Source organism: Lutra lutra, chromosome 3 (genome assembly GCF_902655055.1).
Source record: "Lutra lutra chromosome 3, mLutLut1.2, whole genome shotgun sequence".
Classification (NCBI taxonomy): domain Eukaryota; kingdom Metazoa; phylum Chordata; class Mammalia; order Carnivora; family Mustelidae; genus Lutra; species Lutra lutra.
The window spans coordinates 196,248,429-197,401,861 of record NC_062280.1 but is presented as its reverse complement, the minus strand read 5'-3'; the positions used below and the strand labels follow the sequence as shown (position 1 = coordinate 197,401,861).

Below are 1,153,433 nucleotides of genomic sequence, written 5' to 3'. Positions count from 1 at the left end.
GTCACATCAGGAGCTTGAAACCAGCCTTGGTGGAAGTGTGCATATTTTAGAAACTAGGAAACACTACTATCAGGGCTCCCTCTCCCCTGACAAGAGCCAACTGGTAACATCACACACACGACTGCTTGCAGACCTGGGAGGGTGCACAAGTATTCACCAGTCCTGCATTCTGGTCCTGGGCCCTAACGGAAGCTTACTAAGGGACTCTGAGCCAGCTCTGATGTGCATTGTCTAACTTCATCCTAGACGAGGGATAATAGTTACCACTTACCAACTCATGTGAGACTCTTTCTTGAGTGATCTGAAAGTCAGTTCTGAAGTGTGTTCTACAAATACAAAATCCCATTATTTTGATTTTACTGAGAAACAAAGATGAGCTGAGAAGTGAAAACATAAGCCCCACCTCCATGGGGGCGTAATTTGTGTTGTGTCAGTGTTGTAAGTGGGAGCAGTGGAGACCATGACGTTTGCATAATTAAGCTTTCTGGGACTTAGTTACCAGTCCAATGGTATTGCAGTGAATATTTTCTCAGTTAACTTTCAGAGAGCAAATGAGGAAAATAAACATTTAGCACTGGTAAAGTGCCAGCCAAGTTTTAGAATAAGCTACATTTGGGGCTATGTGCGTGTGTATGGGCGTGTGCGTATGTGTGTGTGCGACAGACAGAGAGAGAGAGTAAGAGAGAGAGAGAGATTTCTTTGAGATAAATCTGCACCCCCAGACACATTATACACTTTAAAGTTCTTAGATGCACCTTCAAGGTCCTCTTAATACATTTCAAGACTGTAAAGCTAACTGCCCGAGAAAAGTCTATTTTCAGAAGAGCCCCCAAAGAGGGCAGTTTCAGTTTTCTTGTAACAAGAAACCACAATAAAAGATGGGTAGGCGAGCTCAGGATGCAGCCGTGCGGACTTCTGGCCAGAAGCAACCATTGCTGCCTCCAGAATTCTCTGTCATCCAAATGCTGTTACTCTGGGTCATGTCCAGCCAGCCCCTGGCCTCACTATGGTCTGCACCCCCATTTGCACACACAGAACACGGTCAGACCTGGGTAGTTTATAACCATGTGAATCTGCGCTTATGTAGAAAACCAGCAGCACAGCACATCTAGAAAGAGGTTTGACCGCCATGGTCAAGGGTCACAATCTCAATATCATGGCAGTCTTTATCACCAAATCCTAGTGCGTATTAGGAGTTTATCATATTGGAGACGTTATCCCACATGTTTACGTGTGGTCCTTATGGAAACTTGGAGGTAAATATCTCCATTTCATGGAAGCTAGGAAGCCCATCCAGCACCCAAAAAGTGGCAAAAACCAGACCCCATACCCAGTTCTGCCTCAAGGTGTCCAGGTCGTGGTCACTGTTGGGCACGACCCCAGGGTATAAACCGGACTCCACCCTCTTACATGGCTCCTATTAGCTAAAATGTGACTCAACGCATCCTTTTCTTTGTCACCTAATATCTAGAGTTTTACATGATTAACAAGCCTATGACTTGCCCCCCACACAGAGGACTGACCTCCACATTCTTCCTATAGTAAGTTACATCATGAATTAGAATATTAAACACATGAATACACAGTGCCTAAAAACCATTAAAATCTAACATGGTGTATGATAGTATGAGATGAAAAAAAAAAAAACAACTAAGGAAATTATCATTCTCTATTAGCAAACTGTATGAGCAAAAGCATTAATTAAAAGCAATCAGTTCACCTGGTACATTTACCTTGGTCAAATAAGAAAATTAAGGAATCCCATTTTGCTAAAGGAAGCCCTTATTTCATTAACTTATGTTAAACCTTACAATAAGGTAGAAGTATTTACTATTATGCATTTTACAGTCACAAAAAATGTAGATGATTATAATTAATCATCCGGCTCAGCTGGTTAAGCATCTGCCTTTGGTTCAGGTCATGATTCTGGGGTCCTGGGATTGAGCCCCGTGGGTCAGGCTCCCTGCTCAGAGGAGAGACCGCTTCTCGTCCTCCCTCTGCTGTTCCCCTGGCTTGTGCTCTCTCTCTGTCTGTCTCTTTCTCTGTCATATAAATAAATTTTAAAAATATTTTAAAAAAATAAAAAATAAACCATAAAATTTCTTTCTTCAAGCCAAACTTCCCAAGGAATTATCTTTATTCCTTCAATAATAAATTTTCTTATCTTTCCAAATATCCATTTGATACCTTCCACAAAGAAAGGCTTGTGATATTGAAGAATGTTTTTTCTTAAAACAAGCAAGCATGATCACTTAGACGAAATCAAACATGGGACTTCTGCAGAATACAAAACCATGCTTTATCTGTTCACACCCGTCTTCAGGTTGGTGTTGACGTACGGGTAAAGAAAACATTACATCTGTTGCACAGCAATATAATCCTAATGTAACAATTATTTAAAATTATTAATTAATTACTAATTATTATTTATTTATTATTAATTATTTTAAAATTATTTTAAAATCAACACTGGCATAAAATGTAGATGAGCTTCATAATAATTTTCCCTGACTCCATCTTTGTTCCAGATATAGAAAACTGTTTCTTTTTTTTTTTTTTTTTTTTTTTTAAAGATTCTATTCATTTGTCAGAGAGAGAGAGGAGAGAGAGCGAGCACAGGCAGACAGAATGGCAGGCAGAGGCAGAGGGAGAAGCAGGCTCCCTGACGAGCAAGGAGCCCGATGTGGGACTCGATCCCAGGACGCCGGGATCATGACCCGAGCCAAAGGCAGCCGCCCAACCAACCGAGCCACCCAGGCATCCCAGAAAACTGTTTCTTAAGAATACTTTATGTTGGGGGGCGCCTGAGTGGCTCAGTGGGTTAAGCCTCTGCCTTCAGCTCCTGTCATGATCTCAGGGTCCTGAGATCGAGCCCCGCATTGGGCTCCCTGCTCAGCAGGGAAACTGCTTCCCCCTCTCTCTCTGCCTGCCTCTCTGCCTACTTGTGATCTCTCTCTCTCTCTCTGTCAAATAAATAAATAAAATCTTTTAAAAAAATACCCTATGTTGGCTAATTGAATACAAATTTTTTAAAAAGTAGCATTATTAAAAATTCCAATACCTAGTCAAACTATCAATAGTAATATTGTGTGTGCTACTGCTTTCTGGGAATTTATAGATAAGATATCAAAACAAAGACATCCCATGGCTAAATGTACATATTTAACCCATTTCGAGAAAGAAAAACTCTAGGATTTGAGACACTGAAGAAAGTCACAGGACCAAAAGCCCAAAAAAAATTTTGTTAAGAAATAAATCTTAATAAATAAAAGAAATAAATGTCAAAATGTTATCTGATGGCTTACTGTACTCTTATCTCTATTTCCAGTAGGCTGGAAATTTTTCAAGTAAAATGTTCAAAAAAAAGAAGAAAGAACAGATTGAACTCATGACCTTAAAAGCATAAAATGAAAAATATGGAATATAATAGCCTTGTAGTTAGATCAATCGTCTACTGAAAGTTACAGTATATCAAAAGATGCATTCCTTATAGAGTTCTGTAGTATACCTAGCTTCATTTTAGTATTTTCACAGATGTATGTAAAGATGTATAATGAGAAGATATACACAGCAGAAGTCTTTAAAGTCACAGGTAAGAAACATGTAAATGCTTATTTTATTTGATTTTTAAAATTTGATTATTTGATTATTTTATTTTTATTTGATTATTATATGATTATTTTATTTGATTTGAATAATACTGTGACAAACAGCCAACAGTAAGGGGTCACCCAAGGGTGCTGAGGAATTCTCAGGGACGAGCATTCAATCATGTCAACTGGTCTTTGGGGTTGTCTTAGCGAGTCCAATCTCAGGCCATGTCAAGTGAAACAACACCCATGCGATCATGATATTTATCTAAAATTGTTCCCAATCTTCAAATGTCCACTTATCATGTGTGTTCTGAGTAATACACTCAAGCTTTATAATTATAACATGTGGAAAATTAAAACCTTGCTGTAACTTTGTAAGTATAGTTCTCTTTCCTGTCTAATTGACTTTGAGGCCACAGTCTTAGAATACTTCTGCTTCTGGAAAAATACAAAGCTTTATACTTGTGATCTAACTAAGCCATTCCACTGTGGTTTCTAAGGGTAGCTCCTCGGAAGCTGACTTTGAATATGGAAATGGGGCCAGAAACCGGGGTGGTATATTCCTAAGAAGGTATACTGCAACACCAAAATTAATGTAGGTCTCTTTTCTGTCCTTCATGACAGTCCAGTTTATGTAGACTCTAATTCAAGTTATATCAGAAAAGGGATGAAGTGAGTTCAATAATTATAGAAATAAGCTGATCATTGTCCCTAAATGTTCATATCTTTCTCTGAAGTGTCTGTTGATGATATATGATCCTGTTACAGAGCCATTAATCTGAAGCTTAGTGGTTGCATCATCTTGCAACGACCAAATCATCTAATTCTCTTTTTCCATCTCACACGTCTTCTGCACCCTATTGAAATTCATACAAGTGTAGAGCCAAACAGGAATCAAGAAAGACATGTGTGTGTTTCCTCTCATTAGATTATCAATGACCAAAGACAAAATAAAATATTGATCTATCTTTTGATTGAGCTTTCTAAGATCTGCCACCATCTTCTTCTTAGCTCTGGACAGAGCAAAACTAAAAATTGATTATCACTCACTTCTGGATCTGAGCTTCATGGATCTTCAACAGCTGACTGGTTAATTAAATACGGTAACAGAATCCCTGATTAGAACTTTCTTCATAAGCATGCCATTAATAATAACCCATTTTTCAATGTATGAAACATCTGCACATAACCACCATAATATTCCTTCTTAACCACAGCATTTCATTCACTGCATGACAGATCATAAGTTATTTGACCCACAGGGAGGCCGGTCATCAATTTAGTTCCTTGCCCTGGTTTCCTAGACAAACGATGGAGTTTAATACATGTTTTAGGTCATTCATCATTTATTTGCTCAAATGATAAAAGGCCAGCTCTCTCAAAACTGAAAACTGAAAGTGGATGGGTCCTTGTAGCTTTCTCTTGGGCCAATCCCAGAAATGTGGTCCTGTTCTGCTTTGCAATGGACACTGGTGGGGTCATAGACTCATAAAACATCTTATGCATCTACAAAACAGATATTGAATATCATTTGGGTGTCAAGGAAATTACTGATGTGAAGAAGGACGTTTTCTTAGAAAGAGGCTTTTGCAAACACTGATCAAATCCATTTCTCTTAACTCAAGTATAGAACACAAAACACAGGCAAGCAATTTTTCTGATAAATAACAACTCTGTGTAGGATGTCTTTAAATCTGGCCATGTAGCCCAATGGCTGGAGGTGATGCATCTAAGCTTGGAAAAACAGCAGGGTGAAGGCAGAGGGGCACAAGCCTCAGGCAGGAGCAAAGAGAGAGGACTTCACAGTGTGCCCTTCTCAGCTGAGAAAACTAGAAAATGAAACTTATGTCCATTCTGTTTAGAATTTAAATCAAATACTCTTACGGACAGTGGAGAGCAGACCCAAGTTCGGGACTAGCATCCAGGCTAGCACAGAAGCTGGTTGGATCCTGGAGCACCATGGGAGACTTCCTTATTTGTTCCACAAAGAGACTGTGAGTGTTCTAGCCCCAGAGCTAAGCACTAGAGACAAAGTGATAAATAAGAGAAAAAAAAAAAAAAAAACTCTCCCGTAAGACCTTGGACTGGGGTTGTGCAGAGCCAAATATGTCCAATAAGAATTGACCTTAGCAGGACCTCTCCAACCCTTAGAACCATAAGGATAGGCTTCCCTGGAGAATCCCTCTGTAGGCTCTCCAGGTCCTAATATTTTCTTCCATCCAGAGTGGAACTTCTATGAACCACAACCTCTATCTGCTGTCTCCCCATTATCATGGCCATTCACTCCCATGGATGCCTCTAGGCTCCCACTGCCCCAGCCCACAAACATATGCCTTTGGTCAAAATTCTCACACCAAAGTCACTAATAACCGATTTACTATGAAAATAACTATGTGGCTCCCTTCTCACCGAAGATGACTTGCCAATTTTAACACTGGCTTTTCTCCTGGTCCCTGACAACTGTGGGGCCACCATACCAGGCCCAGGTTGTGTACGCCAACAGATTAGCGAGAACAGTAAATATCTCTATTAGTTAGGTCACCGTGATCTGGGATGTTGTTGTTACTTGAGCTCAGCCTATGCTTCAGGAACACAAATGAAGGTAACTGAGATCTCTTGATGCTTGTGGGGCTCTTCCCCCACGTCCTGTCCTCTCCTTGCTAAAGAAATAAGCAAAAGTTAAGAATTGCCAAGTGCAGTTGCTCACGTTACCTGCCGAGATTGTTGGCTGCCATTCATGACCCGGTGCAGAGTAAGGCTTCTGCTTCCAGAAGCCCTCACCCAGAAGCAGATCAAGTAGAGAAACTGGAAAAATTAGTGTTTCCTACACACAGGGCTAAGAACCTCACATGGGACAATCAAGGGAGGAACCCGAGGTCAGCTCCCTGGACAGCAGCAGGACCCATCCTTCTTGTGCCTTCTGTTGCCATTACAAATCATCGCCAGACACCAAACAGCTCCAAGAACAGTCAGGTGAGTGTGGGATGTACTTCTGGAGACAATGCATATTACATCAACAATACAGAACTCTTTCCCCAGAAGCTATAGGAAAGTCAGCACAAAACCATCACTTTTAGCCATATGTACAAACGGTGGCCCAAGGGAGATAAATGGTAGCTGATTATAACCCAAAACAGTAACACTGAGATAACACTCTAGTTTGGGGGCCCTCTCCTGACATCCCCATTAGCACAGCTGAAGTAGGAGCTACCACGATTAGACCCATGCACAGTGCACAGATGAATGAAATGCAGAGCCAGAGCGGATACGCAAGAAAAGAACCCCTTAAAATCAGAACAGGTGACGTTTCTGTTATTGCACGATGATTATGGTAATTAGTCTGAGTTCTAACACTTTCAGGGATATCCAGCCCATTTGAGCAAACATAAATGAAATATGCTTCTATAGCTGCATAAAAATTAGGAGGTGGAATAAAGCCGCATGAGATCGCTGATAAAATACAAGTCCCAGTACTAAAATCGGAGAATCACGTTCAAGGTGCTGTCCATTTGCATCTTTTTATCAGAGGCAAATTTTGATTCAAGGAAATACGGATTCATTTCTATGGGAAACAGAATGTCACCCCAAATGGAAACCTTTGTTTTTCCTGATTAATAGGTATTCATCAGAAAACGTTCTGCACTCTTGAGCATGGCAAGGACCCCAAGGATGGAAGGGCTTCCCTGTGATGATGTTCTGGGGGCTCGGCGCCTGACCCAGAGAAACTCATCACACAGCTGCCTCACTTGTCACGTCCTGTGCCACAGAAAGTTTTTCTTTTATGTAAATTCTGTTTACTGACATGATTTCTTAAACCACTCATTTTCCATATTGGGAGAGGGGCACATTTCCCAGACAAACAAACCAGAAATACCTGCTAGACATTTTCCAAGGGTGCTTGCTACACAGATATTCTGACCCACACCACAGAGAGCCATGCCCTGCCACCACCTAATCCCACCCATGACAGTGACTCATGCACTGTGACCATTCCAGAGGTGAGTTGCTGTTACAAATAGGGCTTGATTTGGCCTCATGTGTGCTTGGGAGAGAAAAGCTATGGTGAACCAATGCCTCCAAAATCACTCCTTGGGTTTTATCAGCTTTGTCTCCGAAATCTCTCTACATCTGGATCCCCCTTCTTTTTGGACATGTGGACCACTCAAGTGGCACAATGGGGGAAAGCTGTAACCATCAGCTATCCATTGTCCTTGACTCCAATAGTCCACACCCCACCATTCATCTGATGCCCAACTGATTCACAGTTTCTCAAGGAATAGTTCTGGTCACATCAAACTAATCTCCCCCAAAGAGTAAATGGGTTGTACACAGAAGCAGCCAAACTACAAGGCCAGGAACACGTTTCCTAGAGACAGCCACGTCTGTGCAAGGCTTCTGACTTTTACTATAAGGAGGCAAGATCCAACTCCCCAGTCAGAAGAGTCCACACGAGACCATCCTCACATGTGACACTGACTGCAGGTCCACGGGGTTTCCCAAAACCACTCTCACATTTGAAAGTTCACTGCAAGAAGTCACAGAAATGTATTCTACTCATGGTTGTACTTATTAGAAGGAAACCTACAAATCAGAAGCACCCAAAGGAAGAGACGCACAGAGCAGACCCTGGGAGGGTTCTCATGCAAACTGGCATTGTCCTCAGGAACTCCTTATACTCCCAGAATCACTGTGGGCCAAGCGCAGTGCATAGGCTGCCCACAACGTTCATCCAAGCTTTGGTGTTCAAGAGCTTTATGAAGGCTTCCTTAATGTCATGATTGATGACTTACTGACCATATAATTAAAGTCAGTCTCTAAGTGTACCAATAACCAAAACCACAGCCACAAACCATAGGATGGTCTTTCTGACACGGGCAGCCCCCACCCCAGGTCCACCAGGTGTGGCAAGCCGCATCCTGGTTCATTCATTAGCATAACCCATCAGGTATATTTCTCGAAGCCCATGAGGGACAATGTAACAAAGGTGCTCCCAAGTATCATTTGGGAAATTCCAGCAGTTTAATAGCTTACTCCTGGGATCCAGGAAAAAGCCCAGATCTCTCTTTGGTTGAAGCCAAATTTTTTACTATGCAGGCTGCTCACTCTGCATCAGCCCTCTTAACCTGCTGTGAAGGGCCCTCTCCCCTCTGCAGCCTGACTCCCCCTCACCAGCACTCCCAACGATGTCACCAGCTAACACTCTTCATCATTTAAGAGAAACAGAAGTCATTAAACAGAATCTCCCAGCCCCTCTCATCTCTCCACTAACAAATCTGCAAAACCCCCTGCATCCATACCATCTTTTGTTTCCTTCTCCTTCCATTTATGGTGAAGCAAAAGCACGCTGCTCTGTCCTCTCTTGCTCTGGACCCTGCTTGCTTCCACTTTTCCAGGGAAAATCTCACTTTCTGGATTAGTTCCCGTTATCTTGCATCTTCAATCTATTCCCTCCCATTGGGCCCGTCCTCTCACATCCAAACTCTTGTGACGATGTTCTCCCTCCTCTCTTTGGAGACACCCCCGCTCCCCTCGAGAACACAAGTAGGTGCTTTCTTACTGGCCCAGAATGGTCTTCAATCCATGCCAGCTTTCATTTCATCCTGACATCATCACTATGACCCACAATTCTTAAAAAAATATATAGATCTATATATCTATATCTATATATGTACACACACACACACACACACACACACACATCATATAGGAAAGAAACAGAGAGAACACAGCTGGAGAGGCAGGAGGAGGGAGGGTCTCAGACAGACTCCACACGGAGCTCAGAGCTCAGAGCCGACAGGAGTCTCGATCTCATGACTCTGAGATCATGACCTGAGCCAGAAGCTTTGCGCAGTGGCAGTATCGTAGCCAATGAGGTTTATCCGAGGCGCGATTATTGCTAAATGACCTGAGCCAGAACCAAGAGTTGGATGGCACCACCCAGGCACCCTGGCCAACAGCTCTTCTTAAGACCACCAGTAAATTCCAGGGTGCTGGTCCTCACCGGACCCAACTACTTATTGGGATTTTATACAGATAATTACCCCCCTTCTTGGTTTCCATAAAACCAAGAAGGGGGGTAATTATCTGGTTTCCATAAAAACATGTTCTTTCAAACTTCCTCTTTATTTTTCATCCCAAAATGCCTCTGTTTTTCTGATCTATAAAGGCAGGGGTTCTTCCAAGGGTAGAACCAGCCTTCCTTCATGTCTCTGACCCTGTCTGCGCCCTAATTGATTACTCCTATTCTAACCCCACCTCAGGGCTGCCCCCAAGTCCTGTGTGTTCTAGCTCTAAATTGGATCCCTAAAATGCACTCCCTCCTCTCTTCTGCCCCACAGGGCCACCCCAGAGTCCCCTACTTCTGTAAGGGCTAGTGAGGGCGCCCTTGGGGCACAGCTCTGGCCCCGCACCAGCACTCCCCCCTCTCCCAGCAAGGCTGGTGTTTGGATCGCTGAGTACCCTCAACACCTGAAACAGTGAAGGAGACCCGGAAAGAAAAGATCCAGAACTATGAAGGTCATCAGATTAAAATATCTCTATTTCAAAAAGACATCATACACAAAAGTAAAAAAAAAAAAAAAATCTAGAAAATTCTGACAACATTCCAGAAAAAGAATCAATAGCATAGAGATAAATAAAAAAATTTAAGACCCAAATGGTAACTGGGTAGAGAATATTCCAAAAGGAAGCATCATGATTAACAGTCATTAAAAAGGTCACACCTTGCCAGTAACTGGAAGTACAGTACAAGAATGTGATACAATTTTTTATTAGGATTTGAAGATAAACCCTAAAAGTTCCCTTTGTGCCTTGAGCTGGACGCCTGACTCATATTAAGGATACAGTGATAATCAAACAGCTATGTTCTTGCCTCTGCGGAGGCTATACTCCAGCAAAGTGGAGATTTATTGGCCCAATAATCATATGTAATTAAAGTGCTCACGATACAATGAAACTAAGAATCTATTTTTGAAAATCAGGGTCCCACGATTAAATTAAGAAACAGCTGGACATCTGACCTACGCAAACCTGATTTCTCTGAAAGAAACAATGCTGCAGGCAAGTGCTGGTGCTGTCATCCCATTCCCACCACACAATGGTGCTGCTCTGCATCTTTTAAACCACCTCCCTTCCCTCTTAATCTGTTTTTTCCAGCACATCTATTTTTCTGGACCCTCCCGGCTCAGTCTCCTCCTACTGACCTGCTAGATGTGGTTATTGTTAAAGACTGGGCTCTTGTCTTCTGGCTCTTCCTTCTCCCAGGTATTTCCCTCCATAAAACTTGGAAGTGACTGGGAATGGGCAGGGACAGAACCAGCAGTGGGTTATCTGGGGGTCTGCTTGGTGCTAAACTTGCTACGGGGACTAGGAACTGGGAACATCGAGCTTACTGTGGGGACAGTGGAAAAGTGTTGGGAGAGATGTGGGGATTCAGAAAATCCTGGTAAGAGAGAAAGCAAAGGCTCAGCCTTGCCTGCAGTTACTGTTCTGGGGCCTGCAGGGACATGGCACCACAGGCCAGCGGTGAGCATGAGACCATCGTAAGACGGGGGCTGGTGCATCAAGGATCGAGAGGTGTTTGTTATTCCTGCCGAGTTATAAAGGAGAACCCTGGCGGTTAACCATATCAGCATTTATTAAATAAACATGATTCAGGATGGAGTTGTATTTGTTTTCAGAATCAGTTGTAACTTACTCTGCCTATTCAATAATGTGCTCCACAAATGGGTATGAGGTTCAAGGAAAAAAATTAAAAGCCTCGACAATGACCTTGCTGAGGTACATAGCCTGTCCCTGATGTCCCTGATGATCCATTTGGTGTTACTCAAGGTTTTTGGTCCAGGTGCATAGGAAACATCGCTCGCTCTACTGGGCAAGGACCGGAGCCTGATAGGGTTTTAATAGAGGAAATAAAAATCCAAACTAGAGAGATTATTTTTCCTCTCCAGTAGAATATCTGTGAGCTTCCAAAAGAGGGCACTTTATTAAGTTATGAAAATGAGTTTAATCTGGAAATATGTAAGGTTTCCAGATTGACAGTTCAACAAATGAAAAAGTAAAGTATTTAATGATGAACATACTCTCTCCAAGGATCATGGTAGTGCTGAGTAATAAAAAAGAAAGAAAGAAAGAAAGAAACTCTCTATGCCCAAAATACCCCAGTAGTCTTAGTGACCTAGAATAAAAGACCAGAACCCAGAACAAAATATATAAGAAAAGAGACCCACAAAATAAATATAATACAATACTTAATTATTTGGCTATTAAACTGTAGGTATCATTGGTGGCTGATATCAGGGTTTGGCAGTGAGGAGGTCATTTCAAATTTGGGTGAATTAGTAAGAAAGGTTTTCTGGGGAAATAGCATTTAAGTCATGATGGTTTGAAGTATTTAAGTTTTGAAAGATCTGTAAAGATAAAGAGAAAAATATAAAGAGATTGTTAAAAATATGGTAGCCTCTTTGGGAACAAAAGAAACAACACATTCTGTGAAGCAAATCCAATCCCTGTGTTTTAAATCAAGGAAACACAGACTGAGACTAGTCAAGGTCATTCCTTGTGCAGCTGGTGAGCACACCCAGAATTACAGCCTGTCTCCCAGACCAACACTTTACCCAGCCTGCCACGGTGCCTAAGAGGAGGAGTGGGCCCAGCCGGCGTCTGAAGCGTAATTCTCTGCTTCCACTTCGCTGATCTGCTCTTTGGTCTCGGGGTTTTCTTGGACTTGAAACACTACTATTGAACTCTCTCTCCTGACCTGGTACCCTAGAGTGGTCTAAACCCATGACCTGGCCTCTTCCCTCATTACCTTACCATCTTGTCCTTTGGTTAAGGTACCATCATTCCTTTCCATCCCACATCCTCTTAGAAGAAAGTCTAAAGAAGGAAGGAAGGAAGGGAAGGAGGGAGGAAGATGAGAAAGGAGGAAGGAAGGGAAGGAGAGGAAAAGAAGAGGAAATAAAAGGAAAAGAAATAAAATTAAAAAGAAAGGCCTGACACTGTCTCCGAAATGCATCGTTCCTCTTGCCCAATTCCCATCCTCTGCCCCTACTCCTCCCAACCATGGAATGAAATTTAAGGAACTAAAGGAACTAGGTTGATCTCCTAGTTAATACAAGGAACCGCACTTGAAAATTGCTCTATTTATTTAAGTGGGATAAAGCCATGTCTCCTCACTGTTAGTTTCTTGTCTTCTTCTTGGCATTGGACCTAAAGTTTCTTGTCCCAAATTCTATCCTCAGATCTTGATAAATAGCCTCAAGTGTGCCATCTGGCCAAGAGGTTAACTATTTGTAGGGTCTGTGCCTTTATGGGATTTTGCCCTACATCCCATTCACAATGCTTTCCTTTAAAACAAAATAACATATAAAGAAAAAGCTGTCAGTGTGGTAAATGTACTAATTTGGTTCCATGAAGCATCAGTTCCCCGTAAATACTTAACTCTTCACATCTGTACATGCTTGTCACTTTTTTCACTCGTCTTATTGACTGTAATCTTTCTTCCTCGACCCTCGGGGGATGCTCAGGGATCCTATGGTTCTCAACGTCCCAAGTGTTCAGTCAGGTTCCAGGCAGTGAACTAACACTGCAGTGAGGCACTTACCCCCCAGACGCAGGGAATAAGGGGCAATCCTAAAACAAGGAGCATGTTTTGGAAGTCCATGAATAATTATTTCAGAAAACTACTATAGGAATATTATAGGAAAATTCTTATAGGGTGTATTGTAACACCCTCAGTTTTGAAGAATTCTCTCATTAGCCTACCTATGAACACAGAGATGTTAGAAGAGCCAACTTAAAAAGAATTTTCTAAAAAAACAAAGTAGGCAAAACAAACAGGAGAATTAGGATTCCTATGTCAATAATCCTTACAGAAAAAATGAAGAAGGTGTGGTGTGCCTGGGTGGCTCAGTCATTTAAACACCTGACTCTTGATTTCAGCTCAGTTCCTCAGGTCATGAACTCAGTGTCGTGGGATCGAGTCCTGTGTAGGGCTCTGAGCTCAGGGTGGAGTCTGCTTCTCTCATTCTCTCTCTGCTACCCCCCTCAAGCTCATGGTCTCTCTCTCTCTCTCTCTAAAATAAATAAATAACATCTTTGAGAAAGAAAGAAAGAAAGAAAGGAAGAAAAAGAAAGAAAGAAAGGAAAAGAAAAGAAAGAGAAAGAAAGGAGAAAGTTGTGAAACCACCTTCTCAAATTGAAGAATCCTTTACTGGCATACATTGTTACTTCAGAGGTATGAGAATAGCCATTCCACACACAATGACAACTCATATACAATACAATTCAAATTGCCACGCAAGTTTGAGCACCTCCAGAAATCTGTGCTAAATGATTTCTTTAATGAGTGTGTATGAAAATGAGAAATTATAAGCCCCATACTCTTTGATTCAACCTTTACTCAAAACTCTAACAGAAGCCACAGGCTATAAGCTTTAATTAACAGTCTAATAAGGAATCATGAAAAGGATCAAGAGACTATTAACATAAGAATTTGATGAATTAAAGCATGCATTTATCTTATATCTTATTCACAAATAGAAAATGTATGTCAAAATTCACTTTCTAGCTATCATCAAACTCAAGTCGGCTCTACCCTCAATCTGTAACTTACTGTAAACTTGAATTGTATGAAAATTCAGTTTCTTTGTAATGTGAAAAAAATTCTGTAAGTACTCAAAGATACATTTAAATAATTTATATGTTCCAAGGACCATATTTACAATCGTGTGTTTTAAGAAGCTACATTGGCTAGAAATGTGTCTTTGGAAACTGCTCGCTCACCTGAAGTTACAAACCATTCTGTGATAGAAGGTTGATTTTATCCACCAACCTCGTGATAATTAACTCACCATCTGTGATCTCAGTATTCTGTAACTTCATCCAAATTTAATAAGTTGACCTTAATTGACAGAGAAATAACAAGATGGCACCTTATAGTCGCTTTCTCCAAGTTGGCCAAATGTGGAACAAAGATTTGAACCCGGGTGGGTGGGCAGTAAGCTTGTGCTTTCACACTGACATCACGCTGCTTCTTCAGCAAAGGAAGTGATGGACAGAAATACTGCCAGTGGCATCAGCAGCATCTGATACCCAAGGAAGAAAGGCAGAGCAGAGGTAGAATATCCAACAGGCCAGTTAAAGAAACACTTTGACCTAAATTCAAATGCAGTGGATTGAGGAGTAAAGGGGAAGCAAGATGTTGGAAACAGTGTGTAGACTCTATTTAAGAGACTAGGAGCCTTCCTTTCAACCATATAATTTAAAGTGATTTCACTTATAAGATTTATTAAAACAGCAATACTAGTTGCGTAACAACGAATAACAACGAATAAACTTTTTTGTGAAGAGTCAATTTCAGTGCAATTAAGCCATTAACTTATCCGGGCTTGGGAGGGAAAACATCTCCCCCACAATTGTTGCCATGAACATAACACATTTTAAGGATCATTTAAAGGATGTTGAAATCATTCTTTTTCCCACCCAGTATAAGAAGAGAGATCGTTCTTCACTTAGCCAGAAGGTCTCCACTTTTAAGACACATATCCTTTAATTCTGAGCCTGTAGTTTTTGGAAATTTATTTATTTGTACATTAGTATTTAACAAAAAGTCACAGACTACCAAAAAGTTTGTGAATTAGTAAATTACATAATGGATTTCTGAGCCAACGGCTTGTATGGTCTTAAACTCTCATCGGATGCGGCAACTGTAACAAAGCTCGTCGTGTCCAAATGCCCCCAAATTGTAACATACACTTCCAAGAAAAGGAGTAAAGTGTCTGTCCAGTTACTAGTAATCTTGATAGTACCAAAACGGCTGCCAGAAATCATTAGAGGTTCGTGACCCATGTGTGTCTTTTTTGAGGAAAGCAATCTGTAATTAATTCTGAATTCACCAGCCGGTATCAGTCCTGCTCCCTCCCCCCGAAAAAACACACACATGGGGAGGTGAAGAGCAGCATTTGTTGCCAGACTTAAGGAAAAAAACTGGCATCACTTGCTCAAGCAATACTCATGAGAAATGTGTAAAATGAGTAAAAGCAATTAATTGTATATCATTTCAGTTACATGCAGTCTACCCATTGAAGGAATCATAAATATATGGGTGTTAGTTTCAGGCTTTTAGTTAAAACCCCTTTAAGAAGACAAAAGGCCTGCCTGTCATGCTCAGAAATTATGCAGGGACTCCCAGAGTAAGGTGTCCTCCAGGAAGCACATGGCCCCTCGATCCAATGAGAAATATGGTCATGGCGTTGGTGCTAACACCTAGATCAGTGGTGTTCACCTGGTGGTGATTCTGCTCCCTAAACATTTCAACAGTGTCTGGAGATGTTTTTAGTTGTTAAGACTGTGTGTGGGAGGGATGCACTTCTAGCACATAGGGCAGAGACCGTGGATGTAGCTAAACACCCTACAATGCACTGGACGCCCCCCCCCCAAAAAGAATGACCAGATCCAAAATGCCAACAGCACTGAGGCTGAGAAACCCTGATCTAGATATCTACACACCAATGAAGTCACTACTTTAATTTCTTTGGTGATTCAAAAGAATCAGAAGATACCAGCTACATCAGGATGTGAGCCAACATTACACAGCCAGCCACCTGCCGGCTACTCCCGGAGGCTGGGGGACCAGAACTCACGTCTCTCACAATGCCTGACTCTTCAGACAGGAGGTACAAACCATCAAAGGCTACTGTGAGACAGGGGCATCCAAAGACACATTCAAATGAAATTATAAAATGAGGCAACATCCCCCCGTGGTCCAAGGAGTGTGAACAGAGCATAACTTTCACAGGATTTGGGAAATGGTATTCATTATCTCCTTAATTTAATTATTTTTATTATAAATTAAAAGTGCCTAACAGCAGATGACCACTTCAAAGTTGGTGGATCCAAATAATTTAGCCATCATTTTGCTTCCTAAAATATAGATTAAGTGATGTTAGTTCTGAGGCAGTAGAGTCCCACTAAACAGTACATCCATGAGAGAAGCAGGTGAAGAGAGGCAGCCTCCCTTGTACCATCCTTGCCTAATGATGCACTAAGGTGATTCTGATTGCGGTTCCCATCGGGACCCAGAGGTAATCCCTGTGCCCATTATGTGTGGACCCTCGGTCTTCACACTCTGGACATGGACCAGCCACCTCAAAGCAGTCTGATTTTTTTCCTTCGGTTTTAAAAATATAAACCACAGGGCAATCATTTTAACTTAAAATCAGAAATAATGTTAACTAGGCAAGTTGACTTTATTTTTTTTAATTTTTTATTTCTTTTCAGCATAACAGTATTCATTATTTTTGCACCACACCCAGTGCTCCATGCAATCCATGCCCTCTACAATACCCACCACCTGGTTCCCCCAACCTCCCACCCCCCGCCCCTTCAAAACCCTCAGATTGTTTTTCAGAGTCCATAGTCTCTCATGGTTCACCTCCCCTTCCAATTTCCCTCAACTCCCTTCTCCTCTCCAACTCCCCTTGCCCTCCATGTTATTGTTATGCTCCTTTAAATGTCATCTTTGTAGTTTCAAAAATAAATTTTATAAGAAGTACTGTCTTTACCAAAACCCTTAACAAAAACCTGTAGATCTTTCTTTCTCCTATACTTTCTCTCGCTTTACTACCGCCTCAGTCTTCATTTCATCATTTCATCCTATTTGTCATTTATCCCCCGTCATCACAGCACAGTCCTTGGTTCGGGTGTTATCTGAGTGTCACAGTAATTTTTCATAGCAAAGGTAGCATGCAAGCCAGTTCTTGAATGATGGGGGAAAATGGGTGAGGACAAAGGTGTCTCAGAAGAATATGACACAACAGTGGTGCAAACAAAGACTCAGAAGTGAGAAGCATACCCACGAGCTCAAAATGGTTATGACCGCAGGTAAGCAGGGTGACAGGCAAAGTTCTTGAAACTGGGGGCAGACATAAGGTGTGACCACTTAGCTGGGATGTTGCTGAAGGATTCATGCATGTGGTGGACACATCAACCAGATGATTTCTAAAATCCATTCTCAAGATAGGATTCTTAAACTCACCTGAATGTTGATGTGAGGAATATAGGTTGAAAATGTAGGCTGTAAGAAGATACGGGGTAGCTTGATTAAGATTGGCAGGCAGGTAAAAGACAGTGAAAGTCTAGGGCCTACAGGGTCATGCCCAAATTGGTACTAAGGAAGTGAGGTGGGTGGTGATGTACAGGACGGATGCTGAAGGGAAGCTGAAAATTCAAGGATAGCACAGAAAACTGTCAGCCACATCCTTGGCATTCTGGAAGGAAGCTCTGATGCTGGGCAGCGGCGATCAAAAATATGACAGAGTGGGAAAGGACAGAGTGATTGTGTGAAGAGAGAAGGGATCACATTCATGATCGAAATAGATGTGATGGAAGAAAGAGAAGACTCCGATTCCACCAGCTCCATTGATAGAACTCATCCAATTCAACCCATTCAAGAGAAGGAACAAGTATAGTTAGAAAATTGAGTCTGCTTCATGTTGAATTAAATTGGGGGTTCACGTTTGCCAAACGTCTACACATCCTTCAGCTCTCAAACTCCATCTCCTCTGTGAAGACTTCCCTTAGTGCAAGCAGACCCTGCGACAATGTCCCATGATCGCTGCTGTGCCTGAGGGCTCTTCTCAACCTTGTTTTCCTCAAACTGAGATGTTCCATCTCACAATCTCTATTTAATCTTCGTCTCTGCCTAGATAACACCTATGTAGAAAGGATTAGGGCCTTCCTTTGACATTCTGTAATGGGTTGAATTCTGTCCCACTTCACCCCATCCCACAAATATGTATGTTGAAGTCCTAACTCCCAGCACCTCTGAATTTGACCTTATTTGGAAATGGAGTCATTGCAAATGTAATCCATTAGCATGCCAAAGATGGCAGGCTAACTCTAGATAAGGTAGCGGAGATGTGGCATGGATTTTCCCTCACCTCCCTCAGAGGAACCTACCCTGCAGACACCCTGATCCTGAACTCCCAGCTCGGGAACTGTGAGACAGTGAATGTCGGCTGTGGCAGCCACCGAACCGATAGACTCATGGAGAGTTAGGTACTGGCATGTTCTTGGGAATTACGGGATTCCAGAACTAGATTCTTCTGAAATACAATTTTAAATCCATGAGGAAAACAAGTAACAGATACTGAATCTGATTTATTTATATAATCATTTGGTTATTCATTCAAGAGTTGAATACAAATACACTTCCCAGAGATTTGCTTTCTGGCACGTTATTTGGATCACAGAACTCACAGAAGTCCTTACTTTCCGAATAGGGAAGAATATGTATTTCCAAACTTCTGGCCCAGGTCTGAGCCCATTAAATAGACTATGTTTTCCAGAACACCATTCATTCCTACACAAAATAGTCCCCACTCAGGTTTCTCTTCTTTTTCCCTTCATGACTAAATTTGGAAAATAACTGATAACCACCTAGCACCCTTCGTACACAATCCTGGATATATTATATTAAGAACTCTTGCAAAAATGCAAAGGAACATTGATATAAATCTGCATGCTCTTTATGTTGTCTGAAATTCATAGTAATGCAATTATGCTGAAGGTAAATCTAGAACAAAGTATAAAATATACATGAGAATAGCTGTATTTTCTGAAATGTATAATGCTCACATTCCTCTAGTTTTTCCACATTCAGATTCAGCTGACTACCCACAGAAAGAAAAACCACTGTATTTACAAAACAAATCATATAAAATCACATTTACAGGCAAAACGACTTAAGGTCCCAAACACCAGGCTCAGAGGTAGATTACCAGACATAAAGAGAACAGTTACCAGTTTGAATGGCGCTATTTACCATGCAGCAGCTCAGAGGTGAGCGGGGAAGCATCACACCACCCCTAATATATTCCTGTTACAACCAATTCTGTTTGAGGAAGAAGGAACCAAAAAGCAAGACTCTCCTCCTCTAACAGACATCTGTGTTAGAAACAGACTTTGTAGATAATTAAACTAAGTAGGAATCCATTTTAAAAGCACTGTTTGATTGCCCTACTCGTCACCTAACACTGAATTGCAAAATATCAGTAATAAATGACAAGACCTTATCATATAACCCTTACTTAATTGTCCACAGACCATCATCATTTCTGTCCTGCATGCATCCACCAAGCACCACGACGTGTCCATGCAGTCTCCCCACTTGGTCTAGACTTACTAACTGGCCTTCTGTCCAAGCATGGCTGGCACTTGCCGTCTGTCCGCTCCCCTCTGGCAGTGACAGACAGACCCTGGCCTCACCCTGCCCTGCCCGGATTCTGTGCTCATTGCCTGTCTCCAGCTGGATGACAGAACCCGTAAGGTCAGAGGATATGTCTGGTGCTGTTTCTGTCTTGCATCTGGCACAACAAGGCTGCAGATGGTGGGTTTGAGGAGAAAGGGAAGGGATGAGAGAAACTGGAGGACAGGGATGGAGAGACAAGAGGGGAGGGAAGACAGGAGAGAAGGAGGGAGGAAGAGGAGGGATGAGGGAGAGGACCTATGCAAGATGGGGCTTGCCCATCACTCGGAGTAACCTGAGTTCTTGGATGAATCCTCTGCTCCTAAAAGAGGGGAGACCTGCTGGAACCATCGCTGGGAAGAAGGGGGCTCAGAGCTACTGTGACAGCTTTGTTGCCAATGACACACACTCACAGAAGGCTTTTAAATTGTCCGTATCCATACCACAGCAAATGTGAAAAGCTTTGGGCCTCGCATGCATCTGACGCTGATGAGAATTTCAACCATATATTATAATTTAATACAATGGGGAAAATGTATCAGATTGTCCAGTCTTTACCAGATGATTTTCTTCTTGGCAGGCACCAATTTTCTTCAATGTGCCGTATTTTACTAATTCAAGGTACTAAGATCAGAAACTCCCTCCAAATGAGTAGTTATTTGCAAAGCTTTAAAAAAAAAAAACAAAAAACCCCAAGAAACCTGAGTTCACAATGCTGACATAAAATCTCTAATATCCGTAGAGCAGATACAGTCTGACGCTATCTAGTCACACATCCGAACTGAGTTTGTTTTCATGTAGAATGACCTGTGGTTTCATTATGGTTGTAATTTCCTATTTTTGCCTACAGAGATATCATAGATTGATTGATTGATAGATGATAGTTCTATGTGGGCAGAAGGCATGTTACAGTTTTGAAAAGGACTCTCATATGTGTCGCTTTGGTTTCAGTCTTATTAAACCTGGAACGGACCCAAAGGACCTCATGACGCACGCTGTGTTATTCGGACACTGTCCCACAATGGTCTCTCATGACTTGAGGCAGGTCATAGAGGAGGAGGAGTACGGGGCAAAAGAAGAAAGAGAAGGAGAAAGCCACCGGAAGCCAGATAAAATGACTCTATTGTCAACTTTCTAATTTCCTCGATGACAATATACTTCAAATTCTAGTCAGTGGCCACCTTGCAAACTGATGATCCCAGAGTCACAGCCCCAAAGACGAAAGGCAGGCGCCCTCTCAATGTGGCTTTACTAAGTCAAATTCCTTATGAAGACAGATACAACACGAAAATGTACACATGCCGAACTTTTCAAGACTCCTATCTTCAGTTTATTTATACAACTCCGTCACTCCGGTTCCTTCTTTTCAGGGGAAGAAGTGGCAGGAGATCCACTCCCCAGCATATTTACTCTGAATCCCACGAACGTCCTCCCACTGTATGTTTACATGATGTCGGCTTCTGAGATAGCTTCTGCAAACTCTCACGAAAACATGTGGATGGCGGACGAAACTCGGAATTTTTTCCTGGTGTACATGTATGCATGCACAGGTGTGATATTTTTCACATGAATGATTTCGGTCAAGTAAATCTTATTTTTATTTACATTGTTTGAATCCATATATGGTATCTATATAAGGACCTAAAATTTGCTTATATATGTACTTTTCTGCATACAAGGGAACAACTAAGCCCAGTTAAGTCCATAATTTGGAAGAAAGAGGAAAGGAAATGTGGGAGAGTGGGAGGAGGGCGGATCTCTATGCTACAGAAAAAGTCACCAGCCTGTTTCATTTTTTATAAAGCAGGTTGCACTTCCAGGAGAGAGCTGGCTGCCTTGTAATATCATTGGTGTGGTACAAATTGTTATCGGCCACTGACCTAGAGACATCTGCTAGGCAGGATTCAACTGTTCCGCACTCACCTGTGTGAAACCTGGACTTCTTCCCTCTGGTAAGATGATTTTCATGCAGATTTAAGAAACGTATTATGTCACTGATCTCTCGAGAAACAAAGTCATCTAAGCAGTGGGATTTATTTTCTAATTTTCTTCAACACTTTAAAAACAGCATCTCTTCCAAGACACTCACAAATTTGGCTTCTTTCTTTAAGTATATCAATTTGAGGTCACATCACTGAATTTTTGTCTATCCTTTAGCCTGACATCCATTTTTAGTTCTATTAAATTATTTTAGAAAATTCAAATAATCATTAACTTTCTAGAGCATTTTGAATTCTGACATTCTTTTTTCTCAATGAGAAATCCCTCCACTGTAATTATCACTTCTATAAATCAAGATTGCTCTGTAATAAATAAGCCAGAACTTTAAAGAAGACCCCATTTACATGGGTTAATCATGATGGAATGTGGTTTTGTACATTTTTTTACATATCTACTCTTAAGGGTTACTTGTGCCTTTATTTTGACTTTACCCCTTTTTCAAGTAGTAATTATTGGTATGGAAAACAGGTAAAATTGTCTAAGTCACATTACACACGGTGAGTAGAAGCTATAATTAGGACTACGAAATGCCTCTCTGTTCAGGATGCAGAGAAATGCTTTCCACAGGTTAACCAGGATTTCCCTCATTGGAGCTGTGGATCTTTCCTGCTTCACCTGCAAGGGAGACACACAGAGAAGACTAAAACATCATCACCTAGAGCCAGGACATCTACACATCTCAGGAATATCTTTTTCCCTGTACTGTTGGAAACTTCTTTGGTAGTGAGCTATGTTTTAAGATCATCCTTTCCTTCTCTTGGAATTATTAGAGCCACATTTATATTAAAATATGAGGCAAATGAAGCATTCCTTCATACAATCTTCTCCCACCCCACTTGTCGGTCCAAGGTCAACCATACAGAGATAACAAAATAGATGTAATTATTTTTCTACGTGAAAGGTACAACATTCTCTGTACCCTTTTCCAGGGTAAACCTCCCAGGGAGAAGCTTTTCTCATTGCTCTTTCTAGACTTTAACTATTCTAGCTTATTTTCTGTGTCTATACTACAGTTCGTCAAATCCTTAATTATATATGACTCTCCAAAATGAATACACTGCTCTAAATGTGAATTCACCTCCGTAGGATATTAGATGCTAGGTTGCAGTAGTGATAGCATAGCTATCTTTATGATGGTGACATTGGGCTCATTGTGCTAAGCATTAGTCAACTAATACCTACAAATTTATTCCAAGTGCTCTGTTATCAAGGTGTGTCTTTGACACTCTGAACTTGTGCCACTAACACTTTGAATCAGCCAGCAAAACTTAAAATTCTCCCTAATAAATTCTCCCGTGATTCTTAGACCCAGGTGTCAGCCTACCACGGTCTTTATTTTTTTTTTAATTTTATTTATTCATTTGACAGAGAGAGAGAGAGAGAGAGATCACAAGTAGGCAGAGGGAGAGGGAGAGGCAGAGGGAGAGGGGGAAGCAGGCTCCCTGCTGAGCAGAGAGCCCAACATGGGGCTCGATCCCAGGACCCTGAGACCATGACCTGAGCCAAAGGCAGAGGCTTAACCCACTGAGCCACCCAGGTGCCCCCTACCACGGTCTTTAAAATGTTGATTTATTTTGTCACTGTCATCGGCACATTACTCTTATCCTTACATCACTCTTGTCCTTATCTCTCTCTACGTTAATAGATATCAGGGTTTTTTCTTAATAAAGAAATAACCAGAGATGTAAATTGCAAGAGAATACAATAAAATAAAGTAAAAGTAAAAATATTTATATTATTTTAAATGAAATGTATCATTTTGTTAAGAAAACAAGTGTTTATATATAAGTGCTCATGAGATTTCTAACAGTATGCATGTAATGTAGATGTAAATGACCAAATTTATAAGAAATGGAGAGAGATAAACTGGGGAGAAAATTCTGGAAAAAAAATAAAATAAAATGTTGATTAAATCAACTAAAGTGTTCATTTTCATAACCCAGCCCTTCCCTTCTAGATATGCACCATATATACATAGGTGCATACGTGTGTTTAAAAGCAGGCCAAACTTGACAGAGTAACATTATTTGTAATATAGCCAAAGTGCAAAACCAAGCCCCCAACACAACAATAGTAGAAAGGATAAATTCATTCTGGTCTGTGCAGAAGAAGAGATACATCCATCAATGAAACCTAGTAACCTACCACTCATGCAGCAAATACTCCATGATTCCATTTGCACAAAGTTCACAATCAGTCTAGACAAAACCACAGTGTTCAGGGATGCAAAGATAACAGTATGCAGAAAAGCCAAAGAAAGAAATGCTATAAAAGTAAAGACAGTCAGTAGTGGAGTTGCTTACAATAGTTTATTTCTTGATACATGTGTTTACCTTACAATAATCTGTTAAAGAGAATGGTTATGTCATATGCATTTTCTCCCTTGTGAGTGCTATAGTTGTCAATAAAAAAGACCAATATTAAATTAAAAGAATTAATTAGAATGGCTGTCCTTCTACAACCTGCAAAAATCCTAAGTCAGAAGTAGTTTGTGTGGGTGGGTGGTGGGGGAGTGTGTCATGTACGGTCTGATTAAAGTGTGAGCCCCTTTATCTTTTCATTCTACTTCTATTGTATGCCCTCATGGTTTTCTTCAAAGGCCAGTTTCTGTCATAAAAGCAATCTGGCTGCAGTAAGATGATGTAAAGAGGGAGGAAGGGTGTGAGGGAGGGGTGGACGGATGGATGGATACTGACTCAATAATAGAAGAAAAGTTCTGACCACATTCATTGGGACCATATTCTTAACCCTGGAAAATCACCAGAGCAAGAAGAATACTATTACGCTGATAAACCAAAGCCCAATCACAGTCCATTTCCAAATCTGATTTGGTTCAATTTCACCCAGACTGCATGAATACTAAGCAACAGGAAAAAAAGCAAAATGAATAGTGAATGGTGATTAATACACATTCACATGTGCACATACATGTATACATAATCATACACACTCATACATAGAGACACTGTTATAAGGGATATACACCAACGTGTAAAGAGTATATTGCCACAGAGTAGTGGGAACGTGAATTATGACATTTATGACATTTTTTTCTTTCAGTTTGCATGTACTTTGCAATGTTTCTATGCCAATCAGTTTCTATGCCCTATCTCTAGTTTGTGCTGAGTTCAACTTCTACTCACAAAGAACTTTTCAGTTGATTATGTATCTTACTGGTTTTCATGGTTACCTAGGATCCCACTTCAAAGAGATCCTGCTCCCCAATGATTTGACCTCGATAAATCCCCTACTTACATTTCTTCCTATAGTTTTCACACCTCTCTGCCTGTTTTTACTTTTTTTTTCTGCCTGTTCTTTCAACTCTGCCTCATTAAAGTTCATCTTTGATTGTTCAAGACTGACACTAGTCAATAAATGGACAATTTGCCCTAAAGGCAACTTGATTCAGCTAAACTCTCTTGCCTCACCTAGGGTCTCCTGTCCACAGTATGGGCAACAGCTGATCAAGGCAATGATGCATTCTGTCAAATCCAAAAATGTGTGCAGAATACCTTGTTGAAATTAAACTGAATTCCAGTTTAATTGTCCAGCCTATGGACGGACATCAGCAAGATGATGGAAGAAGAATCCCACCCCTTGTTTTCCCACAGATACACTGACTTGACAAAAATAATAAATAGATCAAAACACCTCATAGTTACAGTAGACCAGGGAAGCACAATCCCGAGAATAGCTATAATGACATAAGTAAGAAAAGTCTTTGCTCTCTACCAGTTGCCCTGCCTGCAAGTTGGCACAGCCCCTCAAGACTGGGAGAAAATTCCCAATGCATCCCTTCTATCTCTGCAGCACCACAAGCAGACACCAGTTGGAGGAAGAGGTTATAAGCTCTTTAAAAAGAAACAGGTAGCCCTCTTGTAATTGGAAGATCATGCAGAGAAGATGTGTCCTCACAAAGATTTGGGGGACTCCCAGAGTCTCCAGCTAGGTTGGTTGGTGAAGTCTGTACAAAGCCAGACTATGAAGACTGGAGAGATGGCTGTGTCCTCATAAACCCAAGTCCCAGGAAGGAAAAAAAAAAAAAAGGAAGAAGAAGAAGAAGAAGAAGAAGAAGAAGAAGAAGAAGAAGAAGAAGAAGAAGAAGAAGAAGGAGAAGAAGAAGAAGAAGAAGAAGAAGAAGAAGAAGAAGAAGAAGAAGAAGAAGAAGAAGAAGAAGAAGAAGAAGAAAAAGAAAGAAAGAAAGAAAGAAAGAAAGAAAGAAGAAAAGGAAGAAAAAGATGATACAAAGGGAAAAAAAATCTCTAGAAACTAATCTTAAAGAAAGGAAAATCAATGAAATATCTGATATCAAATTCAGAATAGCCCCATTAAAGAAGTTCAATGAGCTTAATGAGAAAAAAAGACAACTAAACAAAATCAGGAAGACGATGAAGAAAACATTATGAGAAGACAGAAACTAAAAAACAAAACCAAACTGAAATTATGAAGCTGAAGAATATAATAACTGAACGGAAAATTCACTACAGAGGTTCAACATCTGGCTTGGTCAAGCACAAGAAAGAATTGGAAAACTCAAAAATTGGTAATATGATATTTGAGTCAGGGGGGAAAAAAGAAAGAAGAAAAATGAAAAAAAAAAACTAACAGATATAGGGGGCATTATAAGGAAAGCAATGAGATTCCTAGAATCTCTAGAATTCTAGAATTCTAGAATTCCTAGAAAGCAATGACTTTCCTAGAAGAAAGTCAAAGAGAGAAAGGGAGAGAGCCTCAAATTGGTTCCATATTTTTCTTTATCTTTCTTCTAAGAATCCCTAAGAAATACTGGCTAAAACTTTCCCATGTCTAAGAAAGAAAATGGACATCAAATCCAGGAAGCTCAATGGATCCCTACTAGGATGACGCCAGAAGACCCACACTGAGACACACAAAAAAACTATCAAAAGTCAAAGATGAAAAGAGAACCCTGAAAATAGCAAGAGAAAATGACTCATCATCATGTACTAGAGAGCTCTTATCAGATTTCCTGGGATAAATCTTACATTTCTGGAAGGAGCAGGATAATACATTCAAAGTAGTACAAGAAAACAAGAAACAAACAAAAACAAACAAACAAACAAACAAAAACTTGCCAATTAAGAATATACCCAACAAAACTACCCTGCAAATATGAAAAAGAAATAGACTTTCCCAGATAAACAAAAGATAAGAAACGAGCTACTAATCTACATTACAAGAACTGCAATATAAGAAATGTTAACAGGGGTGCCTGGGTGGCTCAGTGGGTTAAAGCCTCTGCCTTCAGCTCCGGGTCATGATCCCAGGATCCTGGGATCAAACCCCGCTTGGCAGGGAACCTGCTTCCCTTCCTCTCTCTGCCTGCCTCTCTGCCAACTTGTCTGTCAAATAAATAAATAAATTCTTTTTAAAAAAGTTATATTAAAAAAAGAAATGTTAACAGATGTCCTTCAAATTAAAATGACAAATGCTAACATAAAAAGGAAAGCATATAAAAATATAAAACTCTCTGATAAAGGCCAGTATGTACTCAAACACAGAATCCTATAACACTGTAATGGTGCATAAGTCACTTTTAATTATGGTATAAAACTCAAAAGACCAAAGCATAAAAAAGAACTATAAAATTCGGATAATGGATACACAGCATAAAAATTTAATTTGTGACATCAAGAACATAAAATGGAGGGGGGGCAGATATAAAAGACTAGAGGTCTTCTATTAAGTTATTATCAGCTTAAAATAGGTTTAAAAAAAAAAGATCCCAGAATAGTTTCTTTTTTAATCCCAGAATAGTTAACACAGAGTGTTATATTAGGGTTTCAGTTGTATAATACACTTATTTAACAATTCCTTACATCACCCAGTGCTCATCACAAGGGCATTCCTTAATCCCCATCACCTATATCCCTCATACGCCCACCAACCTCCTCTCTGGTAGCCATCAGTTTGTTCTCTATAGTTAAGAGTCTGTTTCTTAGTTTGTCACTTTTTTCCCCTTTGCTCATTTATTTGGTTTCTTAAATTCCACATATAAGTGAAATCATATGGTATTTCACTTAGCTCCATCCATGTTGCAAAGAACAATATTTCATTCTTTTTATGGATGGATAATATTCTATTATATATATTCCATTATATATACTACCTCTTTTTTATCCATTCATCTATCAGTAGACACTTGGGCTGCTTTTATAATTTGGCTATTGTAATAATGCTGCAATCAACATGGGGGTGTATGTGTCCCTTTGAATTAGTATTTTTATATTTTGGGGATAAATACCCAGTAGTGCAATTACTGGATCACAGGGTAGTTCTATTTTTAATTTTTTGAGGAAGCACCATATTGTTTCCAAGATGGCTGGAATAGGTGGCATTCTTACCAATGATGCAAGGCAATTCCTTTTTCTCCATATCCTTGTCAATACCTGCTGGGTTTTTTTGTTTTTGATTTTATCCATTCTAACAGGAGTGAAGTGATATCTCACTGTACTTTTCATTTGCATTTCCGTGGTGATGAAAGATGTTGAGCATCTGTTCCTGTGTCTGTTGGCCATCTGGAAGTCTTCTTTGCAGAAATGTTTGTTCATATCTTCCACCCATTTTTAATTGGATCATTTGTTTTCTGATTGCTGAGTTGTATAAGTTCTTTATGTATTTGGGGTACTAACCCTTTACCAGATATATTATTTGCAAGTATCTTCTCCCATTCTGTAGGTTGCCTTTTAGTTTTGTTGATTGTTTCCTGCATTGTGCAGAAGCTTTTTATTTTGATGTAGTCCCAATAATTTATTTTTGCTTTTATTTCCCTTGCCTCAGAAAATATATCTAGACAAATGTTGTTATGGCCAATGTCAGAGAAATTACTGTCTGTGCTCTCTTCTAGTATTTTTATGGTTTCAGGCTTCACATTTAGGTCTCTAATCCATTTTGAGTTTATTTTTGGGTATAGTTTAAAAAAGTGGTCCAGTTTCATTGTTTTACATGTAGCTATCTAACTTTCCCCAAAACCATTTGTTGAAAAGACAGTATTTTTCCCACTGAATAATCTTTCAGCTTTGTCAAAGATTAATTTATCATATAACTATGCATTTGTTTCTACTATTTCTATTCTGTTCCATTGATCTTTGGGCCCATTTCTATGCTAGTACCACACTGGTTTGATTACTACGGTTTTGTATATAATGTGAAATCTGGAGTTGTGATACCTCCAAGTTTGTTTTTCTTTTTCAAGATTGCTTTGGCTATTAGGGGTCTTCTGGGGTTCCATATAAATTTTAGGATATTTTGTTTATTCTAGATCTGTGACAAATGCCATTGCTATTTTGATAGGGATGGCATTAAATCTGTGGATTGCTTTGGGTAGCATAGGCATTTTAAGAAATTTTTCTTCCAATTCATGAGCATGGAATGTCTTTCCATTTCTTTGTGTCATCTTCAACTTTTTTGACCAATGTTTTATAGTTTTCAGAGTACATGTCTCTCACCTCTTTGGTTAGGTTTATTCCTAGATATCTTATTATTTTTGGTGCAATTTTAAATGAGGTTATTTCCTTAATTTTTCTTTCTGTGGCTTCATTATTGGTGTAAAGAAGTGCAACAGATTTCTGTGCATTGATTTTGTATCCCAAGATTTTGCTGAATTCATTTATCAGCTCCATTAGTTTTTTGGCGAAATCTCTTGGGTTTTCTATATGTAGTATCATGCCATCTGAAAACAGTCAAAAAATTACTTCTTCCTTACCAATTTGAATGCCTTTTATCTCTTTTTGTTGTCTGATTGCTGTGGGTAGGACTTCCAATACTTCCAGTACTTTTATGTTAAGTAAAAGTGGTAAGACTGTACATTCTTGTCGTTCCTGACACTAGGAGGGAAGCTGTCAGTTTTTCCCCATTGAGGATGATCTTAGCTATGGGTTTTTCATAAATAACCTTTATTATGTTGAGATATGGTCATTCTAAACCTACTTTGTTGAAGGCTTTCATCATTAATTAATGTTGTACTTTGTCAAATGATTTTTCTATGTCTGTTGCAATGATCAGATGGTTTTTATCCTTTCTGTTATTGATGTGATGGATCACACTGATTTGCAAATATTAAACCACTCCTGCATCCCAGGAATAAATCCCACTTGATTGTGGTGAATTTTTCTTAATGTATTGTTGGATATGAGTTGCTAGTAATCTGTTGAGAATTTTTGTATCTGTGTTCATTAGGGATATTGGTCTGTAGTTCTTTTTGTGTGTGATGTTTTTATCTGATTTTGGCATCAGGGTAATACTGGCCTCATAGAATGAATTTGGAAGTTTTCCTTCCTCTCCTATTTATTGGAAACATTTGAGAAGAACAGGTATTAACTCTTCAGAAAATGTTTGGTAGAAATTTCCTGTGAAGCCATCTGGTCCTGGACTTTGTTTGTTGGGAGCTTTTATACCACTGATTCAATCTTCTTTGCTAGTAATCAGTCTGTTCAAATTTTCTATTTCTTCCTTCTTCAGTTTTGGTAGATTATACATTTGCAGGAATTTATCCATTTAGAAAATTTTAGAATTTATCTCTTAGCTTGTTTAATTTGTTGGCATATAGTTTTTCAAAATATTCTCTTACAATTGTATTTTTGCATTGTTGTTTTGTTATTTCCCCTCTTTCTTTTTTTTAAGTGTCTGACTTTTTAAAAATTTTTTTAAATTTATTTTCAGCGTAACAGTATTCATTGTTTTGCACCACACCCAGTGCTCTATGCAATCCATGCCCTCTCCAATACCCACCACATGGCTCCCCCAACCTCCCACCTCCCGTCCCTTCAAAACCCTCAGATTGTTTTTCAGAGTCCATAGTCTCTCATGGTTCACCTCCCCTTCCAATTTCCCTCAACTCCATTCTCCTCTCTAACTCCCCTTGTCCTCCATGCTATTTGTTATGCTCCACAAATAAGTGAAACCATATGATAATTGACTCTCTCTGCTTGACTTATTTCACTCAGCATCATCTCTTCCAATCCTGTCCATGTTGCTACAAAAGTTGGGTATTCATCCTTTCTGATGGAGGCATCATACTCCATAGTGTATATGGACCACATCTTCCTTATCCATTCATCTGTTGAAGGGCATCTTGGTTCTTTCCACAGTTTGGCGACCGTGGTCATTGCTGCTATAAACATTGGGGTACAGATGGCCCTTCTTTTAACAACATATGTATCTTTGGGGTAAATACCCAGTAGTGCAATTTCAGGGTCATAGGGAAGCTCTATTTTTAATTTCTTGAGGAATCTCCACACTGTTTTCCAAAGTGGCTGCACCAACTTGCATTCCCACCAACAGTGGAAGAGGGTTCCCCTTTCTCCACATACCCTCCAACACATGTTGTTTCCTGTCTTGCTAATTTTGGTCATTCTAACTGGTGTAAGGAGGTATCTCAATGTGGTTTTAATTTGAATCTCCCTGATGGCTAGTGATGATGGACATTTTCTCATGTGTCTGATAGCCATTTGTACGTCTTCATTGGAGAAGTGTCTGTTCATATCTTCTGCCCATTTTTTGATATGATTATCTGTTTTGTGTGTGTTGAGTTTCAGGAGTTCTTTATGGATCCTGGATATCAACCTTTTGTCTGTACTGTCATTTGCAAATATCTTCTCCCATTCCCTGGGTTGCCTCTTTGTTTTGTTGACTGTTTCCTTTGCTGTGCAGAAGCTTTTGATTTTGATGAAGTCCCAAAAGTTTATTTTCGCTTTTGTTTCCTTTGCCTTTGGAGACATATCTTGAAAGAAGTTGCTGTGGCTGATATCGAAGAGGTTACTGCCTATATTCTCCTCTAGGATTCTGATGGATTCCTGTCTCACATTGAGGTCTTTTATCCATTTTGAGTTTATCTTTGTGTACGGTGTAAGAGAATGGTTGAGTTTCATTCTTCTACATATAGCTATCCAGTTTTCCCAGCACCATGTATTGAAGAGACTGTCTTTTTTCCACTGTATATTTTTTCCTGTTTTGTCGAAGATTAACTGACCATAGAGTTGAGGGTCCATATCTGGGCTCTCTACTCTGTTCCACTGGTCTATGTGTCTGTTTTTATGCCAGTACCATGCTGTCTTGGTGATCACAGCTTTGTAGTAAAGCTTGAAATCAGGTAATGTGATGCCCCCAGTTTTATTTTTGTTTTTCAACATTTCCTTAGTGATTCAGAGTCTCTTCTGATTCCATACAAATTTTTGGATTATTTGCTCCAGCTCTTTGAAAAATACTGGTGGAATTTTGATTGGAATGGCATTAAAAGTATAGATTGCTCTAGGCAGTATAGACATTTTCCAAAAGAAAAGAGAGAAAGCCCAAATTAATAAAATTATGAATGAAAAGGGAGAGATCACAACTAACACCAAGGAAGTAGAAACAATCATCAGAAGTTATTATCAACAGTTATATGCCGATAAGCTAAGCAACCTAGATGAAATGGATGCATTCCTGGAAAACTATAAACTGCCAAAATTGAACCAGGAAGAAATTGACAACCTGAATAGACCGATATCTAGTAATGAGATTGAAGCGGTGATCAAAAAACTCTCAAAAAACAAGAGCCCAGGACCTGATGGATTCCCTGGGGAATTCTACCAAACTTTCAAAGAAGAAATAACACCTATTCTCCTGAAGCTTTTTCAAAAAATTGAAGCAGAAGGAAAACTTCCAGACTCTTTCTATGAAGCCAGCATTACCTTGATCCCCAAACCAAGCAAAGACCCTACCAAAAAGGAGAATTTCAGACCAATATCACTGATGAATATGGATGCTAAGATTCTCAACAAGATCCTAGCAAACAGGATCCAATAGCACATTAAAAAGATTATCCACCATGACCAGGTGGGATTCATTCCTGGGCTACAAGGATGGTTCAACATTCGCAAATCAATCAGTGTGATATAACAAATTAATAAGGGAAGAGAGAAGAACCACATGGTCCTTTCAATTGATGCAGAAAAAGCATTTGACAAAATCCAGCATCCGTTCCTGATTAAAATGCTTCAAAGTATAGGGATAGAGGGAACATTCCTGAACTTCATAAAATCTATCTATGAAAGACCCACAGCAAATATCATCCTCATTGGGCAAAAGCTTGCAGCCTTCCCATTGAGATCAGGAACACGACAAGGATGCCCACTCTCACCACTCTTGTTCAACATAGTATTAGAAGTCCTAGCAACAGCAATCAGACAACAAAGAGAAATAACAGGTATCCAAATTGGCAATGAAGAAGTCAAACTCTCTCTCTTAACAGATGACATGATTCTTTATATGGAGAACCCAAAAGACTCCACCCCCAAACTACTAGAACTCATACAACATTTCAGCAATATGGCAGGATACAAAGTCAATGTACAGAAATCAGTGGCTTTCTTATACCCTAACAATGAAAATACTGAAAGGGAAATTAGAGAATCGATTCCATTTACTATAGCACCAAGAACCATAAGATACCTGGGAATAAACCTAACCAAAGAAGTAAAGGAACTGTACTTGAGGAACTACAGAACACTCATGAAAGAAATTGAAGAAGACACAAAAAGATGGAAGACCATTCCATGCTCTTGGGTTGGAAGAATAAACATTGTTAAAATGTCTATTTCTCCTCTTTCATTTGTGATTTTATTCAAGTCCTTTCTCGGTTTGTTGTTGTTGTTGTTGTTGTTGTTGTTGTTTTGTTTTGTTTTGTTTTGTTTTGTTTTTTAATGAGTATGGCTAGAGTTTTATCAATTCTCTTGATCTTTTCAAAGAAACAGCTCCTGGTTTCACTGATCTGGTTTTTTTTTCTTTGTTTTGTTTTGTTTTTATATCATTTGTTTCTTCTCTAATCTTTATTGTTTCCTTCCTTCTGCTGGTTTTGGGTTTTACTTGTTTTTCTAGTTCCTTTAGGTGTAGGATTAGGTTGCTTAATTGAGATTTTTCTTGCTTTTTGATGTCGGCCTGTATTGTTATAAACTTCCCTCTTGAACCACTTCTGCTGCATCCCAAAGGTTTTGGACCTTTGTGTTTTCATTTTCGTTATTTTCCATATACTTTTTTACTTCTTTGATTTCTTGGTTGACCCATTCGTTGTTTAATAGCATGTTAGTTAACATCCATGTGTTTGTGTTGTTTCCAGATTTTTTCATCATTTCTAGTTTCATAGTGTTCTGGTCAGAAAAAATTTATGGTATGACTTCAATCTTTTTGAATTTGTTGAGGCTTGTTTTGTGGCCTAATATGTGACTTACTCTGGAGAATGTTCCATGCACACTTGAAAAGAATGCGTATTCTACTGTTTAAGGATGGAATGCTCTGTATATATCTATTAAATTCATTTGGTCCAGCATGTCATTCAAAGCCACTGTTTTGTTTATTTTCTGTTTGGATGATCTTTCCATCAATGTACATGGTTTGTTGAGGTCCCTAATATTATATTACTATTGATTAGTTCCTTTAAGTCTGTTATTAACTGTTTTGTGTATTTGGGTACTCCCATGTTGGGTGCATAAATTTACAATTGTTATTTCTAGTTGGAATGTCTCCCTTATTATTATATTATGTCCTTCTTTGTCTCTTGTTACAGTGTTTGTTTCAAAGTTTTGTTTTGTTTTTCTTTTTGTCTGAAATAAGCATTGTTACTTCTGCTTTCTTTTGATATCCAGTTGCATGATAAATATTTCTCCATCCCATCACTTTCAATCTGGAGATGTGTTTAAGTCTGAAATTACTCTTATTGGCAGCATATGAATGGGTTTTGTTTTTTATCCACTCTGTCCCCCTGTGTCTTTTGTTTGGGTTTTTAATCCATTTATATTAATATTAACTATGTACATATATATATATATATATATATATATATATATATAACCATTTTACTTGGTTTGTGGTTATTTTATAGTTTTTCTTTGATTCTTTCCTCTCTTATTTTCTTTCACGGCTTGTTGGGTTGCTTTAGTGATATACCTGGATTCCCTTCTCTATTCTTTGTATATTAGTGGTTTGATTTTTGACTACCATTAGGTTCGTGTATGACATATCATGCATATAGCAGTCTATATAAAGTTGATAGTCACATAAGTTTAAACCAATTCTTTACTCCTCTCCCTCCAACATTTTAGGTATATAATGTCATACTTTACATCTTTTTATTTTGTGAGTCTCTTGACTGGTTTTTTATAGAAATACTTATTTTTATTGCTTTTGTGTTTTCTGGTTTTCTTTTTTTTAAAGATTTTATTTATTTACTTGACAGACAGATATCACAGGCAGAAAGAGAGAGAGAGAGAAAGAGAGAGGAGGAAGCAGGCTCCCTGATGAGCAGAGAGCCCAATGTGGGGCTCGATCCCAGGACTGAGATCATGACCTGAGCCAAAGGCAGAGGGTTTAACCCACTGAGCCACCCAGCTGCCCCTGTTTTCTGCCTTTCATACTCTCATGGTTTTTCCTTTCCACTCAAATAGTCTCCTTTATTATTTTTTACATGTCTGTTTTAGTGGTCATGAACTCGAGTTTTTGTTTCTCTGAGAAACTCCTTATCTCTCCTACACTTTTTTAAGATTTTTATTTTTAAGTAGTTGCTACACTCAGTATAGAGCTCAAACTCACAATCCTGAGATCAAGACTTGTATACTCTACTGACTGAGACAGCCAGGAGTTCCCTTATCTCGCCTTCTAGTCTGAATGACAGCCTTGCTAAATAGATTATTCTTAGCTGTACATTTTTCCCTTTTAGCACCTTGACTATACCAAGCCATTGCTTCTGTCATGCAGTTTCTGCTGAAACCTACTGATAGACTTATGGGGATTCCCTTGTATATAACTGCCTTCTTTTCTTTTTTATTATTTTTTTTTACAGCTTTATAAACATATATTTTTATCCCCAGGGGTACAAGTCTGCGAATCGCCAGGTTTACACACTTCACAACACTCACCATAGCACATACCCTCCCCAATATCCATAACCCCACCCCCCTCTCCCAACCCCTTCCCCCCATCAACCTCAGTTTGTTTTGTGAGATTAAGAGTCACTTATGGTTTGTCTCCCTCCCAATCCCATCTTGTTTCATTTACTCTTCTCCTACCCCCTCAACCCCCCATGTTGCATCTCCTCTCCCTCATTCAGGGAGATCATATGATAGTTGTCTTTCTCCGACTGACTTATTTCGCTAAGCATGATACCCTCTAGTTCCATCCACGTCGTCGCAAATGGCAAGATTTCATTTCTTTTGATGGCTGCATAGTATTCCATTGTGTATATATACCACATCTTCTTTATCCATTCGTCTGTAGATGGACATCAAGGTTCTTTCCATAGTTTGGCTATTGTAGACATTGCTGCTATAAACATTCGGGTGCACGTGCCCCTTCGGATCACTACGTTTGTATCTTTAGGGTAAATACCCAGCAGTGCAATTGCTGGGTCATAGGGTAGTTCTATTTTCAACATTTTGAGGAACCTCCATGCTGTTTTCCAGAGTGGTTGCACCAGCTTGCATTCCCACCAACAGTGTAGGAGGGTTCCCCTTTCTCCGCATCCTCGCCAGCATCTGTCATTTCCTGACTTGTTAATTTTAGCCATTCTGACTGGTGTGAGGTGATATCTCATGGTGGTTTTGATTTGTATTTCCCTGATGCCGAGTGATATGGAGCACTTTTTCATGTGTCTGTTGGCCATCTGGATGTCTTCTTTGCAGAAATGTCTGTTCATGTCCTCTGCCCATTTCTTGATTGGATTATTTGTTCTTTGGGTGTTGAGTTTGCTAAGTTCTTTATAGATTTTGGACACTAGCCCTTTATCTGATATGTCATTTGCAAATATCTTCTCCCATTCTGTCAGTTGTCTTTTGGTTTTGTTCACTGTTTCCTTTGCTGTGCAAAAGCTTTTGATCTTGATAAAATCCCAAAAGTTCATTTTTGCCCTTGCTTCCCTTGCCTTTGGTGATGTTCCTAGGAAGATGTTGCTGCGGCTGACGTCGAAGAGGTTGCTGCCTGTGTTCTCCTCGAGGATTTTGATGGATTCCTTTCTCACATTGAGATCCTTCATCCATTTTGAGTCTATTTTCGTGTGTGGTGTAAGGAAATGATCCAATTTCATTTTTCTGCATGTGGCTGTCCAATTTTCCCAACACCATTTATTGAAGAGGCTGTCTTTGTTCCATTGGACATTCTTTCCTGCTTTGTCGAAGATGAGTTGACCATAGAGTTGAGGGTCCATTTCTGGGCTCTCTCTATTCTGTTCCATTGATCTATGTGTCTGTTTTTGTGCCAGTACCATGCTGTCTTGATGATGACAGCTTTGTAATAGAGCTTGAAGTCCGGAATTGTGATGCCACCAACTTTGGCTTTCTTTTTCAATATTCCTTTGGCTATTCGAGGTCTTTTCTGGTTCCATATAAATTTTAGGATTATTTGTTCCATTTCTTTGAAAAAAATGGATGGTACTTTGATAGGAATTGCATTAAATGTGTAGATTGCTTTAGGTAGCATAGACATTTTCACAATACTTATTCTTCCAATCCAGGAGCATGGAACATTTTTCCATTTCTTTGTGTCTTCCTCAATTTCTTTCATGAGTACTTTATAGTTTTCTGAGTATAGATTCTTAGTCTCTTTGGTTAGGTTTATTCCTAGGTATCTTATAGTTTTGGGTGCAATTGTAAATGGGATGGACTCCTTAATTTCTCTTTATTCTGTCTTGTTGTTGGTGTAGAGAAATGCAACTGATTTCTGTGCATTGATTTTATATCCTGACACTTTACTGAATTCCTGTACAAGTTCTAGCAGTTTTGGAGTGGAGTCTTTTGGGTTTTCCACATATAGTATCATATCATCTGCAAAGAGTGATAGTTTGACTTCTTCTTTGCCGATTTGGATGCCTTTAATTTCCTTTTGTTGTCTGATTGCTGAGGCTAGGACTTCTAGTACTATGTTGAATAGCAGTGGTGATAACGGACATCCCTGCCCTGTTCCTGACCTTAGCGGAAAAGCTTTCAGTTTTTCTCCATTGAGAATGATATTTGCGGTGGGTTTTTCATAGATGGCTTTGATAATATTGAGGTATGTGCCGTCTATACCTACACTTTGAAGAGTTTTGATCAGGAAGGGATGCTGTACTTTGTCAAATGCTTTTTCAGCATCTATGGAGAGTATCATATGGTTCTTGTTCTTTCTTTTATTAATGTGTTGTATCACATTGATTGATTTGCGGATGTTGAACCAACCTTGCAGCCCTGGAATAAATCCCACTTGGTCGTGGTGAATAATCCTTTTAATGTACTGTTGAATCCTATTGGCTAGTATTTTGGCGAGAATTTTTGCATCTGTGTTCATCAAGGATATTGGTCTGTAGTTCTCTTTTTTGTTGGGATCCTTGTCTGGTTTTGGGATCAAGGTGATGCTGGCCTCATAAAATGAGTTTGGAAGTTTTCCTTCTGTTTCTATTTTTTGGAACAGTTTCAGGAGAATAGGAATTACTTCTTCTTTAAATGTTTGGTAGAATTCCCCCGGGAAGCCGTCTGGCCCTGGGCTTTTGTTTGTTTGGAGATTTTTGATGACTGTTTCAATCTCCTTACTGGTTATGGGTCTGTTCAGGCTTTCTATTTCTTCCTGGTTCAGTTGTGGTAGTTTATATGTCTCTAGGAATGCATCCATTTCTTCCAGATTGTCAAATTTGTTGGCGTAGAGTTGCTCATAGTATGTTCTTATAATTGTCTGTATTTCTTTGGTGTTCGTTGTGATCTCTCCTCTTTCATTCATGATTTTATTTATTTGGGTCCTTTCTCTTTTCTTTTTGATAAGTCTGGCCAGGGGTTTATCAATCTTATTAATTCTTTCAAAGAACCAGCTCCTAGTTTCGTTGATTTGTTCTATTGTTTTTTTGGTTTCTATTTCATTGATTTCTGCTCTAATCTTTATGATTTCTCTTCTCCTGCTGGGTTTAGGGTTTCTTTCTTGTTCTTTCTCCAGCTCCTTTAGGTGTAGGGTTAGGTTGTGTACCTGAGACCTTTCTTGTTTCGTGAGAAAGGCTTGTACCGCTATATATTTTCCTCTCAGGACTGCCTTTGTTGTGTCCCACAGATTCTGAACCATTGTGTTTTCATTCTCACTTGTTTCCATGAATTTTTTCAATTCTTCTTTAATTTCCTGGTTGACCCATTCATTCTTTAGAAGGATGCTGTTTAGTCTCCATGTATTTGGGTTCTTTCCAAATTTCCTCTTGTGATTGAGTTCTAGCTTCAGAGCATTGTGGTCTGAACATATGCAGGGAATGATCCCAATCTTTTGATACCGGTTGAGACTTGATTTAGGACCAAGAATGTGATCTATTCTGGAGAATGTTCCATGTGCACTAGAGAAGAATGTGTATTCTGTTGCTTTGTTTGAAATGTTCTGAATATATCTGTGATGTCCATCTGGTCCAGTGTGTCATTTAAGGCCTTGATTTCCTTGTTGATCTTTTGCTTGGATGATCTGTCCATTTCAGTGAGGGGAGTGTTAAAATCCCCTACTATTATTGTATTCTTGTCGATGTGTTTCTTTGATTTTGTTATTAATTGGTTTATATAGTTGGCTGCTCCCACGTTAGGGGCATAGATATTTAAAATTGTTAGATCTTCTTGTTGGACAGTTCCTTTGAGTATGATATAGTGTCCTTCCTCATTTCTTATTATAGTCTTTGGCTTAAAATCTAATTGATCTGATATAAGGATTGCCACTCCTGCTTTCTTCTGATGTCCATTAGCATGGTAAATTCTTTTCCACCCCCTCACTTTAAACCTGGAGGTGTCTTCGGGTTTAAGATGAGTTTCTTGTAGGCAACATAGAGATGGGTTTTGTTTTTGTATCCATTCTGATACCCGGTGTCTTTTGATTGGGGCATTTAGCCCATTAACATTAAGGGTAAGTATTGAGAGATATGAATTTAGTGCCATTGTATTGCCTGTAAGGTGACTGTTATTGTATATTGTCTCTGTTTCTTTCTGATCTACTACTTTGAGGGTCTCTCTTTGCTTAGAGGACCCCTTTCAATATTTCCTGTAGAGCTGGTTTGGTATTTGCAAATTCTTTCAGTTTTTGTTTGTCCTGGAAGCTTTTAATCTCTCCTTCGATTTTCAATGATAGCCTAGCTGGATATAGTATTCTTGGCTGCATGTTTTTCTCATTTAGTACTCTGAATATATCATGCCAGCTTTTTCTGGCCTGCCAGGTCTCTGTGGATAAGTCTGCTGCCAATCTAATATTTTTACCATTGTATGTTACAGACTTCTTTTCCCGGGCTGCCTTCAGGATCTTTTCTTTGTCACTAAGACTTGTAAATTTTACTATTAGGTGACGGGGTGTGGACCTATTCTTATTGATTTTGAGGGGGGTTCTATGAACCTCCTGAATTTTGATGCTTGTTCCCTTTGCCATATTGGGGAAGTTCTCTCCAATAATTCTCTCCAATATACCTTCTGCTCCCCTCTCTGTTTCCTCTTCTTCTGGAATCCCAATTATTCTAATGTTGTTTCGTCTTATGGTGTCACTTATCTCTCGAATTCTCCCCTCGTGGTCCAGTAGCTGTTTGTCCCTCTTTTGCTCAGCTTCTTTATTCTCTGTCATTTGGTCTTCTATATCGCTAATTCTTTCTTCTGCCTCATTTATCCTAGCAGTGAGAGCCTCCATTTTTGATTGCACCTCATTAATAGCTTTTTTGATTTCAACTTGGTTAGATTTTAGTTCTTTTATTTCTCCATAAAGGGCTTTTATATCTCCTGAGAGGGTTGCTTTAATATCTTCCATGCCTTTTTCAAGCCCGGCTAGAACCTTGAGAATCGTCATTCTGAACTCTATATCTGACATATTACCAATGTCTGTATTGATTAGGTCCCTAGCCTTTGGTACTGCCTCTTGTTCTTTTTTTTTTGTTGTGAATTTTTCCGCCTTGTCATTTTGTCCAGATAAGAGTTTATGAAGGAGCAAGTAAAATACTAAAAGGGTGGCAACAACCCCAGGAAAATATGCATTAGCCAAATCAGAAGAGATCCCGAATTGTGAGGGGGGAGAAAGGGGATAAAAAGGGGTTCAGAAAGAAAGAAAAAAAAAGAAACTATTAAAAAAAGAAAGCCGATAAAGAAAAAATATAAAAAGAGGAAAAAAAATATATATTAGATAAACTATTTAAAAAACGTTAAAAAAAGAAAACGGTAAAAGTTAAAATATTTAGCAGAAGAAGAGAAAAAGAAAAAAAAATTAAATTAACTGCAAGGCTAAAAAATCATGGGGAGAAAGCCATGAATTCCGTGCTTTGCTTTCTTCTCCTCTGGAATTCCGCCGCTCTCCTTGGTAGGTGAACTTGGTCCTGGCTGGGTTTCCCATTGATCTTCTGGGGGAGGGGCCTGTTGTAGTGATTCTCAAGTGTCTTTGCCCCAGGCGGAGTTGCACCGCCCTTACCCGGGGCCGCGCTGAGTAATCCGCTCGGGTTTGCTGGGTTTGCTTTCGGGAGCTTTTGTTCCCTGAGCGCTTTCCGTAGAGTCCGGAGGACGGGAATGAAGATGGCGGCATCCCGGTCTCCGGCCCGGAGGAGCCAAGAGCCCGGGGCCCCACTTCTCAGTGCGCCCTCAGAGAACAGCGCCCAATGACTCCCGTCACCCTGGCCTCCGGCCGCGCTCCGAGCTGACCGAGCCTGTGACCGGTTCAAGGCAACCCCGAGCTGAGAGTCACTCCTCGGCTCTGTCTCTGTAGCCGGCTTCCCCGTTCTAATACCAGTAAGCTCTGCGACACTCAGACACCCCCGATCCTTCTGCGACCCTGCGGGAGCTGAGGCCGCGCTGACCCCGCCTGGGCTTCACCCCAGTTAAGCCTCTGGAGCGATGTCCCTCAGCGGTACAGACTTTTAAAAGTCCCGATTTTGTGCTCTGTTGCTCCGCCGCTCGCCGGGAGCCGGCCCCTCCCCCCACAGTCTATCTTCCCGTCGCTTTGGATTCACTTTTCCGCCAGGCCTACCTTGCAGAAAGTGGTTGATTTTCTGTTTCTCGAATTGCTGTTCTTCTTCTCTTCAATCTCCCGTTGGATTTGTAGGTGTTTGCAATCTTTAGATAAGCTATTTAGCTGATCTCCCGCTACCCGAAGTAGTCTCAGCCTGCTACTTCTCCGCCATCTTGACTCCTCCCCCCCAACTGCCTTCTTTTCTATTGCTGCTTTCATTCTTAATCACTTCTTTTTCTGCCATTTTGATTACTATGTGTGTTAATGTGAACCTCCTTGTGTTGATTTTGTTGGGAGAGGGGTCTCTGTGCAGGATCTAGATATCTGTCTCCTTCCTTAAATTAGGAATGTTTTCAGTTATTATTTCTTCAGATAAATTCTCTGCCCTATTTTCTCTCTCTTCCTCATCTGGGACTCCTGAAAAACAAATGTTACTTCACTTGATGGAATCACTAAGTTCCCTAATTCTATTCCCATTTTGCATAATTCTTTTTTCTCTCATTTGTTCAGCTTGTCTACTTTCCATCACTCTGCCTTCTAATTCATTAATTCATTCATCTGCTTCTTCCAGCTTGCCATCTATTCCATCAAGTGTATTTTTAATTTCACTTGCTGTGTTCTTCATCTCTGATTGGTTCTTTTTTATGTAACTATAAGACATTTTACATAATCCCCATGGAAACCACAAAGAAAAAAAATAGAAAATATACAAAAGAAAATAACAAAGGAAACTAAGTATGTCATTACAAAAGTTCAACAAAACATAAAGGAAGGCAGCAAAAAAGGACAAATAAGAGCAAAACAACTATATTAAATACAAGAAACACTTAACAAAATGTTAATAGTAAGTCCTTCCCTGTAAATAATTATTTTATATGTAAATTGTTTAAAATCTCCAAACAAAAAACCTAAAGTAGTTGAACAGATTAAAAAAAAAAAAAAAACAGATTCATTTTAAGATGTAAAGACACACATAGGCTACAGGCTTTTTTTTAACACTGACTACTACAAGCCCACTTTCAATAATGACTAAACAACCAGACAGAAGATCAATAAGAAGAGAGGAATTGACCGATTCATCCTAGCAGACACATGGAACATTCTATCCAACAACAGTAGAATACACACTCTTCTCAAATGTACATGGAAGATTCGTAAGGATGGATCACATATTAGGACATATTAGACCACAAAATGAGTTTAAAAATTTGAGAATATTTAAAAAAAAATTAAGAGGTCAAGATGACAGAGAAGCAGCAGATTGAGACTCCATCAGGTAGCAGGAGATCAGCTAGATAGCTTACCAAACCATTGCGAACACCTACAAATCCATCAGGAGATCAAAGAGAAACAGAAAATCGACCACTTTCTGAAAGGTAGGGCCGGCGGAGAAGTGAATCCAAAGCGATGGGAAGATAGACCGTGGCGGGAGGGGCCAGCACCCAGCAAGTGACGGAGCAGTGGAGCACAAAATCGGGACTTTTTAAAAGTCTGCCCCACTGAGGGACATCGCTCTAGAGGTTAAGCAGTGGTGAAGCCCACACGGAGTCAGCATGGCCCCAGGTCCCATGGGGTCACAGAAGGATGGGGCTGTCTGAGTGTGACAGAGCTCACAGGTATTAGAGCAGGGAAGCCGGCTACAGAGGCAAAGCCGAGGAGTGAGGTCTCAGCTCGGGGTTACCTTGAACTGGTCGCAGGCTGGGTGAGCTCGGAGCATGGCTGGAGGCCAAGGAAACGGGAGCAATTGAGCACTTTTCTCTGAGGGAGCACTGAGGAGCAGGCCCGAGCTCTCAGCTTCTCTGGGCTGGAGATGGGGCGGCCACCATTTTCATTCCCATCCTCCGGAACTCTACGGAAAGCGTTCAGGGAACAAAAGCTCCCGAAAGCGAACCCGAGTAGATTACTTAGCCCGGCCCCTGGTAAGGGCCCGGCAATTCTGCCTCAGGCAAATACAATTGAGAATCACTACAACAGGTCCCTCCCCCAGAAGATCAAAAAGAAATCCAGCCAAAACCAAGTTCACTTACTGAGGAGAATAGCGGAATTCCAGAGAGGAGAAAGCAAAGCATGGAATTCATGGCTTTCTCCCCATGATTCTTTAGTCTTGCAGTTAATTAATTTTTTTTTCTGCTGCTAATTTTTTTTTTTACTTTTACCCTTTCCTCTTTTAATGTTTTTTAACTAGTTTATCTTAACAATACCTTTCAAAAATAATAATAATATAATAATAATAAACTTTTTTGAACCTTCGTTATTATAGTCGTATTTTATCCTTCATTTTATCTAACTTTATTTTTTGTATACAGATAGGGTTTTTTCTTCTAAAAAATTTGGGGTACAACTTCTCCTAATAGATCAAAATATACCCTAAATCTAGCTCTGGGCTTGTTCTAGCCTCCAACCCGAGCAAATTCTCTTCACTTTCTTTTTCTTTATTCTCCCAACCAACTTACTTTATCAACTCCTTTTTTTAGAAATTAAAAAAAAAATTTTTTTCTCATCTTTATAGGCATATCCCATCCCTTCATTGTGTCTACCCTCATATATGTTTTTTCATTCTTTAAAATTTTGGGAGGTAGTTTCTTCTAAAAGACCAAAATACTCCCAAAATTAAGTGGGTGACCCTGTTCTAGTCACCAGCCTAATATATATATATTTTTTTTCTTTTGTAATATTTTTTATTTTCTTTTTTTAACTTTTTTTCTTTTTTTCTGAACGTCTTTTTACCCCTTTTCTCCCTCCCACGATTTGGGGACTCTTCTGATTTGGTTAAAGGCACATTTTCCTGGGGTCTTTGCCACCCCTTTAGTATTTTATTTGCTCCTTCATATTCTTATCTGGACAAAATAACAAGGCGGAAAAACTCACCACAATAAAGAGAACAAGAGGCAGTACCGAAGGCTAGGGACCTAATCAATACGGACATTGGTAATGTGTCAGATCTAGAGTTCAGAATGATGATTCTCAAGGTTCTAGCCAGGCTCAAAAAAGGCATGGAAGATATTAGAGAAACCCTCTCTGGAGAGATAAAAGCCCTTTATGGAGAGATTAAAGAACTAAAATCTAACCACGTTGAAATCAAAAAAGCTATTAATGAGGTACAATCAAAAATGGAGGCTCTCACTGCTAGGATAAATGAGGCAGAAGAAAGAATTAGTGATATAGAAGACCAAATGACAGAGAATAAAGAAGCTGAACAAAAGAGAGACAAACAAATACTAGAACACGAGGAGAGAATTCGAGAGATAAGTGACACCATAAGACGAAACAACATTAGAATAATTGGGATTCCAGAAGAAGAAGAAAGAGAGAGGGGAGCAGAAGGTATATTGGAAAGAATTATTGTAGAGAATTTCCCTAATATGACAAAGGGAACAAGCATCAAAATCCAGGAGATGCAGAGAATCCCCCTCAAAATCAATAAGAATAGGTCCACATCCTGTCACCTAATAGTAAAATTTACAAATCTTAGCGACAAAGAGAAAATCCTAAAAGCAGCCCAGGAAAAGAAGTCTGTAACATACAATGGTAAATATATCAGATTGGCAGTGGACTTATCCACAGAGACCTGGCAGGCCAGAAAGAACTGGCATGATATATTCAGAGCACTAAACGAGAAAAACATGCAGCCAAGAATACTATATCCAGCTAGACTATCATTGAAAATAGAAGGAGAGATAAAAAGCTTCCAGGACAAACAAAAACTGAAAGAATTTGTAAACACCAAACCAGCTCTACAGGAAATATTGAAAGGGGTCCTCTAAGCAAAAAGAAACCCTAAAAGTAGTAGATCAGAAAGGAACAGAGACAATACACAGTAACAGTCACCTTACAGGCAATACAATGGCACTAAATTCAGATCTCTCAATAGTTACCCTGAGTGTAAATGGGCTAAATGCCCCAATCAAAAGACACCGGGTATCAGAATGGATACAAAAACAAAACCCACCAATATACTGCCTACAAGAAACTCATTTTAGACCCGAAGACACCTCCAGGTTTAAAGTGAGGGGGGTGGAAAACAATTTACCATGCGAATGGACATCAGAAGAAAGCTGGGGTAGCAATCCTTATATCATATCAATTAGACTTAAAGCCAAAGACTATAATAAGAGATGAGGAAGGACACTATATCATACTCAAAGGAACTGTCCAACAAGAAGATCTAACAATTTTAAATATCTATGCCCCTAACGTGGGAGCAGCCAACTATATAAACCAATTAATAACAAAATCAAAGAAACACATCGACAAGAATACAATAATAGTAGGGGATTTTAACACTCCCCTCACTGAAATGGACAGATCATCCAAGCAAAAGATCAACAAGGAAATCAAGGCCTTAAATGACACACTGGACCAGATGGACATCACAGATATATTCAGAACATTTCAAACAAAGCAACAGAATACACATTCTTCTCTAGTGCACATGGAACATTCTCCAGAATAGATCACATTCTTGGTCCTAAATCAAGTCTCAACCAGTATCAAAAGATTGGGATCATTCCCTGCATATGTTCAGACCACAATGCTCTGAAGCTAGAACTCAATCACAAGAGGAAATTTGGAAAGAACCCAAATACATGGAGACTAAACAGCATCCTTCTAAAGAATGAATGGGTCAACCAGGAAATTAAAGAAGAATTGAAAAAATTCATGGAAACAAGTGAGAATGAAAACACAACGGTTCAGAATCTGTGGGACACAACAAAGGCAGTCCTGAGAGGAAAATATATAGCAAAATAAGCCTTTCTCAAGAAACAAGAAAGGTCTCAAATACACAACCTAACCCTACACCTAAAGGAGCTGGAGAAAGAACAACAAAGAAAGCCTAAACCCAGCAGGAGAAGATAAATCATAAAGATCAGAGCAGAAATCAATGATAGAAACCAAAAAAACAAAAACAAAAACAAAACAAAACAAAACAAAACAATAGAGCAAATCAATGAAACTAGGATCTGGTTCTTTGAAAGAATTAATAAGATTGATAAACCCCTGGCCAGACTTATCAAAAAAAAAAAAAAAAAAAAGAGAAAGGACCCAAATAAATAAAATCATGAATGAAAGAGTAGAGATCACAACAAATACCAAAGAAATACAAACAATTATAAGAACATACTATGAGCAACTCTACGCAAACAAATTTGACAATCTGGAAGAAATGGATACATTCCTAGAGACATATAAACTACCACAACTGAACCAGGAAGAAACAGATAACCTGAACAGACCCATAACCAGTAAGGAGATTGAAACAGTCATCAAAAATCTCCAAACAAAGCCCAGGGCCAGATGGCTTCCCAGGGGAATTCTACCAAACATTTAAAGAAGAAGTAATTCCTATTCTCCTGAAACTGTTCCAAAAAATAGAAATGGAAGGAAAACTTCCAAACTCATTTTATGAGGCCAGCATCACCTTGATCCCAAAACCAGACAAGGATCCCATCAAAAAAGAGAATTACAGACTAATATCCTTGATGAACATAGATTTGAAAATTCTCACCAAAATGCTAGCCAATAGGATCCAACAGTATATTAAAAGGATTATTCACCATGACCAAGTGGGATTTATTCAGGGCTGCAAGGTTGGTTCAACATCTGCAAATCAATCAATGTGATACAATACATTAATAAAAGAAAGAACAAGAACCATATGATACTCTCCATAGATGCTGAAAAAGCATTTGACAAAGTGCAGCATCCCTTCCTGATTAAAACTCTTCAAAGTGTAGGGATAGAGGGCACATACCTCAATATTATCAAAGCCATCTATGAAAAACCCACCGCAAATATCATTCTCAATGGAGAAAAACTGAAAGCTTTTCCACTAAGGTCAGGAACACGGCAGGGATGTCCATTATCACCACTGCTATTCAACATAGTACTAGAAGTCTTAGCTTCAGCAATCAGACAACAAAAAGAAATTAAAGGCATCCAAATTGGCAAAGAAGAAGTCAAACTACCACTCTTTGCAGATGATATGATACTATATGTGGAAAAGCCAAAAGGCTCCACTCCAAAACTGCTAGAACTTGTACAGGAATTCAGTAAAATGTCCGGATATAAAATCAATGCGCAGAAATCAGTTGCATTTCTATACAACAACAGCAAGATGGAAGACAGAAATTAAGGAATCAATCCCATTTACAGTTGCACCCAAAACCATAAGATACCTAGGAATAAACCTAACCAAAGAAGCAAAGAATCTATACTCAGAAAACTACAAAGTACTCATGAATAAATTGAGAAAGACACAAAGAAATGGAAAAATGTTCCATGCTCATGGATTGGAAGAACAAATATTGTCTAAATATCTATGCTACCTAAAGCAATCTACACATTTAATGCAATCCCTATCAAAATCCCATCCATTTTTTTTCAAAGAAATGGAACAAATAATCCTAAAATTTATATGGAACCAAAAAAGAACTCGAATAGCCAAAGGAATATTGAAAAAGAAAGCCAAAGTTGGTGGCATCACAATTCCAGACTTCAAGCTCTATTACAAAGCTGTCATCATCAAGACAGTATGGTACTGGCACAAAAACAGACACATAGATCAATGGAACAGAATAGAGGGTCCAGAAATAGACCCTCAACTCTATGGGCAACTCATCTTCAACAAAGCAGGAAGGAACGTCCAGTGGAAAAAAGAGTCTCTTCAACAAATGGTGTTGGGAAAATTAGACAGCCACATGCAGAAAAATGAAATTGGACTGTTTCCTTATACCACACATGAAAATAGACTCAAAATGGATGAAGGACCTCAATGTGAGAAAGGAATCCATCAAAATCCTTGAGGAGAACACAGGCAGCAACCTCTTCGACCTCAGCTGCAGCAACTTCTTCCTAGGAACATCACCAAAGGCAAGGGAAGCAAGGGCTAAAATGAACTATTGGGACTTCATCTAGATCAAAAGCTTTTGCACAGCAAAGGAAATAGTTAACAAAACCAAAAGACAACTGACAGAATGGGAGAAGATATTTGCAAACGACATATCAGATAAAGGGCTAGTATCCAAAATCTATAAAGGGCTCAGCAAACTCAACACCCAAAGAACAAATAATCCAATCAAGAAATGGGCTAAGGACATGAACAGGCATTTCTGCAAACAGGACATCCAGATGGCCAACAGACACATGAAAAAATGCTCCACATCACTCGGCATCAGGGAAATACAAATCAAAACCACCATGAGATACCACCTCACACCAGTCAGAATGGCTAAAATTAACAAGTCAGGAAATGACAGATGCTGGCGAGGATGCGGAGAAAGGGGATCCCTCCTACACTGCTGGTGGGAATGCAAGCTGGTGTAACCACTCTGGAAAACAGCATGGAGATTCCTCAAAAAGCTGAAAATAGAGCTACCCTATGACCCAGAAATTGCACTACTGGGTATTTACCCTAAAGATATAAATGTGGTGATCCAAAGGTACATGTGCACCCGAATGTTTATAGCAGCAATGTCTACAATAGCCAAACTATGGAAAGAACCTAGATGTCCATCTACAGACGAATGGATAAAGAAGATGTGGCATATATACACAATGGAATACTATGCAGCCATCAAAAGAAATGAAATCTTGTCATTTGTGACGATGTGGATGGAACTAGAGGGTATCATGCTTAGTGAAATAAGTCAATCGGAGAATGGAGAATTCTATTCAGCATACTATCAAATGATCTCCCTGATATGAGGAAGTAGAGATGCAACGTGGGGGTTTGGGGGGTAGGAAAAGAATAAATGAAAGAAGATGGGATCAGGAGGGAGAGAAACCATAAGAGACTCAATCTCACAAAACGAACTGAGGGTTGCTGGGGGGAGGGGGGTCAGGAGAGGGGGGGTGGGGTTATGGACACTGGGGAGGGTATGTGCTATGGTGAGTGCTGTGAAATGTGTAAACCTGGAGATTCACAGACCTGTACCCCTGGGGATAAAAATACATTGTATGTTTATAAAAAAATTAATAAAAAAATAATTAAGAATATTGGCATGAAATCATACCAAGTATCTTTTCTAACCACAATAGAATTAAACTAAGTATCAGTAACAGGAGAATAACTGAAGCATTCATAAATATGTGGAAATTGAACAACACACTCCTGAAAAGAAATGAGTCTAAGAAAACTTCAAAAAGGAAATTAGAAAACAGAAAATATCTTAAGACAAATAAAAATGAGAACACAACACACCAAACCTATGGGATACAATAAGTCAGTAACAAGAGAGAAGTTAATAGCAGTAAACACCTACATTCAAAAAGAAGAAAGATCTGGAATCAATAACCTAACTTTACACATCAAGAAACTAGAAAAGAAACTGAGCCAAAAATTAGCAGAAGGAAGGAAATAACAAAAATTCAAACAAATAAATAAAATGGAGAATAGAAAAAATTAAATGAATGAAACTAAGAGTTGGGCTTTGAAAAGATCAACAAAACTGAGAATCTTTTGCTAGACTAAGGTAAAAACAGGAAGACTCAAGTCAGAATTGAAGAGGAAATAGGACATCGATGGCACAGAAATAAAAAGGGTTCTAAAAGATTACTATGAACAATCACAGGCCAGCAGTAGATAACCTAGCAGAAATGGACAAATTCCTAAAATATAAAACACACCAACCTTAACCCAGAAGAAGTAAAAACTCTGAACTGAACTATACCCAGTAAGGAGCTCCAATTAGTAATCGAAACCTCCAAACAAAGAAAAGCCCAGGGCCAGATGCTTCAGTGGAGAATTCTATTCAGCATTTAAAGATGAATTAGTGCCAATCCTTCACAAATTCTTCCAAAAAGCTGAAGAGGAAGAAACATTTCCAATCTCCAAAGATACCCCATAAAAAGAAGACTATGGACCAATATCCACGGTAAATATTGATGGAAAATCCTCAAAAAAATACTAGCAAACTAAATTCAGCAGCACATTAAAATCAATATACACCACAACCAAGTGGGATTTACTCCTGGGATGAAAGAACATTTTAGTATTTGAAAATCTATTAATATAATTCACCCCATTAGTAGAACACAGGGCAAAATTCCACATGATCATCTCAAATGACAGAAAAAGCATCTGGCAAAATTCAATACCATTTTATAATAAAAATGCTCAACAAACTAGGGATAGGAGGAAATTCCCACAATATTTTTTCAAAGTGATACATGAAAAGCCTATAGCTAACCTATGCAAAGAAGAAAAACTGAAAGCTTTTTCTCTAAGACCAGGAGGAAGGTTGTTGAACCCTATTCAACAGGGTACTGGAAGTCCTAGTCAGAGCAATTAGACAAGAAAAAGAGATAAAAAACATCAAAACTGGAAAGGAAGAAGTTAAATTATCTGTTCACAGACAATATGCTCTTCAATGTAGAAAGCCCTAAAGATTACACACACACACACACACACACACACACACACACAAAGAATTCAAACTAATAAACAAATTCAACAAATTTTCAGGATACAGAATCAACAAACAAAATCAGTTGTGTTTTGATACGCTAGGAGTGAAGAATTTTAAAAGAAAATTAAGGAAATAATACCATTTGCAATAGCATCAAGAGGAATAAAACACTTAGGAATAAACTTAACCAAGGGAATGAAAGACCTGTCCTCTGAAAACTGTAAAGTATTGTTGAAAAAAATTGGAGAAAACATAAATAAATGTAAAGACAACCAGTGATGATGGATTGGAAGACTTAATATTATAAAATGTCCTTATTACCCAAAGTGATCTATAGACTTAATACAGTCTCTATGACAATCTCAATGGCATTTTTTTCAAGATTTTATTTATTTAATTGACAAAGAAAGAGAGAAAATGAGCACAAGCAGGCTGAAGGACAAAGGGAGGGGGAGAAGCAGGCTCCCCTGCTGAGCAAGGAGCCAGACATGGGGCTTGATCCCAGGACCCTAGCATCATGACCTGAGCTAAAGGCAGTTAACTGACTAAGCCACCCAGATGCCCCCCTCAATGGTATTTTTGCATAAATAAAAAGACTATCCTAAAATTCACAGAATCCCAAAAGACCTCATAGAGCAAAACCAATCCTGACAAAGAAGAGATTGGAAATCTCATTCTTCTGATTTCAGAATGTATTACAAACCTACAATGATCAAAACAGAATAGTACTGGCATAAAGACAGAGGAATAGGTCAACAGAACAGAATACAGAGCCCAAAAATATATCCTCATGTACAATGCTAAATGATCTTCAATAAGGGTGCCAAGGCAACCTAATAAGGGAAAGATAGTCTCTGCAGCAGCTGGTCCTGGGAAAACCAAATGCCCACATGTAAAAGAAGGAAGCAGGATCCTTATTCTATACCATACACAAAAACCAACACTCCAAATAGTTTAAAAACCTAGACATAGCCTTGGAACTATAAATCTAGAAGAAAACAAGGTAAGCCTCATGACATTGGATATGGCAGTGATGTCTTGAATATAACAGTAAAAACACAGACAACAAAAAGCAAACATAAACAAATGAGACTAAAGCAAACTTAAAAATTTCCACACAGCAAGGGGATGTAATGTACAGCATGGCGACTATAGTTAACCCTACTATATTCTATATATGTAATAAGAATTTACTATCATTACAAGTTAGAGGTAGATTTTTAAAGTGCTCACCACACACACACACACACACACACACACACACACATAATTATAACAACACAAGTGACAGATGTGTTAACTACACTGCCATAATCATTTTGCAATATATACACATAAAATCACTTTGCTGGGTACCTTAAATTTACACAATGTTATATGTCAATTACATCTCAATAAAGCCAGAAAAAGTAAAAATAGAGTTATCACGTGATTCAGCAATCCCATTTCAAGATATATATATATGTGTGTGTGTGTGTGTGTCGGTGTGTGTGTGTGTATCACAAACAGAACTGAAAACAGAATCTCAAAGAGATATTTGCACACCCATATTCATTGTGACATTATTGACAGCTGCTAAAAGAAGAAATCTAACTGTCCATTGACGGAAGAATGGATGAACAAAACGGGGCACATACAAACAACGGAATATTATTCATCTTAAGAAAAAAAAGGAAATCTTGTCAAATGCTACAAAACATATGAACCTTGAGGACACTCTGCCCAGTGAAATAAGCCAGTCATGAAAAGATAAATGTGGCATGATTCTGTTTATATGAGATATTTAAAGTAGTTTAAGGCACAGGCAGAAAGTGGGGTGTGGTTGCAAGGATCCCAGGCAGGGGAGGGAAATTGGAAACTGCTGTTCAATGAATACAGGATTTCAGTGGTGCTATAAGAAAACCTTCTAGAGATCCGCTGCACAACAATTAATACTGCTATGGACTTAAAAATGGTTATGGTTGTAAATTTTCTGTTATTCCTGTTTTGCCACAAGGAAAAAAAAACTGATGTATGTAAATCTAAAAAAAATAAATAAAACAGACTAAACTTTGACATAAATTCTTATAAATAGGAACCTTAGAAATTAATTCACTGAATTTTACAGAAGAGCAAAGCGAAGCATTCATTGTAACTAGCTTTTCAAGTAAGTAGTCAGGTGAGTCTGTAATGATTGACTTCTCTGAACTATTCTGGTTCCTTGTGTTTTTGTAATGGTTTAAAAATTATTTGTGAATAAGTATGTGCACATAATATACATAATGTTATTATTTTTGATGGGAATCTAGACACCAGTCCATAGGTGTATAGATTCTAGGTTGTTCTATGAAGCTCAGGACATCTGACCTGCCCAGCTCTGTACGGTTTTGGTCATTCTCCATCATGTCCTGTGATTGCCAAGGACACCCTGAGTTACATCCGTGCAGGTCTGTCTGTTCCCCAGCATTTGATGCACCTGAGCATTACCTGAATTCACTTACAAGAAATACATGAATTTTTGTTTTACTATCCTCATCTACCTTGGGCTTTAGTCCAACATTCTCATTTGTTTTCCTCATTTAAGCTCATTCTCTTTGACTTAGAGGATGGGGACCAAAATAACAATGAGGAGATCCATCTTTACATGATCTCTACTTCTTACACCACTAGTCCCAGAGGCCAATCACAGCCTCGCTCTTCTTATTCCCAACATTGCAAAAACCTGTCTATTGTTGTTAGCTTTTTTTCCAAACCCACACTCATGATGAGGTAGGTCCAGTCCTAACATTCTTCTTATGGGTTCATGTTACTCTTTCACTCTGCTCCCTCTCCACCTCTCACGCACATCCTCACCAAATGTCACCTCACAGGTAAATGCTAGGGTGTGATGTCCCTTTCCTATGTGACTTCTTTGGCTTCCTCATAATGACCATATGGGACTGCAGAGCCACAATGCTGCTTTGGAGTGTCTCCCACGCCACATCTGATTTTACAGTCTCTGTCTGTCCCCTGGGCTCCTTCCTCCCAGCATTTCAAAATCCGCTCTCTTAAGATCCACTAGGCACCAGACTATTTCAACTAGCTAGTGGGATTTTTTTCTCCAATGGTTTCACCATGTTGATGTCACCAACAAGTTCTTACTTAGTAAGTAGATTCAAGTCTGTCATAGCACTTGAATGTTACGCTCTTCCAAAGCACTGCAATTTGCTTACGTCACCTAGACATTCCGAGAATGGAACTTCAGCCCAAGTCTGAGTGCACTGCTGTCTTCCCCAGGCAGGATAACCCACCTGAACTGAAAGAGCTTCTGCTCAGTGATTGACCCTGAGCTAAGCAGGTGCCGGAACCTGCATCTCATTCAATCCAGCATTTTACCCTGCAAAAGAGCCACTCTGTTTACCCCATTTCACAGATGAGGTCTAGAAAGTTTTTCCCACTTATTCATGGTGTCCAAGGGATGAGAAGCAGATCTGAAATTTTGACATATGCTAGTCCACCTCAAGTTCCCCCTCATTGACCACTTACTGCACTGTACCTTCGTACAGTGTCTCATGGCTGTAATTTCCTTGCCTCGATGACTCTTCTATCATCTATATTAGGAAAACTCCATTTACCATCCTTATTTGAATTCTCCTGGTTGTGCTGCTTCAGCAAACCCCTTCCTGAGAAATGTCTTTGTTTCACTCCAGAAAACTGTTACTTGTCTCTTTCTGCACGCTATAAGGTGAGCACAGCCACCGCCAGCCTATATAAAATATCTTTCTCCGTATTCTGTTCTATGAAATTCCTTCATTTCTTATCCCAAAGTTCTTTTGTCTTGCTCTTGCATTTAGTTTTAAATCACTGGAAATAAATGTAAAGTTAATGACTCGCTGTCCCAAATCATAAAGATAAAAGGCATATTAATAGACTTTTTAAAAGAAGATTTGAGAGCTCATCAAATGATTTCTACCCAGGGACTCCCAACCACACATAACTCCGCTGCTTCTAACCAAGAATCTAAATTAGAAAGAAAATGAGCATGCCTGAATAAGACTTTATCATTCTTAAAGGAATTATTTAATATTTCAAATGTGTTCGTTAAATGCATACAGTGCCACATGCTTGAGGCTTTAACCTACCAGGTTTATTTTTAAAACACTAATTCTAGTAATAAAAGTAAAAGGAAGGCATTCAACATTTCAGTTATAGAAAATATGTTCAAATGCCTATTTTTATGCATAATTCAATTTAGCTTACGAGAATTTGAACATCACACTCAACTTTATCCACACCCTCAGTCATATTTTTTAACCAAAATGCCCTCAGCAGTTTTGGGGGGCTGTAACTGACTTAATTTACTTACAGTACGTGGTAGTGATGATGTCCGCCATGGTAATCGTGTGTGGGTAAAGAAGAATATGAAGCAAGCCATGAACACGATTCATTCCGTGAATGAAATATGGGTTCCACCTTCATTGTTTTCTTCTTAAAATGCAGCAAATCTACAACTTACTTTTTAAATGTCCAGTTTTGGGGGTGGGGGGATGATGATTATTCAATAAAGTCAGTTTCCACATAAATTACACTGAACATGACCTTCAGGCCCCACTGCTCCTCTGGATCACGCGCAGCAGCTATCTTCTGCAAAGAGCAGGACAGCAAGTATTCAGGGCTAGGAGCTCTGCAGGATCTCAGCGGCACTCAGCTTTGCTGCGCTGTGTCATGTTGTATCGTCTTGTTTCTGCTCTCCTTTACGAATAAAACGTGTAGCTCTCAGGCTGCAACCCCAACAAGCCACAGGTTCTCTCTCGTCCACAGCCTACAGCTGTCTGGTCCTCTCTTAAAAAGAAAGAACCTGAATTTCTGCTTAGTGACAAGAGCACAGGTAACTCGGAATAAATTACTCTGTCTCTCCGGGTTTCAAGGACGAACAGATGATTTTCATGGGAAAGAGAAGGACACAGCCAGAGGGATCTGTGGGGCAGAGTCTGGGTGGTGGCAGAGACGAGAGCCACAGTAAAATGTGAGATGGGGCTCTGTGTGTTCGGAGCACAGGGCAGGGTTGGCCTGAATGTCCAGAGGGCATTTCCAGGGCTCCGGGCAGGTTGGTTTCTGTAGAGCTTACATCGAATCCATTCCTGTAACATCTACCGAGCTACACACACACACACACACACACACACACACACACACACGTGTGTGCGCGCGCGCGCGCAGATGCACCAGGATGTGTAGAAGTCAGACGTTCAAGTTCAAACAGAGCAGGAAGCCTAAGGAGAAGCAAGCACATGGGGTGTAGGCGGTAGGGCCAGGCCAAAAGAGGGACAGCTATGGGATGAGGGTGACTGGGGAGAGATGTGCGGCGTCTGACTCCAGCTGAACAGAGTGAGAAGCACGTTCCCAGCGCACCGGAGGATGGATCAAGTCTGTGCAGCAAGAAACGGTAAATTCTGGGCGGGAGACTACCTACAACTCGGTGTCGTCCAAGGTAACAGATCGGAGTCAGGACTGAGGAGAGGCGGCTGCAGGGTGGGCAGAAGGGGTCAGGAAGGACCACGCAGGCTGTGGGGAGGAGCACGTGGGGGAGCTGCGGGTAACAGGAAATCGCTTGCGGCAAGAGGCCTCGTGGCCGAATTGGCGTTTAAGATCACTCTGGCACCTGTGATGAGATCTGAGGGGACAGCCTGGAACACCAAGTTAGGAACAGAACCCTGAGCCCTGGCAGGAGATGAAGACTGACCAAGCCTCGGCATGAAAGATCAGAGTGAAGACGAAGGGTACGGTTAGCCATGTCTACTGATAAACTGAGACCTCCTGGGGATGGAGGGAAGGGGCGTGGGATTGGGAGGGGAAGGGAGGGTGGGAGGGCCTGCCGTGGGGCTTCCACCCCTGCATTGGGGGTGATGTGCAGGAATGAGAGAGGCCCCCAGAAGAGAGGAACAGGTGTCCTGAACTCCCTTGGACCACTGAAGCCAGGCAGGCAGGAGACATCCAGGTAAGTGGTCCCACATGCAGATTCAGACCAGAAAGTATCCAGACCAAGGACCTGCAGGGGTGGGGCTGCATGCAGGGTGATAGTGCAGAGAGGCCCTCATGCAACATGGACAGGGGAGAAGTGGGGCCGCCAGGGACGGCATGAGGAGCCACATCAGGGGGACGGGAGGAAAGAAATGCCAAAGGAACCAGGAACAGCTAAGCGCTGAGAGCCTGCTGTCAAAGGCCCTTGGGACAGAGGGATAAGGGTACAGGTGAGTTTCTGAGCAGAGTCTGAACGGCAGTTGGATGGCAGGCGGAGAAACTCTAGTGAAGGCGAGTGGTACACATGGCTCTACCCAGCCTCCTCCATATCCACAGAAACAAGCACTGCAGGAATTCTAAAGGCCATGTCATTTAAAATTGCTCTTTGTAACACAATTACACAGAAAGTATTGTAATCCAGCCTGGAATATCAAATGTATCCGTTGAGAGGATCCTGCCACTTGAAATTTACAATCTGTTAGAAAACAGCAACACTTTGTGTCTGTATCCTTTTAGCCACAATTAGATAATGTAGATCTACACTTTCCTAGAACCAATGGCCTGATTTCCTGGGAGGTCTTCCTCCTTGATGGAATCAAACCCAAGAATAAACAAGGAGGAAAATCTCTGCAGACTGCTGTCTGCATTGGAAAAGACAGGCGATTCTAGCTGGTTGGGAGGAGGCAAGATGTGTACCCCAGAGTGCCCTTGGCACAGTGGCTCTAAGAGGCAGTGCTCACGGAAGTCATTCAGGGCTGGATGGAGGGACAGTCCTGTGTCCCACCGCAGACTCTGATTCCATAGGTCTAGGAAGGGCTCAGGAAATCCAGTCTTACCAGGCTCCTGGCGGAGGGTGGAGTGGGGGGGGTTGGAGGGGGGTACAGGTGGATCTCAATGAGGAAGCCCAGGGAGCACACATCTGACTCTCTGTGTACTTGAATGACTGTTCATTCCCAGGAAATGTCCTGGCAGAACTGTTCATGCATTTTTATCACTTCTTGTGGTCTAAAAGTCATTTGCAAATTTCTCTGGAAAAAAAAAAAAGTCCCTGCTTAAAGAGGCCAATGAGTAGACATTCTTGATTTCATTGGGGAAGAGGTTGAGGGGAGAGGGGGCAGGCTTCCCGCTGAGCAGGGAGCCAATGTGGGGCTCCATCCCAGGACCCTAGGATCATGACCTGAGCTGAAGCAGCCACTTAACCGACTGAGCCACCCAGGCACCCTGGGTTCAATATTCTGAAAGCGTAAACCAGATTCATATGGAGGGTCACGCCCCAGGCAGGAAGATTGCAAGGGCACTGTGAAAAGACCTGAGACAGAGCACAAACAATGTGACAATCGCCCACCAGCAGGAGAGCTCTGGAAGGGCACAGAACTTTGCCTGGATCTCCATAGGGAGCAGGAACAGAGTTGGGGAAGTGAAACTGGGAGTGTGGAAGGAGTGGCCACGCCCACACTCACCTTCGGGGGCAGCTGAGAGGCTCAGGGGAGAGCTCAGGGGAGAAGACGACTTCAGAAGTGGCCCAGTATTGCTACCGGGAGCTTCTTGGATCTCTGAGGGTAAACACACTTGTCTTCCCATGACTGCTTCCTCCCCTCAATGGACCTGGGGTGAAAATCATCTTTTTTTCACTATCTGGCCCTTTTTTCTTTAACCCATTTAGATAAATTATATGCATCTTTAAACTAAATAAATAATTTTTATTGAAAGTTTTCCTGTTCTCTTGACACGCCCATCCTCTGCTCTTTGAAACTCGAATAGAACAATGTATTACTTCTAGTACAGAGAAGAGCCCAGAACAGAGGAATGGCCACAGAGTGGGGGAAGGAGAACCAAAGGAGAAAGGGGTGAGGAGAGAAAAGGAGACTGGTCACTGCTGTTAAAAATACCATCTCCCCATGTTTTGCCCCATGTGTCTCCCTCTCAGGGGGGTAATGGTCAAACCCTCTACCTTCCCACCTGTCCAATGCTCCTGTTTGGTAGAAAGACCAAAAAGGTAGGTACTGATTTGAAGTGCTCCACTCACTGCAGGTCAAATATACAGAACTATCTTTTTATTTTTTAAAAATTAACATTTAATGTATTATTTGTTTCAAGGGTACAGGTCTATGATTCATCAGTTTTACACAATTCACAGCACTCACCATAGCACATACCCTCCTACTGTTCTTAAATATCCCGGTTCCAGTGAAATATATTTTCTCACTCATGCAAATGTTTTAACACATTAAATGACCTGCAAGTTATGTACACAAATGTATGTACACATACATATATCAGGGTCCCATATGCATTATATCTTAGTGTGTTTTTACTCAACACCTTTTATCTTCTGATTTCTTAAGGAGGAAGAGGTGTTCCTATTCTCAAAGAACATTCGAGATCTGCAGTGGGTTCCCATTTGCTGGACATCCTCCTTTATGTGCAGGAGCACGGACTTACCCACAGATCACCTGAATGACCATAACTTGTGTCTTCAAGCATTCTCAGACCAAAGGGTGGGAAAATCTTTACAAGATTATTTCACATTCAAAATAAAATAGCTATTTTAGTACATGCTGAGCAACTTCACTCTCCCAGTTCTCAAAGGACAGAGATACACTAAACCATAGCATTGTGCCCTCTACATGAAATTCTCCTGGTTAAACTCATTTTTCCTTTTGTAAGTAAACGTTGCAACCTGGGTTATTTGTATAGCAAGTAGCACATCCCTGGGCGTGTTAACGCTGTCTCCAAAGCAATGCCGTATATGCTGGATTCCAAAAAGCCCATCAAACATACACCTCACAGGTTCACCCAGGTTGGTTACCTGGCAAGGGACCACAGTTGTTCACGTTTAGCCCATGTTACCTACGCTTGCATCATTTTAACAAACTAAACTTGAAACGGACGACTTGACATGCTTCAGAGGACCCTAAACTCACAGCTGACAAACTACCTGCAGAAACTTTTAGAACATCAAGAGCACAGCAAGAGGACACTTGATGGTTCAGGTAGGTCTGCTGCCGCCCTGTCCTCAGCTATGTGGCTCTGATGCTGGGAGCCCCGGGACGACTTGGGGTCTCTCATTCTCACTCTTCATTCTGGGTGAAAATCACTAGCAGACGCATGGATAGACTGCGGGAGCTTCGTAAGCACCCCAAGAGCCCATGGCAAACATATGCGAGGCATTTTAACCTTCCGGAACAGAGAGACTCCAAACATTTCCCCAGACCCTCCAAGAAAGCCAGGCAGGGTCTGAGCTCCCCAGGAGCTCTTGCGCGGGGCAGAATAAAGACCGCCTTTGCGCCTGCCTTTCTGCTCCCCCACTCCTTCGGCCGGTTCAGAACAGCTAAGTTTTCCTTGGCCCTGCTGAGCAAAACACCATCCTTTCTCTTCCAAGGGCTAGAGAATTCTGCCAGGTGCCAAACGAGTAACGCACCATTTGAACGCATTGGCTCACTCCCCAACGCAGAGATCGGAGCCCGAGCGAGCCGCTACAGCTTCTCAGTCATGACAGACACGCCGCCGGGAGGACTTGATGAGAATCATCTCCATTCCCTCTGGGGCTTACAAGGTGCCAGTTAAACCCAGCGCCTCCACCGGGTGGGTTTTACCAGCCGGGGGAGGTGGGCGGAGGCCGCGCGGAGCTGGAGCCGCGAGCAGCCCCGGATGGGTACCCCGCTGCCCCGCCGACTTGGCCCGCAGGGTGGCGGCCGGGCCTGCAAGACAATGGAGCGGACACTGGCCGGCGGGGGTCGCGGTCAGGGGTCAGTGGGATCAGAGGGAAGAGGCCACAGCCAGGAAGCCCACCTTCACCCCTACATCTTTGTTCTCCGCAGTAGTCGCTCTTTTTCATCCCCAGAGGAGGACGAGAAGGAAGACGGCCCCCTGCGGCCCCCAGGAGTGGCCGGGTGGGCGACCGCGCGGCTCCTCCCATCTCCCGCAGCAACGACAGTCTCCCGGGTCCCTCTAAACTGCCAGTTTCGCCTCCTCTCCTCGGCCAGGTCCAGAGTTCAGAGGCTTTCTGCTCTCGGCCCGCGTTCACACACCTCCCCGCGTCCCCTTCCCGGGGAAGGACCGCCAGCGTCCTCTCCACGCCCCCCTCTCCACGCCGGGACTCGGGCTGGGGACCCGCGCGACATAGGTGCGAGCACCCCGCACCCTCCCGGAGTCGCCAGCGCCGCGGGACAGGGGGGCATCGGCGCCCCCGCCGACCTCTGCACCCGGGCGAGGCTGCTCGGCCGACCGCCCCGCGCTGGGGAGCGCGCCCCGCGCCCCGCCGACGCCCTACCTGCCTGAGAAGGCGCCACGGGAGCGGCGTGCAGCCGGCGGCGCGAACGCGGGGATCCGCTCCGGGTGCGCCGCTGCGGGCTAGCGCGGGTGGCGGGGCGCGGGAGCCGCGGGGGTCGCGGGGACGCGGGTCCCCTGCGCCCGGGGCCTCGGCGCGCTCGGGGCGGGCGCGGTGCGCGCAGCCGGGCGGGCGGGAGGCTGGCCGCGGCCGCGGGGAGCCGGGTGGGCTGTGCTCGCTCCGCCCGCCTCCGGGACCCGCGGCCGCACTCGCCCCTCCCCGCGCGCCCCTCCGGCCGCCGGGCTTGGCTCCAGGTCTCGGGGGCGCCGCCTGCCCCCCCTCGCTCCGCCTCCGGCTGTCCCGCGGCTCCTGCCTTGGCCGGGATGCGGAGCCCTCCTCCCTCCGCCGCGGCCCGGAGTGGTCGCTCCAGGTCTCCAGCCTCCCTCCTTCCCACGCTTTCACGCGCGGAGACCGCGCCTCTCCTCTCCTCTGCCTGCTCCTCCGATCCTCCCCTGCGGGTTCTCCCGCCTCGCGCTTTGCTGACAGCCTAAGAATGGGGCTCGCTCGTCCAACTTTTCCTTCCTGACTCGTGCGAGAAGCGGGGGAGCTGGCGGGGAAGGAGGTGGCCGCGCCGCGGGTCCCCTTCCCTCTGGCCAGGAGTTATGACTTGGAGCGGGCATCTCCCTTGGGCAGTCCGACCGGAACAAAGGCCATCGCGGGGACTGTGGCAGTTGTCACCAGATGAGACGAGTGACCCTTTTAAAGATACAGACGCCATACAGTCCTTCCTGCCCTGGCACTTGAGAGCTTCCGAATTGTCCTGAATTCTCCAAAATATGAATTTTTGCGTGGGACAAGAGAAGCATGGGCGAGCTCCCTTTCTCTAGGGATCTGCTCTCTGTTGCAATTTACATGCCAGAATAGAATCCCACACTCACCCACCCCCCAAATTTTGCTCCTGTTTGCCCTGTAAACATGTTCCACTGTCCACTTTTTGTCGCGAGAGCTATCGGTTCTATTAATTCTGGGCTTATTTGAATAAAGTTATTGCGTGTGTTATATACAAGGCCCTTTGCTATTCTATATTATAAAGTGTGCGTGTGTGCAAAGGGCCTTGTATATAACATACGCAATAACTTTATTCAAATGAGCCTATAATCATATTAATTATTCAGATTATTCCCTTCTAAATAAAACGTTATACATGGGTATATGAAAAATAGAGAATCTGGAGTTCTCTGCATGAAATGCAAAATTTCATACTTAAATGACGTTAAACACTGCACGTTCAGGAATGGATTAAATGATGATTCTGAGATCCTATATTAATTTTCATTTATCTTTCTATATTTTTCACCGTATTTTTCTATGAGTTGAGAGACATTTTGTGAATGTTAGGAGAGGATCAGTTCAAGGAATCAGCTTACCTTACGTATTATGAGATGGTATGGAGATGTTTTCCATACATAATGTGACAGGAGTATAGATAGACCCAAGTCAGATTTAATTCTTACAAAAATAATGCATAGGGTCATTGAATTTGTCAAACCAATTCAACAATAGGACTAAGTGTAATATGAACTAGTAAGAATGGTTCTGAATTAAAAGTAATATATTTCAACACCTAATTGTTATCTGGACGTCTTATACACTGGCACCAAGAAACAGCAATGCGCTGATTATCCATTTCTGTATTTATTGTGTTGCATTTTATGTGAAACCATTCCATTTTTCTGTATATTGTAAGATTTCTATAGTAGAAGAAACTTGCAGAAATTTTGTCTACCAAAAGTTGGTTCTGGTCACTGGTACTTTTTTTTTTTTTTTTAAGATTTTACTTATTTATTTTAGAAAGAGAGGAGAGAGGGGAAGGGAGAGGGAATCTCAAGCAGACTCCATCCTGAGAGTCCAGTGTGGGGCTCAATCCCAGCACCCTGAGATCATGACCTGAGCCCAACCAGCATCGCACCCCTGGTAACCAGCCCTTAAAACTCGATAGACATCAAACAAGAGGCATCAGCTAATGTACTAATACGGATTCAGCACAAGAGTTATGTTGGTATCACAGAAGTGCTTATGTTTCTGAAATAGAGGTTGTGTACTTGATATGGGTTTCTGTCTGTTATAGATCTAAATGTCTATGTTAGTACCTTATAAGAAGGAAGTACAAGAGAAGTATGTAGAGAGAAACCCATCAATCGTGAACGATCTGTTTGGATTCTAGCTCTCCCCATCACGTTCTGCCTCATCAGTTACCACGGTGACTTCAAATACACAACTGACTTGGATAAGGTTTTAAAAAATAATTCTGCTGTCCAAGCATAGAGGCAATACATTATTAGGAATGTCAATATTGGTTCAGTTCCCGAAGGTAACTTTTCTCTTAAAGTCAGATATAAATGCTGGTCTGCCGTTGGCGAGCGCTCTGTTTACATGGAGATGTCTGGCGCGGTAATAGTAATTATTTTGCTAGCACAGAAGCAGGCATTACCCAGTTCAGCAACCCCATGAGGTACAAGCAAGTAAAAGAAGAATGTCTTAGGGCACCTAGGAGGCTCAGTCATTAAGCGTCTGCCTTCGGCTCAGGTCATGACCCAGGGTTCTGGGATCGAGTCCCACATCAGGCTCCCTGCTCAGCAAAAAGCTTGCTTCTCCTTCTCCCACTCCCCCTGCTTTTGTTCCCTTTTTTGCTGTGTGTCTCTGTCAAATAAATAAATAAATAAAATCTTCAAAAAAAAAAAAAGAAGAATATCTTAAATAAAAACCCCACGGAAACTAGCCATGTGCACATCCTGAATTAAAGTTCTTGTCACTTTTCAGAATATAAATTATTAAGCTTTATCTTATGGAAAAATGTGTCTAATTCTTTGTGTTTTATGACGCTCATAATCTACTGTCCTGCTAATACACCTTTCTCAAATGAACTGGAAATTTTTTTTTTAAGATTTTATTTATTTATTTGACAGACAGAGATCACAAGTAGGCAGAGAGGCAGGCAGAGAGAGAGGAGGAAGCAGGCTCCCCGCTGAGCGAAGAGCCCGATATGGGGCTCGATCCCAGGACCCTGGGATCATGACCCGAGCCAAAGGCAGAGGCTTTAACCCACTGAGCCACCCAGGTGCCCCTGAACTGGAAATTTAAACACAGAAATAAAGTAATTTGCTAATTCTTAATAGTTTGGGGAACAGAGACACTCACGTCCAGATGAGTCACGTCGCTGAAGTGTTGGTAGGAGCCAGCAAATGGAGAGTTTTGCACGTATGACTGAGGAACACAATATCATTTTCTAAATCACGACACAGTTTTAACCCCTGGTTTACAATTTGTATCAAAGTCCAGTTTATCTATTTGCTAGGGACTGAAGTTTTCTGTACCCCCAAATTAGTATGTTGAACTCCTAACCACCCAGTGGGATGGTGTTAAAAGGGGGGCCTCTGGGAGAAGATTAGGTCCGGACGGTGGAGCCCCCACCAAAGGGATCGGTGCCTTTATGAGAAGAAACAGAGAGCTTGCTTGCCTGCTCTCTTCCCTGTGCGGACACAGTGAGAAACAGTGTCCTGTAACCCAGAGGGGGGTCAGCCCTCCAAGGCCCACCCCTTTGCCAGACCCTGATGTCAGACCACCAGCTTCCAAAACTGAGAAATAAGTTTGTGTTGCTGATAAGACATCTGGCCTGCAGTCACTTGTCAGAGCTACCCAAGCTGACTGAGACCCTAGCCCACCAGTTCCTGAGGGACGGCTGTTGCCCCCCGCACTAAGACTGTGAACTTTTCTGTTTCTTCTTGCAGATCTGTCAGTTTTCACTTCACGTGTTCAGGATTTCTGTTCTCAGTGCATAATGATTAGAATTGCCATGGATCCCTTTATCATTCTGAAATAATCTTTATCCCCAGTAACATTCCTGGAGATGAGGTTCACTTTTCATTATACTGATAGAGCCACTCGAGCATTCTTTTGATCGGTGTTGGGAGAGTATCTCATCTGTTCACTGTCAGATGATTTGGATCTTTATAGTTAAAGTGTGCTTCTGTAGAAGGTGGGTGGAGAGGACGTGACCGCCTGGGGACCCGTGAGCTGGGCAATTAGAGTCTCCTCCCCTCCCCTGATCTCAGAACGTGCCTCCCGCCTACTGTTCCCACAGTGGGAGCCGTTGTCACTGGAATGAGCAAGGTGCTGTTAAGATCATCTGGACGGCCCTCAAGGCCGCATGCAAGTAACCCTCCATGCACCTGTATGATTCTGGTGGGCAGGTGCAGAGATCTGCTCATTTAGCTGCAACCCAAACAAGCCTCATACATAAATCTTGGTTTATGAAACTTCCACCTGTCCATCTGGAGGGGCTGCTCTCTTTCTTCTGTCTCTCCTTGCCCTCTGGGTATGGGAGCCAGTTCCAGATTTTACCCGGGAGGCTTCCACGTTTGCAAACCAACAGATTCTTAAGGAAACTACAGAGCGAGGTCTTCTTTGTTTTTTTTTATTGGATGTTACAATCTCTGCATTTTAATTGGAGTGTTTGGGCATTTTATATTTATCTCAAGTGTACATAAAAATATAAGAATTTTACATTAAAAATTTTACATCATTATTCTTCCGTATATTCCATATATGGACTAAAGTCACAGGGCATAGGAATAGGGCTGTGACTTAAAAGCTGGCTACCTCTGATTTGCTCATCCAATTAGGAAGTGTGAAGAAAGTAATTTCACTCAGTGTAATCTCTTGTGGAAAAGTCCATTTGTATCGTATGACCATTGCTGCACAAAAGCATCTTTACTTGGAAAACTATGCAGATCATAAGAGACAGATTGACATCTATTTTTTTTTTACTCGAAAATAATATTAAAGCCACAGAAATGTCTCAGTGATATCTTTTGGTTACCAGTCAGTTATTTGAGAGATAAATAGAATTGATGATTAAGGCACAAATGCCAGAAAATAACAGCAGTTGGCTAGTTCTCAAAGTGGAAACATTTATTTAGCTTGGAGTGTGTTGGTATAGAAATGTCACCTTCCACTTGGACGAGCAAAGTCATTTGTTAGAACCAGAGGCTCATGTTCACTCCCTGCTCAGATATTCTATGCTTTGCTTAAAATCAGGAATGTCTTGTCAGTGAAAGTTCTTCAAGATGCAAACTGATTAATGTTGGAAAAAGGGGTTAAAAATCCAGTGTTTCTTTGATAATGAAAATAGTTTGTTTAACAACTTCCCTTGAAACATACACTTGTGTGTCGAACTTTTCATTCATACATTTTATTTAAACACACAGAAACACTCAACAAGTACCAGCATTCAACGTGTGCATAACTAATTGCTATTTTGGTCAATATAACTTTGGCATGTTATGTGATCAAGGAGCCACAAAGAGTTAGTCGAACAGAACTGGGGCAGTACATTTATTTTATCCTTAGAGTTCAGAAAGCTCTCATGACGCGTCTAACAGTTTGTGTATTTTCTTCAAAAGAATGAGACACATTAATTATAAATACCATGGTAGAGCAGGGGCCCCGGGTGGCTTGGTCTGTTAGGTGTCCGACTCCCGGTTTCCTGGTCAGGTCATGATCTCACAGGTCGTGAGGTGGGGCCCCTCATCGGGCTGCTTACCCGCAGGGAGTCAGCTTGACATTCTCTCCCTTGGCCCCTCCTCCAACTCGCTCTAAAATAAATAAATCTTTCAAAATAAATACATACACACATACATACATACCACAGTACAGCAAATCCCAGTTCTTTAAAAAAAAAAACCTCTCTCCTAAACAGTCCATATATTTTAAATTATTGACTGCAACACTCATATAGGTCAACCCTGAAAAACAAACTCACGTTTGCCTAAACTTTGTAAGTGCATTTTGGGTACAGAGCTCCTCAGTCAAACTAAACAGCCATATGGTGTGAGAAATACAGGCTCCCGCAATGTTTGCAGCTGGTGGTTTGAAATGGCTGTTCTGCAGGTACTGTACTGCTTTTTAGTCCAGATTTTTGAATAGGCGGGAGACCCAGGACATTCCTAAGGGATTTTTGTTTAAAGATTTTATATATCTTTAAATAGAGAGAGTGGCAGAGGAGAGGGAGAAGCAGACAGCTGGGTGAGTAGGGAGCAGAATGGGGAGGGGGCTCCATCCCAGGACCCTGAGATCAGGGACTGACTGAGCCACCCAGGCGCCCCATGGCCATTCCTAAAAGATTTAAAGGTTACTTGCCAAAGCGGGCTCCTGATGTCTCTCCACATCTTTAAGGTGGACCTGGAGCTTCATTAAGCTATAAAATGTTTGTATTTCAGAAGTAAACGAGCTTTAAAATTTTATGGTGAAAACTGAAACAATGGGACATTTAGAGCATTTTCCTAAGTCTTACAAATGTTTAAATCACTGGTTCAAAACCTGTGTCCTGTTAAGATACTTCCTACTGTCTGCAATAGGGGGACGGTTACTTTAATTTGGAATTTTACATAATGACAGTTTCAGTCCCATACCTCAAGAAAATGTTGATATTTCATGAAAAGACAGAATGATGGTATTCAAGAAGATCTTAAAAATCAATTCTTTTCTCGATGGAGAGACTGAAGGCTGCGGTAAGTTAAGTGAATCAGCCCCAAAGAGATTTAAGTATATTTATTGATCTGAAAAAAAAAAAAAATCCAAAAAAATCCATTATTCAGTTTGGAGCTTAACCATGATCTTCAGAAAATCATTAAACATCAAAGGCACAGTTTCTGAACTTGAATCTTTTCCCAGTAATTATCTAAGCCCTGTGCTACTTTTAAACAGCTAAAAGGAATCAAGCCACGTGGCTAGAGAAGTTGGCGTCGCAGAGCTAACCAGTGAAAGAGGTGTCAGAGACTCGAGCTTTCATGAAGGAAGCGTAGAAGTGGCTACGAGGAGGACAGTGACAAAGTCAGATGCAATAGGGGTGTGACGGCCTGTGCGCTCCGACCAGAGCTGAACACAGAAGTGTCTCGAGCCCAGGCCACTGGTTTTGTTGACGCGCGAGGATTTGCACTCTTCCTTCGCAGCCCCACACCGCAACTGTTATGGTGAGAAACATTAGCTGCAAAATGACCAGGGAGTGCACGGCGGGCATCCGACTTAGGAATCTGGCTTATGTTCCCCTGAAGCTGCTTTGTCCAGTTTTTCCACTGCTGACTCTATCCCAGCGTGGAAGCCGTTATCTACAGGGGAACACGTGAATGCGGCTGCGAACCGTGTTACTGTGGCCTTGGCCGTGAGCCCCCTCTCTGAATCCTTCTGCGTCTGGTGCTGCTGGGGAGTCTGGTGACCTATTCTCTACAGCGTGTCCGTGATGCCCTGCGAAGCTGCCCTCACCTGCGGGCATTCCGGCCCACTCGCCCGGCTCGAGTTAGCAGCCGCTGGAACCCGCTGAACTTGGGGGTGGTGCTTGTGGCTTCTCAGGGTCACGATAGCACGGATCCCTGCAGCGTCCCTGATGGCTCCATGGTTTCTCATGGCCAGCTCTTCCGTCCCCCAAATATAGCATGTATTTACCTCTTGTTCTTACACTTGATCATTTTTTTTTTTTTTTTTTGCAATATTCCCAAGAATCCGAAATCAGGGTTGTCCCCCTCGCTAGTCTCAGATTCAGGTAAGAAAATGAACCAGTACATTGCCATTCGCAATCACGAGGCAAGGTCTTAATGTTTTCCTCTGCGTGCAGAACCCATCCAACCAAAAATGTACATATTCTTCCCTATAATGACACTAAGGAAAAACTAGAGTGACACCGGAGTGACATTGATCCTCCCAATTCTGCTTTCATGATGTAGTTGTTTTTTTTTTTTTTAAGATTTTATTTACTTATTTGACAGATAGAGATCACAAGTAGGCATAGGTTTGTTTTTGTTTTTTAAGATTTTATTTATTTATTTGACAGAGATCACAAGTAGGTGGAGAGGCAGGCAGAGAGAGAGGGAGAAGCAGGCTCCCCGCTGAGCGGAGAGCCCAATGTAGGGCTCGATCCCAGGACCCTGAGATCATGACCTGAGCCGAAGGCAGAGGCTTAACCCACTGAGCCACCCAGGCGCCCCTCCACGACATAGTTTCAATGTCGAATCGCTATAGGTCATCCAGACAAGCACCTCGTGCTTCCCCCAATAGCATCCATTTCAGAACCTCCAGAGCCGTTCTTGTAGTCTCTGATGGCTGCCTGGCTCTCAGAGAAGGCGCATTCCCTTGAGCTGTGGGAAAGGTATGATCCACGACCACAAAACCATCCTGTGGCTCCAATTCATAGAGATCATTCAAATATGTGAGAACCTTATTGTTCAATTCTTCACTTTCATTTGCTAGGCTGTGAAACAAATAGCCTTCACAATCCTCTAAAGAAAAACTGTGTCCAAGCTTAGGGCAAGCAACAAACAAGGAGATGGGGGCTGAGTTCCCTTCCCTTCCATAACCAACAACTTGCTTGTAACTAACAGAACTTATTACTGTGTTTTCTAGCATCGGTTCTTCCCTCAAATACCAACATTCTGGTAAAATCACACACACATACACACACACACCCCCCATAGGGAACACAACCTGAATGATATTTCCTCTAACAGCTGGTGAAATCCTTGATTTCTAACAGTGTTTTAGACACTCAAAGCTCTTCCACAGTCCCATTCCCCCATTCTAAAGACGATCATCAGCTCCCAGAGGACCACAGCCCCGTGTCCATGCCGAGCAGGGAGGATTGGCTTCTAGCAGCCGTCGTAATGTCCTTGTCTACTACTGTCTTCCGGTTTGGTTTCCATTTATTTTTTTTCTTCTAATTATGAGACATGTTTTTGTATTTTTCTGCATGCCTGGTTCTTTTTGATTGGATAAACACTGCAATTTTCCTTTCTGGTTGCTAGATATTTGCATTCTTATAAATATTATTGTGCTTGGTTCTGTGACATGTTAAGTTACTGGGAAATGGTCTGATCCTTTTGGATGCTACACTGAAGCTGTCTGGTGGCTCAGTCCAGGTCTGACTCTCCCCTGCGTTTAGGCTGTGTGAGCATTCGTGCGAGGTTCTCTACCTAATGTCCCCGCATGATGAGGTTTCCCACTGTGACTGCTAGAAATAGAGCAGCCCTGTGTGAACTCCATTGATCGCTCCCTCTAATTTTTGAGTAGTTAATTCCCAGCCTCTGGTGTTTTGTTTTGCTTTCATGCTTGAACGACTCGATCCTCGTGTGAAGAGTTGAGGAGGACCGCCTGCAGATTTCTGGGGTCTTCTTGGGTACAGGTCTCTCACCTGTGGTCCCCTGTGAACTCCGATTGGCACGGTGTCCTCACGGTGTCCTCGAACTTGCAGCCTGGGTCTCCACCTGCGTCCCGCTTTTCGCTCCGCATCTGAACCTTCCCTCCGGGCAGTCAGCTCAGGGATCACGGTCCTTTACTGCTCGTGGACGACACCTTGACCACGATTCCTCATGTATTTTGTCTCCCTTTTTGGTTATTTTAGGCAGGAGCGTAAATTTGGTTTTTACAACTTCTTTTTGGTCATATAGAAATCTGTGCTTACCTCTGCTTTAATGTCATCAGATCACTTGTAAGAGTTTCCTTGAACAATCACTGACTATTGCGAAGGGAAATGAGGAGAATCTATTATAATGTAAAAATTTCTAAAGTGCTCAATGACCCCCAAATCCTACTTGTCTGTATATATCATACATCTTTTTTTTTTTAAAGATTTTATTTATTTATTTAAGGGAGAGAAAGAGAGAGAGTATGGGGGGGAGAAGCAGACTCCCTGCTAAGCACGAGGTCTGATGCAGGACTCGATCCCAGGACTCCAGGATCATGACCTGAGCCACAGGCAGACATGTCACCAACTGAGCCACCCAGGCACCCCTGTATCATAGATCTTGAATGAACCAAGTTAAAAATAAATTACCTCATGTGTATCTCATACCCAGAGTAAATTATAAGGTTTCCAGCAATTATCTTATAAACATAATCAGTTGCAGCCTTCCAAATTTTAATTCAAACTCATCTAAAAATTAATATTTCATCTCGATAGCAGACAATCTTTGAGAAGTCTGCAAAGAGGATACTGTACCGTAAATGAGTTGAGACAAAGACACATTCAGATTCTCTGAACTATAAGTTCCTTGAGCTATATATCATTTGTGAAGTCCCCATTTTCCTGTAAATTGCAAGAACTTGGTTTCTCCAAAAAAGTGCTGGGTACTACTCCTCAGGCTTTATATCCAAATACACTTTTTTTTTTTTTTTTTGCCATGTCACTTTCACCCTCATTTTAAGTTATTTACCTCTTAAATGAACCCATTCAGCCTTGAAAGAGGTCATTCAGAGGTGAGCCCAGGTTGCCCGGTGAGCTGGCACTGGACAGCCACGTTCCAACTCCCTCTTCGGCCCTTGGAATGTACATTCCACCCACTGTTCCCACAGGAGAAGCCCTTTCCCGGGACAAAGCCTGGAGAGAGTAATGTGCTCCTGATCACGTGGGAGTGACGTGACTGAACCACGTTGTTCAAGATTCTGGAGGGCTGGTGCAGACATCGGCCGGTCTCACAGCCTCCCAAGACAAGCCCCCACCTAAGCTCCCTTGCTCATGACACCTGCCACCCTCCAGCCCCAAGGGGTCTGCTTCTTTCTTTGGTGTCTCCCGCCCCTGTGAACCGGAGGCCAGTTGCCAGTGTCGCCCCCCACCCCCACCCCTTGAGGCTGCCAGCCAATATCAACCCACTTGAGTTACCATGGAGACACTGCTGTGATTTGTGTATGCACAACTTATTGACAAAAAGATGAGGTTTAGGGAACTTCATAGGAGATGTAGTGGCCTTTGAGACCACATATGTGGTGTGAAATCTATTTAAAATCGAGTCGTCCATGAAAGTGTTTACGATCTTGTAAACATAAGAATGATCTGGAAACATTTTTTTTTTTTTTTTAATTTGAGCACAGTTGACACACAATGCTTCGGTTGACACATTGACACACAATGATTCGGTTGGACCACTCAGTGATTTGACAAGTCTACACATTACGCTATGTTCACCACAAGTGGAGCAACATTTTAATTTGGAAATATTTTTACTTTAGAGCGTGATTCTTTTTTTAAGATTTTTTTTTATTTATTTGACAGAGAGGGACACACAGAGAGAGGAAACAACAGGAAGAGTGGGAGAGGGAAAAGCAAGCTTCCCACTGAGCAGACAGCCTGACACGGGGCTTGATCTGAGGACCCCTGGGATCATGACCTGAGCCGAAGGCAGAGGCTTAAGGACTCAGCCACCCAGGCACCCCTAGAGCGTGACTTTTTAATCTAAGTATATTTCACCGTTAAGTTATCATTACCCATCACTTTGCCTTCTCACACCTTTTGGATTCAAGCAGTCTGTATAGGGGAATTATTGGTGTTACAGAAAACCCCCGAGGCAAAGAAGCTAACGGTGTATTTTTGTTAAATTCTCTTCTGAAACAATGTTTAGCATTGCTACATACTGAACAGTTTACATTAAAACTACTTTGGTTCCATCAAAGAGCCTCACCCCGAGATAGGTTTCACTTAATCAAACAAAGGACAGATTGCTTTCCTCCTGTGAGCATCACGCTTTTCGACCTGCGACCCCATGGATGTGTTTATCCGAGGAGCTCTGCAGTCCCAATAGGGATTCGTCTCATAAGGTTACACCAGCTCCTTACCCTCAGGGTCCTCCCTCTGCCCTACATACTCCTGGGGAAGGCTTAGTCCCTTCCAGGCTTTAAGGTCACACAGACTTTGATTCCAATTTAATTACTCCTCTTTTCATAGAGACTCTTTAGACGCTGACCTAAAATGAAATGCAGTTCCGGACATAAGACTCTGAGCCTTGTTTCCATTTCTAGTAAAACTTTCTTCCCAGATCAGTACGATCACACTGAAACTGATCCCATGTCCAACTTCATGAAGTCAGCTTAAAGGCTGACGCCGTGTTCATTCTGCCCTGACACTGGTTATTGCTAATCTACACAGGACAGGCAGCGTGGCCCTTTGCCACTTCTCATTAGTGTTAGCTAAATACTTTTAAAGTTATCATTAAATGACCAGGATAAGATCATGGAACTTTATTACAATTCCAACAGTTCTAAATATATATATATATATATATATATATATAGAGAGAGAGAGAGAGAGAGAGAGAGAGACTTTATTATTGCAATAAACACTTTCAAAAAGCTGAATCTGACAGACCTAGAGATTTATGTAATTATTACGGTACTTCAAGCTAGTTAGACAAAGTAAGACATTCATTGAAGCTGTTTTAATTAACAGTATTTACTAATAGCCAAAACAGCTTTTAGTTTCTCCTTGTGGGTTTTTAAAAAATTCTTACAGCATTTAAACTGAGTTCAACAAGATACATTGTTTCTGATCATTACCATCTTATATTCAAATTTTATATTTACATCGACACACATATATAAATCTTGTATTCAATTCTTATATTCAAATTTCTCTTCTGGAATTTAAAAGGCAAACATTTTCTATATTCTTTTTTTTTTTTAAGGTTTTATTTATTTGTCAGAAAGAGAGAGAGAAAGCACACATGCAGGCAGAGAGGCCGGCAGAGGCGGAGCGAGAGGCGGAGCGAGAGGCGGAGCGAGAGGCGGAGCGAGAGGCGGAGCGAGAGGCGGAGCGAGAGGCGGAGCGAGAGGCGGAGCGAGAGGCGGAGCGAGAGGCGGAGCGAGAGGCAGGCGCCCCACCGAGCAAGGAGCCCGAGGCGGGACTCGATCCAAGGACCTCGGGATCATGACCTGAGCCGAAGGCAGCGGCTTAACCCACTGAGCCACCCAGGCGTTCCTCTATATTTATTCTTAAATATCTCGAGTTCTCCTGCCCCAGCCAGCCTCCGCCATGATCTTAGGGTGTTAGATAACCTTAGAAGCTCGTCCATGAGGGCCTCTCCGATCTTTTTCCAGACCCCGCATAGGGATCTCCGGCACTTAAACGTACTCTCCTTGCGCTCTCTGGTCGGGTCAGAAACGCGACAACTGCCGAAGCGGAGACGGCAGGAGGGGAAGGCCCGGACGTGACCGTGCAGTTGCTAGGGCGCACGACTGCGAGGGCAAGTCCCGGGTAGAGGAGAGGCCTCCGAGGAGGTGGTTCTCAGGGGAACCGGAGGGGCAGCAGGGGAGGGTCCTTTTAGGAAAGCTGCCACAGAAGGAAGAGTAAAGGGACCCAGCAGAGCTGTGTGGGCATTCTGCTCGCTTCCGGAGCCCGCTTCCTCCTTCTAGTGCGGCGGTGAAGAAGAGCAAGCAGGTGCGGTGTCCGGCGGCTCGTCGGTGGTTACGGTCTTAAGGAAGAGTATCATCCTCCTATTAAAAAATATACATATAAACTCTTACTTTCATGCTAGCTGAAATGTCTTAGCAACAAATTCTTTTCTTCCAAAAATAAAAAGAACATATTTAACAACAGAAATGTTTGAGAGACTTGGAATTAACACATGACAGGGAATTCCTGGTAATCAGCGAGAATGAAGACAATGGCTTTTCCATGCGTTGCAAAGTCATGGGGCACCTCAAGGGGAGGTGAGGAAGAAAAGGTTCCACTGGACAACCGTAGAAAGCCGGGCAAAGACTGGAAACTCCCAAACCCACGTTTTCTGATCCTTTGATTTTCTGTTTTTTCAAAATCAGGAGACCAGGGCGGGTAGAAGTTCCTCCTGAAAGCATTTCACAGCCATGGGACTCGTGGAAAAACCATCTCCTGCCTGGGGGCCGGCGGGATTCTCAACCAGGGTCAGGCCTCTCTTAACTGTGCTTAAACCTCAACTGTGGAGGCCACTTTGCAACTGAGATCCCGTTTGTTCCAAAGTCAAAATCTCTGTCATCAGTCATTTTGTTTTGTTTCAAACTCTTTGTGTACATGCCATCACCTCTGGGCATTTCAGACATTTCTCTGTACTAGACTACATTTGCCTGAGAAAACGAGGCATCGTTTCAAATAAGTCTCTAGAGACCAAAGGGGTTTGTTTGTGTTAGCCACTCATGTGGTTGTTCTTCATTCCCACTTTATTAGAAAATTGCTAAGAATAAAAGGAAAATATTATTGATCTCTGAAAACACCATGTTCAAAACTTGACTTTTAGCAATTACATCTTATGTCTTTAACAAGACCAAGGACAACTGTGATGTGTGCTTATTATATTACTCAAGAGTCTCTGTTTGCTCCCATCATAAAATGCATTTAAAAATCTATATAATGTGCATATATATGGGTATCTCTGATTTAGACATATAATGTACACTTAAATGTAACTTTCTTACAAATAGTATTCTGATGTACCTAGTTATCTTTACTTATTATTCTCTTTCTCTAAGGGCATTATGATAGCTTATAAGGAGAAAGATTATGAAGCAGAAAGAGATGAGTAGGGTTAAAGTAAAGGCAAAAGCAAAACAGAGGCCAAGCCATAAAATGACAGAAGTAATTGGTGTGCAGCCCTGTGTGTTATGAAGTCGAACAGAACGGCATCTGTCATAAATAAAAGATTACTAATACCATGAACATGAGTGGCCGCTAGAATTGGACCTCACAGTTGTTTCAATCCAAGCACTAAAAGCGAAAGCAAATATAATCTATTTCGACATTCACTGTTTTCAGAAGATAACATGTGTAGTCTCCGCTATGGAGAAGGCACCTTTCCTTTTTTGTCATTGTGGTCTGGAAAAACTATCCCCCATGGGCGGTTTGTTTGGAGACACGTGTAACTTCGTTGTCAGGAGTCAGTGTTTCGAGAATGATGGGCGCTCATTTTACCTGTTAGGATACATAGGTTTAGAGAGCTTCAACCATTTCCAAGCCCGGAAAAACAAAGTAACAATGGGTGCCTGTTACTAGATAGCTTACGAATCACTTTCATATACGACAGGTCCTTTAATCTTATCATTCTTGGAAAACTAGGATGATTATCTGTCCCATTTGATGCCTGAGTTCAGTGGGCTTGAGCCATTGGCCTGATGAGATGAGGGAAAGATCCAGGACTCCAAGTCAGATCCCGCCTTCCACACTGTACGGTCTCTATTTTTGCCACTCCTGAATTGGAGGGAAAAAGGTATACTTTTATGCTAAACTTATCCCTTACATTTGCATTTATGTTAAAAAGTTTTTCTTCTGAATTTTGGTCAGAGGTGAGTGTATCTCCAGGCATTGAGAAGAATTTCATAAGCATAGGAGCTCAAGAAAATCTTGAGCATGGGAAGTTAGGTGAGCATCTCCTGTCCACTGAGGTGATTTGAGAGACGGTTTCTCAGTGCCCAGTGTGCACGGGACTCACTGGGGAGTCTGGGTAACATGAAGATTCAGATGCCGGGACACCGCCAGGTCTGGCGGTCACTGTGGCACTTCTCACTGCACCCCGTGCATCTCTGGACCTCCCTTACTCTCGGCTTGTGTAGTTCTTCTCCATTTACAGAATTTAGCGTAGAGTTTCTCCTTGGACAACTTCACAGCCACCTTCTTTAATGTGTAAACTTTGAATTCCTATTATGGATCCCATTTTTCCAATAAAATGAATCTTTCCAGGAGGTCAACGGGTGCCCCCAAACCATTCAGCTGGCTAGCGAGGCAGTTATAAAAGTCTGATTTTCTGATCCCAGAGCTCTCTCTAGCCTGGCACTACCCTGCAGAGAGAGAGGGCAGTGACCTCTCCACAGGCTATCCTGCTGTGCCCTGTGGGTCCGAGGTCCCCCTAAGTCCCAGCTCAGCCCCTTCCAAGACAGCCCTGCCGAAGCCCTGTGTGGCAGGTGTGGCTTTCCAGATGGCGGTCCCGACAGGCTCCCAAGACCCCTTCAACCTGGGCGGAATCCATCCAGTTCCCCTTCTGAGCCAACCCAGTTTCCCCGCAGCCCGCGCTTTCCCTGGCCACTTCTCTCTGCTGTGACTCATTTCACTTCTATCTGACTCTGTCACACCCCTCGCTGCTCCTGAGTGATCATCTCAGTCCTTCCTTATTTCTAATTTGGTTTTGCCTCCTTTGTCCTTATTAAAGCTATAGAAGAGGAGAATTTCCTGTAGGATTAGTGAAGTGGTCGAAAATACATCATCAGGGGCTTAGTTTTTTTGGGGGGAAAATGCAATATGTCAGGGTAACTTTTTTTAACATGTCTGCTTTTTAATCTCCTCTTTTAAGTTTTACCACCTATGCGATTTTCGTGGAAGACTGCCTTCATCACAGCCAGAAGGCTGCATTGCTCCGGGCTGATGCATCTCAGCCCAGCACTGTACCTCAGGGTCCCATCATCCTGCTGCGTGGCCCATAAATGTTGAATGATGGTAATGACCCGTGCAGTATCATTTCATGGTGAGCCCAAAAGGTGTGACTGGCAACTGCCCGTAAGAGAAACACTATAAATTCTACTGAAAAAGCCTGCCATGATCTCCAGTGATAGCAAGGTGAATTCCCAGTCCGGAGCCTCGAGGCCCTTCTCCGACACCCACAGCGTGACTCCACGGAGCATCTCCTGATGTCCATGAGTAATGTGATTACAGAAATACAGCTTGCAAATGGGGCCTATCACCACCCAGGAAGAGTTGGAAAGGTATACCTCATACTCCCCAACTGCCCTTTTTTCCCAGTTTTTCCAATCAGTTAGCATAACAGGCATTGAGGATACAAAAAGTTAGTGTAGTTCCTTGTCCAAAGCAACCTTACCAGAGTAATATTATGAAAAGCGAGGGCAACTCTGTACATTTTACATATGTGTTGTGTGTATGTAACTGCATATGTGTCTGTACATACGAGCATATATGCACGTATGTGTAATAGAGTAACTCTATACATATGTACAGGGTTACACACTTGTACGTATGTTTTAAAATATGGATGTTGTTATTCATCCATTGTGAGGCCAATAGATCAAGAGAGGGCTCACTGAAAAGATGGGTTATTATATATATATATATATATATATATATATATATATATACACAGACACACACACACATATATATATACACATTTTTAAGTTTTTATTTATTTTTTAAATTTCTTTTCAGTGCTCCTGAATTCATAGTTTATGTACCACACCCAGTGCCCCATGCAATATGTGCCCTCCTCAACACCCACCACGAGGCTCACCCAACCCCCCACCACCTCCCCTCCAAAACCCTCAGTTTGTTTCTCAGAGACCACAGTCCCTCATCCTTTGTCTCCTCCTCCAATTTCCCCCAACTCCCTTCCCCTCTCCAGCTCCCCATGTCCTCTGTGTTATTCCTTATGCTCCACAAATAAGCAAAACCATATGATGATTGACTCTCTCTGCTTGACTTATTTCACTCAGCATAATCTCTTCCAGTCCCGTCCATGTTGATACAAAAGTTGGGTATTCATCCTTTCTGATGGAGGCATCATACTCCATAATGTATATGGACCACATCTTCCTTATCCATTCGTCCATTGAAGGGCATCTTGGTTCTTTCCACAGTTTGGTGACTGTGAACCATTGCTGCTATGAACATTGGGGTACAGATGGCCCTTCTTTTCACTACATCTGTATCTTTGGGGTAAATACCCATTAGTTCAATTGCAGGGTCATAGGGAAGCTCTATTTTTAATTTCTGGAGGAATCTCCACACTGTTCTCCAAAGTGGCTGCACCAACTTGCATTCCCACCAACCGTGTAAGAGGGTTCCCCTTTCTCCACATCCCCTCCAACACATGTTCTTTCCTGTTTTGCTAATTTTGGCCATTCTAACTGGTGTAAGGTGATACCTCAATGTGGTTTTTATTTGAATCTCCCTGATGGCTAGTGATGATGAACATTTTTTTCTTGTGTCTGTTAGCCATTTGTATGTCTTCTTTGGAGAAGTGTCTGTTCATGTCTTCTGTGCATTTTTTGACATGATTATCTGTTTTGTGTGTGTTGAGTTTGAGGAGTTCTTTACAGATCTTGGATATCAGCCCTCTGTCTGTACTGTCATTTGCAAATATCTTCTCCCATTCCGTGGTTTGCCTCTTTGTTTTATTGACTGTTTACTTTGCTGTGCCGAAGCTTTTCATCTTGATGAAGTCCCAAAAGTTCATTTTCACTTGTTTCTTTTGCCTTTGGAGACATACATTGAAAGAAGTTGCTGTGGCCGATGTCGAAGACATTACTGTCTATGTTCTCCTCTAGGATTCTGATTCTGATGGATTGCTGCCTCATGTTGAGGTCTTTTATCCATTTTGAGTTAATATACATATATATAGTATATATAGTATATATGTATATTCTATATATAATATATGTATATCCTATATACATATATGTATATATAATGTATATGTATGTATATGTGTTGTATATATAATATACATATATATATAATACATATATATGTATATATAGAATATACATATATATACATATATTTAATATTTTTATTTATTTATTTATTTGACAGACAGAGAGAGAGAGCCCAAGCAGGCAGAGCAACAGGCAGAGGGAGAGGGAGAAGAAGATTCCCTGCTGAGCAGAAAGCACACCCTGGACACTGGGATCATGACCTGAGCTGAAAGCAAATGCTTAACCAACTGAGCCACCCTGGCTTCCCTAGATGGGTTGTTATACTCAAAGACCCCAAGAGGAGGGGTCATGCCACGTCATGCACATGGGGCACCATGGGAAAGCACCGGGGTCTCTTAGAAGCCAGAGGGAGTGAGAGCAAAGCACGGGCGAGAGCCTGTGTCATGGCTTCCACAGGAAGGAAGAGAATAGGCAGGGTAAAGAGACTTAGGATGGGCTGTTGTGAATGACTCCCATGTGCTCTGGGGTATAAGAGAATTAGGATGAAAGATAACTGGGTTTCAAAAAATGTTGAGCTTTAAGAATTGCCAAGGTACCCACAGTCCTAGTTATCTATCGATATGTAAAAAATTGCTCCAGAAATTTGGCATCGGGAAACAGCAAGCATGGATGGTCTCACTCTCTGTGGACTGGGGGTTGGAGTGGCTTGGTCTGGTGGGCCAGACTCAGGTTCCCTCAAGATGCCGCCTGACCAGGGTGTCAGGCGAACTCCGGGCTCTCCAGGGTCATTGGAGGAGGATGACTCCCAATTCATTCATGTGGACCTGTCCACAGAGCTTCCCCTGGGTTCCCCTGAGAGAGGGAAGGGGGAAGAGAAAGAGAGAGAGAGAGCATGCACCCAGGAGAGAAGCCACAGTTGTTTTGTCATTGAATCTCAGAAATGACACCCAGTCACCCTATGTGCTCTGCTCATCAGAGGCAAATCTGCTGTTTAGTCCACATGCAATTGGAGGGCCATACACAGGGGCCAGGGAGCAGGGAACATCGGCCGCCTCAGAGACCACAGACCACACCAAAAAGTCAGCAAGCAGGAAGGAGAGGATAACCTCTGACTTTAAAACTGTTACACATCTGCAGGCTTGAAAACTACCGGACACGCTGCAGGCTGAAAGATAAAACGGTTGATCATGAGCTTGTTAGTGGCCTAAGGATGCAGACAACTCCTAAAAATTAATAAGAAAATAATTAAATTCAAAAGCAGAGCTGCCAGGAGACCAAAGGGCAGCTCAGAAAAAGAGAAATTCATATTCTCCCCACACTTGGGGAAAAGTACTCAAGACACAGTAGCAACTAAAGAAACGCCAATTAAGAAGTGAGATAATGCTCTCAGATATCAGGGAGGTAAAATTGGAGCAGGTTGAGAACGCCCAGAGAAGACGAGGGTCTTCTCCTACACTACTAGTGGTGGTGTAATGGGGTACAGCTTTTCCAGAAAGCAGGTTGCCAATAAATATGACCGCCTTCGTACTCGTTCCACAGAAATTCTCATTCTAGGCACCTAGAATGATTCGAAATGGGGACACGGACTGAGCCACATACATACTTACCATAGAGTTACTTGTGTTGGCAAAGAAGGGGAAGCATTTTAAATACTGGAACATTAGAAGAATTACGTAAATGGAAAAAGCAACCCCCTCACCTCAATAAGCAGGGAAAATGGAAGGATTCTCTTCCAACTCAGAGAATGTTCAAAGAAAGGACCCCAGCTCAGCTCCAGGGCAAGGCGCTGCCAAAACCTGAAATGTTTCTGGAAATAAAAGGGAGAAACTCCGTTTTGTGCTGGAGAGGAAAAGGGCAGAAATGGAGGTGAAGGGAAGAGAGAGCCATCAATGCTGAGAAATAAAAGTACCAACTGAAAAATCCCTCCCCCAAGAAATGTCTTAAGGCCAGCGATGCCCAATGTTAGCATGAGGGCATCTACATGACAGCAAGGGGAGCCCCTCGTCCCCCCAAATCTTTAGTCATGCACAGAAATGCCTTCTGTGATATTTCTATTAAGGAAAATACCTAGAATTCCTATCTAGGTCAGCGCGATGCAGACAAGGAGACCTTGTGGGAGACAGTAAGAAGACTGCCAGAGAGAAATAATTGAATGGAAGCCTGAACACAGAGTCCAGATTGATGGTAAGAAAATAACACCCCTAGTAATTTACAGAAATTCTGTTGGGGGCAGTGAACTTTCTACTGTCTATTACATGGGATTTCGAGCCAATCTTATCTACAGCTGAGAAGGGAGGGTGACCCCAATTGCTATTTCGATCTCCCAAATCATAGAATTCTATGCAGGCCTTATAAATGAAGCTTTAGAAAAGGCTGATAGCAGACAAGGGGGTCTAAGCTTTGTTGTTTAGTGCAGAATAGCACAGCTGGGTGTTGTCAGTTAATCCCATACCCGTTGTTACACATGCAAAAGACATCCGATGCCTAAAACGTGTTCATAGTACCCATCTGTGGATGGTGGGGCTAAGGTGATTTTTACCTTCTTTGTTCATCTCTATGTGCGTGCTTTCTTAGGCGATCAGATCTCTAAACCCCTGGTAAGGCTGTCTGTGTGTTTATGTGTCTCAAGTCAGGCTCCCAAGAAGCAGAGCCTGGAAAAGGGCTTCTTGATTAAGTGACTCATGGCTCTTAGGAGAGAAGCCAGGCAGGGGAGGCAGGAAAACTAAGTAAGAAGGTTTCTGTATCTCAGGCATGCAATGATAGTCCCGTTCTCCCTTTAAAACGAATTCTTACATGGCCATTAAACCCCAGACTTAGAGGATTTAATTTACAAGATGAATACATGCTCCTGTTGGGTCCAAGCTGTTTGGGATTTTTTTCTTTCTGTGGATCGTAACTTGAAGACTTAGCTGGTAACACGGCGGGTGCTGCTCCTTCAAGGCTTCGATCTGCTCAACGTCGCCTGCTGTTGGACACCGTGAGGCCAATGCCTTGGGTAACCTGATATTGGGTTTAACCAGACTATTATTTTCACATAAGAATGAAAATACCTTTGTTTGGTGCTGAGCGTCTCAAAGCCACTCCTCATTACCCATTTGTTCAAGGCCGTTTTATAACATCCTCCTGTCTCAGCCATCAAAGTACAGCGTGACTCTGTTCCATGTGCTTGGGCCGAACAGTTGAGAATGAGCTTGGAGCCTCCGCTCTCTTGCACACATAGTCCAGGAGCAAATTCTCCTGGCTCCCCCTTCAGATCGGGACAGAGTCTCCTGGCTTCTCCTGTCCTGTGCTGTCACCTGGTCCAAGCCATCACTGTCTATGGTGCGTGCGGCCGACCAGCCTCCAGATGGCAATCTGTGCGACTGTTACCCTCATCACGGTCCACGTGCACACAGTAGCCAGAACAATCCTTTTAGAATCCAAGCTGGGTCTCCTTTCCCCTTTTCTGAAACCCCTCCAAGGCTTCCCATCCGTTTCAAAGTCCCGAATGGCCTTTTTCCTCGTCCTCACCTCTCACCCCTCCCGGGCTTCTCTGGGCTTGCGGTCCCTCGAGCTCCTCCCTCTGCCTCCCATAGGCATGTGGTTCATAAGTTTACTTCCTTGAGTCTGTTTGCAAATGCCACCTTGCTAGAGAGGCCTTCCCACCCACCATTCTCCACCTGTTTCCTCTTCCCTGATAATTCCTTTCTCAAAGCACGCATCCTCACCTGGCATATTTCCCACTAACTTGTTGGACATCTGTCCCCTGAAATAGGAAGTAAACTCCATAGTGGAGTTTACTGGGTACTCCCACATGATTACTGATGTAGATGGACACATCATCTGCAAAGCAACAGCTTTGCTTCCTTCCAACCTGGGTGCTGTACATTTCTCTTTCTTGCCTCATTGGACTGGCTGGAACCTCCGATAGGATACTGAGTAGAAGTCACAAGAGGACACGCCTTGTAACTCTCTAATAACTTATGACCTTGGTAACCTACATCTCATCAGGCTGTGTGATGGGGTCTCAGGATTCACTGATGCTCTCAGTGTCTGGGACCTTCTTGTCTCTATGCCCATATTTTGTTTGGAGTAGTTTCCCTTGTGATGTCCACAAGTTCAATGATCTTCTCTTCTGCAGTTTTTAATCTGTTAATCAAACCACCCAATATATTTTCCACATCAGACACTGTAGTTTCTAATTCTGGGAGTTGAATTCAGGTGTTTTTATATTGTCCTGTTTCCACTTCACCTGCCCCATCATCCCTTTAGCTCCAGAATATGTGGAATGTAGTTAGAATACCTGTTTAATGGCCCCGTTTTCTGATTTTGACATCCCTGTCAGTTCTGGTTTCAAGTGATTGATTTTCACTCCTTATGGATAGAATTTCTCGGCTTCTTTGCAAGCCTAATAATTTTTGATTGAATGCCAAATATCGTGCATTTTACCTTCTCCATGTTGGACATTGCTCCATTCCTATAATGTTTTTGATATTTGTTCCAATATGGAGTCTTGATGCTAAGAACTAGATCGATCTTCTTGGGTCTTGCTTTTAAGATGTGGTAGGGGAGGGCCAGCAGCATTTAGTCTAGGGCCAAATATTCTCCACTACTGAGACCCGATGTTTCTGAGTCTTCTAGCCAATGTCCCAGGAAGTGTGAGATTTTCTAGTCTGGCCTGTAGACACAGACATGACTCCCAGCTTCCAAAAGCTTTGAGTAGTGTTCACTCTAATTCCTGCAGTGAGTGCTTTCCCCAGCCTGGTCATTCCCTTCCAGGGACAGTGTGGTCTTCAGAGCTCTTCAGGACACCAGTGGGGACCCTGTGCATTTTTACAGAACTCTTCATGTGTGGTCTTCCCAGGGAGTCTCCCACAGGAACTTAACCCTTCTGGTCCACCTTGACTCTCTGCTCCATCTTGTCAATCCAAGGCGTCAGTCAGGCTCTGCCTTGTGCCTTGTTGTCCCTGCCTGAACCACAACACCCCCGGGGCTCACCTTGTTCCCATCTCTCAAGGACCACTTTCCTTCATTGTCTGATGCTCAGTTTTTTAAAAACTGCTGTTTCATATATTTTGTCCCATTTTCCAGTTGTTTCATGTGAGCAGGTAGATCCAGTCCCTGTCAGTCTTTTTTAACTGCAACCAGAATTTGATGCCCTGTAACTTGTTTTGGCCCATTTTCAACTGAGTGGGAGTCCAGGGGGCGAGGGAGTCCAGGGAGTCCAGTCTCACAGTTGGTTCTCACATGCTCCTTCACGTCCTCCAGTGTCTCTCCAAGACTCATACTTCCTTCTCCACGAAGACTTCCTATCTTCTTTGGGACCCAACTCCATGAAAGTCTCTGTCTCCTCCAGCTTTTACTTCTTTTCTCCACTGGTTATAAATACACTTAAATATGTACCAGGAAATTGTCCTCCAATCACTGGCCATCACCACTGAGTTATCACTCTGCCATTTTCACTCTATAATTTAATTCTGTGAATCTCCTTCCTCATTTTCTGTTCACTCCTCAAGCCATTAAAATATGGTGTTTGTCTCCACCACTTTATTAAAACCATAATTTCCATGGTCACTAATAATTTGTATATTGTCAAATCCCAGGGACACCTTTCTGTTTACTCTATGTGACCACCTATTGCCTCGTGACAGTCTTTCTGAAAATCTCTTCCTTTCTGAAAGTCTCTTCCTCCCAGGTCTTGGTAACCATCACTCACTTTGTTTCCCTTCTACTTCTCTTCCCACTCCCCTGTTTGTGGACTCCTCTCTTCCCCTTTACTCTTTAGTGCCACTGTTGGTAGGATTCTCTATTGGCCTTCTATTGAATTTATTCCTTGTGCTTTCTCACTTTTTCTAAAGTCAGATCAGTATAATCAACCCTGATAGTCATTCTCACTTTGATACTGACCCTCTAAAGGTGCAGACCACCCCATGCAGAAATGAAATCATCAACCTCTGCCATTACTATCCTATTGACCCCAGTGGTCCTTTATCCCCATGGAGGCACGAAATCCATGTCAAATTCATAGTCATTGTCCATGTTTAATTAGTCAATAAATGCAGTTGCATCTGCATCTCAAATGTTCCTCAAATCTGTATATTCCAATTCACCCTCCATACTACGAACTTAATTTAGTGTTTTCTTACTCTTTGCTTAGATTATTGCCACAAGTTTTTATTGGAAGACCTGTCCCCATTCACTCATTTCTTCATTCAACAGATACTTATTGACTCCCCAGTATGTGCCCAACTCCATTCTCAGCAATGGCCGTGCAGATATGGACCATCATTATGGAGCTTTCAGTTTTTTGTTTTGTTTTGTTTTGTTTTTATTTTTTATTATGTTATGTTAGTCACCACACAGCACATCATTAGTCTTTGATGTGGTGTTCCATGATTCATTGTTTGCATGTAACACTCAGTGCTCCATGCAGTACATGCCCTCCTCAATACCCATCACTGAGCTCATCCATACCCCCAACCCCCTCCCCTCTGAAACCCTCAGTTTGTTTCTCGGAGTCCATAAGGAATAGCATGGAGGACATTAGAAGAAGGAAGGGAAAAATAAAGGGGGGAGGAGTCGGAGGGGAGATGAACCATGAGACCATGAGAGACTATGGACTCCAAGCATCGTCTTGGATGGGGCCATGCGAGTCTCACAAAACACACCAAACTAAGAAACTGACAGCCAACAAGTCAAACAGCAGCAGCAAGTTCTATTCAAGAACTTAGGTTGCGCAGAAGGGAAAGCCTCTCCAAAGAGACACTATTTAAGATAAGATTCAAGTGGCAGGAAGGTCTTATCTGTGAAAAAAGGAGGAGGGAGGGCCAAAGTTCTTTAGCATTCTACCAGAGTTATCTTTCTGAGATGAAAGTTTGCCAGGCCTCATCCTTCAATGCAAACTTCTCCCTGTCCGGCTTCTGGTAGAATCCAGATCAGCTCCTGATCTGAGCGTAAGAAGCCCTACGGACAAGCCCTCCAGCCTCTCTGGCCTCATTAGTTCCTGTGGCTAGAACAAAGTACCATGAGCTGGGGAGCTTATAAACAACAGATTCATCTTTCTCATATTTCCAGTGGCTGGAAGTCTGAGATCAGGATGTGAGCATGGTTGGGTGAGGAGAGCACACTTCCCACTGGGTTCTCACACAGCTCTTTGGGGTGGGATCTCTTTTATAAGGGTATGAATCTCGTTCCCAAAAGTTCTGCCCTCACATGATCATCTCCCAAAAGCTCCACCTCCTAGTACTATCACGTTGGTCATTGGGTTTTCAACAGATGAAGTTGGGGGGAAGGGGGATACAAACACTAAGACCATAGCAGTTGCTAATGCTTGTTCTCTATTTCAGTCCTAGGCAGTACTTGCTGTTCCTGCAATGAGTCTTTAATTACTACGTGCACTTCTGACATACTTTCACTTTCTAGAAGGCGATTGCCCACCTATCCAATGCACACGCACTTACTGAATGACTCGGTGAAATGGGAGCCAGGACTGTGGTGTTACCAGGTGTACCGTGCTTTGCCCACAGCACACCTGAAGTCGTCTTCATTACCTGGGAAGTGCTGGTGATGGGGTCTATGCACCTTCTTGGTGGAAAGTTAGCCCAGCCTCGGACTCCTGGACTTCCTGTCAACACTACAATAAATATTTCCAACCTGATGACAAATCCAAGTGTAAAACTAAATTAACATTGAGACTCATGCAGGAGAATGTTTGAACTTATATTTATCCATAAAAGGAAATATGATGTCAGAATTTGCTCTTATCCTTAAATGCCAATGAACGTTTAGTGTTCTTATTTTTTTTAAAGATTTTATTTATTTATTTGACAGAGATCACAAGTAGACAGAGAGGCAGGCAGAGAGAGAGAGAGGGAAGCAGGCTCCCTGCTGAGCAGAGAGCCCGATGCGGGACTCGATCCCAGGACCCTGAGATCATGACCTGAGCCAAAGGCAGCGGCTTAACCCACTGAGCCACCCAGGCGCCCAACGTTTAGTGTTCTTAATGCAAGCCTATATTACATACAGTTATGACATATGGATGCAAGGGTATATCTACAGTGTTACTAATGTGGTGCTCAGGTTCAGGTCAGGATGATGTTGGTCTTTATTATCCATTAACCTGGTCTCAGCTTCCTGTTCAAATAAAAGAATGAAAACCATACATCCACTAGACAGGTACTATTTACTAGGTTTTTGTTCTGGAATATAAGAGAGGTAAGATGATGTCATGAACTGAGTTGTGTCCTCCTCCCCATTCATATGTTCCCACCATATCACCCAGGGTGACAGTATTTGGAGATGGGGCTTTCAGGGAGATAATTAAGGATAAGTGAGGTCATAAGGGTGGGAATTAATCCAATAAGACTGGTGTCCTTATAAGAAGAGGAAGAGATGGCAGAATCGCTCTCATATATACAATGGAGTATGATGCCTCCATCAGGAAGGATGAATACCCAACTTTCATATCAACATGGACGGGACTGGAGGAGATTATGCTGAGTGAAATAAGTCAAGCAGAGAGAGTCAATTATCATATGGTCTCACTTGCTTGTGGAGAATAAGGAATAACACGGAGGACATTAGGAGAAGGAAATGAAAAGTGAGTTGGGGGAAATCAGAGGGGGAGATGAACCATGAGAGACTGTGGACTCTGAGAAACAAAAAGGATTTTGGAGGGGAGGGGTGTGGGGAGATGGGTGATACTGGTGGTGGGTATTATGGAGGGCATGTACTACATGGAGCTCTGGGTGTGGTGCATAAACAATGAATTTTGGAACACTGAAAAAATTAAATTAAATTAAATTAAATTAAAAAAACAAAAAACAATCTCTCTCCCCATCATGGAAGGACACAGCCAGAAGGCAGCTAACTGTAAGACACGAAGAGTATCCCAGAAACCAAAATTTCCACCACCAGGACAGTGCAAAAATAGATTTCTGTCGTTTACGTCACCCAAAGTGTGGTATTTCGTGGTGGCAGCCTGAGCCGACTAACACAAGGATATAGCCCTCCTGAGTGAAGTAAGCGTAATGTGACAGCGACCCCAGCTACAAAACCATCCCAAGTCTGGGCCGCACTTTCATTTCCCTCAGTAATCTCCTCGGCGGGCCCTGGAGGACTGTGTGAGGTAAAAGGGTTAAGTAATGTTTGACCAGTATGTATACTCAGTGCTTTTTATCTCCCCGAGACTTATTAGCACGCTGAGTATCAATTCACCAAGAATGAATAATACCTTGAATGACATCAGCTTCCGCCAACATGTAGAGGTTACTATGGTAATGGGCAAAGTTTTTCAGAGCACAAAACAAGAACCATGCTTGATATATTAGTCAGCCAGGGAAAGCAGGCACATATAAGCGGCCACATTCATTCCCTCAATGGTCATTTATGCGGCATGCGTGTTAACAGTTCCTCCGTGCTTTCCCGAGCATCAAAACTTTGGCAGTTGTATTGAGAATCTTGGCAGATTTACAAAAGTGTTAACACTCATTTTCAGAGCCTCGTTTTGGGAGGTTTTGTTTTGTTGTTGTTTGTTGTTTTGAGTGGTTTTTTTTTGTTGTTGTTGTTTTTGTTTTTTTTTTTTGCTCTTTATTTCTTGGAACCCATATTTTCGGCAGGTTCACAGGATTCGTAAGCCAAACATTGAAGTGAAAATACTTTCCAAGGACTGGACTCCGCTGTCCCTGTAATAGAAGTTTCTTCCCCTTCTAGTCCTTTAGAAATTGCTTCTCTTGTCCTTATTATATTGGTCTTTTCTAACACGAAGTTTTATCACATGGCCCTTCTCTTTGGTTTTCTAGAACTGAATGATGCCAAGTGAACGTACTTCCTCCCATAACAATTTTATTTTGCTGACAGTGCGGACCCAAACTTTGTAGTATGTCATGGGTTTAGCAATGCATTCAACAAGTCAACAAGCTTGCATAGGATTTCCATGCCTAGAACTTCCCAAATCCTAGTTCTGGTGGGAACGGTGAGCTCTGTGACATTCACAGCAAGTGGAAACCATGTTGTGCTGGGTGTAGACCACATGCCGGTCTTCCAGAAAAGGACCAGAAAATTGGTGACACCATCGATACTGACCATAATCCCTGGTGACAAGTGAGAGTGGCAACCGATGGGCAGGTCTACACAGCAGAGCCCAATCCGCTGGGAGTCACTCTACTGACAGACCCTCTCTCTGCTCTGGTCTTGTGATTCTTTGAAACTGCAGGACAGCAGAGTCTTGGTTCCCCACCACACTCTAGCTAATGGTTCAGTGAAGGAAATGGACCCAGAAAACCTACAAAGAAAGTTTTTGAGCAGCCTCAGAGCTACATCCATGAAGATGGAGATGGCTATAGAGAAGGCACGGTGCAGTGACTTTTTTGTTAGGACGTGACTGAGTGTGCAAGCAAGCAATTCAAAAAGTTTTGTGAGGAATGAGGAAGGGCCATACACTTTAGACGTCAGCCACCAAAAGAAATAAGTTTCATGAGAGAATTCATACAGTTATGTGTTTGGACTTACCCATTTCCCCCCCAAATATAATGGCTCTCCTAGAATAATAATTAACATGCTGGAGTAGCCAGGCTTCTGTCTGACTGATGTGCTCACAGTCACCTCAGCCTTGCTTTTATTGATCGTTTCGTGTTCAATGTGGAAGAGTTGTAAAAGGCTTTAGTGACCAAAATGACTCCGATGTTCATTTCACAATGATAGGGACCCTTATCCTACCTTTATATATATAAAAAAATTCTGGTAATTTGCAATTTGTTTGAAGACAAAAACAAATGTAGTAGAGTAACATTTTAAAGAGATCATCAATAATGTCTAATAATGTGTGGATTTGGTGTCAGAACACATCGTTATTTTCAATGCAGAGCAGCAATGAGTAGAGACGGCCGCCAGCCACAGGGTCTGGTTTCTAGAACAACAAGAACGCCTAACTTGGCTCTGGTTACTTTTACTTCGGACGATCATCACGCCGGTGAATGCAGCGTGCGAAGGATCCCAGGAGACCTGGGATTCATGGTGCCGGTGCTGGGCGGGAGTTTCCATCTCACCTTCTTCCCTGGTGAACACTTACCGGATGCAAGGTATTGCCTGAAGTGCACAGACGGGGGCAGTCACCCCATTGTTTCTCACCCGGATCACCAGGATGACCTGAAATGCGCAGGATCTGCCACCTTTTCACCTGCCGTCACTGAAATGATGGGCCAAGCCGGCAGATGGCCCAGGAGCGCTCGGTGGGCATTCCTTTACGCATCCTTTACGTAGCCTGCCACAAGCATGATACTCAGGGAAATACTTCAGACCACTGTTGATGTTTAAACCAAGAAGTAGGTTAAAAGACTAGTCATGATAGCGAATGGACAGACACTATGTGGAATAAACTATGGGGTATGTGGGAATCCCTGCTTTCTGTCAGAAGAAAAGTAAGGCAGCACAAGGTCCAATAAACGTCGTGATGCCTCCGAGAAGATTCCTTGTGCAGAGGAATATTCTGGGTTAGAGATTCTAATGTTAGAGATATTAATATTCTAATGTTAATATTCTAATACTAATATTCTAATGTTAGAGATAACATTATTTGCAAATGCACATGTTTGTGAACACACCTATGTGTGTAAATGCACGTGTTTGTGAACTCATGACTTGAGCGGCACCGTCCTGGCCGCGGGCATGCACTATGGCTCCATAGTTCTGCCACTTAACATCAGAGCTTCAACTGTCTGAGTCTCGGTTGGCTTATCCATAAAGTGGGCATAATAACAGCAACTGCCTGGTGAGTTTGTTAAGAGACCCAGTGAGTTTATCCATGTAAAACCCTCAGACCCTGCCTGGTACAGTGTGTGAACTGGTAACATGATTAATGCTGGATTCTACAAAATAATCTTTAGCTTCCACAAATTCAGGTTGAATTCCACTGTCATCTCTCAAGCCACTCCTGAAAACTTTGATTATCATTGCACTAGTCCCACTATTCTTTTTTTATCTGTTGGGCAAAAAGGACCACAGAGCTCCCTTACTGTGTGTCTTGCTGCCATGGTCCTTCCTGAGGCAACAGGCAAGGTCAGTGAGCAGGTGCACATCTGGGAACTTCCTGGGGCGAGAGAAAAGGAGCCGTCAAAGAGACGTGAAAATTCTGGCAATAAATGACAAAGAAAGGCGTGAAGGTCACTCAGCGCATGTGGTCCTTGACCATCTCAGTAGCTCTCAAGGAGAGTGGTGGCTTTCTAGAGAATGAGAGAACAGTCCGGATAATATCAGCCCCAGAAACATCAACACTGTCACGTACGGTGACTGTTCCAATTGTACCCACAAATGCACCCATGCTGAATCCTCACATTAGTGCTACTCTTGCTAATTCTCACTTTATAATAGAACCTGACAGAAGTCACTTGCCTAAAGTTACATGGCTTCAGACTGGGGAGTCGGACCCCAAGTCCACATCCTTAAATAACACCCCAAACTGACTCCCAGTGATTACCAGAAATTGAGAGACACAGCAGAAATTTTATTAGAAACCTGAGAGTCACTGATGGAAAAACCTCAAGAGGCAATACTCTGAAGATGCCTGGTCTAGCCTTCCCACTAGACAGAACTGGAAAAGGCATCGAGCCTTCTTCAGAAGCAACTATTAATTTCACTGTTCTGTTTTAGTGTTTGTTTCATAAAAAGAAACAAAAGTGACGATTAGAGAAGTTTAGACTTTATGTTTCAAAGTAGGAATAATAAATACAGTTGCACATTTCCCCTGTCTTTATCACCAACACTCTTCAAGTGCATTCTGAACAACAGGAAGTCTCTAAGGCTTGCTCTGGTCTAAGAGAAACTGTTTGGTTTGGGATGGGGCTTTGTAATTCCACTGACAGATAAATACAAGGTCTTTTGCCTTAGATTGACAAAAATAAAGTTTATGCCCTCCCAATCATATCTTTTAAATCCAGTTTTCTTCTTATTATTATTGAAATTACTTTTCCATTGAAAAGATTAAAATAATCTCCTTACACACGTGATCATCTGAATGGATTTTAAATTTCACTGACTCCGTGGCATGGTCATTCATTTCTTCTTCTGTCAAATAGATACATAATATAATAGATACTCATAGATAATGAGTCACAAGTTCTCATAAGAAGCAGACAAGCCGAGTTCATGGAATAGACATCTTAGTGGGGAAAAGAACAATAAAGACAGGAGGAAGAATATTAAAATGTTTGTTATGACTGTGTTGGAAAGAAGGCGCCCATTCTCATGGAGGTTATGAGCATACATCTGCTTTGGATAGGCTGATAGGGAAGGCCACCTCTATCTGTGGAGTTAGATCATGAAACAAATTTACATTTCTTGATGATGAAAAAGACAAATTTCATTCATATAGTTTAGTTTTAATTTACAGTAATAATTTTCAAAAGCCAATAATTTCCAAATAGTCCCCCCAAAACAGGATCCAAACACACTTTAAAATAACCCCTCCTCCCCACTTTTTTATCACTTTTTCTATTCAGAATGGCTTGTTACAAGAGATCTAAGAAGCCCCACCCACCCACTTACTCAAAGAAGTTCTGACATGTTCCTTTCCCATGTATGCTGTGAATAGTATTCATGAGGACAGCTTTGATTCGACATTAACTCCTTTTCTGCTTTTTAAAATTTCAATAAAAATTAAAAAATTAAGACCGAGCCTTGAAAAATCAAGAGTGCTAACTTGCGATTGGTCTTACATTTTTCTGTCTGATGAAGATCTCCTACCTAACTCAAGCCCCCAGTTCTAACCTTTCCTATCAGTCATTCAGGTCCCAGAATAACATCCATAAATATTTTACAGATTTGCCCAGCTAATAAGAAGAAGAAGGGAGAGTTTCTTCTCTCTTGCTCTCAAACGTAGGCATCTGCTGTCTTTCTTATAAAACACAAGACTGGATAGCTCCTGTTTACTAGGGAGTATTTCAGTGCAAGTCTATTGACTTGGTACATCACTTCAACTAACGATTAAATGTGCATGCTGAGGACTGATTTTGAAAGTGAAATATTTGATCACTGCAGGAGACCCAGAAGATTTCCAGACTGCATGCTCTGGGGAAAAAGCAGCACCAGGCTGCCTTCTAGTTGTTGTTTTTACTTGGTGAGTTGTATGCCCAGGCTGCTTCCTAAACCAGGCTTATTAATTTCCCACTTCTATGAAAAGTTTTAACTTTTTCTACTACTATAATAACAATGAATGAGTAATGTGGAGAAATTGAGAAAAATATTAAAAACGTAGTGTGTTTATATCTCCGACACCCATGAAATACATTGGTGTGTATTTGTCTGATAATTCTCTTACAAAATTGGAGACCTACTGTTCTTAAGAGATGTAATCTCTTTTTTACTTTAAAATCTAAGAGTTCCCCTGAATCTTTAAATATTCTCCAAGAAGATAGCTTTTAATGTCTTAGTAAACATTTTTAGAATTAAAAAAACCCAAATGGGGTGTGGGGGTGGCTCAGTGGGTTAAGCGTCTGCCTTTGGCTCAGATCATGATCTCAGGGTCATGGGATCGAGCCCCTCATCGGGCTCTCTGCTCAGCAGGGAGCCTGCTTCCTCCTCTCTCTGCCTGCCTCTCTGCCTACTTGTGATCTCTGTCTGTCAAATAAATAAATAGAATCTTTAAAAAATAAAAATAAAAGTAAAAAACCCAAACCTGTCTGCAGAAGATTCCATCATGTCAGTGTACCACAGATTGAATTTAAGCATCATTCCAGTGTTTGGCTTTTTTTTTTTTCTTTTTTGCTGCTTCTAAATTTTGTAAATAGAACAGGGATTGGCATCTTCTTATTTTTAAAAAGATTTCATTTATCTATTATCTATCTATCTATCCATCTATCTACTGCAGGAGGAGGGAGAGAGAGATAACATCAAGCAGACTTCCTGCTGAGCATGGAGCCCAACACAGGGCTCGATCTCACAACACTGAGATCACGACCTGAGCTGAAACCAAGAGTCAGACGCTTAACTGACTGAGCCACCCAGGCACCCTGACATCATTCTTCTATAAAGCTGTTTAGGTATTTCTAATTGTCCCCTTAGGATAAATTAGGAATGGCATTATTGAATGAAAGGACATAAAGTGCACACTGTATTTTGTATGCATGCCCAAATTAAAAAAAAAAAAAGTTTCAATTCATACTCCTGCCACAGGCTGGGAGTGGTTAACCTCATCCCTTTTACAGGGTCTGGCTTGACTTTGCTGATCTAGCCTTCCCACTAGACAGAACTGGAAAAGGCATTGAGCCTTCTTCAGAAGCAACTAGAAGCACAGTGAAAACCGTGTCTTATCCTTTCTGTTGATGCAAAAATGACATCAAAATTCCAACATGATGCCTGATTAAAGAAAAACATTTAATAAAATAAGAGCAGTTAAACATTCCTTAATTGCTGAGAACACGGGTGAAGTTAAACCCTGCCTCCTGCTTAAAGAATTGCTGGGAGCAGCGGGGATAGGAAGGCCCCAGGTGGCATTATCACCCGCTGTACTCTCTTCAGGAGTTACTCATCAACCCAGACAGACGCGAGAGCAGAAAAAAAAGAGAAACTAGTAAGGAAGTGGCAAAGTGATCACTTACAGGTGTTATAACTCTACACCTAAATCCATGGAATTAAAAGAAAAAAAAAACAGGTATTAAATACAAATATAATAAATACAATAAAAACTATGAAGCATAGATCAGAAAGTGGTTGGTCCCATTGATGCCTCCAAATGAAAACACGGTTTCCTGTTTTCATCTTAAACTGAAATGAAAATATCAGATTTACCATAAAGCCCCCCTACCCCAGAAGGGAGGTTAAACTTAGCAAGAAATATGGGGAAAATTTAAAAGTATACCTAAAAGTCATATACTACTCATAGGAGAGGAAATAGCAATTTTTATAAATTAAAAGAACACTTAAGAATTGACAAAAAAATTTACAAACAATCCTATATACAAGTAGGATATGGCCACATAATACATAGAAAAAGAAATTAAAATGCTGAACAATATATAGAAAGGTGTTAACCTTTACTAAAAGTAGGAATAATAAAAATAAAAGTAACAATAAGACTTTGCCATCAACAGAAGCTTAAAATGAAATCACATCCCTGATTGACAATATGGAGACACAGGAACTCACGTCCCCACGAGTGCAAAAGTCAGCAAAACATTCAGAGAATTTGAAAAAAAAAATCTACCAAATTTGAAAAGTATATACATTAAAACATATTTATAAGCTTTGACCCAATGTTCACCTTAACAATGTCAAACATGCATGATATCTTGGTGTTGTGAGTTTGAGCCCCACGTTGGATATAGAGATTGTTTACAAATAAAATCTTTTTTAAAAAGTGTCAGGCACGCCTGATAAACAAGGCACTACAGACGCCTCACGACTGGCTTGCTGGGGCCATTCAGCCAGCAGTGGACCCTTCTGGTGGTGCACATGGGTCTATTTCTGCTACAGGGAAAGTCGTTTATCAGGGCGGTGCTGGACTCCTTGTTCCTGAATCTTGCACGCCCCTGTGCAAAACCAAACGCAGTGGGTATTGACCCTTTGAAAAGCTGATACTCAATCCCTCCAAAAGTGTCTGACTCCAGCAAGCTCGGCCATGCCCCCATCTCCATCCCAGATGTGGGCACCTCTACACCTCATGGCCCCCAGCGTGCACCTCTCTGGGCAAAGGAGCCGATGGCCTTGCTCTTCTCCGAACTGACGCTTTCACCTTTGGGATCTGTTCTCCTTGAGCCCTTCCAAGTCCTCGGACCATCAGGTATCCCACTACACACTGCTTTTCCACTGTGTTCTCTCTATAAACCCCTTTTTCTCATCAATATTTAAAATTGCGAAGGTCTCTCCATTCTTTAAAATAATGCAGGAAGGGGCACCTGGATGGCTCAGTGGGTTAAAGCCTCTACCTTCTGCTCAGGTCATGGTCTCAGGGTCCTGGGATCGAGCCCTGCATCAGGTTCTCTGCTCAGCAGGGAGCCTGCTTCCCCTCCCCACCCCCCGCCTGCCTCTCTGCCTACTTGTGATCTGTCAAATAAATAAATTTTTTAAAAATCTTTAAAAAATAAAATAATGCAGGAAAAAAATGGCAGAAGGTTCCTTTTAACCCTCTTTCTTCCCCAGCTACACAGCAGTTACACTGGGAAGATACATCTACTCTCACTGACCTTATCCCTCTCCCGACCTTCTAGCCTCCCATTGATTGGAATCTAGCAACTTCCCCCAACAGGCAGCTGACACTCTTCTCTCTGTGGGTGTTGATGGACACTCTCCCTGTCACCAATGGACTTTCCCGTTTTAACTCCTAATTTCTCTGCAATACTAAACAGTATGTCCTGCTACTTCTTTAGTCATTTAATCCACGGTTCTGTTTCTGGGACAATACAATCTTGGCGACTCTTTCTCATTCTCTTCTGCAAGCTCCTATTTTTCTGCGCTTCCCTTAGAAGTTAATTTTCCCCAAGGTCCTCCCCCTGAGTTCTCCCCCCGTGGGCTTCCACGCATCCACATGCTTTCTCTACCACGCATAACCTGCTGGCCCCTGGACAGCTAGCATCAGTGCAGAATCGTCGTCTGAGCTCTGACACTTAGAGTTGATTTTCCGTGTCTCCATCTATAGATGTAGCACGTTCCATAGGTCACTCAAACTCACTAAGTTCACAACTGAACTTTCTTCTCCAAAGGTGTTCTTTCTCCAGAGTTTTCTATCGCAGAAAAAGATACATTGGCTCAGACAAAGCTGAGCTCCACTGGTTTCTTTTTCAACCTTGTACTAAGGAAGAGCATGTTCTCCAGCCCTCCCTGCAGCTAGGGGGTTGGTGTGATCAGGTTCTGGCAGAGGACCGTGGACAGCAGGTTTGTGGGCTCCCTACAAGCCCAGTCCTGAGGTTTACCCCCATTATCTCACATACCTCTCAAGGGACCCAAAGGAGGAATTCTGCCAGGACGCGCTGCGGGACAAAAGACACTGCTTGGCTCTGGCCGCTTACTGAGTGGTGAATAAATGCTAAATAAAACCACATTGTGTTGGGTGCCTGCAGCGTTAGACGTGCTTGTTACAGAAGCTTTGGTTCATTCCCCTGATAAATGCAAACAGTGAGTTAAACACCCAGAGACATCTATAAGGTCTCCCCAGATGGCGAGATTCAGCTCCCATGCCATCCTCTCCTGTCCTTTGTCCTCGGAGCAGGCGTTCAGGACCAGCCATCGCTGCCTGTGGTCCAAAGCCTTTAGAGTTGCCCCTGCCAGTCAGTTTCCACGCTGCAGCCAAAGTGCCCTTTCTTAATGCGAATGCTGTTCTGTCTCATCAGAAACCCTTTCTTCATTTCTGGTTCCTACAGGATGCAAGACTAACTCATCAGCAGAGCATATAAGGCCCTGCATTACGTGCTCACTTGCTCATATCATCAGCCTTAAATCCCACCAGCTCCCATTCTCATTCTACACCCGAGCAGTCCTCTGCAGTGTGGAAAACCTCCGATGTTCCTCCTCCCGCCTCCAGCCCTGTGCATATTCCAATCCTTGCTGCAAATGCCCCCTCTCCCTGGCCTTTCTGATTCCACTGCATCCTGCCTGCTGGGGCCCATGGGTCACCTCTTCCAGAGACCCCCCTGTACTCCTTCCTAGCCTCCCATCGTGTGAGCTACCTCGCCCTCCTTGGACAGTCCTGCAGCCTTGCATGGTCTGTGGATCTGTCTCTCTCCCTCCATCTGCCGCTGCACACTTCTCGGGAGCCGGCCCTGCACCTTTGCTTGTGCTCCGAGCTCCTCCCGCTGTCCCTGGCCCCCCAGTAGCGCCACATAAATGTTCATTGAATTAGTAAATGAGTCTGTTTGCATTCATTTACCGTGGTGAGGACTTGATATTACTGAAGATAATATGTACTCACAAAAGTGTGTGTTGACTCTGCAAATAATCATAAATGTTTAAGCATAATTATATGTGAATTATATATGGCAATTCACGTATGACCTGTGAATCACCTGGTATGAATTATATCATGGAGCTCATTTCTCTGACCTTTGTTAGGGTACTGAGACAAAATGCCACTCGATTTTCCCAACTTCCATAAGTTCCTCAAGTTATTTCTCTGCTGGGAATGTTCCCTGCTTTGTCACTACTTAAAATCCTTTTTTCCCTACAAGGAACCCGAGTTCAGTGTCCACTTGGATGCCCACCCTCTCTGCTCTGCCCATCACGGCTCACAGCTCTTTCTGGCACCCTTGACTTTTGTGGGGTTTTTTTGTATCCTTTCATTATGAAATACTGTTCTCTTATATGTAAGGCAAGTTCCACATACCACTTTCTTTTTTGTATCCGTGCAGAGTCTGTAGAACTCCATGCAGGGTAGGCACTTAGTGGATGTTATTTACATTAAATGTTGGGAAGTTCAATGTCAGAATCACCAAGTCAGTGCCGGAGTCTTGATGACACCAAGGCCGTCCAGCCCACAGTGGGAACTGTGCTGAGCTACAAATTCTTATGTATAAGTATATACCTTGTGCATAAGCATAATTAATATTGCCCTTTTGTAAGTTACAGAGATGGAGTAACTGGCCAGTGTGTGCACAGCTGGCACATAGTATGGTGCTGACCACTCTGCTGTGCACTTCGAGCAGCGACCCGGTGGCGACGGGATTTTTCTCTGTTAAAAAGACAGTGTGTAGGGGAGAAGGAAGTAGATTTCCCTTTAGGTAATTCAGCCTATTTTATCCAAATACTAAAAGACATTTTTTGAGAATCTTAGTTAATTTGATTGAATTTTCATAGATATATATGGAACATGTCTGCATGTATGTAAATATACATGTGTATATGTACACATACAAAATTTATGTATAAGATATAAATACACATTATGAAAGATAATTTAAGTTTTATACACACACACACACATAAAATCTACACTGGATAATTAAGTCTGGAAATAAACCAAATTAATTTCAAGGATCCAAAATAGGTCAGGAGGCTTAGATGTGTAATTACACCTACTGAATTGTAACTCTCTTGGAAATGTTGGCTCCCTTTGCTGATGTGGTTTTGATTCTAGGGGCGGTCAGGGGTTACCTTTGCTCTCTCTCTACAAATGATACATCAGATTAGCCTCTCCCTAAGTAGCCTAAGGACCTGCCTGGTGCTCTCGTGCTGTCTCCCTGGGGCTAATGATGAGATCCACAGACAGCAGAGGGACCCCTGCCTTCTGGGACAACCATTTCTTTGGAGCTATCAAGGCGGTGCCCTTTTCTGGGTCACAGAGAAGTGGGATTTGTTTTGTCTAACTCCCCCGGGTTGGTAGGAATCTGTTTCTCAGTGCTGCCCCCACACCATCCCGAGACCCTACAAGAAGAGTCCGAGATGGGAGTCCCAAAAGCGGTGGTGTGGCCCTTTCTGCCCACTGCTCTGCACCTCCACCCCACAGTGGAGCCCTTTGCTCTCCCTGATCTGATGTGTCGCTGAGCTTGGCGGTGCCAAAAGAAGCACAAAACAACAGATTATTGGGGCAGCTGTGGGGGCATCTGACTGGCTTCCAGCTCAGGTCATAATCTTAGGATCGTGCGATGGAGCCATGGGTGGGCTCAGAGCCTGCTTAAGGTTCTCCCCCTCCCCTGATGGCCCAGCCCCTCCCCCTGCACGCACCTGCACACACCTACACGCATGTTCTCTCTCTCTAAAACAAAAACAAAAATGAAAAACAGATTCTCAGAAACCCCAGGGAGGTGTTGCAGCTCAAATGACCCTAGTCTGTCCTGAGTCAAGTATGAACACCCAGCTCCCCAGGACCATCTCTCCTTTTTGAGATATTCTTAAATACCCTTTTCGTTGACAGCACAGAAGAGACCTTCCTTCACTGTGAATGCTGGTAACAAAACCAAGATGGCAGCCAGTTCGCTGGACCCCCGGGTGGTGTGTTAGCAGGATCACCTCGGTGACTTGACTCCCCCCACCCCTCTGCAGCGTCCCTCACTCTCAGCTCCCACTTGGCCACGTGATTTGTTGTGGCAGGTGGCACTTAGCCATCGGGGTTTTCGGTCTCTCTGACGTCCACCACCAATGTGAGCCTGTGCCCGGGCCAGCCCACTGTCGGCCAGAAGACGGAGACACATGGATCAAGAAGGAGTCAACCCAGCTGAGGCCATCCTCAATCTGCCACGGACATTTCACTCCCGATGTGAGCAAGGCAAGCTGAGGTCAGAAGAAACACCAGCCAGGACCAGGCTAGATCACCTGAGTGCAAACTCGGGAGCACATGTGTGCTGATTATCACACGACAACATTTCAGGATCATGTGTGACTCGGCACCATTATGGCACGGGTCACTAATTCAACTGAGAATGGCTTCCGTGCCCAGACTTCTTCTAATCAATGTATCTCAAGGCCAACATGCATCCCTTTCTCCATAAATAATTTTGCATAGAAATTATGTATTTTTTGGTGCATCTTGCCCCAGGGAAACTCCTCAAAGACACAGAGTACATCGCTGTGGGAACTTCGGTATCTCGCACCCACTAGCTGTGTAATATATTGTTCATAGGTACACAAATCCACGAACGAAGGAGCAATGAGATGTTCTTGGCAAATTGGCCATAGGAAGAGAACTGTCCTCTTCCAAGCTGGAAAGATAATGGCATCGTTCTTCTCTACTTGTAGGTCAAGTAGAAGGGATTTGCCAATCCCGGTCCTGGCCTCTTAAACAGAGGGGACACTTCTTCCTTCCAGTGACTTAAGACTCAAGGGTGACTCCAAAATGAGTTGGAGGTGGTCCCAACCTCAAGTCTTGAGATCACTTTCCTAGGTAACAGTGAGCTCCTGGCTGCCGAACCTAGTGCTCCCGGCTTAATCCTCTAGGTCTGTTTCTGCTGGTCTCCATCGCTCTCCATCTGTGTCTCTCCGTACCTCCCATTTTATCTTGGCAGTCTGTGTGGATATGGTCTCTGACCCACTGACCCTGATTCTACTCCTCTTTTATCCTGATTTCACTAGTCTTGTCCTCCATGTAAGAGATGCTTCTATCAGTTTTACTGATATTAGTAAACCTTCTGCTGAAGCAAGAAGGATCAAAAAAGGTGATTACCTAAGGCAACATGATAAAAGAGGGGATGAATGGCAAGAATCAAAGTATGGGCAAGGCAGGAATGTGGCCACAGGAAGGAGAGCATCAGGTCCCAAAGACAAGGGGGCAGGCTCAGACAGGAGGAACAGATTGGTGAGCCATGGCATAGGGACTACGCAGCCTAAGTCAGGGCACTGTCCTCTGTGTGCTTTCAGCCTTCCCTACTAGAAGCTGCTGCTCTAGTCTTGGATTCTGTCATCTGTAGTTGGATTTCACATCATGCCTCCTGGCCCTACAACCACAGTGGAATGGTTTCCCCTCCACTGTGTCATGCCCACAGCAATGACTACACCCAGGGGTAAGGTCAAAGACAATTGATTGCCCTTGACCTGACGTTGCCACCTAGCTTCCCTGTGCCCCTCTGCCCAGAGCCCCATCCTCTGGCCAGTTCAGTTGCCCTAGTTCTTAAATCATTTTGCCACGTAACTTGTTTTTTTGTTGGTCTGTCTTGCTTCTGGTCAACTCATCTTACTTCACAATCTGAGTCTAAGTCGTAACTAAGAGTTTTATTCTCTGAAAAGGACTCCAGGTCCTTCCAAGAAAAAGAGTGTATTGTTGAGAGAAAAGTTTATGAAATAGACGAGGTAGTAGGTGAGCCCTACCCAGCTCCCCATAAAAGCCCCAAGTTTCCCCTCTTGCTTCAGCAATAGAGTAAGATCCAAATTCTTTCTCTGTACTTGTGTCCACCCGGAAATGGGTAATTACACTTGCCAAAAGTTGAAGTCAGCAGTCCACGGACAAGTTTTGGAGAGGTTTTCCTTTATTTTTCAATTAGGAAAAAATGTCAAACTCACTTAAAATAATTCACAATAGTAAAATGAATTCCACGTTTTTATCATCCAATTTGAACTGTTATTAACATTTTCCAAATCATGCCACTTAGTCTCTGACAATCTTTTGCTACCTTCTTAATGTACCAAGTAGATGCTTTGCATAAATCTGCATTGGAGTGATGACTAGAAATGCGGAGCAGAGTGGACTATGTCAGGTTCTTCATGTGACCCATGTTTTCCGCCCAAAAAAAAAAAAATTTAAACAGAAATACAGTGGATTTTTTTCCCACCGCTACTGTCCTCAAAATAACTGAAGCACCACAGAATTTGCTTATTTTAAATCTTCATTCATTTCATTATGAACAAAGCAGCTAGTAAGATTTTAGACTTGGTCCTAACTGACTTCATAAACTCTATTTGAAAAGACTTACAAAGTGAACCTAGTAACATAAAGTCAAGACCATAAAATAAAAGCAAAACGTGTTCAATAAACTTCTGTTTCTAGATACCAAAATGCTTATGTGGCTGAGGCCTGTACAGAGTCAGAAGTTTTAGATTCAGGTCCCAGGCCTGCTCAGTAAGGAGTCATGGACCTCATTACCTCACCTCGGTGGAATGTCTGGGTTCATTTGTGAGGGCTGCTGGAACAGAGTGCCCCAGACAAGACAGCCTGAACAATGGACATTTATTTTCTCACATTACTGTGTGACAGAAGTCTGACATCAGGGTGTTCCTTTGAATCCTCTCTCCTTGACTTGTAGACGGCCATTTTCTCCCCACGTGCTCACGAGTGCCTGGATCCTGATCCTCCTTCTCAAAGGAGACCAGTCAGATAGAACTGGGCCCACCCACATGATTAATGAGCCCTGTCTCCAAATGCAGTCACATTCTGAAGTACCAGGGCTCAGGCTTCAACATATGAATTTTGGAGGGGGACACAATTTAGCACATAACCATGTCCCAGCTGAATGAGTTGTGGTGAGGTTGGGTGAGAAAACGTTTACCAAAGTTACTGTCAACTGTAAAGCACTGTACAGAATGTGTTTATTGTTTGGTCATAATGCATTTTTCTAATTCGCCAGAACTTAATTACATGAATCACTATATTCAGTGCTGAGCTAGCTGAATGTAGAATCCCTGTGTTCTAAAAATTCATCACATTGGGACGCCTGGGTGGCTCAGTTGGTTGGACAACTGCCTTCGGCTCAGGTCATGGTCCCGGAGTCCCGGGATCGAGTCCCACGTCGGGCTCCCAGCTCCATGGGGAGTCTGCTTCTCCCTCTGACCTTCTCCTAGCTCATGCTCTCTCTCACTGTCTCTCTCTCAAATAAATAAATAAAATCTTTAAAAAAAAATAAAAAAATAAAAATTCATCACATTAAAGAGAATCATTAATTAACATATACTAAATGAAAGGCATGCGTGTATGTGTGAGAGAGTGTGTGTGAGAGAGAATGTGTGTGTGCGTGTGAAAGTCTGTGAAAGAGAGCATGAGAGTGTGTTTGTGGGAGTGCATGTGTGAAAGACTGTGCAAGTGAGAATATGAGATAGGGTATATGAGAGTGTGTAAGTTTGTGAGAAAAAGTGTGTGAGTATATGAGAGAGTATGAGAGAGAGTGTGTGAGAAAGAGAGTGTGAGAGTGCATGTGTGAGAGTGAGCAAGTGAGAATATGAGAAAGAGATTGAGTGTGTGTGAGAGAGTGTGTGAGAAAGAGAATGTGTGTGTGAGAAAAAGAACGTGTGTGTGAGAGAGTTTGTGGAAGAAAAAGTGTCTGTGAGAGAGTGTGAGAAAGAATGAGTATAACAGTGTGTGTGGGAGTGTGAGAGAAAGATAGAAAGAGAGAGGAGGGCATTCTGGGGACCAATTGGAGGCCATTTTAGAAGCTGACTGTTTGAACCAATAATAAGGGAGTGCTGTTGTTTCAAAAAAGATTAGCTTCTGTCAATATTACATGAAAATTTGTTCTTTATATTATCAAGGTAAAATGAGTTTTCACCTGTTTCTTTTCATTACAAAAATAACTCAAGGGTCAAATCATTTGGCAGTTATGTTTGCTGTTCAAACATCTTCTTTTGTGGAATTAATTCTAAGTTGAGCGTACACATTATCTTGAAGTGTATCAGCCAAAATTAACTGCTTTTGTGATTGTGTAGGTAAAATTTGGGGTAGAGAATAAATATGAAAAGTAGATTCACATAGGTGTGCGGATTAAATGAGCGCATAGGGAAGAGCTCACTCTTATCAGTCCATTAGCAGATGAAGAAAAGTTGGTAAAATATTCCATATTTTTTTTTACTTAAACAAAATAAGATATAAAGAAGCATTTCAAGGCCTATTTAGCACACAAATTAAGATATCTAAAAAAATTAAAGCACAAAATCACAATCCTTGTAATGCAAGCGACGATCATTATGTTAAGGGACAATTAAGCTGGGGAATAAGTGTTTGGGTTATGCTGACAGGAGGCGTCCTGAGATGTTAGTTCAGGGGACAGATGGAGAACTCATGATTCTGTGAAATGAAGTGGAAAGTGAAGAATCTGGAGCAATTGTCACTTGTATGTTCTTGGATGTGAGATCTGAATTGGATGTCAGGCACAAACACTGCCATCCAATATAAATAAACGTTTCTTATGAGAAAAAATATAGAGAAAGTGTCTTAAAATATGCAAAATGAGGAAGGAATAAATCTGGAGTTTCTTGATTGGCCAAGATTAAGAAACAAATATTAACATAAAACTCTCAGTTCTTTGCCACTAGCACTTCTGAAAAAGGTGAAGAGTGGAATGTTCTGGAATCAGTGATTTATAAGCTCCTGTACATCATCTACAGTAGGTGACTCATGAGTCTTGTCATCTGTAGAAAGGTGCCAAGCTCTTCCTCCCCAGGGAAGGCGAGAAGCATGGTGTTCTTTTGGACAGGGCAATCTAGATGAGAGAAATCTGTGTGTGCCTGTGTGTGCGTGTGTGCTGTGAAAAGACCAACCAAGTCAACTATGAGGTTGTATATATAATATATCCAGGAAGCCAGATTTTACCTGAATACATGAGCTAGTCAAGGAAACTTGTTGATTCAAGACACACAGGTGCCTTCCTCTTCTCCAAATGACAGAAATGGAGACTGGGTGAGGAAGGGCAGACGGACATCATGGCATCTCTCGTAGGGGGACAGCTCTGCTCTCACTGTGGTGGAATTGTTCACAGATTTGAACAAGGGACCTCTTATTTCATTTTGCACTCATTCTGCAAACTCTGCAGGCATTCCAGTCACCTGGGTTAGCACCCTAAGTTCTCTGCCCTCTGTCCCTCACCTCTAAAATGGGCACATTGTAGGACCCACTTCCTAGGATCCCCTACACTACTGTGGAAACAGTGCTCATCACTATGCCTGACTCGGGTAATGGCATGCGTAACTTAGCTGCCCTTTTGATTGTTTTGTTGTTGTGTTAGTGTGAAACTTTGAAGGAAAATAGTCTGGTCCAGATTGCCAACAACCCTGCCCAACCAGGGCTCAACTCACCCAAGGTGCTTGTGTAAAACCTATCAGTCAAAGTCTCAAGGTCACTTTTCACTCTTTTAATGAAACAATTACTTTGACTGGGTGGTTATATACTTTCTAGATAAACGAGACACATACATTAACATCTAAGGCTGTGTGAGGACTTAAATTTAGCCCCACCAGTGGAAAGTAGATAGCTATTTGTTCTGCTCCAAACAAATACTAACCATTAGTAATAGTCTCCTTATCCAGTTATGGGCCATCCTGCACATAAGAAAGAGCGAGCCCTGGGGCTTTTAAAGTTGGTAGGCAGCAGGCGGTGACAGGGACAGGGAGAGCACAGCTGAGAGAAGGCAGGTGGATGTGGCCATGAGATTGTCCTCTGAGTCCTTCCAGACAACATTTCTCTTCAGTGAACCCATGGACCCACTCTCATTAAGTGTCCCCACGTGAGTTATCCAGGTAGCCCACTTCCTTTGGCTTCCAAGGCCAAGGTTACTTGCCATGGAGAGGAAGGACCATGTTTCTGTGAAACAGTGAAATGGTAAGTTCACAGTCCGTACACGGTCCCCCGTAAATTCCCAAAGAGCTGACAAGAAAAGTTTCATGTCCATTCTGAATACGTAGAAAGACATTGCTTGTTGCTGATGTTTGAAGGGAACACATTTAGAGTTCACCTTTACATACAAGAATCGTCAAGGTGCTGTTCCCTAAAAATTAATATAGTGATTAGATACAGGATGAACCAATGTGTAGGGAATTGTGGGTCCGATTATAATACACATTTTTTTTTAAATTAACCAATGTGAATCACAATGTCAGCCAATTTGCACACCCCAGTGTGCTTCTTCCCTGGCTGCAAATAACAAAGCAGGCAACCAACCTAATGGAAATGTTGCATGTAATGAAACTCGAGAGGGTCATGGGTCCCCTGGGTGACAGGTGTTATTAAAATTTGTAAGGACATTATTGTTACAGTTGGGCAGGGAATTGTGAGTACTGGCATAGCAGGGCATTAAGGCCATCTGTCTTCCACAATGTGCCTAGTGATATTAGAGAAAACAGGAAAGAGCGGCTATATATTTGAAATAAGGCAGGACTTAAACGTTTATGTTGAAACACACGCATTCTCAGTGTGTACCATTTCTGTGTTTGAAACACTGATCCTGTCTGTCTCCCGAAGCAACCCATTTTCCTCCTTCCTGTTTCTATCTCTCTAATATTTTCAAAGGGGAAGCCTCACATCTAGAGATAGGAATGCAAATGACTCATGCTCTGAGTCTGAATCTATCATTTGCAGGCAATTAAATGATTCACATACTACTGTGTTCTTGGAAAGGTATCCCCTGAAAAATACCTTCATTATTTTTTTCAGCACACATAAGTAATAGGTTAGACTATTCATGTAAACTCCATTCTTTTAAAGTATTTTCTAAGCCAATCGTCCTCCTCCTTTGATATTCATGTCCTTACAGCCCTCAAATGTTATCACATCTTCATGCCACTGACATACACTGAATGTCATCGAATTCATTCAATGACATTCCTCCAGCTTCATTGGTATGGCAGAAGGGAGGATTATATACACCTCAGGGTATCACGATTTCTTGGTTATAGCTGAAGTCACACTGGATTTGCTTACTCTCCGATTGCAAACTCTTTTGCATAAACATGTATTTTTCAGCGCTGTTGCTCATGACTTTCTAAGTATATCCCCTGCTGATCAGCTGGGGTCTGGATTGCGGGTCCGTGGGTCCATTAACGCGAATTACCCAGGCTAAACATTACCTCGTTATTTCCCGTGAGAATTCTTAACTTTTCGTGTTCCATTTTAAATATTAGGTTCCTTTCTTTGGTGATGCTTACACTTGCCAAATGGGGATCAGTTCAGAAATAACAAAGCAATGGCTGTTTGTCCTCATTTTCCCAGCCAAAAATAAGGATGTATAATAAATTCGGTGTAGTGTTAATCTTTTGATAGTAACTTCTCTTGAAATCAGTGCATCATAATTCAGTTGAATTTGTCAGTGTTTGGCTCTCCCATGCTAAGTAATTGTGAGCTAATTTCAGTTCTCCAGTCTATCTTCTTCCTCACATACAACGCACCGCATATGTTGAAGTAGCTCGAAGAGATTTGTTTTTGCCTTGAACACTACTTTGTCCCATGCTTTCGTGCAGCAGTGGGTCACCTGGTATGATAGGCTGGAGAAAATGGATTATGCTTAATAGTGTTATTTCAGAGTACAGAAGAGGACATTCACACAGGTGCAAAGAAAGTGGGGAGGAGATCTAATAACTAAAGATAACAAAACTGGAATGCACTTCCTTGCAAGGTCTTGAGCTCTCTACCACCAGAAATCAAGGAGAGAATAGGCAGATTCTACCCAGCTCATTTTCGTACTAGGTTTTTAGATGGGTGTGTGTTGGTGGGGGTGGGGGGAGAGTGGTTAGCTCTGGGATGATTCTCTATTATTTTGTCCCTCATCTCAAGTGTAGAAAATTATCAGGAGACATGAAATCCACCAAAATAGGAACACTGGCAGTGATAAGAAACTGATAATCAACAGAATTTCCATTTGGACTTGGAAGGCCCTATTTTGCGTTTTTCCCATGAATTGTTTTATGTTGTACACTTGGTAACCACACCTGAAAAGGGGAGACCCCCTGAGACCTTTCCTCAGGGATTAGTGCATATTCAAGCTTGTTCTGACCCCCAAATTCTGGGGACTGGGAGATGTTTACCAAACCACCAAAGCAATTCTCAGTGATGGCAGCTCAGCGTCCTACAATTCAATTCAGTCCTGACATGATCTGCCTAGAAGTAGGATCAGATTCACAAGTTAAGGACTCAGTCCTATAAGATTGCCCTCCACCTTGGATGCCTATCGCAAGCTCAGGCTGTCGCCCATGCTCCTACATATTGGCTATGGATTGGAGGTTCCTATGACCCCTTCCTTAGGTTCAATAAATTTGCTAGAGTGGCTCTCAGAACTCAACTATTTTACTTGCTAGATCATCAGTTTATTATGAGAGGATATAACTCAGGAACATCCTGATGGAAGAGATGCTTCAGGCCTAGTATGGGGAAAGGGCACCAAGATTCCAATGTCATCTCAGAGGGTAACATTTTCCCCAAATCTCCAGATGTTCAGGAGCCTGGAAGCTCTTCAAACACCATCCTTGGTAGAAGCTTCCTTACAGGGGTACAGCTGATTAAATCATCGGCTGTCTGTGATGGGTTCAACTTCCAGTCCTCTCTCCTTCCCAGAAATCAGGAGGTGAGACTGACTGTTCTCTATTCCTGGTTGGTTCCCTTGGCAAAGAGCCCCCATCCTTAGCTGCTTTCCAAAAGTCACGTTATTAATGTAATGAAGGACACTTTACTGCTTCTTGGCCTAGGACATTCCGAGAGTTTTGGGAGCTCTGGGCCAGAAGCAGGAGACGACAACTAAATACAAATTTCTTATTGTAACTTGCCATATCGGAGGGTGTCATAGCCCAGACAGATGCTTGTCTCTGTCTGGTCCTGAGCCAGCGTGGTTTTAGGTGAACTGGAGAATGAACCCCAAACAGACTATATGCATCGGTGTGAAGTGGCACAAGGGTACAAACACTACACCACAGAGAGGCAGGGCTTCTGCCGTATCTGCCCCTGTAGGGAAAGATTCGGAGTGAGAAGAAACTACTTTCTAAAGCCAAGATGCAAATATGGAATTTGACCTTATCTACCATCCATCCAATGATAAAAACCCAGTTTGGTTCTGATGGACCACAGCCGCTAGTAACTCTTCCCCCAGCACTGGTAGAGTTCCCTGTGAGGGAGGGTCACATGAGCCACGTGGGTGGCAGCACGTGGCACCATTTTCTGAGTTGTCAGAACACAGAGAGACCCCTGCAGTTACTGAGCCGCCCAGCAGGCAGGAGTCTGAGCTCGGCTCACCAGGAAGACACACAGTGATGTCCTGCCATGCCTGCTGGCAAAGCTCCGGTGGGGACAACCTCAGAGGGTGTGTTCTGTACCTGGGCCAACAGGGTCACTGGCCAGAGCCTGTGGCATTCACAGCCTGAAAGCCACCGTAGGCAACACAAACCAAGGGGTGTGGCTGTGCGCCAGTGACACCTCGGTTACGGACCCTGACATTTGAATTTTACAGAAATAATATGTTTCATGAAAAAGTCCCCCTCTCTTGATATTTTCCAGCCATTTACAAATATATAAGCCACTCATAGCTAAGATTCTCAACAAGATCCTAGCAAACAGGATCCAACAGCACATTAGAAAGATTATCCACCATGACCAGGTGGGATTCATCCCTGGGCTACAAGGATGGTTCAACATTCGCAAATCAATCAATGTGATAGAACAAATCAATAAGAGAACAGAGAAGAACCACATGGTCCTCTCAATTGATGCAGAAAAGGCATTTGACAAAATCCAGCATCCGTTCCTGATTAAAATGCTTCAAAGTATAGGGATAGAGGGAACATTCCTGAACTTCATAAAATCTATCTATGAAAAACCCACAGCAAATATCATCCTCAATGGGAAAAAGCTTGCAGCCTTCCCCTTGAGATCAGGAACACAACAAGGATGCCCACTCTCACCACTCTTGTTCAACATAGTATTAGAAGTCCTAGCAACAGCAATCAGACAACAAAGAGAAATAAAAGGGATCGAATTGGTAAGGAAGAAGTCAAACTCTCTGTCTTCGCAGATGACATGATTCTTTATATGGAAAACCCAAAAGACTCCACCCCCAAACTACTAGAACTCATACAGCAAATCACTAACGTGGCAGGATACAAAGTCAACGTACAGAAATCAGTGGCTTTCCTATATACTAACAATGAAAATACAGAAAGGGAAATTAGAGAATTGATTCCATTTACTATAGCACCAAGAACCATAAGATACCTGGGAATAAACCTAAACAAAGAGGTAAAGGATCTGTACTCAAGGAACTACAGAACACTCATGAAAGAAATTGAAGAAGACACAAAAAGATGGAAGACCATTCCATGCTCTTGGATCGGAAGAATAAACATTGTTAAAATGTCTATACTGCCTAGAGCAATCTATACTTTTAATGCGATTCCAATCAAAATTCCACTGGTATTCTTCAAAGAGCTGGAGCAAATAATCCAAAAATTTGTATGGAACCAGAAGAGACCCTGAATCGCTAAGGAAATGTTGAAAAACAAAAATAAAACTGGGGGCATCACATTACCTGATTTCAAGCTTTACTACAAAGCTGTGATCACCAAGACAGCATGGTACTGGCATAAAAACATAAAAACATAGACCAGTGGAACAGAGTAGAGAGCCCAGATATGGACCCTCAACTCTATGGTCAATTATTCCTTGACAAAACAGGAAAGAAATTGGGATTTGGTTTGATGGCAAAAGCACACTGACCCTCGATCTAGCATGTTAAGAAAAACAACAACAACAAAATAAAACTACTGCCATATTTTAAAATAGCTTTGGGATAGGGTCTGGTCGTTGTCGATATCCAGCGATAACTGTAGTGATTAGGATAGCTACTGTGTGTGCTGCTGGAAAGGGGATTTTTCAAAGCCTACCCACAGAGCATACCAAGCAGTGCCAAGATGGGTTGCTACTCAGGGGTCAGGTCCGGAGGTGCACTGTAAGCTTCTGCCTCTCTCTTTCGTCTAACGTCTGTTACACAACAGCTCTGGCTCCTGGAGACTGCAGTGTCGAGCCCAGTCACCTCTGCCGGGGACCGGGGAATGGGGGAGAGAGTTTCCCTTGGGAGAATGGAAATTTTAAATCCACAAAGCCCACATTAATTGGAGCAGTGGACTCTACCTCTATGACAACAAAGAGGCCTCCTGGATAATTCCTGATCCCACGGAAAATCTGTGAATAGTTTGTCAGTCCTGTTTCAGTAGAATCTGTTAACTGCCCAAGGCAGGCAGGCAATGCCGTGTGGACGCTGCGTTTATTTCCCTGACTTTGCATGATCTGGGAAGGACAATGGAGGCTTTCACTTACTCATAACTGTTTCCGAGTCGGTAATGGAAAGCAACAAGGTTATCTAAATACAAATTCAATGTGGGCTTAATCTCATTCGGTTATAATAGGAATTTCAGCCGGGAGCTGGTCCACGCTGAATGACACCTTTTTCTAGAGCCACGGCTTCCGCGTCTATCTGTGATTCAAATATCAAAGACACAGATGTGAATAGCTAACGACATCTGCATAAACAAATGCGGTGTTTACAAAATAAAATGTCCCAGGTAGAGGAAAAGATGCGGAAACTTGGCAAAACTGTGGAGCAGCTGGCATTCCGAGCCATGGAAAGAAACGTGTGACACACTTGAGAGTCAAGAGCAACCAGCAGCACATCGCCACAAATCACACGGTCTGCTGAAGCTTCAGGATGGGGATGAGAACGGAAGTCACTCACGATGTATTCAGTGGCAATTTAGACCCGAGCCAACATAAGTCTATCTCAAAAGATTCCAGTCATCGCTGCCCACGGCAGAAGTTCAAGTGCAGTGACAGCCCATTTCCAATCCCAAACAGCCTGGTGGAGATAAACGCTTATTAGGTTTTATTTATTTATTTTTTTCCACTCTTCGCGTCTCTAAATTCTTGCTGGTTTCTGTTGGCGCCGCTATCCACTCTCATCCTCCTATTCTTCTCTATTTTTTTTAGAAGATTTTATTTACTTATTTGACAGAGAGAGAGAGAGACAGCCAGAGAGGGAACACAAGCAGGGGGAGTGGGAGAGGGAGAAGCAGGCTTCCCGCTGAGCAGGGAGCAGGTCGCGAGGCTTGATCCCAGAACCCTGGGACACGACCCAAGCTGAAGGCAGATGCTTAATGACTGAGCCACCCAGGTGCGCCCCTCCCATTATATTCCTAAATTTCACACATATGTCCTACTTTAAATTAAAACAAAAGAAAAACAAGTGTTTTACCAATAAATCTGATGTAGACATTTCCTTGTTTTGAGACATTCCCTAATGCTCTGGTGGAGGAGGGAGACGGCAAAATTGTGAACCTCCGTCTCAGTATTCGGCCCTTTGGTTGTTCACGGGAGCGCTGAGTGGATGCTCGTGGACACCTGGACCAAATCTTCCACCCTGGCCGGCAGTTACATGAGTTGAAGACGTCTGTTCTATGTTCTTATAGACACACACGTGTATTTTGTCGTCTAGAAAATTAACAAAATGATATTTTGAATCTTAATAATAATATGTTAAGAAGCCGGACCCTCACTCCCGGCTGAAGCACATTCAGTTTCCTCCTTCCCGGAGGTGACTGTGGCACGGCATTTCCTCTCAACCTTTGGCTTTAGCTGAGCCTAACTCACGTTTTGGGGTGTTCAGGGTTCAGACACCAACCAGCTCCATTATCGAGCATCTCTAGTTTTTAGTGGTTATTTCATCCTAATCAAACTTCTTTTTCTTTTTTCTTTTTTTCTTTTTTTTTAGTTAAAAGATATTTATTTATTTATTTATTTATTTATTTATTTATTTAGAGAGCACATGAGCAGGAGGAGAGACAGAGGAAAAGAATCTCAAGCAGACTTCCCACCGAGCGTGGAGCCCTATGAGAGGCTCCATCTCACAACCCGGAACGCATGACCTCGGCCGAGATCAAGAGTCGGACACTCAACTTACTAAGTAGTCAAACCTCTTTTCCCCTCCGTCTCTCAAGACTCCATCTAGAGTTGGAAAACACATTGCAACCAACCCAACTTTGCATCGTTAGAACTGACATGAATCTCATCTCATTAAAAGCCCTTTTGTTTTTCCGCATAGAAGTTCAGACTCTGCAGCTCCTTCATTGGCTTTAATAATACTTCCATTGTCTGGTGTCCTCTGGGGTCTCCTCTGACAATATCAGTAACTTGTTCAAGTTCCCATAGTCAATAAAGTCAGAAGAGTATCTAGAATGTGTCTGTATGTTTCATCCAAAGATATATGGCCCAACATTGAGAATCTGTAGAGCATAATATATACGTTTCATATGTATATTCAAATATAAATTTTGTGTATATTCATATATATTTCATATGTGGTATATGTGAAAGTCCATGTGTATATGTATATGTGCATTTGTACCTAGACATACACTCTTAAATCATGAGGCATCCGTGAAGACACTACTTGTTCAATAAATTTATTGGATATCTACTCTGTGTGAGGAACAGTCCTAGCTACTCTGAATAATCTGTACTATATATAAAGAGGTATATAGTTGTTTCTGTTTTGTGAGCCAGTTCTGCTTTGCTTTTGCACATATTTTATAGTAAAACTGGTATATTTTAGGATAATTATATATATGTGTGTGTGTGTATTATATATATTACATATGTCTCGAAGAATGAATATATACATACATATCTTCAAAAACATTCATTCTTTGAACCAATAACCCATTTCAATTCCAGGAATTTATCCTAGGGAAATCATCAGATTTCTCTTACAAGAATATCTGTTGAAGTATTACTCATCAAGAAAATAATGGAAGTAAAGTAATTAATACTTTCATGAGCCTCTTTAGTTTGAACACCCCTTTAAGGAAAAACCAAGTAGTATTTTGTTGTTCCTGAAATTAGCCACTAAACCCACTAAGACATATGGCTATTTCATGCTTCACTAGATGAAGCCAACGGAAGCCCTTTAGCCTCTATAAGTATAGAAATACACGGGAGTTGTTTGAAGGGCAAGAAAACTAGAATTGAATGCCCTGAATTTCTTATTTCTTTGCTACTAAAACATGTGATGAACAGCTCAAGCCTGGTGTCACTGTGTGGGCTGAAAGCAAAGTTGTTTCTTGCTTAGACAGTAGAGGGTAGACGGCCATAGTGGCTCAGAGAGGGGCTCCCACTTGAGTATGGTGGTGGGACTCCTCAGGGAGGGAGCTATTTGCCATGAAATGTCAGGGACCCAGTAGTGGGAAGAAGTTTTCTCCCCTGAGGGGTGGTCAGGCCTGGAACTTGAAGCCCAAGTAGGTTGAGGAGGGAAGAAAGTAGCAAGAGAGACAGGAAATGGTTAATACATAGGGAGAGTGACCCAAAAAGTAAATATCTTAATGATGATTAGAGCTAGGATTTTATATTGTTAGAGGAGGAGTTACACAAACAGGAAAAAAGTGACTAGAATAAAATTCTCCATGTTGGGATGCCTGGGTGGCTCAGTTGGTTAAGCAGCTGCCTTCGGCTCAGGTCATGATCCCAGCCTCCTGGGATCGAGTCCCACATCGGGCTCCTTGCTTGGCAGGGAGCCTGCTTCTCCCTCTGCCTCTGCCTGCCACTCTGTCTGCCTCTGCTCACTCTCGCTTCTCTCTCTATGACAAATAAATAAATAAAATCTTAAAAAAAAAAAATCTCCATGTTGATTGTGTTGGAGTGAACTCACCATTTTTAATACCTGATCTTAGATATAGAAATAAATATAAACGTGCATATGTGTGTTTGCCTAGCTCTGTCCACTGAGGAAAAGTGAGAGCCGTGTCACCCCCATGGAATGAGCAGATCCAATGCTGTTTTCCACTATAAAGAACCAAGACTCTTTGGAGAAATGGTTGGCCTCAAGGCTGGACCAAAAACATTACCCAATGAACCCACCAAATCTTGTTTACCCAGAAGAAAAATAAGTGCTCCAAGTATGGTGGGAATGTCTAAAGGACACAGAAGCCAGTTTGAAGGGACAGCACTGGTCCTGACAAGTGAAGTCTCAAAATACATAATGAGAGAACAGATTGCAGTCCATTGGATAAAAATGAGGACTCTTACCTTATATGACTCTGGAGACATGTAGCCAAAACCGAGTCAATAATTTGGAAGTATGATGAAGAATAGTCGATTTCCATATTTCCAAAGTGTGTGCTCACAAACTATGTCCTGATTATAAGGGAGGAGAGGGTAGCCCAGCAGTGGAAAACATGGAAGACACCACCCTAATTCACTATCAAAGGGAAAAACCTGGGTGTAGACAGATCAACATCTGGTGTCGCTTGAAGGATAGCACATGAAGAACACAGCGTCGTGTCTACAATTCTCAGGCCAAAGACCCAGACCCTGCTTCAAATCATGAGTAAGAATCAAATTCCCAACCCCCCAACTAACTGTTATGAGATTTTCAAAAGCATCAAGATCATGACTTCTAGGGAAGACAGAGGACTTTCCCAGGCTGGAGAAGACTGAGCAGATGTGACAACTGTGGTGTTTGCTTCTGATCCCTTGATACAAAAGACATTGTGGGTGCAGTTGGCAGAACCTATATGACATGCATGAGGGTTTTAAGGTAGTATGAATTTCCTGAGTTTGTTTTTGTTTTTAAAGATTTTATTTATTTATTTGACACACACAGAGAGAGATCACAAGTAGGCAGAGCAGCAGGCAGAGACAGAGGAGAAGCAGGCTCCCTGCTGAGCAGAGAGCCTGACACGGGGCTCGATCCCAGGACCCTGAGATCATGACCTGAGCTGAAGGGAGAGGCTTTAACCCACTGAGCCACCCAGGTGCCCCGAATTTCCTGAGTTTGATGCTGCTCTTTGCTTTGCATTTCCCTTGTTGGAACACAACAGTAAATTCAGTTGATGGGATGATGTGTTGGCTCTTAACGCTCAAGTGGCTCTGGGGAAAAAATAGGAAAAAAGCACTCTTTGCACAATAATCCAACTTTTCTGTTAAGCTGTGAATGTTTTGAAGGAAAAAAATTACTTCTTTATACTGGGTAAGTTCTTTGATCCCTCTTAGGTTGGTTTTCTTCTTTTATACAGGTGAAGAAAAAATACAATAATGTGTATGAAAACACTGAAAACTACAAAGACTGCTGACATAAGTTCTTGCTACACATCATCATCATCACCGTAACAACAATACGCTGCATTAACAAAACCCTTCACCCATTTCTCCTCCATTCATCTAATCAACAACTAGTGAACATATAATTGGCGTCAAGCAACTTGCTGGGTGAAGAAACGCAATGTCAAAGAAAATATACTGGAGCATGAGGTGCCCTGAGGAAAGAGAAGAAAATCCTTGTTCCTGGCAAGGTGTGATATGAACTTCAATGAAATAGACCTCAGGTCATGATGAGGGGCCAAGACAGAGCCCACAAATCACAATACAGCATCAGGAAAAGTTCTATCAAACCATGATGCTTAGATTGAGCTGGGTAGGAGAAGATATAACTGAAGAAGGGGAGAGAGACAACAGGATGTATGAGGCCATAGAATCGTGAAACAGGATATAATTGGGGACCCCAAGAAGAGCAGTGGTCCTGGAGTGATTGGTGACCCTGGGAGGGGGCAGAGGAAGGGTGTATAGGAAGAACACCTGGTTCTAAACGGAAACAGGTAATTTGATAACAAGAATAAGTGGATTGATGTTTTAGTAAAATGAAGGTCTTGCCATGTTTGCAAGATGGCGCTCTTCAGCTCTGCCAACTTGGAGATGGAGACGTCGGTGCTGGTGTGTAGCCTCCAGCTTGGGATACTGCTCCGTTCATTGCTGTATGAATTAGAGAGGAAATAAGATTTGAATATTATTAAGAAGTCAGACCTGGGGAGCCTGATAATGAAATTTCTGTGGGCTCTCCAAGTGAAGACATTAAGTGTTTACCCACTTTGTTGAGCATGCTGGATTCCCAATGGTACAGACCGTCCACTGCCCGTTAGACCCAGTCCAATTCCTGGTCCCCAGAAGGAAGTCAGGGAGCCTTCCCCACTCTCTGAGCCAGGGACGCAGTCTCATTTTGGCTTCAGAGCATCCCTGCCAGGATCCAGCCAGAATCCCAACCTCTCATCCTATGTGAATGTCTCCCTGTCCCAGGCCTGGCCTGTTCAGACTAGGAAGTGGCAAAGCAGAAAAGGATCTGGTCTGCTTTTTTCTTCAGTCTCTCTTCCCTCATCTCCTGGTTCCCATGCTTGCCTTCTTGAGGATGAGGCCCACGATGCGGAGCAGGACTGGGAATGGCGCTCTCGTTTGTATACCCTAGTGAGGCCTGGGTATCCGTGCCCTGTGGTTGGGGACCTCCAGACCCAATTTCTTCAGCACGAGCCTCTTTACCTAATGGTTTAAAAAGTGCCTTCACCCTGGATTTCCCGAGGCCCTTCCCCTCTGGTAGGTCTTTTTCCTCCCCCAGGTATCTTCTCTTGGGTGGGATCCCTTCTGGGTTAACTGCAAGCCAGCCCCCCATCTGCAGGATTTGTGGCTGGCCCTGGAAGCTCAGGCATTTCCTGGCACCAGGGAAGAGTTAGCTGGTATCCGCACAGCCACTTGGGTCTGCTTCCCAAGCATTCAGTTGGCAGCTCTGCCTCTAGCCTCTTTGCCTTTAGACCTTTTAGGTGTGAACCAAATCCTTCACACCTTTAGGTGTGAGGCCATGTCTCTCACATTGCAGAAGCATGGGTCCAGGCCCCAAAGACGATCTGGGAGCCCCCCTCATTTGGTGCTGGGTGAGGGAAGGCCCCCTCTCCTCTCACATGGGTAAGGAAAGAAAGGCCACAGGAATGCAACAATCCTTTCACTTTCTGGTATGTTCAACTTCATCTCCTTTTTACCCACAAGGTAGATAATGGGCTGGCGGAAATGCTTTACAATCTCTAAGCTTTCCTATCAGCACAGGCATGCTCTTGGTAAGTCATTCAGAGTTTAGGGCCTCGGCCCAAACCCCACAACATCTTGTTTCAAGTACACTGACCAGGCTAGAAATGTCACCCTGGGGGCTAATGGCTCCAGGAAAATGCTCAACGCTGAGAAATCACTGTGATGTACCTGGGACAGCTGAAGGGTTGGCATTTGGGAGTCCCAGCAAGACTCAGTTCTTTTTATGATTCTGTCTTCATCTCTGGTTAGCTGCCATCAGGTAATCACAGGTTACTAACCAGGTTAAGGTCATGTCTAACCAGCATGCATAAACCAAGAAAGATATAGAAATAGCATTAAACAGGGGTATGTGGGTGGCTCAGTTGGTTAAGCATCTGACCCTTGATCTCAGCTTGGGTCTTGATCTCAGGGTTGTGAGTTCAAGCCCTGCATTGGGCTCCATGCTGAGCGTGACGCCTACTAACAAAAACAAAACAAATAAAAAGCATTAAACACACATACCTGCTCACACACACTTTGTATGTGGGGCTCTATGCTATTTTATTCCTTCCCTTCATCTAAACACTGACCCATTCCACTTGACATGCAAGGACTAAAGAAAGGCGATATCCGTCCGCGGAATAGCACCCCCGTGGAACAGAAAGCACAACATGCCTGGGACGCACGCCTGCTGCGGGGCTGGTCTCCCAGCACCTTGACTGGACCCGACTGCCACGTCGTGTGGATGGAACTCACATGGGGACGCAGCCAATGCTGGGCTCAGCTCTACACTGGAGGGCTCTGCTCTGTGCTTTCTATCACGTGGGGCATGGAGGCAAGAGGTCTTTTCCTCATTTTTGTTTTTGTTTTACTTTGAAATAAGTTTATATTTTAGAAAAGTTGGAGACCACACAAAGAACTTACCAATGATCTTCAGCCAGATCCGCCCATTGTTTCACACATGCCACAATTTGTCGCTTTTCAGAGCTCCTTGAGGCTAGAATGGAAAGACTGTGCTCCTCCACCCTTCACTACTTCAAAGGGTATTTCCTGAGAACAGGACATTGTCTCCGTCTCTTGTGTAACCACAGTGTAGTTATGAGATTCAGAAGATTTAATCCTGATAAAATACTTTAATCCACTATGTAGATTCCAAATTTGTCAGATGTCTCAGTAATGTTCTCTGTTGTTTTGTTGTGTTTTCTTTGTCCTTTAGTTGAGTCCCCTCCTAGATCTAGCCTGTGACAACCCTTCGGGCTGCTTCCTTGTGGTCTTCAGTCATGTCTCTATGGCGTTTGTTTATTTTGAGCAATTTCTTGCTTTGGGGTCATAGACTTTTTTTAATAGACTTAATTTTTTTAGAGCACTTTTAGATTCACAGCAAAACTGAGCGAAATGTACAGAGGGTTTCCAGAGACCCCCAGGTCGGTATCGCCTAACCCCCACTCCATGGCTTGTATCCACCATTACGGCATCAGACCGAGTAGTTTCATGCCCTAAAACCCTCTGTGCTCCTTCTGTTCATGCTTGCCTCCCTGCTGACTTCCGGGAACCACTCATCTTTTTACTGTCCCCACAAACCTTCCAAAACAGTCACATAGTTGGAAGCATAAAGTACATAAGTCTTTTCAGATTGGCTTCTTTCACTTAGTAATATGCGTTTAGGGTTCTATGTCTTTTCATGGCTTGATACTTTATTTCTCTTTAGTGGTGGATAATACTCCATGGTCTGGATGTACCATTTTTGTGACCATTTATTACTGAGGGTCATCTTTGCTTCTAAGTTTCAGTGATTATGAATAACACTATAAACTAACTGCTATAAGGTTCTATTCACAGGTCTTTTTGTGGATAGAAGTTTTCAGCTCCTTGGGGGAAACACCGAGGAGCATGGTTGTTGCATCTTATGGTAGGAATATGGTTAGTTTTGTAAGAAACTACTAAAGTATGCTCCCATGTGGCTGTGTTCCAGTGTCGTGAAATCACATCTGCTTTATATCTCTTTATCATTATTTTATTTTATTTTATACTTTTTAATCTTGGTTAAACTAATTACTTCCTGGCTGCTAGGCAAATGAACAATTCTTAAGTTTGTGTATTAGTTATAGAATTTCTGGATTAGTCTTTAATTGGGGCATTTACACATCTCTCTTTATCTCTCTCTCTCTAGAAATATTATAGAATTATTTTCATTGTTTGGGTAAGAATTTCTTTCTACAGTTGAGTTTTTCCTTCTGTTTTCCTTCAGAATTTATTTTATCCTGGTGTGTTTTCTGACATTTGCCCTTAACCTCATTTTCCACTGTGAAAACTCTTTGTAGCTTAGTTTAAGGGCTGCATTCCTTCAAAGAAGGATGATGTTTTTACCATCATTCTCCTGGGCTCCATCATCCCACCAACCTGGGATGACCCTTAGATGATTTGCCGAAGTTTTTGACAGACTTACAGGTAGTGTTAACTTGTGTTGGAAACTGGCTGAAGAATGAGATTGCTGTTACAGATCATCAGAGAATTTCCTTTCCCTTCCACCTAGAGCAGCTGTATGTTCCAGACTGTTAGAGTATAATTGTAGTGTCCTTTCCCCTGAGAAGCATCTGTCTGTGGAGGACACATTATATAGGCACTCAAGGCTGAAGTGATGCAGTCGAGTTTCCTTCCTGTCCTCATTAGTGTGGCCCATTGCCTTGTTTTCATTCACAGAATGTGAGCCAACCCTTTGAGGCAGGGTCTCCTCAGGGATTCCCACTAGACTTCTGACCTCAGTTGGCCCTATACTCCATCTCCTGGATTTGGTCTCCCTCACCTTATGCAGCCATCATAATAAGTCTCACATATGTCCTAGTCCAGGACACAATTGCTCGGGAGAGACCTTTGCTTGGAATAGAGTTTGCTGGTGCCATTGGATTCATGGTGGCTCTGGACCTCTACCCTGGACTGAACAGTAATCTTCAGAAAGTGGCTCCTTTGTGTCTCTCAGTACCATTGCCTTGCCTTCAAACACAATCTCGTGATCCCTGAGTTCATTTTGTACCCATTTATCAGTTAATTCTTCTCCTTTTTTTATGTCCAACAGCTTTTTATTAGTGCACTCCAGACTGCGTTGCTTTACCCGCATAGCTCGGGCTTCTGTGCTCTGTTGAAACAGAAATATTTCTATTTAATTAGTTTGTGTCATTTTCATTTATATTCATTGCTTGGACAGGAAAGTCCGATCTCCGTTTTATCATTTCTCTCACATTTTCTTTCCCATTTCCTTTTGAAGGATTATTCTATCCTTTCTGTTTTACTTCGTCGTCTGTGTGTGGGGGAGGGGGTTGTTTCTGTTTTTGTTTTTTGAAGATTTATTTATTTATTTGAGAGAGAGAGAGAGTGAGAGAGCTCGTCCGAGCAGGGGCAGGGACAGAGGGAAAGAGAATCTCAGGCAGACTCCATGCTGGGCCCCACGTGGGACTCCATCCCAGGACTCTGAGATCATGACTGAGTCGAAATCAAGAGTCAGTCACTCAACCAACTGAGCCACCGAGGTGCCCCACGTTCTTTGTGTTTTTAATTTCGAATGTTTGAATGTGTGTATCTCCCTTCTGCATGCTTAACCAGATTTGAGTCTGGGTTTAATTTGACCTGAAAGTTCCTTTTTAAATTTTAATAATGTGTATGCAGTTTCTTTTTTATCAGTTATTTACTGTGTTATTGATCACCATATAGTACATGTGCAGTTTTTTTTTTTAAGATTTTTTTATTTGTTTATTGGACAGAGAGAGATCACAAGTAGGCAGAGAGGCAGGCAGAGAGAGAGAGGAGGAAGCAGGCTCCCCACCAAGGAAAGAGCCCGATGTGGGGCTCGATCCCAGGACCCTGGGATCATGACCTGAGCCGAAGGCAGAGGCTTTAACCCTCTGAGCCACCCAGGCGCCCCACATGTGCAGTTTTTTAAAGGAAGCTTGGGCAGTGGATCCTGATGAACAATAATAAGAAATAATGATATATTCACCTCTGTTTCCTTTTAATTACCAGATAAGAAAATTAAAGCAATTACAGTCACTAATAGAATTGACTGTTACTATAATTAGTGTTTCTAAAGAACCCATTTATGCTCTTAAGCTTCTACTAATTAAGTTATGAGATTTAGGTAATTCTTCAGACTTCCCACAGTGACAGATAAGAATACTGGAGCTCAGCTGTCCTCCCCTGCTCTCCCCTTCCAACTCCAAGTTGGGCTGACATGGCGTCCTATTAGTTATACCCCGTATTTCCTGCTCTGTGCCTTTGCTTTGGGACTGAAATGGACCTGGTGCTCACCGCGGATCCTTTAATCCAACATTGTCACTCATCTCTCAGACGAATTTTGTCATCAGGACTGATTTGTTATCAAATGACTTCCTCTCAGGAAGAGTGCCTCATCGCAAGAACCAGGACCGTTTGGAAGTGTTTGGTATTACTTCCATTCCCGACTGACACTCCAGCTCAGGTGGAGACAGCAGACGCGGACTAGCCGAAGTACTCCAAAATCCTCCCCGCTTGCCTCTGCAGCTCTGTGTGGCCCCGGAAACCTTCCAGAGCAAGGAGACGTAGGCAGCTGTGCTCTTGGGAAGGGCTCTCCGCTGTTGGGGAACATTTTGTTTCTGTGGTTAAAGGCAGACAGGGCTTGCCTGGCCTTGCCCTTTTCATCTTGCCTTGGACACAGAGGTGGTGCCTGAAGGTGGAGGTAGCCATCTTTTGGTCAACAGTGGGCAAATGTGTTCGGTGCCGGGGTTGGTTCCCCATGATGCCATTTCAGATTTCTTCTGTTCAGAAAGGTTAGAAGGGCTGAAACCATAGTTTGCAGAATCACTCGCAGTGAAGTCCTATGGGAGAGTTTACAGCCACCAACTAGATGTATTTAAGTGACTGACTGCACTAACTTTGAACTAGGAAATATTAATAGTCAGCAGCATTAGAACCAACAGACCATACACACATATACCCAAAAACAAGATAGAACTAGCACTAAATCTTAGGAAACTATACGCAGGTCTAACAATTTCTTCAGCCAGAATGATCTTGATAAAGATTAACTATCAATTTGTTTTTAAATGAGTAGAAAAATTATTTTATCTAATAACTCTAAGGGTTGAAAAGATACACTGGCCAAAAAAGGAGTTTTGATACTCTTTTGATTTGCTGTGGACACAAATAGAACAAATACTATTGTATTAAGAAAAGAAGGAAGGAAGGAAGGAAGGAAGGAAGGAAGGAAAAGAAAGAAAGAAAGAAAGAAAGAAAGTAAGAAAGAAAGAAAGAAAGAAAGAATAACCTTTAAAAGGAATAGGTTGAAAACATCTCAAAACAACATATTTTTAGTAATGTTGGTTCCAAACTCAAGAAAAATGTGAATAAACACAGGCACCTGACATCTCACGTGAGCCCCAACAATCTTTAAACCACACCAAGAGCCATGATGTAAGTCAGAAACAAGAGCCCAGAGGAAAGTCAAGCTTTGGTCAACATTTCCAGCAGAGAGACTGCACATAGACATTTTCTAGCCAATGTTTCTACAAAATATTTACATGCAGAAGAACAAAAATAATTTGATTTTTTTTAAATTAACTTGCTCAAAGTAGATATTAATTTCACAAATATTTGCTGAGCATCTAGTACAATAGTGACACTTTTCTAGACTGTGTGGATGCTGTGATGAACGAGACAAATTCTTTCCACCCAAATCTTACATTGTCTTGGAAGAGGGTCTGAGGCTTATGTGCTGATGCATAACGGTGTGTGCCCCCCACCTGCTGCCCCGCCCAGTCCCAGTCACCACTCCTGCCGCGCTTTCTCCCGAGAAGCAACTCCACTCCATCTGCACCTCAGCTCCTGAAGGACTCTCCTCAGCCTTAACAATAGTAAATAAATATTGTGCAAACTAACCAACCAACAAATCTCCCCTGGACCCTCCTTTTATTATGCTGTTTTCCCATGATTTACCACCAGGTAAATTATGAGCATTATGTCTGCTCTGGTTTAAATCAAGTCTTCTTGTACTGCGTATATACTGGAAACGATGATTATTTTCACACAATGAAAAGACTTTATGCCCAAATGAATTAGAGCACTCACTTATTTTTGGTGTTTTTCAAATCAATTATCCACTGTTGAATTATCACTTAGACATTTTCTTTAAAGTATTCTGTAGCAGGGATTTTTCCATGCTTACAAAGTATTTTTGAACCACTTTATTACAAAGTGTGGTGATTCTCCTGTAACCCCTAACCAGCTTTGTTCAAGTTTGAACTTGGAGGTGCCAGAGACTGAGAGTGACTTATTCACCCTTGGCTCTTTTGGGGGACCAAGAAGTCAAGATAAAATATTCAATAAGCCTGATGTGACAATTACTGATAAGTATCTTGACTATAAATTGTTTCGAGTGCTTTGTACTCAAAATTGTTAAATTCTCATATGTAAGTCTTTTAACAAGTCAGGCATTTGAAATATTAATTACAAAATAATGTTTAAAAGGTAAAGAGGAAAAGATAAAGAAGGAATGCTTTAAACATTAGTGTGTTCCTATGACTAGATAAGATACCTCTGGCTTCCTGTTCACTTGAATTTAAACAAAGATTTTAAAGTATACATAAAGCATTCACACATCAAAATAATCACCAGCAAAATAATCAGACCCTTTTTATACACAGACTGATATAGCTTCACTAGATTGTCTGTCCTTGCTGTCTTACGTAGAATATACTTTTCTTCAGCTCTCTCTATAAGCTGTGGAAAAAATGGATTTTATCATAATCTATACTGGCTCTAGCTGTCAGTTTTTTTGTAAGCATGGTCCAGCATCTATTTTGTCTTCTGGTGAAAAAAAAAAAAAAAAACAAACCAGAAGAGATATGAAAAGAAATGTAAATACAATTCATTATATAAAAGACATTCTTTTATTTTTATAATGTATTCAAATTCTGAATGGAGAAGAAACTATTTTTAGCTAAATTCTTTAAAAAAAGACCCAGGAATAGTTTTTATGTTAGTAAAAATCCTACAGTATATACCCTCCCTCTTTAATCAAGGACAGATTAGACTTCTTTGTGTGTTAATACCAAATGATGCTCTTGGTCAATATTTGAATGCATTTTTCATTTTTATATGGATTTATTCTTTTGCTTTGCTTAGGTTTTCTCTAAATTAAAAGAAAACTTCAACAGAATCACAATCATCACTTCTTACTATTTATTTATTGAGGTTAAAAAACATCAGTCAATTTCTCGTAGTAGAGCAAAGGCATTTGTCCTCAGAAAGCACATAGGCTGGTGCAACCGTGTTTCCTAACAAGTGTCCCAGAAGCAGAGTAGGTGTTCTTTGGGGGTGAAAATATTCAGAGATCAACTCTTCTGGGAAACATGGAGTTGAAAAGGCAACCAGATGTGCCTTGCTGGGATTTGAGAGGTGAGGTGGTGTAGCAGTGGACAAGGTCATAGCTGTCTTTTCAGACTCCTGTTCTTCTGCCCAAGACCCAGCCAGGACTGAAAGTACTGTTGCATGATTAACACTCAAGCTGCTGGTTAGAGTCTTAGAAAATCTCCTCAAGGACAAATTACCTTACGGAAAACTAGAAATTAAAGCCTTAGTCACACAGCAAAGGAAACCATCAACAAAATGAAAAAACAACCTAAGGGATGATAGAAAATCTTTGCAAATAACATATCTGATGAGGAATTAATATCCAAAATATATAAAGAAGTTATACAACCCAATAACAAAAACTCAAGCAATTCAATTCAACAGTGGACAGAGAGACTGAATAGACCATTTTTAAAGAAGATAAAAAAATGGTCAGCAGGTACATGAATGGGTGTTCAATATAAATAACAATCAGGAAAATGCAAGTGGAAACCACAATGAGATATCACCTCACACCTGTTAGGACAACTGTCATTAAAAAGACAAGAAACAACAGGTGTTGGCAAAGATGGGGAGAAAAGGGTACCCTTTGCCCTGTTGGTGAGAATGCAAACTGGTGCAACCACTCTGGAGAACAGTATGGAGGGTCCTCAAAAAAATTAAAAATGGAACTATCTTATGATCCAGCAATCCCGCTTCTGAATCCATAGCTGAAGGAAACAAAGTCACTCTCTCAAAGAGATATCTGTACCTTCATGTTCACTGCAGCATTTTTTTATAATCGCCAAGTTATCAAACAAAGTTATGGAAACAATGTCCACGTCTGTCAACAGATGAATGGGTAGAGAGATGGTGGTATGTATTCAACAGAATATCATTGAGCCAAGAAAACCAAGGGGGCATTACGCTAAGTGAAATAAGTCAGAGAAAGACAACCTTTGTATGATCTCACTGATTAATCTCAAACACCCTAATTCATACATACAGAAAACAGATCGGTGGTTGCCAAAAGTGGGGGAGTGGGCACTAGGGGGTGAGGAGGTGAAGAGTGGGCCAAATTAGGTGCAGGTAGTCAAAACTTGTAAGAATATTTGAATTAGGGGCGCCTGGGTGACTCAGTGGGTTAAGCCTCTGCCTTCGGCTCAGGTCATGATCCCAGGGTCCTGGGATCAAGCCCCACATCAGGCTCTCTGCTCATCAGGGAGCCTTGTTCCTCCTCTCTCTCTGCCTGCCTCTCTGCCTACTTGTGGTCTCTGTCTGTCAAATAAATAAAAATAAAATCTTTTTAAAAAAAGAATATTTGAATAACTTATAATTAATATAGTGTAAGAATAATATAAGCCTTAAAACGATGTTTCTGGCCTTAAAGAAATGAACATAGTTGAAGAAAAGAATTACTTACTGTGCTTTCACTACGGAGGCAAACTGAAATATAACATAGATGTAACCTCTCCATACCGTGTTTTATTGAGATATAATTCACATGTTACAGAATTTACCCTTTTCATGTGTACAACGCAGTGGTTTTAGTATATTCAAGGGTTGTGTAATCATTACAACCATCAAACTCCAGAGAAGTCTCACACCCTCAAAACAAACACCCTCTCAGTTAGCAGCAACCACCCCCATATCCTTCTCCCCTTAGCCCCAAGACAAACATGCTTTCTCGCTCTCCAGTTTTGCCTGTTCGGAACATTTTACATAAATGAAATAATGAAATATGGGAGCACAAATTTCCTACTCTCAAATGGACTTACTCTTGAACAGAAATTAGACAGTCGGTGTCACTTCACCTTCGTTCACTGTACAGTATTATTTTCTTTTGAAAAATTTGTATTATAAGTTAGTGCATGAGTAGGAGATCCTTGGGTCCACCATCTAAAAGTAAACATTGTAATGATGACAATCCTTTACATTTCATAGAAAGAAAAGGCATGGATAGGTATTCCAAATATTCCAAAACCATCCCATAGTAATTCCAGCGACTCAAGGACAAACAATGAGGTTAACTGATTTTTCCTGTCAAACTGATTCATTGGCTTGGTTGTTTAAGGGTGTGCATAGGTCATGAAAATCAGCAAAAATAAATTAGTAATAAATATTAGGCTGTAACATATTCTGATTAAAGAGTATGTTTACTGCGTCTTTACTGGGACTATGGCAAGAAAGCAATTTCTTCTGCCTGGGCCAGAGGGATAATTACGTATGGGAAGCTGCTCGTCCCTCCGTGCAAGGGAAAGACAATGATTAGAGTAGCAGTTAGTACAAAATGGCGGAGTTATTCTACTTACCCAGGGAACCAGGTAGATGCAATCAGACTAAGCGCAGCGGGCTTCAACAGGCAGCTGGAGAAAAGCAATCCCAGGCAGCAGAGATGCTCACTGACCACGGGGGAGGTGGGGGGAAACACCTCCTCCTCAGAAGCAGTGCTCACCGCATCAGGAAAGGCGGCTCTTCAACCTGGGACGTGCTGATGTGAACAGAGAGCAGACCGAGCCAATGCCCCCATCAGCAACGCAAAGAGGCAAGAAAAAACAGCGGAAACAAACAAGCCCATCTTCCCGCCCCAAGCCACCCTTTCTCTTCTCCCTCTCCAACTCTGCACAGGATCCCCAGGGCAGGTGGGGCTAGCAGATTTAAGTTAATGGCTTGCGTTAGACACCTCATTCTATCCACCGCAAAATGTCATCCCAGTGTCATTTTTAATCATTAGGGATTTTTACTATGATTACATTGATGTTATGCCTCTAAGAGGCAAATAAATGAGCCTAGACAGACGCGTATGGCATCTTTTCTTGCTAAGTGCCGTAGGAAAGCCCTGGATGAAAGCGTGGGTTCCAGAGCAGATATACCGAGGCCAGGGGACGGATGGACTGTTTCACAGACAGCCTTCAAGCACCAGGCATCGCGCTTTGCTCTGGGCATTACGGGGATGATTAAAACAAAATCACTGTTACAAAGAAGTCAATCTACCAAATGGTGACAATGATCCCCAAAGACGCGTAAAATTGAAAATCGAGGTGAATACAAAATGGTAAGAGGATGGGTTTAAGTTCATGGGCGTATGGACACCAGACCGGAGTCTTGAAGAGTGAGTTAGCATCTAGCAAGATGAGAAAGCAAAGGACTGTCTAGGGGAGAGATTACTTACGATGTAATGGACAGAAAATGTCAAGGGCAGAGAAACACAAATTACTCAGCCCGCTTAAAGCATAATAAAATGTACAGAATGGAAGTAAGGAGGCAGGTACTAGCTAGTTCATTAAGGTTTTTTTTTTGTGTGTGTGTATGCTGGTAAAAGGAGTTTGGAGATTATCTGTGAGGCGGAAGAGATCCATTGGATTAATTTACAGAGAAAAGGGCATTATAACCTGACTTCACTTGCAGAAGTCATTTTATCAGGAATAATGTAGAATTTTATTAGACGTTCAGCCTTGGTCAAGATGTGGCTTTTATGATGTACTACTTTATTCAAAAGAGGAAGCTAGTTGCCTATTTTCTTAAATTTTCTTTTAGGTAATTTCTTTTTTAGATTTTACATGTTTTCTGAGATCTACTTTGAATATTCCATTTTTCCTAGATAATCATCGTTTCATCCAAGTTTCAAATTATTAGCTTGGAGGTTAGCAGCAGTCAGAGCCCTTAAAATCTGGAAAACTGATTCTGTTGTTTGAAGTGGGACTTTCAGGGCATCTGGGTGGCTCAGTGGGTTAAGCGTCTGCTTTCGGCACAGGTCATGATCCCAGGGTCCTGGGTTGGAACCCTTAGCTGGGCTCTCTGCTCAGCAGGGAGTCCACTTCTCCCTCTCCTTCTGCCCCTCCCCCTACTCCTGCATGCTCTCGCACGCTCTCTTTCTCAAATAAATAAATAAAATCTTTTTAAAAAATAAAGTGGGACTGGTTCCAACATGTCCTTCTACAGAAGAGGGGTCAGCAGAGAGAAAGAGGTTGGGGACAGAAAAGATGCGTGTATAGGGTTGAGGACCCCCAGGAGGCGCGGGCATCCCTGGGACCAGCTGGCCAGTTTCTGTCTCCCCGTTCTTCTCCTGCAGCTGCTGCTCTCACCCCATTTCCCAGGGAGAGACCTTCCGGGAGCCGCCATCCCCAGGGCGCTCAGTGCCCTGCAGGAGCTCGGGCTCTGGGTGGCCTGTTCCCAGGTGTCCTTCCCACCAGCAGGCCGGCATCCTTCCCTCCACCTGCTCAAGGGCTCCGTGCTAGTCACTCCTGCCTCCTTCTGCTTTATCAGTGTCCGCCCCACCAGCATCACCCGATTTTAATTCTCTTGACTGGCCCGAAAGACAAAACCAAGACCAAACCCTCTATCTGTCTCGTGCGTGCTTCTCACTGCTCCCCCACCGTCCCCCGTTTTCTGTTTCTTCTCACAGCAAAACCAGAGCCATTTCCCCTCGCCCTCTCCTGTAACGTATTAGTGAATTGTGTGTGTTTGTTGAGGTTTTTCACCAGACTGGTAAAATGCGAGAGCAAGTTCTGTGTTCCACTTGACACCGTGCAGTGTGCGGGAGATGCAGAGATAAACACGATTTCTCTTCTTGGAAATTCCCTTGACTTGGAAGGTTCTGCTGCAGAGCTCTGCAGCGGCTCCGTGGACTGGATCTGGTGGGGCACGCGGCTCACTCCGGGGGCCAGGACAGCTCTAGGTGCGATGGGACAGCTTCCGGCAGGATGGACAAGGCAGAGAGCAGTGCCCCAGCTCCATTCTTGGACCCATGACCCCTAGGACAGGGACCGCAGGCTGAGCACATCCGTGTAAGGGAAGTAGCCTTGCTGGGCTGCAGGGTTTGAATCATCTCTCTCTGTTTTGTTGGCTTCAAAAGCTTGTTTGCCTGTTTGCCTTCTCTTTTTAACTGGATGTTATGATTTTATTTAAAATTTGATTTTTGGGGGCACCTGGGTGGCTCAGTGGGTTAAAGCCTCTGCCTTCGGCTCAGGTCATGATCCCAGGGTTCTGGGATCTCTGCTCAGCAGGGAGCCTGCTTCCCCCTCTCTCTCTGCCTGCCTCTCTGCCTACTTGTGATCTCTGTCTGTCAAATAAATAAATAAAGTCTTTAAAATTTGATTTTTTAAAAGACTTCACCTATTTATTTGAGATAGAAAGAGACACCTTGAGAGAGAAAGAGAGAGAGAAAGCGCCGCAGGAGCAGGGGAAGGCGCAAAGGGAGAGGTGGAAGCAGGCTCCCTGCTGAGCGGGGAATCCGACTTGGGGCTCCATCCCAGGACCCCAGGATCATGACCTGGGTGAAGGCAGATGCTTAACTGACTGAGATACCCAGGTGCCTAAAATTTGATCTTAAGTTAGATAACAAATCTTTGTTTTCTCTGATGCCTTCTTGCCTTGCATTTTCACTGTGGTTCAAATTAGACTTGCCTAAATCCGCTTTCTGTGTGTGGCCAAAATAAGTTATTGAAATAGGATATTGTTTTTGGTACGTCCTATAATTTCCTCTTTCTCCTCATTTTGAGCAAGTAGCCAGGCTTTGTCACTCTTTTATACATCCCTCCCCTGGGGATTTTGGCTGGGATGAAAGCAAAGGCAATCTGTCTCTCCCCATCTATTATAAAAACTGAACCCTTTGGAGATATTACCCTGGCTTTTCCAGAGGGGCAGGAGGATAGCCTTGAAAGACAGAAAATGGGGCAAGGGGAGTCCCAGAACACCTGTAAGGAGTGGGGGAGATCTATAGCTTCTGAGACCAGAGTGTCCTGGCCAGGAGCTTTGCTGCCCCCATGCCTCCCTGCTTCACAGATAGGAGCTCCTGCCACCTCGGAGGGAAAGCATGTCTGCGTACTTTGAAAGGTGGGTGTGTAGGTCCCCGGCATCCGCTATCATGCCCTCCGGGTTCATAGGAGCTGGAGAGATGTGTCGTTAGCATGATTTAGCCTGTCTTCCGCATTGCCTTGATAAAACATTGGATATGTGTCCTGCTTCAGGGCCTGAAATTAAATCAATGTGAATTTTCTATTTTCTACTAGGAATCCTATCTATCTATCTATAGCTATAGCTATAGCTATAGCTATAGCTATAGATATAGATATACAAATATAGATATACAGAAATAGATGACTAGATATAGATATATAGATATATACCTTGATTGAGAGTCGTACCAGCTATATTTATATAAAGCTTTGCATTTTGTTGATTTCTGTGTTCAACATTCGATTATATACATACTATTATACTCTGAACTTCCACCTTTTTAAGCTATAAACACCTTTTCCCAGGCTTTTCTTCTTGAATGGGGTTTAGTATTCAGTGCTTCTGTCTGTTACTCAGTTAACAGAAAACAGAAGGAGGGACAAGGGGCACAGGTTTTTCAATACTGATCCTGATTAATTTGAATTCACATCCCCCTAAAAAATCAAATTAAAAAATGTGATTTTCTTGAACTTGTTAAAAACTACATTGCAATCATATTATGAAATGTCGTCTACGCTTCCTAAGAGGTAACCGTTCTTCACCATGATGTACATGTGGTACACTTATTTATCTGCATGAGAACATGTACACATTTATTAATGAGCTCACACTACATTTAATACCCACTGGCCATATTTCGAGACAGCACCCCAGACCCACTCCATGCTTTTATTAGCTGCCCAGTATTAATAATTGTGTAAAATGGCTATCCTTTAATTTAAAATTTCATACCCTTATTAATGGGCATGTAACTGTTTCTGTGTGTGTGCATGTGTGTGGTGTGTGTGTGTGTGTGTGTGCTTAAATCCTTGTAGGTGTTTTTGTGTGCGCCTACATGAGTTGGTAAATCTAGAAGTAGAATTCTTGGCTCAAAACATATATACACTTTAATTTTGATTGCTTTTGCCAAGTCAACCTCTGTAAAGTTAGCTCAATTTATACTACTGCAAAAGAAAAAGAAAAGAAAAAAAGCACACAGGTGGTGTGAATTCAGACCCCATAGCAACGGGAGGGAAAAGGTGTTGGTTTACCTTTCTGGAAACTTGGTTTTAGAACTTTTGAAATTGAAAACTTTTTGTATGGACGGGACTTAGCCATGCATTAAAAAGTCTGAAAGTATTATCCAACAATTTTTTCCCCAGTATTTTAAAGTGGGATTGTCGTTTTGCTCTTAGGATTGAACATATTGTCATATCTGGAATACTTGTCTTTCTGCTTTGTATCTGATGTTGCTGTCTGCACACAAGTTGTAAATGTGTATGCAATCAGGTTTGTTGATCTTTCACTCGATGGTAGAGGTTACAACTGGTGACATTTCTATGGGTCAATCCTGTAAGCCTAGAGTTAGGAGTTACAGAACCCTTCCTTGTCTTTACGACTTTGGAATTTTTGTCAGTTGCTGCATGTACCTAAAATTATAGAATCATGTGCATGGCTTAGCCTCAGGAAACACCTAAACACCCAAATGTGTGGGTGTGTATGTGTGTGTGTGTGTGTGTGTGTGTGTGTGTGTAATTTTCAATATATGCTTGGCCATAATTTCTTATTGGCTCCAATGCTTGTCAGCCTGTATCTCTAGTTTTTTGGTGAGGATAAACAAGTGTCTACTGGACAAATCTCATCTTGGACATTCTTGATTACTCAAAACACAGCTCCTCATCTGTTTAAACTTGTGCTGAAATGGAACATGTACACAGAAACGTAGTATTGGCCCATCCCAAACGCAAAGCCAAGACGAACTGATCTCAAATTCTGTATGGCTGAGAACACTTGGCCTTAATTGGTTTACAGTTGGGTTCCTGGTCATAATGCCAAGCAGTCTAACTACACAATATTTTTAAATTCAGACCTGCCAGTGATCTATTGAACTGACCAGATTGGTAGTAACCAACATTTTAAACAAAGACCCTTCAGGATATGACTGAAGCTTTGTAAATACCTTAAAATGAAACATTAGGTTTTTTACCTGGCTACATCGATTAACTGCAAATGACACAAATAAAAAAAATTACATCTATTAAGGAAAGGAAGCATAGAAAAAATACGGTGATGTCATGGGGATCAGTCAAAAATGTGATGGACTCAAGTTTTCATCATTTTGAAAGGTGAGTGAAGTAATACCCAAGGAGCACTGGGCCTCAAAGGACAGATCATTTACTATAACCTCCGACAATCTGCAGTTCAATTCTCTGTCTTTGAAGTCTGGGACTTGAATTTCCATTAGTAATATGCGGTGTGAAATGAAAAATTTCAAGGAGTTGATGACATTGCAGTTGGAAATGATGTCCCCACATAAAAAAATCCCTCAGTTGTGGAATTACAAATATAACAGTTATTAAGCCAGGAATTTTTACTAATAAATTCACTAGTAAACATGCTGCTTCTAAACCGATGGTATGCAGTTGAGTATAATTTGGACTTAGCAGAAGAAGGAAAACGTGAAGCTAAAGGCATTTTTGAACATCAGATAAATGTTCCCTTCCCATAAGAGATGTGGATTTATAGTATATGCTAACTAAGGATACGCTAAAAAGTATTACAAAAATATTTAAGGGTTTGGAGTCCTACTCTTGGCTTTCTAAAGCTGGGTTTCAATATCAGACACTATTGATTGATTTCGTAGTAGAAAGATAATGAAATTAACAGATTTCCATTTCTTTCTATGCCTCTCCATGAAGCCACACTTGCTTTTATGACTTTACTGCTCTACTAACGTTTGTAACAGTTTTTCTGATTCAAAACCAAAATTCTCACAGGTATACAGTTGTATCTGCAGAGTTAAATAATTTTTATACTCATTCTTTTTAATAGCTTCTCTTTTTTTAAAGTTTTTATTTTAATCCCAGTTAACATACAATGCTATTAGTTTCAGGCATACAATACAGTGATTCAACAATTCTATACATCACAAGTGCACTCCTTAATCCCCATCACCTAGAAGACCCATCCCCCCATCCACCTCCCTTCTGGGGCCACCCATGTGTTCTCTATGTTAAGAGTCTGTTTCCTCATTTGTCTCTCTCTCTTTTATCCCCTTGTTCACTTGTTTTGTTTCTTAAATTATATATATGAATGATATCATTTGATATTTATCTTTGTCTGACTGACTTTGCTTAGCATAATCTTAACTCTCTGTATATGACATTGCAAAAATAAGATTTCATTCTTTTTTATGAATAATATTCCATTACATATGTTATATATGTAATACATGTTTTATATATATTATATCTATATATATCTCACATCTCACAACTTCTTTATCCATTCATCAGTCAATGGATACTTGTGCTGTTTCCATATGGGCTATTGTAAATAATGACACAATGAATAAATCAATAGCTTCTCTTGCTCTGAGTTATATCACTGTATCTGTTTTTATCTATCCATCCATCATCTGACCATCCATCCACCCATCCATCCATCATCTCTCTACCTTATCATCTATCTCTCTATCTTGTCATCAATCTGTCCATCATCTATTAATTAGAGAGATAGTTTTCACCTTCCAGTGGTGCGTATGCATTTATGCATCTGTTTCTCCAGAACTGCCCCTAGTTACTGTAATACCCCATCGTTCATGATCAGTTACTTTTTCTTCCCTGTATCTTCTGCCTTTACTGTTTAATAGATATTACAAATTCTCAAATAGAGTGTCAAAAATCTTGTACATCTTCTTTTCAATAGAACTACCTCTGGAGTCCTCTGCTGTCCTTGGCTGTCGAAATTCTCTGTGTCTACTATCTGTCTCCTGTTGTTTTATGGTCCCTGATCACTACTCTACTGTATCCATTGTTGATTTCATTCGGGGAATTATCCCTTACTTCCAAAGAGCACATTCAAAAGCAAAGATGAGTAGGAATAAACATTGAGTCCTTATCATTGAGAAATTTATCTGTTCTTAAAATTTATTTCGCTGTATGTCTTGCTGCAACGAAATGCTAAGTTACAAGTTTTTCTTATATACAGCCCTGAAGCGTGAATCCTCGGGCTTGAAGTTTTGCTGTTAGTGATGGGAAAATTTGATAGTTTTCTCCTTCCCATCTCTTCATGGCGGTTTTTATTCTAGTATTTTAGGAACTTCTCTTTAAACTTGTTGTTCTCAATTATTGTGATGATATGATCAACGTGGTTTTTTTTCTCATTCATTTTGTTGAACATTCGTTGGTCTTCTTTTGCCTGTGACTCCTCATCATGGGCTTTGCGAAGTGATTTTGTGTTAGATTTTTTGCAGTCATTTCCCCATCTATTTTTTCTGTTCTTCCCTTGAGTGCAATTCTTGCAAATTGAATGCAATCTCTAGGAATGATTTTTCATATTGTTTATCTTTTTACTCATATTTTCCATGCTTTTGATCTTTATTTCATTTTCTTTTTTTTTTAAGATTTTATTTATTTATTTGACAGAGAGAAATCACAAGCAGGCAGAGAGGCAGGCAGAGAGAGAGAGGAAGGGAAGCAGGCTCCCTGCTGAGCAGAGAGCCCGATGTGGGGCTCGAACCCAGGACCCTGAGATCATGACCTGAGCCGAAGGCAGCGGCTTAACCCACTGAGCCACCCAGGCGCCCCTTTATTTCATTTTCTAAGATAGTTCCTGTATTTCAATCTCCCACCACTGTTACTGAATATTTTAGAAATCTCTTAAATCATAGGTAAATTTCCTGGTGTTGTTTTGCTTTCAGTTTTGTAAAGCATCGTTTTCTTATTTTGTGGATGAACCTTCTTTTTGAGTCTTGTCTTCTTAAATCTTTCTATAGACATTTTTTTTTCTCTTTGGGTTTCATCTATTTCTTGCAGTATCAGTTGCTCCTGTGATCGAATGTTCTGGTTAATCCTGGAGCCTTTCTTATCACAAGGATTTCATTAAGTAATCCAATGGTTTTACGTGTATTTGAGGTAGAAAAATAAAGCTATTTGGGAGCTTTCTTTGTATGAGCGACGCTTGTCCATTAGCAATGTCATCTTAGTAACTAATCATCCAGGAGGCAGGAGGATAACTCAGAAGACTATAGTATGCGTATTTGGAGGCAAATACCTATATAAAAGAACTTTGCGATGTTTTGTCTAGTGGTTAGGCGTCTAGATGCTGGGGAAAAATGGGGCATGGTGCTGATTGACCTGAAACCAGGCTTTCCAGTAACCAACCCTCTCATGTATGTCCTAAGCCTCACACAGCACAATTTTATAACTGGAATGGATATCGAAGCTACCTGCTCTTTTGCCGTCAAATGCTTATTTTATATCACTTATGATATAAGTGAATGGAACTTACATGTTGAATGGAACTTACATTTCTAAGATGAACCTAACTGATTATGGTCTACACTTTTTAAATTAACATATAATGTATTATTGGTTTCAGAGGTACAGATCTGTAATTCATCAGTCTTGTATAACAACCAGTGCTCAATACATCATGTGCCCTCCTTAATGTCCATCACCCAGTTACCCCAATCCCTCCACTACCCTCCCCTCCAGCAAACCTCACTTTATTTCCTGTGATTAAGAGTCTCTTATGGTTTATCTGTCAGTTTTGTCTTGTTTTATTTTTTTCTCTTCCCCTATGATCCTCTGCTTTGTTTCTCAAATTCCTCATATCAGTGAGATCATATGATAATTGTCTTTCTGTGATTGACTTATTTCTGTTAGCATAATACCCTCTAGTTCCATACACATCACTGCAAATGGCAAGATTTCATTTTTGGCCTGAATTTTATATATACGTAATATATATCTGTTTTTGTTTGTTTGCTTGTTTGTACTTTGCCTCCTTGTTCTGTCAAAGTCCAATGGTAAAATGTTACCTCAATGGTAATTAAAACCTGGTGTTTCTAACATTTTTAGATATAAATATTTAATGCATTCTTATTTGGTGCATGAATAGGGTAATATCTAGGCCTTCCTGGGCCACATATGGCCCACAGACATGTTTTATTTGACATATACAATATTAAAAACATGGAGAGAGCTCCCATAAAAATTTTGGAGATTTAGTTTTTTGTTGTTTTTTTTTTATTTTATTTTTTATAAATATATAATATATTTTTATCCCCAGGGGTACAGGTCTGTGAATCGCCAGGTTTACACACTTCACAGCACTCACCATAGCACATACCCTCCCCAATGTCCATAATCCCACTGGAGATTTAGTTTTATCTGAAAACCCTCACTAGAGGGGACCAGAGCCTGTATTGGCAAGAAACAGCAGGGGCCGATTTCTTCTAGGCTCCCTTTGGGAGAGGGCATGCGGGCTCCAGGTTGCGACCATCACCTGCCCTCCTGGTTGTCACGCGGTTAATGCTGTTGTGTTCCTATTGCTGGGGTAGATCTGAGTTTGTAATCTCTGGAGTAAAGAACATTTGTATGTTCATTGTAAACCTACTCTTCCATTTTGTCTCTTCTTACATATTTTGCAGTACTTCTTTATAGATTCTGTTTGAACCGTGTGTGTGTGTGGTTGTGTCTTGATTTCCAAACATAGAAATTGAGGAGTAACATTTGACACCTGCTGAGATGGAAAATGAGTTTTGGGTCCTGAATCTTCTCAAAACTATGCTGAAAAGCAGATCAGTATGCAGCACCCCACTCAAATTCCCAAGTCCAATGCGCAGTAAGTAGGCTGATTTTCTCTACCAGTATCTTCTGGCTCCCCACCCACACGGTCCCCTCCCAGGCCCCCAGCCTCTACCCACGACTTCTGTGCAGGGAAGCGACCTGAGCACACAGAAACTGGGATTTAGGGGCACCTGGGTGGCTCAGTGGGTTAAAGCCTCTGCCTTTGGCTCAGGTCATGATTTCAGGTCCTGGGATTGAGCCCTGCATCGGGCTCTCTGCTCAGCGGGGAACCTGCTTCTCTTTCTCCCTCTGCCTGCCTCTGTGCTTACTTGTGATCTCTGTCTGTCAAATAAATAAATAAAATCTTTTAAAAAGAGAGAGAAAGAAAAAGAAACCGGGATTTACACGTGTCTCTGTTACCAGGTCTCTGTCTACCTCTTGGGGGTATCATTTCTTTTGGGGTTCCGTACCCCTCAGAATGCCCCTCACCACCTCCAGCTTGTCCCTATGTCCTGCACTTCTATTTCTAAACATTCACTGTCACTCACTCCATTGCAGTTCCTGTGAGGAGCTGAATTATTTTCTCACCAGGTCTCTCAATCCCAGGAAAGATGTCACGACTGCCAGAAAATACCGTCTTTCCTTTTCTCGCATGTTGTCTGTTTCCTGAAGAGACGTCAAAAACTTTCATGAGTTGAGTAGGTTCTCCTCAACCACCGCCACCTGCCTTATCATTAGAAGTAGTTCTTCCCATATGATGTCATTGAGTTGACGCTGACCTTCAGTTCTCAGTGGTGATGAAAGACTTTTACTTTATCACAGGCATTTATTGGTAAGTTGATAGTGGGTATGGACCGGACAAGGGCAGAGGTAATGAGGGTGGAGATGATATGCGTGATAAGAATTTTCACTTAGTTGGTGCCAGATGCTGCCCCAAATCTTAACACATCCAGAATCTCCTATAGAATCCCAGTCTTCATGCCATTCACGAATTGTATGCCCACAACGCCTCTACTTTAATATCATTTGGAGAACGTTGCTTACCATGAAATCTTGTTGAGTTGGAGTTTGCTTATTTTGTGCCATTTAGAAACTCAAATAGAAACTCCACACTTTACTGAACACTAAACTTAGTGCTAAGCATTATTCACTACATTCACATTAGGGATTTTATTTAACTTGTCTGAGATATTAATACTTTTCATTTAATTCCAAATAATATAAAAAATGTATAGAGTCAGCTTGTTTATTTTTTTTAAAGACTTTATTTATGCATTTGACAGAGAGAGATACAGAGAGAGAGAACACAGGCAAGGGGAGCAGGAGAGGGAGAAGCAGGCTTCCTGTTGAGCAGGGAGCCAGATGTGGGCCTCAATGAGGCGATGGATCCCAGGACGCGAGATCATGACCTGAGCTGAAGGCAGACGCTTAACCGACTAAGCCACCCAGTACCCCAGGAGTCTTCTTGTTTAATGTAGGAAATCACAATAAGAAAATTTTCTTTCCTTCAAAACACCCAAAATTCCACGAGTGTGTGTGTGTGTGTGTGTGTGTGTGTGTGACAGATCAGGTACAAGATCCTTTCATCATTTTAAGTGCCATCACATCACAGAACTCGGTAGACATGGAGCATGGGATGAAGTTGCCTCTTGGGTGTAGTGGCCAACGCGGCTTCCCTGAGAGAGAACAGCCCGTCTCAGGGATGAAGTTGGGTGACACCCGCTTCAGAAATGAAGAAACTGGTTCTGGGGAGATAAAGACCTGGCAAAGGCCACAGAGTTATGAAGGGATATATCTTATACTTAATTTACATGTAGTCAAGAGTTACTTCTTTATTTTTGCAATTTGAATAGTAATTTAAACACTTTTGCTATTTAATAAGTGTCTCATCTATTTCAGAATACCAACCTTCCAACCACTACCAAACTGGTCAAAGAGTCATTTTGACTCATTTTTATTTTCTCTAGCATGCAAGTGAAAACATGTAGCTCAGCTAACAATATTCTAATTTCTCAGTTCACTGACTATTCTAATTATCCAAAACTTACCACCATCTATCTATTCAGTACCCTTTATTGGGTTGGATGTAATGTGGGGTGTGTGTGTGTGTGTGTGTGTGTGTGTGTTGTAAGAGAGATACAGTGTGTGCATTTATTAAGTAAATTCTTCCATTACACAGAATCTCACAGACTCTGTCAACAAGACATCCTTCCAAGATATATGTACACTACTCTCCTCAAAAGAAATAAATTCATTTTTGCAAATAACACCAGAAATTTTAATAGTCTACATGAAATTACTCTTACATAAGTATAGAATGCAACAAAATTGTTTTTCATTCAGATGCACCTTGTAAATAATTATTTATCGTGTTTTTAAAGAGTTTGTGTTACATTTATATTCATTTTCAGTGACTGATTATAATATCCTGACACATTAAGTTTATTATGTTTGGATTTAAATTATATTAAAAAGACATATAAAGATTTCATTAATTTAAATAGAGCCATTATCCTATATAAACTAATTTGAATCAAACTGCCTTTCCTAAAAGTCAAAGTAGTCAATTGTAAAATACCTATTTAATGCATGATATAATTTATTCTTAATATCCAATTTTTAAAAAAAGAAGAAGAAGAAGAAGGAAACAAATGTAATCTAATATCCTCGCACATGGACATGTGGTAATAAATTACAGTGATGGGGAAATTTTGATTTATGCTGCTCAAGTTCACTTTCATTATTCTAATTGCCCAATAAAAACTTTGCAGTAGGGCGCCTGGGTGGCTCAGTGAGTTAAAGCCTCTGCCTTCAGCTCAGGTCATGATCTCAGGGTCCTGGGGTCGAGTCCCGGATCGGGCTCTCTGCTCAGCAGGGAGGCTGTTTCCTTCTCTCTCTCTCTGCCTGCCTCTCTGCCTACTTGTGATCTCTCGCTCTGTCAAATAAATAAATAAAATCTTTAAAGAAAATAAAAACCTTCCTAGTAGTTATCTGCCCACCGAAGTTGTTTCTGCTTAAAAAAAAAAAAAAAAAAAAAAAAGAAATGTTTTGTGGGGAGAAATCGAGCCTCATTGACAGCAGTGTTTCGGGTCTCCCAGACTGGGACCATCCTTAGAGAGGTCCTAATCGAATTCAGCCACCCAGTTCCAGGTCTGGTGCTCATTCTTGCGAGTTGATATTCGATTATCAGCGTACCCAGAGGTTATCACCTCCCAGCATTCAGACATCACTGAAACTCAGACTTACATAAAAAAGACGTACCACGTGGATGGTGTATTGGGTTCCCCAATGACCATTCTTCTCCACCCATGGGGCATCATGGGAGCCAAATTGCAGCAGGAGTGGTTAGTTGATGAGGAGTGGCTGTGGCTCCCATGATGGGACTGCTGACAGCACCGTCTACTCTCACGTTGTGTCCAGGTCACTAACAAGATATCCCTGTTCATGGGCCACATCCTTTCTTAACCACCGTGAACAGCTTGAATACCTTAATACCTTTAAATGCCATAAATACTGTTTCAGTAATTGCATAGGCATTCTTGAGGCATCATTTGGTTTTGAGTTTAATTCACAATATTCTTGTCAGTCCTTCTTGTACAGCTTATAAATACATTGGTTTGTATCTCATTCTACAAGAAAACTCTAGATGTGCCCGTGTCCTCCTTGATTTTGGCTCAGGTCATGATCTCAGGGTCAGGAGATGGAGCCTCACATCAGGCTCCTCATTAAGCATGGAGTCCTCTTGTCCCTCTGCCTCTTCCCCTGTCCATGCCTTTTCTCTATCTCATAAATAAATAAATAGTATCTTTAAAAATGGAAACTAAGAAAAAAATAATTTTCACATTTCCCCATATTAATAGTTAAAATCTGTTGGACCATTGTTAGTTGACAAACAGTGTTCAAAGGACCATGCATAGGTTCCCCAAGTTAGCCATACAAGCACACTCACTAGTAGGGACTCTCTCTTTTTTGTCCATGTGGAAAGGAGGCACCAAGATATTTCAAGGCTTCCCAAGGTCACACAGACTTACACAAGTGCCTGCACCAAGACAGCTGTCTCCACCGGCTGTAGTTTTGGGCACCATGACCTCAAGCCTCATAAGCACATCTCTGCCCCTCCCTGCCAAAGTCTAGCCATTTCTAAAGGGAATGCTTCTTACATAATCAGATTGCTAACAACAGTAGCTTTTTCCATGCTGCACAACTGGAAGCTGATTGCAACCCTGAATTTCAAGTGTCAGTCACCATACCTGGGACTTAGGAGGCCAACATCAGAGCCTTCTTTGGCTCATTTTTCTGTAACAGCTGCAGCTCCATATGTTAAGTGAATTTTGCTCTGATTGCTCTCATGTGAACGCTGAGTGCTAAAAATGGTGCAATCGGAAGCCAGAGTTAATTACTAAGACTTGAAGATTTTTAGGAAGGAATGCTGGAAAAAAACAGGTTATTTTAAAAAAGACATTGTTTTATTGTTAGTCGATCTTCACTTACAGAATTCCTGCTGAGCACCAAGAAATCATTTCTGGGTAGTAATCTAACTTTGACCTTAAATAGAGTTATCATCCATGTTTTTCAAGGGCTAGAATGTTTTGGAATCGTGGACTCTTCCCATACATAAGCCATTGTGAGCAAATGAAATATTCGAGTTCTCCCCAGCAATCTAATGTTATGTTTTTACGATGAAAATGTGAGTTGGAAGAAGGCTGAGTTTAAATAGTCCACTTTCCTTCTTCCAGGAAGACTAATGAAGACAAATTTGAAAAATGAGCTTCCTTGTGTTTTACAGATGAAAAAGTCAAGACCAAGAAGCATAGTGGGCTCAAGTCAGTGCCTAGAGAGAATTAAAATAAGGATGACACACAAGTTTCAACTCTCGTCCCGACTCGATAAATTCACAAAGAATGGGTTGCCCTGCGGGCCGTTGGATGAGCAAACCCAGCCCTCACCGTGGTTACTGCAGTGATGGGGTAGTAATGTGTGCAGGTGCGAGGAGCACTGGAGGGATGCCCGGCCCTGCTCACTAGCCCACATCCCATACCTCCCGCCCACGTATGCTGCCAAACACAATCAAAATGTAATTCCCGTTTGCTACACCGATAGGAGACCAACGTCACCCGGAGTATTTTGCCGAGGCAGTATTGAGCAGGTGCAGTTGGCTGTGAGCTCTGGGGGAGCGAAAGCAGACTGCCAAAACAGATCACCTGCTTCCTGGGACATTTCCACATTATGCCCTGGGCGGATGTGAGAGAGCAGGGTGAAGTCAGTGAGCAGTTCTATCTAAAGGGCCAGCAAGTGTGGAAAAGCAAACAAGAGAATGGTCTATTTGCAGGTGCTCTTCTGGCTACCGTAAGAACTTGTATAATGTCAATGTGTTTGATTTCATCCCTGAGGGCTAGTTCAGTTTTGTTCAAGGCTGCTAATGTCTTTGGCTGTTCCACCAAAAGTTGTAGGATTTGAAAGTGGACCCCAAACACCCACAGCCTCCCACTTCCAGACATAAGCTGCTTCCCCTGACCTCTAGTGCTTGCCCTAAGCCCTTCTCCTCATAACCTGCCTGTGGTTCTGTGCCTTCTCGGGGCCACGAGCAGCAAAGCTTAGCAGTGTCTTGAGAATGTGGTCCCGTCCCAGTCACCAATCACCAACAGACTCCTTTGCTGGGCTTTGTAACCAGAAAGAAGCAATGAGATTAGTGCTTGGCTTTTAAGCTAACAAAGAATTTAAAGTTACAATCTTCACTTGGGCATGTGCTTTTGTTTGGTTTTGTGTTAGAAATCTGGAGCTCTTGGGGGACCTGGGTGGCTCAGTCAGTTAAGTGTCTACCTTCAGCTCAGATCATAATCCCAGGGTCCCAGGATTGAGTCCCTCATGGGCTCTCTGCTCAGCAGGGAATCTGCCTTTCCCTCTGTCCCTCATCCTGTTCTCTTGCTCTCTCTCACTTTTTCTTTCTCAAGTAAATAAAATCTTAAAAAAAATATCTGGAGCTCTTAAGTACAATTGCTTCCAGTCACTGGCAGGTCAGTGTGTCCAAAGACAGTGGTGAAAGACACACACACGGAGGTAGGAAAAGACGGGTCTTGTTTCAATGACAAAAGCTAGTGTGCAGTCGACATGTCTTTTACAATTGTCTTCCTGATTTCCCAACTGTCCTTACCTGGGATTTCAGTATATGAAGCGACTTCTCTTAGCACCAATTATCCCATACCATTTTAATAAGCAATGTTTTATAAAAAGAATTTAAAATTTTGTATTTTTTAATATCACTCTATTGCCCTGCAATGGTAAATACATTTTGAAATTATGAAAACATTTCTTATTACTGCCGAATTACCTAAGAGTGAAAATGTTAAGATGTGTAATTCACATGGTATTGTTTAGAATGTTTGGTGCTCGCTTCGGCAGCACATATACTAAAATTAGAATGTTTGACTTTCTATAGGCGCCTCAGTGCTCAGTTGGTTAAGTGGCCAACACTTGATTTCGGCCCAGGTCATGATCCCAGGGGCGTGGGATCTGCAGTAGATGGGGAGTCTGCTTGGGATTCTCTCTCCCCTTTTCCCTCTGCCCCTCTCCCCAATGTGTGTGCGCGTGCTCTCTCTCTAAAAAAAAAAAAAAAAAAAAAAGTTTTTCTTTCTAATAAAAAATTGTCATGGAATAAATGATGCCATTGCATTTCAATCATACCCTTTAATCTTTTTTTCACTTTTTATGTATTTATTTCTTTTTGTTATTTAAGTACAGTTAGTATACAAGTTTGTATTCATTTCAGATGCTCAACCATGAGCCCAAAGTTCTGTACCTTACACGACGCTCACCATGAACCATGCGGTCACCATCTGCCACCAGACAACGTTATTACAATATTGACTATCTTCCTCATGTTGTGCTTTTCGTCTCTGTGACTTTTTTATTTTATAACTGAGAGTTTGTGCCTCTTAATCCCCTTCACCACTTTCGCCCATCCCCCCACACCTCTGCTGGAAACCTCCACTTGGTTCTCTGTATTTACGATTCTGTTTCTGTTTCTCAGTGCTGTTTGTGTGTGGATCGTGCCATTGGAACTGAAATAGCTCCAATATGAATGAAAGGCTTTCTGTTACTATCTCAAGCAAACAATTCTGTTCTCCCTTTAAAGTCTAACAAAAACTAGCATAACTTCACCTAGTACAGGATAGAGAAGGAACAAGATAGAATTAGATGGGGAGTCGCTAGTGTCTTGTAGAAAGATGAACAAAGTCAAATGAAATGACAGCACACTTCCTGCTGGATACTTAGGGGGGGGTAAATGAGTTCCAAATAACCAGAATAGCATCATTTCATAAGTGAACTACTTAAAATTGCACCACTGAACGTGAAGATGTGAGGTTCTAAAATAAAACGACTCAAGTGTTTTCATAGCATTCCACAAACAGCTGCTTCATAATGGCCCATCGAGCTCAGCATAAGATAGAAATATCCAGCAGCCAGAAAAATACTCTTATCTGTGCAGAAAAGTAAACATTTTATAGCAAAAATAAATCACACAAATAAATAAATTTGGCACTTATAGGCAACACGTGATTTTCATGTAATTCACGCTTATAAAGAGAGATTGGAGCATTTGGAAAATGACAAGCATTGGGATTTTTCAATACATCGTTTAACATAAATGTGCTGATTTTAACATGATTTTTCTGAAACATGATTTTTTTGTCTTTTGTTTCACAAACCTTGTTTCCCAACTGAAGTCACAAACTCTGTGCAAACACCCGTTACGGCTCGGGGCTGCTGTCATCTACCTAGGTCTCAGGTGGGGACAGTTCGGCTCCCTACTCTTCAAGGACAGCTAGCAGTGTCTGGGGACATTTCTGAATGGTCATAACCGGTGGCAGAGGCAGGGGAGGGCCTCTAGCATCTACTGGGTGGAGACCGTCATGCTGCAAAGCATCCCACAGAGCACAGGACGGCCCCCTGCGACCCCAAATGTCACCAGTGCCACAGCTGAGAAAACCTATTTAACTAGTTAACTAATCCAAATGGAAGTACGTAAGTTCTTTCAAATTCTTAAGATAGAAACTTGCTCTCTCCTCCATTACAAGGCCACAATTTACTTCAGACGCCCTCTAACACACTCGGCAAGTGAGACAGTAAACTTTCTCAGGGAGAAAATTTTAGAGGGGGATGTGGTAATTGGGGAAATAAAATTGTGCCCATTTTCTATCCAGTTTTCTGACTCCTATTATCTAGCCACTGTATTCACAGACAGTGGAGTTGTCTTCCCATTAATGTCTGTGGAAACACTCCAGCCAAGCAGCACAAAAGGAACCTTTTGTTCTTCGCCTAAACACCTCCACCCACGAGGTGTCACGCCCCACAGCCCCACTGGCTTCTAAGGAAACCTGTATGTTTTACAGTCTATGGGCTTCATGAATGATTCCTGTGCCAGACTTTCTTCTTCCCAAGCAAGCACAGCAGTTTATCCAAGCTTGCATAGTAGGACGGCTGTGGTGTGGATGTTCTAGAAGGTGAAGCATTTCAGAAATGCCTGGGGCTGGGCATAATGCCATAGCCTTCGGTGCCTCAATCTAGTTAGTGGGAAATGGAGGTCAGACTGCTCCCAAGCCAACTTCAGAGAGTGTGAACATTAGGTCTCTAAACATTTTTGTTGTTACCTGACACTTTTTTTCCCCCTTAGGGCATGAGTTCTGAATATGTCAAGGGGTACAAAATTGAAACAGGATAAGACTTAACTCATTGACAATGGATCATAACCAACCAATCGTCATAAGAGCATAAACCCGAAAATTGAAACTAAATTTGAAAAACATATTCCATTTCTTTAAAGAAAGCTGGATTGGTTGTTGACTTAGTCTCTCACACACCCACAAACATGGGATTCACGGCCAAAATGGCCACTTGCCTATTGTGATGTATGTCTTCAACAGGTGCTTTTAAAGAATAAAGTAAAAACAAAACCTCAAAAATAAAACAAAACCCTCAATACTCATCTTTCTCATTTCATAAATTGATAAAATCAGCACCTAACTGTTGTTGGGTTAATTAAATCCACAGTAAATTTAACACTTGATTTATATTTAAATAGCTTCAACTCCCCACCTTTCCAAAACTTTTGGGAAAAAAAGCCAATTTAAAGATGAACCGTTGCACTCAAGCCCCTGGGTGTCAAACACTGAGTGAGTGACTTTTGGAGAACGTCTCCATTCTCAGATAGAACTTACTAGATAATAGCCATTGAGATATTTTTAGAAAAATATTAGATACTTTTCAATACAACATATAGCCCCACTCAGAGCTGGACTCTCCAGTTAGTCTTAGGATAATGAGTTAGCTGGCATTGAAGAAAGGTCAGCACAGATCAAGAGAAAATGCACATCTGAGTCCTTCCGTCAGGTTATAGATACAGAGAAGCCAATTCTAAAATTTATTCCAAAAGACAAAGGAACTAGAAAAGACAAATGTATTCAAAAATTTTAAAAAATATTTTATTTACTTATTTGTTGGAGAAAGAGTGAGAGAGAGAGCATGAGTGGGCAGAAGAGGGAGAAGTACATTCCTTGCTGAACAGGAAGCCCAATGCAGGGCTGGATCCCAGGACCTTGGGATTGGGACCTGAGCCAAAGGCAGACACTTCACCAACTGAGCCATCCAGGTGCCCTCAAATGTGGGGCTTGAACTTAAGACCCTGAGATCAAGACCTGAGCTGAGATCAAGAATCAAACACTTAACCAACTGAGCTACCCAGGTGTCCTAAAGGACTCAGTTTTAACTTTTATCATAAAGCTACCACGATCAAGACAATATGGTACTGGTGAAGGAAGAGACACATAGATGTGTGAAACAGAGTAGAGAACAAGCAAACAATGGAGGAAAATCTCTTCAACAAATGGTGATGGAACACATGGGTATCTAGATGCAAACAAAACAAGAAATACCACAGGGCACCTGGGTGGCTCAGCCAGTTAAGTGTCTGACTCTTGGTTTCGGCTCAGGTCACAATCTCAGGGTTCTGAGAAGGAGCCCTACATTGGGTTCCAAGGTGAGTGTGGAGTCTGCTTGGGGTTCTCTCTTCCCCCTGTCTGGCCCCTCCACTGCACATGTGTGTGCACACACACTCTCTCAGTAAGTACGTAAAATAAAGGTTGCTTTAAAAAAATGACCTGCAAAATAAACCTTACCTGTTATAAAAAATAATTCAACATGGATGATATAATTAATATAAAAGATAAAACTGTCACTTTTCACAAGAAAACAGAAAAATTTGTGACATTGTGTCAGGCAAGGAATGCTTCAACACAACACTAATAGCAAAACTGATAAAAGAAAAATAAATTGGAGTCCATCAAAATTAAAAACGTTTGCTCCACGAGAGACACGTTAATGAAATGAAAAGAGAGTTTAAGACAAAACATTTGCAAATTATGCATGTGACAAAGAACTTGTATTCCAAATATTTAAAGAACTCTCTAAACTCCACAGTAGGAAAACAAATAATCCAATAAAAGAAATGGCAAAAAATTTGAATAGACATTTGACCAATGGATATGCAAACCGTGCACAGATGTTCAACATATCTGGCTATTAGGTAAATGTCAATTAAAATCATAATGAGATAGGATGACACATTGGCATCGCAGCAACTTTAAGCAAATGTGTGAATGGATGAGTGGGGGAATGAGTAACAGCCGACAAAGGCTGGTGAGGATACGTGGTGCCTGGAAACCTTGCAGCCTGTGAAGGTGCGGAACGGCATGGCCGCTCTGGAAGACAGTCTGGTGATCTCTAATAAAATCCAACATGCACCTACGCTGTGCCCAGCAATACCACACCTAGGAATAAAATTACGCTCACACAAAACCTGTACGTGAATGTTTATAGCATTTCTATTCATAGTGGTCAGAAAACAAAAATGGTACAAAAGTTCTCTAGTCATTGGGTGAATGAGCAGACCGTGGTCTATTGATCGGTGTGACTCCACAATGGAAAAGAATGAACTCCTGATACATTAAAAAGGTGGATGAGGGGACACCTGGGTGGCTCAGTTGGTTAAGCAGCTGCCTTCGGCTCAGGTCATGATCCCAGCGTCCTGGGATCGAGTCCCACATCGGACTCCTTGCTCGGTGGAGAGCCTGCTTCTCCCTCTGCCTCTGCCTGCCACTCTGTCTGCCTGTGCTCACTCTCTCTGACAAATAAATAAATTTTTTTTAAAAAGGTGGATGAGTCTCAAAGGCATAGACATGATGAAAGAAGTCGTCTCAGAAACTTACACGTGGTGTGATTTTACTGTGCAGTAGTCTGGTAAAGGAAAAACTCTAGGGACAAAAAGTGGGCTAGTGGTTGGCAGGCACGGGGGCCGGGGGGAGAGAGTCTGTCCGCAGAGAAGCAACATGGGTGCATCTTGGAGGGCGATGGAACTTACACAAAAACATATGTGTATTAAGACTCATAAAACGGGGGCGCCTGAGTGGCTCAGTGGGTTAAGCCGCTGCCTTCGGCTCAGGTCATGATCTCAGGGTCCTGGGATCGAGCCCCGCATCGGGCTCTCTGCTCAGCAGGGAGCCTGCTTCCTCCTCTCTCTCTGCCTGCCTCTCTGCCTGCTTGTGATCTCTCTCTGTCAAATAAATAAATAAATAAAATCTTTAAAAAAAAAAAAAAGACTCATAAAACGTATGTACCCCCCAAAATCAATTTTACTTTACGTAACTTTTTAAAAAACAAAAATGCGTGGTAACCAGCTGGTTCATGGGATAGTTTGCGAGCGTGTCTCACTGTGGCAGCTAAGAGTTCGGTGGGTACAGGAACACTAAGAGCTGAGTGGAGTTTCCCAAAACGCAAGACAGGAAACACAGAGGGTGTCTCTGCTAATTTAGGCAAGATGTACACGAGTCATTCAATATACTATATGTTATGTAATATAGTAAATGTTTCAAGTGAAACATCTTTGTAAACCAATTTCACTTCTCTTTATTTTTGTTTTAAAGTTTTTATTTATTTATTTGACAGATAGAGATCACAAGTAGGCAGAGAGAGAGAGAAAGGAGGAAGCAGGCTCCCTGCAGAGCAGAGAGCCTGATGTGGGGCTCGATACCAGGACCCTGGGATCATGACCTGAGCCGAAGGCAGAGGCTTTAACCCACTGAGCCACCCAGGCGCCCCTTTCACTCTCTTTAAAATCACGAGATAATGTCGAGAAATAAGTCCACATTGGATGTTCGTATGTATTAGCGTCCTTAACTCCCTTTCTAGAGAAGAGACGCAGCTTTAGGCTTAGAGCACTGACTGATGAGAACATTGAGCTAAAACTGAGCAGAACTATCTTATGGGACACCTTCAGTTTATCACATGTGCAGGTGGGGAACCCCAGGTTGGCCTGAAGCTTGCAGTTGCCATGAAATGCTGCACCCGGGCACTGACTTTGGATTCAATCTATTCACCCAAGTTTGCTGCGACGGCCACTTGTCTGCAGGGAAACTTGGGACACGTCGGGGGTTTCTGGCCTTAGTTGTCTGTAGAGACTCACGTAACTGGGGTCTCCAGAGAAGAAAGGCCTGTCATTTGTTCTACCCAGGATGGCATTAAAAAACAAACAAACAAACAAATAAACAAACAAAAAACCTTCAGAATGGAAAAACTAAGCTTCTGACCTCAGAGAATTCTCCCAAGTGACAGGCAGTTTTGTGAGGTCCGGCAAAGCCATCTATCTCCATTTGTAAGTACATAGAATTCTCGTTTGTTTTGTGTCATACTCCGATTTCCCATCATTGGCCAAATAAAATTCTAGTCCTTTGATCATCTGTGTCTTTTTTTCAATTGTGCCATTGTCACCTTGGTAACACACAATAAACAATGACTGTTTTTCCTTCTAAGCTGGAGATAGAAGGTTTCTTGGTAAAACAAATGAATTTAAGTCAAATAGCAAAGCGAATGCAGTAAAAGGTTTGAGTACACAGCAGCCCTGAGGTTGCAGAAATAGAACTGACGAGCATGAAGATGGTGCCTGATGGGGTGGGCGTGGCAGAGACTGTGAGGCTGGCTTGCAGCTACCCATGTTACAGACACACGCGTGTGCCCGTCCAGCATGCAGACCCTGACCCAGAATTCCTCTGCTTCTCTCCTGGGTTTGATACTTACCATCCCTGGAATCCTAGGCAGATAAATCCTCTAGCACTCAACTTTGCCATCAGTAAATCTGAGTTAATCATGCTTTTTACCTCATAAGACTACTGAGAGACTAAACATGACCTTTCATGGGAAACTCTTGGTCAGCTATCTGGCGTCTAGTAGGTGCTGGCCAGAAGAGCTGACCACAGACTATTCTCTAGCGTAGAGGACACAAATCAGTATTTGATCTCTTGTTAGGCCAACATTCCTGTCTATTAGCTATTTGGCAACAATTCAGATTAAACCACCATCAATTGGTGGTTTTTAAGTATTTTGATTATTGAGATTTGGGAGTAGTTGAGAATTTTCCCAGAGAATCAATAAACCAAAAGTAAATGTAATCCTTTGAGTACAGAAACACACACACACACACAGAGCATTTGTCATTGGCTTTTAAATAAAATCCAATGCAAAACACACTTTTAAATTTACACTAATACCTGAGTTCCATGAATACAGGGTCATTTCATGGCTTTCAGTTCAAATAGACTGTGTAATGAGCCCTCGAAACACCAGGATATAGTAGGCAACTGTCGGCGCACCCAACTTTACTGGAGTAGCCCGGTGAAATCAATATTCTGTCTAATGTTCTACAACCGTCTGGCTCTTCACTCCGTCTTACCACTGAATTGGCCTCTATGAAAAGATGTGTCCTCTGTTGGATCAATTTAAGTGTAATGACCTGCAACTTCTGTTCAAGTGACATGTCAAGAGTCGTCTCTCTTCTCCCTGATCTGATGTAAGTAAAAATAAAGGGAGCAAAAATCCACAAGCTTCTTAAGTGGAAGAGATAACAGGTACGAGCCCTCAAAGGACAAATCATTTGACCCAGTAACCAAAGGCAGAAAGTAGACAAAGGAGATCCAAATGACTGTGGGCTGTAGAGTGAGTTTGGGGCCAGAGGGGGCAGCCAACCTGCTGGACAGAGCCCACGAGAGGTTTTAGGTGTGGGACGAGGCAGAGCATGGAGGGTGTAGTCAACAGGGTCTTTCTGGAAGCAAAACATGGAACATGTGCACTGGGATGACATCTAAAGCTTAAACGAGACAAAACAGGTAACTGTTGGAGCTCTTCTCTGAAGACGTTTTGAGGGGAGAACAAGGAAAATGGAGGTGATTTTAGAATCCCTGGATAAAGACAATGCATTTTCCATATTTAAGGGTGCACACACTTTTCAGACTATCAGAGGTGAAGTCTGTCCAGTTAACCAGCCCAGCAACAAAGACGCGCTCTGTTCTGCTCTCTTGTCACCGTCTTCTTCAATGCAAACAGTAGAGGAACCAGCGATTTCAAGAATCCCTCTCATAGGAAGGGGAAAATCCAAGACAAAGCATGAAATGTCCAGGAAGACAACTTGAGGAACAGAAAATAAAAACAAGGACAACAAGAAAGAAAAGCTTTAGTTGGGAGGTGCATACAAATTCAAGAAATGAGAGGAAAAAGAAAAAAAAAATGAGAGCAGGAGGTAAGCGACACAGACCATCATTGTGGGAGGTACAATGGACCGTTGCTAGCAATTTCCCAAAAAGGGGAATAAATGATCAAAGAGTGAAGTGTGATCATTTCCAAAGTTGGAGAGCAGAGGAATTCAACAGGAAGACACCACAGGGGATTTGACGGGACTCTGCAGCGGAGAACGTGGGGTCACTACTACCTGCGCCCTTCCTATTCTCCTGGGACAAACCGCTGAGCTCAGAGACAGGCTTCAGCCAGCCACCCACGGCCAAACCAACGTAGCAAGGGGGCAACAGACACACTGGCATTATGTTAAGCTGAGTTTTGGGGTTTTTTTTCAGCCGTTCAGACACGGTGGCTAAAATAGAAATCAGTTTGTAGACTTGAGCTGGTGCTGGAAATATGGGACCGGGGCGTGGCGCGGAGGGTGGGAGTCAGGACACAACTTGGCAGGTGGATTGCAGGAGGCGTGCGCTGGGCAATGGAGAAGCGCCAGGAGAACCGCAGCCTGGGACAAATGGATCTGGGTGAAAGGTAAAGTGTGTTCAGCCACGTAGTGCAAGAAACAAATGAGGTCTGGAGAGAACTGGAGAGTGATGCACAGACAGAACTTGTAGGAATAAGGAAATTCCAAAAAAACCGGTCCTTGAAGGGTTACAGAAGTCTAGTTGCTAGAGCATAGTAATCGGTAAGACAAAAAAGGGGTGGGGGGCCAAAGGCCCATTCACAGTAGAGTGAATAAGTAAATAAAATGTGGGGTTTTAAAACAATGAAATATTAAAGAACAGTGAAGAGAACCAAGCCCAGGCACTGGCCAGCGTGGGCGCGAGGCAAGGGTGTTACTGCCACGGTAGGTCAGCGAGGACCATCACCCGCGGACAGAGAGCTAGGTCTGAAGGAAAACGCCTGGTAGCCACATTTTTTAAAAACTAAAAGAAACCGATGAAATTATTTTTATATACTTTATTTAACCGAATGCGAAACCAGTATAAAGATGATTGAGGTATTTCAGATCTTTTCGTACGATGTCTTTGCTATCAGTCATTTTTACGTGAACAGCCCTCCTCCGTTCAGATGCTAATTTTTCAACAGGAACTCTTAACCTGTCCTTACATTTTGCAGATAGAACAGTAGATTCACACACTCAGGTTGTCCTGAATGTACTTACACGTTGTCCATAACTGAGCCAATTACCAGTTTGGGCGAGCAAGGTCCGTGTCAAAGCCCCATGGCGGTTTGGTGGGAAATGGGTGTTCCACAGCTCGGCCTGTCTGCTAGTTACTTGGATGTGTCCACTTTGCAAAAATCCACCTGCACACGGAAAGTGTGTGCCTTTTTCTATATCCATGTTATTCTTCAAATTAAAAAAAAATATTTATTGCCTTGGAGTAAAGGCTGAGAGTAAGGAACATGGAATCAGCGACAACTTCCCCTTCCTTCAAGTCTTTCTGCGGTATTTCCTTTCTCAAACATGCATATTACCTGTTTGATATCCTCCTACTTATGTATTTTAGAAATGCTTTCCAGGTATTTGCTGCATTCCTGGTCATGAGATGAATGCGGTCCATTAACTGGAGTGTGCTCTGAGACCCAGAGCTCTGCCCCGGGCTGACTCCCTTGATGAAGCAGCCGGGATGGGAAAAGAGCAACGAGCCAGGGGCTTCATGATGGTTTCCATTAGTCCACCTGGTTAAGAGACTTTGGAGAAAGTAGTAGCTGCTATTATTTCCTGGTTTAGTGTTTTTCTTCAGAATCCGTGTACTTAATCCTTACAACCGCCCTGTGGCTGGTTATTGTCCTCATCCCAGTCGCCCACATGCAGAATGGAGACACAGCAATGTTGTGTTAATGGTCACGCATCTGGGCAGCGGCAGAGCCTCAAGGAGAGGGACCCACGTGCTCAATCCAGGCATGCTCAGTCCCTCCGTGAGACATTTGCTGCATTTCTTTGTGGGAACGGAGGGTTGAAGCAGCACACTGTGGACGAAAATATGCATTGATGTATGCACACCCACCCATTCTCTGCAAATATGTTCCTGCAGGGAGACAGAAGTACATAAGAATAAAACCAGTCCTCGCTCTTCTCTGCCTTTCACGTTGCTGCCCACCTGTCCCACCCGTAATGTCAGCAGCTGGTGTGGTCACCCTGCACTGAGCCGGGCAGGTGCACGGTGCGCTAACAGCGGCCAACACCCTCACCTGTCCCTCCCACACCCGTCCCCCATGTGTCCTCCGCTGGTCTTCCCACCTGTGCCCTCCGCATCGTCACTGGCTTTGCTCCGGCCCAGAATCCACTTCCTTCTATCTCACATGTCCCCACCCTTATTTCTGCCGGAGAGGGTGGCTGTCCGCTCCGTTATTGAACACACATTGCGGGAACTTGGTGTGTGTTTTAAGAACAGAAACACAGAATCCTCAGTACATTTCCTCCAACAGAAAATCCCGATGCCCTCTGTACCGACACCCTCAGAGGATGCCTAAAAGCTGGGTCTTCCAGTGTGTGCATTTCCTGTGCTGGCCCACGGTCTCAGGTCGAGACTATGACAGACAGAACTCAACGTGACCATGATGAGTAATAAAACTTTTAGATAATCCTCAATCATGAGAGCCTGGATTATTCAGTAATTTTCGGGTATGTGCTCATCACACCCACTCAGGGCGAAGAGGGGTTTTCAGGTGTGTGGAAGACAAGTAGCCTAGGCTACAAGACGCGTTTATTACAGCTCATAAACCTGCACTGTCTTTCTGATGGAGCCTGTGCAAACAGTAAGTCTGAGGCACTCAGCCTTTGCTTCTCTGATTACTGTGCTGTTTGCTCTTCCCGAGATTGAAATCTGCAGGTCAGTGATAGACCCCTGCCAGACTGACATCTTAGAATCAACAGCCCACTTTTGTCATATTTGTGAGGTACATATACTTTCCGTGAATATCGTAGCTGTACTTGGTGAACCATGAGTGCGGGAAGGCAAAGTCCACCTGAAATTGCTTTTCCTCATGCTTCCGACCGACCCTGGGATAGCATTGTTAAAACCCCATCTTGGGAATGGGACTGCTAACTGCTAATTGCTCCATTGATGAAGATGTAGCTGCGGGCTGACTCCCCAAAAATAAATTGCTCTCTGTCACGTCTGTTTTTAAAACCTCCTTTCATAATGTGGACTCTCTGGGAGTGAGTGGGTAAACATTTTTCTTTTTCAGGAGATAAGAATTTAAAACTTCACATGCCATTCAGACAGCCTACCACATCCATCCCAAAGAATAAGTGATTCACCGTATTAAGAGGATGGTTACAATCCCTAAGCTCACCTCTGATTCTAAATTCCATACTTGTGTCTTAACTACCTCTACTCCCTAAATTTGGGATTCTCTTTTTAAAACACCTTCCACGTGTGGTGACATTCACCAGATTTATCGTGCTGACCATTTCACAATACACATGAACGGCAGGTCATTCATGACTTTGGACACCTGAAACCAACATAAAGTCCATGTCAAGGGCAGCTCAGTAAAGAAAGAAAATTTTTTAAACAGTCGCATCTTGACATATGCACATAAATGAAATAAGTGGCTACTTCACCATGGTCAAAAACGTTTCATGATTTAGACAGTTCGTATTTTGAACTGGCTCTTGGGGAAGAAATGTGTAACATGTGTTCACCTCCAAGACATCATGCTATCCCTCCTCTGTATGTCATCTCGTCAGGTTGTTAGGCAGTCCCTGTTGGCTCGTAATCCACGCCAACCCATTGGAGGGAAGGCTACACCATTGGGTGTGAGTCAGGAGATGTCGTAAGCTGAGGTCTTTGGGGTGAGGAACCTGTCCCAGTGACTGTGGAAGCATGTCAGAAGACAGCACATCAAGCAGTAGGGGTACTCTGATCATCCCCCAACCCCATGGGTCTCAATCCCTTGGCTTACGCAGGAGAATCTCCTGGGCTACTTTAACAAGAATTAACACATTTCTTTCAAATCTTTTTTTTAAAGATTTTATTTATTTATTTATTTGACAGAGAGAGATCACAAGCAGGCAGAGAGGCAGGCAGAGAGGGGGGGGGGGGAAGCAGGCTCCCTGCTGAACAGAAAGCCTGATGCGGGGCTCGATCCCAGGACCCTGGGATCATGACCTGAGCCGAAGGCAGAGGCTTTAACCCATTGAGCCACCCAGGCACCCCAAGACTTAATACATTAATGTCAGGACCCCACTCCCAGAGTTTCTGGCTGTACTGGTCTACCCTGTGGCCTGGGCTTCAGGAATATTAAAGCCCCCTGCCCCAGTGTTTCAAATGTGCCGCCAGGGGGTGGGGACCGTCCTGCTTGTCATTCCACCCTGGGGATCTGGTGCTGCCTTCCACACTTCCTCCCTGTTCGACTCCTGCAGGATCCTTAAGAAGGAGTCAAGACTAACCATGTCTTCTTCTTTCCATCACAGTGGGAAACGTGGCCCTAGAGACTGAGTTTTGCAGCAGATATGCCCAAAGCAGAGGCTGGTGGTCAAGGAGCAGGACTCAAGACCATGACAGGTGTGAGGACTGACAACGTAGGAGACATCACCGTCACCCTAGTCACAAGTCAGCTGTCCACTAAGCAGGAAGACAAGCTTCCTTTTTCCCTTTAAGGCCCATTTTGTCATTTCTGTTTTTATTTTTCTACACATTTGTCATCATTAACCCCAGGTCCATTAAAATAAGGGACAATGCAGAAGACGTGAGGCCCTCAGAGCAAATCCTCGTCGTTGTGTTCTGCGTTGCCGCACCTCTGCCCTAGATGAATACATTAGCGTTCCGGCAAAATAGCTTTAGCAGAAATTAATTCAGAGCAAATATATGGGTGCTCTACAAGGAGTGTCATCATTCTGGATATTTTGCTGTTGTTGAAATGCCTTCTAAGTACATACGTTAATAGTTATAAAGACAGTTGTCTAATAATGTGCCACACGAATGTCATTGTCACCTCTTTTGAGAGGTAAAAATAGTAGTGCCAGTCCATTTGTGATTCAAAAATCACAACCTGTTCACTTCAGTGTGCCCTGTCTCTGGTAAGTGGGTGACATTTCTGACCCACTGTTGGAGGGTTTGCCCTGAAGTTTCAACTGTACAGAGCATGGATTTGCCAATCCCATCACGTGAATATCCCTCATTTCTCTTTTTTTTTTTTATTTTCAGCATAACAGTATTCATTGTTTTTGCACCATACCCAGGGCTCCATGCAATCCGTGCCCTCTCCAATACCCACCACCTGGTTCCCCCAACCTCCCACCCTCGGCCGCTTCAAACCCCTCAGATTGTTTTTCAGAGTCCATAGTCTCCCATGGTTCACCTCCCCTTCCAATTTCCCTCAACTCCCTTCTCCTCATTTCTTTTGTCCATAGTTTGTGCTGCTTACAATTCTGTTTTTTAAGTTGAAACTATTTTTTTAAAAGATTTTATTTGGGGCGCCTGGGTGGCTCAGTGGGTTAAAGCCTCTGCCTTCGGCTCAGGTCATGATCTCAGGGTCCTGGGATCGAGCCCCACATCGGGCTCTCTGCTCAGCAGGGAGCCTGCTCCCCTCTCTCTGTCTCTGCCTGCCTCTCTGCCTGCTTGTGATCTCTCTGTCAAATAAAATAAATAAAATATTTTTTAAAAAAAGAGCACATTTTCTGTTTATCTCTTTTTTAGTTGTTCATTTGTTTGTTTATTTGTTTTTAAAGAGAGCATAGAGACCATGAGAGAGTGTGAGTAGGGGTGGGGAGGGCAGAGCAAGAGGGAGAGAGAAAATCTTAAGCAGGCTCCATGCCCAGCGCAGAGCTTTACACGGAGCTCGGTCTCGTGACCCGGACACCATAACCTGAGCCGAAACCAGAGTTTAGCTGACTGAAACACCCAGGAACCCCCACGTGTTTCATTTTTTTAAATTCTACATATGAATGAAATCGTGTGGTAATTGACTTTCTATGACCCGTTTCACTTAGCATTATACCTTCCAGACCCATCCAGGTTGTTGCAAATGGCAAGACTTCACTCTTTTCAATGGCTGAGTAATATCCCTCTGTGTGTGTGTGTGTGTGTGTGTGTGTGTGTGTGTGTGCGCACGCACACGCACATGCATGTGCCACATCTTCCTTATCCATTCACTTATCAGTGGACACTTGGGCTGCTTCCATAATTTGGCTGTTGTAAACAATGCTGTAATAAACATAGGGGCGCATATATCTTTTCTCATTAGTATTTTCATTTCCTAAATACCCAATAGTGGAATTAATGGATCATTTGGAATTCCAATTCCAAAAATTCCAATGAATTTGATTCAGGTGGTATCTCACTGTGGTTGTGATTTGCATTTCCCTGAGGCTGAGTGATGTTGAGCATCTTTTCATATGTCTGTTGGCCATCTGGATGTCTTCTTTGGAAAGATGTGTATTCAAGTCCCCTGCTCATGTTTAATCAGATTTGTTTCTGTTTTGGTGTTGAGTTGTATAAGGTTTTGTTTTTTTAAAATATATTTTGGATACTAATCCCTTATCAGATGTATCATTTGCAAAGATCTTTTTCATTCACTGGGTTACTTTGTCTTTTTGTTGATGGTTCCCTTCACTGTGCAAAAGATTTTTTCTTTTGGTGTAGTCCCAATGTTTCATTTTTGCTTTTGTTTCCCTTATCTGAGAAGACATTTGCAAAAATGTTTCTACTGTTGATGTCAGAGAAATTACTGCCTGAGTTTCCTTCTAGGAGTTTTATGGTTCCAGATCTCACCTTTAGGTCTTTAATCCATTTTGGGTTTATTTTTGTGCATGCTGGTCCAGTTTCAGTCTTTTTGCATGTAGATCTCCAGTGTTCCCAGCACCATTTGTTGAAGAGACTGTCTCTTTCCCATTGTATATTCTTGTCTCTTTTGCCATAAATTAATTGGATATTTAAGCATTGGTTTTCTACTCTGGTCCATTGATCCATGTGTCTGTTGCTGGGCCAGTACCATACTGTGTCAATGATCATAACTTTGTGGTGTATCTTGAGACCAGATTTGTTCTTTTCCAAGATTGTTTTGGCTATTTGGGGTCTTTTTTGGTTCCATACCAATTTTAGGTTTATTTGTTCCGGTTCTATGAGAAATGTTGGTATTTTGGTAGCAGTTGTATTAAATCTGTAGATTTCTTTGGGTGATATGGGAATTTTAATAATATTGGTTTTTCTAATCCATGAGCCTGGAATATCTTTCCATTTGTGTCATCTTCAATTTCTTTCACCAATACCTTATAGTTTTCAGAATTCAGGTCTTCCACCTCCTTGGTTAAGTTTATTCCTAGGTATTTTATTCTTTTTGGTGCAATTTTTAATGGGATTGCTTTCTTCACTTCTCTTCCTGCCACTTCATTAGTCATAGGAACACAACAAGTTTCTGCATATTCATTTTGTGTATTTTATAATATTTTATATCGTGTATCTGTAAGAACTACCGGGTGATTTGGGGTCGGTTCTTTATCCTATGTGAGCTGAAGTTCCCACCCCATAAAGAGTGGAAAATAATATATTCCAAAGATTGTTGCACAGATTAAGTGAGCTCATGGATGTCAAAGTTCCCAGCGAATGCCGTGGCTGCCCCCCATGCTCAGTAAACGTGATCTGAAAGCGCTCAGTCAGGGCCCAGATCGATTCAGAAGGGCTGGTTCAGGATGATCAGCATTTGTGTTTGCCGTGTGAATTTTGCCCTGTTGTAAATGAATTTATAAATCGGCTTTAGGAATGTGTCCTGGCTTCCCGATGATGTGTCTCTCATTCGCGGTTTACGTGGCCCCGTTACCTGTGTTTGGCTTCTAACGGTCAATTCCTCTCGCGCTGCTCTCTTCGGACGTGTCACTTCCAGACCTCACAGCACGGTGGCCGAGGCCCATGAGGGCTCTTGAAAGTACTCCATGCTGCATGAAAGGCCTAATGCTGTCGCTTTCATTTCAGAGTGAAGAAAACCTTTGCTATGGCAGTCATTAGCAACTGGGCCTCTGATGACAAAGATCAAAAGTTTACCCCAAAACAGCTGTAGTTTCTGGAATTCTCCACCCAGCTGTCCCAGATGGTATTTTTAGCAGGACACTCTCTAAACGGAGGAGGCAGAGTCAAAAGATAGCTCAGAGATAATGTTGTTCGGGAGGCATCAGGAAAGGAGGTAGGTTTTTTCTTTTTCTTTTTTGTTTTCTGCCAAGAAGGAACCCTAATGCAGCTGAAAAGCATACTTCACTTCCATAAGAAAGTGCAAACGAAGACCGGACTGTGCAGATATCTTCTGACTCTCATGTGTGACCCAAGTTCCAACCAGGACCGTGATCTTTTCTGGTGAAAGAAAAAAAAAAGAAGAAGAAAAGAAAAGGACTATAAAATTACTATCTCGTAACAAGAAGTATTTATTGCTTAGCCGGTGTCTGACACTCCTGTGAATCGTGCAAAAAAATATCCTTTGTTTGTGAAAAGCAAAACAAAAGGAGCAGCGCTTCGGTGTCTCGTTGTGGCCTCGCGGTGTGAACGTAAGAACTGAGGACACAGGAAGGCGCTGAGTTTTGCGGGAAGTATTTCCAGTGGCAGATAGACTTAGGTCCGCGCCTGACAGAATCCTGGAACAGCAGAGCCAACACTGCACCTCTGCTGCCCCAACCCCCCTCCTCTGCCCCATGAGGATGTGGATTCTGCAGGTGTGTCATACGCAAACCCAAGATTCACCGATACCCACGCCAGGTGACACGCCATGAGGCTTGAGTAGAAAGAAGTGGCTCCCAAGGCGAGGCCTGGAATTCCTCTGACATTCCAGGAGCTGCCCCAGGCCCACTCCAAACATTCCAGGCTGGCCAAGCCTCTGCTGGGATCTCTGCCTCTTTGTCTCTTCCCATGAGGCTTAAAAAAAATCATGCTCTAGCTGGTATCATTCAGTTTCGCAGGATTAGAAGTTGCCCGTTTGCCGACGGGTCCCCAAGGTACGTCTCTGGTTCAGACTTTCTGTCCAGAAACCTTATGTGTCCACCTGTTGACCGGTCCCTCCATTTAGAATCATACTAATGTCAAAAATGTCTGCCCAGAAGCAGACTTCTATCTTCCTGCCCGTGGGATCTCGCCCTGTGAGTTTTCCCAGCCTCAGGCAGAGGCAGCTAGCCTAGCAAGTTCTAGGTCTCCTCCCCTCCCACCCCCATTCCTTCCAGCTGTAAGTGCTGTTTCCTTCCCTGGGTCCTCACAGCCAACACCTCCGGCAAGGCATTGCTAAGCCTCGGTTTAATTACTGTCCTGACATCTAACTTCCCGCCTGCCTCTGCTGTGGCTTCTCTACAGTGCATTTTCTGCTATCGGTCTGAACCTGTCAAGCATATCTTGGCATTGCTCTGTGCACGGCTTTACAGACATTCCCATTTCAGAGAAAAAGCCAAATTCCTTTCCAGCCTCACCAGGCCCTCTCCACACAGGCTCCCCTGGCCCTTCTGACCTCTCCTCCCTGCCTCTCCTCCCATGGCCTCCACGCCAGCGCTCATTCCCCCGAACACCCCGGGCCTTCTGCCAGCACCTGGCCAGCACCTGCTCCCCGGCTGCTCCCCGACCCCATTCAACACAACACACACCCCATGTGTGACACTCAGTGCTCACTCAGAGGCCACTCGCGCTCTGACACTTGCCACCCGTGTCACTAGACTGCCGGGACTCACTCCTGCTTTGGACTCGGACGTTCTGTGTGCCTCCTCCCGCTTTAATCTTCTCTCCTAAGCACATATTACTGTTACGTACACTGTGTGTTTTACGTGTGCAACTCGCTGTCGTCTCCCTCCCTGGAATAGAAGTTCCCTGAGCAGAAAGTTTTGCTTTGTTCCTCACTACGTCTCCCCAAACTAAAACAGGGGAACAGCTAACAGGCTGCAGGTTAAACCGTATCTCACTCTCCCACGTGGGGCTTTAAAGCTGGGTCTTCCGGCGCTGTGGTCCAGAAGGTAAGGCACAGGACTGTGGGTTTACAACACCAGGACAGCAGATCAAGGGAGTATAATCAGTTAAATGAATGAACAAAGAAACAAGGTTAAATCATATTTGTATCCTCTGGCGTGATGGGTTAACTCAGTAGCCTGTGGAGACTGGATATGGCTTTTCAGGTATGAGTGGCGACTGGCTGTGATTCAAGAACATCCGGAGCTTCCACGAGGGGGACCATCTTAGATGTGAGTCGAATAAGTGGAGAGGGGAACGGTGCTTTCCAGGCGTTGGGGAGGGAGAGATGAGGAGCAGTTAGTTGTTTACGGGACAGAAATTCCAGTTACGCAAGAGGAGGAGCGAGCGCCAGCGATCTGGGGTACAACGCCGGGCTTCTAGTTGGAACCTGGGGTACAACGCCGGGCTTCTAGTTGGAACCGCTATAGGATATACGAAGATTTGTTAAGAAGGTGCATCTCCTGTTCTCTGCTCTTACCACAAGAAACGCAGACTGTGTCTGGAGCCAAGTGTTCCACGGCTTTGTCTCCTGCGATTACAGAACCAACCACCTTCTCACCAATGAGAGTTTCTTAAAATGATTCGGTTGCTCAGAGAAGCAAAAACACCACCTTCCCTCAGAGGTGGGAGGGCTGGGGGGCCGTAGGAGCGCATGGCGGCAGCCCTCCTCCCTCGCACAGCCTCCCTAGGAGGCGTAGCGGCTCCTCAAATGGCTGGAGGCAGGGCGTGGGCATCCCGCCCAGCGTCTCCGGGCCTGCTGCGAACCTCGAGCACTGGCTGCCTGCCCTGGAGGTCAGGACACCCCCTCGCATGGACGGTCCCTTCCACACGATTCCTCCTCCAGTTTCTCCTGGAGCAGAAGGTCAAGTCTAATGCAACCGTGTGGGGAAGTCCTCACACACCACGGCGGGAACCTCCCGGACCACTGACCACTCACGGGCAAGAGCCAGGTCATAACGTCGCAAACGCCCACCGGGTTCCATTCTGTGGGGACGGAATCTGGCGTCCCAGGGACGAGCGCTCACTGGAAAGAGGGCCCCTGGCGGTCCCACTTTGAGTGCTCTGAGTGTGACATACATTTCGCACGAACTAAAAATGACTGTTGATGGAAGGAGACGTGTGATGCTTGCAGAGTCCACGACTTTACACCAGCTCTCCGCTTACTGCATTAAATCAAAGCTGATGCCCCCCGCCCCCGTGGGTAAGCCCATGAGGACAAGGCAGGGGAGCCGACCTCACCAGCGGGTCCGTCAGCCTCACTTAGAGTCTCCCGACCCAGGGCTGTATTGTTAGTCATCCTGTCAATAGCATATTGATGAAGAGGAAAGCTCAATTCATCTTCCTGTCTTCTTTTCTGTTCAGGCTTCCACTCCACGGTTCTTCAATGTCCTAGAGTCCGTGACAGGACACTTTCTACCAGCCTATTTCCTGTATATCAAAGTTCAAAATATGTCAGATGCTTTCAACAATCTGTCTTCTTTGACATTAGGTTGTTTGGAACATTTGTGTCTATCGCTTTGGACATCAGTGCCTTACTCAGCGGAGAGACATCTCCGAGTCACCGGGGAGAGGTTAAATGCATTCCCGGCTCTGTTTTGACTTTCATAGAATGGCTCTCAGAGGATTTCCCAGGAAAGAGGAGCACTTGACAGAAACTTCGAGTTCTATTTTCCAGCTAACACGTCGCAGAAGCACAAGGGCGTTCTTCCTCCTGCGGTCCTCATAGAACTCCAGAGTCTTTGCAACACAGCCAAATGAAACCTGCTCTCCTGAAATGAGCCACCGTACCCCCAAAGGGCAGGAGGACAAAAGTGTGGGCGGGGGCAGCACATCGTTTTCCGGCAGAAGCTTACCGAAATCTCTAGAGGAGGAAGGGCATGGTTTCCCTTTGCGGACAGCTGCAATGCACCAGTGTCACGTTCCAGAAAAATAGGACCTGAACACGTCATTCTCTGGGTCTCTGCTTGCTCCGGGTCACGTGACAGCGAAGGCATTTCCCGACCTTAGTGGTGAAGGGTCCCTTATTTCCATGCCAGCCTCTGCCGCTCTGGCTGGCGCGATCCACAGTGACTACTGGATTCGTATCAAACCACGCGGATGTGAAAATCATTGACCCTAGACCTCAAGAGCTAAAACGACAATATTAACCACTAACGACATTCACAGCTGTCTATCAAAATGGCTAATTTCCTCACCATTTTCTCACCAATTTTTTGGTGTTTTCACTTAGAAAATTTTTGTCTTCACTTCTCTGTCTGCTTGTCTTTCTCTTTCCTTTCCAAAGGTTTCCTCCCTTCTGTACCATGTCAGACTGTATCAGTGAACGCTAGACCAAACTTACATTCCCACGCTTCTTTTTTTTTTTTAAGATTTTATGTATTTATTTGAGAGCAAGCGAGCAACATAGATGGGGGGAAGGGAGTAGAGGAAGAGGGAAAGGGTGGGAGGGAGGAATCCCAAGGAGACTCTGAGCCTCGTGTGGAGCCCAACCTGTGGCTCGATTTCATGACCTTGTGATTATGACCTGAGCCAAACCAAGAGTCAGACATTCAATGGACTGAACCACCCAGGTGCCCCTTACAATGCTTTTTAAAGAAACAGATGCCAGGTGACTGAGATTTGAAAATGTTCCAAGAGTATCTTACAACCTATCATTTTCCTGTTTGTTTACGGTAGTCCTGAAATTCCACTATGAGATGTTTATTTTGGGGGTTGAATGCCAACCTCACCACAAACGCATTATCTAAAATATAAGGTACAAACTGTTAGGAGTCTAGGAACACTCTAGATCTGAGGGGGAGACATATGATGGAGGGGAAGGATACTGCTGCTTTTTATTAGTGAGTCTTAATCACTAGATTCATTTACATTGAGTCTTAACATCTAGACACCCATTGTATAGACAAGTAAACAGAGGGTTAGAAAATTAAAGTAGCTTGTCCTAAATAATAATGTCATGACTACCACATTCTAAACCAGGCCAGTAAGTATGGGTACAAGGACAAATGCTGAAACCAGTGTCACCCTCTTCAGACTCAGGGCTCACATCAGCATGATTCAAAGATTCATCCAATTAAATTAAGATTACAGGCACAAAAGCGATTTGCATTCAAGGCAAAATGCATCACCAAAATCACTCAGGCTTTTCTCTTCACATGAGTTGCTTTGACCTAACTGGGAGGATATATAATGTGGAGAGAGCGAGTTCCTTGGGGCCATGTATGCTTGAGTTAAATGACAAATTTTTCATTTTGTGTTGTGTGACTATGGAGAAATGACTAATCTTGCTGATAAATGCTGTTCTGGGAATAACATGATTTGAGAATGAAGAATAAAATGAGAATATATACTCTTATTAGAATTCCCAGCACCAAGTATTTACTGAAAAATTAACATAAGAAGAATAGTAGTAGAAATAGTCATGCTCAGAAGCCAAAGAGGGAAGACAGGTACTGCTTCCTCGATCTTTCAAGCCTATCCTCATGGTACAGTTTGCAAAGCATGAAACAGAAATCCTCACAAGGATGTGAAGACGAGAAGACATTTCTTTCCCACACTGCTCTCAACTTTATGTTCTGTGTTTTATGTTCTATGTTCTTGTGCACAATGAAGTTCGAACGGACTTCAAGCCTAATGTAGGGTTTGTTTTTGAAAAAATTTACACCTCAGTCATCCTAGTCAGAGAGCTGTGGGTCTGTGGGTCTGGGCTCCACTTGCTGCTTCAGACAACGGGTAGTGAGTATGAGTTGCAGAGAGAAATGTCCCCCTGCCGGCTGGTGCCACCGCTCATTGACGTGAAGCAGCATTTAGACGATGCCTCGTCTCTTCTCTTAGGCTTGGAAACACTCCGGGGTGGGTTTTGAACCACAAGATCTGTGGTTTCCCTTGAGAGAGCTCTTGACGGGGGAGCTGATGGCCACAATCTGGTTACAACAAGAGGATGGAGGTCAGTGTAATGAAAGCTGCTTCCAAGAACTGGAAAAAGGCAGTATTTCATTGTTAGGGAAACTGCTTGTCAGTAAGCACACGTTCGGCTCCCTTTGGGTCCCTACAGCTGTCGAACAGGAGGGGAAAGACTTTGAGACCAGGAATATGCTGACAATGCACACGGCAAGGCAAGAGAATGACCCTCTTGGCAAAAGGATCAAGCAGGCAAGTTTGCCTCGTGGGTTTGCTCCCCAGCTATCTGAGGTTATTGCCGGAGTTCTAAACCCTGCACTCCCACGTCTTGCCTCCTGCAGACCTTCTTGTCCAGCTACCGCACTGAGTCTCTGCCCTCCCCCAGATCCTTCATGTGTCTGCCAACTCTGTCCTAAAACATACGTATGATGGTCTTCCTTCTGCTTCATAGGAAAAATGGTCCCCATTTTCCTACAAGTTGAAGTTCACTCCTTCTGTGACTTGTGAAGACTTCCACAGTCTCAAAACCACGTCACTTGCCATCCTTGACCATTGTTCCCTCTGGCCGTGTGTCCGTGGACGCATGCGCCACTGCTGGGACTTGCGGATCTGGGGCCTGAGACCCTCTCATTCATAAGGATGGGCAGCTGGGCCGACACTTCCTGTCACATAAGCCACCCCGTCCTGCTGAGCTAAAATACCATCTTGGTCTGATGTTTTATCTCGTGTACACTGGGTGGGATTCCTGGATTATATGGCCAAAATTATTTGGTTTGCTCTTTGGTTCAACTACTCTCTTTATCTGTCCCTACGCCAACACCATATTGAGTTGATTCTACTGGCTTTGTAGTATCTGCTGACATCTGACACATAGACTTTTAAAAAAGTGTTCTTGGGATGCCTGGGTGGCTCAGTCGGTTAAGTGTCTGCCTTTGGTTCAGGTCATGATCTCAGGGTCCTGGGATCAAGTCCTGCATTGGGCTCCTTGCTCAGTGGGGAGCCTGCTTCTCCCTCTGCCACTCCCCCTGCCTGTGCTCACTCTCTCTCTCTCTCAGACAAATAAATAAAATCTTTAATAAAATAATTTTCTTAACTCCCCATGTCCTCCATGCTATTTGTTATGCTCCACAAATAAGTGAAACCATATGATAATTGACTCTCTCTGCTTGACTTATTTCACTCAGCATAATCTCTTCCAATCCTGTCCACGTTGCTACAAAAGTTGGGTATTCATCCTTTCTGATGGAGGCATCATACTCCATAGTGTATATGGACCACATCTTCCTTACCCATTCATCCGTTGAAGGGCATCTTGGTTCTTTACACAGTTTGGCAACCGTGGCCATTGCTGCTATAAACATTGGGGTACAGATGGCCCTTCTTTTCACTACATCTGTATCTTTGGGGTAAATACCCAGTAGTGCAATGGCAAGGTCATAGGGAAGCTCTATTTTTAATTTCTTGAGGAATCTCCACACTGTTCTCCAAAGTGGCTGCACCAACTTGCATTCCCACCAACAGTGGAAGAGGGTTCCCCTTTCTCCACATACCCTCCAACACATGTTGTTTCCTGTCTTGCTAATTTTGGTCATTCTAACTGGTGTAAGGTGGTATCTCAATGTGGTTTTAATTTGAATCTCCCTGACGGCTAGTGATGATGAACATTTTTTCATGTGTCTGATAGCCATTTGTATGTCTTCATTGGAGAAGTGTCTGTTCATATCTTCTGCCCATTTTTGGACATGATTATCTGTTTTGTGTGTGTTGAGTTTGAGGAGTTCTTTATAGATCCTGGATATCAACCTTTTGTCTGTACTGTCATTTGCAAATATCTTCTCCCATTCCCTGGGTTGCCTCTTTGTTTTGTTGACTGTTTCCTTTGCTGTGCAGAAGCTTTTGATTTTGATGAAGTCCCAAAAGTTTATTTTCGCTTTTGTTTCCTTTGCCTTTGGAGACATATCTTGAAAGAAGTTGCTGTGGCTGATATCGAAGAGGTTACCCCCTATGTTCTCCTCTAGGATTCTGATGGATTCCTGACTCATGTTGAGGTCTTTTATCCATTTTGAGTTTATCTTTGTGTATGGTGTAAGAGAATGGTTGAGTTTCATTCTTCTACACATAGCTGTCCAATTTTCCCAGCACCATTTATTGAAGAGACTGTCTTTTTTCCACTGTATATTTTTTCCTGTTTTGTCGAAGATTAACTGACCATAGAGTTGAGGGTCCATATCTGGGCTCTCTACTCTGTTCCACTGGTCTATGTGTCTGTTTTTATGCCAGTACCATGCTGTCTTGGTGATCACAAGAGTTAGGAAAAAGGAGTTGGGGGAAATTGGAAGGGGAGGTGAACAATGAGAGACTATGGACTCTGAAAAACAATCTGAAGGGTTTGAAGAGGTGGGGGGGTGGGAGTTTGGGGGAACCAGGTGGTGGGTATTAGGGAGGGCATGGATTGCATGGAGCACTGGGTGTGGTACAAAAACAATGAATAGTGTTATGCTGAAAATAAATTAAAAAAATGATTTAAAAATTTTCTTGGCTGTACTCAAACATTTGCATCTTCATCTGAATTTTTAAGATCATGTCATCCAATTTCAAATTGGATAAACTCTTGTCATTTTAATTGTGAATTTTATTGAATGAAAATTACCAAAAATTATTAAGAGTTGACTTTGTGGTATAGATAATATTCTTTATTATGATTGGCTTTTTGAAAATATCAGATGTATTCTAATTTCTTTATAAAAGGCCTTATTAATTATTTTACAAAAAGGACATGCCAAAAAAGTAGCATTTTTTGATGTCCCAAAGGTATTTCAGCTTTTAATAGCTTTTATGAGAATAAGGAAGGAATGATACATGTTAAAAGGAAATATGGATGGACAACTTCTAGGTGACAGAGGTAACTGCAGTCACTTATATCTGAGTCACTTTGCATATCCTCCAAAACTCTGTGCACATCACCAAGAAGGATAGACCCCCCGCAAATAGTATGCATTTAGCAAAATGATATAATGAAAAACATACACATTCAACAAAAATAATGGGAGAGAGCTGAGACCCAGCATCTCAGCCCCATCAATAACAAGAAACTTCTTTTTCTTTCTTTCTTTTTTTTGGGAGGGGTGTTATTTAGTCATTTGAGAGAGACACTGAGTGAGAGAGCACAAGCAGGGGGAACAGTAGAAGAAGAGGGAGAAGCAGGCTCCCCACTAAGCAGGGAGCCCGATCTGGGGCTCGATCCCAGGACCTTGGGCTTATGAGTCACACCAGAGGCAGATGCTTACCTGAGTGAGCCACCCCGGTGCCCCAGCACCGCTCTGGTGTCTTCTGTTTGCGGGATGCTTGTGGTCCACACCAGATGAGGTAGGAGGCGTATTCTGAAACAGGTCCCTCAGAGCCCAGTATGTAAGTGTTTGCTTTCTGAAAAAGGCCGGCCTCGTGTGAGGGCTTGTCTTAACTCAGCGTTCCGTTTTTGCTGGCAAGTCCGGATTTATGATTATTGGACACGAGGGAGCACTTGGGTGACTTGGAAAATATCAGAATTAAAGACCACTTTTACTGGCCTCTCATACTTAATCACATAATCAATGGCTTATTTTGTAGCAAAACGTTAAAACAAAGTGCCATCTGTCTCCCCAAATATAAAGAACACTTCCGCGGACAAAATGAAGAGACACGTTTTCAGGTTGCTTCTTATCTCTCCTTCCTTTCACAGACAAGCGTGTTGAGTGAAATGAAGTGGTGTTCCAGGCCACACATCCTTATCTAGCCCAATTTCTCCATCCAGGGATGCTCCAGAAGGCCTAAAACTGTTCTCTCCAAGGACAGTAAAGATCTCCCAATTGGAAAAGTTAGTTCTTATCTTATCTTGGCCTCTATCTTATCCTATCCTATCCTATCCTATCTGATCTTGGTGGGTCTTGCTGTATGGGAGGCCTGAGGCTGGCTGGGGCTGAGGGCAAGATGGGTGCTTCCGTTTGGCTCCATTACTCACCACTGTGAGTAAGCCACGAAACAGGGCTAAGGCTTGAGGTGGACATGCGTCCTCTCACCCTGCAGGGCTCTCGGAAGCCAGAGTGCATGATCAATGCTCTCTCTTCTGCAGTCAGAGAGGCCCAGGAGTATAGCCTGACCCCTTTGCCCATTAGAGGCTGAGGAGGCCGCCAGGACCACCAGGTCGTGTCTCCCTTAGTTCTTTATTTCTGAGCTGGATGGCCCACAATGCCAGGCCAAGGCGAATCACGGGATGGCTCTACTTCCCATGTATCCTCTCTGCCCGCCTGCCCTGTCACTTCCTCTGCATGACTGCTGGGTGCGGGCCCCCTTCACCAATTTTCTTGTTTCCTCTCTCACTGTGACAAACCAACCACAGCAGAGCTACCAATGCCATCTTACAATAATATAAGTGACAATAACAGTATCTCTTCCAGTTCACAAATAAATCAGCCATTTAGTTCCCATTGCCACCAAGATGAACTTTAGCCTCCTTAACATATCCTCTTGGGAGGTACTCTCTGACCGTGTCTCCCCATTTCCTCAGCAGAGTCAGATGCCCCTGTTACGTGGGGCCTCCCCCCACCCACCCCAACACGTAAGCCCTTTGAGAAGGTCCCACCACTTGGTACTGTCACTCTCTTTGCCTGAAGGAATATAAAGATACTAGCATTTAGGTGTTTGAGTGAACATTAGAAGGTCTGTAGGCTTAACCTCAAAATGGTCGATGGATTGTTGGTTGAAGTGATTTAAGACCTCTCGAAAACCTTCAGAACTATAGCTGTCATTTGAGAAAAATGACAACAGTATTTAACAAGCCCGAAGTGTTAGATTCTACGCTGCTCACTGGTAGAAGACAGAGGACGTGAGAACCGTGACCATTAGGTCTCAACAGTCCCACCTGTATGTGAATAACCAATTTCCAACTGAAGTGCGTAAGCACGATAAAGACACATATCTAACACATACAGAACATGTGATGGGCCAAGCTGAAAGGCATCTCACATATTTTGTTTCAGTGAATCCTCAAGATGATGAAGGTGCCTAGTGTGACTGGCCCAGTGAGAAAGCCCACGTGGAAATCCCACATGGTGCAGCTGGGAACCCGAGCATCTAGTCGGGATCCCAGAGGAGGCTGCTTCCAAAGCCTGCCCTTTGAGGAGGAGAATATACAGCACACTCTTGAGACTGGCTCTATAGTTCCACATTGCAAATACCACTCACGGGACTTGCCATGAGGACAGATCCCCCAATTTTGAGTGGATCTAATATGTGGACTGAGTCTGGGTGTAGTTGGAAGAAATTCCGATCACCGGGCCCCACAGGTAGCTGCGGTCAGCACACGTGACCTCCCAGAGCTCGAGGCCACCGGCCTTCAGACTCACATCCTCAGGTGTGGGGGTTCCGATCTTGGCTGGAGAGTCGAGGTTTCATCATTCTGGGGAGGGGAACCCCTCAGGATGACCTCTGACTTTCCTTTTTTCCCCAAGGTGTGGAGTTTTGTTTGGGTTTGTTTTTTCTGGTGGTGAGGCATGGGTGTTCTTACGGGGAGAGCAAAGCGTCCCCTTCTTGCTTTCGCCATGTCAGCCGACAGCGTCCGCTCCTTCGTGCGCACCTGCATTTCCGGTTTTCCTTTTCTGTCCTTGGCAGCAAAGACAGGACCTCATGGTGGATCATCACTTTGGAGAGTTGAAGGCTCATGTCTCCCTTCTTGGGCCGTTAGGGAAAATATTAGGACATTTGTATTCCACGTCCTCCTGGTCTCGTTTTCCCAAATGGCCGACAACCACAGGTCACCACTGCCCTGCACCCACTGGTTGTCTGTACTGTATTTCCTGCTGTTTCTCAGAAGGATCTAGAAGGCCTGGCTGCAGCCCGGACCGGGAGAGGCAGGCACAGAGGGCCAGCCGGAAACAGAACTGGGAAGGCACAAGGTCAGCCCAACAGATAGTCAACAATTGAGTCCTCCTTAAAACGACAGTGTATAAATTACAGGAATCTTTGAGCTGAGGGTTTTGGCCGCTCCTGAGAAGGAAAGCATTCTAGAACTGTCATCACGCCCCATCTAGTGGCCGCCACCAGACACGGGAGGAGCCTTTTGTCCTCCCAGGGGAGGATCAGGCTGCGAAGGAGCCAAGTTTTCCAGCGACTTCAAAGGCTCCCTGCTAGAAATTAAACCACCTGAAAAAGTGATTTTTTTTTAACCCGTGAGAGCATTGGCTGGTGACCCTGGAGCCTGGTGCTTCATGAAGAAAACGACTTCCTCAAATACTTGGATGAAAGGAGATAATTTTCAAAGGTCATGCTAGCCCACGGTGAACAGCAGGAAATCACCGTTACTATTGTTTTGCCCCTTCTTCTTCTCAGAAGAAGGTATATTTCATGTGATTTTTCAATGCAAGAAGTTAGATTTCTGGTCAGTAACCTGTCACTGTTAGTATTCGTCCTAAGGGACCTGTGTGCGTGCGTGTGTGTGTGCGTGTGTGTGTGCCTGTGTGTGTGTGCACGTGTGTGTGCACGTGTGTGTGCGTGTGTGTGCTGTTCGAGGCTTACACTGTATTAAGCAACACAGAGTGGGGATGACTTGCAATTTGGAAACTGCTTTTTCATCCAGAATTTTTTTCCCTACAAACTCCAAGCAAATGATGGATGTGTCCCTAAAGACAATGTCTCTAATGAAAAAGAATCCTGTACGATCACTTCAATTAATTCGTAACAGTCACCCAGCGCACTGTGTTCAGAAACGGCGTATGACTAGGGCTGAAAGCAATTTAGCCAAAGCAATTTGAGCTCCTGTGATAGAAGCGAGGGGATGACACCCAACATAAACGGCTCGTTGAAAATGAACACGCTTCCAACGATGTATTCATCCTGTAAGTCTGGTGCCTCTTAAAATATCTGGGTGCTATTACGAATTTGGGGGAAGGCAATTCTACTTTATTATTTTTAAATTTACTTTTTAAAACATCTCTATTTCTCTGCTTTGCTCTCTTTGCAATAGCAAAAGCGTGGAAAATCCCAGATACCCAAGCACTGCGGATTGTCACGTCTTCACGGTGATTATCTCTGGGTCATTAATACTGTGCTGTGTTCTCTGGGGGGGGGGGTGAACTTATTTTCTCTCTCAATCTATTAAAAAAATAGAGCTAAACAAATAGAAAAATTATGAAAAAGAAATTGAAGATATTGATACAGATCCGAGAATTTGATGAAAATATTCAAAGGCAGAGTTTCAGAACTCCAGCAGTGCACCAAAAAATACCACTTGCCCAAGAATTTATGTGTGTCCATTATTGCTAACATTATTATTCTGACTAAATTTTCCCGGGGGCGAGTTTGCGCTTGGCCGGACAATATAGCTCCCATCACCGATTGGCACCTGGGGATGGACTGAAAGCCTCAGGGCTCGGCAGGAGAACAGTTACATTGATCGGAGGCGCTGGCAGTTACTGAGGGAGCATCTAAGTTGCAGCGGTCAGCCAGGGCCGAGGGGGTCAATGTGCCAGCCGCTGGAAAATAAACCATATTTCTATAAACAAAGAGAAGATGCTTGGGGACATGTCTTGTCCTCATCCTGCTGCAGGAAAAATAAAAAAGTCAAAGACTCGAGGTGCCCCAAGCTTTAGCCTTTAGTGGGGAACGAGGACTTAAAACAGTCCCTGCCAACGCAGAGATCTTCTCCACGAAGTCCATGCAGGAAGCAGTGTTACTACCCAGCAAGTGCTAAGTCGGAATGTGAGTCACAGAACAGCTAGTTTGCTGGAGACTGACCAAGAGAAGGAAGTCGCATGCTCTGTGTGGCTGAGCCGGTGCAACCTGCCATGTCCACGTTCTCAGGAGACATGGTAACTAGTCCTCACGTGGCCAGGCATGACGGCACACTTGGCCCGCATTGTCCGTCCTACACCTGCCTCGTCATTAGGGTGACCTCCCCTGTTAATTAGACGGCTTTATACAAAGGAAAATAAGCCATCTCTGCGCCAGGAGACGGGTGGCTGTCTTCGTTGATGCTATGTCCCCTAGAGAAGGCTCCCCCGCCCTTGAGAAAGATCGATGGGGATTGGGAAACTGGTGAATTACCTTTTAAAATGATTGACGTCTATTCAAAGGGACAGAGAAAGAACCTATGAATTTTCGAAGGAAAAAGGAGAGCTGTTTCTTTCCTTATTCTGGACAGGCACAGTGAAACTCGCGGTGCACTCTCTGTTTGTCCCCCACCGTCCACTCCCGCTAGCTCCCAAAGCAACATCACAGTCTGTTCTGACCTGCACCTGCTGGGCCAGTGGGTCAGCTCTGGCCGGTCACCTCTGCCCTCAGGAGCCGCTTTCCAGTGCCCCTGCTCCTCCTGTGGTTCCCGCAGGCCCCTCACTTCCTCTGCCTTAGCAGTCCTGGGCCCAAACTGCCTGTGCTCTATGACATTTTGAAGTGCCTTAAAGGAGCCATTGTGACACAACTTCTTTTGATGAAGCAGCGACAAGAACCGTGATTTGTTTGTAGACCCAGCACAGAGCACAGACGTGGTGATGGGTCTGTGCGGCAAGTGACCTCTCATTTGTGCTGGAGGGACGCGAGGCAACAGTGGACAAAGCAGGCAACACGCTCCACGTGGCCGGGAGACCGAGACCTTCGTCAGGACTCCAGGCTCCAGAGGCCAGAATGTCCAGCTCTACCTGCAGTGCCATCCACCTCTGCCCTCGAGGACTATGAAGTAGCACGATATTCCACTGGAGGGATGTATGGCGTTTGCACTACATGGCTGCTGGCAATAGCTTTGGGTATCTCAGCCCTTAAAAGATCATGCACAAAAACTTGGTGATTGAGTTGCTTATCCTTCCAGATGGTGCCAAAGTCTCTGGTTGATCGTGTGACAAAGAATTTTAGAACCTTCGGTGTATCCACCTTCAGAGCATGGTTGGTTTTGCAACCAGGTGAAGCTTTCATGCAAACCACTCACTAAAGTACAGAGAACCGGTTGTCTGATTCTGTGGCTGAACTTAATACTCTCTCTCTCTCTCTCTCTTTCAACAGCGTATCTCCTGGTAGACAGTTTGCTGGAGGGGTGTGGTGGGGGACACCTCCAACTGTTAGAAATTACCAGAGCCCACCAAAAAGGATACGGTGACTATGAATCAGCAAATCGACTTGTGTGAGACTTTAACGGATGCACACCTATCTCAGGAAACCTCTAGCTCACGAAGCAATGAGGGGCATGATCGGATGTGCCAAAGCAAGACACTGAGTGCAGCGAATTCAAAATCTAAGAGAATAGGTAAAGGTTAAACGTTGTCCAGCAAACAAAAATAAAAACAAAAACATACTAGTAACAAGTAAATGCAGGGCGTCTGGGTGGCTCAGTCGGTTAATCTTCTGACTCCAGATTTCGGCTCATGTCATGAGCTCAGGGTTGTGGGATCAAGCCCCACGTTGGGCTCTGCACTAGGTATGGAGTCTGCATAAGATTCCTTCTCTCCCTCTCTCTCTTCCTCTAAAATAAAATAAAATAGCTGTCCAGTTTTCCCAGCACCATTTATTGAAGAGACTGTCTTTTTTCCACTGTATATTTTTTCCTATTTTGTCAAAGATTATTTGACCATAGAGTTGAGGATCCATATCTGGGCTCTCTACTCAGTTCCACTGGTCTATGTGTCTGTTTTTATGCCAGTACCATGCTGTCTTGGAGATCGCAGCTTTGTAGTAAAGCTTGAAATCAAGTAACATGATACCCCCAGTTTTATTTTTGTTTTTCAACATTTCCTTAGTGATTTGGGGGTCTCTTCTCATTCCATACAATTTTTTGGATTATTTGCTCCAGCTCTTTGAAAAATACCGGTTGAATTTTGATCGGAATGGCATTAAAAGTATAGATTGTTCTAGGCAGTATAGACGTTTTAACAATGTTTATTCTTCCAATCCAAGAGCATGGAATGGTCTTCCATCTTTTTGTGTCTTCTTCAATTTCTTTCATGAGTGTTCTGTAGTTCCTCGAGTACAGATCCTTTACCCCTTTGGTTAGGTTTATTCCCAGGTATCTTATGGTTCTTGGTGCTATAGTAAATGGAATCGATTCTCTAATTTCCCTTTCTGTATTTTCATTGTTAGTGTATAAGAAAGCCACTGATTTCTGTACATTGACTTTGTATCCTGCCACATAAAAGACAGTCTCTTCAATAAATGGTGCTGGGAAAATTGGACAGCTCTATGTAGAAGAATGAAACTCAACCATTCTCTTACACTGTACACAAAGATAAACTCAAAATGGATAAAAGACCTCAACGTGAGACAGGAATCCATCAGAAACCTAGAGGAGAACAAAGGCAGTAATCTCTTTGATATCAGCCACAGCAACTTCTTTCAAGATATGTCCCCAAAGGCAAAGGAAACAAAAGCCAAAATAAACTTTTGGGACTTCATCAAAATCAAAAGCTTCTGCACAGCAAAGGAAACAGTCAACAAAACAAAGAGGTAACCCAGGGAATGGGAGAAGATATTTGTAAATGACAGTACAGACAAAAGGTTGATATCCAGGATCTATAAAGAACTCCTCAAACTCAACACACACAAAACAGATAATCATGTCCAAAAATGGGCAGAAGATATGAACAGACACTTCTCCAATGAAGACATACAAATGGCTATCAGACACATGAAAAAATGTTCATCATCACTAGCCGTCAGGGAGATTCAAATTAAAACCACATTGAGATATCACTTTACACCAGTTAGAATGACCAAAATTAGCAAGACAGGAAACAACATGTGTTGGAGGGTATGTGGAGAAAGGGGAACCTCTTCCACTGTTGGTGGGAATGCAAGTTGGTGCAGCCACTTTGGAGAACAGTGTGGAGATTCCTCAAGAAATTAAAAATAGAGCTTCCCTATGACCCTGCCATTGCACTACTGGGTATTTACCCCAAAGATAAAGATGTAGTGAAAAGAAGGGCCATCTGTACCCCAATGTTTATAGCAGCAATGGCCACAGTTGCCAAACTGTGTAAAGAACCAAGATGCCCTTCAACAGATGAATGGATAAGGAAGATGTGGTCCATATACACTATGGAGTATGATGCCTCCATCAGGAAGGATGAATACCCAACTTTTGTAGCAACATGGATAGGATTGGAAGAGATTATGCTGAGTGAAATAAGTCAAGCAGAGAGAGTCAATTATCATATGGTTTCACTTATTTGTGGAGCATAACAAATAACATGGAGGATAAGGGGAGTTAGAGAGGAGAATGGAGTTGAGGGAAATTGGAAGGGGAGGTGAACCATGAGAGACTATGGACTCTGAAAAACAACCTGAGGGTTTTGAAGGGGCGGCGGTGGGAGGTTGGGGGAACCAGGTGGTGGGTATTGGAGAGGGCACGGATTGCATGGAGCACTGGGTGTGGTGCAAAAACAATGAATACTGTTATGCTGAAAATAAATTAAAAAAATAAAATAAAATAATAAAATAAATACATGAAAAAATAATTATGTAGAGGGAATAAAAAATAATTCTACAACTTTTGAATCCACCAACAACCTGCCACGAAAATCTTAAAAGATAATTTAGTGTAGCACTTTTCTTTTGAAGCTGCTTACTGGAAAAATAAAAAAGATCAAGTGAATTAAAAATAGATGAGCCTACAAAACAGAAGAAATTCTCAGTTATTGTCAAATCAGGCCTTTCTGATGCTCGTGTACCACCATGTTTCTTTTCTATCAGGAAATACTCCCATGCAACGGCATTCAAATCTTTAGGTGCGTGGATTGAGGGATTTCAGGAGTGACACAAAATGGTGTTTGCTGAGTTTGAACCACAAAACTGTGTCTTGGACAGAGGTCTGGTCTCCGTTCAGGTATTTTCTTTTCAGCTCTGTGCTTTGAGTCTGTTCTTCGCATGCAACGGTCAGGGTCCGAGAGAGATGTGGGCAGGTCGGCTACACACATCATGCCCAGACTTCTCCTTTCAACATTCCTGGCTCTCCTCAGCAGCTGTGTTTTATCAGCTCTTTTCTAACTTCCTAGAGAATAAGACTGGCTTTTTCTACATGTGCCCCACACCTCCCAGAGAAAGTGCCCGATATAGTTCCATCTCCCCTTGTCGAAGCAAGCGCGAGCCCCCCTTACCCCCGTGGGCGTCTGTCAGCTCCTCCTCTCCCACCACCAGCCTCCAGGAAATGGCTGTGTGCATGTGCAGATTCTATAGTTGTTTTCTTCTGGGGTTTTGTCTAGCAGAGACTTAGTCCTTTAGTGGAGACATCATAAGAGATCCTGTAACAGAAGCCCCCTGACTATGACTACTTCTGACCGTCATTCCCATCCTTACCAGAAACTGCGGAGGGACAGGGTATGCACAGAGAAGAGGGGAAAGTAAGCCCAGTACACACCCTCTAAGCTTCCTAATTCAACCTAATTCCTAATTCAACCTAATTCAATTCAATAGTTACAGCTCTTCACCAGCTGGCCTTTTCTAGGACATTTAAATCCAAGAACAGAGATGAGAGAAATGATCATCTCATAAAGCTTATCCATTAGGGACAAAGACAGTATTATCAAACCTTTACAGCAAATCTTTGTTATCCAAACGGTGACTCAGCTGGAGTCATTTTTGTTACAAGCTTCCTGCCAAGTGCTGTCAACCTGCTGTGTTGACCCCAGGAGACTTGTGGGTACAGGAGGTCACAGTGCACGTGCTCTTAATTCCCTCTATTTACTTGAAGTGTAAAAAGTATGTTAATCTTCCCAATAAGACCTTAGATGATGCACAGTGAACGTGCCTTCTCTTTACAAACTGACATTAACATACAGAAAGGAATGGGCACAAGGTAAGAATGTGATTTTCCTGGTTTCCCCTAAGTAAGGGTCTACAAGACACTTCATTTCTTCAACAGTTAGTTTCCTCAATCAAGAAACGTAAACTGGCAACTTTTATAAGCAAAACACCAAGCTAAGCGATGGTGGTAGAAAGGTAAGTAGTGATTGCCTTTGCCCTCCCTGATCAGCACCAGCCTAGTGACAGAGGACCCGTGGGCGTAGATGATGCCACAGCCACGGTGGGCAGGACGGAGAGGCGTGTTGTGTAAGCGGATCCCTGATACCACACCAGCTCTGCGCAGATCAAGAAACAGAGCATCACAGAACTTCAAGCCTTGCTGCGGGACGCCCTCCACCAGTCACGCAGGTGGAAATCAAACCAGTTCCGTGGGGCTCGACACCCTATGCTCCTGCCACGGCTCCACGCTGCTCTTTAAGTTAATGTCAGAAGATACATCAAAAATGTGGAAATGAAATTCCGTCTCATTTCAGAGGAAGGCATAAGCAATCCCAAATGGAGAGAGATGGGAAATCTTCATGGTAAAAAGGGACTTCAGAGTCAAACAGATGCACCAGTACTCGAAGTTGAATGAAACACAGCAAAATAGAAGGGACTCCATCCCCACGCCGTGTCAGCATTATTAATTCACAGCTGGTAAGCTGAGAGAAGAGCATGTGGGTACAGATTTACAGGTTTCCTTTAATTAAAGCACAGGATGGGTATGGTCCTTGAAATATCAATTATGCCCCGTATTGTCTCATTGTTTTGGTCTGGTGTGTTAATTTAAAAGAAAATCGATGATTTGGAACTCCGAGATTAATATGAATAACACAATCATTAAAATTATAATATTTCAGATTTAATAACACAACCATTAAATTCTCATCTTTGATAGTATATGACTCATATGATTCACAATACGGTAAACCCGTTGACTCCTGGGGACGCATGGCTAGTTCAGTTCAGACTAAAGCGAGTGAAAGGTAACGAGGCTGTCTCTAGGCTCAGGGTCTATTAAATTTAATTCATTATGAAACTGAAAAGCTAATTAGAAGTGAAAGGAAGCAGGGACGGGGGCTGGGCCTGGAGGAGGAAGGACCCACCAGCCTCCCCCAGTTTCTACATCTCACTGTGGACATGTCATGACCCTGGTCACGAAAACATTTGCTCTGAGTGATCTTGCCTTTGCTTTTATTTAACTGTTTGAAAATAGGACCACTGGGTCCTTCAGAAAGTAAAGACAGTCACAGGCCCTCAGCATCTTTCCACTGATTTAAAGGACAGGGGAGGCAAAGGAGCCCAAATCCTTCCAGGGCTGGGCCTTGCTGCTGGAGGAAGGGTGGGGAGGATCGTGGAGGGCAGGGAGACAGGAGCCCCCCTCCCCTTCTCCAGCAGGTAGCCACCAGCAGTGGAGTGTGGGTGGCTGGTCCCCAGAGAGTGACACCTGAGCACATTCCCTGAGAGCAGACTCAGGGCAGTCTGCAGGCATCTCCTACCTGACAACAAGAGCAAGGCCTCCCTGACCCCACCCCTCTCTCAGGGGCACAGCGCTGCTCTTCCTTCTCTCTCTGCCTCCTGCCTGCTCTGTCCTTAGGTTATACCCGAGGCCTCAGGTAAAGCAAATCTAAAGCTATCTTTCTCCTGTGACACAGGATCCCACCGTCCCCAGCCTGGTCCTTACCTCCCTCCCTCCTCTCTATCTTTACACCTCCCCCTCTTGGGATCCAGGACTTGGGCTGGGCGCTTGCTGGATGCTCCCTCCCTCCTTCCCTCTCCTCAGCAGACTGCACACAAAGGATTCTCTTTGTCATCAGAACTGCTGGCAATAATATGCCTTCTCTCTTTCTCCCAACTCCCACAGTGACTCTACCTGCTGCCTGGGGACTCTGGGCTCCATGCTCACAAGCCCCAGCTCAGCCATGGGCCCCGGTGGAAGCCCGGCCTCTTCCCCTGGGCCTCTGCCCTCTGCCGCTGGCCCAGACAGGAGGGCCAAGGGCTGCAGATTAGACGGTGGGCTCAGCTCCACAGGGAGTGCGGGAAATGCTCATCCTCCAGACTCTCTGACTGATGGCAGGGTAGCTGATTCCACACAGGGGCAGCTGTATCTCCAGAAAAAATAATTGTTTTTCCCTGTGTGGAAAGAAAAATTTGTCTCCCATGGAGTCTCACTGTGCACTCCGGAGTTCTGCAGGACGAAGGAACAGGTGCTCTTTCTTCAAGGAAACATTTCCAATATTTGAGGGCACCATGTTCCTTCACCCCCAACTCACTTTCCAGGTCCTCTTCTCTCTCCATTTCTCTCTGTTTGTTTCATTTTTAGAAAAGTTGGCCTAGTTGATAATGCATTCTCACTGCTGCTCATCCACATTTTCTTCTGTGTTTGATTAAGTGGATGTTATAGCTCTCTCCCTGGAAATTTCCAGACCAAAGTGATCTAAAATAAGGCCGGTTAGCCCCAGGCCTCCTCTCCTGAAGATTCACTTTCATTTCCTTCAAGAAAACCACTAAAATCCCCTTGTTTAACTTTTAGTGGAATTTCATGCAAGCTTTCCGGAAACCATTCTCTTCTCTGATATTGAAAAATCCCCACTGTTGGTCTAAAAGCAACTCTTTCTAGGCTGGATTTGATTTTACAGTATTTAAAAGTCTACTTTTAAGCACCTAGTAGCACTAACTCACCAAATTTCTAAGGAAGCATCAGAAGCCTGTGTACTGTGGAAGGCAGATGGACAAGTGTTGGGGTCTCCGCATCTTAAGTGACCTCAGCCAAGCACCAATGGCCTGTTTGCAAAGATGATAGGCACTGAGTATGGGAGCAAAGAAGTGGTCAGTTCAGTAGGCTCTACCCCATCTGGGCTCACATTCCAGATCCGCTGCACTGTAGGGTTTGAGAGCTTGGATGAGATACGGAAATTCTCCAGGACCCAGTTTCCCCAGTTAATGACCATAACCCCTTCATCACAGAGTTGTTGCAAAAAATAAAATAGATAAGAGGATAAGAAGAGAAATCACGGCCCAGAAGGAAATCTTAGCAAAACACGTATCTGATAAAGGACTTATATTAAAAATACACACAGAGCTGGGGTGCCTGGGTGGCTCAGTCGTTAAGCCTCGCCTTCGGCTCAGGTCATGACCCCAGGGTCCTGGGATCGAGCCCTGCATTGGGCTCTCTGCTCAGCGGGGACCCTGCTTCTCCCTCTCCCACTCCCCCTGCTTGTGTTCCCCTCTCTCACTGTGTCTCTCTCTGTCAAATAAATAAATAAAATATTTTTAAAAGATATACAGAGCTTTTAAGATTCAACTATTAGAAAAAGAATGTACCAGTTGGCCAGTGGACAAAAGATTTCAGCAGACACCTCGCTGAAGAGGATAACGGATGGCAAACGGCTGTATGAAAGGTGCTCCATGTCCCGTGTCCTGAGGGATCTGCAAACTAATTGCAGGGGAGATAACTCTCCTCACCCACTAAATGGCGAAAACCTGACAAGAAATGCTGGACGAGGATGTCAGTAACAGGAACCTTCCTTGATGGCCCCTGGGAAGGCAAATGGTGCCGCCATTTTGGAAGACAGCTCGGTGGTTTCTTATGAAGCTAAGCGTACTCCTACCAGTATGTTCCAGAAACCGTGCTCCTTGCCACAGGCCCAAATGAGCTGAAAATGTATTCACTGATTTTTAAACTCAGAATCAAATTATTTATTGTGTTATGCATCAAAAACTAATAATGTATTTTATGGTGACTAACAACACTAATTTCACCGGAGTATGAGGCGCACCCGTCCGCTCATTGTTCTAGTGCTTCCCTCTAGTGGTTACACGGGGGTATAACATCTAACCAGGCAAAGGCGGGATGGTTCTTGCCTAAAATGAACATTTTGTGGGTTCGTTTCCAAATAAATGTAGCATGCATAGTTAACAGTTTACGATTACAGGAAATATGTGAATTTAAAAGTGGTCCCTTGGCATCTTGGCGGACACTACTCGGCCAGGTGGTGGTGCATCTGATTTGGTAGGATGTGAAGGGGGGATTCTCCCCGCAAAGGCACAGCGACTGTTCCAACATGAGAAAACCCCGAGGCAAACCCAGACGGAGGGACGTCCCGCAGAACAGCACAGCTGGCCGACACTCCTCAAACTGCGGGACCACGAAACCAAGGAAAGTCTGAGGAGCTCAGCCCAGACAGGCAGGTGAGGAGACTGAGCGCGGGAGGCGGAAGCCACGGCCTGGACTGGGTTCTGGAGAGCAAAGGAACAGCTGCGGAAACCGAATGAAATCCTAGACCCGGGTGAGCTCGGTTCATGGGAACAAGCAGGGGTGTGGGGAGGTCCCTCCTTGGTTGTGAGAATGTGAGAAACCGGGACACGAACGGTGGGGGCACCTGAGGGGGTCACTTCTAGACACTTCTGCGCTCCCTTTGTCATCTCATAAGCCCAAGTCTGTCCTAACATTTAAAAAGGTGCTTCACACGTTTTCTTTAAAAGGTTGTTGTCGGGGGCGCCTGGGTGGCTCAGTGGGTTAAAGCCTCTGCCTTCCGCTGGTGTCATGGTCCCAGGGTCCTGGGATCGAGCCCCGCATCGGGCTCTCTGCTCAGCCGGGAGCCTGCTTCCACCCCCTCCCCCACCTGCCTCTCTGCCTACTTGTGCTTTCTCTGTAAAATAAATAAAATCTTTTTAAAAAATAAATAAAAGGTTGTTGTGGTTATTTTAACCTTCCCCGGAGCCCCTCCCCTTCCTTCCTGGCACTATAATCTCAAGTTCCTAATATTTTTAACCAAATTCTGTGCCTTTCTATACAGCTCTCCAAATTCATTTAAAAACAAAAATTGAATTTCGCACTTCATACGAGTAACTTTTATACTATGTAATTTGTATCTTAAAACTTTTTTTAAAAAAAGAATGAAATTCTGTAAGTTCTACCCACTGATTCTGATTTGATCCTGTAGGTCCTTACGTGTCGGAAATGTTTCTTCCTTCTTTTTTCCCTCCCTCCCTCCTCCTCTCAGTTTTCCCGATCCCGTGTGTGTGTTTGGGGGCGTCCTTCTCGCGCACGAATTTCCACTTTCTTCAGGCTTCGTCACCGGAGAGCGTCCCTATTTTCCACCCGGGGTGCGGTGTGGGGAAGTGCGGGGCTCCCTCACCGCCTATGCGGACCCGGAGGGGGTGGAACACACTCCCCAGGACCCCACGGGGCAGCAGCCAGGACCCCAATTAGTCTGAAGTTTCCGCAACGAAGACACCCGCAGCTTCCCAGCCTGCACCAGCAGCAGCAGGTGAGCGCCTGGCGAGGCGTTGGGCTGCGCATGCGCCCCCTTCCAGCGCGTGCCCGCCCCGCCCCTCTCGCCTGGGAGGCGCATGCGCGCCCACCTCTCTCCCGGGACACGTGGTGAGGCCGGTTCCCCGAGCGCTGGTCGCAGGGACACCTGGAGGGCCACGCGGAGGGCCACGCGGAAGCGGATTGCCTTCCCTGCGGGCGTTTGCTCCGAGGCCAGAGGACCGCCTTCCGAGGTGGCGGACAGGAGTCCTGGGCAGGCCATGCTGTTTTGCAAACCTCTTGTGCGCTCTCGCTGCGGTTTTTGGACTCCCGTTGGGCAGCCCTGCCGGCTCGGAGGTTACAGCCCTACCCGCTGGGAGGTCCCTACCCACTGGGAGGTTACAGCCCTACCCGCTGGGAGGTCCCTACCCGCTGGGAGATTACAGCCCTGCTGGCTCGGAGGTTACAGCCCTACTCGCTGGGAGGTTACAGCCCTACCCGCTGGGAGGTCCCTACCCACTGGGAGGTTACAGCCCTACCCGCTGGGAGGTTACAGCCCTACCCGCTGGGAGGTCCCTACCCGCTGGGAGATTACAGCCCTGCTGGCTCGGAGGTTACAGCCCTACCCGCTGGGAGGTTACAGCCCTACCCGCTGGGAGGTTACAGCCCTGCCGGCTCGGAGGTTACAGCCCTACCCGCTGGGAGGTTACAGCCCTACCCGCTGGGAGGTCCCTACCCGCTGGGAGATTACAGCCCTGCCGGCTCGGAGGTTACTTGACAAGTAATCAGTTCGTCTTAACTTCCAAGGAAGTCAGAGCGCCATGTAGGAAGCAGCTGATGTGTCTGAAAGGCAGATCCAATGCGGCTATTTTCATGTCCGCATAACTCCCACTCGTGCTGAGTGTTCGCCTGCCCCAGTGGGTGCCCGCGGGCCCCACAGGTCGCGCCCTCCCTGGTGAGACCAGCTAGGAGGGTCAGCTGTTTCTCAGCATTTGGAGGGAACCCTGTGGGGGGCGAGGCTGGGGGGTACGGGCAGAGTCCCTTGTCCCTGCTCACACCTCCAAGTGGGACTGGGATGGGCATCCCCAGAGCCCGGCAGTCTCTTTCCTGCGGGCGTTTTCTTTCTCCTCAACACCCTCCTCCCCGACGACGTTTTCTAGCCACTCCCACCTGATCCCGGGATCCTGGTTCTTTGACTCCAATGGGGTTAAATTTAGGAAAGCCTTGGCTCCCACACTGACACTCTTGCCCCACCCGTCCTGTAAATCCTGGAAATACTTAGCCTCCATGGCAGGATGTAGTCAGAGCTGCTTTCTGTCTCAGGGCTCTGTAAAGTAGAGGCAGGTGTCCTGGGACTGAAGGAGGATAGACAGTGGTATTCCCCAACCCGAGGTGGGGGGGGGGGGGGGGCGCGGGTAGGTGCTTTCTGGTTCTCCTTTCTTTCTTCTCTTTTTATTTTTGGTCTATTCAAGATCTCTTAAAACCAAACAACAAAACCAGATTTAGCTTTTGGATCTTTTGCTAAAATAAAGCCAAACAGTGCACATCTCTTTACTTCTTTCAAATTCCATTTGCAATCCCTCCCTTCTGTGTGTGTGTGTGTGTGTGTGTGTGTGTGTGTGTGTGTGAGTGTATCTTTGAAGCAACAACATTTAGCATGTGTAATGTGCCAGGTACCCTTCTAGGTGTTTTCACATGTTCATCTGTTTCTCCTGGCAGCTGGGGGAGTTCAGCAGTACTGCTATCCCCAGATCCTAAAGGATACAACCAGTGAACAAACAGCCTGCCAGGGCCTTGAACTCCAGGGCACAGCCTTAGAGACATGCCCTTAATTGCCAACCTGTCCTTCTCTCCAAGAGCTTCAAGTGGGACCACTCCCTAATTTGCAGAGCCCAGGGCAAAACAAAAATGCAAGACCCTTTGCTCAAAAGTCATTACAAATCTCAAGACGGAGCAGCAGAGGATTAAACCAAGATTAGGAGCCTCCAGAGTGCTCTAGAAGAGCTGCTTTCTAGTGTGTGTGTGTGCGTGTGTGTGTGTGCACACACACATGCCTGTGTTGCAGTGTGTGTGATGGTGTGTGTGTGCGTATGTGCATTTGTGAAAAAAATTATTGCTAGTTTTATGTAGAGCGATAAAGTGGCACTGAAATTGTTCTTGCATACCAGGTGTATCACTGCCTTTGCATTGTAGTTCTCCTTTCTTTATTCCTCTAAAATGACAAATTAACTAGCCCTTGGGTGGTCTCAATGAACAGTTCAATATCACAACATCATATCAACCATTTCTGCATCAGACACAGCTCCCCTCTCCTTCCTGAAAGCCCATTAGTTCCCATCTTTGTGATTAGTTTTAAATACAGTGTGTGACTGCAGCAAGACATTAAAAAAAAGATAAAATAACAAAAAAAGAACAATTGTCCCACATCTTTCCACATGCATGAAATTACATGAGCAGAGAAGGTATCCTACCTTCTATATATATCACCCTAAGTATTGGTAAGGATTATACCAACATAAAATTGTAAAATAAGTCTATATAAGCAAGAAATCCATACTTGTGCTACATTATTAATTTGCATATATGATTTTATTTGATTGTCTTTATTTTTAATAATCTTAATAGTGATCTAAAACATAATTTCATTGCATTAATTTTAAAATAACCGAAGACTTAGTTTACTTGAATAAGGACAGTGGTGATGGTGAGGACCTCAAACCAAACCTAAAAAGTTGGTCTGGCCACAGCTGAGCAGGGACAGCCCCCAAGTGTGGCATCGCTGACCCCCCTACGGGGCCCCTCACTCCCGTGCCTCACCCATGGAAGACGAGGAACCCCAAAGGAGCAGCTGCCCTGATATCAGCAAGACTGGGGACCTTGGGCCACTTCCTTTTAACCAACAGTTTGTAAAATTTAGCCCAATGCAAACAAAGTTACAGAACTGATTTGTGAAAGCAAATATGCCCAAAGGTAATCAGCAGTAAAGTGTATTTATTTGATAATTGCCAGCATCCTGGTGTGGGGCCAGGCACAGAACAGGTGGACAAAGAGAGTCCTGTGGGGTCTGCAGTCCAGTGCTCGCCTACGTGGCTGCAGCGGGCTGCCAGAAACTAGCCCAGTGGGTTGTTGCCTCCAACAGCCTGGTTTGGTGCAATTTTCCGTTAACTGTTTATCATTCAGAGATCTCTCTGGTAGTATTTACTGAAGCTGAATGTAGGCACATCCTCTGTCACAACTATTCGACTTCTAGGTGTCAGTCCAACAGAAATGTGTACATAGGTTTCCCCCAAATATTTTTGGAGAATATTCATAGAAAGTTTAAATGTCCTATTTTCATGAAACAAGTCTAGATTTTTATATTAGCAAATCGGAAGCCAAAGCAAACGCATGAGCTGCCTGTGTTGGTGCGTCGTTCACGGGTTACAACCTCAGTCCCAGGACAGCAAGCTTGATTCATAGCTCAAGTTACAATAGGATCCCGTAAGTTCTGACAGTCTGCTGCTGTCCCCCAAACCAATCCCTTCTCTGCACCCCAGCTGAGAGGGAGCGTCAGTCTCTCCAGGGCCCAGGTGGGGCTGCCCGTCACTTCGTGGGGGCTTGCTGGCTTGTCCCTCTGTCCCACACAGGTGAGCAAGTCAACACTCAAGTACTTAGTTCCCAGCATCCTTTCTGAGTTCACTTATAAGACAACCGTCTGGGGTCTGGGTCCATACAGTGAACCTTAGAAACATTCTGTTATAGGAAATCTCACTATGACATCATTTTTCCTAAAGCAAATTGGGAGAAAGCTAGGGAAAGGGAGACGCTGGACCCAGTGCTGCTGGGCAGACCCCGCCTCCCACTCTCCCCACTATGGGACTACCTCCTCTTTGTCCTGTTTCCTCATTGCTAAATAAACTTACACTCTGACTTCCCTCACAGTTTCACACATGAGGAAAACAGGGTTTGCATTTCAATGCTGGTTTAAACTCGAAGCAAATTAAAAGTTAAGGATACTTTATGAGGCAGAAGGCAGCATCTGCCCATAGACTGCGCTAAATCATTGAAGAGGAACACGGGAGACCCAGGTAGAGCACAGTGGCTTAACGGGAAAGCTTGCTGAACCAGAGCACTACCTTCTTTACCCAGATGCTCCAAGAATTGCTTCTTTTATATCTATCTATAGTACTGATGTGAACAAATCCTTTTTGAAATATATAAGCTATGCATGATCTCAAATGCTTTGTTTCCTACCCTAACGCCTATTACTTAATAATGTTTTATGGTATGCACTGCATTTATTTATTTATTTATTTATTTTTAAAGATTTATTTGTTTATTTGAGAGAGAGTGTGTGTAGGTGCACGCAGCAGGGGAAGGGGGAAGGGCAGGGGCAGAGGGAGAAACTTAAGCACACTCCCCGCTGAGCGTGGAGCCTGATGTGGGGCTCGATCCCATGACCCTGAGATCGTGACCTGAGTTGAAACAAAGAATCAGAGGCTCAACCGCTGTGCTACCCAGACACCTCAGCACTGAATTTTTAAAACGTCATTTAGTTACATGGAGAGAAACGAAAAGATGAGTGGTGTTAAGCAAACTCCATCAAAAAGCCAGGCAGAAGGCACTGAGATTTTCTCTTCTGCAATTCAAGTTAGCAGCAACATGAGGACAATGACTCACCTCCTAGATCAGGGCTTCTGCTTTCCCTGTACTTTTTAACTATAATATTGTAACACAGCAAGTTTGAAAATATATTTGATTTTAACAAAAAAATCCACAATTGTGGTAATCAGAGTTTTAAACAACGTTTCATCTTAGACATCTTAGACACAAAGTACAAATCGTCTTTTGTTTTGTTTGGAAGAGCATATTCTTAGACACATTCTAATGTGGACTGGAGAAAATGAATCTAGACCAGGGTCTATTTTTATCACCTACTGTTTAAACTAGAGAAGGAAATTGTTTAATGAAGTAAATTCTTTTTTGTAAAAAGACAAGCAGAACAAGGGAGATTGATGTCATAAAGACAGTTGTGACAGCGTTTGTGAATACGATTCTCTATTAGGTGGAAAGAAGGGTGATGTTTCTGGTGTATCCAGAGCCGTGTAACCAGCACATGGCACCGAACACCTTTGCAGACGCCAAGAACTTTAACGACAGCTCAACTTCCGTAAAGCTAATAACATGAGTGTGTTTTAAAGGCTGGGACAATAGCAGCAGTTTAAAACAGAAGATTAGGAAATAAAGGGCAAATAGATTCCATTATTATAAAGGTATTCATTAACTTCCATTGGAGATTTGATTTTTACATAAGAACAATTATAGCTATTTTTTCACTCTATGCTCGCATATGTAAGAACTGGAATTACCCCACAGTAAAGTTTCTGAAGTGACTGAAATTACCTAGGAAAAAAAAAATACATGTTAAGTGTAGACACCAGAGAGAATGACTTCCCTCCTGTGAAAAATGTCTGGTGGTCCACCAGGTGATATAATATTACAGATAAAAATGGCAGACTTGAAGTAAACTGGAAGAATTTAAATAGTACCTGCATTTTAAGTCCAAGTGCTTAATATATTTCAGTGTAAGCTTTTAATTAGTTTTTCATATGTCAAATGCAAGATTTCTTTTTCTTTTCTTTTTCTTTCTTTCTTTCTTTTAAAAAATACTTCTCACCATGTTAACTGCAAAAGGAGAGGGGCATATTTAACGTAAAGATTCTGGCTGGATGCTGAGATTTCCCAAGAATGTCCTAATGTCCCGCAGACATGATGGAATGTCATTTTGGAAGAAATGACGATTGCCCCCTGGCAACCTGTGCTCCCTCCAGGTCAAGAAGCCACGACAACGTCGTTCAACATGGCATTGCAGCGAGAAGCCTACTTTCTATCTTTCCCTAAAGGGGCCCTGTTTCTTGTAATTCACATGACACCCTTTGGCTGTGGTTGTCTGTTAAATTTCCTGTTTTGGTCTAGTTTCAGTGAATCAAAATAAGTAGCTCCCAGAAAAGGCGAGTTAACTACTGTTTTTCTTCCTTTGGGTATTTCCAGTTAAGTGTCTTCTCCTTAGAGGTACAGAGGAAGGAAGGAATCCAGCCGCAGCGCAGGTGTAAGTAGGTCACAGAAGCTTCAATGCACCAAAAAACGTGCCGTCCCCATCTCGCGATATCTTCGCGTCCTCCCGTGGTATTGCAAGCTGGAGCTCGTCTCCCTCTTCCAGCTTCGCGATGCCTGGAAAACAGTGATTTACAGGGACTTTGAGTGGTTGCACAGCGCGGGAGGCAGGGTGGGGGGTGCACTAAATAAAACGATGTTATTCTGGGAAAATGTTAACACAGGCATTCACACTTCACGGGACAACAGCGGACTGCTAAACCAGTTACAATTCTACCAGCCTAAGACCAAATTAAAAAACAAACAAACTAACTAAAGCAAATGAGCAGAAAGACAGCAGATATAAATGAATGTATTTCTCACCTACTGTCTATAAGATGGAGACTCTGAACAGAAACCAATGTTTTATTTGAAGAAGAAAAAAAGTTAAATCATAGCGCATTCCTCGTTGGGATATTGTGTGGTTAAAGTGGTTTTGCTTCATTTTATTGACAGAAATGTTTATAACAGTGTTAAAAAATAATGATGTTAAATAAAAACAAAATAGAAATACAAAAAATAACGATGTTAAATAAAAATACAAAATAGAATACACTAAGTACACACACACACTATGCAGATGTATAAACTGCATAGATATCACATAAATATACACTGAATGTGCATATAAAATGTGTATATTACTAGGAAGAAAAAAAACCAAAACACCACTTATCAGCAAAGCCCATCCATTAACATAGATTTTCTCTGGAGTCCAGAGACCATGGGGTTAGGAGACATTTGAATTATTTTTGACAGTCTTCTATGTTTCCACGTTCCCTTAAATGACCATATTTGTCCTCATAATCAAAAGCAATAAAATACTTAGCTTCTCAAAACTAACTAATAAATCTGTATGTGCCTATTTTACAAGGATGTGTTCTGTGATTCAGGAACATGGAATACAATTCAGGAACTACCCTCGGTACATCCGTGGGGACCCGTTTTAAAAGACAAAGATGACGGAGAAGAAAGGATGATCCGGGGAGAAGAAACAAAGAAAGTAACAAGCAAATTACTATTGAAGTTGTTCTTACTTTCAACCAACAATCTAAAAAAGCAGTTGTATTTTCATGAAGATGCCCGGAAAATGTATTTACACGAACGACATTATGTATGTTAACATCCATCAGGCCTAAAGCACCCAGATCTCCTCAGGCAACAGCCAGTCAGTGTTTACTTATCGAAACTTACGATGTACCAGACAGCTTTCTAGACACGCACAGGGCTGTGATCAGAATGAGAAAAGATTCTGTCTCCAAGGATCTTGTTTTTTTTGTCATGGACTATGACAGACAACAAACAAAAGAACATAGTTTCAGGTATTGCGAAGGGTAATATGCACACTTTTTAGGATTAGCAAAGCATTTGATGACTACATGAAACAGTAAAAAAAAAAAAGCTGGAATTTATTTGTTGAATAGATCAGTTGTTACCATAGAGACTGAAGAGAATCTAGTATTTTGACAAAGGCTATCGATCACGGAGCATTAAGTAATACTAACTCAAAATAAAGGCCGTGTGAACTGACAGTTTTCAAGAAGGTTCTGTCTGAAACTCTAACTCTGAGTTATTAGCTCTTTCAGTCCTTCCAGATCGCAGCAGCCGAGCTGTAACTTCTACATCAGACACTCGATTTGAGAGGGAAACAGTGAGATCCAGCTGTGCGTAAGACCCGTGTTTGGTGTTAGCTGGGCTCTTCAAAGGGACCATTTGCATCTTTTTCCCAGGTTATGATGTATGGGAGCATGGCAGGCTCTTATATACTAACTGGTCTGAAGCAGATGGGTCCTAGAACAGATGAGAACTGCAACCCGGAATGTCCTGGAGAACAGTTCTCATACCTAGACTAAGCTCTGGCACTGGGGCACAGCCCCAAGGTCCAATAAAATAGTCTTCAAAGGTGAGGCCCCGGGGAAGCGTGGCGGAGGGCGGGAGCACGGAAGGGCAATGACCAGACACAGCCCGCGTTGAGTACCGCTGTGCCTGGAATCGGTCCAGACGGGGCGGCCGCGCCTTTCTGTGGGTTTTCTGCAATGCCAGGATGCTGGTCATCGCTGGGCGCAGGGGAACATCTCTTTATGAAAAGTAGGGAGTTTGAATTCAACACACTTCCTCATCATCCCCTTACAGCTGTTCATGGCTGCGGGTCCACAAGGACACCCCCTCCAGTTTCCCTTCCTTCCTGACGAGTGACCGTGCGCTTGGTAGCAGACGCCCTGAAACTTAGGGCTTCAGAGGAGGCAGCCAGGCCTCGGGCCTGTGTTTCAGGGAACTGTACGGAACTGAAGACGTGCCTCAGGGTTAAATGACACCAGCGGACTGCTCAACCAGTTACACATCAGTGGATGTGTCAAATCACCAGAGAGGAATAAATGTGTTCAAGGCTAGTATGTTTTTGTTTCTCCCCTCATACCAGCTTTGATGAATTTACCCCCAAAATAATATGAAGACTCTGTTGCGAGAATAGCCTGAAGACCAGACGGGAACAAAGTCCTCCCTTTCCCTTTCCTTTCTCTCCACATCGTCACTGCCCCAAGCCGAAGGAGCCTCACTCCTACAAGCTCCCATCCCAAAGTCACCTGTCTGGTCAGTGTGCAGCACATGTCACCTGAAGGAGAGGGAGAGGGAGAGAAAGCCACCAGGCAACCTGACCGGACCCTTGATTCGGTCAAGGACATGTCTTCAGCAGCACATAAAACACAAACACGAACAAAAAAAGCTTTGGGGGCTCCTACTCTGGGGTCAGACCTGTTGGTTTCATCCAGGTTCTGGAACTTGGAAGCTGTGCCCTCTGGGACAGCATCAGCTACCTCTCTGTGTCTCAGATGCCACCTCCCTTAAACGGGGGTGGGGGGGGGCGGTGGTCGGACGAAGGAGCCCAGGTCAGTATAAGACAAGGATGCCTGGCACATGGTAATCATTCCCTGAGTTCTTAGGCAGCGCTATCTACCGAAGGAAGTGCAGTTTGGAACGCCTCTCCGTGCTGAGCGCCAGCACGGTACAGCCCTTTCTCCATGTACAGAAGAACGATAAAACGACTACTAATGATTGTATCCATTTCGACCAAAAGGAGCTAGCTTATCCTTCCAGAGAACAAATGCCACACAACATACCGAGAACCGTCCTTCTATTTACACAGAATTGTTATTTACCAGCCGAATAACAGGAATTATTGGGTAGTGTTTCAGGCATATTTTGAATACATCGGAACAAAGTCACCAGACTCAATTCATCCCCAAAGACATGGACTTTCTTCCTCTGTATTAGGTGTCCCATGGCAAAGGTGCTATCAGTGTATAAAACCTGAGGAATAAACCAGAGACACGGGTCAGAAGCGAGCAGAGCAGGAGACATGGGCGGAGGCAGCAGGGGGCAGGGAACCTACCTGACCATATATAAAGAAATAACCGGTTTCCTTCACCAGGATTTTGTTTTCCTTCTCCTCCAGGGCTCTTCCTCTTTTAAAGCTCAGCAGCCACGGAACGAACGTGTAAGCACCTGTGATGAAGACAGAACACTGGTGAGAAGAGCAGTTTTTCACGTCTGCTCGGCCGCTAAACCTGAGTCTGAAACTTAGAGGAGAAATTTGTCTTTTAAAAAAGAGACAAAGGAGACCATCAGGACATTCCCCTGGTGTTTCACTAGTGGTTTTGGGCACACGACCTCCCGCACCTGGGTATGTGGGGACCCGAGGGCCAGCACATCTTAAGCAAAGTCTGTGTTTTCTTCAAATCTTGTGTATTTCAGCGACGTTCACCAGAAAGCCTGGTCTGGATGGGACCAAACGGACCAAATGTCTCTGAATGACACACTCACAGAGGTTTTCTGGTTTTCCTTTGGTTCCCGGAGAGGATGGAGTTAGGATGGGAAACTTTAGCGAGGGGCATGGGGGAAGAAGGAAAGGAGGTCCCCTCCCACCAGACACCGAACTGGGCTTAGGGGCAGCGATGGAAGGGACCAAGACACAGCCTCTACGAAGACATGGTCAAGGAACTCGGCGATAGTCCTCTGTGATATCCAAGTTGAAGTGCTTCCAGGTCAGCACACACGTTCTCCTCTGTGAGCCCTTAGATTTCATGGGGTGGGGGGAATCCGCAAGGACAAGAGCCCAAGGAAGGGGGCACAGAGCCGCCAGCGGCTACAGAAACGGGTGGACAGGAGGGGACCCACTCTGGCGTGGGAATACCATGCTCAGGGACAAACACCCTCTCCTGTGAATTCACAGCATTAAATATTTCCTGGATTTCTCACCATTGTGTAAAAATACCAGAGTAAAGGGTAAAACTGAGGCTAGGTTAAGAATGTGGGGGGTATAAGCAAAATGGCATAAAACAAGTGAAAAGAAGATTAGGGAAGTGGTAATATAAGCAGAGAAAACAGTGAAATGAAACTGTGGTCTAAAATAATCTAAAAATGTTCCTTATAATAGGTAATGCTGGACAACGCATGTCCCCAGGCTTCACCTCTGCCACAGCAAAAAGGGAAATAATAAAACTCAGGGTCCACAAGACGATATGCCAGAAGCTCTGGGAAGAACAACTGGTCCTAGGTTGAGTTTCAAGAACAACTTTCCTGTGGATTTTTGTCAGGCTGGCATGATAGGAACTGCTGAGCGCGCGTCCTTGCCTCAGCTAGCTCCCCCAAACCCATCATGTCTGAGCTTTTTCCAAATAGGATTCAGGAGGGAAGAGAATAAAACAAAAACCCCATATTTTCTCAACACTTCAGAGAAGTAAAGAGCCCAAGGTGATCACACAAAGCAAAGGACACTGCGAATCTGTGATCCGTTCCCTCCCACAGCCCTCCACGTCGGTATGGCCCACAGGTGGAAGACAGGCGGCTGTGAGGGAGACCACGAAAGGAGCCACAGACGCCTGTGGACACAGGTGGTCTCGTCCCTCCTCTTGTGTGCTCACAGGACGAGCCTCTGTTCCTCCCATGGGGAACGAGGAGGGCCCCCAGTGCTCGGCAGGCCTGGTCACCCAGCTCTGCTGCTCCCAGGAAGGCCCGTGAGGAAACTAGACTTGGATGGAAGCCCTCCAGTGCCCCACTGGAAGGGGACAGACTCTGGAGGAAAGGTCTTCTCAGTGACACGTCGCAGAGGCAAATTTGTCATCCCATTTTGACACAACAGCAAGGCAGTGGGAAGATGACAATACCATCGTTTTCCGTTGGTGTAAGTGAGATCCTGTGCTCACGGCATTTTTAAACACAGACTGCCCAAAACATGGGAAAAATGAATTCTCATGTTGTTACTGCTGTGAGATGCAGCAGATGACGAAAGGGGCCTCCCGTGGTCCTGAGAACACCTGTCGGATGCTCTGACCAGCAAGCACATTTTCTCCCTCCGAAACAGCACATGCCTGAGACTGGTACCTCTCTGACTTCAGGGCCACGTAAGTCAGCTCCCCTGCTGCCTTCTAGGGCCTGAGATGATGCCTCTAGGGGACAGGCAGCCAAGAGTCACTGAATTAACGACAACTTTAGACATAAACTAACTCAAAATGGTGGTGTGCTATACAGTTGCCCACAAGCATCCCGTTGCATTTTAAAAGCATTATATTATGTACTCATTTATTTCTGAAAGGGTTTCATGAGCTGGTTGCTGGAACTGTGCGAGATGGAAGCTACCACAGACATAGGACATACTCTGGAGGTGAAGGGAAAGGCTCATTTCCAAACCTGCTTGCTTATATCCTGGCTGGAGATATTTCTTGGCTGCACATTTTTTTTTCAATACTTTAAACTGATTTCCTGTTTCTTTAGGAAAGGCTTTTCTTTACATCTATAAAATCAGTGAGCCAGTTCGTGCCAACTTTCACTACCACATTGTCAGAATAGAAAGCAAAAGAAGTAGTTATTAGGTATATTCTTATGTTCTCTTGACATTTTCTTTTGGCATTTCATCCTACCTTGCTGGAAATATTCTTACAAGAGACAGTCCGTGGTCTCTGGTTTTTATGTACTGTCTGTATTTCTGTTCCTTGCACACACACAGTGCACACACACATACACCCGCACGCACACCCGTGGACTACACTGCGTGAAACCAAATGCCAAGAACACAGCCCTGACCGGGGTCTGCACCTGGGGAATACATGCGGAGTGAGTCTCAGATCCTTTAAGAAAACAGATGAAACAATACATTAAGGGCTAAAGTGATTATAACTTAAGCATAAATATTATAACATTTCTACATCTTAAAATTTACCAAGACTTTTAGCACACTAACTAGACTACAGATAAAGGCTGACAAGAAAATATGCGTGAAGAACCCATTCCAGAGGATGCTTTTCTAAACCAGAATGCATCACCACCAATAAATATTTGAGAATTTGTAAGTAAACTCCAAGAGTTACTGCTTCTCTTTATCTCTGTTAGTCCACAGCTAAACACAGATGTGCTGTGGTGTATAAAGCCTGAACCTCCCAGCTCCACAGAGCTGTGAATAGTTGGGGTATTTAAATGTCTCTGAAAACTTAAAATTGATGTGTACAATAATACTGAAATGAAATCAACAGAATGCCAGTATTAACATGTGAAAATAATTTACACCATATTTGAAAGCATCTGCTCTTAAGAAGAGTACGTCTTTCGTGATCTGACTTACATGAAAACATAAATTTTAGATTGATAACATTTTATAGAAATATGATGAGCACTGGGTGTTATGTGCAACCAATGAATCATTGAATACTACATCAAAACAAATGAGGTACTATATGTTGGCTAATTGAATATAAATTTTAAGAAATTAAAAAAAAATGCCCAATTAAATCTTGAACCAAAAAAAAAAAAAAGGAAAAATCAGATGCATTTCATGAATACTTGTTTTTTTTTTTAATTTTACTTTATGAACAGATTTCCTTGCAAACATCCACACTTCTGGTGTTACCTCCCACAGTAACTGAAAAAACACTACAGAGAGCAGTTGTCAATCACAGCTATCCTATTTGGCTACCTTTCTGATTGTTTAATCTTGGTATCATACAGCTGCTGAAAATAGTTTTAGGGGATAAGATAATGATAATACTTTCTTAGAAGGCAGATTATGTCAACCAATTCAAGAAGTAGTAATTTTTTTAATATAAAAGAGTGCTTTTTGGCATGGAAACCCACAGTTATGACAGGTGTGATTCTGTAGCTGGGACAGAGCAAGGGAATCAGGAGAGAGCACAAGCAGCCAGGCAGGGCCATGGAGGCTGACTTATATGAAGGGCCATTGGAGGCCCCAGTTGGGCTGTAATCACTCTGTGGTTACCAGACAAGAAAAGGTACAAAATGGGGGCCAAGGAAACCAGCCAAGGGGAGAGATGATGGAGGTCTGTACCAGGATGGGAAGATGGAAATTTAGGGGAATAGATTAATTCAGGTTATGTTCATGGGGAATAACTGACAGAGTTTTGAGATTAATGTACTGAGTCAGAGGGAACAGACAAGAATGACACCCAAAATTCTGCCTGAAACAACTGATGACACAGTTGTCACACTCACTGGAATAGGATTGCTAGAGGAGGAAATGTGGGGACAAGTCCTACGGTCAAGGCTGAGATGTCACCAAGTTGAAGGAAGAGATGTTAAAAAGACAGAGTATATATGGGCTTGGAGCTAAGTGGTTTGGGCTAAAGATCTACGTTTAAGCCATCAGCACATACATGCTAAGTGACGACATAGGAGCACTGAAAAACGCCAAAGGAAAAAGAAGAATGAAAAGAGAATAAGATTGTATTGGAGGACTGAAGGACATCTATATTGAGGAAATACATTTAAGAGTAGTTTGCAAAGAAATTTAAAAAGGAATGTCCCAAAGGGTAAGGAAATGATTAGAGAAATAAACCAAGGGCAGCATGTATTTCAAGAAGGGAGTCATCAAGTGTTAAAATTCTACTGGGACATTGAAAGTAAAGTTCATCATTGCCTATATGAAATAATTAGATGGCAAACAAGAAACAAGAGACTTCTGCTATCAACACGATTGTGGAAATAACATCTGTCTTTTTTTACCTCCTATTGGGTCATGTGAAAGCAGCAGACAGATGCATGTTCTCCCGAGTAGCTGTACAGGTTGCCAAAAGTCAGGGGCTCACACTGGGGCTGGGTGTGGAAGGGGAGGGGGACAGCCAGAAAACAGTGACAGGTCCTGGCATTGGTCAACTTACAAAGAACCAGCAAGAATCAACTCCCTAATGGTGAAGAAGCCCTCGTATGCACACAGAAGTCTCCGGCAAACTCACAGTCCAGGAAATTTCCATGTTGGCTAGAAGAACGTGGGAGATGAGGAGGAAAAAAAAAATCATTGAAATGAAAATAAAAGTTTCAGAATGGGAAACAGGTATTGCAAAAACAAAGATAGAAATAAAGAGTTTAGAATTTGAAAAATACATCTAGAACTATAAAGTACATAGGAGCTATAAGACAGGTCAGGAACAACCACATACAAGTAATTGGAACCCTGACAGACAAAACAAGCCACAACAGAAGTCAAGCAGAGCCACCACAGATGGAGGGGTGCCCCCGGGCCAGGAAAGTAGATTCAAGATAGCTTCATTGGTTGTGGGTTGCTGCTGTAACAAACCATCAAGTACTCAGTGGCTTAAAAAACAGACATTTAATATCTCACAGTTCAAAACATCAGAAGTCTCACTGGGCAAAAATCAAGGTGTTGGCAAGTCTGTGTTCTTCCTGGAAGCTGCGGAGCCCAACCCTTTACTTTTCCAGCTCCCACAGTCTGCCTGCTTTCCTTGGCTCCTGGCCTCCTCTGTCTTCCCAGGCACCAAAGCCATCATTCCCATCCTGAATTTCAACCTCATATCACCTCTCTGACTCTGACCAGACCAAGTTGCTCTTTGAGGACACTTGTCATTACCCTGGGCTCACCCAGATTGGCCAGGGTAGTTCCCCCAAATCTCTTATCTTCATCACACCTGCAAAGTGCCCTTTCCCGTGTGACCTACAATACTCAAAAGTCTCAGGGATGAGGCTGTAGATGTCTTTGGGAGCTGTTATGCTACCTACTCAGCAGTCAGCCCTGAGATACAGAGTAAAACAAGTACTGACTTTTAAAGGTAAAGAAATAATTCTTTGTAAAATCAGGCAAAAAAGTCAAGCCACTTATAAGAAGAAAATTTTCTCTTACCTTTGTTCTCTTCAAAGTGCATTTAATGCCAAAAGAGAGTGGAGAAATTCCTACAACTCAAATAAATAAAGGGGAAACTGGGGATTTTGTATCTAGCCATCTGTCCTTAACATATAGAAACTACAAAGATAGAGCTTTATCGATGCAGAAGCTTAGTGAACATTTTTCTCCTGAGCCCATTTTGAGTAAACTAGACAAGAGTGAAATTCAAGAAACTAAGACATGAATGAGGAAAGCATAATAAAAGCACTTGGAATAGGTATTGACTACATTTATCTGTAAAACCAAGCAAAAAGCACATAAAGAGAATGGTTTGAACACAAAAGTACATAAAGAGAATGATTTGAAAGAAAAGAAAGAAACAGTTTTATGTCATGACAATGTAGAAATTATAAAATTTACAAATACAGAGAAGTAGAGGAGGAAAAATATTGGTAGTAAATTCATTCAACTGCCTCATTTGTAATACCTGGGGCTCCAAGGCTGTGTATTAAAGTTGACCTCAATGGATAGAAACATAGATATTTTAATAGTACATACATAACATTTAGAAATATAACATTGGTACCCCAAAAATGTATGGTAGGGGAGAGGAGGAATATATAGAATTAAGAGGAATCATATTAATTTTATTCTAGACCAGAGTGGTCAATAGATATTCCCTAAAGATGTAATTATAGATGTCAGAGTAATGTCATAGAAAATGGCAGAGTAGAAAGCTCAAATAATCAGTCCCTCCACCGGAATGGCAATTAAGCTGGCAAAACTTACAGAATCGACATCTTTGGATATATGAAATCTAATTAAAAAAAAAAAAACTACAGCAACCAAGACAGTACTTAATGAAAAAAAGAAAAGGCTGTTAAATTTCAGTAAGGAAGTATTGTATTTTTGCTTACACACTTGCCATCTCCCATTCTCCAATAGAGCAGAAGCTAGGGAGATGAAGCCCTGAGTTCTAGGGGGCACCTTGCTGGAACTATTGAGTATAATACTTACTTTGTTCTCAAATCATTGTGGCTATGCATTTTGCCCTGTCCGGAGATTTCCTTCCTTCCTTTCTTTCTTTCTTTTTTATTTTCTTTTTTTTTCAAGATTTATTTATTTTAGAGAGAGAACAGGGAGGGGGAGAGGGAGACTGAGAGGGAGTCTTAAGCAGACTTCGTGCTGAGCATAGAGCCTGATGTGTGACTTGATTACATGACCCCAAGATCACAACCCAAGCAGAAACCAAGAATCAAATGTCTTACTGACTGCTCCCTCCCACCCCTGGTGCCCCTGCTTGGAGATTTCTTTCAGATAGGAGCAAATCCGCAGCCTGGTGTCAATCAAAAACTTTAAAGATGTCTACTACACATAGCCTTCTGGAACAAGGGACAGCAGACTGAGAAAAGCAAACAAAACAAACAGAAAATTATGGGCCATTCCCAGGGAAAAAAAGAAATTGGAAAAACCATTTTGAGGAAACCCAAATGTTAAACTTACTAGACAAAGATTTATATCTTTTAATATGCTTAAAGAGCAAAGGGAAATGATAGACAAAAAGCTTAAGAAGACTAGGAGAATTATGTATAAACAAACAGACACTATTAGTAAACAAATAAAAAATATTTTGTTAAAAAAGGAACCAAATAGAATGTGAGAGCTAAAAAGTAAAATAGCTAAAATAAAGAATTCAGTAGAGAGGTTACAGAGCAAATTAAGCAGGCAGAAGGCAGAATCCACAAATTTGAAAATAGAACAATTAAACTTATCCGGTCTGAGGAGCAGAAAGAAAAGAAATGGAAGTGATGAACTGAGCAGAGGACTATCAATCAGACTAACATTTGCATTATGGGAATCCCAGAAGGAGCACAGAAAGGAGCAGAAAGAGTATTTGAAGAAATAAGAGGAGTTCTTCTTAACTTTGAAGAAAGATTACATTACACATCCAAGAAGCAGAATGAATTCTAAAAAGGGTAAACATGGGGATGCCTGGGTGGCTCCATTGGTTAAGCATCTACCTTTGGCTCAGGTCATGATCATAGGGTCCTGGGATTGAGTCTCACATCATCTCCTTGTTCAACAGGGAGCCTGCTTCTCCCTCTACCTGCTGCTCCCCCCTGCTTATTCTCTCTCCAACAAATAAAGGAAATCTTTAAAAAATAAATAAATAAATAAAAAGGATAAACTCCAAGAGATCCATACCAAGGTGCATTATAATTAAGCAGCTAAAAGAAAGGACAAGGAGAAAATCTTGAAAGCAGCAGGAGAGAAGCAATCGTTCCAGTATAAGGGGTGCTCAATAATATTAACAGTTGATCTCTCTCTTGAAATCATGTGGGCAAAAGGCAGTGGAATGAATGGTTATGTCAGCAAGGTGCAGCGTAGCAAGCCTTACACATCATCCCTTCACAGAAACAGTGATGTAACAATACCTTGTAAATTCCAAATTTCTGAAAAGAAATTCAGAATCCAGCTAAGAAGTAGGAGCTAAGTAGTAAAGCACAAACCGAGAAGCAGTTAACATTTATATAGGTAAGAGGAGCAATTTCAATTTATTCACATCAGTCCCTCCCCCAGACAGGCCAAGAAGACAGCCTCCATCTGTGATGGGGAGATCTGAGTGTATGCCTAGCCACATAGCCTCTCAGAGTGCCTTCTCTGGAGCTGGTTTCCATCTCACCCCATATTTTGTGCTGAATGATTCAAAGAGCTTGGTCCCTGCAACAGTAAGAAACAAAGAAAAGGGGAGGACATTCTTTTATACCCAGCAGTTTGTTTTGCTTTGTTTTGTTTTGTATGACTGAGGAAAAACAGACAACAGATTATTTTCCTCCAGGAGGGTAGGGAGGAAGCAAAGTGGGCCTTGCTCCTAGCCTTACAAGTGGCTAATATCAAGCACTGCTAATCAGTAAAAGTATCTCCCAGTCAAAATCAGTCGGTGAGGAGTAGGAGAGGTACCTGAATAGACAACAAAGCAACTCTTCAAGGAAGGTGAAGAACCAAGAAAATCCAACACAACCAAAGGGATAAAACAAATCTCCAGTAAACCTGACAGAAATGGCTATAATGAGTATAGATCACTCTGAACTCTAGTATAAAAATTAAAAGACAAAGTACTAAAAGAATTATGACTATAGTACTTTGTTAATAGACACACAATATAAAAAGATCTAAATCAAAGTTAAATTCTTATCAGCTTAAAATAAACTACTGTAACTAAATGGCTTTATGTAAGTGATATGGTAAACATAAATTTAAAAACCTGTAGTAGACACCCAAAATACAAAGATAAAGGAATGAACATATCAATACACAAAATAAGCCATAAAGGAAGACATCAAGAGAGGAAGAAAGGAAGGAACTAAAAAACAGCCATAAAATAATTAACAAAAGGAAGATAATAAATCCTCACTATCAATGGCTACTTTACATGTAAATGGATTAAATTTCCCAATCAAAAGACAGAGAGTGGCTGAATGAATTGAAGGGAAAACAAAATCCAACCTTATTCTGCCTACAAAAAACTCACTTCAGTTTTAAAGACATGCAGAGTGAAGGGCTGGAAAATGATATTTCATACAAATGGTAAACAAAAAAGACAAGAAGTGGCTATTCTTATATTAGACAAAATAGACTTCAAGTAACAAAATATCACAAGGGACAAAGAAGGTCATTATATGATGACAAGTGGATCGATTCATCAAGAGGGTATAACAAGCATATATATACTTGTTTTATATATAGATACAGATCTAGATCTATAGATATAGATCTATCTCTCTCTATATATATAAATATATATATAGACACTGAAGCCCCTAATGTATATTAACAGATTTGACATGAGAAATAGACAGCAACACAGTAAGAGTAGGAGAATTCAATACCCTACTTTCAATAAAGGATAGGTCATCCAAAAGAAAATAAGTAATAAACAGTGTGCTTGAACAACACTACAGACCAGAAAGACTTAACAGATATACAAATATTCTATCCTATAGTAACAGAATATGCATTCTTCCTAAGCGCACAAAGAAAATTCTCCAGGATAAATAAAATGTTAGGGCACCGAACAAATTTGAACAGATTTAAGAAGACTGAAATCATATCAAGTATCTTTTCTAACCACAATGATATGAAAGTAGAAATCAGTAACAGGAGAAAAATAGGAAAACTCAAAACTACATGGAAATTAAACAACACACTCCCAAGCAACTAATGTGTCAGATGGAATCAGAAGGTTAAGTTAAAAAATATCGTGAGACAAGTGAAAATGGAAACACAACATAGCAGACCTTACCGGGTGCCGGCAAGCAGTGGTGCCAACGACGCCCGTGCCCACTAACAGTCCCATGCTGCTCAAGGCCTGCTGGTCTCACCGGGCTAACCTACATGTCTAAGGGGTGAAGCGTGCGGATAAGCACCTGAGGTCAGTGGAGAGCAGCCACCAACCGGGGACATCACACAGAGTCCCCTATGAGACTCACACTCAGGATCAAAAAGCAGCTTCATCTTTCTGTGTGACGAACAGCATTTTTGTTTTGGCCAAACGTGTAAACCAAACTTTCCCTAAGTTATATTTTTAAAATTTTATCTTTGGTCCTTAGGTCTTCTTCAGACTTTATTTTAATTCTTAGCAAACAGTCTGTGGCCTATTAAAGTTGCAAACATAGGACTTTGGAAAATGCAAAGCGATAAATGATAACAGGATTTCAAACAGTTTAGTACTTGTGCTACACTTGGGTAATTACAGGCACTTAGAAAAATATAGATATAAAAAAAAAAAAAGAAAGAAAAATATAGATGTAAGACAGCCCTCCTGGCACTCATTACAAAGGCCCATCCAAATCCATTCTCTGGGCTCCTTCTCGTTTCCCCATTCCCGGCTCCCAGCTTAGCCCTCTGACACTTGTGGATTCCCTGTTCTGGTTCACAGCCCAGACATTCCCCAGGCCCCCGACTGCTGGAGTTTTCCCCATTGCACTTAATTTTATCATTTTACATTTCACTTGTTCATTAGCTTCCCCCCTCCCTTTCCCCTCCTCAAAAAGTAAATTCCATGAAGGTGAAGAACAGCACACATCTGACTCTTCACGAAGCCCCACAGCCCACACGGTGAGTAGAACGTTGTATGTCTTCAACTGATACATGCAAAATATAAAGCAATCATTTCACATTGGATTATCATAACAGTGTCATATTCATTTGCACAATTACATATTCACTAATAATTGATATAAAAGGTTTATGACTTTTTCAGTTTCATCCTCATCCTATTATGAGTTCTAAAACCTAAATAAAATAAAAACCAGTTAATATTTGTGAAAATGATACCGAGTCACCAGAGAAGCCAAAGTGATTTCTAAAAATTTAAAACAAAAACCTAACCGTGGCTTAGTATTGGTTTTATCATAGGCTAATTATTTTAGATTTCTAAGTATTTGTGTCTTTAAGGTAATTCTGTTTGTTAGATTATTATAGTAGCCTAAATATGTATTCCCCAACCGTTTTGTATATGTGCTGCCGAAGCGAGCACTCCCCAACCGTTTTGAAGAGATTGAAGGCTCTTATTCTACATCTGATTCTGAGATGTTTGCAGGCAGACAGGAGATTCGAGATGAAGTCTGAATGCAGTCTTACAAGTGACTAACGTTTAAGTTACGGGAGGTGCTCTCATTACCTTTCCGTATGGTAGGTGTGTCATTGTCTGCAATCAGTTGCAAGCAGTCCTGAGTGACTGAAAAGCAAAAATACATCCTTTTAGTTACTTGACGAGGAACAGTAAGAGAGGTAAGAGTGCACAAGGAACACAGATGCTCTTCCAGAAGTGCGAAACCAAGTCTGCTTCCTACAGATCCTGCTCATTGTTCTAAAACTGCTTGATGACGTCCGCACCCAGATTTTTTATTATAAATTTTACTTAAAATATAGTATGTTCTTGAAATTCATGGTTTAGAAAAACTCTATGTGCTGTTGGAACACAGCAAGTATATCATCCTGAGAGTTCAATCTAACTTGCCTGAAGGTGTCATGCGGGGACACAAAGCGGGTTTAGTAATCATCACGTGACTTTCCCGTCCATCATACATATGAGCCAAACTATGAGACTACGTGAAAGTGATTTTTTTTTGTTTCAGAAAAGCCTAACATGAAGGAGTGCCTCGGTGGCTCAATCGATTAAGCATCTGACTCTCGATTTTGACTCAGATCATGGTCTCAGGGTCATGAGATCGAGGCTCTGCACTGGGCATGGAGTCTGCTTGACATTCTCCCTCTCCCTCTCTCTCTGTCCCTCCCCCACGTCATCCCAACTCACACAGACTCTCTCTCTCTCAAAAAACAAACAAACAAACAAAAACAACCAACCAAACAAAAAACAAAAACAGAAACAAACAAAAAGTCAACATTAAATAGTAGTTCACTGTTACTGCTAATACAATTACCATTCCTGAAAATAAAAACAATTTCTAACATTTACTGAGCAGATATAAATACAAGCGACCTCACAAAAATCTTAAAAATTACATACGGGAAACTAAGTCCCGGAAAGTGTAAACAACTTGTTTTGGGGCCTGTGGTGGAAACTGACAGGGCCAGATAGAGGCCCCGCCTGCTTCACTTTGGAGCCAAAGTCAGGCTCTGGGTAATATCTTTTGGACCAAGAAGAGAAGAAAGAGAGCATCTTTAAAAATAAAATGGGAGATTTCCCTGAAACTGCAGAATCAGTCAAGCTTCTGGGAAGCATCAATTTGCATCACACATCACGTGTATGATATTCCAGATAGCATTCAAGGACACAGAGAACTATTCACTCAACTAAAGACAGATACCACCAGGTGAAAGCAAAATAAGAACACTGCCTATGGGAAAAGGAAGCAGAGCAGTAAATATCTGTGAAAAATATGAAATGGCAATTTAAGCGTGCCTATTTTTAATTAGGAAAATATTAGTGTAGAGTTTTTCTTACCGCAAGTATTTTATTCAGAGTTGAAGTAATCCTTTAAAAACAGGCTTCTCTGTGGTCACATTTTAAGAGTTTGACACAGAGAATTCCTGCTTCACTTATTAATTGAAAACATTCTGCATGCTAATACTCACGACACAACACCCCATAGATGTAACAGTTGTAAGCTACCCCCAAGCTGTACAGGCGCACAGGCCTTCAAAGGATACCTGTGCAGGCAGTAATCACATCAGAAAACCTGCTAAGAAGAATACCCTTGGTATTTCAAAGTGGAAACACAATGTTAAAAGCCGTAATTTTGGGGGCACCTGGGTGACTCAGTCGTTCAGTGTCTGCCTTTGGCTCAGGTCATGATCCCAGAGTCCTGGGATCGAGTCCTGGGATCGAGTCCTGGGATCGAGTCCTGGGATCAAGTCCTATGTCAGATTCCCCCCTCAGCGGGGAGTCTGCTTCTCCCTCTCCCTCTGTCCCTTTCTCCCCCCACCAACCCCCACTTGTGCGTGCTCTCTCTCTGTCTCAAATAAATAAAGTCTTAAAAATAAAAAAGCTATGATTCCTTTATAACCCTGAAACTTTTCTAACATATTTTTATGTTTATCTCCTCATTTCAATAGGAGCAGAACATTCTGGAGACTCTGCAATTCCTTCTGTTGGTCTGCAAAACAACAGTGGCCATGTCTGTGCCACAGGGAAAATGTGACTCATTGGTGCTGTCACTACGGCAGAAATTCTGCCACAAAAAATAATTAAAGCATTGTTAAGAGGCAGAACGGCCAGTAATAAGGACGGCGTCAAAGAAGGGAGAAACAAAACACCCATAGCAGGAAAGTCTGAAGGACGGGCTCAGTGTCTAGAGCAGCCCTCCCAGCCCTACTTAAACGTGTTCCTATCTTTCTCACAAACACTTCTTAAGGAATCACTACTCACAGGGCACCGTGATAGGTTCTATGAGGACAGATGTTGACAAAAGTCGAGGTCAGATTCCAAATGTCCCATCTTTCCTGGGCTGTATGTGCACATGCATATGGAGATTAAATGAGATAAAGCATGTGGCATATTTCGTACTATTCTTGGACCACAATACTTGCGAGATATATCTTGGCTATTATCAAGGGAGCGGTGCTAGCATTATTCTCGTTCACAGTATTGAACCCAATAAACTGGGCACATAAAGGAAGGGTACTAGGAGGCCATGAAAACCAAATGAATAAAGACAGCCTGATAAAGAAAAACAAGAAAATCTTTAAGACATTATTCCTGATTTCAATGAACCCTTTCCTTGACCATTTACCCAACACCCCACAGAAGACTTACACATTCTATTTAGAGAAAGAGCATTACCTACAGTGATGCCTTGACCCTACCAAACTGATAAGAAGACATCTGAATTTTAATCTCTGCAACCCCACTGAAGTTGGTACAACCTACACATTAAAAAACAATGACCTATTCCTTCATGTAGTAGCAGAAATCTAACTTTTAGAAGAAAATACACTGCAGGGAGAAAAGTGATTTCAAGAAATACTCTTCAGAAAGGAAAGTGGAATGTTAAAAGTTCAAGAACAGTGTTGGAATTACACTCGCTGAAGCCAGCGCCATTCATTAACTTTTCTTATTCCAGAGAAAGTCACTGGGCTTTTGAAGGAGTTTTGCTGGAAATTAACTTGAAGGACTTCCCACTCTGGTCTCATGAAATGCTGCTTACGTCCCACCAACCTTGTCAGTGCTGCTTACCACTCCCACGTTCTTCCATTTTAGGAAATCCGATGTTCATTATCATCTTATCTCTAGCACAATCCTGTAAGACTTTCTGATTCAACACAGGTCTGATCTTAAAGTACAGATTATTGCTCACAAAAAGTGAGTCCAAATAGAAATACTGCTATTTCCTGTCTCCTAGTAGCACAGAGAGCCATCCACAAGAGTTCTGAGAATGCACAATCTAACGTTAGAAACATAGTGCTGGTAACAATTGTCATGTTCATCAGCTGTATCTGGTTTTCAAAAATCTTGCGTACATCCCTCCCTCTACTACAGTAGAAGGGAATTTGGAGACTCTGAGAATAATTTATCCTCTTAGTTAAATAACATGATAGCATGTGTTAAAACCTTTCTGTATTTGATGGGGACACACATATTTCTAAATATATATATTTTATATTATAATAATGTGTGAAAAAAGGATAATTAATCTTGGTAAGTACAAATTTACAGCTTAAAATTTATTCACAACATTAAACTTTGTGTAAAATGTTTCTATTTTCTTAAAGATTTTACTTATTTATTAGAAAGAGAAAGAGAGAGCTCACAAACAGGGGAGCAGCAGGCAGAGGGAGAGGGAAAGGCAGGTTCCCCGGCAAGCAGGGAGCCTGATGTGGGGCTCAGTCCTGGGATCCCAGGATCATGACCTGAGCTGAAGGCAGAGCTGAAGGTGATTGAGCCACCCAGGGGTTCCTGTAAAATATTTCTAATACAAAAGTATTATATTGATGGCAAGAGAATTCCTAAATTAAGAGTTTTTAGAACAAAAATAATTTGCTATTGCTCAATATTTGATATAACAAAATCCAACCACCCTCAAAGAACAGAATTTAAATACTTTCCATACAGAAAACATTTTGAGTTTGAAAGCCACCTGTTGAAGTACGACATTTATCTCACATCCAAACACCATTTAATTAGGAAAAGGGATTTGGAAGTTTATGGGATTGCTAGTATCTGCTGCATTGTCTTCTGTATTGGAACTAAACGTTTTCAAACTACAGTTGGGTTTATTGTACATTATTTCAACAAAGCTCAACCTAATACAAACTACCATAAATAATGTAATTATTGCAGATTATGTGTAACTCCAGTGGGAAATACCGAGCTGTTCCCATCACATCTGCCCCATCCATATGACACACACCTACTTGTCCTTCATAGTCCTTCTTACTCATTTCATTCAAACTTTCCCCAAGCTCTTCGGGCTGGAGGAGATGTCCTTCCTGAATTTTCCTGAGGTCTCTTTCTTCTTCTTTCTGTCTTCTTACTTTACCACACCAGACTTTGAAGGAGGTGCCTCTCTCCTATTTCTGTTTACCTTACCATTCAGTATGTGGAAGTCATGAGAAATGCAGTTTGATTTTTCTTGAACTAGTTTTGAATAATTAATCAGAGGCGAGAAAATTCTAACCAGGAGAAATCCCATAAAGATCTAAACATGACCTAATGAGGGACATAGATTTATGAAGAAATTGAAGAAAGCATGATTTTGGGATAAACATTTCTACTGGAATGGGAATACAAGAATTTAGGGGTAAAAAAACTGAATTATATAGAGTTTTAGTGGACCAGTGATAAAGTTTGCCAACACAAGTAGGCTGAGTTTTAAAAGTATTTCTAGGGAGCTAAATTGAGAAGCATGTATTTGCCTTATAGAAAATTTTTTTAAAAATCAGGAATTTTTAAACTTGAGGGGGCCCCTCTGATACACGTTGTACTTTAGGAAGGTCATACACACATTCTCGTGTAGAATCAATTGTCATGCAGACAGAATGAAAGCGAAGGTTCCGCTGTTGAGTGGTAGTAACTGTAATATGTGGATGATCGGATCCCAGAAGCAGTTCCATAAATATGGCGTCCAAGATAGATTGTGGGGAAAAGAATTAAAGGTCTGTGACTAACGATTATGTGTCTGAAGGAGAATTAAAAGCTAATAATGAAAACAAGTTTTCCATTCTGGATAATTCAGAAAGATGGTAGCATTACAGTGGCCCTCAGGCAGTACCAAAGCGGGGTTGGTTCTTTGGGGGTTTTGGAAAGAGGTGGATAAAATAACACAGAAATCGCAATAGTCAACAGGAGTAAAGAAAGATATCTGAATGGAAGGGGTGTGTGTGTGTGTGTGAGTGTGTACAGAGTCCTAAGCACTAACATTGTCACACACCATTCAGAATATGAGCATCTTTTATGTCTAAAGCAACTGTAAGATATGTAAAATGGTAGCCCTCTGCCTTGCCTCATAAACACCAAGAGTAAAAATACAAACAGAACAAAACAAAACCCAGGAAAACAAAATGTCATCTTCATAGGTTATTTCATTTTACAATTGATGAACTATTTTAATTTAAAATTACTAATTTTGTAGTTGTCTCGTCATCTCCGCAGGATTTTTTTTTCTTTTGCCATGACTTCTTTGAATTATTAGAATATTTCTCATTATTAATGGTGTATATGCATAAAGCACTGGATATCGGTAACTTACCAGTGAAGAAAATTAACTTCATGACATAACATGCAAACATACTTGAAGTCAAGGAAGTTCAAAACCAAGATAGAAATATACCCGAGGGTTTGAAGAAAGATACTGGAGAGTTGCCCAATTGGCTCTTACACCTTCGACTTCCCCTTGGACACTTCTGTCTGGATATCATAGTGACAACTCAAACTCAACATGACCCAAATCTATTTCTTTATCTTCCTCACACACAGGCACCTCTCACTCTTCTGTTTTCTCTTAGTGCTTATGACAATCCTCTGAGCTGCCCAACCTAGACACTTTGTAAACATGCCGATTCCTTCCTTGCCATCTTGAAACCCAGAAAATAACCCAGTTCTAATGGTTTGAATTTTCAAGTTTTGCTCAGTTTGGATTCTGTCTGTCATTTATCTCACTCAATAATTTTACTGAACACTAAATTTAGGCCATGTGTTGTGCTCCAGATAGAAAAAAAAGAAAGAAAGAAAGGAAAGGAAAGGAAAGAAAAAAAAGAAAAGGAAAGAAAAAGAAAGAAAAGAGGAAAGGAAAGGAAAGGAAAGGAAAGGAAAGGAAAGGAAAGGAAAGGAAAGGAAAGGAAAGGAAAGGAACAGAGACACAATCCCTATCCCTATGGAGCAGCCCTACATCCATGGAGAACAGGTATGAGCAGCATCACAAATACAGAATTGAAGTTTCAAGAGAGATAAGGAAGGTTTCTCAGAATGGGGTGCTTAAACTGAAGTCAGAAGAAAGAAGGGGGTAGGAACATTCCAGTTGAAACTAATAGTCATGAGTATACGTAAAGGCTGAGGTTGGAGGGACACAGCTAGTATGGCTGAAGCGGGGAGAGACAGAGAGACAGAGACAGGGAGGGGATGATAAGCAAGGACAGGACGAGCATGGCAGGCACATGCAGATCTCCACCCTCACTGCTCTGGACAACAGCACCTGCCCACTGACCTGGGCCTCTTCTCTTTTCTGCCATTTCCACTCCATCTCTTGCGTTTCTTCCAGATTGGCCTTCCTAAGCCTGAATTTTATCTTGTCCTTCCAACATTTCTAACTCCTTCAGTGGGTTTCCCCTGTACGCAAACCCAAGAACCTTCATGACCCCAGGACCTCAGCACCCCCACCCCTTGCAGAGCGGGAGCTCCAACTGCGACTGCATGTCTGCCATTCCCTTGGCTACATATTCCTCACCTTGGCATCTGGTGAAATCCATCCATCCTTCAGGGCTCAGACCAAATATCCGTTCTTTCCCTCATTCTTCCTGCTAAATATTGGATCCCACTACACTTTGCACAAACATCTACTGAAATAACATTTCATTATACATCCTAATTGTTTCTATTACTGTCTCTCTCCCTAGGCTGACTCTTGATGTTAAGGAGCACTATTTACAAATCTGCATGGGGTCTGGCTTACATCAGACTAGAAAAAAAAGAAAGAAAACTCATGCAGCAATTTAGTAAAAGACGAAAAATTTATACTATCTGAAGAGAAACCAGGGTATCATGCAACCATTTAGAACAAAAATAGACATTATAATAATATCCACCTTTTCCAAATGGTTCTTTGAAACCTCATCCTTACATCCAACTTTATAATACACGTTATATCAAACTAAATTAATGCTTAGGGAAAATAGGTTTCATAAAAGAGAAACAACCACTGACATCTGGACCATCTAACAATAAATCCTTGGTTATAATTCCAGGGTTATACGAAAAACATTTTCCATAACAAATAATCTTCAATAATAAGGATTTTGAATTTTCATTTGTAGAATCATAGTACACTATATTATTTTTTGAAGCAAATGGTTGTGTAGTATTTCTCTAAAATTTCCCATTCTCTATTTCCCAGAAGTTCTAGTGTGGCAGACAGAAGAGAAACAGAATGAGCTGTGAAGTGTGACTTCTCAGCCAGTGTCAGAGCTGTCACTGGGTAGTTACTTATGATAGTCTCCCTGTCTACCCCAAAAGGCCCAGCCATAGGAGGAGGAGGAGGAAACCTGAACGTGTGAAAACACTTCCATCAGTGTTCCTTTGCAAAAATCCAAGCAAAGGAGCAATGTCAAGATGCTGGCCTATATTCTGCCTGAGCCATCCCTGATCCCTTTCCCTGGGATACTGTCTCCCCTTCCCCAAATCGACTCACACTTCAAAACTCAGCTCAGCTCTTATCCATCATGGTGTCCATCATCTGTCAGTCTGTGGTCTGAACTCACATCCTAGGATACCATAGCTATGGCCTCCTGTTGGTACTCATGTTGGTAATAGTCTAGGCCTCTTGGGGACCCAACAGTTTTTGTCAAATCTGGTGTATTACTTGAACGTTAAGCACATACCGCTTGCACAATGGAAAAAGAAACCTCAGACTTAGTAGTCAGTATATAATGGATTCAAATGTTAGTTCTCAAACCAACTTAGCTGTTTAATCATGAGATTAACACTTAATGTTAAAATATTTTTTCTTCTCTGTGTAATAAGAATAAAAATATCTACTTCATGGCACTGCTGTGAGAACCAATGGGAGTCATACTTTACATGTGCTTTGTAAAAGGTAAAGAGCTTATTGATCACTGTATTATTTTAAAATTTACATTAGTTTTCTTTAATTTCTCCAGCTCAGTATTTAGCTTGTGAAGGTAAGGGACTGGAGATGCCCCGGCTTCCACTCTCTCACCTACAATGAAGACAGTAATGCCACCTGACAGGGGTTGCTGAGGAGGGAAGTGGTAAACGGTGTCATAGACCCACAGAGCCCAACCCAGACTTTGTGAGTGCAACATACCCAATAACTTAGTTTCTCCCTCCCCGTTTCTGTGATTCTGGAGTGCCCACCTCAGACCTTGGCACAGTGGATGTTTCCTCTAGTTTTGAGCAAAACCTGTTTCTTCTCTAAGAAATGAGAATATCTTTTGTTTTCTTTTAAAATTTTAAAAAAGATTTTATTTATTTGAGAGAGAAAAAGAGAGTGTGTGCATGCAAGTGGAGGGAGAGGCAGAAAGAGAGGGAGAGACATTATCTCAAGCAGACTCCGCACTGAACGTGGAGCCTGGAGTGGGACTCGATCTCAGGACCCTGAGATCATGATCTGAGCTGAAGCCAAAAGTTAAGTGACGGCCACCGAGGAGCCCCAAGAATCCCTTTTAAAAGAAAATCCAACCACAACAAAAAGTGCAGCTGTTCAATACCGTTCTTTTAAATAGGACTTGACTCATAAAAATAATAAACATCGAAATTAATATTATCCTTTCCTACAGAATTATTAACGAGAACTTATTCCCCAACATTATGAATTTATTTTTAAAATATCAACCCATTTCTGCAATTCTTTTTTAAAGTTGAAAGTATAAAGAATTAATGAGCCTTCGAGGAGAAACAGAAAGACTTACCCCGGCCTCCCTGACGCACACTCATCCTCTTCCCCACCCTTCATGCTGCCCGTTCCATGAACCCCTGCCCAAGATCCTGTACTTTCCCATGATCTGTGCCATTTTCTGGTATCTAGTAATCTATTCGTTAATTGTGTCTATTGACTACTTTCTGTGTCTTTCCACCTCACTATAACATAATCTCCAGCGGACAGGAAACTTTTATTTGTTGTGTTTTCTGATCAACACTCACACCTAGAACAGTGCTTGAGAACTAACGGGCCTGTGGCATGCATGGAAGATACAAGACATCGCTTCTGGCTGCTTTGATTGACTCATTTCCTGGCTCTTCTGTTTCCCAAAACTTTAAACTTGACAAGAACAGGGTTCAGAGATTTGGTTATGAGGTCACTATTTTATTTTATTACTTTTTTGGAAACTGAACAGAAGCCAGCTCTTGCAACACTGAAAAAGAAGTCACTATTGAAGCGGGGGTGGGGGGCGGAAAATAGCACTCAGGGAAGATTCTGGTCAAAGATCACCATGACAGCAGCCAGCTGTTTCTGCTCTAGGAAGGAACACACCCTTACTGGGGAAGAGGCACCAGTTAACCTGATTCTGGTACAAAGTGGATGATTGAGTTCTTTTTTTTTTTTTTTTTTTTTTTTAGATTTTATTTACTTATTTGACAGAGAGAGAGAGACAGTGAGAGAGGGCACACAAGCAGGGGGAGTGGGAGAGGGAGAAACAGGCTTCCCACCAAACAGGGAGCCTGATGGGAGGCTCGATCTCAGGACTCTGGGATCATGACCTGAGCTGAAGGCAGACACTTAATGACTGAGCCACCCAGGTGGCCTGGATGATTGAGTTCTATATTGAATATGCTTTCAAATTTCTTTCTACAGTCTTGTAAGATCCGGCCAGCCCAGAAATGTCAATGAAACAAAGACTGGATGTTATAGACCCATCAGACCTCCCATCTTTCCTTGCAAAGGAGATGGACTATGGTTAAAGAAAAAAACGCTCAAATATGCAGTTCAGTTACTTGTTAAATACCAGTGTTGGTTTCTTAGTTGTGACAAAGTATGGCAATATAAATAAAAGGAGATTCTTGATGGGGGGTACATGGCAACTCTCTAATGTTTTCAACACCATTTCAGTCTTACAACCTGAGAGTAGTATGATACTCACAATCAATAGAAATACATTCTGCATTTCTGTGATCTAAAACACATGCGATTCTAATAACTTTTAAATTCCCTCCTGAATAACAAGGGGGAACTATAAAGGTTACCTGATTTTATTAATAAAACATTGTTTTAGCTCAGTAGCAATCCATTGGCAAGAACCCGTTCTCTTGATGGGCTCCTAGTATGGTCATCTGCACGTCCTCTGAGTGGACAGGACCGTTAGATGAGAGCTGACTACAGGTATCATGATGATTCCATTTGTGAAGAAACTTTAACAGGAATATTTCAAAGCCAGATCACTTTAGTTAACAGTTTTAATTGGGAATATCTCCAAATACACTTAGGGGCGGAAAAGTGAACTTTGGGCTAATATGAGCCATTTGGCAATTCTTTGATCCTGGATTTCCCCGCATTTCTGTTTGTTATATTACAATCAGGAATTATCTTATGAAACACAGAAACCTAGTAAGATCTCCATTTGAAACACAAAACCGGAGCCAAGCACCCAAACAGTACAACGACGGAAGAGCAGAATTTGCCCTCGGGAGGCCTGGAGGAGCACCCAGTGGGCATGGGGCTGACAGCGATGTCCGCCCCTCCACCTAATGTTTATTCTGGGAACTCTCCCCAGGATGTACCCTTAGGATCTGTGCCCTTTTCCGTACATAAATAATATTTCAATTAGAACCAAAGCATTAAATAAGGACAGAAATCCACAAAATTAGTCACACAGATTGTTGAATATGAAAGCTTCTTCAGCGAGCCCTAATTGTGTCTCCATCTGGTGAACCAAGAAGGTCTTGGGGGCAAGGGGCCCCCAGGTGATCCCTGCAACTCCAGCCTTGCTGTCAAACTCATTCTTCGGTGAATCGGCTGTTTCAAATGTCAAGTTAAAAAATTGCATAACACAGCCTCTGATCAAAACCTGAGAAATGAAGAAATATGGGAAAATCTCCCCTTTCCAGTGACGCCAAATCATTGCATCTTACTGCTTCACGAGCCCAAAATCCATCAGCAAATATTCACAGAACACCTCTGTGTGCAAGTATCATGACAAATGTGCCAGAGACACAGGACCCAGAGCACAGAAGCCTCTGGTCTCTAGCTGGACAGACAGGACACGTACAAACCTCCCGCAGGTGATACGTGACACCAGGCGTGCTGTGTGCTGAGGACCTTCGGCTTTCTAGCCCAACACGCTGGAGTTTACTTACAAATTAGATAGACACGTGATAAAACCGTAGTGCCTGCTGAAATCAAGGTTGAATTTACAGAGAAGTAAAAATGCACAACACTCTGGCATATTACCGAGCAGTACTTAGCTCTGAACCTTTCTGACACAAAGTGACAGCACAGTGATACTAAGGAGTATAGAAAACAGAGGATCCTAAAAACAAAATCTGAAACAATATTGTAATTCTATTAAGTATAAATCCAATAAGTGTGTGGATGTGGCTTAAAACTAACCATGAGATTGGATGCTGCATTATTTCTTGGAAATTCTGTACCTTCTCAAAGAGTTTAACAACCTCTTTGAAAATCCCAGGACTTCGAAATCACAACAAAACCTTTTTTATAATTAACTATGAAAGAATAATAAAACCTATACAAGGAAAATTCTATCTAATTAGGAAATTTAAAATTTGATATTTAATAAAGAGATACTAAGCAATTAAACAGTGTGAAAATTCATTTTCTTCTTCAGAGTTACAATTTTTATCAAGTTCCAACAAAAAATGTCAATAGTTCTAGAATGTATATAGAAAATTAATAAATAAGCACATGAATGGATACTTGGAAAATAACAGGGACAACCTAAAGTTTTTGAGTCTTACTTAAAAAAAAAGCAGAACTAAGGGCACCTCGGTGGCTCAGGGCTAAGCATCCAACTCATGGTTTTGGTTCAGGTCATGACCTCAGGGTCCTGGGATTGAACCCAGAGTCCGAGTTGGGCTCCCAGCTCAGCGGTGAGTCTGCTTGTCCCTCTCCCTCTGCCCCCACCCCTCCAGCTCATGGTCTCTCTCTCTTTCTCTCTCTCTCAAATAAATAAATTAACAAGTATCTTTAAAAAATAAATTAGAACTAGAATAGAAACAAACAAACAAACAAAAAACAAAGAAAACTGCATAGATTCAGAATTTCCTCAATTCCAAAAAAGGACCATACTGAACAGAGGAAAAAAAAAATCAAGGAGTTTTGGATAAACCTCTTGTTTATAGATACATTAATTTGGTCGTGCTAAACAAAATTTATTTTCCCTGCACAAAACGATAGTGTCTAAAACAACATTCAGCCCAGTTTCACGAATGAGGAAAAGTAAATATGACTGTCACCGAGGTTCTCCTCTTCAAGCCTTCTGTCTCAGATCTATGAATGTTGAGTGTGTGTGTGTGTGTGTGTATGTGTGTGTGTGTAGAGAAAGAGATGTACTATTTACTGCTACATTAACCATACATATATATGATGAATTCTTATACATACTGTACACACATATACCATGCAGATATATGCATTATATGAAAGGTCTAAAAAACATCTCAGGCAAACCACGATAATGACAATAGCAATTCCATCTGGACTTGGGAAACTGGGTCAATTTTCATTCACTTGATAGAATTTTGTGTTACTTTCCAAACTTTCTAACAATTACAAATTATTTAGGGAAATTTTTAATCAGTATATAATTTTTGGATGCCATAAAATCACAAATTTGTAAAAATCTGCACATGGGAGGAAATTTTAGAATAGAACAGAGGGTATTTGGGGGAAGTGGAACTCTGAGAGTTAATTAATTTCTTACTCAATATCCTTTCTTCTTAAATCTGCTATGAAGAGCCCATACCCTCTTTGAGATGGTCAAGTCAAGGTTTATTTGTAAAACTCATGTGCAGAGGCTAGGAATACTAGCATAGAGGTTGAAGAAGACTGAGGTACTAGATATAAAGCTCATTATATTATAAAATACTTGAATATTTTATTTAATACAGATAAATAGAATAATAAATCAATGAAAAGACCGTCCAAAATAGATTCAACTATATATGAGAGACTTAGTACAAAACAGTAAGCTGCCCAATGCAAACAAGTTAAAAAAATTATCCAATAAATTTAGTTGAGATATTTAGCAGTAATTTGGAAGGAGAAAATAAAAGAAAAAAGGGGAAGTTAAAGCTAGTAGACATGATCTACCAAATGAATGCCAGGAGGATTAAGGAGTTAAAAACCAAACTAAAACACCAAGTTATAAAAAAGTCAAAGTAGCAGTGGATAGAATAGGCTATGTAAGAGATTATGAATAAATACATTTTTAGCTTTAATGTATTTAGCTTTAATGTATTAGAGAAGATGAAAAGGAAAAGTTTATCATATTAAATACACAGACATAAAATCTCTATACCATTTAAAAAAAGAAGTAAAATATTGTGAAAATATTTACAGTAAAATTTTGATAAGCAATATGTCTAACATAGTTTCTTCAAAATTACAAAGAAAAATTAGGACAAATGAGGGAAGTTATGAATAAAAATTAGCAGGATAGAAAATTAGAAATTATCCAAATATGCAGAAAGAAATTCTTCTTTGTAGGCAAGCAACAAATTACATTTGAGATAGTTTTATAACCACTAAATTAGCCAAAATAAAATTCAACAGATAAGATGCTGTAAGAATGTGGAGAACCCGTCCACGGCATTTCTGACTGTGCACATTTATAACTCATTTTGAAAGCTAAATGGCGAGAGGCAGCGAGGATGGTAAAGACGTTCATCCTCTTTTAGCTCTGATAGTCTATCTATAGAATTTAAGTGAAACATATAATTCAGAAACAAGAGACCTGCACAAAATTTTGGAAGTGGTCACATTAAATACTGTATGATATAGCAAACTAATACGGAATTACTTAGAAGTAGGGAAAAGGCTTATTGTATGATAAGTGAACACAAAAATATACCACAGTTTATGTTGTATTTTTTCAATTATGTAGGAAACACAGGTAAAATGCAAAGTGAAAGTAATTCATTTATTAAAGTATAATAAAAATATTAGTGTTTCCTAGTTTATATATGTTTCAACCCATTTGCTTTTGATAATACATAAAAATCATGGTTTTATTGGTTAAGAATTTTGTCCATGAACAAGGCAGGTAGTGAAAATAGTTTCCAGCCAGAGCATCTAATGTATGTATGTGTATGAGTGTATGTGAGTTTGTGTGAGTGTGCGCGTGTGTGTAGTCTGACGGAAAAGCACTTGGGCGGTAAGTCAGGCCCTTCCCTCCCCAAACACACACCTGTACTTATACAACTACACCTGTCCTGCCGCCTCACGGTCAGGGTGAGTGTTTAAGGACACAGTAGCCGTGACAACAGCTATCGTAGCACGTGCCTGCCCGACACACTCTGTGTGCTCCAGACACGGTCCTCCAAAACAAGAGAAACGATACCACGGATTTCTTCAGTTGTGATGCTACTGCATGTAATGCAAATGCTCTTTTTCATCTCTGAAGTGCAGGAACTAGAATCAAGCATTTTGGGAGGCCCTGCCTCCCGAGGTTTGGGACTCTGGGACTCTGGGAATAAGTGGGACATGAACAAAGGCAGGAATCACTGGAGAACTCTTACAAGATTATAAACTTGTGGATTTCCTGGAAAAGCCTTAAAGAGAAGCTTTAAAATCTCTGTGTGTGTGTGTGTGTAAAATGAACTTTTTTTTTTTTTTAAACGAAGGCAATAAACAAAAGAAATCACAAACACACACCTGTTGCGATAGGCGCTTCCCTGGGCCGCAGGGCAGCCATGCGCTGTCAGGAAGTGTTCCCCTTGCCCTGGCTTTCCAGACTCAGGTAGACAGAATCTGCACTAACACGCGGTGCTTTCTCCCCGCAGGGCTGGACCCAGTTTCTGACACAGGCATGATCTACGAGGAAGACTCTGTGGCTCATTCCTCCTCCTCTCTGCTCACGGGACAGCTCAGCCCTCACCCTGCTCATTGGAGGACAGACGTGCTGTGCACCGGTTGTGCCTAAAAGCCTCCCCTGGTTTAGATGCAACTCTCACGGTCTCCGTGCCCTGGTCGGCTCTCGGGCCCCCAGAGCAAAGACCGTCCTCCGCACCTGTGGACGCCAGGCTCCCTGACTCCCAGATGCTCCTGTGCCGGAAACCTACCTGCTTCTTCTGGACCCTGAAGGGCACGCTTGTTCCTGCTGCTTTGGCTGGAGTTGCCCCCTCCTGCAGCGGGTGGTGCAAAGATCCCCTAAGAAGAGAAAAACCCCAAGTTACGGCACAGACAGCTGAGGTGCGGGAGGCGGCTGTGCGGGGCGAGCCCACCCACGCCCGGGGGTTGGAGGGAGGCAGCTGCTGCAAACTCACTTTGAGAGCCGAGGGGACAGCTGGGGCCTCCCGCACGGCTGCCCTGGGGGCGGCGGCTCCGGCCTGGGGGGCGCCTGGCAGCTGCTCAGCCCGGTGGAGTTCCCGCAGCTCCGCCTGGAGGCTCCGCAGCTCGGCCTGAAGGGCAGCCACCCTGCAGAACGCCAGCACCGAGAGGCAGCTGGCCGCCAGGGCCAGCAGCAAGGTCACGGCCAGCAGCGTTCCATCTTTGGAGACTGGGACAGAGGGGCTTTCCTTCAGGGGGAGGATGGAGACACACTCCTTCAGTTTCATTTCTTCTCCCCTCTCCAGGCAGGGAGAAAGGCGTGACTGCCGGCCTGCGCAGCCATCCATGGCACTCCTGGAACTTTGAAGGTTCGGGCCTTTCGAGTAAGCAAGCGCAGGGAATGGCTCATTTCCTGTGAGCTGTGCTTGCTGGTGTCCTACACTGACTCGGGGGCCTGGCCCTGCGGTCGCCCTCAGGACAGCTCTCCTGCGCTCCCCTCTGTCCGCCCGGCCTTGTCCTGGCCCCGCTGCAGGATAGGTCTTCCTGGCACCGGCGCTTCAATCCGATTGCCCAATCATTTCCTCATTTCACTTTCAGTTTTTGTAAGAATTTTAATGGCATCTCAAGACACACACAAACACACACACACACACACAGGCCCCTGGTGTGACAGGACCCGGGGTGCGGACTGGCCCGCTGGGGAGAGTCCCGCAGCCGAGCAGGTGCGGGTCGAGCTCTGGGTGGCACGGCCGGAGCTGCTGCCCTCGGGGCGCCGGGCTCAGACCGCCGGAGGGAAGGATTGTTCAGGTTCTGCCAGAGTCAAAGTAATGAATGTTCAGGTCAGATAAGCTCAGTGCTGGCCGTGAACCGTCCCAGCTGGAGAACGATATACGAACGGTCTCAAGGAAGGAAACAGGCGGTCCTCAGAGGTGGCATGGGAGGCCACCGGGCTATACTCGCTTTATCCTTAGCAATGCCACATAGAGAATGCGGCGAGATCTTGGACACGTGTCTCAGCTCCACCGGAGGGCTGCTTGCTCTGCGGGGGCTGCATTTCCAAGGGGAACCCGTGTCTGCTTTTCCTTCTGGGACTCAACGCCCCCAGGACGGCCACGCCGGGAGGTCCACCTCCCCAGCTGCAGGTGTCGGTCGGAAGGGGTCTGGGAAACCCGGCCTCCTCCCGGCTCCCAGTGCCTCCGTCCAGCCCCACCGCAAGCTGCCCCTTCCCGACCCACTCACCCCGTGAGCTGTCTTACAAGCAGCACCCCCGCAGACGTCCTCGTGCGTGTCTCCCTGCGACGTCCGCCCAGCTGCCGGGCAGACATCTGCCGGAGTGGAGACACACGTCCACCTTGCCCAGGGGTCATGGAGCTCCCCCCAAGGAGTTCCCGTCGCTTCCCCAGTGGCCAGGGGACACCATCCGACACTCATTTTAGGACGGTTATTTTTTTCTTTGGGTCTGTGAATTTTAAAACCTTTTAAAGTGACTTTTAAAGAAGGTTAAAAAAAAATTTTGCAAAGTTCTTTCAAAGATGACGGGGGTCCCCACACCAGCCGGCAGAGACCCCTATCTCTGAGGTGGAAGGACGACTTCTGCCAGTGCCAAACATTATGTGATCACGTCTTCAGTCACAGCCCTTGTCTCCAGGCCTGTCAGGGTGACACACACTAGATAATGCTCCAGAAAATAGAATAATTATTCGGGGACTGTATTAAAGCCTTCTGACTGAAAGTAAGGGAAACTCACTCAGGTTACGGGTGTGGATCTGCATTATCTACATACACGCAGAAATAAAAGAACTCAGGGCCGAGCTGGAAAGCGGTGGCTCTCCTCTCCCACTCAGGACACTCGCAGCCACTGCTGCTTTCTGTGAGCCGACCTTCCTCCACTTCCAGTGGGCCACAGCTATCCATATTCCACTGTAAAAATTCCAGAGACAGGGAATAATTTGATCGCATTGGAGAATTAGCTCTGCCTTCCTTGCTCTTTTGGGCACAGACCTTCACGGCCCACGATCTTCAGAGAAAACCACTGACCAGTCTACGTGCAGGTCAACTTACAACACGTGTCTCATCTTGGACCAAGCCGTAGGCAAGTCTAAGCATGCAGAGGGATGGTGCTTCTTCCACGGAAGAAGGCAGGCGGCGGCTTCCCCTGATGCAGTGTGAGACTCGCGGCCATGACCATGTGTGTGTCGCCACAGCAACCACACCACCGAACTTCTCTAAAGACAGGTAGAAACTAAGTGACATTCATGTGCTCCTGAGTTTCTTATTAGAGGAACCTAAGGAAGTTATTACCCCATACATCAAGATTCTGTTTCCTGCCGAGGACATGGTTTGATGATAATTTAACTGAAATTCTGTTCCACACATAGCATGCCATTCATTGACTAACTCTCCACACCGCAAGTGTATTCAGGGAAGGAAGCCAGGGTGCCTGAGCCGCACCGTGCTCTTGGCCAGGATGGAGCTATTTTTACCCACTTCTCTTTCTCACTTGGGATAGAAAACATTCCTGTGTAGTATAGCTGTAGCTACCCCACATGGAATACATGTTCCTGTCCCTCCACTCAGGACTGGGCAGATAGGAACACGTGAGAGTATATGTGAAAAGAACTTAAGCGAGGAGTTTATCCAAAAATGTGAACCAGAGAGTAAAACCAACATACAATCTTTGGCTGCCCGCTACTTATATAGACGACCTCAAAAATATGCAAACAGCTTAATTGGAAACTTCTGGCTTAGTAGTATTTTGAAGAGTCAGCACCTTTAGGACACCTCTCTTACACCACTTCTTCGAGGGTGAGTTGTCTTTCCCAAGGATCCGTACCTCTCGGGCATGTGCATGCCTCTCCCAGACATGTGGATGGACCTAGCAATAGATCTCAGTAGAACCAGCTTCCTAAAGGGCTCAAAATACGGTAAACAGCTGGATACAAGGCACCATTACATTTGGGCAACAATCACGTCGTCTCCTGTTGGAAATATGTATGCAGCCAGGGAAATGGATTTGTAAGGCTTAGTGCTAATCACCTGGTAACTTAACTGTGAAGTCATGGTAGATCCATATACAAAAATTAATGTCGGCCATACTGATCCCTAATACTCAATCATTTTATTAAACATAGGAGGACTTGCGTTTACTGGAGCTTAATTAGCGTCACTGTTGGGAAACATATGCACGTTTGTTAAGTATTCATTTTCATTTGCAAACATGTCCTAGTTTGTTGTGGGACTGCTTCCGGATGTAATGCTCTGAAGGAACAGTGCTTAAGGGTGAGCTTTCAAGACACTTCTGTCAGCTTCGACACTATTTCCAAGGCCCGTGCAGCTTAGTTTGCTCTTCTTTACCTTTATAATACCAACACGAATAAGATTCTAACTAGTATTAAGATGGGTATGGGCAGTCAGGGCCTCATCTGCTATTCCACACCCATGAATGACTCTGTCCCTGTCACAGACACAGACACAGACAACACACTGACACCCACGGACACTTGAATAAAACCTGGCATGATTCAACCCACCTCAGAAACACTGGGAGAAATGACCTCATGATTCCACCCACACTAGAAACACTATTCTCTGCCTCGAAAAATTAATAAGGCAGAACTTGCAAACATTTAAAATAACTTACTTGAAATTTTGCTGAGTAAATGTCAGAAGTAAAATGATGGAGGTGGACACTGAGGTCAGACTTGTCTGCATGCCCAAGGCTGCTCCATGACCTTAATAGACTGTCTCCAGCCCAAAATCTAGAACCTGATTTCTTTCTAAATTCTGTACTACTTCATTTATTTTATTTCATTTATTTATTTGTTTGCTTGTTTATTTTTAACATCTTAATTTTATTTTTTCAGTGTTCCAGTGTTCCAGACTCATTGTTTATGCACCACGCCCAGTACTCCATGCAACACATGCCCTCCTTAATACCCACCACGAGGCACACCCATCCCTCCACCCCTCTCCCCTCCAAAACCCTCAGTTTGTTTCTCAGAGTCCACAGTCTCTCATGTTTCGTGTCCCCTTCTGATTTCCCCCAATTCACTTTTCCTTTCCTTCTCCTAATGCCCTCCTTGTTATTCCTTATGCTCTACAAGTAAGTGAAACCTTATGACAATTGACTCTCTCTACTTGACTTATTTCACTCAGCATCATCTCCTCCAGTCCCATCCATGTTGATTCAAAAGTTGGGTATTCATCCTTTCTGATGCCTGTGTAATATTCCATTGTGTATATGGACCACATCTTCCTTATCCATTTGTCTGTGGAAGTGCATCTTGGCTCTTTCCACAGTTTGGTGACTGTGGCCATTGCTGCTATGAACATTGAGGTACAGATGGCCCTTCTTTTCACTAAATCTGTATCTTTGGGGTAAATACCCAGTAGTGCAATGGCAGGGTCATAGGGAAGCTCTATTTTTAATTTATTGAGGAATCTCCACACTGTTTTCCAAAGTGGCTGCACCAACTTGCATTCCCACCAACAGTGGAAGAGGGTTCCCCTTTCTCCACAGCCTCTCCAACACTTGATGTTTACTGTCTTGTTGGTTTTGGCCATTCTAACTGGTGTAAGGTGGTATCTCAATGTGGTTTTGATTTGAATCTCCCTGATGGCTAGTGATGATGAACATTTTTTCTTGTGTCTGTCAGCCATTTGTATGTCTTCTTTGGAGAAGTGTCTGTTCATGTCTTCTGCCCATTTCTTGACTGGATTATTTGTTTTTTGGCTGTTGAGTTTGATAAATTCTTTATAGATCCTAGGTACCAGCCCTTTATCTGATATGTCATTTGCAAGTATCTCCTCCCATTCCGTGGGTTGCCTTTTAGTTTTGTTGACTGTTTCCCTTGCTGTGCAGAAGCTTTTAATCTTGATGAAGTCCCAATAGCTCATTTCTGCTTTTGTTCCCCTTGTCTTTAGAGACATGTCTTGCAAGAAGTTGCTATGGCTAATGTCCTAGAGGTTACTGCACAATCTGGCTGTTGTTGATAGTGCTGTTCTAAACATTGGGGTGCATGCACCCCTTTGAATCAGCATTTTTGTATCCTTTGGCTAAATACCTAGGAGTGCAATTGCTGGGTCGTAGGGAAGAAGCTGATTTCGTTTAGACGTCTGTCTTTGTGAGACTCGGACCAATCGCATGCTTCAATCCGAATCACGGAAATGAGGCTCTGCCTTTGGTTGCTAAGTGTGGACGGACTTGTGAGGTTTCTCACAAGCAGATGGGGGATTGCTGATGGGAAAGAGTTCATCATCTTTAAAGAGAAACACAAGAAATACTCGCTCTGTCACATGACCTCATGGGACAACAGAGAACGGTGCCAGCCATCTGCCAGTTGCTGGGATGCCCAGGCTGACAGGCTGAGGGTAGAAGAGCGGGGTCATGGAAGACACGGGGTCTCTAACCCCACTACTGAGTGCTGAAGTAATCAACCTTCCTGCTCCACATTCGGAACTTCTTATACTAAGTCACATATTTGCCTTCTTCTTTAAGCCAACTTGCTACATGATTAGGTGCTAAGCCACCCAGAGGCGTCCTAACTCATTCTGCTAGCTTGAGGATATTTATAGTCCCGCAATTAAAGACTTTTTGTACAGAACAGTTTTGAATGTTCTTTCAGAATTTTTTCCACATGTCCCCATTTTAAAAACTACAATATAAACAGAAAAGGCCAGCATCTGCAGCTGGAAAAAAACTGGATGCCCTCGTTAAGAGCCTTCTCCCCAGTTTTACTTAAAGTTACTTTTCGATAACTTCAGTTATTTCATAGTGTTAGGAAACTTAAGAAACCAACAACTTGACAACTGGTAGTTACCTTGTGGAGAGGTAGGTAACGGATTGTCTTTCTGTGTGGAACCAGAAGACATTCAGTCACCTCTTCCTGAAGGGAAAATATGAAATCAGGACTGTAGGTCTCTGTGTAGGGAGGGAAGCACCTCAGACACACCAAGGGGACCCCAGGGCCCTCTTGGGGAAATGCAGTGTGAATCCATCCCACTGTCCTTCCTACCAGCTCCCCAGTGACCTGTCTTTCAGAGGCCCAGAGGCAGCTGGACAGGAGGGGTGTGTAGCACTCGAACTGGTCTGGGACAGAAAGACGGTGTGAGGTTTTCCGGCAAGGGGCAGCTTCCAGTCTGGATGTGAGACGGGAGGCTCAGTGGCTCGGTGCTAGAAGGGGGAGCGGGGCGCTATCATGATAGCGCCACAGGAGCAGGCCACGTTTCCTGGTACCCCAGCACACACGAAGGAACTAGACGGGGAAACTTAGTCCTCCTGGCCCAGGGCTGGGAGAATGGAACCAGATGGGAGGAAAAGGGCGCCTGCCCTCGGGCCTCAGGGGGCAGACTGCCTTTCCTCTGCGGGCACAGAGCCGACTGGCTTCCCACTAGCAGGGCCGAAGAGATTGCAGCCATGTCATGCCTTTAAAGGATGCCAAGGACATGTTCAGGAAAGGTGAGTGGTCCCAGAAAGAAAGAACACAGAAATCTCCCTGCATATGCACAAGCTGGGGGCAGATGACACAAATTCTTTAAATTGATAGAAAATTCAATTGCAGATAATTTTTTTAAGAACTGAGAAAGACTCCCAATAATTTTCCAGTTAAAGAGTTTAAGAGATGAATCCAAGGCAAGGATGGTCACTTCGAAGCTCGGACTTATGGCCTGCAGGCCTGAGGGGACATCAAGCCTTGGAACACAGAGCACAAAAGACGGGACGGAACATGGTGATTAAAGACACAGTGATTTGAAAACACGAAGGGGGGAAAAAACTGCCTTAATCCAACAAAGACCTAAAACTAGTTTGAAAGTGGGTACCAAGTGGTAGCTCCGAGAAAAATGGACCCAAGGAAACCTGATGAAATCCCTGCACAAAGTCAAGGGGCCCCACGGGAAATACGCCAAACCCTGGGGGTGCACTTCAAACTCTTCTTACAGGGGACGTGACAGCTTCGATTGTGTATTTTACTAAAAAGTGGAAGATTTATGTGATCTGAAGAGGAAGCAGAGTATTTCATCTGAGCACTGTAGCAAAGCAGAACGGCAAATAATGAGCTAAGCATACAATTCACAAAGTCCTAAAAAATTAAAAAGGTAACACCAAATTAAGCTTAAAGATAGGAGATAAAAAGAAGCTAAAATATGAACAAAATAGGGGCAGCTGGGTGGCTCAGTTGGTTAAGCATCTGCCTTGGTTCAAGTCAGGATCCCAGGGTCCTGGGATGGAGCCCCACATCGGGCTCCCTGCTCAGGGGGGAGCCTGCTTCTCCCTCTGCTCCTCCCTCCTGCTTGTACTCTCAATCTCTCTCTTGCAAATAAATACATAAAATCTTTAAAAAAAATGAATGAAACGATAGCAAGCAACCACACAATAGAGAGGATAAAGGAATCTGGTTATTTGAAACAAAAAATGAGTAAATTTTAGGAAGAAAAAAAAAAAGAAAGTACAAATTATCATTAACAAAAATGACAAATGGGACATTTCTAGAGAAACTACAGATGCCAGAAAGATAGTAAGAGGGTTTGATGAACAAATTTTTGCAGTACTAATAAGGGAAAATGGGAGTGTTTATATATATATATATATATATATATATATATATATATATATATATTTTTTTTTTTTTTTTTTTTTTTTTCTGTACAAGAAAAATGAAATAATAAACCAGGGAAAGCATGGTGGCTGAACTACCATTTGGTCCGTCATTAATGCTCTAGGTGCCAGGGATAAGAAGGAAAGAAAGAAAGAGAAGATAGAAAAAAGAAAAGAAAGAAACTTTAAAAGAAAGTTTGAAAACTCCTGCTTTCTGGAGGTTAAAGTCTGCTGTGTGAGGTCATCTATTTTAAATAATTTCAAATTATAATATATTTATAGAAAATAGTTTCTATTCTTCTGATCCAAGAGAATGGAATGGTCTTCCATCTTTTTGTGTCTTCTTCAATTTCTTTCATGAGTGTTCTGTAGTTCCTCAAGTACAGTTCCTTTACTTCTTTGGTTAGGTTTATTCCCAGGTATCTTATGGTTCTTGGTGCTATAGTAAATGGAATCGATTCTCTAATTTCCCTTTCTGTATTTTCATTGTTAGTGTATAAGAAAGTCACTGATTTCTGTACGTTGACTTTGTATCCTGCCACGTTACTAAATTTCTGTATGAGTTCTAGTAGTTTGGGGGTGGAGTCTTTTGGGTTTACCATATAAAGAATCATGTCATCTGCGAAGAGAGAGAGTTTGACTTCTTCATTGCCAATTTGGATACCTTTTTATTTCTCTTTGTTGTCTGATTGCTGTTGCTAGGACTTCTAATACTATGTTGAACAAGAGTGGTGAGAGTGGGAATCCTTGTCGTGTTCCTGATCTCAACGGGAAGGCTGCAAGCTTTTTCCCATTGAGGATGATATTTGCTGTTGGTCTTTCATAGATAGATTTTATGAAGTTCAGGAATGTTCCCTCTATCCCTATACTTTGAAGCATTTTAATCAGGAATGGATGCTGGATTTTGTCAAATGCTTTTTCTGCATCAATTGAGAGGACCATGTGGTTCTTCTCTGTTCTCTTATTGATTTGTTCTATCACATTGATTGATTTGCGAAAGTTGAACCATCCTTGTAGCCCAGGAATGAATCCCACCTGGTCATGGTGGATAATCTTTTTAATGTGCTGTTGGATCCTGTTTGCTAGGATCTTGTTTAGAATCTTAGCATCCATATTCATCACTCTTGGATTGGAAGAATAAACATTGTTAAAATGTCTATACTGCCTAGAGCAATCTATACTTTTAATGCCATTCCAATCAAAATTCCACCGTATTTTTCAAAGAGCTGGAGCAAATAATCCAAAAATTTGTATGGAATCAGAAGAGACCCCGAATCGCTAAGGAAATGTTGAAAAACAAAAATAAAACTGGGGGCATCACATTACCTGATTTCAAGCTTTACTACAAAGCCATGATCACTAAGACAGCATGGTACTGGCATAAAAACAGACACATAGACCAGGGGAACAGAGTAGAGAGCCCAGATATGGACCCTCAACTCTATGGTCAATTAATCTTCAACAAAATAGGAAAAAATATACAGTGGAAAAAAGACAGTCTCTTCAATAAATGGTGCTGGGAAAATTGGACAGCTATATGCAGAAGAATGAGACTCGACCATTGTCTTACACTGTACACAAATATAAACTCAAAATGGATAAAAGATCTCAACGTGAGACAGGAATCCATCAGAATCCTAGAGGAGAACATAGGCAGTAACTACTTCGATATCAGCCACAGCAACTTCTTTCAAGATATGTCTCCAAAGGTAAAGGAAACAAAAGCGAAAATAAACTTTTGGAACTTCATCAAAATCAAAAGCTTCTGCACAGCAAAGGAAACAGTCAAAAAAACAAAGAGGCAACCCACGGAATGGGATAAGATATTTGCAAATGACAGTACAGACAAAAGGCTGATATTCAGGATCTATAAAGAACTCCTCAAACTCAACACACACAAAACAGACAATCATATCAAAAAATGGGCAGAAGATATGAACAGACACTTCTCCAATGAAGACATACAAATGGCTATCAGACACATGAAAAAATGTTCATCATCACTAGCCGTCAGGGAGTTTCAAATTAAAACCACATTGAAATACCACCTTACACCAGTTAGAATGGCCAAAATTAGCAAGACAGGAAACAACATGTGTTGGAGGGGATGTAGAGAAAGGGGAACCCTCTTACACTGTTGGTGGGAATGCAAGTTGGTGCAGCCACTTTGGAGAACAGTGTGGAGATTCCTCAAGAAATTAAAAATAGAGCTTCTCTATGACCCTGCCATTGCACTACTGGGTATTTACCCCAAAGATAAAGATGTAGTGAAAAGAAGGGCCATCTGTACCCCAATGTTTATAGCAGCAATAGTCACCGTCGCCAAACTGTGTAAAGAACGAAGATGCCCCTCAACGGACAAATGGATAAGGAAGATGTGGTCCATATACACTATGGAGTATTATGCCTCCATCAGAAAGGATGAATACCCAACTTTTGTAGCAACATGGACGGGACTGGAAGAGATGATGCTGAGTGAAATAAGTCAAGCAGAGAGAGTCAATTATCATGTGGTTTCACTTATTTGTGGAGCATAACAAGTAGCATGGAGGACAAGGGGAGTTAGAGAGGAGAAGGGAGTTGAGGGAAACTGGAAGGGGAGGTGAACCATGAGAGACTATGGACTCTGAAAAACAATCTGAGGGTTTTGAAGGAGCAGGGGGTGGGAGGTTGGGGGATCCAGGTGGTGGGTATTGTAGAGGGCACGGATTGCATGGAGCACTGGGTGTGGTGCAAAAATAATGAATACTGTTACGCTGAAAAAATAAAAAATTTAAAAAAAAAGAAAATAGTTTCTATCTGGTTTTCAACTTATTTTGTACCTGTGGTGGTCTTTTATTATTTTTTAAAAATTGTTTATTTATGACTTCTCCCTTTATTTTGTGAAAAGATAGCTAAAATTTATTTGGTTACTGTTATCTAAGTAATCAACAGATGGTTTTACTTGTTATCTTTGGGATTTGCTTCCTTCTACTTTTCTTAAGTTTGTTTTGTTGTTCCAACTTTTTCAGCTGAATGCTTAAATCATTCATTTCCTTTGTTATTTGATATAAACAAACAGGCTATTAAGTTTCCTAAGAGCATTGCTTAGCAAACTTCCATCATATTTGATACGCAGTGTTTTTATTATTAATATTTTCAAGAAAATCTCACCATTTGGTTTGGATTTCTACTTGGACTCAAAAATCATTTGAGAGATATTTGCTAAATTGTCTCAATTTCCAGGCATTTGTTTTTCATTTTTGTTACTAATTTCTCACTTACTATACTGCATTATGGTCATTTTCTCTTCCTATTTCTATTTATAAAAATTAATGAAAGTTTCTTTGTAGATTAATATTTTCATTTGTGTGACTATGACACACATACTTTTATTAAAGTTCACAATATCCTTTGTTTATATAATCTGTTACAGACTAATTGAGATGGATTAAAGTCTCCTACAACCAGTGTTTTACTTGTGTATTTCCAGTGGTTCCTCCGATGGTTTAGGTTCATGAGAACTGATGCTATAATATTTAACACTGTATTATTTAACATTATATATATATATATATGAAATTAGTGAAAAGATAATCACAAAGAGGAAGATAATGACTCATATGTATGAAGAAGAAATATTTTTTTTCAAAACATACAAGAAACACAAAACTTACTCAACATTAACTAAACTCTCAAAAAGGTAGAGTTTTTTATAAGCTGTTGTGATGTGTGGTTTTGGAAGAGTGAGAATAAACCCTCTGGTGAAAGTCCTTTTGCTGTGAGACTCCGTAGCTCTTCCTACCTAAAGGTTTCTCTATTTCCTCACCCCCTGAATCTGAGCTGATCTTGTGAGTTGATTTGTGATCAGGAGACTACGGCAGATGCAACCGAGTTCTAGTTCACCCTCTCTAGGGCTGCTTTCCTGAGACTACCATGTAGGAAAGACAGGATATCCACAGGGAGATGGGAAGACAAATGGGGAAGCACCCCAGTATCATAGACCCAGTGTATCCCCTGGGGGATGGGCAGACACATAGAGAAGCACCCCAGTGTCCCAGTGTGAGAGTCAGTGTATCCCCTGGGGAATGGAGAAGCACCCAAGTGCTCCAGCCAAGAGCCAGCCTTCGTGTCAAATGTGTCAGGGAGGCCAGCTTGAGCCTAGTAGCCCAAATCCACCAGCCATGATAATGGGCTAAGGTGGGACCAGCAGATGCGTCTGCCAGAAAGCCATGGATTCACAAAAGTAATAAACCATCATCTTTATACGCCACTGAATTAGGGTGGTTTGTCGCTTAGCAATAGACAACTGAAATACCACATTCGCTGTTCTTAGTGTAATAAAAATTGAAATCATTAAAAAAGCTCATCAAAGAGTTGTTACTTGAAAATGTAAAAAATATAGGGGCACCTGGGTGGTTCAGTTGGTTAAGCATCTGCCTTTAGCTCAGGTCAGGATCCCAGGATCCCACATCGGGCTCCCTGCTCCGCAGGGAATTGGCTTCTTCCTCTCCTCTGTGCTCTCTCACTCTCTCTCCCCAACCGCCCCCCCTCAAGTATATAAATAATATGTTAAAGAAAAAAAAGAGCCTTTAAAAAATAAAAAAGGAAATGTTAAAAACTACAATCACAGATAAAATCTGAATCAAAGAGATGTGCAAAACTGAAGTTAGAAACTACCTGGAAAGCACCGAGAAGGGAAACGATTTCTATGAAAACAGCAAGGCATTGATCACTAATGAAAAAGGAGCACTGAAAACAAAGCGATCACCAAAACACAAGAGTATTCTGCAGAAATCAGGAAAGGAATAAAATAAGTCAAAATAACCCAGGAAGTGAAAGTTAATGAAGGTAACAAGCACTGACAGTTAGTTGTTAATTAGGTATTGTTAGTTAGAATGTGAGAAAAGAACTCTTTCAAACGTGCAAAATAAATTGTTTTAGAAACCACTCTGGAATTACCTAGTAACACTGAAAACACATTCTCACTTCGACTCAACAATTCTGCTGCTGAGAACTTATCCACGGGAGGAGGAAACAGTAGAAAAGGACATACAGACAGGGTCTCAAGGAAAATTAAATCTCGTTATGTTGAATCCTTGATTGACAATTGGAAACTTCTTTTCTTATGTTTTCCTGATCCTCAAAATACAAAGCTAAAGACTCTTCATTTCTCAAACCATTTTATTACCAAGTCTGAGTGTCCAACATATTTATAAGAAGATTTGTAAAAGCTGTATTAGATAATTGTGGGCAATCATAAAACTTATCTAAGACGTTAGTAAAAATTCATCTTATTGTTGGTTACTTCTGAATTTTCTGCATTTAAAATGGGCTGATTTTTTTCTCTGCTCCTCTTAAAAATAGGTCTCTTTGTTCTACCACTAGTGTGAAAAAAAAAAAAAAGGTGATTTCCAGAATTTTAACCAAAATCATAATCTGTTATCTCATGGCTTCAGCTGTTTACATATTTTAAACTGAATAATGGGCTTCTAATTGTTTCAAAAATTAAACACAATCCAGACGCATATTGGTATTTCCACGCTCAGGACAGGCAAACATGATGCCGTGCAAAATTCTGGTGAAATTCTCATTGTTGCTTATCAACCAGCAGGACTCAGGATAATTAACCAAGGATGACAAGTGACATCGAATAAAGTACAAACCGTATCTGCAGGTGACTGTTAAAATCCTTTCCCATTTCAGGGCACCTGGCAGGACCAGCCAGTAGAGTAGGTGACTCGATCTTGAGGTGGTGAGTTCGAGTCCCCCATTGGGGGTAGAGATTACTTAATAAATAAAAGTTTTTAAAAACTCCTTCACCATTTCAGAACACTGATGTTCAATCATTAACTCTAGGTTATAAAATTGCATTAATATACAAACAACATAAAATTTACTACCTTACCCTTTATAAAGGTACTCTTTAATTTCTCTTTAACATAGCTGACTTTTGAATTTATAATTTTCACCCTCACTCAGACAAGGAAGCCTTCTTCACTTTGGGAAAACTCCGTATGTCATGGATTTTGCAGCACAAAGAGGATTTCTACATCATCTCGGGCTCCAGAAGATGGCAACGTGTGTGGTCCACTCCACTGTACTTACTATAGAGAAACGTGTTTTGATTCCCAGGACTGTCCTTTGCCTGTAAGGCTGCCTCTGGCCCTAGATTTTTTTTTTTTTTATGGTGATGAAAAACATACAACATAAAATTTACCATCTCTCACTGGTGGGCAACCATCACCACTGTCTGTGTCCAGCACTGTTTCAACGTGCACAACTGAGCCTCTCTTCTCATCAAACTAACAAGTATCCTGCCCCAGCCCCTGATAACCATCATTCTACGGTCGGTCTCTATGGTGTGGACACTCTAGATCCTCAGATAATTGGAGTCATATGGTATCTGTCTTCCTGTGACTGGCTCACTTCACAGAGCGTGATGTCCTCAAGGTTCATCCATGTCAAGGCTTGTGTCGGAGTTTCCTTCCTTTTCAAAGCTGGATAATATTCCATCGTATGTATGTCTGTGACTAATGTAGGTGGCCCTTACCCACTCTGTTGATGGCCCAAATAAAATGGAGCGTGACCTTCCCTCAAAGAAAAGGGAACTCCTCCTGCCTCCCTGCTGAGCTGGGACACAGGTCTTTTCCTGCCTTCAAACTGGAACTGGAACATGGGCTCTTCTGGGGTCTGGAGCTGGCTACCTTTCAGATCGGAACTTACAGCAGCAGCTCTCCAGGTTCTCAGCTTTCGTATTTGTACTAGAATATCTGCATACGTATGCATATCCCATTGTTTCTGTGTCTCTGGGGAACCCTGGCCAATGCAATACCACATTTTGTTTATCCACTCACCCATTGGGGAGGGAGGACGATCGGCTTGGATGGCTTCCACATTTGAGCTATTGTCGATAATGCTGCTAGAGTGTTCTTGTGCAAATACTTCCTGGAGGTCCCGTTTTCAGTCCTTTTGGAGAGATACACAGAAGCAGAATTGCTGAATCAGAGGGTAGTTCTATATTTAGTCTTTTGAGGACCCTCCACCCTGTTTCCCATCGTGGCTGCCCCAGTCTGCATTCCCACCAACAGGGCAAAGTGGTTCCAGCGTCTCCAAGGCCTGCCACACTTGCCACTCTCTATTCCTTGGTGGCGGCCATCCTAACGGATGTGCGGTGATAGATCACTGCCCTTTTGACTTCTATTTTCATGATTAGTCAAGAACTATGGAAAATTTTTACAGGTCAGGGAGGCCTGAGGCAGGTCAATCTGATTTAGGTAAACAAGGGAGCACCTGGCTGGCTCAGTCCACAGAGCGTGTGACTCTTGAACCTGTGGTTGTGGGTTTGAGCCCCACGCTGGGGGTCGAGATTACTGAAAAACAGAATCTTAAAAAAGAGAAGAAGAAAGAAAGAGAAACAAGGACACGTAATGTTCCCTGCCTCCAAGAGGAAGGGAGACAATTTTTTTTCAGGGAAAACTATGCCTTCCGATTGCAACACTTACTGCATATTTGTACTGCGTGTGCATATATTTATTTATTTACCTGCTAACTGTTTACCTGCCCAAACCCCACGAAGGCAGGAGCTGCCTGTTTTGCTTGCCTTTACAGAACCGAAATCTAGCACAATGACCGATGTACGCAGATGCTCCATTCACAGAAAAATGCGATCGGCAGTCTGCATTGTGCGGCCACGTGTGTTTCATACGGCCATATCTATATCATCAAGAACTTAGGCTGGTTTATCTAAACCAGTTGTCTATTTATGGAAAGTTAATAGATCAGAATCTTATCACCATGTCTTAGATTGACAGTATTAGATTTCCGGTAACTTATTATACTTCAGTAACCCGACTGGTAATTTATTATACTTCAGTATCCCAATTGTGATGCACACCGGTGAAACAGACTTAATGAATTAAGACGGGTTAGTTATTATATAGAGTGTCCTTGTCTTTGTTACATCTTAGGTTTTATAAGAAACATAAAGATTGTCAGATACATGGGCACCTGGGTGGCTCAGTCGGTCAAGCGTCTGCCTTGGGCTCAGGTCATGATTGCAGGGTCCTGGGATCGAGCATCACATTGGGCTCTCCACTCAGCAGGGAGTCTGCTTCTCACTCTGACTCTGCCTGCTGCTCTATCTACTTGTGCTCCCTCTGTCAAATAAATAAATAAGATCTTCTTAAAAATGACTTTTAATTGGCAAAACCAGTGGGCTTCAAGATATGTGACCCTTCTCCTGTGGAATGACAGGAGACACTGCCTTTGTACCTACAAGGATAAGAAGCCGACCAGCCCAGGCATCATAATACTCTGAAGGCATAGATCCTATTAACCTTGTATCTCCCCATTTCCAGGGAAATCCTGCTGTCTGAGCTGCCGATCCACAAAGCATGCTGATCCTGTCTCAAAAACATTATCAAACAACACTAGAGTGACCCATTGGTGGAGGTTTTAGATGTGCCAGAGGGCAGAGGAAGGCACCTCACTCCTCTATTCAACGTGGCCGAGCTTGCTTAATCATTCAAGTCTGTGCACTTGGAAGAATTCAGTCTGGCATTCTCATCTAACCTCCTGTCTGGTCGCTAGGTGAAGGGGTCGGGGCTCATGGGTTTCAGCCTCTAACAGCTAGAGAATATAGATACTTACAGATAGAAGCTCTATGGTGCTCTACAGCTGATGAGCTAACAAAAACTTCAAAACTCTGTTAAAGGGACTTGAAATTTGAAGTTCAGGGGCACCTGGGTGGCTCAGTGGGTTAAGCATCTGCCTTCAGCTCCGGTCATGATCACAGGGTCCTGGGATCGAGCCCTGCATTGGGCTCCCTGCTCAGTGGGGAGCCTGTTTCTCCCTCTCCCTCTGCTGTTCCCCCTACTTGTGCTCTTTCTGTCAAATAAATAAATAAAATCTTAAAAAAAAATTTTGAAGTTCAATATAAACTTTTGTATATTCCAATTATGTTTAGATCCTTAAAATTTCAACATGAAAGTGCTTCTCTTATATTTTTAAAAATATTCCTAAATATATTAAGTGACAAATGCATAGTGGAGTAAATCATGTACAGAATACAACCATTTCTCTAAGACAAGGTCAGTGGGGGTGAATAGGCAGAAGGTAGGGGATATATGGAATATGTTACAGATAGAGATGTATGTATGCATGAACATGTGTGTGTGCATAATGACTGTTGTTCGGTAATTCATGACTGACATATTTAAAATACCTTCTCTCTATTTCAGACAATTTTACAGCCACAACACCCCAACTTTTACCACCATTTTACTAGAAAGACTTCTACGAACTAGGGGATGGGAAAATTATTAAAGCAATCACACACAACCCCCCCCCAGCTTTATCTTTTCGATGTTAGGTAAAACAAAACCCATATTTTTGTCTAAAGATCTTTTTTATTAAACATTATTCCACTTACACCTTAGGTCAATACAATTTTGAGTTCTGTACCAACTAATGCTTTCTTCTCTCTCCTACCTACAGCAAGCTTTCTCTCCATGTAATCAATATCAATAGTTTAATGTATGACTTTACATATGAGTCAGATAGCACATACAAATTCTACACCAACCTCTGTGTGTGTGTATTTTTGTTTTGAACCTTTAATGAGAAAAACATATATAGCTCAAGAACACTGTGTGTTTGGTGTGTCCCTGGGCCAAGGGCCGGTGTGCATTCACACAGATTTTATACATCTACAGGGTTCCTGACAGATGCTTATGATTCACACCGCACTGCAATGGATTTGCTTCAGTAAATATATCATGAGTATTTCTGCAGATCAAAAAAAAAAAAGTTAATTCTTTCTGTAATTTGTTATTTCCCACTGAGGGAGTTTCAAGCTATTTTGTAGGTTTATTTTGTTTGCTTGCTTGTTTTCTCTAGCTACTCCAAAAAAGCTACATTAAAAAAATATATAATTTTACACATGCCTTCATCTAATTATATTTTGGGGACAGACTCTCCAACGTGAACACACTGGCTAGAAATGATGAAACAAACCTTCATGTTCAATACATAGATGCAATTTGGTCTCCAAAATGTAACAATTCATAATCCTGCGACAACAGTTTCTTGTACCCTTGTTGGCATAGGATCTTAACAACCATTTAAAGACTTTATCAACCACTTAAATTTTGTTCCTTGAAAAATGAAGCAGTTCATTGTTCATACACTGACACCAAATTAAATTGTTATTCCAACCATCTCCATACTGAAATGTCCTCATGCTCCAATCATTTTACTAAAAATTAAATTCTTATGGTCCAAACTGAAAAGGCAATGGCAAAACTGTCTCTGATTACAGGTGACTTGATCTTATATGTAGAAAACAATAAGATTTTATAAAAAACCTACTAGAACTAAAAAATAAATAAACTCAGCAAAGTTGTACCATATAAAATCAACAGAAAATCTGTACAATAACAATGAACAATCTGAAGGAAATCACAAATACAATCCCATCTACAATAGCATTTAAAAAGAATAAAATAATCGGTAATAACCTTAACCAAGTAGGCAAAAGACTTGTACACTGAAAACTACAAAACATTGCTGAAAGTGATCAGACAAGACACAGATAAATAGAAATATATCATGTTCATGGATTGGAAGATTTAATATTGCTAAAATGTCCATAATATGCTCAAAGTGCACCACAGATTCAACACAATCCCTGTCAAAATGTCAGTGGCATTCTTTGCAGAAATAGAAAGAATCGTAGTAAAATTTGTATGGAATTTCAAAGGACACCAAATAGCCCAAACAATCGTAACAGAAAAAAACAAAACAAAGCAAAACACAACTAGAACCTTCACACTTCTTAATTTTAGAACATCATATAAAATCACAGTAATTAAAACAACATGTTTCTGGTATGAAAACAGATATGCAGACCAACAGAAGAGAACAGACACAAATAAATGCAAGGCCACGTATGGGATCAAAGAACAAAGCTGCCAGAGCTGAACAACGGAGAGAGGAGTCTCTCTTCCACAAATGGTGCTGAGAAAACGGGATAGCCACACGCAGCAGAATAAAGTGGGACCCTTACATTAACGCCACAAACAAAACTACCTTGAAATAGGCTAAAGACCTAAACTTAAGACCTCAAACTATACCCTTGTAGAAGAAAGCATTTGGGGAAAAACATCTTGTGACGTTGGATTTGACAATGATTTCTTAGACAGGGCACCAAAGGAACTGGTATAAAAAGCAAAAATAGATAACAGGGACTACATCAAACTTGAAAACTTATGCACAGCCAAGGAAACAGCAAAATGAAAAAGCAACCTAGTGAATGAGAAAATACTGCAAACCACATATGCAATAAGGCAGTAATATCCGGGTATATAAAGAACAACTCAGCAACAACAGCAGCAAACCCCAAATAACCTGACTTAAAAATGGGCAAAACACTTGAATAGACATTTCTCCAAAGAAGATACACAGATGGTCAACGAGCACGTGAAAAAGATGTTCAACATCGTTAATCATCAGGGGTATACAAATCAAAACCACAATGAGATACCACCTCACACCTATTGGGACAGTCACTATAATGACAAACAAAGCAGAAAATAAAGTGTTGGCAATGATATGCGAAAAGTGGTTCCCTTCTGCTCTGCTGGTGGGGATGTAAAATAGTGTAGCTACTATGGAAAATAGTATGAATGTTCCTCAAAAAATTGAAAATTGAAGTACCATATGATCCAGCAAATCTCACTTCCAAGACATACCCAGTATGATGGGAAATGGAATCTCAAAGAGATATTTGCACACCTATGTTCACTGAAACATTATTCAAGATAGCCACATTGTGGAAACTGAATGTCCAAGGACGGATGGCTGGATAAAGACAATATGTTATACACATACAATGGAACACAGCTTCAAAATAGAAGGAAAGTCAGTCTGGAGTTGCAAGGACATTATACAAAGTGAAATACATCAGATGCCTGCTTCTGCTTGTATGAGGTATGTGAAGCAGTCAAATTGATAGGAACAAAAAGGAGAATGACAATTGTCAGGGGCTGGGGAGAGGGGAAGAGGAGAGTTGTTCGCTGGGTACAGAATTCCAGGTCTGGAGGATAAAAATGTTCTCGAAGTCCACGCACAAGGTACATGTACCTATCCCTACTCACTGCTCACTTAAAAATGATTAAGTTTAAAAATTCTGTTCAGTGATTTTTGCCACTGAAAGAAGATAATTAACTGATGACTAATAATTATAAAATGTGTAAGCTATATAGAGGGAAAATACATGACAAAAATAGCACAAAGGCAAGAGATGGAAACATGAAAGTATTATTTGAAGATAAATTATAATTTTTTTTAAAGATCTTATTTATTTATTTGTCAGAGAGCACAAGCAGGGGGAGCATCAGGCAGAAGGAGAACCAGACTCCCCCTGAGCAAGGAGCCCAATGTGGGACTCAATCCCAGGACCCCAGGATCATGACCTGAGCCGAGGGCAGATGCTTCTCCAATTGAACCACCCAGGTGCCCTGATAAATTATAAATTTAAAAAGGATGCTGAGAGAACTTAAAGCCTAAAGATGAATATTGCCAGGATATTAATGTGACTCAAATTGATAAACAGTTCATCAACTTGCAGGCTTTTTCTTTTTAGAAAGTAACATGCTGATATCAATATGTTTAGGGAAATGCAAATGAATTAGAACCATCAAAAAAATCTCGAAAAAAAAAAATATTGAGGATTTGCACTAAAAGATTTCCAAACTCCAAAGAGTCAATAAGAATGGTACCGAAATACAGAGAAGTGAGTGGAACAAGATCGAAAGGCCAGGGAACCTCCTCTCTCTCTCTGACCACAGTAGGAGACAGTCAGTACTGGAACAGACAGTGCCTTCATCGGGTGACACTTCAAATGACTGGTTATACTTCCAAATAAAAAAATTTCAAGGTACCGGAAAGTCCAAACATAAATGCCACCGTCTCTCTTTCTTGTGCTTTATCTGAATATGCTTGTTTCTGCCACCCACTATGTATCCAGCTAAGGAGAAAAAGAAAACATAAGAATTAACTTGGACATCATTTTTATGGTCACCATAAAGGAGCTGGCATTATTAATTAAATAAAGGTGTGGTAGTCCAGTAGTAATGAAGGTTGTTAATAATGACCTAAATTCATGAATAAATCTTACTGGACACACAATACACTGAGTTGGAGTGTGTGCTTTCAGGGAAGACTGCTAGCCAAAGTATTTCAGAGGTGCTGCCCGGCTTCTTGTGACACACGGAGTCAGCAGGACGGGGCTGAGAATCTCCTCCCCTCCTTGGGTTCCTGTGGACTCTGCACTGTCATAAAAGGAGCTGTTCATTGCTGCAACACCGATTTGCTAATCTTTTTCACCACCGTGCTATGCACCGACTTTTATAACCCGTGTGTATTTGCATAAGCAATCAGGGCTCAGCAACCTCCACAGCTCTCAAGCTGGGCGTGAAGCTCATTCATTCATTCTTTCATTCATTTCCATTTGAACAAACCTTGTTCTAAACTGTCAAGTGCCGGCTGCTCTGCAAAGACTCCAATTAAGCATCTCCCCCTCTTTCTCTTCTAGGGCTATCTTCTGTCCTCCTAGCCTTTAAATGTTCAAGTTCCTCAGGCTAGGTCCTAGGTTCCTCCTTCCCTTTCCGACTCTTGCCCTCAACATTCTCTCTCTCTCTCTCTTTACGGCACCAGAACACACATACTCTGGAGCTGACCACTTTATCTGCTTCTTCAATCGCATTAAGTGCACTCACATTGCCCGCCCCATCCATTCATGAGGTAACCACGGGTGGTTGCCTCAGTGCCCATCTTCAGATCTCTTCCCCAAACCTTCGTGCCCTCTCAGGTATCCTATCCCTCAGGTTGCTCTTAGCAGCAAGTGACAAAAACCATCTCTAGCTAATTAAATAGAAAAGGACTTCACTGAACAGACCCGGGGTAACTTCCAGAATCTTTGTAAAGAACTAGAGAAATATGCTTGGGGACTCAATACCCATATATCCTCTCCCCATCACGATACAGAAATGGGCCCATAAAGATACCACTTCTGTGGCCCCTGGCCCAGATCCTTTGGCACGCTGCACCGTCGGCTCGCCCACAGGGGCAGGAGGCTCGGAAATCCGCACCTTGCTGCTCTCCCCACCTGCCCACGTTAGTGTGGGCTGCCCATGGCCTTCCTCTTCCACGTCACCGCTCTCCACGTCCAAGTCTGGAGCAAGTGTATCTGGTCGACAAAGTCTGGGTCACGTACAGAACCTGCATCTTTGCTCTGAGAGGAGCGTCCCACACTGGGAGACCAGCTACGACATGTCACATAGAACGACCAAAGCATAGGACCGGTGCTGGGCAGTGAAAAGAATGAAAAATACTCGTTATTTTGTTTTATAGGCACTTCATACTCATTATAAAGTTAACCTGACCTCCTGGTATTTGTCAAAACTTTCCTGTGCTCTCCTAATCATCCATGTGCTAAAGAACTATCAGCTCTGTATTCTCCCACACTCCTCCCCATCAGCTTCCTCCCAAGGGTATCTTGAATCCATCCAGTTCTCTCCAGATCCAACACTATCCTTTGAACCCAACGCTTTCTACTTAGACTATTCCTAAACGGTATCACCCATTGTAACAGCTTTACTGAGATAATTAACATGCACCACTATCACCCATTTAAAGGTGCAATTCAATGATTTGCAGCACTTTTGCATAGTTGAGATACAGATAGATAATAATCTATTTTAGAATATTTCTACTACCCCAGAAGAAACTCTTCAATTCCCCTTAGTATCCCCTTTTGGATGGACATTAGTCTCCTTCTCAACTCAATAGAGCTGCCTCGTTTGGACACTGCTAATGACTGGAATCACATAGTACAGCTGAACCGTCAACAAGGGGGTTAGGCCTGCTGACCTGCCACAGAGTTGAACATTCATGTATAACTTTTGATTCCCCAAAAACTTAACTACCAATAGCCTACTGTTGACCAAAAGATAACAGTCAATTAATATATATTTTGTAGGTTATCTGTATTATATACTATATTCTTACAATAAAACTAGAGGAGGAAAATCACCAGAGAAAATACATATACAGTATTATACTGTGTTTACATTTTTAAAACATCTGTGTTCACTGAAGTTTAAACCTGTATTGTCCAACAGTCAACTGTACATTGTCTCTTGTGACTCACTTCTTTTACTTTGCATGTTTTCAAGGTTCCTTCATGTCGTAGCATCTAAGAATACTTCCTTTTTATGGTGGAATAACGGTAACTTCGCTGTAGGGATACATCACATTTTATTTAATTATCACTTAATGGATATTTGGACAGGTTCCCCTTTTTTTGCTATTATGAATAATGCTTCAGTGAACAATCACGTACAATCAAGTTTTTGTGTGAACATGTATGTTCAATCCTCTCAGATATATACCCAGGAGTGGAAAACCTGGGTCATAGGTTAACTCCCTCTTTTACATTATATGAACTGCTAGACTGTTTTCCAAAGCGTTTCCTCCATTTTACATTCCCACAAGAAATGTGAGTGTTCACAATCTCTCCACATTCTCGCTGACACTTGCTGTCACCATCTTTGATTACGTCCATCCCAGTGGGTGTGAAGTACTGTCTTATTGTAGTTTTGATTCACATCTCCCTTACCCCTAATGACACTCAACATCTTTTTATGTGCTTATTGGCCACCTGTATTCTTCTTCGGAGAATGTTTTCTAATCTTTTGTCCATTTTAAAATGAGATTGTCTTTATATTGTTGTTTGTTTGTTTGTTTTATATTGTTGCATATGCTAGAGACAAGTCCCTTATCAGATTTGTGATGTCTACATATTTTCTATCACGATGCGTGTTCTTTCATTTTCTTGGTAATGTTCCTTGAAGCACAGTTAAAAAAAAAGAACTTTTTTATCAAGCTCAATTTCTCTGTTTTGTTTTGTTTTTTTTTTCTTTTGCTACTTGTGTTGTGATGTCATCCCTGAGAAACCATTGTCTAATCCAAGGTCACAAAGATTGTGGCTATGTTTTCTTCTAGATTTTTGTTCCATTTTGAGTTACTATATGGTGTGATGTAGGAATCCAAATTATTCATCTGCATGTGGATATCCAATCTACACATCCATTTGTTAAAAAGATTCTCCCCTCAAGAATCTTGGTACTTGTGTCAAAAATCAGTTTTGGGGGGGAATACACAATCCAACCCAAAACACTATCTTGTTTGGATTATTTATTAATAGTGCATTGATATAAAATTGATTTTTCTACTTGATCTTGAATCCTGGAACCTTGCTGAACTCATTTATTAGTTCGGATTTTTGTGGATTCCTTAGGATTTTCTACATAGAAATCATTTCATCAGTAGTTTCACTTCTTCCTTTTTGATTTTTATTTTATTTTCTTGCCTAATTCATCTGCATAAAACCTCTGGTATAATGTTAAATAGAAGTGACAAGAGTATATGTCCTTGTTTTGTTCCTGATCTTAAGGAGGAAGGCTTTCAGTCTTTCACCTTTAAGTATGATGCTAACCACAAGTATTTTGTAAATGCTCACTACAGGCTTAGGTTTCCTTCTATTCCTAGTTTGTGGAGTGTTTTTCATCAAGATGGTGTGTTGAATATTGTTAAATGCTTTCTTCTGTTCATATAGCATTATGGACTAAACTCTGTCCTCCAGAAATACCTACGTTGAATCCCTAACCCCCAGTGTGACTGTATTGGGAGACATGGCCTTTAAAAGGATAAAGCTAATGGAGAACCTCGGTGGCCCAGTGGGTTAAGTGGCTGACTCCTAATTTCAGCTCAGGTCATAATCTCAGGGTTGTGAGGTCAAGCCCTGTGCCGGGCTCTGTGCAGGGCATGGAGCCTGCTTAAGATTCTCTCTCTCCCTCTCCCTCTGGCCCTTCCCAACACTCTCCCTCTTATGAGGAAAAAAAAATCCTTAAAGGAATAAAATAAAATATGGTCGTAATCATGGTACTCTATCTTGATAACTGGTGTCCTCATAAGACAGAAGAGGAAGAGATCTCTTTCCATCTACTCACAGAAGAAATGCCACATGAAGACACCAAGAAGGAGGCCATCTACAAGCCAGTAAGAGAGCTCTTACCAGAAACCAAATTTGCTGGCTTCTTGATCATGAACCTCTAGCCTGTGAGAAAGTAAATCTCTGTTGTTTAAACCACAAGTCTGCATTCTGTTACAGCAGCCCAAGCAGACTAATATATATATATATATATGTATATATATATATATATGTATTGCATTAATTCAGATTTTTTGTTTTTTTAAAGATTTTATTGATTTATTTGGCAGAGAGAGAGCACAAGCAGGCACCGTGGCAGGCAGAAAGGGAGAAGCAGGCTTCCCAGTGAGCAGGGAGCCTGACACAGGGCTTGATCCCAGGACTCTGGGATCATGATCTGAGCCGAAGGCAGATGCTTAACCAACGGAGCCACCCAGGTGCTCCTGCATTAATTCAGATTTTAAACTAACCTTGCATTCTTGTGACAAAGTTCACTTGGTTGTGATCCATAGTTCTCTCATGTTTTGCTAGATCCAGTTTGCTAGCATCTCGTCGAGGGTTTTTGTACCCATATTCATAAGATGTTTTGTCCATAAATGATACTGGGATACATGGGACTGAGAATCAGGTAATTCACTTTGTGGATTTCTTGTTTTCAATGTTTGCATTATGAGTATGTGTGTAGGAGAACCTGTTCGGCAAAAACACATGAAAATATTCAGAGATTGGAGGCATCAGCTTCGAGATGAACTTTCAAATGTTTCATTAAAAATTCTTTTAGTGTACCTTCAACTTCTTCTGTAAATTTGTGATTGTTAACAATGACAACATAATGAAAGGGTGGGTGGAGGATAAAGAAAGGGGGAATGCAGGGCGCCTGGGTGGCTCAGTGGGTTGAGCCGCTGCCTTCAGCTCAGGTCATGATCTCAGGGTCCTGGGATCGAGTCCCACATCGGGCTCTCTGCTCAGCACGAAGCCTGCTTCCCTCTCTCTCTCTCTCTGCCTGCCTCTCCGTCTACTTGTGATCTCTCTCTGTCAAATAAATAAATAAAATCTTTAAAAAAAAAAAAAAAAGGGGGGGAATGCAAACTTGAAAGACTAATATCTCCAGAGGAAGGAGAGAGAGGTTCAGTAGGAAGGGGGAATTCAACATGATGCCATAGGGCTCTTTAATTTTGAGGAAAGTAAATTAAGAAAAAAAAAAAAGGAGGGCTATTTTCTGTGCCACATTATAATATACATGTGTACTTTTCTCACATGTCAGGATCATTCCTTCTTTGCATTTTCCCAAAGCTCAGTAGGAGATAAGAACATATTTTGCTAAAGTGACCTTTTTTTTTTTTTAAGATTTTATTTATTTGACAGACAGAGATCACAAGTAGGCAGAGAGGCAGGCAGAAAAAGAGGAGGAAGCAGGCTCCCCGCTGAGCAGAGAGCCCGATGCAGGGCTCGATCCCAGGACCCCGGGATCATGACCTGAGCCGAAAGCAGAGGCTTTAACCCACTGAGCCACCCAGGCGCCCACTAAAGTGACCTTTTTATGAACTATTCCTCAGGCAGACTTGCTCTCGGCCTTTCTACTCCAGATCTACTCATAATAAATAAAAATTAAAGGGCAATGAGTTACTCATTAATATATTTTCTTACATTTTAGGCTCTAAGCAACAATTATTCTAATAAGGGAAACAAATTATATATTAGAATGCAAATGGTTTATATTTTAGATTAGCTCACCCTTAGGAAATGGAAGACAAGTAATTAAGGTATGCAAAATACTTACAGTAAATACGAGGTCAAACTGAGCAAAACTGGCCTTCACAGAACAGTTCTATTAGGACCTACAGGAAGACTGCCTAGAACCTACAATTCTTCAAGAGTGTAGGAGATGCTTAAATCACCCAAGATAAGGCTGCATTTTCTTAATGGAAAAAAAGTATAAAACATCATTAGCCACCTATCCCAACTACCTGGTATTCTAGTTAACGAAGTATGTCACTTCGTTTCGACAGAAACACTTTCTGTGTTTCAGTCATGAAAACATCATTTGCACGTGGCTATGACCTTCGTACTCATCTTAACTTCACTACCTAGCTTACCTTCGGAGTGCACGCTGCAGCCTTTACAAGCTTTTGAGAGCACACACGGATACAGAGACTCCTGAAAGTTCTGGGGGCCTCTGCTCTCGCAGATAGTGTCTCTGGAATCCAATGTACCGATATATATTTTTCATCGAAATCATCATATATTGGAGTATTTGCTATACTCAAGGGATATTTTTCGCTCATCTGGTATTTACTGAATTCCAGCTGTGTGCCCAAGGCAATGAGGAGAGATGAGAAGAACTGTGCCCATCTTCACCAAGTTTAGTCTGCTTGATGTTTGTGAGTCTGTAATTCACATTAACGAGTAAAATGCTGGAAGCCCAAATAACAGATAATGGTAAAATACAAAACTGGAAGGGATTTTAACAATACTACAACAGTTGTCATTCAACTTCAGGTCTGTTTTAAGTGAGAATGACAACTGTTTACCAACTGCTCCAGAGATGCTGAACTTGCCCCTGGGCTGTCCCCTAACCCAGTCCGTCCTGTGTTCAGAGGCCTGCCTGCAGGATCGCTACAGAGGAGCCTGGAACTCCTAAAAATCCAAGGAATACGTCCTGGGATTAAGGCCACAAAAAATACCAATATGCCACATTAAATGCATACCTTATTGGTTTAAAAAAAAATGACTATAGGGATCATGATAGATTTTTTAAAAAGTGAATTACAGGTACATGATTAAAAATAAATGGGAGATAACAAAACTGGGACATAATCTCTATCACCCAGAAGAGAGATCCCATGACAAGGGGTCCTGTGGCCTTCCGCTGGTGTGCCTGCTAACTCTGCAGTCCCATATCAGCTCTATTTACTGCCAGGCTTAGTGATCACGTCTGATCTCTGTTCATACCCTCCTTCTGTGCAGTCTCTTTTTAGGTGTGTTTTCATCTTTGTCTCTTTCCTCTGCTCAGCTGAAGTTAGATCCTGCAAGTGTCACATGTCCTGCATGATCGCTCCCCTGTCCACCTCTGAAGGGTGATCTAATCACACAGACAGCTTCTGATGTTTCTACTTCGATTACCCACTAGGGAGTGTGTGTGTGCACGTGCGTGTGTGTGTGTGTGCGTTTGCCTTCACTTGCTGCTATTCTAAATCTAAACCTTTAAGAAATATACAATGTTACATTAATTGCCTTTGTGCATCTTCCTCGTTCTTAGAGAAGGAAAAGCATGGACCAAGTTCAGTGAGCACAGGCCACACGGAAAACACACTTAGCACTACAAGGTGCTTAGCACTGTGCTAGGCACTACGTCAGACAGAAAGAAATCGCACGGCAGGCTGCCACACCTTGATTTACTGCAAAGCCAAGACATACAAACGGGAAATGAGACAGTGTGTTTAAAAAATAATCGAATTGAATATAATCAAGTACCAAACTACAAAAGGCAGTGAGTGCCATAATCTTCAGAAAGCGGAGACACTACTCCTAAAGCTACCGTGGATTTGGGTTATGGGTGTGGGAGCCCAGCAAGGTGAAAGGACATTCGATGTAGAGGTTGATGCACAGGGCGTAAGTGCATAGGAGAGAAACGAGTTTGATTCACGAAAGAGTAGCCACTTTTTAGAAGAAGGTTAAGATTACCTTGTGAAGGACCCTATAGACCAAGAAGTCTGACTCTTGATCTAATGAGAAATGCAGTCACAAAGTGCCCTTCGATAGCGAAAGGTGTGGAGTTGTTTTTGCAAGTTAAAACAGGACAAAGATCAAGGAGTGAGATCAGCCAAGTTAGAAACCAGTTCACTATTTAGTGATCAAGAATTAAATGTCAAAAAGGAGTCAGAACAATACTTAGTATGTCACAATCATTCAGTAAAAGTGCTATTATAAAATAATGTCAGGGACCCGTATGGTGGGACTAGGGAAATAAACAGTGAGATCGGTTTCAAAAGCATCTGTTGCACAACATGGAGACGGATGTCCCTATTTCTTTTGAGTTTGCTTATCTATCAAGGGCTGAAAGAGAGAATGAGAAGTCTTAATAAGGTTAACCACTAGATCTTCCACAGAAACACAAATAAATGCTCTGGGAAAATGTGGCTTATTGTGTAACATTCCTAATTTTTGATCTATGGCCCATTTTTTGGAAGTGTTCCTAACGAGTAAGTCACTCTTGAGATTTACTCAAAGCTTTGTTGTGGGAATTCCATGACCATTAACACGCCCTACATGCAGGTCTTACCCTTGTAGGTGTTTAGAAAATGTCTTTCCCTCCTTTTTCGTTAATAAGGTAACTGTTCTATTCTTTAACCGGATCCAACTGCCCATGACTTTCAGCATGTCATAGGATGTAAAGCAAGAGTTGGGAAATAGGACTGTGAAAGTATCTTTTTTGAAAATAAGAACGAGTAGTTTAAAAAACTACTTTCTCTTCAGATTCAGGTTAGCAGTCTTTGAGGAAAGTACACGGGAGATCGCCTCTCCCACCACATCTGCAATGGAATGGTGGCCTCCGATAAGGGATCTCCTCACCCCCACTCGTAGGGGCCGTTTAAAATGGTCTGTCATACATTTCGTATCATCCAACTGGTTCTGACGCTACTGAAGCATGTGAGTTTCTTGTCAGAGAAACCAAGCTACAGACTCTTAAAGACTGAATGCGTAACAGGCCTTTTTACATTGTCCTAAACCACCAACTCCATAGTAACAGAGGAAAAAAGACCAGAATTCCGTGAGAAAGCACTTCATGAGATCTGAAGGCAATAGGACCATCAGTAGTTAAAATGTACTCATTCCTAGATTCATTTAACTCATCAAATGCTTTGGGGCCTATTCAATCACCAGTGGTTCATATATAGAAACTATTCACGGGGCATCTGGGTGGCTCGGCCGGTGAAACGTCTGCCTTCGTCTCAGGTCACAATCCCAGGGTGCTGGGACTGAACCCCACATGGGGTTCCTTGCTCCGCTCGAAGCCTGCTTCTCCCTCTGCCTCTGCCCCTTCCCCTGCTTGTGCTCTCTGTCTCTGACTCTGTCAAATAAATAAATGAAATCTTAAAAAAAAAACAACTAAAAAAAAAACCAAACCTTTGAAAAAAAAGAAAATATTTACTATGAGCCTACATGAAATGTCTTCTGTGGGAAGATAATATGAAGAGAATATAAATCTAACTTCTACTTATCAACCATACCATTACAATAAAAATTCATTAATTTCTGTATGCATTCAGAAATTTTATTTAACCCTTAGGAAACCTTAATGTCCTATCATATAATTTAGGTTAATAGAAAACTGGGGGGAAAAAAAGACTGAATACAAACTACCTTAAGACATTAATCAAACTTTTAATGTTATCAATTTATTGCATATGTCAGTACAGAAAAATAGAAAGTATATTCTAAAAGAAATTTATTGTTAAAAAAAAAAAAGTAAATGTTTGCTTGCCATGGCCAGCACATCATGTATGATAACATTCAAATCTGAGTTATAAAATTGTATTACTGCTTCAAATAAAATATGGCAAATAACAAAAATATGATTTACATCATGAAACTGGGTTAACTTATTTTATCCTGGATATCCTTGAATAAGTCGAAAACAACTTGACTTTTCAGTATTCACTGTACTGATGGAAACTTATAAATTATGTTGAACACCACACACTCATCCCTGTTACATTATGTGTATATGGCACTTTTTGTAAAAAGTGTCTCTTATACGCAGTCCTATTTTTAAACTACATTTTTAGATACAAAATATAAATGGAGGTATATTTGTGCCTTTTGGCAAAAATGTGTTGACTGTAGTTAGGATGAGTGCATTCATTTTGCTATACAAATGAATATATGATTTCTGATTAGCTTAGATGATGTGCATATATGGTAATATAAATAAACAGAAGTGCTTTTCATTTTCTACCCTACTGATTTAAAAAATAGATGTCTGTGCTCTGTCATTTCCAACTTTACCTGAGTGATATGAAAATACATAAATTTAAGTGGATAATCTGAAAGCATTATAACGAATATTTCTCACAGTTTTTTTTTTTTTTTCCCTCTTCATTATTTTGTCAAACATAATAGGAAAAACGGAGAGGGGGAGGTCAATGCAAGAGTTCAGGATATCTCAGTCATGATCTAATTTTAAAAGTGACTTCTGTGACATCCTAGGTAGAAGTTTACCTTATTTTTTCCCAACCTTAAGGAAGAAAGGGACTCAATGCTAAAAACTGCCCTTAAACGGAGATTGTGAGAATATTTATATAAAGCTGAACATGGCCTTCATTCTGTAATTTGACCAAACAAACCTATTTCCACCTCAAACTAAATCTTACAAAAATAAAAGATGAATATAAAAGCATCCAGTGGTATGAATTTTCAACAAAAGAATGTAACTGACATATTACCAAAGCTGGAATTTGGGTAATTACCAAGTACCCACAGCTCATCATGAAAAAATAAGATTAAGTTGCCCAGTAAAAAGAAAACTGAAAATACCATTTCAGTAAAGATTTCAATTTTACAAAATTATTTGCAACATCAGGTGCTCCAGTCACTTTCTTGGTTAGAGACGCCTTGCATACAAATGTGTTGTTTTGCACTATCAGGTATCCTTTTTGACGATCTCTTCAGTTAATCGTTTCCTGGACCTACACTCAAGAACCAGATCACATTCCCTTTCCAGCTAGTTCTATTCATTTAGTATCTTTTATCTCTCGCCTGTCACAAATTTTTTCTCCCCATCTTTTGCAAATCCTTTTTAGTATCCTTTTTGCTATTCACCCTTCTCCCAACAATCCCTTTTAAAATCATGAATTTTGATCTAAATACAACTTGTATTTTGCCATATTTAAAATCACCCTAGGACTTCCAAAATTATAGTAGCTTAATAACTTAAAATTCATTCCTCATCTCTTAGAGCTGCTCTCCCAAAACGAGCCAGAAATTAATACACAAGGCAGAAACACCTCTATTCCCACTAAGACATGGGTCTAAATGAAGGAGTGACCCATGAAGAATTCACATCTAATTAAGACAAACTGTTTTGGCCACAAAATTGGATACGTTTTGAAAAAATGATGCCAGGGGTTCATGGGCCCCCTCTCCCCACCTAAGGAAATCTCAAATACAGAAGCCAGGAAAGAAAGATGTACTACAACCCAAAACACACTCTTCCCTCTGCCTAGCAGGAAGAAACGCCTCTTAATCCCAAGGGAATGAAGGTGGGGGTGGACACAAGTACTTTAGGACTTTTGAAATCCTGGCTTTAGGGAAAACAAAAACAAAAACAAATCTTTATAAACCCTAAAAAAGGAAACGGACAAACAAAAGCAGCATAAGAACAAACCACCGATGAAGAAAAAGCTTTTATACTTCATCAGCATAATATTTACAACTGCAGTCCACAAGCCCCTCCCCAAGCGGGAGACTGAATCATCACAGGAACACACAGAGGAGATGCTCTGTAAGCTTCAAAGAATGATACAAGTCTCGGGTGTGCCAAGTAAGCTCACGTCTAAGGACACTACATTTGTCGTATTAACTCTTTTCTTTTTAATACATTACTATTTAGGATAGTCATTCTACATAGTAATGGTTGACAAGATGAAATGTATCCTTTAATCGTGGTGAATTTATACATAAAAATACACCTTCCACGATATGGATTACCAACTTTTTTAAAAAGCACGACTTTCTAACAATAATTTATAGAAAAACAGCATCCTTTAGCATACTTGCTAGAATGTATTTTTTTCTAAATACTGACATAAAGTGAATAAGAATGCTATGTGGCAAAGTATTTCTAGCCCTATCTCCATGGAAAGATTTTATAATTAAGGTCAAGAACGTTGACCCACTATTTCTCTGCTCTAGCTACTTGCACAAAGCCAATAAATATAGCTGAAATATTCAAAATATGGTATGTTAAAGCTGACATAATGTAATGGACAGAGCTCAATTACACCTAATTTTTGAGGACGACTTGAAACAACTTAGCACAATAATACCTCATAGCTTATATTTTTTAAGGTAAATCCTGCAAGTTTAAAGGGGCTCTTTTTTTTTAAGTAAGATTTTTCTTACTCTTCTATATGTCTAAATACTACTACTCACTTATAGCCACTTAATTGCTAGATCTGGTGGTAGGTTCCATAAAAAAAAGCTCTATAGTTCCTTCACTCCCACATTCCTACATGTAGGAGAGAAATAAATAAGACTTCCTGACACTGTCCTTCAATGCTATCGTAACAAGTGGAACATTAAACCAAAAAACAGCTTTTTTGCTTTTGTTTTTGTCACTTTTATTTTCAAAAAGTCCAATAAATGATACCTTGACTTTAGTGGGCTAGATATACCTAGATACTGGACTTAAAAAATCAAATGTGGGAATTTCTGTAAAATAGTATGTACAATCATGTAATGTAAGACTTGCTAATTTAACTCTTAAACAAGTTCTAGTTGTCATTATGACTGCTATTAGTGGTTTAGCTGTAGACGTACAAAACTGACAGAAGCTAAAATTCTCTTTGCCACCAAAATTACAAATGTTAAAAAGTTCAAATATGCACATCAAAGCTGCAGTAAAATTCTAAATTTCTATTTTTACATGCCATGATCCAGACTGTACCTAACAAAACACGGTACATTTATATTGAAAAAATGGGGTCCTATTTATTTGTAAGAAAAAGCTGGATCTCAGCATTCACCAGAGCGAAAGTCCATGGCAACCTGCACACAGGCCTCAGTTTCACTTCCTGCCCAGAACAAAATAGAGTTTACATAAAAATAGATATGACCCAGGTTACCCATATACATCGGTATATGACCGGTAGTATTTACATTAAAAACATTGCATTGCATAATTCAAGGAATAAAATACCATCATGCATTTCATTTTAACTATTAAGGGGAAGAATGCAGCTAACAGACTACGTTTGCTTACCATGATTGTCCCGGTATTTACTAAAGGCAGAATACTCAAAGGTTTCTCGTTTACGACTCTCCTTCCGCACCCCGCCGTTAACCCGAGTGTCACACAGGGCAAACCACTTAGGCAACAAGAAACTTTTGAATGCAATGTGCTATTACACTGGCATGTTAAACTAAAGGTATGGATACATAACCACATCGAAAGGTTGGATGAAAATGTATGAAAGAGCCCCAAGAATTCTAGTTCTTCAAATGTAAAAAACTATTTGGATCATCTCAGAGGAGCACTGAAGTCCTTTCAAAGTTTAATGTCACTCTTCAGACAAATATAGACATAACACACTTCTAGGAAGGAACATTCTTTATCATTCTGCACAAATTAAAATACAGTGCATGAATCAAAAGGAACAACATTAGATGATTGTTACGTTAGAGGAAGTTTTTGCCATTTCTTCCGGAGAATGACTTTTGAGGACTTCTCTGATGAACTGTTCGAGGGCAGGAAAGTAGCCCTGGCACTGCCACGTGTCATTGTGAGTCCCGTCAGGAAAAATGGCCAATCTCTTAGTCCGAGACGGGGAGAGCTCATAGAGTTGCTTCATCATCACTGGCGGAATTAACTGGTCAGAGAGTCCAGAGATGAAAAGAGAAGGCATTCTGCACTGAGAGATTTTTCTGTAGGACAAGAATTTATTTTTGTAGCACCATAAAGGAAGGTAACGCATCGGAAAGAAGGAAAATAAAGTGCTGGCCATATGCGGTATGCTTAGAAACGTGTTCTCTACCATAATGGCTGAAATCCTGTGTGAATTTTCAGAAGCCAAGTGAATAGCCACGGCTCCTCCCAAGGAACGGCCGAAAAGGAAAATTTTTGTCTTGTCAAGGTCAGGTCTAGTCATCACATAGTCTAGGACAGCCTCGGAGTCCAAGCAGAGTCCTTCTTCACTGGCTTCTCCTTCGCTTTTCCCATAGCCCCGGTAATCAACAAGCAAAAGATTGACTTTGAGGTTAACCAACATAAGCAACGCATTCGGTAACCTGTGACCTATGTTGCCTGCGTTCCCGTGAAAATAAATTATAGTTGGGGAATAGGGGGAATTGTCTCCAGTGTATCTTATCAAAATAAGATTCAGACGCACTCCATCTTTGGTTCTGATGAAAATGTTTTCATGGGGAATCCCAGTGGGCATGGGAACATAAAGGCGTGAAGAAGATGGCTGTTCTGGAAAATAAAGCAATACATCCTGGAATTTATATAGAATACCTGCTATTGATACGAATATTAACAAAAGTAAGATAATGCCCCCGTACAGATGAAAAGTCACGATCAAAGGTAAAAGAGAAATACGGCAAAGAGCCCAAGACCAGGAAGCCAAGGCTATTAGCCATCTTTCAACAAAGTTCCACAGCATCCAGGACTTTTCCATGGCCACTCTCCGTAAGTATCCTAAAGAGAAAGAGAGAGAGAAAGAATCAGTAATTCAACATACGTTATTTAAAAAGTTAGATCCACGATATAATAAATTATGCTACTAGGAGACTCCTCTGAAGGCTCCACCCACTGATGCTCTGATTCCCCTGTTGGTTCTGTTCTCATCAGTCTCCTCTCTCCTGCCACTACTGTATTTATGAAACACAAACAGTTATCAAATGATATTCCTTTTTAAAAAAGTACTTAATTACTGGCTGGTACTTTCATTAAGGCATTCTCCCTGATTTGACAGAGAATCGGTTGAGGCCATGTTCCCAAATTTGTATATGAGGGAAGGGAGGCTCCGGGGCGTAAGTCAACAGCTGTGCTCCCAGCTCCTCAGGCAGAAGAGGCCAGAGGCCAAAGAGCGTGATTCCAAAGCTCCTCGTGTGCCCACCAGTGAGCCAGGTAGGCTGAGGAAAAAAAAAATTTTTGTACTGAGTTCTGACATGTAACACTGTATTATTTTCAGGTGTACAAAATAAGGATATTTATATATAATGGGAAATGATCACCACAGTAAATAGCTAACATCTGTCACCATACACAACTGGAAAATTATTTTCCCCTGTGATGAGATCTTCTAAGATCTACTCTCTTAAAACTTCCAAATATGCAATACAGTATTAATGATAATTGCCAAACAGTATATTTTATCCCCATGGCTATTTATTTTACAACTGGAAGTTTGTACATTCACCCATTTCATCCATCCCTGACTCTGGCAACCAACAATCTGTTCTCTGTATCTGTTAAACTTGGGGTTTGGGGACTTTGTTTTGTTTTGTTTTAGGTGTGGGAGGGGGGTTAGTTTTGGGGGTTGTTTTTCCTTGTCTTTCTCTGACTTAGCTCAGGAAGCACAATGCTCTCAGGTCCATCCATTTTGTCACAACTGGAAGACTTCATTCTTTTTTATTTTCATTGTCTGTATGTATCACGTTTTCTTTGCCCATCCATCCATCCACCTACAGGACACTTAGGTTGTTTCTGTATCTGTGCTGTTGTAAATAATGTTGCAATAAGCCTGTGGGTCCACACATCTTTTTGAGTCAGTGGTTTTGGATAAACAGCCAGAAGCAGAATTGCCAGATCATATGGTAGTTGTATTTTTAATTTTTTGAAGAACCTCCACACTGTTTTTCATAGTGGCTGCACCATTTACATTCCCACCAAAAGGGCACAAGGGTTTCCATTTCTCCATATCATTGCCAACCTTTATTTCTTGTCTTTTAGATAACAGCCATTCTGACAGATAATGACGGGATGACTCACTGTGGTTTTTGATTTGTATTTCCCTGATAATTAGTGATGCTCAACATCTTTTCATATACCTACTGGCCATCTGTATGTCTTCTTTGGAAAAATGTCTATTCAGATCTTCTGTCCATTTCATACTCATACTGTTTGTTTTGCTGCTACTGAGTTGTGTAAGTTCTTTATATACTTTGGGGATTAACCCCTTATCAGATATATAATTTGCAAATATATTCTCCCACTCAGGAGGCTGTCTTTTCATTTTGTTGGGCAAAAGCTTTTTAGTCTGATGCAGTCTCACTTACTTATTTTGTGCTTTAGTTGCCCCTGCTTTTGATGTCACAGATCCAAAAATCATTGCCAAAACAGATGTCAGGGGCTTATGGCCAGGTTTTTCTCTAGGAGTTTTATGGTTTCAGGTCCTAAAAGTCCTCAATCCTTTCTGAGTTAATTTTTGTTTATGGTGTAAGATAGGGTCCAGTTTCATTCTTCTGCATGTGGACATCCAGTTTTCCCAGCGCCATTTGTTGAAGAAACTGACCTTTCCTCCACTGCATATTCTCTTCTTAAAAAAATACTAAATTCTCTTTTACTCACTAATAAAACTACCATAATGAGGTTATTATTAAATTTTATGTTAGTGACTGATTTTTTAAATTTTACTGTATTCCATAAGCTAATAAATGTGACATTTTCATTCACTGAATTAAACACTGAAAAAAAAATCATAAAACCAAGTTAAATTGGATTGGCTATAAAGATGAGTTAGATGACTTAACAAATTTGATTTTCACCATTATCTAACCAAACATGTCTATTTCTGTAAACACAGACTTTCAAATTTGAGTTCTTATCCAAATGACTGTGAATGTACACCGACAACAGGACATTTTTCTGAAGCTTCTCTGAAATCAACACTGCCACCCAGTTGTAGCAAGTTTTATTACAATGAGCTCTGTGATAAGCCAGGGAAAAGCAGGTATGTGAGGTAAAACAAAAATTCAAGCTTAACTATTGTAGAAGCAGCAATCCCTGAGCAGCAGATATCAAGAACTGGTTAAAAACCAGATTGAAAGTGGTTGCATTATAGCAGCCAAATAAGCCAATTACATTCAATACTGACAACTTTTGCAGATCAATCATCAATCCATGCCTCTACAACCTATGACAGCAATTTAGCTACAGTGCTCAGATCAGGCAGAGCTACTCTATATGCCTTCAACACAGTGGACACGTCTCAGCAACACATCTGGCCCACTCAAACTTTTCATCTATTGTTTACTTAATTTTATTTTTATTTTTTAATTATAACTGATATCAGTGATTGTCATTTGTACCCAACAGGTGTACTGGAGAAATGTAAAAACACACCAGCATTAACTTTTTACATCAAAATAAAAATGTTTGTGTATGTAATGATTATGATTAATAGGGTTTGGGATAAAATACAAACATATTAGAGCATTGCACTGTTTGGAAAATAAGATACCATTTAAGAAACTTCTTTAGTGAACAATTTTACTATCTTTTCCATGGTTAGAGCCAATCATTTATGACAGTTACCAGAGACAGGAGTAACTCAAAGTACCATTTATTTGGTGATTTAGGAGGAAAAAAAACATAGTAAAATTTCATCCACTTAAATTCTGCTCTACCATGTAGTTCCTGAATAATCTTATGTTTATCACTTATTTCCAGTCTAAATTTCTTTCTCAGTAGAATGAGAATTTTTAAATGCCTATATATAAAGCCGGTCAGCATCACCAAATGAAACTAATTTAAAAAGCATTTACAAATGCTATAGAGATATGTTAACTGTATTTGCGTTTGTGACTCGTATTTCTAGCTGTACTACTATGTTCCTAAGCATGTTCTGCTCAAATCAGCATCAACATCAGAATGTACCAAACAAATCTAGAAATTTGATAAGGGCTCCTATATCCTGGATAATCAAGAATTGACCAATTTTCAAATTAAAAAAAAAAAAAACTACTGCACTATCTCATATATACAAATATATCAAAAACATAGAAAAAAGAGTTACAATTTTCAGTTACTCAAACTTAGAAAAACTATCCTTTTAAAGCAGGCTCTGTAATTTCTAATTTCAACATACAATATTGAACTTAAATCTATAAGCCTAAGAACTGTCTTTCTCTTTTTCACTACTCTATTCCCTACTGGGTAGTACACCACTTTACATATATTCAAGACTAAAATATTTTTTGAATGAACAATCCAGTAATATACCTAACTTATTAGACTTCTGAGCCAACATAACTGTATTCTGAGCACTGGACATACATATATTTAGGACAGGACATCAGAAAAATGGCATATTTGAGTTTACTTATGGTTAGAAATAAGAGGAATTAAATTTGCAGTTTTCCACAAAGCAGTGCTGAAAAGTCACCTTAACTAAATGACTTTGTGATAAACAACATAAACTTATATTCTTAAACCGTGGAAAACAGAATCGAAGTCAGTCCATTTGGAGGAATATCAAATGGAAATCAACTTTAAGGACAGGTGAATAAAAACTGCTCTAAAGTGTGTATGCGGTCTCTCTCTTTTTTTTTTTAAGATTTTATTTATTTGACAGAGAGAGAGCGAGCGAGTACACACTTCTATGATCTTATGGTCTTAAAGAATTGAGGCAAGCAAACCTAATATATGGAAGGACTTTTTTAATTTCCTAAATGTATTAAAACTATCAGCAAAATACAATTACTAGAGCCATCTGCTGGCATGTAAAAACAACTTTGTGGGGGCGCCTGGGTGGCTCAGTGGGTTAAGCCGCTGCCTTCGGCTCAGGTCATGATCCCAGGTCCTGGGTTCGAGCCCCACATCGGGCTCTCTGCTCAGAAGGGAGCCTGCTTCCTCCTCTCTCTCTGCCTGCCTCTCTGCTTACGTGTGATTTCTCTCTGTCAAATAAATAAATAAAATCTTTAGAAAAAAAAAAAAAAAAAAAAAAAAACTTTGTGTAGACCCAGATGTTATGAAAGGCAATGAAAATGAACAGTGCCTCTAATACAATCCACTTCATAGATCATACAGCTAGTGATATGCAAGTTTTCCATATATTTTGTCAATAACTTAGTGTGAGTAAAGGGTTAACAAAACCTTTTCTCCAGCATGAAAAAATGACCTCTGGTTAACCTTCTAGTACTGTTTCCCTGGAAACCTCATAAAGGTGGGATGCCAGCTTTTTCCAAGCAACATTTTGTGTGGTAAACTTGACCCCTAGTGGTGAGCTACATCTGGACTGAGAAAACACTGAGTAGGGCTACATATGTCCGGTAGGAATTATAAAGAAAGCCTTCTCTCAGTGGGGACTGGACTTGGAACTGGTGTGCTCTTTGCACCTGGGTGCAAGGCCTTGGTGCTGTTACAAAAGATACTATCTCCCATGGAGCAGGAAGCAGCTAAGTCAGAGTGGCAAGTGCTCCCACCCACGTCATCTTTCCTCTAACCTTAGCTATTATTGGGGAACAATACACCTGATGCTGATGTGCTGCGTCTTGTATCCCCTATCTTTCAAAAAGGGGAAAGAGAGAGCACCAGGTATGGCCTATCAGGTCTTGAGCGTGAATATCCAGTTGAACCCAAGACCACTGCTGCTGGTCATGGGCAATAAACAAGGCAACTGTACATTTTACAGGGGCATCTATGGGGCAAAACATTTATGAAATGTGTTGCCAAAAGAGATGGATTATCTGCCAGGTTCTTCTGTATGCTCAAATGCATTTGCTGATATCACCTTAGTATACTGAACAGCCAAAGAGAGATGATGAGATTCTACATTCAAAGTTAAACCAAAGTTTATACTAACTAGAAGGGTTGCTGAGAAGGAAAGAGCATTAGACCTACAGACAACAGAAACTCAGTCAACCAGTATCTTCTCATCTTTCATTCTACATTACTATGTTTTAACCGTATGCCTGCATTTAAATATGACTTATTCCCATTTCTCAGTTCTGCTCTTGCTACGCTATCACACAAGGTCTCACATGTCTCTCAAATCCGTCTACCTGTGGCTTTAACCACTCCAGGAACTCTCTTCTTAGTATCTAAGAATCTGGTGCATGAACCCTCATCACGATCTCTCATAAAAAGTAAACCTCACACCACCTCACACCAGTCAGAATGGCTAAAATTGTCAGAAAACAACAGATGCTGGCGAGGATGCGGAGAAAGGGGAACCCTCCTACACCGTTGGTGGGAATGCAAGCTGGTGCAACCACTCTGGAAAACAGCATGGAGGTTCCTCAAAAAGTTGAAAACAGAGCTACCCTATGACCTGGCAATTGACCCTAAAGATACCAATGTAGTGATCCAAAGGGGCACGTGCACCCGAATGGTCACAGCAGCAGTGTCCACAATAGTGGACTATGGAAAGAACCTAGATGTCCATCAACAAACGAATGGACAAAGATGTGGTGTATACACACAGTGGAATACTATACAGCCATCAAAAGAATGCAATCTTGCCATTTGCAAGGATGTGGATGGAACAAGAGGGTATTATGCTGAGCAAAATAAGTCAATCAGAGAAAGACAACTATCGTATGATCTTCCTGATAAGAGGAATTTGAGAGGCAACATGGGGGGTTTGGTGGGTAGGGAAGGAAAAATGAAACAAGATGGGATCAGGAGGGAGACAAACCATCAGAGACTCTTAATCTCACAAAACAAACTAAGGGCTGCTGGGGGGAGGGGGTAGGGAGAGGGTGGGTGGGTTACGGACATCGGGGAGGGTATGTGCTATGGTGAATGCTGTGAAGTGTGTAAACCTGGTGATTCACATACCTGTACCCTTGGGGCTAATAATACATTATATGTTAGTAAAAAATTAAAAAGTAAAAAAAAAAAAAAGTAAACCTCATTTGCTAATAAATCCAATGGATTTTTCTCAATTCACACTGCAACACCACAATCCTCAGCAACACTAAACACTGAATCCTCCTCGGCTTCCAGTATACCCAAATCCCAGTGTTCCTCCCTCTGATACACCCCTAAAAGTCGGTATCTTCCCAGGTCCTGACCATTTATCTACCTCCCTTCCCTCAGCGATCTCATTCTCTCTCATGGCTCGAACTATCACACTTGTATATAACTTACTTCAATTCTCTATGTCCACTGCATCTCCAATCACAATTTATCTGTTCCCTGAGTATCTGATGCTCACTGACACCTCAAACTTATCTACAAATAACCACATCCTTCTCCTCCCCTCACATTTTGTACGTTTTATGTTAATTACTAAAAAAAAAAACACATGGTGTGCAAACAAATACTTTTTTAAAAAACACAGGTAAAATGAGCACATCATTATAACATGCACAGGTCTTGACTTTGAATGAAAAAAGTCAACATTAAAAATAATCTCGTGCTTTTTATTTAGATGAAGTGACCAGAGTCATCAAACGGATATTACTAAGCACTTCTCAAGAAATGATCTATTGAGGGGCGCCTGGGTGGCTCAGTCGATGAAGTGGCCAACTCTTGATTGTGATGCACATCATGATCACAGGGTCAGGAGACCGAGCCCCAAGTCAGGCTCCCAGCTCAGGAGGGAGTCTGCTTCTCTCCCTCTCCCTCTGCCTCCACCCTTGCTGAAGCTCTCTCTCCCTTGCTCGCTCTCTCTCAAATAAAAATCTTAAAAAAACAATCTGTTAGAAGCACTACTAATTTTTATTATAATGTTTAGACAAAGTAGATATGGTCGTTTTCCTTTTAAAAGAACGGTTTTGAAGTACCAGTCACTTCTTGATGTACTACAGAAGCACTTTAATCATGAACAGAACCCCAGACCTGGGATGATCCCCTTGAGAATGTATGGTCCTCATTAACTTGTTTTATTCACCTTTAGTGCTCCATGTGCTTCAGGTTTGTAAATGTTAGACCATCATGAGTACACAGTCACCAATTTAAGACTAAAAATAAAAACAATTTGAAGCCGTGAAGCTGTCAGAACCATCACGTTGGCTGCAGCGTGAGCGGGGTGTAAGTCACGGAGCCGGTGACAGGAACGCTCACCTGACCTCAATTAGTCACCTCAGGCACTCCCTCGTTTATATGTACTTGGGAGAATTGCAAATGGTTCCATTTTATTTAAGTAAATATTGTCTAAGTTGATGCTTAAAAAAAAAAAGAGAGAGAGAGACCAGTACCAAAGTCACGCTCCTCGTCGATGACATGAGTCCTCAGAACACAACCACAAATCCCGGTAGAGGTTCTCAAAGCCAGCCCAGGCCCCTGGAGCGGACCCAGAGTTGGTTTCCCAGGCCCGCAGATTCCAGGGCATCCTACCTGCTACATAAAGACGAAAGACAACGCCACAAATATGTGCAGATCCTACCTCATGTGACTCTCAAGTGACTCATGATCTACTCAGGAAACAGGGGCACATGTCACAGCGCATGTCTAACATACACTGATCTAATCACAGAGGACACGAAGACAATCAAAGATCACAACTGCCCTTAAATACAGCAACTATGTGTCCTTTACAACAGAATTTGAGTAATCTCTACATTTCATCATGCTTGGTTACTTACAGAAACCAAGTGGAAATTTACGCAAACTTTTAAAAACAGGACAAAGCACAACTCCACGATTAAGGATTTCTCTTACTTGCCATCAAATGGCTATCTATGCCACTTATTTTTATTACTGAGCACAATCATTCGCAGGAACTAGAAGTATTCAAGCATAATCCAAGTAAATACTTGGCAATCACAGTGTCCAGGAAATCAGAGCTGTCGAAGCAGATGATCTTTAAGGTCCTTATTAGGCCTCAGACCTTTCTATGCCAGTGGCTGCACTGCACAGTCCTAAGAGCCACAAGACCCTTCTGAGGTATCTTCAAGATCCATGTTATAATGACACTAAGACACAATTTGGCTTTTCACTGCTGCATGAATGGTGCGAAACCAATGCTGGAGGACTGCAGCCGCCTGAGCAACTATCAAGGCAGCGGCACGCAGAGGCAGGAGTCCAGGAGTCCCATTCTTTATCCCCATGAACTCCAGGAAAGGAGCCAAAAGTCAGTTTTACTTAAGAATGTCACTGAAAAAGCCGTAAAAATTATTAATTTACTTATATCTCAGCCAATAAGTATACATCTCTAACATTTTGTGTGATGAATGTTGACAAAATGGAGAGGACGCAAAAAGCTCTAGGGCCCTGCACTGAAATTCAGAGTCGAGAGCTGAACTAGCTGCTTTTTTTAGGTGATAGCAATTTTACTTAAAAAGACCACTGACAAACTATGGTTATTCAGCCTTAGGTGCCGGCAGACATGTTATGGAAAACGAATGTGAAGTTGCCAACAGCCTCCCATGACTTCAGAGGCTTTCCGGCTGGCATCACGGTAGTGATGGTACCAGCAAATGCAATTTCTGATAACCTTTTCGATTACCAACATTTGAAAGAATCTGCCCCACACAGCAAACAAGTATGTTCCAAATGAGCAATAAATGCTGTCACATCATCAAGCAGAAGTAACAATTCATTATAAGACAAACCAATGGATTTTATTTTTTTTAAAGATTTTATTTATTTATTTGTCAGAGAGAGAGAGAGCGAGCGAGCACAGGCAGACAGAGTGGCAGGCAGAGGCAGAGGGAGAAGCAGGCTCCTGCTGAGCAAGAAGCCCGATGCGGGACTCGATCCCAGGACGCTGGGATCATGACCTGAGCCGAAGGCAGCCGCTTAACCAACTAAGCCACCCAGGCGTCCCAAACCAATGGATTTTAATGTAACAAAGACAAAAGTTCTTTGATTCAAGTTTCAGGTTCCACAATGTAACCAGCCCTTAAGAAACTACTACCTGTTGAGTATTGGACCAATATCAAAGAACATCTGTAATACTCCTCTCTTTACAAGTTTCCATGAACCTGATTTGCTTCACACAGTTCACCTAAAACAACCTACCTTCTGAGAATGAATACAGAAACATAATAATCTGCCTTCTATTAAGCAGGCATTAAAGATATTTACAGAAATGTAAAACAATGCCATACACCTCAAAACAGCTGGTCTCGAAAAAAATATATTAACATGTAATGAACTTTTTACTGCCATTTTAAAATGTTATATACGTTATAAACTCCCAGCTTTAATTTCTAACACAGTAAATATCTCTCTCTAGAGTACACATATACCTAAACACTTTGGCATCCTTGATAATTCTTTAAAAGGTAAAGAGGTTCTGAGACCAGGAAGTTTGAAAACCACTGTTCCGAAGTGTCTAACTATACAACCTTACTGTCTTTTTCCTCCAGAAACTTGACTCCTTCAGATTAAGAATGAGGTACTATGGGGGAGAACTAGGTAACTATCAAATCATCCTGAATACCCCAGAAATCCACTAGAAGACTGATGGAACAAACTCCACAACGAAGGGAGAGCAGGGGCCACATCGAATAGGATTCCTACAGTTGGTACTTCCAAGTACTAGGGGAATAAAGTGGGGCAAGTGCACTTCCTTGGCTCATTCCCGGTCTTAGGTGAAAGGCATTCAGTCTTTCATCACTGAATAGGATATTACTTGTGAGTTTAATATACGCATGGCCTTCATTATGTTGAAAAAGATCCCCTCATACCCACTCTGTGGACAGTTTTTATCATGAAATCAGATGTCCAATTTTTTCAAATGGTTTTTCTGAACGCTGAAATGGTCTTATGATTTTTATCCTTCACTTTGTTAATGTGTTGCATCATGCTGACTGAGAATAATGAACCATTTTTGCATCCCCAGAAAAAAAAAAATCCCTGACACTAATATAACACTGTATGTTAACTCTACTGGAATTAAATAAAAAAAATAAAATAAAATAAAATAAAACCAGAAACACCCCCCCCCAAAAAATTTAAAATTTTTTACTACAGTAATTTAAATATTTTGTGCATTATAATATAGACAGGTTGCTAAAACTTGCTAGATTCTGGAAGAGAAATATCTTTAATAAAAACACCTAGCATTCTTCAGGTTCCCAAGGATCATAAACTAGAAGACAGATGGCAAACTCTGGAGGGAGAACTTTCTGCCTAGGCAAAAGTTCTGTGTCACTCTGGGCGAGGCTTGTACTCAGTGACTCCTGCTTCACACATTCTCAGATCACTAGCCAAGTCCACATTTAACCCACTGATCCACCCAGGTGCCCCCCAAGTCCACATTTAAATATGGCCATTTTGAATGGGTGTTCCCACATACCACTTTTTTACCTTGGGTCTCGGTTCCCACATTTGGAGAAGGAAGCTGTTACCTGAATAATCCGTAAGATCTCACAAGTTCTATTTTATAGGTGACAGAGAAAAAGTAAAGGTAGAGTTGGAAAATAAGCACTAGATTATAAATAGTCTTTGTTAACTAGTACAGTAGAAGGTTGGAGGGCCGAGTTATATGACTTTAATGAGTAACTGAAAAGTTAGTGAGCGAGCTAAGTATGCACCAAGATTAAAAATGAGTCTCTAGAAATCTCCAATGTGCACAGACACAGTGATTTTATATTTCAATTGAGGTTTGTGAAGTATTTTATTCATCATACATTTTCAGTCTCCTTCCCAGACCACTACTGTCCAAGTAACATATTTTTAAAGCACACAGAGTTAAAGTTGTAGAAAATAACTTTGGTGGAGCAACCCTCACATAAAACATAGCATGTTTTAGGAGTATGTAATTACTGAGAGGGAGAAAGAAGAGTGAGGAATATACAGGGAACTATCATGAGTTTTCATGAACTCTGAAATGTCTTGTTTTTGCTTTACTTAATGGAACGTGGGTTAGTCTCTCCAATAAAAAGTAATGACATGATGGCAAATGCTACATTAAAGATTAATTTCAAGTCCAGAGTAACAAGCACCATCAACTTTTTCCTTGCCAAAAAATATTATTACTTCCCTCTGAAGTCTGTAATCTATTCAGATCAGTTCTCTATCGAGCTATATTGTATCCACAAATCATAAAGAAAAGAAAACTTAAATCAAGAACTAAAACTTAAATTATGGGAATGAATACATTTTAATTATCATTGCCTCAATAGCAGAGTAGATCAGACAAATAGGTTATTCTTTCAATCGTACTTAAAATTATATTTTACTAAAAGTTGGAATTATCATACAAAAAAGTAAATGCTAATTATCTTAATTATTTTAATTGCGAGTGCTTACATTGTATTATACAGTGTGTAGTCATTTACTGATTCTGCCAACAGTCCAAGATCTTCGAAAAGTACAGATGTCTACCTGTACGTGAAAGACAAATTCCCCCAGACGCTCTGACTGAAGGTTCACCAGTTATACACATGCAATGGAGAAAGTCCTCACCCATGAATGTACTATTTTTTTTAAAGGCCCTTAAGTCTATCTCAAACTGGTAATTTTGGGAACAGCTTGTTTAAAAATAAAAACTCATCATTTGTTAACAAGCATACCTCCAAGTGACAGAACGGGTTCACGTGAAGGCTGGAAACCACAGACACCAAATCCACGTGTCACTGCTAATGGCAAGATCACAAGGGACAGGAGGGTCCCAGGCTGCTCATCAGCTCCTCTGAGGGAATTCAGTTTCCAATCACATTTCAAGTACCACAGCACTCGGGTTCAACCCTCCTACATCAACGTATCTCCTTGTCTGCTAAGCAGGGAGGAGTGAAGAAATCATGGCAGCCGCGCAGCGGACGTGGAAACACAAGCAGCTATCAGTGTGCGGGAGACACCACACAATGAATTATCTACTTCCCTAATGGGTACCCACATGTCATCAATAATGAAAAAGGGGGTATTAATAGTCCTCTGGGACAAATGAACAACAACAGCCTACAGAAATGTTGGATAGGAACCGAACCGTTCAGAGAGCGGTCTGAACTGGGATTTAAACCCGCTGAGCAGAAACCTCAGACACATGTACCGACAGCCACACGGAGAGCATGTGTGTGCTTCCCCTTTACTTGTAGCATGGGAGACTTGGCAACTACAGTGAACTCTGACAGAACAAAGATGACAGATCACTGTCACTATGCGAGCCAATCACAGTTTGTTCTGAGATTATAAACAGCTGCAAGGAAAAAAATTGTTTAAAACAATCCACAAAGGCTAAAAATGCAAATAGTAATGTTAGAATTAAGACTGATAATGAACTTCAGGAAACTTCCAACTTATGAAGGGGGTACTGTTCTAGCCACTTTATATAAACTAGATGGATGGAACTTAAAAATTATTTTCTTCTAATGATTCTCAGGCTACCTCATTAATGCATATAGTTCAAGCCCTAGAAATACTCCTCCTCCGCAACTTTGGAACGTATTGCTGTAGGAGTTAAGACATATTAGAAACAGTAACAAAATATAACAATTCACTACGAAGTGTATCATTTGAGGGAAAATCATCTTAATTAGAAGAATTAGAAAAACTAGAAACTCTTTTGGTCTCAATTTAGGAAGGGCATCTATGGGCCTCAGGCCTTCCCGGAGTGATTAAACAAGAACCAGAAAGATTTTAGAATCTGAGTTATCACTGAGTCCTAAATGAGTGAAAGACAGAGACAAAGGAATAGATTCCCCTGAGATGAGAAACAAGAGATGGGAGCTCATAGGAAAACCTATCTCTAAGTGATACTGTTAACCCAGAACAGCTTGGTTCCTAAATCCTGTCACTCAGAGGGCAAAGGGGCTGGAGGTGTGCCTGAGAAGGCATGTGGGCCCCAGGATCGGGAGGTACAGACAGCCAGGAGCTGGCTTACAGGCATCATCCCAGATCAACGACCAATGGGCAGCAGTGCCGCGCAGTGGAAAGAGACGTTTTCCAGCTCGGTCTGTTATTACCTGGGTGACTTTCGTCAACTCACTTAGCATCTCTAAATGCTTGTTTCCGCACACGTAAAGGCGAGATGAAACGTGTAATTGAAACACTGCTGGGATCAATGTAATAGGTAGTGTGTTACTGCAGCTGCTTCTATAAAACAAAATTTAAAGTGATTTATGATCCACCAGAGCAGGGTAAGTGAAAGTTAAGCACAGCTACAGGTCCTGCTAGACTTGCATTAAATAATGGGGAAGACTCACCGGAGAATACCTGAGTACTTGCGCACAGGAAATAATTAGGGCAATGCCGTACTCGTTCTGTCAAAACCCAGCTCGGGTAGCAGCTCCTTCAGAAAGCCTTCCCTGGCCCTGTCCTGGGCGCCCGCCCCACGCTCTGCGTCCGCACGCGCGGACGGGGGCACCGCCTGCCCCGGTGGAACCGGGCACCTGTCTCGCACCGGCGGGCAGTCCGTGAGGCCGGGGCAGCACCTACTGGGTTCCACGCTCTCAGCAGACCGTGCGGGGCGCGCAGTGAGCCTGCACAGTTACTGAACGGAGCAGTCGGTGGTTCGGGTCGGCACTGAGGAGAGGACAGCGCACGGTTACAGCCAACTGCTCCTTCCTGAAACGAAATCTAACTTTCTCGTAGAAAACGTGATGAATGTAAGCGTGCACACAAAGAAGTATTACCCCGTGCGGAAGGAAGCCGGGAGGGGCTCCATGAAAATCCAACCCCCGAGCTCGCAGCCCGTCCGGTCTCGCGGGTCTCACTCCGTGACCACCACCCGGCAAACCTGCGTAAAGCGGCTGCAGAAGCAAGCCCCGGTTTCGGGGTCAGGACACCCGCGGCAGGCACACCACTGATGCATTTTGCAAAAAATAAATGCTGACGGAAACCCGCAGCACGATGCGCTTCCGCCGCGCGGGGTGCGCTCGCGCGGTTTCCTCGACGCCCCAAACTTCCCCGCGTGGACCCGCGGGTCCCCGCGCCCCAGCAGCTGGCGACTTCCCGGCGCGCTTCAGCTCCGGGCGGGGGAGGCCGGGGGAGGCGGGGGCGGGGAGCGGCGTCTCCCAGTACCCGGTCCCGGCGCGCTGCTGGGAGCGCCGCGGCGCGGATTCGGACAGCGGCTCCAGGTCCGGTCGCCGCACGGCACCCGGGGCCGTCGGTAACGGCGCGCCCGCGGCCACGCTGCGCCTCCGTCCGGGCCTAGCGCCCGGCCCCCGTCCGCGTCGCGCAGCCCCGGGGAGGCCCCGCCGGCCGCCCCCCGCGTCCCTACCCCGGCGGGAGCGCACCGGGGCCGGCGGCCGCGCACCGCACTTACTTAGACCCGCTCGCAGGCTGCGCAGTCGGCCGCGGACTCGGAACCCGGCGCCGCGCAGCAGAGTCCCCCCGCGCGGCTTCCGTCGCTCCTCATCGTCCTCCGCCAGCCGAGGGGCCGCCGCCGTCGCCACGGTCTAGCCCGGAGCTTTTGCGGCGCCGCTCTCGGCTCCTCCACTTCCGGCCCACGCTCGGTGTCGCCGGCAAATGTCCCCGCCGGCTCCCACATCACCAGCTCTCCTCTCCGCCTTCCTCCCCTGAGTGAGAACCCGACCCGCCCTCCCGGGCATGCGCACAAACCGCAGTCGGGGGTGTCCCCGCGACGGTGGCCCGCGCGGACAAGATACCTTGGAGCCCGGCCCGCGGCGTGCGGGAGCTCGCTGGGTGCTCCCCGGTGGCTCGCTGGGCGCTCCCCGGTGGCTTCTGCGCCCGGGGGCCCCTGGAGGCCTTCCGCCCTCATCCGAGGACCTCAGGGTGAGTGTTGGTAACGCACCAGACTTCCCTTCAGGACACAGTTCTAAGCGTGCACACAAATGAGTATTAATTACATAAGAAAGCGTGTCTGCCTGGTAGAGTTACCGGGTATTAGAGTGTGTTCCCCCAAGTACTTAAAAGGAGTGCATAGCTCATGTTGATTCTGTTTCTCGCAGCCCTGCCCTCTCCTGCCTCTGTCAGAGGCCTGAACCTGGGGAGACTAGAGGGCCTTTCAAAGAAAAAGAATACAAAATTTATCTTATTTTTGCAAATTTTACAAAAGCACAAGACCAGAGGAACATGCGAGAGCCCAAGTCCTGGGAAATGGCCGCACAAATGGGCCCTTAAAGCTGGTGTTTCATTAGATTCGCTCTTTTTCTTTTTTTAAGATTTTGTTTATTTTGAGAGAGAGCATAAGTGGGGTGAGGGACAGAGAGAGAGAGAGAATCTCAAGCCCACTCCCCGCAGAGCATGGAGCCCATCTCAGGGCTCCATCTTACCACCCTGAGATCATGACGCCAGCTGCAACCAAGAGCCAGAGGCTTAACCCACTGAGCCACCCAGGCATCCCTCATTAGCTTCACTATCAGCCCTTCTAGGCACTCAATTGGTTTTCTACAGAATCTGTCCCTCTCCCTCAATCATTCCCCATTCTCCGTGCCCTATTTTATATATACAAAGAATATTTCATATTTAAAAACAACAGACAAACATGTATCCTCCATCAGATGGAGAGCTCCAGGTCAAAGGCTCTGATAATAGCTTCTTGTTATTTATCACCAATAATGCCAGGCACTAAGGGAGACTACTGACATAAATAAAGTAATAATCACAGCACCTCTAAAAGATACTTAATGAAAACCCCCTGATTATCTTTGAACCAAGCATTAGAAAGGCTAAAATATATGGGTGCCCGGGTGGCTCAGTTGGTTAAGCGACTACCTTCAGCTCAGGTCATGATCCCAGAGTCCCGTATCAGGCTCTCTGCTCCATGGGGAGTCTGCTCCCTCTGACCTTCTCCCCTCTCACTCTCTCTCTCACTGTCTCTCTCTCAAATAAATAAATAAAACCTTTTAGAAAGGCTAAAATATAATGGTGAACTGGAGACTAAGATTTGAATTAATTTGGAGTTTGGTTTCATAATCCTTGGTTCTTCTCTTGTGTGAAAAATACAAAGTGAGAACTCTGACATTGTAGGAGCTCAGTAGATGCTGAACAAGATGCAAATGTGCACAGACAAATGCCCTTTCATAAGATGGGCAACTGTGGGGGGGTCCTCTACCAACACCGTTGGGTGCTATTCCAAAACAAATTGATAATTAAGTTGAATAATTATAAAGGTTGTTTCCCCATCGTCATGGATAATTTCTCAATTCTCCATGAAAGAAGACAACCCATAACAAAACACTGGTAGAAATCAACAGCTCCTGGAACATAAGGACTGAGTTTGTTTTCTCTCAATCTTGCATGCCTAGCACAGTTACTGTATCCGTGCTAAATAAGGGTTTGCCCAGTACCTTTATTTGGAATCCTCGAACAGATACTAGAAGAGTCTATAGTTGATTTCTGGGCATGCAAATCTTTATGTCTGTATTAAGAATTATATATTATGGGGGCACCTGAGTGGCTCAGTGGGTTAAAGCCTCTGCCTTCTGCTCGGGTCATGATCCCAGGTCCTGGGATCGAGCCCCACGTCGGGCTCTCTGCTTGGTGGGGAGCCTGCTTCCCCCTCTCTCTCTGCCTGCCTCTCTGCCCACTTGTGATCTCTCTCTCTGTCGAATAAATAAATAAATAAAAAAGAATTATATATTATGTATCTGTATGAGTTACGTATTATTTCTGTACGAAGAGACAAGAACTCACACCAAAGTTGTACCACCTTGAGAAACAAATAGGAAAGGACAGCCTTAGGCAATTTTGCAAAAGCTTATTTTTCCATTTAAAGGGAACAGCAGACATTTTGGGAGGGAAGATGCCCTTTTCAAATCAGGGCATTTTCACAACAACCAGCGAGATGAGTGTTGGTACCACTGCTTACAGACAGAGAACAGAACTCTATGAGGCCGAGCAGGGAGAGGACTAGGTTCATAGTCCAAGTAAGGGTCAGTACACAAGGTGCTTCCGGTTGTCGCTCGGAGACGGAACCCACTCTCTGGGTCAGCCACTTGCGAAGAGCACCTGCTGCTTTGGGAGGCGACCGGGAGTTGCTTGTAGTCACACTGATACCAGGGCTCCTTGGAGACCTCCGCAGCCTTGCAAGGCGCCCGTCCCGAGCGCCACTGCGCCTGCGCACATCATCCCTATGACGTCACGGCCTGGCGCAGTGACGGCGTCTGCCCTCATCATCTTCATGACGTCAGGGACACCCTCCCACCACCTGGCCTTCAGGAACGATAGCGTTTGCGCCCGGAGCAGCTGGCGGAACAGCCCTCGGCCGGCGGCTTCCGGTTTGGTGACCGCACCCGGGGCTGCGCTTCCGGTCGGACGTGTGCGCGGCGGCGGGGCGGGGCCGTCGGAGTCCACGGGGCAGGCCGGCGGCCAAGTGCCGGCGGGCGGACGCCGTCCCTCGTTTTCTCGGCCCGCCACATGCTTTTGGTCTTGAAGGTTTGTTTTTCTTGTTTCCGGACAGAAAGTCTTTCAGGCCCGCTCCCCGGCGGGGTCACAGGGGCGGGCCCGGGCCCCTCGGGGACCGCGCGGCGCCGGAGGGCGGCCGTCCCTCCGTGCGGGGTTTCCGGGCCGCGGGCGAGGCTCGGGTTCGCCCGCGTCCGCCTCCCGGGCCGCGCTGGCCCCTGCGACGCCGCGGTCGCGCACGTTCCGACTCCGGGACCTCGTCTCCCCAGGCCCGCGGGGACGCTCGGTTCCGAGAGGTAACGGGACCGTCCCCGCGCCCGCCGGGATCCGGGCGGGTGTCCGCGGGGGCGGGGGCGTGGTGTGGGCCCGCGGGAGCCGGACGGACGTCCGGGGCCCGTTTCTCTTCTTAAGTCCGTCCTTCGTCAGCCTCCGGGCTCCCGCCTCCTGGCCTTTCCCCACCGCGGACGGCTTCCCGGAGCGGCCCGGGGGCGGGTGCTGTGGGAGGGGCCGCTCGGGGAGGCTCCGCTCCCGGGGAGGCCCTCGCGCCGTCGGGGGAGGCAGGCGGGTCGCGCGCTCTCCGGGAAGCGGCCGGGCCGTCGCGGGCACCGAGCCCGGTCCTGCTCTTGGCTCTGCCGTATCGCCTGAGGACAGCAGGGCCGCGGCTGGCAGACGACGGTCGTTGCGGTGTGTGTTGTATTAGTGTCGCACGATGCTGGTGGTGTCCGTCCGCGTGTCCTGCTGCTCTCCGTCCGGGCAGAGCGCGCCCCTCGCTTGCGTCCTTAACCCTTGATGCAGCGTTTTAAACGTTTGCATCCGCCGGCAGTGCGGTGCCGGATTAGCCGAGGCTTTGCTGGCCGCCGCGTCCTGTGTTCGCACCTGTGAGGGCATCCGACGCCGCCTCCTCTTGCCTTCAGTGGTGACCCCGCTTCACACTCACGCAGCCTTTGGGAGGGTGCGGGGTTGGCCCATGTCACACTGTTAACGCTGGAGCCCCCGGTTACACTCACATTGGTCGGGCTCTGGGGCCGAGCCCTAACCACACGCTGTTCAGCTGTTTTCACAGATCTACCCGTCGGCGGGCGGCCTCAGAATGCAGACGATAAGAGAATGCTTACAGCGAAACCCTTTTATGTTTAATGTTCAATGGAAATCCTAATACTTGACTGTTTTGTACAAATTTTTTATTATCCTGTGCAGTTTGACACTTGATCTTAGCCAAGAGGCTGAGAAGCGATTTTCTTGTCCATTTTAAGGACTAAAAACATTTGTCTCTTCATTTCATCCTAACTCTGGGACCCTTGTTATATTTGTAGCAGTTTTGGCACCCAGGTGTAGGGTCGACTTCAGCGTTGTTAGAAAGTAGTCTGAGTCTTTTCCTGGAACTTGTTGAGGGAAACTGAGACCACGTAGAGCATTCAGATCAGAACCTGTAGACCATCTCGAACATTCCAAGAAGTTTCTTCACATTGTTTCACGTGTGTGTCATATATGAGCTGTGGGCATAGCACGTCGCATAATGCGCTGGCTTGAGGGGGCGCGTTTGGAGAGGTAGACAGTGAACACATCTAAGCCGGTGTTTCCGTCACTTATGCCCATGAGACCAGGGGAGCAGTCGCTGTGTTCAAAGATCAAAGGCTGGGGAAAGTGGTCTCTCATGGGTTTTGTCTCATGGTCTAACCGACTCCATAGAAGCTGGGTTTCCGTTGTCAGGCATTGGGCGGAGACGGCCAAATGGCTGTCGTGGAACTTTCCCAGTGCAAGCGTAGCTGCTAAGTGTTTTTCACAGAACCGAATCCCACGAGGCATAGTGGGGCTGGGGGCGGGGAGGGTTGTGCCATGTAGGACAGCCCCCGGCCTTGCTCGTGTGCTTCTCCAGGAGCTCAACTCTAGTCGCTCCGTAATTCACTCCACAAACCTACCGTGTACCAGGCACTACTGACGCAAAGTACTGCTCCTGACCTCCGGGGACCGGCAGTGTGGTGACAGTGGTGCCGCAACCAGCCGTTGGATTTCTTGTCAGGTATCACACAGTGCGGCCTTGTGCTCGAAGTGCGTGCTGTCTTGTTTGCTGCCATGGAGAGTCTCCTGTCTCTGAGAGGACAGTGCATCTCCCTCCTCCCTCCCTCCTCCTTGGGAACTCCCTCCTCCCTGCTCTCTAGGGGACACAGGGATGTGCCAGGAGATGTCTAAAACCACAAGCTAGGACACAGTTTATATTCCTGAAATGCACATTTTTACTTGAAGTCTTTTTTGGAAAAGTTAGTTGATTTTAATGTTACATAGTGTAAATCATGTAGTAGCTCTGATATCTTATAGATTCTAATAGAATTTGCTGGGCGCCTGGGTGGCTCAGTTGGTTAAGCTTCCGACTCCTGATTTGGGCTCAGGTCATGATCTCACGGTGTCAGATGGAGCTCCGTGGGGGCCTCTGCACTGGGTAAGGAGCCTGCTTAAGATTCTCTCTCTCCTGCTCCCTCTGCTCACCCCCCCTAAAAAATTTGCATGAATATTTAAAACTTCATAGAAATATCACAGTTGTGGTGATCACCTTGGCAAACAATCTAGACCCTAACCCAGCGAGGTACCTGTTATTTCCTCTCTGACTTAAGAAGATGCTTCAGTGAAAAGCTGTCTCATGACATTTTACTTCTGTTAAAACACTTGGCATTTTATAATTGGTTCCCATTAGATCCCCTTTCTCTTTACAAAATGTATGCTCGCTCGCTCTCTCTTTTTTTAAGATATTATTTATGTTTTTGAGAGAGGGAGAGAGTGTGAGAGAGCACAAGCCAGGATAGTGGCAGAGGGAGAGAGAGAAGCAGGCTCCCTGCTGCAGGGAGTCCGAGCAGAGAATCTGGCACCAGTCCCAGGATCCTGAGCTGAGGCAGGTGCTGCACCCACTGAGCCCCCCCACAGGCGCCCCAGAACACATGCTCTCTTAAGGCAGAAACAGTATGGTGCCTGGTGCATATGTAGTCAGTGAATTGTTGGGGGGGTAGTTGCATGCGAATAGGAACAGAAAAGTGTGCTAATGAATTTAAGTTGCTAAAGCCATTGAGTAGCTATGATAAAATAGAGTTAAAAGAGGTAGGTCAAGTAAGGATTTCATAGGAAGGGTGTTCTGAGTTGGGTTTTGGGCACTGGAGTGATTCGGCTTTGCTAACAATGAAGTGAAAGTAAACACAGATATGGGCTTTGTTTGGCTGAAAGAGAAGATTCGTTTTTTGGGTGAACTCCTACAGCACCCGTAAAGCCAAGTTTCAATTCAGTGATTTGTTAAAAATGCCTGTTTCTGATGCTGTATGGTCGTCTGACAGAAGAGGAGGAGAAATGTCAGGAAAGGCCTTATCTCAGAAGCCCAGAAATGAAAGGAATTGAGCCTTGTTTTTGTGGTTGTGTTATTCCTTTGCACGATGAACTAAAAGAGGAGTGGATTCATTAATTCAATAGAAGTTGGAACTTAGGGAGAAAGACAAAGTGGTCGATTTCAGTATTGTAAATGTACAGAAAGGGGCTGGTGATACTTTTGATAATTCTAAATAGGATGGAAGTAAAATAGTTGATTTTCATTAAATGTAGAGACAAGTTGAAAAGAGACAAGTTTCTAGCATTAATTTGGTTTCGTTTAGCAAGCATTGATCACAAATGAGACACTGTCTGTAAGGTCTTTACATGAAATATTTAGTTGAATTTTGTCTTTTATTGAAAATTACTCTCTTTTTGCCTTCCTAGTTAAACCAGAGAATTCACCATCGCCTCCATGGCCGCCTCACAGACTTCACCAACTGTTGCGTCTCGTGTTCCTTTTGCAGACTTGTGCTCAACGTTAGAACGAATACAGAGAAGTAAAGGACGAGCAGAAAAAATCAGACACTTCAGGGAATTTTTAGATTCTTGGAGAAGATTTCACGATGCCCTTCATAAGAACCAAAAAGATGTCAAAGACTCTTTTTATCCAGCAATGAGACTTATTCTTCCTCAGCTGGAAAGAGAGAGAATGGCGTATGGAATCAAGGAGACCATGCTTGCTAAACTTTATATTGAATTGCTTAATTTGCCTAAAGGAGGAAAAGATGCCCTTAAACTTTTAAATTACAGAACGCCCACCGGAACTCGTGGAGATGCTGGTGACTTTGCAACAATTGCATATTTTGTGTTGAAACCAAGATGTTTGCAGAAAGGAAGTTTAACCATACAGCAGGTAAATGACATTTTAGACTCAATTGCCAGCAATAATTCTGCCAGAAGAAAGGACCTAATTAAGAAGAGTCTTCTTCAGCTAATAAGTCAGAGTTCAGCACTGGAACAGAAGTGGCTTATACGGATGATTGTAAAGGACTTAAAACTCGGTTTCAGTGAACAGTCCGTATTTTCTGTTTTCCATAATGATGCTGCCGAGTTGCATAACGTCACCACAGATCTGGAAAAAGTCTGCAGGCAGCTGCATGATCCTTCCGTAGGACTCAGTGACATTTCCATCACTTTATTCTCAGCCTTTAAACCGATGCTGGCTGCTATAGCAGACATTGAGCGGATCGAGAAGGACATGAAACACCAGAGCTTCTACATTGAAACCAAGCTCGATGGGGAGCGCATGCAAATGCACAAGCAGGGTGGGGAGTACCAGTACTTCTCCCGAAACGGATTTAACTTCACGGATCAGTTCGGCAAGTCTCCACAGGAAGGTTCTCTTACACCATTCATTCACAGTGCGTTCAAAACAGACATACAGATCTGTATCCTGGATGGCGAGATGATGGCCTTCAACCCTAACACACAGACTTTCATGCAAAAGGGGACTAAGTTTGATATCAAAAGAATGGTGGAGGATGCTGATCTGCAGACTTGTTACTGTGTGTTTGATGTCCTGATGGTTAATAATAAAAAGCTGGGACGTGAGACCCTGAAGAAGAGGTATGAGATCCTTACCAGTGTTTTTACACCAATACCAGGTAGGATAGAAATAGTGCAGAAGACACAAGCTCATACTCAGAAAGAGGTGATCGATGCTTTGAATGAAGCAATAGATAAAAGGGAAGAAGGGATCATGATAAAACATCCTCTGTCGATTTACAAGCCAGACAAAAGAGGCGAAGGATGGCTAAAGATTAAACCGGAGTACGTGGACGGGCTGGTGGATGAGCTGGACATCTTAATCGTCGGGGGCTACTGGGGCAAGGGTTCACGAGGGGGAATGATGTCTCATTTCTTATGTGCCGTAGCAGAGACGCCGCCTCCTGGGGAAAGACCATCAGTGTTTCATACCCTGTGCCGCGTCGGGTCAGGCTACACCATGAAAGAACTATACGATCTGGGTTTGAAGTTGGCCAAACACTGGAAGCCTTTCCATAGGAAAGCTCCACCGAGCAGCATTTTATGTGGAACAGAGAAGCCAGAGGTGTACATCGAGCCTTGTCATTCTGTCATTGTTCAGGTTAAGGCCACGGAGATCGTCCCCAGCGATATGTATAAGACTGGCTGCACGCTGCGCTTTCCACGAATTGAGAGGATCAGAGAAGACAAAGAGTGGCACGAGTGCGCCACCCTGGACGGGCTGGAGCAGCTTCGCGGAAAAGCGTCGGGAAAGCTGGCTTCCAGACACCTTTACGTCGGCGACAGCGATGAGCCACAAGAAAAGAAGCGGAAAGCTGCCCCGAAGATGAGGAAAGTTATCGGCATTATCGAGCACTTAAAAGCACCCAACCTTTCTAATGTAAACAAAGTGTCTAATATATTTGAAGACGTGGAGTTCTGTGTCATGAGCGGCACGGACGGCCATCCGAAGCCTGATCTGGAGAACAGAATTGCAGAATTTGGGGGTTACATAGTGCAGAATCCAGGCCCAGACACGTACTGCGTCATTGCAGGGTCCGAGAACATCAGAGTGAAAAACATAGTTTCTTCGGACAAACACGATGTTGTCAAGCCCGAGTGGCTGTTGGAGTGTTTTAAGACCAAAAGCTGCGTGCCGTGGCAGCCTCACTTTATGATTCACATGTGCCCGTCGACAAAGGAGCATTTTGCCCGTGAATACGATTGTTACGGTGACAGTTATTTCGTTGATACGGATTTGAACCGACTGAAGGAAGTGTTCTCAGGAATTAAAAATTCCGGCGCACAAGCTCCTGGAGAAATGCCTTCTGTGATTGCTGATTTAGAGCATCGGTATTCCTGGGACCGCTGCCCTCTCAGTATGTTTCGGCACTGCGTTGTTTACGTGGACTTGTATGCGGTCATTAATGACTTGAGTACCAGCGTCGAGGGAACAAGATTAGCCATTATGGCTTTGGAGCTTCGATTTCATGGAGCCAAAGTGGTTTCTCATTTAGCTCAGGGAGTGTCTCATGTCATCGTGGGGGAGGATCAGAGTCGTGTGGCACATTTAAAAGCTTTTCGAAGAACTCTTAAGAGGAAGTTTAAAATCCTGCAACAAGATTGGGTCATTGATTCAGTAGACAAGTGTGAGTTGCAGGAGGAAAATCGGTATTTGGTTTAAAGCTAGCTTTTCTACAGAGGAAAGCATGTGGTCCAGTGGCAAGGGGTGACAAGGGGTTGTGACAAGGGGTCCTGATAAAAAAATGAAACTGTATTTTATTTTTAATCCCTTAAAATTTATGCTTAACCAGTATTATGAGATACAGAAAAACAATTTAAATATATGAGATAGATAAGACACTGAGTGGACCAAAGCCAAGAAATAAAAAATTCTTTTAGCCGTGTGGTATTCAGTGACTTTTAAAACCAAGATGAAATAAACAGTTTAAGGAAGAGACATTTATATAATATCCCTATAGAATTTGAGAATTTTGACTCAAATATTAATTGGTTACATTCATAAGCTTTTAGAGTCATTAAAAGTATTGATCTAAGTGGATTTTCTGAGGTCAAAATTTTAATGGTTTTTATCTAATTAAAGCATTACAAGAAAGAAGCAGAATTGCTATAATGCACTTATAAAAATATTTCTTTTAAATTGAAGGCTAACATTCTTTCAAGTGTGAAATGTAAACAAATTTATTTTTTAAGGTTAAGGGCAAGCTCATGAATAAAACCTTGTTGATGTCATTAGGTAAATTAGGAGAAATAACTTAAAATTAGATTAATTTAATTAAAAGAAACTTGAAGTTTTAAAGTACTTAGCTCACATTTTTTTTTTTTTCTGCAACAGAGTATGTTTTAAAGAGAATGTTTTCACGTGAACTGTACTCCAGGGTAAAACGTATTCACGGGGAGTGGTTTTCCTAGATGTAATACATTGAGTACATGTCAAGATGGTATATGTGTTGTAACTTCCATTACAGAGAGGTAAATTGCTCTGTTTAAAATGATTTTATCCCTAGATTATTTAATTTTGTGTAATATGTATTATGTCTGGATTTATATACTATATTTTAGAATGCAGTCTGTTCATTTTGAAAAATATGTTTCCGTGACAGCTTTGCGATACTTGAAATATAGTACCCAAGGAATTATTATCATTATTTGTAAATAATTTGAAATTTTATCAAAACAGTGGAACAAATGATATATATCTTTATTTAAATAAAATATTTAATATACTATTAAAATTTGTTATGTATTTATTTTAAAACAATTCATAGTAGTTATTTCAGTCAGACAGATATTTTGGTATTGATACAATTTTTCGCCAATTCAATCAGGTTCCTACTTGAGGTCCTTTGTATTTCATATTACTGAATGAACTTTATTAGAAATTTAAACTTGTGGGACAGCTGGGTGGCTCATTCAGTTAAGTGTCTGCCTTTGGCTCAGGTTATCATCTCAGGGTCCCGGGATGGAGCCCCCAGCTCATCGGGGAGCCTGCTTCTCCCTCTTCTTCTGCTCCCATTGCTTGTGCTCTCTCACACACATTCTCTCTCTCAAATAAAGAACACTTTAAAAAAAATCTTAAACATATATTTTTATAATACCCATTGAGAAAAACTATAAAACAGATACCAGTAAGGGAAATAGGGGAAAAAGTACATAATTTTACCACCAAAAATAGTAACATTCACTATTTTAGGTTACTGATAGTATGGGAAGTGCAAAATACATTATTTGCAGTGTAACAGATAAAGATAAAACTGCAATTAATGCTTTATTTGATCAGCTTTTCTCAGTGGGAGAATTTACTAAAATATGTCTGCATCACTTTAAACTGTTGTACACAATTCCATTGAATGAGTGTAATGTATTCAGATGGGCCGTTATTGTAAGACTTACAGATTATTTGACCTTGCACCATCCCCTGGCTGCACCTTTTTACTTTCCTACTAAGCATTGTGATAAGTCTGTATCATGGTCTGCGTATTCTAGTCCTGTTTTCTCCTTAAACATTCTTAGTACAGAATTGCTGATTCAAAGTTATGTATCTTTTAGTAAATTGATATGCAGTTATGTAAATTTGATACGTAAAATGCCTTTCATTCATCTCTGAATGTTGGAGAGTTCAGTTTCTTAGTACCGGACCTATTCTCTATCTTCGTGCGCTCTGTAAGTATTCTCATCCCATCCCTTGGCTTTAAATATGCTGATAACCGCTCACATATTTTTAGCCCCGAGTTCCTTGCTGAACTCCAGTTCATGTAGACAGCCACATAACATCTCCACACGAAGTCTAATGAGCCTCTCATACTTAATGTGTCTAACTACAGTTATCATAGCAAAATCTTAAACTGCAAGAGAGCACAGTATAATGAGCGTGTACATGCACACAGCTCAGTGTGAGCAGTTGTCCGTGATCCATCTTTTCCATATTCACAGACCTCTGGATTATTCTGCAGTCATGGTACCTAATTTAATGTACAAGTATTCTGTGTAGAGCTCTGGATTTCTTGAAGACACTTACACTCTCCCCCAGCAGTCCCCTCCTCACTACGTGGTGCGTCTGTTTACTGCCCTGGTCAAACTGAAAACTAGGGAGCCATCCTTGCCCCCTGCCCCATTCTCATGTTTCCAAGACACAGAAAGTCTTGTTGGCTAGACTTTCCAAATAATCCAGAATATGAGCTCTCAGCACGCTCCCCAGTCACCATCGTCTTCCCCTTCCATTCACCAGACTGTGGTCACCTTCCTATTTTGCACTGTTACCATTGTGTGTTTTGCACGAGACCATTTTTCCTTTTAAAGATGCAGTCAATTCGTTTTTCCTCTACTGGTCACAACCACTGAATCCCCATCACATAACTTCCAAAGCCTCATCAACGGCCTGTTGGACCTGGCCCCGGTGACCTATCTTCTGTGAGCTCTCGGACTTGACTTCCTATAAGGACACCCTTGCTCACCGTACCGCAGTCTCACTGGCCTGTGTGTCTTGCCTTTCAATTTCATTCAGGTCTCTTAGTTTGCCCCACTCACATCCCCAACACGCACTATCCCTTCAGTCTGCTGTATTTTTTCCAAGGTGCTGAATCTTTCTTACCACTAGAATTCAAATTCCATGATTGAAGACGTGGTGTGTTTCATTCACTGTTGTGATCGGTCACTCAATAAATATTAATGGAATAACTCCTCTGAATCAGACGGAAAAGCCTACTTTGCTCTTCACCAAGGCCATGGGTTCTTCCCAGAAAGAAGGACGAGATATTTACCTTTCAAGAACTCTACCTTCTTCTGCATCCTAATGACATAGCACTGTCGTGAGTGAGTTCATATCTTTAGGCTGATGGCATCTTCTTTGAAAATCAGGTGGCTACCCTAGCTGTGTCATAGTCATGCCCTTTGGCTGACATTGCAGTGAGCATGGCTGACTGGGAAGCTTGGAATTCTCACTCTGGGGGAAACAGGCTGAGCATAGCTTTGAAACATCAATATGGAATTCCCTGAGCACTACAGCTATTCTGTAAACCATCACCATTCAGTTTCAACAACATATATGAAGTTCTTACTCTCTTTGACAGTCATATGAGTAAAAGAAAGAAAAAAAGGAAGGAAGGAAGGAAAGAGAAAAAGACAGCCTCTGCTTTCAAGGAACACAGAGTACCAAAAGAGAACGATAACTGGAATACAAAAGATAAGGGCTTTCCTAGTTAAAGGAATGATGGATTCCCTGGAAAGCCATATGCCGTAGTGAAAAGAATACAAGCTTTTAGAATTTAGTTATCCTGGGCTCAGTTCCAGTTCTGCCACCAATTATCTGTGTTATCTGAGCCAAATCACAACCTCTTGGAACCTTAGTTTCTAAACTTTCAAATGGAAACGGTATCCATCTCACCCAGAATGTTTGAGGACAGAATAAAGCACCCACCACACAGAATGGCGCCTCCGGCTTTTATCTGCAGCTTACCTGGGCCTCTGCAGAGGAGTTTAATTCTGCCAATGGGGGCTAAAAAGTGAGTGAATTCTGGAACCATACGTTGAATTCCTTCAAACAGTGGTATAGAGGGTTTTTCCTGGCAGGGGGAAGAGAATAAATAATAGGTATAGAGAGTACAGAAATTGGGGGGAGGGTGTTTGTAAAATACTCAGTGGGAGGGAGAGATCTAGGCAAATTAGGATTGATTTTGAAAGATTTTATTTTTTTAAGTTCTTTTAATTCGCTTACTTGAGAGAGAGCAAGAGTGCATGAGCAGGGGCGGGGGTGAGGGGAGCGGTTGGGGCAGGGAGGGGCAGAGGGAGAGGGAGAAGCAGATTCCCCACTGAGCCGGGAGCCCTACTCCAGCCTTGATCCCGGGCCTCTGGGATCATGATCTGAGCTGAAGGCAGACGCTTAATGACTGAGCCCCCCAGGCGCCCCGGTAGGATTTGTGTTTCATGTGTGGATTAACTAGTTCTGCCATCCTTGCATCTTTTCTTTCATAGGCATGACAGCAAATGTAACATTTTGAAGTAGATTAAAAATAGTTTAAATTCCTTCTTTTAGTGATATCCTAGCCATTCTTTGTAAAAAGAGAGAGGGCAATGCGGGGGAGGCTGAGGGGGAGGGGGAGAAAGGATGTCAAGCAGGCTGTATGTCCAGCGCAGAGCCCAACGCCAAACTCAGTTTCATGACCCTGAGGTCAGGACCTGAGCCAAAATAAGACTTAGGTGCTTAACTGACTGAGCCACCCAGGCATCCTGATCTAGCAATTTATTAGTATGGTTTTAGCTACATAGATTAAACAGCTTAGAAGTCACTAATTTGGCAAATGTATTTTGCACATGGGAAGGAGGCGGGATCATTGAGGGTCACAGGATCAACTTGGATGGGCGGATTGTAAGGTGACCCTCACAGTCCCTATGTAATGGTGTTCACATCCTTGTACAGTCTTCTCCCCTCGATTATGGGCAGGTCCGTGACTTGCTTCTTATCAGGAAAAGATGACAAAGATAATAGATGGCACTATGAATTACATGATACTGTGTGGGTCTCAGTCTTCCTAGCAGACTCTCCCCAGCCTCTCTCTGTCTCCCTTCCTCTGTCCCTCCCTCTTCCTCTCTCATCTCTCCCTCCTTCCATCTCTTGCCCCTCTTTGCTGCCTTTCACAGAAGTAAGCCTCCATGGATCCTACAGCTGATGCTGCCACAGCCGTTGGAGCAGGAAGAAAATGCTTTCCCTTTTGAGCATCCAGCTGGAAATGCACCAACAGAAGTCTAGGACGCATCCATCATGCTCTCCTCTTCTGAGGACCTTGGGGAACTAAGTGAGGAATGTATGTCAAAGTGCTAGCAGCGTTTAGGGCAGAGGAGACAGTGAAGAAATACTTCTTCCCCCTTCTCCATTTGCTCTGTAAAAAAAAAAAAAAAAGTCCGAATTGTTTATAACACATTCATATCCTGACTTCAACCTTGTCTCTCTCTCCTTAGCCAATTCCAGCCACACTGACTGACGACACTGCGTCTGCCCTTTCTGCCTCCGCGAATATCCCATTTTCTCTCTGACATGCCCTCTTCCGGCACCTGCTCTGACAATCCCCCCCCCCCTTTAGATCCTATTCATCCGAAGAGTGGATACACCACTTTGATCATGTCATCTGCCCCAGTTCCCCTGCCATGACCCATCTCCTCCATACCACCCAGGAACTTGTCACATTTGTGCTCTTTATAATTTTCCGCCCCAAAATCTATTTATCTGTTGTTATCTTTTGAGCTAGCGCTTTGAGGATCTGAAGGGCACTGGGCGACTCGTGCTTCAGAGTGCCTTGTGTTTATGGAGGGCCAGATGTGTATTTGAAGGACAAGGACCCAGGCTGCTGCATGACTTAACATTTCTGAGACTTTGTTCTTTTCTTATGTGTAGAGTCATTGTTGTTCTTAAGGGACTTTATACTGACACTTAGAACATCAGCGGCATTCACTGCTTATCAACTCTCCACTAGGGGTTGGGGAAGACATACTTACAGGTGTAACTCAGCGGTTGAGAGCAGAGACTCTGGAAATAAGGGACTCCACTCTGAATTTGGACTTCTGTACTTGGACAAGCAATGCAACTTTTTTTGTGCCTTGGTTTCTTCTTGTATAAAATAGGGTAAGAAGGGTTCCTAATCTATCAGGCTGTGTTGACTAAGCGTGTGTGTGTGCATGTGTGGATGTGTCTGAGAGCAATGCTTGGAGGGCTGCATCATTAAGGGTATTATCTTGTCTGTAAGGTAGAAGGGGGGTGACAGGTGCACGGGTACTGTGATACATGGAAGTAACAGAATGTAAATTGGAGAAAAGGACTGTTCTGGTAAGGGAAAACCTTCCAACAGGCAAGCAGTCATTTTTTTGCCCTTTCTTCTACATGGTGGCTCACAACTGGGGATGATTTTTTTGCACACCCTCCTCCTCCCACCCCCTGGGGCCAGGCAGCATCTAGAGTCTGATTGTTAAGACTGAGGTAGCACAGCTTTTGTATGGTGGGACCAAGGATGCTTTTAAATAGCCCACAATGAAGAAGAAAGTCCCCCACAGCAATGAACCAGATGAAAATCTCCATCTTGTTGAAGTGGAGAAATTTGTCCCAGAATCAAGTGAAATGTGAGGGGGGGAAGACATTTTATTATCGGTGAGTAATGCGTTCAGACCAGCCATAATCACAACTTTATTGCGAGTCAGTTTTTCACTCGTAAAATGAATGCTCATTCCTGCTCATTCCTTTTAAAGGGGTTAGTATGTGGGTTAATTAGTGTTTGCAAAGTCCTTTGAAGATGTAAAGTCCTACATAAGTGCTATTTATTATTAATCACCATTCCAGAAGACCTACGCTGTGACCCTGCTCACTCACTAGCCCAGCCAAACCTCAAAGACCTGAGCCATACTGATTGATTTTGGTAAGTTGGAACACTGATAATGAGAAAGATAGGCATCAGGGACCTAAGCCGATTTGAGATGGCTGGGATATGACTGTATACAAATTGGCTCATTAAAATCAAGAAAACTATAGGTTTTACTTTGGGGTCTCTTTGCTGAATTAGAGTAAATTTCTTCCAACTTTGCAACTATAGCAAAGGGGGGTATAGCCAGAATCCATAATACAACCTCAATAATTATGAAGAAACAAAATAATTCGTAGGAAAAATTATATTATTCATATTTATAAACTGATTTTCTCAGGCCCATGAGTCACTCTGTAATTTACACTGTCCGATAAAATGAGAGCAATAAAACAGATTGCAAAATCCTCAAGAAACCAGGACACTGGGTATAATACAAAATGCTGTTCTTTATAAGTATGAAGCATGAATTATGTCATAAATACAGTTGTACACTTTCACTGGATGTCTTTAAATTTCAAAATAGCTCTTAGCCTCGCCTAATGGGACATTTTCCTTTTAGAGCAAAGAGTCCAACCTGTAGATTTACGTAACAATGTTATCTTCAACTCAGCATCAATCTTAATAAAAGTATTTGCTGGTGACATACTGGACTGAGTCTGGGTGGCTAGCCTGACGAGGCATAAACCCGAGCTGTGGGGTTTAGCCTTGTTGAATTCTGCTGGAAGACCATGTGTGCACTTCAGTGTAAAATAGAGGGGACATTGCATGTCAATGGGGGAAAACATGCATTTTTAAAAAATATATTTAGTTATTTAGTTAGTTTAGAGAGAGAGTGTGTGGGGGGAAGGGACAGAAGGGTCAAGGGAGAAAGAGCATTTCCAGCAGACTCCCTGCCAAGTGTGGAGCCTGATGCTGAGCTCAGTCCCAGGACCCCGAGATCATGACTTGAGCTAAAATCAAGAGTCAGAGGCTCAACCGACTAAGTCACGTAGGCTCCCCGAAACATGGATTATTTAATAGATAGTTTGGAGACAACTATGTAGTCATCTAGAGAAAAATAGTCAATTTGGAACCCTCACTGCTTAAACCAAATATATTTCATACAAATCAGATATGCAAAAGCGAAAACCAGGAGTGCCTGGGTGGCTCAGTCAGTGAAGTACCGGCTCTCGATTTCGGCTCAGGTCATGATCTCAGGGTCCTAGGATCCAGCCCCAGGTAGGGAGGAGAATCAGCAAGGGGTCTGCTTGAGAGTCTTTCCCTTTGCCCCTCCTCTGCTCACACTCACTCTCTCACTCTCTCTCTCAAATAAGAAACATTTAAAAATTTAAAATTTAAAAAAAAAAGGAAAACAAAACAAAGCCGTACAAATAATACAAATTTAAGAGAAGGGTGTCTTTTAAGTATTGAAAACAAAAACAGAATAGAAGCCAGAGAAGAAAAGATTGCTAAATTTAATTTACAAAAGTTATTAAAATACTCCACAGTATGGAGGACAAGGGGAGATGGAGAGGAGAAGGGAGTTGGGGGAAATTGGAAGGGGAGGTGAACCATGAGACACTATGGACTCTGAAAAACAATCTGAGGGGTTTGAAGGGTCGGGGGGGTGGGAGGTTTGGGGGAACAGGTGGTGGGTATTGGAGAGGGAACGGATTGCATGGAGCACTGGGTGTGGTGCGAAAACAATTAATACTGTTACGCTGAAAATAAATTAAAAAAAATACTCCACAGTAAATACCATAAATAAGTCACTGGAGGTGACCTAGTAGAGAAGATATTTGTGATTTTTTTCTTTGTGATATGTCGAGCGTCTATAAGAAGGGCTATCATCTACATAAGAAGTAACAAATATGACTTTATTTATAAAAATTTTCAAAACACAAAAATATAGGTTAAAGAAAACAGCTATTAAACTTATAAAAAGATAGATTGCTCATCCACAATAAACACATACTAAAATGTGTTTTTCTTTTGCTATGAAATGCATAAGCCAAAACTTTTATTTTTGTTTTGATGAGAATGTGAGAAAACAGATATTCTTATGCTTTTTTAATGCAAATACGTATTTTTATCATGTATATATTAATCCTCTATGGGGGCAGGTGGCAGTACCTACCAAAATGTAAAATGCATTTATGTTCTGCCCAAGTTATTCAGTTTGCAAGGGTTTCCCTGACAGATGTTGTTACACATATACAAAAGACACGTTCACAAGTATAGTCACTGTAAAATTACTATGATGAAGGAAAAGAAATAAATGTTAACAGCAGTTTGATCACATAAGCGATGGTACATCAGCCCATGCGAACATGAAACTCTGAGATACATAGAAATGCCTCTTAGGCGCACCTGGGTGGCTTAGTCTGTTAAGTGTCCACTCTTGATCTCAGCTCAGGTCTTGATCTCACGGTTGTGAGTTCAAATGCCACACCGAGCTCCACACTCAGCATGGAGCCTACTAAAAAAATAAAATGGCTTTTCTTTTCTATAACTTTCCTTTTTTTTCCCTCCTGACTCTATCTCAGGAAACTGCAGGGCACTGAGGAAATTTTTTTAACTTTTGTATTTCTTTTTTTTTTTTTTTAAAGATTTTATTTATTTATTTGACAGAGAGAAATCACAAGTAGGCAGAGAGGCAGGCAGAGAGAGAGAGGAGGAAGCAGGCTCCCTGCTGAGCAGAGAGCCCGATGTGGGGCTGGAACCCAGGACCTGGGATCATGACCTGAGCCGAAGGCAGCGGCTTAACCCACTGAGCCACCCAGGCGCCCCAACTTTTGTATTTCTTTAAGGAGGATAGAGACATACTGGTTTCCCCCAATATCCCAAAGTAGAGTGTTCCAGTGAAAACTTCTCTAAGCTCCACGTGATGTGAAGAAACCGTTATCATTAATTTATACAGAAACATTTTTGAGCGCTCCAAGGCCCCCAAACTCGACCCTCTCTGGCTTTTCTGGGACCTTAGGACACATCTTGCTAAAAGAGGCACAGAATAAATCAAGGTAAAGCCCAGACGCTCACAGAGAGATGTCGGAGCTCTGGCGGCAAGATGGGGAGATGCCGGATATGTTTGCTGGGGAAGGAGTGAGCAGCATACAATTTACCCACAGTGGAATTTAAGAAACAAACAAGCAAAGGAAAAAGAGAGAGAGAGAGACAAACCAAGAAAAGACCCTCAATTGTAGAGAACAACCTGATGGTCATCAGAGGGGAGCTGGGCTTGGATGGGGACCAAGGAATGCACGTGTTGTGATGAGCACCTGGTGATGTAAGAAAGTAAGGCACTGATATCGTGTACCGGAAACTGATATAACACTGTATGTTAATTAACTGAAACTTAAATAAAAACTTAAAAAAAAAAAAGGAAAACCTTGTCTAACCACCGCAGAGACCCACCACTTTCTTTCCTTGTTATTATCACCGTGACAGTGACCACACTTGCATGTCGGTCCACTTATTGTAAATATAGATTAAAGGATAAGGTCTGGCTCATCCAAAAATGGATACTCTAGATTAGGGATGAGATGGAAAATTAAAGCACTCAGTGATTGCCAGGTGGACTGGCCTCCACTCAGGAGTGCCGCCTTTCTCTGCCCCACAAAACTAAGGGACATGCTTGGAGATGATACCAGTTTCCTCCTCCTCAACATGTTTCAGAATGACTGTTTTCCAGCACATCCTGGACTGTAATGTAAATTTACTAACTGAAGGAGCTTCCCCTTTTGTATTGGCAATCCCAGTGCAAAATCAGTTTAAACTTTTCTCAGTAGAGAACTTGGTCATGTATTTCTTACAACATTGTCTCCTAAGAATAAGTTCATTAGAAGATAATCAGCAAAATACTTTTTCAGACAATCTGTTAACAGCCCGATATAATGCAGCTGCCAGACTCAATGACTCACTGAACAGGACAATAAATTTCAAGCTTATTTGATTCTGTTAATTAGTGTAAATGAGATCACTGTAGGAGCAGTTCCTAATTATCAGTTACTGTCAAATACCTGATGGGAGAGGTGGAGATGATACACATAATTTTAATCATATTCCTTTATTTGAATGTAGTGAGAACGATCCTGTTCTCGGTTGGCATCCCTCTTTAAAGTGAAATCCCGTATACGTGGCTGGCTGGATGTGCAAGGATGCTCACCATAACATTATCTGCAACAGAAAACAACTGGAAATGGTCTGAGTGGTGATGTAAATAGAGCGCTTGATAGAAGGATGTGGTAGGCAGCCGTTAAATGATCGAGGGAGAAAATTTCATGGCATGCAGTGTATGAAAAATATATACCAGTCTGCAATTTTTAAAATTTTTAAAATTTTTAAAAAGTATATATATATATGTGTGTGTGTGTGTGTGTGTGTGTTTATATATATATATCCATATATATATATATAATCTTATTTATTTATTTGACAGAGAGAGAGAGAGAGTACACTAGCAGGGGGAGAGCCAGGCAGAGGGAGAAAGAGAAGCAGACTCTCCGCTGAGCAGGGAGCCTGATGTGGGACTCAATCCCAGGACCCTAGGATCATGACCTGAGCCGAAGGCAGACACTTAATTGATTGAGCTACCCAGCACCCCAAGCTTATGCAATTTTCCAGCTCTTTTATAAGAAAAATTTTTAAACTTTATTTATCCAAGCAATCTCTGCACCCAACATGGGGCTTGAACTCACAACTCTGAGATCAAGAATCACACACCTTTCTGAATGAGCCAGCCAGTCACCCCTTTAAAAGAGGAATACAAAATTAGATATGACATCAAGTGATAGTATTGGGAAAGGCAGAGTAATGTGCTTCAGAAGTCCTCTTCTCCATAACAGCAACAAGAAAATGGCAAACCTTGTCAAAGTCAACTTTTTTTTTTTTTTTTTGACAGAGAGAGAGAGAGAGAGAGATCACAAGTAGGCAGAGAGGCAGGCAGAGAGAGGAGGAAGCAGGCTCACTGCTGAGCAGAGAGCCCGATGCGGGGCTCGATCCCAGGACCCTGAGATCATGACCTGAGCCGAAGGCAGAGGCTTAACCCACTGAGCCACCCAGGTGCCCCTCAACTTTTTTTTTAAAAGCACTTTGATAATTAATTTACACTCAGGTTCACAAAAATCCAGGGACGTTTATTTAAGAAAAACGGTTTGATTTTGTTAAGACTCGTGAGCTCTGTGGTGTCTTAACTTGCCCTGTTCCCATTGCCCTCTACCTAATTCCATGGCAACCCTAGAAACCAGCATCCGCAATGACAGTGGAAACCAGTGGGGTACACACCCTTTGTGAGAGACTTGTCATGATTTGGCCTATCTGTCAGCTCCCTGGAAAACCCAGCTATAAGGCTAATTTTAATTTTACTAGACTCAGAGAGGGCCCAGGTAAAAAGCTTTTCCCTGGGAACATTGATGAGAAACACTCAGGGGCAACTGTTTGACGTTCCGTCTGCCTGAGGGGGATGATACCGGGACAAACTGCAAGCTATCCAAAAACCTGAAAGGAAGAGAAAGCACTAAATAGCAAGGAAAGTGGATGTCCACAGGGGCCTTTGAAAGACTCCCACACATTCTAAGGAGACTACACTCCATGCCCAGGGCCTCCAGAAAGGCCCCAGGCTCTCACCTGTGGCTGATCTCAAGACTCCGAACCAGCAGGAAGTGAAGCCTAGGGCATCCTTATCAAGGCCCGGCTGAGTGTTGAAGACATATTCCAACACACACACACACACACACACACACACACACACATACACACACACACACAGAGCCCTCACTCCTGAAAGACCTTTTGTAAAATAAAGCCCTCTCAGCTCCAACTTCATCGTCCAGGCTCTTGGTGTCTCTGAAAGTGTCTCCTTCTCTAGGTACATCAATGGAAACTGGCTCATGCTGATGTGTCAGAAAAAGACAATATTGAGGAAAACAAGAGAACTGCCAGTATGAGGTATCACCCTATGTTCAAGGGATGCTACATTTTATACAGCAGAGATAAGAAAGCAGGTATGATAGGAAATTATTTGTTAGTTACTATTTTCTAATCTTTTAAATAGAAATGGCTATAAGATTCACTTATAGCCAACAAAGTAGTTGACTTTATACCCTTGAAGACTGTATTAAATGCTTGGCATTATGACTTTAAAATTTTAACTAAAAGTGAAGAAAGAGATTAAAGGGGATGGAACCTGAAATCGGATGCTGGAGGCTCTTGGACAATGGGCTTGAGGAGAGAATTTTAGAGGATACATGATGGTTTGGGAACTGGGGAGTGACCTATGTGAGAGTAGCAACGTTCCCTGTCCCGCTCAAAGGCAACTGAATGAGAGTAGATATAGCCCAGGTCCGTCAGTAGACTGAAAATATCATTTTGTAATTTCAAAGTAGCTTTATTTATATTTTACAACAGGAAGAAATGGAGTGTCATGGTGATTGAAATCTTGCCTTACTGTGTGAGCAGAGGAAAAGAGTAATGTTATGGTAGAGAAACCTGGCAGACAGTGCATCACCAGGTGAGGAAATCAATATCACCAGCAGAGAGATGTGTTGATAGCAGGTACCCTGGATACGATGTGATGAGAATAGCACTTTACTTCTATGGTCTTGCTCCCCAAATCCCACACCCAGATCTAACCTAAGAAAAATAGAAGGCACATTCAACAAAATACCTGACTGGTAGTCCTCGAGCTGTCCAGGTCATCAAAACCAAAGAAAAAAACCTGGGAATCTTTCACAGCCAGAGGAGCCTAAGGAGACGTGTGACTAAATGTAGTGTGTCCTGGATGGGACCGTGGGGGCAGAAGCAGCATATTTGGCAAAAACTAAGGAAGTTCAGGGGAACCTGGGTGGCTCAGTCAGTTAAGCATCTGCCTGCAGTTCAGGTCATGATCCTTGAGTCCTAGGATTGAACCCCATGTCAGGCTTCCTGCTCGGCGGGAGCCTGCTTCTCCCTCTCCTTCTGCTGCACCCCCTGGGTGTGTTTTCTTGCTCTATCTCTTTCAAATAAAATAAAAATCTTTAAAAATCTAAGGAAATTCAAATAAATTATGGACTTCACTTAATGAGAATGTATCAATACTGACTCATTAATTATGACAAGTATGCTATACTAATATGAGATATTAACAGTACGGGAACCTGTGGGGTTTGTAGCAACCCTCTGTACGATCTTTGCACCTTTTCTGTAAATCTAAAACTATCCTAAATAAAAATGTTTATTTTAAAAAATCCCTTAGAGAACATGGTTAGTATATGGTGAAACGGAGATTCAGACCCGTGGTCTCTGTGTTATATACAAAGGCACTATATTGGTTTTCCAGGCTGCCATCACAAAGTCCCACAGACTTGTGGCTTCAACACCAGAAATGCATTCCCTCTCGGGTCCGTAGGCTAGGAGTCCAATATCAAGGTGTGGGCAGGGTTGGTTTATCCTGGGACTTCTCTCCTTGGCTGGCAGGCGCTGGGTCCTCATGTGTTCTTTCCTCACCACACTTATCCCTGGTGTCCTCTGTGTCTCAGGTTCCCCTTTCTAGAAGGACATCAGTTAGACTGAATTGGGGCCTGCCCAAACAGCCTCATTTTATCTAAATCACCTTTTTAAAGGTCCTGTGTCAAAGGCAGTCACATTCTGAGGTACTGGGGGTTAAGGCTTCAAAATAGGAATTGAGGGGAGCACAATTCAGCCCATTACAGTACTGTTCATTTGGGGGGATAAAACCATGCATATTTGAGAACTATCTTAAGTGCATTTCCCATTTTACATTTAGGGCATATACTCTGGGCAGACATACTGTGTGAAAATCTGGGCTGGAACTCTAAGTCCCTGCTTTTCACAAGCATTTGTGTCATATCTACGGACCCTGATGTTTCCTCCCTTCCTTCTGCCTGCCTATCTTCTCTTGCTCTGTATTTTATTCTCGTCCAGCATCTCCCCTCCCTGCCCCTCACGTACCTGAAGATGTACTTCTCTCCTGACTGAGCCCTCTTCTTTTAGAGGCTTGTGCTACCCACTCCCCCCCCACAAAATTTAACCCCCTGGAAAAATCAACATGTACCAGCACTTTTAAAGAAATGTATAGAAAGTTCTGTGACATTTTATGATAACGTAAACCTTTTCCCTCCCTCTTCTAGGTCTGAATGCCACCCCCAAGATTCACAGTCTCTCAATCTTTAGAACTGTCTAGAGGTAATAGATGGGTGGACTTTTTTTTATCTGCTCTAACTCTTTGAAAATTATAGCTGCTTGAGAATGTTTTATAGGAAATATAAAAAGGTCAAAAGATTTAAAATGGCCAATAATAATTTGGACTGAGGAATGTTTTGATTAAGCTTTTAAATTATGTTATATAAATAAATTATATGGGTTCGAATGAGCTGTAAGATTTCCCTAAACATCTAAAGAATTTTCAAAGAGAGAGGATGTCTATAATTAAAGTAGTAAATCTTTAAATAAGCAATAAATTATGCAGAAGGTCTGGAAGCACTTACTGGAAATAAAGACAAGGCAGAGAGTGAGGGTGTGAATAGGTAAACGTATATACATATGATTATGTATAGATGTCTTTTGTGTTTTTTTGGTTTGGATTGGTGTGTTTCTGAAACATTGACTATATTAAATATTCTTAATACTACAAGTATATTACACATGAGGTGACAAAATAGATTAGTATGTTAGAATCACAGGGTCTGAAGAAGCAATCATTTAAGTTCTTACTCTGAATTTAATAATAAGAAAGTTGAGACCTGGAGAGATCATAAACATTGCTCATTACTAACAAACATATTCACAAACCTGAGTTCCATCTCATGAATACAATAGACCAGTTATGGTTGAAAACTGACCTCCGTGCTCCAGAGCCAAAATATAACACAGAGACAGAATTTGGAGATAAAGAGGAAGAGGAAGGAGTCTTATGATATTGCCAGGCAAAGGAGGCTGTGGTGGGCTAATGCCTTCAGAACTGCCCACTGGGAGTAAGAGGCTAAGTGGTATGTATGGGAAAATGCAGGACCTGGGCTGTTTCGAGGATGCTGCCACCTAGCCGCGTTCCTCATGTCTTCAAGGTGGTCTCATGACTGTCACTGGTGCCCTGGCCATCTGAGTCTTGCTACTAAGTAAGGAGGCTGAGTTCCTAGAACAAAGGATTCTACAGAAACACAAGTGACATGGAGGGAGAGGAGTCAAGATGGAGGAAGAGGAAAATGCGTTCCAAGTCAAGTCTTGCTGGAGCCTTAGTGTGCCCATCTTTATTTCCATCCATCTCTATGCTTCTACAGTGGTTTCAAGGTGAAAGGAAGGAAGAGGGATGCAGAGAAAGCCAAGTTGAAAATATGACCAACTTTACAGGGGAAAGAAGTCAATGAAAATATTCCAGTCCTTCCTACCCCTCCACACAAATACACAGTCACGCCCTGATCCCATGATGTTGATTTGCTTGCTGATATATTTTTTAAAGATTTTATTATTTATTTATTTGAGAGAGAGAGAGAGAATGAGGGAGAGAGAGGGAGGGAGAGGACACAAACAGGGGAAGGAGCAGAGGGAGAGGGAGAAGCAGGCTCCCCGCCAAGCACGGGGCCCAACATGGGCTCGATCCTGTGACCCTGAGATCATGACCTGAGCCAAAATCAAGAGTTGGATGCTTGACTGAGCCACCCAGGCACTCCTGCTCCCTGATATTAACTAACTGTGGGAGACTCATGATGGCTGCGTTGACACTCTTCCTCTGGTGAGAGAGGGGCTATTTCCCCTTCCTTGGAGCCTGGGCTTTCCACCCGTAGTCTGGACTGAGAGAATACAGCGGACATGATGCCACCCTAGTTTCATGGCTCTCTCTTACGGGGGCTGGCAGCCTCTACCTTGATGCTGAATCCTGAACCACCCTGTAGGCCTGTAGTCGTCCTACTAAAGAGACCATCCAGAGGGACTCTGAGACCCGGGAACAGGAGAGTCACTCGGCTGAGCTCAACCCTACAGACATGTGAGCACAGACTCCTGGGGACCCCAGGGAGCACCTGTCTGAACTCCTGGCCACAAAACCCCGAGACAGAATGACATGACGCTGTCCAAAGGCACTAAGTTCTGGGAGGGTTTGTCATGTGATCAAAGATAACTAAAATATGACACTTCGATTTAACTTTAGGAACAGCTACAACATTAATTTCAGTAAATTACTGTATTTATCATAAATATTCAGTAAAATGACTTAGCTTAGTCTGTGAAGTCAAAATACAGTTAAGAAATACTCATGCCTTGAAAATTCAATTGGAGGCCATCACATACCTATTAATGAGCAAAGACACAGGTCATTATTGTTTTTAAAGTCCTGGAAATCACTGTCCCCCAGATCCTGCCGAAATGGTGGTCCAGAGGGCAGCACCACCAGCCTCCCCAGGAGCTTGCTAGACATGCAGGGTCTCTGCACTTGCCCCAGACCCTGGCATCAGAAGTGGCATGTTAACATGCTCCCAAGTCCCTGGGTGATTTGCATGTAACTCTGTAACCCTAAACACCAAGAACCACAAGTCCAAATAGTTTTAGTAAAAGTCGTGGAAGTTTATGAAAATAAATGTGGGAGGAACATTCTTTTTTTTTTTTTTTTTGACACACAGAGAGAATGATCACAAGTAGGCAGAGAGGCAGGCAGAGAGAGAGGGGGAAGCAGGCTCCCTGCTTAGCAGAGATCCCGATGTAGGGCTCGATCCCAGGACCCTGAGATCATGACTTGAGCTGAAGGCAGAGGCTTAACCCACTGAGCCACCCTGGTGCCCCGAGAAGAACATTCTTAATTGTATTGCAGAGCACCCCTTTCTCTGGAATGTTTCCACGGTGGTTACATCCAAAGGGAAGATTGTCCTCAATCACAGCAATGGTTGCTAGCTTCGGGTCAGTCTTTTCCTCTAACCTCTCGTCGCTGGTAGGGGCACAATTTCTTCAAGCCACAAATATTCCAGAGTAGGAAAGTACACTTTCAAATTGGGGCATGTGTCGTATGTGTATTTAAGCTATAGCTTAATCATAAGAATACAATCTATAAACCCTTTTATCTGTTCTTTGAACATAAATATTTTACAGGATAGGCTAGTGAAGAAATGCAACAGAAGTAGCATTACAAGTGGAATAATTAAACCCGTTCTAATTTTATGGTACTGGGAAAAGATGCATCAAATCTGGAAGGCATCTAGAGAAGAGTAACAGTAACTGTTAATGCAATACGGTGACTTCCTCAGGCAAAACTGGTAGCTCAGCTGCACACCCCGCAGGAAAAGACCTGGTCCCTCGCGGGTGTCATTCCCTTGCTAGTGGTCCACTGTTGCCACCTACTGGTCAGGAGTGAATTTGCCTCTGTTGTCCTTGTGGCTGTGTGGTTTGGTTTTGCTTTTTTTTTTTTTTTTTTTTTAATTTCTTTTCAGTGTACCACTGGGAACACCCAGAGTTCCATGCAATATGTGCCCTCCATAATACCCACCACCAGGCTCACCTAACTTCTCACTTCCCTCCCCTCCAAAACCCTCAGTTTGCTTCTCAGAGTCCACAGTCTCTCACGGTTCATCTCCCCCTCCGATTTCCCCCAACTCCCTTCTCCTTTCCAACTCCCCATGTCTCTGTGTTATTCCTTATGCTCCACAAGTAAGTGAAACCATATGATAACTGACTCTCTCTGCTTGACTTATTTCATTCAGCATAATCTCTTCCAGTCCTGTCCATGTTGATAGAAAAGTTGGGGATTCATCCTTTCTGATGGAGGCATCATAATCCATAGTGTATATGGGCCACATCTTCCTTATCCATTCGTCCATTGAAGGGCATCTTGACTATTTCCACAGTTCGGCGACCGTGGCCATTGCTGCTATGAACACTGGGGTACTGATGGCCTTTCTTTTCACTACATCTGTATCTTTGGGGTAAATACCCAGGAGTGCAATGGCAGGGTCACAGGGTAGCTCTATTTTTCATTTCTTCAGGAATCTCCACATTGTTTTCCAAAGTGGCTGCACCAACTTGCATTCCCAACAGTGTAAGAGGGTTCCTCTTTCTCCACATCCTCTCCAACACACATTATTTACTGTCTTGTGAATTTTGGTCATTCTAACTACTGGAACTCATACAGCAATTCAGTAATGTGGCAGGATACAAAGTCAATGTACAGAAATCAGTTGCTTTCCTATACCCTAACAATGAAAATACAGAAAGGGAAATTAGAGAATCGATTCTATTTACTGTAGCACCAAGAACCATAAGATACCTGGGAATAAACCTAACCAAAGAGGTAAAGGATCTGTACTCAAGGAACTACAGAACACTCATGAAAGAAATTGAAGAAGACACAAAAAGATGGAAGACCACTCCATGCTCATGGATCGGAAAAATAAACATTGTTAAAATGTCTATACTGCCTAGAGCAATCTATACTTTTGATGCCATTCCGATCAAAATTCCACCGGCATTTTTCAAAGAGCTGGAGCAAATAATCCTAAAATTTGTATGGAATCAGAAGAGACCCTGAATTGCTAAGGAGATGTTGAAAAAGAAAAACAAAACTGGCAGCACCACTTTGCCTGATTTCAAGCTTTACTACAAAGCTGTGATCACCAAGACAGCATGGTACTGGCATAAAAACAGACACATAGATCAGTGGAACAGAGTAGAGAGCCCAGATATGGACTCAACTCTATGATCAAATAATCTTTAACAAAGCAGGAAAAAACATACAGTGGAAAAAAGACAGTATCTTCAATAAATGGTGCTGGGAAAATTGGATAGCTATATGTAGAAAAATGAAACTTGACCATTCTCTTACACCGTACACAAAGATAAACTCAAAATGGATAAAAGACCTCAATGTGAGACAGGAATCCATCAGAATCCTAGAGGAGAACATAGGCAGTAACCTCTTCAATATCAGCCACAGCAACTTCTTTCAAGATATGTCTCCAAAGGCAAAGGAAACAAAAGTGAAAATGAATTTTGAGACTTCATCAAGATCCAAAGCTTCTGCACAGCAAAGGAAACAGTCAACAAAACAAAGAGGCAACTCATGAAATGGGAGAAGATATTTGCAAATGACAGTACAGACAAAGGCTGATATCCGGGATCTATAAAGAACTCCTCAAACTCAACATACACACAAAACAGGTAATCATGTCCAAAAATGGGCAGAAGACATGAACAGACACTTCTCCAATGAAGACATACAAATGGCTGACAGACACATGAAAAAATGTTCATCATCACTAGCCATCAGGGAGATTCAAATTAAAACCACATTGAGATACCACCTTATACCAGTTAGAATGGCCAAAATTCACAAGACAGTAAATAATGTGTGTTGGAGAGGATGTGGTTTTGCTTTTATTAAGTGGGCTCTGCACTGGGCCTGGAGCCCAATGGTGGGGTCTGAAGCCAACACGAGGTCAAGACCTGAGCCAAGATTAAGAGTCAGACATTTAACCAATGGAGCCACCCAAGCACCCCTGGCCTCGCTGTTTCAATATTCATTGGTTTAAACGTCTTTCAGTAATTCAGGATTTATAAATGAAGGCCTATTCTAGGATAGGCCCTGATAGCACAGCAGTCAGACACTGTGGTTGCCTCGGAGTTCGCAGTTTGGTTCAGTAAAATGTCAGGGCCAGGCCAGGACATTGATGAGGGCAAAGTGACTCAGGGTGAGAAGGCCCCCACAGGGGAGACATGGAATCCAGTCTCGGAGATCAGGGAAGGAGTTTCAAAAAGAAGTACAAAGAAATGGTTCAAATTTGTGGTTCTGGCATCAGATCACCTGGGAGGGAAGTCCTATGTGTTATTTTGGAGAAAGTGCTTCGCCTCTCCCTGTCTCCACTTTCTCACCAGGAATAGGGACACCGGCCTCAAAGAGCTGCAGGGGGAGAAGAGAGAAAGGATGAGTAAAGGGCTGAGAAGTGTGCCCGGTTAAAAGGAAGTGACCCAAAATAGTAAACGTTAGTCTTGTTCACTGTATTCTTCCTGGGCTCAGGGCACACCATGGCAGCGAATTAAAAGCATGCCCGCTAGATTCGCCACACCGAGAAGCCTGTGGGGGCAGGTGCGGTTTGCCCGAGATAAACAGGGTAATGGGATCGGAGGTTTGACCTCGTCTGACCAACATGCCTGCCTTACCGCGGTCAGACCAGCTGATTCCTCTTCTAGATCAAGAGGGCTTGTTGTTGTTGTTGTTGTTGCTTTGTCTTTTGTTTGTTCGGAGAACAAGTTTTTGTTTCATTTTGTCTCTCACCATATTTTTCTCAGCATTGTGCCCTGACTAAATATTTCTGTTTCCTGTCTTCTGAACTTTGATTTCACATCATGCTGTTTGGATTCTGGGTTACTTATCCGCTGGATGCTGTCCCGAGTCACAGACATTGAAAAATATGTATCTACACATTGCCCCGTTATAGACCTTCCAGTCCAGGAACCTCTTCACCATTGTGCCAGTGCCTGACTTGTGCGTGCTCTAAATTGATCCCAATCTCTTGAGCATTTCAGAGTCTCTCATCACACAGCAGTTCGCCCGCTACTCTGTGTGGCCACGGCACACCGTTTAGCTGGGACTTGGTAGCCTGTCTGAAGTAACCCAGTGACTATTGCGTGGACCCCTCCCCGCCCTTGTGGTTTACTGGGTTTTTATACTTTCCTGGGTGGACTACTGGACACAGGAGCAACCTTCCTTCATTGTATGGATGCTTTCCCTGAATACTAGCAGGAGTAGGAATGACTGTTCCTGACTGCCACATGTTTTGTGGGGTTTTTATTCCCCCTTTGGAAACAAGAGTATTGTGACTTTGAGTGTTTCTGCTTCCTGGATTTCAGACCTGCAGGTGAGGTGAGAATTGCCAGATGGAGAGTTCTTAGAAGGCCTGCCTTCTGTTAGTTATCTCTGTGGAAGTCACGTGTCCAGCTTTCAAAACTGACACAGAAGAATGGCGGCATCTTCTTACCTAGGTAGCACTGTCCATGGTAGTGGAGAGCTTCTGCGTTTCCTTTTTTTGTGAGGGTTTGATGTGTTCAGTTAGAAGAGATGGGACCCCTGAGAATTAACAGCAAGGCCTAAGAGTTCAAGCTCCTCTCGGATAGTTTCCTGGCAGGCAGTATGCTCAGCACTGGGTGAGTCAGGGGAGAGTTGGATGAACCCGGGGTACAGGCTGGTCTTCAGCTCTGGGGAGATGCTTCCAGCAAGCCCACTGGGAGGGCACCCAGCCCTAGGAAATCACTGGTCTTTATGAGAAGGGATGGTAGAGAGGGAATAATTAGGGCCACCTCACTGGCCCATCTGAAGAGCTCTGCCCTCTGCAGTGAGAACAGCATGCTCTCTCTGCTGCATTCCAGACTCTGTGGGAACAGGTTGTAGGCTCACCTCCTCACACGACTGTCCCAGCAGCCAGCCCAGTGATTGGCACAGAGCTCAACACGTATTTAGTGATTGACTAGCTAACGGGAGGAATGGCCTCACCAGACAGTAAGGACAGGGAAACATGGACCAAGGTCACAGGCTAGTTGGGGAGTCAAGCTGAAAGGTGGGGGCAGCAGCAGCAACAGTAACACTGGGTGGCACTAGGAAGGCCTTCTGTGGCTGAGCAGAGACTGGAAGCCACAGAGGGTCCTGAAATCAAGAATCCACTGGCCACGTCAGCTTGTTTGCTCTGGACAGGGAAGGTATCTGGGCACAAAGGAGTAGTACTTGCCTTGCCATTTTTTGTTGCTGTCTCATGACTGGTACTGCCCAGGAAAGTCCAAGTTACAATTCACCTTATATTTCCACCATGTCATGTAATAAACTATTGTTTCATTTTATCTCTTTCTCCAAGCCCAACTGAAGTGCCCCTTACTCTATACTTAGTAACTACAAGGAGTAGATTTGCTACTTGTTACATTTCTCTGTATTGATGGCCCTATATAATTAGTTCTCATTTCTATGTGTTAAAGGAACTGCGGGGTGGGTTGCCTGGGTGGCTCAGTGGGTTAAAGCCTCTGCCTTCGGCTCAGGTCATGATCTCAGGGTCCTGGGATCGAGCCCCGCATCAGGCTCTCTGCTCAGCGGGAAGCCTGCTTCCCTTCCTCTCTCTCTGCCTGCTTCTCTGCCTACTTGTGATCTCTGTCAAGTAAACAAATAAATAAATAAAATCTTTAAAGAAGAAAAAGGAACTCAGAGAGGAAAGATAACTGAAATCTGCATGGATTAAATAATTGTATAAATTGAGGTATAAATCTATTGATCAAACAATATTACCATTTGTAGAAACTACACAAAGGAAGTGGCTTTTGTACGAGTCACAGAAAGAATATAAAGAAATTTTTTTTTTCACAAGAGTTGATGAAAAGTAAACAATATATATCCTTCAACACATTTATTTATTTATTTATTTATTTATTTATTTATTTATTGAGTTATAATTGACATAAACATGGTATTAGTTTCAGGCGTACAATATAACGATTGGCTATCTGTATATATCACAAAATGACCACTGCAGGAGGTCTTGTTAACGTCAGTCTCCACACAGAGTTACAGAATTTTTTTCTTGTGATGAGAACTTTTAGGGTTTAGTCTTTTAACAACTTTCCTTTTTTTTTTTTTTTAAGATTTTATGTATTTATCAGAGAGAAAATGCATGCATGAGAGAGAGCAGGAGCAGAGGCTGAGAGAATGGGAGAAGCAGACCCCCTGCTGGGAAGGGAGCCCAATGCAGGCTTCTTCCCAGAACCTTGAGATCATAACCTGAGTTGAAGGCAGATGCTTAACCGACTTGGCCACCCAGGAGCCCCTTTTTTAACAACTTCCAAAAGTAGGCAATACGTTATTACTCAGTCTCCATGGTGTACATCACATCTCCACAACTTACTTATTTTATAACTAGAACTTTGTACTGTCTGAGCACCCCTGCCCTGTGGCCCCAGCCCTCAGCTCTTACATACCACAACCACTGTTATGTTCTCTCTATCTGCGATTTTGATTTTTTGTGTTTTAGATTCCATGTGTAGTTGAGATTATACAGAATTTGTCTTTCTCTAACTTCCTTCATTTAGCATCATGTCCTCAAGGTCCAGCCGTGTTGTCCCAAATGGCAAGTTTAAGTTCTTTTCATGGCTGAGTAATACTCCACTGGATACATCTACTGCATCCTCTCTCTCAATCCTTCATTGGTGGAATGAATATTTATTACACATTGGCCGTATACCAGGGCAGTGGGGCTGCTGGGAATTAAACGCTGATCAAGACGTTGATCAATCATGAAAATGTTCGCTTTCGTTGTTCTTTCAGATTCGCAGACTTACAGAAAACTAATCGAGAAGTCGCACTAAAGAACGGAAATGTTTGGCTTGGAGAAACGGGTTGGAGCAAGGCTTTCTACAGGATGTGGTGTCTGAGTCGGTGAGTGGTGATTCATGGCCTTGGGATGTGTGGGTGGAGACAGTCCCAGGCAGGTGGCAGCCTTGACGATTTTACTCTCACCCCCAGGGTGGAGGGGTGTTTACCTGGGGAGTGACACAGGCAGTCGACTCACTATAAACCTGACTCGATGGTGGAGAACACACTGCAAAGGAGTAAGGACGGGGAATCATGACCTGTTTGAGGGCTGCTTGTCATTTATCTTCACAGTTACGACGGGCACACCCCAGAAGTGGGAAGCCTTTGGTGGACAGCACCGCCTGCCTCTTTCCCTGAGCATGAGCACTCGGTTTTCTTTCCATTTCATTCCGGTCATTGAACACTTTTCCTTCTTTCTAACTCCTCATTCGCCTTTGGTGAAGACACCCCCATCACTGCTGGCGAAGGCTTGCGACGTGCAGAGTCCTCTGTGTTCTTACGTGGTGTTGGCAACAATCCTGTGCAGCAGGCAATTTGCATGCACCAGAAAGCTTGAGAACGGCTGTTCTACATCTTTCAAAACCCTTATCAGTGATCCACAAGCCTGCGACCCACCTACCTCTCAGCTGCCTGATGTGTTAGTTAAATACAAAGCAGATTCACAAGTCCACAAACACCACACTGAGGGAGAAATTCTGGACATAGGACCTCGGCTCTGTGGTTTTAGACATTCTCTGTACTGGGGTGCTTGGGGGGCTCAGTGGCCTGGGCGCTGGGCTCTTGGATTCAGCTCAGGTTTTGATCACAGGGTCATGAGATCTAGCCCTGTGTCAGGCTCCGTGCTCAGCGGGGCGTCTGCTTGAGTCTCTCCCTCTGCTCCTGCTCCCACCCACTCGCTCTCTCTAACATAAATAAACAAATATTTTTAAAAATTCACCTTGTAATTCCGATGCACAAACATTTCATCCCCTGATAAAGGCAAGAGAAACCTCCAATATCTGCATGGGTTTCTATACTATTTACATACCGACAAAATTGTTCTTCTCGCAGAACATTTGGAGCAAAAATAGTGCATAAATTTGGTCCCATTTTATTTATGAATTTATGAATTTATTTAGGTTCTATTGTGTGATAAACACCTGTCTGTAGACTCTTGGCTGTGTCTTCAGACTTGTAGCTATTCCTAGAAAATTCAGGGGAAGCTCCGACGCCCATTCAAATTCCCAGTGGGCTTGACCTTTTAAGGCATTTCATCACGGAGTTTCATAACATGCAGATACTAAATTCAAATTGTGGAAACTCAGTGTTTTAAAATTTTCCATTTCTATCAAAGCATCACATTTGAGGTTTCTCACATCAACAAGTGTAAGTCAGTGAAAAATGCACAAAAGCAAATGAAATGGGATCCTGTTTGTTACTAGCTTCAAAGCTGAATATTACGCTGTTCCGTGTGACAAAGGCCAGAAAGCTTCAATCGCCCACCCCAGGATGCTAGCACATGGGCCTGGGTGACAGCACCCCCCCCCCGGGGCCACGGGGCTTTCAATGCTCGAATCTCTGAGAGTCACCTGCTCATTAGAATTGGGACACAACTGTAATGAAAGACCATTTTCTTTGGTATCTGGAGTGTCTGTGTTAGTATTCTAAGCTTTAATACCCTATTGTGGTAGATAAGTCATTCACGTAGGAAATTTAGGCAACTCTATCACAGGGAGTTATTTAGACGCGAATGATGTTGGGTTTTATTAGCATGTTCAGTCTCTTAGGCTTACACCTGCAGTGGAGATATGTTCCAAATGCTTTGGACACAGTTTTGAGAATCTTCTATTTCAGCTGGGATGATCTGGTACACAACTGGGAATCAGCTGCTTGTCCTGTATAATTTCGGAAGGTTTTCTGCCATTCCCACCGTGACCCCTTCTGTTCAGTAAGAGATCTAATTCTGTTTTGGGTTCTGTGATCAGATTTCTTTTCTTTTCTTTTCTTTTTTTTTTAAGATTTCATTTATTTATTTGACAGAGATCACAAGTAGGCAGAGAGGCAGGCAGAGAGGGGGAGGAAGCCTGCTCCCCGCTGAGCAGAGAGCCCGATGTGGGGCTCAATCTCAGGACCCTGGGGTCATGACCTGAGCTGAAAGCAGAGACTTTAACCCACTGAGCCACCCAGGCGCCCCTGTGATTGGATTTCTGATAAAAATGGCCACTAGGCAGGAAGAGCAGAGAGCTTCAGGAGATGTTGTAGCTTATTGGGAATGAAAGCTCTCAGGCTAATTCTTCCTCAGTGGCAAGCGTGCATAGTGGGGAAGCTCTTGTTGTCCATCCACGGGTGGGTGTGGGGAGCTGGGTGGGTCTGCACTTCCAGCCCCTTGGCACGAAGTGTGGCCACTAGGTCTCCAGTAGAATGTGAGCTTGAGTGATGAGTATTGCAAACGCAGGGGTTTCTAGAAGCAGACACTCCGCCTTCCCCCCTCTTCCCTCCCACTCCCTAGAAGAGCCACAGAAGGAACCAACCCAGATCCTGAATGGCCATGGGCAGGGAAGCTGCCTGGTGACTCCATCCCCCGCCCAACCCTGTTCTTCCGATGGGGGAATAGCTACCCTTGTTCTGAGCCGCCATCCTTCCCGACTCCCTTCACAGTCAGTCTCTGCCAGATGCAGAGAATGGCTTGGGGAGGAATGGCAGGACTGCCGGCCAATGGTGCCACCTGCAAGGAAGGCGCCTTGGGGATAACAGAGACGGACTCCCGAAATCCACACATCTGTCTGGGGCTGGTCCTCACTTCCAGGAGTGCTATGGTCTTTAGTTTTGATGTTATACCATTTTGGGGGGGTCCAACATGTAAATAGTAAATAAATTTTCTTGTTTACCCATTTGTTCAGGAATATTTCCCGAGTGCCAACTATATGCCTGATCGGTATATACTGAGGGCTGGGCAGATCGCCAACACAGAACCAGCTCCAGCCCACAGGCCTTGATGACCAAGGATTAGGCCAAAGGGGTCGAGGAAGGGAAGAGGACAGAGTAGAACATGATCACAACAGAGTATGACAAATGCTCTAATGGAAAGATGTCCAGAATATCCTGGGAGCCTCTGGTTCCCCATGAAGCCCATTGGGAGTGATTCACCATGTCCAGCTGTCAGTGCTTAGGACGAAAAAACCAGCTCACTTTAGACTGAGGACATTTTTAGTGAGCAAAAACAATTAAAAATAATCACAACAGGTGGATAAAATTAGAATACCTCGCTTAAAATACTTGGAAATATTTATAAGCTGGAAAGTAGAGAATGGGATGGAACAGGAGCAAATAGCGTCCACTGTGTGAGGATTGATGATCAGGCCACGGCGGGTGCTGAGGAAGGACCTCCCACGCCGTGGGGCTTCTCTCCTCTACTCACCAGCCGACGCGCCACCGGTGGATGACAGCAATGCGCAAAAACGAAATTCTGTATCTTTGGTGTCGTGGTTTCATCCGCACACTTCTACTCTTGCGCTCATGGCTTTCCTGTCTACACAGCTGTCTGTCACGGTCCATATTAGGTTTGGAGAATCAGACAAGGTGTCGTGCATGGATGGAATTCAGCTGCCTAATTGGCCCCGTTTCCAAAAGTTCGCTGACATTCCAGTTCCTATTTGAGGAATTGTTACCTAGTGAAAATTCTATCTACATATGTATTCGATGACATAAATCAGTTTTTTTTTTTTAAGATTGAACTTTCCCAATTAAAATTCTTTGGTGCTACCATCGCCTAAAACTGGGTGTCTCCCCACCAAATGATATGTACCCAATATTAATCAAATGAAGGTACTGATAAAACAGTCAAGATTTTGTATAAATATTATTTATTAACTCAAACATTTTAAAAGATTTTGTTGACTTATTTTAGAGAGAGGAAGAGAGCAAGGAGGAGCAGAGGGAGGACAAGGCAGACTCCCTAGTGAGCACAGAGCCTGACACGGGGCTCGATCTCACGGCCCTGAGATCATGACCTGAGCTGAAATCAAGAGGCAGAAGCTGAACCAGTTAAGCCATCCAGGTGCCCCTTAACTCAATTTTTTCTGTCCCTCATTGCTTATCTACATGTACATGACCATGTAAACCACTAATTAATGCTTATAAAAAAGAAAGACGGGGAGGCCAAAAAAGGGGGATATGAAGTAGCTACATATGTGCAAATGAAAGCTTTATCTTTTTATTTTTAAAGATTTTATTTATTTATTTATTTGACAGACAGAGATCACAAGTAGGCAGAGAGGCAGGCAGAGAGAGAGGAGGAAGCAGGCTCCCCACTGAGCAGAGAAACCGATGTGGGGCTCGATCCCAGGACCTTGGGATCATGACCTGAGCCAAAGGCAAAGGCTTTAACCCACTGAGCCACCCAGGCGCCCATGAAAGCTTTATCTTATGTTAATTCTGAATTTAGAAGAGGTTTTATTAAAAAGCCAGTGCAAGACTGACACTTTACGAGTGAATCTACGTATGATGAATCGCATAATAAAGATCTGAAATTGCCAATGAAGAGAAATTCCCAACAAAAGATACTTTCATTTTAGCTCCCAAATAAAGGTCAGCTCTCTGCAAAGTGATTTTTTTTTAAGATTTTATTTATTTATTTGACAGACAGAGATCACAAGTAGACAGAGAGGCAGGCAGAGAGAGAGAGGGAAGCAGGCTCCCCGCTGAGCAGAGAGCCCGATGTGGGGCCCGATCCCAGGACCCTGAGATCATGACCTGAGCCGAAGGCAGCGGCTTAACCCACTGAGCCACCCAGGCGCCCCTGCAAAGTGATTTTTTGACCCAGCTCCAATAAAGACAAATATTCAGGCTAAAAAGAGCAAGAAGAAAGCCCATGGTTGTGGAAATCTTGAGTGTGGAGCCCAGGAACATGCAAGGAAGGTGGGCACTGCAGGGATACCTGGGAGGCTCAGCGGGTTAAGCCTCTGCCTTCAGCTCAGGTCATGATCCTCGGGTCCTGGGATCGAGCCCTGTGTCGGGCACCCTGCTCAGCAGGCAGCCTACTTCTTCTCCCTCTGTCCTCTCTCTCTCTCTCTTCTCTTTCTTGCTCTCTCTCATGTAAGTATATTTTAAATTCTTAAAAAAAAAAAGAAAAAAAAAGAAAAGGAAGGTGGACATCCCTTAGCTGGGGAAGAGAGAGGAAAGAATGCCCCTGCAGAGGGCAAATGACTTAGGAAAGAAATATTTTTCCTGAGTGCCTATGCTGTAGTGTCCAGTATTCAAGAGATTTTCGCACACTGTCTCGTTTCATTCCCTGGCCCTGCAGGGTAGACGGCACCACCCACTCCAACTCAAACCCATGTTCTCTGACCCTAAGGGCACGCTGTTTCTGCTGGGGGTGTGCATTGCAAGGAGGTGATTCCCAGAAGTCATAGAATTAATGGTACATGCCACAATGTCTGCATTTTGCAGGACTACGAAGCTGAAGGACAATTTAAGGATTTTTTAATTCAGTAGTGTCACCTTACATTTATTCATCCATTAGAAACTCATGTCAGAAATACCTTGACATTCTGTCCTAACTGCTCCCCCCACACACCTCCATAGAGATGGCTATTTCCAGCCACCATCATTTCCTTGGCTTACTGAAATAGCATCTAATTGGTTTCCCTCTCCCACTCTTGACCCCTTAATGTCTATTCCTCCACACCATCCCTGATGACATTTGTCAAAAGTAAAACCATCACTCTCCTCCTCTGAACAAAATTGTCCAAAGATTTCGCATCACTTGCAGAACAAAATAGAAAACAAAATATAAATTCTTACATGACCATTAAGGTCCTAGATATTTTTAAAAGATTTTATTTATTTATTTGACAGACAGAGACCACAAGTAGGCAGAGAGGCAGGTCGGAGACGGGGGAACAGGCTCTTTGAAATCAGTTGGCTAGCGATATTAGATCTCATCCTCAGTGAAGTTCAAATATTAATTTACAAAAAGAGGAGGGGACCTGATCCCACCTGCACGGGTTTCAGCCATGCAGCAGTGAGAACGGAATAGTCTAGGGGTGATGGCACCACACGTATCTAGACTACTGGTCAGCCTCTGAATAAGATAGTGAACCCTGTGAGCCCCAGTTTCCTCGTCTGCAATACTGTTCCCATACTGTCGCTGTCAGATTTAAAAGGGAGATGTGTGCAAATGCATATACACCTCGCACAAGGGTCTGACCTACTGAAGGTGATCCAGGTATTTTAAATCCTAAGTGTGGTCCCATTTTGCACTCATTTGCCAGCCGTGCCTTCTGAATGCTCAGGATAACTACCCACCCAGAAGAGCAGCCCCAGCCCTTCTGGCCATTCCTCGACACTCAGGTCATGCTTCTCCGTGATGAGTCAAGCCACCTGAGAACGGACATGGGTCTGTGCTTACTTGAGTGGCCAAGACAAGGAAAGTAAAATGTGTTTGTGTGGCAGGACTGGGGAGTCAAGCTCTCACTTCATAGTCTAGAAATAGACTGCAAAGGGCCATAAACATATGGATCATTGTGGATTCGTGGCAGACCACTAACAGCATTAGGAGTATGAGGGGACCACTTCTTTTAGTAGAAGACTGTGAAGGATAAGCAGCACACACCATTACTTGATGATTCGGACAAAATTGGAAAAGTGAGAGGGACAAGCCTGCTTCTGACCAATGTGTGTCTTCTCTATTGCAATCACCACCAGCGTGCATGGGCACAGGTGCCCTTCCCATACCTCAGGTAGAAGTTCTGGGGCTTCCTGATGGGCCAAGGAAAGGTCTTTCCCTGTGGATGCCTGTCTGGAGAGCTGGAGAGCAAAGAAACAGAAAATACACACAACCATTTCAAGGTATGTCATCCTTCCAGCTTCCTGATTCTAGGACATTGTGCATTCTCCTCTTACACACTGGGATTAGCCAGGGTTCTCCAGAATATATGTATTTCTTTCTTCTAAAGAATCTACATGTGATTAGGGAGGCTGTGAAGTTCTAAGTTCTGAAGTGAACAAAACGGAGACACAGGAGAGCCAGTGGTGTCAGTTCCAGTCCAAGCCCGAGTCCAAAGGCAGCTGAAGACTAATGGCCTAAGCTGGAAGACAGAGTGAAATTTCCTCTTCCCCAACCTTCCTGTTCCACTAAGACCTCCAGTGGATTGGGTGAAGCCAACTCACATTAGGGAGGGCGATCTTCTCTGCTCAGTCTCCTGATTCAAATGTTCATCTCATCCATACACCTGCAGAGACACACCCAGAATCATGTGTGACCAAATGTCTGCCCGTCCAGTCAAGTCGACACATAAAATCAACCATCACAATGCCCCCCTCCTGGCTGGGACACGTTAGACCAAATGTATTACTTGGGATTTAGTATTGGAAAGTTGCTTACGTTTGATATGGTCATGGATTCTTTACTCTTAGGGGATCCAAGAAAGAGATTCGTGGGGTTAACAACTGTGTGTGTGTGTGTGTGAGTGTGGTGGATATGAGAATTTCAGGGGGAAGCCTTCATATGACTTCCTATGACTTCAGTTGGGTTCACAGCCTTCACTTAACTCTTGGTTGGGTTCTTGACACCCAGCATGTTAACCACAATGTGGTCTGATACCCCAGGATATAGATCAGAGTCCCCAGGTGGGCAGAGGTGTGTCCAGATGCACAGACATCTTCAGAAGGAAAGCTTGGAAGACAGCTGTCACATTTCCTAACCTGAGGTTCATGGCTCTAATCTTCTGTGCTCCTTCTAGACAGAGAATTCGATATTTAATGTTTTAGTGGTTGTTAAGTCATATGTGCTGATTCACTAATATAATTCACTCTTAGGAATGATCCGAACACTCCACTACTTGGGATTTTGACCTTTGGGGGACAGATACTTCATTGCCTTTGAGGACTCCTGTGATGAGAGAGGCCATTGTTCCCAGAGTCTGGTTGGGGTTAAGTAATTTTAAATCATGAGAGTTATATTTTCTAAGCTTTACTCATGAAAGTCTGCCATATTATTTCCTAAGCCTCCATATGGATTTGTCTCTCACTTTGGCTCAAAGCTTGGCCATGGCTCCCATCACAGAACCATAGACCCTGTGAAACAAAAATCTGATCAATAGTGGGAAATAAAGGAAAGATTCTGAAAGCATATTTTATATTTTCCTTAGCATTCTGAGATTATCGACTTTTTATCTCAGTGTCTCCTGTTTAACCATTTTCCTTACTTTATGCTAAAGTATTTCTAAATAAAAAGAGGAAAACTGCTTTATGATATCAGTAACTCAAATTCCTCTTAATTTAAGAAATGCAATCTTTTAAATGTCACATTTGTCTCACATTCTACTTTTCATTACAACATTCCCTGAAGCGTGGCTCTCATAACTAAGAGAGCCTTTGACGGTCATTACCGTGAATACCAGGTTGCTCACAAGCACATCGGTGCGGCCTTTTTGCCGACCACACAACCTTACAGAGCATTTTCAGATAGCATTTAGCTATTTGTGGAGCCACCCAGTGAGAGCAATAGCTCACACGAATATTAGCTGAATGCACGCTTTGAGTAATATATTATACTTGCTTTATTTGTGGTTAACGTGAAATTCTATCAAACATCACGACCCGGTTCGTCCATTCAGGAGACGGGCACAATTCCTGAGAGTGCCAGGAGGTGGCAGCATAGAACACCGCAAAAGCGCAGAAATGCCTTGAAAAATCTAGGCTCCCACAGAGGGTTCTCTCCTTACTGGGACTGAGTCCTCCTTCCGGGCCTCCCAGCCAGCCTCAAGTGTGAAAGCAGCAGGTGTCCTTATGCTGATGATGAATTAACTTCGCAGTATGGAGATTACATATCCTGTTAGGACCAATAATCATAAAAATAGCTAAAACGTACTGAGGGCTAAGTCACTCTTGCTGTTTTCGGCACACTAGGTACCATCTATCCAATGTGCATAGCAACCTTCTGTTGGTGTTATTGTCGTGCCCACTTTACAGACAGCAAAAAGGAGGGAGAGGCTTTGTCCAAGCTACTGAGTCTACTGCGTGGGATTTTAAACCAGGCTGTCTGCCTCCAGTGTTTGACCACAATACATATCATGTTGCTTAATGGTGGGATATGTAATAACTGATTAAAATTTATCAGGTTAGGGAAAATACGATGAGTTTTCAGAAAAGAAACTTGAATATTAAAGATACCTGTTCATTGATGGCAAAATCACTACGTCGTTAAGGAGTTACCCAGTAAGAAATAAAGAAATGAATGAGTAAAACCAGAAGTCATTCAAGCAGGAGATAAAGTGGGATTTCACAGAGTTCTGGAGTGGGGGGTGTGCCACCTGATGGAGAGCAAAGGAAGGTGCTGAGGAAGAGTAGGAGAAACAGGGAATTGGTTTGGGCACAGAGAACCTCACACACCCACGGGGGGCCGTGGGGACTGGATCTGGAGCATTAAGGAGGAATCAGTCTTTCCTGTGTCCTTGTGCTTCACCAACGCCGTCTAATTCCAAGATGATTTCTGTATCCTAGCTCGATCTGTGCTGTAACAAGATTGCATACATCACAGGAGGGGAGTCGAACAGAGCTTAGGGAATATTTCTACCCTTTCTTCCTTGTGTGAGCACCAGGAAGAGTAAGCAGGTTTACTGATGGCCTCTGGTTGAATCGTTTACTGACACATCCGCTCATGTCTTCTCTCCCTAAAACCTTACCCTCACCCTGGAAGCCTGGCTCATCTCTGAATACATCCCTCTCTTTCGTCCTGTGTATTTGTTTATCTTGTTTTCTAGGCCTGGAGGGGCCCCTCCCTCCCGGGGCCCCTCTCAATGCCAGTTCTTAGACGAATGGCAGTACTGACCAAGGAGAGGCAGAATGATGGGGACGAGAAATGGGGGGCTGGAGGAGATCAGAGGGGCTGGCGTGAAGAGCGGCCTGTGTTTTAAAAGCAAGGCGACAGAAGCCTTCTCTTGGCATTGCCCGCTCCCCGCTGGAACAGTGATTTCCCCAGCCACATTGCAGGATCTTTGGGAGGTGAGGCCACTTTTTATTTCACTTTGAGTCCCTTGCAACCTTTTCTGCCACACTGTGTGCCAGGTAGTCACTTGGTGACTGGTCGTAGGAGGGGCATGCCCGCTCCAGCTCACGGGGCACCTGGTCTACCCCAGCGGAACACGGGCACCGCTTCCCCAAATTCCTAGAGCCCATGAGCCAAGCTGAAATCAGGGCAGAGAGGCTTTCTCAAATTTGGAGGAGAGAATAAACCGCCACAAAATGTGAAGAGAATGGGCAGGTGGTATAAGGTGGTATAAGACAGAGTAAGGAATATGTTCAGGGAGGCTCTGCAGGCCCCTGTCAAAACAAGGAGCTACACTCTTTCATTCACAGATTGCAAGAAAAATTAAAGCATCACAGGAGTGTGAGCTCTGTCCATATGCAAGGACGCTTCTGTCTGGGGCTGGAGCAGGAGGTCGAGGTGGGGTCAGGCCTCTTGGAGGAAGGCGGGGGGATGCCGAGCACCTCAGGAAATCTCCGCTGGTAACTAGTCCCACCTCCTCCCACCAGCACGTAGGAGCCAGGAGCTCCCCCATATGGGGGATACAAACCTCTGGTCCAGAACTCTCACCAATGGCGGCGCCATTCTTCTGGGAGCCACTTCGTTAAAAGCTTTGTGTTGGAAGGGGAGGTGAACAATGAGAGACTATGGACTCTGAAAAGCAATCTGAAGGGTTTGAAGAGGTAGGGGGGTGGGAGGTTGGGGGAACCAGGTGGTGGGTATTAGAGAGGGCACAGATTGCATGGAGCACTGGGTGTGGTACAAAAACAATGAATACTGTTAAGTTGAAAATAAATTAAAAAAATGATTAAAAAAAAAGCGCTTTGTGTCAGGTTTAGACTTCTTGTGAACGTTTCTGTCACTTCACCCTCTGACATAATGTCTCTCTCTCTTTCCCCCTACTCACCACAGGTCTTTGAGGGCAGGAGCTTTTTTCTAACAGCACTTGAATATTCTGAGATGAATTTATATGTCCTTTAAAACTGAATAAAAATGTAATTATGAGTGAAAGTAAAGTACACTAAGTAAAATGAAGAGAACAGAGGCCGTCAGTGAAATCACCTGAGAGAACCCATGATAGTGTGTGAGTTACAGGACTGACCATATCGTGTAATGTTTGGACAGTCTTTTTGCACTTGAAACTCATTCTGGCTGATGACACCTGGATCTACTGGTATATATAAAACAACATTAAGAATAAGATCACAAAAGGGGCACCTGGGTGGCTCAGTGGGTTAGGCGTCTGCCTTGGGCTCAGGTCAATCCCAGGGTCCTGGGATTGAGTTCCACATCGGGCTCTCTACTCAGTGCTTCTCCCTCTCCCTCTGCACCCCTCCCCTTGAGCCCCCTTCCCTTGCCCCCCCCACCGAACTCGAGCTCTCTCCTGCTCATGCACTCTCTTTCTCTCTTTCAAATAAATAAATAGAATCTTAAAAAAAATAAAAGAGTAGGATAATAAAAACTTACCTATGTACTCTGAAGTATTTTTGTCACAAAAACCTAAATACAATCAAACCTCTCTGTATAACCCATTTCACAGCATACACAGGGATCAGAGGAACAAGTTAAATGATAAGCATGAAATTGGCAAAATTGAGGATATGGGAAATTCTTTTTTATTTTTTAAGATTCTATTTATTTATTTGACAGACAGAGATCACAAGCAGGCAGACAGGGAAGCAGGCTCCCCACCGAGCAGAAAGCCTGATGTGGGGCTCAATCCCAGGACCCTGAGATCATGACCTGAGCCAAAGGCAGAAGCTTTAATCTACTGAGCCACCCAGGTGCCCTGAGGATATGGGAAATTCTACATGGAAACAAAACAAAACAAAACAAAACAAAAACCTACTTCTTAAATTATAAATGAAAATGACATAATAGAGAGGGGATTGTTATAGATTAAAAGAAACATCAATGGGGCACCTGGGTGGCTCAGTGGGTTAAGCCACTGCCTTCGGCTCAGGTCATGATCTCAGGGTCCTGGGATCAAGTCCCACGTCGGGCTCTCTGCTCAGCAGGGAGCCTGCTTCCCTTCCTCTCTCTCTGCCTGCCTCTCTGCCTTCCTGTGATCTCTCTCTCTGTCAAATAAATAAATAAAATCTTAAAAAAAAAAAGAAACATCAATAAAATGCAACATTTGGGCCTCATTTGCAACCAAGCTCAGGAACGTTTTGTTCTTTCTTTCATTCTTTTTTTTTTTTTTTTTTTTTTGGACATTTGAGAAGACATGATGTGACCATTGACTTGATATTGAATTATGTTAAGTAATTGTGATTTTTATGGTAATAGACTTGTGTTAAAGCAACATCATATCTGCTGGTAGTACATATTGAAGTATTTACAGACAAAATGATACAGTTAGTTGGTTTTGCTTTAAATATAACAACAGATACTTGTGTTTCCAGCTATAATGGACCCAATTCCAGTAAAGCACACCATCTGTATCCCCCAAAATTAGAAAAGTAACATGTAAAATAACCCTTGTCCCCCACCTCCCTACCCTCCAAAAAAATCTGTTAAGAGACATCAGAAAGCAGCCAAAACTGCCAAAATTTGAGGATCCAAGGTCACTGGGAGAAGAGACAATCAGTGAGTCGAGCTTGACCTTCCATGCATTTCCCCATGGACATTTCTTGCTATTTAACATAAGCTGGACAAGGGGCCAAGAAACCAAGGAGAAATCTGAGCAGACCACAGAGACCATGCTGCGATCGTAGCTCTCACAGAATCAGGACCCTAACTGAAAGACAGCTTACCAAACCAGCAAAGATTTGGAGGACCAATTCCTCAGGCTGAGGTATATGCAGGGTTTTTGTTAAGTTTCACCAGCCTGGACAAATGAACTTGGGTTTGGGCCTGCCAGGGAGGAGGCACTCTCTTAGACATCCCAGACTCTTTGTTGGAATGCTGAAAGGACTGCTTTCTAAGAAAAGTATAAACCTGAAATCGACCATGTCTTTTAGAGTCTGAAATCCCCAACTCACCTTGCCTTCCTCTTATAGCCACAGACTGGAGAGGAAACAGCCTCATCCCCTGGTGGCAGACAGAGGGGCCCTTGCTGCAGAAATCAGTTCCCCATCAGATCTGGAAGTTCTGTCTTTATTAGTACTGCTGTCAAAAGCTAAGTGTTCACACACTCTACAATTCTTTGTTAATATCCAACCTTAAATCATTAATTACCAGGAATGTCAAACAGCAGAGAAAAGAAAAAACAAACAGTAGAAGCAGAACAATGGAAACAAGTGCTCCAGATGCTGGACTTGCTAGACACAATATTGACAAAAGTCAATACAATAACTGTGATCGTGAGGTTCAGGGAAATGGATGACAATCTGGAGGATTTCTCCTGAGAATCTGAGCATAGAAAAAAGAATTCAAGGGTCTTCAACTGAAAAATGCAGGCAGGGAACTACACGGTTTAAATTGTAGATTATAATTGAGGGGCAGGGAAGATTTGTCCATTGAAATATCCAGAGAGAAATGGGGTAACATGCAGAAAAGTACATGAGAGACATAAGAAATGAAAGAGGTTTCGTGCAAAATTGAAGTCAAGAAGGGGAAGAGACAGAATAGGGTAAAGGAAGTGTTTGAATAGATAAAGTAGAAACAATCTGAAAAGATAATGTAAGATAAACCTTAAAAACTTGTGAGAGAGAGTGTACCACAGATCGAGGCAGGAGGAACGCAAAGAGTGTCACACCCAGGCAGATCATAGCAAACCTGTTGAAGCAAAGTAAAAAGTCAAAGAGAAAACTCTTAAAGGTAGCAGAGGAAGAAGATGCATTCCCTTCATACAGACAATAAAAAGTTCAGTTGATTTCTCAACAGAAAAAATGGAATTTAGAAGATAATTGAGTCAAAACAATATCTTTGAAGTGCAGACAGAAAATAATTGCTATGAAGAATTCTTAACTCAGTGACATTATCTTTCAAAAAATAAAGGCAGAATAAAGGTATTTCCAGAAAAATTAACATTGGGGTAATTTTTTTGCCTATAGAACCATACAGAAAGAAATGGGGAAGTGAGTTCATTAGGTACAAGGACAATGATCACACATATAATGATTTCATACAGAAGACTATGTGTTAAGGAAAAAGTGAAAAACAGCAGATTCAGTAAATATGTGGGTAAATCTGAAGAAAATTGATTGTACAAAATAACAGTAGTAACCATCCATGGAATTTAAAATATACACAAGATTAAAATGCAGGTGACAGTTACATAAATGGCAAGAAAAAGGGAATACGTGGAATGAAAATGTTCTAAGGTCTAGGAATTGCTAAAAGTAGTCATTTTTACTCAACTGTTTTAAGTTAAGCACATCAGCTATAATTTCTAGAATGATCACTAAGAAAAGGCAATGGAAATTAGAACTGATGAAATGAAGGAAGGGAAATATGGCAAAAACATCTAATTATTCATAATGCCCCCCATAAAAGACAGAAGAACATAGAATAGGAGAGAGAAATATAAAACAAACAGTGACACAGTACATTTTAACCCCCAATCAATTACAAATTGAAGAATTAATATTGTGAAGATGACAGTATGCCCTAAATTGACATAAAGATTCAGTCTAATTCCTATGAAACCCCGCCCTCAACAAAAATCCCTTTTTCTTTTTTGGAGAAATTGACAGGTTGATCCTAAAATTCTTATGAAAAAGAAAGAGATGTAGATGAGTAAAAACAAGTTACATTCTTTGTTTTTCAAAAACCATTTAAAGTATTTATTATATGTCCTATACCTTCCTTGTTAAATATATTCCTAAGACTTTTCACAATTGTGTCAATATTGTCAATTATATTTTTTCTGCTGTGTCCATTTCTGGTGCTGATTAATGAAATATATAGAGGTGATTGATTTTTTTGCTGTATTGTACATAGCCACCTTCTCAAGTTATTAATTCTAGTTGTTTCATACCAGAGTCTTGGATTTTGTAGCTAGACAACAATGTTATCAGTGAAAAGATATAGTTTAGTTGATTAATATAAGCACCATATCAATGAGCTAAGGAAGAAAAAGCCTCTGATCCTATCAATAGAGGCAGGAAAAAAAAGCATTTGAAAAATTTCCAAACTGATTCATGATAAAAACTCTCAGTAGATTAGGAATAAAAGGAACTTCCTCAACCTGACAAAGAACATCAACCAAAAATCCACAGGGAAAATCATACCACATGTAGAACAGTGAGATCTCACCGCACACCTATGAGAATGGCTCACACCCCAAATCATGACACCACCAGAGCTGAGGACCTTTTTCCTGGCTTAAATAGCTACTTTCTGCTCTCATACATTCCTCAGTGTGTGTGCAAGGAGTCAGAGAATGCTTTGTTTGTCTTCTTATAATGGTGCTAACCCCATCATTATAAAGGCGCTAATCCTACCATGAGGACTTCACCCTGGGGGCCCTGTCTAAAACCCAATTACCTTCCGAAGGCCCCAGCTCTAAATGCCATTCAGTTAAGGATGCAGGATTTGACATGAGATTTTAGGGATGCACAAATATTCAGTCCATAACAGTGAATTTGCAAAATTATAAGTAGCTGAGCATTACTGCTGCATAAATTCCAGATGGAGAAGAAAGTAGATGGAGATGAAAAACTGGGCAGTATTCCATCTTGAAAGGTCTTACTAAGAAACTCAGGTTTTATTATGTAGGTTATGGGAAGCTATGGAAGACTTTCCACTGAAGAGCAGCATGGCGAGAGCAATGTAGTAAGGTTCATTCAGGTAGCAGTAACAGAGTGGATGGATGATAAGGAGTAGCGTCAAGGAGGCCTTTGTGAACCCAACAACGAGAGCCTGAACCAAGGCAGGGTATAAACAATGAGGATAGAGGGGACAGAAAAGCTGTGAGATGGACAAAGCAAAATCCACCAGACTTGGAGAAGACCAGACACTGGAGAAGAAGAAATGAGGGATGGACAGTTGGCAGCAACACTACATACCTGACCTGCAAAGAGAAGTAAAATTCGCTCATATGGGTGGTGAAGCTGACTGAGGAACACACGTTTGGATTTGTGAAGTAGGCGCTGAAATATCTGTCCATTTGAACTTGGAAGACAGAACTTTTAAGGGCAGTAGATAGTGTCACACCCTAGAAAAAATCAGAAAACGTGAGGACAAAACACTAACCATTCAGTCTAGCAAATGTTGTGTAAGACAGCGGGATCCACGAGGCCCTTGTGAAAGTTGGCATTGCTTTGAAATGTGGTGTAACACAGCCATGGAAAAAATTCTATATATTTATCCAGAAGTGTATTATCTAGGGGATAATTTACTGAAAAGTAAGTTGACTGCTCTCCACTCAGAAAGGGTAATTACCAGGTAACACCGTGACAGGAGCTTGGACTCACTAGTACTGGGTACCTCGAGTCAATGGTTTCAGTGGTTGGATGTAGTTCAGTTTATTATTTTTTTACTTTTTGGAAGTGGTTCAATTTAACTTGAAGCTACCCTCATTCCAAAATAGATAAAACCAATGTGCCTCCTAAAGGTCACAAGTAATATTCACATGAATCTCCAAAATAGTATAAAATTAATTTACTTTTCATCTAGGGTACTCTGCTATCTACCTCTGAGAAAAAATCATAAAAGTGAAGTTAATTTAACTACTTTCTTGTTGAACTTTCCTAGCCCTTCTTATTAAAACTCCAAATGAATATCTTTGATCATTCTCAGAAAATACTTTTCAAATGCCAATTCCCTTGCTGGCCCAGTGTGCATTAACAAACAGTGACCAGCCAGCGGGACGTCAGAGCAATTTAATATCAAGGTGCAAAGCAATTTAAGATGCCAGAGCACCCTACAGGAATGCAATTATTTCCTATGAGGATTTCATCATTCTCGAACTGGAATGAAGTCTCTTCAAGTAGGATTGCCCTTTTTACTTGGGAAAATACGAGTTTCTCTGCTCATAATGTTCTATGTACTCACATTCGATTGGAGGGAAAAATTGTTTTGGCTGATCTGAAAACACTTCCGCTAGAAAACTGCAGGTGGTCTGTATAGGAAAATAATGTTCATCCATATTTATTCATCTTGAGAGATTTTTAGGGCACACGGAACTAAAGTGCTGATAACTTTAGTTTAATTTACATGCACTCTGCTTTGTTTTGACTTTGAGCATCTATGTTCCTTCGGCGAAGTGTGGTGGGCCAACTGAGATGGGAAGGAGTTTTTACACAATCCTTTCCCCAAGACCTTGGGTTGTTTGTTGGCAATGTTAGTGACTATATTCATTCATTGTTTGTTTCTTTCTTTCTTTCTTTCTTTCTTTCTTTCTTTCTTTCTTTCTTTCTTTCTTTCTCTTCCCTTTTTCCTTTCTTTCCTTCCTCCTTCCTTCCTTCCTCCCTTTTCTTTCCTTCCTTCTTTCCTTCTTTCTTTTAACTTAAATTCAATCAGCTGAGGCAACTGGGTGACTTGGTAGGTTAAGCATCTGCCTTTGGCTCTGCTCATGATCCCAGGGTCCTAGGATCCAGTCCCACAGTGGGCTCCCTGCTCAGGAGGTGGTCTGTTTCTCCCTCTCTCTGTCTCTTCCCCCCTCTCATGCTGTGTGTCATTCTGTCTCTCTCTCAAACAAATAAAATCTTTAAAAAAATAAATTCAATTAGCCAACATATAGTACATCATTAGTTTCAGATAGAGTTCAGTAGTTCATCAGTAGTGATGATTTTCTATAAGGCTCGTTACAATATGTAAGTGCATATCTGAGTATGTCTAACATCAACCCTACCATTTGGATTGTGATGACTGCATTTTTCCGTAAGTGAACATGTTGCTTCATTATAATACAGCGAGCCTTATCCAAAACTCAGGCGATTACATACCTGGGCTTGAATCTGGACTGTGCTGCTTGCTAGCTGAGCAAACCTGGAGAGTCAGCCAGCCTCTCGGTGCCTATGACCTGTGTCCATGTGCCAGCCGCATGGCTGTGGTGCACCTACTAGAACACTTCCTGCCAAATTATAAGGGCCCCAAATGTTTAGTATTCTCCTTCATTTTTTCTTCTCTTTCTTTTTCCCTCTACATATTGTTTTCACAATTATTATTTTTCAACATCTGTTTTAGTAATGTTTAAAATACACTTAGGAAAAACATTGCAGTCTTAAGCTATATGGAAATATCCATGAGATGTTTCCATTTTATCTGGAGGAAACCTTACTTTGTAAGGTGTCAAAGTCACGGGCTTTGGTTTTGCCACGATTCCTCCTGCATAGTGTTTATCTCCTGGAAGGAGAGAGCCCACAGTCTCAGTATCCTCATTATCTTTGCTGAGCAGGGATGCCAGTATTTTGGGATTTTCCTGGTGGCCTCCAAGTTCCTTTCTGGCTCACATTTACTTATTAAGATTCAATAAAACAAGAGGCTGAAAGTCTATTTGGTGAGCTGCAAAGTTGTGGATTCTGTTTGATAGACACCAAGCATTTAGTGAGGCTGCTCTAAGCACCTCATACGGGGTTAACTGGCAAAAACAAAAATTTGAATGAAACAGTTTCTGTCTTCAAGAAGTTTCTAGCTAAAGTGGCCAGTGGTTTGAGACAAGGGCAATTTGCCACATGGTAAATCCTTTGACATGAGATGCGTAAAGAGCTGTGGGTAAAGAGAGACAGTTCTTCGAGGTTGACAGGATGTGAGCTCAGGCGGGCGTGAACACACCACACACACGGTGCCTTTGGGGGCTGTCAAAGCACAAACCGCACCAGACAAAGGTAGACAGGCAAGGAGACTTTGTTCAAGGTCATTGCAATGGGGGGGCGAGAGGGTGGAGCTCAGTCTGAGCTTCTCTCCACCACAACAAAGGGCAGGGGATCCTTCAGGATAGAGGAGGGGACAACACGGCTGCTGGTGCTTGCAAAAAGGCAGCAACCAAAGTAAAAGTAAACCCGGGTCCTCGCGACAAGAAGTAGTTTTGCAAAACGCCTGCCAAAGTTAGGGTCTTACCCTCCAACAGAACCTGGGAGAGGGGGGTGTTACCTCCTGGGGTGTTGACACTTCAAAGGGAGGACTCTGGGTCCTTGAGAAAGATGGTCCTGGGTTCTGAAACTTTGAGAGGCCGTTAAAAAGATTAGCAGACATCACAAACGGGAAGAGGAAGAATTCGCAGTTTTCCAAAGTAAGCGCTCTAAGCAAAAGAGTGGGAAGAAGCCTGACTCAAGCTTCCTCTTGCTGGGGGAACATTCGGGCTGTTCAGGGCTGCCTCTGTATCCTGAGCACGTGGCCAGAGGGCGTGCCACGTGACCGGGGGGTGAGGAGGTGGCCCGAGGCCAGATCGAGGACAGTGGCGGAAGTCCTGACGGGGGTTCGGGCTTCCTTCTGTAATCACCGAACGGTTTTAAGCACGGGAATGAAATGATCAAACTTCCAAATTAAGAAAGTATGACAATTTGCAGATGAGTACAAAAGAAGAAGAAGAGGAGGGTGAGACAGGTCACGAGAGGAATAAGAATGTGGAAGGGGTTCTCTTGCTTGGGGCTCAAAACTGTGCTGTCGGTGTTTATTGTTTCCGCTTTCACAGGATAAATTCAAGGCTCCAAGTGTTTAAGTAACTTTCCCAAATGTCATGTATTTAGCGAATATGAGTAATTTCACACCCATCTGTCTCCCAGCGAGCTTCCCGCTTGGCAGTGGGGCTACTGAACCAGTGACCATCACACAGAGCATGCTGTGGGCTTGCGTTGGGAGATACGAGGTCACGTGTGAGTGGTGGTAATTCGGGACCTACGCCACTGGTGTGGTTCTGGAGAACTGCAAAGGGAATCACTATCCCCATTGGGCAGATTGAGATGGATGTCGACGCCTCCTAGAAAATACTGCCAGGATCTTGGCCACCGTCAGCTTCGTTTGGTTTCCTAGATGGAATGAGATAATGTGCATAACACAGCTTCACGAATTGTGAAATCCTAAGAGATGAAGGGCATTACTTCACGTTAGAAGAATATGCATCATTTATGAACCAGTTTGGATCTTCATATTTTGGGGGGCTGTCTGTGGATGACTCAAAAACCACCCCTGAAATCCAGAACAGTATCGTGAGAAAATATCCTTTGAAATATGTATCACAGTGTTCTGTATTGCAAGTTATAGAAAACCCAATTCAAGCTGTTCTGTACACAGCGGGTGAATTAACTGGGTTTGCCACTAGAAACCTGGCCTTGGGAAAGCCTTCGTGTAGGAACACATGCTCTATGCCCAGACCACATTGCATCCTGAGTGTGCCCTCGGCCTCTCTCACTCTTGGGCTCTCGCTCCCCCGCAGGCTGCACAGCCGGCCACCGTGTTCCCTCCCAATCACTCCACCTGCTGCAGCAAAATGACTTCAACACCTCAGCTGTCCATTCTCACATCACACAATTCACAAGAAAGAGAGAGTCTCTCCCCGTGTCTTCTGCAGAAAGAAGAGAAAACTTTCTTTTCCCAGAAGACCTTCATGAGTATCCCCTCACATCTTAGGGCTTTCCATTGGCTACTGGATTTTCCCTGAACCGGCTGCTGTGACCAACGAATAAGTAGGCTTCTTGACTCATTTGAGTCAGTTGGTCCCTCTCCCCCTCATGCCTATGGCCGAGGTTGGTGCAGTCCTGCCCCAACCACAGTGGTCCCCAGAGGCTGGGTAACGATGGTAAGAAGCACGAGATGAACTTTCCCCACAAATCTCCTAAACCATCTTCGTGGTTGAACTTAAATTCAGCCCGTTTCACCAAATGGATCCATTTTCTTTGAGATTTCCTTTTAATTACCTTGAAGTTCATTGGTTCCTCCCCCAGTGGGTTTATTAAAGACTGTTGCATTTCCTTCAAATTACCTATATTTAATTAATAGCTTCATGTTTTGTTTTGTTGACCCTGGAATTTGTCTGGAATTTGTTTTGGTACAATGTGAAGTGAGGATCCGAGACTTTTTTTTTTTTGGCCAAATTGTTCTAAGTCCTTATTACCCTTTATTGAAAGTCCTTCCCTGTGCATTGTGCTGCCTCACTTAATGTATATCTTCTTAGGTATCTGTTTCATTCTGTTTATTTATTGGCTATTCTCTTGCTGTAACTCTATTTTGTTTATTTTAACTGTTAATCAATTCTTTTAAACTTTTTTTTTAATATAAATGCAAGATATTTACATGATGATTTTTTTTTTCCATCAAGGCCATATAAAACAAAAACCCCTTCCTGTACCCTCATTTCATTCCACAGAGATAATAATTTATTATAATTCCTTCGGGAGACATCCAATGCATCTACTCATACATATACGTAAAAATCTGCAAAGGAGACTTTGCACTGCATACCGTTCTAAACCACAGTCTTTACAATTAACAACATCTGGAAATGATTTCGATATTAACAAGTAAAAACCTTATTTTTTATAGTAGCCACAGAGAATATACATTCATGGTTGTACTGTAGATTAAGTAACTAGAATTCTCTTAAAGGACCCTTAGCTTATTCATTGTTCATGCTTTGAATATATTTCCATTTGTGTACAAGTAAATTAATAAGATAAATCCTATAGGTGGGTAACTGGGTCAAAGGACAAAAAGGGTACAAATCTTGAAGAGCTAAGTTGCCCTGTTTGCATCATTCCAGCAAGAGGGCTGGGAGGGCTGTGTCTTACACGCTCTTCAATGTTGCAAGTCAAGCACTTCAAACTTTACCAACATGAGAGTATCTTACCCTTTCAAGTTTGTATCTGAGTAATTCTATTTTATAATAACATGTTATTTTCATGTTTCTTATGTGTAAAAGCAATTTGTCTGCCCTGCATTATCACTTGTATTTTTGTATTTTTATTTAAGAACACGGGATGTTAGTCTTTTCCTACAAATTTAGAGTAATTCTTTATACATTTTAGGTATTATCCTTTGGTCTGGCCTATGTTTTAAAATAAATGTTTCCTTAATGTACGCTTCTCTTTCCACTTAATGTTATGGGGGGAGAGGGGTTGCCTTTCCATAGTTTATGAATGTTGGCATGTTCAAGTTTTTCACTATATTTCTTCATGACTTGTGGTATTTGTTTTGGTTTTCCTGAGCTTCTCGAACTAAACATCAAGCTCTAGGTTATTGCTGCATTATAAAGTTTTAATATCTTGCTGTTTGCTTTTCAGAACTCCGGTAGCTGGGTTGTAAGCTCTGTTTCCCCCGCATACTTTGGAATCAGAGCCCTTAGCTTCCCCAGAAATCCAGTTGGTATTTTTGTTGGGAATTTTCAAAAGCATAAATCTGCAAAAGAGAGAAAGAGAAAGAGTGAAAAGGCAGAGAGGGTAAAATTTTGGCAAAATCTTACCGGGAGCGGGGAAGCAGATGTACAGTGGTAATTAGGGTTGCGTGGACAGGAATCATTAACCCTAAACTAAAAATGGGCAAAGCCAAGAAGCAACCCAACTCGTACCGCTACTCCTCCGGGGGCTCGGGATCGGGGAACAAACAACCTCAACAAGGAAGGTCAAAGGCCGCTCTGGGAGAAGCGCTTTTGCCTACTGAGCTACCGTCTGTCCTCCTCCTTCCCCACAAAATGTACCCCCAGAAGAGGTGAGATAGAGACTTGCCTGATGGGTCAAAGCAGGAACAGCGGAGGATGAACCCAGGTATTTTAAAACACCCGGATAACGTTTTCACACACTCCCGACTCCTCCAACGAAGCCGGAGCCCTATCAGAGTGACCGCTGGGGAGGACGCAGGTGTCGGGACCCGAAGCTCCCGGGATCTGGAGACCTTCCTGCGGACTGAACGTGGTGTCCGTGAGGATTCGGCGGGCCGTAACCCCACCGTGACGCCGTCTGGAGACCCTCCCTTAATCAACAGAAAGAGACACCTGAGCTCTTCTCTCTGCTTCCTGGGGGAGCACAGGGAGACGCCGCTGATGCCAGGGCAAGGGAGTCCTCGCCAGCATCTGCGCCCCTGATCCGGGACTTCCTGGCCTCCAGGACTTCGAGAAATAACCACCTGTTTTTGAAGCCATGCGTCAGTCGGGGGTTTTGTGATGTAGCCTAAACTGACAAGACAACGGTCCGGGAAAGGAAGAAAAAAAAAAGCCAAGGGTATGATCTTCCTAAATCAGAGGACCTTGTGCTCACGCCGCTCAGGCCCCCGCCTCCCCTGGAAGGGCCCCGCACCCTGGAGCCCTGCGCCTCCTTGGTCCCATCCGCCCTCCCTCTGCCCCAGGCGAGGCTGCTGGGGTGGAGCCTTTTCTGTCCCTCCTCCTCCCCCTCCTCCTCGCCCTGGCTTCTCCAGGTCTGCTCCAGGATCTGACGGCGCTCACTGAATTTAACTTAGGTTTTGGCCACATAGGCCAGACGTTATTTGACTAACCGAATTTTGTTATTCGTCCTTTTTTGTTCCCCTATCGTCAGAAAAATTCAAATACAATTCTGACCGGCAACTTCCCTACGGCATCCGAGGTGGCCTCTGTGATAGCCACTCTTCGCTTCTTAACTAACTCTGGGTGCCGAGGGGAACTTTCTCACGTAAAATTAAATGAATGTCTTCTGAATAAAAGGACATTTGGGAAAATACGGGAGGAAAGATGGTCTTAATATAAACCAAAATAACCACAATCCTTTCTTGGGTATCAATCAGTTCTTCTGAAAAATGTTAGTTCAGAGTTATCTTTCAATAACTAGTATGCTTTCTGCATAATACAGTTTGCTCTGCAAAAATTGTCAGGATGACACTTCGAATACCATTTAGTTTTTTCTGACTTCATCTTAAAGAAGCTTGCAAACCTCCACCTAATTGCCTATCAATATCTTGGAATAGACCGATAAATTACAGAGGCAAAGGAAATTTATGCCTCATTCACGTCTTTAAAAAATGCACGCACTCTCGTTTTCATGGGAGATGTGTGCATACATGCGACATATGCGTTATATGCTTCTCTCTGTAGGAACACACACATATCGTCCCGTAATGCATATGTATGGAACCCTCAATTTTGTGCTCTCCAGGCCATTCCTGATTCCTTGACTTAGATGCCTTGTTTCTTCTCCTTCCTTGTTGAACTTTCATTTCCACTCTTTCTCTCTACTTACCCAGTTTTTCCTGTTTCAGGATCATGTCTGGAAGTACTGAGTGAGTTGGGGTCAGGAGCTTCATTCCAGGTGCTGCAGAAGGGGAGCCTGGCTGAGTGGGAGGGGGAAGGTGCGCTGTGGTTGGGTCAGCCTGGGTGCTGGAGACACATGGGCAGAGCCCGCCCAGGGCACAGAGTTGACATCTCCATGTATAATGTGTCTTTACACTATGTATTATACTACACGATGTATAATGTCATCTTTTCTATAACCCTACATGTCCTTATTGGCAGGTCCATTTAACAGATGAGGAAGGCAAGGCACAGATCGTATGAATATCTACTCCAAGATAGGTGTAGTGGTGGAGCGCGTACTCCGTGCGGGTCCTCTGATTCCTGGCTATGTCCTCTTCCATGCCCCGTGCCATCCCAGCCATTCTACCTGAACAAACATCACCAGTTACTAGCGAGCCAATGGGGGGCTCCGCTCCGATGAGCGTCGCACTTCAGCGATGGGCATCTGAAAAAGGATGGAGTTGTGTCCTGTGAAAACTGGTTAAGCCATCACTGGGGAGTTATTTGGCAGGGGGCAGTATTTGCTTTACTATAACATGACAATGATATTAAACCAGCAAGAAGGCATCTAAAATAATATATAAATACTACTCTATTTTAATTTTCTTCAGCTCACTGTTCATACATGAATTGCTTATTTATACATTAATGTTTCCATGAGTTTAATGTTTTTCCACATATATGCTTAGTCCTATATATATTCCTGTATCTTCTACAAAGGTTCTATCCCAGCCAGGATAACATGTCTGTTTTAACGCTGATTCTCTTTGACCACATGGGGACCTGACTGCGGAGCTATTAATGAAGTCATATAAAGGAATTTGTCGAGAAGACGGATGGCGAGCACCCAGCTCTGGGCCACACACAGAGAAATCTCAAGAGATAATGATAGTGTCTTTCACTGAATTAACAATTTAGCTGGTATGCTGGGCACTACTCCTTTCCCTTGATGGCGGTACTATTTCAAAGTAACCCACCATAATGTGTGCAAGGGTCAAACTTGGAGGCACCTTGCTGAGGAATCATTGATTTTTGAGAATATTTGCTCTCTCAAGCGAGAAATTACAAATGCATTTTGCAATTATGCAATTTCTAATTACATTATGAACTTATACAGGCTACTGTCCAAGAATGCTCTGTATGATATAGAGTATCCAGATGCTACTGAAAGCACGGAGTAAAATGCAACATTATTTCTGAGAACCAAGGTATGAACAAATCTTTACCCAAAACACCACATATTTTGGGCCTTGCAATTCAACAAACACTTTTGTTGATAGACTATCTAAATGAGGAAGGATTTTAATAAAATTAAATGCCTAATAATATATTTTTCCTTTGAGCAATAAGCATTTTCCTCGACAAACTTATGTGAGACCTAAATTCAAGTCTGCGTTAGAGTGTGGGGTCTGCCAACTGGCAGCTGTTGGGGAAATAAAAGGAATATAACCAATAGTGAAGACAACCCTATGTCTGGTGAATAATTTATCATTGTACTATTTTTTTAAGATTTTATTTATTTATGAGAGAGAGAGAGAGTGCGTGCACACAGGATGAGTGAGGAGGAGAGGCAGAGGGAGAGGGAGAAGCAGACCTTCCCTGAGCAGGGAGCCCAATGTGGGGCTCAATCTTGTAACTCTGAGATCATGAGCTGACCTGAAACCAAGAGTCAGACCTCAAGTGACCAAGCTACCCAGGTACCCCTATCATTGTACACTTGATAAAAATATATTCTCATAGTTGATTCTCTGCAAGTGAATTTTGAGTTCTATAAAGTTACATTTCATTCACTTACAGGAAAGCAGATAGTATCCTGTTGTGCAAAATAACAGATAAAATGGGAATAAGGTACTCTCACCTAGGTCACCTGCCCTAGTCACTTAGTTAAAACCCACTTTGAACAACTGTTATTTTTATGATCTCATTTACTACAACCAAGACCATCATTATTTTCGACATTTCTTCTTTAAGAGGCATTTTTTCCTTGACTTCTTGACTCTCTCTGTTAAATATGTTTTAGGTGTCTTTCCTAAATGCAGATTTCTTCCCCCCAACTACAGATGCATTTTATTTGATTTATAGATGCTCTGTAGTTTATCTTTGTTTGTTCTCCCTGGAACTGTATCATTTTAGAGCTTTTAGAACTTTGTATTTATTGTTATTTTTACCCAATAAGCACCCAAGAAGAAACGTCAAATAAATGGAAAATTGCATTTCATATAGTTAATATGTTAAGTCCTAAAGTGACATAGCATTAAAAGTAGGAAAGCGTAATAGACGGATGTAAATGATCACCCTTTTCCTGAAATATTAATAGGCCTTTAATCTTGTCATTATTAAGAACTTTGTTCCATTTCTAGGGTGAATTAAGCCTTGTTCTTTATCCCAGGATTTGACTAAAATTTTAATTATTGATATAATTCATCCCTCTTATAACATAGCTCATTATTCAAGCTAGATCTGCAAATCTATCTAGAGCACCTATTTTCCACTGGAACTGTGCAAGGTGCTTTTGGGACACAAATTAGAACAAAAGACAAAATATCACAATCTGAGCTTTTTGATGTATCTGGAGAGATAGTAGTCCAAAGATTACCCCTCGGAACATTACGATCACATACTGCAAAAAATAGGAAATGACATGTAGAGCTTATAACTTAATGGAGGAGACAGATTCACAGATATTCTAATATTGTATTGTTGTTGTTGTTGTTTTCAATTGCTGAGCTGCTCATGTGATAAGGAATGACCCTCAGCTAGGGTTCAGGAAGACATGACCAACCAAGCAACGCTGTATGTACTTCTTTTTTTTTTTTTAAAGATTTTATTTATTTATTTGACAGAGAGAGATCACAAGCAGGCAGAGAGGCAGGCAGAGAGACAGGAGGAAGCAGGCTCCCTGCTGAGCAGAGAGCCTGATGCGGGACTCGATCCCAGGACTCCGAGATCATGACCTGAGCCGAAGGCAGCGGCTTAACCCACTGAGCCACCCAGGCGCCCCGCTGTATGTGCTTCTTAAGAGGGTTTCTGGAAGCAATGTAAGTTTGGAAGACTTTGGGGGAACCAGGTCACATGAGCGAGATAGATGTGGTGTGTGTTGGAGATGAAGCTGGAAAGTGGAGGGTGACCTTACCAGTACTCACTGAATTTTACTAGGCTTTGTTGTGGTGACAAGTTGCAAATATTTACCATGTAACCAGCTACAAGTTGAATTTTTGATCAGTTCGTCTGCTGGCTATTGAGACAAATCACCAGCATTGTTACAGTATGAAAAACATCACACTGACGTTCCAGTACAAAGGACAGACACCAGAATATAGGATCTGGAGAGAAAAACAGATTTTCCTAACAGAGCCTCATCTTGTGAAGGCGCACCTGTCCAGGACACAGACTGCACTGGACAAAAAAAAAAAAGAGCGGCCCGTTCCTGAGCCTGTCACAAGGGGTCGCAGTGAGAAGGCTTAGAAAGCTGTAAGTCCCTCCTCTCCTACCTTACTCCTCTCCCCACCTTCCTGGGGAGGGCAGATAGAATTCCTTAGGGAATGGTTTTTAAGCCGCTTTAACTTGAATTTCAAAGGGCATCTGGGTTACTATTCACACAATGCCAGACTTGAAGGATTGTCTGATCAGAGTTAGTTTCCCCTCCTCTCCTGCCCCAACGAGGGCAAGAAAACAAAACATGTTAGCTGGCAAACTAAAATGGCAATAATTTCAAGGCACAGGCAAGTTGTGCGTTTGATAATTTAGGTTTTAGGGAGGGAAGTAGCAATTTAGTGAATTACAAGTCAATGTGAAGTGATTTCTTTTTCTTTTTACAGAGAACTGCAACACTTTTTATTCTTAAAGTTTCTTAAGGAAGCCATTGTATCTCTACCACAAACATCCACTGTTGTCATACTTCACGACTAGGACTCCTATTTTAGTGTCTTGTTTCCAGTCCTGGCTATAACTTTCTCGAATCTAAGAGTCTTGTGTTACATACATATCTTTGCTGTCACATAAAGATTTTCATGGTGTTCCGTACGTCTTTAGGGATGGTGGTGAGGAGAGGTCAGGAAGAGTCTCGTTTTGTCTTATTTATCATTCGACGTGCTATAGTGGTTTTCCTGTTCATCTTAGACCTAGTCTGGGAATATTTTAAACTAGAACTTGTCCTTAAAATTACAAATATCTGGAACACATGTGGACTTTGCTTCTGGTCTGAGCTATAAGGGAGCGGGCACAGCTGTATTTTAATAGTATTATGTGTTAGAAGGATAGGGGAAGAGTGAGAAGGGACATTTTCATCTAATCATGAATATCCTTAATCAGAGCCCTGCCTTCCGCAGGAGGTTAGGGGAGATGGAAGAGAATGGTGAATACAGACTCCACCTCATTAGAGAAGAAAAGCAAAGGAAATGATGTTACTGGCAAACGTGGGATGCAGGATGAGAAAGCTCCAGAATGTGACAGCTGGAGGGAATCCTGAGGAAAAGGGCGCCCAGGCGAGGCCCCCCCAGCAGGACAAGAGCTCACAGAGTGAAGAACTTGCCTTGATTTCCGCTGCCTCCCAAATGTACTGATTAATTCAGTAGGCTTCCAGCGTCATGAAATGGAGCTTAGAGACACTTCGAGAACGTTGAACTAGGGAGAATTAAGGGATTAATAATAATATTAAATAGGTTATGATTTTTTTTCCCACATGCATGCACTGAATTCTTTTTAACCATTGCTTTTTTTTTCTTCTTTTTTTTTTTTAGCTCGGGAATATAAGGAACATTGAATTTTTAAATATTTTAGGAATATCATGAGGGTGAAGAGACTTAGACTCATGAGTTTCCCTAAACACACAGTTAGCTTTCTTATTTCTGCTTTCATGAAGGTTTGCCTTCTGCCTGCTTCATCTCTAAGTCCCAGTTCAAAGCCACCTGTCATCTGGATCACTCTTTGATCCCCTTTGATCCCCGCAGAGAAGGTGAGTAGTATGTGTCTAGTATGGTTGTTACAGTGTAACCCTAGAGTTAATAACTTACGTTTCCTTTTCCTGTGAGGCCCACTAGGGTAGGGATGATGTCTTGCAGTCGTTTGGTTACTGTGACGCATAAACAGTGTAAGGCTTAAGAAACATAAGGAGAGAAAATCAAGGTCTTGAGCAGAAAGAGTCAGAAAGACTCTGAAATCAGAGTCACAATGGAAGGCTTTTATTTCATTGAGTCTCAGTGGTCTGCTGTTTATATTCCTATGTTGAAACTCAGCCTCCTCTCCCCAAGTCTGAAGGGAAGGTACCTTAAGTTGGGACTCGGAAACTCAGATCTAGCGGCAGGGGTTTGTGGACATAGAGACTTTGGTGTGATAGTAGCCGTAAAAGGAATGGGTTTGGGAACCAAAAAACCCACCCTTTCTTTGAATCTGTTCCCTCCCCATTTCTGTCCTCAGAGGAACCCCCTCTGGTTTCTCCATCCTCTGACAGAAGGACCATCTTAATGGTCATCATCACAGGCCAAGGCAGAATATTGTAAAAATAGATGTTGGTTCAATTATGAATAAAGAAAAGAACCAGAAATGAAACACAAACAGCAAATAAAACCAAATACCTGGTAAAAAAAAAAAGAAACAAATTTCAAATATTTCAAAACACGCCAGTACGAGAATTGGCACAGCCTTGCGGATATTGACATGATATGATTTTCCTACGATCTCTCCAACGAAAACAGAACATTTCTATTATTTGCCCAGGTACCCACCTTTGGCTTCCTTTGCCTGAACAGGATCGAATGTTTGTATGATCTCTTAAGGCTTAAGTGAGATTTTGCCAAAACCAACAATGAGCTCTGGTCACAATTAGCTTCCCTTCATCTCACGAGTTTCTAGGGCTGTTGGAAAACGACTTTTGAATCCAGGTTATATCTCACATAGAACATTGGAAATGTATTCACAAAACCTACGATCTCTGGGTGAACCGCCTCCTCGCCCTCAGGAATTCCCACCTCTCAGGGCCCCAACTTTAATAAACATTCGGTTGTCACGGATCGATCAGACACAAAAGACTACTCACTCTATAATTCTGTTTATACGTTATTCTAGAAAAGGAGAAATTGTGTTGACAGAAAGAGGAACAGGCTTCCCTGGACGGGCTGCAAAGGGGGCGTGGAGAACTCTGGAGGTGGTGGAAATGTGCGGTAGCTATCATGTGGCAGGACTAAATGGCGCCACGCATCTGGAAACTTCATCAGATCGTGCATTTAAAGTTAGCCATTTTTATCGTAGGTCAGTTCTACTTCAACAAGGCCACTGGAGTCTAAGGGCCAAGGTGGGTGCATGATAACTTATGATTCTTATAGCTTGTCACTGCCGTGTCCTTACATTTCAGGGCTATGTTCTGAAGAAATCTCAAAAACTCAAATGTTTCTCACTCTTTCACAGGCAATGCTATGGGTGACAGCTGGGCTAACATAAAACCAGTTTATAGAGGAAGCAGTTGAAGGTGGGGAGCTGTGGAGGAAATGCAGGGGTAGGAATCGGTACAGTCCCTGTCTCGGTTTCTGGAGTAAGAATTGGCAGCTTTGTTAGTGGATTGCCCTGTGAGCTTGCTGACTCCCAAAGCTTTGCTTTTTATATTGATTAATCCACTGTGTGTGTGTGTGTGTGTGTGTGTGTTCACACATATGTGCACACTCAAGCAATGTGTAGTGGAAAAAAACAATCAGAACTAGAGTCCCAGTTCCATCCCTTACTGGCTGTGTGGCCTTGAGGGGATCATTTATATTTCTGAGCCTTTTCTGAGAGGGGGACATAATGAAATTAAAAACAAAATCCTGATGCCCGACACTGTGAGAGCTTCAAACGATAGTGTTACTTTTACCAACAAAGTAATACCGCAATGAGCGAAGTCCTTGGGAGTTTATGGCCTTGAGGGGAAGCGCCCAGGTACTCGTTCTCCAGCCCTCATTAGAGCAGGTGCGAGTTATGCCGTGTGCTGACATTGACGCTGTTTGTCTGTCTGCTTGTTCTCACAGCTAGTGAGACATTTTAATAATCTGCTTAATGACTTCAGGTGTTGATCTCCATGAAGCTAAACCTCTGTCACTCTCATTCTCTTAAAATAGCACTGGAAAAACTTATTAAAGAACGTGCCAGTTTTGAACTGACTCAGTTAACAGAATCACCGACAAAAAATTCTCTATTTCTCAGAGGCGAATGCTTCAGTTTGGGGAATAAATTCAAAGAGAGAATAAGTAGAATCATATCTTTCTATTCTATTATCACAATACATTTTGCTGTTTCGCCGCATCCTCTCCGTTTTAAATGGGCCTTCAGGTAATTTGCTTAAATTAATGTTTCTCATCCTTGCCGTTCTTCTTCTTCTTTTTTAAGGTTTTATTTGTTTGTCAGATAGAGAGAGAGCGAGCGAGCGCACAAGCAGGGCGAGCAGCAGAGGCAGAGGGAGAAGCAGATTTCCTGCTAAACAAGGAGGCCGATTCGGGGTTTAATCCCAAGACCCTGGGATCATGACCTGAGCCCAAGGCAGATGCTTCACTGACTGAACTACCCCGGTGTCCCTATCCATGTGCTTCTTGCTCAACAGATTTCCCTTCCTCACATGACTTTTCCTCAGCCCATAACTCCTGGATCATCTTTCATTAAATCAACTCCATTGTGAGTAATCATAAGAAATCTGCTTGACTCTTGACTCTTACACTTACTTACACCTCATGTGTGGCCTTCATTGTTTGTTTGTGTCTTGTAAACCTTGTCTCCTGATCTGCGGGTACGATTTACTCCAACTCACTTGTTGCTGGGCACACTCCGTGGGTTACGCAGTGAGCTCACCACATGATTCCATGAGCAAATGCCATTGCTACCTTGCTTCTGTAATTAAGGAAATTGAGGAAAGAGATGCTAAGTGTGTGGCCATTGTCTCACAGCTAGTAAATGAAGACCAGAAGATTAGGAGGGTCAAACTGATAGCCCCTTTAACACGTGCATTTGTTGAAATATTTGTGCCTCCAAATAGACTGATCGTTCAGAGGGCAAAAGATGTTTCCTCCTTATGTCTCAGGTGCTTTGCACATGACTTCACCCATAATAAATCCCTGGTAAGTGTTTGTTGAATGACTGAATGGAAAGACGTATTTGCATATCATGACAACCAAAGTGTATTACTTTTAATAAGTGGAAAATAAATATTACTGCAGATCAAGAATAGAAGATTAAGTTAACAGGAAAGGAAATCAGAGATTTTCGAAAGAAGTGCAATGAAAAATAAAGGTAAACCATGTTCAGTCACATCAGAACTGAAAAGCGAGAACATCGATTTTCAATTTCACTTACATTATCAGAAAACAGATGGTGCTAGAAACCATCTTCTGTCAAATGCTGGGCTTTGCAGAACAACCAAGTGGTTAAGAACACAAAACCTCAAGCCAGGCTAACCAGCTTTAGGTCCCCGCTCTGCGGCTTGGTGATAATGTCCCTGGGCCTCAGTGTCCTCATCTATAAAATGGGGGGCTGATGTGCTAATTGTGCTTTCTTTAGTGGGTGAGTGTGAGGATTCAGAGAACTGACCTTCATAGTTTTCATAAAATTGACATCACAATGTGTTCTGTAAATGCTTGTATAACATATAATTCTTGCGTCTCCAGGAGAGGCCAGACAGAACCCCGTATCTGCTGACAGCCACGCATGTTCTAGGGGCACCATGTGTCATGTTCTCAACTGAGCCTTTTCATACAGATGCTGAAACCACAGAGCAAGAAGCCGGGAACCCATCCAGGGCCCACGTTGAGTGGAGGAACTAACATGACTCCTAACCCCACCTATTAACATGACACCCTCCCTTGACTGGCTGTAAGCTTCTTGAGATTAACCTGGGTGTTTATTTTTGATCGGCACATTATGTATCTTATGGTATTTCACAAGCTGTAATTACTAATCATCATTGTAGGAACACATATAGATTGAGAAACAGGGAATAAATTTCTGTCCTTAAGAGACTCACAATGCATTTGGATAAGATAAATGAGACACTTCAGGACAAAACTAATGATATAAATAAATTTGACATAAATGCCAACTGAATTAGAATTAAGAAGTATTTTCAGGAGTCAGAGATAATCCCTCATGTGCTTATTTAATACTTAATAGTTTTCTTTAAAGCTAACTTCTTTAAATCTCTATTTTCTTCTATCTCTGAGATGATGCAATCTGTGGAATGGACTTCCTTTTGTTATGGTTTTCCAGGATGGTATTCATTGGTTTACAATAACTTCAGTGTTTCTCACTCTGCATAGATAAACTTAGTATTGATCATATGGCCTTAAACATCCATTTTCTTTTTGTACTCCGTTAGAAAATATTCAATGATATTAGACTCCAGTGGGTTACGTGACATGAGGTATGAGACAGAAGTCCCTTTGTGTTCTGAGCATTAGAAACCATGCTTAATATGAAACAATCAGTTATCAATTAGTGGAGGACACAATATCTCTACTGATAGAGAATAAAGTCGATAGGTCTCGGTTCAAACACCTATACGAAGGGCTGAACACACAGGGAAAACAGTGACCCTTTAATAAGTCATGTCTCCTTGAGTAGGATCAGGGGAGCACATCTGCGACATGCAAACATGGGCTGGGGGGGCACCCAAGATAGTGCAACTTGCCACAGGCGTTCTGCCTGGTGACATGGAGGGTGAGGAGTTTATTCTTTGTACAAGGATGTCAAATGCAACGCAAATTCAGGCTTTGAGAACCAAGGGACATTATAAATCCTCATTCCTCAGAAGACAACTACTGGGGACCCCAAGAGGCAAACAGATGTTCTCAAAGTCATACTGTTAGGTAATGCCACAACTGGAACAGAGACGGAAAGCAGGGTCTCGATGATTAAAATCATGTCTTTATTCTAGATTCTGCACTGACCCTTTGAAACATTATGCCAAGTATAAGGGGTTTTGATTATTTTCTTTCTCCATGTATCACCTGTCTACCTGGGCTGCTGCCCCACAGTCCATCACAATAATTCCTCCCCTCACTCCCCATTTCCTCTTCCTGTACTGCATTAGCCGAAAATGGCAGTACTTAATTATGGATGGACAAACTGGCCGAGAGTTAGTGCTGGAAATATACTGGGAGGTTTCGGAGACTGAATCCTCCCCCGTGTGCCAGGAAGGGGGCTCCGATTGGAAATGGCGAGGTGCGGGCAGTGACTTTAGACACACGAGGCCAGCATGTCGCTTGAGGCCAGTGGAAGGCAGGAGGTCCACCCGACGTCCTGGCTGAGGGGACGTTTCCCACCAGGTGTGACCCCTGTTACCTGGTGGCTCCCCCTCTTAGTATAAAATGCAGGAGGACAGGAATCTTCAGGGAAGGACTTTCAATGAAACAAAATCGTGACTTGCTGGCTTGGAAGGCTCCCAGCTCTCCAGATGCCAAACAAGGCTAAAATTTAAAAATGGCTTCTGAGCAAACATCCAATCCAGAGCACTGTCAGGAAAGCCTGGTGCGAAGAAGAGGGTGAGAAAGTCGCTGTGAAATTCGCCATGAAATCTCGGAAAGATCAGCCTCTGTCGCTCCCGGGGCCCCCCAAGGCGATGGGGGTGCGCCCCTTTGTCCTCGACACCACACGGTGGCCTTCTAGCCACAAGAAGCCTGAGAGCTTATTTTTTGCACAGTCTGGGTGAAGTGTCGCAAAATTCAGTGACTTGGTTCCTAGCAAGGGTGTTAGTCAAGTTGTTAAATTGTGCAGACTTCTCCACAGAGCTGGAATGCATTTCTCTCTCCCAGGGAGGCTCCAAGCAGAGACAAGACGGAGCCCGAAAGAAAGGAGCCCCCAGCTCTTCTCACTCTGGAAGCGGTGTTGCCCTCTTTCCCTTTCTTTCTCCAGCGGCCTCGTGGGGATGCAGCTAGGTTGCCCCTTTCAAAAGCCAGCACCTCTCCTGTGGTGAGGTTTCCTCCTAGCCTGGCCTAGCATGGACCCCAATCCTCCCAATTCTCGTGGAGCCTTTTTAGTGAGCAGAGGAGCCCTTTCTCTGGGGAAGTTTTACTTTCAGACTCCCTGGAGAACGTGGTAGAGAAAGGAAGAAACAAAAGTGACGTGGGCAGTTGCAAGGACTCCTGATTTTCACAGACAAGCTCCTTCCGGGGCCTGATACCCAGGGGATGTGAAGCAGGATGTCTTAACGAGGGTCTGGGACTACACCACTTCTGTGGACAGGTTCTGGGTTAAAGTGTAAAAAGTTTATTTTTAGTCACATGTTGGAGTTTTTGTAGGCAAACGTTCGTAGCACTTTTACTTTTGAAAAGTTAAAAACAGCCTGTGTCTATAAGCTGGTTTGAAAGGCTATGTCTACACACGGACTCAAAACAGACTCTTCTCTAGGGTACTATCGAGCGTTTATAAAAATTATGACTGACTCATAGAGCAGTATTAACAAACAAATACCAAATAAAGTAACTGGTACCATACATTCCGTGAACCTAATGCAATTTTATTTGAAATAAATCAAAGAAAAAGAAGAAATGAAAGATAACCAAAGAAAGCCCTCATAGTTTTATAAATTTGAATACAGTCCTCAGTCATATGGACTTCTATCCCACGAAACTGAACCGACAGCCAGCACTGCTAAGGGCCCCTCTACCAAGGCAGAGACAGACGCCGAGTCCTGGATAGGGCATCATTGCCTATTGGCAGGCTGACCCCACGGGCCCAGTTCCCTCACCGTGGGGGCCCGTAGACTTACTTTCAATATGGATTCAACTTCCATGCCTGCTATATGTCTTCTGGAACTACCCTGTAAACTCATGAAATGTCTTATTCTCTTTCATAGTATTCCATACGATGCCATTTCTGAGCAAGTTTTCTCTCTTTCCTTTTTTTTTTTTTTTTTTGGCAATGTACACAAGGCAATACACTTGTACCATGGCATTCACTCATGTTATGCTCCCCATTAGGAGATGCACCTGGCTCATGACAGTGCAGGTACAGCATCAACTAGAAGAAAATACCTCCTGAGTGTGGGCTGTTGTCCTGTGGGTGGAGTGAATGCCCCAAAAGATTAATGAGGAAATAATGTTATCTCTTCCATGGCTGGAACATTGAATCAGAGAATTAGTGGTAAAAGAAGAAATAGCACCTCTCACTCTTACACCTAAGGCCCATTTGCAAAATCCTTGTTATTCATCACCAAGAATTTAGCCTCTGCTCTGTCAGAAGTCTAGGGCCTAAGGGAGAGGTGATTCATCACAGGATATAACGTTTCCACTGAGACTGCCATTTTGGTTTCCTCATGTGTTGATCCAGAAGCACCACAACACTCCATGTCAGCCAAGCTTGTTTATCCTGACAAGCCTGCGGAGCTCGTGCTGCTGCTGACTGCGTGAGTTAGGAGGAAGGTGTTAGCATCCGGGATAATCATTTGGGGTACCTCATTCCAATGTCAGGTCCAGTGGGAAACATTCACTCAAGACTTCAGCAAGTCCATACACACAAATCCCCGAGGGGCTCACCCCGTGGAAATGAAGATGTGCGTCCTCCGCTTCAACCTTCCAAGCAAATGAAGAACTCACCCAGCTAAGATGCCCCGTGAAAGGTGTGGTAAGAAAATACATTTTAAACATCGTCACTATCTCTTGATTAATTGCAGAAACTTGGACCCTGGTAAATACCCGTTTTCAGCTTTGTTTTCTTAAGCAGGTATTTGTAAAAATGAAACAATTTCCTTCTCCCTTTTTCACAGCATGAATAAAAGGAGTGCCAATAGGCATTAGCCATTATTAAGTCCTTAGGTTACAGGCCAGTAAGGTGGGATTATGACCGACCAGAAGAGGAATGGATGTTACCCAGAGATGCGTACAGTGATTGGTGGACTATGGTCTCCCTTTTAAGGGAATGGGCGAGTATAAACAAAGATAACTGAAACTAAGTAAGTGTCCATGGGAGAGGAGGTATGTTGGAGAGGAGCCACAGCACTGGCTCTCAGCATACCTTCTTGTAAGTCTGCAGGAACTCAAAAGCGGAAATCTAAATTTCCCAGCTTCCTTCACAGATAAGGTTCTGAAAATGAATTAAGTCCTTCCAGTTAGATAAACATATAAGATCTGGAAGGTGGAAGTTGGGTGACAGCTACGTTTCTGGATATTTTAGAAAGCCACGTCAGCATATGTATATATTTTCTTGCATGAATAGTCAAGACTCCACTACCCCAACATTTGAAAATATTTTGTCAGTATTAACTAATTTTGTGCCTAAAGAAGAGTGGTTTCATGTCCTTAATGGGATCCTTACTGCCATAATTATTAATAAAGAAATGTTAGAGGCATTCCCCTTAAAATAAGAAAGGATACAAAAATGGCCACGTGCTTACAACTTCCATTTACTCTGAAGAGTAGAGTAAGGCAAGAAAAAAGAAATAGCATGTATAAGAATTGGAAAAGAAGAAAAAAAAAACTCATAGACTGCTGTCAAGAAAGCCTATTGTCAACACCGACTCTTGACCTTGAGGATGTCTTCTAGGTATGACCCCTGAGTAGTCCCACTCATGGATCCTGTTCATAACATTGTTTGCAGTAACGTGGCAACACTTTGATCTTCAAAGTCGTAGGTATCTTGAGAATTCCAATCTCTTTCTTACCTGTTAATATGTTGGACAAGATATTTCCCCAATGAGCATATTTTGTAACACTGTACCCTTTGCAGAGGAAGATCATTCTATTTTTGTTTGGACAACTCTACTACTGGAGAAAAGGGAAAAGTGTTCATATTTGCAGAGTATAAATTCTGAAACTTTAAATTATTGGTACTAGTTCCAACTCCACAATTTCTTCAGATTCACAGATTTAGCTCTTTGTCTACATTTTTTAAACAGTGCTGTACTCATTTGTATTTTTCTATGTCAGGTTAAACATAGTCCTGCTTTTCTATAGCATAGTTTGAGATGATCTTGAATTCTGACTACTGATCTCCATTTAGCATGTCCTCGTGTCTTTTTCCATCTTAACCTTTATGCTAAGAACACAACATGACATTTTTGGTGTGAATTTGACAGTTCAAAAATAGAGTATCAGTTACATATTTTATTCTAGATAATATATTTTTATTAATTTATTCTTATTCCTGAAGATTAAGGCCAAGCAGCCTGTAGTAGCCATGTTGCACTGATGACCCTATATTCCATTTTTATTTGTCCTGACATCCCTCTGCTACAGGACCTGGCTGAAATAGCCAATAGGCATTAGAATCACCACTGCCATCTGGGAGAGGAGAATAAATCCCACTCTCACTTTTCAGCTTGGCATCTCTTGTTCTTAGTGGGGATTTTTCCTTCTGTCCTCCCCTCTCCTGTATCTGTAAATACCCGGCAGCCACCTAATCTTAATACCCCCACACTGTAATTTCCCAGCCCAACAAGTGGCCTCCCCAGACCCTGATACACACTCTTTTATCTCACTGGAGATGGATTCCACTAACACATTTGCTTGTGGCTCTACAACCTGTCTACCCTTTGCCAGTCTTCTCCTGCATGTGGGCTAAAGTATGAACCACGTTAAAAACCCTGTCGGGACCCTCATTAATGTGACTATGAGGACATGAGGTGAGGAAATGTTGCCCCTCTGCCTGGGACACCTCAACACCTCAATCAACCGAGTAGGGTAGAAAATCATCTCCAGGCACATCTCCTGTGGTCTGGTGGGCTTTGCCATCTTTCTTTCCTATCTTACTTCCCCATGGAAGAATCCTGTTCTCCAACGGCAGAATGAAGGTCTGTGGATAGCTTGAATCACCTTCCTCCTGAGTTCCTCCTATCTTTTCTCTGCACCTAAGTACTTTTCCTTTTTATGTACATTCCCATTGATATCTCACCCATTGGAGAACAGCCTTTATGGCTACATCAGCCTGTTCAAATAGGTATGTTTCCCTTAGTTAGGTCATACGTTAGTATATCTTCCCAATTTCATTATGAGAGTTTTCTATCACTCTTGAGCCCTCCTCCCTGGTGTTGGAACATACTTACCTTTGCTCTTTGAAGATTAGAGACATCCTGAATCTTTTATTTGACTCAGCCAAAATTGCTGGTGATACAAAAATCAATGATACAGCCTGCCTTTGACGACTCATGCCCGGTTAGGTTCGATGGACAAGGTAAGACAGTGCCCTACAGTATAAATTGGGAAGGGCTGCACTAGATGGTGTTAGCACGTATGTGAGGGCACAGACCAAGGGAAGACCGGGCCACCCTGCAGAGGTTTTGCAAAGTGAGTAGGAGTTTGCCCAATACAAATAAGTGATTTTCTGATTAATGAGGCAGCCTACATCAAAGCCTGGTTACATGAGAGAGCGTATGTATCCAGAGAGCAGGGGAGACACTGTTATGCCTGGAAGATGGTGTAGAGTAGGGGAGTGATCAGCAAGGATGGCAGGAGTGAGATCATAAAGGATGTGCATGTTCCCGCTAGGGTAGACATCTCATCAAGAAATAAGAAGGCTCTGCATAAGAATCTTCAACCAAGAAATGAATAATTCTGTGTTCTTGGGAGGAAAGAAAAGACCTCTCTGAGATCTTACAATTAGTCTGGGGGAATTCTAATCTTTCACTTTTATAGAATAGGTGGCTTGAAACAACTCTTCTGGAGAGTACCTCCCCTTCCAGCAGTGGTTATGGAGCAACGCTCATATGTGCTGGGAATCGCAATTTCTAGGGTTAATGTGTCCGGAGTGTTTATCTGCCCCACCTCGACACGAGGATCCCCACACCCAGGTCAGTATTCACATTCCAAGTTCAGCTACCCGTAGCCCTGGTCTACAGCAAGGGGAATTGCTTATTAAAGCTTATTTGGGGCTGTACAGAAGTGTTGGGTCGCCATATTGTAAGCCTGAAACTAGTATAACACTGTGTGTTAACTAACTGGAATTAAAATAAAAACTTAAAAAAAAAAACAACAACAAACTTACTTTGGGACCATGAGAGAGACAAGATTGAACATTTTCTTATCGTTGCAAGGCGTCTCTAGATTCCCCCAGCACGTTTTCCTGTGTTCCTTAGATGCTGTGAAAGACATGTTGTCTGTAAGTCCAACTTGAACTTGTCACTACTGTATCCCTGTGGCCCTGTCACAGGGCCTAGGAGCTAGTGTCGGCATTCAGTAGCATTTAGTACATGAACGGAAGGAGAGCCAGAGTGTCACTGAGCCACAGTGAGAAGCGGCTGGTGAGAAGGCAAGGGAGGAATTGTGAACGTGATGGAAGGTTCAGACAGGTTCGTGTCAGGCAGGAACGCGGTGCCCCAAACTGGACCTTGAAATGTTCTCTTCTTCTTCTGGCATGTCCTGTCAGAGACAAGGGGGACCAGAGTATCAGGTAGAAAAATTGTCTAAATTCATGAACTAATCAAAGGTTCAAACGCAAGTTCAAAGATTCCAGAAGGTTCTAGGGAAAGGTGACTTTTTCTATTACTCGTGTTTCTCAATTCTTTCTTTCTGGGTTATGCCTGAATTATGGAACGCATGAATCTGTACCATGACTGGGGCTATAAAACAAAAGAATGCCATACCTGGGAGTGGAGACAGTACAGGACAGAAGGATGGGAAGTATTTCCTTGTCACCGTATGGCTCCTTATTTTCTGAGTCTGACCCATCTTTAAAACAGGTAACCTTGAATCTTCCTTCATATACTCAGCCTGAATTTAGCACCTGATATTGCCATAGACTGTGCTTAGGGTTGAAGGAGGTTAGTCCTCTTATGTCTGTTTATGTCTTCAGAATGCCACAGGACATATCCCCTCGCCTCATCGTAACTGCCACACAGTAACTAGTGTATTGATCGGTGTGTCACGGAGCAATAGGAAATGTGTAGGGACAGCAGGGACAAGAGTGAGTCCGTTTTCCCGCTGGTGGCTGAAGCATTGTGTCCACTAAAGAGCCATCTCCTCTGCGTGTCTCAACACCATGAGCCGCTTACATACTATTCACAGACCAGCAACTCCGACAATGCAGATGATGATATTTAATCTCTGGAAAGGCGCCTAAAGGCTACCTAGGCTTGCCCGATGTTTTACTTAGGAGACATCGGGATTGAGAGACGTTATAGCAAAGTACCCCGAGTCCCACACGTGACTGATAGCCAAGTGGAGGCGAGCACTGTGTCTTGATGGTCCAATGTGGTTTCTGCAACAGTTCGTGACAGTTAGTGTCATGTGGGGTCATGACCTGCAGAACTTGTTTCCGTGGCATACACCCTCATGAAGCAGTCATTAATCATGTGATTTCAAGCACTGCAACTCAGAGCTGAAATTTATTAGGCACTTTTTGTATACAAGGTACTTTATGCTCATATCTGACCTAATGTTCGTGACAGCTTCATATGATGGGTATCCTCCTTCCTATTTTCTAGGTAAAAACAGTGGGGCTTAGGAAAGTCAACAGCCTCACCCTACCCCACCTTGCCACCCCCAGCCATGCTGTCGTTAATCATGAAATGAGCACCCTAACCCAAATTCCATCTAACAAACATCTCTATGCCCCTAACAAGTAAACCATCCTTCCTGAGTCAGACTTAGCCTGAAATGAAGAGATAAGATAAGCCCCTGTCTACTGTACCTTTCTACTGCAATAATAAATGATTTGGTTCCCAGTACAATTATGAAAGTCTGTGTGCTCAAAGACAATCATTAACTCTAAGTTAGAACTACAGGAGTTCAGTGTTAAAACTTTCCCTTACCTTCCCTCCACAAACTACAGGGCACCGATGTCACAGCTCCCGCCCGTCCCACAGATGTTTGCTGTCATTGCACTGAGAGCAGAAGGCTGCCCTAATGGGAATGGACTGCAAGGTGACCCCTACTCGCTTGTCCATTAACATTCCTCCCTGTTTTTAATTGAAAGGATGGCACACCTAAGATTTTCCTTTGAAACTGTACAAGCATCATGCTGACAAACATTGATCTTTTCCAAAATACTAGAAATGTTTGACTTTTAAAAATATTCTGCCGCCTTATTATTTTAGAGGGACAGCTAGCTGCCTTTGCAGGGGAGCCGGCAATCCGGTCAGTTCATTTTCCATGTCCTGGTGTCCCTCCGTCTCCTTGTTCTGCTGTCTTTGAAAATGTTGTGCTCATTAGTAACCCCGTCGCACACCAAATGTTGTGCTCATTAGCAACCCCATCGCACACCGAGGAAAGGCAGGACTGAGAGAGTTTCTTCTGCCTGTTTCAAAGCGGCAGAGCAGATAAACACGGTAAGGAAAACAAGGGTCGGAGAGAGTCCCTGATGTTTCTCCATATTCACACCATCTCTCATCTACACGAACTTTGCAAGTCACTAGCTGAATATTTAGCTTTATTTCCTGCGGGTTCTGTTTCCTATAAGAAAACCAGAGAGTAGCAATGGGTAACTGATTTATTTAGAACCTCGATAATGTATTTAGCTTCTTCAACTAGTTTCTTGCTTTTACATTTCTCCATAAAAACAATGCATTCTAGGAATTCGCTTACAAAAAGAACCTTAATATTTCTATTAGCAATTAGGCTCAGAATCCACATTTCTCAAACGGTGGCCCCAAGTCCCCTCCTAGCCCAGGAAATATTCTTAGAGGCTTTCTGCTTTTCCGTGTTTTTACATTAAGTGTTTGACTTTATTTTTAATTAAACATTTATTATAAGCATATTCTGGATCATCTGAACGAGCCTCAACTGAATCCCAGCTGTTTGTTTCTGCTACAATAATCACCTTCGTGTTTAACTTCACTTGGGGTAAAGACCACATGTAAACATTTGTGGTACGCTGGAGAAAGGAGGGTTTTGCAGCCGTCTGAGAAAATTGGTGAAGGAATTAGGCCATAATACATCTCTCCCTGGCAGAGGGTGGCTGAGTTCAAAAAGACCTCTGCGATCACAGACATTACCGCCTCCAGACTGGGAGCAGACACAGTTGTCAATTTGCAACAGTTTCTTTTCAGTGAAGACTTTTCTGCTCCGGATCCTGGCAATGATTACCATATATACTCAGGAAATGTAGAATTCAGTAATGCAGCTATGCAAACTTTGTATTCAAATAACACATGAATGTTAATTAAAATCATCATTAGAGAAACTTTTGTGACAGAGTTTCGTTAAAGGGAGAAGCTTGATTAGCTCCACCAGTCAAGTCAAAGTTGTTAATATTTTATAAAACATACCAATGCAAATAGGCACTTTATATATTGTATATTTAAGTCAACATGGGAAAAAATGTTACAATAGAAAGAGAGAGGGCCAACTTTTCCTTATTGAATACAGATTCTTTATTGTTAAAGTCAGCATTTTAATTTCTACAGTCAGTAGTTTAATTTCAACAAAATAATCTAGTTAAATACACATTATTGATTGGAAATAAATTTATTTTTCTAGTTTTATTTTCATTTATTTTATAATTTCCTTGGATTTTATAGGTATATTGGAATGGTAGGAATAAGGAATTTATACAGGTCTTACAGATTTAAGTATGTGATGGAGACATGAGGAAATTTTTATTTAAAAGGAGACTGTATGTTATAAAAGTCTGAGAATATAACATGATATGCTTCACAAATGGTAGCCGCCCCGTAGAAATGCTTCAATATATTGGAATCACAGAACTGGAAGAGAGCTTAGTTTACATCTATCCTGCTCCTCCGGGTCAGGAAAATGTGGACTCAAGGAGTTAGAACTCATGTCCAGACCATATAGCAGGTTAGTCATTCAATCAAGTCATGTTTCTGAGCACTTAAGACCTCGGAGTTGCAAATAAAATGTACACACGTGGCTGGTAGAGCCTTACCTGGAACCTACACCTTGTGTGACCAACCCCTAGCTCTCCGTCAGTCTTTCTAAGCCTGCACACCAGCCAAGACGAAATCTGACGTCTATGCAGAAATCCCGCAAACTCCAAATTCTCCATTCTGGATTCTCTTTCCATTAACACCACAGCTCATTCTGAAGTTAGTTGAGAGGCTGAAATTTTAATTCTAATTATAGAGAAGGAGAAGCAAAAGAATGAGTTAAAAAAAAAAAAAAAGACAAATCTGACCTCAGACTGCCATACAAACTGAACTGTGGGTCTTTCTTAACCAAAGACAGCATTGTATTGTCTTGATATGGAAGGACAGGGCTTGGTTATCTTCCATGGGTCTCTCCAACTTTGAGGACAAATGACAAATTAATGTGGAAAATGTTCAAATTGTGGAAGGTGTCCATGTTATGCCTATGCTCAGACTCTGGGGAAAGTTACAAGTGACATTTTATGTCATTGGACATTTGGTTTGAGTATCAAACTGCATTTCCCATCAGTCCTCTGAGCTCTGCTCTCACTGATGTTTGATCTGTATCCACTTGAATTCCTGGGATTTAGGTCCAGGAGGTATTTCCTTTCCCACATTTTGTAGTGAATGTGGTAAATGGAAAGTTCAAAGTCCCTGTGTGTAATAACATGGCGTGTTTTTTCTCAAAAAAAAAAAAAAAAAACTTGCTTTCATCCAAGGGGCACTGAGTCTTTGTGACAGTTGGGTGGGAAGTTTACTTCTGGCTGTATACACCAAGAAAGGCATTTTGTAGTTGACACTACTACTCATCACCAAATATCTTCAACTCTCTTCCCCGCGAGTGTGGGGCAGAATGGCTCTTTGTGGTCCCTGGAGGGTCTGACCCTGCATTCCACCACATCATGCAAAATTGCACAGTTGTTTTCTTTAACTGAAATCTAGAGAAACAACTCCGATTAACGTAAGGAAGAAAGGTATTTATTGGAAGGATAGTAAGTAGCTGGAAGAATTGAAAGAAGAGTGGAGACGCAGCCTCCTCAGAGAGAATGAGAATAAACCATCTCAGGTACCAGCAGCAAAACTCTTGAGCATCTATCTGGTGTGTTGGTTTTGGACTCAGAATGAATCCTGGCTACACAGTAGACTCACCTGCAGAACCTGTGAAAAACACTGATGTTAAAAACACGGAAAAAACTTGGGGCATCAAATTAAGGGCCCCATGGTTGAAATTAGTTGACAGTAACACAAAGAAGTGTTTTCAAGTCTAAACCTGGCAGCTAATATCTAGAGTGTGCCAAGAATTCCTGGAAATGAACAATAAATCAAAAGCAAAACTATGACCAAAATTTAGTAAAAAAATCAAAATTTAAACTCTGATCTCACAATGAATGAAGGTTATGAAGGGATAATCCCCATATGGGAAAAAAAGAAACCCTAAAGCTAACGAACTTATGAAGAGTTACTCAGAATCATTGACAAATATAGAAACGAAACATAAAACAAAAATACCCCCTTTGAAATTGGAAATGAAAACAATGAACACACTGGCTGTTGCCAAGAGTTAGCGAGGATGGGAACATATATAAAGCTTCATGCCTTGCTGTTGGGAGTGTGGACTGGGGCAGTCATTCGTAAGCGATTTAGCCATCTGCCATTTAGCCAAATTATGCACATAGCACAGTATTCCTCTTAGCTGTCTACCCCCCAGGAAACGCTCACACAGGTCCCTAAGGGGACGTGTTGAAGAATACTCATCACCGCATTATTTGTGTTACAGTGAGCTGTTTTCAAGTTGACCGTCCATCCCTGGAAGAAAAGAAATTCAAATTGATAGATATACACCACGGGGTATTGTGGTGCCATGAGAAGCAACAGTTAGAGGCAATGAATTTTATATTAATAGAAATGTCTAATCGGGAGTGTTAGGTGGAGAGTGTGGATAGATAAAAGGATAGATAATAGATAGATGGCTTTTAAAAGCATTAGCTTAGTGAAGAAAGAAACAGTAGAACATATTTAGCTCACTATCATTAAAATAATTTAAAATGCATGCACACCAAACAAAGATACACAATTTTTTTTCTCAAGAATGCAGTAAACAGAAGTATCCTATAGGGTAAGAGAAGATAATTAGAGTGTAAGATAAAATACATCTCTCTGTCTCACTATTCTTATTTTTGGAGAGCTCCCCAGGAGATTATAATGTGCAGTAAGAACTACTATTGAACAAGACATGAAAGTTAACAAAAGAATAAATAAAAAGTCTCCAGTGGTTTTTACCCCTTGTAAATGTTCTCACACAAGTTCTCAGCTCCCCCGTGGGAGAATGTGATCACTTGAGCACGGGTGATGTGTGCACCCTAGCTAGGTTCCTGGACTTCTCCTACCTTCATATAGAGCAAAAGGAGCTATTTCCCAAGAAACAAATACTGGATGGCCCCAAGCCCCACATGGGCCCTGCAGCCCCCAGTACTAAGTAGAGCAGATGTTTGGATGTTTTGATTCTCAAAATATATTTAAGACAAGATCTTTGCTTCCATGGTGATAAAGATTTATTAGTGTATTGACAATGACTCTCCATACATTCAGGATTCAATTTATTTCACTTAAAGAAATGGCGGAGGAATCTTGCGTGTTTTCTTACTATGTAAATGCAGGGGACAGAACACAAATACATTTGGATCTTGCCAAAGGGAAGTCCAGGCTAGATGGATTTCCACCTCCCGTTAGTGCTACATAATGTCTTAGAATGAGATATTTACCAGAGGTTTATGAGCGATTAGGAAAAACTATCTAAAGCGATGAGTTGTATGAGGTGTTTGGGTAAAATCCCCAGTATTTGCCCTGAAAGTGCTTGACAATGATCTTGAATTTCCAGCACTGGGTGGGACTCCATGCCCTGTGCTCTTCTCTGGTGCCTACACAGGGAACAATTTATATCATGACTTTGTGCAGATATCCATTGTAATTACCGTGTATGCGTTCTAGCCACGGAAACAAATTTAGATCCAGAAGTGATCTTTGGGGTTCTTCTCATCTCTGTTTTCATTTTGATGAAAGAAAGAAGGAAAGATACTCAAGTCCAGAGAAATGAAGTCACTATAGCTAGAATGCAGGAAACCTAGGGTCTCGTTCCAAGCTTTCTCTTGGATATCAGGACAACTTCATGGTTCTTCCCACATTTGTTTTCCCAAGGGGATGATGTGTTCCTGGTGCACTCATGGTAGATGATACACAGTGGTGTAGAACCTTCACGTCTGCATAAATTATACAGAAATGCTCTGTCACTTTATTTTGACAGCTTAGTTGTTTAAAATTTGATGTACTCATGCTCCAGTGTTTTCAATCATAAGTAACATAGTACTCCTGAGCTGTTAAATACGTTTGTCCAGTGTGTATGTATACGTGTGTAAATGTGCTATGTGAACATGTGCATATGTTTTATATGTACGCATGTGCATATAGAACCTTCTATATGTTCTCCAAGACACTAGTCTAGACTCAGGGAATATCATGATGACGAAAACAGATATAATTCATGCCCCCAAGGAGTTCAGGGGAGGTGATTTCTATCAAAACAAACAAACAAAGCAGCCCCCAACTCAGACTGCGATGTGGCTTTGGTGCTGAAGTGTTTGTGCTTATACTTGTGTGTGTGTGTGGGTGGGTGGGTGGGTGAACGAGAGAGAGAGAGAGAGAGAGAGAGAGAGAGAGACTGAAAGAGGAAATGTGGAATGGAACATGAGATAAAAAGAAGCTATACATTTCTTTTATATAGGTCTTAGAAACTTGAAGAAAATTGTATTTGTTTGGGTAGATTTAGGTGAATGTTTTCACAAGAACACTTTCCAGGTGCCAGAAATCACTGGGCTGGCGGGGCTCAGCACCCATGTGGGGGCTGCCTTCTCTCCTTTCCAATATCTTCCCTCCAACCCAGAGCGTGATTTACCAACTGATTACTCATTTTATGAGCTTTCACCATGGCGGTAGTTCACCTGAAAACATTTCTCTGGTTTTGTCTAAGTGTGTGTGTGTGTGTGCTTTATGTGAAAGCACAGGGACTCTGGGTAGACTACAGCTTCTGATGACCACATGTTCTTTCATACACATGGATGTCCGCATGCAGGACCCTGATTGCTGAGTTGACTTCCTCTTGTGGCTTCTCTCCAAGGCGTCCTCAAATCTGTGCCTTCTTCATAACAGCACATCCTCAGCGTCCCTGTATGAATTACTCCCCTTCCAAAGCTTCACCTTTGAGCATGGGTTTCACTTGTCTAGATGCTGGTGAGCTTTTCCACTAGCAACAGAGGACATGCATACAGGATGTGGTAATTTCCTGAAAGGTGAACTACCCTGACTTCTTCATGTCTATGGAGACCCTGGCCTTCTCTTGGTCATTGTGATTTAAGAACTTAAAAGCATTTTAACTCGTCTTACATTTTTACTTCTTTTATCCATTCAGTCCCAGACATTTCTGATTCTTTTTTTGTAATCCTTGTGCCTGAGATGGAATTAAACTGATGGTGTTTTTTATAGAGACACCGATAGGCTGAGAGGCATATGGGCGCTGACCACTGGGAAAGACTTTGGCTGGGTTCCTTGTCCAGGAGAACATTGTGCCTGCTTCGCTTTGGTTCTGACTTCAATACTGCGGCTGGAAACTTGACTAGTTTTCATTTGATCATTGAGAAAATATTTTTGAAATTCCAAGCAGGTGAATGTGTTTAGGGGAATGCATTGCTGTGAATGAGCTCTTACCTGTAACCAATCTCTAGAAACCATTTGAATTTTGTGGGCAGAGGGCAACTCCTACCTTCTGTTGCTACTGTTCAGCCCCCCGCCCCAACGCCAGCAAGCATGAAAGCCCGGCAGACCTGCTCCCAGACATGAGAGCCGAGTGTTGCTGAGACCCACCAGGCAGCTGCTTTCAGGAGCCTTGTGAGGTTGGTGCAAATTTGAGGTCCACCTACTAAGTGTGCAGAGACGAGAGACACAGAAGAACCTGCTTCATTATTCTCATCTCTCAGTTGGAAAGCATCGACTTCATCTGTTCAGCTGCCCCTGGCTCCTTGAGTCTGACCACGCCCTCCTGTCCCTCCATCAGCAACTTTGGCAACGTGAGGCATGCCATAAAAATATTATAAAAATCTCTGCTTTACAGGCCTCTCTTTGTGTGCATAAAGGTTTATTCTTCAAAGGCTAAAATTTTAAAATCACATATGCTACCTCTCTGTGCCCTCTGTGCTCTCAGCCTTGAGTTCCATGTTATTTGATGTGACCGTAACACCTGGGGCTTTCTTCGAGGTTTCCTTTGCTTAGTATGCCCCTGCTGTCCACTTTTCTTTTCTTTCTCTATCACCTCATTTTGCATGCTTTTGTGAAGAATAATAAATAACAAAGAGCTTTTCTTGTGTCTAATAGAGTCTGACACTGTACGTGACCCATTGACGTTTTGAGAAAGTCTAAAAAGTTGTACTTACACATAATGATTAGTTGATGTTGTGTTCTCTTCGCCCTTTCTTTATCTTCATGGCTTGAATTCTTATCTTTTCTTCTTCTTCTTCTTTTTTTTTTTCCCAGTGACATTGGAGGTTCCGCTTCCCAAGCCTCCTATTTTATAAGAACATATCAACGCTCACTAATTTTTGTACACCCTCCCTCACACATTGACTTGCCGTGTCCCCCTGCTCCAAGATGGAATCTTGAGAATACTTGGGATTTTCACATCTCTTTTCTCTGAGAGACTCTAAAATCATTTATTTCCAGAACACCAAACTCACCCCCGTGACACATCTCTTTTACTTTAGGAAGCTTCCTAGAACAATGATTTTTCAGATCCCCATGTTCATATCACCGTCCACGAATGTTTAGCAATGGCTTGCGAGACCCATTGTGCCCGTGTTTTCTTCCCTGCAATGTGGCTGCAGATACCTGCTCTGATCTGATGGTTGTTTTCTTAGAGCCCCCGGGGGATTGAGTGCTGGCAGATGGCAGACAATGTGTCAGGGTTTCGTCGGAGAGACACGGTCCGTGGGAGCTAGTTCAGGGGCTGAGAGACCTTCACAGGCCTTGGGTGTCAGAGGCGTGTGGAGCAGGGAGGCAGCTGTCGGTGAGCAGTGATGAGAAGCTAGTCATGTTTCAGGGCTGGTGGGATCAGGGGATGGGTGGTGTTGCCAGCACAGTGGTGGGAGCTGGGACCATGGGAGAGCCAGTGCCAGCCAAAGGATGCAACAGAAAGCGGAAAGGTGGAGGAAGAAAGATCCCAGTGTCTCCTTTTCTTCCCCTCCTGGTGGGTCTTGAAGAGCCATCTGGCGAGGGGGCCTGGGACACAGCCCCTGGGGAAGGGCAGGGCGTGGGGTGGGCTGACAGCCAGCAAGCCCACACCAGCGCAGGCAGACGCTTCCTGAACTTTACAACCCCAGACTTTCTTTATTTTGCACGAGCAGATGGATGCTGTCTTGGCTTGCCACCGTGTTCTTGGTTCCGGTCCTGGTCTTCTCCATAATTTATAATATTGCTTCACTGCCATCCAGCTACCAGGCTTTCCCATAAAGAATCTGATTTCATTTTTATCCTCTCATCTGATGTTTCCCATCACAAAATGCACATTATATTTCCTTTTCTCTTGGAATTCAGGAATTACACCAGACAGGTCGCCAACTAATCCTGGGATCTGGGGAAGCCTTTCAACCTACAGATTTAACTGTGTTTTCATTTTCACCTGCAGCTAATTCTTTGTATTATTTTGTCTGCTTGTCCTCCTTTCAGGCTTCTCATTACCTGTGGGTTACCTCTCCAGCATCTTCCTTCCAGATCGCTTTCATCATTTTTTCCCAATAATTTTCATTACTATGTTCTTACCTTAGACACTTTCTCCACCTGCTTCTCAAAACAAGGGATAGGGTTTCTAAACTAGACTTTCTGGGAGGCTATCATTTCTTTACATATTCAAACATGGTGCAGCTCATAACAGGTGCTTGGTAAGCACGTGTGGATGAAAGAATGTGTCGGTTAGTCAGCAACACACTTGCTTTCAGGTTGCAGATTACAGAATATGTGGACACAGGTATAGAGGTAGAGGGATGTGGGTGTACATGTAGATGACTGTTCAAATATAAAAACAGTGCTGAATTTGGAAACATTTAGATTTCTAAGAGCTCCATGGAACACACAGATAGGACTCCTACATAAAGGCAATCACGGAATGATATACAAGAAAATGCAGACTTTTCAGTGCACTCCGCTATTCATTTTTTTTCTTTTCTAGTTCAAAACAGGAGGCGAGGGTTTGCATAAATTTATTGAACATTGTACTTATAGAAATCTATGGGTTTCAGGCCTCAAGTGATAGCAGAACACAATCTTTTGAGTTCTACTTTTTTTCTTAAACCATTTATAATGTTACTTTGTTTTCTCGACTGGGAATGAATATAATAATGCTATTCTAAGGAACAGGTTTTTGTAATGATATAGAGGAGACTAGAATTTTAAAAGAGAACCTGGGTGATATTTTAACCGTACTAATGTTAAAGCCCCTTTTACAGAGCACCTTGCAGCAACTCACCCACTCATCATGGACAAGGACAATGGAAGAGCTTACCTAAATACTGCAGACACATTTGATTTGTAAATGTGCATGTTTGTGGAATCCTCCAGCTTTTGTCCATTAATTCGAACTTAGAAATAAAAAATATCAAAGGAAGCCACCAGGTGTGTCTCTTCCTCCTGAATTTCTTCTCTAATTGAATGGTAGGTTGTGATACAGAACTCTATTGGAAGCCTGATTATAAATTACATACTATTCTGGCAGACAGTGTAATTGAGTCACTGAGGTATTTCTAGTAAGTGGTTTATTTGTTTATTAGTGCATTTTACTTATTCAGAATTGATATGTAATAAACTGCATACACCCGGAGCATTCAGATGGATGGTTTCTGACGTGTGTGGCCATCACCCAAATCAAGATGTAGAACATTTCTATCATCCCATGAAGTCCCTGAGAGGATCCCAAATGCCATGTTCTAAGTAGCACTGGGGACCGCAGTGCCCTTCTGGGTTGTGGTGTGTCCAGCATCCTGGGACAACAGTCTCCCCCCCCATGCTCCCCCCTGCCAACACACTCAGTGTGGAGCTCTGACCTCAGCATGGAGACATTGCCTAGTGGCATGAGAAATTCTCACAGAGGAACTGAACCTCAGGTGAAGACCCAGGAGTCGAGGCTGTGGGTGATCTTCACTCTGATGACAATGCCAGAGAGCAGCTCTCATTGGCCCTGGCTTCACAAGAGGATCACCCTGTGGGCTCTCAAAAGGACCCTGCCCCTTCCCCCCAGGCTCCAGACCTTGGGTTCTTTGATCTTTCATTTCATGAGCAAGTCTCCCAAGAGAGAAAATAATGAGACCCTGGCTTGCTAGAATGGGAAAGGAAAGAGAAGCAACAATCCCACAATAAAGATTATTTTTCAAAAACTTTACTAACGCTCCTGGCACCATGCCATGCAGGTAAAATGCATTATTCCCTTCACACATACCTCATGAGGTAGGGACAATTATTGTCATCATCTCTGTTTGACATGAAAAAAAAAATGGAGTCTGACGGATGTGATGTGCTCAGACTCATCACTTACCAACAGGTGAAAACAGACTTGAGTTCAGTTCTGTCTGAAACAAAATCTCATGTTCTAAACCACCCTGCCATATCACCCCTCCGCAGGGTGTAATGGATTTGTGTGATAATGCCGTAGTTATTCCAACAATTCTTACTTCGCCTTGATGGGGAGAAAATTGAACTCAAAGTATGTTTTTCTCTGATAACAATACTAGATTGTACATATAATTCTATACAAAATAAAAATGTAATTAAAAAACACAAAAATTTTGGGGCGCCTGGGTGGCTCAGTGGGTTAAGCCGCTGCCTTCAGCTCAGGTCATGATCTCAGGGTCCTGGGATCGAGTCCCGCATAGGGCTCTCTGCTCAGCGGGGAGCCTGCTTCTCTCTCTCTCTCTCTCTCTGCCTGCCTCTCTGTCTACTTGTGATCTCTCTGTCAAATAAACAAATTAAAAAAAAATTAAAAAAAAACACAAAAATTTTGTTGACACCTTTGAGAACTGGGATGCTATACACTCTCTTTAAATGCATTAGGTTTCTACAAGTAGCCTCCAGAAAACAGACTGGCCTCTGACATAACACACTGTGTCGTGGCATAACACACTGGCTACAGTCATTGTGTTTAATTTCCAAGTATGGATTTCTCTCATTTGCCACATGATCCCTAAAGTCAGTAATAACATTCCCAATAACAACCACCAGGGAAGCACTGTTGTGTTATGGTTCTAGGCAAGTCACACCAAGCCTCAGTCTTCTCTGTGTAACTCACAACCCCCAGAAGAGAGACAGCAGGGAGCCTGTGTTTGCGTAGGTGTGTTGTGTGGTGGTCACTGCCCCCATCCTTTGAGTTCACATTTATGAAAATTCAGAGATGAATTTCAGAAGCCTACCTGGGAAGTCACCTTTGGAGAAAAGTGACATTTCTGGAATGCCTCACCCTGCCGTCTTAGCTTTTCCTCCCCAGTAGGGATGAGCTGAAGAACATGAAATCCCCACGGGGTTGATGCAGCCTTGATTCCATTCCTCGTGGAAGGGTTCCAGAAGCCTCACCACAGGCAGGTGCTGTGCCTGAGAGGGACTACTAGCTCCATGCACATCTCTTACTGTCCTGTAGACTTCGGTGCCCGACCCTAACCCAAAGGACTCCCCATCCTCACCACCAGCCTTCTGTCTCCCTTGGGGGGGGCTTCAGAATTGAACAATCATCCCATCTTTATCACTTTTTGTCTTATTTTCACCTGTCCAAAAATTATATTGACGTGGACATATTTCCTTAAAAGAATCAGTCATTTTGTGTGGTTCTATTGATTTGCATAATTTCTCCTAATAAATCCAAACTCACAAAATATTTTCCAGTAGGTACTAACAGATACAAAAGCTTTTAAATTAAGATTTATAAGATTTCTCACTTGTAGACAGAACCTTATAATGTCTACTTTAAGACAATTGTCCTCTTAATTAGAATTTTCCATTAACATCTCCCCTTTATTCTAGAGAAATTCTATTTCTATCAAGTCTGACAGGAGATACTTTACTTTTCCTTAATGATCTGTATGTTAGTATCAAAACGTGGATACAACTTTTACTTTTTGTACAGCCTGACAATCTCGATGCTTCCTTCTGGAAATTCAGCAAAGAAAGCTCAGTGTGTTGCCTTCATTTGAATATTCCAGTACCCTGGCTGCAGTATGATGCTTAAAGTCCACCTGACTGATGACCCATGTGTGGCATAAAGAAACCATAAAACCAATCTTTGGGGAAGAGTCTAACTTGTAATGACTGACTCGTTTCTTCTAACTGGCTCTAGAACGCCTATCTTGCCACAATTCTACGCGTCCTGAGTCAACACCCACTAAACCAACTGATAGGAGCTCTGAGTGGGTGGTCTGTTTGTTCCGTCTGTACAAACATAAAAAAGCATCCTTTAGATTTTTTAAGAAACATTTTCCCTGATAAAACAAGTCTAACGTTGGCCACATGAGAATCAGGCAGATATTTGGAAGATGTGATAGTGATAAGAAAATAATAGGACAAAGGATGGCATGAAAGAACCCATTTTCCACTTAACCTTCCTCACTCTTCAAAAAAATTTCTACATTTTCTTTGGATTCTTTCTTCAGAATGTCACCAAAGACAACAGAACTCTGAAAATGAACATCGCCATGAGAGTTAATGAGGAAATGATGGTAGACGTCACTGTCACTATGTACTTCTTCCTTGCCAGGCAGGAAATCAGAATGAGCCTGTCACTTGCAGTGACCTGTGAGATTAAAATAAACAGTCTGACATAAGTCAGGAGAAACAAGTCCTATTCTTGGGGTTTGCCCCAAATTAAAATAAAACAATATATTTGAACTTTGATTATAGGATGAATTCATTTTGTATAATTATAATTTGCTAAAAATAATTGACTCAGGGTCATTTTTCTCTGTGTCATAATGAAGTTCTGTGAATTTCAGGGAACAAAGAACAGATTGACTTGTTATCATCAGCGATCCCTGCGGTTTATCTGCAGAAAAATAGTGATCTATTTGACGGCCCAGCTTAGTCAAAGGTCTCTGGAGCTTGGAAGTTCAATCATGCCATAAATTGGAATATTGTCATTTAAAACTCACAGTTGACCATTGTGTTTACTTCTCTCAGTAACGTGACTGTGGTATGTGACAGTGATGGGGAGAGAGTGAGACACGGTTGGTCTGTATGGAAACGGTTCAGAAGCCACTCGAGGATCATGGGTATCAAGTAGGAGTTACCTCTATAAAAGGTACAGTGTACTTTTACCTACTGAAAGGTAATGACCTACTGAATTACCTACTGAAGATACAAAATGGACACAGGTTTATGTAAAAAAGCAGAAAATAGAAAATAAGGATACAAAAAAAATCAATTTCTCCAATTTAATTTCTATACATCCAAATCCTGTGACCTGTGAAAACTCTGGATTAGAGCCTTTCAAATTATTCATGTTTAAAACACTGAAGACTTCATTGTGCATGGAGCCCCCAGCAAAGAAGATCTCCATGTGCTTCTGGGGGTGCCCAGGGCACAGCTGCTAAGTGACCCATCTATGGGTAAGAGGTTAGGCCAAAAGGAGTGAGGCCCGCAGCTGAGAAACAGAGGTGGGGGGCGGGGATCGGAGGGTCGGAAAGTTGTCCGTTGGCAGAGTTGACCAGATGTACAAGTGGGGCCAGGAACGGGATTCTGCAAGACCCACAGCACCGAGCCACACTTGGTGTCAGGGTCGCCTAGGAACAAAGCACTGGAAGAGGAAGGACCTGGGGTTCCAGGGACAGACTGAATAGTGACAAGATCTTGTTTTCTGTGCACCTCCCAACTTCCCTTCCCTTTGGCCCTGCATCTTAATTTGGGCATTTGATTGCCCAATAGACAGCTATCAGAGGCATTTATATCTTAGTCACCAAAGTAGATATCAGCTGTGAGGAGAAATTGCAGCAAAAATCCATTTATAACCACCCTTTCCCACCCCATGGAAATACTATCTCCAGTCTTTCCTCAACACATGATCCAAACATTTTGTTAGGCACGCTGATTTTGCTTTTAAATACAAAAGAACTTGAGGGAATATTTATGAACGCCTTGCTCGTGAAAATCAACCTCCAACTTTTGTGTATATATTCCCAGTGGCAATCTAATAGAGCTGCCCGGAGTAAACATTATGTCTAGGTGTGTCTGTGAGGACGGGTCCAGATGAGACCAGCGTTTAAATTGGCAGACTGGGATACAGAGATTGGGTTCCTCCAGGGCCCTGGGCCTCTTCTGATCCACGGATGGGGGAAGTCACCCTTCTGCTTCCTGCCTGCCTGCTGGGGCTGGTGCAGCTCCTCATCTTCTTGGGCCCTCAGACTGGGATCGGCTTCCTGGTTTCCAAGGCTTCAGACTCAGACTGAATTACACACCAGCTTTCCCGGGTCTTCAGCTTGCAGATGGCAGATCGTGGGACTTCTCAGCCTCCAGAATCACTGAGCCAATTTCTCATAATAAATCTCCTATATATATCCTCCCGGTTCTGTTTCTTTATGAACCTTCACTAATAGACACTGAGAGCAGGGTTTTTTTGTTTTTTGTTTTTTTTTTTTTAATAATCAGAACATCTCTCTGAGAATGGCCAGAGATGATCAGAAGCTTACCTAGGAACATGGACCTTTAAACTGATGTAGGAAAAAAAAAAGTGACCTTTGCATGAAATGTGGCCACATTAGGTCAGATTTTGCCCTTTCTCTCAAAAGCAAGGCAAACACAAACATGAAAATGGAAAAACAAAACAAAACACCAGAGCACACTTCTATTTCTGTCAAGAATCAAACCTGAAATGGGAAGAAGTATGAGACAAGTTTCTCCTCAGCTGAGCTGAGTTCAGGGATGCTGAGGAGATAGGTTCCATGAAGACACACACAGAACAAACACAGTTGCTAGAAGCAACCGTTTTGGGAGAGCTATTCCAACACCGTGACTTCTGTTCCCCCGTTGGCATCCATTACCTCCCCCGTGGTTTATAGGAGGACCCACAAGTAAGACGAGGCAACGGTGCTCTGGGAGGGAGTCACCTTCATTTGAGCAAGGAACAATGACTGTCTCCCACTGTCAGATAACTCTCTTAGCCTCCTTGGAGAGGATAAGGCGCTGGGTCAAGAGGCCTGGACGTCTTGGAGGAAACATTTCCAACTTGGAAACCCAGGCAGAGAGAAATTATCAGCTCCCATCATAGGAATTATCATTATTCTTGATTGTTTAAGAAGTGGGTTGTTACTTAAACTATGGAAGAGAGGAAACTACCATGTTCTGAATACCTACTAAAGTCAAAATTCTTTCATTTGCCTTATTATTTGCCATCCTAATCCATGTATACTCTGAGGAACAAAGGTTTCAACAAATTTTATCTACAAACATTATAGGACATGTTAGGGCAACTGATGAGAATTGAACAAGGATGTCTGTTCTTTGATAGTCTATTCACCTGTTTTCTGTTTCCTTCTAAACTGTCTGAATTATTGGAGTCCTTTCCTTATTTCAAGGAAACTGAGATGTCATCAATTAAACATTACACTATGATGTCATAGATGTCCAGTAGGAAAGCCAAGGCACCTCTAGCTAAACTAGGATATGTATCAATGATGATAGGATACATCTGACTCTCAGATATTAAAATAGGAAAAGAAAATTAGAACTGATGAAAATCTGATCTACTTAAGCTGATGCGAAAGTCAAACTTGTAAAATAACTCTCACAACTTTATACATGAAAGAATTTACTGGACTTAGGTAAAAACCCTGAATCAGCCCAGCCTTTTGATAATAATTACCCACAGAATAGTTGGGTGCTGATTGCTGACACACAGTGTACCTCCATTTCAGCAAACCCTGAAGAATAGTGGAGTCATTTTTATTTGTGTATAATAAGAATGAAATAAAAGTTAGACACATCAAAAATGCATCTCCCATCATATGCACACTTCCAGATACCAGAATGATGCTTGCTGCTAAACCCTCACTTCTGATCAACATGTTTTGAAAATTTGTGTTGTTGATTCTTGCCTTAGCCAATGACTTTTAAGTTTTGTTCTGTTGATTATATTATCTCATAGGTCTTTCTTTAAAAGGATTAGATTTTTGTTGCATTTGCTGGGGATGTTATGTTAAATACAACTTCAAAGATTCAGGTTCCTGCAGAGAACATTATGGGAGAAAATAAGGTGATGTGGGTTTAGAAAGATGCAGGGGTCAAATTCTTTCTAGCTGTTGATACAGAGTGAAGTTAGCTTTCCTTCCTAAAGCATGTTTCCTAGAGCTGAAACAGTTATGCAGGTGTGTATCAATTTGTAAGTATTGTAACCAGTAGGACATTGTATATTTCCAATTAATACCACTTGGGAGTGAATCTAATGCTTGTGAAAGTTACTCGTATAGTAAAGACTGTGTTTGTTTTTATTTGCAGGTCATTATAGACAGCACCCACTTTATCCATAAAAGAGCCAATTTCTTTAGCTGCAAGATAAGTATTCCATATCGGTGCCAATAAAATAATTTATATAATTATTTTTATACAGAATTCAAAATGCTCTAAACTAATTCACTCATATGACACATCCATAGAAAGCGTGGCCCTTATTAGGAAGAGAACTTGTGAGTTCAGAGAGTTCCTATAAGAGCACAATGACTATATTTTCAGGGAGTAACTGAGGGACATTTCTCCTAGGGCAAACTCTCTTCTCAAGACATTGTGGCACACATTTTTTCTATTTCAGGTGCCCCCTAAGGGGCTTTAAGGCATCCAGATTTTTAAAAAAATTTACGTGCCTTTGTAAAAATGATCGAGGCCTTTCTTCAATCATGCTATATTATACATACCACTGAACTTAAAACTTGACTGCTAATTTGGAAAAAAATATATGTTGGTTCACTCTATGTTCTTCACAGAGTAGAATTTTATACCTAGAGAGTACCCTCAAGGCAATCTACAATGTCCAGAAGCAAAGACACATTTTCAAGATGACATTTCACTGAGATCTCATTGGAGTGTTACTGATGTGGAGAACAAAGGCAAGAAGGAAATGTAGATAAAATTAAGTTTCCTTATAACCTGCAGCCCATTGACAAATACTTGAGGCAGGGAGGGTAGGACGTTCCTCCAGGAACTCCCAACTGTCTTAATGTTAATGCCATGCTAAAGGGAAAAACACCCTTAGTTTGACAACAGCAAGGCCTCCTGTATCCTGTGCATCTTCCTTAGCCTTTGAAAGTCCTTTTGGAGACATCCTTTGTCTTTAGCCCAATTCCAAAGTCTATAATCAGTTGTTCCTCAGGATCCCAGTGTAGCTCTTCCTGCCCGGGCATCCTGTCCCTGTGCTTTAATGAAAACATCATTCTGCACTGAAGATGTCTCAAGGATCCTTTCTTCTCCATGGGCTCTGAACCCCAACATTTCTACCTCATGCCTCTGGGTGACATCAGCAATGCTTTGTGATACCATTAGGGGTCAGAAAAGCCAAGAAACTTAAAAAAAGTTCAGTTGTAGATGAGCTTCTCTCATCCTTCCAAGAACAGCAGAAATGCCATTGGGAAGATTCTTCCTGTCCTCTGAGCCACCAGATATCCATAGCCAGCTTATGGAAGCCCATTCCTGAAACCAACCTTTCTGCCGGATGCCAGGCAGGGCCCAGAGTCAGCATCCAGGAGGATAAAACTCGCAGGATACTGTTTTTAAAACCCAGTGAGGCGGGAGAGCAAGGCTCTTTTCTCCTGGAGTCGAAGAGTGAATCCCAAGGATAAAGGAGTGTGAGAAAATTGATAGAGTTTTATTGGGTGAGGATACAGAAAAAGCTCTCAGGAGTGAGGGGGTCCTGACAGGGTTGCCTCTGAGGGCCTTCGGGGTTGGTATTTTATAGAAAGCTAACCAGGGCACATAAATCTTTTTGACTTCTCTACTGGCAGCACCATTGAGTAAGAACTAGTGATAATGGCTTACTTCTTTGTAGGGTCTGGTTGTTTTTTGTGGACCAGAGAAGACTGTCCTAAATAAGACTTACCCCTCAGACACATAGGGCAGAATGGTCTGGAGTGTTCCCTTATCTCTGGTTTCCTTACACCTCTGCATTTTGGGGCATTTCTGTGAGCCTGATCACAGAGTCCCCCATCTGTCTATCCCTACCTAGCCCTGCCTGTCCCTTACTCACCACCAGGAAGCACCCCACCTGCTTCAGTGAAAAGCTGTCATGTCTGTTTTACAGACAAGAACACTGAACCGTATAGTGGTCCACCGGACTTGAAGGGATGGTCCAGGAGACTCGAGCTGATGGAAGTTAATACATTTGTCTCCAAGACCCTCCCATGGCAATATTAACGGATGAGAATGTTAAAAACAATGAACAAAGAAAGAAGTTGTCAAAACTCGTGCATCCAAGGATCTCCGGCCATTTTTGCTACGACCCTAGGACAGAGATAATTGTGGTCAGATTGTGAGTCTGGCATCAGAATCAGAGGCTTGTAGAAAGACATAGAGCTGATATAAACCAAGGGGAGGAACAGAGGAGGTAGGATCAAACAGTTGAAGTAAAGAATCCAAACATTTAACCTTATCTGCCCACTCTTGACAACCCGTTTTTCCAGAGCCTCTATGGAAGGCTGTGGGCTCCACATGCTCCTTGGGGCAGGAGCTGTAGTGGCCCGTGGTGGCTGCAGATCACATAGATCACAGGTTCTATCTTCCACCAACCCCATGTCCCCTTGGGGTTGAACTCACTTCATGTGGTTTGCATATCTCACTCTTCTCCGAGTCCTTGGCTGGAGTCGGGCAACACTGGGAACCATTCACAAAAGCCCAGTATCCACCTCGTGTACAGTAATTAGCAAACAGATTAGCATTTGACCCAAGCAGGGCTCATGAGAACCCTCCAAGGTCATCTGCTTGAACAATGATGTGATTTTAATTTCCCTGGGCTTGTTAGCTGGGAGGATGATAGAAGCAGGTGCTTCCTGTCTCTATCTTCACCACACCAAGGCAGCCTGCCAGCGAAGGAGATTATTTCAAACTCTGGGTACAGAGGAGCTCAGGGACTGACCCACTGCATGCCAATGAATTCCTTTTACTTCGTGTAAGTTAATGTGTCTTGGGTTTGTGTCATCTGCAACTCCAGTCTGAACACAGAAATAAGAGCAGTTAAACACAGTGGTGCCACAACCTTCATACTCACCTTCACCCTGAAAACATTGTGCAACTTTCTCTTCAACTAGTTTTTCATGGGTTTTGATGATGTATTCCTGCTTTGGTCCTATTGTCTGGCTATGATGTGAACATCGAGCCTACCTTATATTTTCTATCTAAATCAGTATACCAAGTGTCTTGAGTTTTTGTTTTTAAGTCAGCTCCATGCCTACTTACCCCATGTCTCCTTGTGTGGAACCCAATGGGCTTGAATTCACAACCCTGAGATCAAGACCTGAACTGAGGTCAAGAGTCAGATGCTTAACTGACGGAGCCACTCGGGCGTCCTGTATCTTTAGTAATCTTAGTGAAAGGAAGTGGACTAATACTTTATGATGCTGATGAATTAACATACTAAATGTTAACATATTAATTAACATACTGAATAGAGAAACACATGGTCACTCCCACTCTTAGAAGAGGCTATCCATACACCGCATGACTACATAATGCACACATGGCATTCATCCTTGCTAACGTCCTCCATGCAAGAATGAAGATGTGTATCATTAATAACATTGCTGAGAAGGAAAATCTGGGGAATTCCCTAATATCATTTTTTAAAAGCACAGTGAATTGCAGAAATGCAGTGAAGAGAAAATATGAACTTCCCTCAGCTTCAAACTAATGGAAACGTGTTTCAAAGTAAAGGACACAGTAAGTATAAGGACACAGGAAAAATGGACTTTTGAATTTTCAACACATTTAAAGGTAGTGGAAAAGGCAGGAGTATCTTCAAACACATGATTAAAATAATTAAAATGTAAGACCTTGAAAAAAAAACCCCACAAAATGTAAGTCAAAGAGAATACAAGCTTATTTTTCACTTTAGGAGGGATTAAGGGATTTCCCATTTTAGAAATATTATATAGATAATGACACAACCTTGTTCGAGATACGAGGTAGCGTGGAACAAACCCTCCCAATGTGAAAAATCACCTCATCAAAGAACTCGATGTCCGGAAGCTGAATTAACCCAAGCCGACTGACGAAACCTGGATGATGAGCTACCAGGCAACGATTTCCCCTGGCTTACTCTACCACAGATTTTCAACAAATCATTTGTCAATCATGATGCCCTTTGCCATAATTATCCCTCGTCCCTACCCAGGGCCATCACTGGGCAGATGTTAGTGCTCATTAATTTGGGGTAATATTTACATTTACGGTGAACCTGTGTGAGACCTTCAGGTCTTTGTGAAGACTGCCATCACTAGAGATTTTAGAGCAAAGGAAAATTTGCATCGTGGGTTTTTTTTGTTGTTGTTGTTGTTTGGTTTTTTTTTTTTTTTTTTTTTGGATATCTCTTTTTGTCTTTGGCCAACTCAAGTCCATGAACATGAATGGCATCTTGCACAAGCCCTGCTTGTTAGCCGCATCATAGGAATGAGAACAGTAGACAGTGTGTGTTCCTGAGACCCCTGTGATTTGATGGAGAAGGTGGGCACACACTCTAGACTCTAGAGCAGATGGTCTTCATGCACATATACTCTACCCATTATTTATAGAAAACCCAGGACCAACATTTCAACATCGTGAGAGTTTTTCTACAAAATCAGGGCTTACAAGTTCTCTTAACTTCCATATTAAGGGGTGTTCAGTATCAGCTCAGAAATTCTAAGTATTTGGGTTGCAAAGCTCCTCACTCATGGTCATGGTTGTAGGGTGAATGCCTCTGGGCTTCATTGAATTTCTAGGACAAGAATGAAAAGCCCATGATATCATTTGAGAGATTTAAATGAGTCTTCCCAGCTAGACACTATGGGACAAAAGCATACCAAACCTGTTCTTGGTGCTTTGATTTGTTCATTTACTTATTTCTTGGTGCTTTGATTTCTTCTAACGTGTTTTCATAGTGTAAGACATACAAAGAATGAATGTAAAAATATAGGAGTTCAAACTATGACCTTGGAATTGTTAAAAGGGTACATTTATGTTATGTTTCCCCCCAATTAAATATATATGTAATGTATAATATATGATTTAAAATGTTATATTACATATAATTAATGTAATAGAATAGATATGCATAATCTCATTGGACATTTGTAATCACACCTTGCAAATTATCGAAGTATTGGATTTAAACTTGAGAGGTCCTCACTGGTAACTGACACAGAAAGAAATGGCTAGGACTCTGACATGCTCAAATTCAGGAGTGGAACATGCATAGTTGCAGTCTCATTTCTAGTTTCAATAAAATGCCAGCTGGGGTACCAAACAGTCATATCCTCTCCAGCTCTCAAGAATCACCCTTATTATCCCAGATCACACAAGAAATTCCCAGTCACACAATGGGCCGGTCACAATAACCTTTCACTGAATCTTCTCTTAATGTTCCAGAACCAACATCATGAAAAATGCATTATTTGTGATGTTAGTTTGGCAACTCATTGTCCTGGGGATTTTTTAAATTCATATAGCAATTAATCAAAAGTAGTCCTGCCAAGTACAAATTGGTATTGTAAATTATGAGTACTTTAATCCACACTCAACTCCTCATTGAAGTTCTTCTGGGGTGTGATTTATGTGCTGAGTCTTACATCCACTCTGTAAAGAACAATTGTGTTCTGTTCTTAAAATAAACACATTTCTCAGAGCTGAGAATATGGTCTTCCTCTTTTCTCTTTTCCTCCCAGTATCTGGGTTTTCCTTTAAAATGCTCTAGGCAGCTTAAGAATTCCATCTGAGTGATGAATATAAGTGGGGATTCTGTGGAGACTGTAGCCCACAGTTGAGAGCCTTCTGGCAATATTGTTAAGTGATTACTGCACATTGGCAATAAAATTTGTTAAATGTTTTGGTGACAATGTATGGAAAACAGCAAAGAATTGTCTTGGTTTGGGGGTTTATTTTCATTTTTATTGTTTTCTTTTGGTAAATAAATCCCTAATGGAAGGGAAATTAAGTTCTACCTCCTGGAATAAGGAGTAAGTACATACGTTATTTGGAATTCTTCTGTAAGAAGATCTTGTCTCTCCTTACCTGTTTACTTATACCAGTGTGAACTCCTGCATGTTTTTCTATACTTTAGGATATAAACAATTTTACATTATGTATTTTGTTGCCAAGTTGTTTCAGATGTATCCACTGGGAGATCTTTTAGATTGGCTTCTGGGTCATTTCATATCTCCGTCATTTTGTATGTTTGTTTAGTTTAGGGCCCTTTCTTACATGGTGAGACACAAGTCTAGGATCATCTTTTATTTTCCTTGCCCCATTCCCAGAATCAGCCATTTCTCCGAGGTGGTTTGGTTTCTTTTAGTGGACAATAGTATCTAGAAATAAGAACTGGGTACTGAGTACACTTGGCCACACTGGGGTGTCATTGCTTCTAGATTCTCTCAGCAGACAGAGCTAGGAAATTGTGCATGCATGATAACCTACACATACACACATATCTGTAATTATTTCTTCATTTTCTACACACACACACACACACACACACACACACACGTTCATTCTAATATCTGATTCTAATCCATTCTAAGCCTTCCATTCCTTAATTAGTTGTAGCTTCTTTTAACAGTAAGAAAGATGGATCTCATTATCCACATCATTTTTTAACTGATAGAAACCTCATTCATCTTTGAACAATAGTTTGCAACAATAAAACCATTTATCCAAACCCTGACAATCTTTCCAGAGACTGGCCTATGACCGAGATCATGGCCATCACAGCTCTTTCTTATTATAGATACTATTATTAATGAGGACAAAGATGGCAATAACCCAAAATACTTATAATTCATAAATCTTTAATAAAAATACCTCTTCATTCTTGCATATTTCTAGCACTTCTGTAAATGGTGTTCAGTATTAATTTCTCACAGAGGCAAGGCCCTACAGGGTTAGATGTATTTTCTTAATCATCAGGGTAAACTTATCATTGTTGGCCACAAAACTAATAAAAAAAAGTCACCTGGTCCTGGTACTTACACAGACTTATAAACTGTGTTTAAAATTTTTTATACATCTAGTTAAAAACTTACAGAAAATTTACAAGAATGATGCAAAGAATTCCCAGAGATCTTTTATCCCAAACCCCCAAATATTTTTAAAGATTTATTTATTTATTTATTTATTTGACACAGAGAGACATCACAAGTAGGCAGAGAAGCAGGCAGAGAGAGGGGGAAGCAGGCTCCCCGCTGAGCAGAGAGTCTGATGGCTCGATCCCAGGACCCCGAGACCATGACCTGAGCCGAAGGCAGATGCTTAACCCCCTGAGCAACCCAGGTGCTCTCCAAACCCCCAATATTAACATTACTTCATCTGTTTTATGTTTTTTCAACCACGTCGGAGTGAGTTGCAAACTGAATGCTCCTTTTACTTCTAAATACTTCATTGCACGGTCCTCCAAGTGGATCCCTCCAATACATTGTCCTGTTTGATTACTTTTAGTAGGAGAAAGAATAAGAATATTGAGTGCAGAGGCAGAAAAACTGCCTGTTTGAACAACTAAGACAAGACAGTCAGGTTTATGAAGATGGCGTTGGTGGTAATTATCGTGAAAAAGTGGGGTTGCACGATTTTAACCCTAATGTCTTCATCAGCAGTCTCATGCATACTTGGTCACCAAGACCATGGAGAGGTGTATACAAACTATCACTGATTAAACAAGCACTAGTTGCTAGTTAACAGAGAATCCATAATGTTTTTGAATAGAGCAGTCTTGTTATTTTCAGTTATATTAAAATACTGACAATGTTTGCTCTAACTGCAAATGAAATTTGCAGTGAATCTGCAAGTGCCTTTCTGGTTTGAGTCGCCAAAACATATTAGTCTTCTTCCTAAACGATTGTATTTTTAATCCTACATTGATTCCTCTTGCCATTTAAGTCAGAGTTTTAAAGTTTTTGCTTGACATGACAAAAATCTTATGTAACTATTGCTGACACAGGGGCACACATTTTCTTCTCCTGCATGAGACACTAAAATATGAATTTTTATTATGCTTGTCTTTGGACAGTAGCTCAAGACTCTATTTCTCTAGAAGGTATTAGCATTCTTTAACAAGGTTCCTATTCATCAGGGATGTAAACTTGTTTTATGACAAATAGAGAGTGGTATCTCATTATAAAAGAACTGGGTAAACATACATTCTTCTCCGCCTGCATTTGAGGAGGCTTATTCTGCTAATTCGTTAAGAGTAATTAATGCTGGAGGGTTTGGCTCTTTTCACTGCCACCAACTCACTTGTAATTGGAGGCAAAGTTTCTGCTATTTATCTTTTAGGAAATTGGCCAGATTTTACAGAATGGAAAAGTTTGTTCTGTTCTTGAACAGTGAATCTAGGTATAGAAAAAGTCACTTCCTAATCATAACTCACATTTATAGAGTTTTTTACTCCTTAACTCTGAAATAGCATCTTTTTTTGGATCAAAGACCCTTTTGATTCAAGACTGAATTTCAGGTTTTTAGGTTATTATTGTAACTTTCTACATTTTGCTTAGGTAGCAAAATGTCTCAGTATTTTTTATATGTGGCCTCTTGGGAAAATTGAAAAATCTCTAAGAAGTAATAGAACAAGGATTTAAATATGTTTTGTAAGAGTACATAGATAGTATTTGTCCTTAATAGAATTGTGCATATTTCCAAGCTTCTGAAAGTCTTCACTGAAGTGATCATGCAATTAATCAAGCTTGAGACAGATCATATGTATATAATTGATCAAATTAGATTTGATATCTATAGGACTTCACTTGGGGAATATAAAAACCAAATATATATAACATTTATTTGCCTAAAAATAGGATTTAGTCTTCAAGCATCAGTTGACTCATTTGAGAGATACATACTTGTCAATAGAGTTTGTGTTGTGCAGTAGAAAGAGGATGAAATTTGGGACCAAGCAGAACCAACTTCAAATTACCTAGAAATAATTTTGTCACTGCAAAATGGTGATAGTGATCTTTGCTTGTGAGGATCACCTTTAATAAGTGCCAAGATGCTGTGTCACTTCCAGGTGTCCAAGGAGCAGATGTCATGATGGGACCAGGTATGCAAAAAGTTTATTGAGGGAGGTATCTGTGAGGACCAAAGAAAGAGGGACGATGAACAGGCAATGAGCAGGGAAGTCTCCAGATCATGATGCATGTTAGACAACCACGGGAAGAGAGGGAGAACAGTCTGGGTAGGGAGAGGGAGGTCATACTTCCACAGACTGATTATGAGGTCCCAAGAAAGGCTGCCCATTGTAGGGCTCTCATGTCAGGTAGGAACAGGCTGGCACTGATACCTCAGCTGACAGGGGGCAACCCAGAGAAAGCATGGCCTCAGCATAAACCTGGTACAGATTCCAAGGGTCAGCAAGTAGAGGTGACTGTCAGTATGCTCTCCACGGGGAGACTGAGGAGCAATATCCCTGACAACCTCTGGTAAGGAGAGTCAATAAAGGATCACATATATTGTGAGGTCCCTTTGACCCGAAAGAAAATGCTGGATTTTCAGGAAAAAAGAAAAAAAAAGTTAACTCAGAATCTGTTAAGTTATTTGAGGAAAGGTATACTGTCCAATAAAGTGATGTAGAGAATCAGATTAGGAGGTAGAAACTACAGACTGTTTACATTTTGCAAAAGAAAATGCTATAGACTGAATATTTGTGTCCTCCCCCGAACTAATATGTTGAAACCTAAGCACAAATCTGATGGTATTTGGAGGTGGGGCCTTTGGGAGGTGATAAGGTCATAAGGGTGAAGCCCTCAGGAATGGGATTCTTGTAAGAGTCCCCCCAGAGTCTCTTGTTCCTCCTGCCAGTGGAGGACACACTGGAAAGATGGCCGTCTACGGACCAAAACCAGCCCCCACCAGACACAGGATCTCTCAACATCTTGATCTTGGACTTCCCAACTTCTAGAACAGTGAGACGTAAATTTATATTGTTTATAAACCATCTAGCCTATAGTATTTTTGTCACAGCAGCCAGAACAGACTAAGACAGAGCAAAATGGCTGTGAATATAGGTGCTTGTGACCAGCTCAGTTTCTGAATTCTCATTTCCGAGAATGCCCTCCTTGTGACAATGTTTATTGTGAGAAAAACCATGTGCAAATAAAATACGGTAGCCAAGACAGAGAAAAGTACATGGACTAGCTCACTCCAACTGAGAAGAAGATTGTGTCCTTGAGTGTACAAAATTCACTTGTAAATCTCTAAAGTCCACCTAAAATATCATACCACATTGGGGGCAGCATAAAGATTTCAAAGCAGTATATTCTGAATTTCTTCTTCGCATCCCTCCTGCCAATTTTTTTTAAAGTTTTATTTATTTAAGAGAGAGAGAGAGAGTACATGAGTGGGAGGAGGGGCAGCGGGAGAGAAAGATGGAATCCCAAGCAGACTCTCGGCTGAGCTCAGATGAGCCTGACGTGGGGCTTGAACTCTCCACCTTGAGATCATGACCCGAGCAGAAACCAAAAATTGGAAGTTCAACAGACTGAGCCAACCAGGCGCCCCTCTCCTGCCAACTTTGTCACATGTTTTACTGTCACAGGTTATAATCACACAATCCATTGCTAATATTATTTCTTTAACAGTGATTTATCTTTTAGAGACATTAAAATAGGATAACGTTGTATTTCCTTTCCAAAACTCTTCATTCCTTTTAGACCCAGGTTCCCGACCCGTATCTTACTTCTCCTCCATGAATGACTTCCTTTAATGTTGCTTATCCAGTAGATGGGCTGGCCCTGAGCTCCATCAGTTTTTGTCTGCCTGGGAAATTTGTTACTTCCTTTCATTTTTGAGAAATGTTTTTTCTGGATATAGATCTCGAGGATGACTCTTCCTTCCTTTCAGTGCTCTGGATCTGTCCTTTCTCCTGTCTCCTGGCTGCATGGTTTCTGAGGAGAAGCGTGCGGTAAGTCTTACCCTTGTTTCTCTGTAGGGTAGAGTCTGCCTCTGGTTGCCTCCAGGATGTTCTCTTTGTCTTTTGTTCTAGAGTTCTAGAGTTCTAATGCAACATGCTCAAGTGTGTGTGTGTGTGTGCGTGTGTGCATGCGATGTACCATGTCCAGTATTCTCCAGCTTCTCGGGCTGGCTGTTGGGCCTCCATAAGAAGCTTGGAAAGTCCTCAGCCTCCCTTCCTTTGACTATCTCTTCCCTCACATTTTCTCAATCAGCTGCTTTGGCTTTCTAGCTGCCCATGTGGTCAAGTCTTTGATATCATCCCACAGGGGATGGCCCCTCCGTTCTGGGTTTCTTGGTATCTTTTCTCTTTTATGTTTGCGTTCCGGTAACTCCTCCCGACCTATTTCAAGGTCAGCATTTATTTCCTCAGCCGTGTCAAGTCTACCGATGAGTCCATACAGCTTCGGCCATGGTGCCTTTTCTCTAAAATTTCCATTTGGTTATTCCTCACAGTATCCTTCTTGCAGCTGAAATTACCTTCTGATCTTGTACATTATCTGCTTTTTCTGTTTGTAGCCTTTAAAATATTAATCAGAATTACTTTATATTCTCTGTCTGATACTGTCAACATCTGTTTCCTAATGGATTTGGGTCATGATGATGATTACATTGACTCTCCAGACTGTGGTGGTACTTTTTGTCTTTACTTTCCGTGTGTCTCATGAGTTTGTGGATGATGGTAGATACGGAGGCAGTGTTCACTCTGTTCCTTCTTCCATGCCTTTAGTCTAGCATTTGTTTTCTTCTGGGTGGGATTTGGGCTGAATTTGAAGGGTATTTTTCTCTAGTTACTCGAGTTGAAATTTGTTGTTGTGATGGACACCACAGACGTTCAGCTGCCAGGGATATCTTATTTTATCTCCCTGGTTGGTGCTAGGTCGTGCCTTTGTGTTTCTCCCTTGAGACTGTTTCCCTTTTGTGGGTGTGTCCCCTTATTTTTTGCTGGAGCCTTGTTAGTGTGACTGTGGAGTGGGGGCAGAGAGGAGGTGGGTTTTCAATTGCATTCTGGTTTGATTTCAGACTTAGGGAAGTCCTGGAGACCTGGACCTTGGGTGTGTGGCCTTCACAAGGTCTCCTGCCCTCCTGAGGTTGTCACTCTTCCCCACCCCTGCCTCCCCCAGCAACAGAGTCCCCAGGCTACTCTTCTGTCCCTCCTCTTCTGCAGATTAGCCTTTTCCTACTAAGGAAAGAAGGGAGGAATGAGTCTGTGCTGTGTCTCAGTGGGGCCTCTGTCCCCTCCTCCAGCAGTGGTGGGACACCTGTCCTACCTTTTCTGCTGACTCAGTTGGAGTTTTCTCTAGTGAGAAAAGACTGGTTAGGTCTGGGTAGATTTTTACATCAGGGTGTGAAGAGAAGAAGCGGATTATTTCTGATTTTCCTTGAGATGCTGGTGGATGTGTCCTGGGGCAAAGGCCCATAGGAGTGTGACAAGCCCTCTATGTCAGTGTCCCCCATGACACTCACATGAGAGTCCCCGTCCAGCTTTTAGTAGCTTCTTAAATTTTTCCAGTTCAACTTTACAGCAGATCCATATTGCTCCCAGACAGGTCTGCCCCCAGGCAAATGCGTGAGTTCTATTTCTCTCTACAGACTTCTGGGTCTCCCCTGTAGCTTCTGCCCTGTAGCTTCAGGTCTCTGTTGGGTTCAAGAAAAGTCATCAATTTTCAGTTTGTCTTGCTTTTTTCTTCCTCTAGAATGTGAATGATACAATTTTCCAGCTCTGTATACCTCTGAGGTATCTTTTTGCTGTTGATGAAATGGCAGGGTTTGTTTTAAGAGTTTTATTGTCACTTTGATTAGTTGGCCAGGTGTTGCCTCTCCAGCGGCCCATATTTCTGTCTTAATCAAAAGTCCAAATTTCCCATGACAACCGTGATTTCTTCATGCTTCCATTGGACCTTAAATATAGAAAAATGATAATTTTCAGGATATCTTTTAAACCCAAAAGTAGCTTGAGGTTTCCCAGAGGGGCCCTGGATAATCACAAAGATTTGTTCTCTCATCTATAAAAAGAGGCGAGCTGGAAATCATTAGGTTTATTTAATATGTTACTATTATGGTTGCATGGGAAGATGCATCAAATTGGAAGGGATGCTGACTGAGCCTTGCTGAGAGAGAAATGCTGGTACCGTAAATATTTCAGAAATGGCATATTTTACAGAAAGTTCCTAGAGTATTTGTCAATGCCTTCACTGTCCCTAACCTATCCTCCCCATTCTCCATCCCCCCAAACCTCCCGTTCCCCCATCGCCCATCCCCTCATTCTCCCCATTCCTCAAGCACTTCTGGTTGCCCTAAAACTAAGGAGAAAAACAATAAAAACAACAACACAGATGGTTTACTGAGTGTCCCTCAGTTTACCAAGGTCTCAGTGATTTGCAAGAAAAAGCTTTCTTATTAATAACCTAACTCCCAGAGACCCATAAACTCAATTGCCTAGAGCCTTAATGTCACCCACCTATCCATAGTGATGGGAGAAACAAAGTTAGAAGGGAATTTAAATAAAAATAAAATTCCCTTATGACCTGCAGCCCATTGACAAGGACTTGTGATAGGAAGAGAATAACATTCCTCCTGGAATATCTTACTAAAGAGAAAAACAACCTTCACTTGACAATGGCAAGTCCTCTTTACAGGTCCTCTTTACCATACAAAAATTCATTTGAGGGGTGCCTGAGTGGCTCAGTTGGTTAAGCATCTGCCTTTAACCGAGGTCATGATCTCAGGGTCCTGGGATTGAGTCCCATGTTGGGAATTCCTCCTCAGTGGGGAGTCTGCTTCTCCCTCTGCCCCCCTCACCCACTCCCACCCCGTGCATGCTTGCGTGCTCTCTCTTGCTGAAATAAATAAATAAAATCTTTTAAAAAATTCTTTTGAAAACCTCCCTTTTTCCTTACTCTCCACTCCCAAGTATACAATCAGTCACCCTTCCCCTTTGTAATGTAGTTCTTTCTGCCCATGGGTCTTGTCCCCACGTTTTAATAAAATCACTTCTTTGCACCAAAGACATCTCAAGAATTCCTGCTTGACTGTCAGCTCACCTATATTCAAAGTCAACATCAATATGTTTACTTATTATTTAAAACTCTTACTTGGCTACAAACTTACTTAATTTGAATCTGTTACTGGAAACTGGATTTGCCTCTTGGTGGGCATTGAGCCCCCAGAGACAACCAAGCCAAAGAATAGGACAAAGTAGGGTTTTACTTGCAACAAGAAGGGAGAACACCAAGGATCTTTCCCTAAACAGTGTCCCCTGACCAACAAAACTGGGGACACAGAAGCCCAAGGTGTGTGCATGTTCATGAAGGGGTTTGCACAGTGGGAATTCAGCACAGATCGGGGGCAGAAACCACCTTCAGGTGACAGAGTTTAGGTGGAAGTCTCATGGGCTGTGAAGGTCAGCGCTCTCCATTCTCTGACTCTGCTGGTTGGAACCTGAGTGCTCAGAGGTTCAAATAGTGCACAGGTAACGAACGCATCAATGCGGTGTGTCAGGTCAATCTTCACTCCTGAACCAGCCCTGGCTATTTTACCACTGATTTGTCGCCCTTGATGTGACAAGCTCACTCCTGGCCCCCAGTGGCTCTTTGCTCTTCAATTATCTCACAAGAGGACCCGGGGCTTGGAGGGACTTTTCTTGTATCAGGAAAGCTGTGTCTCATCTTTCATTTTGGGGGGCTCCTAACTCTTTCTGCCCACATTCTAACATCTTCTAGGCCAGGTAGTCTCAATTGGTGGTGCACCTCAGACCTACCCTTGGAGTTCTATAAAACTTGTGGGCCCTCCTGCAGAGCTCATCATGCTACATTTTGAGTTGTAGGAGAACTCTTCCTCTGCCCTCAAGGTCTTCCAGCCGGACTAAGAGTTCAATTTACATGAGACAGGTTAACAGGAGGAGGACACCCAGTTTTATGTCATGTGCACTAAGGTCTAATAAGGAAACTGAGGTCCAAAGAAATGACCAAGACAGCCAGTTTTTACTCATTTTAGGCAAAGAGATGATAAATTTGGGAAGAACGTGGAGGGTAAGGAAAACAGGTGTTGGGAGCTTTAATTAGTAAGAATTCTAGGGGCCTCTGAGTAGCTCAATCAGTTAAACGCCTGCCTTTGGCTCAGGTCATGATCCCAGGGTCCTAGGATGGAGCCCTGCTCTCTCTATCTCTCTCAAATAAATAAAAAATTTAAAAATAATACAGAATTCTAAGCAGAATTTGTGCTGAGATAGATTAGTAAAATAATAATAATAATAATAACAAGATTTGTTTCTACAGCTTTCTTAACTTGAAAGCCCAGTCTCCAATGATAAGGATGACTTTTCTGAGCAGAAGAAGAGTATTTTTCACATAGGAGACTTGTTTCCTGCTCACTGGGGACAGGGGAGGTTCTGAGTATCTTTGCAAGAGTTGTTCTCTAATAGCATCAATTCAAAATAATCAACATGCCCTTGTGGTTCATTTGGGGCAGCCTGCCCTGGCCCCCTACAATATGTTATGTCTATTAGCTATTAGGCCTCAAAAAATCTTGCATCTTCTATATCAAGATTTTTCCACAATAAAATGTATATTTGTGTTCTTAAAAATCAGAAGTCTGACTCACAAGCCTTTTTGAAAATAGTTGTATTAGTTATAGATACTTTGTCTAATTTTGGGGTATGATTGGATGATTTTTGTTGGTCACATTGTTCAATAAATTTCTTTTTTCAAACCAAAATCTAATTCCCTGTAGCATGGAACAGGCCTTTTGCATTTTGCATATTTACTTATTTTTCTTATATTGTTTTTCCAGCTGCTTTACCCTACAATGAGGGGCCCCGCCTGGTGCCCAGTCCCGCTCAGCAGAGTCCATAAAAGCTTGCGTTTCCCAGGGCTGTGGAGGGAAATCTCCATGTGAGTATCCATTTTACTACTTTTTTTTTTTTTTAACTTTCTCATCGCACTGGACTCCTCTTTTGTGTGTAGAAGCCATAGTCACCTGTTTTCTTCCCCAACCCCAAAGACCGCCTCATCAGCATGGGTTTTAGATAATTCTTGCAAACATCTCTTCCATCCACACCCACCACACACACAGACACAGACACACACAGAGACCACGTTTTCCTACTAGACACAGATGCTGTTGTTGTTAGGAGTGAGTTGGACGGTTAGGTAGTCAGGCCCGGGTCCCCAAGAAGAAACTATGGAGTCAGGACAGCTAGGATCAAACACCGACACCCTGTTTTGCAGCTTGGCCAGGACCACACGGACATTCTGAACAACTTCTGCAAAACTTCCTAAATAAGACAATGAGCCACCAAAGCGTGTGTCAGCATCATGGGCAAAGGCCGGTTAAGACCTAAGCCCCCAGATGTCAGCAAAGAGAGACCATCAGCACGTGGATATTAACCCAACAGGTACACAGACACATGACCCAAGCCCCAATCGGCATCCCTCAGCACTCCCTGAGTGCCTAAGAAAGTTCCACCGAAGAGCTCATAAAACCCCCTGAACTTAGAAACTCTGGGGGCAACCCCCTCGGGTCCCCCTGCCTCTCTGGGAGCTTTGTCCTCCTGCTCAGTCAGCTGTGCTCGCCGCCCACCACTCTTGTTCTCCTCCAGCTCTGCCATCTTCGAAGCAGCACAACCCAGAACTGGGGCACTGCGGGAACACAGAATCCTGCCACCTTACAACAGTAGTGATCAAAACTTACTGAATTTTCTCATTATAAGTCTTCTCAACCAAGAAACATTGAAATAATTTGCATCATTGATGTCCCCAGACGTTTTTGTTAAATTTGGAATGTTTTCATAAAAAGGAGTTTTCATTTGAACTGAAGATTTTGGGAAGAGGAGAATTCACGATCCCCAAAGGAGCCAGACCTCATGCTGCAGGAGGCTCCAGCCTAAGTCATGAAAAGGGAGTTTGTATCCTTAGAGCAGGAGGCCTGGTGGCCAGGACCCCCTGCCCAGTGGTGAGAGGCTTCGGACAGCGAGGCTGCTTATCCTGTCCCAGTCCCTGCCCTCCGGTGGTGGCCGCCTCCCTCTGCTCGCTGCTTTCCCACAGTACCTTGTACTTGTTTTTATTATTTATGGATTGTGAGTCCCCCGGGCTACGGAGCAGTTCGTGTTTGCCTGTGTCCAGAACAAAGAACTAACCCTGTGCTTCCCTTTTGAGCTAGTTCACAACTTACAGAGAATTGCTGTGAACATACAGAAACAGGGCCAGAAATTTGACAAGATACTTCGCTGGATGCCTGCGGCATAATGGGAGCTGTTTTCCTTACAATAGCACACACACGTACATACACAACACACACACACACACAGCCGTGCGTGTCATACCCACGCACACATGCTACCCATATACAGACAGACACAGACTCACACGCACACAGGTCGTGAAGTCCTGGGGGAAATCCTTCAGGCACCGTCCAGAGCTTTCAGGGACTGAGAGGAAATGACCTTCCTGCCGAAGGGACTGTGGGTTTGGCTTACCCTCTCTGGTGCCACAGGGCTTCTGGCATTTGGAAGACAGGGCTGGCCTCCCTGCCTCCCTAGCCCGAGTGCCACTCCCCCAATGTCAGTGTTCGCGTTGGCTGCTCTGCACCCCGTGCCACTCACCGTGACCTTCTCTGCCTCTGCGAACGCCATCTCCTCCGCCCCCTCCCGTCCCCTCCCTGCTGCCTCCATCCTTCCTTCCCCATGACGCCTGCCTCCCCCAGAGAGACGGCCCTGGCCTCCTGGCCTCTGCCCAACGGATGTTCCTTCTTTGTCCTGCCATGCGCTTTGCGTGTCGTCCTCTAAATCTTGATTTACTTGTCTTTCTTTCTCACCAGACACAATTATCTTTGAAAGCAGAGGCTGTGTTTTGTTTGACTCTGTGTCACCCGCACTTACTTTAACTCCTAGCAGCAATATTTGTAGAATTAATGAATTATTTATGAGTGAATAAAGGCAAGTAAGAAATAAATTTGACTTCGAAATCTCTTGCTCCTGTGTCTGGGAGGATAATAAGATTAAGATAGGATAAGTGGGTGTAGAAACAGGCTTTGGGAAGAAAAATTGAATTCAGTTCAGACTGCAGAGCATGAGTAAACTGTGGGACACCTAGGCAGGTAGTTAGTAATATTTAACAAATATTTATTCAGAACCTACTGATTACCAGGCCCAACGTTACTCATTAAAAGGGGAGTCACCCTGGGACGCCTGGATGGCTTAGTCAATGAAGGGTCTGCCTTTGGCTCAGGTCATGATCCAGGGGTTGTGGGATTGAGTCCTGCAATGGCCTCCTTGCTCAACGTCGAGTCTGCTCCTCACTCTGCCCCCCCCCGCCCCCACTTGTGTTCTTTTTCTCTGACAAATAAATAAAGAAAATCTTAAAAAAAAAAAAAAAAAAAAAGGTGGGGATGGGAGGAGTCACTCTGCCCAGGGCATATGGCCTTTGAGCCCTCTCTCAGGCAACCAGTAGGTCAAAGCTGAAAGACAGACCGAGGGCTCCGAGGGCTGGCCAGCCTGCGGGATGAGCCCAAGGGGCAGAGCCCACGGCACAGCTGCCCCCAGTTCACACCGGGGCCCAGTGCACGTAAGGAGGTGTTCAGCTCCGTTTAGCCATGGAGGTCAATGTCTCCCAGTTCTATACAGTCCTGAGCCCGACTGGAACAGCTGTTGTGTTTTGTTGTTGTTGTTGCTGTTTCTGAATCACGGATTCTTCCGCAGACAAATTTTACACACCACTATTTTAAGAAGCTGCTGTCACAAGTCTGCAAGAAGAAAGCAAAACGCCCATCCTTCAGGAGCTTGTATTCTGCAGAAACGCACGCACACTCCATAAAATACACGCACAATTAAATCCCACCAACTTGCTCGTTAGCAATGAACGGAGCCGAACGACTGTTTAATGTGGAAAGACGGAGTTTGGAGGTATTTTTGTGTATTTCAGAATTGCTCCTTGAAGAACTACATTAGGGTTAGGAGAGCACCTCCTCGTATGTTCTGTGTTCTTATTTCCACGTTTCTTATTACCTGCTGATGAGTTACGATGTGATTATTATGGAACATTGTTACTGGCTCTCCATGACTTCACTTTGTTTACCAGAATAGAGCCACGAATCGTGGATCTCATCACGTTCTCCTCTAATGGCCTTGACCCTCGGGTCACCACCCTTATTTTGCCTTCACTAAAACACTGAGTTTCCTGTTCAGATCTGTGTGTCCGATTTTTTTCTTTCTTTTCATAACTCATGTATTACCCTTATCTCTTGGAAGAGATAATTCTTTAAGAACTATCCCAGGAGAAACTATTTGGGATATTGTCTTAAATACTCAGCCACATGAGAAAGAAAGAATATTTCCTTAGATGTCCTTATCACCTACATTTTTATTAGGCTTGTGAAACAAATAGGTGGAAAGGACATTATTTTAATATTATTTAACATCTAAGATTTTAGTGAAACACTAAAAATATTCTTGCATCTTGAAGTTTCTGTGTTATTTAATAATATTTAAAGAATATTTAAGTAATAAAACCTTTAATATAATTAGAAATAGTGAAAAATTGCTAGCTTTGAATGGTATAAATACTTATGAATGAATATAGAATATACCAACAGGTTTGGTAGTTATATACAAATATATAAATACACATATGTATAAATATATGTGTATATATATATATATATATATATATATATATTTAGAGAACTTAGGAGACACTCCACTGAAGACATTTAAACATGTAATAAACTGATAAATCAATATTCCTTGTCTCTTCTGCCCCCCTCCCAACTCTCCCAGCTCCCTCTCTCTCTCTGTGGTACTGGGTTCATTGAGTAGACATTAGTAGCATGCATGCACTATGAGAAAGTTCAGTAATGTGAAATCCTATTTTTTTTAAAGCAAAGACTTCGATGGTTTATTTTAACTCTGCATTTATTTAGCACATTTATAAAAATAAGTTCACATGGAAACATTAGGAACAAAATTCACAAGTTTACAGGAAGAGAAGGAAGGTTCTTTTTTTTTTTCCTCTAAAGGTTCTGGTAATTAGATTTTTCTCCTTTTATCTAGTTCCATTACTGAATAGTTTTATTTAGAGTAATCTTAAATAGTGAGATTTTTGGCAACAATAAGGACTCACATATATTACCTCTGTTTCAACTCACACATGTACTAATAACAGCTAATTCTGTTTTACTTTTATATATAATTTTATTACAATTTTAACAGAATTTCGATATGAGACAAAATGGAAAAAAAGCACTCAACATTTGATTACTTTTGCACAAAATTTTTAAATGTATTTTTAATTATAGGACAGGTCCGTTCTTTTTTTATTGATTTGGTTTTATGTAAACATTTTGCCTACTGTTATATCATGAGTATTTCTTCTTAACCATCTTAACTTATTTTAAATCATTTTATATAATATCCTACTGAAAAACTTCCTTTACTATTTAATAGTACTGAAAAATCATTTCATTTCAGATTTTTAATTATGTTCAAAATGCCATAAAATCTTTCTGCATTTATGCATCTTTTATATTTAATAATGTTTCTTTAGAATTGATTACAGAAGAAGGGATTACTAAACACTTTGATTACAGAACATGGGATTACTAAACAGCATGAAAATTGAAATGTTTCTCACAGTGCACAGTCTTAGCATTTTAAAGTAACAATACGATTTTATAAAGTGTTTTGGCAAAGTCTGAGACAAACAAGAGTCTCTACCATTCTGTAGACATGAGGCATTTAAACTTTCCTAAATGCTTTTTCAATAGGTCAAAAGTTTATATCAATTCAGTTGTAATTTACATGAAGTTGCATATTTTTTCATACATAGGTTTACTTATTATTTTTACATTCATGTAAATCGTACCTCATGAATTTCGTAAATTAATGTTCTCAAGTTATGTATCTCCTTAGTAAAAAGGAAAACACTGTGAAAAAAAACTAGAAGTTTAAATACATATGAAGATTTTCTAAATTGGTAAGAAATGCTGATATAACTTCTGAAGATTAATGTGTAAAATAAAATAAACTTTTGACAAAAATGAAATGATTTTTCAGGTTTATGAGGATAGATTTAATGTTGAATTTGTGAAAATGGAAATATTTTAATTTAAGAATAGTTATTTTGTCTGAGTCACCATTATATTATCTTTACTTAAAGGAATGTCAGTAGTCTTTCATTATAAATCTGTGAACATTTCAATGCATGTATATTAATTCTGCTAGGAAGTGTTTTCAGTCCATGACATTAGTCAATGAAAATTAAAACAAGGGGTCTCAAGGGAAACAACACGTTCCAAATGTATGCAGATAATTTAATGAAAAATCATATATTCAATATATCTAAGATTAATATGATTAATTGTGCCCTTGCCATTGTGATATAGATTTTATGAGGCACATGTTTCCCCAGCTAGTTAGTTTACTTGGAGGTTTGTGCTTGAAGGATGGAAGAATTCTGTTGTTGATTATGGAAGAGAACAGTGGAAGTAAATAGAGAGAGATGCTTAAAGAAATTTCCTATGATGAGATCAGCTGGCCAAGTGTCCGTGTGCCTATGAAAGAAGGAGGCAATGTCATGATATATCCTACTAATAAGGGATACAGAGGGCTGAACATTATCAAAAATATCTTGACCTGAGAAAGATTAAATATGAGAAAACCTAAAAGGAGTAGAATCTCTACTTAAGTGTAGGGTATTCAAAAAAAATTACTAGGAAATTTCTTTAATCTTGTCCAGTATTTCCTCTATATTTTTAGGTGATTATTTCCACTGTTCTCTTAATGCGGTGAGTTACATTAATTAATATTTGAATGTCAAGCCTTTTTGCAGGATTTCTTGTTTCAGCTTTCATATGAAGATCTCAGAAGTCCTGTCCTTACAACAAGAGAAAAGTTAAAGAAAAAAACAAAAAGCAATGGCTTTTCTTGAGCTCATCAGAGAACCGAGGTCACAAAGAGAATGACTTCCTCCAAATCTGGAGAGACAGTAAATGCAGAGAATCAGAGCTGAGATCAGCTTTCCTGGAGCACAGCTGGTTGGAAGCACAAGCTGGTAAGAACCCTAACAGGGTGACTGACGCAATGCTGCAGGTGAGGGTGGGCTAGCATGAGTGAGAGAGACCTGGTGGGGGGAGCTCCACAATTGCGGAGGTCCTAGGTCTAGCAATCCCAGCAGACTGAAGTGGCATGTGATGTTCAGAATAGGTATCAATCCAACTACATCAAGTATATCAATATCAATTAAATATCAATAGTCCAAAAACACCAATTAAAAGACAATGATTATCAGAGCAAATTAAAACCAAACAAATGTGACCTCACAATATGTTGTCAACAAGAAACCTATTTAAAATGTAAAGACAAGGGGTGCCTGGGTGGTTCAGTGGGTTAAGCCTCTGCTCTCAGCTCGAGTCATGATCTCGGGGTCTTGGGATCAAGCTCCACATCAGGCTTTCTGCTCAGCAGGAAGCCTGCTCCCCACCCACCCTGCCACCTGCCTCTCTACCTGCTTGTGATCTCTCTCTGTCAAATAAATAAATAAAATCTTTAAAAAATAAAAATAGGGGCGCCTGGGTGGCTCAGTGGGTTAAGCCGCTGCCTTTGGCTCAGGTCATGATCCCAGGTCCTGGGTTCGAGCCCCACATCGGGCTTTCTGCTCAGCAGGGAGCCTGCTTCCTCCTCTCTCTCTGCCTGCCTCTCTGCCTACTTGTGATTTCTCTCTGTCAAATAAATAAATAAATAAATAATCTTTAAAAAAAAAATAAAAAAATAAAAAATAAAAATAAAATTCGAAGAATAAAATCAATTACAAGCAAAGAGTTGGAGAAAGATACCCTGCTAAAAGAAAGCTGGAGTAGCTGTATTAATTTCAGACAAACATACTATAAACAAAGGAAATTGTCAGAGACCAAGAGACAGACATTACAGATGATAAAGGAGTCTAGTCTCCAAGAAGATGTAACAGGCTTCATGTGTGTGTACTTAATAAAAAACCATCAAAATAGTGAGACTTGCTATCTGAGCAAGTATTTTAAAACCTACAAATAAGACATCTATTTTCTTTTTTAAGAAAAGTGGTAATATTATATGAGTTTCCTTGGATTCTCTAATTCTGTTTTCCACAAATCAACTCAACCTCACTGCTGAAATATATAGCAACCACAACAAAATCCAACAGCTTTATTTTGGGGACGTGAGTGTAATTTTAGAAATATTTGCACTTCAGTCTCTGAAATCTTTATTTAAATAATTTAAAATTCTATTTTAATTAAGAACATATACTAGTCATAAAAAACTAAGAAATTTGCAATAATAAGATTAAGATCATTGCACATGTGTAAGACACCAAGGGAAATTTGTAACCTCCTGACACCATTGAAGCTTTTGTTTCAACTGAGGGTCTTCTAAAGAATGACAACAGAGGCCAGAAACCCTTGATTTTGGAATAAATAGTAACAGTCCCCATAGCGTGTGTCAATTTTATTCCTATGAGAATGTAAACCCAGGCACAGCTTTGCCTTTGTAAACAATTAAAAAGTATACAGCATTGGAAGGAAAATCAACTAGAACTGGTTTCAAGTAATAAAAAAGAAAATTTTAAATGTGGAACAAAATTCAAACTAGATGCTTTTGAAGACGTCTTAAAGATAGTTTTCAAAATAACCTTGGAAAGTGGATGTTAAGTAACAAGGGAGCTTTTGGGAAGAAAGGCCCTTGCTGTTGATGTACCCCAATCTATTTGAGGGGGCCCAGGATGAGCCAGTCGAGATGGGATCTGCAGGTCAGCTGCATCCAAGGACACATTCTAATTGTTCGAAAGAGAACAAATGATTAACCAACCTGGATTTTTAAATTACAGTTAAATCCAAGTCTTGGGTTCAGTGATTGCACCATTATATTGGTTTTTGTTACTGTATTTTTAGCTATGTCTCTGGAGAGGTTAGTTTTACATAATTGGTAATAACATAGTTAAATTTAATGGCCTTTCCTAGTACTCAGTTTTAAACTATTCCAAGAAATGTCCTTTTCTATTGCACTATGATTGAGAGTATATTAAAAACTAGAAAGCATCGCAAACATGGGAGATGTGTGACACAATGTTCATTATCTTCTTTCCATCGCATTTGCATGCACGCGGAAGCTGGCATATTATCGCTTATTGTATTATCAGAGATTTAAAACAGTTTTAGAGCAGCCTTGAGACTAGCAGTGAATACCGTTCAACTTTGGACCACCTCATTTCCCTTCTTGGTTCTGTGCAACATAAATTCTTTGTATCATTCTGGTCCTTGCGTACAGTGTGAGGGAGCTGTGGGTCATGCCCAGTAGAGTTTTTGGCTATGATGCCTACAATTCTGGCAAGCATAATAATGGTTAAAAGGTATTGGGGGCTTAAATGTTTCAGCAAAATGTTCCAATGTAACTCTTATTTTGCTACATTGAAGCTAGAATTCATGGCTGTATGTTTCAAAAAAGTAAGTACAAAAGATGAAATCAAGCTCTGGGAATGGGCTTCATATTTAAAGGCCTTAATATACTATATAAAATCAATGTGCTTTTCACTTACAAGTTGCTCCAAATCCCCCTCATTCTTTATGAAATGGAAACAGGAAGCACAAAACTTCCACTGTAATTACTCCAGATAATAGAAAAGACTCCTTTGACCTGGTTTTTCTTTTCTTTTCTCTCTCTCTCTCTCCTTTTTTTTTGGGGGGGGGGGGGTGAGTGGCGTGCTAAAAAAAGCTTGTCTCTAAACCCAATGTGGGGAAAGACTTACAAAGAGCTACCCCTTTGATCACAGTAGGGACAGCCTCCTTATCCTCCCAATTAGCCTGTGACAGACAAGGCAGTTTCAGTCACGTGGTTGGTAGGATTTAGTTTTTCAGGAGGATTCTCTATTATTTTGATACGTGAAAAAAATAGGGGAAAGTGGCTCATTCCTGTTGATCTTCTTTGTTTTATCAGGTCCTTTTGATACAACGGTCCCTGCACTGTACCTTCTCACACTCAGAAAGCCTGTCACTGATAATACCGTGTGAGGATAGGACAAAAGAGAACTGCAGGGAAACTTGGCTTTATTCACAGTGAATTGCTGGCCCTATTGTTTTTCTCCCTCCCGATAACGTTGCCATGCCGCGGCAGAAGCTGTACCCCGGCCCCAGTGTGCTAAGTAAGTAGGGAGAAATCTTAAGCAGCTCATTCCTAGTGGCCAAGTTCAACCCATCATCATCCCACTTTTTTGTTGGACACCTTTGCTTTCAGTTAGAGGTAAGACACAGAGTTTCAGTGAAAAACCATTCAAGAGAACGACTCACATAGATGAGGTTCACTCATGTTCTATTGATTCCAAGGCACATTATTAAAGAGCTCTTAACCCTTGGGGAGGGGTGGGGAGGGGATGGCTTTGCTCTGTACCTATAGGTCCCAACACAGGGATTTAAAAGACATGGGTGCTTCCTGAGTACCAAGCACTCTTTTCCAAATACTGTGCTCTCACGAAAGGTAAGAGGCACAGAAGATTAGTTGTCCTTGGACCCGAGCTCTCTCTGTCTACCCCAGCGTGCAAACTCTTTACCACCGTGCTCTGGGCCTCCCCATGTCAAAAGTGATTAGAATTTAAGACGTTATGATAGAGCAGAGTAAACCTTTTTCAAGTCTGGTATCTTAGGATGGAAAGCACCAAATATTCTCACATGAGGGACGGCGCTGGGAGGGGAAGTGGAATAAAGGCCAATTCCTTTTTCTAAAACAGAAAGTGGCTGGACATTTATTTGTTAGTTAAAAATACTACCAAAATTTTTATTTAATTGAACTTGTCCTGAACATATAAAATTGCCTGCATAAATTCAAGCCAAAGAACCATCTGTTTTCTTCCTTTTTAATGACTTTGCCAGCATGTGTTTTTCCAACATTTGTGCAAAATTCCCGAGAGCCTTGTAGAGACATGCTAAGGAACCCCATGGGCTCCATTTGGAACACCGGGTAATATTTCATGTTCTGATTACTGTGAAGAAAGCAAGAAGCTTTTTAATTGTGTTAGAAGAAGGGAGATAAATATTTTTTAAAAACAGCATAAGTTTTTAGAGTCTCATGTAAAAATCAAATCTACTTGATCCGACATGCTCTAAAATTGGACACAAACGTCAAATCTTGCAATCTTTGGTTGCAACTGAAAAACATCATGTAAAAAGACTTGGTATTTTTACAAAGTTTTCCTGGGAAAAAAGACATAATACTCGGTCAGGTTAGCTCGTTTCTGTGATTTAGTTTACCTTTGACCTACTTCTTGTGGCATTCATCAAACAAATACTTCTTATTTTCAGAAATGTGCATTAGAGATATGCCAAGACTGTCAATGTTAATTATAAGAGAAAGTTTATTACAAGGTACTTGGTTATTTAGATTAACCTCATTATAAATTTTCCTAGAACCTTATATGCAGATACACAAAAATAAATTATATTTGCAATCATGTTTTACTTTATTGCCTTTGTATTTTTTGTGTGTTTGTGTGTCTACACAGCACGATGAAGTAAACAAATGGGAGTCTAGCTTGAGGTAAGAAAATAGAATCACCTAATGAATTGGAAGACGGTCTGAGACTTATGACCTGTGCTGAAGACCATCAGGTGTGTGGTCAGGCTCCCATCGAGGACCACCGGCCCTCCTATTGGCTCTGAAGGAAATTACCTAAGCAAGCCAGTTTTTTTCACTGTGTTTACCTGGGTGTACATAGTTTGGCGCCTAGGAACACACTTGTAAAAGTAAAACCAGCCATTTAGATACACATGGGTGAGCAATTTCTTAGACTGCACCTCTGTGGTACAATCACCCAAAACAGCTGTGAGTAGATGTGTTTTACAACGTAGAGCCGTCTGCTCACTAACACTGTTTGCATGCCATTCAGTATTTTAGAATGGAAAGATGATGCCATTTCAGCCAAAAAACGGATCGGAAGAAATTCAGTCTGCTGGGAATCAGATATAAAAACCATATGGTAGGGGCGTCTGGGTGACTCAGTTGGTGAAGCCTCTGCCTTCACCTCAGGTCATGATCTCAGGGTCCTGGGATCAAGCCCCACATCGGGCTCCCAGCTCAGTGGGGAGCTTGCTTCTCCCTCTCCCTCTGCTTCCTCCCTCTCCCCTGTGCTCTTGCTCTCTCTCAAATAAATAAATAAAATCTTTAAACACACACACACACACACTGCAGAGTTATCCATCATGATGGTGCATTTCCCAGGGTTGTAGCCGATGTTGCCCATCGTACTTGGAGAGGAAAGGGTTAGGAGCTCTGGCACTAGAGCTTAGACAAGTGGTTCCCAGTTTAGGCTTTGCTTCTTTCAGGGCAAACTCTGAGTGTCTCTGTGCTTCCTTCTTGTGGAAAATGGGCAAATGATGGTCACCCGGACTGCTGGTTTGCTCCTTTTCATGACGTAAATAGAGATTTCAGCATATCACTCATCCTCATTCCCTCCTGTTTTCATTTTGATGTTTTCAGTCTCCGTGCAAATTATCCCTGCAACATCCCAGGCTTTTATGTTCTCGCCCTCCTCCCTGCCTCAACAACATAGTCGCGTGTTTGAAATAGAGACACATATTATGTTTTGTTTGTAAAAATAGAGCACACCATGCCGTTGGAAGTATACGAAAGACTCATTCAGTAATATGCTTCTAGATACGAGAATTACACAGTAACGATAAAAAGGAATGAACTGTACAGTTCTTATGTTCCTACAACCACAACAGGAGGAAATTGAAATGCAGTTTGGGGAAATTCATACAGAGGAGAATCCCTGAAATAATGGGGAAGTGGTTGGTGGGCGGATAAACCGGACTAGATTGAACTTGAGATTTCTCAAGATCACGTTGGACACTGCTCATGTTGCTCACTCCTCTTACTACATGGGCTGAGCAGAGAGAAGAATGCAAAAAACTAAATTTCTGTGCATCACGGTGGCTCTGTTTTTCTCTCTATTGCAAGCTACTGTTGCCTGGAAAGATGCTCTAGGGAGCAGGGTGGGAGAGTCAGCTGTCAAAATAGATTTCTTTTTGTATTGTTAGCAGAGACAAATTCAGTTGGGATGTATAGAAAATTATTGCCACAAAAGGAGATGAGAGCATATGTGAAGAACACAGGAAAAATACATATTTCTGAAATAGGTTTTTTGCAAAACCAGAAGTACACTATAGTTTCTCTATGTTCTCAATAAAGAAAAATTATCTATGATAAAAGTGCGGGTCATTCTAGAGACAATAAAAGCAAAATTAAGAATAGTTGGAATGGAAAGTGTTAGCAAAGATTTTTCAAAGACCAAGAAGATAAATAAGAGATTCTAAATAACAGGTTTTATATAACAGAAATTGACTTAGTGACTTAACACATTTGTAAACCAATCACAGAAAGGAAAGAAGGTAAGTGGGATAGGGTAAGGTATAAGGTAATGAAGATATGACAGAGCCTTTACAATGCATAAGGAAAAATAGAACAACTGTAGGAAAACATGTAATCAAATATATAGAGAAAAAAAGGCTCATGGATGAATAAAACATTATATGATTTTGTAGAAGGCTTGCCAATAGGAGACAACAGAAGCAAAGATTCACACTTGGTCATAAACAGGTGGCCATGTAACTGGCGTTCAGATTTTTTAAATAAAATCAAAGTTATTTACAAAATAATGCAAATAAAGTGACCACATCCTTCTTCACAATTACTTAACAAACCAGGAAAATAATGGTGTGGTAGCTACAAATGCTGAGTGGAAAAATGTTTGAACCAACATACCTCCTTATCCCCCACAGGCAGGTAACTCGTAACACCGAGCTCCTCTGCAGTTCCTGAAAATATCACTTGAAGTCTGAGCCACTGAGAAATAAGTCCTTAAGGGTAGGAAATAAAAATATATAGGTATTTACTGATTTAGTAGGCAAATATGACAGTAAGAAACAGACCAGCCATCACCTGGGAATCATATCAAAATCAAAATTGCTATTACAATGGAGAAATTGAATGTTGAAGATGAATAATCTTTTAAAAATCATTTGTGTTGCTATCAAAGTGACATAGTTTATGTCTTTGATAAAACCAACAAATACCATTTCAGGTGTAGGTTTAGAAAACCAAAGTAGAATAAGATAAGCCATTCCTTTTTTGTGAAGGAGAACATTCAGTTTGACAGCATATAAAATGTGATTTAAGAATTCACTGGGCCCTGGAAACTTTTTTTATTTTTTTTTCAGAGTTCTGGAAAGCTCTTAGTATTTATCTCTTCAAATATTTCCACTGACCCATTTTTTTTTTTATCTCTTTTTGGAATTCTGGTTTGATATGTTTTTAGTTTTTTCCCTCCTTCCTGTATGTCTCCTTTCTTTTTTCTTTCTTTCTTTTTTTTTTTTTTAAGAACACAATATTTACTTAGCCTTATATTTTAAGAGACTGTTTTGGCCTAACTTCTCCTTTATATTTTCTATCTCTTTGTCCATCTGTTCTGTTTTCTGGATAATTTATTCAGATCCATTCTCCAGTGCATGAACTCTCTCTTTTTTATCTGTTTTGTTTTAATTCCTGTTTATTGCTGAATGGCATTATTTCATGCATGCAAATAAAACCCAGGGCCTTGTTAAAATAATCTTTTGTTTTTTCGTCGACATAATCATGCTTAAGATGAACTGTGCGTTGTGGGGCCAAATTTACGTGGTCGCTGCCACGCCCTCGTCTGCTCAAACGCTGGAATCCTTGGACTCGAACTTTGTTCGTTCTGCTTTTGTAACCGTGGGGTTTTGTTGCATGAGGATGCCTTTCATCCTCGCATGCAGTAAAGTTAGAAAGGGCCAAAGAACATTTCAAAACTTTTGGCGTCTGAGATCACTTAGAAATGGCTGATCTTCCAACAGTAGTTGAAATCATTTAAAATACAGTTTTAAAATACACAGGATTTTTTATTTAAATTATTGTTAAGAGGGAAAAAAAAGGCAGAGATTTGGTGTTAGGGGTTATGTCCCCCCAAAAAGACGTGGTGAAGTTCCAGCTCCCAGGACATCAGAACGTGCCCTTCTTTGGAAGTAGGGTCTTCACATAGATCAGAAAGTGCAAGTGAGGGAAGTAGCTGCAGGGGGCCTTCTGCTCCCTGATAAGCTGCCTGGGTTGGACCAGCGTGGGAGTGAGGTATGAATGCTCTCTCTTCTCTTCTAGGAAACAGCGGACCTGGCATGGCCTCAGTCGGTGTCCTCCTGTACCCTCTCAGATCCTCCTCCCGTTCCACATTCTTGGATTTCTGGAATCCCAATCCTCTCCACGTTTTCTCTTCCGGGCTCCCTGATTTTGTAAGATATCCCAATTCCTGTTCAAACGCAAAGCAAACAGCCAGCCAAGGGCCCTCTCCTAGTCCTTCGAGCCCTCTGGCAGAATGTTCCAAAGAAGGCGACGTTCCTTGTTCTAACTCAGTGTGTCTCAATGGGCTTGACTGGCGTTGGGGTTCCATGATTCTTCGAACCTGTGGAGCCACTCGATGCCAGTGGCACTCCTGGGCTGGTGATACCATTAAGCAGAACAGACACAAAGATTTCCAAATGCCCTTCAGGGTCAATACTATCCCCGCTGAGAATTCCTATGGCTAATGCTATCAAAATCAGTTCAGTTGGGAGTGTTGTTCCCTAGTTATGGGTGTGTGTGTGTGTGTACACCTCCGCATCTGAGGAGTGGACGATTTATTGGGGGGAAAGGAGTACTATGAAGAAGCAGTGTATGCTTGTGTGGCAGGTAGTCAAAATTATCAATGTATCCACATTATAGGAAACATACAAATACGGTGCATTCTCAGATCCCTGCCGCACCTGGCGTTTCAAGGGGAGAGAGCTCTGTGTACATGTGGAAGAGTAAGGTGAGAGTCCACAGACAGAATCCGCCAAAGACAGTAGAATGGCCAACATGAAGTTTGAGACGCGATTGGAGAAAGCAGAAGGGTTGTGGAGACTTGAGAGTCGGGGGTGAACACGGAGCGTTAGGGGCAGCTGCCATTCTGGGAAGATGGTGGGCTGGGCTCACCTGAATAAGATGTTAACAACTTCTCCACAGCAAGCATATACTTTTATCTCCCACTGGCCTTTTACAGAGAAATTTCATAAAGATAGAAATGCTTCTTGGGGAGCCTGGGTGACTCAGTGGGTTAAAGCCTCGGCCTTCGGCTCAGGTCATGATCCCAGGGTCCTGGGATGGAGCCCTGCATCGGGTTCTCTGCTCAGCGGAGAGCCTGCTTCCTCCTCTCTACCTGCCTCCCTGCCTACTTGTGATGTATGTCTGTCAGGTAAATAAATAAAATCTTAAAAAAAAAAATGCTTCTAATTTCCTTTTGCTTGATGTGTGTGATTTTTTTTGTTGTTTAATTTCTTTTTTAAAAAATTTTTATTTTTTTAAATTAACATATAATGTATTATTAGCCCCAGGGGTACAGGTCTGTGAATCACCAGGTTTACACACTTCACAGCACTCACTATAGCACATACCCTCCCCGATGTCCATAACCCAGCTACCTACCCCCTCCCCTACCCCCCTCCACCCGGCAACCCTCAGTTTGTTTTGTGACATGACGAGTGGAGTGTTTTGATGTACGGAGGAGACGGGAGAAAAAGCTGCACCAACGCTCGACCACGAGGATAGTCATTAACTATTGATCGTCATTAAGAACACCAGTCCCATTTTCACCAGCATTATTTATGTTTTTTTTAAAGACATGTTTTTGAAATTTAGAAAACCTCATATTAAGGCCTTGACATTTGCTTTAATGGATGTCCATTCAAATAAAGACATAATGGGAAAAATTTCATTTGAACATTTTCTATACAGATAATATAGCGCATCCATTTGGCAGGATAATAATAATTATTATTATTGAAACGTATGAAAATGACTTTGAAGTTGGCTTGACCATTTCAGAAAAATGATTATTTTAGATTTCCTGAAATGAAAGCTGATGCTAATACTTTCATTGTATGCTTTATTTCTGTATAATATGCCATGAAGAAATATTGCATTAGTCTGACATAAAATTAAATATTTAAAGTTATGAATTGGTATTTGGGAAGATATAAACAGGCACAGTGTTAACAGAAAATATTCAGAAATACTGCTTGGCACGTGTCCTACTATTTTTATGGAAATTAAAATACTCACTGTAGTCTATCGTGCAAATCGACGTTCTGGCTTTTGTCTCTCACTGTGTGTACGGTTGTGATTGATTTAGCAACACACAGGTAAAGCTCACAGATAATCACCTTAGATAATACAAAGTCGTTATAGAATAAGGATTGGAGTACGTTGCACGCAGCACTTTGGACAGGAATGTTTCAGCTGGATGATATTGAAAATTTGCCCATGAGTTTATGATCGGGTTGGCATTAAAAAGCCCCATCTGTATTTGGTCGCGTTACTAAAATTAGTCGAAGTGTTTCCACCCGAAGACTGAGCATCACCCTTCTTCCCCATGACCCCGATGGCCACTGTTGGGGACGCAGGCACCGCTTCTGAAATCCTGGGGCTTGGATGTTACAAGCCGAAGTAAAGTGATTTTCATGTTTGATTAGAAATGGCCCATCGAGTCATAAATGTGTTGGGTTCTAAGGAAGAAGATGTCTGTTTGTTCATTGTGCAACATGCTGAGCTCAGCCGAGGTGAAAATCAACAGCTTTTCTGAGGGCAGTAGCTGTCCCTGGTCGGTTCACACAGTGTCAGAAGAGGTCTGTTACATTGCTGGCGGGGGTGGGGGGGGACACTGGAGGACGACATGGTCACAGTGCACTGGGGTTTCATATCATTGAAATGCTACATTTCCCTAAATTTTCATGACAGGTTCTGGCAGGGCTGGGGCAGGACTGAGCGAGATACTTGCCTCCAGCTGGTAAGAAGGACATAAGAGAAAAAAGAAAACTGGAAATAGTATCGATTTCAGAAAGCAGAGAGAGGACTTGGGGGCCGTCCGTCTGCCCACCATCTGCTCACATGTGGGCAACCTGAGACCCCCTGTGTGCAAAGAGAAACGTGTGGCAGGTAGCATGCTGGCTGCCGGGATCTCCACGGAGGCAAGGAAGATGGGAGAAAACACGCCGTTGGCAGCATCATTTTCACTCACTTCATGATGCAGGAAACCAGCTAAGCCAGCCCTGGGCTTTCCCAGGGAGGCACTTACTTCCACTTACTAGTGGAATGCCGAAAGATCACTTCTGGAAGAGGAAAAAAATAAATTGCATAGTCTGCAAATCGGAAAGCAGCTTCCCAACTGGTAAATATGTTTCCCTTTCGTTTGCTTAGCTATTCTCCTAGCCTGAAGAGTGGCTCCTGAATTCCCACCTTGTTGGCCCGACCCATCCTGCAAGTTGTGTGTCAGACACCAAGACACAACTGAAAGATGGCACAGTTGTATTTGGAGCAATAAAATCAATGGTCTATTTTGGGGGGCCAAAGTTGCACCCTGAATTTAGGCTAGAGGACATGGTGACAAGGACTCAGGCTCTAGGACTTTCTGAGTAGTGAAACATATAAGAACATTTGCCCAGGGTTTATTTTCAGAAACCTGAAATCCCATATCTTAGAAGTAACTTAAAAAAGTCTTAAGAGCCCTTGGGTGGCTCAGTGGGTTAAACCCTCTGCCTTCAGCTCAGGTCATGATCCCAGGGTCCTGGGATCGAGTCCCGCATCGGGCTCTCTGCACAGCAGGGAGCCTGCTTCCTCCTCTCTCTCTCTCTCTCTCTGCCTGCCTCTGTGCCTACTTGTGATCTCTGTCAAATAAATAAATAAAATCTTAAAAAAAAAAAAGTCTTAACGAAAGTTTTCTATAATTGCCCAAGACATAAAACCCATAGTATTTAATGCAATCCCTTCTATTTGGCAGGTGAGGAAATGGAGATTGGGGCCATAGATGTGAAGTATGCGGAGGAGGTAGCACAGTGTTGGGAGAAAATAAGGAAAATGTGAATAGAAGGTAAGAGAGGAAATTGATCAATTGATCACCTTGGAACAGCTGATCTAAGAAACCCTCTGGTACAAGATTGAGCAGTAAAACGTTACAACGCGTCTTCAGAAACTAATCAAAGTTCAGGTCAGCCTCCGTGTACTTCTGCTGAAGAAAATCAGATGACCGGCTTCTGGACGTGGGGTCAGAGATGTATTATCAACAGGGAAGACAAAGAACTTAATCCAGTGTGAAAAGATAGGTCGTCTATTCCTTCAAGTGGAGCCGCATTTTGCCCAAAACAAGGTTTTGATTCTCCCAGGTCCCATGAGCCAGTCTTTGCCACCTTTGGTACCAATTTTCTACTCCTGCGGGGCTTGGGGGCAGGGTTTGCTGGTGGTCTTACCAGGTAGGTGCTCTGCACTGGGCTGTGGGCTTCGCCGTGGCACTGTCTGCGGACGTCCAGGAGACCCACGGCTGTTTGAGACCGCTCCCACAGAATCCGAGGCAGGAGGCGTTCCAAACGTGGAGAATGGCTTTACGGAACTGTCGGGTTGACTTCTGCTCGCGCCCAGCCCCTTACCCCCATGTGTAAGTCCCAGAGAAGTTAGAGGTGGTCTTTCCTTAATGCCATTGGCTATGGGTTATTTAGATTCTTGTGGATGCCTTGTGGGTCTCCCAATCCTTGTTTTTGTAGCTACACCTTGTTACAGGAGTCGGGATCTACAAACCAAACCTCTGGCGGTGCGTGTGAGGGAAATTGATGGTGGGTTTTCAAGAACACTAATGCAGTATGACCACAAACGCTGTAACGCTAAGTTTCAGTTGACAAAGGATGGGGACTGTCTGGCTGAAAAGACGAGCGCAGCTAAGTGGGCTGTCTGAAATTAACACGTGTCCAATTCAATTCTGGGTCAGGAGCAACCACCAGGTTTTTCTCTCTGTACACACTTCCTTTATAAATTTTCTCTGTTATAACTGCATCAAAATTAAATAACATTAAATAGCAAACACTTATTAAAATTAAAATGAACCAATGATGACAAGGACTATGATAAAAACAAATGTGAGCTCAGGCCCTGAAATCTCACATGGTTCTCAGAAACACATTAGAAATCCAGATGAACATTTTTAAATGTTTACTCAAGTCATGGTGAAATCATTAAATTTTCATGAACGACTGATGTTGGAATCCAGTTGGAGAGACGTTCACCTAAAAGATGCCCCAAGGAAGTCATTTTTTATTTTATTATTTTTTATTTTATTATTATTTTTTAAAGATTTATTTATTTATTTCACAGAGAGAGATCACAAGTAGGCAGAGAAACAGGCAGAGAGACAGAGGGGGAAGCAGGCTCCCTGCTGAGCAGAGACCCCTATTCGGGGCTCGATCCCAGGACCCTGGGATCATGACCTGAGCTGAAGGCAGCGGCTTAACCCACTGAGCCACCCAGGCGCCCCAAAGATTTCTTTTTTAATGTCTGTGTAAGTATAGTAGACTCAATTGATGTGCATGATGGCAAAAGAAGGTAAATGATTTTTATTGGTTCTTAAAACTCTGATGATTGAAGACACAGAGAATGGACATAGATTTGAGGCCTTTCATACAAACAACGGCATGACCGCGTCACTCATCTGTGACCTGAGGACTGAGGTCACAAGCTCTGACTCATGTTGGCATGACGGAAGACCCTTGAGCCCCTAATCCTGTGTGACAGTGACAAGAGACTATAGAAGCTGGAGTCAGAAATTAACTGGAACTATAGAAACTGAAGTTACGCTTGCCATGGACATGATACTCATCCCTATAAGCCTGTCTAAATACTATCTTTAACAGAAAGGAATGTGGATGGATGGGCTGCCCACAGGGGTCACAAAGACTCATTTCCATGACTTGCTAACTTAGAATATACTCATTTATTTCTGGGAAAATAAATATGCTTCACCTCATGGTGCTGTTCCTTTAGATCTCAAGTTCAGAGACAGGCCTTCACTATTCTCAAGGTAAAGGTATTGTCCTGATGGCATTGGTTTTAAGTAACGGCTCACCACTTTTTCCTTTTCTAAAACCTAGTATCAGGATTGTGCTATTGTTAGAAATTTATTTGGTATAGGGAAAAAAGTTAATTATTCATCCGCTGTCCACAATCTAAGGAAAAGTCTGCCTGTTGATTCTTATAAATGTTTCTAACATAATTGTCCAGTGAATAGGGCATGTCACAGAACCCAGTTTTGTTTCTAAAAGGACGACTGGGAACAACAACAACAACAACACCAAAGCTTATGATGCCTTTGAGTGAAAATGAGAATTTAGTATAATCCTGATATGTTTATGTTCACGGATCTCTTTTCCTACTATGCTTTCAAATTAGGAGGCTTGATATCTGTATCACACAGGATCAAGGTGGGAAGACAGAAAGCTGAACAGTTTAGGTTGTTTTGTTTTGGTTTGGTTTGAGAGTATTTAATACAGGATACTGGTTGCACAGGTATTGGAAGACTGGAAGACAGAGAGGAAGTGGTTTGGGTCCCAGCAAGAGCCACTGGTGAAAGGAGCAGTGGTGGGGGGTATCCACACGTGGTAGATCGGCTGAGGCCTGTGGTCACAGATCTGGACTAGGAGCAGGGCGGGGGCCCAGCCAGTGCGAGCCGTTCATGAGCTGGGAGAAGCCTCTGCTAAGTTGGGACCTAGATCCTAAGGAAAGGGTGCGGGTGGACAGCTGCTGGAACTCCAGGATCTCAGACAAGGGCTTGCCAGACCGGGAACCACACATCTGAGGAGTGGGAGGTGCCCCCCTCCCGGCTGGTGCTACTATTTCTGAAAGATGTGATGAAGCGGTTCTGGCAGGGAGGAAAGTGTCTGGAAATAGAACCAGTTGCTCCTGGAACCCACAGCTGTTGCTGTGGAGGGACGTTGTCGGCGGAAAACCAGCAGGACAAACAGAACAAGCCAAGCTCCTCCTCCTGCCTCCCCTCCCCCACGGGCAGCCCCTGTCAGCAGCGTGAGCTAACAGAGAGCCAGCTGGCAAAGAGGTGTGGTTTGTAAGTACGCCCAGCATGGCTGCGGGGAGAGGTAAGAGCGCAGCAGCTAGCACACGCCCATCCCACCCCCTCCCTGCACCGGATGCTTGGCAGCCAAGCACAGCCCGCCACGCGCACAGGTATAACCCCGCATGGTGGAGATAGCGCTTGTGCTCTCTTGGCTGATGGAATGCACGTGTCCTTTATGCAAACGAAGACTTCTTGTCCTCTCTCCAAAACAAGAGGGGAACAAAGAACAAAACAAAATTCTATGAAGTCTGTATCCCTTGAACAGTTATGTTGGAAGGGCTCATGAGGCATTGGACACACAATGTGGGCAAGGGACTCTGACCGGGACCCAGAGATCCTCTAGGACATCGCTCACCTACTGACAGACAGTGAAGGCAAGACTATGGCAACCAAAGCAAACCGGGGCCCCAAAGGGTTTAGGAACGAATGAAGATCCAGTCGTTCCCGTAGTTACAGACACCTGTTAGCTGAGACTCCAGGAGGCCGTGAGGCCAGATGGAATGGCTCTTGGAAGAAGGATGCTGGAGGTACTCAGAGAAAGGAGAGCTTTGGCAGCTAAGCTGTCTCATGTGTTTGGTGCATTCATGCTTGTGTATGGACCATATTCTTGCTTGTTATCTCCTCCTGTGTGTGTTGGGGGGGAGGTGCCTATCATCTCACTCTCTCTCATCCTCATCTATCCACCCATCTGTCATCTATACACGAATGTTTTCCTGTTTTCTTTCTCTTACTAATTTACATAGGAGTTGCATGTGAGAGGTAGTTACAATTTAACCTTTAAGCTATGGAGTATTCAGTTGGGACCATGACTGAATTTGAAGAATAATTAACATTGCCCCAGTGATACATTCAGTGAATGTTATGATAATCAACCAAATTGATCCATGTGTTTAGGAGAGATGAAACCCTACGCCCCCATGAACTGGGCTGTCAGTTAGGCATAAAACTGATAATACAATGAATATTTATCAGTGTTAGAAGCCATCTGTAATGTATTCTTGAATGACTTTTTTCTCTAAGTACCCAAAGTCACAGGTGAGATTTCCATTTCCATGATGGTAGCGGATCTGCTCTCTCACTGCAAACACCTGCAAATCTGGACAAGAAGTGAAATGAACATTTTCGCAGACCTTAGAAAGGAGGCAGACAGGAGACTGATGCGGGGACCCCCACAGCTGCCCCACTTGACATCGTGGTGGAAGGTACCGTCCCAATCCCCAGCAGGAGTGGAAAGCAAGCAGCGCATGGTGGGCTTGCTGGGCTGAGGAGAGGGACGATTTGGAAAGACCAGCAGCTGGTGTCAGCGAGAGAGAGGGGTACGGGAGGGCTACACAGAGTGCGTGCCAGAAATTTGCTAGGGTGTCTTTTAGGTCCTTGTCGGAGTACTCAGCTGTGCCTGTGATGCTGAAAGCCCATGAGGCTGGGGGTTCGTGGGAACAGTTCCCGTCTTTGGCCAGCACTGGGCCAATCCCAGAGCCCTCGAGAGTTGCAGAAGAGAAAGCTTGCCCATCACTGTTGCTCAGCCTTCCTAAGTCAGGGCTGCTCTTGACGCAGGCTGGGAAGCTCAGGAGGAAGGCTCACCGTCTTCTCCTGAAGATGCTGTGATGTTACAGCATTTACCATTGCTTGAGACCCATTCCGGGCCCTGCGGAGTTTTAAGCATGCCGTGTACATTACACACTTTACCCTCAAAGAGCTCCGCGACTTAGACACTGGTATTAACCCCACATCACCGAGAGGAAGGGAAGGCACAAATAAACAGGTGTCACAGTGGTTCCAGAGAAACTGGGATTTGCACATTCACACGCTGCCTCGCGTTCTCCCTTTCAGCGACTCTCTCCCCTGCCTGGAAGCGGGTAGACCGGGAAATTAATGACCATGTCATCGTAACCGGATGGTGGTTCCTTTAAACTCTTCCATATTTCACTTAAATGCATTTTATGTATTTTTTGTCATTTAAAAAACTTTTAAAATTTAATTGTTATTTGTGTGCATTTTTAAATGTTTCCAAAATGAATATATTCTCAGATTGTAACACAAAGAGATTTTTACCTGAGAAGAAAACAATGGTTGTGAAAAATGTATAGAGATGCAATCTTTCTAAAAAGCAATTTGGCAGTAAGAATCTGGAACAAAAACAAGACAGTTTCTGTTGTAGGTAATGTCGAATCCTGTCTTTTAAAAAATGCACAGTATATATAAACTTAAAAACTGAGAAAAGCATAGGATTATGAATAATTTTGAGTATTTTAATCTTGCTTTCTGTGCATGTAACATATGTTGTGCAAGGAGATATATTAAATATTAATTTTAACTGAAGAAAATGGTATGTTTTTAAGTTCACATTATTTGGCTAGTAAGCTCATTTGTAGGAACTTTCCATAACAGATATTTAATATGGTAATGTTTATAATAATAAAACCTCATGAGCAACCTCATGAGCAATAATAAAACCTCATGAGCAATCTGTAAAAAACTGAGATTAATTAATTCAAAAATGGCACAGTTATGCAATAGACTATTATGAAGACATTAAATAATCATCTTTTTTGAAGGATATTTAAGGACTTGGAAAATAATTCAGAATATGTTGCTAAAAATTCATATTTTCAGCCATATATAACCTCTATCTCCAGTTTGAAAAAAATAAGTTACGAAGATAAACATATCCCTCCACCCACACAACCTAGCCCTCGCACATAACCTAGACAGACCTCAAAACTATAACAAGTTCTTTCTGGGTTGTGAAATCAGAGGGATGTTAATTTCTTCTTTATTCTTTTTGTCACTTTCCCAAGTTTACCATAAGATTTTGTTTTTCTCTCCAGAGACAATTGCTATGTATTCCTACTGCAGAGGTAAAACATTTAATCCTATTTTTATACAGTTGTCAGGAACTTAGAATAGATACAGAGACATTTTTCTGCTTCTTTGGTGCCTTCCAGTGACTTCTGGACGTCAGCCTCCTTATTGACAAAAGTTCCAGCTTTCTTTTTTGTCACCATTTTAAAGTTATGATTTGGATGTGAGTAAACTAACCATATTTGGGGAGACTATGTAGATTTCTGGCTCATCATAGAATTAGCTGAAGAGAATAAGATGTGTATATTTTGTTTATTTGGTGTAACATTTTAGGTCATTATTTTTAATTCCCCAAGAAAAATAAATCACTTCGGTCACCTGGCATTCAACCAGCATAATGAATGTTCACATTTTGCGTGGCAATCTTTATAAAGTAAAGGGCGGCTCACATTTTCACCGCTATTTGGTTTTCTTCTACATGGTACAGTTGCAAAATTGTTGGTAGTATCAGTCTCCAGAAAGGTCATTATCTGGTTGTATTGTTTTGAACCGTTACTGTTCCAGTTTTATTAGTTCTTTTGTCTCTTTTCTCATTTCATTTCAGAGAAAAAATCAGTCACTGGTTGGTCCCTCAAAGGCTAAACCCCTTGATTGGCAGATATGCCTATTGCTTGAGCAGAAGATAAGAGCGAAATTCTTGAGAAGGAGAAGCAAGTTTTCTTTAGAATGGTAGAAACCAAAATCTGGAAAATCTGAAAATGTCTGGTGTTTGCATTACCAGAGAAATGAAACCATCACGACGTTTGTAAGTTTGATGGACTATCAGACTTTCAAAGAGAAGCGCAGGGAACATGTTAGGAAGTATTTGTGATTATTTGAATTCTTGTCTGCAATGGAGCCCTGTAACTTCTCTAGGATGCTCTCACGCTGATGCAAACTGCCTCACGTTTCATCAACCACAGTTTGCAAACAGGCTGCGTAGGGGGTTTCTAACGTAGCATGATCATTTACCCAACTCAGGATATTTATGTTTTTAAATACTAAAAAAGTGAGTTCCGGGGCTGTGAGAATCAAAACTGTTGTGTCCTTTGCAGTATCCTGAGGGTGTGGGGGGTCTCAGAGGCGGGTGGTCTCCACCAGTAGACGGTGCACGAAGAGAGGAATGTGGCACCACGTTAAGGAAACACCGCGTAGGCTGTGTCCGCGTGATGAAACAATTACTCAGCTGGGCAGGAAACGGACTCTTTCTGTTTTTATTAAAGCTCTTAAATTTATAAAAAGACTGACCGTTTCCCTGGAATTCAAATTTGGTCATTTGAGCTTCCATATTACATTTTTTTTAAGTGAGCGACTAGAGTACAGTGAATTTTTAAATCTTACAACTTCCTAATTAATAGGGTAAATCAACACACACACATTTAACACCTGTCAGTCAGTAGGTTTATATTTTTCCAAGCCAAGAGTTAAGATTTAAAATATCTGATCTGGGGTGCTTGGGTGGCTCAGTCTGCCAAGGTCTGACGTCGGCTCAGGTCATGATCTCAATGTCCTGGGACCAAGCCCTGAATCAGGCTCCTTGTTTAGTTGGGAGTCTGCTTCTACCCCTGCTTGTGCTCTCTCTCTCTCTAAGAACTACACAAAATCTTGTAAAAAAATAAGATATCTGATCTGACATTCACATGTTCTTTGTGGGAAATCAAAGTATTTGAAATAAAGCCTGCTTCTGAAAACCAGGACTTTTCCTGCTATACTTGTAAGCAGCTTCCCATTTGCCGACTCCATTTTGCTATCACCATATGTGGCGGTGATGTTTTCAGGCACGCGGTCAAGGAAGTCCAGCTCAGGAACACTGTGTATATCATGCTGTTCACACACGGAGGCAATTCAGCCCGGGGTGCCGCACCGTAGGAATGTCCAAACAGAACTTCCGAAGAATTTATTTAAGTTGTTTGGGTACTAAACAGTTTTAAAAAGACAATCAGACAAAGGAGATAAACCCCACCCCCCCCCAAAAAAACTCATCAACAATATAAAACAAAGAATATCATAAATATGGACATGTTGTTTGACAGATTGAATTCGCTAAATGCCCAAGAACCAGGAGCACCCCCTCTCCAACTTTAGGGCTCAGCCTAAGGATTGTTTTATAAAAATTTTATTCAGCAAGTGAAAGTGACCTTACTGAGCTTACACTTAAAATATAGCGAAGCAGGAATTTCAGGTACCCTAAGTGCTACGCCAGTTCTTCAAATCTGATCGGCAGGAATTAATGATTCACTATGTAGCCCCGTGTCCACAATCTCAGGACCTCCTGCTCTGACTCTGCTGTTGTACCCACACTGTCCTACATGCTCCCCGCTAACTACAGGATGCTATTTACAATTAGATCACTTAAAATGAAATCACTTGAGGGGGGCGCCTGGGTGGCTCAGTGGGTTAAGCCTCTGCCTTCGGCTCAGGTCATGATCCCAGAGTCCTGGGGTCGAGCCCCGCATTGGGGTCTCTGCTCAGCGGGGAGCCTGCTTCCTCCTCTCTCTCTGCCTGCCTCTCTGCCTACTTGTGATCTCTGTCTGTCAAATAAATAAATAAAATCTTTAAAAAAAAATGAAATCACTTGAAAAAAATCAATTTCTCTGTTGGGCTACCCACATTTCATTGTTCAATGGTCACTTGAATGCAAGGCTATTGTACTGGACGACTCAGATATAATGCATTTGCCTCATCTCAGAAAATCCTATTGCATAACCCACAGCTAATCCCTCCAAAAATGATCTGAGCTGAAGACAGTGATGGGAGGTGGGCCATGCATTTTACAGCTTTATTTATCCAATATGTGTGGGGATTGTTGTTTTCATATTGTAAAGAAGGATATTGGAATTCAGAGGGAAAATAATTTGCCAAGGATTAAGAGATTAGTTGGTAGTGAACCTAGGACTTGAACTTGGGTCTTCTCTTTCCCAATGCAGTGTGTATGTATCACTGTGGTAGGACTTGATGTCCACGAAGAGGAGAAACGGGTGGCTAAAACTGTGGGTGGGTGTGGAATGGGGGGAGGTCTGGGAAGAGCTGAGATAATTCAGATTTATGTGTCTGTTGATTGTACCATTTAAATATTTAGAAATTCTGTTGAGGTTCCAAAGAAAACTGAATTTGGGACAACAAAGTAAAAGAAGTGTGGCAATGTAGCAAAAATGTGTGTGGTACATTCCTTTAATGTCACATGGGGTTGAGGGCCAGGAGAAGACCCAGAGTTCTGTTCACTACTTACTGTTGATTACAAGTTTTAGACTAAATAAAGTTACATTTTAACTTGTAGATTTTTGTCTGGTAGAGATGCAAATGATTTTTCCCCCAAGATAAAACAGAAAAGGCTTTGTATATATGGCTTTTTTTTACATTAATCAGATTTGTATCTAACCCAACATTCTTTTTTTTTTTTTTTTTTAGCCAAGAACAAATTGCCATCATTTTATATCTTTTTTTTTAATTATTTTATTTTTTTCAGCATAACAGTATTCATTATTTTTTGCACCACACCCAGTGCTCCATGCAATCCGTGCCCTCTACAATACCCACCACCTGGTGCCCCCAACTTCCCACCCCCCACCCCTTCAAAATTCTCAGATCGTTTTTCAGAGTCCATAGTCTCTCATGGTTCACCTCCCCTTCCAATTTCCCTCAACTCCCTTCTCCTCTCCATCTCCCCTTGTCCTCCATGCTATTTGTTATGCTCCACAAATAAGTGAAACCATATGATAATTGACTCTCTCTGCTTGACTTATTTCACTCAGCATAATCTCTTCCAGTCCCGTCCATGTTGCTACAAAACTTGGGGATTCATCCTTTCTTTTTTTTTTTTTTTTTTTTTTTTTTTACAGCTTTATAAACATATATTTTTATCCCAGGGGTACAGGTCTGCGAATCGCCAGGTTTACACACTTCACAACACTCACCATAGCACATACCCTCCCCAATATCCATAACCCCACCCCCTCTCCCAACACCCTCCCCCCATCAACCCTCAGTTTGTTTTGTGAGATTAAGAGTCACTTATGGTTTGTCTCCCTCCCAATCCCATCTTGTTTCATTTACTCTTCTCCTACCCCCTCGACCCCCCATATTGCATCACCTCTCCCTCATATCAGGGAGATCATATGATAGTTGTCTTTCTCCGATTGACTTATTTCGCTAAGCATGATACCCTCTAGTTCCATCCACGTTGTCGCAAATGGCAAGATTTCCTTTCTTTTGATGGCTGCATAGTATTCCATTGTGTATATATACCACATCTTCTTTATCCATTCGTCTGTAGATGGACATCTAGGTTCTTTCCATAGTTTGGCTATTGTAGACATTGCTGCTATAAACATTCGGGTGCATGTGCCCCTTCGGATCACTACGTTTGTATCTTTAGGGTAAATACCCAGCAGTGCAATTGCAGGGTCATAGGGTAGTTCTATTTTCAACATTTTGAGGAACCTCCATGCTGTTTTCCAGAGTGGTTGCACCAGCTTGCCTTCCCACCAACAGTGTAGGAGGGTTCCCCTTTCTCCGCATCCTCGCCAGCATCTGTCATTTCCTGACTTGTTCATTTTAGCCATTCTGACTGGTGTGAGGTGATATCTCATGGTGGTTTTGATTTGTATTTCCCTGATGCCGAGTGATATGGAGCACTTTTTCATGTGTCTGTTGGCCATCTGGATGTCTTCTTTGCAGAAATGTCTGTTCATGTCCTCTGCCCATTTCTTGATTGGATTATTTGTTCTTTGGGTGTTGAGTTTGCTAAGTTCTTTATAGATTTTGGACACTAGCCCTTTATCTGATATGTCATTTGCAAATATCTTCTCCCATTCTGTCAGTTGTCTTTTGGTTTTTTTAACTGTTTCCTTTGCTGTGCAAAAGCTTTTGATCTTGATAAAATCCCAATAGTTCATTTTTGCCCTTGCTTCCCTTGCCTTTGGTGATGTTCCTAGGAAGATGTTGCTGCGGCTGAGGTCGAAGAGGTTGCTGCCTGTGTTCTCCTCGAGGATTTTGATGGATTCCTTTCTCACATTGAGATTCTTCATCCATTTTGAGTCTATTTTCGTGTGTGGTGTAAGGAAATGATCCAATTTCATTTTTCTGCATGTGGCTGTCCAATTTTCCCAACACCATTTATTGAAGAGGCTGTCTTTTTTCCATTGGACATTCTTTCCTGCTTTGTCGAAGATGAGTTGACCATAGAGTTGAGGGTCCATTTCTGGGCTCTCTATTCTGTTCCATTGATCTGTGTGTCTGTTTTTGTGCCAGTACCATGCTGTCTTATTGATGACGGCTTTGTAATAGAGCTTGAAGTCCGGAATTGTGATGCCACCAACTTTGGCTTTCTTTTTCAATATTCCTTTGGCTATTCGAGGTCTTTTCTGGTTCCATATAAATTTTAGGATTATTTGTTCCATTTCTTTGAAAAAAATGGATGGTACTTTGATAGGAATTGCATTAAATGTGTAGATTGCTTTAGGTAGCATAGACATTTTCACAATATTTGTTCTTCCAATCCAGGAGCATGGAACATTTTTCCATTTCTTTGTGTCTTCCTCAATTTCTTTCATGAGTACTTTATAGTTTTCTGGGTATAGATTCTTAGTCTCTTTGGTTAGGTTTATTCCTAGGTATCTTATAGTTTTGGGCGCAATTGTAAATGGGATGGACTCCTTAATTTCTCTTTCTTCTGTCTTGTTGTTGGTGTAGAGAAATGCAACTGATTTCTGTGCATTGATTTTATATCCTGACACTTTACTGAATTCCTGTACAAGTTCTAGCAGTTTTGGAGTGGAGTCTTTTGGGTTTTCCACATAGAGTATCATATCATCTGCGAAGAGTGATAGTTTGACTTCTTCTTTGCCGATTTGAATGCCTTTAATTTCCTTTTGTTGTCTGATTGCTGAGGCTAGGACTTCTAGTACTATGTTGAATAGCAGTGGTGATAACGGACATCCCTGCCGTGTTCCTGACCTTAGCGGAAAAGCTTTCAGTTTTTCTCCATTGAGAATGATATTTGCGGTGGGTTTTTCATAGATGGCTTTGATAATATTGAGGTATGTGCCGTCTATCCCTACACTTTGAAGAGTTTTGATCAGGAAGGGATGCTGTACTTTGTCAAATGCTTTTTCAGCATCTATGGAGAGTATCATATGGTTCTTGTTCTTTCTTTTATTAATGTGTTGTATCACATTGATTGATTTGCGGATGTTGAACCAGCCTTGCAGCCCTGGAATAAATCCCACTTGGTCGTGGTGAATAATCCTTTTAACGTACTGTTGAATCCTATTGGCTAGTATTTTGGCGAGAATTTTTGCATCTGTGTTCATCAAGGATATTGGTCTGTAGTTCTCTTTTTTGTTGGGATCCTTGTCTGGTTTTGGGATCAAGGTGATGCTGGCCTCATAAAATGAGTTTGGAAGTTTTCCTTCTATTGCTATTTTTTGGAACAGTTTCAGGAGAATAGGAATTAGTTCTTCTTTAAATGTTTGGTAGAATTCCCCCGGGAAGCCGTCTGGCCCTGGGCTTTTGTTTGTTTGGAGATTTTTGATGACTGTTTCAATCTCCTTACTGGTTATGGGTCTGTTCAGGCTTTCTATTTCTTCCTGGTTCAGTTGTGGTAGTTTATATGTCTCTAGGAAAGCATCCATTTCTTCCAGATTGTCAAATTTGTTGGCGTAGAGTTGCTCATAGTATGTTCTTATAATTGTCTGTATTTCTTTGGTGTTCGTTGTGATCTCTCCTCTTTCATTCATGATTTTATTTATTTGGGTCCTCTCTCTTTTCTTTTGATAAGTCTGGCCAGGGGTTTATCAATCTTATTAATTCTTTCAAAGAACCAGCTCCTAGTTTCGTTGATTTGTTCTATTGTTTTTTTGGTTTCTATTTCATTGCTTTCTGCTCTGATCTTTATGATTTCTCTTCTCCTGCTGGGTTTAGGGTTTCTTTCTTGTTCTTTCTCCAGCTCCTTTAGGTGTAGGGTTAGGTTGTGTACCTGAGACCTTTCTTGTTTCTTGAGAAAGGCTTGTACCGCTATATATTTTCCTCTCAGGACTGCCTTTGTTGTGTCCCACAGATTCTGAACTGTTGTGTTTTCATTATCATTTGTTTCCATAAATTTTTTCAATTCTTCTTTGATTTCCTGGTTGACCCATTCATTCTTTAGAAGGATGCTGTTTAGTCTCCATGTATTTGGGTTCTTTCCAAATTTCCTCTTGTTATTGAGTTCTAGCTTTAGAGCATTGTGGTCTGAAAATATGCAGGGAATGATCCCAATCTTTTGATACCGGTTGAGACTTGATTTAGGACCAAGAATGTGATCTATTCTGGAGAATGTTCCATGTGCACTAGAGAAGAATGTGTATTCTGTTGCTTTGGGATGAAATGTTCTGAATATATCTGTGATGTCCATCTGGTCCAGTGTGTCATTTAAGGCCTTGATTTCCTTGTTGATCTTTTGCTTGGATGATCTGTCCATTTCAGTGAGGGGAGTGTTAAAATCCCCTACTATTATTGTATTCTTGTCGATGTGTTTCTTTGATTTTGTTATTAATTGGTTTATATAGTTGGCTGCTCCCACGTTAGGAGCATAGATATTTAAAATTGTTAGATCTTCTTGTTGGACAGTTCCTTTGAGTATGATATAGTGTCCCTCCTCATCTCTTATTATAATCTTTGGCTTAATATCTAATTGATCTGATATAAGGATTGCCACTCCTGCTTTCTTCTGATGTCCATTAGCATGGTAAATTCTTTTCCACCCCCTCACTTTAAACCTGGAGGTGTCTTCGGGTGTAAGATGAGTTTCTTGTAGGCAACATATAGATGGGTTTTGTTTTTTTATCCATTCTGATACCCTGTGTCTTTTGATTGGGGCATTTAGCCCATTAACATTCAGGGTAAGTATTGAGAGATATGAATTTAGTGCCATTGTATTGCCTGTAAGGTGACTGTTATTGTATATTGTCTCTGTTTCTTTCTGATCTACTACTTTGAGGGTCTCTCTTTGCTTAGAGGACCCCTTTCAATATTTCCTGTAGAGCTGGTTTGGTATTTGCAAATTCTTTCAGTTTTTGTTTGTCCTGGTAGCTTTTAATCTCTCCGTCTATTTTCAATGATAGCCTAGCTGGATATAGTATTCTTGGCTGCATGTTTTTCTCATTTAGTACTCTGAATATATCATGCCAGCTCTTTCTGGCCTGCCAGGTCTCTGTGGATAAGTCTGCTGCCAATCTAATATTTTTACCATTGTACGTTACAGACTTCTTTTCCCGGGCTGCTTTCAGGATCTTTTCTTTGTCACTAAGACTTGTCAATTTTAATATTAGGTGACGGGGTGTAGACCTATTCTTATTGATTTTGAGGGGGGTTCTCTGAAACTCCTGGATTTTGATGCTTGTTCCCTTTGCCATATTGGGGAAATTCTCTCCAATAATTCTCTCCAATATACCTTCTGCTCCCCTCTCTGTTTCCTCTTCTTCTGGAATCCCAATTATTCTAATGTTGTTTCGTCTTATGGTGTCACTTATCTCTCGAATTCTCCCCTCGTGGTCCAGTAGCTGTTTGTCCCTCTTTTGCTCAGCTTCTTTATTCTCTGTCATTTGGTCTTCTATATCGCTAATTCTTTCTTCTGCCTCATTTATCCTAGCAGTGAGAGCCTCCATTTTTGATTGCACCTCATTAATAGCTTTTTTGATTTCAACTTGGTTAGATTTTAGTTCTTTTATTTCTCCAGAAAGGGCTTTTATATCTCCCGAGAGGGTTGCTTTAATATCTTCCATGCCTTTTTCAAGCCCGGCTAGAACCTTGAGAATCATCATTCTGAACTCTATATCTGACATATTACCAATGTCTGTATTGATTAGGTCCCTAGCCTTTGGTATTGCCTCTTGTTCTTTTTTTTGTTGTGAATTTTTCCGCCTTGTCATTTTGTCCAGATAAGAGTTTATGAAGGAGCAAGTAAAATACTAAAAGGGTGGCAACAACCCCAGGAAAATATGCTTTAGCCAAATCAGAAGAGATCCTGAATTGTGAGGGGGGAGAAAGGGGATAAAAAGGGGTTCAGAAAGAAAGAAAAAAAAACTATTAAAAAAAAAGAAAGCCGATAAAGAAAAAATATAAAAAGAGGAAAAAATATATATATATTAGATAAACTATTTAAAAAACGTTAAAAAAAGAAAACGGTAAAAGTTAAAAAAAATTTAGCAGAAGAAGAGAAAAAGAAAAAAAAAATTGAAAAAGAAAAAAAATTAAATTAACTGCAAGGCTAAAAAATCATGGGGAGAAAGCCATGAGTTCCGTGCTTTGCTTTCTTCTCCTCTGGAATTCCGCCGCTCTCCTTGGTAGGTGAACTTGGTCCTGGCTGGGTTTCCCGTAGATCTTCTGGGGGAGGGGCCCGTTGTAGTGATTCTCAAGCGTCTTTGCCCCAGGCGGAGTTGCACCGCCCTTACCCGGGGCCGCGCTGAGTCATCCGCTCGGGTTCGCTTTCGGGAGCTTTTGTTCCCTGAGCGCTTTCCGTAGAGTCCGGAGGACGGGAATAAAGATGGCGGCCTCCCGGTCTCCAGCCCGGAGGAGCCAAGAGCCCAGGGCCCCACTCCTCAGTGCGCCCTCAGAGAACAGCGCCCAATGACTCCCGTCACCCTGGCCTCCGGCCGCGCTCCGAGCTGACCGAGCCTGCGACCGGTTCAAGGCAACCCTGAGCTGAGAGTCACTCCTCGGCTCTGTCTCTGCAGCCGGCTTCCCCGTTCTAATACCGGTAAGCTCTGCGACACTCAGACACCCCCGATCCTGCGACCCTGCGGGACCTGAGGCCGCACTGACCCCGCCTGGGCTTCTTCCCAGTTAAGCCTCTGGAGCGATGTCCCTCCGCGGAACAGACTTTTAAAAGTCCTGATTTTGCTCCGTTGCTCCGCCGCTTGCCGGGAGCCGGCCCCTCCCCCCGCGGTCTATCTTCCCGTCGCTTTGGATTCACTTCTCCGCCAGTCCTACCTTGCAGAAAGTGGTTGATTTTCTGTTTCTGGAATTGCTGTTCTTCTTCTCTTCGATCTCCCGTTGGATTTGTAGGTGTTTGCAATCTTTAGATAAGCTATTTAGCTGATCTCCCGCTACCCGAAGTAGTCTCAGCCTGCTACTTCTCCGCCATCTTGACTCCTCCTCTCTAACCCAACATTCTTACCCTCTTTTTATACTTGTCTTCTTAAGGGCCTTTCGAACTGGTCATAATACCTTACTAGTTCTTCAACTGATGGACCAAACAAATCTTTGGCCTAGATTCATCTCACTTTTATAAACTTCATTTTAAGAGTGTATTTGAGGGGTGCTGGGATGGCTCAGTCAGTTAAGTGTCCCACCTCTTGGTTTTGGCGCAGGTCATGATTGTGGGGTCCTGGCATCGAGCCCCTTGTCAGGCTCTGTGCTTAGTGGGGAGTCTGCCTGGGATTCTCTCCCTTTCCTCTGCTCCCTACCCCCACAGCTTTCTCTCTCTCTCAAATAAAGAGATCTTTTGTTTGTTTTTAAAATATATTTGGTAATGACGCATTGAAAGTTTTGGAAGTATAACCAAGAAACCCAGTGGGAACAAAGTCAACTATTTTGCTTAGGAAAAGCACCTCACGGGACTGTTTAAACTTAAGTGCACATTTTCTCTCCTCCCAGAGTGCGTTGCGATGGGGTGACTGGGTGGCTCAGTGGGTTAAAGCCTCTGCCTTCAGCTCAGGTCATGATCCCAGAGTCCTGGGATTGAGCCCCACATCGGGCTCTCTGCTCAGCGGGAAGCCTGCTTCCCTTCCTCTCTCTCTGCCTGCCTCTCTGCCTACTTGTGATCTCTGTCTGTCAAATAAATAAATAAATAAATAATCTTAAAAAAAAAAAAAAGACCTGTCATGCTTTAAAATGTCCTACTCATGCCAGAGTACGTTGCGAGCAGCAATAAAACTGAACTCCCGCTCTCCTCTTTCTGATGTTTGGTCTCTGCCTCCTGCCTGGACAGGAAAGTCATTCCCTTTCTGTGGTAGCATTGGTAGGAAATTTGATCTAATGGTCTGAGCATCTGGTGATCTCTACTGCATAAATTTGAACAGCTATTATCTGCTGGGTGAGAGAAGGCAGGGAATTCAGTTTGTCAGTCATTGGAGTTTCGTCTGATTGTGAGCTTGCTTAGGTCCATTAAGATATTGCATTCACTGAGAAAGGGAATAGCTTTTTCGATCTGGGAATTATCTTTCTGTCTTTCTTTTCACTGCTAACTGAGGTTGGACTGAAGTTTTGCATCTCTATGTGTCTGTGGGCCTGTATGTCTGCATTTCAGAACTAGCTCCCAGAAGAGCGTGAACTATTTTCCTAACTGCAGGAGACACCTATAAATATGAGGGAACATCTCTCGAATTAAAGGTGCTCTCTTTGATTGAAGCTTTAAAAAAATCTAATAGTTTCAAAATTCACCCCAAATAAGAAACTTCTGATTCTGTACATGTGCTAGACTTTTAAGAAAGAAAACCCCTGCTGATTCAGATACATTTTAAGAATCTAAGGAAAATAACTGAGGTGACTCTTTCAGTAAACAAGACCAGCTTAATAATTTTTGCTTAAAAAGGAAAACCAGCTTTTCTTTGATTTATCCATGTGAAGAATAATGCAACCATACTTTTGATTTTTTTTTTTTTTTTTTTTTGAGGAGACTTCACGCCCCACGTGGAGCCCAGTGCGAGGCTTGAACTCACAACCCCCAGATCAAGACCGGAACTGAGATCAAGAGTCATACACTTAGCCAACAGAACCACCCAAGTGCCCCATATACACCTTATTTTATTTTATTTTATTTTTTGTAATGATTTTATTTATTTATTTGAGAGAGAGAGAGAGCATGAGAGGAGAGAGAGATCAGCGGGAGAAGCAGACTCCCTGCCGAGCAGGGAGTCCGATGTGGGACTCAATCCCAGGACTCCAGGATCATGACCTGAGCCGAAGGCAGTTGCTTAACCAACTGAGCCACCCAGGCGCCCATACACCTTATTTTAAAAATAAATTCTGGGTTTCTTTCATCATGAAAAAAAACCCTAGTAATCTGAACTTCCTAAATTTTTCTTATGTGTTTGCTAATCAAATAAGTTAACATCATGCCTATATAATAGATACAATTACAAAAACTCATTTACTTTATTCAATTACATTGAATCATTACTCTGGCAACTTTTTAATATCAACAGTAATTATGTTTTGTAGTACGTCAGCTTAAGCATAATTTTAAAGATCCTTGGATAATTTACTTATGAACTTGGTTTTATAAAACACGGAGTAGATTAATGACTAATCCCCAAATGCCTAAATAATTTCTAAGTATCTGTGAGTACTAAAACTTTGACTACGAAACATTCTTTTGTATTTGCATACTGCTGCTGTTTAAATCTTGATATGCTATAGAGTGGCGCTACCTTTGGGTCATGCTGCCAAACATGGTGGAAGTGTAGCATCGGAGGGTGTAGAAGGATATGTAACAGGTATCAGACATTTTGCTAATCTGTAAATTGATAGTATATTCCACATGTTTTCACATTTCACATCCACGTTCTCACATTTGTGGAATATAAGTTTCTTTGGCTTAAAGTTAGAGTTACTATGGATCGTTGAGACTACAGCAGGAGTGCAGAGTGACAAGACATTCAGCCATGTGTGCAAGCCATTAAGGTGAGCTTTTGTTGTTTGAGAAAACAAGTACTTTGTCACAAAGTGTGGTCTCCCCAGAATAAAAGAGAATGTGACAGACACACGTGTATGGATAAAAAAATGTTGTAGAAGGTAGGCAGGAAGGAAATTTTAAAAATTTCTCTTGCGTTTATAAGAACTGTAAATAAGAATTCTGAAAAGAAGGAATAAAATGTGTTAATTTTTTTCCAAAATTGGCTCTTATCCATAAGGAATAAAATGTTTTTGGAACTATAAATATTTAGTAATGCAAAACCAGACTTTAGCTTTTTCCCTGTTAAAACTATAAGCTGGTCTTAGAGTTCTTGACAATGGATAATTGAAATTCTTAATTACCTTCTAGGTAATCTCCCCAAGTAGCAGAGACTCTGTGTGTCACTAGAATAAGTTATCTGCCAGGGCTAACTTTACTATATCATTGATTTTAAAAATTATCCTATAACTCCTTCACTTTTGAATGTGCTAAGGTATCTTCTGTTTGTTTTAAGATATATTATGGATGGGGTGCTCAATTGGTTGGTTAAGCTTCAGACTCAATTTCAGACTCGGGTTTCAGTTTGGGTGTGGGATAGAGTCTGCGTAGGGCTCCATGCTTAGCTGGGAGTCTGCTGGGGATTCTCTCTCTCCCTTTGCCCCCACCCCCCTCACTCACTCTCTCTCTAAAAGTAAAAAAAAATAAATCTTACAAAAATATGTTATTGTCAGATTCATGAAATTGGTATTCAAGTATTGTTTCTCAGGCATGCATAATCCTGCCTTAACTAGGTGAGCTGTCTTTCCAATATCACATCATATATTTAGGAAAAGGAAAAAAAATTCCATCTATCTTCCACATATGAAACTATCTCTGAGATTTTTCCAGAGTCCTAGAAAATTACAAAGATTTAAAAAAAAATTCACCTTAAGAAAAGAGAGATGCTAGATGTAATTAAGTTTGTTTGGAGATTAGATATCTCCAGTATCGTTTACTGAAAAGACATCAAATAGATGCATAAGGAGAAGAGTTGGGTGATGTGGAGAAATTCTAGAACTTGCGCATTGCTAGCGGGAATGTAAAAAGGTGCCCTCCCTGTGGAAAACAATAGGATAGGTCTCAAACAACTAAACACAGAACTACCATATGATCCAGCACTTCCTCTTCTGTATGTTCCTAGAAGAATGGCAAGCTGGGACTAGAACAGATATTCGTACCCCCAGGAAGGTAGAAACCATCCCAGTGCCCACCAACAGATGGCTGGATACATGGAATGTATGTACGCACATTGGAATATTATTCAGCCTTAAAAATGGATGAGATTGTGGTACAGGCTGTAGTGTGGACGAACCTGGAAGACGTTACAGCAAGTGAAGGAAGCCAGACACAAAAAGGGCAAATGCTGCAGGATGCCACACACACAACAGACTTACGTGACAGGCAAATTCATAGAGAGCAGAAGTGGAATGGTGATGGCCAGGGGCTGGGAGGGTGGGGTATGCACAGTCATTATTTCGTGGGTCCAGAGTTCAGTGTGGGATGATGAGTGACACAGAGGGATGGTAGTGATGGCTGGACCACGTGAACAAAGTGCTCTTAATGCCACTGAACAGTACGCTAAAAATGACGAAAATGGTGGAAAAAAAAACACCAAAAACTCCCCAAAACCCCAAAACTTCTTTTCTCCTTGTATGTCATTTTGGATAGTATTTATTGCTAGCTATTAAATTCCCTAATCTTTCTTTTTACAATGTTGAATCCACCTTTAATATGATGTCTTTTGTATCTTAGACACTATAGTTTGTAGAAATTTGTTTCTTTTCATATCTTTTCTGTGTCTCCTTAACTTTTGTAACTAGGAATTACAGTTATAATAACTGCTTTAGTGTCTGTAAATTTTCAATCAATTGAATGATTGTATCCCTATTTGGGGCCCTGTTTTCCTGTTTCTTTGCATCCCTGGTAATTTCTTATGGGATCCCAGCCATTGTGAATCTTACCGTACTCAGGAGTGAATAATATTATATCCCTAAGAGTATTACTGCTCTCCGTTCTAGGACGTAGTTGTTATTTGGAAAGAATTTCATCCTTTCAGATGTTGCTTTGAAGACCTCTCAGGCAGGACCAGAGAGGTGACGAGTCTAGAACCCATTGTGACCTGCTCTGGAGGTCAGATCCTCTGCACTCTCTGCCCAAAGTGCCATGAATTGTGAAATTTCCAGTGTGGCCAATGTGAACAGGCGCTGTCTTCTTCTTCCTGCTTTTCTTTCCTTAGTTAATATCAGTCAATGTTGAACATGCCAAATATTCCTAAATAACTAAATATTCTGCATCCCAACATGCTCCCTGATAATAACCCTCCTGGAAAACGCACTTGCTGTGAAGCTGACGATAATAGAAAATGGCAATGTCAAGTTTTCTATTTGTCCTATCAATATACCTTTTTAATTCATATAGATTTTTAACATTTCTGGTTCATCTTTGAAAATTCTTTAGGACAACAATAAAGTTGAATTTATTGTTTTATTAATAAGGAAAATTAATGGATAATCACACAACAATTTCCAGAACTGAAAAGGAATCCAGCTACCTGGATTTATTTTTCTTGGTAAAAGCAGAAATGTGTGCAACTATTGTATTTTCAAGTCTCTCTAAAGCCACACAACTCTGAAAATACATTTTAAAATATCTGGTTGTCATTATTATTATTATTATTATTATTTTCTTAAATTTGGGACAAAAAACCTACCATCAGTGAAGTCACTTAGAGACTCTGAATAAATGGCATTTTACCAAATTCCTAATTCATTTGCTGCCCCAGGATTTGATCCTGTTAAAGTCCAGTGTATAAAACAAGACAGAATACTTTTGCATACTTTTATGACTTATGTAAAGAAAGGTCAGTTATGTGTAATTTACAAGCCTAAAACTCTAGTAGGAAACCAACAAAATAAAAGCATGTTTTCTGAGAAGATATCGCAATGAAACTAGAAACACTTGAAGGAAAGAAACCATGGGTTCAGGGTTGTAGCAGGAATCTGATGTGAGATATATAATTTGGGAAGCTCAGTTTTTACACAAGGGATATATCTCTCAACTGGTGTTCATACTTCAAAGTCCCTGTATTTTAATGTATGTGAAAAAAGGAAAAAAAAAAAGATATGTGTAGGCTAATATAAATAGAATAACCAATGGGATTTTCTTTTCCCTTTAATATGTGAGAAACAAAACACAGACAACTGTCTACTGAGTTTTAAATCTGAGGGTTTTGAAGGGGCGGGGGGTGGGAGATGGGTGTTCCCGGTGGTGGGTATTATGGAGGGCACGCATTGCGTGGAGCACTGGGTGTGGTGCAAAAACAATGAATTCTCTTACGCTGAAAAGAAATTAAAAAAAAAAAAGAAAGAAAACTATAAACACCTAAAAAAATAAAATAAAATAAAAGGGAGCCCCACTGTCCATGTCAGCAATCTATAATTGGGATTTGAAATGGTCACATAATGTGCATGAAAGCATAACTTCTAAAGGCTGGTGGACTTGTTCCCAATTACTATTCAATCATGGAAGAGTTTTAGCTTGGATACTGTGTAGGACACAGTTAATAAGCTCTGAATGTGAAATAAATAATTCTCAGTTAAATGCAATGTCACCTTTCCCTTGTAATTAAAAGTTTAAAATCTATTAAAAAATCCTTCCACTTTCAGAATTGTTTTGAAGTTAAATAAAGATTGCAAAGAGAGTTGCAAGGAGTTCCCATGCATTATATACTGTTTCATTCTTTAACATCTTTCCTTAGTATTAGATATTTGTCAAAATTAATGAATCAATGTTAATACATTATTATAATTGTCAGTTACTAATTATTAATGCTATTAACCAGGAGTTGAGATAGTTATTTTTAAAACACATTTTACACAACATATTAAAATATTTAACTCTTCTTTAAAATCTGGGGTCATTTTCCTCTGGTTTAGCAAACTGAACCCTGGAAATGTTGGCCATCTTTCTGATGTTATGTTCTGAAAGCTGTATTGCATCCGGCAGCATGCTGGGGCTTACTAGATCATGTCAAATTTCTCTGGTCTCATGATTCTCCCTGGAATATATTTCTAATCCTTGGTCCTTTCAGCGTTTAGTCAAAGAAAATATCATACTCTTTCCCTGGAGGAGAGTTTGAAATAGAAGACAGAAAAGGAAAAAAAAAAATGTTTATCTGGAGCTTTTAGAGAATATTGCAAATTTTCCTCACCATCCCTCCCCCAACCCATTCAGTGGTCCTCTGGTCTGATGGAGAAAAAGAATCAGGGGCCAGCGGGAGGCATGCAGACCTGGTGGGGCCAGGAGGAAGCTTTGAGACAGGGACAGAATGAACAGAAAGGTTCGTGGGAGCAGAGAGTGGAGGGTATGTGAACCCAGTGCTTTGGGTGGAACCCTGGGGAGGCAGCAAGTATCCAGAGGAATGGCTGTGGGGGTTGTCTGGAAGGACAGACCTAAAACAGTCCTACAACTTTCCTCCTCATCCCAACAGGGCACAAGAGAAACACAACAATTTCCATGGTTCCAAAGGAGAACCCAGTAAGTGAAGGGTGACCAGGGGGCTGATGAGATTCACTGGGTTACAGCGTGGCAGGAAGTTTCAAGTCATTCCCCCTCTTCTCAAAAGCAGAAAGTCACAGATCCTCCAGGGACCCTGTAGACAAATCCTGAATGATAACTGAAAAGACTAGACTAGGTCAACAAAGACCAACTGGGTCACAGGACATGGAAGGTAAGAAACCACTCCCACCTACGCCTTCCTCTGGTACTCACACTGGGTACCCTCTCACCACCCGTGTGGACTCAGTCCTCTGGGGGAGAAAATGTTAATAGTCATTAATGGAGCTCTCATTTAGAAGTTTAGTTATAGAACTGCATACTGAGTTTTATTTTACTTTAGAGGCTTAAGTTAAAACTTTGCTGAATATTTTATTTACAAATGAAAGTGGAGGCTTGTGTGTGTGTGTATGTCCCTGTGATTATCTATATTTGGACCTCCTGTTCTTTTAATTCTTCTTTTGTTTATCTTTCATCACTTTCCAAGGCTTAGAGTATTTAAAGAAGTGTTTAAATTTATCTTGGAACCATTTTTAGATGTTAAAATGTCCTGATAGCTAATATGATTTCTTGCTTTGTTGAAACAACAGCTGTGCACAAACATGTCGTGTTCTTTGTATTTTAATGGCTTGAGCTCCATCCTAAGAAACCAGCAGTACTATTATTGTTGTGTTATGATATTGATAGAAACAACTGTAACATGAAAGCTGGAAATTAAGTTAATTTGGTATCAAGTTTCCCGCATGTGTAAATACTGAAATTGGCAATGAAATGAGGCATGCGCCAGGTGCCCAGAGAAAGTGGTCAGACTTGTGAAAGTAGGCATAGACCAGTGAAATTAAGACTTTCTTCTGGGGGTTCTCATGAATCTTTTGTTCCAGAATTATATAAAATGTGCAGACAATTTTGAATAACCCTGTCATTTTCTATATTTCCCTATGGATATGTCATGATGCAGTGCTTAGAAAATTGCCTTTCAGTCATAGAAGCAGGTTATGGCTGCAGCAAACAATAACTGAGTACTTAGGATAGACCAGATACTATGATGACCATTTTCATGCATCAGCATATTTAATCTTCACAATGAACTGTTACATTCTTAACATTCCTCTTAATTAATTTGTCCTAAGTGCACCTGCAGGGGGTCTGGATCAGAGACAGTCCCTTCTCCTAGTCCTTAACCCCGGACCATCATTAGGAAAGCCAGGGCAAATGCCCTACTCGGAAGAATCTGCGTTGTAGGGAGGAACAGAAGAAAATCCATGTTACTTGCATAGAATGGGAAGGAGACCATTGCTCCCGCTCCCTTTGTGGAGTCTGCTTTGAGCCATCTTACTCTAACCCTTTGGGATGGAAATAAATATCTCCAGGAAGTGACAAGTCTGGTTTCTCGAGTTTTGAAGGACGTAAGGTTGTCCTCGGGGTCTGGGGACTCTCCAAGGGAATGTTAATGGATCTCTTTAGGGAGGTCTCTGGAGTTCTCGCAGGGTAGACAGCACCAAATTCACTTCTGGGGCTTGCTTTCCGTTCAGTCCGAGTTCCAGTAAAGTGTGCGCGGAAAGCCTGACTGTGCAGAAACATCTGCATCTTTTCTCACAGTGTCACCCACATCCTGAGTTATTTTACAGATGAGGCAAATTAGACAAGTGAATTTTCCCTGGGTCAACTTTTAAGCTACAGAGAAAGCCAGGATTTTGACCTCGTCCAAACTCTTTACATCACAGTATCTGACTTGTTTATTGGTTGGATAGATGAAGGAACCCATAAAATGGCCATTCTTCATCACCACAGTGAACTGGTACTTCACATTCTCTTTTTTCCCCCCACATTTTCAAAATGGCCTCCTTTCTCCAGTCAGCCATGGAGCGCCTGTCCTACCAGTCTCCAGGTCATTTTATGGGTTATTTACAGTGATGTGGTGTTGTCTAGGTGCATTCGGAAGTTGAGGGACTGCTTAGGGTCCTCCTAGTCCACCATCTTTCCCCGGAAGACTTCTCACATTCGTTTTCAAACTCGTCTCATAGTAAGGTAGAAAAGTGGTTGCAACTTGCATACTACTTTGATACCACTTTTTCATTCATGAGAATGAGCTCTGGACTAGGGAGAAAAGTGCGTGCATACGGGCATCATTAAATAAAGATAAGGATTAAGTATAAATTTGGTAAATCTTAACATTCCTCTGAATTAATTTGTCATAAATGCACCTGTAGGGGGTCTGGATCAGAGATAGTCCCTTCTCCTAGTTCTTAACCCTGGACCATCATTAGGAAAGCCAGGGCAAATGCCCTACTCCAAAGAGTAGATCTATTGATCTATAGATGCAGTATAGATTTAAAAAGCTGTATTTTCTGATCCTTCCAATGGGATATATAATGTAATAAATAAACTGACAAGCATTGTGCATGACACAGCATAGATGCCTATAATTAATAAATGAATGAAAAATGAATAAAAAATAGGACTTGCTTATAACATCTAGGTATATATGATCATCACGAATGGTATGGGGAAATAAATAAATTTTTGTAGTAGATACTTTACTAGGTAAAACCACAATTCGTTTAAATACAATATTTGGCTTTGCATCTACTTTGCTCCTCTTTGCTTGTAATTTTTCTTGAGAAAGGGTATTTAAAATTACATATTAAATATATTTACATTTATTATGCAATTTCTAGACATCAGTACTTTATCTTGGAATAACTGACATTTAGACTGAATAGTTATCTTAACATCTGACCATTAGAGATAGTTTGGAATTGTTTTTGCCCTTTTCCCCCAAGGATAATTGGTTTCCATAATCGCTAAAACATAGTGTGAGAGGAAGGTGGAGGGTGGAGGGACTCATTCCCATGTCTTGCCACACCTATAATAATTTCTGGAAAGGAAAGAGAATTTGTGGTTTTGATTTCAATACATTCCTAAAACATTTGCTTTTCAAATTTGGACATAATATGTGGGTTTTAACCCAACTACTTTGAGGAAACATCTGCTGACAGACTGGTAAATATTGGTAACATAACAATATTATTATTGTTACTATTCTTAACAATTTAGTAAGTGCCAGGCACTCAGCAAGGGCACCAAGACTATGTCTTCCTGAATATTCTGGACAAATGGGGAAGAGAATCCATGTGAATTAGAGAGGATAGGAGTTCCATGGGGAAGAAGGAATGTCTGTAGAATGTAGAGATTGGGGAATGGTCCACTGTAATTCAAAGGCATAAACCATGAAGATAGAGCAACAGATCCAAGGAAACGATGCTGAAAACAATCCGGTAACTTCGTACCTGGTTGTCAAGGAGGGGGCAAAGATGAAGTGGCCAAAGGAGGCTGAAATTATCATTTCAGGATTAAGAATTAAGTACAAATTTTATACATGAGAAACTGAAATCAGGAATCAATAACGTGCTGAGGGTGACGTTAATAGCAGAGCAAGGATTTGATCTATTTATAGGGTAGATTTTCCTAACATATCAAACTACCTCCAAGAATTATTTCTATACATACCATTTTGCTAGTAAGTTCCATTTTAAGTCCCCAAGGCTATGGCAACCATAAACTGATGTCACCAATACACATCCTATTGCCTTGCTTCCCTGAAAGTAACTGTGCAAGAATTTATAATTTATATTACATCTGACAAGACGGAGGTAAATATAAAATTCCAACGAATCAAGATTGCTGAAACCATCAATACTGCACAGGAGAGTTAGAGGTGGCCCTAATGATGAAATCAGTAATTAGAGAAATACGGTTAGGAAATCTCAATCTTCCACAAGGAAGCAAATGAAATACCAGTATTCCATCTGGTTTCCAAAAGAATTTGAGATCATATGCATGAATTTACTAAAACCCACTGCAAGTTGCTTTAGATTGCATTTAGGGAAAAGCAGAGCTGAATACTGCATTTCAGTCTACTTATTCCTTAGGAAACTTCCCTCCTTTGTGTGGGAGAGCATTTGTTTACATCCGTGGGTGAGGAAACAGGCTCAGCACCCCAAACCCTTATTGCAGGAGGCAATGATTTCATCTCCTTGCCTTGCAGCAAAAAAGAGTCAGGAAACAATTCTATGGTGTTAGAGAATGTATCAACTTAGAGCTCATTTTAATCAAGGTAGGATTTTCTTTCAATGTGAAGTTCCATTTCCTTTGCAAACATCTTTGCTTTGTACTTGTATCTGTCATGTATAAATCTAAAAACTGTGGCTGGGTCGCTAAGCCTGTTAATTTCAAAAAATATGCAAAGAGGCCATGGAGTCAGATGTCTAAGACAAATGCTTTGTTATGTATGAGGGGAAAAAAAGGCAACAGTGGTGAAGAAAGAGCTGGAGAGAAGCAAATTAAATATAATAACATATGGTAAGTTATCAACCTGACGTGCTTTACACAGCTTCTATCTGAGAAGATTGACATCTTCATCCTTTGCAATATACTTTTGATTGATAACATTATTCTCTAAGATAAAAAGTTGGATGAAAACATATTTAGTTGATACGAGGGATGCATCCAGGTTTTATGGAGCCTGAAGTTTATATAATTTGGAGAGTCAACTTGAAGGGGAAAAAAAGCATACACAGAGTTAAAAATAAAAACACAGATATAGGGAATTGAAAGGACCATGTATAAATGCAGGACCTTGATGTTTTTAAAATACATTAACTAGTCTCTGATTCAGATACACAGAAAAGTTTTGGAGATTAACGTTTTATTCTAAAAGAAAACGTTTAAAAAATTTAATATGGGATTTAGTAGTACAAACCTCAGCAGCAACCAGATTCTTTGGGTAAATGGTATTTTACCTTGTTGGTTTACAAGTCATTTTGCTCTAGGATGCCTGACACTCAGGTTTAAGAATTAGAGTGATCGCTGCCCTGTTTTCATGAGTAGAGCCTCCAATTTGCCATCTGCAGATGGATGAGGACATCAAATGACAATTTGAAATTTTTGGTCTGTCATAGGATGAAATACCATGTAGCAAAACAAAACTGTGTTGCTAATGATATGTTACATAATTATTCCTTAATCCTTTTCAAAATAGCTTACACAGTGTCATTTCAATAAATAAAAAATAGATTTATAATTTGAAATGAGAGTTGAGTTTTATTTCATTCTTCATGATTTTTCTACAATTTTTAGTTTTTAGTGCTTTAATATTTTTTCAGATTTTTAAAAAATTTTTATTTCTTTTCAGCATAACAGTATTCATTGTTTTTGCACCACACCCAGTGCTCCATGCAATCCGTGCCCTCTCCAATACCCACCACCTGGTTCCCCCAACCTCCCACCCCCCGCCCCTTCAAAACCTTCAGGTTGTTTTTCAGAGTCCACAGTCTCTCATGGTTCACCTCCCCTTCCAATTTCCCTCAACTCCCTTCTCCTCTCCATCTCCCCATGTCCTCCTTGTTATTTGTTATGCTCCACAAATAAGTGAAACCATATGATAATTGACTCTCTCTGCTTGACTTATTTCATTCAGCATATTTTTCAGATTTTCTAAACTTCCTTCAATAAGCAGATGTTATTAGTATTATTTTATTAATTAATATAATATTATCATGTTTTATAAATAAAAATTTTTAACATTGAGACAACAGTAAAATGTGAGCTAAATGTCAATCCTTTAACTCAAAATAAATGAGGAATAATTATTCTCATGAGATGGTATAAGTAGAATGTCTGTTGAATCAACAGTGCATTGTGCCCTCAAAGAAAATTTGCAATGTTGTCTCTCTGCACAAGTAAAATCTTGGTAACATATGTGCAAGCATTCACAATTTTCCTGGTGTGAAAAAAACTACAACTGTCTTATTTTTATTGCATTGAAGCAATAAAAATATAACTCTTCCTTAACTGACACACATGAATTCACTGTATTTTTTAAAAGAGAGATTAAATCAGAATCCATTGTGCTTTTATCTTATATACTCCCAGGCAGTTGTCATGCTCCCACAGCGAAAGTTTCCAGTCAATGATGTAGATCTTCATTTTTTTATATACCATTTAACTTCAGTTTACCACTTAGCAATCTGGTTCACATGAGTTTCTAGCTTATACAGTGGTTTAATTCATAGAACAATAAAACCACAGGTTGTTTTGACATACAACATAGTCTAATGAATAAATATCTAATATCAAGAAGATTTTAGAGGGAGTTAATAAACATTGAATATCCATATCATAGTTACATTGCTTTATCTAACATCTTAACAAGTTATTAATAACTTTAATAAAAGGACACAAGTGCAAATCATTAAGATGAGCATATAAGGGTTTTTAAATAATAAAAAGAAAGAGTCTTCTGAAAACTATGGCACTTATTAAACAGTAAATATTAAAATACAAAAATGCAGCATTTTAGACTATAGTTTATACGGATGAGGAGAAGCGGTAATGCACTGTTCAAGATATTCTCTCTTCTCTCACCCTATTTGTGAAACTTTTAAGAAAGCATAAATGCCTATCAAAGTTTATTGAGAAAATTTTAAAAAGAATACATGTTTATACACAAAATTTGGCAATATCCCCCTAACTCCTTTTAAAGCATAAAATATAACAAATAATCCAAAGGTAAATGTAAAGAAATGTAATGTAGATGATAAAGTGTTAATTTCTATACTATGGAAAGTGCTCTTTGGTAATTGAAAATTAAGGAAAGAAATGCATAGAAAGTTGGATAAGGATCTAAGTATGCAAGGTCCACTACGATAACCAGTGGATGTATGTAGCCATTTAAATTAAAATTAATTAAAATTAGACAAAATTAAAAAATTCAGTTTCTCAGTCATGTTGTTACATTTCAAAATAATATTTTTAGTATCTGAAAATTCTCCTGAAGAGTGCTTTCTTACATGGTAGTTTATAGAAGAGCAAATACAAATCACCTGCTAGGAAAAAAATGCCCACATTCACAAGCAGTGGGCACAACAGTGATGCAAGTGGCTCAGAGTACTTCTGAACACGCACCCACTGGCAAAGCTAGAGAAGAGCAGTAATATTCTCTCTGCCGGGGATTCATTTATTCTCACCATTGCCAGAAAACCATGGACTGGTGTATCAGTTTCAAAAGCAAAATAACTATTTATTTAATAACATATTTTATGACATATATGTCTATGTATGTGCCATGCATAAATTTCTGGACGGCACTCTCAACCCTGGCAATCTATCCCAGAAATAAAAGTGCAAGCCGACATGACAGATGGATGTCATAGTTGACGAAGCCCTTGCTTGCCATGGCCCCTCTCCCAAAACAAGAAAGGAAAAGACACAAACAAAAGTAAAAGCTAAAAACAGAGATTGCCCATCAAAAGAGAAGCAGAGGAATATATTACATTGCACTCACATCTTGCAATATTCTACAGCCATTGAAAATGAGTTAAAACATCACAAGTTGGCTTGGGATGGTGCCAACCCAGAGCTGTGAGAGAAAAATGAAAGATTTAGAAAAATGTGCATGAAGTGAACCCATTTTTAGCAAAGCAAAAGTGAGAAATAATACATTTGTGCCCATACATACATAATATGTGCATATATATACATCAATACATGAATATCTTGTCTGATATATGTGAGCATGGAAATGTACAAAGACTATGTACTAGACCATTCACTTCGCTGCCATGTTGTGAAGGTGAGCATGAAAGTCTGATGTAGGAACATGGCCAGTTAGGCATGAAGGTGCTTAGAAAGATATCGGGTTGATTTTTCATGCAGTCAGGTACAATTATGTATGTCTCTATATGTGTAAAGACATTAAAATAATTTAAAAGTAGATTCATGCTTCCTAAAGCCAGGGAACATTTAAATTATCCAGACTGAATTTTAATGCACGTTTCTCTTTCAAAACTCTCATGTAAGATTTTTCCTGCGGGTTATTGCTTAATTGCCTTTTTTATTTATTTAGGTGCCATCTAATGCTTTCTCTTGTTTACATAAAGACTTACTTCACACATCCAAGGAAAAGTAGAATTTTATTTAAGTAATCATGATTAGAAGGATTAACATGCAAGACCAGTATTTCCCAACAGAAGTTAATACAAGGTGGGTTGTAAATGAGAGTCGCGTGGGTCATTTAAAATTTTCTGATTGTTATATTTAAAAAGTGAATGGATACAGGAAAATTTGAGTAATTTGAGTAATTAATAATTTTAGTACTATGTTTTATTTAATGCCAAATATTAAAAACATCTTTATGTCAATAAGTAGTTAATATACAAATTATTAAAATATTCCACAGTGTTATTTTATACCGAGCCTTTGAAACCCAATACAGATTTCTTTGAACATTTGCAAATGTGTCCAGCCTACATTCTCGTTGGTAGTCGGGGTATGGGACAGAGTTGGACTCAAGAGCCTGCAGAAAGGAAGACATTGATTGCAAAAAAGTTGCAGTCGTAAAACATTTGCTCACGATATAGAGTGATTTAGAGCTATCAGATTTTTCCTTTAACAGGCATACTCCACACAGGTGAGAAATATCTCCATATTAAAAATTTTTCCCAGTGCTTAACAAACAGGGTAAGTTTAAAGTGTAATGATGACGTTTAACATATATTGTGAAATGACCACAATGAGCTTAGTTAACTTCTGTCACCCCATATAGATACAAAGAAAAAAAGAAAAGAAAGAAAAAGAAAAAAGAAAAAACATGTTATTTTTCCCTTGAGATGAGAACTCGTTCAATGGTCCAACACACCAGAGAGCAGTGGTGACTGTAGTTGTCATCTTGCAAAACTCTTCTTTCAGGAGGATCCATGAGGACCTTTTTCCCTAGTGCCTGCAGAGCTACACTTCCCTCACACAAATGGTAATTTTAGAAATAAGGGTACAAGGGAGAAACGCGTGTGCCCGTGTGTGCACATGCATGTGCTTCTGGTAGACTGCGAAATTCCTCCTTTAATGAAGCAACTCATTCCAGTCGTTGGGAGAACTGTCGTTTCTTACAATGCAGGATCTTGTGCCAATCCAAACTCATAGATTTAAGATATTCCCAATGGGTAAGTGAGTGCCCGTGGTTTGATTTTTAAAAATCAAAAATCATTCAAAAACTGCTCACCTCAGGGTGCTCAGTCGGTGAAGCATCAGCCTGGGTTTCTGCTGGTGATCACAGGGTCCTGAGGTCCAGAGTCTGCTTCTCTTCCTCTGCACCTGCCCACCCCCCACGACCTTGCTTTCTCTCTCTTTCTCTCCCTCTCAAATAAATAAATAAATCTTTTAAAATATATATAAATAAATAAATAATGCTCAACTCACGGTTCTGAGGTGATAATCTCGACTGGTCTTTGATGAGCCCTGTTTTAGGGAGGTCTCCCCACCAACTTCAGCCTACACGCATCTTGGCATCTAGGTTGCACAGATGCTCCTACTGTGTCTGAATTCCCAGCTTTAAAATCCCACTGCTATTGTCCTTTCAGTTTGAATATGAACTTTCCCAACCTAACACTGACCCACGGCACATTTTCAGCACAACTTTTCCAATAGAGAAAAAGATGGAGAACTATTAATGTGTCTCTGTGAAACCCCTTGAACGCAGGACTGAAGGCCTGGTTGCCCCCAGCAGCTCCTTTGCTTGCAGAGATTAGCCATCTTCTTCTGCTAGCAGAAGAAGTGCATATACAAAGTTTCTGCTATGAAAAACAGAATTTTGCAGCAAAACAGTCCATTGTGCAAGCCCATTTATGGTGTGGCTAAACACTATGGTTTTTCTTCCCCTTTTCCTCTGTGTTACACATCCACAACCGTGCCCCCTGCTGCGGGCCCTTGAAATTCCCCCATGATGTAGAAAACCCACGTTCTTCTGCTACGGCGGCACACAGGTAGGAGATACAACAAGGAGGGAGTAAAAGAAAGTTGAGGGGCCTTGGATAGGAACCGAGGTGGGAGGTGGAGGCAGGCCAATATCCTGATACCCAAAGTTGGGGGGTGCATATCCAACAACCGACTGAGGCAGCACTGAGATCCCCTTTTAGGATTTGGAATAGCCCCTTCCTCCGAGGCCAGCATTTACCCACCCTGGGAGCAGAGTGTGCAAGGAAGCATGCCACACGGGCAAGCAGTCACCTGCTTCTGCTCCGACCCCACACCTTCTCTCTCTGCCACACGTGTACGAGACAGCGTGGGCTACAGTGTGCTCAGCAGCATGGTTTATGGTAAAAAAGAAAATGATAACAACTCATGTGGTCACAGATGGAAAATGACAAACTTGATCCCCAGTCCATGGAGTATGACAGAGCAATGAAAACAGATACAGCACTTCCATCCCCTGAAAACAGATCAGAGTAAAGGGACACTGAACACCTTAGGGACTGAACACACAGCAAAATATAAAAGAAAACACAGAAGTGACTAAAATGAAACTGAGATTAAGGGTTACCTGCAGGTGAAGGAAGAGGAAGCAAAAGCAAAGAATTAGGAGGCTATGGAAACCACTGCTCATTTTTGATTTCTTAAACTGCGTGGGAGGCAAAAATATATTATTTAAACTATTTTTTAAGTTATTTATTTATTTATTTTAGAGAGAGAGAAAGAGCAGGGGGAGGTACAGAAGGAGAGGTAGAGAAAGAAACTCAAGCAGACGGTGCAGTGTGTGGAGCCAGACACCTCAGTCTCATGACCCTGAGATCACAACCTGAGCTTAAACCAAGAGTTGGACGCTTAACACACTGTGCTACCCAGCTGCCCCAACACTATTTTAAATTGTGTGTGTGTATATATGTTACATACAGGTCATATACGATGACATATATATGTATGGCATTTTATAAGTATTTGCATAAATTTTATATCGATGACATTTTAAAAATTAAAATTACAGACCTGGCATTATTATAAATTTGAGTTTGCATTTCAACTCTCATATTTCAGAGGTGACCTCGATCACTTCTTTGTCTGTTAAGTGGACTCCATGCCCCGTGTGGAGCCCAATGTGGGGCTCAAACTCATGACCCTGAGATCAGGACCCAAGCAGAGATGGAGAGTCCCATGCTTAACTGACAGAGCCACCAAGGAACTCCCACCCTGAGCACTTGTTGACCATTGTGAGACACTGTTTTCCAACTTTCTAAAATGGGAAAGATATTTCATTTAAAGGGAAAGAGTCAACGGACACATTTTTCATTTCTAAGACTTTTGTTTCCTTCAAACTTTTTTTTTAACGTGAAAAATGTCAGGCTTGGCAGTGTATCGATAGAAAGTCATGCACGGGGCCCACCTTCCCCCTGATGGACTCTAGGAGCAGTCCTGGAGCCCTGGATGGTCTCACCTCCCCGCTGGTGGACTCTAGGAGTAGTCCCAGACCACTGGATCACAGGTAGGCTCTGCACTGCAGACACAGGCTCCCCTTCTAGAATAACTCTTCCAAAGACTTCGCAATCGACTCTTGTCTCCTTGGCAGTAATTTGAGTTTTGTTGCGACTGTTTTGTGAAGGGATTTCACTTAGATGGCAATTTAGTCTTCAGAGCAATTAGCCTTAACCTGTCTGGGAACGAAGACCTTAGAAGAAGTCACACCGAGAGTCCACTCTTCAACATCGTCAGCATACATCTCCTGCAATCTATTCTTTAAATTTCCAAAAGAAAATTCAATAGATGAACAGCCTTTGCCAGAGTAAAACTTTAAAAACTATATTTAGTTCATTTACAGAATCAGAGGTAATATTTCTTCATGGATTAGTATGTAAGTGGGACAAACACTTAAGGTCGTGTGACTCACTGGATAGTAAACTGTTAATCTTTTATAATAAAACACTTTGTTCATAATTTCAGTGTCTTTTAATGTTTTCTGCTTCCTCTTTTTTTTTTTTTTAAAGAGCTTATTTATTTACTTCAGAGAAAGAGAGAGCGAGATTGCGTGAGAGGGGAGAGGGGCAGAGGGAGAGGGGGAAGCAGACTCCACGCTGAGTGCAGACAGACCCTGATGTAGGGCTTGATCTCGCAACCCCAAGGGACATGACCTGAGCCAACACCAAAAGTCACACACTTAACAGACTGAGCCACCCAGGCCGCCCCCTGCTCACTTTAACGGTAGCTCAGGTCAGATATGTCATGCAGCGTCTGTACTCTTGCCTCTCTCGACCCACCCGAAGCAAACAACTGTATGTGCAGCAGACCTTCTGTCCCCAGGGAAGGTTTCCTCATTACTACCTTTCAGCCACCTTCCTGAGAAGGCTGTCACCGCACAGCAGTCCAGTTCCCACTGGGCATGGATTCCACAGAGGCCCGTTTTATTCCTCCACTGATGGTTCTTGCGGAATTACTCATGAGGCCTGCAGGCCATCAGTATATGCCAACTTACCTGGACCTTCCAGACCTGATCAGACCTGATCTCTTAGCTGCCATTTCCACCCGATTATGGGTTGCTGTTGAGCACACCCAGCCTTAGCTTTTGGGGTCAGATATCCCTAGTTCATGATGGACGATGGTTATATAAAGTCTGAAGAGACATGCATTTGGCTTCTACTTGGTCTCAGGACAAGCCAGAAGCAGTTTCCGTGAAGGATCGTAGGTATGTGTGCAACAGGAGATACCTACCTCTAAACGTTTAGAGGTCTGTCCTGGTAGGATCCTACTGGAGCCTGCCGAAACAGGTTCGTCTTCCAGAAACACTTGAATCAGCGCTGGTAGTCGGGGTTTTCAGGCCCAAATGTCAGAGAAGCTCCACCAGCCTGCACCTAATGCAAAGTCTCTTCCTGCTCATGAACTTGTTGCTCAACGGGGTACACAGCAGAGAGATCAGACCAGCTCCCTCAATATACCCTATGTTGACTACCAAGATAAAAAGACCCACTTAGATAACATGCCCCATTTGAATAATATGAAGTTCAGTGGGCACCATTTTATTTCCCACTTTGGAAGGGTAGATACACACATTTTAGATTCCTGGGCATTCAGAGCGGATAGGCTCCTGCATTTTCATAGGGTGTATCCCACGTACTCTGGCACACAGGTCTGCTAGGAAGGGATTTTAGTTTTTGCTACTACCTGCTCATCAGGTTCAATTAGCCTGATATCATCAGTGGAGTAGGGAGATGTTCTGCAATGAAAATATTGACAAATTAAATTATGGCAGCTTCAGTGGGTCCTTGCCAAGTAGGAAAAAGAAAAGAGCGTTTTCCACATCAAAGGCAGAGTAATAGGATCTATGCTGATTTGCTATGTTGATTAGAGAATGAGCAGTACAATAAAGCAGAGGAAATCAGAACACATGAATGCATAAAGACAAAATTTAATGAGTTAGAAGATAGAGATTGTAGAGAGAAGTAAATAAATGCAAAAGTTGATTTTTTTTTTTTTTTTTTTTTTTTTAGATGAGGGGGAGAAGCAGAGGAGGAGAGGGAATCTTAAGCAGGTTCCACACTCAGGGTAGAGCCCAGCAATGTGGGGTTGGATCTCACTATCCTGAAATCATGACCAGAGCCAAAGTCAAGAGTGGGACACTTAATTGACTGAACCACGCAGGTACCCCAAAAGCTACTTTTTGAAAAACTGATACACAAAACATAGCAATTTCTAATTAAAAAAAAAAATTAAAAAGCCCAAATTCTGAAAAAGAATGAAGTTAAAAAAGATAGCAAGAAAAAGAGAATTTAACAGGATGATAAGAGTCACAGCTCTGGAAGTTATTTTCCATGATCTCCTTATTTGCTACAGATTAGGTTTACTTTGTGTGACCAGAAAAAAAATCATAATAAATTTTTTTAAGATTTTATTTATTTATTTGAGAGAGAGAGTATGAGAAGGGGGAGGGTCAAAGGGAGAAGCAGACTCCCTGCCAAGCAGGGAGCCCGATGTGGGACTCGACCCCAGGACTCCAGGATCATGACCTGAGCCGAAGGCAGTCGCTTAACCAACTGAGCCACCCAGGCGCCCAAATCATAATAATTTTTTAAAAAGGTTTTATTCGTTTATTTGTGAGCGAGAGAGAGAGCATGCATGAGTGGGGAGGTGGGTAGGAGGGAGAGACAAACAAGCAAACTCCTGGCTGAGCGAGGAACCCTGTGCAGGGCTTGATCCCGGACCCTGGGGTCATGACCTGAGCTGAAGGCAGACATTCAACCGTCTGAGTTACCCAGGTGCCCCACAATAATGTTTGCTTTTTTTTTTTTAATATTTTATTTTTAAGTAATCTCTACACCCAACATGGGACTTAAACTCCCAACCCCAACAGGCTCTACCTGACTGAACCAGCCAGGGGCCCTTAGAACAACATTTTTAATCTGTTACTAATATATGTTTTAATCTGGGTGAAATACTTTATTTGAAAAAATATATTATCTTTGAAAATGATTCCAGGATGATGGGAAATATACACAGCCCAATTTTTATAAAATAGGAGAAAATATCACTGTTGTACTTCAATGCCAAGCAACAGATCACATGGGTAGTGCTCTGTGCAATGTTAAATCGGACATGCAGGGCCTTTTCCTGAAGTGTAGGGCACACCCCACTAAACCTGATACTCTTGCTTCTGTTTACCTTGTATTAAAAACATATCAGTCTACTTTTATTTTATCAATATGCATTTTTACCAAGAACAGATTTTGAATCTTAAAATGCTCTTCCAGTATTAATGGAGATCTTTTATTTTTCACCTTCAATCTATGAATAAGATGAATGATACTGATAGATTCCTTAGTCCTAAAAAAAACTTGCATATTTGCATTCACCCAAATTTAGTCAAGTTCTAGTATTTCTCTAAAATTTTGCTAGAGTCCATGTACTAACAGGATTTTCATTTCCCGTTTATAAAGAGATTAGTCTGAAAATATCCTTTTGGACTTCTCTTTTCATTTTTATTATTTATTGGTATTTTTCTTCAAAGAAGTTAGCAGCTATTTTTTTCTCATATAATCTGGAATGGTGCTGCCCATCTCTTTTAAGCAATGCTTCAGTGAAAGTCCCTGGTTACATCAGGTTCACACTCATCTGTTTTATTCATAAGAAAAGTTACTGTTATTTTTCTAGATCATGCAGTCATAGAATTTGATCTAAAACTTTCCATACAAGTAATATGCCAAAATTGGCTACAACATTTGTAAGACACAGTGCAAAGTAAAAATGTGGCCCTCCTTGCTCAAAAACTACTGGAAATGTTTAGATGACCACAAGAATATTACATGAAGCATGGGCTCCTCTGCCTGACTGCCCAAGTCACATATCCATAAGCCAGCAACGATGACCCTACACATCTCTCATAAAACCACAGATATGGAGCCGGAAAGGACTTGGAAATTATACTTTGATTTCATAGAAACTTAAGTCAGTTATCTTATGCCACAATTTCAAAAAGTCTTGCTTTGTTGTGTTAGGCAGAGGTAGAAAGTTGGTGTGGGGGATGACTGACAGAAGTCCAAAGCCTTCTAGACCCAAATTCTGAGGGTCACCCTGCCATACCTAACTGGTTTTGCCGGTTTCCTCATTTTGCAACAGGTTGTTGATTGAACCACTTGTATGTGGGGAAGATTCAACAGATGGTTCTTACTGCTGCATTCACTTAGATGTTTTTGTCATCTGCACGCACATTGTTCACACCACTGATCACTAGGTTGTTTTGATAACTTACGGAACTCAGTTTTCATACTGGTGATCTCTTTAAAAATGACCACAGAGCTGCTCTTAAGGATTCAGTATTGAACCAACACTAATTCTGTCCTCTTTGAATTCTTGGCAGGCACATCAACAGTTAAAAGCCAGTAAATGTAAAAAGGCAGGTGTGAGGTTCCTCAAGAAGTTAAAAATAGAGCTACCCTATGACCCAGCAATTGCACTACTTGGTATTTACCTAGTTGTGACACCTGCAGCCCAACATTCATAGCAGCAATGTCCACAATAACCAAAGTGGAAAAAGCCAAGATGTCAATTGACAGATGAATGGATAGAGATGTGAGATATTATTCAGTCATCAGAAAGGACGAATACTTACCATTTACATTGACATGGATGGGACTGGAGGGGATTATGCTGAGCAAAATAAGTCAATTAGAGAAAGACAATTATCATGTGGTTTCACTCATATGTGGATATAAGGAACAGTGCAAAGGATCATAGGGGAAGGGAAGGAAAACTGAATAGGAAGTCATCAGAGAGATAGAAAAACCCTGAGAGACTCTTAACTCTAGGAAACAAACTGGGGGCTGCTGGAGGAGAGGAGGATGGTGGGATGAGGTAATTGGGTGACGGGCATTAAGGAGGGCATGTGATGTGATGAGTACTGGCTGTTTTACGCAACTGATAAATTATGAAACAGTACACCAGAAACTAGTGATGTACTTTGTGTTGGCTAATTGAATTTAAATTAAAAAGGGAAAAAAAAGAAAAAAAAGGCAGGTTGTGAGGGTTTTAAGAGTAAGCTTAATAACAGCTCTTAATTCATGAGCTACAAAATGAAAACCACTCCAAAATGGCAAAACTAGGTTCCTTGTTTTATCAAAAATGGCTGACCCTGACAGCCAAAAGGATGTGGAGGTTTAGTCCCAGTGATTAAGGACTTTTTTAAAACTAAATTCTGTTTTCTATTTATTATGCAGATCTATGGCATAAATGTCCCCTCTTAGTCTCAAGGGACTGAAAGTCAAGACTTAACGTCACTGAAGACCATTTATCTTCAACCTCTTCATTGAATAATTTCTAGCCCTCTGAATGAACTAAGCCCTTCTTTTTACTTTAAGTGGTGTTGGGACATTTTGTCCTTGATAAGTTATTGTCATTTGAGTTCCAAAATCATTTAAATCACTAAACATATGAAGCTATGAGAAATAGCTCTCAATTACTCTTCCTTTGAAAAAGATGGAGAAACTGTGGTATAAACCCATTAAATCTTCTCTCCAAATGCAAGTCAAGGACCAATGTCCCCCTTCGGTCAAGCACCAATGGTACCACAAGTGCCACACAGGTCTTGTAATCTGCAGGAGAAATTATCTATGATATTTTCATTTTCTGCAGCAGTTTGGTTTTTAACTTTTAAATTTACATTGTATAAACTCTTTTGAATATAGAACAATCACAAAATACTATGATAAAATTATCTTTATCCATGGTTACAGAATTCCACTTGGACTAAATAATAGAAATAAATTTTCTTTTTTCAAAACAGAGACATTTTCAGCTTAGGCTCTATGAAACTTGTACAGGCATGCAAGTTAATGAGCCATAGATTGCTGAAGTGGTGGAACCACAGAGATTAAGTAAAACCACCTCGTCTTTTTCTTAGGGCAACTGGAGCCCCCAAAGTAAAGTGCCTTCCTCTAGAACACACAGTTAGACCTGGCAAAGATTCGGATTTCTGACTTTAACTTAGCGCTGTCACATAGGGTTTCCTTGATAAGAGGCAAAGAAAAACAAGTCAACCTAACTTATATTTGTGTGTGCATGAGGGGTTATATCAATCTGGTTTAATCATCTGATTACCTTAACCATAATAGGGTCTCAATTATCGTACATTTCTGGTTATATCTGAAAACTCAAAAGCCATATGAAAAGGGAAATGTTTACAATGATCCTAATAATGGTGCTGAATTCCAGATGACACAAATACAGGTGCTTTTCTTCTTGGTTCTTTCCTTTTTGAAGTACCTGTTATCATTTTTCAGAAGTCCACTGGGACTGAGGAAGTCAAATGTCCTTGGCTACCTTTTCTCCTCACAAGAGAGTTTCAGCATGGGGAGGATGCAAGGGTCCTTTTCTGCACTGGTGACATGTGGGAACAGGGACTGTCCTAGGTGAATGAATGACAGTTAGTTGGGGGCAGCAAAACTTCAGACAACACTTGATCCATGATGCAAGCTTTCCCTGTATGCCTTGGTGTCTTCCTAAGAGTTTAATCATGAACACATGAATGTGGCTGGACTTCTAGCACCATAGAATAGTAAAGGAGCCCTACCTGCATATCCATCGGTACAGACCTGCAGTAAAACAATGCACACAGATGGAAAATCGGAGGCCAAGACCACAGAGGAAATATGGGGAGGTGGGATGCTGGAGTCACCAAGGTGGGGACCTGCACATTTACTTCACACTCCAAAGACAGGCTGTCCCAAACTGCACCCAGGTCATAACCTGGCCTCAAGAGAGGGGAAACTGGGATGCACCTTGGAGGGTTGGAGCCTGATATGAACATACAAGGGAGGGAGATGAAATCCAGTGGGAAGGAAAGAAGGAAGAAAGATGGGGGAGGTAGAGAATGGAAGGCTTCTGGTGTCTTCATTTATGAGTGGGGAAATGGGGGTACTTAGAGTATGAACAATTTCCTCAGGGTCATGACTCACTGCTATGTGTGGTGCTTCCCCACCAAGCTCTTCAGCTTGTTAAGATAATACTTTGTAGAAAGCACAGCACAAAAGGAATCAGGAAATCGGTGAAAGCCACAGTCCTGGTTTTATAGGTAGCTAGAGAGATGGGACCAGAGAACTCGGGTGGGGGCAGATGTGACTCAGTTCCCTGTCACTATAACTTCTAGTGACTCTTGTCTTAGGAGCATATTCTCTACAATGAGTAGTTATTGCACAAAAAAGTAAGAATAAAGAAATACAGGGCTTTTGTTTTAAAAACATACATGTATGGCACATGAATTCATTTGAGTATTAGCTGGGGATTTTTCTGAATTTTTTGCTCCTTTCCTGCATTAATGCAGCCAGAACCTTTCGCTTCCCCGTGTCTCAGCTTTATTACAAAAGTAGTACGTGCTTATAAGTAATGACTCATCCAAAAACAAAATTAAGAATAAAGTTCCATTCAAAATAACACTAATAATTATTATGGATACATTCACTAAAAAGAAGCAAAGACTTACAAACTGAAAATTATAAAACTTTGGTAAGAGAAATCTAGGAAAATATAAATAAATGAGATAGATTGCATGCTCATACATTGAAAGCCTCCATATTGTTAAGAGGGCAATTCTCCCCAAACTGATCTATAGTTTCAATTTACCCACTATAAAAATTGCAGCATCTTTGTGTGTGTGTCTAAATTAACAAACAAATAAAAAAATTCATATGGAGATGCAAAACACATAGACTAGCCAAAACAATTTGGAAAAAGGTAATGTTGGAGGATTTTTTCACCTATCAATTTCAAAATCTGGTATAAAACTCCTTTTATCAAGATAGTAAAGATAGACATATAGGCAGATGAAACAGAATTGGGAATGCAGAAAAGAAATAATCATATTTATAGTCCATTTATTTTTGACAACAATGACAAGGAGGTTTGGGAAAAGGACAACTTGTTCAGCAAATGCTGCTGGGATAACTGGATACCCCCATGGAGCAAGATGAACTTAGACCTATCCTCACACCACCCACAGCATTAACTCAAAATGGATCACAGAGATAATGAAGTAGCTAAAACAATGAAACTTGAAGAAGAAAACATAGGAAAAAATCACTGAGACCTTGGGTTAGGCAAATATTTCTTAGATGTGACACTAAAAACACAGTCTATAAAAGAAAAAAAATCCAAGATCAACTGTATCTCACCAGAAATCACCATTTATACACATCTATTAGAATGGCCAAGATTCGGGGCACCTGGGTGGCTCAGTGGGTTAAGCCGCTGCCTTCGGCTCAGGTCATGATCCCAGGTCCTGGGTTCGAGCCCCACGTCGGGCTTTCTGCTCAGCAGGGAGCCTGCTTCCTCCTCTCTCTCTGCCTGCCTCTCTGCCTACTTGTGATTTCTCTCTGTCAAATAAATAAATAAAATCTTAAAAAAAAAAAAAAAAGAATGGCCAAGATTCATAACACTGACATCACCAAATGCTGGACAGGACATGGAGCAACAGAAATTCTCATTCACTGATGGTGAGAGTGAAAAATGGTAGAGCAATTGCACTACTGGGTATTTACCCCAAAGATACAGATGTAGTGAAAAGAAGGGCCATCTGTACCCCAATGTTTATAGCAGCAATGGCCACGTTTGCCAAACTGTGAAAAGAACCAAGATGCCCTTCAACAGACGAATGGATAAGGAAGATGTGGTCCATATACACTATGGAGTATGATGCCTCCATCAGAAAGGATGAATACCCAACTTTTGTAGCAACATGGACAGGACTGGAAGAGATGATGCTGAGTGAAATAAGTCAAGCAGAGAGAGTCAATTATCATATGGTTTCACTTATTTGTGGAGCATAACAAATAGCATGGAGGACATGGGGAGTTAGGGGAAGGAGTTGGGGGAAATTGGAAGGGGAGGTGAACAATGAGAGACTATGGACTCTGAAAAACAATCTGAAGGGTTTGAAGAAGTGGGGGGGTGGGAGGTTGGGGGGCATGGATTGCATGGAGCACTGGGTGTGGTACAAAAACAATGAATACTGTTATGGTGAAATACATTAAAAAATGATTAAAAAAAAAGAAACTAAAAACTAAAAAAAAAAAAAGAAAAATGGTAGAGCTACTTTGGAAGATGGTTGGCGGTTTCTAATAAAACTAAACACACTCTTACCATATGATCTTGGAATCATACTTCTTGGGATTTACCCAAAGGATCTGAAAAGTTATGTGCACACAAAAACTTGCAGGTGAATGTTTATAGCAGTTTTATTAAAATTTGTCAAAATTTGGAAGCCACCAAGATGTCCTTTAGTAGGTGAACTGTTAAACAGAGGAATATCCAGACAAGGGAATATTACTTAGTCCTAAAAACAAACGGGCTATCAAGCCATGAAGAAACATGGAGGAATCTTAAGCACATATTACTACGTGAAAGAAACAAGTCTGAAAAGGCCACACAGTGTGTGAGGCCAACCACATGCCTTCTGGAAAAGGCAAAACAATGGGGCCAATAAAAAGGTCAGTGGTTGCTAGGATGGTTGGGGGAAAGGAGGGATAAATAGGCAGAGCCCCGCAGACTTTTCGGATAGTGAAAACACTCCTATAATGGTAGGTGCATGTTGTCATCCATTTGTCCAAAGCCATAGAATGAGTGAACCCTGATGTAAACTTTGGGCTTTGGGTGGTAATAATGCCTGAATGTAGGTTTATCCACTTTAACAAATGTACCCTCTGGTGAAAGATGTTGGTAACGAGGACGTTGTGCATGTGTGGGGGCAGAAGATATAAAGGATATCTTTCTACCTTCCTCTTGAATTTGAACCTGAAACTGTTCTAAAAAGATAAAGTCACAGTGAAGAAAATCACCATTAAGAAAATAAGAAAACAAAAAACAGATTGAGAAAGAATATTTATGGAACATTTATCTGATAAGGGACTTATAGCCACAGTTTATAAAGGACACTTATAACTCAATAAGATAAACCGATAAAAGAAATGGGTAAGATATAGGAACAGACATACAGAATAAGGTATACGAATGGTTAGTGAGCTCATAAAAAGATTTTTAAAGTCATTAATTATTAAGGAAATGCTGATCAAAACCACAATGAGATAATACTATTTCACACCTACAAAAATGGCTATATTAAATGACAGGCAGAAACAAGTGTTGGCAGGGATGTGGAGAAAATGAACACTCTTACGCATTTCTTGTGGGAATGTAAAATGGTGCAGTCACTTTGGAAAATTTCTTCAGCAATTTCTTAAGAAGATAAACACTAAAGTATCATATGACCCAGTATCTCCACTGCTAGGTATTTACCCAAGAGAAAAAAAAAATGTATGTCCACGTTAAGATTTCCATGTGAATGTTCATAGCAGCATTATCTTTAATAGCCCACACTGGAGATAACCTAAATGTTCATCAACTGGGAGTGGAAAGGCAAATGTGGTCCATTTATACGAAGGATTATTATTCAACAGTAAAGAAACTACTGACGTATGCCACATCGTAGATGGACCTTAAAAACATTAAAAAAAACAAAAAAACAAAAAAACAAAAAAAAAATTATGCTGAGAAGCAGCAGCCGTATTCAAGACAATACAGATTGTATGATTCAATTTACATAAGTTGTGCGGAAAAGATAAATGCATGAAGACAGAAAGTGGATTAGTGGTTGCCTGAGGCTGAGGGTAGGAATGGGGGTTTTTTTGTAAATGAGTATGAAGAATGTTATTAGTGGGATGAAAGCATTCCAAAACTGATTTTTGATGGATTTATTATCAATGGACTTGGTAAAAGTAATATATGCATGCCAGATTAATTAATTTGGATATTAATTGTTCTGTCTTGATGAAGAACTTGAAGTCAATAGGTTCTTCATGCAACAAATTTTAAGTGCGACGGGACTTTTGGCAACAAATAGTAAAGCAGCCCGTATTTGCACATCGGCACAGAGGGGACATACTGGGACACTTCAGGTTTATAAAGTTTCACATCCCCTTTTAATATTTCTAGTAATTGGGGAGATCATTTCTCTATTCGGCAGTGTTGATATCAGAATGGTGAAGCAGTGCAAAATAACGTAAGAATTCCACGATGTGAGGTCATCTGAATTACTGTTTACATATATGTCAAATATGCCTAAAAACAATACTTAATTTTCAAGTAGGTTATGTCCTCTTTTTCTTCTAAGCATGGAATCGTGCATTTATTCCAGATAGCCTGTGTCCCTAGAAAGAATCTGACCACTTGTCAATAGTGAATACATTAAAAACTGAATTTAACAATTACTTTCTCATTTTCAAGAAAGATGATGAGTAACGGGGAGAAGAGTTCACCCATCATAAGGTAAAGAGAAGGGCTCATTGTAAATGGAAATACTAGATCCCACAGTGATTAAATCCACGCAGAATACAGGTAGTAAGGGAAGGGTCCACACTTGGTTTCATGTTCTGCTGTTGTCATCCTGATACTCGTAATGATTTTTTTAGCAATGGGCCCCACGTTTTTATTTTGCGCTGCGTCCATCAACTGAGGATGCCGGCGCTGCAGGAAGACCACAGTGTCGCATCTGGAGAGTGGCGGCCCTTTACCATAGTAGTTCTGCTTTAATTGCCCTCCTTTGTTGAACCCTTTCCTCTCCGCGTGCAACGTGTGCCTTATGGTGGGTGTAGGCAAAGGGCTCAAAGAATTCATGCAAACTTCTGAGAATCATCTTTTCATTCAATTTACTTAGTTCTTGGAGGGTAATACAAGACAGGAACCTGTTCTTTTGAACAACGTGGGAAGGTCATCCATGGGGCTCACTCGCGGGCTGGCAGGAGCCGTGCACCACCCATGTGTAAGCTGAGCCGGAGCAGGAATGGGAAGGACAGCTGACCGGGGGGCTCGCTGCTGGAGGCCACCCCATTCACAGTTGACACTCTGTGATGGAGAAGATGAAGGAGGAAGAGGTGCCAGACAGGATAAATGGTACTTATTTTGAAACTAAAATCCATAAATTATGCTATATTAAACACACTTGTGAAAGCAAGCTGGCATCATCTGCTAATGATGGTGTAGCTGCTGGAGGCCTCCGTGAAGGCTATCAAAAGCTTTTTATAAATGAATAAAACATGGGCCAGAGAGCATATATTTTCTAGGAAGTAAAAAACGTATTTCTCTCAGCTTCATAGGATACAACGCTTGTTTGCTTTTTCCCTTTTTTCATCTCCTTCTCCTTCCCATGTCTTTCACTCCTTCTGCAGGGACCTTTGGCTGGGGGAACTCCACATTCCCTTTTCCTTTACACCCACATGTGCACGCAAGTACACACATCCCCCCAGTAAGCATGGCCACCACGGTGCTGGGATGAGAACTCTTCGCTGTTCCCTTGACAGCAGGGAAGTGGGTTGACTGATTAACCACATCTCACCAGAGTGGGGGACGCGGAGGCTGGAGACACCGGGAAGGGGGATTCAAGGACAGCATGGTACCCATTTGCTGATCTTACAGAGCGATCAGATCTATGGCTACCAACCAGCCAACGGCCCTCACATTTGCAATTTCTTTCTGGCTTTTGCAGAAGCTTGCATTTGAGAAACACCGACTTAACCAATGAGTCTTTATTTGTATTCATTTACAAAGGGAATGTTTGATGCTGCGGAGGGTAAAAGCCTGCAGTCAGCCTGGAACCCCACGGACACCTTGACTGGTGCGGGGGACCAGACTAAAGCACAAAGTCACAGACCTGGTGAGCGTCAAGGCCTCTGGACCTTGGTTCACATTTTCTTCTTCTAGAATGCCTTGTTCGGGGGGAGCTGCACTCCGTCTTAAGTGCAGCCAGAAGTCCTCTTCTGCCTCTTCCTACTCCAGTCGCCACATTCTCACTTTCGCTTTTACTTCTGCTCTTTTCACTGTCATTAATTACGTGCTTCTGTTCTAAATGCAGAGCCTCACTGAGGACCTAAAAGAGGTTCAGGGAAACGTACTTTTCAAAAGACCTACTGGAGAAAGGCCTGTAATTCGGCCTCTCAAAAAGCATTTATTTGGATCTACCTTGTGACTTTATTTTACATAACAGGACATGAACAAGAAGGCTTGTTGTTGTTGTTGTTTGTTTGTTTTTAAGATTTTATTTATTTATTTGACAGAGAGAGAGACACACACAGCAAGAGAGGGAACACAAGGAGGGGAAGTGGGAGAGGGAGAAGCAGGCTCCCCACAGAGCAGGGAGCCCGATGTGGGTTTCGATCCCAGGACCCCAGCATCATGACCTGAGCCGAAGGCAGACGCTCAGCAACTGAACCCCCCAGGAGCCCCTGAGCACACTATTTAGATACATTGATATTTCTTTCCGTTTATCTCCCGCACCATATCACAGAGGGTCTTCAATTTGGTAAGGGTTTACTAATCATTAATGAAAGACTTGTATTTGTTTCCTAGGTCGGGTATGACAGAGCACCACAAGCTGAGTGCCTTAGCACAACAGAAATGTATTGTCTAACAATTCCAGCAGCAGGAGGTCTAAAATCAAGGAGTAGGAGGGCCAGGCTCCCTTTGAAACCTGTAGGGGACACTGCTTTCTTGTCTCTTCTGCTCTGAGGTGTGCAGGCCATTTTTGACATTCCTTGACTTATAGATATATTACTCCAACTCTCCTTTTCACATGTCTGGCTTCTTATATGGAAACAGCCATACTGGATTAGGGACCCATTCTATTCCAGTACACCTCCCCTTAATGTAATTAATTATATTTGTAAGATCCTATTTCCAGGGACACCTGGGTGGCTCAGTTGGTTAGGCAGCTGCCTTCGGCTCAGGTCATGATTCCAGCGTCCTGGGATCGAGTCCCGCATCGGGCTCCTTGCTCAGCAGGAGCCTGCTTCTCCCTCTGCCTCTGCCTGCCATTCTGTCTGCCTGTGCTTGCTCTCTCTCCCTCTCTCTCTGACAAATAAATAAAATCTTTAAAAAAAAAAAGACCCTATTTCCGAACAAGGTCACTTTCTGAGGTAGTGGAGTTTAGGACTCCAACAGTTCTTTTTTGGGGGGGACACATTTTAACTCATAACTGAATTTATATTAATCTATACATGATATTCATTTCTTTTTTAAGATTTTATTTATTTATTTGAGAGGGAGAGTGAGTGAGAGAGAGAACACAAGCCAGGGGTGAGGGGAGGAAGAGGGAGAAGCAGACTCCCGCTGAGCAGGGAACCCAATGCAGGACTCCATCCCAGGACCCTGGGATCATGACCTGAGCTGAAGCAGACACTTAACCCACTGAGCCACCCAGGAGTCTCTGCACGTAACATTTCTAAAATGCTTCCTGTTTGCAGCATTAAGAATGCCTTAAATTCCAAAGTGAAGATTTAAAATATTAATTAAAGCCTCTAACTTGATCATGAGTTAATTATAGAAAATTATCTTTTTCTCTTTTCCTGATTTTAAAATAAACCTGGGCCTTACTAAGGTTTAACCAATGTAACATGCATGTTTACAAATTAGAATAATTTAGTGTATATTTTCAATGATAACATAATGTTTTTGAGTCCTTCTGAGTAAAGTCTCTTATAAAATAAAGCCAGGGTGGCTGATGTCACTAGCAGATATAGTTTGGGCAACATTCAAGCAATATGTAACGAGGAAAACTATGCAATATTTCATAGAATGTTAATCAAACAAAAATGAGTGTTTTGAGTAGTTTAAAGTAGAGCTGTCTCTTGGACAACATGGATTTGATCTGCGCAGGTCCAACTGACATGTGGATTTTTTTCAACACAGTTTAGTACTGTTTCTGTATTGTTTTCTTCCATATGATTTTCTTAATAACATTTTCTTTTCTCCAGCTTACTTTTTTGGTAAAAACACCGTATATAATACCCATAAAATACAAAATACATGTTAATCAACTATGTACGTCATTGGTAAGGCTCCTGTTAGACCACAGGCTGTTGGTAGTTAAGTTTTTGGGGAGTGGAAGTTACAGTCTGATTTTTGACTCTGCAGGAGGTCGGCCCCCCAACTCCCGGGTTGTTCAAAGGTCAACTGTAGTAGTATTTCACTTATTTGGATATAGCATAGTTTTGTCTTCACTATCTAAATAATTGGTTCAGTTCTCTACTTTATATTTTGCATATAGTTAGAGTAGATTTTGCCCAATAAAATGATAGTAGAAAATGGTGTCTTAGCACTAATTTCTGCATATTTGCAAGACATTTAAGCATAAGAAATGCTAAAATTCAAAGAGCAGTCATCAGCAAAGCAGCGGTGTCATATTAGCTTGAGATATTCTGTGATTAATAGCCGTGTTGGCTATCACTGAAGCCTGGATATTCAGATAAGAATCAGCGGAGGGGGCTGATGAAAATGTACCATTCACTCTGTCACCAAGACAAAAATGAAAAATGTGACAACCTGTCCCATACGTTATAGCACCCATGAAATTCTGGTAGCTTCACATGGGAAAAATGCGTGAGTTAAAATGTAAGACTAGAGAACCGACTCTAATGATGGAGGCAGATGTGATGGCTGACAACTTCATTCTTAGACCTGGGTGCATCCCTTGTGCGAGCACATTCATTAGTAAAGGATCAAAATGGAAAGTGTAAACTGAGCCCCAAATTTAAGCACGAATCAAGAATTATTACCATCCATTTCATAACTTCAATACAGATCCATTTCAATCCAGTGGATAAAGTTGGTTCAAATGTACTTTTATTGGGCTTCCTGGGTAGCTGAGTCGTTAAGCGTTAAGTCGTTAAGCTGCCTTCCACTCAGGTTATGATCCCGGGGTCCTGGGATTGAGCCCCACATTGGGCTCCCTGCTCGGCAGGAAGCCTCCTTCTTCTCCCTCTCCCACTCCCCTACTTGTGTTCCCTCTCTAGCTCTCACTCTCTCTGTCAAATAAACATACAAAAATTTTTTTAGAAAAGGTATTTTTGTTAACAGTACATTATTCTGCCTTTGAGTTCGTCGTCATGATTTGAATGGAAAAGGCTTAGCAAGCATCATTGTCACATTAACCATGGTGACCGTGATGATCGCTAACACTTGGTGAGTTCCTATGGTAGTAATTTTTTTTTTAAAGATTTTATTTATTTATTTGGCAGAGAGAGATTACAAGCAAGCAGAGAGGCAGGCAGAGAGAGAGAGAGGAGGAAGCAGTCTCTCCGCAGAGCAGAGAGCCCGATACGGGGCTTGATCCCAGGATCCTGAGATCATGACCTGAGCGGAAGGCAGAGGCTCAACCCCCTGAGCCACCCAGGCTAGTAATTTAAAACCATTACCTGAACGTTTTATTTCTTCCTACCCAAGGCAGAGGCTCAACCCCCCGAGCCACCCAGGTAGTAATTTAAAACCATTACCTGAACGTTTTATTTCTTCCTACCCAAATGCTGCAGAATATACAAGCCTTTTTCCTAAATGAATGTTACTATGCTTTGTTTCAGATGAACCTGGCTACAGATGGTTGGATGAGAAATAACTGTCCACACACAGAAGCTATGAGCTCACCCTTGCTCTGAAAGCTACTGAAGAAAAGGTGTGTCCAGGACCCACAATACTTGATGGAGACCTGTCGATCCAGTCGAAGGCTCATCCCCAACGGACAGTTCTGGTTTGGAGGGAAGGGAATATTTGGTAGCAGCCAGAAGATGAGAGCTAATAAAAGCAGATACAGAGAGTAATTGGCTCAACAGGACGCAGGGCGCTCCACACGAAGCAGGAGACTGCTGCTTCTGAGGTGAGAGACGTCTGTCCCCATCATGGGCTTGCACACATCGCCTCCAGAGTGTGGGATTCAACTGAGGCTTGTCTGTGCCGCTATTAAAGTGGTTTCTGACCCTTGACTTAGTCTTTATTAGGCCTGAGAATAGACTCCATCCAGCAAAGTCACTTCAGTGTGTCTCTGATCTTTAAAATTCGTGCCTGATAGTACAATGTAAAGAAGTTACATCATCTCACTACCGTCACTAACATTGTTAGGGTAAGTTTCTTTCGAATATGGAGGAAGTGAATTCAAAGAGCCCAGCTTGAAGATGTTTTCTTAATTTCTGCATTTGCATTTATCTTTGCCACCACAGTGTTTGTCTTCAGAAGTTCTAACAAATGTGGTACTAAAAAATAAAAATTACTGGTAAAGGTACATTCTGAAAAGAACATGTCCATTTCTTTCTTTTTTTTTTAGTATAATTTTTAAAAAGATTTTATTTATTTATTTGACAGAGATCACAAGTAGGCAGAGAAGCAGGCAGAGAGAGAGGGGGAAGCAGGCTCCCCGCTGAGCAGAGAGCCCAATTCGGGGCTCGATCCCAGGACCCTGAGATGATGATCTGAGCCGAAGGCAGAGGCTTTAACCCACTGAGCAACCCAGGCACCCCAACATGTCCATTTCTAAATAAATATAATTAGAAATGCAAAAGTAATTATAAGGGAAATAATCTATTCACAATCTATTTGACCAAGTTTTATTTCCACTTAGAAATGATACCTTATCAAAATATTATTTGCTCTTGAAAAATATACATTGGCTTTACATACTGATAGTCTTTGGCTATAAATTTTCTGTGTAAGATTATCTCAAGAATTCTATTACTAACTTACTTAATTATTAAGATCCAAACAATTATGGACCACCCAATATTTAGGGTATACTGTATAGGGATTGAAATTGTATCAAACAAGTTATAAGACCTAGATTCCAATTTTTGCTCTACCAAAATTAGTTATAGGTTTTTGTTAAGTTACTAAATTAAAATGAAGAATCTGATGTCCCAGAGATGTTAAACAACTTTGATAAATTGTTGCTAAAATTCCTAACAGTATTTAAAGCCTCTGATTCTGTGATATAAACTGGTCTACTATAATATATAAAATACTATTTTCAGTTTTATTAGTTTATTGTTTGACTAGGATTTATTGCCTTATTATCTAAGAAAAACATTATTGACCAATAAATAAAAATGCAAGGCAATGGATTTTAAAATGTAATCACAGATTGTAAGATGAAGTCTCATCATCATTCTTTGATACAGGACGATTTTAATAAACCTCATAAGATTTCAGAGCTGTCTGCTCTGATATGAGGCCTGGGTGCCTACACATGTTATGGTGTCACTTTTCATGTCTATCCCTTTTAAATGAAGTAACATAATACTATTCAGTCTCTGCAGAATATAAGGCATCTATAGCAGGTGGTACCTGTTCAGAACATCTTGACACTGTCTTAGCATTCATTCAATTTTAAGTGAAAATTGTGACTTGCTCAAATGCAATTTAAAATCCAGATCTAATCATTTATATTAACACTGCAAGTAATGATGTCTTTTCCTTTATATATCACAAAGTGGAACTGCTGTCTTCCCATTGCCTACACTCTTCCTCAACTGAAGCATTTCATAAGTGATTCATATCATTACGGCTTGTTTGGTGATTTGGTGAGATCACCAGAAAGGAGATGAATTAATACTACTTTATTTTTAAAGAAATTCAGCATGAATTTTTTTTTCAGCATGAATTTTAAAGGAGCTCACCAAAACATATATCCATTCACATTCAAATTGATCAAAACTGTTTTGCTTTATATTAATGGTTACTTAAAACTTCGTCTTCTGGGCACCTGGGTGGCTCAGTGGGTTAAGCCTCTGCCTTCCGCTTAGGTCATGATCTCAGGGTCCTGGGATCGAGCCCCGCATCGGGCTCTCTGCTCGTCAGGGAGCCTGCTTTCCCCTCTCTCTCTGCCTGCCTCTCTGCCACTTGTGATCTCTCTCTGTCAAATAAATAAATAAAATCTAAAAAAGCCAAGCAAACAAAAAGCCTTTGTCTTCCCCCAAATACAATAGCAAGTAAAATTTGCTATTATTGTGGTGAAAATGCTAAGGGTCCTGATGAGGGAACAGAAGCCTGGCTGAGGACAAAGCAAAAGCTGACACCCTGCAGCCTTCCCCCACCCCCACTCCTGGGTGGGACATATGTGACATTCTTTAGGTATCTCCCAGCTATCTTAATACCTTGCTAAGAAGGGAAAACCGACCTTGACAATGGCAAGGCCTCTGGTATCCTGTATCTTAGAGGTCCTCTTTAGCATATTAAAGTTCTGTTGAAACCTTCCTTTTTCCTTACCTCCCCCAACCCCATCATACATAACCTGCCACCCAGAACAACCCCAGGGCAGCAGCTCTTTCTGCCCATGGGTCCTGTCCCCGTGCTTTAATAAACCATCATTTTGCAGCAAAGATGTCTCAAGAATTCTTTTTTGGTCGTCGCCTCCAGACTCCAACTCACTGAACCTCACCCATATTCTAGAACTTCATCAGTCCCATTTATCAAATGTGATATAGTAATCTACTGCTGTATTCCCTAAATGCATGAACTGTTATTTGATCTCAAGCAAGGCCAGCATGAGGTTCTTACTCAATATGACAATGCACATTTGAGTTACCATATGGAGGGAGTGTTATCCATCCAATATCATCTGAGTCTTTCAACACTCCTTATCTCACACAATAACAATAAACCAATATACTTGCTGGATGTCTTTTTCATCTTAACAATATTGTGAAAACATTTTAAAAGCAACTATTGTGCATCACCTCTCCATGTTTAAGAATATGGAAATAATTAGTACTTCAAGAGAAGGGGTACATATCTTAGAAATCAGAGATCTTGCAGTTCGCTAAAGAGGTGAGGGGGCTGGAGTTGGTCAGGAGAAAACATCTCCTGTGGGGAAAACCTTCTTCACAGCATCAGGATCCCGGGCTGGAATCCCTTAACCAGCTGAGAGGTTTGTAGGACTTATTCTCACCTGTGAGATAAAGTAAACCTGCTTTGGACATTACCCACTTCCAGCTAAATTCAAATGGAATATTAGATATCAAACCAATTTGAAAAATGTGAGAATGAAATGCATGTTCAAAGATCAAAGATAGTCATACAGAGACAAGATACCAATATGATTTTCAGAGGTACTTTCAGAATAAAAATTACATTATTGAGGATGAAATTAAGCAAACATTCCAAAAATAAAGTGAACCATCCCAATATTGGCTTATATTAACATTAACATCATTAACATTAATAATAATATTTGTATCATTAATATTATCGGTTACTTTTACTTTTGGAGACCTTGAAATTAAGTCCAAAGCTTCTCAGAAATTCATGTGGTCAAGATTGAGGGAGTTCTTCCCACGGGGACCCATTGTTTATGACATAATCATAAATTCAATGACTCACACAGGGGTAGATTTGATGTTGGAGATGGTGTTGCTATTTCTGTATGTATCAGTCTTCAACCATAATAACTCATGTGCTTAAAGAGTAAATGTTACGTTAAGACCACGAAAGGAAAAATCTATACTCTCTCATGGAAAAGGCATTAATTATACTGTCTCTCTTTTCGATGAAGTAACATTGCTGTCAAATCCTCAGTGATCCACTGCCTATAGTACATTGTGCATATATCATGAGGACCATCTAATATTTGCGATCTTATCTGCATTAACATTGATAAAAGGTTTACTTCCAAGATTCAGGGAAGAGAATATTATGGACCTTGTATCTGCAGTAACATTCTGAGTATCAGGACCGTATTATGATCATAGATGATGTAAACTTGTCTAGATGGGGAGAGTGAAAACAGGACCAATCCTTGGAACTGGCTTTTTTGGGGGATCCTATAAATATGTGATCCATCTGTACTGTGACTAGACCTCTTGACATACTGTCATCTTCTGCCTTCAATTTTAATATGAATTATGCTTTATAATTGGGTCTTGTCAGAACTATTTCCTAATATACTGTACTAAATTCCAAAAAGTACACACCTCAGAGCTGTTAATTAAAAGGGCCTGCTGGTATAAATAAACACATATGCTGCTGATTAGCCACCCTTTAGGGGTCAACAGTGGGGAACTCCTGCTGGGCTTCTGTTAATTGTTGTCCAAAATCTTAACAGGAACTGTCTAATGATCTCGTATGGCTTTGGCCATCTGGCCCTCTGAGTTCACTTGCCAGTAAATAGCCAATCTTAAGAGGAGAGAAATGTCCCTTACCAGAGGAGTACCTTAGAAGACATAACCTAGCCATCCACATGTGTACAAAAGGATTGATTTGCTTTAATTCACTGATCAAACCCAATACACTCATTTAAATTACCCTTTAGATTTATTTTGAGGACAACTGCTTTAATATTAGCTACAAAACGAATGTTTTTGCTTTTCTTACAGAAGCAGCATTAGATGTGATTAGGACTTGTTTGTAATGCATATTATATTTATGGTCAGAAACAATGAAGAGTGCTTCTAATAATTGCTATTTCTGCATCATACTTGACAATGTTAAGTGGTGGTGTATCTTTTTCCTCCAGTGCTGTACTGTGGAACTGATGATCAGGTGCAAAGCCTAGTTTCACAAATTCTGAAATAGACTTAGGATTTGCATTGGTATTAGTCCTCTAAATGTTACAAGGCTGCACTATTAGCTGGTTTTTCACTACATCATTTCCTTCCATTTTTAGATAAATGTTACAGAATAGAAATAACAAATTTAAAAGAGCTAAAAATAAAGGTGTTCATTTATAGTAAGACATTGTTTTAGAAAATCTGTCTTATTTGTCTCATTTTCAAACAGATGAAAGTCTGTATATAGGGGAAGAAGTCCTTCATCTAGAGGCACACGTGCACATATTATGAATATATCTATATTCATAGATAATTGTGTGTTAAAGAGAAAAATACACCTCACTACATTTGCTCTGATGTCTTTAATCTGCTCATATACTATGAAAAGAGATCTAACAGCACTCTAAAGTTTACCTAAACAATGGAAATGGAAATTAATAGGGTACTGTATTTTGTTTGTATTTCATCTTATTGGTATTTTGCCTTATATCAAATAGATCCTTTTCTTTCTCAATTTTCAAACTACTCTCTTTCCCAAATGATATATTTTCACCTAGGGTTTTGTTTAACTGGTGAATATTATTCTGAGGAAACTAGGTACTGGTAGAACAATATTCATGGCAGTGTTCATGTTGGCATATGACTGATCAGTGAAGCCACATGGATGGTCACATTCAGCCAACCTGTGACTGTCAACTAGTAAGACATCAGGATTGTTCTTTAGCGATGTTGCCCTGACCCTGATTATGAAAAAAAAATAAATAAATAAAAACCATTATTTCTAAGGTTTTACAAACAAGTTTTATATGAGGAACAGAATGTCAAAATTTTTCGTGTTGCAGGTTTTATCCTACTTCTCCTTCTTCTATGGTAACTGTTGACCAGATCTGAGGTATGAATGGGAAATGAGGAACCAACTCAAACAACCACCACATTCTTCTAGAACTCACTTCACCGAAGAAATTTCCTTCACACCACTTTCCCCTCAGAATCAAACATTTCTTTCTAGATATAATTAAAAATGAAACAAAGCAACAAAAAAAGTCTTGAATGACTGGTGTCCTCTAACCTCTACATTCTTCCAGAACCCAGAACCTATAATAATCTGCTTACTCTTTTTCACTTGTCCTGCCATATCCTGCTTAGATCATAGGAAATCTCCTTGGAAAATCCTCTCACATTGTGTTTCTTCCACACATTTCTTCCTTAGTGATTTTCCAGGGTCTCTCTACAGTGTCTCCTAAATAGATAATATCTATCCATTCACTTATGTATTTTGTCCTTGTCAACAGTACAGAAAAAAAAATACAGTTTTCCGGGTGTAGACTTCTTGCCTCATATTTATTCTTTCCAAAAATATGTCTGTTTAAGAGATTTTGGTAAAAAAACCAAAGCTACAAAAAAGTATTTATTATTGAAGTTATTTGTCAATATTTGATTCTTTACTTCAAGTAGACAGAAGACAAGGTAATTATGCATATTAATACTAATCTATATCACATTTACATTAATGTCCCCCAAATTAGTAATTATGCTAAGTGGAAGGAAATAAAGATTTAGATGTTATAGGAAATCACTTCAAATCAGTATCTAATTAATTGAAAAATCATTAACATGATTTGTCAGGACCTATATTGTTTACTTCCATTGTACTTTGGATTTTTTTTTTTCCAAATTGGAGATAAAAATCACATAACACAAAAATTGCCCCTCAAGCCATTTTGAAGCGTACAATTGAGCAACCTTCAGTAGATTGAAAATGTTGTGCAACTATCAACACCACCTAATTTTATAATATTTCCATCACTTTACAAAGAAATGTTTTATTCATTAAGCAGCCACTCCCTAGTTACTGCCCTGCCCTCAGCCCCTGGCAACAACAAATCTGTTTGCTGTTTCTATGGATTTCTCTATTCCAGCAATTTCATAATCATGGAGACAGACAACATATATGTGGCTTCTTCACTGAGCAGTGAAAAAATTGTTTTCAAGATTCATCCATGTTGGAGCATATATCAGCATTTCATTTTTTAAAAAAGTTTTTATTTATTTATTTGAGAGAGCAAGAACGAGCAAACACAAGCGTCAGGTAGAGGGAGAAGCAGGTTCCCAGCTGAGCAGGGAGTCCAATGTGGGACTGGATCCCAGAATCCTGGGATCATGACCTGAGCAGAAGGCAGACACTTAACCGACTGAGCCACCCAGGGGTCCCTCAATATTTCATTTTGATGTTCAAATATTTTGTCATACAGCCATGCCACTTTTTGTTTATCTATTCATCACATTATGAATATATGATTTATTCTCACTTTTTAGAGATGACAAATAATGTTATGAACATTTATGTACAAGTTTTTACACTTGTTTTCAATTCTCTTGTGTATATACCTAAGAGTAAATTTGCTGGGTTGTATGGTTATTCTGTCTAACATCCTCAGGAACCAACAAACTCTTTTCCATGGTAGGTTTAACTGTTTAACATTCCTATCATCAATGTATGGGGTTCCAATTTCTCCACATCTTTGCCAATACTGAATGAAAATTCTTCTGACTATGGACACCCTAGTGAGTATGAAATGGTATCTTATTCTATTTTTATTTGGTTTTCCATAATGACTAATGATGTCAAGACGTTTGTTGGATATATTCTTTGGAAAAATATCTATGGAAATTTTTTGCTCATTTTGTAATGAACTAGCTTGTTTTCTGCTTTTGAGTTGCAAATTCTTTATATAGTCTGGATACATGACTCTTATCAGATATATGATTTGCATATATTTTCTCCCATATTGTGGCTTGTCTTTTGACTTCTCTAATGATAACCTCTGAAACACAATTTTTTTTTTAATTTTGATGATGTCTAATGTATGCATTTTTCTTTTTTGCTTGTGCTTTTGGTGCCATATTTAAAGAAGTGTTACTTACTGAAAGGTCAAAAAGATTTACTGCTGTGTTTTCTTCTAAAGACTTGATAGTTTTAACTCTTATGTTTAGATCTCTAATCCATTTTGAATTTTTAAATATAACATGAGTAGGGCCAAATTCATTATTTCCCATTCGGCTATGAATTGTCCTAGCATCATTTGTTGAAAAGACTGTTCATTCCCTTTCGGAGAGTCCTGGAATTTTAACTGTTTTTTAAAATTTTTAAATTTCTGTATAGTCTGTAGTAATGTCTACTTTCAGTCCTGATTTTAGTAATTTGTCTTCTCTATTTTTTTTATGGGTCAGTCTACCTAAAGATTTGTTATTTTTGTTGGTATTTTGAGAAATGAAATTTTTAACAATTTGATTCTATTGTTTTTCTATTCTTTATTTTGTTTATTTCCACTCTAAACTTTTTTTCCTACTACCTGCTCTGGATTTAGTTTGCTCTTCCTTTCCTTGTTCCTTAAGGTGGGAGGGTAAGTAATTAATGATCTTTCTCATTTTTAATGTAGGTATTTACAGTTTTAAATTTCTCTTGGAGTACTGATTTTGCCATATCTCATAAGTTTTGTTATGTTGTGTTTTTATTTTCATTCATTTCACAGTATTTTCTAATTTCCCTTGTGATTTCTTTTTTGGCTCATTGATTGCTTGAGACTAAGTTGTTTGATTTCCACATTTTAAAAAATGATTTTATTTATTTATTTGAAGGAGAGGGAGAGAACACAGGGGGAGTGAGAGGGAGAAGCAGACTCCCCACTGAGCAGGGAACCTGATGCAGGGCTTAATCACAAGAACCTGAGATCATGACCTGAGCTGAAAGCAGACACTTAACTATTTAACAGATTGAGCCACCCAGGCACCCCTCCACATATTTGTGAAATTTCCAGATTTCCCTATGTTATTAATTTCTAATATCATTGTGGTTGGAGAAGATACTTTGTGTGACTTCAGTATTTTTACATTTATCGAGACTTGTTTTGTGGCCCCAGATATATGACCAATCCTGGAGAATGTTCTATGTGCACTTGAGGGAAAATGTGTACCATGCTGTTGTCAGGTGGAGTATTCTATATACATTTGTTAGGTCTAATTGATTAATTGTGTAGTCAAGTCTTTTAGTTCCCTTTTAATCTTCTAATTGTTCTATCCACTATTGAAAATGGGGAACTGAAGCATCCACCTATTATTGTTGAACTGTCTATTTGAGCCTTGAACTCTGTCAATGTTTGCTTCACATATTTTGGGTCTCTGTGGTTTGGTGCACATATGTTTACAGTTGTTATATTTTCCTGGTGCATGGACACTTTTATCAACATATTATGTCTTTTTTTTTTTTTGACTCTTATAACAATTTTTCACTTGGAGTCTTTTTATATAATATTAGTGTAGCCACCTTAGTTCTCTTTTGGTTACTACTTGCATGGAATACCTTTTTCTATCCTTTTACATTCAACAGACCATGATATTATAACAAAGAAATTTGGTCTTATCCTGCAGAAAAGAAAGAGACATTGAAAAAAAAAATTGGAAAAGACAGTGACATAATTACACCTTCGTGTTAGAAAAAGAACTCTGAGAACTGTGTGGAAGAGACATTAAAGAGGCTGTGACGGAGGCATTCTAGACCCTGCCAACTAATGTGCCTCAAACATAGTTTCTTTCTTCTCTGGTGCATTTTCCCAATATTTTTCACATCCTTCAGAGGCAGTAGTACCTGCCACAAAAATACTAGGCCATGTTTGGGTCAGCTATTCCAATATGATTCAGTTGTGAAATGATATATAGAGTATATATTATATGTTTATAATATTATATAACACTGGTTTTGTTCTTTCGAGATGATGCATTTTAGAAAAATGCTAATGCCTTCCTGCTGAATTGAATACATCTCTAGAACATTTTTATTTCCTGTACACACCCATGTGTTTATGCATACATAATGAAAACTGTACTATTCTGGTATACATACTTTTTATGTAAGCATTATATATTCTAAAGAAGAAATTTTGAACAGTAAAAGCAATAGCCTTCCGAAATAACATGGTTTAGGAAATAGTAAAATCAACCAGAATTGCAGTAAATACTCATTACAACTCAATATGTGTTAATATCATACATCACTTATTAAACTGAATTTCTTGATTATTTTTCCTTCCTTTAGTGTGTATTAAACATTAGCTGGCAGTGCTGGCTGCTGCTCTTTACATAATGAAAGATTACCCTTATCATGCATTCCCTCACAAAAATATTTACATTTATTTTAGACCAATAATCTCATGTGAGTTTTGTGTAAAAACACATAAGAAAAAAAAAAAAATTCCAACTCGGACATCTTGCAACAGAGTATAAACATGAAGACTAGCATTTTGAAATTCCTTTGTAAACAGAAAGACTTGTATTATCGAACCACAAAACATGTCAAGAGAGAGTGCTTGCTTACTTTTCTGTTGCATATTATATTGGGCCTTTGTATTTGCATAGTGTTAGGCATGCAGAGAAAGGAATGTGTCTATTTGCATTTTTAACATTTGGTATCTCTGGCATAAATGAAGGTAGGCCTTCATATTCCCTCAACACATTTCTTGTCATGAAATTATCTCCCCAGTGATTCACTAATATGGTAGAAGAAGAAGAAGCCAGAATACTAGTGAGATGATCTTCAAACATCAGTAAAAAATTTAGGCTCTTGGTTAAATTTACATCTCAAACGTAATTTTAAAAATGTTTTGATGAGATTTGGTCCTGCCCTCCTTCCTCAGAAACCCATCTATCACCCCCAAACATTTCATGTGTTTGTTGATACAAACTTTTCCCTGACTTGAATATATGTATCTAACCTCAAGAAATGGTACCACTTGGAATCTCACAGTAGCTCAATAATACGTTGATTCATTTAAGCTAATATTCTAAGCCATAGGGCAGTCCAAATGCAAAAAAGAGAAACAATCAGATAGCAATGGTATCTTCTGAAAATAGCAGCCCAAATTGGAGATTAAGGCACAATTCATATATGTTCTAAATGAAGACATCCCAGATATAAAGGCTTCAGATACAGAACAGTGGGCTCAAATCCCAGTTTTGATGCTGACTCATTGGATGAATTTTGGTCAACTTCTGATTTATTCACTCATTTTCAATCACAGATCATTATTCAATAAATACTTAAAATAGTGAATAAGCCGGGAATTTACCCACTGGAATCTTATGTTATCATACCTATCCCATCCCTTTAATTTTAATATTGTATTAAAGGTAACATATGCGAAGTACTTAGCACAACGTATGAGACATTGTGGGGGATTCGACACATAATTGTTGAGTGAATGGACGGATGAAATAGCAATAACCAAATATGAAAATTATTGTAAAGGAAAAAAACAACTTTCTTAGCATATGAAACAATCTTTTTAGGTAAGAACACATTAGATTGGATAGGCCTATTTATAAGTTCAAAGAGAAAACAAACACGTAATTATAATTTTTCCATCACTCGCAATATTTCATTATATATGCTTTGGTTTCCAAAATAATCTTGTGCCTCAGCTTATAAGCGCTGCCATATTATCCCTGCATGGACAACTTTATTCAATTTTTGTTGCTGTGTCTGAAACATTAAAAAGCATGGCGCAAACTTGTCAAGGCTCTCACAGATTAAAGAATTGCTTGATGTCTCAGAATAAAATAAGAACTTGCCTTCACTCGTGTAATTTTTTTGGTCATTGGGAATAATGAACATTTTTCTCTACCATGTAGTTTGTTATTTATGAAAACGTGTATGTTGACATCCTTTAAGCAGAGAAAATTCAGCAATTGTAATAAATATTTGATTTTAAAAATATGTTGGAAAACATATTGTGCATAAAAATGTGTATGAAAGTACATGAAGTTAGAGAATAATGATAAAAGGAATCAATGCTTCACTAAGGTAAATTATCAGTTCTCTGAGGTATCTGTGGGATACCTTTCTCTCATTTTTCCCTCACACCAGTGTCAGCTCTTCTAACTTTGGTTTTATTTATTTACTCCTTTTTCTTTGCAGATTTACCACAAGAGTGGATATCCCTAAAAACACATCCATGTTTGAATTTTGTCAGCTTTATAAAAGGGACTGCTACCGCCTTTGTTCTTCTCTGATCACGCTTTTTATTTCTCAGCATTGTTTTTAGATTCACCCAAGATCATTTGTGTACCCTGTTTCAACATTTTCGTTGCTCAAAAATAGTGATTCTTGGAAACTTTGGGTCTCAGGAGTCCTTTTCTTCTTCTCTCCTCAATAGATGGTGAAATACTTTCCCTGCCAACCACAGTTTACCATTGTCCGTATCAACACCGGAACAAAACAGGCGTGCTTGCTGATTCTCATATTCACGGTTTCCTTCTCTGTTTTTGCATATGCTCCACCCGTCCTCAGCCAATGCATGAAACATCCAGGGATTTATAACGGAATTGTTAAGGATATACATCTGTTGCTTGCTTTTTTGTTTTATTTTTCTCCTTGTTTTATGTGAAAACATTAAGTTTTACCAAGTTATGTGAAACCATTACTTCCATCTGCTCCTACCATCCCTCCATGATACCGCTTTCTTCTTACTCAAGCACTTTCCCAAGAGGGATTATAAGTAGATCTTAGTATGGTAAACCACCTGATGCCTTGAAAAGCTGAAAATTTCTTTATTTGAACTCTAACTGTCTCTAGATTTGATGGGGTCTTTTTGGCGGGGCGTCAGTCTAAATCTTTTTAAAAACTTGTTATTTATTTTTTTTATTTTGAGAGAGAGAGCACGAGCAAGGGAGGGGCCGATGGAGTGGGAGAAGAAGACTCCCCACTGAGCAAGGAGCCCAGAGGGGGTGGGCGTGGAGGGGCTCCATTCCAGGACCTGGAATCATGACCCTAACAGAAGGCATACTCTCAACGGACTGAGCCACTCAGGCGTCCCAGTCTTTTAAGTCTTTTAAGAAATAAAATAATGTTAAAAAAATAATAATGTAGTGAAAATTTAGGTGAATATAAAACTACGGTTTTAAGGTTTTTGAGTTAAACACTTGAAAATACTGCCAATTTTCTCCTTCCATGGAAAACCCCTAGCTACACCTGAAGTCATGTCATTCGCAGACTGGCAAAGGTGGCGTGGCTCCTGGAGTCGCCTTCGAATCGGCACGGGTATCTTGGAAAAACTGTGGTCTGAAACAGAAAGGTGCAGGCTAAAGCTGTCGGCCAGCGGGGTCGCTGGGGCTTACTTACCCTAATACCCGGCACCACCACTGTCCTGTCTTCCCAGAGCAGGTCTGGTTTCCCACCGCAAGCCCGCTCCGCGTCTGCCCGCTGGGAAACAAATGCAACATCTGTGTCGTCGTGGAAATCTCTGCGGCAACTCCAGGAGACCGAGATGCAGCCGTGCCCGAGCCCAGAACCCCTGTCACGAGGCCCAGGCCCCTGGGACCCAATAACCCCATGGTCACAGCATCCACATCGGCTCTGCACCAACTGGCACAAATCACTGTCTCAAAACCACAAAACAATGTCAAAAAGAGATGCCCTGCCGGGTCCCAGCTATAGGCATCCCTAAGTCACCCTCCCCGAGTCTGGGGTACATCCCACCCTGAGGCTTCGCCAGCGCATGCGTCGCCCAGGCCTGCGTCCGTTCCCTTAGGGTTTGGAGCCCTCCCAGGGAGACCGACGCCTACCCCTTCCCTTTACCGGAACCGGGCTCACCTGCAGAGCTCCAGCCCGTGGCGGGTGGGAAACAGATAACAGTCCCCGGCAGCCCCTGGACCCTGGAGTCACATGGCTCCCACAATGCAACGCGGCACCACTCCCAAGGAAGTGGCGGGAAAGGTCTGGAGGCGCCTAATCTGAAGTGCGCAGGCGCAGGAGGTGGCGGCCCACTTTGCCCGAGGCTCCGCCCACTGCTCCTGAAGGGCCGAGGCCCCAGTGTGCTCAGGTGCACGCTCTCAGCTACAGCTTCCGGTGCTTTCCCGGATGCCTCGCGGGGACCCTCTGTGCGGGACCAGGTCTGAGAGGTGATGCACCGTCCCCTCAGGGGTCATTAAGGGGCGCAGGGATGAAGACGCGGGGAGGAGGAAGACAGAGCAAGGCGTGCGCCAGGTGAGACCCGGGCGGGGAGGAGGCGTGGGGCGTGCCCGGGGGGCCCCGCGGAGCACGTGCTGAGAGGCCCGGGCGCCCGTGGTCCTCACTGGGCTCCCGCACCGCTGGGAGGGCCGCGCAGGGCTTGGTGAGCGCTGGGCCCGTCCGAGGCTCCGTGTGATGATTCTAGGGGCCGGGGCGGAAGTCCTCGGGCGTCCCCCTCCCCCCGGACGTCGCGCTGCTGGGGGTCGGAGGCGAACTTCCTCCGCGGCCGTCCTCTTGCGCGTGAGGTGCGGTCGGCGACTTAGGGTTCAGTGGGCGCCACAGTGTCACTGTACGTATGGTCCCCTTGTCTCCACGCCGAGTCCCGGACCGCGGGATCCGCCGGGCCTTCCCGCGGCGGCGTCGGCCTTCCCCGTGCCCGCCCCGCCTGCGCGGTCGCGCCTTCGCCTCACCCCGTCCCCGACGCCTCCGGGAGCGCGGCCGGCAGCCTGCGGTTAGCTGCGGGTCGCCCGCGTCCCCGGCTCCCGGCGAGGCGCGCGAGTCCCGCGGCCTCCTGGCGCTCGGGAGCGTCACGCCCGCGGCTTGATGAACTCGGGCCGAGCGGCGTCGTGTCGCCGACGTCCGCTGCTCTGCGACCGAGGCGTGAGGGGCACGGCGGGCCGGTCGCGCGCAGAAGCTCCCGTCCTCGGGAACCGCTTCTGTCTTGCGAGAGAAGTGAGAGGAGCCCCGTGTGTCGCTCGTTCGGCCCGGCGGACCCCGGCAGCCGAGGCGCGGTGAGCGCGGTCCCAGTCGCGGGGAGGCGCTAGCTGAAACCCCGGACGGGGCCGCCGCGGAGCCCTGCGCAGCCTGTGCTGCCGGGGACACACCTGAGGGGACCCGGCCGCACAGCAAAGCACTCGACAGCCGCAGGCTTACATTTGGTTAAGAAAAAGATTTCTTTTTTTTTAAGTTTTTTTAATTTATTTTTTTGACAGATCACGAGTAGGCAGAGAGGCAGGCAGAGCGAGAGAGGAGGAGGCGGCTCCCCGCTGAGCAGGGAGCCCGATGCGGGGCTCGATCCCCGGACCCTGGGATCATGACCTGAGCCGAAGGCAGAGGCTTAACCCACTGAGCCACCCAGGCGCCCCGAAAAAGATTTATTTCTAAGGATAACCAATAAACAGCTCCAAGAGGAGGGGTACGTTCGAAGAGGGGAAGGTAGCGTTGTCCCGACAGCTCAGATACATGGTCGGAAGTTGTTCGCTCGGCGTTGTGAATTCGCGGGGGAACCAGGCACACGTGTAAAACGTAATTAAGACTAAGTATAAGAACCACCAAGGAGGTCCGAGAGCTGAGGTGAAGCCCCCCGGGGACCCCGCTTGGCCCAAAGGACTTTGCATCAGTAGAGAAGCCGTGGGCGGCTGTCACACCTTCGGGCGGACGCCCAGTGATGAGAGCAGCGCAGTGACCGGAGCCTCGTTCTGTAAATGCTGTAGAGAAATCCAGATCTCTCTCTCTCTCTCTCTCTCTCACACCCATAAAGACCTTAAGGGAAAAGTACCCCAAATACCAAAATGTTGAAAAAATCTTCTCTCTTACTAGTGGCATAAAGGAAGTAATTATTTTCTTTATACTTTCATGCGTTTTTACAATGAGCAATTACTACATTTGTTGTTGGAAAAATATTACTAACAGGAAGAATATAAACTGGCCTATAATCATTCTTTCTGCCTTCCTACAAGCAGTTGGAAAAAGCCTGCCGTGATTTCCTCTGAATTTAATATTCTTTCTCTTATTAAGGCTAATTTTGGAAATGAACTACATTGATAATATAGGTGCTAATTTGCAATAAAGGAAAGAAGGACAGAGGGGAAGTATGCCCCAGTGGGGGCCGTGTGGTACGTAGAACATGGCACCAGGCCATTTCTGGTACATGGTCTGTGCCTTTGATCTTTCCTTTTACCCATGCTCCAATGATAAAAGGCTGGATTTTGACAGTTTAGTAGCTTTTCCTGTAGCCATGACCCTAAATTTTAAGTATTCACCATGCCATTCTGGCAATAATCATGTAACAAAAATGTTTCAGGGCAATGTGCTGCCTAATTTGTTTAAACTGCGAGCAGACAGCCATGAAAAATGAACAACACACAATAAAGATTGGGTGTATATATAGCTCATATTAAAACAATTTGGTAATTCATTAAACAGTTGTTAACGATTAATTGCTAATAATTTTTTTGTGACATAAACTTTTAGCTTCTGGACCATCAGAAAATGTCCCTGACTTCACAGAGCTCACATCTTGGGGGAAGAGGTACATGGAAAATGAGTGTACAAATAGACATCCTCAAGTATAATTAGCTAAACGACACCCTGCGATGTGACCTCTATTCCCCAAACACAACATGAGACCCACAAGATAAGCCCAACATTCAATAACCCTAGAAAGTTATGTAGAAATGAAAATATTATTGCTTTTACATAATCAATCTTGTTTTTTACTTTTTTTTCCTCTGTCATAACTTTGGGTAGAAACTAATCACAAGGCACATGTGCACTTATATATACAGGGAAAGACGCTCAAAGTACTTAAGAGTCTTTGATTCTGTCCTTTTCCTTCCTTCCACAAGTTTTGGCCCCAAGGTCATGTCTTAATTACCATCCTTCATGCTAAACTCTCTCACAGATTGTGCTTTCAGGAATCCAAACTACAACACGTAGGGAATTAGGCTTCTGGAAACAGAATGGCCTTTCGTAATGCTCTTGAGTAGGACCACGATAGCTAGACCTTTGTACTCTCATCCACCTGTCTTGGGATAAGGGCCTCTCTGGAAGAGGCGTGGCCTCAAGCAAAGTATTTGACAGCTGTAGCCAATGGGCTTTTTCCTCCGGGGTCCTAACTCAGGCATCCTGGATGGGAGACTAATGTCCTTTTTCTCTTCTTCCTTCCAGGGAGATCAGTGGACATAGCGTTGAAGCTCTAGTCAGTGAGGTTGCTGCAGGAGGGAGAGTTGCATCCCCAGCAAGATGGGCACAGAGGTGTGGTGTGGTAAGGGAATGCACCATGGATGTCTCTGGAACCATGAAAGCCTCTGGGTTATGTACATGGAAGAAAGGAAAGAAGTAATGGAAGAGGGTAGCCAAGCCTCATAATGCTCATCCTGACCCCATCAGAAAATGTTTTACAAACATGCTTACTCCTATGACTTCAGGGATCAAGGGACTTCCTTTCCTCCCCAAATGATCATGTCCATCTCCATGCAGTAAACATTTTCTTCCTTTCATTACACATAAAGTAAAATCATTAAAGTGGAAATTTCACATACAAGTAAAAATGAGTTCAAGTAAATAATGCCAATGGAAGTATCAAATTCTTCACTATTTTGAAATAGGACTTCTGAGGATGGCATTATCACTAGAAGAAAAGTGCAGTAAAAGAGAAACATGGATATTAAAAACACAGTTTATTGTGTTCTTGGACTATTTTATTTTTAGGGGAATGCTTATATACGTAAAAAAGCTGAAATGAAGTTAACAGGCATTTCCTGAATTCATACTTCTAAAAAGAAATTGTTTAAGAATATGGGGAGGTGGGATGCCTGGGTGGCTCAGCTGGTCGAGCATCTGAATCTTGGTTTTGGCTCAGCTCATGATTTCAGGGTGGTGGGATCTTAAGATGGCCTCTGTGCTCAGTGGGGAGTCTGCTGGAGATGCTCTCTCCTTCTCCCTCTCTCACTCATACTTTCCTTCTCTCTCAAATAAAGTAAATAAACCTCTGAAAAAAGATTTAAGAATATGAGAAGATGAAGATATGAGGGAGAGAGAATCCCTACCCATGTGGTTCAGACCTGTCTGAATTAAGAGTCCATTTTTGTTTAATTTTGTTACTTATGGGTATCTTTGAGAGAAACTTTGACTTTTTTTAGTACAAGGTAGGGTATAAATTTGGAAATTCAAAGTATAAAAATATTCTTTTTACAATTTGGAATTAAAAGTGCCCTAAGAGGGGTGCCTGCGCGGCTCAGTGGGTTAAAGCCTCTACCTTCGGCCCAGGTCATGATCTCAGGGTCCTGGGATCGAGCCCCGCATCGAGCTCTCGCTCAGCGGGGAGCCTGCTTCCCTTCCTCTCTCTCTGCCTACCTGTGATCTCTGTCAAATCAATGAATAAAAATAAAAAATCTTAAAAAATAATGCCCTAAGAGTTCATTGCAACATGAGAGATAATCAGATCAGCTCCACTGACAGAACATTTGTGATGAAGTTTAGGAGTAAAATTGATTTGGGAGTTGTGGAGAGTAGGACAGTATTATCTTCTAGAACCAGTGCACTATAAAATATGAATGGTACATGTCCATGGATAATAGTTTGATTTGATTGGTGGCAGGTAAGTGTACAAGGCTAGTCTGGGGACTGTATTTTAGTAAGCTTTGCAGGTAGTATGGAATCCATGATGACTTTGAGGCAGGGTCTAGGGTTCTCAGAACTACACTTCAGAAGCGTAACCTAGGATCAAGGTTTGGGGTGAATTTAAGTGGCTGGAGGTAAGAGGTTGAGCTGTGAAACAGAGTAGAATAAGCATGAACATGAAAAAAAATAGTAGTTCCCCAACTTGTAAATTATGTGACCCAGCCAAGTTTCTTAGCTAGTCTCAGCCTTAATTTTTGAATAGCTATAAATGGAAGCAGAATAGCTATTTCACAGAGTTCATATAAGCAAAAAGCAACAAGATTTGTAAACTCTTTGAGTGTATATTTCCAGTAATTACTAGTTCTTTCTGTCCATATCTATCAACCATCTAGCCTTCTATTATCGTATTCTGGGAGTACAAAAGATGTGCCATCGAGCATTAGTAATGAGGAGAAACAGGAGAAAAGAACACCTATGTAGCCTGCATCCATGGTTGTACCCCAACAGAACATGGTTCATTAACATGAATGGCAGTTATGAAATTGTGGCAAATCATCCCGGAACTTCTTTTCCACTGAAAATTGTTAGAATAGGGAACCCTGATTGTTTCATAAATGACCAGCTGAGAACAATGCCCCATTCGTGTTACCTAGTCTTTTCTTCATCATGGAAAATGTGTGGCCAAAAAAATTCTGGATTTGGGACTTGATGGTCTGAACTGCTGCCAAACTTAGGGCTTAAAGTGAACTTTGAGAATCGCGGGGAAATTTGGTGATTCTGACAAGAAGAATCGTTGTGAAGACATTTTGGCCATACATTGAATGGATAATCAGATTTGAAGGAGTCATTACCATGTGGATTCTGTCCTTTCTTTGCAAACAAGATTGGGCTTGGTTGTGAAATGTTCCAAATTTAAACTACTGGAAGAGAGAAAATTGTTTCTTCTGTCTTGTTTCATTTGTCAATGTTTTCACACAATAAGAAACCAAATTATCTCTATCACTTCTTTCTTGAGATGGTCCCAAAGGCTTACAAAAGGAGAGAGAAGAAAGCAGTAGAAAGATCAGGGTAACATGGAAGCAACATGATAGAATTAGGTAAAAACAATGAAAAATAACATAAATGCATATGTGTATATTGAAGATACCATACTGTTATTTTAATATTTATCTGTGTGTGTGTATGTACATGGTTGGGTAAAAATATTGCAAAAATAGTCTTTGAGTCCATATTTAGGCCAGAGAATACATCAAGAGGACTAGAGGACGCAGAGGACCAGTAGTGCCAAAGACAGAGGAGGAGAGTAAATAACAACTTCCTAGAATGACTGCTCCAAACAATTTTTTTTCCTCTGAATTTAAATGCAATATATGTTGTTTTAAAAAATATTTTAGAGAGAGAAAGAGGACACGTGTGCATGTCCAATTTTTAAAAATTAGAAAAAAATGAAACAAGATACCCTGAGGTAGTCACTGTGCTGTAATGTGATGCGTGTCGACTTTTTTTGAATACATGTATAGATTCATAAGATAATAGCACATAAGTCATATATATAATCCTACCTTTATTATTTAGAATATATTATCAGCACAATCATGTATTATCTGGTATGCAGAAAATGTTTTATATTGGCTTCAGGCTATTCTGAGAGACCATCTGAACTATTTTACAGTAAGACCATTTTATCTGTTATACACAATACTTAAAAAATTTTTTTCCAGAGCTTTATTTTTTTAATTTTTTAAATTTTTATTTATGTTTAACATTTTAATTTAATTTTATTTTTTTCAGTGTTCCAAGATTCATTGTTTATGCACCACACCCAGTGCTCCATGAAATCTGTGCCCTCAGATTAATACCCATCACCAGGCTCACCCATCCCCCTACCCACTCCCTTCCAGAACCCTCAGTTTGTTTCTCAGAGTCTTAAAAAATTTTGAAGTGAATATGCTAATTTACCAAATGTGGCTTTTTTTAGTAATAGAAAACAAGAAATATCTAGCTCCCTTATGCTGGCTCCAGTTCTCAGAGGGAAGGAGAGTGTGTGGTTGATGCTTATTTGCAGTGTGGTTTGTAGGTAAAGGGAATTATTCATGAATTAGTGAATTGGTCTAGGTTTGTGCAAAAAGACTGTGACATGATGTTTCACATAATGCTATCATTTAACATTAAGTGAGTAGTTACTGTGTGCCAGGCAATATTCTGAGCCCTTTACACATAAAGACTCTTTTAATCTTCACCATAACCGCCTAGTTGGTACTAGCACGCATCTTCATTTTACAGGTGAGGAAAATAAGGCACAAAAATATTGTGTCATAACTCAGTCTTAAGCAGAAGTCTCCGGATCTGGACCACTGTGCCCACACTCTCATGCTACATACCTGTCTTGCAGTTGTGTCAAAGTATTTAATACTGATTGTGTTTCAATACATTTGTCATGACCTTCATCATCAGAATTCCTGTTTACAATTCTAGAAACTAGAAGGCAGAGGAAAAATATTTATAGATTATTCAGTGACAGAACTGCCATCTGAGATTATTACATATGCAGCAGGATAACAGTCATCTGTGAGAACAGAAGAAGGACATAAACAGATGTACATGTGCTTAGTAGGTGTACCATCAGATATCATTCTGAAGAAATTGACTAGGTGATTTCTCTAAACAAAAGGAAATGGCATCAAAGCAAGACTGAAAGATAAAGACAGAAGAGTTGTGCAGGAAAAAAAAAAAAAGGCATCCACTGAATTTTATGTTCTTAGCTAGATTTAAATGGATAGAAATTTGCCCCTAGCTGTTTTGGATGATAACGACTGCACTTACCCTACTGTCATAACTAATTAGAAAAGTGGGGAAAATACATGAAGCAACTGTTTAGAGGCACTGGGTAACAAGTAGCCTTTCACTGCGATCTTTGAGAGAATGCAAACAAATGAGGTGAGACCTGTGATTGATATCCAACTTTTTGCCTGGAGGCAACTTTTGGACCTGGAGCTTGCAGGCAGAGCCCAGAATTCCCAGTGGTTTGAAGGAAGGAGATGGGATGTTCATGAGGCTGAGCAATCCAGAAGTTGTGGGACAGAACTCTAGAAGGGAGGAAGTCTCAGCGTGAAGGAGCGTTAACAGTGCAGGAACATAGGGTGAGGCTTTGCTCCCTCAGTACAAGGCCATGCATGTGAAGGATGGACCTTCAGAATGCTAGGTGAAAAATCACCAAGGGATGATAAGATGAAAGCATCCCAGAGCTCACACACGATACGGGATTGTTCGAACTATGACTGGACCAATTGGAGAATTCTCAGTGTTTCACTGAGACCTTTCACAGGAACCCCTATGGTCATGCCTTGTTGAAGAGTTGCACTTTCTATGGAGTAAAGGCTACCTTACACTAGGAGAGCATGAAAGTAGACTGAAAAAGGAACATAGATTTTTTTTTTTCCATATGAAGTTTATAGTAAAAAGCGTTTTAAAAATCCATCCAGTTTTTTTTTTTTTTTTGGCACGGTTTTGGAAAAAATAATTTAAATTTTCTTCACAAATTAAAAACATATATGAAGTGGTACATAATTTATAAATAAATATTTATATATTGGATTTATGCTCAGAATTTCACTGGAAGAATTGCACAGTCTAAAGATTGTAGATCATTTGTTCATAATGGTCCAATGATAGTGGACCATTTAAAGAAATTAGGTGTATCTACTTGGGTAGCTTACTAAATATAAAATTCACCATTGAATTACATGGAAAATAAATTTCCTACATAAAAAAAAGCTTAAGAAAGCACTTATAATACACGTTTAATATATATTTTTACGTGAGTTGAAAACTACAAGGTTATGTACTGCAATGAACACAGTGTTCATTTTATCTGTCTATATATTTTTACTTTATTTTGTGTCTTTTTTTGCATTTTCTGTAAATACATGAATTTTATAATTAAAATATATAAATATTGGAAAGGCTATGTCATATTTGCATTTCTGACTATCATATCCCCTAGGATACTGTTGGAATTCAGTTTATATTTAATAAATCTATGGACGGATACATGACTTACTGAGTAAAATTTTATTATTTTGAAAATTTATCCTCAGAGATAAATATATTATTTTGTTTTCTGATTAAGTAGCACTATACTAAGTATTTAAAAGTAATAATTTAAAATTCTGAGTTATCTTTTGTTCTTTGCTTAGATATTTTTAAAAATACTGATTGTGCTTTTGCTCAGCTTTTTCTCCTTGCATTTATGTAACAAAATTTTAAAGTAATCTGATGGTCCTCTAGTAGTTCGTTAGAATCAAAAGCCTCCGCCACATTAATTGGTTGTTTGAGAACCAATGTTTGATCTTGATCACAGACTATTTATGATGCTCTAGTTCCTTTTCGGTGACTACAAGTTTCATTACATTATCTTTATAAGATGGAGTTAGTGAGGGTGATAAACATCATGACCCAACGAATTACCAGAGTGTGAGGGAGGGGAGACAGGAGGAAAGAGAAAACAGGGTATGTAGACCCTATGTTTATCTCACGTAAGAAATGTGAGGGAGAAGAACGTGAGGAACAAAGAATAGAAGGAAAAATGAGTGTAGGTAGAAGACCATCAGTCAGCAAAACAAGCAAAGCCAAGTAAGGCTCATCATATAAGCTATTTTCATGTGGATTTACCATGTTTCCTGGTATCAGAAGTCAGTGAAGCCTCACTCAGGACTTCCAGTTCTCTCTCTGATTCCACTTATCCACTTGAGAATGGATTACAGAAACATTCATAAAAACACACAGTTGTGTGGGGTTACCAGCAAAATTTGTAATATAGAGATGATATTTTGTAGGAAGAAATATTTCTAACTAAAATAATTCAATATTTCTACATCATTGCCATTAGTCATCATAATTTATTAAGTCTACATTTATTTAAAAGACATTTCTGATATTTCTTTTGGACTTACATAATTAATTGGTATGAGTCAGAGAAAATAAATCAGAGTATGTACATATGATAATGTTTTAGTTGCAAACTTGACTAATAGAATAAAATTACAAAAATTCCATTCAATCGGAAGAAAAACACATGCTAACACAACACAGGCAATATGTTAAAAAAAGAAACAATAAAAACAAAGCATTTCATAAGATATTAATGCAAAATCAAGAACAGCCATATTTTTCATATCAAGAAACTTTGATTGTTTCAAGTAATTATTAAAATAAAAACACTCCCAAATAGTCTTACAGAATAAAATGTGACTGTATTGTATGTAAATCACTAAAACAAAGTGCCTCAGAAACACTGATAATAATCAGATGTTTAAAGCATGCTGGGCACAAAATGAGAGCGGAAGTCTTGTTATCAGACAGTGTTAAATTTAGAGTTATTAAACACGATAGGACACAAGGAAGGACAATTAGCATCCCTTAAGTGTGAAATCCACAAGAAAAATCTAATAGTTGTTATGCATGTAACGAAATATCATAAACGTTCATGAAACAAAATAACAGGCGATTCAAGGAGACATAGAAGCAATGTGAGAGGTGATTTGATGCCTACTTGTCTTGGGACACAGTATGTGTACAAAATAATGATAAAGGTGACCCAGATAATTTGATTAATAAAAAGATGTACTTTATATAATGAATTCTGTACCTTGAAAACAGAGAATATGGCTTTTTTTTTTTTTTCCAAGTGACCATATGCTCATCCATAAGCCCAAAGAAACTGTGGGTCAACTAAGGCATTTTAAATGTGACTTTTGTAGCTGTTTGGAAAATAGTCCCCTGTCCTGTTTCTCAGACACTAAAATTATGAATTAACATGGGCCAGATTGTACAACCTGAGTCTGTGAGTGATGGATGAGGGCTTCTTCAGGTCTGAGGGCACCATTACCCCGCAGTGATGAATTGCACAGGATCTCTCAGAGATTGATGAAGCACACCTGGCCCAGGTGAGATGTTCCCTGGCATGGATTCAGATTTGACTCCTATTAGGATTGTAAGCCTCATATACTAAATTGGATCTAGGAGACACTCAAGGTCTGAGGAGTTCTGGAGTGACCTTCATTCACTCCCACATTGTCAGTGGTCTGCAGCCTTGTTTTTTCCAGCGAGGAATTTCAGGGCCAAATGCTCATCTTGTCTGTAAAAATATTGCTGATCTCTTTGATACCTGCCAGTAGTTTGCTGATAGATCTGTGTCCTGTAGGTAATTAAACATTGGTTGATTTACCTGTTTCTTACCTACTATTGACTATTGTCACCAACGTGGCCATTTATTCTCATGGAGTCATAAAAATTGACAAAGAAAGTCTCAGTCCCTCCCAAAAAGAAGAAATAAAGATGTAATCAAAATGCAACAACAACACGTGAAGAAAAAACAAGGAAATAAGCTATATTACCAGCATTTGAACACTTTATTTAAAGGCTTTTGGCTAAGACTGGAAGCCTAGGGGTGGTGGAGGGAGGAAAAAGTGCTACTGCAGAGTATCTCTAAAACAATTCCAATAAATTATTACAGCTTGATCTTTGAAGGAAAGAAAAAGGTACAATAAAGTATGCAAATTGTTAGGTAACTCTTTCCAAGGAAAAATAAAAGGGAGAAGAAGCAAAGCACAAATATGGAGAGCCAGACATGATAAGGAGGGAGAACCACAGACAGGATATTCAAGCTCATGAATATTTTGTTCAATGCTAAGCAAATAATTTTGGAAACATGAGTGAGATACATTCTTTTATAGAAAACTAGAAATGACCAAAACTAATCATGCAAGATATAGAAATCCTAAACAAACCTGTTACCTTGGAAGAATTAGGGAAAATTGTCAAACAGCAAAAACCTGAAGGATGTTTTAATCTGGGTTCTTTCCTCAGGAGAGTGTTGAAGTTTGTGCAGGTAAAATGTTTGGATTATTTATTAACATTTTCTTGTTTAGAAATGAAAGAGACTGATGAAAAAGCCTTTTTTTCTTTTTCCTCACATCTGATTCTGTTCCTTCTAAATCTTGCATTCAAAGCCTTATAAAAAGTACCAATTAAATAAATGAGTTGCTGGTGAGAGACAGGAAGTCTCCTGTGAATTCTCTGAAAGAACAGGATTCTTGGGCCTGGAACAAGTGAGTAGCAGCCCAGTAAATACTTGTAGTAAACGGAGTGACACATGTAGATGCGTGTAGCATCACAGTAGGCATCAGGAGAGTTGCGCGCTACACTAGTTCATTACCAATACCTGACCTTGAGCAAGTCCTTGAACTGTTCTTGTGAATTTCATTTTCTTTGTGCAGATGGAAGATACTTGGCTTTTAAAAATACTGTATATTAATTGATTTCTCACCAGTGTTTGAAGGGTGCTTAAATAATAATATATTGAAATATTAAAATAAGAGGAACATTTAATGTCTTACTTACCTAAGTGGGTACAGTAAGATTGGTACCACTCCCTATGGGAGCCTTGTCTTGGATTGCTAAGAACATTTTATGGAAAAGTCTGGTTTTATCAATATCATACCCAAATCTGCAAAGTAAACTTAACTTTCTTTCTTCTCTCTCTCTCTCTTTTTTTTGAAGCATTCCTTTCTTTTATAACTCTCTTCCCACTGATAAGTGGGAAAATATAATTTAACTCCAATGTATTAAACCAGGTTCCATGGGATCATCCAAATAATACTTTGAGGAAACACTCATTGCTTTTAGAAAAAAAAATATATTCAGTCTCTAGTATTACCCCATCCTCATTCCTTGACCCAGATGATGCTCATGTGTATGAGGGGGCTTGCTGTATCACATGTGCCCGAGTAGGGGTCTTCCGACCTCTAGTTTGTTCTTCACATCCTCTGTGGTTTCTTACTGATCTTCTCTATAGAGTAGTTGGTTAAGTTTACTCCCTGGTCATTCTGGCTGGAATTTCTGCTAAAAATGGTAGCTGGTAAAGCATGTTGCCCATTTCCTTTTGGCTTGAATAAAGCCCGGACATCTTGCAATGCAGACTTTACACACTTGGGTGCTTACTGCTTTTGCAGACCCTCTCTGTTACTTCCATTGCTGGCAACAAAATTGACTGTGAAGTCACCACTCCCTTCAATAGTTCAGACTCCGCAAGTAGATCTGCACCTGACTGCCTGTCTCATAAAGAGACCCAAGAACTTCTGGGATCAGTCTAAACCATTTGGGAAAATGGGAAAGCTAGTATTTAGCCTGAAAGAAGAAAACAATTATATCATATAGCCAAGGTTACTCTATTTTGGGAATCTTGTAAATCGGTGTGGGATAAAGCAAAACACATCCAAAGTGCTCTAGAAGCTCATTTCCTTCTCCCTTCCAGGAGTCTGCCAGAATCTGATTCAGCACGTATAAACTGATTCAATGGCAGCTCTAGAAATTCTTACTTTCAAGCAAGTTACTTCCTTAGCAGGAAGATCCCACTGTTACATAATAGACTTCATGTTCTCTGCCCTCCTTTCTCTATAATAACACGGGCTGATGTGGAGGATTGGATCCTTTTATTGTATACTTCCCTGATGTCAGTCCTGCCCAACACGATGGCAAGCATGGCATGAGAATACGACAACATGGCACTCTACTAGTTCTCTGTCTCTGACTTTCTGAAAATCCCTGGTTTTATAGATAAAGGACACAGTTACGCCTGTTGGTCTGTGTCTGTGCCGTAGTTGTACAATGGGAGGAGCACTGCACACCTCCTTACTCAGGCCAAGAGGAGCCATTTTAGGGAATCAGCCAATATGCAGTAGTATGCTGGAGAGGGCTCCTGCCCACTCATGACAGAAGATAGCTAAAACTTCAACATCGCCTTTATAACAAATGGTATAAAATTAAATGAATTACATCAAAACAGGAATAATACATACTCAAGACACATCACTGGTTAACTATTTTATTACTGTCTGTGTTCTTGAGATTTTTGACCTTTATTCCTATGGTGGAGCTACCACATCACCATGAACTACTGCACACTTCTTCCCATGTCTGTATGCAGTGACATTGTGTTGTCAGCTTGAAATTGGTCATGGTGGCAGTATTTACCCTATAGAAAAAGGCAAACACTACAAACACAGGCTGTTTGTTTTTTTTTTTTTTTCCTTCTGGAGAGCTTATTGTTAAACATTGGACAGCACACTACAATCTACCTCTCCCAAAATGGAGACCATTGTTTGTTGCTGACTATGAGCCAGAAGAACGATCAACATGGCTGTTAGACACAGCTTGGTTTCAGGAAACTCTTTCTCCTGCATCGGAAGCACAGAAAAGTGTTTCAGTACTGAAATGCAACATTGCCATTCTTCAAGATATATAATCAAAGCTCAGTTATATATACCAACAAGAACTATGAAAAGAAAAGTAATCCTATCAGCGTAGCTTTGTAATTCATTATCTACCTTATTTGGCAAGGTATTTACCTTTCCAGATGTGTTTAGTTTAGCTCAATCAGAAGTTAAGCATTTAAGCAAATACCTTTGACTGAAGGGCTCTGCAACCTGTCTGGGGAGAAAGGAAAATAGCTTGATTACCATGTTTTACCGCAAATAATACATTCAAGAAAGGGAATGTTCTTATGATTCCTTTTATGTGAAGATTCCTAAAGTTGTTTGAAATTAACTATTCTATGGTTTCTATGTTTTTTTCATTCTTATATAAAAGTTTTACTTTATTCTTTTATCTAACACATCCTTAAATATAATGATGGAGGTTCAAAGATGAACAACCAGTGGTCTCTGCCCTTTAGGATATCATAGTCTACTTGGTGGAGACAGCCAAGAAGTACCCAACAACAAAGTGAATGCAGTGATGTAAATGAAGGAGGGTTTGTGAGAGCACATCTGTAGATAACCATGTCTTCAAGTATGTAAACATGATATTACCTCCTTCGTCCTTCCCCTCCTTTTCCATCTGCTTCCCTCCCCTTCCCTTCAGTCTCTTCTCTCTCCTCTCCTCTCCTCTCCTCTCCTGTATCCCTTCGATGCTCCTGCTGGGTAAATCCATCTGAAATGTATGGTGATATCCCTCATCCTCAGTTGCTTCATGTGGTACTGTGAAAACAAAACCAATTTTAGCATCAAAAGATATTTTCAAGTATTTTTCTTCACTAGGCAAGCTGTAAGAATCTTCAGCTGTTTTGTTGCCATGGTGAGTGGAGTGGAAGTGATATTTCTAGTCAGAAAGGAGAATCTAGAAAATGAATGCTAATATGAAGTAAACTAACAGCCGTCATGCTTTAATGTAGTCAAGTTAACTGTGAGAGTCAGCACCTCCTCTCAGACACTCCAGGAAGCATGTAACGGTGCATGAAGACAGGGGTAGGGGTTGCCCATTTTCTCCTCTTTGCAGATTCAGTTTTGAGTGTGTCTTAAGTTACACATTTTACTTTACTTCAAAGAATGGGCTTAAAATGTGGTTGTAGTGAGAAAATAATTTTTATGGGGACAGAGGAACTAGATTTCAGTAAGTGCTACAAAAATGATCACATTCTTTAAAAATTATCATCTTCTATTTGGCCCAGGAAAGTTCATAAATTAGCAGGAGCTCAGTTTGTTTACCTATAAAGAGAAAAAAAGAACAAATAAGACAAAAAATAGAAAAACTTATAATCTTTGTCCTTATAGCAATATTTTGATAGTGAATGATATAATGTATTCTAAAAGACTTATAAAGTCTTAGGAAGCAGATAAACATTCAGTTTTGCTGTCACCACATGGAAATACCACACATAATACAAAAATTACCACAAAAATACAAAAAATACCACAGTAATACAAAATGATGTATTATTGATCACAACAGCTGATACAACAAATACAGAGTTCTATCTGGTCAGTGAAATTCCCTCTCTATTTCAAGTAACCTATTCATTGCCTTTCTTTACAGAGATAGTGAGATAGCATGGCTCTTTATGGACTTCTCTACCTATGACTATATTCAGGAGGCCAAAGAGGTCTTCTGCCTGTTGTTTTTGTGGAGGCTTTTATCTTCTAATTACTTAATTGTAAGTATTGACTATGTATTCCTGACATAAGTTCTGTCCTGTTTAGACACTATACAAAAAAAAAAAAACATAGGATTGGCCAAAACACAGAACAGGTGCTCAAATGCATTGGTGATTAGGGGAATGCAAACTAAAACCGTAATGACATACTACTTCACAACCACTAGAGTGAATACAATTAAAACGAGTATTGACCAGAATATAAAACAACTAGAACCCTTATATTTTGTTAATAGTAGAATAAAATGATACTTTGGCAAGTTTTGTTTCGTTTTCTTTAAACATATACTAGGTGTTTTTCCAAAGGAAATAAACATATGTTCAGGAAGACTATCACACACAACTACCACTTTATTCATAATGGCTTCAAATGGAAATAATCTAAATATTGATCTGTAAGTGATGAATGAATACGTAACTTATATTTATAAATTGTAATACTACTCATCAATAAAAAGTAATGAAATGCTGATTTACACATCAATGAAACTAAAAAACATGCTATGTGATACAAACTAGAAACAAAATAATACATACTTTGTGGTTCTATTTATGTGAAGTTCCAAAACAGAGAATACAATATATGGTCATACAAACAAGATAAATTGTTTGGGTGACAAGTGGATTGGGATTGCATACAAAGGAGGCAGAACACTTTCTGGAGTGACAGAAATGTTCTATACCTTGAATTACGTGATAGTTATATAGGTGTATGCCTTTGTCAGTATTCATCTAATTGTGTACTTAGAATTTGCCTATTTTATGTAAAGTATAATTTATAAAGTTAATTTTATTTACTTTTGATAAGATTTTATTTATTTGAGAGAGAGTGCAGGAGTGTGAGCAGGGGTGGGGAGATCAGAGGGACAGGGAGAAGCAGACTCCCTGTTGAGCAGAGAGCCCTGACTTGAGGGGATCCCAGGACCCTTGAGATCATGACATGAACTGAAGGCAGATACTTAACTGAGCCACCCAGGTGTCCCTATAAAGATAATTTTAAATGATAAAGGTGAAATAAAAGCTTTCGGAAAATAAATACTGAGAAAATTTGTTGACAGCTGAGCCACCTTAAGAAATGCTAAGCGAGGTTTTTCAGGCTGAAAAGAAAAACTACCAGACAAAAACTCAGATGTCCCTAAAAACTTTTATATTTAGTTTTTGTCTTTAAAGTTTTTTTGCTGAAAATAGGATTTCATATTGCTAATTTATAGTTTCAACACTTTAAAGATATCATTCATTAACTTTGTGTTTCCGTTGTTTCTTTTTTTTTTTTTTAAAGATTTTTTTTATTTATTTGACAGACAGAGATCACAAGTAGGCAGAGAGGCAGGCAGAGAGGCAGGCAGAGAGAGAGAGGAAGGGAAGCAGGCTCCCTGCTGAGCAGAGAGCCTGACTCGGGGCTCGATCCCAGGACCCTGGGATCATGACCTGAGCCGAAGGCAGTGGCTTAACCCACTGAGTCACCCAGGCGCCCCCCGTTGTTTCTGATGAGATGTCAGCTATCATTCTTATCTCACTTTTCATGAATGTGAAAAGTCCTTTTTCCCTGATGCTTTTGAGGTTTAGTCTTCGTTTTTATTTTTATTTTTTTTTTAAAGATTTTATTTATTTATTTGACAGAGAGAAATCACAAGTAGGCAGAGAGGCAGGCAGAGAGAGAGGAGGAAGCAGGCTCCCCGCTGAGCAGAAAGCCCTATGTGGGGCTTGAACCCAGGACCTGGGATCATGACCTGAGCTGAAGGCAGCGGCTTAACCCACTGAGCCACCCAGGCGCCCCTAGTCTTCGTTTTTAATGTTCATTCTTGTACTGTGGTATACATGAATGTGATCTCCAGTGGTTTTTGTTCTTGGGGGTTGCAAAACTTCTTCGATTTATGGGTTGATTGTTTATCAGTTTGGTTAAACTTAGCTCTGTTTCTCTTCTGATCCTTTCTTACTTTATCCTCTCTCTTTTTGGAAATCCAGTATCAAATATGGTAAATTTATTTGATATCCTAGAGTTCCTTGACATGATGTTTGATTTCTTTTTTTTTTATTTTAATGTTTTATGGTTAGAATATTTCTTACTTACCTTTATTCATGTTCACCGATTATTTCTTCTGCTATGTCAAGTATGTTGTTAAAGTCATTATGTACTTCACTTGATATTTTTAATCTTTTAGTTCTACAACATCTGCTTAGTATTAGTTTAAAGTCTTTGTTCCTCCTTTAAAATCCTGGTCCACATATCCTAACCATCTTTTCCTATGAATTAATAATCTTTGTCCCAGCAGTCTTTTTATTTAGTTATTTAATTGTTAATGGCTTTATCTTAGCCTTTAATTCTTGCTTCCTAATTCCAACATCTAGGACATCTTTTGTTCTGGCCCTATTGACTGTTGTTATTATTATTTTTGATTGTGAGTACCATTTCCCTGTATATTTGTATGTCTCTAATCATTGTGGTATGCTAGATAGACATATCTATCTATGTCTATCTAGCATAGACATTTTGTATAAGGTTTCAGCAGACACTAAAATAGGTTGTTTTATTTTGTTTTGTTTTTCTCCTCTGGAAAACATACTTTCCCTTGATAGGAGCCTAACCTTAGTAGCTAACACCCTGAATCAGAAGGAAATCAAGAAGGTTAAGCAATTGCAAATTTATAAGTTTTACTTTACTTCTGGTTTCAAATGAGATACAAGGAAGGATCTTTGCTTTTTTCCCAATCCTAAACTTCTTGAGTCGACAGAGGGAATGTCGCCTTTGATCTTCTTTGTTACCTGGACTAAGTCTGTTTGTAGCTTTAGTTATATTCAGCTTCTCTCTGACTTCAGCTCCAGAGCTGCCCTGTTTCTCAGCTCTGCTCCACCTCAGTTAACATAGCACATTCTTGTGGAGGAGAACTGTCAAGTGAAGATAACCTTTTTTGTGTGTTTGACACTTCTTGTTACTTCAGGATTTGTTACTAACTTGTTAGTAACTACTTGTTACTAACAAGATTTTCCAAGCAAAGATGTTAATAAAAGCTTGGCCACTTTCTTCTTTCCTAGAAAGATTTCTTTACTTTCATCAGTCATGTGCTTCTACTTAGTTTAGGCAACTGTCTCTCTTTGCTCCCTAAAGAAGGGCTTATCCTCTCCAGAATTTATTTAATTTATATTTGTTCACACACATTGCTCTTGATGGCATTAAAGAGAAGCATGCTTTTGTTTTACTCAGTATTTTCTTGTTTCAATGGGAAAAAGAGACTTTCACACGAACTCAGTTACTATTTTTATTTTGCACTTTGCTTTTTTATCTTTAACAGTTTCCCCTTATCTTCCTGAAGAGGACAGATCTCTAAAGTAGTGTATGTTAACTCTGCTTCATTACCTCCAGTGACTGAATGATGTATCATATTATGGCAATACCAAAATGTATCCAAATAATCTCCTGTTGATGGTCATTCTTATTTCAAAAAATCATAGGATGGGGCCGCCTGGGTGGCTCAGTGGGTTAAAGCCTCTGCCTTCGGCTCAGGTTATGATCCCAGGGTCCTGGGATCGAGCCCCGCATCGGGCTCTCTGCTCAGCCTCTCTGCCTGCCTCTCTGCCTGGTTGTGATCTCTGTCAAATAAATAAATAAAATCTTTAAAAAAAAATCATAGTATGAACAACCAAAACATATATAAGAAATATACTTATCTCATATCTTTGTGTAATTATTTCATTTTGGTAAATTTCCAGGATTGGAATTTTTGACTCAAGAACATTAATTTTAACTGGTTATAAATATTTCCAGATTATATTTACAAGTAAGTATTTTTTAAAAATTTTTAAAGGTTTTATTTATTTATTTGACAGAGAAAGAGAGATCACAAGTAGGCAGAGAGGCAGGCAGAGTGGGAGGGGAAAGCACGCTCCCCACTGAGCAGAGAGCCCAATGTGGGGCTTGATTCCAGGACCCTGAGATCGTGACCTGAGCCAAAGGCAGAGGCTTAACCCACTGTGCCACCCAGGCACCCCTACAGATAAGTATTATTAATAAATGCTTCAAAATTTTATGCTACTTGCTCAAAACTCCTATCCTTGTCACCACTGCTGTATCTCATTCTTTTAAATTTTGCCAAATTGTTGGGGGCTAATTTCTTTCCCCACTCCTTTCTTTTAATATTTCCTTTTTCTTTTTAATAGTGAATTTCCTCTTTACTGGTAGCTAGTAGTTGAACTTCATCTATGAAGGCCATTTATCTTTGCCCATTTGCTTTGTCATTTCATCCTTCTTCTATTCCCTGTTGATTTTAAAGAACTCCCTGAATATTAGGGATGTAAAAACATACTTTATTTTTAGTTCTTTCTCTGCCTGTATTCCTTACTAGATTGGGAGCTTCCCGATATTGTGTAAAAATTTATATTAGCTTTTTTATATCCAAAAAAATTACAGTTGCTTGCCTAAAGTAAACATTCCAGTATTGACTGAATGAAACTGACACAGAGTGATAGATTTCATAATTATTCCTTTATTAAATAATGTATACACCACATGTGCTGTTATGCAATCAACTCATTAAAATAAGTCCCAGGCTATTGTGTTTTCTGTTTTAGTACTTGTGGTCATCGGTGTGCTTTTGAATTCACCACACCAGTATCGCTCCGTGTTAAGTCCCAGATACCTCATCATCTGGTCTGCCCTCAGTGGCTGTAAAAGCATTGCCTAGTGTTTACTCATGATTCATCTTTTCCTTGTGTATCACTTGTTCTTTCTGACTCAATAATTAATTGTATTCATAATACAGACATAAGGACCCTGATCAAAAATGAGTTTGATCAAGGTGTACCTACTTAGAGTCTGATGATAAAATATGTTTCAGTCTTACTGAATGTAATTAAAAAAGAAAAACTCTACTAAACCAGTATATATATGTAGAAACATGACCCTGGTTTGTTTATATTTCTGTCGCTGAAAGCCAACCATGAGACACGTTGGTGGAAAAACCCCGCTAAGAACGGCAGAACATCGCAATTAAAACAGATGTTTTATGAACAGACCATCAGGTGTTCATGCCCTCATTCCCTATGGAAGCAGCTTTTCCTAGCAGAGTCAAGACACACCTGTGTCTTGATCAGTTATGGAATGTGTGGAGAAGATGAAAATCTCAGTGTATACTTTCAGGTGTGCAAAAGACATATTTTTTTCCTATTGTTCAACTTAACACTGAGTTCAAAGCTTGTATTCTGTAAAACACAATACCCTTAAAATTTCCACCTCTCACATTGGGACATAACATTTCAGAATTGCCTTTTTTGAATTGGAGAGAAAGAAGTGGTTTACACAAGATACAGAAATATGTGGTTACCAAAAATAATTGAAATATGTAGTCAGTTACTTTGGATAAATACTGCTGTTCCTTCACGATTTGTTGCAAAAAAAAAAAAAAGTAGATTGATTTTTTCCAACAAAATTAGCAAGGTTGGATATAGAAAATCTGGATGTATCACAGAAGTGTGTCACGCATGGGAATATCTTCATTTATGCCTGCAGCAGGAAAAAATGTGTGGAAACTACTATTTTATAGAGCAAAATGTAATGGGGCATGACTGATGACAGATCCCAGGTTGCCATAAACAAATGAGTTAGGAAGTATACATTTAACTAGACTCACCCAGGAAACGTTTTCAGGAAATAAATAGAGAGAAGTAAAACAGACATATTGTTTCTCTTTCAATTAATTATATACATTTCATTACCCACTGTGTGCATTTATTAAAAATATGTGTTTAATGGGAACTAGATATCCAGGCACAGGAAGCAAGGATCCTGTTGAACATCATGGAGCAGTAGCTTTGGGCAAGTGCGGGACAGTGTCATGGTTTGCATTAAGCCATTACAGATGTGCTCACCTACCACCCGTTGTTATTGGCTTAAATTCCAAGATCTGTGAGACTGCACTCAACTGGCTAAGACTCTCCTGTGTGCTCGTGCTTGTGCCATTGGGAAGATGAGGATCAAGTCTCTCTGGTTTCTGTAGATGAAGGCAGCCGTTGTTTCTCAGAAGTACCCAGGTTGTTAACAGGAAGGAGACCAGTTACTGGTCATCCAAAATATGAGAAATATCTATTACACACAGGATCACAAAAACTGCAAGACTTGAAATCGCATCAGTTAATTCATCAAAATTGATTCTTTTTTAAAAAATGATTGTTACAGGTGTACACATCATAATTTATGCACCAGTCTTTTTTTTTTTTAAATAGAGGATTAGATTATGCTTTGCCCCCTTTTTTACTTCTTAAAATTATTTTAAGTATTCCAATGAACATTCTTATACATAGAATTCTGTTTTGTAGGAATTTTTTTTCCAGACCATTTCATGGAAAAAATTTTTTTGAGTCACATGTTGTACTCGTTTTACATTTTAACGTATATTGCCAAACTGGTCTCCCGAAAGGTTCTTTCAATTTTTACGACCATTCATACTGCTTGAGAGAAACCTTTTGTACTTCTTGTTAATAACACTCTGGCAAGAGAGGGTAATATTCGGAGAGTAGTGAAAATTCAAGAAGAGAGGGTGGCATGTGGCTTGGACAATTGCTGTTTATTTCAGGGTTCTCTATAGAGCGTGGTCTTTTGACTAAAATTTGGAGTTGGAAGAATAGGAGATTAAGCAGAAAAATTAAAGTATAGAATAACTGCTTTGAGTATTGTTATTCAAAGTGAATGGGGATGAATAAAATGATTAAAAAATGGTAGAAAGGCAAACTTAGATTTAAAAAACATAAATCTGTAATAGACAAGTCAACATGATTTTATCTCTTCCTTGTGAACTACAAACACCAAAGGAGAAATGAATTGTAGGTGGCAGAATGATGTGAGGTCTTGAATTGGTCATTGTATTCAGAGCTCATGGAGAGGGCTAGTGAGGGGAAGTTTAGACATCTAGGATCCTGGAGAAGGTTCCATTAAAATAATTGGTAAGAGTGTCTTAAGATAGCCATCAGGGCAGTCAATGATGTAACCACTGGACTGGGGACATTGAGGAAAGGTGAAGAATTGAACACATGTTCCTTACTAGAACTTGTGAACCCTACATAATGCCTCCCAAGACAGTCTTGCATATTCAGTGCTGTCAGTGAACAGTATTCCCTTCAAAGTTATCTAAAAGGATGACAAACAATGTGGGGCAGGTACCTGACTGAGATCCACTCACTTCTCAGGGTTTTTTTTTTTTTTTTCCTAAAGATTTTATTTATTTGACAGAGAGAGATCACAAGTGGGCAGAGAGGCAAGCAGAGAGAGAGAGAGAGAGAGAGAGTGTGAGTGGAGGAAGCAGGCTCCCTGCAGAGCAGAGAGCCCTATGTGGGACTCCATCCCAGGACCCTGAGATCATGACCTGAGCTGAAGGCAGAGGCCTAACCACTGAGCCACCCAGGTGCCCCACTTCTCAGGGTTTTTAAACCCCAAACACTATAGGAGAAAGATTTCAGTATGGAGATGCAACAGAAGGAAAGAGCCAGGGAGATGGTGGGAAAGCCAGCCACTGCTTCATTAAGCCCCTCTCCATAAACTTTTACTTATTCAGAAGTGTGTCCAATATCCCCAGTAACGGTTGTGGAAAGGATGCATAGGTTCAGACCTGGGTAAGCTTAGCAGAAATGCAACCATGACACAGACTTGGAAGCAGAGCAGATAAAAAATAAGATTAAAATTTCTTACCATAAAAAATGAGCAAGATGAAGGTTTTCAGAGAACCTCCAGAGACAGCTTGGATTTTCAAAGCTATGGAGGACATTGCTCAGAACTAACTTTTCCATTCCTACAGTACCTAAGGAGGCTTCCGTGGCACGTACCTTTTCACATAGGGTTTTTGTACCAAAATGAAAGACCAACTATATTTTAGATGAAATCATCTTGCAGGATTAAACTGAGAATGGACTTTGACCATGCCTGCTACATGCTTGTGTCTGGGGTGACCAGACCCTGAGACACTTAGGCCTGACCCGTAGAGGATCCCTAATGCCCCACCTCTAAGTGAGGTACTGTGGAAACTCAGCGATCTTCATTGGAACTGTTGTGAGTTGTGTGTTGGTGTTTCAAAGTGAAGAGACAGGTCCTGGAGCTCCATGTGTGAGAGCTCCAGGTGAGAGCTTATGAGAGGAAGGCCAAGAAACCACGCGGTGATGGGAAAATGTAGATGCTGATGTGTAAACAGGCTTTGAGAGTGAAGACTTGTATCAGGAGATTGGACTTGTCTCTCCATGGGAAAGGATGGACACGGCGCATGTATTTTGTGACAAAAACCCTTTTCCCTGACTCAGGAGGCCCTCGAGGCTGGTTAGCTGCTGTGGGATTGACTGTCAAGCATAGTCCTGAACTCCTGGTGTCATCAGAACCTAGAAACATTTGCAGGAAATACGGTGCCAGAAACAGGAGTGGAGAGTTGTGAGTTGGCGTTACAATATGTCACTAAAATTTTAGAGAAATGACAGGCCTATACAGGAAGTGACAGATATAAATGGAATGTTTGCAGGGCCTGGCATTGAGAATTATAACTGGCCTCATACCCTCAAATTCCTCCATTTTTAAACTGATGCGCAGAGCACATGAACTAGTATGAAGTGATGTGGAGGGTTCCCAGAATTTTGATGTTCATTTTCTCACACAGCAAAAACCACAGCAAATATTCAGCTGTAATGCAGTTTAGAAAATCAGCCCTATCGAGAAAACTGCTGTGGGAGCAGGCTCTCTCTATATTGAATAAAATGTTTAAAAACAAAAACCAAAAGAGACTTCTGTGAGAGATTGAAGAATAGTCTGGGTCCTTGCCATTATTGAAGCTAATTCTGGAGAAACGAGAGTGGAAGGTAGCGCTGACAGGGCAGGAGACAGATTCGTCAGTGACGCCACCATCGGCAGCACCAGCCTGGGATCGGAAGCTGGGCTTGGTACAGGTGTGACTTAGGCCCCGTGGAAGTCCTTGGGGTGAGGGAAGACTCCTGCTGCTGCTCGCCCTGCTCAGGACATATACGGTATTATTAGTTACAGGGGTAGAATTTAGTGGTTCATTGGTTGCATATAACACCCAGTGCTCATTACTTCAAGTGCCCTCCTTAGTGCGCATCACCCAGTTACCCCATCCCCACACCCAGCAATCCTCAGTGTGTTTCCTAGAGTTAAGAGTCTCAAGGTTTGCCTCCCTCTCTGTTTTCATCTTATTTTGTTTTTCCTTCCCCTCCCAATGACTTCTTTCTGATGTAGGAGCTGGTTACAAAAGGGCAGTGAATTTATTGCCTCACTCTCCTAAAAGCCTTAGTAGCAGTGGGATACATCCTAGAAATAAAAAGAAAGAAATGACTCTCTAGGGGGTCTTATGATGATCCTTCTATACTGTGTCTAATTTTTATCTACTCAATCGTGTGCAAAGACCTAAAGCTCTACTCAACTTCTTAGCCTCTCGGCTGTCATTTTGGCTTAGGACTCTCAGTTTCACAATTTAAATTAGCAGTTTTCTGATGGGAAAATGACACCAAATACCAAACTCATTTTTCTGGATTTTCCTTTATTTAAAAAAAATATTTTAGGATATATCCAACAGGAGGACTTTTCTAAATCAATCTACCCCATTTATTTTAAAAGATTTTATTTATTTGAGGGGGAGAAAGGGGGAGAGCGAGAGAGAGAGCACAAGCAGGGGGAGCAGCAGAGAGAGAGGGAGAAGCAAGCTCCCCACTGAGTTCGATGCAGGGCTCAGTCCAAAGACCCTGGGATCATGACCTGAGCCGAAGGCAGACACTGAACTGATTGAGCCACCCAGGTGCCCCGAATCTACCACATTATTGTGGGAAGCCCAGCTTCCGGGTCCAATTATTCTATGGGTTCAGTTTCCTTCTGTTCCACTTGAGTATTTAAGTCTTGTTTTATTTTTTCTCATTTCGCTATTTTCATCTGGATTTTTTTGAAAAATGTAAAATTTGATGAGTTTTGACATCTAATGTACCTTTGTATCTCCACTCACAGTATGAATCATTTCTGTGGTGGCAGAAGTTCCTCTAGGAAACCTTCACCCTCCATACATAAACTCTGTCTTACAGCTTCATTGTTTTGGTCCTTCTTCTTGAGCTTCATGTAAATGGAATCATTTAGTGTGTAATCCTTTGTGTGGGGTCAGTATAGGGTTTTCTTGAGATTCATCCAGGTCGATGCTCATGCCAGCAGTTTCTTCCTGTTGGCAAGAACCCATTCCTTGTGTGAACATGACACCTTTTGTCCATTCATTCTCCCACTGAGGCACTCTGCACTTTGTTTGTTCAGTTCCATTTGTTGAAAAGGGCCTCTTTTGCACTTTGAAATCTCTGTGCCATGCCTTCCGTGTACCGCTTTATCTTTTTCCTGATACCACCCTCTCCTTGATTACTGTAGCATTACAGCAAGGCACGCAGATCTCTCAAACAGATTTACAGTGTATTTTTGGCTGTACTAGATCCTTTCCATTTTCTCCTTTATTTTAGAATTAGATAGCTGATATCTTCTTAAAAGCTTGTGGGGATTTTTCACTGGAGTTACATCAAATCTATGGATATATTTGAAGGCCTTTGATATCTTAACAATCTTGAGTCTTCCGTAAACATGGTACATGTCTCTGTTTATTTAGTTATTCTTTGATCTCTCTCAACAATGTTAGATGTATTTTTTTCGGTGTACAAAAGCTTCATGCTTTTTGTTAAATTTCTTTTTTTTTTTAATTTTATTTTTTATTTATTTATTTATTTATTTTTGAAGATTTTATTTATTTATTTGACAGAGAGAAATCACAAGTAGGCAGAGAGGCAGGCAGAGAGAGAGGAGGAAGCAGGCTCCTCGCTGAGCAGAAAGCCCGATGTGGGGCTTGAACCCAGGACCTGGGATCATGACCTGAGCCGAAGGCAGCGGCTTAACCCACTGAGCCACCCAGGCACCCCTTCTTTTTGTTAAATTTCTTCCTGAACAATTTATATTTCTGTAAATGTTGGTTTTGAATTTTATTTTGTACATTTTATATTTTGAATTTTATATCTTTCATTTCCTGCATACCCTGAATCAGTCTGAGGAGGTTCCCTTATGTCTTAATTTGCTGAGAATTTTTATCATGAATCAGTGTTGAATTTTGTCAGATGCTTTTTCTGAATTTGTTGCAATATCTATTCTTTATATCCTTCATCGTATTAATATGTTGAATTACATTTATTGATTTTCACTTGTTAAATGAACTGTGCATTTCAAGGTTAAAACTATATAGTCTTCGTGGATTGTACTTTGGATATATTGCTTGATTTGATTTTCTCATATTTCGTTCAAGTTCATGAGAGGTCTTGGTCTGCAGTTCTGTTTTGTTTTACTTGTAGTACCACTGCTAGGGTTTGGTAACAGTTATACCAGCCTTATTAAATGAAGGCAGAGTTTTCCTTCTCTATCATCTGAAAACCATTTTGTGTATTAGTACTATTCTTTCCTTGAATGTTTGGTAGAATTCAACAGTGAAACCATCTGGAATCAGAATTTTCTTTGTGGAAAATTTTCTGATTGTGAATTAAATGCCTTTAATAGGTACGAGGCTATTCAAACTTTCTATTTCTTACTGTGTTAGTTTGGCAAGTTTTGTGTTCCAAGAAATATGTCAGTTGTTAGGTTTATTGTCACACTGTTGTTCGTAATATGTCTTGCTATTCTTTGGTGATTGATGTATTAGTAGTTACATCTAAGTTTTCAATATTGATGTTAGTAATGTTTGCTATTAGTAGTTAACATTTATTATCTGCCACATACTTTCTCGTAGCATTATTCTTTAATAATAAAAGTAAATTTATTATTTACTTTTTTAAAAATAATTATTTGGGTCAATTAGTAACTGTTAAGCACTGTTCTAGGCCTGTTATTATCTAAATCTTGCAGCAATGCTGTGACTTTGTTGCTGTTATTATCCTGACTTTCCAGACGAGAACCCTGAAGCACTAGTCTGCCCCGGGGGCTCATGGCTGGCGGAGGCACACCAGGGTCTGAACACACAGTGACCAGCACAACGGCACTTGGAAGCCCTTCACATTGAGATTCTATGTGTGCCTTATTTAGCCCTCACAACAACTTTGTGGGCAGGTACTATTAGGAGTACCAGTTTTACAGAGGACGGTGTTGGTTTCAATGAACTTGAGTGAATTAACATGGGTTAATTAACTTGCAACAAGTCACAAACGTAGTAGTCTGTGAAGATGGATTTAAACTTGAGTGTGACATCACAACCTTTACTAAGCACGCGAGTCTTGTGTGTTCATTTTGCTTCAAGACAATGAAGTGAGGGAGGGAGGGGTAGTGTACACCGGGACTCTCGTGGGTGGTAACTGTTGTGGGAAACCAAAGGCATAGGTGATACTTAAAGAATGACCCACTTTGCTTTCTGCATTTCAAGTACAAAGTATTTGGATTTTATGTAATTGCTTGTGTACCCCATATTAAGGCCAGAGGCAGTCAGATATGAACACTGGAAGGTGAAACTGTGAGTGGTCACATTTTGGGGACGAAGGGGACATCAGATGTCTTAGCTGCAAGGGACAGAAGAATCAAACTGTCCTAAGCAAAGAGTCAGCATGTCGGCCCAAAGAGCAGTCAGCTCCAGATATAGGCTTTGTTTTGTCCAGTTTAGATACAGAAAATGCGAGGATGTCCTGAACACCATCCCACGTTTTTAATGTTTCGCTCTCTCTCACTGTCCTTGGGTCTCTTACTGTACAGTCTTACCTTCTTGCTGTGGCAGTTCAGTCACCGGCAGATCCACACTTGAGTACTGTTCTGTCTTTCCGGAAGTACTAAAGATTCCAAGACTGAACTCCTGCTGGCTCTTTGGAGTTCAGGCCTGTGTTAAACAATCTGTCCCTTTAATCAGATGTGATCTTGATGGAGCAGGTCTGGGGGCATCCAGGATCACCTCAGGTGGATGTGAGAGAGTTTATACTGGACTGGGAGAGAAGAATGGGTGGCCCCCTTCCTCCTTTCCTATCTATCTAGTTATATTTCTTCATAGTCTTACTGCCTATGTGCATCCCTGAACAACATACCCCTGTCTTGTGGTTTTGTCTTTGCAAAGTATTGATTGAGGTTATGACTCATTCATTGTCATTGAGGTTTTATATTTCAACTTATGAATAGACAACACTTTACTTATTCATACTATAGTATGGATGGGGCATTTTCTTGGGGTTGTTTCCAGTCTGAGGAAACTACAAAAATAATGTGGCGATCACCTACACATATCCTATATGAAGAGCACATATTTTGTTAGGACATGTATCTAAGTGAGATTCTGGGTCACGGGATATGCATGTCTTTACATTTAGAAGATAGGGTCAAGCTGTTACCCAAAGTGTTTGCGTCAGGGTACATCTGCTACCAGAAATGTGTGAGAATTCCTGTTGCTTCTCATCTTCGCTACTCCATATTCTTAGATTAAAAAAGAAAAATTCTTTGTCAGTATGTTGCTATATAATTGTATCAACCTGTTATTGTCCTTGGTAGTTCCTGATTGGTGACGTTAAGCAGCCTCACCACGTGTTTATTAATCACGTGAATGCCCTTTTTTCTGAAGTTTCTCTTTATTCTTTTGCACATTTATGTTGGATTTTATGTCTTTCTTATGTATGTGCTCCCAGTTTCTTTCTACAGATTTAGGTAGCTTTTATGTATTATGATACTAATTCATCGATGCCTAAATAATAGAATTATGGTAGCATTTCTTGTGTATTGATTACACAATTAATTCCTGTCTTTAAACAAGGAAGTTATTTCCCTGTGTTCTTTGTTTTATCATTTTCCCTTTTACAGTTGATTTTAATCAACCTGGAGTTGGTATTTTTGTGAGGTTAATGTCAGTCTTTGCCTTTACCATTTGTTAGTACCGTTATCCTGTAACCATGTATTGATATCAGTTATCGAAATGTTCACTGAAAATTTTCCCCTGCCTCATATGGTGATGTCTTTCACATACCAAGCTTCCATGTAAGTAGGATTTCTGTCTGCTTCTGCACCTTCCATGCTGTCCCTTGGTCTCTATGAATCTCTATCATCTAATTCTGATGAAGATGGCCATATAATTTATTTTCCAAACTGGACAATTATGAGGGTAAAGGAAGGCATGAAAAAATAAAATTATGTGAATTTTAGAAATATTTATTTATTTTTATTTATTTATTTTTTTTTAGAAATATTTATGTGTAACTCAATTTTATTATATTGGTGAACCTATAGAAAGTTCTATTCAAAATGATTTTTCAAAAGTAAAAATATTTCTGTGGGTCGGAGGATGGACCTAATAGGGAATGGGGATTAAAGAGTACACTTACCATGATGAAAAAAGAAAAATTATTGAAAAAAAGAACTTGAAAAAAATAGAATTACTTCTGGAAAATAAAATAACATTTATATAATATGTTGGTTTGGTCTGTTCCAGCTGCTATTAAAAGATGCCATATCCTGGTTGGCTTAAAAACAACAGAAATTTATTTCTTACAGTTCTCAAGTCTAGGATGTCCAAGATCATGGCACCAGCAGATTCAGAGTCTAGTGAGAAAGGGCTTCTTGGCTCAAGTGCCACTGCTTTCTCACTGTGTCCTCACATACTGGGAGGGGCAAGGGAGCTCCTGAGAGCCTCTTTGTAAGGGCACTCACTAATCCCATCCTGTGGGCTTTGTGCTCCTGATCTAATCACTTTTCAGAGGCCCCACTTCCAAATGCCATCACATTGGGGATTAGATTTCAACATATGAATTTGAGGGGTGGGGGGGACATACAAACTTTCAGTCTATAGCTATATTATACATATTAAAACAGATCTTTAAAATCTTTTTTGACTGTCAGCATTAAATGATAATAAAGGCAGAATAATCTGTCTTGGTAATAATCACAAAATCATTTCTTACCTACATCTGTTTGTTATAGCTTGTCACTGGTACTTTTCAGAAATAATTTTTTTTTAATGCGACCTTGTGTATAATTTGTTGGAAAAATTACTGAAATTTTCAAAAACATTTTTTATGGTTAATTTGTTTGTTGAGATCTCTGATTGACTTTTCTCTGTAAACCCAAATATTTTTGAGGAAATGCCCTTTTCAAGTGTTGAGTTAACTGGTAGAATCACAGCAAATTCTGTTAACCAGATAATTTTCTTGTCTCTTTAAAAAACATTAAAAGTGTATTTTACCAAAATGTTTACCAGGTACTGTTTTTTAGTCTTTATGCAAAACCTTTCTTGGAAAAAAAAACTTTTATAAGAAAAAAATTACTTTAAATCAGTTGATTCTATTTATGATTCTTTTGAATGTTTTACCAAGTTTCTATGCTCAGAAATCATAGGTCTTCTCTGTTTCATTCTGTCCCAGTCAGAACATAAATTTACCTAATTAAAATAGGAACTTCATCAAAAATTGTTCTCACAATCCAAGAGATTCCAAATCACACTTAAAGAAGTTCGGAATTAAATTCTGTACACCATCTGAGCTCTCTTTGATATGCTCACTTTCTCCCTTGCTTTCGTCAGGGTGATTTTCAGGGTCTTCTTGCTAGCAAGGTGTCCTGTCAACAACCACAGTTGGCCAGTTTCTCAAATGCTGAAGCTTCTTTGCATTCTTATTTACTGAACATTTGGATTTAAGATTTCCAGTCAATTTTGAGCAAAAGGGAACCAATTTTTTGAGAACTCGTTTACAAAATAATTCAGTAATATATTATCGTTTTGACTTGACCACACCATTTCTGAACTTTGCCACTTCTGATTGTTGCTTCAAGGCTTTGATTGTTTTCTTAATTCTTCTAGATCACTATGAAATACTTGGCTCCAGTTCCATCCACTTTGTGGCTATGTTTTCACTATCTGTTACAGCGTTAATAGGATTATTTTTACCTTTCTCCTTGTAATTCTCCTTTTAACTTTTACGTGGATTAGAATCTATTCCCAGCAAGCCAGGAGTGTTCCCAGTTGTGCCACTAGCTCTTAGCCCTCCCGGGCTTCCAGACTCAAAGCGTGACCCCGTCTTTGGGGGCAAGTAGAGGTTGATGATACAGTGATTTGTGCAGCATTTATAGGTTGTGGGTTGGCCCTTTCATGTCCTGTAATTCCCACCCCACAGATACTGATTTGTGCTGGTTTGACCTCACCCATACATTTCCTGGGGTCTTTTGAGATTCCTCCTCATCTAGTTTTGTGGAATATGCCATCATCATTTTTTCCTTTCACAATCTTACTTGATTTTTTTTCAGAAAGCGTGTTTTGGATATTCAGATATTATGCTGCCAAAATGATCACATCTCTGGTTAATTACCCATTAATTTTCATTAAGTGATATGAACTAGAGGATCCCACTCTGCCTTTCAAACCCGCCCCTCAGAAAGAACCACTATGAAGCGCTTTTTTTCTTTTTGGGATTTTAAACTTTTTTTTTTTTTTAAAGATTTTATTTATTTATTTGACAGACAGAGATCACAAGCAGGCAGAGAGGCAGGCAGAGAGAGAGAGGAAGGGAAGCAGGCTCCCTGCTGAGCAGAGAGCCCGACGCAGGGCTCGATCCCAGGATGGTCCTGGGATCATGACCTGAGCCGAAGGCAGCGGCTTTAACCCACTGAGCCACCCAGGCGCCCCTTCTTTTTGGGATTTTAAAAAATATTTTATATAAACTTAAAAACACTCTATTCTGCTTCCTATGGATTGAAATGTGTCATCTCAAAATTTGTACATTGAAGCCCCAACCACCAAATGTGATAATATAGGGAGGTGGGACCTTTGGAAAGGAATTAAGATTAAATGAGGTCAGAGAGTGAGGTCCTCATGATGGGATTAGTGCTGTTACAACAAGACACTCATAGGAAGCCTGGTCCCTCTCTGTCTCCACCAGTGAGGACAGTGAGAAAGCTACTGTGTGCAAACCAGGAAGAGACCCCTCACCTGAAAACCGGATTGACACCTTGATCTTGAACCTTTGGGCCTCCAGAACCAGGAGAAATCAATTTCTGTTGTTCAAGCGCCCAGGCCACGGGATTTTTGTCATGGAAGCCCAGGTTGACAAATGTACTAGTACATTCATGTTCTTACTTTATTCAATCTCACGTGTACCATTTTTTACAAAATAATCTATTTTTAAATATAGATTTTTAGAGGTTACCAAAGAATATGAGGATTTTTACTTTTAATCAATACTGTTAAATAACTTTGTAAAATAGTCGTTATCAATTGACATTCTTGCTAACAATGAATTTACTAAGAATGACTTCATTTCATCCATTACCTCTAGTACTGAACTCATATAATCAAAGATGTACAGTGCTGGTGAATTTGGTATTTAGATGCAGCCTGAAGGTATTATTTGAACTAGAATAGTAATGTTGTGACAAATTCAGTGCCGTTTGTTTTAAACCTTTCTTCAATTTTTGTCCATTGATCAGCTGTTAAGTTTAGGACCCATAGTAACTAATCCTAGTCCATGGAAAAATGTGCAATGGGGGGAAAATCCTCAGAATTCCAACAGACCAGAAAAAATAGATGAAACAGGTAAAAGAGATAGTTAAGCATACCTTGTAAATATCAAGACTTGGATATATACCTGGGAGGGCAAGTATTGAAAATTTAGTTGGAAAAATTCAGGAGGCTGGCACTGGCCTGTCTGACAGTAATGACAAGTCTGCTCTCAGCCTGTGATTGAAATGACTTAGATGTCAAATAGTTGGGATCTTGCCTGGCTAGAAAAGGCCAAAGTCCTAAGCTAATTTAGAGAAAACACAGGCAGAGAGAATAGACATTTAGAAGTATCTTGGAACCTGAGAGAATCCTGATTCCCAAAGTCCAGCCTCAAAACTTCCTGTTCTTTTCTGCCGGACAAGGGGCCCATTATCCTCTTGGTCAGAATTGCGCTGGAATACAGTTCAGGGGTCAGAGGAAGATCTGTGCCTTCTGACCCCAAGGCAATGATCCACATTGCCTTGAGGCATAGATTGAATTAGAGACCGGTAATTCAAAGGTCTGAGCATGGACGCCTGTGAATAAAGACATGGACATTCAGGGGCCAGATTCTAAATTCAGAGATTATAACTGAACAAGGTTTCTGGCTTGGGTCTATATCCCATGGTCAGTATCCCATCATTTTCATGATGCCCAGAAAAACACCAACTTGTTTTTCATTTACTTTTATTTAGTAGTTATTCCAGATGTTACACTGTGCATCTACTACTTCTTTTATAACCATGGTGATCAAATTTCTGTTTGATTCGACTTCACAGCTTTTAGTTCTCTGATAAAAATTTTCATCATGTTATCTAATCTCTTTAATGAGTCAAACATTATTTTAAATTCTATGTCCAATACTCCAGTTTCTGTATCTCAAATCTGTTTTGAATATTTGATTTCTCTCCTGAAATTCTGCCATGATATTTCCTGATGTTCTTGGTGATTTTTATTACATTTCAAATATGAGTATGAGCCATTTTAGACATAAGTTGATACTCTGGTTGAGGTTAGATTCCTCACAGTAGGTTGTTTTTGTACCGGGTAGCTCCTTAGGATAGACCCAGAGCCTCTCAATCTAATCAGGAATCAAGCTCCTTCAGATTCGGGCTTCAGACCCAAAGGGCTTGTCTTTTCTGGTCTTCTTTCTTACATACAGCATGCAAGTGGTTGAGGCTCCCATCGGTCTTGATGTCAAGATGTCTGGAGATAGCTACCAGGATCTCTCCTCTTTCCTGGACATTGCCCTCCCCTCCCTTTCAGCCCCCAAAGATCTGAGAGCTTGTTCAGTCTCTCAGCTGCTCCTTTCATTTTAGCTTTAAAACCTCCCACTCTTGCTTTGAACCTACAGATTCCTGAAGAGCAACGCAGACTGTTGGTCTTACTCTCTTTCATCATAGCCTCCAGCCAGATATATCTTACCTATTCAGCCTTCCTACTTGTAACCAACTTGTTTTCCAAAAATGGAAGTGGAAATATCTCTTCATTTATTAAAAGATAGCGTAGTTCACTTCCCACGGTATGTCTCGACATGCTTGGGAGTGGGTAAACATACTGCTTGTACGTGAATGGTCAGGTGTATTTATTGATACATCCACAGTTGTCAGGCCTTGAGAAACCACATCTGTACCTGAGGTTATGGCCTATCAGTCAGAGATCCAGAGCCTGGAGGCAGATGTTGGAAGTAGATGGGAGAGGAGGATGTATTATTTGAACAATTTCTTTTTTTCTGCTTAATATCCATTATTTTTTTCCACCAGTGTACCCTGACTTTATTTGGGGGATCTCTCCTCAGCCCACGTGATTTCTGAAAATGAACTTCGCCCCTGAATCACTGAATGTGACACGTAGCTCAGGTTAATTCCTTCCTCTTGAGCACAGTGATTTGGTTCAAGGATGAGCCAAGGACCAAGATACATTGAGCAGGAGCAAGACATCTCACACTTGAGATTTAAAGGAACTTTATTTAGCCTTCTCTCAGAGGTCTCAGTGTGAACCCTAAGGAGGAAGCTAGCATAGCAGAATGACAGGCCCAGAAAACAGAGTCTGAGTTTTACTGATGTTGGTTGACTGAATACAGATGGATCTGAAGCCAGCTCTGTCCCTGGACCAATATATATTCCTTTTTCATTTCTTAGATGTGTTGTAAGTAGACTCTTTATGACATGCAAATTAAACAGACCTCACTGATGGAGGCTGTCTCTTTTTGGAGAAGGGGGAGAGCAGCTTGTTTAGACCTGTGCATTTTGAAGGAATACAGATGGGAAGGAGAGTATGTGGATGTTTTGGAACAACACTATATAGACTTTTTGCCTTTGCTGGAGTGTTGTGCATCCACTCACCCTAGTCCTGATAACAGCCTTGGATGTCCATTTGTAGGACAATCCCTCTTCCCTTCAGTGTGTATGGCCAGGTTGGGGATCGCACAGGTCTAGATGAGGATCACGTGAGGCCACAGTGATTAGATCAGGAGTGAGTACAGATTTAAGCCTCTGCAGTCACAGGGAACCTCAGGGCTTCCGTGGGAGCTATAGAAGATCGGTCCTTCCTGACGGTCTTGAACTTTGAAGCATAAGAGATGGCGGCTGCAGACAGCCCTTCCCTGTGAGCGTAGCACCGGTGTGTGAGAAGAGCCAACAAATTAGAAGTCAGAGCAGAGAGTTAGGCAGTGACATTGGCAGAGAAGTCAGTTTTCACCCCAAGAATACAGCTGTGCCTGGAAGAGGGTTTTCCTCTGGACTATTCAGTTACATGAGCTCTATCTGGGACTGTTTAGGACTTTTTTTCCCCCTGTGTCTTTCTATAGAAGGAATCTTAACTCATGCTGCAGGTGGCTCACGGTGTCTGGTACCGTTGTACCCTATCGGCAGAAGCATCTGTCACCAAACATGTATTAGAGGGGAAGATATATAAGATCCTGTTGAATTATTCTTTACAGATATCTACGTTCACTCGATAAATACTGATACGTGCCACTCCCCTGTGAGCCGTAATCAATGCAAAGAGACATTCTGCCCATGAGGAGCTTACAACAAAGTGTTTGTTGTTGTTCTTGTTCTGTTTTGTTTTTAGAAGCAGCAGATGCATGAGCAACACTGGCATCGCTTCCAGGCACGTCTCAGGATGGGAAGGTCTACAGCAGATACTGTTCAGCTGATATGAATGACTCGGGATGCAGTTTTAGGGAGTCCAGGAACCCCGCAGACTTGCAGGCAGAATGATGAGGGTATGAGTAGACAGAGTCTGTTCTGGGGAGACTGCAGAGCTCTCGTTAGAGTATCAGAGAGATTGTTCTCTCCCCAAACGGTTCATCAGTTAAACAGTCCCTGCTGCGTAGATTATTGCGGAAACACCGAAAAGGAAAGTAGTCAGTAGTAAAACTGCAGCTATATTTAGGTCATATTCACATTTATAGTCCTAGAAAAGAAAACAGGGTGTAAGTCAATATCTACTGGTTGAAGGGATTAATGAACAAGGAGCTCTGGTACGGTCAGGCAGCAAGCACTTGGATGGTTCAGTGAGAATGTCACTGCGAAGTATTGTACCAAACCAGAGAATCCGTTTGTGTAATGGTGAGACTGTTCTTTTTTTAAAGAAAAAAAAAAAAAATCCCTGAAAATGTATTCTTAACTGCTGCCACATGAACATTTATCATAATATTGTTTTCTACTGTGATCTTAAAAATCCTTATTTAGAATGACATCTAATAGTTGTCATTGTGGAATCATTACCCTAGAAATAATCGCTAAATTTACCTTCTTTAAAAAAATTTCCTTTGTTACATTGACAGCTTCATTGGAGAACCTTTATAAGCATCTAAAACCAACATTAGTGGATAATATTTAGGAGAAAACTGACCCCCATAATATGAGGGATTTTTTAAGGATTCAAATATAAGGCAGCTCCTTCTTTTACTTTTCTGAGGGATAATTTCTTTCAGGAAAAATAATCTCACTTTGTTTTCAGGTGGTTGTAAATTAACTTGGAGAGAATTTCTATCTTTATAATGATTATCTTTCTTATTTAGAGAGGCTGATTTTTCCTACTGTTCAAATCTCGTATTCCACAGTAACTTCTGTTCATTTCTCCATATGGACCTTGCTCTGTGAATCTTGAAAGAAATATTTTATCTTTGTCACTTTTTTACTTGCAAAACTGTGTGTGTGTTTACACACATACTCAGCAAGGAATTTGGGGGAAACTTAATTTCTATGATGATGGTTATGTTACAGAGTTTTAGTGTTATGTGTGATGTGCTATATTTGCATTCTATGTGCTAATTCTGAATCGCAAATATTACTTAACACGACATGCTTCCACAAATGAATCTTGATATTGGTTTAGAGTATGTATTCTAACTTGATCAACACTGGTCATTCTATTCAGCAGGGTCTTCACCTTAGATGGAAGGGTTCAATAGTTGTGCCAGTTTACCAAAAGGGACCCTTTTAAAAATGCAATTTCCCTGGACCTCATCTTAGTCCTACTCAAGCAGGTCTCTGGGGAGGGACCCAGGTTTACTAAGCCCTCACTTGATGCTGTGCCCACCAGCATTTGGTGGTACGACACGTTGGAAGTATACAGACAGAGAGCAAGTTCTAGTTTTGTCCAGTCAACCTAATCGAGTCAAGTTTATCTGAGGTTCTCAAGAGACTCTGGCCCCTTTACCATTGTGGTAATTAGCCAAAGTCCTCAGGCACCTGATGGGGCCAGAACCTGCCTTTTTCTTTAAGGAGAGGTTATATTAGTAAACTATAGTAAGCCTAAAAGCTGAAGGTTTAATCTTATTTTCTTTATAAATAAATAGGCTACTCTTTATTAGTTTTTTGAATTTAATTTGCTTTTAAAAATAGAGATATGCTGGTCAAGAATTTTCCCATTATCTATGAATTTCAAAAGCACAGCATTCCTTTCTAGACTATTAGATATTTAAGGATCTTATTTTCACTGATATATGGTACATAAATCATGTATAATAAAATAGAGGATGTGCCTATTTTTGCACATCTAGAAGACATTCATAATGAAAGAAAGAAAACATCTCAGGTTGATAATATGTTTGATTTTCGGAGTGGAAATATTCAAGTAGTGGTTCTCACTAGAAAAGAAGATGTTATGGGGCGCCTGGGTGGCTCAGTGGGTTAAAGCCTCTGCCTTCAGCTCAGGTCGTGATCCCAGGGTCCTGGGATCAAGCCCCGAATTGGGCTCTCTGCTCAGCAGGAAGCCTGCTTCCCCCCTGCCTCTCTGCCTGCTTGTCATCTCTGTCAAATAAATAAATAAAATCTTAAAAAAAAAAAAAAGAAGATGTTAGATTTCACTTTCCATGGCGAAATTATTTGGCAGATGTCAGCTCTAATGAATTGGGGCAAATGTTTGAAGACAACATTAAAGACACCAATACATTATTTTATATATTTTATAATACAGGAACAGAGTTCGAAAACTGTCTCCCTTCCAATGCATAAAAACTTTAGCCGTTTAAATAGGAATAAAAGTACAGCTTCCCATGAAAATAAGTGTAATAAAATATTGTAACAACTTTGAGCTCTTTGAAAGAAACGTAGATGATACCATGAGCAGAGCAAAAGTTGCTATGGTATATGTGTAGATCGTTTCTGCAATGTTTTCTTGTAAAAAGCACGTCCAGTTGCCAGATCCCTCAATATAATGTATTTGCAACTGTGTGCTGTTCAACAACCTTCTAAAATGTGCCTGTGCTATTAAACTACTCTGTACCATTAGTCACACTCCTAGGTGAAACCCACGTAGGAGTTTCTAGACTCCACAGCCTGCTCTTTCTGATAAATGAAACCTACATTCCAGCCAAGCTATTTGCTCTTCCTTTTTACTATGCTACATTTGAGCTGATAAGCTAACAAGAATCAACATTTACTAATCTGGTTAACACCTTCTCCAAACATATTTCTCATTTTGATTTTAGTGAGCAGTGATGTTAATGAAAACGAACTTTCAAACCATTATATACATCTCCTTAATGAATCCCTACCATATTCAGAAAAGCCAGTTTCCTTTGCTTATTATGCATTGTCATTTGTGATGGAGCTCCGTGCCTTCTCTCTAATCTCTTCCTGCACTTCCCTACATGCTCCCACACTCTAGCACAGCCCACTCACCCATAAATTCTCCCCTCGGGCTCCTTCAAGCACCAGAGTCCTTGAACATTGGAGGTCTTCTTCAGGAATACTTCCTAATGTCATTCGATGCCCAGGATACCTTCCGATCCTGGTTCCTCTCAAAATCAGATGGAGTTCACCCCTTCTCTCCAGTCTCTCAAATTGGTATTCCTTGAGCATTCCCCATTGTATTGTGGTTGCTGGGCTGGTCATTTCCTCTACTCTCTGACTAAGCCTCTTGAGGTCAGACACGGTCTTTCATCTCAGTCTCCCTATAGAGAACCAACGTACAGCAAGCAGAGGTGGGATTGGTTGTGAAGGTTTGACTTTCAGAGGTCATGCACCCTTGAAGCTGTCTTACTTTAAAGCATCTTAATTCATGGGAACTATTACAGGAAGGCAAGGTCCAGATTACTTACAAAAAAGAATTGCCTATAGTCTATTATAGAAAGAAAGTATTACTGTCCCAATTTTAAAAGAAAATTAGATAAAAGAGCAGGCTCCATAGCCTCTGTTGTTTGAGTGCAGTATATCAGACTTCTACTAAGCATCATTGAAATACTTTGTGAGGCATAATTTGACTAGCTATGAATAACAACAAGATACAAACAACAGTGCCTGGTTTCTCTGCTTCCCCTTGTTTGGGAGTAATGGACCTTTAATTTTATATATTGCTCATTTTTTAAATTTCCTCATTCCTAGTCCTCTTTCTGATTCAATCACACACTTAGAGAAAAGAGAGAGAGGGTAATATTCTGACACCATTAGAATTCATGTGTCTCTGATTAAAATTAACAGTGCAATACTGAAAGGAAATTTGCCTTATTATCTAATAAATGTGGATATGTATGCTATGGTATTTTTTACTCTGATCCTCAAAAATCTGGTTTAGTAAATATCCTAAAATGGGATTTATGATATAAAATAAATTTCAGATACTACAAAATGGAAATAGTGACTGTATATGGATGATGAGATTACTTATGATTTCTAAAATTGCTTATTTGTTATAATTGTCTATAATGTGCATATAGTAGTTGCATAACAATATATATGAGCACACATATATTAAGTTTAATTTTTGATATACTGTGGCCGAGAGTCCATATATAAAGAACAGTTGCCTGATTAATACATAATACGGTTAATAAATAATATTTTTATCTGAATTATGAAAAAAATCTGACATTAATCAGACTGAACGGATAATTGTCAATTACCTCCTTAACTTTGTATTGGGCAGAGAGGTTGAGAGATTTTCTAGATAGTTCTCTCGTCGCTTGAAAGTAATTCTGTAATGAGGTGTTTGATGAGGTTGTGATTCCAGGTGAGGAATTTTGAGACTGTAAATTCCTTGAATATAAAGAAAACGTTATAGCTTTATCTCTGACACCAGAGCTTCTCCCATACAGACATGAGTCAAGTGACTGTGACTTTGGTACTTTCCTAGAGCAGCGGTTCTCAACAGGGGCGACTTTGCTCCCAGGCGTTTGGCAAGGCTTGCAGACATTTTTAGGTGCCAGAACTGGGGAGAGGTGGGCGTGCTGTGCTGGTGGTGTTTCCTGAGTAGAGGCTATGGAGCCTGCTGCACCTCATACAAAATACAGGACAGCCCACCCCTCCCCCAAGAATGGTCTGACCCTGAATGTCTGTAGAAGTGATGCTGAGACACACTGTGTGGCGTAATTGTAAATAATTTGATCTCAGTAGCTCTGTTGGTCCTTAGCTTTAAAATACCTCCCTTAGGAGTTTTTATGAGTCTGTCTCTTGATAGAGGAGCACTCACCAGAGCCCAGCTCCAAGCTTGTATGTGAAATTTGAAGCTGAAAATAAACAAGGACTGGTTAGGTTGAGGAAGGGGGATAGTAAAAAAATTCTAGTATATGGGATTTGTGAGAAGAAAAACAATATGTATTTTTAAGAACAAATAGGATAGTTCTTTTCAGCACAAGTTTTGCCCCCCCCTTTTTTTTTCCTGGAAGAGGAACGTAAGGTCTTTTCATATTTAACCAAGGTGCTTTTAATTACTGTGAACAAGAGAATGTGTGACCTAAGTTGAAAATGCCAAGATTAGAAGCATATGGGGTGCATAGGACGCTGGGTTGGCTGTGGTGGGGTGCTGCATAGCTGGAGGTCAGGAATTTCAGCCTTGGATCCCTTAAGACAGCTACTTTGCCCACCTTTTTCCTTTCCGGGTGCCAGAATCATATCATATTTCTGTTTTGAAACTCAGTCTGGTCTGCCTCTGAGCTTTCTTTGTGAGCTTTTTAGCTAAGGGACTCTGTGCGCTTCCCTAGCCAAGCATTTTCTGAGCTTTCTATCTTGCACAGGAGAGATCAAGAGAAATATAAACCTGTCAAATTAGGGAGAAACAAAGTGAAGAAAAATGAAAGGGTAAGATATGAGAAAGCAGTGAAATTAAATCCCGTCACCCAGGCTTTAAACTACTAAATGTAGAGATAGAGATAGGTAGATAATAGAGATAATCAAGAAAAATTCCTTTTAACATTATCTAAAGGTTTTAAAAAATCCTGGCTTTGAGTTTATAAAAAGAAAGGCCTTGGATTATTGCATTTCATCTATATTTTGTCACAAAGGGCCAACCGGTTCAAAACAAAAGAGAGGGGATCATCTCAGGATTTAGAATATGAAATGTTTACTTTCATGTTCTACAAAATCTTTTATGGAATAACAGAAATAAAGACTTCTGATATTATCTTCCACATTTATTTATACAATAGAAAATGCCAGACCCCAAACTCATGTCCAAAAGCAGACTTTATGTTGTATTTAAATCTGATTTGGTTTAAGAGGGTTGGAGTTTTACATTTAAGAAAAGAGCAGTCAGGGGTGCCTAGGTGGCTCAGTGGGTTAAGCCGCTGCCTTCGGCTCAGGTCATGATCCCAGGTCCTGGGTTTGAGCCCCGCATCGGGCTTTCTGCTCAGCAGGGAGCCTGCTTCCTCCTCTCTCTCTGCCTGCCTCTCTGCCTACTTGTGATTTCTCTCTGTCAAATAAATAAATAAAATCTTAAAAAAAAAAGAAAAAAGAAAAGAGCAATCATGATAAGAGGGTAGAATAATGCTTTCTAAAATTTTAAGGGATTTTTCCATGGATATCTTTATCTACATCACTGGTTGGGATAATAGTATCTTATTCAATGTCAAGATATTTAAGCTATAAAAAGCGAGAAGAATTAAAAGACTATCTCCAAAGCTTAAGTTGGGTTCAGATACAAAGCTCAGAAAAAAAGTTTTATTTCATGCTTAATCTTCAATAAAAACCTCATTTTTTTGCTTATTTAAAGATGCTTTGAGGTAAGGATAAACTTGCCATAAAACATGTATCAATTGTTTTCAGATATTGTATGTAATTTAAAAAGATTAGCATGTGGAAATCCAAGGTGTCAGAATGATACACCCACACGAATGGTCTTTTAAAAACATTACAGGACACATAAAGATCAGCCAGCCCTCAAACTGCACCAAGCTTTGGTGGTCAGTGCCTACAGTTTTTAGGAATTTAGGATTTACGTGAGTAAAATCTGGTAAATACGTATTATGCTGCAGAAAGGGCTGACTGGTTGAATCCTGCCCATTATGTTTTCCTACTTGCCGTTTTAAAAGATACCCTGTTCTTCCGTGTCCCAGCACTCACAGCGTCTCTGAAAGGAAAGGGGATACGGCTGATGATCCATCCTCTTGGTTCCCCACTGTATTTAATTAGAACGGTGGCACCCTAGATTGCCCATGTGAATGTGCACCGGACAGAGTATTTGGGTCATTAGAAAGCAGAGGTGGGAGGCTGACACAGTGAGTGGCCGGGTGGAGCCAACCGCTACCCTACGAGACAGCTAGAGAGAGCTCCAGGGCTGCGCTCCGGGTGCGCGCACCGGGGAGCTGGCCCCGGCGCAGCCTCCAGCTCCTGCCGCTCGGGTGGAGGGAGCGGCGGACTGAGAAGGGTCCTCAGGGAAAATGAGACCTTTGTTCACAGCGTCGACCGGCACAAGTCGGAATGGAGGGGACCCCATGTTTTCCCGGCGCGTCTGTTGCTTTCCATTCTCGGAACTCCGAGAGCCAACGCTAAGGGGCACCAGAGGCTCGGACTGCAGCGGCTGCCCCCTCCCCCCCCCCCCTCCCCCGGCAGCCGGGTAGCCCGCTAGCCCGCTGCTGCGGAAGTCCTAGCGGTAGCAGAGCCCAACTCAGTGGGGGCTGGGGCGTAGGCCCACGGAGGGGTGGGGGTCATGGGAGTTTGGGATGCTCCAGATGGGAGGAAGAAGCGTTCGAAGTCAAGACGTGGAGCCCAGAGCAGAGGGCTAGACGGTGACCCCCCATAGCTTAGGTCTTCTTAGCCCCCCCCCCCCCAAAGACTGTGAGGTTGCGTCTCCTCTTTTACTTTGTAATGTGAAATATGTCGCTGTAACATATACAGGTACAACTATAGATGCGCACAGACACACATGCCATCCTTTCCAAACACTAAAATCATTTAACAATAATTTAACACACTGGTCGCTGTCGATCCCTAGTTGTCTAGGGATCCCTAGGCACATGCCGAGACCAGATGTCACCTCTTCCCTTCTCTAGCCAATTCTTGTTTACTCTCCCGTCCCCCATCCTTTCACCTGAAGTCGATCATTCCTTAGTTAAGCAGGCAATGCCCAGACCCTCGCCCCAGCAGAAACCTCTAACCGCCCGTCTGCAGCTCGGACTTTTTCCGGAGACAGAGAGGGAGCCCGACATGCTGTAGAAATTAGCCAGCATCTGCAGCCCTGCGGTCCGGATTCTGACTTTTATCAGTGGTAAAAGAAAAGAAAAACCGAAAGGTGGGGAGGGCGCCCGGAGCCCAGGAGCCCAGGCGGGGCCCGTGGGCACAGCTGGCCCCCACCCCGCCGGCCCCCGTGCGTCCTCGCTCTCCTGCTGCGCCCGGGCCCAACCCGGGGCCAATGCGCCAGGATGGAGAGATCTCGGCGCGGGAGGAGATGACGCAAAAGCCAGTGCTCCCCCCCAAAAAAGTGTTTCTCCAGGACGAAGATGGCGGCAACTTAGCCGGGGACTGAAGATGACTGTGGCTCTCGGGAGGCCCAGCCCAGGCGATTCGGCCCCGAGGTCCGGGGGAGGCGGCGTCAGCAGTCGGAGCCCGGCGGCGGCGGCGGCGCCCGCGGGCAGACCTGCAGCGGCGGCGGCGGCGGCGGCAGCAGTTAGAGCGCGGGGTGGGGGGTGGGGGGGAGGGAGAGCCCTGCCGGCGGCGGCTGCCCAGGCTCCGGACTCGGGGAGAGCGAGCGAGAAGTAGGAGCAGGCGGAGCAGGAGAGAAAGGAGAAGGAAAGGAAGGAGGAGGAAGAAGAGGAGGAGGAGGAGGAGAGGAGCTGGGGAGGCGCTCTGGTCGCCGTCAGTGGGCAGCGGAGACGCGGCATGCCCCTGGCAGGGGAGAGCGGGCTGTCCTCAGCAGGGCCATGGGGACCCGCGCTGTGACAATGCCTGGGTGAGAGGAGCAGCGCCAGCCACCCCGCCACCTCCACCACCATCACCTCCTGCACTCAGCTCACCACCGGCCACCAGCCCCAGCCTCCTCCGACTGCCTCTCTCTCTCTCCCTCTCTCTCTCTCTCTCCATTATTGTTTTCCACTCTACAGAGGATGGGGTCGGCTTGTGATTAGGTCGGGAGCAAGTCAGATCTTCCTCCAAAGCCTGGTAATATTTATGTAGTCAAAAGAGAGAGAACAGAGGGAGAGAGGGAGAGAGGGAGAGAGAGAGAGAGAGAACCGGGAGGAGGGGATAAGGAAATTAAACCCTTTAAGTCAATGCATATTGTGGTGACACCGGCACAGGAGCCCTCACGGTGGAGTCGGCCAGGGCTGTGCGTTCCCAAAATATGACCAGGGGTGCTTGGATGTGTCGGCAGTATGACGACGGCTTAAAAATCTGGTTGGCAGCACCCCGGGAGAACGAGAAACCGTTCATCGATTCAGAGAGGGCTCAGAAATGGCGACTGTCTCTGGCATCTCTCTTGTTTTTCACAGTCCTGCTCTCTGATCACTTGTGGTTCTGCGCCGAGGCCAAGCTGACCCGGACCCGGGACAAGGAGCAGCAGCAGCGGCAGCAGCAGCAGCAGCAGCGGCGGCAGCAGCAGCAGCGGCAGCGGCAGCAGGAGCCCTCCTGGCCCGCGCTCCTGGCGAGCATGGGGGAGCCCTCGCCCGCCGCCCAGGCACACAGACTCCTCTCCGCCTCCTCGTCCCCCACCCTGCCCCCCTCCCCGGGAGACGGCGGCGGCGGCAAGGGCAACCGAGGCAAAAACAACCGGAGCAAGGCTCTTTTTCTAGGAAACTCTGCCAAACCCGTGTGGCGCCTGGAGACGTGTTACCCCCAAGGCGCCTCCTCGGGCCAGTGCTTCACGGTGGAGAGTGCGGACGCCGTGTGCGCCAGGAACTGGAGTCGGGGGGTGGCGGCCTCGGGGGAGGAGCAGCAGGTGAGGGGGACGCATCCAACTCCGCTCTGGAACTTGTCGGATTTTTACCTTTCGTTTTGTAATTCCTACACACTTTGGGAGTTGTTCTCGGGGTTGTCCAGTCCCAACACTTTGAACTGTAGTCTGGATGTGGTGCTCGAGGAGGGCGGCGAGATGACCACTTGCAGGCAGTGCGTCGAGGCTTACCAAGACTACGACCACCACGCTCAGGAGAAATACGAAGAGTTTGAGAGTGTGCTCCATAAATACTTACAGTCGGAGGAGTACTCGGTGAAATCGTGTCCGGAGGACTGTAAGGTAGGAACAGGGGATTCCCACCCTCCCCCACTTCTTGAGCTTTTCTGTCTTGTGTGTGTTTGGCTGAGATGTCTTCTGGAGTTTTAAAATAGTCTTTTTATTTATTTATTTTTTAAATGCTGGTTTTGTTACTTCAGTTGTTGCTTTTGTGGTGATGAGGGCCTGACTTGCTGCTTGAGTTGGGAACACCTCCAGGATTGCTTGTGGACTGGTGCCTTCTTCTGGGAATCCCTGGAAGCTCAGTGAAGACCCCGGTGCTCTGAGACCAGGAAACTGATGCTTTAACTATCTCTTATGGCTATGCAGTTGGTACGAATTCTGACCCCCCCTTTTTTTAATGGAATTTGAATGAAGCTTGCTAGGAAGACAGACGTGAGACTGCATCCTGATGACCCCAGAAAAAACCAGAGTCAGTGACAGGCATGCACGGTTTGGCTTATGGACCTGCACACATGATCTCTCTCACAGTGACATCTTTAAGTCGGTTGATCAGAGGGACAGTGGACGGTGTTTGTAGTTGTTTATGTAGGAAGAACGAAAAAGCATTTTGCCTGTTTTACAGGGGTAATTCTGGTTGTTTGCAAAGTATGGAGGCCTACCTAAGCATATTTATTCATCAAAAGTTTCCCATTTTCTCTTAGACATTTGTATCATGATTGATTTGAGACTTATTATGAGTAGCAAGTTTTGATTGAGTATCTGATGATCGATGATCAGTGTTCGCTTATTTACCAGACACCTTATGTAATTAGCTTTAATTTTCAGGATGCTCTTCAGAATGGCTAAATGGCAAGTACTCGATGCTGTGAATGAAAAATACTGAATTCCTCAATCATATATGTTGTATTCAGCCTCTTCCTGTTGAATATGATAATGTACAGAATCTTGGCTGATTGACAAAGGAAAAGAGAATGCAAGTTTCTCCAAAAATAGCCCATGTAATGGTGGGGGCTTATGCTAGTAGACGTGTCCCTGTCCGTGGTGCTGAAACGAGATTTGCTTGAGAGCTCTGTTGAAGCTACTGCAGTGACCTTTTATTAGGAAAGAAATGATGACAGAATCTCAATAAGCCTTTATGTTTCATTCCAAGGGTAACTCTTAAACAACACAACAAAATAGTATTGCTTTTCAAAGTCATAATACACCACATTCTCTTCCTTTCTCCTCATGACTTCCCCAGCCCCATGCAGGAACCGAACAACTGTCTTCCGCCTCACTTAACTTTGTACTGGAGAAATGTAATCAAGGGCAGTATGGATCAAAGGCTTTTGTGATTCTTTGACAAGAGAACTGGGCTAAGAGATACCTGTTCAAAATGAGCATGGTTCAAGAGCTGTATTTTACTTTGGGTTGATTGATTGTGCTTTTGACAACTAAGCTAAAGTCAAAGTAAACTTGCTTTGTCAACATTCTTTAAAAGAACAGAAACAATCTTCTTTGCCAATAGTAATGTTGAGTTTACAACATTAATTTGAAATGCTACTTTACTAGATAAAGGGATCTTAAACTTTCTACCTATTTTTTTTAAAGATTTTATTTATTTATTTGACAGATAGAGATCACAAAGGCAGAGAGGCAGGCATAGAGAGAGAGAGGAGGAAGCAGGCTCCCTGCAGAGCAGAGAGCCCGATGTGGGGCTCAATCCCAGGACCCTGGGATCATGACCCGAGCCGAAGGCAGAGGCTTTAACCCACTGAGCCACCCAGGCGCCCCTCTACCTATTTTTCTTAACCATACCACAATAACTCATGCCTGGGAAACAAAGTTATTCTTAATGGCAGAAGTTGGTGAACAACTGGCATATTTATTGCATAGTTGTTTATTTTGACAAGATATGTTGCATCAGAATTGTAAAGGTAAGAACACTAATTCTACTACTAATAAAAAGGGTTCAAGGGCTTTAGCATAGTTAGGTTTAAAAGTGGTACCTTTTAATCAATATCAATTTGCTTGCTTCCTTGAATGCAAAGTTATATAGAAATTTCTAGTAATTCCAATTTGCATAGGTTCAGTATTTAAAAGGTAGTTTTCATTGTCAGTAGAATGCAGAATATTTTCAAATAAACATGTCAAAATATCTTTGTTCAAATCCCCAGATTTTAAATATATATGTGTATTTTCTTCTTGCCTGAAATAAATCTCCACTTGATATTTATATTATTGAAGTATAGCATAGGTTAAACTAATTTGTCATGTTGCAAACTACTTCTGAATTGTGTTTCTGTATAAAGAGTCATCATTACTTGTATATGCAAAACATATCATAAAAATATTAATTCCTTTTTAGAAAGATTTCTTCCTCACATGGAAAAGTAAATTCAGATATTTGAGTTTTTCATTGCCACGACACAGAATTTATTACCCATGATGTCTTATAGTTATTTCTTGGTTGTGTGATTTCAGTTGATTTGTAAATTTGACGTATTTATTCCACAATAACTGTTTTCAAAAATTACACTTTCAAATTTAAGGTATCAGTGTTTTTGGGCTAGTAACTCACAAGTTGAAAGCTTTAGTTTCTTAGTTTAACATATAATTTCTTTATGATTATGCAAAAGTCACAAATACATCCACACCAAACTAAGTTACATGACTTAACATGCTACTTGTACACATTTGAAGGATGTGTCTCAGTTCTTTCTAAACAAACTGATTTCAAACATACTTATAATTATGAAAAGAGGACTATAATCAGGGGCCTTGTTCAAAATATACGTTCCATGCAAAATTTTCCAAATTTTAAGGTAGCCACAAAGTCTTAGGCTACATTAAAAGTAAATGCATTATATTTCTGGGATTGGTAATATATGCATGAAAAAGATCCAATTTTGATAGTTTATAAATTTATTTTTGTAGAAATATTGGCAGAATATATTTAATCGTATTAGCTATACAAACTGTTAGAATTCATACTTTAGGAGAAGTAGATTAACTTTATAATACCCATATATAATCAAATGATTAATGCTGTGATTTCTAAGTTTTAAAAGTTAGAGCATGTATTATTAACTTCCAGTTTTATATTCTTCACTCCATTAAGAAAAATGCCACATAGCATATATGTATAAAATTAAAATAGATCAAATTTAATTTTTATTTAATCTTTTAAAAAGGCTTTTTGGCCTATTATGCTGAAAAACAAAACAAAACAAAACCTTAATATTGAGCTAAAACAGTCATAATGTCTTGAGTCCAAAGCAATTGGAGATCAAATATAGCTTAGATTTACTTTAGCAAACCTTTGTATTGTAACATATAATAGAAGTTATTTGTACCCAAGAATATTTCCTAATATTCTGAGAAATAACTGGTTTAGTTTTTTTAAAGAAAATATGCATATTTATCTAGGAAGTAATTTATGAAAAAATAAAGAACAAAAACCATTGCATGTATCATTTATATTACAGCATTCAAGCTGCTATAGTATATAAATCAGGTAGCAAAAATTATGACAGTAATTCTCTGTAGTTTGAATTGTTATTCAAAATAGTGTTTTTGATACAGATTTAATAAGAATCTGACAGATCTGTAAAAAACTTCAAGTTGGGTATTATTATTAAAAATGCACTATTTAAGATACAAAATTATGTATGGATATTATTAACATGCTGGATTTTTTACAAAAATATTTTCTGTTAAATATGCCAATCTTTAGCTCCTAAGCATTCTTGAAAATGTATATTATAAAAGCTTGTGATACTTAGGAAATATAAATATATGTGTGAACAGGTGAACTTTTGTTACTGCTAACTTTATTTACTTAGTATCCCTTAAGACAGATGGTCAGTGAAAGCAGGTTTGAGATTAGATTCTAACAGAAATCATTACATCATCTGTATTTTAGTTCTGCCAGCACAAACTCCAATCTTTACACTCTCACGAACATATGCATTCTTATTTTTTAATTTTGATAATCTCCTATTAAAGTAGATTCTCTTGCTTATTTTTATTTAACAATCACTGACCAAGAGATAACCCTGCCAGTGTTAGGCATATACGACAGCTGTGACACCTGAAGCTTTCTGCATAGCTTGCAGGAATGACTCACAAACAGTAACCAGTTTGATAACACAGAATTTACATTACATAATGTGCAGACCAAAAAAGGGCATTTCTTAGGTTCTTATTTATTTTGGTGTCATGCACTATAGATTCTTACAAAATAGTTTTTTTTTTAAAGAAAATCAACTAATAATTCTTTCCACGAAAATACCATTTTGCTGTTGATAAAGTGCTATTGTATGTGTATGACACTGTCCAGAACTGTGGAACACATCTGCAAATACAGCTCTTTTGTATTTCTCCACTTTGTTACTGCGGAATCAGACAGTCTAACCATGCAGGTGATCACTTTAATCATTAGTAAGGCCATTTGTAAGGTCAAAGCCACGATCATAATCATTTTTATGACCCAGATCTTTTCTTTATTATATTTTTGCTCCATATGCAACTACTAATTTATGATCTATGTTATATTTTATAGGAAACACCCCAAATCTTAATTTTAGATGTCTGTTGTTTTATGGACTAAATAATGAGTATCTTTACTTTGAACTTGTAACTGGGTCAAATTAGTAGCTATATAGGGCATAACCACACAATTTCAATAATTGCTGTTATACATTGGTTTAATCACTTTAATTAGATGAAGAGGGTGTCTGTGTATGCAAGGTGAATTAAAATATGAAGGAAAGGAGATCAAACAATGCTTTTAGCCTCATGCTCCCCCACATATAAGTCATCATACGTTAAGATATCTTTTCTTGCTAGATTGAATATGCAAGAACAAATCTACAGATAGCTATTTCAAACAAGAGAATATTTTGCTTTGAATTATCTGACCTGTTGCTTTAACTTCAAGTCCTGCTTTACTGCCTAATCTTCATCTCATATATCAACATCACGTTAACTCAGCACCAAACATTTTTGTCATTTATTTTATATTATACTGCAAAGACGTTTCTTCAATATCTGTAACTATTTAGTCTAGATCAGTGGTCCTTGGAGTCACACTGGAATATCCTGGGGGATCTTTGAAGAAGCCCCTAGCCCTGAAATGGATTCTGATTTCATTGGTCTGGCTTGTGTCATGGGCTTGGGATGTCCAGTTTCTCTGGTGACTCCTGTGTGTGGCAAAGGTTGAGAACCTCTGTTCTGGTTGTCAGTGACAGCTCAAGGACAAAGACCTTCCAGTTCTTGTGCCTCTGTAATATATAATAGTCTCATTTGCTCAACTGATGAGAATAGAATTCATATATTTTTGAAAAGTGGTAGAGGCAACAGGACATAGCCAGAGGGCAGGAGAGCAAATATATAGTAACTAGGCTGAGGAAGTAGATGAAAAGTGAACCAACTGGTTGTAAGGGTTAAGGGATATGACGAGAGAGAACAGGAAAAGGAGGTGGATGGAGGAAGGACCAGAGTTTTGATGACTAAGGATGGGTCCGCTGGCTGTGTGTGCTCTTTCTGCTGGGCAGAACTGAGTCACTATGCCAGTGTTCAATAATGGGTTGATGACATGAGGGCAGAAACTGAATGATTGTCTTTCTGAGACTGATCAATTACTTGATTAGAGGAGCTCCAGTCTCATTATTTTTGTCTCTAGTTTTAGCCTATGTAAATGTCCAAAATTTAGACTTTTTTTTAAGCGTACATATTTGGTTTTAAGAGAAGACCTTTTCGCTTTTCGTAATATTTTGCATGATTCTGGTCAATTCTTCATCTGTTCACTTTATTGATCCTAGGAAATCACTAATCCTCTTTTTCCTTTTTTTCATTGTAATGATAAGCCATTTTAAAAAACTTATTTCTATATTACTATAATATCTACTTGACATACATACAGTTTTTTGAAGGTACAAATGCTATGTAGTCACAAATTATAACAAAGCTTAATTTAGGAATTAGTTTCTAGATGATCTTATTCTGTTTGGAAGTACTTATAATATCAATGATATTTTATTTTTAACATTTAGATGATAAGTTGCTGTGAAATGTTAAATCTAAGTTTTATCTAAGAAAAAATTAAATACTATTATAATCCAAATTATGTTTATATATACTTATATTTATATATAATTATATAATAAATATATATAAATATTTTATATAAAGAAATAGAATTTCTTTAACAAAATGTAAATTTACTTGAATTCTTTAAAACTGGAAACATTTGCTTTTTTTGGAACAAATAGTTACGGATTTATAGTGTGTATTGTATTGGAATACATGGCGATACTTAATTCTTGGCTGTTTCAAGTGTTAAAAGGTAATAGTTGACCCTCCTCCCCCCACTGCCACCTCTTGATAGTCCCTTTAACCATTTATAAAGCTACCACAGATAGTTAAAAAAAAAAAAAAAAAGTCTTGCGAAAATGAAAGTTTGATATCTGCTCAAGAACTGTTACTGATTTTAGTGGTGACAGGAGCGCGTCCGCACACAGCATGTGACGGGTGAATGCAGCACGTAGTTCTGTGGAAATGCGTAGGGAATCTGTGTGTCAGCTGCTTCACCCCACATGGGAGGGAAAGTGGGCTCTAATCAAAACTGTGTCTTCCTGCCTGGTTTCTTACCTTCCTCTCAGTGTGCCTGCTTATCACCTGGCTGAGTCTTTGGCATCTGAAAGTGGCATTTCCAGGGCCTGTGTCCCACGGGAAACCCGAGGTTCAGGAGTATGTCTTTGCATCTCTACTGCCATCAAAAATGATCAGCCTCTTTCTTCCTGAACTAACACTGACTTAGTTTATTTGAAAAGAAAATTGAACTGAGATGTAAATGGATGATCATGACAACGTATTAACTCTCACAGAAAATGATTTGAATCACTCTTGGATTTAAGCGCTAGAACAGGCTTCAACACTAGCTGTTTGATAAGCTTTAGAGCTTATTAGAAGTCAGAAACTTGTCTAATTCATTTAATCTTTACATCACCTCTTTATGAGGTAATTTTAATGACAGTTTTTATCGATGAGTAAAGCAAGGACAGAAAGTTAAATATTCCAAGGTCAAACAGCTGGGCAGTGGTAAAGATCAAGTTCACTTTGTCACTTTAAAGTATTTTCTCTTTTTCTTTTATTATGAGCATTACCAACATATCAAAGAATGAAAAGATTAGTATGATAAGCCCACACATACTTTCACATAGATTTAACAACTGTTAAAAAGTCTTGCTGTAGGAGATACCTCTGGGGAGGTGTTTGTGCCCAATCGTGAAGGATCATATATCCCATGCTAAGGCTTTTGAATTTTATTTTCTGGATGAAAAAGTATCAGAGGAATTTTAATCAAGGGGGATTCATTTGGACAGAGATTAGATGACTTAACAAAAACAAATCATATGGAGAGAAGGCCAAAGATGAGTCCTAAAGAAGAACAACTTCTAAGGGTTTGGATAGATAAAGGACTAAGGAAGGAGAGAGAGAAGCACAAGGAATGAGAGTGAAAATATGAGGGAGAATGAGAATGGGGGCAGGTCATGAATGCACAAGAGAGAGGAGGAAGAGGTGGAGGGAAGGGAAGGGAAAAGAAATCATGAAAATGTCATAATCTGACAGGAAGGATTTTAAGAAAGATGCAGAATTAGTCAGGAGTGTCTTATCTTGCAGAAAGGACATGTGGGGTGAAGCCTAGGAATAGGTCACTGGAGTTGGCAATTAGCTTTTTGTCAACCTTACAAGAGTAGTTTCAATAGCTTGGTAGGGAGAGATGTCAAATTGTGATGGATTACGGAATGAGTTGGAGCTGAGATAAAGGCTAGTCTGAATGACTCTTCCTTAGGAGAGAAAAGAGAAAGAGACTGGAATCAGTGGGAAGATGGGAATTTAAAGAAATAAATGTTTTATGATGAACTAAACTTTAGCATATTTGTAACTTGATATGCGATCTGGATAAGAATATGAGATAGAAAGTACCAGATTCAGAAAAATTTAGTAAAGGCATCAGATCCCGAAGAAGAGGTGATGGGTTCTCATCTATTCCTAGCCTTGAGGAAGAAGACAGGTTGTATCTGTGCATTTTGCTATACATCTGAGATCCTTTGTTTTGTTTGTTTTAAATAGGAACAATGTTTTAATTTCAGGATTTTAGAAAACAAACACATTTGTCATCTTGAATATGCTTAAGTGAAGTAGAAAATTCATTTTCAACTAATACAAAATAAGTATTGCTTATAAATATCAACAATTACATAATATGTGTTGTTATAAATGCTTTCTTAGGGATGTGTTGCCCTGGGGTTTAATTGTATATTAAGGGAACCCACTGAATTAAATATGGCTATCTCTTTATAGGATTTCTTTTAAAAATATTGAAATAGAAATAGAAATTAATCTAAAATCCGATAGAGAATGTCATAAAATGGTTAAAAGAACAATTGGGGAGAGCCTGGGTTTGGGCCTCAGATTCACCATTTATTAGTTACATGACATCATCCTAGTTACTTAAAATAGGAATTTTAGTATCTCTTTCATAATATGGTAACAAGGAGGAAATCAGAAGGCTCCCATGCATATAAATGTACCCAACCTAGGGCTCAATGATGCTCAATAAATACAGATAATTCATTAAAAATTGTGGGGGGGAAAAACCATAAGAAAATCAGTAAAATTAACATAGTCTTTACTTGAGGTCTCATAGAAATTATCTGGTAAACAACACTCATTTACAAGAGTTTTATAAGCAGACTTTGCATCTTGCATGATAAAATTCTCAGTTTATTACATCTACATGCATCTCTAAAAAGGGAATAAATTATTGAACAATGCTAAAATAAAGCAGAAAACATGAGTTCAGCTGGAGTGAAAACTTGAAGTTTTTCCTTATTTTAGATTAAAAGGTCAGTGTGCTGAGATCCCCTTAGGTTACCCCAGAAGGATTTGAGCCTTTTTGCACACAAACCTGTTTGAGAGGACAAGTGGAGAAACCATTGTAATGATCTTCCATCTCCTGGAACTCTCTTGGTTAAAAAAATAAATCTTGGGAAAAGTTCTTTGTTAAGTAGTTTGTAAGGCATTGCAAAGTCCTGCCTTCAAAGTCCACTTTAAAAGACGAGGCCCTTTGCCCTGCCTTCTAGATACTTGGCTTTATTTTTTTATTTTATTTTGTGTGTGTGTGTGTGTGTGTGTGTGTGTGTGTGTGTGTGTCCCTGTTATTTTCTGCTCTGACCCACATTTACCCACTGAGCCAAACTTAGTATTTTTATTGATTGGGGAAAGAGAGGAAGTCAGGTAAAAGATTGCCTTGATACTGAACTAGAGCTAGCAGACAAGGCAAACATGGCAAGTGCCAAGACATAGAGGACTGAATTAAGGAATAAAAGATGAGGCAGTGCTCTGTGTGTGGCAACACGATTGCCCTGAGAAGACACGAGGACACGCAGCAAGATTCTTTAACCAGATAAAAATCAGCATGTGGAAGGGGAGTCTTATTATCCAATACTCCCAGTAGCTCTCGAGGTGAGAATGAAGCTCTGCACACAGGTGTTTTATGCAAAAATATCTCTAGTCTCTCTAAAGAAGAGTGTTCTGTGAAAGGATACAATGGGACGAGTTGCCTGAGGAAATCAGGACACATTGCTGCAGAAGTTGTTCAGATGGGGGGGGCGTTCTCTGCTGTGACCCTACAGGATGTTGTACCTGAGTGTTGCAGTTGACCAGGTGATTGTAAACATTCCATCCAACAGCCTTTGGCATAAGATGAGGCGCCCAGAAGTGATAAGTTTGCACAGTGAGGTTGTACTTATTGCTAATCCCTGCCAAGGAAAAATTTTCTTACACACAAAATGTAACTAATTTCCTAGTCTAGTACCCCACTCATAGTAATACTTTGCTTCAAAAAAATGAAAGTCTTGACAATGTCAAGTTTAAATTATTTCTCTGGTTTCTGTTTCTATTGTTATCCGTCTGAATAACTTTTTAAAAGAATCAATCAGTGACATATGCTTATCCTGAAGATGTATAGAAACGGAGTTAGACTAATCAATAAAGACAACTTGTTTTCTGTTATTGCTGATTTGCAGAAATTCTCTTTATATTCTGATCACAAGCAACAATCACTGCTCTAGATTCTCACACAGGACTCAGGAACATGGTCAGACTGGGAAGGAGAAAGTGGATAATGACTGTTCCTTGTTGGTTTTGTGGCACTTCTTTTCATGCATTAACTCACCGCATATCCAGTTCTTTGGGGATATTATCACCGGGAACAAAAATCACTCTATTAAATTTCCTACTCTCATGGACTTGTACTCATTTATTGAGTTTTTACCACAAATAAGCCCTATGCTGATGACTGAGGGTTAGAGAGTTAAGGAAATGTGTTCAAGTTCTCATAGGTAGCCATGGCGTAGCCAGAATTTAAACCTAGTAGTATCTGGGCTTAATCTCAGAGGCTTAATTTATCTATTAGATTACACTGTCCACTTTGTTGTTCATGTCTAGTTGTTTTTGTTTTTGTCTTTGCCTTTGTCTTTTTTTTTTTTTTTTAAGGGTGGAGAATGTGGGTAGAAAATGGCAGGAGTAGATGAAATATTAAGTTCTTTAGCACATAAAAAGAAACAACACACTTCATCCAGATTTCTTCTTGCTGCGGCAGCTTCTTGTGGGGAATAAATAGGGGCCTAAAAGTCAGAACAGCCGAGATGTAAACTGCCGTTTCACCAGGTCCTGTGAGGTAGGGGTGCGTCCATCCAGTTTGAGGAGTCAGGGAGAGGAGGAGCAGATGGGGCAGGTGGGTAGTAAAATATATCTGGCAAGCTGTCCTCTCAGCTCAGGCCATTCTGAAAGGAGGTGAGCACTTCCTACCACATAACAACAACCCTTTTGAGACACAAGCTGGTAGAAAATATTGACAAATTTGTCCTTCTAACCTAGTAATTAGCTCCTTTCTTTCTTTCTTTCTTTCTTTCTTTCTTTCTTTCTTTCTTTCTTTCTTTCTTTCTTTCTCTTTCTTTCTTTCTTTCTCTTTCTTTCTTTCTTTCTTTCTTTCTTTCTTTCTTTCTTTCTTTCTTTTTAGTAATTAGCTTCTAATCAAAGCTCTCCTTCTAATTCAGATCAACTGCTTGACAGAGATCTTGAACTTAGTTTCCATAGGGGCGTGTTTAAAAGCTCTGCGATGTATTTAACCTTGGGAATCACAGAGACCCTACATAGATAAGCTGTGATCCTCTGCTTGAAGAGAAACAAATGTATTTCACAAGGTCGATCTGAACCTTAAACCATTTAAAAACAGGATTTCTCCTTCCTGGCAGTGAAAACTGGGCTGACTGCTAGGAGGCATCAGGCATGAAGGTGTGGGGCGCCTGTGTTTTCTGACGCCGTGGCTTCAGCACAGGTTGGAGGGAAGTCGTGGCCAAAGAGACCACACACAAGTGCAGGTGGTCTAGCTGCCCACGCAGCCGTGAGTCTGTGTCTGATCTCCTCCGTGGAGGTCTGGCCCGTTCGGACGGTTTCCAGATACGTTGTTTGTCCTGTGAAGTGGACATATATATGGAAATTTTGAAAGTCATTCAGGGAAAATGAATCCTTCCATATCACTCATGTTTAGAATTTTTAAACTTTTCATTTTTATTCAATGTGTCTGAAACACTGCAGCAAAGAAGAGGGGATTCAAGTCTGAGTAAACAAAGTCCTTGCGGGCGTAGTTTGATTTCAGTGATGAAGGTAGATTATTTGTTTTTCACCTGCTCAGCCATGGACTTGATTTCCCCCTTCAGTTCATTGGCTTGTTAAGATTATTAAAATAACTAACAGATTTTCAGATAGCTTAATATTTTTTGTTCTTATGACTTAATGGATGAAACAAACCAATCACGTGGAATGTAGTTTTTACCTCCCAGGAGTCAAAGGGGGCTATTTATCTATATTTGGGGGTGGGAGACAAAAACAAGCATCCTGTAAGAGTACCTAAACTTTTTGTTTGTTGATTTAGTCTTTGACAAATAATTTTCTCAAATCCAAATACTTCCAAATCTGAGGAAGTTAACAAAATCCTTTGATATTTATAGTCCCAAATCTTTAATCTGGCATTCGTAGGTGATACTAAAAACTTGAACTTTTTCATAATAAAAGTCTAAAATGCTTCCTTAAAGCTTTGGAGATTAAAAATTTTTTGATGTTCCTCAGTTATTTAATAAAGGGTAGAGATTTTTGAAAGATTTTAATTGCTAACCCCTTCATCACATTGATGCGAGGAAGGGGTCTTTCTTTGTCCCAGTCACCTGGTCCAGACGGGCAGCCCTGCAGATGTGTTCACTGGGGAGCTCACTGTCTTTTGGCCCCATTGGATGAATGTTGGTGCTGTCAGCTTTTCCTAGCTTCCTCCTGGCTGTGTCCACACAGGAAAAGAAAACATAAGACCAATAAATAACTATAGCTAAGACAAATACAGATTCCCAAAGATTTGAAATGCTGTTTTGTTCCTCACCTTTTTGGCAAATGGTCTTTCTCAGAAATATGGTGTGTCCCTGCAGAGGAAATGATGCTCGGTTCTCCCGTATTACATGTGAATTGGATGGGTATGTCGTTTTCTCATGGTACCCACTTTAAACAGAAAAGTGTAAAAGTTAAGCAGTGCAAATTTGGATTTCTTTAATGACTTGATTGTACTAAAACAGTACAGCTAAAGGCACTATACAGCACTCACCAATTTTTTTTTCTATCTTTTTTTTCCCCCCCAAGTCAAGACTAGGATAGATGAAGAATTGTAGAAAAGTTAACTTGTGATAGATAGCGTTCAGGGAAAAAAAAATCTTATCCTCATCCGGATATATTAATTTATCATGATAGCCTGATATTTGAAATACATGGGTCCAGATAAAGTTAACTGAATTCATGGTGCCGGTAGAGCAAGGAAAACAGGCAGTGATACCTGAGAGTTCCCATTTTTACCTTTGACCAATGACTGCAATTTACTCTTGCCTGTGTTGTGCTATCTCCATTCTGGGCTACTTGATCCTATTCCTATGTACATTAAAAAGAAAAACAAAAACATGATAATATGTGATGTATTTAGTGAGGTAAATTATTAAGGATAGTTTTCCAAGCCGCTGTCTGACCAAATTCCTCTGACTTCTCCAATTAATGGTTAAGGTTGTTGTCTAGGGTTCCTGTCGCTTGTTGTGGAACAAGCTGGTGAATCAGAGGGGCCAAATATGTGTTGGCGCTGAAGAGAACGCGTGCATTTTCTCAGAATGACCGCAGTGATTACGTGTAGAGGATGTGATACTGGTCATCCAGATGTGTTATAGGATCGCGCATACAGAACATTTTAATAATTTAATTTGTAATCATAGCTTCTGGGAATGCATTTTGTTATACAATTTTTGTGTACTATATAGGAAAAAATTGTATAGGGTGAATATCGCTTTCTAAAAATACATCTTTAGTAGAAACTGTTGTTGGATAGTCTGAGCACTGTTATTATATGACAATAGTAACTTAGACACTGAGATAAAAGGTATCTCACAGTGCACCTAGTTAAGAAAAGAATAATCAGACATTTCATCAGGTGTGACTCATAAGTAGATGTGCAAAAAAAAGTAAGAAATTTATATATAAACAGGTAGTTGTTAAAGCAAGGGAAGAAGTGAATATGAGAGAAAACCCAGGAGAATGCTTGCTTTTTTTTTTTCTCCAAGATACATATAAATGAGAACAAGATTAAAGGCATGTAAATATCTTAATCCAAAAGCTGTTGTGCTCATAATGTGTTACTGAAAAAAAAAAATAATCCTGGCAACAAATTTACTTTTTCATATGGTCCCACTTTTAACCTATAAGTGAAAATTAGATTTTACTCAGAGCCTTGAAATTAGGACCATGCTGCAACTTACTTATGAAAACGTCATGGTTTTTCTCTTAAAATACAGCAGGCTGTAAGTCAGATAATTATAAAATACCACTTTTATAAAATATGGTGTTTGATATCTTTGTTATTGAACAACAGTGCTTTTTATATGGGGACTATAAACAGAGTATTTTATTTGAACATGCTTCTTTATGGGTAATTATGGGTTTGAAAAGTCATAAACAGCAGTGTAGTTACTTCTTAGCTTGCAGTGGGGGATGTGTGTTTCCTTAATCTGGCCACTTAGAGAAAGAAATAACTATTCATCTCTGAACCCTTCCAGAGACGGAATTTTTAAAATCTGATGTTGTTTCCCAAATTTAGAAGACTTTAGCAAAATGTGTCATTGTTTGGCTCTACTGATGAGTTTATGACTTTTAAGAAACTGGAAAGATACTGCACCTTGATCACTTTGTGCATCAAAGTCAGAAAGAGATTGAAAGAGAAAACATTCCATTTAATAGAAAAAGGCAAAAGAGAGACTATTTGACAGCGTAATAGAAACTTTTTCATCACTCCAAGCATAAAATAAAAGCTGTAGATTTTTTTTATTACAAGATCCTATTCAGATACTAAACTAGGAAGTTCAGAGCAGCAAAATTATTATATTACCTGAGAAATTACCCGTATAGCTCAAGTAGTTCCCAAAATTTAAATTGCTCAAGGGCAAATATTTTAAAATAATACTTTCTGAACATTGTTGTTATTCTTTACATTATGAAATGAGCTTGAGTGTTAGAAATGAAACAAGGAAGAAGCTCAATCCCGAATACCTGTCCAAAGGCTTTGGTGGAAAGTCTGTTCTGCAGATTCATTGACGCTCCAACAAAGAGGATGCAAGCATGCCTTCCCTTTGGGTCTGGGCATGCTTGTGACTGCTTCATTGAAAGGACCGGGGCATAAGTGATGCTCTGGGACTTCCATGGGAGCGATAGATGGCCATGCATTTTTAGCCCAGTTTGCTGGGTCACATATTCTGGAAGCTTTAAGCTGTCATATAAGATACTCAAGGAACCCAAGACCACCCTGTTGTAAGGAAGCCCAAGACACATAGAGAGGCCAGGCTAGGCTTTCTTGTAGAGAGTCTCAGTTGAATCCAGACTTTGAGTTGTCCCAGGCCAGGTTCAGATGTGTGGGTGGAACCTTAAGATGAGTCAGACACCAGCCATTTAGGTCACCCTGAGCCCCTCAGATCTTCTCAAAGCTCCAGACTCTTTAGAAGAGAGAAAAGCTACCTCCTTTATGTAGTTTAACTTCCTGACCACAGACTCTTAGGCTGTACTAAAAGGGTTGTTGTTTTAAACTACATTTTTGGGTGACTTGTTAAGTAGCAATAAACTGAATGTTGTTCAGTAATTATTGAATGATTCTCCATTGCACGAGAGGTTCCACTGAATAAAACTAATGAAAACTGAAAACAACAACAACAACAACTAAATAATTGATGTGGCTTCATATATTTTACTGAATTTTTTCCCTCTCCAGTTAGTAAGGCTGGTAAGTAGTTTCTTGAAGCTCTTATTGTGACATTTTCCCCTGCCAGTTCATGTAATTCATTTAACAGCAAATATGAGTGCATTAACTCTTGTGCACAATTCATCATCTGAGGAATTAAGAGATGTATGAAAAAAAAAACAATGCTGCCAGCAGGTTGTGTACAATGTAACTGAAAAGACACAGTTTGACACTTTATGTATGAATAGTGCTAAGGAGGGATATAGCACATTCCTCTGGGAGTTCAGGGTAGACCAGCACTTACTTCTTTCACGGGATTTTTTTTTACTAATATGTTTCTCCATGTGTCCATATATAGTAAATGAAATAGAAATTAATGTAACTCTTCAATCAAAATATATCTTCTGAAATCTTTGAGAGAAGCGATTTTGAAGACTGCATTATTCGGGATATTCTGCTGAGATCTTCATCCTCATATTTTAATTTTTGAATATTTTAATTTTTTAAAAAGATTTTATTTATTTATTTATTTGTCAGGGGGAGAGAGAGAGAGAGAGTACAACCAGGCAGAGTGGGAGGCAGAGGGGGAGAGAGAAGCAGGCTCCCTGCTGAGCAAGGAGCCCCATGCAGGACTCGATCCCAGGACCCTGGGATCATGACCTGAGCCGAAGGCAGCGGCTTAACCCACTGAGCCACCCAGGCATCCCAGAATTTTTTTTTTTTAATTGAGAAACCATAATGAATACATCCTCTTGCGATTGAATTATTTACTATACATTTATAATAAGTATTTTCAAGTGGGTGATTATCCGGATACTGTCTTAGCCACTGAGTTTTTACTATTCTTTGGGAGAAAGTAGTTTCATCCACGTGTTACAATATCATCTCTTTGCTCCTGTACCTTAGCCATAGCTTTGGAATATTGTAAACAATGCTTGCACGAATTTGCACATTCAGTTTATCTGAAATATTTGGGAAGCATTAAAGGCCAGTACTCATAGAAATCACAGAAGAAAACTGGGTATGGTTTAATCAGTAGCAAGTGGCATCACCTAACCATTAGGTAGATTATAAAGAGGTGAGCAACTGTCATGAAAGCACCAAATAGTTTTCTAGTTAACTTACTGACTTTTTTTTTTTAAAGATTTTATTTGTTTATTTGACATACAGAGATCACAAGTAGGCAGAGAGGCAGGTAGAGAGGCGGGGGCGGGGAGGGAAGCAGGCTCCCCGCTGAACAGAGAGCCTGATGCGGGTCTCGATCCCAGAATCCTGGGATCATGACCTGAGCTGAAGGCAGAGGCTTTAACCCACTGAGCCACCCAGGTGCCCCCTTACTAGACTTTTTATTCAATGGAGTGGTTGCCATTTTTCATGGTTTATTGCAAAAATGAAATCATGTATTAGATTTCTTTTAAATGTGTAGATTGAAGTGAAGCATCTTGAGTTTATTTTTTTTCCACTGCAAAAAGAAAAAAAAAAAAAGAGAATTCTGTTGTATTAGTTATCTATTGCAGATTACCACAAACTTTAAAACAATGCATGTTTATTATCTCAACACATCTGTGGGTCAGAAGTATGGACATGGCTTAGATATGTCCTCAGCAAACACACAGTCAGGTTGTGGTCCAGGCTGGGCCCTCATCTGAAACCCGACTCGACTCTTTATCTGAAAAGATCAGATAAAGCCCATGTGGTTATTGGCAGAATATGTACCTTGCAGACTGTGGAACCGAGAACTTCAGATACTTGCTGCCCATTGGTTGGATGACTGCCCTTGGTTCTCTGCCGTGTGACCCTCTGTGGGACAGTTTACTTTTTTAAAGCCACAAGGGAGAAGGATTCTCAGCAAGACAGATTTATAATTGTATGTAATGTCATCATGGCATCCTTTTTTGTTCTGTTCTGTTCATTGGAAGCAAGTCCAGTGAAGTCTACACAAAAACATAAAGACCATAAGAGGGGATGATGGGCCACCTTAGAGACTACACTACCATTCCCTTTAAAGGTCCCTCAAATACATTATTCTTTAGATAATCAAAGATAATTTTACATATTATTTAATCATCTCAGACAAGATAAATGTTTTTGTTTTATGTTGCTACTAAATAAAGAAATATTTGATAAATATTTGATGGTAAGTGTAGGAAACCATCAGCATTATTAAGTACAAATAAGTTTTACTGTAGGAACATAGGTAAGTAAAAATTTATTAGGTGTGATCTATATAGGGAAAATGGAATTTTAACTAAAGAAATTGAAAATAGTCATTTTGAAGCCTTCTTACGTCTTCTAAAATTGTTTCTGTATAAAATTAAATTCTAAATTTGCCTTGAAATAGTTCCTTAACATTTAATAAATTTGCTATGATTATGGAATAATAAATCTCACATAATTGCTTTAGAAGAATACAGTCTGTTTCCTAAAATGTATTTTAGGGTCAATTAATGAATCTTTAGAACCTGTAGTTTCTAAGTGGTTACTTACAATTCTCATAAAAAGATTAACTTACTTAGACCAATAGAGCAATCACATATGCCTATTTATTTGTCCATATAAATCTCATTTGTCTGGAATGCTGTCCATAATGCTAAATTCAGATTAAAGGTTTTAGCATTGGGATTTAAAATAAACCTGAAGGCACATTAGGGCAACTGCCTTTATGAACAGAGGCCAGGAAGCCCTCTCTTTTCAACCCTTCTGACCCTACTAGAATAAATTTTTTTCTTTTTGTGAATTCTAGAATGCCAGATATTCTTCTGGGGGCTGCATTTCTGCCTTTAGACCTTGGTTTTCATTAAAGTAGTTGCTTATTAGCTCATAGAAGATGAAACACACAGTTTGGAGATAAGATTCTAATTTCTGGGTTCATACTCATTGAGGAACTGGCATGTTTCTGTATATGGAGGGAGAGTAAGTTAGATTGGTTTATTGGGCAGACAGGGTAAGAGTCAAATTTACTGCTGCCCTGTGCCCCTCAGCTTCCAACTCTTCCTTGACATCAGGGAGCTCTGCTCCGCAGCACAGATTGATCTTCTGGCCGTTTAGGAAGTTAAAGTGGACGACTGCAGTCCCTCATCACCATCTGAGAAAGGATTCCAAGCATATGCCACCCAACAGCATCATCTTAGTATTAAGGAGAGGTGGAATTAGCAGTCCTTCATCTGGTCTTGGGTCATGCCAAAATGATGAAAGTGTGCAAAGTTAAGGATTAAAAAATACATATTTCTGTGTTTTCTCTGGCTGTAAACGGAACTGTCTTTTAGACATTCTGAACTGACAATTAAGCTATATGTATGTTGTTCTTTCTTTCCTATGTATAATTGCTGACTTAGAAATTATGTGCTAGGTTGGGGCGCCTGGATTGCTCAGTCCTTAAGCGTCTGCCTTAGGCTCAGGTCATGATCCTGGGGTTCTAGGATCGAGCCCCGCGTCGGGCTCCCTGCTGTTGAGAAGCCTGCTTCTCCCTCTCCCACTCCCCTGCTTGTGTTCCTTCTCTTGTTGTGTCTCTCTCTGTCAAATATATAAGTAAAATCTTGAAAAAAAAAGAAATTATTTTCTATGTCAAATTAGGTCCAGGACTCTATTATTTATCCTCGTGCTACACTTGGTACACTTGGTAATGTTCACTAAATATTCACTGATTAGATGTTATTCATTTGGAGAAAACCTAGTTTTAATTCCATAAACATATAAATCTGTCGTGATCCCAGAAATCCCTACCCATATGCTACACTTTTTTTTTTTTAAGATTTTATTTATTTATTTGACAGAGAGAGAGAGATCACAAATAGGCAGAGAGGCAGACAGACAGAGGGGGAAGCAGGCTCCCCACTGAGCAGAGAGCCTGACACGGGGCTTGATCCCAGGACCCTGAGATCATGACCTGAGCTGAAGGCAGAGGCCTAATCCCCTGAGCCACCCAGGTGCCCCCGTATGTTACACTCTTGAGGAAATTAGGCACAATTCATTTATGGTCTTTTTCTGTGTGGTTTTAGATGAAGTCATGCTGGATCATGATGTCAAATCTTGTTTGAATCAGGGAAAAAGAAGTTAAACAAACCATCTCATCGTTTCAAAGTATATTCATTTCATTGTCAAACTATCAGTGGTTGTTGGGTTTCTTCAAATCAAAGCATGATTCATATAATTACTGTGTTATGATTTGCTTTATTAAAGGGGTGAAGGTATTTTAATGGTTTGTGACGAATGAAGAGGAGATGAGTTCTGAGGGACTTGTCTGAGTGAGAACTGCTGGGTATTGAGTTTAGTTAGAGTTGTTGTTGAATATTCTCTTAATGTGATTGAATCCAGACACAAGACATTTTGTTCCTTAAAATCCCACTGAAATATATTTTAAGAATGACCTACATAATAACAAATTTTTATTAACATCCTGCAAAAAAGAAAAAAAAAAAGAACTCTGGCATCATCACCTGGATTTTCAGTTTAAATAGATGCTTGTTATTATGTTTTCTTTCAGTTATTTCATAAGAATTTGTTGAAAAGTTATTGATTCCCTAGATTTAAAAAAAATCTATATTTTATTTATAGCCATTTAGAACTTGCTGCTCAACAGACTGCATTTTGTTTCAGTGATAAATAGAGGAGGGAATGTTAAGTTATTCTTTTTTTCTTTAATTTCTTTTTTTTTTTTAATTTTTTTTTTTTTTTAATTTATTTGACACAGAGATAGAGAGCACAAGTAGGCAGAGAGGCAGGCAGAGGGAGAGGGAGAAGCAGGCTCCCTGCTGAGCAGGGACCTTGATGTGGGGGGCTCAATCCCAAGACCCTGGGATCGTGACCTAAGCCAAAGGCAGACACTTAACAACTGAGCCACCCAGGCGCCCCAAGGAATGTTAAGTTATTCTAATTGATAATTTTTAGAACCCTTCAAGAAGTAAATTCCTTTAGGAATTTGGTAAGAGGAGAGTGAGTATTAATATCCATTATTTGCGGGGCACCTGGGTGGCTCAGTGGGTTAAAGCCTCTGCCTTCGGCTCAGGTCATGATCTCAGGGTCCTGGGATGGAGACCCGCATCGGGGTCCCTGCTCAGTGGAGAGCCTGCTTCCTTCTCTCTCTCTCTGCCTGCCTCTTTGCCTACGTGTGATCTCTGTCTGTCAAATAAATAAAGAAAATCTTTAAAAAAAAATCCACTATTTGCTAATTCACATCAGGTTTAACTCTGCAGAAAGTAAAGACCAGGCCTGTCTTTGGGGCTTCAGTGCTTGAGTCGAAAATGAGGAAATACTTTGGCAGTACTTCATTTGTTTGGAAACAATAGCATTTGATGTTAAGGAACCATGTCTGTTTTATAAAATAAGATTTTGATCATCAGTTAGTATGTAGTTTCTCTCCAAACATCTATAAAGTGCTACTCAGTTTTTTCTTTCTTTTTTTTCTTTTTCTTTTCTTTTTTTTTTTTTTTTTTTTTGCTTGATTCTGCTCACAGAGTACTAGTTTCTGTTAGCTGTCTTCCATGACTTTGGGGTCAGTCCCGTTTTTTCCCAGGAGGGCAGCACAGAGGTCTTCCATATGGGCACTGGAAGCTTAAACTGAAACAAGGAATCGGACTGGTTAGGCTTATTCACTTGTGGACTTCACTTACCTTTACTGGGTGAGCCACTTGGGGGTCTTATTAAAACGTCAAGCTTGATTTGTAGCCTTGGGGTGAGGCCTGAGCTGCATTTCCAAGTTTCTAGGTCATTGCCATGATTTGAGTATCTGGAACGGACCATCGTTTGTGCTGCAGTTGTGAGGGATTTGAGAGGATAATACCAATGAGAATGCTTCCATCCCACCCTTCGTTTTGGCAGACCCTTGACAATTCTGATGTGACATCCAGAGTTTGACAGCTCATTACCTGTAGGTTTAATTGATACTACCACTGAGGTTCAATTTTGAATTGTACACTACACGAGTAAATCATTCATCGATTAAACAGATGCGGACTGATATCCTACTGTGTGCTAGACATTCTCTTAGGTGCTGGGTCACAAAGGTGCACCAGCCTCAGACAAGTAAAGAGATCGTTGTAATACAGTGTGATTATTGCTACTTAAGGAAAGTCCAGGTACTATGTGAGGCTTTGGAAAGCCTGCTCAGGGGAAGGGATGGGAAGGCTGAAACCTGAAGGCAACCAGGGCGCATGTGGGATGGGACAGAGAGATGCCTCCAGATGCCCCGCTGCCCACAGTGTGCTCCACAGATCAACAACGTAGACCTGACCGCAGAGCTTGGTAGAAACAGAGTCGTGGGCTCCTCCCCAGACCGCCTGTATCCCAGAATCCAAATCTGTATTCTCACGATCCTCCAATCATTTAGTCAGGGGAACAGTGGCTGTAGGGGAGAGAGCAGGGACATTGAGCAGAGTCTAAGAAATTGACTTCCCTGGAGGAGACTGCCGGCAGTACCTTGAAGCTGATACTTTGAAGGCCAGTTAGTGAAAGAGATTATTCTTGAGTTTCTTTGTTAGTTTATCACAAAGTACATTCTTTGTATTATTTTTAATTAACTGATAAAAACGTCTGGAAAGGCTGGGTACAAAGTCCACTGTTAGCCCAGAGCGTTCCCACTGCCTGAAATGGGGCTTGTTATCAGAGTTGGACTTCTCAGGCTTCAAGTGCTTTACTAAAGTCTCTATGCTACGTCCTTCAGGGAATAATCTCAGTTTGAAAACCTTCTTATCCCAACCATAAGGATGATTGCTTCTGCCATTCTAAGAAAGTCCTTTTTCTTTCTCTTTTTTTAAAAAATTCATTTTAAACTTATTTTTTATTTTAATTTTTTAAATTTAATTAAAAAAAATTTATTATGTTAGTCCCCGTACAGTACATCATTTGTTTTTGATGCAGTGTTCCAAAATTCATTGTTTACATATAACATCCAGGGCTGCATGCAGTATGTGCCCCTTTCTCACAGACCCTCTCTCATGGTCTGTGCTGGACTTCATGGGGTGTTCATTTCCAGCTGCGGGGGTGATGTTTGGTTCTTGCTGACAGGTGCACCCTATGTAAGCTCAGCGTTCAAACAAAATAGGCTGGGATCTCAGAAATACGAGAGTCCTCATGTAAAAGTACAAAGCAGACGTAGTCTTTCTGAATTCAGCCATATTTACTGGTTGCCTACGGCAAAGGTAGTTATTTGCTTTAAGTTGTATTTATTGTAACTTTCATGAATCCACCCAGTTTCCTTTTGGTAAAAATTGGCCTCTCACAAATCCACTTTCTGGTCCATCCATCTGTCACTATCCTTGAACCGTAACTGATGTATTCAAGGATGCGTTTTTTTCATTAGATTCATTAGACGGTTTGTATTTAATGCATGATCTATAGAAAGTGAGTAAGATGAAGAGGATAGAAACTTACATGTAATAGTGAAGAAAGAAAATTTTGTATGCTGTGAGGTCCATATTTAAGAATTTGTTTTAAAAGTAACTGAGTTTTGGGGCACCTGGGTGGCTCAGTCTGTTAAAGGGTCTGACTCTTGATTTCAGCTCAGGTCATGATCTCAGGGTGGTGAGACCGAGCCCATGTGGAGCCTGCCTGGGATTCTCTGTCTCCATCTGCCCCTCCCCCACCCCGCCCACACCCCACTCCAAAAAAAACAAACAAAAAACTAAAACTCAGTTTTTACTTGTCAAGTTTAGCATCCTGGACATTTTATTTTCAGTTACCTTATTTTAAAAATGTTCTATACCTTTAGCCTATGTGATGGTAATGTTTCTTAGCTTCCTTCCTCTCTCCATTCCTCCCTCCCTCCCTCTCTCCTTCTCTCTCTCTCTCTCTTTCTCTCTTTCTTTCTTCTTTCTTTTATCTGAAGCTATTTCAGAAGTGTATCTTACTCCACTTAGATGTATGACTTTTCTTCTCTGTGACTAGAAATGTTAATTATTACCATAACTTTGAAATATCTCAATGTGAGCAGCCCAATTTGTTTAATGAGTTGTCCATAATTTATAAAACTTGTCAAGCTTTATTGGATCATTTGCATTAAAGTCTATTTTAGATGGGGAATCTCCTAAAAATAGCCATATTTAAACTGAGAGATTGCTTGTTTGTCATGACAATAATGTGAAAGACCATAGCATGCATGATATTTTTCCATTTTAACTTAGGTCTTTCTCTGATGGTTTGGAGCATTTTAGGCTCATTGAGTGTAATGTGTTTTATTTTCAATGTCAAAATCTGATGAGATGCTGAGTCATGGGTCCGATATGGTACTGGGCCAGACCATGATGTCTCCCGGGAACTTCTGACTCGGGCTTGGATCAAGGTAGCTTTTACTCTTGGGTATTTGGAAAGAAGCATCTTGAAAATATAAATAAATTAGTGACATGGGTGGAATTGTTTCAAGACAACTCCATGGATACGAGAAAGATGTCTACGAGACACATCTACTCACTGTGGGTTGCTGCCTTTTCCACCTGTAGCTGTATCAGCACAGAAACGTTCACACTGTCTGAACTCTCATATCTCCCAGTTGTATCTAATGCAGACACTGGAATTGCCCCCTTTGCCTCCTCGGGCTTAGTTCCAGATTTCTCTCTCTGTCCCCTTGGGACTTCCCATGCGTGGTCTTGACCATAGCCTACTGCTACTATAGTATTAACTTCCGATATCCAGGAGAGTACTCATAGAATTCAGAGCCCTTATGGGAGGAAAGGAGCGTGAGATCGATCCAACTAGGCCCAGGAAAACAGTTAGAAAATTAGAAAGTCACACGCATATGGGCAGTTACTCAGGCATCCTCAAAAAACACCAAGTAGAAGCTTTCATGTTTTAGATGAAGTTTCAGAATTTAAATCATTTCACAAAACTACCACTTTTATAATATCGAAGTGATTTTATATTTCTTTTATCTTATATTATCTTATATCTTATATTATCTTTTATTTTAAATATAAAACAGGGTCCTTCAAAAGTTATACAAAAAGGACTAAGATCTCATTAGTTACAGTGAGCTTCCATTGCCCTTCATTTTGCAAGGAAGTTGCAGATGCTTAACCGTATTTGAGCTCTGGGTATTCAAGAGCAGTGCTGCTCCACAGAACTTTCCCAAGCACAGAAATGTCCTGTATCTTCATCGTCCAGTACAGTAGCCACTAGCTACTTGTGGCGGCTGAGCACTTGAAAGGTGACCAGCAGCACAGAGACTCAATGAACTCCTTAGTTTTGCCTAAATGTAAGTTTAAAATGTAATTGCAGTATCCACATGTGGCTAGTGGCTCCACAATTCTAGAGAATAGCAGTGATCTCTTGAACATCTGTTGCAGCTCCGTGACCGTTTTGGGGTAACTTGCATACCTCCTGGGCTCAGTTGATGCATAAGGTGAGCTGTCACTAAAACTCACTGTGCCCCAGTCCTTACTACAAAGTCATTTTTATCCACATGAAAGCATGTAAGACCTTCAGTAAGAAGCTCTCAGCTGATTGTCAGTTCTTTGATAAAGTCAGATGAGTTTGCTCCAGTAGTTGTAAGATCAATATTATAATAGTGTAAGATGCGTGATTATGGTGATTATGTCACGTGCCACCAATCGGCACATGTGGCCGGTCAGTAAGGTGAGCTTTGAGGGCCTCCTGTCCTATGACGATCTCTCTTTTGGTGGAGCATCATGTGGTAGGGATGATTCTGTAAGTGGTGCCTGAGTTTCATAGCCAGGACGTCTTCCTGTTTAAAGTCTGTGTGACCTCGAGGCATTTACTTAATTTCTCTGACTCCTGTTCTTCTTCTCTAATAAGGGGAGAAATATAGCACCTAACTCCCAGGGTTGTTATCAAGATGAAGTAAATCCACATTACAAAAGCACTTCGAAGGGTATCTGACACATTGTTAGTGCCACAGAATTAGTCGTTAAAGAAACACAATATACATGGCATGGAAAGCATAGCCATTGGCTGTCAGTCACTACTGATGGGCTGCTAAACGACATTCTTTAAACGTCACCAGTATTTCTGCTATTTAGGCAAGTGTCAGTGGCCTGGATAACATGTACTTGGCCCTTGAGACTGAGCCCTTCCTTGCCGCATCTAAGAATGTCTGGGTGATGTTCTTACTGAAGAGGACACGTGAAAGCTGATTGGGGTGTCAGGGAGGGGGTTGTCCTAGCGATACCTAAATAACAATCTGGACATAAATATCACACTGGCAGATGTCCTCCTCCCAGATACTTGTCAAGGTTGGATTAAATCACTGTCAAGTCTTCCCGAAGAGTGTGCTGGGGAATGACTAATTAAATAGGAGGTTACAAGATGTTGAAAGACAAAAGATGTTGTGCTTAAAAATGTCTGAGAATTAGCAGCTTTAAAAGGAAAAATTAATTATATTTCTTTATGGCAGGTCTACTCAAAGTCTTTCATGGACCACTGTGTTTAGTGAATCTCCAAACTTGCTTAAGTATGGAACTCTTTTTTAAAGGCATTATGAGGGACTTACACCGACTACAACTCAAAACACTGTAAAATAAACCAAATGACAGTAAGGAGAATTTGAACAAATGCTAGTATTTGCTGGTAAATGCCCAAATTTCTGCCTTCCATCTTTATATGTAATATACTTTTAATCTACGTATTTGATTTCGAAAGCAATTCTAAGTTCACATCGTGGCGATTGCCACCACTTAGTGAACTTTAAAAAGACGATGTACCAAATATCTGTAGCAGATGCATTATTTCTTTGTGACCTTGTACAAGCAATTTGATCTCTCTCAGTTTTGATCTTATCTATAAACTAGACTTTGTTTTCATACGAGTAAATGATGAAAGAGATCTTTTTTATCTTTCTTTTTTATCTTTCAATTCTGATATCTTTGAATATATGAAATTTGGATTACATTACTTTCATGATATATTTGGTATTTTAAAGAAAAATAACTTGCTTGTCTGACCTTACTATATTTAGAAATCAAATTGGCTAAAATATCCCAAAATAATTTTTTAAAATAATTGTTTTAAAAATTACCATGTGTATATGAAAAGAATATGGTATTTCACTACATTATAAATAAGAAATTTCATAAATATAAGCAGAAGGCGATGTATTTTGATTCTTCATATATAACTATTCAATATATGTAACTATTCATATACATGTAACTATTCCACATCAGATATGATGTGGAATAGTTACATGTTATATATATATATATATATATATATATATGATTATATATTATAGTTACATATATATGAACATGTATATGTATATGTATGTATATGTATGTATATGTATATATGTAACTAAATAGTAACTATATATATGTAACTATATATACTATAATAGTATATATAATTTATACTCTACTATAATGTAACTATAATAGTTATATATATATATGTAACATATATATTTATATACATATATATGTGTGTGTGTGTGTGTATATATATATATTTTGTTGTTGTTGTTGTTGTTAAAGAGAGAGAATGAGAATGTGTGAGCAGGAGGGGCTGGGCAGAGAGAGAGAGGGAGAGAGAGAATCTTAAGCAGGCTCCATGTCCAGCACAGAGCCCGACGCAGAGCTCCTTCTTACAAGCCTGAGATCATTACCTGAGCTGAAATCAGGACTCAAGAGCTCAATTGACTGAGCCACTCAGGCACTCCCTATTCAATAATATTTTCTGTCAAAGGATAGAAATTTTAATATAAATGCACATTTATACATATGGCTTGTGAAAAGCATTCTTTTGCAAGAATATTTGAGATTTCAGTGACACTTCAAGCATTCAGGAACTATTACGAATAGTAAAACAGGCATACAATCAACATCTTTCCCAGAACTTACTCAAACAATATGTTTCCCCTGTGGCAGTGTAAAAGCAGTCTTTGTGAAATGTGGTGTGTAAAAACAAAACAAAGCAAAACAAAGTTAAACAAAAAATGGAGGACATTTTAATTTTTTCCAGTTTGGGCTTTTTTTTTTTTTTCTTTTCTTTTCTTTTTTTTTTCAGGTTGGGCTTTTTAAAAGATTTATTACTGTAGAGAGAGAGCGCATGTGTGCACACATAAGTGGGGAGCGAGAGAGAGAATCTCAAACAACTCCACACCCAGCCCAGAGCCAGATGTGGGGCTCAGTCTCAGGACCCCAAGATCATGACCTGAACTGAAGGCAAGATCAGATGCTCAACTGACTGAACCACCCAGGCGCCCCTCCAGTTTGGGCTTTTAAAAATTTTTAATAAAGATTTCAGCTTTTCTTTTGCATTTCTGTTTTGTATGGGCCACAAAAGCCCTGAGTCATTTCCATAGAGAAGAACCCAGATCTAGTAAAAGAACATTTGCAACCCAGTAATACTTAACAGTCAGTTTCAGCATTGGCATTTTCCCATGTCTTACCCTCAAGCATTTCAATATTACTTATTAATATTGTTAATTATCTTATTACAACAAATATTATTACTATTTATCTGCTAAGTGAAAATTCTCCTGAGTGGCCCATCCTGGTGTCATCAACTTTGCTAAATGGTGATGTTCGTCTTTGACCAGCCCTTCCCCTTGGGGATGGCATTTGCGATCACACACAGCTAGGGTGCTCACTCCGTGGCAAAATCCTTTGGCAGTAGTTTTGGCTGTGGCAGATGGAGGCACTGGCATTCCCAGATTGCCTTGACCGTCATTGGAGTGGGAGACCTAAAGTGCTGTTGAAAGTTTATTATTTGAAATCTGCTCGGTATGATTGCATAAATTAACAAATGTGTTTTGAACATGTTCTATATGCGGATCATGGGGGAGGTGCCTATAATAGTCACTCCATTTGTGCTTTTGAATAAGAGTGCTGATGACCCCTGTCCTCCAATGACCTATAATTTAAGGGGAGATACAGAGTTGCTGACAACCATTTGTACTCCAGGCTGGAATGCTGTGAATCACTAGGAGAGGGTTAAATTCGACGAGGAAGGATTAGGAAGGATTTTATTTAGGAAGTGGTTTTTAAATGGAACCATAGGATGAATGGGATCATACATTACAGAGAAACAGTCATTCTCTCTTTTCTGGTTTCTAACAGAACCCTAGTATCGTGATATGAGTTGCAGGTATATGGGGCGATGTGATCAAGTCAAGTACCAGCAAATAAAATGCACGCAGAAATTCAGGGTAGTCCTTCAGTGGGGTCATCTTCAAGGGGAAGGGCATTCTTTTCCCGGTGATAGCTCCACTTGGCTACCTGAAGGCTGGGGTGGTGCTCTCTAGCATGCACAGACATCTCGAACCCCGACTAGGAAGGTTGTTATCCTACAGATAGTGCATTCAACCAGGGACATGATGAGTATTTGGAACCGCTAAACCAAGGAAGACTACTTTGAGCCACCAGGGAAATTAACCACCTGCTTGAAGGCACCTCTATTTTGGGATTCGACTCTTACATGTAGCTTGCGTGAATAAGTGACTGAAAATATGCATGTAGCCATGGTGTTGCTGAAGAGATTTATTGGCTGAGCTCATTTCTTTTAGTTTCTTTATACTTAGATCTTGAGATAGACCTAAGACCACTCTGTGATCTCATTTGATCTACACAAAAATATAGGAAGTTCATAGTAGGTATATATCTGTAGAGTATTTGTGTTTGTGTCTTTGTATATTAAGGGGAGGGGAGTACAAGTTTAAATGCAAACTGGATATAATATATGGTACCATTTTATCATTTGAAATTATGCACAGAATAGTGTTGAAGTTATACCTAAGTCATTACAAATAATGGCCTTTCATCATCTTTGTTTAATCTTCTCCATTTATCCCTAGGCTTCCATATGTATTCCTTGGCTTCCAAATATTTTATGGGTCGTGAAGATCCGTCATCTAATATGTAAATAATATTTAGGGGATATTTTTGTCTTAAACTTGCACACATTTTTTACACTATGGACCCAGAGTTGGGAGTCCAACGCTGCTGCTTTCCAGCTGGGTAACTTTAGGAAAGTTTTCTTAAACTTTCTCTCCTTGAATTTCACCACGGGTAAAATGGGGAATAATAGAACTTATCCCAAAGATGGAATTAATATATGAAAGGGCTTGTGTGGTTCTTGGCACCAATAAACACTATCAAATGATGAGAAATTTTTATAGTGGAAATCTTTCCTGAGAAGCCGTGAGTTTAGACTTGATTGATGCATATGTAAAATAGGAAATGATTTAAATTGGGAGCAGAAGCATACTGGATGAGGAAACTGGAATTTTAGGCCGGTTAAAGAGATTGGACTTTGGAAGAGGGCCTGAAACAAGGATCAAGTACCAATGTTAGAACATCACTTAAATAAGAACCAGGGACTTACCCAGGTGTCTAGAATCAGAGCAGTCAGTCTGCTTTTGTCTGTCCAGCCTAAGGACAGTTTTTAGTCCTAAACTGGTTAGGTCAACTAAGTATCAACCTTCCATGCACAGTCCTTTAACAGACCAGGCATATTTCTCCCACCAGGATGGAAAGATAAGTTTTTAACTTATTTCAGGATGGCAGAGGTCATCAGAAAACCTGGTTCTCTGAAAGGGCAAGACCCAGAATGAGAATCAGAATCTGAATTTTGCAGCCAAAGATAAGGCACCTGAGATTTGTGTGGGAGAAGCATCTGGTATCCTGTGTCTCGGCGAGGCAGTGCTGTTAATTCTTGACTCACTAGAACATAATAATTATTCACCAATAAAATGTGATAGAAGAGGATTTGTTTTCGTATAATGACTTCTGTACTCAAAACATCCCCAACCTCCTTGCAGATGAATGATTGAAGAGTTCCCGTACCCTCCCACCTGCTCAGGAACAACTGGAACCTCCACCAGCAATTTTTAAAGCCAAGTGAGAGCACAATGGGGGAAGACTGCAGTGGAGGTGGTGTGTTTGGCATTCATTTAAATGATAGCTTGAATAAAATAGATCTATCTCCAAAGTACTTTTTACACTCTTGCTGTCTTCATTGTTTCTGCTGAGACCTCGTTAATCAGTGGGATGGCCTGGATGCATATTCATGCAAGCCTGCTCCCCACCAATTAGCTGTTGCATGCTGTGCAGTCGGAAATGCCTTTAAGAACTGTGTCCCTGAGCCTCCTTTGAATAGGAAGAACAAAATAATTTCCAAATTTCCAATTGGGATGCTCTGTACAGTGTAATTCCAGGAAAAAAAAAAAAAAAGATACTGGAGCTGAAGAAACATTCCATGTCATTCCTCTTCTTGCTGAAGGAAAAAGTCATCCATGGTGGTGCTTCTGGGGTTGTGTATGTGTGTTAAAATGCTGATTCTGATTCCATAAATGGGGCAGGGTCGGAGAGTGTATTTCCAACAGGCTCCCTGGTGACATTGGTGATGCTGGTGCTTGCCCTGCGTCCGTGGCACGAGGGGCTCTTGTTAGCTACGTGAGCGAGGGGCCCCGCTCTGCTGTGAGTGGTTCTGGAGCCAGGCCGACTGGGCTTCCAGCATCTATAAACGCAACCCAAAACTGAAGTCTCAGGTTCTGCTCCTCACATCCTGACCTCGGGATATAAACACCAAACCAGAGCCCATCCGTGCAGCACGTGGGTCCAACATGAGTGTTTGGACCTATGTTTTTGAAACATCTGGATAATCTCATGATGGAGGCCCTCTTGTAAGTCACGTATGATCGTTTTCTCACAGAGAAGCCTCCTTGAAATGATCTTGGAGGTTTGGAGGTTTTCAGGCTATCTTTTGTTTTTTTTTTCCCCCCGTAAAGAACTGGTAAAGTATCATTTCCCTTCATCATCCTCCAGTGTCTTTTCTGAAACCGGGGTGGGGCCGTGAAGTGCTTTGTGGAGTAAGTGGAGGCAGATGTCACTCGGACTCCTGAGAGAGTGGGTGTAGTGGGCGGGGCATCCGGGGTCCCGAGACCCTCCCCAGACTGCGCCAGTTCTTTGGGTGGTTCAAGCTGTGATGTTTTTCTGTGTTGCCTGCACCCCGTTCCTATTTTCAGGACCCACTCTATGTAGCATCTTCTGTACTTACAGACTTACCTCAAATCCCTCTAAAACGGGGGTGTCCCAGGAAGCATGTGAAGGTACACGGACAGTGGGAGAGAAGGGCCCAGGGCCCTTCATTGCTGGAAAGAGTTCTCACGAGCCCACAGAGTTCTTCATTTAGTAGCTCAGATCTTGAAGCGGGGAGAGTGTCTGCTGCTCTCTGTCCCATCTGCTCTGGGCACCGGCCCACGTGCTCCTTCTGTATGGCGGTGCTCTTCAAGACTGGTGAGCTTGTAAAAAGACTTGTGAATAACATCTCCGGTGATCAGCATTCATAGAGTGCCTTACCATATACAAAGCTTTTCACATAAATTGTCTCAATGATGGATGTTGGGCAACTTGCCTGAGGTCATTTGGTTAGTGTGGATCTCAAAGGTGTTCTGAAGCCGGGTCAGGATTCACTGCTGGTGAGTGCTGTCACATACGTAGTCTTCAGGCATAGACTAGTATTTATTTCCAACTATTATGCAATCCTGAGTTTGTTCTTTTTTATATTATGTTACGTTTCGACTGTTTCCCTGATTAAAACCAAAATCTGATAAAAATTTTTAAAAGTTCCATTTCATGAGCAAATGGGCTCATCCATTTTTCAGATAGTACTTTCTCATTCTTGATGATGTCCTTGTTGGCATAGTTAATAGGAAAAGAACATTATAAAAATGTTACCGTGCCCCCAACTACCTTTATTTCAAGGCATATTATATGCTTCCAAGGGCTTCTTGTATCAAATACATATAATTTAAGACAGTGTTGTAAGCAGACAGGACGGAACATAGCATCGTTTCTGTGTGGTGCTCAAGGTCAGGCTGGTTCTCTGTGTCACTGCCTGGGTTCAGATTGTTGTTGTGATGATTGAAATAATAGCGTGAAGCACATAGCCGTAGAGCGTAAGCATGACTGACTGCTAGCTCTTTCAATTAACATTGTCATTTCACATATTTTATGTCATCATTTATATCCTTCAAAAATCGTAATAACTAGCTAAGTCCCAAGTCACTGGCTTGTCTGTTGGTCCTGTGCCCGCCCTGAAGTTTGCTTGAGTGGATTATCTCAGCAGGTTTTGTGTTTTGCCTTTCCTCAAAATCCATGTCACAAAAGATTCAGTGACAAATGTCCCTGGTTTTCTCATTCTCGGGCCACAGTCCGCTGAGGGAAGGGACAGTCCCAGAGGCAGGGTTTATGTCTCCTGTTTTGGGGAGCAGCGAGTGGCTGGATAAAATGGCTCTTTTTCCTCATTAAGGTAAATCACTCTCATTTGTCTGAGCTTTCACGGTACACAAAGGAGGAGGGGAAAACTGAGTTTGATCTGTCTTCACCCTTCAAGGGGGAAAAGACATTGATGATGTGTAAGAAATTTTTAAGAGTTTTATTAATTTTTAAACTAATTAATTAGTTAATTCCTCTATTTATAAGATTTATTTGAGAAAGAGAGAGAACACATGTGCACCAGCTGGGGGAGGGAAAAAGAGAGACTCCTGAGAAGGCCCTGTGCTGAGCTCCAGGGCTGGATCCCAGGACCCGGAGATCACGATCTGAGCTGAATCAAGAACCAGACGATTCACTGACTGAGCCACCCAGGTGCTCCAGGGGTTTATTTTTGTGTGTATTTAGAATAGAAACAGCAGCTCTAGGAGCCAGTACTTGTGCACCTGCGTTCTTACTGCTCCCTGTCCCGTGGCACTCCGGCTAGCCAGTCATCTTGTAACTAAACACCATGCTACATCAAAGGAGAAAAACTGGTAATTAACCAGTAATTAACCCTATATAAGACACCATGGATGATATACTATCATATATTGCAATGAAAGGAGGAAGCAGAAGAAAAAGGAAGGTGCTAAGTTACCTGTGTCTGCCGTGTTGCTCTTAAGTCAGTCTTTAAAGTCTGTCACTTCAAGCGGTTCTCCTATATATTATCTTCCCTCACTCCTTGGTGCCATTTGCTGCCATATTAAGCCTGGAATTAGACTGCTGCTCTTGTCTGGTTTCCCTAGGAACTTTCCTGAGTGATTCGTTATACAGGAAATTTTTGATCCCACAGTTAGGAAAGTAACGTTACAGGTGAACGGTGTTTTGACAGAATTTTCAAAATTAAGTCGTGTACCATACCTTCGCAGAGTGGAGATATCTTAATGTATATGCCCCTGGGAGAGTTCTCTTTCTCATCCAAAGAGGGGAGATGAGAATGAAAAATGATTCTGGGTTTTTTGTTGTTGTTGTTGTTATTGTTGTTGTTTTATCAAAAATTGGAGAGTAGAGCTTTTCTCCAGGCAAATGATCCAGCTGTCTGGGGTAACATTTAGACATGAAATTCAGAATCTTTTTAATTACACTCATTAATTGTTTACCCAGTTATTACATCATTAATTGCCACTCTTGTTGGGCCAGTACCCAGATGACTACCATCTCACAGCTTGGCTGATAAGTAGGGGATGATTCACTGTGTTTTCCTCACTCTCTTGACATCAATGCTTAGAGATTTGTTATTAAAAAAATATATATATTTATATTATAAATTTACAAACTATATATTATTATATGAATTATAAATTTATATATTATAAATATATACATTCAGTCTTGTGTTCCCTGACTTGAATGTAAGACAGAAATGGTCTCATTTAATATTAGTTTGAAATTTGTCCCTCACAGTTGCCAGAGTTAATACATACGTTAGTGAAAGACATTATTAAAAGGAAGAAGCACCTTATCTTAACTATGCAAAATGCTGAAAATTTAAATATTACTATGAGAAGAAATTAAAATGGCATCACGTAACAGTACCTTTTCACAGAAACCATTTATGATGGCATTGATGATGAGGTGGTCAGAAACCTTGGTTTTCTTTCTTTTATTTTTTGTACTGTGGTAAGAACACTTAACTTGAGATCTACCCTCTTAATGAAGTTTCGAGTGCACAGCACGGTATTGTTAATTATAAGTGCTCGATTGTACAGATGGTCTCCCATACTTATTTATCTTGTACAACTAAAACTTTACACCCCTTAAATAACAACTCCCAGTTTTCTTCTCCACAGTAGCCCCCTCCACTCCTGCATCCGGTAGCCAGCCTTCTACTCTGTGGGAGTTTGTTGGTTTGTTTGTTTAGACTATTTTAGATGCCTCCTTAAGTGCGATCTTGCAGCATTTGTCCTTTTGTATGGCCGACTGCACTTAGCACGGGGTCCTCAGGCTCCTCTGTATTGTCCCCTATAGTAGAATTTCATTCTCTTTCAAGACTGGGTATACTACATTGTGTATGTATCCTGCATTTTCTGTATCCGTTCATCCAGCCGTGGAAACTTAGGTTGCAGAAATCCTGGCTTTTGTTTCGATACTTACAGTAACTGGTGGAGAAAATTTTGACTTATCATTTGGTCTTGTGATCTTTCATTGCTTTGCTATATGAAGCATCTTGTTTTTAGTGTCTTTCCTTCAGAGACAATTGTCATGGTGAGTGGGGACCATCGAACATGAGTGAAAAGCAAAGTTAAACATGGCATGCAAGAAAGCTAAATAAATTCAATACAGTTCAAATCATGATTGGGAGATTGGAATGTACAGGACGGATTTTAATAGATGGAAGTAACCCATGTAGTAAGAGAACTAGCAAGCATAGTTTTTCCAGAAAAATTCTCTAAGTGGGAAAAAGGAGGTAATTATTAACCCAGCTAGCACACAGTGCAGAGTGAGCCTGATCTGAACCCGATATAAAATGATACCGAAACATTCATATTTGTACTCAAATATCATATCTGTCTTCCTAGGGTTAAAAATTTCCAATTCATAGAGACAGAAAGTAGAATGCCCATTGCCGGGGACTGGAGTGACAGAGAAATGGGGACATCTTGTTTATTGGGTATGGAGTTTCAGTTTGGGAAGACAGGTATTTTGATTTGCACAATATATTGAATTTTATGAATTTGCAGAACGTACTCTGAGTAGGACTGCTGGGAATATACCGCAGCAGAAGGTAGAAAGGGTAAGGGGCTGTAGGCAGGTGGATCCAGGTGGTATCAAAATACATTTCTTGCTTATTTGATGAGAGCTCCCGGGAGGTAATGACAGCATTTTGGGGGTGCCACATAAAAAGGGACTTATGTAGATTAGGGTTGGCACAGTTTGTGAAATTATCATGTTACTCCTCCTTGCTAAGCCTCACTGTGACATCAGTGTCCTCTACAGTGACACTATGAATAAATTGAAAACTATACACCTCCTCTGTTACAGATGACAGTTGCATGAAGAGAGATGATTTATGTATTTAATCCAGTATAGCCTTCTGTTACAATGCAAACCTTACAGAATATAGTGAGAAAGTGATTTCAAAAAGTATATACACATAAACTTCACTGAAGAGAAACAGGCAAATATAATAATATGTTAGAAAACATTCAGACGTGAGTAAGCTCATGATCTTTTTTTCATAATTTGTTCTGATGCACTGATAATGCTTTGTTTCATAATTAATCCAGTTGTCTTAAGTTTTATTATAATTATTATAATATCAAAACAGAAAAAGGAAGTTCCATTGATAATATGGCCCCTTCCGCGTCAGTGCTTTTGTCTGGAAGTATTTGAAGACCTGGCCTTAGGCAACCACTGCTAAGAAAACGAATGGCTCAGGTTCTAGACATTTTTTTCTTTCTGTTGTGGACACACACAATGTCAACATCAAAATGTCAAGTTCACCTTTGTGTTTCTGGTCTAGTACATTTCTGAAGTGTGCATGGGGTTTTCATGGCATGTGAGTCCCAGCCTTTGACCCTCCGACACTATTAGAAGCGCACCCATCTCTGGCTAATGCTGTAGATCACGGAGCACAGACGGAAGTAGTGGGTAGAGGAAGGCCCTTTAGTTTATCTGCATGTCTTTCTGACACCTGCCAAAGACCTTTTTCTCTTTGCTTGGAATAACTAAGAATGGGAAATCTCTGTGGTGTAGATGCCTTATGTTCTCAGGTTTCTATCTCCACAGTCTTCCATGCAGAGAAAGGGTGGGGGTGGGGGGCTTTTCATGTGGCAGCTAGCTTTGAAAACTCAGTCCTAAATTGAGACAATGAATGCAAGTTGTATTGAATTCTGGGCCAGGAAAACAAAACAAAACAAAACAAAACAACAACAACAAAACAACTGTGCACTTAATCTACTGCTTGGGAAATGTCTTTGTCTTGGTAATGATACACCTATAACCCAAACTGTGGAATGGGCAGTGTTCCTCCCTGCTGATCTGAAACCACAGCCCTATTCACGTAGACCCAGTTGCTAGTTTTCAAGTGCAAATTTGAATTCACATCTGTTTTGTATGGTTCTCCAATAGGTGAGCAATTGTTAAGCTATTATTCTTTTATCTGCTTCTGTAAGCAGAAATAAATCTTCTCTGAAAAGAGGTATCGAATTGGATGCACTAGAAATGGAAATCATATTTGTTGTTACGGGGGAGAGAGAGAGAGAGGGAGAGAGAGAGAGAGAGAGAGAGAGTGTGTGTGTATGTTCTGATTGAATTTGCTATGCATTATTACATACTCTGAATTTTCTCATAGTATTCTCTTTGGGAAAAAAAAAAGATCTCTGTGGTTCAACTTTAAAAAAACACTATTTTCTGAGTGATTTGCTTTAATCAAATTAAATAAGATGGGTTACAGAAAAATATGAGCGCACACTGATGTATGCAGGTGCTTTTCTACACGGAGCCTGACCTGGGTCCTTTTCCCTCCCTGTGCCCAGTGCGGTGACTGCAGATTAGAACCACACACAAGTACACTGATGATAACAAGGTTGGGGATACAGATGCTGCAAAGGGGAATCTTCATGCTAATTACTCACAAAAACCTTTGCAGAAAGAAAGATAAGTTTGTGTAATTTAATAAAAGTGCTACCAGCCTTTTCAGACTAACCTGAAAAATTGCCTGAATGAGAAACGACGTGAAGTCTAATTCACAGATCCTTTCAGTTTGCTCGGACCCTGTAAGACAGACCTCTGTCACCTGCCATGTGCCCACCCATACGGACGCGCAGCAGCACAGCGAGCTCGATGGCAGCCGGAGACTGACAGATGGACAAACCCTGCTTGCTTGCTTGTGGCCTTGCTGCAGTTTTGTTCAAAGAAATATGTGAGCACGGATATTCCCAGAATTGATCTTTTCTGTGCTGACATATTTTTAACTGCCTTTTCCAAAATGTACACAAGTTCAATTTTCTTAAAACTATAGCCAGTAATTATAAGATTTTTTTTTTCAATTCCCTACTCTACGGACAAAGATGTGATTTATCCCATTTTTTTACGTCTGTGGCAAATAGAGACGAGTGTGTACAAATAGAATGTTGTCTTAAACATGTTTGTTGAATAAAATTAGACTATCTATTTGCAGGTTGCCATGGGCTAAATATGTCTCCCCAAAATTCCTATGTTGAAACCTAACCCCCAAGGGGATGGTATTTGGAGGTGGGGCCATGGGGATGTGATTAGGTCAGAAGGGTGTAGCCCCCAGGAATGTGATTAGTGCCCTTGTGAAAAAGACCCCAGGGTCCCTCCCTCCTTCTGGAATGAATTGGCCCAGAGGGAGCCTAATGCTGCTGGCCTGGGGCGGTGGGTCTCCGCCCTTGAATTCTAAAGCTTCCTTGTGACCATGGGAAGACCCTGGGCTTGTTAGTTCCTCAGAATAGATCCGTTCTCTGACAAACATTATTCTTGGGCGCCCTGGTGGAATCGTTCTGAAGGAAAGATGTAACTGACTGAGAAGGAGTCACTATGTTCCCTCAGCTCAGGCAAACTCTCAGCTCGCTGAAGAGTAGCAGCGAACAGAAGGAAATGCAAAGTGAGTCTACAAAAGGAGTTACAACCTCTCAGAGCAGCCTTTTATTTATTAGGAAGAAACCTTATTTCTTGAATGCGTGCTCTACAACTATCTATTTTTATCAGTTATGAAATATAAAACAAATTTATAAGATGACTCAAATAATATTAGGTTCGATTGGTTAAAGCAGGGGTCCGGTTGGTGGTGTCTGCTCCTCTGAGTTGACCGTGGTCTGCACTGGTCTCTGTGTCTTATGCAGGCAGCGGCTTCAGCATGACCAGTTGTGGTGCCCCCGCAAGCTCATGAGCAGTAGGAAGACTCAGACAGACAGACAGACGCTACCCTCGTTGGAAAGGTGTTTGTGAGCCGTCTTCTTTTATGAAAGGTTTTTTTTTTTTTTTTTTTTTTTTTTTCTCTCTGCTTCACACGTTCATCCTGGAGCCCCCTTGGCATCTTTCTGTTACACTGGACCGTTACAGATGATACTTCCTTCCTGCTCTTTCTAGGGTGTGCTCTTCTGTTTCAAGAATGCGGATTTGGTTCCTGGTTTGTCTACCGCTCCTGGTCTTCACGCTGTGTTTGACAGCTTTTCAACTGCGGGCATTTCCCCGAGGCATACGCTCTCAGCTTGTGCTTTTGCTTGAGTGACTTTGCACTGTGGCAGGGGTTGTGCGTGAGTGCACGTGCTCTCTCTCTCCCGCACACGCACAAGTCCACGCGTGGGCACACACACACGCGCGCACACGTGCACCTGCAGGAGGAATCTGGAACCTGCGTAGAGTGGACTAGCGCAGAAAGAGCACTTTTCAAGGATCTCCCATGAGCGCACATTCTCTCTCCCTTCCTGCCCATTCTGTCTTTCTGTCTGTCTTCCTCATTTTCTCAGTCTGAAATAGTCTATTGCAGTCTCCAGCAAAATGGCTGCATTTAAAAGAATACCAGCTGGGTGCTTTTAGTCTGTAATGAGTTACACTGGTTGTAGTCAAAACACAGATACATTATTGAACTTTGTTTGGAATGGTAACTGCTCATTTAAAAGGTTTATGAAGCCTCTCCTTTTTTCCTGTTTTTTTATGGGTGAAGCATGGCATACACGACTGATATGGGAAGTCAATTATTTTCTACAAGTATTTGGATTTGTTTACTTTTCATTATCTCCCAGCTTTGATTATTAAATAGTACTTCCAATAGTTACTCAATTAGTGCTCTCTATGAACTGTGTTTTTAACAGGGTGTCTTGGACTGTGGCCTAGGTGTGGACCGGGGTTAGAGTTCAGAGGAAGGAAAGCAGGTTGTCATGAAAGATTATAAATACAGTTTTTCAAAAATAAGCACCATCATTTTCTTTATAGCATAAGACATTTGATATTGAAAAATGGCATTTCACCAATGAAATAGCATGCTTCTTTTTGGCTTGGTTAGACACAATAAATTATATATAAAGAGAGACAAGAAATTATAGTTATAAAGCCTTCTAGTCCTTGGAGATCACCCGGTGTAGACCTGTATCCTCATTTTGCCAGTGAGGGGTTGTCTAGAATGTAGATTTTAGGTTACTTATCGCAAAACAACAAAGCTAGTTAGCAACATAAGCCCGAAATTCTAACTCTTCCCCAGGCTAGGAATATACCTAGAGACTGACAATTGCATTTTACTTTTGTGAATGAGGAGTTTACTACTCACAGCATTGCTTTTCCTTTCTAAACATCCAAAATACTGTTGGAATCTAAGTGAACAAGAAAATAAATACCAGCAGTATTTATTTATTATTATAACTCCTCGATTCACAGTTTTGGATTATGTCCTTGAACTCAGGAGAGGTGGAAAGCAATTTCTTCCTTTATCTTCTACTTTCACATTTCCGGCATTGGCCACTGAAGTGAGAAACCAAAATTCATAAAAGCAGTGGTGCAAATCAGGCATGCCCATAACTATGGAATGCCCAAGACACACGCTCTGGAAAAAGGGCACACTCAGGGGACTGCTACTTCTAGGGTGTGCTCTTCTGTTTTAAGAATGAAGGTTTAATTCCTGCTTTCTCTACTGGGCATGGTCCTCATGCTTCTTTCCATAGAGCTCTGTGATCACCCATATTTATGTGTGAAGGATGGAGGGACCCGTACATGTGCAGTGGAGTTGTGAGATGAACGATTTTGGTTGGAATCACTTAGTAGAAACCCTTTAAGCTGGATTAGCTGAGGGGAGATTTTCCTGCCTGGAATATCACGTCTGTGGCTTCTGTTCTTCTGTCTTGCTCATGTTCTCAATCCTGAGGAATGCTTCCCCAGAATCATTAATGGAGAATGAATTCCGTTACAGACTTTTCATTTCAATGACGCATCAGCTGAAAGGCAAGTCGTTAAGGAAATTATAGAAGAAAATGGCTTGAAGTCAATCTATTCACCCTTTATTCTCATTTATTTTCTGAATTGGTTACACATTCAATAAGGACTTACTCTGTGTCTGGCCCTGTTCGGTACTGAAGTCAAAGCCGAGGACTTTGATATGGTTCCTGCTGTTAACCATCAGACTGTCTCATGGAAAAACAGAATTATATACCTATAATAATTATTTTAAAATGTGCTAAAGATGATAGTAGAATTAATCACGTGTTTATTCAACAAATATATATTGAAAACCAACCATGTACCATTAACGTGTGATATGAAACTAAAAATTAGAAAACATCCTAGTCTTTGAGGTATGTGGAGTCTGACAGGGGATGATAATCAGAGAAGTAAGCTCAGTGATAACATTGAGCATTTTCTAGATGCTAGTGGTACAAGAAACACTTGACATGTCCTAATTCATTGACTCCTCACAGCAGCTTTATGAAGGAGGCACTCTACCATTCCTGTTTTATAGACAAGACAGCTGAGAACAGGTAGGTTAAATATCTTGCCCAGGATCACACAGCTAATAAGTAGCATAAACAATATTCAAACCCAAGTTCTCTGGCTCCAAAATCTTATGCTTATCTCACAAACTTATGTAAGGTTGCATCAAAGGAAGACCACAGAAGGTCTCTGGAAGGTCATGGGAGGCTTCTCTGAAGACATAATCTTTGAAAGACGGTGTAGACCTTAAGCTGGTGGACTCTCCTTCGTGTGGAGTAGACCATAAGCTGGTGGAGAAGGGAGAGATGACTGTAGGCAGGGGGAAGCACCGACGCCTCTGGAGAGGGTGTGTAGACTATAGGAAATGCCAGTGAAAGCCAATGGGACCGGAACGCAGTGGAAGGTGAGGCAGGAGACATGGGCTTCTTGGCTACAGAGGAAGCTGGTGTGTCGGCGTGACTACATGTGAAGAACATTTGGATGCGGGACAGAGGGGCTGATGGAGGGTAGGCAGGGTGGCTTTGGATTTCCCTAGTGAGAGATGATGGTGATGTGTTTGCTGACCACCTAAGAAGGAGTCTCAATTGTTAAAGAAAGAGCCAACAGAGAAGTAAAAGCCATACTGGGCACGAAAGGCATGGGTCGGCCAGATAGACAAGAAGGGTGACTGGCTCTTCTCCACGGAGGAAGGAGAGATATATTGACAGAGGAACTTTGGTAATTGGACTGTCACAGTAAAACCAAGCTAATGCTCTTCACAGCAGCATTTCCCTTGGTCAGCTGTATCCGGTACATTTACAGGTCCTTGTTCTCATCCTGCTGTGGTGTTCACTCAGTTGTGATGGCCACTGGCAAACACTTTGTTAAGACCCAAGTGGAAGAGAGAGCAGACTTCCTCAGAAGGGTGAACTAATATTCACACACCATCAATTTCCGGTTTAAGTAGAGCAGTTTAACTGCCCATTTCAATCTTCAGGGTAATACATTTACACTAGAATTTTTCTTTTTCTTTTTCTTTCTTTCTTTCTTTTTTTTAACGTTTAACAATTTCTTCAGGTCTTACTATCTGTCCAGAGGGTTATCTATCTATCTATCTATCTATCCCTTTAACTGCAATGCCAAAATTTGGAATATTTTTAATCACCTTAGTGCTAAAATATAAAGAAAACAGTGAAAAAGGCTGTAAACAGAAGGAGCCCAGGTTTTAACAATATGCATGATTTGTCAACTCCAATAAGGGTGTATCGCTGTCCATGTTAATGGTATCAAAGCGTTTCCACATTAAATTGCTTTACTGGTGAAGTGGTAGTTCTCATACTTGCCTGTGTTGTGGGATCCATTCTAGGGCTACGAAGAACATAGACAGCTGGGCCTCTCCCAGAGAGTTTCTGGTTCACTAAGTCTTAAGCTGGAATCTGGAAGGAGTTCCGGTTGATGCTGATGCTGCTAGTGGAGCATCACCACATTCACAATGGCTGGTGGGAAGAGAAGGTGGTTTTAAACCACTTTTCTCTGACACTGGGCCACTGCCAGGGCTGGAGAGAAGGGATGTCACACAAGCTGGGCTTTGTTGTCGCTGCAGAAGATGATGGCCACGGCCGCTGTTCTAGATGCGAGGGCACTCTGACACTAAGAGGCTCTGCTGGTAGAAGAGGTTGTCCGGCATTCTTGATGGACGCACTCCTCTCAAAATGGCACGCATGCACACTTTCTAAAAGAGCCACATTTGCAAATAATTTTTTACGTACACAGCACAGTCTGTTTGGTGTAATACAAGAAAAAGTGTGCATGCTGCACCACTGTGCACGTGGTCTGTGGTGTCAGAGTTTGAAGGTTTGCCACGGCCAACTGATTGATGTAGCCCCTAGAAAACTTGCTGGAGTGCAACGATGAATTATGACGCAATTAAGAGAAGTAATTTAAAGGCTTAAGGAAGGACAAGGAGAATGACACACTATTTTCACAAACGAATCCCCATTTAACGATTGGTTTATACTCTTAGTTCCTTTTTTGTTAACATGATTCACAAGTTGACTTTATTTGGGTATCACTGGTTACTCCATCAGTGTCTTCTTTGTGTTCCAGGATCAAAGCCAGTCCAAGCCACCACACTGCGTTTAGTTGTCATGCCTCTCCAGTCTTGTCTGGTCTCTGACGGTTCGCATTATTTCTTAACTTTTCATGACCATGACAGTGTGAAGAATACTGATCAGGTATACTCTAGAATGGGTCCAAGCTAGATTTGTCTAGATTTTTCTCAAGACCTGACTGGGGTTATGCGTTTTTGCAAAGATTACCACGGAGAAGAAATGACCTCATCACGTGTAAGAGGAGGCATGACATCAACAGGGCACCACAGCGTCGTCTACTTTTAGACTGATGCCTCTGTTTATGTAACTATAGACAGAATGACTGATGCTAAGTGGTAATGAACACACAATTGTAAACAAGTGAGCCAAGCCCCATTTTAGTAGTTGAAGGATATCAGGGTGTAAGCCATCAGGAAATCAGGTAGAAAATTTTCTTCCTTATAAATATTGTTATAATAAACCGGTATTTGATAAACATGTTGATAAAATTACAAGTAAATAAAAATCATATTTAAGCACAGAAATATTTTTGTTAAAAAATTTGTTATCAGCTCTAGAGACAGTAAAGATAGGTGAGATACACAGGTACATGCTTATCTTCCCATTTTTTGATAAAAGGTGAAGGGAGGAAATATGCAAAATAAGGTGATTTGCATTTTATCTACAAACCCGAGTGCACAGAACACAGTTGGTTTTTGCCAATACCTGGAGTAAATTTGTGGCAGGGGCATTTAGCCGCCGGGTTTCTAACATTGATTATGAACGACATTGTGAAATAGTATCATATTTTGCCAAATCAGTGTCTCCTGTGGTTATTAAGCTACAGAGTAGAATTAGAAAATCTCTGTAAGCAGCAGACACTGTGACAGAAATATCAATGTAGTCAGTACTGGGAAACATGTATTTTCTATTAAAATGTGAAGCCCTTCAGCATGAAGAGAAAGATTTATATAGTAGGTAAGGGGAAACAGATGAACTCTTCCAATATTCATTTGGAAATTGTCATTTAGGATTTTGCACTCCCTAAATACCATAAGTTTCTGCCTGGCAGGTTTTGAAAATAAGTTGGCATGTCAGCACCTTTACAAGGTAGACGGGGAGTTGTAGGGAGCAAGGCTGAGGGCAATTTCAGCTGGCTTGTGAGATGCATTATGAAAAGCCTGGAATAACCCATTCAAGTCAATGTCAGATTGTGTGCACATTCAATTTAAGAAAAATATGAAAGTGAATCAGGACCTTGGACTCAGTCATACTCATGAAAATACATGGTTATCAACAAGTCTGGTGACTCTAACATTTCTTTGGAAGAATAGGAAAATCTTGCATTCACAAAATAGCACACACATCATCATGAAACACGCATTTACTGAGACCTTGCCTTGTTCAAAACACCATGTGCGGTAGTGCTGCCGACGATGCGAATGGTGTAAGGGAGAAAACCCACGCGGAAATGTGTGAGTAAGAGCGTCGATGTCTGAACGGCTTTTTGGGACCAAGAAGAGGACACAGTGAGCTGTCAAGCTGGGTTACATGAAGCGGGGCTAGGTAACAGAAGAACAACCTTGACTTTGAAATCTGGGCTGGAAATCCGTAATGTGCGTTTCAAGGATTTAGCTTCTAGATTCCCTGTGAATGGATCTATTGTTGGTAGTAAGGTTGAACCAGTTTTGACTGCTGTGTAAGCAAATAAGTACAAATCAGAGGTCTTGCAAAAGAGCAAGTGGCAAGGGCCACAGGAAGGTATAGATAACAAAGTCTGTGTGAGAGACATGAGGGAAGGATGGAAGAAAGAGGGAAAGGAGGTCAAGGGAGAGATAGGGAGAGACGAAGGGGAAGGAGAGGCAGAGAAATTCCCGGTGGAGGATTTGGCTTCATTTCACAGATGGTAGTGTCTGAGAATTAGTAATATACTTCTGAAGGAATTCATGTCTTGATCTCACTAAGTGCCCAGTGGGAAATGATCAGTGTTTGTAAGTAGTAAAGGAGGACACACAGATGTGTACTTTAGGGGGATGGGTTTGGGTAGAGCACTAGCAGGTTTGTATCAGTGCCAAATTCATTTTTATTGCCAAACGATAGTCCATGGTGTGGCTCTGCCCCATATTTTTTATCCATTCCCCAGCTGATGGACATATGTGTCATTTACACAACAATAAAATGTATAACATGTATGTAATAATAATATGTAATAAACAGTGCCTGATATAGATAGCCAACCTTAGAGGAAAATGTAAAATCACAGAAAACAGCAAATAGTAAAATGAGTTTGAGTTTTCCAAAATTTATTTATGAGCTTTCCAAAATGGAAATATTATGGGAGGGATTAAATACTTTGGTCTTCCCCATGTACGTTTCTATGGTGTGTTCTTTATTTAGGTAGTAATCTGTGTTTCTAAATCAGTCACCTTCAAGACCTGTAATGCTGCTGCAGAATATAATAGTCATTTTTATCAACTTAATTATGGCTTTGGTTTCTTCATTCACTGTGATAATTTGCTGTGGGCAAATAACTCATACAAACGAACATATTTATTCAAAACTTTGATTCACAATTTATGAAAATTTGGCCAGGCCTGTGCTACAATGATTATACATTAAGAAAGTGGCTCATCTTAGCCTTATGACGCCAAGGCAGAGAAGCTTTCTAAAATCTTTTTTATTTTAATTTTATTTTATTTTTCAGTGTTCCAAGATTCATTGTTTATGCACCACACCCATTGCTCCATGCAATACATGCCCTCCTTAGTACCCACCACCAGCCTCACCCAAAACCCCATGCCCCTCCCCTTCAAAACCCTCAGTTTGTTTCTCAGAGTCCACAGTCTCTCATGCTTCATCTCCCCTCTGATTTCCCCCAACTCACTTTTCCTTTCCTTCCTCTAATGACCTCCATGTTATTCTTTATGCTCCACAATTGAGTGAAACTATATGATAATTGACTTTCTCTGCTTGATTTATTTCACTCAGGATAATCTCCTCCAGTCCCATCCATGTTGATACAAAAGTTGGATATTCATCCTTTCTGATGTAGGCATAACACTCCATTGTATATACAGACCATATCTTCTTTATCCATTCGTCTGTTGAAGGGCATCTCGGCTCTTTCCAGTTTGGCGATTGTGGCCATTGCTGCTATGAACATTGGGGTACAGATGGCCCTTCTTTGCACTACAATCAGTATCTTTGGGGTAAATACCCAGTAGTGGTATCACAGAGTCATAGGGTAGCTCTATTTTTAATTTCTTAAGGAATCTCCACACTGCCTTTCCAAAGTGGCTGCACCAACTTTCATTCCCACCAACAGTGTAAGAGGGTTCCCCTTTCTCTACATCCTCTCCAACATTTGTTGCTTCCTGTCTTGTTAATCTTTGCCATTCTAACTGGTGTAAGGTGGTATCTCAACGTGGTTTTGATTTGAATCTCCCTGATGGCTAGTGATGATGAACATTTTATCATCTGTCTGTTAGCCATTTGTATGTCTTCTTTGGAGAAGTGTCTGTTTATGTCTTTTGCTCATTTTTTGACAAGATTATCGTTTTTTGGATATTAAGTTTGAGGAGTTCTTTATAGATCTTGGATATCAGCTCTTTGTAGTGTCATTTGCGAATATCTTCTCACATTTCCTGGGTTGTCTCTTTGTTTTGTTGACTGTTTCCTTTGCTGTGCAGAAGGAAACAGTCAATAAAACAAAGTTCTCTAAAATCTCATAATATCGTGGATGGAAATAATGTAGCATTATTTAGAAATTTCCACAATATTATACTCCTTGAAAACAGGATATGATTTGAGAAAAAATAAGCTATTTAGAAGTGTGAGATGTTTTACATGCCAAATATTAAATAAATTTTAAAGTTCTTGATTGATCCACGGGTAGTATACATGTATCAATAAGGAGGAGTTTGAGTGTTAGTTAATATTTTAACACAAACTTTGTCATCATCATCAGAAATACTTTTTCATCAATGTGATGAAAACATTACATTGCTCAGTGGAGCTAGACTGGAATCTCTTAGGGCTGCCTGTTCTCTGCCCCTTAATTAAATAAATGAACTCATTTCGAGTGGTCTTTTTCATTAATCTTGGTGAGAAAAACTATCTTCAAGTATCCTAGAGCTGTTCACATGAACAGTCAAGACATACTATTGTGATAGAAACATTTAATTCATTAAATGTTTATGCTGGTAAAATGTGGTTGGTAGTTACGTTTACTTAATGAAAATAAAACTGTGTTTATACTTGGTATGATAGCATTTATGCCAGATCCAGACTTTTCATTAACGTAGCATAAATCTCAAGAAAAGAAGTGAAGCTTTATTTTTTCGTGGGACTTAAGACTCCATTCATTATTAGTAGTCTTGCTTAAGTGTTTGAGTCTACATAGTATCCAACACTGAAATAGTTTCTATTACTTAGAGTTCATTTCTCACGCTTTATAAAAATACTGAATAGAGAAAATTTTTGACTGCTAGGATTAATTTTTCTAGATGAGGTGGAAACAACCAAAGGTGTAAATACGCAAAAATGCAAAGAGATTTAAGTTTTGCCTAAGGCAAATTTTAGACCTGGGGGGGGGGGGAGGGGGCTATAAACATTTAGAAGATGCATTTTCTGTCTTCTGTGAACTCCTAATTAGAGTGGATGCTTATGTCTTATGTAAATGATGTCAATCAACATAAAATATAAAAAGTATAACATAGAGACTAAAAAGCATATAATCAGAATGAAAGCAATGATTATTTCTCATTGGGGAATCAGGGACAGTCACAGAACTGTGGCATTTAAGTTGGGGTTTGATGGGTTGGTAGAATTTCTTAAGTGGACAAAGGGGGACTAGCATTCCCCCTGAGGAAATAGCATGAGTAAAGCAAGTATGAGATTGTACCCCACGTTTCAGTGGCAATTAATTTTCCAGTGGATCTGGTGGCTCTTTTCGCCTGTTGTAGAAAGGGGAGCATGCCCGCCGTTCATATGGGCAGAGGCGGTGGAGAAGGGCCTTCCAGGGTCCGGGGTTTTGCTGAATAACTGTGAGAATGTTGTTGGCAGGTCCACAGTGTTGGAGAAAGACTTTGGATGGCATCAGCTGCTTATCTCAGTAACTGCAGGAGGTGGTGGCCCCAAGAGGCTTGTCTTTGGGAAGGAAGTGGTGAGGGTTCAAGAGGGCTCCTGTGGCTTGGGAAGAAAACTTGTGTACAAGGTCCATGCCTAGTTGACCACATACTTTTAGGTTTTGTTAGGAAATTCATGGTCTGATTCACAGTGGGTTTGGGAAGTGGATTTGCGGAAAGAAAAAAAAAAAAGAAAACAAAACAGAGGGAAAAATAAAATGAGACGAAACCACAGAGGGAGACAAACCCTAAGAGTCTCTTAATCATAGGAAACAAACTGAGGGTTGCTGGAGGGGAGGGGGGTCCGGGAGGATGTGGTAACTGGGGGATGGACCTTAGGGTGGGCACGTGATGGAACAAGCACTGGGTGTTGTGTAAGTCTGATGAATCACTGACCTCTACCTCTGAAACTAATAATATATTATATGTTAATTAATTGAATTTAAATAAAACATAAAAAAAAAGAAGTGGGTTTGATGTTTTATTTCTTTGCAAACCACAAGCTTAAGAGAAAAGTGGAATATTGAATCCAAAAGCTTCCAGTCTGTACCGTATGTTGCCATTGAGGCTGCTGGTTGCTGTCTGGGCTCTGATTCCCAGAGTAGATGGTTTCTTTCTCCCTGGTTTGATTTTCACTGCAGAGGTTGCATGGTTTTTGACGTCAGAAAAGAAGTTTTCTTAGCCCTGGTCTTGATGTTAGTAAACAGAAGCAGACCGATTAGTCACGGGTTTCCAACCCTGAGAGTGGGTCCTGAATGAGACCATCTGGTCACAAAGCACTTTGATTTGGACCTGTCTTCTGAGGTGGCTGGACCTTCTTCCCAGCTATGTCTAATGTTGTGAGCAGAAGCAGGGGGATCAATTTTAAGAGATTTTAGGAAATGATCTTCCAAATGCCTTTTCTCTTACTACATTGTTTTCCACGTTGTTCTTCTACTCTTTCCAAGGAGTACTTTTTATCTGTATAATGAGGATTCTGTCACAACTAGAAATGAACATGGAAATAGGCGAGACCACTCCCTCTATCAGCTCAGCTTTCTTTTCTCATGAGTCCTGTGTTCTCTAAAAGCCTCTGTTCCTGGTTGATGTTCGTAGCAAGGGGATCTGGTGAAGCTAAAACAGTGCTGTTGTCATCAAGTCAGGAGAAGGAGAAAGACGGATTGGAACGAGCCATACGTAGGAACAATCTTGGAAGAAATTTTCAAAAACCTAAGTGAAATTTGCATTTTTGGGGGGGTGGGTGGGAAGAAGGAAGGCTAGGGGGAGATTCCTTCAGTACTGAAAAATCTAAATAAATATAAGCATTTCATTGTAAACATTGTCTGCTACATGCATTTACAGGGTAATCATATTAAAGTCTTCCTGTGGAATATGTGTCTTGACTGCAAAAGAACTGGAGTGCCACAGTACCTTTGCAGATTGGGTTATCATTATGCTCCCCTTGGATTAATAAACTACGTGAGGGCTGAAAAGAGAAAAAAAAAGAGTAATCTTCCTAAATCAGCCTCGGTGAGGAAAACCTAGAACTCAGTAGGGAACGTTTGCTTCCTGCCTATGTTGTTGTTTGTGGAAGGAATTGCACTGAAATCCCCAAGTTCGTGTATCAAGGATACATTCACTATGTTATCACAGTATGAAGGCAGGTAATGCCGCGTGGGAAGCATAATATCAGATCTACAAGTGCTGCTTTGGTGGCTACTATCTATTGGCTTTGATTTGTCTTTTTGGTGAAAATTAATGCTGATCCATTTTGAAAATGTTCATATCTTCGTTGGCATTTCAAGCGCTTGTGGATCATTTAGTTGAAGCATTAAACCTTTTGTTTTTACTTACATGATAATTGATTTTTGCAGAATTAGCCGGGTGCAGAAATATTATTCAGTAACTTATCACAATGTGTATTTGTGCCTGGTGATAATTTCTATTCTGGATGCACATAGTATATATTAGATTTTGAGAATAACATTACACCACAACACAAAGTGTTCTATGAAGCTGAATAAGCAAACTTCTCAGATCAATGAAATCATACTTGTATGTTGAATACTTTATAACTGAACCTATGAAGAAGTCATGACAAGATTGATACTAGAAGAAAGTAAATACATTATTGTGTTTTTTTGCAAGTATGTGTCACTATCGGGTATTTTAATAAGTGTCACATTTAAAGTTTTAAATACATATTAGAAATCACCAAAATAAAAATAAGAGGAACCTGCCAAAAAATTGTTTTAGCTTTGAAAAAGAATTACAGGGTGTGTACCAGCAAAGTAATATGATTTATAAGGATGGTTTTGAAAGAAAAAGAATAAAGCACAACACAGTACCTATGAGTCAGGAGTTTTTAGGCCTGTGTTACTGATTTCTTGCATTTAAATTCTTGGGGTTAAAAACGATCTATTAAAAATAGCCTTTTTTTTCTCTCTTATTACTTTATTTTTTAAATTTAAGTTCAATTAACCAGCATATCGTATACTATTTGTTTTTGATATAATGTTCAATGATTTTATTTTCAATTACTTGTAGTTGGTTGGAGATACATGCAGAAAATAAAATCCAGACATTTCTGTTTCCTTAGAAATTATCATTTGGTAGGTCAAAGATTAAGCCATGACTTCTGTAGGAAATATTCTCCCAGTGAATTTCAGATTTTTCTCATCTACTTGGTAAATAAAATCAACCCCATGTAAAAGCATTTTGGCTTTTCCTATAAGATGTCACATTTTGACACCATACTTTGTGATCAGTGAACAATCCCCTGCTTTATAAAACTCATGAAATTATATATTACCATTTAAAAGATTTATGAAGTCATACTGAGAGATGGGCACAATCCATAATTGGCTTTTTTTTTTTAATGGAGTGCCCCAAGAGTCATTACTTTTTGTGGTTCTCTTCTGAGATAATTTATTTTATTTCATCTAGAATGTTTTAGCATTTCAGTGTTTTAATACTTCTATAAGTACTAAAGCACAGTATATTCTTTTTCATCTTCTCCCAAATTAAAAGGTCAGCGTGAAGCCGCATCATAAGTGCTTGCATTAAGGAAACACCTGCAGGCATAGAGGGTTTTAAAGCTGTGAACCTGGAGCACGGCAGAATATTGAGTCTTAGAAACTAGGTCATCCCTGCACAAATGCATGTACCTTCCTTTCTCTCTAGGTCACTTTTGAGGTTTATAAACTCAGTTCAAAATACTTGCAGTCTGAAACTGTTACAAAAAGGGTGAGGTTCTGGAATGTTTCTCTCTTTTCCTTTCTGTAAAATTCTACAGAATCTATTTAGAACATTGAATAACAGTGAAAATGTATTTTCAAGCAGTCAGCCTGTTTTCAGTTGAAACCGTACTTCAAACCTACAGGTGCTGGGCCTGAGCCTTTTAATTCAGTGCATGGAATGTGTCCTATGATTTTATGATCGGCAGCCCTGTCCACATCAGGGATCTGGGCCAGAAGAAGCCACAGGCAGTTAAACTGAAAACCCAGCACTGACAGGAGTTAGAACTATTAGTAATTCATTAAGAAGATGCTCGCAAAATATTTATTCAAGACTTCCGAAACTATAAAACATGCTGTATTTGCATATAATTTGCTCCTGTGATCCTCATCTTGAGGTTTAATTGCACCTAGGATTAAATAAAGTGTACCATTGCTTAAGTAAATGTGTATTTCCTCATGGAATGTAATTTGGAAATGTTGAAACCATGCAATTTTTTTTTCATGGAAATAAAGAAGGGGTCAGAAGAAGATGGACAGACGCTGCAGCCTATTATAGCTTCTCCCATGTCCTTTTCCTCTGTAAGAATAAAAGAGTCCCTAGGAGGAAGGACAAAGAACGTGTTTATTTTGTAATTATCAAGGAGTAAGAGTATCTTGGGCACCTTGAAATCTTCTCTGTACTTGTGCTGAAGAGCCTGCAAGTCAGACACTGCAGAGAGAAACTTGTTTGGAATTTTCAGTGCTAGTGACCCTGATAGGTTTTGGCAGAAACTGATGGCAACATATGCACATTTCAGAAGACTGCACATAACATACAAGAGTGATATACGGAATATAGGAGTGCAGAAACATTCTTCCATGGAGAGAAAGGAATCTGCTCAGTCCGGCACAGATGTGTTCGTGTTTATCAGGGTCTGAAGTGCATCGTTCTTTCTTAAGAAAGGGGAAGCTCACCTGCTGGGCGGGGGTGTCATTCTACGGTAGATGCCCAAGGCTGTGTGCCTCAGGACGATGTGAGATGAGTTGATTCTGTGCAAAGATTGCAGAAAGCCTCTCTGGGAAAGAAAATAGCCTCTAAGCTCCGCTGAGGAAGGGGGAAGTACAAGGAAAGTGGAGAGAGCCTGCGGGTCCTTTTGCTCCTGCCTTCCCGCACGGGGCAGGGTCTTGGGCTGCACTGATGCTGAAGACGTTTTGTCAGTGGAGGACGGAGGAGCCTGCCATGCGGAAGGTGGGAGGTGGGTGCGTGCGAGGTCCTGAAGACACAGAGAAGAGCCACGCGGCGGGGACAGGACGGCAACGCTGTGCTTTCGCTTGTGCTGTGTTTAGTGTTAGACTGGGGATTTCAGAGGGGGATTGCGTGATTGCATCTCTACTCAGGAGACATAACCCTGGGGAAACTGCGGGAGAGACGTGACTGTGACAAGTTGAGTGGGGAATGGACAAGACTTGGCAGTTCATCACGATGAGGGAAAAGTCAGTGGAAACCACCAGTTTTATGACTGAGGCAATCCCCTGAGATGGGAGGCAGGGGAGAGGGACCAGCACGTTTTGAAAGTAATGGACGAAGACCATATTAGATTTTACCCTCCCTCTGAATCAGTGATTTCAGGAGGAAGACGTTCACCATGCATGCCAAGTTTGTTTTGCAGAAAAGCAGGTGTGGAAAACTGAAGCAGATTCCATGACTAGGATGAATGTCTGGTCCTTCTGTCTTTCCTCAGGTTGGTGGCTCCCGAAGTCAGTTGGAGGTTTTCCTTGGGGTCTGTAGCCCTAGCCATGATCTTAGAGGAACTTCTTGATAATTAAGAGTAAAGGAGATCAAAAGACCAAAGTCTGGGTAACAAAATCCAATTCATTTAGAAAGCTTAGTGCCATTATGGGTCTAGAAAATGTAAACTGCCTCTAAGGTGAGCTCTGAAACCAAGAGAGACCATTACTCATTAATCGCTAAGCTCTGAGCCAATAATGAGATGAATGGGCAGGTGAACTCCTCCTTCAAGGAAAGCAGTTAATTTCCTGCCTAAATGCCTGTCGTCCCTGGGTGTCCACTCCCACTCCGAAAGCAGAAACGGAACTATTGGGCGTATCTCCCCACAGGAGGGGAGAAGCAAAGCAAAGATCAGGATTCACAGGATGGATGCCATAGGGGAAGAAACATTTAGGGCCGGTGTGGGGGAACTGAGCAAACACTTGTCTGAATTATTTGCACAGACCCCCACATTCCAGGTACCTGACTTCGCCCCTGGCTCGCTCTCCTTCTCTGCCAGAGCCAAATGCATAACTTTCTGCGACTGAGGTGTGGCCATGGCGCCTTTGAAAGGTTTTCCTCGGGGGCATTTTTACCTTCAAGGGAAGCAGCGCTCATGCCATCCTTCACCCTTGTTCCCGCGTCAGCAAGGCTGGAAACTGCAAGCTCTCGCTCCTCCCTCACCATTTCTGTGAAATCCTCCTCCTCTGTCTTCCAGACTGCCTCAGCCTTGGTTCAGAGCCTTATTACACGGTATCCTGCACAAACCTAAAATGGTCAATTCCATGCCTAAATTACTCCCAGCACCATTGGCTGCTTTGGGGAATATACAAAAATTACGAAGACACCCCTCACTCAGCCAGCTATTGGAAAACCGCGGCTGTCAGGATCAAAACTGTACCATTCTAGAAAGGCCTCTGTGAGGGCAAAGACCAAGGCAGCATGGTCAGAGTGCACTGGCTGTGGGGTGAACACCTCACATTCTATTTATTATTTTTAAGTTTTCTTTGTTTGTTTTAAGTAATCTCTACACGCAGCACGGGGCTTGAACTCACAACCCTGAGATGCGGCATTGCTTACTCTTCTGAGTGAGCCAGCCAGGAGCCCGATTCTCAAATTAGATTCCAGAAGTTACTTGTATGTTCCAGAAGCCATCAGCTGAGGTGAATTACAGAAGCAACTCCACTGTGTTTGGAAGGAGCTGGACAGGCATCAGAAGCCCTGCCATGGATGAGGCGCTGCTGTCTGTCATCTGTCCTCGGGCAGCGTGCTGCCCCCTGGAGTCCATCCCGTGCTACTGTAAGGATAAATGAAGGCTGGTGAGTCCCGAGTATTTAACGGTGCTCCTGGAAGGCTTGCTCAGTTTGTTGTTTTGGGGTCATTTTGTTTCTGGTTAGTTTAGCAAATCAAAACCATAAACAAAAAAAATTCTCCATATTTTGATATATTTTTTCTAAGGGTATTTTTGGTTCAATGAGTTTAGTACTTGCCTCCGTAGAAGACATCATTCCATTCTGGTAATCATTACACCAACATGTGCAGATAAAGCCCAGTTAAGTGTAAATGCAGTAGTTTTGAGAATAAATAGTCAGACAATGAGAAGTTTTCATTAGAGTCTTTCTGAATGGTTTTTGTGCTGAGCAATAAGACAAAGTCATTGTTTGAAGTTCTTATTTAGACTAGGCTATAAAATAATAATCTGACTTCATAAAGTTCTCTCTGTCTGAACAAGTTACCTGGATCTGAGCAGTTTTCATTATTATTTCCTGGAAACTAACTAGGATTCTGAGAGAAATACTGACCAAATTATGTTAACTTTAATTTAGAATTTTGATGGCATTAAGTTGTTGCCATTTCCCCTTGAATTTACGCAGCACAGTCCACACTTCTAGTCTCTGTGGTCTTCTGGGCTGTTCACTTGCTCATCTCAGATAGTAGGCACAACTCGTGGACATCCTAATCTGAGAGGATGAGGCCCATTTCTTCCGTATCTGGGAGCATTATTCCCGTCTGCAACACGGGGCTAGCACTTAGTAAGAAAGGGGTTCGTAAATATTTTTGAATAACTGCGTGTATGATTGAATGACACCAAACTGGAGATTTTCCAGGCAGTTTTTCCTTTGACTCCATAGAAGAGATCTTTCTGTTTCTACCTGCAGGGTGCAGAGGGAGGCTTGAATATCTAATGCAATTGAGTTGATTAGTTCATTTGATCCAAACTTTCCACTAAAAATTTTTTCTTTGCTCTATCAGGGTAATGATCACCTTTAATCTTAGAGCCAAGCATTTGAACTGATAAAATTTCTAGCAATGGGGACAGTATAAAATTGGCTTTTTCCTTTTTATTTGGTCTAGCACATTTTGAAACCTTCCTATTGTTTACTCATTGATCCACATCCTAAAATTTATCAAGTCTTAAGCATTGTGTTAGGTACTACAACTGATGAAACAGAAAACACAGTCTGTTTCCTCAAGGAGCCCATGTTTTAGGCAACTCTTCTCCATTCTGGAAGATGTATGTATGTGTTATGTGCTTGTACATTTTAGGTGACTACAGAAAAAAAAGAAGATGAGAAAAGGGTTAGAGGAAAAACAAATATAAAATGTTCTGTATTTTACTTATTCTAGGATTTACAGAATCATTCATAAGTTATGATTAGAAAATGTACATGCAAGATATTTGTAAGGATGTATTTTATAAATAGTATGATTTTGGTATTGTTTATAGAAGTCTTTATTTTAAGTTTGTATTATATTCAGATAAAAAAGACGTAGCTAATAAAATTCAAAATGAAAATATCCCAAAGGCATGTGTTGGGAAGACTAATTTTGTCATTTCTACTTGTAGGTAATAAAATATCTTTCTGAGGCTATCTACACCGCATACTAATTTTTTTTTTTTTAATTTGACAGACAGAGATCACAAGCAGGCAGAGAGGCAGGCAGAGAGGAGGAAGCAGGCTCCCTGCTGAACAGAGAGCCCAATGCGGGGCTCAATCCCAGGACCCTGGGATCATGACCTGAGCCGAAGGCAGAGGCTTTAACCCACTGAGCCACCCAGGCGCCCCCGCATACTAATTTATAACATGCTAAACGAATAACAAATTTTCTCAAATGGAACACAAAGGGAATGTCTTGCGCATTGAAACAAAACGATTGTAAAAATACGACAGAAAAGACTGGTAGCCTATATTGGCCTTTGACAAAAATATCTTTTACCTGTGAGAGGAGCCGTCTAGCAAATAATTCCTTAATCGCAGACCAAATGACATTGAGGAGCTTTCCATATTGAGGCGTTTGCGAAGACGTATTTTTTTTTTTTTTTGAAATTTCTAAAACACATTCCCACCTAAACACATAAGCAAACGAGGTGGCTCCTCAAATTGCTGATACATGGTTAGTTATAGAATTCAGGCAAGGAAATGTTCAAAAGATAGAGAGTAATTCACAGCGATTTCATTCAACCAGTGCAGGGAAGGGCGCATGTCAGGAAGGAGGAAGAAGGCAGGCGTGGGGGAAGCTGAGTGTATGCATATATCCATGGCCAATTTGAGAGAGCCGAGAAGACTTGGTTCATCCTTGTGAAACAGTTTTGAAATTGCTCTCTATCAGTGTTAATTAGGATGTGAAATTAAAATCTGTTCACATCCAACTGAATATGATGTTAGCAATATAGGGCACATATTTAGTTGGCCCTGATAGGATTTTAATTTCTGCAGTCAGTTTCTGAAAGAAAACTTGTAAGGAAGGGAAGGTACTGATCTATAATTTCTATCGACAGCTGCCAAGGTCCTGCCGAAACCATCTGTCTTATTATTCTTACTACCTGTCATTGGATTTTCTTGGAATTCCTTGTACTTGGAAGAATGGTACCTGAGTGTCACCTCTGTCTGCGTTGCAATGGTACCTCCTTTAGTGATTGCTCATCTCTTCAGAACCATTTTTGCAAATATCTTAAAACAAATTGGCATCATCTTGGTACAGTTCAGCCACTCTTCTGAAATATCTGGGAGATGTCTCACTATGGTGCTTTGCATGCCTGGGTATCTAGGAAAGAAAATTAACCGTGGAGGCAGTGTAGAATATTTCAGTGAAATAATTATATCCAATGATCTGGAATCTCCAGATTTCTATGTCAGCAAATGACAACATATTTCTAAATGCTTCTCTAACAAATATCTTAATATTATGCTACGAGTGTACCTTTAATTTTCTTGTTAATGTGTATATAAGACTAGAGGACAAAGTAAGTTAGGGCCAGTGGTATTTAAGTGCGTTTAAGCAGTTTAACGGACAGATTGTGCAGAACCTGCAGCAAAATAAATTACACAAGCTGGTTCCCTTGAAATGCGATTGAGGAGCTGGAGGTAGTATAGAGTCCTTTGTTCATTTTACTAATGTTCTTCTGTTGGATGACAGATAATTCTCAAGCACCCAACGAGGTTTTGCCCCAAAGATCTAGTTTATTATTGTAGAGAAGGAGCAAAGTATTCTAACTCAGTCCAAATGAGGCTGAGAGGTAGACTTGGGTGTTATTTCATTTGTAAATTAGAAATTACTTTGGTTTTAAATTCATCTTATTTAATTGCATGAATGCAAGCCCCACTTCATAGCATCTAGAAAAATAAAATAAATAACAGTAATAAGAGCACAATAAGCCAATTGAAGAAGCTTTTGTATAAAATATGAAATCTGAGTGTTAAGTATCTTGAATGTCCTTCTTCACCTGAGCATTCGCTCTCTTGCCCACAGAAGTTAGGCAGCGTCTGACTCCGTCCTTGATGGAATGAAGGTTAAACACATCTCAGGCTTTGTTCATATCAAACAGAAGGAGAAAATGTGGATAACAGCCATGTCAAAGGGAATCCTTTAAATTAAATACAGGCAAAACACTAAAACAAAGTATTATATTGAGCTAGAAAAAAATTCAATTTAAAACCTACAACTGAGAAGTTCCATAAAGGGGAAGGATGAATGTTAGCAAGGCAGATGCTATTTGACGTGACTAAAAGCTGCACTCAATTTATTATAGGACTCAAAAAGTTTAAAGAAGCAAAGTATGTAAGATAAATAAAAGGAAATCAATAATCTTGACTTTAATCTGAAAAGGGAAATTTATTTTTTTTTAAGATTTTTTTTTTTTTTTATTTGACAGAGAGAGATCACAAGTAGGCAGAGAGGCAGGCAGAGAGAGAGGAAGGGAAGCAGGCTCCCCGCTGAGCAGAGAGCCCGATGCGGGACTCGATCCCAGGACCCCGAGATCATGACCTGAGCCGAAGGCAGCGGCTTAACCCACTGAGTCACCCAGGCGCCTGAAAAGGGAAATTTATTTAAGGTAGATTATTAGTCTATATAATTACCACACGTGAAGATTACTTCACATTGGCATCAAAACATGTTTTGATGAAAAAATGATTTAACTATCAACATTTTACATTTGAAAAAATGTTCGCATAGAAATATAATAAGATACAAATATACTATCGTGATACACTTTGAGGCTGGCAGCCATCAATCTGTTAAGAAACAAGATGGGTTTTAAGGCTCCAGAAGAAGGGGGAGGAGGAGAGAAAGAATAGAGAATATTCTAGAGTGTAGGAGAATTTTCCTCACTTGTATTGACTCAGCACAGGACTACTGTGAAGAAAATTGAGGAAGAAAATGTTTTTTTCCAGAATGTTGTGGTCAGTGGAGTCCTGAAAATGTATGTTAAGCCTTTACTCATTATTAGATGGTGACAGTTTGGGTTTACGAACTGCACAATGTAAAGTGCTCCATGTACTCTGGTGTTATTAGGGATAATGACGGTGGTAATTACTGTGTGTTCAGCGTTATGCTAAGACACAGGGATAGGTGAAAATCATAAGAGAACAGAGCCTTCTACCTTCCGAATATGGAGTTTGTTTGAGGACAATGACTTTATACAGAAAAACATAAAGTTCCTTTCTTCCATCTTCGTACACTTCAGCCTGGTGAAGGGCCAGAGATGTGTGGCCGCACCGAGGCTGAGCTGACCCAGCAGTATGGATTGGTCATTTCAGTGAGACTTTCCGTCTCTGTGCCGATGTGTGGCTTCTGCAGAAGGAGGCCTAATGGGGCAAACTACATCAGAAGGATGAGCCCTGGTAAACGCCTTTGCTTTTCCCTCCTTCCCAAGGTTCGTGGCTTTTCTCTTGCTTCCACAAGACGTGTACTGATTTCTTATTTACGTATTTTTGGCCCGAGAATGAGCAAATTAGATTGACCTAAATATTGCTCGCCCGTAGTTTATTTTATCCAGAAACACGGGCACGGTTCCTAATTACCCTTGTGTTCTGAGTAAAAATTGCAGATGTGTGGTTCTAACATGACCTTGGCTCATTTTTGCCTGTTTTACTTAGCATGTACTCTGTTTTTGCAATTATCCGGTTATGCAGATAAATATCTTGTGAAACGAGTGCCTGTATTCATGTTGTCTCTCTGAGTTTGTTTTTTTTTTTTTTTTCTTTTTGCTCTCGTTGCTCAGGCTTTCTGGAGATCAGGTGACTGGGAGTGGATGAATCCAGTGATATTCTCCTCTCTTCACTGTTAGAAGAACCTGTTTGGAGAGATTTTTTCCCCCTGCTATTTAAGAACTTACACCAATTATTTGGTTCAATTGAAACATAGCTTTAGGCATGAATATATTGTATAAGCATTCAAAATATAACTCAAGGAGTGTAAGTACAGTAATGATTTGGTGCTTCCTTTGTGATAGAACTTTGCCTTCCAGGACATGAAATTCTTCCAGTGATCCTCTGATGGAGTTGACATCGTTCCTAATGTCCCATAGGTAGAAAATAGGGACAGTAAGATTTTTTAAAATCCAGTTATGTAAGTTCCAAGAATACTTGTTGAAACTGGCAATACATGTCAGGTTGTAGTAGGGATTTTTTTTTTTTTTTTTTTTTTTTTTGTGACGGGAGTTTTGAGAAAAATGATCTTAAAATATATTGGCATATTTCGTGTTAAGCATTTAATATTGACAGTTAAAAAACCTTCATGTCACTCGGGATAGAGAACAAGAGACTTTCTCTTTTATAATCAGGATGATCAGATCCTGTGTGTCTCTGTCCATTTCGGAGTCTAACAGTTAAAACAGTTTGGGGTAAAGAAGGACACAGCAGTTATTCAAGAGGAGAGAGGGCAGAAGCTCACAGGGAAACAACCACACTTTAGATTGGGTATAAAAAACAAAAACAAGAACAAAAACAAAAACCAAGAAACCAAAGGAGTGGCATAACCAAGAGCTTTCAGACCAAATCAAAGAGTAGCAGTAGCTGATCCTCATTCCATGGGCTCCCACCAAGAAATAAGGCATTTGCTGCTGTGCAATGCCTTTCCTTCAGACAAATTGGCTGTAAGTTAAGTATAAACAGTGGGAATAATTTATTTAAAGAAGATATTTGACTCTTTTTTTCTGGACATATTTGAAAACAGTGAAGATTCTCTTCCCTGCTGGGAACGGTAGGTATTAGTTCCCACACTTGAAAATAAGAGGGGCTAGAATGAGTTAATGAAATTCATATTCAGGCTCATATATATTTTCTTCAGAAAATTTCAGGCACCTTTTAAAGACTAAAATTAAAAAAAATGTGTAATGATTCATTGTCAATTTATAGACTAAAGAAAATAGTTAAGCTGAGGTGGGTTTATTTATGTCTGGATACCAGAATTTATAATAGGCTCTGTAGGTGGGAGAGACTTTATAACCTAAAATTACAGTAGAAATTGATTCAGAATAACTAAGTCTGATTCAAACTTGTGACTTGTTAATGGGCAGAAACTTTTAAGATGAGATTTAAGAAGTGCTAATACTAAAATCTTGCCATAAACATAGTTCTTAATAGAAGCAGAATCAGGAATTACTTGCTCTGCACTTAGTGTCCACTCATGTAATTTGGGGAAATTATAAAAATAGGTTGAGTAAAACATTCCAGATTCCATCTTGCATGATACTGGGTGACCGTTTCATTTGGTAAAATACACTGACATGACATTGATTCTAAATTCATACCCTAAGTCATACGTTTGAACAGTTTTTACAGCAGAACCAATTCCAGGGTGGACAGTGAAGACATATTAGTATTGTAGAGAATGGTCATTCTCTCTCTCTCTCTCTCTCTCTCACACACACACACACACACACACGCGCACACACACACACGCACACACAGTTTCTTCCTTTTGTTTCAGAACATTTCCTGACTTCTACCCTTCATCCAGTTCACATGAGGCTGTGATTCTCTCCCCTGGAACCCGAGGGAACAGTGCGGTGGGAGCAGAGCCCCCCATCACCCCTGTTTCTTCACTCCAGTCCCAACACCTTTTGTGGCAAACGCTTGGGTGTCTCTTCAATCTAATTAAGGTTCCATGAACTTAACTAGGCTAAACATACTTGTTTTCTGTTATCATCAACCTCCAGGACAACATTTGTAGTCATTGCCATAAATTTCTGAATCTTTCTTCACCAGCACTCCAACTCTCCCTGTCCTTCAACAACTTGACAAACGTTTCCCGTAAAGGACAAAAACAAACCAGAACAAAACCATGCAGTCACTGATTGCTGGACATGTCCCAGTCACCACATCTAATGAAGCTGAGACAACCCCCCCGCCCCCACAAAAAGCTCTTGATCTCCAGATCTCTCCTTGGGTAATGTTGCAAGCGGGCCAGTGGTGAGTAGTGACCGGGATTCTGTGCTGAGGAATCGCGGGGGGAGGAACAAGAGAGAGGATGGGATGGGGGTGCACGTTCAGGTTGGGGCTGCCATAGGAGGAAACAAGAGGGGCTATTCCAGGCAGGAAGGTAGTGAGTATAAGGTATACAAAAGGAGGGCCTTCTTTCCACAAGACTCCCCTTACGGTCACCAGTGAAGGGAGAACAGAGAGATGAGGCCACGGCATGGAATGGCTCAAATAGAAGGATGGAAAATGGGAAACATCATGATCAGGCCGGCATTTAAGAACTAACATTGGAAATTTTACTGAAAAAAAAAAAAAAAAAAAAAAAAGAACTAACATTGGGGTCCCCATACGGACAATCGATTGACAGGAACAAATTTAGCCGCTACTGGCTTCAGTTAGTGACCACAGCTGTGGCTCCCTAATCTGGAGACAGGAATATAAATACGAATCCAGGTTTCATGATTCACAGTGATGGATGAAACTACTGGGTCTAACAGAATGAATGCTATCGCCTAGGAGTATCTCATCAACCGAAGCATTTTCAGTAGAGTATTCTGAGAACAGTGGTTTTGTTCCTTAGTCTGTGAGCTGTGCATGTTAGTTTTCAAGAGCTTTCACCCTGGTAATAATATTTTTCTAAAGAGACAACTTTGGAAATACTTTATTTTACTTACAAACTCACCAGAGTAAGTGATACGGTAGTTGTAGGAAGGTAGGCAGAGTTCAGATTCAGAGCTCTGAATCCTGTTTCCAAAAACTCCTAAGATGTACAAACTTTGACAATACTTTTAATCCCTTTACCACGAGCCACATGACATTAGGTCTGGTGTCTTTTTTTTTTTTTTTTTTTGTAAAATTAAAGATATATAAACTGTGAATCAGACAGGAAACAAAGAGCATAATCAGGACTCAACTCATGGGAATTTGCAAAGCTTTTGAGCATCTAATGAAGTTTGTGTCTTTGAATAAGCCCAGTTACTTAGACATTCTCATTCATATAATTGTGATGATAATATTTTCTGCCATATGTAGCTATTACTGGAAAAATGTAAGGCTTGAGTTTCAGATTGGCCAAAATAATTGGTGTGTATGCATATGTATGCACTTCTCATCAGCATAAGAATATTTTCTGGTATGGCTATGTGATAGAATTGCTTCAAAGAAATTTTACTCCTTAGTAACAAATAGTGATGAGAGCTTAATATAATAATAAAGAAATAATAGTAGATATATGTAATAGTTTAAGGCATGGGAGATTTTCCTTGTAGGTCAGTTGTAACCATAGGATAGGAGGAGACAGGTTAACTGTGAGACATGATTATATTAATGCTTTAAGGTATCTGTTTATTCAGTAGCTTTGTTAGTCTCCCTGGAGTCCAGTGTTCTTACCCCAAAAAGAAGATGACAGATACACTAGACCTCTGTTTGTCCTAGCAGACCTACACCCTGCCATTGTCTGCTCTGCCGTGGGGGACGGACCCATCACATCTACTCTAAGCTGTATCTTAGTGAGTTCCTTCACCATGTGGGCCAGGAAAGTGGTTGCTTTAGGAGAAGATGAGAGAGAGGGAGGACGCTGTGTTTAGGGTCGTCCCTTAATTCTCCTCCTTGATGTTGTCTTGCCTTGGCTGGGTTCTCAACAGGCCTTTGATCTCCAAAGGAGACCCCTCTGAAATGCTTTCCTTCACACCCTCCCCTGCCTGCTGTCTCTTTGAGTATCGGTTGTGGGAAAAGCTAGGAGCCACTAGCCCCTGAATTCCACACTGCCCCTTATGGTGTCCCTACATCCTGCCCACAACTGTCCCTTGGTACAGGGGTACCAAGGCACAGCCTCCCCACGTTATTCCAACCATCTCTATCCTGTCAGATCCTCACCTCTCTAGAGGTCCATCCAGGAAAACTATTCTTTGCCTCTGTAGGTTTTGAGAGCCGCCATCTTCAGAATAAATCCATTAGGAGTTTGTTCAGGAGAACAGTTACTATAGACACTTACTTGCATCTCAATGGAGCAACACTTCTTAACAATGTCATAGTAATGTCAGAGTTATGCCTTGCCGGTGTCAGAGCAAGCCTTCCACTGGTTCACCTGTGACACTTGTATACAACCTGAGTTTTCTATTCTTTATAAGAGAACCAGGAGTGAATGATTTCCTGAGGAAAATCTTCCCAAACCGACTCTAGGAATGGATCTTCTGGCTTGGTGCTGCTGTTGCGTAACAGTGTAAGACAGCTCCTGTCTCAGTGGTCACTAGCAACACGCAGTTTCCAGAGCTGCTCCTCCTGGTTTGGTTGCTCAAAATCACAATTTTTTTTGGAGATACATCACTTGAGTAGAATAGGGTAATAGTTGTGTGGGCCATGTCTTCATGAAAATATTTTCTAAAACAGATGAAAATGTGTAGAGCCTCAACTGCGCAGGGGTTCCCTTGTGCCCCATGCAGCATGTCCTCTCATGTGCCATCTGCAGATGTCATCTGTTTAAGGCTCTCGGGGAGAGAGAGCAGGGGAGGGGTGGCATGGCATTGCCTCTCTGTGACCTGCCAGTCTCCTGGGAGCTCAGCTCTGTCGTTGAGCCCTAGAGAGGAGGGAGTTAGAGCACTTCCAACAGTGAAGAAGTTTTCATAAGATTTCCTTATAAAATTGGTGCACAGAAATGTAACTTGGCCTTCTTTATAATTTTCATCATCTGCCAGGGCGTGAACAAACAAATAAAAATCCCAGTGTGTGGTTCACAGGAGTCAGGATTGTGCAGAAAAATAGTCACAGATATGACCATAGATTAATCAGTTGTTTGGTTTATTTGTTCATTCAGCAAATTTTACTGAGCCCGTGAGGGTATTAAAACGATGAAAACATGTATACTTAATTGTCCACATAATGGTTCCAGTTAATGCAGGCAATATTCAATTCAATAAATAATTACAGTCAAAGGACAGAGCTTTTAGAAGCATCAAACTAAAAATTAGACTTCCAGATGACATGCTGTAAGGAAGAGCTGAAGGGTAGGGTAGACTTCTGACACGATCTAGTCAACTGGAAAATTTCTGCCTCTGTCAATTACAAGAGTTGTTGATAAATTTTAAGTGATCAGACCAAACATTACACTCTTAAGACACAGTTCAAACATGTAATATTATTAGTGACAGGAACAGACGTGGACAGATTCAAGTAGCACCTGGAGTTAGGAAAGGGACAGAGTTGACTTGTGGAAGTTGGGGCGAGCTGAATTCAAGTTTTGTAAAGATCCAACCTTTAGATCAGATTAAAAATAATTACCCAGGCTGTTTCTTCATCCGGACGTTGATTTTTAAATTTCTTTTTTTTTTTAAGATTTTATTTATTTATTTGACAGAGAGAAATCACAAGTAGGCAGAGAGGCAGGCAGAGAGAGAGGAGGAAGCAGGCTCCCTGCTGAGCAGAAAGCCCGATGTGGGGCTCGAACCCAGGACCTGGGATCATGACCTGAGCCGAAGGCAGCGGCTTAACCCACTGAGCCACCCAGGCGCCCCTGATTTTTAAATTTCTTAAGACTTGGGTCGCACAGTCTCTGCTTCAGGTAGATATTCTCTCATATGCCACCTTGATTTAGATTAGAATGATTAATGTGGGAAAGATAAGTTGACTTAAAAATGAGGTTTCTGTTTTGGTAGAGACATCTCTTGTTCCAAAAATATACAAATTGATTTAGGTCTTTTGTATAACAGTATTGGCATAGACAATACTGATTATTTTTCCCCATGCATAAGAAGAAATTTATAATATTAGCACAAGTTAAAAGTAGTTGCAAATCCACCATAAATTTGAGAAAAATTTTTTTTGCTAGTTCTAGTTTATGCAACTGATAAAATACATAGCAAGTACTGATTAGGTAATTCAGTTAATGAATGTCTACATAGTGATGGGCAATAAACTAAATGCTAGAAATATAAAGATGAATAAAAATCTGTTCTTTATCTTCTAAGAACTCATATCCTATCATTAAAGGTATTGCAAAAGAGGGTTTCCCCTTGGATTTATGAAGATAAGTTGACATGTAATACTGTGTAAGTTTAAGGTAGACACTGTGATGACTTGATACACTTACATACTGCAACATGATGACCACAGTGAGATTTAGTTAGCATCCTTCACTTCATAGAATTACCATTTTTGTTGTTGTTGTTGTTATAGTGAGAACATTGAAGATCTACTCTCTTAGGAATTTTCAGTTATGCAATAAAGTACAACTGTAGTTACCTGCTGTACATTAGACCTCCAGAGTGTACTCCTCTCACACCTGGAAGTTCGTATCCTTTGAGGAACATCTTCTCATTTCCTCAACCCCCAGCCCCCAGCAACCACCAGTCTGCTTTCCCTGTCTATGAGTTTGGCTTTTTCAGATTCCACATGAGAGGGAGGTCATACAGTATTTGTCTTTTTTTTTTTTTTTTGTCTTGATATATTTCACCTAACACAGTGCTCTCAAGGTTCATCATTGTTGCTGCCAGTGGTAGGATTTCCTTCTTTCTTACGGCTGAATAATACTCCACTGTGTGGAATATATCACTTTTTTTTTTTCTTTATCCATATCTGCCAGTGGACACTTACGTTTCCATGTCTTGGTTATTGTGAATAATGGTGCTCTCTCAACGAGAGAGTAATTTTATTTCCTTTGGCTAAACACACAGAGATGGAATTGCCAGATCATATGGTAGGTCTGTTTTAATATTTGGAGGAAACTCCATACCATTTACCATAGTGACTATATGAGTTTATGTTTCTGCCAACAGTGCACAACGTTCTTGTTTCCTCATCTCTTCACCAGGATTGATCTCTTGTCTTTTTTGATACTAGCCATCCTGAAAGGTACCAACCAGCAGCTCCTCATGGTTTTGATTTGCATTTATTTTATGATGAGTCATGTTGAGTATCTTTTCATGTACTTGTTCACTATTTCTGTGTCTTCTTTGGAAATATGTCTATTCATGTCCTTTGACTATTTTTTTCCATTGGATTATTTGTTTTTTTCTGTTGTATTGTATGAGTTCTTTATATATTTTGGAGATTGGCCCTTATTAGACATCTGATTTGCAAATTATTTCTCCCATTCCATGTGTTACCTTTTTATTATGTTTTCTTCTCTTTTATTTGCTAGTGGAAGCTTTTTAGTTTGATATAGTCCCACTTAGTGATTTTTGCTTTTATTACTTTTGCTTTTGGTTTCATGTTCAACCATTGCCAAACCCAGTATCAAGGAGATTTTTTCTTATATTTTCTTCCAGGAGTTTATGGTTTTAGGTTTTAAGGTTTGAATCCTTAAACCAGTTTCAGCTAATTTTGTGATTAGTGTAAGATGGGGCTCTGGTTTCATTCTTTTACATGTGACCATCTGGTTTTCCCTACACCATTTCTCGAGAAGACTTTCTTTTCTTCAATAATTGTTCTTGGCTCCCTGGTCAAATATTAGTTGACCATATAGGCATGGGTTTATTTCTGAGCTCTCAATTCTGTTCTGTTAATCTATGTGTTTACTTTTATGCCAGTACCATCCTGTTTTGATTACTATAACTTTGTAAATATAATTGGGGATCAGGAAGTATACTGTTGTCAGCTTGTTCTTTTCCCAAACATGCTTGTGCTTTGGTTCTTTGAGGTCTTTTGAGGTTCCATAAAACTTAGGACTGCTTGTTCTATTTCTGTGTAGAATGCCATTGGAGTTTTAATAGGGATTGCTTTGAATCTGTAGATGGCTTGTGATAGTGTGGCTAATTTAACAATATTAACCTTTCCAATCCATGGGCAAAAATATCTTTCCACATGAGGCTTTTAACGTCAGTTTGGGGCCCATGTAAAATGGTTACATAGTAAGAGTCATCCTTGCATAGTGCTTTTCAGAAATTTATACTGTTTTCAAATACATGAACTCATTTGATACTTTCCACACTTCTGAGAAATAACTATTATTTTTATCACTCTCATATTATAAATCAGGACCTCGAAAGTAGAGTCAGGACTATCCTCTATGGCAGGGAAACTTTGTGCTAGATGGTAGTGTTGGAGTAAGCCAAAACTTTGAACAACAGAAAAAAAACTCGAATAGGGACACCTGGGTGGCTCAGTCAGCCAAGTGTCTGCCTTTGGCTCAGGTCATGATTCCAGGGTTCTGGGATCAAGCCCCACATTGGGCTCTCTCCCTCTTCCCCCTGCTCATGCTCTCTCTCTCTCTCTTTCAAATAAATAAATAAAATATTTTAAAAAGCAAAAGAAAAAAATAAATAAAAGTTGAAGTATTTAGACAGGTGGAGAGTAAAAAATATGGAAATTAAGAGGAAAAAATGAAGAAAGAAAACAAAATATAGTTAAAAGGTTGTGAGTTGTAAGCAAAGCCTGTGACTGGCTAACTGCCAGTTTTTTAAAATTTAAGAACAACAATTTGTATAAAGGAGTACCAAGGGCCAAATGCTGCTCCAATAACCACAGTAGCAATAACAATTATAAATTTAGGGAAAAAATACATATTTTGAATATAGAGAACAAAGTAATACTAGCACATTTTTGTATGAAAATAAAAAAAAATCGGTATTCATTTAAATAAATACAATTTTGTTTTTCAGAGGGTTTAAGACCATGTATCATCTTTAAATTTTATAGAAGAGGGTGTCCAACTTCAAGTCCTCAGCATGGCATGGAAAGGAAATATTAAATTGTTGGTATTTAATTCCTAAGTCAAAGGAAGTTACTTGAGGTTTTAGGAGAAAGTTGAAAGAGAATAAGAGAAGAAATTCAAAAGACTGCTTGACAGGACTAATTAAATCACCGGAGATCTTAGCTTACTGTATGAAAATACTAATGTAAAGCCTAGTCTGGAAGGCAGAGCAGTAGAGAGCTAGCTTTTGGCATGTGTAGAAACGATGTTCTTTCACCAGCTATGAATGGTTTGGCTGAGAAAATGTGAGAAGGGATGGGCATGTCCAGGGAGAAAATTAGGACATGACTCCTTCCCTCTGCTCACTATACTCAGAAGGGCACATGGAAACATACCAATGTTTGAAAGCCACTGAATGTGATTTGGATACAATATTATTATATGTGTGAATCAGAGATTATGAAGTCTCTGGTCTGTAACTGTATGTTCCCTCAGTGAAATATGGAAATGAAAATTACTTGAAGAGGAGTGTCTGCATGGCCCAGTAGGTTAATCACCCAACTCTTGGTTTCCGCTCCGGCCACGATCTCAGGGTTGTCAGATAGAGCCTATGTCGGATGCTCAGCTCAGCAAGGATTCTGCTCCAGAATCTCTCTCTCCCTCTCCCTCTGCCCCTCCTGTTCGTGCTTTCTCTCCCTAAGATAAGTAAATGAATCTTTAAAAAATATTAAAAAAAGAAAATTACTTGAAGATATGATGCCATCCCACATATAGTTACGAAGGTGTTATCAGAGATGGGCTTCTCTAGTTCAGAACAGCAATTGGCAGGGTTGAAATTGCCTAGGAAGAAATCACAAACTCAGATATTTGAATTAGTTCTATAACAATGCTGGTATGAAGATGTTTATCCTCATTTAGATCAATATGATGAGATGATGAAACATACAGCAGAGGCTTGCAAGAAGGTCAGTGAGATTTATGCATGAAAAAACATAGAGATTTGAAAATATTGCATCTCTCTATCGTAATTCAGCCTAAATATTCTAAATATGAAATAATGACGTTCATCCAAATCTTATTGACCTAAGGAAGAAAGAACTTGATAACACTTTGAGTATAGAGAATGTAAGATTAAGAACAGTTAAGGGGACCTGGGTGGCTCAGTCAGTTAAGCTTCCAACTCTTGATTTTGGCTCAGGTCATGATCTCAGGGTCCTGGAATCGAGCCCTGCATTGGGCTTCCTGCACAGCAGGGAGTTGTCTTCTCCCTCTCCCTCTGCCTCCTTCCCCGTGCTCATGCTCTGTCTCTCAAACAAATAAATAAAATCTTTTAAAAAAAGGTTAAGAACAGTTGAATAGTAATACTTTTTTTTAGTAAAAATATTTGGTACTGGAAAAATCAGAGTTTGTGGATAAAAACATAGATTTAGGAGGTGATGGTTGTCTCCAAGAGCAGAAACTGTTGAGAGCCATTGACTGTTGAGTAAGAGTCCCTGAGAGGAGGATGCTGACTGGGGATGCACGCACTGGACAATGAGGGGCGGGAGGAATAAGAGCATTGAGCAACAGCTGGGAAGGATTTTAGGGTTTATGGCCTCCATCTCCTGTCCATACATAAAACTTCTGCTCGGACCCTTCTAGAAGTAGGGCGTTCACTCTCTCACTGAGATGGCCCCGTTCCTATCTTAGCCCTGGCTTGAAGTCTGCCTTCATCAAACCTCCAGCCAAGGATTCTGGCCTGGATTCAAGAGGCATCCCTGTGGTGGTCCCTCTTCCTTCAGGTCTTTCCAGGTGTGAGCTGGGCCGTCACCCCCTCAGGTCCCATGTTCCTGTTTCCTCCACCTGCTCCTCACGTGGTATCACCTTCGCTTTCTACTTTCCTGATTCTCCTCCTCAGGGCACACTCTAATTAAGTTCCTTCCTGAAACGTGGTGCCCAGATTTAAACAGGATGCTCCAAATACACTCCACACACCGAGGAACAGAGGGAGACAGATGTTTCCTTTGTTCCGAGTCCTGTGTTTCTGTTCCCACAGCCAAGGTCTGCAGGGGAGTCTGGCAGCCAGGTGTCCTAGTTCACTCCTGTTCATGTTAAATATGCAGCCACCCCAAGAGCCCTGGGTGTTTGCAGCAAGTTCTTTTATTTATGTAGGTCTCCTTCATTTCTGGTTTCAGACTCAATTCTTTAAAACTTAAAAAAATGTGCAATTTATATTTGTTTTATTAAATTACATTCCTGATTCGCCAGCAAACGAATCAGCAGAGTAATCTGAGCAAGATTAAAAAGTAAGCACAATGTCATTCACAGGCATGAGGACCATTTTTGGGGAATGTGTTGTAAAAATATGTTTACCAATTTTTAGCAGTCTGTTACATAAAAATCCATGGAAAATGTGACTAGTTTTTTGAAGTTTATTTTCTCCAGTTTCTTTGAGGTCTCTTTTGCTTCCTTTCTTCTAAGATCATCCATAAAATTAAAGTTCTGTCCTTAAAAGGCACTGGTGGCTCCGTCTCCCTTCCTTCGCTGCTCTCCTCCAGTGACAGAGCTCAGGAGGCCGACTTCCGGCTGCACCTGTTACGAGCTATGTGGCTAGGGTGAATCAGACATTGTCTTTTAACCTTAGTCTCCTTATCTGTAAAATGGGCACACTAATACTAGCTTTCTTAGAAGGATGCTGGGACGATTGCCCAAGATACCTTATATGAAGTGTTAGACCAGTTGCCACAAACAGAAAGACCTCAGTAAATATTAGCTATTTTTATTGGACTACCACTGAATCTGAAATTTTTTTTCTCATATATTTTGGCACTTAGGTCAAAGGCATTTCAAGCATTTTTGCTTGTTCTAAAATCTGTTATGTCCTAAAGAAAGTGTTTCCTACTCAGCTTTGTTTCACTAAGATCTGTCAGGGTTCCTGGTATACAGTGAGTCCTCAAAAAATGCTCATGAAATTCATGTAATAGGTGGATTAATAAATGAAGATGTGAGGCACTCTAAAAGCTCGTGCGTCGACTTGACTACAACTTGGTGATGGCACTTATCAGGATGTGATGCTCCTTTGTACCTGTGACCTGTTCTTTGCCCGTTAAAGACCGTGTTACTGTCATTTCTAGAAGCTTACCATGTGCCAGCACCGTTTATTGGCACTTTCTCTTTAATGGTTCCTACCACCCTCTGACATAGGTTTGATCACAAGCCTCCTCTTCCAGAAGAGGAGCGGAGGAACAGAGGCTCGCTCAGCTGGGGGTGGGGTGACGACAGAACCAGCACCCACACCCCGTCTGGCTCCACGGCCCAGATAACTCACCACTGCCCTCTGTTGCCTTGCATCCTGCTGATTTGCACAAGCTCCAGGTTTCTACTGATACTAAGGATTTAAGCAAAGAAAGACTTTGCCCCAGATTTAGGTCAGTTTGTACATTTGTTTGGTTCTCTCTCAACTGCCTTCGAAGCTACAGCTGATGGGCCATGGCACTTCCTTCTTCCCTCTGGCTGCCGAGCCCAGCGAGTTGTGCATGTGAGAGAAACAAGGTCAACTGTCACATTAGGACAGTTTTACTGTGTCAGTGTTACTGAGACATCACCACTGAGCTGTTCTAGGCAAGGTGCATCACAGCCAACTTGCTCAGTCACTTTCTACTCCCCCAAGATAGACTCGGCCTCCCCAAACTGTGGTTCCCTTGCTTTTGAAATGGTGGACATGCTTTCTCATATTGTTTCAAAGAGAGAGCGAGATGACATGTTAGAGCATCTAAAATGTTGTCTAACTTAGAATAAAACTTGTTTTTCTCACCCAAATGACATGATAACCCAAAGGGAGGCACAGGAATTCGCATCAATAACCTAGTATGATGTAGTCTCTGGGACATAGTGTATGAGGCGGTATGCAGGGAGGAAAGATCCCTCCTCAGTCCAGAAAGAAGGTCCATAAAAATTGGGATTTCTTCCTGGTCCTTGAAGGAAATGTTTGGCTTCTTCAGAACCTGGCTAATTTAATAGCAATCTGTTCCCTTCAGCTGCGTGGGTGCAGAAACAGGGCTGTTTTCCCAACACTCTCATCCCTACTGCCCAGCACCAAAGCCTCACACACAGTAGAAATTCAATAAATACCTGCTGGATGGATTAGTAAATAATAGGGAAGTCACAACCAAAGGGACACATTGTGTGTTAGATCATAGGTATTTTTTAACTCCATTCTACTGCTGGAAAGTCTAGACTCAGAGAGGTTGTAATTGGTCTAAGTAGTTCATCTAGTCAGAAATAGCGAGCTGAACATAGAATTTCTATAAAATCTGTGACTATTTTTTTTAATAGTTTTGTCTTCCTAATTTGGAAAGAAATGCCAGAACAAAATAAATGTTCCAACTGTTTTGGAATCCAGTGATGATGTCTTATGGTCTTGATTTTCCTACGTGAATTAAAAGTCCATTGAATCTGTTGCGAGCTCCCTAGTAAGGAGCCACTGCGAGGATCTGCAAACCATTTGTAAAATGCTCTGCAACACATGCATGCACATAAAGAAAAATACACACATTTAGACTGACTCAGAATTTCTGCTTCTGCAACCAGCCTTCTTCAGTACATTGGAAATGTCAAGAGAAGCGATAGAATTAAGTGGCTGCTCTTCTCGCATTCATTAGGAGGTAGATATTCTAGCTTGGTATCAGTAGCATAGTAGACACTCAATTAATGGTTGATGAGTAGAAGCGTAACAGGCTGACTTAATTAAGTAATTAATTTAATAATGAACTCCTAAAAATACTTGAAATTGATCATTTAAGGGGCAAAACTATTTTTAGCAGGATTGAACACATAAAGGGACCCTTACAACGTCATTGATCCTAAACTCACACAAAATTGTGATATTAATTCTTATTTTTAAATGATGAAGAAGTCAAAACTCAAACACATGCAAATGTATTTTTATTAAATAAGGGAGAAAAGTTTTGTAGGATAATATTTTGTTTTGTTTCGTTTTTGAAAATTTGTGCAGAAATAGAGATACATGATTAGAAAAAGAAGAAAATAACAATCCCTTGAGATTATTTTATAAGATTCTTATTTTGTTCACCCCATGGCAGAGTAATCACAAGATTATTCTATTAATAACTTATAACTATAAACATAAAATAGCTTTAAACAAAAATGGCATTCTGTATTCAACCTTATTAGTATTCATTTATTCATTTTAAGAGAGGGGGTGGAGAGGGGCGAGGGAGAGGGAGAGAGAGACTCTGAAACAGACTCCCTGCTGAGTGTGGAGTCTAACTCAGGGCTCGATCTTATGACCCTGGGATCACAACCGGAGCCGAAACCAAGACTTGGACACTCAACCCACTGAGCCACCCAGGGGCTCCTCAACATTATTTTTTACGTAGCTTATTCCATGAGTATGATCTATAATCCTGAACTGTGGGCTGTCACATATTGTAAGCCAGGTTCCCATATTCTAACACTGTCTTTGTTTTCACCTCATATTTCTGTTAAGAAGATTGAAAATAATCCATCACGGTGGAATATGACCAAGCTTGAATATGTCAAAGATCTGAATAAAACACGTATCGCAAATCATTACCTTCTGTAGACACATAGTCAATATGCTGTTTACCTTGATTAAGAACCAGTGCTTTCACTTTATTAGTAAAGTAAAGTAAAATGAGTAAAGTAAAGTAAGAGCGGAAAATTATTCATCCTAAATTACTTGTGCTTAGTAAAGTACATTCTTGGTATTCATTTAATGTTCATTAAATAAAGCAAATATAAGACGTAAGAAACCTCTTTTTAATGTAAGAAGTAATAAAGATCTTTCCTGCAATGTTCCGTTCCATAAAATCTAAACATTAATTTTTAACTGGAAACAATCATAAATGGTAGAGAGTTTGCATACAATTTTCAAATACTGCATTTTTAGTTTTTAAGATTTTATTTTAAATCTTGACAGAGACAGAGAGAGAGAGATCACAAGGAGGCAGAGAGGCAGGCAGAGGAGGAAGCAGGCTCCCCACTGAGCCGAGAGCCCAACGCGGGACTAGATCCCAAGACCCTGAGATCATGACCTGAGCCCAAGGCAGAGGCTTAATCCACTGAGCCACCCTGGCCCCCAAATACTGCATTTTTAAGAAGTGTGTTCCATAGAACGTGGCTTTCAGGGATTGTTAACTGGAGGTTCTCTTACATAGGACCCAAGCTTTTCAGAGCTTTTATTTTAATGTGCTAGTATGCAACACTCTGACCCAAGAAGAGATCTAATTACTGTTTCCTACCATCATTTCAGTGCAGAGTTTCTTTTTTTATTCAATATATTTTAGGAAAGGTCACTGTGAATGATGCTGTGGATTTCAAATTAATTAACTTATCCTTTGCTGTTATATTTACTTTTTTGTTAATAAGAGTTTTTTTTTCACATAACATTTCATATAATTCCACAAATGCCTCACAGAACTTATATTTCAGGTTGATTATGTATATACATGTATATATTTTATGTCTCTATATTTAGGGAGATAGATAATAGGTAGATATGATGGCTTCAAATCTATTTGATAGTTATTAAGTGTTATATATTGATTGCGATCATAACTTACAGACCTAACATCTATTTATATGTTCAATTGCAAAACATTTTAAAAATCAAAATTCAAATGCTTATCATATACTAATAAAAACTTTATAATAAATATAATCTCAAACCAGTCTAGAAATTTGGGATTTGGAAACATCCAAAAAGTAAAGTTAACATTTGTATTGGTTTTATAATTTGCTTAGATTTTTTTAGCTTTAATCACTAACAGTACAAATCTAAACTGTAAGATAAAATATTATGTTTGTTATAAGTACATTTTCTTTCTTTTAAAGATTTATTTATTTATTTGAGAGGCAGAGAGAAAATGAGCAGGGAGGGGCAGAGGCAGAGGGGGACCCTCAGGCAGACTCCCCACTGAGCTCAGAGCCTGAGGCAGGGCTCCATCTCATGACCCTGAGATCAGGACCTGAGATGAAACCAAGAGTTAGACTTTCAACAGACTGTACCTATAAGGTGCCCCTATAAGTACATTTTCAACTGAAATTACTTTATGCCCCTTTTGGGGGGAAGAACGTAGGTGAAGTGATTTTATGTAGGGTGTTAAATGTAGGCTCCCTTCTTCCTCAGGAGTAAGAAGATAAATGACTGCAAGGACCTTGAAAAGTCAAGGAAAATTTAGGCCAAAACCAAGAACCCAACAAAAGAATTGCCAGAAGCAAAGAAGATACAATGAAAAGGAAATTCTTTAAAAAGGGAAGAAAAAAAAATGACAGTTTAGGTCATTGAAGATTTAGTTGACTCCTCAAAGTCAGAGAGAACAGAGCAGTCTGAAGACCTTTTACAGTAGTCCTACTGAGACTTCCCCCCCAGCCACTACCATCCTTCCTAATATGCTCAGACAGGCTACTGGTAAACCCTGGTATTTTTGAGAAAAATAATTGGATTATTGCTTGAAAACAATTAGGAGGATCACTGGGTAAGAGATTCTGTGAGACCATGGTAAGTCTTACCTGTGATACCATGGTAACTCTATTTCAGAAATTAAAGCCCAGTTATAAATAATTATGAAAAAATATCTTTCTTTAAGTGTAGAGCTTTTCTTGATTGGTGAACTAGAATTACGATTCTGTAGATCTGTGGATAATTTACTGTGCATGAATAATGTTAAACAACTCTTTGACCTTTAAAGCTTTAGGTGTACAAGAGCTGTAGCACATATACGGTCAACCTTGGCCCTCACGGATACTTACAATGCAAGACTTGAATGGCTCATGAGATGTCAGACCATGACCCCTAAATTTCAGGTAGCTCCCAACAACAGAAATAATCAAGAGAATGTCTTGGATAACTCTGACATCTGTTGGAGACTATCATAATTATAGGACAAATTAAAGTAGACTTTGAAGTTTAGATATTTGGAGGATCTACACTGATGATTTTTTTTTTTTTTTTGGATGAAATTTTTGAAGTAGTGACCACAGCCCACTACATTTTAGGCTCAGGATCAAGACATGGCTGTTTCCACATGCAGCCCTGATCTCAGGGGGACTGACCGGTTTAATTAGGTTAATTGAACAGTTCTTTAAAGAAGCACTCTACTTCTGAACTCTGGAGAATTTCTGCATCTGTCAATAAGTTAGTCTTGTTTCTCAATTTTATTGGTGTGTAAATTTTAAGAATTGATCCTCTTATGTCCAAAAAAGATTATATTTCATTTTCTTCTACTTGTTCACTAGGTGTTAAAGATAGAAGAGACCCTATTCCAAGGATAGTTCAAATTGTCCAACTCTGTTTTTAATAAATGTTTTCCGGAGATCTGTCTTAGTAGAAAGAAATAAGTCTCAGTGATTCTGTTTGTATCCTGAGTGTTTTTGAAATTACCGTATAGTATTACTTATTGTGCTCCTTCATGTTAGGGTATTTTCGTAGGATAGCCCTACTCCTGCAAAAGAGTTCCAGTCATAGATAGGCATGTTTATTTTCACTTTGCAGAAGAAAAGCCGAGAATCAGCCTAGTCGAATGACTTGCCACCAAGTGTACAGTATTTAGCATGTCAGGGTCAAAATTTAGAAATTAACCATAATTCATGTATTGAGCACTCGTGATAGGCCAGACACCGTTCAAGGCACTGCAGATGTAATGTCCAATTTTACTCTGGAATGAATCCTAGAAGGCAGTTTTGTGGACCTCATTTCCAGTTATGGCAGCGGAGGTCCAAGCCAAGCACTGACTTGTTCAAGGACACGAGACTCAAGTGATTTGTTAAGATTCGCATTTGGGTCAGTCCTCCTTCCGGTTTCTCCTGCTCTCTGTAGGTCCCTAAGGGTATGTCCCCTGGAACGACCTCCTAGTGACAATTCCTCAGGGTCCTTGCTTTCTCCATGTCTCTCTCTTTATAAAGATTTCCCATTTTTTAAATAGATCTCTTCTTGCATAGAAAACATGGAAAGAGAAAATCACTCTGTAAAGATTTAGCAGTGTCTTAAGGTATGTTCTAGAGCAGGGTAAGGTAACAAGTGGAGAAAATGTCTATTATAAAAGGCATTATGAGGAGACACGTATAAATACACCCCCCCACACAGCTGGCCCTCAAACAGTTGGGGGGGTTAGGGATGCCAACCCCCAAAGTAGTTGAAAATCTGCATGTAAATATGCCTCCCTGTAAACTTCACTACTCACAGCCTGCTGTTGACGGGGAGCCTTACCGATAACATGAACGTTGATTAACATGTATTTTGTATGTTATATGCACGATAAACTAAGAGAGGGAAAAGAGTGTTATTGAGAAAAATCATAAGGGAGGGAAAATACATTTACAGTGCTGTACTGTCAGAAAACCCACATGTAAATGTGGACCATATGGTGTTCAGGGGTCCACTTTATACACACACATATACAATGGCGTCCATATAATTCTTACACTATTACATGAAAGCATATGATCATTCGTATACTGTCCCTAAATTTAAGGTACAAATGTGATTCTAGGCTTCTTCTCAGAAGGAGTGTCCTTGTTCCCTAAATTGAAATACAGATATGTGACCATAGAATATTCCAGTGAGGCCTACAAAACTTCTAAGCCATTGTAGAGCATTTCAGGACCTAGAATGGCATCTAATAGCCAGTTCTTGTCACAGAACACTAAGGCAGGGCTCGAATCTGCCTCTGCAGCCCATCCACACTTGGACATGGAGCAGGGACAGGGAATCCCGGCTCTTGACTTCTTTCGTCTCACCTCGGAGGCGCGTAACAGGAAGCCCCAAACCTTTTACGCACCCAGGCAGAAAGCACGGTGTGACTTTAACTTATGAAAAACTGCCTTAGAAAGCCATGTGGTGTGCATTTCCATGTGGTTGATTTTTTCTGTTTTTATGCACATGTGCCATTTGTTTTGTTTCTATGTGAGGGGAGCACACCAGGGGTATTTCCTCATCATTTTCTGTGCCTGCGTCTCTCTTTATGGTTGCTCCTGTCCTATTGCATTTTCCCTCTGACTCTCTTATATGTTCTTGCCCCCACCACCCCAATTTCTAGTTCTTTCTGTTGTCCATTGCCTGCTTCCTTTAGCCATAATATAAAACAAAACTGTAAAAGATAACTCTGAGTTGCTTTTGAGCCCTTCCTGTGATTAGGACAGCAAAAATTAATTTGCTGTTATCTCTGTAGCTTTTTGTTGATGCTTTTTATGGATCAGATGCTCATTAAAACAAAGAATGGAGGGGCGCCTGGGTGGCTCAGTGGGTTAAGCCTCTGCCTTCAGCTCAGGTCATGATCTCAGGGTCCTGGGATCGAGCCCCGCATCGGGCTCTCTGCTCAGCGGGGAGCCTGCTTCCTCCTCTCTCTCTCTCTCTCTCTGCCTGCCTCTCTGACTACTTGTAATCTCTATCAAATAAATAAAATCTTTAAAAAAAAAAAAAAAAAAAAACAAAGAACGGGACAGAAGTGCACATTGTGTGCCTTTCCATGACTGTTTTGAGCTGAATCCACGAAATCAATATATAGCCATCGGCAGTATAGAAGCTGGATTCCGTCAGTTTATTTTAATGGAGTTTCCTTGTGTTTTAAATTGGATCAGTGTTCTTTGTTGCTCTAACACAAAGTGTCAGTATGTTTGTAATAGGAGATTTTTCTTATGTTTTACACGTACAGATGGAAATCTTCTCATAGGCTGATCATAACTCTAAAATAGTCTGTGTGACCCGTAATCCTTCTGCTTAAGTCTTACACATACCATTAACCCAGCCAGTATTTGAGACAATGAATTGATTGCAGATTTCGGTATGTACTTCTCCTGTCACTGTTAATGCTAACAGATCTGCATTTTGATCTGTTTTGTAGTGCAGTTTCAGTGGAAAGAAAATTAATTTTTAGTGACCTCATCCTACATTTTTTTTTTAAAGATTTTATTTATTTATTTGACAGACAGAGATCACAAGCAGGCAGAGAGGCAGGCAGAGAGAGAGGAGGAAGCAGGCTCCCTGCTGAGCAGAGAGCCCGATGCGGGGCTCGATCCCAGGACCCTGAGATCATGACCTGAGCCGAAGGCAGCGGCTTAACCCACTGAGCCACCCAGGCACCCCTACATTTTCTTTATGTCTGATTTTCACTTATTTTAAAAAAGATAATGTTTGGAGGAGTACATTGTGATCAACAACTTAGTCTTCTGCAAAGCAGCACTTCTGACCCATCTGCTAAGCTATTGTTTTGTGTTGATTTGGTGTTGACCAGGAAAGGTGTCTGTTTTGTTTGCTTGATTGGTAGGGATGATACGGATTCATCTGAGTGACACTGACCAAGGCTCTCAGGTGGTCATTGCCCATAGTCTCCCTCCTGGTGGAAAGGGTGGGACTGCAAAATAAAACTCATGGTAGCTACACTTTTATGTATAATTACATCCACTGCACTTTGTAACCGAAGATGAAGGATCATCAGGACGCGCAACCACCGGTGGCCTCTGATGGAGCTGTTATGGATGGTGGTTCTCTTCTTTATGTTTTTTATTTTTGCAGTGAACAAAGAAAAAACCCAGCTAACATATAGCTATTTTTAAAAAGAGGCTAATGTGACCTAGATAAAGAGGAATTTAAAACAGCTAGTTGATTAGACCATAAAGGATGTGATTTGTCATAGACATAATATGTTCCTCAAATATTTATAAAGGCTTAATAATAGGTGCGCTCTAAATATTTCATTCCCTTCAACCCCCCCAATCTAGGTAATAGTCATTAGTTTAAATATTTATTAATTTAGTAGGCGTAAGTAAACTAAGACGGTATTTCAGCACTCTTCAGTGAGACCAGGTTTTGTAAGTGAGGCAAGCAAAGCATCTGTTTTCATTTATTATGAATATTAATAGTCAGGAATTCTATTTACCGAATGGTCTCATGAGAGACCATTCAATTTCATTTTTAAATCTGTCCTCCTTTTTAAGCCTATTTTCATTTTAAAATCTGTCCTTAAGCAGTGTAACCATTTGCATGTGTACATATAGGCAGAAGCATACACGTTTATATACATACACACACATAACTGGAACTAAATAGGCTTGCAAGCTTCTGTGCTCAGCTCTAGGAACTAATCAAGGTAAGATGGTACTTCTTTACACTGTGACTTCCATAACCAAGCTATCCTCTTCCATCCACATCAACCAGATACTCACCTTGGAATTTTGTTGTTAGATAAATAAATATTTTAGGGAGAAATTTAGAAACCCTGTTGAACTGTATTTATTCAGCACACATTCTGATGATACCCAGCATTTTGGAAATGGGTATTTATGGCTTGTGGAACATTTATGGTGCAGTGAAAATCCATACATTGTGACTAACCCAGCAAAGCTAGAAAATGCAGTAAGTGGTGATTTCACTATCCTGCGGAGTGCCTTGCGCGTGTGGTGGTGGGGTGCCTGTGGTAGTCTAGTCCTAACTGCATATTTTCTTTCCATGAGGTGGTAAGTCTCATTTGGTGAAGTGACAGATATATATGGTAGATGTCTCTTTCAGTGGGCGAGGGACAGCTCTTGCTTTAGAGAGCACTTATTAAGGACAGTAATTTGCACTCACTCGAAAAGCAGGGGCTAGATGTCTTCCATGTGCAAGCTGCTCCCAGGCTGTGAGATAAATCATTTATAATCTGTACTGGTTCTTTCAGTCCAATGGCTGGGAAATTACTAATCAAACATAGCCCTTCAAAGGGCTTGACTTGATATCATATAGTGGACCTTAGCACAGAGAATGTTTTGCTGGGAAAATTGTAAACTCCACTAAAATATGTGCCAAGTCTGTTCCGGGGTGTTTTGCACTATTTCCACTGATTTTACTGATCTTGGTCATCTGATGAGTATTTTTGGAAGGGAAGAGACTTCTCAGTATGAGCTGTTAGGCTTTACATGTTTGACAACACAGAATGGCCATTTTGACATAATCACAGTAATTTCTGGGTGGTGGTTTTAAGAAGTCAGACATACTTGGTTATCCCTTTCTTGATTTTTCTTATTTACTGTCACTTAGATAAGACAGTCCCTTCATTAGAGTACTTTATCACATATGATGTCAAAGTCTCTGTCTCTCTCTTTTGCTCTCTCTATATGCGTAGATACAATATGGTCATGGATATGTAGTTATAGATACAGAGACACAGATACAGATGTTTACAGATATTGTGTGTCTCTGTGTGTGTGTGTGTGTGTGTACCTATACATATACAATAAAGCTTGACCTAATGGTGTTGTAATATCCAGCTGTTTCCTCTCCTAATATGCTCATAATATTCCCACTGTGGCTGAAATAAGGGGAACAGGAAACAAAGAGGTCACCACAGTGGGGACACTTCCTTGATGTTAGGGTACCTCACTATATGCTGCCTGGCAAGCTTTCCCGGAGGTCATGGAACAGAATGGGTCAAAGGCCAAACCAAGAAGATCGGATTGCCGAGACTATCACATCAATGGAAACATGCAGTGCAGAGTAGGAGGAAGAAAGTGGTGGGTAACACACTTAGGAAGGGGTGCCAGAGGAGGGGGACAAGTAATCAAGTAAGGTAGACCTCTTGGCCTTTGGTGGAAAACTTGTCCAGGTGGCTAGACACCTGCTAGTCCAGTGTTTATATAATTCAGTGTAATACCAGTGTATTAATGCAGTGCCCAAAGTGGTAGGGATTGTACTAGTAGAATATGTGTATTGTATTTCTGTGTATAACTACAAGTACACAAGTTAATGACAGAAATCGTTCTGTATCTCTCCGTTTTCTGGTAATACCTATTTGCTGCTTTTCTTATTCATGTTTTGTGTTTCAGACATGCAGAAATAGGCCCCTGAACCTTCAGAAATAGTTTTGAAGGAAACTTAAAATGGAAACAATCTCATCTACTGTTTTTCTCCCCAGTGAACCAGGAAGGCCTGCCATTTTTTTTTTTTTTAATTTCAGTATGGAAAACTTTAGTATAGGATCCCAGATGTTCTGAAAGTACATAATTTGAGAACCAGTGATTTAGTCTGAAGAAAATAATAATAGGACAACTAAATAACTATTTTAAGGCTGTAAGTGGACATTATATGGAGGATGGCATCTAGTGATACTTAATTTACTGGAGTCGCTATTTTTACCCCTGGAGGTCTGATTGGTGACTAATTCTTGAGGGGAGGAGGAAGAGGCTTGAGGGCACTTTAACTGGACATTTCTTATTTGTGTAGATATTGATTTTCTCATTTTTATCATTTCTCTTGTATTATGTTTAGGAGATTTATGAAATATATAAAAAGCTTTCAAATGATTTGTTGGATGTCAGATAATTGATTCTTTTTTGTTTCTTTGTTTAGGTTAAAATTTGACACCTATTAATTTAAAAAAATTATCAAACAGATGTGCTTCTTCTTATTCTTTGCAGCATCCTTTGAGGCTGATATCTGGAGGTTGGAAATTCTATAATTATTTTGCTTGTCTCAGTTCTCTCTCTCCAAACCTCATAATCAATCAGTTCTCTTCACCACACAGATAAAATCCAATTCCCTAAGGAACTATATGAATTTCTATTTTATTATTTTATTTTTAACTGTGGTTAAAAAAACCCCCACATAACCTAAAATTTACCTTCCTAACCATTTTAACTGTACAGTTCTGTATTGACAAGGATATTCGCATTGTTGTGTAACTCGTCTCTAAAACTTCTTCAAAAGTCGGTTGGGGTGGGACAAACCATATGAGACCCTTAATCGCATTAAACAAACTGAGGATTGCTGCAGGGTGGAGGAGGGTAGGGAGTGGGTGGGTGGGTTATGAACACTGGGAAGGGTATGTGCTATGGTGAGTGCTGTGAAATGTGTAAGCCTGACGATTCACAGACCTGTACCCCTGGGGCTAATAATACATTATATGTTAATAAAAATAACTTAAAAAACAACAACTACAAAAAAAAAAAAAACCTGCCACTCCAAAGCAGGTAGACAACTCCCCATTCACTCTTTCCCCAGCCCCCGACAGCCACCGCTTTGTGAGACTTTCTTCATCGGACTCCTGTTTCTGCTTTCTGGATTTTCTCTAACTCATCTCAAAACCTGCTGTTCAGGCACACAAAACTTTCATTCCCCATTCAGGCTCTAATTTTAAGACCTTCATCCACATTCTTTTTCCACCTATTGTACGGTTAACTTCTGACTCAACTTTCAGACATAGACTTACAAGACTGTCCTAGAGTGGGAGATGTACACCTACTATGTGCTCCTGTATGCGCCCTTCATTTCCAACTATCACAATTAGCTTAAAACATTTTTTTTTGATAGAATGTGAGTCCTTCGAAAGTAAAACCGATAGCTACATAAAGAAGAACATCTACTCCAGCCCATCATTTTATTCTTGGCACCTTAACACGCACTAAATAAATAATTGTTGACTGGATAAGCGGGTCAGTGCTCAAAATACCTAATTTGAATATTTCCTGTCACCTGTTGGCTATGTGCCTTTGGGTACATAAAGATAACGATGATGATGATTCTGCTATTGATTACAACACTAATGACAGTAGTAGCAAGCGGCCATCGCTGTCACTTACACAGCACTTACTATGTACGAGGCACTTTTAAAACTTTCACATGTGTTAACTCATTTACTCTTCATAATAACCCTGTTCATGAGGTACTGTGATTATGCCCATTGTCAGATGAGTAGAGAGGACAGGAATGCAGAGTGATTTGTTCAAGGTCACTTAGCTCAAAAGAACAGAACTGTTCCTGGAATCAGACCCTTTGAATCTGAACTCATGTTCAGAAATATCACTGCTTTATGTGTTGGACATTCATTTCTTTATTTATAATAAGGGTTATTGTAACTATTTTAAATATGGGTGATGACCATTAAGTGTTCTAATCTATGTGAGCGTCTTAGCACAATGCCTGATTTGTAATGAAAGTTTAATAAATAATAGCACTTATTGCCATAATATATGTCAAGTGCCTTGTTGGAGGCTTACAAGGCTGTAGGCTTTCAGTAAATGCAAGCCGCCTTCTTCTCTCTTTCGCCTTAATTGGAGGAAGTGAGAGGCGAGCACCAGAGCAGAGGACTTAGGTCAGGAGCATATTGCAGTGGCCACCAAGGGAAAGGGTAATAACTTTTGCAAGCTGTGGACGAAGAGCACAAATTTCAGAAAACAGCCTCCCGTAACAGCATGCTAATGCTTTGCTGGGATTGTGATAAAAACGTCTGGCATTTGGATAATATTTCTAAATTTGAAATCATGTTCATATATCTCATGTCATTTTTATCTCATGGTTGACCTTGGGAGAAAAGACATAATATCCCAATCCCCATGTTACATAGGATCCTCAATGACTTACTGAGTATGAGTTGGATGGGTACAAAGAAGCACTAGAGATTGTTGTTATATCAGAATGTAATTCATCCTCAAACTGGGACATTTTTGAGAATGGAAGAGGACCCTTAATGATTAAGTTAGGAGAACAGACATAAACTGAGTCTGCCTGGGGTCTGGGAGGAGGTATGGGACCCCTTTTTCTGCTCACCAGATTCTCCCTTCCCTTGTTCACCTTTCCCTTGCCCAACAGGCATCACCCTAACTTAAAATATTCTTCTTCCTTGATTCAGAGAATGAGTTCTTCTTAGGGTGTCCATCGTTCCACTTGCTGTACATACAACATTGCACATTGTGAAAATCAAATGTTATCTATTTGAAAAGAATGAGAAATTTACCTTGATGCAATGACTGCACATATGTGTGTGTGTGTGTGTGTTTGAGATAAAGGCTGAGAGGCCAGCCTACGTGGCTTGGTTTGCTTCTGTGGTGGAGCTTCCTTTTTGCTCTATTTAACCTCCTTTCATCAACTATATTGAATCAGGTACTAGCTTCCTTTTTTTGTGGTAACAAAGGGCGTTAATTCAGATGTCTCAAAAGAACAGGCATTTATTGTCTTATGGTTCTGAATGCCAGAAGTCCAAAATCAAGCTGTTTGCAGGGTTTGGTGTTTTCACAAACTTTTGAGGGAGAATCCACTCAGTCTCTGTCCCAACTTCTGGTCAGCCCCATGCTTACCTTGCCTTGCAGATAAGACACGTCACTTCCGTCCTCTGTCTTCACATGTCATCTCCTGTGTGTCTGTCCTTACAGTGGTCCTCTACAGCCATATTGAGTTAGGGACCCACCCTACTCCAGTATGACCTCATGTCCACATGATGTTTACAGTGACCTTACTCCCAAATCAGGTCACAATCTGAAGGTCTAGGGGTTAGAAATTCAACTTTTTTTTGGCAGGGGGGAATTCCGCTCATGACAATTAGTAAGAACAACCTAACCCAATTGTATATGGAAGAGTTTGCCAGTGTTGCAGTCTCTATCAGTCTCTCTTTTGTGATAATTTGTGTCTTTGGAAAGCAAGAAAATATAAGAACTAGCTGTGTCTGCTGAAGATATGACCTCATAGTGACCCTCCCTGTTCATTTCTGAAGATGGTCACAGGATGCAATTTCGTAGACAGGAATTACAAACAGAGTTACTACAAAATTAGTGTTTTGCTTAAACTATTTTCTTCACCTGCTGTGTTTAAAAGATATGAAAATTATTTTCCTTTTAAAATTAACAAATTATATTAGTGTTCTTATTAATAACTGTATTTATATGTCTTAGTCATGAATAGTTGCTGATTGGAATGGGAAATAGTTTGGTAATTTAACAGAATTACAGATTATTATAAGATAGATAGTTCACTCTCCAGAATGTTGAGAATGACAAAGAAGTTATTACTCTAACCTTCTCTGGCTTTACATGAGCTACAAAGTGGTATCTGGATAGCTTCCACATTCCCTGCAGGACACAGCTGGGGGAAAGAGGCAATAGGGCCAAGCAAAAGACACTCTGGGAAGAGTGACAGATCCTCTGGGAAGAGATCGGCAATCCCAAGCAATGAAGTCTGAAAGAGAGGGGCAAAATTTAATGCCATTGAAGGTATAGCTCCTTGAGGCACCAAACGGAGAGGGTAGATGGAGGCGCTGAGCAAGAAGGACAGAGAAAGCACAGGTAGAGCGCTGGCTGATGACTTTTGTGAATGTGGAAAGGCTGGGGTTAGTGCCTGGTGTGGCACGCAGCCCCCAGGACTAGTTCAAATATGCATCTGGACTTATGAGAACCAGGTTCATGTGAAGACATCAGAAGCTCAAATTGCCCTGTTTCCTCTCCCCACTTCTACCAGAATAAAGGAACATCCTTAAAAGACTGTGGCAGCTAAGTGTCCTGACCTTACAGCTTGCTACTTCTTCTGAACCCACTGACTCTTCGGCATAAGATGGAGTCTGTCAAAAAAACTTACAAGCATCCTTCATGGCTTTGCTCGGAGACCTCCATGGTTCCCCTCCAGGCAACTGACATGGTTCCTCTCCATCATCCTCATCCTCTCTCAGACCAGAGAGTGTGTATGTACACTTCAATATATTTTGACCTGCATTTTTCAAAACGATTGAAAGAGATACTTTGGGAGTAATGCTAGGTACACGGGTTTATTCCAGCAAGAACTCCTGACTCTCTCCGACAAAATTCAGAGTTTCTCAGAGTTCCGGCCTGCATCTTTACAGATCCCCTACTCTCCCTGCTGTTAAATAGACTCTCAGTAGTATCTGTTGGGGGAGTGAAATGCAGAACGTGAGGCTGCCCATAGTGTTGCTCTTCGTCTCCTCCAGATTGCTGTTTCTCCCGAATGAAGGTTCATGCGATGGCGATGCCCATTCTCTCCACCAGCTGCTGACCCTTTGGCCGCTGTGACAACCTCCATGGCACGTCTTCTTTCCCTGTCGATGACACAGACACATTCATACATTATCACGCAGACTTGCGGCATTTCTGTCTTCCTGCGTTTATCTGGAAGGGCTGCACCCCGGCTCACGGTGCCTCATCACGACCCTGCTCCATGTTCAAAGGCACGGACGGACTGCATCCGGTGTCGCCTCCAAGCTTGTGTAGGGCAAGGCTTTTGTGTGAATGTGTCTTCAGTCCAGAGTCATGTTTGCACCTGATGTTCTCCTCTACAAAGTGACTTCGAATAAACATTTATCATGAGGGACAGCTGGAAGTGAAGACACATACATGCCAGTTTGTAGCGCATTTTGAATGTGCCCCCGCTTCTGTCCTTGTTGACTGTGCACAAAGGGAAAGTGCTGATCTTCTCTCTGAGGCTAATTGTTGCTTCCACAGCTCACTCACCCCCTTCCCTTGCACTCTGTAGGATTGTCTCTGACCTATGACGTTCTTGTGAAAATTGATATCCATGGATTATGGCCCACAAGGAATAATTTAAATGATGACAGATCCCTGGAGGTGTGCTTTTAGTTAAGCAGCCATGTTTGAAGATGACAGTTGTGAAGGTACAAAAACTCTGGCCTTCCCGGTCTCCCACTTCCCTTACATTAAAATGTGGTGTCTCCGTCATGATTTATCTACTTCCGTTTTATATGCATTCTTGTATTTATGCTTTCTATGCATTGACATTAAACAAATTTAATATTTGGTTGTGATTGACTCGAGTGCAAGTCTACACTCTGCACCTTTGCTCCTCAAAGTGCAGTCCCTGGGCCAGCCATGTTGCATCACGGGAGAAGATTGGTAAACCTACAGAATTCAGGTCAAGAGACCAAGAGAAAGGACTTGAGAAGCTTATTTACCTCAATCATGGAGTTTTCCTGAAAGGGGCTGCTCACTCAAGTTATGCAGTCCCGGAACCTCCAAGACGATCTAGCTAAAAGCAGCCCCGCGAGTTCTAAAGAGTTCCTTCAACAGCCGCTGGAAGAGGCGAGACAGTGTTGCCCCAGAACCATAGCTCTGTCTACACACCAGGATCCTGAGAATTAAAGAAAACAAAAATTTTGTATCAGGTTTTGTCAGTGGAAAAGGACAGTTAACCATTCTCCCAGCTCCCCAGTCAGCCTCTCACCCAGTACTGCTAAGTGCTGGCTGACCAGAAGATGTGTCTGAGACATCAGATGTGTCCGTGGTAGTTGTGTCGCCTGCAATGCTGGTGTTCTCCAGGCAGAGAAAAGCACCGTGTGCCAAAAGATCAGTTAGTACGGGTGGCCACGAAATGCATTGAGGACAACTCCAATTTACTCTCACACTCTTCCAATATTACTAAATTTAGAATAAAAGGAAACATCCAAAGGATGAAACAGAATCTGACCAGAATCCAAACCAACCGCACTGAGTCTAAGGGAGAAAACGAGAGAAGAACTGATCCTCAGGCAGATCAGAAGCAGTACTGTGAGCCATCCAGGTCCCTTCCCTCAAATTTTATTGCCAAGAGACCACTTTTCAAGCAAAACCAGGTACCTGATGGAAGACATTTCCAGTACAGAGGTCCATGTGGAGATGAAGGGACCAGCCTACAAATTAAAAATTGTGGCTAGTCAGAATGAAAAACTTTTGGAAAGTAAAATAGAAGTTAAATCACCTGGTAGTAATTCAGCTTGTCCCTGTGACCTTAGTGTTTCTGAGGATGATTTATTGATCGAGGTCTCTGAGGAGTACAGATTACATCTGAATCTTCCAGAATCTGTGCATACTGAAATGACTACAGCAAAATTTATCAAAGAGAACGCTACATTAATCATCCCAGTGCTCCTGGTGGAAGTCAAGAGCATCGTCTGCTTTGGGTTTTCTGTGCTAACGGCCTGTGAATTACAAGACCTTCGTGAAGGGTGAAGAGACAGCGCTTTATCTTAAACACGAGTTTTGTGATTTTTAAGAGTTCTTTTTCACCAAATGATGTTTTCTCATCAACTGTTCTTTTTTTTTTTTTTTTTTTTTTTTTAAGTCACTCTTTCTCCTTCTCAAACTTGGAATGAAGAAGAAACTACTAAAAACTGTATTGCCGTGATATACTTGTTTGGAAGGTATTTCTAAAGGTCTTAAAGTAACGAATATGATTTGGGAAATTCTGCTTGTTTCTAGGAAACATGGGAGAATTCGCGGCTTACTGGTCAAAAATAAAACGTTTTTGTCTAGGAAATTTTTACATCAGGGAGATGAAAATAAAAATTTTTAAAAAGCAGAGTTCAGGTGCAGCCCTGAGCTACTACATCAAAGTTGCAATTCATAAGAGGTTTTATCTTGATGTTTTCTGTGCACATTAAAGTTTGAGCACTGTTCTACATTTCTATGGAACGTACTCTTGTTAGCTCTGAGTTAGTGTTTGGTTTTTGAAACATTGCCATTGTTTTGGGGAATGTAGAGCCCCCAGAAAAATAATTTAATATTTTATACTCACATGCACACACACACATATACACACAGAAAATCTTCTAGCTTCCACCCAGCAGATGCAGTTTTACTTTGGGGTTACACAGATGAAATATTATAAGGAAACACTACACACAATGTCTTTGGTTACCTGAAAAGCAAGATTTCATTAGGCACTCTGTGTTTAATAGGACTAAATAGTATTGAAATAAGTTTTCTTTTTCTCAGTAGTGACCCGTTTTTCCTTATTTGTCACATCTATATTTTATGTAGAAATCTATAGTTTTGTTATACAATTATATATAAATAAAAATTGTGGCCGGGTGAATTTGCTGGGTCTGATTTTTATTGCTCCTTAAGTAAGGAGCGATTGTCCTACACATGCTTTTATTTTCTGATGAATGCTACCAGCTGCAATTTTGGTTTAGTCCTAAGTCTGCAGTAGACTGTAACTCTTCCCTACATGTTTATGCATACGTGTGCAAACACACCTGCACTCAAGCATATTTGGAATTAATTTTGAGCAGCTCTAATAGTTTTGTCTATCAACCTAAGTTCATTATAGGAGCTGTAGAAATTACAGAGATTGTTAGAGAACAATTCCTACTGTCTGGGGCATTTATAATCTAGTATACAAAATAAATTGAACAGAATCAAAATAAATTGAACAGAAATCACTTAGGTATGAAATGCAACAAAAGAGCCCCCTGATTACTTTTGGACAGGGTAATCAAAAAGACATTCTTTGATAAACTGGTATCTAATTGAACTTTGAAAGATACATAGCATTCGAACAGGTAGGAAAAAGCAAGAGCATTTTAACTGGAGGCAACAGTAGGAACAAAGACAAGAAAACCAAAAATGATGAGCCATAGAAAATGACAAATTCCCAGAAAAATAAAGTGAAAGATGTTATAAAAAAATACCAAAAATTGAAGACCGAGAGCTCCACTCACTACTACTCCATGATATGCACATCTTCTAGAATTTCTAAGAGCTCAGGTAGATGAAGGAATTATTCTCGTTAATACTGGCAAATGAAAATGCTGCAGTGAATTTAGAAGACAAATGTGCAAAGACATTTCTTAAAATAGTTAACTACAAAATCACGTGGTCTCAGAATGAAAATATCTTTGAGGCGTGCCTGGGTGGCTCAGTCTTTATGCGTCTGCCTTTAAGCTCAGGTCATGATTCCAGAGTCCTGGGATCGAGCCCCACGTAAGGGTCCCTGCTTGGCGGGAAGCAAGAAAACATCATTGGCAGACATCACCCACTTTCACAGAAAGGATAGAAATCTTTGGGGGCTCCTGGGTGGCACAGTGGTTAAACCTCTGCCTTTGGCTCAGGTCATGATCTCAGGGTACTGGTATCGAGCCCCGCATCAGGCTTTCTGTTCAGTGGGGACCCTGCTTCCCCTTCTTTCTCTGCCTGCCTCTCTGCCTACTTGTGATCTCTGTCTGTCAAATAAATAAATAAAATCTTAAAAAAAAAAAAAAAGAAATCCTTTCTGGTCTCCTTTATGGTTTCCATTCAGGTTTTGCTAAAATTCATTTCATTACAGGTTTCTTAACTGAAATTTGCAAGATAGCTTTTGGAAAGCTCTTTTTTTCTTGAGTTGATTGGAAATCAGAGGAAAGCCGAAAATCAGGAAATCAGAAAAAAGGACAGACCTACTTGTTTGTCCATCCCTGGGTCCCAAATTAAGAAATTGGGATCACGTTCTTTTCTTCTCCTTAAACCTGAGGTTTGTGTATTATATAGTCTCTGTCTAAATCGGTATAAAAATTCTGATTACTCTAGTATCCCTTTTTGGACTAGTTCCCAGACTTTTGAGTTTAATGGACCAGTAAATTTAAATCAGATTAAAGGTTTGTCAAGTGATTGCATTTAAAAAAAAAAATCACTATCGTGTATCTAATTTCACTTTTATTCATAGGTAAAAATATAAATTTCACTTAAAAAGTCGGAAGAAAATAATCTCAGAATGAAACTGCCCATATTTGACAACAACTTAATCTTGTCATATTTTGTTAAACTATATGCAATGTAGTTCTTATGTTTCTCACATTTTTCCATAGATTAGAGAAAATTTCTTTATCGTCAAGAGACCGACATTTTGAAAGCGCTCTTCTGTACGATCTCCATTTTGTAAATATCTCTGGTTAAAATGTCCTATCAGGACCGAGCACCCGGAGCACCTGGGCGGCTCCGTCCGGGAAGCCGCTGACTCTTGATTTCAGCTCAGGTCACGCGATCTCAGGGTCCTGGGATCGAGCCCCCTGTAGGGCTCTGTACTCAGCAGCGAGTCTGCGGCTTCCCCTTCTCCCTCTGCCCCAGCTCCTGCATGCTCTCTCTCTCAAATAAATAAATCCTAAACAAACAAACAAACAAACAGACAAAAACCACCGTGCTGTCCACATTGTCTTCCCCTTTTCAGACCGGTCCCTGAGCAGCCACAGACAGCTCCTCCTGGCGTCGTCAGTCTGTCTGCTCACCGGGCGCTCAGACTCTAGGAGCCACCACTCCACGTCTTTACCTGTGCAGTGAAGTTGTTGAACCTCAATGCAACACTTGGTATTTATTTTTGTTCAGCTGTCTCCTGTTCGTTTGTCCTAGTGTTGCGTCTTGTTGAACGCTTTAAAAGTAATGGTGATGGGTCTCTATAAAATTTATTTACAATGTCTTCAGGCTATCAAAAAAATTTGGGCAGGAAAATGATATAAAACTCCTCATTGAACATATTCTGTGTATCAGTAGTATGTCATTTTCTCTTTTGCTTGACATAAATAAAAATCGAATCAGGTTTATGTACTTTAAAAAAATCCTGCCAGTTTGAAATTTTGGCAAACACAGCTTTGTATGTTTTCATCATCTGTTCATTTTTTTTATGACGAGGTTTTTAAAAATAAAAATTCTATATATTTAAGGTATACCATGTGATGATTAGATAGAAATACACATAGTGAAATGATTACTACCATTAAGTTAACCAACATCTCTTCACAGTCAGCACATTCTGGTGTGTGATGAGTGTACAGTATTATTAAATATAGTCATCGTACCTGTATTTTAGATATCTTATTTATCCTACATCACTGCAAATTTGCACCCTTTGCCCAACATCTTCCCATTTTTCCCCCAACCCCAGCCCCTTGTAACCACCATATTACTTTCTGCTTCTATGAACTTAACACTTTTTAAAATTCCAGTACAAGTGAGATCATACAGTATTTGTCTTTCTCTGTCTGACTTCTTTCACTTAGCGTCATGTCTTCTGGATTCTTCCAAGTTCATTTGTGTCGTCACAAATGGCAAGATTTACTTCCTTCTGAGGAATGAATAATACTCCATTGTGTGTGTATATCTTCTTTATCCATTCATCTGTCAATGGACATTTAGGTTGTTTCCATATCCTGGTTATTGTGAATAATGCTGCAGTGAACATGGGGGTATGGATATTACTTTGAGATACTAATTTTGTTTCCTTTGGGGATTTTGGATCACATGGTAATTCTACTTTTAAGTTTTTGAGGAATCTCCGTAAGGTTTTCTATAATGGCTGCTCCAGTTTGCATTTCCATCAAGAGTATACCAGGGTTCCCTTTTCTTCACATCTGCCAACATTTCTATCTTCTGCTTTTTTTTCATAATAGCTGTCCTATGAGATAGGAGATGATATCACATTGTGGTTTTGATTTGTATTTTTCTGATAGTGACTCATGTTGAGCACCTTCTCATGTATCTCATGGCATTTGTATGTCTTCTCTTGAGAAAGAGAAGGTACTTTTCAGGTACTTTAACCACTTTTTAATCAGGTTATTTGTTTTCTTCCTATTGAGTTGTTTGAACTCCTTACATATTTTGGATTTTAATCCCTTATCAGATGTGTGGTTTACAAGTACTTTCTCCCATTTTGCAGATATCTTCTTTACTATGTTGTATCCTTTACTGTGCAGAAGTTTTAAAATTTGATGTCATAACACTTCTCTGTTTTTGTTTTGTTGACTGTGCTTTTGCAGTCACATCCAAAAAGTCATTGTCCTGACCAGTGTCAAGAAGCTTTCCCCCTAAATTTTCTTCTGCAAGTTTTACAGTGTTAGGTCTTACATTTAAGATTTTAATCCATTGTGAGTTGATTTGCCTGAGTTAAGAGTCCAATTTCATTCTTCTGTATGTGGGAAACTTGTCTTCCCAGCACCACTTAGTGAAGAGACCACGGTTTCCTCCTTGTGTGTTCTTGGCACTTTTGTTGAAGCTTAACTCACCATAAATGCATGAATTTTTCAAGTTTTGGCAAACATAGCTTTGTATTTTTTCATCATCTGTTCAACATTTTCAAGAAACGTCTCTGTTGTTTTTGTCATGATCAAACAAGTTTAAATTAAAACAATAACAAGAAAGAAGATTTATTATTTTGCTGCCAAGGAACTCAACAACTAATTTGGGGTCAGAAAGAATCAGGAGATAAAATTTATTGGTAACCTGTAAGCAGAAACCATTTTAAAATAGGAAAAATGGCTATAAAGAGTTAGAAAAATAATGACTTCATGAAGTTAGAAATGTGTCAGGATCCTAGGAAAGACCTTAGATAAGAAGACAAACAACCAAAGGGCAGGTGGCCACAGAGAGACCCAGGGCTAGAAGGAGTATTTCAGAAGAAATTTGTCCTTGTGTGGACCATTTACCTAAAAGGTGATAAGCTGACTATGAACAAATTGTTAAGAGTCTGAAATCTCTTTGGAAAGATTTAGAGCACAAACGAATTGACTTTAAAAAGCAACTATGAATCTCATAAAATCTGCTTTCATCTTATTAAACCATGGTGCTTAGGTTATAGCCAAAGTCTAAATGTTGGCTAATACAACTGTGCAAGATAATGAAGAGATTTATATATTGATGCTCTTATGTAGAAGAAAAAAAAGTGTATGATTTGTGTAATGACTATAGCATTGGATATGTAGTTAAAACATCTGACATGCCATTAGTTACTAAATTCAAGTAATTTAGTATTTTTGTTTCATTGTGTATCATGTAGCAGTTATTAAGTCTTTCTTACATATAATACTGTTTTTCAAAACTTGACACTGATAATCAAAATGAATATATTTTGCAAAATTTAAAATTTTTATTTTTGTTATACATGCAAAAATTCTGTGTGCCTTGCTTACATGAATTTCATTTGAGGTTAATTTAAATTATAAATATAAATGTGTATAAATATGTATAATGTGTTCATAGTCAGTAAAAAAGCATTGAGTAAGTCTGAGTTTCTTTTAAATTATTTTAAGGTGGGCAGCCACTTCCAGTCTATGATGTCTATGAATTTCTGCAGAATATTCCTCATCATGATTTAGCATTTGAGATGTAACTATTTTACAAAGTAGTGCCTTAATAGAACTTGCATTTGTTGCATATTCAATACCATTCAGCAGGCGATATATACAGTAGAAAGTTCTATTAAAATTAAGTAGATCTCTTTTAAAGAACAATTGTTATTTTTTATTTATTCAATAAACTGTGAATGCATGAGATAACCCGATCTAATCTTGTAATTGATAAATAAATAGATATTTTTAAAATAAAATAATCACGCCAGTTAGTTTTTTGTGGTTAATCCAAAGACCAGTTATATGGCACCAGATAGCAGTTACTTTTTTAATCTAAATAATGTTCTCCAACTCCTTACAAAACAGAGCTATTCGTCAAGGTCACTTTCTCATTATCTTTAACTTGGAAGAAGGCTTCCATAAGAATACAAATGTGACCTCTCTTTTACCTCTACCTTGGGCAAAGCAATGTGAAATATTATTGGAACATACTCTGCTGTTTTGCTATGAGTTTTACAATAATTTACCCACTCCAGAAAGGTTAAGTCATGTCATCCCGCTAAAGCCTGCTAAGCCTACAAAATAGATTATTTTATGGTAAAGCAGCTTTCCTTTCCAAGTGTGCTTTGCCCTAGAGGAAATGAAGTTGCCACTTTAGAATGCTCAATAACACGTTCCGCTCAGCACTGTAACTCACGGAGATTAATCAGTTTCTGCTCTGTTTCATCACTCAGTCCAGAGGCTTCCAAATTATGGCTGCCAACCCTCAGGCTTGCACCTATGCACTCTAGGACACAGTCTTGAAAGCAGGTTTTCTCCGTTTTGGTTTTTGTTTTTGTTTTTGTCTTCCATTATGTACATAGAATAGATTTTAAAATCAGTTATTTCAAATTTAGCAATTTTTATGCTTCTAAAGAAAATTAATTTTCCTTATAGAAGTTTATTTTCTAGTTTCAAGTATTTTATTTTATGGTATTTTGGTGTAAAGGACTTCCATGGTAACATTTAAGAAACTACCACTTAGGAGCTAAGATTCTCTACTAGAATTGTCCACTTAAGTAATACAGTATAATTACTATTTTAGTGGAAATCTAATATCTATTGTTACTTATCACTGTGACATCACAATTTGGGAATTTTTGTTTGTTTATTGCTTTTCTATGTTTTGTTTTTGATGGTAAAGAAATCTGCAATAATATTGTGGCGACTAACTTTTAATTCATTTTTCTGCCTTTTTTAAACATGAAAGTAGGAATTTGTATTATCCATATCATTCTAAATGCATTCTAAAATGCATTCAGATATAAAAAGCTAAAATGGATTATAGTTTATGAAGAGACTTTAGAAAATGTGATCCAGTTCAATTTGGTGTGAGTTAAACATGAGTTACATCGTCTTTTCCCCCTTGCTTGAGAAATTTCATTCCCATGGTTGCTATGTGCAGGACCCAGACAGACCTTCCTCTGGGACAGCTTGACGTTCTTGCTGCATATTCTGGTCTTGGTGGATGTGTCCTGGCAGGTGACACACGGAGCCTCTAGACCCCTGCTCTCCACACGTGGCACCGTTGGCCACATGTGGCTCTTGAGCCCTTGAAATGGCGTTAAGTAAGATGGAGGGTGTGAGGTTTTACAATTTTATTTCATTTTGATCAATTAAATTAAATAATGGGTTAAAATTAGGTATGCAGTGTAAAGTAAATTTAGATCAAGCATACATTTCTTGTTTTGCTAGGACTGTACTTGACCTCTGACATTTCAGCCTATGAGTAAGATATGCTGCAAGTGTAAAACACAAGATTTCAAAGATAAGGTATAAAACAGGAAAGTAGACCATCTCAGGGAAAATTTTTATTTTGATTACATGCTGAATGATAAGATTTTGGATATATACAATTAAAATAAATAAATAAACAATTAAAATATACAATTAGAGTTAATTTCATGTGTTCCCTTTTCACTTATTTTTTTTTGAAGATTTTATTTATTTATTTGACAGAGAGAGATCACAAGTAGGCAGAGAGGCAGGCAGAGAGAAAAGGGGGAAGCAGCTTTTTTCAGTTTTTTAATCTGGCTACCAGAATAGTTAAAATTATGGTTTGCATTGTGTTTCTGTTGTGTGTATTTCTATTATGTATTTGCATTGTATTTCTAGTGCTGTGGTGGTTCAGGTGTTGGAGACTCTGGTAGTTCTCTGCATGCAGGTGAACTTGGCAGCAAATTCCCACAAAACTTAAAATTTCCTCTGTTGTTATAGATCCTTTCAAGAGAAAATCACTTATGATGCAGATTTCCCAAAACATGTTTTTGGCAATGTCCATGAGATTTCTTAGGGTTTTAATATGCCACATGCCATGTATATCTAAATAGTATACCCTCAGTCAGCTCCCCAGTCGATTTCCAGGGAGAATCTGTGGATCAGATGATCAGGGGTGCCTGGGTGGCTCAGTCTGTTGAGCATCTGACTCGTGATTTCCACTCAGGTCATGATTTCAGGGTCATGAGATCGAGCCACCTGTCAGGCTCCCTGCTCAGCAGGGAGTCTGCTTGAGAATCTCTCTCCCTCTGCCCCCACCTCCCAAAATAAATTTTAAAAAAATCTTTAGAAAAGACAAAAAGATGGTCAGCTGTTGGTCAGATATAATGTGATGCTACTCATTTTGTTGCTCTTCTTCTATTCTGATGTCATTTGTGATATTATATAATGTCCCCATGGACGTCACATGTATATATATATATATATTTTTTTTATTTTTAAAGATTTTATTTATTTATTTGACAGAGAGCACAAGTAGGCAGAGAGGCAGGCAGAGAGAGAGGGGAGCGGAGTGGGGGTGGGGGAGCAGGCTCCCTACTGAAGCAGAGAGCCAGATGTGGGACTCGATCCCAGGATCCTGGGATCATGATCTGAGCCGAAGGCAGCGGCTTAACCCACTGAGCCACCCAGGCATCCTGTCACATAGACATTTTATATTGACACTTTCCCCTGCAGCTAAATGCCCTTTATCAGCCGGCGGACGTTAGATTCCTCACTTTCCTTCTCTCATTCTTTACCTCATCCTCAGACTCATCCTTGGCAGGTAAAAAGAACACATAACACAAGTAAAATCAAAGAATGTGTGTGAGATTCCCTACCCCAGTATTTAGCACACAGATTTTCATATGCTAAACATTTCTAATTTTTATTACTAGCTTCAATTAAATATTCAAGGCATTAAGTTAAATACCAGAGGGCATTCAATTCTTCTGATTCAAAAATTATTCCTGACTAATGAGTACTAATTAATTCTCAGGTCAGTTAACAAACATTTATTGAGTTTACATTGTTCAAGGAACTGTGTTGTCAACACTGAAGATTCGGCAGAAATAGAAACACATGAAATTTAATAATCTGAACTCACAGAGAATAATTGTATCAGTGAATGAATGCAGTATATTTAGCAAAAAAAAAAAAAAAAAGCCAATGCTGGTATAGCATACAGACTTGTTCATTTATTATTTTGAGATTGCCATTCAGTTTCTTATGTTAAACAGGGTATCTTATGTGCAACTGCAAAGCAACCATTTGTACAAAATACATGTAAAATAATGGTGAGTTTGTGTCTTACGAACTGCAAACTCCAATCGAAATATTTCTACATACTTCAACTTAGTAGAGAATATAGAATTACCTACTGGGAAAGCAGATGGACTCGTACTTCATGGAATTTACATGCTTCTCATTTTCTTGTACCTTTTACTTTTTTCAGAGTGATTTGACACATAATATCCCATTTGCTACTTGATAAAAAATGGGGAATTTGGGATATCTTTGGTAAAATTACTGTAGTTGAGGGGTGCTTGAATGGCTTGGTCAATTGGGTGTCTGACTCTTGGCTCAGGTCATGATATCAGGGTCATGGTATTGTGACTTATGTCAGACTCTGCGCTCAAGTCTCTTCGGGGCTCTCTCTTCTTCTCTCCCTCTCCCTCCCTCCCCGGAACTCTCTCTCTCTCTCAAATACAAAATAAGTCTTTAAAAAAATACTGTAGTTGAGATGCAACTTTGTCATTTTGTTAGAATTGAAATCCTCACTTACAAAAATAACCTGAGATCTTTCAACGGATAACCAGCTCACTTACGACGCTCCTGATCAGTAATCAGAACAGGGACAGCATTTGGTGAGACAAAATCCTTCTAGGAAATGTGCTGCTGACTGCATGCATGAAACAGATCAGAAATAATTAAATTTAGAATTAAACATTTTACCTTTAAGTTTCTTTAACTTTTTACGATCTCAGTAGAGAGTCATATATAAGTTTTAACAGTGAGTTATTTGATTTAAAAAATGTCCAGGGGTTCCTGGGTGACTCAGTGGGTTAAAGCCTCTGCCTTCAGCTCAGGTCATGATCCCAGGGTCCTGGGTTAGAGCCCCGCATTGGGCTCTCTGCTCAGCAGGGAGCCTACTCCCCCCCCACCCCGCCCTCTCTGCCTGCCTTGCTGCCTACTTGTGATCTCTGTCAAATAAATAAAATCTTAAAAAAAAATGTCCAGAACTCTCCTTGAAGAAACACTACTCTTTCCTTCAGGGTTATCTTCCAGAAGATTCTTTTATGACATAGTTTTAGTGATCAGTGTTGAACAAAAGTGAAAGACACGATGAGTGTGGATTAGAAAGTATGGGCGTATGAGACTCTTCCCTGCCTCCCGTATATTAAATTTACACCACAGTCTGGCCACCTAGTAAAAGTATGATCCTGTTGAAAAAGATATTTATTGAGCTAGGTACTTGGGGAAATTAAGAAATAAATACAATAGTCTTTGCACTCAGAATTCATAGAGTAGAATAGGGCAGAGTGAGGTAAAACAAATGTACAATTAACAAAAACCAAAGAACGGATGTTCATTTCCTAACAGCTGGAAGAGAATCCCGGTTTCAGTAGATTAGGAGAGAGATCCCATCTGGTGAAAGTCTGGATGTTCACAAAATAGGCATTTGAAATTAGCTTCACAGGATGGCAGATATGTGCAGGTAGAGATGGAACAGAATGTCTTACAAACAGAAAAAAACTATGTGGACATAAGGAAGAAAGTATAAATCATGATCAGGGTACAGCAAATAATGCTTGATTATGGCATATGGTAAGTGTAAGTGATCAGGGCTCAAGAGAGAAACTGAAGTCAAGTTGTAAAGTTTTTGACTATCATGACACCTATTTTATTCAATGGACAACAAAAAGATACAGTTATTGATGGAACTGTAGGAATGTTTATCTGTCAGTAGAATGGATTAGAGTGGATAGAATGTGGAGGAGTATTGGTTGGGAAGGAGACAAGTTTTGTGAGCACTAAAGCCAGCTTTCTTTGGAATCCAAGTCCCGGTGAGACTCAGGTAGTTCGGGATACTAGGCTGCATGGAAATATTTCCAACAGTAAATTTTAAAAACATTCACAAGTAAAAGGTTTATTTAGATTTTATTTAGATTTTTAAAGTAAAAAGGTTATTTATTTAATTATTTGATTCAAAATATAAATGGCCTTGGTCCGTTTGAGTGGGATTCCTTCACACTCAAGTACAAATCAGTTTAATCTATTTCTTCTTTCCATCGGATTTCACTGTAATTTCCCAGACAGATATAATAATTTAGAATTGGGTACAATTAACAAGAAAAGCCTGAAGTAATGACAGAGCAAAACTGGAGAACTACAGAACTTTACTGTCATAATGGGAGCTTTCAATATATGTCTCTCAATTACTGATAGGTCAAGAAAATGGAAAAGGAGCAGAAATAAAGAAGGTTTAAATACCAAATGTGATTTATTAAAAACCGTACATAAAAGTACAGGGTTTATATATAAACACTTTTCTTAAAAGATTTTATTTATTTATTTGACAGAGAGACAGCGAGAGAGGGAACACAAGCAGGGGGAGTGGGAGAGGGAGAAGCAGCCTTCCTGCTGAGCAGGGAGCCTGATGCCAGGGTTGATCCCAGGACCCTGGGGTCATGACCCGAGCCGAAGGCAGAGGCTTAACCCACTGAGCCACCCGGAGTCCCATACATATAAACACTTTTTAAAACAAGATCTAATCATTTATTTGAGAGAGACAGAGCAAGCAGGAGGAACAGAGGGAGAAGGAAAAGGAGAGAGAGACTCCTTGCTGACTCCCTGCTGACCCCCTGGCTTGGGGCTCCATCTGCAACCTGGAGATCATGACCTGAGCTGAAACCAAGAGTTGGACACTCAACCGACTAGCTGCCCTTATATATAAATACTTCTGAAGGGGCGGGGTTGGAGGTTGGGGGCACCAGGTGGTGGGTATTGGAGAGGCACGGATTGCACCGAGCACTGGGTGTGGTGCCAAAACAATGAATACTGTTACGCTGAAAAGAAATTTAAAAAATTAAAAAAAAAATAAATAATACTTCTTAGTTATATTTTGTGCATTTATTTTTTAAAATCTATCTATGAAGCCATGCATAAAGTAGATCTCAACAAATCTAAATAAATTTTTGAAGAATTCATATTACACAATGACACAGTGGGGTGGTAGGGTTTAGTGGAGGAGTATGGGCTCCTAAGTCCTACTGTCCAGTCTCAAATCCCGAGTTCTTCACTTACTGAAGACTTTGGGAAAATGAATATCCTTTTTCTACCTATTTTCCCAGTTGTGAATAGAGATAATAACAGTACTGATTTTATAGAGTTATTGGGAATATTCCATAAATCAATACATGGGAAGTACTTGGTACAGTGCCTGGAACATAGTAAAATGATCTAAGAATTTGCTGTTGCCAAATCATAGTTTTGTGCAGTATGGGAGCAATAGGGAAGGAAGTAGTCTTTTTGAGCAAATCAAGACTTTGTCAGGACAGAGAGCCAGAATGGGGGTAGGGGTGGGAGGGGATGAATAAGATAAAGGGCAGAAGGGAGGCCAGTAAATGGGAGACAGAGAGAGGGGAATGGGGACGGGGAGCAAAATCCTCTCTATTTTGTGTCGAGTGGGTTGGGTGACAGTGATGGCGTTGGGTCAAGGCTGTATACCATGTTCTTGGCCCTGGTTCTGTCCCTGACAGCTCTGGAAATGTCCTTTCAAACCCCAGGTAGTGGCACCTTGGGGGATAATGGCACAGGTGTGCCGGTAGTTCCCGTCCCCCCTGTGAGCCGAGGCTTGACTCTGTGCCCTGGGACAGAGTGACAGTGATGGGGCTTTTGTGCTTCGTAGGGTACCGAACACGCCTGTTGTGTTACATGTTTTTAGGCAATTTTATAATTTCACTACAAGTTTTCTGTGAAGGTCAAATAGTGTGCCTTTAAGTTCGGGTCATGGTCTACATGTTCACAAATGTTCAGATAGAAAGTAGAAGCTGCGGTCGTCTTTTGGCCACATTCATTACAGTAGGAACCTGTTCTGTCCCAGAGTGAGGGCGAGACTCCTGTGTGAAGGGCAGAACACTTAACTCTTCTCTCGCTCTGGTTTTGGGGAAATCTACGAATGCTTGCTTGAAAGGCCCTGTTCAAAGAGTTCTTACGTCGTGTCCCTTCCCAATTAAATCTTGAGAAAAAGCTTCAAAATTTTAGTGCATCTCCAGCAAAGATGTAGGAAATGACAGGCTTTCCAACGGCAACATCCGAGGTAGATAAGAGAAGAACCGCTGATGGCCATTGTGGATGACATAAAGAACAGTTGATCTCAAAAGTCCACACTAAAACAAAGTGCTGAACAGTGAAAATCGAGTGCTGTAATGGAATGTTTTCGTGTAATGTCTTCAGAGGAGGCCTGATTCTTCCTCCTGACAGATATCTATTTCCTTTAGACACGGATTGAGTCATCATTATTTATTAAACACCCTGAGGTGAGCCCGGGATCTGAGTTACTGCCTGCCTCACTGGCCACGATAAATAATAAATATTAGCGTGATGTTCGAGAACAGGAATTCCCTGATTTGAGGTTGTTTTTTTTTTTATCAGAAAAAAAATAACAGTAGGTCATGATGAATATTTTATAATTTTTAAAATTTTTTTTCCTCTCTGTGACATCGCATTATGAAATAAAAGGAACAAGAAGCCAGGTCGGAGCTGTGTTGGCTAAGGAGCGGTCGGCGCTTCAGGGAGGATGTTAGCACTTGGAGAGGCTGCCGTACTCTCATGCAACAGTCCCGTGGGTGCTCATGGAAACTGGGTGCCAGCAAGCACCTGGAGTGTGTCTCCCTGGCTGCGCTGGGACCGAGGTGTCAGCTGACTTCTCTCCTGAGCTGGGGCTTCCCACTGGTCGGGAGACTACCTGCCTTCAGCTTGCTCTGCCTCCCTTTCTATAGGTAGAAGAAAACCTTGCCTCGTGTTTTAGAAAATAATAAAACCACGGGTTATGTTGTTTCTCCATGACTTGCGTTCTAGTGGCAGTGAAAAGCCAACTTTGAGTTTTCCGGGCTGTGGAACTTCCCGTGGCAGATCGCAATACCCATCGTGTCATGGTTGGGTAAGAATGATTCTCCGGACGTTCATCACAGGTTCCAGCCCCACTCGCGGCCAAACAAGATGGTTAGGGGATATTAAGGAAGAGAATGAAAAAAGCCGGTGGTTGAATCATTCATTTGGGAAGTGTCGAGGGCCTCCCGGGTGGTGCCAAGCACCGGGCGAGGGATGGAAATGTACAAAACCCATCCTTTCTGCTAAGTTCTTCTCATCCCAGAGTGCAGTCTGAGGGTTTTGCACTCTTAAACACTTGAATTTGTCTTGGTGTTGAGAATTCTTCATCGCTAAACCGTGGCATAGGAGAATATGCGTGAATTTCAAAACGGGAATTTATCAAACTTCCATACAAACACCGCTTTCACAGGAAAGCAGATCTCTCAAGTTGGGATGGCCTGCATTTTGTGTTCTGGTGGGCAGACCAGGAGTGAAACCTAAGGGCAATCTCAGGGTTGTTTCGCGATTGTGGGCCAGCAGAGGGAGATGCGTGCAATCGCACGATTCACACTAACCAGTGTGCTAAACTGGGCTACAGGCACGCGTGCCTGGCTTTCGGAAAGCCCTCCTTCTTTAATCAGTAGTTCTGGGCTGATAAACGGCACCTTTCTTCTGATTGGTGAATTCTTTATTTTGAGGTGTTAACATCTTTGGCTAAGTTTTGGCCTTGGGGATATCATTTTTTTAAGACTTTTTTTTTTTTTTTTAAGACTTTGATACTCTTTATGCTTCATACAACAGTGACAGTAACATACCTCAACCTCACGTGCTTAATATTCTCCAGGCCCGCTTCTGGGCTTTAAATGCATTATCTGTTGAAGCCTCCCCAGCCTGTGGGGTATGATCCTTCTTCTCCCTTCTCTCGCAAATGAAAATGTTCACATCTCAGAGGACTGAAAGAGCCTGCAAGATCTCACGTTGGGTTAAACCCAAGTCTGTCTGAGTCAAAGCCTTCTCTGTCTGCTTACTCTCCGTGTTTCCTCCTCATAGTCATGTCCTTGACTTACAGCCGGTCAGGCGGCTTCTAATACACACACCTCTGTCTTTTCTTTTCCATTTTTTCTGTTGTAACCTTAACCCTGGGCGTCATTATTTGCTACCTGGACTTTTGGGCTAGCCTTCTACAAGGATTCCACAGCTCTCTTTCCTGGTGCTAATCTACTTTACACAGTTGGAGGATCAATTTTCCTAAGGCACATGCAGATCGTGTCATTTGCCTTTTAAAAGAAATCATTAAGGCTTCCCGTGGCCTCCACAAAATAATCACAATTCTTGGTCAGATACACGGTATGCTCTGTGTCTAGTGTCAAAGTCCCTTTTCCAACTGTCTTCCTCCTAACCCTTTCACTATCCCAGGGCCAGACAAACAGAAACACTCACTGTGTTCTCCGTGCAGATTTGTCCCACATGCCCCATATCTTTCTCTCCCTTTACTGGTTAAGGAGTATCTCAGTTTCTTCACGTCTCTATCCTAACCATCACTCATGATTTAACCCGATGAAGTTTAACCTACAGCAATGGCCTTGGGATAGAATCCGTGGTTCCTTTCTTCATTAAATGCCCTCTCATCTCAGCTGATGCTTCAGGCCCAGGCCTTCCCGTGTGCTTCCCTGGTACTCTATCTGCACTTCCGTCACAGCCTCTGTTACTGTGAGTATTATACCAGAGTGATTTTAGTGTGCCTTTTTCTACCAAAATATAAGCAACTTGTCCCGGAAGTTAAGACCAAAACAAGGATTTGAGTGCAAGTAATTTATTTTGGAATTATGGGGGAATGGGAGGTGTGTGTGTCGGGGGGAAGGATGTGTGTTAAGGAGCAGGTTGATGCTCTGAGAAAGTGAGGTTCAGTCCTCTGGAAATCTGTGACTTTTTGTGTGTTCCTGCCAGGGAGGAAAAAGCTGGGTTCTTTGTATGCTGAGTTCCCTTTGGCACTGGGTGAGGGCAACACTCGGGTAAACTTAGCTCCCTCACCCTCCCCACCGGGTCTGTGCAGTCTGAGCCAGGCAAGCCAGAGGAAGTGCTCAGGGATGGAGCCACGGGGTGTGCCTGGGAAATGTGCGTGCCAGGAAACATATGTGCCAGGGAAATGTGTGTGGGTATGACTGACCGTGTCTGCTGCATGCCTCCAGGGCAAAATTTTGTGGATTTATCTCTATATTCTCAGTGGTGTCCATAATTCTTTGCATAGTGCCATTCACTCATTTGCTCCTTCATTTAAAGTGATCTACCTGGTGTCAGTTAGATGCCAGGCCCTGTGGTCTGGGGACTGTGGCTATAGCAATGAACAAGACGGATATCAGTAGGGCTCATGTGAAGTTCACACAGAAAGGGTCAGGAAAGAGGGAAGGAAATAAACAAAGGGGTATTTCTGTACACACTAAATAAGGGATGCTTGTAAGCAAAATTTTGTGTGTCTGTGCTAAGTTAAAGAAGGGAAAATCTACACCAAGAGAATTTTTTAAAAATCTAGTTAGTACAGCTTCAGGATTGAGATGCATGCCAGTGGACATGATTGTAAATGGCTGTCTTTTCACATTAAAAAAAAAAATCCTACCTTATTTACTTAAAGCATTTTCTTCAATTATCATATAATGGTTTTAGGTATAGGAATTCAGTAAGATCGCCTTTCAGAAAGACCAAAAAAAGGTGTTTAAGCAGGTGCTCAATAGCTGTTTCTTCATGATGAAAGCATTTATCCTTTTTCTTAACTTTATCCACAAAACAGTAATTAAATTAAAAATAAATTGATTATGTCCTTGATCAATTTATGCTTTTGCAAATATATCTCCTAGGAGAGGTTAAATTATTTTCCAATGTAGAACTGCTATGTTAGTAAGGTTTCCCTGTGTAATGGTAGGGAATATTCTCCCATCCAAGTACTAACCAGGCCCGACCCTGCTTAGCTTCCGAGATCAGACGAGATCAGGCGCGTTCAGGGTGGTATGGCCGTAGACGGTAGGGAATATTCTAACCACGTTTGCCATGGGGGATACCAACACTCAGAGAAAGTCACGAGAGTTGATGGAATTCAACATCCAATTAGCACCAGAACCTAATGTAAAGAATAAATATGGGAATTGTATGTCAAATATGCCATTGGTAAGTCCATACATATTGACGTGAATGAATTATGTTAGTATTGAGTTAATCTTGTTGTTTCATAACTAACGAAATGCATAACGAATTTCATAACTAACGAAAAGGGAATCAACATGACGCCTAGCATATACTAGGAACACATTAATGTATATTGAATGAATGAATGAATAAATATGATGGTCACTGCCATTCTAGGTCTTAAATTTAACAACATCTGGACATGTCGTCTGCTGCCTTCATGTGCACCCACCCCCACTTCAACCCACACAAATAGTTTACCTTCTTTTGTTTACATTTCTGAGCACACCTGATCCCTCGCTCTTTCACACATTCACTGTAATCTTATTTTTCTGATCCCCAAGAAAACTGGCAGGAACCAACAGAGCATTCACGCAGTTGGCAAACCATTCTTGGATTAGTGATGCATGCAGAATGACCATGTGGACAAAGGGAGTACATTCACTAATATCTGAGAGTTGTCTAGGTTACTAATCATTTGATTTATGGTAAAGTAGGTGAAACTAATATACAAAGACTTCTAGTTTTATAATTACATGTATTAATGTTATTATACTTCCTGAATCTGAAAGGTGACTAGTGATTAGTAATATGATGACAGATGCTGTGTAATTTCAAGAAATTCACTGTAAATGACATTTCATTGATTTTTAAGTATTTCTTCACTAATTCTCCCCAAAACCGAAAGTAGTCATTTCAAAATCTCCATTCTTTAATCTCCAGAGATAAAGAGAGCAGACATAATGTTATCAGCAGATACTTCACCGATTGCGTCTATCCTGATTCTATTCTGTGGCTTTGTTTCTATTACTAATGGGATATTCTCATTCTGCATCTATCTTCCAGTGGGAAAATGCATAGTTTTCCATATTCATACATTTTTTTTTTATCTGAGATAATATAAAGACATTATTTTTGGAATATAATTTCCACAAAGCGTATATAAAGTTGTACTGGTTTGAATACACAGTGAAGTTCAGCTCCCCCAGGCCCTAGTAAATAACATAGTCTTCCTTGTACAATCCATCTCTCGGCATTAGTCCAGTAATACATTAGATGTGTGTTTGTCACCGTAGGCTCCTGATGATTCAGTGGGGTCAGTACCAGCAGGTGAGTGTTTGTCCAGTGTATGGCCAGAAAAACTCTGCAGTCAGATTTTTGAGCAAACGAGATCTTTGATAATAACATTTAAACTACACATTTCTTTTTTTGCAAATTATACACAGCCCTTTTGAATAAGTATTGACTCCATTTCCAACTGCCTTTTTATTTATGTATTTCAAAGTTGTGGCGGGAAAAGCTTTTAATAATCTGTTGCAATTGAGCAGAGTGGATTGTCATCGTGTCCTAGTGTATTCCCAAGGTACTGATCACTTGACCAGAGTTAAAAGTCGGGAGGATGAAAAGGAGTTTGGGGACAGGGAATGAGGAGAAGCAGGGAGATTGGGGAAAGTGCAGACTCATGTAAGACTCATACAGTTGAGGCACCATTGGTCCAAGGAGGCTGCCCATCAAGGTCATTTTATACAGAACATATAAAAGCTCATCAGAACAGAAAATGGTGACTTTTATCCAAAGCAAACTTCTCATATGTAGAACTAGATATTAATTGACAACATTTTTTTTCCTGAAGATTTTATTTATTTATTAGAGAGAGAGTCTGCATGCGTCAGCAGGGGGACAGGCAGAGGGAGAGAGAAAGGGAGAATCAGACTTTCTGTGGAGCACAGAGCCCGATGTGGGGCTTGATCCTAGGCCCCTGGGATCATCACCTGACCTGAAGGCAGAGGCTCAACTGACTAAGCCAACCTAGGCATCCTAATTGGAAATATTTTTTTAAAAAGAATTATAGTATCCTTTTCTTTTGTGGCTAGATAAAAATTAAATGTGTATGCTATTAATTTTTTTTAAGATTTTATTTATTTAGCGAGAGAGAGAGTGAGCAGAGGGAGGGCAGAGGAAGAGGGAAAGAGAGAATCACAAGCAGACTCCACATTGAGCGTGGAGCCCAACGTGGGGCTCAGTCTCAGGACCCTGAGATCATTACCGGAGTTGAAATCAAGAATCAGACGTTTAACCAACTGAGCACCCAGGCACCTCACTATGAACAGTTTTAATAAGAATTCTCAATAATAAAAAAAAAACAAGAATTCTCAAAAATATCACCAAGTTTCTCCTAGAAACAGCACTTGAATGAGACCAGTGATAAGTAGGTGATATTGACTTACTTTTCATTTTGTTGACTTTCCACAGCAAATAGTGCTGGGTGCAGACATTTATATTTTTAAATGTTTTAAATGTTTTAATGTTCCACCTTATTATCAAACTGACTGAACTAGTACCATTTTCACTGCTTCTTCTGTGCTCATATTTATGACTGCAGAAATTTTGTACTGTCCAAGTGACTTCATGTGTTTTAATCTCTCTCAGCTCCCAAATCATACTTGGATGCATTTTGTATTCTTCAGAAAGAATATTCTGACCTCTACATTAAGAGAAGAAGGAAATTGTTTCTGCTAGACACACAAATGATACGACATATCACTTGCAATACTTTTATAGATAACTGATACCTCATACAGAAATGTGAAAAGAAATCTACAGGTAATTAGGAAATGTTTCGCTACTCTGGTTCCTTTAGCTCCTCTGGGAATTATTTATTCAGGAGTACACAGTGAAACTAAATCAAATTCAGTGTTTTATTTTACTCCTTTTTCCAGAAACCAGCAAATCTTTTAGGATTAAGAAAAAAATGAGCTTAATATAGGAAATGTAAGTGGCTAACAAACATGGAAATTGATCACATATCATTATCAGAGTTCTACAGATTATATTAATAATGATCTTCCAGTTTGTCCCATAGTATAGAAATCAATTAGTTTTAAAATGAGCATATCAGATGCTGTTTAAGATTCAGTGAATGGGAATCCTGCCTTGCACTGTAATGTGAATAAAACCCATTTCAAAAGTCATTTGGCTCAGTAGTCTTATAAATATTCATCACTTTTGACCCAGGAATTTCATTTATTGTTAGCTACATAATAGAAGCAACAGCAGACTATTGAGAAATGGTCTCATGAAATCATTAATAATAATCACAAAACCCAGAAATTACATTATGGCTAATAAGGAATAAACTGGTGCTTTTGTGGGATCTACTATCCTGCAGCTGTTAACAGTGCTGTTTACAAGGACTTAATAATGACATTTTAATGTTTAGAACAAAGGAACATCATGGAAAGGTTGATGTGTTCCTCAGCTGGCTTCCAAAACTGGTTGAACCAGGCAAACCATGAAATGATAGTTCATGGAAATATATGTAATTAGAAACGCAGACCTGTTCCAGGGGTTGGGACAGGCCTCTGGGACCTCTGGGTCTCCCTTGCCAAGTTAGTGTAGGAAACAGGAGGTTAATATGGTGGGGTCGCGTTCATTTTGGTTTTTCTCTACTAAATTTTGGAGAAAGGTCTTGTCTGCCTCTATTTGGACCTTCTTTGTTAGCCTTCATTTTCCTCCTCGATCAGTGCCTCTTCAAACTCACAATTAGCTTATGAGTCTTTGATTCCGTCTGGCTTTTTTCATAATTTGTTAACTAAAAGCACTAATTTAAATGACCAGAATTTGTAGGCAGCAGGATTGAGCCAAAAAAAGGGACCATCTAAAAACCCTTACCATTTTTTTAAAAGATTTTATTTATTTATTTGACAGAGAGAGAGATCACAAGTAGGCAGAGAGGCAGGTAGAGAGAGAGGTGAAAACCCTTACCATGTGAATGGTGATCTAACACCCGAACTGAACAGTGGGAATATAAAATGTCACTTGGGGCCATACTCCATGCTTGCTCGTGTAAAGAACCAACAGTAGGTACATTTTATTATTATTTTTATTATTATTTTTAAAGATTTTATTTACTTATTTGACAGACAGAGACCACAAGTAGGCAGAGAGGCAGGCAGAGAGAGAAGGAAGCAGGCTCCATGCCGAGCAGAGAGCCCGATGCGGGGCCCGATCCCAGGACCCTGAGATCATGACCTGAGCCGAAGGCAGAGGCTTAACCCACTGAGCCACCCAGGCGCCCCCAGTAGGTACATTTTAAAGAGATTCATAACTAAGCACCAAAGAATGAGCAGGTTTGCTGCTTATTTGTGCCAATTTAGTCCTGCCTGTGAATTGCAGCTTCTTATTTTCTGGGAAAACTACTGACGGTAGCAGTAGCAAGGGTGTAATCAACCTGTGGGAATAATCCAATGAGCGAACTCCAGCAGGGAAACATCTTAGAGCCTATGACCTACGGCTGCCACCGTTGCCACCATGCTCTCGTGAGGGTGTCCAAATTTCCCACACGCAAGGGCGCAGCTGTTGGGTACAGCTGTGTGTGTGTGTGTCTTGGTGCACTTACCAAAGAAGCCATAAAACACCACCTTCATTCTCCTACTTTCCATTGGGCTGTAAGTCCCATCCTATCACCAGTCAACACTGGATTATGGTCCCTGCCCCCGCGGTCTTTGTCTACTAGGGGACATAAAATTAATACAAAGACAACTTCAGAACAAGGTAAAATGAGAAGATGCCGAGAGAGGCCTAGGAGTCATAATAGAGAAAAATTACCAGCAAAAGATTAGGAGTTCAAGAGCGCATGGCAGTCATTCTCGGGTAATACTGTGATCAAAAACTCGGCTGTGATCAATAACTCATCGATTAGCTATGCTGATGCACCTTCCAGATTCTGGGGCTCGTTGTGCACCCCGTTGTCCTCACACCGTGAATAGTTTGTGGCCAAGGGGATGTTGAAAGAGAAGCCTGTCTTCCTTGGACAGTGGTCTGTCAATGACGTGAATTCACAGTTTCCAGCTGACAGATTTCTGTACAGAATCTACTGTTTTTACTAACAGGGTAAGATATTTTAGCAAAAATAGGATTTTGTGACCATGACTTCTTTTTTTGTTTTTTTGTTTATTTGACAGAGAGCTAGAGAGAGAGCACAAGTAAGCAGAGCGGCGGGGAGAGGGGGAAAGAGAGAAGCGGCTCTCCACTGAGCAGGGAGCCCAATGTGGGGCTTGATCCCAGGACCCTGGAATCATGACCCGAGCCGAAGGCAGCCGCTTAACCAACTGAGCCACCCGGGCGCCCATGACCATGACTTCTAAAGGGTCCGTTGGAGGCAGTGCAGGGAATCCTTTCGCTCCTTCCTCTTTTGCCACTTACCCTTCTCCTAGCTCCATCCAAGAGCAGAGAAAAATGAAACATATGTGCATTCTGATGGGAATTTGGAGAGGCGAGCTTCTGTGGTTTCATAGTATCTTCCTGAATAAAGTGGGCTAGTCAGCAGACTAAAGCCAGGAGAACAAGGCAAGCTGCCAGAACTCAAATATTGGCTGAAAACGTTTGGCCATTCTGTGCAAATTAATTATTTCATTCATCCAGCCATGTTATATTCCTGATCACTTGGAATCTCGAGATGCCCATTACTTAGGCCGTCACAAAGGCATGTTGGTGTCTGTGTGCCCTTGCTGCATCGGCGAGCTATGACATGATGAAAACCAAACCATGTCATGAACATCCTCTGTCTCTGGGACTCTGATGAGAGCAGGTGGTCTTCGTTGGGGTTCCCACCAAATGGGTCAAGTCTTGATCAGTGCTTCTGAGCGATCCATGTTCCTCAACTGGGTTTGCAGGTAGAAAATCATTTTTGTGATGGGCAGGCAGGCTCTCCCTTTCACACCTGTTGTTTCTGCTCCCAGGCCCGCTGGCCTTTGACCCCGTGGACACCCAGGTGGCACTTGGCTTCCCAGCCAGCTACTACAGTCTTGCTTCCCCTCCTAGAGGGGGATTTATAGCAGCATCTGCAGTTTGTCCTGTAACGGTGCCTAGAGCGTCCTGTGTGAGCGGAAGCAGAAATAGACCTTCGTTTGGAGGGTCTAATGTAAGATTATGTATACAGATTGCTAGCATACAGTGAGAGGACAGCCAGTGGTAGTCATCATCATCATTAGTAACATGAGTACATTCCGTACCTTTTAAATTTCATCCTAGTAGTGTTTTTATGAGATAAGCATCGTTATTCATATTATATGAAAAAACTAGGCTCAAAGAAATCAGTGTCTTATCCATGACACCCATCTATTGGCAGGAGGGGCTAAATTGCACCTTTCTGGACCCAAAACTTAAAAGGATTTTTTTTTTTGAGACCATTAGTATTGCAGCATAAATGCAATATATTTTCATTATTCTGCAGCTAACTCTTGGCTCTTTAAGTTCACTGTGATACTGTTTAAGGCATTAAAAAAATCTTCAGGTTTTCTCTTGCCTCACAGTGCAACCCCATCGATGCTCCCTAGTGATGACCTTCCCCGATGTTCAGTTGAAGGAGTCACCATGACTGATGCTGTTCTACGTTTAAGCATAATTAAGTGACGTGGTAGCAAGGCCAAGTTCCTCTTTGTATGACTTCTGTCATTTTGCCTTCTTATTCTGGGAAGTAGATATGAATTATATGCTAGGAACAACTTTGATATCACATGATATCTCACAGTAGCTATACAAATTAAGCTTTACTGATGACCCTAGTGGCTTTTAATGTCATAATTTTTCTACCAGGTTTTTTTTTAAGTCATTGATTTATCTTCATTATGAAGCTTACTAACAAGTGAAACTTCTTTCCTTAGTTTTAAGGTAATACAAATGTATCCCTATTAGACGAACACTAATATATGCCTTTGCTTTTTAAAAAGGTAAGAGATTTAAGGTGTCTTAGTATTTATGTAATTTTACTTTTTAAAGCACATCAAGATAAAATAAAATGTATGTAGCTGCAAAGCTGTTGAAATCTCCATGTGCCCCAAATTCCGTCACTGCCTGTAGAAATTCAACAAGAAGACAAAATAACTGAGATTTAAGCCACTCAGAATAAACCGAAGCCTTCAACCTGGTTATAGTATGAGTTTTTGTTCTTGAGCATAAAGATCCAGAGGCTCTGTGGTAACCATGGGGACATTCTGGGAGGTGTTGAGGGGAAAGTGGTTCTCAAGGTGCTCCTTGAGCTTCTGCAGCCTGTGGGTACCTGGGTGGCTTATCGGTTAAGTGTCTGCCTTCAGCTCAGATCACAATCCCAGGATCCTGGGATCAAGTCCCGCATCAGGCTCCCAGCTCAGCGGAGACTCTTCTTCTGCCTCTGCCTCTCCCTCTGCTCATTCTCTCTCTCTCAAATAAATAAATAAAATCTTAAAAAAAAAAAACCCACTTCTGCAGCCTAACACCCTGGGTCACTCAGGCTGGCTGGTAGAGACTAGACATTTGTCTAATTTAAGAAACTGCCATAAGGAATGAGTGACTAATGTATTAGTGCTCCAGGCTTTTTTTTTTATCCTAATAGAAGAATTATTAACCCAAAGAAATGCCCAGTATTCTAAAGGATTTGAATGAAGGTACTTTTGATCCAGGAGTTGCTTCTCTTTCTCAGGGGTCTCCCTTTATTTAAATCACAAGTTTTCATATTAATCCATTGAATTAACACTGGTGCCCTCACTCCTGGCTCCTTACCTTTCTCTGAACTCTAAAAATAACTCAGAGAAAATGAAGTTTCTACTGAGCAGGTGAGCTAGAGAAGAATTTGCATGCACATATCTCTACAGAAGAAGGAGGAGGCTTGGAGGAAAGATTCATTGGTGAAGACCTGTCATGTATGTTATTCTTTGTGTTTACATGTTCTGTTTTAAAGATGTATATTGTTTTGCATAGTTGTTTGTCATGACACCAAAAGCAGGCAGGGAGACAAAGCCTCAGCTCTTGCTGTTAAGAAAAGTAGGCTAGCTAGCAAGTGTCCCATTCCCTGGAGGGGCAGCTCAATGGTCAGCAAGCGACCTTCCCCCAAACCGCTTGAATAGGACATCTGGGAAGGAATGAGTGGGAAAGAGCAAGTCTTTTCTCCCTAAGAGTGCTGTGATGGTGCACCAAGCCTCTGATGTCTCAGGGACATTGGTCCATCCCGAGGAAGATGACTTTTCTTCAGTGGTGCTGCTGGGAGGTCTGTCCACACTGTCTGGCACCCGACAGGGGGATGCTTTCTTGTATGGCTCCTTCCAAACCCAGGCTCCCTTGTTATTGGGGTCCCTTTACCTATGCGGGACTCGGTGACGCTCCTGTGTCCACTCGGGGTAAACACACATCTTTGCCAAAAGGTGGAGGGCAGGCTGCCCCTTCTCTCTGTTGTTCCACCAGCTTTTATTTCCTCCTGCTCAAGAACGAAAGACCCGTTCAGGAAAGTCAGCATCCAGACTGCGGCAAGTGCAGGGGAGAGAGCAGAAAAAAACAAACAGAAGGATGAAAATTTTCCAGTCATCATAATCCCAAACTGGGAACTCAGATTCCCACCAGCTGATGAATGGGTAGATAAAATGTGATATATCCGTATAATGACTAGAATCCTGTTTGTGAAAAGCAGTGAAATTGAGTCCATGTACACCGTGGTGAACCTTGGAAACGTGCCCAGTGAAGAAGTCAGGCACAAAGACCGTGGACTGCATGGTCCCACTTACAACGAAATGTCCAGAATAAGCAAATCCATCAAAGCAGAAAGAGATGAGTGGTTGCCTAGGGCTGAGGGAAGTGGAGGACCTTGAGACGGGGATGTCCTAAAAGGCGCAGGGTTTCTTTTTCAGAGTAATAAAAGTATTCTAGCATTGTGGTGGGGGGCCACAACTGTGTGAATATGCTAAAAGACATTGAATTGACACTTATTTTTTATTTTTAAAAGATTTTATGTATTTATTTAGAGAGAGAAAAAGAGATTGCACGAGCGAGGGTTGGGGCAGAGAGAGACAGGCTCCCCTCTGAGCAGGGAGCATGACACAGGGCTCGGTCCCAGGACCCTGGATCATGACCTAGCTGAAGGCAGATCTCAGCCGATGGAGCCACCCAGGCGCCCCAAGTCATACATGTGAAATTGATGGATTTTATGGTATGTGAATTATATCTCAATAAAGCTCGGGTTGTTTATTTTTTAAAAGAAAGGGTGTTAGATTAAATGCATCCCAGGAGGCACAGATTGTTGTTTCTCTTCCAGTCCTCTATGATTCTTGTGAGAAACCACCTGCACACTTAAGAGACTACGGCCTAGACATGGGGGTGGGTCATCATATGGCATCTTTCATGGTAAGGGGGTAGACCCCCTCCTCAGGAGCGCTGGAGCACCACCCTGCTGTCACACAGTGAGGAGGAGGGGGGAATGCCAACCCTAAAACCAGGCTGCCTGACTTGCCAGAAGGCCATCCCAGCTGCTGGATGATTTGGCTTTTAGGTAGCTAATGCATCTTTTCAAGAGCCCACAGTGTTCAAAGCACCCCAGCAAATGAACGATTCACTGAGTGTACGGCCCACAAATACAGACTTTCAAATGAATGGATCAATATCAGTGCACATCATTTTTGTGCATGTATGTACTATTAGAAATATACGCCATGTATATATGCTACCTATGGGTATATATTCATACTTATAGGGTATGTAGTACAGTATATATTGTACAGTGTTCAAAGCCAGGTGAAAAGGATCTAGAAATTCTTTGTGAAGAAGGATGAATGATGCTGCATTTCGGGGAGGTCAGCAAGAGGCAAGAATTGTTGAGATGAGGGGGTAATATGTGAGGCGCTAACCTGTGAGAAATAATCTAGAGATGAGGGTACATGATGTGAGGCGCTAACCTGTGAGAAATAATCCAGAGATGAGGGGTATATAGTGAGGCGCTAACCTGTGAGAATAATCCTAGAGATGAGGGTAATATGTGAGGCCGCTAAACCTTGAGAAATAATCTAGAGATGAGGGGTAATATGTGAGGCGCTAACCTGTGAGAAATAATCCCTAGAGATGAGGGGTATATGTGCGGCGCTAACCTGTGAGAAATAATCCTAGAGATGAGGGGTATATGTGAGGCGCTAACCTGTGAGAAATAATCCTAGAGATGAGGGGTATATGTGAGGCGCTAACCTGTGAGACAATAATCCTAGAGATGAGGGTAATATGTGAGGCGCTAACCTGTGAGAAATAATCCTAGACGATGAGGGGTAATATGTGAGGCGCTAACCTGTGAGAAATAATCCTAGAGATGAGGGGTATATGTGAGGCGCTAACCTGTGAGAAATAATCCTAGAGATGAGGGGTAATAGGTGAGGCGCTAACCTGTGAGAAATATCCTAGAGATGAGGGGTAATATGTGAGGGCGCTAACCTGTGAGAAATAATCCTAGAGATGAGGGGTAATATGTGAGGCCGCTAACCTGTGGAGAAATAATCCTAGAGATGAGGGTAATATGTGAGGCGCTAACCTGTGAGAAATAATCTAGAGATGAGGGTATATGTGAGGCGCTAACCTGTGAGAAATAATCCTAGAGATGAGGGGTAATATGTGAGGCGCTAACCTGTGAGAAATAATCCTAGAGATGAGGGATAATAGTGGAGGCGCTAACCTGTGAGAAATAATCCTAGAGATGAGGGGTAATATGTGAGGGCGCTAACCTGTGAGAAATAATCCTAGAGATGAGGGTAATATGTGAGGCGCTAACCTGTGAGAAATAATCCTAGAGATGAGGGGTAATATGTGAGGCGCTAACCTGTGAGAAATAATCCTAGAGATGAGGGGTAATATGTGAGGCGCTAACCTGTGAGAAATAATCCTAGAGATGAGGGGTAATATGTGAGGCGCTAACCTGTGAGAAATAATCCTAGAGATGAGGGGTAATATGTGAGGCGCTAACCTGTGAGAAATAATCCTAGAGATGAGGGGTAATATGTGAGGCGTTAACCTGTGAGAAATAATCCTAGAGATGAGGGGTAATATGTGAGGCGTTAACCTGTGAGAAATAATCCTAGAGATGAGGGGTAATATGTGAGGCGCTAACCTGTGAGAAATAATCCTAGAGATGAGGGGTAATATGTGAGGCGCTAACCTGTGAGAAATAATCCTAGAGATGAGGGGTAATATGTGAGGCGCTAACCTGTGAGAAGTAATCCTAGAGATGAGGGGTATATGTGAGGCGTTTAACCTGTGAGAAGTAATCCTAGAGATGAGGGGTAATATGTGAGGCGTTAACCTGTGAGAAATAATCCTAGAGATGAGGGGTAATATGTGAGGAGTTAACCTGTGAGAATAATCTAGAGATGAGGGGTAATATGTGAGGCGTTAACCTGTGAGAAATAATCCAGTATTCCTAATTCCCAGTTCACATGTCTGGTTTTCCTTGTACAGATTCCTACAGTTCCACTCTAGATAGCTTGATGGAGAATCCCGTAGGGCACAGGGAGCAGGAACGAAGGTTTTTTCAGAATTTTTAAATAAACAATGAGTTCTGGAACACTAAAAAGTAATTAAAAATAAATAAAAATGAAAAAAAATTAGTATAGCATAAATTAATATGTGAATCCTTAACTGTTACCCCCAGGGCATAACATTTTGTTGAGAATTTACATATAAAGGCTATTACAGATAGGGAACTGTGACATTGTTAAAGAACAAAATTTCCTTACAGTATACAGGGATAGAATTTAAATCGCCTTTCCTTGCAAAAATAATCCTTTGTGCAAGGATCCTTGCACAGTTTGTTTTCTGGAAAGCTATTCAGCATGTTAACTTCCCACAGCAAAAGCATAATGGGGGGGTGCCTGGGTGGCTCAGTCAGTTAGCTGTCCAACTCTTGATATTGGCTCAGGTCATGATCTCAGGGTCCTGGGTTTGAGCCCTGCACCGGGGCCTGTGGTCAGGTCAGAGTCTGCTTAAGATGCTCTATTTCCATCTCGCCCTGACCCTCCGCCAACTCGGGTGCTCTCTGTCTCTCAATCAATCAATCAATCTTTTTAAAACACATAAGTCTCTCATAACACAGATTCCTGTACTTTATGCTGTAGGAATAGCTCTTGTGCTCTTCCAGCATATGGGGCATGCCGTCCCACTCTCTGTTCATTAGCATACAGGTGGTGTGTGGTGCACTTCATCACTGGTCTGAGTCTGAACACCCAGAGGTAATTTGCAGGGTTTTTATGTTAGGTGCCCGTAACCGCGTGCAGAGTTTGAAACCAAGCATTTCAGTGCATGTTGGCCCACAGGGAGGAATGTTGCTAAGTTCCTGCAGTGTCACTAGCTCCGATTTTAGGTTATATTACTCCTTACTGACTTGTAATAAAAGTTAAATGCATGCCGACAAGTCATTCCAAGATGCTTACTTGATTTTATACAGTAATAGCAGACACTCCACAACATTAAAGAAATATGACATTTTTATTGAAAACCACATTTAGTATGATCTCTGTATGACATTTTAAAAATTGTTTCTAAGATATCATAGATTAACACAAAGCAATACTGAATGTCTTTTAAGGAAAGCTAGTATTGGATTGGAACACTAGGAATTATTAGAGACTCATTTCCAACTTCAGACAATGAACTAAATCAATGAATACCACAAAACTGGGAAACATTAAACTGAAGTCCCAAGTTAGATTTATGTCATGGCTAAAGGTAAAAACAAACAAACAAACAAAAAACCCACCCAGATACCAAATGCGACCGACCGACCAACCAACCAACCAACCAACCAAATAACAACAAAAAAACTCAGCAGCTAATGTTAGTCACAACAAAAATAAAATTTCAGGAACCATAGTCTGTTTAATTTTCGTGTGATGAAGAATGTGGCTGTCGTTAGATAGGAGAGTGTTGACTGAGCCAGAATCCTACTGTGATGAGCAAACTGTGCAAAACTTTCATGCATCAGCAATATTTTCAATAACTTATTCATACTGACTTCCATGAAGAGAATTATCTTTACTTAAAACCAAATAATAATAGGCAGATTCTTGGCAATAAGTCTAGTATTTATAAGTTTTCTTTATGAACGTGCTCTGTCTTTGTTTCTGGAACAAGGATATCTTTGTTTCTTGATCTTTCCTGTACCAACTTTAGTAGCCCACGTAGAAAACATCTGCCATAGAGATTATGTTATAGGTAATCAGCAGGAGTGACTTTTGTTAAACTAAGCAAGAATTTTACAGATTTAGGAAATTGAATGTATTTTGACTACATTATCTAGAGTAGACACTCAGCAAATGCTTGAGGTGTCCCCCCAAAACCCATCTGGTATTTAATTACATGTGGCCAAGGGGAGTGGCACCGTTCTAGCTAGCTGGATTTATTTTAAACCAGTTTGAAAAATTAAAAATACATTCATACCTAACATCTTAAGAACGTCATTGTACATTAGATTCCATATTTATTTTTTCTCGGGAGCAATGCAGCATATCACAAATTAGCATCCCAAGAGGATAAGGCAGAAAAATTTATGATCAGCCACATAAGGGTTTAGGTCAATGACGGGCAAACTTTTCTGCTAAGGACAAGATAGTAAACGTTTTAGGCTTTAGGCTTTACAGTCAATGTATAGTCTCTGTCACATATTTTTCTTTGTGTTATTTTTGAAACAACCATTTAAAAATGTAAAAGTATTCTTAGATCATTGCAATACAAAACAGATGCATTTGGATCTGGGTCTGAAGTTTGCCAGATCAACCAAATTCAGTGTGTAGTTGGTGGCCCAAAGAGTTAGTGCTTTCTTTTCAAGGGCTGCATGGTATATCCCATAAGGAGAGGCATTTCAACTGGCATTCTCTGGGATGATGAAAAAATATATCATACATAGAGCATTTATTAGCCTCAAGAAGTTAATTAGAATATCTTCCAACTACTGCATGCCCTAATTTTTCTCTTCTTGTAGCCTATTCGGTGGATGTCTTTTGGTCTGTTGGCTCCAAACCTTTCCCTTGTCCGTGGACCTGACATCACTGCTATGCCTCATTTTGAAGGAGAATGGGTTTCCACTCTCTGCCCAGGTGCTGCATTTCAAAAACTAACAGCACAGTCCAATTCAAAATTGAAAATTTTGAATTTTTGAATTTTGAAATTTTGAAAATTTGAATCCAGATTCAAAAACTGAAGAAATTACAGGAACTGGGGCCAGTAGCAGGGACTCTACTAGATGCCGCCTGCTGGACTCATGGAAGTTTTTTATCTTTCCCTGTTGTCCTCAGGGATCTTCTGAGACCACCCAGTACTGGGGTGTGATGGTGTGCAGATTTTATTTTATTTTATTTTTCTTTAAGAGTTTATTTATTTGACAGACAGAGATCACAAGTAGGCAGAGAGGCAGGCAGAGAGGGAGGAAGGGAAGCAGGCTCCCCACTGAGCAGAGAGCCCGATGTGGGCTCGATCCCAGGACCCTGAGATCATGACCTGAGTAGAAGGCAGAAGCTTTAACCCACTGAGCCACCCAGATGCCCCGGTGTGCAGATTTTAAAGGGAATGATAGCACTTCCCAAGTTCTGAAAACCTCAGCCTGGGTAACTCTCATGAGAAGTGCTCCAAGACCCTGAATATTCTTCATGGAGAGTTTTTGGAACAACCCATAAGCCAAATAGAGAGAAGGAAATAATGCACCTACCCATTTAAATCTTTTCAGATGAAAGTTTTACAAGATTATTTTAGTTTGTCTCTATAAAGAGACAAAGAGTATGCCGTCACCTTCTCCCCCTTGGCAAGCTGTGCTTCTGTCCTTCTTTTGAGCAAAAGACACACTGGTCCCAAGTCTGTGCCTCCTTTGCCATCATTTAGTCTCCTTACATCACTTAAACATCTTTTTTTTTCCCTTCCTTTTTGGTCAATTTTCTGTTCTGCCATGTTGAAATCTTAGGGTTGTATAGTTTATACCAAAAAGGGAGCATGAATCCCAAACTTGGAAAAACAAAAATGAAGAACTGCCAAACCTTGCAATGAACCATTTTGGTTTTGGTTCAAAACCAAAGCATGAACTGCCAAACCTTGAAAATAACAGCTCTTAGGAAAGAAAACCGACCGAGGCAAACCCTTTGGAAACTGGGGATGCAGAATAGTCTTTTGAGTTTCTCCTTAAAAATATACATGAAAAAATCCCTCATATTCTCATCTTTAATTTGCTGTGTTTTCTTTGTAAGCAATAGTGTGTCTTTGCAAATTAATTTGCAGCCATCTGTTTCCCTATGAAAAAAGAATCCCTTATTTTTCAACTTCAGTTATTCAGCTTGAAATTTAACTGTGAAACGATCTTTATCAATATCAAATTCCAACAGGTAGGTAAGTAGTTTTGATAAATACGATGATATGTAAGAATATTTTGACTCTTTAGTTTTTCAAATGAAAGTTAGATGAACAGTAAAAGTGGTGACTAGGAAACATGTATCAAGGATGGAATATAAAAAAGGCTTCATAAAGAAGTCCAATAAAAATTGGAGTGTGCTGAGGGAAACAAACAACGGAAAAATCACAACCCAGGTATGGGACCACTTTATTTTAATGAGCCTTCTGTGAAGCCCAGTTAGACATTTAGAATTGTTTTATGGATAATTCAATAAGTCAAGCCACTAAACCAATCCTTGCCTGATTACTTTAGGTGGAATTTTTAACTCTAAATTACATGATTGACATTCTTGTCATTTTCATGCACATTTCTTTAATCAGCCTTGTACCTGTGTTGGACCAATTTTTTTCTTTCTTTCTCTGCAAGTCCATGCTATTGCATGTGAGCTACGAGGAGTCATTTTACTAAAAAAAAAAAAAAATAATAACTGGGGCTTCTGGGTGACTCAGTCGGTTAAGCGTCTGCCTTTGGCTCAGGTCATGTTCCTAGTGTCCTGGGATCGAGCCCTGCATCGGGCTCACTGCTCAGTGGGGATCTGCCATTCCCTCTGCTTGTGATGTCTTGCTCACTCACTGGTCTCTCAAATAAATAAATAAAATCTTGGAAATAAAAAAAACAAAGACTACTGGACCCTATTGGTTTCAAATTTACCTTCTCTGCATTTGTGGGCAATGTATAATAAAAACATGTAGTTCTGGTAGGTAGTGGGATTGAACTCTCAGACAATCCATAAGAAATTAGCAAGAAAATTTATTATATTACATGTATTTTTATGATAAATATTAATGCTGTTTTTACATAGTATATACTTATATATAGTATAGTATGAGTTCATATAGTATATTATTTAATATATAAACTACAGCAATGTATCATATAGTGTATATCATATATTTATATGTTATTTTATACATATAGTCTATATAGTAGATATTTAACTATAGTAAATTAAAATAACTTGTTAGATACTGATTATTTAATTTAAATTTTAAAAATGCACACTTAACTCCAGTGGTCCAGTGTGTCTCTGCAGCCTTCAAAGTTGATGAATGCAAAACTCAATTTGCAAAGCTTCCCTAGATTTATCAAAGAGAATCCTGTAAATAGGCATTGTACTACTTTGGTGCCATCCTTTTCTTGCTTGTCCACTGTGTCATTCAAATATATATATTTTTTACTCTTAAATAGGCATTATTTTCCAAGAACTAGCAGGAAAGGGTTAATTCTAGAGTAGTTCTACACCATTGGAGAACTCTCAACATCCATCCTAATTAAACAGATGGTAGTAAGATTGTGGCAGTTCTGGACAGACGGACCCATCCAGTCTCCAACATGTTATGGATTGATATAGCTGCTGACTCCTGCTTAGGTACATGTCCTCACAGTCGGAGATAGAGGACATTGAGGCGATCAATGTGTTTTCCTCTTATCTGTAGAGAAAGACTCCAATTAATTGAACTCAGTTAACTTCAGATATTCTGAATAACAAAGAAACTTATTAATATAAGTCAGTTTCATGGAGGAGAGTTTAATCTAAAAAATGGAAATTTGATATAACTTTTGTCCATGATTTTATTAAAAATATATATCTATATATAACGGCATGTATGCCATTCTGTTTTCTATAATTTAACCATGCAAAATCAGGGCTTGTTTAGTAAAAGTAAAATAAGACCAAATTAAAAAAAAAAAAATATATATATATATATTCACACAGGATGCTGCTAGCACAGAGCTATGGGAATTGAATCAATGTATTAAGTGTAAGTTAACTACATCTTAACTATGTACTTCCTGGTCTGGCCAGCACTGAGAGAGTTTGTTCCTTTCAAATGCCTAACATCAAAATTTAATACATGTATGTTAAAAATCTTGAACTAACTGCTTCTTTCTCTAATAACCAAAAAACAGAAATATGTCAGACATATATTGATATTACACTATTTAAAATGAGTTTTGGGGGTGTGGGGATAGGTATATTTGAAAGGGAGATACAATGTAACTTTAGCGTCGTTGCCGATCTCTCTCTATATTTAACGGGCAATCTGTAATGCTCACTGTTATATATAATTCCTACCTATAAAATATAAATTCTTGACTTTTCCATTTGGGAAACATCAAAAGTGTGCTTTCTGTTTCCACTCTTCATTCAGTAACTCAAGGAAATGCATTTCCTGCCATAGAGGCTTGCATGTGTAGTCTCTTTATCAGACACTGAGGACCCAGCGCGTTTGAGGTTTGACCAACCCACTCTAAGTTGTACTCTTACAGTTTTCTTGTGCAATGCCTTATTCTTATCAGAGAGTTAATGTGTGTGTTCACGTGTGTGGACACGTGTGTGTATGATGTACACATAGTTCAGTGAGGACAGAGACTGTGTCTCTTCTATCTGTTACGTGTTGGGCATTCAGTCATTGGCTGAACAAATGAACGCGCGTGGCATTTAAAGAGTGTTTAAAACCAAGTGTTAGAAATTGCCAGACTGAACTTGGGGGCTAAAGAGGACGGAAAAGAAAGTAAGAAGGAAACTCATTGAGAGAAAACACCACAGCAAGGCAGAGTATATGATGAACATGCAGTTGGAAGTGACTAAGGATAATAAAGGATATGATACTGGAATAGATTATCTTAAGTTAAATCTTAAAACCTTGGGGCGCCTGGGTGGCTCAGTGGGTTAAGCCGCTGCCTTCGGCTCAGGTCATGATCCCAGGTCCTGGGTTCGAGCCCCACATCGGGCTCTCTGCTCAGCAGGGAGCCTGCTTCCTTCTCTCTCTCTGCCTGCCTCTCTGCCTACTTGTGATTTCTCTCTGTCAAATAAATAAATAAAATCTTTAAAAAAAAAAAATCTTAAAACCTTTACCATAACATTCACCTTGCTTCTAGTCGTATGGTACCTGTTCTGCTTTATCCACGCTTCACATTCAGAAAAGCTCAAAGCGGGTCATCGGGTATTAGTTATGTAAAAAGGGGGGATGTTTTGTTGCCTCTGTTTCCCCACAGGTGCCAGCAAAATGCCTTGCGATTAGGAGATACACAGATAAAACCTTTTTTTAAGGTTTTATTTCTCTATTTGAGAGAGAGCATGAGTGAGGTGAGGGGCAGAGGGAGAAGCAGGCTCCCCGCTGAGCAAGGAAGGAGCCTGATGTGGGGCTCCATCCCAAGACTCCGGTATCATGACCTCAGCTGAAGGCAAATGCTTAACAGTTGAGCCACGCAGGCGCCCTGATGCAGGGTCTCTTTTAAGTTTCCTGTTTCAGTCTTTGAGAATTTCTCAGCTGCATTCTTTTTAGCTTTGTCTAAAGAATTTACTTTTTAGCATATGTTAAGGGTTTGCCAAAAAGGATTTTTTGAGCTGGTGCACTAGACGATGAATTTCCAGATTCTGGAGGATATCCACATGTGTGGCGATGGGAATTGGAGGACAAAAGATACAGAGAATCATCGGGGACAACAAAAGCAGTCAGGCGCTCTGTACAGAGGCATCCATAAAGGCGCACCCCAGGAATCACATGCCTGATTTCACATTTATCGTCTTCATGGGTACCCAGTGTACTGACTCAATGTTATAAATGAATGCAATAATTAATCAGAATTTATGACATAAGGAGTTGCAGCTTTGGGTATAAATTTTAACTAGATGGCCTGTAAGATTTTCTTAAATATTGAGGATCTGTGAAAAATACATGCATAGAACATTCTAAATAGTGTGATCATTATGATAAACACCCTTTGGGGTCCCCTCAGTGCCAACGTGCATTGTGCCATCTGATCACAAGTCAGGTGTGGGTCCACTAACATCCACCCCTCATCGTAATGATCTGTCCTGACTGGGGCCCAGTGCTTTAAATCCAGTATCTGAGACCATTACAGCCACCCGGGAAGTGGCATTTTACTGTGTCCACGTTACAGATGAAAAGAAATGTTAGGCTTCAGGACGTTTAGTGGCCTGCCTGGTGCCTGGGCTAAGATACACCAGGTTTGATCTCAAGTCTGTCTGGGTGCAGAGCCTTTTTCCCACACTCAGCTGCTAGAGCTCCGGGCGGACATTTTACGAAGGGAAATAATGGTGTTGTAAGGGGACGGCAGGAAGGCTCCGCAGAAGACACTCCATTGAGGAACAGGCGTGCGGCTTCACGCCTGAATCTGCTGGTGCTACTTCTGTCCCCTTGATGCTGGAATGAGAGCGTGAGGGCAGCCAGAGCAAGAAAGGATGTGGCTGAGCTCCTCTCAAGTTCCTGTTCCACGACCATAAGTCATTCAGTCTCATAGACCATTTCTCCTTGTTTCCTTTTGGCTTGGGTTTTCTGAATAGAAACAGGATATGGATATCCCACTTTTCTTTATGATAGGATCATGTGATGAGTTCTTGAATGTTCTCTCCCTTCTCTGTCTCTGTTTAGATCATGGTCTACATAGGATTCCCCTGGGGTGTGTCCATTTCTTAACCTGCTAATGAAGCACTTAGCAGGTTAAGAAATGGACACACCCATTGCATTTATAATGGCCATAAATCTCCCAGGTTGAATACAACCCTCAAGGATGACTTCTTCAGTTTGTCGTTGGCCAGAAAGTATGGACAAACGGAACATGCCAAAAGGCTCATGAATGCATAGGTCGTTCAAGAAAGTTTAAAAATCACCCTGAAGGGATAGCAGGGATCCATCTGAGAGATTTGCAGTCGCCAGAAGGCCTCCCTGCACACTGGAGTTCCTCTGTCTCGCAGGAGGGAGCAGGGAGGATGTCATATTTTCGGCTTGCCAGAACTAAGCGGTCGGATCAGTGTATCGAGAAGCTGAAATGTGGATTGAGGCTGTCCTGGGCATCCATCACTCCCTGGGAGTCAGGTGTTTGCATCGTGCCCAAGAAGCTGTCTGGGGACACCGTGGACAGAGCCCAGAAGCTGGAATCCCTTCCATCCCTTCCCCGGGGGTGGATGAGACTGTCTGCGATTCCCTGCAGCACAGGGCCACGCACGGACCAGGCTGGGGCTTCTCCCATCCGCATGGAGAGAGAGAGAGTCGAGTTGGCACCACACTAGAGAGTCTGCTACCTATTTCTCCAGGAACACATAAAACCTGACGTATTAAACCGGCTCTATTTGCAATGCAGTCTGGCATTGAAAATGAGGACGTCTGTACGGACTCAGGCTGCCTGCGTTGCTCCTGAAGATGAGAGCAGTTGGTTTTTGCTGTGTTCCCGCAGGTCTGCTGGGCTCCGGGCTCGCCTGGGGAGGATTGTATTTTTCTCAGTACTGGGTTGAGGGACCTGCTCACTGTGGGGAGGGCAAGCAGAAACAAGCAGCAGTGGAACCACCTTCTTCCTATGCAGTATCCCTGAAGAAGCTACATCATTTTTTTTTTTTTTATTTGACAGATCACAAGTAGGCAGAGAGGCAGGCAGAGAGAGACAGGAGGAGGCAGGCTCCCCGCTGAGCAGAGAGCCCGATGCGGGACTCGATCCCAGGACCCTGAGATCATGACCTGAGCCGAAGGCAGAGGTTTTAACCACTGAGCCACCCAGGCGCCCCAAGAAGCTACATCATTTTCACATATTAGCTTTATTTCATACGATTTGGTGGGTGTTATCTAGAGCATTCCCAATCCTCTCCTTGGTATCTATTCCAGAAATCAGAGTTAAGATTACTTTATTATATGTTCCTTTATGTGTGTTGAGATCCAGTGTCATACTCATCTTAAACTAACCTGCTTCAGAGTAAATAATGCAATTATCAGACCCCAAGGTGACATTCACACGATGCACTTGATGCAAAGCCCACAGGCAGCACTAACGTCCATGTGGACCCACGTGGCTTTAGAAAACAACATCTCCGGTTATCTCAGTGTTCAGCTCGGCTCTGACGACACAGATGAAATTCTGCTGGGTTACTCTCCCAGGAGGGAGAGCAAAAAGCATGTATGCAATTTTCAGTGTAGACAGATGTGTTTCAGCCTGTGTTTACCCAGAAGGTAGGAGGACTCACTATCCCCAGCCCGGCAGGATTCTGCTCCAGAGTGATCACTCATTAAAAGGACATGAATTAGAACCGCGGTGCAGACAGATGGGTGATGCTTAGGAAATGACAAACCCTGTCTACGTCCCCAGCCAAGTTCCTTCCATCATTTGATTTGGCTAATTTGCTGCTCCGATCTTTTAGGTGGTCAAATGCAGAGCTTGAAAATTCAGTTCAACAGGCATTACTGAATTCAGTACTCTGGTCTTGGAGCTGTGGCTGCTATGAGATTGAACAGAGCATATGGTTCTCTTCAAGGAGAAGTAACAATACACAGAAGCCGTGCACAGAGCTAATGAGAGGCATGCTGATACCGTGGTGGGCACCACAGTGTCGAGGGATAAAAATGATGTCTAGGGACGCCTGGGTGGCTCAGTTGGTTGAGCAGCTGCCTTCGGCTCAGGTCATGATCCCAGCGTCCTGGGATCGAGTCCCACATCGGGCTCCTTGCTCGTCGGGGAGCCTGCTTCTCCCTCTGCCTCTGCCTGCCATTCTGTCTGCCTGTGCTCGCTCTCTCTCCCTCTCTCTCTCTGACAAATAAATAAATAAAATCTTTAAAAAAAAAAAAAAAAAAAAAAATGATGTCTAGTTGGAGGGGAGCAGGGGAGGCTTCACGGAAGTGGTGACAAACGCGGGATGATTTGGGGGTGGGGGCATGGAAGCTGGGAGTGGGGAGGGCACTCCAAACAAAGAAAGAGACATGGGCAAAGGGAGAAAGTAGAGAATGATCATTGGAGGGAAGGGAGAACAACACGATGCCACTGTACTTAGAGAAATCAGTCCGATCACCACATCTGCAACAAATGCAAGTGTGGAAAGCCCAGGGACATGCCCATGAAGAGCCATTTTATTGGAGTCTGGGTTAGAGGTGATGAAGGACTGGGGGATGGGTGTGTGCACAGAAGCACATGAGTATATGTGTGGAAAGAAGGAAAAAGCGTATACTATGACTATGGGCTTTCTTTTCTTAAAAAAAAATATTATTTACTTTAGAGGGAGGAGGGGTAAAGGGAGAGGGAGAGAGAGTCTCAAGCAGACTCCCCACTGAGCTCGGAGGTCGACATGAGGTTCAATCCCGTGACCCTGAGATCACGACCTGAGCCAAAACTAAGAGTCAGTCACTTAACCGACTGAGCCACCGAGGTGCCCCAATAGGGGGCTTTCAAAGCTGGATCCCTGTAGATAACTCCATTACCAGCAGCACACTGTCTGAAGGAGGCAATGCAGTTGGAGGTGAGAGGAGATCTGGGGCTGGGCCAGACTTATCAGAGTTTGTGTTGCTGGAGCACCTAGAACAGAGCTGGTAGAATTGTGGGTCTGGAACTGAGGTAGGACAAATAGACTTTGGAAACTTCTTTTGACAGGCGTGGAAAGCGTGATCGTATTACCGAAATAGAGGGTGATTGTAGAGGGAACAGAGATGCATAGTTGCCCTCCGGAAGAATGATAGAAGAGATCCAGACGTGGTGTCCAGGGGCAGTCATGGGAGCTGTGGGCAGACAGGCAGGCCCCATTGGAACATTTCGCAGAGATGCAAGGACTCCACACAATTAAATAATACAGACTTCGAGGAACTCTGTGAACTTGCAAACCAGAGGTTATTGGTAACGTCTGCCCACAGTCACCAGATTCCAGGTATTTGTAGAACTTAGGTATGAGGAAGTAGGAATAGATAGCTCTTTCAAAATGTTTGTGTTTTGTAAAAACAACCACCACCACCTACTTGGTAACCTGAAAAGTGATTATGATGATACCCCTCACTAGTGTCTGCTGGGGGCCAGGTGCTACACGTAACTTACCTCATTTAATTTAAATGCACAGACTAGGGATTCGGGTAGATGGAAGGAGATGAAGGCACAGAGGCCTCCTGTCACCCCTTTCTGCCTTCAGCAGTCTGAAAGATGGTAAAAGCAGTAGGTAAAACCTTGTTTCATTTCTGAGAATCGGCCCTTCTCCTTCTGGATGCAGCCCCACCAGACTTGATCCTTCCTGATCATGACTGTGGGACCCTGTGGACCAGACCTCACTGCTTACTCGGCATCCCCCAGCTGCCCTGATGAACAGGGTCTGCTCTCTCCTGGATGTGTCGCTCGTGGTTTCCAGGTTTCCCTCTCCTTCCCTTCGAGAACGTTCCAGCCCACCTGTTCTCACATCCTGGTGTGCAACAGAGTCCCTCAGAGGGGTTGTCACACTCCATAGATTTACGATGAGACCTGAGCTTCTGCACTTCTAGGAAGTTCCAGGACACCGCACATGGGGAGTTTTGCAGTGTAAGAATATACTGGATGGGTTTTGGAGAGGATGGTGGCAGCTTCAGTGTCTATGTGGTTGTCAGTCAGAGGACGGATTTTGCTGATGTTTGGTCCCAGTGAGTGGACAGGAACCCCAGTGCAGAGGGGACAGGAAAGAAAGAACTGAACTCACAGACAGGGTGTGTAGACGTGGACAGCAGTGGACAACACGGGCGGCCGGGAGGACACCACCAGGGGCTGCCAAAGATTCCAGCGTGGATGGGCCGGTGGAGTAGGGCCTCTTCAAACGGCCTCCAGACTCTGACACGCAGTGATTTTGATTCTCGTCGTGTTCAACATTTTTATTGAGTGGCCCAGGTCCCCTTACCTTCCCAGAAATGCCCCACCCCCGAATAAAACAATCAAAAAGGTGTGAAAATGAGTTCATCTTCACAAGGCCAGCCTTCCTGTCACCACTGTCGGTCATGGAGCTGCCATCTGAACTCCTTCTACCAAACGCTGCTCCGACCAGGCGTGGGGCCCAGGCAACCAGCCACTCTAGAAAGTTCATCAGGAAGAAATAAACCCGATCTCCTGTCTCTAGCTAAGGTGCCGCTGTGTAATCCACTCTGGGGAAGGAGGTGTTTTCAGCATGATGTCCAGTAAAGATTTCAAAATGTGCTGCCAGCCTGTGCGGGAAGTGAAGAGAAAGTGGGTTGCCCAGACATCTTGACTGAGAGGGAGAGCTGGAGGGAAGACTGATCAAGCTGTCCTCTCCTGCCCTTCCCACTGAATGCTGATAAGGCCTCGGCACTGAGGACGAAGGAGGAAGTGTGCAGTGAGATACTGACACACTGACTCTTCCCCCCGTGGGTGTCACACGTGGCTGAAATCATGGAGCGGTGTTCTGGAGTGACTGAAAGTTCTCCTCTCCGAATGTGCACACTGATGAATCTTGAACCTTGCAGCACTCTCTTATGGTAATAACTCCTGCTCAGAAGTGCAAATGAGTCTGATGCCTTTGAGAAGTCTTGAATGGCCTTGATGGAAGCATTGATAAGGGTGAGGCGGGTTATTAATGTTGCTTTGAAGGGTGACAGGAGTGGGTCTGAATTACCCTTTGAGGTGGACACCCTCATTTTTACAGGTAGCACCCATCTTTTAGCTTCCCGAAGTTAACTGTTCCATCGCATTGAACTTAGCAAATTTTGATCAAGCAATCCCAATCGTTTGAGCTTTTGTTTTCATTTAAAAATGTCAAATGACACTCAGTTGCTAGTCCAGCCAACTGTAACCAACCCTAGTGGTGAGCAAAGTGACGGCAGAGATCCCGATGGTAGACATGATGCGTTCGAGCCTTGCTTCACAAACTTCTCTGCTCACTTTTTCCCTTGCCTCGCAGCCCGTGATGGTCTCCTGCATGTGCCCATACGGAACTCCTCACGGAGTCTCCAAAGCCTCCAGATATGTGGTCCCCTGCGTGATAAGATGACTGACCATGCACAGGAAAGCCATGTGTTATCAAGCTGTCCTCAAACCATTCCCCGACACCCTCACTTTCTGCCTTTGTGCTGCTGTGGATGGTAACTTACGCCAGTGGCTGCACTTGGAATAGAATGTTCTTTACTGAAGAAGCTGGTTAATGTTTGAGACATTTCATAATATGAAACTCGTTCAGGCACAAAAATTTTAGGTGCAGCATGTTGCCACGGACCTCCTCCTTGGATTCTGGGAATTTAATGTAGAAAATATATTGATACAGACACATCTATACCAACGTCGTAGGAGGTAAGCTCCGAATATCAAAGCAGAACACAAATACACAGAAGAGATCGATGTTCTGTTTGGATTAAGGAGCTGCTCAGCTCTGTGCAGAGGAGGTGACTTAGGGCAGTTTCTGAGTGTCCACCCTCATGGTGCGAAGAAGCTGGGTCCAGGAAGCAGCCAGAAAACCCTGAAGGACAGCTTTGGACCTTGCTGACTCTAAGCTTTTTGCAAGTAGACTCATGTCCTACCTCATGACTGGTGATAGATAGAATTTTACCCATAAAATGGATTCTTTATGTAAAAATTTGTAATCGTAGAATTAAAACCTGGAGGGGGCTTTGCTGAGGATCTATTTCATTATATCGTAACGTCAACTTGGTCTGTAGAGTGAAGGGCACACAGGTAATAAAAGTGAAAGTTGGTCGTTCCCCAGAGCTTCTACTCCGTATATGAGATCTCTTCTGTGTCCCCTTCTGTCTCTCTCTCTCCATCTTGATTTTTATTCTTTTCTCGTAATTGTTTAAAAACCCTTTCCTCCTTTAGTTTCGACAGAGTACTGCCCATTATGCAATCTTTTTTTTTTTTTTCTTCAGTGTCAAGGATCTTTTTCTTTTCTGATGAGGCAGGAAGGGCTGCCTGTCTTTAAAAAACACAAACACAGAAAACGGCTGATAAGTGTATGATAATGCACGTACTGTTCCTGCTGGTGAGCTCCAACTCTCCATTTCATGGAACTCCTGCCTCCTTGCTGTGGTGCTCGCTACAGGATCAGGGGTCCAGCAGACGGATGGAGGTAAGGTTGTGTTATACAACCCGCTCTTAAGCCTGGGGTCATGGCCTCCGGTGCCACATTTAATCTCTGTAATCTTCGGTTGCCTCATCTGTAGAATGTAGATGACAAGCGCCCCTCCGCCCCAGTCCCATGTGAGGGTGATCTGGGCTCATTTACTGAGACATGTGGGCACACTGCTTGCCTTGCAACACACACGCAATAAACAGCCCCGTTGTCCTTATAAGTTTATATCCGTGTACTCTACAGAGAAAACAAAATTGGAATCCTTCGAAGAGAATAGAGAAGGGAAGTATTATGGGATGAATTAAGAAAGGAACAATGACCAATTACATTGTTGTGCTCTGAAAGAGTAAAACCATTTGTTGGCTTTTATTTCCCTCAAAGGATAATCAATATTTGACGTGCTCTGCTTTCTGAAGGAACAGAAAAATTAGAAGAATATAATTAAATTAAACAATACATTAAAGAGTGCCATTTCTCGGCAACATCAGGTGCTGCCTTGCAGGGGCCGTGCCTTACCTGGCCGGGTCTGACCCGCAGATTTGGGTCAGGAAAGCAGCCTCCCACGCCCCCCACACCACCCCCATCCCCACTGAAGGGAAGCACAGTTCTTCCAGCCCTGCTTGGAGGGAAGCGGAAGGCAGGGGCTCCGATCTTGGCTCCACGTTACCAGGCTGGCCGTGGTCCGTGGCCATGTGGGAATGAAGCCTGGGTGGACCTCGAGACTCAGGGCCTCTTTGGTTTGTGGGTTAACGAGTCAGCTTCCGTCTTTGATAGCATACAAGAGAAAGTCTTTTCAGTTTAAGGAATCAAACCACTGCAGCTGTTATGAGGCAACAGTTTGAAAAGCTTTTGTAGACTGTGTGCTGAAAGACAGCTCTGTACCTTTTCATACAAGCCTTTCACACTGCGTGACATTTTCAGTGCTTGCATTTTTTTTTTAATCCTTCTAGCACATGCCACAGTAAAATTACAAGTATAGCAGTCCACCATCTGGCGAGACTCATTCTCCCCGAAACGAAGGTGGGGCCATGGAAGATGCTTTGCATTTTACGTTTCTGCTCTCCCACATCTGCATCGCTCTGTGTTGTCTCTTCTCTTGCTTAATCAGATCTTGAAAAAGAACCTGCAAGATTAATTCTGGGAGCTCTAGAGGCCTCAGCTTCATTCAGGATCTCAGAACCGAGTTTGTGTTTATGGCTCGCATGTCACGTGTTTTAGGCGGGGTATTGCCCAGGTCCCTTTCTTGCTGCTGTTATAACCGTCTCTCTGTTTAGGGTCCCTTCTGGTTTTTACATCCTGCTTGGGAATGTCCCTAGTGATTAATATCTCTTCCAGGGGAGAGCAGGAAAAGATGGAACATGGGCAGAGAACACTATCCAAATCTGAACGTTAGTGTCTCAGTTTAATGGAGTCACTGGTCCACTTGGGCAATTTTTATTTAGGTCCTTATTATCAGATCAAGGTACAGTTTATAGCTTGTGTGCTTGTTATAGGATTAAAAGATAATGTAATAGAAGGGGGTATGCATTAAGGTAATTTAATTAAGGTAAAAATTCAAAGGCTTATTTTTTGGTATGGAAGGGATTGATGTAATTAAGGCCTTATTTATGTATTGTGGCTGGGGATTTTGTGTGTGTGTGTGATTTTAGATAATCTATATAAAAACCTGTTTCTCCTCAATACATTATTGCAAGCAGCAGATCTAAAGTGTTGCTTTCATTAACAATGTTTTACTGTTGTCAAGGACATGTTTCCTATTAACTGGAAATAAAAAAACAAGATCAATAGTTACAGCAAAAAAGTGCTTTCTTAGCCCATCTCCCAGTTTGTTTCTTTAAGAGGTAGTATTTAGAAGTACTCCCGAGAATGTTGTTTGAAATTCCAGGTGAACGCCCTGAGGTGGTCATAGATTAATAAGATATTTCTTCTTCTTTTTACAAAGGCCGCCATACAAACCCTCAGGGCAGGTCGATGTCCCCAAGATGATAAGGCAAGCGTATGATACCCTATTCATGGATACTTTCCCTGCTACTTATGTAACTGATTGCTTTTTTCTTTGTAAATGCACTTTGTAAATGTACTTTCCACCCGGTTGTATAGGGAGCCCTATAGAAGAAGGATTATGAGTGTAATCTAGTATCACACTACAACACACTTCAATTCCATAGACTTTTCTGGAACATCTACAAAGAAATGGCACTCATTTAGTCCACGTGGGTTATACTACAATGTGCGAGATACAGCTTTGTCTTTCAGGTTGCTTACACTCCTCAGGAAATAAGGTCAATATACAGCGGCTCAAACATACGTCTGAGTGGTGAGTTACCGAGCATTTCAAAAGAAGGAGGAATCACATTATTTGGAGGTTAAAGAGAGTATAGAATAAACAATTATCATTTGAGATTGTTTTCATAAAATAATTACTAACACCTAGCTTCAGTCATTCCCAGGCAATTAAGACTCACAGAGATATAAAAACTAGGGAAAACTTGCTCTTCCACATAAAGTAGATGCCAGAGGGAAGTATCCATGTTGACTTTATAGAATCATATTAATGCCATGAAGTTTAATTTTCTATCAAAAACATCAAGTGTAGGCTTTTCTATAAAGCATCTTGGAGTTAAGCACAGCCTCCCTATCTCCTTAACATTGGAATGCCTGTGCTCTCAAATTTGACCAGCTTCTCAAGTCCCAGTGAAACTATCATTACAGGACTAGACATCAAATTAATAATTAATATTTCATATACATTTATAAATGTCTCTCTGTTTTTTATGTATCAAGCCAAAAAGAATTAATTAACAGGAAGAACTCAGTCAGTCTCTGTTTCTTTTCTGATGGTAACATTTTAACTATTTCATCATAAAAAGGAAATTTATTAAATAACTATATTGTTTATATCCTAAACAGCAAATATTGAAAGCATGGAAAATAACAAAATGAGGAATATTTTGTGACCCTCTCTAAAATTACTTCTTAGCTGTTGTCCACGAAGCCTGCATTGTCCCTTACAGCAACCACTAGCCATATCTGGCTAATTCAATCTTAATTTCAATTCATTAGAATTAAATTAAATTAAAAATTTATTTTCTCACTCTCACTGGCCATGTTTCAGGTGCTCAAATGCCACATGTGGGAAGTGGCTTCTGTATGGACAGTGCAGATAGGGAGCATTTCCATTTTTGTAAAAAGTTCTGTGGGACAGCAGGTGCAATGAGATCCCTCTGAGGGTGGGCCATCATTTTCCACTGCTTAGGAGATTAAACAAATATATATTTTTAATAATGCATTGAAAGGTAGCACTAATCTAGAGCTTTTGGTCCCCTGGGGTTTCTTTTTGGGCTTTGAAAATTCCTGTCTTTTGTTTGGTATAAATAGTAAGCTAGGATGAGTCTGGGTTAGTGGTGGTGATGTTGAGGATGATGGACAGATAATGAAGATGATGCTCTTGGTGATGAGAATGAAGAACAAGCCAGTCCTGGAGGGGTGAATTTTTGTTGTCTAAAGAGTGACTGTTGCCAACTCTTCCAGCAGGGAAGTCTGTTACATTTGTGATGTGGGTACAGGCCCATTTATGTACTCGGAGTCCTCTCAAAAGATCTGAGGGCTGGTGAGAACTTCCATTAGAAATGTTCTATATTTGGGGTTGAGTGGTGTGGAATAGACCTAGAATGTGTGTGTGTGTTCCTGTGCCGTGGTCTATCACCGATGCTGGGTTGGGATTGTCATATGCTGCAATAATTTTTTAATGGTGTAGAAAAGGCATTGTTGAGTGTTTAGTCTGAGCTTCTTAAAATGTGAAATGGTTTAGAAGAGTCTCTATGATCTATTGCATGCTAAGACTTTTGACCCAGAATAATGAAAGCCCACTTCACAAGGGACTGATGGATAAACCGGAGTTTTCCCGGGGATTTTACTTTAAAGGAGGTGTCTTCTCCGTGATTACAGTGATACAGTTGCAATCTGGATGATCTCCTTTCCAGAATAAGTCACCCCGTGAAGCACATATCTGATCCGACAGCTGCCTGGTTAACACCGAGTCAGAGCTGAAGCCTTTCAGACTCATTTGATCGCGAGGCCAGCGAGTATGTGATGAGTTACCCCCGTTCTCACTGCAGAGCACTCCTCACCTGTGAACCAGAAATTCTCCCCAGCCCCTGGGACAGTGCCGGCTACACAAGAAAGAACCCCCATCCCTCGCTTCTCACTCACACCCGCCTGTTTATACTGTAATGAAGATGACTTTATGTCTCGATGGGGTTTTGTTGACATCCTTATCCGAGTGTAAGTGAAGCCGAGTCCCTGAAAGTGGTGTGTGTAGACTACGTCACTTTATTTTTTAATATTCCGTAGTACACATGAGAGACTCGTCTTCCAGTAAAGCTGAAACAGAGCATGCCAAGTGTTAGAGGACTTTCTGGGCTTTGGTTTAGCCATTTTTCCTTCTAAAATGTTATTGGTGAGATCATCATATTGTTCTCTGGTTTCTGTACACAGTTTATTTTTATGTTGCCCCCAAAGCTCTGCTTGTTATGTACTTCTGATAAATATGTTATTATTATAAGTTATTACAATATATAATACATATATAAGTTATTATTATAAGTGTTATTATTTATACATACATTTTATTTTTAAAATATACATATTTTAAATATATATTTATATTTATTATTTAAAATATTTAAATATTTTATTTATTTTATTTAATATAAATTTTAGTTAAATAAGAATAAAATATTTATTATTTAAAATAATACATACATTTTATTTTTAAAATGAAAACTTCTAAAACAAGGAAGGAAAGAAACGGCTGTAAAATAATTGGTTGGTGGTGAAGTTGTTGGATTATGTTTATGGTTGAAGTTGTACCATCAACATCAAATTCTAAATGGATTATTTGTCTAGATTCATATCCTTCATGAGCCCTTCTGTGAGTCCCCAAAAGAGTGAGGACTTCTGTCATTATAGCACAATGGTACTTGGCATATATCTCTCTTAAGATAATGAAAGCTTGTTTTTTTATTCCTATTAGTTAATACTAATCTTAGCTTAAAGATTATACTGTAAGATACTCGAGGATGAAGAGTTTGACTTAGTTATCTTTCCCTTTCTCCCACAGCTTATATGGTGTCAGCTTAGCCAGTGTCCTTCTCTGACTGCGTGTATGTTAGGGGTGAGACTATTTTAGGAAAGCAGGTAAAAGTAACTGAGGGAGTATACTTGTAGTCTCAAAAATGGCTGTTTTCGGGGCGCCTGGGTGGCTCAGTGGGTTAAAGCCTCTGCCTTTGGCTCAGGTCATGATCTCAGGGTCCTGGGATCGAGCCCCGCATAGGGCTCTCTGCTCTGTGGAGAGCCTGCTTCCTCCTCTCTCTCTCTGCCTGCCTCTCTGCCTACTTGTAATCTCTGTCTGTCAAATACATAAATAAAATCTTTAAAAAAAAATGGCTGTTTTCCACAGCAAGATTACCCTGATTCCTGATGTAAGGGGAAAAAAATGAAAGCAATATATTTTTCCCCAAGGGTAGACTGTTCCCTGGAAGCAAATTTTATCATGGTTTTATAAGGGCCCATCATTATCTTGATATAAAAAATTTATACGAGCATTTTCTAAATGGCTGCAAATTGACTTCATTCATCCTTTCTTTGCCACCATCCAGAAAACACACCTATCCATGTAAATAATTTGAGGGAGATTGTAATTATTGTATTAGAATAACATGCATTTCCAAATTAGAGATTGTTGTGTATCTTCTTGATCTAGATAGATGTCCCAAAGCTGAAAAATTAGAGCAGACAGGAAATGTATAGCGTATCAGTCAGAGTTCCTATTTGCAAGCAATAGACGTTGGCCAGTTGTATGACTAATTTAAACATAAAAGTAAATTGCATTTAAGCCTATTAGGTAGCTAACAGAAACTCTAGGAAAGCCAGATAGCCTAGCTTGAAAGCTACGCAGCTCGGGACCATTCAGTCTGTCCTCTAAATACCTAGTCAGATGAGGACATCACCATAACCATCTGTGGGACAGTGGACACAGCTGCCACATCAACCCCTCCCAGACCCTGTTCTGTGCAGTTCCTTCCTGCTTTGCATCATTAGCTTCTTGTTCAGAAGCAGGGGATGCAAGTGTAGGGCTGGCAGAGCTCAGATCCTTAGGACCTGCCATAGCCAGGGCTCTGGAAGGGAAAGGGAGCGACTGGAATTTTCAATTTGGTTGTGAAAATTGGATTCTGCCAAATGAGGAGGAGATTTCTTAAACATCCAAAGGGGATTCTGAAATGAAGCAACTACAAATAATTAAAAAGCCCATTCTGCATAAAATCTGGTTAATTCTCTTTATCACTGACATCAGATGCATCATTTTTATGACTCAAGAAAGCAAGGAAATTACATTTTGCGAGATTATTAGATTTACTTTGGCCTACCTGAATGGCCAAGAGAAACAACATTTGTATGAATGTACTTGTTCTTGAAGCTGGAGGACAAAATTCTCCCTCCATGTACGTTAAATGACTAAGCAATTGCATTAAACTACTAATGAGATTAAAACTATTAAGAGAGAAACGTTTTCCTGTTGATATTTTGGGTTGGAGAAGAGGAAGTTTAAGGTCAAAGAAGTGGAGACCTGTCAGTATATCCAATCCTTGAAGCAGCCTGAGGACAAACACTCCTTCTGCTCCTTCCAGTACGGCCTGCCCTGTGTGAGCGGGGGCTGGGATTATAGTCTATTTTTTAAAAAATCCATTCTTTTGTTTTTTTGGATGACACTGCTTTGCTCAGGAGTGCTCCTGCTTTCAGGTTACCAAATGAAATAGATTGCATTAAATGCTAAATTTAAATTTGTATTGAGCAAAGACCTTGCGGAGAGGGGCACTTAGGCAAGCATAAATGAAATCTCCTCAGGGTAAAACTCTTCTACTTAAAGGAGCCCGTGTGAGCAATCTCAGCGTAACAAGAATCCTTATCAGGCTTAATAAAGTAACTGCCAGTATGATCTGTCTTGCAGAGCTGCTTGTCCTTACCCTCCACACATCACGTATCCCTAGCAGAAAGAGCCACAGGATGGAAGAAGACATTCATAACGTCTGGAAGGGAGCAGAGATTCTGGCAATGTTTCTGGTTAATAATTCGGCGTTCCCTCCTGCATAGAGAGCCCAGAGGAAGCATTTTTCAGGCGTTTCATTGCCACTAGAGATTCAATCTTAATGTTTTGGAATATCGCAGGCATCCAGCTTTCTCTTTCATGACAGATTAGCAGGATGCTGGGAATGTGTCCTTAAACTAAATAACTTGTCATTATTCCAGATGCCTACGTTCCGTCGCCATCAGTGGTGTCGCTGGAGTTAAACCTCAAGCTTCCCTGTAAAGTTCAGCTTTCCGTGGCTCCTTCCAAGGTACAGGCACTGCGGCACTGAGCAGGGCCCCCGTCCGTACCCGCAGTATGTATCAGCGGGAAGCGTCGCTAGCCAACCCCTTGCTCGCTGCTGCAAATCTGTTCCCAAATATAAGTTCTCAGTGGAAAAAATAGCAATAAAAGCAAGCCTCCCAAGTTTTATGTGAGCTTTTTCATTAAAGCATCTGTTTATGTTTTCTCACTCTGAAAGGTTTCGTTTCCATTTGTCCTCAGCAGAGGGTAGTAGCTGATTCAAGCTTTTCTTTTCTTTTCTTTTCTTTTTTCTTTTCTTTTTTTTTTTTAATCTTAGAGGTTTGGTTTGGGAACAAAGTTGAAGGACAATTATATTACTTTCTCACTTTCTTTCTAAGCCGGTGTTTTGCTTAAGTTTGATAACACTCTTATGGTGATCAGTGCCAAATTCTGTGTTGCTTTATACTTACGTGTCACTGTTCAGACATGGCCCAATTTGGATTATGACTGTAAATATATATATATATGTATTATATATATACACACACACACATATTACCCATATTCCATACATACACGATAGCATAAGCTTTCTAGCTGGATGAAACTTTGTTTGGGTCTTGTCACCATCATTTTATAGAGTCCTGACCTTGGAAATACCTTTTTCCTTGTCTATAAAAAGAGATTAATATGTACATCTCTTTCGTACAGCTGATATAAAGTTGAAGTGAGAGAATGTTTTTAAAGCCAGACACATCATGTACACAAGAAGGTCAGAACACAGAAGAACTCAAAAGTTCTACATGCCAGGCATAAGACTGATCATAGGAAGACTGGTTCAAAGTCCATTTGCACATTTACTAGAAACATAGGTAGGGACCTAGACATCTAGAGAGAATTATATTCTATGTACTGAAAGGTGGGGTTCTCTGTCCTCACATCCTTTTACCTAAAAATGCCTGTGGCCATACATATATTCCCCATAACTGGACATTGTAAGTGGTTTCTTCTGATAAACCAGTAACCCCTAACCAAAACTCTGGTGACATGAAAGTTTGGGGTTTGGGAAGCCCCAACGAATATAGCTGGGTCAGGATAAACACTGCTGCATTATGGGGTAAAAATAGATAGCCCCTCCCCCCAAAATCCTTCTCACCTCAAAATTGTTTGTGGAGAAGGAAAACTCTTTAAATATGCTTGCTGTACCTTTCAGATGAGGCAGTAAGTTTGCCTCCAATTATTTTTAAGAGTTTTACGGCTAATTATGAAAGGAAGCTGATAGTCCAAAAAATACATGTGAAAAAGTAATAAAATTTATAGAATCTTAAAAAAAAGAATACTAAAGAATACTATAGTAAGTAAATAATTGTCAGAGAACTGAAAAGAACTCTTGTAAACTAGGAATATATATTCACTGAAACAAAATTGTTACCTAAAGGTAAGGGAATCTCCCAAAAAGTACAATGAAAAGGAAAAGAGATAGACAGTAGCACAGAAGAGACTAGTAGATGAGATAAAGTCTTAGATGTAACTATTTGGAATTTCAGCAAAGGGAGACAAAGGAAAATGAATGGAATAATATCAAAGAAAGGTATAATTCAATAATCCAGAATTGTAAAATACAAGTGTTCAGATTAAAAAGACCCCCCACACATCCAGAAAATGTGGGGGCAGGAGGACTCCCTGTAAGATACACAGCCACACAATTTAAAACTGCCTAACATAATATTTGGAGCCAGCAATGTCTAAAAAGGAAAGAAATTTCATGCACATGCATCCGATTTAATTAAATGTCTAAAGAGCAACACTGGAAACTGGGAGACAGAGAACAATGTTTTTCAACTTATTTTGTACTGGAATTATACAACCAGACAATTATCACTAAAAGTGAGAGAAAAATTCAGTTTGGGACACTTAGAATTCTCAGAAAAATAGTTTCGGTCCCTTTCAGTATTTATCATGAAGCTACAGAAGTTATGCTTCACCAAAACTATGGAGTAAATCATGAAGGAAAGGCACGAGCTCCTAGAAACGGGGTATTTAATGGAGAGGAGAGTAAAGAGGGCTTTCTTATGAGGGAGGTCTGGAAAAGTTCCAGGGTGAAGGACTCCAGAAAAAATACAAAGGAAATCAAATGTTTGGGTTATCAAGTGCATTTGAAAGTAAGTGGATTGGATTGGTAGGGGTTTTATAGGGATCTTTGAAAAATTTTTACAATGGATATGTTGAAAACAAGCAAACGAAGAGATAACATCATTTTTTAACCTTAAGAAGGCATTCGTGCAAAGAATAAGTGCCTAATAGTTTGGGTCCGGCAGGGAACAATATTTAAATAGTCATAAAATATAGAAGCTAATTACTAATTTAACTAAGATATTGCTTCAGAGGACACAATATCCATCCACCATAATGGAAAATAAGTAGAACATTTCTAAAATGTAGAATTCAAGAATCAATTTTTAAACAGCCCTTTTAAAAAAATAAATACAACTTTAAATGCTAAAAGAAATAGCTAAAATGGGTAATAATGATTGCTTCTGAAAAGCAAGACTAGTGAGTCAGAAGGGTGAATAGGAAACACTTGTCACAATAAGCTTTGTCATAGAAATGGATATTTTAAACTTGCTGTTGCCTGTATAAATTATAGTAGTTGCTACTCACATCATGACTTTTGTAGAATGGAGCTGAAAGTCAAGAAAATTTAGTAAGTTTGCTATGTCATTCTGATAGTAAGTGAAAGAAGTATGATTGAAATCAAATCTATCCAAGTCCAAATTTCCATACTTCCAACAATAACACAGTGTCATCAACGGCGGGGTTCTCCCATATACGTACAGATGCCCTTCCTCTCTCTTTGCTTTAGTAAATAACACAGTAAATATTTAGTAAATAAATAACAAATAGTGCTTTGTTCTCAAAGAGACATCTGCCCAGTTGAATTGGTCAGTGTGTGACTTTATTATAGTTCATGGCCAGTTGTGATTTCCTTATCGGTTTGTTGCAGATAGCTGCCTATGTTGTCTACAGAGCTGGAGTAATGGTACAGAAAGTGTTCTAACCTTACTTACACATCCCGATTCATGGTGACTCATTCTTGCCAGTGCTTATAGAACATACTTATTTTTCTTTGACTTTTTGGCCCATGTGATTTGCTTTTGTATTTTATTTATTTTATGTATACATACTTATTTTATGTATTTATTTCCCTTCTTCCCTTCTTCCTAAAGGTAGATATTGCTAGTCCTGGGTCAGATATGACAACACAGGCTTGGAGGGTAAGGGGCTTCCTTAAGTTCAAGTTAGTTGGGGGAGCTGTGATCTGTAACCAGAACCAACACTAGAATAATGTCACAGAAGCAGATAATTTGCAGAGGAGGAAAAATAACTCTATTTTTAAAAGAAAAAATATATAGTTTTTTTTTTTTAAAGATTTTATTTATTTATTTGACAGAGAGAGATCACAAGTAGGCAGAGAGGCAGGCAGAGAGAGAGGGGAAAGCAGGGTTCCCGCTGAGCAGAGAGCCCAATATGGGGCTCCATCCCAGGACCCTGAGATCATGGCCTAAGCTGAAGGCAACCAGTTAACTGACTGAGCCACTCAGGCACCCCTATATAGCTTTTGTTTTGTTTTTGATGAAGAAATCAGGACTATTTTTGATGTCATTAGAGTCTAAGTAAGAAAATTGCCGAAACTAATAAAATGCGTCACAAACAAATAAGTCATTAGTCATTTGGTGTGGTACCTGAGTGGCTTGTTGGTGGGTCTCAGTCTTTGTTACATGCAGACCTCCCCTCTTCTGGCCGCTGATGTATCGATGAAGATTCGATGTATCAGAATCCCCAGGAATGCATTCCCATGCAAACTCATGGCTTCATGGTTGATTGGACTTTTCAATGAGATAGATGATATTTGGATACGAGAGATGGGGCAGGGGGAGACTCGAAGTAAATGCAGTCTGCTTTTCCTTAATTTATCAAATTTAAAATGAATTGGAGAGCCAGAAAAAAGTGCATTCATAAAGTCGGTGGGAGAGTCAGGAGCGTTGGAGGAAGCAGAAGTGAAGCGTAGTTGACAACCGATTTGAAAATCAGGGTTGAGGCTGAGAAGTTCAATTCCTGAGTACGTAGGACTTGGGACCCTGTCTGCAGCCTGTTCCGGCCCTTCCTTGCTTCAGTGTCGGTTTGAAACCCCCTGTCCTTGTCTGTAACAAGCTCCCAGCCTCATGTTATTGCACAGAGTGATTCTATCTGCAGCAGAAGCCTTTCTCCGTCGAGTTCTTCTTTTCACCGTGAGGCGCAGAGAAGCCAGATGGTGTGATAAAGCGGTTTGCAATGTCACCTCTCCTTCCGTGACCTTGTGTGTGGGATTGGATCCTTCTCCACCTCAGTTTCCATATCCGTACATGAGGGTGACCATGTTTACCCCAGGAGGTCTTGCAGGGACCCACGAATTAAGTGTGTGAAGCAGCTGGTCCAGTCCTTAGAGAAGTCCGTGGCTCCTGAGTCTGAGAGTCCCATGTTAGCATGTCCAAAATCGAATCATTTTATAGGGACTGTGAGCATGGATAGCATCTTTTCTCCTGGGAAACACATTCTATTCCCTTCATGTGGTCAGAGTCAGTGGCACTAAGAATGGCAATATGCCAGGAAGTCTGCAGGAATCTGTCATTATTTAGCTGAGGCCCCGGGTGCACCCAGTTCTCCCTTTACCCCCGTTATAAAGAAAAAGAAGAAAAATGAGTCCTAAAAGGAATTTGACTCCCGTATAAAATAATGATAATTCCCAAGCAACTCTCACTGAAAAATGTTTCTCTTCTTTCTTCTAGATATGTACTATTTTGTTATTGTTGTTGTTGTTGTTGTTATAAACCTAGAAATTGTATCAATGTTCATATAAGGACCACTGGTGTTTTTTAGTCATTCGTACGCATAACGAATTGGTAGATTTCTAGCCAGACGTCTATATGAAGTAGACCTTGTCAGTTTGGAATAGCCATAAATATATGTCAGATTAAGAAGATTATTTCCAAATATGTCATCTGCATGGTTTTTCGTTGAGGTTTGTGAGAAAATTTTTACTCAAAATGAGTAGTTTGGCTTTACATTTATCACATTTTTATTTGATTTTGATTGAGATCCCAGAGAAACGACTTAAGAATCACAGAGTCTGGGTTTCTTTAGCAGCAAGTATAACACTTTAAATCCATAAATAGCCAGAGTTAAAGTAATTTCTAGATTACTTCAAACTGGGCCTGATTTGCATAATATAAAAACAATTTAGATTTGATTTCTCAAGAAAATTGAGATTTTAAATGAAAAAAAGTTTGTGTTTGGCTACATTTCATATTTGTATCAAAATGTAGTACCCAGTACATTACCACTTTTGTTTTTTACAAAATACCAATATTTGGAAAAAAAATATTATATTATTTACATAATAAGTTAAGAATCCCATAGGTTGTGGATCATAGGAAGGTAGCGAGAAATTGGCATTGATGACAACACTTTCTCAGTCAAGTCTAATTCAGGGAGGGGTGGATTAGAGTTTTTATCTATTTGTACCCTTCTCATAGGTTGGAATCACCAGGTGAATGATTTTAGGTACCTATGAATCTCAAAACATTTCTACTCATCTCTTTTTTATACAAACAGTCATGGTTAAAGTTGTGATATGCTCATGTGTCTGGAAGGTTTTATTTTGCTTCCTTTATTCCCTTGCAGACATCACAAATACTTAAGAAACATGTCCAGTGTGCTGAGAACTGTGCTACAGGTGAAGGTAGAAAAGATAGCTATGCCATTGGCTTGTTCTCATTCTACCCACATGATAACAGAGGGTTTGATGTATTGTGATTTAGTGTTTCTTATCAAATCTTGTTCAGACTCTGCCTATGTGTGTTTTATTCATACGCCTTTTCTGTTATTTTCACATGTGTGGAACGTATCACAAACCATCCAACAAAGCATAACGTTCATATGTTATAGTTGGGAATATGTCATATGGTATAAATGGATTTCCGATGCTTGCCTTTTTTAATATTCAAGTAATATTCAATTATTAATTATTAATTTGGTTCTGAATATATTTTAGTTTGGAAATATTGGATTTTTTTAAAGATCTTTAAAAACTATTTATTTTAGAGAGAGAGTGTGTGAGCAGGGGGCGAGGCAGACAGAGAGAAAGAGAGAATCTCAAGCAGACTCCTTGCTAAGTGCGCTGCCTCTCGTGGGGCTCAATCTCACAACCCTGGGATCATGACCTAAGCTGAAATCAAGAGTTGGTGGCTTAACCGACTGAGTGAATAATAGAAAGATTGTATAATTAAGAAAAACAAAACTCTGATTCATGTGAGACAGACAATGAGGTTTTTGTTTTGCTTTGACTCTACCGTAAACTGCAAAGTGTGTGTGGGTGACACTTTCATGATCCCGTGCAGTCTGTATAGAAGACCGGACGTGGAACATATCCTTGGCTACTTTATTGGCCTGCTAGGGAGGCCTTGCACAGTACTGTAGACCTCACATAACAGAAACAGTCTGTAGCTTAGGAGTCCAAATTAAGATGGCAAAAGCTGGCCATCTTTGGCATTCTTTGGCTTCCTCAGCATCACCCCGATTCCTGCCTTCATCTTCCTGTGGCATTCTCCCTCTCTCCTGTGCCTATGTCCAAATTTTCCCTTTTTATAGTAAGGATGTCAGTCACGTTGGATTAAGGGCCTACCCTAATGATCTCATCTTAACTTGATTAATTGCATTTACAATGATCCTGTTTCTCTCTAGGAGTACATTCTAAGGTTTGGGGGGTTAGGACTTTAGTAAATGAATTCTGGGGGGATATAATTCAACCCATAACAGACCATGAATTCTTGGCTCAGCTTTACATAAAATTAAATGGATTTTCCAAATCTCTGCCAGAATGCATGAGTGACCTGTATTCTTACCATCCTCTTGTTTTGTTATTTACCTTCTTCATGACTGTTGGAAAGTCTCCACATGTTTTTATAGTATGAATAATTACATTTCTACCTGTCATTATTTCCTCATCCTCTTTTCTTTATTATGTTAGTCACCATACAATACATCGTTCGTTTTTGATGTAGTGTTCCATGACTTACTGTTTGTGTGTAACACCCAGTGCTCCATGCAATCCATGCTCTCCTTAATACTGTCACCTCAATTGTAGCATTTGACCCTTTGGTTAGGGTGCCATCCATCACCCATCTCCCACTGGCATGCCTTCCAAGTGTTGGTTCTGACCAGATTCGGTGAACAAGACCAGGTGGTGTTTTTCCAACACTACTTTTGTCTGAGGCACTCCCATTGACCGCTATTTAGTTTTTATTTCCTAGATTTTAAGCTGAGCACTCTCAACATAAACATTTGATCTGTTCCACTTAATCAAAATATCTTTAATTTTGGATGCTTTCTTTAGTTCAAATCACTCAATAATTCCCCAGAAGACAATGCAAAAACCACTTTAGTTTCTCAGAACAAATACACTAAAAGCTGTCATTCTGAATGTCCTACATTGAATTCTCCCAGGATAAGTCAAGCCCTGGAAACTTTTAGATGCTGTTGAACCTGTGAACTGCATATCAAGAATTTACTATTCCCAATTTACATCCTTTCCCTCTTGGTGAAGCCCTGGATTGCTTCTTCTAGCAGTGGGAGCAGTCTCATTGGAAGCTTCCATAGCATTAATCCTCAAAGCGTAATAAAATGCACCAAGTAAGGACTTGGGAGCACAGTGGGACAGAACTGGAGTCTCAGTTAGTTTCTTCTTACCTCTGGAGCAATTCCTTCAAGTCCCCTGTGCTCCCATGCTTCATCTATAAAATCAAGACAGGAAGATTAACATCTGAGATTTCTGTGAGTACTAATTATCTAAGGCTTAATAGCAAAATGTTTAGGTCCTTTCCTGAACTTGCCTTGGCGTACTTTTTTTCACTTACTTTTATATTCTCCAATGCTATATTAAATAATAATTGCTTGAGAAGATTGCAAGTTAAGGTTTAGTTATACCTACAGGGAGCTATACTGTTTAATCACTTAAATGGTAACATATATACCACTCAAGATGTGACCTTTGACGGTGTCTTCAATTTGAAAAAGGGAATGGAAGCAAATAAATCAAATGGAGTTAAGAGACAGGAATGGAATGTTTTCACACTTACTGTAACTTCCTCACTTACACATTTCAAGAACCTGAAGACTTTCTAGAACAAAAGATATGTCTCTTTCCATTGCTATTGCATTCTCAGATTTGCATGGAGAATTTAAGAATCCCCTAAATAAAACCGTTTCAAAAATTATCTGTCTTAACTTTCTGGTGTCTGGTTTTTTTTAATTAAATCTTTCAATATTATTATTGTTAGAGTTCTAGTTTAGGCTTAAATGACCCTCCCCTGAAATTCCTTTTTGCAGTCCATAGGACTGACGTATGTAGATTCCTTTTGATTGCCAAACCCTCACCAGGATAGTTTTGATTTCACGTATCAGAAAGCTGCTACAAAAATTCATTTCCAGTGTGACTCTTTGTTTACTGGGATCCTAAAACAAAGAATAGTCATAGATTATGAATTACATCAGTTATAAAAAATTGTGATCATCAAAATTAAGCAGTAGGACTTAGTAAGAGGGAAAAAGAGAAAGAAGAAAGAGAAGGCCAGATGGCTGGACAGCAGAGGGCGGGCCAAGGGTGAGGTGGAAGAAAAGGTGAGACAGCTCTGGCTGGAACGGAAGAGGGAGAATAGAAAAATCTGACCCCTGGAGAATGCTTGCAGATGTCCCACATCGCGTGTATTGTTGGCAGGGCGACTTCTCTCAGGGTGTTTCAAGGGGACTAAAGAGACAGTATCCCCAGGGAAGCAAGCTGTCTGATCGACCTTCCTGCTCAGTCCAATGACAGAACACCATTCTGGGCTTTTCGGGTTGGGCCTTTTTGTTCTGTGTCATTTTGTCCTTCCACTCCATTTAAAAGTGCTTTCTACTTCTCCTCATTACCATCACCCTCACCAGCGACCTCCACTTGGAGATGCTTGTCTGCCCGGCTTTGGTGACATTTTCATTAGGTAATGCAGTCATGCCACTGGACGTCCTGCTAGCCTCTGCCTCTGACCTCTCAATTTCCTGAGATGTTCCTGAAGTTCTCAGGCAGCGAGTCCTTGGCCTTGGGGCCAGAGTGGCCTAGGGAGGATCTATAGGGATGACACTGAGAAACCTTGCCTTTGACACCGCCCCTGGGTTCCCAACCTCCCCTCCCCCCTGAAAAATCTTTCTTATGCAGAAAAAAGAGGTTTGGTTACATTTTATTTGAACAGGCACCTCAGAACTGTCATCCTGTATCATTTTTTTTCCCCTTTAAAAGGTTCTAAAAACAATTACCTGGAGCTTTGCTGTGCATATCTAAGGCATTTTATATTTTTCAAGACATAGTTGCATATTTTCCCATTGTTGGTCCATGTGTGATAATCTTCCACTCACGCAAGCGAACGTAAATGACACATAATTGAAATTTACTAATGTTGAGCTCTTCACTACTTGAGGCAAAATCCTACCTTACCCTCACATGAAAGGTTTGCAAATTCTCAGCAGTGTCAGGAGGGAGAATGATTGTAGAACAGGTGCGTGCCCTGTTCTGTTTGGTGCCCCTGCTTCACATGGCAACGGCCCTGAGGGAGTGAATGAGTGGTTCCTGGCCTTGGTCGCCATGGCCCTCAGATCACTGTTACTATAAGAGAGCCTGTGGCATCAGATGGTAATGACAGTGATTTGAAAATGTGGTTACGATGTTTAGCATTGAACCGGCCACGTACAAAACAACCCCAAATTGTCAGCTATTATTATAATGTTGAGAATTATCACATTAGTATATTATACTTTATCTCGAGATATAAAATTTTTCGTGAGAGGTCTTTAGAGGAAGATTGTTATTTGTAGAATCATATTTACTTCTGGCTTCAAGTTTGGTTTGGGATTTCAGGGTGTTCTCACCAGTGCTGTCCAGTAGCCCATCTGTTATGAGGGCACTGGGCCAGGTCTACAGAACCACAAACTCTGTGGCTGTTCAGTGCTTGACCTATGGCCAGTGCAACGGACTATGTGAATTTCTGATTTTATTTAATTTTAAGTAGTCTTATTTTAGTAGCCTACAGGGGGCAGATTTAGCAAATAAAAAGTACGGGATGTCCAGTTCAATTTTAGCTTTAGACAAACAGCAAATGCATTCCGAGTATACATATCCCAACAATTACATGGAACATACTTTTACTCAGTATTTTTTCTGAAAATATAAAATAGCTACATGCCACTAGTGTTTACAGTATTGGACAGTGTGGCTCTAGGCAACTCCTTTTTTTCTCAGGAGACGAAATTGCTGTACTCATTTAACAAGAACGTATAAGATGTATCACTATAATTAATGCCCCCACCTCATTTTAGAGTTAGTCTCTAAAACCAAAATGCATGCTTTCTTGGTGACATTCTGGGAAGAGTCAGAGATTTAAATAAAGTTAAACTGAACCTGTTTGTAATTTCTTATATTTTAATTTAATTAATTAATTAAATGTAATCAATTGTACTTAATTCAAATAACCTATCGTAATTTCTTGTAAAAGAGAAGCCACATAAGTAAAATGGTGGTTAACTTCAGGAAATGACTTGTGTTCTTTGAGTCAGGTAGGATAATGTGCAGGTGTTAGGTGGTGTGTAGGCAACTCTGAACACAAAGTGAGAGGAGGCCCTGGGCGATGGGGTAGAGACAGAGTGAGCAAGGGTTACAGATTTCAACAAAATAATGTTCGTTCCTTAGTTACCACACATGTAAGTCCCAATTATAAGGAACCTGAAGTACCAGCGGCCATGTGCTCTCAAGAGAGGTAGCAGGGGTAAATGCGGCTGTTTTTGACCCCTCGTCTCTGTAGACTTATATTTTTTAATTTCTCAAACTTTAAAGAAAAATTATTGAAGGATCATCATTATCATCATCAAATTCATCATTATATGCAGTCTAATGTATTTCATATTCTGAGACTTCAAAATTGGTTAGATGCTTTTTCTTATTAAATTATTAAAACTACTATTAAGATAAGGGAGTTTGCATAATCCTGGGACAAACTGCAGGGGACAACAGAGAAAGGGGAATAACAAGACTTCCCTAGTGGGATGATCATGGCGGGGACTAAAGTAGTGAATGCATTTTATGGACGTCCAGACCTCCCACAGTTGTAAGATGTATTTATGATGCGTAGTCTGCATACCCATGATCTTGTACATACCTCTCGTTTCCTTGTCCCTCACACCAGTCAAACAGCCATCTTCTCAAACCAACAACCCCAAGATCAAGAGTCCCCTGCTCTACCGACTGAGCCAGCCAGGGTGTCCCATGCCTCTTACAACACATTTTACATTTTCTTTTCCCTTTTATCTTCAAAATGGAGATATTAATATTGCCTGTACCACAGATTTGTTAGGGTTTAGAAGAATAAATGCCATGTAGAGGGACTTACGCAAGGCAAGGACAGGACAGAGCCGATGTTAGTTGAATCTGAGTGTATGTGGAGTCTATGAGAGTTCAGGATGGACATTTACAAACTGCATAACATATCCTGAAGCAGTCTCCTTTGATGTTTGAGGTGTGCTATCTAGCCACATCTGTCAGTGAAATAGCCAGGGGTCATTTGGATGCTCTCTGGTTTTGGGTTCTGGTGGGATTTCAGGGTGCACACGGTCCAGGACAGACGATGATAGCAGCGGCCTTGGGACACTCTCACTGATTCTGGAGAGGAGTGTGTCAATTAGGCCACTGCATTATTTCCACTCCTCTCCTTTGCTGCTTCCTGGCCTTCTGCATCTATAAATAGGCGATGCTTCTGGGACAAGCAGTGTCAAGGCTGATGACAGGAGACACAGAGGCGGGTGCTCCAGTGCACTTTGGGCTCCCTAGAGAGGATGGCCTCCTGTTGGCACCACAATGACCAGGATAGTCCAGGATCCAGGTGGCAACATTAAGTGCACAAGATGGAGCAGCCTGTGGGGTATGGACAATTTGTTCCTGCATTTCCTCTGGCTCAGCCTACCCTGCTCACCTCAGGGGCTGTCCTGGCTGTCCCTCATGCCTACAGGGTCCTATTCGATAATCAGGTTCAGAGAAGAACAGGACACTGAGATTGTGTAAAGTGGTGATGTTTTCCCCACATTTTTCCTCTTTGGAACCATGGGTTCCTGAGTGTACCCCAGGGATTTTTAGGGAGAGAGAGGTCAGATCCAGGAGCCTGTCCCTCAAACCCAAGTTCAGCCAAATTAGCACCTGTTTGATTTCAATCACATTAATTAGAGATTGCCGACATCTCTCATTCGAATTATACGTACACACATATGTGAATAAATAGAAGGAATAAATGAGTGAATGGATGAATGAATTAATAAATCAGTAAGTGAATAAATAAGAAGGTTTTGGTCTCTGACCTAATGAACGTCTTTATTTTATTGGTAGAGAATCACACTGTCTGCATCAGAGCGGCTGGTCTCTTGAATACTGTGTGTGTCCTTCCAGGTATGCCACTAAGTAACATAGGGTCATGTGCCAATATTATGGGAAAGGTCATTCAAGGGTAATAATATTATTGATAATAACTGTTAAAACTCATTCTTTAAACATTTACTCAGCTGTAACTAAATTGAAAATATGTACTTCCAAAAAACAAAAACAAACAAACATGATAACATGTATGCACATGCTATGGGCCTTGGTATTAGAGGAGGAACTCTGCAGGAGCCCCGCCCCCGGCCCCGCAGTGCCTGCCACCACCACCCCCCCTCCCAGAAGCCCGGAAGTTGCTGTCCAGAGCACACCAGTGCTGAAACTTCCTTGGCTGGTTGCCACCACAGTCGTCACAGGCTTTTGTACGGAGAGAAGTTTTCTTCTGTGAAAGTACAAAGGCAAATTATAGCAAGAGGTTGGCTTGCCAGCAGTGACTCCTCTTGGCCTTGCTGCTGAGCCCGGAGTGGGAGGAGCTGAGGCTACAAGGTTTCTGGGAGCCCCAGTCCCCTTGGAAGGACCTCCCGCCATCACCCACCCCCATGGCCCTTGGGGAGCCGCTTTCAGAGGTACTCTGTCCATCCAAGTGGGGGAGTTCAACCTCCTCCACAAAGAAAGGGAGCAAATGCAGAGTGGTGAAGAGTGCTTCCCTGCTTCTCAGGAAAGGATCTGTGAATAGTCACTAGACTCAAATATACGCAGCGCAGAGCCTGGAGGCTTTGCTTAAGAACTCCAATTCCTAAACCCAGGGGCCCTGTGAAGTCCACTAACAGTGAGCTGGGGCAGCTTCACTGCGAACGTCTTTGAGAGGTAGGTTGTTCTGTGCTATAAAAACCCACAGAGGCCAGGTAACAGAAGCCAGTAAAAGCAGGACAGCTGAAGGCACAGAAGCACGTGGTGATGGGGCTCTGGCTAGGGCAGGGAGGGACCTGTCAGAGGCCCTGCAGAGGCCCTGAGGGTGCGGCACACATCTTTTGGGCGTGGGGTCCCGCATGGCGCTCTGCCCCTCTGCTCAGACGGGTCCATGGCTGCCAGGGCTTGCATTCTGTGGTGATTACCATGACTCTCCCCAGGCCTCACCTGCACAACAGGTGAGGTAAGGGTGATATCACCTGCACTGTGAGCTCTGGCACCGTCAGTAACCCCCACCCACCCAGTCCCACGTTCTGCTGTCCTTGGGCAGAGCCTAGATAGTCTTTCCTTCAACAAATATTTTGTGAGCAATTATTGTATGCTACGCACGAGGTATACCAAAGGGGTGGTTAATAGAGAAGAGAATGCCTCAAGTCCTATGCTTGCATCATTTGTGGCTAACGATAACTACAGTTACTAAATGAAATAATCTGAAACTGGTATTTTTTGCTATAAATTTATGTGAAAGAATGATAAGTTTGTGAAAAATGAAGTAATAAATGCTTGAGCTAATATAATATCACTTTGAATTAAAAAAAATTCTAGGAAACTGAGCAATTTCAGACTATAAAAAATATGCAGGCCAGAAATGAAAGTCAGATAAACCATCATTTAAGCTGCCTTAATTTCCTCCCTGAAAGGAGAACAAAATATGTATCAGACTCTCAATTCTTTGCTAAATGCTTTTGGCTTGCCTTGTGAGGTACGACAGATGAAGCAGACGTTCAGAGGGGTTGGGCACCTGCTTGAAGTCACCGGAGGAGATTTGGCATTGCCCCACAACCATGCAGGACAGGACACTGTTGTAGGAAATTGCAGGAAATCTCCCTGCTCATGTTTCAGGAGTTGTAGGGATATTTGTTCACTTATTTATTAATAAAGATTTTATTTATTTGACAGAGAGAGAGAGAGAGAGCGATAACAAGAGAGCACAAGCAGGGAGAGCAGCAGCCAGAGAGAGAGGGAGAAGCAGGGTCCCCGCTGAGCAAGGAGCCTGACACAGGGCTCCATCCCAGGACCCGGAGATCATGACCTGAGCTAAAGGCAGAGGCTTAACCCGGCTGAGCCCTCCAGGCGCCCCGCTGTGGGAGCATTTAGACAAGGTGAATGGGTTTTTCTAGGATGTTTTTTGCAGCTGAGACCTGGAGATTGGCTGCCCCTGTGCCCGTTCTGTCCCCTGCACTCCCCGCCTTCCCACCTTCCCAGCAGGAACATGCTGGTGCACAGTTAATCTCCTGTGTTAGAGTGTTAGAAACGCCCTCCAGTGTATCAAATTCCTTGGGGGAGAAGAAAGCTGTTTAAAACACAGGCTGAATGTGTGAGCCCTATGGCTCTGTTAGTGCTTCAAAGAAGGTCACCGGCTTCAAAAATATCTAGTCAGGATTATTTTTCATTTTGACACACACCCAAAAAATGGACTTGGTGGTTTCTGTAATTGTTCATGGCCTGGTTAGTAAGAAATTCAAAATTTCATGATTCCACTGAGAAAGTAGTCAGGCCACGGCTGTGAATGGGCCTTTTTCACAATTTGCTGAGGCAGAAACACACATAAAAGGTCATGAAATAAGAAAAGGTCACTCTAAACCCGCACACAGGGAGTCTTCTAGAAAGTTCAGTTCACACTTTCTTAAGGCATCTGAAGAGAAGGTGTCTACTATTTTCTTTCGTTAGCTTGATTGTTTCTGCTATTGTTGTCTTAGATTTCATATTTTAATCCTTCCCTATAATCACAGATTTGGGGTGACCGAGCAGCATGATTGACAGGAGTAGGTGGGGGGCACCTGGGTGGCTCAGCCAGTTAATCATCTGCCTTCGGCTCAGGTCATGACCCAGCATCCTTGAATTGAGCCCCACTTTGGGCTCCAAAGCAGGGCTCCAAGCAGGCTCAGCAGGGAGCCTGCTTCTCCCTCTGCCTGCTGCTCTTCCCGCTTGTGTGTTTTCTCGTTCTTTCAAGTAAATACAGTCTTAAAAAAAAAAAAAAAAAGCAGTAGGTAAGTCACATGATTAAAAAGGCTTATAAGCAATATTTTGATATTTTATGCTGGTTTGTATTTTTTCACTTGGCAGTGTATGGTTGATCCTCACATATTCTTGTAAGAAATAGCTTTAATGTCTATACAATATTCTATGATATGATTTTGCCATGAAGAATTTTACTCTTACCCTGTTGTGGAACATTAATTTTACTTTTGTTATTGTTGTTGTTGTTTTTAATACTATAAATAATCCTGTTGTTAACATAGTTGATGACACAACTTTGACCCAAGTCTGGTTACTGCCTATGATACAATTTTAGGAAGGGGATTATAAAATAGAATGCTTCGCCTTTTAAAGAATCTTGATAAATATTGCTGTATTTTCCTCTGTAAGGCAGAGTGAGTGAGTCTCAGCCCATCTGGCCAGCCTTGAATCACTTTGTTTTCCCAAGTAACCCACATATTTTTCTATTGTCCACTATGCCCAAAGTGAGTGTGCCATGGATTTTTTTAAAGATATTGTTTATTTATTTAAAAGAGTGAGAAAGAGCACAAGTGATGTGAAGGGCTGGGGGAGAAGCAGGCTTCCCACTGATCAGGACGCAGGACTCGATCCCAGGACCCTGGGATCATGGCCTGAGCTGAAGGCAGATGCTCACCGACTGAGTCACCTGGAGCCCCTGGATTTTTCTTCAGGTATTCTTTGAATATCGGAGGCTCTCCAAAGGCTGAATCTTTAAGCAAAATGCACAGAATGCTGACTGCCCACGTCATCTTCAGACACTGGATCCTACTCAGTCTTTGTGACTCTGTTGGTTGAAAAAGTAGGGTTTGGTTTGTTTGTTTTTAGAGAGAGTAAGAGAGAGTGTGGGGAGAGGGGCAGAGAGAGAATCTCAAGCAGGCTCCACACTCAGCGAGGAGCCTGATTTGGGGCTTGATCTCAAGACCCTGGGACCATGACCTGAGCTAAAATCGAGAGTCAGATGCTTAACCAACTGAGCCATCCAAGTGCCCTGAAAAAGTAGTTTTAATACAGGTTCACTAGCAAGGCCATGAGGTCTGGAATGATCATTTGATCTTCATGTGAATTTGTGTAATTTGATTACAGACTTTCAAGGAAGGGAAGGACAAAATCACATTGTCCCTTCTGACCAGGCCTGGGTGTTCTTCCATGAAAGTAAGTGACAGTCCCTGAAGGTGCTTAGCGACTTTGGGGAAGGAAGGAAGGGTCACAGGATGGGAGCAGTGCACTCGTCCCTTCACAGGCTCTGAAGTTCTACCCGAGGCTGGCAGTTTCTAGTTAGCCCTTCTAGAGATTTGAGAGTGGGTGGCTTTTCATTCTTGGAAGGAAAGTCCTGACATTCCCCTGTGCCAGACCCCCGGCAGTTAGTGGCAAGAAGAGGGTGGGGGAAGAGAATCCACTGTGTGTGTGTGTGTGTGTGTGTGTGCGTGCATGTGCACATGTGTGCCTGTGTGCGTGCATGTGAATCTGTTTTTAAAGCCCTGTATAGGACTGACCTCCTTGGTCTCACCTGGATTTGCTCCACGAGAGTTACCCTTGGTCTTACTGGCTTCCTTGTCATAGTAACACAAAACCGTGCGAAGATGAGTGTTGGCATGAGCCAGGGCACACATCTGAGGGCAGCGTTGGAAACAGCTCTATGTCCCTTGTCTTGACCACATCTCTTGGTGTATTCACCAGATCCAAGTCTCTTGACAATAAATGTATAGAAGAACTTCTAGGATATATTCAGCACAATTAGCTAATCCTTGGCAATCAAAGACAAGGACTGCGTATTCTGTTTATATGTGATCAGATGTGTGAGAGGGTGGCGGATAGAAATTTACAACCCAGTTGAAATGGAAGCCACAGAAAGGCCTCTGGCATTCCTGGTGGGACCAGGAAGGGCGTTCCAGGGGGGAGCACCGGGGTCGAATTCAGTGGCGTGGGCGTGAAGGCAGACCATGCAGAAGTTCAGCCCTGGGGTGGGTGCCATCCTGGCTCCTCGTTCTGTATTGTGTGACCTTGGGAAACCATTTGAATCTGCATACCTCATTTTCTTTGTAAGAAGGGAAGAACCTACTTCTTTGTATCAGTGAAGATGAAACGTGAGCATGATGGCGTCTGCCGCGAGACCAAGGGCTCAGAGGCTGTGTCGCGCATCATTCTGTGAATCAGTAGGAGCCACTGGCGTGTGTCGGGGGTGAGATGCCCAGGCACGTCGTGGGGAGGAGACCGTTCCTGCCGGCATCTCCCCCTCCTGGGGCATGGGGCAGGCTCAGCCTGAGGCGAGGCCAGGCCAGGGGATGGAGGGCAGGTGAGAGGTGACACCAGGCTGGACAGGCAGGGCCCACAGGGAAGTAATCTGGAGAGGACAACAAACACAGGACGTACAAGCCACACCGTAGATGGGGTGATCTGCGGGCGGTGGCGGGGGAGGAAGAACGACTCGGAGTGAAGCTGGAAGCTGGGAGACCCTAGGGAAATGCACGTATTTAAAAGGCTGGGGAGGGAAACGAAGGGGCAGCAGCCAAGACGACGGAAAAACCAGACAAAGGGCAGTAAAATATTTCTTTCCTGACACAGTACATGCAGCACATCTCATGCCCCTATTTAATGAGACGAAAATGTTAATTAAAGAATGTTTGTGCTATTCAGACGAGGGCAAACAAGGGTTCATTTAAACAGTTAATGCCTGAAGAGTAACAGTCCATGTGCTTTATTTTTTTCAAATCAACTGTTTATTCCAGGGTCACAGGGCACTTCCTTGCTACATGTGTTTTCCTCATAAAACTTTCCTCATGTGAAATTGAACATTATGCTACTACACCTTCCAAACTATGGGGGTTTTGTTTAGGAAGATTTACACCAAAGACAGTAGGTTGACGGAGATGCCTCCTTCTGTGTGCTGGGCAGTGAGTGGTTCTGTTTTTACGAACAAGGATTCTGATATTGGGGGCGCCTGGGTGACTGAGCCGGTGAAGTGTCTGCCTCCGGGTTGCGGGATTAAGCCCCATGTTGGGCTCCCTGCTCAGCGGGGAGTCTGCTTCTCCCTCTCCCCCTGCCACTCCCTCTGCTCATGCTCTCTCTGTCTCCCTCACAAATAAATAAAATCTTAAAAAAATTTTTTTTTAAAAGAAAAGAGTTCTGATATTGGACAGAGCCAACAGCAATCCTCCTGACAAGTAGATTTCTGGATTTATATACACACATACAGAGGAACGGCCCCAGAGACCTGTGCTCTGACCCTGTGCTTACTTCCAGAAAGGGGACCCTCGTGGTATCTGGCTTCCTTCCTGGAAGCTGTCAGGGTCATTTCCCAGGTCACAGGCCTTGCTTGCTGTCTGGGATTTGTTGCTCCAGTGGTCTCTGGCTTACGTAACTGGTAAGGACAGGAAACTTTCTTGCCTGCCACTGCTGCCCCTGTGCATGATCTCCCAGTGACCAGGTAGCTGTCTCCAGGCTGCACGTGATCCGTTCGCTCAAGACAGAGCACCTTAAACATATTACACTCTAGACAGATTGTTTGGGTTAGACCACAGATCATCGAAGGTTAGCTTTGAAGGGAGAAGGAGGGGAAGGATTCTGCATGTACACCTATAATGTGATTGCTAACACTGTTGGAGCCTTTCTTCAGTTTGAGACATTTCCCCTGAGTATTATTTTAACTTTGGAAATCCTCCTTGGCTTGGGCGGAATGCTGTGGTCGACACTTATCTTAGGACTTCAATGTGATTAATGATGAATTTTCACATTTCTAGAGACTCCCAAGGAGGAAACAAAGGATAAAGGAGTTACACTGCAATATGAAGACACTTTGAGCACTTTTAGCAAATACATAGAGATGTACCCCCTCCCCTCCCCCAACCAGCCATTAGAACAACTCTAATCACATTTACTCAGCAGGTGTCTGCTGGGTGGCGGTGCTGTCTGGGAGCAGGTGCTGGGGGGCGGGGGTGCTGCGGGGAACAGGGGGGCCTCTGTCCCAGTGTGGAGAGCTCACACCAGTCTGTCTGCTGATTCCGTGCCCGGCCAACCGTAGGAACACGGCAACAGACAGAAGCACATTGCCATGGAAATGGCGCACAGAATCCCATTTTTCTTCTGGAAGGGAAGGTTTAATATGAGAGGTGGTATTTGGATTGGACCTTTAAAAAAAATTGTAGAAATATCTCTTGGTCCCAGCTGCCCCACCCCTGGAGGCTGCCTTGCCCACACGCAGCAGAGGAGTCTCTACACTTGGTAGCACACCCCGTGGCCCCTCCGGGTTCCCTGATGCCCGCCTCTTTCTCTGCTGGTAGAAAGCAGCCCTCGAGGCTGAGATCTAGGCTTCCACCAGGACCTTACTTCCGAGCAGCCGGAGGCAGAAAGGTAGCAGCAAGATAAAACAGCGTTGACAGCCTTTTCTTCCTCCGCTTGGCCCTCCAGTCCTGCCACCTTGAACTTGCCCACGGTCTCTGAAGCAAGCTCCTGATTATAGATCACCTCTGTATTTCTGAATGTCTTGCTTTATAGTCGTATGTTTATCGGAAGCAGGTTCTGGTTGTCCGCTGTGTGATTTGCGCATGCATGCTTCATAGTAGAGGCTGTGGGGCTGCGGTCCTCTCTCCGGCGGTCTCTCCGTGTCTGGGGCTGAGCCTCCCGAGGGCAGGCACAGGGCCTTCACATCGTGTGATGAGCAGAATGGACCACGGAAAGGTTATTGGAAGCAAACACACAGCGCAGGAATAAATGCTGACGATTCCAGTAGAAAGAGAGTGGAAAGAGGGGCATCCAGTGCAGAGGGCGCCGCGTGAATGAGAGTCAGGAAAGCACACATCAAGAAGCAGATGTGTCCAGGCAGGATGTGGAAAACGAAGGTGGGTTTTTTGCATCCATGAGGATGATCGATAGCACGCTGTGTTGCTGGCAATAGGATTTGTGGCAGTGCAGTTTTTGGAAAACAAAAGTGACACTCCTTTGTGGGTCCCATCCGGATGGCAGTACAGGGGAGTGGTGGGCAGAGAACGGAGGCGAGGACTCTCTTCAGGCTCTTGGCTTCTGTTCTTTGGGTTTGCATCTTCCCACGGGGCACGCCAGGTCTAAGGAGCCGGCAATGCCAGGAAATCAGGTTAGATACTGAGCTCCGTGCCAAAAACTGGAAGTGAAAATAAAGGGGCAGGTTGGTGCTGTCCCCTGTCTCTGGGCCACTCCTCATGAGGACAGTAGATACTCTTTGGATGACAGTTACTGGCCTCAGCTCAGAGCATGAGGTGCTGGACCCACCGTGGAGAGAGCACATGCTGTCTCCTGGTCCCTGCTGCCCCCATGGCCCAGCCCCGGTTGGTGCACCTGAGTGACCACAGCTGCAGCCTGCCTGCCTCATGCTTTCCTTTAGAACTGTTGTTTGTTTAGTTGATAAACACTGCGATCTTGGGCACACAGGTCCCTTTCCCAAGCATGGCCAAAGGACTGTAAGTCTCGATCCTGGAGCAAGACAGCATGGTTAGGAAGGACAGAATCACCACACTTCTCCTGTGGGGTCTGCCCTGCCACCTGCCAGAGGATGGAACAGGTTCCGGTCCTAGGGACAAGCCACACTGCTGGCTAGAAGATGGGGGGGGGGGTTATGTGGGCTATTTGTATACATTTTCACCTAAATTTGGTAAAACATTTGCCCCGAGAACTATAATCCACTGAGCTAACAACTGAGAAGCCAGGGAAGAAAGAGGAGGAGGAGCAGAGGGGGAGGGAAGCCTCAGAGTGAGCCGTGGACATCTGGGGCAGACAGGACAGCCCCAGCAGACCACAGTGCTGACACAGAAAGGGGAAGATAGCATTCAGGACATTTTGGGGTTGGGGCTTTAGGTGTCTCTGAAATCAGACATGGACCTGTGTCTGCACATCAGCATTGCTGGGCTACAAGTGTGACAGTCCAGGCTTTGTGGGATGAATGCCTGTCCATGGGAACCAGGAAGAGCCAGTGAAGGAGAAGTGAAGGGCAGGGACAGGAAGGGGGCTGATGAGAAACAAAAAGGTTCAGATACTGGTCAGAAGGTTTTGGGACGACAGTCTATGATGAGTACATGAGTGGTGACCTTGAGAAAGGTTTTCCATGGAGAAGGTTACAACATTCACCTGCCAAACTTCAGTGAGTGAGCTTATGCAGAAGGAGGGAACCTACTGATGAAGGTGGTTTCACTGATTTCACTGGCAGTGGACATAGGAAAGTAGAGCTTCTTAAAGTAATGAGACAAAGAATGATGTCAGAAATGGTTTCCATTTCACTTAAGAGTTCCATGAAATTTAAGCAAGTGTCCCAGCAGGTATCCTCTCTGGCCCTCTGTCCCCTTTTCTACAAAACTGTAATAAGAATCATGCTGACCTAACTGTAGTTGAATGGCAGCGACGTTTTCATGCTCTGTGTCTGTACTGAGCATCTACACTCCATGCCTGGTCCTCTACTGGATGTTGTGGGTAAGACCTGAACCAGAAATTACCTTCTAGGATAATGTCATGTTATTTCTAGCATGTCATGTTATTTCTGGAAGATAAAGGGCTGGACAGATAGGTGACAGGTATAGTAGATTGAAGGTACAATAGCTATGTTAATAATTCTTATATTTTAGCAAGTTATTGGGAAGGTCTTGTGACTCTGGGCATATTGGAGATAGGATTAGATGATGTATTTAATGATGATTCACAGCTGATTAGCAGACACAATCATGTTCATTGATAAATGCGTGGCCGGGGAGACTCGAGTCTTAAGAATGAGAAGCTGGCGAACTTACATTGTCCAAATGTCCACTGTGCTGGGTGCTGTGTTTGGGGCTTCAAAGGCTTGAATTTCATTCTTTCACAAACATAGGAGGCCAACATTTTCAATGTAGTTTTACCCTAGAAGCAGAAGTAGAGTATTTTTTTTCCTTTTATTATAAAATTTATATCTTTTGTAAAATGGAAGTTCAGGAAGGGACAGGGAAAAACCCAAAATATTTCCCAGCACACAGTAATGAACACCATTAACATTTTGGTGCATGTCCTTCTAGGCAGACTGTCTCCTGGACAGGCAATATTATATCCTACTAACTTCTATTCTTTGATTATTGAAGAGATTGTGTACACTTTTCACATAATTATCAGTCATTGGTTATTTGACATTTGTGGATTTTTCTTCATAAATCTAAGACCACCTGAAGATAATTAGCTGGTCTGCATAAAGGTGAGTTCATTATATAGAAGGATAGACTGAGACAGGCATCAAAGATGAATGTACACAGGATTCTGAAATGCACCCTGAGAGAGCATGGTCTTAGTGACTCCCCTCAAACAACCACAGAGTGCCAAAATTAGACTCACCATTGCCAGCTCCTGCTGTGGACCAAGAACAATGCTGAGCACTTTCTAGACAATAGCTCATTTAACACATGTAACAGCCCCACAAGAAAGATACCATCACCACCATTTTACATGGGAAAACAGATTCAAAGAGATGTCTTTGTTAGGGACCTCCCTTAAGTACCTTACCTCATGTTCACTCCTAGTATCTGGAGAATGATGGAAGAAATGAGACTCTGATCCTTCCGGTGCTCTTGGGAGTGTGTGTGCATGTGTGAGTCTATGTGTCATAGAATTTTTTTTCAGGGTATGACTATTTTTCCAGTAACTATGACCATCCCCTTTTAGGGGCATTTCATATTTTTTTTTAAATTCATTTAAAAAAAAAATCCATTCACTTTATTAACATAGCGTGTATTGTTAGTTTAAGAGGTAAAATGAAATCTTGCCATTTACAACAATGTGAATGGAACTGGAGGGTGTCAGGCCAAGTGAAATAAGTCAATCAGAGAAAGACAATTATCATATGATTTACTCATATGTGGAATTTAAGAAACAAATCAAATTTTTTAAAATTGAAGTATCATTGACATGCAATGTCATGTTAGTTTCAGGTGTATGACTCCATGATTCAGGAAGTCTGTAGGTTCTGCTGTGCTCAGCGCTATGTAACCATCCCCAGTCACCACACATTGGTATCACAATGCCATTGACTGTACTCCCTACACTGTACCTTTCATCCCCACAACTTATTCTGTAAACAGAAGTCTGTATCTTTCACACTCCTTCACCCATTTTGCCCATTTCCTCACCCTGTCTGGCAAATACCAGTTTGTTCTCTGTACTTATGGATGCGTTTCTGCCTTGTTTGTTTCTTGTTTTGTTTTTTTAGATTCTACCTATAAGTGAAAATATTTAGTATTTGTCTTTCTCTGACTGACTTATTTCACAGAGCATAATACCCTTTAGGTCCATCCATGTTGTCATAAGTGACAAGATCTCCTTTTTATGGCTCCATTTTTCTTTATCCATTCATCTGTTGATGGACACTTAAGTTGCTTCCAAATCTTGGCTATTGTAAATAATTCTGCAATAAATATAGGGGTACATGTATCTTTTTGCATTATATTTTCATTACATTTGGTAAATACCCTTTGCTATTTTTAATTTTTTGAGGAATCTCCATATTGTTCCACAATGGCTATGCCTGTTTGCATTTCCACCAATAGGGTTCCCCTTTCTCCATCTCTACCAACACTTGTTGTCTTCTTGATTCTAGCCATTCTGATTGGGGTGAGGAGATTTCGCATTGTAATTCTGATTTGCATTTCCCTGATGATCAGTGATGTTGACCATCTTTTCATGTAACTGCTGGCCATCTGTATATCTTCTTTTAAAAATGTCTATTCAGGCCCTCAACCTATTGTGATTGGATTATTTGCATTTTTTGGTGTTGAGTTGTAGAAATTCTTTATACATTTTGGATATTAACCCCTTATTAGATACATCACTTGCAAATATCTTCTCCCATTCTCTGGGTTGCCTTGTTATTTTGTTGATGGTTTCCTTCACCGTGCAAGAGCTTTTTATTTTGGTGTCATCCCCATATTTTATTTTTGCTTTTGTTTCCCTTGCCTGAGGAACTGTATCTAGAAAAATGTTTCTATGGCTGATGTCAAAGAGATTGTTGTCTGTGTTTTTTTCCTAGCGTTTCAGAATTTTATTTCAATTCACCTTGCTAATGCCGGTCTCAGTCCATCCTTCTATGTAATGGATTCACTTGTATGCAAACGAGCTAATTATCTTCAGATGGTCTCAGATTTACCAAACTTTATGAGCAATTTTTGTGAGTGGATCTAAACTGGAGGACATTTATCTCTGTGCACCAACATCTGGTGAAGTTCAGAGGATTAATTTCCTCAGAGAGGATTTAACAGCAGCCATTTTGCCTTTTCCGTGAATCATTAAACATCATAGGGTGAGACCCAATAATTCCAAACATCACTTAAGTCGAGTCAGGCTTTCATCACTGAGAATTTGTAGCATCAGTATCTGCACAATTTCCCGACCTGGAGAGAATAATAAAACTGTGCTGCCAGCAAATGGGAGGGGCGGTGTGGAAATGGGACTTCTGAACGGTCCTGTGTTTGTTCCGACTTGCATTATACCCCAGAGCACTTTCACTTTTTCTCACTAGCTTCTCTCCAAAAAAAAAGAGAATCAACAATTGTTTCTTTAGTGCTTGGTTCCTACACCAAGCTCAGGAATAGGAACAGAAAACACTGTTGAAATGAGGGGGACAAATGTGCTGCGATGAGGTTCCTCTCTGAAAAACGCGGTCGTGTTGGTAAACCTCCGTGATGAGCTCGCATAAGCTCCACTTGTAAACCTGCTGTAAATAACAGATGTTCAATTGTTCATGCAGCAGCTCTGTGTTCCTTCAGGGAACCCAATCCTTGCAGCAGGCCCCAGACACTCTTTTCTGTGGTGTTGTGTTGGTTTGCTCCATGAATGCCCTGGGTTTGCCTCACGTGTTCCTATTTATTCGGAATCAAGTTGGGACTTGGATAAATATGTACAAAGTGGTTGTACAGTAACACTCAAAGTTTAACCTTTCATAATTTACAATTATTTTCTGTGGTATACCCTTTTCTGCACAATGTATAGAACAGTGACTGTGATTACTGGTTGTCACTCAAGGAAGTAATAAGTAAATGCACATAAAAATGCAAAAATGAGGCATAAGAGAAGGTATCACTGGCATGTCTCATTTACACTGAGTATCTCCCAAATACTAGAGTTAAATCACTCCCCTTTTCCCAGGAACTCAGGCGAAGGACAGTGTTAATGTACAGAAGGGTGTTTATGGATTATATAAATGAATTTGCAGTTACAAATGTAAGAAAAAATAAAAAGTTAACATCAATGACACGTGATTAAACTTTCCAAAATGTATCTGTAGAGTATAAACATGAAAAGGAAAGTATAAAAGTAAGGATTTTAGAGACTTCTGATATTGAAGCTATGAGAGCCTTTTTTTTTTTTTCAAATGTGTTATCTGAAAGTGAAAACTCGAAGATCATTCCAGTACTCAGTGCACTGTTTAAGGGCTGTGTGTCTTCCAAGAAGATCACGGACCCAGTCTCATTAACTTCCATACCATTCCTCTGAGGTCAGTGATGAGCCATCACTAAATTATAAATGAAAAGCTGTTAGATTTATGACAGAGTGTTTCATGCATGGAGTCTCAGAGGGCAGAGAGGCCTGGACTCCCCATGAGCACAACTTAGAAATCACAGGGCCGACTTGCTCCAGATTCTAGTGCCCTCAGTGGGTAAGTGCTGGGGTGGGAAGGGACAGGAGGACCCATGGCCAGCGCTCACCTACCTCATGAAGGTTGTAACTCCCCTGTGCAAGTGGAGACAAACCAACATAGGCAGAAGGAGTTAGGAGGGTGTCTGCTACACAGACTGGACTAGCTTCCAGTGGAGGCTGCTCTAGGGAGGCTGGGGCCCCAGCCCAGCAGCCCCAGCTCTGGCAGCACCACCTGCCACCCCACCCAGTGCCCTGCAGCTCTGAAACTGCCTGGGAGCTGAGCCTCACTGAGGTACAAGAGGGAGAAAATGCTCAAGGACTTTCCAGATCTGAGAAAGGACATAGCTGAGTAGGTGGAAATGAAAGCCCAACCAGACAAGGGACGAGATGCTATTCTCCTTTCTTTAAATCATGCGTGCTTCTTGTTTGGAGAGATAAAATGAAATATCTGGTTTTACTTGGTGGGTGTTTCAGTGGTATATGCTGTACCACCCTCCAGTAACAGGAGAAAGGGTGATTTCAAAATAAATTGCAAATCACTTAAATGACCATTGTAAGTTTTCAGCTAAATAGGGGCCTCACCATTTCTATGTAAAAAAAATCATTTATACAGATTTTCACATAGCTGTACATTTTTATAATTTTAAAGATGTTAATTAAATTGGAATTGTGTATATATGATATAAAAATGAATATGTAATAAAAAATGGCTCATCCTGCCATCAAAAAAAAAATAAGAAAATGTTTTCCATTATATAGAGAGGAGATTTTTCAGAAATTCAAAGGCTCTTCTATGATTCTGTAATACTTTGATGAGATGACTTTTATGACATGAAATAATTATAGTGTTCCACCTTTTCTGTAAAGAACTTCTTTCTGACATCTATACAAGTTACACAAATTAATTTTATTTCTGATGGATTGACACTTGGCTTTTTTCTGAAAGGAAAATTGTAAGAACAGAATTTTCAAAAATTGACTTTGAAAACTAAAATTTGCTTGAAAACATGTTAAACCAAGGATATTAATATTTTGCTTTCTTTTGTACTGCTTCTCTACATTCAAATAGGCTTTAAGAATCTTAGCAATCTTCTAAGTTAAAGCTTTGCATAATTAATGAGGAAACTGAGGCCCAAATTGTCAAGTAACATAAATACAGAAAACAGACCTTTCTCTCATTTTAAAAACCAATAACCACAATTGATATTAGACCTTCTTTTCCCTTTGACTCACATTTAAAATTGGAGAGGAAAAGTCTTGCAATCATATGATAAAACTTCTTTTAAAAAAAAAAAATATTTATTTGAGAGAGAGAGTGAGCACAGGCACAAGCAAGAGGGAGGAGCAGAGGATGAATTCAGAATATCACTCCAGATGAAAAGAATACTGTGCAAAAAATAAAGAATAGTAGGGTACTTCTACTGCATCAGATGCATCCAGGGAACGATTTTCTTGTGTTTGTATTTGTTGCCAAAGTAACAAAACTTGGTGATTGGTGACGATTGGGGTAGAGAAGATGTCTGTTCAGGGAAAAGCAATAGAAAAGATGTTCATATCTTAGATTGAGGTGTTGTGGGAATTGCAGATTATATATGGTTTACAGATCATCATGATTATGTTTGCTTTTTCTATGAATGAAGTAAGAAAAAATGGAAGGTTTGGTTTGGAAGGAGAATATGATCCAACTTACCTTGGCTATGGTGTTGAAAGAAGACCTAAAGGAGGATGGCAAGAGTGCAGGTGACCATCAGTTTGGAGGTAAAATGTGGTGACCTGAGTGAGAGGGTCTTGGACAAGATGGAGAAGGGGTTGAGAAGTGGCTGGGTTGTAAGTATAATTGAAAGATAGAACCACCAGAGTAAATGTGTGGACAGATGAGATATGTGAGTTAGAAGAAGAAGAATAGAAGTGTCTCCTGAAAACTGGAAGAATGGAATCCCCACTACTTGCAATGGAGAAGACTTTGTAGGTCAGGACTCAGTCTTAGCACATGCTTTTCTGAGATGACTGTTAGACATGAAGTAGGTGGTAGTACACATAGGCTTAGTCTTCAGTAAAGATTTTTGAACTAGAGATGTACATTTAGTAGTTGTAGCGTATAGAGGACATTTAAAGTCATTGCATTAGGGGGGTTCACAAAAGAATAAATGTAGAAAATGTAGGAAGAAAAGGTGTCCAAATAAAGAGTTCAACACTAAGACGTTTAAGAGTTGAGGAGTTCTCTTCAATAAATGGTGTTGGGGGCTGCCTGGGTGGCTCAGTGGGTTAAAGCCTCTGTCTTTGGCTCAGGTCATGATATCAGAGTCCTGGGATCAAGCCCTGCATCAGGCTCTCTGCTCAGCAGGGGGCCTGCTTCCCTTCTTCTCTCTCTGCCTGCCTCTCTGCCTACTTGTGATCTCTGTCTGTCAAATAAATAAATAAATAAAAATGATGAATGGTGTTGGGAAAACTGGACAGCCACATGAGAAAGAATGAAACTGGATTACTTTCTTATACCATACACAAAAATTAACTCAAAATGCATTAAATATTTAAATGTAGGACCTGAAACCATAAAAGGATTAGAAGAAAACTTAGGTGGTAAGCTCCTTGTTATTGGTCTTGGCAATAGTTTGTTTACTTATTTACTTACTGGTTTGACACCAATAACATAGGCAACAATGGCAAAAGTAAACAAGTGGGACTACATCAAACCAAAAAACATCTGCACAGCAAAGGAAACCATCAACAAAATGAAAAAGTAACCTACTTTTTGGGATGCAATATTTGCAAATAGTATATGTAATAAAGATTTAATGGCCACAATTTATAAAGAACTCATAGAATTCAATAACAAAAAATAAACAATTCAATTAAAACAATTGGTAGCAGACATTTTTTCAAAGAACACATACAGATGGCCAACAGGTACACAAAAATATGCTCAACATTATTAATCATCAAGGAAACTGAATAAAAAACCATAGTGAGATATTACCTCACACCTGTTAGAATGGCTACTATTTAAAAGACAAGTGTTGGCAAGGAAGTGGAGAAAAGGAAATTTTGTGCACCGTTGGTGGGAATATACATTGGCTCAGCTACTATGAAAAGAAGTATGGGTGTTCCTCATAATATTAAAAATAGAACTACCATATGATCCAGCAATCCTACACCTGAGTATTTATCCAAGGAACACAGAAACAGGAACTTGAAAAGATATATGCACTCCCATGTTCACTGCAACATTATTTACAGTAGCCAAGACTGGAAATGAACTTATCCATTGAGAGATAAGTACATAAAGAAAATGTGGTATATATATACACAATGGAATATTATTCAGCCATAAAGAAGAATTTGTGACAACATGGTTGAATCTTGAGGGTGTTATGCTAAGTGAAATAGACAAAGATAAATACTGGAGGATCTCACTTATATGTGGAAGCTTAAAAACAACAACCAACAACAACAATGATTAAAAAAAACAAGCTTAAAGATACAGAGAACAGATTGGTGGTTGTCAGAGGCAGGTCGTAAGGGTGGGAAAAATGGGGGAGGGGAGTCAAAAGGTACAAACTTCCAGTTATAAAGTAAATAAGCCATGGGAATGTTAGGTACAGCATGAAAACTGTAGTTAATAATGATACCATATTTTATATTGAAAGGTTCTAAGAGAGTAAATCTTAGAAGTTCTCATCATAAGAAAAAATTCTGTAACTACATATGGTGGTGGGTGTTAGGTAGACTTATGGTGATCATTTCATAGCATATACAAATATCGAATCACTTTGTTGTACACCTGGAAGTAATATAATGAGGAAAACAAGAGTTGAGGAGAAACCGTAAATGGAGAGGGAGGAGGAGAGCTGGACAGTGTGGTGTCTGGGAGGCCGAGTATGGGAGGTGGTTAAAGGAAGGGGGGATCCTCTGTGCCCATGCTGCTGAGTGCACCAGGTGGTCACCTACCATTACTGGGTGGCCAAGCAGGCTACTGGTGACTTTGTCAAGGGAAGGCTTTATAGAAGGAGGAGGGCCAAGAGCTAACTGGAATGCCTCATGGGAGGTGAAGTGATGATGGTGACGGTGAAACCTTTTAGATTTTTTTAAAACACATTTTAATGTATTTCCTGAGCAAATCATACTGAGAATTTAACATGCATGGATGTAGTTAAGCTGTGACATGAAGTATCAAACTCTACATTTTAAGAAAAGGACTAATATCTTGGCAGTTTTCATTGGCGTTTTCTGCTTTGAAGATCATCAAAAATGAACTAAGTTCCAATGACTGAAGGTACCTTAATTGTGTGTCTTTCCTGTAGTAGAGGACCCCCTGCACACTTTCTGGAGGTTCCTATTGGCTGCGGAATAAAACAATTTTCTTTCATCAGTTTTCTTTAGGGCCTATTAACATTGGACACAGAGGAGAAAATGGATTCCTTAAGGAACTAATGAGTGACTTTTGCTTGCTAAGTTATGAGAAGAATCAAGAGAATTTGTCTTCTGTAAACATAGGAACATTCTACTTCAAGTATGATATATCCCAGCGCATTTTAGTGTAAAGTCTTATTGCCCCGCAACTCTGAGATGGTACCTATGTGACACCAGCATAATCTTTTAGTTAAAAAGAATCACTCAGACTGAATATTTAGTGCCATAGTAAGTGGGAGGGGGATATCTATTTTGTTAATTTAGATTAATTTAATTAAACTTGCATAATGGACATATCAAAGTGGATAATGTACAAATACCAAAAACTTTAAAAATTAAATTAGAATTTAAATTAATTTAAAATAACTAATTTGAGTTCATTTTAATTTCCAAAATCTGTAAAAGATACTTATCCTGGAAAACCATAGACTTATTTTAGTTGGGCTAAATCTGTTATCAATTTTATACCTGTTCACTGAACCCCTGAAAACTGAGAGTGTATTTTTACAACTAATAATAGCATTCCTTAATTTAATTAGAATATGTTAATGAATGCAGATTCCCTTTTCTTTCATTTCTTAAAAATAGAAACTTACATAATGACATCTTACAGAAAAACTTCCTGTTGATTTGGTAATTTCACTTTTTAGAATCTTTGAAGTTATAAAACATCATGAAAAGGTGAATTATGTGACATTCATTCCTTTTTCAGATTACTTTTAATGGGCATGGTACTTGAGACCTACATGAAACACAGCTGTAGGAAATGATGTTATGATGTCTGAAAACAATCCTAATTGCAAAAAAAAAAAAAAAATTCATGTATTTTTTCTTTTTTTATAGAAGATTTTATTTATTTTATTTGACAGAAAGAGAGAAAAAGAACACGAGCAGGGGGAGCAGCAAACAGATTAGAGGGAGAAGCAGACTCCTCACTGAGCAAGGACCCCAATTTGGGGTTCGATCCCAGGACCCTAGGATCATGACCTGAGTCAAGGCAAATGTTTCAATGACTGAGCCACCCAGGCCCCCTCTGTATTTTTCCAATGGTATTTTTTTTTTTCCCTGATTGCTATCAGAGTTAGTTTTCCTAAGGAAATACTATGATGCTGTCAATAATTTTTAAAGCCTATTAAATAAAATGATGAGCGTTAGTAGATAATGTATCTTAATTGCTGCTCTGTCCTATCACACATAGACATATCCTAGAAATAATAACTTTCACTGGTAACTGGTTGACTGTAGTGCACAGAACACCATGTAGATATTTTTTGGGATACCTATGGGTACTTCCAACATGTTCTTTGCCAGCCCTGGCCAGGCTATGATGACCCAGCCAGGGAACATAGAATGAGAGATTTTAGGTAGCCAGTGTGGGAGGGGAGAGAAACTTAAGTCAGAAGACTTCCATGCCAGGGGCGCCTGGGTGGCTCAGTGGGTTAAAGCCTCTGCCTTTGGCTCAGGCCATGATCCCAGGGTCTTGGGACTTCCCCCTCTCTCTGCCTGCCTCTCTGCATACTTGTGATCTCTGCCTGTCAAATAAATTAATAAAATCTTAAAAAAAAAAAAGACTTCCAAGCCCAAAAATATCAGAAGAAAAAATTCAATTTGAATGGAATGAGAGAAGCTTTTGTTTTGTGACTACACATAGTGGGGATTCTTGAATCTAATCCTTCCTAGAGAAGAAGTGAATGTTAATTGTTCCTTCCTGCATTTTTTTCCAAAGACTGTAGCCATAGGAGTAATCCATAGAATCATAGGATTATAGATTGGGTCAAAGAGTTGAGAGAATTTAAGAATCCACATAGATTTCTTGCTTGTCTTTTCTTCATCATCTCTTCTTCCTTCCTTCTGGATAAGGCTGTAACAGGTTTAAGTATCAGGCTTAAAATATGTATAAAATTAGTGTTGTGGAATATATTTACTCCTTGACATTTCTTATTAGCTAGCATAATTACCTCAATGTGAATTGGGCTGGGGAACCCATGATTTTCCCAGCGATGATGGATGACAGGATGTTATCTCAAACTGTGAGATGGGAGGTAATTCAGTTCTCACAGAACATTTATGTAATGCTAATTGAATTAATCCTTGGGCTATGTGGCATTTGTTGTTTAAGGTATTATGCGCCTAGTGCTTTTATTTGGAAGGAAGCTTTTCTATCATGCATTTCATATTTGTCTGTAGTCCTAATCCAGATGGCCGCTTGCAGAAGACATGGCTGTCATTTGGTTGTTGTGCATCTTTGGGGCAGTGTTCTTTACTTCCTTGAATATGTCATGAACAGTAGATGCAAAAGTAGAAGCAAGCTAATCAAACTGCTTTCTTAAGCTGAGGAAAAGCATGTACCTTAAAGATTAAATTACTAGTACCTGATGAAGCTTGATTGAATATACTTACAAGTACCCATTGCTATTAATAGAATAGATTCTGCTCCACGTAGATAAGCTTTGGTGTGGGGAGTGAGTGTGGAGTGGGACTGGAAATGGATGAGGAATCCTGGGATCAAATTTACATAGAGCTGTTCAGTGAACATCTTCTAATGATGAATGCAAACTTTTTTGAAAAGTTCCTAGACTTAAGAAGCTCAGAGTACTGAATACAGTTTGTTTGAGATACACCTGCATCATTTTCCCTTCTGACAAAGTAGAGTTCGTTCTGTAGGTCTTCAGTAAAGATGCCAACCACATGCCCTAGAGGGGAGGAGGGAGATGGGGCCTCAGGAATAAGCACAATGTTGGCAGTTTGAGGGGCAAGGACAGCCCTTTTTAGATATTATCCATTTGATTTTTTTCTTTTAATGCCAACAATGTGGAAGACACTGCGCTGGGTAGCAGAAATACAAAGATAAAAGACACTCTGTACTGTTAAGGCACCAGCAATCCAGTGGTGTGTGGGGGGGATAAATACAGTAGATTATGTACAAATTATAGGCTGGGAATATAAATGGGATGGTATGTAGCACAAAGAAATGACTCTTGATTCATCGTGGGAGGTGTAGTTGGCTTCCCAGTGGGAAGAGACACTTCAGTGGATTCTTAAAATACTTACTAGGAATTAAGGAGGGAAAGTATGTGTGTACATGTACATGCATGTATATGGTGAGCTGAGGAGACTATTTCAAATAGAATATTTAACATGAAAAGACACAACAACACGGAGAAAGTAATGGTGCCTATGGGTAATGACGAATTGTTCAGCTTACATAGACCTGGAGCATTATGGAGCACATGGGCAAGATTAGCTGGAGATGTAGTCCAGTTTTAGATTATTATGGGCCTCCTTGCATTTCATGAAGAAGTAATGGGGACCTATTGAATAAAACAATGAGTAGGGAATGACCATCACATTTTTATTACAGTATTCTAGTGATAGTAAGGGAGAAGGATCAGAACTGAGGAGTGAACCATGACAGAGGGATTGTTTTAGTAATACTGAAAGAAATGATAAATGTGAATAAGGGTAAGGCAGTTTCCATGGGGCTGAAGGACTAGGATAGCCAAAGTAAAGGATCTGAGTTTAGAACAATATAAGGCTGTGGGCAGAGTAGGAATTTGGAATTTGATTTTCAGAACAATTTGATTTTTCAGAACAATTCAAAATAGAACAATTTTGAATGATGACAAGAAGTGGGGTTTGAAGATGACTCTAGGATTTCCAAAGTCATAGTAATTGAGATAAAGGGTTCAGCCCATTTTTAATTAAGGTATAAATTCAATATTCAACATGAAGTACAGTTTAAGGAACAAAGTTTTGATACATGATACAAACTGACCTGAAAATCGTAGGTGCTACAAAGGAAGTGATAAAAGGCCATACAGATTAAAAAGCAGACCAAAGAGATGGAGAGCATGAGAAGAGACCAAGCGTCATGGACGACGGGCAGACAAGGTCCTTGTGGAAGCTCATGAAAGTTGCTAGAGAGACAAGAAATAACTGGCAGGAGGCAAAGTTAAAAAATAGATGAGAAAATTGCAGAATCAGAAAAACTCACCAACCCTCATATTCAGGAGGCTCACCAAATTTTAACAAAGATAAATAAAAAGAGTTACACGTAGTGACAACAGAACAAAACTGCACAACAAACAGAAAGGTGGTACGAGTAACCCATCAGGGAACCACTGTCAGACCAGCACTTGGCATCTTAAAGCGACAGTGGAAACCAGGAGACAAAGTACTCAGGAAAAATCACTCACATCTTAGAAGTCTGTACAGACTCAAATTCTGTCTCAGGAGGGAAGGTGCGGCATAGGTTCTTGTTTAAAAACAGACGCTCAGAATATTCAGTCATCGTCCCTGGCAGCAATGAAGGAAAAATACAGCTATACAGCCTTGACACATGTACCCACAGCATTAAAGTCATAGCCAACAAAACGCAGCCTTCTCTCCACAACTCTCTTGGCAAACTTTCTCTTTTCCCTGAGGTCATTGATCAGTCCCTTTTCCTCCCAAATACACACACACACACACACACACACACGCACACAAGTGTATGCACGCACACACACGCACAGACACATCCACATAACATGTATTCTCACACAAAATACCAGGCCCCCACCCACACACAACCCCCCACAAAAAAAAGTCAACCCAAGCACCTTCTTACGAGCTGCTCTGTACACTGATGATGTTTGTATCAGTAGAGGAAGGAGCGGTTGGTTTTGGGGAAGGAGGGAAATAATTGTAATACCTATAGAATTTCACAATATATTCACATGAAAGAATTGGATACATTTGTCTGGGGCTCAAGGCAAAGTCTGAACCAAAGATGTACATTTAAGAAGATATTTTTCTTAATTTATGATATATAAGGACAAGAAAAATTAATATGGTGCCTCAACAGAATCACATATTTAATTAACCCACTAATAATCAGCACTATTTGTTTTTCAAGAGGAAGTAGTGGACTGAGTTTGTGAGCAACTATTTGGTATTTTCTAAGTTCATTTGTTATATTAAATAATAAGAAGATAGGTTGAAATTTAAGGATAAAAATAATCAAGTGTTTTGACGTTTACAAAGGCACAAAGTATTGGTGATAATTGAGTTCAGCCTTTCCTCTGTTTCCTTTCTTCTTTTGCTCCTCCTTATCCTTCTTTTCTTCTTCTCTTTAGTCTCTGGATATATGGCATAGAAATCAAAGCAAAATGCTAGTTGATTTTCAATTACCTGCTATTCTACTAATAATTAGTTTTGCTCCCTCAACCTGTGAAATTTCATTGGTGCCCCTCTCCAGAGTTAAGTTTCCCACCTCTTTATTTTATAAACTGTATTTTAATTGCTAAGTAGTTGTGTGATTATGGCCACATGCCAGGCATGCTGCTGGAAGCTGTGACTGTGACGGACAAAGTGCTGAGCAAGCAATTCTACTTCCTTCTGAAGAGCAACGTAAATAGAAAAAATATATATTGTATTCAATTTGCACTGCTTTTATAAATGAGCCATGCCATTTCTGTAAAACTGGGTGGGAAAAATACTTCCTAGCAGAGGAGTGAAGTGGTCTGGTTGCTCTGTATTTTGTCAACATGGTGCACGGAGTGAACTATCAACAAAAAGAACCAGTGGAAGAGCTGCTCTTCTGGGGGAGAGAACACCTCGGCTGTAAAAATTTCATGAAAGGATTTGATAAATATTTACTGTGTTTATAATATGTAGAGCGCAAACACAGTTCACTAAATCGGAAAGTTGTGTCATGTAAACACAAAACCTGAGAGGGTATTCAAACGTCTTCATTGTGTAGATAGGCAGCATGTAGACACAGCGGTTGAATGACACCAACAGGATGGCCTCTTCTACCTGAGAGAAGTTTGCCAAAACAGAAATAAGTAACCCCTACGTGTGGAGTTTGGGCCCATTGTAAGAAAAGTGCTACACAGCCTGCACGTGCCACAGTTGTCCGGTGCAAGTTCTACAAAGCATCGAGGGAGAAAGAGAAGAGAGGGGTGCGATTCAGTTCTCAGACTAGTGTTTAATGTTTAGTTTAATTCTTTACTTTGAGGTCAGAAGTAAGAAGAATGCTGTTTTCTGAGAGACTTTTGAGGATCTTGCTCATACATTCTTCCTTTCTCACCTTTGTTACATAGAAATTTTTCTCCTTCATTTGAGATCCCGAAGTATATCCTCCTTGTCTGAAGGACATACTGACTGCTCACAACACAGAACCTGTGAGCCGATGGTTTTCATTCCCTTTGCACGCTTTGAGATGCAGTGTGCAGAGTCTGGGTCAAGGCATACGATGCCCATACGGTGTGACCTATGGAACCCCAGCAGGTGGTATTACCTTATTTTCCCTGCTGTCCTGCACTGAGACTTCCTTCCCTGCCTGCCACAGACAGGTGACTAACTAGGCAGTCAGTCACAACACCCCGTGACCTGAGGCAGGAAGATGCTCTCCCTTTCAGGTCTCCCTCACTTTCAGAGGCATTGGCAGGAAGGAAGTGGGCTAACTGTACTTAATATGGGCATTTATATTTTCACTTGCTTGATTTTTAAATTTTTATTTATAATTTCCCACATTCAGTGTGTGTGCATGTGTACATATGTTTGAAGGTCAAGTAGTCAAAGGCAAGTAAGCCTGACCTTGAAAATACTCCCAGGATTGTTTCCCGGGGAGCAGTTGTGGTGTTCTTTGGAAACCTTAGCTATGGAGGCCATCCCTCAGACTCTTGTTCTTTGTGCACTGAGGGGAAGAGTAGAAGGAGCATATTCTATTTAAGGGTACTTTATCTATACAAAAAGCTCTAGATGCATTTTACTGAAAGTAAAAATGGCTTAATGACTTATTTGACAGACTCCAACATTTCCATACTTTAATTTGTAATAATAAAAGAAGAAGAAGAAGAAGGAGAAGAAGAAGAAGAAGAAGAAGAAGCAAGAAAGAAGAAAGAAGAAGAAGAAGAAGAAACAAGAAAGAAGAAAGAAGAAAGAAGGAGAAGAAGAGACTTCTGGGGAAGCTGATGTAGTAGGAGGATCCTAAGCTCACCTTGTCCCCACAGGTACAAGTAGGTAACAGCCACTTCAGTGTAAATAACCCAGAAAATGACCTGAAGACTGGCAGAACAGACTTTCCACAGCTAAAAGTAGAAAGGAGGCCACATTGAAGAAGGCAGGAAGGGAGGATATGCAGTCAGGAGCTCAGTAGACTACAGAATGCCAAGCGGGAGGGAGAGATGTTGTGGCAGAGAGAGGAGAGAAGTAGACTCACACACCAGGGATCCCACAGCTGTTTGTCTCTTAAAGAGTGGGGGCTCCATTTCCTTTTGCCCTCTCGAGTCTCCCAGGAACCTGCTGATTTTAAAGTTCCATGTTTTAGACACCACTAATTGTAAGAACTTATGAAATTTTGGCCCTCTGGTTTTCAAAGCCAAATGTTATTGGGATTCATCTTTCACGTGCAAGATCCCAGTAATGAAACCGACAGTAAAAGCAACAAAACAAAATAGACTCTTCCACAGCAGGAAGGAAGTCTTCCAAATTCATTCCGTGAGGCCAGCATTTCCATGATACCCAAACCAGATACAGACACTAGTGAAAAAGAGAACTACAGGCCAACATCTCTGATGAACAGAAATGCAAAAATCCTTTAACAAAATATTAGGAAACCAGATGCAACAATACATTAAAAAAATCATTCGCAGATCAATCAGCATGATACATCAGATCAACAAGAGAAAGAATAAAAACCATATGATCATTTCAATAAATGCAACAGAAGTATTTGACAAAGTATACAACATCCATTCATGATAAAACTCTCAGCAAAATAAGTTGAGAGGGAACATACCTCAACATAATAAAAACCATACATAAAAAACCCACAGCTAACAGCTAACATCATAGTCAGTAGTGAAAAAAGGAGAGTTTTTTTTGCCTAAGATCAGGAAAAGACAAGTAGTCTATTGTCACTTTTGTTCTACAAAATACCAAAGTGCTAGCTACAGCAATCAGGTAAGAAAAAAGAAATAAAACTCATCTAAATTGGTAAGGATGAAATATAACTTTCACTATTTGCAGATGATCTGATACTGTATATTGAAAACCCTAAAGACCCTACCAAAAACTATTAGAAGTGATAAATGAATTTCTATACATTAATAATGAAGTAACAAAGAGAAATTAAGAAAACCATCCCATTTACAATTTCACCAAAAAGAATAAAATAGGGATAAACTTAACTAAGGAGGTAAAGACCTGTGTTCTGAAAACTGTAAAACGTAGATGAAAGAAATTGAAGATGACAAAAACAAATGGAAAGGTATTCCATACCCATGGATTGGAAAAACAGATATTGTTTAAATGTTCAGACTATCTAAAGCAATCTAGATTTAATGTAATCCCTATCAAAATACCAATAGCATTTTTCACAGAACTTGAACAAGCCATCCTAAAATTTTTATAGAACTGCAAAAGATCCCAAATAGCAAAAACAATCTTGAAAAAGAAGAACAGAACTGGAGGTATCACAACCCCAGATTTCAAAGTATACTGCAGAGATATACTAATCAAAACAGTATGGTAATGGCATGAAAATAGAAACATAGATCAATGAAACAGAATAGGGAGACCAGAAATAAATCCACAATTATATGGTCAATTAATCTTTTACAGTGGGGACAAAAATATGCAATGGGAAAAAGAAAAATCTCCTCAACAAATGGTGTTGGGAAAACATGCAAAAGAGCGAAACTGGACCACTTTCTTATACCAGACACAAAAATCAACTCAAGAGAACATGGGCAGTGATTTCTTTGACCTTGACTGTATGGACAGTTTTCTAGTTGTGTCTCCTGAGGCAAGGTAAACAAAGGCAAAAATAAACTGCGGGGACTACATCAAAATAAAAATCTTCTGCATAGCAAGGGGAACAATCAATAAAACTAAGACAACATACTGAATGAGAGAAGACATTTGCAAATTACTTATTGATAAAAGGTTAGTATCTAAAACATATAAAGGCCTTGTACAACTCAGCAGAACAAAACCAATAATCCAATTAAAAATGGGCAGAAGACATGAACAGACATTTCTTCAAAGAAGACATACAGATGGCCAACAGACACATGAGAAGCTGCTCAAGATCACTAATCATCAGGGAAATACAAATAAAAGCCACAATGAGATATCACCTCACACCTGTCAGAATGGCTAAAATCAAAAACACAAGAAACAAGTGTTAGAGAGGATGTGGAAAGAAAGGAGTCCTTGTGCACTGTTGGTGGGAATCCATGCTGGTGCAGCCACTGTGGAAGACAGTATGGAGGGTCCTCAAAAAGTTAAAAATAGAACTACCCTGCAACCCAGCAATTGCACTGCTGGGTACTTACCACCCAAAATACAAGAACAGTAATTCAAAGTGCAATACACATGCACTCTTATGTGGATTGCCGCATTATTTACAATAGCCAAACTATGGAAGTAGCCCAAGTGTCCACCGATAGAGGAATGGATAAAGAAGACATAGTATATATGTATATTAAATGCAGTATTACTCAACCATAGAAACGAATGAAATCTTGCCATTTGTGGCAACATAGATGGATCTAGAGAGTATAGTAGTAAGTGAAATAAGTCAGAGGAAGACAAGTACCATATGGCTTCACTCATTTGAGAAACAACAACAAAAAAATGAGCGAAGGAGAAGGAAAGAAAAACCAAACAATGACTTTTTTTTTTTTTTATGTTAAGTTAGCCACCACGTAGCACATCATTAGTTTTTGATGTGGTGTTCAGTGATTCATTATTTGCATGTAACACCTGGTGCTTATCACAGCATGTGCCCTCCTTAATACCCATGACCTGCCGATCTCTTCCCCTCACCCCGCTCCCCTCTGAAACCCTCAAATTTTTTCCCGGGGTCTATAGTCTCTCATGGTTTGTCTCCCTCTCTGATTTACCGCCCTTCAGTTTTCCCTTCCTTGTCCTACAGTCCTCTGTGCTATTCTTTATGTCCCACGTATGAGTGAAACCATATTTCCCTGCTTGAGTTATTTCACTTAGTGTGATCCCCTCCAGTTCCAGCCGTGTGAATGCAAATGGTGGGTATTCATCCTCCCTGATGGCTGAGTAGTATTCCACAGTATTTATGGACCACATTTTCTTTATCTATTCATCTGTCGACTCTTAACTATAGAGAACAAACTGATGTTTAACAGAGGGGAGTTGGGTGGGGGATGGGATTAAGAACACACTGTCATGATGGGCACTGAGTAATGTAGAGAGCTGTTGAATCACTATATCATACACCTGAAACTAATAGGACACTGTGTGTTATCCATGCTGGAATTACATTTATTAAAAAGAGAGAAATTTCACTTTTTGCTAAGACCAACGATGACTTGATTATATTTATCAGAGTTTGATGACTAGCAACTAAAATAAATAATGCCCCAATATAAAAATAGCCAGATGATTAGTAGGTAATTCTTCCCATCGCCAAATTCACTTTATTTTCTCTTTCAACGGTTAGAATCCTTTCAGAAAATTGGCTTTACAATCCAGTAACTCCCAATTACCCTCTCCCCCTACAAAAATATATGGAAAATAAGGATGTATTAATCAGTTATCAGGCTAACAGTAAAACCAACTCAAAATATAAAATTTATATATTTAATTCAAATGTGGTAAAATAAAACAAAATAGATTATTTTTCTTGAAATACAGTGTGCTTACAAATGCATCACAATGTCTGTTTTTATTTATAGTATTTATTTTAATCACACAAAAGACATTTACTTCTTAAAGAAAACCATGATGAATTTGTTTGCAAATCAAAAACTAATTTTCTGTAATGCAAAATCCTTAATTTATTTTCCCCCATATATCTGATTTATTTTATCCATTTATGCATCATTTAAGTGGATGCTGATTGAGGTTTGACTGTGTGAAATTGATGTTCTTTGAGTTGGAGATACAATAGCAAATAGGTGGATATAGTGTTTCCCTCATCAAGGGTTAGTCTACAAGCAAAGTGATTAAGGAAGCAATGATATACAGAATAACATGTGTTATGGTAGAAGAACCCATAGTATTGTCGAGTCTCCACTTTTCCTCTATGCTGAGGGTATATGTGTATGCATCCCTGTGCTTAATGTGATTACATTTGGACATTTTTAAGTGGCATAACGCAGTTTCGGTACATTAGAAAATCTAAAAAGGAAGAGTTTGGGGGTGCTTAATTTCTGTTAGCTAAAGTCTATTTGCTACTACCTATCTAAATTTTAATATTTTCTGTAAAGCAGAGTACATATATATTACATAGAACAATCATCATAAAATAATCATCAAAATTATTGTTTATATATAGTAATGTTTATTGCTTTTAACATGTATTAACTCCAACATCTGTGTGTCTACAAATAGTACATTGCCACTAGCTCCTTCCCATGTTTGTGGTAAAGGTGGAAATGAAAATAGAAAGCTCTAGGGTTGCCATATATATGCAGTAATTTTGCAATTTAAATAAATTTAACTGGTGTAATCTAAGACATAACTGTGCAAATGAAATACTATTTTGGAATAACACGGGTCTTCTGAGTAGATATTCAAATTGCACAGTATATCTAAGTAAACTTCATTTATTTAAGAGACTCATTCAAAGTTACCTGGATTTTTCAAATGATATTGTTTCAAAATAATTAGTTATTGGCATTAAGACATTCTGGTGGAAGAATTTAACAATGTAAGTGAGATAAGAACATGAAGCACCTCATGTTTTAGGGATCCTTCACTTGGACATTTTATTAAGCATACTTACATATTTAATTCAGTAGTATATTTTCTGTAAATTATGTTTGAATCAGCATCAACTGAAGACAAAGTTGGTCTTGACCAAACAGTGACATTTTAATCACACTGAAAGTTGCCCATTTAATTTTTCACTAATCTTCATTCCATTTCCACTTTGTTGCATCTGTGTTATTCCCTGTGTCAGCATATCTTCTGTAGAGCCTGAGGTTAGATAGTGCCTCTCAGTAATTTGACCATGGCATCTTTGTGTGGAAGTATTTATAGAGATGAATATTGCATTTATTTTCATAACCTACAGCTTTCTCTCACCACTCTGATCCCTACCACATATCCGACTCCCACACATATATACACAATAACAGCAGAATAAATGAATGCTCGCCTCTGCCAGGAAGGCTTGGACATATATGCAGAGTTTTCTGTACATTCAAAAGAGTACCGATTTCATTCAGTTGTCACGTTTTCAGAGAGAAGGCAACTGAAACTTAGGGAGACAAAGGTAGTTACAAAATTATATGGTGTTAATATTGAACTCCAGAAAGTACTGAATTTTTTTTTTTTTTATTTTTCTTATCCTGCAAAGTCAGGAGCCTAGACACATTTTATAATGTCTCATATTAGCATCAGGAAAAAAATTAAAAAACAAAACTGATAAAGCATTTAAGAAGTCACAAATTATTCTTATTTCTTCTAATTTCACACAATCCATGTGATTGGTAGGGTGGTGAAGATGATCAGATTGGTGGAGAGTATCAGATAATTAGGTGGTAATCATTAAATCAGGCCAGTGAAGCATATATTTACCATTCAAGTGGCTCTAAATTGTTTTATGTCCATTTATTTTCTCCCCCAATAATGGAGAACCTTTTATTATTATTACAGATAAATGAAATTTACTGATGCTCTTATTTCACAAGGAAAGGGCTTTGTTTCTGAAGAGGTTGGATTTCATCCAGCATATCTGCTTCTTGAAATTACACAAAATAATCTTTAACAGTACAGAAAAATCACAGTACCAGAATCTTTAAGTGTGAAGAAAAAATATGGAAGTGTTTCCACCAGCAAGAGAAACTGGGTTTTAGGAATTTCCTGGCAGACCTCAAGCTTGTTTGTTTGTTTGTTTTTAATCAATGTGTAATTTTTCTTGGGTTTCCTAGAATAAACTGGAGGGTTACCAACCTTGATGGCTATATTTTAATATCCCTCTCTCCACTACAAGGTAGCCTCCCTCCCTTTCTCTCTGTCTCTTTCTCTCTTTTTAAAGATTTGCTTACTTGAGAGAGAGGAGTGAGTGAGCATGTGGGAGAGCATGAGAACATACATGAACATGGGCACGGGTGGGGGTAGGGACTGAGGAAGAGGGAGAGAGACTCTCAAACAGACACCCCACTGAGCACGGAGCTGACGTGAGGCTGAGCTCATGACCCTGAGATCATGACCTGAACCAGAAATCAAGAGTCAGAAGCTTAACCGACTGAGCCACCCAGATGCTCCAAGGTACTCTTTTTTTTTTTTTTTTAAAGATTTTATTTATTTATTTGACAGAGAGAGATCACAAGCAGGCAGAGAGGCAGGCAGAGAGAGAGAGAGGGAAGCAGGCTCCCTGCTGAGCAGAGAGCCCGATGCGGGACTCGATCCCAGGACCCTGAGATCATGACCTGAGCCGAAGGCAGCGGCTTAACCCACTGAGCCACCCAGGTGCCCCGCTCCAAGGTACTCTTAATTGGAACAAATTCTCTTCCTTTGAACTTAATTCTCAAAGTTAGAAGTTCTACTAGAAATAAACCAAGAACACTTAGCTAGTGTTTCAGTGAGGTTCATATAAAAAAAAAACAAAAAACAAAAAACACACACACAAAAAAACGCTTTTGTGTGTGTTGTAATTTTATTTCCTGACAAGTACGGGGAATGTCCTAGTTATTCCCAATCTGGAATCTTTGGAGAATAAGGTTTCCTCTGACCTTCAATTTACCTCTGTTGACATATAGTTAGCAGATGTCATGAAGGGGGAAAAAAGTGAACCCAGGGGACATGAGCAAGTTGTGGGTAAATTCCAGATGCTACAATCTGAGACATCCAGTGATACAGGGCTTCTAATTATTAGTGTTTCCATATTGTGAAAAGGAATTAATTGATAAAGTGTTTCTAAGGATCAAGTCCTGTATTGACAATGTGAGGATTAAAAAAAAAAACTTACCAAAATAAAAGCAGGCAGAAAAATAAAAATTGAATAATGCTCCTGAAACATTCAAAGGGCTGTAGCTCAACACTTCAACATTTAAAAAAGTGGTAAAAGAGGAAAAACAATGTCTTTTTAAATGCTGTGTTCCCTGCCCCCACACATACCTTCTGGGGGAGACTTTGAAAATTCCAAGTTCATTAAGCAATTTGATAATTTGAACACGTGTGACCATTATTTTCCTATTTGCTACCTTGTGTCTTACTTATTTTTATATTTTCCTGCTCACCTTACCTGCTGTATGACATTAAGTTACAAAATACTTTGAATTGAAGTAACAGCTTGTTTTGACCAGTAGATTACTTAGTCTGAAGACAAAGTAAATAAAAAATAATACAATATTCTGCATCATAACTAAAAGTTTACTTTTTTCAGCAAAGCATGCAAGCTATTTATAGAGATAATCATGCCTACATTGACAAATAATTTTTTTTAAGATTTTATTTATTTGTTTGACAGAGAGAGAGACAGTGAGAGAGGGAACACAAGCAGGGGGTATGGGAGAGGGAGAAGCAGGCCCCCCGCTGAGCAGGGAGCCAGACTCAGGGCTGGATCCCAGGACCCTGGAATCAGGACCTGAGCCAAACGCAGACACTTAACTACTGAGCCACCCAAGCGCCCCGATAAAGATTTTTTTTAAGTCACATATTGCTTCTTCTCATTTATGATCTCACATTCATTAAAATGGAAGACTTCCAAGTTTAAAATTAACTTTGGTGTATTCACAGAGGACACTCTCCACAGCCCTTGTTAAACATGTGAACACCAGGGTGGAAAGATGCATCCTCTCTCTTTCACTCAACCCTGAATCTTGTTTGGATTAGACTCAATCTTTGTATTTGAGAGTTAATAATCTTCAAGCACATATTACTGAAAGCCCAGCACTGTGGAACAGTTCATTAGGAACCTCATGTAACAGACTGAGGCTTCAGCTGTGTTCAGAGACAATTGCAAGTGCTAGAAGATGGGGTGTGGGTGGGGCTCTCGTTTCCTTCCCTGAAAAGAGAGAAGCTGAACCATCTGATCCATTTCCAAGGAAAATAATAGGCTATGCCATTGAGCGGGCTCGTTTTGAAATCGCTGTTTAATACTTGCACCCATCACCTTTTTCATTCTTGTAATTGCAAGAACAATCTGAATACTTTCATGTGAAGATTTCGTCTGTTTCAGGATTTCTCTCACCTCCCCCCACACCCCCCACCCCAGAAAGAAATCAGGTCTCTGAGACTCAAAACACTGGTGAAAGTCTTAGATATTCATTTAAATGAGAGAATACAAAACTTAGCTGGGTGACTCCCCATTTTGGCATTGCCCAGTGGGCATAGTGAAATGTTTTAAAGAAGTCCTGCCGTGATCTGTGTCCAGTGCTTCCTGATGATTGGTCCACACGAACGAAGAAAGAGGATGACGGACCCTGGACCAAATGCCTCGAGTCAGTGCTAGTGCATTATATATTCCCGGGCAAGTCCCTTACCTACTCTCTCTCCATATGTAAAATAGGAAAAATAACTTTTCTTTTCTTCTCTTATAAGTTTTTAAGATTGAATTCTGTAATGGATTTGTAATGTTTCCATAAGCAAATACTACTATTTAAATGTTTGCCGAGAATGAGTTAGTTGGGGAGCACCTGGTGGCTCACTTGGTTAAGCATCTGCCTTCCGCTCAAGTCATGATCCCAGAGTTCTGGGATCAAGCCCCTCATCAGGCTCCCCACTCAGCAGGAAGCCTGCTTCTTCCTCTCGCTCTGCTGCTGCCCCTGCTTGTGCTCTCTAGTTTGGACTCTATCTCTTTCAAAAATAAATGAATAAAATCTTAAAAAAAAAAAAAAAAGGATGAATTGGTTGGTTTTGTTGTAGCAGATCAAATCACTACCACTGGGTGCTTGTGCCCTCCACGGGGCTGGGTCTGGACTGCCAAGCACTTGGTCCCTTAGATGGGGAGACTCTTGGCTCCACCAAAGCAAATGTGACCTTCGTTTGCAAACACTGTTGTCAGCCTGGGAGGCATCTGTGTCTGCTTCGTTTTATTTATCAGGCAGATCAACAGCAGATTATTAATAACCATGTAGGATATGCCCTAACAGGCACAAACTCCTCCAATTCTGGACTTAACCCCCAGCTTTTAAATATTCATTTTAAGAATGAATGGGCAGAGTAAATTTAATCTCTTTATCATTTAGAGTGCATTATCAAGTGTTCTTTTTGGTCCGTAGTTCTCCTTTTTTAAGTTCCATAGTTTGTAAGCTGAAGTAACTCACAAGTGTCAGCAACAGTGTACGCTGAAGTATATTTCTAAAAAGGCTGACTTTTAGGAACCAGAGCCTGCCCTGCGCCTATAACATTGTGCCTGTCATCATCTTTGCAGCATGAACTACAGCGCACCCCCAAATACAGGGTCTCCTAAAAGAATGTCTGTTTTATAAAAGGTTAAATCTCTTAAAAAAAAAGTTAAATCTCCTGTACTGTTCCAAATAATCTATTATAGCATCCCTTCTATCTACTGTATAACATAGCATGACTTTTTAAAAAAATAATTCTCCAGGATATGTTCATTGTACTCGTTTTCCTCCTGTGGCTGATCAATTTCTTACTTTTGTGAAAAATTTGCACAAAATAAAGATTGGATATAGGTAAATAAATGGAGAATCTGGCTGATGTGCCTCATGGAAAAGGAATGAGATAATTACTCTATAACCCAGGACTCAAATGTAAGTGCTCAACAAAGGAAACATCTGCTTTAAGAATTTTATACAAAAATATAACTTGGAAAAATAATAACTACACATTCATTACATTTAAGAAACTATTTATGTAATTGTATTGTGCATAATATAAAACCAGAATGTAATCTTTAAGAGTGTGTTTGGTGTAAACAGAACATAGCTCTATATCCTCATATGTATCTTGACATTTTAATCTCCAGTTCAAGAAATCAAAAAGTCCCTATAGGAGACTCTGAATATCTATGTAAACAATGAAAATTGAAAGTTCCCACAGAATGAGATGAAACACAAAGTAACAAAGTTTATGCACAGTATACTGGTAATATCATTTTTAACATTTTAAATTGGCGATATTAAAGAGAATGAGAAAAGGCATAGACTGAGAGAAATATTTACAAAACACATACCTGATAAAGGACTTGTCTCTAAAATATACAAAAAACTCAACTCTAAGAGAACAAACAACCCTCCTAAAAAATGGGCAAAACACCTGAACAGACTCATCAGCAAAGAAGGTAATCAGATGGAAAATAAGAGTATGACAAGGTGCTCAACAACATGGGTCATTTGGGCTTTGCAAATTGAAGTCACAGTGTAATACCTCCACACACCTATTAGAATGATTAAAATCCAAAATACGGGCATCCCCAAATGCTGGTAAGGATGTGGAAAAACAGCGACTCTCATTCATTGCTGGTGGGAATGGAATATGGCTTGGCAGTTTCTTACTAAATTAAACACACTCATACCATGTGATGCTGCAGTCATGTTCCTTGGAAGGTCCCCAGATAAGTTGAAAACTTCCATCCACACACAATCCTGCCCATGAGTGTTTACAGCAGGTGTGCTCATATTGCCAAAACTTCAAAGTAACCAGAATGTCCTACAGTATGTCAGTGGATTTACAAACTTTGGTACACCTGTACAATGGGATATTTAGTACGCAAAGGAAATGACCCATCAAGCCACAGAAAGGCCTGGGGAAACACTAAGTGGACATTGCTAAGTGAAGGAAGCCAGTCTAAAAAGGCTACATACTGTATGACCCCAAGGAGAGGAATATTATAATAACTCCATAAGCAAATACGACTATTTAAATATCTACCAAGAATGAGTTAGTTGGGGGAGGGGGAAGGATACATAGGTGGAGCACAAGGTATCATTAGGGCAGTGAAGTGATTTTGTGTAATAGTATAATAATGGATGCATGACAGTATGCATCATTAAAACTGTAGAATGTACGACACCATAACTAAACCCTAGTGTAAACTATAGGCTTTAGTTCATCATCATGCAGTATTGGTTCATCAATTAATTGTAACAAAAATCCTGATGTAATGTGTTAATATAGGACACTTTGGTGTGGGGGGAGATATACTGGATTCTGTATGATCTACTCATGTTTTCAGAAATCAAACACATTATTGTACACATTACGTAGAGTGTAATAATTCACATAAAATAATATTTCAGTCGTTGTTATTTCAGTATCGGTTAATAATCTAAGTCATCTGATCAAATCATTGAACATTTTTAACTGTGGGAGAATATAGTACAAGATGATAAGCGATAAAAAAGAAAGAATAAAGATCTCTTCTAAGTTTTTGTTTGTTTGTTTGTTTTCTTTCTTTGTTTTTAAGGGAACAGCTTTGCAATAGTTGGGAAAATTAGAATCCCATCTGATGGCATTTTATTTCACCACATCATTAGAAAATACCCCTGTTAGTATTTAGAATTTGGAATGGTTGTCACCTGTCTATACCTTTCTTGTTACTTTTTTCCCCTTTTACATAGCTGCCGGTCATCCAGGGACTCTGTGTGAAGAACAAGGTAGGGAATGTTCATGCTTTTCATTTAGAATGTGAAACTCCTTACTCTTCCATTGTGATGGAATAGTTCATAGTTGACAGTGCTCCTTCTGAGAATAAGTAGAGTTCTATAAAATAAGTAGGGAATAAGTAGAGTTCTATAAATAGAGAATAAGTAGGGTTCTATAAAATGTGTAATAAAGAATTGACAGTATCGCTGCTGAAGCCGTCAGAACTGGAAAGATCATGACCAAGAGGGAAGGGAAGACACTGGTGTCAGCCAGACTCACTGTGCTGCATCCGTTTCCCATGGTGGTGTCTGCCAGCTGCTGATGCAGCACAGTAGACCAGGAATCTGGCTGAGAGCAGCAGCTGGGAGGCAGAGAAAGTACTCAGGATCTCTGCAGCCCCTTGGAGCTTGAAAGAGAAAAAACTTGGGAGTTGAACTGTGCCATGAGTCCCAGGAATGAGGAACACAGGGAGAAGAGAGACACAAAGCAATGAGCCCAGCTCTCAGTACCAATTTCATTTTGAGATATTTGCTGATTTAGCTGCTCAGGGCAAGGAGCCAAGCATAATACGACTGAACAGTAGAGCTCTTTCTCCTCCTCCTCCTCCTTCTTTTTCTTCTTCTAGCGTTTTCAGGATGCTCAGGACAGAGAAGTTAGAGTTTGGAGCCCGCAAAAGAGGAGAAGCTGTAGAAAACCCAGGTTGTCTGCTCATTGTCAAAAGAAGGCAAGAGAGCAGAAAAACAATAAAACTTGTTTTTACAAGTAGGTCAAATAGATTACTACCAAGTAGTAAAATGGTAGACATAAACACAAACATATCAGTAAAACCAATGAAATCAGCAAAACATATATAAAGAGTCAAAATATTCCATTTTACAATACTGAATTGGACATAGTATGTGACAATATGACATCCAAGGATGTCATAATTCAAGGAGATTCAACCTAAATGTAACAATGGAAAGTAAAGAAATGGGAAAAATATATTCTAAAACTTTAAACAGAAAATTGGCTTGGCTACACTAACATCTATCAAGATAGAATATATAAATAAATAATAGCATTTCAACACTCAAATTATTTCCCAGAAAGATGTAACAATGTTGCAAAGCTAATACTTTAGCTCCAAAATGAACAATCATAGATATAAAATGGAAAACTCCCAACTGCAAAATCCCAGGAGAAAACTAACCTGCCTTCCTCAGAAACTGTTTGAACAAGCAGGAAAAAAAAAAAAAAAGGAGGATTTGAGGATTTGAATAGCATGATTAGCAAACCTGACCTAATTTCCTTTACCACCAAAGTTGAGTTTACCTGTTCTTTTCAAGTTCATATGAAACATGTACAAAAATTAACCATAGTTTATCTCAGAACAAAAATGAAACAAGTCTCAACTAGATGCAAAGGGGGGGTTTCCATCTTTCAGGGTGCAGACATTTTAAAGTGATCATGGAAAGATGATATATGAAAAGTTACAAAATGTAGCCAAGCCTGTAGGTAGAAGGACATTGATATCCACAGATACGTTACTAAAAAAGAGTTGAAGAGTCAGTGAACTAACTATCTCAGAAGTCAGAGAAACCTGAGCACTTCACATTCAAAGAAAGTCGGTAGACCATAAAAAATATGAGCCGACATTAAATTGAATGTAAATATTGAGTGACTAAAAGTTGACAAAGTCTCTCTAAATCGGATCTTTGAAGAGATTAATAAAATTGACAGATGCCGGGGACACCTGGTAGCTCAGTTGGTTGAACATTCGACTCTTGATTTCAGGGTGGCTGAATAGAAGAGGCACCTGTTGTAAAGTTAATTAGAATTCAGCTCCGGGGGGCACCTGGGTGGCTCAGTGGGTTAAAGCCTCTGCCTTTGGCTCAGGTCATGATCCCAGAGTCCTGGGATCGAGTCCCACATCGGGCTCTCCGCTCAGCGGGGAGCCTGCTTCCCCTTCTCTCTCTCTGCCTGCCTCTCTGCCTACTTGTGATCTCTGTCAGATACATAAATAAAATCTTTAAAAAATAAATAAGAATTCAGTTCTGGGGCACCTGGGGTGCTCAGTGGGTTAAGCCTCTGCCTTTGGCTCAGGTCATGGTCTCAGGGTCCTGGGATTGAGCCCCACATCAGGCTCTCTGCTCAGCAGGGAACTTGCTCCCTGACCCCTCCCCCCGCCTACTTGTTATTTCTCTCTCTGTCAAATAAATAAATAAAATCTTTAAAAAATTTAAAAAAAAGAAGAATTTTGTTGTAATCTCATCTCTCTGACACTTACTGGCCACTTCACCCTTGGACACATTTTTTTTTAAATCTCCCTTTCTGCGTATGTAAACAGAGGGAAAGATCACCAAACCTGATGGGCTGGTGTGGAAATTGGACATAGCAGAAGCAGGGATGTGAGCACGGAGTACGGTTCCAGGATTAGCGGAAGCCGTCCCACAGCTGCGGGCATCTGTCCTTCAGTGTTGGTCAGAGATTCAGTGGTGGAAGGAGTTTCAGACCATGAACTTCTCTCTTTCTCAGGGCCACATCCAGCTGCTGGGTGAGGCAGGCAGTGTTCCTGCTGTTTTGACACCTGATCCCCCTTAGGCTCTGGGAGAATCGAGTCATCGAAGATCCAAGGTTGCTAAGTAAGCAGAAAAGGCAACAAAGGGATTTAGTTGTAAGATTCACATGTTTTGTGGCATTAGGCATGGTGCCACTTTCTTTGTGGTTCACAAAACCCTCTCCTCTTTTCGAACTGAAAATGTATTTTTTTTCCTCATCATAAAAAGTCAATGTATTAAAATTTGAAAATTAGAAATAAAATTGTAGGGGAGAAAACAGAATTACTCATTTTTGTAATTGATTATCCCCTTTTATTTATTCCCTTTCCCCAAATAACCATATTTTATTTCTTCCCAGGTTGATTGAGGGATAATTGACACATAAAATTATATATATTTCATGTGTGCAGTGTGATATTCTGATAGAAGTATATATGTGAAATGAGCACTGTGATCTGGTTAACTGATGAGACCATCACCTGACGTAGGTGCCTTTTATGTGTGTGTGGTGAGAACACTGAAGACCATCCTCTTAGCGAATCTCAGATATACTCTACATTATTACTAGCTGTGGTCACTGTATTCTATACTGTCTTCACTTCCTTCCGTTCTTCTTCACCCAACTTCCCCCACTACTATATATGGGGTTTTCTGTATCTTGAGTTTTTCTTAATCTCATTCTATTGGAATCTTTTTTTAAGAAACATAACTTACATATTCTTTGAAAGCATAGTATAACGATATTGTATTCCATTCCACCCATGCTAATAACCATGAATCATTTATTCATTTATAACACAAATCATTTATTTGGCTTTTTTAACATATATAAGGGACCATGTTTTTGAGGAAGAGCATCGCTAGCCCATAGATCATCTTCATGGGAATATGAACAAAAGATCCCTTCCTTCTGTCAGACCATACCCCATGCCAGGGCTCAGTGGCTGGATTGGGGAATGCAGCCCCTTCCACCGCTCAGGCTAGATGCACCGAGCAGAGAATGAACTGCAGAACTTAACGACGCAACTGGGCTCTTGAACCACTGGTGGCCGTGATATATGCCGTCTGCTCACTAATGCTGAGATTTGCTCTGTGCCTCCACACACTGTGGCTCTCCCTCATGCATGTGTTATTATGACTGGGCAGAAACTCCAAGACAAGGTGTCGTGTAAGCTTCTTCTCCTCAGGTACTCTTGGTGCAAGGGAGACCACAGCCATAGAAGGACACTGTGAATAGAGAACCCGCTCATAAACCTCACCTAGATGGTTCTCCTCAACCCTGCGGCGTCACCCTGGCCCCCCTCTCCCCCGCCGCCCCAATTCCAGGATGTGAGGCTGATGTAGTTCAGGAGCTCCTAAGCTGGGCCTGTGTGAACCTGGCATTGCCTAGTGCAGACTGGAAGGTGAGGTAAATCTGGGTGGCCAGCTGCTCTCTGACACTTGAGAAATGGAAGCATCGGTCTGTGTGCAGACTGAAGTATCAACCAAACGCATCAGAATTGAGATCTTGGGGCCCAGGGTTTTGGCTCCTCTCTTTTGAGATCCAGCTGCACGTACTGACTTTAGCCTCTGCAAAATATTTCTACATCTTTGGAAGAAACACCCCTGTGGAGGTTAGCTAGCTACTACCCAGTGATTCTTGACTAAGATCATAACTGATCAGTTTAAGCAATAAGATTTGAAAGTCCCACTGATTATTAAATGATAAATGAACACATATGCTCACATATCCTTCATAGAAATATACTGTCAAAATGGCATCTTTGAGGAAAAAAATAGGAAGGTGAATGCATGAGAGAAAAAGGATGCTAAGAGAGGGGCAGCCACAGCTTTCCTGAGGACACCAGGTCATTTTGATCCTACAATTAGGATGGTTCTTAGCTGTTGTTGGCAACTTACCAAAGAGAAGCCCAAAATATGGGTGAAAGTTATGTAAGGAGCATACAACTGTCCTCCATATAGGACCTGGTAAACCTGATCTTCGTGGTTTTGGTCCACTTCATTCTCCTGTGAGGGGGTGGAATGCATGAGCAGGTTCCCTAATGAAGTATGTTCCTGCTGAAGTAGCCGGAGATCAGTTAAAACTGATGCACGGAATTTGGTGCTATGAACTTCTTTTCTTAGCACTAGGTACATAATTTGCAGAGGCAAAGTGCTTTATATTCATGGCCCTTAATTTTGAGGAGCCCCAGTACAGTTTCTTTTACTTGAATATCATTTTATAGGTGATGATAGGGTAGACAGACATTCAGGATTTAGATCCTCTTCGAGTGCGTTCAGATTATAGCTCTGCCACTTTCTGTTGTATGGCCCTGCACTTCCGTTTCAGCATCTGTGAAATGGAGTGATGAATGATGCCCCTCGGATACTGGGGTGGGGGGGATGCTAGAGATGCTGGAGATATTGATGGATTGACAGGATTCAGTGATTTCAGATCAAGGGCTTAGGATAGGACCAGTGGTGCCTGTGGCAGTAAATGGTTGTTTCGAGCCATTATTATTATTCTTGCTCTCACCATTATTTTATCTTCACCCATTCGTATTTCTCTTCTCCAACTAGGAATGCTGATGTCTTATGTCTTTTAATCCTTTCCATCTCATTGTGGGGCCTCATGCTTATTGTACTCATTGAGTCGAGGTCCTGGTGTAGTGCGGTAAATGTTAACTCCTTGCATTTAGGGATCTTTTATTATTTCTGCTCTCAGGTCTCAGAATGATGCCTCAGACTTCAAGTGTATTGCTCTCACTAAAGCATTATTGTCAGAAAAATATTCACGCAAAGGTAGTCTTTGGGGAAAAAAATTCTTGTAGGAGTATTTTCACAAATACTCTTCCTTGCTTGTATGTATTTCCGTGAAGTCATGGATAAGAGTCCGCTCTGAGTAACACTCGATCTACAGGCCAGTGTTTCAGCCTCATATTCACTAATCCCAAAGTTTAGGAATCCGAACTGATGTGGGGTTAATGAGAGGTTATCAGAATGCTGCTCAGAGAGTTCAAACACATTCCCACTTTACCATAAAAGTGTATGTATCACAAGAAATAAAGCCAAACAAAGCCGGTACATCCAGGGATGTTTCGTTCTAACTTATGTTCCAGAATTCCTTGTCTTGACTTTTTTTAAATCCTAAAAAGACTTGCACTGCTGTGTAACCAGCCACATTCTCATCAGTTTGGCTGTACGCTATGTCATCTAGGGCAGGTTATAATTTTTATTTTGTTCCTCCGACTAATGCCTTGGTACTTCAAGTCTGTTGAGACACGGAATTTGTTATAACCTTAAATACTGTGTAAACTTGTCATCGTCTTCTTTGGCAGAAGACTCTTCTAATTACAATTTTAAATGATTTCCTTTGCACTCACCAAAGGAATGCCATAATAAGAAAGCAAGGTAAAATATAAATATTTAAAGAAATAAATGATTCTAATCTTTCTGAATATAAGCTTATCTCTGATCCTCTCATGCATGGATGATGTTTGATTTTAAAGATTGATTTGAAACAACCATAATATAAAATAAGTTGAATGATACTTCAAGTATTTATACATTCAACAAATACCTATTACATGCCAACTCTCTTTCTCAGGTACAGAGAATGCCAACATAAGTAGCACCCAGTCACAGTCATAAAAAATCTTTCTAGGTTGCTACAGATAGAAAAATTAGACAATACATGGGTATTAAGAGGACAGGAAGCCAAGCATGCTTATTTCCACTTGGGGTACGAACCATGGCACCAAAGCGTATATCTGTTTGACACAAGTCAAGAAAGTCCATTTACTTTTAGCTACTTACTGAATATCCATTTTATATCAAGATTTGCTCCTAGGTATTAGGGATACGAAGATTTATATGCACAAAACCCGTGTCCCAAGGAAGCCTGTGATCTGGTGAGGATAATTTACATTCCTCAACAAACAATGGTGGAAAATCATGCAGAGGCTAAAGTGAGGGCATAGTGGGGAGGGGGAAGAGAAGAGGACAGTCAGTGCAGGTGGGGCAGTGCAGGAGGTCTCTTAGATGAAATGCTACCTCATTGGAGGCATAGGGTAAAGACACTCCAGGTAGAGACCACAGTGCAAGCAAATGCAGAGACAACATGGTGTGTCTGCAGAGCTATAACGTTTGTTTGGCTGGACCACTGGGACAGAAGAGAAGGTGACTTTGATGGCAGATACTTTTGAAAAAGTAGGGAAGGGTCAGATCAGGCAAAGTCTTGCATTCTGGATGAAGGCTGTATTCTGCTGAAGAGCGGAGGGGCACGGCACTGCACTCTGCCTTGAAGTCAGTGTGGCTGCCACAGAGGACGGTTTAGAAGTAATCCATCTGGCCTCCAGCAAAATAAATGGCTATATTAGGTAAATTATCTCTTCCATGGGACAGCTATCTTTTTCATTATTTCTCTCAGGAGAACAATTTGCTTTTACTGGGAATGTACTGTAATCAATCAGCTGTTCCAACAATAATCAATCAGCTACTGTTTATTGAGCCCCTGTTAATGAAAAGCATTTTACATGGTATGTGTGGACCTGGAAGCCTCATGAGTGGCCCTGGTTCCACCATCCCTGTGGGAGGGGGCCTGGCCCCCCTGAGCCTATGAGCTCATCACCGTCCCCCTCCTTGCAGCTTCCTCTTTGGACTCTCCAGCCCTCCAAGGCCTTCCAGCTCACCCTCCCCATGTGGCCCAGGGCTACTCTTCCCTCCCTCTGCTCAGAGAGCTTTTCTCCAAAATCTTCAAATGGTTGCCTTCTGACGCATTCAGGTTCCAGCTCTCCAGAGGTCTTTCCTGATTACACCATAGAAAAGCCCTCAGCTGCCCCCTTATTTCATTACTCTCTTGTCTGTTTTCTCTTTTGAAGGATGCCCCATTCTCTGAAATTGCCTTATTCAGCGATGACCTAAGTTTGTTGTTACCTGGCATCCGCTTCTCCCCATGCCTTGTCCCAGTTATAAGACTCATGAAAGCAGGGACCTCTCCTGCCTTATTCACCACAACACCCCGCCCCCACCAGCACTTTGAGCAGAGTTCAGCACCCAGCAAGCATTCGGGAAGGATTTGTTGAATGAATGGCAATGAGAAAACTCTCTAGAGGGTACAACAAAATCAGGTCGATGGATCAGGCTTCCTTCATATATTATGGGTTTCTAAGTATGCGAGAAAGTGAAACTTATGCAGACTAGCAAGTGTTAAAAAATAGAAAATGAATTTGGTATGCACAGGAAGACTAATAGTTAAGTGAATTAGGAGATTAAGACTGATTAAAAGACTACCATAATTTCACACTTGGAAAAATTTTTCCCCTTTCCATACAAAACTGCATAAGAAGACTTAAAAAAAAAAAAAGGTCACCAATTACTTCCAGGAACCATCAAAAAGCAAAATGAAATGAAGCCTGTTGAAAATAAATTAAAAAAAAAAATAAGATAAACATACCTCCCAGTTACAAAGGCATCTGTTCTGTTAGAAAAATCAGGAAAAGGGTTTATCTTTCAGCATTTTTTTCCTGAAAATAAGTAGATGATTGTATAGTCTTCTGGACCCATCTCTATCTTGAGCAACCACAAACCAATCTTTTAAATAAGATGCAAAGAAGAAATGTTTTAGTTCGTTTTGCAGGTCTACGGAATTGGCTGCAGACAGTTCCAAACAATTATGTGTTTGTTTAAGCTTTCAGTGGATGGATGCATGAGCAAACCTATCCATATTTCATTCTAGTTTACTTCTTGGTTGGCAACTTTGATTTTTGGATCAAATTATACTGGTTAATGGATTCGATAATTCAACTGTTCGGTGCAGTGACAGTTTGTGCTTCTCAGCCATGTTAGAGGAACACAGTTGACCCTATGTTTTATGCTTCCTTTGGTACAGATTCAAACTGCACTAATGAGAGGACTCATTCTTTGAATTGATAGAGTTTCCTACTTATCTTTTCTTCCATACCTCCAAAAAAATGTTTTTGTTTACATCTCCTGTAGATAGCTTTTCTTCCAACATCTCTCCGTCTGATTTGGGTCTGCAAGTTTAATAACCGAGTAAACTAGAGTGGAGAGACCAAATTATAATTATAAATTTGAAAAAAGCCTTTTGCTTCCTATTCAAGCCAATCATTTAGCTGTGCAACTAATAGTTTTGCTTTTGGGGGGGCTGCTACTAATTATCACCACAGGCATTGAATAGCAGTTACATGCTGTTTGTGGGGTTAGGTGTTCTCCAGGCACTGTTACATTCCTCAAACGAACCTACAAGTTCACTGCTATTATTCCCACTGCCATTTTATGAATAGGAGATTGGAACTTTGAAAGACTAAGTGAATGAGCGAAGAACAAGCAGCTGGTAAGTAATGCACTTCAGACAGAGACCACATTAGAAATGTGCATTAGCCTCCAAGGGCAGTCATCAAGTCATGAAGCAACTTGAGTTTGCAGGTTGTGAAAGTCAACAGCCCCACCGTAGGATGACGATCTTGCTCTCCCGTTAATGCTGGAACAGGAGTCTATCGCAAATTTTACTCCCACCCAATTCATTCACTCCCTCCCCTGATCTCTGGGATGCTCTGTGGCCTGGACCTCATCACAGTCACACTACCACCTGTGTAAATATCCTTTCTCTTTTTTTTTTCCTCCTTATTAAGACCTTCAGTAATAAGAAGAAAACAAATCTAGACAATTTCTTTTAAGTTTTTCTCTTTTTTTCTTTTCCTTTTTTCTATCTACATTTTCCACACATGAGCTGAAATCCCACCTCCAGAAATCCATCTTTTCCTTTGCTCCAAGCTCTAGAGCTTTCTCCTTTCTCCAAACTTCTGCAGCAAAACCACGTGTTTTAGATACAAATTTGTTCTCCTATTTGCTCACATACATTAATTACATTTTCCCAGATGGAATATAAATATGTGCAGAAGAAGGCAAAATAAATTAGCGTGTTAGTTACTCGCTGCCTCCCCATCATCCTTAGGAAGAAACTCCAGTCGTTAAGACGTTCAGCTACTCATCTTTGGTCAAAACATTTTAATTATTGCTTATTATTGCTTATATGTACTATTAATTGCGATTTGGATAAATATGAAATAAAAAACAAAAGATCATGTACAAATGTACCAATAATTCCTTCCTTTGTTTGTCTAACCATAATAACACACCCCTTCCTGGGCTTGTTCCCAGCACTTTCCAGAAAGGGCTGTTCTTCAGAGTTAACTGGAACTCTCTCAGTTTCAAGTCCATCCTTAATCTTTCCCTCAGCACCCTGCTGCAGGCTTCCATACAGACACCGGGGGTCCTGCCTTTCATCTGCCTCTCCTCCGCCTCCATGAGAATCATTGACTTTTTCGATCATCTCAACATTCTTCCCTTTGATTCTGCCCTTAACTCTACTGTCCTTCCCTGCCCGGGGGTGGGGGCAGACAGAGAGAGAGAGAGAGAGAGAGGAGAAGAGGGAGGGAGGGAAGAAAGAAGGGAAAGAAGTGAGGGAGGAAGGGAGGGAGGAGGAAGGGAAGGAGGAAATACTGCTTCTGGGTCTCTTCATATCATCTTCCCACCTCTGTGTTCTTTCTGTCTGCATATCTGCATCTTCACACGTGAGCTGAAATCCCACCTCCAGAAATCCATCTTTTCTTTTGCTCCAAGCTCTAGAGTTTTCTCCTTTCTCTAAACTTCTGCAGCAACACCACATGTTTTAGATACAAATTTGTTCTCCAATTTACTCAAATACATTAACTACATTTTCCCAGATGGAATAGAAATACGTGTAGAAGAAGAGAAAATAAATTAGCATGTTAGTTACTCACTGCCTCCCCATCATCCTTACCTCCTTTCCAAAAGGCTATTCACTAAATACACCTTATTATAGAGTAAGTGCTTGTTAATTAACCAGCTAATGTCTCCTGCTTGGAGTCAATCCTATAATTCTACACAGTTTCATAACAGACTAAAGAACAGATACTTAGCATATCTTGATTTAAAAATATACTACTAAAACCCAATAATTCTCTGAGTGATATAGTATCCAGAACAATATGAGACAAACTGGCAGATTTTGTGATCTACATATGTATATATTGTATGTATATATACTATTGTGTATGCACACACACACACATACACTGTCATACATTTATACAGGTATACATGTATGTGAAAAATAAAATGTTGGACAAATGTATGGTAAACTTAAAATTGTCTGGATTTGTTTTCTTCTTATTACTGAATGTCTTTTATTATCTTAAGATTTTATTTATTTATTTGAGAGAAAGAGAGCCAGGGAGCACAAGCAGGGAGGGGGACAGAAGGAGAGGGAGAAGCGGACACCCCTCTGAGCAGGGAACCCGATTTGAGGCAAGGCTCCATCCCAGGACTGTAAGACCATGACCTGAGCCAAAGACAGACTCCCAAGTGACTGAGCCACCCAGGCGTCCCTACTGAATGTCTTAATAAGAAGGGAAGAAAAGAGAAAAGAGGTTTAGACAGGTGGTAGTGTGACTGTGATGAGGTCCAGGCCATAGAGCATCCCACAGATCAGGGGACGGAGTGAATGAATTGGGTGGGAGTAAATTAGCGATGGGCTTCTGTTCCAGCATTAATGGTGAAGCATGATCGTTTCATAGGGATAATCTATAACATGTGGCATTGGTAGAACGGGGGAGCTTGAAATGACCCTAGAAATATCTTATCGGAGCTACCTATACTCCAGGTGTGATGTCTGAAGAGCAGAAGGATGTAGGATTCACTCTGGGTCAGCATAACACTGAAGTGTCTATGTGTCCTGATCTGATTTTCTTTCCATTTTACATTATTGTTTTGGGAATTTCTTATATCTGTATTTTAGATGTGTGCTTTATATACAAGGAGAGCTTTATACAATTATTTTTGAAATGTCGCTAACAAGCAACATAAATTGTCTGCCTTTATATGAAACTGTACCCCCTTGTAGATCTGAATGTGTTGCTCAGCCATTCTTTTACTTGTAAGCAAAGCCTGTTTCCTCCTCCCCAAATTTTCAAAATGAGGTATTAATTGTAAAATCACCAGATTGATTATACCCCTTTTCTAAAAATACATGCATGCCTTATTTAGCATGCCAATCCTCCCTGAAGACAGGTGCTACTTTAAAAAGAAAAAAAAAAAGAGCTGCATTAATTGAAATTTGTCTATGAATCTACACACCTGCACTTCCATGTTTGTTTGTTTTTTTGTGTGTGTGTGAGACCTGTGATAAAAGCTTCTGCACCATTTTTGTTTTTCTGGTCTTTCTTTCTTTAGAGAACATGTAGCACAAATAATCATATTCAATTTATTCCATCATTCCTTTTGACTTTAACATTTAGGCTCATTTTGTCTTAAAGTCATTGACACATATATGTTCGCATCATAATCTACTTAAATGTAAACTGCCATCAAATTTAGCCTTTAAGACTTCTGGGCGGAAGCAGCTAAAAGTGGAATTTATTTTTTCACCCTCTATTATTAGGTTTGGTGAGGGAATTAGGGGCATGTGCTGTCAGCCTGGAGAGGCAGGTAGAGACATGGTAAAGAAGGAGTCATTAAAGGATGGAAGATATGGGTACCTGGCTAGCTCAGTCAGTGGTGCATGTGACTCTTGATCTTCAAGTCCCACGCTGGGTGTAGAACTTATTAAAAAAAAAAAAAAAAAGTTGGAAGAGAAAGTAGGAGAGTATCAGTGACCTTGGAACACACCCATGTGTGGAAACCACAAAGTTGGAAGTGTTACTAGGAAGGTGGGTTCTTAGGGAAGGGGAGAGAAGAATGGTCAGTCTTAAGAGAGCCAAGAACACACAGAAAGAGGTCTTGTGCAGGAGTCAGCCACGGTCAGGCCTTCCCAGCTCACCCTTGTGTGCTTCCTCCCGTAGGGACCAGAATCCAGAAAAGCCACACAGACGTATGAAAATCCAAGGATAGAAAGACAGATAAAGCAATCAAAAGTGTGCGTGTGTGTGTGTGTGTGTGTGTGTGTGTAGCTAGATGGAGATAGACAAATACATAGATACATAGAGAAAGATACATAGGTACAAAGATGAAGAGCTAGACATAGCATCTGTCATCAGAGCATTGAAAATACATATATCCTATTACAGTCACTTAACAGCACTGGGATGTGGTGCATGAGACCTAGTGTAAATTAAGTAGTATATGCAAAGATTTCTGTCAATTACACATGTCATGTAAATAAATGATAGCTCTCGTGTATTGTTATTAATGTATTAACATGTAAATTTTAAATTTTGTACTCAGAATATGAAATGTGGAGGACTAAGACATTGTTTTTTTGTCATTTTCTGAGGTCTGTAGGCCAGATCTTTGATGAGATTAAAGAGGAGAAAGAGGAAGAAGAGAAAAAGAGAAGTGGGGGGTGGTGGGGGGAGGAGAGGAAAAGAGAGAGAAAGGCAAGAATATTATAATGTAGCTGAGTTGCCTTTGAAAAATAAAAAGGAACTCATGGGAAATTTCCAGCTCTGTATAACCTGTATCAGACAGCTGAGTTGTCCCTCGATTGATGTCAGCAAGGATTTGTAGGAGCTTATCACAAAGAAAACAAGTCGCTCGTGCCCGCGGGCCTGGAAGGCCTGTGCGTGACTAAAGTCCGTGGAACCCGCCAGCCAGGCACCTTCCGGGAGCAAGACCTACTGTGCACCCTGCTTGCACGGAGCCTCCTTCTGGAACGCGGGCTCCGAACACTGCCTGAGCCCGGATTCGGGGGCCTCAGTCACCTTGCTGGCATTGCTTCTGCTATATTAGCCAAATTCTGAAAGTCATTTTCTCATATCTTAACTCAAAAGTACGATGATTTCTCAGTTGCTATCTCACAAGACAGTGTTTTCCCCTTAATTTTTTTTTTTCACATTATTAAAATAGTACAGGCTCAGATCCCGATTCTCATTTGTCAGCGAACAAGCAGGATCCGCCCAGCAGCAGTGGGAGGCGCCCGTGAGCCCCCAGCCCGGGTTTTTATTTTTTTATTTTTTATTTATTTATTTTTATTTCTATTCAGCGTAACAGTATTCATCTTTTTTGCAGGTTTTATCATTACATACTCAGTAAGGACGATGTGAAGGCACAGCGGTAGGAAAATATAAAGCATGTTGCCGACATAAGGTAGTATTTCCAGAATAGCACTTTATCGGAACCTGGAGGTCTATGGGTTCAGAACGCTGAGCGACTTGAAATTAAATTGCCGAGGTGACTGCCTGGGCTGCCTTTTGCATGAGCAGGAATTCTCATCGTTCCTGTTCACTATTTGATCTGTTGATCACCCCTGAGATGAGAATATTAAAAATATGTCAGAACATAACAAACCATATGTGTTTTACAAACTACATGTCAGAACTCCTTTTTGTCTTGAAACAGTTATCTTGTTATGCTGGACTTTGTTCGTACCAGTGTGTGCAAAATAACATCTAAACCATCTGTTAATAATTATAACTAAAAATACAATCTCGTCCCAATTATTCAGTCAACAAATACTATTGAGAGCTTACTCTATGATAGGGATGGCAAGTAGAAAGAGGGTAAGAACAGTATCACTACTTTGGGGGGCTCTAATGGAGGAGAATGATACATAAACTTGGTACAAGGGTGGCTTTTGCGTACTCTGAGAAATCCCGTATTTCAGTGGTGTACTTGGGACAGAGGGTGACACTTGAAATGCTTGTGAGTCATATGTTGAAGTGTTTTAGGAACAAAAGGCCCTGAAGTTAGAGAAGTCATGATATATACAGGGCTGATGAGTGAGCCAGAATCCCTCAGGGCTGCAGCAATCTCAGGGGGGCAAAGACGGGGGGGGCTTAGCAAGCTGTGAAGTGACAGCTTAGCAAACTGTAAAGTGCTGACTGGGTAAGACGATGGACTTAATTTAATTAGACAGAGGAATTCATCAAAGGGATAGAGATAGATAGATACACACATAGATGACAGATATTTTAGAAAAGACATCTTGACTGTTTTTGGTTGGAGTGAGAAGAGCTTGGAGGCAAAGATAGTACTTAGGAAGCTGTCATGCTAATCCAGAAAATAATGATGTGATTTACATTGAAAATAGAAAAAAAATAAGATGGGAATCACACACACACACACACACACACACACACACACACAGAGATACACACACACACACACACACACACACACAGAAAGAGAGAGAGAGAGATACACACACTCTGAAACAGATAGATCGGTCTATCTACCTATCATCTATCTATATCTGAAGTAGAATTCACAGGTTTTGGTGATCAATTGAAAATCAATGAATGCAGTAAAGGAAAAAAAGTTTTTGAGAATTACTGCACAATTTGTAGTTGAGTCCCAAGATGAATGATGTCATCATTAATCAAGTGATGGGGAGACAGAACAAATGGGAGAATTGGGTGGATGGGGGAATCTTGAGTTTGGAACCAATTTTGAGAAAGCAAATCCAAGTGCATCAGCCAAGGGGTGATTTCTAGGAGACAATCAGAGAATACGGATGGTGACGTTCAAGAGAAGGATTAGAGTTGGCGCCGGCGTAGATCCGTGGACCAAAAGAGTATTGTAGTTGGAATGACAAAATTGTCAAAAATCTCAAACTAGGTCTCAATGATGTTTTTACACCTCAGAGAAGAATATTATAAATTCCTTGCAGATAACTGTAAATAGATCTTAAAGATATGCTTGTTTATGTTGACCTGATAAATGATGTAAAATGGTTGAGAGTAGAATGATATATTAATGGTTATAACTGGATTAGTATTGCTTTCAAAAATAGATCATAGAGGGCGCCTGGGTGGCTCAGTGGGTTTAAGCCGCTGCCTTCGGCTCAGGTCATGGTCTCGGAGGTCCCTGGGATCGAGTCCCGCATCGGGCTCTCTGCCAGCAGGGAGCCTGCTTCCTCCTGTCTCTCTGCCTGCCTCTCTGCCTGCTTGTGATCTCTCTCTGTCAAATAATAAATAAAATCTAAAAAAAAAAAAGATCATAGAGCCATTGCTCAGATAAAGGTCAATAATGACCATTGATATAAACATGAGCATTTCATAAGTTGACTTGGCCTTGATGATATGCCTAGAATTTTTCTTTTTTGTGCACTTTAATCTTAAGGGATATAATTCCTTCCTCCCATGCTTGGTGTATGAGAGAGGGATAGACTTTGGAAAACACAACTTGTCTCAAGTACATCTTTATGAAATAGAGGGCAATCTATAAATATTCTTACTTGTAACCAACAGGCAAAAGTAAAACGAATGTCTTATGGATTAGGAAATTTAACTGGGAAGCAGTAAAGAAGGAAAATATTCACGAGAAAGGGAACAGTAACATCCCCTTTTTTTTAAGAAAGAAAGGAGAGGCAGAGGGAGAGGGAGAGAATCCCAAGCAGGATCCTCCATGCCCACCCACAGAGCCCAATGCAGGGCTCAGTCTCACAACACTGAGACCATGACCCGAGCGAGAAATTAAGAGTGATGCCCAACTGACTGAGCCACCCAGGCGCCCCGGTAACATCACTTCTTAATCCTAGGGTTAAATATGTTTGGCCAAGAAGCACTTTGATGTCCCAGGGCCCCAATTATTAAAAGTTTTCCAAGTTTTTACTAAATTATTTTGAAGTAGAAACAGCAGTAATTACTAAAAAAGACATATCATGGTTTGGCATTCCATGGCAGGCTAATCAAGGTTTGTTTAGATATTTTTAGGTGAACTTTGCGATTGGAGTATTGCTTTAGACAGTGGTTTCTTGGGGTTCCTGGCTGGCTCAGTCAAAGGAAGATTGGAGTCTGATCTCAAGGTTCAAGTCCCAGCTCGGGTATGGAGATGGCTTAAAAAAAAATGTAAAAATCCTATGGAAAAAACAAGACGATGGCTTCCTCCCTGAATAAGGAAAAAAAAATGTGTGACTAGAGGAATGCTCAAGCTACTCCTTAAAACTCTGATTTTCTCATTTTAAAAGAGCATTGAGAATTACCTCAAGCCCCTGAAAAGCTGTGTTACCTTTTGATATGCAAAAGACTTTAGCAAATTTATTTTAGGTAATTATTTTTCCCATCTGCTGTATAGTTGTGAGCACATTGAATCAATACACCTCTTAATAATGTGAAACTCATCTTAAGAAAAGTAGAAGAGGTAAAGTGCTTCTCAGACATTTCTGTGACACAAAAACAGGAAGTAAGGGGTAGGCTGTCTTGAGTGAAAGCATGTCCACTCTAACAGTTCTGCTGGTGGCCTCAGTTTCTAATTGCGACTCACAAAACAGCAAGAGATCAATTAGTATCCTCACTTGACATTCTTCTTGAAAAAAAAAAGTGACATAAAGGGATAGCCTAATGAAAGGAAAGTGAGGGTTGGGGATGTATAATGTTCATTACATGGAAAGGGCTTTGAATTTTGCCTTGAAGCAGCTCAAATGCACCGTAAAAAATGCAAAGTGAAGCAGTCAGAACTGCCTGTTGATTCATAACACCAAATGACCAGAGCATGAATCTTGGCTGTCTTTTTAGATGTAATGCCTTGCTTTGGGAAGATGTCAAGTGTCTGTTACAAGGGTAGCAGGACTTCATGATGGTTTATTAAAAAGCAAACCAACAAACAGACAGACAGACATAAGAGATCAATCACATGGACGAGGACGCCGTCCACGCCCCTGAAGCAAAAGAAGTCTGTTTTGTGGGATAGCTCGTACATTTTCAGATGTTGTATGGAATCCATAAATGTTGTGGAGATGAAATTATAGATAGATAAAATCTCTTCTTCATAACATTCGTGGAGGCCATATAGACATTACTGAGCTATGAAAGTGCTTGGTACATATAAATATATTTTATATATATACTGAGCTATGAAAGTGCTTATATATATATGTATGTATTTTTTATATGTATATGTGTATATTTTATATATATATATGTTTTGGGTTTTGTTTTTTTTTTACTTTTCTAGATTTAATGCAGAAAAAAGGCCTTTCAAATTGCATTTCCTATTGTCCAAATGAGCTGGGTTTTAGAACAACTCGAAGGTGGTAACTAGCCTCCTGTTTAAGGCAAATGAAGCAAACCTAGGGAAGGTATTCACACTGAATGCAGCAAATGTGTACTTTCTCTGTGGAAAGCGGGATGTTTTCAGAACTAAGCTAAGAATCAATAATAATAGAAGGGGGATGAAAACATAGAATCCACAGTTACAGTTCGTTCTGCACAATGGTGTATTTCATTTGATTCTTTGTTCCAAATTGCTTTCTGAGTGGTATTACGTGTAGGCTTTAAAATATAAGTTTTATAGGAAATTGCACTCCTGGGCTTATAGGGAAGAATGTGTCCCGGTTGCTGACATTCAGGCAGCTTTCCTGTAGAGAAAATGTAGGAGCAAAAAGACCCCTGCATTAAGGTTTCACTGGTGCATATGAAAGACAGCCTCCCAGCTCCCTCCCCACCCCCTGGTAAAGAATGCTGAAAGGAGGGGCGCCGGGGTGGCTCAGTGGGTTAAGCAGCTGCCTTCGGCTCAGGTCATGATCCCAGGTCCTGGGTTCGAGCCCCACGTTGGGCTTACTGCTCAGCAGGGAGCCTGCTTCCTCCTCTCTCTCTGCCTGCCTCTCTGCTTACTTGTGATTTCTCTCTGTCAAATAAATAAATAAAATCTTTAAAAAAAAAAAAAGAATGCTGAAAGGAATATGATTTTCTGTTAAAACATGGACTCCATTATGGGCTTTTCTGATAATAAACATAAGGAGGAGAAAACCTCATGAAGTCTGTTCCTTTTAATAATACAGGGTCTGATACGTTTGTTTCATGAACTCAAGCTGGTGCAGCACTTAACCTCACAAGGTACTCATTTCCTTTCATAAGTTGTTTGAAAGTCACTCTCTAATTCCCGTATCTCAGGGGAAATAATAATATTTTCCCAGGTAATTAAATCTTGCCTGGGGTCACTGGTACATAAAGCACTGGCTAAGTCAGTTAGATGAGAAATATTTGAACTGGGAACAGAAATCACCTCCTGTCGGTTTTGGCTCCAGGTCTAGTGTGCGATGCTACGTGAGATGGACTCCGCTTGTGGGATTCATGCTTGCGGTCGGTGGCAGAGAGGGACAGGAACCAGAAGGTGCCTTTGTCTTCTGAAACCACTTTCTTTACTGTAGATCTTGCTTGTATCCACTGCCTAGTTATAAATAATAATGCAGCGAGCGCCTTTGCATATAACTCCTTCGCAACCCCTGTGATTGCGGTAGATTTATAAAAGAGGGAGCTCCATATATTTTTTGAAGATTCTGACACATCTGTCACCAGATCAGTTATTAACAGAATCTATTAAACCCCCATGCCATTATTTTCTGTAGGGCATAAGATCAACAAGTCAAAAAAAGCTCTTTGTCTTCTACGTAGTCGATACTTTTTAAAGATATTCTATGGAACCAAATCAGCACTCCGAGTGTCGGGCGAACTACTGTACGATTTCACTGCTTTGAGTACGGAACCCCTCATGCATCATTCATGCACTACATTGACTACGCTGGTGTCGACATTGCCAAAACAACCTGTCAGTTCGGGGGAAATAATCAGTCAAAACAGTTATTCGGTGTCAGGTAGGAATGAATTTTCTCTTTTTAACAGGTTTTGCCAGTGTTGTGTAGCTCAGACTTAGAAAGCACATTTATTCCAGAAACGTTGTCCTTCTTAAGACACTATCACATTCCCTTGGCCTGGAAGACAGATGGAAAAGCCGTGTTAGGGGATGATGACAAGGAACTGAACATTGGGATTAAATGGAGCAAAAGAGACCAGGTTATTTTTTTTCCTCAGCGTGTCATTTATAAATTTTCATTTTCCAGAAACATTTTGTAAGCCAAGCAGTGTGTCACATAAAGTGCAGCACTAACATAGGGGGAAATGAAAGATGGGGAATTATGGTTTTTGTTTTTTTTTTGCAATATCCCCAAGGTACTTTTAAACATGTTGTGATGTTGTGTAATTGCTTACACTGTAGCTGATTATTTGAAGCAGAAAGTTCATATATGTTCCGTTGTCTGCTAAATACAGGAAAGTCAATATCTTTTCTGAATCTATAAAATTTATTTTCAAAGTTACGTATCTTCTGGTCTGTGCCATGATCTTTGCTCCTTCCTTAGAATAAATGACTCCATGGTAGGCAGAAAGAGTCGTGCACATATAAAAGTCGTGGGTTATGGAGAAGAAATCCATGTGTTAAAAGTAGAGATTTGTCACTGTCCACGGTTTAGCACATTTGAGTGTGTTACTTTTAACTTTGGCCTGAACTGCAACCTTGCATTTACTGTGAAAATTTGAAGCTTGAACATCTAACTCTCATCCCACCTTGGTCTCCCCTCCTCTGCTGAGAAGGCTGATGAGGGTGGTATTGGTGATGGTAGGCAGTCTAAGAGCCAGAGGATCAGAAGAGGGATGGAGGGAGGACTGAAGGTCAAAGTCCATGGACATAGGAAATTCAACAATGTCTCTTCTGTGAGTCACCATTCAGAAGTTTCACACCAAATGTTAGAACGAGCCCAAGCACTCATCCATAAACATCCACACATTGAAATACTCTGTAGCTGTTAAAAGAAAATAAAAATAAAAAAGGAAACTGATTATATTGTATTGACTATAAATTATCTCAATATAATTCACTAAGTTATCTCTATAAATTGATGAAAATTATCTATAAATTTTAAAACAGTATAGGGTAGGTGTCTACTATTCTACAATTAATGTAATAAAGAAGGAAGTGTGAGTGTGTGCGCACGTGTCTGTGTGTGTATGTGTCTGTATGGGCGCATGTGTGTTTGTGTGTCTGTGTGTAAAAGCAAGCAGTCTGGGGGATACACACTGTGAGGTTAGAATGGACTGGTAGGTGTGAAGATTGAGGACAGCCGAAGTCAGAATAAGAGCAAGACTTTTAACTACAATTTATTAACTCATTTTGATTTCTAAGCCATATGGATGAATTACTATTCAAAATAATGAATTTCACTTAGAAAAAGAGAAGCTGTATACCATTTTAAAAATTATGTTATCCACCTCAAAACAAATAACTTGCTTGAAAACGTATTACACCAGATGACATCCTGTGGTTTTCCCCAGAACTATAAGTGGAATCGTCTCTGATTTCTGAAGAAGTTTTACTGGGAAATTCCAATATATTATGGAGGGCAAGATGTAGAATACATAATTTGAATTTCAGGAGCTCCCGTAATTGCCTACTGTGTTTTTCCTTATCCTTCCTCCCCACTGGCCACATAAAATATGTACTTAAATTTGTATAAATGCACGAAAACTTAGTAGAAGAACATTAGACAGTAAATCAAAAGTAATTTGCATATAACCTCTTCCACTTTCTTTTAGTACCTTTAGATAATTGACTAACATTTCTGAGACTTCTTTCCTTCGTTTGCAAAGTGAAGATGATTATTCCTCCATCTCTGAGTTACTCTCCATCAAGGACTTAATGCTGCAATATTCAAAACATTTTACAAATGGTAAAGTACTATGCAAGTGGAATTTGATATTCTGGTTATTTTGTTGTACTACTGAATGGCATTTATGGTTCAATAAACCAGTGTACATGTTGACATACTATGCACATCTCCTGTAACATTCTTATCCACTGTCTTGCTTTAAAATGTTTCTGCATGTCATTTTCTCTACTTCTGGAAATTATTTCATCATCCTTTGGGCCAAACCAATTTCTTTTCTTCTGTCCCCTGATTAAATATTATCTAGTCCCCAAAGTCTTTCCTAATTAATATTGTCTTCCATATGTGGCCATTTCATTTTCTTAATTAATGAATAGATATTTACGACCATTTTCTATAGTTAGAATTCTCAAGAGTTGTTAAGGATTGAGGAGCACAAGGGATCAACCCCACCTCATGCCCCTGACTTTACAGCAAGCGTGCTGTATCTCTGCATTTCTGCAGAGCTTTTGTGCAGCTGACTCAAATGGTACATATGTTGGGAAGGGGAAAATTTCCCTCTACCCTTCAAGATTGCTTGGGCTCTTCTAAAAATTAAATCGACATGAGAGAGATTAACAAAGGAAAATCAAATTTAATTATGTACAGAGCTCCCAGCCAGTCAAGCATGTGAGGCTTATCTGCCACCTCGAGCTATGGAGAAGGGGGTAGTGGTCTGAGACTTCAAAAGGAAGAAAAGCAACTCACAGGAAGACAAAAAAGAATACATGTTCGGCAAACAGGTGTTTGGGCTGTCCAGCAACAATGGGACATAGTGGAGGATTTTAAAATACAGACTTTGCCAGGCTCCTCCCTATCTATTGCACCTGGCTCATATCATACTGTAGTCATCTATCATGAAAGCTTCCTCCCTGAAGGAGGTGCTCTATCCATGTTCTTTTAGGCATTTGGGGGTAGGTCAGAGGTTTTTCCTGAGCCTTCTCCTTCTTAAAAATAATCAGCCTGAAATAATCCACATCCCAAAAGAAATTCGTTTTGGAGTGACAGATTTTGTTACGTATACAACCTACACATACAATCAGAAGAAACAATGGTGCAGATTGAACATTTGCCTATATTTCTCTTAAGACATTGGAATATTTTAGATTTTAAGATTCTTAAACCTTCAAAACATTTCCCAGAATAACTTTAGAAATATGGCTCAAGGGAAGTTAAATTATTTTCTGATTTATTAAACCTGTTCTGAAGCTCAGAAATATTTCCTCCCTGAATGATGTAGACCTTCAAGCTAAACAATGTAATCTTGCATGAGAAACAATACTTTCTTGAAAAATATGCACGTAAAGAAAAATTGCTATGTGATTTGTTTTTTTGAATAGAAATTAAATAAATAAATCACAATAGGAGGTATTAAAACAGTGGAAGACATAAACTTTCTAAATTATATTAATAGGAACTTGAAAGAAAAACTAGTCATACATAGTACAGAGTTAATAATGTATGTTTTACAGTAATGCTATCCATGCATTCTTGTGAGGAAGCCATGGGCCCAGGTGACTCCAGCCCTTGTGATCAAGCTTGGAACAGGACCCACTGCATTCTTAACAGCATGTCTTTAGAAACAGTGGCAACCTATTAGACTTTCTTTTTTAATTTAAAAATAAATTATTTTTTATTTTCTTCCAGCATTATTGAGATATAATTGACATATTGTGAAAGTTTAAAGTATACAATGTGTTGATTTGATATACTTAAATATTGCGAAATGATTATTTCTGTAGTGCTAGCTAACACCTTCATCACATCACATAATTACCATTTCTTTTTTGTAGTGAGAACATTTAAGATCTCCTTTCCCAGCAACTTCCAAGTATATAATAGAGTATTAATAACTATAATCATCATGCTGTACATTAGATCTCCATAATGTACTCATCTTATTACTGGAAGTTTGCACCCTTTGACCAACATCTTCCCATTTCTTCCCCCACCCTGGTAACCACCCATCTACTCTGTTTCTATGAGTTCAGCTTTTTTATATTCCACATTAAAGTGATATCATACACTATTTGTCTTTGAAATACTGGCATATTGTAGATTTTGCTGGTCAGATCAGGTTTATTCAATGATCTCACCAAGTTTGCAAGGTTCAATGAATCTGTTTCCCAGATATACATGGTCTCATATCAATGTATTTTCCTCACTATGACAGAAAACCAATGAAGATGGTATCAGTCAGTCCCAATTCTACTACTATGACAACTTTCTGCAATAGTTTCTGAAGATCATTCCCTATGGGTTATAGTGTTTATTTTTTTAAATTTTTTTAAAAGATTTTGTTTATTTATTTATTAGACAGAGACCACAAGTAGGCAGAGAGGCAGGCAGAGAGAGAGGAGGAAGCAGGCTCCCCACTGAGCAGAGAGCCCGATGCGGGGCTCGATCCCAGGACCCTGGGATCATGACCTGAGCCGAAGGCAGAGGCTTTAACCCACTGAGCCACCAGGCGCCCCGGGTTATAGTGTTTAAAGGAATAAATACATACATACATACATAATAAATAAAGTAATTAATAAATTAATTAATTAAAAAAAATCAATACTTCACCTGAACTACATCTGAAATGGAATGAGTTTTGCCGGTGACTAATGATTTGCTCACTGACTAATAATCATTGACATTCCACCTAGGCAGGTTGATTCGTAAATCTCTGGGGTGAAAGTAACTCCAGGATTCTGTACTATATTTTTCTCTTTCCAGTAGCTTACCTTTGAGGTAAGCAGGTGAAACTCTTCAGAAACAGAGGACTGGAGGAATATTCATTCTTGGGCAGACTCTGTCTTGGGCATTTTTCAAATATCATTCCATGAATCACAGCAACATCTCCTGTGGAGAGGACAAATTCATTCTTAGTTACATGTGTCAGAATGCAGTCTTAGAACAAAGAGGGAGATAAAGGCTCGATCTCTCAATTGTCCAGGATGACACTTGGTCACAACCCAAGAAATTTAATCCAACATGATTTCTGCTCAGGAGGTCAGAGCCTTGTCTAGGCCTTCATCATATCCTCAGTGGAGTGGAGTGTGTCTCAATTTTTTGTCTTGGGTTTCGAGTGTTCAGTATTTGAGTAGGGGTGATGAGTCAGATAGCTAAGGCATGGCTTTGAGGTATTCCTGAGTTAAACATGTGTTGTCCCAGAGGAATGAGAATACCTAGATGCAAAAGGTAACATCCTAACAACCAGAATAGAGGAAAAAATCCAGTACAATAATACAACCATCTAAAAGTAAGAACCTGTTAACAGTAAGTAGCACAGTATTGGAATGGTGACCCCAGGTATGAAAAGCACAATTGCCTTTGGCTAGGACAGAGGGCTTTTGATGATTCAAACACCACCTCTCTATATTTTTACATCTGCCCAATTTAGCTTAAAATTTCACCAAACATGACTCTCACTGTCCTGTTTCTTAGAGTTCAAAGTTTCTTGATAGAGATTAGAAAATTTAACATTGTCATTAATCAAAGATATGTACTCTTGTGTTTCTACAGTTATTTTAGCCTCAAGGAACCTTAATAATATTAGAAAATATTTATCAAGAAATATATTAGGAATCTAGTCATATGGACCATGAAATATGCAAACTACCTCATAGCGGACTATGTGTTAGCATGGTAATTTAGGAAAGGAAGAATATGGTGAAATTGCAGGGAGAGTTAAGGCAGTCAGATGTAATTGCTGACTTGGTCCATCAGAAAACCACATACCTTCTGTGATGGGATGGGCCAGCAGCAAAATTTTCAAGATCACGAGTTGGTCTGATCTTAATCACATGATCTGCTGGGCAGATTGATGCTCCCTGGGACTGTTAGTCAAGTGTATCCTGCATTTGAGCTTCTAGTAAGTTAGGTGTCATGAAAGCTACCGAGAGGGGAATGGCATGAGCCCTTCCTAAGGAAAATAGAACAGAGAGAGAAGAGGGAGAGAAAATGTGACCTGGAGTGAGTGTGAGAAAGGAGTGCTTCTAGCACTGGGGACCAAAGTTTCTTTTCAGAGAAATCAAAGACATTTTAGAAAACTTAGAAACACTCAGTAATGGTTATTAATCGAGATGAGGGGAAGCTTTAAGTTCATGAGATGAACAAATTTCCATCATTTCTTCCCTGCAAAGACAGTTCTAGAATTCTCTACTACATGGAAATGGTCCTACGGGAATAGAATATCAAAGGAAAAATAGTTGAGTTGGAAATACATGTAATATTTAGGAGTCTACATTTGGCATGATTAGTTGGTTGGGTGCCACTGTGTACTAAATACATACACTGATTGCCATCTTATACCCTAAATGTCCAAAGAGTGGAAAAGAGAAAAGAGGACATATGGTGGAAAACAATACATGTGCACCAGGGGGTATTACTGCTGTGACCAAGTCATTTTGTTCAGCAATATCAGAAACCACTGCCCATCCACCAGGGAATCCATGGATGAGAAAGACATCCTGTGGTTGATAAAGGCAAGAAATGTGGTAGATAAAGAGTCTAACTGGTAAAGAAACGTGTTAGGAGATTTGTGAATATTCAGTTATAGAATTTCAAGACTGGAGACTTTTCAGTTCCTAGAATTTCCAGATGACACATACAATTAGAGATTATCCTGTGTCATTCAAACAATAGTACGTCATTCCCCACATAGATTATCTCTGTTAGTGTATGATGGCTCTTTGTGGCTCAGATACTGATAGCTTTAAACACCAATGGCATTTCCCATTTGACCAAATCACCACCATTGTTTTGAAAAATCCTTTCTTTGGCTCACTATCAAATTGTGGTTCCAATGCATACTTTGGACTTCAATGATAAGCTTCCTGGCTAAGGATTGGCAGGTTTTTTTTTGTTGTTGTTGTTTTGTTTTTTTCTTCTTCTCTGTCCTAGAGGAGGTTTTTTTGGAGCAGGTTTCAAACATCACAATTAGGGATTATTCAGTTTTAAAGGCCCTATAAAAGCCAACTGGAAAATGCCAAGAAAAAAAATGTTCAATTGATGTGTGCCAGATTACTTAATAATGAACACACAAAAAGGACACCTGTTTCTTTCCAGCCCCCTAATCTATTAATGATATGGGAGAGTTGACAAGAAAACAGAATGTCCGGGCACTAAGGCCACTGAAATTTCTATATTGGCCTCCTCTTGGTAGGGGTGGAGGGAAGGGGAGCTTTGACTGCTGTCGTTTGCTTAAATTTTATCGTATGACACAGTTACTTTAGAAGTTTGAATGATACATGCTACGGATAAGGAGATCTGCTATCTTGTCCCAGTCCTGCCATTAACTAGTTGTGGACCTTGAGGCACATCACCCATCAAGCCATTTTTCATGTAAGCCAGGTAGCAGGACTCCATGATCTCTGAGTACCTTCAGGTCAAACTCTGAGATTTTCTCTAAAATTGGAATAACTTCATAACTAATATTTTTCTTATCTTTATAAATTTGAGTGTAGGAAAAGATTGCATGTTTGGCTATGATCTAAGAAAGAAAAGAAAAGGACAGTGCACAAAAGATTTCTTTTATGTTCTGAGGCAATCCCCTCTGAATTTTCTGTCATTGAGCTGCCTTCCTTCCAAAATCCCCACTGACACATGTAAAGTCCATAGCCAGTTTTCCAAAATACATCTTGTATCAGCTCTCCCCATCTCCAAAGCCAGCACCACTGTTCCTACCTGCACAGCTACAGAAGCATTCAGAGTGGTCTCCAGTTTTCAGCTCTTGTCCTCATGGCACCTCATTTTCCACACAATGGTCAAGGGCTCTTTTAAAAGGTAGAGGGGCATTTGGGTAGCTCAGTCGGTTGGCCATGGCCAACTCTTGGACTCTTGGATTCAACTAAGGTCATGACCTCAGTGTCATGGGATTGAGCCCACGTCCAGCTCCGTGAGGAGTCTGCTGGAGATTCTCTCTCTCTCCCTCTCCCTTTGCCCCTCCCCCTGCTTGCTCACTTGCTCTCTCTCTTCTTCTCTCAAATAAGTAAAAATAAAACCTTTAAAAATTTTTAAAAAAGAAAAGCATAAGTTAGAATATGTCACACTTTGATTTGAAACTCAAGGGTTGGGGCGCCTGGGTGGCTCTGTCAGTTAAGTGTCTGACTCTTGATTTTGACTCAGGTGATGATCTCAGGATGGTGGGGTTGAGTCTCACCTCAGGCTTCACAGTCAGTGGGATGTCTGCTGGAGATTCTCCCTCTCCCTCTGTTCTTCCTGCTCTCTCTCTCTCTCTCTCTCAAACAAGTAAATCTTTAAAAAAATAAATAAAACTCAAGGGTTTTTTCTTTGATGAAATGATGAAACATGACCCTATGGCCCTATGACCTCATGGCCCACAGTGCTCCAACCCTACCTTCCTTTGCTTTTCTGTGAAAGTTTTCCTGCACTGTGAATAGCTGGTTTCTTCCAACCTCTGCTGAAATCTTTATCCGAAGAAGATTTTCCTGACCATATTACATTAGTCCCTCCCATATTTTCTATCTCTGCACCATGTTTCTATGTTCCAGGGCATGTATTGCAACCTATTGCATAGCTTTTAATGGGTTTGTGTTCTTTTTTTATTATTTGCTTGATGAGAGCAAAGATCACACGTGTCTTATTCATTGTGGAATGCTCTAATAAACATGTGTGGAATGAATGAATAAATAAATGAACAAAATGCATTTATCAGTGCAGTTACCTGCATCTGTCCCTTCTGAGAAGGAGAGACAGGAACATTTCAGGAAGAAAAAGGGATCACCAAAATTCTAGAGGCTGTAAGTTATTTAGAGTGGCCAATCACGGAGAGTCAGGAGCAGTGTGGGAACTCTGGGGAATAGAGTATTGTAGGAATGCTAATGAGAAAAACGGAGGGCAAGAAGGACACAGTATCAGTCCCCTCCATAGGCTTGCTTTTCCAGTAGCTGCTTCTTCCCATTTGTCATTCCCGAGCTGCTTCATCTGCTTCAACTCATTTTGTCAATCTGTGACCTTTCCCTTAATTTTTGCCCTTCTCTAGCCCAGAGATGTCCCCAGGTACCTTTTTTTGCAGCTCATTTTTATTGGAGGTGCTGGGGTCCAACCTCAGCAGGTCCAGGCGTCCCCAAAGGAGGGGTGGTGTCGGCGAGATGAGTGGGAGAGCCACACAGTGAGTTCTGGTTGGTAGTCGGGCATCTCTATTTTATTCTGATTATCAAGCTTCTTATGTAGACAATTTAATTGGGGTAGGGGGTTACAAGCACCTATCGGATAATTTCTCTTTGTTCACCACATGTTATTTTAGTTAAGTCGTAAAGGGTACAGACGGGTGCCAGGGGTGGGAGACAGGGTCTTGCTTCTTGAGTTATCATGTCTCTCAGATAGCCATGGGAGGTAGCACAAATACGTAAGAAAACAAGGTATAGGTTAATGGAAAAAGCGAAGCAATCTGAAGAAACTAAGTATACAGGAGAGACGTAAGAACCAGAAGGCATTACCTTTGCAGGAGGCCAGGTCTATATCAATGGCTTGGTTTGTGAAAGCCCTGGACAAACCCCAACTTCGGGAGGAAACCATCTATTGTGGTACACATCTAAGTTCTCCATTGTCTTAGGTACAGAATAATTTACCTCCTTGGAGTTGCTCTGGCCCACAAGCCCGAGAGATGTTTGCGGCAGAGGAGCAAGGGGCTGTTTATTTAAGAGAGATATGGGGATCAGAGGAAAAAGCAAGAGACTAGCAGACCATGCTTATCTGTGGGGTTAGGCCTGCATTAGTTCAAACCTTAACCTAGTGGGGCAATGCCCTCGACCAGGCCTCTTGGCTCCCAACATGGAGGTTTTTGTAACTGGCCAATCCCCCTGTGATGAAAGACTATTGTTAATTGTAGAGAACTGTTTTGTCTTACCTCACATACAATATTCATTCAGCTTCTGAGAAGTTGCTATTCAAGCAACATCTTATGGGGCATTCTGTTCTTCCTCATCAGTGTAAATGGAAACCTATAAAGTCCTTTCACAGAATGATAGTACCTGAAGATACTCTGGTACGACAGTTCAATGTGATCAGTGGATTGTAAATTAAAAACAAAACAAAACAAAACAAAAAACAAGACTCTTTTCATGGGACATTTAAAAAGGGCTCCATGTCATGAGGTGTACCCAGATTGCTTCCTCAAATGAAATCAGGTTTTCAGAAAGTTTTCATGGTTGAATTTTGAGGGACATAAATATGTTCAAATTTAAGGAAGCAAAATTTAAAATGTAAAATGCCTAATTTCTTTTACCTGGACGAGAAAATCCCATGACAAGCTAAATGTATCTGCCATGGATTTAGCTTGTTTCCTGTTACCTTGTTTACAGATACTGGAGAAATCCCATCTTGTCCAAACCCGGGCATCTTTCTATTAGAAAGAATTCTTCAAAATGACTCCATTTCATGCTCTCCGTGGAAAAACCAGTCCTTGTTCTAGAACAGCTTTTCCTTTGCCATACCCCGATGTCTTGCTTGAGTGTTTCTATGCTTGGTGGCATGTGGCTGTCCATCCTGCTCACCAGCAGTCCAGCAAACACCTCGGACCTAGGTCTGCAGGTGGTGCTCCCTCTCTGGAGGGGGCTAGTCCCCGGCAGCATGGCCACTGCCTTGTCCTTTTCTTCTCTCACTCTTCCTGGTGATCCGTCAGTGCTCTATGTCTGTGCACGTCAGCACACCTGGCATTGGTTCTACAGAGGATGACAAAATGGTAGCTGCTGACATCTGTGTTGGACTAAAGGACGGGAGATAGACATCTTGTTATCTGAGTTAGTCTTGTCACAGGTGGGCTTTCAGGAAGCTTCCCTGAACTCTGTGGCAAAACCGACTTTTTATTTTGTTTTCAGTTTTGACATTTTTTTCATCAGAAAAGTGGAGATCGATGGCTTGGAAAGAGACACTTAAAAATCAGGTTGCAACATAGATGGCAACAAAATGCTCAGCATGTGTCAAACTGAAACTGGCAAGTGCCCTTGGATTATTACTAAGTGTGACTGTATCAGCATGATGGGGACGCATCTCACCAAGGACTGGGGGATCATCAGGCAGATCGACAGACTCAGTCACTGAGACAGCAGGTGCTCACTTTAACCCTGTGCATATGTGTGTGTCTGTGTTCTTGAATTTTAATCTCCTTTTCTATTCTTATAAACTTTTATCTTAAAAATAGATTTCTATTTTCCAGGGCATTCCTATCTTGTTGATGCAAACATGCATTTCACATCTTCTCCTTTACCTTCATCAGCAGCATAGAAATCACGTGAGAAAGCAGCTGTCACTTACTGAGCATCAGCTGTGTGACAGGCATGGCACTTCGATACACTTGCTCGTCTGGTCCTCACTGCAGTCCTGCGTGGGGTGTATCAGCACATCCACTTTACAGAGTGGGCACATCCCACTCACAGACTGGGCATTATGAAATTCCAGGGCACCGTGGAGCTTTCAAATGGCAAGACTGAGATTATAAACCAGGCATGGGAGACTTACTTTGAGGAGTACATTCTTCTGAGTAACAACCATATGTTTGGCTTTCTGCTAGACAGAGACAGTGTAAGTGATAGTGTTCATCAGTCTTGGAAGGGCTGATAATTTAGCTGAGCAGAATGCACATCTGCATTAAAAGAAAAAGCCATTCAAGATAATTATTTCTAAGTTTAGATGGCTACTATGAACCATTTCTAAGTTTAGATGGCTACTCAACCTTTTTGTATTGGGTGCACACAGAATGGATGGGGCTGGTTCAGAAGGAAATGACGAGTCCATGGGCTCTAGCACCCCCTGACTATGTTCCGTTGATCTGGAGGTGGTGGAGATTGGTAAATTAGCACCCTTTTGAGCTATTTCCTGATTCATGGTGGGCGACTTCAAATTATAGACCATCGGTGCCTTAGAAATTGAGGGAGGGAAGTCTGCAAGGAGCAGGTCTTTTTATGATGCGGGTGGGGGTTATGAAATCATGCTGGGATTTGGACAAGAGGACAGTTGTGGGAGAAGGATGAGACTAGGGGGCATAGTAAGAGCAAGCATCAGTAGGTAAACTTGCAAATAGTGGACCCTATGTGCAAAGACCAGGAAATGGAGGGTAGGCTTTACTGAAAACTTACTGTAGACAGAGCATTGTGTTGTTAAAGAGAGAATACGTACATTCACAGATACGATTTTTATCCCTTGATCAGAAGAAAAGAAATGTACAGAGTGTTGGTTGAATTGAGGGAGGGAGAGAGGAGGTCACACTTATGCAGAGTGGATTTTGAAATCATGGCTTCCTGTTTAGGTATTGGTGATTAGAAACAAAAAGATTCATGGGATTGAAATTAAGGAGCCTGTGCTCCATTGACATTGTAGGAAAAGAGTGTGTGTGGTTGGTGGGGACAAACTCCCATCCTTCTCCAGAGAACAGAGAATAAATTTGCTTGTTTCATGAACATTTAAATCATAGCTTTGCATTTTCTTGATATGTTTTTAAGTGGTTTATCAATACTAACTCATCAAATTCTAATACCTTCGTTCAGGAGAGACGGCGCTTCTTTCTTTTTATTTATTGTGGTAAATGAGACATAAATGTACTCATTGTATTAGTTGGGTTCTCTAGAGAAGCAGAACCAGTAGGTGATTAGATATATCTGTAGGTCTATATCTGTATCAATATCCGTTTATCCATGTATTTGTAGATCTAACAAACTCATTATAAGGAATTGGCTCACAGAAATATGGAGGCTGACCTGTCACAAGAGTATAGTTGGCAAGGTGGAGACCCAGGAGAAGCGTGGATGGTGCAGTTCCAGTCTGAGTTGAAGACCTCAGAGCCAGGAGAGGCAGTGGGATAAGGTCCAGTCCGAAAGCTGGCTAGAGACCGAGGAAGAGCTGATGTTTCAGAGTCGAAAGGACACAAAAGACCAGTTTCCCAGCTCACTCAAGCAGGAGTCCCTTCTTAATCAGGCTTTTTGTTCTATCCAGATCTCCAGTGGATTGGATGAAACCCACCAGCATTAAAGGAGGATGAAGTGTTTTACTTGCTCTGCTGTTTCAGATGTTACTCTCACCCTCACAGACACACCCAGAATCACACTTGACCAGATCTCTAGGCATCCTGTGGCCCAGTCCAATTGATACAGAAAATTAACTATTACAGCCTCTTAATAATTATTAAGCATACATTATGGTATCATTAACCATATGCTCTTTGCTGTACTGTGGTTGTCTGTAAATTTTTTGTCTTGCTAACTAAGTCTGTATGCATTGAACAGTAACTTCCTAGCCCCCTGCCCCTGTCCCAGGCCTGGCCTCTGCCACCCACAATTCTATTTTTCTGTTTCTGTGAGTTTGACTCCTTTAGATATCTCATATAAGGGGAAACAGGCACGATTTTCTTTCTGTGATTGGCTTATTTCACTGAGTGTAATGTCTTCAGGGTTCATCCATGTTGTCATATATAACAGGATTTTCTTCTTTTTTAAGGCTGAGTCATACTCCATTATATCTGTGCATCACGTTTTAAAAAATGTATCCATTATGGAACACTTAGGGTGTTTCCACATCTTACTGTTGTACATAGTCTCTAATCACCACCGGTCTTCAACATCTTAGTTTCAGTTCTTGTGGCTAGACCCCTGGCAGCAGGATTGCCAGATATTACAGCAGTAATGTTTTCAAATCTTTTTGAGGAAGCTGCATAAGGTTTTCCATAGTGATGGCACCATTTACAATCCCCAACAGAAACTCCACTCTTTCTAAAACTCTGGCTAAAACACCTTTTCTTGTTTTCTCTTAGCACAGCTGAGGCAGACTGAACTTAAAACAAAAACTATCAAGTACTAAGGGAGAAAAAAAAAAACGGAAAAAAAATACACAAGGTGCAACATAAAAATAGTTAAATCTAAAAGGGCAGTTTCTGCTCTGAAGATCCATGTTCCAGGCACAAGGAGGGAGCTGACTGTCTCTTGCACTCTGCTCTGTTTCTCTCACTCCATCTTCCTGCAACGTCTACACATGGCAGACAGCCCTGTGCTACTGACATAAGGGAGAGCTTTCCCTGATAACTCACTCCCTCACAGACAGTGCCAACGTAATTCTCAAGGCTCCCTAGTGTCAGCTTGTTTGCTGTGTGCCTGTTCCTGGACTGATGAAAAGCTATTCTCCATGGTGACTTCTTTCCTCAAATAGTTTGCAGAATTAGGGGACCCTGATGGCTGGACCTACGGGTTGACAGCACCCACACACAAATTCATGTACCCCTTTCCTACTTTCCATTTCCACTTAAAAAAGTATTTGTTTCCAAGCATCTTTTTTTTTCCCCAAGCATCTTAATATAACTTAACTTTTATAAGGAAAATAAACTTCAGATCCTCTTAAGTCACTGTTGACAACCCAGAGACAGCCACTGTCATGGATTTGACATATTACCAGCCAGTACAATTTTCAAAAATTTACATACATATTATACTCAGAAATAACATATACCTATTTAAAGTTTATAAATGACAATATACTGAATGCATCATACTGTGTTTTGCCTTTAAAATTATGTGTATGAGACCTTTTCATTGATAGAGATAATATTCCTTTCAAGTGTCATCTCATTCAACCACTTAGATAAGTGAATGGGTAGGCTGTTTTTAAATTCTTTCTTTTTCTACATAGTGGTACATTGGACATGCTTCCATAAATCTTCACCTCAGTGTACACTATGTTTCTCTAGTATGTATTCTCGTAAGAAGAACTGATAGGCTGTAAATGAGACACACACACCCAGTTACACTAGACAATGCCAAGTTGCTGGTCAAAGTAGCTGTAGCTGTAGCTATCCACTAACACTGCCTGTGAGCTCCTTTCCCACATCGCTTCATCAGCATATGACGTTTCCAGCCATTTACATTTGTGTGATTCTGAGAGCTGAAAGAGGATTTCACTGTAGCTTTAATTTGTACTTTCTTCATTACTGACGAGGGAATTTCTCTGTCACCTCCCTCCATCACAACCGTTGTCTATCCATCTTCTTTTCGTTACTTATGTTTTGTCTGCTGTTGTAGGTTATTTGCCAAGACACTCAGAGCTTAATTTAGAGCAGTAATAATTATTTTATCTTAAATCTATAAATTGGGTATTCTCTCTCTTCTGTCATTCTCTAACTTTTAATTTTTCTCTTTCTCAAAAATTTATTTTTAAGAATACTTACACACGCACATACATTACATAGATATATTTTTCCCAGTTGGGACGCATACACACACACATGCATGTTAGATAAATATAGAGATATTTGGGATAATTGTTTGTTGTTTAAGTGCAAATATTTTCTCTTAAGTGTGTTGCTTGTCTCTTAAATCTGTGACATTCTTTGGCAGCAATTGTTAAGAATTTTTTAAAGGAATGGGGATTTTATTGAATGCCTTTTTTCTGAATCACTGCACATGATCATGTGATTTTTCTACTATAATCTTTAAATGTGGTTAATTGCACTTGATATATGTCAAATGCACTATAATCCATGCTTGCATTTCTAGAATTACTTGTATATCAACAAGTACAGCTCCTACCTGCCACCTAGTCACAAGGCTACTCATACACCTGTCAGGTTTTCTGATAGGGCAACGCCCCACTTATAGCAACACAATTGTTGTGTTAATGTATTGTTCTGTACTAAGGACCCGAAGCTTAATTCACAGCAATAATTATTTTATCTTAAATCTGTAAACTGGGTAGATTCCACTTGGCATCAGCTGAAGTGGCTTGAAGGAGGTCTGGAATCATCTGGATATTGTCTCATTGGAATATCTGGTGATTGATACTGGCTGTTGGTAGGACCCTTAGCTGGAGCTTCTGGGCAGAACACCATTATGTGTTCTCACAATATGGTGTCTGGGTCCCAAAGGCAAGAACCCTAAGAAAGAACCCATGGAAGCTATGCCAACTTATGTGACGTAATATCAAAAACTATGCAGTCTCACTTCCAACACACTCTGTTCCTCAAACAAGACACTGATGTTGGTCCACACTTAAAGGGAGAGAAGTTACACCACCTTTGGTTTGGTAGAAATGTCACAGAATTTGAAGACATGTTTTAACACAAATGAAATGGATGTTAAGGATAGGACACAGTTTCTCAAAGAGCAGCATCCAATGTTTCAGCGTATAATGTGGCCCATGGAAAAATTCCCATCCTTCTGTGAAGAAAAATCAGGGAATTTTATTTATTGGGTAACGGTGTTCTCTGTGTTCAGGTGTGTTCTAAGTATTTTATGAATTTTGTTCACCAAGTGCTCATAAACCCCTGTGAGTTAGGTTCTATGATTATTCCCATTTGTAAGGTGCAGGGAGTGAGTCGAGGTGCCTAAATAAGTTGTCTAGGGTTGCACAGGTAGTAGGAAGGACTGGGACTCAGACCTTTACGGTCTGTCTCCAGGATGTAGGTTTTAGTTACATCCTGATTTTCTCTCTGTGGTAGAGACAGGCTGGGGCACAGGAGGGATGGGAAGGGGGCACAGGGCTAAGTGGCTGTCCTTAAATGAGCCAATGGAATGAATGAACTACGTCTGTTTTTTTTTTTTTTTCTTTTAGACTTAGTTCTTTAAAAAATACAAATTATGGGGCACCTGGGTGGCTCAGTGGGTTAAAGCCTCTGCCTTCGGCTCAGGTCATGATCCTGGGGTCCTGGGATCGAGCCCCGCATCGGGCTCTCTGCTCAGCGGGGAGCCTGCTTCTTCCTCTCTCTCTCTCTGCTGCCTCTCTGCCTGCTTGTGATCTCTGTCTGTCAAATAAATAAATAAAATCTTAAAAAAAAATACAAATTATGCTGGCCTGAATTTTTTTTTTCCATTTTACTTCCAGTTTCACAGAACTAACCTCTGATTTGTTGAAAATCTCTTCTACTTCTGCTAAGTATTTAATTCTACCTTCATTTTCATTCATTTCTTTCTTCTTTCTGTGGGTTTTCCATAAGCTTATGTTCCAGGCTTTAGAATGGAATACTTAGGTTATTTTTTAATAACTTTTCTCATATTTATACCGTATCTTCATTCAAGCTTACACACGTCGGAGACCTGTGCAGTTGACTCTCTGTTTCGGGACGTAGCGCTTTTGTCGCTGTTCACGTCTAGATACTTTACAGGTCCATTGCAGTTTCCTCTTGGTTCTCTTTTTTTTTGCTGATACACCTTGAAAATCTCCAGCCACATCAGGATGAGGACTTATACATTATAGCCCTTCAGAGAGTATTTTCTAGAAACTCCCTAGGAATTGTAGACTAATAAGGGTAACAATTAACCTTCATAGTATCACAGAGGGAATTACCTCCAATTATAAAAGGACTGGGGCAAAGTTCAAATGGTGCCCTTTTTAATTGAGCAAAATTAGATTGCTTTGAAATGAAAACAAAGTAAGCCTAATAAATTGTTAAACTTTTCAGGATTGATAAAGTTTATTTTAAACAATTATTTTTTTTAAACATTTTATTTATTTATTTGACAGACAGAGATCACATGTAGGCAGAGAGGCAGGCAGAGAGAGGAAGGGAAGCAGGTTCCCCGCTGAGCAGAGAGCCCAATGCGGGGCTCAATCCCAGGACCCTGGGATCATGACCCGAGCCGAAGGCAGAGGCTTAACCCACTGAGCCACCCAGGTGCCCCGATAAAGTTTATTTTAAAGAAATCCAAATCATGAGTGCCTCAGAGAAACCTCATAGCAGATAAAGTATGGAACCAGCCCACCCACCGACTAAACATTCAGCTTGGAAACAAGATTTGTGGGGCGCCTGGGTGGCTCAGAGGGTTAAAGCCTCTGCCTTCGGCTCAGGTCATGATCCCAGGGTCCTGGGATCGAGCCCCACATCGGGCTCTTTCCTTGGTGGGGAGCCTGCTTCCTCCTCTCTCTCTCTGCCTGCCTCTCTGCCTACTTGTGATCTCTCTCTGTCCAATAAACAAATTAAAAAAAAAAAAAAGGAAACAAGATTTGTGTTAAGAAATTAAGTTTTAAGTTGGATTTTATTTTTATTTATCACTAAATAAACCTCAAATATTTTTCCTCATAAGACATTAAGAAATAGAAAACCAATAAGAAGAGAAAAGAATGTTTCTTCAGGGAGTAGTCAGTCCACATACAGTGCTTAATTTGATCATTGTAAGCAGTCAGAGTTGTAGCAAGGGGTGAAAAGTGCTCATTTGGGGGTTTTTAATGTACGTGTGAGTTTAAGCAGTAGAAAGCACATTTGTCTCAAATTGTGCGTTTTGCCTGCAGTGTAGATAGGAGTGAAGAATTATGTTCTTTAGGGTATGTCAGGAAATCTGTTGGAGATTTAACTATTGAATACTAAAACTCAAACATCTCTAGGTTTGCGTCCCATGATGGATTATGATTTGAATGATGTAGCCTGGCTGGGTCTACATGTCTTTTTGGAAGGAATTAACTGGTGCATAAGAGGTAAGGCATTAGCTTCTCAGCATGGGAACAGGTTGTCTGCTAGAAAATGTTTCAACAATTTTTTTTTCAACTAATGTGTTTCACTATGTGGAGGGGATCTTTCCCCGCAGCAATGACTCCATTCTGCTCTCTCTACTTAATGGGAGACACCCTTGTTTAGCTCTCTAGAAACAGACCGTATGGGAAAATACGCCATATTTTCTGCCTGTAGAATATTGTGGTGTCATATGCACATGGATGGAAATTTCCAAGAAGGTTCAAGTTAGGATTCTTCCTTTCCTAGGAATAGCACTTCATTTCCTTTAACAAGTCTTATTTTTTTAATGAAACTTATAAGCAATACCCATAGAAAAAGCAAATAGGGGGAAATATTAAGAAATAAGTTATGATAATATAAAATTAATATTACTAATAGTGAATTTATTGTTGAGTCAGTTACAATTCCGCACAGCCAAAACCTGATTCAGTTAACAGGGAGGTCGAAATATGTCTTTACTTCTTTTAGGAACAGTTGGCTATGACGCCCGTTAAGCTGGAAAGAGAGCAGGAGGCTCTGTTACATATTCGATGCCATGAACAGTAATAGCTTAAACTATTTCACGGAAGAGAAGCACATCAAGTTCTTAGAATTTTGATTTAAGAAAAACACAGGATGTTATTAGATGTGATTATGTGAAATGATGTCCTTGCCACAAATGGAAGTCATGCTTTGATCAACACTTTCTATAAATCGTGTTTTTGAAGTTCAGGACAAAGCAGTTTAGAGCCCATCTCTGGAGCTCATGTGTGGTCAGGCCCTGCAACCCAGTTGTCCTGTAACCTTGGGCAAATCATGGTTTTCTCTCATCTGTAAAAAAGAAGCTACAGTGGATCTATTTTAGAGCATATTTTTAAAAAATAAGAATGTACATATAAAATACTTAGCATGAGCTTTGGCACATAGTAGGCACTCAGTGAATGCTGTCATTACTATGTATGGCATTATTATTTTATAGCTAACGGCATGATTGCAGAGGAAAACACTTGTGTCTGCTTTATGACAGAATTCAGCCATGTGATAAGCACAAAGCAGAACTTCAAGACCATCCTACCATGGTTCATTGTCACCAGGTAACTTGAAAGTAGCACAGAAAATTTTCTTAGATAAATTTCATCCTGAAGACTTAAATTTTTTAATGAAGATTTATTTATGTATGTATGTATATATGTGTTTACTTTAGAAAGAGACAGGACAGAGCATGTGTGTGAGAGGAGGAAGGGGCAGAGGAAGAAGAAGAGACTATCAAGTGGGCTCTGCCCTGAGCACAGAGCCCTGAGGTAGGGTTCCCTCTGATCACCCTGAGATCAAGACATGAGCCAAAATCAAGAGTCAGATGCTCTATCAACTGAGCCACTCAGGGAGCCCAAAGACTTGAATTCTTTAAATCAAAATATTATGGAATATTAATGAGGCAGACTGCCATATTCTGCCTCTTTTCTCAGCCAATTTTTTACCCCCCAGGCTTAGAATAACTTTTCTATTTGTGTTTTCACCGAAGTCTTCCAAAAGAATATCAAACATGTAAACTAGCATGTATTCTAGACTTTTATGAAATAAGAGATGTTTTTTTTTTTCAGATACATTTCCCAAGAAATGAAAAAATCTACTAATTCAGGTTGAAATTACATTGCTTTGAGTATTTTCATTTTGATTCCGACTCTTCTGAAATGCCTAATTATACAAATAAGAAAAATTGTTTCTCAGTTTCTTAGAAACAGGGGAAAACTACTGAAATTTAAACGTAGATGGAACAACAACAAAAAAAGGAAATAATTGTTTAGACAAAGGACTAGCAATTTTGAAAGCAGCTTCTCAATTCCCCTAAAAGGAAAAAAACAATTTTAGCAGGCTTGCATTTTGGGGATGATGATGGTGGTGGCGACAGTGATGACGGCCAAGAAGGCGATTATCAGGAGTGTGATTGTTTCTGATCAAAGGTCACTGGTTTAGAAGACATTTGGAGGAGGAGTGACATTTGCATTTTACCTTCTTTACTTTACCTTGAGGCTTTTGCGATGACTTTGACGTTTAGCTACATGGTTCATTTTTTGTCCTCGAGTATGATTAGAGGACAAATTACTTCTGGAAAACTTAAGATTGAAAATGACTTCTTCCTCAATTAAAAATAAAATCTGTGAGTTAAAACACAGCCCCCTGGCCTTTGGGACCGTTCTCCTGCTTCTGGGTAGCATTTGGGGGCAGTCTTCTGGTTCTCCGTGAATGAAATGCAAGTCATCAGAGAGTCAAAAAGGTACAAAAAGCGTGGCATTTTCGAAGTAGATAATTGTATTCCCTGAAACCCTGTTGGCATTAGGAGTAACAGATAGAAACATGGAAAATGGAGGAGCCACACACAGGTACAGGGTTCACTGGACAGCCCCATGGTAGTCGAAGGATTTTCATTTTAATCATTGCTTTCTTCTTCAATTTAGTTCTTCTGGTCAGATTTTAAATTGGCTCTTTGTTCATGTGCTATTACTAATCTCTTATTAGATTTTCATTTTTTATGCACATTGGCATGTGTAAAAAATAGCCCCTTATCATTGATTTCAGACTGTGATATTTACATGGTCGATGACTTTCATCTTTTAAAAACAGCAGTAGTGACTCATTGCTGCCTCACATTATCACAAGAACCCCTCATATTTGGCCAATGTTTCTGATTCACCTGAGAGTAAGTTTCTACATTTGAGCAGTTTTGGGTAGAACACGGCAATCTTTCTTTTTGAGATATGAGCTTGCACCTCTACAGGTTTTGACAAACAGGAAATGAAGTCCTGAGTCCATAAGTCACCTGGAAAATGTGAATAGAAAGTGCATTTTCATTAGAAAAGCTTTGACAATACCATTTCAATAGCATTTAAATTTCACAACTAATTATTAAGTTACAGACATGTCAAGAAAAAAGAAAAATGATCATTTGGATTAATCTTAACATTGCTTTATGGAACAATTAAGGTGTATTTTTTTTTTTTTTGAAATCTCAGTAAGGAAGAATTTTGCATTTACCAGAATTTTCTCCTCACAGATAGTGCTGTGACCAGAGAATCTGTGTTAGGACAACTGCTCACATGATCCTCACCCTTATTCCTCTAAATAAAACTCTTTTTGGGGCAACTGGATGGCTCAGTTGGTTAACTCTCTGTCTTCAGCTCAGGTCATGATCTCAGGGTTCTGGGATCAAGCCCCACATCAGGCTCGTTGTTCAGTGGGGAGTCTGCTTCTCTCTCTTTCTTTCTCTCTCTGTTTCTCTGTCTCTCCTACTGCTCATTCTCTCTCTCTCTCAAATGAATAACATCTTGAAAAAATAAATAAATAAACCTCTGTTCTAAGTCACTTCTGTAGAATGAAAAGATTTGTTACATAATTCCTAGGCAAGTTATGAAATAAGCATATATTGTTAAATCTACAAAAAATACAAATATATAAATATACAGAAATATAAAAATATAGAAATTTTATATAGATTTTATAGAAATTATAGAAATATAAATATATGTATGTAAGTATAAATATATATGTTTTTGCATGTTTACCGTTTTTGGTCCTACCAACCTATGAATGGTATTGATGAGACGCCTGGATCGATGTGAGAACTTGCAGATATGAGCATATGAATTGTAAGGCTAGATACCAAGGATAAATTTAATGAATCCAGTCTTTTATAGAATCAAACTGAAGATTAAGTTAAGCCATCAAATATTTCTCAAACATTTAAACATAAACTAGAATACAATTGGAAATCTGTTGTATAATATTGAAGGAAAGTAACAAAGTATTGATAAGCCCTATCACAATGATGTATAACCATAGTATATATCATTATATGTAATGATTATATATATCTCTCTATATATATCACAGATTATATAATGTCTGCATTATAGATCAGTATAGTTTCTCATCTGATCTACCTAAAAAGTATTTGAGATAAGAAAACAGGTTTATCATTACTCTTTTAAGAGATGAGAAAATAATACTTTACTTCAGGGAGCCTGAGTAATGGGGCCACAGACCCCAAGCTAGTAGTGACAGAGGCACATTTAGATAGATCTCGGATGGGAGTGTCGTCTGGTGCACCTTCCATCATAACAGGCTTCCATCATAACATAACATACCATCTCTCCAAAAACTTAATCCTTTCTCAACCCTTTTCCAATTTTAATACATACAAAGCCTTACCTCTTATGGCTTGAGCATGCAGTAGATCAAAATCTCGTGGATTTATAGGTTGGTAGAATCGAATGATCTATAGATCTTTTTGTTCAACATTGTTATTTTTATACATATGCCCACAAGGCCATAGGAGTTTGAATGACTCGCTCAAAAATGTAGAGCTTCTGAGTGACAGAGCTGGAGACCACAACCTGGCATATCCCATGCAGTTTAGGAGGCTTTCAATATAATCACACCATGGGAACCTCACTGTCATGCAGTTGTCGAAATCATATTGCTGATCTATAAGAAGAAAAAAATGCTTACGGAAACAAAGGGATACTTGTCCTATCAAAGAAAGGAGGAAGACAGAGTGAAGGAAGGTTCAATATTTTCACTCTAACTGGGTGAAGTGGTCACTGGTTTGAAGTCTCAGCATAACTGATTCATAGTAAGGGTTTGTCTATGTGAAGAAACAACTTTGGGCCTCCCTTTCTTAGCAAAGATGACCCTGTGTTGTGTGTCTGTGTATGGGAATGGAGTGTTCATGTGTTTTGTTTTTTCTCTTTCTTTCTTTCTTTCTTTCTTTCTTTCTTTCTTTCATTTTTCTTTCTTTCTATTATATATCTTTCTTTCTACTATTATGTTATATTAGTCACCATACAGTACATCATTAGTTTTTTTTTTTAATTTTTTTATTTTTTCAGCATAACAATATTAATTATTTTTGCACCACACCCAGTGCTCCATGCAATCCATGCCCTCTACAATACCCACCACCTGGTGCCCCCAACCTCCCACCCCCCACCCCTTCAAAATTCTCAGATCGTTTTTCACAGTCCATAGTCTCTCATGGTTCACCTCCCCTTCCAATTTCCCTCAACTCCCTTCTCCTCTCCATCTCCCCTTGTCCTCCATGCTATTTGTTATGCAACAAAAATAAGTGAAACCATATGATAATTGACTCTCTCTGCTTGACTTATTTCACTCAGCATAATCTCTTCCAGTCCTGTCCATGTTGCTACAAAATTGGGTATTCATCCTTTCTTTTTTCTTTTTTCTTCTTTTTTTTTTTTTTTTTTTTTTACAGCTTTATAAACATATATTTTTATCCCCAGGGGTACAGGTCTGCGAATCGCCAGGTTTACACACTTCACAACACTCACCATAGCACATACCCTCCCCAATATCCATAACCCCACCCCCCTCTCCCAACCCCTTCCCCGCATCAACCCTCAGTTTGTTTTGTGAGATTAAGAGTCACTTATGGTTTGTCTCCCTCCCAATCCCATCTTGTTTCATTTAATCTTCTTCTACCCCCGCAACCCCCCCATGTTGCATCTCCTCTCCCTCATATCAGGGAGATCATATGATAGTTGTCTTTCTCCGATTGACTTATTTCGCTAAGCATGATACCCTCTAGTTCCATCCACGTTGTCGCAAATGGCAAGATTTCATTTCTTTTGATGGCTGCATAGTATTCCATTGTGTATATATACCACATCTTCTTTATCCATTCGTCTGTAGATGGACATCTAGGTTCTTTCCATAGTTTGGCTATTGTAGACATTGCTGCTATAAACATTCGGGTGCACGTGCCCCTTCGGATCACTATATTTGTATCTTTAGGGTAAATACCCAGCAGTGCATTGCAGGGTCATAGGGTAGTTCTATTTTCAACATTTTGAGGAACCTCCATGCTGTTTTCCAGAGTGGTTGCACCAGCTTGCATTCCCACCAACAGTGTAGGAGGGTTCCCCTTTCTCCGCATCCTCGCCAGCATCTGTCATTTCCTGACTTGTTAATTTTAGCCATTCTGACTGGTGTGAGGTGATATCTCATGGTCGTTTTGATTTGTATTTCCCTGATGCCGAGTGATATGGAGCACTTTTTCATGTGTCTGTTGGCCATCTGGATGTCTTCTTTGCAGAAATGTCTGTTCATGTCCTCTGCCCATTTCTTGATTGGATTATTTGTTCTTTGGGTGTTGAGTTTGCTAAGTTCTTTATAGATTTTGGACACTAGCCCTTTATCTGATATGTCATTTGCAAATATCTTCTCCCATTCTGTCAGTTGTCTTTTGGTTTTGTTCACTGTTTCCTTTGCTGTGCAAAAGCTTTTGATCTTGATAAAATCCCAATAGTTCATTTTTGCCCTTGCTTCCCTTGCCTTTGGTGATGTTCCTAGGAAGATGTTGCTGCGGCTGACGTCGAAGAGGTTGCTGCCTGTGTTCTCCTCATGGATTTTGATGGATTCCTTTCTCACATTGAGATCCTTCATCCATTTTGAGTCTATTTTCGTGTGTGGTGTAAGGAAATGATCCAATTTCATTTTTCTGCATGTGGCTGTCCAATTTTCCCAACACCATTTACTGAAGAGGCTGTCTTTTTTCCATTGGACATTCTTTCCTGCTTTGTCGAAGATGAGTTGACCATAGAGTCGAAGGTCTGTTTCTGGGCTCTCTATTCTGTTCCATTGATCTATGTCTCTGTTTTTGTGCCAGTACCATGCTGTCTTGATGATGACAGCTTTGTAATAGAGCTTGAAGTCCGGAATTGTGATGCCACCAACTTTGGCTTTCTTTTTCAATATTCCTTTGGCTATTCGAGGTCTTTTCTGGTTCCATATAAATTTTAGGATTATTTGTTCCATTTCTTTGAAAAAATGGATGGTACTTTGATAGGAATTGCATTAAATGTGTAGATTGCTTTAGGTAGCATAGACATTTTCACAATATTTATTCTTCCAATCCAGGAGCATGGAACATTTTTCCATTTCTTTGTGTCTTCCTCAATTTCTTTCATGAGTACTTTATAGTTTCTGAGTATAGATTCTTAGTCTCTTTGGTTAGGTTTATTCCTAGGTATCTTATAGTTTTGGGTGCAATTGTAAATGGGATGGACTCTTTAATTTCTCTTTCTTCTGTCTTGTTGTTGGTGTAGAGAAATGCAACTGATTTCTGTGCATGATTTTATATCCTGACACTTTACTGAATTCCTGTACAAGTTCTAGCAGTTTTGGAGTGGGAGTCTTTTGGGTTTTCCACATAGAGTATCATATCATCTGCAAGAGTGATAGTTTGACTTCTTCTTTGCCGATTTGGATGCCTTTTATTTCCTTTTGTTGTCTGATTGCTGAGGCTAGGACTTCTAGTACTATGTTGAATAGCAGTGGTGATAACGGACATCCCTGCCGTGTTCCTGACCTTAGCGGAAAAGCTTTCAGTTTTTCTCCATTGAGAATGATATTTTGCGGTGGGTTTTTTCATAGATGGCTTTGATAATATGAGGTATGTGCCGTCTATCCCTACACTTTGAAGAGTTTTGATCAGGAAGGGATGCTGTACTTTGTCAAAATGCTTTTTCAGCATCTATGGAGAGTATCATATGGTTCTTGTTCTTTCTTTTATTAATGTGTTGTATCACATTGATTGATTTGCGGATGTTGAACCAACCTTGCAGCCCTGGAATAAATCCCACTTGGTCGTGGTGAATAATCCTTTTAATGTACTGTTGAATCCTATTGGCTAGTATTTTGGCGAAAATTTTTGCATCTGTGTTCATCAAGGATATTGGTCTGTAGTTCTCTTTTTTGTTGGGATCCTTGTCTGGTTTTGGGATCAAGGTGATGCTGGCCTCATAAAATGAGTTTGGAAGTTTTCCTTCTGTTTCTATTTTTTGGAACAGTTTCAGGAGAATAGGAATTAGTTCTTCTTTAAATGTTTGTAGAATTCCCCCGGGAAGCCGTCTGGCCCTGGCTTTTGTTTGTTTGGAGATTTTGATGACTGTTTCAATCTCCTTACTGGTTATGGGGTCTGTTCAGGCTTTCTATTTCTTCCTGGTTCAGTTGTGGTAGTTTATATGTCTCTAGGAATGCATCCATTTCTTCCAGATTGTCAAATTTGTTGGCGTAGAGTTGCTCATAGTATGTTCTTATAATTGTCTGTATTTCTTTGGTGTTCGTGTGATCTCTCCTCTTTCATTCATGATTTTATTTATTTGGGTCCTTTCTCTTTTCTTTTTGATAAGTCTGGCCAGGGGTTTATCAATCTTATTAATTCTTTCAAAGAACCAGCTCCTCGTTTCGTTGATTTGTTCTATTGTTTTTTTGGTTTCTATTTCATTGATTTCTGCTCTAATCTTATGATTTCTCTTCTCCTGCTGGGTTTAGGGTTTCTTTCTTGTTCTTTCTCCAGCTCCTTTAGGTGTAGGGTTAGGTTGTGTACCTGAGACCTTTCTTGTTTCTTGAGAAAGGCTTGTACCGCTATATATTTTCCTCTCAGGACTGCCTTTGTTGTGTCCCACAGATTCTGAACCGTTGTGTTTTCATTATCATTTGTTTCCATAAATTTTTTCAATTCTTCTTTAATTTCCTGGTGGACCCATTCATTCTTTAGAAGGATGCTGTTTAGTCTCCATGTATTTGGGTTCTTTCCAAATTTCCTCTTGTGATTGAGTTCTAGCTTTAGAGCATTGTGGTCTGAAAATATGCAGGGAATGATCCCAATCTTTTGATACCGGTTGAGACTTGATTTAGGACCAAGAATGTGATCTATTCTGGAGAATGTTCCATGTGCACTAGAGAAGAATGTGTATTCTGTTGCTTTGGGATGAAATGTTCTGAATATATCTGTGATGTCCATCTGGTCCAGTGTGTCATTTAAGGCCTTGATTTCCTTGTTGATCTTTTGCTTGGATGATCTGTCCATTTCAGTGAGGGGAGTGTTAAAATCCCCTACTATGATTGTACGATTGTCGATGTGTTTCTTTGATTTTGTTTTTAATTGGTTTATATAGTTGGCTGCTCCCATGTTAGGGGCATAGATATTTAAAATTGTTAGATCTTCTTGTTGGACAGTTCCTTTGAGTATGATATAGTGTCCTTCCTCATCTCTTATTATAGTCTTTGGCTTAAAATCTAATTGATCTGATATAAGGATTGCCACTCCTGCTTTCTTCTGATGTCCATTAGCATGGTAAATTCTTTTCCACCCCCTCACTTTAAACCTGGAGGTGTCTTCGGGTTTAAGATGAGTTTCTTGTAGGCAACATATAGATGGGTTTTGTTTTTTATCCATTCTGATACCCTGTGTCTTTTGATTGGGCATTTAGCCCATTAACATTCAGGGTAAGTATTGAGAGATATGAATTTAGTGCCATTGTATTGCCTGTAAGGTGACTGTTATTGTATATTGTCTCTGTTAATTTCTGATCTACTACTTTGAGGGTCTCTCTTTGCTTAGAGGACCCCTTTCAATATTTCCTGTAGAGCTGGTTTGGTATTTGCAAATTCTTTCAGTTTTTGTTTGTCCTGGAAGCTTTTAATCTCTCCTTCTATTTTCAATGATAGCTTAGCTGGATATAGTATTCTTGGCTGCATGTTTTTCTCATTTAGTACTCTGAATATATCATGCCAGCTTTTTCTGGCCTGCCAGGTCTCTGTGGATAAGTCTGCTGCCAATCTAATATTTTTACCATTGTACGTTACAGACTTCTTTTCCCGGGCTGCTTTCAGGATCTTTTCTTTGTCACTAAGACTTGTAAATTTTACTATTAGGTGACGGGGTGTGGACCTATTCTTATTGATTTTGAGGGGGGTTCTCTGAACCTCCTGAATTTTGATGCTTGTTCCCTTTGCCATATTGGGGAAATTCTCTCCAATAATTCTCTCCAATATACCTTCTGCTCCCCTCTCTGTTTCCTCTTCTTCTGGAATCCCAATTATTCTAATGTTGTTTCGTCTTATGGTGTCACTTATCTCTCTAATTCTCCCCTCATGGTCCAGTAGCTGTTTGTCCCTCTTTTGCTCAGCTTCTTTATTCTCTGTCATTTGGTCTTCTATATCGCTAATTCTTTCTTCTGCCTCATTTATCCTAGCAGTGAGAGCCTCCATTTTTGATTGCACCTCATTAATAGCTTTTTTTATTTCAACTTGGTTAGATTTTAGTTCTTTTATTTCTCCAGAAAGGGCTTTTATATCTCCCGAGAGGGTTGCTTTTAATATCTTCCATGCCTTTTTCAAGCCCGGCTAGAACCTTGAGAATTGTCATTCTGAACTCTATATCTGACATATTACCAATGTCTGTATTGATTAGGTCCCTAGCCTTTGGTACTGCCTCTTGTTCTTTTTTTTGTTGTGAATTTTTCCGCCTTGTCATTTTGTCCAGATAAGAGTTTATGAAGGAGCAAGTAAAATACTAAAAGGGTGGCAACAACCCCAGGAAAATATGCTTTAGCCAAATCAGAAGAGATCCCGAATTGTGAGGGGGGAGAAAGGGGATAAAAAGGGGTTCAGAAAGAAAGAAAAAAAAAACTATTAAACTATTAAACTATTAAAACTATTAAAAAACTATTAAACTATTAAAAAACTATTAAAAAACTATTAAAAACTATTAAAAAACTATTAAAACTATTAAACTATTAAACTATTAAAAAAAGAAAGCTGATAAAGAAAAAATATAAAAAGAGGAAAAATAAAATATATACTAGATAAACTATTTAAAAAACGTTAAAAAAAGAAAACGGTAAAAGTTAAAAAAAATTTAGCAGAAGAAGAGAAAAAGAAAAAAAAATTGAAAAAGAAAAAAAAATTAAATTAACTGCAGGGCTAAAAAATCATGGGGAGAAAGCCATGAGTTCCGTGCTTTGCTTTCTTCTCCTCTGGAATTCCGCCGCTCTCCTTGGTAGGTGAACTTGGTCCTGGCTGGGTTTCTTGTTGCTCTTCTCGGGGAGGGGCCCGTTGTAGTGATTCTCAAGCGTCTTTGCCCCAGGCGGAGTTGCACCGCCCTTACCCGGGGCCGGGCTGAGTCATCCGCTCGGGTTCGCTTTCGGGAGCTTTTGTTCCCTGAGCGCTTTCCGTAGAGTCCGGAGGACGGGAGTGAAGATGGCGGCCTCCTGGTGTCCGGCCCGGAGGAGCCGAGAGCCCGGGGCCCCACTCCTCAGTTCGCCCTCAGAGAACAGCGCCCAATGTCTCCCGCCACCCTGGCCTCCGGCCGCGCTCCGAGCTGACCGCGCCTGCGACCGGTTCAAGGCAACCCCGAGCTGAGAGTCACTCCTCGGCTCTGTCTCTGCAGCCGGCTTCCCCGTTCTAATACCGGTAAGCTCTGCGACACTCAGACACCCCCGATCCTTCTGCGACCCTGCGGGACCTGAGGCCGCGCTGACCCCGCCTGGGCTTCACCCCAGTTAAGCCTCTGGAGCGATGTCCCTCAGCGGAACAGACTTTTAAAAGTCCTGATTTTGCTCCGTTGCTCCGCCGCTCGCCGGGAGCCGGCCCCTCCCCCCCGCGGTCTATCTTCCCGTCGCTTTGGATTCACTTCTCCGCCAGTCCTACCTTGCAGAAAGTGGTTGATTTTCTGTTTCTGGAATTGCTGTTCTTCTTCTCTTCAATCTCCCGTTGGATTTGTAGGTGTTTGCAATCTTTAGATAAGCTATTTAGCTGATCTCCCGCTACCCGAAGTAGTCTCAGCTGCTACTTCTCCGCCATCTTGACTCCTCCACATCATTAGTTTTTGGTGTAGTGTTGTCTTTTCCTTTTTTTTTTTCTTGGAAGCTTCAAATCATGCCTAAGGAAAAGAAAATGCTGTAAACTAGTTGTGAATGAGGTACTGCATTAGTCTTTTTTAAAATGTGATAAAGACATTATCATTTCTTAGAGTATTCATACAACTTTGTGAGATTGTAATCAGGAGGTAATCTAATAATTTAGTAAATGACACTCAAACAAAGCCTCTTAGTAAAAAATAGGAATGCGAACTGGATTGGAGTTAATCAAGGAAGAGAGCCCAAGAGACTCTAAAATAACTCTTTCCAGTGTTGGAAAAGATGTTGAATGTGTAACTTCAGGAAGGTGTACAATAGGTGCCATTGGCTGAAAATGACTGTTCAACAATAAATTGGCAGCTAGGTAGCATCTCAGTCTATGGGGCAAGCAGACCATTAACAAGTGTTTTTCTGAGTATTGTATTAAAATATTATATATTAAAATGATATATTTATTATGAAAATGCATGGCCACTATTTTAGAAAGTATTAAATCTATACTGTAATTTAGGGACATCTATTTCTGTGAACTTTCTCTACGTTTGGCAGATTTCCCTGTGGGATGAAAATCTTAAAAGTCATTCTACCTCTGGGCATCTGGATGGCTCTGTTGGTTAACTGACTGACTTTTGATTTTGGCTTGTGTCACAATCTCAGAGTCCTGGGATCCAGCCCTGCATCAGGTTCTGGACTTAGCAGGGAGTCTGCTTGAGAATATTCTCTCTCCCTCTCCCTCTGCTCCTCCCCCTGCTTGAGCATACACATCTCACTCTCTCTCTAAAAATAAAATAAATAAACCTTTTTAAAAAAAGTCATTCTACCTCTTAAATATTGAGAACATGACAGAGACATTGACAAGTTAACATTGTTCTGTCTTTGCTTGCTACTGGTTGCATATATATGAGAATTATATCAAAGACTATCACATTAGCTAGAAAAACTTAATTAAATAGGTTGTTGAATGCCTGTCTTTTCATCATAACACTTAGTCTTCAAACTTTAACTTCAAATGTCATGATTATTCTCTTACCTATAATATTTCCTAGAGAGGTGAGTTTCCTACAGCTTTTTAACTAGAGATGAGAATTTGATTGCTATATGTAACCACCAGGTGATAGGCTATTGAGACATTGGTCTGCAGTTTGGGGGATTATATTTTATAAGATATGACAGTTTTGCTTGAGTAGCAATGACATGATATTAGAGTTAGGCTCTATAATGGGAAAATGTTTAAAGTCTTAAAATTTGCTTATTTGCACAAAATTGAATCTATCTATCTATCTAAACACTTAGATCCATTTAATTAGCCAAGGCCTTACCAAATGCCTATAGGTATTCAGGTATAATTACTCTAACTTGTCCCATTCAACTTACTTAAATAAATAAACCAAGTAATATTTCTTCATTGGATTTCTCTTCAATAATTAGCATTTGTTAGCTCCTGATGCTGAATTAAGTCAGGGAGTAGACCCAGTCATTTTGTGTTAGAAGAAGGTCTGACACAGAAGGGCTGGTGAACACCAAAGCGTGGACGTCAGAGGAGCCATAGATTGCAAATTCTGGCTGGAGAAAGTGGACCAGTGGACCTTCCATTCTGCTCATTTGCCCAAGCCTGAGGAGGGAGCATTCTGGGGAGGGGAAGAATAAAGCATTTGGTTTGGGAAACATTAGATTTGTTATGCCCATCAGGCATCCGTTCAGTGATGTTGTCTTGGCAACTGAATAAATGAAGCTAGTGTTCAAGGAGAAAGTTCAGGACTGGAGGTGTATATCTGGGAACTTCTGTCTATAAATTGATTTAAACCTCTGAGATTGGCTGTGATCATCTAAAAGCTGGGTATAGACATTAAGGACTGAGCCTTGGGTTATTCAAATATTTAGAGATGAGAAGATAAGAGAATTCAGTGAAAAGAGAATATGACATTGTTATAAAGATGAAGGCTGAGAACCAGGAGTGCTTGGTGCCATAATATAAAAATTAGATAAAATGGAAATCATGCATCTATGAAAAATTAGGTGTGTGTGTGTGTGTGTGTGTCCATAAAGCATTATGTGGACAGACAGCAAAATGATAATTGTAGCTAATACCATCTAAGTGATAGGAATAGGGGTCAGGATATGTATTATATTATCTTTTATTCATTAATGTACTGATTGATTTTTTAAGTAATTATGTTTTATTTTTATAATTAGCAGCAAAAACTTTTTGCATTAGAAAAAAATTGGCAGGCTTTTCATAGACTCAGTCTCAGGATAAGTTTCTCCTCTCATTTACCATACTATCGATCTGCCCAACATTGATTATTTTCTTTGTAGCTTTTGTATTTTCTCCATAGAAGCTGGCCATTTGCACAGTTCAATACCTTTTATCTCACCTCTATTATTTACAAGAACAAAAGCCCTGGAGAGAAAGAATTTTCATGAGTATGAGATTGATAGTCTCAACTAGACCTCAATGTACACACTAAAGTTCATGCATCTTCGCTGTCTTTATTACATGAAAGAAAGCTTTAGAATGAATGATATGGGAGGTGAGGAGAATCTGCTGTAGATTAAATCTTGCTCCTAAAACATAACTTAAACCACTTTTACCTTAATTTACCTTGTACTGCAGAGGCAGGAGGGCCCTGGGTATGTGTGAGTGTGTGTGTGTGTGTGTGTGTGTGTGTGTGTGTAGGGTGCGCTACACAAATCATGAGGCATTAAGACAGTAACGCGCTGCTTTCTGCTAGTGTCTTCAATAATAAGTAGTCGTTTTCAGAGACTGACTTGAAGAATACTTTATTTGCAAGAGCACTTCTCATATTCTCGGAGGGCAAACATGGAGAGTAGCCTTCTCAGAATGTGCAAAGTATTGTGTAAGGTCTATCTCAATGCTGACATAGATCAAAATATCTCGAGCAAAGGAAGGGAAAGCAGGACAGATAGAGTCATATGTCTAGAAGAGCAAATCATCACTCTTACTTTGTGTGATGTGACATAATTTCAAGAAGTTCATTTTTTTCAAAGAAGAGGCATAATGTCTTTCCTAAGATAAGTATAACATTGAGTACATTGCCAATTTGGAAAAGAAAAAAGCCAAGAAAGAGGAAAGAAAATTGCTTTTTCTTCTGAGGAGGCACTTAAACTTCTTTGGAGCATCTGACAGACAGCACAGTTATCTTCCCGGTGGGATTCAGGGCGACCTTAATATCATGGGACATCCACAACCATGTGTTTGCAGAGATGCTCCCTCCCTTAGATGAGAGCTCCTCCATGAAGATGCCTCCTCCTGTTGCCCTCAGAGCCTGATCCCTTCCACCCACATGCCCATAACCCCCTACACACATGCGCGCGCACACATACACACACACACACACATGGGCTCTCACCAGTGGACTGAGTTTTGGCAGTGCCCATAACCCCCTACACACACACACACACACACACACACACACACAGGCTCTCACCCATGGACTGAGTTTTGGCAGTCTCGGCCCAAAAGTCTCTAATGTTATTCATTTTGTTTATCATCTCAGTAACTAGTGGCTAACTATCTAAACAGAAGCCCCAGAAATAGCCAGAAGATGGACTGCCCCCTCCAGGGCAGACTTGTAGAAAATTGTGGCAGACCAATACTACAAGCGTCTGTAGGGTGGGACTTCCCTACTCCTTATGTTGAAATGTGTCTAGTTCTTTGAGCATTAATTTTCCACTCATTTGGAATCCTGAATTCTCTCTCACACACCACTTGTGGTCACAGATGAGGCACAGGATGGCCACCCCGACGAGACATGTTACTCAGAACTTTGCATTTATCCTTTTAAGAAGTGATTGTCTGAAAAATACGGCAATTAGAAAACATGCTTTGGAAACACATCCATTCTCTCTTATATAGAAGTATGATCAGCCATGGTGTTGCACTTAACTCAGTACCAAAAGCATATATCCCCAGACAATAATAGAAAAACTTCCCTCTGAGAGCTACACGCATGGCTGTTTTTAGTGCGATCTGTAGAAAACATGAGAAACCCCCTTCCAATAATTTTGATCTACTAAAGTTTCTGGACAAGAGGAGATGCCGTGAATTTGTTCTCATTGTTTAGAATGTTCTGTACAAGAATAATCTTTCTTAGGGCTGTATTATGCTCTCACTGTGTCCTAGATTTGGTGTATTCCAATTTACAAGGAAAAATTCCCCCTGGTTATGAGCAATGTGATAATTTTATTTTATTTTTCTTTTTATTTACTAACATATAATGTATTATTTGTTTCAAGGGCACAGGTCTGTGAACTGTCAGTCTTACACAATTCACAGTACTCACCATAGCATATACTCTCCCCAGTGTCCATAACCCAGCCACCTTATCTCTTTCCTCCAACCCCCCCGGCAACCCTCAGTTTGTTTCCTGAGATCAAGAGTCTCTTGTGGTTTGTCTCCCTCCCGATCCCATCTTGTTTCATTTTTTTTTCCCTCCCTGCCCACCACAACACCCCGCCCTGCCTTTCAAATTCCTCATATCAGGGAGATCATATGATAATTGTCTTTCACTAATTGACTTATTTTGCTCAGCATGATACGTTCTAGTTCCATCCACGTCGTTGCAAATGGCAAGATTTCATTTTTGATGGCTGCATAGTATTCCATTGTATATACATATGACATCTTCTTTATCCATTCATCTGTTGATGGACATCTAGGCTCATTCCATAGTTTGGCTCTTATAGACAGCAATGGGACTATTTAAAAAACAATGACATTGCAGTTTTAATTTAAAGAGGCTAAAGGATTTCTATTTCCCTTTACTTTGACACTAGAACACTTCAAGTGCACGAGTGTGTGCACTTAGGAGCTCATGTTCTGAAATGTTCTTTAATAGAGTGTGTGAATGTGTGTGTATGCATGTATATCTGTGTGTTTGCACACACGTGTGTGCACACGTGTGTGCAGTAGCATGGGTGCTTATGCGTGCGTCTGTGTGTTTATGTGTGTGTGCATGTACTTATGTGCATGTGTATATGCGTGTGCCTGTGGATGCCTGGGTGTATTTGTCTTTGTATTTGTGTGCATGTGTGTGCTACATGTGTGTGCATGCATGTGTGTTTGGGAAAAATGGTAACAGGCTCATAAACTTCTGGAACATCTAACACTGGAAATGATACCACTTTAAGAGATCATGAGCTCCTGGCCTGAGAGTATATGGAAGGTTCAGTGCATGCTTTGTGCCAAGATCTTCTAACTTTTAACAGAGTTGTCAATGGGAAGAACCATTTTAACATATATATATTTTTAAGGAAAAACAGTAATTACTTCTATTTTCCAACTTTAAAGATAATTGTCCTAGTTGAATTTTGGGTAACTCAAGAACTATTATGCTCTTACAGAGAAAATTTTTCTTTAAACATAAACTTAAATGAATATATGAAATTATTTTGGCTGTTGTGGTTCTCCTCATTTCTGGCTCTCATAAATTAAACTCTAGTGGGTAAAAATTATTTTTAGGATGACCTTAAGGGCAGTACATATAGGGTATTTAAGTAGCATGCCAAACGGATCAATTTCTACATAGAGAAAGAAAAAAAGAGAAGAGGGGAAAGAAAAGGACAGAGATTAGTAGTCTGTCACAAAGTGATTAACTATATATTTCACTGCCCAAATTAATGCAATTAATTCATTTATTCATTATTTGTAAATTAGTCCATAAAATATTTCCTAAGTGTCCAATTCCCAAGCAATAATGTAGGAGGTAGGGTGTTCAGAGTAGAACTGATGGAGGAAGAATTGGCACTCTCGCTTTGTCATGGTGACTGCCATGTGGAAGGCAGCACAAACCAGATTTAGGAGTTGCAATAGTAAGGGAGGGTTGGCTTGTGGAAACATTGAGAAATAGTCAATTAGTTGGCTATTAGTGGAAGCTTGGAAAGGGGTCAAATTTGACTCATATTTCTAGGATAGTTTACAACGTAATGATCTCAAGGAAATGCTAAAAAAGAATGGTTGCCAAGTCTCTAACCAACATATTGTACATGAAGTGTGCATTTCACAGACTCTAGGACATCAGAACCTCAGAACCTCAGAGGGCTGAAGGTGGTAATGTGCAGGTGAGAGTTGAAATAAAGGGAGTACATGGGACCACAGAAGAAAGTATAGAGAAAGCAGAGTAGTGGAAGAATGGAACCCTACAAAAACATTTAGAGGAAGACTCATCACTGTAACTCCAGAGAGGAAGATCAGTTGTCAATAAAGGCCAGACTGGTCTTACCTCTGGCATGCTTCTACCAGGGAAGAATATAAAAAAGAAGACTTATATTTGTGAGGTCATAGAGTAAAAGAGCCAACTATGGAGGGAAAAAAAAGCAGAATATAATGAGTTGACGTATTGGTTGTCAAGAAAGAGAAGTAGGTAGCGAGTTTCAAGAAGGTTGACAATATGGACTATAGAAGGGAGATAACATAAAATCAGAACTAGAGGATCCATTCAATGTTTTTGTTTCAGTAGGTTTGGGCCCAAGAGCCTACTCTCAGTCCAATTTCAATGAATGAGAGAGGAAAGAAGGACTCTGTTAGGTGGAGAGTTTTGAGAAATTTGGTTATGAAGATGGATGAATGGATCACCATCTAGAAGGTTGAGATAAAGCTGCTGTCTTGGTTTGTTTGGGCTGCTAGAACAATACACCACAGACTGGGTGGTTTCTAGACAAATATATTTCTCACAGTTCTGGATTTTAAGTTATCTTCCTTCTACATTCCATATTGTCGACCTTCTTGAAACTCGCTACCTTTCTTGTCACTTTCTTGTCACTTTCTTGACAACCAATACTTCAACTCATTATATTCTGCTTTTTTTCCCCTCCATAGCTGATTCTTCTACTTTGACTGGAAGTCCAAGATCAAGGTGCTAGCATGGTTGGGCAAGGGGCATCTTCAAGGTCACGGACTTCTTGTTGCATCTTATCTGGCTGAGGCACTAATCTCACTCATGGAAGCGCCCTCTCATGACTTAACTGCTCAAACTCCTATCTCCAAATACCATCACCTTTGTAGGGTAGGATTTCAACATATGGATTTGGGGGGTACACAGACATTCAGACCACAGCAGTCCTTTCATAGAATAAGAAAGTTTTATTTAGGTGTAAATTTGTCTTCCCATCTGAGGACCTACACCACGGTATTCTTGAGCTTATATTGTTAGTCACATGCTCTTCATATACATTGTTGTAAAGACTAAATACGTTTTAAAGACCTGGTATAGTACCTGAGCCTTGATAGTCTCTAAACAAATGCAGTTTCCCTTTTCCCTTCATCTATACCTTTTCCTTGGTGGAAACATACGAGGGACAATCCAAATCAGTCTTTGGTCAAGTACTGATTTCTTCCTTGATCAATAGTGTTGACATTAAAGTCATTTTACTATTTTTTTTTGGTTATCGTGTCAGTTGTGATCTCAAGCAAATGATGTATGTTCCCCACACCCATCACTTAGCCTCATTAGATCTCGGTGTTGGCATTTGCTGAGTAGTGTAAGGGACAAAGTGTTCTTAGGTGTCTCACAGTCCTAAAATTGTTATGTGTCTGTAACTGTAACGTTTCATTTAGGGTTATCATGTACTAGTTTAATTTATTAAAAGCCATTTTACATCTTTGGGAAGTTGTAATGACTATAGGATGAAGACCTGATTCTATGTAAAATCTACTTCAATAAGCAGTTTTCAATCCATACTATGTCTTAAGCATTATAACATATTTGGGGATTAAAATTAACATTAAAATAATAGACACCATGAAACATGAAATAAGATGTTTTAGAATCATATAACCTTAAATGTTCTTAGACTTTAAATTTCTAGATTAAATTAATGATCCTAAAGTTTAGAGGTACTTCTTTATTTGGAGCCTATTGTTTAGATAATTAATGAAAAAATAGCCAAATATTTATTCTATTAAGTTCTTGCATTCTTTTTTTAAATTTTTTTTAAGATTTTGTTTATTTATTTTTATTTTTTATTAATCATTTTTTAAAATTTATTTTCAGCATAACAGTATTCATTGTTTTTGTACCACACCCAGTGCTCCATGCAATCCGTGCCCTCTCTAATACCAACCACCTGGTTCCCCCAACCTCCCACCCCCCACCTCTTCAAACCCTTCAGATTGTTTTTCAGAGTCCATAGTCTCTCATGGTTCACCTCCCCTTCCAATTTCCCCCAACTCTCTTCTCCTAACTCCCCATGTCCTCCATGCTATTTGTTATGCTCCACAAATAAGTGAAACCATATGATAATTGACTCTCTCTGCTTGACTTATTTCACTCAGCATAATCTCTTCCAGTCCCATCCATGTTGCTACAAAAGTTGGGTATTCATCCTTTCTGATGGAGGCATCATACTCCATAGTGTATATGGACCACATCTTCCTTATCCATTCGTCTGTTGAAGGGCATCTTGGTTCTTTCCACAGTTTGGCGACCGTGGCCATTGCTGCTATAAACATTGGGGCACAGATGGCCCTTCTTTTCACGACATCTGTATCTTTGGGGTAAACACCCAGTAGTGCAATGGCAGGGTCATAGGGAAGCTCTATTTTTAATTTCTTGAGGAATCTCCACACTGTTCTCCAAAGAGGCTGCACCAACTTGCATTCCCACCAACAGTATAAGAGGGTTCCCCTTTCTCCACATCCCCTCCTGTCTTGCTAATTTTGGCCATTCTAACTGGTGTAAGGTGATATCTCAATGTGGTTTTAATTTGAATCTCCCTGATGGCTAGTGATGATGAACATTTTTTCATGTGTTTCATAGCCATTTGTATGTCTTCATTGGAGAAGTGTCTGTTCATATCTTCTGCCCATTTTTTGATATGGTTATCTGTTTTGTGTGTGTTGAGTTTGAGGAGTTCTTTATAGATCCTGGATATCAGCCTTTTGTCTGTACTGTCATTTGCAAATATCTTCTCCCATTCCCTGGGTTGCCTCTTTGTTTTCTTGACTGTTTCCTTTGCTGTGCAGAAGCTTTTGATTTTGATGAAGTCCCAAAAGTTTATTTTGGCTTTTGTTTCCTTTGCCTTTGGAGACATATCTTGAAAGAAGTTGCTGTGGCTGATATCGAAGAGATTACTGCCTATGTTCTCCTCTAGTATTAGAAGTCCTAGCAACAGCAGTCAGACAACAAAGAGAAATAAAAGGTATCCAAACTGGCAATGAAGAAGTCAAACTCTCTCTCTTCGCAGATGACATGATTCTTTATTTGGAAAACCCAAAAGACTCCACCCCCAAACTACTAGAACTCATACAGCAATTCAGTAACGTGGCAGGATACAAAGTCAACGTACAGAAATCAGTGGCTTTCTTATACACTAACAATGAAAATACAGAAAAGGAAATTAGAGAATTGATTCCATTTACTATAGCACCAAGAACCATAAGATACCTGGGAATAAACCTAACCAAAGAGGTAAAGGATCTGTATTCGAGGAACTACAGAACACTCATGAAAGAAATTGAAGAAGACACAAAAAGATGGAAGACCATTCCGTGCTCTTGGATCGGAAGAATAAACATTGTTAAAATGTCTATACTGCCTAGAGCAATCTATACTTTTAATGCCATTCTGATAAAAATTCCACTGGTATTCTTCAAAGAGCTGGAGCAAATAATCCAAAAAATTTGTATGGAACCAGAAGAGACCCCGAATCACTAAGGAAATGTTGAAAAACAAAAATAAAACTGGGGGCATCACGTTACCTGATTTCAAGCTTTACTACAAAGCTGTGATCACCAAGACAGCATGGTACTGGCATAAAAACAGACACATAGACCAGTGGAACAGAGTACAGAGCTCAGATATGGACCCTCAACTCTATGGTCAGTTAATCTTTGACAAAACAGGAAAAAATATGCAGTGGAAAAAAGACAGTCTCTTCAATAAATGGTGCTGGGAAAACTGGGCAGCTATATGTAGAAGAATGAATCTTGACCATTCTCTTACACCATATACAAAGATAAACTCAAAATGGATAAAAGACCTCAACGTGTTTATTTATTTGATAGGCAGAGATCACAAGTAGGCAGAGAAGCAGGCAGAGAGAGACGGGGAAGCAGGCTCCCTGCTGAGCAGAGAGCCCGATGTGGGGCTCGATCCCAGGACCCTAGGATCATGACCTGAGCCTAAGGCAGAGGCTTTAACCCACTTAGCCACCCAGGTGCCCCAAGTTCTTGCATTCTATTAATTGTATTCTATTAATTCTTAACATTAACATTTACAATTATATTATATATATGTAAATAAATATAAATAAAAAGATCACATTTGCTGAAGACCTCAGTAATGTTAATTAAAGACTATTTTTTACATATCTATAAAAGACATATGCTTGCTTGTATTTCTTTAGACTATTACCCAAATGCCAACAATACTAAAAATTTTGATTTGGGCAAAAGGACATAAAAATATGTATGAATGTCATGTAAGGACAGATGGCTTGCATCCTAGAGGGTTTCATTTCTTATGTATATTTTTTAGAATTCACTAATAACTATAAATACTGTTAAAAGTCATGCAAAGGGGCACCTGGGTGGCTCAGTGGATGAAGCCTCTGCCTTTGGCTCAGGTCATGATCTCAGGATCCTGGGATTGAGCCCTGGGTTGGGCTTTCTGCTCAATGGGGAGCCTGCTTCCTCCTCTCTCTCTGCCTTCCTCTCTCTCTATTTGTGATCTCTCTCTCTCTCTCTCTGTCAAATAAGTAAATAAAATCTTTTTTAAAAAAGTCATGCAAAGAAGATTATTTGGGAATGCGTGAAATATCTGTTTAGATCTGTATACCTACTGATTTTCAGACCCTGATGATGCTAACCTAAAAATGTGTATATGTTTTTTAAATAGAATGTTAATTCCAAATAATCAATGAACCTGGTCAAACCAAAGCAAGGTATCCTATTATTTCTGCCATGGAATACAGTTACCCCCCCTAGTTTTCACTCTGCTTGTAGACCTTATGGGTTTTACATGTCATGGTAATTTTATCCCATTTCTTCCTTTCTTCTTAGAATTAAATAAGTTATGATTTTTAAATAGTAGTGATATAAAGAATGTCAAAGCACAAGTCATACTTTTTATGAAAGTGTGGCACAGCATATTAAAACTAGCTGGGATAATATACTAAAATATTTCTAATGGATTCTTTTTGCTAGAAAAAATATAAACTTCACAATGACAATTGCTAACTTATAGGATTTTTGATCTATCTGTGGATTAACTAGTTTTGCCATTGTTGCATCTTTTCATTCATAGGCATGATAGCAAATACGATATTTTGAAGTAGATTAAAAGTAATTTAAATTCCTTAAGTGAAATTCTAGCAATTTATTAGTATAGAAAGCTTAGAAATAGTTAAAATGCTTTCATTTGGCCTTTCCTAAAAAATAAACATTTTTTGTTGTTTAGATACTCACACACACAAATACATTTTTTTTTTTTTTTTTTTTTTTTTTTGGCCAAAAGGAAATGGGGTCATAGTATAGCAGATCTGCAAGAATGATGAAGAAAAGGTCTAGAAAGTGAACTCTTTGTGTTTGGTTACATAAATATTTGAAATTTTAGGGAAAATGTTGTCAGTTTTCTACTTGGTGTCCCACAGGCTATAGAATATCATCCATCTTTAACACATCGGAAATAACATCTTTCATATCAGTTCATTGTTGGGGGAAAACGTGCAGACTAAGTTTAATTTTTTGAAACTTCTTTATCAAATGTTTGAATTTGTTTAATTTACATAGTTGAAAAAACAACACTGAATCAATTTTTCAGAAGCTTTTTTTTTAAATTTTCTCTCAGAATGAAGTGTTTATCTACAATTCTAAAACCACAAATGGCTGAAGAAAAGAAAGTGGCTTTCTTCTTGCCCTAGTGGGAAGAGATATAAAATCCATCCATCCTAAATCTAGTTACACTTCAGTCATTTAGAAGTAAAGTCACCCTTACAATAAAAATTAAAATAAAATGAATATGAATTACTTCTTATGTTGCATCTGGCATTTAATTGACATGTGTGATGAAGTAAGTAACAATGCTCTAATCAAATTTTACATTTGCACGCTGCCATTCATCTAAGAGCTAGTTTCTCAACATTCTCCAATATTTCCATCAGTCTTTGAAGAATTCTGAAACAATGCTGACTGCCCTCAGCCTATTTCGGTGTTAAACGTGGTTGTTCAAATCAGAATCCTTACTCCTTTGTCGCTGCATTTACTTGAGCCCTGGGAAGGAGGAGGCGTCTGGAAATTCTATCTTTACTCTGTCTCTCATGCCCACCTTACACTCACTTGACAGTCCTTTCTGTTTTCAGTGCTGAACATAACTTTATTTGGATGTCTGTGTAAAGATACTTTGGTTATATAAAAAATACTTGGGAACCTTTGAAATATGGAATTTTTCTGATGTGAATTCTGTTGTGTTTCTCATTCTTATTCATCCCATTAAGTATTTGGTCTCCTGGCTGGTCTCTTTCCTCTGCCTCTCCATTTCACATTCAGACATTCTTTCTTTCAACAAGTTCTGTAGCAGTCCTTATAAACTCTGTTACAAAGTTTTATAATTGTAGGCTTAGAAAAGAGTCACACAATCCCTCTGACTTCAGAGTTTATTGGTCAACTCTAGGTAATGTACAAGGGTTTCCAGGTGTCTGTAAGATGAAGCCATATTGTAGACGGAGGCATTGGGAAGTGGGTAGCTGATGGCAGGGGAGTTACCAACAGTGCACATGAAGAAAGGACCTGGGTCCTCATCTTGCTGTGATGAGACACACACGGCCTGGTTTCTTACCTGTAAGACAATTAAAATGATCCCCATGTCCTGCTACCAAAAGACAGCTAAGAGAAATTCACAAGTCATAGATAAGTAGAAAAAGAAAGGGGTTGAGAATGGTTGAAACTGGGGCACCTGGGTGGCTCAGTGGGTTAAGCTCTGCCTTTGGCTGAGGTCATGATTTCAGTCAGGGTCCTGGGATCAAGCCCCACTTCAGGCTCTCTGCTTGGCCTGTTTCCCCCTCTCTGCCCGCCTCTCTGCCTACTTGTGATCTCTCTCTCTCTCTCGTCAAATAAATTTTAAAAATCTTAAAAAAAATAAGGAATGATTGAAACCTTTTCCTAACCTCTGAGAAGGACTCCATCTATTTCAAATAACAATTTTTCTGTGTTCAGAATATTTCTTGATATTACCAAATATGCAAAGTGGTTCCATTTTACTGTATGCTGTTGTACTCCAGAAAGATTTTTTATACTTATGAATAATAGTTATGAAGATTGTGTAATTAATAATCTATAATTCAAGCAACTTCACTTTCTTTGAACCAATGAGTGAATGTATTCACACATGATATTTAAGATGATAAAAGGCCATACAGTACAATAATAATGCTCAATATCATACGTTCCACTGTTTTTTCCCAAAGCAACTCAAGATATTTTGGAAATCAAGAGGTTAATGAATTCATTTCTGTTTCCTGTAAGAAAAAAATCATGCAGATACAATTCTCACTTTAAATAGCAAATGTTGAATGTTGTAATTTCCGTGCAATTGTAACTATTCATTAAATATATTAAATCCTTTTATTTATCTTTACGTGACAAAGATTAAACATTTTCTAACTCTATGATGGTGGTAATCTTTATGATAAGAATATTTGTCAAAACAGTATTTGTGACTATTACAATTATAATCTTGATGTATCTCTAATGTCTTTTTTGCCAGCAGAACATAGGAGTAGAAAGAAAATTGAATTCTATTCAAGTATAAGATAAAGACTATTAGCCTGTTGACTGATAGAAATGGAAGTGCCTAAGAGCCTACCACTTCCTTCTTTTGGCCGAGTTGTTAGTAATCCAACTTCTCTAAATACGTTATCTGTTTGGTCATCCTGGCGGATGTCATAAGTTTAAGCAAACACCGCATGCCCAATCACAGCAGATAATCACTGTCTCAGGGGAATTTCCCAAAATCAGACGATCAATGAAAAAACTAGTTTACTAGATAATCTACCTCCTTAATCAGTATCTAATTATACATGGATTGTTGTGTTTTGGAAATATTTTACTTTAATGTTTCATTTCACAATTGCAGCTTAATTACACAGAATTTAGAGGTATTTTGTTAAATGTTGGGAAAACTAAGCAATAGCAGATGTACTCTAATAACCTTAATTTAATGTTTAGGGACAAATACCAGTAATTCTCCACTATACAGAAAAAAAAAAAATCTTGGAGAGATCATCTACCCTCAAGCCGTTGATGATTTTTGTATATGGCAGCAAAATTCAGAAAATAAAATGCTGAAATTTCCAAAAACATAATTAAATATGCCATGATTCAGTGCACTTGTACTATTGCAAAATATTTCAGGAATTACTTTCTTAAATGAATTTATTATAGTGGGAAGTCTTGTAGTTCCTGTTTTGTAAAAAGCTGCCAGAATTTAGAGAGCTGGAATTTGCTTTGGCCTCTCTCATAACCTGGACAAGTAAACCAAAATTTAGTGGTGGTGAACATAGTGCATGTAAATTCATCTTCACCCTAGTTTCCAACCACTCCTAGGGAGCCAATATTCATGAAAATGTTAAAAGGCAGAAAAAGGTAAGACACAAGGTAAACAACAATTTAGATAATTCACCGATTAACATTTGATCCTTGACTTCTTAAGAATTCATCATATATACTACCACAGAGAGAGAGAGAGAAGTCATGACCAAAAATCTGTGGTCCAAAATATCTTGGCAGTAACCTGTTTGCTATTTTCTGTCCTGAATATTTTAAGCAAATTTTCAATTAAAATGGATTGTAATTAAATTATTTTGGGCAGAAATGTGCCCTAGCCTTTGATTAAGTTGATCATTTCAGCATTTTTAAATGCTTAAATCTGTTAAAATGACATCAAGTTGTGATATTGCCATTTATGGAAGTTCACTTGCTCTTGGTGCATTTAAAGGTTTGGCTCTCTTTCTCTTTCTTCATTACTCCTGGAAAATTTGATTGATTCAGTTATGTACACATGCAGAATGCCATCGTCATGGTGCCAAGCATACCCCATTCAGAAAAAAAGAACAAAAATTAAAAAGACATTACTTTTTCTGCAGCAGCCCAAATTATGCAGATGTAGAAATTTAAAATCCTCAGAGTACACAACAGAAATTGTCCAAGGGAAATTCAGTTATGTTATTCCTTTTCCATTCACAAATAACAAGATTTTTCAATACCGGAACAGCATAATGGGCAGAGTGGTTCTTTGATGACTCCTATCTCTTCTCCAATTGTACTCAAACCATTGTATCTCAGGTTCCTTTCTCACTCCCATTTTTTTTTTTTTTTTTCCGGTTGTGCTTCACCGGTCTAGTTACCTAGAACTTTCCTCCCAGTCTCCAGACACCTTAGATGCCGTAGACTATTATGGCCGTGTTTCTCAACTCATCCTTTCTAGGTCTTTACAACATACCCATGTGCGTTGTCATCTTGGATCCAGCCAGAGACTAAAATTGTCTAATGTGTTATAGATCATTACCTTAGTTGAGAACCTCATTTCTCTTAAGGCTCTTTGTACCTTAAATCTCAGCTGGAAGGTGTGTAAGTTGATAGTGGCTTATTGTTGACAAACTCTTGGGTGGTATCACCATGAGAGAAGGAAGGAGGATGTTGATGACATGCTCACCTGATGTGGGCCCTGTGGAAATAGCCCTCAGCAGATGGGATAGGGTAGATTAATTCAATAAATCGCTGAGAATAAAGTCTTGTTAAAGCCAACAGGAAAATCTTTACAAGTCATTTAATGATTCATTCATTTTCATTAAAAAAAATTATTTATTTTAGAGGCAGGGAGAGGCAGACAGAGAGGGAGAGAGAAGCAGACTTTGCCCTGAGTGTAGAGCCTGATGTGGGACTCGATCTCACAACCCTGAGATCACAATCTGAGCTGGAACCAAGAGCTGGAGGCTTAAGGGACTGCACCATCCAGGCCCCCTGCCCCCATCCATTCATTTCCTCACCACACTGCATTGTGCTCTGCTCTGAAGATGGAGGAGACCATCTGAAGCCCTGTGTGATTTACTGTCCACCAGGGCTGCACTTGTGCCTGTGTGACTCGCATCTATGTGATTTTACCTCAGGCCAGGTAAAAGCAGAAACAGACAGCAATCATGCAAAAAGCAACAACGATGAAAGTTATTTCTTGAAGGTTGAATAGAAGCCAGACACATACTCATTCATGTCCTAGACAAGGTGCATTTCATTCGCTTCCCATCCTGTTGGCTGGCCTTTTCCCTCCTGTCAGGTGCATGTGCATCAGGCTCTCAGGTCCCCTTCTAAATGTGCCTGCTTTTTGTCAACTCTTCCTCCCCTTTCTTCTCACCCCCTCTTCCCAGGGGCTGCACACTGAATGGAGCTTTTGGCAGCAGGGACCTTCTCAAAAGCAACATTTAGGTTTGAAAACTTACCTTCTTTACAGAGAACCTGGGATTTAAAACAATGCATAATTGCAATAGGGAAGGATGCTCCTGAAAAAGTAGAGCTCGGAAGGATGCATATTTTGTTAAGTTGGTAACTGACCTTTCTAAAAGACTGACTACTGACTTTTGTAAAACACAGTTTTTAAGTCTTGGCTGAGAGAAGCACCTCAATCCCTGTAATTCAGGTAGAACGGTTAGTCAGTCTTGTGGAATTTCTGGGTCTCATAGCCCTCCCATTCTCTTGAACCTCTGAGCCATAGGGAAGGCATTTGAACTCTCAGCAGCCTTCATTATTCACACTTCCCCAACACCAACCCTTTACAGCTTCACAGAAGTGTCTGAGGATGACAGAAGGGTCACAGCAAATGTAAGGAGCTTTTGGTTTGCCCTTCTGCTGTCATGCCTTAGTTCTTCCTCGTTATATCTCATGCATTCCTCTTCTCTGTCCATAAATCTTACCCAAAGGCAAGCAAGGCAGAATGCTGACAATAAGAGAGTATAGAAGGGGCAGTGTCGGATGACCTGGTAGTGGGCCCTTGGACAATATTCCTTATGTGTGTCTGTGGTCCTTGCTCTAACGCATTTTGTAAACTCACTTGTAGCAAAAATCCACTTCCCGAGAGCTCTGAGTAAAGCATCATCTCTGAATGACCACTGTCTGAAACTATATTCCTAAAATGCCAGTTAAATAACCTACTCTTGTAAATAGCTAAATATAATTATTTATTTAAGTAACCAACAAAATAATTAGAAATGGACCCCAATACATGGGGGTCCCAGCAGCATGTTGAGGCCATTGCACTCAGCCCTGGAGCCCTCTGGACATAAGTCAAAAGTCATACATCCCTGTGACATTCGAACTTTTGGTGCGTATGTCTTTTTTCTTTTTTTTTTTTTTTTTTAAGATTTATTTATTTATTTGAGGGAGAGCACAAGCAGGGGGAAGAGGGAGAGGGACAGGGAGAGAGAGAGAGAATCTCAAGCCAACTCCCCACTGAGTGCAGAGCCTGACTTGGGGCTGGATCTCAGGACCCTGAAATCATGACCTGAGCCGAAACCAAAAGTTGGTTGCTGGACCGACTGAGCCACAAAGGCGTCCTTCGGTGCATATGTCTTTAAGCCACACTGACTGCTGGGATGCTAGTTAGTGAAGGATGGCGGGGCTACAGCTTTTAGTGCTTTCCTCTCCTAATGACCCCTCTGTGAAGTTGGTGGGATGGTTAACCACCTCACTTTATAAATGGGGAAAGTGAGGTTATGATTCTCTGCAGTTGTAAATCCAGAGCTGCTCTTGCCTATGGCGGCTTCCCAGAGCACCAGGTTACCACCAGGGGCCCCGTTCCTTCCTCCTTCCCTTCACACACAGCCTTCTGGACTCAGCAAGTGTAAGATGAATGTTATTGCTTGACTACATTTTGTCACCTGCTGAGGTGACGGGCAATCTTCCAGAGCTAAGCTTCCCCGTTAGATGTTTTGGAGTATTACCTTTACATCCCATCGTAGGCAAATGTTCCAGTGCCAAACATATGGTCAGAAGTAATCGAATACGTACTTTGCTTGAGATTTCAGAGAATTGATATTTGTCCCCAACAGAAAGGATTTTGTGAAAGGAGGGATCGAACTAATGAAATCCCAGACAGTGTGTTTATGAGGTCGATATGTGGCAATGGCAGAAGATAAACAGAAAGAGCGTCGCTTTGTTGTTCTGAGGTATTTAGTGTCCCTGACTGGGATCCAAGAACAGATGGGGAGGCTGTCAGCTGGGTGGTGAGGCCCCGGCAAGCAGGAAGTAGGTGATGATAAATGATGGGTAATTTCCCACAGTGGAGCAACTCTGCAGAAGACTCTGCTGAGATAAACACATGCTGGGCTGAGACATCATCGACAGGATCTTGTCCAATACTTCATTTTTTCCTCCAAGGAGAGAAAACATGGAAGTCTCGTCCTTTGCCTTCGTGAAATCTTCTTCAGAAACTTGACAATTTGTTTTGCCCTGAAATAAGATTTTTGGCCTTATCTGAAAGGTGAAACTGCATAGTTCTTACATGATGCGTTGGCTGTTTCTTTCCCTCTGTGAGCATTTGGCTTGACCCAAGACTTCTTGTTTGCTCACTTTTGCTGGCCGGCCGTGATAGGTTTTGACCTTTGGTTAAAGGTTCGATCTCGTAATTCAATTCCCAGATTTATTTGTACCCGTTTGCAGGCGAAGGAACAGAAGAGATGCTTTATTTGATTTGTTTCACCAATTGATTGTACAGGATCCATTCTGAAAGGAGACTGGTGCCTGACAGGACAGAAAAGTTGAGTCTCTGAAACCAGAATGAGTCCAAATTGCAATTTTATCTCATTCTGTCTGTGAGTCCGTAGTCAACCACTTTATCTTTCTGAACCTCTCTTCATCACCTGGGAAATGAAAAAAAAAAACAAAAACAAAAACAAAAATCTCCAAGACTGGTGTGAGGATACCGTATTTTAATTATTTACAGAAGCCAGTTGCTATACGACATAGTAGCTCATAGACATTTAAGAAATGGTAACTGGATATAAGGTGGTAGTGACAGCTCTGGTAGTAGTAATACTAATACTAATACTAATACTAATAACACTAACACTATTGAGAATACAACAGAGTGGAAGAAATAGGCATGGGATCAGGAGGAACGTGAGAGCCACCTAGCCCATGGGCTTCAGATGGAAAAATGTGTGACCCAGAGACCTTCCACCTGAGCAGTGACCAAAACTGTACTGAGACTTCCTAACAGAAATGAACCTCTCTCCATTTATCCCAAGTTAAAACCTAAACAAGGTGAAAGCATGTGACAACTCAGTTGATATGTGGTTTAATATTATTTACTGCAGTGATAAAGAATGAGAACCGCTTAGATATTTGACATTGCCACAAGAAGCAAGCCTTTAAAAGCCTCTTCCCATTGTCACCTGTGTTTGATGCATTGATCACTGATTCTTTGAGGTTTAATTTATGATGTTAAATACACGTATAAACTGATAAATGAATGTAAAAAAAAAACAAGATCTTCAAATGGAAGATTTGGAGGAAAATAGCTCATTTCCTGAAACAGCCATGCATTAAAATACTTGTCAGTGAGTCTGCTTAAGTGTGGTAGTTTTCTGACATTCCAAATGTCAGATTCTGACATTCCAAATCACAGTTTTTACCAAATATCTTAACTCTCTCTGGTTTATGCCTAATTTTCTTAGGTATGTGACCATATTAATCTTGTGTTCACTTGACTGATGCCTTGTTCTTATGTGTTATTCATTTAAGCATATAGAGTGTTTCTTTTAGAAACAAGAAAGGAAAAAAAAATTATCAGAGAGTCCATAGGTTGTTTCCATCTTTAAATAATTTTCTGTGAGTTAGAACCATAGGTTCTATATGTCCAGGTAACAGGGACTTTTTAGAATATAACCTACATCCTGTATGGTCCTCAGGCCTCATTGCTGTGCCCTCCCTTAGGACGGATAATGGAAAATTAAGGGAAACTTTTTTTTTTTTTTTTTACTGGGAAAGTGCTGGAGAAAACCTCTCTCCCTCACTGAAGCTAAAGGAACAGGGAGTGAGGAGAGGGGAGCAACATAGAGAAAAGACCGCATGAGTGAGTAGGTGAAGGGAACATTGCAGTGTATTTCAGTGGGTAAGAACTCTTAGAAACACTCCGTTTTCAAAATAGGAGGAAAGCCAGGTATTTGCATCCCTGTAGAATGTATATATGCACAAAATTCTGTGTACAATTTCTAGAAAGTTGAAGTGCCTCCTAAAATGTTCACCACATTTTAGGTTAAGAAGCCTGGGTCTCCTTAGGTAAGAAACTGCCAACAATCATATATGCTAACCTAGTATTCTTTCAATGTCATTAAAGCTGATGGCTCAAACCCCTTCTTTCTTCCCAGAGGTGCTTCTTAGAGGACACTTAAAGTCCTAATGGCCATCTAGGACTGATCATTGTGATGGATTCTCTCGCTGTTTTTTACCATCACCAGCCACACACTATAGACAGCTAGTATTTATTATTCAGAAACCGAGATCATGGATGTTTTACCAAAGCATGCTTCATAGTTTGTAACTGAGCTGAAATAAAATATTTTGTAATGTAAAACATATTCATAAAATTATCTGAAAACTTTTTCATCTGATAAAGTATGTACTTAAATCCTAAAGCTTAAGAAGCACATCACTAAACTGATTCTGGTAAAAAAATATATATATATTATAAATATTACATTTTATAAATTGTATGTTTTTAGAACTATATGTTGTATTACATATACATAAATGTTCATCTGTCAAATTCAGAATCTTTCTATATCAAAATACTGGGTGACTCAGAAAAAGAGACAAAGAAAAGAAGAAGGAAATCATAATGGAGTAGTTCAAGAAATGATGACAATACTCCCACCTTGAGGTGTATTACTGGGAAATTTCAGATCATTAATGAAGAAATGAAAGCTCTGAAATCTTCCAGAGCAGGGGAAAAGGGACATAGGAAGAACTGGGAATCAGAATATCTTTGGATTTCCCAAGAGCAAAAGCAAAGTGAGACAGCAGTGCCTGGAGACACAAGTGCATGTAGATTGAAAATTTGAAACTATCTGCATTCTACATGAACTTTTATTTTCCATTAAAGGAGGAAAATCATAATTAAAGTACTGTTCTTAGGATTCTTTGTTCTTAAATGTGAACTTTTCCATGTTTGGTGTATATACATTTGCTTACCTGAAAAAAATATTTTATATACTCAACTTCAAATTTACCTTAAATCTTTCCCTAAAAAAAAATTTAAGAAACAACTTGTAAGTATAGCTTTTAGTTAAAACAGTCTATACATTTTGACCCAATAACCAGTTATGCTTCCTGCTCCAAATTCAGTTTACACCTCACCATGCTGGACATTTGGCATTCCTTTATTTTTTTTCTCAGTTCAGAATGGCTTGGCGAAACCTCTCTTTAGGGTGTGGAATGTTTTCAGTCTGTAAGAACAGATTCAGTTGTTAGCTGTCTGTGAAACTTTCCCTGCTTCTCTGAAAATACAGAGGAACATCTTCACCAGTGCTTCTCTAACAATTGTATCTCCACTATTACTGTGTTTTTCATTCTGTACAGAATTTGTCTGTTTCCACATCACTCTTATTCCATCAGCAGAGCAGAATCTGTGTTTTCTCCAGGTCTGTCTTCTTCTTTTTTTTTTTTTTAATTTCTTTTCAGTGTAACAGTATTCTTTGCTTAATTTCATCCTTAGAGCTTACTCAGAGTATGTTCTTAATGACTGTTTGAGAAACACATCTATGTCTTAGGTGTTCATGTCATTATATTAATTTTTGAACACCACCTAGTCAATAAAATTTCCTTTCTTAGTAGTTTTTAAAAATTGTGTTTGTAATGCAGGTGATTGATACCATGACCAGGGCTTTGTGCTGGGCAATCTATGGCGTAGGAGACTTGGTTGACCAAAATACAAAGATTGCTAGAAGAAAGCCTCTAATTCTAGAGCAGGTGGGTCATCGGGGAAGTCAGTGACCCAAGAGAGCTGGTGAGAAAATGGTCACCGTGATCTTGTTAGGAACAAGAGCAGTTGCCGTTATCAGGGACTCCAATGATGGGTGAGAATGGAGTCCCAGGAAGTCGGGGTGTGTTTGATGTGAGCTGATGAGGGTCTGAATGGGTGCAGACTGGATGTAGAAAGACACATCCTTCATGAAGGAAGGGGCAACAGGACTTAAACACTTGCTCTCACGGTTATGTCTATTATCTGGACGCCTCATGGGAGATACTTTCATTTTGCTTTATTAACTAGAACTACAGTGATCTGCTTTGCTTCTTGCTCAGTTTCCTCTCCCATTACACAATTTTCTTATGTGACACAAGCTTTTTATGTTGGTGTTTAGTTAAATCATCAACACCTCTAAGTTTAAAAGGTCATTGATATCTTGGGATTGCCTCACTCTGGACAATACGTAGACACTACATTAACCTTTTGAGGTGTATATAATAACTAAGGTAAGTGCTAAGTCGGGAACTCAAAAAGTTTGAATCAGAAACGAGTTACAGTCCAAGTTACAGAGCTCTGCTCTGTTGATTCAGTGCCCCTCTTTTTTGGCCTTTAATGGGGTTACTTTTTTCCTATATGAAAAATACCACATGTTCACATTCAAGGAATGTCAAAAAGAAGGAATAACATAACCATTACCCAGTGAATCAGTGGTTAGCTTGCTGTGGCCTAATCGAAATACCCCCAAGGAAATGGGGGAAATAACTTTATTTTCCTTCAGAAAATCATTCCCAGGTCTTGGTTTTCAGTGCCAGAGCCTTTTATTTAGGTCTTATCTGGGTTTACCGTGTTTGGCCATTTTTCTCTGGTCTCCAGCTCAGTTAATGCCTCTCTTGGCTCTTGTTCCAACAGGCACAGCGAAGGGCAGTTTTTCTTCTATTGTTACAGTGGCTTCCCCTTTCCTTTTGTTCTTCAGCTGCTTTTCCTTTGACTCCAGAGTCACCACCAAGCTGCTAGACCTTGCAGGTTAAACTCTGGCATCCTTTTCCCCTGTCGTTAAACTGTTTAGTTATGATTCGGAAAGAGGAGAAAATCTGTGCATTCAATGAGATCTCCTGAAGTTTTCAGCTTTGTCCTCCAAACTCAGAAAGAGTCGTTGTTGTTGTTGTTTTTAATAAATAGCTTTACTTATTAGGCAAATACAGATTGATTGTCTTCTGTGTGCTAAGCATCCTTCCAGGCCAAGGAAATAGAGCAACAAGCAAAAAACCACCCCTTCTTTCATGAAACCTATTTTTAAAAGAAGACACAGAAAAACTGAACAAGTATGCAATAGTATAATTTTAGAGAGTGAAAAAGACTATAGAAACAATGAAAGAGGGTCATGTCATGAAAAACACAAAGGGTGGGGAAGTGCTACTTTGGAGCCATTGGCCAGGGCAGACCGCTTAGAGGTGCCATTGAAGTTGGGACATGAGTGATTAAAAAAAGGACCCAGTGTATCTAGTATGGAGGCAGAGCATTCTAGAGGAGAATAAAAACAGGTGCAAAAGCTCTTGGGTAGCAATCAGGCAAATTTGTTAAGAAGCAAAGGGAAGACAGACTGGAACATAGTATTTGAAAAGAAAATACTGAATGGATATTGATTTTGAAATGAATATTGAAATAGAAAGGGGCCGTGATATGGATTCTAGGATTCTCACCATGGAAGCTTGATGACCAGTTAATAAGTTATTATCGTCATTCAGACAAGATGTAAAGATGGTTTGTATCAAAAGGAAAATAGTTGAGAAAAGAGTACAGTAGAAAGAACAAGACTTGCTGATAGACTCATGTGAAAGATGGGGGAAAGGAAAAATCCTGGAGGAGACCAGTTTTTGGCTTGAGACTCTGTGTACAAACATCAGAGCCTACTTAATAAATGAAGTAAAATTCAGCTAAGAATCAGTGGCTATTAACAGTCTAGATCTGATTATTTATATATATGGTTTCATCCCCCAGAATTCAGATGGTACTTAGATAAATAGCAAAAATTTATTATTATGTACTAAGGAATATTCATTTTACTATTTTCTATGGAATATAGAAAATAAAAATAGGGTGCCTGGGTGGGACAGTCAGTTAAATGTCTGTCTTGGGCTCAGGTTATGATCCCAGGGTCCTGGGATAGAGGTCCAAGTCAGGCTCTCTGCTCAGCAGGGAGCCTGCACCCCCCCTCTCCTTCTGCCTGCATCTCCCCCTGCTTGTTCATTCTCTCTCTCTCTCTCTCTCTCTCTCTCTCTCATTCTGTCAAATAATTATGTAAAAAGTCTAAAAGAATAAGAAAGATAAAAATAAGTATGATTCATTTCACAATGAGATAATCTAGTTGATAGGTAATAAATATGATTTTGTATGTTGGAAGTATCAAGGCAATATATAACGAGTATGAATTAACTGTCAGAATATTTGCCGAGGCAGCAATCATTGTTGAAGAGCCCAGAGAAGACATTTTAAGACAGACTTCAATTTAATAAGCATAATTATTCAATTCAAATAAGCTGAAGAGTGGAAAGCGTACTTGGTAACAAAAGCATCACACAGAAGGATGAAAAATGACTCAATCAGAATGTTGAATGGATTGATGAGTAAATAAAAAAGACTAGTCTGAAATTAGTAAGTTTAAACAAGGCATCACTGATGTTCAAGAACCAAATTGGAGGTAGGCACATGTTGGGGACCAGGGCACTGTGCTAGAATAGAAACAACCAGAAGAGATGTAAACTGACTAACTTAGGAATTGTTTAAAGAGTCAAAGATGATGGAACAAGTTGGATAATCAAAATAAACAAATGGAGGGGGCAAGGATTCAGATTATAAGGTCTAGTGACTCAGAACACACTCCCAAATGAGCAATAGAGGAGACAAGAATTGGAGAAGGGAAATAGTCTCAACTCAATTTGGGACCCATGGAGTTTTAGGTCTCAAAGAAATCTGAGAGAGAGATTTTTAAATGAATGGAGATTCAGAGAGTTTTAGGCATCTAAACGTAGAGTATTAGAACTGATACTTGAGGATGACAAGAGGGATGATACTGATGAAAAGGTGAAAGTCTTCTAACAAAATGAACAAAGACAAAAAGTTGAGCTCAAGGCAGGAAGGAAGGGGAGGAACAAGGAAAGGCAGAGAATAGAAGGGGAACTTGAAGAGATTTGGAATAATACAACATTCAAGAAGCTAATAGAGTTGGGTTGGGAGAGTCTTAAGAACATGATGGTTTATACAACACTGAAGGCTACAAAAATTTGAGGGAGAGAAAATATGCCAATAAAACAAATTCACCAAATCATCTAACAAGGAGATCTTCACAGCAGAAGCAAGAAAACGTAAGCAAATCCTTTAAGTCAGAGGGAGAAGCAATGTGGTACACCCCTTGACTTTGCAAAGTAATTATGAACATATATTTCTCAGTTTACAAATTACTTGGTTTGGAAGTGTTGTGACTTTACTAGCTTGGGGTATCTGCATACCCCTGCTAGTTTTTTTCCCCCAAATGCATTTCCCCTTTCATCCTGGGTCTGTAGCTGGCCAACTAACATGTACATATCACTGTCCTTGCAGCTAGGTTTGGCCATGTGAACAAGTCCTAACCAATGGAAGGTGAAAAAGAGATATATGGGATTAGTATTTGTTCTTTTTTTTTTTAATCTATTATTTGTTTCAGGGGTACATTATTTATCTGTCTTATATAATACCCAGTGCTCATTACAATGCATAGCGTCCCCAGTGTCCATCACCCAGCTACCCCATCTTCATCCTCCTCCCCTCCAGCAACCCTCAGTCTGTTTCCTATGATTAAGAATTTCTTATGGTTTGTCTTCCTCTCTGGTTCCATCTTATTTCATTTTTTCTTCTTTTCCACTATGATCCTCTGTCTTGTTTCTTAATGCCACATATCAGTGAGAGCATATGATAATTGTCTTTCTCTAGTTGACTTATTTCACTTAGCATAATACCTTCTAGTTCCATTCATGTAATTGCAAATGGCAATATTTCATTTTTGATGGTTGTGTAATATTCCACCATGTGTATATGTTTATGTGTGTATATGAATATGAATGTGTGTGTGTGTTTGTGTTTATGTATACACACACATACACCACATCTTCTTTATCCACTTATCTGTTGATAGACATCTGGGCTCTTGAAATTGCTCCTTGCTCTTCACTCTTTCCCATTCCCAAATGGAACTTGAGCTTGCTGGTGGCCCAACTTCTATGATGCATTTGAGAACAACAAGAATGTCCAAGATGAGGATAGAGCTAGAATATGGAAATAAGCTAGAATCTAGAATATCTTCATAAAACAAAGCCATCAGGCCAGACTGATTTGCCCATTTCCCAGCCTCTTGTGTGAGGGAGAAGCAAACTTTTATTTTATTGAAGACCTAGGACACTAAGCATTTATTTTATTCTAAAATCTTTGCCTAACCTCTAATTTATAAAAGGAATACAGTCCTTGAATATTAACCAGCCGTGAAAAAGAATTAAATCTTGCCATTTGCAACAACATGGATGGAGCCAAGGAATATAATGTGGAGGGAGATAAGTCAGTCAGAGGAAGATAAATACCATATGATCCCACTCATATGTGGAATTTAAGAAACAAAACAACTGAACAAAGGGGAAAAAAGGGAGAGAGACACAAGCCAAGAAACAGACTCTTAACTATACAGAATGCTCTGATGGTCACCAGAGGGGAGGTGGGAGAGAAGAATGGTTTAAACAGAGGATGGGGATGAAGGAGTGCACTTGTGAAGGGCATCAGGGGTTGTATGGAAGTCTTGAATCACTATATTGTGCACTTGACACTAACATAACACTGTATGCAAACTACAATGAATTTTCAATAAAAACTTACAAAAGAAGGGATACACTCCAGACTTCACACACCGCTAGTCTCTGTAGGGTTGGCTATGATTTACCTCCTCTTGTGAGAACTCTCATTCACAGAAGATTCCAAAGATTTTTGAGCCATCATTAAATCAATCTCCAGTTGAAACTAGGAAATATTTAGTTTCCATACTTCTCTTTTTCTAGACTTCTGATTGCTTGCCATTTGTCACACACAGGATGCCATTTCACCCATCCTTGCTATTATGCAGTTGTCTTCTCTTCCTAGAATGGTCCTTCACACTCTTTGCCTGGTTTCTCCCACCCAGTTCTGGGAGACCTACATCGTGAAACCTTCCCTGAATTAATCAGACAATGAGTCATTCCATTCCTTGACCTATATAGAGGTGACCCACATGCAGGACTTCGTACGTAGTCTTACTCTACCGTATCACACTGTGTGGTAATTATCTTTTTACATTAGCCTCCTCTATCAGACGATTCCTTCCAGTTGAGTAGGTAGCATGATTGTTTTGTCTTTGTTTTCCTACCTTGTTCACCCTTTAGAGTTTTTAAAACTTTGTCCAAGCAAAGAATTCTCAGGACAATAGAGGGAAAAAAAAAGTTTTTTCCTCTTAGGTAATTATTTTTTCACTATTAGGAATTTTAGACCCAGGTGGGACATCTGGATGGATTATTTGCTTTCGGCTCAGGTCATGGTCCCAGGGTCCTGGGATAGAGTCCCACCCACATCAGGCTTCTTGCTCAGCAGGGAATCTGCTTCTCCTTCTGCCTGCTCTCCCTGCTGCTCACCCCTGCTTGTGCTCTCTCTCTCTTTCTCTCTCTGACAAACAAATAAATAAAATCTTTAAAAAAAAAAAAAAAAAGGAATTTTAGACCCAAGAAAGAAGGTTGTCAGTGAATAGGTACAGATTGCTAATTCAATGGTTATACTCTGAAATGGAACTTCATTGTGCATTTAACTCTAGTGTAACAAGAGCTGAATCATTATCTACCATGATAAGACCTGTCGGAGAGATGCCCTTTCATCCTAACATAAAAAGTTGAAGAGGACGGTAGATTGTACTCTACCTTCCTGATTCAAGCCGGACAGAGAACTAATCACATCTGAGCTTGTCGCTGTTGTATGCCCTTGCTCTTGACCAGGAGTCAGACATTACATGTATGAAACCTGCACACTCACACACACACACACACACAATCACACAGGCACAAACACGTACACACACACCCCTTCCCAAATATACCTTCACATTCTCAAACTGGATTCCAGAGTCCAAGGCTTGTGTTGGACAACGATAGAGGAAAAAATATCAACTTAATATGCTATGATTTGGGTCATACTACAGCTCCTGATATTTTCACAAACCCTCCCCAAATACAGGCAGGTGGCAGGAGGTGGCAGGCAGGTGTCTATCTTTAACCAAAGGAAAGAGAAGAGGACCATGAGGCTTGCAGAGGGGGTGAGGGAGATAGACCACACTCATGAGTGAAAATGGCATAATGTGGGTGACAGCAACAAGTCATTTCTGTAGAGAAATGAACACAGCCTGCCATTTCCCAGCACCACCGGCTATGCTCATGAACTCTCACTGTGCTGTTGGCCTTAGTGTTTTGAGGTGGTTTTGCTCTTCTGCATGCATAGAAGAATGAGGCAGAGCACCAGAGCATGTTTGCTGAACTAATTTACATCGTAGAACAGAGCTCCTAGAGTGGTGTCATGGACGGGTGGGCATCCTGGATGGCTCGCTGGTTCTGGCTCTGCCATGGCCTGATTGACCTTGAGCTATTCCCTCCATCTCTTTGCTCCTCAGTCTTCTCAAATGCAAAACAAATGCAATCCACCAGATGACCTCGGAGTCCCTCTGAATCTAAGATTTTATTCTTTTTACCCCTGGACTGTTCTTACCATTTTTGTAATGTCAAATATTCATTAAAGTCCTAAGGCTCCATTCTACTATGCATAATTTTATATTCTATAACCAAATAATTTCCTATTGCTAGTAGAAAATAGAATTTCACAGTAAGCCTTGTTCATGCAAGCCTCAACTTTTCCTTTACTTTTAGTACAGAAAAAAGCCCTCCTTACTTTTTTTTTCTTTTAAGGTTTTTATTTATTTCTTTGACTGAGAAAGAGATCACAAGTAGGCAGAGAATCAGGCAGAGAGAGAGAGGGGGAAGCAGGCTCAGCACTGAGCAGAGAGCCCGATGCGGGGCTCGATCCCAGGACCCGGAGATCATGACCTGAGCTAAAGGCAGAGGCTTAACCCTCTGAGCCACCCAGGCACCCCAAGACCTCCTTTCTAAATCTCAAGAACTTTATGGCATGCATCCAGGAATTTTACTAGCTGAGAATATTACAATATAAATTTTAAGTGCAAAATACTTCAAATGTAAGAATATTTATTGGTCACTGTACTATTTCCAAGTTAGCAAGAGCTTCTGTGCCTACCCTAGATGGTTCTTTCTTTGCCAGCCCCTGTTCTACTTGGAGGGCAAGCTTCTGCTTATAATTCAGAGATAATGTCTCTGCTACAAAGGGTCTGTTCACTGATACAGAGACTGAAGCATTGGGCATGTCCTTTAGGAGTTTCAGGCTGTGGAATCAACCACAGGCCTGCATGACAATAGGGCCACAGAGCCTTTTACCTTGTGAGACTGATCTACTACCAAGGAATCACCAAGTTTTATGTGTGCCTCTCTTACCATGAGAAAGCAAAGCATGATCTCCAGCAAGTGATTCTAAAGCAGAGATAGGGTTTTAGCATCAAATAAGTCTGCTCTTGATTTGTCCATAGTAGCAGATCAATTGTAAAAATTCAATGACTGATTCATTCATTCACACTTTAAGCAAAGGTTTGCTGAGTGCTTGTTTTTGTTGGTGCTAGGAATGGACCTGTTGTCAAGAAAAGAGCCTCTAGGAGCACCTGGGTGGCTCATTGGGTTAAAGCTTCTGCCTTTGGCTCAGGTCATGATCCCAGGGTCCTGGGATTGAGCCCTGCATCGGGCTTTCTGCTGTACAGGGAGCCTGTCCCACCACCCACCTGCCTCTCTGCCTACTTGTGATCTCTGTCAAATAAATAAATAAAATCTTTACCAAAAAAAAAAAAAAAAAAGAGCCTCTGTTCTTATGGAGCTTCTTGTTCTAGTAGGAATGAAGGGGAAACAGCAGACAAGGCACAGAGGAAACAATAAATGACAAATTCATCATGTCAAGTGATAATAAGTGGCAGAAGAAATATGGTGCAGTGTGAGGGGCCAAAATGATGGGACTGTAGAAGCGAATTGGTTTGCCATTTGCATTAACCTACTTGGTGAAATCTCTGAGCACTGTATCATTTAGGATCATGTCTTGCCACATAAAATGGAGACTAAAATAACACTGGTTTAACCAAGACTGAAATATATTTCTCACGTGATAGAAGTTCAGAGGCAAGTTGTCTAGAGCTGTTATGTCGGAGACCTGAGCAACATATATTTATGGTCTTCTGTCTTTATGGTCTACCATCCTAAGAAGGAGCTTCTGTCTTCAGTCATCTCATTGGTGTGGAAGCTCAAGCCATCATGTCCACATTCCAGGCAACAGGAGAACGAGTGACGAAATGCTCTCTAAGCAGCATTCTTGGACATCACCTACAAGTTCGGGTTACACCCCGTGGACCAGAACTTAGTCTCCACACCTGGAAGCACGAGTGACTGGGAACTGTAGTTCTTAGTCAAAAACACTGGAAAAAAAAAGAAGAAGAAGATTACCCAAGTCAATTATTTCTCCTACCCTGTACCCCGGCGAGCTAAGAGCTCTAAAGAAAGCCAAATTTGGGTTACAGCATAAGAGACATCTACACAAAAAGGCACAAAATAAGAAAAATTAGATAACTATGAGCAGAACCACTTTGGGAAAATAGTAAAACTATTTGGTCTAATTATCACATGACGCAGTTCTGTTTCAGCAGGAGGTCCCTGGGCTATTTCTTGGTGTGGTTGTTGGGTCTAGAGCAAGTCTAGAGGCGTGAGCAGAAAAATAAAGGAGGGCCTTCCAGGCATGTGATTTTATTGTGTGGCTGCAGAGTTAGCAAAGGGGAGCATGGCTTATGATGATTTCTGAGAAGTAATAGGACACCAGATTCCAAAGGGTCTTGTAGGCTGTGGGTAGCACTTTGGATTTTTCTCTAAGTGGGATGGAGAAATCACTAATGTGCTTTGAAGGAGAGTGACATAATTTGACATGTTTTAGAAAAAATGTATTTCTGGAATAAATTTCTTTTTAAAAGAGATACATTAAAATCAAAGCGAATGATCACTTTCATTCCTGGACATAAACATGCCGTTTTGTAAGTTACCTATTTCTAGGGGCTTTAATAATGACTTTGGTCCCTCATGGATGAAAAGTTTACCTACTAATGAGTTTACTCAATGTAAAGCTACTAAAATTATCTGTCACTCAAGGACTGTGAAAGGCCTAAGACTTTGCCCTACTTACAAGCTTACAAGTTAGCCTGACAGTTTCATGAATATGGTGGAAATCACAGGAACACGAGGGAAATCACAGAAAAACACTGAGTCAGAACAAAGGGCAGTTTATTACCAAATAGCAATATCCAGACTATCATCACTTTGTGCCTGTTGCTGAGCCCTGGTCCCCAGAGGGCAACTCAGAGGGTATGGTGCCACCCATCTATCTACTGGGTTACATTACAGGAGGAGTAACCTGACCTTAGAGAAACCACATCTTTTATAATGGGTTGTAGGCATGCCTGCCATTTGCTTTCTGGAGAGACCAAGAGAATGTGATGCATGATAGAGACAGATCTCTGTCTCCCAAGGCCATTCTCTATAAAAGGTTCTTGGAAAAGTAGACCAGACAAAGAGAATTAGTACCTTTTTACAGGACATGCAGAAACACAGGAGACACTTGGAGAATTATTTCCCCAAAATACGTTTTTAGTGGTATCATTTGGAAGTATTTGTGCAAGATATAACAATCCCATTATTTATGAATGATCATTTTAGTGAATTATAAATTTTCATACAGCATCTTTGGGTAAATTTGAAATGCTATTTATATCGGCAGCTGTAATGTGACATTCCTTAGAAGCATGGAGAATTTTTTGTAATACACCAAACAGCTTATACAATGATATTCTTGTTTTTTATATGTAAGAATATTTTTTTCTGATTTAATTTTTTTTATTATTGAAGTACAATTAACATACGATTCTATTAATTTCGGGTGTACAACATAGTGCTTCAACAATTCTGTACATTCTTCAGCACTTCCCACAGTAAGCGTCGTTACCATCTGTCACCACACCACTCACATTATTATTGACTATATTTTCTATGTTCTACTTTTCATCCTCATGACACTTATTTTGTTATTTGCTGATTTTTAAATGTATTTTTGTATTTATTTACTTCATTTTGCCCATTTTATTTGTTTTTTTTTTTAAGTTTTTATTCAAATTCCAGTTAGTTAACATACAATGTAATATTAGTTTCAGGTGTGCAGTATAGGGGTTTAGCCCTCTCACACATCACCGGTGCTGATCACAAGTTCAGTCCTTAATCACCATCACTATTTCCCCATCCCTCTACCCACTTCCCCTCTGGTAACCATCAGTGTATTCTCTATAGTTAAGGGCCTGTTTCTTGGTTTTCCTCTGTCTGTCCGTCTGTCTCTCTCTCTCTTTTCCCCCACTCACAATAGTATTCTTTTAAGTCAATGATTTGAACACTTTGGATCTAAAAATAGACAGTGTTCATTTCTTGTCTTACACATTGATGTTTATAAAAGTATTTTCATGTCAAATGTTTTTCCATCCATTATAGCTGTAATATTAGGATTTTCTTGCCATAGCAATTTGTAGGGACTAAAGTATGCAAATATCACCTAAGAATTATAAAATTTTCTATCTTTTTTTTCTTTTCAATATACATGAGATACCTCTGATTATTTTACTAAATTCCAACAAAAGCTTTGTCCAAAAGACATAGTCATTTATATTCACTTTAAATAAAGTACATGTTTATATATAAATTCTATAAAAGTTATAGATAAAAGAATATAAAGTAAATTTTGATTTTTTCCCTACAAGTCTCCATTATATAATATTGAAGCTACCTGGTGTTTCCTCTGTGAGATACATCAGGCAATATTTTCTTTACGTTATGTGGTATTTTCTTTTTCATGCACCTGGTGATATATTTTCTTTGCTGTTAGAAGTAAACACGGACCATGTGGGACTTACTTCAGGGAAGATAGATTACTTCAGTAGTTGAAACCCAATCTATGTAATCCTCCATATTAACAAGTTAAAGAGAAAAATCTAATGGTCAATTAATTTACACATAAAAGGCATAGGACAAAATGACATATCCATTGATGATAAAAGGGCTTAATATGCTAGCCTTGTGTTAAGAATATAGAAAGAACTCTGAAAACTTAAGATTAGGAAACAATTAAAAATACAAAGTACTGGGGCACCTGGGTGGCTCAGTGGTTAAAGCCTCTGCCTTCGGCTCAGGTCATGATCTCAGGGTCCTGGGATTGAGCCCCACATCAGGCTCTCTGCTCAGCAGGGAGCCTGCCTCCTCCTCCTGTCTCTCTCTGCCTGCCTCTCTGCCTACTTGTGATCTGTCTGTCAAATAAATAAAAAAAAATCTTAAAAAAAGAAAAATAAAGTACATTCACATCATTTCCACTGAAGAGGGCATACGGATGGTAAACGAGCCCACGAGAAGAGGCTGACCGTCATTATCCAGTAGAGATGTGTGTGTGATCTGCAGTGAGAGATCACGACACACCTCTCAGAATGATCCAAACAGTAAATGGTGCCAAGGACAGATGCCAGTGGGGGGGTTGGACACACACATCAGTCATCCCTTGCTCATAGGTATATAACATGGCATGGCCACTCTAGAAATAGTCTGACACTTCCTTTCAAAACTAAAAATGGACTTAGAAAAGACCCAGTAATTGCACTTTTGGGCACTTATCCCAGATAATGAACATTTATTTTCATGCAAGAGCTTGTACATGAATGTTCATAGTGGCCAAAAACTGGAAATTACCTAAATGTCCTTCAATGGCTATACGGTTGAATGACCTGCTATATACCCCATGGTATGAGGTGCTGCTCAGCAGCTAAAAGGGGTAAACTACTGAGAGCACACAACTTGGATGAACCTCAAGGAGACTATGTGAGCAATAAAAAGCCTGTCTTCGTCATCATACTGCCTGGTTCCATGTACATAACACTCTTGAACTGACACAGCTGTAGGGATGGAGAATAGGTTAGCGGTCACCAGGAGTTAGGGCTGGGGAATGAGATGGATGTAGATATAAACTGGGAGCTTCAAGGAGGTGACACTTCTGGAATATGTTGATTGCGATGATGGTTACACAAAGCTACACCTAGAATAACATTGTGTAGACCACACACACACACACACACACACACACACACAGATAAGTGCATGTATAATGTATAAATCTAAATAAGTTCTATGGATTGTAGCAATGTCAATTTCTTGCTTTAGATGTTTTTACCCTACTTGTGTGAGATATTAACATTGGGGTTAGGTGGGAGAAGGAGATCATGAATTTCTCTGTACAGTTCTGTGTAATCTTCTGCATATCTATAATTATTTCAAATGAAAAAATTTTTAAAGGGTGTAAAAGTGGATGACATTTCAAGTAGACTGTCAAATCAATCAAGTGTGTTAGACTTGGGGCAACTGGGTGGGTCAGTTAGTTAAGCATCAGACTCTCGATCTTAGCTAGGTGCTGATCTTGGGGTTGTGAGTTCAAGCCCTGTACTAGGCTTTAAGTAGGCTTTCTTTAAGCCTACTTAAAGAAATAAAAAGGTGTGTGTTAGACTTAATTCTAATTATTTTCTGACTTTGGATCCTAATAACTATTATCATTTTTTTAAGATTTTATTTATTCTTCTGAGATAGAGCAAGTGGGAGAGCACCAGCAGGAGTGGAAGGGGGTGGGGGAGGGGCAGACAGAAAAGCAGACTCCCACTGAGCAGGGAGCCAGGCAGGACCTCAGTCCCAGGATCCTGAGATCATGACCTGAGCTGAAGGCAGATTCTTTACTGAATGGGTCACCCAGTGCCCCAAATAACTATTATTTTTTAACGGCTAAATTTAATAGTTATGTTAGTTGGGATTATCACGCTGAATTTTACAGAATTTAAAGTTTGTTATCAAATGTCTAATGTATTTTATAAGTAATGAAAAAAGTGTACTTGTAGTGGGTATATACATATACAGTATATATAGACCATTCTGATTCTTTTTTTTTAATTTATTTTTTTATTATTTTTAATAAACATATAATATATTTTTGTCCCCAGGGGTACAGGTCTGTGAATCACCAGGTTTACACACTTCACAGCACTCATCATAGCACACACCCTCCCCAATGTCCATAACCCCACCCCCTTCTCCCAACCCCCTCCCCCCAGCAACCCTCAGTTTGTTTTGTGAGATTAAGAGTCACTTATGGTTTGTCTCCCTCCCAATGACCATTCTGATTCTTAAAGCAAACGTTTTATATGTGTATATATATATGAGTAAACTGATTTTTTAAAAATAATTCTAACAAAAGGTATGGAAAAAATTGGGAGAATGTACATTATACTGTGGGAGATAAGTTAATTTGGGGGTATAGAACATAGGCTGTTCTTTTCTTTTTTACTTTTGACATTGCATATTTCAGCAGCATTTGACATTTACATACCTTAGTGCTTTTCTTTTAGTTGGAAGAAAAAGTAAAAATCAGGAGGAAAAAAAATGAAATCTGGCATTCTAGCTAGACACCAAAACATTGCTGCATCTCATTAAATAAAAAGATTCAAAATGTACTAACGTAACCAGGCTGAGGTCACCTGCCCAGCCAACGGCTGCTCAGGGGCACAGCCTCTGAGGCTCCCAGCCTTGGAAAATGGATCTTGCTGACAAATGTCACATTCCCTCAATTCACACAGCTCTCTTTTAGATTCCCTAATGGTGACCCATAAAATTGGACATCATAAACAATATGACAAAATAATTTGTTACAGAAGGGACCCAGAGCAATCACGGGATGAGTAAGCAGGGAAGAAACATATACGGATGAAATTGTGTGAATGTGTATACAAGTGTACACAAATGGAAGAAACAACTTCTGCAGAAAGCAAATTCTGGAGCCCTCCAGAGATGTGCTCTCTCCCTGTGGGCTGGCCTCGGTGGCACCCCACTCTGGGAGAGGTGGGAGACCGTTGAGGGTGGGCTGGCCCAGCACCGGGAGCTGCGCCTGCCCCCACACAGGGTGCCTGTGGCTGTCCCAGCTGAAACCCAAAAGGCCCCTGCACCTCTGCAATTGTGCCTTGTAGAATCGTTAAAATGCAGAGAGGCGTGGCTGTACCTGGAGAGACTGTTCCATCTCTCTTTTTGGGAGGGATGAATTCAGGTTCATATTTATTATGCAGACACATGCATTGTGGAGATGTTGCCAGTGCACCTTGTTTCCAATAGAATGTGCTCTCCTCAAGCCTTCTGTCAGATCCCTCCTGGCCCGTAGAATTGCAAATATCTTCTGTGAAATGCCTCTCATGAAATCCTCCCTATCTCCATGAATAGGATGAATGTTTTTATAGAAATTCTTAACTTCAGGTGAGAAAAAAGTATCTTCTCAGTTTAATGTCGCTGAGAACAATTTCCCTATCACCAGAATGTTCTCTTTTAACAGCTGCTTCTCGGCAGGAAAGAATATTTTGTCCCACCTCGAAGTAAGTTATCGTTCGTGTGTGTTAGCGTGAAGATATTCATTTCCTCGCTCTGGAAACATAGAATAGCTTTTATCTGAAAAGTTAGGCTTTATGAGTCATAGGATAAGCTACTTTTAAGATGGAGAAAAGTTTGTTTCTGTAATAAGGAGAAATTTAAATGTTCCAGATCTTTTCCCATAAGAGGCTGCTGGTCGCGAGTGAAAACGTTGCAAGGTTTCATAGAGAAATTCAACATTGTACCTGAACAAAGTATTACAGACTCACCAATTTTGAGAACAATCAGATTAAGGAGAAAAGTCTGACTCTTCTCATGTTGGAAAAAATAGCAGCCCCAAGAGGTTGTAAGTTACAGGAAAAAACAAAACATAAAAAACTAAAAAAGTAAAGAGAGCAAAAACAGGTCATGCCTGTTCCACTGATAGGCATGCACAGGTAGACGCACATTCGCACATGCATGCACACATATCCACGAACACACAGCACATGTGCACAGGCATATGCGTGTATGCACATGCACACAAGCCATGTACACACATACATGCACACACAGCACACAGAGCACACATATGCATGCACACATACCCGTGAACACACAGCACACATGCACACCCATGAACACATAGCACACATGCACACACATATGCATGTATGCACATGCACACACAGCCATGGCCACACACACATGCACACATGCACGCACAACCGTGCATGCACACATATGCACATATGTACACACATGCACACATGGACACACAGGCATGCACACATATGCACACACAGGCATGCACACGCACACACAGACACACACGGCAGACACATGCACACACGTGCATGCACACATACACACACATGCACAAACATGCACCATACATGCACGCACACACACAGGCACACCACGTGGCGCCATGACAACCATCTCCTGTTACAGATGAGGAAATCAAAGCCCACTGACAATGACAGCCTGCCCGAGAGTGTATTTGTGGCAGATTTAGGCCTGGAGAGATTTGCCAACTCTTAGGATTGCTTTCTTTCCAAAATTCCTCTGTGCCTCTTCTCTGGTCCATTGTAAATGGGGACTCTGTTTTGTTTTTTGGTTTTTGTTTGATTTGAACATGGCTTCCTTCTTGGCATATTTTGTTTATCACATTCCTAGAATTCCTGTTGTATTATTCCTCTTCATTTCAGTAATTCCTGCTTTCGGGCCATTTTTTTGGTTCCTCTGGCAACCTCTAGATTTCTGTTTCTCCTTGTGTGACACTGTTTGTTTTCATTTTGTGCCGGTTGCTTGTCTTTGCTTTTGCTCTTTTCTCTTTCCCTCCGAGTAGGCTCGTTTCACCCCTGCTCGTCCTGTGTCTCCACCTGTCTCTCCTCTTTGCTCCTGCCTTGCCCTTCCTCCTGCCTGTACTTCAAGTTACCATTCGTCTGTATCTTTGTCTTTATTCTGTTTCTTTCTCTTTCTGCCTCTTCCTCTTCCATTTGTTCTCTCCCTTCATCAGATGATACATTTCCTGGTAATACAGGGTTTTTTTTTCTTCTCTCACTAGAACGGGTTTCACCTTCCTGATCTTCTCAGATGTAAACATGATTATATGCAAGGTGGAAACCAAGGGCAGTGTCTTTTTTGGTAGGCGTTGCTGTTTAATTGCATTGGCCACTGTAAGAGTTAAGATCATATTTATGCTTTTATACAAAACCCTGCTCCCAAAGTACATTCATAATGTTCTCTTAGATTTGGGAACCTGCAAAAATTCTTGTGGTGAGATGTCATGCATGGTCCCAATGAAAGCAATGTCAACACCTTGGAACAGCCTTACTTGTGGGGGGGGATTTGGGCTCAGAATTCCGATGGCTTGTCTTAGATCCGAAGGATATAGAGACCCTGCTGCCACTAGCGACACTGTGGATGAGGAAAACTGACCAAAATTGAATCCCTGGACCCCTTGCCCCCATCCCTCCAATTCTAGAGCCAAATAAGCTATAGGCTGATTCAGAGCCAGTGATTCTCTCTGGGGGAGAGGGAGGGAAATGTGCCGAGGCTCTGTTAGGAGCAATTTGCTGTGCGCAAGTGGCTTCCCAGGTCAGGTGTTTGTCCGAGCTAGTCTGAAGAGAAGCAAGATTCAGCCTGTCCAGGAATAAGGCTCCAAGATCTAGGTGGTTGGACCCCAGGATCAGACTGTAACATGTGGAGGGGAAGGAGCAGCCGGGGTGACCTCAGGAAAGTCTGGCCACATAGAACAACCTCCCTGGTATAAGGACGTGGCTTATGCTTCCAGGCCTCCCAAGAAGCGCTTGAAGGGTGATGGCAACTGCTTCTCAAAGATCCCCAATTTGAGGAAGCAAGACCGTTTTGAGGAATCAGTCAGTCTCTCTCTGCCTACACCCTCCCCGTCCCCATCTTCATAACCACTTTGTGTTACAGTATGCATTTCTAAAACCTCTGAAATGAAACAGAAAGTAAATCAGAATCAGTGGGTTTAGAGCTGACAAGATCTTACCATTGGTGAGTTACAGATCTACATTTTGGATTGTAGAAATAGAGCCCTGTTATCCCCAGCTCCATCAGAATGGACAGCATCTCCTTTCCTTACACAGCTGCTTTCCCGATGGGCCACCTTTCCCAGCGTGGCCCACATGTTCCAGAACGTGCTGAGGATGGCCAGAGTTTCAAATTCCTGCTCTGGAAAACAACGGCAGGTCAAATGTGTGCCATCCGACCGATGTTGAGAGATCTTTGGAAAGGTATTTTGGTAAGGTTAGAAAGGGCTTGTAAGTAACATTTAATTCTCTCTCCTATTCTAAAATGGTTATCTGTCTGACATATTCATAGTGGATTAATTTATGCTTTTTATCTGGCCATGGATGGATAAACTAAATAGAATTAGAATTACACAAGTAAATGTTATTTCAAACCCTCCAGTAGCAGGAAATAGCTTTATAACGAAATTACGTAACAGCTGGCGCTGCCACCAGTGACCAGAATGGTAATGTCTTCTTCCGATTCCCTTGCAACTGCACTGTCTTCAAAGACTTTGGGCAGAGGGGGGCAGGGCTAAGGGGCATGAGGACTTTGCAGGAATCAATAAAGTGTATGTTGTAGTAGATACCGCAGTCTCCGTTCATATGACGTCGACTCGACAAACTTATGTCACCACTTCAAATGTAAATAAAAGAATAACACGGTCACACGAGTGTTTCTCAGATTCACAGTGTTTCTGTGCTTGTCCAAGCACCTCAGTAGCATCTTGTCTGCAGGATTTATTTCCAAGTTCTGGCCTGGGCCAGAGATTCTGCTTGTCTAAGGACCTTTCGAATGACTGTGGTCCCTGAACCGCTATTCTCAGGGACAGGACTCTGCGCTACCGATTGCCTTTGTCGAAACTGATCGCTGTGCTCTGGCCCGACTCTGAGAGGACAGATCGGTGAGGACTACCTGTTCTGGGGGGGCGAGTTTGTGAATTTAATCAGCAGCTGAAGTTCACATCAAGTTGCCGTCTCCTTACCACGCCAGAGTGCCCTTGAGGCAAGGACTGTGTCACTTTCCGTGTTTTCACTCCTCCGAGTAAGGTGCCTTAAACTAACTTTGTGCTCAGTAAATTTAAAGAAAAAAAATCAAATTCGAATAAACTGGTTGAAACTCATTAGACATATATCCACTCACATTGACCTATAGTTTGCAGAAGCCTTCCCGGCTCTGAGCTCAGAAAGCTTGCCCATCAGAGTTCCCAGTAGGGCCTGCTCCAGAATTCCACAAGTCGGTGTTGGCAGTTCTGAGGCAGAAGCGAGCGGAACTTGGATGTTGAAGCTGTGAAGACTCTAGTTGGCTGGGAGGTGATGGTTTCTTTAAAAAGAAAAGAGCTCCTAGCACCCAGTCTTGCTCTGTCAGATTATCGGGCGGTTCTGTAAGGCAGGGATCCGGTAAACTTACCCTGGTAGCCTCCTTCAGCCTGGAGCTCAGAGGATGGTCAAAAACATCTGAAGAATGAGTTCCTACGGTCTTGGACACAAAGGGCGTTAGGGTTCTGACGTTTACGTCTGGGGGCTGATGCCTGGGGAGGGTACAAAGGAGATTACAGTTGCAGAGACGCACAAGCTCCAGAGCACTTTCTCAACTGATCTTTTCAGAGCAAAAGAAAATGGAAACCTCGGTAGTGATAGCAGCCCTCTGCCCGCAGCCGGTGCTCCAGCTGTGGCGGGATGTGTCCAGAGCAGGAGAGGCCCAGCAGGGGAGGAGTCTGAGCAAGCAGAGTCTGCCGTCTCCGAGCTTCTAGAACAGTCTCGCGGCCAGAAGTGGAGTGGCAGATGAGGATAGAAAACACACATCATAAACACGCCTCTGACGGTCGTTCCTGCGAGAAATAAAGCCGCGCAGATGCAAGCTGAAGGACTCATTCCAAGTGGAGTGTGTTGTGGAATGACAACGAAGGTTAAGTCTGTGCCAAAGTATATGAACTCCGTAGGTTTCCCCCCATTCTGAGATACCTTCCAGCCTTGCAGTGCAGGGGCCCAGGAGTAAAATACAGCATTTTTTTTTTTTTTTAAATTTCCAAGACCTCAAAGCAGAGTCAAAAAGCAAAACCTCCTTTTAAAATGTTCTGATAGTCCATTAGGCAGCTACTGTTAGAGTCTATGAGTACGATTTTATAATAATGCTTAAATTCAAGGGATTACGAAATGGGCTTCCTTTTGCATCCTATGAGTCTAAAACGGCAAACGTCGGAGGATTTCTTTCAATAAAATGTAAGTCCCTTAATAATAATGTCCCTCATTTGCAAGACTGAGAAGTAAGTGCTGGCAATATGTTGTCCCTGCCTTTGAAAAGTCAGAAGGGGGAGGAGAGCGTTATGTAAGCCCATACGTGCGCCGCGTCCCACAGCAGGGGCACACGCAGACTGTGCTGTAAGCAAAGAAGGCGATAGCATCAGCTGTGCTTTGGGACTCGTGGACGTCTCATACAGAAAGAAGACAGTCCTCAAAAATAACAGGTTGCGGGGCGCCTGGGTGGCTCAGTGGGTTAAAGCCTCTGCCTTCAGCTCAGGTCATGATCCCAGCGTCCTGGGATGGAGCCCCACATCGGGCTGCTCAGCAGGGAGCCTGCTTCCCTTCCTCTCTCTCTGCCTGCCTCTCTGCCTACTGTGATCTCTGTCTGTCAAAGAAATAAATAAAATCTTAAAAAAAAAATAACAGGTTGGAAGTCATGAACTAAAAATCCGACGAGCAGAGAATCTGCACGTGCTCAGAGTTTCTCCCTAGGTACTGCTTGTCGGTTAATGGAGAATGTGGCAACTGCACGCCCCTTGACCAGGAACTGAAAATTAGCATCTCCAGAGGGAGCCGAGAGACACGGGCTGCCTTCAGACACGGGGCCCTGAGAATCAGATATGTGTGCTTCCAGGGGTGCCTCCGACAAGCCCAAAGTGAGAAACTCCACAGAATTACTTGCTTTTGGTCTTTGAAACGTCAATGTCATGAGGGACTGAGTGGAGTTGAGGAGCGGCCGCAGGTTGAAAGGAGACTGAAGAGACACAGTCACTAAGCGCAGTATCTGATCTGGAACTGCCTTCCTATCAGAGCGGGGGAAATGTGATGGAGGACATCACTGGGTCATCCCTGGGTTTGTCACCGTTGCAATGTGGGACGTATGTTCGATGACACTATGAAATCCATGGTCACACTTGCTAATTTTGCTACCTGCACTGTTGCATAGGAGGATATCCTTGTTCTTAAGAAATAAGAACTTAGGGGCACCTGGGTGACTCAATGGGTTAAGCACCTGCCTTGGGCTCAGGTCATGATCTCAGGGTCCTGGGATCGAGCCCCACATCAGGCTCTCTGCTTGGTGGGGAGTCTGCTTCTCCCTCTTCCTTAGTCTGTCCCCACTGCTTGTTCTCATTTTCTCTCAAATAGATAAATAAAATCTTAAATGTGAATTAGAAGGTAAAAGGACCTGATCTATGTATATAATCTTCTCCCACATGGTTCAGGGAAAAAAAAACAAACAACTGGCAAGGTCATGCGACTTTCAAAACACACGTGGGATGACACAGAATAATGAACTGACATGAAGTATTTTTAAAAATCAAGATGTTCTTCACAAAAACATGAGATTAGTGTTAGGTGGTAGAAAATAAGGCTAGGGAAAGGTATGTGGAGAATAAGTAATGAACTTTCTACTGAACCATGATGGGCAGTTTATCCTATGTTTATAATGTTCCTGCAAGTATAAATATGTGAACATTTAAAAATATACTCGTTTTGACAGAGTACCTATAGATCACTGGGGAGCGCAAAGTGGATGTACCTTTGTGTGTGAAGGGATGTGTGTGTGTGTGTGTGTGTGTGTGTGTCTGAGTGGATTTACTACTATGATGACAGGAGCAGAAAGAATGCACTAATAAAAACATAGTCTTGGGAAACTGCTCTCCATTTAAGAGAATGTAAAGTTTGGGGTGCCTGGGTGGCTCGGTTTTAAGTGTCTGCCTTTGGCTCAGGTCATGATCCCAGAGTCCTAGGATCCAATACTGCATCAGGCTCCTTGCTTGGCGGGGAGTCTGCTTCTCCCTCTCCCACTCCCCCTGCTTGTGTTCCCTCTCTCACTGTGTGTCTCTGTCAAATAAGTAAATAAAATCTTTAAAAAAGAAAGAATATAAAGTTTAACCCTACTTTATACCACTTCATACCATATTACAAATATACTTCAGACCCTTTTCAAAAACTAAAACATAAAGAGAAAAAGTAAAAAAAAAAAAAAAAAAGTATAAAATCTTGGACTGAAGAAGGACTTTTAAATACAGACCATAATGCCAAGAGCTATTTTGCTTTGTTATTTGCAGGGTCCTTCAAAGGAAGTCATCAGACAAATTCTCGAATATTTATTCACATCAGGGAGTTCTCTGTTCTAGCTCTCTGGATCCCCACATCTCTCCTTCCCAGTCCACCCTGCCTCTCCTCAAAGACACCTTCTCCTCTCCTTTCCTGTCTGGAGTCTACTGTTTCTTTCTTTTTACCTTGAAACCCCCTTCACATATTTATCTCTACATCCTGCCTAATTTATTCTCTGCATCTTTGAGCTTGTTTTTTGTGCATTTTGTTGTTGTTGTTTTGCTTTAGATTCCACATGTGAGATAGATCATGTGGTATTTATCTTTCTCTGTACGACTTCTTTCACTTAGTGTAACACCCTTGAGGTCCACCCATGTTGTCACCAACACTACAATCTCACTGCTTTTGTCCAGCTGAGTAATGGAGGGGACTTGTGACCTTATCTCATCCAACCCACTCCCTTGGTATCTCCAAATTCACGTTCCACAAAGACTGTGGATTCAATCAGCTCAGCTCAAAATTTCACTGCTTTCAAACTCAACATGTGCAAACCTACTTGTTTTCTGCTTTCTCTACCTGCTCCCCCCCCCAAGGAATGCGGTCATTTCCTTGGCTCTCCTTACCTTGCTTAATGGGCTCTCACTCTGCACTGTGAGACTTCCTGCTCTCCTCAGCCTGCTCTCTCCTCCTCACCACTGATCCCATCTCTTCGCAATATTGTTCCTCTTTCTCTGCTTTTCTTGCACCAGTTGTGTTTTATTATACATCATCACTATCCTTTCCCTTTTACAAAATATCTTAGTTTTTAGCTTAAAATTTTATCATGAGTAACACCGAAAGATGATACAAGTAGCAGTCCTGTAGATTTTGTTATTATTTTTTGTGTAGATCTAATTCTGAATGTATGGTGCATTGTGTGGGCTTTACATTCCCAAGAAGGAGGAGAATCTCCGTCCTGATGAGTAGCTTTCCTCCCCTGAACAACTTAACTAACAATGCGTGTGGACAGTGTGTATCGCCTCTACAGATGTGATGACGGCCAAAGCTGATCATATTTCGTCCCTTACTTTGGATCTAGGAAGCTCAGGCAACAACCATTAGTATAGTATTGAACATTTACTTTTCTTTTGATTTCATCTTATTTCTCTTGTGTGTATTTTTCTCGTTCTCAACATTTTTTCAATTATTCTTACATTTTACTATACTCTGTATCTCTGTCAGCCACTTTAACTTGTTTTCTATCTACAAAGCAAAATCCTTAAGCAATTTGAGAATTATTCCTTACCAGGGCTGTTCTCTCTGTCCAGCCTCGTTCATACTATGCAAGGTTTTGGGGGCCGCTGATCAAAGCCTTCTCTACCACCTGTTTTTGACCAGACAGGTTGTCCCCTGGACACAGTCCATCCGCTCTGCTTGCTTGCATTTACTTCTGTGGTTTCCTTCCCACGAGGTATGTCCACACGTGCAGCTCTACCTACCACCCCCATCTCTCCAAACCAAATTTCAGTTCAGGCCACCCTTGAAACCAGCAGCAAGCACAGGGAGTGATTTAGTTATGCTCTCATTGTGACAATAACCATAAGTAACCACAGTTGTTCCTACTATTTTATTTATGTGGTCACATTAGTATTTTCTTTTAAGAAAATTTCTTTTAAGAAATCTAGAATACTGTATTTGCTATTTAGTTTATTGCTATTCTGTAAAGGAAAGAAGAAACCCCAGTTTATCCACAGATTTGCCATTTGTTTTCTGCAGTACTTGGGACAATTAATTTCTCCCTCCAAACAGATCATCAACATTTAAATAACTTTTTCCCTCTTAGAAGAATCTCAGGGGAGGCTCTCAGTGTTACTGGGCCAGTGGCCTGAGTGTCTCCATATGTATGTAGTTTGGGTTAAAGCTGTGTTTCCTCTTTCTGCATGCCAGCACCTTTCCAATGTGAATAACCACTGTGACTGCAACCCGTCCCACAAAAATACAAGCCCACAACTATAGTACGTAGATGCATCATTGAGAACAGGCACTTTGGATGAAATGTTAAATGTTTTTGTTTAGCAATAAAGAAGACTGGAGTCACTGTGGAGCCTCTTTTCTATTCATCAGACATGTGTTTCAGTTGTTTGTTTGTATTTTCTTACCAGTGTGTATGGTAGAAAGCATATTGAAATGGGATTTGGGAACCACAGATTTTTGCCTTAGGAAAAGCCTTAAATTTTCTGTGCCTGAATGTTCTGTTCTACAAAATGTGTTTTCTTTCATCTTGAAAAGGCCATCCTTCTGAGAAACCAAAATAATTAAAGGAAGAATGACCATCATCCATTTCCCGGGACAGCAGTGACTGTGGAGCGAGAGCAGCCCCATCATGTGGTGTCAGCAGCACAAAGGGAGCATCTAGAGTTCCTTATGGTGACAGCAGTGTACTCGGCTGGTTCTGAAGGGTGATTTGCACAGTGCTGGGCAGGGATTTGGGACATATTGCTTCTCATTTTCCAAGTTTGATTCCACAAGTTTTTAGGCAATTTTATGTTTATTTTCTGCTATAATCAGCCGAAACCCATTTCTTTTGCTGGAAGTTAAAAGCAATACAGTCAACTTATATGGTCAACAATCATCTATAGAAAAAATTTAGAGTAAAATTAGACCAAGATTGGTGGAACATTTCATATTTGGAGCTGCAGCAAACCTTGGAGTTTATAGATAATGATATTAATATTACTATTGCTAATCAGAATAGCTTTATTGAGAAACTACCATAGGTTGGGAGTTGTAATAAGCCTTTACATGGATTATTTCCTATCATTCATGGAAGATTATAGGAACTCAAAGATATAGGAACTCATTTTCTGGTGAAAAGGAGCCAGATGAAAAGGCATGACCTACAGTTTAGTGGAGAATGATGACGACGATGATGACAATTAGAGCATGATGACGATGACGATGACGATGACAATTAGAGCATGATGACAATGACGATGATGATGACAATTAGAGCATGATGATGATGACGATGACAATGACAATTAGAGCATGATGACAATGACGACAATGATGACAATTATAATATGATGACAAGATCTAGAATGAGGAGAATCGCAGTTAGGGTCAAAGCCCATGGTTTGAAGTGTCTCGAGTCCTGTGCTCTGTTGGCAGTAACCCCAGCTCTGGTAAATCTCCTTCATGCTCAGAAGGAAAGATAAGACTTGCACAACTATTGCTTGTAGGGATAACCTCTACATCTTCCAGAATTAGCCTCAACTTAGTGGTAAGCATTCAATTTTACAGTCCTGATGAGTTCAGCTGTGAAGCTATTAATCTCTACCAGTGAGTTGATGTTTAGGCCAAAGGCACCATTTGAACAGGGGCAGTAGCTCAGCCATGATACACCAGCATGATTTTCGTGGGTTTACCCACTGGGAGGAAAGGCATCCATGGTCACTCTTTGGTACAAAGAGTAGCTGGTTAACTAGTCCAATTTCAGTAAGTTCTCTTTGATGTTAAAGAGCAAAAAGTAGCTTACTTTTAATAGGCTGGTGAAATGAGTAAAAATAATGTATAATTAAAGGTACTCAAAGACATATGTCAAATAAAAATTTTAGCAAAATAAATATTAACAGCCTATCAAGGTCCTTTTTCTGAGGTACCTGGGTGTTAGGCATCTGCTTTGGCTCAGGTCATGATCTCAGAGTCCTGGGCTCAGAGTCATTCAGTGTTCAGTGGGGAACTTGCTTCTCCCTCTCCCTCTGCTGTTCCCTCTGCTTGGGCTCTCTCTCTCTGTCTTTTAAATGAATGAATGAATGAATAAATAAATAAAACAAATCTGAAAAAAAGATTATTTTTCTGAATTAAAGAATATTAGAAGTTCTCGGGGGCAAAGAAAAATAAAATATTCCAAGTTAAGCTTGAAGTGGGGAGGTGTGAATTGGGGGGTTGCTTATGGCAGCCCAGAGGGGGCAGTTCAGACCACCTATAACTAGTAAAGACCAGGCTGTTCCTCTTCTGCCAGCTGTAGGGAAGCCTTTAGCACCCTTCCCCCATGTGCCTTATCCAAGTTTCCATGTTTTTCTGAATTTATGTGAAATTATCCCTACATCCTCCCATGTGCTCCTAGAGGAGCTAAATAAGAACTCTGTGCAGACTCTGCTTTTTCACGTGTTTGTCATGTTTGTGGCTGTAGCCCCAGAGCCTAGAAGAGTTCAAGCTGTGGCCAGCACTCAGTTTAGGTGAGTGAATAGATGGACGAGTGTATGATCTCCAAAAAATACTAACAAGGGGCGCCTGGATGTCTCAGTCCTCTGAAGATTGGACTCCTGATTTCGGCTCAGGTCATGATTTCAGGGTCCTGGGATCGAGTCCTGCCTGTCTCTCTCCCTCTCTTCCTCCCACCACTCACACTCGCTCGCTCTCTCTGTCTCTCAAATAAATAAATAAAATCTTAAATAAAAAATACTAACAAAACAATATTCTTACAAAGAAGTAAGGCTCTGGCCATAAGAATTGATCAAAAACATTTTTAGATATTATTGTTTGGGGAAATACTTAAAAATTGAATTAAACCATATCACCATTTTGGGAAGGTGAGCGGCTATGTGCTAAACCATAACCCAACACACACCTGCATGTCGGAGGCTGGACATTTGTGTTATGTAGATAATGTAGTATCGAGTGCTCTTGCTTCTTTTGCGTGTGTTAGCGCAGCATTCCTTCCCTCACACCCTCCCGCACACTCCTGTCCCTCTGCCTGCTCCTCCCTCTCCCCTCCCCTCCTCCTTTCCTTCCTTACCTCCTTCATCTCTCTTTCTTCCTTCTATCAAATGCTGGCAGATAAGCAGAGCTTAATATGAAGGATCGGTTGAACAATAAAACAGATATAAATTCATACAGAATTCATATCTATAAGGCTTCTGAGTTTTAATGTTCAAGAAAAAAAAAAACAAAAAAAGCTCTAACCCAAATATTTCCCAAGGCTTCTCCACTTACATACAAAAAAATATGGTTTTGGCCCATTTTTAAAGGTAAGCACCAAGAACTATTACTGGTCTACATTTGTGGCCAGTAAAAACCTCCCTTCCCCCATCTCTCCCTCCCCTCTCTTATTAATTCCCTCTCCTTTCTTATTATAAGTGTGTCTCCAATGGCCTCATATGTGTAAGAATTTGGTTGAATTCTCTTCAGCTAAAACAGGTTTAGTTTAACCATGAAACTAGAGTAACTTTCAAGAGAAGAATATACCCTACTTTTTGGAAAATAGAATACAATCTTAGACTAAACTTAGAATTTTATTGATTTAGAGTTTGAGAATATTCAGTGATAATTTGAGTAAAGGAGTCATTTAAGAATATTCCTAAACCAAATTATTTTTAAATAACATTGGGACACTTGTTTTACTTTAAACAAAAGTCTAAACATGTATCGTTTGTACCCAATCATTAAAAGAGACCTTCATAACTGTTGGTGGGAATGTAAACTGGTAAAGCCATTATGGAAAACAACATGGAAATTCCTCAAAAAATTAAAACAGAACTACCATATGATCCAGCAACCTCACTTGTGGGTATATTTTCAAAGGGAATAAAATCAGAATCTTGAAGGGAGATCTGTACCCCCATGCCATTGTAGCATTATTCACAGTAGCCAAGATCTGGAAACAACTCCAATTGGATACAGAAGATTGGTATGTCCATACAATGGAATATTAGCCTTATAAAAGAAGGGAATCCTGCCCCATGCTATAACACGGATGAGTTTAAGGACATCATATAAAGGGAAATGAGCCAGTCGCAGAAGGACAGACACTATATGATTCCAAGAATACCATGAACTATCTAAAGTAGTCAAATTCATTGAAGCAGAAAGAAGAATGGTGGTTGGGGGAGGATGGGGAGTTGTTGACTAGATACACTATTTAATATTATATATAATATATATTATATATAAAATGTGTATTTTAAAATAATAAAAATATAATATAAATAATATGTTTCAGCCATGCATGATGAAAAAGTTCTAGACATGTGCTATATTGCATTGTGTCTGCAGTGGAAATACACTTAAAACTTTGTTAAGAGTTTGGATCTGGTGCTGGGTGTTTTGGCCACAGTGGAACAATCAAAAAGATCTGCATAGATTGTCCTGGTGTCATATTTTGCTAGCTACTAATTTTTATCTGACCGTATGAGCTTGCAGGTGGTAGAACTAAATTTCTTCTATAGTTATTCTATAAAACCTACTTTTAATTTAAATAGACTCCCCCTCAATGATTCACAGTTATCTTCCGTTATTTCTAAGGAGGATACCTGATGAATGGCGCGCAGATTAACAATCAGGCAACCTGAAGAAGCAGAGGAGAGTTCATGATTGTTATCCGAAGTGAACTTGGGTTTCCAGAGAGCTTCCCGAATTTGTTTTGCTACAGTCAAACATTTTGTCCACTCACAGAATAAACTTTGAGAGAGGATTTCGCGTGAAGAGATTTGTATTCTCCTGTGCCAGCTCTGTTGCGATGGTTGGGGGCCAGGCGCAATGTAAGTAAACAGCCTGCTGCGTGGTCGATGGCATCATTTTGGTTGCTGCCCACTGGAATCATTAGAGAGTTGCCATGATAACTCAAATTAAAGTGATTGTTTTATACCCCACCTTGTCTTCTTTACCTGGAATATTTAGGAAACAGAGAAGGGCTTCCAACCGCAGCCTTCCTGGGCGCTATTGTCAGGGCCCTGGGACTTGGGCCCTGGTGATGCTCCCTGCAGGGCAGAGGGCTACAATCCTCTGGCAGGCCCTCCTGCTTCCTGCCTGCCTGCCTGTCTGCCTGGGCCTCTCCCTGCTTGAGCATTTTCTCCACTGTTAGCCAACACGCCGCGCTCCATCCCTGCGAGCCAGCATGGCGCATTCTGCAGAGGGGAAGACCTTCCCTTCCCTGAAGGAATGGTCATATTTATCATTCTGCCCTGGTGGCAGCTGGAGAGGGAGAGAGATACAATATGACACTGTGGCAGCAAATGTGGGCAGTGAGCCCCTCTCAGGGCCTATTAGAAAGGAAGAGTGCCTTTCAAACTCTGAAGTCGAATGTGTGAAAAGAATGTATCCACATTGGTGGGGACCATGGCCCACTGTGACAGCTCCTCTCCAGCTCCCATGTGTCAGCTCTTTCAGCATCTCTGGGCCTCCTGCTACCTCCCAGGCTAGGCCTGGGGACAGGCTCCAGAGGGTCCGCTCCCATGTGCCCAAGCTGCAAAGTCTCAGGGTGACTAATTACACTGTGTTCCCTCGCCCTCCCGTGGTGGACACACTCTGTGTTCCATGCGAGACCCATCGGCTCTGCTGTGACCTTCTTCACCCTCTCTCTGAAGCAGCTAAGCTTCTAACTCAGGCCTCACAATATCTGTACCTGAAGGGGTATTTTTAACCTGTTCTTGTAGCCTGCGGTTTCTGGCTTAGACCATGGAACTGGACAGAAGGACAGACACTGTTAATCTACAAAAAGCTAAAAACAAAGCTTCCTGTGAAGAGAAGCTCAGGGCTCCTCCAGCTGCTTTTTGTAACAGCCTGACCCTGGGCTCAGAGCTCAGCTCAGACTCCCTGCCCCGCATCAGGAGACCCTACAGGGTGCCTGGTGCTTTCCCCAACAAGACCCACCCATCAGCCCAGCTGCATAAGGTCACAGGAGTATCTTCAACTGCAGAGGGGGACACTGAGGCCCCCAGGGACAGATCGGCCGCATGGCACTTAGCAGTCTGAAGCAAGTGGGGATGCTGGGACTGGAGCAGGTGGATTCCCGGCTCTGTCACTTCACGAACATGCTCATTAAGTAGGTGTAGTTTCTTCTGTGCACCTGCTTAACGGAGGCCGAATCAAGTCTACGATGAGGCCTAACGTGACCTCGAGTAACAGAGCAGGGATGCGGGAAGCGTGCTGACGCTTTAAGCCTGGGAGATTCAGGTCTGGCCTACTTATAATTAAATCAGAGTCGAAAGACCCTCTATTTGGTGGCTTACTATTTGCTCTAAGTATATCAATAAGTTTGTATAAACTAATGAGGCTTAATTAACTCTTATTTATATTAATTAAATGTCAAGTAAATCAATGGATATTTTGAATGATGAGGTTTTATTGAGAGGACGGATCAGCTAGGACCTTAAGAATAGAAAATCATCATAATTAATATACACATTTTTAAAAATAAAATTAAGATAAAAGTAATATGTAGTAAACCATAATGTTAACTTTAGAAGCAATTGTTAGATTTACTGAAAGATTAGATGATGCATGTAAAAGATTCCTTATGATTCCTAGAACATAATAAAAACTCTAAATATTAGCTTAAAATGTAGTTACATTTTTAATACAGTACAACTCTGCACACGTCTGCTGTCAAAAGTGGTGGGTAACAGGTGGGGAGTCGAGCTGTGGGCTGGAATGGGATATGATTATTAATGATTGCCCAAAGCATGATAACAAAAACGTTATTTTTTTTGAAAAATGAAGTGCATTAGTTACAGTGGGGTTTTTTACATGCCATAAAACAGTTTTATTAAGAAATTGAGTAATGAGTTCCTAGCTTTTACAGGCCAGCAAACCACCTTATCTTTAACCACTACGTAGAATTTTCTCTCAGAAAAATTCTCTCCTTTTACTTTGCCTATGTTCCTTTCATTTACTAAATATAGATGTTGCTGAAGATTCATCTACTTGTGCTTATAAGGCAGAGCATCTAAACCTTACAAAATTAAATGAGGGTCACTGAATATCTAGTTTTAATTCATGGTTTGCTAAAGAAAAGTTCAGAGTTAGTGGAAATTGATGTAATGGGTTATAAACCTGTCACACTTTGAGTATACACTATATTTGGATACATGAATAGAAGTAAATCACTGGTACCTCATACATTTTTTAAATTCCTAAAAATGTTCTGTAACTCTATAAATATATTCCAAAAACCCAAAGATTAAAGTACCATTTGAAAAGTAGAAATGCTTAATGCAGAACTATGAGATAATTATCCATCATTTTCGTATGTTCTTTCCTTTTGTAGGACAACTACTCGTTATGAATAAACGTGTTATAGTTCCCAGAATGTTCTACAATGGGGCAGGCTTGAAACTTAGAAGATTGAAGTCAAAAGTGTTTTTGTGGTACCGGCAAGACGTGCGCCCCACATCCTGTGTTTATGAGAAGGCAGTAAGCACTCATGAACCCCGTTCATATGCCTGCAACCTCATGGTTCCCTTATCTTTTGGGAAAGCATTTAAATTCTCCTCTGTAAAGGAGGAAATTCTATTAAGTGATCTGTATCTCGATTAAATGATCTGTTTTCCTGATATAATTTAATTTGCTAATGCATAATTTCCCCAGAGCATTAATTTAATTAAGTAACTATAGGCATATTTTGAGTCTTGACAACAGGCATATGATATATTTCTTATATGTCACATATCATAATTTACATGTATGACATATACATACGTGCAGAGTATAGACATTACTTGTTATATATATTGTGCGTTGTAGGTAGTGTATGTTTTAAATATATATGAGAAATAGGAGATCACGTGGTTCACAGTTTGCAGGCAGATGGCAAAGAAGAGCATCAGCCGTTTCCAAACAGTGCACTTAGTGCTACAGGTCGTGGGTCATGGAGTTGGGAAAGGGACAAGGGACAAGGGAGGGATGCAGAACCTTCAGGAGGGGTGTTAGGAGACATCTTGAAGGGAATGCAGTACCTGATGGATGGTGGGGGAGGAGGAAGCACGAAGTTAGCGCCAAGATGGTGCAAGGATTTCTAGAGAGTGGGAGCAGTGGCAAGGACGGGTGCCTCCTATTTCTTCTTTCCTAAAGGAGTTTTTCTATTCTGTAACCACTTGTCCTCCTGCACACGATCTTACAGACACAGCTCGTCTATCTTGATTTTTTAAAAATATTGTTGTTTCACCAGTGGTCTCATGGATTTTAGGTTAGATCAATATGTTTCAATTTAATACAAGTGTGTATTCACCACTTTGTTAAAACTGGTGTTAGCCCTCAATGAAATTACTCGAACGTGGCTGCGGGGTTGAATGCTGAGACATCCCCAGGGAGGGGCCGTATGTGTAGGTGTCGGGAGCACGGACCCTGGACCCACTGGCTTGCATTTAATCTTGGCCCTGTCACTTGCCACCTGTGCCAGGTTGACAAGCTTGCCTTGATGACCTCACCTGTAAACTGGGGATAATGATAGCTGCTACCCGTCAGAGCTGTCCTGAGGATGGATTAAGAGAATGCATCTAAAGTACTTTGCATAGTATCTAGTCAACAGGAAACACAGAAGAGTCATTAGCTATATTGGGTTTTTTTTTTAAGATTTTATTTATTTATTTGAGACAGAGAGATCACAAGTAGGCAGAGAGGCAGGCAGAAAGAGAGGAAGGGAAGCAGGCTCCCTGCTGAGCAGAGAGCCCGATGCGGGACTCGATCCCAGGACCCTGAGATCACGACCTGAGCCGAAGGCAGTGGCTTAACCCACTGAGCCACCCAGGCGCCCCATTAGCTATATTGTTATTCAACAACCGTTAACAATTAATTTGATAATCCGTGGGTGGTATCTATTGTAGACGCTCTTAAATTTCAAAGTATATGAAATTTATGTTACTCTAGTAAATATCATAAAATGGAAGGGTCTGGGATTCGATACCAGAATTCAGCTTTTCTGGGTTTCAGTTTCAATGGAGCATTTCTCTTTGGGGAAAAGACTAGAATGTACACTTCACCACCTCTCCTTTCCCAGTCATATGAATATGGCAAACCCTATGAGTCTACATGTGAGTTACTTTCCGGTGCTACTGGAAGGACGATATATGATGCACATTCTATTTCTAAAGTGTGACTATTCTGAAGTGTGATTATTATTAATGACCATTTGTTGGATACTCTCCAAGTGTCAGGCACTGAGAAAAGACTTATGTATCATGGACTTAGGTATTCTGTGTATTTATCTATATACATACACACACACACACACACACACATATAACAGATACCTATATCTTGGGTATCATTTATCACAACATTTCCATTCTTTTCTTACAGTGGTACTAATATGTGTGATAGCATTTCTATTTTTTTTTAAGATTTTATTTATTTATTTTACAAACAGAGATCACAAGTAGGCAGAGAGGCAGGCAGGGAGAGAGAGGGGGGGAAGCAGGCTCCCTGCTGAGCAGAGAGCCCGATGCGGGGCTCGATCCCAGGACCCTGAGATCATGACCTGAGCCGAAGGCAGAGGCTTTAACCCACTGAGCCACCCAGGCGCCCCAGCATTTCTATTCTTGACTAAAAGGTAACTTCATTTATATTCTCTCTCAGTAGGATTTTGTTAACCTTTTTTTTTTTTTTTTTTTTTTTTAAATTCAGCAATGTTCTTCAGAGTTCTTTTGTAGGCAGAGCAAGGCTGGAAGTCTAGGTTGAAGAAAGCTAGCCGGAAGAAAGAAAGAGAAGTCAACAAGGAACCTCGCCTCATAGTGAAGTATTATTGATTTGTATTTGCTGTGCTGGACGTCGCAGCTACAGCCCTTTGCCCCCTGGAAACGCAAATAAAAAGGTCAATATAGAAAATGAATCCTCAAGTGAGTGCCGTATTTAGGGGAGTTTATCCTAATTTAAAATGAAATAACTCGGACCATTACACGGGACACTTAACACCCATGAGGTCAATTAAGGAGAAGCACACAAGAGATTTTGCGGGCAGACCTGCTCTAGGGGAGGCTGAAAAACCTGGCACCACGTGTTGGTGCCTCCTACTGGTTCCTCTTGCCTGCAGGACAAACACAGTAGGTATCTGTTAAGAGCACGGAGTTCAAGTGGCAACTTTCCCTCTTACGTAAGGTGTGCACAGAGCAGCAGGACAGGGTGAATCGGAATGGCCTTCCCCACACGGTGGCCCCAGGATGCCCGAGGCCAAGTGGGAGCTTGCAAGCATTTCTGGGTTGCTGGCTGTCACCTCCCTGGCAGAAGGAAGCCCCATCTACTTCAGGCTATTTGTGGGCGGGCACAGGGAAGCTGGACAGTGTCCTCAGGGTGCGTGACCTAGAGACTGTGAACATTTCAATGTCAAGGAAGCTCTTGTTTTTATTTGCTGAACAGAACACAAAAATACATTCTTTCTGGAAAGGTGTTTACTGTTGGGAAGTTACCCTGCAGAGGCAAATTAGTTAATTATTAGAGGTACAGGTATCTCCCACTTTCCCAAAGTTCGTGTTCCCACACTTGCCTTTATGGAAGACCCGCAGGGGTATCTGTTTTCCCTAATGAGAAGAAACCCAGATAGGGTTCTCCTTTCACCCGTAGAGTGCTTGGCGCTAGTTTCGTCCCCCAGCCCCTCTGGAGGCAGCAGGAAGCCCACGCGGTGACAGCAGCGCCACCCAACGCCTTCCCTGGGAACTGCGTGCCCCATCTCAGCCCCAAGCTCCAGAGGTCTGAACTGTGTCTCGGAGCATCTGGGCTTTATCGCAGGGCATTTCACGTATCCATTAGCAAAATGCATCCGAAGGTATCAGAAAAGCTCAAGACCAGTGATTTTTTTGGGGCCTTGGAATTCTCAAAAAAAAAATTCTTTTTCCGTATAAATTAATGCCGATCACTTCTTTGTTTTATGCCGTTTCCGCTTCGAAAGGCTTCATGGGAGTGCTCTACTTTTGGACAGCGGGGAAGCCCTGTATCCGTGTGTCCCTATGTTAGATCTATTCCTGGGTGTTAGAGCTTAAAGGAGCAGAGATTCCTTTCTCAGTTCAAAGGGCCTCCGTGACCTTGCCCTGACTGCCTGTCTCATGACCCACAGCAGATTAGTTTCCTGGGATGACTGGAACAAAATCCCACAAGCTGGGTCACTTAACACAGCACACATTTCTCTCAGTTCTGGAGGCTTGAAGCTTGACATCATGGTGTTGGTATGGCCACGTTCTCTGAAGCCTCCAGAGGAGAATCTGTTCCCCGCCTTGCTCCTAGCTTCTGGTGCTGCTGGTGGTCCGTGGCATTCCTTGGTTTCTAACTGCACCACTCCGGTCGGCCTGTCATCACAGGACATCCCCCCTGTGTTTCTTCACATCTTCTTTCTCCCCAAGAATCTCTTTCTGTGTCTTTCTCTTCTTACAAAGAGACCACCTGTGTCTCTACCCTAATGACTCATCTAAACTTGACTCTGTCTGCAAAGATCCTATTTCCAAATAAGGCTACATTTATAGACACCAGATAGGACTTTACCTTACCTTCTGGGGAGAGACAATTCAAACCCTAACATAGAGCAACGTGTATTTGTCCTTCAGCACACCAGGACGGTCTGTCATTGCGTGATGACTGTGCGGTGTCGGGCCTGTCTGGTGGGTGGACTGTGAGCTCCATTTGCCCATCCCCAGCTCCGGCAGCTCCCCACATGGGGCTTGGCACAGAGTGGCTCAGAAATGTTATGAATGAGTGCCTTTGCTATTCCTTACTGCATGTGTGAAGTATCCCCCATCTCTTCGTCCCCCAAAAGCAGATGTCAATAATGGGTCCTCCTTGGATCTGAGTAGGGAAAAGCCTCCACAGAGAGACGATACCAGACGCAGAGGTCACCTCAAGGTCGGTGCTGGTGAATGTCCATGTTGGCATTCTGGCCAGTTCGACAAAAAATACATATTGTCAGGCTCCAGACTAGTCTAAGTTTAGCTGCAAAGTGGCTTAGAAGAAACTGGAATTCTGGCTTTGGAAATTGCTCATGCTTCTATTTTGCCTTTGAGACATTTTTTGTTTATTGTAGTGGAAAATTTTGAGGGAAATTGCTGTTTTTCTTCATTTTGGATAGTTAAGACATCTATTCTCTATAGCTAGACGCATTTGAAGTAGAGAAGTCTCCGAACTGGGAATATAAATCACATTAAAATAACATCACACATGCCCAGCCTTTCTAAGTAAAGATTTGGAAAAGCCAAAATGTTACTCTCTTTGGATGCCCCAATGGGTGTGTTTGAAGTTTAGGGCCCACTTACCTAAAAGCATGCGTCAGCCCACCTCCTTTACATTTGCGAATTGCTATTAGCCGGTTTGTTTAGATTGATTTTTTATAATTTACCTTGCTGCGCATGTGGCCCACTCTTACAAGGTGTGCACTTGGGTTACCGAATTCCAGCAGAAACGGTGCATGTGGTAGATTTGAGTGTGAAGATACTTTGTTTTTAATTTGCCTTTTGGATTGGTTTTGATTGCTCTTCTCTGGCTAGAAACATCCCCCAGTTTTTGATTCAAAAAATTTCAGCTACGTATTGATAATAAAAATATTGTAACAGCCATGGATATTTTAACACTGTAATCTGCTCTCTATTTTATATTTCACTTGTAGTTTCCTCGGCAACACTGAAATGCTGTTCGGGTCCAGAACTCTAAAACTTGTCATATATATAAAACATTTTTTTTCCTTGAGAAAGATATCTAGTAAGCAGAAATTCTCTGACGCTCGCACGGATTACACCTGCTTTTTCGTATATCAACTTCAGTGGCTATTGTGTCGTTTTCCCCTTAAGCAAGTCTGCATGACATCTCGGAGTTATTATGCTTGAATTCATAATGTGAGGCTGCTGTTTGGTGGTTGTTACTATTTTAAATAAAGTGAGCCGCAGTTGAATTATAACATAGGATGTAGCATTGATTTCATGTGTCAGTGCTGAACATACCTTGAACTACACTCACTCAGGTTTGGAATCTGACGTGGGAACTGCTTATTCTGAATCTAAGAACAGAATTTACCCGGAGAAATAGTAATGTTTGTTATATGTCTCAGAGTCTATAAGCTTCGTGGAAACCCTGTTCAGTGTAAATCCTATAGCTTTGCAATAATTAAATTTATTTCTAGTGCATGTTTTACTTTTTCAAAAGATAATTTGACTTCTAATATTCAGGAAGTCTGTTAGGTAGTTTTTATTCAAAACACATGTTGGTGATTTAACTGATCTCTATAACTGAGCAAGGTATCAGGGCTTTACAGAAAACAGAGATAGGAAACTTAATCGCAGTGATTTGCCAAGGTGCTGGGTACCCAGTGATTGCTGTACAGGCTGAGGGAAGCCCATTATGACAGATGAAGGCATTAAGAGAATTTATATAAATTGTCAGGGAAACACAGGCTATCTGAATGCCACGGCTTCTAATGTTTTTCAAACCTGAATTAAGGAGGGCACAGATTGCATGGAGCACTGGGTGTTATACGCAAACAATGAATCATGGAAACACTACATCAAAAACTAATGATGTACTCTATGGTGACTAACATAACATAACAAAAATAAATTCATTTAAAAAAACCCTGAATTAAAATGAGAAATTACAGCATCATTTTAAAAGTCCACATTTATAATATTTTAGCATATTTTCTAAGTAGAGCTTCAAGTTCCTAATTCAACTTTTGTTCTTAATTTTTGAAAAGCCATGTAGGATCATCATAACGTGCTCTAGAATAACTTATGTTTTGCTTTAATTTTATTTTTCAATTAATGTGTATACTGATGAAAATCTATGACCTTCGGCTTCATACTGAGCCATATGTTAAACCAAAGAAATAGATTTTGCTTGGGTAGAAATATTGAAGTTCTTTTAAGTGAGGAAAACACCTTTGGACCAAATCTAATTCAACTACTTTAAAAACAACAACAACAACAACTCAGATTTCTAGAGATATGGTTCAGTACAATTCAGTTCAGCTGTTCAGAGTGTACCAGTGAATGGGTCATAACATACTAACACAGATTTATGCAAGCTTCACCACAGTGAACATCAGAACGTTTTCATCACTGCAAATAGAAACCTGTACCCTTTAGTTTTTATGCATCTATCCCTCCGTTTCCACACCCACCCCAGCCCTCAGTAACTGGTTACTGAGTTTCTCTCTGGGTCTGTAGGTTGATCTATTCTAGACATTTTGTGTCAAACGTCCCCTGTGACTGGCTTCTTCACTCAGCAGAGTGTTTCAGGATTCATCTGTCCCGTACACCATGTCAGCGCTCCTTTTCACTCTCGAATAACACCCCGTCCTATGGATAAAGGGTAACTTGTTTTCCCATTCATCCTTTGACGGACAATGGGTTGTTCCCACCTTTTGGCTGCTATGAACATTTTAAAACAGGTTTTTGTTAACACACCTGTTTTAAATTCCTTGGCATAGCCTCCCAGAGGAAGAATTTCTGGCTTTCTGGCTTCTTGGTAACTCTGTGTTTGGACAATTAAGAACCTGCAAACCTGTTTTCCAAAGCCGTGCCATCTCCAGCCCCTTACCCCCCACCCCCGCCGCCCAGCAGTACCTGAGTTCCTGGTTTTTCTATGTCCTCACCCACAGTTGCTTTTCGTCTGACTTTCCAGTCTAGCCATCTCACAGACTGCGGAGTGGTGTCTCACTGTGGGTTTGATTTGCATTTCCCTCACGACTAACAATGCCAAGCATTTTTTTATGGACTTATTGGACATTTATTTATATTCCTTGGAGAAATATCTCTTCAGCTCTCATACATCTTTATTAACTGGGTTAATCTGACTTATATTTTAATCTTAGCGATTTTAACTCTTTCCCATAACTTCTTATCTCCATAGTCAGACTGTTTCTAACAAAGAAAGCAAAGCAAATTCTCCTTTGTCTTGGATCTCTTCTTGCTGTCCCCTGCCCTGCGTAGCCTGCACAAGCACACCTCTTGTTCACATCCCTCACGTCTCAGTCCATATGTCACCTGCACAGGGAATCTCCTGATGCTTCCAGACTGGGGTGGCAGCCCCGTGAAGGCTTCCACGGAAGGGTATGCTTGTCTCCGCAGCCCTGGAGTTGATGACATTTAATTCAACACAATATGGTGGACATGTCTCCAGTGTCTCTGCGTGCACTTTTGTAGCAAGCTTTACATCACTGAGGAGTTAAGTAACTTACCAAAGAACTCACATCTATCCTATCATTGACCTGGGATTCAAGCCCGATGTCTGAGTCCAGAGCTCAGCTACTTCTTCTCCTTCTCCTCCTCTTCCTTCTTCTTTTTTAAAAAGATTTTAATTATTTGACAGAGAGAGACACAGCAAGAGAGGGAACACAGGCAGGGGGAGTAGGAGAGGGAGAAGCAGGGTTCCCGCCGATCAGGGAGCCCGGATGCAGGGCTCAAACCCAGGATACTAGGATCATGACCTGAGCCGAAGGAAGACGCTTAAAAAGCCTGAGCCACCCGGGCGCCCCAATAGCTCAACTTCTTAATCTACGTTGGATCATGTTGCTCATTTTTGCTCTATTTGGTTATGTTAAAGTAATCCGGCTTACTGTAACCCCTGACGCTGGTGATTTACAAGGGCGACACGGGATGTTTGCTCCCCACAGGCTCCCTAACACTCGTTACAGGAAGTGCTGGCTATGTCTCCTCTCCCAACTGCAGAATTCCCTGCAGCCTCACTGTCTTTGCTGAGCTCACCCTTGTTCATCTTTCAAAGCACAGATCCTATCTAATCTCTTCTAGAAGTGGACCCTCCTAACCAGACCACATGCCTTGTGAGTATCCAAGAAAGCATTTGTGCTTTCCTAAATCAGAGCATTTATTGGGCTATATTTTGGCTCTGGCTTTGTCTCTCACAGTAAACTGTGAGTTCCTTGTGAGAAGAGAGCAATAACCCACCCTACCCATAGTATATTCCACAGTGTGTGTGTGTGTTGAGTGCATAAATAGAGTTATCTGGACTTGATGTGTCTTAGTATGGCTGTGTATCCACCAATATCTGTAACTGCGTTCAAGTAAATATTTGCCATTTAGCTGTACAGAATTAATAAACTAAGATAAAGTATTAACCAAAAAAATCAGCCTCTTTAGGTTTTGAATAATATACTAGTTGCAAATGCAGTAGGGTTCCTAATTCACCTCCATGGTGGCAAAAATTCTATATACTGCAGCCATAAACGGAACAAGTAAGATCTCTTTCTCATTCTTCTGGGAGGAGAGACTGAGTTCATGCCATTTTATGCTGCCTGGCTCTAAAAGCTTGGTGAAATACATAGGCTTGGTGATACAAGGCCATCCATGAACTCTGCCATCATATTTTGCTTTTGCTTTTGTTTTTTGTTTTTTGTTTTAAGTAGGCTCTATGCCCAATGTGGGACTTGAACGCACAACCCTGGGGTCAAGAGTCACATGCTCTACTGACTGAGCAAGCCAGAAAACCTTCTGCTTTCCTATTTTTGGGGTTCTTTAACTTCTTCTTCATTCAAATATGTATAGAGATAGATCAATTGCTTTTTATACATCAGGTATAAAAAGAAATTGATCTATAGAAATTTATTTCATAGACATATTTCTGGAGTGTCCCTATTCTTAGTTATCAAGGGATATTTCTGATTTCTTTCCAAGGTAAAAAGGACAGTGTGGTGATGACTGCACACTTAGTTCTCTGAGCTACACTGACTTAAAGTCTCATTGAGGCAAAGCAGTCATCCAGGGATAGAGGTTTAATGAAGAAGTAGAGCAGAGTCTGCTGATTTTCTTCATCTTGGGAAATATTTAACAATGTCCCCTTTATCTATCTGTGGTTTATCATGTTACTGCTATTATAGGCTGTTGGCTGGAATTTGAAGGCATTTTCCATCTAAAGAACTCTTGGCTCCAGGGTCACTCATTTTAATAAGATCATCTTTGTTCTACCCAGTTTTTGTCTGCAACACTTACATCTGTTGCTTCACATTATATATACATATCCCTGAAACAAAAATGGAATGCATAATACAGGTTTAAATCTATATATAATAAAAGTTCAGGGTTTGATTATGGTCAATAGGGGGCATAAATCTCTCTCTCTCAATGTCAAGAGATTGGTCATTCAGATGTCTTGAATTTGGAATAAAAGGTCTGCATTTCTTCTGCTTAAAAGCTTCTTTTGATCTAGAAGATGAAGACTGGGAAAGGATACTTTTGCAGATACAGACATATGAAATTAATACATTAAAACCATAACAAGACAAAAGACCATTCGAACGTAGCAGCCTCTTTAAGAGCAGAGCTAGAACAGCCGCTTCAGTAACCAGATTTCATTTTGAATGGAACGAGATGGCCTTCTTCAGACCTGCATATGATGATACTAGCTTTGTGTTCTTTGACAGTTGAATAATCAATTCAATAAATTTGTAAGATTATTAAAAGCTTTGGATTGGGTAGGGGAAAGTAGGGAGCATAAATCTTGCTTTCCATTTTTTTTGTTTATTACAAGTAGCTGTCAGGACTGTTTTTAATTCATTTAATATTCTTATTAATAACAAGTCTAATTAAGAAATCCATTAGAAGTCTGTAAAGTTAATTTAACAGGGGGAAATCCTAATGGAGTGTTATTGGAATTGTCTTTATAAAAGAATGCCACAGGCTTTCACGGATTCTTAATCAGAACCCCCATCATCTAAATTAGTTCATGTGTTCAAGCTTGTGCAATTTTAGACTTTCAGTTTGAGCAAATCACAAAACATTTTTGGCATATGTTGTAAATGCCACAGAGTAGGTATATCTCGTAGACATTAATGTTGGGTATATTGTCAGGAATTTGGAAACTGGATGACCAGATTGTATAACATGTTCTGAGTATGAAAGAAAACTAGATGATTTTTATTCTTAATGAATTCAGTCTCTTAATATTCAGTGACCAGCAGTCACTGTGGAAATTAACACCAGTACATTTAATCAATTGTGCATTACAAAAGCAAATCCTTCATTTCTCTACAAGGTCTGTATTTTCTACCTCCCCGTCAGCATATATTTACATGTATAAAATATCCATTTTAGGAAATCAAGATTGCAACTTTAGGATATATGATACTATCTTTTGATCATGATAGAGAAATTACAATTTCAAATGTTACTTATGTAGCAGTGTGCCAGTAAGTGGTGAAATCAAAATCAGAGGCAGTCTCTTCCAATTTAACAATACTTTTAATATATTAGGTATTTCCAGCTTTAGCAGAGGATGGAGAATATAGAGTTTCATTTCTTTCTAGGGTCCTGGAGCCTTACTAGGAAGAACAGGAGTTGATGTAAAAAACAGTCTCTGTTGTACCCAAGGAGAATGCCATTCACACCTACCTAAAGTCTAAAGGGCAAGCCTCAGCCATGACAAAGAGTGACTCAGTGTTATTCTGCTGGGAATTTCCTACAGAATCATATATGTTTTAGAAATCTCCCTATAGTCATTATTATATGACTTAGGAACCCTTTAAATTCCGATTGGACTAACAGTAACTAGTGGCTATCTGCTTCTTTGTATTTTCTTGGTTTTTAATGATATTCTAAGAAACTACTTATGAACTAGAACAATTCTTTAAGTTATGTTATCATTAGGAACTTTAAGTAAAGACTTTGTAAGTGTATACATCTAAGTAGTGTACAGCAAGACCGATGCCTCATGCTAGTTAAGAACACCTGCTTGGGAATCAGAAAGAACTGGGTTTGAATCTCAGCTTCACCGATTATAATGTAGACACTAAGTCATAACAGCTGTAGTTATAAACACACCTTCATGTGATCTGGACCACTTCAAAGAGCCAAATAAAGAAATAGATTATAAAAGAAAAAGTAAAGGATGCTTTTACTAAATGACTTAATTGAAAGGTAAACCAATCAAATGTAGAAAACAGATAGACCATGGGTCAGTTGTGGTCTGCACATGTGTTTGTATGACCCCAGCTTCCTTCTCTCATTTACGGTGCCTCTTGAGCTGGGCTTTTGAGCTGGCTATCCTGATTTTGAATTCCAGTAATATCATCTTTATCATGAGTCTGTAAAGTATTGTTGAGATGGCAAAGTGTAAAACCATCCCTTAAATTATAGAAATCAGATGTTAAGGGAAGGCTCGATCCATTGAAATTCTCAAGTGGAATAATGAAAATGTGCCCCAGTCACTAAGTAAACAAGCTATGAAAATTAAGCCAAAGAATGATCAAATGTTACTTCTCAGTTACAAAACAAATCACACATGTAAAGGGAGTACATGTTCAAGTTAATTTCCAAATTAGGGTAACTAATTACATACAAAGTACTTCCATGAGAAAGGCTCATTTGGACGTTTAAAGGCCCTGAGGTAAATAATCCAATGAGGCAAACATTGTGAGGTAAACACATTAGTGGTTCTCCAACTTGAGCGTGCATGAGAATCGCCCCTGAGGGTTTTTTGAAACAGATGTCCAGGCCCCACTGCAGAGTTTTTAAGTCAGTAAGACTGGGTGGGACATGAGCACTTGTGTTTCTCACAAATTTTCACATGTTGCTGATACTGCCAGTTCAAAGACAATACTCTAGCTTCCCTCTCATACACTGTCCTCTCCACCTTCATTCTCTCCATCAGTGATGCAAAGAACTTCCTTCTTGTAGCACTTTGCAAGGCAGGATATTTACTTCCCTGGATCTCCCCAGGCAACAATCAATCTCTCTATGCCTTCTCTTCCCCACTGTCCAATAAATCAGCTCCTTATGTCATCAAACAGTCTGAAAAACTGCTTTCACCTCATGCCACCCGGTGACATAGGAAGACACTGTTTTAGAAGTACTGAATTATTAAAGAGCCCTTAACCGAAGCCACAATCTTTGGGGGTGCCTTTCTAGGCACCATGGAGTTGCATGAAACACAGTGGGGAGTGGGGAGGTCGTTGTAGTTGGTGAGTTTGTTTTGTTTTGTTTTCCAAAGGAATTCCTAATACTCCCTTAAATTCCAATTCAAAAGATTCCTGGACACACGTTAAAGAAACAATGCTATAACCATAAATTTACTATTCTGCAGTTCAAATGTATAAAATGATTAAAAGTTTTAACTGGAAGGATAGACAGCAGTTGGATCTAGGCAAAGCAATCCAGTTTCTTAAATGTTATTGTAAGTTTCAGCTTAGTATTTATACTTAATTTGTTTTCATATCATTTATTTATTTATTTAACTCTTCTTTTCTATCGTTTAAAATATTGTGCAGCCATTGTTTTTATGTAGTTTTTTTAGTAATTCTGTTTCTAACCTTAATGTAATTAAAAAAAAAGATTTTATTTTACTTATTTGACAGACAGAGATCACAAGTAGGCAGAGAGGCAGGCGGGGGGTAGGGGAGCAGGCTCCCCGCTGAACAGAGAGCCCGATGTGGGGCTCCATCCCAGGACCCTGGGATCACGACCTGAGCCGAAGGCAGAGGCTTTAACCCACTGAGCCACCCAGACGCCCCTTAATGTAATTTTTGAAGCCTATCTAGGGACTGACATTTTGTCTTTGGCCAACATAATTGCAATTTTATCTTAAAAAACAACATGAAAATATGATTATATTCCTAAATTAATTTCTAAATTGCTATCTTTTCAGGATTTATATTGTCTTTAAATTGAAGTTCTTGAGAATTTCATTAATATCCAAGGCTCATCACATAAGTGGACTATGCATATGAGATGGGAAAATCAAAGTCAAATGATATCGATGAGAAATAATCAGACATTTCAGATAATGCATATCAAAAGATTTGGGTATATAGTAACTTTGTGAAGTGCATTTTTCTTCATTTTCCAGTAGTTTATGAAGTGTGAGTCTGGACTAGCTCACACCAAAAACCTTATGTTTCACAGAACCTGAACTCTCAATCTTTATTAAGAGAGATTCCATATTTGTTGATGAGGATGTACACATACAGGCCACTAGACAAAACACTTCCTTGAAAAACACTGTAGCAAAGAAACAATACAACCAATGTTTGTTACTCATTAAGAAAGTAAGTAGCATAATAACCCATGATGACAGATGACATGATGACAGTTCATTCAAAGGAAATAAAAACCACTGAACATTTTTAGTGGTTCTTCAGGACTTATCCTTGAAGAGGAACACATTTGACATTGGGGAATTCACAATATTTCGAGGGTCTGACAGAGTTTTACTTTAAAAATCTGCCCTTGAGCATCTGTCGTTTTTGAGATTCAATTTCTGTTCAGTTTCTCCTATTTCTCTTTTATTTTGCTCTTGGTTGACTCTAAGAAACTGTATTTGGACCCCAGCACATAAAAAGTATTTAGTGTATGATAAAGTGACTTGTAAATCAGTTAAGAAATGAAGCATTTTCCAGTTCATGCTTCTTGGGTTACTAGCTAGCTATGTGAGAGGAAAAAAAAATTTAAGTTAGATAAGTACACTAAATCAGCTATATCAAAGACTTAATTATAAAATGATACCTTAATCACATAGAAAACAAGTACACGAATACCCAATTGCCAAATGATGAAGAGCTTCATAAACATAAAAGTAGCAAAAAATTCAAAGGAAATTATGCACAAGTAAGTCTTTAGCAAATCCAAAACTTTGGCATGTCCTTTTAATTCAAAAGACAACAATTGGATCTAGGCAAAACAATTAGTTCCTCAAATGTTATTTTTAGCTAACACCATTAAATTAAGATATAAATGAGAACCTGGAAAAATTATTTGCAAAATATCTGGCTGTCAAATTCAAACCAAGATGAGCATGCTGACATAAAAATGGGGAAAAATACATATGGACAGAAAAACCATAAAAATCCCAAATGTTCAATCTAAATTTAACCAAAAAGTACCATTTTAAATGTTCAGTTGGAATAAATGGAGAAAATTGGTGACAAAATTGATGCTCCTTTTTTTAGAGGAGCACATTAAAATATATTTAAAAATATACTGGAATATATTTAAAAATATGTATATATGAATATATTTAAAATATATTTAAAAATACATACTTTTTTATTCCAGACTTCTCACAGGGTTTTACCTTAAGATAACATCTCAGGTGCAAGAAAAATATTTGTAAATGCTCGGCAGGGGGTTATTTATATAAGACAACAGAGGACAGAGGCCCATCTCTTTAAGAGTTCTCACACAGTTAGAATTTCATCACTAAAAATTGCAATAAACATAGGGAGTGATCTTTGCACAGGGCCAGACACATTTCTGACATTTATGCTGTTTCTGTATGATTCTGAAATTTTACTGACAGAAAGGGGGAAATGGTTCATAGTTCATCCATTACTTAGAAATGTTTGTTTTGTTTTGTATAATGTCAGCTGCTTTTCATAGATGATTAGCCTCAGTGTTCTGGATGGATTCCAGTTCATATAATTATAATGTAATTTGTATTATGTTTTCCCAATAGCTTTGGTGATTTGCAATATTGTTTTGCCTCCTGTATGTCATGTCATAGCTATTCGTTTGTCCCAACAGGGAGCATTTTCTGCCCTGGCATATTTGAGTGGACTCAGTGTTTAATGCATGCAGGTGTATACTATGAGCATACTAAAATAATTACATTGACTACATTTAAACTTAAGCCATTTCTCTCAACTTTGGAAATATTAAATAAGAGAAATTTGCCAGGTACTGATTCTTCCAGTGTGCATAGGTCTCACTCACATAAAAATTCTTCACTTACCAAGCACCAGGTTCTTCATGCTTTGCGTGCTAGTGGGGGTACAGGGCAGGAAATAAGAAATCAGGCAGGGACACTTATCGAGTGGGATCTATGCTATGAATTGAACAAAGAGAGAGTGTCTCGTTGTGGTGGAGGGTTTGCTCGGGGTGGAGTCGCAAGGCACTTTGAGCAGGTGAGTGGACGTAGATATGAGACTGAGCTAGTCCTCTGGAGAGAAAGAAGGCTGGAGGATTGAGCCTAGGAGTTGGAGAGGTCGAAGGGAGCCCACTGCAGCTGAAGGAGAGTGACCTGTGGAGAAAGTGTCCATAGGGTGGCAGTCGAACCCTTGCTTCTTACCCATGACAGTTTTTTTTTTAAATTATTTTTTATCATATTAGGTAGTCACCATAGAGTACGTCATTAGTTTTTGATGTGGTGTTCCATTGTTTGCATATAACATGCAGTGCTCCATGTAGTACGTGCCCTCCTTAATTACTACCCATGACCGGGCCAACCCATCCCCCCACCCCCTCCCCCTCTGAAACTCTGTTTCTCTGAGTTTTACCCATGGCTATTGACCATTCTCTTCTCTTTGAGAAATGAGACTTTTAGGTTAAGTCACCTGGGAATTGGGCTCTCTTTCTTCTTTAAGAAAGCTACCTTGAAACCTATGGCCACTAGATGAAGGGATATCAAGCCAAGAGACCAGGCAGTTACACTCCCACATGGATTACATCTATCACTGTCAAATCTACAGAGACCTCATCCTCTCCATCAGGTGATGCCAGGCATCTCTCATGTGGCTGTCTGCACTGGACTCCAAATCTGAACAAAATGAATCTTGCAATCAATACGATGTGTGCAAAGCTACCACACGTTTGGCTGGTACTCCCCAGGGCCATCCTGGAAGAGCTAGAAGCCAGCATTCTGTACCTTTTATCTGAGTGTCAGAATTAGAGCAACGGAATGATATATAGGAGTTTTGGTGTGTATAGTATGAAAATGTGGGGTTGTATGATGAGTCAAAAATATGAAATTTGAGGGCCATCCACACTTGCTGTATCATTAACTATTCCATGGAAAAACCTCACTCCCTTATATCTATCTATTTCCAAATTCCCTTTTCCCTCTCTGGAATGTTCTCTTTTCCTGACTCCCTACTCAATTCTTACTCACCCTTTTTAAGGCTGAGGAGTTAAGTGACTTCTCAAAGTCACACAACTTGTTAATGTCTGAGCTATGGTCTCATCTTCTGTGGATCATTCCTTTCTTCAAATGTGGGAGTTGGGGCGGTGCTCTGCCTGCCATGTGGTAAGCCCTGAGAAGGTGATCATGATGAAGACCATGTTCCTGACGTTAGGCTGCTCACTGTCCCTTGGGGACCCCGGTTGAGCAAATGGAATGGGATGTAAATAAACGGATGGGGTGCTATAGGGAGACAGAGGTGGGGCTGGGCAGCCCTGGAGGAAGGGGTTGTAGAATTCACTCTTTTTTTTTTTTTAAAGATTTTATTTATTTATTTGACAGAGAGAGATCACAAGTAGACAGAGAGGCAGGCAGAGAGAGAGAGGGAAGCAGGCTTCTTGCTGAGCAGAGAGCCTGATGCGGGACTCGATCCCAGGACCCTGAGATCACGACCTGAGCCGAAGGCAGCGGCTTAACCCACTGAGCCACCCAGGCGCCCTAGAATTCACTCTTTACCTCAAAACTAATTAGTGGTTAGCCAGGAAGAGGAAAAGGTCTCTGAGCAAGGGCCATACACAGCCTGTCTACAGAAGTTCACAATACAAGGTATTACACCATTTTTATTCGTTAAAACATTAAGCTCCTCTCTGGTTTCTTCAGTGATTAAGTTGTGTCCCCAGATTTTGAACAACACAGAAGTAGAAGTTTGATTGCAAGGGATCAATGCATGGTCCTTATTGGCACACCCTGGAGAACCACATCTGTATTATAAGCAGGGCTATAAATGACTTTCCTAGATGCATCAGCAGCAGCTGACAGCAGCTTTTGTTAGGAAGGAATGTCCTCTGTTGCCCTTATCTGATGGGGTAACACCTCAGGGCCAAATGGGCACTCTGTTTTGACCCCAACTTATCCTCAACGCGTGCTCATCCTACTGAGAGCAGGACAGTGCCCATAGATGCCCCCAGGACGCTGACTTCTTTGAAACTGGACACTTACCCTGGAGGCTTGTTGAGAGCAAAGTTTGGAGCCTCAGATAATTCCAGTAATTTCATAGGATAAAAAAGAAACAAATGTTCCAGGGACTCAGATAACGAATCCCTGATTAATTGGGCAGTTTTAATTAAAAGTGCATATGCTCCTGTACAGATTGTAACTGGTATCTCACACTGTTAGACTATATTTATATACTTTTTCTTAACTAGAATATGTGTTTTTAACTTATTTTTATTACAACATAAATGGAGTTTCTGTTTACCTTATTATGTAGATGAGCAAATTAGACCCATTGTGAACATTATTCCTATCTAATCTGTAAAACATGTTGATGTTTTTTTAATTGCTATTACCAACATGCACATTATTATATTATTGTCTAGATTAATTGCAGAGAATAATTTTGAGCTATCTTTATCACATAATTTGCTGGTAATTTAAGAATATTTATGTTTATATACACTTACATTTTTCAATTAGTCAATGTTCTTTTCAATTATGTTAGTAATGACATCATTCATTTTAAAGTATGATATGTTTCTTTCCTTTGTAATCAACTAAGTACTTTTGACATATCAGAAATCTTGTTTCTTAAAGAGAAAAAGTCCAGGAAGGCTTAAACTCTGTAGAATTCTTTTAAATGGAGGCAAAAACTTTTTGAAAACTTTGAAACTAGTTAACTTTCAGCCATGAAAAACATACGTGTGTGGGTGCACACTCTTGCTCATACATAAACGTGATCATCAATAATACTTCGTGTTTTAAACATTGGGGTACAGATGGCCCTTCTTTTCACTTCATCTGTATCTTTGGGGTAAATACCCAGTAGTGCAATGGCAGGGTCATAGGGAAGCTCTATTTTTAATTTCTGGAGGAATCTCCACACTGTTCTCCAAAGAGGCTGCACCAACTTGCATTCCCACCAACAGTATAAGAGGGTTCCCCTTTCTCCGCATCCCCTCCAACACATGTTGTTTCCTGTCTTGCTAATTTTGGCCATTCTAACTGGTGTAAGGTGATATCTCAATGTTTTTTTTTTTTTTTAAAGATTTTATTTACCTATTGGACAGACAGAGATCACAAGTAGGCAGAGAAGCAGGCAGAGAGAGAGGAGGAAGCAGGCTCCCTTCTGAGCAGAGAGCCCGATGCGGGGCTCGATCCCAGAACCCTGGGATCATGACCTGAGCCGAAGGCAGAGGCTTTAACCCTCTGAGCCACCCAGGCGCCCCTCAATGTGGTTTTAATTTGAATCTCCCTGATGGCTAGTGATGAACATTTTTTCATGTGTCTCATAGCCATTTGTATGTCTTCATTGGAGAAGTGTCTGTTCATATCTCCTGCCCATTTTTTGATATGATTATCTGTTTTGTATGTGTTGAGTTTGAGGAGTTCTTTATAGATCCTGGATATCAATCTTTTGTCTGTACTGTCATTTGCAAATATCTTCTCCCATTCCCTGGGTTGCCTCTTTGTTTTCTTGACTGTTTCCTTTGCTGTGCAGAAGCTTTTGATTTTGATGAAGTCCCAAAAGTTTATTTTCGCTTTTGTTTCCTTTGCCTTTGGAGACATATCTTGAAAGAAGTTGCTGTGGCTGATATCGAAGAGGTTACTGCCTATGTTCTCCTCTAGGATTCTGATGGGTTCCTGTCTCACGTTGAGGTCTTTTATCCATTTTGAGTTTATCTTTGTATATGGTGTAAGAGAATGGTCAAGATTCATTCTTCTACATATAGCTGCCCAGTTTTCCCAGCACCATTTATTGAAGAGACTGTCTTTTTTCCACTGTATATTTTTTCCTGTTTTGTCGAAGATTAACTGACCATAGAGTTGAGGGTCCATATCTGGGCTCTCTACTCTGTTCCCCTGGTCTATGTGTCTGTTTTTTTGCCAGTACCATGCTGTCTTGGTGATCACAGCTTTGTAGTAAAGCTTGAAATCAGGTAACGTGATGCCCCCAGTTTTATTTTTGTTTTTCAACATTTCCTTAGTGATTCAGGGTCTCTTCTGGTTCCATACAAATTTTTGGATTATTTGCTCCAGCTCTTTGAAGAAATATACCAGTGGAATTTTGATCGGAATGGCATTAAAAGTATAGATTGCTCCAGGCAGTATAGACATTTTAACAATGTTTATTCTTCAGATCCAAGAGCATGCAATGGTCTTCCATCTTTTTGTGTCTTCTTCAATTTCTTTCATGAATGTTCTGTAGTTCCTTGAGTACAGATCCTTTACCTCTTTGGTTAGGTTTATTCCCAGATATCTTAATGGTTCTTGGTTCTAGAGTAAATGGAATAGATTCTCTAATTTCCCTTTCTGTATTTTTAATGTTAGTGTATAAGAAAGCCACTGATTTCTGTACATTGACTTTGTATCCTGCCACGTTACTGAATTGCTGTATGAGTTCTAGTAGTTTGGGGGTGGAGTCTTTTGGGTTTTCCATATAAAGAATCATGTCATCTGTGAAGAGAGAGAGTTTGACTTCTTCATTGCCAATTTGGATACCTTTTATTTCTCTTTGTTGTCTGATTGCTGTTGCTAGGACTTCTAATACTATGTTGAACAAGAGTGGTGAGAGTGGGCATCCTTGTCATGTTCCTGATCTCAACAGGAAGGCTGCAAGCTTTTTCCCATTGAGGATGATATTTGCTGTGGGTTTTTCATAGATAGATTTGATGAAGTTCAGGAATGTTCCCTCTATCCCTATACTTTGAAGCGTTTTAATCAGGAACGGATGCTGGATTTTGTCAAATGCTTTTTCTGCATCAATTGAGAGGACCATGTGGTTCTTCTCTCTTCTCTTATTGATTTGTTCTATCGCATTGATTGATTTGCGAATGTTGAACCATCCTTGTAGCCCAGAATGAATCCCATGTGGTCATGGTGGATAATCTTTTTAATGTGCTGTTGGATCCTGTTTGCTAGGATCTTGTTGAGAATCTTAGCATCCATATTCATCAGTGATATTGGTCTGAAATTCTCCTTTTTGGTAGGGTCTTTGCCTGGTTTGGGGACTAGGGTAATGCTGGCTTCATAGAAAGAGTCTGGAAGTTTTCCTTCTGCTTCAATTTTTTGAAACAGCTTCAGGAGAATAGGTGTTATTTCTTCTTTGAAAGTTTGGTAGAATTCCCCAGGGAATCCGTCAGGTCCTGGGCTCTTGTTTTTTGGGAGGTTTTTTTTTTTTTTTTTTTAATTTTTTTTTTAAATTTTTTTTTATTTTTTTTTTTTCAGCATAACAGTATTCATTATTTTTGCACCACACCCAGTGCTCCATGCAATCCGTGCCCTCTACAATACCCACCACCTGGTGCCCCCAACCTCCCACCCCCCACCCCTTCAAAATTCTCAGATTGTTTTTCAGAGTCCATAGTCTCTCATGGTTCACCTCCCCTTCCAATTTCCCTCAACTCCCTTCTCCTCTCCATCTCCCCTTGTCCTCCATGCTATTTGTTATGCTCCACAAATAAGTGAAACCATATGATAATTGACTCTCTCTGCTTGACTTATTTCACTCAGCATAATCTCTTCCAGTCATTTTGGGAGGTTTTTGATCAGTGCTTCAATCTCGATACTAGATATCAGTCTATTTAGGTTGTCGATTTCTTCCTGGTTCAATTTTGGGAGTTTACAGTTATCCAGGAATGCATCCATTTCATCTAGGTTGCTTAGCTTATTGGCATATAACTGTTGATAATAACTTCTGATGATTGTTTCTACTTCCTTGGTTTCAGTTGTGATCTCTCCCTTTTCATTCATAATTTTATTAATTTGGGCTTTCTCTCTCTTCTTTTGGATTAGTGTGGCCAATGGTTTATCAATCTTATTGATTCTTTCAAAAAACCAGCTTCTAGTTTAATTGATATGTTCTACTATATCTCTGGTTTCTACCTCATTGATCTCAGCTCTAATCTTGATGATTTCCCTTCTTATGTGTGGAGTTGGTTTGATTTGTTGTTGGTTCTCCAGTTCTTTAAGGCCACGGTTGCCAAACTGTGGAAAGAACCAAGATGTCCTTCAACGGACGAATGGATAAGGAAGATGGAGTCCATATACACTATGGAGTATGATGCCTCCATCAGAAAGGATGAATACCCAACTTTTGTAGAAACATGGACGGGACTGGAAGAGATTATGCTGAGTGAAATAAGTCAAGCAGAGAGAGTCAATTATCATATGGTTTCACTTATTTGTGGAGCATAACAAATAGCATGGAGGACATGGGGAGTTAGGAGAAGGCATTTGGGGGAAATTGGAAGGGGAGGTGAACAATGAGAGACTATGGACTCTGAAAAACAATCTGAAGGGTTTGAAGAGGTGGGGGTGGGAGGTTGGGGGAACCAGGTGGTGGGTATTAGAGAGGGCACGGACTGCATGGAGCACTGGGTGTGGTACAAAAACAATGAATACTGTTATGCTGAAAATAAATAAAAAAATGATTAAAAAATACTTCGTGTTTGAAAATTCAATATTAATGGTTCCAAAATAGAACATATCTGTGCAAGATCTCATAACACTATCCCCCCCCCCCCCAGACCATCAGGGTTCCTCTATTCATGTTCCCACAGATGCCCTCTGAACCTCTTGCAAATGTTAACCATTTATCACAGAAGAGCCAAGTTAAGCACAGAAGGGTATCAAGCACGAATCTGTTCGTCCTTCTGCACATCAGAATGATCCCCATGACGGTGGGTCAGGAGCTGTGATTTTCCAAGTAAACATCAGCACATCATAGCCCTTCCTGTCACTTTCTCTTTTCCTTGCTACTCACGGCAATAGAAAATCATGTTTGAAACTTCACTGGGGTTAATTAGAAAGCTCCAAAAGGCACAGGGCGAGAACTGTGGCTTATAGGAATCAAGGCTGCTCTCATTTTCTAGGTTGTTGTCTAAGAGCCTCAGTGGATCGTCAGTGGATCGATTGGTCGTAACTAGGTTAGATTCTACTTGTTCTCGGTTTAATTTCCTCTTGTCATTTGGTAGACAAACACTTTCCAAGCTCTCTCATGTTGGACTAATTTTTATTTGAGCCAGCACATGATGTTTCTTAATCATTAAGGATCTCTAAAATTGAATAGATTTCCATTGATTTTAAATGTCTTCAGTTGAATGTTCTCTAAAAACACAGAGGCATAACTGCACCTCTTCAGAGGACTAATCCCAGGCCTGTAATTTTAGATTATATTCTTTTGTTTTGACCTTTAAATCGTATCAGTAACATCAGTAACACAGCAATTCCTATCTTATCTCTCTTTCAGGATCCACTTGCTAAGCAATTTCTCACTGTTTATCCTGCTACAGTAATCTTATTTGTAGTTACAGTGTAACTCAGTCCTTGGGAATTGTCAGGCTTACCATATTGCCTTGGGAAATCATGCATGAGATGAATAATAAATACTAAATTATTGGCACAAATAACCATCCTGTACAAGGACTCCTGTTTTTGCTGCTGGGGGATTGATAGATGACATCAAACAATCAATTGAAACAAAGTTAAGTGATAAAGCCATTGGAAAGTGGTACATCAGCTGCTGTGGGGGAAATCTTTCAGGCAGGGATACAGAAGAGATGAGCTCTAAGTCACTGTTTCAGGTCTTGCTAAAAGGTCAAACTACCTTAATAACATACTTTAGTTTATCTGAACACCCAGATGCTCAAGAAAAAAAAAAAAAAAGTGTAGCTAGAGAATAAGTATCTCTAGAAAGAAAACTAAAGGAAAGCAACAAGATAAAAAGAAAAGAAATTTGAAACTTTTGCTCTATGAATGACAGTTAAAGAGTAAAAAGAAACTAAAACCTGGGCAGGGGAGTGATATTTGCAAAGCCAATCCTGCATGGAGAGTAGACAAGGAACACTCAAAAACCATTAGTAAGAAAAGCAACAGCCCAATCAAAGAATGGGAAGAAAATGAGTATGGACAGTCTAGCAAGGAGGATGGAGGGGTAGCACATGATAATATGTTCAACATTATTAGCTATACAGAAATGCAAATTAAAGCCTACTCTAAGATTCTGAGACATATTAGGATGACTAACATTAAATACACTTATCCTTGTGTGTGTGAGGGGTGTGTGTGTGTGTGTAGACAATATCATGTGCTGGTGGACATACAGACAACTGGATCTCTCATACAGTGTTGAAGTAAAGTAGAGCAAAAAAGTACAAAACAGTAGAGGCTCCTTGGAAAAGTTTGTCATTTTTTTGTAAAATTGAATATGTACTTACCATATGCCCTAGAAACCCCACTCCTTTCTTTTGAAAGAATATTTTTAGGGGCACCTAGGTGTCTCAGTCGGTTCAGCATCTGACTCTTGATTTCATCTCAGGTCATGGTCTCAGGGTCCTGGGATCAAGCCTTGTCCCCAGTTGCACACTCGGCAGGGAGTCCGCTCAACATCCTCTCCCTTGCCCTCTTCTCCTCCCCTCCTCGTGCACACGCACACACTCTCTCTCTTTTTCTCTCTCTCTAATAAATAAATGTTTAGGAAAAAGAATCATTTTTTTTTTTACCCAGGTAAATATGTATTTTCCCAGGCAAAAATATAAACATGTTTATACAAGTTTGTGTATAAATTTATGAAGACGATTCATAATGGCCAAAACCTGGAATCAACTCCACTATCTTCTAGTGGGTGAATAGATAAACCCAATGTGGTATTTCCATACCATGGAATACCACGCAGCAATTAAAGACAATGAAATATTGGTATGTACAACCACACAGATGCATCCCTGGTACGTAGTTGGAAGAGAGAAGTTAGTCTTGAAAGGTCACATGCTATAGGATTCCAATTGTGTTTTATCACATTTTGGAAAACCCAAGGCTCTGTAGAGATGAGAAATATAGTAGTACTTGCTAAGGACGTGTGACTTTAAAGGAGGTTTTGGGGGGTGGCAGGACTGTTTCGTATCCCCATTGTAGTGGTTGTTACACGAACCTCCAGGAGCCAAAATTCGTGGCACTTCACACACAAAAAGATCTGTTCAGCTGTATGCTAATGTAAGTGTAAACTCGTTGAAAAGAAGGTTCACGTAGTCTCTTCCAATATTCAAGATTCACTGACTCATCTGTAGGTTAATCTCTCCGAAGCTCCGAAGCCCCGTAAGAAAAACAAAGTCAGAGATGTGGGGTGAACTTGAAAAGCTTGGAAGTACGTTGTGTCTCCTGAGATCTTCGTTTTCTGTGAAAAACTTCTTCTGCTGTTATACTGAAATGTTTAAATTCACAGCTTTTAATCTGCAGCTGCTGAACTCTGGCTCTGAAATCATGTGAAAGTGGGAATGTGTAAATATTATGTAAGCAGTACTCTAGAAGGGAGTCCGTGTTTCCTTTCTTAACCCAACGCTTGGAGTCCCTGACATCATCAGGGTGAGCCATCCATTGAACGAACCTCTTTTTATTCAAATTTTTCTATTGATTTACTCTCCCTGTACCAAGGGTATTCTAAAATTCTGATCATTAGACTGCAGTGTGCTTTGAGGCTTTGGGATATAGTATGATTCAAGTGCTAATTATTATTATGTGGTATTCTTAAAAAAAAAAAAAAAACTCACCTACCTTGCCTGCTGGTGTAATTCTTTTCTTCTTATTTTCCCACCAGTTTACTGATCATTCTATTCTAACATTTTTCTGGAGGTCTACTTTCTCTCACCCTCCAAATGTTAACATTTTCTTGAGATTGAAACTTGGATCTATCCATTCTCTTCCCTTCCACACTTTTTTTTTCTTTTTCTTTGAAAAATGGCATGAGTGATTGTGACTTCCAAAACATCTTCTCTGGCCTCTTTTATGAACTGTGATACCTGTTTCCAATCAGTTGGGTCTTCTGTACTTGACTTTTCTGACAACACCTTACATTTTCTGTGTTTGAAAAAGTCCCATTGCTGCTGAGGGTTGGAAAAGAAATTATCTCACATTATTGGTAGAAATTAAAACTAGAGGCAGTTTTGGAATTCAGGTTGTCAAACGGTGCCCAGCGTTTCTGTGGCATGCCTGTGAGCCACATTACCACCTTGTGGAATAAAAATATGTACATGGATGGATAATCAAGGCTCATCCTTATTTTATAGCCAAAAAAATTGTAAAAAGCTTCAACATCTGTAGGTTGGCAATTGTCAAAATAAAGGTATTTCCCTGTGATGCACTTTCCTATAGTCATTTACTTTTATTTTTTATTTACATTTATTAACCTAAAATATACACACATTATATTATTTAATATAGCCTAACGTACAACTGCTTCTTTCTAATTTTGATTTTCATTGGCCTCATCAGATCATTATTTTTATAATAAGAAAAAAAAGGATAATGTTTTAAACAAACTTTCATCTACAATGTACAATGTACAATGGGGTCTTCATTTCCACCAAGAGGAACCACAGTCCTCCAGACACACACACTTGAAGCCTAAGGCGATCTCTCCTTCTCCAGCTTTCACACCATTGACAAATTTTGGCACTTTGAAATCTGCATCAGTGTTCCTCAAGAGAGGCTGGGGATCGGCTGTGTAGATTAAATCTTCCATGGTGGAATGGTATGCAGGAGCACTTTTGCACCTGAGACCGAAATAGCTGTGAAGGGCTCACCTGTGCCACCTGGAGAATCCTCCTGCATGACAAAGTCTATCCCTGATCAGTGTTACCCCATCTGCGGGTGGTCCAGAGTAACGACAACAATGAGGACCATAGCTCCGAATTCCATTCTTTCCTCATCATTCCCTCTCAGTTCCTGGGTAATTTTATGAATCATCATCCTTAGCTATGGGCCATAGTCACCTCATTACATAACAAAAGACATCTTTATCCTTCTCCTCACTTTGGAAATCCCAAGGGTTTTAGGAGCTCTGTCCCAGGAATAGGGGCAAAAGCCTAATACATCTTTCTTATTGGACATCACAATATTACACATGCATTTAATTTTTTTTTTCAATGAAAACCATGTAGCATGTTTGGACATGCTCTCCTGGGAGGCATTTCTCAAACGTCTGCTCCCTGGGGGTTATGAGTGGACTCTGCAGGCTGCTTTCCTCTTGGAACCTCCTGTAAGACTTCTGAGTTGCGGGATTCACAGTGGTTACTCAATCTCCTTGTGCCTCAGTGTCCTCACTTCTAAATGGGAGAACTGGTAGGAACTCTCTTACAAGTTTGGGATCAGATACTATATCTAAGGTACTTATATCTGTGGCTCAGAAAACATAACAGCATTACCTAGGGGATTGATGATGGCTTATTGTCTGATGCAGTTTATACAGCACTCCATACAATTCCAAGTACGCAGCCTACAGCAGTCACAAGCCCAGGTCTTTGATGGCTGAGATCTGTCCATCTAGTTCTAGCAGATAGGGGCTTACAGTTGGGGTGGGTGGTACAGTTGGGTGTAGGGAGGCACATGGGGTTGTCAGGGAGGACTGGAGAACCCTAGATGGATCTGTGAGTAGGGATACGGATTGCTCTGCAGTGCATTGGCCCATCACCCCCCTTGAGGAGCTGTTGCAGCAAATGACAGAAGTAGCCCATTGAGAGTCACTGCATACAGTGGCTTGTGTAGAGGAAAGGTTTGGTAAGTTAATTAACGGTTGAGTGAATACAGTTCATTCATGAGAATTGATTGTAAAGTACTTAGTCAAGTCACTGAGTAACTATAATAAGTGTTAGGTACTGTAGTTACTTAGAACACTAGGTTAGGAAAGGTTTCCTTGCTTTCAGATTTAGGTCCCAAAACGTTTCACCGTCTCAGAGCTCGTTTTCTCCAGGTACGTCTCCGATCTCTGCCTCTTATTGCAACAATCTTGCTTCCTCAACGTTTGATTTCCAGACATTCAACGTGAAAGTACACTGAATGAAGAACTGCATGGGAGTATGGGAGTCCTGAAGCTTCTTTACATTCTTTTAATCATGATGTTATAGTGCAGAGTCCTCATCTCGGTGAAAACTGATGAAGCAGACAGACTTGACAACAGATTGTGTTTATGTTCCTACACATTCCCTTTGTATGGGCATGAAAACGGTTCTCTTCATTTGATCTGCAGAAGCATCTTCAAAGGGATGACTTAGGCCAGTACAAATGAACTTCAATTTCCTACCATTTCTTCCTGTTCAACCTGCAAGTGGTGTTTCGGATGCTGTCCTAGTGACTACCGAAGAGCTTCCTGAGTCATCAAAGACTGAAGTCTGTAGATCATGGTATTCGCTTTACTTCTGGGGTTTCATTTGTCTCATTGAAGCGTGTTTGGCAAACAATATTATATTAGTGCCAGGTGCAAACTGTGGTGGTTTGACACATCTGTACATTACAAAATCATCAGAATAACTGAGCAGCCACTTGTCACCATGCAAAGCTATTACCATATTCTTGACCACATTCCCCATGCTGTACTCTACATCTTCATGACTTCTTTGTTTTACAACTGGAAGTCAGTGCCCTTTAATCCCCTTCATTTATTTTAACCCTCCCTCCACCTCCCTCCTCTCTGGCAACCAACAGATTATTCTCTGTACCTGGGCTGGTTTCTATTTTGTTTTATTTGTTTGTTTTGTAGATTCCACATATGCGTGAAATTCTAAGGGATTTGTCCTCCTCTGTCTGACTCATTTCATTTAGCCTAATACCTTCCAGGCTCATCCATGTTGTCACAAATGGCAAGATTTCATTCTTTTTATGGCTGAGTCATAGTACATTGTATATATATGCAACTTCTTTATCCATTCATCTACTGGTCAACACTTCATTTGCTTCCATATCTTGGCTACTGTAGAGAATGCCGTAATGAGCCCAGGGGTGCATATAGCTTTTTGAGTTAGCGTTTTCATTTTGGGGGAATAAATACCCAGATACCCAGAAGTAGAATTGCTGGAGCATATGATAGTTCTATTTTTAATTGTTTGAGACACCCCCATACTGTTTTCCATGGTGGCTACACCAATTTACATTCCCACCAACAGTGCACAAGGGTTCCCTTCTTGTCATCCTCACCAATACTTGTTACTTCTGGAGTTGTTCCTTCTAGCCGTTCTGACAGGTGTGAGGTGACAGCTCAGTGTGGGCTTGATTTGCATTTCCCTGGTGATGAGTGATGCTGAGCATCTTTTCATGTGTCTGTTGGCCATTGCACTCTAATTTTTAAGCTGCCTCCCATATGAACTAATGCATGATATTACTGGCAGTTTTAATCTAACCGGAGCACTTCATTTATTACAATGTCCATTCTCTAACTCTAGTTAGAGATGATTACTATCTCCAGAATTAACTGGTAGTTCATTTTAACTCAATAATGCCTGGACATTGTCCCCCAAGCCACTCCTTTTCTCTCTACGTCTGTGTCTTGGGAGTGCCAGGAGACACGTGCAGTGGAAGGAAAGTATTACTTTGCTGAAAGGATAGTGCATTTTATTAATTCATGTAGATTTTGTTTCATTTAATATTTTAATGTTAGATATTTGTATTTTGACACTTCAGTTTCTGTGGCTAGGAAAGAGTTAAAGTAGGGTCCTTCAGCAACTTTCTCTGCCCCAGCTAAAAGCAGCAACACTTTAATAACTTAGATCACCTGTCTAATAATGGGCAAATGACCACCCCCTGGGAAGTCACACACTGAATATTGTGTCCTCATAAACCGACCTCCGGAGCCACCACCCCACGTGGCTTCAACAGTTACATGCTTTTGATGAGTGTTCTTTGAAGAGTTCTCTTTCTTTCCCTACATCTTCTGCTAATATGGCATTACATCAAAGTCCTCTTTATCATCCACATACTACAACTTCATTGTTAAATAACCACGCAATTGGAATCTGGTGCCCTAGGAAGTTTTCATCTCTTTTTGAGGATCTGAAATATTATTATTCTGTTTGGAGATCAATGTGAATAATAATTGCATTTCGCCTGTACCTGTGACTGGTTATAAACACAGATATAAGCCATTGCCTAATGATTTTTACCAGATATTAAGCAAAGCTCCCTAGAAGATGCACTCTAAGTTCTGCACGATATCCTTTCCACTGGAAGCCATCCTTCCAGCGCTCGCCATCCTTGCATTGGTCCATTTGTGTGTTTGCTTTGTCATCTGACTTTCAACCTCATCCCACTTGGTTTCCCCGCCAGGGCCACTGTGGTCTTATTTTCCTCTTATCTTATCTAATCCCATCTTACTTACTTATCTAGTCTCATCTAGTCCCATCTTACTTTTCTTACTTTCCCATTTTACTTTTTCTCCTACAATCACTGTGGCCTTAGAATCTTCTCTGATTCCACTTCAAACTCACTTTCTTAAAGAAGTCATTTCATGCTGTGGAAATGGTCTCATTCATTTAGGACGCTCCACCTGAAAATCACTGTGTTGGCAAAGAAGAACCAGAAGCAGATGTGCCTTGTCCCTCTGACTCCAATACTCTCTTTCACTCACCTCTAGGATAAAGCGACAGCCGAAGCCTGTTGGGTCTGGGGTTCACTATCACCCTGCTCGGCTGCTTTCATTTTCCCCTAAAGCAGTTATCACTTCTAAGATGCCATACATTGACTCGTTTATCCCATTTACACTGATCTTCTGTCTGTCCCCCGCTACCACAGAATCTCCAGGAGAACAGGTAACCTTATTTTCTAACCTGAAGTGTCCCGAGTAACAAGCAGAGGATCACAGAGTGCAACCAGTAAATATCTGTTAAATGAATAAGTGAGTGAAAAAAAAAAAAAAAAAAAAAATATATATATATATATATATATATATATATATATATATATCTGTGTAGAAGAAAGAAATTTTAAATTGAGGAAATAGCCTAGAATTTTCTCTAATTGGGAAACAGAATTACTATTCCATTTTTATAGACATGTCCCATCAACGTATATCTGTGTGTTACGGAAATATAGGATATTATTTTCAATTCACCATTCATTCCCTTCAGGCCTTCCTGGGGCTGTTGTCCTTCTCCTGTGAACTGTCAGCTGCTACAGAGTCACAGACCTTAATGTCATTTCCTAGAAATGTGGAGAGCATCTTTCTTTCCAGATGTATAGAGGAGCACCTCAAATTGCATTTCACCAATTCCACAAAAACTCCCCAGCACCCCAAATCCCCACATTTGAGTTTGCTCACAGAGCATGTGTAAGCAACTAAATGAAACCCACGCCATGTGCAGACCCCAGAAAAAACGATCTACTTTATATTTAATCATTTTTGGGCAACATTTGACTTCATCTATTCTGTTCCTATTCTTTCTGTGCTAATCTTTAAGTCCTCAAATTGAAATTTAACCATCAAAAATGGCATAGGTTTTCAAGAGAGGGAAAATAAAACAGATATTTTTCTTATAGAAGAGAAAGTCATTTAATACCTCTGTTCCTCCTAACTATTCAGACTTGTGATCCAATGCAACGCGTCTTCTCTTCTATTTGTTCTTCTTCAGCCACTTTGTGTGCAAGCTTCACGAGCTTTTCTTTCTTTCTTTCTTTCTTTCTTTCTTTCTTTCTTTCTTTCTTTCTTTTATTTTTTATTTCTTTTCAGCGTAACATAATTCATTGTTTTTGCACCACACCCAGTTCTCCGTGCAATATGTGCCCTCCTTAGGTGTGCTGCGATCCTGCCTTACTCTAGACGACTTCTCTGAGCTTACATTAACTTGTAATTTCCTTTTGTTTCCTACTTTAAAAAGGAATTTCCCATTGTTATGGAGGAAGACATTTCTTCAGGGTTGTTTTTGCCAACATCACCAATATTTTGCTTCTATTTCTTTTCCTTTGGTTTTTCAATTATATTATCTCTATTTTATTAAAAAAAAATCTGATCTTTTCAGTTCTACTTTCATTGCATTGAAACTATGTATTAAATAGCGCAGAATCTTTTTAAAACATCATTGAAGACCAGTGGGGATAGGATGCAAGACACACATACACACACATGCGCGCGCAGAGGACTACGTACACACGTAAGTGCACACACGTTACTTAAAATGGACGTAATAAAGGGTAAGGAAGGAATAGAGAAGTAGTGAGCAGCATCTTTCTGTCTCACACAGTGGAAGGGGTGTGTCGGAGTACAACCAGCCACCACCCTTGATCTTCATCCTCCAATGTCAGCATGGTAATACCTCTATTTATCCCATCTTCGATTATCCAGAATCTTGAAACTCAGAAGCTTTAGAATCTGATTTTTGTTAAGGAACCCTTGTCCACTCTTGCCAACTGGTCAAATACAAATTTAAAATATTTATTTTGGAAAATATCAGTGAACGTCCTAATATTTAGTAAAACTGCGATTAGCTGACTGGAAGTCACTGTGAACAGTGCTTCAGAAAATTTCTGTGTGGTGTGGGAATGGGGCCGGGTTCATCATTCCCACAAGCTGAGTTAAATTTGTCTTTTAATAATGACAACTCTCTAAGAGTAGCCCCACCACGGAAAGCTTTGCTGTCCTTGCTGTTGTTGTTTTCCTAAAAGTGATCGCTGACCGCTATAGGATTGCCTAAATGACTTGGTGCACTACTTCACACAGGATCTGGAGGCTGACGGTAAGTTGTGAGCACAGCCTGCAGGAGTCAGACCGAGAACAGTCAAACATGGATGTCAGATGAGATAAAATTGTTTGCTCATCCCATGGCCAGTGCTTGTGTGCAAAGATGGCTTCCCAGTTCTTGGCATAACAGGAGTTACTTTCACTACGGTGTGTGGCTTGTGGTTGGGATGGCCAGTGCACAGGATACACCGTGCTCGGACACCCTGCTGTCTGCCACATTAGTGGGCTCGTTCACCGTGTCTTTGTTCTGGGGTCTGCCCTTTCTTTTTCCCCTTCGGAGTCCTCAGTCCCAGACTCTGTGCATGGTCGCCTTTGTTTTCTGTCGTTTTAGAAAGCTGGATGGGAACTCTTTATTGCTTGCGGATCAAACATCCGCCTTTTTCTCCAGAAAACCCTGCAGGTCAGGCCCGTCCCTTCGATGGCGGAATGAGTGTTCTCATTTTGTTTCCAGAACCGCCGAGTGAGGCCATGCTGGAAAGATGGTTCTCCCACACTGGGCTGAGCCTGGAAGAGCAAATTCACCCTCTCTGTGAGGGTCCTGGTCCCTTACACACCCAACTCAGTGCCTGAGATTCGGTTTCCTTCTACATCGGTGGGTCACCTTTTCTCCCATCTTCTGAGACCCGGAGTTACTTCTTTTTCCTGAAACCTGTGTTCACACCGTGCATAAAGTAACACCATTTCCACTCCCATTGACTCCAGAAATGAGCCTGAGAGGGGAGCTGTCCCAGGGCACGAGACGCAGGCCGTGTGCAGCTCACGGGCTGTGAGGACAGTACTCAGGGGAAAGGGGAATAAAGATCTTTAGGTCACGGTTTCTGCAGTGAGTTACAGCACTCCGCGCAACAGTACGCGCTTATCGTTAGCAACCACAGTAACAGATAAGCATGACGGTTTTGTGGTTTCAAACCCAGCATTTGCTGTTATGAAACTATCTGATTTGGGCAAGTAAGACTTTTCTGCTTCCTCTCCTGTTCCTTGGGGATCATGTCAGCACCTACCACGGGAGGAGGTTATAAGGATGAAGCAGGTTTTTTGATGTAATGGGTTTCGCGTGCTGCCTGACGCCTAGAAAACACGCAGTATACCGATGCTCGACACTCAGTATCCTCTAAGCATGAATTTCCAAGAAAAAACATGCCTGGCAATCTTTATTTTCTCCTTCTCTCAAACAATGCCCCACCACGAACTCGCTTCCCATCCTTGCTGTGAGCCCAAAGGTTTTGGTAACAGGCGTCACTCAACTGTTGGTACCAGTCATACTTTCTCATGTAGGTAGAGTTTGGTGATGCAGTGATGACAGTTTACTTTTACAGAAGGAGCATGTTTGGTCCACAAAGCTGCCATGTGGAGGGCACCACTACTTCTCATATTCTGTGAGTGAGTCAACCGTTGCTCAGAGGAATTAAGTGACCTGCCTATACCACACAGCCGGTGGGTCACATAACCCGTTTTATCTTCTTGGAGTTATTTGAGGACAGGGTCTATTCTTATTTATTGCAGGAAGTACAGAGCTAATATCTTTTATGTCAACAAAGGTCAGATCTGACCACACTGTCCATTGCCTGTCAATGATCTATATAATTCCTTAACCTGACCAATCGTTTTTTGTTTTTTGTTTTTTGTTTTTTTTTAACCTTTGTATCTTGTTGTGGGTCCAGTGATTCAACCACATGGGCGTGAACAACTAAGTAGGTACACTCTGGGCTTTAGATCAGACAGACCAGAGTTTGATGATGGGTTCAACCATTTACTCCTTGAACTTGAGAAAACTCCTTAAACTCTCTGATCAAAGAAAGGCAGGATTCAGCAAACAAAACAATGTGTATGACTTATTTCACACTGCCATTTGAGAGGTGTAAATCTTTCTCAAACAATCCTTGTCTGCAAGAAAATCTACCTTACGTTCATCTAAATCCAGTCAGGGAGGTGAGTTTGATGTTCATCTTTGTTGCTGGCCTGATGGTCACTCACAGGTCTCAGGATTCTTACACTGAAGGAAAAATTAGAAGAGGCTTTAGCCATTTCCCCAGATGACCTGCCACCTACAGGAGACAGGAGTCCAATGTGAGGAAGAGAACCTAGGATCTCCTTTGGCTAGGCATCATCACCATCTCCCTAGGCTCGAGGCAATAGTTTCACTTTCTAGTCTTACTTCTACCACCATACTTCAAAGGCAATTCTCTTCTCTCTTACAATAGCAATACACCCTTAATTGGTTCAGATTTCAGCGAGGAAGAAAGCCAGGAGGCTCTGGTTTTAAACAAAGGCTTCTTCTTTCCCCATGATACAAACCTCCTCCGAGGCAGGGAAATACAGAATTCTTAGTAAGGGCTTAGAGAGAGAGAGGAAAAAAAAAAATCATGGCGTGATGACAGCACAAAAAATATCATTGGGGCAACTCTTCTGGAGGTTTGAATTTTCTCAAAAAAAGTTGAAAAAATGACAATTTTTTTCTCAACCAAATTAATAGCTTAATAAATTATTTTACCACAGAGCACATAGAAGAATGATATATGTTAAGCGTGCATTAATGAATAACCTCCTCAAATGCCCAAATATCAAAGAGAACGTTGTTTTCTCCCCTAAAATCATCTTTCAGAAAAGATGGCATTGTCTTATATTTGAGTCCTCGCGAAGTTCTTCCAACTATGATGCATTTTTTTTAAATGCATATTTTGCAAGGATTGTTCTGGAAAGACATACTGGCTTGAAGTATATTCAAGCAATGCTGTTTTGATGCCTATTCCAAGAACCCACCTAGTGATACTTTAAAAATCAAAGAAATTTAATACAGGTCTAATATTTACTCCTCAGGGTTATGATCCTACTGTGATAATGAACATTAGATATTAAAGCAAAAAGCTTTTTCTAAAAGCAATGCAGTATAGTATGTGGTTCAGATATATAACTCCACAAGGAAACAAAAACAGCCAAGAACACTGGCTTTGTCCAGATGCTTTTTGTGGTTTGGCATTTGATTTTCAGGAAAGTCATCAAGGATAGTCGAAGTTACCACCTTTTAGACATTTCGGATACGAACGTAAGATACTTTGGTTAACTACTCTGAGATATTCAGAAAATGGTTGAACGTGAAGGCACTGGGTACAGATAAAGAGATGAACTATGTTCATGGACTAGGCATGCAGCTGTCATACTTGTAAAAGGACTGTATCATTGTATCCAGTGTCTAGTATATGGAACAAAATTAATAAACAAAACTACAAACTCTAGAGGCCCGAGGCAGCTCTTCTCTTTCTCAACTATTTTGTTACCTATAAATCGGGTCTAATAATATTGATGTTGCAGGATGATAGTTAAGAACTACATTAAATAGGGGTTTAGAATAATTGACATGGTATCTGAATGATATTAAGCACTTGACAAAATTTAGTATTATTTCATTGTCAGCTTACAAAACACCAGGACCCCAAGCAACACCCAGGTCTGTAGTGATTCTGACCTTGATTTTATGTTGAAAACAATGAAACAAAACCCTCTGTTGTTGGTTCAAATGGGACAGCATTCCTCTTCTATCCTGCTCAAGACCTCTCCCAGGTGGGTGTCTGTGGGAATCATGGTAGGAACCAGGTAGAATTGTGGACCCTCTCCAAGAGTTAATGAGAAAGAGTGGGGAATTTGGTGTGGAAATATAACTTAAATAGCACCATTGTCACAAATGTATTTGAGCTCTGAGTATGTGCTACTCAAGAAAACACATTTTATGAAGGAAAAACAATAGCAAGCTTGAAGTTTAGTTAAAGCAGTTGTTCTTTTAAGAATTTCAAAGGGAAGTCATTTCAAAGTTATTTTCTCATGATGGTTGTAAGGAAACCTTTAGAAACGGTTAGTGGTTACCTGTTGCCAGTTTACTTGTTAATGTATTACTCTCCTAGTTGCATTTTTTTTGTTTTGTTTTGTTTTAATTTTGTGGCTAAATGATGAGATGAATCTGCATCTAAAAAGAGATGTCCAGCTTCTGCCTTCAGCTCAGGTCATGATCCCAGGATCCTGGGTTCGAGCCCCACATCAAGCTCCCTCCTTGGCAGGAAGCATGCTCCTCCCTCTCCCACTTTCCCTGCTTGTGTTCCTGCCCTCACTCTCTCTCTGCCAAATAAGTAAATAAAATCTTTAAGAAAAAGAGAGAGATGTTGAAATTTTGGGGAAAAAAAATGGAACTAATCTTGTAAGGGTCACCTTGTAGAAAATGCCCCAGGCTCAAAGACACCCCACAAATATTAGGTCTTGAAAGCATGAATATTTAAAAAAACAAAGGAATATCCCATGTTTTAATCCCCATATATCAGTTTTAAATTATTTCTCACTAAGTCCTTTCCTGATACAGTAAACTTAACCAACAGTTCCCTAATTGCTAATTTGCCTTTTGATTATTATTTAAATTTCTTGGAGTTAAACCACCAAAAAAGTCAAAAGCTGTCAATTCTGTCAGATAAACATGAAATAAGATCCCCAAGAGTGACTGGTATGTTTGTGTGTGGGTGTGTGTGTGTATGTGTATGTGTACAATGCTACAAAGCAGTACTATGTAGAAATAATGCTACTAAACACAGACACTAACAGTAAATAGGGGAAGTCAGTTCTGCATAAACAGTAGGCTGATTTTCTCAACTAATTTGTTTGAATATTCTCAACTAATTTCTGTTTGAAACAGAGAAATTGATTGAAAAGAAAACTGATGTATATATCGGAAATACTTAACTTCATTTGCTAACTACTGGAGCTTTGTGAAAATATGATTTGCAAATAATAACATATTTTGATGTTAGACTTACTTTCATGATAAATGATTATAGTGTGCTCTAATAAGAGACATAGAAAAGTTTCCCAAATTCATCAGGCACCTGGGTGGCTTGGTCTGGTTGAGCAGCTGACTCTTGATTTCAGCTCAGGTCATGATCTCAGGGTCATGGGATCAAGCCCTACATCTGGCTCTGGGCTGGTGTGGGACCTGCTTAAGATTCTCTCCCTCTCCCTCTGCGCCTCCCTGCCCCACTTGTGTGGGCCCTCCCTCTATCTAAAAAAAAAAAAAAAAAAAAAAAAAATCCCCAATCCAAATATTCGATTTGTTAAGCACAGAAAGTGTCTTATATTCTTGCTTGTTTGTTTGCTTTGTAATAAGGAAGAAGTTTGTTTAACTCTGCTCTTCATCTATGAGGCTGATTTGATTGGCTTCTTCTCTCTGATTTGGCATTAGTCATGAGATGGGGTTTATCTCTGTGTAGTTGAAACCTGTGATAACACACACCTGAACTTTTCCTTCAGATATTTGTTTTTGGTATTGCTTTTCAACAACCTGCTCAAGGAAACATCAGAGTGAGTTGTATATAGTTATATGTATAACTATATATTTGTTTTATATATATATTATAGATAACTATTATATACTATTAGTAATTACACTATGCATAATTATTTAAAAGTTATACATATATATTATATATATATATATATATATATGGAACTTACTAATATATGTTCCTTAGATTACTTATTTGACTGAAGTATTTTTGACCTGAGAAATCCAAATATCTGTATTATACTAGTTAAGACAAGAGGGGAATCACTGGTTTCAAATTTTATAAACCAAGCAGCTTTGCCACTAATGCTTACTTACCGTCTCAAGCATTATATTGTAAAATGGCCACCATGAATAGTTCTTTTCATGCTTCTATTAAAAACAAAATATTCCCAAGACCATTTTCTGTTGTCAGAGGTCATGATAGTGAAATTTTTTAAAGAGGATGGAGCAGGATCCTCTTTACTATAAAGAGCCACTTGAGGTCTGATTTATTGTCCTCTATACTATTTTTTCTGATAAATGAACCTGATCTGTTGTGATGCAGAAGCTGGAGTTTCAGAGGAGGAAGGGTCCACAAGAACGCGTGGTGTCCGGGCAGGTTCAGACACGGTGGTCAGCCCTTCCGCTCTGGGAGCATCCAGTTAACTGAAGGAAGTTTGGTCTCCTAGTTAACATGGCCTTTTTTTTTTTTTTTTTTTTTCCTTTTCACTTAGGCTTTTCATGTGGCTTTGCAATCATCTATTCAATGGGTGCTAAATATTCCCTACTATTTTTGTAAGTGTGGCAGGTCTGGTTTGAAGGTATCCCAATAGGAGGAACCTAAGATAATTTAAGATACCTAGAACCCAAAGTCCTGATTCCAAAGCCAGTTCACCCCAGAAAAAGTGGGCACTTGCAGCTACTGTGAACGTTACTGCCTGGAGTGTTTCTGCCTTTGTCTGCATAGAGGATGGAAGATGAAAACACACAGAGGCGACTTGTTTTTTCCCCCAAAGGACGTGACTTGGGCTTTTAAACATGTATAAGCAGATTTATTTACCTTTGGTTTCCTCAATTTCTTGTTTCTCATGCACCTTTCTTTCTTCAGCCATTAAAAAAACAAGGATTCGAGCACATGAACTGCACAAATCTTTTCTGTGACCAGGGACAAACACGTGCCCTCCATTCTAAGTTAATAAAGACAAGTAAGTTTGAAGAAAGCCTGTCTTCTCCCTACACTTCGCTGCCATTTTTATACCTTAAAAAATCTGCAAATCCCCCAAACCCACTGACTAGGAAATCCCTAATAAAAAGCTTAAACTAGGTCAGCTTAACATAAAATTCTATTTATGAAGTTCTATTTACAATATAAATAATGATTCCCTCCCTAGGAAATGGCTTAAAATTTTCATATGCATCCATTTAATGTTCCATGTATTTTGTACCTGGATGCTCTCTCTGTGGAAGAACTCCCAAGTCAATTAGAAATTAGCAATATCCCAGAAATATGGTATTCTTTTTCCTCCATATTTTGCAACAAAAGATGATTTTCCTGATAAATTAAAGATAGTTTCTTAAATGCGTATTGGTGTGAAAATACTATTAGCCAACATTTACGCTCCTAATTACTTCAGAGAAATGAAAATACGTGTCCACTCAAAAAATCGTACAGGAAGGGGCATCTGGGTAGCTCAGTCGGTTAAGTGCCCAACTCTTGATTTGTGCTCTGATCTCCGGGTTGTGAGAATGAGTCCCTAAATCAGGCGTGGAGTCTGCTTGAGATTCTCTTTTTCCCTCTCACTGCGCCCCTCCCCCTGCTTGCTCTCTATCTCTCAAAATATATGAGTTTTTTTTTTAAAGACTGTAAGAGAAGAAAACAATTGTATGTGAATATTCATGGCAGCTTTATTCATCATAGCCAAAAGTGTAAACAACCGAATTTTTCATCATGTGATGAATGGATAAATAAAAAGTGGTAATCATAGAATGAAATTTTATTCAGCAAAACAAGAATGAAGTTCTGATACCAGTTATAACATGGAACCTTGGAAATATGCTCACTGAAAGAGACAAATCATCCCAAGAGACGACATATTCTGTTATTCTGTTTATATGGGATTTCCAAAATAGGAAACAGAGAGACAGAAGGTGGAATTGTGTTGCCTTGCGTTGGTGTGGCTGACTGGTAATACATAGAGATTTCCTTTTGGGGGGACAAGAATGTTCCAAAGTGAGATTGCAGTGATGGTTACACAGTTTAGTACATCTTAGTAACTATACTAAAAATCATGGAATTGTACACTTTAAATGGGTGAACTCTATTATATATGAACTATATCTCAATAGAGCTATTCAGTTTTCAAAGTATACTTTTTAAAATTTTAGTATATTTATAAAATACCTTATTGAAGTATGATTGATTTATAAGAACCTATTCATAGTTAACATACACAACTTAATTAGTTAGGGGTAAACATATGCCTGTGAAACCATCTCCCCCATCACGGTCAGAGGCATATTCATCACCTCCCAAAGTTCCCTCTTGCCCCATTATCGTTATCAGGATGTAAGATGATGATGATATACGTGTGTGTTAAGAGCCCTTAACATAAGATCTACCCTCCTAGCAGATCTTAATTAAGTATACCATGCAGTACGTTAACTGTAGGCACTGTGCCCAGAGGGCTGTGTTGTCCATGCACAACTAAGATGTTACAACTTGAAAAAAACTCACAATAATGTGAACATGTCAGAGTGGATGCCTCCCAGATTTCTATGCCCAGCTCTGGAACTTCAAGACTCACTCATGCAATGGCATACTAAAAATCTCCCTTGGCAATCACCATCTGGACATAGAAGAGACACCCCAAGTTCCATATGGAGCCAGCGGACCTCTCAGCCTCCGCTGCCCACAAGCAGGCTCTTCCATCACCGTTCCCGCTTCTTCCCCACGCCGGTTGTCGGGTCTCACACACCCGAGTCATGCCTGGTGTTCTCTCTCACTCCCACGTGCAGTCCAGCATCAGCGATCCTGCCGTCCTACTTTCCTATAAATCGGACCTCAAGCAGCTCTTACCTTCTTCCTGGAGCTTGCATCACTCCTTTGGATCCCCGCCAGGTCAGCTCCCTGCTCCCTGCCTGCGCTGTGAGCCTCCCGCCTCCCCAGCAACACATCGGATCCCGCATTCAGCCCTGTGCACACTGGGAAGGAATCCACTCCTCCATGCCCTGTCCCGAGGGCCTTCTCCCGTACTCGTGCACATCAGTCTCTCCAGGGGCCCGAGCGTCCCAGCAAGGGCTCTCTTCTTCCCGAGCTGCCTTCCAGCTTGCTGCTCTGTGTCTCTGGAACATTCTGCCCTCCCCTGCCTGCCTCTGCTCCCTCGCGGTCACCTGCTCCTTCTGAGCTCGTCACTCTGTCCCCTCTCCCTGTAACTCTCCTTGGCCTTTGTAACTTCTGGCACTGACGACAGACACATACTGGTTTATCTGTATTTGTCTGTTATCCCTGCTGGGGCGTAACCTCCCTGCAGGCAGGGACTTCTGTCCGTTTTGTTCAACACTGCATCTCAGGGCTGAAAGCAGGGCCTGGGGTAGGCAGGCATTCCTGAGTATTTGTTGGGCAAACACACGTGGAGGAGGAGTATCAAGGCCTGGTGTCTCAGAGCAGTTTTGCCCAGGATAACCTCCCGCTCTAGACACCAGGCAAGACAGGAGAGGGGCGGTTAGAGTGACACCAAATGCTGTGATGGGGGCTGACGGCAAAATAGAGAGGAAGGCCTGACTGAAAATTTATTTGTACTCAATAAAAATATAAGGTTTGGGGTGAGATTAGGGCATAGGATAAAAGTGAAAAAAATATATTAAAGGCAGGGTTTGGAGAAGCCTTCCATAGCAGTATCAAGACCTTTGACCTTCAGGTATACAAATTTATAGTAAAGACTGTGAAACTGAATAATGATGGGATTGGAGGGTTTTGTTTGTTTGTTGTTGTTGTTTTTTTTTTTTTGTAATTAGGCCTTATTGATAAGAAATCAGTTGTCCTTAAAACTTACAAAGAGCGAGTATGGCCACTAGAGGCTGTATTAAAAAGTCGGCCTATTTTGTCTCAACACATGTGTCTTCTGTGAGAGACCACTGTTCGGGCCACAGTTTTGAATGTGTCTGAGGACAGGTGGGGCAGCAGGGAAACTGCATGGACGAGCCGGCCTGCGCGGCGGCCTCCCGAAGGCATTCGTGTTCATTCTGACTTGTTTGAACCTGCAGTCAGCCAGCAGCGGTGTGCTGGGAGCCTTCAGGCGGAGGGCTCTGACCCTTCCAGAGTTTTCTGCAGGCTCTAGTCAGCTATGGTGCCATCCTCCGCTGGGGCTGGACGCCCCTCAGAACGAGCTCTGTTCAGGACACTGCAGAGTGCTTAGTTTCACAAATACAGAAGTGACCAAGACACAGCCCCATTTTTTTTAAAGATTTTATTTATTTATTTGACAGAATGAGAGCAATCACAAGTAGACTGAGAGACAGGCAGAGAGAGGAGGAAGCAGGCTCCCTGCTGAGCAGAGACCCCGATGCGGGGCTCGATCCCAGGACCCTGAGATCATGACCTGAGCCGAAAGCAGAGGCTTTAACCCACTGAGCCACCCAGGTACCCTGCAATCCCATTTTTTTTTAAGATTTTTTAAATTTATCTATTTGACAGACAGAGATCACAAGCAGGCAGAGAGACAGGCAGAGAGAGAGGCGGAAGCAGGCTCCCCGCTGAGCAGAGAGCCCGATGCAGGGCTCGATCCCAGGACCTTGGGATCATGACCCGAGCCAAAGGCAGAGGCTTTAACCCACCGAGCCACCCAGGCGCCCCCCCCTTTTTTTTTTCAGATTTATTTATTTGACAGAGAGACAGTGAGCGAGCAACGTAGGCAGAGAGGCAGGCAGAGGGAGAAGGAAAAGCAGGCTTCCCACTGAGCACAGAGCCCGACACTGGGTTCCATCCCAGAACCCTGGGATCATGACCAGAGCCGATGGCAGACCCTTAGCTGACTGAGCCACCAGCTGTATTTTCCAGAAGCTTTTAGGAAGTCAAATTGCACAAAAAAGCCCAAATGTAGGGGGGAAATGTAGATGTACTCCAGTGTCTGCTTTCACTTTCGCCTCCCTGTCTAAAACAACTGCAGACGTTCTAGAATTCATTATTTGGTCATGGGAAGCATACTACCCCATGGGGATGCTGGTCTCCAGCACAGGGGCAGCTACAGTGCCGTGGGCTGTGATGAAGGGGCTCGCACCGGCACCCTGGGCGGTACCTGCAGTACTGGGAACCCGGTGCAAGCCGGTGGGGGCCCCCACGGGAGGGCTCTCAACACGGCCGTCACGTGTCTCCTCTGTTTTATGGTCTCGGATGGCACCTTTCATGCATCTTACTCGTCTAGATTAATAACAACTGAGCTGTACCATAATGTATATCTTTAAATAAAAATATCCCCAGGGATCTAACTCGGAGAAGTGTAAAGATGATTTAGACTGTGGACGAAGCAGTGGGGTGTTGGGGGACTGACGGGGAGCCCAGAATGCTCAGACATCTCTCAAAGATCTTTCCTGAAAAACCGAAAGTGGTATTAACTCTGTTTCTAATTGTCGCACAGTCAATATAAAACCTTCTCAAAGTGTTTTTCTCACGTTTCTATTTTCATCAGACTCTCCGAACATGAAATAGGGAAGGGCGTTGACATACACGTCACCTTGACCTCACGGAGCGGGTACTCAGTGGGAGAAAGAGATTGTTCTGCCCACAGTCTGGGTCCTGGAAATAATCAGTCTTGTTCTAGGTCAAACAGTCTGCAAATGATGAAACATTTATCCAGTCCTTTTAAAGTTGAGGGAATTCTTCCTCCTTCTCCAAAGAGAGCCCCAAATCATGATCCTTTCGCATTTGTTCATGCGGAAAGCTGTGAAATGCCCTTCTGAGGTTCCATTTTTCCAGTTGGAGACAAATTGTTGGTTGTTCCTATTATACATCAAAAAGACTTACTCACATTAAAGGGAATGCCTGAAAGCGTATCTTTCATAGGGTCGAAAAATGCAAAGAAAAAAAAAATTCCCTTCTCTCTTATTTTCTGGTAAATCACTATTTCATGTATCCTCCTTAAACCACCATATTCAACAAAAAGTGGAATTCGTTTCCCATCTGTATACAGTGTAAATAATTCACACGCCTCTGCTTAACATTGTCTGAGGATATTGACTTGGTAAATGCATTAAATCATGTCCACCTGATATGTCTGACATTCAGAAAATAGAGCTTCTCTTTAAATACTTTAGTTTATTGAGTCACTGCAAAATATTTGGAGCAGACATCTTCATGCCAAGAAAGAGGACACAATGGAAATGACTGTAATAATTATAATAATAATATAAAGTGAAAATAAATAAATGAACATGATGAGGAAAATGAGAGTTGCAGCCAAGTGATATTAGACATACAATAACATTTTAAGACATAACTTTTTTTAAAGATTTTATTTATTTATTTGAGAGAGAGAGACAGAGACAGAGAACATACATGAGCAGGGGCGAGGGAGAAGCAGTCTATCCGCCAAGCCCTGGGGCTGGACCCCAGGACCCTGAGATCATGACCTGAGCCGAAGGAAGACACTCAACCGAATGAGCTACCCAGTGCCCCTAAGACGTAAGCTTTTACAAGCACAAGTAACAAAATGGTAGGGAATGTTTTTGTATCTCCGTCCACTTTCATGGACGGAGTGTTGGAGTGTCGAGGCTTCTCATATTCTTGTTGACAAGCTTGATGTAAGCTTCTAGCCTCATACATAATAATTGATACAGTTGACCTATAAGCTGTGTGTGATCTGTTTTGATGGTATAGATAATCTTGATGCTACTTTTATATCTGACCTTTTAAACAGAATGTTAAGATGAGTTTTAGAGATAATGATTTGCCTCGGAGACACAATAGAGTTATCTGTCAGCGTATTATTTGAAAAGAACGGATAAAAATTGTACTAGTGGTAGAAAGAAGGTAAAGAAAAGTTCCAAAGTCACTTGTATCTCAAGGAAAAGAGAAAACACACACACGTAAAAGAAATTTAGAATAATTAGAGAAAAATATGTTGAATTAAGAATAGCAGGAAGGACAAACCCAAGGCATTAGGAAATAACGGATTATGTTCTCCTTTGGTCTCTAAATATCGGTCTCTTTTACAGTGTCCTTGATTTTCAGAATGATACTGTCAAAATCACACATTATTAAAATAGTGTGAAATAGTGATTTAATCAAGTTTATGCTTAAGACACAGACCCTAGAATTTCTAACTGAAAAGTAATATTTCCATTGCTTTCGAGACCCAGTGACTTAAAAAAAAAAAAAAAGACTTCATTGTATATGAGCTCTGGATATAAGACAGCGATTTAATTCTAGTAGTTTGTGAATACTATGGGCCTCTAACTCTCAAAGTGTTTGATAAAACCATAATTTCAGTGTTTGAAGAATTGTCTTTGAAGCAAACTATATTAATACATTTTATTAAGTGACGGTATATAAGTTTATTTTTTATTTTCCCCCTTCTAGCATTCATTTACTAAAGTAATCGAGATTAAAAAGAAATCAAGCCTCCATCAGAAAGGATGAATACCCAACTTTTGTAGCAACATGGATGGGACTGGAAGAGATTATGCTGAGAGAAATAAGTCAAGCAGAGAGAGTCAATTATCATATGGTTTCACTTATTTGTGGAGCATAACAAATAGCACAGAGGACAAGGGGAGTTAGAGAGGAGAAGAGAGTTGAGGGAAATTGGAAGGGGAGGTGAACCATGAGAGACTATGGACTCTGAAAAACAATCTGAGGGGTTTGAAGGGGCGGGGGGTGGGAGGTTGGGGGAACCAGGGGGTGGGTATCGGAGAGGGCACGGATTGCATGGAGCACTGGGTGTCGTGCAAAAACAATGAATACTGTTACACTGAAAATAAATTTAAAAAATTAAAAAAAAAAGAAATCAAGCATCATCTTGGTTGTGTCATGGGGCGTGTGTGTGCACGCACATGTGCACGACAGATATGTAGCGGCAGACAGAGACTCCAAAATCCTAATAACATTAAAAAGATCCATTACTACTACTGTCCCTACATATGTCCGTTCTCATTCAGTTGTTCTGCAGGAAAACTGCCTCTAACTCTTCCACCGAAAAAAAATTTTTTTTAACCTGAAAAATATCCTTTCCAGCCCGTTACCATAGGCAGTTGTCAGGGATTGCTGTTTTTCTTTCTCTTGTTGAAGAAACTTGGACTCGTTGCAAAAATAATGATAACAACATGAACAAACACCAAACTCCTGTTTAATTTTCTCATAATCCGCACGTATCCTTTCATTTTCCTTCTCCTCGTGATTGAGAGAGTCTCATTCGCAAGGCGTCTCCTCGGTCTGCCATTGCTTCCCAGCTCCACACTTTTCTCTCGGTGTCTCCTTCCCCAGATTTTCTCTTCTTGAAATTGCAGCGATAAATCTTACCCTTTGATCATTAGTCATCATCTTCCCATATCTCTTTCTGCAGAAACCTTGCTTACGCTTTCAAATCACTGCCCTAATTCCACTGGCTGCTGGAAACCTGAGGCCATTTTTAATGATGATCGGCAAGAGACATCTCCAGGGCTTTTTGATTGTCTCTAATATCAATTGCTCCTCTTCACCCAGAATTCTTTCCCAAGCCCTTGAATTCATCTCTTGTGCTTATTCTGATGTGCATCCAACAATGGGAGTCTTTTCTTGGGTTTTCCACTGTCTGACTCATTTTATCGTCATGACGTCTCTGCTATGGGATTAATATTGTCCTACCTTCTTTGGATGTAGGAATAAGTCCGTCACCAAATACAACTTTTTCATTCTTCCCTGCTGTTTACACATAAACTCTGTGTACAGGATTTATTTATGTGATATCTCTTTATTTAGGTCATCCATACCCCATCTATTGTGACCCTAAATTAATAAAACAAAATACCTGATCTGAGTAGCTTCATCTTAGTTCCCTTGAATATGGGTTAGGATGTGGGGGGTGGTCAAACCCCAAGGTTGTATTTTATAAAACTGTATCCAATCTTGCAAAGATTCTGATAAACAGGGAACAGGTAAAGTTTACAACTGCTGGCTTTACCTGCATACAGGTACAGCTGTTTAGTTTTTTTGTTCTGTTCAATTGTCAGATGCAACAAAGACAAATTCAGTCATCATCGGTTGATGGCCTCTACCTATGAGAGGAGCTGGAAGCTTACAAAGGTACTTGAGGCCTGGCTTCTGACTCTGGCCTTTCTCTATCTGATGAGGAAGATTTCCATGCCCACTAGTGTCTCTAATACCAATCAAATTATAGGAAAGTTATATCCAGAGAGCTGTGGAGGCTGCAGAGGGTTATTAATTTTTATTGCTTTGATTATAAAAGCCTTCATTGATGGAGTAGCATTGGCTATGGATCTGAAATCATCTGGAAAAATGTAACTGAAGGAAAGTATGCCTCAGGAGGAGAGAGTGACTTTCCTGGTACAACCTTGGTGATCAGAATGACCGCTCTCTAGGGAGACAACTTGAGATACAACCATACCAGATAAAACAGAAACAGGACAGCATTCTATATCATTGGGGATGGTGTGCCTATGTGTCATTGCATCAACAAAATTAGGAAACATTGGTGTTTGTTTGAGATGATATTCTGTATTACTTGTCCATTTTATAAATGCTATTTAAATCATAGGTTGGGATGCCAGGGCGGCTCCGTTAGTTAAGCATCCAGTTCTTGGTTTGGGCTCAGGTCCTGATCTCATGGTCATGGGATCAAGTGCCCTTGGGGCTCTGTGCTCAGTGTGGAGTCTGCTCTGGATTCTTGCTCACTCTCCTTCTGCCCCTGCCTGCTTGTACTTCTTCTCCTCTCTCTCTCCACTAAATCAATAGAATAAAAAAACAAACACAAATAATAGGATGAGTTAACAGTGTCAATAGTAATTAAATAAGACTGATGTGTCAAATATATATAATAGAAATATAACAATGTTTTTATAGCATTTATTTTTGTTTTGGGGTACAGCCACTGATTTTAAGTTTTGTTAAACCCTCTGTTGGGGGACGCCTGCGTGGCTCAGTTGGTTAAGCAGCTGCCTTCGGCTCAGGTTATGATCCCAGTGTCCTGGGATCGAGTCCCACATCGGGCTCCTTGCTCATCAGGGAGCCTGCTTCTCCCTCTGCCTCTGTCTGCCATTCTGTCTGCCTGTGCTTGCTCTCTCTCCCTCTCTCTCTCTGACAAAAAAAAAAAAAAAAACAAAAAAAAAAAACCCTCTGTTGGCTGTATTATTGTGTATTCCCAACATTCATAAATGCGGAAATTTTAGAAAGGAAATACATAAAAACAGGACTAATTAACCAGATATTACCTATATTTGATTAAAAAGAAAAAAAACAATGCTGTTATTTTCTGCCCTGTGGTACAGTGGGTATTTTTACCCTCCGTTTCCTTGTGCAATGACACTTTTCCAGAGTGTCCCCAGCCCACTTTTCTTGTGCATGGTAGGAAAATGGCACGCTGTCAAACATGCATATCACTTGGAGTGTAGGTGTGGTCTTGTCAGACCCACAGGGGACTGATGGCCAATGTCAGCCCCGTGTGATGACATCCAGTGAACGATCCTCTCAACGAAGGCTTCAGCGCAGGAGCAACTAACGGTTTTCCTTATTAGCCACAGCAGGCTTCAGACTTGCTGGAATTAATTTCCCGCTTGCCACAAATGCCCTCCACTTGGTACCTACGGGCTTGTTTGGAGTCCAGCTGCTTGTCGGTTAGGTCCTCTGCGTCAAAAACGCATCACACTGGCTCTCCGTGACCAGAAGGGTTGACATTTTTAAACACTCCACAGCACCGTGGTTCTGTCCTTCTCAGGAAACATGCTCTCAGAGTACAAACGTGATTTGAACTTGTGAAATCAAAGTTAGTTTCCAGCTGAGTTATCATTTTAGTAAAGAAATTGAGGAAGGACTATTTAACTCATTTTCCCTTTTCTGGCAACTTTTTTTTTTTTTTTTAAATTCTTAAGCAGTCTTGTTGAGTTTTTCACGTGGCCTACACAGAACTTGGTGCAACTCAGGTGTGGTCAGTTTATTCTTTCTGAGTTTCCCTCTGGCCCCTTCAAAGGTTGTCGACCAGTTCCAGAGGAAGAGTGTATACATCTCTAAGGACTGTCGCCCTGTTCTCTGTTCTCATTCTCACTGTACTTCCCAATTAATGAAGGGCATCCTTCCTTGTCACACTTTGAAAGTATAATCTCCCAGCAAGTCAACATTTTAACATCTTCTGTGACTGGGACAGTAAAAACCATTGGTCTATGGGGTCTCTCTTCTAACATACCTGTGACTTAAAAACAAACAAACAAACAAACTCATTAAGTGATTCTACATATTTTGAGGCAACTGAACAGTGACCAAAACTTACACCAGTTAGAATGGCCAAAATTAGCAAGACAGGAAACAACATGTGTTGGAGAGGATGTGGAGAAAGGGGAACCCTCTTAATGCTGTTGGTGGGAATGCATGTTGGTCTAGCCAATTTGGAGAACAGTGTGGAGATTCCTCAAGAAATTAAAAATAGGGGCGCCTGGGTGGCTCAGTGGGTTAAAGCCTCTGCCTTCGGCTCAGGTCATGATCCCAGGGTCCTGGGATCGAGCCCCACATCGGGCTCTCTGTTCAGCGGGAAGCTTGCTTCTCCCTCTCTCTCTCTCTGCCTGCCTCTCTGCCTACTTGTGATTTCTGTCTGTCAAATAAATAAATAAAAAATCTTTAAAAAAAAAAAAAAGAAAGAAATTAAAAATAGAGCTTCCCTATGACCCTGCCATAGGGAAGCTCTATTTTTCAGCACTACTGGGTGTTTACCCCAAAGATACAGATGTCGTGAAAAGAAGGGCCATCTGTACCCCAATGTTTATAGCAGCAACGGCCACGGTCTCCAAACTGTGGAAAGAACCAAGATGCCCTTCAATGGACGAATGGATAAGGAAGATGTGGTCCATATACACTATGGAGTATGATGCCTCCATCAGAAAGGATGAATACCCAAGTTTTGTAGCAACATGGACGGGACTGGAAGAGATTATGCTGAGTGAAATACGTCAAGCAGAGAGAGTCAATTATCATATGGTTTCACTTATTTGTGGAGCATAACAAATAGCATGGAGGACAAGGGGAGTTAGAGAGGAGAAGGGAGTTGGGAGAAATTGGAAGGGGAGGTGAACCATGAGAGACTATGGACTCTGAAAAACAATCTGAGGGGTTTGAAGGGACGGGGGTGGGAGGTTGGGGGAACCAGGTGGTGGGTATTGGAGAGGGCACGGATTGCATGGAGCACTGGGGTGTGGTGCAGAAACAATGAATACTGTTATGCTGAAAAGAAATAAAAAAAAAAAAAAACAACTTTTAATGCGAAACACCGTTCCAGGGTAGCAAATCACACCCACTTAGCAGTGTTGTATACGAGGTATACAGCACATCTGGAAGGAGATTTTGGGGTGGAAGTAAATATACAGTTCATAGTCTCAATCCAAAGTGCCAAAATTTGTATTTGTACTTCCTGCCAAATATGCAGGTAGGTGAGCAGTGTCTAGTTTGCATTTGGACAAGACATCAATAGTCAGAACTTTTTTTGTTTTATGTTTGCTTTACTTTCATTAAACCTTCATAGAAATCAAGATGACATCTTCAAACTCCATTTTTCAGATCAAAGTACCCAAGAACTAGGAAGAACATTTTTTCTTGCTGTCATTGGACACACCCTTTGATTCATTACAGAAGGCATAATTGTGTTAAGATGTGGCAAAATCAGCTCTCCACAAAAAAGGTGAACGTATCTGTTGTCAAAATTCTTTCTGACACTTACGCCATAGCTTCTGATTTATGAAATGTAACTTTACTGTGTTTCATCGAGCCATTGAGAGAATAGTATGTTTGTGCAGTGGCTGCTATGTTTAACTGAGTATCAGTATCTTTTGGGGAGACAAAATTTTTTGATTGATTTAGGAACTTGCCCATTTTATGCTGCTGGGGAGAGCTGGTCCCCATACGCACTTTCACATCCCCTTCTCCGTCATGACCAAGCCCAGATTCTTCTCCACATGCTGCAAAGTATCCTCTCTTCTGGTTAATTTACCTCCTTGATCCGATCATATGTGTCCTTCCACCTGCCATTAAAATGACACCTTCATTTAGCCTTGTTTTCCCATGATGTCTGGGTCATGCTGGCTTGGTATAATCATTGCTTACCCCTTGTCAACTCTTGGGAAACAGGACCACAGTTTTCCTTAAACAACTGAACTAGTGCCATCTTGATACAAAGCATAATAGTTAATCCGCAGGCAAACAGACAGACTGTTAGGATTCATGATCAATGCCTGTAAGCTGGACCACTGTGAGTGATCCACGTCATGGTTGTCCACTTCCATGGTCAGGGAAAACCAGCATGGGTGACTGCAGAAGGCAAATCATCTACTGAAAACTGTGCTGCTCTCAGCCCTGATTTTTTTGGATTGACATTGGAGGTGTGTACTTCTCGGGAGGCTTTTCCTGGAATACGGGACTCTGCAGGCAGAGCAGAATGTTGCTCAGCCCAATAATTTATGCATCTTGGTTGCTTGGGGTGGGAAGGTGCATCAGTGGTTTATAATCCCACAAATAAACATTCTTTTAGCTTAGGTCTTTATGCTAAAATGCAAATATTACAAAGAGATATGAAAGACAAAGATTACCCTTTGTTTGTACTCTTATTATGAATGAGTCTGCCAGAGAATGAAGCATGAGCTAGAAGGAGCTCTTTAAGTGGACTGGTTTGTAGGATAGATTGAGCAAATCACCTATAACTCTTACAAGGAAATCTGGGAATATAATAGACAAACTTCCCACCTCAAGATGTTGCCTATGGTTCCTTCCCTTTTAAGGGACCTTAATGCATTTGGGGTTTTTTTTTGTTTTGTTTTGTTTTGTTTACTTTACAAGGAAATTTTAGCAGAAAGAAGGGAATATGGAATCCCCAGCAAAAGAGCAGTTGGCCTTGGGAATGGGGATGAAGTTGTTTAAAGTCATTTCAACTAGAACATTAAATTCCAGCTACTGTGCCAGACAGGGATTAAGATTTAGCTTTTGTCCTCACAGACCATTTAAAATGTCAGCCACAGTAAGCATTACAGAGGGGAAGCGTGATTTTTTAAAATGTGATTAAGGGTAATGGACCTGGTCAAGAGAGATCGAGGAAGGTTTATCTGGGAAGAAGACCACTGAGCTGATATCTGAGGAAAGATTTAGAGTCCCTTGGGCCAAAAGCTGCGGTGTAGGTCAGAAGAATGGCATGTGCAAAGGACACGTGGTAGAAAACAGTTATTGATTTTGAGGAGCTGAAAGCTGACCAGTGCAGTAGTCACAATGGAGGAAGTGGGCATGGTGTGAACAGAGGTTAGGCAGCAGCTCAGCTTCTGTGCTGAGTTGAAATTCTGGGTGTGTTTTCATTCTGTTTCTTGTTTCCCTTTTTCAAGGAAGTCTCTCTTTACATCCAGCCACTTCTGTTTGGAGCTGAGTGAGTAATAACTCCGCTAACCCTTCTGTCCACCCAGCTGTGGATGCTAGCTGCCCTAGCTACAGAATTGGTCTGTCCCCTCTATCAAAAGCAGACACTTCTGTCTGCCCAGGTTCTGTGGCCACTTTCTCCCCTCAGTTCAACCACGGCAAGGGGTAAACACTGGCCCTGTATGAATATGCTTTTGACTCAGCCACACATCCACATCTTCTTATCAGTATTTCTAAATATTAATCTCAAATCATATCCATTTGCAGAACTAATCATTTGACCTATTTATAATCAAGCAAAATAGTTAAATGCTGATGAAACGAACTGATATGTCTTCTGTCTAGTCCATAGATTCTTCTAAAACTTTTGTCTTGTTTGTATCTCTTTTTACCCCCGATTCCTCAGAATCCTTACATTTCTTTATTTATAAATGTTCCGAACCCTGCATTTCACTGCCGTTGGTATTTTGCAAGGGGACAAAACACACCAGCTCCTGTGTTTACCAGCTGAGACTCCAAATCTAGTGCTACAATGTGGTGGCCGACCTGAGAGCCTGACTTGCCCATTTCTTAGATTCTACACAATATGAGTAAGAGGCTTAATATAAATATTCCTTTGTACCATTTTTGGGCTCTTTTTCTGGGGTCAGGTTTTGCCAGGTAATGCCTGTCTGTCCATTCATCACCATTTTTAGTTTGTTTGACAGTCCTGAGCCTCGGTTCAGGGAAATCTCTTTACCATTGTGGATGCTATTTTCCTCATACATAAAATGGAAATGATAATATATTTCCCTGCATATCAGGGCTATCACAAGAGGATAAAACCATAAACAATATACTGGTCGTGAAAGCTCTTCGAACAATTCTAAAGGCTATAAAACGGTGGATGATCCTCTATTAAAATTCCAGCAATAAATTCTAATTCAGCCAGACTTGTTCTTAATAACAGGTTGCTCCATTTTTCATAATTATTCTACATATTAATATCACTGCAAAGTCATTTTAACAGCTGTCTCTTTTGGTTGCAGATGTTTTACCCTCAAAGAAAATGAAATTGTGTACTTTATTTTTCTGGAGTTTTGACTGAACCAGTTTGGAATCTAAATAACTACAAAAGGTCTATTGTTGCCTATCCATGAAGGTCATCTATTAGCAGAACCTAAATGTTCATCTTTTCTGTCATACTTTCTTCTTTTGGTATCTAAGAAAACATCCTCCTGGTAGACACACAGCAGGAACTGATAGAAGGGTAGGAGCAAGGACAAAGAAACAGCCAGTTTTAAAAATACTGTGGGATCGTAGGCCTAGAATTCTGGGTTGGATGGGAGTGGGGGGATAGGGCAACCAGCCTTCGGGGAAGGCAGCAAAGGCTTCTGGGAGGAAAACTTAATAAAGTGAGGCTTTACAGAATGAGAAATTTAGGGAGGCCATGGTGCAGAGAAAAGCACAAGAAGACCTGTGAAAGCAAGAGTAGATATTTCAGTTTTCAGACCATCAATCTGGTACTATTTCTGGTGCCATCCATCCTCTGAGTCAGGGTACGTTTAAGACAGGCCTGTAGAAACGAGGCCAAAATACATTTGGAGCCAGGCAGAGTGACCTGATGGGTACATGGATGCAGACATCGTTTATCAGGGTGGTAATAATGGCAGTAATAGAATTATGATTATAAAATAATAACATATTACAATTATAATTCTTTTATCATTTAAAATGATTGACCCTATCATTTCTTCACTGTGGCTCATTTTATCTGTTATATTCAGGGATTTTTTTTTCCTCTTCTTCCTCTTCTTTCTTGCCCTTTCTACACAATCTTTGTAAGAATGAATTAAATGTAACCTGAAAATATCCTACTAATTCATGTTTACTCCAAACTTGTAGGGTATTCTAAAGAGAGCCTGTGTGTTCAGGGTAGGAAGGAGGATGGTGGGAGTGAGGGGGTGTGCATCAGTTAACCAGAAATTCCATGCCATGTAAATGAGAGCCAGGCAAGGTGTATTAGCAGCATTTCTGATGTTGTTATTTCCGTGGCTTTCATATTCCAGGTAACATTTCTGCCTTCTCCTGCTACAACTTTAATTTAGTCTTTGCAGAGTAGAAAGATAAGGCTGCCCTAACTCACATGGCACCTTTCAGATTTGGATTGAGGTAGCCCTTCCAGTGGGTGCAGACCAGGTGGCTGGCCTTTCAATCCCCCTTGCTCTAGTGGCAGAGTACCTGGATCCTCCAAAACTATCAATTCAACTACAAATGCAGATTCTAGGCTCCTCTGGAAACCCTATCTTCTTGTAGGTATCATTCACTTTTTCCTTTCTGTTTCAGACCTGGAATCAATCACCTAGCGCCATGTTTGTCATCCCTTATGACTGCCAGAGTCATTCACATGGGACCCTAGAGGGGTTCTTCAAGGCTCTGTAAGCATTCTAAGTCCCAAGTCCTGGCGTGTCACCTGCACTGTACAAAATGTCCTGTCATCTGGTTCCATCTCTTCAGACCTCCCACCTGGCTAAGAAGCAAGTCAGGACAGGCTGTCTGCCACGATTTCTTCTTTCCTTTCTTTTTAAAACAAACATCTTCCTCTTTAATCTGCCATCTTGTTAGACTCAAAAGGCATTCATTATTCTGCCTCTGTGTTGCCTCTCTAAGTTGAGTATGTTAAGATGCACGGCTTAGTTTTGCTGAGATAAAACCGTAAGCTGGGGTAGGCACATGGGTGTCCTTATTCCTGGAAACCAAAGGGTCCAGGCAACTTCGCAAGGTTTCTCCGCAGAACATAAAGGAGATGAGTGGAATTAATTAATGTTTTTATTAGTCTATCAAGTACATTATATTACCACTTACCATTTTGATAGGCTGCAATGACTTCCTGAAAAATAAACCTGAAGAGCAAACCCCAAGACAGTGATGCTCACATAAATAATGGCACCTTTTTTAAAAAATGTGACAGCTTACACAAAAAATCATAAAATGTTACACAGAGTTTACCCGCAAATGAATATACGTTTACAACACCGTGGATCCGCCACATGGCATAAATGTGTCCTGAATCCGGGAGTACTGAAAATTTCACACTGTCAGTCAGAAGCCCCCGATCTTCTCACAAAGGCCTCCTGTTTATTTTTAAACACCTCATCAACGACAAATTCACTGTGCGAGAGAATACGATGTATCCAGATCCCTGGAAACTCACTTCCTAAGTCTTATCTGTATAGCACTGTGTGTGGAAGTGACCAGTGGTTTGTCCGCTCCTGGTTACCCCAGACCATTTTCCATTACTAGTGATGTCCGTCGGAAGGGAAAGTCTACGCATTTGAAAATAAACATTTTTGAGTTGCCATGAGGCCGTTGGGGTGTGTGTGTAGTGGAAGGTAGTAGATAATATTCTTTCCCTCAGATGAACTCAAACTAATCAAATGATGTGGAGAATAGTCCCCCTGTAGGTCTTGGGAACACTAGGAACCAGACAGTCTGAACTACACCAGAGGAGCCTATGTTCTAAACCCACATCCCTTTCTACTATATGTATATATATATATATATATATATATATAGAGAGAGAGAGAGAGAGAGAGAGTTATCTCTCCTTACATGTTGCTACAGGCCTTTATAAAATTAGGATTTATTATCTTTATGGATATACATATATATTTTCAGCCCTTAGCGTCAACTTTATTCTTCACACAGTTATAATATTTCTCAAAAATAAAAGAAAAACAAAAACAAAAACTACCTCTAAGAAAACGTGATAGAAAAATTGACCCCCTGGGGTGTCCAAAGACAGAGTCAAAATATTTTATGAGAAAGAGGGAATGATAGGGAGGAAGGAAATACTGTGTTCATTTTCTTGATTTCTCCCTAGGAAAATTCCAATTGGAAAGAGGGCCTTAGAAAGCCAAAAAGAGCTCTCCCCTGTGCACTCCCAGCAGTTCAGTCCCTGAAGCCTTTCCGGTGTCATGGTTGAGTAGGGGAGGGAAACGAGTTGTGGGGGGCAAGTAGGGTCCTGGTTTCCAAGCTAATGATACCCACTCAGAGGTCTGCCCTGCGCTGAGCGGCCTGGCGCTGGCGGGTGGAGCTTCCAGAACAAGGGGACTACTGTCCCTGCAGATGCCTAGAGCTGTAGAGGGCTGGGCGACATGGAGGGGACTAATGGGGTCCAAGTACCCGAGCTTCTGCAGCTCTAGCACAAGTGCCTGTAAAGTGTCTAATTAATTTTTACTAGTTAGCATCACGGAGCGAGGCGGCCCTGAAAGGCACTGCCTCATCTCCGGAGGGAGCACAGACCCCACGGCGAGCCCTCGTCGCATTTCGTTATTACCCAGGAAGCCCTACTTCCATACCGCACCTCTAGGAGACCTGCTGAAAAAGAAGATTTCAAGCCCTCAGGAGCCTCTCCGAGGCCGGGGCGTCCTGGGAGGGTAGGGACAGGAGCGCAAACTGCTATGCCACCAGGTTCCGTCGGGTTCCGCCGGGTTCCGCGCGTCCGGTCTTCTGATCCTTGGAAACTCCCCAGAGACCCCCGCTCTGCAGCAGCGGTCCCAGGAGAAGCTTCCCGCTGAACACGGATGCTCGTGGCCGCGAACTCCAGAGTCTTTGCAGACTGTCTCGGCTCCCATGGCCGTGGCGCTGGGATTCCAGCAGCGGTGACTGCTCCCTGGAGAGCTGCGCTCGGGGTTCTTGGTTGAGAATCTGTGCAAACCCCAGACACCGTCTGCGCGGCTGCGGCCCTCGGCTGGCCCCACGGCTCGGAAGTGGGCTGCATCGCGTGCATGCGGGATGGTGACCGGGGCTGCTCACGGACAAATCATTGATTCCTGAAGCATCCATTTCACAGGTGCTGACTGGCTGGTACGGGGAACCCAGAGAGGGGTACTAAGAAGCCCTGTCGGAGGGAGAAGGGAGAAGAAGGAGAGAGGAGAAGGGCCTCCCAGTCCAGACTGCACACTCTGTCCCTGCTCACCTAGTTCTCCTTGCCAAGGTCTTACCGGGATTTCAAAATACAGAAGAATAATTTAAAGTTCTAATGTGTTTTTATGATTGAAAAGATGACCGTTCCCCAAAGTAATTTTCCGGAAAGTGTTTATAAAGCAAGAGAGTCACAAATGGACACAAAACTAGTTCAATTCAATATTGAATATAGAATATGCAGGAAAAATGAATAATTCTTTTTTCTAGGAGTACTGTAATATATAGGGATATTGGACACATATTTCTTTATTTCAATTACCTTCTTACTGTCAGTGAGCTGTAATGAATGATGAATTTCTCACTCTCTTTTGGCCTTCTACAATGTGCTATAGTGATTTGAGGGAAAAAAATGAGATTTTGGAGTTAGGAAATTTGCATTGAATATTGGCTTTTCCATTTACTCGCTCAGGGACTATGGGTAAAACATTTAACCTTCAAAATTGTGGACAGAGGGAATAATAATAATAAACCAGTAGCTATTCCTTTAGAAATTTTTGAGACTCTTACAACGTTTTTTATACGCATACTTTAAATATCATACTTTTAATATGTATTGTATATGCATATATATTATTTAAAAATACTTTTCTAGACTACAAAGACATTTTAGCTGTCATATTTATGTATCAAATTTATATTTATAAAATTGCAGTCCTTATTAGTGTTACAGTGTTGTAATGCAACTAGTGTTAAGAGTTTAAAAATCAGGCTCCAGGGATGTCTGGGTGGCTCAGTTGGTTAAGCATTGGGCACTTGATTTTGGCTCAGGTCATGATCTCAGGGTCATGTGGAACCCCGAGTTGGGTTCCACACTTAATGCACGGTCTGCTTCTCTCCTTCTGTCCCTCCCTCTGCTCATGCCCACACGCTCTCTTAAGTAAATAAATAAATAAACTTGTTTTTAAAAAATAGTTTCCAGGTTGAAGCTCTAATCCCTTTCTGTGTAATTTCACTCTTGTCTAATATAATAATAATGATTGGTTCAAAGATCTCTGAAAAAAAATTACATGGTCTAAAAATCATGCCAGTCCTGCAGTCATCTGAATCTACTTTGTCTTAATGGTTCTTTCCTTAGGAGGCCTATATTTGTGTCTGTAGATTTACAAAAAGGTAAGAAATACCCTTTACTTCTTGCTGCCTTAGTTGCTTTTTTAATAAGTCGGATTTCTCTGTGTCATGGGTGGACATCTGATTAGATGAAGACCACACGTATACCCTGCATGGCATCAAAAATCAAATATGCTCACAATCAGCAGGCCGGGGGAAATAGACAAGTAAAAATGTGACAAGCTGTTGACTTCATTACACAACCAGACTTTAGAAATCTGAAGGTGTGGTGGGTAAAGTCTCAGAATCAAAGAAATCTGGGATGTGAGATGGGATGTATATGTGTTTTATCGGTTACCAAAGCATCCATTATGCTGATTATATACGTACTATCTGCGTGGACATAAACATGTTCCTTCGTGCTCTCACTCGCTGGTAGGTGCTGAGAATGTTTGCTGTGTGCAGCTGTGATGTTTGATGGATGAGAACAGACACACTCAACGTGGCTTATTTCTATGTGGAACACACGTGCTGCTTGGGAGGGGGCACTAATCCGGCCATCCCACTGATAAATGTAAGCCCCCCACCCTCCTAAGTCCTGCTGGGTCCCATGGTCCTGGGAGGGCACAGAGTTTCATGAAGCTGTGGCCGGGAGGATGGCAGGATATTAATTGGGGGAGCAGCAGGAGATGGTGACTTCTATTTTTAAATTACTCTCCATGCTGAACTTCGGCCCTGTGGCCAGGGAATCGCTGTGGGGTTTGTCACGCTTGTGTCCGTCTTCTCCTTGCTTGCCTGAGGCTCCCAGTTTCTCTCTGAGGTAGACCGCTGTCCCTTTGCCATGTTGCCCAGGTTCAAATGCATCTCTGCTTTTCCACGATAATGATTCCAGGCCACTTCCTATGCTCTTGCTGCAAATTCATCTAATGTATGGATTGCGTTGATTATTCTGCTTAAAAGGGTTGCTAATTTTTCTTATGTGCTGCAAAAATGTGGCTCCTCACTCTACTTAAAATGAAACTCGCTGCCATCTTTCTCTCTTCATCCCCCCCCTTCTCCTTTCTTGGACGCTGTCTGTCCTATCTTCACATTCTTTGCTCTGCTGTAGACGTAGAAAGATACTATAAGATTTCTTTTCTTGAAAAGCGATGTCCTATTGGGGTCCCTGACTATCAGTCAGCATTCTCTAGAGGGAGAACATAAGATGTGTGTGTCTGTCAGTCTGTATGTCTATATAGAATTGGCTCACAAAATTGTTTGGCCTGGCAAGTCCAAAACCCGCAGGGCAGGCTAGCAAGCTGGAGACCAGGGAAGAGTTGATAATTGTTGTCTTGAGTCTGCGGGCAGAATTCCCTGTCCTCTGGGGTACCACGGTTTTGTTTTTTGCTTTTTGTTTTCTTAAGAGCTTCAGTAGACTGCATGCGGCCCACCCTTGTTAGGGAGCGTCATCTGCTTTATCTCTTATCTGTGGGTCCCAGTGTTAAAGCCATGTAAAAAATAACCTTCCCAGCAACCTCTAGACGGGTGTTTAAACCACTCTCTGGGGACGCTAGCCAAGCCAAGCTGACACATAAAATTAGCCACCACGCTCAGATCATCAGTCTCACACAGACGGTAGAAATATGGATAATAGAACACTTTCTATATGGCCTAAGTCAACAGCCTCTTTTTCTACTGAAGCTGCCAGTATTTCTATTATTGATCAGGTCGGACCACTTAAAACTTACAGTGTCATGGAGCAGAGGACTCCTGTCAACCCTCCTGATCTTTTTGACACTGTCGAATGTCACCCTTGACCAGTGTTGCTTATGCTGTTAATTAGACACACACGGACTTTCCACTGAGCCCCCGCGGCACCTCACACATTTCCCCCCCCTTGGGTTTTCACTCACAGTGCTTCACCCACAACCCTCTCCCTAAAGACAGGGTTCTTCTTCATGTTTTGTCCTCCTAAGTGGTACCTTTCATAAGAGGCCCTTAATAGTTGTTAAGTGAACTACAAAATCAATCAAAAAATCAAGTTCAGTGCATCTGTTTACATGCTTCTGGGAGAAGTAACATAAACAATTGTTAGTTCAGTATGATTACTTTCATATAATAACCTATTTTTAGTAGAAAAGGAAATATCACCAGGTCTTTTTCCACCAGTGCCTGAAAGGAAAGCAAGAAAGACTTTTATGCTATAAGTCATTTTGGATATACCATTGTGACAAAGGTAGCATTTCATTTAATAGGAATTTTACATATGGGCAATTTCCACTCTTGGAGAGAAGTGTCATGGTAGGAAATCCATTCAGCTTTGTGTGAAACGAAAACTTTCCTTCAGTGGCTTTCTCTTAATCTCTAAGCATTATAATGCAATTGCTATCTGTTTTGCTAACCAAACTCCTAGCCATCAATCTAGCGGTTATGAATTGATCAGTTTAAGTGTAATTAATAGAGGAGAAGATCTTCAGCCTCAAAGAAGCAAGGCAACCTCTGGGCCGGTCAGAAGAATCCAGATATTCAGGTTTTGGTCATCTAAAGGAACAAGAAAAGGGTTACGTCAGTATCAAATGATCAAAACTCTTTCCCACTTTGTTCGAAATATTTGGAAACTTTGGACTTGTTTTGAAGAATATAGTACAGTTAGTAGATATATTAACCAAAGGATATGAGAATGCCTTCATCGGTACAATTTGTTTAAAATTGGAGACTTAAGGGGCACCTGGGTGGCTCAGTGGGTTAAGCCGCTGCCTTCGGCTCAGGTCATGATCTCAGGGTCCTGGGATCGAGCCTCGCATCAGGGTCTCTGCTCAGCAGGGAGCCTGCTGCCTCCTCTCTCTCTGCCTGCCTCTCTGCCTGCTTGTGATCTCTCTCTGTCAAATAAATAAATAAAATCTTTAAAAAAAAAAATTGGAGACTTAATAGTGATCCTATATTTAGTGAATCCTTAGTGCTCTAGAATTTACCTTATCTCACACAACTGCTGCATCTAAACATTGACACAACATTCAGCTTCTAAAATACTTCATTTCAGACCAGAAGTAAAAAGTGCAGTAGGTCTCCTATATAAACAGATTTAGCTCTTTTATAGACACTCCAAAGACTCATGACATAGAACAACTCAGAATGTTACCAAACAGATTGGAGTCAGAATATGTGCATGGCAGATAGGCTGGCATGATTTAGCTAATGACCAACTCAGCGAATGAATGACCTAAGGAATGAATGACTTAGCCGATGAGTAAACTGACTCCCTACAGGGGAAAACTTAGTGCCTTGAGAGGTGAGTCTCTGACGTCAGCTGCCAGGGTTAAACTGCAACTGCCCTCTCACTAGCCAGGTGTCCCTGGACCCCCACCCCCGCTCCCTGAGCCTCCCCGTCCTCCACTGTGAATGATATCAGCAGCAGGTGTGCTAAAAGAAGTTGGCTTTCAATGACGTTTTGTCTCCACGTTATGAGTAAAGTAATTCCCTTCCACTGATTATGAAAACTGGACCCTCTCTCTATATTTTTTTTCCCCTGCCATCCTTCAAGCCAGAAATTCTGTAATGGGCTCATCTTCCAGAGCTTTGATGTCGTACTTCGTGTTATAGCACTTCTCGGGAAGGTAAAACTTAGGAGCTGGATCAGGGGGCTGGAGGGCAGAAACTGAGTGGAAATAATCATGCGTAACTTTCCAAAAAATGATTGAAGTTCTTCCACAATATTAATATCCTTTAAAAATCCACTTTAATTTAAATAAAGTTACCAACAAGTTTCAAATACATGATGGTCACATTTCATGTGTCTAAAATAATCATTTTACAACACATTGAAACTGGTAGGAACATAATACCGTCCTTGATATCATTTAATTAGTAAGCATCAGCTACTCCTCTTTCCAGTTTTTTTTCCCCTAGAGCAGATCTCACTTCAAACGTCAGCTAGCACTTGAATTCAGTTTAGAAATTAGTTATTTAATAATTTGAACCACCAAAGAGCAAAAAGCCACAATTGTGAAAATGGATACATATAGAATAAATACCAGTGACAAATGGAACTATTTAAAAAGCTGGTGGGGAGGAGGGCAGAATAAGAATGAGTCTCCTTTGACAGATATGTTAAAGAAATGAGGTATTTTGTAATACAGGAGTTGAATATACTATTCCTATTTCTTTAATGTAACTATAAAAGTAAAACAAGACAGGAATATTATGAAGAGGAATTATTCATAAGAAGCTAATTGTTCTGATGTCAGGAGTTTTGAAATTCCCAAAAGGCAGAACTTGATTATACATTAGTTATCTTGGGGATTTTGCATTGCCACTTTTGAAAGACAAATGTTTAACATGCCTGGGCAGGGAGGGCAGAAATAGACCAGAAGCGGGTGGCTGGTCCTCACTTGGTTTAAGGGACCGACGTGAATGGCATCCTCTGTGGAAAGAAGGCTAGCACTGATAGCATGACCAATTCCTTTGGCACTCGGAACCATTTAAATAAAAAAGTAACTTTGATGTGAAGAATTTTTAATTCTCCTGGTTTGCCAAGTATTCTGCATGATGGAATTCTAGAGAAAATTTTGAACTGTAGCTTTTATGGAAAGTCTGAAATTATTTCATTTTAGGATCTGGAAAAAGTACATTTACTTCTAAAGATCCTATATATTAACCAAGTGCATATTTTGGTACTTAATTCAACTGTGTAAGATATTAATATAATGGAGATTTTTGTGATGCCTGTTACTTATTGAATATTCAATAAATAATGGCATATATTATCACCTTTTAAGCTCCCATATGTGTGCTTTACCTTGATGCATTATATTACATTTATAAAATAATTTCATTGGAAGTATATATGCTTTGTATCATTTCCAAATATTTACTTATCAAATCGCATAATTAATTAGATTTTGTTAAATTCCCTGTAGAAAAAAAATAAGGTCCAACTAGAAATAAAAAGCATTTGCACTAAACTCAAGCATGTTTGAGCTGTGCATTAGAAATGTACATTTTCCTTTTTCTTTAAAGATTTTATTTATTTATTTGAGAGAGAGAAAGAGACAATGAGAGAGAGAGCACGAGAACGGGGAGGGGCAGAGGAAGAAGCAGACTGCCCGCTGAGCGGGGAGCCCAACGCAGGACTCATCCCATCCCGGGACTCCAGGACCATGACCTGAGCTGAAGGCAGTCGCTCAGCCACCTGAGCCACCCAGTCATCCTCCTGGATTGTAGACATGGCAAGAGGCTTTACCACAATGTACATCTCAAAAGCACAAAACTTGCAATATTTACAATTACAGGTTAAAAAAAAAGTGCTCTAAGGAAAGGGAGGTCAGGGGTCTAGAATCAGGAGGAAGCTTGTATCTGTGGTTTTATCACATGGAGGAGAACATTGGTTCATCGTGGTCAACCACCAGACTAACGTGTTGACCAAGTCAGGTTCCATTCATTACCTCCACTGCGGGGGGACACATGACAAAGTATTTCAGTGGCTTTGGAAGAGAGACCCATGGACAAGTATTTTTGTGCTTCTGAGGTTTGGACTCAAAGGATTTAAGATGAGTCCTTCAACGCAGAGATCTGCTTGAGATTGCAACAAGGTCATGATACTATAATTTAGGACTGGTAGGCCCAGAAGCGCAAGTGTCCTGAAGCAAGTTTTTACAAATGAACAGTGGTTTAAGTAGAGAAGGACGCTATTTGGGCCATTTGTTGGTTTGGGGAAAGTTCCTGGAGTTTACAGTGAAGTTACTTACTGGCTTATATAGCCTTATCTTCCTAAGACAGAATTTTCTGGAACAAATAATAAAATCAGGTTGATGTAGAAGGCCTTGTTGATCTTGGTTCTGGTCATGAAACTCTGGGACAACTTGAGGTCTCAATTCTCGGTAGTTAATTAATGAGTCAGCTGTGTGTGTGTATGTGTGCGTGCGTCTGTGTTAAAAATTGAAATAGAAGACAAAGATGGCTTTCATTTGCTTGGACTTGTTTATTGACTCAGTTTCCCCAACTACAAATACCACTCCTCAGAGCTTTGGGTATTACATGAAAATCCTTTTTAAGGTCACATCAGTATTATTTGTATTTTTAAAGGAATTAATGTCCATTTAAACACTCTAGTTACTCTCCTAAATTGTTTGTTGACTTACAAATTAATTGATCCCTGAGTTTCTAAATACCTCTTGGCCCACTAAAGGAGCACTTGCGTTAATTGACGCAGCAGAGGATCTCTGTGGTTGTCTCTGCTGCCAGATAATTTTTACCAGGTGAGTCCATTTAGGGATTCCAGTATAAACCTGTAGATCACATCCGGATGAGATTGAACACAAAAATACCAGCTCCAGGGGCGCCTGGGTGGCTCAGTGGGTTAAAGCCTCTGCCTTCAGCTCAGGTCATGATCCCAGGGTCCTAGGATCGAGCCCCACATCGGGCTCTCTGCTCAGCAGGGAGCCTGCTTCCTCCTCTGACTGTCTCTCTGCCTGCTTGTAGTCTCTGTCTGTCAAATAAATAAATAAAATCTTTAAAAAAAAAAAAAATACCAGCTCCATGTGCCTAAAGCGAAATGTAGTTAAAGACACAATCAAAGTCCCAAGGTTATGTACACTTTAGTCACTGCGGTGTGAGGGATTTAATGTTTTGGATGGTTTGATTCTGTCCAAATATAAAGAAATACTTTAAAGTTCTTACTCCTAGAATGACCGTCAATTTGCTTATAATATACTAAAAATTAATTTAATATTATCAGCATTTTTAAAGAAAGAGAAATACACTTTCACAACCTAAATTTAATTTAGTTTATCTTATTTTTCTCTTACATTGTATGCATGAGAAAAATAGGCTCAATCGTTTAAGGATGTGGTCAGAGAGTGAGTAGGGAAAGTCAGACTTTTTAAACTTGCGTGTTATAGCTTTTCATTCTACATCACACAGCTGGTTAGGTCAGAAGAGCTGACCTTTTACAATCACTGTCTTGGGTGAGGGGTTCATATTTCAAAATTCAGAGCTCAAGGGAGATCATTGTGTAGAATGAGTACTAATTTGTCCCCCAAAAGAATGGGGTTGTCTGCAAACATAGAGACTCTGCTTCCCAATGAGTGTGTCCCCAGTGGCGTCCTGGGCCAACACTTTACAGGGTACTGGGTTGCTTTCTCTCTCAGTTCTGCACTTGTTTCTACTTCTCTTTTGTCTCTTAAAAAGAATACAGGAGGAAATTGTATTTTTGCACTGGGCGATGGCTGTGGGTGTGCATTTCTCTGTGAGCTCCTACACAGCTTTGGTTAAACAGCCCTCAATAAAGAGCTCCTGTGAGGAAATAATTTCTCCCTTGAGGTCCGTTCCTTTCTGCTGTAACTGTGTCCATTTAATTGAACTGAAAGAGACAACAAGTTTCCTGAGAATTTCTATAGTGGTTTCTAAAATAAAATTAAGTTATAATTAACTTGTTTTCATATTACTTTATTACTTGCGTCTTCAAGGGTATGTTTAAAACACTGATTTGAAGAGTAAATCCTTACTACCCAAAGAATGCCCAATAAACCCATTGTCGAGAAGATTGGGCATTAGATCACTTTATGGTAACTGACAGGTATGCGTGGGAGCAAAAGTGCTGTGCGCGAACCGGAGGGAGGGTCTCTCTCCTGTGCATTTGAATGTAGAGCTCAGAGCTGCCGCCCGTCACTGTGTCAGCCTCCTACCCTTCAGCTCTTCTGCTCTCCTCTCACTCTACAATGGGGGCCCCTGGGTGGTTCAGTGGGTTAAATGTCATCTTCAGCTCAGGTCATGATCTCAGGGTCCTGGGATCGAGCCCCGCATCGGGCTTCCCCTCAGCGGGGAGCCTGCTTCTTCCTCTGCCCTTCCTTGTGCTGTCTCTTTCTGTCTGTGTCAAATAAATAAATGAAATCTTATAAACAGTCTAATGCCTCCTGACTCTCTGACAAGAATCTTTTCTTCCATTTTTCTGGATGGAACCAGTTCCAAGTATCGCGCCTAGAGATCTATGGGTTTGTCTCTCCATATCCCCATGTAGGATGAATAGCTTTGTCAGCAGGGTTTGGATACGAGGGGCTTAATGTCAAAATGTCACCATCCACCACGCTTAATTTTCCGGCTGTGGGCATCGTTGCTCCTTCTCAGTCCTAAACTGTCTGTGTTCATCTTCATTTCAAATTGCAAAATCAATTTATACTCTGCAAATGCCAGACCAACATACAAATCTAGAAAAGAAATTCAAAGGACCCCAGGATCATGACTGGAGCTGAAGGCAGACGCTCAACTGACTGAGCGACCAGGTTCCCCCTAATAAAATATTTTTAATAAAAATATTTAAGGGGCGGTGTGGAGCATCTAGGTGGCTCAGTCGATTGAGTGCCTGACTCTTAGTTTTGGCTCAAGTCATGATCTCATGGGTTGTTGGATCGAGCCTCACCTGGGTGAGGTGTTCATCCCGATGTTCATCGGGAAATCTCCTTGAAGATTCTCTCCCTCTCCTTCCGCCCCCTCCCCACTTGCTTACTGGCGTGCACTGTCTCTCTCTCTCAAATAAATAAACATTTTGAAAAATATTGCATGGGCGTCCTCTATCAGTTCGTACAGACTCATACTACTTTTCATGGCCACATTATATTCTATGGTATGTATGTCAAATAATTCACTGAACTACATACTGTGAATGGGCTTTAGGCTTTTCCAGCCTCCTTAGTTTTGGGACTAATCCTTCAATAAACATTTTTGTGCACTGCCGTAGTCAGCCTCAGTGGCTATAACAAAATACGATAGACCTGGTGGCTTAGACCGGAGACATTTATTTCTCACAGGGCTGGAGGCTGGGAGATAAAGGTGCTGACAGATTTGATTCTGAAGATCATCTTCCTTGCAGACTGCTGTTTTCTCGCTGTGTCTTCACATGATGAGAGAGAGAGCCAGAGCCAGAAGAAGACAGAGCACTCCTGTCTCTTCCTCTAAGAACACTAATCTCATATGAGGACCCCACCCTCCTGACCTCATCTGAACCCATTTGCCTTCCAGAGGCTCCACCTCAGTCTACCCTACTTTAGGGTTAGGACTTTAACATGTGGATTTTGAGGGGGACACAGGTGAATATATAGCATACATATATACATGTGCATGGATATAAATATTTCTGAAGAATGGCTTCTACAAAGGAAATTTTTTGGTCAAATTAACTTCTGTTTTTATTCGTAAGAGATTATGACTAAACAGTGTAAGAACATACCCTGACTTTCCTGAACTTATTACCATTACATATCACAGCACATCACTGTTAACAAGTATTTATGACCTCCCCATCCCAGAATAGCCTTTGTGCTCGACTCGGTGCCTGAGAGACAGTTTCATTTTCCTTTTAAAAATGAATATGTTTAAATAATTGACCTAAAGCACTGAAAACTCAGAACTTTCCTCTATTACCTGACTGAACTGTCAAATCAGTAAAGAAGTAAGGTAAGAAATTCTTAATTAACTATAGTTAATAATACTGTATTGCATACATGGAAGTTGCTGGGAGAGTAGATCTTAAAAGTTCTCAGCAGAAGAAAAAATGTCTTGTAACTCTCATGATGGATGTTAGCTCTGCATACTGTAGTGATCATTTTGCAATATGTACTAATATTGAATCACTACGGTGTATGCCTGAAACTAATACAATGTTTTATGTCAATTATACCTCAATAAAAATAGTTAAATAATAAGTATATGCAAAATATTTACTGTTTTAATAATAAGTACTTTAATAATAAGTATATGCAAAATAATAATAAGTATATGCAAAAAATTTAGGAAGAAGTTGAGGTAGAGATCATTAGACCTTTCCAGCTAAGACTTAATCATTCTAGCATGTTTTAAAATGATTTGGCTTTTTAAAATAATTACTATGAGATAATTACTATGCAATCCCAAATAGCCATAGATGTTGGTTGATACGCTCTAAGAAATATGCCATAAATTTATCTTGACTAAAATGATATACTTTACATCCATAGTAGATACTTTAAATGTTTTCTATTACTATGATTTGACTTACAGAAATCATGTGCCTATATTGTAAGCTTAAAAATATGACTTGAAACATCATCTATGAACATGATTGTCTATAAACAAAATAGTCTTTTATCTCTCAAAAGATATGTTCAAAGACTTTATATATAGCTAGGTTGTAAAATAATAAATATTTTTCAAGTAGAATATCTTGTTGCAGAGGTGAACTTATTAACACCTTTTCATCACTGTTTTTCAAATATCGAGTAGATTTTTAAATCACATTAAAAAATCAGTGTATCTGTGAAAGTCAGACTCAGCTTTGAGAGAAGTCAAGGTCATATTTTATGGTTAATATTGTATTGAAGAACTGTGCTCAAAATTCAGCAAAACATAACATCTTCTGTGTATTATTAACTATAATCATACTTCTGTGTGCTTATTAAGAAATCATCACATAATTTTAAGTGTTATTAGTGCAATTTATTTTTTCCACTTTAATCTTTGCCACTTTATTATTTTTTTAAATTTACTTATTTATTTGTATTTATTTTTAATTTTTATTTATTTTTTTAAATTTCTTTTCAGTGTTCCAGAATTCATTGTTTATGCACCACACCCAGTGCTCCATGCAATAGGTACCCTCCACAATACCCACCACCAGGCTCACCCAACCTCCCACCCTCCTCCCCTTTAAAACCCTCAGTTAGTTCCTCAGAGTCTGGTCTCTCATGCTTGTCTCCCCCTCCAGTTTCTCCCAACTCACTTCTCCTCTCCATCTCCCCATGTCCTCAGTGTTATTCCTTATGCTCCACAAATAAGCAAAACTATATGATAATTGACTCTATTGGGTAAATTTCAATAGCTAATTGTGTATGTTACTATGTGCATTTTGATCTGATACCATGCAAATGTACCTGTAAGATAATTATCTTCTCTCACTGTGAATATTTTCCCCTCCTCTTTCTTTCCAAAGTGCTTTGCCCATTTCCCCTTCCTTCCTTTCTCCCTCCCTCCCTTCCTTCTTTCCTTCCTTTTTTAAGAAAAATTCAATATAACCTACATACAGTGTTATATTAGTTTCAGGTGTACAGTATAACTATTCAACAATTCTATACATTATTCAGTGCTTTCTTTGTCTTTTTATTGAAGAACAGTTGACATACAGTGGTATATTAGTTTCAGGTATACAATAGTAATTCCACAGTTCTGCACAGTAAGCTATGCTTAGCATGGTAAGTGTAGTTACCATCCATCACCATACAACGTTATTGCAATATGGACTATATTCCCCAAGCTGTACTTTTCTTCCCCTTGCCTTATTTATTTTATAACTAGAAGTTGGTCCTTCTTAACCCTTTTCATCTATTTGACCCAGCCCACATCCCTCAACCCCCTCTCCTCTGGCAAACAAGAGTTTGTTCTCTGTATTTATGATTCTGTTCCTATTTCTTTGTGTGTTTGCTTGTTTGTTTTGCTCTTTAGATTATACATAGAAGTGAAATCACATGTCTTTCTGTGGCTTGTTTACTTAGCATAATACCCTCTAGGTCTGTCCATGTTGTCACAGATGGCAAAATACCATATTTTTTAATGGCTGACTAACACTCATATCTTTGCTATTGTATCATTGTAATGCTACAATGACTATAGGGGTGCGGATATCTTTTCAGATTAGAGTTTTTGTTTTCTTTGGGTAAATACCCAGGAGTGGAATGGCTAGATTGTATAGCGTTGCTATTTAAAAATTTTTGTGGACCCTCTATCCTGTTTTCCACAGTGCCTACACCAGTTTGCATTCCCACCAACAGTGTGCAGGGTTCCCTTTTCTTCACATCCTCAGTCAACACTGGTTCTTCCTTATCTCTTCGATATGAACCATTATTATTGTTATTTGTCTCCCTGTTTGATTCCTCCCTTACTATTCCGTAAGCTTACTCGTTAAAAGATGTTCACTACATGTTTATTTTGTCCAGAAGTTCTAGGTGTTCTGTATCTACAATTGAAAACACATATCTGGTCAGCCTATTGCTGAGAATAGACACCTGTTTACATCTTGTTTCATTTCATTCTCATATTTTCCTTATAACGACTAGTGTTCAAGAGAGGAAACAGGCACAGTATGTTAAGTGGAGGAAGCACTGGTGACAGGCATGACAGTTGTGGCTCTGAAGACGCAGAGCAGCACATGCTCAGAATTGATTTCATCTGACCGTGGACCAGCGTCGAGGGTCGCTGCCTCCTCCTTCTTCAGATATTAAGGGTTATGGAGGTAGAGACATGAGCAGCTATTCTTCTTGGTTCCTGAAAACATTTTCAATGGAATCTGGCTTTCCAGATAGTGGTCTCTGTTTCCCTGGAGTTACAAATACATTTTAATAAGTTGGGATTGAGTTAAATTGCAACAAAAATCACTATACAGCTCACCAGAATGTTTAGCAGTTCCCTTCTTTGAACTGTACAACACATCAGCAATTTGTTTCTGATTTGCATTAATTTAGTGCAATGCCATGGTATAAGACAGAGGCAAGGAACAGTCACGTGACCTTTTCTTAACCTGACGGTTACTGGTTTTAACAGTTCCAAAATATTGATTGTTAATTTGTCTAAAACTTTTACTGATAGTTTAAAGTATTTGATTTTTTAGTAATTGTATCTGTTTCTCGTATAGCTATTCCCCTGCTAAGTACAATTATTAACAACAAACTTTTTAATTGATTCTTTATTTTCATTAATCATAAAACATTGTACCATAAGAATTAGAAGAAGGTCATGGAATTTTTATTGTTTATCTTAGTAGCTTGATTTCACAGCCACATTAAGGAGTAAGTGGGACTTGAATACACTGCTATCCTTTTGCAGGTGGATTGCAGAATTTTTATATGTATTTTACAGAGTAATGGGAGAATATGGAATAGAAGTAATTCTTTTAGAGAACTGGAGGCACATTTAGCCTTTCACTTAAGAAAGTATCTATCTATGTCAGGTTGCCAACATTATATGGATTTTACCTTGCTTGTTTGTCATTTCTATCCATGAGAGAAATGTCACCAAGATTCACCTACTTCTGTGTCAGGGTGAAACGTTGTGGCTTGTCTATAAATTCAAGTGGCCAAGAACATATGTTATACTATATATACAAAATCTACACATGTGTTTAAAGAACATATTGAAGTAATAGATGTAAAGAATAATAAAAATTCCCAAGAAAGAAAAAGTGGTCACAAGTGTCGTGTGAAGTTTCTGTGAGACAGGGAGTCGAGTCTGTCAGTGGTTGCCAGGCACCACCAGGTGAGGGCAGGCCCACATGGACACGAGTGAATGGGAAACTTGGAGTAAATGAAGTTGTCAGAGCAACTTGAGAGAGGCAAGAGCAGATTGCAACACCGTCACCCCATCTGCACATTGCCTAAGCAACCCCCAAATAGAGGAAAAACTGAGAAAACACCCTGAAACACACACACACACACACACACACACACACACACACTTTACGAGAGGTTTTGAAAAACCATATGATACAAAGAGATTTCCCCCATTTCAAAGCCCATTTCCAGCTTAGCTCAGTGGGTTTCTTTTTCTCTCTCATACATTGAGGAGGAGGCCTTTGAACCATAAAATAAACTCTCCATCCCTGCTTCTGCCTGATGTTGAAGAGACCAGACAACTTGAAATCTGAAGATTTTATAAGACGCCCACTGTGCTCTAGGCCACAAGGTGGGGGGCAATGGTTGGGCTCCAGAAAGCAAGAAATTCTTTGCCCCATTCACTCTAGACCCAACACTGAGTTTCTTGGTGACCACCCCCCCCCCCATTTGTCTCCCCCCCCCATTTGTCTCCTCCCTCCATCTCTCCCCCTTGCCCTTATTACCAGATCCATCACATTCCTGAACTCACCCCCACCGACCCAATCAAGAGTTACAGCATGATTCTAGGTGTGGAACAGGATTTCTTCCTCCGTTCTTGTTGGTGAAAATGGGCAGAAGATCATTATATAGGAAAGCGTTAACACAGGCGTGTCAATGCAAGCACTGGATCAACAGATCACCTCCAAGCTGCTCTGTTCATGTGGTCTTCTGGGATAGAGCTTCCCACAGAACAGAGAGGACCAGGCAGGTGCAAAGATATGAATGAGTAACAGGAGTTTGAACAGGTTGGGGGGGGTTGCAGAAAGATTTGAAGGAAAAAATGGGAAAACTGTAAGGCTTTGGCTGAACAAAGAAAGTAAACAGAGAGATATTTAAATAACTACACCATTTGATTAATGCTGTACATTAATAATATACAAATATTTAATAAACCAGAAACCAAAAAATATTTAATAAACCAGGATGCGCTATGTGATTTCTTTTTATATTAAAAAAATCTAAGTTAAAAACACTTATATTACCAAAGCCCCAGATAATTTTTTTTTTAATTTTCAGCATAACAGTATTCATTGTTTTTGCATCACACTCAGTTGCTCAATGCAATCTGTGCCTTCTCCAATACCCACCACCTGGTTCCCCCAACCTCCCACCGCCCGCCCCTTCAAACCCCTCAGATTGTTTTTCAGAGTCCATAGTCTCTCATGGTTTACCTCCCCTTCCAATTTCCCCCAACTCTCTTCTCCCCTCTAACTCCCCTTGTCCTCCATGCTATTTGTTATGCTCCACAAATAAGTGAAACCATCTGGTAATTGACTCTCTCTGCTTGACTTATTTCACTCAGCATAATCTCTTCCGGTCCCGTCCATGTTGCTACAAAAGTTGGGTATTCATCCTTTCTGATGGAGGCATCATACTCCATAGTGTATATGGACCACATCTTCCTTATCCATTCGTCCATTGAAGGGCATGTTGGTTCTTTCCACAGTTTGGCGACCGTGGTCATTGCTGCTATAAACATTGGGGTACAGATGGCCCTTCTTTTCACGACATCTGTATCCTTGGGGTAAATACCCAGTAGCGCAATTGCAGGGTCATAGGTAAGCTCTATTTTTAATTTCTTGAGGAATCTCCACACTGTTCTCCAAAGAGGGTGCACCAACTTGCATTCCCACCAACAGTGTAAGAGGGTTCCCCTTTCTCCACATCCTCTTCAACACATGTTGTTTCCTGTCTTGCTAATTTTGGCCATTCTGACTGGTGTAAGGTGGTATCTCAATGTGGTTTTAATTTGAATCTCCCTGATGGCTAGTGATGATGAACATTTTTTCATGTGTCTGATAGCCATCTGTATGTCTTCATTGGAGAAGTGTCTGTTCATACCTTCTGCCCATTTTTTGATATGATTTTCTGTTTTGTGTGTGTTGAGTCTGAGGAGTTCTTTATAGATCCTGGATATCAGCCTTTTGTCTGTACTGTCATTTGCAAATATCTTCTCCCATTCCGTGAGTTGCCTCTTTGTTTTCTTGACTGTTTCCTTTGCTGTGCAGAAGCTTTTGATTTTGATGAAGTCCCAAAAGTTTATTTTGGCTTTTGTTTCCTTTGCCTTTGGAGACATATCTTGAAAGATGTTGCTGTGGCTGATATCGAAGAGGTTGCTGCCTATGTTCTCCTCTAGGATTCTGATGGGTTCCTGTCTCACGTTGAGGTCTTTTATCCATTTTGAGTTTATCTTTGTGTACGGTGTAAGAGAACAGTCGAGTTTCATTTTTCTATATATAGCTGCCCAGTTTTCCCAGCACCATTTATTGAAGAGACTGTCTTTTTTCCACTGTATATTTTTTCCTGTTTTATCGAAGATTATTTGACCGTAGAGTTGAGGGTCCATATCTGGGCTCTCTACTCTGTTCCACTGGTCTATGTGTCTGTTTTTATGCCAGTACCATGCTGTCTTGGTGATCACGGCTTTGTAGTAAAGCTTGAAATCAGGTAACGTGATGCCCCCAGTTTTATTTTTGTTTTCAACATTTGCAAATCAATCAATGTGATAGAACAAATTAATATGAGACGAGAGAAGAACCACATGGTCCTCTCAATTATGATGCAGAAAAAGCATTTGACAAAATCCAGCATCCGTTCCTGATTAAAACACTTCAAAGTATAGGGATAGAGGGAATATTCCTGAACTTCATCAAATCTATCTATGAAAGACCAACAGCAAATATCATCCTCAATGGGCAAAAGCTTGCAGCCTTCCCGTTGAGATCAGGAACACGACAAGGATGCCCACTCTCACCACTCTTTTTCAACATAGTATTAGAAGTCCTAGCAACAGCAATCAGACAACAAAGAGAAATAAAAGGTATCCACATTGGATAGAAGTCAAACTCTCTCTCTTTGCAGATGACATGATTCTTTATATGGAAAACCCAAAAGACTCCACCCCCAAACTACTAGAACTCATACAGCAATTCAGTAACGTGGCAGGATACAAAGTCAATGTATAGAAATCAGTGGCTTTCTTATACACTAACAATGAAAATACAAAAGGGAAATTGGAGAATCTATTCCATTTACTATAGCACTAAGAACCATAAGATACCTGGGAATAAACCTAACCAAAGAGGTAAAGGATCTGTACTCGAGGAACTACAGAACACTCATGAAGAAATTGAAGAAGACACAAAAAGATGGAAGACCATTGCATGCTCTTGGATCGGAAGAATAAACATTGTTAAAATGTCTATACTGCCAAACTGTGGAAAGAACCAAGATGCCCTTCAACGGATGAATGGATAAGGAAGATGGGGTCCATATACACTATGGAGTATGATGCCTCCATCAGAAAGGATGAATACCCAACTTTTGTAGCAACATGGATGGGACTGGAAGAGATTATGCTGAGTAAAATAAGTCAAGCAGAGAGAGTCAATTATCATATGGTTTCACTAATTTGTGGAGCCTAACAAATAGCATGGAGGACATGGGGAGTTAGGAGAAGGGAGTTGGGGGAAATTAGAAGGGGAGGTGAACAATGAGAGATTATGGACTCTGACAAACAATCTGAAGGGTTTGAAGAGGTGGAGGGGTGGGAGGTTGGGGTACCAGGTGGTGGGTATTAGAGAGGGCATGGATTGCATGGAGCACTGGGTGTGGTACGAAAACAATGAATACTGTTATGCTGAAAATAAATAAAAAAATGATTAAAACAAAAAAAAAAACAAAAAAAAATGTCTATACTGCCTAGAGCAATCTATACTTTTAATGCCATTCGATCAAAATTGCACCGGTAATTTTCAAAGAGCTGGAGCAAATAATCCAGAAATTTATATGGAATCAGAAGAGACCCCAAATCGCTAAGGAAATGTTGAAAACCCCCAGATAATTTTAATGACAGAAGCAATAGTAAGTAAATATAAATCAGACTTGCTGATTTCTGTGCTGTAAATAAAAAAGTTAAAAGTAAAGCTTATACACGAAAATGTAAATTTAATAAAAAGGGAAGCGTGACCTGTAGGGCCAATCCTTTGTGAAAAATAAAATATAAGGCCACCTCATAGAAAAGTGAAGATCAGATCATTCTTGAATTATGTTACTCATTTAAAATTTCATGTTGCATACATTTAAATCATGACATGATTTCCCATAACAGGAAGATTCAAAGTAAGTCTCATAAGCATTTGGAGCTCACAGTGGGATATTCTCCTCCAGGCCCTTTGTTTGGTCACCACATTGTCATTTTGGCTTTTCCCCTCTCAGCAGCATACAATGGCTACAACATTGTCAAATAGTTCACATTTAAATTTCCTTCCTTTTCCTATGTAATCACAGTTAACAGCCGACCATCACTCAGTGGTGGTCCTGTATCAGTCACTTTGATATGCCAGGTTTTGTGTGAGTTGGTGAACAAATTATGTCTATATTATAGATTGACAAAATAGCCAAGATGGACCTCGGTAACTTCTTCAAAGTAGCAGCATTGTGGTTTAGGACAATGAGGAGCAAGGAATCAGCCCCTCCCTGAATGGGAGCTTGGGTTTGGTGTCTGACAGGTGGATTGGGATCTAGGACTGTCTTACTTTCAAAGCTTGATTGGTAGTCCTGCTTCTCAAGTTCATAGCCCTTTGCTCCTGGCTCTCGTATTATCCTGATCTATGAAGGAAACAATTCCTTTACACCAAAGTTCTCCACAACTGGCTTATAAGCGTTCAAAGGGCGAGAAAACAAGCCTTCCTTCTCATTATGCCAGCAACAAGCACAATTTCTCGTTTGGTGCAAGGGCTTGCTATTTTTTGTTTTCTTTTTCCCTTGTCTGTAAATACATCCATGTGTCTTCCCTTCTCTACCGAGTGTTCCTTACCCTATGAGAACTCCGCTCTCAACAGCCACCATGCCTCCATTTTGAGCCTCCATAACACTACTTCATGTACAATAAATGAACCTTATTTTTGGATGCATGATACTAGGGGACCTTTATGTCTGTTTTATTTTGTATTCTCCATTTATGTCTATACTTTTCCATTCATAAGTGTTTTGAAGACAAAAACCAAAATCTTTGTCTTCTACCTTATTCAGTGTATCTGTATTGTGCACAGAGTAAAATTCAAATTCTGACATGCATGCTTTTTTTTTGTCCAGCTCTGTCTTTTTCCCCCTCATTCTGCTGTGTACCAGATATTTACAATTTCCTTAGCAGGTCATATGGGATGATGCCTCAGTGCCCCCAAGGATGGTGGTGAGGCATGGTCTTAGTAGTCTAAACCACCTGCCTTGAAATCTTGCATCCTTTCTTTTTGTCTCTGTGATTTCCTCATTACTAAAATGATGACACTAATTCCCACATCAAGGGACATTGTGAGGACAGCATGAAATAATTGGTATAAAATCATAAAGCACCAATTTTAGTGCGAGTAGCTACTCATAAAGAAGAGTCCCTTCCCTTTCCTTCTTTGAGATCACACGTCTCCTATCTCAGGTCAGTCCTGAATCTCTGTGGAGACCCACTTCTCCTCTGTGCTTCCATCACGGTGTACATACCCATATCAGGGGTCTCCAGACCGCCCTTGAGTTTGACGATTCACTAGCAGGTCTCACAGGACTCAGGAAAGCTGTTGTGCCCCTCTGGTCATGGTTTCTTACAGTGAAAGGATGCAGGATTACAATCAGCCAAGGGAAAAGGTACATCGGGTGAAGACCAGGAGAAACCAGGTGCCAGCTTCCAGGGGTCCTTTCTTGGTGACATCCTACTGATAGCCTTTGTCCCCTCAGCAAAGATGAGATAGAACCTGTGAAGTGCACAAACCAGGAAGCTCATAGGGCTTTGGGGTTCAGGTTTTGTTGGAGTCAGTCACGTAGGCATGCAACACTGACCCTCGATATTCATTCTCCAGTTCCATATAGGTCAAACCACTGAGACTGTGGGGCCGAAGGACTCCTATAAGTAACACTGCTGTCATAATGTATGTGGTTAAACCTATTCTGTGTGGCCCAAGGCTACACATGTGGCACCATAAGCAGGGAGAACCTTCCAAGGACTAAGAAATTATACCCCAGGAACCCATTCAAGACTAGATCTTCTGATGCAGGTCTTTTTCTAGAATGTGCAGGACGTGAAACAATGAGGCTGCTGAAGTAACCCTTCGCTTCCCACTGCCTTTTTTTTTTTTAAGATTTTATTTATTTATTTGACAGAGAGAGAGATCACAAGTAGGTGGAGAGGCAGGCAGAGAGAGAGGGGGAAGCAGGCTCCCCGCTGAGCAGAGAGCCCGACCCAGGTCTCTATCCCAGGACCCTGAGATCATGACCTGAGCTGAAGGCAGAGCCTTAACCCGCTGAACCACCCAGGGACCCCTGCTTCCTACTGTTTCATTACGACAATATCACATGTCTGTTTCTTCTGTATTTCTACTGTGTAGCGTTTTATACTTAACAAGTCTCTGTGGAGTGAGTGAATCAATATCTGAAGGCATGTCTGAAACTCCTACCGCTACCTCCCATTTCTTTATCCATATGTGGTATTCATTCTGCATTTCCTGCTTCATCATTGAGTATAATGATTCAGAGACAAGTTTCTTTTGTTTCTCTTTTAGTTTCAGGGAATTGGCCACAATATGAACTTCGTATTTGTTCATACTTCAAACTTTGTATTTCTTCTTAGATTCTTAGAGAGCCTTTCAAAAATTCTTAGTGATTTGCAGGTACAGGAGAAAGCAAAGGAAATCAACGTCAATCTTTACTTTAATTTGGAGTGCACACAAGGGCAAAATGCACCATTTCGAGGTGAACAGAGACATCTTCCTTGGAAGTCTTTGACCTCAACAAAAAACCCTAAAAAGATAAAGGTCAAAGCTGAAGTTTGCGAAGCTAATGTTAGATAAGTGACTGCCTGAAGATATGAATGGGACGAACCTGCTGCCTTTTTTAAACTCCCTCTTTGTGACTAGTGGCAGGACCTGGGATCTGAGGCCAGGGGAAAAGTAGGAAGAAGAACATGGCTGGGCTTCTCCACTTGGTTCAATTTAGTATTTCCTTGGATCTTAAGAGTATCATCAAAAAAAAATGTTTTGAAAACTTGTGGAGGGTCCTTACTGAAATGGGTGAAGTAAAGGAAAGAAAAAAGCATGTATAATTTCTTAAAAATGCCTCTGACCTAGTTGGAGACAAAAAAAATGCACTGAGGAAAAGGACACATTTTTTATTCCTCCTACGTCATGGTCAGGCAGTATGTAGAGTGCTTTTATGGAGAACACAGCGTTTTGGAAGTTCAGACACAGAGGTGAGGGAATGTTCCTGAAGCATCTCCTAAAAATCTCGTGTTCTTCATCTGGCCGGGTCTAATAGTCTTTGTAGCTATTTAGTTCATAAATGACAGGACAGGTGAATATTTATGTAAGTCATAGCATGGTTTCACCCAGTTTTACTGACTTTATGTTAATGATAGTTTTCATTAATACAAGGACATTCATCATTAATATATTTTTCTACTCAATGAAACTATACTTTCTCAAAGTTAATTTTACTAGATCTAATTTTTTAAAAAAAGGGACATAGATTATTTCTACTTAACACAATGCTAATGGTAAATCTGAAACCTTGGGGCCTAAACCATACCTTTGGTCTTCATTCAGCCCTCTGGTTTTGTTTTTGTCCCCTTAAATAAAAATATCCTCTGAATTCTGGTCTTTTAGGTAATCAGTTAAAATCAACCAGTATAGTCTGATTTTATACTCTATATTTAATAAGGTGTGTTTAAGTCCCACATTAAATATTAAAAGGTGTGGACACTGCGCCAACTGATGCCTTTGTGGAGAACAGGGTTATGTTGAGAACGACCTTAATGTTGTACATTTCCTTCTAACGCCCATGATTAGATTATACTGCCATTAGTCAAAGGCGTTCTTGCATGCGAAGGCTAACTTTGATGCCCCTATAAGGGACCTTCAGAACAAAAGTAATGTTATTTTATTTTTTAAAATATTTTATTTATTTATTTGACAGAGAGAGACACAGCGAGAGAGGGAACATAAGCAGAGGGAGTGGGAGAGGGAGAAGCCGATTTCCCACCAAGCAGGAAGCCAGATGCAGGGCTCGATCCCAGGACCCTGGGATCATGACCTAAGTCAAAGGCAGATGCTTAACTGACTGAGCCCCCCAGGTGCCCTAAGAAGAAAAGTAATTTCAGAATGACTTAGCCTTGAGAAATACAAGTTGAGAGAAAAGGAAAATCATATTTTAAAAACCTATGGTAAAGGGGCACCTGGGAGGTTGAGTCAGTTAAGCATGTTCAAAGCCCAACACAGGATGGAGCCCTGTGTTGGGCTTTGAACACAGCATGGAGTCCGTTTGTCCTTCTTCCTCTCCTTCTACTCCTCTGGGCCCCAATAAATAAATAAAAACTATAAAAGACAAAACCAAAAACAAACAGACAAACAAAAACATGGTAACTTTTTGTTTTCATTATATACGGTCTGGTACATATAATACTGAAAACAACTATAATAGCTATGAAGTTTTAGATCTGTAAAATGTGCCACCTTCTGAAAAACAGCACCATATTGAAATCTATCATGAGACTGACCAGGTGCAAAACAGATCAACGCTTTGCTTAACCACAGAATTCTGTGTACCTTTTGCAGAAATTGAGTTTGATGCCCGGAAACATCTTTTATAGAACAAAAGGCCTTAAAACAAGTAAGCATATTGGGACAGAGCACACCCACTCCTAGCACAGAATAATACCCTGGATGTCAGTTGTTGGTTCATAATATTAGAGGTAGGTGCTAAGTCTGAGCATTTTTGAGATATGTGTTAAATTAGAAAAATAATTGGATGTTATGTAAAGAGTCACTAGCCCCGGCTCCTGAGCTCCCAGCTAGAGTCCCTCTGGGTACAGAGCCTGGTCTGAGCGTTGCACAGCTCTGCCTCTGGGGGATAAATGTGGAGGTTGTGAATCCCTAGAGATGTCCAGGCTTCTGGCTTTTTGATTTATCATCTTGTCACCTCCCACTCTTGCCTCTTTGGGGGTGAGATGAAAGAAATGAGGTATAAAGGAATATTCATTTCACTTTTTAATTAAACATTTGGTTTGGTTCCAAAATACAAGGCTTCAGTTCACATGTACAGAAAAGATGTCAGAAAAGTGGGAAAAAAAAAAAAAAGTTAAGCCTAGAAAGGATTTTCATACACACAAGGGACTTATACTTACTTTTGCTTTAGCAGAAAAAAAACTCTTCCTGGGGACCCAATTGGCTTTCACTTATTACAGCATTGGAATGAAGATATTTCTTGAATTCTGTCAGTGCAACTGAGGGCCACGTGCCATAAAAGTACAATATTATCATGATCTATGATGAAAAAATATTTTCTATTTTATATGTATTATGTATGAAAATTTGTCAATCTTTGGCTTTATTGTCTTTCATGTCTCATCTGAGAAAGCCTTCTTTCACAGCCTGTTTGCAAAATGGATCTGTTAGTTTATGTTTACATTGTATTTTAAAAGTTTTTTATCAATGTGTAATTTATTAGCTCACTAGTGTAAAGTGAAAAGATCTATTTTAAAAGTAATTGATGCTTATTTTCCATCTGCATACCTTCTTTGGTGAAGTGTCTGTTCAGACCTTTTGCCCATTTTTAAATGGGTTCTATCTTTTCTCATTGTTGAGTTTTCTTTGTATACTTTTGATACCCACCCTTTTTCAGATATGCGTTCTAGGAATACCTTCTCCTCAGTCCATGGCTTGTCTTCTTGATCATGTCTTTACAGAGCACAAATTTTTAATTTAATGAAGTCTAATTTACAATTTTTTTTTTCTTTCCTGGATTATGCTTTTGGTGTGATACCTAAACTGTTCTTAAAAATAGTCTAGTTGTTTAAAAAAGTTATTTGGCCAGTGACAAATATTAAGTAACTCCTTTCTTTATATTGAAATAACACTTTTGTCATAAATGGAAAACGAAAACTTAGTTCCAGACCTTCTGTTCTTTCTCTCTGTATGTCCATTTGCCCCATCAGTGTATTTTTTTTTTTTTAGAAAATTTTAATTTAAACCTTTTACAAGTACATAAATCAAAGCAGTTTTCCTTAAGTCCCAAAACACGTTGAAGGTCAAGGAAATTTCTTTTGAAACTTTAAATGCCTTCCTGTTGAACTTCACTTTGTGCCTGATCTGTCACCTGCTCCTTTTTCTATCACAACTCCAAGAACTAGCAGTACTTGACTTTACCTGGGCAGGCGTTTCCTGCCCAGAGCAGTACACTCCTTTGGATAGTTTCATCCCTCATTCTGTCAGTCCATGTTCTGGTGAGTCCTCCCAGTGTCCCAGGCCACTCCTGAGAAGGAGGCAGCCCAAGGTTCTTGGGTTTTGCATACCCTGTTCTTTCTCCCTGTAGTGCCTTTCCCACTGCTTCCTTTTTCTTCTGTTGCTGTCATATACCTAATTCCACACATATATCTGTAAATACACATACATGTGAAATACAAGAACTATACATAATTAATATATACACTTTGATGAGCTTGAAGGTACATGTACATCAGTGAAACAATCAGAATAATCTGTGCCATACACCCATCATCCAAAGCTTCCTCCCACCCTTTTCTCCACCCATCTATCTATCTAGTAAGAACACCTAATGTAAGATCTACCCTCTTGGCACAATTTTAAGATTGCAATACGGTATTACAGTATAGTTAACAATAGGCACTATGTTGTGCAATAGATTTCTAGGATTCATTCATCCTGTTTAGCCAAAATTTGTACCCTTGACCATCACCTCCCTGTTTTTTCATCCCCCAACCCCTGACACCAGCCATTCCATCTCTACTTCCAAGACGTTGGTAATTTTTGATTCATTATGTAAATGGAATTGTGCAGTATACATTCTTCCATGATTGGCTTATTTCTCTTAGCATAATGACCTCCCATTTCATCCATGTTGTCACAAATGGCAGGATTTCCTTCTTTTTTAAGGCTGAATAATATTCCTTTGCATATAGATACCATATTTTCTTTATCCATTCATCTGTCAGTGGACATTTATGTTGCTTCTATGTCTTGGCTAATGTGAATTATGCTACATTGAATATGGGAGTGCAGGTATCTCTTTGAGATCCTGATTTCAATCCCTTTGAGTTTCTACTCAAAGTAGAATTTCTGGATCATATGGTAGTTTTATTTTAGTTTTTTGAGGAACCTGCATGCTATTTTCCACAGTGGCTACACCTATTTATAATTCCACCTACAGTGCACAATGGTTCCCTTTTTGCCACATCCTCTCCGACATTTGTTGTCTCGTGGTTTTTTTGTTGTTGTTATTGTTGTTGTTGTTTGTTTTTTTGTTGTTGTTTTTGATAAAGCCATCTTAATAGTTACAAATGGCCAACAGTCATATAAAAAGGTGCTCAACATCACAAATCATCAGGTAAATGCAATTCAAAACCACAATGAGATATTGCTTCATTTTGCTCACTCTTGCTAGGTAAAGACCAGCTGTTTCTACCAGAGATCTTCTCTGGTCCTCTCTATCTAATAAAGCGTGCCTTATATCTCTTGCCACAGTGGCTCTATATTGCTCATTATGACATATATGAGGGCTGGTCACTTATATATCTCCCCCCTTCCTTACCAAACTGAACTGTTCTGCCATAGGATAGACCTGCCCTCTGTTTTCCCATATTGTGTATAGAATGAAATTAACATTACGTAGATGGTCTATTTTGAACCAAACAAACAAAAAAATAAAGACATGCATAAATGCAAAATATTTCCCTCTGTATTATTTTCTTCCTCTTGCTTTGTTTTTTGAGAGCAGTAAAATGATAAGTACAGAGCAATAGTGTTACAGAGTGTTTGTCTGTTAAACCATGTGGCCTGAACAACATAAAGAAGAAGTCACCACACAGAAAAAGCAGGCAAGGTGGAGGTGAAGTCTGTGTTCGCATTTGGAAATATCTCTGAAGACTACCAGAGTCTGCACTTGGAACAAGTGGGGAAAAAAATTTGAACAAGGTTGCCAAAGATAAATAAATAAATAAATGGAAGCATGCTTGGAAAGGGTTTACATGTTGGGCTTTCTTAGCCAAAGCAAATGTTAGAACATTTGTTTAAAAGACCATCTTAGATTTCTGTTTACATCTGTTCATATTATCTTCAATTGGCCATTTTGCCTTGAGCAATAAATTAATCATAGCATGTTCAAAACCACATATATGCTTTTGTTTTATCTTAGCCTAGAGAGATAGTTACCAGTTCACCAAATGGAATATCAATCATCCTCCTAATGAGGTTTTAGGCTAGCAAGAATTCAGATTACGGAATAGAATCCATTCCTGCTTCTTCCTGCCTACCACAAGTGCGTGGACCTCAGCACATTGTTTGTAGAGGCAGTTTTGCTTAACGAATTATTTCATCAACTATATCAATACTGATATTAGTTCTGCATGTCTGAAGATCTCAGTGTTCATCTACAGTCTCTTGATTTCACATCCTGTGTCATTTACCTCGTGGAGAGGTTTTACTTTTAGCCAGACCATCACTGTTGGGCTGTATACTTCCTCACTATTAAAGCAGGTTCTGGTCAACTTTAATGGGAAACTTAAGTAAGGAAATACTCTTTCCAGCGATTCGATCGTTGAATCTTTGTGTGTCACCTTCCTCCTGGCATTCTTCTGCCTCTGCTCTCAAGTCAGCATATACCACATAAATATTACCATCTTAAACTCCTGAACTAAATGAGGACAGTCACTTACAGACCTGCTCAGTGGTGACAGAGAACTTATTATGGCAACTGTCGTGAAAAGTTCCTATCAATCAAATCTCATCTCTCTAATGAGATGATACCTTTTTATTTTAAATACCATTTTTTTTAAATCTGAGCATAACAGTATACTTCTTTTTTTTTCTTTTATTTATTTATTTATTTTTAATAATTTTTTAAATCATTTTTTAAATTTATTTTCAGCATAACAGTATTCATTGTTTTTGTACCACACCCAGTGCTCCATGCAATCCGTGCCCTCTCTAATACCCACCACCTGGTTTCCCCCAACCTCCCACCCCCCGCACCTCTTCAAACCCTTCAGATTGTTTTTCAGAGTCCATAGTCTCTCATTGTGAACAATGACAGTATACTTCTCATGTGCCATCCGTATAAACCACTCCCAAGCATAGACGAGTTCTGTTTCATTTGTCTGAAATAAAGCCCATAAGAAATCTGGGGGTGCACAAGGAGGTCAGAGGGTTCATAAGACCTGTCTCGTTGCTAAAAATAAGACTCCTGCTGGAAACTCTCATGGTGGGAAGCGTTTCCCCATTTGTGCTCCAGGGAGTAAAAGCCTAATGCAGAGAAAGGAAATACTGTTTAGAATCTCTAAATATCTTAGTAAACTGAATAAGGCCAAATAGAGAGTTTCATATAGATGTGGTATGATTTATTTGGCTGATTCCTACTGGTCCCAAGCAAAGATCTCATTGTCAGATTACTCAGATAACAAGCAAATTCTGAAAAATTAATGATAAATGTCATGGATGGCATAAATCTCAGTGATAGTGTGGTCTAGCTGTTGACCATTGCTTTCAGTTTTATGCATTGCAGTTTAGCAAAAAATAGTATCTCGTGCTCAAGCTCTGCATTACACACGGGCAGTGGTGTCAGGAGAGAAAGTCCCAACTCTTGGCAAATTCTGATTCGGGCTGCTCTTCCAGTCTCTGACATGGATTGTTTACAGTCTGTATCAATGAAGAAGGTCCTCACAGGTCCCTTCCCCCACTACCTAGCTTTTTTTTTTTAATGCTTTGCTCTATATTTTATATTTTTTAGATTAATATATAATGTATTATTGGTTTCAGAGGTACATGTCTGTGATGGACCAGTCTTATGGAATAACCAGTGCTCATTATATCACATGCCCTCCTTAATGCCCATCGCGCAATTACCCCATCCCTCCACCCCCTTCCCCTCCAACAACCCTCAGTTTGTTTCCTATGATTAAGAAACCCTCTCCAGTTTCATCTTGTTTTATTTTTTCCTCTCTTCTTCTATGAGCCTCTGTTCTGTTTCTTAAATTCCACCTATCAGTGAAATCATATGATAATTGTCTTTCTCTGATTGACTTATTTCACTAAGGTTTTTGACATAAGTATTTGGACAGTCCTGCAGTCAAAAAGGGAACACTGCGAAATAAGGTAAGACAATCCAGGATATTTATCCAGTGAGCTGTAAACTCATGTCTGCACAAAAACTTGCACATGGACGTTTCTAGGAGCTTTACTCATATTGAAGCAACCGAGATGTCCTGTAGGTGAGGGCATAAATGAATATCTGACAAGGGATTATTATTCAGAGCTAAAAAGAAATATGCAACGAGCCCATGAAAAGACACGGAGGAACCTTAAATACATATTACTACATGAAAGAAGTCAGTCTGAAAAGGCCGTGTACTGTAAGATTCTAACTCTGTGACATTGGGGAGAAGGTGAAACTATGGAGATGGCAAAGGAGTCTGTAATCTCTAGAGGTTGGGGAGGAAGAAGAGATGAGCGGGTGAGCCACGGGGTTGTTCAGGCAGTGACACTGTTGTGTATGTTCCTATAATGGTGGATACATGTCATTATATATTTGTCAAAACCTAACAGAATATACAACATAAGAGCTAACCCCAGTGTAAACTATGGACTGGTGGTGATGGGTGGTGATGATGTCCCATGGGAGGTCCATCAGCTATAACAAATACACAGTTCGATCAGGGAATATAGATAGTCGTGGGGGGGGAGGGACTGTGCTTGTGTGGGGATGGGGACTTCATGGGAAATCTCTTTATCTTCCAGTCAATTTTGCTGTGAGCCTCAAAGTGCTCTAAGTTTTTCTTTTAAAAAAAAAAGCAATAAATTTATGTTCAGTTATAAAATTTTTGAGGTGTCCAATTTAACTTGTGATTTCATTAAACATTAACATTTAATAACTTAATTTAGCTGGGAGACAGCATGTTATATTTCCAAGTAAAGCAAAAACTGGATTATTAAAAACACTCCCATTCCACTTTAATTTAACTTAATAAAAATGTTCACTAGCCAGCTCTACGTACTGGTAATAATACATAAGTCTCTTTCATCTGCCCAATGGCAAAAAGATTTAACTCTTAGCAAACAACCACCGTAAAAACACAATCACAAGAAAGGGTCCATAGGCCAAGAAAGTCATCTGAATGGTGGACAGTTTCCAGAGGGACCTGTGGGTGGACACAGGGATTGTGTTCTGTCTAGAACGATGCTGTTCAACTGGTCGTGACATAGACGTTATTTCCAGATTTTTCATGTTTTCAGTATAAGCCAGAGCATAAAAACCTCCCAATTTACAAACAATGCCTCCATGTTAAGTGAGTCTGGACAGGTGAAAACAAGCATATCCATAAGATCAGTGTGGCCTGTGGGTCACTCGTGGGTTACCTGCTAGAGTGAGAGAGATGGTTTGAGAAAGACTCCTGAGGGGAGCCGACCTAGGGCTGAGATGAGCCGCGAGGAGGAGGTGGAATAGCAGAAGGAGGGGGCAGCAGGGAAGTCAGTGGAATGACATGCGTCAGTGCATGAGAGAAGGATAGAGATAGGATGCACAGAGAGAGAGGGAGCAAGGAAGGAAGAAAACACGGAAATTCAGGGAGCGATAAAGCAGAGGGCAAGTGAGCAGCAGGAGGTGAGATCTATACCCTGTTCCTGGAAGTCACATCCTAACAGATGAGGCTGAAGACAGTCCACCCTGATGACCTTGACTTTCGCCACTCTGATAGCAGTCTGGCATCAGGGGGATAAATGTCCCGTAGGGATGGGGCAAAGAAAAAGATGGTGAGAAATCGGAAAGTATTAGGAAAGCTTTACTTATTTGAGAAGTCTTACAGTTAAAGGAAAAGAAACTGATCAGAGACTATGGAGATAAGGTGAAGTCAAGAGAGAAATAATTTTCCTGGTTAAGGGAAGAGATCTGTTCAAGTGTAAAGCAGAGGTGAGAAAACCAGCAATGAGGACAGTGAATAAAAAGTGTTGGAGGAAAAGAGGAAATGGGCTGAAATCTCACGAGCGTTTATTTAAATATGCTTCTTCTTGCTCCTATTTTTAAAACGACACTATGCCCTATCATTCCGGAAGCTCCACTTCTGTCACATACTCAGGGCTTATGAAGTGCTGTTTGTTCTGGGGATTATAACCCTTAAGTGATTTGGACACAGTACGTTATTATAAAGCTTTAAATTCATCTAATCTAGCCACTGTGCTTCAAGAGCAGATATCTTTAGACACCCGCAATATAATAACTAGGAGGGGAGATCAGGAAAACCTAATTAACTCATCCCAGACCTTCCTGCCCCAACTGACGCTTCTACACGGTTCTATAAATCTCGCGGATGGGTCCTTATATCTGCATCTGTATCCCGGCACAAGAGAAGCAGGCATTTCCGCTCCCTGACGCGTTGGCAGGCTCCTGCCATCCCTGGTGTGCAGCCACAGAGCTCGGAGCCCGCCTGTGGTCCACAGAGCCCGGCCGTCCTAATTGCCTCCCTTTGGGTTTTCAGTTCATCTACAGGGGAGCTGGTTTCCGAAGGTCCGCATCCTTTGTGTAAGCAAAATAATATGAAATCCAGCGTTATTTCCTGTCCTGTGACTCACGCCCCATCTGGCACAGCCAGGGATTGAAACATTGTGTCCAGGGCACCAAATATTTAAAATGTAGCTCATCGTTTGAGGTTTCCATGGCCCATTCAAAGCCTATATTTTCCATTGGTTAAATATTTAGTATTGGCAACATGAATTTGGATTCTTTCATCTTCTGGCAAATTAGCTCTTTGTGACTATCAGGGATGCCTAATGAGATTGGCATGGCCTTCCATCGTCCCTCAGTTTTAAGCTGGCTCGGGCCACGGGGGCTGGGCGGTACAGGCATGGCATCTGTAAGACACCTTACACGTGGCAGCCTTGCTGTCCTCTGCTCCTCTGTCCCTGCATGAAGCCCACTCCGGCTCCTCATCGTTCCCAGACCTCAAGTCACTTGGGGCAGCAATCAGATGCCATGCTTCTGTTTGGTCAGCTCACTCCTGTACTTCATCCCCTCATACCCGCTCCCGGAATCACTGTGGACATATAGCTCTGTAAAGAGCTCAGTCTTCGGGAACATCAACTCTTCCAATTGCCTTCATTCTGTTCTCTTCCCAGGCCTCACCCCCCGTCTCGCTCCCCTCTCCAAAGCTGGCCAGAAGCCACCTTTTTGTAGAGGACCTCTTGGTCTCTGTGCTTCTGGGACAGGTATCTTCTTGTCTGTGCGCATCTCCTCTGATGACTCCTCCTCTGTCTTTTGCATTCGCCCATTTCCCTCCCCCAGGCCTTCAGAGCTTCTAGCTGCGCTCTCGTCCTCACAGTGCCATCTGGCACGCTGGAGCTTAGCCCTCACTCTTAGAGCCAGCTCTCTGATTTGTCTTCTGTTCAGGGCACTGAGTGGACTCCGGCTCTGGGCTTGGCTTGCAAGGGATGAGTGGTGGAAGGTGAGTCACTGTTTCTGTCATATTCTCAGTTCTTGTACCTCATTCGTGTCACCCTTCCTACTGTCTCCCAGCCCCCAACTCCCCCTGGACAAACACCAGGAAGAAGACTGCAGGTGTCTAAACTGGCCAATGCAAGGTAGAGAACGAAAGAGGTCAGGGGAACCAGTCTACTCTGCCCTTACTAGCTGTGGAATCCTGCAAGGCATCCAACCCCTGTGTGCCTCTGTTTCCCTATCTGTAACACGTGGAATGGAATGTTAATGAGCCCTACTGCATAGGTTGTTATGATATTAAAATGTGTTACTATATTTGAAAGACTGAGAATAGCCTCTGGCATATATTAAGAGTTGTGTGGACGTTCGCTATTATTATTAAACACAGTTTATTCGCTAACCTACATTTCTAACACTAGTTTTTCTCCTGAGCTCCAGGGGTAGATTAGTGTCTTGACCTCCATGCCCCCCAAGCTCCTGACAATAGGATTAAAATCTGGTTTCTCTTTACCTACGTCAACCAGCCTACTTGAGCATTATCTTCCTGGGCTTCTAAAGGAAAATCATCATTATACGCTCCCAGCATTTTGCTTGAATCTCCTCAGTCACTTTAATTTCTTTATCTCTTTTACCCTCCAAATATACCCTCTGCAATGTTACCTCTTCCCTTTTTATCCATTTCATTCTTCTAGTTCCATTGTCCGTGATCTAGGTCAGGCTTTCTTCTCTAGTTTGGACAATGCGAAGGTCTCCCAACTGGTTCTTCTTCCATTTTCCACACCACCCAACCCACCCTCTGGTCCCAGTTGTTTCAGCCCATGTGACCTTCAGACAGCTCAGCTGGGCTCTGCAGGCACTCAGGGGCAGAGCCAGAAAGGACCCTTCTCTGATCAAATCAGCTTGAAAGAAGCAATGGCTGTGAGCCCTATTTGGGGCCTAACACGGTTATGCCCTCGAATCTCTAACATGTAGGTCTCTTGTGGCACTTTCAGACATTTGACTGTCAAAAGCAATCCAGGGCTGTTGGCATACCAAAGTGTGGGCCCCTTCTGGACCCTTGTCCCTAAGGCAGCTTCTGGCAGGTTGTAGGTGCTCATTCTATGTGTCTCAAATGATCGAATAAATCAGTAACGCATATGAAAGTGCATGAAGGAAATGCAAACGTGAGTCTGTGCCATGACCCATCCTGGACACTGCCATGTCAATATTGTATAAATGTTCTATTTCTCCACTCCCATGGACAGGGCCAACACTAAGCCCAGGTAGGACGAAGTGATCCAAGGTATCAGTCTACCAAAAATCATCTCCTCGACTTCCATGACATGGGACTGAAATTCCTAATACAAGAATTTCTCCTTAGGTCCAAATTAAAAATTCAAATTATCTCTTTAATACATCTGCATGATCCCCCCCTCCCTTTTTGGTCCAGTTAGCTCCACACAGTGAGTGGGCACTGGTTGAAACACATTGCTTCGTGTCCGGTGGGAGCCAGGTATGTGTCATGTGGGGCCAAGACACAGGGTGACTAGAATTCAGGAAAGAGCAGAAAGGCTGACTGAGGGCCAGAGGTTGTGCTAATGAACACTATAGGACAAAGAAAGGGAACAAATTCAAGTCTAGGGGGCCGGGCAGGAGGTAAACAGAAGACAGAGGGTCAAGGTCACTCTGTTTTTGAAAGAGCAGCCATCAGTTTCCCCAGAACCTAGAGCTGGATTAGAAGCCCTATAAATGCTCCTGAGTGCAGCAAGCTCATACCAACGCCTCCCAAGTGCAGCCCGGAAAAGTCAAGTGTGGGAGGACAGCCCCCGCACTTCGGCAGTGGCTGCAATTATCAGTTAGGGTCTCATGCTCAGGGCTCCGAGGCTGCTGTAGACCTTAAGTGCTGTGAGCCCTGACACCAGGCAGCTGGCTTCAAATGCAGCTGAGCTGATCGTGGAGGCTGACCTGTGGTTGAGCTCACTGCACACACAATGCACATCTGCACCTTGCTGGGTGAGTGACCTTGGCCATTTACTTCTACTTGCTATGCATCATTTCTTCCTCTGTGAAATAGGATCAATAGAAACAGAAAAAGCAATGGATAAAATAATACCTGTAAAGCACTCAGTAGGGTACATATTATGAAAGCTCCATAAAGCTAGCTCTCATGATTGCTACGAGTAATGCAGAAAGGGGAACGTGTCTAGTAGATTGAGTCACTCCATAGAAATAAGCTTCCCAGAGTGATTGGGTTCAGAATGGTAAGTTTTGTGGAGAGAGGAGAGATGGAGGTCTAAGTGTGACATCCCTGGTTGGGTCTAGTTTGGGTGAACTCTGCAGAAGAAGGACCAAGGCAGCAAGAGGGAAGCCAGAGTTTGCAGAGATCTTATTGGGGAAATAATAGTAATAGCAATAATAAAACTTGGAAGGCAAAATGTTGCTACTTTATAACTTAGCAACCGGCCACCCTTGAGTTAACCAGCATGACAAAGCAAGAAAAAAAAACTATAGGAAACATTCTTGTTCTTGAAAGGGTTCACCAAAGGGCTGAGCACACATTTTTGAAATGCCAACACCTATGCAGTATCACCTCCGTTCATCAGACAAATATTTATTTTGTATCTAGTATTTGTCAAGCAATACCAGATGCTAGGTTTACAATGGTGAGGAAGAAGGTCACTGCTTCTGCCCTCACAAGGCAAACATATGTCCTCTGGGCTCAACATGAACCATGTGGTTACTGCAGACATTGCCAGACTTCTTGATGTATAAATGTCTCTGCACAACTGATGGACCCTGCAACGATTGAGTGGCGTTCTATATATATATCCAGAGGACATGAATAATAAGCTTGCAGAACAATGTAGATGAGGATTTAGTCCTAGACCCAACTTATTCTCTTGACCACTTCTTTATTTCAATATAGGAATAAGCAAACCAAGACACAAAAAATGTGGGAGGGGAGCAACCATCATAAATTATACATCATCCTTGAGGACACAATATCTTTTTCTTCTGGGAATTAACCTCCAAAAATAAGTTTACAACACTAAAAAGACATGTGAATAAAAGTGTCATCAGTATAGTAGTTATAATACCAAGAAAATGGGAATTCTTTCAATAAATCATATTCTGTCTGTGAACATGAAATACTATACTGCCAAGAAGAATGATGTTGATGAACAGTGTTGGAGGAAAAGTCACATGATACACTAGATTTTTAAAAGTCAGGAAGCAAAATATAGAGAGTATGATTCCGATCTTGTAGCAATGTGTGTGTGTTGTGTGAGTGTGTGTGTGTGTGTGGGGGGGGATTATATGGAATTATCCCTGAGAGATGAGATTTCAGGCATGTGTTTTTCTTATTCCTTTGTCTCCTCCTTCAGTTTTTTAATTCTTATTTCCCCATTGAACATTAATTATTTTATAATCAGAAATGTATAAGCACGCGGAAATTTTTGGGAAATAACCTAAAATGCTTCTAAATGGGTTTAGATAAAAGAACCTACTGGAGTTCTTCTTTGCTATGAAAAGCAATCTGTCCTAAATGTAAACATGACATATATATATTTTTAAAACATTACAATAAAGAGTCCAATTAAAAAATAAATCACAGCTGAACTGTATGGGGTCATTCTAATTAAAAATGAATTTTTCTGCTCAGCCCCATTAGCTGCAGGGGAAATGCAAATGAAAGCCACCATGATATACTTCAACACATCTATCAGAATGGCTAAAATGAAAAACTCCAAATGCTGGTGAGGGTGCAGAGAAATGGGATCGCTCACACACCTCGAGTGGGGACTGTAGATTGTCGCAGCCATTGTGGAAAAGAATCTGCTGGTCTCTCAAAACGAAACACACACTTGCCACCTGAGCCAGCAGTTATCCCAGAGAGATAAAAGTTCAGGTTCATGCAAACAGTACACGTGAATGGTTATAAAAGCTCTATTCGTAAGCAGCTGAGACTGGAAACAACCCAAATGTCCTTCAGTGAGTCAATGGCTCGGCAGACAGTGGTCTACCCGTGCAGCGGAGTCTCTCAACGACTAACCACTGATCCAAGCAACTACTTGGAGGGATCTCAAAGGAATTCTACTGAGTGGGAAAGCCAATCTCAGCAGGCTACATAGTGTGTGAGTGCCTTTGTAGAGCATTGGTGAAATCATGAAATTATAGAGACAAAGAACAGATTTGTGGTTTTAAGGAGGTAGGGGTGGTGGAGAGAGGGTGTGGCTGTGTCTATAACGAGCTGGTATGAGGGCGTATGAGATAGCTCTTCATCTTGAACGGAGCAGAGGTCACATGAAGCTACACAAGGGATAAAATTGCACAGGACATGCATGTGTATGCATGCACACGCACACACAGATGCACACACGTTTGCTTGTACGAAGGATCACACCGTGTCGGCCGGTCAGTTTTCTGGTTTGGTAATATACCGTAATGATGTAAGGTGTACTGGTGCAGGAGGCTTGGTGAACAGTGCAGGGAACCTCCTTGTTTACCTCAGTGGTTTGGTCTTGTTTGCCTCCTTCCTGCGAATCTATAACTGTTTCAAGATAAAAACTTCAAAAAGTGTGTGGGTAGGAAGAGACGAAATAAGATTGGCAAAATATTGATGATCGTTGAAGCTAATGGGTAGCTGCAGGTTAATTATCTTATGATTTTGTTTTTTATGTATTTGAAAATTTCCTTAATAAAACAGGAAAGAGAAACATTTTTAAAAATGAAATTTTTGGGGGGTGGGGCTCTTGGGTGGTTCAGTTGGTTAAGCATTTCACTCTTGATTTCAAGTCAGGTCGTGATCATGAGCTCCTGAGATGGAGCCCCGCATCAGGCTCCAGGCTCTGCATGGAGTCTCCTTGTCTCTCTCCCTTTGCTCCTTCTCTCTCTCTCTCTCAAATAAGTAAAAGAAAAAATGCTTAAAAAATTATTTTATTTTGAAAAAGACCCATACAAACACTGTTACCCTTGTCTTAGTAAATAATTATGAAAAAGAACAATGTCTTGTGAAAAACAGAACAAATCCACATAAATGTGATTTACAGTCAGGGCATAGCTCTGGGACAGCCCATCAAAACAAATAAGAGGTGGGGCGCCTGGGTGGCTCAGTGGGTTAAAGCCTCTGCCTGGGTGGCTCAGGTCATGGTCTCAGGGTCCTGGGATCGAGCCCTGCATCAGGCTCTCCACTGAGTGGGGATCCTGCTTCTCCCTCTCCCTCTGCCTGCCTCTCTGCCTACTTGTGATCTCTGTCTGTCAAAGAAATAAATAAAATCTTAAAAAAAAAACCAAACAAACAAATAAGAGGTTGTATGACCATGAGAGTTTAGTCGAGGTTTATTCTAAGCCCAATTTTTCCCTTTTGTTTTTCAGTAATGTAATTTTTTCTGCATTATTCCAGCATTCTTCTTTCATTTAGAGAATGTCCGTATCCTAAGGTGTAAAGATGTTAAGGTGCTTTCTGGTTTGCTGGGTTCCTAAGTGCTCCTTCCCCTCCCCTCAGAAAAGCTAAGTCTCCAGAAACTTGTGGGCAATAGAATTGGCCACATTGAATTATATGCTTAAATCCATCAAGCAATTCAAATCTGCTAAAGGGTAAGGCACCAAGTCACAGACTGCTCTACCTAGATTTTTTTCTCTTTAAATAACCTAAATCTTGATGAAAATCCATGTTAGAATTGCATACCATAAGATGACTAGGTTAAAATGTTCAGTTAAAGGAAAGTACCCAGTAAACATCTTTTTCTTTATCTTAGTATGATAAGCGGAACATTTTGAGTAATATTCTTAGCAAAAGATTTTGGTAGGTGTTCTGTGACTAAAGTGAATCCTGATTTTATAATCCATTTTTATCTTAGACATATCGAAGGAGTCAGTATGTGCAAGGAAAAATGGGAAAAGATAATTACTGGGAAACCAAAACTAAAAAGAAAATTATTTAGCACGGTTAATCCGAATACTAAAAACGAAATGCCTCCTGTCGCTCATAAAAATTGGAAGACGCAAATTAAATGTATTACCAGAAGGATGGCTCCAATTATGCGAAGGACATTTAAACACACACATTTGAAAACAAGTTAAATGTCACTAACGATTTTTCTAGGTCCTTTTTTAGTGAATTACTTCACACAAACCTCCTACCAAGGAGTCACTTCAAACACGGTCTCTGAGCACCTACTAAGCACTGCCATTGTATGAACCCAAGGTGGGGAAATGGCATTTTATAGATACGTCCATCTGCAAGTCAGAGACTCCAAAACCTTTCCCGGTTGCTAAGCATAATTGTAAATAAATAAAATTAGTTTAAAGAGAAGGTGTTCTCTATATCTGGACCTATTTATAAATGAGAATTTTTCTACAAATACACATTAACATTTAAGTTCATATATATGGTGTTTCTAGTGTGGTAATAAATCTTGCTTTCCCGAAACAGATTGACTACATGTTCTTTCACAATTTCACCCATTAGAAAGGCTGATTTTTTATGTAAATTATTCAACACGTCAGTAAATTTATTTTTAAGCTTCTTTACTTTACTCTCTTGCCTGTGTTGTTTAGCAACTACTCTAATAAATTATGTTTTCATGCTTTAGTACCAAACACAGGATTTTAAAATATCGTCTTCAGCATCCTGGGAATCTGCCCTGTGAGACTGTTGTTTCAGTTCAAATTTTAGCCATTATTTCAGGATAAATTTGCCATTTTCTTTTGTTTTTTTTTTGTTTGATTTATATCTTAATCAGCATTTTAAAAAATTGTGACCCTAATGCATTTCATATGATTCAAAAATTTAAATAGTTAAAATATTAGTTTGCTTAACTTCTCTCCTAAAAAGTAAAATGGAAATGTTTGATATTATTTAAAGGAGTTGGGTGAGAACAGGACAATTGCAAGTGAACACCAAGAGATGTGACCTTGACCCTGGCTCCATCAATGCCAGGTGTCTCTGTCCCTGAATTCCCTTCCACAACTCTAGTCCTCTGCTCCATCACATGCGGTGGCTTGTACAGTCAGAAAAAGCCTATTTGAACATGTGAAAATTTATAGATACTCACAGACAGACTAGCAAACTAGGGGTACACAGAGTGTGAGAAGACCTTGTGCATCGCCAAAGCTGGTCTTTCTCTTGCTTTGTTTTTTTCTTGCTTATTTATTAAAAAAATAAAGCTTCCACACGTTTAGGTGCTATCTATCTAGCAATGAAACAAATGGACAGAATTCCTGTCTTCATTCTAAATTATTCCTGCCCGGGGGCCCCTGGGTGGCTCAGTCTGCTAAGTATCTGCCTTCATCTCAGGTTGTGATCTCGAGGTCCTGGGATTGAGGCCCACATCAGGCTCCCCACTCAGCGGGGAGTCCGCTTCTCCCTCTCCCTTTGTGCTCTCTCTCTCTCTCAAATGAAAAAATAAAATATTAAAAAAAATAGTTTCTGCCCAGACCCAAACCTTGCTAGGTGCTCAGGACCCCAAGAGAACAGGGCTCACTGGTGGTTACTCTCTCTCTCTCTCTCTCTCCCTCTCTGTGTCTCTCTCAGCTGGGTCTCCAGTGGTTTTCAGGCACCTGCCTTAGTTTCTCTCTGCCGTGATCACTGCCCGCTTAAAGGCTCCATTTTAAATTTCACCTTCCACAAATATAGTGCTTCTCGGGGGGATTCATCCTATTCTGGCTTTCCTACTTGATCTCTTGGTCTTTCATAATTTCACATTGAGCTCTTGCTGACTTTAATTGCTATTTTTCTCATTTTCCTTTTATCTTTTTCATTTCCTCAGCCCTATTTTACATGTTTTTTCCCCCTCTCCATGTTTCCTCACACATTAATTTATATTATCAAACTTACTGATCTGTTGTTCGACCAGAAGGAGTTGTCTCAGACGGGCACTGCTGAAGTGGTGAAGGGCTTACCACATCCCGTGTGTTCCCCGTGAAAATGCATCTCCCTCCCAGGGCAGTGGAGCTGATAACCTCTTCCCTGCTCCCTCTGCATTTCCACAGTTCCAGTGTCTAACTGCCTGTGGACCATCCTTTCCTGAATGCCCTGCTGGGACCTCACATTTAGTAAATGCTGAAGTGAATTCACTATTGTTCCTTTGAAGGTCTTCTAGGTCCCCTGTCCCGCAAAATGCCTAGTTTATCTAGTTTCTGTTTTTTGTGTTGTTTTTAGATTTGGCAATGCTACATTCCCAGGCGACCACACCAGGACTGACTCTGGCTCTATTTTCCTCTCATGGACCATTGTTCACGCTTCTTCTTGTCACTCATGGCTGACCCTTCCTCTCTATCCCCTGTGGCAAAAGCCTGCGATAAGCCATTGTCTGCATCACCAAAGCAGTCTTTCCATGAATTTGTTGGCTTCTTTTTAACTAAAAATCATCTCAACTAGAAAATAAACTTGCAAAGAAGTTGTCACATTCTTCTATAATTTGACCTTTCCATAATTACAAAATAAGCCTTTTGGTAGTACCTTTGCTGTTGACATCTTGGATCACCGTCTTACCTATGTTTGTCCAGCACCAGGGCTACCCAGATGAACAATGAACAAAAAGGATGAGAACCCTACAGAACTTTTAGAAAGATAAAGAAGACATTTACAGAGCATCCATTAGACATAGGGAGCAACTTGGGATTTTAAAAGCTTATTACCAATTGGAAATGATGCTCTTAAATTTTGAAAGATCTCAAACACTGAAGCAGCATCTTGCCAGGTGAAAGGAATAAAAGCTTAAGAATATTACTCACTTGAATGTAATGTCCATATCTGAAAACTAATTTCATCAGTTCCGTCTTTGTGCATGCACAACAAAATACAACCAAATGAAAATTGTAGTCGCTTCAAAAAATTATAGATGCTTCAATTCAGGATTTTTTAAACATGTGTTTCGATTGAAGTGTAGTTGACACAATGTTGCATAGAGATTCAGCATCTCTCCGTGTTGCACTGTGCTGGCTGGGAGGATAACTCCATCTGTCACCACGTAGTGCTGTCACAGTATCATGGACGATAGTCCCTATGCAGTGACTCTCCTTCCCGTGACTTATTCATTCTGTTAACAGGAAGCCTGGATTATTCACTTTCATGGCCAAGGACACTTCCCTTAGTTGGCATCATTTGGGTTGGTCATGCAGTCAGGGACTAACCCTTTTCCTTTCACTAATACCGGAGACCAGCACCTCTCCCTGGATTGTGACTCATTCATGCCCATTTCATAGTTTCTGAGCTTTTTTGTTTGAATATGGGATATTGGTCCCATACTGGCTTTACCAGTTTCAAACTTTTGGAAAGCTCACTTACGTGACTGTGCATTTTAGCTACTCTATTAACTGATGTTCTTGGTTCTTCATTTAATCGTTAGTCGGAATGATGACAGAACCTGAAATTGCCTTTTGCCATAAAACAACCTCTCAGTTGACAGCCATTAAAACATTTTCACATGGTGTCGAACAAAATATGCTGTTTGGCATCCTCCTGACCAAAATGGTTGTGCTTTTTTTCCTTGCCATCCACCTAAATGTGTATAATAATAAAAAGTGAAATGCCTTTGGTATTTATTAAAATACTGCACGATAAACATATTTATCGTATCAACTCATCCTCATAACAACCTGAGAATCGGGTATGATCCCTCCTTGCAAGGGTAAGAAACAGGTTTAGACGTCCCCACGGCTGGTAAGCTCCAAGGATACAGACCTATGTCTGAACGAGTCTGAGATGATTTCATACTGATCCACAGCTGAGTACCATGAGCTCCTGAGGATTTGGGAAAGATTGCTACTTAGGTGAACGCAGTCTTGATGCCTTCATTTTGAAATAAAAAAGCGGAGAGAAACTTGTTAAGAGACCTGAGGCATCTTTGGGTGAAGAGATGATGAGGATTAGTTAAATGGTTGAGGGGCAGGAGGAGGAGGGGGAAGAGGTGTAGACGGGAGGGTTTCTATGGCAGCCATACCAATAGGATTTGCAGGCTGATTCCTTCCAGTCCTCCAAAAAAATAGGAAATAGAATTGGATATCACGGATGAGGACTCTTTAGTGCTGAGAGAAGTGGGAAAATGATTTCATATCTAGTTTCTGCTCTCTTCAATTTCTGCTTCCCGGCTTTTCAAACCAAATGTGCTATGTGCTGTACCAGTCCCTGGGTGGTTCCTGTACCCTGCTGTAGCCGGCACCACCAGCGGCCGAGAGGGGCTCAGAAGGAGACTCCCGTCCATCCCAAGCACTGAGACCCCCCAACTCTATTTTGCTCATTTGCTCAGTCCCCGTCACAGGCTCCTTCACAGGCCCCCTTCACATCGTGGTGAGGGCCAAGCAGTGTGCATGGGAAATCAGGGTACAGTAAAACATATTCGGTGACTAGGCTTTCCTGTCTTGTATCTTCTAGGATTGCCCCGTGCGTGTGTAGCTTTGTCTAACCAGAGAAAGGACTGATTCAGCTTTAGCTAGGCAGGACCACACATAACAAGAGCATTTCGATACCCCTGCATATATCAGAGAGATGTGTTTTTGGTCAGTGTTTTTCAAATGTCTTTTAGGAGTGGAGTCTTACCTTCAAAATGAAGCACAGGAACTGAAAAAACATATGAAGATCTGAGCTGATTATTGCAATGTAAATGAAAATGTACAAAGAATAGTAATGTCCGCTAGAAAAAAATATATTGGGCAGATGGGAAATGGGTCTCCTTAAACGAGGCCTGGACCCAGAACCACCCCGAAATGACTCAGGCCAGCCCATCACCACTTCTGTCTGGAAACCTGGAGATATAATTCTCCATTCATAGTTAAATTACAGATAGCATCGGCATATAATTAGAGCGCACATTTTCAAAATTGCCTCTAAAAAATGCCATCCAGGCCAATAAGACTTTATTTTTACCAAATTGAAATATCAGCATATTTTAAAAATGAAAGTGTTAGTTAGAAGACAGTTTGGTCAGCCAGGAAACTTTGTAAAATGAGAATCGTAGAGAGAACATTGGCAATATCCATGAGAACATGGCGGGAACAGAAACTGATCGGAACTACAAATCTATAATCGTGGCACAGGTAATTAGAACAGCCAGAACAACCAACTTGCTTTTATTGCTATGAGCCAGATTTTGTACGAGGTACCCTACCTATATTAACTTCATTAATCCCCTAACTGCCCTATGAAGTAGATTATTATGCCCACTTCACATGAGAAAACCAAGACAAAGAGAACTTAAGTTATTCGAGGTCACAGAGGAGTAGAACCAGAGTTTCAAGATAGGTAATCTGGTCCACAGTCTGTGCTCTACCTGGGCAAGAGGAACTGACCAGGCAATTAGGCAAGATTGCCTAACACCATAAATAGTCCCTTCCTGGAAGGCCAACTTGACTTCTTTGATGATCGAAATGCAACCTTCTAATGATGAGTTTTACCATGTAGTTCTGCTTGTAGAAATCATGCTGTCCAATCTGATCGATAGTTTTACTTCAGTTAAATATTAAATAAGCATTTTGGTTTTAATCATGTGTCTTATTTAATGAAATCCATGTAAACCATTTCCTCTTGATTTGCTGAAAGGTGACATTTGTGGGCCTACAGAGCTGATGGCCAAGCCGGAGCCACTGCCCAACCCACCGTCATTGTGTGGGCAGGCCCCTTCCATCACCTTGCTACTTGCCTTCTGCTTCTGTTTGTTCCTGTTATGAAACCAGTTCCAGAATGTAAGGTGTTTCTGGCTGTTACGGCCTTCAGGTCAGTAATCAATACCAGAGGTGCTCCTACACACCCTGGGAAGGTAAAACCCTGTCTAAAGCTCAAAGACATAAGCCCATGGACTGAAAAGGAAAGCAAGGAGCTCTGTAAGGCACCAGACACCCTGTCTCTAGTCTTCCCATTCCCCCACTTCTGACTCCGAAGCAGCAACTGAATTAAAATTGATCCCACTTCTGTTAGACCCTCCTTTGAGTTCTTCTTCCCCTTCACCAAAAGATAAGATGCTTCCTGTTTCCCTCTCATGGAGTGGCATTCCACAGTTCTGGAGTGTCCTCCCTCTGTGCATCTAGTCAAATAAATCTGATTTTGTCACGTGAGCCCTTGGTACCTCATCTAGATCCAACACCTGGGTTCCAAGGCTCCTAGCCTGGGTTCAGTCCCTGTGGCCTCAATATGCTGCTCTTTTAATGAGTCTAATTTCTAGTCTCTAAGACATGACCTGTGATTCATGGCCAGTTCACCAGGCCCTTCTATTTACTTAAATTCACACTTCTCAAGAAAGGCATTTATGCACGCTGGTAGAGCACAGAATTGGTATTCATACAAGCCTGACCATAAGAAGTACTATGTGATCTTACAAAAATTACTTAAAACTTCGGGCTTTAGGTTCCTTGTTGGTAACATGAAAATACTATCTACCTCGTCTAGTAATGTCATGAGGAATAAATAATGAAATTATAGAATGTGTCTAAAAAATAATAGTTTTTAAAAGTTATCTTCCTTCCCATGATACTGTTCACTCTTCTCACCCTTCAATGACCAAGTAGAGCCATGGCCCAACTCCAACCATGGTCTTTGATCTCATATGTAATAATAATAATAAAACAAGAGTATTGATTCAATAGTTAACAGCACCTGTTGCTAGATGTTACATGATATCCTAAGCAGTTAAAATTAATTTAACATTTCCAACACCTCTGTAAAGCAAGACTCATTAAAATTTTTCCTTTATAGCTTAGAAAATAAGAGCACAGTGAGGTTAAGTTACCCACCATCACACAGGCTGACATAGTGCTTTAAAAGGTTGAATTCGTGGACAATATTTTTAGAAATTCAAAAATTTTATCTAAGACTCCAGATTTCCTAGCTGCTTTGGAAAAAGGTGAAACTATAGCAGTGCCTGGCCTGAATTGTGATGGGGCGAAAGTTAGCAGGGTCCGAGGGATTGACTTAGATGGGTGTATATGCCTTTCAGCGGGTGCCTCACCATCTAGTGCATGTGTCTGCTGCTTTGCTGCATTTTGTAGAAACCTGCCCCCAGACTCCCAGGAAGCCTTGAACCCTACTTGAGTAGTGTAGGACTGTCTTTGTATGTGAGAAGATGCAGTGTGGTAGTGAGAAGAGGAAGAGAGTTTTCAGCCTTTGGAAGCTAAACACTGGGAATGAATGAACTCTTCGGTTGTTATGTTTATTTAGCTTTCAGAATTAAATGATGGACTCTGACAAATTGATAGTGGTTTTGCTCATTCCAGTGTTGGACTTCCTTCCTGTAACATTTAAAAAAAAATTAACTCATGCATTGAGAGGAAAAAAAACTTACTAATACAATTATGCTATACATTTTTCTAAAAGTGAGGGTTTGTCTTAGTCACATACTCTAAAGGAAACAACTTAAACATTTATTTTTGAAAATTGCAAGTCATTTATTATTTGTAATACTAAATATATATATTTTTTTACTCTAAGCAAAATAAATCAGTTTTTCCAAACTACCCCCAAAGAATCCTCCTCAGAAGAAAAGATAAGCACATATTGAAGAAAAATGAGTAACTTGTAGGTAGAATCAAAGGTATGGCCAGGGAAAGCTTTGACTATCTTGCTTATTCTATAAATAATTTAGAATGAAACTTAGAACCTAGAGTCACTCAGTTTACTTCAAGCTAAATCTGAGGTAACTAGGGCACTCCACTGGTGTCGACTAAGGGTAGTAGAATTTTAATGCAAAAATATATAAAGACAGAAATTAGTCAACATTTCTTAGAGTTTCAAATATATTTCTGAGGCTTCTCTGTACTAGAGGGTGTTCATGTAGAGAACAGCTTGGAAAACCTCCTTTCATGATTCTCTGATTATGCAGAATTTCCCAGGTGTTGGTCAAGATGGCAAGTTATACAGAACCAGATACATGAAGGGAATCCTACCAGACTCCCAACACAATTTTTAAAAGCATTGATTGGGGGGAGGTTGGGAAGGGACATTTTAGGTAACATCCACCGAAGGTCAGATGAAATATCCCAATGCATAACCTGGCCACATTGGTTGAAGACAGGAACTTTTGTTGTTGTTGTTGTTGTTGTTAATTTTACAATAGCAGCTAAATGAAAATTACAACTGCAAAGATTGTCTGAGATTTTGATACGGCTCTGTCCATAGGAGTTCCTTGAACAAAAAACACAGCAAAAGAATTATGAAACAAGTTCAGTTTGGTGACGGAAATTGGCTTAAACACTTAGATTTTAAATTTATAGAATTTTATTAGTTCACTAAAATCCAATTTCAGGCAAGAGGCCGTGTTAACTTCCTCACAAATAAGAATAAATTGCAACAAAGATGTGCAGTCAACAAATGCTTGATTTCTGAGTGTTCCTTCTCCTTCACACTTCACGCTTCAGCACCAGACCCTCGAGTCTCTCACCACACAGGCCATCCTCTGCCCTTCCTCCCGATGCTCCGTTCAAACACTGTCACGGACTCCTGCAAAAATGCTTCCCCCTGCTTCTGCAGCACTTGGCATGGTGCACGTAGTAGGTGCTAAGTAAACACTTGCTGACTTAGTGCAGGGACACATGCTGCAACTTCTCCTGACTGACTTGGTCGAGCCATCTATCTGTAACACGCTCCAGTTAAAGCAACTCTATTTAGCTGACGTTTTGCTATGATAACTTTTTATGTCCTCCACCATCCTCACCTCTGTATATGTTCTATAAAACCCTTTCCTCAACTTAGGTCACTAGTGTACTCCACCGTTGTTGACAAAAGTAGTGTGTTCATGCAAAGATACAAAGAGGTGGAAAGATACAAAGATACGAAGAGGTGGAAATTAGTCAGCATCTCTCAGGGCTTCAAAAGATATTTCTAAAGCTTCCTCCATCACCAAAGGATGTTGGTCTAGAAAACCTCTTGTATCTCTTCTTTCCACAATTCTCTGATCTTGCATAAACTATGGTGGTAACAGGTAGAGTGCATATCCTGAAATAGTAAATGGAAGCATTTGTTTCTAAAAGTCCAGATACTAAAACATACATATAATGAAAGCACGTATTTTCTTTTTCAATCGTCAATGATCTGTAACTTGCTTTTGCAGTTTCAATCATAATGGAAAGATCATGCAGTCAAGGGTAAATCGTTTTTCTTCCTCCCTCCCCTCCCTGCTTCCTCACCCTTGCTCAGAATCACCTGAGACTATATCCAGGGAAACTCATTTACTTTGGTGGCAAAATCTGGTCTCACGATGAAGGTGGCTTATTGAGTAGAGATTCAAGAGACAAATACCGAAACCCTGGGAGTGGGGTAACTAGTTTACCACACCCACTCAAGGCAGCAATCCCTAACAAGCTGGAGCGATGTGGAGATCACTGAACACAGAGAACGGGATGATCAGGGGAAGACAGTACACAAGGGAAAGAAACTGGAAAGGATGTGAGGCGGCATGGCAACGGGGAGAGAAGACAGGCTAGGTGTCTTTTCTTCTCAAATCACAATCCAAGGGCAAGTGAAGTTTCCTTTAGATACCTCAGAAATATTGTCATCTCTGCTGTGAAGACTCAGACCAACATATTAATACCAGCATTGGGATGACAAGGTAGCCAAGACCTGCGTCCTGGTGAAAACCAGCCACAAAGGGGACGACTAAAGAGGGCTTTTTAGTGTGAGAGTGAGCATTAAATAGAACTAATATAAGGGTTTAGGTATTTGGGGGTACCTGGGTGGCTCTGTCTGTTAAGTGTCTGACTTCGACTCAGGTCATGATCTCAGGGTCCTGGGATGGCTCCACATGGACTCTCTACTCAGCAGGGAGTCTGCTTCTCTGTTTCCCTCTGCTCCTTCTCCCTTTTGTGCTCTCTCTCTCCCCCATCTCTAAAATAAATAAATAAAATCTTCAAAAACTAAACAATTTAAAAAAGAGTTTAGGTATTTGTAAAATTAAAAAAAAAAGACATCTGCGTTTTAGCTTTTGGCCTATGTGAATTCTCTTTTCCTCAACCCATTAATAATACACATCTCTGAATTTAAACACAAATGCCAAAAACGTAACAATATGCTTTAAAATGAATGGCCACAGCATGTACAAGATCATGTTGCTTGTACACAACACTGAGTCTTAAAAAGCAAACATAGGTGCAGTGGTGAGAGTGTACATGCTTGCCTTGTTCCCAGGCTTAGGGGAAACACCCACCATTTCACCATTAACTCCGGTGGTAGTTTTTCCTAGATGCTGCTTAGGATACAAAGCAAATTCCCTTTTATTCTTTGTTTGCTGACAGTTTTTATCATGCATGGGTACTGAATTTTGTGGGATGCCTTTCCTGCATTGATTAAAATAATCCCAAGTTTGTTTTTATCATCGTTTTGTTGCTGATACAGTAAATGTCATGAATTTATTCTCAAATGTTAAACCAGTCACGTGGTTCAAGATCATCCACACTCAGTCGTGACCTATTATCCTTCTTATGTACTGGTGAATTCTTCCTCTTTTAAAAATTTTCTAGATATGTGATGTGTTTTTGCTCACAGTTTTTTGTTTTCTGTTTTTTTTATTTTTGTTTTTGTTATTGTTTTTTTTTTGCTCACAGTTTTTCCAACAAAGTGAATTTTCTATTTGGAAAATGCTCTGAGCTACTCCTTGTAACTACAAAGTTTTATTTTTGAGACCATGTGTAAGCAGTATTTTAAAATGTATTAGGAAGACACCATAAAAGCAGAGCAAATATATTAATATATGCACAATGTCCCTTGGCCAGAATTGCTTGTTTACTGTTCTCATTGGTCTGTCTGGCCCTCTAAGGTGAAGTTTTCATCTCGTAGTTTTAGAAAGGTGGGCCTCTTAATGAGGTGAGCCGCTGACCCAGCTTTGCGCATATGTAACAGAAAAAGCCCAGCTCCACAGCCTGGGCGGAGTTCTGCAACACCAGCACACTGCTGTGAGCGGGGTGAGGAGGTGGGGGCCTTCCCGGGGCTGGGGAACCTGTAGGAAGCTCCTCTGGGACCCATGGAGCTGTACCCCATAGGCCAAGCTCTCAGAAAGGAAGCAGCCCTTCTGGTCAAAGAGTTGTTCTGAGGATGTAATGTCTGCCCCCCACACCCCCACTATTTCTCACGGTCTGTGTTCAGTTACGCAGTGAAGATGTGAGGATTTAGCAAAAGCTTGCACATCGCAGGCCTCAGACCGTTACTGCTTCCACGGCCTTGCTTTCCACCTTCCAGAACACTCTACCGTCAGCCCGTTTGATCAGAGGGAAAGCACCAGTGCTATCGCTGTGGCCTTCAGATGCCAAATGCCTGGGTGAATGGCTACGGTGAAACTGCTCGATTTGTCGGCAAGTTAACAGCAAATGTAATCGTTCCATGAGTGGAAAATAGGCCTTTATGTCCCTGTAGAATCATGGAGAACACAGTTAAGAAACAAACAGATGCGTCCCTCAGGAAAGCAGATAAACCGCTGCATGCATGTATTAATGTAATGAAGGAAAACACCTCAAATGGATCTGCTAACAACCTTTTGAGCTAACTTGACTTATTATTTTTCCCTAATCAACCTCTAAGATGCTATTATTTTTAATATCATGTCAGCTCCACATTTGGGAAAAATTTTCAGGAGCCCATGAAGCAGCTCTATGGTCTGTTTTGGGACCAGAACTAGGTTATTTTGTTTTTTATTACTTTTATTTTCATTTTTAATTTATTTTTATTTTCACTTTTATTTTTATTTTTTATTTTTAGTTATATATTATATATTATTATAATTAAAACTGTTGTTTTAAATTATTATTTATTATTTTATTTCTTTTGTTTTCGAGAGAGAGAGAGTGCACAAGGAAGGGAGAGGCAGACGGAGAGGGAGAGAGGGAATCTTAAGCAGGCTCCACACCCAGCGAGAGGCCCGCTGCCGGGCTTGGTCTCACAGCCCTGAGATCATGACCGAAACCAAAACCAAGAGCCAGATGCTTAACCAACTGAGCCACCCAGGTGGCCCAGGCCACATGTTTCTTACAGAGACAAAATCACAAATGGACATATGTTGCCAAAGCTACCCCCACAAATCTCACTGAGCCCATCATGCAGCTGAGGCAAGGGCCCAAGGAAGGAAAACATTTGTCCACACACCCAATATTTCCACATATTTCCTATTACTTGGTGACTGTCGCCACTTGGAAGCCAACTTGGAGATGAGAAGTTTGATGTCGAAGAAGAAAGGATTCTCCAGGCAGTGTGGTTGTGCTTCTCTGTGTCTTCAGTAAAGGTGGATGAGGGTAATAACATTGAATGACCACTCTCCACATTTTGGGCCCTCTGCTAAGCTCTTTATATCCACCACTGTGATCAAACTCGACAAGAATTCTGCAAGACCAAATACTCTTTGCATTTGAAAAATGGGGAAAACAGATCTTGGAAAGGACATTTCAGTCCCTCAAAGCTGAGGCTAATGAGTGCAGAGCTCGAATACAGTGCAAGACATGGCAGGCCCCCAGCTCTGTGTTCTCAAGTGCTGAAGGTGGCTTTCCTTCTATGATGCACGTCTTATGATCTAAGCGGTCTTGTGTCTGTGAGCTTTTGCTAGTGTTCATTTTTGGGAAAACATAAATTGTTTTGGGATCCAGGGGCAAAATGAACAGAGAAAAATCTAACCAAATAGCATCCTATGTTTTGTATGGACTTCTACAACGGTAGAGCTGGTGTGAATTTCATCATCTTTACGATGATGGGTCTTTATGAACAAGTGAAGAGAAGATCCCGTATCTCTTCACCTACTAAGACAGGAGTAACAATGAATGATAGGTTTAAGCATCAATGAAAAATCAACCTCAGTAAATTGGTATAAAACTCTTGATTTCATAAATATAGAAATTGAAACAGGAGTTCATGGCTCCAAGAATTCTTTGCACATTAGTGAAGCAATTTTCACCTGCATACAGAGTGGGATTACATGGCACTGAAATCAGACCTCTTCTTCAAAAAATGACATAGTTTTAGCATTCTAAAGTGGATATACAATTGGTCAATTCACTTCATATTTTAGTATTTTCATAGGGCAAGGATGTCAGGTCCTGGTTCTTGACATTTTCTTGATGTCCTAGCACATCTTCCTGTTCAATGGACAGCTAATTTACTCACACTTCCTGGTGGCATAGAGTCTTAAGTGGACAAGGCTCATTGGCCATGAGAACATATGTCCCTCTTACGTGCAAAGAAGTCTGCTAGCTCCTGAGTGCTCATCTTCACATCAGCTGGCAAATGCGTGTTTCTTGAGATGCATTTCCCTATTTCAGCACAACATCAGGGAGTCCATCTAACCTTATACACTTAATGGAAAATGATCCCTAAGGAAATATTTTCTTTTCACTTCTCTGAGAACTTTTGATAGGATATGATCAGTGATCATTGTCCTTTCACAACACAAAAATGAACCATCTTTTAACTTAAGAAAGGGAGTGTTCAACCAGGAAAAAAGAGAACTAATTACCTCTTGAATCTCCTCTCCAGAATCTGTAACTCTAGCAGCAGATTAATTGGGATAAGTTTGAGTAGATTACCATAAAAACCAAATCTGTGACCAGTAAGAAGATGTAGATTCAGACAATTTAAGATAACCTTATTGGTAGAAGAACTACTTAGTCTAACCTTAGAAAGTTATCAGTCATTATTATGTAGAATCTGGTCTCTTTTCTACCTCAAAGTTATTATAATATATAAAATGCATCAAAAAATACTAGTGTGCACTAATTTACAATGATAAGATTAATTTATTCCAGTTTTTTTTTCATTTATCTAGCAGGTGTAACAAAATTTTATCATGGTAACTAATGATATGAGAATTTTTAGGTTCAAAATGTTTTTGAGAATAGGCTTGCATGATTTACTGAAAAGTGAAGTTAGAACGGTGGGGAATGGATGTCTCTTCATGGCCAAAACAATAAGAGGTGGGTCATACTTCTGTGTAAGATCAAACATAAAAGCTAACCGTGGGATGGAGATGAAAGAAAAGATCACAACGTGAGTGAGGGGTGGGGAGAAGGGTCCATGATCAGGAGTGGGCTTGGGGCTCAGTGGGAGGAAGTGCAGCAACTTTGTGATAGGTAATTAAATCACAACTTTGTGATAAGGTAACTAAATCACAACTTTGTGATAAGGTAACTAAATCACAACTTTGTGATAAGGTACTAAAGAATACTATAAGAGAGGAACATCTCATTTGTGGTCGTAACATTGTTGCCTTCATGAATGTAAATTCCTTTTCAATTGTCCAAAGTAGTAAACGAAACCAATCATAATCTGAATTTATTTGACTAGGCAAATTATGGAAATCCCAAAGAAAAAGTGAAAACAGATAAGGCAGGTAGTGGCAACCTAGGGTTGAGGATTAAGGCATGAAGGAAGTTGAGGTATCTTCTTGAGGGTTGTGAATTTATACAGACAAGCAATTTTGGATCCAGGTCAACCCTGTCTGGAGGGCAAAGCTTGAGGTGTGGCTGACAGCTGGTTTCCTCATACTTCCATTTATTCACAGCAGTAATTCTTAACCTTGGCCACATTTTGAAATATGCTTGGGTAGCTTTTAATACTTCTTAATACCTGAGTCCCACCCCAGAGAGTCAGAGTTTTGTTGGGGGGGGGGGGGATATGAGGGGACTGGAACTTGACCATCACTATTATTTTAAAGCTTCCCAGATAATTCTAGCCTGCAACCAAGATTAAGGAGTACTGAACTTTGTGATAACGGAGAATATAATGCTGAAAATGTTGTACAAACAAGGAGTTTGGAATGGTCCACTTTCTCAAATGAGTTTCCTCATTGAATTACAGAACATCCAAAATTATTTTAGGTAATTACTTTTTTTAGTTCCTCCAAGGATTCATATAAACACTGCCATCTAGATGCATATGAACAAAGTGAATTCATTACATACGATGATTGTCTTGGGGCAATTAGGGCTTAATTTTCTCAAAGATCCCCAGTTATCTGGTAGATAAGAGTGGGGGCATTACAAAGAGTGAAAACTACACACAGGGTGGCATAAATATTTGGGGGTGCATTTCAAAGTCTTGAGACAGTCACTCCTGTGCCCACTAAGGACATAGATAAACTAAGTAATCATGGCACTTTTCAAAGTTGGGAAAGCCTCTGTCACACAAACCTCCTTCACATTTGCTCCTATTTGCAGCCAACACCCAATCAATTAGGTTATGCATGCATTGAAACTAGTAGCATCATGGTGCTAAGCAAGGTCACCAAATTATTCATCGTCCAAACTGGGGCAGTGTGTGCATTCGTGTGTTGAGGAAGGACCATGACAGTTAAGCTGAGACATCAGCGGTCGACCGGGACATCTTCAAGCACACCAAGAGGCAGGCTTGCCCCAGTTCTGGATGGTAAGGGTACTGTTCGGAGGGAGACTCATTGGCCAGAATCAAGAGGGCCACATTATGAAGAGAAAAGTAGTATGTTCCCTGGACTCAGACAGAACTGGGTTTAGTCACAAACCTCCGCATCAGTTAGCTTTGCTGGCCTTGGTATGTCCTGTGCTAGGTACTTGAATTAGCCATCTTGGTCTACATTATATTCCGACTGTCTAATTGCTATGGAGTAGCTCCTCAATGAGTATGTTTTAACATATGGACAAACAAATGAGTAAATAATATTCCAGAGTCTCTCTCCATTTGATTTACCCCGCTGTGAATGTACTCTGTAGAAACTGATGTCTTTCTTATAATATTAGGACTCATAACTGAACACCTGAATCCAAATCCCATCTCTCAGCCCTTACCTAGGGAAGTTAAGCACTCTAATAGTTTACATGTTTATTTAACAGCTTTATCAAATGCAGTCCTTGTTAAACTGGGATATATTAAAAACTCCAAGTCTCTGTACATCAAATTGCCTTAATTGTCTCCAAAGTGTACCTACATGTTTGATAGGTTGAATTTAGGATTTTTATGTTTATCCCTGTTAAATTAAACTCAGGTATTTTGGTTCTGTGTTTCACCTACATTTGTTTGCTTTAAGTTTTAGTGTATCTTTATTATCATGTTTCTTACCAACAGTACTGAGAATTAGTAAGTAGTCTTAGGTCATTGATATCAATATCAATGGGAAATAAGAAGGGGGTAAGGGAAGAATACAGTGCCTTCCCCTAAAGGCTCTTCTCTTCATTGACATTACTTAGTTCATGATCATCACTGGGTATGGTTTTCCTGTCAATAGCAAGTCGACCCAACCGTGCTATCAGTTCACACTGATTTTATCATATTATCTAAACAGAATCTTAGGGAGGCATTACAGGTGGCCCTCTGCATCCCCCCTCAATTGCTTTAAGGACGTACTCTACCAATCACCTTAATTTATATTTGGCAGGCAAGCATAACAAATACATGGAAAACAGTTTGACTGCGTTATAATCTTTTCTTTAAGAGATCTGAACAATCCATACTGAAAGCTTCCAAAGACACAGTTATGTGATTAGGACCCAATATAACACCTGGTCCATAGTACGCACTCAAGAATCATGCTGAAGAATGCATCTTTAAGTGTCTGAAGATTTACTTAAGGGCTTGGACAGAGGATTTCACTCTAAATAGTGAAAAGGATGAGGTTTCTTATTAGCCAGATCAATGTTTTGTTACACCAGGATATTCTTAGCTTGTTAAAATAAGAGACAAAGAGGACACCATAAATAGTTAATTAACAATGAAATACTGAGCTTAAAACTTCCTCAAAAGCACTGGATTTTTTTCAGCATATTTGCTTAGACATTTGAGAATCCAGAGTTTGACGACATACCACCATGTTGTTCTCTGTTGTAATGTTCCCTATTATTTTGTGGCTCAGTGCATTTTCTTGGGCTGTTTCCTGATTCTGAGAGGTTCTGTCCTCAGAATGTCAGAACCGGAAAAGACCAAGCAATAATACAGTCTTATATACCTCTCCAGTAATCAGTGGTAAGAAGGAGATCCAGAAAATGACTTTTGACCTGCAGCTGTCAGTAGCTCTCCTCTGCAGACTTCCAGTATGGAGGGCAGCATAGATCATGGGGAAGAGCCCAGGTTCTTAGTCCAGACTGACAGAGATCGGATCCCGGTTAGGTCATTGCAGAAGTGTGATCTCGGCTGAATGACTCATAACTTCTGGACCTCAGTTTCCTCATCTCTAAAATGGGATAATCACTTCCCTGGCCTCCTGGGGCTATTACCAGGATCAGCTTGAGCTAATAGATGTGAAAGCCTTAGAAGAAGGGGTGCCATCTATGAGTCAGATTCCACTCTTGTCAATGTTACCCTCCCACCGCCTTCAGGGAGGAGCTCATGCACTTCTCTTCCAAGAAATCTGTCCAGCTGTTTCACCTGTTTCTTCCCCAGTAATTCTATTTTGCCAATTAGTTCATTCTGTCTTAGATAACTCAATGTCTTTCTCCCTGGGTCAGGTTGCCCACCCGATAGACCCAATGGAATATTTCAAATCAAATACATGCTTGTTGAATGGAAGCACATTTTCCTTTAAGGTACTGAATTTTAGAGATAGCTTTATCTTTTTTTTCACATTCTTAATAGTTTTTAATAGAGAAATTTTATTCCTGGAACAGAGCTCTCAGCGAGCTTATGAACAATTCCTGTTAGGCCTCTTGAAAGAGGACATTCATAATTGGATCTGAGAAGGAAGCCCCATTTCCTGCGCCTGACCTCCCCAGCACTGAGCAAGCCTGAGAGAAATCAGAACGTGGGGGTTTTGCTTTCTTTCTTTCTTTCTTTCTTTCTTTCTTTCTTTCTTTCTTTCTTTCTTTCTTTTCTTTCTTTCTTTCATCAAAGAGGACAAAGATGTCAAAGAATTTTCTTTAAATCTCTTTTTCTTCTGTTTTTGCTAACTTCATACCTCTCTCTCTCTTTCTCTCTCTTTCTTTCTTGCTGTTCAAAGTTGATTGATTTGAAGTACTATTTAAGACCTTATTATCTGGAACTGATGACTCTGCCCTGGTTCCCTAGACATTCCTTCTGTTTCTTAAGAAGTTCAACTTTTAAGAAGTGAAATTCAAAGAAATGTGCATGTTTATACTTCAGGTAGTATGTCTCTTGGGAAAAAAATTTAAAAAAATTCAGTCCAAATGACTATGATAACCTCTTACCAAATTATAAGAGTAGGTCTTAAAATGTAAAATAAAATGTTCTGCTTGTTACATTCTGGAGCTAAAAAATATTTTGGAAGAAATGTAGTAAGAGTGTAAAAGAATGAACAGAAAACACAAACGACTATGCTGTTCTCGAAAACAATGGACAAATAGTACAATCATATATGTTAAATGGAATAAAATAATTATTTCTAGTGAAAAAATAAATTTCACCTTCTTCATCTGTGTATATTTACCTATTTGACATGCCAACATATTTAAAAAATAATGAAATTATCCATTAACACACACCATCACATGATTTTATTTTTTTAAATTTTCTCTACATATAAATTTAGAATATATAAAATAGTAATTTAAATAATTGGCTAACTTGTTTAAGTTATATAATAGGCTAGGTAATTATTTCATATCATATAAGATGAGATATATTATCTTGGTTTTATGGTCTCTACAATGGTCAGTTTTAATAACTGTATTATACTTCATTCTGTTATATCAAGAGCCTGAAATCTGAATTATTTTATGACTCAAGGTAGCATGATGTCATTGAGCCAGAGTTTCCAAGAAGTAAGCTGCTGTGGGGTAAAGAAGAGAAATAGATCTTGGAAGCAATCTCATGAAAATCTTTGGTCTGTGTCTTTGAAGATAGTGCTTCTTTGGTGGAAAAATCTAGAAATTCGAAAGCTGCAGTTCCATTTTGAGGATAGAACCTGGTCACACAGACGCAGTTATGGAGACAGTGCTCTGACCTGTCTCAAAAGCACATTCGATTGGACCTTTTAAAAGTTCATCCTTTCTTCTCCCTGTATATTCAACGATTCTTTGTGAAAATACGAGAGAAAAAGTCCTCCCAAATACTATTTTGCATTTCAAAACTGATACAGTAGCATGAACATTCAGATGTGTTGAGATCTCATGTAAGTCTTGTGTGACTCTCAGGTCAAGTTTCAGGTATCTGTTCTGTCTGTAGGTTTCTTAAACTCTCTAAAATGTCATGCCACGTTTATCCACTTATTCAATAATTTCTGTTCTCTTGGAACTTACCACTGAATGCAGCTAACAGATAATAACCAAGCACTGACACCTTGGAGGGTATGAGAAAAGGAATCCCAATCTTTAACAGCTTATAACAGAAATCCTTACCTGGTATATCATGTCAAGAAAGCCTTCTCTGAGGGAGTGATCTTGAAATGTGAGGGAGTGTAGGAGTAAAGTTAGAATGTAGGATGGAAAGAACCCACTGGGGAGCATCTCATACAGAAGAAACAGGAAGTACGCACTTCCTGGAGTGGGGGCCAGCATGCCTCTTCCAGGAAGAAGAGAAGGCTGTGTGGTTGACAGGATTTTAAGCAAGAGATTGAATGGAAAATGACCGACAGTCTCTGGAACAGAGATATTTGAGATGTTCTTTAAAAAAAAACAAAAAACAAAAAACAAATAGGGGCGCCTGGGTGGCTCAGTGGGTTAAGCCTCTGCCTTTGGCTCAGGTCATGATCTCAGGGTCCTGGGATCGAGTCCCACATCGGGCTTTCTGCTCGGCAGGGAGCCTGCTTCCTCCTCTCTCTCTCTCTGCTTGCCTCTCTGCCTACTTGTGATCTCTCTCTGTCAAATAAATAAAATCTTAAAAAAAAAACAAATAAATAAAAACCGAGTGAGTAGGAGGTCAAACTTTTCCTAATAATTTAGTCCTAATTTAGTCATTCTCTTTTTGTCTTCTTCTATACTTCATATAGAAATATATGCTCTCTATGTTATTCTGCAACTGGCTTTATAATATTCTAGGCCAGATTCACTGATGACATGTTTCTCTTTAGAAATGCACCTCGTCTGTGAGGAGTCACCATCCACCAGGAAGAACGTGCCCACGTGTTCACCCATGTTTGGTTTGTGGTCATGCATATTGCTTCCAGCAATATAGCTCCACACTTCTCTGCCTTTGGTAAAGAACATCCTTGTCTCAAAGTTTACTTTTGACTGCTAGTTTAGACTCTGTTCCAATCAACTCTCTTAATGTTTCCAGTAAGGAAAAATTAAGAGGTAAACACAACTTTCATTTGCTAGAAAAGTTTTGATCTGCTGAACAGAGCAAGGCTCTAGAATAGGTACTTCTTTCTTACCCAACAGGAGGATTGAAGAACTTTGCAAATGACAAGTGCAAGGATGTATGTTTTGTGTGTCCCATTTATAGGGGAAATACTAAGGAACAGGGAAATTGTAGATATGGCAAAGTGTCATTTCTTCATGTGAAATACCAAGGCACTTATCCATGAAAGTTTTAGTGACATGCCAGTAACTCAGGAAATTTTAAAAATCCCTGGAGAAGTTCTGAAAATTGAGTGACTTTCACAGAAATCATAAAAGTTGAGATCATTAGGGGCTTGAACAGAAAGATGGCCTCCTATCGATGGCACGTCTAAGGAAAATCTGAAATGCTAAATGTTTCTCCCTGACAATGACATCAATTACTTTACATAATCTCATTTTTTAAAAGTGGGATGAGGTGATAAATCGGTCTTTATGAGGTCATCAATAATCACTTAAATTAAGACACTGTACTGCTAATCGTGTGCAGAACCAATCTGCAAACACGTGTGCTCTAGAAGGCAGCTTGTCCAGACAGACTAAACAGTCCCCAACCACTTCGGAAAATTATGCAGGAGTCAGCTACAACCAGTTCACTTGGTGTGCCTCCTGTTTTATGAGATCTGATCACAAATGCCTACATTAGAAAAGAACTGAGGGGCACCTGGGTGGCTCAGTGGTTAAGCCTCTGCCTTCAGCTCAGGTCATGATCTCAGGGTCCTGGGATCGAGTCCCACATCGGGCTCTCTGCTCTGTAGGGAGCCTGCTTCCTCCTCTCTCTCTCTCTCTCTCTGCTTGCCTGTCTGCCCACTTGTGATCTCTCTCTGTCAGATAAATAAAATCTTTAAAAAAAAAAAAAAAAAGAACTGAAATCTGGGGGCACCTGGGTGGCTCAGTGGATTGAGCCTCTGCCTTCAGCTCAGGTCATGATCTTGGGTCCTGGGATCGAGCCCTGCATCGGGCTCTCTGCTCAGCGGGGATCCTGTTTCCCTCCCACTCTCTGCCTTCCTCTCTGCCCACTTGTGATGTCTGTCTCTCAGATAAATAAAATCTTTGAAAAAAGAAAAAAAAAAGAACTGAAATCTGAAGTAGTGAAATGATTCTATTAGAAACACTGTGTCTTAAATTCTAGATGAATGCTGATAGATATAAGTGTTTCTGTTCAGTTAATAATTTGGTGCTCTTTAAAAATAATTTGATAAATTAAATAGCATCTACTCACTTGTCTAAGGTTGGTTGCCCCAGGGAACTGCAACAGAGTTTCGCAGTGAGTTTCGGAGGTAAGAAGTGTGTCAGTGTGTTTGTGTTTGCATCTCGTGACTGAGGTAGCCCGGCTCTGGTTCTAGAGTCCATGAATACTTCCCTCTCTAGCTTATTGACCGTTCCTGCCTGATAAATCTTCAAAGAAGACACTTATTAGTCAGTAGAGCAAAATGATTATAAGCAGATTTTGGAAGAAGATAGTCTGGCCTCAAGTCCTGGCTTGGCCCCTAAATGAATCAGTTACTTGAGGGAAATCATCTTAGTGCTTTCAGCCACGCCCACCCCTTTGTTAAGAGGAGATGATCTTAGTACTCTCAACGCGTGGTTACAAGTGTTCAGAACAGGCACAGGACCTGCTACGGATAACGGCTCTGCGAACTGTTGGATACCACTCTTATGAGGGGAGGAGATGGGAGAAGTATCTTTTTAGCCTGTTTAGAATATTCTGGATTGTTGGTAGGTGGATAGGTGGTAAAGAGTTCTTACAGAATTCATGACAACAGTGCTTGAAAGGCAGCACGGACTGCCTTCTTCTGGTGGACATTCTCCTTGGGAGGTGCTGGGTTCTGGAGGCAGGTTGCTTTGACCCTTAGTGCCAGGAGACCCAACAGTGTGGTTTACAGAAATAGTTCTGCCTCATTGTCTTTGTCTAAATGTGTGAGACTCATATTGTGGTTGGGAGATTTCCTACAGAGTGTCCGTGGTATGTAGTGGGCACCCAGTGAAGGTAAGCTTCTATTACCTGCAGGGAAAAGCATCTGTCAGACAAGAGAGAAAGGACAGCGGGGTCTGTTGTTTGTTGAGTGGGAGGACATGGGTGATTTCCATCAACCCAGCATCGTATGCCTGTGGGGGTATCTCAGTCCAGTGGAAAGATATAGGTGATTTCAAATTTGTTTTTCCCTTTAAGGGAAGATTTTTCTTTTGTTTACCTATAGTGCAAGATGGAGAGAATTTAATCTGCTAAGATTTTTCTTTTGTCTACCTCTAGCGCAAGATGGAGAGAATTTAATCCCAAGAGGTTGAAAGAAGGGAGATGGATAGGTTGTTTTGGAGAAGCAGGTCTGTACCAGGGACGCTAGCTGTGTCTGAGAGGTAGATGACAGCTCCCCATGTGTCTCTAGGGCTTGCTGGAAACTGGCCAGGATTCTCAGCCAGGAGATTGGGAAGTGCCCGTCTTCCAAGCAGATCTTCTTTTCCTTCTTTTTCTTCTTCTTCCGTTCTGTGCCCTCCTCCACGGATCATCCTCCTCTTCTGTTCTCATGTGTACCTCTCTCATGATTTATAGCAGCCAAAGACATTTGACATTTGACTACTGTGTTTGGAAGTAGAAATCCCAGTATCCCCAGCTCTACCCCCATGACATCACTCAGGAATCATAAGGGGGTATGGATAGCTGTGTTTTCTTAATTACAATAGAAGTACAGTTAATACATACCAAAGGGATGATGGAAATACCACCACTGAGCAAACGCCCCAGTATTAATTATTTCAGACAATTGACATCGATAATAAAGATAAATATTGATGCTAAATCTATAGACTATAGTATGATGAAAAAGAAGACATTTGCATATTCTGGAAGTTATCTTTCCATAAGATATTTATTAATTGCAAAGGAGGAAAATAGTAACTTCACAGTGGAGAAACCTGGCAGACATCACATTAACCGTGTCATCAAAGTGAACATCGCAAGTAATGAGATGTGTCAACACCACACTTTCCCCGATATGATGTAAAGAGCAGGGCACACCACCACTATTGTGCCGTTGCCCAAAAGGCAGACTCTGAATTTAATCTTTTTTTTTTAAAGATTTTATTTATTTATTTGACAGACAGAGATCCAAGTAGGCAGAGAGGCAGGCAGAGATAGAGAGAAGGAAGCAGGCCCCCCGCTGAGCAGAGAGCCTGATGCGGGGCTTGATCCCAGGACCCTGAGATCATGACTTGAGCCGAAGGCAGAGGCTTTAACCTACTGAGCCACCCAGGCGCCCCTGAATTTAATCTTGATGAAGCATTAGACAAACCAAACGGAGGGACAGTCTCAAAGTAAAAATAATTATTTTCTGGGGATTACTTAAACAAATCATCCTGAGCATATGATCCAATCTTGCTTTGCAGTAAAAACATCTTGCAAATAAATAATTACAAGATTTATATTCAGCATATGGAATTATTCTAAAGCTTTTGGCAGATAGACAGAATTATCCATATGTCTTAACTAAATTCATAACAATAATGTATTGCCTTTCCAGAGCAAATTCAAAACCAGACATGTTACCAGGGCTCCAAAATTTATTTTATTTTTTTATATAAGCCGAAGCTGTTTAATATGAAAATATTATAGGATTTTCAGTCAAAAGCAACCGAGATGAGTATACCAGGAAACTTACTGCAGGATTTATTTGCACATTTTCTCTCTCTTGTGTTTTTCCCTTCAGTCATTTGGGAAGAAAATAAGGAAAAATGCATTTTCTTCATGTTGTTCTTCTCTTTTCGGAATAGTATTTGCTGTTTGAGAAAGAGGCTTCTCGTTTGGAGCCCTGGTTTCCCCCATCAGAGGAGGTAGAATATTCCACAACTAAGCAGTGGCGACAGCTAGGGTTGCAGAGGACAACGGACAAATAGCCCCTTCCCGATTCGGGCTTGTTGCAGCAATGACTACGTCTTGGACTTCCTAGATTGGGGGCTTTTGCTCCAGATTATCTGTCCCTTCTTATCTTTCCTCACTTTTCTGAACTCTGTTGGTTGGAGCCCACTCTAAGTAATGACGTTACTAGTTCTAGATTGGCTTTTCCTTGTGGCATCAATAGGGAAAAGAAATTCATTGATGTATGTGTGCCTCCCAGTGGAGGAGTCCATGTTGTCATGTCCCGGATGTGAACAAAACTCATGTATTTCGGAATCAGTTTATCATCACCGTATTAGCTTCCCATCATTGCTGTGACAAATTGTCACTACTTTGGTGACTTAAAACAGCGTGACTTTGTTATCTGATAGTTCTGGAGGTCAGAAGACCAAAACGGGCTTCACTAGGCCAATCTCAAGATGTTGACAGGATTGCCCACCTTCTGGGTGCTCTCAGGAAGATTGCATTCCTTCCCCTTTCCCGTTCTAGAGGCTTCCTGCCTTCCCTGGCTCCTGGTCTCCAGGCAGCTGTCACATTTATCTGACTTTAACACCCCTGGTCACTTATTTCTCTTGTGAGGACCCTCTTGGTGACCCTGGGTTTGTCCGGATAGTCCAGAATATTTTCTCTGTCTCAAGAGCCTGAACATACACGTATCTGCCAAGTTCCTTTTGCATGGAAGATAATCTATTTGCAGGTCCTGGGGATTAGGAGTGGACATTTTGGAGTCCCATTACTCTGCTTATAAGACTCAACCTGCAGTAAGGATGTGTTGAAAAAGCAGGATTTTGAAGATGTGGGGTACAATTGACCCAACTAGGGTTCACTGATGTGCTGAATATGATTATTAATATTCATGTGGTGGTTTTTAAACATTATCTCATTAGACACTAAGGTGAATGGACTATCTCTCTGGCTAGTTTCAGATAAAGTCTGGTCCATGAGTAATTTGTTGACTGGCACTCTTCTTCATCACTGGCATGGACCAAGGTAAAACACGTGGCAACAGCTGAGATCCTAAGGCTTAGAGACAATGAAATATATTTTCACATCAATCGTTTCGGTATCGACTAGTAAGTTGCTAATGGGGAGGAAAATGAGTTTAATTTTTTGGTATGATGCCTGGAATAGTCACATGTACTGAGGAATTTGATAAATGTTTTCATAAAATGTGGTGCATAAATGATGAATTCGGGAACTCTGAAAAGAAATTTAAAAATAAATAAAAAATTAAAAAGAAAAAAGAATGATTGTCACCACGATGATGAATGGGAATAGTGCCCCTTCCCTTTCAAAAGGGATCTATAAAGTATGTGGGATGATTCATGAGTGAGCATCAAACAGTGACATGGAGAGAACCATTACTCCCTAGGGAAAATGATAGCAAATCAGAATTGCATGCCTCATTGACGTCACCTTCAAACATCACAGCTCGAGTTGCTCTGCTTCTTAATCCCCAATATTGTGGATTAGCCTTTTCCAAAGATATGTGAGAGTCAGGGCTTTGGTGAAGCTTGGGCTGCAAACTAGCGACACTCTGACATCTTACACCACCCAGGACCATTCTTTCCAGTGTCTGCAGGAGAGGGGAAAATCCACTCAATCCACAGGAGGGCGAGCTTGTGGTCAAGGATGCTGATGCTCTCCCCAACCCTCCCTAACAGTCTTCTGAGGTAGCATTAGGGAGCGCCCCGCTGCTGCACCTGTGAGATCGATCAGAGTAATTTAGCTCAAGGAAGCAGTGCTACAGAAATGGGCATAACAACCCTCATGTCTATTCTTCTGGCTCTTTATATTTATGGAATGAAATAAAATTTGCTCAGAACAATTTGTTTTAACTCTCATTTATAATTTACTGGTTTCTGAATCAGAGTTATCATGCCATTTGACTAAGGAGTAATTCTACATGCCTCAATGGCACAACACACCTCCAGTAAACAAATAGAGCCATCACTGGCTGACAAGGAACTCACCCCGGAGCAGTTGAAACTCTTCCTTTCAATGAGAATCGGGATATAAATGTTGAGCAAACCCCAAAGAAAATGCAAAACAAATCTGTGCTTAGAAAGATTATAAATCGTCAGAGCTCAGAGGAGACAACTGTTTAAGATCGCAATACCAGTCACAAGGTTATGTGAAATTGTTTCCCTGTTCCACTCTTGGAGTAGAGAGCGTGTGTTGTGAGAGGGGTGGGGTGCACTTCAGAGAAAGCGTGCTATTTCCTTCCGTGTTTCAAGCCACTTTAGTGCTGTGTGTTGGTGAGAAAAAAACTGATCACGGCTCCCCTTTGTGACCTTCTGTCTGCATTGTTTCATGAAAGTAGTTAAGGCCACCCCTTAAATGAAAATAATGGCACAACTCCAGGGGTATATTGGACAGCATGCCTAGAGAAATACACAAAACACACAAAAAATGGGAAGTTATACAATGTTCTCCAGCCAGTGATAAATAAGGTACACAGAGATGAAAATGTCTCTGTGTGTGCCTGTGCGTGTGGCTGACCCCTAGAAGAGTGTATGGAATGGGTTCCACTAGAAACCCAAAAGAGACACAGTCATTGAGGACATGGAAGCCGTCCATGCAGTTCTCCTCTCTTCTAGGCGCTCAGCACTGAGTCCTCACTTGGGGTCCTCGGTCAAGGTCTAACTCCTCCAAGAGCCATGTCAGGCTCATGAGCTTCAGCAGAACTTTTTTTTTTTTTTTTACTTATTTGAGAAAGAGAATGAGGGAGGGAGTGGGAAAGGATGAGACGGGGGATGGTCAGAGGGAGGAGCAGACTCATCGCAGAGCAGGGAGCCCGATGCAGGACTGGATCCTGGGAATCCAGGATCATGATCTCAGCTGAAGACAGTCACTTACCCCACTGAGCCACCCCGGCGCCCCCTGGCAGAATTCATTTTTATCAGCTAGGCAAGGACAATAGGTGGCATCATAATAAGAATAACCATAAATATGTATTTTTTTGTTTTCCCTTGCACATGTTTATTATTTTATTAACTTTTCTCTAAAATACAAGGACTGCATAATTAACAGTGTCAAGTCAACAATTTTTGAAAGACTCATATTAGGAAATCTACCTAAATAAAACAAGGATGGCTTTAAAACAGTCTATTGATTCTATTCGTTTGTTATTTTTTAAATTTTTTCTAAAAATGAAAAAAAAAGTTATTGCTTCTGCCGATTATGAAAACATGCAAGCAATTCAAAACAATATCTATTTGAACAAGTATTCATCTTTGAATTCTCTTTGTGATATACCTGAATTGAATTTCATAGCTATCGTACCCTAGTAGCAATCAGGTATAGAAAGTAAGAGGCCACATGTCTTTCTAGGGCATCAGTTCAGACTAATTCCATTTCTTTCCTTTTCTTTGTAATTTTTGCCACGTTGCAAGTGTAACTGAGGCTGGTGCTCATGAATTCCAGACATGTAACTTGTAATTGCCATCCACCAGTCCAGAGCAAATTGACTTATGATTTTTTCCAATATTTTTATGATTCCCTGAAGAACGGCTAAATGTCCAGATAATAACAAAAGCCATATATAAATACAAAACATATTAGAGATGGATCGATCGATAGATTATTTATTTATTTATTGGAGAGAGAGAGAGAGCAGAGCAAGAACAGGAGTCAGTTGGGGGCGGGCAGAGGGAGAAGCAGACTCCCAGCTGAGCAAATAATAATGCAAATAAATAAATGAATCTTGCTCACTAAATGCCAGGCTTTTACCAAGAGCCCGATGCTGGGCTCCAGCCCAGGACCCTGAGATCACGATCTGAGCCAAAGGCAGATGCTTGACTGACTGAGCCACCCAGGCGCCCCTAAAAGCTATATATTTTTACACATGTTAAAATCAGGGAATTACTTGAGTAATTAATATGCTTATTTCAGTTGCCGGCGTAATTGTAATCTTCACAGTATTTTATACTTCTTGCTTCTTCTTTCTTAAGGAAATCGTTCCTATACCATGTTGATTGAATATTTTGAAAGACATGGCTTTAGAAGGGCTAAGCAAAGAAATTAACATTTTTGCACCATTTAATTATTTCATTGAATTGTAGGTTCCGAACTGGAGAGGGCCTCCAGGTCAAACACTCAGTGGGGGCAGCTGCCTGTTTCTCAGTATCTTTGCCCAGTGCTTATCCCATCTATTCTCGAAACTTCTCTAGGACGTGAAGTCCGCTGCTCCTACAAGAGGCACTTCCGTTTGTATTTAATGCTATTCTTTCTTTTCCAAAACTTATATCTCTTTTTCGGTACATTCCAGGATTAGCTCTATAGCAATATTACATGAGTCATGTCCTATCTGCAGAAAAACTGCCTGATTTTGGATATAGGCACAGATGATATACCCAATCGCTGATATTATGTTAGAGGATTTTCATTCTCAAAGGAAGCTTTAAAGTTCTAGAAATTTTTAGAAATAATATAACTGTTTCTATTTGATTATGTGTTTAATTGGAGAATTACTTTTGAACTAAACATATACAAATCTATAAACCAAAGTTAGAAAGAACCATAAACTCCTATGAAGAAGAAAAAAATCTACTCAGAACATAGGCAGTTCAATGAATCCTTAGTCCGTGGGACCAATAACCTTATTTCCAGAAGGCAAGAAATTCCACTGATGGTATCAGGGTATTTATTTATTGAATATGAATACATTACAGTTTTATACACTCAGCTTCGTTCAAAGTACCACTCTTGCCACCGACTTTTCTTCCCCAATTTTATATCCAATGGAAGATAAAATTTATTGTCTGTTGGACAGTTCTTTGAGGAAAAGTTAAGAATTCTGATTCTAGATCACTTATGCTTCATTTTTAAAGAATAAGCGATCTTTATTTTTGTGGCATTGCATGGACGTGTACAAAAACTAGATTGTGTGTTATCTCTTGCTGCATACAAGTTATCCCCAAGACTTAACAACTGAGGAAAACAAACATGTTTAATCTCACAGTAATCTCTGTGAGTCAGGAATTCAAGAGCAGCGTAGCTGAGTGATTCCTGCTTGGGGTCTCCCTGGGGGCAACAGCTGTAGGTTTGTGGTCATCACAAGGTGCCTCCAGGCATTGGTATCAAATGGTCAGGAGACTGTGGAGTGGAGCAGGGAGCAATCCGGGGAAGCAGGACGAGGAGGAGACCCCTTCTGCAAACAGAGAACCCAGGTCGGCGTCCACAGGGCCCTCCCGGGACCCTCTCCAACAAGCAGACTTTGGGAGACCCGGTCAACTCAATGAATAAGTCCCTCATGACGTTTACCCTTCGGTGAGTTGGCTTTTGGCCATGATGTCTTCAGCAAGTCATCCAGAGTCACAGTGAAATTGGCACAGGAATGGGCAGCAGCTCAGGGACAGAATGGAGACCCAGAAAAACAACCATATACGTAAATGGAATGCAAATAAAGAAATATCACTCACCAAATGCCAGTGGGATGGGGGGCAACCATTTGAAATAAAAACTCAGAGACAGAAAGAGGGAGAAAAAAAGGAATGAAGGAAGGGTGGAAAGAAAGCTTCGTACTTTTTACCAAATCATTACCTGGTATTTGATATTTATTCATTCAATTATTTAATAATTATTTAATATGTATTAAATGTTAAGATGCCTTAATGTACAGCTCCCTCCTAGCTTTCCCTAGCAGTGAGTGACCTAAGAACGAGAACCAGAGCCAGAGTCATAAGCGTCAGCCTTTTTTAACCTATAAAGTAAACAAGTCATGGACATGAAATGTACAGCATGAGGAATATAGTCAATAATATTGTAATAAAGTTGTATGGTGACAGATGGTGACCACACTTACCATAGTGAGAGCATTGAGTAATGTGTAGAACTGTCAAATCAATATGCCATACACCTAAAGCTAATAGAACACTTTCTGTTAATTATACTTCCATAAAAAAAAAAAGACACACAGAGACTGAAACAGAAGGGCTAGGGAAAGATAATCCATGTAAACAGGATGAAAACCTGATTGACAGGAAAAGAACTCACTCTGGGAAATTAGAATCAAGTTTTCAGAGCACAACGCAAGATTAGGGGTCCAACATGCGATGACTCTGAGATCATGGGACAGGTTATTCAGAATGTCTTCCAGCCAGTCCCAGCAAGTAAATTCTACATTATATTAAGGAGGATAATTGAGAGAAAGAATGGTGTTTTGAAGAAGAGTTAAACAGTGCATTGGGCCGCAGATCCATTGTATGAAATTGAGTGAATGAGGTAGCATCAGGGATGGGAGGAAAGGTCCCAGGTTGGCCAGGTGAATGTTGGAAGCAAACTCTAGCCATGAACACTGGTGTGATGGGCCCCCGAGTCCTGGTGAGGCAGGAGAGCTCAGCAACAGGTCTTCAAAGCCAGAGAGTGAAGATTGATTTCTTCATTCAAGGGTATGTTGATTAAGTGAGATTGACACGGAAATGGAAGTATGAGAAATATATTTTACAAGTAACTATGTAAAGACTGGCAGGAAGAAGGCAAGAGTCTGGGAAGAGGTCAGTGTGAAGTATTTGCAAAGGCTGGAAAGGCACCTTTAACTTGGGTGGGTCTTAGATGTCAGATTACAGGTGTCACTCACCCTGGAATTCATGTGTCCAGGTCGGATTTCTCAATGTTATAGTTAGGCACTGGAAAACCTACGAGCTGCTGGGTCATAGTGGAAACCATCATTTCGGTGGGTCTTTCAAAATATATTATAGATGATCCTCAATGGAAAGTGCAGTGCATAATTGGATGACCTAATTTGGTTGCATTTTCAGCGGGAGAAAAGGTAAACTATGTGATTCACATATGTGATTATACAATTCAATTTTTCTCATATTCAGAGTGAGGTCCTTTTATGACAACAGTAATTAATTTGGGTGAAATGTCACAAACATATTATTTTTCTATTGATTTTTGGAAGTTTGGAGGTTTCTTTTTTTTCGGGATGATGAAATCTGCTATGTTGTCAGTAAGATTCATGTGAAGGAAAGCTTGCCAGTTTTCGCCCACCGCTAATCCTAAATCTGTTTCAATCTAGGTAGTACAGTATGTACTGTTGTTTCCAAGCAGAGGAGAATTTGTTGTGCACAGAAAAAGAATTTCTCATTTTGGACCTCACTTTTTTTTTTTTTCCTTAGGATGTTGGGCATTTGGAAGTGGACATAAAATCCAATAAAATTTTACTATCTTGGAGTTAATATATTCTTTGATTAATCTTTTCACTTTTTAAACTCACTGGTCCCTCATCCTCATAATAAAAAGAAGAAAGTTAACACTTGTTTATGAAGACAGGATATGTACAATGTACAAGGCAGAGAGAAATTCACAAATGCATTTCTTATATAAAAATTATAATAAAATCAGTTAACTTTGTGTATCTCAGTTCACCTATCTATGACATGTTTTAAAAATAAATTAGCAAAAGTAAATTTAAAGAACTATGTTAAGTCATACTTACTAAAATGTCCCACAGAGTTTGTTCTGAAAATGCAAATATTGCTAGACTATGGTTTTTCTCCCGTGGGTTTTATTTGAAGTTAAACATTATAATTCATCACTCAAATTTTTTTTAATTAATTTTATTTTTTATAAACATATAATATATTTTTATCCCCAGGGGTACAGGTCTGTGAATCACCAGGTTTACACACTTCACAGCACTCACCATAGCACATACCCTCCCCAGTGTCCATAATCCCAAACCCCTCCCAACCCCCCTCCCCCCATCAACCCTCAGTTTGTTTTGTGAGATTAAGAGTCACTTATGGTTTGTCTCCCTCCCAATTCCATCTTGTTTCATTTACTCTTCTCCTACCCCCTTAACCCCCCATGTTGCATCTCCTCTCCCTCATATCAGGGAGATCATATGATAGTCTTCTTTCTCCGATTGACTTATTTCGCTAAGCATGATACCCTCTAGTTCCATCCACGTCATCACTCAAATTTTTATCTGGCAATGGCAATTGTGATTTTATCTTTATACTGAAGTTATGAAACATTTACTTCTAGAATGTTGATCAAGGGTAAAATTATCTGTAGCTATTCATAAAAAGTAAATTTTAGAATAAGCCTATTTTAAAAATATTATTTTAGTAGTCTGGTTATTGATGAGTTCCACTTTTAAGAATTGTCCCTTTCCAAAAAAAAAAAAAAGCCACTTACAGATATATAAACATGTTTTTACAGAAACATTTTTAGTCAAGATTGAGAAGTAAGATTTAAGTTAATCTGTATGGTAAAAGATAAATACAAATTTAGTGTACAGGGAGCCATGCATTCGATAAGATTTGGCACCACTCTTTGTAACTGGAAAAAAGAAAAAATATTATTATTTAGGGATGATATGATCTTTATCTTTGGAAAATGCAAGGTAATTTAATGAAATCTGGTTGAAAAAAATAGAGGTCAGTCATATATATATATATATGGCTGACCTCTAGTTTTATTGTTATTGTTCCTATAAATTTAATATTGAAACAATAACAATAACAATTACTCATAAAATACATAGGTAGAAATTTAACAAGGAATATCCGGAATCAATAAAAAGAACACCATATAATTATTGGAGCAAACAAAAGAGAAAGAGTAAATGCAGAAACATTATTTCTTGCTGTGAAGCTCCGTGTTACAAAACACTGATTAATACAAAATCTCGTACATAGATTCAATTTAAGCTCAGTCTCAATTTAAACACTCTTGGTTTTCAACTCCAGAAAATAATTCTGAATTGTAGATGGAGGAATAAACAGGAGCCAATGGGCAGAAGAGAAAGATTTGAGTAAGGAATTGGCTCACTGGCATTGGTTGGGGAAATAGAATTAAATATAAAACCACCTCCCAGCCTAGAAAACCTCTCCACAAAGGTAGGAGAACAAGGAAGCACTGGTATTCCTGACTGAGCCTTAAACCAGAAGGTCAGGAGACTGTGGAGTGGAGCAGGGAGCAATCCGGGGAAGCAGGACGAGGAGGAGACCCCTTCTGCAAACAGAGAACCCAGGTCGGCGTCCACAGGGCCCTCCCGGGACCCTCTCCAACAAGCAGACTTTGGGAGACCCGGTCAACTCAATGAATAAGTCCCTCATGACGTTTACCCTTCGGTGAGTTGGCTTTTGGCCATGATGTCTTCAGCAAGTCATCCAGAGTCACAGTGAAATTGGCACAGGAATGGGCAGCAGCTCAGGGACAGAATGGAGACCCAGAAAAACAACCATATACGTAAATGGAATGCAAATAAATAAAGAAATATCACTCACCAAATGCCAGTGGGATGGGGGGGCAACCATTTGAAATAAAAACTCAGAGACAGAAAGAGGGAGAAAAAAAGGAATGAAAGAAGGGGGGAAGAAAGCTTCATGCTTTTTACTGAATTATCTGGCGTTTGATATTTCTTCATTCAATTATTTAATAATTATTTAATATGTATTTAAATATGAAAATGTGACATCATGAAAGTACAATATATATATAGGATTCTTTAAAAATGATGTTCAGCATGGGAAGACGTTTTTAAAGCACATGATCAGGGATGCCTGGGTGGCTCAGTTGGTTGAGCAGCTGCCTTCGGCTCAGGTCATGATCCCAGCGTCCTGGGATCGAGTCCCACATCGGGCTCCTTGTTTGGCGGGGAGCCTGCTTCTCCCTCTGCCTGCCATTTTGTCTGCCTGTGCTCACTCGCTCTCCTCTCTCTCTGACAAATAAATAAAATCTTTAAAAAAATAAAATAAAATAAAGCACATGATCATTACGAGAAATTATTTTAGCATGTAACTTTGACTACATAAAATTTTTAAAACAAAATATGAAAGATACATCCATCCAACAAAATTCCCATTTAAATGAATGGAAGTTGAATGAAAACTTGAGAAAAAGTTTTTTTCAAATATAGAACAGTCTTTCTCTCCTTAATTTGTATTCATAATATTTGATCAATGTGAAGAGAAAATCCTCACAGTAGAAGAAAATAGTAAAATACACAGAATTGATTTACAAAGGGAGAAAAATAAATGGTCACTAAACATGAGATATTCACCTTTTTAACTTATCCTGTAATTTTACTTCAATGAACTCGTTTCCACAGTTCAATTATATCATTCTGATTTTTTAATTTAAAATTGTATTTTAATTTTAATTGTAATTTAATTTTAATTTAAAAATTGTATAGAGATGATTTGAGAAGATGGATGAGTTTGCTTTTGCCATCCTCTTATTTGCCTGTATTATGCAAGTAGGACTTATTAATGGACGACACTAACACGTAGAAATTGTGTTTCTTTTTTTTTTAAAGATTTTATTTATTTATTTGACAGAGATCACAAGTAGGCAGAGAGGCAGGCAGAGAGAGAGAGGAGGAAGCAGGCTCCCTATTGAGCAGAGACCACGATGTGGGGCTCCATCCCAGGACCCTAGGATCATGACCTGAGCCGAAGGCAGAGGCTTTAACCCCTGAGCCACCCAGGTGCCCTGAAATTGTGTTTCTTATAACCAAAATATGACTTAAGACTATTATCATTTAACGTTTTTATCATTGCAGATAACATGTACTTGGAACTAGTTGGTAATTAATTATTCTTTTCAAGTTTATTCAGAACCACTTGCTAAAATATGCTATTAATACGTAAACATAGATTGTATAATAGTACATATTAAATATTTCCCATAAAAGCCAAAGGCTTCTTTTCATTTTGGCTGATAGAAATGGAATTATTCTCTTCTTCTTTGTGTTCCCTTCTGACTGGGTCTAGAAAAGATGTTCATCCTTTTGGCAAGAAAACTGCTATTAATGTATTCAACAAATCCAGCTTACATTTTTTCTTTTCTTTTAAATCTCACATGGCTTTCATAGACAACACAATGGGAAATTCTTCTCATAATATTTCCCTAATGAGAAAAATGGGTGTTTTTGCTGTAAAGCAAAGTGACACTCTTCCTTTTGTTAGGTAGTCACTGTACACTGCTACAAAAGTGTATTGCTTTTACTATCACAAATGAAGATTCTACAAGTTCAAATACAACATGAACTCTGACTCCCTTTCTGAGACGCCTTCCTGAGGCCAGATGCTCTCTTGTGGTACAGCTGGAACGGGAACCCTCACAGTGTGCTGCATTAGGCTGCTAATGGGTAATGATATTACAGTTCGCAAATATTCTCCAGGCAAGATCGAAGAACCACTGTCCGATGCTGTGCGGCAGCCATAACATGTGACAGTGACATGCAAAACACGCTAAATGCAATATGAGCTCAGCGATTGTGACTTGCTGCAGGGGACATAAACAGAGCAAGGGGTAGCCCTACTACTATCCTTTAGGACAACCTACGGGGCTGGTGAAGACAGCATACCTAGCAATCTGGGAGTCCAATAAGAACACTGCAATGGCAGAAACAAGTCCCTATTCTGATAACCTGGAGAACGGTGGCCTTGCAGACAGCAGATGTCATGCATACCCAATCACCGTGATCATTTACTAATATTTTTTAACTTGGTGTGAGTTTTTTTAATATCACTAAAATTCAAGTACTTTTTCACAAAATGAAAGTAATAACAGTACCCGATCCTTAGCATAATGCTCAGGATTAAATGAGGCAACTTCTGTGACATGGTTAGCCTGGTGCTTGTTATAAATAAGTCTTCAGTAAGTGCGAGCCACTCTTGTTGCTGTTGTCTCAGAGAAAGCTGAGGTTCCTCTGGGAAACTCATTTCAGTGCATGGAAATCTGGACCTTATGGTGTTTCTGTCTCTGTCACTTGGAGTCACAGCTCATTTAGCTGTGAAATTGTGAGTTGGACAGATTTTAATAATTTGTAGATTGTCAGGTTTTTAGAAGTGCAAATCAGATTGTGTGCACAGCTTCCCATTGTTCTTAGAATAAAATAATGAAGGGAGCTAGACCTTTGCCAACCTCGCTGGCCTCAGTTCCAGCTTCTCCCTTCACCACACCACTACTCCTGCACCCCCAGATCTGCAGCGGTGTTCCAGAGGAACCTCTCACCGGCATTCTGTTGTTGTCTTTCTGGACTTCTCCAAGGCTGTCCTTTGACCGGCAATGGCCCCTTCTTCCCAGTCCTATTTGCCTGACTAGCTGTTCTCATTCTTTAAAAGCGACGTCTCCCGGGAAGCTAACACCAAGTCCAGCCCATGTCAATGCAGCAGTGTGTGCAGGGATGAGAGAGGGAGGGTGCTCATAGTGCACTCTAAGTGCTCAGTAAATATAGCTCATCTTGCTTTCTTTTGAGCCCTGAATACTCTGCTCTCCTTGGTGACTGCCTTCACTCTCTGGTCACTTATCCTCAGTGAAACACAGTGAGGGGGGTACCGCCGTGGTCTGTGTGCACGAAGCGAGTCTGCAGAAGCGAGTGCAGAAGCGAGTGCAGCGCGAGGCCCACAGAAAAATTGGACACCTGACTGTCTGCATGTGGAGTAAATACATCATTTCAAGTCAACTTCAGACTTTATATTTTATCTTCAGCCTGTGGGCAAGATTGCAACAGACCATCCCCAGAAGAAATGTATCGTGGGCCCTACCACATAGGAAAACCCACAATCTCCTTACATTTCCTTGAATTTCACTTTCCTCCCTTTTGTTCCTAAGGCTTCTCCAACCATCCTTAGGGTCTTAAGAGCTAAGATGTAATTTTGTTGTCCAAAAATATATATATATGTATATATATATATATATATACATATATATATATATTTTTTCACATTCTAAAGATGCAGCCTAAAGAAACAGATGTCTACTTTCAAACATTCCTGTTGGTAGTACTTTTTCTTTCTTTTTAAATTTTTTTTTACTTTTTTTAAAAATTTAAATTCAGTTACTTAACATATAATGTATTATTGGTTTCGGAGGTACAGGCCTGTGATTCATCAGTCTTATATAACATCCAGTGCTCAATACATCCCCTGCCCTCCTTAATGTCCATCACCAGGTATCCCATCCCTCCATGCCCCTCACCTCCTGCAACCTTCAGTTTGTTTCCATAATTAAGAGTCTCTTACAGTTTGTCTCCTTCTCTGGCTCCATCTTGTTTCATTTTTCCTCTCTTCCCCTATGATCCTCTGTTTTGTTTCTTGAATCCCACATATCAGTGAGATCATATGATAATTGTCTTTCTCTGATTAACTTATTTTGCTTAACGTAATACCCTCTAGTTCCATCCATGTCATTGTAAATGGCAATATTTCATTTTCATGGCTGTGTAATATTCCATTGTATGTATATATATACCACATCTTCTTTAGCCATTCATCTGTCATTGGACATCTGAGCTCTTTCCATAGTTTGGCTATTGTGGACATTGCTGCTATAAACATCGGGGTGCATGTGCCCCTTTGGAGCACTACCTTTGTATCTATGCTATAAATACCCAGTAATGCACTGCTGGGTTGTAGGGTAGCTCTATTTTCAGCTTTTTGAGGAGCTTCCATACTGTTTTCCTGAGTGGCTGCACCAGCTTGCATTCCCAACTGTTGGTAGTGTTTTGACTCTAAATTTGCTCCCACCTCCCAACCTAACTGTTCTTAAAAATCTGGTGACTGTGGAGCATCTCTGGGCTGAGTTTTAAGGTCTCTCTCTCTCCCAGAACAAACGTTTCTAATACAGGTGGAAGTTGTAGGTACACATAGATCTTTTACACAATAGATGCAGAATTGCCATGAGTTTCCCTGTGTTTTTCACATCACCACCTGTACCCCTTTACAATTTTGAAAAAGAACTATGAAGCATAGCCGAGTAAATATTTTGAAACTGAATCATTAAATTTGTATCATTGCCGTCTCCCTGAACGATTTAATCCCTGCCAATCTTCACCTTCCCATCATTGAGGGCTGACTTCAATTCCTTTCTCTCTATAAAATACTGCATATGTCATTTTCCTGTATCCCTTTCTTCCTTCAACTTCTAATTCAACTTTCCACCTTTAATCATAAATTGCTTCTCATCAATTTTTAACCAATTTCAATGTGTGTCCAATCTTCCTAATGCATGAGAAAGCTAACGTAAGTTAAGAGTTCAGGTTTTGCAGTCAGATGGGGTGAATTGAAACACATCCGTCCAGTCCATAAATATTGGTTGACCTCTCCTTCTGTGCCAAGAACATTTTCTGTTCTAGACACTGAGATGCAACGGTGAATAAAACATCCAAAATTCCCGTTTTCTAATGGTTGACATTCTAGGAGGTGGTGACATCGTAAAAAACAACTAAAGAATACATATCATGATATCAGGGATTGATATGTATATGAAAGGTGGAAAGAAGTCCAAAGAGAAGGTGGAGAGCATGCTGTTATTACTTAGGTAGTGTGGACGAGAGACGCCTGTCTGATGATCTAGGACAAAATGCGAGGATATATAGAGAGAAGAATATTCCAGGAAGAGAAGGATCAAGTGTGGAAAGGCATGGGGGTCCTCGACACATTCCAAGAACAGCAAGCAGTCAGTGTGCCTGGAGCAGAACAGCAGTGATGTAAGCAGTGAATTTGGAGAGAAGGCAAGGTACTGGCCTTGGGCACCAGGACACAGAGTCTGAATTGTACTGGCAGAAGCCATGGAGAGTTGAACAGGACAGTGGCACGCTCACACTTGCATCATGAAAGAATTTCCCTGGCCGTTCTGTGCATAACAGATTCTAGGGAACATCTTTCAAATGTTTGGACCATGAAACTGGTATAAATCCATTTACAGTGTGGCTCAGTGTAAATACATGTGTGTATTATGCATGTTTATATCATGAATAATAGTGTCATGAAATAATCCTTCCCAAAGTGCAACACACATTATATTTCCAATTCCACTCTAGTTGCCCCTTTACTTTTATTTTGCCAAGTGACTACAATATACTAGGTACATTTTCCCACCCAGTTCTGAAATGCACTACTGCGGGACATAAAGAATAAAGAGCATGTGTACTTATCAGGAAGCAGAAGTAGAATTTTAAGTGAGAGACAATGACGGCCTTAACTAAAGTGGGTTCAGGGAGGTGTAGGGGGCAGTTTGCTGGTGGACTAGATGTTTGGTGTGAAAGAAACCAGGTTGTGGGGATTTTTATTTCTATTTCTTCCCCTGAGCAATCTAGGCTTATTCAAGGAGGCACAGAGGACTGAAGGAGGAAAGTTTTGGAGCAGAGAATCAGTAGTTCAATTTGGGATATGTTCAGTTTAAAGTTCCCTTGGACTTCAAGTAGCATTATCAAATAGCCATCTAGAGGCACAGGTTAGGGCAGAGGCTGAAACTGCAGATAACATTTTGAGGGCTCTAGCCAAAAGCCATTGGCTGAGTGAGATAATAATGTAAGCAAGTGAAGATAGAAAATATCAAAAGCCCAAGATGTTCAGAAATATTGGCTATATCACCAGGAAGACAAAGAGACCCGTGAAAAGTCCAAGGAAATAAGGGAAAACCAGCAGCACATGACATCTTGGAAGCCAAGTGAAAAGGGTGTTTAATCGTTAGGAATCATCTACTACAGATAATTTAATGAGCTGAAAACCAAAGACAGTTGATCTTCATGGTTTCATCACCCCAACATAAAACAAAATCTCTTTCAAAACCACTAATATTTTAAATATTTACCACTTCTTGGGAAGCTCCAAAAATTACGTTATATGTGTGTGTGTGTGTGTGTGTGTGTGTGTGTGTGTGTGTGTGTGTGTGTATAGAGAGAGAGAGAGCGAGAGAGAGAGAGAGAGAAAGAGAGGGACTATTTTCATAAATTTGTCACAAAACTGCACCTTTGAAAGCTGGTAGTACACCTCCCAATTCTGGTATTTTGGAATAGGTATGTGTACCTTTCATTATCACATACACTTCTATTAAATCCCTTCTCCTCATCTGTAGTTATGGTGTGTCCCATTCCCAGCATCTGATGATCCAAATTTAAAAGCTATCATGCTCTGGAGTAATCAATAGACAGGGAAAGGTGGCCCATTGACAATGCTTGGGTTTGCTCTGAAGAAACCATGTGTAGGGGTGGGGCATTAAAAGAAACTGAGAGTTTCAGAGGGGAGGGGGGTGGGGGTTGGGTGAGCCTGGTGGTGGGTATTAAGGAGGGCACGGATTGCATGGAGAACTGGGTTTGGTGCATAAACAATGAATTTTGGAACCCTGAAAAAAATAAAATTAAATTAAAAAAAAAAGAAAGAAGGGCAAATTGGTAGAAGATTCTCTTTGGTGTGTATCACAGGAATGAATGTAAAGTAATTAATAAATATCTAAATGGGGGGGAGAGGCAATGCATTGGACAAATGATGGTGTAGGTAGAAATCTCCAGTCTGGCTGTAAGGTGTATTTATGTAATTCACACTAATTGATGTTATCAGATCAAGATCCGCAATTTACTTTCTGAATATCTGTAGATAAGATAGATATCTTTCTGTAAGCCTTGGTTTCCACATGTACATAATGAAAACTGTATTCGAACCAATTTCGTCGGTGGTTGTGGTGGACATGTGCAATAGCATGCAGAGCTTGTTGAGTATGTCCACTCCTCTCCTCTAGATGACCACCACTGATGTTCTTTGAGTTCCCTGAATGTACCTGAGTCACTCTTCACCCTGAGACTGGGCACGGACTATTCTTCTAGGCCTCATGTTCCTCACTGATCAATTTCTGCTCATCCGTGGTGGTGGAGTCCGGGCAGCAGTTCTCCAGCAAAATCTTCCCTGATTGTGCAGACTCTTTTCCAGATTTCCCTCTACCTGGCCTTTCCTTCTCACACTTTGTCTTTTTACAATATTCACATGGTGATTTGATTAATTTCTTCCAAGACCATAAGTTCAATGAGGGATCATTTCTGTTTTGTGCATCATTTTATCTCCAACATCTATCCCAGAGGCTGACATTCCATCAATATTTGTTTACCGAATGGTTGATGAATATTATCATTATTTCTTTGCAGTGGTGATTGGGTGGTAGGTCCTTTTTAAAGAACCTATTCAACTGACATCTGACATCCACCATTTGGGGCCCAGCCAGCAGCCAACCCTTCTGCTCTGAAAACTTCTTTCAGCATAAAACTGATAATCTAATCTACACTTGAGTTTTCTTTGTTGATTCATCTTTTTAAACTCCTCACTATTATCTGGCTCAATATTATTTTGCTATGCTGTATAGAATCCATAGGATTCATTCTGTAGCAAATTTCTATTCCTCCTGAAGTATACATGGTAGACAGTGTTGGGATATTTGTTGGCTTTCCAGCTTCATCTCTGACATTTATTTATTTATTATTTATTATTTTGTGCTGAAATTCATTCTCAGCTTTCATGAGCACATACTCCTAGTTCTTTTGATAACTGCCTTCTTAGGAATCAACCGTTTCTTCTTCAGAATTTGCTTTCTATAGGTCAATTTAACCTTACAATTTTTCAAAGTTCTACATGGCCATTACAATAGTTGCAAAAATATTTATTTTTATTTTCTGAACGTGTGTCTCAGTGCAAAAATCCACTGAAGCCATTGTTAATTCAGGGGAGCTATTATGGGGCTGCTGAGAGACCTGAACAGCTATTTGCTCCTTAACTGCCTCCATCCTGGAATGGTTCGTGCAAATTTTAGGAGTTGTTTTAACCTCCAAGTTGCAAGTTTCACACCAAAAGAAGTTCAGGGAGAAAATTTCTCAGAATTAAATTTTAGGGAGGAGAAAAATATTCCACCCTGTGGTAGGAGTCGGTGGATGATTGGGTTCATATCTCTTTGAAAAAGTTGTATTTCAGGGTGGGTTTTAAGGTTAGCTTTATCATGATGACATATTTTCATCTGCATGTCTTACAGAAATATCTGTAAGTAAACTTTTGTTTTTTCAAAACTTTTATGGGTTGCATTCTGAGGCATGATAAAATATCAATTAACCCTGATAAATCTTCAGCCTTACTTTTATGTAAGCCAGTTACGAGGGTTAAAGGATAATGGCACTCTATGCTTTTATTCCTTTCCAAAAACTAGAACAATCTTAGGACTACTTTTAAAAAAAAAAATAATATAAGATTATGGTCATATGAAGTAAAAATAAGATTCTTTTAGTTCAGATATAAAAAAGAAAGAGAAAACTGAAAAGGCATATAATTTCAATCATAAATATAATGTTCCTGAATGAGATGAGCCATTGCTTTTCTTGGATCTTTGAGGGGAGAGAAGGCATCAGATTCCTTGTGGAAGCACCTGCCTTCAGTGCTTAGCATTTATTAAAACAACTGACCACTTTCCCTGCAGCTTTGTAGGACTGATTTAGCAACTTGCTTAAGTATTACATCCAGCATGTCATATAAGCTGTGAAAAATGCATTCATTTTCATCTTCAGAGAACATTTCAAACATTGAATTATGCATTTTAAAGACCAAATAAACAGAGTTATTGAGGAGCCAGGACGTCTAATCACTCCAGACATGCCATTTTTTCCCCCCAGACCAGATCTGCCTGCAGAGAGGCTCTTTACTCAGCGGGATTCCTACCAGCTGCCTATATGCTCTGTTAGAGCAAATGCATTCATTACACAGGAAAGCAAGGTACTGAGGATTGAAAAATAGCTGAAAATAATTTTTAAGTACAAGAATTAGAAACTTTGAATTGTGTCTGTGATCACCCTTCTATGCATCCAAACCAGAAGAGATTATGGAAACAGAGTGAAAAGGCAGGAAGCAGAATTTGGGGTCAGATAAGGAACACCAGCCCTATGTGTGGCAAGAAGCTGAAATTAGTCAACTCAGAGGCCAAATCATCAGGCCTGTGGGCACCCAAACCTAGACACCTTGACAGTGACAAAACTCTGGCCTCTCTCAGGACACTTCTTATGCAGTTTTTGCTGAGGCCTGATGTTTGGGGCAATAGATTGGGCGGAAAAGTTGAAGAGTTGGGGTTGCAGAATGTCCAGAAACAAGGGACAAATCCTAAAAGTCATGGATTACAATGTTATCTTCATAACTAGTAATGGTGATAATTCTAGATAATCTATTAAGAAGATACATCATCACTTCCTATACTCAACAAGCCAGCCCTCCTAGGTAAGAATGATTGCCCCTTCTACAGGCAAGGAAACAGAGGCCTAAAGAATTTAAATACTTTGCATAAACATACAGATTTCATATTCAGCTCCTGCTTCAAAGCCCTTACTTTCCATGTCTCTTAGTGAACATGTGGTTGCAGCACAATACCTCTACTTGATGTATTTATGATCAAAAGCCACGAATGACTTATTTAACTCAAATAAAATCTAGATATAGTGTCAAGTACTGTATTAGTTATCCTTTCCTATTGCTCATAATGTACTGCCACAAATGTAGCAGCATGACACTGGCTTACCCCACAGTATCTGAGGGTCAGGAGTCTGGACACAGGAGTCCAGGCCCTGCCTCACTGGCTCCTCTGCTCTGGGTTCAAGGTCTTAGGCAGGGACGAAGTCTCATCTGAAGCCTCGACCGTGGAAGGATCCATTTCTGAGTTCGTGTAGTTGTTGTCAGAACTCAGGTTCTGAGGGTTGCTGGACTAACGACTATTGGCTAGAGCCTTGCTCGGTTCCTGACTACATGGGCCTCTCCATTGTCGCTGTTTGCCTCATCAAAGCCAACAAATGAGAGTCAGTCAGTAAGGGTGAAATCTCTGCTTTATGAGGCCTTAGTATGGAAGGGATATCCCATCAGTTTTGCTGGGCCAGCCCACACTGGGGAGGAGGGGAGTACACATGAGCATGAAGATGGGGATCCCTGGGGGATATCTGAACATCTGCCCTCAATACGTATGGAGATTAAAATGCCTTTTTATAATAATGATATGGTGTGATCTCACAATTCAGTTTAATGTTAACATAAAGAAGTAACTTAATGAATTAATTCAAAAACAATTATAAAAGTCAGATTGCTTGTATAGAAAGTCCCTGTTGCCTTCACCCTAGTTTACATGTGTCACACAATCATGTACCCCAAGTCACATGCCATTAGAACTGATTGGTAATTATTACAGAAAAAAAAAAAAGAAGCTCAACTTTGTCTTTTAAAGTGACAATTCTTTCTGTTGGGTGAGGATAATTTAAATGTGGTCTGTTTATTTTAGAGATGCATAATATTTTTCCTTTGACATGGAAATGAGCAGCTCTAGAGAAAAGCCTGTCATACAAAATCCAGTTGACAAAATAATAATTTGCTTTAATTTATCTCCAGTATTTGTTGTGATAAATATATTTCAGATTTTATTTTAAAGAGACAGCATAGTCATCAGTGGACCACTGGACAAGAAAATGAAATCCTTTTAGCATCCTAGAGTGGATGCTAGGTTCCCTGGGTTCAACATGTTGACCAAATCAGAATATACACATAATCAAGTCATCATTTGTTCTGCAACATTCTTGAACCCATCTCGTGGGGTTGCACTTATCTGGTATCTAAATCATTTCATAGGGGAAGGAGGGTCTCTGTGGGGTTTTACCTAAACTGGCCTAGTCAATTACTTTTGGACACAGTGATACATCAAGTTTTATTTTATAAACTGTGCTGTTACAAAAGATTGTAAGAGACTTTTAAAGATAAAAAGTAAGATTGATTTTGTTAAGACAAGTTAATAAAAGCAAATTTAAGTGTGTGTTATTTATTTTTTTACTAAAGTTCAAAGGACAATTCAGGAAAGATAAAACACGTTTTAGAAAAATACAAGAGCACTATAGTGAAATTTGATCAACCACATCATTTGCTGCCCACCTGGAGACAATTCTGAATATAAAAAGGATGTTTGAAATATGTACTTAGAAAATGTATGTATTGATCAACAGATTGTTTTATTATATCGGTTGACTTAGAAAAGAGATATATACAAAAATCATGTTTAATGAAACTTCTTTCAAAAATAAAAAAGAACAGAATCCATGCATATTAAAGTAAAACTCCTTAATAACCTCATAGTAATTATTTGAACATTAAATAGTAGCACAAACAGAATAATCATTCTTGATGCATTCTCACATACTTTTAATTGGTGTCTTGGCTACATCTCTCCCAAACACTGTCCCTCTGGTATTTTCCTGTAGGATGCTTTTTAAAATATGGTCTTAATTTTTTAAAAATATAATTGTCTGAAATCTTCATTAAAAATGCATTTTACATTGTCTTGTTTTATGTTCACAAAATCTGAAAATATCAACATGTCCAATTAACTGATCATACTATACTATTTTTAATTTAGGAAAAAAAGTCTTTATCTGAGAAATTCAGAGACAATTTTGCTAAGTGGAGTGTATTCTCAATATAACTTTGTTTATATTTACATGGATAAATATTTGAATGTAAACAAACATCAAGTTTTTTGTTTCAAGTCATACCACCTTCGTTTGAAAATATTTTTTGTGACAAAACTGAGCAATGTGTGTTTATTATTATTATTTTAAATATTTCATGGATTTGGGGTGCTTCAAAACCGTAGGCTTTCCAAACACCAGGCAATTCTGGTACAGAGTATAAATTTCTCTAGTTAAAAGTAGGAGTTCCTTCGAAGATTCTTCCTATGAGCTGACATATTCCAAGGCTCTATGGTAGAACATCAAAAATTAAATCCTGAATGCCATTTGAACTCTTATCACATCATTTTGTTCAAATTAATCTGTTCTGTTTCTTCCTTGCTTTTATAAATCTATAGTTTTATTTTCCTTTTTATACTTTGTTTTTGATTGCTAAAAATACTGAAAAGCACTACAAAAAATCAGAAGCTGAAGTGTTTTTGGTGCTTTATTTATCAAATGTTTTGATTAAAACTTTCCACTTTTTAACTAAATAGAATGGAAATTTACAGGCTTTGTTTTCAAAACAGTTCAATGACAGTTACTGGTATGCTTGGAATGATTTGCCAAGTTGTTCTCCCATTGTGCAAACATTTCTAAAATCTGATCAAAGCTAACTTTCCATTGTACCTAAACACTGTAAGTGAAAATGGGTGAACTTATCTAAAAGAACAAGAATGACACATTTTACTATTAATACAACTAATTTCCAAAAGTTTTACTTTGATTTCATGAGTTGGTTGAAAAAAATCAACCTGACTGGAATGAACTGATGTTTAATTTGGAACATCTGGTGAGCGTGCCATTGTTAATCCCCACTCACAAAGGTTAACTGCAGATGATCTGTGTCTTGAAATCTCAGTGCTGGCAGTTCCTTGAGGTTGACTTTGTCCTGAAGCCGTTTTCAAAGTGTGGATCCCCACCAGCAGCATCATTGTCAACCAGAAATTTTTAGAAAAAGTTTCCCAGGCTCAACCCAGACCTCCTAAGAGGCTAGCAATCAGTGTTACTACAAGTCTCCAGACTTTTGATGCTTGAAATTTGAGAACCACTGCCAAAGAGCATATTTGAAGGCCATCTTCTCCCTGTTGGTATTTATTCTGTGAATGCAAATTTTTCTTAAGGTTTACCTAAAATAAGCCTACTTACATAAAAAAAAAAAATCAGCAAGTAAAGTATTTACTATTGAAAAAAACTCAGCTACTCTATGGAATAATCCATGCCTCAATTTGCATAACTAATTGAAAATAGGCTAAATTCATATATGTTAATATGCCTAATTATGTTTGAAAAGCTAGAAAATTAGATAATTTGTGAATCATTTATTAAACAATTACATGCTTGAGACATAGTGCACAATTCTGAGGTAGAGGTATAAATATGATATTAGGTAAATGTCATGCAAACAGTTAGCAAAATTTTAAGTCTAGTATCATTTTTATTATACATTGTGGTCCTGTAAAATTGTTTAAATGAAACATTATGGTCTTTTAAAAGAAGCATCATTATGCATTGACTTTCATTAACATCATTTTATATAAATAATTTTGCAGCAGTAAGGTACAAAGAATGATATAATTATTGCAAACCTTCTTGTTTTCTCCTGCTTTCAATGGGTTGTTTTTGTTTGGTCTTTTTCATGGCATGTTTATAAAGGAAGAATCTGAGCCATTTTAGTAGAAGTCAAAGCTGAGATTTGGGGCGTCCTTTCCTCTTGATAATATGTCTCTGATTTCCCCATTGCTTTAAACCCTGAGAGTGTTGGTGGGATCTGAAGAAGGTCTAAGCTCTTCCAGGGAGTGGAAAGTCAGGGAATTTGAATTCATCAGGGTTCTGCAGGCAAGAGACTCAGGGAGGATGTATCATGGTGGGGATGTGGCCAGAGCACGGAATTTTGAGAGGCCCCAGGACAGAGCAGACAGGCGAGGAGGACTTTTTTTTGTCAATTAAACTCATTTCTTCTCTCTGGCAGTTGTGTGTGTGTGTGTGTGTGTGTGTGTGTGTGTGTGTGTGTGTGTGTGTCTTTTGTTTTGTTTTCTTTTAATTTTGAGGTTTTTGTTTTCTTTTAATTTTGGAAGTACAGTACAGGTTAGATGAGCTGTGAATGTTGAACATCTCACTATATTGTGGGTGTTTTATTGTGTACCTCATGGAGACACACACACACACACACACACACCTGTAGGCACACACAAACCACAAACGTGTACATACTCAGGCACATTCAAACACACGTACATTGTTCTCTTTTATATGTGTGTATCTCCATACAAAAGAGCATTGAGATATATATGTATATATATCTCCACATGTATATATGTGTCCATGTAATATATAATTATATATACCTATACATTTCTGTGAAAGGTTGAATAACATTTCTTTCCTCAGAATATGACATAATGCATAACTGTGGTAGATACATACATTTTTTGAGTAGCTTCCCACCTCCATTTTTTTCCCTACTAAACAAATAGTGAGAGAGCTGTTTCTGATTTTCTTCTTGTGGGTCCTTATGTCTAGGCACTGAGCTGAGGCTTCTACACTAATCTCAGGCATGCAACCGTAGCTGGATTGGTTTTATGGGGGTTTTGTTTGCCAGAGCTCTACTTCCTGTAACCTACAACCATGCTTCTCATTAGGGTAGATGTTTCCCAGTGCCACCAAGACATTCTGCTCTAAAGTGGAAACTTTTTTAACCACTTCCTGAATTCAGCCTTCTTCACTTATAGAAGTGCTTAGGGCCAAAAGTAAGGAAATCAATTTTCTAACTGGTCAAAATTCAAAGAGAATGAGTTTGTTTCTCTTATCTTTTCAAGTTGGAAGAATGTATTGCTTATGTTTTCCTAACCATCAATTCATTCTCTTATTCATATAACAAGTACATGCTAAGTATTAATTACATGCTGAACATTGTATTTTGTGTTGAAAAAAAATGTCAGTAATCAAGAAACTTATGGGTATCAAATTACTTACTCAATATTAATAGGTCAAGTCTGCTTATCATAAATTACATGTGGATATAATTTGAACTGGGGATAGCAGTAAGTAAAGAAAAATAAATGAATTTCCTCTAGCAAAACCTGCTAAATATATGGAATATTTATCCCACAAAGGAGGAATTACCCCAAGAGCCACCATTTTAAAATGCTTCCACTCAGTTTTGAGAAGTATCCATGAGCAAGTATATACATTCTTAAATATTAATATTTAGACTGTCCATTTATTCTGTATTGTTTCAGATTTTTTGGATATCTGTTTATGAAAGAATTCATTACAACTGCCAACATTTAAGATTACATGACTCTTTTTTCTGGTTTGAGGGTAGAATCTTCCTCTTCTGAATCCGTTGGATAAAACTGGGAAAAATCTGAATCTTAATAATGTTATACTTTTATGTTTATTGCTTTGGATAGCCAAAATAATAGGGAAATATGAAGAAAAGGTAATTATTTTGCAAGGAGAAGCATTCCACACTTATTTCAAAATGATTTTCAAAGGTGGGAATTATAACCTTTACCATGAAGTTTAGAGAAAAAATACCAAATTCCTTTTTGAAAAGGACAACCAGGGTGAAAAATGAATTGCCCATTATTTTTCTGTTTCTGGAACATTGTCAGGCTGGTGGAGGGAAAATGAATAAATACCAGCCAAGTTCATCTATATCGGGATCAATTATGTAACAGCGTATTAGCCACCCCAATTTAACCACTTTTCAGAATGGCCATCATTTATATCATAAGCCTTATAGGTCTAACCCTGGATTATTTTTAGGATGTTGGAATTTTCTATATATAGGAAGACAGATTAATATTAAACATCAAAGTAAGTTTTTGATTCCCTTCCTCTCTATGACCACTAATTAAATAGATAAGAGCCAGGGATTTGGTCCTTATGGCCCCAAATTGGAAACTTTAATAGGTTATCCTACATGACAAATATAGAGCAAATGGATGAACCCAAGGTTGTGTCTTTGGGGAGCTCTAAAAATCAAAGTGTTGGAAGCCAAATGTTAATATCAAGTAATGTTTGAATACAAACAGAGACTCTGGCAGATTGGGGAACAGCACACACACAAAATGAGAACAGGATCCTGGGAGGATTGCCTCCCATGACATGGGAATGCCTGGGCATCATTTCTGTTGACTGACACATACATGCAGACCTGTTAGTCTACAGAGGAAGTACCAGGTGGGTGCAGTGAGTTTGAAGCACACTCCCAAGGTTTCATCCAGATTCCTTGACATTCCATGGCAGGAACACACAGGAACACATGACACACATGTCAGGAACACACAGGAACACATGACACACATGTCAGGAACACACAGATGGGTTGAGTCCTGGAGCATCTCCAAGTGATTCTTCCTTCTCTTGGCATCTCTAGGGCTAGCAAGGAGAAGGGAAACTAAGGGACAAGAAGAAGGCCATCAGCTACAGGCACTGCTTGGGGATAGAGAAGTAGGCACTTGTGGATGGACTTTGGAATGGCAGACATCAGGACTGGCCTTTGTGGTGGCCGAAGTAGCTTCCCTACTGGGATGGCTAGCTTGGTGCTTAGAGACCCTCAACCCCAGTTTGTGGTGCTGTGGGCAACGTAGAACAGATCCTTAACTTGCGGTCATGGGTGTTCCCTTCCACAAGGGGTAGAGTTCTCTCCTCCAAATATTTTCCCAAAACCACCTTGCTTCCTTTAGCCTCTGGCATTATCTTAGCTGATCTATATATTTGTATGAACACACACACATGCAGCCTGACTAATATTGATCAAACAATATTTATAATTCTTTAAGATCTTCCTCATAAAACACACACACACACACACACACACACACACACACACACACACACGGAAGTCTGAAGTGAGGGTGTGAGCAGGGAAGAAGCCTGAGAAACCCAGCCCCAGTACTGTGAGGGGACTTGCACTAACTATGCTACTTTTTTTGATGTGATGTCGCTTAAATGAGCAAAGATGGCACTGGAGCATTTTATTTCAGTTCCTTCATTTGGTGCTAGTGATGGGGCTTTTCATGAGACTTTCTGTGAGTGCCCTATGTCATTATTCCTGGCCTTACCCGAGAGGCTTGCCTCCCTGATACCTTGTAGTGCCTTCCTCGCTGTAATGATCACTTTCTGTCATTGCACTCTTGACAATCAGTCATAGCAGCTCAGTTTCCTTGAGTGCTTTCAGCTTTGGAATAGGATATCGAGATGGCTTCCTGATTGAAAAGAGCCATGTACATGTTCTTCTTCCTATCAAGCTATGTCTCCTGGAGCACTGGTATTGGGAAGCTTCCTGAATGTTCTGTCTTGCATGCCTCCAAAACTAAACACAGAAGGGGCCACAAGAGAGTTCTTTTGATAACAGGGTATTTCCATTATGGGTCGAATTGTGCCACCCTCCCCATTTGTATGTTGAAGTGTTCTGCAGACAGAATTGTTTCCCCCTAAATTCATATTTTGAAGGGCTAATCCTCAGTGTGACTGTATTTTTAAGAGAGACTCTGAGGAGGAGACAAAGCTTAAGTGAAGTCATAAAGACGGACCACTAATCTAAAAGGGCTGGTGTCCTTATACGAAGAGGAAGAGACACTAGTTCTTTCTCTCTGTATACCTCATGAGGCCAAACAGGAAGACAGCCTTCTGCAACCTAAGGAGAGATGTCTCACCAGACACCAGACCTGCTGGCACCTTGATTGTGGACTTCCAGTCTTGAGAACTGTGAGAAAATAAATTTCTGTTATTTAAGCCACTCAGCGTAAGGTATTCTGTTACAGCATCTGAGTTCACAAAGACATTCTTAATCCCAGACTTTGGAATGTGACTGTATTTGGAGATAGGGTCTGTAAAGATGTAAGTAAGTTAAAATGAGGTAATTAGAGTGCACCCCAACCCAGTATGATTGGCATCCTTATAATAAGAAAAAATTTGGAAACAGACACACAGGAGAGACCACATGAAGACACAGGGAGAAGGTGACCCTCTATACAACTTAAAGAGAGGCTTCACAAGGAACAAAACCTGCTGACACCTTGATCTCTGATTTCTAGGTCTCAGAATTGTGAGACAATAAGTTTCCGTTTTTTAAGCTCCCTATCTATAGTATTTTGTTATGACAGCCCTAGCAAATTATCAGAGTTTCAGAGAAAATTACAATTTTTTTTGTCTAGCAGAAGCAGCAATAACATAAAGAGGTAAAATGCAGAAAGACATGCCTGTGAGTTCATGGAGATGATCTCAAAGGCTTATCCCTGTAGTCCTTGTAGTTCAAAAGGAACTAAGAGGTGGTTCTCTTTGTCTGTCTCTCCAGGAAACTCTGAATAGTTCCTGGGAGGTTTACCATGACCCTCAGTCCAAGACCTTCATCGAGGCTGTTACAAACCTCGGTGTTGGGAAGATCTTGACTTTTCCTAGGGTTACCCCTTGGCTGACCAAGTGAGTATGGTCATCAGTCAACTCAACAACCACCACCATAGGTAAAGTGCCACCAGTAGAATCAACTCATTTAACTCGGTCAATAAGATTATCTCAGTTTTTGAAAATGACATTTCAGCTACTTGCTGCCATGAACACTAGACTAATCCATTTTCCTTGTCTTATAAAAGCTGGTCTTCTCTAAAACATTAATAATCTCATTGCTGATATCGCTCCTTGGTGGCCTATTCATTTGTTTGGGGCAGAGAGAAGCTATGCCTTCTATTTTTGTTTCTCTCTTAGCACCTAGCACAAAATGGGAACTCAAAAATACAGTTTTCAGTTCATTGAAGCAGGACATTATTGGTTCTCCCCATTAGTGTGCCCCACTTGTCTCATCCCTGCCACTTTGTGGCCCATAAGCAAATGGATGGAGATGTTGGTAAGGTGTGTTTGGCTCTCCCTCCTCCTTCCCTGACTCTGGCTTTGTTTCTGCTGCCCTTGTCCCTTCCTTACCTTCTTTCAGCTGCTGATGTCCACCGAGCATGGCCCTCACATTTCTGGAAGATGCCCTTGGCTTAAAGTTAACACGTTGTCGCTGTCATCATTGTCGTCGTCGTCGTTGTTGTTTTCCTGTAAAAGTCTCATTGATCTTCTTTGCATAGAAAAAAGTCTCTAATGACAGAATTTGTCCTGAAGTTTCAATATTGTTAGGAACATATACTATCTCTGCAGGTTCATTTTTACTTCAAAAATAGATGCTTGGGATGCCTGGGTGGCTCAGTCCGTTAAGCCGCTGTCTTCAGCTCAGGTCATGATCTCAGGGAGATCTTGTCAGGGAGCCCGCTTCTCTCTCCACCTCTGCCTGCCTCTCTGCCTGCTTGTGTGCTCGCTCGCTCGCTCTCTCCCTCCCTGATAAATAAATAAATAAAATATTTAAAAATATAGATGCTTAAGGAAGCATTTTCATAATGATATTAGTGTCTGCAGTGTCACCAAACTTACCACCTGGTCATCAGAAAGTTTTGTGTGTACCTGGGCCTCAAATGATACCAGTTTATTCCTTTATCTTAGCTTAAATATTCATAGCTCCTCCTTGGGGTTCTTGGGCGACTCATTTGATGAAGTGCCCAACTCTTGATTCAGCTCAGGTCATGATCTCAGGGTTGTGATATCGAGCCCTATGTCAAGTTCCTCACTCTGTGGGGAGTCTGCTTGAGATTCTCTCTCTCCCTCTTCCTCTGCCCCTCCCTCTGCTCACTCACTTTCAAAATAAATAAATAAAATAAATCTTATTTACTTGGGGCACCTGGGTGGCTCCATCAGTTAAGTGGCTGCCTTCTGCTCAGGTCATGATCCCAGGGTCATGGGATTGAGCCTTGCGTCAGGATCCCTGCTCAGTGGGGATCCTGCTTCTCCCTCTCCCTCTGCCTGCCTCTCTGCCTATTTGCATACTCTCTCTCTGTCAAATAAATAAAATGTTAAAAAAAAATAGCTCCTCCTTCACTCTCAAGTGCTCCATTTTGAATGATGTATTATGTGGTCACACCATGGAGTCCACACATTTGCGAGGATAGTTTTGACTCCCAAAAACTTTTTTTTTAAGGTCTAATTTATGCCAAGATCTCCAATAGATTAGTTATTTATTACCAGAGTCAGTCTGAAAGCTGCAGAACTATTTCCCAGTGTAATTTTAATAAGTTACCGAACTAGGGACATCTAGTAAAATGGAGACTACCATTTTTAATTGGTACCTTCATGTGAACATCCACTAACCTAGTAACTTAAGTGCACTGCTTAAGGAACAGGAGTAACACAAGTTGGTGAAGTACTTAGTACGAATCTGAAAACAATCTTTGTTTTGACTTTATTTGTACATTACATTATCCCGCAGTTTCCTCTGGTCCCTGCTTCTTAGTTACTTTGATACATCTTCCCAGCTGTCAATCTGGACATTTATTATGTGGCATTTGCTTTTTATTGTTTTAGTCAAAAATCTTGGAAAGTATTTCCTTTTCATTTCTTTGTCAGCTGTGATACCCAAAATTCTAGATGGAGATATATTTTGCAGATCACTTTTTTTCCCTATCACTTTTGACTTAAAATGCACAAAGTTATGTTCAGGTAAGATTTTAGATTGAAAAAAAAACAAAGAATCTTTAAGTCCCTTTGCTAAATCCATTGTTGATTTCTCTGAGATGACTGTCAGAGGATTGTTTTCTTATATTGTGGTTTATTTAATCATCAATAACTTCTGCTCCTTGACATAAACATAATCCTTATGTTGTTGTTGTTGTTGTTTTAGCTATTTTATTGTAATTATCTCTGTTCTTCTCTCTCAGTGGGGATGGAAGCCATGGTGTTGTTGAGAATTCCCCTGCAGGAGGAAAGGCACTCCTAATGAGTATAGACATGGGCTTTTGGTCACCTGGAAAGGTAATCATTCCAGCCTCATGGAAAAGACCTTGTTACTGCTCATATCAAGTAGTGATAAGTTTGAAAAATGAATAAAATTTGGGTCAATTGCCATGAAGCCAAATGACGAACTCAGCGACTTGGAATAGTAAGAGGTTGACCTCCTCTATTTCTTTCCCTCTTCCTCCTCCTCTTCTTTTTCCTCCTCCTTCTTAACAGAATTACTTACATTGAAAAACCATTCTGAATTTCCAGAAATTGAATAAGATATCAATCAAAGTTAAGGGATCTTCTTCTTCCCCATATAACTTTTTTTAAAATTTTTTAATTTATTTATTCGACAGAGAGAGAGAGAGAGAGAAAGATCACAAGTAGGCAGAGAGGCAGGCAGAGAGAGGAGGAGGCAGGCTCACCGCTGAGCAGAGAGCCCGATGCGGGGCTCGATCCCAGGACCCTGAGATCATGACCTGAGCCGAAGGCAGAGGCTTAACCCACTGAGCCACCCAGGTGCCCGTATAACTTTTTTTGATAAGTAAAATATCAGAGCAAACTTCAGTGTCTTCAGTGAATGACTAAGTTAACGCGGATAACGAGATTTCACAATGTGCCTTCTTCTCCCTCCCTGCTCCTCTCCATCTCTTCCTTCCTTTCCTCCACTGGACTGTTATCTTCTGCCACACACTGACATTCTTTCAACCGCCCCTGGGGTGTGACTCTTCCATGAATGCTCGTCCATCCACTCTGACTAGATCCTTCCTGAAATCTTGACAAAACAGGATATTAAATGGAACTATTTCACCCAGATTCTGCCAAGACCCAAAACAACAGATGTCACCTTCCAGAATGAGCCCATAGATACATACATAGGGAGGTAGGAAAACACTGATGTGTGCTTTACCCCCTGGAAAATCTGAGCTTTGAGAGCCTGGCCAGCCACTACTAGAAACAAGGGCATGAAAAATTTCTGCATGAAGGGGCTGTCTCTGTCTGATATTGGTCTTGTCAACTATCAGAATTTGACAGGAAAAAAAGATGCATGAGTCTTTAGCTTGCAGAGTGTACAGGAGACAAGCAGCAAGGGATTGCTTTAGATCCTATCAGATAAAGCAGATGAAGGGGCAAAGGGTATAGTGCAAAGAAGCTAGAGGTGGTGCCTGATGCCTGCCAACAGGTGAGCAACCACAGCAGACCAGCTAGACCAGTGATGCACTGGCCTCTGTGCAGGGCCTTCCTGGGGTGGACCTCCAGGCACTGGAAGGGGAGGAGTCCTGAAGATTCCACAAAAGTGCCCCATGAAACAAGGGTTCACCTTCCATCAGGCTGCAGCTGAAGAGTGCTGATGCCAAGTGTTAAGCAAGAAGGGAAGACAGGAAGCAGGAAAGAGAGAAGCCAATGATAAGAGGCAGGGAAGAAATCAGCATTTCAAATAAAGTTTGGGATTTTTTATTATTACACTTGGCTGGGTACTTAAATTCCTGAGGCCATGACTTGAATTCAAGTGTCTAGGGCACTGTTTCATCTTCTGGGAATGAGGAGACGCTTCTTGGAACCCATCCTGGGTTCCATCGACAGAGGTGAGAAGAAACTACCACATAGATTTAAATTGATGCTTAAGAGAAGGAAAACGTTGCTTTAGTATGATACCCAAATATCTTACCTGTTCAGGTAGTGCTTAGATCAGTTTTTATTATCTTTCCTCCACATTTTGTCCCCAGAGCCAAATATTGTGTCAGGCATATATTAGATGGTTAACATTTTTCTGAAGAGATATTGTTGTAGTGAGCAATCTCTACCTTTCCTTCCATTCTTAAAAGAGTCTTGTCCAGGGCGCCTGGGTGGCTCAGTGGGTTAAGGCTCTGCCTTCAGCTCAGGTCATGATCCCAGGGTCCTGGGATCAAGCCCAGCATCAGGCTCTGTGCTCAGCAAGGAGCCTGCTTCCTCCTCTCTCTCTGCCTGCCTCTCTGCCTACTTGTAATCTCTGTCAAATTAAAATCTTAAAAAAAAAAAGAGTCTTTTTCAAATTTGACCATTGAGTTAATTTCGCTGTGCTTTCTCTCTCTCATCAATAAAATGACAGCATGGTCTGGCTTTGGTCTCAGATAGTTAATCATGTCTACAAATCAGCCTTTTCTCAAGTTAATTCTTAGTAGCACCAGTTTTTCAATAGTATTGCTTATTTGTTTCTGTTCTAGTGTTTTTATTTTTGTTTTTTTTGTGGGTTTTTTTGTTTTTTGTTTTGTTTTGTTTTGTTGCATCTTGGTTATGCTTCAAGATGCTTAATTGATCCAGGATTTAAAGATTGTAAGACTCTAATGTCAAATTAAGTTTCTGATTAAAAGCACATAGTGAACCAACCACTAATTTCACCTAGAAATTGTAAGATAAGTAGAGATATAATTAGAAAGAAATGCAAACCTACAAGTCTCATTTTCATGTTTCAACATCTGACAAGTCACATTGAGACACAATATTAACGAATAATTGGACCATTAAATTCAACTTCTTTTCTTTAGTTTTTAGCTCCAACTGCCACATCAAATTACATATGAATTGTATAAATTCTGACCCTTGAAATAATTTACTCATTCAATAAGTGTTAATGGAACAGAGCTGAATGCCAGGCACTGTTCTCAGCAGCTCCAAATGTCAGATGATCAATGAACAAAATAGACAAACTCTTGCCATCAGGAACTTCCATCTTAGGGTGTAGATGGGAGCAGGCACACCATACATCATGAAATCATAAATAGCTATGTCAAATAGATAGTGAGTGTGTTCATTTTCTAGTGCTATCACAAGAAATTACCACAGTCTGGGTGTCTCAAACAGCAGAAATTTATTCTCAGTCCTGACAGCTAAAGTCTGAAATCAAGGTGTCGGCAGGATTGGTTCTGTCCTTGGCCATGAGGGAGAATCTGTCCCAGGCATCTCTCCCAGGCTTGTACATAGCGATCTGCTCCCTACTTCTTTACATCATCTTCTTTCTATTCATGTATCCAAACTTCCCCTTTTTGACAAAGAAGGACACCAACCATATTGTGTTAGGACCTACCCTAATGCCTCATTTGAACTTGATTACCTCTATAAATACTATCTCTAAATTAGGTCACATTCTTAATTCCAGGGGTTAGGACTCCACCATTTTCTTTCTTCCTTCCTTTCTTTTTTTTTTTTTAAGATTTTATTTATTTATTTGACAGACAGAGATCACAGAGAAGCAGGCAGAGAGAGAGGCGGGAGCAGGTTCCCTGCTGAGCAGAGAACCCGATGTGGGGTTCGATCCCGGGACCCTGAGATCATGACCTGAGCTGAAGGCAGAGGCTTTAACCCACTGAGCCACCCACATGCCCCTCCATCTTTTTCTTTCTTCATATGGGGGCACAATTCAACCCATAACAGTGTGTGAGAAGGTGATTAGTACTTTGGACAGCTAGCCGGAGTGTGGAGGGGGCCACGCATGTAGCTGTCCACGGAGGGAACAACCTTGTGACAGACAAGTTGCAAAGCATTGTCACACCTCCCAGCAGCTTCCCTGTGTCTGAATGTCAAGGGTCAAGGAAAGCCTGAGTTGTCACTGGTGGGTGGGGGTGGCCCTTTAGGTATGGCAAAGACTCTGCTATAGGACCATCTCCATCTCTGAAGCTGAAGAATCACATTATGCAGACACATTCCTGTGTCATGAGCGCTGCAATGTTTTAAAGATTTTTATGGTTGTAATGAGTTTAAGAAAAATGAACAAGAAATGTTTAATGTGATGTAGGGATAGGGCCTATTCTTTCATTTCTTGCTGCATGACAGTTCTGGGGATGTCTTTTCTGAGGGACTGGAGTGACTTTGCTCTCGCTGTCCAGTGGTCTTCCGGATTATAGCAGTTTACAGGCTCCGACGCTGTCCCTCTTTCTTTTCCCCATGTTCCACGTGTACTCTGATGACAGAGCGGAGAAGCAAGCACCACTTCCTCTTAATAGAGTTTACTCGATGGAGTGCATTTTATTTAAAAGAAGTTGAGTGTGCGACCTGCAGTGTCTCTACCCAGGGCGAAGAATTTCTCCTGTGTAGGTAGTTGAGTGTGCGACCTGCAGTGTCTCCACCCACGGCAAAGAATTTCTCCTGTGTAGGTTGTAAAATCTTGTGTCAAATTACATCTGATTTGTTTTGTGTGGCACTGAGGTCTTGTTTATTAGGAGATGATTACTTTCTCAGATTATAGGGTCTTTTTTCCCCCAGTTTCTCAAGTATTCAAAAAGAGATAGTCTTAAGACAGGCATGTGGATGAGAATAGAACAGAGTTATGTGTGAGCATCATTTCTTGGTCCTCTGTAGCTTTACAGTTTTCAAAGTGTTTGGGAATAGAAGCTTTAGCGTAGAACTTTTAAGAAATTGAGGCATCTAAGCTATTTTTTCTTTGTACAGTACCCTGTCCAGTGGACACATTCAGGGTAATAAAATATACATGACAGTTTTTCTCTTGCTTCAGATCATAGTTGAAAAAAATCTGTTTTGAGTAGATGTCAGATGATCTATGTTATGAATGATTAAGCACTGTAAACGAAGTTCTGGGAGCATTACATTTTAACTCTGATACTTTCATAAGTAGACTGAAGATTAGCTAAGTGTTTATTTCTCAGAGTAGGTGGATGGGAACAGAGCTTGGTGGGGTTACCATACTGTAGGCCTCAGCAGAAGGGAGAGGACCGAGAGAGGAAGTTTGTGACAGGAGGTGTTCAATCCTTGTGCACCAAATGCTTTCCAACTGGGTTGCGTTGAAGAGAGCAGAGAGGGAAGGAGAGATGGGCGGAATCTGCTACCTCCGCCCGCAGGCGAGGGGCACAAAGGGGCACTTCTGTTTTAAGCATGCTGAGGAATGACTTAGCTTAAAAATGCAAATACTTATGAGTCCCAGCCAACTTTATGCAAAATTTGGGCTGCTGCCTAACCAGTTGTTACCACCACAGACTTGAAAATTTGGCACCTTTCCTCCCGCACACGTTTGGAGTCTACCTCTGTCAGTGTCGGGGCCTCCCATGACACCACAGTTATATAATCTCATCTCAGATCAGAATCAATCTTTGAAATTGTATCACACTGGTAGGGAGAAGGGGGGTTCAGTTTCCTGACGCTGAGCAGATTCTCTGTACAGCCCAGGAAAACTTCCTTTGACTCCAGCGATTGAACAAGACGGCGGTACACAGGCAAGCGGTGAACCCCAATCAGCCGGGGTTGACAGTAGCCCATTAAAGGTGTGAAGATAAGTCGTGTCTTGTTCGGGAGACTGGAGCATTGGGACGTAGGGAGGCACCTGCTGTTCGCTCGTGCCTGGTGGGGGCCGAGCCTGCGAGGGAAACTCTCTGTCAAATATCATCCTGCCTGCCTGTGGCCACAGAAGGAGACAAATCAATTCATACCAGGAGTAATACAGATTTCTGAAATGTCTGCATTTTAGAAGTGCACATTTGAATCCCTTCCAGAAAATAACTTAATTTCCATCAGGTTTTCCAAATCTTGACGACATTTTAAATGGCTGAAGTGCCACTTAGAAGAAGCATTTTCTTCTCCCTCCCCAGGGATGTGTCCCTCCGTTGGCGTCATCCTTAGGGATGCTGTGGTGAAGTGTTTTCCTGCAGAGGTGGGGGGCCCATCCCATACATGGATTGCAGCCTCTCCACACTGAGAAAATGTGTCATCCTCTGGTCAGCGGAGCCAGCTACCACATGAAGACTATTTGCAGCTCTCTGTTTAACGTGTCACTTCTACTTAAAAGACAACTTTGTTCTTATCCCTTCCCTGGGTTATCTGTCATCTTCTATTACTTCCCTTTGACCTCTATGCTCGCTGTGTGGAAACTAAGTGCTTTCTGAGACACAGGTGACAGCACTTGAGTGGAGCGTCCCAGAAAACTCGAGGGAGAGGTCTGTGGTGAAAAGTCTGTGGACCTGTTTGCGAGGGTCATCAGAACATCCTTAGAATATTCAAACTTTGGGGTCATCGAGCCGTTTCTCTCACTTTACAAAACACAGATGATTGTCAAGGATCCTGTAGTTAATGACGATGAAACCAGCTCCAAGACTAAGTGCTAATCTCGAAATCAGGAGTAAATTAGGGATTCAGGAAAGTCTTCCCAGAGCAGGTGACACTTCAGTGGCATTAAAGGGAAGGAACGGTTGGAGAGTGCTGTGGATGGAATGTGTGTGTCCCCCACATCCAGATGTGGAAACCTTAGCCACCCACAATAGCATTAGGAAGGGAGGAGATTCCATCCTAAGGGTGGGGCCCCCATAAAAGACATTAGTGCCCCCCACAAAGGGGACCTCAGAAAGCTCCCTCACCCCTCTGCTGTAGGAGGACCACCACGTGAGTTTGTCATCCTCAGTGAGGAAGAGGGCTCTCATGGGTCTCCTCCATGCCAGAAGCCTGGCCCCAGCCGTGCAGCCTCCAGTACTGTGAGAAATCATTTCTGTTGCTTATAAGCTACCCAGGCTGTAACACTTTGTTACAGAAGCCTGGATGGACTAAGGGAGAGGAAATATGGAAGGGGCTTTCCAGATAGCACAAAGAATTGTGTGAAAAGCCCAGTTGGCAGAAAGCAAATCGCTAACAACTGAAGAAAAGATGTCGCTCACATCTGAAGAAAAGATGTCGCTCACACAATTGTATCTCAGAAAGGGAGAAATAGCTCCACATTAATTGGGGTATCAGTTTGACCTACAGAAAATCAGTCTAGGAGAATTTGTCTGTAAATGTCACCTTTAGACATTTTATTTTGTAAAAGTTGTGGACATTGCATTAACTCAGTTCTGAAGAAAATTTATCTATCTTTGAGTCTATATTGACCCGTCAATCTCAATGCCAAGCTCACTAAGCGTGCTTTCACTGAGAAGACAGAACATGCAAAGAAATAACAATCTCTTATTCAATGATGTTGAGAAGTCTGAGAAGTGTGATTTGATGTCCTTTAGAGGCAAAAGTTTTTCGCATTTCAAAATTAAGCAATGGAAGTATCTGGCTTTACCTGAATCCAAGGCATCTTCATCCACGGACAGGACCCATGTTTTAATCTGCAGTTTTGAGGTATTATTTTGTCATACCATATCTGGATTGAACTAAGAAAGGTCATTTTGGTTCAATTTAAATATATCATTAACAAGTGAGAACAAAATTTTAAAATGCACAATGAAATAGCATTTTCTATCAATGGAACTAGTATGTGGAAATATGGAATTTGCTCCTTTAATTAGCATACACAGATTACAAACTATTGAACAAAACAGAATCTTGTCTTCCAAGTAGCATGGAAATCTGTTATTTTAGGATCCTGTCAGTGCAATTAATTTCCAAGAACTTTAAAACATTGGCTTTACCTCTCCTCATCATCAGCGTGTTTTCAGGTAAATAAAGGATCTCTTCATTTAGAAAAAAAAAAATAAGAAAGAAAGAAAAGGGAGGGGAGAGACTTATCTTTTGTTTTTTTGTTTTGTTTTGTTTTGTTTTCAACTGAACATAAAAAAAAAGAGCTCTTCTTCGTGTTAACTTCAGAGATTTTTGAAATAACGAGGATGGGAATAATAGCTAGCATTTTATTATTTCTCAATATGTGCCAGAACTATGTCAACCACTTTACTCTAATTCTATAATTAATTTTTATAACCATATAAGGTGGGTATGGAGATTATCATCTGCTTTCTACAGAGGGAGAAGCAAATTGACAAGGAATGCTTTGCTTGCCCAAACTCCCCAAGTGGAAGGTGGGACTGAGATCCAGACCCAGGCAGCCGGACTCCCAGTCCTAGAGGTGGAATCATTGGGAAATGAACAAGGCATCACATCATGCTTTAGAAAGAAACAGTAACAGATCTTCCATACGAAATTCTGTATTTGTGCCTTATTTTCATTTTTTAATCACGTAGATGGAGTCTTGTTACTTAACCTTTTCTCTCCTGGTTCTGATTCAGCTGATTTTGTCATTCATAAAATCACACTCAGAAGGAGAGAAGTTGATTGGAAAAAAAATCCATGTAGGATACTTGTAAATAAAGGTTCCCACATTATCTTACATCAGATTGTAAAGTATGCCTTGTTTGATTTCATTTATTTAAATTATGATGGGTTTACTTCTAATTTAGAAAGAATTATTATTTCAGTCACTATATAAAAGGGATATAAATTATAGGGGGAAAAATAAATAACAAATTGTTCCTCACTCCAAATAAAATTTCAGGAGAGTAACATGCTTCTTCAAAAGTGTAATAGTTGTTTAGTGGCTCTGGCACTAAATTCCCAGATTTCTTAAAAAGTAAAATGAGAGGCCAAATCTAGAGTTCTCTAAAGGCGCACTGACATTTGAAATACAGGTGTATTTGGTTTAAAACAAGTGCTTTTAAAAACAAACAGAAAAACCCCGGGCTCTTAATTTCTTAATTGCATTTAACTTGAATTTATAAGGCAAATAACACCTACCCACACTAAGAGAATGCATTAAAAATGAACCAAGAGGGGTGCCGGGGTGGCTCAGTGGTTAAAGCCTCTGCCTTAGGCTCAGGTCATGATCTCAGGGTCCTGGGATCGAACCCAGCATCAGGATCCCTACTTGGAAGAAAGCCTGCTTCTATCTCTCCCTCTGTCTGCCACTCTGCGCTCTCTTGCGCTCTCTATCGCTCTGTCAATTAAATAAATAAAATCTTTTTAAAAAATGAACCAAGAAATTTATCTTTCACATAGATAAATAATTTATTTGTAATTTTTATTTTTATTTTACTTATTTTTTTGAAGTTTTGATTTTTTTATTTTTTTTTTTATTTTCAGCATAAGAGTATTCATTGTTTTTGCACCACACCCAGTACTCCATGCAATCCGTGCCCTCTCTAAGACCCACCACCTGGTTCCCCCAACCTCCCACCCCCCTGCCCCTTCAAAACCCTCAGATTGTTTTTCAGAGTCCATAGTCTCTCATGGTTCATGTCCCCTTCCAATTTCCCCCAACGCCCTTCTCCCCTCTAACTCCCCTTGTCCTCCATGCTATTTGTTATGCTCCACAAATAAGTGAAACCATATGATAATTGACTCTCTCTGCTTGACTTATTTCACTCAGCATAATCTCTTCCAGTCCCGTCCATGTTGCTACAGAAGTTGGGTATTCATCCTTTCTGATGGAGGCATCATACTCCATAGTGTATATGGACCACATCTTCCTTACCCATTCATCCGTTGAAGGGCATCTTGGTTCTTTCCACAGTTTGGCGACCGTGGCCATTGCTGCTATAAACATTGGGGTACAGATGGCCCTTCTTTTCACTACATCTGTATCTTTGGGGTAAATACCCAGTAGTGCAATTGCAGGGTCATAGGGAAGCTCTATTTTTAATTTCTGGAGGAATCTCCACACTGTTCTCCAAAGTGGCTGCACCAACTTGCATTCCCACCAACAGTGTAAGAGGGTTCCCCTTTCTCCACATCCTCTCCAACACATGTTGTTTCCTGTCTTGCTAATTTTGGCCATTCTAACTGGTGTAAGGTGATATCTCAATGTGGTTTTAATTTGAATCTCCCTGATGGCTAGTGATGATGAACATTTTTTCATGTGTCTGATAGCCATTTGTATGTCTTCATTGGAGAAGTGTCTGTTCATATCTTCTGCCCATTTTTTGATATGATTTTCTGTTTTGTGTGTGTTGAGTTTGAGGAGTTCTTTATAGATCCTGGATATCAACCTTTTGTCTGTACTGTCATTTGCAAATATCTTCTCCCATTCCGTGGGTTGCCTCTTTGTTTTCTTGACTGTTTCCTTTGCTGTGCAGAAGCTTTTGATTTTGATGAATTCCCAAAAGTTTATTTTCGCTTTTGTTTCCTTTGCCTTTGGAGACATATCTTGAAAGATGTTGCTGTGGCTGATATCGAAGATATTACTGCCTATGTTCTCCTCTAGGATTCTGATGGATTCCTGTCTCACATTGAGGTCTTTTATCCATTTTGAGTTTATCTTTGTGTACGGTGTAAGAGAATGGTCGAGTTTCATTCTTCTACATATAGCTGTCCAGTTTTCCCAGCACCATTTATTGAAGAGACTGTCTTTTTTCCGCTGTATATTTTTTCCTGTTTTGTCGAAGATTATTTGACCATAGAGTTGAGGGTCCATATCTGGGCTCTCTACTATGTTCCACTGGTCTATGTGTCTGTTTTTATGCCAGTACCATGCTGTCTTGGTGATCACGGCTTTGTAGTAAAGCTTGAAATCAGGTAACGTGATGCCCCCAGTTTTATTTTTGTTTTTCAGCATTTCCTTAGCGATTCGGGGTCTCTTCTGGTTCCATACAAATTTTTGGATTATTTGCTCCAGCTCTTTGAAAAACACCAGTGGAATTTTGATCGGAATAGCATTAAAAGTATAGATTGCTCTAGGCAGTAGAGACATTTTAACAATGTTTATTCTTCCGATCCAAGAGCATGGAATGGTCTTCCATCTTTTTGTGTCTTCTTCAATTTCTTTCATGAGTGTTCTGTAGTTCCTCAAGTACAGATCCTTTACCTCTTTGGTTAGGTTTATTCCCAGGTATCTTATGGTTCTTGGTGCTATAGTAAATGGAATCGATTCTCTAATTTCCTTTTCTGTATTTTCATTGTTAGTGTATAAGAAAGCCACTGATTTCTGTACATTGACTTTGTATCCTGCCATGTTACTGAATTGCTGTATGAGTTCTAGTAGTTTGGGGCTGGAGTCTTTTGGGTTTTCCATATAAAGAATCCTGTCATCTGCGGAGAGAGAGAGTTTGACTTCTTCCTTGCCAATTTGTCTTAAAAGACTATGCAACCACCAAGCCAACACTGCAGGAAATATTAAAGGGGGGGGGTTCTATAAAAGAGGAAAAATCCTAAGAATAGCATTGAACAGAAATATAGAGACAATCTACAGAAAGAAAGACTTCAAAGGTAACACGATGTCAATAAAAACGTATCTATCAATAATCACTCTCAATGTGAATGGCCTAAATGCGCCCATAAAATGGCACATTTATGCAGATTGGATAAAACATTTGCATATTGGATAAAACGACAGGACCCATCCATACGTTGTCTACAAGAGACCCATTTTGAACCTAAATATACACCCAGACTGAAACTGAAGGAATGGAGAAGCATCTTTCATGCCAATGGGCCTCAAAAGAAGGCCAGGGTAGTGATTCTCATATCAGATAAATTAGATTTTAAACTAAGGACTGTAGTCAGAGATACAGAAGGACACTACATAATCTTAAAGGGACTATCCACCATAATGATCTAACGATTGTAAATATCTTTGCCCCCAATATGGGAGCAGCCAATTACATAAGAAAACTGTTAATCAAGATAAAGAGTCATATTGATATGAATACATTAATAGTAGGAGATCTTAACATACCTCTCTCAGAAATAGACAGATCATCGAAGCAGAAAATCAATAAAGAAACAAGAGCATTGAATGACACATTGGACCAGATGGACCTCATAGATATATACAGAACATTCCACCCTAAAACAACAGAATACTCATTCTTCTCAAGTGCACATGGAACCTTCTCAAGAATAGACCACATACTGGGTCACAAATCAGGACTCAACAGATACCAAAAGACTGAGATATTTCCTGCATATTCTCAGATCACAATGCTTTGAAACTGGAGCTCAATCACAAGGAAAAGTTCAGAAGGAACTCAAATACCTGGAAGCTAATGAACACCTTGCTTAAGAATGCTTGGATCAACCAGGAGATCAAAGAAGAACTGAAACAATTCATGGAAACCAATAAGAATGAAGACACTTTGGTCCAAAACCTATGGGATACAGCAAAGGCGGTCCTAAGGGGGAAATACATAGCCATCCAAGCCTCCCTCAAAAAAATTGAAAAATCCAGAACACACCAGCTGTCTCTACACCTTAAAGAACTGGAGAATCAACAACAAATCAAACCAACTCCACACATAAGAAGGGAAATCATCAAGATTAGAGCTGAGATCAATGAGGTAGAAACCAGACATACAGTAGAACGTATCAATGAAACTAGAAGCTGGTTTTTTGAAAGAATCAATAAGATCAATAAACCATTGGCCAAACTAATCCAAAAGAAAAGAGAGAAAGCCCAAATTCATAAAATTATGAATGAAAAGGGAGAGATCACAACTAAAACCAAGGAAATAGAAACAATCATCAGAAGTTATTATCAACAGTTATATGCCAATAAGCTAAGCAACCTAGATGAAATGGATGCATTCCTGGAAAACTATAAACTCCCAAAATTGAACCAGGATGAAATTGACAACCTGAATAGATCAATATCTAGTAACGAGATTGAAACAGTGATCAAAAACCTCCCAAAAAATAAGAGCCCAGGACCTGATGGATTCCCTGGGGAATTCTACCAAACTTTCAAAGAGGAAATAACACCTATTCTCCTGAAGCTGTTTCAAAAAATTGAAGCAGAAGGAAAACTTCCAGATTCTTTCTATGAAGCCAGCATCACCCTGATCCCCAAACCAGGCAAAGACCCTACCAAAAAGGAGAATTTCAGACCAATATCACTGATGAATATGGATGCTAAGATTCTCAACAAGATCCTAGCAAATAGGATCCAACAGCACATTAAAAAGATTATCCACCATGACCAGGTGGGATTCATTCCTGGGCTACAAGGATGGTTTAACATTCGCAAATCAATCAATGTGATAGAACAAATCAATAAGAGAAGAGAGAAGAACCACATGGTCCTCTCAATTGATGCAGAAAAAGCATTTGACAAAATCCAGCATCCGTTCCTGATTAAAACACTTCAAAGTATAGGGATAGAGGGAACATTCCTGAACTCCATAAAATCTATCTATGAAAGACCCACAGCAAATATCATCCTCAATGGGAAAAAGCTTTCAGCCTTCCCGTTGAGATCAGGAACACGACAAGGATGCCCACTCTCACCACTCTTGTTCAACATAGTATTAGAAGTCCTAGCAACAGCAATCAGACAACAAAGAGAAATGAAGTTTTTGGTTTTTTTTTTTTTTTAAGTTATCTCTCCACCAGTGTGGGGCTCAAACTCTCAACTCCGAGATCAAGAGTCACACTCCACCGACTGAGCCAGCCAGGCTCTATATTTGTAACTTTTAGAATTAGTTCTTAATTTTAGAAGTTAACTCATTTTTCAGAAGCTTTCTTCCCATTTTTTAAACTTGAGTCACTTCAATACCATGGATTTGTTGTTGCTTTAGGGAGAAAAAAAAAGGCAAAAAGGCAAATGTTGTCTGGCAAATTGTTTCTTTAGTGCATGAAAATGGAAATTATATTCCCCAAATATGATTGTTATACCCACAAAATATTTTTTTAAGATTTTTTATTTATTTGACAAAAAGAGATCACAAGTATGCAGAGAGGCAGGCAGAGAGAGGAGGAAGCAGGCTCCCTGATGAGCAGAGAGCCCGATGCAGGGCTCAATCCCAGGACCCTGAGATCATGACCTGAGCCAAAGGCAGAGACTTAACCCACTGAGCCACCCAGGTGCCCCTCCCACAAAATATTTTTAAACACATAAAAGAGATAAACACAGATTATTATCTACAAAGAAATTGAGAACTTATTTTCTGAAAAATATAGATCTTTGGAGCATGTAGAACTTCAAAATTTGATAGTTTTAGAATTAAAAGAAAGGGAGATCAAAAGTAAGTGAATCTTAAAAAAAAAGTAAGTGAATCTTTAATGTTAAATACACAGAATGAATACATGCACAGAGATGGAACTTTATGTAGATTGAACAAGCGTGTCAAATCTTAACCAGGTTAGTAGAACACCACAGATGGAGAAGAGGGTCACCAACTGATTTTACCATTTTATTCCTAAAGCTGTGTGTTCAGCAGCAGGGATCACATAATACCCTCAACAATTGTTGTTATTATTTTGAAGCTATAGATGTCTTGTGGACGGGCTGAAAAGCATCTTTACAGTTTAACAAGGTCACGAAATGTTCACAATGAACCCAACTACAAAGTTTCAGGATTTAAAGACTGAGGACGTCCGCAAAGAGATGAGATTGGCCAGTTATAGGTCCTGGAGTTGCCTTTCCCCCATCCCTGTTGGCTGCAGCAGGGAGCTCCGGGGCTGCTGTCTCTGAGAACCTAGCAATCACTTCTTCACCTACTAGCTCTCTGCTGTCTGTTTGACATCCGTGTTTATTCCCTATAGCAGCGCTAATGTGAGCCACAGAGCCACAAGCTGATGAATCATGGAAGGGCAGAACAGGTCAGGGAAAAGAGATTGCAGTCAACATCAGATGACACTGTGCTTTGTGTTCACTGACAAATGGAGGGACCCCTCTACAAAACAACCAGCATTCTCCCAAAGTGTCAGAGTCACCGGATGAGGAAGGACAGAAGAATGGTCTCAGAGCAGAGGATACTTGGGGGGTGGGACAACGAAAGCAATGTGAGGTTTTGAGTGCCTTCCTGACACAGCAAAGACACTGGGGGTAGGAGAAGAGCTGTTGTTTAGTTAATAGCATTGCCCTGATGTTAAGTTCTCATAATTAAACCATGATTACACAAGATGTTACTATTAGGAGAAGCTGGGTAAAGGTATATGGAAATTCTTAGAAATATCTTTGTAATTCTTCTGTAAGGCTAAAATTATTTCAAAATTAGAACTCTAAAAAGTTAAGAAGTAAGACACACTAAGGAAGATAGGGTTGTATGATTCCAAATCATGCATTATGTCTCGTTAAAATTTATCTGCTCACATCTAAACCCCAAGGTGATGGTATCAGGGGGTGGGGCCTTTAGTCATGCAGGTGAGGCCTTCACCAATGGGATTCCTGCTCTTACGAAGGACCCCACAGAGCTCCCTCACTCCTTCTCCCACGTGAGACTAACAAGCAAGGGCTATACCAGGAAGAGGAGCAGACCCCGAATCTGTCTTGCCTTGGTTGTGGGCTCCCCAGCCCTCAGAACATTGAGCAATAAATTTCTGTTGCTTGTAGCTCCCCAGGCTATCGTATCCTGTCATAGCAGCCTGAACGGACTGAGACGATAAGAACATTTGGCCAAACTCCTCTTTTTGTACTGGGTTATTAATACAACTATTCAAAATTGATTTTTACTTTTGAGTCATCATTTATCTATCACTGTCTGCCAACATACGCGTCCCTGCATAAGCTGTGTACTTACCATGTGTACACCACTGTGTGTATACCCACCAGGTCATCACTTTATAATGGGTTCGTGCTTCCAGACATAAGATGTTATAAATTTGAACACTCTTAGTAAATATCATATTTCAAATCCACAGTCCCCTTCCTTTTCCTGGGAACATGTAGCCTAAAGAACTTTTAGAGAAACAGTGAAACCAAGTAGACCAACATCTCTGAGTTTATGTTACATACCTAACAGATATCTCACTTCCCATGTCATTAGCTAATGTTCTCAAGAACCCAAGATTATAACACATTCATTGAAAATTATAGAAAGTGATAATATTAATTTATTAAATGTATTTATTTTAGTGGTGTGAAGTAGTATTCGGCATTATTATTCCATAACTCTCATGAATTTACTAATATTTTAGCAAAAAATATTAGAAATATAATTAATAAATTATAGTTTTATTCCTTACATTATTTTCTCAAATTATTATGAAATTCCACTTGTGTAATTCATTTGACAGAATTCCATTTTTAAAATTTCTAATAAGTCAGCTAGAATCTGAATTGATTAACTCATTGTAGATTTCCAATTTGTTGGAAATGATTAGATAGAAAATGTTTCTTTTGTTGGGGGGAGGATTGGGGACACTGCACAAGCCTAAGACAGCCTATCATTATTTTGTTTTTACTCGTTTGCTCAGGGGAGGTTTTTTTGGAGGGGTCACTCGGGCTGCTTTGGGCAGAAGATCCTGGAGATGGGAAGGATGGACACAGGGACGTGAGTGAGGAGGCAACTGGAGAAGCTTAGCCAGAGGGAATGGCATCTTGAGCTCAGCTGGTAACACTGTAAGAAACCAGAATAATCCGTACATAAGATCAGGTCAGAAGAAGAGAGAAAACATGGATGAACCCTGTGGTTTCATGAACGTTGGTGCCATTTTCTGAGAAGGGAAGGGCTGGGAGAGGAAGAGCGGCCAGTGGTGGGGAGTGGAGGTGATGTTGGGGATACAGTTCAAATAGCAGCAATGGATTTGGCAGAGGGTCCAAAGATGGGGATCTACATGGAACTCATGCACCAGAAATGGCTGAGGGATATTCCTGCCGTTTGGGGCACAGGCACCCAGAGGAACTGAGCACTGGGAGGAGAAGAATGACCGCTCACATTCTTCTGTGCCTGCTGGATGGATTCCGTGTCATTGGCGAGGACTTTGCTGAGGAACAGCCTATGAAAGTCTCCTATGCTCAGACCCGCATAAATGATTCCAGGGTCCCCATTATCTCTCAGTCTAGACTTTCCACTCAAACTTGGTCATGAGAGGCAGAAAGGGCTAAGATTCCCTTTCTCCTTTCTTCCTTTTCTTCTTCAAGCCTCCTATCCTTCTACAATAAAACTCTTCTAAAATACGCATGTAATGAAATGGAACTTAACCAGTACTCGTAACATGTATCACTTTTTAATCTCCATTTTTTGACAAAATCCTTTCTTTTTACTCAGAGACAGAATATTCTCTGCTTTCTCTGTTTCTGGAAAATGCTCCCTCAACAAAATAACAACCTATGTCTCTTGTACTAGAAGGGTAGTGGGGGGAATTTCAGGGAAAGAGATCATCATATTTGGTGTCTCAGAACTGTCTTAAAATAATACTTGTATGTCTCCCTGCCACATAAACACGCACTCAAGTTTTATGCTTCATTGCTTAAGACCGTCAAGTCAAACTTCCTTACTTCCTCCTCACATAAGATTTTTTTTCTTTTTTTCTTTCTTTTTTTTTTTTTTAAGATTTTATTTGCCAGACAGGGATCACAAGTAGGCAGAGAGGCAGAGAGAGAGAGAGAGGAAGGGAAGCAGGCTCCCTGCTGAGCAGAGATCCTGATGCGGGGCTCGATCCCAGGACCCTGGAATCATGACCTGAGCTGAAGGCAGAGGTTTTAACCCACTGAGCCACCCAAACACCCCAAGATTTTTTTTTCTTAAGATGATTTGTTTATGTAAGCTTATGTTTTTTTGTTTTTGCAATCAATTTTTTTGCAATCAAAAAAATACAACTCTAAAGGAAACATAGTTTTCTCGTATGCAAAAATGTACTAAAGGTAGACAAATCAGAATTTTTCAGGCTCTGTTGGTTTAAATTGCTGTACTGGTGCACTAAAAATACTAATGCCTTTTAAAAAATGTTTACTTTTCATAGGTATGTTCAGTTAACAACTCAGAAAGATCACACATGAAGATACAACAAATTAATACTGGATGTATTGATTTTAATAACTATAGAAGAATCTATTCCTTTCTCAGTATCATATAGGGAAAAAGGCCATATCTGCCATTAAAAAAAAATCTTAGACTGTGTGTAACTTTGTTTTCTTGAAACTTAAAAGGAGTTTATAATAAATGCAGACCTAAGCGTGGGTCTTTAGAATAGAGCGTTCACCTCTGGCTTGGGACTTTGAGCGTCTGTGTGCCCTACTGATTAAACAGGGAGACTTTTCACTTCAGCCTTGAGTACAAAGAGCGTATGGTCTCCTTGGTCCATCGTTTCTGTCTAAATAGAAATGTGCTCTGTGATAGGTTGTCTCAAAGCATGTTATTTGTCTGAAGGTTTAATTAGTTTAAAGCAGGTGTGGAATAAAGTGCTCGGGCTGGGGCACAGCTCATCAGAAGAGGAGGTCTGTTGGATGAGATGTGGGGACGAGGAGAGAGAATTCTCCCTCAGAAGGGAGGAGGCTCCCGGTGATCCCGGTGTGGACACAGAGCTCCTCTGTGGCATCTCCCCTCCACCTGATGTTCTTAGAGGGCTCCGCACACTCTGAAACATATTCAGAGTGGGGAAAACATCCTATCAGCAAATTATCCTTTCGGCTTTGTGGAAACAAAAATCCTAGACTGTTTTGGGCAACTAATGGAGAGTTACTATAGCAATAACCAAATCAGGTCTGGGTTGGGACTAGGACATTTAAAGTCATTGTGATTTGTTTTTGTCCGTTTCCTTGGTGATAAGAGAAGCTATAATTAATTAACTGCCTACTACTATGGTTATTTCTGGGTTATCACTGAACAGAACATAAAGTGATGTTTTTTGAGCTGTGTACCTTCCAACTCTATTTAAAATAATTTTTAACAGACAAGGTGGTCTATAAAGATAAAATAATTTCTCTTTAGAGGAGGCCCTGCAAGTTACCTAGCAAAGCAATTATTCTTCCATGATACAATACCCAGTTGTATCAACTATGACTTATCAACCCACAGTGGTGATCATTACTTTAGCCAAAAGCTACAAAGAATAAAAGCATCCTAAATTAATGTGATCTTCATTTTATGTTTCATTTACAATATCAAGCCCTGATTTTCCCATGTTTCAAGGTAATCAATACACCATTTGTTTTTCTTCAAAGAACGTGATTTTTTTTTAAAGAAGAGTTAATTCCTCTCCATCTTATTTTTCAACAATATTAAAAAGCAGGGGAGAAATCTACTTGTTACCTAAGATTTCTTATAAGGTTAATTATGTATTTTTTATTCTGTTCTTACCTATGTTTTTCAACAATAGCACTGACAATAATTCAAATGAATTTCCAGGCTTCTAAACATGAAGTTAAATCTTTTATCACTTTGAAAGATCTGTGCTAATTTCTCATAGTGTGCATGGTTGGAAGAAATGTCACGATCCTCAGAGAAGTTTTATTCTCAGAATAAATTTAGAAATGTATTTTATTTCAGAGTGTTCAAAAGCACTTGGTGAGGTACGGTCCATGCATGTTTAATCTGAACATATAGTAACATCAAAACTGGCCCTATTACAAAAATACGTATGTATCTCCCATTTTTAATCTGCTAAGGAACAGATACTTAATAATAACTACCGCTCACTGCTCTCTATAGAAAGAGAGCTCTCAATTACACAAACCCAATACTTCCAGCATTATTCAAATTTGTACCTTTGAAGCCAACTCCTATGCGTCCCAGAACTTACTGTCTGTTGCATTTTGAATTCCAGCTGCTTAAACTCTGAGGCAGCTACAAAAGAAGAGTAGGATAGTGAGGAGACAGCTCTTAAGCAGAAAAATCATATCTGACAGAAGCTAGAATGGCGAGAAAGAAGAAAGGGCTGTTTGGGGACAGGAATGTGAACATGCATTCACCGTGTCCATTTGCTACCCTCAGTTCTCACTTAAATTTGGAGTTATATGTGATTTATGTATTGATTTTGAAAAATTAGTCCAATATGCTGAACTATTTTGAAAATAAACAGATGCCTATCTCTCCGGGTGTTTTATGCCAGGGCCCTGAATCAGGGAAAAGACCCTGCCATCCCCCCACTCCCTGCCTCCCCCTTTCTTGTCTGTGTGAACCTCCGGAATTCCTTTTATCTCTGTGACCCACTGAGAAGACCCCTGTCCAGTTAAGGAGCGAAGGACATGTGTGCTGTCTTCCACAACCTCTTTGGGGATACAGGGGCAGGGCTGGGTGACATGGCGATTCAGGAGAAGACCTGGTCCGTGAGCCACTCCCAAGTGTCAGACATGGAGGTGTCTCCTTCTCAGCCTTGCACCTGTCACTTGCCTGTCTGCCAAGGCTCTCGGGCTCATCTAAGCCTTCCTCAGGAAGAGGAGCACATCTGCGGACCAGTAACACTCCCAGCCCTGGTTTCTGATAAGCCCTCCATCCTAGGGAGGTCCTAAGGCAAGGTTCCTTTCCCATCAGAACAGGGAAGGACAAGGTGTGGGCTCTCTGCAGAAGTATGAATTGCTTTCTGTGGTGTTTGTCTTCTTTTGCTGACTAGGAGGCCAAGTGACTTGATTGTCTGGGGGGAAGAACAGAGACACTGGCTGATATTAAGTGGCTGGGGGAGTAAAGGAGGCTTTATAGCCATCCCTGTGCTGAACAGGAGGGAGGTGACAAGACAAACACAGGACGATTGCTGGGCGTTTAGAGTTGGCTGAGGTCAGTGACCATGGGCTTACAAGGCAATCAGTCTTCTTGGTTGTGTGAGTCTCTCTGTTTTTGTGTAGAACATATGGGATGAAGTAGGTGAATTTGTGTCCTCCTTTCCAATGTGACAGGTGTGGGTTACAACCCTGTCATTGGTAAATGGACTCTTTTTTAGGGTTTTGAAACATTTGATGTATTTATAGCCTACCTTATTATAGGTGGAAGCTAAGGTATTTTGAAATATTGGACATAATTTGTGGACTCTGTTACATTACAATCCTCACAAACTCCCTGAAGACAGAAAGTGACTGATTACATTTGCAAGGTCTTCTGGTTTTCATATGGGCCCAGTGGCATTTCTGTAATTGAAACAATTACTCATTTAGTTGATTCAACAAACATTTATTGAGAATCTGTTACGTGCCAGGTACTTTTCTAGGCATGGGAATACAGAGATAAACAAGGTAGGCAAAGTTGCTGCTTTTGTGATGCTTACATAAATACATGCTAATTTCCTTAAAAAAAGAGAGAGAGAGAGAGAGACAAGAAAATATTAAGAAGAGAAAGTGAAAGTTCTTCTATGCATGGAGTGGGAGGGTGTCCATGAGGGTATCAGGGAAGGATCATTGGTATCATCTTGGACCCTGTCTATCAACCCATTTTCCACTTTCCCAATTCCACTCCTTACTCCAGTCTGATATATCCTTTCTGAGCTGTCTCTAGAACATTCTCCTCTTTGTGCTGTGAATGTTTATCAAGATAAGGGAGTAATGTTCTGTGCTGACCCTTTCCTCAAACTCGGAGCTACTTTTTTGTTCTTTCTTTTCCTTATAGGTTCTTATATTGATTAAAAAATTAGAATATTGAACTATTAAAAATTTAAAATTGAAACTTAAATCAATGTGTTATATTCCTATTTTTCTATTTTTCCCTCAGTTGATGATGGGAAATATGCAACATGAGGCAGTTAATCACTGAAATTGGACAAAGCACAAAGATGACATATTTCCTAATTACCTACATGACAGATATTTTCTGGAGTGTTTCTTCTTCTTTTTTTTAATATATTGTTTTGAATATTTTATTTATTTATTTGAGAGAGAGAGAGCCTGAGCTCTGGGGGCAGGGGTTGGGCAGAAAGGTAAGTAGACTCGTTACTGAGCTGGGAGCACGAAGCAGGGCTCGATGGATCCCAGGACCCTGAGATCATGACCTAAGCTGAGGGCAGATGCCTACTTGACTGAGCCAGTCAGGGGCCCCTGTTTTTTTTTTTTTTCTTTAATATATATTTTCATACATAGTGATATTTTTGTGGAATGTGACCAAGCGTTTCCCAGATTTACTCTTTGAGAACATGAAAAATATGACAGGAATCTCCCAATTTATCTTCATTGGCTTGGTGGAAAAGAAAATGTCCAGTGTGGCTTGCACAAATTTAATGGATATAATTAGGTAAGAAGATTGTATTTTTGAAACCACACACTTGAAAAGCAAAATACACATACAAGCTATCACAGCCTAGCCCAGTTAGATACCATACTAGCTTTTATTCCTTGAATTGTAATTGCTAAAATGTTAAAGGCGTTATATTTATTCTACCAAAGTTAATGCAATTGCATTTGTGCACTTTTTTCCTGTAAAACTGAAGAAACATAATTGAGCCATATATATAGTTAGAGGCTATAGGAAGTGATTTTAAAAAAAAAAATTTACCCTTCAGTAAAGGGTACCACTTCAGTTACAAAAGTGTACCTCCTTGCCAAGCCTACCTAAAAATAATCAGTTGACCTTTTTCATTTCATCAAAATAAATTGTCAGTCAAATTATTGCAGAGAATAAATTAGCAAAAACTGTAGACAGTAAATTCTCTTTTGTTGACCTTCTGAGATTAGGGCAAAGCTCCGCTTCTGGGTGCAAAAGATCAGGGTAACTTTTAGCGCCTCATTCAGTATTTCTGTGAACAATTGCTTGGTGATTACAGAATGTGCTTCTTAAGTGTAAACTGCTTAATTAATGTTGTTTTATACTTATCAAGAACGTGTATTACAAAATCCATCGATGTCCTCCATCCCTCCTGTTTTCCTATGCAAATCCACCTGCTTCAGTGAACCTGGACCTGTTACCTCCCCAGGAGCTCACCAGGCCTCCCAACATCCCTTCGTTTGAGTTGTCCTGGAACCTGGGCGTTCTGTGGGGAACCATTCACTATCAAGAACATGCAATTGTTGTAAAATAACATGAAAAACATGCTAATTAAGGAAATATTGGAAAGTCAGAAAAGTGAATATTATAACACAATTTAATTCTTTTCATTGAGAAGAAAACATCCCAAATGTATTTCTTAGGTGGCAAGAGGAAAAACGATGTTGACTATCAGGTGCCATCTATTTTTCATAAATATTTTTAAAAAGCAATCACCTTAAATAGGTTGTGTTGACTGATAATTTTAACCTTCTACCATGCTCAGTCAGATTTCCTTGGCTTATATGAATTGAAGTTATGTGCTTCTGTATGGTGAATCAGAATAAATCTTCATGTTCAAAAAATTAAAAAGGAAAGAAAGGGAAGAAAAGATGATCATGTTGCCCTCTTGTGGCTGTTTCAAAGACCAGGATGATGCTTAGAAAGGTCTGACAGGAGGATTCTCTCTTCAGTCAGACGCGTTGGCCCTGGAAATGTGGACAGCTTGTTTTATTTGATCTGGTTTAGGAATGTCACTGGACCAGTGAGTTCTGACCCAGTTGAGGCCCCATCTTCCAGCCGCTGTAGGAGCTACAGTGAAGTGTAAAGTGAGTCAGGTTTGGTTAGGATGCCAGTTCTCACTAGAATCTTGATAAATCACTAAACAGACTCTCGAGTGGAGACTCTTAGAAATTGAGATTTGAATTCTTGCTCTCATACCCATTCCATCTGGACTTCAGCATGGTCTGGGGTCTGCTTCCCTGCTGGAAATCTGCATCATCGATTATCCTGTCCTCTCTCCCAAGGATGTGGGCTGGCTGTCTCAGATTTGCTTCTCACTTGTAGTCCTTACAAACTTATGTTCTGCTCCGCCTTATTCCTCTTTAACAAAGAATAAAAGGAATAGATAAGGGAAGCCCACACTTGTTGAGCTCCTAGCAAGAATCTTCTTTTCTTCTAGGTATTCTGTCCACCTTACATGAAGGTATCATTGTTCATATGATGATTATGTCACTCAGATAATTATAGGAACTGATCCTAAAGGAATCAAACAGAGTATGTATTATTATCCCCAGGTTACAGATAAGAAAATCCAGGCTCATAAAGGTTAAGTGACTTCACTGAGTTAATAGAGACTAGCAGTGGAGGAATTAGTGTCCTATCCAAATTCTTTGATACATTGTAACAAGTGTCACTGAGAGTGGGCAAGTTACATTAGTAGATCCCTATGTTTGAGAAATGCTGAGCTGAACAAAGTCAGGTAGATTTTCTCCAGTGTTTCTCTTGACCTTTGATATCTAAATGTCCACAGCCATGTGTGGGTGTCCCTTTCCAAACCTCTTTGACCCAGATTAGTGCTCTTCTGGGCATATTGGAAAACGCCGTTGGATGTCCACACATTGCTTTCCACTGTCTCGCCGAATCAAAGATCTTCCCCGATTATTTCCTCCACCTCTGCAAGCTTTTGTCCTAACTCATGTGTCTTTCTATGACTGTCTTTAACAATATTTATCGTGTGATTTATTTTAATGTGGTAATTTCAAGTATGTCTTCTGTGCTTAAATCTTAAATTCCTAGAGTTCCGGTGTCAGTCTGGAGATAAGTACAGTACCTTTCAAGGGACAGGCTCTTGGTAAATAGTTGGGGAATGTGAGAATAAAAGGTTCTGCTTAGGCAAATTACAGTTTATATTTAAGTTTGGCTGGGACGTTCACGGCCAGCATGTCAGATGTTCCTGACAAATTATAATTGTTTCGACAGTGGCTTTACATGTCTGACCCTGCAATAGGAACTGCAGGCATCATGACACTAGCAGATGGATGTGATCGGAAGGATTTCAGGGCCCTTGAAATCACAAGCCCGTTGTTAGAACCTTAGCACAGAGGGGATTATAGGAATCTGAAACCTGAAAGAAAGAGAGACTTAGTTCATCTGTAATGATCTATTCTCTCTGCACTTGTCTGCTGTGGCTACACAGAGCTCCAAAGCCAGAGTCCACCCCAGCTCAGTGAGCCCTATGTGGGTCCCAGAGCAAAGACACAGTCACAGAATTGAGGGGCTGGAAAAGCTCTTAGAGGTCATCTTACCAGGTTATTTTGAAACTGTGTAGGATCCTGGAAAATTTGATTCAATTTTTATTTCTTGAGATGTCTGAATATGTCTAAAACGTACTAACATTTTAACACATCAGGCATCACTTTTCCTTTGACTAGTGCTGCAAGTTTCTAACCTCTACTGTCTCTCTCCGATTAGGAATATCCTAGGCTGGAGGGGTAATTACTAATTTTTTTTATTTTGATTCCCCAGGGTCAGTACAATCACAAGGATTTAAATTGGATATCAAGACCTTGATAAAGTCACAGTCCTATGTCGTGACTACTAAATTCAAAATGATGTCTTTGCCAAAACCACCACTTCTGGCCAACGGGCTTTCTCATAATGAAAGGTTTAAGGACAATCTCATGAAATATGCTTACTCTTCGCTGGTGTATATTTTGGGTTTTTCCTGTGACTGTGTCTCAAAACTCTTGTTTCCAAACTCATTTCCTAGGTTTGCAGTGGAAGAAATACAGGCTCAAAGAAAAAGGGCTAAAATCTGGATCTCTGAACTCCAAGTTCATTGTTTTACTTTCCAATATTCTCTGCCACATTTTTGGTTAAAGTCAGATCCTGACATGGAGTGGTGGGTGAAGAGGAAATAAGTCATTTAATGGATGAGACATTAAAAATTATAGAGCTTTCATTTTTTTTTCTTCATAAAAGTCACTTTTAGATGGACATGCAGAACAGCTCCTGTGTGACTGATTGAAGTCAATGTCATCTGAGTTCATGATGATGACCAAAGATGGACCTTGGCTGTCCACCACCTACTGAGTCAGCCTTCGTAAGTCTTCGAGATTCCTCGTTTTGAGAGCACAGGAAAATACACAGACCTTTGTAAGAATGTATTCGAATTCTCTCTAGAAGTCAGGAGACTCACGTTTCTTTCAGAGTGGAGTCATACAGACCATTGGGGGTTGAGGAAGCCTGCCTCCCAGCCAATGCCGATTCGTCTCACAGCCCATGGTCAGTATACACTGGCGAGGGTTTCATCAGTGATTGCTGCCAGGCAAGGATTATGCAGCAAAGCTAACCTTCCCCAGACTATAATTTGGAAGGCAGAAAATGAAACCGTTTTTTTTTTTTTTTTTAATTCTTTGTCAAGTTCATAGACTGCAATCTCTGTGCCTCTGGCTAATAGACACTCAACTTTTTGAAAATAAAATTCATAGCTTTCAGAAGGTTGGCATTCTATCCACAAGTTTTCCTTGATCACTCTTCCCCCTGCGGGGTCGTTTGTGTTAATGTGAATTCATAAAAAATAAAAAATTCATGATAGCTTATTTATTTTCTGTTCTTCCTTTGATTTAGTAAATGAATGGACCAGACATTTATAATAAGGCCTTAATTACTATCCTCTTACATTTGCCCTAAGACCATCTTTGAAAAGGCACTAAAGCTCAGAGCTTGGAGAAAACATCCGAACTGTCTTTTATTATATCTTAGAACATCATAAAGAAGAGGTAATTTTAAGAATAAACTACTTTTATAGTATCCATTATCCAGAAAAATTTCATCTCTTTCTGTTCTTAAAAACTATAAACAACTTGGATAGTAATTAAACCCGCTTTGATAGGATCTTAAAAATAAATATTTAGGAACCCGAGCAGAGGCTTATATCTGGGCCAAAGTAATGACTTCTCCAAACCTTTTGTTCCATGACCATGTCAGCTTTCTGTAGTGGGTAGTTCTTAATTTTTAATATATCAATGTATTAATTTACTCAACATGTATCTATTAAATACACTGTTTCAGGAGGACAAAACACGTACAGTGACATTTTATATGCACACAAATGTGTACGCACACGATGGAAAAGATACAGGGCACCTAGGTGGCTCAGTAGGTTAAAGCATCTGACTCTTAATTTCAGCTCGGGTCATGACCTCAGGGAACTGAGATGGAGCCCTGCAGTGGGTTCTGTGCTCAGAGAGGAGTCTGCTTGGGGTTTTCTCTTTCTGTACCTCCCCTCACTCATGCCCTCATATGCACGCTTGCTCTCTCTAAAATGAATAAATACACCTTTAAAAATACATAAATATTGGAAAAATATACATCCATTAAATGTTTGCTGTTTTTATCTCTTAGTGGTAGGGTTAGAGGCAGTTACAATTTGTTTCTTTTATTCTTACTTAACTAATCTAAATTTACTTATAATAAGAAAGAGGTTTTGAAAAACATTGTAGAGCACCTAGGAAAAGATGTCAGAATACATCATGAGTGTCTAGTGTGGCTGTGCATTGGGTGCTGTGGAAGGCCAGAGGAACAAGACCCAACTGGCCTCGGAACAATGGGGCATGGAGGCCAAAACTAGGAATTTGGGGTCAGATAATGAGTAGATCACAAGTAGAGCAAGAAGGGAGCAACATTTCATGTAGAAGGAGTGCAGTGTACAAATGCACAAAACTCTGTGAAGAGTTGGCATATTTGATAATGATGAGTCAAAATATAATGCATTGGGGGGTATGGTAGGAGATGAGATGAAAATGTGCATAGGAAGCCACACCATAAAGGGAGTAGTAGCCTGAACTGTGGCCCCCCAAAAGATATCTTCTTATCCTAATCATTAGAACCTGTTACTGTGAACTTTGAGAAAAGGACCATTATAAATATAATTCAGGTGAAGATTTTGAGATGAAGAGATCATGCTAGATTACTGGGATGAGCCCTAAATCCATTCACAAGCGACCTTATAGGAGACACTTAGAAGAGAAGCCACAGAGGAGATACCCACATAAAGACAGAGGCAGCTATCAGAGAACCGTGTCTACAAGGAATGCCAAGGGTTGTCTGTAGCCACCAGAAGCTAGAAAAGGTAAAGAACAGAATCTCTCCAAGACCCTCTGGAGGGACCCCAGCGGTTTTGGACTTCTGGCCTCCGGAACCAGGAGACCATACATTTCTGTGGTTTTAAGCCACCAAGTTTGTGGTGACTTGCTTTGGCAGCCATAGGAAACTAACACAAAGGGCATCATCTGCCATATAATGAAGAACTGTATCTGGACTTCAGTTGGGAGTGAAGCCATCATGCATGTGTTCCAACTCTGCAAAGAGGAAAATAACCCTTTGTAGCTTAGATGCAATAGCTCATGGGTTTTTCTAAGAATTGTAGTGAGTCATAAAGAGCCAATTTGAGTCTGTTTGTCTCAAAATAATTACACAGAACCACATATTTTATATAGATACAGTTTAAATACACAATCGTTAGAACTTTCCATAGGGAACGTGGGTGCTCAGTATAATGGCTGTGCTAAAATTAGAGATAACGTCTTCAAAAAGACACCCCATTTAAAATAAATATGATTGATATAAATGCATGTTTTGTTTTGTTTTGTTTTGTTTTGTTTTGTTTTGTTTTGCAAAGTCAGGTAGTCTCCCTGAGTTCCTTAAGTCTTATCCTGATTTGAGCCATTTTCTTAGCCCATCAGAACATTTGCTTAGTACTTTGTCAAAGGATAAGGTTATTATGCCTCTGCCTCTCAGGGTAATTATGAATATCAAAGTGAAACCTTGTATTATTTTGCACAAGGGGATGTGGAACTGGATGTAAGAACATGGGTCGCTATGGGTATACTTCTGCACATAACAATGATGTAATATGATGGAAATCTGCTAGACAGTTTGTCCTTGGGGCCCACGAAACTCCTAGCGAAGCCACAGGCTTTGTGTGCGTCTGCCAAGTGAACCGCAATTCAGGCCAACTTCACAATGAATTCTCCCCAAGTCTGGTTTTCTTCTGTCAGCCAGGAAAGATGCTGAACAAAAGGGAAACACGGTCAGGACATCCAAACAGGAAATGAAGGCGAGGCTTTGTCCTCTAGCTTCCTGGCCTGAGATAGGAAATCAGGACAATATGAATTCTGGAACAATACTCAGGCCAGGCTCATTCAGGACTGAGCATCCCGTGTGCCCTGAAGAGGCTCCGGCTGATGAGGTACAGGCCTGTGGTATGGCACAGAGTGGGCCGTGGCTCTCTCCGCGAGCTCGGCTCTACAACTCAGTCTTTCATCACGGCCATTCACTCCTCAATTGCATATTTACAATGAACACGGACACGTAGTTTACCCTCAGTTCTTATCGCTCTGTGATTTCTTTAAATTAAATCCCAAATTTAAGCATGTACATCTGAATTGTGGTGTTTCTTTTCTTTCCTTGCCCTAACTTATGCTCCTTGCTCTTGTCTTTCCATGGTCATCCTTGCGTACAAGACGAGCTGCGCCCAGTATCTCTTCTTCTCTTCCCCAGAGGCTAGTCATGCCCAGGGACACTCAGAATAAAGAATCCATTTTGCACATAACAAAATTCGGGCCAGTGGGATAGAAATGGGAGTGACATGGATATTCAGGAAGCATCTTAAAGGATGCCTCTCTTTCATCCATTTCCTCTTTTTCTTCATGGCCCAACCTTTAGGTGATTCCTTGATATGGGAACTATATTGAGGGCAATGGATCAACCAAGGAGAAAGCGGGGCGGGGGCTGCTGACGTGGGAAGCTCAGGCCAGCCATGATGACTTAAAATTAACTGACAGAGCTACAAACTTCTACATTGTTTAAGCCACTGTTTTTCCTGCTTTTTCCATACCACAGTTCAGTCTCTCAAAGCAAAAGCCAGGTGACAGAGATGAAAGTGTGTGGTTGAAATTGGCCATACTGACAACATGTCAGTGAAGGAATGAAACAAAGGGGAAATAACAGCCACCAAGAGAATGTCTTGCCCCCAAAATGAGTTGGCCCGAGACCTTTTGTTGATATACTCGTGATGAGCTTACCCATCCCACATAAGCCCCCTTCTTTTTCCTTGTGGGCTTAGAGCAGGCTCTGCATTAGGGAGTTTAGTAGCAGACACAGAATAAAAGGGAAAGAATGGGGAAAGTTAAAAAAGCTAAAATGATTACAATTCTTCCTTTAAGTTAGATATTTGAAATCATGTCTCATCATAAGAAGGGATGCATCTCTGTGTATAACCTGCGTATAACCTGATTTTTTTTTTTGCATTAAAACCATAGCACAGTGAATGCTTTCTGTTCCCCACATCTGTTAGCTATGAATCCAGATTTCATAGGAACATTAGTACAAGAGAAGTTCTCCATGAATGAAGCTCTACATTAACTCTCTTCCTGGCTTTGAGCCATAGTACCTGCTAAGAATGACTTTGTTTTTTGTCAAAATAAATTGGGATTATCATTCTCTCTGTCTCCATGTGTGTCAGGATGGTGTCTGTATTAGTCGTGTAACTTATTTTGTTGTGTTCAGCACTTAGAGAAATACAAAACAGACCCACAGTCGGCTTCATAATCTCACTGTTGCTCATTGAACTTCCATCCTTGCCACACTGTAGTCGAACAGCCAGGTGTGTGGTGTGTGGGGACAGCGTGCTGAACAATGAAGGGAGTAGGGACAAGTATATGCAACTGCATGGTTGGGGGGTGGTTATTTGACAAGGCAGTGAGGTTGTAGCTGGAGGGGTCTATTAAAATTAGAGTTATTTCTAGAGGAGGATCTCTCTGCTTGGATTTAAATGGCTGGCTGAATGTCAGACTCAGCCGCCCAGTGAAGCCACAAGATTTTATTCTCTTTGTTAGTCAGAATGTCTCCACAGGAGAAGGTCTACTTTCCCAGCAGCCTGAGTGCAGCACAGCACAGCAGTAAGCAGCAGCAGAACAACAGAAAGCCATAACCATGGTTTTCACGCACCCCTTGTTCTTTGCTGCTTTTCCACTTAGGCCATGTTTCCTCAGGTCAAAAATTTTAGAGAGAGCCCTCAAAAGCAGAGGGAGATTGAACTGAGAGATGCACGTGGGTGCTGTGAAGTTCCTTTGTACAGGGGCCAGAGGAGAAGCTTAGAGCAAAGAGAGATTTGAGTGAATAATTTTGAACTTTGGGGAATCCTTAAGGGTCTTTGGCAAGAGGAAAACAGAACACCAACAACTCACATTTGTCTTCACACTGGAAGAGTACTCCTTGCTTGCAATAGAGTATTTTCTTTCTTTCCTTCTTTCTTTTTTCCTTCCTTCCTTCCTCCCTCTCTCCTTCCCCCCAAACTTACTTACTTACTTTCTTTCTTTCTTTCTTTCTTTCTTTCTTTCTTTCTTTCTTTCTTTCTTTCTTTCTCTTTCTTTCTTTCTTTCTCTTTCTTTCTCTTTCTTTCTTTCTTTCTTTCTTTCTTTCTTTCTTTCTTTCTTTCTTTTCACGGCTATGACTTTTCTCCTCCTTTTGATACTTGGTCTGATCATTTTCACAATAAAACCACATCCATCCTTATACATGATGGATATCTGCCCACTGCAGGAGTGCCCCCCCTCCCAGTCCCTGGGAGAGGCCAGGAGGACTCCTCCCATACAGATTGAGAGGGGGAACGACCTAGACGACATCCATATTTTAGGCCTCCAGCCTCCAGAACAGTAAGGCAATAGATATCTGTTGTTTTAAACACCCCAGTTGGTGATGCTTTGTTATAGCTGCCCTATAAAACCAATAGGACTGCTCTTTCCTCCTTATGCAAATCATAGCCAAAACCATGACCTGACCTGGTTCTTGAACCATCAGGGTAGCCTTGTCATTTTTTCAATCAGCCAATATGGGACAGAATATGCTCTACCAACAAGCAGCTCCAAAATTCAGTAGCTTAAGAAAATGCAAGTTTAATTCTCCCTTCTTTACCCATGGAATGTAGCTCAGTGCTGGGAATTCTGTTTATCACTGTTTTCCAGGTCCCAGCGATGACTGTGCCATCTTGAAACAGGGATTTTGTATTTTCTTAGACAGATAAACTTCTAAATGGTTCAAGCCAGAGGGACATCTTATCTTTCACTCACATTTCATTGCCCCAAAGCAAGTTATTTGGCTTTGCCTTATTTCCAGGAGATGAGAGAATGTGCACGGAGGCAGAGAGGAGAAAAACACAGTGACGACCACCAGCCATGTGACCACATTTGCTAATTGCTTAACTTCATTTTCTCACTTATAAATGGGGATCTTAATACATATTTTATTTGGTTGTTCCGAGATCCCAGTAAAAGTGTATAGACCACAGCAATTATCAATTCCTTTCCTTTCCACCTTGTTTCTGCATCTTTTGTGCAGAACTGTCCTCTGTGTTTTACCATCCTCTGACTTGAGAATTTTCCTCTGGTGCATTCAGCAATTCATCCATTGCCCCCTGTCCTCAGCCCTTATGTTTTCTCTTGACTCCTCTTCCTCTTCCAAACTCTGAAATCCGGGCTCTCTACAATGTCTTCTTTTCCCATTGTGCTTTTTCTTTCAGTGCGGTCTCTCATGTCCATTACTGCATATCCTATCTTTGTGTAGCTATCTCTGATCTCTAACTCTCCTTGAACAGCAGAACCAGAATTCCAACTACCTGGAATTTGCAATTCCCTGAACCAGCCCTGTCCCCTTGCTCCTCCAGGGACTTTCTGCAGCAGCCTCCGTGAGGCTGCCAAGTTTGCACCAAAGGTCACTTCCTTTCACAGACATTGCCTAAATACCTCCAGCCTACTTAGATATGATGTTTAAGTAATAAGTACTTTTTGTGTACCTACCCAAGTATGTACTCATGAAAAGAGGGCTGGAGCATAAATTGGCAAGTAAGGGCAGCAAGTGCTTGATCACTGATAAAGTAGAATATTGCCATGTATGTAAGAATGACTTGGCTGGAAAGACTAGAGCCTGAAACTGATCAAGCGTATAGATTTAACTGTCAATTTATAGGAAGCAGGAGAGAAAATATTACCAACACCACTGATAGGCAGTCCTTGAACTGAGACCATAGAAAACTACAGGAAGAGAAACTTTTATTCGCCAAGCATATTATGTGGAAGAGAGAGAGAGAAGAAGAGAAGAGAGAGGGAGAGGAGAACAGTGGGGACAGAGGTGGGTGGGGAGGAGAGGTGGCTGTAGAATAGAAAAGACTTTTAAAAATTAACCTGCTACAAATGTTGCATCCTCATTTGAACAACCCATTAAAAATTATGAAGGAAAAGAAATTTGACTGTATTCAGGTATTATTTAATTTTCAATTATGATAATTTTATTGAGGTTATGGTCTAAAAAGTTTATTTAAATATGTTTTTAAATAAAATATAATGTCTGGTATTCAAAATAGCCCAGAGTGTAAAAAAAATGGGTGGGGATATAGATCAAGTATAATTTGGTACAAGTTGAAGCTGAATGATACTATGTGAGTGTTCTTGTATTATTCTCTTTTCTTCCTATAAGTCCAAAATTTTTCATAATTAAAAAAAAAATAAGATTGGCTGACCTTGGTAAACAACTAAGACTCCACCAGTTTTCCTGATATGAAAGGGTGAGATATCTCATTAGCAGTTCAGTTCCAAGTGGATTTGATGATCACGATGGGTTTTTGATATGGAAGTGAAGAGGAAAGATAATTTGCTGTCTGAATTCTTTTGGGATCCGAGAACCATAGTTTGGTGGATGGCATTACAATTTAAATCAGGTTTAGGCTCTAATATACTGTTGAGTCAGAAATAACTAGCAACTTTACACAAACTTCTTTTGCTCTAATTCATTTCATCTCCAATGCAAGTTGTTGACTTGTAAATGAATACAAGAGTCTACTTTTATTTTGTCTTTATTAATGCTGTAGCAACCATCATCAAAGCAATTATTTGTATCGCCATGCATTTAATTTTAACTTGTCTCTTGCATGTTGCTACAAGTCATTTGCAAATTCTCACGTCTATGCAATAGCATAACCACATTTGTGGTTGTCAATTTTAAAAATCAATTTCTCCCTTGTGCCCATAGTGAAAATGATTACAAGTTATATAAATGCAAGTTTTATCATGACAGAGGAGCAGAACTGATGTGGCATACTAATTTAGTCATTAAAGCGCACACAAACAAATTACAGCGGAAGGTGGTCGCATAGTTTTTTTGTTTTTTGTTCGTTTGTTTGTTTGTTTTGGTTTTTTTCTGCCCCAGTTGCACTGTTGCATGAGAGCACCCTCCCTTCTGATGGGATCCTGACAAAGACAGAATCACTGAAGCCCTTAAGGGCACTTTGATTTCAACCCCACTTAGAAAGTGATTAAAATGTTACACTCTAGAGACGGCAACATTTTTTACTTGGTTCCTAAATTAGAGAGAGTTTGCCACTCAGCAAACAAGAAGGAAGGATGGGGGGAAAACATTTAGGAAGTAGAACTTTGTAATTTTTATCAATAGGAAACTCAGTACTTCCTTAATATTGATTGTAAAGACATATTTTGTTTGTGTCTTCTATGAAGTGACATCACAGCAGCTTTTCAACAAGTGTTTAGCTGTAAATCTAACGAGACCACTCATTTATTCCATTTTACATACTGAGTCATGGGAAAGCAAAACCCACTCTAACTCAGACTTTGAAGCTGAGTAGAAGAGTCAGGACAATCACAAAACACATCAGTGAAGCAATACAGAGCAAATCAGCAGGACAGCAGAATAAAGGTAAGTTGGGAGATGTTCACTCTGGGTTTCAGTGTCCAGGGAGAAATTTCCAGGAGAGGAAGGAGACTGCAAGAGACAAATAGGAATCCTTTGACCTGGGAGAAGAGGAAAGAGGAAAGAATGAATTACAAGAATGAGAAAGCAATGCACACAATGCCAGGAAAGGGAATGTTCAGAGCATGTTTGGGGGACTTACTGGACCAGCCAGGCAACAGTGTAGAAGGTCTGATTAAAGGGAAATTCAGCAAAGTAGTTCTGGATCTCCAATAATATCCAGGACTTTAAGCAGCTTTTAAAACCAGGAATTAACACAAAGTGACACTTTCAGAACTTGCTCTTGTGGTTGAGATGCTGGTAAAAAGCAGCTGCAAAGGTGAGCATTCTCTCTGCACCACTGTGTCTTTCACCTGGTCCCAAAGGAACCTGTACATGAATAGAAAACATAAATGTCGCCCATCAAAATCAACATTTCAATTATACATATTGTCATGGTTTTCCAGCTTGTACATTAGCGCAGATCTCCCTTTGGGGACATGGACTAAATTCGCTTGCATAATGTAGTGTGTTCAGTGATGCAGGGGCACACATATGGTTGCTTCTCCAGGCGATCGCAGAAGACATTGTATTTTTAATTTGCCGCACTGCAATTTCTTTGGGTATTTTGGAAAGATATGCTTCTGGGAGTCTCTTCTCCAGACCTCTTCTTAAGGAGATATAGTGTTTAATGAGCTTTCTTTATCTCTTAGAGTGTGGTTGGCATAACCATGCATACAATAATGGGGGTTCAACATATGAGGGGGGGTCTGATTTCCAGCATTTGTCAGGTGCCATGCACTGCAGGGCAATTCTCAGCTTTACCTCGCTGAAGCTTACACACTTTGTGCGGTAATTACCATCAGTCACTTTCTATAGAAGGTGGGGAAACTGAGGCCCAAAAGAGCTAGGTCATTTTCAGAAGGTTCCCCTTTCTCCACATCCCCTCCAACACAGCAAGCAAATGATGAAGCAAGGAAAGAAATTATAGGAATAACATTAAACTAATAATAATTTCATTAAGTCAGTAATAAATTTGAATTGTATAATACAATATGCATTAGGTAGATAAAGTAGGTAGAAAAACACACACATATCTGTACGTATACATGTGGGCACAGAAACACATACGTACATGCATAGATATACAAATATATATTCATGTGTGTACATATATTCATGATATATGTAGTTCATTTGTTTTTTTTATAATCATTTTTTTATTTATTTTCTGCATAACAGTATTCATTGTTTTTGTACCACACTCAGTGCTCCATGCAGTCCGTGCCCTCTCTAATACCCACCACCTGGTTCCCCCAACCTCCCACCCCCCCACCTCTTCAAACCCTTCAGATTGTTTTTCAGAGTCCATAGTCTCTCATGGTTCACCTTCCCTTCCAATTTCCCCCAAATGCCTTCTCCTAACTCCCCTTGTCCTCCATGCTATTTGTTATGCTCCACAAATAAGTGAAACCATATGATAATTGACTCTCTCTGCTTGACTTATTTCACTCAGCATAATCTCTTCCAGTCCCGTCCATGTTGCTACAGAAGTTGGGTATTCATCCTTTCTGATGGAGGCATCATACTCCATAGTGTATATGGACCACATCTTCCTTACCCATTCATCCGTTGACGGGCATCTTGGTTCTTTCCACAGTTTGGCGACCGTGGCCATTGCTGCTATAAACATTGGGGTACAGATGGCCCTTCTTTTCACTACATCTGTATCTTTGGGGTAAATATCCAGTAGTGCAATTGTAGGGTCATAGGGAAGTTCTATTTTTAATTTCTGGAGGAATCTCCACACTGTTCTCCAAAGTGGCTGCACCAACTTGCATTCCCACCAACAGTGTAAGAGGGTTCCCCTTTCTCCACATCCTCCCCAACACATGTTGTTTCCTGTCTTGCTAATTTTGGCCATTCCAACTGGTGTAAGGCCATTTGTTTTTATATTTATTTATTACAGACACAATAAGGGCATAGCCCAAATTGCCTGCTGAAATGATTATCTGACTAACTTTAATATTGTCCATGCAAATTACAGTCCACAAAGGGCCACAGAGTTAGCACTGAATAGCAGTGAGCTGTGCCGAGCTGTTTATTTGAAAACTCCTCAAGAAATGATCCATTAAACTAAAGTCTCTAATCTATGCCCATATGTGACGGCATTGCTCCCTGCAAGAAAATATGGAACTATTTCCCATTATTATCTCCTGATTATATCTCAGCACTTGGGTGGCAACATTTATTTTTTGGAGGAGGGAGTGAGTATCATGGAGAGAATAAAAAGATTGTCCACTGGCAATGTCCCACCCCACCCAACCCCAAGTCAAAGCTACTTCCTCCGTGATATATTACAGAAGCCATCTCTCTCTCTGAACCCCTGCCATAATGTTGTTGCACAACATTTGTCCGCTTTCTGTATTGCATTATATGTATTCATTTGTGTATATCTCCTTTCTCCTTTATGCGATTTCTGGCCACATTATGTTTGATATATCTCACCACGTATGCATGAGTAGAACACTGTGGTAGTCACCAAAAATGTGTCTGGTCAGCGGGACTGTCACACAGAAAAGGCCTGAGTAGAAGCACAATCAGTGAATTTTGTGTGGTTGGCCTCTGTTTTTCAAATTGTTGTTCAAAAGGTGAATTAACATTTCTCCTAATGAGTTGGATGATCTGATTGAAATTTGTTTTGGCCCTTGCTGAATTTGACCACAGAACCTGTCCCTGTCCAGCGTGGCTAACAAGATGACTTTAACAAGAGTGAATTAATTGTAACAAGACTTAGATTCTCTCTAACGAGATAAATTTTATGTTAGCGAGAGTTTTAGGAACTTCCCTTTCTTGATGGATCATGAACATTTAGAAACACAAGTGCCAGTTATTACTAGAAGTCATTTCATCCTATAGTTTGGTCTGGTGCTGTAAGTTGCCTGATCTGTACATCTGTGTCCCCTCCCCTGACCCTGAGTGCTGGCCACCGGTGAAAGCAGGGGATGAGTGGAGAAATCAGTGACAGAACAGACACATTCTAGAAGGACAGGACAAAAAGATTGGGTTAATTTGGGATTGATAAAGACTACCCAAAAATGTAATTTTTCTCTCCAAGCCATTTAAGGTTCCTTCATAGACAGACAGCAATCTGGAATCACCTGAATTTTAGGAAACCACCGTGGCCCCGAGCTCACTAGAGACCTAAACTCCTATTTTGTGGTAGACCCTTGACATTTTGAAAACTTAATTAACTGAGCAACCCTGGGGTATAATAGAGTGTCCGTTTTTTGTTAAACCCCTGCCTGAAATATCTAATGCAGATTGCCTTTGAGAACTAAACTATAGGCATGAAGGACTCTAGGGTGGCTCAGTCGGTGAAGTGTCAGCCTTCGGCTCAGGTCATGATCCCAGGGTCCTGGGATTAAGTCCCACATTGGGCTTCCCACTCAGCGGGGACTCTGCCTCTCCTTCTACCCCACCCTATTTCCCTCTCATGCACTCTCTCTCTCAACACTTTCTCTCTCTCAAATAAATAAATAAAGTATTTAAGTTGTAGACACGAACCAGTCATACAGTATGGCTCCTTTCTGGGCAGCGATCACATCTGCACAGAGTCACAGAAAATCCATAATGTCTCCGTGATTTGGTCTGTGCTGACTGTGCCCGCATAGGAGCACTGCATCAGCCTGTGTGTTTGTTGAAGCAGCAGGTACCCAGGACCCCATGGAACTGGCTCTCAGAGGGACAGTAATTTGTCACAGTAGAGAGAGCCTTTATGTAGATGGAAGATGCGTAGCCAACAACCCTAGATTTTCACTGAAATTGTTAGGTGCCAGGAACCTTAATGATCAAAGGCGCCAATGCACCTTGTTGAGAAACAGATACCCTCTCTAATTAAATTCTTTCATCTTTTATTTTCTCAATTTCTACTCAACATATTTTTTTTTTCCCTGCACAGGAGTCTTCTTTAGAAAAATGTAAAATAGGTATATTCTAGAACCTGTCATCGTTTTGCCAAAATGAAGGGTTGCCAAGGCCAGTACTTCCCACGCTGAAATTAGAGACGGATTCCCATCCATAGTCTTGCTTGGAATGCCTTTAACTTAGTTTATTCCCCTCTCCCTGTTCTTTTCTTTTTCCCTTCTGCTTCAGAAACTGACTTTCTGTGCCCAATTACTTGTTGTTTCCTGAGATGACATACCCATGCATTTGAGTTTACAAACCTAGTTATGCAAGCACTATTTTCTATGAGACCTGTCAGCTCGCTGTAAAGCTCTGTCCCCAGAAAGGCAGGGGCACCATGCCTAACCACAGGCACAGAAAACTAAGGACAGCGGCTGGCATTGCCTAGATGCCTGCTGGGGCTCCCTGCCAGGAAGATGGGTTTGCAGTTCTCAATCCCATGGCCTGCTGAAATCTTTCCTCCTTGCAGCTGTCTGTGAAATCCTGAGATTGGAGCTCTTGGCTGGGGTGGGTGATTGTGTTCTCCTATCTTCTCTTTCAGAAAGCTTCTTGTCCAGCAGAATTGCTGTTGTGCCCCATGTCATTGCAGATGTGGAGCCAAAACTCTTTTATGACTCTCACTGACACTTCCAAATACAGGAGACTTTACTGAGGAGCCAAGGGCATCAGGAAGGGGCCGGGGCTGGGGGTGGGGGATGAGGGGAGGTCAAATTCTCGGTCTCCAAAATCTTTCTGAGCCCTCTGACCTCCAAGAACAGACTCTTACCCTCAAGAGGCTCCCAGATTTCTTAGTTGTGTCTTTCCTCCTCTTCTATAGCGTCTTTTCTGCTCTTCACTCCTTCCTCCCTCAGAGTTCACGGACCCCCCCATGACACCTCCCTTACATCAGGCAGGGCAGTCTATGGCTCTCCCCTTGAGAAACGGGGCCATTCATTCCTGCCTCCAGAGAAGGGGGGAGGTAGAATGCGAGAATCTAGCTCGGCGAGTGAAAAAAATAAAAATGCTGGTCACATTTTTCACAGTTCTAAACATTTCTTTTAAGTGAAGTTAAAGAATGATGGCTTTGATATCAAGGTGATCTTGGCCTTCGTTTCTGTGTGATTTTAAACAAGTTATTCATATTTTCAGAGCTTTGGTTTCCTCGGCTGGAAATGGGACCATACTCTGAGGTTGTTGTGAGAAGTAAAAGCGTCAACACACGTTTTACATTTAGGAAGATGACTGACACATTCTTGATGCTTAATGGATACTGTCGCTTGTCTTTCTTGTTCAAAGTAAAGTGGAACTATAAATGCCCATCAAGTTTATGGAGAAATTAACAGGGGATTCCTGATTATAAACCACCCCCTACCAGTATGTCTTGCACAGTTACTGGTGTATGTGAGCATGCCAACACTGGGATAGTTTATTGCAGCCATAACAAATCACCATAAAGTGTACAACTTAAGAGAATAAAAATGTTAAAAAAAAAAGAAAAGAAAATAACACCAGTATCTTATCACATGGTTCTATGGGTCAGAATTCCTCATTGGCTCAGCTGTGGGGAATCACAGGCTGAGATGGGAGTTTGTACTGGCTCTTATCAGCTCTGGGATAGATTTCCCACCAGGTACATTCTGGGCATAGCAGAATCCAGTTCCTCAGGGTTGTAAGACTAAGGTCCCCATTTCCTGGCTATCAGCTGTGGGGCTGCCCCTAGTTCCTAGAAGATTATCTCCAATCCCTACATGTGGCCCTACATCTCAGAGCCAGAAACAGCATCCCAGTTGTGCTCACAACTGGGGTCCCTCTGACTTTCCCTTCTGCTGCATTCTTCTGTTTCCGGTGGAAAAAAAAAATCTCTGCTTGTTCCCTGCCATACATTTAAGTTAAGGACACATGTGATTAGATTGGGACCAATCTGATCATCTAAAACAGTCTCCCTGTTTTCAGCATCACCATACATACATATCACCATACTTATATATATGCAAAGGTGAGGTTTCCATCTGGACATCTTTGCTCTCTACTACTTACAAAGGAAGTTAGCATCTGAAACAGAATGGAGATTTAAGAAGACCAAAAGGAAAATGAGCAACATATGAAGGATACATTGTATCAGATTTCATTAATTTTTATCCTTATGTTTTTAATGGCTTGAAAATACCATCCTATGCAGATTCCAAATATTTTAATATCATTAAAATATTAAATATTGGCTTTTTCTGAAAATAAATGACTTGTCACCAAAAGAACTAAGTGAACATTCTTCATTAATATTAAAAAAAATATTTATTATATGCATTTTAAGTTGACCCAATTGATTTGTGACATTTATCAATATCTGTCTAAGTGTTAAAGTTAATTCTGAGTAAATTTACCTTTCTTTTTTTTTTTTAAAGATTTTTTTTATTTATTTGACAGATCACAAGTAGACGGAGAGGAAGGCAGAGAGAGAGAGAGAGAGAGAGAGAGAGGGAAGCAGGCTTCTTGCTGAGCAGAGAGCCCGATGTGGGACTCGATCCCAGGACCCTGAGATCGTGACCTGAGCCGAAGGCAGCGGCTTAACCCACTGAGCCACCCAGGCGCCCCCTAAATTTACCTTTTTAATGCCAATGAATTTTTTTTTAAATCTGATAACTCTTGGTTTACATGAATTATATTAAATTATTTGATCCAATAAAGTGCACAAGTGATATTACTATTAATTTTCCTTTGAAAATGCCCAGGGCAAATCAATCAACCAATCAAATATTGAAAAGCTTTTTTGTTTTCTACAGAAGTGAAATAAAATAAAAAAACATTCAAAGTTAATTCCACACAGCATTAAAACAATTGAGAATATTTCAGATATTTAAATGCAGCCAATAGAATAACCAGAATATTCTGAAATGGGTGTTTGAGGAAGAACGTCAGTGGTGTTTGACATGTCTTAATTAGAATCAAAAGGGATGATCAGTCTTTTTCCTCTGAGGAGCCACAGGACAGACCAGACCATCCTGGTGCACGATAACTGCTGGTATGGGGAGTGCTCTTGCTACAGCATTTGCGTCATAAGGACTGCACATCTTAAAAGCTTGGAACATTTCATGGACAACCAACAATTAGCTCCCATCCCTGTAAGATGCTCAGCGGACACTGCTGAAGTTTAAGTGTATAGGTTGTTATTAGCGTAAGTACAATACTTGCAGCCACTTCGAGAGGTATGGTTAGTAATTAGAAAGTCTTTTTCTTTTCATTTGACGCAACCATAGACTTTTCTATTTGCATTCTGTACTATTAAACAAGAACCCAGAAATGAGGACAGGCCCACGGACTTGAGGTCTGGCCTTTCATGCTCGTCATTAGTTGACTTGGCTGGATAGTCTGCCCACGAAAGAGAAGAGGATGGAATTTTAAAGTAGAGCATGTTATAGAGCCTGTCATAAGCTAGTAATAATTATGCAGACTACTTTGTACACCTTGTTTCATAACTCAAGACATTGTTTGCTTTTCTAAAAGGCACAGAATTTAGAGATGTCCACTTGAAATTTCAGGTGCCAAAGAATGCTCGATTTAACAGGTAAAACAAAGTGTACTGGGGAAAGGGTATCAGATAGTTGGTGGTCCCCTGGGCGAGCAGGAATCCCTTGATATCAAGAACAGAGTGATGGGGTGATGCCACATAAATGTAAATGTAAATGAAACAGGCTGAACCCAGAAGTTAAGGCAGTGAGCAGCCCCCACATCTGGGAGGAGCACGACAGCACAGCTATCATTAGGGGGTCCTTGGAGAGGAATCTGGCAAGATCAAAGAAAAAATGTACCCAAGTTCAAGACCTCACTATGGCTCCTGTGGCCCTTCCTCCATAAATAAGTAAACAAATACACACACACACACACACACACATATGTGAAAAAAATTATGTTTGATGACTTCATTAGTATAAAGATGAGTGGTATCCAGGCTGAATTGTGTTCACCTTTTGTTTTCTTTTCTGATTAAAAAACACTCGTGGGCCTCTAATTGGAAAGGATTTAAGACAATTAACCTAATTTTGAACTCCTGAACATAAGTGTAGTTTGAAAGACCTCATTAGTTGAAATTGTGAGCCTCCTCCCCAAATTCCTAGAAGGGAGAAAAAGAGGCAGTTGTTCCCAATCACATAACCTACAATACAGAGTTGGCTGCATTGTTTCTCAAATTTTGTCAGAATTCTAAATCTGCAGCAGTGCAAAAGTCAGACATTATCCCTTAAGACTAACAATTTTGGAGAAAAACCATCAACATCAGACACTTTAATTAGCCCCAATATACCAACCTTTTGTCAGTTTCCTTTCTGGATGGCTTGTTCCCAAGCATTTAAAGATGCCTATAAAAACAGGAATAGCCCTGTTTACTCCATTTCAGTTGTGTCTGCATACGTATCTTTACCGCATACCATTTATATTTTACTTCATTTAGCAAACGCATACTATGTTTACTTGGTGACATCGCTAAGACTTTTACAAATATCAATCCCCAGTTAATCTCCACAACCATTCATTATGGGTTGAATTGCATCACCCAAAAAGCTATGTTAAAGTCCCAACCCCCAGAATCTGTGGATGTGACCTTATTTGGAAAGAAGCTCTTTGCAGACATAATCAAGTTAAGATAAAGTCATATTAGAGGAGTATGAGTCCTAAGTCCAATGTGGCTGGCATCCTTGTAAGAGGGTATGTTATGTGTTTTTATACCACAATGAAATATAACCCTTATCTATGTTGTAACTAAAAATTAAAGACAAGACTCTATTACACAATTATGAGAACAATTTAAATTATCCCTTTATAGTTAAACAACAGACAAAAGAATTTGAAAAATACAGAATGTCACATCCCAATGAAAGACTTCATAAAAATTAGGCTATAACACTTGCCATAAAATTGAAACATCAAGAGCAGGGCTGGGGGACGGGCTTTCTTTCCCAAGTGAGCAATTAACCTCTCTGAACAGACTCTTCTTGTGCAGATTCATGCCTTGTCAACCCAGCCTGCTGTAAGAGGAATATTTTTCTGGATGGCATCTTCTGAGCAAAAAAGAAAAAAAATTGAACTGTGAAGATAGGGTCTTTCAAGTATCAATCTATTGCAAGGTCTGAAGATGGCCTTCAGCCATAGCTTAACAAGAAAACAAAACTTTACTTGAAACACAACTAACTTCCCAATCTTAGTGAGAAATACCTTGCCATATATCATCCACGTAGGCAACAAAGCATAGTGGTCAAAAGCTTGGACTCTGAAGCAGTTGAATTCCGACTTGCTGCTCACCAGATACACACCTTTGGGCAGGCTGTCTCTCTCAGTGCCCCACATTCTTCCCTGTAGAGGGAGGTAATAATAATCCCACCCTCATGGATGGTGTGTAAGTTTTTAGGACTGCCATGACAAAGTACCACAACTGGGGCTTAAAATAACAGAAATTTACTCTCTCACAGTGTGGGAGGCCAAAAGTATGAAATCAGGGTTGTTTCTTCTCGGGTGCTAAGAGGGAGAACCTATTCCGTGGCTCTGTTCTAAATTCTGGGGGCTGTCCATAATCCTAGGCAATTAATGGCTTATAATCACATCACTCCAGTCTCTTCCTCCATTGCCATATGAGTGTCTTTCCTTTGTGTCTCTTTTTCTCTGTGTAAATACATATATATTTGTAATATGAAGGAAATAATAGTGATAATAGTAACTTTGGGTTGTGATGAGGATTATAAAACTAATGTAGAGTATATGCATTTAAGTGGTGGGCTTCTTCCCCTTTGTCTCTCTCTGTCTCATTCTGTCTCTGTGTGTATACACACACACACACACACACACACACATACACACACTCAGTGGGTTTGGGTCAGTTTACATAAGCTAACTATGTTTATCATGCCACTTTATTGTATTATATGTTTTCAAGTACACTGAAAGTGAAAAGCAGTCCTCTATATGAGATCCCTGTTCTGAACATTTCAGAGTTTATAAAAAGATGGGCTCCTGAAAATGTCTCTGTCACATTTCTTGTTTTTGCCATCAATATAGTCTAGGCCTCCTAGTCCTTAGTATCAAGTGTCTGTTGGAAATCACTGCCATTCTCCAGCATGTTGGCAGAAAGAAGGATATGTGTGGGTGTTCCAGGAAAAAAGATAATAGGAGAAAGAAAAATTGGTCAGTAACAGAATTTTTTCTAAATCTTTCCAACTAACTTTCATTCTATAAATCAACTAGAGTTCTGCAGAGCCAAAACCTGTCACCAAAGTTCTTTCCCTGGGCTGCAGGACTATGATTGAGTGACTTGTCCAAGTCCCACAGACGTGAGGATTCCAGAGCTGCCCTTTGCAGTCTGTGATGAGGCAGAGACTCTTTGCTTAAAATAAAATTTTTATTAAAATTGAATTTATGAATAAACTAGGGATATAAAGAGAATATTTAAACATCAAAACTGAAAATGAACAAAGCATAGACTTCCAAAGGCCGCAGTGGAAATGGAAAGGAGACACCTGAGTTGTGTGCAGTCTCATGGCCCCAGCACCCTTCAAACACAATGAATTTGTATTCTGCTGTCAGTGAAACATACAATAATTCCTCTCTTCCCTCGAATGCTTTTTCCCTTTCTCACTTTAGTTTCCATCTTAAAAAAAAAAAAAAGAAAGAAAAGAAATACACAGGAAACATTTAAAAGAATGCATATGACAAGACACAATTGTAAGGAAGAATACCAGGTTGGGCGTGGAAATGGCCAGACCTGAAGACAGAGATCTGTGAGGGAGTCCTGGTGTCTTTGAAATACAGAAGGCAGGAGTGACTTTCCTCTCAGCAATTTTACATTTTTCAATAGAGAACTGTGTTTTATTGTTGTCTAGACTCAAAAGGCAGGTTGAATTACCCAAGGATAGGAAATATAATAAAGGAAGTGAAGAGGGAAGTGTTTTTCTTAAGGGAAAAATTATAGTGGAACACAACTGGGGAATGTGTGCATATTTGTATAAATTCACACATGTGCTTGTGTATATACATGCAATGAACTAGATCTATACGACAACATTTCTATTAATTCTGTTATTTGTAAAGGACAAAAGCATAATACTTTCTGACTAGTGTACAAATCTGGTTCGAGTTGAAGGAGAAAGTAATGACCTCTTCTTTAAAATTGACGTTTGTCTTAACTGGGAAATGTTCTGCCATTAGTGGCGAATAGAGTATGGAATTTCTCATCTTAATAAAATAAGTGGCATAGCTTGTCCAAAGCCACTAAATCCTCTAGTTCCCCCAAATTTGCATGTGTAATTCTATGATGTCACTAAAGAAATAACATATTCCTTTGTTGGGGGGATGTGATTTTTATACATCGTTTTTGGGGAGTCCTGGGCCAGTGCTTCTCAAAGAGTTCTCCATGGATCAACACCATCAGTGTCACCAGGAACTTGATAAAAATGCAGATTTCTAGGACCCCACCTCAGACCTACTCAATCAGAAAGGGGCAAGGGCAAGAATCTGTATTTTAACAACCCCTCCAGAGGACTTGTAGGTGCATTGAAATTTGAGAAGCACTATCATAGCACATAGACATGATTATTTGACAACCTAACACCTTTGCCTTCTTTCTGGGCTCCCAGTAGAAATTTACTACATTTTAAATCAACCCAGTACACAAATCTCTAAGCCAACAACAACAACAAACCCCCCCAATAATAAGATTTTTAAAATGTGAAATAAACTATAAAATTTTGAGTTATGGATATTTGTAGATACCTTGTAGATTTAGGATATGACTCCATCGTGTGTTTTCTACACGGAGCTTCCAGAAAGACGTGGGTAAATGAGCACAACACTGGGGCGCCTGGGTGGCTCAGTGGGTTAGGCCACTGCCTTCGGCTCAGGTCGTGATCACGGAGTCCTGGGATCGAGTCCCGCATCTGGGTCTCTGCTCAGCAGGGAGCCTGCTTCCTCCTCTCTCTCTGCCTGCCTCTCTGCCTGCTTGTGATCTCTGTCAAATAAATAAATAAAATCTTAAAAAAAAAATGAGCACAACAATGTATCGCAGTAGCTATTTCTAAACGAACCCTCCTTTAATCTCACATCTGTATCAGATAATAGATAATAATAGTAGCCACTCTTAACTAGTGCTTCCTGAGCAACAGGCCTTTTCCAAGAAACTTCACAAACATGAACCAACTAAATCCTTACAACATACCCGTGATGTGTTGTTCGATTATTGGCTCCATTTTACGAAGGGGAAAATCAAGACCCTGAGGGGTTGGTCAGTATGTCATCATGTCACGCATGTAGGAAGGAACAAATCCAGTAATCAGAGGCGTGCAGCCTGGCTCCAGATGTCATGTTTTAATCACCACGTATGTGACTTTATTTGTATTATTTTACTAACGAGAAAGGTGGAAGTTCCAACGCCTTCTTAAGGTCACATAGTTGCTACTTGGCAACCCAGTTTTACCTGCCTGTCCAAACTTGCCCATCTCCTATTCCATCTCCCTCCCTAAGTACTAACTGCATAAAATGGCCTTAAACTCTTACATAAAGGGATTCCACCCCAGTGAGATGGTTGTAAGAATTAGTCCAAATAACCCACGCAAAGTGTTTAGTGCTTTGCACAGAGTAAAAACTCAACTTTGGCAAAGATTATTCAGCATTATATTAAGTAGACAAATATTACACTGATTTCATAGTATTTAGAAACTTCTTTTAGCTAAGAAACATCTCCATCTCAGAGATGTTAAAAAGAGAAGATGCCTGCATGTTATAATGGATAAAATATGGCATTCTCTACAATTAGGTTTTCAATCAGTGTCGAATATTGGATTGCTCCAGCATAACCATACCTGAGCCAATTTTCTAAGTTATTATGAACATGACAGGGTGGCAGGTATATATATATACATTTTTTTTTTTTCTCAGCAATCTGCTAAGGCATTTTTATTCTTTCACTGTGCAGAGAAGACATTTGAGACTTAGAGAAATTAAACAACTGTTTCAACATCAAACCATCAAGCTCCAGAGTTAGGGTGGATATTTGGTCCCTCTGATCCCACCCGGCCTTTGTACTACGCTACGGTGCATCAACAGTCCCAATCCCTGGATGCTTTTCTTCACTCTTTTCTCTGTGCGAGTCTTTCAGCTGGGAGATCCTGATTTTTTCACAGAGGAAACAGCCATAACAATGACCTGAAAGGGCTTCACGAGATCAAGGGGGAGAACAGACAAGACCACTGAGGGATGGCATATCCAGCCTGATATATACTGTTTATCAGTGTTAATAGCACTTGGGAAATACATTATGCATCAACAAATTTCAGCAATTAAGTGAGAAGTCCCAAAATACACCTCAGCTCCCTCAAGAATTAGAGAAGGACAAAAAATTAAGAAAGAGGTGACATTTGAAAGCAATGCAGATAGGGCCACTGGGTTTTAGTCTTTGAAATATTCACACAGTACATTTGGTTCTGCTGCAAAGTAATTGCCCTGTCATTAAGTTTAAATAAATAATAGAATTATTAATTTTTATATTGTGTTATGGTCTGAGATAGGCGCCTCAACACCTGACATTCTAAAGGACCCATCCTAGGCTTTCTGATCTAACAAAACAAAGGCATTTTCCAAAGTATGGGCCCACATCATGACAGATATCATGCCCAGAACAAGCCCTGTTCGTCTAACGTGTTTTCATAGCTGCAACAGAATGCAGAAAACATTTTATTTTCAGGAAAAACTAAATATTAAGGATAAAAGAACAACAGTTGTGTTTTTTTTCTTTGATTGATCATTATGCATTATTAATTAATATTGACTAGAAGTGGTCACTCCAAAAGTGTACTACCTTTTCTATCTTGATCTTCTTGTCACTGTAAAATAAAGGAGAAACAAAATGACTTATAGACTCTTCAAACCAAGCTCAATCATAAATTTCAGTTTATTTTTTCCCATTCAGAAGTTTTGCTTGAGTCAGACAATTGGAAAACAAAATGTAAATCCGTTCTGTAACAAATTACTTTCATAGTAGTTTCATAAAACAACAGCAATAACAAACCCCAACTACTTCTACTACTGATAATTGGCTGTACTCCCAGTTTTGTGCTGCATGAAATTAAGGTTCAAGTGCATTAATACAGAAAAGGAAGGTGTAAAGTCTGGTAAGCTGATAGTGTGTGACCCCCCCCCACCCCAAACATCTAGCCCTTAATCCTGACAAGATAGAAAACAGCAGCTGTATTGTAGTCTGTGTAGTTTCAACAACTGAATTCACAGCCTTGGTAGCTGTTACACTGGTGGCAACCACGAGGTTAAATAGATACAGAATTCACTTATTTTAATATTTGCACTGTGAATGTTCTGGAATACAATTTTGTCACTCATGAATTTACTAGTAGATTTTAGATACTAAAAAGATAATAAATATGCAAGAGAAAGGAAGACTACCAAAAGTCCATCACCATTCCCTATCCTTTTCCTCACTATCTTGTGGTTCCTCGTCAAACTTGCTTCATGGTTTAATTTTGAAAGAAACATTTTCTACAACTGAAAAAATTAGTTAAAATTTGGAAAGACCCAGTTTATAAAACTTAAAAAGAATGAACTAGTGAAAATTTGGAAGTTATGTGTATTAATGAAGTTAAACACAAGTGTAATAGAGTTGATTGGGAGGATAAAAAAATACTATAAGTTGCTTAAAAGAAATGCAATCAATTATATTGTAAATGGCTATAGATTTTGAGATAGCCCTGAAGAAGTCACAAACACGCCCCATGGTTGAGATTTTAAATTTTTAAAGTGATGTAAAATTAAAAAGAGACGGTCAATTGTAGATGAAAGTAAGAAAAAGGTCATTGCTCTGTGGGATTTGATAGGAGGTCTCATATGTGCTTCCTCTAGACTTTCTGAAGACTGGCAAAGATTAGTGATAGCTTCAAAACACTTCATGAGTTTTATCTGTAGTACATACAAAATGGGAGATCCAGGAGCCGCTGTTCTAGTGACAGTGCCCAACAGAAGTGTCAGGTGTCATTTACCAGTCTTAAGGAATTCAACGTTCTCATCTAGCCAAGCCACTAATTTCAACTTCCAGGGGATTTAAAATAAGATTATGGATATTAATTACCGAGTCTTATCTTATTCTCTGTTTAGCAGAAGACAGTCTCTAGCTCTTTGTGTGTGAGAGCACACTGATGCTGGCCTTGCCGCCAACGTGGGCAGAGTACGGTTCTCTCCAAATCAGTGTCCCCAGACATGGTGCTGACTCTGCCACTGAGGAGATTTACCAGGACTTGGGGAAGTGAGCCATTTCGATTCCCCCAGCTCCTAATCTCCGACAGCAACTCTCAACATCTCAAAACCAAAACCATAAAAACACCACCACCAATAGTAAGCAGTGATATAAGCCTCCATCATGAATTCTGCCCGAGGATGGAAGATTACTCTTCAGTCCACCCAGCAAAACAAAACACCACAAAATTGACAGGCTCAACAATTAAGTAAACATACCCAGCATGTTTTTCATCAGCCATGTATTCAGGTGACCTCATGATTTACGCCTCCCCTCCAAAAAAGAAGGAGGTGATTGCTTTCAATTTGTGTAAACAGCCATTCAAGAGGTTAAAAAACAATAACAACAAACAAAAGCCAAACAAACAAAAAGCCCCCACATATCCCTAAAGGTAAAAAGAGCTCCATTTCTAATAGGAATTGCAAATTTCAAATACATTTTATCCCTGCTTTCATTTTTCAAGGTTAAAAGCATGCTCTTACCTCTGGTGAACTCTCCAAGTCTTTCACTAGGGGTGACAGAGACTTCTGGAGGAATGGGTAAATCAAGGGAGATGTAAAGGAACATTCTAGAGAAACAGAGCTCATGCGACAGCATGTTTGTGAAGGAAGCATTGGAAAAAATTCTGAATAGGAAAGTGAGGGTCCCGTTGAGTTGAGCCTTCGTTGTTGGTGCGATGGGTCACATGTTCTTAACTGTGTGATCAAATCAGATGATCGGATTCACCAATGAAACATTTTTCAAAATACACACATTTTGGGTTTTTGTTTTGAGAAGATCTCCCAGGTTTCTGTTTTGAGAAGATCCCTGTATGCAAATCTTAGAATATTAATGCTATGCTACCTAAACGTTTGTTGAAAAGTGATTTCCTTGATTTCGATCAGGCATCACATTAATTAAAATGTAACAAGACTATTTAATTAGTGCTCAGTTTCCTTTACAATGAGGATTTTAAAATGTGCTGAGGCATTTCTTATATTCTAAACATAACTTCATGAATGAAACAGTGACATGAATGAACAGAATACATTCCCTTTATTTAAGGGAAACTCAAAAGAAAATAAATATACAAAAATAAAGATACATCCTTTTCCCTGAATTATTCATCAGTGAGGAATTCTGAAACTTGCAAATCAAAATAGGTTCTCGAATAGCAGGGAAAATACAGCCCAAAACCAACCAACAGAAGTAATCCCTCCTACAGATTGGAAGCATTTACTGTCCTCTCAGGAAAAGAAAGGAGGACAACTGATCATCCTCATTGTGACTTTTCCTTGCTGTACATTTTAACACACATGATATTAATAAGCATTTTACAGAGGAGACCTTTTAGAATATCTCAAGAATTGGAATATTTGATGTGTTTTTTCAGGTTCCATCAATCTCAACCATTTGTTGATTGGATATTTGGGAATTTACCTACTCACTAAAATTTATTTATAACCCCCAAATCAATACACAGGAGTTTTCATGATTATTCAGGGACATGCTTAGAGCAGCAAAAATTTTGTGTTGCCCTATGGGCATGTCACCAGAGGAGATCACACAACACAACACTCTGCCTTTTGCTTTAGCTCTAATATTGTAAACAAGTACTGTTTTCATGGTCTGGGTAGTGCCATGTTTTTTGTTTTTTTAAAATGCTTTTTGTTTTTTTGCTCACCATTTAAAATGGCCCCGAAGAGTCAGGCTGAAGTGATGTCTAGCGTTCTTCAGTGCAAGGAAGCTGTGAGATACTTTATAGAGAAAATACATCTGTTAGAGGAGCTTTATTCTGACACAAATTATAGTCTGTTGGTTGAGTTCAATGTTAACGAGTCACTGTTATATATTAAATAAGGTCTCTTTAAACAGAAATACACATAAGCAAGGGGAGGTACTCATTGGTTGATGAAAATGTTGTGACCAGAAGTTCTCGGGAACCCAACCCTATGTGTCCCCTAGGAGCAATGGTTCAGTATTTGCTAATTTGGTGTTTGTGGCATCTTGATGTTATCACAATGAGTAATGAAACTACTGTAATTTTTTCACAATTTATTTAGAATTGTTATTAGGTATAGAATTGCCTTATTCTTTTATTGTTTTAAAATTAGTTTTGAACGCTGATAGGAAGTCAGTGTCAGCAGTGAGTTTCTGTAGAAATATGCTCATATTGTCACTGTTCTTCAGTGTGACCATGAGTGGAAGGGCTACAGTCTATATCCTGACAATCTGGAGCCACATCTCTAGTCATGAAAGAGCTGTGCTCCTCCGTGTAGCCCTGAGGAAGACCATCTGTCACAGGAGGTGATAAGGATACCCCCTGGGTATGTTTCTCCAGTCCTACTGCTTCTCTGCAGAAGTTTTTTTCAATGTTTACACAGTTTTGATTTAACCCTCTTCCATGTTTAAATTCTCTATTTGTATGCCAGGTGGCACTGCGGTTAAATATAAGTGTTTTTGTCTCTTCTGCAAAGTGGGCAATCAATATGGGGTGGAAAGGCTCATTCCAGAGTTGTTATGGAACAAATAAATGAATGTTTTCAAAAGTAGGCTGTTTATTGCTATTTTAACAAAATCTATTATTCAAAAGCAGATTGAGTTATATACACAATATGATTATTTGCAAAGGGACAATTCAAGGAACTAAGCAATAATATCCATATCTAAAAATGGCTCTTTTATTGATAATTAATTTAAATTTACTGGCAATTTTCTTTAGAAAGGAAATATTTTACATGTCGTTTTCTTTTGAAATAGACAATAGAAACTGGATACGTAGTGAGTTTGCCTTTATTTTTTAATAGGCTGTTTTGATGTCCTTTGAAATGTGCTCTTTCTCCCAACGGTTAATATTCAAAGAAAAATGAAATGCTATTAAGAAGATATTCGTGAGCATTTGGATTTTCTTTTCTAAATGTCTGACCCTTTATGAATCTTTAATATATGCATAGTAATTTCCGCTAATGATTAATTGAAAATATAGTACAAAAAATTGCTTCATATTCTAATGAATAATTATCAAAGTTTAGAGAAAGACCCCTGATAACTATGTTTTCCTGATAACTATCAGGAAAAGAGCAGTTTAGTACTGACTCTGCTGCATGTTCACTATGTAAACCTCTACAAGATACTTGATTTTTCTGGGACTCAATAATTCTAATTGTGAATTGGGGTGTTGACATAGAGTTTCCTCTCTGATTCATGTCATCTGGGGAAAAAATATGATAATGTGCACACACCATAGGAACTTTGCCTTTATAGTTAAATCATTTTTATGATTTATGAAGAAATTGTTTCTCAGTTTCACAAAGAATTGAACACTTGCTCTACAGTCTTCAAAATATCCTATTACTGAGAAAGGTATCAGAAAAGGAAGTTAGGTTTGAAATGTCTCTAAATGATAACAAAAATTGAAATCAATATGCACACACTGAGTGTTATACACAACTAATGAATCATTGAACATTACATCAAAAACTAATGATGTACTACATGTTGGCTAATTGAATTTAATTTAAAAAAAAAAAAGAAATCAATATGCAGATACTGTTGTTCAGTCTTGTAAAACTGAAGTTTCCAGATTGCCATCACAACTGTTTGTAAACTTGAAACATTTTAGGAAAAGTAAATATTTGAAATTACTAATATTTTATTTTCTTCTCTAGTTCTCTTACCATCTTATTCTCTATCACTGCCATTATTGCATATTTTCTGTAAGTTTGGGACCATCTTACATTTCTGTATTTCATGAGACCAGTCATCATCAACCATGAAAACGATTCACTCTATAATTTAGCGAAAGGACAGTGTAGAAGGAGAAAAAGATGTGGTGCCAAAGGATAAGTTGGTAAGAATGTGTTCATGTATTTGAAAGAATTTTGTTAACATAAATGTTTATTTTTATTCTTGTTTGGGCCATTCTATGATGTTCTTCATGATAAAATTTGAATTTAGATTTACCACATTTGAAATAGAAAGATCCAGTTCAGCTGTTTGTACACAAATATGAAACAATTATTGCTGGAAGCACATTTCTTCCAGTATCCCCGTGTAACCATGGTGACACAGCCCCACAGCTTGAAAAATTGCACAGGACTTGCGTCTATGAAGAAGCCTGATGCTGTAATTCTGGATCAGCCAAGAGAAGAGGGTGGAAGCGCGATATACTTAACCCCAGAATAGGCAGTGCCTTTTACTTGATGCTTTCTTACTTGGGGTCACATATGTAAACATTTCCTCTCATAGTTATCTTGATGAATTTTTCACCCAAATTGAGAATCAAATGAGTATTAGCATGACTCAGGGTTTCATTCCCTATGATTTCATCTACTTTATCATCACACCAAGGATGTAGATAAAAATTGAAAGATTACTGATATTACAGATACTAAATATCAGGTATATATATATATTTGTCAAAGTCCTTTCCCTTTTGACCATCTAGTAAACAAAGTCTCAAGTGACTCATCATCAGAGCCGGAATAACCCGATCAGCTCCTTTTACTTCTGGGGGTTGAAAATCTCCCGGGTTGGGACCATAATGCATATTCTTGTCAGAGATCCTAGAATTCTGGCAAAGGGTGCTGCCTTGAAGTGACTGCCCGTGACTGTGGCCAGTGTAGCTAATCAGTGCAGCCAACTTAAAGCTCCTTTCACCTTCCCTTGAGAAGCCTGAGTCTGGAGGCAGTGCTGGGAGGGATGCTTCCTGCTGAGCTGCTTCTCCTGAGTTATCTAGAACCAAAGATGCTTCATAAGCAAAATTCAAATGTCTCATCCCCCAAGTTCACTTCTCCAAGTTGTAGAACCTCGCCTTAGTCAGCTCAGACTACTTTAATAAAATAGTACAGACCCTGGGGGATTAAACAACAGACACTTATTTTCCACAGCTCTGGAGGTGGGAAGTCCAAGACCAGGGTGCCACATGGTCAGTTTCTGGGGAGTTTACAGATGACTGCCTTTTTGCTGTGTCCTCACATGGCATGGCGGGGGATGGGGGACACCACACACTCTGGTCTCTTCTTATAAGAGCACTAGTTCCATTCATGAGACCCCCCACTCTCATGACCCCATCCAACCCTAATCACCTCTCCAAAGCCCCACCCCCTAACACCATCACACTGGGGGTCAGGGTTTCGGCATATGGATTTGGAAGAGATACATCCCGTCCATGAGAGGCCTGAAACGGAAGGTGGAAGGAACGAAGTGATCTAAATTTTCAAAAGTCGAAGTTAGGCAATAAACCAGATGGGGACAATTTCTTTCTCTCAAAAAGGAAATTAGAGTCAAGTCAGATTTTCTTCGGAGAGTAGCTGCTAAGTAGATGAAAATTAGGTTTGTTGAGAAACAGTTACCTAGGTTGGGACATGATGTTTCCTGGATACTCAACATCAGATTTCATGTACTAGGGAGCAATGCTAGTTTGATTATTTCCACATTTGATTATTAAATCGCTACATGGATTTCCAGAAAAATGTTGCAGACTTACTTGCATTGAAAATTCAGTCTCTTATATCAAAGCAAACTTTAATTCCACTGAGATTTTATTCTTATGCTGTACTTTTCTAAATTCCATAAGGCTTATTTAATTTTTTATGAAACAGTATTTTATGGAAATGTAATCACTTTATATTTATGGTCTTGAATATCAAATATCTCATGATCCTGATAATGTAGCTTGACTAAGAAGCTCTGCCTCATTTATAAATGTTATAATGCCAAACTCCAAATTACATCTCTAACTTAAAACCTAGTTAAAGATATTTTTGTAGACATATTAGCTTAGAGTATTTGTTCTGAAACTCCCTTTGTTCTTCAGTGGAATTGTGTTTGCTTAAGATTCTGCAAAAGAGGTAAATTTCTGATGGTTTAGACAACTAGTGTGGATGAGAAACGTGTGTGTTGTCTCATTTATTTCTTCCTGTGAATATAAGGGCTTAGACTCTGGATTGAAAGTTTATCCTTCTATTTCTTCCTTTAAAAAAGTCAGATAAGAAGGGCACCTAGGTGGCTCAGGCGATTAAGAGTTTGCCTTCAGCTCAGGTCATGATTCCATGGTCCTGGGATCAAGCCCAGCCTGGAGCTCTCTGCTCAGCAGGCGTCTGCTTCTCCCTCTCCCTCTGTCTGCTGCTCTCCCTGCTTGTGCTCTCTATCTCTCACTGTGCTCTCTCTCCCTCAAATAAATAAATAAAATCTTTGAAAAAATGAGATGAGAAAATTGTGTTCCTAGAACATGGGCAAAAATATTTATGAGGCATTATGCTGATTATTTAGAAATGCATTTTATTCCTCCAAACACTGGTGTATCCTTGAAGCAAGAGAAGAGAGGAGAGAAACCAGAGTTGTGCCGAAGCTGTCCTGTCAAAGTGCCTGAAATAAACTAAGTGACAGAGGAAATTGCATCATGTGAGGGTTTCTGATATCAGGTGGGATCTTGAGTTTAAGTTGAGCAAAATTAGATAATTATTAAAAAAACAAAAAACAAAAAAGCTTCGAGCAAAGTTTGTTTTAAGCACCACAAGCATTTCAAGCAGTGGGGATAGAGTATGACAAGTCTAGGGAGGAAAATTACAAGAAAACAGAGCAGTGAGCTCTGAGCCAAAATGTGCATGTGTGTGCGTGCACGCCCATGTCAGGGGGAGGGGGTTAGAGAGACAAGGGATTTAGGACAGAGAAAGTCACAGTAGAATCAGCTCTGAACAGCGACCTGGAGCTGGATGGAGAGAGCCAGACTCTCATGAGGGAAGATGAGGGACATCAGTGTTTTCCCAGACAACCTGCACAGTCACCAGTCACATATAATCCATAACCACACCCTTGATATCTGACTGCTGTGAGGCCAATTGCCAAGTACTTAAGAAGGCATTATTAGTCATTTAAATGTTGATATTGCAACCTCCAGTACACAACACGAAGAGAAAGTGAAATGATCGCCTACAGTGAGATGCGTTTGAGGTCTGGCCGCTCAGGTCAAGGAAAGTTTTAAAAGTATTGCCATCATTATGTGTCATCAACCTGGAATTATTCACAAGCCTGATCTGATACCATAGCTAGGACACCCAGTGACATTTGATTAAGTGGTAGTCACAGCAAAAGCCTGATAATAGGAAAGAATGTGTTCAAATATGTGAACGGCAACCTATTAGAATGTTACCCATTACAGAGTTGTTTGGACATGGCCGTCTCATTCATATCGCATTTGTCTGATAAAATGGTCTCTCGCGGTGAGTGTAGCCCGACAGAGGTCCGTGCGCACAGAAGGCAGCATCTCATACCTCCCCTCTGACGGTTCCCTCCTAAGGTACGGGAAGCAAGTGGCCCGCAGAGCTGTAGCCTGTGAACCTGAGGCAGCTGTTAGACCCCCGTGTGACAGTTCTGTAGCTTCCAGTATCTAGAGACAGGCGCGAGCTGGAGATCTCCTTCTTGCAGCTTGGTTACCACACAGACTACTACGGTGGAATCAGACTTCTCTCTAAAAGCAGATACTTATTAGCAGCTCGTCATTAAGACTGTCGTTAAGGCTGTGCCTCCCACTCAGTCCAGCCCCAGCTCCCTGGCCTGGCCCTCATTGGTGGTGAAAACTGTCAGTGCAGGCCTCCCACAGAGCAGGTGTTCCGGAGCTCTTAAGATCTTCCTAACGTGATTGGATCTTGCAAGTGAATCGTCTAAGGCCACATTCAGGACCATTGGGAGCTGTAGCAAGGACGGGGCTCCATGCGGAAGAGCACAGACTGCATGCTTGTTACGTTCCCATACCCTGGTCCTGCAGCGTCTGCAGCTCCTGGGGCATGTTTAGAGCCAATACACCAATCTTCAACATTCCTTGTACTAGGATGGTCATCACAATACCCATTCCATTACTCAGTCTTTGGCTGCGGTCTGAGATAAAGAACGTGAGTCCAAATCCGGCGGCTTCACTTGCTGGGAATAGGCGAGTTACTTAGCCAAGTCTCAGTCGTTGTTCTTATAAAACGGCCAAAGAGAGAGTTGCTCTGAGAATTAATTGAAATAATGCATGTGAATCACTTAACACAGTGCCTTGCACATGGGAAACGTTAATAATTAAGAAAAGCTCTAATGCATGTGGTTGGCAATATTCTAAGAGTCCAGGAATGCCTTTTGGGCTCAGCCATGCTTGGACAATCTTGTTTATCTGAAGGAGACTGGATGGAAGTGTTTTTGTTGGGTACGCACGGCTATATTAAACTTCACTTTAGGCATGCCTTTAAGCAATGCCTTCTGCTAATTTTGCCAGATGATGCATTACTTAGATAAGGTTCAAATCTCCACCTCCCGCTTCCTGCTTCCTAGCTTGTCAGCCTTCCACATTTTTTCCTATTACCACAAATTTTTAAAAAATTGTTTAAAATTCGTGTATTCTTCTTTTCTGATAGCTCACTGCTAGTTAAATGATTTGACGACAAATAGGAATATTTTCTTAAAAACTCTCAGATACTATAGGATAAAATAGTAGAAGTTGAAGGAGAAAAATTGGCTTATTTTCTCCTCTCAGCTCTGAAACTAACCAGCCGATTTTGAACAAGTCATTATTTTTCATTTATTCCTTTTTTTGGTCAAATCAGGACTATAAAAGGTGTCTCACAGGACTGTCCAGAGATTAGTTAAGAAATAGATGTGAAAGAACTTGGAAAATAGAAACACTTTGAAAAGATAACTCATGATGCATTCTATAGTGAGGTCACCATATTACATTATGTTATTGGTATATTAGCCCATTTTATAGTACAATATGCACACTGTGCTTTTCAAACTATACGGTACTTGTTAAGTGTCATGAATAATTTCAGAACATGAAAAACCACTCCTATGTTAACAGACTCCTTCCACATTTTTAAAGAAACCACTGACAATTTCAACATTTGATTGAACAGACTATCTCTTGCAGGATGGAGTGGATCGCAACAGTCCTCTTCACAACTGATTCAGTTGTTTCAGCAAATCCATTGTGTGTCAATAAAGAGGTCATTTAAGGGATTAAAGGAAGCAAGTTGATTTATCCAGGTTAACAGCATAGTGTAGAAATGGTCTATGTGGTACTGAAGAATGTCCCCTGAGCTACTGACAGGACATATTTTGGCGTAACTCTCCTGGATCAATATATTTTGTTTTAACTCATCTGCAATGAATAATGATTTCTTTACAAGTCACATAAACTACTGAAAAGTGGAAGTGATTTCAGGGAAATCTGGCCACTGCTCAATGAGATTACATAAACATTTTGTGCACACACGTGCACAAACACATGCACACAGGCACATGTATGCACACACACGTGTGCACACTGAATTCATACACTATATGCCGTGAATTAATGCATATATGTGGTGAGGAAATGCAATGCTTTGATCAATTGACTGTTAAGTCTTTATGCCATGTTTTTATCCGGCATAAGGAAACCTTCTTGGAATTTAGGAATTTTCCCGAAATTTGTCTTTGAATATGTAGAGATGTCCCGATACTCTTTAAACCAGAGTTTTTGTTTATTTGTTTGTTTTTTGTAGACATGTACTACTTTAATCTGCTAACCAGAAAGTTAACTCAAGGCCAACTATGTAAATTTGACCTCAGATATGCAAATTCAAAATTTCTTCTTGTGAGTTTATGGAACCAAGAGAGAGGAAAATTTAGAATGGGTTTAAAGATTTTCATGATTAAAAAGCAAAATGTTTTAAAATGATAGACATTTTTAAATGAATGTTTGATTAAAAATAAAAGATAACTATGAATTATAAAAAATAATAGGAAGTAGTGGAAAACATTTGTCAAAGTGTTGTGACAATCATAAAAATGTATTCTTTCTGAAGTCACATCTTTCCCACTGGTGGGAAAAATGAGAAAACCCATACAGGAAATAAATGACAGACACATCCTAACCGTCTTTCTGATATATTCAAATTTAAAATGAAAATTTAGGGAAAAAAGTAAGGATAAGCAAAGGACCAAGGAAAAATATAATGACTATGTGTTCATAATTCAGTTACTGTGCATTTATTTTATTCTATAAATATTTGCTGCAGGCCTACATGCATACCAGTACTGTAGTACACTCATGGGCAGGAGAAACAGATAGATAGTTCTTGTAATCTGATTGGAGGAGAAATGAACAATTAGGAGCCATTGGTAGATTTTCAAGCAGAGGAAGCTATAGTCTGACTTGCATTTAAAAGATTTCTCCGAGGACAAAGTAGACAAATAATTGGAAAGGAGAAGTCAGGAACTAACTCAGAGACTGATACTATAACCTTTTGTCCAATTCCCAAAAAAAGCAACAGAGCTGTGGAAGACTGGAAATGTGGGAGCAGAAGGGATTTTCTCAAGAATTCTAAAATGACGACTTGAAGATGAAATCCATGCCCAATTGAAGAAAGATCATTTAAGTGTCCTGAAATCAGAATGGAGCTTTTAAAGCTTTTCAGTAGACACTGGGGTTCACAGACATTGTATTCTTTCACTGAGGTCTCTTCAAGAGAATCAGAAGCTGTGTAGATGGGGGCATCCGGAGTTTTGTGGGGAGGCAGACCTGAGTCCCGCCACAAGTGTGGATAGTGAAGTCCACGGGCCAGTAATCGCTTGGCAGGTCTTTGCTGGCTGGTTCTCGTCTGGTGTACTGAGGAAGAGATGACAAAGGCTTCATGAAGAGATAGATGACTTCCCTGAAAACGGAGAACCAACTCTAATTGTAATGTTATTTGAAAAGAATAAGTGAAGTCAGTGCTGGTAAAATCCGCCTTGGTATTTACCCCAAAAGCAGGGATTAGCATCCAGTGGCCAAGGAATTACAGGTGGAACATTTTTCTGAAATTCAAGAGGAAGAGAAATGGATTTAGGGAACAAGTGGCGTAATAACGGTCCAAAATTGGTTTCTTACACTGAGTCATTGGTTTGCGGTTACTTAAGAAACAAGGAGTCGTCACAAGAATCCACACTTACTTTATCCAATCTGGTGCTAAATATTGTTTATCTGCTAAGGCGTCTTTACTGTTGTCAAAGAGGCACTTCACAAATTAAAGCCTTTCCACAGCCTTTCAGGTGAAGACACAGACATGTAGGCTTTTCATATTACATGTAGATGCATTTATAGCTGCTTCAAGTTCTTTCCTAGAGAATGTTTTTGAAGGAAAAGTACTAGTCTGAAGGGAGCTATGTTCTACAGAGCTTACAAGGAACGTTTGGATCAACATGACCAACTGACTGAAATAACAAGTCAGATTTGGAGATTGAGCCAATGTTTCAGGAAAGTCTCTACAAATACAAGGCAAGGAGACCTGGTCTAACAAAAACACTGGGTTCAGTAGAAGCCGGGAGGGTAGATGGTATGACTACTAAAAATAACAAATAATAATAATATTGTATTAGTTCTATTCATAGAGAAAAGAAGGCAAACTCCCCCTCCACCTGAATTAATTGAATATGTCAGAAATACAGTTTTCTTTAAGTTTTGGAAGTCACATTGAAAACCGGGAAATCAACGGGAAGTATCATTTAAAAAGCACTAACAGGTGGAAAGTCGGTGGAAACACCCAAAATGGTGTGTTTTGAAGAAATTGTGGATCGAGTCTGTGTTGTTCCAGATGTCGGACCAGGAACAACTCACAGAAATTACTGGAAATCAGAGTTCAGTTCCAGAGGAGGACAACCTTTGTACCATTTGGAGTTGTCTGAAGATGGAACGGGCTCCTTTTCCAGAAGGAAAAATGTTGGCCAACGTCCTGGTCCTCAGAAAGTCATCACGCTAATTATTCCTGAAATCAGCATTTAAACACTTGGAGCAAACTTGCTAAGTGTAGCTTTTTCTTCAACTCACAAAGCAAATTTAATGTTTCCAGTGGAGTTCGAGATGTTCTTCTAACAGTGAAAATTGTTCAAACTACAGGGAAAATGATTAATACTCATTATCAATCATTTGCAATGTTCTCATATTTTTGTCTCAATATTCAGAAAAATAAAATTGCTTGTTCTGTTCTTTTAGGCAGCCTGTTCCCTTCAACTCATTAATTTATCTTGGAAACCCCACTTTTCAATTTTAAAGGCTCATAATTAGAATGTTTAATATTGATTGGGAAAAGTAAAATGAATACATTACCAACAAAAATAAAAACACTTGCCAACCCTTCGAATAAATGTTCGGTAGACTTGCTCCATCCACCATATATCTTAAGATCCACTGTGTGATAATATTGTAAATTTCTGCAAGTTTTAAACATCTGTAGCCTATAAAGTCACATAAAATCTTTTTTACAAATGCTCGCAGGAAATAATATTCTGAAAGATACAATATTTCCTGTTGAGACAAATTCATCGATAAAAGCTCACGGGTTCAGAGCCAGAAGGAGCGTTAGCGGTCATTCGATACAACTTTTTTATTGTAAGATGGAAATTTGCTCTTGATCAAGGTGAAGCGGGTAGGCTTGTCTTGTCACAGATCACATGCCCAGGACATAGAACTTAGTAAATGTTCATTAAGCCATGGTTCCTTCCTCAAAGGAACTGTGGTTCTTGCAACATTAAGCATGTATTTATTAGTAATGAAGGTCTTGTCGAAATAATTCTTGACTGTTGCAAAGTTTGTTTTGTAGTAGTATTTATTATCTATCCCAGACCCTGCAGGATTAACAATTGAATTCTGTTTCGGTGCCTTGGTCCTTTGACTTCATTCTCAGTAACAATGAAATCAATGTGGGGAAGTAAGAAAATTCCTCAAAGATTTGGAAGAGGCCCATTTGAAGTTGTGGTTTCCCTGGCAACAGCCCGGTGGGTCAGAAAAAGGTAATTTTGTTTGGTTAGTTGGTTTTCTTTTTTTTTTTTATTTTTTTTTTTTATTTTTTTTTTTTTATTTATTTTTTTTTTTTTTATTTTTTTATTTTTTATTTTTTTTTAGGTTAGTTGGTTTTCTTTGTGATTTAGCGTTTGGCGGGTGGGAAGAACTAAGGGGAAAACTTCCAAAGGCAAGGTGGCTGATGGGGAGTTATTCTCCTTAACTGTGTATTCTCAGGTTTACTTTAAAGGAGTGAAAAAACGGCCATGTCTTCCTACTCCCAGTCAGTGTCTGTTTACTTTCTATGCACATATTTAAAAGACTTATACTAGGGAAGTGTATTACACACAGCAAGCCAGAAGTCCTGGGATTTGTTTTCCTGGCAAATCACTTCTATGCCCATGTCTTCATATACCATATGTTTGCCAACGAGGTTTGAAATTTATATCTGGAGCCCTGTTCTCTTCTCTAAGCTCCTGCTAAATGTCTCAACTTGGATGTGTCACAGACACTTTAAATTTAAACTCTTTAAATTGGCCTCCTGGTCTGTCCATTCAATCAAGCTTCTCCATTTCCAGCATCAGATTGGAGATGGCTTTTCTCACCGTAGCCACATGGGAATCCTGACATCTTCTGACCAGCTCAGAGTCCTCAGGAGAGCATGAGGGCGGAGTGTGCTGTGAAAGGCACCCACAGTGGCACGGATCTGCCTCCGCTGAGAATTCTGGGGCCACCATTCACTGACTGCATGCCTGTGGACAAGTTATTTAAACCTGAAATTCTACTGTTTAATCATCTCTACAAGGAGGACAATTCTATTAGAACCTACCTTACATAGACGTTTTGAGGATTTAACAAATTAATACTTATTGTTACTATTCTCACAATGCATGACGTACCACTTTCTCTCCTCCCATGTAACCAGTCACCAGGTTTCATCAAGTTTGCCCTTTAATTTTTTCTTCATCCATTCTATCCTTTCTGTCCCCACGGCCAGTGCTTGAGTTCAGGCCCTTGTCGCCTCTCCATGAGATACTGAAATTGCCAGTTTATTAATGGTTCTAGGTTGGTCTTGCCTGAAATCCATTCTTTATGCTCCTGGCAGAGCAATCTTCCAACATGTAAAGCTAATCATCATAGCATTCTGTTCAATGTTCATCAGCTCAGTATTCTTTTGTGACTCATCATTCTAACACCTAAACTTTTTCGTATTTTTGATGAGACCATTCATGAATAGCCTGCCTACCAGTCTGTCCAGCCTTGTTATCTTGACACTTCCTCTTTCACATCTTTCAGTCAATACTAATCAGTACTATGTCTCTGTTGTCTAGCATCTTGTAAGGCTGTTAGTTTTGGGGTGGGTTAGCACACTGAGCTCCTGAGTTATGTTGCTTAATCTCCTTCCCCCAGACTGTATAGGAAAATGCATGGAAAAATATGCTTTTGAAATATACATTCATTTACTTTAGAAACGTACCTGTAAACAGGAACACTTCTACATTCACCTGGCTTCTGTAATTTCACGTTACCTAGCAGACATACTTCCATAGGTAGTCCATATAGATCAAAGCCTTTGAATCATTGTTTTATGAATCTTATGCAAGCCAGTCCCCACCAATGAACTTTTACTTTGTCCCCGTATTTTTGTTGTGTAAACAGTGTGGCCACAATCATCCTTGTACATAGTCTTTGCTTCCACATATGAGAATATCAACTGGGAAGATTACCAGAAGTAGAATTGTTAACTCAAGGGGTGTGAACATTTAAAATGTTTATAACTATTTCCAAGTTGCGCTTCCAAAGGGAGCCCTTTTTTGACTCTTACCACAGTACACATGAGATCCCGTTAATGCCCTCTGTCCCAAAGCATACAGTTTTGTCTGCATAAATTGGAATTCTCATTTGACAACTGTACTTTATAAATGCTGCCTTTCTCCTCAGAGATTCTTTTTAAGTTTAAAAAAGTGATAGTCACATTATGGCTTAATATAGAATAAATTCAGGTTTTTGCAATTTGCATGCATTCCATGACTCAGTAACTCGGAGAAACTTATTAAAGCAGTGACAGATTCTGTGCGAAAATAATACAAATAAGAATTCTAGTTTTTATTTCTTCAAAGCATTAGTTTTGCAGTTGATAATAAGAGGGAGAAAAACTCTAAAAAGTCTTGTTTATTATGTGCTAATCAACACTGGGGTAGTTTATATATATTCTCAAAAAACCATCCTTCCTGGGGCGCCTGGGTGGCTCAGTCACTTAAGTGTCTGCCTTCAGCTCAGGCCATGATCCTAGGTTCTGGAATCAAGTGAGGCATCAGGCTCCCTGCTCAACAGGGAGTCTGCTTCTCCTATTTGTTTGTTTGTTTGTTTCTTTTAAAGATTTTATTTATTTATTTGACAGAGAGTGAGACACAGCAAGAGAGAGAACACAAGAAGGGGGAGTGGGAGAAGGAGAAGCAGGCTTCCTGCTGAGCGGGGAGCCCAAAGACGGGCTCAATCCCAGGACCCCAGGGATCACAACCTGAGCTGCAGGCAGAGGTTTAGTGACTGAGCCACCCAGGCGCCCCTGCTTCTCCTTCTCTCTCTGCCTGCCGCTCCCCTGTGCTTTCTCTCTCTGTCAAATGAATAAATAAAATCTTAAAAAAAGAGAGAAACTTGTCATTCATAAATAAAACCTTAGTATTTTCCTAATGAAATGAAAGTTAAGGAAAAAAAAGTCATTTGCTTCCTTTACATTTTCTTCTGACACATTTCTTGTTCACGGTCTTATCTCGTCACATCTGCCTGCCTCTTGCCAAGGAGCAGGAACAGGAAAGTACTGGAGTCCCGGTGGCTGTTCCTCATGTCAGTTCCATTATCTTGTGGTACAGGGTTTCGCATGCTTTTGAAACACTCTTCATTCCAGAAACTCAGCTTTTTTGTAAGGCCTTATTCAACTCTTTTGTTAGTTTTTGCTTCTCTGTTACCACCTTGAAGAATTTCTGTGACTTTTATTTTAAAAAATTATAAAGTCAACATTTTTATGCTTTGGTTTATCTAAAAGTTAATGTCTTTGTTTTAGCTCAGTTATCCCAGATCGTTTTTATGGTGTGGGGATTGTGTTTTGTAATTGCTGTCTCGGGTCCAAAAACACATTCATCATTTCCTGTTGTTAAGCTATTTTATGCAAACCATCAATATGCATGCTATATACTATTTAATATAATAAGTACTCTAGGAAGTACTCTAAATATTGATAAAATTTAAACCAGACTAGAAATCCAGTCTATTCTGGACATAATGTCCAAACTAAGATTCAATGTTCTGTTTTTGAGTAGAAGGTTTAGGAGCTGTCTTGATTTTGAAGCTAAAGAGGATTCCAAGGAATTCCATGTTGTTTTCAAACCTCGCGTTTGCTTAAACCTAACATATGTAAGATTGTTACCAGTGTCATACAGAAAATGGATAGAAACTCAGTCTTTTTTTACTGGGATCTTAAAACGGTTTTGTTAAAAACCAATGGTTGGGATTCAAGTGCCTATGTTCTTGAATATTTGTCAGAAATACGTTAAGATATATACTTAACTAGACAAGCATCCCTGTCTCGATGAAGGATTTTATGCATGAGCTAGCTAGCTCTAGAAAACAGTGGCATTGTCATCTTGACTATTTGTTTATCCCCAATCACACTCTCCTTCCAAATAATGGTTTATTTTGTTGAACAAGTTTTCTCATAGAGGATAAAAAATTAAATGTAAGACGAAATATTATTCGATTACAAAATCAAAATTAGAGTCTTGGTCTCCAAGGTTTCAGCTATAGTGTTAGATAAGTTCCATATCTATCACACCGTCTTTTCTCTCTTTCTAGAAAATAGTTTTCATTTTACTTTTCTAAAAATAAAATAAAAACTGAGGTGTTTACTTGAGTAAATGTTTCGGAACTTCCCACTTCTCGCTTGCTGTTATAGTCGCAGTGATGACTTAATTAAAAATTTAGGTGCTATTCTTTGGCAACAGAGGATGTAAAATGAGGTCACGAGTAGCAAATAAATACGCAAAACGCAAAGCAACTACATTTTTTAAAAAAGAGAACTACAACTTACGTTGTAAGATTTTTAAGACATTTTGACTCTCATTTCATTTGTCGTGTTTACTGGGAAAAGAATATGCTCCCTTCTACGACTTTGGGAAGAAGAAGCCAAAAGCAAAAATGATTTCCAGTCAAGAGAGATGCTATAGACTTAAAAACAAACAAACCAAAAAACCCCACTGAACAGAAATAGAGACTTCAAGCCGAACATAGGAAACAATGGCCCCATTTGTCATCCTTGACTTCTGATAAGTTTAGACCTGGAGGAAACTGCATTTTCAGTGTCTAAAATAGAAAACACTTATTCTAAAGTAAATCTGACAAACAAAGCACTTTGGAAATTGCCTTTGCTCAATACAGGCATGAAGTCGCTTGTGACATTTTATTTTACATTATATGACCAAGTAGGTAGCCAAGAGAAGGTAGTTGTGAGATTCTGGAAGGCTTTTCAAGTCACACAGAGGAAGAGACTCATGAGTGACAAAACATCATGAACTCCTTAGTATAAAAACTGCTCAGTGCAATCCAGTGTCTTAACGAAATCTGTTTGCCAGTAGGGTTCCCCAGAGGCATGGAAAGGAGTTGGGAGAGGCAGCAAATGGGGCAGGGAGTCTGTCTTAGAGGGGAGCCATGAAGCAGGGTCAACCTGAGAGACATTTTCCAGACAGCACAAAGGACTTATTACTGAGGCACTGTGTCCTGAATTCTTCCCCATGTTCTATCTCAACACCCCAAAAGTATATTGAGAAAAGAGCCAATCTGAAGGGAAAGGTCATATTTTTAGTGTTAGTCAAGTTGCATTTAAGGTGAGGACAGGAAATGCCCATGGAAGTGCCCAGTTAATTGTTGGAGAGCATGTGGCCATCCGGGAGATAAGCACATGCACAGAATCCATGGTGACGTTGTGTGGGGACAAGGAAGGAACACTGGGTCTTTTCAGACTCTGCAGTTACCGCCTCCTCCACTTGGCGGTTGTATGGCTTTGATGACATGACATGAGCAGAATGACTTTTTTCTCATTCTTGTGTTTCTGAAATCCACAAATTATTTGTGAGTGACCACTAAGTATTTTGCATGGTGCTATGTTCTAGAGATGCTAAGAGAAAATAAAGAGGTTCTTTCTGGGGTAGGCAGTTTATTGGAACAAACAAACAAGGCCAGTAAGAACCCTGGGGGTAAGTTCTACGTTCAACGAAGTATATAACCCCACCTACACCGGGCAGGGAGGAGGCCCTCAGAAGGAAATGTTACTGAAGTGGATAATTAGGGTGAGACCTGGTGTGGGGAAGGGAGGAAGAGCCTGCATGAAGGGATAAGGGTGGGAAGGGAGATGACTTCATGTAGGACCTAATAAAAATCCAGTCTTGCTATGGAATTAAGGGACGTTATAACTAGGCAGAGAGAAAGGAGGTTCAGAGAGGGTGCAAAGTAAAGCTAAAACCACTAAGTCAGGGAATATCATCAGAGTCTCATTAAGGAACTAGTTCATTATCCCGGGCAATGAGGAGAGGAAAGGATTTGCATTTCTAGATGATTCAGACCATCCTGAGGAAAGTGGATTCCAGGAGGCCAGCTGGAGGCCCCAAGCCTAATTAGAAAGCAATCAGAGTGTTCTAGGACAGCAAAGATGAGGGCCCTTGTTGGGATGATGGCTTGAGAGAAGGGGAGCAGATCGGAGAGTTATTTAGAAGACAGTCAGACTTGGTAAATTATGGAGACTCACAGGTGACTCACAGGTGTTTTCCTTTCTTCTTTCATCGCTCTAATTTTGTTTTAGAGTTAATTTAGGTTGTGGTTATGATTAGTCTTTTCCTTCTGGAAACTCACGTCTTAAGGGCTGGAAAATACATTTGCACTACTTTTTAAGAAAATCTGGTTCCTTCTTGTCTGTGTTCCTTTTTATTGCTCCTTTAATGCCTGCTCTTGAACCTGATCTTGGCCTTTTCCCTATTTCCCTTCTTTTGTCTTTTTCTGTTACTTTCCGGAGATTTCCTCATTTTATCCTTTAAACACTGTATTGAGCTTTTGTTATTTCAGCTCTTATGTTTTAAATTTCTAAGAGGTCTTACCTCTCCGTTTCTATTTATAGTACTTAGTCCATTCATCATGAATGGAGGTTTTTTTTTTTCTTTTTTCTCGAGAATATAATTTTTGTAGTAATGGCATTTTCTTCTGCCCTCGGTATTATGACAGCTCCCAAGTTCTCCCTCCTGATTTGTTTTGGTTCCAGTCTTTTTAAGTAAAGAGCAATTCTTAAATATTTTGTGATATTCCCCTTCCCCCCACCATGATTAGGAGTCAGACCCTTAGAAAGCTGACTGGGTCATCTCTTGCTGGTGGGTGGGGACTTCAGAGTCATTCCAGAGTTTTCGGTGCTCATGCCCGAGCGCTGGAGGGCACCTGAGAGTTCTTCCTCTGCTACGTCACTTATCATTTCTGCATTCTGTCTTATGGATTACGATTGTGGGTTTTCAGTGTCTATCTCTGAGTTTCATAGAAGTGAAATTTATTTTTCTGCTCTGATTCTCCTTAATTTTATTTTAATGATGTCTAAGCACAGAGAGAACTTTTAGAACTGTCTGAATTTTGCCACCTTAAAATCAGATCACTTTTTGGGAAACCGAATTGTGGTGAATTTTCTCAAAGAGTATTACATTATTTAATGAGTGATAACACAGAGTTCAGTCTTAAGAAAACACTGTTTGGATGAATGTGCTGCAGTGCTCGCTTCTAGGCCAGTAAACCCCAGAAATGCCAAATAAATAGATGTTTTATTAATTAGAAAGCTTATACGTTCTGAGAGATGTGTTTTAAGATCTGAAAGTTTTCAGATTAAAGGAGCTACATCAACCATTTCACTTTCTGGAGAGTTCTTTGGAAATTGACATCCAGTTTCAATCACAGCTTAAACTTGGACGGTAAACATGTTTATCTTTTACAGAAACAGGCTGGGAGGTAACAGGAATTCTCCGTCTGTGCTAAGCCTCTTGTACAGCTCCTTTTTTCATTTAGATCATAGATGAAGTACCTTCAAGCAAAAATAATACAAACAGTACGGATAGTAGAGATGAGAACAGCTGAAGAATGATCTTGTTTGGTAGGGGAAAAAAAAAATGTGTTATACCATCATTCAGGATATTTGGCTGGCTCCGAGTCGTTTTCTTATCAGATTGAAACCTTTTTCAATTTTTTCTTTTTAACCCTTTGTGTTATTTTGTCCATTTGTGTTGTTTTATCCCTTGTGTCTTATCATGGGGGGAGGGCGTGTGGCTATATTTACATATTTCACATAGAAAGAAAATCAGGGCTTTTTTTTTGTTATCATCACTTCTGTGTGATTTTTCCTGTCAGGAGAGCTATATTTTCCCTTTATATGTGATTAAATGAAATTCATGGTGATACTTTGGTATAAAGAAACATCACTGGTGAGAAGAAAAGAAATCCATTTGGGTTTTTTGTCAATATTATAGAAGAAATCGCATCCTACTACCTGAAGCATGAAGACATTAAAAGCAGGGGTACCTGGGTGGCTCAGTCTTTTAATTATCTGCCTTCAGCGCGGGTCATTGATCCCAGAGTCCTGGGATTGAGCTCCACATCGGGCCCCCTGTTTATCAGAGAGTCTGCTTCTACCTCTCCTACTGCTCTGCTCTCTGTTTCTCTCTGTCAAATAAATTAATAAAATCTTTAAAAAGAAGACATTAAAAACAAAAGAAAAACAAAACACACCAAACCACAAAACCATGTAGCCCTGCAAACGTAGCCCCACGTGCTGGTTGCTGGCTGCTGACGCAGAGCGCCGTGGGATTGACATCTGGGATGTTGGAGGTAATCTCTTGGGGTATTCTGTTTTCAAAGTAAATAAAATGGCCCTTCATGCTTACTTAAGAGGAATCCTCTCTACTGTAGAACTCCGAGAATGAATAAAATCGTATAAGAAAACCACTTCACCACAACAAACATGAGGCTGAAATGCAAGCCACATGATAATCTCATCCCCTTACGTAAGCGTAAGCGGTGTGTTTTTGAAGAGGAAGATGCTGTGCATTCAAGCCAGTGTCTTGGCGAAGGAAATGTTAACGGAGACCCAGAACTGGGAGCGATCAAATGGACTGATTCTTCTTACCTAGCGTGGGTGTGCATTGCCCCCTAACGCACAGGTTCTCCAGCTTGACCTTCCCTGCTGCTGTTCTTACTACAGATGTAGGTGCTGGGCTCTTACTGGGGTGACGCCGGTTCATTAGATATCAGCTCAGGCTTTCCTGACTCGGAATAACTCTGCCTTCTTTTGGCAACGTCCAAATCTTCTTTGCCTCGGGTTTTCTCTCAGAGCTTTGAGAAATGTGCAGTGAAAGCGATCTTGGTCTTTAGTAGTTAGAAGGAGGAGTGTTTCTGGGCATAAATGACGCGGTCCAGAACTCTGGAAGCCATCATCCTGGGGACCACTTTGCTCCAGTCTGTGGTTCTTAACCTTCTGTGTGTAAAGGAAAGCATTTCTCTGGAACAAAGAGCTCCATTTGCTCCTGCTTGTATTGTTCACTCACTCATTAACATTTTGCTGAAACTGTAAGATTTAGGCAGAGACAAAAATGAATGAGATGATGACTCACCACAGTGAACTCCTTGGTTAGCCAAAAGGAGAGTTAAGTGATAGACACATTTCTATGGGAACAATGCTTTTATAAAAGATAAATACACAAGCAGACAAGATATATTTGGTCATAGCCTAAATGGCTTAAGTTGGATTAGAAGTCAATCCAGCTTCCCACCTCAAAAATTGTATGGGAATTAAAAAATGGACAGATAAGGCAGGATTCGAGTCTGAAGAGGCTTGTGGCTCAGAAAGGGAGAGGAAGGAACATGTGGAGATCTTTGGGGATTAACTAGAGGAAAACAGTTTATGGGGCCATCCCTTTTCTAGAACCCCACGTTCTTGCTAATATAAAACATTTTGCAATAAATCTGTGAGTTAAAATATTTTTCAGATTTGGATTTTTTTTTAAATAGAGACTTCCAAAAGTAGAGCTAGTGGATCAAAGGTATGAGCCTTAAAAATTCTCTAATACATATTGCAAATCCCTTTCCCAAAGAATACGCAGGTGACATTCATCCATGATATCTGAGAGTGCTGGTTTCCCCAATACCGTGGTAGGATTTGTTTGTTTATTTTTGTAACTTTCTTTTGGAATAAAGGAGAACTCTTGGTTTCAATTTGAAAGCAATCGATGTTGAATTATTTTTCTCAATCATCAAATGAGTGGGTGCTTATATTTCCTTTGTTCCAAATCATCATTTCATGCCCTGCACCCAATAATTTTTGGAAACTTAGAGTGTCTCTTTATTTATGATTCATGAGAAATTGGTGGTAACATACCAAATGGTTACAAATATTCTTTTACGGGGCGCCTGGGTGGCTCAGTGGGTTAAGCCTCTGCCTTCAGCTCGGGTCATGATCTCAGGGTCCTGGGATCGAGCTCCACATCGGGCTCTCTGCTCGGCAGTGAGCCTGCTTCCTCCTCTCTCTCTCTGCCTGCCTCTCTGCCTGCTTGTGATCTCTCTCTCTCTCTCTCTGTCAAATGAATAAATAAAAAAATCTTAAAAAAAAAAAAACAAATATTCTTTTACCATTGTGGCTGTGGCTGTTACGGCCCTTAAAGAAATAGAGCAAAGGAGAGCAGAGACACAAGTTGGAGGGGAAAAGACAGAAGAAATCTAGTGCTTCCCCAGGCAAGATATCCTGTCGAAAAACAATGACATTAAGCAGCACGGTTATCATATTTACTACTTCTCCCCATGAGTGGTATACCAAGGATGTAAGATGACATATTTCATAATACCAACTGTGCCTCAGAAGACAATCACAGTATCATTAATGATAGCTATAAATTTCATCATAAGTTACAGTATAATATATCACTTCAAAGTAATTAACTGCCCAAAATCATTAATCATAGCAAGTTTATATGTCCACTGAAAGTATCATAAAATGAAGGAAGACTTCATTTTGGCCATTAGATATAGAGCTGTTCTGTTTGTATTAAAGAATACCTCATTCTCCCCATGGGTCCAGGGTGAAGGGACTCTCCATGGTGGGGCAGAGAACGAGGACGGACAGTGGGGGTCTGAGATGGAAGCCATCACCGGCTTATCTTCTGTCCTCACGTTGAATGTCTGCCATCATAGCTCCAACAGCTTTTTCTTAAAAAAAAAATCATATAAATATAATCCAGATGAATCAAACTAATTAGGAAAAATGATCCTCCCTTGAAGTGAATACATTCTTCCCCATTCAGGGCTGCTGAACTGAGGCTCATGCCCAAACCGAATCCGCTAAACTTCAGCTCTCCACCCCCTCGCTCTGTCTTCCCATCTTGGTCCCCAGAAACAATGCATTTTCTTGATGTAGGTAATCATTTCTGTTGCCATGGCAAATAAGAGAAAACAAAATATTCTTTCTGATTAGGGAGGGGGAAAGTGGGCACAAAGTAGGACAGATGCTCGAAGCTTCTTGTTCTCAAACTTGGCAGCATATTGATATAATCTGGGGCTCTTGGACAACTCCTGGTGGCTCACCCCTGGGGGGTCTTATTTGAGGGTGTGCAACCTGGACTTTGGCATTTCTAGGCTTCCCAGGAGGATTCTAGAGGTGGTAGAAGCTGAGAACACTGGTCTGTGGGGCGCCACCCCTCATGCCCGGCATACACGCTGACAATGAAAGTGACCAAGAACCCAGATGTAGCCTGACTTTGCTGAGGGGAGTGGGCGTACATGCTTTAAAGGAAAATAGACATACAAATGAACAAAATCTTATATTATTAAGAAAAAAGTGTCAAGTCAAGGTTTCAGGTGAAGTTGGATATTGCAAAGACACGGTATTCTTTAAATAGAAGTTGCTCTTGGTCCTCATGGTAAAACCATCAGGTAAGGTTGTGTTTCCAATCAGTTTTTGATTGAAAATAAGAAGTCACTCATTTTTGTTGTAGTGGTAGTGGTGGTTACTCTTGTTGGTAGATCATGATCAGAGTTTTTTTCCCTGAGCCCCAACACTGATAAATGATAATCCACTCAAAACTATTTACAAATCACTGAAATGCCAGATTTTATCCTCGATACTAAATCATCTTTGATCCTAATTGATAGCAAAACCATTGCTATGGTGTGACAATTTACCTATGGATGGCAAAACCATATGCTATGTGTGAGTAATTTACCAATTACTCACATATAAACACACTGTGGACCATGGTAGTGAGCTTTGACTTGATTCCACTGTTTCTATAGAGGTTCCACTGTTGCTATATGGTTCATTGTTGCTATATGATTCCTCTGTTACTATAATTCCACTGTTGCTATATGGTTCGTTGTTGCTATACCATTCCTGTTACTACGATTCCACTGTTACTATATGGCATATCTCCAACAGATGGGAAGTGGGGGACACCTTTGTGATTCATTTCTATAACCACATTCCAATATACATTCTCCGTCAGTGTGAGAGGTCTCACTATAGGTTTTTTGGCTTTTTTTTTTTTTTTTTTAATTTTTGGCCTGTCTAGTGGTTTCTCTTTATTTTCAAGGAGGTTAATCAGAAAAAAAAAAAGAAAGAAAAATAAATTTTCTGAATATACTGAATAATTACTTTGAGTATATTTTACTCATAGTTTTTAATTTTTAAATTTTATATAATTTTTAATTATTTAATATTTAATCATTTTTAATTTTTTTAATTTTATATTTTGGAAAACCTTAAACATATACGAAGGAATAAGAATAATGTGTCACCATACACACATCACCCAACTTCAACAGTTATTAACATTCTGCCATTCTTATTTCACACCCCTCTTTGCTTAATTTGTTATCATTTTTACTATTTTTAAAGTAAAAATTACAAACATACATACATGTTTGCATACATGATGTATACATGAGATGCATACATCTCAGCCATGCAATTTTGACAAATGGATATACCAATGTCATCTATACTTTTTCACAGCATTGAATGTTTTCTCTTCTAAAATAGTTTCCCTCTTATTATTCCCCAGTCAGTCTTCAGGCTCCAGAAGCAACCACTGTTTTTATATTTTTCACATTTTATTATTTTTGACTTTTTCTAGAATTGCAAATGTAAGGAAATATGCAGCATACATTTCTTTTGTGTATGGCTTCTTGTGCTCAACGTAAAGGATGTTGTTTCTTGTATGAGTATTTTATTCGTTTTCATTGCTGTTCAGTATCCAGGGAGAAAATATGGGTTGGTTGGCAACTCAGTGATTCCCTCAAGGATTCAGGCTCCTTTCTACCAACTTCTCTGTGTCTGAGTTGCAATTTTTCATAGACACAATTTCTGTCTTTTCATGATAACGTCTAAAACATGAGAAGGGAATAAGCTTAAGAAACTTTAAAATTTGGGGGGTGCCTTGGTGGCTCAGTGGGTTAAGCCTCTGCCTTTTGTCCAGGTCATGATCTCAGGGTCCTGGGATTGAGCTCCACATTGAGCCCCGCATTGAGCCCCACACAGAGTCCCGCATTGAACTCTCTGCTCAGCAGGGAGCCTGCTTCCCCCACCCCTTCCACCTGCCTCTCTGCCTACTTGTGATGTCTTTCTCCCTATCAAATAAATAAATTAATTTTTTAATTTTTTTTTAATTTTTAAATTTAATCTGGAATAAATAAAATTAACATTTGGATAAATAAATGGAAAATATGGATATAATGTTGCTATTTGTTTTAAAAATCTCACTAACCTATAGGCAACCAGCTTTTTAATTTCATTTTTATACCCAAACAATTAATACTCTAAAATTCTGCCTAGATAAGGAACAGGAAATTTGAAATTTTATGACTTATGATTTACTTTTCCTAATATAATTAACCTAAAGACAGTAAAGAAAAAACATGCTTTTTTAAAGCATGTTTGGTCCCTCAGCAACATTCTGGAAACATTATAGAGATACAACAAGTGTTTCTAACTAAGCTATAGGAGATGGTATGGTTTGCTGACTTATGACCACCCAATTGGAGAACATAAGGCTAAGACTAGGAGGAGTGGGCATCAGGTTGAATTGAAGGATTGATTTTTTTTTTTTTAACCAACTGTGAGTTAGAAAACCACTAGTCACATTCATTTAATAGCTTATTATCATCGGGCATGCTGAAGGACTTCATCTGAGTTCTTATCATTTTGTATTCAGAAAAGGACCTCCAATAAGACCTTGGAAGACTTCTGCATTTATTTTCCAGGAGTTAGCCTGTGCTCATAATTACCTAATGGTGTTTAGTATATTCATGGAATAATAACAACAGTGATAAATATGAGATGACATTTGCGTAAGGCTACGAAGTTGGCAAAGTCCCAACCTCACTCTGGCAGTTGACATTCTGGTCACTGCCATCTCGTTGACACCGGGTTCCCATAGCTTACTAGCATGTTACGGATCTCCTTTCCTGCTTCACTCTGTCTTCTTTAATTGGATTTTCCCCCTGCTTCTAAGTGTAATTATTATTCAAGGTTCTTAAGGAGCAGTAGACCAAGAATGAGAAAATAAGAATTCTAGTCTTAGATCCGCATTTTAAGCCTTTATAGTGGACGCCATTAAATCTTTCAAGCTGCAGTTTCTTCCACCAGAAAATGGCAGCTTCATATCTTTTTTATTAACTTTGTGGTTTGTTTTCATTATCAGGTGACGTGTGTCCAACACGCTGAACACTCAAAAAGTGTTCAAATTTATGGCACTGCAATTACTCTGATCTCTGTACCATCTCAGCAAATGCATGTGTTTTCACCACTCCATCTGTATTTATGACTCTCAAATGTAAAATATATTTTTCTATTTTTTTCCTAAATTTTGATTTTTTTTTTAAATTTACAAACTTCCTAACCTAACATTCATTAGTACCTCTAATTTGGTGTTGAGGAACCAGTTGTTATAGTCAAAGCATATAAAGGAAGCCAGATATGAACGTAACAATGCTTCCACCTAGAGAAGGGTGATGCCCCCTTCTGTGTAATATCTGCATTATTAAAGATGTCACTGTAAACAAATTTGATTTTTTTAAGAACTTATTTATTTATCTGACAGAGAGAGAGAGTGAGCAAGCACACAAGCGGAGGGTGGGGGGTTGCGGAAGAGAAAGAGAGAGAAGTAGGCTTTTCCACTGATCAGGGAGCCCGATGCAGAACTTGATCCCAGGACCCAGGGATCATAACCTGAGCTGAAGCCAGACACTTCAGCAACTGAAGCACCCAGGCACCCAGCAAATTTGATTTTTAAAGTTACAATTACTATTGCGATCTTGCCTAAAGCGTGGTAAAAAAAGGATAAGATGACATGGTAAAAAAAAAAAAAAATGATATGGCCATAAGAAACAGTGGATATATCTAAATTATTTATAAATCTTGAATGAGAAGCTGAACCTAAAGGAACAGGCTGTGTTTTGACTTATTTTTCAAAAGGATCCTGACAATGAAAAATAAAATAAGGAAGTAAATTAAGATATAGTTACTTAAAATACAATAGTATTTACACAACTTAACTATCTGAAGATCTCCCGGGCGGGGATCTCAGTCTTTTAAAAGACAGTATCTGGCATACTTTTTTTTTTTTTAATTTTCCTGCCATACTTTTGAGTTGCCTTTTTTGAAATTCAGTTGTTCACAAGGGAAACTATTTATTAAAGAGAACAGCTAATCCTTCATGAAACTGGAACATCAAGAAAGGATTAGTGTGGTAATGTGTTATGTAACTGTGTAGCAGAAAGGCCACATTGGAAAAGGAAATTTCATTACTTCGGAGCATGTAATAACTGAGCTAGGAAATGATGTTGAGTCGGCGATATCTCCTCTTTCAGGAACTTGAGAATCCAGACTGAAACAGGTCAGACTATGTTGATTCTAGATCTCTGATAACAAGTGTCTCAAATAGGGAGAAAAGAGAAAATCAAGGTAATCTACTTGTGGCACAAACATCCTAATGTTTTTGTCACATATATTTTTAGTTGAAATATCATATACCTACAGAAAAGTGCATAAAACATTCATGTGCAGCTTGGTAAGTTTTCTCTCTTGCACTGGGTCACTTGAACTTGTCAATCTATTTCTGTTTGAATTTTATGATAACCACTCAATATCCAGAGTACAAAGAACTCCCACAACTCAACAACAAAACGACAAACAAAAATAGTCAAAGGACTTGGATAGACCGTTCTCCGAAAAAGATTTACAGTTGGTCTGCCAGAGTACGAAAAAATCCTCACCTTGTCAGTCCTTAGGGAGATGAGAATCAAAACCATCATGAAGGGGCGCCTGGGTGGCTCAGTGGGTTAGAGTCTCTGCCTTCGGCTCAGATCATGATCCCAGGGTCCTGGGATCGAGCCCCGCATCGGGCTCTCTGCTCAGTGGGGAGGCTGCTTTCCCCTCTCTCTCTGCCTGCGTCTCTGCCTACTTGTGATCTCTGTCTGTCCAATAAATAAATAAAATCTTAAAAAAAAATGGGTTTGGTGCAAAAAACAAGGAATACTGTTATGCTGAAAATAAAAAAAATAAAAAAATAAAAATAAATAAAATAAAAAATAATGAAATCCCACTTCATACTCACCAGGGTACCCGTAACAAAACAAGGAACAACAATAAGAAAAAAAATGGAAAATCCTGAGTATTGTCAAGGATGTGGAGTATGTGATGTAATTTCAGTTCATTAAGAAAGAGAAGGTCAAAAATAAATAAATAAAAGAAAGAAAAAGAGGATCACTTGAGGCTCTAGATGAGAAGTAGGCAGTCTACAGCCTGCAGCCCTGACCTGGCCCATGGCGCCATTTTGGTCAGTTGTTTGTTCTGCTGTCTTCGTCACAGTTTATAATTCAGCAAATGCTTCAAGGCAAAAATGGACAAGGAAGAAGCTGTTTTAAATACAGGGTCCACCTCTCTGCCACTCATGTTTCTATGATCTGGGGGTCCTCACATCTTCACATCTGTGGTAGCTCTCTGATCATGTAAACGGAATAGATGTTCCTCCTGACTTTTCTGGTTGTTCTCGGCCATAGTGCTGATTGCTTAGAAGCTAGTCTGTGACTGCTGGGAGGACGGAAGTCTCAGGGTTTTTCTTATCATTGTTATATATGAGTTTTGCTCCTTTCAACGGAGCAAAATATGTGAGAATAACTAATGTGAAGTATAAACTATAAGAACAGTGGTCAGGGGGCACCTGGGTGGCTCAGTGGGTTAAGCCTCTGCCTTTGGCTCAGGTCATGATCTCAGGGTCCTGGGATCGGCCCCGCATTGGGCTCTCTGCTCAGGGGGGAGCCTGTTTCCCCCTCTCTCTGCCTGCTTGTGATCTATGTCTGTCAAATAAATAAAATCTTAAAAAAAAAAAAAAAAAGAACAGTGGTCAGAAGAAATTCCTAAAGGAGCAAAAGAACAATAATGGGATAACATAACTTGAAGGAAATAATTCCATTAGGAGGTAACTGTATAAGCTGAGTATACATATAATGGTAAATTTATAGAAATGTAATCCCATATAATGCTCTCACCTTTGGTGGGGACAAAGGCAGGCCAGTGGATAAAGGACCTTTCCACATCCACACAGTAAGTAATATCAAAGGTCAATCTAGAGCAGAAGTGTGGTTGTCTGCCTTAATAGCACCTCTGGGGGGCCAGTATTTGGAGGGTACTACCTCTCATTACCACTTTTGTCAAATTCCCATAATTTTTACATTTGTTTTACATTTCTTACTCTATTGGAAGGATTGCCTTGTCTGATTTTTACCTTTTCACTTTTTCATTCTTCACATCACAGTGCTTGGTGGTCCTTGGTTTTAAATTAGTGAGTAAACAAATGGCTGAACACGTGCATGACTGTCACACAGGCCAGGACTGCAAGCGTCCAAGAGCCGCCAAAGTGAGTTTAGGAATCAGGATGGGGGACTCAACCCAGCAGCCTCTGTTAAATTTTATGGGTGGTCTGTACACAAGGAAGAAATAGTTTACATCACAACCTGTGTTTGCAAAGGAGGAGAGGGGTGCCTGGATGGCTCAGCTGGTGAAGCGTCTGCCTTGGGCTTAGGTTGTGATCTCAGGGTCCTGGGATCTAGGGGTTCTGGGATTGAGCCCCGCATTGGGCTCCCTGCTTAGCAGGTGTCTGTTTCTCCCTCCCCCACCATGCTCTCTCTCTCAAGTAAATAAATACAATCTTGAAAAAATAACTAACTAAATAAATAAATAAAAATAAAAAGATTAAGAATTCAGGGAAACCCCAAACCTTGAATGTTGGCATCCTGTTTTGTAATAGTTTAACCTTAAAGATTTAAGAATATATAAGAAAGATTTGTTACATCATGTGAATTAAGGCTTTTAACCTGCACCTGAATTTTGGCTGCGCTGAATATTTATCTGTCTAGCTTTGGGGGACTTCCTGAAATAAACAAACACATGAACAGTTAATCTGTTCCTTTTGCTAAGACCATATTTTAGCTGATACATTTTAAAACTGCCTGTGGAGGGTAAACCAACATGAATATTAGACACTTTAATAAGCTATTTATTTAGTCAATTGCATTGTTTCCCATTGACATTTAGATGCAATATTTTCATGTTTTATTCTATGACGTGTTAATGAGGAAGTGGCAACTGTTAAAATATTCAAATAGCATGAAATTTCGCTTACAGTTAAAATTTAAAATGAAAATAATACTGTTCTATTTTTCATCATAACCGAATATGGATACTTTGAATATGGTAAAAAAAAAATTAAGAAAGTATACTTGTATCTTCATTTCCTGTCATTTATAAATAATACAGATATTAATATGAATCATTCTAATTGTCCAAATGAACTCCATTAAAGCAGCAGGGTAAATAACTCACCTTGTTTAATGAAACTACAAGCACATCTGATTAAAATGTGGGCTCAAGGCTGTAAACGCAAGGAATACATTCCTATCATGTCTTTATCCTAGAGTGGAATTTTCTAGATCAATTTTAGTGCTGGCCTTCTAATTAAGCAGAGATCCAAGGCAGGGCTACAGCATGAATAATGATCAGAGCAGGAACTTTGGGTAATTGGTATTTCTAATCTCTTAGAGTGATAGCCTTTAATAGTGTAACTCTCAGATCCAAAACCTTGCCAGGCAGTGGGTACGGTGGACTCAGTTGGTGTTTATGTCCAGATTTTGGAACCTCCCCACCCCATTCTGTCCAAGCAGGACCTCCAGTTCCTGCAGACATTCTGGGGGGAGTCCTGCGGGGAGTGGTGTCTTACATTAATGATGAAACAACACCTTTTTCCTGCTCTCAGCATCCTCCTCCAACAGTCCTTGAGCCCTTGGGCCCAACTGGGTCTTCCTGGCACTTTCAGAGTGAAAAAAATGCATGAATTTAGAGAACAATTTATTTTTAAAAACTTGTAGCTCTCCTTTCCCTCACAAGGAACTTGACAGGAATGCATTCATGTTACGGTTTCTATTCTGGAATGAAAATTATCATTTCCCTCCAATAACTGCAACGTTTTTAAATTAGGCTGAAATCATTTTGCCTCCTGTCTGTCATAGGAGATTCACAGTCTCTGCCCCCCCACCCCACCACCCCCCACCCTGCCCCTCCAACACGGAGGCAGGCTGGAGCACACACACTCACCCATGCGTGCCTTGTTCCATCTGCACCCCTGTGGTGTGTAAGTAAATAATATTCCCCTCACATCTTTTCAGTCCCAATAAAATTAGGTTTCCTGTGAGGCCGAGGCTCAGGTTACCTTGCCCGACATGACCGGTATGCCTAAATCTCTCTGGCTCAGGCTGAGACTTCCATTATAGAATTATCCAGACGCAAAACTTGCAAAGACAAGCTAATAGTGTACTCATTGCTATTTAATTGATCTAATATTAACTGAAAACACGGTTAGTATCCAATTTGAGAAAAAATTATTTTACAGTATTTGGGTAAATATGTTGCTTTTCAGCATAAATTCTTACATTTCCAATTCTCAGCAGTAGTCTTTTTCTAGATGCTGTTCTCTAAGAACAAGAACCAGGGTTTTGTTGAGAAATGCCTGATTCTCAGGCAGGACACAGAACATACAGGAGGAGCCTGAAAGTCAGGGCAAAAGATCCCTTCCATGGTAATCTTTCCAAACATCGCTTTCAGCATGAGAAAATATCAGACAAAGCCAAAATGAGAGACAGTCTACAAAACACTGACCAGTACTCCTCCGGAGTGTCAAGATCATGAAAGATGAGGGAATAATGAACTCTCCCAGATAGAAAGAGAGTACAAACAGACAGTAACAAAACGCAGTGTGAGATTTTGGCTTGGATCCTAGGGCAGAAAGAAGGATGATAGGGGGAGAAAAGATAAAGGAAACCTGGTAGATGTAAATAAACTATTATATTTATTTAAGAACTGGGTGTGGCACAAAAACTATGAATATTGTTATGCTGAAAATAAATTTTAAAAATTATTTAAAAAAAAAGAATATTATTCCAAAGTGAATTACCTCATTTTGAGAATTGTGCTAGAGTTATATACGTCATTATCATTAGGAAAACCTGGGTGAATAGTATATGAGAAATCTCTATACTCTTTTTGTAATTTTTCTGTAAGCTTCAGGTTCTTTCAGTGGAAGAAATAAATATATGTCTATGTGTATGTGTTTATAAATACATGTTTCTTGACTCACAACCTGATCTGTTAAATTCACCCAAGCTTCAGTGCATAAATATAGAAGAGGTTTTGACTACAGTTGGGGACGTGTTTGGGTGGATAACAGATGGCTTTTACTGTAATAAGGGCTCCCTTTAATTGTTCAATAATTCCTCAGTGAATTGGATAACATTGTCTGACCTGTGTGCGTCCATGGAGATATTTATAAATGTGTCCTGTTTCTCATTTTTCTGTAATGTATGCACAATTCGCATCCATGTGGCAATAATCTGTTCAGCAGTAATTCATTAAGTCTGTCCCATGTTGCCATCTGTTAGATAACTTCAAAAGTCATTACTAAAATATAAAAATAAGTCTGATTATTAAAGTAGGAAATTATGCACTAAATGAGTTTAACTCAAGTTTGGATTCTGTCTCCCAGGCTGTACTGCTTTCAGATTTTTTCATTAGTGGTGCTGATGGTCATTGCCTTTTTACAGAAGTTCTGAGATCCCCTGATTTTTCCCTTTCTGCTTATAAATTACATTTCCCCAAATCTAGTCTTTTGGGAATTTCTGGCTATATTCTTGGATAAAATGTAAAAATAAAGTTGTCCTCTCTTTTTAATATCCTGCAGTCAGATATCCTATTCTGTAAATTTTAGACACAGAAGAAATTTCAGTGATATAACCCATTTTATAGATAGGGCAGTGAGACTCAGGTAGATGAATTGTACAAGACCTCAGTGATTTTACTAGTGAATTGAGAAAAACACTGTTTCTTTTCATTATCAAGGTAGTCATTAAGTCATTCAGCAACCATTAATTTTGTGTTTCTAAATCCTTAACACCGGAGGTAAGACCAATGAAAAGACATGACCCTTTTTCCCACAGAGGGTCCTCCCATTTAGTGAGAAAGGAAGGAAAACCAACAGTTATAATAAAGCAGAGAGGAGAATCAAAATAAAATCATGGACAAGAGCTGAGAAGGTCAGGGATGCTCAACATGAATTTCATTTGTATTTTCTATTATAGCTCTATTAATCAATTAAAAAAAAATACTCTGGCCTAATGTGGGTCCAAAGGTGAGTAATAATGCTGTATTAGTTTCCTAACTTTTCCCCAGACACCTGTTGCCTGAGTGTGATCTGAAGTTAGCATCTATCCCCAGTCCTTTGTTGGGGTGGTTCCTCCTTGACATGGGAACAGAGCCATTGAGCTAAAAATCCCCACCCTCCCCTGAAAACCTAATCAGTAGACACTCCCAATCACATTACCTTGTTTTGGTCAGCTTCCTCCACTCTTTAAGATTCTATCTTTATTCACTTTTACCTGGTAATTGTCTGTCTTCCCCTATAAAGACCTTGACATTTGTACTCTGCTGTGACCCAGAAGATTGTCTGACAAGTCAGTGCTTAACAAAATGTTCGTTAAGAGAGTGAAATACAGGCATAGGTTGGACACTCTTGCTTGTCAGTTTAAAGTGAAATGCTTTCTCTTAGGAAGTGCCCTCAGTGTAGTTGAAACCAGTAACTGGAGGAGCTTTATTGAAATGATGTTTTCTGGGGCGTGCTGTTTCCCAAGTGAGCAAATAAAGCAGCTTCCTCTTAGACCTGGTCCCCTCCTAGCCACTCTCGAGGAACATATTATTATTATTATCCTTTCATAGCATTTTGGTCTCACTGATTAATATTCACCTGATAGCCTTCTAAAAGGTAGCCAGCCTCACCAAAATAAGCTATAAGCAAATTTAACTGTAACTTTTTTTTCCTTTTTTTTTTTTTTTTTAGAGAGAAACAGAGAGATTGATTGGGTGGGAGGGACCGAGAGAGAATGTTAAGCATGCTCCACACCCAGCGTGGACCTGAGATCAGGACCTGAACCGAAATAAGTCAGATGCTCAACCGACTGAGCCATCAAGATACCCTGAACCGTAACTACTTTTTAATAGCAATAGGTCTGGGTATCTCCTAGTTGTTCTTCTGACACATTCAAAGAAAATGAAAAAAAAAAAAAAAATGCTATAATGGATTACAACTGAAAATGCAGTTGGATGCATTACAAGGACTCTATTGGCAGTGTTTCTTGGCAGAGAAATTACAGTTTGGGGGACTGTTATTAATTTGATGATATTGTGCAATTTTTTTGTTTTTTTCATTAATTCACGTCTTATTAAATTAGATAAGAAAATGTACATAAAAATCAAAAATAGAGCCAAATTGGCAATGCTTAAAAAAAATGTTTTGAATGTTCCCGGTATTTTGCTTAACAATTTTCAGAATATATTTTGGCAAGCTTTCTTCTTCAGTTCTTTAAGTTCTTGCATTTTAAAGGAATTCAAAGTTTGTCTCAGAATTTACACCAAGAGTTCAAAATACCAACTTGCACAGAGGAACTGAAATAACCAGTCTTTTCAGTAAGAAAATTTGAGAACCTTTTAAGACAGTGTTTCTCTAAATAATCAGATTTTGACACATAAGAGTGAATTTCATACCCATAGGGTCTGGTTCTAAAGTAAAACAATAAAATTTTATCTAAAAAACCCAATAGTTTAGTTCAAAATCAAAGTAATTAAATATGTACTTCTGTTCTGGAGCCAAGCATCCATCCCTCTTGCCCTCCCCCCTCCTCCTCCTCTGCTCCCTCCTACCCCTCCTGTTTCAGTGATCTGGAGGAGGCTTTAAGCAGCAGAGCATGAGAGCTATGTCCACACGGAGAAGGGTCTCCTTCTATAAAACAATAAAAGCCAAAAGGAAGAAACAGAGCCTGGATCCGGCTACTTTTCCTATCAGTGGAGTCTGAGGTGTAACCCTCCTTCTTTACTTCTTCCTTCCCCATGCTCCATGACTGGCGGGTCCCCAACCAGTGGAAGTCTCCCAGGTTAGCTGGACAGCACAAACAGCCAGCCACCACCAGCAGACCCCGCAGGCAAATACATCCATTAAGCTTACCCTGCAGTAAAAGAATGCAGAGCAAGTTTCTATCAGTCCTGTGTAGCTAAGGTGGTCTAACATGAGCTTAAACCCTCCTGTTTTCTCTTTCAAATGTGTGCTAAATTTGCACCCTGTGCCATAAAATATCTGTGCTTGTTTTTGCATAAAATAATAAGGTCTTTTCCTCTAAGTCTCTAAACAAAATTTCCTTTCCAACAAAATGCTTTATATTTTCTGGTTTGTTTGGGTTCGTGCACCCCGAAGCCTGGTTTCTCTAAACAGCCCTGGGGGCTTCTTACAAATGCATGTTCCCAGGCTCCATTTCAAAAACTCTGTCGGCCAGACCTAGGAATTCACATTTTTTTTTTTTTTGACAAGGGCCTAAGGAAATATTAAATCAACCCTAAACAGGGGTGACTCTATTAATTACCGCTGGATGCTTGAAGTTGAGTTTTTTCTTCTGGAAGCCTTTTGCTGGTTGTTGCGATGAAGCTCAGTCAAGTCCCAGTGAGTGGGAAGCTGGGAAGGGAGGACCAGAGGCTGCCAGAAAAGTTTATGGTGGAATAGCATAAAATGACAAAATCAAAGCATGCTTTTCAAAGAATCATATTCGAATAGGGACAGAAGAGCTATATGGTGAGATACTACTTTTCATTTATAAATTTCAGTATCCTTCCATACTGAATTGTGTAAGACATTAAAATGTCTCATGACTGTGTTCTATTTGGAAATTAAATCAATTTAGAATATGTACTAATTGTGGAAGTAAAATATCTGAAACATTTAGTTGAGATAAACAGAACATTTCTTTGAAAAATATTTTCCTTGCCTTTCGAGATAACTAATTTTGAGATGTTTCAAGAGATGAGTTAAAATTGTCCATCTTTGGCTTTAAAGGTAACTTCAGGTTATCCTTTATTCATATAAATCAAATAAAGGAGGGGTTTTATTTCTTATTATCAGTGCTTTTAGAAAATGTTAAATCAGATATAATTTGTCATTTCGTTGTTCACATCAGTATAGCGAATGGGTAAAGAATTGGCTTCCAGAATTAAGGTATACATTTGGGGAGAGGATTTTACATATTTGATTGCCAGTAACTGAACTAGTCAGTAAGCATAATCACGCTACAAAATATCACACAGTAGACAGTGTGCCTAAGGAGAGACGACGACAGAAACACAGTGTAGTTGATTCAGGCTAAGCCTCAGACAACAGGGAGCAACCAAAAGTCTTTGTTCCTGAAATTTCCCTCCCAGTCTCAAATGAGGACTCCACGACACTCACACCTTTGATTAGTAACTGTTTCCAGTTGTGTCAGTGAAGAGTGATTCTTTTTCCTTTTGTTAAATAACATGCAAATTTGAAGATAAACTTAGAAAGCTATGCCAGTCTAAAATACTATAGATGCTACATACATAAATATGTAAGGAGCAAATACTAGTTTTTTTAATGTATCCCTACTTTTTAAGAGAAGAGGAAGCTACATTGCTTTCTTAAATCACTAAAACAAGTTTCATGATATGAAATTATCCACCATAATTTGTAGCAAGATGTATTTCAATTTCCTGCTGCTATGAGGGAGTGGGGTCGTGAAGAACTTTCTGAGAGAGGGGATACTTAGTAGATTTAGTAGATCCAAAAACTTAACAAAGGAATTCTATCAATGAAGTCTACTGAAGACTAAGCATCCGGACTGTATGATAAATCTGCCATTATCTTGTCAGAACACACAAGTGCCAGTATCCTGTCACCTGCCACCCTTGTTCTCCTGAACATTCCTGGGTAAGATCATGGTCAAAACTCTTCCACCTCCGAACGGGCTCATTACTGTGACTGCTGGTTCTAGGAAATGGCTTGAGTTTCAAATGCACTTATTCTTCGTACCTATTTGTTCACACTTTGTGAGTCACAGAATGGCCATATTTCTTTAATGTTCTTTTAGTCATTGAAGCATCTATATTCCAAGCTATTCTGGTAGAGTGCTGGTGACGAATTCATCCAGGAAATAGCCTGTTTTATCCCCAAATGGCTCTCAGCTGGATGACTGCAGATGGAGACTGATGGATTTGCGTGTGTATACTCAGATGTCTACACTCCCTGAAAGGATCAGTAAATTTGGATCTGATTATCTTCTAGTTCACTGGTCTTTAAACCATCAGTAAAGAGTTTTCAACACATCCCTCCAATAGGTGTGTGTGTGTGTGTGTGTGTGTGTGTGTGTGTGTGTATACATATATAGCATGTCGTATCACAGTATTCATATGTTATAAAGGTATACCGTGATATGCCTCTATAATGCATACTTACATTATAAAACAAAAAGAACAGAAAATACAATGGTTCCGAGAATTTACCAACTCTCTCAGTGAGTACTTACTGAGCACCTGTTTTGTGGCAAGCACTATTCTAAGTGTTGAGGATTCATCAGTGAACAGGACAAACTTTGATACTTCTATAACATAGTGCCAGTGATACGCATCTGGAGGAAAAAACATGGTGCTTTTCATAGCATGATGAAAGGGTATTATTTTAGGTAGGGTAGTCAGGAACACTAGAGCAAAGATCTTAATAAGCAGAGGGAGGGAAGAACAGTGTTTGAAGCAGTGGGAATTTAAAGTACAAAGACTTCAGACAATGGAGGATGGGATGAAGATAAACATAATTTACATATTAATACATAATGAGACACTGTTAAGGAGAACAAGGGCTCATGTATATTTCACATGGTCTTTTTAATACTTTGAATTTTTTTGAGCTAACTGCTTATCTTGTCTAATGGATTTTTCATTGTTTTAGCTTCAAAATATAGCTAACAGAACTTGTACCAAGAATAAGGGAGAGTATCACTGTCCCACTGTTTTCTTTCATCCATACCTAAAATACTTTCAGATATATATTTCAGATATATCAGATATATACTTTCTTTTTTTTAATTTTTTTTCAGATATATACTTTCATATATTTTTCTACCAAGACATAACACTAGTCTGCTATTAAATATAAATTTATATTGGTCAATTGAGGCATGACTTCAAATCTTTTAAATAACAGCGATGAATTTTGGCTAGACAGGATTATTTTATGATAAAAGCATAGAGTTAGTTATTAAAAGTTTACATTTGGCATTTTATTATCCCATATTAATAAAGAAAGACCTAGAAGGCAAGGATCAAGTCTTTGGGAGTATCTGTATATCACAGTGACATTATGGAACCAGAAACACATAGGAGCTTACATTTATTAATAATGACCTTGTGTGATTTAAACAAATATCAAAAGGTCATTTAGGTTAGGATATAAATCTCGTATTCGATAATCAGAACTCCACGTAATGTAACAAACCTGTCTTTGAAAAAAGCTCTGTGAATTCTGGAAGAAATCTAAGTTGCTTGCACTTTGACCTGTTCAGAGTACCAAAGAGGCCCTAGCCAAATAAAAACCCAAACTTCTAAGAGACCAACTGAGAAGCATGACATACTAGCTTGCATTATGTATGATTTGTGTACATTATTGCAGAAGGGGAAAAGTCTGAACTAGAAGGTGTTTATAATGCACACTCATAAATAGAGGGGACCAGATTGATTACTCGATGGTGTTGTATTTGCTGTAATATTCCACTGACAAAGTCTGGATCTGTTTGTACCAGAATGGTTTTCCAAACAGCATATGTTGATGGATTATAGCAGAGATGGAATGAAGACTATAGTTACCATATGTTTTTAGTCACTAACAGCTCTTATCAATTTCTACAGCAAGGTAATCATTTCACACCTTCCTAAGAATAGGATTCATGTGTCTATGTCTATTTTTAAAACAATTCATAACATATGTTATTTACATAACATAAAATTAACCATTTTAAAATGAGCAATTCAATAGCGTTTCAGTGTATTCACAAGGATGTACAACCACTACCTCTATCTACTTCTAAAACGTTCTCATCACTCCAAAGTAACACCCTGCAAGCATTAATCAATTTCTCTCCATTCCTTGTCCCTGGCAACCACCAATCTATGTCTATCTCTGTGGATTTGTCTATTTTGGATATTTTATATAAAATGAATCATACAATATGTGATCTTTCGTGTCTGACTTGTTTTCCTTACCATAATGTTTTCAAGGCTCATCCATGTCTTAACATGTGTCCGTAATTTCATTCTTTTTTTGGTGACCAAACAGTATTCCATCATGTGTATATGTGTGTGGGGGTGTGTGGGGGTGTGGGTGTAAGTGTATCACAATTTGTTTATCTGTTCATCAACTCATGGGCATTTGAATTCTTTCTACCTTTTGGCTAATGCCAGTAGTACTGCTATGAAAGTGTGTGTCTATGAGTTCAGGTACTTGCTCCCAGTTCTTTTATTGGGAGGTCATATGATAATTCTATGATTAACTTTTAGAGGAACTGCCAAACTGTTTTCCACAGCAGCTGAAGTAATGTACAGTCCCACCAGCAATGAATGAGATTCTCTATTTGTCTTTAATTTTCAACAGTTTGATTATAAAGTGTCTCAGTGTGGACGTCTTTGAATTTATTCTACCCAGAATTCTTAGAACTTCTTAAAAGTGTAGATTGATTTATGTCAACCACTCTGGGGGATTTGGGCCATTATTTCTTCAAATATTCTCTGTCTCTCTCTCTCTCTTTTTTTTTCTTTTCCCATTCTTGCCTTCTGGGACTCCCATAATGCATATATTGATTAACTTTACAATTTCCCATGAACCCTTCAGGCTTTGATCATATTTCTTCACTCTTTATTTTTGATTCCTTGGGCTGGATACTTTCAATTGTCTCATCTTCAAACCTGCTGATTATTTTTCCATCTGCTCAAATACGTTGTTGAATCTCTCTAAGGAATTTTGCATTTCGGTTATTGTACTTTTAGTCCCTAAACTACTCGGTTACTGTATGGGTTAACAGGCTGCCATAACAAAATACCATAGACTGAGTGACTTAAACAGCAGAAATCTCTCTCTCAGTTCCAGGGACTAGTAAGTCCAAGATCATGGTGCCAACAAAGTATGTTTCACCTGCAATCTCTCCTCTTGGCTTGTAGGTGGCATTCTCCCTCTCTGAAGGTACACACAAGAGCTCTTCTTGGTGATATCATGAAGAGAAACAAAGAAAGAGTACCCTCTTGTGTCTCTTCTTATAAGGTCAATAATCCCATCAAGAGGCCAGAATCACTAAGAGTCAGCTTGAAAACTGGCTACCACACCAAGTATCCAGTTAGCCAACAAATTGGTGAACAAAAAAGTTCACCAATTTTACCTCCAGTCCATTCCTCTGTTGTAACCCTCATCTAGGCTTTAAATGAACAGATTATATATTTTACTTAAAACACCCAGCACTGAACCCAGCACACTGGTAGCAAGCACTCTGTAATGGCTATGATTATTTACTCCATTGTTTGCCATATAATTTAAGCCTGACCTCAAAAGGCTTGTCTGGGATAGAATATTTGTGTTAGGGCACCTCGCTGGCTCAGTTGGTTAAGTGTTCAACTCTTGGTTTCAGGTCATGATCTCAGGGCCCCACACTGGGCTCCCTGCTGGAGATTCTCTCTCTTCCTCTCCCTCTCCCTAGGATCAAGTCTTTGGGAGTATCTGTATATCACAGTGACATTATAGAACCAGAAACACACAGGAGCTTACATTTATTAATAATGATCTTGTATGATTTAAACTAATATCAAAAGGTCATTTAGGTTAGGATATAAATCTCATATTCAATAATCAGAACTCCATGTAATGTAACAAACCTGTCTTTGAAAAAAGTTCTGTGAATTCTGGAAGAAATCTAAATTGCTTCCACACCTCCCCCCCACAAAAAAGAAAAGAAATGTTGGTGTTAATGATGACAGCTTGGAGTTTGGATAGGGCTGGTCAAATCAGCAGTGCCAGATATGTGTTATACCAGATAAGGTTACAACCAAGGAAGAGTCTGAATTTCCCTGGACCCTTCCTCTTCTTCAGCTGAAGTGCACCAGCTCAGCTGACAATTGAGTTGGTACAGAGTGAAAGCCCTCATGTCAAGTTTAAGAAGTCAGGGCTCTAGACTCCTTGCCTTCAAAATACTTGGTCCAGGTGAGAGAGCCCATCACCACCACTCAAGGGTCTAACCACTGTCATTTTCATCATTCCCTGCTGCACCTCTCTGTTCTATTTCTTTCTGCATCATCAGGCTTATAGCAGGACCATAGATACTCAGAAATACTCTCTTTGCCTCTTTTCATTTTATCTCTTCTAATTAAAATGTTTTTCCCTCATGTTCAAAGTATACCAGTTGGTAAAGGATCAGTTCAATTCCACATTTCCTGAGATGCCTTTCCTGCTCCATCTTGCTACAGAAAACCTCATTATCTCAAGAACTCCCATGGCATTTCATCTGTAAAGCTCTTATGGGATGTATCACTGTCAACCTTGTACCAGAGTTCTTTCTGTATATTTCTTGTGTTCCCTATTATTTGGGGAGTCCCTTAAGAGCAGGATTTTTGTTTAAATCATCTTTATATCCCCAAAGCACCGAGCAGGACTTGCATGCAGCAGACACTCAATAAATATTTTTGGAATAAATTAAAATATTTGCCAATGAATATATGTCAGGGTACAACAGTAACATAGATATAGATCTTTATGTTTGCATGTGTATAGGGGTATAAAAAGAAGGACATGCATCCTAGAACTTCTCATAAAGAATGTTAAATTAAGCAAACATAAAACTGTTATGGCAAACTGTCAATGATAAGTGCTACAATATTCTATTTCTGATCACATGCATTTTAAAGCCAATTACAAAAACGAGGGACATGGTATCTAGTTGTGAGACTTTTTGGTTTGAAAAATAAGTTCATATTCTCACAGTTTCCAGAGACAGGTGATAGAAAAGACAGGTACAAAGTGGAGGTTGTAGGGCTTGATGAGAAAACAGAAGAAAGATAAGCCTGCTGGTTGCAAAGAAGCAAAGTGGGACTTTTTAGAACAAGGAAGCATTTTATAAGCAGAGTTGAGTGGGTGGAGATGGACAGATTAAAGACGGAGAGATAACAGGATAATTGATGGTGAAAGTTCTGGGAAGAGGAGATTTCAAGAGCAATGGTGGAAAAATTTACATCAGAAACGGTGGAGGATGGGGGTAGCCATTTCTTCCTTGTGTCTGGAGGAAGTAGCAAGCAGATGAATGTTTTGAGTAAAAGGAAAAGGAAATTGACAGCTTCAATCAAGAAGGCCTTGATCTCAGTCCAGCTAGAGGCTGATGTATAAATTGGGAGGTTAAGAAAGTGCAGATGATTTGTGGAAAAAAAAATACTAAAAATACCAACAGGCAGAGGAACAGTTAAGAACAGAAGACATTCATTTACCTTGAATCCTATCACTGTTTTTTCCAAACTTTTTTCCAGTAATCTTGCTGCATTGTGGAAAGGGGAATTTTATATAGCATGGGAAGTTTAGCTGACTATGTAAAGCAGATAAAAAAAAAAAATTCCAATGTGCTCTGGAAAAGATGCAAAATATTCAAAAGCTAATGGCTTTCTGTCAACTCTTCTGCTTCTTAGACCGTTGTTTGTAGCGTAATAGGATCAGGTAAAAGTATTATCATTGTGAGATTTAAAAGAACAAGACAACTCAGTAGGGATTAGCTGGTAAGTGGTTTCATTTCCTATAAACAAGCTATTTTATTGGGCATCCCAAATTAGCTAATATATTCAAAATATCTGGTATTCCTTTTTGCTCTGGGGTTTTTAGATTATGAGAAACATAATAGACTCACCCACCCACTCGTTCACTTTTTCATTCACTTACTCATCATGTTGTTGGAGCTACTGACTGTCAGGGAATATGAAAGGAGTGTCAGAGAGAAGGAGGAGGAAAAAAAGCTCCATGCAATCCCTAATTCCAGGAAGTTTACCGTCCGATGTCTTATATCATCTTCATGTATATACTGCATGAACAAGTATCAAATAACATGGACTTATTAGGAGTGTTTCTAATTAAAAAAAACAAACCAGCCAACCATTGTGCTTTGGAAGATAGATGGTAATTCTAACATTAGACCAGGAGTTTAAGAAAGGCATAGTTCAATATTGAGTACAGATCTATTTCAAGTATGAAAGGGGCTTAAAAAAATATATATGTGTGTGTGTGTATTCTTTTATTTATATATATTTATATAAATATATATTTTATGTATTTATATTTTACATATATATGTGTGTGTGTGAATATATATATATATATATACATATATATATAAGCAACCTACCTACTGACTGACTCTTACCGCTACTAAATACACTCAAACCCTCAAATTTACCTGAATGACAAGTTGACCATTAGTGTGACCTCTGATTAAATGGGTAACTGATATTTTGCAACACATTTTAAACATCTTATAAAAACTTACCCTTACTCATGATATAAAAGGAAACACTTTGGCTGCTTTTGGTCAGCTTTTCTCTTCAATTTTTAAATCAGCAAAGTTAAAGGCATAAATATAATAATAATATATAGTAAAAATTTTACACACTGTAAATGGGAAAGAACATTTACTTTAAAAGATTCATGGGAGGATTACCTGATGATAGTGTAGGGCAAAAATATAAACACCTACCATCATATTCATTTCATTTATGAAACTCTTACTAGCTTGCTTGTTCTCTTAGTCATTTTGATTAATGCTTATAGTTTAGAATATAGTTAATATATCACTTCCAGAAACTCTCCTACTGATGTTTTTGAAATAACAGGTGAGTAGAAGAAATGGCAGAAATTGATTGATAGAATATGGGCCGGTACAAAAGTCGAAATTAGGGACACAGAGGAGAGAGCTGGAAATAGGAAACATGGTTATATCCTTTAGGCACTAGCTTTAAAAGCCAGTTTCAGTAGCAGAATGAGTGACTTCAAGTAGCCATTTTCTAATGCAAAGTTAATGAGAACCTGACAGCCAGAATCCAGATTTAGATACTGATAATGGCTCTTCTTGGCCTGCGGACAACTTAAAACAGCTAAATCTTGACCAAGGGAAGAAATAGAAAGCTTCCCTTCTGGGTTGTTGAGTTTTAAAAGGAAATTGCCTAAAGTAGACATGAATATGTCATTCTTCCTTTTCTGAGAGAAGACAATTGAGGCAAAACTAAGAATACCTCTATTATCAACTCTAAAGATTGTATGGTTGATGCTAACAGAAAATACAGTTTTATTAGTAACGAGGATAACTGTAAAAGGAAAAAGAGCCTTGTAGAAGTAATTAAGACATTTTTTAACTCCAGCAATCAAAATGCTTCTCAATTATTCCAAATGACTTTGTAATCTTAAATTAATAAGTTGGTAGCTTTCTAATTGATACCCACTATATGTTATTTCTAAATCACAGTTAAAGAAAACAGTTATTTTAAATTACCAGAAAGCTCAAATAATTCTATAGAACTGAATAAAAAACTGGAATATGAACACAACATTCTGTATCTTGTATAACTTATTCAGGAGAAAGATCATTTAATTTCGAAATATTTCTTGAAGAATTTTCTTTTGTATTTTTGTATTTTCTCTTCCTTTATGTATTCATTTTTTTAAATATACTTGTTAAGGTTAACAAAACAAACACCAATATTTTTAGTAAGAAAGAATTAGGAATCAGAATTCTTATATATATATATGTCTAGCTAAATTAAAAGATGGCTTTCAGTTTGTAGAATGTTTTAAATTGTATTTAATTTTTTTTAAGATTTTATTTATTTTAGAGAGAGAGAAAGCCTAAGTTACGGGAAGGACAGAGAGAGAAGGAGAAGCAGACTCTCCACTGAGCAGGGAGCCCGATGTGGGACTCGATCCCAGGACCCTGGGATCATGAACTGAGTTGAAGGCAGACGGTTAACTGACTGAACCACCCAGGCACCCCAGAATGTTCTAAATTTTAAACATCAGTGCATAAAATTAGATTTTTTAAATTTATAAATGATGTGTTTATCTCTTGGTGAAGCAATGGACTAGGAGCGTAACAGACTTTACTCTGATCTACCTGTGTCACAGCTTTGCCAGGGGAGCCACATCTCCAAGTCTCCTCTCCTCCTTCCCTCCATATCTAAGCAGTTACCCAGTATTGGCATGCCTTCACTGTGACATTTTTCAAACCCTTCCTTCTTTTCTCTTCTCACTTCTTCCCTCCAACCAGATAAAGCACGCCCCTGTCAATTCCACATGATCCACCATGGTGGCCTTCTAACAGATCTCCCTGCCAGGATGCTTTTATATGCCCAGGGTCCCTCTCCAAGGCCAGAGTCCATCTTCCTAAATACACAGTCATCCTACTGCCTCTGTGGTCCAGAAGCTTCACTTGTCTTCCACAACCCAGAGATTGGGCAGAAAAGTATTTGGAGCAGAAGTAATGTATCCTAAAAATGTGGCTCCAATCTTTCTTTGCATTGTTCTGCCATATTGTCCTGCCTCCTGCGCTACCAAATCACTCACCGTGCACTCACTGCTGTCAGTGTTCCACAAAAGAAAACGGTTCCGTTGTTCCCTCAGTGTGTGAAATGCAGCCTATCATCCCCCGTGTGGATATATTCATGACATGAAGTAGCGAGCTTTGGGGATACTGATTATAAAAAGATACAAATTCACCAGTACAGAATTTTGTATGAAAGTGAAATACTGGTTAAAATTAAAAAAAAAAAAAAAATTAAAATGGGTCATTAGAGCCCTGGAGATTCAGGTCCTTTTCTTTTGAGAGCTCACTAGAGAGGTGGTTATTAACTTTGCTGGTATTGCAGACTCTACTGAGCAGGTAGTAGACATGCTGACTCCTCTCCCCAGCAAAGTGCAGGGGAATGCCCCCACAGAAATCTGTAAACAGTGGACGGAATTCACAGGACCCCTCACTCCACCTCTGTGATCCAGGGATGCCTGGATCAAGCATGTCACAGCAGGATGTCTGCAGAGCACCTCTATCTGGATAGTGCTTTGTTCTCTCTCAGAGGCTGACCAGGTTTTCACTATGGAGTTCAGCTAAAAGGAGATTATTTCCCTAAGAAATCTGCCTACCATTGTTCTTTTTCATAATTCTTCTTTCCTGGGGCATTTTTCCTTCTTCTCAGCACTATCCCTTTGCACCCCAAAGAGAGTAAACATGTTAGGTCTCCCAACTTGATATTTGCGATTCTCCTCTGTAACCAAGTTGAAGATCTATCTTAATGACATCATATGTTAATTCTTCAGGTGAAAAACAAAACTTTATATTTGTAAAATGTGGAAATAATCCCTTTCTATATGGGCAGTTAAATGTGACAATGGCTTCTTTTTTCTTGTCGACTGAATAAAAATATGGAGACAAAGATGACACTGTTCAATCTACTTTTTATTTTCAAGTAGTATGGTAGGACTGATTTATTGGTCCGATGGTGGAAATTTTACAGTGAATTTAAGAACCAGAGCTGCAAAAATAAAAAGACACTTTACACCTATTGAAATTAAGAATACAAAGTTTTTTCCACTCATTATTTACAAAGTTATTTACACTCATTAAATACTGGTTTCTTTCCTGTCATTGGTGTTAGCAAGTCCTGATGTTCTATTAATTACAATTATGCTTGGCAAGTTTCAAAGACTTAAATCTTACTGCCTTAAGCAAAATAGGGACGTCTTACTCTCTCAGATAAAGGGGGCCTGGGCAGTGAGGACAGGAGGGCAGCTTTATGGTGGCAAGGACCTCAGCTGTCCCTGTGCATGTGCCACACATGTCTGTTGGGATATTCATGTTCAAGGATGCTACAGGGGCTCTGGCTAGCCCCGCAAAACACCTGGAAGAAGGGGAAAGACAAAGAAGGCATACTTGCTCCTATAAGCACATTTTAATTTTCCTGCCTGGTTTCTCACGGGGAAAAAAACTTAGATCCCATGATATGTTTAGCAGCAAGGAAAGACAGGGGATGTGAACTTTTAGATGGAAGAGAATGCACCCGGTTAAAATGTGATGATATCATGAATATAAGTATATGAGAGTAATGATGGTTTGTTTTAACGTCTATATCTTAAGGTCAATCTCAGTATAGATTTTTTTAAAGTATTTTATGACTGAGGGAAAGGAATGCAGCTGAAGCAATGATAAATGAGATATCCCTGATATATGTGTGTGTGTGTGTGTGTGTGTGTGTGTGTATGATTATCTGTGTGTGCTTTTGTGTGTGTGTGTGTGTTTGTGTATGTCTCTGTGTGGGTGTCTGTGCATGTCTGTCTGTGTTTGACAATTTTATAAATATTTTGCAGAAGGAAAAGTTTAGAAACACAACTTAGCTAATAAATGACTTGGTAAAAAATTAGTGACACAAGGCACCCAGGAGCTTACCCCAAAATAAACTTGCTCTGTCTGCAAGTGACTAAGCGAATGATGTTGGAACTCAGTGCTGAACTGGTCATAATTAAATTTAATTCTAATTAATGTAAAAGCAGGTGATAGTTCCTGTTTTTGAGGAAAGCCCTAGCCAAATAAGCCAGCCCTTTCTAATCTAATCAAGTCTGATACTTGGTACAATACATTGAAAATTTGGTCAAAACTTTGCATGTAATCTGTTTAAAAGAATTAAAGGATGACTGTCATTTTTAAAGCCTCATAAGGTAAAAGGTTCCATTCTGTTATCTACCAATAGATTAGGGAGTAGAAGAAATGAAGAACCTCCATGAAAAGCCACATCCTTACTGATTCACGACTCTCCCAGTGGCTCCCTCGTTCTCAGGTGGTGCAGTGTGTGTGTGGGTTGCAATAAATGCACTGTTGTGTGTTTGCAGAGCTAATGCTCTAAGACACGCTGCCACCCGAAGAACTGTTACCACTCGGAATAACTCCGTGTTGTGTGCTGTGGTGTAGAAATCTACGACCACTTCTTGGTTTCTGGATAGAAGTCCTGCTGGCAGAGCTTGCTGCCGCTCTCCATTGCTCCTGGGATGCTCAATGCTCTTCTCAGTGAGAGTGTGCCATTTCTAAATATTTCATGATGATTTGTTCCCATGTGAAAATAAATGTAATTGTTTGGGGTAAAAATAATACAAAGAAAGTCCATGTGACCCTTACTCATTTTCCCCCATTGGTCTTGTCTTGCAAAGTTAAAAGATCACAGCAGGAACGTTGATGATGATGCTTTCCATCAACCTATGATGCTTCTGCAGGTTTACCTGTACTCATTTGCGTGTGCACACGTGTTTATTTTTATACAATTTAATCGCACATGTGGGGGTGTGTATACACCACCCCAGACAAAACACAGTTCCATCACCCTAAGAACCCTCATGAGACTTTTTTATAGCCAGCCCGACTCCCCTAACCCATAGCAAACCTTCATGCATGTCCCTTTTATCCCCTCCTTTATTCATCTGTGCTTCTGTCATCTCTTCGATGGCTGTATCGTCATTAATTTTTATTTATCTGTGGTCCTGGCTAGACTGTAAACTCCATGTTGGCCCTGTATTTCCAGCTTCTTCCATGTTGCATGGAGTGAGGTAGGTGATCAGTAGCATTTGTGGACTGACTGCTGGATTCTGAGGGAGAATGAAATAAACAAGGTGTCCTGGAAGGAGCCTTGGCCAGGAGATGACTGATCTGGGAGAGGCCCGGAGTCTGCCACCGGCCTTGCAGGAAAATGCTTGATTTGTGGAGCTCAGTTAACCCTCGTAGAGAATGAGGCAGAACAGGCCCCGAAGCCGCGCTTATTCAGTAAATGCCCCGTGCAGGAGAAGAACCCATTGGGCTCTCGGGTCACTGCCGGCTGGGTTCTACTGTGCCCACCGCCTCTGAAACTGAGGGGCCTGAGGCCGCTGCCGTGCCTCTCTCTGGGAGACCGTGTTCAGACTCTAATGGTGGTGCCAGAGCCTGGCCTGAAGGACAAACTGGCCCATCACTGAGCAATAGAAGGGAATTTTGTTAGCAATTCACATAGCTAATGTTGTGCATAATCATGGTACGTGTTCTCTCTCTCCCCTCCTTGGACAGTTAGAAATTGCAGAGTGGTGCACTGTGACTTCGATCAACTTCTGTGGGGTGCTTTCCCCATGACACTACACTTCTGTGTTCATAGTTTAAAAACAGATGATCTATAAAGTCATAGGTGTGAACCTCTTTCACAGACGAAAGCCAAACACGGAGGGTGGGACACTTAGAGCAACGGGAACAAAGTGAGTAAGAAGGAGGCAATGCCAACAGGGAAAGCAGGTGTTTGTGGAGCCGGGCGAACCCTCGTTAATCAGCCACAAAGGTCAGCATCTATTTGCCAGGATCGGTGTGGGCAAAGCACCCTGGTAACTTACAGTGGACAACGATGTCTCCTGTTGTACAATAAAAATGTGATTTCTTCAATTTCAGGAGAATAAAGTAATAGGGAAAGTTTATATATTTTAAATAAAATATAAACACAAAACACTCATGAGTAGTTTGTACCCATGCCAAAGTCACACAGGAATGGCGAGGTTGCTGAAAATCTGTCCGGGAGATAGAGAAGCGTACTTTGCAAGAGAAGAGTATAGATTTACACCATATCTTAGGCTTGCTTGGAGAATGCATATGCTATCTTGCCCAGGTCACTGAATCTTTCCTTTTTGCTGGACTGCTTTGAAAGAACATTTAACCTTCCTTTGTCTCATTTGCTAATATTAGGAATAGAGATGATAACATTTGATACAAATTTCAGAAAACATCAGAGGTTAAATCAGAGAAAATCTGAAAAACTGATCTTTCCACACTTTAAAGAAAATCCAAATATTATCAATCTCATATTTTTAAATTCCCTACAGTGAGGCTAAATTGCTCATTTCTTCCTTAAGCAATAGTTCAGAACTACTTAAATTATTTATGTTTATACCTCTCTCCTGGGGGGGGGGGCAAAAAAATGACAAGAGTTCCAAGATATTAATTACGTGGGAAATATAACTTCATATTCATAGACCAAAGGAATTGTTACGATTTTTCTAAATACGTTTCATTTTAGAAAATGTCAGGTCTATGGCATGCCTTGAAACTAATGTTTAAAGTGAATTTTAACATTTAACAGTTGAATTAAAATAAAATACAGTATTGAGGGATATGTTAATATTAGTAATAACCAAATTCAGTAATGTGGCTAGATGGAGAATAACATAGAAATTCAATAATCAAGGAGGAAAAGACAAGCAACCCAAAAGCATTTCATGAAAGGAAAATAATTGGTCAAAAATAGAAAAGATATTTAATCTCATCATAATTAAAGAAATAGGTAATATAACCAAAATTCAATCACTTTTTAAATCAAGCAGTTGGCAAAATTTAAAAAAAAAAAAAAAGGTGGATGATACTAGCTTTCATAAAGGTGTGCTGGCAACATTTCTCAAAAGATAAAATTCCTTCCGACCTGCTAGGTCATCTTTAAGGAATTTCTCCTGTAGAAATAATTCCAGAACCGAACACAAACCTAAGGGCAAGACTGTGTAATGCAACAGTGTTTGAAGGAGAGAGAGATCAGAAATTAACCAAATGCCCAGTGATCAGGAAATGATAGATTAGGTCACAAAACATGGCCATCAAGATGAGCATTGTATAATCACATTAATCTCTAAGTCAGCATTAATCATGAAATCAAATTGAACAGAATCATAACAATGTGATTCTAGTTACATATATTATATATATAAAACCAAAAAATAATTTTGCACAAACATCTGAGTAGCCACACAGGTGCACATATATGTAAATGCATAGAGGGACAGTTGGAGTAATAAACTAGTCCCTGCTCTTCCTTTTGCGGAAACCAGTCGGACATGACATTGGGTCAGGGTAGAGGTGGTTGCAAAAGGCATGCTTGTCTTTTTTTAAAGTCACACTACAGCCATATTTACAAAAAAAAATATTCTTGGATGTGGGTGGCGTCATGGACCGATTGTGTCATTAACAAACAAAAGAAAGCTGCGTGAGCCCAGTTGATGATAAGAGCGTGCAAACTTGTAATGGCAGTCGTGAGAATCTATAGAAAAACAAACCAACCAAATATTCCCCATCGCTCGACCTGGGAAGTTGCTTCCCTACTGTGAGATCAGCCCTTAGTTGCATCTAAATTTGCTAACTGGTTTATAGACAAAGTTGGGGTAATTATTTCAATTTAATCAAAGAACCATATGCTTCCCCAATGTGTTTCTAATAGAAACCAGTTAAATGAACATAATCTTTGAAATGTGATGAGAAGCAAATTGCTTGTGTGTATATAAACCAGTGATTATAAACCAACTTTTTAAATTACTTATTTATCTAAAATGACCTCAAGAATTATTAAGAATTTGGCAACAGAGTTAATGAGAACATCATTAATTTACCCCAACTGAAAAATTCTATTAAATCATTATAGAAAATAAGGATTATAACTTCAAAAGCAATGGCATGATTCTCACATTTGGGGGTTTCAATATCACGAATGGAGGAAAAGTTTAAACACATTTCTCTATAAACTTATTTTGTATCTGAATCTGCCAGATGCACTCTTCATCATCAAATTAAATCTGGCCGGAATTTCACAAGGAATGGTCGGCTCCATTGCTAATTCAGCCGAAGGTTTTCTATCAATTCCTGCTGTGAGGTGTCTGCGAACACCAGCTGGGCATGAAGGGGGGCTGTAAGCCCTGCTCACAGGGTTCCACCCTATGGAAAGACCTAAAATAATTTTTATAGTAGAGCGATATAATAAGATGGCACCTATGGACCATTAACAAGTAAATGGAGTATAGCAACCGTAAAAGTATGTGGTAATCTACGTGTTCTGGAACTTCAGTGACCCAGTATGGTTTTTGTAATAACCAAGCAACGATCCACAGAACGCTTGCTGTGAATCCGTGGGTGTAGGGACGTGCTGTATGAGCGTACGTATGCACATACGTTTACTCTTGTGCGTATGCGTGTATGCGTTAGCACACGCATATTCACATATATGTATGTATTTGGATATACGTATGTATGTGTGTGTGTGTGTTTGCTGTCATTGCCATTTTGTGGGGTACTGGGAGCCTATATATTTATGCATAGCATATAGTTTAACTGCTAGATTAAAAAGAACACTCCAAGAGTGACCAGCCGTCCTATCTGCCAAGAATGATTTCTAGGATGTGGGACTTTCCTAAAGTCCCTGGGAAACCAGGATAGTTGGTTACCTTAGCCCTCCCTGGCATTTTTTTTTTTTATTTTTTAACCTTTGCCACCCACTTAAGGTCATCGTTCCTGATCTTAAACATTTGACAGAAGAGCCTGGGACCATCCCATTATGAGCATCAACTCTGTAATGCTCTTCACTGCCCAAATACTCCCACGCTGGACACCACAGGCAGACAGGACAATTATGGCAGATTATTTAAAGTGATTTGTCACTTTGGTTTTCATGATATATTGAAGTCACTTATGTACAATGACATGATCTTGCCCAAGAATGAGAGAATGAGCCCAGGGCTAAGCCATTCAGTACAACCCAGTCGTACAGTTTTTGCCCTGAAAGTATTGGTCATATATGTGAGTCAGGAGCATCAAGCCGATCAGGTAGTCTAAGTGATGTAGTTTTATAAGCAGTACTTATTTCTATCATAATGTAAAATTTTAGCAAAATGTAAAATTTCTATATCAAATAACTTTTAGAAGTGAATGTATTCAGATGCCTAGGTAGCCCAGTCTCTTCAGCAGCTGCCTTTGGTTCAAGTCATGATCCCAGGGTCCTGGGATCAAGTTCCGCATCTGGCTCTCTGCTCAGCAGGGAACCTGCTTCTCCCTCTCCCTCTCCCCCTTCCTGCTGCTCCCCCTGCTTGTGTTACCTCTCTCTCTCTCTGTCAAATAAATAAATAAAATATTTTTTAAAAACTGAGTGCATTCATCTGGGGAAATAGATCCTGTGGGAAGGAACTGTTGTTTCTGTTGATGTACAGTATAAGCGTTATCTGAAAAAAATACTGGTTTCCATGAGTTCTTTATGGCAACTTCCTTTATTTGTTACAATCTTAGGTAGAAGCTTGTTCAGTGTTATTTATTCCTTAATGTGACTGGTAAGCATGTAAGTAAATAAGGAAATAAATTAATAAATGTGATTTGTTGTTAGGTCACATTATTATGCATTGAAATAAATACTACTTTTTGTTTTATTTTAAAGTTCATTTATAAAATGCAAAGTTAGCTCTGACACAGTGAGTACAAAATGAGTTAAGTGCAATGTAATGTTGAACACTGGAGAACATTAATCTGGGTTTCAGAAAGTTAATGATCTAGCTGTCGACAAATGATCCCAGAAATGCTTTGCAAAGATACATGTGACCTAGATAGATTTCCATGCCCAGATACTTTGTTGAAATGGATAGAAAAAAAAGGAAAGTCCTATGCCTATAAAACGTGCTTTGAAATTTCCACTTTGAAGCTGCAAAAGTCAAACTATTTGTCGTCTGATATATTTATTACTTTTGTTGAACAATAGGGGATTTATTACTCAAATTACTGTAAATCTAGAAGTAGTTCAGTCTCCAAGCTCAACTTAAGCCAGTGGTTCCTGCCCTGTTCTCTTGATGTTATCATCTTCTCAGCTGTGACCTTTGTATATGTTGACTCAGGGACATCTTGTTGTTTTCCCTTATTCTGGATTCCTTCTTTTGATTCCCTGGGACCTTCTAGCCCTGGTTCTCAACACTGGCTCTTACTAACTGACCACAAATGGTTCATTGTCACTTGGTCCTCTTTCTCCCAGTCTCCGTGTGCGTTGGTTTTGCAAACTTCATTTTGTGGCTTCCTGGTGGAAACGTTTTGCACAGTGTGGGTTAGAATCCAATTATCTGGCTAAGATGATCTCTGAGAGTACGGTTTTACAGAATTAACAGGCTTGGTATTTGGAAAGGGACTAAATGATATCTATCCCAAGTCTTGGGGCTCTAAATTCCTCCATAAAATGATTGTCTACAAGCCCTTTATCTGATAAAACATTTGCAAATATTGTCTCCCATTCCGTAGGTTGCCTTATAGTTTTGTTGACTGTTCAGGAGGGCATTGGATGCGATGAGTATTGGGTGTCATCAGCAACTGACAAATTACTGAATTCTACCTATGAAACTAGTGATAATAATAATTTAAAAAGACCATCTACTTTCTGCCTAAATCCTTTAAAAGATAGAGAGCTCAGGGCCCTTTCTGCCTCAGAGAGCTTTCCTGTGAGCTCTTCTTTCTTCTTCTTGAAACTGAAAGTGAACTCCATGAAAGTAGCACTTGGCAGTTTTAATTTAGTATTACACATCCACACATCCTGTTACACCATGAATATCTTTCAGTATTGAAAAGCAACTTGGAGTTCTTTTGCTCTCTGTGCCTCGATTCCATAATCTGTTCATAACCACAATTCCTTTTATAGATCACTTATCATTCTGGTCCCCTTGTTTTTGGGTGTTTTTCACTTTGTCAGTATAGGGTAAGAATTTAGCCCAATACTCTGTGTGTGGTGTCATCAGTACAGAATAAATCTATAGTATTAGCTCAATCTGGTAACATCCTCTTCTCCAAGAACTCCAAGATCAGCTGGCATCGTGGTGTCCGTATCATCCTAACGGATCACGTCAAGCTTACATAATTAGCTGCAGATAAATCACACCTCAGGTAGTTACACAGCTGGGTTTTAGACTCACGAAGGGACTTTGTGTGTATCCTAATTAAATTTCATCATGGTATATTTGAGCAATCTTTCAAGCTAATTATGATCTTTGACTCAGAGGCTATTAGTGTTCTCTTTAGCTAGAGGAATGACACATGACAACATGAAATGTTTTGTTTTACCTTGAACTTCAAATGCCTTGGGAGACAATGGGAGTGGGATTTTGCATTGAAAAACCAAAACAAAAAGAAACCATGTCTGTTTTACCTGAAACACTGATTTAGTACCCTGAAGTTAAAAAATAAAAACCTAAAATAAAAAGTAACACTCAGTTTTAGTTCACTAGAAACGATTAAATTATCATTTAATTTCTGTAGATTTTGCCTAAGATCTGAACCAGAGCATCTTTGCAATCATTTGCTGTTGCCCCAAATGATACACCAGGTTGTTTCACAAAGGTATATACTAACGGGAAGCACATCATCTTACTCAAAAATTACTCCAGTTCAATATGCACTGGATTAGACTCGTTTAAAAATTACCATGTATGCATGTGTGTATATTATATACATATAATATATATATATAAGCTGTGATCTTTACTATTGACTGCTACTAAAATGTGTTCCCTTTGAAAAGGAGGTCTGTAACTTGCTAACTGCATCCAGCAAAGCCTAAGTTACTTAGAACTGAAATTTCCCTTACTCCAGTCCTGATAGAAGATTTTCAGAGCCGATACAGAAGGGTCTTTATGATGTTTCGTTACCCCTCACCCACCCTTGCCATCCCTGTAACACCCCAAAGCAGTCTTTCTGCACAGTCATATCACTCACCTGCTAAGGTTCTTCTGCAGAGATGGCTGCCCACGCCTCTGGCTACCTCAGGCATCAAGTGGTGGGAAATAGGTCACTGGCCTCTTCACAGATGGGAGAGTTCCCTGATGCAATTTCTCAAGATCAAAGAGAGAAACCCATCTCAGTAATGCTCTGAGTCTCTTTGTAACTATCCCAGTGGTTTTTACCAGAGCATATGAGATTAAATCTAAATTAAAAAGTAAAATGTGGGAAGGATGATTTTGAAGTCTCATGAGTGCTCATGATAGCTCTTTTACACACTGGCATTTTCTCCAAACATTAAGCATATGTTAGATGCATCAAGTATTCTGAATTTCCTATCATTAGTGAAACAATCCTTGCTCCATGAGAGGTGAGATCTTGACTGTCTGATTTACTGCTGTACCCCAGGGGCCGGGGTGGGGGAGCAATCAATGGTCAACAGCTGAGTCAAAGGTTATGCATGACTGTGTGCATCTAAGTTTATTATGCATTTTACTGATGTAAAGAATGCATAGCCCACAATTTACAAAGATAGGAATATACAATACTCTTGGTTGTAAATTCTTTTAAACCAACTGATTCTCACAGAATGTCTTTGCTTATTTTTGCAGACTCTTCTACAAGTAATCAAACTATGGTTGCACTTGACAAAAGCATATAATCCCAAGGTGAATGTTGGTTGATATTTTTATTTATATTAACCATGAAAAGAAAGTGATATCGTAAGAAATGTATTAAAACTCCACTCATTTATCCATGTCATGATGAGACCCACTTCCTTTCTGGATTGGACACTGGCAGCATATTTCCGCCACTTTTGTGCTGCTTACAATGTGACCGTTACATACATGAAGTATTTTTTTAAGTTTAGTTTGATTGAAACATTTTCTTCCTCACTTTCTTAGGACTAGACCATCAACACAACAATGAATCAAGCTGGATTTATATCATTTACTTATTTCTGTGCTATAAACTTCCATCCCTGCTGATCTCAAGCTACAATGTGACATCCCTGAATGCAGAGTTCAAAAGAGATACACAATAGCACATCGGTATCTACTTTTCAGTGTCTCTGCCCCACCCCCCAAACAGATGGGACTTAATCTCAAACCCAGATAATAGTAACATGCAGTACAATAAGAAGTGAAACATTTTGGGTATATATTATCTTTGTTTTCAGTATCATTTATTTAACCATAAATTTCTATAATTTCATTTTTAGTAATGTCTGCTCCTGACAACTACTTTGCAAAACCCCTAGAAATTTAACAATGGAATTTCCCATCAGTATGAACTGGCCCCACAAGTCATAGACTATCCTTGTTGTCTGAGAAGCATATTTTCACTTTGAACATACAGTGTCAGATAATGTTAATATCGCTTGTGCCAATATCTGAGTTCTCAAATTTCTTAACATATTGATAATATCTGCCTATATGAAGAGGCCAGTAAATGTGTTGATCAGTTGACACAATTCTAGTTATTATTTGAAGGCACAAAAGAAAAGTGATAAGAGGCAGACAAACTGAGTCCAAATCTTGGGTCTGCCCCTTACTAGGGGGACATAACTAAGGAAATGACCCTGGATGCTTCACATTATAACATGGTGATAATAGTTAAAAACAATTTTAGAGGGTGTTATAAGCATTAAATCAGAGGTTGTATATCATATATGAGCTTAGCACATAGTAAGAACTTGGAAAATATTATGATTGCCAATTTTGGATTTGTCCTTCCAAATGTTTTTCGATTTCAATTTCGATTTCGATTTCGAAATGTTTTGGATTTGTCCTTCCAAATGAATTTCGAGGTCTATAAAATAGAGCTGGTCAATTTTGCCTTACTTAAACCTTGTAAGGATGTCAGCCAATGACTCAGGAAGGCTATGACTGTTTCTCTGTCACTCAGAGAGTGAAGGGTCCATCCATGGGTGAGTTGTACCTTGCTCAGCAACCATTGTAGACAAAGAAGTTCAATGCTGACCCATCCTCTAATGTAATAGGAATTATTTCACATTAGGAGATACTAAAACATAAAGGGATGAGCAGGAAAAAAAAAAGCAAAGATCTTCCCTGATGATAATGAATATAGATAAAAACTTCCTGCCAATAAAAAAGGAAAGGCAAAAAGAGTTCACTGTGTTTTTTTGCCAATACACCACCATTCAGGGAGAGGATACACAAACTTTAAAAATGTGTCTATTTTTCTTGCTTTGAAACAGGAATTGTATGTCTATGAATGAAATATATGTTTTCTGTGTACCTATAATCCTCTTCCTTGAGAGGTAGAAGATTGTAGAGTATTTGCGAAATGCCTATAAGGAAAAAATTAAGAGAAATTCAACATGTCCTCAGTACAGCAATCTTACACTTTTAAAGAAACATTGTAATACAGATAAACTAGTAAACTAATTTGGAAGAGAAAAGATAAAGTAAATATAGATTGCTATAGATCCAATAATATGTATTGACTATTACTGTGTGTTTTCTTGAGTTAGTATAATTAAACTAGATGTTTTAGGGTAATCAGCCAATAGGCTAATAACAACCAGAAAGTATTTGTTTTATTGAATTACACAAGAGTGAAATGTAATTTTTCAAAAATTGGAGACACATTGGGGGGGGTGAAATTAGGCAATGAGAATTTGTAAACGATTTGTCAGTGACAACCAGAAGATTAAAGGACAAGACTCATGATATGGGCTGTGTCATATCACTTATCGTAGGTGGCATTCTTACTTGAGAACAAGTGTTTTACAAATGGGAATAGTGGCTACAGAGATCATCATTCCTCACTCCAATAATGATTTTTTTTTTTTTTGGTTATAATGCTAAAAACTCTTACTAAGCCATTTCTATGACTTTGCTGCCCTCCATTTGTCCCCATCTCCACTTTGTAATGTAGACCCTTCTCCAGCTCCTCAGTCTGTCCAACTTCTACTTACTGTTCAATGCCCAGTGGAAGTCTCATTTCTCACAGGATGCTTTTCGATGTCGTGTAAGGCTAATGGTGTGAGCTTCTGATGGAACAACCTGAGTTCAAATTCCTGACTCTGTTACTCTGTACCTGTGTCCCCTTAATAGGCTAAACCCTTTGATCTCTGTTCTATAAAGTAAGATTGAGAACATCTCCCTCATAGTTCCGCTGTGGTGTTTAAATTGCCAGAGCACGTCAAGTGCTTCACATTTCGCCTTTGTGACTTGGCATTTAATGATTATGGACTCATCTTATTATTGCCAAGCTCCTGTGTGGTTATAGGTTAGACAAACCCATTTAATGCTTATTGACTCAACATCTGTCACGTTACAGATATCGTCAGCCGCACTGGGAATAGAGACAGTGGTTTGTGCAAGACAGAGTCCTTGCCGTCATCAAGCTTATACTCTAGTGGGAGAGGCACACGGTAAACAAGGGAAGACATGAATGCACAATAAGGTGGCACACGATGGAGTCTACGAAGGGTGGGGTATTGAGAGGGAAGCCTCCCCTGGAGAGCTGTCATTTGAGCAGAATGCTGGGGGACATATGAAGGTCCTGGAGAGGCAATGATGAGGTGGGCGGAACCGAACGGGGAACGCACTGATATGCTCAGAAAGACGCAGAAAGCCCTGGTGGAGGGAGAGAATAATCCCGATCGTGACCGATTAGGTTATAGAAATTAACAAGAGTCACGCTAAGGAGCTAGTAGTGTTCCATAAGTCAGTTTATAGACCGTGCTGTGGGATTCACATATTGAATGACGTGATCTGATGACAGCATGTGAACAGCATCAGAGACACTGGGGACACCAGCTCTGAGCTGAAAAGGACTAGGATGAGGGGGCCTACCCGGCCTCCGTGTGGAATTTAGGAACTAAGGTAGCTTTCTGCTGCTATGGGTGGTCTCCTGAGCAGGGCACGGGAACATCCGCAAGATGATCCCAAGCGTGTCTGCCTCTGGAGAAGTGCGAGCTATCAGTCACTTGATGTCTCCTTTGATTTACGGGCAAATGAATTTAGGAACAACCTGCCAGGTGTCTAAGTTGTTGCTAAGTAGATGTGCTTCATTGTTCCAAAACCAAAGTGGTCACTTGGTAAATGGAGGTAATAATACGAGAAAGAAAAATAAAAGAAGGGGGAGAAGGAATTGATACAAAAAGAGAGCAGAAAACATCATTTCAAAGTCTTAAGCAAACCTAAATTCGTTTAAGCCTGTCTTTAAAAATTCTAGGTACTGGTTTTGAAAAGCCATACAGTAATAGAATGAAGCTATTTCCAGGAAATGAAAACCTACATGCACATTCTAAGCACCATTCTTTCATAGACACACATAATCTCACTTTTCTGTCAAAATCCAACCATGTAACTCCCAATTAAACATGACAAGAAGAAGTCCCTCTTGGTGGCAGACCACAGATGAATGAACCGTACTTTAGCTTATAACTGTGTCAACACCCTGCCTTTTTTGGCTTTTCCAAATTAAATTAAATTTCTTGGAAGCCACCTCAAAGTTTGTAAACTCTTCCTGTGCAGCGGGTCTTGGGGCGGCAGGCCATTGGCTGTCACTGCTGACAGGTGTTCCTCTCCTCCCTGAGGGCACTTAGTCTGAGTCCGGGAAGGCAGAAAGTTCTACCTGCCCCCACCCCCGCACTGTCTGCATAGCACAACTTGCTGTTCCACTTTTACCAGATTTGTGTCTTTTTAAATGAGACAAATGAGCACTGTGCCTTACATTACTCTCTAATTCCATGACTCCGTTCCTGATCGGCCCCAAGTGTGACTTGCTAGGACTTCCTGGGTTTACTGCTTTCTGAAGGGGCTCCATCTGATGAGGTTGAAATGGAGGCATTGATTGGAGAACAAATTCAGCTGCATGATGTGCGCAGACTCAGGAACACTGGCATTTTGCTTGTTTCTATCCTCCGAAAACTATAGCACAAGGTGTTAGTGAAACTAAGCATGGGTAGTATTCCAATCGCATGTCTCCGCATCTAATGTTACTACTGCCCACAATTCCCTTACGGTCACAGGGGAGAGAAGATGTGACCATCCTCCTCCTTGTAGCATTCTCTTCTCCAGCTCCCTTGTTTGTTTGTTTGAAGTATTTGAAAATTCTTGTTACTGGGGCGCCTGGGTGGCACAGTGGGTTAAGCCTCTGCCTTCGGCTCAGGTCATGATCCCGGGGTCCTGGGATTGAGCCCTGCATCGTACTCTCTGCTCAGTGGGGAGCCTGCTTCCTCCTCCTCTCTTTCTCTGCCTGCCTCTCTGCCTACTTGTGATCCCTGTCTGTCACATAAAATCTTAAAAAAAAAAAAAAAAAAGAAAGAAAGAAAATTCTTGTTACAACTGCTGAGGACCATATTTGGAAATCTTTTTTTCTGATATGAATACACTAAGCAACTTTTTGTTTGATTAACAACAGAAAATAGTTTTTAACTAATCTCACATATGTAAATATACTTTTCCTGTGGTATTTTCTCTTGGTAATATGTCTCTTAAATAAATAGATGATTTTTTCTGGTGTATAACCAGCACTACATGTGAGTCAAACGTCAGGTACCTGTGACAGTGAAGAATTTCTCTCATCAGCACTTCTGAACTCTCGCTGCCTTTGTATTAACTAGGAAGCTTGGAAGAAAATGCCAGCACCCCAGAGACTCTGTTATAATTGTTCTGATGAGGAGACAAAGCATTTTCTTATTTTAAAACTTCCCAAAGTGATATTAATGAGCATCTAGGGTTGAGAACCAGTTACTTATAACTGACAGAATGCCCCTCATGGCTAATGAGTGTTTAATAAAGTGATCGACTGAGAGACATTTAGTTGGTCCTTATGAAAATCAAATGTTATGATTAAGTTAACAAATATAATTCCCAAACTAAAACTTATATGAAACAAAAGCTTTTAGATAAAATCCCAAGGACAACATGATTTATGAACGTGTTTTTTAAAAAGATAGATTCTAAAAGGGAGGGAAGGAGAAGACAAAAAGACAGAAAAGCAGGAAGATGCTTAGGATACAGTGAAAGTATCATGTATCTGTAGTTTAATACAAATTAGCATTTTGGCCATGTTCTTACATCTATATTCAAAACTGATACTGTTCTCCTCTTCTGCATCTAGAGATGAAAACAAAACATTTGTACATGGAAAGTAGACAGGAAGGAGTCACTACAAAGCTATCCAACTTACAGTGTTTGGCTCCCCAAAGTTGGTAGTTTCATTAGAATAAGAGCATTAATTGGCGGGGGGGATGGGATGGGAATAGGGGGTGCGTCTGGGTGGCTCAGTCGGTTAAGGGGCTGCCTTCAGCTCAGGTCATGATCTCCGGGGCCTGGGAAGTAGCCCCGCTTGGGGAATCCCTGCTCAGTAGGGAATCGGCTTCTTGGCTTCTCCCTCTCTCTGCCCCCTCCCGCTCCGCTGCTGCATGCTTGCTCTCTCTCAAATAAATAAATAAAATCTAAAAAAAAAAAAAAAGACCATTAATCAAATAGACTCAATTCTTAGCATCCTCCGGTGCAATTTTACTTCTCTGAATTGTAAAGACCATTTGGGATTTTTTTCCCGCAAATAATCTTTTATTTTTTCTGCATTACTCTATACTTATTCCCCAGTAAGAAGATAAGATTGTCAATGAACTCTAGTTAATCTAGATTTCCTTGCCACAAATCATCACAATACACAAGTGTAAACCTGTGACTGAAAATACAATTATCTCCCTATCACGTCTTTATCAATAAAATCCCAAAAGATAAATTTTGCTTTGATAGTAATCTGAGTCATTTTCTATCATTTTGTACAGGTGATATTAAGTAATAGTAGCAATCTTACTCTGAATAGAATGAAGACTAAGGAGAAGGATTCAACTTCTAGAATCAGGAGACTTTCTGAGCTGTTTTCTAACACGTTCCAACTTATGACATATTATAGCTGTTCTAGAAATACATGTTTTGCTTTAAAAATGTATGTTTACATGTTCATGTAAACAAAGCACATTTCTGTGTTTTATGTTTCTCATCTTAAATCAGCCTCCCAGAAATATGTTTTTTTTTTTTAAATTTTTGTATCTGTTGTAATGTCTCCATCCACATTCATTAATGTGTACACCATTCGCTTAGAAACAATCTGTTTCTGGAACTCTAGAACAATCCTTGTCCATTAGAACTTTCTGGAAAGATGAGAATATTTATGTCTTTGCTGTCCAGTACGAACACACATGACTATCAGGGACTTGACATGTGGTAAGTGCAACTAAAAACAAAACGAAACAAAACAAAATTGCACTTTACATTTTATTGGACTTTAATTAATTTAAATTTGGAATGTCATATGTGGCCAGTGGCTACCAAAGTGGATGATGAGCTTCCAGAAAACAACTAGATAAGTTAGACTTTATTAAGTTTTACTGTTAACTTTTCCTTAGGCTGCAGGGATTTTGACCATTTTGACTTGTTAAATTGTATGAGAATTTAAGCTTCTGAGTAGATTACTTTCAATGAGTGTCTATGATACCTGAAAGTAAGCCATAATCAGTTGGATAATGAAACTAGCAAGACCTCAGTGGGAAATGATAGGTTGTAGCCTGAATGCTAAGTGTGGTATTCTTCTAACGGAGAGCACCTGCATTTTGTACAGTAAAAGTTTTGCATAGAATTTCTTTCCAGATTCTGCAGAATACTTGGGTCTTTTTTCCTCTTAATGCATGTTCTTTTGTTTTCTGACAGGCCCCTTTCCCTTCCCTTGTGAAGAGCCATATTCTTCTGCCCCTTTTTTACTTTTATCTTTCCAAATAATTTTCCATACCCATTCATTGTTGCTTCAGCAAAGTGGTGGGAATATTAATAATAATGTTAAGATGCCTGGCAGGGCACCTTTTCATCTGAGATACTTGACGCTCTCGCATCAATGTGAGTATCCCCCCATGATGCTTGATAATTGTTAACGATTTCTCCGTTCCTTCCCACTTCCTCACTAAGCCATTCTTATGCTAGACTTGAGCAAAATGTCCAGGTGTGACCTCTTCAGACACTGCATAATGATACACAGATTTCTATTCAGCACATTTCTGATACAGAAGTCAGCCATATTGAGCCCACAGTGGGACTTTGTAGTTTGTTCCTACCTCTGTGAGTTCAAAATCCCTCAGTCCTTTGAGATCCCTGTTTCCCCTTGCTGTATTCTGATCTCATTCCATCATCATTACCTTTTGTCTGCTACATCGAATTTAGTAAATTCCTTTCAGTCCAAATAACAAATATCCCCCTGTCTCCCTGGAGAAGTAGAGAGTTCTTTCAAGTATATGCAATTCAACAGCTCATGTAACTTCTGGTCTTTATGTATAATACTCTTTTCTTTCCTACTATTTAAGGCAACTCTTTTTTTTTTGCCTTAATATTAAACATCTTTTCACCAAGGATTTTTAAAAGTTGCTTTTCTATTATAATATATTTAAAAATAATAAAATTGTATTGTCTTTTCCTCAATTGCATTGATTGCTTATGCAGATCAAACTCATTCTGGTGTGGGGGGGGATGTCTCATGAAGAACACCAACTATTCATGGTTGTCGAGATAATGCAAGTCAACAGAACTAGTCTGTCACCATCTTCCTAAGAGTTTTATTTTAGTGGATAACACTAGATAAAATTGAAAGATAAATGGACTACTCATTCTTAATTCTTAAAAAAATTCCCCTGCCAATATCAAAGAATAAAAAGGAGTCACAGACTTAGGAGTGACTTATGTAATATTTTGCTATTATGTGTCTCAACCAGGAGATTATGGGTGGCATTAGTCTGGATTCACTGTAACATTTCCAACTGTTTCCTTTTCCTCCTTCATGTTAATCCAAGGAGATAAAAAGGCCAAACTAATTAAAAATTAATTGGATGAGAAGTACTTATTTCCTGGCTAAGAAATGTTCAGTTGCAATGTCTGAGTAAGTTTTTACAGATGAGGAGGAAGTCCTTATGAATAGGTCTCATAATGGAAACACTAGAATTCTCAAATAAAAGTACTCTGGTGGAAACTGTCATAAATGTGTGCAATGACTGTATTGGAAATGTACTTTTCAATCCAGGACGTTAGCATTCAATTAGTTGTTTATCATGATTTGGGGAAATGCTGTTGCAAGATGGAACTCTCTTCTTTCTTCTTTCCTATATCCAAACATTAGCATGATGTTTGGTAATCTATCATAAAGAATAATTTACAGAGTAGCGTTTTCTCCCGGAGCAAATGTAAGCCATAATTTTCTTATGTTTAAATAGTCTTTGGTTTTCATATTTTTAGTGTCAAAAGACTCCAGCAAAACCATCTGAATAGGGAAATTTTTTTTATCAGACTTTACAATCTTCAGCAGATACTTATGAAGCATCAAAATATATAAATATGGTTGAACAGTCTTTTTGAAAGGTGCATCTTTTATCTCAGGAGAATTCTGTGTGACTTCTCACCCTGCTCTGAAAAACAAAAACAAAGACTTTTAAAGAACAACTTGATTTTTGAAAGAGAGCAAAGAAGATGAAAGGATAAAAAATGTTCATTCTCTAACGGGATTTCAAGTGTTAGTATTTGATATTGAAGTAGGATTCTAACTCTCCCTGTTTTTGTTTCTTAAAAAAAAAAAGTTGTTAAGTATAATAAATTAGAGTTTAATGTATAATGTAAAAAAAAAAAGCCTTTTGATATGGACTGAAGTAAGCCAGGGAATCTGGGTCTTAAAGAGTAAAGACAATGATTTTTGTCTTGTGGCTGTCTAAGGAATTTTTACAAGAAAAATATCCCATGCCATTCGAAGCATGTCTTCGCATGAATTTTCAAAAGTGCACAGATGCAGAGTGTGCAAAGGCTGAGGGTTTCCAAGCTGTGGGATGCTGTTGTTTGTGCAGAATTAGAGAGACGCCCGTGGTGGGGGGAGGCGCACCCTCAGAGGCAGCAAAAGTGGAAATGCCAAGGGAGGAGATGCCAGTTGGGGGGCAGGTGGTGGTGACTATCTCACTTGAGCAGAGTTCAAGGGCGAGGTGGTACTTGCTCCTCCAGAAGGAAATGCCTGTGCTCCTTTCACGACGGGGAGGCGAGCCTCAGGAGAAGACAGCTTCCGTACAGACGTTTGGCTTCGGGAATCACCCACACTTCAGCAACGAATGTCCAGGCTGGGGGAGGGACTTAATTTAGACTGAATGTCCAAGAAAGAAAATTCCTTTATTTTAAAATTTTTGAGAAGGGATTATTTTGGGAAAAAAGTATCAAAGATGTGACTTTTTCCTGCATGGTTAATAGGCAAACAGAATGATATTGTTCTTGTTCTTGTTGTTTTTCTATTTGATACGATTTCAGTCCCTTTTGGAAAACATGTCTAGGATAAAAGATGTGAAGGAGAAAATTAACAAAATGAGTATAGCAGTGTGTAAAATGACTAAAATGATTATCTTTGGACTTACTCTACAGTAAAGATAAATTCTTAGACAAAATTATTATTAAACTGTACTGACTTGAAAGTCAGTTATTTCTTATGAACAAAGACTGACTATGTCTTTCCTTTGACTTTATAATAATAGCTTACACTTGGAAGTAGTTTCATAATTCAGTAATTGGTTTCCCATCTACTGCCCACATACTGTCTGTAGTATTTTCATTACAAGAAGTGTGCGGAGCAGAGATGTTACTTTCCTCTATGAGGACTTTGGGTCAACTGTGCAAACAACACCATTCAGATCCAAGGAAGGGAGAAATGATAGATAAGCCTCCAAAGATATATAAGAACCAGATGACGCAAGTTCCCCCAAAACACTGGCAATGTTCAACTATTGCCAAGAAGAATGTCATAGGAAAGAACACATCTACTCATGAAGACAAGCAAGTTAGTCATAGTAAAGCTAAAATTCATGTTCACCTTTTTTTTTTTTTTGGTCTATCAGAGGGAAAATGAGTCTATTCTGGTAAGATGCTAGGTCATTATAATAAATCTCATGCAGCATTTAAACAAACAGTGAATTTGGCGTGAATACACAGCTCTTGGGAGTGACAGTACATGCTCTGTTCATGGTGTGGTTCTTTGAATATGAGACCATCAGAAAATTATAAGAAGCATATTTTCCCCAGCAAAATCACTATAACAATTAATATTTATTTTATTAACATTATAACCCTGTGCTGGCTCAGGTTTCTGCCATGTCATTTTCCAGAGTCAGTACGAACAGTAGGGTAATTTATCTCAGGATTTGAAATGACGTCCCTTTGAGGGAAAATTCTATAGCAAACCTTGACACAGAACGATGACACAGACTGTTGCAAAGCCCTTGACGTGCCTCATATGGATGAGTCCAATACCCAGGGCAGCTTTCCTGTGGGTCCACAAGGCTAGCCTGATTTCTGTGGCTTCTGAAGCTTTTGGCACTGCTTTGTCTGTATTTTTCCTCAGTGACTGGAATAGTGAGGGAGAGGAGGAGAGAGGATAAATGAGAAGTACCTTCAACCACACAGTTTTTCTTCTGCAAACCTGAATGACTCACAGAAGCCACAGCGTGGGAATCAAATGGAGATACCACATCTTTCTCTCCCTTCCAGCTGCCTCCCGGAGTCCCAACAGAGACCATCCTTCAGTTTGCTGATCCCTGACCGTCAGCCCTGCTTACACATAGAGCGCTGACTGTTCATCTAATGCTGTAGGGAGAAGAAATAAAAATCCAGCTTTAAAAGAAATGAGACTGGAAGGGGAGGTAGCATGAAATACCTGAAGGCCTTTCTCAAGCTCTTTTTGTCCATACGGATATGTGCATCCATTCATTTATCCACGATTTCCTTAAAAAATATTTAGTGAGTGTCTAGCATGTTCTAAGCAGTATGTTTGATGCCGGCCAAAAAATGTGGACAGTTATGGTCCTAGACTTACACCTCAGTCAAACAGGCTCAGGATTCGGATGAGGGTACATGGTCAAGTCCTTGAAGACATAGCAGCACGCATTGTGACAAAAGTCATGAAGGAAACCAGCCAGGCGGTGACTGGGTTCGAGGGGGCTGAGGCGTGGGGCTGGTGGTCTGGGGGCTCTCTCTGAGGAAATGGAGTTTAAGCAGAGATCTGAAGAGGGTGAAGGAAGAGGTACAAGGTGGGGCAGGAAAACACAAAAGATGCAGAAAGAGCTTAGCCTGCAGACTCAGGGGTGGGACATGAGACCATGGCGCAGAGCCACACCGTGGTCAGATCATGGCACAGTGTTGGAGGCAAGACCTCAGCAGGGATGGCCAGGGCAGTGAGAAGGGAGAGGGCAGTGTAGGCGTGAAAGCAGGGACTAAGGAGATTTGGTCAGGAGCCCTCCCCGCTGCGTGCCGATGGATGTCACTGGGACCAGAACATAAGTGGTGGCCAAGGGGAGGGTGGCTGGCCTGAGGCTGGCAGTGGGGATGACAGGAAGGGGCAGCTTGGAGATGCTTCAGGAGTTCCTTGCAGGTAGGATGGATGACAGGTAAGAAGGGTGGTCTATTTACTAACGGAGCCGAAGTCGGGATATGGCTGAGAGATCATCTGTCCAGCAAATTCAATTATTTAGGAGACAACCCGGGGAGTTTCTATGAGGTGTGTACTCTCACATCTGAAGAGTGACAGAGTCTGTAGCCAAGTCTTCTGACAGGGGTCTTTTTCCAACAACACCACCCTGCAAAATGGATCTTCAGATACATAGAGAGACACCAATACCAGGTACATGGCTATCCCTTTGAATTATTTATGAGTTCTGTGTTAATTAATGGTGATCAATTAATTAAAATAAATGTAAATTAACTCAAAACATACCATTCATGGCTTGTTCAAATATTATGAAAGGAAAATAATCTACCACTGGCAAAAAAAAAAAAAAAAAAAAACCAACCACGATGCCACTTGATTCTGTGCAGTAAGTGGGGGAAAGCTCCCGGTGTCTAAGACAGCCCGATGTTGCTCCACGTTTCCCTTCTGGTCCATCTTGCTGTCAGAGGCTGACAGCTCCAGCCGGGCGCACACCTGGAGCAGGGCAGAGAGGAGGAAAACGGAAGGACCTCCCCAGCAAGGGTCCTCTTCGCCCTCCGCTGCCCCTGGTGCGGACAGCAGGCTGCGGGCAGTAGTGTGCGGAGAAGGCAGGGAAGGAGGGAGACCAGCTTCTTACTTAGGGCCAGAAAGCTCTGGATCACTCACTGGTCGCACACAACCCTCTTTGAAGAAATGTTTATATTCTCTTCTGAGCTGGGAGTGTCTGCCAGGAAATGGACTCTCAAGGCCAATTTGAACTAATTTAAAAAGCAGGGATGAGTGACTAAATGTTCTATTTGTCCAAAGACTTCAGAATTCAGAGGCTTTTCAAGAGTGATGCTAATGGGTAGATGAGATTTCCCAAGACCCTTGAGAGTCAGCAGGCACCCCCATGTGTGCCCATCGGGGAGCTTCTGCCAGGGTCTTGGGGAGAGTTGCAGGTGGCGCGGCCTGCGTGACAAGGAAGGGACCCATTCTCAGCCAACACGGCTAACCGAGGCACCGCAGCATTTCACTTTCAGGGAATCCGCACTGCCAATTTCAGTAACGCCTGTGACGCGGATGGCCCCGTTTGGCAGGCAAAGAAACAGAGTGTCAGAATAATTACATGACTTTTACAGGACTTGCCATTCAGTAACAGTAAGGAAATACATGTCAACTTTCCACACAACAATAAAATAGATCCCTATTGTATACCAGGCAGTAGCGTGTGATGGACTCTTCTTACGTGAATCACTGAATCCTCACAATAGCCATCAGGCTGCGTCTCAGTAACAGCACACTGCACGGGGAGAAACTGAGGCATGCACGGGCTCGGTACAGTGCTCGTGGTTGCTGAGCTAGCAAGTGGCTCTGCCAGGAGCTGAAAGGAATTCACGTTCTTCTCCAGTAGGCTTTGCTACACTTATTCAGATGACAGGTAATTCTTTCGAACCAGTATCAAGTGTTCCAGGTTGCTCTATGATCTCATCCCAGCGTGTAGAAGACACTATCACTGGGAGGTGACCAGCCAGGACACCAGTGGCCCTTTTCACTTAGATAGTCTTCTCATCTGATGTGAGGTTATGATGACTATGTTTTTGGCTGGGCTGACAGCCCGTTTAACTGTAGGGTATCAGAGCTGGAAGAACGTCGAGGCAGCAGGGGACATGTTAACTTTGATTTTGGTGCAAGCAATTTAAGTGTAAATGGATTAAGCAATGTGTTTAACACGGGGAGTAAGTGCCAGGGATGGGAGTCTGAGGGGCAAAACCAGGTGCTCTGGCCTCTGACCCTGCGTTGACTAATACCACACCCAGTAGCTTTGTGCTATGCATGGGGGGGGGGGGAAGTGAAATCAGGAGTGTTTGGCAAAATGCCATGATCCTCCAGAGGACGGATGGTATTGGAGTAACATTATAGTCTAATTAAACTCTGAGGAAATTGCATTGGCCCCAGAAAGTTATTCTGAAATTTATTTTGCTACCATTTCTGTTGAGTCTTAAGCTTCAAGGTAAAGGGTATAACAACCCGCTCTCCTTCTTTACTATAACCAATATACACTTTTGTAGTGTGTGTCTTCCCTGCGAGGATTCATAACAAAGCTGCCATTGTTTAGGAATAAACATTCAGTTTCTGTGTATAAACAGATTTTCTCTCTTACTGAGAAGATTCAAACCTATCGTTCCACTCTTAGTCATAGATTATGTATTCATCACTAACTGAATGACTTTAGATTGATGGTTTTAAAGCTGGTGGAATAAAGGGCCATCTATGAAGAATTTCTGTGTTGAGTACAAGTCATGGTAGGTAAGGAGGTGAATCCAAGCGAGTTGGGGCGGGGGTAGGAGTGGGGCAGTTCATGTGCTCTGGCCATGGCATCCAGAGGAACAGGAATGACCCACATGGAGTGGGCGGGATGGTCTCCTAGCGGTTCACCAGCAGAGGAAGATTTTGGAAAGACAGAGTTTCTATTAACCACTCTGAGATATAGACAAAGAATTTCTTCTTTGAATAAAGTCTAGACACTTTAAATCCTGAAATTGTGTCCTAACCAAAAAATCTGACGAACAGTCTCACAGAATTCTTAAAAATGTGCTCTGACACAGACATGGGGCATGGATTCCCACCTCAGCGGAGGCTGTTATCTTCCTGTATCTTCTAGAGAACGTGGGGTTAAGAGCCGGCGTGGTCTCAGGTAAAAGCCCTTATCTTTGTAGCTGTCAGTGTCCTCTGGTGTAAGACAGATGGTAACAGACGAGCACTTAACACAAGACATTCCCTGAAGGGGTGACGTCCTTTAATCTACTCATTGCTATTGTTGTCTCTGTCTTACACATTAGGGAACCTGAGAGAGAAATAAAGTAGTGTGTCCCAGGTCTTGTACACAGTAAATATTCCCAGTGACCCGGGACCCGGGTGACCTAGGAGGTCAGGTGCTCAGAAGCACAATCCACCAGCTCCTGGGGTCGTTGGGGGGAGGAACTGAAACAATTGGGTGGGGTCCCCTGGGTGGGGACACCCAGCCTCGTGCCTGGCTTCCATGTTGTTCATCCCAGTATTTGAAAATAAGTATGACACCTGTCGGTAACCTGTTTGATGCCTATTTTCCTGTGATAGTGATCACTTCATAAAGGTAGAGTGCGATCCCCCTACCAGGGACAGTGGTTGGAGCCCAGAAGTAATTACTGTGTGAATGAATGGAAGTCTCATTATCTTGACATTGTTGTAATGTATTAATTAATTTCCACCCACTGCAGGCACTGTGTCTATTAAATATTTTTGTAGAGCCCATTTGTATTGGTTTGGTAGGGCTGCCATCCCAAAGGACCACATACTCGGTGGCTACAACAACGGAAATTTATTTTCTCACTGTTCTGGGAACTGGAAGTCCGAGATCAAGGTATTGGCAGGGTTAGTGAGGCCTCGAGGGGAGACCTGTCCTCTCGACTTACAGTTGGCCATCTTCAGTCTCTGTCTTTGCAAGGTCTTCCCTCTGTGTGCCTGTGTCCTAAGTTCCTTGTCTCGTAAGGACACCAGTCATAATGGAGTCCTGCCCTATCATTTTAACTTAGTTACCACTTTAAAGGCCTCTCTCCAAATACGATTACATTCTGAGGTAGTGGGAGTCATGGCTTCAGCGTGTGGATTTGGGGGAGACACAATTCAGCCCATAAAACCATTAACGCTTCCTATCAATTTAGAGTGACTCCAAAGTAACATTTCTAGTAACAAAAATTGACTTCCTCACCAGATTTGCCTTAACAGGGCTCTCAAATTCAGAAACTTAGAATTCTTCTGACTCCTTTGGCTGCCATGTTGCCTCCCTTCTGGCTGTCTGCTCACCACCATTCTCCCCAGGATGCTTTCCTCTGGCTTCATAAGGAATTTGTTCCTGAAGACCCGTGCTGCTGTTCTTCTTTCCTCTGATTCTTCCTGGGAAAACACGTATGTTTGTATGTGTCAGTAGCTCCCAAATTTCTATCTTAAACCCCATTCTCTCTCCTGAGCTCTGGAATAGTGTGTCCAGCTGTTCATTAGCTCTGTTCACCCAACATGTCTTTCTAAACTCATAGGCTTCCTCCCTAAATCAGCTTTTAATGTTCTCTTACAATAAATGGCACCAACTTATCCAAACTAGAAATATGTTAGAGGTTGAATTGTGTCCCCCCCCCATATATGTCAAAGTCCTAAGTACTTGTGAATGTGGCCTTATGTGGAAAAAGGGTCTTGTAGATATAATCAAGCTAAGACAAGGTCATTTTGGTGGGCCCTAATCCAATATGGCCAGTGGCCTTGGAAGACGAGGACGCTGCCATGTGAGGACACAGATGTACCCGGGAAGCCATGTGATGACAGGCAGAGCGTGGAGGGTGCAGCTGCCAGTGACATCGGAATCTGGGAGGGAGACATGGAGTGTCTCCAGAGCCTTCTGGGGAGCATGACTCTGCCAACACCCCCATCTTGGGCTTCAGTCTCCAGAGGTGTGAGAGAATGCATGTTGTTTGAAGCCCTCCCAGTTTGTGGTCCTTTGTCACACTAACCCCAGGGAACTGACACAATGCTCAATCTAAATTCATTTTTTGCTTTTTCCTTTTGCTTTCTACATTCAATCAATGCTTGTCTCCTATATTATTTGCCCTGTAAATTGTCAAACGCATTTCCTCCTTTCTATCCAACACCCCTGCCCTAGCTCAGGTTTTCATGACTTCTCCCTCTAACTATTGCATGTCCCTTGTTTCTCTTTCTGTCATCCGGCCCCATTTCAGTGTGTCCTCCATACAGCCGTTGCCATAATCTGACTAAAACATCTCTGCGTAAAGCTCCCCCTTTCTTCAAATCCTGTATAATTCTGTGGCTTCTCTTGCAGGACATGACAAAGTCCAGGTTTCTTGCAATGACTTACAAGGCCCTGTCTCTCTGTCTGATTGTCGGACTTCATTGCCACAGTCTGCCCTGCAATTTACAAGAACAGCAAATTGCTGATATTCTGCCCACACAAAAGCACATCATTCCATGACTCTCTATTGTTGCCCTTGTACCATCTGTCTGGAAAGCCCTTTCCTTCTTGATTCCCTGAGCTAAAATCCACTCGTCCTCCCAGATTCGGTTCAGGACCAGTCCCCTGCAGAAAGGCACCTTGAACTTGCCCCATTGGGCCATATGTGTTCCTACAGCTCTCTCTCTCGAGACATTGTCCCAGTCTCATCTACCAGTGGACTGAGAGCTCCCTGGTGGCCCGAACCATTCTGAGCCAACAGAGTGCCTGTAGAGACGACAGTGCTCGGTGCCACTGTGCATCATACCTGAACTGTCTCCTCCACACGTACACAGCTGCGCAGTGTAGAAGTAAGCCGTGACACCCATGCCCCACTCATCCCTCAAACCGTATTGACTGAGTGGACACTACAAAAAGGGCCCGTCACGTGATTCTGGTAGGAAGATGAGGTTTTTAGGAGCTAAATGACTGTCTAAGGCCTCGCGGTTGGTAAGTGGTGATTTCAAACCCTAGACATGTCACATTGCATCTATGTCTTATAATTTCAAACTTGCAACAAACTACATTTTCTTAACAGATAGTATCCCTCTTGTACGAAGTTCAACTCCATCCTGAAAAGAATTCTTATTTTACACCGTTAGTCTAGACTTTTTATAATCTTCCCAATTAGAGATAACAATTTTGTTCATCCTGTGTCTATCTTCTATGGGAGATTTTACTCCCCGTGATGTGTGTGTGTGTGTGTGTGTGTGTGTGTGTGTTGGTGGCTCCTGGATTCATATCTTAAACTCCAATTTCCTTCCTGAGCTTTAGACCACTGTGTCCAACTGTCCATTAACTATTTTTCTTCCAGTATGATACTATATGTGTATGTGTTTATTTATTTATTGTATATTGGTCATGTATATCATTATTTATTAATCATAAGTATATATTCTGGGGATATACTTGAGACAACCACAGCAAAGTTAGGACACTGAATATTGCTACATACTTTTATACTTTTGCTCGTACTTAGAACTTTAACATTCTACATCCTGGTCATCTATATGTGGGTTCTAGAACTTGCTATCAACAGAGTTTAACTTCGTACCTATCTCCACGTTTTATTATTAAGTATCTCTCATTCTGCAATTTCAAATTAACTAAGTTGCTAGTTGAAAATACTTACAATGTACAACTTCTATATTTTGTGTGTGTTTATAATAATTTCTCATAAAATAATCAAGAATAGAAAAATAATAAAGGAAGAAGTATTATGTAATATGCCCCAGGAATATAATTGGTCAATTACACTGGTCAAATATAATTAAACCACTGCAGAGGAGACTTGTGTATATGCTCTACTTAATTTGATGTGTAACATGGAGAAACATGTCTGTCTTCCAGTTTTCAAAGTGAAAATATTCCTGTTCTGGCCTGGAGAGTTTACCGTTCTGCTCTCTCTGGGCTGTGCCAGGGAGGGGAGCCATCCTTTTCTTCTCCCATATCCTGACAAGAGCCTTGTGCCTTACTGGACGAGACTAACCTCTAGTCAAATGCAGGTCCCCCAGAATATTTGAAACGCACTTCTCTACAGAAAAAGTGGAGGCTTTCTGCTTTGCAAGCTTGAGAGATTGTGGTACTTCCCCAGACCTTTATCCCCATCCTGTCCCCCTTCTCTCTGTCCTTCTGCAGACAGCATGTCTGACACCAGACAAAATGCTGTGACCTGGTGGTACAAAGTACAGCACGACACAGAGAGCCCCCAACAGTAGCAGGCCCGGGGGACTCCAGTCCTTGTCACCGCCAGCCTTCCCGTTATCTCCGGCAGACGGGCTGCGGCGGAGCTCCGAGGAGGAGAAGGAGGTAGCAGACATGGGTACCGCAGCCGTGCTCCCGAGCAGTTAGGAGATACTGAGTGATGCGTTTCATGCATGAGTCACGTGCTTTTCTTTTGGAATATTTTCTCTTTGTAAAATGACATCATTCTGCATGATAATATTTACAAGTGTGGAGAACTCCTTCACATGTCTTCGAAATGTGGACGACAGTAATAATGACCGATGCCTTTCAGGGAGTAGACCCACACTAAGTACTAAGTGAAATAATGGAATAATATCAATCTCTCTAATTCACATAATTCTGTCGTGATTCTTTGGCAAACATTTGATTGAAAGTGATGTTTCTGTGAATCATAAAAACAAATTACTTTGCTCTGGATGCAGTGATTTTTTTTTTAAAGTATGCGTTCAAAACCACAGATTATTTTTATGTTACTATTCGAGCAGCAAAATTTTTTAATAGGTGGAATTATTAGTAAATGTATAACAACCAACTACTTTCAGGGATCTTTTGAATAATAGGAAGGTGGTATCCTTCATTAGTAAATATTGGTTGTTTTGTTGATTTGTAATAAGATTTCTACTAAGTTATAAAATGATTAATGGTATTGTGGTACCTTAGTCCATTAAAGTAGTTCAAGTCAGAACTCTGCAGAAAAAGAAGGTGAAAAAGGAAAGGTGGCTGTCTGTGGAGAGTTTCGAGCTTCCATCTCGGAGGAAGGCTGCGTGGGGCTTAATTTGATGTGAGGATCATTGGGACGGAGGAAGTTGAGAGGAAGAGTGTGCGGGAGCTGCACTGTGGCTTGTTAGCGTTCGAGAAAGCAGAGCATTAGAGTTGTCCTGTCATCAGGTCTGTCTGATGTCTAGGAGGGGATTCTGGGTGTCAGTCAGTCAAATGAATTACCCAAAATAGAGATGTCATAAACCAGTTCTTAGGAATAACCACGTTGGAAGGCATTTCAAAAGTGTCAAGAGTGGCAGACCTTTAATATCTCTCTCTTTTTTTTTTTTTTAAATTACTGAGCTCATACCTGGATACAGTAAGGGATTCAGGGGAAGTCACCTGAGATGGCTCTTGGCCAGGCCAGATAGCCCTCGGTGAAGGAGAACAGATGATCTTGGAGGAGCCTGTTCTGCTTGTCTTCCACGTGACCCAGTACACCGCTGAGCGCTGGGTCGTTGACACAACCTCTCAGGCCTGCCGGGCGGGCTGTCCAGCCTGTCTTTGATGTTTATAAAAATGGCATCCTCATTAAAGCAGAGAACACAGAATCCTGCCACCTCAAGGACATGTCCCCCCCTCGTGAGAGGGTAATCAGGTCAAGGCTGGCACAGACTCCCCGCGCAGGTGGCGTTGTCTGGTGTCTGAAGACGCAGGCACAGCCAGTCCCCTGGTTTCCCTATTCAGAGGGGGCTCATCGAAGCTCTGGGGAAAGTCCTCTTTGCCATTGGATTTCAACCAGACGCAAATTTTCTTTGTTTAAAGATACAAGGAGGAAGGAGGAGAGTGTTTGGAAGAGGATGTTGATTTATCGCTCTTTAAAAATGGAACATAACAAAAATCTCCACTGAATGGTGCTGGTTCCATTTAAAATATAACATTGGCCCTAATATCTAACTTCTCAAAAGAGACTCAGAGTCCTGGAAACCATACTTTGTACCGTTGGAAAACTAAATATTTTTCAGCAGTATTCCTCTTTATTTCTACTGCTGTTCTATTTCTCATATAGTTTTTTACAGTAATGCAGTAATTTGAACAGCAGTGTCACAAAAGGAATGCAGTGATGGGATACGGTAATAGTATTTACCATCTAGGACTCTTATTCCTTACCATTTTACAAATATACTATACATATTCTTGATGCAGGTATCTTTCTTCATTTAGCTCGAGAATGAATAACAACTTTCAGAAGTGACTTGTTAGCCATTTTATGCATATTTTATGAATTATACTCCTTCCAATTATGATTATTTGACTCGTTTTTACATTTGAAATACCTTTACAGTCACTTTCCTATTGACTTTTAAAAAAGCACGCATTTTTAAATGGCAAATAAATTCTAGACAAAGACTTTCAAGAAAAAAGACACAGAAGAAAGTATTCTATCCTGGGGTACCTGGTGGGACGCAGAAGTCATTTCTAGAATGAAGGCTAGGTTTCTCTAATTACATTTCAATAATAAAATATTTTTAATGGTAAGGGGATAAAATTCCCATTCAGTTCAGTGTTTGATGGTTTATATTGGGAACAAATAGCACTTTGGTGTTATTTAAGTCTCTCCCTCCCTCCCCCTCTCTGGCCTTGTGCGGTAAACGTAGCCGTTCAGGCACTGAATTCAACTGAGCCGTATTGGTCGTTGCTGTGCTCTTCTAGCCTAAGACCTGCTTATGTAACATGTAGCAGAGCCAGACAGAAATACGCCTCCGTAACTCTGTAAGCAAACCACTGACGGGTATTTTGGTCCTTTTTTATGCTCCCAAATTTTGGCTGTGATTGTGTGTTGGGGGATGTTTTCCACTCAGATATCTATTTCAATACCCACAAAGGTCCTCTAACTCAATTTCTCTTGAAGGTTGAAATGGGTAGAGGACGAACGGGCCCGCATTCTGGGTGGGGAAGGCTGTACCTGTGTGTCTTCTACGTGGTGAGTTGTTTTCAGATACAGATACAGAAACAAGAGATGCTTCCTGTTTTAACTGGTGATCCTTTCCACTTAGGAAAAACTGATTCCACTTGTTGGAGAAGACTTTGAATCCCTGCTGCCGTGGTCTTTGGCTTGTGGCCTGCCTTGGTCATTGTGCCTCACCTCCCCCCAGGGCCCAGCCGTACATGTCTCTTCCTGCTCCGTGCAATCTCCCTGAGATGGGGTTTCAAGCTATGACTGTCTTTCGATTTACGTTGCTCAAATTTGAGAATTAAAATACATCCCTTTTCAGCTTAACTATTTTACTTAACTATTTTAGTTGTTTTATGTCAATTCTCAATAGCAAAGAACCAAAAGGTTTCCCTTTGAACTTAAAACAGTCTCCAAAAGAGAAGGCATGTATTGGGCAAGAAGAACGTGGACTCTGAAGCTAGTCTCTTTGAGCTCCAAGTCTTGCTCCAACCACCACCACCACCTATGTATGTGATCTTAGGCAGGTCCCTAACTTCTCTGTGTCTCAATTCTTTCATCAATAAAGATGGAGCTGTGACAGTTCCGATCACATGGGATTATTTGGAGGATGACACGAGTCTCCTCATGTGAAGGATCTAGAATGATAATTTGAAAGGAGCAAGTGCTCAAAATTTGTAGGCTCTTTCTTTGTCTGTTTTATTAGTTTTTCCAGGAGCTATGCACAAAATCTTCTTTTTTTTTTTAATATTTTATTTATTTATTTGACAGACAGAGATCACAAGTAGGCAGAGAGGCAGGCAGAGAGAGAGGAGGAAGCAGGCTCCCTGCTGAGCAGAGAGCCCGATGTGGGGCTCGATCCCAGGACTCTGAGATCATGACCTGAGCTGAAGGCAGAGGCTTTAACCCACTGAGCCACCCAGGAGCCCTGCACAAAATCTTCTTGCTTGAGGTTTTAGCTCTGTGTCTCACTGAGTGCTCTGCATCTAGCCCAACCAAGTGCCCTTGTCACTTCAGCTTAGATCACTAAGGAAGTGAGGAACATTATTAAAATCATGAAATTTCCTAAATTTTAAGTACACATCTAGCACTTGTGAGCCTATCAACTTGGTAGGTATTACGAAGAAGAGCCCTTTTGTGTCTCTTTTCAAGAGATTGTGATTAGGATGATGCATTCGGCTGATTTCAGGGTCTGTCGTTTGTGCTCGGTGAAAGAACATGGAAGCTTAGAGATAGAATGCATCTGTGAGATCCCATCTTTGTTTTCCTGTTCTGCCCAAGTTGAGATCGCTTGTATTCTCTGTAATGTTAAAGATGATGTAGTATCGAGATGACTGTGCTCTGGGACAGTCTTTCCATTACTGGGTAACCTCCCTGATTAGCTCCATTGTTCCCCTTATTTGGAACTCCCCGTTTGTTCATCCTCTGATGTGGATGCCAGGCACCCTGGTAGAAATAATAGGGCATGACCTTCCCCACCTAATTACCTTGGCTTTGTTTCCAAGGGCTTATGTAAATGGTGACTGTGAAGGAGGAAATGGCCATGATTTGTAGGACTGATGTCCTTGTCTCTCCATTCTTCCCAGACCTTATTTGTAAATGTTTAAATTTAGACCAAACTGCTTGATCAAGCTTGCTCATTATAAGTGCCCTAACTTTCATACTTGCCCCGACACACCCCAGCCATTTTGAACTCTATTATTGGAAAATAAAAGGAAATAGATTAAAATCGCTTAAAAATGTTGGACTCCTTTCACATGAGATGAAACATCAGAACTTCTCTGCTGCAAAGGATGCTGTCTGCAGTCACCAGTTAAGCAGGAGATTTAAAAGATTTTTGAAGGGCAACTAATATTTTCAGTTCTCTTCCCTTTGACCTTGATGCCATAACCTGTGATTTGGGGTTGCTCTTCAAAGGCACAACTCAGTTTGGTACTCAAAATTCCAAAAATTAACAGTTCTCTTGAGCGCGAAGAAATTTTTGCACAGCTCCAAAACTGCTTTTTTGTGCATGGTAGTCAGAAGGCCTTAACGAGGAGCTACCATCAAGACCGAATTGTAGTTGATTAATAGCAATGCTGAGACACAAAAAGATGAAAAATATGGGCATGGATTTTTTTTTTACATGGAGCTCTTCCATGTTAAGGGAATTCTAGTCTGAAACTAAGGCAACTTGCAATATGCACAATTCTTCACAACAGAGGGGGAGACACACAGATCATACGAACCATGAAGAGAGCCGCCATCTGGAAGACTTTACCCTCTAATGAATTTTACCAACGTAACATTTAATCATTAATATTATAGAAGACATTTGAGATAACACAGACAAAAATATGCAAAAAAGTGAGGAGATGTGATGCTTTTGGTGTAAAAGTTTGTAGGTCCTTTGCATGTGGATGGTTTTATCCCTTCCTTACCCTTCCCTGGGCAAACATTTGTATCAAAACCACATTTACCAATTTTCCATTCCAAATACATGCTACTGTGCTTCCATTTGATAATTTGCAAACCCATGAATCCAGGAGAGCCCACGGCCATCACTGGTTTGTCGGCATCTTAGGGCACCCTCAGAATCCTTGTTCTCTACCACCTAGCCAGGCTGACTGGCTGGATTTCCCTTTTACCATCTCTTATCTGGTTCTTTCTTGGGTTTTCTTTCATTTTGCCACATCTTGTCTTCTTTGCATTCCTCACAATACCTACTAGACAGGCAATAAATATTTATTGTCTTGAAGTTTGTAATTTTCCTACTTAATTCTACCGTTCCTTACATACTGAAGAGGGGGGAACAAAACCCAAAGAGAAGACACGTGCTATGGAAGTAAATACAGTAATGCCAATATAGGCACACAGAAGAATCTTCAAGACTTTTCCACCCCAACAGGGAACCAAAGATAAAGTTGCTGATTTATTCTGTGCTTCAAGTCCACATGCATAGATTTAAAAATGCTTTTGAAATTCAAGGGCATAGAGAGATGAAGGAGAGACAATTTTGTGAGTATAGTTTTTCTTCGTGTACAAAATCTAGAGTCTTTGGTTTATTAGATTGAATCATATACGAACGTGCCATTTTTGCAGAGCAAAATACTTGAATATTGGGAATTTCTTATGGCTTGACCTACTAAAATTAGCATACATATGAAATAGTAATTTTAATTCAGAAGTGTTTCTGTCCAGGAAGACAGACGTTGGCATCTCCATGTCAAGTTAACTGCACGCAACCAGCAGCAACTCACACACCTTATGTCATGATAACTCGTATTGTCTTTCTTCTCAAGGGCAAAAGCACAGGAGAGAAGTCTTCTCTATCATGTGGCAAATCTCCCATCACGGAATGGAACGGGGCTTCTCTGCATTTCCTTTTTCCTTGCATACACTTGAGGCTTAGTTTGAAATCCAAGGCAAGAATACTAGTTTTGCTGAGACAGCAGTGAGAACATAAGTGAACTTGGAAAAGCGCTACCTGGCAAATGAGCTTTCTTGAGCCCTGGGACACTTTAATTAATGTTAATGGAGAAACCTCCTTCAAAACCCAATTAAGCACTTAAATGTGTTCTTAATGATCTCTGCTCCCTGAGTCAGGGTGTGGAGAGGGGAATTGATTTAACACCAGAAGCAAAAATATAAATGTTCATGGGTCCGCCGTACTGCTTTTTCTGTGGAAGCTTTGCTTTCTCTTGGTAAACAGGCTTTCCTCCAGACTTCTCACGCACCCTGAATCTCCTGTCGACCCCTTGTCCCACTCTCTTGAACTATGCCGTGCAAAGGTTAGCAGCTGAGCCAAAGGCATTCTTCAATGCGTAATAACAGTTATATAAAGCACTTTTAAAATACAAACAGATTTTGAGTACCTAATTATGCTGCAGGTGTTGCCTGTCCCCCAGCATGAGAAATGATCCTCACACTCTCTTTATCACAGGGCTGACTTAATGAAAACTCCCTGTCCTCAGAGAGAGAATGTCTTTCTCCAGCAGTCTGTCGTCCCCATCATCATAATTGGTATTGATGTTAGATGAGCGTGTATTTCCCATGATGTATCTCCACATTAAATTTTTTTGAAGTGACATCCAAAATGAATTTGCTCATCTAGGCTTACTATTACTTCCAAATAGTTGAGTACCTGTGTCTGAAAGATGGCTTTTATTTTATCTAACATATTCTGACTCTCAAATTGTTTGATGCTGGAAGCCAAAGGCAAGACAATGTTAGGATATACTATGAAACATTCACATGACATAGCTGCTATGAAGCTGGTGGCCTGGAACCATAGAAGGTAATCAGTTTTCAGAAGAGAATCTCAATAGTTAACATGGAGAGTTTTTCAGGGAGGCAAGCAGAAACATCATTAACCGAGAGTCTCCAAAATCCTTCAACTTGTATATTACCCCTTTATTACTCTCCATATGTATGTTGTTCCAAGTAACAAAATAAATGACTCGAAAGGACCAGATTTTTTTTGGCGTATGTTTGAGATGAACGTGACGGCAGACTGTGTTGGGTGGTTCCCATCATTATTTTGTCTCTCCAGCAGAGGTATAAGTGTACCTTCTTGGCTTCTTTTCCATGTGGTGGTGCCATGGTCTTTTCTTGCCTGCTTTCCCTTATTTTCCTGCTTTCCTGAAACTGAATTCTTCCTTCCATTCTACCCCTTTGAGATGCAGGATCTTCTGATGGTACAAGAGATGTTTGATGATTTGATTTCCCTGAATTAGACTGTCAATCTGGCAACAAGGAGATCATTTCGATAGAATTATAGGAGCTACATTCATAATTTCATGCTGCCTCATTACCTTTATTATGTGTTTTCAAACAGGCTATGATAGATTGGAGCCGCCATTAGCCTTCTTGGAGATTCACCTTTGTGGACATCACTGTTTATCTAAATTAACCCAAAATCCAAATTGATCAATAATGGTCCCATTCCTCTTACCAATGTATCTGGCATATGCTTCTCACGTAATAGATATTTAGTAAATGTTGGCAGAAGGAGAAAGCCGATTTTTAAAAAAGGCAGCTCGTTATACTACCAGTCTGTGTTATACATAGACAGCTCGCATTTTGAAATATGGGTCTTTCTTTGTCAACACATACCATTGGCAAAGTCTTATTAGATTTGACTTTCCTTATGTATATATGATTATTTTATCCTTCCTGAAGTCCTGTGAGGTTGGGATCGCTCAAGGAAGCTCAAGGGAATAAGCTGAGTCCAAATAGATATACTCCTTTAACATACACCAAAGAATAAATGTCAGGGCTCACGGCTTCCCGTGGCTCCTCGTCTATTCCTCCATCATATACTCTTCTCCATTAGATGGTCAACCTCGTCTTATAAAACTGGCATATATGGGGAGTGTGGATTGTTTCAACCATACCTACTCTCTCGTTTATCAAGACATGTAAATCACCAGTACTGTGCCATCTTGCATTATGTAATGGAGATGTTTCAGAAAAGCAGCTCACTAGGATTTTAACTTAGGATAAGAGTTGATCAGAAGGTCTGAATTCATTCAGAATCACTGTTTTGATGTCTTAAAGCCCTCTACAGATACGGTGTTTACCAAACACTTTCCTTAAGACTTTTACAAATCTTGTGTCTTGAACATCTTTAGGAGCTTTGCAATAATCAAGCCCATTCAATAAATCTTCATAGATGAGCAAGGCTCAGTGCCAGACATGGGGGCCTTTCTACATATGTCAGAGAAAGTTTTGTCCTAATGACAAGTCCAGGAGATGGAAAACTGCCTTAACATTATCATTGCTGAAGGAGAAATTAAGGCAACCACACAGCCGGTCTTAGAGGATTCACAGCCAGTGAGAACCACAGGATTTAAAGGCATCTGTAGTGGTCGTCTAAAGGGCGATTAAGGGTGGCCATGCTTATTGTCTACAAAAATCCTGGGGAGATCTGCACACACAAATGAAGGTCTATGTGGAATTACACAATATCTGTTTTGCAAGATGGAATGTATGTGGAAAGGGGTTAGGACTTTGACTGAAATAGGAAGAGAGCTGTTGCAGATGGATGGTGTCCTGCCTCAAGGAAATTTCCATGCAGCTCTGACGATGTGTTGAGGTACTCAGTCTATACTTCTATTTTGCCAAAAAGAAATCTCCTAAAATGATAGAACACACAACTGTCTACCTACTGTATACATAGTGACAAATGGACCACATGGTGGTGAACAGAAAATATCTCGTCATCACGGACACCATGTAGCCCAGTGGCTGGGTGCATGGGGTCTGAAAGTAGTCTGGGTTTTAAATTCTGGCTTAGCTTGGTCACCTCAGTCTGGGCCTCATTTTTTATACCCACAAGGAAAGGAGGTAGATGTTGTTATTTACCTCTGAGGTTTGCTGTGAGGATCAAACAAGATACACATGGATTATTTCTCCCAACAATTTCTGGCACAAAGGGAGTGCTGTGCTGTGGTGTCTGCCATCTTCGCTTGGCTCGACCTGTCAACTTCATTCTGCTCTCTCAGACTGATCATGGTTATGAAAAGTCATGAACCATATGTTAACATTTAAATTTTTAAAGATTTATTTATTTGCTTGAGAGAGAGAGAGAGCACAAAGAGGGAGAAGAAGAATCAGACTCACGCCGAACAGAGAGCCCAATGCGGGGCTCGGTCTTGGGACCCTGAGATAATGACCTGAGCTGAAGGCAGATGCTTAACCCACTGAGCCACCCAGGTGCCCTGGATGTTGATGTTTTTTAGACTGTAGGTCTAAGAAATGCAAGCATCAGGATCCCGTATTTCGTTACTCCCTCATTTTATTCCCCAGCGAATGAGAATCCTTTCCGAGTGGCTTCTTACTCGGGGACAACGTGAAAGAAACAAGCTACCAGATAATTCTCACTAGAAAAGAAGCACTTTCCATCTAAATGTTGACACTTTCCAATAAATATGTAATTAACATTATTTTGCTCTTAGAATAGAAAACGGAAAAGATATTTTCTAGCTGAATCTGGTTTTAAATCATGGAGAGAACTGTCCATTTTAAAGGTTTGATTGATTGATTGATTGATTTGACAAATAGAGAGAGACAGCAAGAGAAAGAACACAAGCAGGGGGAGTGGGAGAGGGAGAAGCAGGCTTCCCACTGAGCAGGGAGCCCAATGTGGGGCTCAATCCCAGGACCCTGGGACCACGACCTGAGCCGAAGGCAGACACCTAATGACTGAGCCACCCAGGTGCCCCAAGAACTGTGAATTTTAACAAATAAAATCAAACTCTTTCTCTGTATATATATATTTTTTTCTTAATGAGAACATGTATGTTTTCGCTACACAATACCTCCCACATACTGAACTCTTCATTATTTATTTTTATTTTTTAGTTGAACTACAGTGGATACACAATGTTACGTGAGTTTCAGTTGTACAATATAGTGATTCGTATACCTTATGCTGCTTTCCCAGGTCCATCTACCATCTGTCACCTCCCAGGGCTGTTACAATGCCATCGACCACATTCTCTAGGCCACACCTTTCAGTCATCACAGGACTGAAATGAGACTTTTGCCAGTACTTTCTGATTTCTTCACTTGATAACATACATCTTCCCCAGAGTCTTCCCTCCAGTCTGTTCTCTGGACGCTCGGTGACGTCAGTGGTGGCGTGGGTCTACACCCCAGGCACTCACTGCAGTAAATCGTTTTCCTTCCAGCTCACTGACCCTCAACAGAACAGCCTCGATGAAGGGTACTCAATTCTGTAAAGACTCTTAGGAGTCACAGCTCTACCCTGGGAGGGTGGGGGTGGAGAATGTAAGGAGTGCTCATGGATGTGGGTTTTCTTGTTTGGTTGGGTTTTGTTTTGACTCTAAGGAACTGCTCAGCTCTCGTTCTAGGCAGGTGGTGTTTCCCCCCTTATATGGTAATGCAATTTGGCCAAATGTAAAGAAAGTGTGTGTGTGTCTGTGTGTAGTGAAAGCATGAGGAGATAATGGTATTTTGATTTCATTTTTTTTAGTATCTCGATGTAATGAAGCTGAATGACAAGTTAACTTTGTTACTGGGGTTTCTGAATAAGTATTTTAAAATGTATTCCTGGGTCTCCTGGGAAGGAAAGATGGGTGGCTCTGTCCGCAGTATCCAACTCTTGATGTCAGCTCAGGTCTCCGTCTCAGGGTTGTGAGTTCAAGCTCCGTGTTGAGGGGTGGGGGGAAGTGTTCCATTTACACACGTGACTGTCTTCTCCCCACTCCTGCCCCTGCTGTTGGAGGCATTTACATTTTAAGTGTTCCCTCGAGTCTTCCCATTTTCCTATTTCCAGGTCTGTTTTATTTTATCTCCATTTGGTCTTGCCGTTGTTGTTTTCCACTGAGAATCACGAAGAAAATCAATTTACTAGTCCCAGATTCTCTCCCATCGTGATGAGCCTGTAATGACTAAGGCCTTATTTGGTTTTATCGATGTGTTGTATTCTTTTACCTTTCTCAGTTGTCTTTTCTTCATTTTAACAATGGCCCAGCTTTCTATTTAGCACCTCTCCTTTGGTCTTTAAAGCAAACAATTGGGATTTGTGTATTAAAAATCACATTTTAAAAAATAGTTTTTGGTTTTAAGCCACAAAGCTATCACTGCTATTGATTCAAAATGATCTTTAAGGGGTACTTGGAGGGCTCGGTCAAATAAGCGTCTGATTTCGGGTCAGGTCATGATTCTGGGGTCTAGGGATGGAGTCCCGTGTCAGTCTGCCTGCTCAGTGGGGAACCTGTTTCTCCCTCTCCTGATCCCCCTGCTTGTGCTCTCTCTCTCTGTCAAATAAATAAATTAAATCTTAAAAAAATAAATAATAAAATCAACTTTGAGCCATATGATTTGAAATTGAGTAAAACCAACTTATTAAAAGATGAATAGTTATTTTAGGGATTATGGCAGTTGGCTCAGCAAAGCATTAGGAAGAAGCCAACCATTAGTTCAAAGCTCAAAGGCCTTGTCAGGGACACAAACCCCATGAGCCGTTTACCGATCAGCCTTGCCTTGACCCACAGTGTATACCTGATACTCAAAAATGGAAGCATTGTTTATACGGGCTGTGATTTATGCTTTATTGTTGCCTTTGAACATGCGTTCTCAACACAGAAGAGTCTTCAATTTAATATCCGGATGTTCTGATGTGAGTCTACATAACGATATGAAAAAGTACTTTCTTAATTTAATTGAGACATTTTCTGGTACAGTTACGGACTTGCTGTCAGGCTTTCCTCTGAGTGAGAAACTAGGTGCTGCTGTCTTCATTCCAAACAGTAGATAATAATCAAGCCTGCTCTGAGGCTGGCCCTTCCACTGTTACAAGCAATTTGATTATTCCAGTAAATCCCATTAATTATAGTTTTCAGTAATAGTGAATATTGTATTGCCTGAAACAAGGCACTGTTCTGTTACAAGCATATTTCTGAGGTGGTGCTAAGCTCTGGGTGAAAGGAGACCGACCAAGGAAGAGTGGCCGGCCTGCCTACTGAGTACTGTGCCGTGTCTAGTTCTGCAGAATGGGGACAAGACGTCTTCTCGTCCTAGGGTCTTATGCTCCTAAGCACAGTATTTGCAGGGTGAGTGGAAAGGGTCCATCAGCCTATATTCCTATTCTCAGCTCAATGGATAGCACAGTTTATTTTTCTCCAAGACACACACAGCATACTTAGAGAACAGAAAATGCACTATATTTTACTAACCTACAGGATAAGACCATGAAAATACGGGACACGAGAACACCCAGTTAATAACCCCCTTAGGGTTAGGGTTAGGGAGGGATGAGAAAGTCTTACCTCTCAACCTGACCGTTTGCCTTAATTTGAATTATGAAGCCGTTGTGCCCGAGTGAACTTATCTCGATGTTATCTTAAGCACCTTAACTTTACCACTCGAAGACATGTGATTTTTTTAGACAGCTACAAGATCTAAAATGTTAACAGACTACATCTTGCTTCATCTCCGTGTTTATTAAAGACCTGGATGAACAGAAAAATTCAGGAAGAAAAATGTTTCCCTCTTCCGCTGTGCTCCCCAAATTGTTGAAACAGTTGAGAGTGCCAAAAAAAAGGAGTTATTAACAGTGTACTTTGATTAGACTCAACAAATTATTCAATTTTCACAGGATGCATGCCAATAAATGTAGTATTAGCAGTTGCAGATTCAAGTCCTAGCAGCCCAGTCTGCTAAGTAGTAACAATCAGAAGTAGTAGCGTTTTGCCACTCCCAGTGCTAATTAAACTCAGCACCATGATGGCTTATCCAAAATTGTATAATTTTAGCCAGCTTCTTCGGCTTAGTCTCAGAAGAATGCATCGGGGGAAGTGGATATCATTCAGTAACTAGACTAGTCATAGAAATAATTAAGGGTTGGTTCAGAAAACAAATTCTACTAGACAGAGCAGGAAGGACCCACTTCACTGGCCTACACCATGTGGTCTCACCTTCAGCTGATTCACGCACCAACTCATTCATCATTCAGGAAATAATAACCAAGTCCCGCCTAGGCCAGCCCCCCTCCCTGGTGGATTTTTCACTGATGATTAAGGACAGACCAGATTCTTGCCCTCATTATGATTCTATCTTTTATCTAGTCAGTTAGATAAAACCCATTAAAATATGCTTGCACAATCCAAGCAAATGCTCAGTTTAAATGTCTGGCCAACATAATTTCACAATTATGACTTCGGCATGACTTTTCCCAGCACTTAAAAAGTTTATCACTGATGTTTTAATTAATTCAGGCTTCTCATAAGTGGTCTGTACACACCCAAGCCATTCATTGGATGACCCATCAGCACAGAAAAACAGTAAAATTCGATTCTATGAAGATCTAGTCTATTCTTTGCAATCGCTTGTGTTTGGTGTCTGTTTCATAATGCACATATTATACAATGGTTCATGTGTATACTTCATAAATCAATATTTATGGAAGGGAAATACGCTAAAATTTTTAAGCATGTGAATAATACACATATTCAGCAAGTACTGTTTAAAATATATACAATTTAATGTCACTTCTGTATAATGTAATAGTTGAATAAATGTTTATGGGAAAAATAACTAGGGGGAGGTGAGAGGGTAGATTTAGGACCAGGACTAGAAAAATAAGCTTCCTGATTAGTGGTAGCCATTAGTTCTAGTGAGAGGCTTTTTTTTTTTTTTCAGAGATAATTCTGGTTCCTTCTTCATTAACAACTATATTACTTGTGTCACCAATGCTAGAGTTTGAAGCTGTCAGTAAGACCACAAATGTGATCCTTTGCAATATTTAAAATTTTTCACTATTGACTAAACTTCAGAGAAGTTGCTAAAATATCTTATTGAAATACGCAGTAGATTACAAAGTGTAGAAAAGTTTGACTCTCCAAAGCTCACCCCCCAGAGGAGGGGTTCCCCCAGTGCAGGAACAACTCACAGGAGCTCCTAGAGGTTGACACTTATCAACACCTGGTGTGGGTGGTGTACAATAAAACGCATTTGATAGTGGGAGGTAACAGGGGAAGATGGCCCCAGTTCTCAGCCTGGCTCTGTTCTTTTCTGCTGTGAGACTTTGTCCAAGTTGCTGGTCTTCACACTTGTAGAGCTGGAATAATCACACTCCTCTCACGTAGCTAATGCTTTGAAGACACAGAGCAGGATCACTGATCCTAGTAAATATTTAATTATCTGCTTCCACCTGCCATCTTCCTCCTGCCCCTTGTCCTGGTTCTTTCCTTCCTGTATCACAAGCACGCTGGCATCTATGCCCTCTCTCAGACGAGCCATGTCACTCCTTCTCATGGACTGTCCCCTTCTCCGGTCCAGAAACCTCCTCCCCTTCTGTCATCGGGGACTTCTGCTTTCTCCAAACGCAAGAGCCCTGATCAGAACACGCCCCCTAGCTTGTCTTGCTTGTCTCCTTTTGTCTGATGATATTATTTTTGATGCCAGGAAAAATGTCTTATAATGAAATTTTAACCTGCCCTCCACCCCTGCTCTCAGGAGTATTTACATAATGTCCAGCTCACAGCCTGCTCTCAATAAATAATTTTGGATTAACAGATAGTTGGAATGATACCTTTGAAGCCTCAGTTAGCTTCTTCTGTTTCATGATAACAAGCTCTAAGTTTGTATCCTAATTGGAGTTTTGAAGTGTTCACTCTGTGACTACTTTTTTAAGATGTTTATTTCCTTATTTGAGAGAGACACAGGGCATGAACAGGGGAGAGGGGCAGAGGGAGAGAGAGACGCAGACTCCCCGCTGAGCAGGCAGCCTAAGGCCAGTCATGACCGCAGCCGAAGGCAGACGCTTCACCCACTGAGCCACCCAGGCACACGTCCCTCTGCACCTTCTTAAAGCTATAAATTCTAAGAGGATCACAGGCACTTTTCTGACAGTCAATACAGACCAGTTTTAAATAAATAGCATCTGCGAAGGGCCATGTGACATGTCGCTGTCCTCTCAAGGCACCGGTCTGCTCCTCGTCTGCAAGGACAGCTGTCTCTCTCCCCGCCCCCGCCCCTGGCCGCCCGCAGACACGCGGAGATACAGCAGGAAACCGCACGAGGCTCCGTGTTGGCTCTAGTGGTACATCGACTCCGATGGCAAAGTTGGAAATGCTCACCTCTGTGGGAGACATGAGGTCTGCGAAGATGAAGAAATGAATACATCTGAACTTAGTGACTCTGCCGATTACTTTTTATAGTTCTACTGAATGCATCGGTATTTCTAAATATATTTTAGATTCTGGAGTTCAACACTGATTCATGCATTAACCCGCAAGCGTTCCACGTACTCTTACCTGAGTCCGGCAGAATAAGGGCACTTTGACACAATAACACATTCATTCTCCTTCTTTCCTTGGTAAATAATCCCTTCACATGCCTAGGACTGGTTGTAGATTTCTTATCTACAGACTGAGGTCACTTCTCCTTCTTCCAAAGGCTGATTCTCGGCCTTTTCAGCCCGTTTCAACTTTCTAAACTTGATCAAGGTGTGGAACCCAAAACTGAATTTATACTGCTTTCTTGGAGCTGTGAATTCTGATAGGGTCACTGGTACTTTGACGGCAGTTCCTATAAGCCAGGTTTAAGCACACGCTCTGCTTAGAGGATCCGGTGACCAGCAATACCACCGCCCTCCCACGTCTGACTGGCTGATGGTCTACAAGCGGAACCTTCCCCACTCCTATACCCACAGCTACATCCACACGTGGCTGAGACTTGGAAGTAGTCTCCATGAATGAAATTCTTTCCTTTCCAAAGTCCACAGCAGAGCTCCTGATTTCTTTGTCACTAATACGAAAATCTAGTGACTCTGGCTCCTTGAAAAAGATCCTTCTTGACACTATAAGAAACGACTGTTCACTGTAAGCTTAATTCACCTACTACTATCATGTCCGTATTCCTTTCTGAGCGTGCGGTGGGACAGTGTGGGAAAGGTATGGATTCGTGTCATCTGTCTGCCAAAACTGTTTAGCCGAAATCTCAGCCAAAGCAGCATGTCCATTTTTTTTTTAAGATTTTATTTATTTATCTGAGAGGAGAGAGAAAGCGTGTGAGAGACAGAGCACAAGGCGGGTGGGGGAGGGAAGGAGAAGCAGGCTCCCCACTGAGCAGGGAACCCAACTCAGGACTCAACCCCTGGACCCTGGAATCATGACCTGAGCCAAAGGCAGATGTTTCATGGACTGAGCCACCCAGGCGCCCCAAGCATGTCCATTTTTAAAAACAATACAGAATGAACTTACCCTCCAAAGCTCTGCAGACCTTCCCAGCCGCACCCCTCCTCCCCACCCTGCCTCCTCCCTGCGTGGGAACCCTGTCTGCTTGCCTCCCAACCCCCACTGTGCCGCAGGACCTAAACCACGCCAGCTGTTTGGAAAGAGAGGTTCGGCCCATGAAGTAGGCTTTAAACGTCTTATTTCTTTTTTTTTTTTTTTTTTCAGCATAACAGTATTCATTATTTTTGCACCACACCCAGTGCTCCATGCAATTCGTGCCCTCTACAATACCCACCACCTGGTGCCCCCAACCTCCCACCCCCCACCCCTTCAAAATTCTCAGATCATTTTTCAGAGTCCATAGTCTCTCATGGTTCACCTCCCCTTCCAATTTCCCTCAACTCCCTTCTCCTCTCCAACTCCCCTTGTCCTCCATGCTATTTGTTATGCTCCACAAATAAGTGAAACCATATAATAATTGACTCTCTCTGCTTGACTTATTTCACTCAGCATAATCTCTTCCAGTCCCGTCCATGTTGCTACAAAACTTGGGGATTCATCCTTTCTTTCTTTCTTTTTTTTTTTTTTTTTACAGCTTTATAAACATATATTTTTATCCCCAGGGGTACAGGTCTGCGAATCGCCAGGTTTACACACTTCACAACACTCACCATAGCATACACCCTCCAAGATATCCATAACCCCACCCCCTCTCCCAACTCCCTCCCCCCATCAACCCTCAGTTTGTTTTGTGAGATTAAGAGTCACTTATGGTTTGTCTCCCTCCCAATCCCATCTTGTTTCATTTACTCTTCTCCTACCCCCTCGACCCCCCATGTTGCATCTCCTCTCCCTCATATCAAGGAGATCATATGATAGTTGTCTTTCTCCGATTGACTTATTTCGCTAAGCATGATACCCTCTAGTTCCATCCACGTCGTCGCAAATGGCAAGATTTCATTTCTTTTGATGGCTGCATAGTATTCCATTGTGTATATATACCACATCTTCTTTATCCATTCGTCTGTTGATGGACATCTAGGTTCTTTCCATAGTTTGGCTATTGTAGACATTGCTGCTATAAACATTCGGGTGCATGTGCCCCTTCGGATCACTATGTTTGTATCTTTAGGGTAAATACCCAGCAGTGCAATTGCAGGGTCATAGGGTAGTTCTATTTTCAACATTTTGAGGAACCTCCATGCTGTTTTCCAGAGTGGTTGCACCAGCTTGCAGTCCCACCAACAGTGTAGGAGGGTTCCCCTTTCTCCGCATCCTCGCCAGCATCTGTCATTTCCTGACTTGTTCATTTTAGCCATTCTGACTGGTGTGAGGTGATATCTCATGGTGGTTTTGATTTGTATTTCCCTGATGCCGAGTGATATGGAGCACTTTTTCATGTGTCTGTTGGCCATCTGGATGTCTTCTTTGCAGAAATGTCTGTTCATGTCCTCTGCCCATTTCTTGATTGGATTATTTGTTCTTTGGGTGTTGAGTTTGCTAAGTTCTTTATAGATTTTGGACACTAGCCCTTTATCTGATATGTCGTTTGCAAATATCTTCTCCCATTCTGTCAGTTGTCTTTTGGTTTTGTTCACTGTTTCCTTTGCTGTGCAAAAGCTTTTGATCTTGATAAAATCCCAAAAGTTCATTTTTGCCCTTGCTTCCCTTGCCTTTGGTGATGTTCCTAGGAAGATGTTGCTGCGGCTGACGTCGAAGAGGTTGCTGCCTGTGTTCTCCTCGAGGATTTTGATGGATTCCTTTCTCACATTGAGATCCTTTATCCATTTTGAGTCTATTTTCGTATGTGGTGTAAGGAAATGATCCAATTTCATTTTTCTGCATGTGGCTGTCCAATTTTCCCAACACCATTTATTGAAGAGGCTGTCTTTGTTCCATTGGACATTCTTTCCTGCTTTGTCGAAGATGAGTTGACCATAGAGTTGAGGGTCCATTTCTGGGCTCTCTATTCTGTTCCATTGATCTATGTGTCTGTTTTTGTGCCAGTACCATGCTGTCTTGATGATGACAGCTTTGTAATAGAGCTTGAAGTCCGGAATTGTGATGCCACCAACTTTGGCTTTCTTTTTCAATATTCCTTTGGCTATTCGAGGTCTTTTCTGGTTCCATATAAATTTTAGGATTATTTGTTCCATTTCTTTGAAAAAAATGGATGGTACTTTGATAGGAATTGCATTAAATGTGTAGATTGCTTTAGGTAGCATAGACATTTTCACAATATTTATTCTTCCAATCCAGGAGCATGGAACATTTTTCCATTTCTTTGTGTCTTCCTCAATTTCTTTCATGAGTACTTTATAGTTTTCTGAGTATAGATTCTTAGTCTCTTTGGTTAGGTTTATTCCTAGGTATCTTATAGTTTTGGGTGCAATTGTAAATGGGATGGACTCCTTAATTTCTCTTTCTTCTGTCTTGTTGTTGGTGTAGAGAAGTGCAACTGATTTCTGTGCATTGATTTTATATCCTGACACTTTACTGAATTCCTGTACAAGTTCTAGCAGTTTTGGAGTGGAGTCTTTTGGGTTTTCCACATAGAGTATCATATCATCTGCGAAGAGTGATAGTTTGACTTCTTCTTTGCCGATTTGGATGCCTTTAATTTCCTTTTGTTGTCTGATTGCTGAGGCTAGGACTTCTAGTACTATGTTGAATAGCAGTGGTGATAACGGACATCCCTGCCGTGTTCCTGACCTTAGCGGAAAAGCTTTCAGTTTTTCTCCATTGAGAATGATATTTGCGGTGGGTTTTTCATAGATGGCTTTGATAATATTGAGGTATGTGCCGTCTATCCCTACACTTTGAAGAGTTTTGATCAGGAAGGGATGCTGTACTTTGTCAAATGCTTTTTCAGCATCTATGGAGAGTATCATATGGTTCTTGTTCTTTCTTTTATTAATGTGTTGTATCACATTGATTGATTTGCGGATGTTGAACCAGCCTTGCAGCCCTGGAATAAATCCCACTTGGTCGTGGTGAATAATCCTTTTAACGTACTGTTGAATCCTATTGGCTAGTATTTTGGCGAGAATTTTCGCATCTGTGTTCATCAAGGATATTGGTCTGTAGTTCTCTTTTTTGTTGGGATCCTTGTCTGGTTTTGGGATCAAGGTGATGCTGGCCTCATAAAATGAGTTTGGAAGTTTTCCTTCTATTGCTATTTTTTGGAACAGTTTCAGGAGAATAGGAATTAGTTCTTCTTTAAATGTTTGGTAGAATTCCCCCGGGAAGCCGTCTGGCCCTGGGCTTTTGTTTGTTTGGAGATTTTTGATGACTGTTTCAATCTCCTTACTGGTTATGGGTCTGTTCAGGCTTTCTATTTCTTCCTGGTTCAGTTGTGGTAGTTTATACGTCTCTAGGAATGCATCCATTTCTTCCAGATTGTCCAATTTGTTGGCGTAGAGTTGCTCATAGTATGTTCTTATAATTGTCTGTATTTCTTTGGTGTTCGTTGTGATCTCTCCTCTTTCATTCATGATTTTATTTATTTGGGTCCTCTCTCTTTTCTTTTTGATAAGTCTGGCCAGGGGTTTATCAATCTTATTAATTCTTTCAAAGAACCAGCTCCTAGTTTCGTTGATTTGTTCTATTGTTTTTTTGGTTTCTATTTCATTGATTTCTGCTCTGATCTTTATGATTTCTCTTCTCCTGCTGGGTTTAGGGTTTCTTTCTTGTTCTTTCTCCAGCTCCTTTAGGTGTAGGGTTAGGTTGTGTACCTGAGACCTTTCTTGTTTCTTGAGAAAGGCTTGTACCGCTATATATTTTCCTCTCAGGACTGCCTTTGTTGTGTCCCACAGATTCTGAACTGTTGTGTTTTCATTATCATTTGTTTCCATAATTTTTTTCAATTCTTCTTTGATTTCCTGGTTGACCCATTCATTCTTTAGAAGGATGCTGTTTAGTCTCCATGTATTTGGGTTCTTTCCAAATTTCCTCTTGTGATTGAGTTCTAGCTTTAGAGCATTGTGGTCTGAAAATATGCAGGGAATGATCCCAATCTTTTGATACCGGTTGAGACTTGATTTAGGACCAAGAATGTGATCTATTCTGGAGAACGTTCCATGTGCACTAGAGAAGAATGTGTATTCTGTTGCTTTGGGATGAAATGTTCTGAATATATCTGTGATGTCCATCTGGTCCAGTGTGTCATTTAAGGCCTTGATTTCCTTGTTGATCTTTTGCTTGGATGATCTGTCCATTTCAGTGAGGGGAGTGTTAAAATCCCCTACTATTATTGTATTCTTGTCGATGTGTTTCTTTGATTTTGTTATTAATTGGTTTATATAGTTGGCTGCTCCCACGTTAGGGGCATAGATATTTAAAATTGTTAGATCTTCTTGTTGGACAGTTCCTTTGAGTATGATATAGTGTCCTTCCTCATCTCTTATTATAATCTTTGGCTTAAAATCTAATTGATCTGATATAAGGATTGCCACTCCTGCTTTCTTCTGATGTCCATTAGCATGGTAAATTCTTTTCCACCCCCTCACTTTAAACCTGGAGGTGTCTTCGGGTGTAAGATGAGTTTCTTGTAGGCAACATATAGATGGTTTTTGTTTTTTTATCCATTCTGATACCCTGTGTCTTTTGATTGGGGCATTTAGCCCATTAACATTCAGGGTAAGTATTGAGAGATATGAATTTAGTGCCATTGAATTGCCTGTAAGGTGACTGTTATTGTATATTGTCTCTGTTTCTTTCTGATCTACTACTTTGAGGGTCTCTCTTTGCTTAGAGGACCCCTTTCAATATTTCCTGTAGAGCTGGTTTGGTATTTGCAAATTCTTTCAGTTTTTGTTTGTCCTGGAAGCTTTTAATCTCTCCGTCTATTTTCAATGATAGCCTAGCTGGATATAGTATTCTTGGCTGCATGTTTTTCTCATTTAGTACTCTGAATATATCATGCCAGCTCTTTCTGGCCTGCCAGGTCTCTGTGGATAAGTCTGCTGCCAATCTAATATTTTTACCATTGTACGTTACAGACTTCTTTTCCCGGGCTGGTTTCAGGATCTTTTCTTTGTCACTAAGACTTGTCAATTTTACTATTAGGTGACGGGGTGTAGACCTATTCTTATTGATTTTGAGGGGGGTTCTCTGAACCTCCTGGATTTTGATGCTTGTTCCCTTTGCCATATTGGGGAAATTCTCTCCAATAATTCTCTCCAATATACCTTCTGCTCCCCTCTCTGTTTCCTCTTCTTCTGGAATCCCAATTATTCTAATGTTGTTTCGTCTTATGGTGTCACTTATCTCTCGAATTCTCCCCTCGTGGTCCAGTAGCTGTTTGTCCCTCTTTTGCTCAGCTTCTTTATTCTCTGTCATTTGGTCTTCTATATCGCTAATTCTTTCTTCTGCCTCATTTATCCTAGCAGTGAGAGCCTCCATTTTTGATTGCACCTCATTAATAGCTTTTTTGATTTCAACTTGGTTAGATTTTAGTTCTTTTATTTCTCCAGAAAGGGCTTTTATATCTCCCGAGAGGGTTGCTTTAATATCTTCCATGCCTTTTTCAAGTCCGGCTAGAACCTTGAGTATCATCATTCTGAACTCTATATCTGACATATTACCAATGTCTGTATTGATTAGGTCCCTAGCCTTTGGTATTGCCTCTTGTTCTTTTTTTTGTTGTGAATTTTTCCGCCTTGTCATTTTGTCCAGATAAGAGTTTATGAAGGAGCAAGTAAAATACTAAAAGGGTGGCAACAACCCCAGGAAAATATGCTTTAGCCAAATCAGAAGAGATCCTGAATTGTGAGGGGGGAGAAAGGGGATAAAAAGGGGTTCAGAAAGAAAGAAAAAAAAAAACTATTAAAAAAAAGAAAGCCGATAAAGAAAAAAATATAAAAAGAGGAAAAAATATATATATATTAGATAAACTATTTAAAAAACGTTAAAAAAATGGTAAAAGTTAAAAAAATTTAGCAGAAGAAGAGAAAAAGAAAAAAATTGAAAAAGAAAAAACAATTAAATTAACTGCAAGGCTAAAAAATCATGGGGAGAAAGCCATGAGTTCCGTGCTTTGCTTTCTTCTCCTCTGGAATTCCGCCGTTCTCCTTGGTAGGTGAACTTGGTCCTGGCTGGGTTTCCCGTAGATCTTCTGGGGGAGGGGCCCGTTGTAGTGATTCTCAAGCGTCTTTGCCCCAGGCGGAGTTGCACCGCCCTTACCCGGGGCCGCGCTGAGTCATCCGCTCGGGTTCGCTTTCGGGAGCTTTTGTTCCCTGAGCGCTTTCCGTAGAGTCCAGAGGACGGGAATAAAGATGGCGGCCTCCCGGTCTCCGGCCCGGAGGAGCCGAGAGCCCGGGGCCCCACTCCTCAGTGCGCCCTCAGAGAACAGTGCCAAATGACTCTCGTCACCCTGGCCTCCGGCCGCGCTCCGAGCCGACCGAGCCTGCGACCGGTTCAAGGCAACCCTGAGCTGAGAGTCACTCCTCGGCTCTGTCTCTGCAGCCGGCTTCCCCGTTCTAATACCGGTAAGCTCTGCGACACTGAGACACCCCCGATCCTTCTGCGACCCTGCGGGACCTGAGGCCGCGCTTACCCCGCCTGGGCTTCACCCCAGTTAAGCCTCTGGAGCGATGTCCCTCAGCAGAACAGACTTTTAAAAGTCCTGATTTTGCTCCGTTGCTCCGCCGCTCGCCGGGAGCCGGCCCCTCCCCCCGCGGTCTATCTTCCCGTCGCTTTGGATTCACTTCTCCGCCAGTCCTACCTTGCAGAAAGTGGTTGATTTTCTGTTTCTGGAATTGCTGTTCTTCTCTTCAATCTCCCGTTGGATTTGTAGGTGTTTGCAATCTTTAGATAAGCTATTTAGCTGATCTCCCGCTACCCGAAGTGAAACGTCTTATTTCTTAAGGATTTATTTGGCCTCCTGTAGAAGAGTTAGCTGATCACATCAAAGACATCCATAGGATTCACTCTCTTGGAAGCTCATCAAAGTCCTGGTTTGAGCCCCTATTTGCACAGGACCTCAGACCCAGGAGGATTGGCTCATACTACCCAAATCACAAGACAGAGCTGTGCAGATGTGAGGCCTGTGAGCCGATTCTTCAACAAGCGTTCTGAGGAAGGCACACCCAGGGCCCTGGGGCACAAAATCACACAAGCGCTCCAGGCAGGGAAGGCAGAGCAGGGAGGAGCTCCGAGTTCAGGGCAAGCCCATGGGGCAGTCCATTTCCGATCTTGAGAGGCCCGCACCGACCTACAGACGGGGCCACACAGGATGGGAGGAACCAGCCTGTTTAATGTGGAGAGCAGCGCAGAGGGGGAGTCCATGCCTGAAGTCAGAAAGTGAGGTCCGTGGCTGTGTCTGTACAGCAATCTAGGGGGGAGACCGATGGGGACACCATGGTGGTGGTGACAGGAATCGGGAGGCATGAGCAGGTGCTAGAGATACTTAGGAGGTGGATTTGGAGCTTAAACAGTTGTGGGAGGGAGCAGAAGGGGGTGTCCGGTGTGACTCCCGGATTTCACACTCTTGCCTCTTCCTGGAGGGAAGTTGCCAAATTCTACTGTGGACGCACAGCAATTCAGAGAGTAAATAACTAAAACCAAGACATGTCGGAGACCCTTGCAAGAGAGACCAAACACGTGAGAGAGAAGGTCAGTGAGAAAGAAAGGTGCTGAGGAAACCAAGATGTTAGCTTCTGTTTCATAAATGGCCACTGATTCATCGTGGGAGTGGATGATGCCCCCGAAGAATGTGTGGAGCAGAGTCTAGAACAGAGCCTGAGGGATTCCAACATTCTGGGGAGCGGCCGAGGAAACAAAGGTGACAACAGAGCCACAGGTGCAGATGGGGCGGCCTGGCGCGGAGGGGCTATCTGGAGCCCCACAGGCATGGCCGGACGGAGCCCGGTCAATAGCATTCAAGGCTTCCAGGAGGTCAAATAAGAGAAAAACCGATGCCAGCAGCTGGTCTGTCATCACAGCGGCCAGCTTGTTCAGAAAGAACAGCGTCTGTGCAGTGGCTCCAGGCTGACGCCAAATAAGGGAAAAAACATTAGATAAGGGAGATTGGGCAAAGCCAGGCAGGTAGGCATGAGGAGGAGAGGAGAAGGAGAAGTCGAGTTGGCTTTGTATCCCTGGGATAGCTCTGGAGATACAGGGACACATTCTCCGCTCAAATTCTCTGTTTCCTCTTTGCATGGGGTTTCCTCTTCGGGTCTCTAGTTACAGAAGTTCTGTGAAAATGCTCTGCTTTTTGTCATCTGTAGCATCTCACGTGTGTCCACAGACCTCGGTAACAGCATCCTGGCCGGCAGACTGGCCCGGCACGCCCCCGCCTCTAAGGGCCCCCTCTCCTGTACCGAAGGAGCCCGGGGCTCTGGCGCGGTGGAGAGCACGGTTTGGGTGGCCTTGGAAATGTAGGACAGCGCCCGGAAGCCAGAGGAGTTCTGAAGTTCAGGGGAAAGGACCAAGCGCTGTAACAGCATCCCAAAGTGGGTCATCGACAGACACTGGAAGACATTTGCATCTTATTTAGGAAATGGAGCCAAGACATCGCCCTGGAGGACAAGGTGTGCTGACACTGGAGGGTCAAGGAGCTCGGAGCTCGGTGCACTGTCCGTATTAATACATGCGGCGGAAGCCTGAGCTCATCGGCAGGCGATGGTTTCTTTTCCTGTTTCCCTCGTAGAATACATAAGCATTGCTGGACTTTGGGAGCACTGTGCTTTAATGAGACATGGACACGAATAAAGAATAAAGCAGACACTCGGACACAGGAGTATGGATGCCTGTCTTGACTTCCGCCGCCGTCCACAAGCACAACAGCACACCGCGTGCATCGAGGTGCACAGCCGACGATCACGCCCATAACCAACTCTTCCACACTCACACACTCAAAGCTCGGGCCACTCACTATTGCCTCAGAGCTGACAGGAAAGCACCTGACAAAACAGATCGACGCACCTTAGAAACGTAGGAAGTCTGTCCTTGCTAATGATTGCGGAAATAGGAGAGCAACCTTTTAATAGGAAGATGACAGCCACTTTCGATTCCGGACGTTTTCCTTAATGATAAAAAATAACCCTGGTTATTTTTTTCAGCAAGCCAACGTACATTTGCAACGTAAACCTGCTGACTGAGACAGACACGGATCTGGGGGAGGAAGGCAGGCGTGTTGAACAGGAATGACAATCTCCGCTTCTATTGGAGACATTAATCTTACGTGTTTTTGAAAGGCTCTCCACAGGATTAGCCACATCCAAATGGAATGTCCGGAGCCAAGAGAAGTAATGCGAACCGGACATGGTTTATGCTACGGCCATTTATAATGGCAGTCCTGTTAGCCGTGATTATTCAGGGCCCCACGCATAACGTCTAATGAACAAAATGGCGACTATTTTAGGCTCATCCTTCTACCCACATAAACCAGTCCTTTCCAGAGGCCAATAGCTTACCATCGCTTCCCATAATTGGGAACCAGGAAAAGAAGTCCCCACCACCCAGTCTACTTCTTGAGATTTTCAGATCTTCTCCTTTAGGCCATGTTTATCACCTCCTGTGTTGCTCCTCTAAGTCACTAGTCGTTTGCAAGGGGTGCAGAGCGGAGTGCGTGTGGGTGAAGAGATCGTTTGAGCGTCCTTTGGGAGCGTGATTACCTGGCAAACATTGCTCTCCAGACATAAAAGGGTCCCCTTGCCCTTGAGCGGGCGTGTGGGTGGATATAGTTCAGCCAGGAATTTGTCTCCTTACCCCATCGCCTCATCTGAGGCCAGCATGAAACTCCAAACATACTTAAACTGTTGCTGTATGTTGACCCTTTGACAGATGTTTTCCACTTTGGGGGGATGGTGGTGGGCTTGTGAAATCCCTAAAATAACATTTAGTGGATAGAAGCCTTCCAGTATAGGAAGCCCCTATTGTTTCATTCCCAAATTATTGCTCAGCACCAGAGGCTCATTTATACCATTGAGGACACCTAGGAGAGCAATTACCTAATCTTCTCTCTAGAGGAGAAAGCGAGGCCATCATAAGAAAAGACTCCTGACCTCCCTCACCCTACAGAGCTTTTATGAGAAGAAAACTGTATTTACTTTCCATCATCTGCTTTGGTTTGAAAATCCTTTCATACTTTAACAGAAATTAATCATCTGGTTTCATTAGCTTTGAGCCACTAAAAACCATCCAACTTTCTCAAATTCCCTTCCTCAAAACATTCTAAAGGGCATGGAATAGTTTCTGAGAGCCATTCACTTCTCTCACCATCCCACCAAGAAGCCTCCTCACAGCGCATTGGCGAGAGCTCACTGAACTCAGTACCTCCCAAGACGGCCCGTTTTATTCCTGTGCATCTCCTCGGGCAAGAACGCTTTTCAGACAAGAACACCACGGACCTGTCTGCCTTCCCTTTCACGCTCAAAAACTGTAGCCTCTGATTTCACACTCAAAAATTCCTGGCCTCGGCACATGGCAGCAATCCCCTCAAAGTAAAAAATAAAGACCTCCCCTTTCTTCTTCTGCCCGGAGCTTTCCCCGAAGGCTTTCTGACAGATCGCATCCCAGCACTCAAATTTTAGATGTTTAAGGCTTCGATGAGGAAACTTCCATTGCATTTCGAAAGTCTCGGAGTTCATCGAAACCTGGCCAGACAGGTGGTTATAGTCCCATGGGAGGTCCAGAGTCCTGAGCACTTCTGTCCATAGCTACTAGCTGATATTAATAAAAAACACTTTCGCTACTTACTAGACCTTAATGCAAAAAATTCTGCAAAGGAAATACAGTGGCAGTAGCATTTAAGGAATTGCTTTAAGGGGGGAAAATGGATCCATTCCAGTTGGGTGATGCAAAGAGAAGTGTGTATTTCCCTGCAGACTCCAGTATGCAATACCCCATCCCCATTGTCTATGAGAGGGGACAAAGTTGTGCCCAAGATGGGGTCTACCGAGGCCAGGATGGGACTTGCTCTTCAGAAACCACTTGATTTTGAAAAATGGTGCAAAACCAAAGTAGGAGGCAGAATGGAGAGCACATTCTGACCCATAAAAATACCTGCAACTTTCTGGAATTACACTGGGGCATTCCCTCAGAGCAAAGAGGGAACTCTACATCTTACAACCCAGAAGTATGCAGAATGTCAGAGCTCCTTATAATGGAGGTTTACTGTTAGTGGTGTGTACACAGTCCACTTCCCTAGTGCCGAGAAAAGGAAATTAGAACCAGGAATCACAAGATAGAGACTGCCATGCCTAGATCAGGGCTTGGTTTATATCACAGATGTCCTCTATCAGATGATACATTGTGTCCAAAATGTCCGATGGCATTTTGAGATAATGCAACTGCTGCAGGCATGGCTGGAAAACTACTAACTCTTCTTTCTTCCAAAACTCATCCTTCCAGCCTCTTTCTGACAGCAGGTGGCCCTTCCCCACTTGCCACCTCTGTCCCCGTGGCCCACATCCACACACCTGAACGTGTTGGTTCCACACTGAATTTAAGAAATCGGGGGTTCCCTCAGCTATTGCAGTATCATTTTTCTAATGTATGCTTTTATGTGAAGACCTGTTCAAAAGACCTATGGAATTATAAATTATTTGTATGTTTTCCTCTCACATTTTAAGGAATTATAAACCCTTATAAATAAAGTACTGATGGGGGTGTCTGGTGGCTCAGTTGCTTGGGCATCCGACTCTCGATCGTGGCTCAGGTCTTGATCTCAGGGTTGTGAGTTCAGCCACCCTCCCCCCCATTGAGAGCATGCAGCCCACTTAAATTAAATAAATATATAATAGATAAATAAATAAGTGATGACAGCAAATAAATTACTCAGCTGTCTAGACTTACATCTGAATTTCACATGTATCCCATTTTACTGCCATGGAGTCACCTTTGATCAAAGAATAGTTCCACTTTGATCAAACTGATGCGAAGTTATGAATAAAATTTCAACACCAAACAGACATCGGCCAGGCACTCACCATTTGGTGCTGATGTCAGATCGATTCCGCCAACTCCCTGTGATTTTACAAGTTCTTCTTAAAAAAACATTTTCAGATTAAACATAGCATAATTTTGAAGACATAGGATCTGGAGTCCGATAGAAAGTGGGTTTGAATTCTGGATTTTTAATTTACTTCCATTACTAATTATCATTTGTATGCAAAGCATGACTTACAGTTACCTCCTAGGTGTGTCCTGAGAATTTACCTGGGGGAAGGGTCCGAACAGTGCTTAGGACAAAGTTGACAAACACTAGGTACTGTTCTTCCTCTTGTTGGCAAGGGTTCCTGAGCTCTTAGCGGACATTTAACTGTAAACCATCGCGCTTCTAGGTAGGACAGAGTTGACGAAATCTTTCCCGAATATCATTAAGCCCAGAAACAGACAAACAGCAGCCCTTGGTGCCTAGGATCTGGGGACTACCCGAATCACAGTGATCTGAACTGTAGATGGGTGCTTTCCTTTTTGTTTTCTTTGGATTCAGGTGCAGTTTATTTCCTTATAATAGAAAACGATCTTTTCTGTGATTTTTTTTTTCCAAAATAGCTCTCAGAAACAGAGATAAATGGAGTCATAATCGTTCCACACTTTGTCAGAGTAACTCAACATTAACACGCATTCACGTGCATCAGGCAGTATCTAAGGTCCGGGTTGGGGTTTTGATGAGGTTTCCTTCCCGCCCTCCGAAACACACCAACGCATGTTAGGTCTGACCGAGTTTGGGTGCTCCCGGGCTTTGGGGCGATGAGGTTTTCAGTGCACTCGTGAGTCATCAATGAAATGCCCACTGCTCCTGGCTCTGTGTGCCGGAGCCCAAGCCCTTGCTGGCCGGGCTGGTCTGCACCACGCGCTGGCTCTGGTGGCCGGGGACTCATCGCCATCTAGTGTCCACTGGCAGCATAGCTAGACCGACTTCCTGCTCAGAACGGACTCCCCTTGCACACTATGACCGCAAGGGACCACACATTTGATTATGATGTTTTGTTTTGTTTTTTACTTTCTGTATCACTGGGTGTTGAAACTCCAGGTGAGGATGAACTCCGTTGTTTTTCAAAGGAGCTACATCAACTCCAATGCCGTGTCCCCTTTCCCATTCCCTCAAGGCTCCTTCCAACCATGTTGTGCTCTGTTGCAGACTTCTGTTGCTCTGTTGTCACCACCTGCAGCTGGCGTTGTGTAAAAGAGCTTTCTGGAAAGGAGAGGTTCCTTAGGATCCACTTGGCACCATAGCATGCTTCTCCTGGTACAGCACGTCCTGTGTTAGAGACAGAACTCTTGTCATCCCTCCCGATTTTTGATTCTTCTCTTTTTTCAGATTGTCTACAAAGCCTGGCTGTGTTCCCAGTACTTTGAAGTCGCTCAGTTTAACTGCAGAAAGACAATTCCTTGCAAGCAATACTGTTTGGAGGTTCAGACGAGGTGTCCGTTTATTTTACCCGACAACGATGAAGTCATCTACGGGGGACTCTCCAGCTTCATCTGTACAGGTACAGTGGGTGGTGGGGTCTGGCCCACAGCCTCTCCCACTGCTCTGCTTTTCTGGGGGACGCTGGTTGGCTTTGTTGTTTCCTTCTACGGATCGATGTAACCTTGAAGATAACGCCTGGTAGTTTTCCACGCTTTCCTCAGGACTTGGTGGGGAGAGATCACGTTATCTACAGAGTGCCCGTGACCCACAACATTAGCTTTGCAAAAGGATGATTCTGGGGGAAAATGTTAGCAATCATGAGGGATGTTTGAATCTGACTTACAGTAGTCGGATGCTGTGTACATCGTGGCATTACATAAGAACAGAGGACGTGACAAGGCCAGTTAAATTATGCTGCTTCTTCACATGGGGCTGTTTTTCTGAGAGGTTTTGTGTCACTTCACCTTAAATAAGTGTCAAGAGCATAAAGAAGCGTCTATGTAAGTTATGTGTTTATGTGTGTATGCGTGTGTTAGAGATGCACAACAAGGGCTAGATACAACTTTATCTTATAGTCCCCATAACGTTTGCTTCTTTCAGCAAATGACTCAGACTGGGCCGAACACCAATATCAGTGTTCCATTTCTGGATATTCACAAGCATTACATAATTTAGACACAGAATAAAATGTAAAGAATGAGAGTAATTTTTTAAAGATTTTATTTATTTGACAGAGAGAGAGAGAGAGAACAAGTAGGCAGAGAGGCAGGCAGGGGAGGGGGAAACAGGCTCCCCGCTGAGCAGACAGCCCGAAGTGGGACTTGATCCCAGCACCCTGAGATCATGACCCGAGCCGAAGGCAGTGGCTTAACCCACTGAGCCACCCAGGCGCCCCAAGAGTAATTTTTTTTTTTTTTTTTTTTTTTTTTTTTTTTTTTTTACTAAATGGTGAGAATGGTGACATGATGATAATCAGAGTCATTGCTCTAACTATCCCAGTACAGAAAGTGCTGGATGGTCCTTCCCACTAGATGGCTTCAGTTGCGGCAGGGCTAATTTTCAGGTTTTAAGGATAAAATGCTACCGTATGTATCGAGAAACATGAAAGACTCCTTCATGCAGTAAACTTTGTGAAACCCCCTAAAAGGGTACCATATTGAGATGGTCAACATGAGAGTGTATCAAATTAGTTCTAGATCCTGTATTCATACACCTCTCCACCAGCCATACTGTTCTAAGTCTATGTGATAAGACTTAGAGTCAAGAGACAGTTAACCACATTTCTCCCTTAAGAATCTGCCTTAAGAACTGACTCTTTCCTGTGCTACACGGTCTTGTGGGAAGAAGATCTAAGTGAAGTCTATGGGCTTTTGTCCTATTTCCATTAAATACTTTCTCTCTGAGTCATTAGACAGCTCATCATTAGTAAATTAGTAATAGCAAATACCCCCAGGTGTGTTTGCTTTGCAGATTATGGATAAGAGAAAAGCATGAGATACGTCATCAAATGGCAAGAGCCATTGTATGTAAGAAAGTGATATGTAGAATGTAAATGAATTTACCAACCATTTTTTATTATTCATTGAGACCACCTTCCAGCTCCTCTCTAATGGGAAGACATGGCAAGAGTGAGAGAGAGAAGAGGGAAAGAGACAGAAAATGAAAGGGGAAAGAGGAACGAAAGGAAGAAGGAGAGAAGGAAGGAAATAAATTAGTATCACCTCCTTTAAATTTGAGCTGAAATTCATCAGACACAACCTGTTAATTTCCTTGACATTCACAAAAATCTTTCCATAAATGGTCATTAAGATAAGGTCCTCTGCTCGACATCGCGGTCCAGCAGGTGTCCATGATTTTGACCTCAGAGAAACTTGTGGCATTTCACGTAAAGGTTGTATGTTTGTTCATTCACAGGTAACTAGATTTTTTTCCTAGAGAAAGTCAGGAGCTTTCACCAGGTTCTCAAAGTAGACAACAACCTCAAAACCTCAAATGAAGGACTAGATTGTTGAGGTTTTGAGGTTGTTGTCTACTTTGTTTGAATATTCATTCTTCTTCCTTGTACACTTTCAAAGTCATCAGAAAGCTAAAGATGGGTTATAATCTCTTCCTGCAAAACATGGGCAGAAGGTCCACCATATATATATGTGTATATATATATATATTTTTTTTTTTAATTGAGGTATCATGACACACAATGTTACATTGGTTTCAGGTGTACAACATAGTGATTCAACAAGTTTATACACTAGGCTCTGCTCACCACAAGAGTAGCTGCCACCCATCACCACATAAAACTATTACAATGTCATCGACTCTAGTCTTGTGCCTTGTTCCTGTGACTTACTCATTTCGTAACTGGAGGTCTGTACTTCCCACTCTCCTTCACCCATTTCGTTCATCCCCCGACACCCTTCCCCTCTGGCAGTTTATTCTCTGTATTTATGGGTCAGTTTTTGCTTTTGTTTGTTCATCTGGTTGTTTGGTTGGTTGGTTGGTTTTTTAGATCCCAAATGTAAGTGAAATCATATGGTATTTGTCTTCCCCTTCATGATCTTAATTGTCTTCGAGTTTTGGAAATTCAGCTTTTTCATAGTCATAGCTTCATCATTACAGGAAAGAGACAGAAAAAAGGAGTTGTTTCACACTGGGCCTAGAGAAAATGCCGAGGAGCCTAGAAGATTTTTGGGGAGAATCCCATCACTCAGTCCCCAGAACCTACCTCTTCATTCACCACTCTCCGTTGGGCTCTCCTTCCTTTCACCACTCAGCTTCTCAAAAAATGTGCAGAATAAATTCTGAAGGCATTTTACTGATGCTGTACAAATTTTTTTTTTTGACAGAAAAGGTACTAATCTTCAGATTGAGCTTCTTTTCTAAGGTGTGACCAGGCCTTCTTAAAGAATTCTTCTCTCTCTTGGTAACTAGCAACCACAATGTTTCCCTCAGATGTCCTTTGAATTTTGCTGCTGGACCTGGACGAGAGAGATGTTTCTATTGATGCCAGACACTTGCTGGCTTGTCACTTCTGACAATGGTTCCAAACATGACGCCCCAAGAACAGCATCCTTCTGGGAAGAAGTTAGCCCAGAGCACAACTCCCGGGGACCACAGGTCAAACCTAGGGACCCAAGGGGCTTGTCACACTTCTAGAAGAACTAGGTAGAATTTTATAGGTATATCATTTATTCTCGAACATTGTCACAAAGTTTTTGGTGGTTCATCTCTTACAGATAGACATGAAGATCCAAACAAGTCACCTTTTTGTGACTTGTGACTTTTGTGATGGAGTGCATGTGAATCATGCCACATCCTTTATGCATTTCGAGTGAAATATCCTCGGTACTCAGGTAGAATTAAACTAAATATAGTAGAGAAATAGATTTTTTTTTTCTAGTTTCCCACCTGGCTGCCGACAACCTAAGTCCCCCTGGGATGGCAACTCTGCTATCCTGTAGCAACTCTGCATGTTCTCAAATCGTCATAGACCTGTAGGACATCTTCCTTATTGAAAAAGAGCTAAACACAGCTGTAGGAAAAGAAATTAACCAATAGGATGGCTTTAATCTTGCCTTCAGTAATTCCACCTTTTTGTTTTAATTTTTCCTCCTTCTATATAGTGAAAAATATATAATCACTTATCATCAAGAGTTGAAAGAATAAACGGACTGCCCTTAAAATTCCACGTATTTAAATATGGAGGTTTCCCACTATTGGAAGTACATCCAATGCACAGATTCCAGAAGAATAGATCTCCTCTCTAGAGTCAAGCTCAAAAAAGAATTCAATAAGCACTTTCCTACAGATGGCTCGTTGCCAGATGCTGTCTGAGGGAGTCTCAATTTTGTTCAAGGTTCCTCTCCATGGTAACAAACCAGTACTGTGTGATGCCTTTTCCATAGAATCCTCTGCTTCCAGTCTTTTAGGGATGTAAGATTATAGGACATTCAGTTCTTCCTCTCATAGATGCTTTTTTACCTATAGACTGACACTCAGGATTCCTGTTATCTACAAAAAGGGCATCGCAGCCCTTGGGTTCAGCTTTGGTGACAGTTATTAGATTCAGTGTTTAGCGCATCATTGTTTGTGATGTTTACACTACTTACCCATCTCCTATACTTGAATTCAAAATATTTTTTTGTCTTGATCACCTGCTACTTCATATGTCTATGATCCTTAGTAAGCCCATCACGTATGAAAAAAACTTAAGCATCTAAGAATGCCTATCTACCAGTGCTCATTGTCTTTGAAGAGTTTGCAGAAGGTCATGGCCACATGTTCTAACCACAAAGGTAGATGACAAGAAGAGTACCTCCGTATATGTTAAATTTTGATTCTGTTTTAGGAGATAAAGGAAAGACACTTTGTCTGAGCTTGCTCTTGTTTTTTTTTTTTTTTTTTCCTTTCTCTTTTAAAGAATAGCACAGACACATTACTGAAGGAGTATTTGAAAAATTAATTGGGGAGAAATTCTACGTGCTATCAGGGTGAAAGCTGTCTTTTAATGTCAGGCATTATTGAGCTCAAACTTTCCAAGGTGGGTTCTGTTCTCGAGCTCCTTTCACATAATGCACAGCTATTTTAGACTCCGTTTCTTCATCTTCAAAGTGCAGGGGTGCAGTCGTTCTGGATTGCGGATGTCAGCCGCTCCCCGTGGTGATTACGCGGGCTTCCCCTGCGCCCCCGCTCTAGAACCCCCGGGAGAAGTCCTCAGTGCTTACCCGGAACAGCGAACCAGCACGGGGGAAACACAGGTAGCAGAGGATCTCGGGCTGTGGGCGCCATGTAACAAACATTATGAAAACCACCGTTTGATGGACAGACGGAATCGAGTCGGCAGGATCTGCAGCTGTATTTTTCATAAATTATTGGAAGAAAGAAAGTAAAGTTGCTCGGCTGGGGGTTCCTGACCATGGAGATGAAACATATTTTGAGAAATCTCTGTAAATTCTGCATTTCGTCTATTTGGGGCTGTGACAAGAATAAGGTTATGTCTCTGTCCGCGGGGGGGGGGGGGGCACGCTCTGGGCTGCTGTTGCCGGTGGCGGTGAAGGCGACGGCGACAGAGCGGTTAGAAGCGGCGGGGCGCGCGCCCCCTGGTGGCGCGACTGCGCTGCTGCAGCCGGCGGGCGTCGCCTGTGGCGAGAGGAGGAGGGAGTCCTCCTGAGAAAAGGGGGGGGATCCTTTGATGTACATATTGTTCACATTAGAGGGGAATCTTTTTAACGTCTTATGTCTCATAATTCACGTGAGAGCATTCACAGCTGGGAGAGATTATTTCCAAAACCCAGTTCTGACACGACTGGGAGCTGATAAGTGTGTTTGTTTTTCTTTAAAAACATAAAAGATTTTCTCATTAAAAAAGAGTATGTTAGTGGAAAAAACAGCTGCCCGTAGGTTTTAATTTGTACACCGACGCTATCTTCAATTTCAGTATTTTCCTCAGTGCGTGAATACGTTTCACTGTTTCCTAGAATGTGGTGGAGGCTGAGAACACAGTGACCAAATGACGCTTTTGTTCCAGGGCCATTTATAGTCACAGGCCTTCTAATCAATATATAAAAGATAAGGTCAAAAGAGAAATTTGAGGGGAGATGGCATAACTAGAGTAAAATAAGGAAATATGAAACTGGATTATTAAAAAAAAAGAGGAGAATATAGTAACTTTGTGTGCTGGGGATGTCTTCTTCAATTAAAACCTGGTACTTTTTGAGGTTTATTCAAATTTGCATATTCCGATCTGAGTTTGGGTCTTCATCCTCAAGGCTGTCTTCCCTGATGCCACTCTCACATGTTCCCAGCAGCTCAGACTTGCCTCAAACAAAGGGATAATGCAGGAAACAGGCACTGAACAGCAGCCAGGATGTCTAGGTTCTGCCCATAACTTGAATTTTGGGAAGTCAGGCCCTCTAAAAGGTTTCCATGTCTTCGTCTCTCCGAGATGCTAACAGAATCCAGAGTTTAGTGGAGACCATCCCTGGTCTATATGGTCCTCCCGGAAAGTGCCGTCATTCCAGAGCAAAAGGAAGACCACACGTTCCTTCAGGTCGGGACAGAAAGATACCAGCCTCCTGAGTGATTCCAGGGGGAGATGTGGGTAAACTCAGCTAGCTCCAGCCTTGCTGAAAGCAGGGTGCATACCCATCACAAGCCTGCTCCCCGAGACCAACTCGGGGAATTCTAACAGAGCTCAAGGAGTGTTCCTGTGCTCCATCTCTACGCCTCGCCTGATGGAGGAGAACTGGAAGGGAAACGTTGAGGAAACCAGGCATGGAACCAGCCCAGAGAAGCGTGCAGCCTGGATCGCAGCAAGCTCAGAGCTAACTGCTTCAAAGAGCCAAAAGGGCCACACCTGTGGCCATTTCCTGACCTGGCATGGGGCAGGTGAGCCCTGCAGGTGGACTGAGCAGAAAGCTGGCCTCCTTGAGGCCACTTCCTAGGGAGGCTTCGAGGGACATCAGCCCACAGTCGCCCGTTAACCTACAGCACAAGTGACCCCTCCCTCCTATGTCTGACAGCTACATCTGGTCCTCTCTGAACCCCCCAGGATGGAGAGTCACCGTTTGCTCAATACAGAACTGCTGAATGTGACCCTAACGGAGGGGCAGTGCCAGCCACCGGGAAGGCGAGTTGGTCAGTGTGGACTTTGGTTGAATCAAACTGTCTGAGATTCTCTCTAGAGCATGCAGCGGGGTGAAATACACATCTTCAGCAGGTTTCCAGGACCTGCGAGTGGCTGGTAAGACACAGAAGTGCTTACAGCCAGCATTGGAGCGGGGAAGGAGGTAAGGCGAGGGAAGAACGCGAATTCGGAAATTTCAGTTAGGAAGGGTCGGGCAAGGAAGGATCTCCCAGAACAAGTGAAATCTTACTTAACAACGGTGTGTACCTGCTTCATCTGGATTCGACATCTCTGTGAGGCCCCTGTGTCCTCCTCGGAACTGGTCGAGACACCGAGCTGCTCTAGACATTGTAGTTTCCTCACAGGATCATGGAATTCGTCCATTTCTGAGCTCAGCTGAATTACAGAGCTCACCCCGTCTGATGTTCGCTTTACAGACGATTATAGAGCCCCCCAACACACACACACACACACAAAGAACGTTGTTATTCCAGAAAGAAGACTGGACCCACATTCCCTGGCTGTTAGTTCAGTGTTTGTATTACTAGCGCCACAGGAAATGAGCCATCAGTCCATCCTGAGATTAGCCTGTAAGCCGTCGCTTCCTTCCCGCACAACCTCTGGAGAGCGCGGGTCCCTAGGTGAGAGGGAGGACCGACCCCAGCTCACAGCCTGCGTAGCATGTCTTCAGCTGTTCAACACACGCGCCAAAAGTGAGCATTGCTCGTGTTCTCTACCCAGCCCGTTGTTTTCCGATGGAAGGAAAGAGAACTGCCAAGCTCTGTTTTCTGGAAAATGTACTGAGATGGCAAACTTTTTCAGATCACGTAGCAAGGATTTTAGGTGGCTCCCGCACAGACCTGCACAGGTGTTAGTGCAAAAGGTTGTGAGAAAAGCCCAAGGTCCCCGAAATGTTTGGGTAAATATTGTCCATCTAAATGACCTTCTTCTACTTTGTGTTTGGTCATAAATGTATGTTTGTGTCATGTAAGGAAATAATACATTAGATAAACTTTAAAAATGAAAATGAACCAATTTTTCTCAATTTTGAACTCCTGTGCGCTTTTTGTTTCTTTGTTTTTTTGGGTGGATTTTGTTTGTTTGTTTGTTTGTTTTGATGGCTTGGCTCGAAATTACCAGAGGAGATGGTGATTGTTAATCACAATTTCTACTTATCAGGTAATCACAATGTCTATGCTTTGGGAAAAGAGTATTAGAACATACCTCCAATGTGCAGTTTCTTCAAATTAGTATAATTTAGGAACTCAGTCTTTATACTTATGATGCAGTCATTGTCGGAAACAAGCTATAAATTTTCTTTGAAAATAATTTTCACAGGGTCACCTGGGTGGCTCCAGCTCCAGACCCTCCAGAAGGGTCTGCCTTCGTCTCAGGTCATGATACCAGGGTCCTAGGATTGAGCCCCTAGTCGGACTCCCTGCTCACTGGGGAGTCTGTTTTTTCCTCTCTCTCTACTCCACACACCCCCCAACTCATGCTCTCTCTCTCTCCCAAATAAATAAAATCTTTAAAAAGAAAACAAATAAAATAATTTTCCCTCTATTCTCTTTAGGCCTCAGGAGATTTATCTGGAAGTGTGTATACACATGCAAACACACACAGACATGTAGCTATATATATATAATTAACTCATATATACAAGTCACATATACAATCTAAATATGCATATAACTAAAAGAGCTAGATTTCACAAGTAATGCAGGTAATTGTGGAAGGAAATATGTTTAAAAATTGACAATCGGTTTTTAAGCGTGACTTTAAAATTAACTTTAAAGCCAATTCCAAGAACACGAGTGAGTCTAGTGTAGGAAAGACCACATGGACGGAGTTAATGTTTAACCTCCCCAAAGGAACGCTTGGAAATACAGAGCCCAGTTGAGGATAAAACTTGTAGGCTGCTATTTAAGACAACAGTTTTATTGCCTTTATTACCCTATTGGTTGCACTACCTTCAGTCCCAAACATGCCATATTGTCTCTTTATTTACCGGCTGATGCTACCCAAAGTCAAGCAGAGAGTCTGAAAACACTCACTTCGCCACGACACTCCTTCCCTCTAGTGAGCGTCAGGTTCGGGGTCGCCTTCGTGACATTCCCTCCTTACTGGACATTCCATTATCAGAGGGGAAAACAGCTTTGTTGGGTTGTCTTGGGACACTGGCCATGATTCAATCTTTCTTTGTGTATGTGGGCTTGGAAAGCCCCAGAAAGTCCAGCATCTTACTCCACCTTTGGGGACAAATATGGCAAGGGAAATTAAAATAATTCCAACCACAAGAGAAATAATTGTCCTGAGATAGGATCTCTTGCTTCCTGCCTCACGAGTTCTTACAGAGATCATTTAAAAATGTGAAGCTCCAGGCGCCTGCGTGGCTCAGTCCTTAAGCATCTGCCGTCGGCTCGGGGCATGATACCAGGGTCCTGGGATTGAGCCTGGCTTCGGGCTCCCTGCTCAACGGAAAGCCTGCTTCTCCCTCTCCTGCTCTCCCTGCTTGTGTTCCCTCTCTCGCTGTCTCTCTCTGCATCAAATATATAAATAAAATCTTTAAAAAAGGTAGAGCCCATCTTGAATGTGCACAGCCAATGTGGGGTGTGATCCTCCAAGGTCGAATGTTACCTGCATATCCCATGAGTAGATAAAGTCAGTGTCTTTGCCAAACACGCCGTGTGGTAGAGACCAGTTTTCAGGGACTGGATACAAAGCCACACTAGTTCTCACTAGCTGTCGTGACTCCTGCAATGACCTTCTCTGTCCGCCGGGTGGTGGGTAGACGTGGGCACTGCGTCCCGCCCCGCTCACCACTGCTCTGCATCTCATAGTTAGACAGTGGAATTTCTGCCCACTGCACATATGGAGAGAAACAAAATCTTATGACCCCACTGATGTCACCGAGACTAAAGCAGCTAGGACATGCACCCAAAATAAAGACATTGTATTTGCTTAGTTTTGAATTGGTAATACGTGCACATGCACAGTATTTGAAGGATACCAAGGAGTGGAAATGAAGCCAAGTCCTTCCCCACTCCACCCAGCCACACAGTCGTTGGCTAGAAATGTATCATTATCCAACCAGTTCCAAATTGATGGCATTTAGGTAATTTCTAACCTGTTATTAAATCTGGTTTGGCAAGGGCTGTTTTTGGTGCTGTATCATTTCCTACACTTGTGATATTATCTGTAGGATAAATGCTGCACCAAGAGGCGGAGGTGGGCTCTCTGGGTCAGAGGTTCTATGCAGTTAGCATTTGGAAGAAACTCACCCTGTGACCCATTCAGGGGAAGGATCATGCCTTCCTCAAAGTCCTCATGCCCTTAGGTGGTCCCTAAACTCCTGTCCCGGATTAGATTTGTACCCTGTGACCCACCTGCCCTGCCAGCCTCACTTGTCATCCCTTCTCCTTTGGATCCCTGCCAGGCACACCCTTCTCCACACCTTCACCTGGCTAACCCCTTGCCATCTGTCATTCTCTTAGGCCCCTGACACCCTGAATTTGGGCTGTGGCCCGGTCTTGTAACCCCGCTGTGCTTCCTTACATGGGACTGGCCCATCCCCCCTGCCTCACAGTGAACTGGGTGGGGGCCAGAACTTAACGGTGCTTCTGACCATGTCCCCAGGGCCCACAAAAGTGCCTCACACAGAGTGCTTGGTAGACAAAAACCTAACGAATGAATTAGTGGGTAACAGCCCAAAGGGTGGTGGGCCCCGTTTTAAGAAAGGAGAGGCCTTCCGAGGTGGGGGAAGCACCTCAGGAAGGCAGGGTGGTGTAGGCATGTTCCGGGAGCCTGCAAGTGCCCTCTGCCTGTATCCCTCTGCCCACAGCATCACGGGGATGCACACAAAGGTAACTGGAAGTTAGATGCACTTTAACAACACGTTCCCCTGTGGAGACAAGAGAAAGTCATCATCTCACTTCAAAGCGATCTGTTCCCTCACATTTCAACCCTGCCATATGCATTAGGAAGACTTGCACATAGAATGGAATTCAGACCATCACCCCACACCTCTATTACTCAGCACAGCCTTCAGCACTAGGACTTTACGAAGGCCTACTAAAATGATGTGACATCTTGCCTTATGGGATTTACATTTTTTCTTTTTTCTTTCTTTCTTTTTTTAATTTAACTTTATCTTTTCACTGTTTCAAGATTCATTGTTTATGCACCACACCCAGTGCTCCATGCAATACGTGCCCTCCTTAATACCCACCACCAGGCTCTCCCAACCCCCTACCACCCTCCCCTCCAAAACCCACAGATTGTTTTTCAGAGTCCATAGTCTCTCATGGTTCCTCTCCCCCTCCAATTTCCCCCAAATCCCTTCTCCTCTCCATCTCCCCAGGTCCTCCGTGTTATTCCTTATGCTCCACAGATAAGCGAAACTATATGATAATTGACTCTCTCTGCTTGACTTAATTCACTCAGCATCATCTCCTCCAGTCCCGTCCATGTTGCTACAAAAGTTGGGTGTTCATCCTTTCTGATGGAGGCATAATACTCCTTGCATATATGGACCATATCTTTTTTATCCATTCATCTGTTGAAGGGCATCTTGGTTCTTTCCACAGTTTGGTGACTGTGGCCATTGCTGCTATGAACATTGGGGTACAGATAGCCTTTCTGTTCACTACATCTGTATCTTTGGGGTAGATACCCAGCAGTGCAATTGAAGGGTCATAGGGTAGCTCTATTTTTAATTTCTTAAGGAATATCCACACTGTTTTCCAAAGTGGTTGCACCAACTTGCATTCCCACCAACAGTGTAAGAGGGTTCCCCTTTCTCCACATCCTCTCCAACACTTGTTTCTTGTCTTGTTAGTTTTGGCCATTCTAACTGGTGTAAGGTGGTATCTCAATGTGGTTTTGATTTTAATCTCCCTGATGGCTAATGATGATGAACATTTTTTCATGTGTCTGTTAGCCATTTATTTGTATGTCTTCTTTGAAGAAGTGTCTGCTCATATCTTTTGCCCATTTTTTGTTGTTATTATCTGTTTTGTGTGTGTTTAGTCTGAGGATTTACATTTTAAATGCTTCCTCCCACCCTGCCAAACTGAGTGTCCCAATTCTGTCCCCAACCCCCTTAATTCATAGCTTGCCATCCTAACCCCCCACTGCCTTAGAATGTGACCTTATTTGAAAGTAGGGTTTTATGGAGGTAATCATGTTAAAATAAAGTCATTAGCCTGGGCCCTCATCCAATATTGATTAATGTATGCATTAGTTTGCTAGGGCTGCCATAACAAAATGCCACTGGCTGGGTGGTTTAAATAGCAGAAATTAATTTCCTCACAGTCCTGGAGGCTGGATGTCCGAAACCAAAGGGCTGTTGGGTTTGGTTTCTCCCAAGGCCTCTGCTTGTCCCCTTCCTTGAAATGTCTTCACATTGTCTTCCCTTTGTATGTCCTCCTGGTGTCTCCTTCTGTGTCCAAATGTCCTCTTTCCCTAGGACATTGGTCAGAGCAGATTAGGACTCCCCACCACCAAAGATCTCATTTTAAATTCATCACCTTTTTAAAGGGACTATTTCCAAACACAGTTTTAGAGGACACAGTTTGTCCCACAAGAACAGGCTCATAAAATAGGGAAAGTTGGACACACAGAGAGAAGACACTGTGAAGAGGCACAGAGAGAAGACACTGTGAAGAGGCACAGGGAGAAGCTAGTCATCTGCAAACCAACCGGCCAACACCCTGACCTTGGACTCCCAGCGCCCAGAATTGTGAGACCAGGCATTCCTATTGTTCAAGGCCCCTTCTGTGGCACTGAGTCATGTCAGTTCCCAGCAATGACTAGCAATTTTGGAGTAAAACAGACACATTCAATATTGTTTGTTCAAGAATAGAATAATGTCTAAGTCTTATATGAAGACAAATTTTGTATACTTCAAAAGTTCTGTAGGATTAGAGGAGAGGAAGCAATAAAAAGGAATTATAAAGGCAATGAGAGAGCTCAGCAGAGAGGATTTAGAGGATAATACTTATGTAGGGAGAGCAATAATGAAGAAGAGAGAGTATTAACCATTACAGATCATTTTTAATTGTAAGATAAAATTATTTTTATAAATTTCATGAATCTCCTTTTGAAGTTTAGAACCACAGTTGGTTTGCAACTGTTGTTCTGTGTTCTGTGTCCACATTTTCATGGTCCAACAATTAGATTTTTAACTCTGAATCTGAAATCTGCGGTTTGCAGGAAACTGCTGTTAGAGCAATTTTGTTTTGGAAAAATTTAACCACTTTCTGTACTTTCTGCTCAATACTGCTGTATAAAGTCTATAGCAAATGAGGAGGGAGGGGAAAACTCTAGCCAAATAAACTTTCCATCTCTAGATAAATAGTCTCCCATTTGGAAATGTCCTAATCACTTCTAACCTACTCTTGTATTGGAAGAAAATGTAACATATAACAGTTGTACTAAAATTGTGGACAGCTTTTGAATTCTAAATTTTAATCCTTTCAAAAAGAATGGTTTATATCTATGTGCATTGCTGTTATTCTTTCCAAAAAGACATGACTTTTGAAAGCTTGGAGAAACTTCCATTAGGGAAAAGCATCAAATGTATTGAAAAATCACAAGGTCCATCAATGTATTGAAAAATCATGAGCTCCATCAATTAACACAAACAGAAGCAAATGTGGGGATTAGGGGACTAGTCCCCTAGGGGGACTTCTTGTATGAGGGAGACTGGGAGACTCCTTGTGTGAAATCATGAAAGTTCTTGCCTGCAAGGACCATGGCTGTCACCAAGTGCTGTGGTAGGTCTCACGCTGGCTCTAAGGACCATTCCCTGGACTGAGGAAGAATTGAAGTGTCACTGGGAACAGGTCCAATGATCACTAAGAAACACCTGCAGGGTGAAATATCAGTCAGGGCTTTGCTTGACTCATATTTGTGCAACACAATAGCTCAGTGGTTAAATCTGGCAGATAAGAACACTGAAGAGTAGGGAAATTAGGAAGCCTTCCCAAGTTTCCATGGAAGCTGGCATGAGAAACCACAAGAAAAGCCACAGAAGAAGCCACAGCATTTGACTTCCGGCCCAGCACAGCACCTGCTCGTGCTCACTGGTCCTTTTCACCAGGACTTTACTTTATAACTGCCGTATCTGACCTTCTCTTCACTGTGACTTTCTTACCACAGGCTTGACTAGAGAAGGTCATTAGCTCTTCTGGCTTTTACTATAAGATGCCTGCTATACTAGATAGAAATGTCCAGGGATAAATGTGGTGAATGTATATAAAATTATATTCTTGGGGCACTGGGTGGCTCAGTGGATTAGCTGTCATACTCTTGGTTTTGGCCCAGGTCATGATCTCAGTGTCCTGAGATCACACTGGGCATGCAGCCTGCTTAAGATTCTCTCTCCCTTTCCCTCTGAGCCTTCCCCCTACATCTCTCAGATAAATTAATAAATCTTTTTTTAATTATATTCTTTCTCCTCCATATTTTACATGCTGAAAAGTATGTTCTATGTCCTTTCCCCCTAAGTATTTTCTTTTGCATTTTCACACATTCAACAAAAATTTCCTAAGGACCCATTGCATTAATTTTCTTTGGCTGCCCGAAAAAACTGTCACAAGCATAGTGTTTAAAGGCTTAAAACAACACAAATATGTTATCTTACAGTTGTGCACACAAATATCACCAGGCTAAAATCAGCATGTCCAAAGGCTGTGTTCCTTCTATAGACTTGACAAGGTCTGATTCCTGATCATTCTGATTGTGGGCAGAATTCATTTCCTTGCTGTCATCGGACCAAGGTCCCCTTTCCGTGCTGGCTGTTTGCTAGGAGAGCTCCCAGCTTCTCAAAGCCACCCACATTCCTTTGTTTGTGATTCCCCATCTCCATGTTCAAAGTCAACAATGGTGGAGAAGGTTCACCCAACACATCTCTCTTACCCATGATTTGAACTTCTTCTTTCCATTTTAAGAGATCATGTGATTAGGTTAGTTTCACTTGGATAATCTTCCTATTTGAAGTTTGGCTAATAAGCAACCTTCATTCCATCTGCATCCCTAATTCCTTTTTTTGCCATGTAACTAGATGTTCACAGGTTCTGGAATTTGGATGTGGGCATCTCTGGGGAGCCATCATTTTGCATACACCTATTATCAGGCGTTATGCCAGATGCTGGTGATGGAAAGATTAATAGATGTGACTCATAACCTAAGAAACACATGTTCATTTGTAGAAGTGAACAAACTACAGAAAAGCCAGACTGGCATCATTACACCTAAAGTATGAACAAAGTACAGAGGAGGAAGGGGACAATTCACTCTAAATCCATAACTTTTCTTGGAAGTAAGTATGGAAAGGGTTATTATCACAAATGCACAGACATGAAAATGGGGTTACAGAGAAACTATATTTCCCTGGGTTTAAACAGGTTATTTCCCATGCAAAGATAAAATCCAGGAAGAAGATTTAGTCCATGGCTTCTGGGCTACCTTCCTGTGTCACTACCACTGCTGTTACAACCACTGGAGGATTGTTACCAGCCACCAGTTGTGAGTGCGCAGTATGGGCAAGACATTCTGCAGAGCACTGATGGTACATCATCTCTTTAGGGCCTCACCATGTCTCCATGAGGACACTATGTGTTGGTGACTCCTGCAAGTTGCAGAAACCTAACTAAAACGGACTGAAGCAAAATGAGAATTCATTGGTTTATTTAATTGAGAAGCCCAGAGATAAACTTCAGAGAGTCTTATATATTACTCATTAGGTAGATGACAGATGGGTAGATATGTTGATGGACAGATTATAGGAACACGTGGATCAGTGAGATATATCGGTATATTGATCTATAGGTCCACATGGAGAGATTAGGTATTGATGTGGATCAAACACTATTTCTAGCTCCAAAGCTCAATCTACTCTTTCTCTCTGACTCTGAGCTCTGCTTTTCTCTCTGTTAGTTGATTTCACCAACAACTACAAAATTACAACTTCTCAGTTTAGAAATTGTAGCAGGAAGAGACCACCCCATTCCCAGCATTTCTGCAGAAGACCTGCGTTGAACCAGTAGTCTTAACCTAGGTCCTGTGCCCACACTTGAGCAATCAGGGTGGCGTAGCCCAGTCAGGTGACCCATAGACCTCCTGTGGAGGGGAAGGGCTGCCCAGGCTCACCTACACTGCATCCATCCAGTGGAGGACTGCTCCCAAAATAAACTGCACCTGCTCTGCTCGGGGGTAAGCCATGTTCTCAGTACTGAACTGTGGCTGCTCACCACACCACACGGTCCTGCCACCAAGGAGATCAAGGAGGCATGCGTGGCTTCCCCAGAAGGGCTGTCCTGGTAAGCCCTGAGGCAGAGCCCAAAGCAGCCTCGTCCTAGGCACTGTGCTCAGTGTCCCTATGCTACCAAGGACATGACAGAAATGAGACATCTCTTTGAAAAATCTAACCGTTTTGGTCAAATAGCTTAAAAATCCACAGCATCTTTTCCGTGAAGTAATATTTAGTGCTATATGTCTACTCAAAAATCATTTTAAAATGTTTAGTGAGTCCGCATGAACAAAAAGGAGGTAAGAAAAACCCTAATCTACCACCAAGAGGAAAATAACATTCTACACAGTGAATAGGGCTTTTAATTATTAAATATGCCTCTATAGCATAATTTAATGTTTGGATAACAACACAGTCCATGAGCATAGTGTAAATTACTTCAGTGTTTTTACTAAGTCCAGAACTACAGGAGACATCTATTCAGGACATATATGCGCACTTATTTCTATACACTTTGGGATTAGTTCCCTAAACTCATTGAAGTGGGCTTGGTGGGTGAAAGACCACACACAAGTTTAGCTGTGGATGTTTATTGCCAAAAACTCACAAAGTCGGGGCACCTGGGTGGCTCAGTCGTTAAGAGTCTGCCTTCGGCTCAGGTCATGATCCCAGGGTCCTGGGATGGAGCCCTGCCCTGCTCAGCAGGAAGCTGCTTCTCCCTTTCCCACTCCCCTGCTTGTAGTCCCTCTCTCTCTGTGTCAAATAAATAAAATCTTTAATAATAAAAAAAAAAAACTCAGAAAGTTTATGACAACATAGATTCTCACTAGCAGTGTGTTATCCTTCTCATTTCTTATTCCTTTGAGGACATAGGGAGGTACCGTAATGAATGTTTCTCCAAGTTCTAAGTGAAGTATTATGCATCATTACTTTTCAGTTCTTCAGATACTAATATTTGGATTTTTTTTTACATTGGTTCTTTTTATTTCTCTTTTCTATTGCTTCCTTACATCTACTTTCAATTTAATACATAATCTTTTCTTTTTTTCCTTTCTTTCTCTCTGTCATCAGCCATGCACATTCTGTTTTTCCTGCATCTGTCTCTTATGGACAACACGGAATTTTTAAGAATGCAGTTTCACCCATATGGAGTGGGATGGCTGACACATCAAACAGCATAGATGTCAAGCAGAGGGGACACAGGGGGCTTATCTTCTCCACACATTAGTTTATATTCTGTTGCCTCTGAGAGACATTTGCTTCAAAACACAGCCCTACTAGTCTTCTTATCGTCCCAGTGTAATAGGTCTTCGACAAAATCTGTATTTCCGGTCTCTCAAAGAAGAATGATAACTGAGTGTTAAATCCTGTTATTATTTCAAGAAGGTGGAGGAGGAGGAGGAGGAAGTGGAGAAGGTGAAGAAGAAGGAGAAATAGAAGGAGGGGGAGAATGGGAAGGAGAAGAAGAAGAAGAATTATTCCCTGGTGTTTTATCTCAATCACTTTAAACTTATTTTTTGGCTAATTAGCAAACACACCAGGCTCCTTTGCATTTTGTTAAAACTTGAGTCTTCTTTTCAATGGCAGACGAAAGCCAATGACCCCAGGGGGCGACAATCAGAAAGCAAAACAGAAATAATTCAAGATGTCACTGGGTGAAATGAATGAGGATTATGCCGCTCTACCTGGCATTCTAACTAAGGAAATAAACAATTAATGTGCTACTGCCTAAGACATTCCCTTTGGCAACTGGCGTGCCAGACTCTCACTCAGTGGAAAATATGTGTGAAGAGAAGATATAACTTTGTTTTCCATGGAAATGTGCCTTCTGACCATGAGTGATATCATCTTCAAATGGACCTATATTCTGTCTGCCAAATCCCATCTACCTGCCAACAGTGTGATTGCTTCCAACGTTTCTGTAATTCCTCTTTGAAAAATTGTTATCTTATATGACCATATTTTCCTCTGAATGGCTTACTTCAAATGTGGAAACGACAAGAAATCAGTTCAGCTCAAAATCAGACAAATAGGGGCGCCTGGGTGGCTCAGTGGGTTAAGCCGCTGCCTTCGGCTCAGGTCATGATCCCAGGTCCTGGGTTCGAGCCCCGCATCGGGCTTTCTGCTCAGCAGGGAGCCTGCTTCCTCCTCTCTCTCTGCCTGCCTCTCTACCTACTTGTGATTTCTCTCTGTCAAATAAATAAATAAAAATCTTTAAAAAAAAAAATCAGACAAATGAAGGTGACCAATATTTCCAGTCAATATTCTGCTTGTTGAACGTAATGTCGACTCTAAAATACTGAGACTGATTTTCTCATCTGGTCCACAAGCTGGTCTCGTAGATTCGTTTTCCTTCAGAGTCAGAGCATTACCAATTTAGGTTTCAGCATTTGTTTTGAGTAAAGACATTTTGACTGAAGTCACAACTGTTTTTCTTCACATTTAATGTTTCAAAAACTTGTACATCAAATTAGGAAAATAATTTTCCCCTCTCTCCTTGAAAAGAAAGACTATTTTTGAAGTCAGGGTCTACTTATGGGGTGTTTCCCTGCCTTGAAGCCATTAATGTGTGTCTGCGCATGCATGAGTGTACGCAGACGTCGGGAGAGTTCTCTATGTGCTCTGTGATTACAGAGAAAGTCTGGTTTTCTTTTCAGAAAGAAAAGCAGGAAATGTTGTTCGTACTCTAAAAACATTGATGGATCAAAGCATTAGCAAAACTGTCTCTTCAATTACAACTCAGGGTTTGAGATACCACAGCCACAGAATTATTTATATAGAGTTTCCTTTCACAAGGGTATTTCCTTTGCAGACTCATAGTTACCAAGGATTTCCAAATTAAAAAAGGACTCTGGGATATGCACTAAACAATGACACTGATTTATAATCAGCGAGCCCACAGTGCCATGTCACAGAGGGAAAAATAACAAATAGAAGCAGAGCATAACAGGTAATGTTCTTTTCAAGGACTTTTCAAGGTCTTCTGCATGGGACTTCTCGGGCAATGCTGCTGAACTAGCTAGTGCTAAGCACGAAGTCACAGAAACATTTAGGAGAGAGTGCCAATATTTCACATCCCCCTGGGATGGGAAGTAGTATGACACACTTACACAAATTTCTCTGGATTTCTGAAATGTGCTTCGTGAAGTTCCTCCAACACTCTTCCCATCTGTGAGAGCCGTGGACCACAGAAGCACCTCCTAGCAATGTTGGTTCATGGTGAAGAAAGAGAAGGAGTTGGGACTTTTATTCCTTTCTCTGCTGACTCTTGTAAGCTCCACTTGAGTCCCTGGTATTTCGTAACTTATTAAAATAAAGAGGAACATTAGTCTTTCTGTCCCAAAAGTCCCCACATCCCTGAACCCTGCCTTCTTTTGATGCTTTGTGGAGACGCCACCAGCCACATCATTGCGTGCTGACTTCTCCAGGAATCCTTTTGGCTCTCCTCCACCCCATCCTCTCATGTCTCCTTCAAGGTGACCAGCAAAGGATTCATTGGGGGAGGGGTGGAAAATTGAAATGATATGTTTGGTGAGAATATATCTTCTTTGTCCATTACTTTTTTTTCTTGTCTATTTTCTTAGAATAATTTTTTTTAATGAAAAAGTCTCCAAAAGCATTTTCAGGAAAATAACAGTGTGAAATGTGATGTTTAACAGCGTGTGTTAGATTTCTGTTTGGATTATATTCCCTCTGGCTGCAGACAGTCTTTGTTTTTCACTAGAAAAACAAAGTCCTGGAAAACTTTAGGACCCATTATCAAGACATTTCAAATGCTTAATTTCTTTCTCAACTCAGCTTATGACCTTTAATAAATGAGTGAATTCTCTGTAGAACATCTCGCCCATTTTAATGTGGGCTTTTGATTTTCATTTCATTTAGACCATTTTTAGTTTTTTAGAGCAATTTATATTCTGGCTAATGCACAGTCAACTTTCAACTCTGAATGGCTTTCATATAATCAGGTGTTTCTGCTTTGTCATCTGATATATTCATGTTACTAAAACATTGTCTTACAACTCAAGGTGCAGTATTCCTTGCTTCCTTCCCCTAATCAAAACAAATATTTATTGTTCTTTGGGGGATAAACCACCTGCTAGGTGTTTAGAGCACTAGGATTGTGAAGGAGTGATCCTTATTCTCAACAATGTCAACTGGAAGAAAAGTAATAGATTGCTATTAATATTAGATGCAAGACCATGCTAGCATTTTTCTCATCATACTGATCTGATATACCTGCCACTGCTCCCCTCAAAAAAACTATTCAAGTGTCTACCTTAATTACCTAAAATGTGTCCCTGCTTAAAAAAGATACTATAAAAATTATAAGTATACAGATACTCATAAATCTCATTCTAATTCTTTTCTGTAGATGGTTATTATGATTTGGTCATTATGAGTCCTAAATTTCTTAGCTTGACCTGTCATTTTATATTGTTTTATAGAAGAACCCTAGAAAAGCAGCAAATTCTCAAGAGATGGCTTATTTTTACTATGTTTACCTTAAAAAATTGTGGACAGAATTTGGATACCGGTGCTGATTTTGTAGTTTTTGTAGGTTATTTCTGAATAAATCCTACATTGCATTCATGTGAAATCACTCTTCTAGCCAATATAAAGTGAAGAAGTACTAAAATTGAAACACTATGTTCTGCAACACTAAGGATTTACAAGATGGCGAAAAATTATCTTGGTAATAAGTAAACCATTGCAAACCAGGGTGTGACTTCTGGTTTAAGCTGGCAGGCTGAAGCCAAAATTTTACTTCCCATCTGTCTCTAAATCTTATTGAAATTAAAATTAAAACTATAAAATGAAATATATCTGTAGGAGCAATAAAACCATTTGTTTTGTTTAGAAAGTGAGACACTATTAAAATGGAGACTTACAAATATTTTTTCTGTAGAAGGGAAAAGGCAGGTTGAGACCTTTGATGACAGCCAGAATTGGGGAAGCATTGAGAGCAGGCTCTAAGAGAGCCCACAGCAGGGAAGGACATAGTTCTTCCAGTAGGACCCTCTGCTGATCTTGGCTGGTTTTGAGGATGTGCCAAGATTGGGAGAACACAGAGACCACAAGTGATCTGATGGACTGAAGGCTCTCAGCAGACACTTGAGCCAACTGGTTTTCCCATTCCTCCACATGCTATGGTGGTGTTTGACCATAAAACCTAAGGATCTACTTTCTGGTGACATTGAATGAGCTCCTGAGAGAGGTGTGAGGAAGCCTCTTAGCAATGCCTTTGGGAATGGTGGAAAGGGAATCTCAGCTTGTCTTTTTGTCCCCATTCACTCAACCAAGGAAAATGCTGCCCCGTAGAGAAACCTGCAAACCAAAGGTAATGAGAGATAGAAACATTATATGGAAGGGCTGGGAGCTACACAATATAAGCTTTTTGGAGAAAACAAAACCAAACAAAAAAGAATACAAAGTGAGAGTTGGGTAGGGACTGGTTATCAAAGCAATGCGCAAAGGACTTTCTCCAGAATGGAAGAAAACCGTGGTTTCCGACGGAAGGGGCTGGCAGAAGCAGCCATAAGGAAACAACAGGCAAATATATCCTCTTGAGATTTTAGAATACAGCAGATACATGCAATATCCAAAAAGGTGTCACTGAGGATAGCAAGCCCTCTGGGAAACCAGAGGGATGTTGACATCAGTGTGGAGGCAGGATTTGGGCCGCCTTGGTCTTCTCCCCCAATGGTATGCCTGTGGGCACATGACATTACAAGGCAGAGAGCACTCTGCCCGTGGGATTATGATCACTAACCAGCTCATCTTAAAATAGGAAGACTGTCCTTGATCATCCAAGTGGGCCCAGTGTCATCACAGAAGAGAGAAGTGCAGGCCAGAAAGAGGAGTCAGTAGGATCAGAGAAATGGAGGGTGGGAAGGGCTTACGCCACTGTTGCTAGATTTTGTGACGGGGAAAGTACCCACCAGCCAGGGATGCAGGTCACCTCTAGAAGCAGAATCTCCAGTCAACATCCAGCAGGAAAACAGGGATCTCACTACTAAGGCCACATGAGAGTGAGTTTTGCTAATGTCCTGAATCAGCCTGGATAGTCAAGGCCAACACTTTGATTTTAGCCTCACAAAACCCGGAGTGGGGAACCCAGTCAAAATAGCCAAGGCTTCGGACCTACAGAAACGGGAGGTGATAAATGGATGCCATTTTAAGCTACTGTGTCTACGGTCATCTCTTTCAGCAGCAATAGAAAGCAAATCCACATCTTGGTACTGGAAATCTGGGGCTGCATAACCAGGAAATGTGGGCATGAGTTTGGAACCAGACAGTGGGGGAACTTGGAATAGTGATAACGAACATCCCAGATTGCCTTGAACAGGGTGTTGGTAGAAATGCGGCATTAAACACCACCGGCCAGGGCTCAGAGGGAAATGAGGAGGGTGTTAATGGAAACTAGAAACATGTTATGTGGTATCAGGAAGCCTGGAAGAATTGGGTCCTACAGAAGCATGGAAGGCAGAGCTCGTAAGCGATGGATTTGGCTCTAGACCTGAAGAGATTTCCCAGGTTTCAGCTCCAACCTGGTCTTTTCTTGCTACTTATAATAAAATGCAAACGGAGAGAGATAATTGAAAGAACTCTTAACACAAATCCAGGATTTGATTATTTGGGAGAATCTCCACGTTCCAAGATGGCAAAAGATTTAAAAGAAAGAAAGAAAGAAAGAAAGAAAGAAAGAAAGAAAGCAAGTCCTGTCAAGCAAGCATGCTCTGGAGAAAGCAGAACAGAACAGAGGGTGTAGTGGCACAACCAAGGCCAACACCTCAGAAAGTCTGAATGGTCAGAGTATGAAGAGGTAAGAGGTGTGACTTATAGAGCCTCTCAGCCACCTGAGTGGTGGCCAAAAACAACAAAGGGATTATCTAGGAAAGCTCTGTGGAGGCGCTCCTTGTCTGATGGAGTGAGTCCTTGGGACACAGGTAAGAGTCTCACACAATTACTGAGAATTCATGTCAGTGAAAACACTTCCAGCCTGGGCTGGCAGGGAGAGACAGGATGGAAGGCAGAAAGGGTGTTGGACACCCCCAGACACGCTCATGAGAGTGCTCAGCTGCAAACACATGTTGTTCATCATAAAAGAGGAAGGATGAGCCTGAGGGCAGAGCTCTGAGCCCAAAAGGGAAGCTGAGAACCCAGGATAATTCCCAAGGCCAGAAAATATGTGGAGTTTGTGCCACTGGACCACAAACCTCATTTGGACATAATGACATTTTTCCCTTCCATCGTCTTCCTTTTTGAAGCAGAGTGTCTGTGAGTCCTAGCCGGTGCCTATCTCACCATTGGATGCTAGGGACAGATAATTTGCTTTCTGCATTATCCATAGATGGAGAGGGATTTTGTCCCAGGATTTTGTCCCTCTGATTATGCCCAGAGTCCCATCCATACCTAATTTAGGTGAGTTGGATCAGGAGATTCAGGGATTTGGAACTACAATTTAGAGATTCCCGCACTTTGATTTGGTGCTGTATTGGGAGCAGACATTTGGAATCTTGGGATGTGGTTTGCATGTGACGTGGATGTGAATCTTCAGAAGTCAGAGGGCAGATTGGTAGGCGGAATAATCCCCCCCCAAAAAATAATAAATAATAAATTAAAAGACACCCATGACCTAATCCTCAGAATGTGTGAACGCATTGCATGGCCAAAGAGATTTTACAGGAAAGATTGAGGTTAGGGACCTTGGGGGAAAGTTCATCCTGGGCCATCTTGGTGGGCCCATTTCTGACCACTGAGCCCTGAAAACCACAGAAGAAGGCAGACAGTTGGCCAGAGACACGGTGTTAGAGGCAAGAGAGATGAAGCAAAAGGAGAGGTCAGAGAGAATGAGAGGACTCTGCAGGTCATCATTGGTTTTGAAGGCAGAGAAAGGGGCCATCAACCAAGAAGTGGAGACAGACAGCTTCTGGATGCTGAGAGTTGCTCTGCCAATAGTGTGTGAGGACAGCAGGACCCCGGTCCTATAAGCAGAGAGAACCAAATTCTGCCAACACACCAAATGGCCTTAGAAGTGAATTCTCCCTAGGAATCTCTAGAAAGGAACTCAGCCCTGCCAACAACTTGATTTTGGTTTGTGAACACAGGCCAGAGAAACCCGACAGCCCTGCTAGACTTCTGACCCACAGAAGCGTAAGTAGATAAAGGGCTCTAGTTTCCCAGCTGAATGTGTGGTGAGCTCTTACTCCATCAACAGGAAACTCGCACAACTAGAGCTTTCCCCTCAGCACCGGACTCTGAGATAGAGCCAATGGATGTCTCCAAAGTTATTAGAACCAAAGAGACTGTGAACTAGGAAATATACCTGACAAACTGTCTTTCAAATGTGAGAATGAAGTTTATTTGTTTAAATTAAACACAGATGCTCTTGAAAGTCTACCTTCTACACATCCCATGTGGAACATAACTTGAAGTTTTACTTTAGTGAAACAAAAGATTAATCTAAGAAAGAGGATACCGTAGGATCTCGCGGTGGTGGTATAATGAAAAATCAAGCATAAAATAATATCTGTACAACAAAAATAGCCTTTTCCTATTAGGACATTGAAACTGGAATGATTATGAGCCTGGATGTGTCAGTGATACAGGAAAGAAGGGAAACGTTTTTTTTCTGATTCTAAGAAAAATTCAAGACAATTAGAACCTTGGGAAAAGTGTACAAGAGAATCATGGGCCACATAGAATGCTATCTAAAACTTCCATGATTTTTATGAATCAATGAAACATAAAAAGTGAGAATCTGCTTTGCCTAATGTTTAAATGATCTTGGATAATATTGTAATGAAATGGGATTAATGAATTCTCAGGATGTACTTTTTTCTTTCAATATTCAGAATTAATATATATAATATAAACCCAGAGGAAAATGTAGTTTTAGAAAGAAAACAATGATTGGCCGCATTTAGGGATCAATGAGGGAGGAGAGAACGGTAGTGGGCTCCTTAGTGGGTCTAAAATCACTTGATTAAGAAATAGATGAAGAGGGGCGCCTGGGTGACTCAGTGGGTTAAAGCCTCTGCCTTTGGCTCAGGTCATGATCTCAGGGTCCTGGGATCGAACCCCGCATCGGGCTCTCTGCTCAGCAGGAAGCCTGCTTCTCCCCCTCTCTCTCTCTCTGCTTGCCTCTCTGCTTAATTGTGATCTCTGTCTGTCAAATAAATAAATAAATAATATTTCAAAAAAAAAAAGAGAAATAGATGAAGAAATTTGTTGTATAAAGTCATGAAGATAATCATTCCTAACAACAACAACAACAACAAAAATAAGCAAAAACCAGAAACAATCCATCAAAAGTGTTTACCCTTGGAGAAGAGGATTAGGATTGAAGAGAAGGGTAACAGTTTGCTTTCCATTTTATAGTTTTGATGTTGTTCGAGTAGTTTTACTTTCATACTCATGTAATGATTTTCTCATTGCCATTATCACCCATTTATTTTCAAAATATTTATTTTTATTATGAAAATCCATTCCACTTAAACTCTCTTAGGTTGGTTTAAGTAAAGGTTATAATCCTGTCTTATCCTTTAGTACTTTTAACAATTGCTATTAAGGAGGGGAAAGGAGCAGACAGGAAGTGGCAAAGTAAACAGAAACATCTGACTGTCCCACTTCCAACTCCAGTGAAATAACCGAAGGGACCTGAAATCTAGGTCATCAGAGAGGGGACATCCATGTGCAAGAACCTGAGCCATTTCCTCAAAAGGAATAGAAATCGGATTCGAGCACACGGGGACTTCCTTGCAATTCTTCCCTCTCAGGAGAAAGAGTGAGCACTGTTGGAGGTAAAACATGGAGCTCTGTGATGCCAGCACTCCTTACGTGGAGGAAAATGGCTCACAGACAAGAGTGAGTTCAGAGAGAGCTGGCAAACATTCTCTGGATTTCCTGAAGTCAGTGTGGACCAGAAATATTCTCCACAGCTGTGCGGGGCCCTCAGGACAAGGCTTGGGCTTCTTCTGAAATGCAGCCCAGGAGGAGGGGTGGGTTGTCATCTAGTGTTAAGGCAGAATGAGAGAAGGCTTGGGCAAACAGAACTAACTTGGGAAGGTTACCCAGAGCACTGGATCCCTTACTGCACTTGGGGGAGTGCGATGTCAAACCAAATACATAACAAAGTCACTATGGCTGTTTTGGAGACAAATGGAAACGCATCTCTGTTCAAAAATAAGTATACAGAATATTATTTCCTACGGATGTTGTAAGAAAAATGTCTCACAATTCTGGGTGTTGGTAGGGTTGGTTCCTCCTGAGGGATGTGAGAGAGGGTCTGTTCCACACTTGTCTCCTAGCTTCTGGGGATTTGCCAGCCATCTTGTATCTTCTTCGGCTTATGGGTGCATCACACCTTCACATGACCTTCTCCCTGAATCCATTTGCAGTCTTCCCTCTTTCCATGCCTGTCACGGTGTCCAATTTCTTCTTTTTTTATTATTTTTAATATGTGGACATAGATCGTATTGAACTAGGTATCCCATGATGACCTCATCTTGATTAAGTCTCTTAAGACCGTCTTTCCAAATCAGGTCAAATTCTGTGGTACTAGGTTCGAGGTCTTTAACATTATCTCTTTGGGGGGCTTGATTCACCTTTAAACACACAGAAAATGAAATATGGAACCTAACTAATATATACTTTACATGAAAGAAGGAAGACAGAGTTTGAGAAGCAGAATGATATACCACATATATAAGAAAACTTACTGTTAGGGCAATTTCAGACAGCATCTACTCAATAAAATTCAAGAACACATAGAATCTTTAGAACAAGGAGAGAAGAGTGAAAAGGGAATTTGGCTGGGAAGCAGGCAACCGTGACACTGGGTTTAGGTTAAAAAGAAAGTATCACAGAGCAACAGAAAAAATTTGCAAATACATTATAGATGTGCAGTATCAACCATCCAGAAGTAAGAATAAGCAAAGGTGAGGGACATGAAGAATGTAGGGATGAGGTCCAAGGAGGAGATGAACAGTGTAGAAATGATGACAGGGAATGTGATCCATTGAAAAATTGTGAAACATAAAAGTGAAGAAAGAAACAATCAAAGAAATAACAGGAAATATCTTTCCTGAGCCACAGGACACTCTCATTTGGCCAGTTAAAGAGATTCTCTCCATCTGGCAAAATTAAAGAAGTTAGATTCAATTTCCAACATTTCTGAATTTTGAGAATGAAAGAAGTATCCTACAAGCTCCAGGGGGAAACCACCACATTTGACCACTGACGTTACATGTGTCTTTCAGAAGAGTGGACAATGTCCACGGCTGTGTCCGTTCTGCAGGAATCTCTCTCTAGCCTGTGGCTGGTTGGACCAGTGGGGATGAGCAGAATGAGTCACACAGATTTGCCTCTCCAGGACTGTGTCACAACCTGATGGTACTGAACGGAAAGAACAAAACAATGAAGTCCCGTGTTCCCCCGTGCATGAAAGGGCAGCCCAGCCTGCCTGTCCAGGGAGCTGGGCAGCAGGAAATTGAGATCACAGTGCTCATCTGTACCAGGTGGAGGGTATGTCACTTTCTGAAGGCCAGTCTTGTGATTTATTCTTCATGGTGCCTGGTGTGCCTTATATTTCAAGTAAAAGGCTTGAATTTTTCGAATATTACTCCCAACACCTATTCTCATTCTTTTCATTTTTTCACCTAAATTAGCTCCTATGCGTTTCTCTTCATTGCAACCCCATCATCCCGGAATGAGATCCATGTAAAGCAATATGCAAGTATTATAAATAATTAATAAGAGACAGGATATAAATTATGAGCAATTTGACAATAACTGGGTTTAAAACATCTGATGGTAGCCAAAAAATGATAAAGAATGAGGAGTTGAAGGAAACAAAATTTTGTTAATTTCCTTACCAGTGATCCTGGTAATTAGACAAATATAGGTTCACCTGTGTGTGGTGTTTTAAAAGCCAAGGTCTAATAGAATTAACAAGAGCAAGCATTCAACAAATCATGAAAAAATAACATTTAAATATGTTCACACAGAAAAAGATAGAAAACAAAGGGAGTGGTAAAGAAACATTTTTAAATGTTTGGAAATGCTACTATAGAATGTTAAAGGTAAGATCAAGCACTACAGGTCTGACAATAAATGTAAATGGATTATACTCTCCTTTTTGATCATTGTGAAATTCTTATATGTAGAACACAGTACAGAGAAAATATAAAGATACCAAAAATATTAAAATAATGGACAAAGATTTATCAAATGACTGTGCTAATATGCATGGAGTTTACATTACTACCAGACAAAACATGCTGAAAACCATGACAGGAACAAAAACAATAGAACTTCACCAAAAAAAAAAAAGTATATATATGTACTTTGTAAGAACAAAGAATATCATGTTTCCTTGATTAAGACTAAAGGTCTAGTGAAAAATGTGAAGATTTATTCATTTTCTGTACCTACCAATTTAATAGTCAAATGTATAAATCAGAATCATCAGAAATGGTTGATGACATTTTGAATAGGAAAAAATATATAAACATAAAGACTAAGCATTGTTACCAATGTTAACACTTGCAAAAATAATTAGATAATAATTTTACAATACACGAAGAAAAACCATAAGAAAACAATTAGAGAAAATCAACTTTTTAAAGGCCACATTTATGAAATTAAGGTAAATAAAACTTGAAATTAGTGAAAAAAATCATTTTGAAAATGTATCAGTGACATTTTTTAAAAGCCATAAAACACTCTTTTAAGTCATTTAGATATAAAAGGAAAATGTATATTGCAATTACAGAATATGCAAAATCACTGCATGTTAAAACATAAGAGAACTGACTGAAGCATTCTCAGATGGAAATTCAGAGCAATAACTAACTTATTAAGGAAAAACATGAATTTAAATGAGTAAAGGGACATTCAATCAATACAGTTAGAAGGGGAATAATAAAAGAAAATTCAACAAAAGATGAAGATAATTAAGAAATTGATGCATTAACAAACAGAACATATCAATGTCAGAACATATCAATCTTCAAGAGCTGTATCCTTGATAATGCAAAGGAAAGTGGGCAAAAAAGAAAAAAAAAACTTGCAAATCTTACCAGGGACAATAAAAAAGATGAAATAAAGTATTAAAATGAAGGAGAGGATTAGAAAATTAGTCTTCAAGTATGTATAACTCTACATGAATAAATGTAAAACTCTCAATAAAAAGGCTATTTTTAGAGAAATAAGAATGATCAAACCTGACACAAAACAACCTTGACAGATTAATAGCCATGAAAGAAACTGTAAAATTATGCAAATTACCTTAAAGAAAGCACTTGTATCTGGAAAGTTTTATAGATTCCATGCCATATAAATTATTTTAGTTAGTAACACTTGAATATAATAGTATATATAGAATATACATGTATATTATATGTATGTTACATATGTAATCTCAGTAATATATACACATTTAAAATTATTACTAACAAATCAAATAAAGAATAAAGTTGTAAAGTACAGTCACACATGTAGAGTAGAATTTTCCATGTGAAATCTAGAAATTACATGCATATTCTGTGTGTATATATGGGTGTCTGTATTAATAAAAAAGTTGGGGAAACAAATTCCAGCAGTTTCTTCTTGCTTCTTTTTTCATCCTAAAGAAGTCAGATTTGGGGTGATTTCCCCCCTTCTTTTTACTTTACTGTTTTTTAAACTTTTGCATTCAGAAAAATAGTAAGTATGTCACTCATTCAGATATCTGAAAAAATTAGTCTCATCTATGATGGTAAAGGGTAAATTACTGAGGTAATGAAGGACTGTATTTAAATATTATCATGTGATTGTTTTAAGGATTTTCTTAGACTATTTGGTTTTCCTGTGCTTAGATAATATTTATAATGACTATGCTAGAAGTAATTGTTCTGAACTATGAAAAATAAGGTTTTTCCATATGACTTGGAAACAGAAAAAGAATTTGGATTGGATGTTCTTCAAAGTTTTTCCTCATAATAAATTCTGATTCCACTATTTGTCCCAAGTTACAGTAGGAATAATAATTAATGTGTGAGATTTTACTATCTACCAGGCACTGTTCTAAGCAATTTATGCGTATGATTTAATTTTCCAAAAAATCTCCATGAGGTTTCACTATAAGATAGAATAATTGCCATTATTATTATTATTAAATGTCCAAAGGCAACTAGTGACTTATTAGAGATTGCAAATAGAACATTTTTTAAGCAAAATGTATCAGAACCTTTCATTCACTGAAAATTTCCTTTTTCCTTTTGAAATCCCAATTGCTTATACATCTGTGCAATGAGATGATTGCTTGAAAAGTGATTTATTTTCATTCGGAAACCAGTTTTTACAGTCCTTTGAATGGTGTGGAAGAGTTAGCTGCTCTGGGTAGGCTTCCCAGGAAGCATGTCAGTGGGCAGGCTGTAGACCCGTGTGCACCTGTGCCAGGGTCAGGGAAGGAGGATTCAGCAGAGGGACTGTACCTGGAGCTGGGATAGCCCTCCACTGATGCTCTGATGATTGGAGCCAGCTGCCCAGGTGCCCAGAGACGGTTTCCATCTGTCAGCAGCATTCCCAGCTGGGGAGTGAATCAGAGATGGAACAGAGCAAAACTGGATGGAGAAAAGTGTAGTAATGTTTTCTAGGCAAACCCAAAAGGAAAGAAATCATTTTTAGGCATAAATCCAAAAGAAAGGAAGACTGGATAAGGAGACAACAACCCAAACCTCTTAGAAACTAGAACAAAAATTGGTGCACAGTAAAGGGTTTGTTGAAACCTTTGCTGACACAGCAGGGGGATCCCAGCAAACCAGATTCACATCCCAGATGTTCCAGACACAGGGACTCAGGGCAGTCGATACTGTGGAAGAGGCAGCAGCGAGAGCATAAGGTGGAAAGTGGAAATCTGTTTAGAAGCCATCAGATCTCCACAGCCCATGCCTGCCCCTCTCAACCCAGCTGTTGCTCTCCTTCATCCCAGAGAAGGACTACTACCTATGTCTTGATGCAGGGAAGACTATTTTTTGGAGATGGTTGGAGACAGTTGTTGGGTTGGGTGCCACCGGGAGAGGTAGAGTGAGGGAACCAAAATGTGGGTTAAAAGAATGTGTGCATGCTGGTTGGAGATTCCCTCATCCCTGTGGTCTTCTCCCATTTGGTTCTCAGAAAACTGACAGCACACCCTTTGCTCTTCTGGACAGAAAACTCCGGGTGTATTTTGGCAAATCTGACCGACGTAAAGGGAAGAAATGCACAAATGTCTCTATCTTAAACAGTTCAGACGGGTCCCCTTCCCCAGCCCCTCACAACCCTGCCTAGGTGTCCAGATTGCAATGCAATTCAATCAAGAATGCACAGCCTTCCCACTTAAAAAAAAAAAAAAAAAAAAAAGAGAGAGAAACAAACAAACAAACAATGGCTTGGAGAAAAGGGAGAAAATAAAATATGAAAATAAAAGTGCTCCAAATATCTCAGCAATAAGAGGATATAGTGCAACTGTGCAATGAGACCAGTCAATTCGAAGAAAAAAAAAAAGAAAAGAAAAGAAAAGAAGAGAAGAGAAGAGAAAAGAAAAACCCAACATTTAGAGTACATAAAAGAGCTCTCGGGAATTAAAATGTGATAGAAAAAAAAAACTCAATAAAATCATTACATGATAAAGCTCACCGAATCTTCCTGAAAGTAGAGCAAAGAGATGAAATGGCATAAAGTAAGAGAGATGAGATAAGAGAATTAGAGAACAGGTCCCAGGGCCCCAACCAGTGAAGGTGGGATTCATGCTTGGAAATCTGAAGGATAAGAATTTCTGAACTAGAATTCCATGCTCAGCCAAACAATTAGATACAACATAGAATAAGCGCACTTTTAAGCCGGCAGCATCTCGCAAATTCGTTCCCCTGAGCTTTTCCTTAGGAAGATCCTAGATGCCGTGGTCCACCAAGAGAAAGGATGTAGATAGCAAACCCACGGACAGAAGCCATAAGAATCCCCCACGAGGGCGTTCCCTGAGGCTGTTGGGCCGGTAGCTGGCTTCTAGGCATCAGAGCAACAGGTCCAGATGGGAAAAAGACTCTAGGGGATAAATCTGATCAAGCGCCCTATTCTGCTGAAACAACTGGGAAGTATTTGGGGTTTGAAGTAGTAAGTATATAGGAAACTGGAAGAAAGTAGTTACCTCTAGGTAAACCAGAGCCGTAAGGCACAGAGAACTCAAGTTTCCTGCATGTCTGAGTTAAGGATTGTTTCTGTAACATCCTAATAAAGGGAGTCTTGTTGAACGTACTGCCATGCTGGGCGGGGGGTGCATATGAGCTGAAGAATGAATATTATTCCCGATTATGTTGCCATCACTTGTCCTGGGGGAGGGGGGCCGTCTATAAAGACGAAAGGTGAGAAAAAAATCAAGACAAGTATCAAAGAGGTTATTTACAGAAATGTAGCTAAATACAGAAACAGCAAAAAGAGGTTTGAGTATTTGCCTCTGAAAGGGAACAATTGGGGATGGGGGAGGTGGAGGCATTTTTAAAGAAAGAGCTTGTGGAATTATTTGATTATTAATATATATGCATGTATAACTCTGAAAAAAATCTTATTAAAAGGATGAACAAGGGGAAAAGAAATAGGATGAATTTTATCGGTTGGGAAGAAGAGTACATTTATTGGCCTGAATGAACTGCCTTATTTTTTCTGAAATGACTTTAGTTACAAATCAGCAAAGTAGCTTCTGCGCGGGTTTGGAGGAGCTTCTTATTTGGACGAAATTGTTAAATATATTCTCATTATTAGCATTCTAAAATGTTATCTAAGTGACCTTTAGATTTCTATTCTTATAATTTTACCTATAAATTCTCTTCATAGAATATAATTTTCGAAAACATAAACCGATAAATGATTAGTCTACTAGTGAGATATCGTATATGAAAAAAGAAAATATCGTACGTTAAAAATGTCGGAGCTGCAGACCTCATTAATTCAGTTTTTTTTCCATATTCTATCTAGGAGAAGGTGAAGTTTACCTTTGAATGCCTAAGAAGAAATGAATATTGTAAGCATCATTATAAGGATATCTTGGTCATTTCTTTAAAAGAAACTGAAGATTGCAGTGTATAATATCTTATTTAATAGAGTCTCTTTTTTTAAACAAATATATATTGAGTGCATTTGTGTAATAAATGCTTGTTAAGGATCTATTTTGTTCAAGCATTCTACTACATATTGGGAACAGAAAGCCAAAATACATAGTTCTTGCTTTTAAGGTGACAGGTGAATAAGGAAACTGACCTAAAATTAACAACTGTGCTGAAAAGGACAGATAACAATTACTGCTTTGAGGAGGTACACAGAAGGCACTAGCAGCCCCCGAGTATAGACTTCACAAGGGATTTTCAGGGGAGCTGAACTAGAAGCATAGGTGAGAGTGAAGTCCATGAGTCGATGGGGAAAATTCCAGGAAGAGAAACAGCTGGGGCAGTGGGGACCGTATCCTGTGTTCCGGGAGGATGTCTGGAGCACTGGTCAAGGAGTCTGAAGAGACAGGAAAAATATTTTATTTTATTTTTTTTAAATATTTATTTATTTATTTGACAGAGATCACAAGGAGGCAGAGAGGCAGGCAGAGAGAGAGGAGGAAGCAGGCTCCCCGCTGAGCAGAGAGCCCGATGTGGGGCTCGAACCCAGGACCTGGGATCATGACCTGAGGCGAAGGCAGAGGCTTTAACCCACTGAGCCACCCTGGTGCCCCCAGGAAAAGTATTTTAGATTGCATTATGTAGGTGGATGCAAGGAGACACTATTAATAGCTATTATTATTAACAGTTGCCAAAACTTTTCAAATTGATTCTCTACACTAGGCTCTAAGCCAAGCTCTTTCCCTACAAAATCTTATTTAATCCTTATAGCTACTCTATCCTCGCTTTTAAAGTTTCAAGTTTAAGGATAGCATAGTAAAATTTGTGTAGAAACTTTATTGTAACACTCGAGAAAATGCTGCTGTCAAGTTTAAAAAAGATACAGAGTGGTTTATGTAGCTACTTAACATTTATATATAATAGAGCAAGTAGCAAGATTGGAAAGATAGAGATGAGGTGTGTTATTCTTTTCATCACTTTGAACATTTCTAAAATATCCATTAAGCCATTTAAAAATAAGAGCAATGTCTTATTGTAGAGGAACAGGGGAAAGGAGAAGGGGGAGAGAGAAGAGATTCCTTGAGGAGGGGAGAGAAGAGAGCGAGCGAGACAGACATTCACAGGAAGGCAGCCTGGAGGGAAGGTTGGAAACAAAACGCGGAGGACACTCTTCCCACAACGGCCCAGGCACAAGATAGGTATTCGTGGTAGGATCCAAACGGAAGAGTAAGGGCAATATTGGCAAAATGAGTCCAAAGGAAATGGTCCCGCTTTGGATGCTTCGGCGGCTCTGCCCGCTACCCCGGGAGAGCCAAGGCAGGGCGAGGAAGTGGTGAGGACGCGCGGTTCCCAGAACTACCGTCCGTGGGGTTTGACTTAGCTCGAGTAGTTACTGCTCCTCCGTGCGCGGCCTCACGCAATCTCATTCCCGGGAAAGAAAGGGGACGTGGCACGACGTCGCTCACCGAGCTGACTCAGAACCTCGGGTTCTGCATTCCGCCCCCATGAAGCCTTCCATCCTAAATTCATGAGCACCCAGAATGTCCCCTGGCGCGACCTCCAGAATCCCAGGGGGCACGGGGAGGAGCCTGAGCGCGCGGGTCTGAGGGCACCGAGGAGCCGGCCTCCGGGGGTCCCGGACTCGCTCCCCTTTGCCAAACGCCCATCGGCGCGCGAGAAGCTGGGGCTGGGCCGTCCCCGCGGCGGCTCGTCTGGACGGGGAGCGCCTCCGCGCAGCCCCGCCTCGCTTCTAACCGGGCCCCTGTCTTCGTCCCCCCAGGGCTCTACGAAACCTTTCTCACCGCCGAGGACCCCGCGTGCTGCGACGTCCGGAGAGAGGAGCGCCCGAGCCAGCCCCCGCGAGGGACGCGGGGCCCCGGCAGCCCGGGCCACAGGACGTCGCTCGCGGCGTCGTCGGCGGGCAGGGCGGGCCCCAGCAGACTGAGGCTGTGCGTGCTCGTGCTCGTGCTGCTGCACACCGTGCTGGCGGCCTCCGCGGCGCACAACGGCACGGCGCCGGGCTGGGGCGGCCTGCACGCGCTGCCGGAGCCCTCGCCGCGCGACGAGTAGCCGCGCGCCGCCCCCGCCGCCGCCGGACCCCGCGGCGCCCCCGCCGCCGCCCCCGCCGCCGCCCCCGCCGCCGCCCGCGGGGCCCCTGCGGCAGCGCCGACCGAGAAGCCGGGCCCGGATCCGGACGGGGACGCCCCACACGGCTTTTTATCGACGAAAAGGCTGTCCAGTGACTTCAATTTCTCACACCATTTTATACACTGTGTTTTAATGTTTGGAGGTTTTATTTGCTTTCCCTTGGTTCGGGTTTATTTGTTCGTTGATTTTTTTGCACTTGTTAATACAGGATTTATTTGGGGGGATGGTTTCTCAGAGGTCAACTAAGTCTCCACCGTCTCTTTCTCTCTCTCTATATTTCTAGTCATCGTGTGTGTTCATCAGGTAGTTCTGTCTCTCTGTCCTGTCCGTTTCTATTAGAGGAATGATCGCTATGACCTCACGGTGTAGCAAAATACAACAACAACAACAAAAAAATCATAAAAGATAAAAAAGACAAAAAAAAGAAAACAACAAAAAATACAAATAAAAAACCCCCCTCGAACTCTTCGCTCCTGCCTCCCAGGCCTCCCGGCTGGCCTCCCCAGCCTGCCCCCTGCCCCCCTGCCTCTCCCCTCCCCTCTGCCCCCCGGCCCCCGCCCACTTTGCCCCCGCTCCCCCCGCCCCCCTGCCCCCCTCCCCCGCAGACAACGCGGCTTGCTTCTGTCTGTCTGCGCAGCCGCAGTTTGGGCGCAACCCCCGGGCCGGGCCGCAGTGGCCCCCCCACCCCCGCCGGGAGCAGAACTAGGGGTTCCGTTTTAGCTGAACAAACAAGCGCTCTCCACGGTAGGCGGAATCGGACAGTTAACACATTTTTTACGTTGACGACAAAATAAAAGCAAAGAAAACCACCACGAACTACGTTGCTCCAGCTCCCCTCCCGAGGCCCTGTCCCTCCTTGCTGGTGGTCCGGTGGCTGCGGCCCGCCCTGAGCCCCGAGTCAGGACGGGGGCGCGTGTTGGCGCAGGTGGGCCCTCGAACGGCGACGAAGGGACCGAGGACACGCAGCTGGGCTCTTTCTCCTCCTCGGTGGCTGTGGGGGAGACCGTAGAGACGCTCCGACACCTGCAGTGTAGACACTATAGAATTTTAGCCCAGTATCTCCCAACCTATGATTTTCAATTATTCCAGGTATAAAGTGTATGCGATTCTGCATTATCACAAAAGAACTTGTTTAAAAAAAAATAGGTTAGCCATTTTCATTCAAGCGCAAAAATTTTGTCACTTCGAACACGCTCTAGGTAGTCGATGAGAAGAGGAGAAATCAGATCGCTCTGTTTGTATTTTTTCTTTTTGTGGGAACATTTCACCTGCTGAGTGTGTATGAATTTGCTTTCTAAAAAAAGGCTTTTATGAGTTTACAGTAGAATCAGTGGAAGGAAGAGTTCACAAGGGCTGTTTTTAAAAAAACAAACAAACAAAACAAATAATTAAAAAAAAAACACTTTACATTCCTTCCTATACTCTAACTACATTTGGGAAGTGCTCTTCAGATGTGTTTGCTGTGTAGCTGGGAGATGAAGGAAAACCATAGAAAAGGTCCTCGTAGCGAACAAAATTTAGTTATTAACTTTATAGCTATGAAATTCCCCTGGTATTTGTTTTTGTTCAAACAAACTTTAATCTCTGCATCATACTTAACCCTGCGACATGCGTACAGTATGCATATTTTGTTTTGAATAAAAAAAATGTTTTGTTCCAGTCTGTTAAGAATATTCAAAAATAATAAAGGTATTGCTTAATAAAATTGCTAGAATTGTTTAGCAGTACATGCACAAATATTTTACTAGATTCTTCGTTTTAATAGTGTTTTGTTGAGACTGAAAATCCTAAAATGGTCTGCGCAAATACAAAAAAAAAAAAAACCACCAAAAATGCAAAATTCTCCAGTTTTTGTTCCTTTTTAAAAAATCGTTTTTTTTTCATGAAAATGTCAACACACGTCCACAACTGCACACATACGCACATAACACGCACAGTATTTTTAATTTATAGAAATCCAGTGCTATTTCTGGGGCCCCAAGTGGATGGGAAGAGGCTTGGGGGCATTGAGTTGTGGCAAGTGTTAAACACTGGGAGAAATGATCACTTTCAAAGGCCCCTCCTGGTGGGCCACAGATTTCGGTGGAGTTGAGGGATGACAGAAGTTGGGGAGCAGTGGTGAGTGGAGGGTGAAGGGGTTCTGACTCCTAACAAAAGACTTAAGGTGAGCTCCTTTTCAACTAACCTCTTAAAGGCTTTAAGATATATAGCCAAGAAAAAGTCTGTTTTGACCTTCCCCTACCTCTGCCAGACAAAGGCCAAGCCCCGGGCCATTTCTTCAGTGTCCCCCATGCTTCTTTTTGCTCCATGGGAATTTCCATCCTTTGGGAAAATGACAAATCAACACAGATGCAAATTCCACCCACTCTTATGACAAGTTACTATTTCTAGACCCTGGGCAAAATGATTAAAAGCAAAAACCAAAAAACAGTATCCCATAACAAACAGGGTTTCATTTTCTCTTAATATCTTTTGCAACTGGTTCCAATTCTTTTCAAATATAGAGAGGTTGGAAGATTCCACTGGGCCATGTTTTAGCTTTAGTTTGGGGAGAATGGCAGCTGAACGAGGGAGACCAAAAACCATCACCACTTTATCTGACTGGTAAGTCCTCCAGAAAACAGTTTCAAGAATTGGGAGAAAAAGCCCAGTATTTAATTGTACAATGAAACTATAATTTAGGTGATGAAGGGCTGGCAAGGAGAGAAGGGGAACAGGTTATTTCCCCAACATCAACTAGTCTTGGAATTGTGTCTCCTTCTGGTAGGATTCTTTTTGCCATATACATTTATTGTTATTATGTGAGAATGACCTCAGCGCCTAGTAATTATTCCTGTAAATGTGTAAGCACTTCTGTATGACATTCCCACTGACACAGCGAACTAAAGCAGCTTTTCTTGGGTTCGGCCGGAGGATCCAAACAGGCAATGAATGACTCCTAGACAGAGTCAAGAAACAAGCATCGAAGGTACAGATCTCACTACACCCATGGGTCATTCATTTATTTATTTTTAAAGATTTTATTTATTTATTTATTTGACAGAGAAAGAGACACACACACATACACACAGTGAGAGAGGGAACACAGTGGGGAAGTGGGAGAGGAAAAGCAGGCTTCCTGCTGAAGCCAGATGCAGGGCTCGATCCCAGGACCCTAGGATCATTACCCGAGCCGAAGGCAGATGCTTAAGAACTGAGCCACCCAGGCGCCCCTCCTTGGACCATTTAAAGTAGTTTTTCTACTTGATCAACAATACGCAAGTTAATTCTGATACCAAAAAATCACACTTTGCACCTTTGTAATCATCATCCCGTTCTATTTTTCTCATGATGGATATCCATTGCGCAGTAGATAATGAATTACAATATTGAAACAATTATTTCTGAAAGCAAGTTGATAATCAAGAAAATGATATTTCATCCACAAATGAATAGAATATGTTTCCCTGTGTGTTTTTTTTTTTTTAAGGTTTTATTTATTTATTTGACAGAGAGACACAGTGAGAGAGAGAACACAAGCAGGGGGAGTGGGAGGAGAAGCAGGCTTCCCGCAGAGCAGGGAACCCTATGTAGGACTCGATCCCAAGACCCTGGGATCATGACCTGAGCCGAAGGCAGACTCTTAATGACTGAGCCACCCAGGCGCCCCTGTTTCCCCGTGTTTATGACTGTCTTTTCTTCCTCAATAGAGAAATTCCAGCTTGTGAGAGATTTTGAGTCTGCCAAACCAAATGTCACAGGTTGGGTGTCATTCCTTATAGCATTTACATTCAGTGAAACTTTATACTCACTGTTCTTTCATTGAAAAGATAGTGTTGTTTTGGGGCGCCTGAGGGCTTAGTCCTTCAGCATCTGCCTTCTGCTCAGATCCTGAGATAGAGACCCCCGCACCAGGCTCCCTGCTCATCATGAAGACTGCTTTTCCCTTTCCCACTCTCCCTACTTGTGTTCCCTCTCTCTCTGTCTCTCTCTCTGTCAAATAAATAAATAAAATCTTAAAAAAAAAAGAAAATGATAGTGTTGTTCCCCTCTCCCACAATATAGTAAGTGAAAATTGCTCATTTAAATGGCATAATTACCAACAAGGGAATGTAGTTCCTCACCAATGAATTGGTACCATTAAGTTCTAGAACCTGTAGTTATTAAAATAAGGCAGACAGCCAGGAAAGAAAGTAAAGGAGAAACAGAGAAAGAGGAAAGAAGGAAGGGAGGAAGGAAGGAAGGAAGGAAGAGAGGGGAACAAAAATGGATTTTATATGAATGACTAAGAAATCATTTTTTCCAGGGCAAATACATAAATAAAAGATGTAGTTGGGTGTCAGATTCATGTGCCCAAGAAACAGCGTTTGATACCTGGACACATTAAAGCATTGATCGATCTGAGGCACCATTAGTGTTTTTTCTAGGTAACAACTAAATTTGCTGCTGGACACATTCAGTCAAAGACAGAAAAGGTACATCCTGTTTTTACTAGAATTGCAGACAGGTTACATACACATGCAAATGTACATATAACGGGGAAGGCTATGAGGCCTGCCGTGCCTCCATAGTGATATTTGGGTGTCTAATGTATATATCGCTTATAAGTAAAACCTGAACCACAGAATTATTCAGTCCATTTCACATACATGTAACATAATAATGAATGATTCCTATTCTTTTTGCTGAAGTTTGAGCAGCATGCTCATTTAAAGACTATACCTACCTCAATGTGGAAAACAGACTCTCAGACTGTCTCCACTAACAAGGGAAGAAGAATTTTTCAGAATCTTCTGTCTTTCAAGTATTAATGATGTTTAGAAAAAATGGAGTATGGCATGCAGATACTACACGACAGTGAGTAACAAGGCTTTTTAAATGGGAGGAAGAAAAAAAAAAAACTGAGTGAAACATAGAGCAGCATCCCCACAACATTTATAAGAACTTTCAGGGGTGCCTGGGTGGCTCAGTGGCTCGGGTCATGGTCTCAGGGTCCTGGGATTGAGCCCCGCATCGGGCTCTCTGCTCAGTGGGGAGCCTGCTTCCTTCTCTCTCTCTGCCTGCCTCTCTGCCTGCTTGTGATCTCTGTCTGTCAAATAAATAAATAAAATCTTAAAAACAAAAACAAAAACAAAAACAAAAAAGAACTTTCAAGCTGCTTCAGAGCCTGGAAATAAATTTTCCATACAATGATAAAATGGCAAGAGAACCCTCTTGGCCTTGGAAGAAAACTTAAGCATGAAACCAAATATGTAAGATGTCCTGACATACTTCAGGACAGAAAACATTCAGATTAAAGTTACAAATCATAAATTGCCCGCTGGGTCATCCGAGGTCACACAGGTCGGTAGCAGAAAGTTGGAGCTCCCATCGCCTCCAATGGTGAATTCCAAACATGGGCTTCAGAGCCCAGTGAGAATCTTGGGTCTCATGCACACTTTGGGAGTGTAATTTACTTTCTCTAAATTCTAACATAATTATGAAACTCCCAAGTTTTCAACTTAAAAAGTTAAAAAAAAAAGATTAAAAAAAAAAGAGAGAGAGAGAGAGAGAAAGAGAGATTTCCAAAGTCTTAAGCCACATGTGCTCACATTTTCATTTTGCTGCTTCTCTGGTCATTGTGGTGAAGCGAATGAGAAGGAGGTTGGTGGAAACATCTTGATGAAATCCCTAGCCAAGAGTGGTAGTGTTATGTGCCTTTAAGATTATTTTTTCTACAAAGAGAAAAGGCACAGGATCTCAGTGGCAAAGCCGTGGTTTGGGTACCCGCAAACATAGGGCACAAAGGGGCGAGGGACATATTTGAATATGATATCACAGTAGGTGGAAACACCTTATTGGACCACTTGAGGCTTAAGTGAAATAAATGATATAAATGTGCCTGACAAGATGGGGTCCTCAGTAACAGTTGTGATGATTCCTTGTTCATGAAAGGAAACTCACTGCTTGCTTATGGTGACCACTCCCGCAAGGGTTTCTGAGTCCCTGGATTATGCTGGTTTTTCTCTGAATAGCATATTTTGGGGAACACTTCACATCTTTATTTTTTTTTAAGATTTTATTTATTTATTTGCCAGAGAGAGAGAGCACAAGCAGGAGGAGTGGCAGGCCGAGGTAGAAGCAGGCTCCCCACTGACCAAAGAGCAGGAGCTGTGGGGCGGGGTTTGATCCCAGGACAACAGGATCATGACCTGAGCCAAAGGCAGATACTTAACCAACTAAGCCACCCAGGCCCTCCAACACTTTACATCTTTAATCTAGCAAACTGACCATGGATGACCTTCCAACAGTTTTTTTTTTTTTAATATATAAGTTATAGAATTAAGGTGAACACTAATGACTTTAATGTACATAACTTTTTTCTTTATGTCTTTATGTCTTTCCCCTCCAACACAACAGCAACAACAAACCCACCATGATGAATTGTAAAAGAAATCCATAAGAATGGAGAGGTGACTCCCTGTGCATGTGTGAGTTAATTTAAGATGGTCCCAAAAGGGGCGCCTGGGTGGCTCAGTGGGTTAAAGCCTCTGCCTTCAGCTCGGGTCATGATCCCAGGGTCCTGGGGTCGAGCCCCACATTGGGCTTTCTGCTAGGTGGGGAGCCTGCTTCCCTTCCTCTCTCTGCCTCTCTCTGCCTACTTGTGATCTTTCTCTCTGTCAAATAAATAAAATCTTAAAAAAAAAAAAGATGGTCCCAAAAATAATGACATAGCCTCAAAGTGATTTTTAAACTCTTCGTGGATATTTTTTTAAGTTCAAATCTTGACACCTCTGGATTCCATAAACAAAAACATAACAGTAAATTTAAACTCATTTTGCATGAATATATATCTAAACTGAATTGATATGTTTATCTTTTTTTAAAAGATTTTATTTATTTATTTGAGAGAGAGAGTAAGAGAGAGAGCACAAGAGGGGAGAGGGTCACTGGGAGAAGTAGACCCCCTGCTAAGCAGGGAACCTGATGCAGGACTCCATGCGGGGACTCTGAGCAGAAGGCAGTTGCTTAACTGACTGAGCCCCCCAGGTGCCCCAATATGTTTGTCTTAAAATAGTGCCATAATCCCTACAGAAAGAAATCACAGTGAAAAAAATTTAGGAAGCCTGAGAAGTTTTTGAAAAAGTGTAAGAAAATGGAGCTGGTTCTTTTTTTTTTTTTTTTTTTTTTAAGGATTTTATTTATTTATTTGACAGATGGAGATCACAAGTAGGCAGAGAAGCAGCAGAGAGAGAGGAGGAAGCAGGCTCCCTGCTGAGCAGAGAGCCCAATGCAGGGCTTGATCCCAGGACCCTGGAATCATGACCCGAGCCAAAGGCAGAGGCTTTAACCCACTGAGCCACCCAGGCATCCCAATGGAGCTGGTTCTTGAGTGACTTTTCTCATTTCACTCATTCTAATCTCTCTGCCCCTCCTACCACCTCTCCCCCATCCACTAGATATTTTAATGTATTTGCATATGCTCCACCCACTCCCTCTTTTGGACAACAGCTGACATCTGGAAGTGCTTCCCCATTTACAGCTGTAGTGGAAAGCCAGACTATGGATACCCATCCATGGAGAGAGGCTGTTGATCAGCACGTATTGCAATGGTGACCATTTCTCTGGAGACTTGAGCTCCGACCACGCCTGCTGCCTCAAGCTGCCAGCTGGCTGTCTGAGCGCCAGCTGACTAGAATGGCATCTGTTTTGAAAAGCAAATTTTCAACGTATGTCCTTTTCTTGTTGACTGTGCTGCCTAACACCAAGTGAACATCCAAGTGGAAGTTCAAGTTCTATGTGGACGTTAAGGGAAGTCTGAAATGGAGACTACATCCCTGTTACTTTCTCTCTTTGCTTTTCTTCCTTTTACTCTGTGTAATTTTTATTTCCATATCATGATACGCATCTGAATGTTTGCCCTGGAACTTAATGGGCCAGATTCCCATTTTACATAGATTTATTGATGAACTGTGATTTAATAAAAATAGGGATGGCTCTACAAACACATACATGATATTAATTTTTTTTCTGAGTTCATTCAAATATAATTTTAAGTGAATAGAGACCTAGAAAGAACTACAAATACCAGCCAGTATTGAGAGCTGAGAATGATGTAAAAACAAGTAAATTTCACTAAGCTTTTATGTAATATGCTAGCAGGTGGGGGAAGGCTCTATTTCTTAAATTGCAAATTCTAAAATCGTTAAAATATTGAGCATATTGGAAAGACATTTTTAAAAATATTATAAAAGTCACCGGTAAGTTCTGTTTACGTCCTGTTTCTTTGGTTGGCTGGATCGCTCATTTGTTTCTCCTCCCACTACCATTATGCTGCTGAGCCAAGCGACTCCTCTCCAAATGGAATTGGCCAATGTAAATATGTCATTAAGCTTGGTTGTTGATTGAGACTTATCTAGTTATATAGGAAGGTTTCAGCGCTTTATTTAGCTTCTTTCTTTTGTGTCTTTGTTTTTTTATTCTCGGCCTTCTTCTATATGTGGCTTGAAAAAAATGGAGCAGCATAGCTCAGGTAATCATTTCTGTGGACTTTGTTGATCTGTGGAGAAGACGAGGGAACCATGCCTGGGTATTGAAGGTGACCTAAATGGTCAGTCAGTCCAACTACGATCTCGTTCCCAAGGTCAACAGCCACTCATGTGATGTCTCGAGATAAACCAGGTGCTGACGCCGCCCTATGACCAGGGCTCCCACTGAGGCACTTGGCAAGAATGTCATTATCTTGTAACACCAGAAATAACACGTCGTTCGCTTTTTTCCTTTCCCTTCGTTTGGAGGGTACACAAACGTTATCAATAAATGAAATCCAACAGCAAAAAATTTTGTTTCTAAGCCTTTAAACAATGACTCAATTTTGATGAAAACCTTGGTAAAACATTTGCTGCATCCCCATGCAAAGTCAAGTTGAGCCAAAACATTTTGATTTAATGTGATTTTCTTTTTCTGAAATGTGATACTGTGAAATAAGGTTTGGGATACGCAAAACATACACTGTGGTGAATAAGTAATCAAATATATTTAAAATACACTCAGGTATTTTTGCCGTAATTAGAGTCTGAAATTTGGTAGTTTTCTCTTTATTGCAGTTTTCTTTTCCCCTCAAAGCAATGTAACTTTTTATTTAATTTATTTGGTTTTTCAGAAACTGTCTTTCAATAGCTTTCTGGATCTCTTCAAATTTCATATGGAATCTTGCAGAGTCATACTTATGTTCAGTAAGAGGTTTGAAATTAAAATCTCCACTCATGGGTTAGGCACAATACGTATCAAGCAAAAGACTCATGTTGTTACAAGTTATTCGAAGTGGATTCAATAACTTGCTTTGATTCTGATCTCTATCCCCTGTTCCTCCTTCCTCTTCCTAATCTCTATTCCTCTTTCCTCTCTGTCTCTTTTGCTGCCTCTCTGCCTCTCTCTTTTAATTTCAGGATTTTGAAATGAGGGGACCCTGGATGGCTAAGTTGTCTAAGTGTCTGCCTTCATCTCAGTTCCTGGGATTGAGCTCCTCATTGGGATCCCTGCTTAGCCTGCTTTCCCCTCTCCTCCCTGCTTGTGCTCTCTCTCTTGCTATCTCTTTTGCTATCTCTTTCTATTTCTCTCTGTCTGTCTCTCTCTTTCTTTCTCTCTCTCAAATAAATGAATAACATCTTTTAAAATGAACTTAGTGTCAATGTCATTGTTGAAACTTGTGGACTGTCCTATGATTCTTAGACTTGAAAAGACGACTAAATGATCCTACCAGGAAAAAAAATGATATTAAAAGATGTGAAATATATTAAATGCTGCAACATTAGAATAAGTTTGGCTGTGCAACCAGGACCTTTTAATTTTCTGGTGAAAACTTTGATGCTCTAATTTATTACCACGACTCACAAAGAAACATCCTTTCCAAAATGAGTTAGGGAAGCTGTCAGAGGATGTGAGAAGCACTAATATAATACCTTTACAAGAATGCATTTAAAGAGGAAAACAGTGACTTTCACTTGTTCATGGTTGGATATTTGGATTTACATATATTATTATAAAATATAGAAAATTTACTTTCAAAATTTGATTTTGGGGAAAAAATATGTTTCAACTGAAATGGAAATTTAACCTCCATAGAAATCCAATTGTATTGTATATATTTTTTAAAGACTTAAGAAATTTTCATTTTTATATTTTTATGGAGAAGTAGCATCTTAACAAGAGCCTGGCCCTCTTCATGAACACCCACAACACCCCACAACACCACTGATTTTGTATTTACCTGAATAATTGCAAACTATACAGTGGTATAGTATAGTATAGTATATAGTATAGTATAACACTATGCCTTTAAATGGGCAGATATATTTTCAAAGATCTAAGGCTAAAAAAAAAATACATTAAGGGAGTCTTTCTTTTAGGGGTAATTCATCTCAGAACACCTGGAGGCTCTGTCTTCTGCTCAGGTCATGATCTCAGGTTCCTGGGATCTAGTCCCACAATGGGTTCCCTGCTCAGCAGGGAGCCTGATTCTCCCTCTGCCTGCTACTCCCCCTACTTGTGCTCTCTTCTCTCCCTCTCTGACAAATAAATAAATAAAATCTTTTAAAAAATAGGAGTAATGCATCTCGAATCTTATAACTTTGTGCAATGACAAATAACAGCCAAATCTTGCAGAATATTTATTTAATGTATTAAATCAGCATAAGATTTCATTCATAGAAACAGATAAACACCAGATTTCTTCCTTCTTTTCCCTGTGAACTTGGGCAATCAATTAATTTATTTCTCCCTCAAGCATTTCTAAAAGGTAAGTGTAAAGTGAAAATTTATTTCTTGTGTCATTAGAGGAGAAACGATGAAGCTCAGGCACAATATTATTTGTACCCCTGTCAAAAAGTCCCTGGTAACTCAGCACTCATCATCTGAGGAAACAGCCCCGCATCTCCCAGACAGCACGCACCCCTGATGACTAAGACCTTCCACCAGAAGGGTTGGGAACCTGTCTTAAAGCATCAATCAAGCTCACATTAGAACAAGATGTACGGGAAAAGAATACATTTCTTGGGGCACCTGGGTGGCTCAGTCATTAAGTATTTGCCTTCAGCCCAAGTCATCATCTCAGGGTCCTGGGATCAAGCCCCACATGGGGCTCCCTGCTCAACAGGAAACCTGCTTCTCCCTCTCCCACTCCCCCTGCTTGTGTTCCCTCTCTCGCTGTGTCTCTGTCAAATAAATAAAATACAAAAAAAAAAAAAAAGAAAGAATACATTTCTTCTTTCAATCATATGATGAACACCAAAAACATTTCTGGGCAATAAAAATATGTCTTTAGGTATTCAAAGGGAGCATTATATAAATTTCTTCTCTTCTGTTTTATTAAAGTTTCCAGAAAGGAAGGGAAAAAAACCTGGGTGTTAAAATCAGTACCTAATTCCTTTCATTTTGAGAATAATTGGTATATCTTACTTGCCATTTATTAGTTTATTTAAAACAGACATATAAACTGCCCATGTTCATGACTTCCAATCTTTGATTGGTAAAAACTTTGTATGAAGCCTCTAGTCACTGAGATGAAGCTAGGCTTTGGAGAAACTGATATAAAAGAAGTAATTTTGGTTACTTCCAGGAGTTCTGGGACAGTGAGGAAGAAGGACATATGATGACGATATAGAGAGTAAGTCCGAGAGGGTGGCAAACTTAGAGTACTCTGGGAGATTTCAACTCCGAGTGGCTGAACTTAAAGTTTCACAGCTGAAGTGACATCTTCATAATCAAACAATAAAGTGGCAAGTGAAGGACATTGTACATGGTCCCATGCAGAAGACCAAAGTTGAAGGGACTGCTTTGACGGTGCGCAGAGACTAGCAGGAACAGACTCATGGTTGGAGGGAAAAGAGGACGCTCTTGTAGCCCAGCTTAGAAGTTTGGATTTGGCTCTCAGAGTAAGAAAAAAAAATAGAGAATATACTGTGTAAGGAACTTCATGCATTTAATTTTTTTCCCCCCTTGGCAAGAGTATAGAGCCTAGATTGAGGGAAATAAGGCAGTAAGGGTCTGTAACATCGGTGGGAAGTAGTGAGACTCTGAGCAAATACAGAAGTGAATGAGACCAAGAAGAGGGATGGATCTGAGAAATAATTCGATGTAGAGTTGGTGGGGCTTGAAGATTTTCTGAATGAGCGATAAAGATAAGCGAAATGCCATTTAAAAAAAAAAAGAGAGACATGCACGAAAAGGAATCTCAGTTTTCCACTGTGGTCATTCATCCAATAAAGCCTCCAGGAAGAAGAATAGATTTGGGACTGTGGACAATCTGTGCACATTTGGAAATGTCTGGGAGACTGCCCCCCCCAGCAGCATAACACCCACTGTTACTTAGGATAACACTACCTGCACTACAAAGTAGACAACACATTTGAACAGCTTAGCGCAACAGAGTTGTGCTAAGGAATTTTGCTTCCTTGGACATCCAGTGGATGCCTCTCCTGTGGCTACTTCCAACTCCCAGGCTTCTTGTCTTGACCTCCCACCAAACCCAAGGCCTCATCTGAGCCTTTATCAATTCCAGTGAAGGGGACAGAGTAGGCAAGGTGCATCCACTTCTCAACATGACAGTGAAGAAAGCGTTGGAGATAAGAGCTCTGGGAGAAATGAGCGATGTCGGGCATACATACGGTTAAAAAGACAGTGCTGAAAAGAGACATAACTTTTTCTTTATGCATCTGTCAAAGTCAGGCTCTTTTCATAGTTCATTTCTGGTTCTCACAATAAAGCTCATAAAAGGTGTTTTTCATCCTAGATTTTTGGAGGAGGTACAAGTCTCAGAGAGAGCATGGAAACAGGTCAAGGTTACACAAGTAGTGAACACCTGTGTTTGGACTTAAGCGTGATTTTTCTAATGCCAGGCCCTTCTGCCTCCCTCACAAAACACTTATTATAACCCTGCTTTCCTTCATCTAGGAAGAGGCCAGAATAAATCAAACTAGTTAAAATTCAAGTTTAACTGTAAATAATAAAAATAAGTTGCATTTTTTAATTGTCAAAAATATGGGAGAAATGCAGTAGAATTATCTGGTGAAAGCATCCCCATTTTTCCATTCTTACCTTTTGGTCTTCAAGGTTAGTGAATTTACAGAATTTTCTCTCCACAGACTTATACTTGTCAAATCTCTGGTCTTAGAATGAAGGTCTAGCTTCATTGTTGATTAAATATGATCATATCACTTGGCTGTGGAATTCCAAAGAAAATTAGTTGACATTAATTGAAATAGCATACTATTGACCTGAGCATTCAGGTCAATGGTCAAGATGAATATAGATGTTATCCTTAATTTTAACAATTTTACAACTTGGTGAAGGCTACAGGCATATGCCCTAAAGAGAACTGGTAGCCCTGCTTTTCTCTTTATATTCTTGGTCTCTTGTTGGCAAACGATCAAATTATCTTTGTACTCAATGATTTAGTGGTTGGGATTCATTCTTCCCAAAGTGATAGTGAAAATGACTGTTCTCCAGAAGGAAATATATTAAAAGAGAGAACATAAATGATATTACTAAAAACATAAAAAATTGAAGAGGGGCCCATTATAAATCCAACATTATATCCAGCTCGGTAATGACAATGGTCATTTGAGGACAAGATTGGAAGTTCTTCATGAAGACTACACATGTTGGGGTGCCCAGGAAAATTCCTGTAATTTTATAAAAACTTATTTTTTAAGAAAATATTTAATTTTTCTAAGTGACTCTTCAATCTGTTTTTTATTTGATTTTCAGAATCAAAGAAGTACAATATATAAATTATTTTAAAAAGATATAGTCTGGATTTCATTGTTTTGGTCTTAGTCCTTCTAACTTGTGAAATCTCTAAAGCCTGCCTCTATATTCCAAAATAACATAAAATAAGCAGGTTTGGAAAGCACTGGGTAGTTGATTTTACTAATTGGTAAGAGAAGAAGTTTGCATTGTACTTACTTTCAGTTAGATGATATTAATAAGTACAATTGTCTATGCGAGCAAAATGGAGATTCTGGGTATAATAGACTATGCTAGTTTTAGTCTACTTTCTGATAACAAGGCAAAATTAAGTATCTTCATAACATCTGCTAGGTTTTATGTGCAGAAAGTACAAGTTACTTGCATTATTCAATATGGTAATGTGACTATTGTGAAAATCCCAAGCTTCTTTTTGAGTTAACACACTGAATAAGAATTCACTAGAAATTAAGGAATCTATATACTGTTGTTCTTATGGGGAAGTTGTTCAACATAAATCTGGTTAAGGAACAACACATTTGGAAAGGTTAAATTAATAAACCTGTCTTTAGATTATCTGGGATTATCTGTCAAAACTCAATTCCTGGATAAATATTAATACATTTTTGCTTAATGGAATATCTCTATTTCAGTGTACACTTAAACAGTGACTTTGCTAATGATAATTTAATTACATATAGTGAGATTTAGAAAAAAAAATTAATGTCAATGTATTTCTATATTATTTAGCATTGTAGAATTAATCATTTAAAGTAACCTACCTACCTAGCACATCAGTAACTAACAGATAGCTAATGCATCAGTTACTTAATATCATTAACACAATATATAGATATTTATCAATTACATACCCAAAGAAGATGCCAAAATCTCACTGGGTCACTGTCAAATATAACTATATAGTAAAATTATTATAAAATAACAGAGACATATCATAATTTTAATAACATATTAGAATTTTAATGAAAATGAAACATTGCTTGATATTTTAGATAATAAAATCAAAATTGTAAATTTTTGTTACCTACTGAACATATGAACTAAAATTCTTATTTCATCATCAAATAAAAAAGAGAAAGTCAGTTCACTTGTTAACTAATCCAAATACTCCAGTTTTACCTAAATTTGTGGTGTGATACTTCTAAACATTATAATTTGGTGCTGTTCTTAGCCAACTTTGTCCCTTTGGAGTTTCTGTTATTTTAATAAAATTTATTTCTGATTATGGAAAACTTTATAATATTTTTTGTTACACTGAAACAATCATAACCTTGCAGAATACTTGCCAGAACGGTCCAATCAAACTTTTCCCTCTTTTCCAAACCACTTGGGAATAAATTGCCAACCTGAAGTATCTTTTCTGATTATTTTAAGTGTGTATTTCCTTATAATTAATTATATTTCCTTATATTAAGAAAAAAAATTCTTCTTCATAACTACAATACAATCTTCAAGATCAGAAGGCTAACATTGAAACTTTCTACCATCTAGGCCTTGGATCCTATTCAAAATTTCATCTATAGGTCCCAAAGTGACCTATAGGATAAAATAATCCAATTTAGAATCACATGTTACATTGAGCTGTCAAGTCTTTTTGTCTCCTTCAATATGAAACAGTTCTTTAGTATGTCTCTTACTTTTATGACCCTGCTTTTTGAAAGTTATAGGCCAATTATTTTTTAGAAGGTTACTTGATTTTTTTTTCCTGAACATTTCACAATATTATATTAAAGGAATGTAAGAAAAGCTTATTCTGTCTCATCAGGATAAACTGATAAATCAGGATAAACAGGATAAAAAGTTATCCTGTCTCATCAATGATGATCTTCACTTTGGCTGTATGATAAAAGTGGTTGCCAACCCCACGCCTGGGGACATCATAGTAGAAAACAAACATAAACAGAAAAACCAAAATAAATTCAATTAAAAATGAATATCATGAAAGCAGCCAGAACAAAGCAACACTTTATAAATAGAGAACAATCAAGCAAAGAGCTATCAACACTTCATCAGAAATTATGGGACCAGAACAACATTTTTTAAATTCTGAAAGAAAAATAAATAAATAAATAAATAAAAGAACTGTCCATCAAGACTTCTATAATAGTGAAAACAACCTTCAAGAATTAAGATGATACATGGGTGCCTGGGTGGCTCAGTCGGTTAAGTGTCTGTGTTCAGCTCAGGTCATAATCTCAGGATCCTGAAATCAAGTCCCACATCAGGATCCCTGCTCAGCAGGGACCATCCTTCTCCCTCTGCCCCTCCCCCTTCTCATGCTCACTCTGTCTCTCCCTCTTAAATAAATAAATAAAATCTTAGAAAAAATTAAGATGAAACAAAAACATTTCAGCTAAAGTTAAACAGAGAATTTATAAAAACCAGGCCTGTATTATAAAAAATGTTAAGAGAAATTTTTGAGACTGAAGAAAATGGACTCAGTGGGAAATCGGGATTGTCAGGAATAAATGAGGAGTATTGGAAAAGATAAATATATGGGTAAGTATAAAAAATAATTTTTTCTTTATTTTCTTTAAAAAGTTACTATTTAAAACAAAAAGTATAGCATGCATCAGGGAATTTTATAATGTTATTTGGTATATTACATGAAACAACACCAATGGGGCAACCACCATGACGGTGGAAGGGAAATGGGTCTGCACAGTTTCAAGATTTCTACATTTTATATAAATTGGTATAATACTAATTCTAAGTATTGTGAAAACATAAGGATGCATATTGTAATCCCAAGAACAATTACTGGAAAAATAAATAAATAAACGAGTACAGAGAGACATAGCTAAGAAGTCATCATAAATTAAAGTGAAATTCTGAAAGTATTCAAAGAATCTAAAAGAAGATAGAGAGGGGAGAGCAAAGGAACAAAACACAGAAGGACAAACAGAAAATAAATAATAAAATATTAGACCAAATCCAACTATATCAATAATTATATTAAATGCTAATGGAATAAATTTTCCCATAAAAAGGCAGAGATTATCTGACAAAGTAAGTACTAACAAGACCCAACTTTATGCTGTCTACAAAAGAGACACTTTAATTATAAAAACACACAACCGGATCAAAAAGAAATAGATGCAAAAAATATATATATGCTATGCAAACAGTAAGCTTAGGAAAGCTGAAATGGCTGTATCAGTTAAAACAGACTTTGAAAATCCAGTATTATCAAAGTTAAAAGGGGGGGAGGTTATAATGAAACGGATAAAATATGACAGACATAATGATAATTCATAGCAATCATAAACGTGAATGTATCTAATGAGACATTCAAAACTGATGCAGCAAAAATAGAATTACAGTGAGAAATTCTACAGTAATAGTAGGAAATTCATTACTTCTCCTTCAGGAATTGACATACCTGAACAAAACACAGCAAAGGTACAAGGATCAGAGCACTAACAGGGAGGAGAGAAGATGGCAAAAGAGTAGGGACGTCGGTTCATCCAGTCCCTTGAATTCAGCTAGACATGTATAAATCAGAGCACTTGTGACTTTAACCTGATATCTAAGAGAAAAATTGCTGGAATTCTACAAATAGAAAAGTGATCACTTTTACAAGGTAGGAGGTAAGGAGAAGTGAATCTGAGGGGATATGTCAGAAAATAACTGGCAGGGGGAGGGAGCTTCCATAAACCAGCTACAGAAGTGCAAAATTGAAACTTTTAGAAGCTGCTCCCATGAAGGACGGAAGGACATCCCTGCCTGAAAGGTGCTCTAGTGGCAAAGCAGGGCAGAATCCTAGGAGGGACAGTGTGGTCACAAGATCCCCAGGGTCACAGAAAGAATGGGGGTGCCTGAGTGGGCAGAATTCCCAAGCACTGGGCCTGGGAAGCCAACTACAATCAGCAAGCCTGGTAGTGGGCTTTTAGCTTGACTTGCCATAAACCAGGAACCAGGGCAAGACTTGGCAACCACTCCCCAGCAGGGGCCCTGCAAGTGGCAAAACTGTGGTGGCCCTCCCCCTCCCCCAGGATGATCAGTTCGGTTGTGCACTGCAGGAGTCTGCAGAGTTTGACCACACAAAAGTGATTGACTGCTTTCCCCTGAGGGTTCACTGAAGAGTGGGAGTGGTGATCTCTCAGCTCCAAGGCTGGAGATCAGGGAGCGGCCATTTTTTTTATTTTCATCCTCTAAAGAGGCACCTGGCCTCAGGAAAATACAAATCAAAACCACAATGAGATACCATCTCACACCAGTCAGGATGATTAAAACAACAAATGTTGGCCACGATGTGGAGAGATGGGAACTCTCCTACACTGTGGGTAGGAAAGCAAGCTGGTGTAGCCACTCTGGAAAATGGTATGGAGGTTCCTCAACAAGTTAAAAATAGAGCCACCATAGGACCCAGCATTTGCACTACTATGTATTTACCCCAAAGATACAAATGTAATGATCCAAAGAGGCAGATGCACATCCATGTTTATAGCGACAATGTCCACAATAGCCAGACTATGGGAAGAGCCTAG

The 1,153,433-nt window shown here is 40.8% G+C and overlaps 4 protein-coding genes and 2 pseudogenes across 17 annotated transcripts; 4 read left to right on the top strand and 2 right to left on the bottom strand.

The window, feature by feature from the left end:
• The first annotated feature begins 9,432 nt into the window (after positions 1-9,432).
• Positions 9,433-9,630, top strand: LOC125096532 (uncharacterized; annotated as a pseudogene).
• A 180,960-nt stretch (positions 9,631-190,590) lies between these two features.
• TNFSF13B (TNF superfamily member 13b) lies at positions 190,591-271,267 on the bottom strand. Of its 5 annotated transcripts, XM_047720388.1 has the most exons (11): positions 235,774-235,842; positions 227,163-227,228; positions 224,134-224,697; positions 223,405-223,568; positions 222,583-223,263; positions 221,340-222,382; positions 221,136-221,223; positions 205,884-205,940; positions 194,468-194,580; positions 194,235-194,385; positions 190,591-191,157 (listed from the first exon to the last, which is right to left on the bottom strand). In XM_047720388.1, exons 6-11 carry the CDS (start codon positions 221,688-221,690, stop codon positions 191,045-191,047), a joined length of 873 nt encoding a protein of 290 aa, XP_047576344.1. In that variant the 5' UTR covers positions 221,691-222,382; positions 222,583-223,263; positions 223,405-223,568; positions 224,134-224,697; positions 227,163-227,228; positions 235,774-235,842; the 3' UTR covers positions 190,591-191,044. The 5 variants fall into 5 exon arrangements, with proteins under 5 accessions (XP_047576344.1, XP_047576342.1, XP_047576347.1 ...); XM_047720386.1 differs by lacking the exons at positions 224,134-224,697; positions 227,163-227,228; positions 235,774-235,842 and having other exon boundaries at positions 223,405-223,947; XM_047720391.1 differs by lacking the exons at positions 221,340-222,382; positions 222,583-223,263; positions 223,405-223,568; positions 224,134-224,697; positions 227,163-227,228 and adding an exon at positions 271,140-271,267 and having other exon boundaries at positions 235,774-235,885.
• Positions 251,338-271,065, bottom strand: ABHD13 (abhydrolase domain containing 13). 4 transcript variants are annotated; one of them, XM_047720384.1, is made up of 5 exons: positions 270,797-271,065; positions 269,736-270,096; positions 269,496-269,625; positions 268,107-268,225; positions 251,338-256,389 (listed from the first exon to the last, which is right to left on the bottom strand). In XM_047720384.1, exon 5 carries the CDS (start codon positions 256,367-256,369, stop codon positions 255,356-255,358), a length of 1,014 nt encoding a protein of 337 aa, XP_047576340.1. In that variant the 5' UTR covers positions 256,370-256,389; positions 268,107-268,225; positions 269,496-269,625; positions 269,736-270,096; positions 270,797-271,065; the 3' UTR covers positions 251,338-255,355. The 4 variants fall into 4 exon arrangements, with proteins under 4 accessions (XP_047576340.1, XP_047576339.1, XP_047576338.1 ...); XM_047720383.1 differs by having other exon boundaries at positions 269,496-270,096; XM_047720382.1 differs by lacking the exons at positions 268,107-268,225; positions 269,496-269,625; positions 269,736-270,096.
• LIG4 (DNA ligase 4) lies at positions 271,145-281,399 on the top strand. Of its 5 annotated transcripts, none has more exons than XM_047720381.1 (2): positions 271,145-271,266; positions 277,570-281,399. In XM_047720381.1, exon 2 carries the CDS (start codon positions 277,598-277,600, stop codon positions 280,331-280,333), a length of 2,736 nt encoding a protein of 911 aa, XP_047576337.1. In that variant the 5' UTR covers positions 271,145-271,266; positions 277,570-277,597; the 3' UTR covers positions 280,334-281,399. The 5 variants fall into 5 exon arrangements, with proteins under 5 accessions (XP_047576337.1, XP_047576336.1, XP_047576335.1 ...); XM_047720380.1 differs by lacking the exon at positions 271,145-271,266 and adding an exon at positions 273,470-273,803; XM_047720379.1 differs by lacking the exon at positions 271,145-271,266 and adding an exon at positions 273,470-273,870.
• Positions 281,400-505,272: 223,873 nt separating this feature from the next.
• NALF1 (NALCN channel auxiliary factor 1) lies at positions 505,273-1,135,140 on the top strand. 3 transcript variants are annotated; one of them, XM_047720375.1, is made up of 4 exons: positions 505,283-506,868; positions 1,099,983-1,100,154; positions 1,132,943-1,132,988; positions 1,134,851-1,134,920. In XM_047720375.1, exons 1-3 carry the CDS (start codon positions 505,978-505,980, stop codon positions 1,132,963-1,132,965), a joined length of 1,086 nt encoding a protein of 361 aa, XP_047576331.1. In that variant the 5' UTR covers positions 505,283-505,977; the 3' UTR covers positions 1,132,966-1,132,988; positions 1,134,851-1,134,920. The 3 variants fall into 3 exon arrangements, with proteins under 3 accessions (XP_047576330.1, XP_047576331.1, XP_047576332.1); XM_047720374.1 differs by lacking the exon at positions 1,132,943-1,132,988 and having other exon boundaries at positions 505,273-506,868; positions 1,134,851-1,135,140; XM_047720376.1 differs by lacking the exon at positions 1,134,851-1,134,920 and having other exon boundaries at positions 1,132,943-1,133,129.
• LOC125094947 (PIH1 domain-containing protein 2-like) lies at positions 594,932-595,957 on the top strand (annotated as a pseudogene).
• Positions 1,135,141-1,153,433: the final 18,293 nt, after the last annotated feature.

Coding starts and splice junctions, on each gene's coding strand:
- ABHD13 (XM_047720383.1), bottom strand. CDS start 256,369: ATGGAAAAGTCCTGGATGCTGTGGAACTTTGTTGAAAGATGGCTAATA.
- NALF1 (XM_047720374.1), top strand. CDS start 505,978: ATGACCAGGGGTGCTTGGATGTGTCGGCAGTATGACGACGGCTTAAAA. Junction 506,869..1,099,982: donor CGTGTCCGGAGGACTGTAAG/GTAGGAACAGGG, acceptor CTCTTTTTTCAG/ATTGTCTACAAAGCCTGGCT. Junction 1,100,155..1,134,850: donor CTCCAGCTTCATCTGTACAG/GTACAGTGGGTG, acceptor TCGTCCCCCCAG/GGCTCTACGAAACCTTTCTC.
- TNFSF13B (XM_047720388.1), bottom strand. CDS start 221,690: ATGGATGGCTGCGCAGGCCGGCAGTCACGCCTTTCTCCCTGCCTGGAG. Junction 205,941..221,135: donor TCAGGGTCCAGAAGAAGCAG/GTAGGTTTCCGG, acceptor TTTGCTTTTCAG/TCACTCAGGACTGCTTGCAA. Junction 194,386..194,467: donor ATTTCTTTATATATGGTCAG/GTAGGTTCCCTG, acceptor TTTATTCCTCAG/GTTTTATACACTGATAGCAC.
- LIG4 (XM_047720381.1), top strand. CDS start 277,598: ATGGCCGCCTCACAGACTTCACCAACTGTTGCGTCTCGTGTTCCTTTT.